This window comes from Sorex araneus, chromosome 9 (assembly GCF_027595985.1).
Source record: "Sorex araneus isolate mSorAra2 chromosome 9, mSorAra2.pri, whole genome shotgun sequence".
Taxonomy (NCBI): domain Eukaryota; kingdom Metazoa; phylum Chordata; class Mammalia; order Eulipotyphla; family Soricidae; genus Sorex; species Sorex araneus.
The window spans coordinates 28,778,914-29,694,392 of record NC_073310.1 but is presented as its reverse complement, the minus strand read 5'-3'; the positions used below and the strand labels follow the sequence as shown (position 1 = coordinate 29,694,392).

The 915,479-nt window shown below is 39.7% G+C and overlaps 3 protein-coding genes and 1 pseudogene across 12 annotated transcripts; 3 read left to right on the top strand and 1 right to left on the bottom strand.

Annotated features, from left to right (window-relative positions):
• The first annotated feature begins 235,445 nt into the window (after nucleotides 1-235,445).
• On the top strand, nucleotides 235,446-763,634 carry SLC35F3 (solute carrier family 35 member F3). 4 transcript variants are annotated; one of them, XR_008631432.1, is made up of 9 exons: nucleotides 235,446-235,959; nucleotides 236,335-236,564; nucleotides 583,500-583,824; nucleotides 693,882-694,101; nucleotides 701,230-701,355; nucleotides 703,632-703,824; nucleotides 704,621-704,710; nucleotides 708,736-709,090; nucleotides 763,502-763,634. XR_008631432.1 is itself a non-coding variant. In XM_004620368.2 (8 exons), exons 1-8 carry the CDS (start codon nucleotides 235,907-235,909, stop codon nucleotides 708,969-708,971), a joined length of 1,473 nt encoding a protein of 490 aa, XP_004620425.1. In that variant the 5' UTR covers nucleotides 235,448-235,906; the 3' UTR covers nucleotides 708,972-714,236. The 4 variants fall into 4 exon arrangements, 2 of the variants coding, with proteins under 2 accessions (XP_004620425.1, XP_012790893.1); XR_008631433.1 differs by lacking the exon at nucleotides 763,502-763,634 and adding an exon at nucleotides 720,574-720,590; XM_004620368.2 differs by lacking the exon at nucleotides 763,502-763,634 and having other exon boundaries at nucleotides 235,448-235,959; nucleotides 708,736-714,236.
• LOC105943420 (geranylgeranyl transferase type-2 subunit beta-like) lies at nucleotides 690,562-691,140 on the top strand (annotated as a pseudogene).
• Nucleotides 708,951-768,256, top strand: LOC101547632 (cytochrome c oxidase assembly factor 6 homolog). Of its 4 annotated transcripts, none has more exons than XM_055147450.1 (3): nucleotides 708,951-709,090; nucleotides 763,502-763,661; nucleotides 767,895-768,256. In XM_055147450.1, the coding sequence occupies exons 2-3, from the start codon at nucleotides 763,518-763,520 to the stop codon at nucleotides 767,988-767,990; spliced, it is 240 nt and encodes a 79-aa protein (XP_055003425.1). In that variant the 5' UTR covers nucleotides 708,951-709,090; nucleotides 763,502-763,517; the 3' UTR covers nucleotides 767,991-768,256. The 4 variants fall into 4 exon arrangements, with proteins under 4 accessions (XP_055003425.1, XP_055003423.1, XP_004620435.1 ...); XM_055147448.1 differs by lacking the exon at nucleotides 708,951-709,090 and adding an exon at nucleotides 762,909-763,032; XM_004620378.2 differs by lacking the exon at nucleotides 708,951-709,090 and adding an exon at nucleotides 762,909-763,275.
• Nucleotides 768,257-775,779: 7,523 nt separating this feature from the next.
• On the bottom strand, nucleotides 775,780-847,766 carry TARBP1 (TAR (HIV-1) RNA binding protein 1). Of its 4 annotated transcripts, none has more exons than XM_055147143.1 (30): nucleotides 846,671-847,756; nucleotides 844,242-844,339; nucleotides 839,063-839,132; nucleotides 835,769-835,917; nucleotides 834,837-834,889; nucleotides 833,300-833,397; nucleotides 830,586-830,721; nucleotides 829,575-829,671; nucleotides 828,242-828,331; nucleotides 827,548-827,689; nucleotides 823,418-823,520; nucleotides 822,026-822,198; nucleotides 815,695-815,792; nucleotides 808,628-808,789; nucleotides 806,521-806,708; nucleotides 805,496-805,757; nucleotides 805,019-805,207; nucleotides 801,701-801,891; nucleotides 801,466-801,537; nucleotides 798,951-799,071; nucleotides 795,467-795,577; nucleotides 792,816-792,965; nucleotides 787,703-787,789; nucleotides 784,549-784,745; nucleotides 781,468-781,549; nucleotides 779,152-779,323; nucleotides 777,333-777,524; nucleotides 777,009-777,133; nucleotides 776,473-776,609; nucleotides 775,780-776,135 (listed from the first exon to the last, which is right to left on the bottom strand). In XM_055147143.1, the coding sequence occupies exons 1-30, from the start codon at nucleotides 847,584-847,586 to the stop codon at nucleotides 775,970-775,972; spliced, it is 4,827 nt and encodes a 1,608-aa protein (XP_055003118.1). In that variant the 5' UTR covers nucleotides 847,587-847,756; the 3' UTR covers nucleotides 775,780-775,969. The 4 variants fall into 4 exon arrangements, 3 of the variants coding, with proteins under 3 accessions (XP_055003118.1, XP_055003119.1, XP_055003120.1); XM_055147144.1 differs by having other exon boundaries at nucleotides 823,418-823,517; XM_055147145.1 differs by lacking the exon at nucleotides 846,671-847,756 and adding an exon at nucleotides 846,124-846,522.
• Nucleotides 847,767-915,479: the final 67,713 nt, after the last annotated feature.

Here is a 915,479-nt window from a genome sequence, read left to right as displayed (position 1 = left end):
TCTCATTATTTGAACATATAAAAGCCATTAACTTTTGGGTATTGGTTTTATACTCTGCGACTTTACTATACAAGTCTAATGTTTCTAGAAGCTTATTGGTAGAGGCTCTAGGATTCTCTACATCTAGGATCATGTCATCTGTAAATAGTAAGAGCTTGATTTCTTCCTTTCCTACCTGGATGCCCCTAATATCTCTTGTTTGCCGAACTGCTATGACAAGTGCTTCCAATACTCTATTGAATAGAAGTGGTGAGAGTGAGCATCCTTGTCTTGTCCCTGATCTTAGAGGGTAGGCTCTTAGTTTTCCTCATTGAGGATAATGCTTGCAGTGGGCTTGTGTTAGATGGCTTTGACTATATTGAAGGAAGTTCCTTCAAGCCCATATTGGCAAAAGTATTTATCATAAACGGGTGCTGGATCTTACAAATGCTTTCTCTGCATCTATTGGCACTAACCAAGTAAGTGGAAACAGAAATAAACAGTGGGATTATATTATCTTAAAACTAAGAAGTTTCTGCATCTCAAAAGAAAGTGACTAGAATACAAGGATAGTCTACAAAATAGGAAAGGATATTTACCCAATACCTTCTGATAAGAGGTTCATATCAGGATATACCAGGCTCTGGTTGAACTCTACAAGAAACGAACTTCCAATCCCATCAGAAAATGGAGTAATGACATGAACAGAAATTGAAAGAAGCATTCCGAATGGCCAAAAGGCACATGAAAAATGCTCTTTACCACTAATCATAAGGGAGATGCAGATCAAAACAACAATGAGATGCCATCTTACATCACAGAGACTAGCACACATTCAGAAGATCAGAATAACTGGTATTGGTGTGGATATGGGGAGGAGGGGACTCTCCTTCATTGATAGTGGGAATGCTGACTGCTCCATCCTTTTTGGAAAACAATATGGACATTTCTCAGAAAGTTAGAAATTGAGCTCCCATTTGACCCAGCAATATCACTTCTGGGAATATATCCCAGAGATAAGAAAAAATGTACAGTAGAAATGACACCTGCACTTGTATGTTTATGGCAGCACTCTTTACAATAGGCAGAATCTGGAAAAAAAAACCCGAGTGCCCGAGACTGGTTAAAGAAACTTTAGTACATATGCACAATGGAATACTATGCACTGTTAGAAAAGATGAAATAATGAAATTTGCATTTAAGTAGATAAACATGGAGAGTACCATGCTAAATGAAATGAGTCAGAGAGGGGGAGAGAGAGAGAGAGAGAGAGAGAGAGAGAGAGAGAGAGAGAGAGAGAGAGAGAGGGACAGACATACAATGATTGCAATAATTTGTGGAATATAAAGTAACAGAATGGGAGACTAACACCTAAGGATAATAGAGAGAAGGGCCAGCAGGATCGCTCCACAGCTCAGAAGCTGGCCTCATATGCTGGGGGAAAAGGCCGCTGGGATAGTGAAGTGAATGATGCTTGGAGGACTCACTCTGGATGGGAGATGTGTGCTGAAAGTAGACTATAGATCAAACATGATGGCTACTTACTACCTGCATTGCAAACCATAACACCCAAAAGGAGAGAGAGAGAGTAAGAGAGAATGTGTCTGCCACAGAGGCAGGAGGTGGGGGGAGTTGCTGAGGGATACTGGGTACATCTGGGAACATTGGTGGTGGACAATGAGCACTGGTGGAGGTATGGGTACTTGATCATTGTATGGATGAAACGTAATCACAAAAGTTGTAAGTCTGTAACTGTACCTCATGATGATTCATTAAAAAATATTTTTAACAATGAAAAAATACTTTAAAATAAAACAACTATTAGCAAAAATAAAACATTGTTGCAAAATCCAGAGAAACCTCTATTTGTTACATTTCAGAGACATACTTCCAATAAAGTCTGAAAGATAGATTAACATGGGTATCTGTTACTTTTTCTTCTGTTACTTTTTTTTTAATAACTGAAATTATTTTTAAAAATCTGAAATTTTAAGGCAAAATATGGGCATTTTTTGGGAGGGTGAGAAAGACTGTTAGAGAGAAATATTTTTTTTCCTCAAATGATCAAGTGGAAAAATCCACATTGTAAAATAGTTGGATGAGTACTGTTTCAGCGGTAAGCTCTGGAAATTCAATAGAATTTTAAAATGCATTCAGAGATGTTCACATTTATTTTGGACCTAAATGCAGTTTTCAGATCTAAATGCATATCTAAATATCACACCTGTGCCTGGGTATCCCACGTATGCCCCTAAAATCCTGTGTCTGACCAGAGCTATCATGTCAGGTGCGACTAAGGCAGACCTGAGCTGGAATTTCTTCCAATCAGCCTCTTGGCTACTATTCTGGAGAAGACCAGGAATAGATAGAATTTTCCACTTGCTACCAAGTTTCTGACTCCCTCTAGATATTTCAGTACAAGAATAGAATATTCTCTCCCCCTTCAAAAAAAATGAATACATCTGGTGAAGGAAAAAGAAAAGAAACAAAACAATCTGCCAAATCATCCCAAGTAAATTGATCTTCGGACTGAAAACACTTGACTCCTGTTCAGAATAGGAGTGAATAGATATCTGCCCCTTTCCAATTAGACCCAGCCTCCACCACACCTGGCCTTTTCCGACATCGAAAGGCCCAGCTTCACAACTCCTGGAGCGAGCAGCATATGCAGCAGCACCGAATCTCTTCCAAATTTCACAGTCCAGACAGCACAGTAGGAGCAGAGCAAATTGGGTGGGAAAGTTGAAGCCCACGGATTAAATGAGTAAAAACATCATAGAGGGTCAAAGAGTATCAGTCAGCTCAGTAAATCCCCACACATGACTTTTGTAACACCATTGTGAGTTATTAACAATATCACAAATTTCTTATCATGTGACATTTCTGACATTTTCATTTGCCATGTTGCTGTAACAAGCTATGTGAAGCAAAGCTGTTTTTACCTGCTAAGAGGGCAGGCTTGGAGGGTGGCTGGGGAACTGGAGTTATTGCTGGAGGAAAGGTCATACTGGTGGTGGAATTGGTGTTGGGACATCGAATAGCTTTAACAGGTGTATTATGAACAACTTTGTATATACACTGTTTAAAAGAATAAAACAATCCACATATTAGTGTGTCTAAGTCACTTGCTGCTTCTGATCTTAAACAAGCACACTGCCTCCTGTTCTATGTCTCCCGCCCTTCCAAAGCCATGAACTTTGACTTTCCTTAGGCATCAGGTGCGACTCTTCTACAGAGTCTTTATTGTCTTCTCTTTTCTGCGCTTTCTGCATTCCACATTGTAGTGCTAATCATGGACATCATGACCACCTGCTGCACTAAAAGGTTGTCTCCTTGGGAACAGGAGCAGAATCTTGTTGATACTCACAGGACTTACAGGTATGTGTCAAATGTCAGAGGAAATAGAAGGCAGGGGACAAATGCAGAATGATTTTTCTTGTATGTGAAGTCTGACGCGTAATAAGGAAAAACAAATAGCCAAATGCAACTGAATCTAATAAGTTGTCTAAATAACTGAGCTTATTCAGGGAGTGAGACAGGTGTGAGGGGAAGTGTTTGAGAGCACACACTGAGAAAATGGTTGAAGGAAACAGTTTCTCTGGTTTCCCTCAACCATTTCAGTGGTCTAATGTTGGAAACAGCATATACAAGAAAGCTTGTCATTGATAGCATTGTAAACCACTGAAACAATGAATTTAAATTTTGTATTAAAATAAAATTTTATTTAATTAAATAACCATGATTTACAAAGTCACTGACGGTTGAGTTTTTGGCATATTATATTTGAACCACCAACACCATCACTCATGTTAATTTTTCTCCACCGTGATCAGATTTTCCACACTCCTCTGCCTGCCTTCTGCCCCTGCCTGGCACCTAGACAGGCATTGGCAAAGTTTGGAACAAAGCCTGCACAACATAAGCTATCACATTTTAAAAGCCCGCGTGGACATTTCCGTTCACACTCCGCAGAACGGTGTCTTATAGTGTAATCAAAGGTAACAGTAAAAGGCTTCCTATGAAAGTGAAAAGAAAGAATCTTAGATCTCATGTTTTCACTGTTGATGAGTCTATGGTTTGGATATATGCTGCGTCCTGCGCAGCCAACTTGAACTTTGGCCAGAGAGAGGGAATGAGAACTGAAGATGGGGTAGGGAGGACTGTAAGAAACATACAGCAAGTTTATTATAATCCAAGCTGGTTTATGTAGTATTATTTTAGCAATAATCAGCAGGTTTGCAAAGCCATGTAAACAGTATTAGTTAAGCTGCACAAGCAACTTTATTTTTGTCTACATTGTTTATTTTCTGTTCCCCATCTCAGCTCTTGAGAAACAAGGAATGGAGATGTGGTCCTGGGCCTGGCCAAGGAGGATACAGGCCAGCTTTCCCTTCAGCCTCCTCTCAAGTCCAGCCGCCAGAGCATAATGGCCCTTCGGCCGCCTGTCAAAGTTGTCTGTCAGGACATGGCTCACCCTCACGCCAACTTTCTCCACACTCAGTCCCTGCTTACAGGGACAGAGGCAGGGAGTGCCTGGCTCCATCCCCAACAGATATAGAGCTATGCTGCTCTCCCACATAAGCAGTATAATCGAAGCTCTGAACCATGTTCTGACATTAGTTTGCTTTCTCATCTACTTCCTTGCTCTTTTGGTTTCTACCCTTCTCCTCCCTAACCTCTGGATTCAAGTGTGATGCAGGCAACCCTCTTTAATTGCATTGCATTTCTTCATCTAGTTATTCTTTATACCACAGGTAAGTGAGATCATGCTGTATTTGTCTTTCATCTTCTGTCTTATTTCACTCAACACAACACATTCTATTTTCAACCAGGTTGCAGCAAATTGCATGATTTCATGTATATATATGCATATATATGTATATATATATAGGTATATATATATATATTAGGTTTCCCGAATGATTAGTGATGCTAGGCACTTTTCCATGTGCTATTGGCCATCTGCCGGTCTTTCTCTGAGAAGTCTCTCTTCATTTCTTCTCGCCATTTTTAGTGGGGTTTTTGATTTTAAATTGTTGTGAGCACTTCATATATCCTGGATATCAACCCTTTAATATGTTGAATGTTTCCCACTCAAAAACTCTTTTTGTTTTAAGCTTCATCAGGCTCTTTAATTTTATGTTGTTCCATTTATTTATTTATGATTTGTCTCCTTTTACCAATAGAATCAAATCACTGAAGATGCCTTTGAGATACAAATCTTAGAGCATATGTCGATAATTTCCTCAATATACTTTATAGTTTCCCAAAAGATCTCAAGGTGTTTGATACACTTTGGATTGACTTTTTTTGTAAGTGATGGTATATAAACCAAGGCTTCATTCTTACATGTAGTTATCCAGTTTTCCTAGCACCATTTGTTGAAGAGCCTATTTTTTTCGCATTTCATGATTTTGGTTCATTTACCTAAAATTAACTGTTGATATAGATGGGGTTTTGCCATAGATCTGTGGATAAAGAGCCACTTTTTATTCAAGTAGCTGATAGCTTTAAACACCATAGCATTATAATACAGTTTAAAATTTGATAATAATATGCCTCCCAGTTTCTTACTTTTCAGTATGGCTTTGGCTATTTGTGATCTTTTCTGATTCCATACAAACTTTACTACTGGTTCTTTTCAATCCTTGAAGAACATCATTTGAATATGAATGGGGATTGAAGTGAACCTATATAGTAGCTTAAGTAGGAGGGTCAGTTTGACCATCTTGACCCTTCTAATCCATGAGCATGGAATATTATTTACTTCCTAAAGCCTTCTATCTTTTTCTTAAGTGATTTATAGTTATTAGGGTATAGGTCTCCCATGTCTTTTGTTTAGTTGATTCCCAGATACTTGATTTCTTTTCTTATTTGTTTGTACTCAAAGAAAATTTTTAAAAATTTAAAACTTTTTATTGAATCACTGTGAGATTCAGTAACAAAGCTTGTCATGATCGGGTTTCAGTCATACAATGTTGCAACACCCACCCCTCAACCACTGTACATTTCTCACCACCAAAGTATCTCTCTCTCTCTCTCTCTCTCTCTCTCTCACTTTGAGTATTAAGATTTACATTACAGATACTGAGAGGTTGTCATATTTGTTTCTTTATTTATATTAAGCACACAGTTCTTACTCAGAGTGATTATTTCCTACTATCTTTGTCATAGTGGTTCCTTTTTTATCCTAACTGCTTTATCTCCCAGCACCTAAGGCAGGATTCCAACCATAGACCAATCCTCCAGGTACTTGTTTCTACTGTCCTTGAGATTTAGTCTCATATTTTGTGTTTTTATATCCCATAAATGAATGCAATCATTCTATGTCTGTCTGTCTCCTTCCGACTCATTTCACTCAGCATGATACTCTCCATATTCATCCATCTATAAGCAAATTTCATCAATTCAATTTTCCTAACATCTGTGTATTCCCTTGTGCACATGTACTATAATTTACTTTTCTAGTCATCTGTTCTCGGGCACTTGGGTTATTTCCAGATTTTGGCTATTTTGAATAGTGATGTAATGAACATTAAAAGTGTAGATGGAATTTCTGCCGAATGTATTTGGGACCCCATGGTATATTCCCAGAAGTGGTATTGCTGGGCCAACTGGAAACACAATTTCTACCTTTCGGAGGAATTGCCATATTGCTTTCCAAAAGACTTAGACCAGTTAGCATTCCCACCAATAATGAAGGAGAGTCCTTTTTCTCGGCATCCACACTAGCATTGGTAACTCTTGTTCTTTTTGATGTGTGCCAGTCTCTGCAGTGTGCAATAATGTTTCATTGTTGGTTTGATTCACATTTCCATGGTCATTAGAGATATAGAGCATTTTCTCATGTGTCCTGTGGTCATTTGATTTTCTTCTTTGAGAAATTTTCTGTTCATTCCTTCTCAGTTTTTGACATGGTTGGGAGATTTTTCTTGTAAATTTCTACCATTGCATTATATATCTTGAATATTAAGCCCTTATCAGAGGGGTCATGGGTAAATAATTTTTCCCAATCTGTGGTATTTCTTTGTTGGTCACAGTCTCTCTTGGCTGCAGGAGTTTTTAAGTTTAATGTAGTCCCATTTGTCTATTTTTGCTTCCACCTGCTTTGTCAGTGATGTTTGAGTATGCCTTTAGTTTCCAGGTCATGGAGGGTCTGCCCATGGTTTTCTCCATGAACCTGATGGATTCAGTCTGATATTGAGATCTTTAATCCATTTTGGTCAGACTTTTGTGCGTGGTGTTGGAGAGAGGTCTGAGATCATTTTTTGCGTGTAGCTGCCCAGTTTTCTCTGTGCCACTTGTTGAAGAGGCTTTCTTGCTCCATTTACTGCTACTTGCTCCTTTACCAAATATTAAATGATCATATGTTTGAGGCTCTGTGCTTTGTTACTCAACTCTATTCCATTGCTTTGTGGGTCTGTCTGCATTCCAATACCCTGCTGGGCTCATTACTACTGCTTTGCAGTACTGTTTGAATTTAGAAAAGGTGATGTCTCCTATCTTCTTTTTTATCAAAGATAACTCTAGCTATTCATGGGGGCTTATTGTTCCCTATGAATTTCATGAATCTTTAATCTATTTCCTTGAAAATTGTCCCGGTCATCCTTATATAAGGCACTGCCTTGAATTTGTATAATGCTTTGGGGAGTATTCCCATTTTTACAATCTCAATTCTTCCAATTCATGAGCAGGGGAGTTGTTTCCATTTCTCATTTTGCCTTTTATTTCTTGAAAAAGTGTTTTGTGGTTTTCTTTGTTATTGGTCTATCACCTCTCTTGTTAAGCTAATTCTGAGGTGCTTGATTTTTTCTGAGGCACAATTGTGATGTAGACTGTTTGTTTAATATCTCTTGCTTCTCTTTAATTATTTGGAAAGCTACATGCTTTCATGAATTGATTTTGTAATCTTCCACTTTACTATACCAGTCAGTTGTTTCTAGGAGCATTTTTTGTAGATTCCTTAGGAATTTCTAAGTATAGCACCATGTCATCTGCAAATAGGGATAACTTGATTTCTTCCTTTCCTGTCTGGATGCCCTTGACATCTTTCTTGCCTAATTGTTATGGCAAGTACATCACTGGTTTCATGTACCAGAAATCCACATTAGAACTAAACAAATTCTTTAATATAATATTATGCTTTCCCTGTCAGCTCCTCTTCCTGCAAGCATTGTTACTATTTTGAACTATATTGCGGAGAGGTCCATGTGACAAGAAAACTAACAACAGACAACTGTAGAGGAAATGAGGACCTCAATCCTGGCAGAAATCACTGATTGAGCTTGAAAGCAGACCCTCACTGAAATAGATGGAAAACATCATCTCTTACTCCCTCCCTCCTTTTGGGCATTATAATTGCAATACAGATAATAAAATGTTATTAGATATGTCCCTTTTTAATGGAGTGTTGAAAGTAGGTAAAAGGATATTCCTTTCTCCAGTCTTGGCTGCATCCTATGCTCAAATCATAAAGAAATTCTGGCTTACAAAACATGCTCTAAATACTGTGGGAGCCAATGAAGGGACACTGCATCCAAACTAGGTTGGAGTGTCAGTATAAATGAGAGTGTCAGGCTTGCCTGGCAGAGGGACTGTGTTAGTGTAGACAGTGGGGGACTCAGATAGAGTAATAGTAGAGGTTGAGGACTCATTAGGTAAACACTAAGTTGAGTATCTACTGAGGTCTCTTCTGAACATGTCATCCAATTGACCTCTTAAAGACCCAAGAAGAGAAACCGGTTGACTGAGGAGGAAACTGAGGTTGAAACTTGTCCCTCCTTAGCTTTGAGAGCAGCCCCAGAAGCCAACCTACATCTTGGCTAAACTCATACAACTTTAGGTAAAAGGTAATGGCAGGTCCAGATAGAAGGTCAGGTCTGGCATCAAAGAGCAAGATAACCAAAACTAGAGATAACTGTAGATAAAGAGAGCTCCAGAGTTAGAGTTCTGTCAATAATGAAAGCCAGCCTGAGAAACCCTGAGCGAAGAGTCAAGCGTTAGCCACGAACACTGTTGGGTACAGCCCCAAAACAAACAAAATAGCCCTATATGGTTATTGATAGTCTTCGCCATCTTTATTGTGCTGTGCATGAGCTTGTCATTGTGCTTTAGCACATGGTTATTGCAAACATGCATCAAGAGTCGGAAAACAGTGGTGTAAAACGTGGCGACAAGATAGCAATTCAGTGTGAAACTGTGAGCAAAGCACCTTTAATAGTAATGCTGAATTTTGTACTGCAACCATATACAGGTAACCCTTATTCTCACCATGAGTTAGTTATCTTTTGTTTTTGTAATCTACAAGCAGTTTTAATTAAAAAATGTATGATTCTGTCTTATTATTTCCATCGATAGCCGTGTTGGAATTGGTTCTTCTATATATTCATTTCTAGAATCAACCTTAAAGCCCATTGAATATAGAGTTTTGAAGATATTAAAGGAAAAATATAGCGATTTTGAAGAAAATGCATACTTTCCCATTATGTATGTCTGAGAAAATATACTTTGTATTTAAAATAGCTTCATTCTAGCTATAAAATATAAGTTAATGAAAACCAGTACTGAGTTGTACGTACACAAATGATCAAATACCAGCTATTTAAAATCCACAAAATCAGATTATCATTTAGTAATGTTAACTGATATCTTTTATATTTAATTTTGGAAACCTTATACAGATGATGTACAGAAGTATAATTTTGACCCAATGCTGCAACGTCGGGCTGAAGCAATAGCCCAGCGGGTAGGGCGTTTGCCTTGCACGGGGCTTACCTGGGTTCGATTCTCCCGCCCCTCTCAGAGAGCCCCGCAAGCTACTGAGAGCATCTCGCCTGCACAACAGAGCCTGGCATGCTACCCTGACGTATTCAATGTGCCAAAAACAGTAACAACGTGTCTCACAATGAAGATGTTACTGGCGCCCGCTCAGTAAATCGATGAGCAACGGGATGACAGTGATACAGAGATATTGTGCTGCAAAGTCTATTGCAAGCATTCAAACTTATTACCATCTTTAAATTTCTCACCAAAATAAAAATGAAATGTAGCATATTGGCTGTGGACATTAGCTTAGGTGATAGGAGACAGGCTTCACATGTGAACTCTCCCTGAGTCCTGGCAGGCATTGCCATGGTGACTTATAAGTAGTCTTGGTTCCAGAACTATTGGTGATGTGGCCCTTCAACCAGCTGTGCTCCCCCTGCCCCCAAGGACTGCTGGTGTAGCCTTGTAAAGTATATAAATACATGATTTTATTATTCCTTTTTTTTTTTTTTTTGCTTTTGCTTTTAGGGTCACAACCAGCGATGCACAGCGGTTACTCCTGGCTCTGCACTCAGGAATTAACCCTGGCGGTGCTCAGGGGACCATATGGGATGTTGGGAATCGAACCTGGGTCAGCCTGGGTCGGCCACGTTCAAGGCAAGCGCCCTACCCGCTGTGCTATTGCTTCAGCCCCCCATTCCTTCTTCTTCTTCTTCTTTTTTTTATAAATACAATTTCATAGTTCTTTCCTGGTGGTGCAAAATTTGACATCATATCCCCCCCCTTATTTTATAACCAGGGGCGGGATGGCGACGAAGGGCGGGAAGCAGAGTGGGAGACGCTGAAGGAGCAGGAGGCTGAGCAGGAAGAGCAGGAGCTGAAGGAGGCGGAGGGGAAGGCCGCTCAGAGCCTGGCCGCCGCCACGCCAGGCTGCCAAGCTCCACCCCGCCAACTCTGTGCGGAGCTCCGGGCTGGGGCCCTCTTCCCTGCTGCTTGGCGGGCGTCCACGCGGTGTGCTCCACCCAGCCCTGCTGGCCGCGACGCTGTACGCTCTGCTGTCTGGGGCTCTGCGTTGCTCCACCCGCAAGAGTTTCTGCAGGAGCTGACCAGCAGGGGCAGCTTCACGGACTTGCCCGTGGCACGCCAGGTTGCCGGGTGGAACCTTGGTGCTGTGCGTGGGGACCTCTCCCCTCTGCTCTGAGGACCTTTGACGTCTGCGTGCACGTGCGCCCCCCCCCAGGAGCGCATGCGCACTGGTGTCAGTGGCAGGTGTACCTGTGGGCGTCATCATAGTCGCCGACGTGCACTGGTGTCACAATTACTTGGCTACAGGTATCTGTGTCGAGCTACTCACAGTTCGGAGCTTCACTGCTACTGTGCGGTGTGGTGACTGGCTGGTGAACAGCGAACCCTTTTTCCTTTATTTTTTCCTTTATATTTTTTTCTTTTTATTTTCTTTTCGTTCTTTTTCTTTCTTTCTTTTTTTTTTGCTCCCTTTTCTTACCCCTCCCCTTCCTCTCCCTCCCCTTCCCTTTTCCTTCCCCTCCCTCCTCTCTCCCTTTCCCCTCCTCCCCTACCTCCCCTACCTCCTTCTTCTCCTTAACCTTCTCTCGAAACATGACCATGTTCCGCTGTTTTAAACCTCGAAGAGAGGATGAGGACCTGCAGTCCTACCACCTCCGGGACAAAGATCTTGGCAAGATCCATCAAGCCATTCTCAATAATGAATACGAAAAACTCAGAGAGGAGATAAATTTCCGGAGGTGGAACGTAAATGAAAAGGACAAGTTGGGCAGGTAAGTTTGACCCGAGGTTTACCTGGAGAAGACTCTACCCTGGAAGCTTCCCTTTCGCCAGGCTGGGGGTCTTGGAGCAGAGCCCCGGCTGTTGACCAGGGCCCCTAAGACTGACTCGTCTTCAGCGCTGGGGCAGCCCCTCCTGAGGGGGGGTGCTGCCTAGAGGCTGCCTTTAGGGGCCACAAGAAAGATGGTGGTTGCTTCTGAGCTGCTCCACTGACTCCTCCCCTGTGCTTTCTAAATGATTACACTGCTGTCTGTAGTAAGAGAAACAGATGCAACTACAGCATGTATTCTTGGTGTGCATACTTTAAACTATAATGTTTCATGCCGGAGAAAAGTCTATTTTACACAGAATAACAATTAGATTAAACGGCTCTTCAGTAGGAAGCTTGGCACTGGGGCAGGGGTGAGAGGGATTCGTCACAGAAGGGAAATTATGTCACAATGGGAGAGGGGAATAGTGCCTGCCACAGGGGCACTTTGGGGGTTGGGAGCAAAATTGGGAACAATGGTGGAGTGGGGTGGGCACGGGTGAAGATATTGGTGTTGGAACAATATAAGCATGAAACTCAATCGTAAATATCTTTGTAACTTTGTAATTCAGTTAAAAAAAGAAAATAAAAATGTGTCATTAAAAAAAGACTAAAATTTGTCATTATTTCCAATACCCGTTAACACCAAAGTGTCTATATTGCAACTCTGTTCTTCTCTGAGGCAGGACGATGGCTCAATGCTGTTGTTGAATGAGATGAAGTAGTTTCTCATGCTGTGAGCTCTTGCTAGATTTATGACTGTTATATAAACCACGCAAGATGATCAGGATTAAAAATTATTTGAGCTACATATACTCTGTATTTCAGTGAAACCAAGGCAATGATTGCATAGTACCAAATGATAACCATTCTCAAGAGCATTTTGTGCTCCGTGTTCCTGCATATAGCTTGGTAACTTAGAGCTTAAAGATAGAAAAATAGTTGGAATGGTACAGAAAGTGTGCAGTGTTTGTTGGGGTTCAGATTTAGATACTGTTGATATTACAGAGAAGTAAGAAAGAATGGATTATTTGCAAATTACTGCTAGGTAGAGCAAACCGGATAGATTCTAATCTCAGAAAATACTGCCAAGGTCAGAGAGATAGGACAGGGTGTAAGGCAGTTGCTTGGCATCTGCCCTACTCAGAACTGATCCCTAGTACCATATGCAGTGCACAAAGCACAGTCAGGACTGATTCTGGAGCACGCTAAGTGAAAGCTAATGTTGCTCAAAAACAAACAAAAAATTATAAAGTTCCAGGTGAGTCAAGATGAAAGTATTACTCAAAAGTATGAGTCCAAAAACAAAAGCCTACATATAAGATTAATGTTGATGTTAAACAATGTCCTAAGAATGATTTCAACAGAATTTTGAAAACTGACATAACATAAATATGAAAATCCTCTGGACATCTGCTAGTATTATCAGAATGTGATGCAGTAGATACAAATATCTACACAACCTATTCATATTAGATAAAAGATAACTTCATTTTTCAGAATCCTCAGGAGTCAAGAAAACAAATAACTTTACTTTGAAATCGTTCCAAGTGCTTTCTTGCATATTACAGTTGTCTAACAGGAAAATCTATTTTGTATCCAAGGTAGGAAAAGGAAGTTGAGATCAAAGGAGAATAAAATAATTTTTCCACAAATTTAAGTTGAGAAAATTGGTAAATGCCATGCTAATACTACAATTTGAAGGTTAAGTTGTACTGTATAGATTACCACTTGGCTATAAGCATCACATTTGAAATTTAATGTGATTGAATTTTACCATTTAATTATATTCTTTCTAAAATATTTTTAGGAAAGTGATATTCATTTAAAATATCTTTAGTAAAGGGGACCTATTCTCAGTATTGCTGAAAATATTAGTGTGTTAAGAATTCACATAATGGGGTTTTTTTCTTTTTGGGTCACACACGGCGATGCTCAGGGGTTATCACTGGCTCTGCATCTCAGGAATTGCTCCTGGCAGTGCTCAGGGGACCATAAAGGATGTTGGGAATCCAAATGGGTCAGCCGCATGCAAGGCAAAGGCCCTGCCCGCTGTGCTATTGCTCCAGCACTAAGAATTCACATAATGGATTTTGATGAATTTTTGATGCATTATTTAGCATAGATGAAAGTCATCAGTTTTATTAGATGCACAATGTGCTCTTCTTTCTTTCTTTTCTTTCTTTCTTTCTTTCTTTATTTCTTTCTTTCTTTCTTCCTTTCTTCCTTTCTTTCTTTCTATCTTCCTTCCTTCCTTCCTTCCTTCCTCCCTTCTTTCTTTCTTTCTTTCTTTCTTTCTTTCTTTCTTTCTTTCTTTCTTTCTTTCTTTCTTTCTTTCTTTCTTTTTTTCTTTCTTTCTTTGTTTCTTCCTTTTTTTCCCCACCTGATGCTGCTCTATGGCTCTGACATTGCTCTGGGAAACATATGTGGTGCCAGGGATCAAAGCATATGTATTCTCTCTATATAAATTCTAGTTTCTCTCATTATTATTATTAAGGAAATACTCTGGGGTAAGAGTAGGAAGAGAAATCTTACTACAGAGTAATAATGTAATAATTAAAATAATAATAACTTTCAATTTTTAGCTTTTTCTTAAAGATCGTAGTATGCTGACACTCCTATGTTATAGGGTGTCATTTTAGGTGTGTGTGCAGAATTTTTGTATGCATCTAATTATAGGGCTGTTTTATTTATAGAACTTTATTTCCTAGCATATGTAACCAGCTATGTATTATTTAATAGTGCTGTGAAAAAGTAAATATAAATGATCAATATAATTGCACAAGCAGGTTTTAGATTTAAAAGTTATTGTAATTTTCTTTAGGTTTTTTTTTTGCAACATTTGGCAGTGCTCAGGGCTTACTCCTGGCTTTGCCCTCCAGGATCACACCTTGTGAGGGTTGGTGGACCATATGGGAAATTGGGGATGGAACATGGGTTGGAAAAACAGGACCCACTGTACTATCTCTCCAGTCCAAAATATGCTTGACTCTAAAAGTTCATTTTTCTCAAATATTAACCTAGCTGCCTCAGCACACTTGACAGATATGTTGTTCTAGCCTATTGTTCCAAACACCCAGCTTGTGTTCTGAAGATTCAGGTCAATTTCACCTGACTAACAAGGTACCATATAAGTAAAAAAGATGTTACTGGACCAGGTGACATTTCCAGAACTAGTCATTGAGATAGAAATAATGTAACTGAACTCATCCATCCGTTTGATTTTTGGCTTCATTCTTTATAACATGAATTGCTCATAGCAGACATTCATTCTTCTCTCTCAGGACACTTTAATCTGTAAAAACTTCATGCTCTGAACACCATCTGAACATGGGGAGAATTTTAAGATTCAAATACTATTAGGAATAAATCTCAGCTGAAGCGTTTTTTCTTCGTATTGGTAGCATTTCTGATGATAAGAAATTTTCTAAGTTAATTGTCATTTGTCCTTTTGTAAACTTCAAATTGTACTAAATAATAGGACTGACACTCATTAAAAATACGTGATTTCTATATCATCAGTACTTCAAAACATTGAAATAAATGAATCATGCCTATTGGCACAAATCCTAAATTTCCTTCAGCTTGAATATTTTTGAAAGCCAATAACAATTGCTTTTATTTTCTCTTTCCATTCTTTACTTTTTAGTTCTCTTTACTGTTGCAACAATGTCGCAATTTTACCAGAGAGTCAGAGGCACTTTACTCAGAGAATAAATATATCTTTTGGGGAGGATCACAGGACTGCCTCTGGAGGTTTTATGTTATGGCCTGTCAGAGAGAGCAGCCTGTTCAACCTCCTTTTATTTATAAAATTAACATACAAACCAATCATATGCAGCCACATAGGCAAATATGCAAATCAAACAACGGAAGCAGTAACCGCCATTTAAAGTTACAGTAACCAAACCATAAACCGTTTACCTCCAGGCCTAGCTAGGCCTGAGATTATGGGATGTTGTATACCAACACTTTACTACAGGGATTTAAGGACCACAATTTATTAGAATGTCAACCATAGGACTAAAACGGAAAGAAACTTGGGTTGCTGTATTTTACATGAAATCTGGAACTGTGGACCATGTTATATCCCATTTCTTTTTTTTAAAACTTTTTTATTTTCTTTTTATCAACTTGTTCACAACTGTTCATTACATTTAATTTTCAAACACCAATCCTACCACCATCGCACTTCTCATCCCCATATTTTGAACATTTCCATCCCAGATCCTAAACCGTGCCTCCCAAAGCAGAACTGAAACAATTATTTTTGTATCGATTGTTATGAATCGTCCACTAAAAATGGTCCAATAAAGTTTCCTTAGCAGCAAGTGTGTGAAGATTGTTGTCTTTCAACCTGGAGCCATTAAGCCCTTGAATTACTACCAGGTTTGTTAAACCTAACCTAACCAAATGTTGCGTGCTAATCTTGGTACATCAGTGCTGTAGAGTATGAGAGGTCAGAAATTCTAAACCTTAGAATACAGCTATCCAGCAGATTAACTCTGTGTAAGATTCTGGATTATGAGTCCCTGGATCATGGCCATTGATGAGATTATATGGTGCCAGGGGCAGTTTGTGGATGTGACTGCCAAGCTACTGGTAAACTTGGGAGATGGGTGGGAGGAGGTCATTCCTGCTCCGAGGGAGCTTAGAGATTTCAGTCACAGATCCTACTTACCTGGGTTTTTCTGAAGAATCATTCACGGGTGAGGCTTGTCTGAGCCTGTGGATAGCAACCATGAGCATGGTGGGGACTGAGTACTGGCTTTTTTTGCTTGCCTGGGCTTTGTTGGGACATGGAGGAAAACTCACTAACTCCCGCCCCCTCCGAGTTGCCCTGGTGAAGACTGTCCCATTTCTTTATACACCAATGAGATATGTTATAGATTACAAATATTCAAATTCAAGATAGTGAGAAAAACAAACCTCTTAGAAAATAGTGTTATTTATCTTCCCTAAAACCTCTGCAAGTAGATATAATCGGATCATTTTTCTTGATAGGCATATGTCTGTAATGGAGTAATAGCAAATAAAAGATTCTAAATAATCTTGTGGAGCTATTTATGTTAGAAACTGTCGAAACACAACATCATTTTTCATTTAAGCGTTAGAATACTATTTTCTAAGAGGACTACTCTTTGTATGACCATTTTGTTCATGAGACATGAAGGCACAAGAAGAGAGCAGACAGAGTTCCTGGGACTTTGCTAGCTCTCACTGTCTTCCCGCTTCCTGGCTGGGTGCTGGATGGACTGCTTTGTGCTCAGATACCTGGAGGCCTCCTAGGCACCATCCTCCACTGCCCCACCACTGCTGCCCCCCAGATTAGAGACTCATAACATTTGCGGTCAGCTCTAATTCTCAAAACCCAGGTGTGTGGTTCCTGGAATCAGGAATTTTCTCGCCGCCCCCCCATCCTCTTGCTGTGGCCAGGCCAGACAGACATCCTTGTGCATCCTGCAGGCTTGTGTGCTCGAAAGTAGTACTGAATATACTCCTCCTAGTGGATCACGTGGGATGTAACAGTCCTAATTCATGGACAGTGTACATTCATAAATCTCAGTTAACAGAGTGACTTCTTGAAGATCACTTGTCATATTCACAGAGCACTCCATCATAGAGGGAATCTGAACAATAGAGATATTAACAGTAGCTCTCTGGTATAAACTATTGAACAGATCAGTTCTTAACTGGGAATCTAGACCTCTGCCATTAGTACATATAACATTCAAAGTATAATGGGGAAAGAAAGAAATTCAGCTGCAGTGTCAGAGCCAGAAATTCAGGCAAATCCTCAAGCCCATCCAAACTCTGCAACCTGGTCCACGAGGACCAGAAATCAACACTCAATGCATTGGCAATTGAAATGTAGCAAGCGCTTGCCAGTGAAGTTACAAGCAATTAAACCAACTCATAGAAAAACTGATTCAGAGGATGACATTTCATACCATATGGGACAATATGAGATGTCGGGGATCAAACCCGGATTGGCTGTTTGATCCCCAACATTTTGAGGCAAGCACACTTCCCACTGTAATATCTCTCTGAGGGCAGCTTGTAATATCTCTGAGGGCAGCTTGCTCTTTATGTTTTCACTTATACAATGTAATGACTTCTTATATCCTCAAATGTCTATTGCAATTTCTTAGGACTGCCCTGCACGTGGCCTGTGCACTTGGCAGTAAAGAAGCAGCGGAATTATTACTGGAAAATTACTGCCTGGTCAATCCTCGTGATTCCTTCAAGAGGACACCGTTAATAAAGGTATATAGTAGTGAAATCTGTTGGGGTGATATTGAATTGATTTATTCATTCAGAATAAGCATGATTATGTATCATTTATATGTAACTGTGGTAAAACCTGCAGAGTGATGAATTTGAATTATGAGAACTTACCATCTGCTCTTGGTATGATCTTTACAGGCCATTCAATGTAATAACAGCAATTGTTCAAAACTTCTGCTTGAACGTGGTGCGGATCCAAATGCTATGGATATCCATGGTTTTACTGCTCTTCATTATGCGGTCCACTATGATCATAGATGTTTAGCTAGACTCTTGATTAATTACAAGGCAAACATCGAGGCCAAAGATAAGGTATAGATAATTTATTTACAAAATATTTGCATCATGCATGTGAATTTGAAATCCCCAAGCCTTTCATTTTACACCTGTGCACACACAAATTTACACTCTGGATACTACATGCCAGGGTCTGTCACCATGAAAGCAACTCTAGAGCAGAGCTGGGCAAGTTTTGAGAAAAAGGGTACCTACGTAAAGAGCTCAGCTCTGTCTTCTAACCATCCATGTGACTCAGAGGTGAAGAGATCTTCCATTAGTGCCTGGGGGTGGGGGGTGGGCTCTGCACCGCAAAGGACTGACAGTCTCATGAGGCATGAGCCGGTACTGCAGGCTGGTGGTTGTGCATGGTTTAGGAAATGATTATTCTTAGGAGGAGTGGAGGAGGAATGGAGACCAAGTAACCAGAGCTGGAGGAGCCGGGAGTGCAGGTTGGAGGGAGAATCTGCAGATCCCGTACCCTGAACACTCCAGGACTCCAAAGTTCTGAGGGCCAGTGCAAGGGTCAGATCCTATCTTGGCCTCTTAACGGCTTCCACTTGTGTTGGAATCATGCCTTCTGTGAATAATCATGAGAGCACCAAGCAGAGTATCTCCTGCTTGGCCTTCTCTAGCTCCTAGATGAGAGAAGGTTCATGGCTATATGCAGGTCAAGGTAAAGCCAGTCTACCTGCTTTTCCCCAGATTTCCATTATACATGACATTTCAACCCTATAGACTCAAGAGCAGTCTTCTCCTGGTTGACGAGAGAGGTTGAATTATACATGTGTAGAGGATCAAGCATTTCCATAATGTGAATATTTTGCAAGCTGATCTCAGATCTTAATTTATATAACATCTATACAGAAGCATTAGATGGTGTACCTTTATCGATTTATCCAAATACATTTTAAAAATACTAGACTCATCATTAGCACACTTTTTCAAATTGTTGCACTGATTAATTTTTTTTTAATTGTTATTTGTCTTGACGGCACACCAAACTGAGTTCAATGCCAGGTTCACTTACGCCTGGCGGTGCTTCAGGCACCAAGTCAATAGCATTGGGCCTTACCAACTGTGCTAGCTCTTTAGCTCTCATCTTATAAAGTAGAATAAAACAACATAGGAAGGCAGGTTTTTCTTAAGAGTGAGGTTTATTATCTTCCACACTAAACAGAATTGTTTTACAAATATGTTCTTTTTACTTATTCATTTTGAGGTGCTTACTTAGGTGTGTGTGTTTATTGAATAATGCTCAGGGAACCCAGGTGCCACTCCTAGGGACACTTAGCCACGGGGACTTTACATGTGGTGCTGCTCATGGCCTGCAGTGCTGCCAACCTTTAGAGTAACCCCAAAAATTCTGTGGAGATCACCTAGTGCTGGGGATTTGCTTTACTTCCCTATTGCCTCCCTGGTAACTTAAAAATTATTTTCAGCACCTCCCTTTTTTATTTTTTGGTTTGTTTGTTCAACAGGATAGGTGTGGGAGAATACCTTTTTTTAGTAATCAAACATAGTATTTGGTGATAGTGGGCAAGAAATCAGAGAATTTGTTGTGGAGTGGAGACCACAAAAAGTTGTACAACCAGACTGGCACTGGTGACTTGATATGTTGTAGGGGATCGAACTCATGTTTTTGATTTTACTCTTTTTTGAATGGTATCTGGAGCCATGCCCTGCAGTGTTCAGGTGAAAATCCTGACTCTGTTCCCAGGGAAAAGACCTGTCAGTGCTCATTGGACCATATTTGGTATTGGGGATCAAGACTTGGTAGGCACCTACCTTAACTCTGCTACTATCTCTCTGAATTCATATTTACAAGCCTCAATGTATGCTAACTTCAGATCCCCGCACACATTTCCCAGTATAATAATAGATATCCTGCTGCTGCTCACAAGGTCCTATGTTATAAGAATATGATTTGGTTAAAGTAATTTCTCTCCTTGGCCAAGGTATATCGGAGTAAAGTACAAGAGGGCAAATAATGCTATATCAAAATTTATCATCTAGAGAAATGATAACAAAATAGGTTTTGAAAAATCATTTTTGATTTCTTGAGTTAATATATTTCTGTCCAGGTGCTCTTGACTTTGATGAGTGTATAAGAATTTTTCTTAGTTTGGGAAAGAGTTAGTTGGTCTGAAATTTACATGAAGATGTATTGAGAAAATTCTCAGGAAGCAGATCAGCAGATATCAGACAATTCTCAGGGAAATCACAAATGAACATAGCTAATTGCAAGATGAACATTAGGGGCAGCCTCTAGATCAGAATCTAAACATACTAGTTCGCAAATCTAGTATGTCCTGCTAGGGCAATATGAGAAATTAAAAACAATAGGAACTCACTTTGCATTTTAAGTATGTTCCCCCGGTGTTTAACTTTACCCGGGAAGTTTTAAGGAAGACTGGAGTTCTCCCATTTTTCCTCCCAATTATTGCCTTTGGTTATATCCTCCATTAGTACTGCAAGCTGGTTACCGCCCTAGGTGAGAGATGAGACTGAAGTCATTGTCGCTTGAATAGTCCCCACATAGATGTAAGAAAAATTATCTTGACAATTGAAAAGTATTGCAATCCTAGGCTCTTATTGAGCGATTAAATGGCACTGCTACATATATTAGAAAGATTTCCTGAGTGGTCATAACAATCTTATCTATATGGCCATTTTTCTTTTATTTTGTGAAACAGGGTAACTTTTATTGAAAGTTAAAGACAGGTGAGGGGAGAGAGTGGGAGAAGTGTGTGTTCAAGATAGAATACAGGCTTCTCCAGAGTAGAAATAAGAAAGCAAAGAGACAGAGATGAGCAAGTGAGATACATGTTCAAGGGAAAACAAAGTTGAAGAGCAAGTCTTGATTAGATGAATAAATAAATTTGAAATCTCAAAGATTTTATAAATTACTGCAAGATTTGGAATAGAATGCATGCTATTTTCTTAAATTTTGCTCTCTTCAATAACTGATTTTCATTTGCCTCTGTTTCGTGATTGATTCATTGAAAGGAATATCATTGAGCTACCTGTTGGTGTAGAGAACGTCAGTGTTTTCCTTCTAATCATTAACTGTTCAAAGATACTCAATAGGTTTTGAAATGTACTACTAAATAAGCTGAATCTGACTCAGTTTGAAATGTGTATCCTTTGCTAGAATTTGTCATATACCAGTACGTGTTTTTGACAAACAACATCCCTGATTGCATTCGAAGTAAATTATGCATCTCCTTGGTCATTGAAACTATATGGAAGCCTTTCTCAAAATGTCCTGTCTTAATTAGATTGACTAATTATGTGTTCACTTTGTGTTTTATGTTTTGTATTATATGAGTTTCTGGAGTGCAACATAACAATTTGACTTTGGTGTAATTTATGTACTTATGTGAAGATATTCAAAGATCCTATCAAGTTCAGTTATACCTAGAACTATTTTTTCTCATGATTCAGACTGTTAATATTTACATCCTTTGAAACATTCAAATAAATGATCTAGTAGAATGAAGCATGGTCATCACCATGCTGCACATATATCTAGATGTTTGTTCCTTTCTGACTCCTTTGTCCATTTCACCCATTTCCTGCACAGCCACCTCCACTCCACTGCCATCCCAATCCCACCTCTATGGTTTTGCTCTTTTGTAGTTTGGCCAAACACCTCTTATGCTTGCTGAGAACAATAAGAATCTCGAAATGGTAGAATTGTTAACCAAGAATGAGGACAACATAAATGTAGTGGAGGAGGATGAAAGGTATGGTATTTGTTATATTTTATTTTTTAAAAAACCCTTCATGTTCTACTAAAGTGCTAAGAATCACACAACCAGAAAGACATCATTATTAAGATAGAGTGAAGTATATCAACTCATGATTGCTCTCAATAAAAGGAAATTATCAATAATTCAGACTTTATATTACTTTATAAATGAACTTATGTCACTTGCAATTTAATTGATCATTTGTTTAATATTATGGGGTTTCGTATTTAATTTGTTTTGTGCAATTTGAATTTGACTTTATGATGCAATTTTGAAGTTATTAATGCTTTTATTCTGTGTGAATCTTAGTGATAAGGTAAAATTTGTTAGGAAATGGATATGGCACTTAAAAAAGTAGCTCATTTTGACATTTGTTTTTAACTCTTTTATTCCACCTGCTTTCATTATTAAGATCAATCCCTGACATTCCTTCCTACCAACACATATTATGTAATCACCAGTTTTATTTTGTCATTTCTGGTTTATTTTCATGATTTTTAATAACTATTGAAAAGGAAAGGAAATAGCCTGGTGAAATGAAGCTTAACTTTAGGCAAAAACAATTGTAATATGTGGATGATAAGTATAAAATAATGAACTTTAGATTCACACTATGAGCTGGGCTTTATTTTTCCTTCTGATAGTTCTGTCATTTTAGAAAATGACTTACTGTTACCAACAATGCTTCCTGTTAGACAAATGTGGATTAATGCAACCAGATGATGCTTTGCTAGTATGGTTTCAAATTGCAGAGGTGCACTTGAGTGATGACTCTTTTTTTTTTTTTTTGACTTTTTGACTTTTTGGGTTTTAGCCCGCAGTGCTCAGGAATTACTCCTGGTTTTTCTCAGGTAACCATATGGAATGCCAGGGTCAACCTGTATTGGGCACATGCAAGGCAAATATCCTACCTGCAGTACCATTGCTCTGACCCCCAAGCGATAATTTTTTGAATACCTATAGTAGGGAAATGCTTTTTAGATTTTCAATAATTCGAAAAATCTTGTAATTGATCTATCCTATAAGTTCTTAGAAAATTAAGAAAAATTTAGGTTGTTTATGCATGCATAAAAAGTACACAAGGATGTCAGTGTTCTTATTACATTTTACTCTCAGTCTTTCCTGTGGGCACGGAGAGAGTTGGCCACACCCAGCAGCGTTCAGGTTTTCACTTTTGGCCCTGTACTTGGAGATCATTTTGGCCATGCTTGGGGACCATATGCAGTGCAGGACTGGGAGTGAGCACATGTAAAGCAAGCATCTTAGCTTTCTACTCTCATTCCAGCCCCTCCTCAGCTTGTGAATGTCTTCCTTTGGAAAGATTGTGTCTACAGGTTATGTTTTCAATGTTAAATTATATTTTATTCAACACAATCCTCATAAACTGCATCTTAGCTTGGAATGTTTTCTAGCTTCACTTTCCTTGAAAAAGACAACCATTTGTTCTTGCAGTTCTTTTCTGATGACCTGATCTGCTGTTTTTCATAATTAATTCAAATTCACTGAGTTGAAGTCCATTATAATGACTTAATGACTGTTCTCATTTTTTGTTTCCATTGGTTTTGATGCTTCAGTAATTCTGTTGAATCTAGTCCTGCAGTCTTGTCATGGGTGACCTGACTTCACCAAGAATAGCCTTGCTGCTGTGAATGTATCAGTCTTGGCGATTCAAAAATTGACCCGAGTCACCTTTTTCCCCAAGTTGACTTACATATATTGCACGTAGAGTACCTATTCCAAAGCATCAGCATCCTAATTTGGTAGAAGGGCCAAAATTTAGACTCAATGTAATAAATATTAGCTGATTCATTGAGTGGCATGGAAGGAACAGTATTAATTAAAGTGAAACTTGATTCTTAGACCTTTACTCATGATAAGTTAGCTATAATAATAAGCGGCAAACATGCAATTTAACAAATTTCTGTATTACAAATTAAGGAAATTTCATACAAAAATTTGGGGGTGTGTGTTTCATATTGCAAACCAAATATTGAGTCTGAATAGGGCCTGGGAGCGAGGCCAAGGGTTGAAGGACAAACTTTGACATGGAAATCTGGTTTCCTGCATGCCATACAATCACCACCACTAAGACCAACCCCTAAGCAAAAAGGAGGAGGGAGGCCCCTAAGCCCCAACAGGGGTGACCCTACACAAAAATTATCCAAAAAGTGAAATCAGTCATATTATCTCAAAGCTACAATATTTCATTGATAGAACCTAATGAAATCTAATACTGTAATTTAAGTGGGGTTTCAAAAATTGTGCCAGTAATAAAAGTTGAAAACGATGATTCCATGGTGCCAATCTTTCACCCTTTCTATTCCCTGCTGACTAAACTGCATTTAGCATTTTTATTTGGAAATACATAGGAAGTTTAGGTTGTACTGTCCTCATGAAGAGATTTGAAATATTCTAGGAATGTTTTCATTTTTTATATGTTAAGTGGTTAATATTTTTCTACTTTTGATATATAGAACGCAACACTTCATTCTTGCATTCAGAGAGGATAGCAATGAGAATAATTCTCAAGATAAAGATTCAGGTAAGAGCTCAGATCATGAATAAACAGTAATTGTTCTAGAATTGATGGGGAACATAAAAATAAGTAAGTTTTGATAATGAGTTGCAAAGAGCCACAGTGCAACTTTTGTTTTCTGTCCTTCATGAAAGCTTTAGTTTTCTTTTTAATTATCTAAGAAATTTATGATAGGTTAATTGAAATTTAAGACAGTATTGTGTTTTTGAATATAAGTTACTCAGTCATGGTTTTAAAATATGAGAATATGTTTACAAAAAAAAAGACCAAAGAGAATTTCATCTTCTGAGATCATGGAGATAATTATAGGAGCTAAGATGCTTGTGTTACTGGCAGCATCCCAGTTTCTATCCCCAGAACTCAGAACATACAATTCCCTCAGAACCATCAGGAGTTATCTGAACACAAACCCAGGAGTAATCCCTGGACACTGTAAGGTGAAAACCCCAACAAAGCAAAACCAAAATTCATGTTAGTATGTTGTGTAAATCTTATGCCAATTGAATTGTAATTAATGGAAGTTAATATAGAGAGAGCTCTTTATAACTACATAGGGGATTGCAATGATCATGTAAAAATTACTTGAATATCTGATGATTAGGAACTCAGGTATTCTTTTCTGAACCATATCCATATGTCAAGCAGCAGAACTGTCAATCCTTGCCAGTGTGTCATAATACAAATCAGATATTGGATTTAAAAAAGGCTTCTATCTTTGTTCACTAAGCCTTATTGGGTTCTGCTTTGCTTCCCCCCCCCCCCCCGTTTTTTTTCTTTTTCAAACATGTGACTAACTCTTTCCAGCTCATTCAGTCACTACTGGAGAGCTTTCTGAGTTGCCTACATTGATGGTATTGTCTTTGTTCCCTGTTAAAACTATTCAGTGTAATTTGCTAATTCTTTTTTTTTTTCAATTTTTTTTTTATAATTTATTTATTTTTAATTAGAGAATCACCGTGAGGGTACAGTTACAGATTTATACACTTTTGTGCTTATACTTCCCTCATACAAAGTTCGAGAACCCATCCCTTCACCAGTGCCCATTCTCCACCACCCGTAAACCCGGCGTCCCTCCCACCCTCCCCACTCCCATCTCCCCCCCACCCCACCCTGCCACTGTGGCAGGGCATTCCCTTCTGTTCTCTCTCTCTAATTAGCTGTTGTGGTTTGCAATAAAGGTGTTGAGTGGCCGCTGTGCTCAGTCTATAATTCTTTGTCTCAGTTTTCTTGCCTTGGCCCAGGGCACTGTGTTCCACGTGGGATTTATAGGAGGAGTGTGGTTTGGCTGAGCCCACAGCCGAATGCTTGACTCCTCTGCTCACTTATTTACACAATTAATATTTTTCACTCCAGTATAGTGCCGGTAAGGATCCAAGTGACATATTTTTTAAAAAAAAATTTAAATTTTATTGAATCACCATGTGAGAGTTACAAGCTTTCATGTTTGGGCCACAATCTCACAATGACCAAGTGACATTTTAAAAAAGGATCATTTTTCAAATACTATTCTTTTCCTTTTCCTTTTAGTTTTTGAGACTTTGTTATAATTGATCTTCAGATACACAATTTTCCAACACCTATCCCATCTTCAGTATCAGCTCCCCTCTACCAGTATCCCCAGTTTCCCTTCTGCCCCCCACCTTCCTCATATACAGGCAGGCATATTTTTTTTTTTACTTTTTGGGTCACACCTGGTGATGCACAGGGGTTACTCCTGGCTCTGCACTCAGGAATCACCCCTGGCGGTGCTCAGGGGACCATATGGGATGCTGGGATTCGAACCCGGGTCGGCCGTGTGCAAGGGAAACGCCCTACCCTCTGTGCTATCGCTCCAGCCCCGGCAGGCATACTTTTAAGTTTAGTTGTTGTAGTCTTTAATTCTCTGATTTAAGACTTCCTGGTTCTGTGGTCCAGATGTATACTTACACTTTACCACTACACCTCCAATCATTTTTATCTGTTAAATATTCTGCAGTTTCAATAATGCTTTTCAAACCATTAAATTCTCTCTTTTTTATTTCTAGTATATGAAAATACTGAAATAAATATTGAAAGAAGGTAGGACATTATTAATGGATATAATAAAGAAATAAGTAAATACATAGAATAACTAAAGAAAGTCAAGTTTCCTTGGTTTCTTTTGAGCACCACTTAGTGATCATTCTATTTTAGGACAGGAATGATACTGTGTGCTTTATATTTGTTTCACTTACAGTACTTGTCTTTGCAAAGTCACTGTACTTTGATATATGCAACATTTTTCTATTTATGTAACTGTGGTTTAGAGGAAGTTGATTCTTCCACCCACACTTTCATATAATCAAGTAGTTTACCTATGGATTGCCTATTAGCCTCTCTTGCTTCTAAATCCATTCTTTTGTCCTTGATCAGAGATTGGTAGTTACTTAAATATTCACTGTCACTGTCATCCAGTTGCTCATCTATTTGCTCTAGCAGGCACCATTAATGTCTCCATTGTAAGACCTGTTGTAACTGTTTTTGGCATACCAAACATGCCACGGGTAGCTTGCCAGGCTCTGACCTGTGGGCTAGATACAATTTATTTTATACTGCTCTATTCAAGGAAAACTTAAAGAAATGACAGATGGAATAATCAGAAGATAAATAAACAAATGTCCATTTGTAGTGATTAGTTGCTATATGATTTTAACCTATATAAATAAGGAAATTCAAATCATGTAATACATTATAGTATACTACCTGTTTTTACATGATTCCAACTCTGGCATCTAAAGCACTGTAGCACTGTCACTGTAACACTGTCATCCCGTTGTTTATCGATTTTTTTTTCAAGCGGGCACCAGTAACGTCTCCAATGTGAGACTTGTTGTTGCTGAGTTTGGCATATCAAATATGCCACATTGCATTAAATTTTATTTTGTACTTGAACAAGATTGTGGTAACTCATATTTTCTGTTATAAATGAGGCTTCCTTTTTCCCCCCCTTAGATATTTTACATTCCTTGGTCCAAAAAACATTTAAAAAATGTCAAGTAGAATTATTAGAAAATAGCTCAATCAAAGTGTATATGTGATCATTACTTGCTAATGCTTTTTTATACTTTCTTAATCTAGTAGAGGATAACCATATACAGCATTTGTGAGTGCCATATTCAATACAACATGTGATGGGAAGGAAGTTTCTGCTTTCCTTTAAAGAAATCTCTTAAGGGATATTGTCTGCCATAGAGATGAGGGAGTGGTGGGATGGGGGAGGGATACTGGGGACATTAATGGTTGAAATTCTACACTAGTTGAGGGATGGGTGTTCGATCATCGTATGACTGTAACTCAAACATGAAAGCTTTGTAACTATATCACAGTGATTCAATAAAAAAAAATAAGGAACTTTTAATGCTTCTTGCCAAACTAGTTTCAAAGTGAATTCAATGAGTTTTTGCATATCTATTAATCACTGTATTATCCCTTCAACTCTGAATGACAATCTAGCTGAGTAGAGTATTCTTGGTGAGGTGTTCAGCTGCGCTTTTACTATATCTTTCCATATTCTTATGGCATGTCCAGTCTCATTGGATAGATTAGCTGTAAGTCTTAAGGATTTTTTGGGTATATAAGTTCCTTTTTTGATCTTTCTGCTTTAACTATTCTGTCCCTTCTCTCTTTAGCTTTTTGTGATTTTGAATAGAATGAATCTTGACATTTTTCCTAATTGGGTCTTTTTCACCTGAACCCTTCAGGCCTCTTGGAACTCAGTGCCTGTCATCCTTATCTTGGGGAAGTTCTTATCAATGAGTTCTTGAACTATTCTTTCTTTACATTTGCCTTCTTGTTCTTCAGGGACTCCAGTAATTCTTCTGTTGTTCCTCATGAGTTCATCCCACAGGTTTCTAGTATGTTGTTCTTTTCTTTGCAAACTTTCTGCTTCACTTTCTGCTTTTTCCTAGCAGATTCTTCTTGGAGGTCCTCAATATTTTACTCAGCTTTTGTTATTCTGCTATTCAGAGCTTCTATTGACATTTTAAAACTATCACCTATCATGTTATTCATTCTAGTCATTTCTGACTGTCAGAGCTGTTTTAATTCCAACTCATACTTCTTAGGCTTTGCTGATTAACTGTGCTAGTGTCTGTTTGATCTCACTGAATTTCGTCATCATAGTGTCATTAGACATTTTCTGAAGATTCACTGGTGTTGATGATGTCTTCTGTGGTCATGTTTTCATTCATTGAGCTTCTGCCTATTTTTCCCATTGGTTTTTCTAGTGTGCTTGTTATGCTGGGGGTGGGTTTTTATAGTTAACCCACTGGAAAGTTGGTGAAGGATTAGCTAGTGGTTTCCCTCTGTCCTCGAATTTGTTGAGTACATGTGAATGCGTGCTTAAGGAGCTTTGGTGGGCCCTTACTATGATGTAGGTCATGTGTGGAGACTCCTGATACCCACCTGAGAGGGAGGGGCTCTTATCCCACTGGAGCTTTGTTTGCCTCCCTTCAGATGAGCCAGTGATAGTGACATCAGCTAGAGGAGAGCCTCACCTAGAATGGTGGAGCAGCAAACAGAAGTTCTCCTTTTACTTCTATTTTCCTTTGACACTTCATTATTATTGCTGGTTTTTATTTCATCCTTGAGATGGCTACTTGTAAAGGCTCTCTGCATTCAGGATTTTGTTACAGTGACTTGATATTCATTATATGGAGTCTTTTTTGTTTTTTGTTTGTTTCTTTATTCATTTATGGGCCACAGCAGACTGGTATCAGGGCTCAATCCTGGATCTGCTAACGGATCACTCTGGTAGGATTATATACAGTATGGGCATAAAACTGAGTTGGTGGAGTACAAGGCAAATGCCCTACCAGTGGTATGATTGCTCAGGCCTGTATATGAATTCATTTGTACACTGAGTATATCCTTTTTTAAGTTGATTGGATTTTTTTCTAGTGATTGCTTAATTCCCATTGCTGTTACACAGACTTGACTTACGGTCCTCTTTGGCTGAACTTGAGGATTTTGAACACCTCTAAGAATGCCTGGATTTGTCCCTCTCTGCCAGTGCAAATTGATCCCTCTGTTCCTCCATTGTTCTTAGTTTAGTACATGGTGATACTGGAACTTCATGTTTCTCGTTAACCTGAGTACTCACCTCTTTTTATTGGTTTGCAATCAAGGGCTACTGCTCATGCCTCTGTTATTCTGTTTCTATTACCATAGAGTGGAATTTCAGTGGTACAGACTGGTATAGATCTATTCCCTACACAGATAAAACATGGCTTTTATGAGGATATTCTGACACTCACCTAAGACCTTATAACTTCTCACAAGCCCTAAGAATATGTGAGGTTTCTGGAGTATAGTAGTAGTACAGACAAGCTGACTTCTGTAAGATTCCAGGTTTCAGCATGGTGGACCACAGGTGGGAGTGGTCCCTTCCATGTACCTTACAGGAAGTTTGAAAAAGTTCATAGGGAAAACAGGAAACAATTGATCATCCTTGTGGACACAGAGGAAATATATTTCAATTTTAGAATTGACAATGTACAAAAACATTGGGCTTAATGTGGGATTGCATATTATCTCAGAAAAAAAAACTAAGAGAAAAGCCCTCTTGATTACATTGGTTTCTTAAGTATGTGAGGAAATGTCATTTCACTTATTTATTTATTGAAATTCCTCATTCAGAATAAAGGATACCTTTAATCTGATGGAAAGTGAGGTACCCAGAGTTAGAGCAGGGGCTCACACAGCAAGGACATTCCTTTAAATTAAAGACTTCTTTTTTGGTTATGTCAGACTGACAAGTTTCTCTGCACCCAATTATGATATGGCATTTTCTGAATTCTTTCCATGCTAAAAAATGGACTGTCATCCCGTTGCTCATCGATTTGTTCGAGCGGGCACCAGTAACGTCTCTCATTGAGAGACTTATTGTTAGTGTTTTTGGCATATCCAATACACACGGGTAGCTTGCCAGGCTCTGCCGTGCGGGCTCCATACTCTCAGTAGCTTGCCTGGCTCTCCTAGAGGGGTGAAGGAATCGAACATGGGTTGGCCGAGTGAAAGGCGAAAGCCCAACCACTGTGCTATCGCTCCAGCCTGCTAAAAAATAGTGTGCAAAATTTTGCTGAAGGAAAAAAAGGTAACTTTATTACTTGAATCTGAAATATTTAGAATGTTTTTAATTTTTGGACAGTATTGATGTAACATAACTTCTTATCCATTTCATAATTAGACATAGACAATCCATCTTCAAAAAACTGGGTGCCAAAGTAACTCGACGAATTGATCATGCAGGTAAGAATTCAGAGAGGATTATCCTAGATGGGCTTGGCATATGAAAATTTTTAGAAAGGGCAATGTACACACCATTCCTCAATTTTGTTGCTTTTGTCTCGTTAAGAGCAAAGCTTTTTGGATTTATCAAGCATCTATATTTGAGATGATATTTTCAGATGTTCACAAATTGAAATTTCTTGTTTCATTGTTGGGAGGCCATAGAAGTGGCGCACAGGGTTTGCTTCTGGCTCTGTACCCAAGATTCAATGCTAGTGATCCTTAGTGGCCATATCTGTGGCAGGGATTGAAGTCAGGTCAATTGCATAAAAGCCAAGTACCTTATTTGCGATAATATGGCTCCAGCTGCTGATATTCTCCTTTTTGACCAATTGCTTCTTCTGCAATAATGTGCTCTATAACTGTCATAGCATTAGTATCTAAGAGAAATCCTTGAAGTATAAAATACTAGAGGTAATGTAAAAGTGTAAAAACTTTGGTACGTCTTTGCAATGGAATCATATGCAGCTGTTAGGAGAGATGAAGTCATGATATTTTCTTGTAAATGGACAGACGTGGAGAGTATCACGCTACATGAAATGAGGCAGAAAGAGAGGGACAGATATCGAAGGACTGCACATATTTGTGTAGTGTAGAATAGAATAACACCACATGAGGCTGACACCCAAGGAAAGTAGATACACGGGCCAGTAGAATTTTCCCATAGCTGGAAGCCTTCATCATGAGTAGAGGGGAGAAGGCAGATGGAATAGAGAAGGGATCGCTAAAAAAATGATGGCCAGAGTAATCAGTCAGGATGGGAGATGTGTGCCGAAAATAGATAAAGGAATCAAACATGATGACCTCTCAGTGTCTGTGTTGCAAGCCATAAGACCCCAAAGGAGGGAGAGAGTATGTGGAATATTGTCTGCCATGGAGGCAGGGGGAGGGTAGGAGAACGGGGGTATACCGGGGATGCTGGTGTTGGGGAATGTGCACTGGTGGAGGTATGGGTGTTTGACCATTGTGAGATTATAACCCAAACATGAAAGCTTGTAACTGTCTCACGATGATTCAATAAAATTAAAAAAAATCATAATGAACAAAACAATGAAACATGAGCTGAACATATGAAGATGAGAATGCTATTTTGGACTTTCTTTTTTGTTTGCATTTATCTTTGGGCCAGCTGGCCATCCTTAGGACTTACTCCTCTCTTTCTTCTCAGGGATCACTCCTAGTGGACCCGGGACACAGTATGTGGTCTATGGATTGGGTGAGGGTAAGTTGCATGTAGATGAGGCTCCTTATCACTGTACTATCTCTCTTGCCACCAAGAAGAGTAGTGTACGTTAAGCTAGTTTTTGTTTTATAATGTATAGACAGTCATATTTGATATTTAGTGGTCTATGTAATTTTCACACAAAGCTACTTTGTAAATGAAAAGAAGGTATCAGATATTCTCATTAAAAATTAATTATTTTTCCAAACTTGGGGCTCGAAGGAAATTGAGTGTTAGGAATTATGCACTGTCAAATGTTATTATGTGCCTAATTTAAATAGTAGATTGGTTTTAGAAAATATCTATCAACAGTAAGGATAGTCTGAGTGGAAATCCCTTCATGAAAGGCTTACTATGTTATATCGTATTATCAACAATTGTTTTACTATTATCAATTTCTCTCATATCATTTCAAAAATGATGCTTTAAGGCAGAACCTTTATATTCGGATCTTAATACAAATTTGTTGTTGTTGTTGTTGTTAGAGGCTGACACCTCAAATGGTAACCCTACTGGCAGGTATGTTTTGGGTATTATATTCATATTTACATTTGAATATGTTTATGTATTTTGTATGCATAATAGGCAATAAGGTGAGATTTACTCTTATTCATTTCATAATATTCATGTCACTGACCTCAATTCTTACCTGGCATGTTCTTCATTAATTGCTGTCTTCAAATTCATTTGTAGAACTATGCTCATGGAACAAAAGATAAATGTATTGCTTGATTCTGAAATATTTAGAATGTTTTTAATTTGGGGACAGTATTCATGTTATAACATTATTTCTTATCCATTTCATAATTAGACATAGACGATCCATCTTCAGAAAATGGGCCGCCAAGGTAACTCCTCAAATAGATAATGCAGGTAAGAATTCAGAGAAGATTATCCTAGATGGGTTTAGCTGTGTGTAAAATACCTATGAAAATTTTTAGAAAGGGCAATGTACACACCATTTCTCAATTCTGTTGCTTTTGTCTTGTTAAGAGCAAAACTTTTTGGATTTATCAATCATCTATGTTTGAGTTGATTTTCTCAGATGTTCAGAAATTGAGATGTCTTGTTTCATTGTTGGGAGGCCATGGCAGTGGCGCACCGGGTTTGCTTCTGGCTCTGTACCCAGGTTTCAATGCTGGGGTTGCTCAGTGGTCAGATCTGTGTCAGGGATTGAAGTCAGATCAGTTGCGTAAAAGCCAAGTGCTTTATTTGCTGTAATATGTCTCCAGCCCCTGATATTCTCCTTCTTAACCCACTGTTGCTTATGCAACAGTGTGCTCTAATACTGTCATAGCATTACTATAATACAGCAATCCTGAAAGTATGAAATGGTAGAGTTAATGTAAAAGTGTAAAAGCTTTGGTACATCTTTGCAATGGAATATTATGCAGATGTTAGCAGAGATGAAGTCATGAAATTTTCCTGTAAACATATAGACCTGGAGAGTATCATGCTACATGAAATGAGTCAGAAAGAGAGGGACAGATATCGAAGGACTGCACTTATTTGTGGAGTATAATATAGAATAACATCACATGAGGCAGACACCCAAGGAAAGTAGATACACGGGCAAGTAGAATTGCCCCATGGCTGGAAGCCCTCTTCATGGGCAGACGGGAGAAGGCAGATGGAATAGAGAAAATATCACTAAGTAAATGATGGCCAGAGTAATCTGTAGGGATGGGAGATGTGTGCCGAAAGTAGATGACGGATCAAACATGATGACCTCTCAGTGTCTGTATTGTAAACCATAAGACTCCAAAGGAGAGAGTATGAGGAATATTGTCTGCCATGGAGGCAGGGGGAGGGTAGGAAAGGGGAGTATACCGGGGATGCCAGTGTTGGGGAATGTGCACTGGTGGGGAGGTATGAGTGTTTGACCATTGTGAGCTTATAACCCAAACATGAAAGCTTTTAACTATCTCACAATGATTCAATAAATTTTTTTAAAAGAATTTATGATGTACAAAACAATGAAACATGAGCTGAACATATGAAGATGAGAATGCTATTTTGGATTTTCTTCATTTGCCATCTTTGGGCCATCTTTGGGCCATCCGGCCATCCTTAGGGTTTACTCCTGTCTTTCTGCTCAGGGATCACTCCTACTAGACTCAGGATAGCATATGGGGGCCCGGGATTGAGTCAGGGTAAGATACATGCAGAGTAAGCTCCTTACCCACTGTACTATCTCTCCAGCCACTGAGAAGAGTAGTTTACCTTATCTAATTTTTGTGTGATAATGCATAGGAAGTCATATTTGATATTTAATGATCTACATAATTTTCACACAAAGCTACTTTGTAAATGAAAATAAGGTATAATAGATTTTGTCATTAAAAATTAATTATTTTTCCAAACGTGGGGCTCAAGGGAAATTAAGTGTTAGGAATTACGCACTGCCTAATGTTACCTGTGTGCCCCGATTTAAACAGTGGATTGGTTTTGAAAAATATCTATTAACCATTTGGGGACTCTGAGAGGGAAATCCTCCAGGAAAGACTTACTGTGTTAAATCGTATTATCAACACTTGGTTTACTTTTATCAATTTCTCTTTCATCATTTCCAAAAAAGATGCTTTAAGACACAAGTTTTATATTCTGGTCTTAATACATATTTTGTTTTTTGTTGTTGTTGTTAGAGTCTGACACCTTAAATTATAACAATTACAGCAGGTATGTTTAAGGACATTATATACATAGTTATGTTTGAATATATACATGTATTATAAACATATAATGGAGTACAGAGGCAAGAAGGTAAGATTTACTGGTCCTTATATCCTGAACTCAGCACTAGGGAATGTGTTTTACACTTGATTTCTTCTGTCTTCAAACTGACTTTGCAAAATGTTTTTGCTGCCACCTGTTACTTATTACTCAGCTTGGCTAAATGAGTATTATTTTAAAATACAGGGTTGTATGGTAGCATGAAGCTGGTGTGTGAATTTTCTATTCCTTAGGGCCTCTGTACAGGTAGATAGCTACTATGCTACACAAGCTGGTCAAAGAGATGCAAATCAAAAGGACAAAGACATTTAGTTTATGTTTACTGTTACTTTATTTTTCCCATGAAGGAAACAATATGTTCACAAAGTTTGGTTGGTAATACTGAGTGAGAATTTATCGTCTTTTTTGTTGTTGTTTGTTTGTTTTTAACATCAGTGTGTGGAGTGGATCACAGCTAGTGAGGCCACAGAGTATCTGCCTAATTTTGATAGTATATTTATTTATTACTTTGGGGGCACACCCAGTGATGCTCAGGGGGGTTACTCCTGGCTCTACACTCAGGTTTCACTCCTCACAGTGCTTGAGGGGACCGTATGGGATGAAAAGGGTCAACTTCATGCGATGCCCCCTTTCTGCTATGCTATGTGTTTGGGATCCCTCTTAGACCTTCCTTGACTCAGGAAGCTCTGCCCTTGTTGGTTGAGGTTTACGTGCTGTAGATAGATATGCAGCCCTGTAGAAGACGTTCTAAAGTGGAAATGTGTATGGAAAGAAGAATAAAAACAGGATCCAAAGGCTGTACAGAACCATGGGTAAGGCGCTTGCCTTACTAGCTGTGGTCTGATTCGATCCCCAGTACTGCATATGATCCCCTTGGTACTATCTGGAGTAAACCCTGAGCATAATCAAGAGGTAAATCCTGAGCACTAGCATATAGGAGGCTACATCCGTGTGCTGAAATAAATCAGATGTCAAAACGTAATTATAGCAAGAAATTTAATATAGAAGTAGTATATATTTCACTTGATTTCGTAAATAGAGATATTAAGTTTCTCAATTTTGTCGTTCATTTTCTCTTTCAAGTTTACTCAGCCCGTCTGAAATTCATGGAAGCAAGTGTCATTTAAATAAAGAAACTAAGGTAGATATCAATTAAATGAATTAGCTGGCACGAGTGTAACATCTCTTTAGTGAATGACTGGGGATTTCTCTCATGACTCTTTGATCCATCTGTTGTATTTAATTCTTTGATGGATGTGGATGAAATTGAGCACCTGTGTTTGGCATTTTTTAATTGAATCACAATGAGATACAGTTACTGACTTACAAACTTTCATGATTATGTTTCAATCATCCTATGACTGAATTCCCATCCCTCCACCAGTGCCCATTCTCCACCACCAATGTGCCCAGTAATCCTCCTGCCACTCCCACCTCATCCCCAACCACTCCCTCCTCTTTGGCAAGCAGGTTCCCTTTTAGGCTCTGTCTCCTTTTGTGTGTTATGGTTTGCAATACAGATAGAAACTGGCCATCATGTTTTCTACTTTCAGCAAGTATCTCCCATCCCCAGCGAGCCCATCACTAACGTAGCGGTCCCTTCCCTATCCCAGCTGCCTTTTCCCTCTGCATTTGTGGCCTGCTTCCAAGCATAGAGCGATCCTCCTGTCCCTTATCTCTATAACCATGGGTCTTAATCTCCCATTCTGTTACTTAATATTCCACAAATGTGTGCAGTCAATCATCGTCTGTCCCAAAATCTGAAGTGCCCGAGAACATATGGCTGTTTAAAGAAACTTTGGTATAGATACAGGATGGAATACTATATGCAGCTGTTAGAATAGATGATATCATGAAATTTGCATATAACTAAATCAACATGGGTGTATCAGGCTAAGTGAAATGAGTTTAATATCTTTTCTTGATATGGATGTAAGCAGCTAACACTGTCTGCAATTAGAGCCCTTCTAAATTAGATACTGAAAAGTAAACTATCATCTCTTCTCCTGCAAGGAAAAAAATTTCACTGGGTGTCATTCTTGTTACAATTAAGTGAAAGCAAAGGTAACAACAGGTCTCACACAAATAGTAACCCTCTGACCACATTTCAGATTAAACTCACTTGAAAGTCTTGGTGCTTGTTTTTTGAAAAACACAATACCTTAAGCTTTTCTTGGGATAAATTTTGTTACAGATATATTTTTGAAAAATTCCCATTTAATGTCTGCCACGTAAGAATTTTTTATTCAATGATCAATTAGGGGTAAATCAAAGAAGATTTTCAGGTTATTTACGTCATTTCTTATAAACATTTCCCTATGTGAAGATAGGTAGAAAACAAAAGACTGGAATTTGTCTTAGGTCTGAAAAACTCCAAGGTCAGATTTTATATTATATCATAGAATAGAAATGAACCTTATACTTATCTTTTAAATTTTATTTTTAGCACAAAACTAATGATCATTTGTCAACTTCAAAGTGTGATAATTTCCGCCAATTGGAAAATGTTCCATGATTTTCCACAATCTGTCACTCTATTCTTTTTTTTTTTTAATTTTATTGAATCACTGTGAGATGGTTTCATGGTTGGGTTACAATCTCACAATGATCAAACATCCATCTCTCCACCAGTGGACATTTTCCACCACCGATATCCTGGGTATACCCGCCCCGTTTCCCAACCTCCCCCTGCCTCCATGGCAGACAATATTCCCCAGACTCTTTCTACTTTTGGGCATATGGCTTCCAACACAGACACTGAGAGGTCATTATGTTTGGTCGATTATCTACTTTCAGCACACATCTCCCATCCTGACTGATTCCTTCAGGCATCAGTGTTCTTAGTCACTTAGTGTCACTCTATTCTTCACAATGATAAGGTGATCCTTTTCTTTCGATGTAATAAATATTAGTGTAAGAAGGAATCAGAGAAATATTACACAGGATATGGCAATGCCTTGGAACAGCTGATCATTTTCAAACCTGGTCACTAGATAGCAGCCGCAAGAGATACCAAGAGAGACCCTGAGTACTTAGCTAAGATTGAGCTTTGAACACTTATGTGTTGAAAGAAGGAGGGAAAGAAGCAAGAAAAGGAGGGAGGGAAGGAGCTAGTTCGGAAAGGTGGACAGTAAAAAAGGAGAAGGAGGAGGAGGACGAGGACGAGCATGAGGATGGGGTGGGAGGGAGAAGAAAAGTAAGAAAAGGAAGGGAAAGAGGGGAAGAAGAGGAGAGGAAAATAAAGATTGAGATTTATAAAGATCAGTGATAGTAAATCTTAACTATGACTATGGACAGAAAGAGTTGTTCATCATGTATATAAACCAGCTAGAGCAATGAGGACTGAGGGCTAAGAATGGGAGGGGGGCATTATGCGAATAAGCACAAAAGTAATATGAAGATTTAATAAGAGTCAGGGGTAGCTTTACTAAAGAAATATAGATATGAGAAACATGTTCACATTTATATGAATGGCAAATACCTAATATAAGGATGTGAAATAATCAGAGACCTCATTTCTGTTACGATTATTTTATTAAAATATTACATAAATACAACTAGAAAAGTTTTCAGTTAATTTCTGAATTTGTGTTCATAGATAATATGTATTACTGTTCATTTTATTATTTCATGAAATGTGAATTATGCAGTAGCTCTCTGAACCAAATTAATTCGTTCATGTCTTCCTTCCTTCCTTCCTTCCTTCCTTCCTTCCTTCCTTCCTTCCTTCCTTCCTTCTTTCTTTCTTTCTTTCTTTCTTTCTTTCTTTCTTTCTTTCTTTCTTTCTTTCTTCCTTCCTTTATTTCACTCTCTTTCTTTCTTTCTTTCTTTCTTTCTTTCTTTCTTTCTTTCTTTCTTTCTTTCTTTCTTTCTTTCTTTCTTTCTTTCTTTCTTTCTTTCTTTCTTTCTTTCTTTCTTTCTTTCTCTCCATAATATCATCTGCATTCCTGAGTTAGATTTTTCTGAATCACCTGGGTGTCTCATCTTTCATATTTTGCATGTGAAGGCAGCATTGTCCCTGGTCATCTTGTTCATGCCTCTGTATAATTGACTCCTTAATGTTCACTACAGCCCATAATACTGTACCCCTGAAACAGGCGGGGGGGACTTGAGTGCTCCTTGAAATCTTCATACCTCACTATTCAACCAGGTCGTTATTGCCAGCGAACGTTGTTTTGGTATACAATTAAATCATGTTGAAACACACTCTCCTAGTGTTGATCCATTTGAGCTATATTTCCAACACTGCCAAAGTCATCTTAGGAAAAGTGTCTGTGATTTTCGTGGCATATTACTTTTGATCTTCTTTTAGTGCATTCTCGTCATCTGAAGAGGAACACTCCTGTATTTGCATGTCTCCCTTGGTTTGCCTCTGACCTGTAGTTTCAACTCATCATTCCATTCCCACTATCTCAGTGTTCCCAGTTGTTCTGGAACCTTCCCTCCCCCACCTCCCTATTTACTGTGTTGTTTCCTAACAATGTTTTGCTTGTATTTCCCTTCCAGGAGGCCCTTCACACCCCCTCCTCTAATGATGGACAAGAAGGAGATCTTACTGAAGAAAAGATCGAAAACAAAGATGGAACACCAGAGAACAGTGATGACAGTCATTATTGTGCAACTGAGTCATCGGAGAAAGTAAGAGAGGAAGGAGAAAGGGAAGGAGAGATGGGCTTGAAAGAGTGAGCAGGGCGTTTCCTACAGCCATAGCCGATGCTTTGTGTTTTGTTTCATAGGAAGGCTCGACAAAGCCAGCAACCAGCCCAGTACGAAAAGGTATTGATATTGCTGAAAGGATTCCACATGAACAAATATAATGCCAATTTGTTTAATGTTAATGAGACACCCTGAAGTAGAAAGAGTAGTGTTAGGAGGTCATTGCATATATGATTTTTTTCTTTGTTTGAATGTTAGTATTAAACACAGTCAGATGCATGCACCCAAATGTGACATTCAGGGGATTTCTACCCTTTAGGTGTATTGTATTTTTTTGTAAGCATCCCAGCTACTGTTGAGTTTTTTTTTTTCTGATAGTGCTGCTGTCTTCCTCTAAAGTGATTATGTGTTGCTACTTGCGCTTCATGGATATTCATGAGTGGGATATTTTATGTATATTTAAACTGTGCTTTAAATTAAATGTTATTATAGATTTATTTAACTCTACTTAGTGACCATATCATTACTAGGAAACAGAGAAGTGGAAGATATGCACATAAAGTAGTCATAAAGTCATACAGTAGTTTATGACATTGTCCTTAAATCTCTTCTTGTATGCCAAATGCCAATTGTCATCTCGACAGATGGTCAACCTGCATCTCGACAGAAACAGAATGTGTTACATTCCATCCTCCTCTTTGTGTGGGGAACTAGGAACATGAGAATAGCAGTGGGAATTGACAGTCGCTTTAAGTCTCATTTTTATAACATTGGAAGACACATTCAAAGATCAGGGAGTCAAATCACAAATGAAATTTGAGCAAATCTCTATCCTGAATTGCCATTTGCACAATTCACTACCAAGCCTCACCAGCTGCATGTTCAGATAATCAATATGTCTTAGCCAAGCAATGCCAGTGTCCTCTGTTTTTTGCCAGTGTTGATGATTTAGAATGTCCTGCTCTTTCCATTTGACATTGACTGTTGACGAATAAATTTCTCCCACTTTTTCTTGTGATAACTGTGTAAAGAGTGTATGAGTTCTTGAGGTATGTGGCAGTATGTGTTTAATTGTAACAGGTTGAAGTGTGGCATTTTTAACTGTGCACTGAGAGTACCCTGCTCTTTCTCCAAATTTAATAGTTAATGATAGACCTTATATAGCTCTTGAAATATGGTAATAATATCTTGATTTAGATAGCATGTTTTCTCTCTTTGACAGATAAGAAAGCTGGAAAGTTTTCCTTAAAACGGTGGGTTTTGTAGACTTAAAAGCATCGTTACCTTTTCGATAGTGGAGAAAATTCAGAGAAAAGAAAGCAACCGACTTTCAATTGTAGAAATCACACAGTACAAGACTCACTGGGTTTAATTTGGGATTCCATATATTCTCGGGGGGAAAACCTTTCAAGAATAATTCCCCCTTGACTACTAGTTTCCTTGGTTCTCAAGTATGTTTGGCAATATCATTTTTTAAAATACGTATATAATACCTATTGAAATTTCACATTCAGAATAAAAGATGCCTTTAACCTGATGGAAAGTGAGGTTTCCAATCGTATAGCTGTGGTTTATACAACCAGGACCTTCTTTGAAATTATAGACTTGTTTTTCTGTTATGTCCGTCTGACAAGTTTCTCTGACCTCAATTATCACTTGGCATGTTCTTCATTAATTGCTGTCTTCAAATTAGTTTGTAGAAATATGCTGAGGGAAAAAAAGATAAATTTATTGCTGGAATCTGAAATACTTAGAATGCTTTTAAATTTGGAAAAGTATTAATATTGTAACATTGCTCCTTATTCATTTCATAATTAGACTTAGACAGTTCACCTTCCAAAAAGTGGACATGAAGGTAACTCAACAAATTGAAAATGCAGGTAAGATTTCAGAGAGAATTATCGAGATGGGCTGGGCTGACTTGAAATTGCATATGAAAATTTTTAGAAAGGGCAATATACACATCATTTCTCAAATTTGTTGCTTTTGTCTCATTAAGTGCAAAGCTTTTTGGATTTATCGAGCATTTATGTCTAAGATGATATTCTCAGACATTCACCATTTGAGATTTCTTCTTTTGTTGTTGGGAGGCCATAGCAGTGAGTGGCCCACAGGGTTTGCTTCTGGCTATGTACCCAATATTCAATGCTGGTGATGCTCAGAGGCCATATCTGAGGGACTGAAGTCAGGTTAGTTGCTTAAAAGCCAGGCACCTTCTTTGCTGTAATATGTATCCAGCCCCTGATATTCTCTTTCTTAACCAACTAATACGTAATGCAATAATGTGCTCTACATCTGTCATAGCATTACTATATAATAGCAATCCCGAAAGTATAAAATACTAGAGATAATGTAAAATTGTAAAAACTTTGGTACATCTATGCAATGGAATACTATGCAGCTGTTAGGAGAGATGAAGTCATGCAATTTTCTTCTAAATGGATAAACATGGAGATAATCATGCTAAGTGAAATGAGTCAGAAAGAGATGAACAGACAGAGAAGGACTGCACTCCTTCGTGGAGTATGGTATAGAATAACTTCACAAGAGGCTGACACCCAAGGACCGTAGATACACGGGCCAGTAGCATTGCCCAGTAGCAGGAAGTCTTCTTCATGAGCAGAGGGGAGAAGGCAGATGGAATAGAGAAGGCATCACTAAGAAAGTGTTGGCCAGAAGAATCAGTCGGGATGGGAGATGTGTGCTGAAAGAAGATAATGGATCAAACATGATGACCTCTCAGTGTATGTGTTGTAAGTGATAAGGCCCGAAAGAAATGAGAGAGAGTGTGGGGAATATTGTCTTCCATTGAGGAAGGGGGAGGGCAAGAGAGGGGAGGTATACTGGGATTCTGGTGTTGGGGTATGTGCACTGGTGGAGGGATGGGTGTTTGATCATTGTGAGATTGTAATCCAAACATGAAGTCTTGTAACTATCTCATGGTGATTCTACAAAATTTTTAAAAATTTATTATGGACAAAAAAATGAAACAGGAGCTGAAGATGAGAATGCTATTTTGGACTTGTTTTTTTTTTTCTGCTTTTATCTTTGGGCCAGCTGGCCATCCTTAGAGTTTACTTCTTTCTTTCTTTTAAGGGATCACTCCTACTCAACTCACTCCTACTCGACTCAGGACAACATATCCATGCTGTGGAGTGAGTTATGGTAAGCTGCATGCAGTAGGCTCCTTACCCACGGTACTATCTCTCCTGCCACCGAGAAAAGTAGTTGACATTAAGCTGACTATTTTTTGTGTGATAATGTATAGGCACTCATATTTGATATTTAGTGATCTATGGTAATTTTCACACAAAGCTACTGTTTAAATAGAAAGTATAACAGATTTTCTTACTAAAACTTAGATCTTTTCCAAACTTGGGGCTCAAGGGAAATTAAGTGTTAGGAATTGTGCACTGCCAAATGTTACCTGTGTGTCTCGATTTAAACAGGAGATTGGTTTTTGAAAATACCTATCAACTGTACGGGTAGTCTGAGAGGGAAATCTTCCATGAAAGACTTACTACATTTTATTGTATTATCAACAGTTGGTTTACTATTATCAATTTTTTTCATATCATTTCAAAAGATGATGCTTTAAGACAAGATTTATATTCTGGTCTTAATACATATCTTTTTGTTGTTCTTGTTTTGTTAGAGTATGACAACTTAAGTGATAACCATTTTGGCAGGTATGTTTCAGGGCATTATATACATATTTATATCTGAATATATACATGTATTATATAAGTATAATGGACTACAGAGGCAAGAAGGTAAGACTTACTGATCCTCATACTCTGAACTCAGAACTATGGGATGTGATTTACACTTGATTTCTTCTGTCTTTCCACTGACTTTGCAAAATGTGTTTTCGCCACCCATTACTTATTACTCAGCTGAGCTAAATGAGTATTATTTTTATATGCAGGATTCTATGGTAGCATGAAGCTGGTGTGTGAATTTTCTAGTCCTTAGGGCCTTTGTAGAGGTAGATAGCTAATATGCTACACAAACTGGAAAAGAGATGAAAATCGAACGACAAAGACATTTAGTTTACATTTACTGTTACTTTATTTTTCCCATGAAGGAAACAGTATGTTAATACAGTTTGGTTGATAATACTGAGTGAGAAGCATAGAATTTATCATTTTTGTTGTTGTTTGTTTGTTTTTAACATCAGTATGTGGAGTAGATCACAACTAGTGAGGCCACAGAGTATCTGCTAAATTTTGATACCCCATTCATTTATTACTTTGGGGGCCACACTCAGTGATGCTCGGGGTTTACTCCTGGTCTGCACTCAGGTTTCACACCTCGCAGTGCTTGAGGGGGACCATGTGGTTTAAAAGGGTCAACTCCGTGCGAGGCACCTTTTCAGCTATGCTATGTGTTTGGGATCCCTCTTAGACCTTCCTTGACTCAGGAAGCTCTGCCCTTATTGGTTGAGGTTTACGTGCTGTAGATAGATATGCAGCCCTGTAGAAGACGTTCTAAAGTGGAAATGTGTATGGAAAGAAGAATAAAAACAGGATCCAAAGGCTGTACAGAACCATGGGTAAGGCGCTTGCCTTACTAGCTGTGGTCTGATTCGATCCCCAGTATTGCATATGATCCCCTTGGTACTATCTGGAGTAAACCCTGAGCATAATCAAGAGGTAAATCCTGAGCACTAGCATATAGGAGGCTACATCCGTGTGCTGAAATAAATCAGATGTCAAAACGTAATTATAGAAAGAAATTTAATATAGAAGTAGTATATATTTCACTTGATTTCGTAAATAGAGATATTAAGTTTCTCGATTTTGTCATTCATTTTCTCTTTCAAGTTTACTCAGCCCGTCTGAAATTCATGGAAGCAAGTGTCATTTAAATAAAGAAACTAAGGTAGATATCAATTAAATGAATTAGCTGGCACAAGTGTAACATCTCTTTAGTGAATGACTGGGGATTTCTCTCATGACTCTTTGATCCATCTGTTGTATTTAATTCTTTGATGGATGTGGATGAAATTAAACACCTTGTTTTGGCATTTTTTTAATGAATCACAGTGAGATACAGTTACTGACTTACAAACTTTCGTGATTACATTTCTGTCATTCAATGATTGAGTATCCATCCCTTCACCAGTGCCCATTCTCCACCACCAATGTGCCCAGTAGCCCTGCTGCCACTCCCACCTCATCCGCAACCTCTCCCTCCTCTGTGGCAAGCACGTTCTCATTCAAGCTCTCTCCTTTTGTATATTATGGTTAGCAGTACAGATAGAAAATGGCCATCACGTTTTCTACTTTCAGCACATAGTCCTATCCCCAGCGAACCCATCATTAACGTAGCGGTCCCTTCCCTATCCCAGCTGCTTTCTCCCTCTACATGTGATGCCGCTTCCAAGCATGGAGAAATCCTCCTGGACCTAATATCTATTATCAAACGCTGCTAGTCTCCCATTCTGTACTTTATATTCCACAAATGAGTGCAGTCATTGTCTGTCCCAAAAACTGGTGCATGCGAACAGATGATTGTTTAAAGAAACTTTGATATAGATACAGGATGGAATACTATATGCAGCTGTTAGAATAGGTGACATCATGAAATTTGCATATAACTGAATCAACACGGGGAGTATCAGGCTAAGTGAAATGAGTTTAATATCTTTTCTTGATATGGATATAAGCAGCTAACACTGTCTGTAATTCTAGTCTTTCTAAATTAGATACTGAAAATTATTCTCTCATCTCTTCCTCTGCATGGAAAAAAAATTCAATGGGTGTCATTCATGGCACCATAATATAAAGGCAAAGGTAACAACAGGTCTCTAACAAATATCAACTCTCTGACTATATTTCAGATTAAACTCATTTGAATGTCTTGGTGCTAGCTTTTAGGAAAAAACAATGCCTTAAGCTTTTTGGGGGATAAATTTTGTTACAGATTTTTTTTTCAAAATTCCCATCTAATGTATGCCATGTAAGATTTTTTCATTCAATGATCAATTAGGGGTAAATCAAAGCAGATTTCCAGGTTATTTCTGTCATTTCTTATAAACATTTCCCTATGTGAAGATAGGTAGAAAAAAAATGTTGTGTTGTGTATGCGATTAGATCATGTTGAAAAACACTCTCCTAGTATTGATCCATTTGAGCTATATTTCCAATACTGCCAAATTCACCTTAGGGAAAGTGTCTGTGATTTTTGTGGCATGTTACTTTTGATCTTCTTTTAGTGTATTCCCCTTATCTGAAAAGGAATACTCCTGTATTTGCATGTATCCCTTGGTTTGCCTCTGACCTGTAGTTTCAATTCATCATTCCATACGCACCTTCTCATTGTTCCCAGTTGTTTTGGAACTCTCCCTCTCCTACCGCTCCATTTACTGTGATGTTTCTTAACAACACTTTGCTCATATTTCCTTTCCAGGAGGACCTTCATGCCTCTTCCTCTAATGATAGACCTGAAGGAGAGGGTATCGAAGAAAAGATGGAAAACATAGATGTAACACCAGAGAACAGTGTTGACAATAACAATTGTGCAATTGAGTCAATTGAGTCGGTTGAGGAAGTAAGAGAGGAAGGAGAAAGGGAAGGAGAGATGGGCTTGAATGAGTGAGCAGGGCATTTGCTATAGCCGATGCTTTGTGTTTTGTTTCATAGGAAGACTCAACAAAGCCAGAAACCAGCCCAGTAGGAGAAGGTATTGATATTGCTGAAAGGACTCCACATGAACAAATATAATGCCAATTTGTTTAATGCTAATGAGACACCCCTAAAGAGAAAGAGTAATGTTAGGATGTCATTGCATATATGATCTTTTTAGTTATGTTAGTATTAAACACTATCAGATACATAGGCCCAAATGTGTCATTCACGGGATTTCTACACTTTAGGTTTATTGTATTTTTTTGTAAGCATCCCAGCTACTGTTGAGGTTTTCTTTCTGATATTGCTGCTGTCATTCTCTAAAATGATGATGTGTTGCTACTTCCTCTTCTTGGATACATTCATGATTGGGATATTCTATGTATATTTAAACTGTGCCTTATTTTTAATATTATTATAGTTTTATCTAACTCTATTTAATGACCATATCATTACTAGGAGAAGAAGACTTAGAAGATATAGAAGCAAACTTGAAAATCGAGGTACTGTCTCCAATTACTATCACTTGGGCATTCATGGATGAAAGGGGATGAAAGTATGAAAGGGGATGCTGTGGTCCTGCTTTTTCTGTTTTCTTTCTTCTGCATCAAAAGTGATGACTCTGCATTTGCTTATACAATACTTTGTATTTCTTTACTTGTAATTTACAAAATAGGTGCTAAGAGGAGTACCACTTACATAGTACATTCTGCATGTAGGCAAGTTTGAGTTAAGAACCAAGTCTTTGTCCAGTAGTACAAAACCTTAATCTCAGAAATCATAAGACATCAGCTTGAGTGCTGAATTTAACTTTCCCCATGAAAAAATTATTTGTGAAAAAATAATGGCCAGTGTCATAAATCTGTGGTGTAACAGGATGTGGTAAAATTCTTAATGAGATTCAGAGATAAACAAGTTGAATTTCACAACTTGGAACTGAATAAGACTTGCCTGTATTTTGAAGATACTGTATTGGATTAATAATTCTTGTAGGGGAAAATATGTAAAAGGATGGAGAGGAGTAATGTTTATTACTGTTATATTTTGGGCTGGAGCGATAGCACAGCAGATAGGGTGTTTGTCTTGCATGTGTTTGGCCCAGGTTAGAGTGCTCTGTCCTTCTCATTGACCCCGGCAAGCTATGGAGAGTATCTTGCCTGCCGGACAGAACCGCACGATGAAAAACTGCTAACGTGGTGTATTCAATATGCGAAAAACAGTAACAAGTCTCACAGTGAAGACGTTACTGGTGCCCACTTGAGCAAATCGATGAATAATGAGATTACAGTGATGCTATTATATTTATTATATTTATGCAGTTCCATATAAACATTTATTTTACCTGTCTTTGAAAATACATAACAAATGTCATTGTGTTGTTAAAATGGAGAACACTGAGTGTATTTTGGGGGGCCAAATTGGTTGCTGTGTAATATGGAAGTATCATGAGTAAGTAGTCTGTTGCAATTCTTGGCATCTTATTGATATTCTTAATAAATGGAAAATTAAACTAGAAATGAAATTGTGAGAACTTGAACTTAAATTACTTTAGTTCTGACTTTTTCATGTAAAAATACACAAGTAGGCTTGAGCGCATAGTAGCTTTATAAACTGTGAACCCATTAGCAATTCACAGAATAATACCGGCCTGCAATCAACCAACATAAAACTGAAGTTAGACTTACTCTTTGTGATAAAAATATCCTTTAAATTACAAAATCAACTTTCTTTTCACATGATTAAGTTTTATTTTTCCAATGGTTTGAGATCAGGAACCTTGATGAAACATGAATCTTTGTGGAAGAACATAAATGACACTCAGTGATTCACATACCATTTATGAGAACAGAATGCCTGGCTCTTGGGCAAAATAATTCTAGCCACTTATCCAAACAAAAGTGACAAAATATTGTACGTAAAAATTCATTATCCAGTGTTCCCTCATTTTAACATCTGAGCATATGCCTGAAAAACCAACAAAATTAATCATAGAAATTATATACCCACTTATATAAATGATATATAGATGAATTAATATAAGTACATGTAGAGTACTTAACATATGTCATCTGAATTTGCATGGGGATTCTTTTGAATCTATATAAAAGCTTAGGTAGATTGATACTTTAATACTAATTATTGGTCCAATTCATAAATGTTGGAAGTTTTTCCATTTCCCAAGGACTTCTATCTCTTTCTTAAGTGATTTCAAGTTATGGTCTAGATTTCCCACATTTTGTTACCCACTAGATCCACATGAATCCCACTTAATTATGATGTATGACATTTTTATCTGTTGTTGGATTCAGTTAGCTGAGATTTTTGGTAAGGATTTCGCACCAATATCCATCAGGTAGATTAGTCTGAAATGTTCTCTACTGGAAATGTCTCTGCTGCTTTGCGTTTTAGTGTAAGATTAGCTTCATAGAAGGTGTTAAGAAGGATTCTTTGAATTTTGGAACAGCTTAAGGAGTAGCACTGTCCTCCCATTGTTCGTCGATTTGCTCCTGCGGGCACCAGTAATGTCTCCATCGTGAGACTTGTTACTGTTTTAGTGCCACGGGTCGCTTGACAAGCTCCGCTGTGCGGGCGGGATACTCTCGGTAGCTTTCGGGGCTCTCCGAGAGGGCTGAAGAATCAAATCCGGGTGAGCAGCGTGCAAGGCAAACGCTGTGCTATTGGTCCAGCTAAAAATAGTAACAACAAGCCTAAGGAGTATAGGCAGTTAATCTTCTTTGAAGGTTTGATAGAACTCACCCCTGGGCTCATATGGACCAGCACTATTGTGCTTGGGGAGATTCTCAATTGCTGCATCAATTTTGTTACTTATGATTAGCCAGTTTAAGCTTTCTACTTCCTTCGGTGTATTACATGACGCTAAGAATCTAGCCATTTCTTCCAGGTTTTCGTCTAGCTCAAGAGCACAGAATTGTTCATAGGAACCTTTCATTATATTCTTAATTTTTGAAGGACCCATGGTAATTTCTCCTCTCTCATCTCTGATATGACTTATCAGATGATTTTCTCTTTTTTTTCATTGTGGGTTTAGATAAAGGTTTTTCAATCATATTTACTTGTTTAAAGAAGTAGCTCCAGGATTGCTTTGAATTGCTGTCTTGGGTCCTCTATTGTTGATTTCTGCTCTACTTTTTATTATTTCCCAAATTCTGCAACTTTTTAGAATTGTTTTTCCTTCTCCAGGTTTTTGAGATGTGTGTTCATCTTGTTCATGTGGGCTTTTTCTTCTTTCTTCATGTAGACCTGCATTGCTATGAATTTTCCCATAGAACGTCTTTGGGTGTATTCCATAGATTTTGGTAGCTTGTGTCTTCATTCTGATTAGTTTGAATGAATCTTTTTATTTTTCATAATTTCCTCTTTGATCCAGTGGTTTTTTAGCAGTTTTTTTCAGCTTCTAGGTGTTGGAAGTTTTGCTAATCATCTTTCTTTGATTAATATCTACTTCCACGGCATTTGTACAATTTCTGTGTTTGCAAATACATTTATGTTTGTTCTGTTCCTTAATATGCGAATACCCTATAGAATATTCCATGTGAATTAGAGAAGAATGTGTATTCTTGTTTGTGGGCATGTTGAGCCTGTATATGTCCAGCAGTCCTAGTATTTTAGCTCCTATTTTTGGACCCTTGTATCTTTACTGATAGTCTATCTAGTTGATCTAATGGGCAAATTAGTGTGTTGAAGACACCCCCTACTAATGTGTTTTCACCATTGTGTTTATGTAGGTTTGTGGGCAAAGTATGTGAACTTTGCTGAGCCTTCATTTAGTAAATAGATATTGATAATATTATCTCCTGATTTATTTGTGTTCCCTTGACTAGTAGTGCTCATCATTAGATCTAGTTTCTTTCTTTATATTGAGTGAAATTTGGTCTGATAGGACTGTACCAGCTTTTTTTTTTTGACTCTTCTATTGGCATGTATTATTATTTTGCATCCACTCACATCTCACAATAAATAAACCACTCGCAATAAAGGCTGTATTTATCCTGAGAATTTAGGTGTGTTTCCTATAGACAGCCAATCGATGGATTTTCTTTTCTCATCCATTCAGAAATTTCATGCCTTTTTTCTAGGTAAGTTCAGTCGTTGGCATTCAGAGAAATTATTGACAAAACAGTGTTGCTCTGTGTGCTTGTGTATATTTGTGTGCGTGTGTGTTGTGCATGTGTGCATGAATAATCTGGTGTTTTTGAGAGTCTATTTTTTTTTCCAAAAGAGGCCTCTCAGTAAGTACTGCAGGATTTGTTTAGTTGTTGAAAATTCTGCCAGCTCTTGCTTCTTATCCCTCCCTCAAGTTTCAATAAAAGCTTTGAAGGGTAGTCAACTCTAGGCTGGAAGTGTTTTTCAGTCAGTACTTTGAATATGTCATTCCATTCTTTTCTGGACTGTGGGATGTCATGTGAAAGGTCTTTTGCAGTTCTTTTCCTTATCTCTGAGTTATCTTCTCTCTTGCTGCTTTAAGTTGTCTGTTTTGTCATTTGATTTTGCTGTTTTGATTACTATGTGTCTTGGCATTCTTTAGTTTGAGTCTACTTTGGAACTCTTGAAGCCTCTTCAGTCTGTGCAGGAGCCTCTCTCAAGATATCAGGAGAGTTCTCAGTTGTTCTCTCTTGGACCTGCTGTTCTTCCCCGTTCCCTTTTTCTTCTCCTTCCTGTAGTCCTATATATATCGCTTGCTATTTTCTCTTCTATTTGATTTCTTTCCTTTTTTTTTTCACTTTGTTATTGATGATGGCTAGTATTTTGTCTTCAATGTGAGTGTACGGTCCTCTGTATGTTTAATTCTGTTGCTGTGACTTGCTATTGTATTTTGAAATTTATAAATTTCTGGACTGTTTGATACCCTGGATCAATTCATCTTTAAGTTGGTTGAAGTTTCTTCCAATGACTGATTTAGTTCCATGGCCATTGTATGGAGAATTGATTTGAGTTTCTCACTGATGATGGATAAGATGCCAACTATCTGAGGTCTGATCTAATTTGTTACTTTTGAACAGGCAGTATTCTTTGAAATCTGTTAGCCTAACAAGTCTGCCCCCTTATGATATTACTCAAGTAGTCATGTAGTTCAGTCTCCAGTTATCCATTTGTTAAAATAGACCTATTTAAGGAACTATAGAAGACCCAAAACACCTTGAAGTGGTTGGGGATGAAGGGGTGGTGTTGTCACTTCCACGCAGGTTTGGGCTTGCAAAGGATTTGAGAGCGGTCCTCTAGGTCCAAGGGTATCCATAAAAAGAGTTGCTGATGGCAGGACAGAAGTCACAAGGCAGAATGAATTGCAGCACTTTTGAAACACCTGAATAATGTAAGAGGCAGCATCAATTTTCTGGGTCCTTGAATGTGTGCCCAGGGTTTGAGAGAGATTTTGAAGGAGCTCTCTTGGTCCAGGGTAACAAGAAATGGGTGACAGATTGAGACATTTAATATGTTTCATGAAAATTGATGAACTAGCTATAATCACAAACATGTGCTACAAAAAAGATGTTTTCATTTGGGGCAATGATTTTTACTCCATTTGTTATGTAAATAGAAATTAGTTTATCACTTTCAATTATTAGGAGAAAAAGAATAGCCAGATTAGATGTTTTGAATATCATTCTCCCTCTTTAGAATAGTAACAATTTTCTCCAGATAGTATTCTCTTTCAAAAGAAGATCTTTGGAAATAATATGAACACAAACATGCTTAGTAAAAGTTCACTGATAAAGTATCATTTTCGACTATTTCACATTTAATATTTAACACCATGAAGGAACAAAAGTTGTTGCAGAAGCCAATAGTCTCATGCTTTTTCAAATAGCTACATATTTTTTGTCAGAGAATTATTGCTTTTTCAATAAGACTTCTTTGATATTTCTAAGTTTACACTAACACACTATGTAAGGTTTGGGGCAAGAACATTAGTGATAGAGTCAGAAGGTCTGGGGTGATGCCAGCAGTTTGCTTATGTTTTTAAACTTATCATTCCAGCACTGTAATAACAAACTCATTATGGTGGAGTATTTAGTACCTAGCTAATGCAAGTGGTATTTAATTTACCAATTTATGGTTAACATTCTTTCAACTGATCATAAAACTGGGCTGGAGCGATAATTATCATTTCAAAACAAATTATAATCAACTGAATATGTTTGTAAAAACAAAAATGGTTATATATCTCTAGGATTTGTTAAATTGGTATTTTTACTTGCAGTCTAATAAGTGGTGGTTGAATTTGTGTATATGAAAGATGGAGTGATTACGGGAAAGTGTTAAGTACTGAGGAAATACAGGAAGAGAAAGGTCAGGTTACTTATGATTGAGAAGGCCTTTGAAGTGACTACTTATATTCTAAGATGTTTTATATAATATAACATATATGTTTATCTTCTGTGAGTAGAAGCTTAAATATGAATATAAACATTTATAAAACCTAAATTATATTTATATATATAACCTATATAAATATAAAACCTGTAGTTTTCAAGAGTAGGAAGAAAACCCTTCAATAACATGAATCTCCTACCTATATACCCTTCTAGTTCTAACCAGCTCGTCTTATCTATATGCCTAGCTCTTTTGGGGACTTCAAGGTAATGAGACTTAGTAAATTTTTTAGGTAAGAATGGCAAGTGGAATTGCATTTGTTGCCCAAGTAACATTCTATTTGGCAGGAGCATTATACTTTCTGTACCTTTACCTGAATTCAGTAGTCAGTGAAGGGTAGGTATGAAGAAAAGATATATTGGTGATGTTTTTGATACTACATGTGTGCAATCATTTATATGTTACTAGTAAATGATTTAAAAATGAAGTATTTTATCAAAAGGATGATATAAATATCCTATTAAGTATTTATTCAACTAATTCAAGAGATATTGGATACAATTCCAAAGCTACCTGTGTTTCTGAAGGGCACAACAAAAATGTATGATAGATTAGAACATATGAAGAAAGAAGCAAAGATGAAAGTAAGTCACAGTAGATGTCATGTGTGTGAATTCATGAATTCATCCCTCAAACTTCTCGTCAAATTGTGAAAGTCTAGTGGGGGAAGAGAGAAGTTTCTTCTTAACTAAGAGGTTCATTAAAGTTATTCAGGAAGGATCACTGTGAAACTATCCCAAAACAACGAGAGTATACAATTACATGTTCAGGTGTATGAAAACAAAAAATAACAATTAAAATACACTTTTGCAATTTTGATGGTTTTCATCTGTTCTTGATTTTCTAAGAAATACAGGCTTTCGAGTTCTGACTCTAGGTCTCAGTGTAGATAACCCTTTGTGGCCAAAGGGTTAATTTCAGAAGTTGATACTGGGTTTAGAGTATGCCATTCTGTTTATTTCTGCTATTACAAAAAACATTCTTTTATTCTTGCAGAGAAAACTCTTCATGGAAGAGTCAGAAGATACATCTGAGGATGCATCTTTAGCAGCAGAACCTTCCATATATACAGAAAGACTGAAATATTTACATCTAGAGAAAATGCAGCTGCTACAAAAAGTTCTAAGACAAGCTAGAGAAGAGGAAGAGAATAAAATGTCCTTGGAATGCAAAATAAAAGAACTTAATACAGATATAAAGACACACGAATATAGAGAAATACTGCTATGCCATCTAGAATCTAGAAAAAGACTAAAAGAAATATACATGTCTATTGGTGAACTTTCATTCAGGCTATCCAGGTGAATTTAATGACACTATATATGGTTTCATTTATTTACATACAAATCACTTCAGACATGTAAGTGATGTATCCTCCTCTTCCCTCAGATGTTATTTTGCTAGATTTCTTGAAGCAATTCTCCTGCTTATATCTAATCAGACTCCATCTTTACTAACATGACTTTATTCTTCATCATAGTTTTCACTAGAGAGCTATTTTATTTTTAATACAAATCAGTATGGCATAAGGCTCTTAGGACAAAAAAGAAAAGTTTTTTTTTTTTTTAATTGAATCACCATGTGGAAAGTTACAAAGATTTCAGGCTTAAGTCTCAGTTACATAATGCTCGAACACCCATCCCTTCACCAGTGGATATATTCCACCACCAAGAACCACGGTAAACCTCCCCCCTAACACCCCTTCCTCCCAGCCCCCCACCTCGCCTGTGTAGCTGATAAATTTCACTTTACTTTCTCTTTACTTTGATTACATACAAACAAAAAAACTATTATTGTTTGGAGTTTCCCCCCCCACCGCCCGGAGTCGGACCTGCTGGAAAGGAAGCATTTGATAATTTGTTTTCCATTGCTGAGAATGAAGAGATATGAGGTTGTGTGGCCACAATAGCGGCCGCGAGGATCTAGATTTATATATTTTAGTATTTTAGTGACTATGGGGGTTTTCTGCCAGAGGTTGCATCATTGCTAGCTCATACCTCTCTGCTACTTTATATTCCACATATGAGTGCAATCTTTCTGTTTCTGTTTCTTTCTTTCTGACTCATTTCACTCAAAAGGATACTTTCCATGTTGATCCACTAGTATGCAAATTTCATGACTTCATGTTTTCTAACAGCTGCACAGTAATCCATTGTGCAGATGTACCAAACTTTCTTTAACCAGTCATCTGTTCTTGGGCATTAGGTTTTTTTCCATATTCTGGCTATTGTACACTGTGCTACAGGTGCAGATGTCATTTAGACTATACGTTTTTGCATCTCTGGGGTATATTCCCAGGAGTGGTATTGCTGGGTCAAATGGGAGCTGGATTTCTAATTTCTTGAGGAGCGAACATATTGTTTTCCAAAAGGGCTGAACCAGTCGGAATTCCCACCAGAAGTGTAGGAGGGTTCCTTTTTCCCGACATTCACACCAACAGTGGTTGTTTTTGTACTTTTGGATGTGAACCAGTCTCTGTAGTGTGAGGTGGTATCTCATAGTTGTTTTGATATGCATCTCCCTGATGATTAGTGATGAAGAGCATTTTTTCATGTGACTTTTAACCATTCATATTTCTTCCTTGAGAAAGTTTCTGTTCATTTCTTCATCCCATTTTTTGATGGGAAAAAAGGAAAGTTTAAAAACTTTAAAATGGCACCAACTTCTTAGATTTTTTTCTTACATCACTGGCTTAAATCATGGAAAATATGTTCTAATTGTTCAGCTTATAAACATTTTTAAATTTATTTTATATTTGCTTTAGGCCCATGGAAATTCTAGGAATACTTAGAAGAGTTAAGAGAGGTTAATAAAGCATCAAAAGTCAAGTGGAGATTATAATTGAATACCTGGCATCTGGGGCTCCAAAAAAATAAAACTTATCAAGAATAAGATTAAAATGTAGGAGCTGGAGCCAAAGCACAGCGGGTAGGGCATTTGCCTTGAACGAGGCTGACCCAAGTTCCATTCCCACCATCCCATATGGTCATCCAAACACCTACAGGAGTAATTCCTGAGTGCATGAGCCAGGAACAACCCCAGTACATTACCAGGTTGATCCAAGAGCAGAAGAGTAAATTACAAAAAAAGAAATAAACCTTAGAAAAACAACAAAATCTAGTATAAAATCTTTAGGCAATAGATGAAAACTCTGAAACCTGAACTCTCCACAGTGTCTATCCCAGAAGATTTTGAAAAGAGATCTACAAAGAAACAAACAACTTTTCCCAAGAATTACAAGTTTCAAAAGCACTAAAAAATAAACTAGCTGTGTAAATCAGCATGCAACAATAGAAAACAAATTGAGCTAATTAAATTTAAGTTCGGTTTCATGAGGATAGCTTTACATGAAAGCAAACTAAGAAATATAATTTTCAAAACTGTTGCTAGGTGAATTCACTTTTTAAAATATTAGTCTAACTTATCTTCCATATCTTTATTAAAATTAATATTATATTATTATTATTATTATTATTTTGCTTAATAGGACATTTGAAGACCACCGGAAGAAATGGGAAAATAGAGACCTTCTGGTAAGTACTGAACACTGTTCAGTGTGACCCCAAAACCAAATGGAGGAGGAGGAAGGATTGCTCAGAAAAAATGTTAACTAGGTAAAGAAATATTATGTAGTTTATTTATTTATTGTTGGTTTAGGGGCCACAACCAGCAGTACTCAAGGATTATGCCTGGCTCTGCAGTCAGCGATTACTCCTTCCTTGCTCAGGAACCACATACAATGCTGTGGCTAGAATCCACAGGCTCTGTGGCAATAACCCTGCCCATTATTCCTGAAAAATGGGCAGGTTGCTTGATTCAGAGCCTGGTATGCACATACCTGGTATGTACCCACCCTGTCTCATGTCTTTCATTGGTTTTACTATTATTACCAACTTTCCTAATTTTTCCTTCACATTACACATCTCCGTATAACTCTGATATGTTTTGTTCTATATATCAGAAGTAATTTTACCACATTGTTGTTACTGATTTTGGCATATCCAAAATCACATACCACATTTCCAAAATCCACATACGCCAAGGGGAGCATGCCAGGCTCTGCTGTGAGGGAAGGATACTCGAGGTAGCTTGCCAGGTATTGTGGGAGGGATGTTGAAATCGAACCCGGGTTGGCCACGCGCAAGTGTGTGGAAGTTACAAAGTGAATATGTAATCATAAACTGGTTAAATTGCAGAAATTATTTTGCATGGAATTTTATAACAAGCTTCTGAATTTTCAGCACTATTTTATCACAATCCTATTTTTAAAAAATGCTTCATTTCTTGGTATCTTTCTCTTTCTGATTTTTGGCCAACCCTAGTTCATGCTCAGGGCTCACTCCTGGCTCTGTGCATGCTCAGGGATACACAGAGACCTAATGGGGCTTGGGGGACTATATGCAGTGCCTGGGATTGAACCTGAGTCAGCTGTGTGCAAGGCAAGCGCCCTAGCTGCTTTACTTGTTCTTTGGTCCAAAACTGTGACTTCACTTTGCATTTTGTATCATACATGTTCTATTCTTGTTCTTACAGTGTTCACATATGCTGATTTTCTAGTTTCTGAAGTTATGAGTTAAGGAAATATTGGTGTCTTTTCTTGTGTTTGCTGTGTTGCTGTGAACTTCCCTCAAGAGGAATAATATTTGCTTCATTGGGGTTCCAGGGGACAGAGGTTAAACAACACACAACCTGGGTGCTTGGGGTGATGGTTCAGTTCTCAGACCCAAAATCACAATAATGCTGAATCCACTGCTGCTCTGGAAAGCCGGGGATCCCCTAGCTCATATAGCATTGGAACCAGGAATGAAACATGGAGTCTCATGCCTGGAAAGCATTTTCTCCAGTCTTTGAGCTATATTGCTGACTCTATTGCATTTCGTTCCTATCAGTATCTATGTCAGATATTTTAGTTTATTTATTGATTTCTGCTAATGCTCTGTGACTTTTAATGCTGTTAATCATAGTTTAATGCATACATCACTCAACACATTCACACCAGATTTCCTCCAATAGTGTCACAAGACTCTCTCCCATCCACCCCTCACACACCCTAAACATAGTTCTGTGGGTCAGCTCTTCAGGTTTTTTGCCTTTGCCACTTTCTTCTGCCAGTACTATATATTTTATATCCCTGATGTGAGAGAGAAATTCTGTATCTGACCCTTTCTTTCCAAATTGCTTTTGTCCACTAATTTGGAAAAAATTACATTATTTCATACTTGCTTTCTGTCTCACAGAATTCCATGTGTAAAGCACTATGCCCCTTTAAAGAAATTTTTATTGAATCATCATGAGATATGCAGTGACAAAGTTGGTCATGGTTGAGTTTCAATCAAAGAATGTTAAACACCCTTCCCTTCACCAGTGCACATTTTCTATCTCCAGTGTCCCCAGTTTCCCTCCCACATGCCTCCACTGGCCCCCACAGCCTGCCTCTATAGGAACACCTCTCTGTATGTCTGTATGTCTTTCTGTCTGTTGTCTGTCTCTCTCTCTCTTCTTTATCTCTTTCATTTTCTTTTTAGACACTGTGGTTTGCAACAATGTTACTGAAAAGATATCACGCATATTATTTTACCTTCACTCAGCACTCAATTTTTGTCCAGAGTAATTATTTCCAACTATCATTGTAATACTGGTCCCTTCTCTGCCCGAACTGCATCCCCCATGCTACTTTGACCAGAAATTTGCATTATATATCAGTCCTCCTAGCTCTTATTTATATGTTGTAGGTATTGTTCACAAACTGTGGTATATATATTTTTATATCCAACAAATAAGTGCTATCATTCTATATCTGTCCTCTCCCTCTCACTGATCTCACTCAGCATGATAATCTACCTGTCCATCCATGTATTAAAAAAAATCCTATACAGATACATAGTGTTCCATTATGTAGATGCACCCTAGTTTCTTTTCCAGTCATCTGTTCTTCGGTACTCAGAATGTTTCCAGATTCTGGCAGTTGTGAATAGTGCTGCAATGAACATAGACGTGCAGATGACATTTCCGTTATGTATATTTGGACCCTAGGCTATATTTCCAGAACTGTTATTGTTGGGTAAGATGGAAGCTCAATTTCTAGTTTTGTGAGGAATGACTGTAGTGCTTCCAAAAAGGCTGGACCAGTTAGAATGCCCAGCAACAAAGAATGAGAGTCCCATTCATTTTGCATGGGTGCCAATACTGGTTGTTTTTGTTATTTTTGATGTGTACCAGACTCAGTGGTGTGAGATGATATCTCATTGAATTGCATCTCCATGGTAGTTAGTGATGTAGAGCAATTTCTCATGTCTTTGAGCCGTATATATTTCTTCTTGGAGTGTCCGGTCCTTTCTTCTCCCTCTTTTTTGATGGTATTGGATACCTTTTTGTGTAAGGTCCTTCCAGTGCCTTATATATCTTGGATATTAACCTCTTTATCAGATGAGTATTGTGTTAATAATTATTCTATAGGCTGTCTTTTTATCTCGCTCACCATTTCTTGTGAGGTACAGAAGCTTCTTGGTTTAATGTCCCAGTTATTTATCTTGCTTCCACTCCCTTCGTCAGTAGTGTTTCATATTTGAAGATGTCTTTAGTTTCAGCATCATGGAGGGTTCTGCCTGTCCTCCAGGAACCTTATGGATTCAGATCTGATAGTGAGGTCTTTAATCCGATTTGACCTCCCTTTTCTGACTGGTGTTAGGAAAAAGTCCAAATTTGTTTTTTGCATGTAGCTGCCCACTTTTCCCCCAACCACTTGTTGAAGAGACTTTCCTTGCTCTACTTCATATTCTTATTCCCTTATCAAAGATTAGATGATCAAAGATTTGAGGTTCTGTGCTAGGATACTCAACTCTATCCCATTACTCTACGGGTCTGTCATTATTTCAGTACTATGCTTTTTTAATTACCATCACTTTGTCATAAGTTTGATGTTGGGAAGGTCATGCCTTCCATCTTCTTTTTCCCAAGGATTGCTTTAGCTAGTGTTGGCTCATTTCTAGTGGAAAATTAGGTTCTTGTCTCTAGAGGATGGATGTCAGAACCAAACCGTTTTAAGATTTGAATCATAGCCTTCAAAGTTGATAAGTCCTTACACTGCACTCCACACATTGAAGGACAGTTTCAATAGATGACATCCGTTGAAGGACTGATATTTCCTGGGCGAAGTATCACAGAATCTACAGAAATATTTTAGAGCCTCTACATCTGCCACTCTCTTAAGAAAGTTCTTCAATGATTAAAATCCGGAAATTTGTTTACTGTGCTGCCTTATTGTGAGGAACTAACTGAGACAAAATATTTGTACCTGAAAATTACAGTATTGGAATCCATGTTTACAATATTTTATTAGAATCTTCTTTTGCCATTATCATTTGCAGAGGATTTCTTATGGCAGGAATAATGAATTCAGTGCCATCCCTCAAACTTCTCATCAAATTGTGAAAGTCTAGTGGGGGAAGAGAGAAGTTTCTTCTTACCTAAGAGGTTCATTAAAGCTATTCATGAAGGACCACTGTGAAACAATCCCAGAACAACAAGAGTATACAATTACATATAATCAGGTGTATGAAAACAAAAAGTAACAATTGCAATACATTTTAGCAACTTTGATGGTTTTCATCTGTTCTCAATTTTCTGAGAAATACAGGTTTTCACATTCGGGGACTGGTCTCAGTGTAGATAACACTTTGTGGCCAAAAGGTTAATTTTGTAAGTTGATACTGGGTTTATATTGTGCCATTCTGTTTAATTCTGCTATTACAAAAAGCATTCTTTTATTCTTGCAGCAAGAAGTCAATATGAAAGATTTCTTAGATGTGTCTCTGGATGCATCTTACAAAGAAGGATCTTGCCTATTTTTTGAAAGACAAAAATACAGGAATCATCAGAGAATTAAGATGATTAAAAAGATTCAGAGGAGGAATAGAGAACTAGAAATTCATATAAGGATGTTGCATTCCAAATTAATAGACTGTTCAACTCTTCAAATGTTAGACGTATATAGTGAAATTTTAGAAGACCATCAAGAAACTAGAAAAAAACTAAAAGGAATGTACATGTCCATTAGCGAATATTCGTTCAAGTTATCCAGGTGAATATACTGACACTACATATTGTTTCATTTATTTACATACAAATCACTTCAGACATGTAAGTCATGTATCCTACTCTTCCCTCAGATGTTATTTTGCTAGCTTTCTTGAAGCAATTCTCCTCCCTTTATCTAATCAGACTCCATCTTTACTAACATGAGTTTATTCTTCCTTATTGATTTCACTAGAGAGTCATTTTATTTTTAATACAAATAAGTATGACATAAGGCTCTCAGGACCAAAAGAAAAGTTTAAAACTTTAAAATGCCACCAAATTCTTAGATTTTTTTCCTGTGACATTGTTAAATTTAAAAAATTCTATGTGGATTCAGTTGTTCTTTGATATACCAGGTCATGAGGGAACCAATGTAAAAATGCTTCAGCTTAATTTGTATCATCCAGTGAACAGTGATGATAAATATATTTGCTATTTTGATATTGACATCAGTCTTAGATCACTGGCTTAAATCATGGAAAATATGTTCTAATTGTTCAGCTTATAAACATTTTTAAATTTATTTTATATTTGCTTTAGGCCCATGGAAATTCTAGGGATACTTAGCAGAGTTAAGAGAGGTTAATAAAGCATCAAAAGTCAAGTGGAGATTATAATTGAATACCTGGCATCTGGTGCTCCAAAAAATTAAAATTTATCAAGAATAAGATTAAAATGTAGGAGCTGGAGCCAAAGCACAGCGGGTAGGGCATTTGCCTTGAATGAGGCTGACCCAAGTTCTATTCCCACCATCCCATATGGTCATCCAAACACCTACAGGAGTAATTCCTGAGTGCATGAACCAGGAGCAACCCCAGTACATTACCAGGTTGATCCAAGAGAAGAAGAGTAAATAAATTACAAAAAAAAAAGAAATAAACCTTATAAAAACAACAAAATATAGTATAAAAACTTTAGGCAATAGATGAAAATTCTGAAACCTGAACTCCCCACAGTGTCTATCCCAGAAGATTTTTTAAAAAGAACTACAAAGAAACAAACAACTTTTCCCAAGAATCATAGGTTTCAAAAGCATTGAAAAATAAACTAGCTGTGTAAATCAAGCATGCAATAATAGAAAACAAATTGAGCTAATTAAATTTAAGTTCGGTTTCATGAGGATAGCTTTGCATTAAAGCAAACTAGGAAATATAATTTTCAACACTGTTAGTAGGTGAATTCACTTTTTAAAATATTAGTCTAACTTATCTCACATATCTTCAATATTATTATTATTATTATTGTTATTATCATTTTGCTTACTAGGTCCTTCGAAGACCACCTGGTGCCATGGGAAAATACAGACCTCCTGGTAAGTACTGAACACTGCTGTGTGTGACCCCAAAACTAAATAGAGGAGGAGGAAGGATTGCTCAGGAATAATGTTAACTAGATAAAGAAATATTATGAAGTTTATTTATTTATTGTTGGTTTAGAGGCAACAACCAGAGTGCTCAAGGCTTATGCCTGGCTCTGCAGTCAGCGATTACTCCTTCCTTGCTCAGGAACCACATGCAATGCTGTGGCCAGAAACCACAGGCTATGTGGCAATAAGCCTGCCCATTATTCCTGAACAGTGGACAAGATGCTTGATTCAGAGCCTGGTATGCACATACCTGGTATGTACCCACCCTGTCTCATGTCTTTCATTGGATTTACCATTATTGCCAGCTTTCCTAATTTATCCTTCACATTAAACACCTCCGTTTAATTTTTATATGCTTTGTTCTATACATCACAAGTAATTTTACCATTTTGTTGTTACTGATTTTGGCATATCAAATACGCCAAGGGGAGCATGCCAGGCTCTGCTGTGAGGGCAGGCCTCTCGAAGTAGCTTGCCGGGTATTGTGAGAGGGCTGTTGAAATCGAACCCGGGTTGGCCACGCGCAAGTGTGTGGAAGTTACAAAGTGAATATGTAATCATAAACTGTGTTAAATTGCAGAAATTATTTTGCATGGAATTTTATAACAAGCTTCTGAATTTTCAGCACTATTTTATCACAATCCTATTTTTAAAAAATGCTTCATTTCTTGGTATCTTTCTCTTTCTGATTTTTGGCCAACCCTAGTTCATGCTCAGGGCTCACTCCTGGCTCTGTGCATGTTCAGGGATACACAGAGACCTAATGGGGCTTGGGGGACTATATGCAGTGCCTGGGATTGAACCTGAGTCAGCTGTGTGCAAGGCAAGCGCCCTAGCTGCTTTACTTGTTCTTTGGTCCAAAACTGTGACTTCACTTTGCATTTTGTATCATACATGTTCTGTTCTTGTCCTTACAGTGTTCACATATGCTGATTTTCTAGTTTCTGAAGTTATGAGTTAAGGAAATATTGGTGTCTTTTCTTGTGTTTGCTGTGTTGCTGTGAACTTTCCTCAAGAGGAACAATATTTGCTTCATTGGGGTTCCAGGGGACAGAGGTTAAACAACACACAACCTGGTTGTGTGGGGTGATGGTTCAGTTCTCAGGCCCAAAATCACAATAATGCTGAATCCACTGCTGCTCTGGAAAGCCGGGGATCCCCTAGCTCATATAGCATTGGAACCAGGAATGAAACATGGAGTCTCATGCATGGAAACCATTTTCTCCAATCTTTGACCTATGTCATTGATTCTATTGCATTTCGTTCCTATCAGTATCCATGTCAGATATTTTAGTTAATTTATTGATTTCTGCAAATGTTCTGTGACTTTTAATGCTGTTAATCATAGTTTAATACAACACTGAACACATTCACACCAGTTTTCCTGCAATAGTGTCACAAGGCTCTGTCCCATCCACCCCTCACACATCCTAAACACAGTTCTGTGGGTCAGCTCTTCAGGGTTTTTGCCTTTGCTACTTTCTTCTGACAGCGCTATATATTTTTATATCCCTGATGTGAGAGAGAGCGAGATTCTTTATCTGTTCCTTTCCTTCGAAATGACTTTAGTCCAATCATTTGGAGAAAATTACATTATCTCATTCTTACTGACTACTGAACAGTATTCCCGTGTGTAAAGCACTGTGCCTCTTTAAAGAAAATTTTTTATTTAATCATCATGGGTTATGCATGACAAAGTGGTTCGTGGTTGAGTTTCAGTCATAAAATGTTATACTCTCTCCTTCACAGGTGCAAGTTTTCTATCACCAGTGTCCCCAGATTTCCTCCCACATGCCTCCCATGGTACTCACATCCTGCCTCTAGGGGGAGACTACTCCGTCTGTCTGTCTCTCTCTCTCTGTCTCTCTCATTTTCTTTTTAGACACTGTGGTTTGCAGTAATGTTACTGAAAAGGTATCACACATATTATTTTACATTCACTCAGCACCCAATTTTTGTCCAGAGTAATCTTTTCCAACTATCATTGTAATACTGGTCCCTTCTCTGCCCGAACTGCATTCCCCATCCTACTTTTTGTAAATTTGCATTATGTATCAGTGCTCCTGGCTCTTATATCTATGTCTGTACATATTATCCACAAACTATGCTATGTATGTTTTTCATATCCCACAAATAAGTGCTATCATTCTATATTTGTCCTCTCCCTCTCACTGATCTCACTCAGCATGATAATCTACCTGTCCATCCATGTATTAAAAAAATCCTATAACAGTTGCATAGTGTTCCATTGTGTAGATGTAGATGCACCCTAGTTTCTTTTCCAGTCATCTGTTCTTCGGTACTCAGAATGTTTCCAGATTCTGGCAGTTGTGAATAGTGCTGCAATGAACATAGACGTGCAGATGACATTTCCGTTATGTATATTTGGACCCTAGGCTATATTTCCAGAACTGTCATTGTTGGGTAAGATGGAAGCTCAATTTCTAGTTTTGTGAGGAATGACTGTAGTGCTTCCAAAAAGGCTGGACCAGTTAGAATGCCCAGCAACAAAGAATGAGAGTCCCATTCACTTTGCATGGGTGCCAATACTGGTTGTTTTTGTTATTTTTTTTTTTTTTTTGCTTTTTGGGTCACACCCAGCGATGCTCAGGGGTTACTCCTGGTTCTGCACTCAGGAATTACTCCTGGCAGTGCTCGGGGGACCATATGGGATGCCGGGGATCGAACCCAGGTCGGCCGCGTGCAAGGCAAACGCCCTACCCACTGTGCTATCGCTCCGGCCCCTGTTTTTGTTATTTTTGATGTGTACCAGACTCAGTGGTGTGAGATGATATCTCATCATTTTGAATTGCATCTCCATGGTAGTTAGTGATGTAGAGCAATTTCTCATGTCTTTGAGCCGTATATATTTCTTCTTGGAGTGTCCGGTCCTTTCTTCTCCCTCTTTTTTGATGGTATTGGATACCTTTTTGTGTAAGGTCCTTCCAGTGCCTTATATATCTTGGATATTAACCTCTTTATCAGATGAGTATTGTGTTAATAATTATTCTATAGGCTGTCTTTTTATCTCGCTCACCATTTCTTGTGAGGTACAGAAGCTTCTTGGTTTAATGTCCCAGTTATTTATCTTGCTTCCACTCCCTTCGTCAGTAGTGTTTCATATTTGAAGATGTCTTTAGTTTCAGCATCATGGAGGGTTTTGCCTGTCCTCCAGGAACCTTATGGATTCAGATCTGATAGTGAGGTCTTTAATCCGATTTGACCTCCCTTTTCTGACTGGTGTTAGGAAAAAGTCCAAATTTGTTTTTTGCATGTAGCTGCCCACTTTTCCCCCAACCACTTGTTGAAGAGACTTTCCTTGCTCTACTTCATATTCTTATTCCCTTATCAAAGATTAGATGATCAAAGATTTGAGGTTCTGTGCTAGGATACTCAACTCTATCCCATTACTCTACGGGTCTGTCATTATTTCAGTACTATGCTTTTTTAATTACCATCACTTTGTCATAAGTTTGATGTTGGGAAGGTCATGCCTTCCATCTTCTTTTTCCCAAGGATTGCTTTAGCTAGTGTTGGCTCATTTCTAGTGGAAAATTAGGTTCTTGTCTCTAGAGGATGGATGTCAGAACCAAACCGTTTTAAGATTTGAATCATAGCCTTCAAAGTTGATAAGTCCTTACACTGCACTCCACACATTGAAGGACAGTTTCAATAGATGACATCCGTTGAAGGACTGATATTTCCTGGGCGAAGTATCACAGAATCTACAGAAATATTTTAGAGCCTCTACATCTGCCACTCTCTTAAGAAAGTTCTTCAATGATTAAAATCCGGAAATTTGTTTACTGTGCTGCCTTATTGTGAGGAACTAACTGAGACAAAATATTTGTACCTGAAAATTACAGTATTGGAATCCATGTTTACAATATTTTGTTAGAATCTTCTTTTGCCATTATCATTTGCAGAGGATTTCTTATGGCAGGAATAATGAATTCAGTGCCATCCCTCAAACTTCTCATCAAATTGTGAAAGTCTAGTGTGGGAAGAGAGAAGTTTCTTCTTACCTAAGAGGTTCATTAAAGCTATTCATGAAGGACCACTGTGAAACAATCCCAGAACAACAAGAGTATACAATTACATATAATCAGGTGTATGAAAACAAAAAGTAACAATTGGAATACATTTTAGCAACTTTGATGGTTTTCATCTGTTCTCACTTTTCTGAGAAATACAGGCTTTCGCATTCGGGGACTGGTCTCAGTATAGATAACACTTTGTGGCCAAAGGTTTAATTTCAGAAGCTGTTACTGAGTTTAGATTGTGCCATTCTGTTTATTGCTGCTACTACAAAATCCTTTCTTTTGTTTTGCAGATAAAAATCTTTATGAAATACTGGGATGATACAAATGTTGTAGAATATTTCCAAGCAGGACCTTTCTTATCTAAAGAGAGATTATTTGAAAGACATCAAAATACCTTGTGGGAGCTCAGAAGTGCTCTTCAAAAAGCGAAAGTCGTAGAAAAGTTTAAACTGAATTTTGAATGCAAAATACAGAAATACGAAAAACGTAATATAGATAAAAACACAGAAAATTATAGTGAAATATTAAAAAGACATCAAGAAGCAAGAAAAATACTACAAGATTTGTACCTGAAAATTAGCGAATTGTCGTTCAAGTTATCCAGGTGAATTTATGATCCTTCATATTGTTTCCTTTATTTACATACAAATCACTTCAGACATGTAAATGACGTATCCTCTTCTCTGAGAATATAATTTGGTAGATTTCTGGAAGAATTCTACTACTTATATCAAATCAGATTCCTTATTTACTATCAAGTGTATTCTTTCATCACAGTTTGGACTAGAGAGTTATTTTATTTAATATAAATCAATATGACATCAGACTTTTCGGAAAAAAAGAGAAAATTTTAAATATTCTAAAATGGCCCAAACTTCTTAGATTTCTTTCCCTGTGACACTGTTAACTTTAAACATTATATGTTGACTCAGTAGTTCTTTGATTTATCAGGTCATGTGGGAAACAATGTATAAATGCTTCAGCTTAATTTGTATCATCCAGGGAACAGTGATGATAAATATATTTGCTATTTTGATATTGACATCAGTCTTACATCACTGGCTTAAATCATGGAAAATATGCTCTAATTGTTTAGGTTATAAGCATTTTAAAATTTATTTTATTTTCTTTTGGCCCATAGAAATTCTAGGGATACTTAGAAGAGTTAAGAGAGGATAATAGAGCATCAAAAGTCTAGTGGAAATTATAATTGAATACCTGGCATCAGGAACTCCAAAAAAAAAAGAAACTTATCAAGAATAAGAATAAAACATAGGAGCTGTAGCAATAGCAAAGCGGGTAGAGCATTTGCCTTACACGTGGATGACCCGAGTTCGATTCCCCCATCCCATATGGTCCTCCAAACAACTCCAGGAGTAACTCCTGAGTGCATGAGCCAGGAGTAACCCCTGTACATTACAGGTTGATCCAAGAGAAGAAGAGTAAATAAATTACAAAAAAAAAGAAATAAACCTTATAAAAACAACAAAATATAGTATAAAAACTTTAGGCAATAGATGAAAACTCTAAAACCTGAAAACCCCACAGTGACTATCCCAGAAGATTTTTTAAAAAGAACTACAAAGAAACAAACAACTTTTCCCAAGAATCATAGGTTTCAAAAGCATTGAAAAATAAACTAGCTGTGTAAATCAAGCATGCAATAATAGAAAACAAATTGAGCTAATTAAATTTAAGTTCGGTTTCATGAGGATAGCTTTGCATTAAAGCAAACTAGGAAATATAATTTTCAACACTGTTAGTAGGTGAATTCACTTTTTAAAATATTAGTCTAACTTATCTCACATATCTTCAATATTATTATTATTATTATTGTTATTATCATTTTGCTTACTAGGTCCTTCGAAGACCACCTGGTGCCATGGGAAAATACAGACCTCCTGGTAAGTACTGAACACTGCTGTGTGTGACCCCAAAACTAAATAGAGGAGGAGGAAGGATTGCTCAGGAATAATGTTAACTAGATAAAGAAATATTATGAAGTTTATTTATTTATTGTTGGTTTAGAGGCAACAACCAGAGTGCTCAAGGCTTATGCCTGGCTCTGCAGTCAGCGATTACTCCTTCCTTGCTCAGGAACCACATGCAATGCTGTGGCCAGAAACCACAGGCTATGTGGCAATAAGCCTGCCCATTATTCCTGAACAGTGGACAAGATGCTTGATTCAGAGCCTGGTATGCACATACCTGGTATGTACCCACCCTGTCTCATGTCTTTCATTGGATTTACCATTATTGCCAGCTTTCCTAATTTATCCTTCACATTAAACACCTCCGTTTAATTTTTATATGCTTTGTTCTATACATCACAAGTAATTTTACCATTTTGTTGTTACTGATTTTGGCATATCAAATACGCCAAGGGGAGCATGCCAGGCTCTGCTGTGAGGGCAGGCCTCTCGAAGTAGCTTGCCGGGTATTGTGAGAGGGCTGTTGAAATCGAACCCGGGTTGGCCACGCGCAAGTGTGTGGAAGTTACAAAGTGAATATGTAATCATAAACTGTGTTAAATTGCAGAAATTATTTTGCATGGAATTTTATAACAAGCTTCTGAATTTTCAGCACTATTTTATCACAATCCTATTTTTAAAAAATGCTTCATTTCTTGGTATCTTTCTCTTTCTGATTTTTGGCCAACCCTAGTTCATGCTCAGGGCTCACTCCTGGCTCTGTGCATGTTCAGGGATACACAGAGACCTAATGGGGCTTGGGGGACTATATGCAGTGCCTGGGATTGAACCTGAGTCAGCTGTGTGCAAGGCAAGCGCCCTAGCTGCTTTACTTGTTCTTTGGTCCAAAACTGTGACTTCACTTTGCATTTTGTATCATACATGTTCTGTTCTTGTCCTTACAGTGTTCACATATGCTGATTTTCTAGTTTCTGAAGTTATGAGTTAAGGAAATATTGGTGTCTTTTCTTGTGTTTGCTGTGTTGCTGTGAACTTTCCTCAAGAGGAACAATATTTGCTTCATTGGGGTTCCAGGGGACAGAGGTTAAACAACACACAACCTGGTTGTGTGGGGTGATGGTTCAGTTCTCAGGCCCAAAATCACAATAATGCTGAATCCACTGCTGCTCTGGAAAGCCGGGGATCCCCTAGCTCATATAGCATTGGAACCAGGAATGAAACATGGAGTCTCATGCATGGAAACCATTTTCTCCAATCTTTGACCTATGTCATTGATTCTATTGCATTTCGTTCCTATCAGTATCCATGTCAGATATTTTAGTTAATTTATTGATTTCTGCAAATGTTCTGTGACTTTTAATGCTGTTAATCATAGTTTAATACAACACTGAACACATTCACACCAGTTTTCCTGCAATAGTGTCACAAGGCTCTGTCCCATCCACCCCTCACACATCCTAAACACAGTTCTGTGGGTCAGCTCTTCAGGGTTTTTGCCTTTGCTACTTTCTTCTGACAGCGCTATATATTTTTATATCCCTGATGTGAGAGAGAGCGAGATTCTTTATCTGTTCCTTTCCTTCGAAATGACTTTAGTCCAATCATTTGGAGAAAATTACATTATCTCATTCTTACTGACTACTGAACAGTATTCCCGTGTGTAAAGCACTGTGCCTCTTTAAAGAAAATTTTTTATTTAATCATCATGGGTTATGCATGACAAAGTGGTTCGTGGTTGAGTTTCAGTCATAAAATGTTATACTCTCTCCTTCACAGGTGCAAGTTTTCTATCACCAGTGTCCCCAGATTTCCTCCCACATGCCTCCCATGGTACTCACATCCTGCCTCTAGGGGGAGACTACTCCGTCTGTCTGTCTCTCTCTCTCTGTCTCTCTCATTTTCTTTTTAGACACTGTGGTTTGCAGTAATGTTACTGAAAAGGTATCACACATATTATTTTACATTCACTCAGCACCAAATTTTTGTCCAGAGTAATCTTTTCCAACTATCATTGTAATACTGGTCCCTTCTCTGCCCGAACTGCATTCCCCATCCTACTTTTTGTAAATTTGCATTATGTATCAGTGCTCCTGGCTCTTATATCTATGTCTGTACATATTATCCACAAACTATGCTATGTATGTTTTTCATATCCCACAAATAAGTGCTATCATTCTATATTTGTCCTCTCCCTCTCACTGATCTCACTCAGCATGATAATCTACCTGTCCATCCATGTATTAAAAAAATCCTATAACAGTTGCATAGTGTTCCATTGTGTAGATGTAGATGCACCCTAGTTTCTTTTCCAGTCATCTGTTCTTCGGTACTCAGAATGTTTCCAGATTCTGGCAGTTGTGAATAGTGCTGCAATGAACATAGACGTGCAGATGACATTTCCGTTATGTATATTTGGACCCTAGGCTATATTTCCAGAACTGTCATTGTTGGGTAAGATGGAAGCTCAATTTCTAGTTTTGTGAGGAATGACTGTAGTGCTTCCAAAAAGGCTGGACCAGTTAGAATGCCCAGCAACAAAGAATGAGAGTCCCATTCACTTTGCATGGGTGCCAATACTGGTTGTTTTTGTTATTTTTTTTTTTTTTTTGCTTTTTGGGTCACACCCAGCGATGCTCAGGGGTTACTCCTGGTTCTGCACTCAGGAATTACTCCTGGCAGTGCTCGGGGGACCATATGGGATGCCGGGGATCGAACCCAGGTCGGCCGCGTGCAAGGCAAACGCCCTACCCACTGTGCTATCGCTCCGGCCCCTGTTTTTGTTATTTTTGATGTGTACCAGACTCAGTGGTGTGAGATGATATCTCATCATTTTGAATTGCATCTCCATGGTAGTTAGTGATGTAGAGCAATTTCTCATGTCTTTGAGCCGTATATATTTCTTCTTGGAGTGTCCGGTCCTTTCTTCTCCCTCTTTTTTGATGGTATTGGATACCTTTTTGTGTAAGGTCCTTCCAGTGCCTTATATATCTTGGATATTAACCTCTTTATCAGATGAGTATTGTGTTAATAATTATTCTATAGGCTGTCTTTTTATCTCGCTCACCATTTCTTGTGAGGTACAGAAGCTTCTTGGTTTAATGTCCCAGTTATTTATCTTGCTTCCACTCCCTTCGTCAGTAGTGTTTCATATTTGAAGATGTCTTTAGTTTCAGCATCATGGAGGGTTTTGCCTGTCCTCCAGGAACCTTATGGATTCAGATCTGATAGTGAGGTCTTTAATCCGATTTGACCTCCCTTTTCTGACTGGTGTTAGGAAAAAGTCCAAATTTGTTTTTTGCATGTAGCTGCCCACTTTTCCCCCAACCACTTGTTGAAGAGACTTTCCTTGCTCTACTTCATATTCTTATTCCCTTATCAAAGATTAGATGATCAAAGATTTGAGGTTCTGTGCTAGGATACTCAACTCTATCCCATTACTCTACGGGTCTGTCATTATTTCAGTACTATGCTTTTTTAATTACCATCACTTTGTCATAAGTTTGATGTTGGGAAGGTCATGCCTTCCATCTTCTTTTTCCCAAGGATTGCTTTAGCTAGTGTTGGCTCATTTCTAGTGGAAAATTAGGTTCTTGTCTCTAGAGGATGGATGTCAGAACCAAACCGTTTTAAGATTTGAATCATAGCCTTCAAAGTTGATAAGTCCTTACACTGCACTCCACACATTGAAGGACAGTTTCAATAGATGACATCCGTTGAAGGACTGATATTTCCTGGGCGAAGTATCACAGAATCTACAGAAATATTTTAGAGCCTCTACATCTGCCACTCTCTTAAGAAAGTTCTTCAATGATTAAAATCCGGAAATTTGTTTACTGTGCTGCCTTATTGTGAGGAACTAACTGAGACAAAATATTTGTACCTGAAAATTACAGTATTGGAATCCATGTTTACAATATTTTGTTAGAATCTTCTTTTGCCATTATCATTTGCAGAGGATTTCTTATGGCAGGAATAATGAATTCAGTGCCATCCCTTAAACTTCTCGTCAAATTTTGAAAGTCTAGTGGGGGAAGAGAGAAGTTTCTTCTTACCTAAGAGGTTCATTAAATCTATTCATGAAGGATCACTGTGAAGCAATCCCAGAACAACAAGAGTATACAATTACATCTTCAGGTGTATGAAAACAGCATAAGAATTAAAATACATTTTTGCAACTTTGATGGTTTTCAACTTTGATGGTTTTCAATGTTCTCAATTTTCTGAGAAATACAGGGTTTTGCGTTCGGGGACTGGTCTCAGTGTAGATAACACTTTGTGGCCAAAGGGTTAATTTCAGAATTTAATACTGGGTTTATATTGTGCCATTCTGTTTAATTCTGCTATTACAAAAAGCATTCTTTTATTCTTGCAGCACAAAATCAATATTAAAGATTTCGAAGATGTATCTGTGGATGCATCATTCCAAGAAGAATCTTCCTTATATTTTGAGAAACATTGCCAAAGAAACCAACGGAGAATAAAAGTTCTGTTATGTACTCTAAGCACTTGTGAAAGACTAGAAAATCATCTAATGACGTTGCAATGCAAAATATCCAAATATAATACAGACAAGAACATGGAACAATATACTGAAATATTAGAAGACTATGAGGAATATACAAATATGCTTCAAGATGCCTACTTGTTCATTACCGAATATTCATTCAAGTTCTCCAGGTGAATTTACTGACACTTTATATTGTTTCATTTATTTACATACAAATCATTTCAGATGTGTAAATGGTGTATTCTCTTCTTCTCTGAGAATATAATTTGGTAGATTTCTGGAAGCAATTATCCTCCCTCTCTCCAATCACATTCCATCTTTCCTATCATGAGTTTATTCTTTCAACACGGTTTGCATTATAGAGTTATTTCATTTTTAATACAAATCAGTATGACATAGACTGTTTGGACAAAAGAGACAAGTTTGAAAATGTCAAAATGGCCCCAACTTCTTAGATTTTTTTCCCTATTATACTGTTTAATTGAAAACATTCTATGTTGACTCAGTAGTTCTTTGATTTATCAGGTCATGTGGCAACCAATGTAAAAATGCTCCAGGTTACTTTGTATCATCCAGGGAACAGTGATGACAAATATATTTGCTCTTTTGATTTTAAGATAAGTCTCACATCACTGGCTTAATTCATGAAAAAAATATGTTCTAATTGTTCAGATTATAAGCATTTTTAAATTTATTTTTTATTTACTTTAGTCCCATGGAAATTCTAGGTGATACTTAGAAGAGTTAAGAGAGGTTAATAGAGCATCAAAAGTCAAGTGGAAATTATAATTGAATACCTGGCATCTGAGCTCTAAAAAAATAAAACTTATCAAGAATAAGATTAAAATGTAGGAGCTGGAGCCATAGCACAGTGGGTAGGGCATTTTCCTTGCACGCACCTACCTGGGTTCGATTCCCACCATCCCATGTTTCCCCAAGCACCACCAGGAGTAATTCCTGAGTGCATAAGCTAGTAGTAACTCCTGTGCGTTGTGAGGTGTGACCCAGTAAGCAGAAAAGTAAACAAAAACAAAATAATCCTTATAAAAACAACAAAATATAGTATAAAAACTTTAGGCAATAGATGAAAACTCTGAAACCTGAACTTCCCACAGTGTCTATCCCAGAAGATTCTGAAAAAAGATATACAAAATTAAACAACTTTACCCAAAAATTACAAGTTTCAAAAGCATTGAAAAATAAACTAGCTGTGTAAATCAAGCATGCAATAATAGAAAACAAATTGAGCTTCTTGAATTTAAGCTCGATTTCATGAGGATAGCTCTGCATCAAAGCAAACTAGGAAATATAATTTTGAAAACTGTTAGTAGGTGAATTCACTTTTTAAAATATTAGTCTAACCTATCTTCCATCTCATTATTATTATTATTACTATTATTAATTTGCTTACTAGATTTTTTGAAGACTGCTGAAAGAAATGGAAAAATAGAGACCTTCTGGTAAGTACTGAATACTGTTGAGTGTGACCCCAAACTAAATGGAGGAGGAGGAAGAATTGCTCAGGAAAAATGTTAACTAGGCAAAGAAATATTGTTGGTTTAGGGGCCACAACTGGCAGTGCTCAAGGCTTAAGCCGGGCTCTGCAGTCAGTGATTACTCCTTCCTTGCTCAGGAACCACATGTAGTGCTGTGGCTAGAACTCACAGGCTATGTGGCAGTAACCCTGCCCATTGTACCTGAACAGAGGGCAGGGTGCTTGTTTCAGAGAGTGGTATGCACATACCTGGTATGTACCCACCCTATCTTATGTCTTCCATTGGTTTTACTGTTATTACCAGCTTTCCGAATTTTTCCTTTATATTACACATCTCCGTTTAATTCTGATATGTTTTGTTCTATATATCAGAAGTAATTTTACTATGTTGTTCAAATATTTGATGCAAAAACATTCATATAGTTTTTTAAAGTTTAAATTAGACTAAACTTATATATGACTTCTTACACATTTTTTCACTTCTAAAAACTGACCATCTAAAATCTTATATCAGATATTACTACAAAATAGATTGTAATTATTTTCAATGACAGCTTTTTGAATACTTTAAACTTTTAACCAATGCAATATTTGGCCATGATAGTAATTTTTTTAAAAGAAGACCTTTTAAAAAATGAAAATGAGAAGGAAGTGAACTTTGGGCTCACTACTGCAGTTTAAAAATATTTTCTATTTATTTGAGAAAAGAATTTTGCTTAGATTTCTTCATAAAAAAAAACATCAAACATTATTCTTCAGAACACACTTAGATGGCCAAGACTTTTCTTTTGAATAGATCAGACAGTATTGTCATTGGGAAGATTATATATTACTTATGAAATTAATTAAAATAGAAATTTATTTTTCATGATTATTTGTCTACTGAAGGAATCCTCATTTATGTTTAGTGTACTAAGGTGGCATTGATAGGTCATACTTCACAAGCTTTTCTAGAACAATGGCTTTTTACATATTTCAACTATAACATTGTTGGTGAATATATAACTAGAATACAAAGTGAAGACAATTTTTTTGATTTGTATGGGTTCATTTAGATATTGAGTTTTGAAATGAGCTATAAATAATAAATGGCTTATCTTTCCACTTATTTGCTAAAACAAAACTACATTCAATATTTGATATTATTCAACTAACAATATGAAAACAGAGGCATCAGGTGTATATAAATTCCAAATAATTTATTTAGTTACAAAAGCTTTATTAGCCTCAAAAATACCTATGTATCTTTTTCAGTGTACATCTACATACTTCTTTCACATATTCCATTCCCATCCAATCCTATACCAGCACACTCAACCTATTTTCAGAACTAAAAGTGGCCTTCGTCAGTTTCTCATGCTTCAGGTAGAGATACTGGGCCAAAATAACCTTTTCAGCCAGTAGTAATTAGCCAAACAACTATGACTTATATCACAGTAACTTGATAAATTTCACCTAAGCATACAGTCATTTACTATGTCATTAATTGTTTTCCATATGTTTCTCAAGAAATAGTCCCAAAGTACTCAGCATGGAATAAATATATCCAAATCAATTTCATCCTACCCCTTTTCTCTAGTTTCTAGTCAATCTATCCTACTTAAAATGCCACAGAAAACCGTATTTCTGATTTTTTCTATAAGCTTCTTCCTCTGTCTGTAGTACTCTCCCAGCCCTTCAGGACTTACTTTATGTAAGACTTTCACCCAAAGCAGGAAATACACCGAACAAAACCTGGGTGCCCCTGCTGTGTGTTGTAGTAGTGCACTCTTCGATACTTGTTATGGCATTTATGCTTTGAAGATGCATTTGAAGAATGATCTCTATAGGGTTTGGAGCAATAGTACAACAGGTGTTTACTATTTGCCATGCATGCAGTCTACCATGGTTTGATGCCCAACACCCACTATGGTCTCCCGAGCCACCCAGGTGTGATTCCTGAATGCTGAGCCAGGAGATAGCCTTGAGCACTGCCAGGTGTAACCTCAAAACATACAGAAAAACTCTAGATGATTTTTGATGAGCATGTCATTGTGCGATAGAACATGATTGTTGCAAAGCTTCATCAAGAATCAGAAGACAGAGTCACTAAAACTTAGCTACAAGAGTAACTAATTGTAAAACTGTGAGCAAATTATTATGAGTAGTGATACTGACTTCTGTACTGCAACCATATACAAATAACTTTTGTTCTCAACAGTGATTTATCTCTCATTTTTATTAGTAATCGATGAGTAGTTTTAATAAATGATAGGTGATGTGATTCTTTTTTTCTTTTCAGCCACAACTGAAATAGGATATGACTCCTGTAGTTCTCCTATTCTTCATATAATATCTAGAATAATATAAATAATATAAAATAATCTATCAATCAATTTTATAATCTACTTTTGAAGACATCACAAGAAAAATACTGAATTTTTGAAGAAAAAGAACATCCTCAGCTAAACAAAAAAATATGCATTTACTGAGATGATGTAGGATGACATTACTTTGCCCTCTCCCCCCAGCCATGAGTAGCTTTCCCGGTTTTTCCCAGAGTTTAGGCTTACCCCAGTCTCACCCATCAAGGTGTACCCGGATCTCTCCCATCCCTTTGTTTAGCTATAATCACTTCTCCATGCTCTCTTCCCCAAGAGTTAATCCGAGGCTTTCCCTTAATCAGACTCTGCTAATTTGTAAGGTCAGACCTTCCTAGAATACTGAATTTATATTATATAAGTTAATATTGCCATTCTTCTCTTGTGCCTTTTGAACAATTTACTTTAAATCAATGTCCTTTTTGTATGGACACGAGAAGACAATATTATGATTTTGTAATTTGGATTTAATTGGCCTCGAATATTATTTCCTCCCGGGCATCTGCTTTCTCCACTTAAGCCTCAGTTGCCCTCAGTTCCTAGCACCCCAAAAGCAGGGTCCCGACGAGGGACGGGACAGATCCAGGGCAAGCGGTGAGTTATGTGCTACCCTGGCATCGAGATGGGCCTGGCCAAAGTGCCTAATTCTTAACTATAAGTGAAGAGCTTGATCATAGACAAATGCTGTCATGATCCAAAAGTAATGATGAGACTAGGACCGTGCTAGGGATAGGAAAGACTGATCTGGCCTGAGCACTGTAGTCTGAGATTGAGATGGCTCCAGAAGAGCAATTCTATAAGATTTAATGCATCTCTTATTGTGTCCATACAATATGATTAATACTATGGATTCTTAAATGTTTACTGACTGAGGAGAAGAGAAACACACTCATGGGACTCTGCCCTTGGGTGGATCCTCCTGCTGAAAGAGAATTAAGTCCTAGGACAATCATCCCCTAAGGGAAAGGAACCTTACCCTATTGATTGTGACCACACCTAGGTGTAGACCCCAAGCCCCTCATGCTGGGGTGATTTAACTAGGCTGTAAGAATGGGTTGGGGGCCAGATCCAGAGATCCAGAGAGAGATCCAGAGCCGGGAGAGAAGCGGAGAGACAGAATGAAATAAACTGATCGAGCAACCGTTTTGGCCTTCTTCCTTCCATCGCCTGCCCTTGACCGACAGCACACACAGCGGTTCTGGGGCACCGAACGCGGGGCGGTGAGACAGAGCTACCCAGAGAGCCCTCGATTGCTCGCCCCCCGTCAGTGAGCTTTAGTTTTTACAGCTGGTGTCCCTGGGTGGACGACGGAAGGAAGAAGGACAAACTGATAGCTCGATTAGTTTATTTCATTCTCTCTCTGTCTCTCTCTGTCTCTCTCTGTCTGTCTCTCTGTCTCTCTGTCTCTCTGTCACTTTGTCTCTGTCTCTGTCTCTCTCTCTCTCTCTCTCTCTCTCTCTCTCTCTCTCTCTCTCTTTCTCTCTCTCTCTCGGCTTCTTTCCTGGCTCTCAATCTCTCTCTGGATCTGTGGATCTGGCCCCCCAACCCATTCTTACAGCCTAGTTAAATCTCCCCAGCATGAGGGGATTGGGGTCTACACCTAGGTGTGGTCACAATCAATAGGGTAAGGTTCCTTTCCCTCAGGGGATGCTTGTCCTAGGACTTAATTCTCTTTCAGCAGGAGGATCCACCCAAGGGCGGAGTCCCATAAGTGTGTTTCTCTTCTCCTCAGCCAGCAAACATATAAGAATTCATAATATTAATCATTAAGTCCTAGGACAAGCATCCCCTGGGGGAAAGGAACCTTACCCTATTGATTGTGACCACACCTAGGTGTAGACCCCAACCCCCTCATGCTGGGGAGATTTAACTAGGCTGTAAGAGTGGGTTGGGGGGCAAGATCCACAGATCCAGAGAGAGATCGAGAGCCAGGAGAGAGAGAGAGAGAGAGAGACAGAGAGAGAAAGAGAGAGACAGAGAGAGAATGAAATAAACTAATCGAGCAATCAGTTTGTCCTTCTTCCTTCCGTCGCCCACCCAGGGACACCAGCTGTAAAAACTAAAGCTCACTGACGGGGGGCGAGCAATCGAGGGCTCTCTGGGTGGCTCTGAGTCACCGCCCCGCATTCGGTGCCCCAGAACCGCTGTGTGTGCTGTCGGTCAAGGGCAGGCGATGGAAGGAAGAAGGCCAAAACGGTTGCTCGATCAGTTTATTTCATTCTGTCTCTCCGCTTCTCTCCCGGCTCTGGATCTCTCTCTGGATCTCTGGATCTGGCCCCCAACCCATTCTTATAGCCTAGTTAAATCACCCCAGCATGAGGGGCTTGGGGTCTACACTTAGGTGTGGTCACAATCAATAGGGTAAGGTTCCTTTCCCTTAGGGGATGATTGTCCTAGGACTTAATTCTCTTTCAGCAGGAGGATCCACCCAAGGGCAGAGTCCCATGAGTGTGTTTCTCTTCTCCTCAGTCAGTAAACATTTAAGAATCCATAGTATTAATCATATTGTATGGACACAATAAGAGATGCATTAAATCTTATAGAATTGCTCTTCTGGAGCCATCTCAATCTCAGACTACAGTGCTCAGGCCAGATCAGTCTTTCCTATCCCTAGCACGGTCCTAGTCTCATCATTACTTTTGGATCATGACAGCATTTGTCTATGATCAAGCTCTTCACTTATAGTTAAGAATTAGGCACTTTGGCCAGGCCCATCTCGATGCCAGGGTAGCACATAACTCACCGCTTGCCCTGGATCTGTCCCGTCCCTCGTCGGGACCCTGCTTTTGGGGTGCTAGGAACTGAGGGCAACTGAGGCTTAAGTGGAGAAAGCAGATGCCCGGGAGGAAATAATATTCGAGGCCAATTAAATCCCAAGTTACAAAGCATAATATTGTCTTCTCGTGTCCATACAAAAAGGACATTGCTTTAAAGTAAATTATTCAAAAGGCACAAGAGGAGAAAGGCAATATTAACTTATATAATATAAATTCAGTATTCTAGGAAGGTCTGACCTTACAAATTAGCAGAGTCCAATTAAGGGAAAGCCTCGGATTAACTCTTTTTGGGAAGAGAGCATGGAGAAGTGATTATAGCTAAACAAAGTGATGGGAGAGATCCGGGTACACCTTGATGGGTGAGACTGGGGTAAGCCTAAACTCTGGGAAAAACCGGGAAAGCTACTCATGGCTGGGGAAGAGGACAAAGTAATGTCATCCTACACCGAGATATTTCTGGAACATTTTAATTTTTCCTTTTGACCAATTGAACAAAAATATTTAATAAGGAAAAATATTACATTAATAAATAATATAAAATAATCTATGAATCAATTTTATAATCTAGTTTTGAAGACATCACAAGAAAAATACTGAATTTTTGAAGAAAAAGCACATCCTCAGCTAAGCAAAAAAATATGTGCTTACCAAGATATTTCTGGAACATTTTAATATTTGCTTTTGACCTATTGAACAAAAACATTTAATAAGGAAAAATATTACATTAACAAATAATATAAAATAATCTACGAATCAATTTTATAATCTCCTTTGAAGACATCACAAGAAAAAACTGAATTTTTGGAGAAAAAGCACATCCTCAGCTAAGCAAAAAAATATGCACTTACCGAGGTATTTCTGGAACATTTAATTTTTGCTTCTGACCTATTGAACAATATTTAATAAGGAAAATATTACATTAATAAATAATATAAAATAATCTATGAATCCATTTTATAATCTAGTTTTGAAGACATCACAAGAAAAATATTGAATTTTTGAAGAAAAAGCACATCCTCTCCTAAGTAAAAAAATATGCACTTACCGAGGTATTTCTGGAACATTTAATTTTTGCTTTTGACCTATTGAACAACAATATTTAATAAGGAAAATATTACATTAATAAATAATAAAATAGTCTATGAATCCATTTTATAATCTAGTTTTGAAGACATCACAAGAAAAATACAGAATTTTTGAAGAAAAAGCACATCCTCAGCTAAGCAAAACAATATGCACTTACCGAGATATTTCTGGAACATTTTAATTTTTGCTTTTGACCTATTGAACTAAAATATTTAATAAAGAAAAATATTACATTATATCTGCATGAAGTTTTTTTTGTATTTAAAATCACCACATTCTAACAATATAAACAGTTGTATGAAAAGCAGCCCTGTTACAAATGGCCAAAAGGCTCATGAAAAAGTGTTCTTCATTACTAATCCCCAGGGAGATGCAGATCAAAACAACTATGAGATACCACCTCACACCACAGAAACTGGGACACATCCAAAAGAACAAAAGCAACTGCTGTTGCGGTGGATGTGGGGAGAAAGGGGCCCTCTTATACTACTGGTGGGAATGCCGAGTGGTTCAGCCTTTTGGAAAACAATATGGTCGCTTCTCAAAAAAATTAGAAATTGAGCTCCCATTTGACCCAGCAATACCACTTCTGGGAATATATCCCGGAGAGACAAAAAAGTATAGTCAAAATGACATCTGTAACTGTATGTTCATCGCAGCACTGTTTACAATAGTCAGAATTTGGGGAAAAAAAAAAACAGAGTGCCCGAGAACAGGTCACTGGTTAAAGAAACTTTGGTACATCTACACAATGGAATACTATGCAGCTTTCAGAAAAGATGACGTCATGAGCTTTGCATATAAGTGGATCAATATGGAAAGTATCATGCGAAGTGAAATGAGTCAGAAAGAGAGAGACAGACATAGAAGTATTACATTCATCTGCGAAATATTAAAGAATAGAATGGGAGACTAACACCCAAGAATGGTAGAAATAAGTACCATGGCTTGCTCCATTGCTTGGAAGCCAGCCTCACATGCTGGGGGGAAAGGCAGTTCAGATAGAGAAGGGAACACCAACTAAAGTGTGGTTGGAGGACCCACTCGGGATGGGAAAGGCAGGCGTGCTGAAAGCAGACTATAGATTGAACAGGATGGCCACCCAATACCTCCATTGCAAAACCACAGCACCCCAAAGGAGAGAGAGAACAAAAGGGAAGGCCCTGCCACAGAGGCAGGGTGAGGTTGGTGGGGGATGGGATGCGGGGGTGGGAGGGATGCTGGGGTCATCGGTGGAGGAGAATGGGCACTGGTGGGGGGATGGGTACTGAAATGTATGACTGAAACACAAGCACAAAAATATGTAAATCTGTAACTGCACGGTGATTCATTCATAAAAAATAATAGATAATAAAAAAGGAAAATTAATACTGAGCTGTGTGCACACAAATTCTCCTAAACTAGCTATTTAAAATTAACACACAAGAAAGACTATTATTTAGCAATGTTAATTGATATCGTCTTTGTTTAATTTTGATTGTTATATACAGATGATATGAATTGGCCTACTCTTGACATACTGCTGCAGTGTTTATAGCAAGTGTTAAACACATATTAAAATTGTTATATTCCCTACCAAAATAAAAGTAACAATGTATTGGTTCTCAGCTTGTAGCACTGTTCTCCCATTGTTCAAATTCCTTGACCGGGCATCAGTAACATCTCCACTGTGAGATTTGTTGTTACTGATTTTGGCATATCAAATACGCCAAGGGGAGCTTGCCAGGCTCTGCCGTGCGGGCGGTATACTCTCGGTAGCTTGCCAGTTTCTCTGAGACGGATGTCAGAATTGAATCCGGGTTGGCCACGTGCAAGGCAAACGGCCTACGGGCTGTGCTATCGCTCCACACATAGCTTAAGTGATAGAAAATAAGTCTCACATGTATGAGGTACTTAATGATCCCGGATCCCTGCCAAGCACTGTAGTGGTGACATGTAAGCAGTCTTGGGGTGGAACTACTGGCTTATATTGTTCCTGAGACCACCAGTACTGCTCACTCCCCCAAGGACTACTGGTGTAGCCTTATAAATTATATAAATACATAATCTGTGAAGATAACCTTTAGCATCCATGTCGTGGAGGGTTTTGCCAACCTTTTTTCTTCAGTGTACCTATGGATTCTGTTCTGATTGAGGTCTTTAATACATTTTGATCTGACTTTTGTACATGGCCTTAGGTAGAGGTCTGAGCCCTTTCTCTTTTTCTTTCTGAATGTAGCTGACCAGTTCTGCCAGCACCATCTATTAAAGAGGCTCTCCTTGCTCCACTTTATATTTCTTGCTCCATTATAAAAGATTAGGTGATCACATATTTGAGGGTGTGTTTGAGGATATTCACCCCCATTCCATGGGTCTGCAGATCTGTCTTTGTTCCAATACCACACTCTTTTAATTATCACTGCTTTCTAGTCCAGTTTGAGGTTGGGGAAGGTTGATGCCTCCCATGTCCACCCCACCCCCCAAGCATTGCTTTAGCTATTCGTGGGGGCTTTTTGTTCCATATGAATTTCAGGAGTGTTTGATTGATTTTTTTAAGAATGTCATTGGTAACTTTATACGGGTTGCATTGAGTCTGTATATTGCTTTGGGGAGTATTGCTATTTTGACAATGTGAATTATCCCAATCCATGAACAGGGGATGTGTTTCTATTTCCTCATGTTCTCCTTTATTTCTTTTTTTGTTTGCTTTACTTTTTTTTATTTTTTAAAATTTTATTTTATTAGTGAATCATCGTGAGAAAAAGTTACAGACTTACAGGTTTTCATGCTTACATTTCAGTCTTACCATGATCAAGTGCCCATCCCTTCACCAGTGCCCATTCTCCACCACCAATGGTCCCAGCATCCCTCCCACCACCCCCATCCTGTCCCCTTCACCCCACCCTGCCTCTGTGGCAGGGCACTCCCATTTGCTCACTCTCTCTTTTTGGGTGTTGTGGTTTAATGCAGAGGTATTAAGTAGGCATCTTGTTCAGTCTATAGCCTATTTTCAGCCTGTATCTCCCATCCCTAGTGGGCCCGCCTAGCACCCTTGCCTTGGTGATCCCTTCTCTATCAGAGCTGCTTCTTCACCTAGCATGTGAGGCCAGCTTCCAAGCTGTGGAGTACTCCTCTTGATACTTACCTCTACTATCCTTTATTTCTTGAGGTAGCATTTTGTAGTTTTATTTGTACAGTTTTCTTTACCTCCATAGTTAAGCTGGTTTCAAGGTACTTGATTTTCTGAGACATGATTGTGGAGCAGATTCTTTTCTCATATCACTTTCTTCTCATTATTTGCATATAGGAAAGCCATTAACTTTTGGGCATTGCTTTTACAGCCTGCGACTTTACTATACAAGTCTATGGCTTCTAGAAGCTTCTTGTAGAGGCTCTAGGGTTCTCTTCATATAGTATCATGCCATCTGTAAATAGTAAGAGCTTGATTTCTTCCTTTCCTATCTCAATGCCCTTAATATCTCTTGTTGTCTGAACTGCTATGACAAGTGCTTCCAATACTCTATTGAATAGAAGTGGTGAGAGTAAGCATCCTTGTCTTGTCCCTGATCTTAGAGGGTAGATGGCTTTGACTATATTGAAGGAAGTTCCTCCAAGCCCATTTTGGTGAGAGTATTAATCATAAACGGGTGCTGGATCTTACAAATGCTTTCTCTACATCTATTGACACTGACCAAGCAAGTGGGAACAGAGATAAACATTGGGATTATCCTGAAACTAAGAAGTTTCTGCACCTCAAAAGAAACAGTGACTAGAATACAAGAACAGTCTACAGAATAGGAAAGGATATTTACCCAATACCCTTCTGATAAGAGTTTCATATCAGGATATGCCAGACTCTAGTTGAACTCTACAAGAAGAGAACTTCCAATCCCATCAGAAAATGAGGTAATGACATGAACAGAAATTGAAAGAAGCATTCCGAATGGCCAAAAGGCACATGAAAAAATGCTCCACCACTAATCATCAGGGAGATGCAGATCAAAACAACATTGAAATACCATCTCACATCACAGAGACTGGCACACATTCAGAAGATCAAAATAACCCGTGTTGGCATGGATGTGGGGAGAAGGGGACTCTCCTTCCTTGATAGTGGGAATACTGACTGCTCCATCCTTTTTGGAAAACAATATGGACATTTCTAAGAAAGCTAGAAATTGAGCTCCCATTTGACCCAGCAATACCTCTTCTAGGAATATATCCCGGAGGTAAAAAAAGTACAGTAGAAATGACATCTGCCACTTGTATGTTTATGGCAGCACATTTACAATAGGCAGAATCTGGAAACAAAACCCAAGTGCTCAAGAATAGATGACTGGTTAAAGAAACTTTGGTGTATAGACACAATGGAATACTAAGCACTGTAAGAAAAGAAGAACTAATGGAATTTGCATATAAGTAGATCAACATGGAGAGTATCATGCTAAGTGAAATGAGTCGGAGAGAGAGGGACAGATATACAATGATTGCACTCACTTGTGGAATACAAAGTAACAGAATGGGAGACTAACACCCAAGGATAATAGAGATAAGGGCCAGCAGGATCACTCCACAGCTTGGAAGCCGGTCTCATGTGCTGAGGGAAAAGGCAGATGGGATAGTGAAGGGACCACTAAGTGAATGATGCTTGGAGGGCTCACTCTTGGTGGGAGATGCGTGCTAAAAGTAGACTATAAATCAAACATAATGGCTACTGAAAGAATAAAATAATCCACGTATTAGTGTGTCTAAGTCATTTGCTGCTTCTGATCTTAAACAAGCACCCTGCCTCCTGTACTATCTCTCTGGCCCTTCCAAAGCCATGAACTTCGCCTCTCCTTAGGCATCAGGTGTTCCTCTTCTACAGAGTCTTTATTGTCTTCTCTTTTCTGTGCTTTCTACATAGCACATTATAGTGCTAATCATGGGACATCATGACTACCTCGTGCAATAAAGTGTTGTCTCCTGGGAGCAGGGGCAGAATCTTGTTGGTACTCACAGGACTTACAGGTATGTGTCAAATATCAGAGGAAATAGAATGCAAGGGACAAATGAAGAATGATTTTCTCATATGTGAAGTGTAGACAAGCATAATAAGTTAATAACAAATAGGCTTTTAAAAGAAATACTTTTAAAAAGCTTTGACCTTGTATTCTCAAAGTGGCAGAGAAAGTGGTAGAGCATTTCTTTAGATACCCTATTGGACATTGTTTTAAACTATATTAAAACATTATGTATTTTGGGGGGCCGGAGCGATAGTACAGTGGGTAGGATGTTTGCTTTGCACAGGGCGGCCACCCCAGGTTTGATCCCCGGCATCCCATATGGTCCCCCAAGCACTGCCAGGAGTTATTCCTGAGTGCAGAGCCAGGAGTAACCCCTGTGCATTGCTGGGTGTGACCCAAAAAGCAAAAAAAAAAAAGAATTATATATTTTTCATAGAAATTTTAAAAACTTGTCAGACTTACTTTCAAAGTAAAGACAATTTCCAATTAAAACACATCCCTTTATTCTTTTACTTCATGTTGGAGCTTATCGGATGATGAGGGGAGGATCAAAATAAGGAAGAGTCTCATGAGACTGTAGTGGTGTGGTATTGGTACTCAGGTGGTGGGTGTGGCACACATAATTTAAAGAAGTATAAAACTATTTCTAAAAAAGTATACAGATTTGTAAGCCAACATTACCTCACTGGAAAAAAAATTAAATGTAAGAAAAATTAAATTATTATAGCATTGTAAACCAAATGATTTCAATTTAAATATAAAATGTAATGTTTTTAAAACTTTATGTTAAACTTCACAAAATGATAAAACAGCTTGATTTCCTATTTGAAAAGGGGCCTTGCCACAAATTGAGGATTATATGACCTCAAACTTCCCATCTGTTTTTAAAGGCTGCTCTCTGCCTGGGAACTGTACATGTAAAGAATGACTCAGAAGTTTGGGGTTTTTTTGAATATATAATAAAATGAAGCTATTCATTATACTTTAATGGAATTTTTCTTGTCACAAGTTATGCTTTAAATGGAGACACACGTTTCCTACAATTGACATAGTAAAAAGACTGTTAGGTTTTACTACCAATTCTTTCCCACTTATGATCAGGATTTATCTCTTTAAGCACTATATAAAAGCTTGAATGCAAATTCAGTGACTTTGGCCATACCTACTTTGTTGAAGTCCTAAAAGAGAGAATCCCAGCTTTTATTTCATTCATAGTTGAACAGGTGGTAGCTCTGTGTAAAACACTATGAATTGCAAGGCAACATTTATTTTAAAAAAATAGCACTTTATCCAATTACTTCCTTGAAAAATGTCTATTGAGAAGACAAAAGAGTCAAGGTACAGGACAAAGCAGCATGCCTTAAGCTCACATGCCACTCCACAGGTTTATTGGTGCACTCAGATCCGGATCTCTTTCAACAGCTGCTCTGCTTTCATACATGCTTCAAGAAGCGTAAACTCATTAGTGATAATGTCCAGAGATGTATTCTTGTACAACCTGAAAGCATATCTAAAATAACCGAAAGGGAGACTTTGGTGTTTGGCAGTCCTCCTTATATTCACAAAGCACTATGGAATAGCCTAAAGATAAGCTGATTTTCAAAGCATTTTTACTTTACATTTTATTGACTGATGGTAAACAGACACCCTTCCTACCATTAAAATCATAATACTAGCACCCAATAATTCACTGCCTTCTTTTCCCCACCATCTGGCTGAACAGGGCATGACTTTCTAATTCTACAGTTGCTGTTCACTGGCTGGGAATACTCTTTACCAGCTCTCTACGTAACTGTCTCTTACTCCCCTTTTTAGATTTATACTCAGACATAATCTCATCAGTGAGATACTTCAAGAAGTCAAAATGATAATGAAACACTGAGTTTACCTAATGTTCCTGATTTTTCTTCACAGTACTCACTGCCACCTCAAATATGACTATTCTGTAGACCAGTGTACTCAAAGATTTCCTTCGCTAAAACACATTCTTTGTCACTGTCACTGTCATCCCATTGCTCATTGATTCGTTCCAGCGGGCACCAGTAACGTCTCACGTTGTGAGAATTATTGTTACTCTTTTTGGCATATCAAATACGCCATGAGTAGTGTGAAAAACTAAAGCTCAATGACGGGCACACACACTCTCGGGCTCTCCGGGCGGCTCTGTCTCACTGCCCGCGTTCTGTGCCCCAGAACCGCTGTGTGTGCTGTCGGTCAAGGGCAGGCGACGGAAGGAAGAAGGCCAAAATGGTTGCTCGATCAGTTTATTTCATTCTCTCTCTCCGCTTCTCTCCCGGTTCTGGATCTCTCTCTGGATCTCTGAATCTGGCCCCCAACGCACTCTCACAGCCTAGTTAAATCTCCCCAGCATGAGGGGCTTGGGGTCTACACCTAGGTGTGGTCACAATCAATAGGGTAAGGTTCCTTTCCCTTAGGGGATGATTGTCCTAGGCTTAATTCTCTTTCAGCAGGAGGATCCACCCAAGGGCAGAGTCCCATGAGTGTGTTTCACTTCTCCTCAGTCAGTAAACATTTAAGAATCCATAGTATTAATCATATTGTATGGACACAATAAGAGATGCATTAAAGCTTATAGAATTGCTCTTCTGGGGCCATCTCAATCTCAGACTACAGTGCTCAGGCCAGATCAGTCTTTCCTATCCCTAGCACGGTCCTAGTCTCATCATTACTTTTGGATCATGACAGCATTTGTCTATGATCAAGCTCTTCACTTATAGTTAAGAATTAGGCACTTTGGCCAGGCCCATCTCGATGCCAGGGTAGCACATAACTCACCGCTTGCCCTGGATCTGTCCCGTCCCTCGTCGGGACCCTGCTTTTGGGGTGCTAGGAACTGAGGGCAACTGAGGCTTAAGTGGAGAAAGCAGATGCCCGGGAGGAAATAATATTCGAGGCCAATTAAATCCCAAGTTACAAAAGCATAATATTGTCTTCTCGTGTCTATACAAAAAGGACATTGCTTTAAAGTAAATTATTCAAAAGGCACAAGAGGAAAAAGGCAATATTAACTTATATAATATAAATTCAGTATCCTAGGAAAGTCTTACAAATTAGCAGAGTCCGATTAAGGGAAAGCCTCGGATTAACGCTTTTGAGGAAGAGAGCATGGAGAAGTGATTATAGCTAAACAAAGGGATGGGAGAGATCCGGGAACACCTTGATGGGTGAGACTGGGGTAAGCCTAAACTCTGGGAAAAACCGGGACAAGCTACTCATGGCTAGGGGGGAGAGGACAAAGTAATATCATCCTACAAGTAGCTTGCCAGGCTCTGCTGTGCGGTCGAGATACTCTCGATAGCTTGCCAGGCTCTCTGAGAGGGATGGAGGAATCGAACTCAGGTCAACCGTGTGGAAGGTGAATGCCCGACCGCTGTGCTATCACTCCAGCCCACAGAACACATTCTCAGAACACATTCTTTATATTTTAAAAATATTTTATGTTTTCGGTTTTATTATTGGTCCCCATAAAATTATGAGACAAGACTTTAAATAAATTGAAACAGCTAACTAGGGATTTGCTAATTTAAGTGAATCAATTTCCTTTTCTACCACAAATATAGCTGTACTATCAGTAAACAAATGCCACATAACAAATATAGATTACTGTTTTCATATTTTATTGCAGCTCTAACTGGATGAAAAGGAACATATAATTTATTAATTTCTGCTCTCTCTATTACTCTCGGTCAACAAGTCTGAGACCAAAGTTCTCCCTCTAGTGGCGGAGGGAGGCAGTTCAGGTTGGCTTCAGATATTCCTATGTTTACACAAATGGGTGAAAGTGAACCATTTTGTGAAGGTTTTCATTAGAGACAATATAGAGAGACTTGTTTCAGTATGTGATCAAGTTCGTTCGAAACGAGTTTAACCGGATGGGGGATAACCTCTGATTTCTCAGTAACGATCATTCCTTTTTTGCATTTTCAACATCGTTTTCCTTTGATGTATAACAGAAAAGTTTTAGGTACTAAATAAAAGTTCTATGCAGAATAAGAATTTCACATTTAAAGTGAATTTAATTCATATAGGCAGAGCAAGAACATGAACATAAAGAATCTTGGCATTTAATACAAAGCCGAAAGAACATGCCAGTTTAAATGAACTGCCAAGAATCATCATCGTAAATCTCCCCTTTTGAAATGTGCTTCGCTTTTTCTCATTGTGCAACACTGGATTTTGTAATATTCCTCAGCACAAACTAAAATCTCAAGAGCAACATCTAGTTTTAGCAAAAATCTTCTACAAGTAACTGCAAATTTTAGAATTCTAAATCATCATCTGTATCCTAATTGTCTTCCTTAACACACCACAGGAAATGAAGTACAACATGAATTTTAACTTCCATGAAGTTCAATGAATGTCACTACCCCAGTGAGGAAGAAAAAAAATACATTTTATACATCATGAAAAGACCTTCCAGAGACCTTTAACATGTTCTAAAATTGAAAAAAAAAAAAGTGCTGTTATGCCAGCCACTTTTGCTCTACACAGTAGAAAATCAAAGGAATTCAGAACAGTCAGAGGACAAGCTACTATTTTGTTTTGGTTTTAGTTTCTGTTTTGCTTTGTTTTTTTAAAGGAAGGCCTTGTGGTCTGTTGACCTTGGCTAACTGATTTCAAACAGTTCTTAGAAAAGCAATTCAATATAAGTACCACTCCCTAACCGATTATGCCAATTGCAAACCACAACACCCAAAAGGAGAGAGAGAGCAAAAGGGAATGCCCTGCCACAGAATCGGGGGTGGGTGGATGGGGGGGAGGGATGGAATTGGTTGGGGGAGGATACTGGGTTCACTGGTGATGGAGAATGGGCACTGGTGAAGGGATGAGTTCTTGAGCATTGTATGACCGAAACACAAGCATGAAAATATGTAAATCTGTAACTGTACCCTCACAGTGATTCATTAATAAAAAATTTAAAAATTTAAGAATAGGAGTCTAACACCCAAGAATAGTAGAAATAAGTACCAGGAGGCTGTCTCCATGGCTTGGACGCTGGTCTCTCATTCTGGGTAACTCAGAGAAGGAAACACCAAGTAAAATGTGGTCGGAGGTCATGTGGGGGAAGGGTGACATGTGCTGAATGTAGATTAGAGACTGAAAACAATGGCCGCTCAACACCTTTATTGCAAACCACAACACCTAATCAGAGAGAGAGAACAAAAGGGAATACCCTGCCATAGTGGCAGTGTGGGGTGGGTGGGGGGAGATGGGACTGGGGAGGGTGGGAGTGATGTTGGGTTTACTGGTGGTGGAGAATGGGCACTGTTGAACGAATGAGCTCTCGAACTTTGTATGGGGGAAACATGAGCACAAAAATGTATAAATCTGTAACTGTACCTTCACGGTGATTCACTAATAAAAAATTAAAAAATAATAAATAAAAAAATAAAAATTAAAAAATTAAAAATTTAAAAAATAAAATAAAATAGAAAAGCAATTCAAGAATCAGTAAAAATGAGATCATATAAGACATTGAGGATATGCTTAAAAATTCAATTAACATGTTTATGCATTAATTGGCCCCTAGGAGACAAAGTTAAGAATCAACACTGATCCCCAATATTGAACAACTAAAAAAAGTACCTACTAAGGAACCAACAATAACTATGGTCACCAATGTTAAGGCCATTCATTTTCTGCTCTGCCTAGAGAATACTGATATCATGTCTGGAGTATAGTTATAGCTATACTCCAGATTTGGCTTCCACGCTATTTACATTCTGATTTCTACTTTAACAAAAATATCATTTGAGTAAGTAATTTTCACCATTCTAAACTTGTGCACTCATATTTCTTCACAGTACTTTCATCTCTGAAGAAGAAAGTACTCTGATCGCCTCTCAATGGTTAAGTTTGTCATATGATTGTTTATGTCTTAATTTTTACTGCAGATATTTGTCAAGTAACTGATTTCTATTTAACCACTTCTGAAGCACTTTGATTATAATAGTGTTAATGAAAAGGTTTCATGCATATAACATTCTTAACATGCCTTCCACCAGGGCTTGCTTTCCTCCACTCCTGTATCAGGGACCCCTACTGACCAATCCCCAGCCCCACCCTTAGTAAATTTAGTTCAATAGATTAATACTCAGGTGTAAAAAACATCTGCCAGGGCCGGAAAAGGGAGAGTCACAGCAGCCCTCCCTGTTGTCCAGCCGGAGTGGCCCGGACTATGGGGCAGACAGAGGAGGAAACGAGGGCCAAGCCAGCTGATTGATCAGTTGCCGTTTATTCCATTCTCATCCCCATTCACTCCTGTCTCTCTCTCTACTTCTCTCCCAGCCCTGGATCTGGACCAACCCCCAGTCTACTCTTATAGCCTAGTTAAATCCCCCAAACTACGAGGGGTTGGGGCTTACACATAGGTGTGGTCACAATCAATAGGGTTAAAGTTCTTTTCCTCAGGGGATGCTGCTTCTAGGACAGATTCTCTCAGCAGGACGACCCACCCAAGGGCAGAATACCATGGGCGTGTTTCTCCTCTCCTTGTCCAACAAACATATAAGCATTCATAATATTAATCATTTTGTATGGACACAGTAAGAGATGCACTAAGCTTATAGAATGGCTTTCCTTGACCCATCTCCATCTCAGACTACAGTGCTCAGGCCAGATTACTCTTTCTTGTCCCTAGCAGGGACCTAGTTCTCATCGTTACTTTTGGATCATGGATCATTTGTCCATGATCAAGCTCTTAACTTATGGTTAAGAATCGTGGTGCCTTGGCCTGGCCCATTTTGATGCCAGGGTAGCTCAGAGCTTGCCCTGGATCCCTTCAGTCCCTTGTTAGGACCCTGCTTTTGGGGTACTAGGAACTGAGGGCAACTGAGGCTTAAGTCGAGAAAGCAGATTCCCGGGAATGAATAATATTCAAAACCAATTAAATCCCAAGTTACAGAAGCATAATAGTAATTGTCTTCTTAGCATGTTTTAGAAGAGTTCATTTTCTTTTCCCAATGGGGCTGAACTAGTTCGATTTGCATTTCCCTGTTGATGTGATAGAGAACACCTTTCCTTATATTCCTTATACTGGCCATCATATGTCTTCTTTAAAGAAAAGTCTGGGGGCCGGAGCGATAGCACAGCGGGTAGGGCGTTTGCCTTGCACGCGGCCGACCTGGGTTCGATCCCCGGCATCCCATATGGTCCCCCAAGCACTGCCAGGAGCAATTCCTGAGTGCAAAGCCAGGAGTAACCCCTGAGCATCGCTGGGTGTGACCCAAAAAGCAAAAAAAAAAAAAAAAAAAATAAAGAAAAGTCTGTTCATATCGTCTTTCAATTTTTCATGGGGTTTGATTGGGCCTTCCTGTTAAGTTTTCAAAATGATGTATATATTTTATACATATACAGCACATTATTTGTATCACTTGTATCACTTGTTATCACTTGTTGAGCTTTGATTTGCTTGAGCGGGCACCAGTAATATCTTCATTTGTCCCTGTTGTGTGCTAGTGTAGCCCAATGATATCTGCTGCTCCAGGAACAGGAAGAGCCTCAAATCTCTCATTCAGGCTTTTGATGAAGAAGTCTGACCATCTCGTTGGTGGGCGGCCACGTGGTCTTTGGAAGTCCCGTGGAATCCAGTCAGTAACAGCTCTAGTCCAGGAGTCGTCTCTGAATTGCATTACATGTCCAGCCCATCTGATTTTTGATGCCTTGGCAAATGAGACAGCATCCCTGATTCTTGACCATTGACGGAGGTCAGAACTCTGGATTCCTTTTCTCACTTGAGTGAAACGTGATACTCCTAGCATGGCTCTTTCGATTCCTCTTTGGGATACCCGAATAGCATTCTCATCCTGTTTGCATAGGGCCCAGGTCTCTGAGGCATATGTTAGTGCAGGAAGAACAGTGGAGTCGAAAAGATGTGCCCGGAACCCAAGGTTCTTCGTCCTCTTAACCACTTCTTTGATGCTCTTGAAGGCATTCCACACTGCTCTCTTCCTCCTGCGCAGTTGTGGCTCCAAGTCATTCTTCATGTTGAGTTCTCGACCCAGGTACACATAGCTGTTGCATTCTGAGATGTTCATTCTGTTGAGAGCAAATGGAATGTCAGGGACTAATTTGGTTTATTCATGAACATCGTTTTGCTGAGATTCAGCTACATTCCTACCTTTCCACACTCGAGGTCGAAGTTGGCAAGCATTTGTGCTGTTTGGCTAATGTTTGGCGTTATGAGAACAATGTCATCAGCAAAGCGGAGGTGATGTTGTTGCCAACTATCTATCTTCACTCCCATTCCTTTCCATTCCAGTTGTCACAAGATGTTCTCAAGGGTGGCACTGAAGAGTTTTGGTGAAGCGGTGTCATCCTGCCGAACCCCTCTCTATACGCCAATGATCACTTCCTTGTAGAATGGTGAGATCCTGGTGGTGAATTCTTAATACAGCTCACGGAGAATCTTGATGTACTGAGTTTGAACACCCTGTTTGGCTAGGGCTTCGATGACCATTTCAGTCTCAACAGAATAAAGGCCTTCTTTAAATCAATGAATGTTAGACAGAGCAGCATCTTGAACTCTCGAGAAACTTCAATGAGTTTGGTCACCGTGTGGATATGGTTGATCGTGCTGAATCCTTTTCGGAACCCAATTTGTTTTCATGGTTGTCCTTCATCTTGTGTTCTGCCTATTCAATTCAGGATGACTCTGAGTGAACGACTTGTAGACAATGGATAACAGGCAGATCAGGCAATAGTTGCCAATGTCGTGGATGTCTCCCTTCTTGTACAACAGAACAGTCCTGCTGGTTTTCCATGGGATGAAACCTTGCATTGTGACAGGTAGCTTGTGAAGAACTGAGCCAGTGTATTGATGAGTACTGGCGGCAGATTCTTCAGGTGTTCGGGTCTGACCTTGTCTGTATGTGTCTTTACTGACGAAATGGCATGCTGGATTTCAGAAGGGAGAACGCTGGGAACGACATATCCATCCTGCAGAATTTAGTATGTGGGCAGGTGGACATGGCTGTTGAAGAGATCCGAGCAGAAGTCATGAATAATCCTCTCCATTGCCCCTCTGGAAGATATGATAGATCCATCAGGAGGTTGGAGGGCAGTCATCTTGGTCTTGTATGGCAAAGGACAATTGAGCATTGAGAATACTTTTCCCTGCTTCTGACGCATTGGCCAACACTGCTGCTCTTCTCTTTGAGGTCTTCCTTTATCGCTTCTCTGCACAGCTTTATGAGCTCAAGCGTTAGCTTATGGTTGCCTAAGTCTCATGCCAAACCATGTTGGCGAGTGAACTCGAGAGTTTCCGAAGACAGGCATCTATTTGTGGCTTTCCTACTCTTGTCATTTTTCGAGCAATCATTGACGTGCTGAACCAGTCAATCATATTCCTCGTCCATGTTGTCAATGAAGGCATCTTTCCACGTTGCCGCAATAGTGCCAAAGAGCTCCCAGTTGGTGGTCCTTCTGGGAGTTCTCTTCTTAAACTTTATCTTTTCAGTCCTTTCTCCCCACTCTGTGAAGTAAAATTTTGCATGAGTGAGACGGTGGTCCGATCCCGTTTGGAATTTTAGGACCACAGCGACATCGGTCAGGCAAAACCTTCGATTGAATATAATGTGGTCAATTTCATTATGGAACTGTCCATGGGGAGACTCCCATGTCCAACATTTATATTTGGCCTTCTGGAACTGTGAGTTACCATGGATGGTCCTGGTCGACAGGACGATCTCAGATAGTCTCTCACCCTGTTCGTTCCATTCTAGGCCATGGGACCCAATGTGGAGTTCTTCAGGTGACCTTCTCGGTCCTATCTTGGCATTAAAATCACCAACAATGGTCTTGTAGAAGGTGTGGTTTTCTATATAGAACTTCTCCAGCTCCATGTAGAACTTCTCAATTTCTTCTTCACCGTACTTGGACGTTGGTGCATAGACGACAAAGATAGAAACTGCCGGCAGTTAGCCACATCTATTCAAGTGTAATGGTCCGATTTGGGTTGTTAGGCATTTGTTAGGCATTTGAATGAATGGCCCAGTTCGTGTTGACAAGGACACCAACGCCATAGATGCCTCTGTTGTTACATGTTCCGATGAACAGTTCTTCTCCAGTGTTGAAAATGGCATGATGTGATTGATGCCTTCTCATTTCAGTCAGACCAATGATGTACTTGATCTTCTGCGCCTGTACCATCAGGTCCTTGAGGGATGCTTCTGATGCCAGGATACGTGCGTTGGAAGCACAGACAGTCATTTTAGTCTTTCTTCATTTTTGCAGTCTAGTTCGTCCCTGAGAATTTATCAGCCTCTCCTTGCTCATCCTTCTTAACACTGCATATTGGGTGCTCTCTCGGTGTCAGGCAAAGAGCATACAACATATACAAGGGTTTTTTTCTTATCTAAAAATAATTCTTTGAGAAAAATCTCAAATCAATTTTCTCTCTCTCCTTGTTTTTTGAGCAACACTGGTGGTTTTGGTTTTTTGGTGGTACTCAGGGCTTATTTCTGGCTCTGCATTCAGAGATCACTCTTACTAGGCTCAGGGGCTATGGGGTGCCAGGGATGGAACGCCATTCAGCCACTGCAAAAAAAATGCCCTACCCTCAGTACTACTTCTCCAGCCCCTCTAATCAGTTGTCTCCTTTTCCCAGGATAAAAATCTCTCTTTAACTAATTTTTAAATTCTATATCCAAAGAGCATGTATACTTTCCCCCCTATTCAATCAAGCATTTCTCATCTATACAGACTCATTCAAAGACAGCTATTTATGTTCAGAAATATTATAACTTAGTACTTTTGTATCATTACTCAAGTTTAAATTTTGCTATAAATACAGCTATTAAGCAAATTTTCTTTTAAATATCCCCAGTATAACTATGACTTTTGGTGATTTCTAAACCCATGTTCCTAAATAATAGGATTATTACTGCCCTGCTTTCTTGAATTAAAAAATAATATCACTGTAGCACTGTCATCCTGTTGTTCATCAATTTGCTCGAGCTGGCAAGTGTAATGTCTCCATTGTGAGATTTGTTGTTATTGTTTTGGCAGATTGAATATGCCACGGGTAGCTTGCCAGTCTCTGCCATGTGGGTGAGATATTCTTGGTAGCTTGCTGGGCTCTCCGAGAGGGATGGAGGAATCGAACCCAGGTCAGCTGCATGCAAGGCAAACTATCCACTGTGCTATCGCTCCAGTCATTAAAAAATAATATATCACTTATTTCGATTTCTGTGGCATTTCCTTTACTCTTTTTGTCTACTCCTGTGCAAATTTATTAAAATATATCATATCCACTTCCCTTAATAAGCTTTTGTTTACCGGCTTCATGGTAGCACTGTAGCACTGTTGTCCCATTGTTCATCAATTTGCTTGAGCAAGAGCCAGTAACATTTCCATTTGTCACTGTCGCATGTTAGTGTAGGCCAATGGCATCTGCTCCCTCCAGGAACATGAAGTGAGACCCATTATTGTTAATCGAATATGCCACAGGTAGTTGCCAGCCTCTGCCTTACGAATGTGATAACCTCAGTAGCTTGCTGGGCTCTCCGAGGTGGGGCAGAGGCTTCTGAGAGCGCCTCCAATTGCCTTACAGGTGTTTCTAGTCTACCGAATGTAAGCTTTTGCTTGACTGGCATGTTCTAATGATCTGCACACTGACAAACATGCACCTGCCTATGTCTCTGGGCAACACCTGGGACATCTATGGCCTCAGATTGATATCCTTGAGGTTGATGGAGTGCACCCAGAGGCTGTTGAGCAGCTGGCAGCACAGGACCCCATCGCAGAGGGTCTGTGCCATGTAGAACACCCACACCGAGTCCCAGGCCACCCGTTGGTTGGCAGGCAGCACCTTGCAGTGGATAAGCCATTGCGTGCACTGCCACCGCGGCTCCATGCCCGACAGTGCTGTCACTCGGCCCTGCTGGGGCAGGCGGCGATGCTGCGGCCACCTCCGTGCTTTCTCTGCTCCCTGCCAACGTCAGTCTGTCTGAATCTTGCAAAACGGCCAGCGACGTCCAGCAGGAATCACACGTAGAGGTTTCAGCAGGGGTCAGGTGTAGAGTTCCATTCCTGGCGTGCTGAGCCGTGTGCTGTCTAAGGTGAAGGGTGAGTGGGGTTTGGGAGAGTGTGAGGAGTTCAGATGGCATTGGCGCTATCTTGTCTTTGAATTAATTTTTATTTACAGAGAAATATAAATGTTAATATAGTAAATCTATCTACTTTTCTCCTAACTTTTTATAATAATAATATCTCATAGAATAGTTTTCAAAGATAAAAAAAATAACATTGATACCAGACAAGTGAGAAGAATGCTTTTGGAAGCATCCTCTGCAAACTTTATTCTGAGTGCAGTGAGATAAAATTCATAAATGGATGGAAGGAAACAGAGAAGCCCCCTTCTCTGTCACCCATGCCAGCGCTGGCCTGCTGCCTCTCAGGTGACTGACCAATTAATATCAGTTAAATCTATATAAATAACTTGTGTTACATCATAATTATATGTGAGTTCAATGAGGGAAAGGAATGGAAATAACAAGTATTATGTTTTATCATAACAAAATTAAGTTAGTTAGGATGGAGCAATAGTTCATAAGATGACACAGAATAAGATGCACGGAGGAAGCTCAGGTACAATACCTGGTACATTATGAATTGCCAAGCACCACTGAGTGTGACCCATCCCTACCTCCCAAGATAGAAATAAAAATCAGTATGGGAAAAAGTATTTGCACACAATACACTAGATACGGAGCTAATATCCAAGTTCTAGAAAGCACTCACAAAGTTCAATGACAAAATATCCACCAGACCCTAAATAGGGAGAGAATCATTCCCAAAGAAGAAAGTAGATGAATAGGCTTATGATGAAGTAATCACTGGGGCCAGAGCAGGTAGGGGATTTGCTTTGCATGCAACAGACCCAGATTTGACCTCTGGCATCCCATATGGTCCTCGGAGTATTGCCAGGAGTGGTTCTCGAGAACAGAGCCAGAAGTAACTGCTGAACATCATTCAAAGTGCCAAAAAAGTAAAAGCAATCAGTGTCATTCCTGATGAAGGAAATGCCAATCAAAACAATAATGACATGGCATCTCACACCAGTGAGAATATAAAAAAAAATCTGGAAATACTCAGTGTTGGCAGGATTGTGGTAACAAAGGAACACCTTTCACCATTGGTGAGAATGTTGTAAGATTTACCCTCTGTGGAAAGCAATATGGAGAAACGTTGGAAGGTTTCTCCATAATTGGAGAAATTTCATATGACTCAATAATACCATTTTTTGTTTTTATCCCCCAAAACATAGGAATCTTTATTTAAAAAGATATATAAACACATGTATGTTCATTGCAATAGTTAGCACAATAGCCAAATGCCAAACTGTGGATCAATGAACCAAGATGTGTTGTAACACTGTCATCCCATTCCTCATCCATTTGCTCAAGCAGGCACCAGTAACATCTCGTTCATCCCTGTCACGTGCTAGTGTAGCACAATGGCATCTGCTTGCTCCAGGAACACGAAGAGCCTGAAATTTTAGCAGCCTTTCCTTGCTTGTCCTTCCCAACTCTACGCTGCTGTACTGGGGCTGCTGTACTAGGGGCTCTTTCAGGGTCGGGGAATGAGGCCCATTATTATTACTGCTTTGGGCACACTGAGTATGTCACAGGTAGCTTACCAGGCTCTGCTGTGAAAAACTGTGTTGCTCTCTTCCAGGAGCTTTGTTTTATAGTCTCTGAATTTTGGCTATTGATGAGATTCCATGGCTTCAAGCACAGTTTGTGGGTGTGACTGTCAAGCTACTGGAAAACTGGGGATCTGCGTGGAGGAGGCCCAGCCCCAATCCGAGCAGGCTTGGAGATCTCAGCCATGGGTCCCACACAGCTGTGGCTGGGTTCTCCAGAACAGGCTTGGAGATGTCAGTCACGGGTCTCGCATACCTGGGTTCCACTGCTGTTCTTTCATGCGTGAGGCTCATCCAAGAGTGTGGATAGTGCCTTGAGCATGGTTGTGGCTGGGTTCTGGAGGTTTACAGCTGCTGGGGTTCTGCTTGGGATGGGGAGGGAGACTCAAACCGCACCCTCCCACCTTGAGGGGCCCCAGTGAAGACAACCTGGTGTGGGGGGCAAGAGATTCTGCCTGTATATCTGTAAGAAAGGACAAAGCCATGTGATTTGTCATGAAATGGGTGAAATTAGAGGACATTATGCTGAGTCAAGTAGTTAGAAGGAAATGGATAGACACAGAATGATCTCTCTCATATGTCTGATTTAAAGATATATAGTAAGGGAGCAACAAATATTAAAAGGCAACCGAACTAGACAGTTGGTCCTCAGAAGAGTTTGCGGAGAGGGGGTCTTGAATGGTGGGAGATTTGGGGGCCCTTGATAGAGAAAAGTGGGTGTTATGTTGATGAGTCTGGTGTTGTAATGATATATGCAAGAAATTCTTATTAATATCATTATAAATCACAGAATATCAAAAAGATTAAAAGATTTAAATTAAAAAATTTGGAGGTTGAAGAAATAGTCATGCATGTAGGGCACTTGCCTTGCACAAAACCAAACGAAATTTGATCCTGGCAATACATATGATCCCTCAAGCCCTGCCAGGAGTCATCCTAAGTACACGAGAGTAAGCCCTGAGCCAAGAAAAAATATTAATAGAAATAAAATTTCATATATATATATACATATTAAGGATCTGAATAATAAGGCGATAGTCTAAAGTCATAAGAACAATTGACTGTACACTGTCACTGTCATCCCATTGCTCATCAATTTGCTCGAGTGGGGACCAGTAACATCTCCATTGTGAGACTTGTTGTTACTGTTTTTAGCATATCGAATACACCACGGGTAGCTTGCCAGGCTCTGCCCTGTGGGCGAGATACTCTCAGTAGCTTGCTGGGCTCTCCGAGAGGGGAGGAGGAATCGAACACAGGTCAGCTGCATGCAAGGCGAATGCCCTACCAGTATGCTATCACTCTAGCCCCAAGAACAATTAAACATTCAAGAATTTCTGTTATGTTTACCATCAAAAAGAAACAACAACAATGAGACCAATACACAACGTATTTATAAATTCTTATTCTTTCACAACTGTGATTCACAAGACAAATATTTTTCTGTGATGACAAAATAATTTCTTTAAACCTATGTATATTTATTTTTAAAAACCTTCTGAAACACAATATATTTCTATAGAATTTACCTTGAGTTATAAATTGTTCCATGTTTTCTCTGAAAGGCTGCATATGATCTATTTTTTTCCTTTTGGGTCACACCCAGCGATGCACGGGGGTTATTCCTGGTTCATGCACTCAGGAATTATTCCTGATGGTGCTCAGGGGACCATATGGGATGCTGGGAATCGAACCTGGGTTGGCCGCGTGCAAGACAAACGCCCTACCCACTTTGCTATCACTCCAGCCCCAGGCTGCGTATGTTCTTGTGAGGATACTTGGTGCACTTTTCCTGCTTCAACCTCACAGGCTATAATTAGAGAGCCACTGTTTAGAATGCCACACTATTAGTGAAGCAATACTATGATTAAAAAATATTTGCCACTGTTATAAAGGCTGGTTAACTGTGCTACTGATGCATGGCATACATCTCATTTGGAAACATTTATAGACTGGCATACAAAGTCTTCAATCAAAGTATTATTTTAAAGGGCAATTCCATTTTTCCTAATGATCTATAGCCTTGTCTGGTCCTTCTACACTATGTGAACTTCAATAAACTGCTCAATTCTAAGCCTCCTTCTCATCTGTGGAATGGACATTTACTGTCCAGCTGAAATGTCAGTTTCAGAAAAAAAATCAGTTAATAGATATAAGGTTATTTGAATAATGCTTGGCACACAGTAGAGCATTATGTAAGTATACAAAGCAGAGCCACAAAAGGAACAACAATGCTTTTGTTTGCATTAATATCAAGAATTCAGTTTATGAGTCAAACATGGTTATTAAATTTATTACCAGTTAAATCAATAAAATATTTAAAACTAGTGAAGTCATATGTCCTGTTTTTTATTTTGCTCATTGTATGTTGAGCAATATACAATGTAGTGCGATTTGTGCTGGAACACTATATATCTAAAACTCAATGAGTAAAGCCCATGTAAATCATAATATAAAAATTAATAAGAGGAAATTATTGGGTAAAATAAAAAACAGAGATATTCTGACACATTTTTGAAGTTTTGTCACGGTTGGTCTATGATCTGTTTTATTAACTAACGAAATCCTTAAGAAATCTAATATATTCCTCTAACTTCTGCAATTTTCTAGTGTTAAGATGGCTATAGTATCAAATCAGAAAAACAAAAATTCTAATCTTCCTTGTATCTGACTTTCAACTTTTTGAAAATCTGTTCAGGTGAAAGACTGTGTTATTTTTCTGTGCATGATGACCTTAGTCTATTAAGGTTTACTTTTCTCATTAGGGTTGAAAACTGATTTGTTAGAGACCATCTGACTTAATGAAAAGCAAGCTCCCTGAGGACAAGGTTTTTATCATAAAAGTTTTATTTTATTCTCAATGGAGAATAAATTAGAAGTTGGTTGATGATAATAAGAATGAAAGAAGAGGACTATTAAAGTCACTTTCATGTGCCTAATGTCTGAAATACAGAAAGAACTAAAACCTTGTATGAAAAATATACACCCGGGGCCAGAGTTAGTAAAGCAGGTAGTTCACTTGTCTTGCATGCAGCTGACCTAGGTTCAATGCCCAGAAGCCCCTGATTCTCTCAGCCGACAAGGAGTGACCTTTGAGTGCATAGCCAGGAGTAAACCCTGCATACCACCAGGTGTGATCCAAAAACAAGCCCGTCAATAGTACATTCAAGTATGCTAAGGAACATAACTATCCTCCATCTGAATGCTAAATTATCAGTGATAATACATGTATATTATGTATGTTTATAGAAATTACACCAATGTTGCGTGAACATTCGTTCAGTTAGAGGCACTGAGACAAGGAATGCGAAAGAAATTTATGTCATGGAGGGTTCAGGTTCTCTCAGATCTGTGACAAAGGTAGAGAGCCCCCAAATCTCCTTTTATTGATCATGGTACCTCTAAAGGTTGCAATACAGTGATGTCATCCAAAGAAGTTACTGAAAGAACACGAGGCAGCAAAACATGCATTGTTTCCTTGCATCTGCAGGCCAGTCATTTTGGCCTCCGGAAAGAAGATATAAAACCAAAACGAAACCTTTCTTGGGCTACAAGTACTTGGGTTTACATCCCGAAGACAAGGTTGGGCCTGCACTTGAAATCTATATCCCAAATACATCTGTGCAAGCATTTGAAATTTGCATCCCCAAAACAGTGCCAGGCCAAGTCCTTTCAAAAGCTTTTGCACCACACTGAACGTGGCAAGTTTGCTATTGAATTGATGAAGCATTTTGCACAGAGAACTGGACATCGTGTTCCTCGGCACCAACTCCGGTCCTGTCTAAAAATTGTCTACAAATTTCATCCTTGGTTTCCAGATAAGGGTACTTTGGAGCCTAAGGTTTAGGAAAAGATTAAGGAGAATGTCTTCAGGGAATTGAAAGAAGGGGCTAGAATCCCCAAACAATTCTGGGTAACTTGGGAAATTGTTAATTCCATTCTCAAGGTTTTGGACGGTACCTCCGAGGAGGAGGATGTTAGATATACTATGGGAGGCTTTCTCAAGAGTTAAACAGAGAGGATCTCCAATTTGAGGATGAAATGAAGAAAGTTCCTACTCCTGAAAGAGCCATGCCCTTGGCTCCTCCCATCCCCAAGTCTAGAAAGAAGTCCGATGCTCATTGCTTGGCTACTCCCATACCCAAGCCCCAAAAGCAGCTCAAGGCGTTTCCAGTGGAAATACGTTTTCAGAGCAAAAATCTCTCTGCCACTGATGAATTAACATTCTCTATTGATGGGGGCAGAGAATCTCTTGGCCCCGCACCTGGCTGTCTTCCCTGGGGCCCCTCAGAGAGGGTGGGCTTCAGTTTCCCTCCCCATTCCTAGCAGAGCTCCCGCAGCCAAAGACCTCCAGAGCCTATCCACAGCCATGTTCAAAGCCCCTCTCCACATTTTCTGACAAGCCTCACGCATGAAGGTACCAGCAGAGGAACCCAGGTCTGTGAGATCCAGGGCCGAGACCTCCAAGCCTGCTCGGATCAGGACTGGGTTTCTTCTACCCAGATTCCCCATTTTCCAGTAGCTAGGCAGTCACACCAAAGAGAATGCCCCCAGCACTGTGTAATCCCACCAACTTCCAACATCCAGAGACTATAAAACCAAGCTCCTGGAAGCTTTTCGCCTAGTTCTCCCTCTGGGAGAACCCAGCAAGCTATCGAGAGTTTTATGCTTACATGGGAGAGCCTCGAAAACTCCCGTGGCCTATTCATATGCCAAAACCAGTAACAATGCTGGGTCTCATTCCCCTGACCCTGGAAGAGCCTCCAATGTGGCACCATTGGAAAGGACGAGTAAAGAGAGGCTTCTAAAATCTCAGGGCTAGGATGAATGGAGACATTACTGAGACTGCTTGAGAAAACAAACAAACAAAAGGGGAAAGAAGGTTAGAGACAGCCCAATAGGATGGAGCAATGGTATTGGGTGAAAAACTCCAGATTCAGTCTCTGGCACATATGCTCCAGAGCACCACTAAGAGAATCCGCCTGCCACCCCCCAAAACCAAATATTTTTAAAGAAGGGAAGGGAAGTACAATTTCAAGTATACTAATGAAGCACACACACCAAAACAGCATTCCCTATGTACGTGAGGGAATGAGACTAGAAAATGAAAACACAAGGAGAAATACGAAAAGAAAATGAAGGGGCTAGAGCGATAGTACAGCAGGTAGGACGTTTGTCTTGCATGCAGCCGGCGTGGGTTTGGTTTCCAGCATCCCATAGGGTCCCCTGAGCACCCCCATGAGAAATTCCTGAGTACAGAGCCAGGAGTAATTTCTGATCATCATGATCTAATAAAACCATTGATATTTAATATGCATTTAAATCAAAGTATGATTTACTCTTATTTTTAAATGAATATGAATATAATATTAATAATGTCCTTATGAATGTTTATATAATATTACTGTATTAAAACATTAATATATTCTATTATATCTCACACATTACACCTCACCGATCATTTTTTAATTTTTAATTTATGTAGCATGATTTACAAAGTTGTCAAAAACAGAATTTCAAGCATACAATGTCCTAATTCTAATCCCACCTCTGCTGTCATATCCTTCCACCAACATCCCCAGGATTTCTCTGCTCCCTGCAGTCTGCCAGTTTAACAGACATGTTTTTTAAATTTAATTACTATAGTTTGGGTCCCATGCTTATAGTTATGTTGACTTTAGTAGTTTAGATGTACAGATACCACAACTCTATACCACCAGTGTGTCCACAGCCCCTGATTCTTGTCTCTGTGTTGCCTCCAGACTGCCTCTTATTACTTTCTCCCTCCATTTCTCTACTTCCCATATCTTCTACCTAGGGCCAAGGATCAGGGCAATAGTTTTAAATAGTTTGTTCTCTTACCTGTGCAAAATAGTTGAGAATAGCCACAGTGCAGACAGGGAGAAATTTAGGATCTCAGTGTTGGGATGATCTCAACCAGAGTGGAGTAATGAAAACAGAAAATAGAAGACATATTCACGAGATATTAAGAATAGAGAACTTTGGGGTCACTGTGTGGCTTGTGGGGTAAAGTAGCTGCCTCATGTGTGTGAAGCCTTGGTCTGATCTCCTGCATCCCATGCCATCAATGCCCCCAGCACTGTGGGACACTGGCAGTGCAGGGCCAGAGTACCACTAAGCCCACCAAAATAAAATAAGAGAAAGGTTTAGTAGAAAAAAAACAGAAAGATTATTGTACTTGCATAAGCAACTGAGGTTCCTTAGAAAAAAAATCCAAATTAACAGCTGCTGCTATGTCAACTCACTCACTGGTCCTGCTCTACAGATTCAGGACTAAATTCCCGAAAGAAAAGGCAAGCTGCTAAAATTCATGGATTTACCAGTCTCTCAACTGAAAACTCTAGGGTGCCCTTGGGAGAGCTGTGTGCCGAGTCCCTACCCTGCTGAAGCTCTAGCAGCTGCACTCACATCCCACAGCTGACAACACACCAATGGTCCAACTCCACTGCCTTATGACTAATCTCTGCAGAAATAGCAAACCTCGAAAAATTCAGGCACAAGGGTTTTTCAAGCTACTCTGGGGTTTTCTCAGAGTGGGGTTGGGAAGCATTCCCCGACCATCACTCCTGTACTTCCAGAAGCCCAGGCAGGCACACCCACATCCCACATCAGCTGCCATGTCCACTCACCCACTAGCCCACTTACACAGATCCTGAAGTTTCTAGACCACAGGGCCAAGCAAGTTTCACAATACTCACATCCCCGTAGAAGCACACCAATTTGATGGGAAAGTAAAAGAGAAGCCAACTAAACTCAATAAACAAAAACAATAACACAGAAAGGTCAACTAGCAACAAATAGCTGAGTAAATCCAAAGATAAGGACTTCAGTGCCTGGTGGTGAGATAAAACTATTTCGACAAATTTTTTCTTACTCAAGTATTCTTGACAATTCCACTTGCCATTTAGTTGTTACAAGCAAAAGAAAATAAATGATTATGTGCCTGCTAAGGCTTGGGGTTTGGTTGGTGAAATGGGAGAATGGTGGAGGGGAGATCACTCTGGTTGTGGGATTGTGCTGGAACACTGAATGTCCATAACAATTGTGTTATGAACAACTTTGTAAACCATGGTATTTAAATAAAGAAAAAGTTACAAAACCAATTAATAATTCAAGTGCAAGATAAAATACTTTCAGGATAACTTTTTCTCTAAATTCGTATTTTCTGGCCAAAGTATTCCCCACCTAAAATGTGGGATTAAACAGTTAACACCCCTTAGGATTTTTCAAAAATTAGAACAGACACTCATTGTTCAACACTGAGCTGTTTAATTTCCAGGTGTTTGCTTTGATTTTCTGTGTCTGTGTGTAAATAGCTTCTATCTTCAGTGCATCATGGTCTGAGAAGATAGTTGATACAATTTCTATTTTTCCAATTCTATTGAGGTATGTTTTGTGTCCCAGTTCCATGTGCACTGGAAAAGAATGTGTATTCTTTCTTTTGGGGATGTAACCAGAGATAAACAAATGGGACTACATTAAACTAAGAAGCTTCTGCACCGCAAAAGATACAGTGACCAGAATATAAAGACAATCTACATAATGGGAAAGGATATTCACCCAATACCCACCAGATTAGGGGTTGATATCAAGAGTATATTAGACTCTGGTTGAATTCTACAAGAAGAAAATATCCAACCCCATCAGAAAATGGGGCAAAGAAATGAACAGAAACTTTCCCAAGGAAGAGATACGAATGGCCAAAAGGCACATGAAAAAGTGCTCTACATCACTAATCATCAGGGAGATGCAGATCAAAACAACCATGAGATACCACCTCACACCACAGAGACTGGCACACATCCAAAAGAACAAAAGCAACCACTGTTGGAGAGTATGTGGGGAGAAAGGGACCCTTCTACACTGCTGGTGGGAATGCCGACTGGTTCCGCCCTTTTGGAAAACAATATGGACACTTCTCAAAAAATTAGAAATTGAGCTCCCATTTGACCCAGCAATACCACTCCTGGGAATATATCCCAGAGAAGCAAAATAGTACAGTCAAAATGACATCGGCACTTATATGTTCATTGCAGCACTGCCAGAATCTGGAAAAAACCAGAGTGCCCGAGAACAGATGACTGGTTAAAGAAACTCGGGTACATCTATACAATGGAATATTATGCAGCTGTTAGAAAAAATGAAGTCATGAACTTTGCATGTAAGTGGATCAACATGGAAAGTATCATGCTAAATGAAATGAGTCAGAAAGAGAGAGACAGACATAGAAAGATTGCACTCATCTGTGGAATATATAATAACAGAGTAGGAGACTAATACCCATGAATAGTAGAAATAAGTACCAGGAGGTTGGCTCCATGGCTTGGAAGCTGGCCTCACATGCTGGGTGAAAAGGCAGCTTAGATAGAGAAGGGAACACCAAGTAAAATGTGGTTGGAGACCACGCGCAGGAAGGGAGATGCGTGCTGAAAGTAGACTAGAGACTGAACACAATGGCCACTCAAATCCCCTATTGCAAATCACAACACCCAATTGGAGAGAGAGAACTAAAGGGAATACCCTGCCACAGAGGCAGGGTGGGGTGGGGGGAGATGGGCTTGGGGGTGGAGAATGGGCATTGGTGGAGGGATATGTTTGCGAACATTTTATGAGGGAAACACAACCAAAAAATGTATAAATCTGTAACTGTACCTAACCTCATGGTGATTTACTAATTAAAAAATAATAATAAAATTAAAATGATGATGTATATATTAATAATGAAGAGAGTTCCTTATAAAACTTTCTACAGAATATTCAATGCATTCATTTGGAATCCTGAAATAATTGTTTTCTAGTCAATTTTCTCTTAGTGGGTTTAAACAATCAGCCCTTGTTTAAGGACAATAAAACCTGTTTAAAGTAAAAAATAGGAATTCTAGAAACCTTTCATTCTTCTAGTTGCTAAGAAAGTTACAGTGCCAATGCCAAATTCTAAATAGGATATAATAGACACAAAAATTATTTAAGTAAGTATATATATAATGGTGAAAATTGAAAAGGTATTAAAAAACACTATAGTAAATACTGTTGAAATAAGGAATTATTACTCCTTTTATCGGACAATTTGAGAGGGACAGACACTGTACATGAATAAGTTTGCACTGTAGAGAATGAATCCAAATGATTTGCTCATTGCATATTTTCACCCATCCTAAAAAGACTTCATATGTTCTAAATCTTTGTTTCATAAACTATACAATAAAACTTTTCTTTCATATATTTTTCATCAAGAAGATCAACCAGAGGCCAGGGATATGGCTCAAGTCGTAGATCACATTCCTTCCTTGATTGTTCAAGGTTCTGGGTATAATCCTGAGTATCCCCATGGCCCCTCAAGCAATGCCAGGTGAGGCCTTGTTGGCCCAGAGCACTAAGAGAAATTTCTGGAAGGACTGTTCTCTGCCTCCAGTATATATATATCATCTACCACAGGTAAGGTTCTAACCACATAAGATTACTGCAGTCCAATTAGTCCAATTCTCCTTTCAGCATCAATTAACTATTGATCTAAAGGATCATAATATATATTTACATTTTATGTCTTATATAAAGACATTTCCTGTATAATTTTTTTTTTTTTGCTTTTTGGGTCACACCCAGCGATGCTCAGGGGTTACTCCTGGCTCTGCACTCAGGAATTGCTCCTGGCATTGCTTGGGGGACAATATGGGATGCCAGGGATCGAACCCGGGTCGGCTGAGTGCAAGGCAAACGCCCTACCCGCTGTGCTATCGCTTGGACCCCATTTCCTGTATAAATTTTTTCTTAAATTCCAATAGTAAAGAAATCTGTAAACATTTGGATTATTAGGAGAAAGTTAACTCCTAGAATTATCACTTCTATAGATGCTAAGGTTTGGAAAAAAATTGAGAAACTATCTTCCCAGAAAGATTGCACTCATTTTTCCAATCTGAAAAGTCAGAGTATCAAGAAAAAACAATTTCCCCCAGTTTTACAAGAAATCTGTAAAGAGGGACACCAAAAGAGGGAAGCATATTGAAAGACTTCTCAATCCACACTATCATCATAGTACAACTACCGAAACATTGATATATGTTTTTCTTTCCCTCTCAGTGTATGTAAATCAGCAATTTAAATAACACAGAGTAACTTCGCATAGTGTTCCATATACATCATTATATATGTTGTAAGTAAATCAAAAAAGGAACTGAAACCAGTCCAAAAGATATTAAGAGCTGGATTCAAAAATTAAGAACCAGCAAACTCGGAAGGACTACTGAGAACTCAAATAATGTCTCCAATGTTGTCTTCTTCCAGAGCCCCACAGGAGATAGCTTGTAAGATGAACCATCATGCCTCAAAGGACCAGCCTACAGAGCATTTATTGATCACCGCAGGGACCCACTAGTCTACCTCCTGCTCCTTCTATTTTCACACCAGAGAGATAGTACAGCAGGTAAGGAGCTTGACTTGCATGTGGCTGAATTTGATTTGATTTCTGGCACCACATATGGTCCCCTGAGCACAGAGGAAGGACTGAGTACCTCAAGGTATGTCCCCAAGACCAAAAATTAATCATAAAATACAAAAACTCTTCCTTAGGCAGTGCTGAGGGAGGTAACAGTACACCCTAAAACTATAACTCGTATACTCAACAAATAATGGGGGATGACTAGGGAGAAAAAACACTGGACTGGAGATAATAGAGGCATGTGTGTATGGGGTGGGGGCGGGGGGATCATGGGCACTTTATTTGCAGGGGTGTGAAGTAACTTTATATATCTGTAACACAAACTTGAATGGTATTGTAACCCTATTGCCCAAATTATAATAATATACAGAGTAAAAAATTAAAATAGAGTTCCTTTTGTGCTCTTTCCATGTTAAAACTGAGTTGTGTCCATACCGGGAAGATGATTCTCCAGGATATGCATCCAACAGATTCTAAACTTCCAGCTTATATTTTGTTTGTTTGTTTCCTTGCTTGCCTTTGTTTTGTGGCCACACCTGCCAGATCTCAGGACTTACTCCTGACTCTATGCTAAGATAAGCTCTGGAAGGACTCGGGGGGACCATCTGTGATACAGTGGATTCAACCTGGGTCAGCCACTTGCAAGGTAAGTTTCCTACCCACAATATTATCTCTCCAGCCCCCAGACAGCTGATTTCTAATAAAGATTTTTTTTTCTCAACCAGTTATCTTGCCTCTCAATGGATGGCCTTTCCAGCAGCCACAAAAACTGTCCATCAAGATTACAAACATTCTGTGCTCGGGAATCACTCCTGGAGAACTGAGAGGGTATCTTTTCACTTACGTTTCTCCCTATATTTGGAAGGCAATAAAAAGCAAATAACATGTTACTTCCAACAGAGTTAACAAGCCTCATTCTACGATTTTATGGTTTAAAAATAAATGATTATGTAATCTCATAGGGAGATTGTAATGTAATAGAGAAAATGATCACCTGCATCAAAGGCAGCCAACCAGCAAAGACATGCAAAATAAAGGCCAAAACCAATTTTTCTAAGGACAATGCTAGAGAGCCCTACCCCTCTGGTAATTTCCAAGGCACCCATAAAATAATAGAGAATGATAAAGAACTGGATGTAATGCCAGATGACAATAAAATAGACAACAGCTGAGAAACAGGGTATGTGTCCCTTTGGACTCTCTCTTACACCATGAGTGAAACTTCCATGAAAGTTGCCTAAGGAAAATCTGATGCACTCTCTTCAGCAATCAGCCTTCTTCTTCTTCTTCTTCTTCTTTTTTTTATTTTTTGCTTTTTCAGATCACACCTGGTGATGCACAGGGGTTACTCCTGGCTCTGCACTCAGGAATTACTCCTGGCAGTGCTCAGGGGACCCTATGGGATGCTGGGAATCGAACCCAGGTCGGCTGTGTGCAAGGAAAATGCCCTACCCGCTGTGCTATCACTCTAGCCCCAAATCAGCCTTCTTCTAGCCCAAAGAAAGTCAGGTGTTCAACAAGGAATGAAACTTACCTTATTAAAAACAGAAACTAGAAAAATCTGTCATTAAGTCCTCACATGCTGTAATATTTTAACAAGTGCTTTTACTGTACACATTGAACATCCAAAATAAGTCCTAAGCAAGGACTTCCAAACATAAATCAGTAAATCCAGCTTCTGTTTCTGGCTTTTCCTCTAAAGAAATTATAATGTGAGCTTGGGAAAGTTATTTCAGCTCCGATCAAATTCAATTACCTGACCACAGTTGCAAGGTTTGTTTAAATTCACTTTGCTTTTTCTGAGCGTGTGAGATTCATATGTGGAAGTTGCTATACAAACACCTACTAGACACCGAAAACCTATAGCCAACCACCCAATACCCTCAAATAGAAAAGGTTAGTGTCCATATTAAAATACTAACTGCAATTTTATTCTGTGTAGCCATAAAGTCAGCCAATTTTTTTTTATTACTCTTGGAAAGAACAATAAAACCCAGGTAGTTCCTCAATGTGATTCCTTTAAATTTGAAATTTAAAAACATTAAACAAATGAAAATGAAATGCAAGTTCCAAGAACACACTTCTTTTTTTCTGAAGGAAATAAATCTTAGGCCTCATTAGGGTCCTATAATCATTAGCACTTCCCACAACACCAAGATCCCCGGCCCCACCAAACAGATGTCACTACATTCTTGATGATTTTAGAGGCAAGGTTAAGGTTCCTTCTTAGTTCAGGTTTTTGTCTTTCCTTCATCTGTCACAGTGTTTGGGGCACTATGGCCACCTGATATTATATATGTATGTGTGGCTTATTATATATTTATTTTGTATACATATACATATCTGTACATATATACATATATTTCTTAAATGTATTTCAAAGTTTAATGCATGTAGGAAAAGTAACCATTAATATGAAATTAATGTTGTCTAAATAATTTTTAGAAAAAGAATGTTACAGAGAAAATATGTGATTTTCTTTTGCCAACATTAAATTCACAAAAATTAACTCAAAAGCTCTCTAATCTTCTTTCAAAAATTATCTTTGGGAAGTCCTCTAAACACTGGGGATTTTAGTTTTGTTTTGGTGCTTTTTTGGTAATGTATCTAATGAGTACAAACCTATATAACATTTTAACTAATGCAATAAACAGAGAGAGGAATAAGAGAAAAACAAGAAAGCATGTAAAATGAACAGAAGAGGCTACTTTTGGTTATTAGGATCAACAACTGTAAAAAAGACAGCTCATAGGTGAAAATGAAAATGTAGTTAAAAAATAACCATCAAAACACAACAAACAGCACTTAGCCAACTAAGAAAGTCATGCTCATGGAGAAGTGTATCAAGTAATTTGTATAGATGACCTAGTTATTAAAGTAACAGAAGAGCAAACATTTTCCATTCCATTTGAAAGTTTTCATTAGTCAAATACTTATCACAGGGACTGGAGCTCTAGTACTATAGTACAGCTGGTAGGAGTTTTGCATTGCATGCAGCTAACCTGGTTCCATCTGCTTCTACCTGAGCCCCAACAGCAATGATTCCTGAGTGCAGGAATCCCTGAGTGCAGAGCCAGGAATTGCTGAGCATTGCCAAGTGTGACCCAAAAAGCCGGCTGCTGCTGGGGCACGGAGGGCTCCGCAGCCCGGATCTCCCGCAGGTCCGAGAGCGCCGACAGCGCCTGTTCGGTGTCGGGGCTTCCCCGGGTCTCTGGGTCAAGGCGCTCGGCCCTCGCAGGAATCCACCCAGGCCCAGGAAAGCTCCGGGCTGTGGAGAGACGAGGTTGGGAGGCGCCGACGGCTCCTCGGAGCCCAGGAGCTGCTGCTGCCGCAATCGGATCGCCTGCTGGGTATCTGGAAGCAGATCCTCTTGCTCCGTAGCCGAGTGAAAGCTACAGATGTCCGTGTCCGATCCCGAACTGGTCCTTTGTCCGTCCTGCGCCCTAAGGCAGTTTCCAAACTCTCAGCCACCGCCCGGACTCCCGACCCCTGCACCGGCCAGTCCAGGGCCACCTGGACGAGTGACCTCAAAGGACCACACTCGACATCGGAGAGTCCTGTGTCGTCGGCCGAGAGGCTGAGGTCCGGTGTTCTGGTGACCACGGAGTGGGCGCTGTCCAGCTCCCCGGTCTGTAGGGCCCGGGAGTCCAGCACATCTTCACGGGAGCCGCCGGAGCCTTTCCCCTTGGACGGATTGTTCCTGACCCGTGGGTTGGAAAACACCGAAGCTCTCCAGTCTGACTTACTCCTCTTCTTGCCCTGCTCCCCGCCGCAGCCCCACCCCTCGCTGTGCCTGCCCAGCGCCTCTTTGCGGGTTCCGCATCTCTGGGAACGGGGAACATCCCGCCAGCGCGCTCAGAGCCGCCCCTCCGTGTGCGGAATCGCCTGCGCTCCGTTTCAGTCCGCCCTCCTGGTTCCCCGCGTCGCAGTCCCGCTGCTGCGCTGCCGCGTCTGGCACTCAGGCCACGCTGGCCCTCCGCTGCCCTTTGCCCGGCCTGAGGAAAGCTCCCGGCTAGTCAGGCGGCCCGGCGAGCTGCAGGCAGGAGAAGGCGCCGGGCTGGCCTTGCTCACATCTGCCTCCGCTTTGCAGAAGGCGCCGCAACTCCCGCGGCGGCTGCGGCTGCGGCCCGGGCCCGACTGGGCGCGCTCACGCTCAGTGCGGCGCGCGGCTCCTGCCAATGACCGCGCAGGACGCCTCTGTGACCTGGCTCGCCGCCGGCCACCGTCGCCCCAGCTCAGCTCTTTGCTGAAACCCTCTCCCCTGTTTCAAGGGCTGCAATCCTCACAGTGCCCAGGGAATGCATCCGGGCCCAGCTTAAGAGCTGGTCAACAGGAAAGATGCACACCAAATTTGAAAACCCCAGGTTCTGCACGCAGACAAAACTTGGTTTTAAGAGAGGCAAACTCCAGCGTAAGGATATTATAATATCTAAGTAGTATAGTATCCGTGCTTCTCTCCTATAACCTGCCTGCGGAAACATGGCTCTTCTAACCGGAAAAAAAAAAGTAAATTGATTATTCTTTTCTTTAGTGATTGATCATTTGAACTCCTGTAACTGCTGAGCATATGGTTTAAGAAAGCTTTTATGTTTCATGCAAAACTTGCATCTCCATGAGAGAACATCTACTGTCACTTCAAAGTCCATTTTTTAACTTTTTAGACAAAATAGTGAAATGAAGAATATGAGAAACTACTGGGATTAGAATTTATTTACTTGTTAATTTAAAAAGTGTTTTGTGTTTACCATAGAAATCAATTTTTGTATTCAAAAAGGGTGCATATATTATAACTCCCAAGAGGGCCCACTCATTAATATTAAACGTACCCCTATTGTTGCCTATGAAAAGAAAAAAAGACAATAAAGAAACACCCATGCAACAAATACATGAAATTAGAAGTAATGCTATAAACTACTCTCCCAAGCAAACTCTTCAAAGCAAACTTTCATTTTTGCCTAACTACAAGAGCTTGCAACTTTGCTGTCCGGGAGTTCTTAACATTCTGGCATCAATTTCAAATATGGATCCATTTGCTCCAGTGGGCACCAGTAACAACTCCATTGTGAAACCTGCTGTTACTGTTTTTGGAATTTTAAATATATTCCTCATTTTAAACCTTGTCACTGTTTTAAACATTTTTTTTGTATCTAGAGAATCTCCAGGAATAACTGGGAACAAGTATTAATAATATTTTGATCAGAATTTCATTTTTGATACTTTGAAAATACAGAATAGCTGTCCAACATATTAGCATTTTTTACACCTAAAGAAGAAAAAGGTCCTACATTTTATATGACACAATTGAAATTCAGCAAACAATTGTTCTTTGTTATACCATGAACCAACATTTGAAACCTCTCACCTCAATCATTCTTTGTTTTTGTAATGGAAGTTTGCTGTGAAAGCATTATATAGCAACAAATACTTATTTATTTACAAATTATGTTCTTAAAAATCAATAACTTAAGTTGACCAGTGGTCCTTTGATGGCCCTTTTGAATTCATGGTTTAGAAAAAATAACTTTGCCAGGATAATATCCCAGTCTCTGAGTCATTCCTGAGTCTTTGAAAAGCCTTTGTTTCTCCCATTATTCAAGTCAGTTCTGTTCTAAAATAAAATCTGTGCTGTTGCCCAGCACTATTTACCAGAGGTTATTAGGATTTTCTGCTTCATTTCATCTTCTGAGAGACTATAATTCTTAATTTTTGCTTTCTGTAAAAAGGCATCTTGGTTCTGATCTATTTGTTTTATTCTTTGATATTTGGATCAAGTTCCACAAGGAAGAGGAAGACAAGGAGAGAATTTTTTAAAAGGAAAGAGAAAAACTGCTGTTTGGTTTTTGTTTTGTTGGGTTCCCCACTGCCACCTCTCTTTCCCACCTCACACCCCATACACACATTATTTGAATGAGAATCAATAGATAGTAGCTGGTCTTTTTTAACAAAACTCAAATAACAAAGGGTAAAGGTTGACACATAATAAAGACCATTTGAAATTCACAATGTGGGTATAAAAATGTAGATTAGTTGTCAACCCAATTTAGCTTATGAAATTGCACCAGGCTGAAAGAATTGCTCAAGGTCATATAATAGTACTAGAATTTACTAATTTAGACCTCAAATTCTTTATGAGGGCCAGAGAAATAGTATAGCAGGTAAGGCATTTATTTGTTTTTCACTGAGCCAATCCAGTTTTGAAACCCATCACCAAATATGGTTCCCTGAGCCCCGCCAGGAAGAGCCAGGAGAAAGCCCTGAGCATACCAGGTGCGGTACCAAAACAAACAAAAACAACAAGACTACACTGTTTGCTCTTTATGGAACTAGTCTCAGTTCCAAAAACTGAAAGCAAGCTGCAATAATTTGCCAAAGCACACCTTGTAATGTGCCCTGTAACCAAAAGCACCTAGGAGTTGAGCCAAGCTCAAGCCAAGTTCAACTCCACTTGCTCAAGAAAGAAAATTGTATCTATAACTGCAAAAACACATTTAACCAATAATTTTAGTTTCAATATGCTTAGCCACAAACTAGGAGCCAGGACACAGAAGAGAAATGGCAGGTTGTGGCCAGCCTCTGTATACAAGTGTTTCATCTAATTTAACTGTTAGTAAAAGGCTTTAGTTTATTACATTTTAAAACATAAAAAATATATACATGGATAAAAATTCAAATGCAGAACTATTTTTCCATATATGGAATTAAATGCAGATTTTTTTCAATAATATAAGACAAAATAAATAGGAAAACATTATGTACTCAGCTCATGAGTTGTTTATGTAGGCATAGTTGTTACTGATCTCTACAACTTAATCTAGAGTCAGGATGTCAAACCTGAGTACTGCTGTGTCACCTAAAAGCAATCACTTGTATCCCTGGTCGTCCCCGTTGATCTTCGATTTGATCGAGCGAGTGCCAGTAATGTCTCCATTTGCCTCTGTCACATCATCTTGCTACTGTACCATCTTGCTACTGTAGTCCAATGGTGTCTACTTGCTCTTGGAACATGAAGAGCCTCAAACCGTTGGTTCAGGGTTTTGAGGAAGAAGTCTGACCATCTCGTAGGTGGGCGATCTTTTGACATCCCTTGGAATCCAGTCGGTAACAGAGCTAGTCCAGTCCAGAGATCATCTCTAAATCGCATTACATATCCGGCCCATCTGATTTTCGATGCCTTGGCAAACGAGACAGTGTCTCTTATTCTGGAGCCTCGATGGAGGTCTGAACTCCAGATTCCTTCTCTCACTTGAGTGAAACGTGATACTCCAAGCATAGCTCTTTCCATTCCCCTTTGGGATACCTGAATAGTGTACTTGTCCTATTTTCATAGGCCCCAGGTCTCTGAGGCATATGTTAGTGCAGGAAGAATGAATGATGGAGTCGAAAACACGTGCCAGGAGCCAGAGGTTCTTCATCCTCTTAACAACTTCTTCAATGTTCTTGAAGGCATTCCAAGGTGCTCTCTTCCTCCTGCGCACTTCTGGTGCCAAGTCATTCTTCATGTTGATTTCTCAACCCAGGTACACATAGCTGCTGCATTCAGAGAGCAAACGGAACATCAGAGACTCGTTCATTTTTCATGAACATTGTCTTGGTGAGATTCAGCTGCAGTCCAACCTCTCCAAATGTCAGTCAGCATTTGTGTTGCTTGGCTGATGTTTGGTGTCATTGGAACAATGACATCAGCAAAAGAGAGGTGGTGTAGTTGCTGACCATCTAACTTCACTCCCATTCCTTCCCATTTCAGTTGTCGCATGATGTTCTCAAGGATGGCACTGAAGAGTTTCGGTGAAATGGTATCACCCTGCCGAACCCCTCTCTTTACGTTAATGATCACATCCATGTAGAATGGTGAGATCCTGGTGGTGAATCTGTAATACATCCAGGAGAACTTGATGTACTGAGTTTGAACACCCTGTTTGGCTAAGGCTTTGATGACTGCTTCAGGCTCAACAGAATTGAAGGCCTTCTTTAAATCAATGAATGTCAGAAAGAGCGGCATCTTGAACTTTTGCAAAACTTCAATGAGCTTGCTCACTGTGTGGATATGGTCGATCATGCTGAATCCTTTTCAGAACCTGGCCTGCTCACATGATTGTCCTTCATCTAGTGTTCTGCCTATTCTATTCACAATGTCTCAAGTGAACAACTTGTAGATGACGGACAACAGGCACACTGGGTGATAGTTGCCAATGTCCTGGATGTCACCCTTCTTGTACAACAGAACGGTCCTGCTGGTTTTCCATTGGGATGGAACCTTGCATACAGGTAGGTAGCATGTGAAGAACCGAGTCAGTGTATTGAAGAGTATTGGTGGCAGATTCTTCAGGTGTTTGGGTCTGACCTTGTCTGGACCGGGTGCTATACGTGTCTTTACCAATGAAATGGCGTGTCAGATTTTAGAAGGGAGGACATTGGGAACGACATATCCATCTTGCAGAATTTGATTTCTGGGCAGATGGATGTGGCTGTCAAAGAGATCCGAGTAGAAGTCATGAATAATCCTCTCCATTGCCCTTCTGTAAGATGTGATAGATCCATCAGTATGCCAGAAGGCAGTCATCTTCGACTTGTAGTTGGTGAAGGACAGACCAGCACTGTGAATAACTTTCCCAGCTTCTGCCTCATCAGCCAACATTGCAACTCTTCTCTCTTTGAGGTCTTTATTGCTTTTCTGCACAGTTTTTCGAGCTCAGACATTAGCTTGTGATTGCTGCTGCTCGTTGGCAAATGAGCTCGAGAGTTTCGAAGACAGGCATCTGCTTGTGGCTTTCCCACTCTCAGCATTCCTCATGCAGCCAGGGAGGAGCTGAACTAGTTGATAGTATTCCTAGTCGATGTCATTAATGATGGCATCTTCCCACTTTGCCCCAATAGTGCCAAAGAGCTCCCAGTTGGTGGTCATTCTGGGAGTTCTCTTCTTAAACTTAAACTTTGCATTCCTTTCTCCCTGCTCTGTGAAGTAGAATTTTGCACGAAGAAGACAGTGGTCCAATCCCATTTAGAATTTGCAGTAAGTAAATTTAATGTCTCTTAATCATGTATTTCTCTAAATCAGACCCTGTAACTTTTAAAGTCAAAGTCTTCTGAGGACTCTGGATTCTGTATATGTAAGTGATATATTGCTTTTCATTTTCCTTTCTGTCCTTTGAATAATTTATTTTAGAGCAGTGTCCCTTTTGTATAGTGTTAGGGATGGACTGAGCTACCAGGGCAAGCCCAGGTAGACTGTACTACAGACAGGAACATTTTCCCCCTTCAAGCTGCCTTCAGAAAATAATTTCAGTATATTGAAAGAGGCAGTTTTTCCTTCTCTCACAGAAGCCTGGCTGGTCTTTGACATGCAGATCTCAGGTGTTAGCCAGGCCTGACCCTTGAGATTGTAAATTGTAGGCTCTGGCCCAGCCTAGTCTTTGGGATGTAGATTTCAGGTGCCTGCCCAGTTTGTATTTGAAGTGTAGATTTTAGGTGGCCTCCCAGCCTTGTCTTTGGGATGTAAATCCAAGTGCCTGTGGCCCAAGAAAGGTTTTGGTTTAGGCTTTATATCTTTTTCCCCCAGGCTACAAGCCTGCAAGTACAAGGAAACCATATGTTCTACTGCCTCAATGTTCTTCCTATAACTTCTTTTGATGCCTTTGGTGACATCACTGTATTGCACCCTTTATTTATTTATTTTTTTATTAGTTTATTTTTAATTAGAGAGTCATTGTGAGGGTACAGTTACAGATCCATACATCGTTGTGCTCATGTTTCCCCCATACAAAGTTCGATAACCCATCCCTTCACCAGTGCCCATTCTCCACCACCAGTAAACCCAACATCCCTCCCCCCCTCCCCAGTCCCGTCTCCCCCCACCCCACCCTGCCACTATGGCAGGGAATTCCCTTTTGTTCTCTCTCTCTGATTAGGTGTTGTGGTTTGCATGTATTGCACCCTTTAGAGGTACCATGATCAATAGAAGGAGATCCAGGAGGCCCTCTGCCTTTGCCAAGAGCCAGAGCGAGCCTTGGTCCTCCATGAGACATATTTCTTCCCGTTCCATATCTCAGCGCCTCCGACCACACGAACATTCACGCAACAGTATAGCCACAGGATGACAGTTGATGCAATGCTTAGGTAACATGAGGGTTAATTGACTCTGACTAATGTTTACTCCTGGGCATTCTACATAATTATTTGACTTAAGCCTCAGTTCCCATTAGTTCCTAACTCTCCAATAGGAGGGTCCAAGTGAGGAATTTGGATTCACCCAGGGCAATCGGTTAGCTACCCTGGCATCAAAAAGGACGAACTGAGCACCATAAAAAGTATAATAAGTTAAGAGCACAGTCATGGAATAGACTGTCATGACCCAAAAAGAAGTAACTGAAAAGGGACCCTGCTGAGGTTAAGGAAGGCTAACCTGGCCTTCCAACTGTATTCTGGGTTATAAAGCAAGGTATCTCGTGGAAAAGCCACCCTTTAACCTTACTATACCTCTTACTGTATTTGTACAAAATGACGAGAAATATTATTAAGAAGTAAATTTTAAATGATTGTTTAAATGGATACCGGCTAAGGAAAGGAGAAAGAAATACACCCTTTGATCTCCTAACAGGAATCTAGAGTGATGGGGACTTATATATGAGATTTTATCCTAGAGTATCTCCTAGAAGAACTTCCCTGGAAGGAAGGGCTTTACATCTATTCATTGTTTATGATGATGTTCCACCAAACCTATGTGTAAATGCTGCTCTCAATCCTTCATGACTTCTCTCTAACTAATGCTATGAGCCTTGAGTAAACAGCCACTGATTGGCACCAGCCCGGTGGCCCCTGTTACTTCATTCCTCTATTGCAAGCAGCTGGTAGGGACAGTGATTTGACCCTGAATGCACTAAGGGAACCCTCAGGTCCCTGAGGGCAGGTCAGTGACTGCCCACCCCAGTACACTTGATGTAGGCAGGTAGATAGGGAAAGGTCCTTGGCAATGAAAATTGAGATTTAACAGAGTCTCTGGGAAGGGGACTCTTAAGATGTGCAGATTCAAGAAAACAAAAGACCCGGAAGAAACCATCAGCAGACCCTGAGGACAACAGACCCCTCCCCAGGGGGTTCCCCAAAGAAGGCCATCACCACTCCCAACCTCCCTGGTAACCTCCTTAGCAACAGACTTTTACCTGGGAAGAAGCCCCCACGAGGGGGCAGGTTGAAGAAACCCTATAAAGGCCACCTTGAACAAAGGAAGGGCGCGCATATGCTGCCTGAGCCCATGTGCTGCTTGTGCCATGTGGCCGAGCACATGTGTCGCCCGCATCTCCCCCCCTTGAGATGTGTACTTTCATGCTTTTGTGTCTAGTGCTAGGATGTGTGTAGAGCTTCCTCCACCCTTGGAGAAGCCCGCGTTCTCCCTTGAGCGCGTTACTCCTACTGGTCTTTCTTTTCCACTTATCCCTTCCTCCCTCCCTCAGAAACCTCTGAATAAAATCTATTTACTTCACTGCTTGTCTACTCCTGAAATTCTTTTCCGCGAGCAAGACAAGAACCCAGTAACCCTGGGTCCCGGGTGTTTGAGGCGTTGGAGAGAAAGTGACCGTCTTTCTCCTCCCCGCTTCACGAAAGTCACCCGTGGGGCCCACCGACATCACACTGACAACTCACTGCAAATGGAACATAAGATTCCCCATTGCATATGAAGGCACGGTTTTGGTTTCTTTCAGTACCTACAACAGAAGTTTTTGGATTTGCATTTGACAAACAATAGAATAAATTCAAACATTTGCTTTGATCTTATGTCAAATGGAATTGCCTTTAAAGCTAAGGAGTTTGGCATTAAGGCTTGATACATCCTTTAAAAGTGGCTCTGTCTGGGGATATGGTGCTGCCAGCAGGTCAACCTGTACCTGCGGGATGAGTGCACCAGCAGCCTGATGGTGCCTTCCGGCTTGTTGATACCCCAAGATTGCCGCTCTGCCTTTGCCTGGATCCAACAACTTGGGAACAAGTTTATCAAGAAATTAAAAGGCTGAAAGTTAGGTATGTGGGAGCCATGCCCACAAACAACCTGCAGCTCAGCTATACAGACTCATTTATTGGCCTTATTTCAGAGACCCATATAGAAGTCTCAAAAGAGAACAAAATTTGTAGTTAATCTCTTCCACATGGCTGGACAGACCGGGGTAAGTAGAATGGGGGGGCAGGTTAGCCAGGGGCCTGCCGAAGCAGAGTCTCTGGCAGCCGCTTGCTTCTACAATCCAAAATCACCACCATACCCCCAGCCTGACTCCACTGTCTCAGGACAAACCTCACTGAGATATAATCAGCTGAAAATTCGAGTATGCAGGTCTTGTGACTGAAATCTTCAGCCTTTCTTGGGGTTGGGCTAGGCTACCTCCCCTCAGCTTCCTGTATTTTCCAAAGCCTCGGCAGTCACATCCACAGTCCAAAGCAGCCACTCAATTGAAAAACTACTCCAGCTTTACTGTCCAGATAAAAATACCGAATGCCCAAACAAACACCATGACCTCCTAGCACCTGTATTGCAAATCATAATGCACAAAAGGTAAAGGGGAGAGAGAGCAAAAAGGAAAGTGCCTCCCATAGAGGGAGGCTGGGCGTGGGTGGGTGCAGTTTGGGGGATGGTGGTAGGGAGAAAGGGAATATTGATGGTGGGAAATATACACTGGTGGAGGAATGGGTGCTGGATCATTGTATGACTGAAACTCAATTATGAACAGCTTTGCAATGGTCTAGCTCATGGATATTCAATTTAAAAATATTTTTTAAAAAAAGTAATGTGGAGTTTGTGCCCAATTCAGTAAGCTTAATCAATGGCTGAATAAATAGCAGTACTTCTACATTTGAAAAAGTGGCTCTGTCTAACATAGAGAAATTCTGAATAGTTGTCTGGGAATTAGCTATTGAAAGTCACAAATGTCTCAATACATAATGTATCTGTTCAATGGCAAGAAGTGTTTAAAGGTATTCAAATGACAAAGCAAATAAGAAAATTTAAATTGAAGAACCCAATAGTTGGGATTAGAGCAAGACTCTCTAATAAATATGGACCAATACCTATAGAGGTGATTCAAAATTTTTTAGTAATCACATTACAAAGGTCAAAAGAAATAGATGAAATTAATTTAAATAACATTGAATCCAAAATTCATTTAATAACATTGAATCCAAAAAGTCAAAAATCTTCAAATAAAATAAATGAAAATTAGCAAGGAAGGCTAAAGATAATTCAGCTAGTCTTGCACTGGTTGACCTGACTTCAATTCCACCACATTTTAAAGCTCCAGCTGAGAGTCAATGAGAGGAGAGGAGATGAACCGAATTCAGGGAACAGTTTGTTAAGAGCTCACAGGTGAGGATTTTAGGTCTTTGTGTCACCCGTATCTCCCTTACTGAGATGTGTATTTTCATACTTTCATATCTAATGCCACCGGGATGTGTACTGGGGCTCCTTCTCTCTTGAGAAGCCTTTGTTCTCTGGAACATGTTATTCTTCCCCCCTCCCCCCAGTCTCTCCCCCTTTCCACCCCCCACTTCCTCAAAATTTCCAAATAAAATCTGTTATAGTTCACTGCTGGTCTCTTCCCAAAATTCTTTTCTGTGGGGGAAGACAAAAACCTCAAAGGCCTGGTAAGTTTCAGTTCTGACCTCTTTCCTGCAAGGAGCAAAGCTCACAGCAGACTCTGTCTAGATTAGTTCTAGATTTTGTCTAAATTATCTCTAATTAGTCTTAGATTTCTCCCAGCCATTCCCAGGGTGGCAGAGATGGATAGAGAGAAAACAACAGATTCCCTTCTGGAGGATGCCGCCTCTCTCCTCCCTCTTCACATAAATCACAAGGGGGGCCCAGTAGCAACATAAGAAAGGATAAAGAAAGGAAGGTGATAGAAGGGACCAAAAATGCAGAGAAGGGAGGATAGGGAAGGAGGGATTTGGAAGCAGCGTTCCTGATGTCCTTGAAACAAGCAGGTCTAGAACCTGGGTTCCACGGTACAGCTTGAAAACTGGAAAATGGGAGAGTAGGTCACACCTTCTAATCCCAGAGAGTGATAAACACAGTCATCCAGGAAGACAAGCCAAAGTAGAGGACAAAAGAAGGGCAAATGAGAGTCCCTTTCTCATGTAGTAAAGTCAGAACTGCATTTTAGGGGGAGGGTTGAAACTGATGTACCATTTTAAGTACTGGTAGGCTTTAGCACAAACAACCCCCTTCGGTTTTGTCATTTGTGCAGTGTTCCCAATACGTTAGGGTCGGGGAGCCAGAAGTATTTGGCTGGTGAAGCAGCCTGACAGTTCAAGTACTACTTCACTTGGTAGTGCTGGGAACCACTAGAACAATGCTGGGGAGGGGGAGAGGGAGGTAGTGGCGAATTGAACTCAGTATTTTGTGCATGGACACTGGAATTTTAAACTATCCTGCCCCCTTAGAAAACACTACAATTTGTAAAGGTTGTCACAAGAGTCATGGGGCAAAGTGATTGCTATGTTCTGGGAATTAATTTAGTAGATTCTAACACAGCACTTCAAATACTTCCTCCCTCACAGGTTAGGAAGCTAGAGAAGAAAACTTACTTGTTTTGTTGGCTTTTTTTGTTTTTGAGCCCCACCTGGCAGTGCTCAGGACTTACTCCTGGCTCTGTACTCAGGAATCGCTCCTGGGATCATATTGGGAAAGCATATGGGGTGCAGAGGATTGAACCCAGGTCAGCCATGTGCGAAGCAAATACCGCTCCAGGCCCCTAGAAGAAGAACTGATTTGGATGCCTGTTGACTCTTGCCTATGATACTTGATTCAAGATTGCTTTAGTACTTGAGTGCTCTAGTATCCTAGAGGCTTCCTGGCTCAGGAGCATTTTCTAGGTATTTCTTTCTTAGCCCTTAAAAGGCCTCAGGGAATTTGTTTCATGCAGATTCAGATACAAGAGTGAAAAATCACACCAAAAGTAGCACAGCAGTTTGAGCAATTGAATGGCTTTGTAATGACAGCTAAGAAACTGTATGTAATGAGAATTATGGAATTGTAATGAGAACGAAGAAACCTTATGGAACAGGGACTAAGAAACTGTAGTGAGAGCTCAGATACTGAAACTGACCCCCAACATTTCCAAGAGAAGGGAGGGAAAAGTTTTTCCTTTCTATCACCCCAATCAACAGGGTTAAGGGCCCACCAGATTTGCGGGAGTGCACAGGAGGCAGCACACGAAGGCTATGGGCAGGATATACTGACTTGGCCTGTTTTCCTTTTGGGCACATGAAAGCCATACCATGTGGTTAGATGTGTTGATTGTCTTTCTTTTGCTTATACCCTCTGTATCACTGCTTCACTGATAAGGATGTATGTGCATTGAAATCCACTAATAGAGAACAAAAGACCCTCTCAGCAAACAGGGCTCCAAGTCTCTTTCACTTTGACTTGGAATCCTCAGCACTGAGATTCTAATAAACTCACTATCCTTTCCTGAAATGTCTCAGAACTATAGTTCTGTTTATAATGAGAAACGTCCCCCCCACACCGCCTTTTTTTAACTTTCCAGAGTTTTTTTTTCTAATTTTTATTAAATCACCATGTGGAAAGTTACAAAGTTCTCAGGTTTATATGTCAGTTATACAATATTCAAACACCCATCCCTTCACCAGTGCCCATATTCCACCACCAGAAACCCCAGTATACCCCCTGCCCCCACCCCCTACCCCCTACTGTATAACTAATGAATTTCACTTCATTTTTTCTTTACCTTGATTACATTCCATAATTCATCACAAAACTCACTATAGTTGACATAACTCTCTCTCTATTTTTTTTTCTTTTTCCTTTTCCCTTTTTTTTTTCTTTTTCCCCCTCATCCCCCTTCCTGCGCCTCATAGTATGGTGTACGCCACGCCGCGTCCGCCAGCATGGGGCTTTTGCTTAGTTTCCAGAGTTTTTTAATCTGAGGAGCCTTATGTCTATGGAGATAATAATTTTAGTCTTAGGTGATGATTTAGGAAGCTTTCAATTGGATTAACCAACAACGGAAGTCAGCTGTCTGGAGAACAATTCAACCTCAGAGCACCCAGCAACCAGTTGCTCTACAAAGTGTGTCAACTCCCGCACAGTGGGAATTCCATTCAATATTTTTAAAAATTGAAAAAAAATAGGGGGTTGGAAAGCACTGTTTGAAGTACTTTGTTTTACTACTGATATTGTTTTGGTTTTAACTTTTAATTATTTTAATTTTAATTCTTTTCAGTTTTGTCAAGATACAATTGACATACATCCCCATATAAATTTCAGGTATTCAGCATAATATGTTGACATATGTGTATATTGAGAAATGAAGACCAAAACTTTAGTCAATATCCATCATCTCCTATGGAAACCCAAAACAGCCCAAAGGCTCACACACACACACACACACACACACACACACACACACACACACACACACACACACATACAAACTCTGGAAAACCATTAAGATGCAGAATTCTGAGGAGCAAGAGTCTTCCTGTACAGAGAGCTGGCTGTATCCCCCATGAGAAAGAGGCTCAAATGCTTCGGAGAAGCCTATATAAAGAGGACCATCAACTGCTTCAAGTTCTCATCATGGCAATCAATATAGCAAAGGACCTTAAGGACTGGGTGGGGGCGTGCAGTTTGGGAGACCATATATAAAGTAAATATATAAGACAAAGGTGCATGTGTGTGCTACCCCACCTCGCCTCTTAAGATGTAGACTTTCAGGCACTGAAGCATTAGGGCAGTGGGTAGGGTAGATGTCATGCACATAGCCCACCTGGGTTGGAGACCTTTGGCATACTATATGATTCTCAGAGCACCACCGGGAGTGATTCCTGAGGGCTGAGCCAGGAGTCACCCAGGAACATCGCTGGGTGTGCCCCCACACTGCCCCCAAAGTACGTACTTTCATATTTTAAATTTCATTTCTCAAGAATGAGAAAATGGCCTACACATCCCTGCTTGGGATATGCACTGACTCTCCCCATTCTGGAAAGCCCTGTGTTCTCTCTCTTGAACACATATATCCACCTGTATTTCCTTCCCTTGATTTCTCCAATGAACTTGTTTTCCTTCACTATGCATCTTTTGAAAGTCTTTTCTGTGAGGGAAGAGACAAACCTGAAAAGCCTGGGTAAGGCTTAGGACTGACTTTCCCTTCTGCAAAGAGCAATTCTTCACTCCAACCTGAGTCCATGGTTCTGGAGAAATCAGGTGGCAGGGATCATCTCCGATTTGGAGTAGAACAAATGGACTTCAGGCACAGGTTTATAGGGCTGACAAAACATGACAGTCTGTTCAATGCAGGGTTTCATTAAGATTTTCATCAGTTCAAGATTCTCCTAGGATCTTCCCTGGAGTGACTGAGGTGGTAGAAAGGGAAGTGGTAGGATTTCTTCACAAGGCTGCTACCATTTTCTTCCCCATTTCACATAAGCTACTGAGGGAGCCCTACTTCTCTGGTGAGGGTTGAGTCTACCACCAGAATATATAGTATACTACTGATATGCTTCATAATTCATTGTGATTTTTTAGGTGCTAAAGCACTAGGAGGTGGATTTATTAAATTCCTCGTTAAAATAAGGCTCCTTCTCTGGCAGAAATTAGAGCATAATGATGAGGAAGACAATGAACAACTCAATAAATGACATAATTACAAATTGTGACCAGGACTGGTAGGTTAAGGACACAGAACAACATTAATCATTGCAGCCTTTAGCACAACAACTAGATATGAAATCAACCTAGGTGTTCAATGAAATATGAATGGAACTAGATATGAAATCAGCCTAGGTGTTCAATGAAATATGAATGGATTATGAAGATGTGCTATATAAACACAATGGAATACTATGCAGCTGCAAGGAACAATGAAATCATGCAATATACTGCAACCTAGATAGAACTGGAAGATGTGTTAAGTGAGATAAGTCAGAAAAATAAAACAACAGACAAACAGAAGATCACCTCACTTATCTTTAATAATTCGGCAGGGAAATACAGTGTTTTAATGGTGTGAGCCTAGATCACCCTTGATCTCAACTTGAACTTGAATACAGAGAGAAAAGAGACAGAGACAGAAGAAATCAAAAAGGGAAGTAAGAAAAGTAAGGCAGGGAAGTATGAGGGAGCAGGGGCCAAGTGCCTTAGGTAAATCAGTAATGTATGGGAGTAATATAGCTATATAATCAAACCATAGAATCAACAACACTAAAAACATAAGATATGAACTACAGAAACCAAACTTTAAAATGTGCTTGTCAAGACATATCTAAAAGTCTAGAAACAGCCAGTGTTGGTGGGGTTGTGGTGAGAAAGGAATCCTCATCTAATGTTGATGGAAAGGTCATCTGCTTCACCCTTTATTTCTTTCTGAAACATTTCTTTCCAAAATATGGAGATCTATCCAAAAATTAGGAATAGAATTCTCATATGACTCAGAAATAAATACAACTTTGCATTTATCCCCAAATGCAAAAGACATTAATTTGAAATCATATATGCACATCTATGTTCACCGCCACACTTAGTAAAATAGTCATGATATGGAAACAACCCAAATGTTCAACTACAGATGAATGGATCAAGAAGTTGTAGTATATAAACAGAACTGATTATGGTGCAGCTCTAAGAGAAAAGGAAATCCTGCAAGTAGCAGCAACATGGATCAACTAGAGAATATCATACTGATTGAATTAGGCAGAAAAAAAGGGATAGATACAGAATGATCTCATTGGTTGGACTTAAGATCCACAGCAAAGTAGCAACAAATGTCCAAAAGCAATAAAATGGGACACCTAAGCCACTCAACTGAGTTGGGGCAGGGGTTGGGAGGGAGGGGAGTCAGGGTCCTTCAGAAAAGGAGAGGGCACACTGGTGATGGGTGTGGTGTAGGAGTTATTTGCATGCAATATTTTATTAATAGCATTGATGAAGGTGGCAGACTGGGGGGAGGGGGGTGAGAAGAGAGTAGGAGGGAACATGGGGACACAGGTAGTAGAAAGTTGACAGAGTGATAGGATAGGTGCAGCAACATAGTATATCTAAAACTCATTGTACGTCTAAAACTTTGTAAATCACAATTCTTTAATAAAATTAAAAAATAAAAAACAAACTTTGAAAGCAAGAGGATAACTAAGATAAAGAAAACTAAATATCACAAACTATATCCCTCTCCACCAAAAAAAGGGTGCTCTGAAAATGGAAATACCAATTTTTCATTAGGTGGTCAGGGAAGGCCTCTTTTAAGGCTAGCAAGAACGGAGGTTGAGAATGAATCATGAATGCAAACTGTGAGGAGAGTCAGCAGATAAAACATGTAAATGAAGACGAGGCAGCCAAGTAGTTTGTAAGAGGCAATAAACACATCAGTGTTTCAGAGAGACCCTGCTTTCTCAGCATCTAAATTACTGGGAAGTCTCTTAATATTTCATATTTCCACTTCTCACATACTTGCACTATAGCATAATGGAATATTAATCACTTGATATCTTTTTAAAAAATGTATTTCTTTAGAGCATTACAAAACCATTCATGATTGGATTCCAGTCATACAGTATTCCAACACCCATCCCTCCACCAGTGTATATTTGCCAGAACCAGTGTTCCCAGGTTCCCTCCCATAACTCCCCTACTCAGTATCCTGCCTGCATAGCAGAGCCTGGCAAGCTCCCCATGGCATATTCAAAATGCCAAAAACAATAACAACAAGTCTCACAATGGAGACGTTACTGATACCCGATGAAGCAAATTGATGAACAACGGGATGACAGTGCTAAAGTAAAGTGCTACAGATTTGCAATACTGATACTGAAAGGTTATCAAGAATATCCATTTCCTACTATTAACACTCAGATCTTGTCCAGCACAAGCATTTCCAGCTATTATTGTCATAGCTGTCTCTTATCTATCTTACCTATTCTCATCCCCCCGCCACCCCCCCCAAATTTTCTGGTTAGTTCCAAAAATTGACCAGTCCCCTCCTAACCCCTGTTTTCCTTGGCCATGTATATTCTTCATGGATATTTATATGACAGATTAATGAGTCATTCTATATATGTCCCTTTCCTTCTGACTCATTTAACCTAGCATAATTTTCTCCATGTCCATTCATTTATAAGCAAATTTCAAGACTTCATTTCTCCTGACAACTGCATAGTATTTCATTGTTTAGATTTGCCATGGTTTTTTTTATCTATTTGTCTAATCTAGGGCACTCAGGTTGTTTCTAGATTGTGGCTATCTTGAGTAGTGCTGCAGTGAACATAGCAGTGCAGATGGTGTTTCTCCTGTGCATTTTTGGGACCCCAAAGTATATCCCCAGAAGTGGTATTGCTGGGTCAAATGGAAGTTCAGCTTCTGTTTTTTTTGGGAAATGTCCGTATTGTTTTCCAGGAAGGCTGGATGTTGGCGTCTCAGCAGCCAGCCTGAGACCCTGGCCAAATCCCCTGCCCTGAGAAGCTGGACCAGGCTCTCTTCAAACAGGGCCCTAAGGCCCTGTGTCAGCTCTCCACCCAGAAAGGCTCCCTGCTTGAGGAGACAATGGGATGAAACTTGAAAGTCACCACTTGTCTGAGCTAGCAAGCCCAGCCCAGAGAAGCAGGAAACATAAATCATTAGCTAACATCTGTAAAGGGCCCAGTAAAACATATATGACAAGCATTGATAAGTGTCTAAGCTACCCTGAATTTTTCTTATAAAAACTGTGTGTGGGAGCTAATAAAATGAGAGTTGCTTGACCTCCAACTCTCCCCGCTCTGCGTGGTTCATTCTCGGTGGCGATGCTGTGGTGGCCGCGGTGTGCAGAGGGGCAGGGCAGAGGCTACTCCCCTTCCCACTCCCTCTCCTATAGGGAGTAAGTCTGGTGGCTGGGGGATCATACTCCAGTTTGCTGGGGTCTGCTGGCCAGGAGCCTGACAGCTGGACAACTTGGCATTCCCCCCAACAGTGAAGGAGAGTCCCTTTCTCCCAACATCCACACCAACATTGGGTGCTTTAGTTCTTTTGAATATGTGCCAGTCTCTGTGGTGTGAGATGATATCTCATTCTTCTTTTGATATGCATTTCCCTGATTATTAGTGAGAAATTTTTTCATGTGCCTTTTGGTCATTGAATTTCTTCTTTGAGAAAGTTTCTGTTAATTTTGTCACCCATATTCTGATGGGATTGGATGTTTTCTTCTTGCAGACTGCAACCAGTGCCTTGGATATCCTTGATATGGACCCCTTATCAGAAAAATCTCATTACAATATTATTAGTATTGTGTCCCCACCCTCCCACCAAAGTGGACTTTTCTAAAGCATATACATAGCCACATGTATGAAATCAAATTATATAAATCTACAGCTGCCAGTCTTCCACATAAATCCTGCCTAAACGCTACCTCAATCTGATATTATCACCTAATCCATGCTGAAACTGTAGTATAACAGATAACTCCTTCAGCATAATAGGGTCAACTACAATTCACATGGTCACCCCATTCTGATTCTCAAAACTTTGATGCTGTACAACTTGCATGTGGTATTATTAACTCAAGGACATCTAATCACGACCACCGCCACCCCCACAACACACCCAGTCCACCCTGTGGTACCAGGGTGACATCTCTATAATGCTACAAGATTTTTCCTTTAGGTAATTTTCCACCTCTGCAGTCTCAACTTCCTAGTGCAAAAATGTTAACAGAAAAGGACCTTTCACTATCATTATTCTACCTTCAATTCAAAGGGCAAAAATCTCTTTGTAAACACATGAAGATTTGTGTGTTGATACTGTTCTCTACAGGAAGGTTACAGAGTGACATCCCTAAAATTATATTTCCCATTTGAGGGAGAAATGTTAGGTCTATAATAGGGACTATGAGACCAAGGTGGTGATCTTCTTTTGCCTAGTACAGAGATCCAATGAACCACTGAAGCAAGCAAATTTGTTGTTGGAGGTTTTCTATTTCTGTGGCTAGAAATACAATTTCTTTGGAAAACTTTAAGAAGAGTTTTTGAATAGAGAAAATATAATTGAGATGGGGATGGAGCAATAGTACAGTGAGTAGGGAGCTTGCCTTGCACTTGGCTGACCCAGGTTCAATGCCCTGAACCCTATATGGTGCCTTGAGCACTGCCAGGAGTAACTCCTGAGTGTAGAGTCAGGAGTTAGGCATGATAATTTCTAAGTGTGGTCCAAAAGCCAAATATATATATATATACATGTATATATAATATATATGCATAATATATATTATGCACTGTAGCACTGTTATCCTGTTGTTCATCTATTTGCTTGAGCGGGCACCAGTAAGGTGTTCATTATGAGACTTCTTGTTACTGTTTTTGGTATATAGAATAAAACATGGGTAGCTTGCCAGGCTCTTCAAGAGGGATGGAGGAATCGAACCCGGGTCAGCCACATGCAAGGCAAACACACTGTGCTATCACTCCAGTCCATATATATTTTAATAAAAGAATAAAATATAACTGAGAAGTCCTATAGTTTATGCAACTAGTTCTAAGATAACAGTTAAAAGTGGGGTACCCTTGCCCTCCACCCAAAGGGAAGCTCTTCCTCCCAGCATCTCTCCTGGGAACTGCCCTCTCCTGGTATAACATCAAATTGAGGGATCCATATTCTTCAAAAGCCAGTCATTCCCAGAAAGGATACATATCCCAAAACTCATCAGTGGATTTTTATGGTTAGAGGAGGCATGGAAATAAGATTTTGTAGGAGCTGTCTTATTGGCATTGGCCTCAAGAAAGTAATAACTCTAAATATTTTGTAAAATTGTTTGGGTTTTCTAAGAAGATACCAAATCTCTCCATATAGTAAGTTGATTTGGAGTTAGAGCCATATTGTAGAAGGAAGATTATATGAACTATAGATTGGTAGGTCACCAACACTTTGTTAGAGTGTGTCCGACACTTGAAGTTTATCCTGGAGGTACAGTTCCAGGATCTATCTAAAAAGAGGAGGACTATTCTGGGATACTGGGGTCAGTCTTTCCAGGTGTATTAGTATGATTTGGGTATGTGGGTAAGTTCAGGTAAAGGCAAAAAGATACTGGGATTTTTAAAACTTCATTTATTTATTGGGTTTTGGCCAGAACCTGCAATGCTTATTCCTTCTGAATCTGCACTGTGGGATCATTCAGGGAGGGGATTGGGTGACCACATGGAGTGCCAGGGATCAAACCCATATTGGCTACCTGCAAGACAAGTGCCAAAGTAATCATGCTATCTCTCCGGCCCCATTACTGGAAATTTTTGTTTTGTTTTGCTTTGCTTTTGGGTCACACCCGTGGATACTCAGGGGTTACTCCTGGCTCTGCACTCAGGAATTACTCCTGGCGGTGATCGGGGGATCATATGGATGCTGGGAATCAAATCTGGGTCAGTCACGTGCAAGACAAACACCCTGCCTGCTATGCTATCGCTCCAGCCCCATTACTGGAAATTTTAATGTAAGCATATAAAAAAATCTTATAAATCTAAAACTAAAACCCATTTGGTAGAGGGGAGTACTAACCTGATTAGGAAATAAGGATTTGGAGCTAGAGAGTATTTGAGAATCTCATTCTACTAGCTAAATATCTAAACATCATAACCACGTTTTAAAACCAAAGAGTCACCAAGGATGTTTTTTCAATATATTTGCACTTAGCTTTAGCTAATCTAGAGGGCTGTATTCTCTTCAGGGTCCTATTTATTTCCCCTAAAATTTTCATAATTGACAGGCCTACTCATCCACTATTCTGTTTTTTTCTATATGAATGCAATTAGATTGTCCCTTCTCCGTCAGGGGACTTGATCTGCTAGTCCCAGTTGGGATCATTATTTGGGACTGAGTCTGCTACGACTTAATATTCCCTAGGCTGTATAACATGAAATCATTAGAATCTTTGAGCCAATGCCCAAATATGATTCTTCTGCAAGCTATACTTGTTTAGGATGCTTGCCACATTGGATTGAAGGTTAGGTTTATGCCTTCAAATTCTTAAGTAAGCTAAAACTGGGGGAGAGTAGGGAAGAGGAGTGGAAAGCTAAAAGGAAAGGACAGAAGCTGGATGTTTTGGTAGACAAGGATAATAAAATGTCGGGGACTCCTAGATACTAATGGGCCATCTAGGATATCACATTTGTAATAAAATTTCATGAGGTACATATAGCAATTTCCTCAAAGATGTCAGTTGTACTGCAGCACCAAAAAAGACCTGAATAGAGAGTATTTCAGACTACAATGGATTTAGCAACAACTGTTAGAATGTTGGAACTGCCAAAATGGTGTTAAAAATTCAAGTTCCATTTCACTCATACAGTGATCGTTTACCCATCCCTCCACCAGTGCCCATTCACCTCCACCAATGCTCCCACTATCCCTCTCACCACCCCCACCCCATCCCCTATGACCCCACCCTGCCTCTGAGGCAGGGCATTCTTTTGTTCTCTCTCCTTTTGGGTGTTGTAGTTTATAATAAAGGTATTGAGTGGCCTTCATGGTCGGTCTTTAGTCTAATTTTAGTTCGCATCTTCCAACCCGAATGGGTTCTCCCAACATCCTCTAACTTGGTGTTCCCTTCTCTATCTGAGCTGCCTTTTCCCCCAGTATGTGAGGCCAGTTTCCAAGCTGTGAGGCAGACCTCCTGATCCTTATCTCTACAACTCTTGGGTGTTTGTCTCCCACTCTGTTATTTTATATTCCACAGATGAGTGCAATCTTTCTATGTCTGTCTCTCTCTTTCTGACTCATAAGTTCATAAGTTTGTAACTGTACATCACAGCGATTCTTTACTAAAAAATTTTTAAAAATTTCAAGTTCCATCTCAGAACCAGCAATCCTGATAATTTAATTTGTATGGGTCACAAAAGAAAATCACATGTTTTTTCCCCAAAGGGAGGAAATATTAAGGAGAATTCGGGGAGAATCAAAGTATTATTTCATGATAAAAGACGGACGCTATAAGTCAGAAGTACCCCTTACCACCCCCAGGAGGACCCATGACAGTGACTTTGAGAGGCCAAAGGGGTATTCCCAACTCCTATCAACCTGAAAATAAAATGATGGGAGAGAAAACAGAGGACCCAGCTTATCCTTCTATACTCTGACTCCTGAAAGTCCATCCATCAACAGTATCTATTCTTCCAAAGGTGATTCCAGTAATAACACTCACTGAAGCAAGAACTGTGAATCACTTTGTGGTCTGGTTATCCTCTGAGAAATAGCAGAGAGTAGACAGACTCTGGGTCACTTATAAAGGTCTTGTGGGATAATCAGACTCAAACTGCAAAACTTTGGATTCCATCAGGGAGTCATTCTGACCCAAGTTCTTACAGTTTCAGTGAGGAATCATGAAAATCACCTATCTCTAGAGAACGAACAGTTCTCTAAAGACACTGGTAATGGTCATGGTGGATTTTAGATTCAAACCACTGAACTTTGACTTCAACTAGAGTCGCTGAGGCCAGGATCCCTCAATTTTAAGTAGTAGGTGTAAAATGGGGGCGTTCGCCTTTCACGCAGGAGTTCGATTTCTCCGCCCCTCTCAGAGAGGCCGGCAAACTACCGAGAGTATCGAGCCCGTGCAGCAGAGCCTGGCAATACCAGGCTCTACCTATCATGCAATACTCATGCATATTGGATATTGGATATTGGATATGCCAAAAACAGTAACAATAAGTCTCTCAATGAGAGACGTTACTGTTGCCCGCTCTAACAAATCGATGAGCAACGGGATGACAGTGACAGTGACAGGTGTAAAACCCACCCACTTCCCAGGAAAGGAGAAAAAGACTTTCATCATATGGATAAAGTGGTCAGAACGATAATTCATTCAAATGAATATGATTCTCCAAATAGAGCATGAGAAATGTTACTGCTACTGAATTTAGTTTGGTAAAATAATTAGCCAAAGTCAAAAGAATCAAGTAGAAGTTTATTAGGGCACGTATATAGATGCTTGTGTTCTCAACACTGCCCTTAGGGGGCAGCAGAGCATTTATTGTTAAGGGGAGATGATTCAAATGTGGACTGATCAAGGTTTGTTGAGATAATCTGGGAGTAGCAGCTGCTCCCACAAGACGAGTCCTTTTGGTACTTTTCCATTGGTGCAGATTCAAGCACCCCTTGTAGAAATGTTAGTATTAGAACAGGAGCTTCCATCATCAGGACAATGAGGGCCAGAAACTGCATTTTCTTAGAATTTATGTTCTGACCATGATTTAGTTGAACCCTAGTCTACAGAGTTCCTCTTCCCCTCACCTGCATTTGATAATTCCTAAGACATACACAAAACCCGTGTTATAATTTGATAAAAACCTTCTCATACTGATGTATATTTTAAATGTAACTGTGGAAATTTCCTCAGACACTTGTCTGTGTGTCATTGGTGATTCTCTGGAGATCCCCTTAGGGTTGTTGACCTCTCCGAACCAGGTGAACAAACCCTTGCTGTTTCTCTGTTGTCAAACATTCCTAATTATCTTATCCCTGAACCTGATGACTAGAGAGATTTAATTTCAAGGTGATGGTTTTTTAAAAGCTTTATCTTTTTCCAATTTCACATGCTGACTCTCTATTTCCACAGTTTCATTAGAGGAAATTAAAAGCAATTATACAAAAGTTCAGACAGGAAATAAATGACAACTTGTAATCAGATGCAGTCCTACTTTTCAAAGATTTAAATTTAATCAGTGTTTTCCCATTATAAATGCTCATAACAGATGTTTTTTTAAAAAATACTTATGATCTAATTTTTGTTTATTTGCTTAAGTTGGATTTTTCTTTATTTTTTTGTTTGTGTGTTCTGCATTCAGGGATCACTTCTGGCAGTGCTCTTGGGATGCCAAGGATTGAACCTAGGTTGGTCATGGGTACGAGAAGGTTTTCAACAAATTCAAGATAAGCACCCTACCCGTAGGATGTACTATTGCTGTACTATCACTCTGCCCTGGGAATTTTCTCTAGTAACCTATAGCATTAGTACTATTAATCATGGCACATGAACAAATCCACTAAGAATATATTTACTGAAATAATATACTACTACAATAGTGTTGCTGTGTATGAATAATGACAGGATTACTATAATGTCTTCAGAATACAGACTTCACCTCAATTTTTTGCCTGTAATTCTAAATCAATAATGTTGACTGAGCTCTCAGAAGAATTGATTAAATAAACTCCTTCATTTCCAAACTATACTCACTGATCAAATCAAAGAAAGCCTAATTTCAAAGAAAGAATTAATTTTAAAGAAGAACTTTAATCATTTTCTCTGTGATACATCTCTTCTAAAACTTGTCTTTTCATTTTTCTCTCTATGGGGTATGTCTGGCAGTGGTGACAGCAAAGAGAATGAAGACTAAACAGAGACTAAATCTGTGTGAGAAATAATAGGTCAAGACAAAGTCAAATGCTGTTGATTCTTTAATAATGGGGCCACAAAGCACAGGAGATAGACTCTTGCTTTATAAGTGGCCAACTCGGGTTCAACCCCCATCATCCCATATCCCCTAACATGGTCAGGAATGATTTCTGAGTACAGAGCCAGGAATAAACCCTGAGCATCACCACGCATGACCCAAATTTTTAAAAATTCAATACTGGGTCTGAGTTAGGAACAGGAGTCTTGTACTTTCTAAGTTAGCCTTCTCAGGGGAGAGTAGAAAACTGGGAGGAACACGGTTTGGTTTCACAGATTTTATGAATTGCTTTTCAATTTTATTTATTAATTTTTTAATTCAACACTTTTCCTGATATCAGAAGAGGTAGGAACTAAAGACCTGACTGTTGCTACCCAATCTACATGTCAACAGTTTACTCTCAGTATAGCTCTCGCTCTTCTTAGGAGTAGAAGGGTAGCAAAACAATAAGCAGGTACTGACCACTTATTTTTGGAATATGTTATCCTAGGCAGAGAGTCTCTTGCCCCCGAGCCTGGCTGTCTTCCCTGGGGCCCCTCGGAGGGGGTGGGCTTTAGTTTCCCTCCCCAGCCTGAGCAGAGGTCCCACTGCCAAAGACCTTGGAGCCTAGCCACAGTCATGCTCAAGGCCCCTCTCCACACGTTCGGATGAGCCTCATGCATGAAGGAAGCAGCAGAGGAACCCAGGTGTGTGGGACCGGGGACTGAGACCTCCAAGTTTTCTTGATTCTGGACTGGGCCTCTTCCACCCAGATTCCCCATTTTCCAGTTGCTAGGCAGTCACACCCAGGGACTGCCCCTGGCCGTGTAATCCCACCAATGGTCAACATCCAGAGACTATAAAACCAAGCTCCCGACATCTTATAGCCTAGTTCTCCCTCTTGAAGAACCTGGCAAGCTACTAAGAGTTTTCTGCCCACATGGGAGAGCCTTGCAAACTCCCCATGGTGTATTCATATACCAAAACCAGTAACAATGATGGGTCTCATTCCCCTGACCGTGAAGAGCCTCCAATGCGGCACCATTGGAAAGGATGAGAAAAGAGATGCTTCTAAAATCTCAGGGCTAGGACCAATGGAATTGTTACTGAGACCGCTGGAGAAATTCAGTGATCAACGGGATGATGATGATGATGATGATGATGATGACGATGACGACGTTATCCTAGGTATTTTAACAAATATTCAATTTAGATGTTTTAGCAGTTAGTATCACTGCAGATAATTAACCATGAACAATAAATTGTTGACTTCCACTTCATCTTAGTTTTCAAGTTATGAGGATGTATTTTTCCATAGTATTCCTTTATTTGTCTTTTGATGTCTCTGTAGTGAGACTCTTTTATACTTTCTTGAATTTAAGTTTATGCCGTATTTTGTGGCATTCAGAGAACAACTGAAGGATTATCAATTTTACTATTTCAAATAAACACCTTTGGTTTCACAGATTTTATGAATTGCTTTTCAATTTTATTTATTAATTTTTTAATTCAACACTTTTCCTTTTATTTATTAGCATATACTGTAGCTTTTTTTCTAAGTATTCCTTTGATAATATTTGCAAATTTGACATATTGTATTTTATTATCATTGAAATCAAAATAAAACTTCTCTTACCATTTTAACAGTTTGTTTTTTAATTTTCAAATAGTTTGAAGAAACATCCAGAACTATCTGAATTATTAATTTCTAGTTTAATGTCACGTGATAAAAATCATATTTTGTGGATTTGAATTCTTTTAAATTTACTAAGATTTATTTTACTGACCAAAATATAACGAATTTTTGTATCTGAAAATAAAGTGTTCTGCTCTTGTTGGCTTGCATGTTTTATAACTTCCAAATTGATTTTAAAAAGGTTAGTAGTGCTGTTCAGGCCTTTGATGTCCTGCCCTTGCTGATGTTTTTAGAATTGGGGGAACCATATGTGGTACCAGGGATTAAATCTGGGTAAGCCATGTACAAGGCAAGTGCTCTACCCACTGTACTCTCTCTCTCTGGCCTGCTAGGTGAATTATTGAAAATGGAAAGGTATTTAGAGTGGATTAGTTATACTGTTATCTGCACCTTTGTTAAGGTTTGACTTTCCCTCGTGTATCTTAGGAATTTGATCACTTCTCACCATCTTGCTGCTCTGGTTCATGTCATTAAGACTTCCTTGACATTTCCATAGTCTCAACAGGACTTCCCTCTGCTGTTACCCTCTACAACCTATTCTCCTTTGTCCTTCCCTTCCCTGCCCTCCCCTCTCCCTTCCAATTCCCCTTCTTATCTTGATGCTGTTTCAGTGACCAGCCGGATTATACACACACTTGGTGGCAGTCCTCACACATTTGATTCTCTGGAGGTTTCTGGGTGCTCACACAGTATTCTCCTGAGATTATACCCTTGGCCACAGTGCTTATAATCTTATGGTTTAGTTGCAGTGCTTGCACAAACCTTGCACAACCAGAAATTGACTGTATCACTGTCATCCCATTGTTCATTGATTTGCTCCAGCAGGCGCCAATAACATCTCCATTCGTCCGAGCCCTGAGATTTTAGCAGCCTCTCCTTATTCATTTTTCCCAACGATTGGAGGCTCTTTTCTGGTTCAGGGGAATGAGACGCGTAATTGTTACTGTATTTGGCATATCGAATATACCACAGAAAGCTTGCCAGGCTCGTCCATGCACGGAAGAGTCAGAAATTACTTTCTGGGATTTCTGATAGCAGCGCTTCCAGGACTGTACTCAGCACATGTGATGGCATCAGGGATCAAACATATAAGCCTCATCTTTGGAAGATAAGAATTTTAGCGACTGAACTATGTCCCAGGTTCCTGCTAAGTTGTTTTCATCATAAAATAAGTTGTGTCATGCCTCTGCTTGAGACCTTGCAATGACTCCTGTTTCACCTAGAATAAAATCCAAACATTTTCAGTAGCCCTCCAAAGTCTATGCCTTACATTCCTACTATTCTTCACTATCCTCCTCTAAATCACTCTACTTCAGCGATACTGATTTTTATTTGTGCTTTTATTTATTCATAGCATATTTATACAAAATAAAAATTAAACACAGAAAAATCAAGAAAATTTACGGGTGTCTTTATAAGGTTTGTAAAGCAGACCTGAGAAACCCTTAGGAATGTTTAAGTTTAAGATGGGAAAATTCTGTCCACAAACCTTTGCTCCCCTCTCCACTCTAGAAGAACAGCCTACTGCAGCAGCTCCCAGAGAACATGCAATTTGGGCAGAAGGTGAGTCACACACTTAGACATAATGTTTCCTTCTTCTTGTGTCTATTTAATATCTGAGATGTTAACATCCAAGATGAATAACTCCTAAAGCATGAACTGGTAAAGTCTAAAGACAAATGTGTCAGAAGCCTCAAATCTAGATCATAAAAGGAAAGGGAGGATATTTTTGTTGTGGTTTTAGGATAATAATAATGATTATTATGCTAGTGAGTTTACTAGCTTAGTGTGAGCTCACGGTACTCTACTGTGTGGGATCCTTAAGTGGCAACACAGTTTTGGAATTGTTGACAAGAGGTTGTCGACACAAAGGAGGTGAGGAAAAGAAAAGAAGGAAGAAAACCTCTCAAATACTTGTTCTCACCCCGCCAACAATAAATCAAAGAACTACTTCAAGGATAGAAGGACTAGCATTAAATAAGATTTCTGGACTTCCATTTCTTACATGTATTAAAATATTTGGTCCATGCCAAGCACCTTAGTCAAACTTATCTGTTGTTCAAAATTCTTTAAGTTATAGGAACTGATGAAGCCCGAGTGGACATTCCATCTGACTTTCACAGAAGGCCATGAGCAGACCCCCCTGTTTTAGGAGCTTTCACTGCAGCCTAAAACTCTGACAAACAGCCAGATGTATCTCTGTCCACAGTTGGAGTCCCCTACGGAAGAGGGAGGGATGATAGAGACAAAAGGAGAGCAGATAGGATGAAATCTAGAATGTGGCCCTAGAGAAAATGAATTATTGGGGCTGGAGCGATAGCACAGCAGGTAGGGCATTTTTCTTGCACGAGGCCTATCCGGGTTCAATTCCCAGCATCCCATATGGTCCACTGAGCATCGCCAGGAGTGATTTCTGAGTACAGAGCCAGAAGTAACCCCTGTGCATTGCCGGGTGTGACCCAAAAAGAAAAAAAAAGAAAAAAAGAATTATTATTATGGAATGCTGCAGGGAGGGCTTAGATGGTGTCCAATAACCGGGATAATCTAGACCCTGTGGATGGAACACAAAAAGATGATCATCTCAGCATCCTCTGATTTACTGTTCCAAGAGTAAGTGTTCAATGTTTTTTTTTTTTTTTTTTTTTTTTTTTTGCTTTTTGGGTCACACCCAGAGATGCTCAGGGGTTACTCCTGGCTTTGCACTCAGGAATTACTCCTGGCAGTGCTTGGGGGACCATATGGGATGCCGGGGATCGAACCCGGGTCGGCCGCGTGCAAGGCAAACGCCCTACCCGCTATGCTATCACTCCGGCCCCAAGTGTTCAATGTTTTAAACACATTCATGGGACATAATTAAAATGATGTTCACCCCACCTCCTTCATTAGAAAGGAACACACAGTGAAAGGTTTCTGTCTTTCTCCTTAATCTTTAAAAGACTCCTCCCATAATCTGGGGTCTTCCCTGCATTCCTTTCCATTTCTTTCCTGTCTCTTTAATAAAGTCTTTTTTGAATTTGGCCATTCAAATAAAAAAATAAATGGAAAGAAAAGAAGACAGATATCTTAAATCACAACAATAGGGGAAAAAAACAATGAGAAGACAAATGCAAAGACTGAGTTTTAATAGAAGCGAGGGTGTTTGTTACGGAGAGAGATGCTGGTGGGAAGATGGCAAAAGATATTTACATCAGTTGACCCTTGTGCTTCATAAAATTGCAAGTGGAAATCAGCAGCTTAGCTACAAAACAGGTCCTAGAGGCCCATTTGGAGTTATCACTGTGGCATCTGCAATATAAACAGAAAATCAATCTAAGAGAACAAAATAGAATTAGAGACTAAAATCTGAGCAGGGAAATGCAGTTGGAATGAGAAAATGACCTTATGAGTATTGGTAGTAGCAATAGTCATGCCTTTTGGTGACATGTCTAATTTTGGGCTCTTGATTCCCTGCCCACCATCTTTTGAGTTGTCAGAGATGGTCTGCCTCCAGTGTTTCTTTTCTCCTTTATGTTCCAAGGCTGGAGTCAACTCAGAAATTATCATGGAATATCCTCAGCTTCCATTTCTTCTTTTGCATAATTGCCTTTTGCTTACACTTTATTGCACTGATGATAACGCCTCTCACTTACAGCCAACTCAAACTTTCCTGGCATCCTCTAACATTTAGACTTGACAGATCATGGTAGAACCTCACAGGTACAGATGAAAGATTCCTAGACATTTTGTTATTGAGGATAATATAAAATAATAAAATTCTCTAGATAATAAAATAATGGTCCTTGGCCATTATCTCACTTCATTCACAAATTAATGTTAAGTGTGACACTACTATAAATAAAGAACATGTCACATAGACCAAAGTCACATAGCTGTATGGCAATAGAATAATACCTAGATAAACTAGATATCCTGGCAGCTTATGTCTTCTGCTCTGTTTTTTTTTTGTTTTATGATTACACACATAATTAAAAAACAAAATTCTGTTTTTTCTTTTTTTTATCCCAGAACCAACATTTAATATTATTGAGAGTGCAAACTTGATAGAACTCTTTGTTCATCCCTTGATTGGAAACCTTTCCGGCTTCCAGGAGCTCAAAAACAAAGCATTACAATTTGCTTTCCTTATAGCTGTTAAAAGTGATAATACACAACACAACACTGATTTGCATTTACATAACTCCACATCCCTCTGGGGACTTCAATGCTCATAACATTCACTTATCTATCTCCATGCTGTGAAAATGCTTTGCCCAAAGCAGTTTGCATATATTAATCTAACCTGTCAACCATTATGGCATTTGCGGGAGTTAGAGCAATAGGTTCTAAATTACATTTGGAAATCATTTGATCCTATGACAAAAGCCAAACATGGGCTACATTTTCATAAAAGGTGTTACCTGAGACAAACATTATTGTCTTTTTCAGTGTCCCTTAAAGTTGACCCAGGGGGATTAGTCATCTTTGAGAGCCTGGGTGCATAGTGAAAATGTGGTTTTCTGTGTCAGCTTCAGACCTTCTGAATCAAAATCTCTGAGCAGTAGAGACCAGGAATCTTATTTTGAATTAGCTCCTATGATTTTTATGTTTCTCAAATTATAAACATGAAAAAAAGCCTAGTTCAGATAATATTTCTGAATACTGATTTGAAAACACTGGTCAGACAACCAACACGAAACACAGGCTGCAGCTCAAGCTTAGGAACTTTTCATGCAAAATCCCTCAGGAGCTGCTGCAACTGTGTTATTCCTGCATCTCAATGATCATCAGCAGTGATGGGTAGCTGAAGTCCTCAGTGGACTATCTGACTCATAGATGTGCTTTATTCTACCTACAGTCTTACTTTTCTAGGTTAAAAGTGATAATACACAACACTGATTTGCAAAGCCTTGCCGTATCTTTTTTCACATGAGTGTAAAAAATTGGCACTCAAAATTTTGTTGAACTGCAAATAATTACAATTCATTACTGAAAACTTCCTACATGTGTTTTATACTGGGATCATTCACATTGTATGTATTTATGTCATTTAAGGTTCACAGTAATAATTCTTGAAGTTAGATACCCTCTCTCCATTCATAGATTCTTTATTGATCATGAAAAGACAGAAGGACTGACTCAAGATATGCAACTAGTTAGGGAGAACTTATATTTTATTCAGAATGGAACCTCTGTACTCTTCAGGTTCCTAAAATTACTTTGCAGAGAACCTTATGAAGTCTGATCACCTGATTAGCTGTCAGTGATATAATTGGAACATTTTAACTTCATCATTGAGATTATTGGTCCTCCTCATCTCTTTTCCTTCCATGTTTTATTTTCTTGAGGGAATCTGCCATGAACAGAAGTTATTTTGCTTGCTGCTTCTTTTATTTTGTTGTGGTTTATTTTGTTACAGAAAAAGATCATTTGGATTAGAAAGAGAATAAATGTTAAAATCCAGATTTTGGTAATTGTATGTGTGTCTGGATTTATTTCGGTGTCTAAACTCAAACTATCCTGAAAGAAAGTCATGCATACCTCATACCTGTTTTTTGGAGGTAAATGTTGATTAATATTTTATGTAGGTTTCTAACATAGCACTGTCATAGCACTGTCATCCCATTGATCATCGATTTTCTCGAGCGGGCACCAGTGAAGTCTCCATTGTGAGACTTGTTGTTACTGTTTTTGGCATATAACATATAGCATTATAAATAAATATGTATATAACACACATATATCCTACATTGTATTCATAACTGTCATTATTAATTAACGCATTTTACCCATTTGCTTATCCACCTTCCCCATTCCTTCCGGGAATCATTACTTTGATCTTATAGTCTAAAGTTTATTTTTCAATTTTTGACTCATTAATTTATATTGTTTATTTACATGTGAATGAAATAATATTTTTTGTCTTTCACTAAGCATAAATCCTTTAGATTCACCTGTGTTATTTATAAATGGCAGGATTTTCTCTTTTAACGGAGAAATAGTTTTCCACTGTATATATACAACACGTCTCTAAATCCAGTCATCTATTGATGAGCCCTTGGTTGTTTCTTATGGATGGTTACTGTGAATAATACTTTGAGGGTATAGAGGTGCATATATTTCTTTTACTTAGTGTGGAGGATTAAAAGAGCATAGAACACTTTTAATTAGTGTGTCCAAAATTAGAATATATAGATTGAATGGTCCTTTTAATTTTTTTGAGGAATCTATAGCTTTTAAAAAATAGTTTACCAATTTGTATTCATTAACAGTGCATAACATTCCTTTCTTTCATGCCCTTTCCAGCCTTTTGAAAAATTATCCATTCACATAAATATCAAGAATTATCTCTTTGTGGTTTTGGTTTGTTTTTCCCTAGTAAAGAGAGAAAAACAGCCTTTTTTCCATATGCTTGTTCATCACCTGTATGTTTTCTTTGGAGAAATGTCTACTAAATTTTCTTCCTGGTTTTAATCAGGTTTATTGATGGTGTGTGTGTGTGTGTGTGTGGCTTTGAGTTTTATGAATTCTTAATCTATTTTGGGTATTAACCCTTTGTGGGATATATGATTTGCAGGCACCATTAACGTTTCCATTGTGAAACTTGTCACTCTTTTGGCATATCAAATACTCCACAGGTTGCTTGCCAGGCTCTGCTTTGTGGGTGGGATACTCTCGGTAGCTTGCTGGGCACTCAGAGAGGGACAGAGGAATCGAACGCAGGCTGGCCCCGTACAAGGCAAATTCCCTACCCCGTGAAGAATTCATCTTGTCAAATTATGGCCTGTAATTTGTTTCGATAGCACACTGCTATTCAAGCATTAGGAAAGGACGAGTAAGGAAAGCCAGGTTTCCTTCAGTCCTGAACACCAGAAACCCAGAATCCCGACTCCTGCAAAGCAAGCGCTGTGGGGGCCAGGGAGATGGCTCAGTGGTCAGCAGCATGAGAATTTCAGGCTCAGGGATCTGAGTTTAATCCCTGGCATGCATAGACTCTGGGCACTGCTGGATGGGAAACTGGTGGTCTCGTACTGGGACCTCAACATGAAACCATCAATGCCTCCAGACCCCTGAGCACTGCTTAAGATTCATCAAAACAAATACCCAAGTCCCTAGTCTTGGGTCATGGGTTTCTTTGGGTTTGGGTTTGGGGCCACACATCCCCCGAGTGGGGCATGGGGGCTACTCCCCGGTCAGTGCTGAGGGTGCCGTGGGTGTGGCCCCCAGTGGTGTTGAAGTCAAATTGGGACCTCCTGCTTGCAAAGCTGCATCTGGCTTTTTGAACATAGCCTCCTGGCCTGGACATTTGCCTCTAGCCCAGGACACAGTCTCCAGGCCTTCATGAACAGGCTGGGAGGGGGCACAGAAAGGTCACAGTCAGCGATGCTCAAATAATTTTGGTCTAATTATTCACTGTTATTCTTAGCAATAGTTAAAAAATTCAAAAATTACCTAGAAATTAACTTCTATACAAGGTCCTTGTAATCTGCTGCTGTTCTATTCTCTTCCGATCATATTAAGCACCTACAATTTCCAGGATCCTTCCTCATTCTTCCCTATCTCAGCATCTTTGTACAGACTCCTCCTTATACCTGGAATTCCCATCTAAGTCTAGATTATGTACCTCTATCAGGATTTCTCAGCATCCTTTATATTCGGCATCATAATAATCATTCACTAACTTATTCATTCTAAAATATTTATTAACTACATTGTGTCAAATTTCCCTGTTTCAGAATTAATGGCTCACTAAATCTTGCAGGCAATAATCTCCATTTGGATGTAGTGAGAGCTCAATAATGACTAGATTTTGAAATGCCTTCTAGCATATAGATATTGCCCTTGAGTTTTACTTTTGGGACTTGTCTCCCTCCCTCCCTCCTTCTCTCTCTCCTTCCCTCCCTCTCTCCCTTCCTCCTTCCTTCCTTCCTTCCTTCCTTCCTTCCTTCCTTCCTTCCTTCCTTCCTTCCTTCCTTCCTTCCTTCCTTCCTTCCTTCCTTCCTTCCTTCCTTCCTTTCTCCCAATACTGTTCAGAGCACATTTCTGGATCTGTGCTCAGAGATCACTCCTGGCAGTTTTTAGGAAACACTGTGTGCTAGATTTTAAACCTGAGTATCCTGCATTCAAATAATGCACTGGCCCCGTTGAGAAATCTCAGCCCTTGGCCTCCCCTCAAACCATCACCACTACCATTTTTAGTCGTTAAAATCATTTTGAAGAACTCTGTATGTTCTGCAGTTTACTTTGAACCAAAATAAGACGGGATATTCCTTATTAGAAAATAAATGTAAAAGTGATAATGTAACTTGGACATTCTATTTTCGCTTTGGGAGAAATAAATTACTTGTCAATGAGTGTGGACAGTATTTAATATAAATCTAGCTTTAAAATAAAAATGGGTTTCCCTGCTGCTGCCCATATTGTAAAATTTTTTTTGGTTATTAGAATTCTAATTTCTGGTCTGGTGCAATGCATGGGAGAGAATTTGATCAATCAGAAATTTTGTCTCTTCAAGGTTGCCCACTCTCACCACTTCTATTCAATATAGTACTGGAAGTACCTGCCATAACACTTAGGCAAGAAAAGGATATCAAGGGCATCCAGATAAGAAAAGAAAAAGTCAAGCTATCACTAATCACTGATAACAAGATATTATACTTAGAGAATCTAAGAGCTCTACAGAAAAGCTTCTAAAAATAATATGCTTGCATAGTAGAGTGGCAGGTTACAAAATCAATACCCAAAAGTCCATGGCTTTCTTATACACAAATAATGAAAAAGAGGAAAAAGATATTTAGAAAAATAATTTTGTTCACAATAGTAACACTAAGAGCTAAAAGGCAGCTTCTGCACCTCAAAAGAAATAGTGACTAAAATACAGAGAGATCCCATGGTATGGAAAAAAAATATTTACCCAATGCCCATCAGAGAGGGGCTTAATATCCAGGATAGACACGGGTAGAAATTTAAAAGAAAAAGCACTCCAACCCATCACAAAATGAGGAGGACAAATGAACAGAAACTTCCTTATAAAAGAAATTCAAATGGCCAAAAGGCACATGAAAAATTGCTCTACATTGCTAATCATCAGGGAGATGCAAATCAAAACAATAAGGTATTATCTTACAGCACAGAAACTGGCACACATCAATAAGAAGAACGATCAGTGCTGGTACAGATTCAGGGAGAAAGGCACTAGGGTAATCTCTGGACAGCTAGGGAAAGACCCGGTGGCTCTCCCTCTCGCTCTCGGGTTCTGTGAACTCAGACTTGGACCACTCTCCCCCCATCCCAGGGGCGACCCATGCCATGGGTGGATGAAAGAAGAGATGAGGCCACCTGGTTGGTTGGTGATCAGTTTCCGTTTGTTCCATTCTCCCCGCATGCCTGTTCCAGTCTCACTAAGCTCCCCATTCTAGTCTCACGCTGCCCCTCATTCCCGTCTCCTCCTGTCTCTCCCGCTCATCTCACTGCGCTCCCTCTCTCAGCCGCGTCTCTCATCTCTTCATGCGCCTGCTCCTGCATTCGTCCCCTACATTCTTCTCTCTCTGTCCCCCTTGCTAGTCTCTTTGTACTCCATCTTGCTGCCCTGGTCTCTCTCTCTTCCTTCTTCAACTCCCCACAATGGGTAGTCACCACACCCCGTCTGGCAGCAAAATCAACGAATCAAAAACTTTCTTCTGCTCAAGGGCAAAATACCACTTAGGGATGTTCCTCCTCTCCTTAGTCCAATAACTTAATTAACATCTGAATTTACATCTTAATTCTACTTCTAAATATTAGTTTTGTATGGACACATCAAGAGATACATTGAACTTCTAGGGTGTCTTTCCTGGGGACATCTCGCCACAGACTCAGACTACAGTGCTCAAGCCAGATTAATTATTTCTAACCCTAGCAGGGTCCAAATCTAATTATTACTTTTTGGATCATGACAGAATATGTCCATGACCATGCTCTTAACTTATAGTTAAGTACTATGGCGTTTTGGCCAGGCCCATGTTGATGCCAGGGTAGCTCACCGCTTGCCTTGGGTCCATCCAGTCCCTTGTTGGGACCCTGCTTTTGGGGTGCTAGGAAGTAAAGGTAACTGAGGTTTAAGGTGAGAGAACAGATGCCTAGGAGTGAATATCATTCAGAGTCAATTAACTCCCAAGTTACAAAAGCATAGCATTAACTGTTTTCCTGTGTCTGTACAAAAAGGGCATTGCTCTGAATTAACTATACAAAGGATTTAAGGAGAAGAGAAAAGCAATATTTACAAAGTAAACAGAGCACAAAGAAAGAGGTTACAAATAAACACAGAGGAATGGAAGCACTATGATGGAAGTAACCCAATTAACCTAAGCTCCTTGTGGCAAGGCAGAAAGGACAAACCCATGTTATTCTACAGGGACTCTCATTCATTGTTGGTGAGAATGCTGCCTGGTTCAGCCTTTTTTTGAAAAACACTATGGACATTCCTCCAAAAACTAGAAATTGAGTTCCCATATGACCCAGCAATACCACTTCTGGGAATATATCTGGGAGATGAAAAAAATGTTAAAAACACAGTAGAAATGACATCTGAACTTGTATGTTTATTGCAGCACTGTTCACAATAGCCACTATTTGGAAAAGCCCCCAGTGCCCAAGATCAGATAACTGGTTAAAGAAACTTTGGAACATCAACACAATGGAATACCACACAGCTGTTAGAAGAGATGAAATCATAAAATTTGCATATAATTGGATGCACATAGATGCACTCATTTCATGCTAAGTGCAATGAGTCAGAAAGAGAGGGACAGGCAGAATGACTGCACTCATTTGTGGAATATAAAGTAGCATAATATGTGACTAACACCTAAGGACAGCAGAGATAAGGGCCAGGAGGATCACACCACAGTTTAGAGGCTGGCCCCACTAGCTGGGGGAAAAGGCAGTTGGAATGAAGAAGGGACCACTAAGTAAATGATGATTGGATGAATCTCTCGGGATGGGACACATGTGCTGAAAGTAAACTATGGACCAAATACGATGGTCTTTTCATTTCTGTATTGCAAATAATAATGCCCAAAATTAGAGAGAGAGTACTCGCCACAGAGGCAGAGGGTGGGACCGGTGGGGGTGGTGGGTAGGACACTAGGAACAATGGTAGTGGAAAATGTGCGCTGATGGAGGGATAGGTGCTCCATCATTGTATGACTGAAATGTAATCACGAATGTTTGTAACTGTATCTCACAGTGATCCAATAAAATTTATTTAAAAAGCAGAAATTTTGTCTATTAACCTAGAATCACACACATATGCAAACAAATGTGTGTATGCACGTGCATGTGTGCTCACACACATATACCACCACCGTTTCCACAGATGTTGGCCCAGATACCACATTGGAAAGCTCCACCTTTTATCAGTGTTCTGAGCGGGAGAGTTGAAAGCGGTTTCCCTTCTTGAACCTGTGAATTTCTTGATGCTTCTGTTTGAATCTTAACTGGGACCAAGCTTTAAGTGTTCTTTTTCTTTTTAGTCTTTGGGCCAGGCCCAGTGGTACTCGGTGCTTATTCCTGATGGTGCCCAGGAGACCAGATGGGGTGCCTGGGACCTAACCCAGGCCAGTCTTCTTCAAGGCAAACATCCTACCTGCTGTCCTAACTCTCCAGGCCCCAAGCACTAAATCTTCTGTCTACTCTGTGTGCGTAGAGTTTACAAGAACAAAGATGACTCCCTTAGTGAAAATCTTTCTGCCAGTCTTTTGATGGGGTTCACCATCAACTTGTTGCCTATTTTTGCAGAAGAAAATTGAAAACATGCTCAAAAGTGTTAGGGCTCTGGGAACAAAGCTGATAGTTAGCTTGTTCTCCCTCTAGTGGTGTTGCCTGAGCATAACACAGATATTTAGATGGAGTGGCACTTGGCAGGAGTTATTATTCTGTACTTTGTTTGCCTTAAGAGATGTGTGCTGAAAGTAGATAAAAGACCAAACGCTATAGCCACTCAGTATCTATGTTGCAAACCACAATGCCCAAAAGTAAAGATAGAATATCAGGAAATTGTTTGCCATAGAGGCAGGGAGAGGTTGGGATGGGGAGGGGGGGCTGGCACGGGGATACTGGGGACATTGGTGATGGAAAATGTGCACTGGTGGAGGGATGGGTGTTTGATCATTGTATGTATGCATCAAAAATTAAAGCTTTGTAACTTCATCTCACGGTGATTTAATAAAAAAAAGAAATAAAAAGAGGGAAGGCTTGCATTACATTGTGATTTTTTTTTTTTGGCTTTTGAGGTCACATCTGGTGATATACAGGGGTTACTCCTGGCTCTGCACTCAGGAATTCCTCCTGCTGGTGCTCAGGAGACCATATGGGGTGCTGGGAATCGAACCTGGGTCGGCTGCGTGCAAGGCAAATGCCCTACCCACTGTGCTATTTCTCCAGCCCCTACCTTGTCATTTCTTTAAAATTTCAAGAACAATATTAGAATGCCCTACCTTATAATTTGGAATTAAAGAACACTTGAAATGTAATCATGTGTATCATTTAGAAAATTAAATTTATTTTTCTTATATTTTAGCTTTTAAAATTTTTGGACTTGGGCAAACAGTGGGTGGTACCTAGCTACTACTCATGGATCTGCGCTACAGATTCACTACTGGTAGTCCTCTGGTGTCTAGGCCCTGCTGGGGATCAAACTAGACTTCGTGCATGAAAGTATGTGCTCAGTCTTTTGAGGCATCTTTCTAGCTCCCAAGTGTACTTTTTAAAATTTAAAGTCTTAACTTGATGGTAAGGTCAATGGGGATGTAAAATTCTGATTCATACCTTTCTCTGTGAGTTTTCAGTATACCCCAAAGGTGCACCTTGTTTCAGACTATGATTTTCAGCCTGGCCCTCATCCATGAGCAGTCAAGTTAAACTCTGTGCTTGTTCAGTACCATTCTAAAGCTCCAAATCCTATTGTCAATGTTTTGAGATATCTCTGTTAGTGAAATACTGCCAATTCTATATTGCCCAGAGGCAGCCTGACCATGCATTCTTTTTTTTTTTTTTTTTGCTTTTTTGGTCACACCCTGGCAATGCACAGGGGTTACTCCTGCCTCTGTACTCAGGAATTACTCCTGGCGGTGCTCAGGGGACCATATGGGATGTTGGAATTCAAACCCAGGTCGGCCGCATGCAAGGCAAACGCCCTACCTGCTGTGCTACCATTCCAGCCCCTGACCATGCATTTTTTTTTTTTTTTGCTTTTTGGGTCACACCTAGTGATGCTCAGGGGTCACTCCTGGCTCTGCACTCAGAAATTACCCCTGGCCGTGCTCAGGGGACCATATGGGATGTTGGGAATCGAACCCACATCAGCCGCGTGCAAGGCAAACACCCTATCCTCTGTGCTATCACTCCAGCCCCTGACCATGCATTCTTGATACTTCTTGACACAGATGTAATCAATTAATAAGACCAGCAATGGCTTCTGCACCATACTTTGTAGACACATTTTATAGGTTCTGTCCTTGCAACAACGTGACTTACTCCACTCCTTATGCTGTGAACTGACTTCTCTCCTCTTATTGCTTAGCAGAAGTTTAAGAATTCTTCCCCAAGTCCACAGCACTGCATTCACCCAATCACTTGTCCATTTTTTTTTAATCATTTGTCCTTTTAGCAATATTCATGCTGCCATTATTGAGGGCTAATTTTATGTGTCAACTTGACAGGGAGAAAAAATGACTTGCAAGCTGATGAAACATTATTTCTGAGTGTGGTCCTGGAATAAAGTGGCAACTATCTCGGTTAAAAAAGTCACCTTAACCCACTGCATGTGGGCAGTATCCAATGCAGTCAGAATCCTAATAGAAGCACCAGTTCTCTCTGCTTTCCTTGAGCAGAGATCTGTTTTCTTATGCCCTTAGATGGTAGTTATCCTGCTTCTCAACCCTTTAGATTCAAACTAAGATTTATGTTGTTGTCTCCATTTGTTCTTAATCCTTAATACATTGACACTTGCATGGATATTGGTGTCTCACACTTGACTGTCCCATTGAACAACTAGTACCATCCATGGCTCACACTTGGCTACATAGAACAGACTGTACTAACAGAAATGGCTATTGTTGCCAACATTTCCTATTACACTTTAGTTCAATTCCATCTGAGAAAGTGAAGTACTATTTTTTAAAATTTATTTGTTATTGAATTAACATGAATTACAAAATTATAAAAATACTTGTGATTTAAAATAAGAGGATATTTGTGATTGAGTTTCAGGAATAGAATGTTCCAACACCAATCCCTTCACTAGTGTCCACTATCCTCCACCCTCAGCCTCCCCCGTGGTAGGCACTTTTTACCTCCCCTATTGTCCTTGTGTTCCCTTCTCTAACACACACACACACACACACACACACACACACACACACACACACACACACACACACACACACACACACACACCCTCCTTGTCCAAATGGCAACCTTCCTACTGAAGACCAGCTCTCCTGCACATTTTTTCTGTTGCCTTTGGGTTTTTGATATTCCTCTAGGCAGTTTCTTTATATGAGGGAGCACTCGATGGTGAGAAACACAAATCTTAGTGCAGCATATATGTGTTAAACTTGCACTGGGTTATATTGCCAACTTTCCTGGGTGAAATAAATGGTATGCCATATTTGGATTCCTGATTTCCCCCGCCTCCACAGTACTTCATATTTATGGAACACTTTCCACAGTGGGAGATGGAAAATACTATTTTTTTCAATTTACTGTTCTGTGTCTTAAGGCGTGTGAAAGGCTGGGAGCAATATTATAAGGGGTAGGTCATTTTCCTTGCACACAGCTGACCAGGTACTATCCCCAAGCACCCCATATGGTCCCCTAAGTCCCACCAGAAATGATCCCTGAGCACAGGACCAGAAGTAAGCCCTGAGCACTGCCAGGTGTGCACCCCCCTTTGCCCAAAAAAAGACATGTGAAAAGGACCATTGGGAAATACAGAACTGCTTTAAAGAATTGTGCCTGAGGCCCCTTCAATGCAAGCACTTCAGATTTTGGAGAACTTTTTTAGCTGTGCTAATTGAATTTGACCACTGCCCTGGGGCCAATAAAAAGTTGGAGGAGGCTCAGACAGCATCATCACAATCCAAAATAAAATAGCTACCTGTTTCTTTTACAGTTCTACTGGCCTCTCCTGATGCAAGTCTTTTCTATGTGGCTTCTCGTGAGGGCCTCCATCAGTTGTGGCTGCTCCCAGAGGTGGAATCCTGTCTACTGCAGCATCTCATAACACCTGTATATTTCTGCAATAAAATCCTGATTCACTTCTCGGCTTTATTCTACCTTTCTTTCAGGTCTGTTTCACACCTAACATCAAAAAAGACACTTTCACTTTCTCCGCTCTTTCATGCCATTCCCTGATATGTTCTCTCTTTTCACCTGTCTCTATTTCCACAGTCTTTAATTACTCCAAAAGGTAAACCTGGCTCTGCATTAAGGTTTAGCATTGTCAGGGCAAATGCCTTTAATTTAAGGGTAAATGCCTAATACTGGTGAGATTTCATGCTACTATTGTGTAATATAGGGTAGGCAACATCAACAGAGGGACCATTTCTGTTTCATAAGGCAGAATTACTTCCCAGCAAAGTTAAAAGCTTATTTGTAGTTTCAGATCTGTTTTTGCCTCATTTCCTACTGTGAACTGACTCTTCAGAATCTGTGATGATTGACACTGAGCTCCAAGAACTGACTAATGTTTCTATTTTCCACTGTGGTGTCATGAAACCACCATAGTTGAGGATTTTTAAAGAAGGTTTCCCTAGCTTAATGTAATCTGATGGTATTAGGTAAGATAAGACCAAATGAAGACTCACAGAAATTTTCACTAAGGGAGGTTTCTGAGCTTGCAACTTGGTAGCTGTTGTGGACTCATCTTTATATTATTCTTCCCTTAGTCCATTTGTCTTAGAGGTTAAAGTCTGACATTTGACATCCACACAAGAGACATCAACTTTGTGGTTTGATGGTAAATTGTCTTTCTGTGGTGGAGGTAGAGAAGTTCGGATTTTCAACATTTGCCAATTTCTCTGTTGTAAGTACTCTCATCATAGCCTATTTCAAAGCTACTAGGGGTTTACTCTCTGTCTCAATGCCAGATAACACAACAATGACCCTTCTCTAGGCCAGAGTAGATATAACATGTGTAGGTGAGGAACAGGCACCCCTTAGTATATTTATTATTGAAGGAAGCAGCAGAGTCGATTTGAAATTAGTTGTAATTTTTTTTCCTTTTTGGGTCACACCTGGCAATGCACAGGGGTTACTCTTGGCTCTGCACTCAGGAATCACCCCTGCGGTGCTCAGAGGACCATATGGGATGCTGGGAATCGAACCTGGGTTGGCCGAGTGCAAGGCAAATGCCTTACCTGCTATGCTATCGCTCTAACACCTTGATTTGAAATTAGGAAACTACAATATACAGGTCAAGACTTGGGCAGGAAAATGGTGGGTCAACAGGTTCACATAGGCTCTTGAATGCTGATTGCTAACAATTTTTAGGAATTCTGTCAGTTCTGACCTTCATGTTGATGGCTTAACATTACTATGGATGGAGTACTTAAATTTAAAAATTGGCAAAGGCTACAAAAGGCTTTCCCTCACTCCCTGAAATTCTTTATTTTTTTTTTTTGCTTTTTGGGTCACACTTGGCGATGCACAGGGGTTACTCCTGGCTTTGCACTCAGGAATTACTCCTGGCGGTGGTCAGGGGACCATATGGGATGCTGAGATTTGAACCCAGGTTGTCTGCATGCAAGGCAAATGCCCTACCCGCTATGCTATCGCTCCAGCCCCCTGAAATTTTTTTTAACCCCATCATAGTACCATCTTTAAGGTATAGTGTGTGGAAAATTCTCAAGTATTCTTATAAAATAATAGACAAAAGAAATTCCTTGTATATATAACTCTTAACATTTTCATCATCTGACTTAATCCTCGCAACTTTGGAAAAATGTTATTTTTCCATAGCATATTTCATAGCAGAGCCTCTAACCCAAGTTAATGCAAGGCAAGTGGTTTACTTACATTACTATCTCTCCAGCCCATACAGGTATCTTTTGGATTTAGTGTTTCCATATTATTTTGACTAACATTAAAAATAGAATAACTGGGTTAGTAGCATTTTATTGTTAAGTATTTAGTAAACTTCCCTACTATTTTCCATTATGTTGCATTAACTTCTATTCCCACTGACTATGCACAGGGGTTCCCACTTACTAACACTTATTTTTTTGGGGGGGTGGGAGGTAAATAATTTCTCATGGATATGAAACAACGGGGAGGGTAATAGCTATTCTCACTGATATGAAACAATATATGACCTCTTATAGCCTAGTTCTCCTCTTTAGAGAACCTGGCAAGGTACCGAGAGTATCCTGCCCACACGGCAGGGCCTGGCAAGCTCTCCATGGCATATTCGATATGCCAAATACAGTAACAATGATGGGTCTCATTCCCCTTACCCTGAAAGAGCCTCCAATGCAACATCACTGGGAAGAACGATTAAAGAGAGGCTGCTAAAATCTCAGGGCTAGGATGAGTGGAGATGTTACTGGCACCTGCTCGAGCAAATTGATTATCAATGGGATGACAGTGATACAGTGATGAAACAATACGTGAGTTATTGTGTCAAGAGCATTTAATTCCTTGGAAAACAACAATGAGGGTGGGACAATTCTGAGGTGTGAAAAAATACAATAGAAAATAATTCCAGGAATTCCTGAAATCTCTAAATCAGCATTGATCAACCACCAGTCCATGGACCTATTTGTAAGGCAAATGCTGCTCTGCAGGTGTAAAACACTGCCCTGAATGAAAAATAATAAAGTCTTGCTTATAATTTAGTGTGTGGAAAATGCTTCTTCTCAAGTACTCTTATGAAATAATAGACAAAGGCAATTCCTTGTATATATAACTCTTAGCATTTTCATCATCTGACTTAATCCTCACAACTTTGGGAAAATGCTATTTTTCCATAACATATTCCATAGTAGGACCTTAAGCCCAAGTCAACTTAGTATAGAACAAAAAGGGATATTGCATACTTGAGTTCTGAATTTCTAATGCATTTCTAATGCACAGTAGAAATACTTATCATCTACTACCTAAAGGAATTATTCTTGTGCTTATTAAATTCTGGGAGTGAGCACAGGCCTTTTCTTTTTTTAATGGTAGAGGTTCTCTTCACTAATGGGCTGGAGCTGGAGAGACTCAGAGAAGTAGGGACACAAGTGTTCCATGACAAAATAAATAAATTTACTAGCCCACAGATTTAGAAAAACATCCCAAACTTCCTTAATTCAAACTTATTGTTCAGACCCTGAGGAAGACTGAGTCATCTGAGGCACCCCAGAGCAGAGTGGGTGAGCCTACCACCCTCTCACACAGAGCCTGGGCAGCTGAAAACCTCCATATTTCACAAACTCCTCCACATACTACTCCATCCTCCATACTTCGTCATTCTCACAGTCAGACTCCATTATTTGGGTTGAGCCTCACCCAGAAACCAATCTGTTGAAAAACTCAGCTATGCAGGTTTTGTGACTGAAATTTTAGGGTTTCATGGAGACAGGGATGGGCTACCTTCCCCCATTTCCCTCTTATTCCAGAGATCTGGCAGTCATGCCCAAGACCTGCCTCTGGTGTCAAATAATCTCATTAACCACGCATGATCCAGAGATTTATAAGTAAATCTCGGAAAAGATTAACAAGTTGAAGAAGTACTTCTGGACCCCATGCCAGGATCTGTTGTCCTGGGTACCCAAAGTCACCATCCGTTAAAAATTTAACTCCAGTTGTAGAGAGCCCAGCCATGTTCATGGTTGCATGACATCTCAAATTCTACACCACTGATGAACCAGGAGTAGCACACCACATTGGATAGGATGTAAAGCATAAGGCAACCAACCTCAATTAAGAAAATATAAACACATAAGTCTTAACCAGTTACAAGAGTCCTCTCTACAAGGACTTAATGGCTCCATAGTGAGTTACAACAATATTCACACACCTTCCTCTAAAGAAATATTTTTTGATCAATTTAACAAATTATAGAAGAAATATAAAATAAATTATTCAGGGCCTGTTATAGGGACAGGCTTGAGGCATGTTTGGGAAAATTGGAAATAATGGTAGAGGGAAGGTAAACAGGTGGTGGGATTGGTGTTGGAATTTAAGTGTAATAAATCATGAACAACTTTATAAAAATAAATAAAGCAAAAAAATTCAAGCCCATTAATTGGAATTGTAGGAAAATAATTAATCAAGAGTTTGAAGTTTCCCTTAAAATCATTGACTTAAAGGAAGGGAGACTGTGATAAGAAGTTAAATTTGAGAACGTATTTTCAAGAATATTAGTGATCCACATTCCTACCAATGCAAGAACATGCAAATTAAACCTTCATTAAAACAGGCTCAGCAACCTAAGAAAGTTGCTTCTAATGGTGCAGATCAGGATTTTTTTAAACTTTCCCCTCTCAGTCCCTTTTCAACTAAAAAACGTGACTTAGGTAAGCATGGCCAGAAACATCTCATATTCATTACTTTAAATTAATTTTTGGTCATTGTGTACTCATCAGTGATTAAGGACAACCTGGCAACAGTGTATTTTGCCACCTACACATTAAGTAATGAAACCCAAGTGGGGTCACAGCCACAGTTTAAGAAAGTAGAGTCTAGTGGCACTGAATAAAATTTTAGCTGAAAAAGATCTACAATTCAAATCCTCATAACTTTCCTATCTTGCTCAGACTCAACTCAATATTCAGATACTAAAGACAAAAGATATGCATGCAAGAGCTATAAGAAACAAGTGATAGTGATTTGAATCTTTACCTCTAACTATTACAAAAGCATCTAAAGTCTCAGCCTTTCAATTGGATTTTCTGTTTCCCACAGTAACTTTAATTTTTAATTTGTAAAACAGGTTGCCAAGGGAAAAAAATTTATGGTTGCCAAGGGAAAAAAACTGTAATGAGTGACAAAAAAGCATGTACAGCCTATCTGGTATCAGAAGAGTATTTTAATAGATGGAAATGTTAATTCTCAATAATGTCTGGGAAAGCAAGTCTCTCACTCCCTGACAGAAGTATTGCTTGTGAAGAACCATGTACTGACTGGAGTCTGAGCATTTGTAAATTCCTAAGGGAACCAAACAAGAAGAGAATTTAATATTTATTCATGAATTTCTTTCTCTGAGGAAAAAAGTAAGATAAGCTGAAATGGTTCCATCTTTCAGAAATGTTACAGTGAGATGAGTTAGAATTGCAACTATTATTTTGAGTGCTGAGGGTCTGTTGCCATCAAATACTCTTTTTCTGGAGGATATGAGCTGAGTTTGGTGAAGCAGCTGGTGACAATTTTTAATTCATATAAACTCAGAATCAGGGAAGTGCCAAGGAAATAGTGTGGAAACTGAGATGCATACAAGAGCAGGGTTTGATTCCTATTTTGATGCCCCTGAGCAATGCCAGGGTGAACTTGGTGGTCTCTGGCTCCCAAGGAACTGCATCCTTGGACTTATGCATAGGACCATTGACATGGTGAGCCAAATGTTGCCAACAGTTAGCCCTAGTTCCCTGAGTGGGCACAAGACCCTACTTTGGAGCTAACCATTCCCTTTCCTTGCTCCTGTGTGTGCGTGCGCGCGTGCGCGCACACACACACACACACACACACACGCAGAATTAGGGTAATGGTTGGTGAATGGCTCTGAACAAAAGTGACCACAAACTGGCTAATCTTGGAAGTGACTCCATTTGGGGGATCCATATTATACCCATCCATCCTGCATGCATGTATTCTCCTATTGATGTAACTGCAGTCAGGAATGGAATGTCACAGAATCTTCCTGATCCCCTGTCCACTAGTCGAACCAAATACTTATGAATGGGTTAATTCCTTCCATTTCAATGTATGGTTAGATAAAGAATTTCTTTAGTCTCTACCATCAAGTGCTGCAGGCACACCTTAATTGAATGTTCCTTCAAGGAACAGAAACTGGGTTTGACTTTGCGAAAAGTTTTGTGAAGTGATTCTAAGTTACCTCAACTGCACACTTTATAAGGAAATTTATTTTCTACCAGAGCTCCTTTTCTTTTAGAAAACATTAATTTTCCACAAAGATGCTCCCTGAGTATTTTTCTTTTAAAATATTTTTATTATTATAGTTTAGATAATATATTGACAGTAGGATTAGAATTAGCATTTTTTGTTTTTGTTTTTGTTTTTGCTTTTTGGGTCACATCCGGCAATGCACAGGGGTTAGTCCTGGCTCTGCACTCAGGAATTATTCCTGGCGGTGCTCAGGGGGCCATATGGGATGCTGGGAATCGAACCCAGGTCGGCCTCATGCAAGGGAAACGCCCTATCCGCTGTGCTATCGCTCCAGCCCCAGAATTATCATTTTTATATTGATGTTATCATATCTCATCACCACCAAAATGCCCAAGATCCACCAGCAGTGACCCTATATAATTTCTAGTTTATCTCATATTTCTTTCCTTCCTTTCCCTATTTGTTATGCTCTGCTTTTAATCCAAGGTCAGAGGTTTGTCATCACTCAGTGCTGTCCATTTCCATATTTTATTTCTCTGCATAACACAGACAAGCACCTGTATCTGGCACTTGTTCTTCTCCCTCTGACTTTTCTCTTAACATGATGCCCTCCAGGTCCATCCAATTTGCAGCATGCTGTAAGATTACAATTTTCTTTATACCTGCATAGTGTTCCTTTGTGTAAGTATAATACATCTTTATCCATTCATTTGTTTTAGAACATTTGGGTTACTTCCATATCCTAGCTATTGCACTAAGTATTTCAATAAGCACTGTCACTGTCACTGTCATCCCATTGCTCATCGATTTGTTCGAGCAGGCACCAGTAACATCTTTCATTGTGAGACTTATTGTTACTGGTTTTTGGCATATCCAATATGACACGGGTAGCTTGCCAGGCTCTGCCCTGCGGGCGTGATACTCTCGGTAGCTTGCCGGGCTCTCCGAGAGGGGCGGAGGAATTGAACACCAGTCGGCCGCGTGAAAGGCAAACGCCCTACCGATGTGCTATATAGCACAGGTAGGCATAAATATTTTCAGATTAAAATTTTTGTTTCTTGGGGGGAGAGGCCAAAAGGTGAAGTTTTTGGGTCATAGAAAAGTGTTATTTTTACCTTTTTGAGAAATTTCTGTGCTGTTTTCCATAGAAACTAATTCAGGGGACATCCACCAACAGTGATGAGGGTTCCTTCTTTGCCACATCCCCACCAACACTATTTCCATTCTTTTTGGTAAATGTCATTCTCACTGGTGAGAGATATTCCACTTTGGTTTTGATTTTACTACTAATAAAAAAAGCAATGGACAACTTTTCATATGCCTACTGGTTGTACATATGTCTTACTCACTGAAGTTCCTGATCATCTCCTAATGTTTTGATGGAGTTATTGGATTTTTGTTGTTGAGCTTAGTGTGTACTTTATTGATCTTGTATATTAGCCTCTTGTCTAATATATTGAATGTAAATATTTTGAACCATTCAATGGGTGCTTTCATTTTCATCTGAGTTTCTTTTGCCATATGAAAAAGTTTAATTAGATGTGGTACCATTTGTTTGGTTTTGTTTTTCATTATCTGTGTCATAGAATCAAATTGTTGAAACATTTCCGAGGTCTAGATCCTGGAGAGTTCTGCCTCTGTTTTCCTCAATGTATCTTAGGTTTTCTAATCTAAAGGTCTTTATTAGTTTTGTATTAGCTTTTGTACATGGTATGACTAAGTATGGTATGAATATGGACCCAGATTCATTTTGCATGTGGCTATCAAGTTTTTCAATCACTCTTTGTTGAAGAGGTATTTTTCTTGCCCCTCTTCAAATACCCAATGACTTTTGTTGGGGCTGGACTGAGCTACCAGGGTGAGCCCATGTATACTGTACCGTACTACGGACAGGAACATAGGGACCCATGAAAATGGGCGAGATTTCTCGTGTGTCCTGACTGGTTTAGATGAAGCTGAACATTTTCCCCCTTCAAGCTGCCTTCAGAAAAATAATTTCAGTATATTGAAAAGAGCAGTTTTCCTTCTCTCACAGAAGCCTGGCTGGTCTTTGACATGCAGATGTTGTTAGCCAGGCCTGACCTTTGATATTGTAAATTGTAGACTCTGGCCCAGCCTAGTCTTTGGGATGTAGATTTCAGGTGCTTTTAGCCCAAGGATGGTTTCAGTTTTGGTTTTGTATCTTCTTTCTGGAGGCCTAGATTATTGGCCTGCAAATACAAGGAAATAATGCTGCCTCAATGTTCTTCCTGTAACATCTTTTGATGCCTTTGGTGAAGTCACTGTATTGCGCCCTTTAGCGCTACCATGATCAATAAAAGGAGGTCCATGAGGCCCTCTGGCTTTGCTAAGAGCCAGAGAGAGCCTTAGTCCTCCATGAAAAACATTTCTTCCCCGTTCCTTATCTCAGCGCCTCCGACTGCACGAATATTCATGCAACAGACTTTGTCATAGATTAACTTTCCAGATATAAAAGTTTGTTTCTGGGATCTCAATTTTATTCCATTGGCTTGAGAGTCTATTTTTATTCCAGTATCATATCGCTTTGGTTACTATAGTTTTATACTATAATTAAAGCCCAGAAAATGCTCCGGCTGCTTTTCTATTTGGTGAGTTTTATGATTCCATATAAGTAATAGGAGATTTCATTATAATTCTTTTAATGTTTTCATAGGAAGTATTACGGGAATTGAAATGACTCTCATGTTTTGGGTCAGATGGCTAGTTTGATCATATTAATTCTTCCAGTCTATGAACATTTAATATTTTTCCACATTTAAATAAATGTACTATTTATTTAAATAATGACATAGGTTTCAAGGTATGTCTTTCACCCACTTTGTGAAATCGATTCTTAGTTATTTAATGTTTTTGGACAAAATTTTTAATGGGATTTAAAATTTTTACTTACTTTTCTTCTTGATGATCTTTGTATACAGAAATTCCCTGTGTGTGTATGTGTGTGTGTGATAACTTTGTGTGTGTATGTGTGTGTGTGTGTGTGTGTGTGTGTGTGTGATAACTTTGTACCCAATTACACTGCTATATTATTGTTTCTAAGAATTTCTTGGTGGAGTCTGAATGTCTTCTAAGTATATTATGGTGCCATATACTGTATGTAAATCATGATAATTTAATTATCCTCTTCCTCTTTGGATCCACTTGATTTCCATTTCTTGCTTGATTTCTATTGCAAGAACTTCCAAAAATATATTGAATAATAATCAAGAAAGTGTTTACACTTACCTAGTGCCTGATATTACAGAAAAAAACCCTCAAGTTTTTGTCATTGAACATGATATTGGCTGTGGGTTTGTTTTAAAATTGCCATTACTATCTTGAAGTAAATTTCTTTTACCCCTATTTTGTTGAGACATTTTTAAAAAATTCATAAATGGATGTTGAATCTTATCATAAGCTTTCTCTGCATATATTGATATGATTTTCATGTTGAACTTTGTTAATATGGTAGAGTACACAAATTAATTTGAGCATACCAAACCATCCTTGAATCCCTGATAGAAATCATTTTGATATATTAATCATGTGTAAATTCTCTTGATATATTGTTGAACTTGGTTTGTTAAAATTTTATTGAGAAACTTTGCATCTATGATCATCAAAGATATGCCTATAATATTCTTTATTAACAGTATTTCTGTTTCCGTATAGGGTACTAATGACTTTGTAGAAACTACTAAGGAGAATTCCCATTTCTTCAATATTTGGGGATAGAATGGGTAAAGCTTGGTATGAGAATGTCCAGACCCCTGTGCCAGGCTGTCTTCACTGGGGCAACTCAGAAAGAGGCAGGTTAGGTTTCTCTCCCACCCTAACAGAGCCCCAGCAGCCAAAAACCTCCAGAACTCAACCGCTACCATGCTCACGGCTGCTCTCCATGGGCTTGGATTAGTTTCACCCATGAGTGAATCTGCAGAAAGACCCAGGCAGGAGGGACTTCTGACTGAAATCTCCACGCCCATTGGAGCAGGAATGGGCCTCCTCCCCCCATCTTCCAAACTTAACAATATTTTGGCTGTCACATCCATAATCTGTCCCCGTATAATCTCATTAATGGCCATAATCCAGAAACTTAAAAATAAAGCTCCTGGTAGAGAGCAACATAGGCTTCAAGCATGAGTGAATCTGCTGTATAATCATATTCTAAATTTTAGAATTCCTAGATACTAATACTCATACTCTATATCACTGATGTAAAAAGAGTTGCACACAACATTTTATTGGGTTTTACAAACATTAGTCATCTTTTATACAAAGGCTTAATGACTCCAGGATGAAATACAAAAATCTTCACACAATTTCCTCTAAGGAAACTTTATTGGACCATTTTTAGCAGATTATTTATGATAATCAATACAAAATTGTTTCAGTTCTTCTTTGGGGGGCATGGTTTGGGAATTGGAGTGAAAACATTCAAAATATGGTGGTTGGTAGGTGCAATGGTGGTGGGTTTGGTGTTTGAATATCAAATATAGTGAATTACTGTAAACAACGTTATAAATATAAAATTAAATTAAAAAAATAAAGCTTGGTATAACTCACTAATGAACCCATATGGATCAGTTATTTTTCCCCCGTTGGGGAAGATATTTATTCCCTATTTAAATTTTCTTACTCATGATTGATCTGTTTAGGTGTTTTCTACTTCCTAATTCAATTTTGGAAGATTGTATTATTACCAGGCTCTGCTATGTGGGCGAGATACTCTCAGTAGCTTGCCAGGCTCTCCGAGAGGGGCAGAGGAATCGAACCCGGGTCGGCTGTGTGACCCGTGCCATATTCGATATGCCAAAAACAGTAAGAAGTCTCACAATGGAGACGTTACTGGTGCCCACTTGAGCAAATCGATGAGCAACGGGATGACAGTGACAGTGGCAGTGTACTATCACACAAATTTATTAATTTGTTCTTGGTTATCTAGCTTAGTGACATAAAGATGTTCATAATAGTCATTTGTGATACTTTGTATTTCTGATATGTCCATTATAATTTCTCCACTTCATCTCTGATCCTATTTATTTGTATTTTTTTTTCTTTTTACCCTCATAAATTCAGCTAAGTGTTTTTTAATCTTATTATTTTTGGAAAAATAGCTACCAAAAAGTTCCATTTAATATTTGTACTTTTTTTAACTTCTATATAATTTATTTCTTCTCTATTTTTTAGTATATCATCCCTTCTACTAACTGTGGAATCTATTTGTTCTTCCAGTTTCTCATGTTATGCTTTTGTTTCCTCATGTAAGCCTGTATTCCTAAGAACTTCCTCCTAGCACTGTCTTTGCTCTGTCCATATATTCTAGGAGTTTGTGCCTTCATCCTAATTAATTTTAAATAATCTTTTTGTTTCTTCTCTGACTCACTCTTTGACATAATAGTTACTAAGCAGCATATTGTTCAGTTTCCAAATGTTGGAGATTTTCCCATCTTTCTTTTTACGGTTGATTTCTACCTTCATGACATTGTGACCTAAAATAAGTCATTGTTATGATTTCTAGATCTATGATTTTATAGACAATCAGATTGCACAATAGGTTGTTATTTATACTGGATAATATTCTATGCACAATATAGAAGGATGTGTGAAGGTTGAAGGGTCCTATAGGTTTATTAATACCAGCTTACCAATTTTTCATTTAGGGTTCTGTTTCCTTATTGGTGTACTGTACTTACCCAATGGTATCACTTGTATCACTTGTCATCCCGTTGATGTCCTATTTGCTTGAGCGGGCACCAGTAATGTCTCCATTCATCCCTGTCGCATGCTAGTGTAGCCCAATGGTATCTGCTTACTCCAGGAACACGAAGAGCCTCAAACCGTTTGTTCAGGGTTTTGACAAAGAAGTCTGACCATCTCATAGGTGGGTGGCCATGCGGTCTTTTGACATACCATGGAATCCAGTCGGTAACAGCTCTAGTCCAGCGGTCGTCTCTAAATCGAATTACGTGTCCGGCCCATCTGATTTTCGACTGCTTGGCAAATGAGACAGTGTCCCTGATTCTTGATCGTCAATGAAGGTCGGAACTCTGGATTCCTTTTCTCACTTGAATGAAATATGATATTCCAAGCATAGCTCTTTCAATTCCTTTTTGGGATACCCAAATAGCGTCCTCATGCTGTTTTTGTAGGGCCCAGTTCTCTGAGGCATATGTTAGTGCAGGAAGAACTGTGGAGTTGAAAAGATGTACCTGGAGCCGGAGGGTCTTCATCCTCTTAACTGCTTCTTCGATGCTCTTGAAGGCATTTCACGCTGCTCTCTTCCTCCTGCGCAGTTCTGGCACCAAGCCGTTCCTCATGTTGAGTTCTTAACCCAGGTACACATAGCTGCTGCATTGAGAGATGTTCATTCCATTGAGAGCAAATGTTATTCTATAATCCACAAATGAGTGCAGTCCTTCTATGTCTGTCCCTCTCTTTCTGACTCATTTCATGTAGCATGATACTCTCCATGTCTATCTATTTATAAACAAATTTTATGACTTCATCTCTCCTAACAGCTGCATAGTATTCCACTGTATAGATGTACCAAAGTTTCTTTAATCAGTCATCTGTTCTCAGGCACTTGGGTTGTCTCCAGATTTTGGCTATTGAAAACAGTGCTGCAATGAACATACAAGTACAGATGTCATTTCTTTTTTTAAAAAATTAATTTATTTTTTAATTAGTGAGTCACAGTGAGGGTACAGTTACAGATTAACACATTTTCATGCTTGTTTTTCCCTCATGCAATGTTTGAGAGCCATCCCTCCACCAGTGTCCATTCTCCACCACCAATGAACCCAGTATCCCTCCCACCCTCATAATCCCATCCCCCCCACCCCACCCCGCCTCTGTGGCAGGGCATTCCACTGTGCTTTTTTGCATCCTTGGGATATATTCCCAGTAGTGGTATTGTGGGATCATATGGAAGCTCAATTTCTAGCTTATGAAGGACTGTCCATATTGTTATCCAGAAAGGCTGGACCAGTCAGCATTCACACCAACAGTGAAAGAGCGCCCCTTTTTCCCCACATCCAGGCCAGCACTGGTTGTTATTGTTTATTTTGAATGTCTGCCAGTCTCTGTGGTGGGAGATGATATCTCACTGTTGTTCTGATTTTGATTTTCATCTCTCTGATGACTAGCGATGGGTTCACACCATATTTAAATCCCATCAAATATGGTGTGGTATATCATATATCAACATCATCATCCTGTTGATTGTCGAATTTCTCAAGCAGTCTCAATAATGTCTCCATTCGTCCTAGGCCTGAGATTTTAGAGGCCTCTCTCTACTCGTCCTTTCCCAACAATGCTGCATTGGAGGCTCTTTCAGGGTCAGGGGAATAAGAGCTTGTTACTGGTTTTGGCATATAAATACACCATAGGGACCTTTCGAGGCTCTCCCATGTGGCAGGAAACTCCTGGTAGTTTGCCAGTTTCTCCCAGAGGCAGGAGTAGGCTATATCAAGCACTTCCGGGAGCTTGCGTTTAAGCCTCTGGATGGTGTGGTAATTATGGAAAATGGGCATTAAGTGTCTTATGATGTGTTGCTGTCTGGAAAGCGCCCTGGAGCATGGCAGTGGCTAGGTAGTGGAGGTAGTGGAGCCAATGAGGTACTTATCTGGTGCCGGTAGGGTGGGTCATCTGTGTGTGATCCCTGGAGTACTGAATATTGGGGGAAGCAGGCAAGGATCTCTGTTTCCAGGTCCCGTTGAGCTTGGAGTCCAAGGTCACAAAGTTCTGCTTTTTACCTGGTTCTGTGGGGCTTCACTCATGCATGAGGCTTGGCCCAAGTGTCTGGAAAGTGGCCTGGAGTGTGGCAGTGGCTGGGTAGTGGGTTCCACTACCCAGACAAGACTTCTAGGGAGCAAAATGTTAAACAAAAAATATGAAAAATAAATGACTCAATGTGGCTATCATGTTTAAATCCCAGTGTCATCTCCGTAAGGACCTTTGTGAAAACTGTAAGCTTCTTTTATTTACATTTCTGAATATGGATTTTATCCTTGTAGCTATCATAGCTTGTATGTAAGCAGCTAGAGACTGGGCGATATGACTGGGTGACCAACCCTAGCTCGTCTCCCCATGGTGTAACATCCAGAAGGAGCACATAACAGACCACCAAGAACTTACCTCCATCTGGATTGCTTTACAAAGAATCAAGAGAATGTTTATATTGCACAACACTCAATAACCCTTTTAGAAATTCCATTTTCTACATCTCTTCCTGTCACTTACTTCTCTCCCCACACACTAGAAGTAGATGTCTTTTGCAAAGTTCCATGACATACTGTGGTATGATAGGCTACCACCCAGCATAAATCTGGCTCCTCAAAAGGATGTAGATTAAGATTAAGGTTGAGAAATGGGCTCTCAAAATGTCTTCCTTTCTCTTTCCACAGGGATGTATATGAAGATGAAGGAACTGGAATGAGTGTTCTTTGGAAAATGGAATTGATAATGTCACCTGGGTGTTGAAAACTATCTTTACTTTCATAAATTCGGAATAAAAGTAAGACATTGTTAGATAAAGGATTACATACATCACTTTGTGTGCAGCAGGGGAACCCCTCTTAGTATATACCAATGGAATTCCTTTGAGATATCTTCATGGATGTATGTTAGATCACTGTTGCTCTTGTGTGTGTGTGTGTGTGTGTGTGTGTATAAGAGTAAAGTGAAAGTTAGATAAATCCCCAAATATGAATAGTTTGTATAAAATTACCTCCTCTCACAGAAAAACTGACATAGAAGAAGAGATAGGGATCTATATGTGTATTATCTTTATTTTTTTGATATGCTGAGGAAACCAGGGCACATATGCAAGACAGGTGATCAAACATTGAGTCATTTTCAGTCCCACATAAGATTTCAAATGCCATTATATAGCATCACCGAATTGCTATGTTTAAAGAAAAAAAATAGTAAAGAATATATTGATGAGTGTTAAAGTAAAATATTTATGTGTTTGTGTATTAATATATATGTGCATATGGCTTATATATTCACCCACAAGTCAATTGATGGACTTGTTGAAATATTCAACGCTACTTTCCCTTAATAGTTCTAAAACTCTGCCTTAAGTTTATAATCTTGCTTTATTACATTCCTTTCAAGCAAATTTAACTTTCTACTTATTATTTATTCTTAAGATCATACCCCTAAAAGAACTAAGATGACAAAATCTGGAGCTGACAGTTTGAGACTATAGATTATAGTCAGTGGATCTAAGAAAAGACCCACCAAATAGGAAAGGTTAAGGCAACTTTTTCAGATCTTGCACCGGAATCAACCTCTGTTACCTGTGTTTTGACAGAAACACAAGACAGGATGAAAATAGGAAAGATTTATAGCAATGAGAAGGAAAAGAATGAAAACTCCTAAGTGTTTTTTTTTTCTTTTTGGGTCACACTGGCGATGCACAGGGGTTACTCCTAGCTCTGCACTCAGGAATTTCTCCTAGCAGTGCTCAGGGGACCATATGTAATGCTGGAAATCAAACCAGGGCTGATCGCGTGCAAGGCAAACACCCTACCCGCTGTGCTATTACTCCAGCCCTGAAACTCCTAAGTTTTATTAAATGGGAAGCATATGTAGCCTTTTGCTAGTTAGCTATGTTCTTGAAAATAAGAACAAATATTCAGAGATGTTAGTTATCAGTCAAACGTAGGTCATTTTTAGTTGCAGGGTTTAATAAAACAATCTGGTTTCCTGCATCATTGCTAATGACTTCTAACAAACAGCAGGCTAGCTTCCTAGTTGTTCACTGTACATAGTGTCGTGGAAAGATTGCTGTAGATTTTGAGTCAGTTTTCTTTCTTAAGTGTTATTTAGCCATTGTTCATTAGGACATTCAGTCTCTTTGCAGTGTTGTGAGAGATTACAGATTAAGCTTGACTCTAAAGCCAGCAGCAAGGAGAACTGAAATTTATGATGCCAGAAAAACCTCAGAGTAGATTATTGACCAAACAATATGTGACTAAGTGAAGTCACATTGACCTTGGATTATGTGACCAAGTAACCAAGTTGAGCGAGTGACCTATCTGAACAACAGAAGAGATGATAGGGAAAAAAACAAACTGTTGTTGACTCTGTACCAGGTAGTTGCTAATAATGGCAGAGGGTATGTGATGTGTGTGTGTGTGTGTGTAGTCTATTCTTTTTGACCCTCAGCATTATGCTGTGTTTTGGGTAGTTTCTGAGCAACTCTGGTGCTCAGCCAGGTAGAGAGAACATTTTTTCCCTTGGGCTGTAATTGCTCTGTAATCTATTCATAAAGAGGACACTATGTACTCCCAATGTCAGCCAGAAGCATCTGAAAAATATTTGCAGGCCAGGAGTATGTAAAGTGTGACTAAAAGTCCCTAAAGATGAGATAGCAGACAGCAAATTGTTTTTCTTTGCAATTTCTTAATTTGATCTGGCCTGCATGTTCTCTCTTCTATCTCAAAAGTTTGATTAATTTTAAGATTTTAATTAATTAGAAAAAAACTCTTTTTTTGTTTAGCATAGGAGTACTGTTATTTATTCAACCATTAAGCTGATTGAACTGGGCATAAATTTCGTATAATATTTGAAAAAATTTTAATTGAATATCTGCAAGATAGACCATTACAAAACTGTTCATAATTGGGTATCAGTCATAAATGATCCAGCACCCATCCCTCCACCAGTGTACATTTCCCACCATGAATGTCCCGTTTCCCTACCACCATCCCTCAACCCCCCATCCCCACACCTCCAGCCTCCATCTATAGGAGGCACTTTTCTTCTTGTTTTCTCTCTCCTTTTCCTTTTGTGCATTATAGTTTGCAGTATAGGTGTTAAAAGGTCATGGTGTTGATAATATATATAAAGTATACACACATGTGTAAATGTATATTTTTCTGGTCTTATATATACATATGTACTAGTAATCATGGAAAACCAACAAATTGAGCTCAAGTGTATGAAAAACTTCTCAATTTTGTTAGTCATTAGGAAATACAAAAGCACAACCAAAATATAACCATTTTGGCGCTAATGCATTACCTAAAGTATGACTAAGATTAAAAATTTTACTAAATGAAAAATATAGGAAAGTTTGTGGAATAACTGTCTCTTGTTTTCCTACTGAGAATAAATAGCTACTTAATAAAATTTGCTGTTTAAATGAAAAAAAAAAGATGTCATGGTGTTGTTCAAGGCATTTAGTATTTTTATCGGGATGATAAGACTGAGTAGCTTTTCAATTGGGTTGCCACATTGGGGTGTGGATGTGACGGCCAAATCTCCCAGAAGTACAGGGAGGTGTGTGTGGAGGGGGAAGTAACCCATCCTGACCCCAAGAAAGCCTGAAGATTTTAGTCACAAAACCCACATACCTGAACTTTCCACAGATTGTATCTTGGTGAGGTCTGTGCTGAGACAGTGGACTCAGGCTGGGGATATTGTGGTGATTTTGGATTGTGGAAACAAGCGGCTGCTGGGGACTGTGCTTAGGTGGGCACCAGCCAACTCATCCCTCCCTTCCAATTTACCCTGGCCTGTTCAGCCATGCGTGGGTCTTAGATTAACTGCCACTTTTGATCTCTTTCAAGATTTATTCATGGTATCTGAAATAAGGCCAATAAATGAGCTTATATAGCTGAGCCAGAGGTGGTTTGTAGATGTGACTCCCACATACCTAACTTTTGGTCATACAATTTCTTGGTAACTTGGCTCCAAGTTGTTGGCCAAAGGCACAGTGTCAATTTTAGGGTTTCAGGAAGCCTGAAGGCACCATCAAGCTGCTTATGCCTTGCCCTGCAGGTACAGGTTGACCTGTTGGCAGCACTATACCTCGAGAACCAAACTCATTGGTACTAGAGGTTGAGTATCTCCCAGGAGACTAGTAAAAGATCAAATGTGCGATCATTGATTTAAAGAGTTCTTTTATGAAATTAATTAGAAACAGAAATGAGGTAAAACATGGAAATTAAACAAAAAGAAATATGTAAATATTTTCTGAATGAAAAGCAACAACATTATTGTTTATACACATTAAAAAGTTAGTAAGAGAGCAACAAAGACAACAGAAGTGGAGAGCTGATTTACAGAACTAAGGTTATCTGATATGTATATGTTGAGGAGAGGTGAAAAATAGGGGTGTTTGGGATACTGAAATATTGGTGGGGGGAAGTGGGCACTCTGATGGTAGGTGTGGTGTTTGGCAGTCTTATGCACGATAGCATTATTAGAAGTATTATAAGTAACAGAATCTCAATAAACATGGGGAAAAGTTAAAAGGAAACTAAAATCTTTAAATAAATGACTAGATGTAAAGCAAAGTTAATAAATATTCACTTTGCTCAAAATGGTGAAAACCTCATTTTATATTTCACTGTCTCTGTGAGGTTTTCCACTCATCCCTGGTTTAAGTGTTGCTCCACAGATTTGGACCCCCAGACTTATATAAAAGAACATGGTTGGTGCCCTAGCAACTTTTCTTTTGACTCTAAACAGCTTGAGGGTGAGGACCACCTTAGCTCTACATTCCCAGTTTCCTACAATTGGTTCTGCACAGGGAAGAGATTTGTTTAACATTTACATACAAGCTACCCTGGTGTATCTAAATAAACCACAAGACAGAGATTGGTGATTTGGGAGTATGGAAAAGAATGACCTTGCTATTATTCCTGTCTTATTTTCTTTTAAGGATTAGTCAAATGTTTCTAAAACTTCTTGATCTCCAGAAAATAATCATTCAAAAAAAATAACAAATGATATATTATTTTCTCTACCTGTGAGGTAACTGTGTTTTAGCACAAGAGCAGACTATGTTGATAGAGTTAGGAAAAGAGAGTACGTGCTCTTCAATGTGCACACATGACGACATGATTAGGAAGGTGTGAGATGTTTGAATGGGTGGGTAAGAGTGAGGGAGTCCAGCTAGATCTTATGACACAATACATGAGCATGACAACATAAGGTTTGAGATAGGAAATAAATTCAATCTGAATAATGGAATCCTGGAAGTACCAATTATCAAATATCTAAAGGGGATTTAGGAAAAAGATTTCACTAAAAATTTTGGAGTTAGGCAAAGAAATGGTGACTGAAATCTCAGAGTGAATGCTTCTATAAAGGAGCACCTAATAAAGAAAGAGCAGAAAGCCTTGATCTATATTCTAAGAAATGTACATGTATGGGAAAATGAAGGAAACTGTCAAGAATTAAGGGAAGTACCCAAGAAAATAGGAGCAGGAAGGAGTAGGAAACCAGGTGACAAAATGTTAAGGAAATGACTCGGAATTAGGATTTCCCGCAAATAGAGTAGAGGTTAGAGGTTAATTTTGACCATTATGAAGAAGTACAACTTTTTGGTTTTGTTTTGTTTGGGGGCAATATCCCAGAGTGCTCAGGAATTACTCCTGGATCTGTGCTCAGGAATCTTTTCTGGAAGTGCACAGGGTACAATATATAGTGCCAGAAATCAAATCTGAATTGTCCAGGCTCAAGGCAAGTGCCCAACCTGCTGTACTTTCTCTCCAGCCCCAGAGACATTACTTTCATAGATAGTTGTTTTCTACAGGAGGAAAGAAGTTACATCTACCATTTCTAAATCAGAAGACTTTCCTCAAAAGTTCAGCTATATGAACAATATGAAAAATAATTTGGAAATGCAGATAAGATTCTATAAATTTTCTTTGCTTGTCAAAGAATAGTAACAATTGCCAGTACTTCCAAGATAATCTGTCATTAAAATATGATTGAAAATAATATTCGGTTTCTTTCTATGCCAGTGAATGGTACAAAATATCTTGTAGCAGATGGTCAGTCCAGACATTTTAAAAGATTCCCGTGTCTATTAATGACACCACAATCTTTGTAAAGAATTGTGTTTCCTCGGTGTAGTTCAGAGGCTGAGCTATATTTTCAAGGGAAATAGATTTCCTAGAATAAAGCTTATATGCTGCTGGTTTCTGTTTTGTGACAAGTTGTCTATCCAAGAGAGGGGTATTGGTAAGGCAGAACTGGTGAAGGCAAAGTTCTCTACTGTGGCAGAAAGAAGAATGTACACAGGAGGTACAAAGATTGTATGTTAGCAAGAAATTGAGGGATATTTTCCCCCTACAGTTTCTATTTTACCTAAAGCAAAAAGTGATACAAATGCTGAAAATAATGAAAAATGTGTGAAAAGAGTACAAAAATATTAGTGTTTTGTTTTGAGTTTTGGTGGTGAACAGAAGAAAAATTTGACTGGAGACAGAGGATCTCTTGGCAATTAATGTGGAGTGTCACCATCCTTAAAATTCCTTTTCAAAACAAAGTAATTCTGATTCTTTCCTTTTAAATATCTAAATTAAATATAATTAAAAAAATTGTGGACACTTATAAATGTTGAAGACTTGCCCTTTTCCCAAAGTATCAGTGAAAACAGCTGCTATTTTTTTTATGATGAATGGGTCATTGATATTCTCTTTTTTTGAGCAATTACTCAGAAATATGAACAAATCAGTGCTGCTGAATAAATTTCTTCTGGGATCGGAGCTTCTCTTGCACAGACTCCTAAGAACATATGATGTCAATTGCCATGAAATTAATGTGTAATTCACAAACTATAGACCAACCACTTTCTTATCTGGAGTAAGGGCATTATTTGCTATCATTATTTCCCTGCAATGTGTACTTATGTATATAGTCTGATATTTTCTTGTTATGGCATCAAGAGGATTAAGTTCTTAGTTGACATCTGCTACTCCAAACCTCTGTCAATTCACCTTGATTCCTTTTCCACAAAGTTTATCGTAAACTGTTCTCCTGGTTTTTATTTTTTTCCTTTTTGGGTCATACCTGGCGATGCACAGGGGTTACTCCTGGCTCTGCACTCAGGAATTACCCCTGGCGGTGCTCAGGGGACCATATGGGATGCTGGGAATTGAACCCGGGTTGGCCACATGCAAGGCAAACACCCTATCTGCTGTACTATCACTCCAGCCCCTGTTCTACTGGTTTTTATCAGGGGTCATATATTTTCTGATCCTTTGTGAACAGGGAATCGGTCAAATGTGACAATTTTTATTCATGAGATCACCTTCTATAATTACAAAGACTCTCTAAGTATCACTTTCCACATATTATTGCTTTAATCATCTCATCTCTTCTTATCTTTTTCAAAAGCCCACTACTCCCCAAGTCACAAAACATCAGAAATTCTTGATGACATAATCTAGTTCTCCTCAAAACTACCCATTCTATTAGTTTCTGATCAAGAACCAACAATTTTTTAAAAAATTCTTTTATTAATTCACCAGGTTAAAGTCTCAGTTATACAATGCTCAAACACCCATCCCTTCACCAGTGCATATATTCCACCACCAAGAATCACGATACCAAGAACCAACAATTTTTAGCCACTGAATATTTTCCCTTACTATCTTTATTTTGAGTCAGCTCAGAAGAAAGGGGGTGGTGGTGGTATACTTATATGAAGTGACATTATCCAGTTTCTCATGACTGCTAAGAATGGCACCTTAATTTAGTTCTAAGTCTTTCCAAGAAATTGAGGATTTTGTGCTAATTAGGCACATAGGTTTACTTTTGTGAATGGTATTTTTATATATGTGCCTTTCTAGTTTTCCTAAAATTATTTGTTAAACAGTTTTTTCTTTGCTCCATTTCGTATACTTAGCTCCTTAGTCATAGATTAACTCTCCATGGGGGATTAACTCAGGACTTCAATTGTGTCCCATTAGTCTGTGTATTAATCTTTATTCAAGTACTATGTAGTTTTGATGTTATACCTTTGTAGTATAGTTCAAAGTTGGGAAGTGTAATGCTTTCCATTTTTTCCCTTTAGTATCCTAAGATTTCTTTGGCTACTCAGGGAGTTTTATAATTCCATACAAATTTTCATACAGTTTGTTCCAGGTCTTTGAAAAGTGTCACTGGAATTTTAACGGGTATTGTATTGAATTTGTATAATATTTTGGGCATGATCACAATTTTGATGATGTTGGTTCTTCCAACATAAACAGGGAATGTCTCTTCATTTTCTATCACCTGTTATTCCAAACCTCTTTTAATTCATCTTGATTTGTTTTGCAAGACATTTATTGTACATGATGTCCTATTTTATTTATCCTAACAATGACTTACATTTTTCACTATGTAAGTTTTTCACCTTCCTTTTTATGTTGATACTGAGGTATTGAAGTTTGGGTCACTGTTTTAAATGGGATTATTTTAATTTCTTTTTCTTCTGGTTCATTATCTCTATATCAGATTTTTATGGTGTACACGTGGATTTTTGTAACATATTACTTTTCTATATTGGTTTACTTTTTCTAAGAGGTTTTTATGTAATCCTTTGGATCTTTAATGTACAGTATCATGTTGTCTGCAAATTGTGGTACTATAACTTCTTTTCCATTTTGTGTCCCTTTGATATCTTGTTCTTGTATGGTTTCTATAGCAAGAACACAGACATATGGAATATCTGTTGAATATGTTGAATAAGTGTGGTAACAATGAAAATTTTTGATTTGTATATAAACTCAGAAAAAAGACTTTGTTTTTCACCATTGAGTCTGTTGTTGTAGACAGACAATACTCCCTTGACGTATGTTACTTCTATCCTATTTATGAAGTGTTTTATCATGAATGGATGCTGTATCTTGTCAAAGGTCTTCTCTGCATCAACTGATATGACATATGATTTTTAGCATTATTTTTTGTGATATATTATGTGAATTGATTTGTGTATGTTGAAACTTGAATCCATGAGATGAGCTCTATTTGCTCATGGTTTATAATTATTTTCTTGTATTGCGGTTTTTTTTCACGAGAATTTTGTTGAGGATCTTTACTTTGATATTCTTTGGGGAAATTATTATATACTTTTTAAATAGTGTCTATCTGTTTTTAGTATCAGTGTGTTGTGAATTTCATAAAAGCTATAGGGAGGACTGCAGTTTCCTCAATATTCTGGAAGAACTTGTGTAGTATGGAAAACAAGTCTTCTTTGAAGTTTTGGTAGAGCTCACAAATGCATCCTTCTGATCCTGAGATTCTTTGTGAGAGATTAAGAACTTTAAGATTAGAGAAGAATCCACATAATGAATTAGAGAAAATATAAACATAATTTTACAGGAAATTGACTGAAGATGTGTCTTCAACTAGATTACCACAGAGTCAAGGACAGCAAAAACAAAAATGAAGAAATGAGACTATACCAAATTAAAAGAACTTCACAGTGAAAGAAAATCAAGCTATAATAAAAATATATTTTACTGGGTGGATGAAAATATTTGCACTCAATACATCAAATGGCTAATAACCAAGATCCGTAAAGCACTCAAAAAACTTGGTAACTAAACAGAAAGATAGGACAAAACCCATAATAATAATCTCTCTCAATGTCATTGGGCTACACACACCAATTAAGACACACAGAGTGGCAGGATATATCTGAAAACTAAACCCAATATTCTGCTGCCTGCAAGAAACACATTTGAACAGTCAAAGCAAACACAGACAAAGTCAAAGACTGAAAAAAATTCTACAAGCAAACAATTCCCTCAAAAAACTGGGGTGGCCATACTAGTATCAGACCACATAGACTTCTGACTGAAGATTACAGAGACAGTGAAGGTTATTTTTAATGATCACATGATCTGTACATCTGTACTACATGCAAAAACAAAAAACCTCAGACCTCGCTAATGCCAAACATAAAAGTCAGATCAAAATGGATTAAAGAATTCGATATCAGATCTGAATCCATAATGTACATGGAGGAAAACATAGGCAGAAACTTCCTTGACATTGAAGCTAAAGGCATCTTTAAGGATGAAACACCACTGACCAAGCAAGTGGAAACAAATATAAACAAATAGGACTACATTACACTAAGAAGTTTCTGCACCTCAAAAGAAGCAGTGACCAAAATGCAGAGAGAACTCAAGAAATGGGAAAAATTATTTACCCAATACCCATTATATAAGGAGTTAATGTCAGGCAAATTAAAGACCACGTGGCCACCCACCACCGAGATGGTCAGATTTCTTTGTCAAAACCGTGAATTAAGGATTTGAGGCTCTTCCTGTTCCTGGAGTGAGCAGATATCATTGGGCTACATTAGCACTCGACATGGACAAATGGAAACGTTACTGGCACCCACTCGAGCAAATCGAGGATCACCGGGATGACAAGTGATACAAGTGATAAGGAGTTAATATCCAGGATATACTGATAGAACTTTACAAGAATAAACCTCTAACCTCATCAAATACTGGTGAGAAAAATGCACAGAGATTTCCTCAAAAAAGGAATTCTAATGACCAAAAGGCAAATGAAAAAATGCACATCTCTAATCATCAATGAAACTCAAATCAAAACAACAATGAGACATCATCTTATACCACAGAAACTGGCACACATCAAAAAGGACAAGAACAGCCACTGCTAACACAGATGTGGGGAGAAAGAGACTCTCGTTCATTGTTGGTTGGAATGCTGACTGGTCTAGCCATTTTGGAAAACAATATGGACATTACTTAAAAAACTAGAAATTCGGGGCCGGAGCGATAGCACAGCGGGTAGGGCATTTGCTTTGCACGCGGCCGACCCAGGTTCAATCCCCAGCATCCCATATAATCCCCCAAGCACTATCAGGAGTAATTCCTGAGTGCAAAGCCAGGACTAACCCCTGAGCATCTCTGGGTGTGACCCAAAAAGAAAAAAAAAAAAAACAAAAACTAGAAATTCAGCTCCATATTACCCAGGAATACCACTTCAGGAAATATATCCCAGGGTGCACAAAAGCACAGTAGAAATTACACCTGTACTTGTTTATTCATTGCAGTACTGTTCACAGTAGCCAGAATCTGGAAACAACCCCAGTGTCTGAGAGCAGAAGAGTGGTTAAAGAAATTTTGGTACATCTACACAGTGGAATACTATGTAGCTGCTAGAAAAGATGAAGTTATGAAATTTGCTTATAAGTGGATGGACATGGAGAGTATCATGCTAAGTGAAATGAGTCAGAAAGAGAGGGACAGACATAGAGTGACTGCACTCATTTTTGGAATATAAAATAACATAATGTGAGGCTGACACCCAAGGACAGTAGAGACAAGGGCCAGGAGAATTGCTCTACATTTTGGAAGCCTGCCTCATGTGCTGGCAGAGAAGGCAATTGGGATGGAGAAGGAACCACTTAGTCTATGATGGTTGGAGGGATCACTCAGGATGGGTGATGTGTGCTGAAAGTACACAAAAGACCAAATATGATTGCCTCTCAGTATTTGTATTTCAAACCATAATGCCCCAAATTAAAAAGAGTGTAAGAAATAAAGTGCATCCCATAAAAGCAGGGGGTCCCCTGAGCATGGCCAGGAGTAATTCCTGAGTGCAGAGCCGGGAGTAACCCCTGTGCATTACTGGGTATGACCCAAAAAGTAAAAGCAAAAAAAAAAAAAAAAGAATAAAATTAAATTAAAATAAAGAAAATATATCAAATATATGGCAGAGAGTCTCTTGCCCGCACTCCTGGCTGTCTTCCCCGGGGTCCCTCGGAGGAGATGGGCTCCAGCTTCCCTCCCCACCCCGAGCAGAGCTCCCAGCAGCCGAAGACCACCGTAACCTAGCCACAGCCATGCTCGAGGCTCCTCTCCACAGGTCTGGACAGGCCTCACGCCTGAAGGTACCGGCAGAGGAACCCAGGTGTGTACAATCCCATCAACCTCCAACACCCAGAGACTTAAAAGCAAGTTCCCAGAAGCGATAGTTTATAATCTACTTCTCCCTCTGGGAGAGACTAGCAAGCTACTGAGAGTTTCCTGCCCACATGGGACAGCCTTGCAAGCTTCCCATGGTGTATTCATATGCTAAAACAAGCTAGATCTCATTCCCCTGACCCTGAAAGAGCCTCCAGTGTGACATTGTTGGGAGGGCCAGTGGAGAGAGACTTCTAAGATCTCAGGGAAAGGACCAATGGAGAGTTACTGAGCCCGCTCGAGAAATTGATGATTAACGGGATTTCGTGATCGTGACCAATCAAATATACAAAATGCTGTCAAATACCATCATCTATTAAGATTAAATTCAGTTAAAGCCACACAGTATTTAGTTGTACATCTATTTAAATTGGTAAGTAAAAATAGCAAAAATATTAATTTGGTATTAATATTTCTGGAGGTAGAAAAACATTATTGGTGAGAATGTTAAAGAGCACAGAAACTCTGGAAAATAATATGTCAGATTTTTCATTTGTTTGTTTTTTAATTTTTAATTATGTTATAGAGTTTGTTTGGGGGCCTCATTTGGTGGTGCTCAGGACTTATTCTGACTCTGGGCTCATAAATTACTCCTGGCAGGCTCTGGGACTGTATGGGATGCTGGGGATTGAACCCAGTTTGGCCTCATTCAAGGCAAGTGTCCTACCTGGTGTACTATCACTCCAAAATTGTAGATTCTTAAAAAATCCTTTTTATTGGGGCTTGAGTGACAGCACAGCAGGTAGGGCATTTGCCTTGCACGTGGCCGACCCGGGTTCGAATCCCAGCATCCCATATGGTCCCCTGAGCAATGCCAGGTGTAATTCCTGAGTGTAGAGCCAGGAGTAACCCCTGTGCATTGCCAGGTGTGACTCAAAAAGAAAAAAAAATCTTTTTTATTAATAAATAGTGGCAGAGAGTCTCTTGCTCCTGCACCTGGCTGTCTTTCCCCTAGGCTCCTCAGAGGGGGTGGGCTTCAGTTTCCATCCCCGCCCCAAGTAGAGCTCCCACGGCCGAACACCTCTGGAGCCTAGCCACAGCCATGTTCAAGGGCCCTCTTCACACATTCGGACGGCCTTACGCATGAAGGAACCGGCAGAGGAACCCAGGTGTGTGGGACCCTGGGCTGAGACTTCCAAACCTGCTTGGATTGAGACTGGGCCTCTTCCACCTAGATTCCCCATTTCCAGTAGCTAGGTGGTCTCACCCAGAGACTGCCCCCGGCGCTGTGTAATCCCACCAACAGCCAACATCCAGAGACTATAAAACCAAGCTCCTGACATCTTATAGCCTAGTTCTCCCTCGGGAGAACCTGGCAAGCTACCAAGAGTTTCCTGCCCACATGGGAGAGCCTCTAAAACTCCCCATGGCATATTCATATGCTAAAACCAGTATGAGTTTATTCCCCTGACCCTGAAAGAGCCTCCAATGTAGCATCATTGGGAAGGACGAGTAGAGAGAGGCTTCTAAAATCTCAGGGCTAGGACGAGTGGAGACGTTGCTGAGACTGTTCGAGAAATTCGATGATCAATGGGATGATGATGATTAATAAATGGGAAGATTCTTTTCAAAACCACATATACAACCTGGTCAATGCCTCTTTAGGTTCTTTTGGTCAATCTTCTTCTTCATTCCAGATAAATTATGACATGTATACAAATACTTATAGAAGTTTTATTTGAAATAACAGAGAGCTCGAAATAATCCAGATGACCTTAATTAGGTGACTGTAGTAAACTATGGAATTCTACTCAGAAATAAGAACTAATGAATTATTAATACATGTAATAACCTGGATGACTCTGTAGAGAATTAAGCTGAGTGAATAAAAACCCCAATTCCCGAAGAATATGTTATATATGATCCCATTATTGCAACATTTCAAATATGAATTACAGCAACTACAAAATTAGTAGTTGCTGAGGGATAAGGATGCTGTGAAATTAGAAAGGACATATATGTACTTATAGAAAGGCAACATGAGGTACCTTGATAGTGATGAAAATGTAGTTTGCCTTGGTCAATATCAATATATTAGTGAGAGAATGTTCTAAAGTTCTGCAAGGTGTTCACACTCTCTTAAGGATTCATAAAGATCTCTCTATTATTTTTTACAAGCACTTGTGAAACTATAACAGTTTCAAACTAAAAAGCTTAATTAAAAGTACGGGGAAGAGATCAGATAGTATAGGGATAAGGTATTTGCCTTATAAGCAGCTGCCCCTGCCTCTGCCCCTGATGCTATGTATTCCTGAGTGCTGTGAGATGTGATTCCTAAGTACAGAGCATGGAATAATCCTTGAATAACACTTGGTATGGCCCAAAAACAAAACAGAACAAATCTAGTTTTGTTGACCTCTCATCAGCTAGGTACAGGGGACATTTCTTAGGTCCTAGGAAAGCTTATCTTGAATAAGTGCATAAGAATGTGAGAGGAAGTCAGAAATCATTAATTTTAATGATTTTAAAAAATGACTTGCATCTTGAAGCCAAGCATTGGGCAAAAGTAATCAAACCTACCAGCCAAGATTGCTCTTCCCAGTTCTTTTGTGTCAATTACAATTTAACACATTTTCTGTCATTATTATATTGCCAAATTTTTGTTCTCATGAAGATAAATTAATGAAACTCAGGAAGAAATTATTTCTGACCCATATCTTTTTATTACTTTGCAGACAGCTACTGAAAAAAACATTAAACTATTGATATGTTTTTATATTTGTAGAAAACAATGACCCTTAGCATCATGAGTTTTATACATAAAGTTTTTTAGGTTCTTCTTATAACCAATAAGAATAAAGGTATGCAGCATATCACTAACTTAAGAAATATAAAAGACTTGAATCCTTTCTCTTAGTCCACTATTCAGATTATTGGTATTCCCCTCCCCCAATTTTTCATGATTTAATTACAAGGCTTTGGATACACAACAGAAAAAACTTTAGTATTAATATTCTCTTTGTTTAGAATATAATAAATTATATATAAGGAAATAATAAACATATGATTGGATTCCCAGATACTTCAAAATGTTCCCAAAAATTGTACTTTTAACATGGTTTTATATAGCTATACACACGTGTGGACTGGAGCAATAGCACAGCAAGTAGGGCGTCTGCCTTGCATGTGGCCGACCCGAGTTCAATTCCTCCATTTCTCTCAGAGATCCCAGTAAGCTACCAAGAGTATCCCACTGCACGGCAGAGCCTGGCAAGCTGCGGGTGCTGTATTCCATATGCCAAAAACAGTAACAACAAGTCTCACAATAGAGATGTTACTGGTGCCCACTTGAGCAAATCGATGAACAATGGGATGACAATGCTGCAGTGCATATGCATGTGCACACATATATAATTTTTTAGTGTAGAAAGAAGCTCCTCATGAAATTCTCAAACTTTCCCATTGGTAACCACTGTCAACTACATGTTATGAAGAGATACTTTGGAATTCATCATATTTTTAAGGGTTAATTTTTTGGTGGGGAGGGAGGGCACACCCACCAATGTTCAAGGGACCATTCTGGGAATTAAACTCTTACATACAAAGCATGTGCCACTGTAAGAAAACACGCAACCCGGAGATTCTTCTTGCAGTGATTTATTCAGAGACCTTCTCATGCAAAATGGGAAAGAAGAGGAACGAGGGACGAATGAGAAGAAAACCACACCTAGCTAGGCAGCTTCCCTCCTTATATAGCCCTCGCTGCTTGCTTACGCCCAAGTGTCTGCAGCTGATAGACTAGTTACAGCTCGTGGCGTGACAAGACATCCTGATTCCTTATCAGGTGTTATCTATGAAGCACGGTGTAATTAACAAGAAACAGGTGTCCACGAAGCACGGTCCCGTGGCGGCTCTCCACATGCCCCAGTCTTTTGAGACATACCAGCTCCAAATGAAGACAATTTAATATTTAATATCAGTGACACATATCTTAAAATATCTCAATCTGTGATTATTGACTACACTGTAAAGTAAAATGGAATTACAAAAAATTCTACATTTAGGAAAACATTAATTTTTTGTAGGCTTTACTGAGATCTTTGATCATGCTAACCAAACCTTGGTTGACACTTATGAATTCTATGACACAAAAGACCAGGTCATTTTATGAACAAATATGTATTTAGAGTCAAGCTCTGTATCTGGAATGCAGTGGTCACTGAGTAAATATTTGTGAGAATGTATAAGTTAAGTTACTGTCAAGATTCCCAGGTATCTAGGTTTGGAGTCTAATTGAATGATGATTATAATAACTAATGGAAAAACAGAATAGTGATATAATGAGTGAGGAAATGATGAATTTGAGAAAACTATAGAAATTTAAAGAAAGAATGAGTTTTCTGTGTTGCTGACTGATGCTAAATGAGCAAATAGAAAGCATGAAAATATCTGATAATCAGGAGGTGCCAGTTACTATGATAAGAGAAATTTCTGATGAATGATGAGCTATGATACAGAAAACCGCCCTTATTTCAGCTCTGACACAATATAAATGTCCTACAAGATGTACGTTTCTCTCCAGTGTTTACTAAATTCAAGCATTCTATGCATTCTTATTAATTTTCTTTATAGACTGTTCTTCCATGAAGTTCAAGAGAACTGTCCAGTTCCTGGCTACATGAGCTAGCTCTATAATGCCCGGGATTCAGACAGCTGGGATGTTAGATAGAACAGCTACATAGCAACTCATCTTTTTTTTTTTCACTTTTTAGGTTATACCTTGTGATGCTCAGGGGTTTACTTCTGGCTCTGCACTTAGGAATCACTTCTGGCGATGCTTGGGGTACCATATGAGAACCTGGGGATCGGACCTGGGTAGACAACATGCAAAGCCCAACCCACTATACTATCATTCCAGTCTGACAACTCATCTTTCTAAGGAATGAGTGTTCCTAAGGTCTTCTAAGGAAGAAAAGCCGGTACTCTTTAGTCATCCCATAAGCACTCTGTGGTGCTTAAACCACTGATATTTAGTTTCCTGTGTAATATTATTCTCATTTGTTGCTGATACAAAGGAGATTTCAAAAGAATAGGAAATCTCTACTGAAACACAGTACATTGTTTATCAGCTGTGGTATATATATATATATATATGACATATATATGTCACAAAATGAGATGAGTATGCCTATGGCTTATGATTTCCAGATGACACCAAGCAATAGCCTAAGTCACTGTATGACATAGATGCTGCTGATGTGGAGCAGAGGCCACTCTCACCTTAGAGTCTGGCATAAGACTGACTGGGCCACTTCAAGATGTTAAACCTCTTGCCGTCAAGGAGAGGAGGTGCCCAAGGGGGATTTCATTGTCCATATCCATAGGGTTTTTCTGACAGAGCTTGTTGAGGTGGTTTCTATAGACCACTCCATAGAGCAGAATTTATTTGATGAGAAAAATTCCTTAGTTACCTGGGCTCACAAGGGATAATCTAAGGAAAAGTGTTCACTATGCTAAGGGTCACTAAGGCAAAGAGGTGAGGAACTAATGAATCTAATGTTGGTCACGAAAGTTTAAAAGCACTGTGTAGCAGGCCAGAGGGTAGTACAGCAGGTAGGGCATTGACCGCGCATCCAGCTGACCCTGGTTCAATCCCTGGCATTCCCTGTGGTGCCCCAAGGACTACCAGGAGTAATTCCTGAGTGCAGAGGCAGGAGTAACTCCTGAGCATCGCCGGGTGTGATCCAAAAAGTTAAAAATGATAAAATAAGCAAAAATAAAATAAAAGCACTGTGTCCTTCAGAAATGCAAAGTCATCAGGTTTCCCATAGGAAAAGAAGCTATGCTAATGAGAAGACAAATTAATTTGGGGAATCAGTGTGGGAATATTTTCAACCTAGTCTTGAAATGGGTGCTGAAAATATTGAACTCATCAAAATTAAGTAGGGAAAATATCCATGATGTTCTAAGTCCAAGGTAAAGTTCCCTTAAAAAGTCTGTTCTAGTTGATGTTCCCCATGTTCACTCTGAACCTGTTACGAGATGTTCAATGACAATATCAGCCCCATGACAACTGCTGGAATCAAAAGCAGGTGACACTTTGTAACTATCCAATAAATAACTGTTAAATAAGATGAGTAAATGGCTATTTTAATTGATGGACAAATGAGGATAAAGGTGGTGAAATTATTGGCACATTCAGTTTTTACAACAGAAGATCAACACAAATTCTTTGATGACCACTCTATTAATGACATATGGTCTCCTGTGCACCTCCAGGGGTAATTTCTGAGTGCAGAGTCAGGAGTAACCCCCGATCATTGCTGGGTGTGACCCAAAAATAAACAAACCAAACAGTGATATTACATTACTTGAATTTACATATCTCTAGTTTCTAGAAAATATGAAAGTCTTTAAATATGTATGATTTATTCATATTTTCAACTCTATGAATTGATAATTCCTATCCTTTGCCAATAGTCTAGCAGATTTCCAGGTTTTTGCTATTTATGTTCACGATATTCTTAAGTGTTCCTGGCATTATAAGTATTCTTTAGCCAAGCTTTTCCCATCTGTTAAGTATTAAATCTCTCATTATTTTTACAAAGTGGGATCAACTTAGTGTACTAGTATTTGCAGATATGCATGCCTAGGATCAAAATCTATGTTTATATCTGAAATCTATACTACTGTGTGAGAAGTGTCATTTCAAAGAAGGAAACCCCAAGAGTTCCTACTTATTCTATATCAGATATCATGATTTCTACTTTTGAACAACTAATAGTTTAATAAGAAATACACATAACAAAGTATCAGACAACTGAAATATATACAGAATGACAGTAAATGACTTGATAGCATGAACACATCTCATGTGACGATGAGTCTAGAAACTTTCTAACATATGTACTTTAGGAGCCAGAGTAATAGTACGAGTGGGTAGGGTGTTTGCCTTGCATGCAATTGACCCGGCTTTATCCCTGGCATCCCATACGGTCCCCTGAGGGCAGTAGGACTAATTCCTGAGTGAAGAGACAGGAGTAAGCCTTCAACATCACCATGTGTGGCCTAAAAATAAACATTAAATTAAATAAAATATGTACATAATATCTTTTAACATCCCTCCAATAAGTGCTCACAGTTAAATGACAACAATATATTATTCTATAATTTTGGTTGGCATGCAGACATTTTCTCCATTATCTTACATTATCTTACAAATAATATAGTAAACTTTCTACCTTGATGTTTCTTTTAAGGTATACATGTTTCTGTGTTTTATTTGAGACTTTATTGGTGATCCAGGTATAAGCAGAATCTCACACTGGGAGAATGATAAACACATATTACTGAGAGTTACGGTGCATGGAACATAGCCTGTTCTGAACCGAAATGGAATGTTTCAGGTCTTCTTAGTTCTTGGCAAAACTGAACTAAATCAAAATTCTTGATAAAACCATTAAGATTCTAAAGACATTTTGAATTTTTAAAAATGACAAACAAATAGACCAATTTTTACCAAATTATGGCCTAAAATATTCTTAACTTTCTTTGTCTAATTTTTAAATCATAGATTGGTGTACTAACAGACTCAAAGAAGAACCTACAAGAGCCCTTTAGTTAATGTAAGGATGATAGCAAATCACCACCTAAGGAAGGATAAGGCTTCAGTGGTAAAAGAACAGAAGAGAGTATGGGGAATATTGTCTGCCTTAGAGGCAGGGGGAGGGTGGGAAAGGGGGGGTATACCAGGGATATTGGTGGTGGGGAATGTGCACTGGTGGAGGGATGGGTGTTTGATCATTGTGAGATTGTAACCCAAACATGAAAGCTTGTAACTGTCTCACGGTGGTTCAATAAAATTTTAAAAAACTAAAAAAAAAGAAATGATGGAGGAGTTGGAGTGATAGCACAGCAGATAGGGCATTTGCCTTGCATGTGGCTGACCTAGGTTTGATTCCCAGCATACTGTATGGTTTCTAAGCACTGACAGGAGTAATTCCTGAGTACAGAGTAAGGAATAGTACCTGTGCATCACCGGGTGTGACCCAAAAAGCAAAAATAATAATAATAATAACAATAAAATAAAATAAGAAATAATAGAGCCTCAAAATGGAATACTATGCAGCTGTTAGGAAAGATGAAGTCATGAAATTTTCTTATAAGTGGATGGACATGGAGAGTATCATGCTAAGTTGCTAAGAGAAATGAGTCAGAAAGAATGGGACAGACAGAATAACTGCACTCATTTGTGGAATATAAAATAACATATTATGAGACTAATACCCAAGGAGAGTAGAGACGAGGGCCAGGAATACTGATCCACAATTAGAAGCCTACCTCATGAGCTGAGAGAGAAGGCAGCTGGGATAGAGAAGGGACCAAGTCAATGATAGTTATGAGGATCGCTTGGAATAAGAGATATGTGCTGAAAGTCGATAAAGAACCAAATCTGATGGCATCTCAGAATCTGTAATGCAAACCATAATGCCCAAAAGTAGGGAAATAGTAAGAGAGAAATTATCTTCCACAGAGACATAGAGACAGGGAGGGGTGGGAAGACAGGGAGGGATACTGGGATATCCGTGTTGGAAAATGTACACTGGTGGAGAAATGGATGTTCAATCGTTGTGTGACTGAAACTCAAACATGAAAACTATGTAACTGTATCTCAAGGTGATTCAAAAAAGAAAGAAAGAAATGACTAAGCCACAAAAAAAAACAGAAGAATAAATTAATTTCTGGGAGGAAATAATCACAAAAATTGGGTGTTTTCTTTTTTCCTTCATTAAAAATGTGTAGTACCTTAGGGTTTGTTGTTTGGTTTTGGTTTTAGGGCCACATCCTCAGTGTTCTTGGCTTACTGCTGACTTTATGCTCAAGGATTATGCCTGGCAGTGCTCAAGGGATCATACTCAATGTCAGAGATGAAACATATTCAGCCCAGAGGTAGTTGGCCTTTGTATTTTAAGCCTAGTGGAATGATTAAGTATTTTGTTATACCACAGAGAAACTGATCCACACAATTGACTTGGAAGAGGGAGAGTTAAAAAGGAGGGGCACTGGTGTCCCTGATGTGAAAATGCAGGTTATGGGTGTAGGGTTAAAATTTTATGCATAGGAAACCACCAATAACAGCATTATAAGTCACAAATCTCAACTTTAAAAATAATTTGTTATACTACGGTATGGCAGATTCACTCATTTCCCCAAATTTCTTGTTTGATTATCTCATGTTTTAAAAAATAGAATCTGGATCTCTGTTTCCCCATGCTGGATATACACCATCTGTTATTGTTTTCTAGTTTTTTTTTATTGACTGTTTCTTCTCTAATTATCTTTTTAGTAATTTCCTTCACTGTCACTGTCACTGTCATCCCGTTGCGCATCAATTTGTTCGAGCGGGCACCAGTAACGTCTCTCATTGAGAGACTTATTGTTACTGTTTTTGCCAAAGAAAATGGAAGAATGAAAGAAGTTTTAGATGAATTTTGCCATTGATGAATTAAACAGATTATGCTAGAATTAAAAGTTTTCTGAAACTTAGCTACAGAAAACTTCGTTAGATAAAAATATAGGACACTTGGGACTGGACAGTTAGTACAGCAGGTAGAGTGTTTGCCCTGCACATGGTTGAGCTGGTTTGATTCCTGATATTCCATACATTTCCCAGAGTCCTACCAGGAGTGATTAATGAGCACAGAGCCAGGAGTAAGTCCTGAGTACAGCCAGGTGTGACCCCAAAAAGGAAAAAAAAAACAGGACACCAAGTTAAATTTGAAATTCGGATCAACAACAAATAAATTTTTTAGTACAAAGATGTCCCAAATATTGCAAGGGAAAACATTTATCTGAAATTTAGTTGGCTGCTCTGTATTTTTATTTATTGTTTCAATCTAACTCCAGATTAATTTTAATTTACTAAGCTTAAAATTTTACCAATATTAATATTTTCATTTTTTAAAATATATTTTTAAAGCCCATGAGATTTAAGTGTTTTCAAATGGAGAAGGCATTTTGATGATGCAGAAGATACAAGAAATAGGGCCTTAGGAGCCTTAGCTGACTTGGGTGATCTACTTGCTGGTCATTTTCAGATAAGATATATCCGCTCACTTGGTGCCATTAACTTACCTATAGATTGTGAGGAACTGGTCCAGAACAGACCACAGGAATCAATTTAGCTTTCTCAAGACTCTTTTTACAGGAGCCTGCATGGCAGAATAACTTGATTTTCTGCCCCTGAGCAAGGAATTCAGATACAGGCACCCCGCGTCACAAGAAGGGTGGTGGTCAGACCAGATAACCAGATGCTTCTCACAAGACCCATATCACAAGACCCATATCACAAGACCGAGGACTGCCCCCAGAACCAGGACATTCCTGAATATTGGCGCGAATACTGATCTCTAAAACCATAGGTTAAGGAGTGATGTGCTTTTAAATGGATTGGTTAAGAAAGTTTGCAATATTACAAATCTATTGGCTATGAAATGCGCGGGCTCTGCTGTAACGGCCGGGGAAGGCCTATATAAGATCTCCTTTGGAGAAGCTCGGGGTCTTTGCCCAACCTGCTGGACCTGCGTGTCCGAGTAGGCGGCTGGGCCCTGGCTAGACAGTCTTACAACAAACCTTGCTTGCTGTTTGCAGTCTCTGGAGTCTCTTTGTCGTTATAGGGAGATCTCGATCCGTGCCCTAACATAGATTAGGGTCTTGCACTGTCTTCTAGTCATTCTTCAGGGCTTTAGAGTTTCAAACCACACTGCCTGCCTAGAGTCTCTATAAAAATAAAGGTAAGCACAGAGATTTGGGTTCCCAAGCTATCTTTTTTTCTGAGAAGCTACACAGTAAGCTCCTGAATAAAATTAACTGTTGCTTAAATGTATTCCTTGGGTGTTAACATCTAAAAGAAAAAGATCAGGACAGAGCTCAAGTGCATGCTTTGCATGCCTTGTCTTGCTTTCAGTCCCAAACAGTGCATGATTCCTCTACCACTTCCAAAGTGTGACATTGAGCACAGTCTTGAATTACCACCAGTACCACCAGATATCGCCCGAACCCAAATATATATATATTTTTAATTTTTTATTGAGTCACCATGTGGAAAGTTACAAAGTTTTCAGGTTTAAATCTCAGTTATACAATGCTCGAATACCCATCCCTTCACCAGTGCTCATATTCCACCACCAAGAATCCCAGTATAGCTCCACCCCGCCCCCTCACACCCCAACCCCCCCACGCCCCTAGCCCCCCCCCACCCTGAGCCCCCCCCCGCCTGTGTAACTAATAAATTTCACTTTACTTTCACTTTGATTGCATACAATATTTCAACAAAACTCACTATTATTGTTTGGAGAGTCTCTCCCCTAAAGTCAGACCTGCTGAAAAGGAAGCATTAGATAATTTGTTTTCCATTGCTGAGGATGAAGAGGTATGAGGTCGAGTGACCACACTTAGCGGCCTCTCAGTTTTGGGTTTCTGTAATTTAGTATTTTAGTAACTAAGTCCAGAGAGACATCTGCCAGAAGTTGCATCGTTGCCAACTTGTACTTCTCAGTAGGTCTTACCAAGTTTTCTTGCAATTCTGAATATTATAGGTATTTTTAAAGGTTAGTTTTAAAAAAAAGAGTGAGTTTCATGGTCTGAAAAATACTCACTCTCTTTGAAAACATAAGATGTGGGTGCTCTTGATCTCTTCACTTCCTCCCATATCCTTCTTCTAATTTCCCTTTCTCAGATGCATTTCTTCTTCTCAGAGTCTACATATTAGAATGCCTGAACTTATTCCTCCCACCTCTTCTCCAGTCAGATTCACTCCCCGGGTAACCCTTTTCAGTCCAATACTTGCAAGGCCACTTATGTGCTGATCATCCTAAATCTACTCTCCCTAATGCTCTAATTTGTTTGTACAACAGCCTCCTCAACATCTCAATTTGAGTGCTGAACTTAAATTTAGCACGTGAAAAAATAATTCTTTGTTTTCCTTCCTGATGGCTTCTCTTCAATTTTTTCTAATCTCAATAAACGGAAACTGCATTCTGCCAGTAACGTGATTCAAAATTTTTACATTTTCAAATCCTCTTTTTCTTCCAAACACCACTTCTAGCAGATGCCAAATCCAGGAAGCTCTATCTTTGAAATCTATCCTGAGTCTTTCCACTTCTCACTTCTTCCCCCACTTCATGAGAGTACCTTTTAGGTCTTGTCTGGATCCTGCAAGAAGAGCCAGATTGGCCTTTTCTCTTCCATCTCGCTTGCCCTCTGCCTACTCTCACTCCGGTTATTTTCGAGGCAGAATGACCATTTAAGAAAAATTAATTAGCCCTTCTCCAAGTCCTCCAGAGGTTTCTCATTACACTAAAATCTAAGTCCAAGGCTCTATATAACATGAATTCTGGCTTCCTTTTCAACTCCACTGTTCCTTTACTTTTTTCTTTATTCCACCTTAGCTATTCCAGTTTTTATTTCCGAAATGTCAAATTCATTTCCATGCCTCTGTTTTGTTTTCAGCTTCCATATCTATTCCCTAATGTCTATTAGACTTCTTCTCAAATATCTCTTTTTAGAGGTTTTCCTTGAACCTCTGATCCATAATAGGACGTTTAAATATAAATATTTTAGGCATTCTGTTCAGTAGTTCTAACTTTATGCATAACTATTTGATACATAATGGATAATACATATTATTTGTATGAACAAACACAAATAAAATACTCTGTCAAATCTCATTTTTGACTGCCCCATTATACATTTTGAGCATTCTTGTGAATTCTTGGGCTTTTTATGGTAAGAGTTAACAATTTCTCCAGATCACAGATTCTGCCCCAGACTTTAAGTTTAAAGAAGCTAAGAGACAATGAATAATACCTAAGGTCAATGGACAAATAGATAATCTAAAAGTCTTGAAGTTAGTCAGAACACCCTGTATAATCCTTACATTTCTATAAATATTCTTGTCACTCGATAAGTGACACAAAGACCCAGTTTTCCTATAAAAGATCCATATCTTAACTACATTTAATTTAGTCAGATAAAGGACTAGAGCAATAACACAGTGGGTAGGACATTTGCCTTGCACGCAGCCGACCAGGGTTCAATTCCTCCGCCCCTCTCGGAGAGCCCGGCAAGCTACCGAAGTATCCTGCCTGCACGGCAAAGCCTGGTGGTGTATTCAATATGCCTAAAACAGTAACAAGTCTCACAATGGAGATGTTACTGGCGCTCACTCAAGCAAATCGATGAACAACTGGACGACAGTGCTACTAAGTTCCTCCTCAACTAAGAAAGTTTTTTTCCTTTCCCTTTCGCTTTCCAATAGAATTTTCTATTTACAACTTTGTGTCTGAGTTTGAGCATATTTATTACTAAAAATTTTCATTCTTGAAACTCTTGATGAAACTGGGAACCATGAACCAACACAGAGACTGGCCCTGACGATCCTGCATTAAAGAACTTACAGTGGAGACAGTGCAGTTAGATAAATGAACCATCTATTCATTCTCCTAATTAGGTATCTTTTTTCCAAGTAACATAAATAAATTGGAATAAAATTATGCATAAAAGAGAAATTCATCACAAATATGGGAATATATCATTATGCAATCATAAAAATGTAAATGGGTATCTAAAGTAAAGGGACTGAATGTTAAGTACTGGAGAGCTGTCTGTCCTCCATCTTCCATGTCTGCTTCATGACCCTTTTTCTCTGATAACTGATTCTTCCTTCTCAGGAGCCTTAGAATAGATGGGGAAACAGGCAACCTATGGTTTTAAGAAAGTTCTATTACTTAAGAAGAGATTGACTTATTTCTCAATTTTAAGTCTTTTGTGAGAAACCTTTGGTTGACGACTTAGCATTAGGTATCCTGTGAGACCAGGAAACTATTATTTAACACTAGAAAACTGATTTGGGATCTATCATTCCTAGTGGGTGGAGTTTATGAATAGTTAGATGAATATGTTGCAAGTCACCTGACTCCCAGCTATCTCATGAGTTATGTTGCAGGTGACTTAGTTGAAGCAAGGGAAATAGCCTTGGGAAAAGAGCATTTCACTTCTCTGACCCATCTTGGCTCCACAGAGAAGTGCCTGGCCTGGGATATTGAGAGAGACAAAGAAGAATAAGCAAGGCAAGATAAGGAACTAATTCTCTAAGGAAAGGAATTATTAGTATAGAATTTTGCAAGGGTGGGCCTACAAGAAGGTGATGTTTAATGAACTGATGAACTGGATGATGCTTTTCATTGGACTCGGCATCAAGGGACAAGATGAGTGATTTATTTCTTTTCAAGGTCATGCGTGGCCATGCTCAGAGTTAACTCCTAGCTTTGCATCTTTGCATTCAGGGAGTCCCTCCTGTTGGGTGTTAGGAATTGAATCTGGTAAAAGTTCTATCTGTTATAATAACTCTCTGGCTCTAGGACACGTGATATTGTATACAGGTAAGAGAATAGGCATGAAAATTGCAGAGGGACTAGGGCCCATCTGCTTGAACTGTGCCACAAACGCAACTTATGAAGTTTCTGGGTTTTGTATGCAAATCTTCCATACAATTTTCAAGAACTGGAAAACACAAGACTAATCTACTCTTGTGCTAACAAAATCTTTTCTGCATTTTGTCATCATTGACAATCAATTTGCCACTTTGCCAATCTTTTCTCCAGTCCCTTTCAACTTTGACTACTTGATCACAAGAACCAAAAAGCTTATATCCAATATAAAAATATTATAGAGTAAAGTAAAGTCTAGTAAAGTCTTATGAGCACCAATACAGCATGGACACTGGTGTGTTACCAGCACCACAGGAAGCTGCCAAACGCGCTAGAGTACACTTGTTTGCTCTGCATGGAAACTGGTTCCCACCATCTGAGTTCTCATGGAGCTATGAACCTCAGGTGGGAGCAAGGTATCACTCTATGCAGGAAAAAGAAAGTGAGTCCTAACTTCTGCCCAAGATCCCAAGGAACATTGCCTTCCCTCACAGAAAATACTGGTAAAAGGAGACAAAATAGTGAATTAAAATAGTCTCATTTAAATAAATTTGCATAGATAGATATGACAGATGTGTGTCCACTATAGAACACAGGCTTCTCCAGAAAAAAGCCCAAAGTACATAACTCAGGTTGAGACAGAGGCCAGTCTCCAGGGTTGGGAATGAGCCCCAAATGCCTTTACAAGGATTGATTTTATAGTAAATTTTCTTTCAATCTACCCTGACCTGGAGTTCTCCACATAGTGAAAAGTTAATTTGGGCATTGTCAAAGGGAAAAAGACTTACACTCTTCATAGTCCTTTCATATGCATATCACGACCTTTAGATTTTGAGTGGCTCCACTCTTTGAGTACTACTCATTTTCTGCATCAGAATGGTATCTCATTTTCTTATATCCAAGGAGCTCAGGATTTACATCACAAAGAAATGTGGCCTCATGACTTTGGGCTACTTCAGGGCTGGACAGTTTCTTCTTAGTTTTATTATTTACAGAAAAACTCATTACCAGGTCTTTCACCCCAGACATATGCATGAAACTGATAACACTAAAAAAACCCTCATGATCTGCCATACTACACTTCCAAGCAACCTAAGATTTATTATTTTTTTTGTTTTGTTTTGTTTTCCAATATTCAAAATATTTTTTTTAATTTATTTATTTTTAATTAGAGAATCACCGTGAGGATACAGTTACAGATTTATACACTTTTGTGCTTATACTTCCCTCATACAAAGTTTGGAACCCATCCCTTCACCAGTGCCCATTCTCCACCACCCGTAAACCCAGTGTCCCTCCCACCCTCCCCAATCCCATCTCCCCCCCACCCCACCCTGCCACTGTGGCAAGGCATTCCCTTCTGTTTTCTCTCTCTAATTAGCTGTTGTAGTTTGCAATAAAGGTGTTGAGTGGCCGCTGTGCTCAGTCTCTAGCCCTCATTTAGCCCGCAACTCCCTTCCCCCACATGGCCTTCGACTACAATGTAGTTAGTGATCGCTTCTCTGAGTTGACCTTTCCCCGGAACGTGAGGCCAGCCTCGAAGCCATGGAGTCAACCTCCTGGTACTTATTTCTACAGTTCTTGGGTGTTAGTCTCCCACTCTGTTATTCTATATACCATAGATGAGTGCAATCTTTCTATGTCTGTCTCTCTCTTTCTGACTCATTTCACTCAGCATGAAACTTTTCATGCCCATCCACTTGACTACAAAATTCTTGACCTCCTTTTTTCTAACAGCTGCATAGTATTCCATTGTATAGATGTACCAAAGTTTCCTCAACCAGGCAACCTAAGATTTAAATTATATTCTTTTGCCTCTTAGTTGGGCTACCAAACATCTGCTATGTTAATACACTTGAGACTCAATATAGATAGAAAGTTTGGCAACCACTCACATTATGAGAGCTGCCTCTGTGAGCTGGTCTTTGTGTGTGTGTGTGAGGGGGGGGGGGCCCGCGGACATAGGAGGCAGGGGTAAAGAGGTCACTTCACCTGAATGTGCTCAGGGCTCACTCTTAGTTCTGTGCCCAAGGGTCACTTCTGGTGAACTTTCGAAATCATAAGGAATGCTGGGGATCAAACCCAGATTGGCTTTACTTACCAGCTGTGCTATCTCTCTGGCCTCTAAATTGGATTTTTTACTGGGCTTAAGCAGAGATTCTAAACTTTTAAGAATAAGTGATCAAGAAAATGCTATTATTCCTTTTTTTTTATAAAAGTGCTTCATCATAGCTCATTTTAAACATGTAAGTGAAATATTAGATCAACATCAAAATGATCTGAAGATTGTAAACTATTTGGTATATTTTTCTCTTATTTTTAATTTTTCTAAACTATTCCTGATTATTGATTTTATTAAATAAAGAAAGTGAGTTTTTCTGCTATATCTTTGAAGTAATCTGATGATGTAGGAGAAATGTTTGCTCAAATAAGGAGATAAACACTGTACAAGGAAGAGGGAAAACTCCTGGAGGAAAAGTGGTACTGGAAAAGATGGATTTGGTTTGGTTTTTCTGGGCCAGAACTGGTGATAAATCTCAGAGCTATTTTTGTAAGTGTAATTTTCCTTTACCTTTTATATTTGGTGCAAATGCTGTTCTACTTTTTTTTACTAACCCCTCATATTTATTGGAGGTTGTTTTTTTTTTAATAATTCGAAACATTTCTTAATGTTTAAAGAACATTCCTTTAAAATAAAGGCACTATTAAAAGTGTTACAGGCAGATAGTAGTAGGGATCTACTAATGAGCTTTTGGGAAAAAAAATTTAAGAAGAAATTGCCCAGTACTGAAGTAATCCAAAGGCATGGAGACCACATCTCTGAAACACAAATCCTGAGCTCTTTAGGGGTGGAGAAACTGAGACACCACCCAGATGTGGAAATGCAATTCCCCATAAAAGAATTAAATCCTCAGAAGAGGAGAAACTCCAGAAGAATCTAAAGGTCATGATGTAAATATGAAAAAAAAAATCAATGGTGAAAAGATTTCTCTATGACAATACCTGGATTAGCTTTTACATATGCTAAGATCCAACTGCCCCAGAATAGGTAAGTGGATACAGAAATGGTGGCATATATACACCATGGAATATTACTGAGCCCTAAGAAAAGATAAAGTTATTTGAGAACACTATGTGGATGGAACTAGCAAGTATCATGCTGAGTAAAGTTGGTCAGAAGAAGTCACTGTCACTGTCATCCCCATCCCGTTGCTCATAGATTTGTTTGAGCAGGCACCAGTAACATCTCTCATTGTGAGACTTATTGTTACTGTTTTTGGCATAACCAATACGCCATGGGTAGCTTGCCAGGCTCTGCCGTGTGGGCGCTATGCTCTCGGTAGCTTGCTGGGTTCTATGAGAGGGGCGGAGGAATAGAACACGGATTGGCCATGTGAAAGTCGAATGCCCTACCACTGTGCTATCGCTCCAGCCCAAAGACAAAATATAATTTTCCTCATATTGGAATATAAAGAAACATGATAGGAGAGTAACAAATGGTCAAGGACCTGAGAGCTGGTTTACAGAAGTGAATTTATCAATTAGGGGTTAGGGAGTGAATAGGATAAGACCTTGAAAGGATGCTAACATTTGTGGTGGGTGTAATATTAGAATATTGTATACATGAAACTATCAAAGAAGATATTGTGAATCACAGTGCCTCAATAAAATTGGGAAAATTTTTAATGTAAAAATGAATGAAAGATAATTTTTTTTGCAACTAGCGCAATAAATGTAGGTGTGCATATGTCTTTTGAATTTGTGTTTTTGTATTCTTTGGGTTGATAACAAACAGTGGAATTGCTAAATTAAATGGTAGTTCTATTGTCAGTATCCTTTTGTGGGACACACCTGGAGGAGCTCAGGACTTAATCCTAGCTCTGTGCTCAATGATCACATCTGGTGGTGCTCAGGGATGGGGTGCCAGGAATCTAACTTGGGTTAATCATGTGTGAGGTAATTACCTTACCTGATGCATTATCTCCCTAGACTCCATTTTTAAACTTTTAAGAAATCTCTACAATGTTTTCTATTTTGGTAGAACCAAAATAGAAGTCTCATCATGAGGAATATGAAGCTCACTTTCTGTCCACATCCCTGCAAGCACTCATTTCTGGCATTTTTATATAAATCATTCTCACTTATGTGAGGTTATATATCCATTGTTTTTATTTGCATTTATACTTGTATCACTTGTTTGCCTTGGAAACAGCCAACTCAGGTTGATTCCTCCATTCCTCTTGGAGAGCCCGGCAAGCTACCGAGAGTATATCGCTCACACGGCAGAGCCTAGCAAGTTACTTGGGGCGTATCTGATATGCCAAAAACAGTAACAACAAGTTTCACAATGAAGACATAACTGGTGCCTGCTCAAGCAAATCGATGAGCAACGGGATGACAGTGACAGTGATACAGTGATCACTTGTCATTCTGTTGATCTTCTATTTGTTCGAGCAGGCACCAGTAACATCTCCATTCATCCCTAGTATAGCCCAATGATATCTGCTTGCTCCAGGAACACAAAGAGTCTCAAACTGTTTGTTCAGGGTTTTGACAAAGAAGTCTGACCATATCGTTGGTGGGTGGCCACTCGGTCTTTTGACATCTCCTGGAATCCAGTCGGTAATAGCTCTAGTCCAGCAGTCATCTCTAAATCGCATTATGTGTCTGGCCCATCTGATTTTTTTTAATAAATTTATTTATTTTTAATTAATGAATCACCATGAGGGTACAGTTACGGATTTATACACATCTGTGCTTATGCTTCCCCCATACAAAGTTCGGGAACCCATCCCTTCACCAGTGCCCATATTCCACCACCAGTAAACTCAGCATCCCTCCCATCCTCCCCAATCCCATCTCCCCCCACCCCACCCTGTCACTGTGGCAGGGCATTCCCTTCTGTTCTCTCTCTCTAATTAGCTATTGTGGTTTGCAATAAAGGTGTTGAGTGGCCACTGTGCTCAGTCTCTAGCCCTCATTCAGCCCTCAACTCCCTTCTCCCACATGGCCTTCGACTACATTATAGTTGGTGATCCCTTCTCTGAGTTGCCCTTTCCCCAGAATGTGAGGCCAGCCTCCTAGCCATGGAGTCAACCTCCTGGTAGTTGTTTCTACAATTCTTGGGTGTTAGTCTCCCACTCTGTTATTCTATATGTCATAGATGAGTGCAATCTTTCTATGTCTGTCTCTCTCTTTCTGACTCATTTCACTTAGCATGAAACTTTTCATGCCGATCCACTTAAATAAAAAATTTGTGACCTCCTTTTTTCTAACAGCTGCATAGTATTCCATTGTATAGATGTACCAAAGTTTCCTCAACCAGTCATCTGTTCTAGGGCATTCGGGTTTTTTCCAGATTCTGGCTATTGTAAACAGTGCTGCGATGAACATACATGTGCAGATGCCATTTCGATTATACTTTTTTGCCTCTCTGGGATATATTCCCAGCAGTGGTATTGCTGGGTCAAATGGGAGCTCAATTTCTAATTTTTTGAGAATCGTCCATATTGTTTTCCAGAAGGGCTGAACCAGTGGGCATTCCCACCAGCAGTGTAGAAGGGTCCCTTTCTCGCCACATCCTCTCCAACAGCGGTTGCTTTTGTTCTTTTGGATGTGTGCTAGTCTCTGTGGTGTGAGGTGGTATCTTGTGGTTGTTTTGATCTGCATCTCTCTGATGTGGCCCATCTGATTTTTGATGCCTTGGCAAATGGATGAGACAGCATCCCTAATTCTTGACCATCGACAGAGGTAGGAACTCCGGATTCCTTCTCTCACTTGAGTGAAATGTGATACTCCAAGCGTAGCTTTTTGGATTCCTCTTTGGGATACCCGAATAGCATTCTCATGCTGTTTTTGTAGGGTCCAGGTCTCTGAGGCGTATGTTAGTGCAGGGAGAATGGTGGAGTCTAAAAGATGTGCCTGGAGCTGGAGATTCTTTATCCTCTTAACCACTTCTTCAATGCTCTGGAAGGTGTTCCATGTTGCTCTCTTCCTCCTGCACAGTTCTGGTGCCAAGTCGTTCCTCATGTTGAGTTCTTAACCGAGGTACACATAGCTGCTGCATTTGGAGATGTTCGTTCCATTGAGAGCAAATGAAACATCAGGGACTAATTTGTTTTTCATGAAAATTGTTTTGTTGAGATTCAGCTGCAGTCTGACTTTTCCACACTCGTGGTTGAAGTCGGCCAGCATTTGTGACACTTGTCTAATGTTTGGTGTTATGAGAACGATGTCATCAGCAAAGCGAAGGTGGTATAGTTGCCAACCGTCTATCTTCACTCCGATGCCTTCCCATTCCAGTCATCGCATGACATTCTCCAGGATGGCACTGAAGACTTTCGGTGAAATGGTATCACCCTGTCTAACTGCTCTCTTTATGTCAATGACCATTTTCTTGTAGAGTGGTGAGATCCTGGTGGTAAATCCGTAATACAGCTCATGGAGGATCCTGATGTACTGAGTTTGAATGCCCTGTTTGGCTAGGGCTTCGATGACCACTTCAGGCTCAAGAGAATCGAAGGTCTTCTTTAAATCGATGAACGTTAGACAGAGTGGCATCTTGAACTCTCACAAAACTTCAATGAGATTGGTCACTGTGTGGATATGGTTGGATGTTAGTGCGCAGAGGACGAAGATAGAAACTGCCGGCAGTGAGCCACATCTATTCAAGCGTAATTGTCCAGTTCGGGATGTTAGGCATTCGAATGAATCAATGCTCACGGCCAAGTTCATATTGATAAGGACACCAACGCCACCAACGCCAATGTTGTCACATGTTCTGAGGAGCAATTCTTCTCCAGTGCCAAAAATGGCATGATGTAATTGATGCCTTCTCATTTCAGTCAGACCAATGATGTCGTACTTGATCTTCTGCACTTGCACCATCAAGTCCTCGATGAATGCTTCTGATGCCAGTGTATGTGCGTTGAAAGTACAGACAGTCACTTTAGTCTTTCTTCCTTTTGGCAGTGTAGTTTGTCCCTGAGATTTTTGTCAGCCTCTCCTTGCTCATCCTTCTTAACACTGCTGTATTGGGGGCTCTTTCGGTGTCAGGCTAATGAGGCCAATTGTTGTTACTGTTTTTGGCATATCGAGCATGCCAAGGGTGGCTTGCTAGGCTCTGCGGGCGGGGTACTCTCAGTAGCTTGCTGGGCTCTTAGGGCCCCAGAGGTTTTTAAGGCGGCCTCAAATAGCCCTTACAGGTGTTCCCATGGTTCAGACCATATTTGAAGCCCATCAAATATGGTGCAAAAATTATGGAAAATGGGTATTAAGTGTATTATGGTCTGAAATGTGGCCTGGACCGTGGCGGTGGCTGGGTAGTGAAGGTAGTGGAGATCTGCTGGTGAGGTATTTATCTGGCTCAGGTAGGGTGGGTTGTCTGGGTTTGATCCCTGGGGCGGGGCACCGGAGGTTGGAGGAGGTAGACAGAGGATCTTGTTTAGGGTTTCATTGAGCCTGGAGTTCAAGGTCGCAAGGCTCTGCTTTACCTGGTTCTGTGGCGCTTCACTCATGCTTGTGGTTTGGCCCAAGTGTCTGGAAAATGGCCTGGAAAGTGGCTGGGTAATGGAGGTAGTGGAGGTCTGCTGGTGAGGTATTTACCTGGCTCTGGTAGGGTGGATCGTCTGGGTTTGATCCCTGGGGCAGGGCGCCGGAGATTGGAGGAGGTAGACAGAGGATCTTGTTTCAGGGTCTCGTTGAGCCTGGAGTCCAAGGTCAAAAGGGTCTTTATTCACATTTCCAGAAATTTTATTTCTGTGAGATTTTCTAATTGACTCAATAGCTCAATAGTTAGTCACATTCATGTTGCTTCATCTCTGTGTTTGAATTTTTTTTTATGTTTTCATATTGCTTATTTCTAGTTTTATTCCATTCTGATATAAAATTTTCTTCATGAACCTAACCAATGGTTGTCAATCTGTTTATTTCTGAAAATCAGTGTTGCTGAGGCAACACTTTAAACTTGATGACTTTTTTTCACATTTCTTTTTTTGTCTCTAGATGTGGTCTATCCTGGGGAATATCTCAGCTGCACTACCACATTATATATATTCAACTTTGGGGCCAGAGAAAGTGAGTTATTTATCTACTAGGATCAGCTCCTTCAATTCTTTTTTTAAGATTGTTGTTTCTTATTGATTTTATGTCCTATTAATGTATTTATTAGTGAAAATGTGGCATAAAGACTCATTATTGTATTGCTAGAAATAACTCTCTTCAGAAGTTAGTAGTTATTTTGATAAAACTTTGGTTCAGATTTGTTAAAAAGGTTTAGTCCTCTTGAAGAATCAATCCTTTAGTCATTGGATAATGTGCATTCCTGACTCATTACTTTTTGTCAATTTGAACTATTCTTGTCTTAGTAAGATGATAATTTGCCTTCTATGATTGTTTTCCAAATATTTCTTTCTTTTTTTTTTTGCTTTTTGGGTCACACCCAGCGATGCACAAGGGTTAACTCCTGGCCCTGCACTCCGAAATAACTCCTGGCAGCGCTGGGGGACCATGTGGGATGCTGGGAATCGACTACATGCAAGGCAAACGCCCTACCTGCTGTGCTATCACTCCAGCCCCTCCAAATATTTCTTTAACACGAGTTTATCACTAAAGTTTAGCTAAATGCCTGATATGAGAACTGATCTATAGAACTAAGTTTATCATGTTTTGGGAACAGAGGGTTTGCATTGAGGGAGGAGAAGGTGCACAGACCATTGTGGAGGGAAGCAGACATTCTGGAAGAGGATGAGGTATTGAAAAATGTGTACATAAAATGTTATAATTAGTATTGCAACTTATAGTGCATACAATAAAAATTACTAAAATTAGTGATAGTGTAAAATTTTAAAACCCCCAAGACTTAAATTATATTTTTATTAATAATTTATTGTATGCTAAGAGTATGTAGCTGTATTATTTGTTTATTAAGATATACATTTTCTTTATGTATGTTGTGTTATACCTATTTATTTGAATAGAAGACATTTTATTTGCAATGTAATTAATATGTTCCCCTAAATAAATATGTCCCTCCTAAGAGGCATGGATTTATCATTTTTTTTTCTAGAACAGTTCAGCATAAAGTATTGCTCTCTAGTGAATAGAGGAAAGAAACAGAAGGAAGACTCCCACCCAGACCCCTTCCCCACCACACATTTGACTAATAGGTTCATCTTGTAGAGCTGAATATGCAAATCAATGATCTCCAAATCAATGAGCAAAGTTTGGGGGTGGTTTTTGTTTTGGGGACCATACCCAGTGGTCCCCGGGGATTACTCCTGACTCTGTGTCCTCGGATAACTCATGGCAAAACTTGGGGGGACCTTATGGGGTGCCTGGGATCAAGCTTGGGCCCACCACCTGCAAGACCAGTGCTTTACCCACTGTGTTACCTTGCCAGCCCCAAGGACCAAGGTTCTATAAATTAAAATTTGCACTTCACTGAAAAGGTAAAATATATTTGTCAGAAATCTTCATATTATTTTAAAAATAGAAAAGTAACATTCAGATTTTTAAAATTTGTGATGTATTTGATAAGCACAATGACACAAAATTTAACTAATTTTAACCGGTCCAAAATATTATATGCAGCTGTAAAATTGCTGTTGTTTTCTTATAAGATTAAAGTTATGTGATAAGGGGTGGAAATTGGGGAAAGATTCAAGGTAGGGAGAATTTTATCTGCAAATGAATCACAATAGATGTGTGTATTTATTCAGTTTTTAGTGACTGAAATATGACTCAGCTATGTTCTTTATGTAAAAATTACTAATAAATTAATGAACAAATTTTCCCATTATGTTTTTCTATGGGCTGAAGCAATAGCAAAGCAGGTAGGGCATTTGTCTTGCACGAAGCCAACCCAGGTTCGATTCCTCCGCCCCTCTCGGACAGCCCGGCAAGCTACCGAGTGTACCCCGCCTGCACGGCAGACCCTGGCAAGTTACCTGTGGCGTATTCTATATATCAAAAACAGTAACAACAAGTCTCACAATGGAGACATTACTGGTGCCTGCTCTAGCAAATTGATGAGCAATGGGATGACAGTGACAGTGATACAGTGATTAATAAATAAATGGATTTTTTCTGTTAATCTTCCATGGTTATGTTAGTATATTGTATCCTTTTAGAGTAAAAAGTATGTTTATTAGCCGACAGTTGTAGGAATCTAGAGCTTGTTAGTTTAATTATGTTCTTACTTATTTTAATACACTTAACCAGTGTAAAAACAGAAGCACTTAAACTCAGTGTTGCTACCCAGGTGATCAGGCAGGTTTTCGCCTATGGGGTTGTTTTAAGCAGAAACATGAAAGGTATGAGTTGGTATATTGTATCCTTTTAGAGTAAAAAGTATGTTTATTAGCTGACAGTTGTAGGAATCTACAGCTTGTTAGTTTAATTATGTTTTTACTTATTTTAATACACTTAACCAGTGTAAAAACAGAAGCACTTAAACTCAGTGTTGCTACCCAGGTGATCAGGCAGGTTTTCGCCTATGGGGTTGTTTTAAGCAGAAACATGAAAGGTATGAGGTTGCAGCATTTAAAAAGTCTCAAAAATGATGAGTAAGGTATTAAGGCTGGAAAAAGCTTTTCATGCCCAAGGCAGAGAGTCAAGTAAGAGGATAGGTCAAAATTGCTATATGCTTAACAGGTAACCAGATGGCAGATCATTAAAGACTTATTAGCCATAGTGTAAAGTTGGCAGAGTCTCTTGCTCCCATGCTGGAGGGGTGGGTTGAGCCTCCCTCCCCGCCCCAAGCAGAGCCCTGGTAGCCGAAGAACTCTGGAACCCAGCCACAGCCATGCTCAAGGCCACTATCCACAGGCTTGAACGAGCCTCATGCATGAAGGAACCAACAGAGGAACGCAGGTGTGTGGGACCCGGGGCTGAGATCTCCAAACATGCTCTGATCGAAACTGGGCCTCTTCCACCCAGATCTCCCATTTTCCAGAAGTTAGCTGGTCACACCCACAAACTGCCCCTGGCACCCCTGTAATCCCATCAATGACCAACATCCAGAGACTATAAAACCAAGCTCCCGGAAGCCTCTTATAGCCTATTTCTCCATCTCGGAGAACCTGGCAAGCTACTGAGAGTTCCCTGCCCGCATAGGAAAGCTTGGCAAGCTCCCCGTGGCATATTCATATGCCAAATACAAGAACAATGATGGGTCTCATTCTCCTGGCCCTGAAAGAGCCTCTAATGTGGCACCTTTGGGAAGGACGAATAAAGAGAGGCTGCTAAAATCTCAGGGCTAGGACAAATGGAGATGTTACGGGACCTGACTGAGCAAATTGACAATCAAGGGGATGATAGTGATAGTGATAGTGAAAAGTTTAATTATCATGAGCACAATGAGAAGTCACAAAGGAAGGATGGAGAATGTAAACAGGAAAATGATTAAATATTTTGGGGGGGCCACACCCAGCTGTGCTCAGCCCTGGATCTGTGCTCAGGTATTACTCCTGGTATGCTTGGGAACCAGATGGGGCTCCAGGAATTGAATCTGGGTCAGCTGCTGTTAAGCCAGGCTCAAGATAGAAGTAAGATGTGTGATGCAAAATCAAGGAATTTTTTTTTCTTTTTGGGTCACACCTGGTGATGCACAAGAGTTACTCCTGGCTCTTCACTCAGGAATTACTCCTGGCGGTGCTCAGGGGACCATATGGGATGCTGGGAATCAACCCAGGTTGGCCACGTGCAGGGCAAACGCCCTACCTGCTGTGCTATTGCTCCAGCCCCCAAAGCAAGGAATATTATTGCTAGCTCGAGCTAGGGTCCAAGTCCCCACCAATGCAGTGGCCTCAGGACAAGGACCCCAAACTCTAGTTTCAGAGGACATTATATAACATATTGTTACATAAGCTACTCATTCTTTGCAGAAGGCAATTTCTGGCCAAAGTCATTGTCATTGCTATGTGGCATATGGTGATTGATTGAGCCCACTTGCTGGACCCAGAAATTTTCCCAGTGGGGTCTTGGTTGGCTAGTTCTGCATTGTTTTATTTCTGGGAAATCAAAACTGTTTCAGTTCTGGAAATTGAACCTGAGACCTAGGTGATTTTTCTCATTTCTATCGCTTGTCATGGCATTGCCATTGCTTATTGTGTGGCTCATCTCTTCACTGCATGCAATGCAAGCAGTCTACCCACTGTACCATCACTCCTGCCCCTGATAAAAATTTTAATAAAATAAAGCATATTGTATAGCAGCACTCCACACACAATATAGCTAAAGCTCTCTGGGTGCCTAACCCAGCACTTGGAGCATCACCTCTCCCCACCACCAGGGTCTTGAGACAGAAGCGATCGTGCTTTTGATGCCTCCAGCACAAAGTACATGGGTGGGTGTGCAACCTGAGACACCTTTACTCCTTACATGTTACTTGGTCCACCTCATTTGTTCTGCAGCCACTGGGTATTCCCCTGCTTCACTCCCCCAGAAACTTTTTCCATCAGATTTACACAACCTATGACATGTTAGAAATCTGTGAGGCCTCATTTAGACCCAGCTTAGACTCATTTAGACTTAGACTCATAAGTTTCTGCATTAAAACATGGGACTTGGTTTTACCTTGCTCATTCTGCTGAAATATGCTCATGCATCACTGGACGTAGCTAGAAATAAAAGGATAAATAGCAATCTGATAAGCTGACCAGCTTATCTAATCACCACTAAGATATTTTTACATCTGAAGTTCTGAAGTTACGTAGTTACTACTCATGAAACACTAAGAAAAGTGAGGAGGAAAAAAGGACGAAAGAAATAAGTTCCTGAAGCACAAAATGACAGAAGCCAGGGGAGTCTTTAAGCCCATCTAAAACTCTGACACCATTCAGGATGACCTCAAAACCACAGGTGTTTTTCTTAAACACCAGTCTTTACAGCTGTAGAGGAAATGAAGGAAGCACTAGAAGAAAAATACAATCAACTGAAAGAACAACTGAAGTAAAATATTAAAGAATCCATTGAATTGAATTGAGGGAGATAAAGTATATATTAACAAGTCAGAGCCCCAGAATTCAGAATGCCAAAAGTCCTGTCAGTGATCCTTATCAGAAGATAAAACACAAACCCTCACACAAAAAAAGAGGCAATCAAAAAGAAGGTAAACAAAAACTAAAGAAAATGTACAATATTTAATGAAAGATAGCAAGGGGAGTAATCTTTGAATTGTAGGATAACATAAGGAAAGGAAAATGGGAAAGAGGGAGAAAGATTAGTGGAAGAGATAACAGCTGAAAATTTCTTCAGTCTTTGGAGGGAGATGCACATAGATTCAAGGCCCAAAGAGTAACCAAATAAAATTCACAAATAGAACAGCATCAAGATATTGCAATCAAAGTGGCAACAAGCAAAGATAGGGACAAATTACTTAAAGTGGCAAGAGAGAAGCAAAACCTAAAATACAGGAGAGGCAACCTAAAACAACATTTCTCTCTTACAAAGCCATAAAAGCAATAAAGAAGTGGAATCATATATTCAAGGCTCCGAGTGAAAGAAATATTCTGTCCTGCAAAGTTACTATTCAAGTTTGAGGGGGAAATAATATTCTCAGACAAATAAGAACTTGAAACATTTGCAATATCTAATCCATCCCTACAATGAATATTAAATAAACTCACACACAAAACATTGAATGGCAAAACAACCAAAATTTACATAGAAAAATGGTCACAAATTCATATATACAATAGTTTTCCTAAATGTTAATGAACTATAATCAAAACTGAACTGTTTGTTGCTAACAGGAAGTCATTGGATGCACTTAAATTAATTGGATAAAGGCTTAGAGTGAAAAGGTGGAAAATAATCATGCAAGCTCATAGTCAACAAAAATTAAGCAGGAACAGACATTTATATCAAGAGAAATAACATTCAATTTAGTGAAAGTAGAGTTAGGAATGTACATTGCTACTGATTAAAGGAACAGTAGATCAAAAATTTATCAATATAAATGCACCAAATCAAAGGGCAGCAAGTTTATAAAGTCTGTGTTCACAGACCTAAAAAAGACACAATGACGGAAAACTAATTATATTGGGTCATTTCAACATCCTTCTTTTGCCACTAGGCAGATCAACCAGACAGAACATTAGTAAATATACAAAGTTCTAAAAGAATAGTAAGAACTAGGGTAAATTGACATGTGCAGGCACCTCTATCTTCAGAGTTGAGTACATGTTATTCTTCAGTGCAACAGGACATCCTCCAGGAGACACCACATCTAAGGATTAACTCAAACATGCAATTTACCAAAGAGATCACATAAAGCATCTTCTGCTTAGACTTCCATGCTATGAAGGTAGAAATGATCACGATGTCCCTTAAGTCTTTATCTGAGAAGTTATAGAGCTGGTTAGTGTTGATAGAGCTTTTATTTTTACTTATTGGACTTGGTGGACTTTTATGCAGCTTCCCTATTATGTCTGCCATTTTCTAGGGTGAATTTTCATAGTTCACTCTTGTGAGAGCACTCTTAGTTATTCAAGGCCAAAAGGAAGTGAGGTTCATGGATTTCCACAGGAATATTCGTGTCTTTATTTTATTTCTCAATTTATTTGTTTTGCTTTTTGGGTCACAGCCAATGATACTCAGGAATTATTCCTGGCTCACCACTCAGGAATTACTCCTGGCGGTGCCCCGGAGACCTTATGAGATGCCAGGGATGGAAGCCCAATTGGCAGCATACAAGTTGAGAGCCCTACATGCAGCTGTACTTTGGCTCTGTATTGGTGTGAACTTGAAGAAATAGATGCCTTGTGCAGCAGCATATGTAGCCAGAGCCACTATTTAGTACTCTGGCAATGGAAGGTGAGTTTAGGGCTCCATATAGTCCCCTTTATGTCTCTGGTCTGTCTGGTCTGGAGAAGCTACCGGGAAGCAGCAGCCAGAACACCTGGCAATCACAGCACCCCTGGGGTGCAGCAGGACTTGTTCAGGCTTGGGTTCTGTCACCTCAGCTCCAGACAGGTTATGCAGGAGGCACACTTGGAAGGGAACTCACATCTTACAAGGGGATATTATCAGCCACATTATGTGCCCACATAGTTTATAACTTGGATGAAATGATTTCAAACTTTTGAAAGATGCAATTTACCAAAATGAGAGAGAAGGAGACAGAGAGATAAAGAGACACAGTGATAGATGTTTGTAGGGGAGTTGAGAATTTGGGTGGATTCACAGGGGATACCAATGGTTTGTCTTTGTGGAGTCAACACCTCCTTTCCTTCCTCTTCGGTTCCAGAATAATTGTTCATAGATGATCTGGGGGAAAAAATTAGGCCGCTTCTCAGAACAAGTATTGAGTAAGCTTTTCCGATGAGCCCAGATCTTCTCAATAATTGATCTCATGTACTTTGTTTCCATTGATGAGAGATCTCAGATATCCACCTATTATATTGACCTTAAATAACAGCAATCAACTATTCTGACAAAAAATAGTGTTTATTTGAGGTAAAAACAACAAAAAAGAGGGCAGATAGTGAAACCCACATGCATTTCTTAATGCAAGTCTAACAACTTCTAAGCAACCACTGGAGAAACTTCATCTTAGTTTTGGCAAAGAAGAAAGGAGTAGAGGATGCAAAACATGCTGAAACTGTAGTTGGCCCTTTAATCATAGGTGGAGATTTTCTTTATGGGTCCTGACCTCATTTAAATAGTGTTGTGAATATAAATGTTTACAACATGTGCAGAAATTCTCTTGACCTCTGATTCTTTGAATATTTGTCACTTCTATCCTACATTTCCTATCTTTTAAAGACTGCTCTCTATTTATGATTTACTCATTATACACTTTCTATAAATCTCTTCATAGAAATATAACTTTCCATAAATCACATTTTGTCATTATAAAGACAAAATTTTAGTAATCCTCTTCTGGGGAAAAGGTCATATTTTTATTCTCAGACAGTCAGCAGAAAAATATTCAGTTAATTAGCATTTTCAAGTTAACATTATGAAATTTGAGTAATAGCAGACATATTCCTGGAATAATTTGTCAAGCAAATTTGTTTAAACTTGGTGAGGAAGTATGATGCTACATATGCATGTAGCAATGTTGACTGTATAGAAAAAAATGTCTAGGCTTTATTATTTAACCTGCATTTCAAGTCATGGAAACCTTAGAGTGGGAGCAAAACCTTCACTCCCCAAGATTCCCTGCACCCCCTAACACACAAGAACAGAGCACTCCTGGGCTGTGAGTACCTCTCCTACTTATACTCTACCCTGTCCCACAGGTCACTGCTTTAACTTTCTGCTCTCAAATACCTTTCAACAAACTTGAAACACTCTTACTCCACATCTGTTTATCACACTTAAATGAACACAAACAAATAAGGCTTGTGTTGTCCTGATCAAACTGCTTTTATTTTGACTGCTAGACTAAGACAAAGAATAACATTCTCTTCCATAAAAAATCTTCTTGCAGAATTTGTTCAGAAGTCAATTGGGATCTTCCATGATACTATGGATTTGGAGTTATGAGGTTGGGAAAAGATGAAAGCAACACACACTGCTCTGTTATGAGTTCAGAATGAGAAGAAAGGCACCAGTTTTATTTAATGCTTTGCCAGGCATGGACTGGATACAAGACAGAAACTGAGAAAATCAGAAAGAGACATATCTGTAGATGCCTGAAGCCAGCATCAAAGAAATTATTTCCAACTGGATCCCTTTTTAATTACTTTTTTAATTTAATGCATAGGGTGCCCAATAACATTCATTTATGGCTGAGACTTGCCTTTTGAAAGCAGAAAATACATCACAGTTAAGCTGCAGAATTCTGGGCACCGAGAGGATGCCAGGAATAGAAGAATAGTTTCACAAAAAATGAGGTCTCTGTCCACTACAGACGGGAGTGGAGGATCTGACACTTGGTTGTCTGTTAAATTTAATTCATCAAATATTATTAATATCTTTTTGTTGATTTTTTGAGGTCACACTCAAGAGTTCTCAAAGCTTACTTCTAGCTCCATACATAGGAATAACTCCTAGTGGGGATCAAGGAACCATAGGGGATGCCAGGGATTGAACCTGGATTGGTATGTGCAAGGCAAGTGCAGTACTCTCACATATATGTGTGTACTGCACACATATGTGTGTATACATGTCGATGTATGATATAAACACATATATACATGCATATGTAATATATATGTATATATATTTTACATTTCTTTTTTAAAATTTCTAAATTAAATAATTAAATTTCTAAATTTCTTTATTTCTTTTAAGGAGCAGCCAATCTCCTATCCCATGAGTCCTGGAGTTTGCCATCACCAATCCCAAGTATCTGGGCTATTCATTGGGTTCTGGAAGATGGTGGCTGATGGGATTCCTGGGGGCAGGTGGAGGGACAACTCCTATCTGGGTGAAATCGGTCTGGCACAAAATCCAGAGGCATCTCTGAAGGGACCTTATCTGTTCCGAGATTACTTTTGTGTCTCTTAATCATGGCCATTTATGAGCTTAAGTACCCGACTGCCTATTCCTCAACACATAAGGTAAGCTTCCAAACCATGGAGCCATCTTCATGGCCCTTGTCTCTATTGTCCTTAGTTGTTAGTCTCATAATATGTTACCTTACATTCCACAAATCAGTGCACTTATTCTGTCTGTTCCTCTATTTCTGGATCATTTCACTTAGTATGATACTCTACATGACCATCCTCTTATAAGCAAATTTCCATGACTTCATCTTTTTTCATTGTGTATCTGTACCAAAGTTTCTTTAACCACTCATCTGCTCTAGGATACATGGATTGTTTCCAGATTCTGGCTATTGTTAACAGTTCTGCAATAAACACACAAGTGAAGATGTCGTTTCTACTGTGTTTTTTTGCATCATCGAGATATATTTCCAGAAGTAATATTGCTGGGTCATATGGGAACTCAATTTCTAGGTTTTTTTTAGGAATGTATATATTTTTTCCTGCTTTCAGGGAGTCTACAGTCTAGTTGCTAAACAAAGGCAATATGGGGCCTTGATCCAGGAAGACACTGGGGTTGTCAAAGGGCAACAATAATAACAATAACAAAAATTTAGTGTGGCTGCCAGCTAGTGAACTGCATTTAAAGAGAGTAAATAGTTAATATGAAGAGTACACAACATTTGGATTCTTTGCAAAAACTTTAGAATTTACTCAGACAAAAACTACTGAAAGTTTTTAAGCAGAGAAATAATTTTTAATTTGAATGATATAAGATCACTCTGTTGATTTGGAAATCAATAATGAGAAGTGGAGGACAAGGATTGAAATATAGAAGAGAAGTTACTAGATAGTTATAATAGTCCTGAAAAGAGAAAATCACTTGGAGCAAAGACAGGAGTGGTACTAATAGTCTACAGAGGTAAAGGTAAAATGACTTACTGATTTGGATATGGGATGTAAGAGAAATGGGGGATTCAGTAAAAAACTCAAGGATTTTTTACTGATTTTTTTAGGGATCGAACCTGGGTGGGTGGGCCACATGCAAGGCAAACACGCTACTGACTATACTATCACTCTGGTTCCTGCCACCCATTATAGAAGAGAAATTGTAGTTTTTCCTTTCCTCAGATTCTGAAATATGCAGCTCATGCTTCCTGCTGCTTCGGAGTCTATCCCTAAGCTTACAGCTCATTTTGTTTGTAATTAAGAAGAGTTAATAAATTTTATATTATGGAGTTATCCTAATCATCATAAATATTGTTTTCCATGCTCATAATGATTATATAATCAAAATATTTTCAAATATGTACCATATATGAGTACACAAAATGTTGTTTCCTTGCTTCAACAGTAATGACAAGCAGACAAGTTTTTTTCTTTGACTTGAGGAAGAGAGGGATAATAGCATAAAAATAAGGCACTATTTATTTGTAGATTTCTGCACATGGAAATGCTTGTTTAAAGCTTAAAAAACAATATCCAGTTCATAGTGAATTTGAGAATCCAATGAGACAATACAAACGTGTCTTGTGAACTAGTGTGAGGGATAATATGCCTCATTACCTTTCACTAATATTCTAAGGAATGAAGGACTGTATCGATGTCACAATGTTGTTTATTTGCAGTGTAATTCCAGAGCTAACATCCAGCGTTCCTTGTTTAGTGTTCTTTTCTAACTTCAAGTGAAAATTTTCAGAAGGCTCAACATTCTTTGTGCCTTCAGCTAGGCAAACTTGAGTGGATGTTGGTGCATGTCAGAATATAAATGAGTAACTGTTAATCAGAACAAGGAGTTCACATCAAATTTTGAATTCAGCTAAATTCAATGCTCTAAGTAAAAAGATGGCATATTAAAATAAGTAATTTAAGTAAAAAATTCCAATGAGTGTTTTTGATTGACACAAAGAGGCTTGAAGATATTTAGAAAGATGCTATACTTCTTGAGATGCTTCAAGTAACTGTGCATCTTCATTTTTATACAACATCAAGTATTAAAACTTTTATTGGTTCAAATATCCGAAAGACTTTTACAATGACCCCTAAAACAATAAAAATGCATAAAGATGAAAATCCACCACATAGGAAAAGATTAATAGTATGGATTATGTATAAAGCTAGGCCTGTGAGCTCTTTGCCCAGACGAGGTCTGGAGCAGCTGCACACGAAACGGCTCCTCTGCTCCTTAAAGACCATGATCCTGGAGGGCTACTAACCACGTTTAGCACCCAGCGGCTTCTTGTAGAAATGCATCTAGACTGTGAACTGAACTACAACCCCATGCCTCCCGGGTGGGGAAAGGTTTTTCTCTCTCAACCTTTTCTTTTGGCTGGGGTGGTGGCAGCTGCGGCGGCAGCACCCATGTGGCAACTGCCATCTTCTACAACCCACTACCCAGAGGTATGAGTTTGCAGTGACGTGGCACGCGGGAGATCTTGAGATGGGGGGTGTTACCGGCATGCTCTCCGCCCAGACGAGATCCGGAGCAGCCGCACACAAAACTGTGAACTCAGAATGTCCTGGAAATTTCAGAAAATATATATGGCAAAAATGTTAAATAATGCTATGCAGATTTGTTTCTTTGGCATGATGCATTGTTCATATAGATTTCATCTTCTTACATCACATGTGCTGGAAGAATTATTATATAAAAAATGAAGCATCTGAGAGATTCTGTGTGATGGAAAAAGACTGTAACAGAGCTCACTCCTTTTCCTCTGTCTCCTCAAAATTCTCTAAAAGAGTAAATATTTTGGGGAAAAATATTTTGTTTCTATTTACTCAACCACATTTTAGTCAGAGTTTGCTCTAAATGACTTTTGAATGTTTTCCAAACCCAAAGACACCCTTGATGAATATAGATTGTCACCACAGAAGATATTGAAAGGTTTATTCTATCTACTCTAAACACATTTAAAAGCAGTTCAGAAAAACCTTCAAGCAATAGCTATCAAACTGAACTGAGGGAAATAACTCAAGGCTAACACCAAGATACATTAACTAGCTAGCACGTGCTTAATTAAGCTGAAAAAAAGTCGCATTAGTTGTGTATTTTTAACTTTTAACATTTTTTTTTAACTTTTTAACAAATATTAACTTTTTAGAGAACTGCAGGAGAGAGATACAAATTGGAAGGTCCTTACACATTCTAATTACATACAGCTCCTATCTCCTTGCCTTTAAGCTAGGTGTGATTGTGGACTGCTTTGCAGTTAGATAAGCCCTCCAATTCTGTGGCAATAGGTAGAAATAATGGAAGTAGGATGTTTGTACAACATCATTCCTTGTGGGCATGAAACAATAAAACTCTGGGGAGGCAATATGTGCTGATTCTTAGTGTCCCAGTTCTCTAAGATAATAACAGTTAATCATGCAATGACGGTATAGTTTCTAAATAATGAAAGAAATATTTTCAGATACCATCCAATTTACCTACTCTTCTATTTTCATTAGTCATGGGACTTCTAGATTGATTTTCATAAAGAAGGGATTAAGTCTTGTTGCAGAAGACTGGATCAGAGAGAGGAATAGAAGTAGAGGAATATCTGGGACCAGAGCAATAGTATAGCAGATAGGCTGTCTTTCTAACACACTGCTGACCTGGGTTTGCTCTCCATCACCACATGTGGCCCTCTGAGCACTTCCAGAAATTACTTCTTAGTTCAGATTTGAGTAAACCCTGAGTAAGCCCCGAGTACTACTGAATATGACCCTCAAATGCATCAACACCCCCCCAAAAAAAATGGATATCCCACAAAAAAGTTGATGGATATCTAGAAATGAAATTAACAATATAATGTTTTAAATTTGAAATTCTTAACTGACAATTGTATAAAACCTCCCAGGAATCTCTTCTTCAGGGAATTATTATGTTAGCAACATATCTGAATGACCAAAGGAAGATGGACTGGTCAGCATTAGTAGGAAAAAGGGAGGAGTCACAAAAGAGTTCTGGAACTGGGTGGGGCAGATTTTTCAATGAAGAGGAGTACATGTTATTCGTGCAGAAGTCCAGTTTTGATCCCTAGAACCACGTGGTCACTCAAGCACCTCATTGAAAGTAGTCTCTTAAGCACTGCTGTGTGTCAAAAAAGTATAGTCGAAATGACATCTGCACTTATATATTCATCGCAGCACTACTTACAATAGCCAGAATCTGGAAAAACCTGAGTGCCCGAGAACAGACGACTGGTTAAAAAAACTTGGTACATATATACAATGGAATACTATGCAGCTGTCAGAAAGGATGAAGTCATGAACTTTGCATGTAAGTGGATCAACATGGAAAGTATCATGCTAAGTGAAATGAGCCAGAAAGAGAGAGACAGACATAGAAAGATCACACTCATCTGTGGAATATAGAACAACAGAGTATGAGACTAATACCCAAGAATGGTAGTATATATTACCAGGATGTTGGCTCCATAGCTTGAAAGGTGGCCTCACATGCTGGGGGAAAGTCATCCTAGACAGAGAAGGGAACACCAAGTAACATGTGACTGGAGATCCTGCACGGGAAGGGAGATGTGTGCTGAAAGTAGACTAGAGACAGAACAGGATGACCACTCAATACCCCTATTTCAGGCCACAACACCCAAAAGGAAAGAGAGATATCAAATTGGAATGCCTTGCCACAGAGGCTGGGTGGGGCAGGGGGATGGGACTGAGGGGTGGGAAGAATACTGGGTTCATTAGTGGTGGAGAATGGACACTGGTGGAGGGATGGGCTCTTAAACATTGCATGAGGGAAAAACAAAAAAAAAATTGTGTGAATCTGTACCTGTACCCTCACTGTGACTCACTAATTAAAAAATAAATTTAAAAAAAAAAAACTAAAAGATAAGTAAAAGGATAAAAGAACTCTTGTACTACATAACAAAGAGAAGACATGGTAAATAATTTGCATTAATAGTTTTTTCTTGTATCAAATAACACATGACACAGTGTTGTAGTTTATAATATTTTAAGTTGTTTCACTATATACACTCACTGATATGTATTTATGTTCGTAATTAAAACTCATGGAATATCTTTATCAAACTATCCTTTTACTTTGCCTTTATAAGGTACGGAGAAATAAGAGCATCATTTGCCATTACTAGATGTTCCAGATCAAGGTCCGTTGGCCCACTTGGCAGTAGCAGGAAAATAGAGTTAACAGTGTCTCTGTGACATGCCCTAAGCACAAGAGAATAGCCACATGCTACTCTGGGCTCTTGTTTCATGCAACTGAATCCTCAAGACTATTAGAGGTGACATAACTGCAAGAACAAAGTACTTGACAAAAAAATTAAGTTGCCTTTTCTGAAACTTTATTTATTTATTTATTCCTTTTTAAGAAATCAGAGCCAAGCACTTGAGAAACACCTCAACAGGCTGAGCATTCGTCTTTTTTTTTTTTTTTTTGCAGGAGACCTGGGTTTGTTTCCCAATACCACATGGTTCCTGGACCCCCATAGTGACTCATGGGAATCACCTCTGAGCACGAGCCAGAAGAAGGCAGGCTCCAAGAACTTCCAGGTATGCCCCTCACCAAGAACAAATAAACAAGTGAACAAAACTAACCAGAAAAATTAAAATGAAGTTAGAACCATGCTGTAAAGCCAGTACAGAGGTAAGTTGCTTGCCTTGCATGTTAAATCTATCAGTACCCTAAGCCCTGATATGAGTAATCCCTAAGTATAGTACTAGAAGTAGACCCTGAGCATCTATAAGAGTGCCCCCAAATAATCACAAAAAACAATAGATATTGAAAAAGCAAGTAGAGCCAAGAATTACAGAATGTTTTGTCTCAACCTCAGCCATTTTTAACAGATGCTATCCTGCTTGTGTGATGTTTCTGTTTGTGAAACAACTTTAAAAAAAGTCTCTGTCTATAGCAGTTCTCAGTGTCACATGTACTCAATATCATTGTCTTTTCTGAAAACTGATTCTCTTCTCTCCTTAATTGCATTCTAAGGAGAGGGATATGCAGAGATTTCCAAACACCTATAGTTAGGCAGGATTTGCTTTACTATTGCCAACTTTATGCAACTTCAAGCAACTTAAAAAATAGTTCTTGAACTTTTGTGAATTCTGAGAATTATATCTGCTTAGATTTTATATCTGATATAGATTTGTCATCTGTGTCATTTTAGAGAAATCTACTCTGAGAAAAGCCACCTAGCAATGATTCTATTAGCTGAGTGAGTTTCACTTAGCAATGTACTCTTTGCAAGAAGACTAGTTAAGCCAATTCACCTTTTATATTAGCTGATTTAATATTCCAGTTTTACTGCCCAAGTTATGGACATAGAACTCATTACATAAAAATGAGTTGATCTCTTAAAGACATTTCTTAAGACTAAAAATTAGTCCAATGTCTGTTAATTTCACCTCTAGCCTTGCATTTAAGCTAATGGCCTCCAGCCAAAAATTTTACCCTCTGGAAATGAATCTTTCCAATGGGTTGTTCTGTTTATCAAAAAGATTTTATTATGTAGAGTGAATTATTTTGCCTCTCCAATGTCAAACTATTCTTCCTCTTGGTTGCTTCTCTCTCTTTTTTAATTTTTAAAAAATTTTTACATGGGTCACTGTTCTTTTTTGAAGTCTTTTTTCCAGGGTTGGGGTGATAATACAGTGGGTAGGGCATTTGACTAGCACATGACCAACTGAGGTTTGATCCCGGCATTCCATTTGCTCCCGTGAGGACCACCAGAAGTAATTTCTGAGTGCAGAGCAAGGAGTAACCTCATTGCCGGGTATGACCCAAGACAAAAAATTAAAAGAAAAAATAGAAAGGCTTTTTTCTTCTAGTCTCATTGTGATTAGAAGAGGAAGTCGCAAATTTTCACCCTGTCCTCAATTGTGCAAAGAAAAATGACTTTTGCAATTATTTTTCACCTTTCAAAGTCACAGAGCAGTAAAGAAAGATAAGCCTTCCCATATAACAATAACAATATCTCTCTCTGTTGCTTTCCCTTCAGTTTAACAGTCTACGTTTTTGTTCAAACAATTGCTTTTGAAATTGTTTCTTCTCCTCCTCTAATAAAGTGTCTTAAACTTTGTCTCTGATGAATATAATGTTCTCTGAACCCCTTCTTTTCTGGGCTTCTGAATGCCATCTGGCTGCATTTGGCCTTAGGAGGTATGTCATGGACTACTGACATTATTTTGATCCTTATCACTGAACACCTGACCTGCAATGAACTCTGCTTAATAGACTTCTGCCATTGACATGGCCTTCTCAACATCTGAGTTTCTAATGTCAATATTGAAGCATTGAGGTGAAATAGGCTAATTCTCTCTCTCTCTCTCTCTCTCTCTCTCTCTCTTTCTCTCTCTCTCCTTCACTCATTCTCACTTGCTTTTTCTTTTCTTCATGGTGCTTCCAATTCTGGATAGCATACTCACTTTCTCTTACTGGCTGCCACAAGTAGCAAAGATTTATAATCTCCTATATTATAAATTTTCAGCCTTTCTTTCTTATGCCTAGATAAACATCTTTTTGGTATTCACTACACTGACCAGGAATTTTCTCTAATACCTTAATCCCACCCTTAAACATATACAATCGCAAATCTAGGAAAATATGGAAACTGTGATCTTCTTTATCCTTTACTGCTGTCTCTAGTGGCCCCATTGTCATGAAAAACATTTCTTTAACAGTATACTGTTCTTCCTAATTCCCAAGGCTTTCTTCTTCCCTGAAGTTCTAGCAAAATGGCTGCCAGTATGTTATAAATAAAAAGATGCAACACTCATAGATTAGAATTATCAAGGAATAGATTTACTACATCAAATCTTTATTAAATGGATAATGGAAAAACAAAAGAGGGAGATGTTAATCATTTAATATGCTTATTTACTGGTAGTTCTGTTGAATAATTTGATTATTTAAAACTTTTTTTACCTAATACTTCTATTGCAAACCACAACACCCAAAAGCAGAGAGAGAGAAGAAAAGGGAATGCCCTGCCACAGAGTCGGGGTGGGGTGGGGAATTTGGGGTGGGGGGTGGGATGGATGCTGGAATCACCAGTGGAGAACAGGTACTGGTGGAGGGATGGGTATGCAAGCAGTGCATGACTGAAACAAAAACACAAAAATATGTAAATCTGTATCTGTACCCTCATGGTGATTCATTAATAAAAAAAATTTTTTAAAAAGAAAAAAACCTCCAACCCTAACAAAAAATGGGGAGAAGAAATGAACAGAAGTTTCCTCAAAAAGAAAATACAAATGGCCTAAAGGCACATGAAAAAAATGCTCCACATCGTTAGTCATCAGGGAGAAACAAATCAAAACAACAATGAGATATCATTTCACACCACAGAGACTGGCACACATTCAAAAGAACAAAAGCAACCAGTGCTGGCATGGATGTGGGGAGAAAGAGACACTCTTTCACTTCCATGGGAATGCCAACTGGTCCAGCCTTTCTGGAAAACAAGTCCTTCAAAAACTAGAAATTGAGCTTCCATATGACCCTGCAATACCACTTCTGGGAATATATACCCGAGGATGCAAAAAAGCACAGTAGAAATGACATCTATACCTGTATATTCATTGCAGCACTGTTCACAATAGTCAAAATATTGAAACAACCCGACTGCCCTAAAACAGATTACTGATTAAAGAAACTTTTTTTTTTTGGCACATTTACAGATTTATACACTTTTGTGCTTATGCTTCCCTCATACAAAGTTCGGGAACCCATCCCTTCACCAGTGCCCATTCTCCACCACCAGTAAACCCAGCATCCCTCCCACCCTCCCCAATCCCATCTCCCCCCACCCCACCCTGCCACTGTGGCAGGGCATTCCCTTTTGTTCTCTCTCTCTAATTAGCTGTTGTGGTTTGCAATAAAGGTGTTGAGTGGCCACTGTGCTCTGTCTCTAGCCCTCATTCAGCCCGCAACTGCCTTCCCCCACATGGCCTTCGACTACATTATAGTTGGTGATCCCTTCTCTGAGTTGCCCTTTCCCCAAAATGTGAGGCCAGCCTCCAAGCCATGGAGTCAACCTCCTGGTACTTATTTCTACAATTCTTGGGTGTTAGTCTCCCATTCTGTTATTCTATATACCATAGATGAGTGCAATCTTTCTATGTCTGTCTCTCTCTTTCTGACTCATTTCACTCAGCATGAAACTTTTCATGCCGATCCACTTAAATACAAAATTCATGACCTCCTTTTTTCTGACAGCTGCATAGTATTCCATTGTATAGATGTACCAAAGTTTCCTCAACCAGTCATCCGTTCTAGGGCATTTGGGTTTTTTCCAGATTCTGGCTATTGTAAACAGTGCTGCGATGAACATACATGTGCAGATGTCATTTCGATTATACTTTTTTGCCTCTCTGGGATATATTCCCAGCAGTGGTATTGCTGGCTCAAATGGGAGCTCAATATCTAATTTTTTGAGAATCGTCCATATTGTTTTCCAGAAGGGCTGAACCAGTCGGCATTCCCACCAGCAGTGTAGAAGGGTCCCTTTCTCGCCACATCCTCTCCAACAGCGGTTGCTTTTGTTCTTTTGGATGTGTGCTAGTCTCTGTGTTGTGAGGTGGTATCTCGTGGTTGTTTTGATCTGCATCTCTCTGATGATTAGTGATGTAGAGCACTTTTTCATGTGCCTTTTGGCCATTCGTATTTCTTCCTTGGTAAAGTTTCTGTTCATTTCTTCGCCCCATTTTTTGATGGGGTTGGATGTTTTCTTCTTGTAGAGTTCAACCAGTGCTTTATATACCATTGATATCAACCCCTTATCTGATGGGTATTGTGTAAATATCCTTTCCCATGCTGTGGATAGTCTTTGTATTCTGGTCACTGTATCTTTTGCGGTGCAGAAGCTTTTTAGTTTAATGTAGTCCCATTTGTTGATCTCTGTTTTTGCTAGATTGCTTAGTTCTGTGTCACCTTTGAAGATACCTATATCTTCAATATCGTGGAGGGTTTTGCCGACCTTGTCTTCAATGTACCTTATGGTTTGTGGTCTAATGTTGAGGTCTTTAATCCATTTTGATCTGACTTTTGTGCATGGTGTCAGGTCGAGATCTAAGCACATTTTTTTGCATGTGGTTGTCCAGTTGTGCCAGCACCATTTGTTAAAGAGACTTTCCTTGCTCTACTTCACATCTCTTGCTCCCTTATCGAAGATTAGATGGTCATACATTTGGGGTTGTGTATAGGGATATTCCACCCTGTTCCATTGGTCTACAGCTCTGCCTTTGTTCCAGTACCATGCTGTTTTAATTGTTACTGCTTTGTAGTAAAGTTTGAAGTTGGGGAGGGTGATGCCTCCCCTCGTCTTTTTCCCAAGAATTGTTTTAGCTATCCTTGGACATTTGTTGTTCCATATGAATTTTAGGAGTGCTTGATCCATTTCTTTGAAGAATGCCATGGGTATCCTTATAGGGATCACGTTGAATCTGTATAATGCTTTGGGGAGTATTGCCATTTTGACAATATTGATTCTCCCTATCCATGAGCAAGGTATATGTTTCCGTTTTCTCATGTCCTCTTTTATTTCATGGAGTAGCGTTTTATAGTTTTCTTTGTAGAGGTCTTTCACATCCTTGGTTAGGCTGATTCCTAGGTACTTGATTTTCTGGGGCACGATTGTGAATGGGATTGCTTTTTTCATGTCCCTTTCCTCTGCCTCATTGTTTGTATATAGGAAAGCCATGGATTTTTGCGTATTTATTTTGTAGCCTGCAACTTTACTGTATAAGTCTATTGTTTCTAAGAGTTTCTTAGTAGAGGCTTTGGGCTCCTCTAGATATAGTATCATATCATCTGCAAATAGTGAGAGTTTGATTTCTTCCGTTCCTATCTAGATGCCCTTAATCTCTTTTTCTTGTCTAACAGCTATCGCAAGTACTTCTAGTACTATATTGAAGAGAAGTGGTGAGAGTGGGCATCCTTGTCTTGTACCTGATCTTAGAGGAAAGACCCTTAGTTTTTCTCCATTGTGGATAATGCTTGCATAGGCTTGTGGTAGATGGCTTCGACTATATTGAGGAAAGTTCCTCCAAAACCCATTTTGGTGAGAGTTTTCATCATGAACGGATGTTGAATCTTGTCAAATGCTTTCTCTGCATCTATTGATATGATCATATGGTTTTTATCTTTACTTTTGTTCATATGATGGATTATGTTGATTGATTTCCGGATGTTAAACCATCCCTGCATCCCCGGGATGAATCCAACTTGGTCATGGTGTATGATCTTCTAGATGAGTTGTTGGATCCTATTTGCTAGAATTTTGTTGAGGATCTTCGCATCGGTGTTCATCAGGGATATTGGTCTATAATTTTCTTTCTTAGTGGTGTCTTTGTTTGCTTTTGGTATTAGGGTGATGTGTGCTTCATAGAAACTGTTTGGGAGAGTTCCTGTTTTTCAATTTCCTGGAAAAGCTTGAGGAAAATTGGCAACAGGTCTTCTTGGAATGTTTGAAAGAATTCGCCAGTGAATCCATCTGGGCCTGGGCTTTTGTTTTTGGGGAGATTTTTTAATTACAATTTCAATTTCCTTAACATTAATGGGTCTATTCAAGTATTCCAAGTCTTCTTTGTTCAGACTTGGGAGATTGTAGGAGTCAAGAAATTCATCCATTTCTTTTAGGTTCTCTTGTTTTGTGGCGTATAGACCTTCAAAGTAGTCTCTAATGATCTTTTGAATCTCACTGGTTTCTGTTATGATGTCCCCCTTTTCATTTCTGATTCGATTTATTAGAGTTTTCTCTCTTTCTTTCTTTGTGAGTCTTGCTAGCGGTTTATCAATCTTATTTATTTTCTCGAAGAACCAGCTCTTTGTTTCATTGATCTTTCGGATTGTCTTTTTGGTTTCGATGTCATTAATTTCGGCTCTAATTTTTATTATTTCTTTCCTTCGGTCTGGTTTGGGTTCCTTTTTCTGGTCCTTTTCTAAGGTCTTGAGTCGTGAAGTCAAGTTCTCTATGTGGGCCCTTTCTTCCCTCCTGAGGAATGCTTGGATAGCTATAAATTTTCCCCTTAACACGGCTTTAGCTGCGTCCCATAGGTTTTGATAACTCGTGTCCTCATTTTCATTTGTTTTTAAGTATTTCTTGATTTCTTCTTTGATTTCCTTTCTGACCCACTCATTGTTCAGCATTGAGTTGTTTAGTTTCCAGGTGTTTGATTTGGTTCTCCGTGTCGGTGTGTGGTTGGCTTCTATCTTCAGCGCTTCGTGGTCTGAAAAGATGGTTGATACAATTTCTATTTTTCTGATTCTATTGAGGTATGTTCTGGGGCCCAGTACATGGTTTATTTTGGAAAATGTTCCGTGTGCACTGGAAAAGAATGTGTATTCTTTCTTTTGGGGGTGTAAAGCCCTGTATAGGTCTATTAGGCCTCTCTCTTCCATTTCTTCTTTCAGAGTCAGTGTTTCCTTGCTGAGTTTTGTTCTTGTTGATCTATCCAGAGGTGATGGGGGATATTGAAGTCTCCAACTACTTTTGTGCTGTTAGTGATGTCCTCTTTGAGGTCTGTAAGGAGTTGTTTTAAGTATTTAGCCGGTCCTTCATTGGGTGTGTATATGTTTAAGAGTGTGATTTCCTCCTGTTGTACATATCCCTTGATGAATAGAAAGTGGCCTTTGCTGTCCCTTCTAATCTTTTTCAACCTGAAATCTATATTGTCGGATACTAGGATGGCCATTCCAGCTTTTGTAAGGGAGTTGTTTGCTTGCAGGATTGTTTTCCATCCTTTGACTTTGAGTCTGTGTTTACTCTGTTTGTTCAGGTGTTTTTCTTGTAAACAGCAGAATGTTGGGTTTAATTTCCGGATCCATTTTGCCACTCTGTGTCTCTTGATAGGTGCATTTAGGCCATTGACATTGAGAGAGATTATTGTGATGGGGTTTTGTGTCATCTTTCTGTGGGGTTAGTTGTTCTTATGGGGTTCCTCCTTAGCTTACAGTAGCCCCTTTACACCTTCTTTTAAGTTTGGTTTTGAGTCTATGAAGTTCCTGAGCTGTTGTTTATCCGAGAAATAGTGTATGGTTCCTTCAAGTTTGAGTGAGAGTTTAGCCGGATAAATTATTCTTGGTGAGGCATTCATTTCGTTGAGTTTTTTCACTATGTCCCACCATTGTCTTCGGGCTCGGAGAGTTTCCTCTGACAGGTCTGCTGTAAATCTGAGGGGTGCTCTTTTGTATGTGATTTCCCTCTTTGACCTTGCTGCTTGTAGTATTGTGTCTCTATCTACAGTATCCGCCATTCTGACTATGATATGCCTTGGAGTCTTTTTATTTGGGTCTCTTTTTGCTGGCACTCTTCGGACTTCTTGTATCTGGATGTCTGCCTTCTCCAGCTCTGGGAATTTCTTAGTAATGATGTCTTTGACTATGTTTTTTTCATTGGAGTTACTTCCCTGTGGTTCTGGTACTCCAATGATTCTTATGTTGTTCCTCTTGAAGTCATCCCCCAGGGCTCTGATTCGCTCTATAGCCATTTTGAGGTCTTTCGCCATTATTTGTTGTTGTCTGTAAGCTTTCTGCAGCTCATCGTCAAGCTCGCTGATTCTGTCTTCGGCTGTAGTCATTCAACTGTTGAGGGCATCTACTGTGATTTTTAATTCATCTACCGTTTCCTTTATTTGTGTGACTTCCGTTCGTAGGTTTGAAATTTCTGCTCTCATTTCTTCCTGCATTTTTTTGGTAGATCGTTCCAGTGATTCATTCATCTCCTCCCTTAATTTATTGGATGTCTGTTCCATGGTTGCTTGGAGTAGGTCGACTCTCCTCCAGATTACCTCTCTGAATTGTTTATCTGAGAGGTTGTAGATGTTGGGAGCCTCTTTTGAGGTTTCTAGTATCTTTTCTTCTCCCTCTCTTCCTGGAGGGGATTTTTGCTGCTTCTTCATATTGTTATGGAAGTATAGGATTGGAACTTTGTAGGTGTTTATTCCTACTACCTCTTGCTGAGAGAAGGAGGGGCTCTGTTTGTGCTATTGCTGATGGCAGCTTTATTCCTATTCTAGAGTTCTTCCTTACATTCAGCTTTTTCTTCCTGATTGCTGTGGGGGCTTTAATGAAGACTTAAGGCTAAGTTCTCTTTACAAAGGCTTTGCTAAACTTCTCTTATTCACTGATAATTTTTCTAAACTTAGAGCTAGTAGGCTAGTTCGAATAAGTGATTGAGATGTGTTAAAGCAATTTTCAAAGCAAGAAGACTATACATACCTAATGTGCTAAGGTAGGAAATAACTGCGACTGCTCTGGCGGGAGGCCACGCCCCTTTTAGACCACGCCCCCTTTAGGCCATGCCGCCTAAGATACAGGCCACGCCCCCGTTTCTTCCTTGCAGGGGCTCCTGGGACGTGGGTCACCCAGGTTGGAGGGAGCCAGCCGGACGGGAAAACTGGGGCCGTGGGACGCGGGAAGTGGCGGCGGCAAGGGTCCAATCTAAAGAAAAATGGAATACTATGCAGCTGTTAGGAGAGATGAAGTTATGAAATTTGCTTATAAATGGATAGACATGGAGAGTATCATGCTAAGTCAAATGAGTCAGAAAGAGAGGGACAGACATAGAAGGATTGCACTTATTTGTGGAGTATAGAATAACATCACATGAGGCTGACACCCAAGGAAAGTAGAGATAAGGGCCAGGGGGGTTGCCCCATAGCTGGAAGACTGCTTCATGAGCGGAGGGGAGAAGGCAGCTGGAATAGAGAAGGGTCACTAAGAAAATGATGACTGGAGGAACCAGTTGGGAATGGAGATGCGTGCCGAAAGTAGATAATGGACCAAACATGATGACCTCTCAGTGTCTGTGTTGCAAGCCATAATGCCCCAAAGTAGAGAGAGAGTATGGGGAATATTGTCTGCCTTAGAGGCAGGTGGCGGCTGGGTAAGGGGGGGTATACCCGGGATATTGGTGGTGGGGAATGTACACTGGTGGAGGGATGGGTGTTTGATCATTGTGAGATTGTAACCAAACATGAAAGCTTGTAACTATCTCATGGTGCTTCAATAAAATAAAATAAAGCAAAAAAATAAAGCCCTTTTTTTTAATTGAAGTTTTAACATGAGAATCTCGTTGAATTGTCTTGATGTATGAGAGTCTCCTATATGTCTGTCTCTTTCTCTAAATCACAGAGTAGATTGATTGCAGCTTCTAATTTAAAGAAGCCATGATTAGATTTTATAATTTAAAGCCTAATACCTGGATGCCACTTATACAAATTAACAAAGAAGAAGAATATGTGAAAAATAAATTGATCCCGCTCCTGTCCACTAAGCGAACCCAAGCCCAATGGGTTCTCAATAGAACATGCTCCTGGGACACTCAATAACATTCTCTTGACGGGGCCTATAATTTTTGCTATCTGTCAGATAACATCCTACTTTTCTGTTTAAATCCACTTACACTTTAATTTCTGATTAAAAGAATTATTTTGCATTCTGACTTTGGAAACCAGTTTTTAATCTCTTGATAGGAAGCTGCTTTTTCCCATAAACCTATCCCTTCCCCCCCTCTAAATCTCATACTCGGATCCTTTTCTCTCTGGAACATGATTTCCTTTCACACATGAGCTTCCTCTTTATGCCGTGCTTGATGGACCAATTTGTCTGACCGTCTTACGATTGATATAGAAGGAAAAATTGAAGTTGAGTGCCCATCAACTCCTGCATAGATAAATTATCTCCAGGAAAAAAAATGTCAGTTTTCTAACTTCCCCTAAATTTTGAATGTTCAAATATAAAACAAGAACAAATTTAAATATCTTTGCATAATCATAAAGCAAAATTAGAACACATATAAAAATTGCCTGGTATGTGCTCTTTTTTAAGAGGACAGTGAAGGATATTTTTAAAAACCTTAATGTAATCACTAAGATTATCTCCATTTCTGAGCCTGCCATGTATCAGTCTCATTAAGTTCATCATTTGGAGGGTGGCAAAAATGTGGTTATGGAAACCTGAATGCAATAAACTAGTAGGAATTTGTCACATAGGATCATAACTGTGTTCTCTAACTTTGAATCCATCTCCGTTCACAATTAGTGCTCTTTTACTAATGATTACATCTAAAAGAGTGCTCTAAAATGCATGTTTATTTCTCCTCTGGCTAGTGTGTCTTCATGTAGAGGTGACTGTGCTTCATTCCTATCTGACTATGACTAATAGTCTGAGAAATTTAAGTTGAATAAAAGGAATAAATCACTCAGTAATGCTATCAAGTTTGATTTCTTTATAGGGGTCCACACCTAGTAGTGCTTAGGACTTAATTCCAGCTCTGTGTTCAGGAATTGCTCCTAGAAAGACTCAGGGGACTATGTGTGGTGCCAGGTACTAAATTAGTGTTAGCCATGTGCAAGACAAATGCGTTAGCCCCTGTGCTATCTCTCAGTGTCCCCTTGCAGGCTTGATTTCTTAACTTGAGGTTCTTAGGTCAACACAGCAAGCCTGTCGATCTCTTAAAATTATACTCAAAATTACATGTATGTGTGTCTGTGCTATTCCCCATGCTCCCTCCTGTCATCAGTAGAGGCAGCTCAGTTTTGGGCAGAGAACATGAAAGGGATTAAAGAACCAGCATCACTAGAAAAAACTGTATTGCATTAAATGCATTTATTAGGAAATTCCCACAAAGTCTTGACTTTCCTGATGGGCCTGAGGGACACTTGAGCCTGACATACAGAAACTGGAAATTTTCCCTCAAGGAAACATTGACATCACTGAAAGAAATGAAGTGGTTTAGAATGATCATGATACAGTGGTCATAATTCTCCTGGAACTACTGTATAGGAAAATAAAAATCAATCACCAGCATAGCCAAGAGCAGGAATTGTGGGGACTGACACCTTCACTCTTGATCAGAGGAACTGTGCACAAATATTTATAAGTTCTCCCTTTCCTTTTGTTCTGCGTAGAGCCCACAAACAACACACAACCACATCACATTACCCCCTTTCTGCATGTGCACATTTGTATTTTTACACATAACTCTTTCAAAGGGTTGAGTGCTTATCTAAAGGAGCTTTCCTGTAAGGGAAAACTCAGGGATCAAGTTCTTTCCCCCGAATGGTATCATTAGTCTCTAGCCCCAAAGCAAATGAGGAGCAGGTAGAGTATTTCTAAAGAAGTTTTAATACTCAAGTATAGAAATAGCCTATAAAACTACCCATATTCTCTTGGAAAGAATATATAATATGGTCTCAATTTTAAGAGAGGCTGAGGTACTAGTCTTTTGTTGTTTTTTGGACAACATCTAGCTGTGCTTGGGGTTTACTTCTCGCTCTATACTCAAGGATCACTCCTGGCAGGTTCTGGGACCATTTGTGATGCTTGGGATTGAACATGGGTTGACTGCATGCCGGGCAAATGCCATGCTGCTGTACTACTTCTGGGGTCTCAGGTAGTGTTTTAATATGCCCAAGTTAGACCATATAAGATAGGAGAAATTGGTTTGAGAATGAATCTTTGACTTTGTTATAGGGACCAAATATTATTTTATCACTGGGTGGCATGTAGAATATGTTTGTCACTTTCTTAAGTAAAACACACAGTACTAGAGACACTAATCAAGGTGATGGATCACAGGCCTGATATGTGTGAAGCTTTGAATGATCCCTGGACCTTCGTAGTCACAAGAGCACTATGAACATACCTAGCTACAGCACTGAAACTTCAGTTCACATCAATGGGCCTAGCCTCATATGCTCAACACACTGTATGTGACCCCAGTTTAAAAAAAAAAACCCTCAGGGGTTGGAGAGATAGTACAGTGAGTAGGGCACCTTCCTTGCACATGGCTGACCTAGTCTCATTCCCCAGCATCCCATATAGTCTCCTAAGCCCACCAGAAGTAATTCCTAAGTGCAAAGCAGGAATAACCCCTGAGCACTGCCAGGTGTGGCCCCACAAACAAAACATTTCACTGCAGAAGCCCTAGGTAAGTCAAGTAGGAATGTGGCACCCCTCTCTGTCTCTCTGTCTCTGTCTTTGTCTCTGTCTCTGTCATTCCCTCCTAACCTCTCTCTACTTTTACCTACCTTGTTCCCCACTTCTCCCTCTTTGGTGCTATTTGGTGAACTTCCGTGATGCAGACCTACATCTTTTGGAAAAACTTTACCCATGTTAGCTATAACATTTGGGGAATTATTGAGAAAAAAAGTGAAGAAACGGAAGGAGAAAAATTTACAAGGAAGGGTGATAACCCTAAAAATCTGTGGTATTGAGAAAATATAAAAAATTTGTACAATAAATATCCAGATCTGCAACCACCACCTGGGTCCTATCCTAGCTGCAAATCCCGGAAAAAGGATTGCTGGAAACCCAGCAAGGGATGAGGTCAGGTCCTGCTTGGCCATATTGAAAGGAAATGGAAGAGATCTAAAATCATTGCTGGCTCTTTGCTCCTTTAGATATTTCAATATTAAAGTAATGACTACATCTGACAAGGGAAGCATTTTATAAATGTGACAATAAATTTTATGACTAGTATTTATTTAACAGCAAACAGATTCTATTCCTTGATAAGTTCTTAATACACTTTATTTTAGTCTTTATAACTTCTTGAGGTAAGTTAAAACAATGAACTTGGAGTTGAGTAACTTTCCAAAATTATATAACTGGTGAGTAGAGCAGCCACTGTTTCACCATACCTAACTCTAAACCTCATGACATTATCTTTTTATCTTTTTTAATGAGATAATGAATGCTGTGGTTTAGCAAGTGACATATAAACATTATGTAGTGATTTTACACAACATCAGTCTACTAGATATGAGTCAGCAGCTTGATATGGTGATCAAAAAATAAATTCAATCATTAACATTATTTATAATAATAATTCATGTCTAGTAAGTACTATTTTAGATGTATATTATAAATTTATAAGTATTTAGATGTTATTTTATCTCCACAGTAATCTAACTAGGTCACACCCTTTATAGAGATGTGGAAACTAAGGTTCAGAAAATCTAAAGACCTTATCCAGGTTTAAAGCAGTCATAAAGTGTTGATTAAATAGGAAGAGAAATTTGTTCTCTTCTGGTTGTTCAGATATTTCCTTGGGTTCAATAAATGTGTCTATAAAAGCAAGGTGGATTCTGAGTTAACAAAGTCAGTTGTTATTTACATCAGTGTTTCTCCCATAGTGCATAAAGTCCACACTGGGACTATACCAAGAGTTCTCATGCCTACCTACGCTCAGAGATGATGATTCAAAATGAGCAATTTAAGGAACTCTTGTGATTGAATCTGAACACTAGGTGGTCTTCTGAAGATGGTCCAGTGAAAGTATTCTTTATGGCAGTCGAAGATCATCTTAAGATGATATTTCAGATTTAAGGGCCAAAAGAATCAATTAAGAAGTGAGAGAGAAATGAGAGAAAAGTGCCTGTCACTAAGGTTCTCACAATGGAGGGTTAAAAATAATTTGTAACTATTTATTTTTTGAAGGCTATTGCTTTTATCTCAACATTTATACATTTTGTTACATTTTACTATTTAATGTTTTTTTTTGTTTTTTGCTTGTTTGAGGGACACACCTAGCTATTCTCAGGGTTCATTTCTAACTGCACTCATAAATCACTCGTGGCTGTGTTCAGGAGACCATATGTGTTGCCAGAGGTAAAACTGGGCATCAGTTGCTTGCAAGAAACGCACCTTAACCCTTATACTTATATTTTAGACAATGACTGGTAATTACTTTACTATAGCAACCATAAAAATCATAATGCAGTCAGTAAAAAAGAACATTTTGAAAACAAAATTGTGACATGGATGAACTGCATAATATTATTTTTAAAAGAGCATATTTTTAAGAATAATTTTAGGTTCGCAACAAAATTGAAGGGAAAGGTACAGAGAGTTTCAAAATACTTCCAGCCTCCAGATACACAAACAACCTTCAATCATAGTCAACATTAGGCATTACTATGGTACATTTGTGCACTGACACAATTATTAACCAAAGTCCATAGTTTATACTAGGGCTTACTATTGATTTTGTATAGTTCATGTATTTTATCTATCCCGACATGCAAGAACAATTATGCATACTTTAGATTAGTTTCAAGGTTCTAAAAATCCACTATACTCACACATTAATTCTATCTTATCACTTAATCATTCTCTGAAACTTCTGGTACTACATTTTATTATAACCATAATTTTGTCTCTTTCACAGTATTATATCATTCGAATAATGAAGTATACACACTTTCTGAAAGACATTCAATATATATTAAATTTTCCTCCATGTTTTCTTAGGGTTTGATGGTTTATGAATTTGTATTATTGCATGAATTAACACCACTGTACCAATTATATGGATGTATCACAGTTTATTGATTTTCAACCTATAAAGAACATTTTTGTTGCTTTCATATTTAGACAGTTATGAATAAAGCTCCTTTGTGCAGGATGTGTTTCTGCATAGATACAAATTTTCAACTCAATTTGAATGAAGACCAAGAAGACAATTACTAAATCATATTCAAAGTTTTTCAAAGTGTCTATACCAATTTTTATTTCTATCAGCAATGAATGAGTTCCTGTTGCTCTATATCCTCATCAGCATTTAGTAATTGTCAGTGTTTGGGATTTGTTCCTGTTATTTTAAGTTTGTCTCTCATTCATTGTTTTGATTTCTAGTTCCTAGCCGTCTTTGATGTTAAGCATAATTTCATAAATTTGTTATAATCTGTAATCATATTTTATGACATCTATTTAATATGCTATTGACAACTTATGAATCATATTTTGTGTCATAGCTATTTAAATATTTTGCAAATTTGAGGAGAAGGCTTTCAAGCAGTGCTCAGGGGATCCAGTCCCCTTTCCCCCAATTCTTAGTCAAATTAGTGAGTGGTTCAATGAAAAAACTTGAGTATTCAGTGCTCTGAGAGCATCTTGGTAGGGAATGAATATTTGTTAACCTCATGCAAGGCATGCACTTTAACCTCTATGTTATCTTTGGGGCTCTATTTCTGCCAAATGTTAATTGGGCTGTTCATGGTTTTACTGTGGAATTTTAGGAGACTTTTTAAACATATTTTTAAAGGATTTTTATCAGATATGTTTTATGAGGGGCTGGAGTGATAGCACAGCATGTAGGGCATTTGGCTTGGACTTGGCCAACCCGGGGTTCGATTCCCAGCATCCCATCTGGTCCCCCAAACACCGCCAGGAGTAATTCCCGAGTGCGAGCCAAGAGTAACCCCTGTGGGGGTGTGACCCAAAAAGAAAAAAAAAACAAAAAGAAACAAACAAAATTACCCCACAAAACACATATGCAGGTTCAAGGACTAAGACTCCAGGCCACATGGTAGCAATAGAGATGGGCCGTCTCTCCCTGTCTCCCCACCCGCTTGAGGTCCTGACTATCACGCCCACAATTTGCCTTGGGGAGCCAACTCAGTGCACAACGGCCTTGACTCAGAGACTCCCAAATGAATCTCAAAATAAATTAGCTCCCTACAAAGATGTCTCTGGATCCCAACCATTTACAATTTTAGAATCCCAGAAGCGCATGATCACTTTCGTGGCCAAGGGACCTCTCAGGATATTCATGATGAGCAATAGATAATAAATTCTCTACATCTGCCCCTGGCAGGCAGGCTTGAATGGTGGTGGGAAAATTTGAGCAAACTATAATGCCAAAAAGTAGAGAGAGAGTATTGGAAAAATTGTCTGCCATAGAGGCAGGGAGAGGGCTAGGATTGGGGGGATACTGGAGACATTGGTGGTGGGGAATGTGCATTGATGGAGGGATGGGTGTTTGATCATTGTATGCCTGAAATTCAAACATGAAAGCTTTATAACTATATCTCACGGTGATTAAAAAAAAAGTGGAGGGAGGGAAGATGTTCAGTTGAGTCAATTCCATTTGTTGAGAACACTGTACTTTCTTCAGTGAATTGATTTTGCTCTTTTGTCAAAAATGCATGGTTATATTTGTGAAGGTCTATTCTGAGCTATTTTTGGTCTACTTATCTATTTGTCGATTTTTCCACCAGTACTTTAATATAGTACTCATTGTAGCTTAATAGTATGTCTTGATGTTGAGTATTGTCAGTACTTCAATCCGTTTTTTTTTTCTTCAGTAAGTTTGGCTATTCTGTGCCTTTTGCCTCTCCATACAAAATTTAAGAAATGTTTCCTGATATCCACAAAATAACTTTCTGAGATTTTTAAGTAGGATTACACTGTATCTATGCATCCAAATTTAAAGAAGCTGAAATCTTAACAATATTGAATGTTCTTATCCAAGAACATGAATTATCATATGATTTATTGAGTGGTAAATTAAATCAGTTTTATACTATCCCTCATGTAAATTTTCAATATGTTTTATTATATTAATAGCTAAGTATTTAATTTTTGTCCTAATATTAGTGTATCATTTAAGATTTCAATTATACTTATTTATTCCCTTTTAGAGGATGTTGATTCACCTTTCTGTTAACTTTTAATTCTGCAACATTTTGTAATCGATATTTGTTTCAAATTTAACTTAAATAATTTTGGTCAATTTTTTGTGTTTTCTAATAGATGATCATGTCATTTGTGAGCAAAGTTTAATTTCTTTCTTTCCAATAAGTATGCCTTTGGACTGGAGTGATAACACATTGGGTAGGGCATTTGCCTTGCATGTGGCCGACCCAGGTTCAATTCCTCCATCCCTCTCAGAAAGCCCGGCAAGCTACAGAGAGTATCCTGCCAGCACGACAGAGCCTGGAAAGCTACCTGTGGCATATTCGATATGCCAAAAACAGTAACAACAAGTCTCACAAAGAAGATGTTACCAGTGCCCACTTAGCAAATTGATGAACAAAGGGACAACAGTGCAGTGCTAAGTATGCCTTTGTCTCTTATCTAATTACAGAATCTAGAGCTGTGCTGTGATAGTGAAAATGAGTTAGAGGAAGAGCAGTTTTGCCTTGCATCAAGTAAGATGTAAGCCCTGGATATTTTCAGAATTTTAAAAAATTAATTTTTTAATGGAATCACCATAAGATACACAGTTTAAGTTGTTCACGATGGAGTTTTAGGCATACAATGTTCACTAGTGTACATTTCCCACCACCAATGTAGACTTTCTTTATTAAAATAAGGGTTTTTTGGAAGCAGAGGGCACATATGGCAGTGCTGAGGGCACAGTTACATTTGACCCTGTGCTCAGGGATCACTCCTGGTCGTGCTTGGGGTCTCAGCACTGAGGACCAAATCTGGGTCTGCTGTGTAGCAAATGCCTAAGCTGCTGTACTCTCTGGATCCATACCTTTTAAAAAAAAATGAATCACCAAACGAATACAGCTACAGACTTACAAACTTTCATGATTACAGTTCAGTTATATAATGATCAAGAACCCATCCTTCCACCAGTGCCCATTCTCTACCACCAGTGATCCCAGTATCCCACCCTTTCCCAACCCCTGCCTCTGTGGCAGGCACACTCTCCTTTTAGGTCTTATGGTTTGCAATACAGGTAACAAACAGTCTTCACGTTTAATCCGTAGTCTATTTTCAGCACACATCTCCCATCCCAAGCAAATCCTCTGTCATTTCCTTCATGGTCCCTTCTCCATCTCAGCTGCCTTTTTCCGCAGCACGTGAGACAGGCTTCCAAGCCACAGAGTGATCCTCCTGGTCCTTATCTCCTTTATCCTTAAGTGTTTATCTCCTATCTTGCTACTTTATATTCCATAAATAAGTGCAGTCATTCTATTAATTTGAGAAAATTATTCTCGTTTGTAATTCTCCAAGGCAAGACAAAACTTTGATATATAAAGCAAAATATAAATCAATATTTAACACTTTCATTCTGCTTTCGTGAGAAATATATTTTGCAGTTAAATAGTAAAAAGGAATAATACACTTATGATTCAATGTAACGTTACAGGGTAACTTTTTTGTTCACATTTAAAATTTTTTCCTTATAAACGTTCTGTGAAGCTTTTTTGTTTTTGTTTTGTTTTGGGTCACACTCGGCAGTGCTCAGAGCTTACTCCTGGCTCTGTGCTTGGGGAGCATAGGCAGTGAAAGGGATTCATTGGTCACATGCAGAACAAACACCCTCTCTGCTGTACTATCGCTCTCGGTCCCCCCTTACATGCAGTTTTGTAACAGAAAAATAACACAAAAAGCGATTAGATGTTTTGAAAGAATGACCAACTGGAGGACAGAGAGCTGATTTATAATTGCATTTTGCAGATCAATCTAAGTTCTGCGGCCCTGACCTGACTAAAAATTGCGCACAGAGTAATAGATTTACTAGTCAGCTCACTTCGATCTATTTCTATTTATTTGGCATTCGGTGCATGCTTTTGTGGACGTGTAACTAGGTTTATTTCTGCGTAGTTTGGCTCAAGGTTTTAGAATGAAGAGGGAGGGAGAGGAGGGGGGGAGAGAGAGAGCAAAGGGAAGAGGAGGAGAGGGCGAGAGGGGAAGAAAGAAGAGACGACCTGCGACGCAGAGATAGAGGCTGAAAGAGATCTCAGCCACCAAGCACGGAGCAAGTCCCCCGAGACGGGCCACGGACCACGCCCCTGGCCCCAGGCAGAGCGCTGGAACCTGGAGCCAGCTTCGGACCCGAGCGCACACGCGTGTCGTAGGCGAAGGCCAGCAGCGCCCCCTCCTGGCCCCTGCGCTCCGGGGCTGGGCACATCCCGCCCGCCCAGGTGCCACCGGAGCGCACGCAGCTCCCAGTGTTCTCCCGGGCCCCGGGCTCCGCGCCGGAGGAGAGCTGGGGCGGCGGCGGCGGGAGCGGCGGCGACACGCGAGGGGCGCGGTGCCCGCCCTGCCCCTTTCTGCCCGCTTGCTGCGGCGAGCGCCGGGCGCCGGCTGGAGCGGGGCTGGGGGTGCCGCGCCCGCGCTGCGCCGCACGCCGGGGAGGTGCTCGCGGACGCACCTCGCGGGCGAGCGGCGGCTGCACCGAGCCACCGGCTCCTGGGTGGACCCTCCGGTGGGCACCGCGCCCCAAGCCCTGTCGGGTCTCGAGCGGCGGCGGCGGGCGGCTCGGGCCCGTGGCCCTCCAGCCTCAAGTCTGGGAGCTCCCGGCCTCACTCTGCCGCTGCCTATGGGGATCCGAGAGTTTCCCGGCGGCACACCCAGGGGGAAAAGCATCACCATGTGAGTAGCGGGCGTGGGTGCTCCGGAGCGCGAGCGGGCCGCCGGGGCTCGGCTTGGCCCTTTGCAGGCATCCGGGCGAGGGAGGGGCGGCGCGCGCCTGCCAAGCTCCTGAAGTTTCAGGCGTCCTCTCCTCCTTTCGCCCCAGCCTGTCCTATCCCAGAGCGTCCCAGAGCGGGCCACCGGAGTCCGGAGCGGGCTGAAGGGCTCCTCTGGGGGGGGTGGTTGGACGGCTAGAGGGGAAACGCGCCGGCCTGGGCCTGGCCCCTGCCCTGGGAAAGCCCCGCCGACCCTTGGTCTGCTGGGGATCCGCAAACTCCCTAATCTCTCCCTTCTCTGTCCTGGACCCCTCCCCCACTCATCTGCTCGCGGCCTCAGTGGCATGAGGAGGTCACCGGATGTCAGTCCCCGGAGACTGTCTGACATCAGCCCCCAGCTCCGGCAGCTCAAATACCTGGTGGTGGACGAGGCAATCAAGGAGGATCTGAAATGGTCACGGTCCGTGGAGGATCTCACCAGTGGACCCGTGGGGCTCACGTCCATCGAGGAGAGGATCCTGCGCATCACCGGCTACTATGGCTACCAGCCCTGGGCAGCGAGCTACAAAAGTAAGACCCCCACCCCACTCCCCTAATGCCCCTTTTCTGCCTCTTAGACTCTTCTACCTTTGTCACAGTAACCTCGGGGAGTGCGGGAGTCAGGCCGTCCCCATCACTGTCCTGTCCTCTGATAACAGACCCAGGTCTGGAACTTAAGGATGCCTGGACAGAGGCAACAGAACCTGAGCGTTGATCAACAGAACTGAGCTAACCTTGGGCAGATGTGAGGGAGGTGGGGGGGGAGGTCCTGGGGACTTGGGTGGAGGAAAGCAGGTGGGTGTGATGTTGGATGGATGGATGCATGAGAAACCCTATCATTAACAGTATTGTAAATCATGGTGCCTTAGTAAAAATTTGGAACAGATGAAGAAGTCTTTGGACTGAAACGATAGTACAATGGGTAGGGTGCTTGCCTTGCATGGGACCTATCTGGGTTGGATCCCTGGCCATCTTTATAATCCCTCCCAGCACCTCTGGGAGTAATTTATGAGCACAGAGACAGGAGCAACCCCTGAGCATTGCAGGGTGTGGCCCTTAAAGCTAAAATAGAAGAAGAAGAAGAAGAAGAAGAAGAAGAAGAAGAAGAAGAAGAAGAAGAAGAAGAAGAAGAAGAAGAAGAAGAAGAAGAAGAAGAAGAAGAAGAAGAAGAAGAAGAAGAAGAAGAAGAAGAAGGAGAAGGAGAAGGAGAAGGAGAAGAAAAAGAGGAGGAGGAGGAGGAAGAGGAAGAGGAAGCCTGGAGACTGGCTTCTTTAGGATCTTAAGATCTTTGGGAATTTCTTACTCATATTGGGAGCCCCTCTCCCTCCCATAGTGGCAGCTCTGCTTTTATCCACATTCTTGCACTTACGGCACCACAATGAGAAACTCTGTGTGTCCTGCTCTGTGTGGCTTCTCTGCAGATCTGAAAGTGTTACTTTGAATCCTATCTGAGCTCAATTGGCTCAGTTAGGAGACTGCAGACTTAGTTGACCTGGATTTTAGCTCTTCCTGGTGTCTGCTAGACCCTGATTATGGAGGCTAATTCTCAAAGCCTATGTTTTTAGATCTTGCTCATCTCATTTAACCCAGGGCTCTCTCTGGTGAAGAGGTTGTCTTTGCATCATTCTAGATACCAGCATTTGTATTCTGGCAGATAGTGAGTTGATGCCAGGTGGAGCAGCTGAAACTTTTGTTTGCCAGTAGGCCCCAGCCAATGGCTTTTGGCAGTGCTGTTGTGGAGAATACAGACATTACCTGTGTTGGACAGGACAAATTTGGTGGATGTCTCTTTATCTCTCTTTGGAACAAAGAAGTTGGCTACAGCAAACTCTGGATACCTATAACTGTGACCATAACTTAAGAGGACCCATCACTATTTGACATAATAGAGATTGCGGTTTGCCACTTCTGTTTGTTGAAGAAATGGTTATTGCTTTATTCTAATTTTAATAAAGACTACAAGCTTAATGATTTTGAGATATGTGTTTACCTTTCATTGCCTGGAATTGGAACATACTTTATTGGTCGTGGTGTGTGTGTGGGGTGGATCAGGCTTTTGTTATTTAATTATATTCAGCTCTAAAAATATGTCTCTTGAGTATTTTCCTTAAGCCCTTGATTTTAAGCCAAAGCTTAACATTAGGGTGTGCTAATAGTTTACTTGTTATTTTTAAGCTGTTTTAGGAAAGAAACATGATTTTAATGTTTTGTTTTAATGCCCTTACTTTTAAAGAACTGTGGTGACTTTACTTTTACAAATCTTTGAAAGGTTATCTATATGTCCTCAATCTCCTCCTTTTGATAAAAATGATATCTGATAAACTGACTTTGAATAATTGAAGTACTACAAAGAATCACATTCCCTTTTCAGCTAAAAAAAAAATTGGGCACAGAATAATAAGAATGGAAACCATTTCTCTTATGGTTGCTTTTTGTTAGATATGTTCCATTTCTTATTTCTAGTTTTCTGATTTCTTATTAAGTGTAGACAATTGTAGTTTTCATGAAGCTATCTGTTTAACTCCTGAAATAATAATTGAGCTTGATAATTCTAATTTTAAGTTAGCCCCTGTACTTGATAGAAATTCTCACCAAGATTTGTGACATAGGGGGGCTATGACATTTCATATTGATAATGGTATTGGTTACAAATATACTTTCATTAAAGGGGAAAGGTCATATAGAAAATAAGTTCCTTGCAACACTGGTAATAATCTCAAATACACTCTTAATTGGTATAGTAAATATTAGCAGATAGTGATACCATGGTTGTTACAATATGAGTAAAATCAGCTCTCTATGTTCTCCACTTTTGTAAAGATTCTTTTTTGTTCAAGATATTTTGTTTTTATTAGAATGCTTTAGGTAACAACTGACAATTTGATGAGTTAATTGGTTTTTAAGTTTAAATTTAGAGAAGCTAACATTTTATTAGTATAGCTGTAGACATTTTAGTACAGTACATGGTTATTTTCCATTTTTATTCAAGCAGAAGAAATTAATAAAGATGTTTGTTTGTATGTAGGCATCAACTAATTATTTTGCTTAAATCATTAGTAGCTACACTAACAAAATGTGGGATAAAATGATTACAAAATATATGTAATTCTCATGATTTCCAGAGCTACTTTTGGGAGACTCCATGACTCATTCTTGACATAATGTCACTTGTCAGTCATCCTTGAAAATGATATATTTATGTCCCCACTAGAAGACTTGCCAATTAGAGTTTCGAGGATATTTTAGAGTTATAAATCAACTGCTTTTTTAGAGGCATGCATCATTGTAATGACCAAATATTCATTCATGTCTTGAATTTTGGACTTTGCATTAGGCAGGTAATATAAATGAGATAATTATGAACAGGGCAGAAATTTTCTTTGCTCAGTATTTTCAACTTATCAGCAATATTAATAAATTTTGCTCCAAGCAAGCAAAGTTTGTAATCGTTACATTCAGTAAGAAATGTTGTTTTTTTCCTTTAATTTGTTGCTTCACTCTCTTCCTGGAGCTTGGTGTTATAGTCTTTGGATGTTGGCTGTTTATGGGATTACACAGTGCTGGGGGCAGTTTGTGGGTGTGACTGCCTTACTAACTAGAAAATGGGGGATCTGGGCAGAAGAGGCCCAGTCCCGATCCTAGCAGGTTTGGAGATCTTAGCCCCAGGTTCTGCAGTCCTGGGTTCCTCTGCCGGTTCCTTCATGCTGGGACTGTAGTGATAGCATAGCGGGTAGGGCATTTGCCTTGTATGCCGCTGACCTGAGTTCAGCTCCTGTGTCCTTCTCGGAGAGCCTGGCAAGCTACCGAGAGTATCCCGCTCTCACGACAGAGACTGGCAAGCTACCTGTGGCGTATTCGATATGCCAAAAACAGTAACAACAAGTCTCACAATGGAGATGTTACTGGTGCCTGCTCAAGCAAATCGATGAACAATGGGACAACAGTGCTATAGACAGTGCAATTTGTTATATAGACCCCTTAAGTTAGCAAGGGATAGCTTGTGTAGAGCTTTCAACTAAGAAATCATAAACTAGCAGGTAAAGGGTTGAGTTATCAGTAGTTGCCATTCTTCAGGCTCAATATTTCATGTTACTGAAATAAACCTCAGGGCTGTTGTGGGTGATTCCGTATTCCTGGCTTGGCTGTGAATGAGCATGCACACAGTCCTTTAAGGACATGGTCTGCAGTTTTTCAGTGAATATTTGTTGAAAGAGAAATTAGATTCTGCTTGAAATTATTACCTCTGGTAGGAAGAACTCTCAATTTACCTGTGTAGTTATTTGTATCACTGAATTCTTTGTGCTGACTTTCTGATAGTTTATTGCTTTCCTCCTTCCTTGTTTTTCCACCGTAAATGCTCACCTTGGCTTTATGAATGAATGACTAGACCAGAATTTCTGAAGACAAGCTTTAGTTTATCCCAGAGTTTGGCAATCTCAGAACTATTGACATTTTTGTACTGAATATTTCTTCACTGTGACAGGGGGCCATCCCTTGCATTGTCACGTGTTTGGCAGCACCCCTGACCTATAGTATGCCAACTTCTTCATTGGAGCTGTGACAACCGAAAATATTTCCCTCCAATGTAATGTCCCTTGAAAATGTATCTTTGGGTGAGAATTCCTCATCTAACTTAAGCCTAAATTTCTGCACTGGGTGAACTCTTTTATTTTCATTAGTGGGGCTAGATTTTTGAAAGCCTGTTCTTTCAAGACTCATCTTCCCTGGATCACTTCTTAAATTTTCATTGGCCAGATTATAATATGCTCCTATTCTTTAACCTGTGGTCTATGGATCAGTGTCTATTTGTGGAAATTTCCTGGCAGTCCACCAAAACTTTTTTCCACTATGATCTACCAGCTGCACGATTCAGGGGCACTGCATCATATTTAATTTACCATTAGATTTAATAAATATGTTTTTTTTGTTCCTGTCACAGTCAGTTTGAAAAATGTTTCTTCTTTTTTCCTTAGTCCATAGATCTTAAAAGTTGCAATGTGCTGAAATACATGGTTTTTTGAGATATCCTGTTGCTTTAGCAGCAAACAGAATTTCCCCACCCACTCACCAAAAATCAATGCACTGGAAAAAGCACTCTAGAATTTAGAAGGATTTGGATAGTTTGTCTGAATGACTTTTCTTTTCCCCACTCACCTTATACTATGGTAGAAGATAAATGACTCTGCAGTATCTTTTGCTTCTTTCTCCCTTTCTCATTTTTCTGGTATAGATAATGGGGAGAAGATGACTGGAAGGGAAGAGGAGGGGCCAACGTCAGAAATAAATTTGTTGTGTTGTGGACTTCCAGAGTGAGACATCTGACATGCATGTATCTGACCCAATAAACTTCCAGAGTATCTTGGAGATTCCAGATAATGCTCTGATGAAGATAAAGGAGGATCTATAATAACTGCTTTATCTTCATTCATTTATTTATCAAACTTCTGGGGAGCATTTACTCAGTCTCTGCCAGACTCTGGTAGAGAGATAAATATTGGGAAATGTGGCTAATAATGCATGTGTGCCTTTGTCAGGCATGATGTCAGATCAACAGATACTTGCATCTAAAAAATGAATATATTGCTTACATTTTGCAAAAGGTTTTCCTGAAAAGTGTTTTCAAAGAATGAGATTTCAAATATCTTTTCTAGTTAAACTATTTATAGAAGTAGCTTTGGGTATTTTGGTTATGTTTATTAGTTAAAATGATGCAATGGTCTTTTGATAGACTTTTTAATACTTTCATGATGCTGGTATGTGCAAATAAAAATTATTTTTTTAGAAAATTGCTGATGGGTTTACATTTACATCAACCTTGGAAGGGAGGCTAATAACAAACGATCACTCTTTATTCCAGCCTACCATTGGTGACTTGAACAAAGAGATACATAGCAGAAATTAGTTTATATGGGTGCAAAAATTAGTTTATATGGGTGGAGATTTCTCAAACTGAGAAAGTGTAAGAACTGAATAACTCACCTCATCAATCATATGCTTTAGATATTTCTGGTTTAAAAATCTAGGAAGGGGCTGAGTGAAACAAGAATGTATGCAAAAAAGCATCTATTTCCACTTTGTCCTTTCAGATGCTAAGTGTAGGTCACTTACATCCTTACTGGTGATAACTGGAACAGTGTCTCATAGTAGAATTGAGTTCATGGTGAGCAACATCTATTTGATCTTCCCAAAATAGCAAAAGTCAGGTCAGAAACTAAAATATCACCCTCTTAAAATATATTTATAATTCAGTTGTAACATTTTTTTCTAGAATGGAGCTTAACATAAGTATTAGATTGAAAAGACTAGCAGAAAAATATTTATGCATGATGGGGATGGGATAGGATGAACACAGGCCTTCATATTTTTTTGTGTCTCAGAATAAGTATTATCCCTGAATGTGAATATGTGCTATTGTTTCAGAAGCAATGTTCTGAGTTTTAAAGTTAAAATGCTGAGGGATAGTCTTTGAAGGAAAAACAGCAGCTCCCCCAGTAGACTCTTACCACGCTCTAAACTCCTCAATATTTCCAGGTTGTGAACGGCAAATGGACCACGTTCTTGCCTTTAGGGAAGCAAATTCTCCAGGATTTCTCATGGCTCTTTAGTACAAGAAATTTCTCATTGTTCTTCAGTAATCTGTCTTGGATCTCTATACAAAGTGACTTCTCACACAATTCATTAGTGAGTGTTTGTCCTTTCTTTAGGCAGTTTGAAAAATTCAGGTAGTTGAAGTGAAAGATATTCATTTACATTATAGGAGAGGACAATATCAGTATTTTGCCAAGAGGATGTGGAATCCTGAAGAACTGTATTCACACTCCAGCTTCTTTCCTTACTAGCAAGTTACTTATGTCTATACACCTTGACCTGTAAAATGTGGGATAGTTTAAGTAGTTTTGTTTTTCATAAAATATAAATTTAAAAATGTTTATAGTGCAACTATTCCTTTGCCTGGTATCTATAGATGATTTATTTTTATACAATGAACTTTTGAGCACTGATCATGTACCAGAAGACATAGTTCTTGGCTTCTAAACACACAGATTAGATAGAAAGTAAATTTATCCAAAGGAGTAACCTGGCTTGACAAATACTGGCACAGAATTCTTTAAGAGCCCTTTCCCACAGTGGTGACATTAGTTCAGAGGCAGGGAGAGTAATAAGCCATAGGATGTAGGTGGAGGTGGAGGGGAGGTCTGTATTCCAGGCAGAGGAACAGTGTTTACACAGAAATATGTGTAAGTTAATTACCAGGAGATAATTCGACTTGACCAGTGCATAGTGGCCCAGGTGTATAAAGATGAGTTGGATTTTAAGCAATAGCTTGTTGTGGTACATCAGGCTCCAGACATCTGATATGTGTCATGAGAAAGACCACTGGTGCATGCCACTTTATTACTTGTCCATGTCTTAGCTTTAGCCTCTCTGATCATGTTCTACCTGGGTAAGTGTTCTTACTGGGGGCTTCCTTAATACTGTCATGGGGACTGGAGAGATGGTATAGGGGAGGAGTTAAGACACTTGCCTTGGATATGACTGACCCCTGTTTTATCCCCAACACTGCACATGGTTCCCCAAACATCACCAGGAATGGTACCTGAGCATGACCCAGGAGTAATTCCTGAGCAATGCCGGATGTGACCCCCCCAAAAAAAACCAAACCAAATAAACATAAGCCATAATGTTGTAATTTCTCATGCATAGGGTTATGGCTCATTTCAGTGTGTGGCTGAACTTACAGGTAGAAAACTCTGTAATACCAGTCTTCATTTCTATGCCCTCGGTAATCAGTGTAGCTCTTGGCATATAGAGTGATTAAATCCCCTATTACCAAATGCAGTGTCACCTATATAAATATGCACTTGTTAAATATATCAGTGCAAGGTTGTTTACACATTTACAAAAGGTTTTAGATGCATACATGCTACACAAAGGACTCGTATGCATCTGCATTTCTGTGTTTTTTCAGAATTAGCCTGCTTAAAACATCTTTTATTTTCCTTTCTTAGCCAAATAGCAGGACTGCAATTGCTAAGTCTCCTGAGTCTTTGCCTAACCGTCAATTAAAAAGGTTGAGAAGCCACCAGTTAGTCTAATACTGGCATGTTGACTTATTTTGATAGTCCCATTCCAAAAGTTATATGCGGGGCTGGAGAGATAGTACAGTGGATAGAGTGCTTGCATATGGCCAACTGAGGTTCAATCCTTAATGCCCCGATATCCCATATGGTCCCTAAAGCCCTGCCAGGAATAAACCCTGAACATAGCAAGGTATGTCCTTTCCCTAAAATAATACGGGGAAAATGAACAGAATTCAAGGATGAAAAGAAAACAATGGGGCTGGAGCAATAGCACAGTGGTTGGGCGTTCGCCTTTCACGTGGCCAACCTGAGTTCGATTCCTCCGCCCCTCTTGGAGAGCCCGGCAAGCTACAGAGAGTATCAAGCCCGCGCGGCAGAGCCTGGCAAGCTACCCGTGTGTATTGGATATGCCAAAAACAGTAACAATAAGTCTCTCAATGAGAGAAATGAGAGATGTTACTGGTGCCCGCTCGAGCAAATCGATGAGCAAAGGGAATGGATTAATGAAAATTGAAAATGTACTCCACAGGCAGGTGCTGGGCGAGAGAGAGGTAACAATGCCTATGGTATGTCTTGATAAGCAAAACCTACATCTTTGTGAATGTCTTCCCAGCTTACCATGACTCCGTATTGCTCTGGACTGTGTTTGCTGAGTGGGTGCTTAGCAATCAGTCTCAGGCCATCTTCTGATATGACTTGGTGAGCTCTTGATTCACAAGTCTATCAGTACTCCCCTCTTCCAGTTTGAGATTGAAATCAAGACATTGTGTCTAATCTGTGATTTTTTGTTTGTTTGTTTGAGTGGGGATGCTACAAGGGACTAATGTGTGGATGGATACAGAAACAAATAAAGATGATCTTCATACAGAAGAAAATGGGGCAACTGTATAAAGCTTTGGCCATTTGTAGTATTCTATTCTTTTTCCCTCTCAGAACAAAGTCTTGCTATAACTGCTTGCAGATGTTTCTGTGGCAGTGCAATGCCCATTCTTGTAAGTAAGAAGTTGGCTTGTGTTCCTTGCATCTCTAGACTCCGGTCTGAGTAAGATTTCTGAACAGGGCCTTGTGGGACAAAATCAGAATAGATATACCAACAAATTTCCATTGGAATTCATAAATCACTTTCTCACTGCTGAGGGAAAGAAGGTACATTACAGTGGAAACTTACATCATGTATGTGGGTCTGATGTTTTTGTGCAATCCATCTAAACAATGCTCAGCCACGACTAGAACCCCATTTACTGGTGTTTGGAGGCCTAGCGGTGCAGGGAACCTAACTCGGGGCCTTCTGTTTGTAAGGTGTATGCCTAAAATTTTGGAAATATCTCCCCTACTCTGACATATATTTTATTTCAGTGGTGAGTGTGCATGCTCAGTAGAGCGATAGATCAATTTCCTCATCTTATTGCACAGCATATATGTATAATCACGAACCTAGTTTTGATTTGAAAGAATTCTTTTCATCAGTGGTGGTAACAAGCCCTTGAGTAATTGCCTAGGACATGAACACACATTTCTCATGCAGCTTGATGTAATACTAACTAATGACAACTTTAGTATTATGAAAAAATACACTGCTCCTCTCATGTGCTAAAGGCTATTTTAGATTCCTGAGATATAGAGAAATTTAATGTAAATTCTCAGAATACTTTTTTTTTAGTCCTCACAAATGTTTTCTGTGACATCCATATTTTCTTCTTGTCAGTCTGCTATATATCATGTACTCCACTAGATAAAAATCTATTAGGCTATTCTTTGAAAATTACCCATTAAAAGAAAAACTGTGAAATCCTTTACCACAATTTAATTTGTAACAATATGAGCTTTGTCTGTGCCCCCAAAAGGGCTGGAAGGAAGATGTTTCTTATGAATGTTGACTTTGCTTCCTTATTTTATTTTTGTTTGACATTGAGTCTGTTCCTTAATAAGTGTAAAATAAGATAGCCTCATTTTTTTTAAAGGATTGTGGGACTGGAGAGATACTTCCATGTGGCCAACCTGGATTCAAGTTCCAGCAACCCATATGCTCCCCTGAGCCCTGCAAGGAGTGATGTCTGAGCACAGAGCCAAGAGTAAGCTCTAAGCACTTCTGGGTGTCGCCCCAAAACAAACTAACAAGCAAAAAATATAAATGGGTAATTATGATTGCGGACTGGAGCGATAACACAGCAGGTAGACTGTTTGCCTTCGACACAGCCGACCCTGGTTTGCTTCCTCTGTCCCTCTCAGAAAGCCTGGCAAGCTACCAAGAGTATCCCGCCCACACGGCAGAGCCTGGCAAGCTACCCGTGGCATATTTGGTATGCCAACAACAGTCAAAACAAGTCTCACTATAGAGACATTACTGGTGCCCGCTCGAGCAAATCGATGAACAATAGGATGACAGTGCTACAGTGCAATTATTATTGCAGGTATGAAACAATTGGGTTTTGTGTAGCATTCCTGTGCTGCACTGGTGTAGGAGTTTAAGAATTCTTTTCACAGAGATGGGCAGTATTATGGTATCAGGCACCCAGTGAGAGGATTTAGAATGCCTTCCCCTATACATACATATTTATTTAATTTTGTTTGGGGTCCACACTCAGCAGTGCTTAGCGGTTACTCTTGGCTCTGCATTCATACATCTCTCCTCATGGGATCCAGGGACCTAATGGAATACTGGTGATCAAACCCTGCTGGTCAAGTGCAAAAGCAAGCACCCTACCCATGAAGTATCACTCCAGCCCTTCTACATGCATTATTTTTTTTCTTTTCTTTTTGGGTCATACCCAGTGATGCTTAGGGGCTACTCATGGTTCTGCATTCAGGAATTAACCCTGGCGGTGCCTAGGGGACCATATGGTATGCAGAGGATTGAACCCTAGTTGCCTGCGTGCAAGGCAAACGCCCTACCCACTGTACTATCGATCCGGCCCCACCTTCTATACATTTTTTAAAAAATGAATTGGCTATCGACATATATTGAGGGACATTTAAAGGCTATAACCACAAAAAACAAATTTTGAGATTTTTTTAGAACTTTTTCTTGGCATTTTTTTTTTAAAAGCATAAAATCTTTTGGGGTTTATCTGATTTTATGTGTAGGTCACTGTCACTCCGTTGTTCATCGATTTGTTCGAGCAGGTACAGTAACGTCTCTCAATATGTGACTTATTGTTACTGTTTTTGGCATATCCCATACGCCATGGGTAGCTTGCCAGGCTCTGCCGTGCGGGAGGGATACTCTTGGTAGCTTGCCGGGCTCTCTGAGAGGGGCAGAGGAATCGAACACAGGTCGGCTGCGTGAAAGGTGAATGCCCTACCGCTGTGCTATTGCTCCAGCCCTATGTATAGGTATATTTTCAAATTTTTATGTAAATAAAAATTAAATGTTTATAACTTTATTTAGAAGCGCTAGAGAACCTTGGTATAGTTGCAGTGGTTAGTTCTGTCTTTAACATATTCAACATGTTGTGATTCTCTATGAACATTACACTTAAGTGTAGTAAGATATTTTGGAAGATGAAATCCATTGCCACCTTTGCTTTCTGAGAAAGCCCATGTGTCAGACAAAATTTCAGAAAAATCATTGAATAAAATTTCAAACAGTTACTTGTGCCTGGTTTATTTGTGAATGTTTTGAAACAGCAAACAAGTCTACTGCAAATGCTGTGCATGTGTCTGTCCAGCACTATTTTATCCTTTATTCATTTCTATGCCAAGTGGTTTTATGCTTCCAAAGTGTATTAATTATATTCACTTAAAAATCAAGCATACTATATATATTTATAGTTACTATGCCCTAGAAAATTATGCAGTGGGGAGAAAAGTACACATAAATTAACCTGTGAAGTCTCATTCTTTCCTTATCTTGAAACTACATCATAGTTTCACCCCTTTTTACATTTTGAGACTTTCCTAATTAAGTGTAGTGGGATATTTTGCATCAATTTTAACCAACCTATAGCTAAACTCTTTTTGTATTATATACATAAAGTTGCATAATGTTTTCAAATAGTATGCTTACAATGTTATATACACTTTTATTGTAGGCTACCAGAAACAGCTAGTTAACAACAGGATAGAATATTGACTCTCACTCTCAGGGAATTTCTTTTTCTCTTCCTTGGGCTCTGCTGTTTTAATCAGAGTACTAATCCTTACCTTTGATGTATTCTAGCTATTGAACATTGCTTTTCCTCTTTGATGAAACAATGTAATAATAAGGTTTTTTTTTTGACTGTGCTGATGAGATTAAGCTACTAAACCAGCATAATCTTCTGCAATGTTTTAAGCTGTGGGCATTCTGTTCTGTTCCAACTCCAAAGAAAGGTTGTGCAAGACATTTTTCTTCCTCTGATGAAGGCCTAGAAGAAAGAGCAGTAATCTGGAATTCAGAGCACTTGGGACTTAATGTCTATGTTATCTGTTGTTTTCCACACTGCTACTGATGCTTTCATTCATTTTCTACAAATCCTTAGGAGAAAATCCTCCTGTCAGTGGAAATATTCTTTAAAGTTATTATCTTGTCTATTCACCTTAAGAATTATTTGTAACCATGTATCTCACAGTGAATCAATAAAAAAATAAAATTTAAAATATAAGAAGTGGTTATAGATATAATTATGAATAGCTGCTCAATATATTTATAGAAATAAGTGATTATATGAATATAAAAAAGAATTTTAATTGTCCAATTTCAATAGATGTAATGAGAGTGGTGTTTCTAAGGGAAACTTGTACCTTCATGTATTAATGAAAATGTCTTCGTTAATATGATTGTTATATTTTTAAAAACTTTTTAATTGGTGAATCTCCGTGGGGTACAGTTACAAACTTACAAACTTTCGTGCTTGTGTTTCAGTCATACAATTGTCGAGTACCCACCCCTCCACCAGTGCCCATTTCCACCACCAATGGTCCCAACATCCCTCCCACAACTCCCACCTCGTCCCCTCCACCCCACCCCGCCTCTGTAGCAGGGCATTCCCTTTTACTCTCTCTCTCCTTTTGGGTGTTGTGATTTGCAATAGAGGTATTAAGTGGCCATCCTGTTTGGTCTATAGTCTACTTTCAGTCTGTATCTTCCATCCTAAGCAGGCAGTCTTAGCACCCTTTACTTGGTGGTCCCTTCTATATCTGAGCTGCCTTTTCCCCCCAGCATGCGAGGCCGGCTTCTATGCCATGGGGTAATCCTCCTGTTACTTATCTCTACTATTCTTGGGTGTTAGTCTCCCATTCTGTTACATTATATTCCACAAGTGAGTGCAGTCTTTCTATGCCTGTCTGTATTTTTCTGACTCATTTCACCTAACATGATATGTTCAATGTTGATCCACTTATATCCAAATTTCATTACTTCATCTTTTCTAACATCTGCATACTATTCTATTGTGCAGATATACCAGTTTCTTTAACCAGTCATCTGTTCTTGGGCACGTGAATTTTTCCAGATTCTGGCTATTGTAAACAGTGCTGCAATGAACATATAAGTGCAGATGTCATTTCTACTATATTTTTTGCATCTCCGGGGTATATTCCCAGAAGTGGTATTGCTGGGTCAAATGGGAGCTCAATTTCTAATTTTTTGAGAAGCGTCCATACTTTTTTTCCAAAAGGCCTGAACCAGTCGGCATTCCCACCAGCAATGAAGGAGAGCCCCATTCCCCCCACATCCTCACCAATAGCAGTTGTTTTTGTTCTTTCGGATGTGGGCAAGTCTCTGTGGTGTGAGATGATATCTCATTGTTTTGATCTGCATCTCCATGATGATTAGTGATGAGGAACATTTTTTCATATGTCTTTTGGACATTCAAATTTCTTCTTTGTGGGAGTTTCTGTTCATTTCATAGCACCATTATCTGATGGGGTTGGATGTTTTCTTCTTGTGGAGTTCAACCAGTGCCTTGTAAATCCTTAATATCAAATCCTTAGCAGATGGGTTACTGTCACTGTCATCCCGTTGCTCATCGCTTTGTTCAAGCGGGCACCAGTAACGTCTCTCATTGAGAGACTTATTGTTACTGTTTTTGGCATATCCAATATGCACGGGTATCTTGCCAGGCTCAGCCGCGCAGGCTCGATACTCTCAGTAGCTTGCTGGGCTCTCCCTGAGAGAGGCGGAGGAATCGAACTCAGGTTGGCCACGTGAAAGGCAAACACCCAACCGCTGTGCTATTGCTCCAGCCCAGCTGATGGGTATTGGGTGAATATCCTTTCCCATTCTGTAGACTGTCTTTGTATTCTTTTATCTTTTGAGGTGCAGAAGCTTCTCAGTTTAAGGTAGTCCCATTTGTTTATCTCTGTTTCCCCTTGCTTAGCCAATGGTATGTCACTTTAAAGATACCTTTAGCTTCAATGTCGTGGAGGGTTTCGCTGACCTTGTCTTCAATGTACCTGATAGAGTCTGGTCTGATGTTGAGGTCTTTAATCCATTTTCATCTGACTTTTGTGCATGGTGATAGATAGAGGTGTGAGCCCATGATTTTGCATGTAGCTGTCCGGTTTTGCCAGAACCATTTGTTAAAGAGGCTTTCCTTGCTCCACTTCACATTTCTTGCTCCCTTATCAAAGATTAGATGCTCATATGTTTGAGGAGCAATAGCACAGTGGGTAGGGCGTTTGCCTTGTACTACCCGGGCTGACCGGGTTTGATTCCTTGATTTCTCCCTCTTGGAGAGCCCGACAAGCTACCGAGAGTATCTTGCCTGCACGGCAGAGCCTGGCAAGCTACCTGTGTGTATTTGATATGCCAAAAACAGTAACAACAGGTCTCACGATGGAGATATTACTCGTGCCCACTTGAGCAAATCAATGAACAATGAGATGACAGTAACAGTGACAGTATCAGGATATTCATCCCTGTTACATTTGTCTGCGGCTCTGCCTTTGTTCCAGTACCATGTTGTTTTAATTATTACCACTTTGTAGTAGAATTTGGGAAAGGTGATGCCTTCCATCTTCTTTTTCCCAAGAATTGCTTTAGCTATTTGTGGGGGCTTATTGTTCCATAAGAATTTCAGGAGTTTCTTTGAAGAATGTCATGGGTATTCTTATAGGGATTGCATTGATTTGTACAGTGCTTTGGGGAGTACTGCCATTTTGACAATGTTAATTTTCCCAATCCATGAGCAGGGGATATGTTTCCATTTTCTTGTGTCCTCTTATTTCTTGAAGTAGCATTTTGTAGTTTTCTTTGTACAGGTTCTTTACCTCCTTAGTTAAGCTGATTCCAAGGTACTTGATTTTCTGAGGCATGTTTATGAAGGGGATTTCTTTTTTCATGTCACTTTCTTCTCTCTTCTTATTTGTGTATAGGAAAGCCATGGACTTTTGGGTATTGATTTTATAGCCTGCAACATTACTTAATATACGAGTCTATTGTTTCTTGGTTGAGGTTTTAGGGTTCTCTAAATATAGTATGATTGTTATCTTAAATAATGCTAAGAATGGTAAGAACAAATTTCATTTATCAATCTTTTGTATTAATTGATCTTGAAACCAATTACCCAAGTATGAATAAATCTAAGACTCAGGGGTGTAATAGAGCTAAGATATAAGATAAGGTTATGTTGCTGTAACACATATAAATTATTGCTCCTCTTTTTCTATCATTTTTTTTCTTTTTGGATCATAGCTGGCATTGGACAGGGGTTACTCCTGTGTCACAAACTCAGGAATTTCTCCTGGCGGTGTTTGGGGGACCATATGGGATTCTGGGAATTGAAACTGGGTCGGCCGTGTGTAAGGCAAATGCCCTACCCACTGTGCTATCACTCCAACCCCCTCTTTCTTTTCCTATCTTATTTTCTGTGTGTGTGTGTGTGTGTGTGTGAGAGAGAGAGAGAGAGAGAGAGAGAGAGAGAGATACGCATATACACTCAGAAAGCCTGAGCACTGAGATAAGGCTGTTTGTCTTTGAGACTGAGGTTCCATAATGGTCAGCAATTGGCCTACAGTCACAAAATCAGTATGTTGGCCCTTGGATTTCTTTTCCATATTCTGGTTGATATAATCCCTCTAGGAAAGGTAGATGGATTAGAGCACAGTCCCTTGAACACTTAGTGCTTAATAAAAAGTCAGGAGTGATAAATAAGATTTTAGCAGTTAGAGGTTTGGATTTTATGGGCCCACTACCTCATCAGTTTACTTACTTTAAAGCTACTATTTTGGATTATTCTTTGTGGTATTATTTTGGAAAAAAACAGGGTGTTAAGAAATATACACTCTCATTTTACTTGATGTTACAAGTATATGTTTCACATGGTATTTTACAGTTGATCTATTTAGAAATCTCCAAATGTATATTTTTCTCCTTTCAAACAATTGTATGATGCTTACTGGGTGTCTTACAACTTAATTTATCTAATATTATCTATATAGAGATAGAATCAAGTCCCACTGGTGAAGGGCTAAGTCCTCCAAGACTTCAGAGGGGTCAGAGTGATGGCACAGTGGGAAGGCTGTTTGCTTTTCACGTGGCTGACCTGGGTTCAATCCCCAGAATCCTATATGGTCCACCTATGCAGTGCCAGAAGTTAATTCCTGAGTGCAGAGCCAGGAGTAACCCCTGGACATTGCTGGGTGTGACCCAAAAATAAATAAAATAAAATAAAATAAAGCTTGGATTTAAAAAAAAAAGACTTGAGAGAGGTTAATCCAACTCCAAAATTGTTGCTTGTACTTGTGATCAATTCACTGTAAATAAAAAATGCCTATAACCCCTTCCTCAGATTTGTTTGCTAGAATGTCTGATGGAAATCAGAAAAACAGCGAGTTCCTAGATTTCTAATTTTGTATTGAAGGCTAACAGTTCAGGAAGGACACAGAGTAGGGCAGAGCATGTGGGAAGGGGAATGGAGTGAGCGATGAAGAGTTCATGTCCTCTCTGAATGTGCCTCCCAGAATCTCAATGTTCATTCACCTGCGAATCTCAGAAACTCCTCCTTTGCAGGCAGCGGGGAAGGTGGTCTGGGACCTCCACTATGAGCATGGTTGATGAAGTGATTGTCCTTTGTGAGATTCAACTTCTGTCCCTCTTTCCTCCCAGGAGGTGGTAGTGGGCATATGGATTGGGGGGGATTTGGAACTGAGAGCTTCTACTCTGTAATCAGAGCTGATTTCCCTGGCAACCGGCCCCCACCTCACGGACTTTCCAAAATTCATCCATTTTTTTTAACATAATCTCTAGTGTCATTGAAAGTGACTTGCCATGAATAACAAAAAGACGCAATTTTATCTCTCTTAGTCTTATTTATCACTAAGGAAATTCCAAAGGTTTTAGGTGCTCTATGTCAAAAATGGAGACAAGACATTACTATATACATTTCTTAGAATAAATAACAATATTACATAGAAAACACATTTTGGAAGCAATGGGAAGATTTTAATTGTTACTCTTAAATTATTATTTTTTTTTACTATTTAGTGGAATGCTGTTATTTTTCAGGGGCTTAGTGTTCTTAAGAGATAATGAAGCAGTTGGGGATAATGTGTCATTATAGGGGCTGTAGAGCTAGCACACAGGGTAAGACACTTGCATGGCACACAGGAGACCTTGGTTAGATCCCCAGCACTGCATACGGTTCCATGAACACTGCCAGGAGTGATTATTGAGTACAATATCGGGAGTAATCCCTGAGCACCACCAGTTGTGTCTCCCTCTGAAAAACAAAGTGATGTTATGCCTGTAATATATGTTCAATAGCTTAGCAGGAACATGTGTAGATAGATTGAATGACAGCAACAAAATGTGGCAAACTTAATATTGGTTATTGAATATTGAATCTAAATAGTAGATATATATATATATTATATATGCTCATTGAATCTTGTTTTTCAAATTTCCTGTATATTTCAACAGTTTTAAGTTAAAAGTGACAGTGACATTGTTTTAGGCAATGGCATAGCATAGCTGAGGTCTCTGACTTAGACATGTTTGTATACTAAAATAAAGAGGTAAACTGAGGCAATATGGAATGACCGTGAATTAAATTTTTTTTTCTGGAAATAGAAGAAAGCAGCAGAGGACCTATCTCTGAGGAGCACATGCTATAGTGAAAGTTTGAGATGTGCTGTCGTTATGGGTCTAGTCGGAATCCAAGCAGTATGCTCACTGGCTTGAGGGTGAGGAGCACTTCTTAGAAGATGCCAATTGGTCAGGAGATAAGTTTTGTTCTAAAGCAAATCAGGTACTTATGTGAATTCATAGTACACCAGGCAGGGTATTGATCTTCCAGGTGGCTGACCCAGATTCAGTCTCCAACTCTCTATATGGTACCTCAAACCCCACCAGGAATGATTCCTGAGCACTGCCAGGTGTGGCCCCCAAACCAAAATAAAATCAAATAAAATAAACAAAGCAGCCTTAACACCACTGGTTCCAGCCATGCCCAGCTTTTAGAATGAGCACCAGCATGTAGCCAGTTAAAGACAAAGCGTCTGAACATTTGTGTCCCTCTCCAAAATCTCCTGTTGAAATTCTAACCCCAGAAGTCTTGATCTGAGGGAGGTGTGATGATGTCCTTTGGGTGGTGATTAGGTCCCCAGAGAGATATCATAAGTAGGCATAGAAGAGGTTGAGTGCTGACTCCATCTTTTTATAACTTCCAAGGGTACAAATCTGTAGCTTAGGAGTTGGTTCTCACCAAAACCCACCCATCCTGGTATTCTGTTTCCAACCTTCCCAGCCTCCAGAATTGTGAGAAATAAAGTTCTATCTTTTATTAGCTCTAAGGCAATAATATTCTGTGATAACAGTCCAGAGTGACTAAGATGCTAAGGCAGAGTATGTCTTGGTTTCCCTTCCCTGCCTATGACCATATCAAATCTCTCAATGATAATGTACACAGCCTGATTATTTTTATGAATTGGTTGTGGTAGTTTTGTAGGTATCACCTTGTCCCCCAGATCATAAAGTTGTGTACCCTCAATATGCATGGGTTTTTATATGTCAATTGCACTTCATTGTAGTATTTAAAACAAAAAAAAAAATCTCAACAAGATCTTTACTGTGCTATGTAGAACATATCTAAGGCTCCAGATTTTTTTAGGAAGAAAGAATCCTGTTCAGAGCATTATCTTTGTGGTCTCCTCCTCTGAGTTACTTCACAATGAACCCTGTAATATAAAAAAAATGTACTTGAACATGGGAACTATTTCTTTTTTTTAATTTTTATTTTCTAATTAGTGAGTCACCGTGAGGGTACAGTTACAGATTTACACATTTTCATGCTTGTGTTTCCCTCAAACATGGGAACTATTTCAATACCTGCAAATGGGCAGGTATGCTAGTCTGAAAAAGAGGCTGATTATAAGGAATCCGCTGGTCTGTAGAGCAGGTTGTTTTAAAAATGCAGAGTCTCTAGAATGCTGGCATGTCAGGTCTTAATATATATATTTACATCTCTCCTCGGTGTTCATTTATGGCCAATTGCTTGATCTTTTTCTCTGGTTCCCAATGATTAAGACATATTCATAGAGGGAAGATCATGCCCTTTAGAGGGAATCTCCCAGAAAATGCTCTTTTGTCTGAAAACTAGAAAAAACTGCATGGCAGGGTGAGGAGGGCAGAAATGATAGTACAGCAGATAAGGAACTTTCCTTGCATGCAGCTGGCCTAGGTTCGTTCCCTGGAATCATACTCCAAGTCTGCTAGAAGTGATCTCTGAGTGCAGAGCCAGAAGTAAGATCTGAGCACCACCAGGTTTTGCCCCAAAAACAAAAACAAAAAAAAAAAAGAAAGAAAAAAAGGAAGGAAGGAAGGGAGGGAGGGAGGGAGGGAGGAAGGAAGGAAGGAGGGAAGGAAGGAAGGAAGGAAGGAAGGAAGGAAGGAAGGAAGGAAGGAAGGAAGGAAGGAAGGAAGGAAGGAAGGAAGGAAGGAAGGAAGGAAGGAGGGAAGGAAGGAGGGAGGGAAAGGAAGGAAGGAAGGAAGGAAGGAAGGAAGGAAGGAAGGAAGGAAGGAAGGAAGGAAGGAAGGAAGGAAGGAAGGAAGGAGGGAAAGGAAGGAAGGAAGGAAGGAAGGAAGGAAGGAAGGAAGGAAGGAAGGAAGGAAGGAAGGAAGGAAGGAAGGAAGGAAGGAAGGAGGGAAAGGAAGGAGGGAAAGGAAGGAAGGAAGGAAGGAAGGAAGGAAGGAAGGAAGGAAGGAAGGAAGGAAGGAAGGAAGGAAGGAAGGAAGGAGGGAAAGGAAGGAAGGAAGGAAGGAAGGAAGGAAGGAAGGAGGGAAAGGAAGGAAGGAAGGAAGGAAGGAAGGAAGGAAGGAAAGGAAGGAAGGAGGGAAAGGAAGGAAGGAAGGAGGGAAAGGAAGGAAGGAAGGAAGGAAGGAAGGAAGGAAGGAGGGAAGGAGGGAAAGGAAGGAAGGAAGGAAGGAAGGAAGGAAGGAAGGAAGGAAGGAAGGAAGGAAGGAAGGAAGGAAGGAAGGAAGGAAGGAAGGAAGGAAGGAAGCTACACTGAAGATGGCGGAAGATGGCAGGGGTGGAGAGATGATACATAATGGAATACTACTCTACCTTAAAGAGAGAAAAATAATGACTGGGGGCTCATAAAGGACTGAAATTTGAGGTGATACTGCTAAGTGAAATTAGAAAGTAGAAGAAAATTGCTAGTGTTTATTCCCATGTGGCATATGAATAACTAAAGCTAAGAACTGTAAAATAAAAGAACCAAAATTAGCACCTAAACCAATCAGAAACCATGATGGTTATACCAGAAAGAAAGAGAAGTGTGTGTCGGGGGGTGGGGGGAGGAATGAGTAGAGGGGTCTGTTTGGTGGTGGCACTGGGAGCTTAGTGTTGGGTGTGGTGAGGTCTGCACATAGACAGAGGTGTGTAGCTATGCTTCTGAAACTCTATAGTATTAGAGACCAGTGATAAACCAGTAAGAAATGAATGAAGGGGGTAAACTCAAAGTCACTTCCAGGCTTTCTCTCTCTATGGCTTCCTTTGTCTACACACAGGTGATAGCTAAGAAGAACCGTTTTGTCTTTGATTGCTCATAGCCCTTAACAGCATTAACCTCGTAAGGTTCCTAAGAAGGACTTCAAACCGTTGTTTGCAGGTTGAGAAACAATGGCACAGAGTATTAAGAAGAGTCCTCATAGGGGAAATAGTATGTTTGCTTCAAGTTGAATACATGAGAATTGGAGATGATACTATAAATTAGAGGGGCGACCCTGTTTATGAAACGATCTCCTCTATTAAAAAGGGGAAGTCATTTGGAATCCTCGGAGGAGAAGAGAAAGCAGAATTGCTACAGTGTATTAAAGCAGCAAGCACTCTGAGTTTATAGTGGGAACAATTGATTGGCTTCAGATTAAAGTATGCACAAGGTCAGAAGACAGTACTGAGTGGAAGGCAATAGGAGGGCTTGAATTTCAAACAGTTTTGAGAGATACATGCCTTTGAAGGTGCTATAACTGAGAGAGGAGAGTACTGCATTGTTCAGCTGCATCATGAATGTTTTTGAAATTATCCCAGATGAATATTGGCACTCAGTTGAATATTAACTGGAGTGAAATCTTAGTATTGCAGTGTTGTAGCCAGGCAGACTCCAAAGTGCTCCCTGGTCATTCTAGCTCCTAACAGCTATCCCTTGAGTAGTCTTCTTTTCTTGAGTGTGAATAGGACTTATGGCTTGCTTTCAATGAAATTTGGCACTTGATGAACTGTGATTTCTCTCATGGTTTTATATTACATGTGATTCCATCTTGACAGCAAACTCTCTTTAGGTCTTCTTGCTAGCTCTACTTAAACAATTTACCATTTTAGGAGGCTCACACAGAACCTTAAGTGGTTAAGGATGGCCTTAGCCAACAACCAGCCAAATTTCAAAACCATAAATTCTACAACCACAGGGAACATAGTGGTTGTTATCGGCTGTGAAATAGAAAAGCAGCTCCTTCCCTGAGAGATCTCCTCTATTAGAACCAACTCTGACTGACATCTCAATTTCAACTTCCTGAAAAGTAACAAAGAATAGGTCAGTAATATGATCTATCACAAGGGCAACAGAATGGAATAAGGCATTTGGGCATTCTAGGATTCTTGACTTGGTTCTCAATACACTGTCTGGTTAGCGTTGACCAGACCCCCTATCCTACCTGACCATCCTTATTTTCTTTAAGTAACTTTTTATTTAATTAAAGATCTGTGATTTATCGAGTTATTGGTAGTTGAGTTTTAAGTATATAATATTTCAACACCAATTCCACTCCAGTGTCAATTTCTTTGCACCGGTGTCCCCATACTTAAGCTGTCCCCTGCTGCACCTTGAAAGGCGCATTGCAAAGTTCAGTATTGCAGCTTATAATTGAGCTTTCGTATGACCCAGCAATTCCACATTGGGGCATCTACCCCAGTACATAAAAACATTTATTCAAAAGGACATGTGCATACCATTATTCATTGCTCTATTTAGTACAGTAGTTAAGATATGGAATCAATCTAGATGACCAATAAAGATTAGATGGATTATGAATATGTGATATGTATGTATATACATACATATGTACACATCATGGAATATTATGCAGTTGTGAAAAACAATAAATTCATGCAATTTACTGACCATCCTTATTAGTTTGTTTATGACAGAACTTGGCAAGATTCATTCTCAGCTCCGTCCAGCTTACAATTTTAATGGAGCTAAGATTTAATCTACAACATCTGGGAAAGCATGAATTCTGTGAATAAGACTTAAAAAGGAGAGGTAAAAATTAATAGGCTAAAGAAAACTGTGTTGTGTGCAGACAATTAACTCAATGTGATTCATCTATTCAATTTGTAGAGGGACAAACTCACAGCTTGACTCCTGATGGTCACTAGGAAGAGAAACACATGGATAAAAAAGTTCCTTTTTATTTTACTTCAGTTTTTAAAACTTTTTTATTTTACATTGGCCAGAACTATGATGACTAAATCTCTAATGTTGAGCACTAAAATATAACATATTTAGTATTTGTACTTGTAAGCTTTAAAAAGAAAGAAATAAGATTTAAATATATCATACAACTCTTACAGAAAATGAAGATTTATATTACATTCCAGGAATATCTCATCCTGAGTTACACCATTCAGGGAGCATAAGGGACCTAGAAAATGTGACATTGATGTAAAAAAAAAGTTAGACCACTGTTGTATGTCAGGCATCTTGGGATGAGTGGCTGTTTGTGATAAATGCAAAGGAATGAGTCTGGTGAGACGTGAAAAGGATTTTAGAAACATTTACAGATGGATGAGAAATTGTCCCATTGAAAATAATTGATAATGGAAACCACTGAACCCCTAGACATAGAGTACTTCCCCCTTACATCCATTTATATATACTACTGAGTAGAGCTGTTACTGGGAGAATCTTAAAAATAAGAAACATTTGTGTCTGCAGAGATTGTATAGTGGGTAGAGACTTGCCTTGCATGCAGCTGACCTGCGTTCAATCCTTGACACCACATACAGTCCCCTAAGCATCACCAGGAGCAATCCCTATGCACAGATCCAGTAATAAGACTTGAGTGCCGGGGTGGCTCCAAAACAAAAATGACAAAAACAAAAACAGCAGAAAACCACTGCTGTTCTTGGTCTTCTGCATTTTCTGCTATTGCTGCAGGATTTTTTTTTTCAGTGAGTCACCGTGAGGTACTGTTACATACTTACAAACTTACATCTTTGCATTTCAGTTATACAATGATCGGTTACCCATCCCTCCACCAGTGCCCATTCTCCACCACCAATGATCTCAGTATCCTTCCCATTCCCCCCATCCCCCCGCCTCTGTGGCAGGGCATTCCCTTTTGTTCTCTCTCCTTTTGGGTATTGTGGTTTGCAATAGAGGTGTTGAGTGTTCAGTCTATAGTCTGTTTTCAGCAACTTCCAACCCGCGGGTATCCCAGCACCCTTTGCTTGGTGTTCCCTTCTCTGTCTGAGCTGCTGCAGGAATTTTCTTTGAAATTGTGTTGGGTCTTTTATTTTTCTTTCTCAACTCAAAGAGGTATTGGTATTTCCTACCTGGTAAACCCTAAATGTCAAAAGACTGGAAAAAGGATTATGGAAGAGTTTATAGTTCATTCTTATATAGCTCTCAAAGTCCTGTTGAAGTTATGAACTTTGAAAAAGAGAATTATCCAAATATATTTCTGATTTCTTATAAATTAAAAATATGGCATCACTAATCTGCAGTGATTGAAAGCAGAAGGGTTATTCCCTTAGAATATGGACTAGGAAGGGCACAAGCATCCTTCTCTCCAGTGTGCTAAAAATATTTTATATGTTAATCTGGGTAGTGAGGTCGATATGATTTGAAAAGAGGGTATATGCACATTAAAATTTACCCAGTATTTTGCTGTCTGTGTTTCATCATCATCATCATCATCATCATCATCATCATCATCATCATCATCATCATCCCTTTGATCATTGATTATCTCGAGCGGTCTCAGTAATGTCTCCATTCGTCCTAGCACAGAGATTCTAGAAGCCTCTCTTTACTCATCCTTCCCAACCACATTGGAGTGCCCCATTGGAGACTCTTTCAGGGTCAGGGGAATGAGAACCATCATTGTTACGGTTTTGGCATATGAATATGCCATGGGGAGCTTGCCAGGCTCTCCCATGCGGGCAGGAAATGCTCGGTAGCTTGCCAGGTTCTCTGAGAGGGAGAACTAGGCTATAAAATGTCGGGTGGCAGCGAAGTGTCTGCGCACTTCTGGGAGCTTAGTTTTATAGTCTCTGGATGTTGGCCATTGATGGGATTACACGGGCGCCTGGGGCAGTTTCTGGGTGTGACCACCTAGCTACTGGAAAATGGGGGATCTGGGCGGAAGAGACCCAGTCCCGATCCAAGCAGCCTTGGAGATCTCAGCCCCGGGTCCCATACACCTGTGTTCCTCTGCCGGTTCCTACATGCATGAGGCTCGTCCGAACGTGTGGAGAGAGGCATTGAGCATAGTTGTAGCTGGTTTCTGGAGGTCTTTGGCTGCTGGGGCTCTGTTTGGGGCGGGGAGAGAAACTCAACCCACCCTCTCCAAGGGGCCCTGGTGAAGACAGCCAGGCATGAGGCAAGAGACTCTGATAAAAGTAAACTTTTTGCTGTGCCTGAGGCAGTGGTTAATCCTAATTCCATTCCTGTTTTAGCATCTGGAGTCCCTGATAGGCTCTGATATCAACAATAGATAGAAAGAAGAGTTTGGGGTGGGGGGGTTGCTGTGCATTTAAGAATAAAATCATGCTTAAGAGAAGAAGGAAGGGGGCTGGAGCAATAGCACAGCGGGTAGGGCGTTTGCCTTGCACGCGGCCGACCCGGGTTCTAATCCCAGCATCCCATATGGTCCCCTGAGCACCGCCAGGGGTAATTCCTGAGTGAAGAGCCAGGAGTAACCCCTGTGCATCGCCGGGTGTGACCCAAAAAAAAAAGAAGGAAGGAAAACAAAAAGGGGCCAGAGCGATAGCCTAGCAGGTAGGACGCCCTACCTGGGTTCCATTCCCAATGCCACATGCAGTCCTGAGCCCCATTCAGAGTGATCCCTGAGAACAAAGCCAAGAGTAATCCCTGAGCACTGCTGGGGGGGAACCATTAAAGAAAATAAAAGAAAGGAAAATCACATATTTTGTTTGTTTGGGGGGCCATACCCCCAGTGGTACTCAGAGGCTATGCCTAGTTCTGGGATCAGAAGTTACATATGGTTTTATCTCCTCAAGTTCTCATTCTCATTTCCACCTTAGCTGTGCAGTCAGAGTCTTCCAGTGCCAGAATCCAGCCAAAGTGTTTGTTCTAATGCAGGCCCCATAGATATTGAATTAAACATTCATTTGAAAGAGAGCAAAATATATATTAATTTTAAAATATCTTTTTTGGTATTGAAATTTTATTTATTATTTTGTATTAACTACTAAATTCATATTGCATACTAAATTATCTACTAGATCTACTTACTTTATGAAGTATCACTGTTGTCCCATTGCTCATCGATTTGCTCAAATGGGCGCCAGTAATGTCTCCATTTGTTCCTGTTGCATTCAGGGTCAGGGAAATGAGGCCCATTATTGTTACTGTTTTTATCATGCTGAATACACCACAGGTAGCTTGCCAGGCTCTGCCGTGCGACTTTATGAAGTACTTATTAATTTTTTTTATTGAATAATGGTGTGATACACAGTTACAAAGTTGTCCATGACTGCGTTTCAGTCATGCAATGTTCCAATACCCGTCGCTTCACCAGTTACATTTCCCACCACCAATGTCCCCAGTTTCCCTCCTGTGCCCCTTCTCCCCTCCACCCCTCCATACCCCGCAATCCTCCTGTCTCTACAGACTATCTCTTAAGCTGAACTGACACTTTTCAAAAGAAGTCATACAACTAGACTACAGGCATTTAAAAAATATTCAGCATCACATATTATCATGGAAATGTAAATCAGAACAAGAATGAGGTAACACTTCATGCCAGTGGCAATGTCCTATATAAAAGAATTCTTGGAGTACCTAGTGTTGGCAGGAATGTGGAGAAAAAGAAACGATTATTCACTATTGGTAAAAATTTCAACTGTTTCAGCTCTAAGGCAAAAGTATAGAGATTACTCAGAAAATTAAGAATAGAACTACAACACTATCCAACAATTCCACTACTATGTGTTTATTCCAATATTCCAAAAATACAAAAACACTAAAGCAAAAAATATTTTCTGTGTTTATTGTAGTACTGTTGATATCTTCAAGTTATAAAAATAGTTCAAGAAACTTAAGAGAGGGCCGGAGCGATAGCACAGCGGGTAGGGCTTTTGCCTTGCATGCGGCCGACCCAGGTTCGATCCCCGGCATCCTATATGGTCCCTCAAGCACTGCCAGGAGTAATTCCTGAGTGTAAAGCCAGGAGTAACCCCTGAACATCGCTGGCTTGTGACCCAAAAAGCCAAAAAAAAAAAAAGAAAGAAACTTAAGAGAGATAAATAGGTAAAGAAATTGTTACATATGCCCAGTGTCATACTACTGAACAATGTATGAACAGTGTCAGAGTACTGAACACTGTCATATACTGAACATACTATAAACAAACAAATGAGATCTTGCCTTCTGCTACAACGTATATGGAACTGGAAGAGTCAGGATAAATAAAATATAAGAAAAAAGAACAAATATTGGATGGTCTCACTTATGTGTTCATAGAATAAAACGAAGTAAGAAAATAGACTATTCCCATGAAAACAAACTCTTAACCTAACCTCTGACCATCGAGGAAGAGGAGAGAAAATGCTGAAAGGGTCCAATGGTCTGTGATGGTAGAGGCTTGTTTGCTCATGGTATCCCTAAAATATACACTATCATCCAGTGTTGCCTTGGCAAAACCAATATTTTCTAAAACATATTTAAAAAGTGGTTATCACTGAGGAGGGGGGAGACTTTATATACAGACTTTGGCTTCAAAATAGATCATATAGGTGAGCAATAGTACAGCAGGTAGAGTGCTTGCCTTGCACGTGACCAATCTGAATTCTTTCCCCAGAATCTCCTACGGTCCCTGATCACTGGCAGGAGTGATCTCTGAGTGGGACTCTGGGAATAAACCCCGAGCACCACCAGGTGTGCCTCTCTCCAAAGAAACAAACACCAGAATATATTAGGTACTTTATGGCAGAATTTAAAATTAGGACTCTGATTCTTTTGTTGTTATTGTCATTATTGTTCCATGGAAGTTTGAAGAGAAGGCTAAATTTTCAACATAAATCCGTTTGTTTTAGACATATAGATGTTTGTAAATATAAGTACAACTCATTTTTTCTTTTTTAACAGGCTAGTTTTTTTCTCTTTTGACAGATTAAATTTCAATTTGGTACTTATTTATGGAGATAGACGTTCTGAAAAACTATGTGCTTTAAAATGACACATCACAGTTTGAGCTTTAAATAAAGACACTAAGATCATAGTAGTAATAATCAGATCTAAATATGATACTTTTAACCATTGTTTTATTAATTTTCTCCCAGAAGTGATAGAGGAGGTGAAAAATGATGAAACACAAGTTGGTTAACATTTTTTTTTAACCCATCTTAATTTAAAGCTTTTATGATAGAACCAACTAAAACTGAGGTTTGTGTGTTTTTCTCAAATTTCTATGCTTCAATTAATTCCAACTATCTTACCAATTTATAGTGAGTTATAATTTTGTATTACATTCTCTATGTGAACTTTCATCTTAAAATATTTTAGGTGCAGGGTGAAAGCTTATTGGAAAAGATCATTTATCTAAGGTATTAAACATTTTAAAATAAAATTTAAGCTTATCTTACACTCTAGTAGATGGTGTGATATTGGACTATATAAAAGCCTTTTGTATGAAAACCTGCCATTATCAATTTTGTAAATCATAGTGTCTTAACTAAATGTTTTGAACTCAAGTTTAATATTTAGAACAGCGTATTCCATATGCCAAAAACAGTAACAACAAGTCTCACAATGGGGACATTACTGGTGCCCGCTCAAGCAAATCAATGAGCAATGGGATGACAGTGACAGTGACAGATATTTAATATAATGGATAGCACCAAGCTTTATCAACCTACAGAGAGTGTATCATTATGATCTGAGGACTCTAAGAAATTAAGAGAGTATGTCAGGGATTGGAAGTAAGAAAAAGGTGGAATTCTGAGGAGGAAGGACCAGGACTAGACTGAACAGAGATGCATACCAGGTAGGGAAATCGTCAGATATAGTTTCCAAAATTCATAGAACTTATCTATGGTTTTTGTACTCTCCTCCTTTCTTTCCTTCCTACTTTATAAGCACAAACCAGCTTAATATTTGTCATTAAATGTTTCATTCCATTTGAAACTTCATTGCATATATTATCAGGTATATGACAAACTAGAAGAAGGATGCTGTGGAACATGAATTATTCTTTTAAATTTAAAGTATATCTCTATATTCACAAATGACTAGGCTATGAAATGGATATTCAATTGTCTTTAAAATTAAGTCCTTGTCCTTGTGAACATTCTTAACTGACAATGTAGAGAAACATGAATGCCTCATGGATCCTTGTCCAGTCCTCATTTTCAGCACATTTTTACTATATGATTTTTATCATGCAAGAAAATTGCAATACTTAAAAGAAATGTTTATTCCTAAAAGAAATGCTTACAAATATACTCTACAACTCAAATAATTCCCTGATAATAACTAGTCATCTATTGGATTATACTATTGAGTTGTAAAACCTATGTGTATTTATTTATTTATATTTTCTCTTACAGCCAAGTGATATTGCATTATATTTTTAATAGTTATTTGAAACATCAGAGTTGATGAAGTTTTTCACACTGCAGTGACTATGGACTTTCAATGTTCCAACACCGATCCACCACCTCCTCTCCACCATTGTTCCCATTTTTCCAACCACCCACTAAGCTCGCACACAATAATTCATTTTACATTGCTTGTTACAAGCAAAGAGCTAGAGAAATTATTAAAACAACTTTAATATAAGAAAAGTTCTGAAAATTACTATGTCTCACCATGGGGTTGTTAAATTTTTTCTTGAGGTAAATTTGCGAAGCTGTTCTTTGCTAGCTCAGCCTTCTGTGTTACTGTTTTTGTTGAGTTTAGTTGGCCTCTATGTTACTTCCTCATCAAATTTGGTGTGCTCTTACCAGAACTTCAATACTGTGAAATATGACAGTCCAGTCCAGAAACTTCAGGATCTGTACAACTGGGATGAGTCTGCAGAAATTCCTGGAGTTGGGCCATAGGTGAGACTGCAGCACTGGGGTGTGGGTGTGTCTGCTGACCTCAGCAGGGTAAGGACTCAGCCCGCCCCCCTCCTCAGGATGCCCCAGAGTTTTCAGCAGAGTGAATGATGTGTCTGTGAATGTTTGATACTTGGTTTGCATCTTCTCAGAGATTTTGTTCATGACTGAAAAGTAGGGCCCGTGGTGAGTTGACATAGTGGCACCTATCACCCATGTATATTAACATTGTTTTAAAAAACTATTAGGCAAGAAAAAAATTACCAAAAATATTTTAATAAATTGTTTAAAAATATTTTCGTTTGATCAAGATCATTGTATCACCATTACTCATCGATTTGCTCGAGCGGGCACCAGTAATGTATCTATTTGTCCCTGTCACATTCAGGGTCAGGGGAATGAGGTCCTTCATTGTTGCTGTTTTTGGCATATTGAATATATCACGGGTAGCTTGCCAGGCTCTGCCATGCGAGATTGTGCATTGCTCTCTTCCGGGAGCTTTTATAGTCTGGATCCTGGCTGTTGATGAGATTACATGGCACCGAGGGTAATTTGTGGGTATGACTGCCAAGCTACTGGAAAACTGGGGATCTAGGTGGAGGAGGCCCTCTCCTAATCTGAGCAGGCTTGGAGATCTCAGCCATGGGTCCTGCATACCTGGGTTCCTCTCTCGGTTCCTTCATGGGTGAGGCTCGTCTGAGTGTGTAGAGAGTAGCCTTGAGCATGACTGTGGCTGGGTTCTGGAGGTTTTCAGCTGCCAGGGCTCTGGTTGGGGTGGGGAAGGAAACTCAACCCATGCCCCTCTGAGCGGGCCCTGGTGAAGACAACCTGGAGTGGAGCCATTAGATTCAAGATATTCAGAGTAATATAAGTTATAATCACACAGTTTTATGACGTTTTGAAAAATAAATCAACATATTTCTCATTCAGATCAAATAAAAACATAATTTTATGGACATGTAAGTAATTTTTTCTTTATTTTTGGTGAAAGATGATAGTTTTTATTGAAATTTATCTAGAAATATGTGAGGGAAGAGTAGTATATGTTTAGGAAAGAACATAGATTTCTTAAGAAAGAACATACACTTAAGCAAGCAAAGAAACAGAGACAACAAGAGGGATACATGTTCAAGGGGAGAACATGGGCTTAAAGAGAAAGCATAAGCAATTTTTTATATTTATGTAGGAGCTTTAACTATATGTAAAGGTGGTTTCCTATAGAGTTGCAGGATGTTTCAGTGAAAATCTAGCTTTATGGGACCAGAGAATAGTTTCAATGGCTAAGTAGATGCACCTTGAGCTTGATATCATATATATATGTATATATATACACACATATATATATATATATATATATGATTCTCTGAGTACTTCGAAGAGTGACCCTGGAGTACCAAGCTGGTAATAGCCCTTAAATACCACTAGATGTGACCCAAAATCAGAACAGAAGAAATCTACCTATATTATGACCACTATAAGGAATGTGAGTCCAACATTGGTTTACTGTGCTATGATTAAGGTATTTTACACAAATTCAAATACAGATATCAAATACAGGGATCACATTTTCTAGAAAACTTTAGATATACTTAAAAAATCTAATTTTCCATTAGAAGAATTGTCTTCCAGCCAGATCTCTATGCTGAAATTCCCATCTGTTTATGCATGTCTGTTCCACTAGATGTTTTGCTATTTCAATCTCAGTCATTTAAAAGTTTTTTTTTTCAGATAGAACTAATGTCTGATTGTTTAAAGCAATAAAGCATTCTGGTTTCATTGATTGCTTTATTTCTTGACAATAGGTTGTTATTTCTCCACTTTTATATACCTTATAACATTTAATTAAGCAATGGATATTGTATGTACATGAATAGAAAAGACTGAGTTATGTATTTTTGATGCTCAGATATCAGCACATATCTCCTGTGTAAATCATTAGTGTGATAGAATTGGGTCAATATCCCTAGGAATTGAGATTTGGTTTGTGTGTGTGTGTGTTTCACATTAACTCTTCCCTATAGCATTGAATCTTGTATCCTGGGGACAAGAGATTTTTCTATTCACCTCCAGAGTAAATCTGACTGTAATTCTGCCCACATAGACTAGAAAAATTAGATTTTATTTCTTTTAGACTGGAAATCAGAGTTTTCTGCCCAGTGACTTAAGACTTTTTTGTGTTCTAAGAATTGGAGGAGTGTGGGCTTCATTACTTCCTCTGGGAGACCCTGATCACTGACTACAAACTTCTGCTGTATTGAACTATTCAGCTGTACACTGAACTCCTGCCCTGACTGCTCTCCTTCAAGCTACTTGATGAAGTTCAGTGAAAATAATTTATGAGTGGGTGCAAACATCCTTATAAATGAGACTCTAGTTCTTTCAAATTGGTATCCTAGTCTGCACTTTGCCTTTAAAAATTTCATTAAGTATTTAATGATCTCTTCATACCTCATGGTATGGGAGTTTCCTCTTTCTTTGATGCTCTAACAGTGGAACAGATGGTGTGTTTCATCTCAATGTTGAGGAGCTTGCTACTCTCTGAAAGTCAGGGTATTCATTTTCCTTGTAACTTTCCCTGTCTGATAAACTAAGTAAATATAGCTTTGTAGAGTATCCAGCTTTTACTTTTTACTTAGTTGATTTCTCCCAAATCTATAGAATAACTAGAATTAGACCTCACTTTTAAAGTTTAAGTTAATATTAATTACGTATTTGTTTTCGATGTTAATAAATATGACAAACTTACTAAAAGGTAAGAGGTGATGTCATCATCATCATCATTCTGTTGATCGTCGAATTTCTCAAGCGATCTCAGTAATGTCTCCATTCATCCTAACTCTGAGATTTTAGAAGCCTCTCTTTACTTGTCCTTTCCAATGGAGCTACATTGGAGGCACTTTCAGGGTCAGGAGAATGAGACCCATCATTGTTACTGTTTTTGGCATATGAATATGCCACAGGGAGTTTGCAAGGCTCTCCCATGTGGGCAGGAAACTCTCAGTAGCTTGCCAGGCTCTCCCAGAGGGAGAATTGGGCCATAAAATGTCCAGGAGCTTGGACATCTGGATCTTGGCTGTTGGTGGGATTACATGGTGCTGGGGGCGGTCCTGGGTGTGACCGCCTAGCTACTGGAAGATGGGGAATCTGGGTGGAAGAGGCCCTGTCCTTATCCGAGCAGGCTTGGAGGTCTCAGCCCCGGGTCCTGTATATATATATAGGATTATATATATATTATATATAATATACCTGGATTCCTCTGCCAATTCCTTCATGTGTGAGACTTGTCCGAACGTGTGGAGAGGGGCCTTGAGCATGGCTGAGGCTAGACTCCTGGAAGAGAGCTACACAGAGAGTTTCTTGCCCCCATGCCTGGCTGTCTTCCCTGGGGCCCCTCGGAGAGGGTGGGCTTCAGTTTTCCTCCCTGCCCCGAACAGAGCTTCCTCAGCTGAAGACCTCCGGAGTCTAGCCACAAGAGGTGATAAGTATCACTATTTATTGGACTCTTGTCACAAGTGAGGTCTCCCTTCAGCCCAGGTAAGCCTAGTGAAGACAGAAAATACAGGTATCGGAAAATGTTAAGGACTTTTATAACTGTTTAGGAAAAATGAGCAAAGGGCCATCCAAAGCTCAGTTCAAAGAAATAGGCCTTTACTGGCTAAGCACATTTTGTAAATAGGTTTTTGTTCTTTCTTTATTATGATTTCCTTGTTAAGTGTCTTGAAAGACATTCTTCCTGTTAGAAGGCTCCAATCTCAGAGTAAGAGAAAAGAAGTGAAGTGAAGTTGAAGAAAGAGGATTTTAGAAACTGAAAAATTTGATAAAGTACAGGATATAAAAAGCAGCTGAACAGAAACAAATGCCTTAAAAAGATACAGTATAACCACGCTGATAATAAAAAGAAGACGTACTATGTAGTTAAAAAATTTTTGAAATGCAAACAGGTTTTGGAAGTTCTGCAGAGGAGGGGGAGTGAAAGACGGAGAGAGAGATACACACACACACAGAGAGAAACAGAGAGAGAAAGACATGCATAAGAGAAAATGTGGGCTTCTCCAGAGTTGAGAGAGAGGCCCAGTATAAATCCCAGCATTGAAGTATGAAGGTATGAAACGATACATCTCAAAAAGGGAGATGCAGGCAACATGTTTTTTGGAAAATATTTTTACTTTAAAAAATATGGAGTAAAGTTATTCAACATTGTATATCTCTGTCCCTGCTAAGTGAACAATAAAAATTATTACAAGCCACCTCATAAACTTTTTATGGTAGTTCAACCTTATGAAAAGACTATTCCCATGGATTTCAAGACATTATCATATGTTAGCACTATAGTGTCCTATTGGAGTTTTCTGATGGTTTGAAGATCAAGTTTGAGATTCATGTGGGCAAAGAAGAGCCATCAAAGTGTTTAGAAAGGGAAGTTATGGGATCAGGTTTCAGTTTTAGAAAATCCACACTGAAACAAAAGAGTGAAAAGGTTGAAAGCATTATTGAGCTTGGAATCTCAATGCTATATTATATGTAAAAGAAAATAAGGAGCAAAACTAAGGCTATGTTACTGGGATGCAGAAAATAGGATAGCAAAGAGAACAACTAGTGAAAGAAGTGATGGACTTAGAGATTGGTTGAATGAAGTGATTGCAGGAAAGGGGTCAGGAAGTGGTGATATTTAAATTTTTGTCTTAGGATATTTGTATTATTTTAGGTATTGATATTCATTAATTAGTTGAAAGGCGTTTTCAGAAATTATGAGAGACATTTGCGTTGACCACAGATACAAGATCAATAGATAATAAAGAGAGACATAAATGAATAGTTTTATGAATGATAAAAAATTATTTCTGAAAAGCACTGATACCCCATGTACTATAAAAAATCAAATGGCACAGTCTGAAAAAAATTGGCATAATAATGGGGACTAGGGAATCCAGATCTAGGAAGCAAAGCTCATACCTAAGAAGGCTACAACAAATAAATCTGATTTACAATTGGATTTGATTTCCTGTGTTTGCTTACCTTGCTCAAAACTAGTAGGTATTTGATTGACTGCTTATGCATTATATGATCATTTCTAACCATACTAAAAGGGGGGAGGTTTTTTCAGAGTGTTATGTCTCTGATTTAGATGGTTAGAAACTATAGGGAGAGACAAAGTTAGAATATTGCATTCTGTCAAAGCTATAAGTATTGGGAATTTCTCCAAAAATTATTTTGCTTCATAAATAGCAGAGATAGATGCTAGAAAGTAATAAAAGAGTAATTATACTAAAGGAAAGTGTGGTCAGTGAAGGGGAAAGTTAAAAAAAAGATATATAAATAAATGTTCATACAAATGGAAAAGAATTGGCATAGGAAAATGAAGTGTTGGAGTCTAATCAATAGTACAGTGGGTAAGGCACTTGCCTTGCAGGCAGGCTGACCTCAGTTCAATTGCCACATATCATCATATGAGTCCACCAGGAGTGATTTCTGAGCACACATTCAGGAGTAAGCCCTGAGCACAGCTGGGTCTGGCCAAAAAACAATAACAAAACTAAGAGGGAAAAAAAAGAAAATGAACCATCAAAAGACATAAGGAGAAAAGTATAAAATTATGGATCACAGAAACAAGGAAATGAAAAGTGGCAAGATTAATAACATCAGGTTAATAGCATCAAATATAATAGCAGTTCTAAACGAGAAAAATCAAAGAGCAAGAATAATTTTTAAAAGATGAGAAATGTATCTGTTTGGTTTATTAGTAGGTGATAGAATTTCTGAGCACCCACTCTCCATTATTTGCCCAAGAATTTAGAATGGCAATCACATATCTATTCTTCTTAATATTTGTTAGGAGGCTTCAATTTCTTCCAAATTAGTAGGATCTTAAAATGGTAGATAGCTCATAGAATATTAAAATAACTAAATAAATTCTACTTCAGGTCTAATTGACTTAGACTTGCATAATGTTGTTGGAATTTTTGTGAATCTTTATTGCAAAGAAGAGATAAAGTCTCTGATTGTGTTAAAATGCCTTCTTCACTTGAAATAATGAGATGTATGACAGAGTTCAGTACAGCCATTGCCACAGCTGAGAGATGTCAAAGTGCCTTTTAATCATAGTTATTACTCAATTCCTGCTCCTGACACTTATGGGTTCACTTGTAGGAGAACACTAACAGATATCAGCATGAATCCTGTTTAGAAGCATTGGGCACTTAAGCTCTTTTGGGACTGGATGTTCTCTGAAGCAAGTAAAGCATGATAAATTTAGGGGAAGATAAGGAGCCCAGAAGTTGTGGAAACCATTAAAAACACAGAGATCAAATATCACAGCACACTTTTACCTGACTTTTAAACATATATATGAGAAAATACTGTAGCATTGTAGCACTGTTGTCCCGTTGTTCATCGATTTGCTTGAGCGGGCACTAATAACGTCTCCATTGTGAGACTTGTTGTTACTGTTGTTGGTATATCAAATATGTCACGGGTAGCTTGCCAGGCTCTGCCGTGCGGGTGGGATACTCTCGTAGTATCTTGTCGTAGCTTGCTTGCCAGGCTCTCCGAGAGGGATGGAGGAATGAAACCCGGGTGGGCCGAGTGCTAGGCTGTTGCTCCAGCATGAGAAAATACATATTTAGTAATTTGTAATTAAAAATTCATTTAATAGCTTGGCAATTATTATATGCATGTAGTAATTAACATTTTTATTAAACTTTAACAGCATACACAAGGAATGACTTAAAATAATCACCCCAAACACCTTTCTTTAGCTACTGTCTAGAGGTAAACAAATCTGCTTATACATTGACTTAAGCCTAATTTTATCACATGTATCCACACTCATATATGTATTCATATATGTACTTTCACCTACATTTTTTTGAGAATTGGATAATTGCATATTGTTCTGAAGCATACTGTTTTTCACTTAATACATTCACAAATTGTTTATCACTTTTAATATCACTCCCCATAGTAGTAGTGAACTTCTGAATAGTTTCTGAAGATGGAAACTGTTTGGGAGATGGAAGCATAGACAAAGGCAAAAAAATACAGAGATAGATACACAGAGAACAGAAAGAAACACAATGTAAGTGTTTCTGCTGAGGCTGCTTGCTGGTTGCTTTTTCCACACTTTCACAGTATTTCTGAGTTCCCACATCATTGTAGAAAAGGTGCATTTGCCACTTGTAGTATTCAAAGACAGAGTCTTAAGTACAATTTTAAGCTGATGCCAACTACATTTGATACTCACTTGAAGACACATTGCCAGATAAATTTTGACTAAATCATACTTGATTTCTATATAAGACATATTGCCATATGTCCCCTGTTGGCACTGCACTAAATTTAAACCTTTTCCTGTTGAGGGACAATTAAACATTCTGCAGAAATTACCTTTGCACATTTATCTTCTGGTTCAATTTTTTTGTTTGGTTTAATAAAACAGATGAGCAGAAATACATTTATTTATTTATTTTTTTTTTGAAAAATCCAGGATACTTTTTATTTTTTTTTTAATTAATTTATTTATTTTTAATTCGTGAATCACCCTGAGGGCACATTTACAGATTTATACACTTTTGTGCTTATGCTTCCCTCATACAAAGTTCGGGAACCCATCCCTTCACCAGTGCCCATTCTCCACCACCAGTAAACCCAGCATCCCTCCCACCCTCCCCGATCCCATCTCCCCCCACCCCACCCTGCCACTGTGGCAGGGCATTCCCTTCTGTTCTCTCTCTCTAATTAGCTGTTGTGGTTTGCAATAAAGGTGTTCAGTGGCCGCTGTGCTCAGTCTCTAGCCCTCATTCAGCCCGCAACTCCCTTCCCCCATATGGCCTTCGACTACATTATAGTTGGTGATCCCTTCTCTGAGTTGCCCTTTCCCCAGAATGTGAGGCCAGCCTCCAAGCCATGGAGTCAACCTCCTAGTACTTGTTTCTACAATTCTTGGGTGTTAGTCTCCCACTCTGTTATTCTATATACCCTAGATGAGTGCAATCTTTCTATGTCTGTCTCTCTCTTTCTGACTCATTTCACTCAGCATGAAACTTTTCATGCCCATCCACTTAAATACAAAATTCGTGACCTCCTTTTTTCTGACAGCTGCATAGTATTCCATTGTATAGATGTACCAAAGTTTCCTCAGCCAATCATCCGTTCTAGGGCATTCGGGTTTTCAGAAATACATTTATTATGTCAAAGACAATGTACATGCTACTGATAAGACACTATCACTAAAAAATCACATTGAAAAAATATTAGTAATTTATAATGCTTGCCTGAACTGTGCACGAGGAGGCCTCATTCTCATTTACTGTGTAGGTCAAAAATGAGTTTTTATTATTTTTTTCCAAATTGCTGCCGCTGAGAAATTCTTTAGCTAGCTGCTGCATTGTACTCACATTTACAGTTGGAATGGTAGGGAAACAAATTGTTCTCTTTCCATATACCTTATATATTGCAGCTAAGGTGTTGAGTTCCCATGAGTATGTCTTTCTCTCACCTTTGTAACTATGCAATTTATGCCCCTGGGTAGTTCTACTATAGTATTTTATTCTTCATAGTATATTAGAATCTTTTCCTAGAAACTCATTATATATATGTATATATATATATATGTGCTATTGTGGTCTTGCATTTTTATTTGAATTGGTATACCGATTTAAAATCTCTTAACTTAAAATTCATAGGAAAATGTAAGAGGTGTCTTTAAATCTAATATATATCAGTTGTTGCTGAGTAATTATTTAGTGTGAACCCTTCCTATTATGCCAGCCCTATTTGAAGAACATTCAAATAGGGATCATGTCATGATGTACTTTTTGTATACTGGCATCTGGAACAGTGCTTGCTTGACACATTGTCTGTGCTCTCAATAGTTTTACAGAAAAAAAAAGAATCAATCAGTTAGAGTTGTGTGGATTTGAAAAAAAAAGTTACCTTGCAGCCTGGACACCTAAATAATAATCATAGTTAAAACAGTGATCAAGTTGATATCCATTCATAAATATACCAATGTTGCCATTGCTCAGGCTATTTTTATAATTCCTTTAAGATAGTGTCCTTTATAAATTGCATCAAATACCTTTCTTCTAATTGGGGTTTAAAAAATCAGTAATCTTTTAATCTATTTCTTTTTAGTTCTATTGAGGTATACTTTATGTATAACAATAACAGGAACAACAAAAGTCCCTGCACACTTCGTTCAGTGAATACAAATTAGATGAGTTGGACATATACATTTTTTACCTATGAAATAATCTAAGTACTAGGCATTTGCATCACTCTAAATAGTTTTTTTAATTTAATTTTACTTTTATAAACTTGTTCACAGTAGTTTATTACAGTTACTATTCAAACACCAATCCCACCACTGTGCACCTTCCCACCACCATAAGAGGAAAGTGTGTGAAGATTATATTTCATCCTGGAACCACTTATACATTTAAGCCCTTATACATTTAATTTTGCAGAGAGTCTCTTGCCTATGCTTCTGGCTGTCTTCCCTGGGGCCCCTCGGAGGGAATGGGCTCCAGCTTCCCTCTCTGCCCCACACAGAGCTCTTGGTGGCCAAATACCTCCGGAGCCTAGCCACAGATATGCTCAAGGCCCCTCTCCACACGTTCGGATGAGGCTCACGCATGAAGGTACCAGCAGAGGAACTCAGGTGTGTGGGACCCTGGGCTGAGACCTCCAAGGCTGCTTGGATCGGGACTGGGCCTCTTCTGCCCAGATTTCCCATTTTCCAGTAGCTAGGTGGTCACACCCAGGGACTTCCCCAGCGCCCAGTAATCCCATCAACAGCCAATATCCAGAGACATAAAACCAAGCTCCCGGATATCTTATAATCTATTTCTCCCTTTGGGAGAAACTGGCAAGCTACCTAGAGTTTCCTACCCACATGGAAGAGCCTCAAAAACTCCCCATGGCATATTTGTATGCCAAAACCAGTAACAAGCTGGGTCTCATTCCCCTGACCCTGAAAGAGCCTCCAATGCAGCATTGTTGGAAAGGATGAGTAAAGAGAGGCTTCTAAAATCTCAGGGCTAGGATGAATAGAGACATTACTGAGACAGCTCGAGAAATTCGAATATCAATGGGATGATGATGATGACACATTTAATCTTATACAGTTAAGCCCTTATATAAGAGATTACAAACATGTGTGTTAAAACCAAACAAATGTGTGCTACTTTTGGCTAGAGGTTGCAGTCGTGCACTCCAGGATGTTCTTTGTCTCTCTCTTCTGGGACTTCCATAGTCTCTGGGTTCTGCTGGGGTCGGGAGGGAAACTCAATCCTCCTTCCTCCGAGTAGCCCCCGTGAAGACAGCCTGGTGCAGGGTCAGGAAATCAATAAAGTCTTTATTATTATTATTATTATTATTATTAATGTCTCTTGTCCATTTTGCTTTATTTTAATTTGTGTAACAGAAAATCTACTCTATTAACACTTTTAGGCTCACAATTTGATATTGTTATCTTTACGCATCATGTTGTAAGCATATCTCTAGAATATTCATCTTGTATAATTGAAAGTTTATGCCAATTAGCCACTGCATCTGTATTTTTCTTTCTCCTCTCCCTAGCTTCACAACTACCCTTCTATTATTTGCTTTTATAAACTTGACAGTTTTAGATACCTTGAGTGGATTTATGCAGTATTTCTGTAACTGATTTCATTTAGTATAATATTTTTCAGTTTCACCTATGTCATAAATGATAAGATTTTTACTCTTCACAATGGTCAAATATCCACTCATAGATTAATGAGGTAGATTTTATTTTAGAAAATTTAGTCAGGTATCCTTCTGAGGTAATTCTGGTGATGAAAATGGAAGCTATGAATGACGGTGCTCTGGGAACTTTGGGGCAAAGCTTGCCTATGAGAAGCAAGACTAATTTGGGTAATAATCTGGTTCCAAGGTTGGCCTGCTGATCTCCAGCCATTTTCACTAGTCAAAAGGGAATTTGCAGTTTTCTGAGTAAAAGTGGTAAAATAATCTTGTTTACAGCTATTTACCCAATTTGAAAAGGAAGAGCTCACATAATTTTAATAGTCTCATTAAAAAATTATTTATCTTGTATTTGAAAGCTCAGTCAGTCAATACATTAATCATGTGTTGTTAACAAGATGCAAGTTGATTGGACCAATATGTTTCTCATTTTCTGTTATTATATTCACTCTTTGCATTTTTCATTGTTTCAATTTATGTTGTATTTTCCTGATATAAAAAATGGATGAGACCATGAATATTTATGTGACAAGTTTGCACAAGCAATGGAAAAGGAAAACAACTGAAAAGAAAAAAAAATAACTTCAATGAATAGCTAAATATTGAAGTTTATCAGATAATAACTCTATTTGTCTAGAGGCAAAATTTTATATCATGAACTTTACAAATAATGAAATATATATACCTTTTAAAATTCAGTTTCAATTTATTTATTTCATTTTTCCTGGAATTTTATTCATTGTCCCCCATTTTGTAGACTTCCTGACACTTGCTTCATTTGGTTTTAGATGTTTTGTATTAATACATGTATATAAGCCTCCAAGTACCTCTCTAATTACATTTCATGATTGCATATGTGGTGTTTATATTGCCACGTTGTTCTACATGTTTCTTGATCTCCATTATGGTTTCCAGTTCCCCTTCAGTTTCTGCTCCAGGGCTTCTATTAGTGGGTATAAAAACGTGAGCCTTCTATCCCTGGAATGTCATTTGTAGTTCTGGTTCCTGTGGGTTGCTTCGGTTTTAACTCATTCTATAGAATATGCTCCCAGGATCTATTTTTGGTTACCTTCAAACAAAGAGCACTGCTATCTGATAAACCAACCATTTCCAGAGAAACACAGGGTGAATTTTGCAACGTGACAGGATTGACTTTTATTGCAATGGATAAGAAGAGGGAAAACTGTGGGAACATTATTAGTGCCCTTTTTATTGCAAAAACAGGTACAAATAGTACCATTTCTTTGGAACCAGCTGTGGTTTTAGTGATAAATTATGCTTTTCTGACTGTGGAGAGAACTGAAGGAACGATGCAAAATGACTAAGTTAAAGGCTACTGCTGAAACTTACATTGTTGGTAACATGTAATTAGGAGAACAATTGCTGTTAGTTGTCCATCCTCAGAGGTATTTTGCTTTAAGTGGATGAAGTCATAATGATATGCCAAGTATGAATCAGTGTATGTGAAGACAGATAGCAGTTTCCCCAGAAATATGAGAAAAATGCTCTGAGACCTTTACTGGATACTGAGAGCTGTGGATAGTACAGCCCTGAAAATGCTGGTTTTTTTTTATCTACACATGCATACATGTATGCTATAATTTAATGTAAATTAGGCACAGTAAAAATCAGCAGGACTAATAATAAAATAGAAGTAATGACAATACACTATTATAAAAGTTAGGTGAATGTGATATTTCCAATCACTTCATTTGTAGTATTTTGGTACTGAAAAGTGTAATCAGTATTCTATACATGTAGGTATCTAAAAGGGTTGAAAAGCACAGCTCCAAGCAAATCAAAGATGCGCCTCATGCTTTCCTACCTGGCTACATATGCTTAGGGGGGTCTCATAATCCAGTAAGGAGACTAAAACTCAAGGAGTAGACGAGAAAAGTGATAGAAAAGGAGGTGTTAGGGAAAATAAAAGAATATCAAGGCAAGCAGACATTTTTCCACCAGACTCAGAATAGAAATGATGAGCAAAGAAGCCTAGCAAACAGTGAAAATTAAGCCAGAAAGATAGAAATGCATGAAGCATTTTTTGACAAGAATCCATATTAACTACAGATGGAAGGGCTCTGTGCTGAAAGGTTATACTGCCAGCTGTGTACCCCCTGGTCAGTTTACTGGCTTCTCCTCACCCTAGGGTAAGGTGGGATAAGCCTAATACATTAGAAAATGTCTGGGGTTGTATTTGTACTTTAGGGGGTAGCCTACCATGGAAGGAACTTAAGTTTCCACCTCTTTAGACTCAGCTGTAACAAAGGTTTTTCACCTTTGCAGTTTAACTGTTGTGGTGCTCACCGGTGTCCTGACTTTATAGGACATTGGTCAAACCACAGAAGTTAAAAGATAGAAACTTCCATAGATTAAATCTTTTATGTTGAAATCACACAACTTGATACTACATTGATGGAACTAGAGGGTATCCTGCTGAATGAATCAGGAGAGGGAGATACAGAATGATCACTTTCATAAGTGGGATAAAAGGGGACAGGTTATGGGAATAACAAATGGTCAAAAGCAACAGAACCTGAGAACTTGTCTTACAGAACCTGAGTTCTGTAACAGCTTACCAAGAGTGTGAGGGGACTCAGATAGTAGAGGGAGGCATACATCCTGGTGGAGGCTGCGGTATGAATGAAACCCTGTTAGTATCAGTATTATAAATAAAAGTCTTTAAAATTTAAGTGTATTAAAAGATAAAAATTATCTATATAATATATGTGATGGCAATTCATACATGCAAATATTTTATACTATATATATACTATGTGTATATAATTTATAATGCATACACATTATATGTAATATTATATATGTGATGAAACTAAAAAATTCCCCCTAATTCTGCAACTCTTCTCATCAAGAGATAAAGCCTATTTCTTCATGCCTCAAATGGGGTTTGCTTTGAGACCTGATATGATGATTGGAGAAAGTGGTATAGTATGACTCATGAACCAAATATCAGGTGGACTATTGCTTTCACTCATCCCTTTATATAGCCTTGATAGAGCAATATAAATGAATAAGACTAGCTCTTGCAGGATGACAGAATCCAGATACTCCCAAGAGTCAGTGTGAATGAGCTCATCTTGGCCATGAAGACTTTCCAGGCAATCAGCTGATTGCTATACTAGCATACTCAGAAGTGATCAGTCAAAGAAAATGACAAGCAAGTATTGCCAACGTGAGACAAAAGCAAATAATATTTGTTGTCATATTGGTGGTGGTTATTTGGTCAAACTGTCAGTTATTTTAACTGAGTAATTTAAGGATTTCACCACAAAATAAATAAATTTAAACAAAAAGAAAATTATTTGATTTTTTTTATATGAGCTTCCCCAGCGGTAATGAAGGAGAATAAAGGTCACTGCAAGTAATATTAAGTCACATGAGATACGCAGTTACAAAGCTGTTCATAATCAGGTTTTAGTCATACAATATTCTGAACTGCATCTATCCACCAGTATACTTTTCCTATCACCTATGTCCTTGATTTCCCTCCTGCCACTCCCCCTTACTGCCGAGGCAGGCACTCTCCCCACCCCTCTCTGTTTCTCTCTCTTTCTCTTCCCCTCTCTCTCTGTGTAATTTTACTAATTAAGGTTTGCAATATAGATACTGAGGAGTTATCATGTTTGTTCCTTTACCTACTTCTAGCAGGTAGTTCTTTTCCACAGTGATCATTTCCAACTATCATTGTCTGGTGGTTCTTTCGCCACTCTAACTGCCTTCTCCCCAGCACCTGAGGTAGGCTTCCAACTATGGACCAATCCTCCTGGCCCATGTTTCTTACTGCCCTTGGGTATTAGTCTCATGCTATGTTGTTGTTGTTGTTGTTGTTATAACCCACAAATGAGTGCAATCAATGTCTGTGCCTGTCCTTCTGACCTTTTTCACTCAGCACATACTCTCTATGTCTGTGCCTGTCCTTCTGACCTTTTTCTATGTCTGTGCTGTCCTTCTGACCTTTTCCACTCAGCATGATACTCTCCATGTCCATCCATGTATAAGCAAATGTCATGTCTTCATTTTTCTTAACAGCTGAATAGTATTCCATTGTGTACATGTACTACAATTTCTTTAACCAGCCATCTGTTTTCAGGCACTTGGGTTGTTTCCAGAATAGGGCAATTGTGTCTAGAGCTGCAATAAACGTAGAGGTGCAGATGGCATTTCTGCTGTGTGCTTTTGGGCCCAAAGGTATATTCCCAGAAGTGCTATTTCTGGGTCATATGGAATCTCGATTTCTAGCTTTTTGAGGAATGCCCAAATACAACAAGTAATTCTTGACCTGATAGTATGGTCTAATGGTTTAGTGCAAGGGTCTCAATGCAGGCTACTCAGGTTATTCAGTTACAGAGGCCCCCAGGGCCATCCCTGGTGGTGATGGGGAGGATATGCAATGCTGACGATTAAACTCTGGGTCTCACCATATGCAAGACATGCTGCACTCCATCCCCTTCAGCTACTTATTGGCATCTGGAAATTATTAGTTGGTCCAAAAGATGTGAGTTATTGTTAAACTGATTAAACTGATTAATTTTATATTTAACTTAGAAATTTCTCAGTTAATCATTTTTCTTTTTTTTTTCTTTTTTTTTTCTTTTTTATTTTTATAATTTATTTATTTTTAATTAGAGAATCACCGTGAGGGTACAGTTACAGATTTATACACTTTTGTGCTTATACTTCCCTCATACAAAGTTTGGAACCCATCCCTTCACCAGTGCCCATTCTCCACCACCCGTAAACCCGGCGTCCCTCCCACCCTCCCCAATCCCATCTCCCCCCCACCTCACCCTGCCACTGTGGCAGGGCATTCCCTTCTGTTCTCTCTCTCTAATTAGCTGTTGTGGTTTGCAATAAAGGTGTTCAGTGGCCGCTGTGCTCAGTCTCTAGCCCTCATTCAGCCCGCAACTCCCTTCCCCCACATGGCCTTCAACTACAATGTAGTTGGTGATCGCTTCTCTGAGTTGCCCTTTCCCCGGAACGTGAGGCCAGCCGCGAAGCCATGGGGTCAACCTCCTGGTACTTATTTCTACAGTTCTTGGGTATTAGTCTCCCACTCTGATATTCTATATACCATAGATGAGTGCAGTCTTTCTATGTCTGTCTCTCTCTTTCTGACTCATTTCACTCAGCATGAAACTTTTCATGCCCATCCACTTAACTACAAAATTCTTGACTTCCTTTTTTCTAACAGCTGCATAGTATTCCATTGTATAGATGTACCAAAGTTTCCTCAACCAGTCATCCGTTTTGGGGCATTCGGGTTTTTTCCAGATTCTGGCTATTGTAAACAGTGCTGCGATGAACATACATGTGCAGATGTTGTTTCGATTGTACTTTTTTGCCTCTCTGGGATATATTCCCAGCAGTGGTATTGCTGGGTCAAATGGGAGCTCAACCTCTAGTTTTCTGAGAATCGTCCATACTGTTTTCCAAAAGGGCTGAACTAGCCGGCATTCCCACCAGCAGTGTAGAAGGGTCCCTTTAATCATTTGTCTTTTGACTATTTTTTGATGCTTTGTTCATGTAGAAATTTTTATCTGTTTTTTGGTTTCCGGCTTTTAGAAATTTTCTTTCAATGTTTAAGAAAGCATAAACCTATGAGTGTGTGTAATTAGTTGTTTATTTGTTACTTTAAAATTCTAGATCCATTTGAAGTTTTTTTCTGTAGTGAGTGTAAGGTCTATACTCAATGATATCTATTTGTTATATAGTCATACACTCTGTCTTCTGCAATCTGGTCCCATTCATTAACCTCCCCATTCTTAATGTTTGTCTTACTATTGTTAAATAAATTAGAGACTTGCCACCAGTCTTTGGTAGTTGTTTCCTTAACAGGTGTTGAAACTTTGTCCTCTGCATGGCAGAACCTGGCAAGCTACCTGTGGCATATTTGATATGCCAAAAACAGTAGCAACAAGACTCACAATGAAGACGTTACTGGTGCCTGCTCGAGCAAATCGATGAGCAACGGGATGAGAGTGACAGTGACAGCAATTTTCTCTGAGAAAAGATGATAGAAATATAAACTCATAATTAGTTTGAATCATCTTTTTACCCTGAAGATCTTATAACTGTGGTCGCACTATGATCTCTCTCGTGAATTTGCTATGAAGAAAGCATGAGTTTTGCTTCTGTGTTATGAGTAGCTAGCTAAGTTTTTGCTTAACTGCCAAGTCTCCCTCCCCTCTTTTGAAATACAGTAATTTTACTGGTGTGCCTTAAAACTCACCCTTGTGGTTTTGTGGGTGTATCCCTACCAGAACACATTGTAAATTTTCAGTATGTAAATGCAAGTTTTCTTTTATATCATATATACATATATATTTACCCATTGTTTTTGTCTTTATCTTCTGGTATTTAAATTAGAGAGCCTGGCAAGCTACCCGCGCGTATTGGATATACCAAAAACAGTAACAGTAAGTCTCTCAATGGGAGACATTACTGGTGCCCGCTCGAACAAATCGATGAGCAATGGGATGACAGTGACAGTGATTTTAAATTTTTATTGTAAAATGTACATATAAGTTCTCCTTTACCTATCTTTCTTTTTTTTTCTTTTTTTTTTTTGGCTTTTTGGGTCACATCCAGCAATGCACAGGGGTCATTCCTGGCTCATGCACTCAGGAATCACCCCTGGTGGTGCTCAGGGACCATATGGGATGCTGGGAATCGAACCCGGGTTGGCCGCTTGCAAGGCAAACGCCCTACCCACTGTGCTATCGCTCCAGCCCCTCCTTTACCTATCTTTCATCTATTTTTTCTCTTTTTGGGCCACACCCAGTGATGCACAGGGGTTACTCCTGGCACATGAACTCAGGAATTACTCCTGGCAGTGTTCTGGGGATCATATGGGATGCTGGGAATTGAACCCTGGTTGGCCACATGCAAAGCAAATGCCCTACCTGCTGTGTTAGCACTCCAGCCCCTCATCTATTATTCTTTTCTAACCTCTTTAACATCTGTCTGTTAATGAAATTTCCTCTTTTCTATTCTTTTTCTATGTTCTTTCCACTTTTCTTGAGTTTTTAATTTCTACCTGCTATCTGTATTTTTAGCAATAGTTATTCTCCTTTGTTTTATTAAAAGTTACACTTATATCTGTGACAGTTTTGTTTTTACTTTCCCAATTGCAAAAATTTAACTTCTTCAGAGATGTTTTTTACCTTATTAATGTTCTTTTAAAAGCAAAGAGAAAAAGGTCCCATTTTCCCATCTTCTGCGGGGAAACACATTTCTATAACTGTTCTTTATTTTTTTTGCTTTTATTCAAACTCTTTTTTTCTTTTAAATAACTTACCATTGAAGCAAGTGACTGTCTCCTAGATCTCTTGTTTGTGGGAAGCTGAGGGGAAAGTGGCTATGACGGTACGTCAGCTTCGCTGGAGGCTGTAAAACCCATGGGTTTGTGCTGAATCCACTTACATTTTATTCTATTTCATAGTCACATTCAATGGGGCTCAATTATATGGTTTTTATGGCAAAAAAAAGTAAATATCAATTTTTGCCACCATTGCTACAGAGATAGGCTGTGTCCTGCATGCAGGCTCTGCTTGCCCCAGTAGCCTTGTCCACATTTGCTTCCTGTAGTTTCGCCTAACACATGGTTTGCCACAAGCCACACCTCTGCTTTGATTTAACAAGCATTTAGGTTTTGCAGCTCAGGAAATACCTTCCCATATGCATTTACATTTAGATATATTTTTCTCCCCGTATGTATGTGTAGTGTGTGTATGTGTGTGGGCGGGGGAAGGGGGGAAGTAGGGAGGGGGATTGTTGAAGATTTCACATCTTAATTTTTCCCAAAATATAGTTCTTTCTTTATTTTGATGCTTTTTGATTACTCCTACGACAATAAGGGAGGATTATTGTCTCTTTGCCACCTTGGCTCGTGAGCCCTCTAAAAGCAGAACTTTGACCTTTAACTTGCTAGTGATTTGTAGTAATGAAAAGATTTTGAATAGTGATTAAAATGAAGAAAATGCTTGGGAATTAATGTTGTGGTTATAATGTGGTTATAATGTCAAGTATCAGGTCAAATTAGAAAGCATTGAACCAGGGAAATAAGCTTGAAACCTAAGTTTCTGTCCAAATGGGTGATATAATGACCTGAAAGGAACTAATGGTGATAGGATTGCCAAGGCAATAATAAATTAAAGAAATATAAGAAGAAAAAATTAATAATACTCAAAGCAGTATTATATTTGATAAGATAATAGGCACTAGAATGAATTAAAGTTTTAAACCAAGTGAGAAATAGAATAAATGAGACTGTAGGATTCCACTGATGCTTACTTAATACTTTCTAAAAGAAACATAAGCTTACTCTTTGAGAGTAAACTTAGAGGTTGTGGGGTCCCATCCTGTCCCGAAGGGAGGACCCTTCGTGGGGCTAAGGAGGGGACGTAACCGAATGAACAGACGCAGAGCCAGAAGGAGGAGGAGAGAGAGAGTTTATTAACAGCAGTTACAATACTTATACCTCTTGGTGGGAGGGGGCGGTATGCATGCTTGGACCCCCATAGGAACAATAGTAAAATGCAGATCAGGCATGGGCGTTGGGCAGATCAGGCATGGGCGTTGGCTAGTGAGGAATGGCGAACTGATAAGATCAGTAAGGTCAGCAGTGGTGACCTTGTTACAGAAATCCCAAGTAAGCCTCCACTTGACTAGAGGATAAGAGCCGGGCTTGTAAAATGGCTCCCTACAAGAGGTCAACTCTAAAGTAATTATTGTGAATCTTTAAAATTGCCTTGATATGACTAGCTAGAGAGACAAAACCTTAAGCATTGTAAATATCCTTCAGATCACATTGCAAAGGAGTAAGTCTTGGCCAAAGTTCTGCTGGCACAGACAGCCCTGTGGAGATGATGGATGCCCAACACTGCCTCAACTGATGTGTATAGCAGGCAGTCATCTCATCAGGATTGTGATTTGTGAGTGAGTTGATATCTGCACAAGTACTGGTGGGTGACCCATGAAGTGCTACAGGTTAGGATGGATAAACATGTTGAGTGCAGTAAGCAAGAAGATGAAAGGCAAACACAGGATGATTTTACTTATCTGTGGTATGTAGATACTGGATGAGGAAATATTTTGTAATATAAGTAGGAGGGTAGATCAGTATTTACTCTAGTGTTTAGAGAGGAGAAGGTCAGAGAAGGAAAGAAAGCAAGGGGTGGGGGAAGAGAAAGAAATAATGGGTGATGAAGCCTCATGGCTTCAGTTATACCAGTGATATCAGTGAGTGGTATAGCCATATATCCAAGACACAGACTTAACAAAACTGAAAGTATGATATCTAAACTGCAGCCACTGGAACTTTCAGGTGGACAGGTGAGTATAGGTTGGAAGATGGGGTGGGGAGGGAACACTAGTGGAGGGAAGTTGACACCGATTGTAGGATTGGTGTTGAAAGGTAATGTGCCTAAAATTCAATTATTAATAACTTTGTAAATCACAGTACTTTAATGAAACAAGTTTTAAGGCTGGACAGCTAGTTGAGAAGTAGTAATATACAGAAAAATTCAAATGGAAGAAGTCTGGATCTGAACCCGGTCAGAGAAGCAGAAGCAAACTGGAAAAGTGCAATATCAAAATCAGAAAAGAAAACAATAAAAGACCCATAATAAGATGTGACTTCTGAGAAAATCAGGCTCAAATCAAGGTGCACTGTTTTTGTTTGCTTGCTTTTGTTTGGGTGGGTTTGTTTACTTGTTTTTGTTTACCAGGGATACATCTGGCTCTGCACTCAGGGATCACTCCTGGCAGTGCATGGGAGACAGCATGTAGTGCCAGGGATTGAACTTGGGTGGCTGCATACAAGACAAGTGAATATATTATGTTATTCGATATTATATTCTTTACTGTTTCTCTGTCCTCCAAAGTACATGGTGAAGGCAGCACTTTCAGAAAACCGTTTTCAAACAATCATAATATGCAGTGCATCCACTGACCTTCTACAATGTTAGGTTCCATCTGAACACAGCTCCTAAACTAGAACCTCTGACAGAAAGATACCGAGACCATGAACAATAGGGTGTATAATAAAATTGATATGGGTGTGACCATATGGTAAGTTATAATCTACCACATCCAACGGTTAGCCATGGGGTGTGGGTGCCTAGAATAAGTTGTTGTAGCTATCACCACCTAGGTGCTCCCTTCCACCTATAGTAGGGAGTTTTATTTGGCAAGCAGCTCAAACTTTAAGCACTATTTGTATAGTAGGCTGGAAAACTATCATGTTTTGAGCAATTAAATGTATGCAAGAGCTCTTGGGAAAGGAGGACATAACTAAATAGAAAGCAGAAACGTCCTGGGGTTGGAGAGATAGTAGCAGATTGTACAGGGTGTTTGTATTGCACACAGCTATGCTGGGTTTGAACCCTGGCTAGCTCCCCATATGGTCCCCTATCCCTGCCAAGAGTGCAGAGTCAGGAGTAAGCACTGTACACCACAAGGTGTGGCTTAAACAAAAATAAAATAAGGACATAGAAACTTTCTTCAGAAAAGTGATTTTGTGTTCCCCTTCCCCCTTGAGACAGGACACAGCGCTACAGTCTTCTTGCCACCTCAAGGATGCAGGCTCCTTAATAAAGATGATAGACTAGGAAGATATAATAGTCTGACATTTGCAGACACAACAGCCTGGGTCTATGTATCTCCAGTTTCCATGTTAAGTGAGAAAAATCAAATCATATCAGTTTCAGACAGTGTAGACTGTTTTATCCTTTTATTATTGGCCATTGAATTAATTTTAAACTGAGATAGTCATATTATTCTTTTTTTAAAAAAGAAATATTTTCAGTGGCTGGAGCGATAGCACAGCGGGTAGGGTGTTTGCCTTGCATGAAGCCGACCCAGATTCGATTCCCAGCATCCCATATGGTCCCGTGAGCACCGCCAGGAGTAATTCCTGAGTCCATGAGTCAGGAGTAAACCCTTTGCATCACTGGGTGTGACCCAAAAAGAAAAAAAAGATTTTTATTTTAATAGAGTTGTTCACAGTTTGTAATGTAAATAATGTAAATATTGTTACATTTACTATTTCAATATTCCAAAGACCAAAAGTGGGGGGGGGAGGTCTTGTCAGTGCATTTTCTTAGCAGTTTCTTTTCTCCCTTGCTGCTGTTTGGATTATGTAGACAGATTTTACAACATAATGAACATTAGATGTTCATTTAAAATAATACCTGTTTCTGTGGACTGGAGCGATAGTACAGTGGGTAGGGCATCTTCCTTGCACGTGACTGACCCAGGTTTGATTCACCCATCCCTCTCGGAGAGCCTGGCAAGCTACCGAGAGTATCCCGCCCGCACGGCAGAACCTGGCAAGCTACCCATAGCATTTGATATGCCAAAAACAGTAACAACAAGTCTCACAGTGGAGATGTTACTGGTGCCCACTCGAGCAAATCGATGAGCAACGGGATGACAGTGCTACAGTGCTAATATTTCAATACCAAGCACACCACTATTACACCTTACCACAAGCATTATTTTGAATTTTCCCATCACCACCCAAGCCTGCCCCAAAGGCAGATGCTAAATAATTTATTTTGCATTGCTTGTTATGAATAATTCACTAAAAATGATCCAAAAAGCTTTCCTTAGAATAAAATGTGTGAAAATTGTTGTATATCATCTTGGAGCCATTAAGTCTCTGTATTAGAAATCACTAACATGTTGGATGGTGATTTTGGGGTCCAGAAGCATCTCTGCAGCATGTTGCTATCTTCCAAGATTCATTTGTGAGTCTCTGGATCATGGTCATTAGTGTGCTTAAATGGCACCTAGAGGCAGTTTGTGGGTGTGACTTCCAGGAAACTGGAATCCGAGGGAGATAGGAAGAGGGGCCCACTTCCAACTTTGGAGAAGCTCGGAGATTTCAGTCACAAGTCCCATATGCCTTGCTTTTTCATTGGATTCACTCTAATTTGAGGGGGAGCTTGGGGCAAGCCTGTGAAGATCAGCCATTATCATGGCAGTGAGTGGATTTTGGGGGTTTGCAGCTGCTGGGATTCTTTTAGGGCAGGTGAAGGTTAAACCTGCCACCTAAGAGGTACCTGGATGAAGTCAGCCTGGCACGGAGAGGGGAGACATCTCTGCAGCGTGTTGCTCTCTTCCAAGGTTCATTTTTGTGAGTCTGACAGCCATATTATTCTAAGTTTCAGAAAAAAAGATATAGATTCAATCAGGAACAATCAGCAATAGAATAAACTTCCTTTGTTCTTCAGACAGTTCTTTCCCTTGTACCCCACATGTGTCCCATTAACTCTGATAAACTCAGCCAGGAACTGACTTTTATATCTTAACTTTCAGATCTAATTGGTGGACAATTTAGGTTGATCCTGTCCCTGTCCATGCTTGTGGGTTGGTCATTCTACTGCCCACAAGAAACACATCTGAACAGTCAGAGCAAACAGAGACTCAAAGTCAAAGGATGGAAAACAATCCTACAAGCAAACAATTCCCTCAGAAAAGCCGGGGTGGCCATACTAGTATCCAGCAACATAGATTTCAGGTTGAGAAAGATTAGAAGGGACTGCAAAGGCCATTTTTTACTAATCAAGGGATATGTACAGCAGGAAGAAATCACACTCCTAGACGTGTTCACATCTAATGAGGGACCAGCTAAATACTTAAAACAACTGCTAACAGATTTTAAAGACGACATTGCTAGCAACACAATAGTAGTTGGAGACTTCAACACTGCCCTATCACCTCTAGCTAGATCAACAATATTAAAACTACCTCTTAGGTGGCAGGTTTAACCTTCACCTGCCCTGAAGGAAGAGATAGAAGAGAGAGGGCTAATAGCTCTATACAGGGCTTTGCATCCCCCAAAGAAATAATACACATTTTTTTCCAGTGCACATGGAACATTTTCCAAAGTATATCACGTGCTGGGTCACAAAAGATACCATGTTTGTAGATTGATAATGACAAGTACACATGTGACAATGACATGTAAAATGTATGATATTATTTCTTGCTACATAAGTCCAGGTTTTACCACTTATCTGGCAATATAAGATAGTGTTTATAACCTATCTCCCAGCCTCTAATCCTCCTCTTTAGCATTAAGTAATCCTTTTTAAAATCAAATCAGTTTCTGTTAATACTCTACTTAAAAAACCCACAAAGTGCTATACCGCTAACAGAATGATTCAGTTTAAGTTAAAAGTTGAGTGTGATTTTTTTTCCTCAGTACCTTGGAATTGGTGACTGAGTCTCTATTTCTAAGAAATTCAGCCAATATTGGAACAACAGCCTTTTCCGTTTACGTAAAACCTGACTCACCTACACTCACACACCACTCACTTCAGTCTGTATGAAGTGATAGCCCAGATGCTTGCCTGTAGAGGAATTTCCATTGTGTCTATCATTGCTGAGTAAAGAGTAGTGTGTGTCAAAACATTTCCTTTTCCGCCAAAGGTACTCCACCTTTCTCAAAGGAGGAAGAGATGTACCAGTAGAAGAGGACAGGAGATATCTTCTTGGTCTCTGAGTCTATTTTGGCAAAAAAAAAAAATAATATTGGGACGAGGAAAGCAGCAGAGAGCAACTTGAATGTGCCATTACAGTGGTTGCTGATATGTGAGTTTTCCATGTGAAGTAGTAACTAGACCCAAGACTTCTTGGCATCTTGCCACTTGTCCAAGAGAGGACTGCAGCAGTAGCAGCTATGAAATGTATTTGATGCCTATGGATAGAAGGCAGAGAAGGTGAAGGAGATATCTTATTTTCTCCATCAGGGATCTGTTTTATGGCGGGGGGGGGGAAGATTTCAGGGTGTCCTAGTAATTCCACATGACTGACCCACAGTAGTTAGCATGTGAGGGGAATTGGTCACTTTTGTTATCCACAATGACTAACAAGCAATGGACTATCACTTCTTCCAGTTAATTGAAGAACTGTTTGTCCTTCCCTATCTTGCTGATTTCTTTTTACCTCAAAGGAACTAGAAGCTATGAAAGCCCAAGCGTAGGGATAGTAAGAGATCCCCCTTCCCCACTCCAAGACTTCCAGTCCATAGGTTAGCTTCCTGCATGGGAAGGAGATTGATTTTATCAGATATGAAACTGAGTTTTAAATTGGCTCGTCTCATTATAGGAAGTTGAGTGGTAGAGGTAGGTTATGTATGGCACAGTCAGGTGTTACTAAAATAAATGAGAGCACCCTATTTTTATTCTGCTAATGGTAGTCTGAGACTTGTTGGATATGGTCCTCATCTCTGCAACCTTGTTTGTTTTCTTTCTTTCAAGGTGCACAATATTCTGCTATTAGTGTATCTTTTGGAACTTTCTGAGTATTTGTTATCTGTGTAACAAAACACATTAAAACTTGATGACATAGAAAAACAGTCATTTGGGGCTGGAGCAATAGCACAGCGGGTAGGGCATTTGCCTTGCATTTGGCCGACCCGGGTTCTATTCCCAGCATTCCATATGGTCCCCTGGGCATCGCCAGAGGTGATTCCTGAGCGCAGAGCCAGGAGTAACCCCTATGCATCGCCGGGTGTGACCCAAAAAAGCCAAAAAAAAAAAATTAAAAAAAAAAAAAAAAAGAAAAACAGTCATTTGATCATAATTCCTGGATTATGGGATGACTAAGATTTGCTGGGCAGTTCTCTTGGAAGTTCTTTATTTTTAAGATTTTAAAATTAAGGCTCTTTGATGTACAATGTCGTTAACAGAATTTCAGGCAAAGTATGTCCCAGATTCCCTCCTACTCCTCAACCTGTCTCCTTAACAGAGACATCTTTTTAAGATAAAATATTTTATTTTAACACTGTGGTTTATAGAGTTCTTCAGAGCTTTGATTTTCCAACATCAATGTTACCACCAGAGGACCTTCCCTCAACCATTGTCCCCATTTTCCCCATCCACTCCCCAAGCCTGCCCCCTTAACAGAGACACGATAATTTATTTTATATCGCTCACTACAACTAAATGGATAATATAATTATCAAAATTATTTTAGCACAAAAAATTGTGAAAATTGTTATATTTTACCACAAAGTTGTTAAGTTATTGTACAGAGACATGTTAAGTTTAATTATGTAGTTTGGATGCCATGCTTACAGTGGTGTTGGCTATAGCTGTTTTGATGTATAAAGATGCCATCAAGGAATCCAAGGTGGCTGACCTCTGACACTATGTTACATCTAGATTGTCTCTTCTTGCTTGCACCTTCTTTTGTTCCATGAAATTTTCATGTCTGTAATCTATGGCGAAGGGTTTGAATGTCAATGGTTATGGTAAGATTTTAGCAGAGTCATCTAACCACAGCTAATATTTGGAGAAAACTGTCTCTCTTCCAAGTTTTAAGACTTCTTATTTATTCCACAGAATCTGTATGTATCTTCTCCATGTGGTTATGTCAGTATTAATCTTTATGTTGACATATGCATCACAGCTGAGAGAGACTTATACCATTTTATCTTTATGATTTATACTCTAATGATGCTTTTTCATGGTACATTCAATGTAGTTTCAAAGTATTCTCTGATGAGCACTTATCAACATAAGGTAGATCTGACCACTTTATTATTTGTGCCCTGATCATAGATTTTGTTTTAGTTGTCAAAGTATATCTAGCTAACCTATATTCCCCAAGGATTATAACATTGTCACTAATTCTTTATTGCTAGAAAGTGCTAAATACCTAAAAGGCATGTCAAAGTGCTTATTGAATAGATATGAGTGAATGAGTACATTAATTCCTGTGTGGCTGGCTTATTTAAGTAGATACTATAGACTCATCATAAGGATTTTTGTATAATTCTGCAGTGACATTGGAGGTACTTTTCAACTCAAATCAATGGACATTTGAGGTCTGTTCTAGCTCAATATTTTAGAAAAGAGGGAGAGTTTCAGAGCAAAATTGAGACAATATGTAAGAAATACTTTATAAATTATAAAATAGAGAAGCCAAATGCTGTTAGATTATCAACTTTATTTTGGGGGGAAGGGGTGGCTATACCCAGCAGTCCTCAGGGGCTATTTGTCACTCTCTGCTCAGGGGTCACTCCTGCTCATAGGATGCTCACAAGACCATGTTGTTCTGGATATCAGGGTCAGCTGCATGCAAGGCAGATGTTTGCTAAGAGATTCACAGATTCACAGAAGGGGACCAGGAATTTCAGGAATACCTAAAATGCCCTCCTGAGAACCCTCCAATAGTCGAGGAGTGGAATAGCAGAGCTGGTGGAAACAAAAGAAATTGAGGCAACTGGTTACAAGACAATAGACATTTTAGAGGGAATGGCAGATGGGGTGGCCCAGTGACAGTCGATCAAGCCAGTAGCATGGATGATCCTGGGGGAATAGTTACCAGCAGCAGAGACAAGACCCCTACTACCTCCCACAGTACTACCTCCCACTATGGCTACAAGCAACAGCCTCCCTACGGGTACTACTGACAGGACACCAGCAGTCAGCAAAGCCATTTTCTCTGGGAATGTGGCTTGTAAGTGTCTTCTGTTGGTCAGTTCCACAAAATCTGATTTTGGAGAGTGAATTTTTATTTTTTTGAAACTTGAAGTAAAAAAATAAAATTAGATCTTATTAGGGATGTGATGGTCCCAGGGAAGGATTCCCCCGACGATGTCATATGCATTGGAGTTGGTTTAGTTTTACCTCTTTGACCTCTAAGAGTTCTCTTTGTTTCATGCATAAATTAAAGTTGTCAACCAGAAAATGCATTTACTTTGTTAAATAAGGGATTGTACATATGCCTGGATTTGCTCACTTCCCAAATGCGGTGAAATTGCTATGATTGATTCATGACTTGTAACATACATCAGTAGTTAGAGGGAAACTGTAGGGTCAGGGGCAGAACTGCCTCTGGAGGTGACATGTGTAAGGCCCTAAAAAAAAAGAGCTAGAGTCTCTTTGTCTTGAAAAAAAAAGAAAAGCCTTAACCCCTGAACTCTGACTCCAGTACTATCAATTTTAGCGTAACATTGATAGCTATAGCACAGGATCTAAATCTGTGACCACTTCCGAAAGTTCAGAAGGGAAAGAGTTAAAGATTAGTCCCCAGTTATAAGATATATATATATATATATATATATATAAACAAAATATAAGCAAGTACTTTCAACCTCTGTATGCCTGCCTCAAGTGCTGGGGGAGAAGGCAATTGAGATAGAGAAGGAACCTTTATAACAATAGTTGGAAATGATCACTCTGGAAAAGAACTGCATGCTGAAAGTAGGTAAAAGAACAAACATAATAACCTCTCAGTATCTGTTTTGCAAATCATAATGCCAAAAAGAAAGAGATACAGAGACAGAGAGAGAGAGAGAGAGAGAGAGAGAGAGAGAGAGAGAGAGACTTCTATAGATCCATAGAGGCAGGCTAGGGAAGGGGTGGGAGGTGAGAGGGAAACTGGGATCTTTGCTGGTGGGATATATACACTGGTGGAGAGATGGGTGTTGGATAATTGCATGACTGAACTCTGATCATGAACAGTTTCGTAACTGTGTACCTCATGGTGACTCATAAAAATAAAATAAGTTTTGTGTCCTTTTGTTAAAGTATTTTCAACCTCCCTGGAGTTTTACTTGACGTTTGGATATTAAACAAACACATGAATTGCTGCCCTAAACTTTACCTTTTATTCCATGGAGAAAATAGAAAAATATCTCAAACAACTGTTTATGTTTTTTTTTCCAAATGTTTGAATTGCGGATATGATCAGGTACCTCCAAAATGAACAAAAATAGTTTAAAAGTCCCTAGCTTCCTGGAGGAGCTATTTACTTTCCATTTGTTGCTTTTCCCTAGAGGCTATTATAAAATAACACACAATTAAATGGCTGATTAAAGAGATTTTGATGGCATACATATGCGTGATTCACTCTTACACTTATTCTTATTTTCTGATCACCTAATTTGTTTCAAATATAGAGTAGTATGCATGAGTCATGAATGAAAGTTGCTTATCACTGATTTCAACATTTTAAAAAATGGCAGTCTAGTTTTATCTGCAGTTCCAGCACTAAAGAGTTTGATAGACAAATATTTCAAAAATACTTAAAGACTTTTACGTCCAAGAAGGGGGTGGAGTGGAAATAGTAATAAGTACACATAGCGGAAATCTGTCTCCAGTGACTTTTCCATTTTCTCTAGGCCCAGGAAGCAGGAATAAGGACGGTTAACAGCCAACAATATTAAAGGGTAGGGGGAGATAGAATCTTTATAAGTAACAATTCACACTAGGAAACTAATGGGATTTTGTGATTCAATTTCTGGAAGTACTGTGAATATTATTCAAGTCTTAAGATTAAATGGCTAAAATAACTACACGATTTAAAATTTTTACAGAACAATCGACCTTTTATTGCTGAAGACTCTAGCATTGGATCTTTGTCACGTTGTAAATTACCTCCGGTTCCCCAAACTTAAGTGAGGATTGCTTAGTTAGTGACAGAACTGGCACTCAAGCCATGCTTCTTGAACTGAGCCTGCAATTTGAAATTACTTGGGAATTTAAAAAATACTGACTCCCAGACCCATCACAGTTATTCTGATTGGATGCGTGTCCTGGGCACTGATGACCCACCTGGCCGAACTGCTCTTGCAATGTACTTTCGACAGCATCACATGTGCTGTGTTGCACTTTGATGGTGGTAAACGTTAAATATGCCTGGCGCAGTGTTTCCTCTCCAATACGTATGTTTCACATGCAATTTTCTTGTCTCCTTCAGACTTTTTGAGTGTGAGACCTGACCTCGAGTGTCAGTCTCTTCATTACTGACTAGTCTTCCTGGGTGTGAATCCTTACTCATAGGAAAGTATGTGTTTTGTCTTTGCATGGTATTTGCATTAACTGGTATGCAGAATTCTGTTATTTATTACCTGGTACTTCTTCCTTCTGGACTAGAACAATAGCACAGCAGGTAGGGCATTTGCCTTGCACATTGCCAACCCGGGTTTGATTCCTCTGTCCCTCTCGGAGAGCCCGGCAAGCTACCGAGAGTATCTCGCCCACACGGCAGAGCCTGGCAAGCTCCCTGTGGTGTATTCGATATGATAAAAATAGTAAGAACAAGTCTCACAATGGAGATGTTACTCGTGCCCGCTTGAGCAAACTGATGAACGACAGGACGACAGTGCTACAGTGCAGTGCTACTTCTTCTTTTACCAGAAATAGGCGTACCTGTTTCTACTTAGTCTCTCCCTCCCTTGATTCCTCTCACCAGCGACCTTGCCAGAAGGTGACAAAAGAATGTAAGTTTTTGACTATTAGCGGTTAAATTCCTGTCTTCTTCTTTTTTCCCCATTTCTTCATACAAAGTTCTTCTTTGCTCCCCAGTCAGGTATTTCAGGTGCCAATATAAAACATAGAATGTAGAGTTGGCAACACTTTTTAAGATTATCTCGTCCAGGGCTTCACTGGGCAGAAATCCTCTCTTGCTTTCCTGGCAGATGGCTTCCCAGCTTGTACCTGGATACCTGTGGTGATAGAAGTCATTTCTTCCTTTCCTGATGAAGTTTGCTCTCGGAGATGCTAGTGATTAGCATTCCTATTTAGGTTAAGTCACTCTCACATGACCTTCACATATTGACTTCATTATAAATTCTGCTGCTAGTTTCTATTTCATCCTATGGTTCATCAGAAAAGAAAAAGACAGGTTTAGAAGGAAAACCAGAATACAACCCTACAGCAAGCACCTATGTACGAATACTGGTATAAAGAATGTCTGAAATCGGTTGCTTAACAAGTACTTGCAGCTTGACTTTGAGCAATTTAAGTTTTCCATCTACAGGGAAGTTGCATTTTCTTCCTGCTCAGGAGTGGGGTTATTTGGTAATAGAATAAGACTGTCTCCCACAAGACCAATGGAAACAAACCTGGGATTCTGCCAACAACTCAGTCTGTCATATGGCATGGGGGGCGGGGAGGGAGGTGGGGTGAAGGGATCTAGGGACATCAGTGAAGGGGTATAGACACTCGAGTGGAGGGTAAAGGACACTGACACTGTAAGCCTCAAACATTAACATTAATATTGCTCAATAAAAAAATTAAGACTGTGTTTCCCGGTGGTTTCACATACCCGCCTCACCTCCCCAGACTAGAACCATCACTCAGAGGCATGGTTCTCCAGAAGACAGTGAGTCTTGTCATTAAAACAGTACCCAAAATTCCTTTTTGATCCTTGAGTTCCCCAGAAGATTGTGTGAGACTGAAGGATGTTGAATCAAATCCTTTAAAAAAAATCTTTTTAAAATTTTTTTTTAAAATTTTTATTGAATCACCGTGAGATAGTTACAAGCTTTCATGTTTGGGTTACAATCTCACAATGATCAAACACCCATCCCTCCACCAGTGGACATTTCCCACCACTAATATCCCTGGTATACCCCCCCCCTTTCCCACCTTCCCTCTGCCTCCATGGCAGAGAATATTCCCCATACACTTTTTCTACTTTGGGGCATTATAGCTTGCAACACAGACACTGAGAGGTCACTGTGTTTGGTCCATTACCTCTTTCGGCATGCATCTCCCATCCCAACTGTTTCCTCCAGCCATCATTTTCTTAGTGATCCCTTCTCTATTCCATCAGCCTTCTCCCCTCCGCTCATGAAGCAGTCTTCCAGCTATGGGGCAATCCCCCTGGCCCTTGTATCTACTGTCCTTGGGTGTCAGCCTCATGTAATGCTAACTTACACTCCACAAATGAGTGCAGTCCCTCTATGTCTGTCCCTCTCTTTCTGACTCATTTCAATCAGCATGATACTCTCCATGTTTATCCATTTATAAGCAAATTTCATGACTTCATCTCTCCTAACAGCTGCATAGTATTCCATTGTGTAGATGTACCAAAGTTTCTTTAATCAGTCATCTGTTTTAGGGCACTCGGGTTGTTTCCATATCTTGGCTACTGTGAGCAGTGCTGCAATAAATATATAGGTACAGATGTCATTTCTACTGTGCTCTTTTGCATCTTTGGGATATATTCCCAGAAGTGGTATTGCGGGGTCATATGGAAGCGTTTTTAAAGCACCATGATTTACAAAGTTATTCATACATAGTTGGGCTTTTAGACATAAATTCAATCTCACCAAGTCCACTACTAGTGTTTTCTTCCCTCCACCAAGGTTGCCAGATTCCCTCCCATCCACCACCTGCAGCCCCAGCCTGCCACCTTGACAGATACATTTTTAAGTTTGATTGTTGAAGTTTGGATCTATTTTATATATTGTTGCTGGGGCTTGAATATTTAGCTATACCACTCATTTATGCCACTGCTCTTCTTAGGTCCCCTTAACCCCCTACTTCCCATGGTTTTCCATTTTTTTCTTTCTCCTCCCCTCAATTTCTTGCATTCCTTTTTTATTCTCTTCCTATATTATGTGCCAAGGGTGATCTAAGCATCTCCCCTTGTGTTGGAATATAGCTCTAAATATTTTAGGCCTAACATTGGTTTGTCCTTTCGCCCTTGTCACAAGGAGCTTAGGTTTATCGGGTCACACCCATCAAAGTGCTCCCGAGTGACTCCCATTCCTATGTTTATCTGTAACTGCTTCTCTATGCTCTCTTCCCCAACCAGTTAATCAGCTTTTTCCCCTAATCAGACTCTGTTAGTTTGTAAGGTCAGATCTTTTTAGGACACTGGACTTATATAGTAAGTTAATATTGCCTTTCTCCTCTCCTAGTGTCTTTGAACAGTTTACTTTAAAGCAATGTACTTTTTGTATGGACAAAGGAAGACAGTTGTTAATATGCTTTTGTAACTTGGGATTCAATTGGCTTTGGATATTATTCATTCCCGGGCATCTGCTTTCTCAACTTAAGCCTCAGTTGCCCTTAGTTTCTAGCACCCAAAAAGCAGGGTCCTGACAAGGGACTGAAAAGGACCCAGGGCAAGCAGTGAGCTACCCTAGCATTGATATGGGCTAGGCCAAAGTGCCACAATTCTTAACTATAAGTTAAGAGCTTGATCATGGACAAATGCTGTCATGATCCAAAAGCAGCGATGAGACAAGGACCCTGCTAGATATAGGAAAGACTAATCTGACCTGAGCACTGTAGTCTGAGATTGAGAGGACCCCAGGAGAGCAATTCTATAAGCTTAATATATCTCTTACTGTGTCCATACAAAATGATTAATTTTATGAACACTTATATGTTTGTTGGACAAGGAGAGGAGAAACACACCCATGGGATTCTGCCCTGGGTGAAAGAATCTTTCCTGCTGAAAGAGAATCTGTCATAGAAGAAACATCCCCTGAGGGAAAGAACTTTACCCCTATCGACTGTGGATTGTGACCACACCTATGTGTAAGTTCCATCTCCTCATTTAACAAGGCTGTAAGAGGGGATGAGGGGAGAAGCAGATGGAGAGACAGGAGTGAATAGAGAGGAGATTGGAATAAATGGCAATTGAGACCAACTAGCCTGGCTCCCATTCCTTCCTTCGCCTGCCCATCGCCCTCTACCACTCCACTATCCAGGTTGGGGGAAGCGTTGTGAGACTACGGAACGAAGGCAGTGGGAAAGATAGAGCGCTGTCCCCTTTTTGAGTTTACACACCCTTGCACTGCACTTCCTTCCTCCAGTTCTTCTATATACCACAAATAAGTAAGATCATCCTGTGTTTGTCCTTCTTCTAACTTACTTCATTTAACATTTAATTGCATGATTTTATCATTACTTATAGCTGTGTAGTGTTCCATTGTGAATATACACCACCTCTACACAATTCACTCATCTATCATTGGTTACACGGTTGATTCCATATTTTAACTATTGCACAAGTGCTGCAATGATGGTGTGCATATGTCATTTTGAATGAATGTTTTTGTATCCTAAGAGTGGAAGTGAGATTTCTGGGTCATATGGCAGCTCAATTTTTAATTTAATGAGGTAGCTCCTTATTTTTTCAATAATGGTTAAACCAGATAACATTCCCGCCATCAGTAGATGAGAGTTCCTTTTTCACAACATCCCACACAATATTTGGGGATTGCTCCCATAGCTTTGATATGTGTCTTTCTCACTAGTGTGAAATTGTTTCTCATTGTTATGATTTGTATTTCCTAACAATAAGTGATATTTTGTCTTGGGGAAGACTTTTAATTACTGATTCAATTTCTTTCTTGTGATTGGCCTGTTCAGGTTTTCTACTTTATCCATGTTCAATTTTGGGAGATTTCATGTTTCTAAGAATCTCTCCATTTCTTCTAGGTTCTCCAGTTTAAGAGAATAATGATCATATCAAGCTATAATGAAGTCTTGGATTTCTGAGGGTTTTTATTATTCCTTTTTCTTTCCTATTCTACGTGTTTGAGCACTTTCTCTTTTTTTCCCCTTGTGAACTTAACCAAATGTATAAGTCTTTCAAAAGACCAGCTCCTTGTTTCATTGATTTTTTTTGTATGCCTCCTCCTTAGTTCCTATCTCATTGATTGTTTCATGTTATTTTTTTTATTATTTTCTTCCTTTTGCTGGTCTGACTTCATTTGCTGTTGCTTCTCCCGATATTTAAGATATGAATTTAGATAACTTATTTTGTCTTTTTAATCTTTCTTTTTTTTTTCTTTTTAATCTTTCTTAATGTAGGTCTGTTTTGCTATGAGTTTTACCTAAGTCTGGCTTTTGATGTGCCCCATAGAATTGGATAAGTAGTTCCTCACTGACACTAGCTTTGAGGAATTTTTTAATTTGGTTCCTGATTTCCTCTTCAAATGAAATCCTTCTTCTAAAACTAAGAAAGTGCCTTTGTGGTATCTGATTTTGCCTCAGATAAGATGAGAGCCCCAGAGAGAGCAGAGTCTGTGGATGTCTGTTAAATGCCGACCAGCTGTAGATCCCAAAAGACTATAAGAAACATGGAGTTTAACTTCTTTGAGCCATTCTTACCCTTTTTTTCTGTCTGCCACCTGCATTTTTGGTTGCTGTCTGCCACTTTCACTCTTCTTTTTCACCCATTGACACCATTTACTTCATTACAGGATTTTGTACCTTTGGTCACTCCAGTTATCTGAGCTTCAAGGAGCTCACTCCATGTCCTGTTGCCTAGCACATGTGAACAAAAGAACAATTTGGCTTCACCTGGTAGTTTTGTTAGAAAGTAAGAATCCTGTGCCCTGTGCAGACCTTGTAAATTCCAATCAACATTGTATGCTTGCATGTGTTTTAAAGTAAAAGTCATCTTTGGTGGTGCTAAGTGGGACATGAAGTGCTAGGGACTGAAACCAGGGCCTCAGACATGTAGGCATTTGTTTCAGTCATTTGAGCACATATCTTAAGATTACTCTAAATATCTGGGACCACATTTGCACTTCATCTCCCCAAGTGCAATTTACATTTTTCATCTTGGCTTCTTAGAAACCTTATTTTGTCAGTTAGCAGCTTCTCAATCTATTATACTAATGTTTAACCCTTCTGTGAAGGTTGGATGCGTCTAACTGAAATGGAGTTATTGTGTTAACTTAGAAGGAGGATGCTGATGCTAATATCACAAGGAAGAAGCCTGTATAAGGACCAGAACATTCTTGTATGATCTAATCAAAATGCATAGGATAAGACTAAAGAGGAGTTGCTCTTGAAATTTTCATAGGGTTATTTGTTTATTCATTCATTTCATTGAAAGTAAATAATGTCTTTGTAGCAACCTTGTTAAATATAGAAATGTGTACATGGGAAAATTTTAACCTTTTTTCATTCCACCACACAGAAAAATATTGTAAACATTTTGTGTTGCTGTATATCTTAACAGATATCTTCTGTGCAAACCCTATAATTTATATAAAATGAGTTAGTGTATATAATTTTAAAATAGTATTTGCCACAGTTTCCATTTATACTTAAATGTTTACCAAGAGTGTGATTTTTAAATGAATTATGTATATAGAAATATGCTTATCCATGTTCTTTTTGCTGGAAACTCATGTTATTTCCAACTCCTGTTCAATATAAAAGAATTGTGTTAAATGTTCTTTTCCATAGTTCTTTGGGCACAAACTTCACATTTATAGAGCTTCTATTGTGCTTAATGCAACTAATGAATAGTCAAGCAAAATTAGACTTATTTGAGAGTGAACCCACACATGTAAAATAATCTCACAGGTTAAGATCTTGGAGAATGACCAACAAAAGGAGCCCAACCCAGGCAAGAGGAAGGAAATATCAAAACTTATAGCAGAAATTAATAAGATGGAAGCCCAAAAAACAATCCAAAAGATCAACAAAACCAAGAGCAGTTTCTCTTGGAAAATAAACAAGGTCGATAAACCTCTAGCAAGACTCACAAAGAAAGGGAGAGAGAAAACTCTAGTGAACAGATTCAGAAATGAAAAGGGAGCAATCACAACAAAAACTACAGAAATTCAAAGGATTATCAGAGATTGCTTTGAAAGTCAGTATGCCACAAAACAAAAGAACCTCGAGGAAATGGATAAATTCCTGAAATCCTATAGATTCCCAAGGCTGAATCAAGAGGACCTGGAGTACCTGAACAGACCTATCACTGTCACTGTCACTGTCACTATCATCCTGTTGCTCATCAATTTGCTTGAGTGGGCACCAGTAACAACTCTATATGAGACTTGTTTGTTACTGTTTTTGTTATGTTGAATATGCCACGGGTAACTTGCCAGGCTCTGCCGTGTGAGTGGGATACTCTCAATAGCTTGCGGGACTCTCTAAGAAGGGCAGAGGGATCAAGCCTGGGTCGGCCCAATGCAAGGCGAATGCCCTACTCACTGTGCTATTGCACCAGCCCGAACAGACCTATCATCATCGAGGAAATTGAAACAGTAATAAAAAGTCTCCCCCAAAACAAAAGTTTTGACCCAGATGGATTCACTAGTGAATTCTACAAAATCTTTAAAGAAGACTTACTCCCAATCCTTTCCAAGATTGTTCAGGAAACTGGAGAATCAGAAAAACTTCCAAACAGTTTCAATGAAGCCAATATCACCCTGATACCAAAATTAGACAGAGATACCTAAAGAAAATTACAGACCGATATGCCTGATGAACACAGATAAAAAAAATCCTCAACTAAATCCTAGCAAAGAGAATCCAACGACTCATCAAAAAGATCATATACCATGACCAAGTAAGATTCATCCTGGGGATGCAAGGATGGTTTAACATTCACAAGTCAATCAACATCATACCAATAAAAGATAAGGACCATAAGATCATATAATAGATACATACAAAAACATTTGAAAGTTTCAGCACCCGTTTATGATGAAATCTCTCAGCAAAATGGGAATGGAAAGAACTTTCATCAATATAGTCAAAGCCATGTACCACAATCCCACAGCAAGCATTATTCTTTATTTTTTTTATTTTATTGAATCACCATGAGATAGTTACGAGCTTTTATGTTTGGGTTACAATCTCACAATAATCAAACACCCATCCCTCCACCAGTGCACATTCCCCACCACCAATATCCCAGATATACCCCCTCTTTCCCACCCTCCCCCTGCCTCTATGGCAGACAATATTCCCCATACTCTCTCTCTCTACTTTTGAACATTATAGCTTGCAACACAGACACTGAAAGATCATCATGTTTGGTCCATTATCTACTTTCAGCAAGCATTATTCTTAATGGGGAGAAATTGATAGCCTTCCCGCGAAGATCGGGATCAAGACAAGGTTGCCCACTCTCACCACTCCTATTCAGTATAATACTGGAAGTTCTTGTCATAGCAGTTAGGCAAGAAAAAGACATCAACAGCATCCATATAGGAAAGGAAGAAGTCAAGCTCTCATTATTTAGGATTACATAATATTATACGAAGCAAATCTTAAAGACTCTACAAAAATGCTCCTAGAAACAATAAGTTTGTAAAGTGGCAGGCTACAAAATCAACACCCCAAAGTCCATGGTTTTCCTATTTACAAATAATTAAAGAGAAAAAAGAGATATTCTGAAAGAATCCCGTTCACAATAGGACTCAGAAAATCAAGTACCTCGAAATCAGCTTAAGTAAAGAGGTAAAGGACCTATACAAAGAAAATTACAAAATAATATTTCAAGAAATAAAAGAGGACACTAGGTAATAGAGACATATCCCCTGCTCATGTATCAGAAGGATTGACATTGTCAAAATGGCAATACTCCCTAAAGTATTATACAGACTTAATGCAGTCCCTATAAGGATACCCTTGCCATTCTTCAAAGAAACAAACAAAACACTCCAGAAATTCATACGGAGCAAAACCCCCCCATGAATAGCTAAAGCAATCCTTGGGGAAATGAAGATAGGTGGCATCATTTTCCCCAATTTCAAACTGTATTACAAGACAGTAGTAATTAAAATGGCATGATATTGTAATAGAAACAGACCCGCAGAGCAATGGAAAAGAGTTGAATATTCTGTCAGAAACTCTCAAATATATGACCATTTAATCTTTGATAAAGGAACAAGAAATGTGAAGTGGAACAAGAAAACCTCTTCAACAAGATGTGCTCAGACCTCTGTCTAATGCCAGGCACAAATGTCAGCTCAAAATGCATTAAAGACCTCAATATCATATCTCATCTATAAGGTACATGAGGAAAATGTGGGTCATGACATTGAAGCTAAAAGCATTTTTAAGGATGAAACACTACTGACTAAAGAAAGTGGAAATAAGCATAAACAAATAGGACTACATTGAGCTAAGAAGCTTCTGCACCTCAAAAGGAACAAAATATAGAGAGAGCTTACTGAATGGGTGGCATTATTTACCCAATATCCATCAGATAAGGGGTTAATATTCAGGATATACAAGACATTAATAGAATTGTACAAGAAAAAAATCTCCAACCCCATCAGAAATGAGGCAAAGAAATGAACAGAAACTTCCTCAAAAAAAAAATTCAAATTGCCAAAAGGCACATGAAAAAATGCGCTACATCGCAAAAACTGCAGTCATCAAGGAGATGCAAATTAAAACAACAATGAAATATCACCTTATACCACAGAGACTGGCACACGTCAAAAAGAACAAGAACAACCAGTGCTGGTGTGGATGTGGAGAGAAAGGGACTCTCTTTCATGATTGGTGGGAATGCTGTTGGGTCTAGCTTTTCTGTAAAATAATATGAGCATTTTTTTAAAAAACTAGACATTGTACTTCTATATGACCCAGCAATACCACTTCTGAGACTATATCCTGGGGATAGAAAAAAAGCACAGTAGAAATGACATCGGCACCTGTACATTCATTGCAGCACTGTTCACAATAGCCAGAATCTGGTAACAACCCAAGTGCCCAATTACAGACTACTGGTTAAAGAAACCTTGGTATATCCACACAATGGAATACTCTGCAGCTGTTAGAAAAGATGAAATCATGAAAGTTGCTTATAAGTGGTGATTCAATTAAAAAATTAGATTTACTGAAACCAAGTTTTCATGCACTGTAGCACTGTAGCACTGTCGTCCCCTTGTTCATCAATTTGCTCCACTGGGCACCAGTAATGTCTCCATTGTGAGACTTGTTACTGGTTTTGGCATATTGAATATGTCCCGGGTAGCTTGCCAGGCTCTGCCATGTGGGCAGGATACTCTCAGTAGCTGGCCAGGCTCTCCGAGAGAAATGTAGGAATTGAACTCGGGTCAGCCTCATGCAAGGCAAACACCCTACCCGCTGTGCTATTGCTCCAATCCATAAGTTAACACAATTAACTCATTTATAATAAACTAAATTGAGGTCTTTGGTATTTTGAAAAGTAGGTCAGATTTGAAGTATTAATTTTTTATGGAGATGTTTACTTCTGTATCTTGTGTATTTGTTTCTTTTTACATTCATAGGTGACACAGTCCTTCATTACTAAAGTAGCTAGCACTGAATAATTCGCCAAGGAACACACAGTGCTTTACATGTCTGACAGTCTAAACATTATATTTTCAAAATGTCATCAAACATCTACGGTGGGTGTATCTCTTTTTAAACTTGAGCCTTATGACTAAGAAGAAAGAGAAATGGAATGTTTTGCAGTCGTTAGCATGGCAGTGATGAATTAATCCCCACTCCTGTGCAGGCCCCATAACAAAGAAAGTTTTTACTTGCATAACAAAATGGCTTAGTTTTTCAGAAGTGCCACAGTTAATTTTGTGCATAACTATATTTCTTTCAACACTGATGAGATTTTGCTAAATCTTTTTCTGTGAGCCCTTCTAAAGTACGTACATTAGCCATATAGATATTTCTAGTTCTCTGTAACTTTATCTATTTGAGTTCTTGCACACTTGCATTGGTAGTATTGAACATATCTTTCTGATGACCACTGATGATCACTTATAATGGTTCTTGCAAATCAATGAATCACTTCCTCCCTTCTATTTCTCCCCAAACCAAAACAGAGACTTAAGAGAAGGTAAAAGCTTCAGTCAGCCTCTGGCAAATTTATTGCAAATTAGCTTCTGTAAGGAGAAGCTGTGGAGAAAAGGTTGAGCTTTAAAAGTTAACAAAATAGCCTCTAAATTATTTGACATTGTTTTCCATTGCTGAGAATGAAGAGATATGAGGTCGTGTGGCCACAATAGCAGCTGCGAGGTTCTGGATTTCTGTATTTTAGTATTTTAGTAACTAAGTCCAGAGGGATTTCTGCCAGAAGTATCAAATGCTTCCTTTCCAGCAGGTCTGACTCTGGCGGCGGGGGAGGGGGGGGCAAACAAAAATAGTGAGTTTTTTGTTTGAATGTAATCAAAGTAAAGAGAAAGTAAAGTGAAATTTATCAGCTACACAGGTGGGGTGGGGGGCTGGGGGGCTGGGGGGAAGGGGAGAGGTTTACTGTGGTTCTTGGGGGTGGAATATGTGCACTGGTGAAGGGATGGGTATTTGAGCATTATGTAACTGAGACTTAAGCCTGAAAGCTTGTAACTTTCCACATGGTGATTCAATAAAAAAAAATTATTTGATATTGTAGATTTAGGATAATTTGTCCTATGCAACTGTTGTGTCTAAAAACAGTATCAGAGCATCTAAGTATATAGCATAAGTTGGTCGTTCACTTTGCACTTAGAATTAAATCTTAGTACTAGAGATATAATACAGGAGTTTATCTGCTTGCCTTAAACCCCAGTTCAGTCACTAGCACCACATATGATATTCTGAGGGCAACCAGGAAGGACTCCTGATCACAGAGGCAGGAGCAAGCCTTGGACACCACCAAGTGTGACCCTAAGCATGAGGTGTGACCCAGGTGTGACTATCAGGTGTAACCCCACCAAAATTTCTGATTTTCAAGACCAAAGAGAAAACTCAACAGGTTGAGTGCACACTTTACATGCCAGAGGAATGTATAGAATGCTGCTCATTTTAATTACCAAGCACTGATCCAGGAGTAGTCCCCAAGCATCATCAGTATGGACCCCAAACAAAATGAAGACCATAAAATTTGATCTCTAAGTCAGCTGGAGACGCTGTGTTTTGAGACTTCTTCCTTCTGGCTTTGGGTTAACTGATAACTATCATGGACCTATCATCAAGGGGATGGCATTGCTCCCTTAGTGCAGATGGAAGGAAGCACCATAGCTTCTAAACAGTTTAGCACAAACTATCATTCTCTATATAAATATGGGATTTGGAGCTTAGCAAATTACCCCTGGACACATTCATATCATCGAAGACTTTTAACCTTTTAGAGCTAGTAAATCCATCCCCAAGAATTAAGTGATTTTCCTTGGACCACACTTGGACTAACTTTAAGCTCTCCCCTGGCACTTCGTGAGTGAAAATTGCTCTTTGAATTTCTCCAGCAATGAAATTCACATTGGGAAGAAGAAAAGATTTGATTCAAAACAAGTGTATCAACATTTAGATATTGCTATGAGTGGTCATTTCTCAAAAGTCCATTCTACAGAGAGATTGAGTCTACTTATTCATTCATCACATAATAATCACTGGAAGCTTCTTAAGTGCCATAATTATTCATAGCATCAAAGACCAAACTATATAAGAGGCAAATGTGGAATTCATATAAGTATGAGTTCCATGACAGACTATAAAATAAATAAGAAGCAAGCCTGTTTCAAGGATTAAGATAAGTGCTGTGAAGGAAGCAAGTTAGAGAGATGAGACTAATCTGAAATATTGGAAATAGGGAGCCTGTTTTTACATGTGTGTGTGTCCAGGGAAAACCCTCTGAGAATCCGACATTTAAAGCAAGATCTAGGGGATAAAAGAAGTCCTTGAGCAAAGGGTGAGAGGATGAGTTCTAGAAGAGAGCAAGAGTTGTGCTCTAGTACCCTCCTGGTGATACTTGGGAAAATTGTGGCGCTGTGGATCAATTGATGTTAGCCAATTGGTTAATTGTGGCTAAACTGGTGTTAACCACACATAAAGAGAACACCTTAACCTCTCTACTATCTCTTTTTTCCTGACCACAATTGTTTCCACTCTCAAAATAATGACACACACCACTGGGGTGGTTTCAGAAAACTAGCAATGTTAAAGGAAATAAGAGCACACTAACACAACTTGAAGAAGTGATGGGAAAATGATCTGCAAATTCCTTTAGTAATTTTAGTGGTCAGATTTTCTCAGCTTGAGTTAGGACTTGTGTCATGAGGTTTTCATTGCCATTGGACGCTGAACATATGAACTCTGAAGAATGTAACACTTTGTAATTATTGGTAAAATTTTTGTCTATGTCCTCATTCCCTTTTTTTTTAAATTTTTATAAGTGAATCTATAGAATTCACTAAGGGCTCCAGCTTCCCTCCCCACCCCAAGCAGAGCTCTTGGTGGCCAAAGACCTCCGGAGCCTAGACACAGCCCTGCTTAAGGCCCCTCTCCACACATTCGGATGAGCCTCACGCATGAAGGAACCAGCAGAGGAACCCAGGTGTGTGGGACCCGGGGCTGAGACCTCCAAGGCTGCTCAGATCTGGACTGGGCCTGCTCCGCCCAGATTTCCCATCTCCCAGTAGCTAGGCAGTCACACCCAGGGACTGCCCCCGGCACCGGCGCTGCGTAATACTGTCAAAGGCCAGCATCCAGAGACTTAAAAGCAAGCTCCCGGAAGTGCTTATCCTATAGCCTACTTCTCCCTCTGGGAGAACCTGGCAAACTACTGGGAGTTTCCTGCCCACATGGGAGAGCCTCGCAAGGTCCCCATATTGTATTAATATGCCAAAACCAGTAACAAGCTGGGTCTCATTCCCCTGACCTTGTAAGAGCCTCCAGTACGGCATCATTGGAAGGACGAGCAGAGAGAGGCTTCTAAAATCTTAAGGCTTGGACGAATGGAGACGTTACTGAGACCATTCGAGAAATTCGAGGATCAACGGGATGATGATGATGATGATGATTAGTGAATCACCATGAGGTACAGTCACAAATCTATGATATTTCATGTTTGCATTTCATTTACATCCCTCCACCAGTGCCCATTCTCTTCCTTTTAAATTCAAATTTCAGGCTCAGAACTTGTGAAACCAAAGGAGTTCTGTTAAATTGGTAACTTTAGGAGGACAGTAAATACTTATTCTTCAAAATTTTAACTCAAGGAAGACATCGACACCAAATGTAGACAGATTTTGTTTGTTAATTGTTCTTTGTCCTTGGGATCTCCAGTAAAACACTTAAGCCAGCAATTCTGGCTCATGGCTTGAGAGCTGAAATTCTCACCCCCTACCTTTTGGTTCTCTTTTGACAAAAGTCTTGGCAGTATGGGTTCTAACCAACCGTACATATAAAGCAGGATGGGCTCTGAGTCTGTGATTATGTTACATAGATATTACTTAATGTTTCCTAGCAAATACTAGAGGGACTTAAATTATGACTTGATTAAATAAATAACATATTAAGGAAACCAACATGTCAAGAAACTAACAAAGGATTCTTGTAGTCAGGAGCATCCAGCAGTCAGGAACTGTGAAGAAACTAGACCCTTTATTCTTACTTCAAAGACGCAAATTCTGCTTGAGAATGGTTCTTCCCCAGTGGATGCCCTGACCAACAATTTGATTGTAACAAACAGCTCTGTTAAGCTATGCCCAGTCTACACCAATAGAAACTATGGTGGTAGATGTGTTGAGTAATGGCCCCCTACATTTATCATGCAAGAGCAGAAAAAAATGGGAAATTTTTCAGTGAGTGGATATGGATCTGGACTCCATCAAACCTTAAATGGAAGAGGATACTTAGAAATTCTCAATTAAAAAATATTTGTCAGGTAAATTAAGTTTATTTTTCATTTGGTGATTCCAGTGTGTAAGATTCTGAATCCCTTTTTCTTTTGTTCTTTTTCCCAAATTTTATTTTATTCACCATGGCTTATACATAGTAGCTGAGTTTCACTCATAAATATTTCAATACCACACACTCCACAAAAATGTCAGCATCCCACTTTCCAGGCTAACTAAATAGTCCCAAGATTGCCCTCTCCAAAATTTTTCAAGATTCTTAAAATCCAGAGACTTAGAATTTTAGATTCCTAAAATTCCTCTTAAAGGAAAACCAGAACTCTAGAGAACCACTTTATACTTCCCTATGTAATATGCATAAAAAACTTTCCTCACACTTCATAATTTTTATGAAGGACCAAATACAGATTTGTGAGGATGGTTCTAAGAATTTGATATAAAAACCAAATCATTTTTTTCTCTTTGAAAAGAAAGCACCAATGTCAAATCAAGAAGTATGACCACATCACCGCTTTGTATGACATGCTACTGATATTGGACTGGAGCGATAGAACAGCGGGTAAGGTGTTTGCCTTGCATGAGACGGACCCAGTTTCGATTCCTCCATCCCTCTTGGAGAGGCCGACAAGCTACCGAGAGTATCCCGCCCACATGGCAGAGCCTGGCAAGCTACCCGTGGCTTATTGGATATGCCAAAAACAGTAACGACAAGGCTCATAATGGAGATGTTACTGGTGCCTGCTTGAGCAAATCAGTGAACAACTGGATGACAGTGCTACAGTGCTACTACTGATATTGCTTATTCTTGAATTAAAAGCTGCATTGCATCTTTGAAATTTTGCACTGTAACTCAGCTTCCCATTTATTTTTTTAGAATAGGGTTTTAGATTTGGAAAATAAAAACAAAAGAGAAACTCTCAGTTATTTTAAATTTTACATCAATACTGACTAATGTCATGTTATAATTACACATCAAATATTGCTTGGGACATTTTCTAAAAGATTCACGTTGCTATGAGATTTAAATTATATTGAGCATTTTTCTTTTTATTTGGAAATCCTATTGTGTAGACATTTCAATCAAAAGTAAGGGCTCTGCCCCAGATATATATTTTAAGCTCTCTTTTAGGAACATCATTCCATTTTAGGATCTGCAAAAAGAAAACTACATCACTGGCAAGGAAGTCTATATATTTATGTAATTCTTTATTTGATTTCATTAGGTAAGAATACTTTTAAAAGAGAAGTTATCTGACCAATGGAAGACCACAATGAGAACAGCTGATGACCTTGTAATGCCTAGTCTGTATTTTTATGTAAAAATTTGATACAGAGCTTTTGTATGTGCTTTGTTAAATTCTATTAGTATAGCAGCACTGTAGCACTGTAGCACTTTTGTTCCATTGTTCATCAATTTGCTCGAGTAGACACCAGTAACATCTCCATTGTGAGACTTGTTGTTACTGTTTTTGGCATATCCGATATGCCATGGGTAGCTTGCCAGGATCTGCCGTGCTGGCGGTATATTCTCAGTAGCTTGCCGGGCTCTCCAAGAGGGACAGAGGAATTGAACTCGGGTCAGCCGTGTGCAAGGCAAACACCCTACCCGCTGTGCTATCAATAGCTCCAGCCCTTAGTATAGTAATATTTATTATTTGTATGCTAATCAGTTAATATTATGATATTTTGTGAGTTGATCCTAATACTGCAGCCACCCGAGAAATTTTATATCTGAATCTACGTATAGATGACTTTTTAATTAAAGAACCTTCTTAAAGTAGATTTTATTTAGCCAAAAAAATCTACTAGGCTGTGTCTCAACATGTTTTTCCACTCTGGATTGTTGAAAGGCATTTATTCTGAAGCCTGAGAAAGGTTTAATTACTATTGAAAAAAAGTTCTTTTGTATTTTCATTTTAAATTGTTTTTCAAATTGAAAAGCAAAACCAAATAAAAAATAAACCTGAAACTGCAATTCCACTGTGAAATGGAAAGTGTAAGAGTATAGAATATGTTATTTTCCTAGGACTATAGCAACAGAGTACAATAAATGGATAGCTTAAAATAGCAGCAATTTTTGTGTCATACACCTGGAGGTTAGAACACTGAAATCCAGGTGTCTGCAGGGCTGGTTCCTTCTGAATGCTCGGAGCAAGAATTTGTTCGTCTTGCAGTGGTTGCCTGCACTTAGTCGTTGATATTCCTGGGCTTGTTGATACCACTCCTCCAGTTCTGCCTTTATTCTCTGTGTTTTGGTGTTTATATCTAAATGAAAATTAGTCCAGATGGGGTAGAGACTTTCTCTATATTGCAGAACTCCATTTTAGTAATCACGTCCACAATCACCTTTCCAAATAAGGTCCTGAGACTAATATCCAAGGCCAGGGAAAACAGGAGCCAGGAGGGATGGTCAAAGGTTGGAAGTTTGATATAAGAGTGTGTGCGTGTGGGGGGGGCGGGTGGGTGGGAGGCAAAAGGCAGTTATGATAGAGAAAGGACCAGTATGACAAGAATAGTTGCAAATGATCATTTTGGACAGGAACTGAGTCTTGAAAGTAGGTAAAGAAATATACCTGATAACCTTTTGGTATCCGTATTGCAAATCATAAGGCCCAAAGGGAAATGTGTGTGTGTGTGTGTGTGTGTGTATGTGAGAGAGAGAGAGAGAGAGAGAGAGAGAGAGAGAGAGAGAGAGAGAGAGGTAGAGAGACAGAGAGACAGAGGGAGAGGAGGGGGGATAGAGAGAAGAGAGAGAGAGGAGGGGGAAGAGAGAGAGGAGGGGGGAGAGAGAGAAGAGAGAGAGAGGAGGGGGAAGAGAGAGAGGAGGGGGGAGAGAGAGAAGAGAGAGAGAGGAGTGAGAGAGGAGAGATAGAGAGAGGAGAGAGAGACAGAGAGGAGAGAGAGCCAGTAAAGTGCCTGCTATAGAGGCAGGGGTGGAGCTGGGGAGGGGGTTGTAAACTGCGGACATTGGTGGTGGGATCTGTACACTGGTGAAGGGATGGTTGTTGGAACATTATGTGACTGAAACCTAATCATGAACATCTTTGTAATTGTGTATCTTACTGTGATTCAATTAAGAAAAAAAGAAAGAAAAAATAAGGTCATATTTTCAGATGCTGAGGTTAAGAATCTCAACTTTTCTTTTTATCTGGGGGGTGTTGGGAGGAAGAAGTAATTCAACCTGTGACATAGAGCATGCACATTGTAGCCAAACCTGATACAATGTCCCATTTCCCCTGTTTGTTTGTTTTTTTTTTTAATTTCATTTCTTTAAAATAAATAACTTTGTGACTCTACCCTGAAGGTTTTGCTAGATTTCTCCTGGAGTTTTCACTTTGACCATGCACACTATTAAATTTCAGAGACCCAAAGGGAGGGCTAGGCCTTCACTCTACTACATGAAGGTAGAGTTCTCCACAGAGCAGTCAGGGGTGTGGCGGTAATGCTCCTTCCCTTGGGAGAGCTGACCTTCTAAATATAGCTCTAGGGTTGGAGGAGACAATGGGATTTTGTCTTCATTTTTTTCAAGTTTTTTTTTTTATGAAACTTTATTTAAACACCAGTGTTTACAAAGTTGTTTACAATACAATAGTTTTGGGTATCCAGCATTTCAACCCTGGTCTCCCCACTGATGTGCCCTTCCCACCAGAAACAGTGTTTTCTAAGCTTGTATTGCTTTGTGGCTGCTACTCCTTCCTTTCTTCCCCCTGGTGCCCTTCCAAACCTGTAAGTGGCCTCCTCCTGTCTTCCCTCCTTTGGTTCTTGCACCCCTCCTCTTTGAGAGGAAGATTAGATGTGTCAGATTTCTCTGTGCAGCTTCCCTACTTCTTCAAAGAAAACTTGTCACATAAAAGTCACAACTAATTAAGCAATGACTGGCTGTGGCATGAGGCCTGCGGCCTAGTGTTAAAGGAAGCACTTCTTGAACAGCTCTGTTAACAGAGGCCCCAGAATGACTTACAAACAGTGGTGATTCCCAGAGGGAAACTGGCAGGCGGATGGAAGGAATGGGTGCTGGTGTCATTTTAATAGTACCTTAGTGGCACGTGAGAGAAAGCACAGAACTGAAGCTATACCCTGGAAATTTTATAATGTTTATAGTAAACCAGTGGTAAATCGATAGTTTGTTTTAAAAAATAAAATGCCATAAAGCACACTTCTAACCCTCTGGCTGCAAAGATGGCTGTTCCTCCATAAATCAACCCAAGATTATCTCTTTACCTTGTCAGTTCGTAAGTTGGAGACAAAATACTGCCCTATTCCCTGAAGACAGTGCCAAAATTCATCTGAATTTTGTGTGCTTTAAATCAGTTTTCCAAAGAAACGACACCGAATAAGACACAGTCTGCTGAGGAATAATTACATTGTTAAATGCATGGAAATTAATTCCATATATTTATCTGGAAAATGCAATGAAAATACATAGACATTTTCCCTTTATCAGAATTCCAAAAGCAGAGTTCTGAGTCCTGCTATCAGCAGTGGCGCAGTCTCACTCACTCTCGCTCTACTGTCACTGATGCTTTTCTTATCTACTCTACATATCTGCATCGCCGAGGCAGGAGAAAGGAAGGGCCACAGCAAAGGCATTCTCTTCTAACAGAGGTAGACTGTCTCACAGAGCTCTCATGGGTTTCTCTGCCTACACCTCATTGCACACCCCCTCTCTCTAAAAGAATTCAGAAATATGATTTTAGTGGCTCAGTTTGCTACTTCTCATTAGCACAGGAGTTCTATTATTCAGAAGAGTAAGACGAGGGATGCTGGAGAGATGGTATTGTCTCTGCCACCCTCTCCCCCAGCATTGCAGTGATGCTGCAGACCAGCTGCTCTGTAATACACTGCCTTCTCTTGTCTCCTGAGTGAACATTATAGTTAACACCCAGCCAATTTCCAGGGGTTCTGAGAAAGGGAGTAGTAAGTAGTGGGAATGCTCAATAAGTTCTTTCCAAGAACCCTGAACTACAACCATGCGAAACAAGGGCTTACTGCAGAGTTATTTCCTCAGTTCCACATCATCCTACTTGTCCTTGAATGAATATGACTCAGACACCTAAAGATAGTGTTACCTTTGGTTGCAATACAGTTGCATGGATCAAGGGCTGCTTCTGCAAACCCACTGGTCTTTCTTTTTCTTTTTTGTGGGGGCATCACTTCTGGTGATGCTCAAGGCTTACTCCTGGCTCTGCACTCAAGAATTATTTCTGTTTGTGCTCAGGGGACAATATGGAATGCCACGGATCAAACCTCAATCAATCATATGCAAGGCAAGCACCCTACCCACTGTACTATCTCTCCAGCCCCATACCCATTGGATTTTCAATAACTGTAATTCCCATGTTGATATTTTGGTGTTGAAATAGTCTGACAGTCTCAGATGAGGAGGTAGAGCTGCAGGGCTTGAAGTTATAGCGTGGTACTTAATGTCGAGAAAAGGTGCTGCTATGGAAAGCTGAGCCATGACCAAGAGAGGTGACATATACTTTGAGCATCAGATAAGTGGCTTCAGTGGTCACTGATCAGGGGTCCAGGTGATCCATTGACCTATGTGTAGGTTTGTGCATGATGAATCCCACCAAGTAAACATTATGGGGTCCAATCTGACACTGCAAAAGGTGCCTGTCAATACTGATAAACTTTCAGAATCCACAAAGATGTAAAATTCTACGTCCCAGGGTCTTGAAAGAAGTTGAGGATATAAAGGATAATACATACAGGATAATAGGTTCTTATGTAGACAAACTTGTAGCTAAAGGTGAAAAGATTAAAGAGATGATTGTGCTGTAGAGAGGAAAGCTAAGAGTAACGAAGGACAGTGCTAGGTGACCATATGGTATCTAAGAAGGTGAAAAATCCCATTTCTCCTGGGATGAGGAAGAGGATACAGGTTTAAACAAATTCAGCAACACTTTTGTTTTTGCCTTTTTTGTTGTTCCAATGTCTGTGAAGACTATCTTTTTGTTACATGGTGGGTGCAGGATTTTTGTAGCCTTATCATAAATCTCACTTGCCAGTTGACTCCAGGGAAATGATTTTAACACCTCTTGTACAGTGTTTTTAAAAGTGGAAAATACATGGTCCAGGATGCTGTTAGCAACCTCTGGTTGGGAGACAATTTATGTTTGTTCACTTAAAGAAGGTAGATTTCCAACGTGAGACATTAAGTGATTTTTTTCTTTCTGAAATGGAGATGGAAGGCCAAATAAGGTTGGTCTGCTCCAAACCATCTTACTGATTTAATTTTTTTCTTTCCAAGCCTCTGGAAAACGTATATCTTTGCTTGGACTTGTATTTGTTTATCATAAAAAGCTTTCTTTGATTGCAGTGTTCTCCACTATGAAAAAAATAATATTTCAAGAAAGCTAAAAGCCCATATTCAGGCAGAAGTTTATTGCATTGCAGGATATATTTCTCCTTGATTTATAATAAAAACTGATTTGAGAAGTTATCCCATAATCCAAATTAGACCCTTCTTCCTATTCCCAAAGCAAGACTCCTTGCAGTGGCCCAGTTTGCATTCTTTTCATTTTAATTTGTCTTCTACCTTAACTCAAATCTAAGTTTGTACTTGATAGCAAGCACTTGCAGTTTTTTAATTTATTTGTTTTCACTGTTTTGAGAATTAATTTTTATACTTTTTTTTTCACAGTGATTCTATGCTCTTAATAGACTGACAGTTATTTCCAATTGCTCACTATAGCTTTTGGGCACTGCTGTCCTTGTAGAAGAACCACAGAGTTTAGCAGTATAAACAGCTCAAGGCAACTAAGAATCAGGAAATATATGTATATTTAACACCAGAGTAAAGATTTGTGAATTTCCATAGAAACTATGATTTAGTTCTTCCTGTTGTCTCAGATAAGCCTGATAGGATAATCTGGGCATTTACTATGCACAACAGATAAATACAGCTTAATTGTTGTGAGATTTGACTCCTTACCCCAAGGGACCCAGCCCTGGCAGGCGAAAACCTCCAGAACTCAACTGCCCGCCATGCTCTCAGCCACTCTCCACATGCTCGCTTCACACACAAGTGAATCCCCAGAGAACCCAGGTATGTGTGACTTGATGACTGAGAACTCTGGGTTCAACGGAACCAGGAATGGAGATCCTGCCATATCCCCCTGTCTCTGGCAACTCAACAGTCACGCCCATAAGCCACCTCTGGCTGGTGCCAGATAATCTTGTCATCGGCCACCATCCAGAGTCCTTCCCTCCCAGAAGGAAGCATAACATGACACTCACCATAAACATGCCACCAGACCCAAAGCCAGGATGTTTCACTCAGGGGAGCCCAGAGCGGGGCAAGTGAGATCCCTCCCCGCCCCAAGGGACCCAGCCCCAGCAGCTGAAAACCTCCAGAACTCAACCACCACCATGCCCACAGCCACTCTCCACATGCTCGGCCGAGCCTCACCCATGAGTGAACCTATTACTGGACCACAGGGTCACATTCGCAGCCGCATAACACTTCATACAACACACCCCACCCATACCCCAAGAGTACCGTACCACATTTTATGGGGTTCAAAGTAGGAGGCAACCAATCCCAGAGGGAATTTTTTTTTTTTTAACAGAGCAGGGCAGAGCCTTGTAGACTACCCGTGGCGTGTTCGATATGCCAAAAATCAGTAACAACAAGTCTCACAATAGAGATGTTATTGGTTCCCACTTGAGCATATCGATGAACAACAGGATGATAGTAGTGCAATATATACATATGTATGTATTGCATATATATATATATACATGTCTCTACCTTTAACAGCATATTAGTGATCTCTTATAGAAGGGCTTAATGGCCCCTCTATTCTTCTAAGGATACTTTTTGTGTAGCATTTTCAGCTGTTTTGTTTTTTTATAACAAACAATACAAAATGTATTATTTCATTTCTGCTTTAGGGCAGGTATTGGGGTTCAGCATGGAAACATCTAAAGGATGGTGGTAGGAAGGTGGTGGCATTGGTGTTTGAATATTAAATGTAATCAAATATCGTGAACTAGTTTATAAAATAAAAAGAATTCATAAAAAAGAATATTTGAGTAGATATAGCATAATAATAAAGACAGTGTTTGAGAATTATATCAGATCCTAACCTATACATCCCAGACTAAAACCTAGAAAAATTCAGGGAAGAAAATAAATTGCAAGATAGATTAGCATAGTTGTTGGGACCACAAAGGCCTAGAAGGTGTTCATGTTGTTAGCCAAAGGTATCAAATATGTCAAAGAACATCTTGTATAGAAAAATGTTAAATGAAGATTTTAAGATTTCCACATCAGAAATTTGGAGTAAGTGAATGTACGGCCCAGGAATCTCTAATTTTAACGATTAGTCCATCATGCCCTTCTGATAGAGGTGCTTCACAAACCATATTTTCATAAATGCTATCTTAAAAGATTTTCTGCAGATGAAGAAGGTAAGCCACTGTGATTTTAAAAGCAAAGTGCTGAGCTAACACGTCTCAGCTACTAAGCAGTTGCTGAACACTTGTCTCGGCCACAGTCAAAGATGCTAACTGCAGAAACCTCCAAGTTGTGTGTGTGCTACTTGTCTCGGCCACAGTCAAAGATGCTAACTGCAGAAACCTCCCAAGTTGTGTGTGTGCTGAGATCTAGGAAAAATAATTTCATTATGTGAAACAAAAGAAGCTAAATCAATCTTTGGTAATCAGTCTTGATTCAGATGGTTAGGTGTTGGTAAGTAATGAAAACAGAGCTTTGTCCCTCTGCCCTTTCACAAACAAGGAAATGGAAGTTTCAGAAAGGGTCATTTGTGTCATCCATTAGTGAGAGATGTGACATTGGTAATGGGACTGAGAAAGAGCTTGTTCCGAGGAGAAAGACCCCTGCTCTTCTTTCTGAGCTGCTGTGACCAGTGTAGGAGAGGAGAGATGCAGTTAGCCATATTTTGAATAAATACATTTATGCATCATTTAACAGTGTTCACATTAATAATTAACAGTATATATGGGCTATAAACATATAAACTTAGGTGTGCAGTAGACAATATACCATCTAGATTTTGAGTTTTCTTTTTAATTACACTGTTATGCCCATAGAGTGACAAAATTGCCTAATGATTTTTTTGTTTGTTTGTTTTTTGTTTTTGTTTTTCAAAAAATATCTCTGTTGTTAAGTATGTGTAACTATAGCCAGGTGCTATTGCCCAGGATGGTTTGCAGACCAGAAACAAGAACAAATAAAGGAAGGATTGGGAAGTTCTCGATGTGTTTTGTGTTCAGTTTTGGAGATGTGCATTGCTAGGTCTTATTCACTGATTTATTCTTGAACAACAAAGATTCTGTCTCACTTATGGTAGTCCAATCTTATTTCCAAAAGGACTTGAGCTATGCAAGAATATATAACCAGGATAACCATATGTGTATTATACATGATTTATATATGTGTGAGATGGAGATGAAGTCTCAGAGGCATGAAAAATAAAATAAAGTAGCTAAGAGTTCATGATGTTGCTGTGTATTAGTCTACACTAACATTCCAAATGTATAGAATTATGTATTCTTATCTTAAAAATGAAAGAAGAAAAGGGAAAGAAGGAGGAAAGGATATAAAGATGAAAAAAAGGAAATATGATTTATCAAGAATTTCTAAATTTTTATGGCGCAAGTTAAAAGTTACCATAGCTCTTATTATAAATTTATATTTATTTTACTCTACAGTGCCTTTATAGAAGATTTTAAAATTGCCTTAAAGCATAAACAAAAAAAAAACTTTCATTAATCTTACTGTACTGGATTTAACTTTATCATTACCAAACAATTAACACTTATTTAAATTATTTCAATTTATTTATTTCAATTATTTTCAATTTATTTCACTGTTACTGTCACTGTCATCTCATTGCTCATCGATTTGCTTGAGTGGGCACCAGTAACGTTTCCATCGTGAGAATTGTTGTTAATGTTTTTGGCATATCAAATACGCAATGAGTAACTTCATAATTTTATGTTACACTTTTTGCTATGGACAATTCAGACATTAAAGTGAAGAACAGTGTAATACTTTCTCATGAATCAACACTAAACAGTGTTTTGTGTTCTGACAGTGTGTTAAGCTTCAGATCATAAAGGAAGATATATTTCCTGTCTTCATAGTGTCTTATTTTGAGTTCCTTTTTACTTAGGTGTTATTGAAAATTATTTTCATCACCTTATTAACATTGTGCTTTATTTCATAGTGTACTTGCCATTAGAGAAATTATGTGACACTGGCAAAATTTTGACAAATGATCTGATGGTGGGTTTGTACCAAGCCAGCTTCCTGAGACTTTTTTTGGAAGCAGAAGGGTAAAGAGGTCAACATTCAAATGTCATGTGGCAAAAGACTATGGCATATGTCCTGTGATTATCCCAGCCATTTCCAATCTACCTACTTTCCTGCTGCTTCCAACCCTATCCATGTCCCCTGCTGTCTCTTGGACATGCTTTGGAGTCAGGTAACTTGCCTTAAGTAGTTACAAGGATTTTTTCCTCTTCCCACATAGCTGTTTCTTGCAGATAGCTTTTTTGGAGGGTTGAGCAAATCATCCACCTCCATATGCCTATGGAATTACAAAGTGGCAGCTTTGGCTTTTAAAGGAGAAAATTTATAGTGAATTCAGACCTCTGTAGTCACAGTTCTCAGACTGAAGAAACCCTGTCTTCTTCCTCATTTTCAGTACTCGTGCATTTCTGTACTAGTCATGTGGGGGAAGCAGGGGTTGTTCTCTGCTGTAGCATCATTCTTTTTTTTGACTTTTGCTGCAATAATGCTATGCTTACATTCATAATATTTAAATATTTACTGAGGGCTGTCCTAAACTCTACTTTCATGTTCTGTTTTGGTTTGGGGGCCATGCCTAGTGGTGCGCAGGGTTTACTCCATGCTCAGGAACTACTCATTAGAGGGTTTGGGGGAGCATATGGGGTGTTGGGGTTCAAATCCAGGTCAATCATATTAGAGGTAAGCACAGGACCTGCTGTACTATCATTCTCCAGCCCTTCAGACATTATTTTTACATGCTGAGAAATCACATTGATATTATCACCATTCGTGAAGCATGTTTTGCATATTGTTTATAGAAACGATGGCACCAAGTCTACCCTGTTTATCCTCACCAGCATTTCAGTTCCTCTCGTATCAAATACCCACAGTATTTTAGGCATGGCTCTAAGCAACTCATGGCAAGTACATACCTCCTAAAATGAGGCAGCATAAGCCATTGTAAACCAGGATGTTTAGGTGTGCCAGAGAATGCTTTCTATGTTGAAATTGACAGGGACTCTGAGGCCCTCTAAGTGGGAAGGGGTACACATGTGCTTTGTCCAGGTTCAGAAAGTAGAGGTGAAAGCATCTTCTGTCTCCTTCTCCATTATTAGTCAGGTGTCCCTCAAGATGTGCAGCCATCCAGTGAAGTGTTTTTGCAGGACGTGGGGATGGTTTCTGGGATAGAAGTCACACTGTGGGGAATAATAAGAGCAGAACATAATAGAGAAAGTGGGTGGGAGGCTGATGGAGGTTTTAAGCACACGCATAATCCATGGTAATTGAGTACCCTTGGATTAAACACGCTTAATCACCATGGATTGAGTGCACTTTTTTTTCTCTTTTTGGGTCCCACCCAACAGTGCTCAGGGGTTACTACTGGCTCTGCACTCAGGAATCACTCCTGGCAGTGGTCAGCAGACCATATGGGATGTGCGGATCGAACCCAGGTTGGCCGCGTGCAAGGCAAATGCCCTACCCGTTGTATTATAGCTCCAGCCCTTAAGTGCACTCTTAAGGGAATTCTCAATCCATGGTGATCCCTCAAACATTAATATTGGTGTGCTTTTTGTATCTGGGACCTTTCATTTCTCAACGCAGAAACGATTGCCTTTTATTTTGTAGAGAAAGCTTCCTAAAGAAATATGTCACAGGGATTTCTATGGTCTTCTTCTGTACAGATTGTGTGTAAATGTGCTGATCTCCAAAAAAGGTTGATTGTTACCCAAAGCCAGCACCTCTCACAAGGCAATGAAAGAGATAAGGCTCAAGAAACAGCATCTCTTAAGAGACTAACTTGTGATGCAAGACTCCAGCTGCTTTGCAGATTGCTATGGAGTGCCGAGGACTCTTCATCAGTTTGTGAATTATTTTCTGTCACGAGGCTGTGCTCTTTCTCTATCATGAGTGATCCCCTCTATTTATTTCCCCAGGGCGGTGAGGGGATGAGAGTTCATCTGTTTGGTGTGGCTCTGAAGAAATAAATGAAGTGACGGGTATAACTCAGGGAAGATAGAGGTCCATGAGACTTCGGTTTGAATCTTGATTTCTGTTCCTCTCTCTGTCCCTATGGAAGACTCCTATCCTCTGTGCCTCCATTTCTCGTCTGTAAAATGAATGAAGTGATTCCATATGACTTTGTCTCCCCTCAGGCTGGGGTTTGTTTAAGCCTCAAGTTGAGTGCCCAAGCCCACAGGAACAATAAAAGCAAAGTATAGGGTGAATTATCCAGGCCATTCAGGAACCAAGCTTGTCAGGCAGTATGATTTGAAAAGGACATTTTGTCCTGACATCTGACAACCTATCTTTATTACCTTTGTCATTTCACAAATGACAGTAGCAGGCTCGTTCATCTTATGGAGACCATACTCCAGGTAGACAGGTGTTAAATAGCTTGTGCTCTGTGATTTGATGCTTTGTCTAGTCATTAGATCAGCTCAGACAAGGTCGTACAAATAGGCACTGCTTGGTTGAAAGTACCATGAGTGTTTTAGTGGTTGGTGACTGCTGTTTACGCTGTCACTTCCACTCTTGATCTGGCCAGAGGGGATGGGGATGCACTGGGATCACCTGCCCCCATAGGCTGGAGTTGTGGTTTGTTTGTGTGCTGAGTCATCTGTTATGGAAATTTAATGTGAAAACTGAGTGACTCTCAAAATCAGCATCTCGTTCTGTCATTGTAATTGGGAATGCTCTCCATAGTAGAGCTCTTGTGACCATCAACCTCAGCAGGCCTGCTGAGCATGAGAGGGTTCACAGAGTGAGCAAGATCACTTGCACCCTACCTGATTTCCATCAGTTGTGCTCTCTTTGGTTTGTTGCTTTGGGGACCACACTCAGCAGTGTTCAGGGCTTACTCTGACTCTGTGCTCAGAGCTGTCTTGGAGGACTAAATGGGGTGTCAGAAATAGAACTTAGGTTGGCCACCTGCAAGGCAAATACCTTACCCACTGTACTATCTCTCCAGGCCTAGTTGCACCTCCTTTTATAAAACTTCAAATTCTAGGAGGAGTATGGATGATTGTGCATTTGAGTTCCTATTCTTCACAAGCACTGCCTTCATGTATCTCATTAAATCGTCACAACAACCCTATGAAAAACTTATGAGATGACCTGAAAGGAAGGATGGCGTTTGCATGTTGGAAAGAGTGGGAGTCATTGAAGAACCTTTATTTACCAAATGTGCTTTTGGCACTGACTCTATACATGGGGCCAAGTTTTACGTTTTAGATTCAAAAATGAACAGCCGACCCATAGCAAGTCACATGGAAGAGTGGGGATGATGGTCCCAAGGAATCCTCGAACTGCCTTAGGAAGCGGAATCAATTAGTGATCAGCTGTGACTTGACCATGGTCTAAATTCCCCCTGTAATGATCCAAGACATGTGATTCACAAGTCCACATCCCAGCAGAGTCTTTCTTACTGCTCTGTATAGATAGTGGTGGGATCATTTCTTTCAAGAACGGGGTTCCCTTATAAGTCACCTGAGAACAAGTCAAAAGATGTGACAGAATACTCAGGGCAGGGTTAACTTATTTCAGTCAGAATTCCCATGTGGAGTGAAATTATATTCTCATCATTGTACCTTTGTGAAACTGTCTAAAACTCTTAACAATGACTGTCATCTTTGGTGATAAACTGAAATAAGTGGGGATTTGAACTTTCTTCACACAGTTATGTCAATTGTAATGACGATAGCAATCATTATTATGCTCACAAGATAATAGCTGACGTTCCAGAAGCAATTGGTTTGTGCCAAGCATTGTCTTAAAATTTTTAATTCCGTTAGCAAATGTAAGCTCTGCGACTGATGCACTCATTAACATTATTTCCACTGTTTTAAAAAGGAAGAAATTAAAACCTGTGTCACTTAATTTTCTTCTCTTTTTCCACAGCTGGAAAGTGATAGAGCTAGGGTTTTCAACGCCGGCAGTCTTTTTGAATAAACTACATTTTAAACTTAATTATTCTGTCAACTTTTTTTTATTTATTTATCTTTTTAAATGTTTTACATTGATTGTTTCTTTTATTTTTTTTCAAAGTCTCAAAATTTTAAGGGAAAAATTAAATTTCAAAATAATGCATGACATTAAAATATTAAATATTTTACAACAATATTTGATATTAAAGGTATAGTAGACTATTCCTAAAATTGAACAACCTTTCTGCAGGGTAGATTAGGAATATATTTCTAAATATATTTTTGGAATATATTTCTAAATATATTATTGTTTGGAATTTCCCCCCAACAATCAGGCCTACTGAAAAGGCATCATTTAATAATCTCTTTTCATTGCTGAGAATGAAGATTCTGTGAGCTCCCGCGGCCACGCGGTTTTGGATTTCTGATGTTTTAGTTCACTTCACAGTCTAGATGCATTTCTGTAAGAAGCCACTCTGGGTGCCAAAATGGGTTAGAAGACCTCTTGGATCATAGTCTTTAGGAGCAGAGGGTCTGTTTCGCAAGTAGCAGCTCCAGATCTTATCTGGGCGGAGGGCATGCCGGTACCGCCCCCTTCCCATGATCGCCTATGAGCCACAGCATTGCAAAGTTCCTACCTCTGGGCAGAAGTCTTAAGGGGTGGCTCTCGCCATGTGGATGATGCCGCCGCTGCCATTTTCCGTGCAGAAAAACAGGATGGAGAGGGAAAATCCCTCCCCGGGCGGCACATAGTCATAGTACAGTTCACAGTCTAGATGCATTTCTGTAAGAAGCCGCTTTGGGTGCCAAAATGGGTTAGAAGACCTCTTGGGTCATAGTCTTTAGGAGCAGAGGGTCTGTTTTGTGAGCAGTAGCTCCCTATTCTGTCAGCTTTTAGATGTTGCTGAAGACAAGTGTAAGAAATATATTGCCTCACTCTGATTAGTGGAATTGGCAAAAAAAAGTAAAAAAAAATAGCAAAATGCAAAGTAATATTTTAAAATAAATTATTTTTATATATTTAAAAACATGTCCCTTAAAGCAATGAAATTGTTAACTGACTTTTTAAAAGAGGGTTGTCTTTAATATTCTTGTACATTTTTGGTGTTGAAATGTGTTGTTTTTCGTTTTGTTTTGGGGTCACACGTGACAATATTCAGGGGTTGCTCTTAGCTCTGTGCTAGAAATTGTTCCTGGCAGGGCTCAGGGGACCATCTGGGGTGCCAAGTATCGAACCTGGGTCATGCAAGGCAAGTGCCTTACCTGCTGCGCTATTTATTTCCAGCCCTTGAAACTTGTTTATTTTATCTATACAATGTGCCACCCCTCTGCTACTCAAGCTACCCGCCTCCTTTTTGTGCTGCCATCAGAAGAGAATAGATCAATAGCAGGTCCTTAGGGAAAAGTCACTGTCACTGAACACCTGGCATTTGGGGGTTAAGAATTCCCTGTTATGCTAAGCCCCCTACAGTATGGACACTTCTGACTAGTCAACTACTACCTTTCTGTGGAGCTGGGACCCAAACCCAAGAAAAGCACCATCTATTTTGTAAATGACATATGAGAAGTTGTTAGAGACACCAATGCTGTTAGCATGAGACTATCTCAAAGGCACCTGAAGGATGGTAAGAATTTCTTATAAATTCATCTAAATCCCTTTCCTAGGAATAAGACTCTTCAAGATTTTTTGACATCATGTCTTCTAATTCCAGATAAGCCTGCTTTTCTCAAGAATACAGCTTTTACAAATAGCATATAGTATGGGTTACTGAAAATAATCAACGAGAGAAGAATTTTTATGAAGCTTATATTCATATTCCACAGGGATTGAGTTAAATATTACAAGGATAATGTAATCATTTTTTATCTGATCTTCCTACAATGATTGAATCTACATTGAAATAATCTATCAAGTGACTTACAGACTTGAAATGTATGGGAGACTGGTTTAAACCTTTATTTTAAGAAATATTTTGCGTAAGTGTGCATTACTTTTTGACAACCAATAAAAATAGTGATTTTTGAATTCTCTTGCAGACCCACATATTAATAGTTTGGGGCATAATGGGTAAAGTTATGTTTTTAGCACAACAGAAAGCATTCTGCCAATTTGTAGATGCCATAAAGATGCTTAATTAAGACTTTTTAAAAAATGGTCCTAATGGTAATTTTCTAAGCTAGAATCATACCTTGAAAATAATGCATGAGGTGATCTGAGCGAATGTACATGTGCGGCCCCTCTGTTGCTGAACACCCATGATCCCAGAGCCATCGCTCGGCACCAGCAGCTTCTTGCAGAAATGCCTTTAAACTGTGAACTAAGCCACAGCCCCATGCCGCCCCAGGAGGGGAAAGGTTTTTCTCTCTCAGCTTTTCCTTTCCATGGGCGGGGGAGGGGGCGCGTGGCGACCGCCATCTTATAAGGCCCACTAAACAAAGGTACGAGCTTGCAATGGTGCAATTTTTCGCAGAAATTTCCCTGGACGTAGCTACTAAAATACAGAAATCCAAAACCATGTGACCACTATCGCAGCCGTGCGACCTCATATCCATTCTCAGCAAGGGAAAACAAATTAACAAATGCTGCCTTTTCAGCAGGTTTGATTTTGAGGGGAAAATTCCAAACAATAATAGTGAGTTTTATGTTGAAATATTGAATGTAATCAAAGTAAAGAGAAAGTAAAGTGAAAGTAATCAGCTACACAGGCGGGGGATGTGGGGTGGGAGGTATACTGGGGTTCTTGGTGGTGGAACATGGGCACTGGTGAAGGGATGGGTGTTTGAGCATTGCATCACTGAGACTTAAGCCTGAAATCTTTGCAACTTTTCACATGGTGACTTGTAAAAAACTAAAGCTTGCCTAGGGGCGAGTGCACTTGCGGGCTCTCTGGGCGGCTCTGTCTCACCGCCCGCATTTGGTGCCCTGGAACCGCAGTTTGTGGACTGGATTGGGACGGCCGGTGGTCAAGGAAAGGCGAAGGAAGAACGAGGACCAAGCTGGTTGCTGAATTGTTACCGTTTATTCAATCTTCCGCCTTTCTCATCTCCCGCACTCCCAGCTCCGTCCTCTCTCTGGATCAACTGCCGCCTCTTTCTCTCCTCTCTCTCCTACTTGTCTCTCCCACCTTGCCCTCTAGGCTACACCCAGCCAGGTAGCAAAATCAACATAAGAAAGCCCTTCCTGAGGGCTGGTAGGCAAAATACCTCTTAAGGGTTTTTTCTCCTCTCCCCATTCCAAACACTCATTAACATCTTAATACTAGTTATTTTTGCATGGACATAGCAAGAGATACATTGAGGTTTGCAAGGCAGCTCTCCTGGCAACATGTTGCCACAGGCTCAACCACAGCACCCAGGCCAGATTAATCATTCCTCACCCTAGCAGGGTCCGAATCTAGTATCACTGTTTGGATCATGACAGCATTTGTCCATGATCAAGCTCTTAACTTATAGTTAAGCATTAGGCACTTTGGCCAGGCCCATCTCGATGCCAGGGTAGCACACAACTCACCGCTTGCCCTGGGTCCTTCTTGTCCCACATCGTTGGAACCCTGCTTTGGGGATGCTAGGAAGTAAGGGCAGCTGAGAATTAGGTCAAGAGAACTGATGCCCTGGAGGAAAATATCATGTAAAGTCAAATGACTCCCAGGTTACAAAAGCATAACATTTGTTAAGTCTTCCTTTGTCCATACAAAAAGGACATTGCTCTGAATAAACTATGCAAAGGACTCAAGGAGAAGAGAAAAACATTATTTACAAGTCAACAGAACACTAAGAAAGAAGCTACAAATAAACAACGAGGAATAGGAGCACTGTAACAGGAGTAACCCAATAAACCTAAACTACCTGAGGCTATGTTATCCTACAGTGACTCAATAAAAATTTTTTTAAAAATAATGCATGAAACCACAACATGCAAAAGGAAAAGGAGAGAGAGATTATGAAGGAAAGAATCTCCCATAGAGGGAGGCTGGGGATCGAGATGGGTCTTGGGGAATGGTGGGAGGGGAAAAGGGGATATTAGTGGTGGGAATTGTACACTGGTGGAAGGATGGGTGTTGAATCATTGTATAGCTGGAACCCAATTATAAACATTCTTGAAATGGTCTCTCTCACGTATATTCAATTAAAAAAAATTTAATGCATAAGACACTACAGTTTCCCCCATCCTATTTGTGCAAATATATTCAGAACTTTTCTCTGAAGTAAACTCTTGGGCTTACCTGTAGAAACTCCTGGGAAATGTAGATGAATTCTGCACCAGATAAATGTTTTTGGTATGCATTTTAGATATCTTTTTATTGAATTTGTTTTATTTAAATACATCCTTTATTAAATTTGTAGAAGCATAGTTAAGGTTGTAAGTTCTAAGCCAGGGGAAATAGCTTGAAGGATTGGAACGCATGCTTGTTAGGGTTTATTCCCTGAGAAAGATCCCATTGTCCTCCAAGCACCACTGGGAACAACCCTTGAGCACTGCCAGGTATAGTCCAAAACAAAACAAACAATAAAAAAAAAAATAGTGCTGAGCCAGCCTCTACAGGCTTAAATTCTTCTTTGGATCAGGGATATTGCTCCAGAGAGAGAACACATGAAGCTCTGAGTTTGATTCCTGATCTTTCATACCCATGTCTTCTTCATGACCACCCACAAGGTGACTCTGATAGCCTCTGAGCACCACCAGCATGAGCATCACACCATCATGCCATCATCATTCTGGGGCCAAGCACTATATATGAAATATATTCTGCTTATACTTCTTTCTAACTGTGTAAACTGTGTAAGCTCTCTGACTATCCATGACCAAAGGTGTGTTGTATCAAACAAGCACTAACCTCATAGGGTTGTTAGAAAATGTGCTCATCCAGAGTGAGAGAGTACATTAGAGAAGGCACTTGCCTTGCATGTGGCCAACATGAATTAGATCCCCAGCAATGCATCTTACCACCACCAGAGTGATCCCTGAACAAAGAACACTGACCAAACTCCAGGTGTGGCCCCCAAAATGAAAGTGTTTGTATACATAAAATGCTTTGAACACAATATGTGTACAGTTAATGTCAACTATCATTTTTTCATTCTGCCTTTATTTTTAAATTTTAAAGTTTACATCCAAAGAATATATGTACCTTTATAAAAATGCAGGCAGTTAATTAAGGTTTGTCCATATCCTATTTATGTGAGGCGGCCATATTTCTTCATCCAGTTCTTTATAACTTTGGGGCCACATTTGCTGGTGCCCAGAACTGAACTTGGACCTACTAAGTACAAAGCTTATGGTCCAATATATTGAGCTATCTGATCTGCGGTGGCCAGTTTCAGTTTCTTTTTTGTTGTTGTTATTTCCTTTACAAATATCTTTCCCTTGTATAAATTACCATGTAGTTTCCAAATAAAGAAAATAAGAACTGGCCTTGCTCTACCAATTGCAACCAAATCTTCCAGGAGGTACATGCCAAGGAGTTAAAATTCATACCACACCCTACTGTGCCAGTCACACCAAGAGCTCAGCTCCTATGCTTCTCAAATATTCTCTGCGGAGATTGCCAAACTGCAAATGATTTTAGGTACCCGCATGTCCAGACTGAGAACTCTGGTGTTTCTTGGAGTCAGGATGAGAAGTCTCCCCCAACTCCCCCGTACTTCTGGAAGCCTGGGAAGCCAGGCCCACTCCTATACATGCTGCTATGTCAACTCATTGGCCCAGACTATAGATCCTGAAGTGTCTGGATTCACAACACCTTCAAATTCCTCAGTATTGAAATTCCCATATTAAATGGGAAAGTAACATGAAGCCAACTTCACTTAATGAACAAAAACAACATAGATGGCTCGACTAGCTAAAAAACACAGCTTAATACATTTTTAGACAAAGGCTTAAGAACCCCATGATTATATATAACAATTTTCACATAAAATTTATTTTTTATGCTTACCAATTTTAATGTTATATATTTGTTTTCTAATCAATTTAACTCTAGAATTCTATCAACACTTGTGGCTTTTGTTTGCATTAAAACAAATTTTTAAAAAAATTTGGAAAAAAAATATAGTTTTCCACATTTTCTAGTTGTTAAATATACCCTTGTATTATTTGAATATTGTAACATTAACATATATGTATGTATATCTGAGACATCGTTTAACTTGTGTACTTTGTGTATATTCCTTTAATAAATTACTATTTACTTTTCTGATTGAATAATGTAAACAGTTATTTATTTTGTTTGTAAATGCTTTATAAACAATTACAGATGTTTATAAGTTACAGCACCTCTGGCAGTGCTCAGAGGTTGTTTATGGCTCTATGGTCAAGTGTGACCTCCCACTGTGGGCAGGGCATCACATGTAGTGCCAGGAATTTAAAACAGGATCATGGTCACATGAAAGACAAGTGACTTTCTTTCTGTTCTCTCTTTCCAACCCAACATTTGCTTATTTTTTGTTTACATATTACTCACTGAGCACAATTTCTCTGAAGTACCTGAAAGACTCAGTATGGATAACTAGAAACGCATGTATCATCTTTGTTTTCCTTAGGTATACTCCTTCTCTTCACTACACAATCTGCTCTTTTCCAGTGTAGGTTGTTTACTTTCATGAACTTCTTTCACCACCATCATTCCAGGAACTTAGCCATCTTCTTTTCTGTGCTGAGACCCCTGTTTTCTGATCTTTTTTTAATTTAATTTTCTTTGTTTCTTTCTTTATTTTCTTGAATCATATCCTTCAGTAGCTTTATAAAAATCTGGTATAATGAATAGTTTTTGTAATCTTGTATATACAAAACTATTTTTCTAAGAATTCCTGACTAAGTCTTTTTTTGGAGGGGTCACACCCAGCAATGCTCAGGGGTTACTCCTGGCTCTGCACTCAGGAATTACTCCTGGTGGTGCTCAGGGGAACATATGGGAGCTGGGAATTGAACCCAGGTCGGTCACGTGCAAGGCAAGTGCCCTACCCGCTGTGCTATCGCTCCAGCCCCCTAAGTCTTTTCTAAGTAGAGAATTCTAGGTGGCAAATCATTCTCTAGACTATAGAGAATACTTTGAAGATACTTATCTGTGTTTTAGATTGTTTATAGTCTTAGAGTTTTGTTAACCAGAAGTCTAAAGCTCTTTTGGTTCCTAGTTTTGATTCGAGCTACCCTTCCTGTTGGGTAACTTTTAAAATACTAATTGCTACTATTTTGAGAATTCACAGCATTATGACTCTGGAGACCTTTTTACACCAATTTAATTGATGACCATTATTTATTGCTATTAATATTTTTACACATACATCTTTCCGATTTTTACATGGAGAGTATTATCTGAGTGAAACAAATCAGTAGGAGAGGAAGAGACATAGAATGATTACACTCACTTGTGGGACTTAAGAAAACATAGTATGAGACTCGTACCCAAGGACAGGCCAGGAGGATTGGTCCATGATTGGAAGTGGGCCTCAGATGCTGAGGGAGAAGGCAATTGTGATAGAGGAGGAACCACGAGAGCAATGACAGTTTGGAGATGATCACTCAGGGTAAGAACTGTTTGCTGAAAATAGGTTACCTCTTGACCTCTCAGTTTCTATATTGCAAACCATAATGCCCAAGAATGGGGGTGGAGAGAGAGAGAGACAGAGAGACAGAGAGACAGAGAGACAGAGAGAGACAGAGACAGAGACAGACAGACAGAGACAGAGACAGAGACATACAGAGACATAGACAGAGAGAGACAGAGACAAAGACAGAGAGAGACAGAGAAGGAGACAGAGAGACAGAGACAGAGAGAGACAGAGAGACAGAGAGGAAAGAAGTGCCTGCCATCTGCCATAGAGGCAGTCTGGGGGTGGGGAATGACGAGAGGAAACTGGAGCTTTTGGTGGTGGGAAATTTATACTGGTGGAAGAATGGATTTTGGAACATTGGATGACTGAAAAGCCACATGAATAGCTTGTAATTATATATCTCATGGTGACTCAAAGAAAATATATCTCACCCCTTTATTATGACTTAACGAATGCTAAATTTCACCTAAAATTTTATTAAATAATATTAAGCAACTACTAAAAACAAAGGTAATAGTTAAGAAGTGAGAAAATATTAAAAGCAACTAGTACATTATAGCAAGGATTTTGAATCTGTTTTAAAATGTTTCTTTAAAGTACTATATGAATACTTTCATTGGAAGAAATTTGTTTAATAGTAAATTCATAAATAAATAAAATCTTGAAAACAAATTTTCTAAATTTTTGGAAACTTCTCTAATTGAAGAATTTAGGTGCCTTTCAACCCATTTATTGAAACATAAAAAAACTCTTTGATTTGTTTCAATTGATTTCAAGTAGGTAAATTACAATAAAATTTTAAGTGATGGACAAGACCAATTAACAGATGGTCTTACCCATAATTTAAAAATCACTATCTGGGACCAGGGTCACAGTACAATGAGTAGGGTGCTTGCTTTAAACGTAACTGACCGTGGACCATTCTTTGACACCCCATATTGTACACCAAGTATTGCCAGGAGTTATCCCTGAGCTAAGATCCAGGAAAAAGACATGAGCACTACTGGGTGTTGCCCAAAAACCACAAAAAATGATTTGAAAAGTAAAAATGAATATCATAATTTAATTAGAGCAAAGATATATTGCATGTTTTTACCACCATATCTTCTTTGTAACATAATTTTATTCATCACTCTCAAAGTAAGTTTATTCTTGATTTTGAAGGACATAGTAACCAAGGTTTTAAAAATAATCATATATTGTTCACACTAATAGTAACAAAGTTTTTACTGGTAATACATTAAAATTTTAAATATTGTTAATTTTATTTTAACCCTCATATTTTAATATATATGTTAGTGGCTTGCTAGTGAATGTAATTGCATTGATTTATTAATACATGTCATTTAATTTGAAAATATATGCCATCTATTAGGAAATCATGCTCAAATTATATTTGAAAATTAGAGGTGAATAAAAAATTTTTTTTAAAGTGAAGACCCCTAATTTAAAGTAAGAATTAGGGGAGACTGACCTAGATTCAGCTTATTAACTTATTATGTATTATTAACTTATTATGTATTAATTTACTATGTATATTATGTATGTTATCATCTGTTTAATCTGTTTTCTCAAACTAGACAAAACATATGCAGCATATTACTTTAGGTTTTTAAGACTGTTCAATAACATCTATTAATAATTATAAATGATACATATAGTGATAAAGAAATTATGGCACCTGTATCTTCCCAGTTGATGTAAAATAGCAAATGTGTTTCAGAGCTAGTATCTCTATGGTACCAGAAAGACAATACAGGGATTAGGCACTTGCCTTGCACAGTTAATAGAAAAACAATATAGGGATTAGGCACTTGCCTTGCACAATTAATCCGGGTTTGATCCTGAACCCAAATGACCCCTAGACCACTCCGGGAGTGATTTTTGAGCATAAATTCAAGAGTAAACCCTTGGGTATGGCTCAAAATCCAAAACTAATAAATAATAAAAACTAATATCTCTAAGTCTCTGATACCCCACTTTCATCAACAGTTTCACATTCAATAATGTGGATTTCCGAAAGATATATGACAACCGTTGGAATGAGTCTTATTTTTCACCCTGTATTCATGTTAGTAAGTGTGCTTTATATTCCTGGGAAAATATCGACCCTTATAGGACCCTGTCAGGAGACCATGACAGTAAACTTATTAACTGGAACCTGTTGGCCAAGTCTAACTCAGTTGGTATTTAGCTCCCCTTTATTCTTGGGTTGCTTTCTCCCATTTGAAGCCCAAAACTTTGCCAGCTATTCTCCTCCCTAATAAATAAAATAAGGGGAGGTTCTGAAAATTTGTGGTGTTTTTTTTTACTTTTAAATTTGTAGTACATGTGTTTATTTTTATATCACATGTTTTACATTTTCATGTGTTAGAACCAAAGTACAATTATTTTTGACATGAACTAAAGTGCGGGCATTTTAGTTGTTAGGAGCCATTTTGTGCTTTATATATGTTTAGTAACTGATGGCTGAACTGGACAGGAACCCTAGACTGTATCCTGGAATATATCTTGGATAGAAGAGTAGGAATAGAGCAAGAATAGATGGAGCAAGGATAGACAGAGCAAGAATAGATAGTTGCAAAACTGATAAGAGGTACCAGCCAATCAGAGTAGGGGTGGAAATAACCCCGTAGTCAGCCAAGAATGTGATTTTGGGGTACTTAAACCCTTCCCTGTGGTTGGAAGGGGTCATACCCTGACTATCTCTCTATAGGGTGCGGTCCTGGCCAGTCTGTAACAACTATTTTTAACTCTTCCTGGGTGTCTTGTCTCCGAATCATAGACCAAACATTTTGGGAGCTTTTCAGGGATTCTAATAATGACTCATGAGTAGAGAAAGAGAGTTCTGAAAACCTCCAGAGGTAAATTTTTTTCTGTCTAATAGGGGCCCCATCTGTTGGTCTACTTGTATGAGAAACTGGAAGCTGTATTGCTTGTGGAGACTGGGACTTTAGGGAGATGCCCTTATTGTCCTCTGCTTTCTCCGAGTAATGGGACGATTCTGCTTCTTAGTTCTTTCTGCTTTTCTCTTGAACACTTTTGAATCATCTTTGTGACTTTTTTTTTTCCCACTAGGGGACGTTTTGTGTTGTGTAGTCTTGGATTTGTATGATTGGTGTCTGTATTAGTCTGTATCATTTTAATTATGGGTCAAGAAAATTCAAAAGGGGCTCCCAAGCCCCTGGATTTGGTTCTAAAGATTATCAGCGTAAGACTGTAGAATCTGGCAATAAAGTCTGTCCTGGCAGACATCTGACCACTTTAGGCTTGTAACAGCTTCACCAGGATTTAGTTTGCCAGCGTGATATTAACAAAATTGCTTTCTTGACCCATTTTTAACAAACAGGAAATCGGTTGGTCAGGCTGGGAAACGGGAGTCAAGGTTCTCAATCGGCCAAGAAGGCTAATTTTGGCCTAAGGACTGGCCCTTCCTTCATCAGTCCATCAGTTTTCTCCCGGCCACTCTTGAAGAGTCAAATTGATCGATCAATAGCATACGTGCATATGTGTATGTAATGTTTGCAGTTAGTTTGTCTGTCTGTGTGGAACAGATGAATGTTAGAGCCCAAAGCAGAAGCTGGGTAAAAGCTTTATGAGATAGTGCAGACATAACCTTAACGAGAAGTTAGGCTATTTAGTTTAATAACAGAGTCACAGAAGGCATAAAAATCAAATCAAAGAGAGTTTTCTTATGTTTTTTATAAACATTGGCAATACAAGTGTTTTCTTATGCTGGTATATCAAAATATACATATTTGTTTTGTTTCTGCATTGAATTATCAGAATATTTGACCTAGAAAATTTTGTGAGTTGAAATTATTGTGGTACATAAAAGTAGCCTCAACGAGTAATAGTTTAGTTTAAAACATAAGTTTTTTTATAGTAAAGAGAACTATTTTATTGATTTTATCAATGGGGAAATATTTATAACCAAGTCATTAAGCATAAAGAAGATATTAAAATAATAGTTCTATAAAGAAAAATATTTTTAACTAAACAAGATTTCACAGACACAAAAAAAAAGAACAAAACCAAAATTGAGAAAGACATTGCAAGGCATTGTCTAACCTTGTGAGGACTTTGCTTTGAAGCCCCAACCTGCTAGCTGGAAGACAGGGGGGTTGTTTATAACAGATTGAAGGGGAAATCTCATTTAAATTTGAAAGGAATACTGTAATGACTTTTCCCTGTACATGGAAGACATTGTTACTGTCTTTGTTTTTTTTTTAATTTGTTACTCCTTTGTTTTTTTTTTTAATTTAAAATTTTTTTAATGAATACCTCGGGGTACAGTTACAGACTTACAAACTTTCATGCTTACATTTCAGTCATACAGTGATCGAGTACCCATTTCTTCACTAGTGCCCATTCTCCACCACCAATGATCCCGATATCCCTCCCACCACACTCACTCCTTACCCCCACCCCACCCCACCTCTGAGGCAGGGCATTCCCTTTTGCTGTCTCTCTCTCCTTATGGGAGTTGTGGTTTGCAATAGAGGTATTGAATTGCCATCATTTAGTCTGTAGTCTACTTTCAGCACGCAACTCCCATCCCAAGCGGGTCCTCCAAGCACCCCATACTTTGTGGTTCCTTCTCTATCTGAGCTGCCTTTACCCCCTGCATTTGAGGCCAGCTTCCAGCTGTGGAGCAATTCTCCTGGTACACATCTCTACTATTCTTGGGGGTAAGTCTTCCATTCTGTTTCTTTATATTCCACACAAATGAGTGCAATCTTTCTATGTCTGTCTCTCTCTTTCTGACTCATTTCACTTAACATGATACTCTCCATGTAGATCCACTTACATGCAAATTTCATGACTTCATCCTTTCTAACAGCTGCATAGTGTTCCATTGTGTAGATGTACCAAAGTTTCTTTAACCAGTCCCGAGAACAGATGACTGGCTAAAACATGAGTTTTTAGTTATAAAATTGATTGCAAAATTTTTATCCAGCCAGTGTTTTATTTGATTTCTGGAATTTTTGGTAACTTAAATTTTATATTCTTTTTTCAGATTTAGTTTAAATAAAGTACAAAACTTTTAACTCTTCTGATGTGAAGAAAGATAATTTTTCTGCCCTTCCAACATTAATGACTAATTGCTAAAGCTTTTTATTATACCCCAAATAGCCAAATGTATTTGTAAAGTTTGTTGGAGAACAGAAGCTGACTTTTGGCCCACATATCGAGTCCCAACACAAGAGGGCACAGAGCTCTTTAGACAAAGATTTGAGAAGAGTTGATCCATGGGGACATTTCCTTTATTCAATACACCAATAATAACTGTTCTATAAAGACATTTAACAATATTTTATGCACTTATTCTTTAGGAGTTTGTCTAGGTAGACACTCTGGCAGTACTGGGGAAAAGCATCTTGGAAAACAGAGCATATGGAGAGGGCATGGGGGCAGGGAGAAAAGACATGAGGGGAGAGTGATATCCTTACACGGAGCCAGTGTAAGAGCCCTTCAAAGCTATTCCCATTTCCTCTCCTTATTGTGGAGGCTCTTGTGGATGCACTTTGGCATCTGAATGCATTTGGTATACCGGAACTTTTTTTACCTGGAGAGCTCTCAGCCCATCTCAGACAGAAATTTTCAATGAAAGGAGAAAATCCGGAGGATACCATTGATCATATTGCAAACTCTCAAATATGTTTGCATAAATCTCAGTAAGCATAGTCTTGTTAGTCTCTCTGGTACCAGTGATGGAGAGTACAGTTACCTTAGGAAGAGGCATAAGTGTGTTGAATTTAGGTACTTTCCTCTTTAACCTTGTGAGGACTTTGCTTTGAAGCCCCAACCTGCTAGCTGGAAGACAGGGGGGTTGTTTATAACAGATTGAAGGGGAAATCTCATTTAAATTTGAAAGGAATACTGTAATGACTTTTCCCTGTACATCAAAGACATTGTTACTTAATCATAGGGATTTAGGATGACGAGGGCCCTTTGAGAAATTCTCTATTCATATCTCCTCATTTTGTAGATAAGAAAATGGAAACGACAATAATATGACTTGTCTGAGGTAGAAGGACTGAGTGGAGGCAGAGCTGGCTGCAGACAGCCTTTGAATCCAGCATTACATTCATTCGCAGCTCCATCTCCTGCAATGCTCCCTACCCCCAGAATCTCTTGTTGGTGTGGACTTTATTTAAACTGGGGATTCTGCCTCTGTTCTCAGCGTAGCCTAATTCCTGGGGAGTGATTAGTGATTCTACTGAAAATCCCTAATTGTACCTCTCAGGAAGTACAGATGACTCAGCTGCCCAACCTGCTGCCTGCTGAAATGAATCAGAGTGAAGCATTTGGAGCATTTTCATTGTGTGAAGAGACTGTCAGTTGCCTGGTTACCAGAGTGACAAATATAAAGTAATTGTGCTTCTGTATAGCCACAAGGGAAGGGTATTTAATTTCCACCATGAAGTCTGAAAAGTGGAGTCAAAGGCCACATTCCTGACAGATGTGAAACATGAGTTACTTTCAGTGAGTTTGTCTTCCCAGTTCTAGCACTGACGACAAAACCGTGCAGGGACCAGACTCTGGATGTGGTGGTAGGAATACTAACAATAATGATAAGGTTTTAGGACCTATTACTGTGGATTAGTCATGTGCTATGTGGATTCTTTTTGAAATCATTTTTAAAGAATGTTTGAGGTATGTGTGTTGATTACTTTTTTTATGTATGAGAAAACAGAGGCAAAGAAGCCATGTTATCTGCATGGCAGAACCTCTGAAGAGGAAGAATTTACACTCAGGCTGATACAATTTTAGAGTGCAGGTTTCTAAGTAAAGCACTAGTGAGCCACTATAAATATTGCAGAATGTGCTGTGCATCAATCTAATCCTGCTAAAAGCACATGGCCTCTGTTTTGATCATTGGAAACTGATTATATTGTGTGTCATTTCCTTTGCTCCTTCTTAGCTTTTATTTGAAGAACCCAATCAACCAATGAGAATGCATCAAGCCTTTTTATCCTTACTTGTCCACATTCTATGATAAGTGAAGTTAAGTCTGGAGAAGGTTTCTGAAAAATTATAAATAGGAATTAAATAACTTTGTTGAAGCCCAGATCCATCCACTAATCCTCAGGTAACTTTGGAAAAGGTAGTTCCCTAGGCCTCAATTCCTGCTCCTCTAAAATGAAAGAACTTACAAAAGTTATATCTAGTTCTTGAAGTAATGTCCAAATATAAAAGTACCCTATGATCTAATGGAAGACATTGGCACTGGAGACAGATTGCCCTGGTTTGTGGGTCCCACCTTAACTTTATTCTGATGTGTTTTGTGGCAAATTTCTTAATTTCTGTAACCTCAGATGTTGCATCTGCATAAATAGTTTGTCCTACCTCTTTTAAGTTATCGGCAGAATAAGGTTGGCCAATGTTTATAAAATGCATTGCACAATATCAGTCACATAACAAATGCCAAGTACTTATGGTCATCATATTTCTTACAGTATGCCCATAGTACATAGCACAGCATCAGCTATATAATAAAATATTCATTAAATATTATCATTATTTTTATCTTAAATATTCACCATTATCTCATAGGGGATAGAAATATAGCAACACTAGGAATATACCAAAGATTGGACAATATTCACAAATATACACAGGGTGTTTTTTTTCTTCAATGAGACAGAGAAACATCTACAGATATAAAGCTTATTGATGACGGATTTGCAGCTGCTGTTTCCAAATGAGAACAGAGAATGATTTGGCGAAAAGGAAGTAGATTCTGAGGGGACTCTGATTGAAAAGCTGTGTAAATAGGAGGATGGAAGCCCCTGATAAGATAATTGAACCCATGCCCGACTGGACTGTCAGCCTGACTATACTCGAGAGAGGCATTTATTTTAAATGAAGTCAACCATGCCTGTACTTTTCACTTGTGTTAATACTAATTACCGATGGGGAAACTTCTCTGTTGATAAAGACAGCCAAGCAATCAACATCTTGCTGCATGTCAAGACTTTCTGATGCTATAAAAATGGAGGTTTTTCCCTCAACAAATTTCAGGGAACCAGTAACAGAGGAGAAAGCGAATGTCAAAGTTCCAGCTAATCCCTGGTCAGTAACACAATTCTGATGGTAAGAAACTGGGTGTTCCATTGCTTAGAAGTTCATCACTTTCAAAAAGTTCCTGAGTTCTGGAATGAGAATTATCTGTGAAGGCATCCCTATCCTAACGTAGAGGCAAGACTCATGGACTGATAGAACAGTTGCGCCTGCTAAATCCAGCCCCTGCAGTCTTTCGGTAAACCCTCAGCATTGCACATCTTCAAGCATTTCTTTATTATTATTATCATTACCATTATCATTATCATTATCATTATTACTAGCTTTGGGCCAGACACCATGATGCTCAGGAGTTATTCCTAGATCTGATTCAGGAATTACTCCTGGCAGGAATCGGGGTATCATATGGGATGCCAGGGATCAATCCCGGGTCAGCTGCATGCAAGGTTAGCACCCTACCCACTGTACTATTCCTCCAGGCCCCAAAATTTCTTTCTGGGTAATTTAGAAATAGCATTGCCTGGGAAAAGAAGTAAAATGAAGTTTTCCTTATCTGTGGTGTTTTCTGAATGCTTAGCATAAAGATTTCAACTGGACTAAATTGTTTTGAACTATGGGCATTTTATTGCCATCTTTAGACATATGGAATATTTTATCAACAAGACATATTCACACAGCCACACAGTCCCATTATTCCTGTGTTCATCCCATCACAGCCCTTCCTGTGAATTTGGAAGAATAGTTATCAGCTGATAAAGGGCAAGCTAAAAGAGATCCTCAGGGGAAGATATAAACTTGGCGAATTGATGGCCTCCCTGGTGTACTAATTCTGCTTGGTATAATATTTCCCTTCTAGATATGCCACCATAAGTCTTTTATTTGTCATATGGTAGACATATAACTATAAAAAATTTAAAACAAATTTTTTTTATTGAATCACCATGAGATATGGTAGACATCTTAACGTTCCGAATTATTTTAACTCACCCTTAGTGTATGTCTAGGGAGATTCTGCTCTGCAGTGATTGTGAGTAACTGAGCATATTTGGAAGATAGGAGAGTATGCACTTTATGCTATATGATACTTATTTGCTTGTATTTCCTCAAACAACACAACTATTATTGTATGGATATTATCATCCCATTTTAGTAAGATAAAAAACTGTAGCTAGATTTTGATAAAAAATGAAAACATACATGATAACTGATAAAATGGGATTTGAATTCATACAAGATGATCTTAAAATTCAAGGTCATGTTTAGGTTCCACTTTTTCCATGGAATGTACTCTGTTCCCTTTGATCATGATTATTAACTCCCCTCTTTGGGGCTCCAGTGCTCTTTTATTTTATTAAATACTTTACTTTTTCATCCCTCTCAGGAAGGCCAGAAAGCTACCAAGAGTTTCTCGCCCCCAGGGCAGAGCCTGGGAAGCTACCCTTGATGTACTGAATATGCCAAAAACAGTAACAACAAGTCTCACAATGGAGACGTTACTGGTGCCCGCTTGAGCAAATTGATGAACAATGAGATGACAGTAACAGTGACTTTTTCGCACTGTTATCACACTGTTGTCCCATTGTTCATCAATTTGCTCAAGTGGGCACCAGTAACATCTCCAGTAATGACTTGTTGTCACTGTTTTTGGCATATCGAATACACCACGGGTAGCTTGCCAGGCTCTTCAAGAGGGATGGAGAAATTGAACCAGGGTTGGCCGTATACAAGGCAAACACCCTATCCGCTGTGCTATCGCTCCTTAACATATAATATTACCAAACACTATATAAATATTAGGCATACATAGAAAGATCAACACTTTATGCTCAGTTAGCTTTTCAGTCATTTTTATTCCAAGAAAAACCTGGTATTCACACAAAGAACCAGGGTGCATTTAATCCTGTTTTAACTACTGAGGAAGAACAAAATTTTATCCTATATAAAATAAACCCATCATTGTTAACAGTAACAATGATGAGTCTCATTCCCTGACCTGAAAGAGCCTCCATACCGCACTGTTGGGAAGGACGAGTAAAAAGAGGCTTCTAAAATCTCAAGGCTAGGACGAATGGAGATGGTGCTGAGACTGCTCGAGAAAATTGACCATCAAAGGGATGATATGATGATATATATATATATAATAAACTATCTACAATGAAACACTATTTAGCATTTGCAATGAACTGGATGCTTAGTGAGGCACACTATACCAAAGATGAACAAGATAATACATAGCAGGATAAATAATTCCCAGGGTAAACATATGTATTGGTATTCTCTCTTTTGATACTACACAGAGATGATCTTTTCCTGAGATTGATGCCTTTGCAATGTCTATTTTGACACACATCTGGGACTCCTTCCCTCTTTATTATTTTTCTAGAATAAAAGATGGTGTCTGCGGTTTTAATAAAAGTCATTATTATTAGTGTAATTTAAAAGTGTAATTTAAAAGCTACACTGTCAGCAGTCGGCTCCAGTCAGGAATCAGAAATCACATAGTTGTTTGAGCAGGGGATTTTCATATAAGAAATGATTAATTATAGATTTGTTTCATTATAGAATGAAAGTATAACTACAAAATATAGGATAACCCATCAGGGTCTCTTAAGACTGATGAATTATTCCCAAGGGAAGACAAACTTGGATGCAGAGCTTCTATTTAGGGTCACAGGCTCAAAGAAGTTTGCACTGAAGTCCTTTGGGTGTTCAAGAATGTGCCGTGTAGTTGGTGGCAAGGTAGAAAGCAGCATCCTAGGATTCAGAAATTCTCATGTCTAAACAGCATGTGTGTACAGAGGAAGTGAGGTTACTATGGTGGGCAAGAGACCTTGGGAACCCAATACCTGCTGGAGAGTCAGGGGAGGTAGGTCTTCTGAATGGCACAAGCAGGCACACGAAAGCAGAATGCTGATGCAAGCTGGTCTCTCTTGATGTGTAAGAAGGAGATTACCAGGCTGGCTCAGGACTACACATTTGCAAAGGGATCTCACACTCCTGGAAGGAGCACTTGTCCTTCCATGTCGAGGCCCATACTGCTGACTGGAGGAACAAACTTGGTATCAGGGAGAAAGACTCCTTTCTCCAGGAGGGTCTCTTAGTACCCTCTGCTGAGAAAGCTTCACCTTGTGTTCATTGCTACAGCAAAATCTTATATGAAATGAATTTATTTTCTCCACTGGGATTATAGAATGAAGGGTGAATTTGGAGCTCAGAGGCAATGACTGGCATAGCTATTTGGAGGTTAATTTCAGGGACACCTTTGCAGTGACAGCTGAGTGGAACCTTGACAAATTCATTAGGCACATTCTCTAATCTTTCTTAGCTTTGCTTTTCTTACCTCATTTGCTCTTAACTTGACTTTCCAGCTAGCTAGAAGCTGTCTTGTGTGAGTGCCATCAGAATAAAAGAGACATGTGCAATCTCTGGACGCTGAAGAAAAGATTTTTGATATAGCTATCCCTTCCATCCTAAACTTGGAAGCCCTTAGCAGTTCCCATTGCAAGTAGGGTAAGAGACTAAATGTTGAGGAACAATTGAAGATACCTCAAATACCTCTGCAATATCTTCCTCCACACCCATCTCTCTACTTCTACAGCTTTGCACTGCTTTGGGATGTCCAAACCCACTATGCTGCTTCTTCACATTTCAATGTTTGCTCTCAGTGTATAATCTTCATGAATTTCTACATTATGACTGACTTATTTCCAATGCTATAAATTAAGTCTTTGTGTGTGTGTTTGCGTGTGTGTTTTAAATGTGCTTGCCATGAATATATCGTGTTTATATATGATAAATATATGTATATTGTATATACATCTATCTATATATGTGTATATATGCATATATACATACATATATACATATTATATATATATATATATATACGTCTATATCTCAAGGCCACACTCCACACGTCCGGATGAGCCTCACACATGAAGGGACCAGCAGAAGAACCAAGGTGTATGGGAGCCGGGGCTGAGATCTCCAAGCCTGCTTGGATTGGAACTGGGCCTTCTCCACCCAGACCCCCCATTTTCCAGTAGCTTGGCAGCCACACTCACAAACTGCCCCCGGCGCCGTGTAATCCCACCAACAGCCCACATCCAGAGACTATAAGACCAAGCTCCCGGAAGCCACCTCCTTCTGCCAAATGGATCCTTTTTTGTAATCTAGTAGAGGATAACCATAAACCCATGAGATATTGCCATACTTACTGGCGAAGTATTGAGAAGTTTGTCTTTTTAAAGAGCTCCTTTAGTATTATTAATTAATTTATTTATTATTTTTGCTTTTTGGGTCACACTTGGCGATGCACAGGGATTATTTCTGGCTCATGCACTCAGGAATTACTCCTGGAAGTGCTCGGGGGACCATATGGGATGCTGGGAATCAAACCCGGGTCAGCCGCATGGAAGGAAAACGCCCTACCTGCTGTGCTATTGCTCCAGCCAAAATATTTTTTGTAAAACTGGTTTTAAATCTGACTGCCTAAGACTGGTAGTCCATGAAACATTTTATCATTCCTTCAATCTGAACTATAATCTAGGTGAATAGATTATTCTTATTGAGGTGTTTATTTCATTGTTTGACGCATACTCTTCTGGCCTGTAGCATCTTATTCATTTGATAGATCTGCTATGATTCATAAGGGAGCTCCTTTGTATGTACTTTCTTCTTTGAGTATTCTGTATTTGGGTTGGATTTGGATTCTGTCATTCTGATTACAATGTGTCTCAGAGCTTTTCTACTTGGATCTATTTTCACTGAGTCTCTTGGATATGGATATATGCACTTCAAGTCTAGGATATTGTTGGTTATGATTCTTTTGTAAAAGATTTTGGCAGAGCCTGGCAAGCTCCCTGTGGTATATTCAATATGCCAAAAACATTAACAATAATAGGTTTCATTCTCCTGACCCTGGAAGAGCCTCTAATTATTGGGAAAGATGAGTAAGGAGAGGCTACTAAAATCTCAGGGCTGGGATGACAGTGATATAGCGATAGTGGCAGAAAGTATGCAACATATTCCTACATAATATATAGATGTATATGATATATAACAAGCTGATATTCCCTTCAAGCATTCAAAAAATGACAAGAATTTAATCTGTTCACAGCAGTTTTAATCTACCTCTGAAGCTATGCAAAAGTCTCAGACCTTTTGTACAACTCACATATCAGTAATTCTTTCTTGGGTGGTGGGAGAAAGAGCAAGGCGATATGGGAAAAAGAAATAATATATCCTAGATATTCTAAGGCATGGTGAAAAGAAAGTTTCAAACAATGAATAACCTAAGGAAGAAACAGCTACCTACAACTCTAGAAAATTAATTTAGCAGGATGAGGAGAGAGTTCAAGTAACTGAAATTTAACATAAAAAGCACAGTGTGATAGAACATATCATCCAAAATATATGTTCTGTTTGCCTTGTGCAGGTAAAGTGGTATCCACCATTCACCCTAGAAATGGTTATTCTGCTATTTAAGCCTTTCTGGATCTTTCTATCCCAATAGTAAACTTCCCCTTCATCTGTACTGTGTGAGAACCATCTGCGCTTCTACTGTAGCATGAATATTTTTTATTTCTCTGTCCCCTTCCCTTCCTGTTTTTCTGTTAATCGTCTGAGATGAGAATGAACAACTGCTAGCTTGTTTATATTTGCTATAAGTCTGTTTTTAATTAAAAAGTAGAACATATGTCTCACTATGTAAATTCATGAACAACATATACTATTGTTTCAGTTTTGAGGTTTTAATGGTATAAATATTCTGCAATTAAATTTTCCCATTAATATTATTATTTTATTTATTCATGTTTATACACATATTTCTTGCTCAATCATTTAAACTATTACTAGTATTCTTCTTATGAATATATCTCAATTTCTTCCCTTAATTACAGTTTCCCCTGCCTTGGTATATTTGGGATCCATTATTTTGTCATATGCTACAAATATGACAACATCTTATTGTAATTAATTACTCTCTACTTTCCCTACTAGACTGTAAACTTTTTCAAGACAAAATCATTTGGGTTGCTCTGTCACCACCATATTTAGTGTCATCTATATGTCAAGAAGAAGCAAACCATCATTTGTTGAAACAATGTAACGTGACTTGGATGGAAAATGGAGACATTTTCAAAAGCAGCCGCTTTGAGCTTGATTAAATACTTCCCTGTGAAATCCCAGGAGGTTCTAGAGAAGTGATGTCTAAGAGAACTTTTTGCAATAATGAGATTGTTCTCTCTTGACACAGCTCAACTTGGCAGCCAGTGGTCACATATGAACACTTAAAAGTGGTTCAACTTATGAAGAAATAAATGTGCCTTCTGTTTGCCATTTCTTGTGCTACATCTTGTGTGCAAGATCTTCCATGTTTAGGCTGAAACATCTCCCCTGTCTTCTGTCTACCATGACTTTGTCTCCCAGCTCTGCTATGTGGGGACTGAGTCCTCTTATGCTCATCTGTCATGCTGGCCATATTGTATGATGTTTTTATTTGCATACATATCCTTTCTAAACGCTAAAATCTATTAAGACAACAATGGTATTATTATCCATGTCTCTTATGACATCATTATATCAAACTCAACAGGTGTTAAAGGTTAGTTCAAATTAATGGAACTAGTTCAAGATTTAGGACTATGTCCTTTTAAAGCAGAGTTCTTTTATAATCAGAAGAACCTTGTATACACCTAGTAAAGTAACAATTTCCTGACGAATACATTTGTTTATAAAATACTGAATATATCCTGTTAGCACTAAGTCTCTAACTTCTCTATAACAAGAATATTTAAAGAAGTTTTAAGTGGAAACAAATATAGTGAGTGGCATAAGTTCTAAGTGGCGGAGTTATGTATGCAAATAGTGAAAAACATGAGCTGCTTTTAATTTCATTGGCTCAAAAACATCTTCCTGTTCCATATTTAATTAGAGTTTATGTAATTAATTAGGATTTCAGTCCAACTGAGAAACTAAAAATAAAATTTTACTCATTAAATTTTTCCTCATTTTTGCTTTAGATTTAGCTTTGGTGTTTTTGTCAATAGATATATAGTCTGTCCCAAATTTTAGGCAATTGGCAGGGACATATTATTAAGTGGCAAAACTATCTGAAATTAGTCAGTGTATATATTGATATCCTGATGTATATGACCAATGACAATATGCCACAGAGAACTAATAACAGAAACATGGTGACACCTATTACATCAAACTGAAGGTTTTATAACTCATTGTTGTATATAAGGAATGCAATTGGCTTCTAGATTAGATTACAAATGCTACTGTTGAGTGGTCCTGTGCAACCAAAATCAGTAATGAAAAAGAAACTAAGAGAAAATCTGAATTCACTAGAAATGGGAATTTAAAAATTCAGCTGCTCCTGATTTTTATAGTGGAAAAGTGAGTTCAACATATAATTGAGCTTATAAATGAAGCTTTGCAGTAAACCTTTCAGAACCCATAAGTTACAAGTGAGAATGGGTGAAGAGTTTTTGGAGAAGCTAATTTCTTTTTTCCACCCCCTGAGTAGAGAAAGGACAAATTTCTTTATCCATGGTGCACTATACTTTCTCTAACGGTTGTTACTATAATTTACATCAAGGATAATGACCATTGTTCTTTGGCAGTGACAATGACACTGCCCTTGAGAGCTAAAACTTTTCTTTAGAATTTTAAAGACAAATAAAAGGAATACTCTTAAGCTGGAAGACAAAGTACAAAGAACTTGATTACTGTTGTTCGTAAAGTGGATCCTGGACTAGGAGGTTAGACTCAAAATCTGTGTTCACATGAAAATGCTCTATAGTAAACCATTTCTTTTAAAAAATGATGCCTGCATTTGGTCTCTTGAACCAGCGTGATTGGTTAGCCAAATATCCTCCAGTTTTATAATTTTCATATTTTCAAACATGTAATCATCATGCTTTGTGATTTATCAAAACCCTAAATTAATTAATGATCAATTATTTTAATATAATAGGGTATAGCAATAATTCAGGCAACATCTTTCTTCGTAAATACCAGTTAATAACCAATAGTTACTGACTATGCTCTGGATTATAGATGACACATAAGTACATAAGGTTCATTTATTCATATAAAAAATGTTGGGAATTGAATTTCCAACATTGAAAATTGTAATTATCAATATTTATTATATATTCTTATCATAAATATTGTTCTTCTAATTATGCCAGTCATGCTATTGAGTGTTTTCATTTATTTTGTGCTTTAAAAGATTTCAAGTATTTTTAATTAAAAGGTCCATGGCTTCAGAAAACAGTCTTACACAGTTTCAATTGATGTATTAGAGATATTTCTGTGGATAGCACTCCTTCCCCTTTTATTCAGGTCCTAAAGTTTCAGAAATCTTTTTACATTTAATGGAAAAGATGAGTGAGGAAGATAGCTGAGCCATAGGCTGATTATACTCTGCATATTGCTATATGTGCTTAACATTTTTGGAATTAATCTTCTGATTCCCCATCTAGGCAATAAAATATGCTGCAAGATTGTTCATTTTATTGTATACATCATCTGCCCTATGACTTTCATCATCAAACTCTCCTAAACTTCTGGTAATAACAAAGGACGGATCATAACAGTTTCAATACATATCTTTGTGCTAAGTGCTGAAAAGCATACATTTGACTTATTCTGCAGGGAGTGCATAGCTTCTGCCTGCAAAGGAGTATTACTCTGACATTGTAGGGTCCCTTGGCCCCAAGTAGGTAAAACAGTAGGTAAGTCCAATGCTGTCTATTTCATCTGCCTATTAAACTCTTTTCTTTATTTATTCATTTATTTATTTTGATTTTGGAACCACACCCAGTGGTGCTCAGTGATTACTCCTGACTTTGTGCTCAGGGATCATTCTTGGAAGTGCTCAGAATACCATATGTGGTGCCAGAGATGGAATCTGCGTCAGTTGTGTACAAGGCAAGCACTCTAGGTGCTGTGCTATTGCTCCAGTCTAAAGATGGTGACAATTTTAATTGAACTTTATTTTTTATAATGTGGATGGCTTTGAGAGCATTGGGAAGGTATTTTCAGTTGACCCTCAGTTGGGATATGTAATCCTTTTCTTATGCATAGACCAGGTTATGGGTATGGGAGAAAGAACACAAGTAACTTTCTTTTCATCACTTCCTGTCAAACGTGCATACCACGAATATGATGTATCATTGTTGACATCAACCTTAATTACCTACAGGTAGGAATTTTTAGGTTTTCCTACACAAAGGTATTCCTTTTCCCTACTTCCCTACTATCTTCATTGGAAGGAAATCCTACCAATAGCCCATAGTTGAGGAGTAAGAAGTTTGTGATACTCCTCCTTGAAGGTAAAAGAGCAGCACAAATCATAATATATATGATTGGTTTCTTAAAAAAAGATAGTTATCTCCTCTCTCAGTTACTCAATCATGTATTTATGTCAGTTTGGATGATTTTTTTGGTTTACAATCAAACACTATTTGCTTGCCTTGTCTGTGGGCATTTTGTCCACAGGAACCTTGCCTGTGGACCAGAGAGGACATTCTGTGACTTACCATCATCACAGTGTGGAGATTTTTATGATTTCTATTTTGTTTTTAGCACTTTCCTCCTTGCTGTTACTCCTTGATGCTCCAGATACATTTTGTAAGTTTTCTACCGTAGTCTTCAAATTATTTCTCCAAAGAGATTTCTTTGATTTAAGAATCATACTAGGAACACTGGGAGTCAATTTTATCAATACAATATTTATAGGAAATAAAAAATAAACCCTAGGAAATATTTTAACATTTGCTTTTTTCAATCTTCTTAAATTTTAAGGGACTCTGCACAATGTTTCAATGGTCCAAACACTACATTAGAATTTGAGGCTAGAAGTCACTATGATACTTCATCAGTTACTTTTTCAAAGGTGGAGAAAGCTCAAGTGGTTCAATAAATGGGATTTTCCAATCAATGGCTGAGCCATATGAAAGAAAGTGAAATTTAAGTTCATCTGTAACCAATGTACATATTTTAGATACAAATTTAAGACAACTATAAAATGGAAGCATTAACTTTATTTTTTAAAGTGATGCATAAGCATATAACCTTTTAGGAAGGATAGCATCTTCAACAAAGCACACATAAAAGCAAACTCATGTAAGGGCAAATGTATCATTTCATATAGCTACAGGGGTATTTAAAATTCAAAAATATATGCAAGATAACATTAAACCAGTTAAAACCTATAAAAATTTATAACAGAAAATATTTTAAAGCATAAAAATATAAAATAAAACAAGAAAGGCAAAATAGACACATCCAGTTCACCAAGAAGGGAAATAAAATTATCAAAGTAATGAGACAATGATCGACCTCGCTATTAACTGGGTAGATATAAGTTAAAACACAAATAAAGTACAATATTACATCTAACACATAGACTTAAAAATGCAAAACTATGAAGAGCTGACAAGGTTAGGGAAGGCAATCCTCATACACTACTGATGTAAGAATAACTGGCTTCAGCTGCTGATGACAATAGGACCAGATAACTCTATACCTGTGCTTTCCATGTGACCTAGAAATTCTGTATCTTTCCTAGAGCAATGCAGATGGAAAGTCATGTAGAGCTATAAGAATGTTCCTTATGTTATTATAACTGACAAACAGAAACAACCTAATATCCCTCAGTAGAATAAATTAATAACAAAGAATCCCGAGTAGGGCGTTTGCCTTGCACACGGCCGACCCAGGTTTGATTCGTTCGCCCTTTTCAGAGAGCCAGTCAAGCTACCAAGAGTATCTCGCCCACATGTCAGAGTCTGGCAAGCTACCCATGGCATTTTCGATATGCCCAAAACAGTAATAACAAGTCTCACAATGGAAATGTTACTGGTGCCCGCTTGAGCAAATTGATGAGCAATGGGATGACAGTGACAATGGTACAGTGATGCTTATAATAAAAAATGGAGTAGTATTCAAAAAGGATGTCTGAGATATATATTTTTCCAAATAAATATTCGTAAAAATACTGTTAAATATGAATTGTAGGATAGAAATAATGCCAACTGTAAATGTAGTAAAACACACAGGAGAATATATTCTATTTTCTTTAAGTTTAAGTCCTCATTTTATCTTAATGTATTACACACACACACACACACACACATTCCTTTTTTGTTACCAGAAACTGGTTGGGTAGAGGGTGGTGAAAGAACTTAGTATATTTTGCTGCTGTTTTATTTTATTTTGTTTTATTTTTTTCTCTAATTTGTTGTTGTTGTTGTTGTTGTTGTTGTTTGGGGGCCACAGTGGCTGTGCTCAGAGATTACCATCAATTCTCTGCTCCAGATGACTCTTGGCAAAGTCCAGATGATCATGTAGTTTGAGGGCTATAATCCAGGTCAATGACATGAAAAGTAAATGCTTTGTCCCCTGTAATATCTCTCCAACACACTGGTTTTTAAAAATTTTAATTTAATTATATTTTTATAAAGTTTTCACAATAATTCATTACATTCAATATTCAAAAACCAATCCCACCACCATATTTCAAATGTTTCCACCCCAATCCCAAACTATGCCCCCAAAGCAGAACCAAAACAATTAATTTTGTATTGTTTGTTGTGAATAATCTGCTAGAAATGGTTCGATAAAGTTTTCTTTGAGAAAAGTCTGCGACGATTGTTATATTTCATCCTGGAGCCACTAGGACCTTGTGTCAGAGTTTGCTAACATGGGGTTGCTAAACCCAATCAAATGTTGGGTGCTACTCTTGGTACATCCGTGGTGTAGAGTAGGAAAGGTCACAATGACCACAAATGCAGCCATATGCTCAAGGAACCCTAAAATTTAGAATACAATTATACAGGAGATTCATTCATGGATGAATCTTTCTTCCGGGAGCTTTATTTCTGAATCTCTGGATCATGGTTATGGTCTGGATCATGGAGATTATATGGAGCCAGGACCAGTTTGTGGGGGTAACTGCTGAGCTACGGGTAAACTTGGTAGATGAGGGGAGGAGGCTCATTCCCACTCTGAGTGAGCTTGGAGAGTTCAGTCACGGGTCCCACATACCTGGGGTTTTCTGTAGATTCACTCGTGGGTGAGGCTCATCTGAGTGGAGAGCAGCCATGAGCATGGTAGTAATTAAATTCTTCTCTAGCCCACTCTTAATTTGTGTATCTGGAATGACAAGGATCAAACCCAGAGTCTCACACATGAAAAGCACAAGTTCCACCACCAAACTAAATCCCAAGTCCTACAATATTTTTACTTGTATGAATATAAAAAAATCACTTCTAAAGATCGAAAATAATACTCAAAGCACAACATTTAAGGCATGATGCAAGGGAGTGGGATGGAGGGAATTGAGTACAATATAACATAGTGGTCTGTTTTTAACAATAAAAATGAATGTTCAAATTAGAGGAAAAGTTAAAACTTTGTTTTCAAAATAAAGAAAACAATTTATAGGATAAAATTACAGCAAAAAAATAAACCTCATATTTCAGCAGTTAACAAACAGAAATGTGTTTTACTAACCATATTTGCCAATGGTCATATTTATTGCAGCAATTTATTGCTGGAGGGAAAATGTTTTCTGCTTCGAAATAAGGTAATTTTCTAATCAGTGCCATTGTTTCAAGACCATAGTATATGAGTCACTATAACTTTCTTTCTTCCTTATTTTATCTTTTTTGTTCCTTATTTTAAAATGACTTTTCTAGCCCACAGTTTCTGAATTATCCTCTCATATGCAAATTAGCAACTTTTTCAGTATGCATGAAGCTGGAAAATCATTAATCATAGAAGTAATAGTTTTTCCATAGAAGAAATTTATTTTGGATGATTGTGAGAAAGAAATTCTTAGTAAGAAGTTAGAGAGTGTTTGAGTTTTAATTGAAAAATAAATTGGGAAAATAAAAATCACAGAGACCTTTTAGAAATTGTTTAAAGGCAAATTTAAACAACTTTAGTCACTTTCTCCAAGCCTTGAATAGAAGTTACAAGTTGCCAACTGTTTCTACTCCTGCAAGTACTAAACTTAAACACTGTATAACATTTTGTAGACTCCGGGGAACAAAGATTTAGGTCATTAGCATGTTATAAGACAAAACAGGGCAAGTTTTTTCAGACTATAAGTCTGAATCGTATTACGGAAACCATCTCTCTTGAATTTTACCTCAGATGGTCTATCTCATATTCTCAGAAGCCTTTTAGGACCATTAAGATCTCGGTGCCCATGTTTGAAGTACACAGAGATTGAGGCACTTGGTGCATTCAGTCAGAGGCTGAACCATGCTACTCTCTGAGCTTTTTTTATATACAGTTACAAGTAAGTTGACTTATCTGGAATATTGGTCTCTACCTCCCACATACCTATTCATCAACAGGAATAAACATAAATTTCTTTATGGCAATGGAAACCATTAGTGTTGGTGCTTTATGCTTTATGATAATGGTACTAATAATGGTGAAGTGAAGCATAGATGGGGTGTCTTATCTACGTGGATAGATAGATCAATGGCTAATCTGTTAGAAAATGCTGGAAGATCTCAGCAGGAGAGGACCTCTTGGTCTGATTCTTGATCTGGAAATTATAGGGAGTCCAAACCTCTAAACCTCCAATACAGTGAAAGGGGAGTGATAGCTCTGACTGAGCAAGGCTTTGCAATACCTTTGGAACTACCGAAAAGCATCACAGGTAGAGCACTGGGCAAGAATATGGGGCCCTGCATTCAGAGACTGGCTCTGCTATCAGTTCCGTATAAGTTGACCAAGTTTTTGAGCCACAAATTCTATGAGAAGTGAACATTGTAGCTTAGATGATGGCAATCTCCTTCACAACCACTCAAAGCAGTCACTAGTATCCTAGCTATAAAAGAATGAGATATGTGCATGCTTCAATAAAGCTTCCTATTGTTACCAGGTAGGATAATTGCTAAAGTATTTAACACTTGAAGAACTATTCTCAGTACTTTAGAAGAAATGGAATTGTAAGAAAGTTTTCTGAATCTTCTCTTGGATTCACGATGTAAGAGAGGTTTGTACTGCCAGCCCCTACTCCCCTCTCTAGTCTTGAGTACAGCGATATCATTCTTTTGGAGTCTCTCTTTCCCCCAGAAATTATTTTCTGTTATCCAGATACTGAGACATGAGCCATATAACTGCACCTATATTTATCGGATAGGCAAAAATTGAGAATCTTTCTTACAATGGGAGTTACCACGCTCTGATGGAAAGTTCTGGAATGATCCAGGAGGGGGGTAGTAGCATATGGTGCAATTGGAAAGGGTCACTTCCTGACTTTATATTTTTTAAAATAAGATAGATTTCATAGGAGGTACTGACTGATATTTTACATCTGGTAAAGGAGCAGTAAGTCAGATATGTTTGGGAACTCCTGATCTAGATGAAATGGTGATATATATTGCTTTCCCCAACTTCATGGTTAACAAGCAGGCACTTTTGTTGACCAAATTTCACTACTTCTTAACTCAAGATGTATATCATTTTAATAATGAAAAAAGATTTTTATAAACAGTCAGTGTTTTCTTAGTATAAATCTAAAATGCTATCAAGCAGTGCCGTTGGTTTTCTATTTTTGATGTGAAATGTGTGGTATAATTCAATTTCTCCCACTTTCCTTTACTTGAGCTTCCCAAACAAAACACAACAATAGGAAAAAATACATCATGCCTTGAATATACCATTGGTTCACACCTGCAGAAACTGAGCACTTATTCTTGACAGGCACACACGTGGCATAAACCAATGAACAAGTGAATTTCCTGTTGCTGTACAATACAAATTCTAGACCAGGGATTGCCAAACCTTGTTAACAGTCAAAGATTAAATATCATAATTTTTCTATATTGCTCAAACTTTTTCTTTTTTTAAATTTATTTTTATTTTGTGTTATTGAATCACCGGGCTGGAGCGATAGCAAAGTGGGTAGGGCATTTGCCTTGCACACAATCAACCCAAGTTCGATTCCTCCGCCCCTCTCGGAGGGCCCGGCAAGTTCCTGAGAGTATCTTGCCTGCATGGCAGAACCTGGCAAGCTACCCTTGGCGTATTTGATATGCCAAAAACAGTAACAACAAGTCTCATGATGGAGATGATGGAGACATAACTAGTGCCCGCTAGAGCAAATCGATGAACAATGCGACATTGACAGTGATTGAATCACTGTGAGATACAGTTACAAAGCTTTCATGTTTGAGTTTCAGTCATACAATGATCACATACCCATCCTTCCACCAGTGCATATTCTCCACCACCAATCTCTCCAGTATACCCCCCATTTCCTACGCTCCCCCTGCCTCCATGACAGACAATTTCCCTCATACTCTACTTTCGGGCATTATGGTCTGCAATACAAATACTGTGAGGTTATTATGTTTGGTCCTTTATCTACTTTCAGCACACCTCTCCCACCCCAAATGATTCTTCCAACCATCATTGACTTAGTGATCCCTTTTTTATTCCAGTTGCCTTCTCCCCCAGCTCATGAGACAGGCTTCCAACTATGGGGCAGTATTCCAGGCCCTTGTGTCTATTGTCTTTGGGTTCAGTCTCATAATTTTATTAATTTTAAAAAAAAATTTTAATGAATCACTGTGAGATACAGTTACAGACTTACAAGCTTTCGTGCTTACATTTCAGTCATACAATGATTGAGTACCCATCTCTCCACCAGTGCCTGTTCTCTACCACCAATGTTCCCATGTTCCCAATATCTCCTCCCCCCCACCCCCGCCTCTGTGGCACGCTCATTCCCTTTTACTCTCTCTCTCCTTTAGGGTGTTGTGGTCTGCAATGCAAGTATTGAATGGCCATCATGTTTGGTCAATAGTCAACTTTCAACACGCATCTCCCATCCCAAGAGGGTCCTGTAAACACTCTTGACTTGGTGGTTCCTTCTCTATCTGAGCTGCCTTTCCGCCCCCACCCCCCACACCAGCATGTGAGGCCTGCTTCCAAGCTGTGGAGCAAACCTCCTGGTACTTATCTCTACTCTTCTTGGGTGTTAGTCTCGCGTTCTGTTACTTTATTTTCCACAAATGAGTGCACTCTTTCTATGTATGCCCCTCTCTTTCTGGGGTGTCAGTCTCATATTATGTTCTTTTATATTCCACAAATGAGTGCTTATTCAAAGCAATCATAGAAACTTTAGCCATAAATGAATGGGGTGTGTCTGTGTTTGAGTAAAAGGTTATTTACAGTAACAAATGGTGGGCTAAGTTTGCTTTCAGGGCTGTAGTCTACTGAACCCTATACCAGAATAATATAAAGAGGTAAGTTACACTAGTGAAGTTCCACTAAAGCTGTGACCAACTGGATTCCACAGAATGTCAAAAGACCATATGGGTGCCCACCTAAAAGATGGTCAGACTTCTTCGTCAAAACCCTGAATGGACGGTTTGAGGCTCTTCATGTTTCTGGAGTGAGCAGACACCATTGGGCTACACTAGCACATGACAGGGATGAATGGAGACGTTACTGGGGCTCGCTCGAGCAAATCGAAGATCAACGGGATGACAAGTGATACAAGTAAAGTTACACTAGTTTGAACATAGTGCTAAGAAAAAAAGTCATTGAAGGCAGGAGAGTTATTACTGTGGGAGGGCACTTAACTTGAATGCAACTGACCCAGGTTTGATCTCCAGCACTGTGATTTCTGGTGTATACCAGGGATGATTTCTTAGCACAGAGCCAAGAGCACCACCAGTTGTGTCCTATAGCACTGTAGCACTGTCATCCCATTGTTCATCAATTTACTCGAGTGGGAACCAGTAACATCTCCATTGTGAGACTTGTTGCTGCTTTGGGCATATCGAATACACCATGAGTAGCTTGCCAGGCTCTGCCATGCAAATGGGATACTCTTGATAGCTTGCCGGGCTCTCCAGAGGTATGGAGGAATCGAACCTGGGTCAGCCGTATGCAAGGCAAACGCCCTACCTACTGTGCTATCACTCAAGTCTGAGGACACAAAGACTGCAATTTTAAGTAGACTGAGAAGGTGCCATTTTGAAGAAAGTGATGGGGACATATAGTTATGTGTGTAATATGTGATATAGGTAGAGGAAACAGCCAGAGCAAATTCCCTGTATTAGAATATTTGGTTCTGATTGAAACTTAGGCATGATAGCAGCCAAATGAAGAAGGGAGGATAGGAAGTTGAGATAAAAAGAGACTGATATAACAAAAAGAAGGCCACATAAGGATTTGTTTTGACTCTGAATGAGGTGTGGACCTGCCTTAGCATTATTTGTGATGCATTAGCTTGTGTGAATATTCACTTATATACGAGGCTTGCTTTGCTTCTCTTGCTATTTAGAAAACTCTTAAAATAACTATGAAATTAATAGCATGGCTTGGTACCCACAGGTTTGTAGTAGGTTGTAACAAGTATAAATGTTGCTTTTCAGGTTTTTGTTCAATTTTGTGGTTATATAATACTTTTGATGTCCTTATACTAATGTTTTAAAATTTTCATTAACATTAAAATGTAAAGCAGGTAGGGCTTTTATCTCACACATAACCAACCCAATTTCGAATCCCTGATAACCTGTATGGTCTCCTGAGCCCAGAGCTAGAAATAAGTGAGCCCTGAACACAATTAGGTATGACCCCCAAAACAAAATTTAAAAAAATGTAAAATTGTTAAAAAGTTGTTTTAAAGAATTCACAGAGTATCCAAGCCATTCATACCCACTACCCAGTTTTTCCATCTGGCCTCATGCGGGATTCAGGATGCCAGTGAGAGGCATCTAAGGGTATTCTCAAGTTAGGACTAAAGAGACAAGTGAACTTAAGGAAAGATTACGCTTAATAATATTTATTGAGAGTAATTTATTATGAATTTCAGATTTCAGAATTTTAGGAGCAGAGGGAGGACCTGCAGTTTGAACTAAAAAATATCCAGTGCCTTCTGACTGTATTTTCTCTTCTCTCACATTCCTTCTCCATCCCTTCCCTAAAGCAGCTCTCAGCTTCCAAGGAACACCCCCAGACCCCCTTACTGGCAGGAGATGGCATGTGCCAGGTGTTAAAGTCAGGAAAGATGAACCATGCTGTTAGGACACTCTTGTTTCAAATACTTACTAGTTTATCTTGAATAGTCAATTGTATTTTTTAATGTCTTTTTGGTTTAAATATAAGATCTTGGAAGAAAAACAGTCACTTTTCCCCTTTTATAAAAAGGGGGGAAAGGACTTTTTCTCTATTTGTATTATTTATTTTGCAATCTGGGATTGAACGCAGTGCTTCACTCATACAAGGCAAATGTTCTACCACTGAGCTACATTTCTCAACCTAGAAGCCTTTATTTTTTGTATCATTTATTCACTGTATCACTGTCATCCTGTTGCTCATCAGTTTGCTTGAGCAGGCACCAGTAAAGTCTCCATTGTAGGACTTGTTGTTACTGTTTTTTGCATATCAAATACACCACGTGTAGCTTGCCAGGCTCTGCCATGAGGGCGGGATACTCTCGGTAGCTTGCCGGGTTCTCTGAGAGGGATGAAGGGATCGAACCCGGGTCGGCCGCATGAATGCAACAAGGCAAACACCCTACCCACTGTGCTATCACTCCAGCCCAAAGTATCATAATTTGCAATAGTACTTATATTATGGTTTTATACTTGCACTGCACCAGACCCACCATCTGAATGTCAAGATCCCTTCACCATTACCCCAGGTACCTTACCCCCGCTGTCATCAGCACCCTCACTTCACAAAGCTAGAGATTAGACAATCCCCAGTGGAAACAAAACCTAACAAAACCTATGGTTGACAGAGAACACATGTCTAAGTAGAGGTGGAGTCTTTTCTGGCTGCTGGTGTATAAAGGCCCGCTTTCTCCTTTCATAGCTCTGTGTTGAAATGCTTTATTTACCTCTGCTGCAGTTCTCCACTACTCTTCCTCTTGTAATTAAATGGAAACGTTTACTTAGGACAAGTTTCCAAGTACAGTGTGCCCTGGAGGAGTGGCTGGCTGTGCAATACTTGCTGATTCCTAGTTGTGTTTCCTAGGGTAACATTTGCTTCTGTAACCACTGCTGGCTGTCACCCAGCTTCCCCCGGACTCCCTCTGTCACATCTATTCTTTGTCATCTCCACACGGTGACTCCAGACTCCTAAAATGCTGCCAGACTCATTTCTCTTTTCACTTTCTTTTCATTTTTAGTGAGATGCTATTAATTAGGAACATTGAATCCTAATCAGTCACATAGTTTCTAGATTCTTTAAAATAAAGATCAGTTGCTAATGACACATATAACTCTCTTAGAAAGAAATCTCATCTCCTAGGAAACTCAAGTCTAAGACAAGTGCTGGCTCTCTGCAATAAGGGGCCACTTTAAGGGGCCATTTTTAAGGGGTCATAATAATGAATGCATTCTATTGGCTGCTTTTTAAATGCGTCTTTCCATGTTAACTAATAGCATCATACTAGAGCTAGTCCAGCAAATGCATTGAATCTGATATGATCTTTAGGAGTGCGCAGAATGAAGATTTTAGAGTCTCAATCTGCAGGTGGTTTTCATATTTTTTATGCTGGTAATTCACATTTGAACTAAATTACAAATGTTTTAAGTTCATTTTTCTTGGTTAAAAGGCTATATTGAACAGGGGGATGCGTATATTTCTCTTTGCAGTTCTGATGGACAGGAAGAGAGGACACCGGAGGAATTCCTGGTTATAGTTCTCAGACTAGTTCCCATTTTTCTTTCTTTTCTTATGGTTTTAAGGACTAGAAGTTATGGCTGGAGCAATAGTGCAGTAGGTAGGCTGTGTTTCCCTTGCAATTCTCCAATGCACCTGGTTTGATCCCCAGCACCCCCATTTGATCCTAGGTCATCCTGGAGTGATCCCTGAGCACAGAGCCAGATGTAAGTCCTAAGCACTGTTGGATGTGCCCCCCCAAACAAACACATACAAAAAAGACCAAAAATGATTTTTTTTCTATCATACCACTTTCCTACAGTTTACATGAAGATTTTGCAAAGTTTTTTCAACCTTACTGTTGTCTTTTGTGGTGCTAAAAGATGTTGAAATAGTTACTCTTTTTATATGATTTTCTAAAATTCTGCTTATTGAAGAAAATCATACCAGAACTAGTTACTTATTTTTTTTAAGAGAGACATTTGAGTAGGAAATGGAGACAGGCTTCTCTCTTTCATTTTTATATTTATTCCACAAGGCTCATTTAAAATATAAAACAGAGGAAATCTAAGATTCCAGTCTTCAACGTTAGTTGCCACTGGAAACTGCATTTGCTGACACTGGTGCAATTTAATTTTCTTGGATACTGGCTATCATTTTATGTCACTTCAAGCTGATTCAAGTGCTGTAAAGCTTGTGATTTTTCTCTCATTGGATAAGCAATATTACATGCAATCATATTGGGGTAATCTAAATAAAGTGTCCTTTTTATTTGCCTATTCCAGTCTAGGATTATTTGTTCATGCCTTTTTTGATCAAGATAAATAGATAATAACGTTATCTTTGGACCAGACTTAAGAAGTTTATCCTAACAACCTTATTCAGCTGCTAAGTAATCACTTCAGGCTGAATATCAGAACTATACCAATTATTTAATAATACTCTCTCTTAGGGTTTTATATACATGAGAAATTCATGCTATTTTGTGAGATTTATATTAATTTTCTATTTTGAGTTCACAGAAGATGTCATTTTTTAAAATGTCATCTTTGTTGAGAGATATCGATTAAGAACGTCAAGTTACCATAGCCAGCCTAGACCATTTCACAGAGATTAGTTTCTCAAGTCTGCTTGTAAAAACTGTCAACCCTGCAGATGGTGCGTGTTTCCTGTGAGGTGATTTTTCTCACCTAACATCCTACAAAGAATGACACCACAACTTTGGCTTCCTTTCCATTTCACACTTGATTTTATTGTGGTAATCTTACTCACATCACGGATATTAAAAAATATGCAGGAAATCCCTCCTATTACACTCATGTCTGTTTCACCTTATTCTTTCATACCTCCAAGAGTGAACTAAGGGTTAGAAAAATTAAAGGGCTATAGACTAAAATTATTTCATTTTCTGGTGAACTAAATGAGACTAATTAAGAAAGACGTGTTTTTGGCACATATGCTGCCTGAACCCATGAGCTGCTTGTGACCATGTGGGTGAACACATGTGTTGCCTGTATCTCCCCTCTGGAGATGTGTGCATTCATGCTTTCATGTCTAATGCTGGGATGTGTGTAAGGGCTCTCTCTGCCCTTGGAAAAGCCCGGGTTCTCTCCTGAACACGTTACTCTCCACTCTCCCACTTTCTCTTCATCCTTCCATTCAAAACCTCCAAATAAAATCTGTTTTACTTAAAAAAAAATTGAAAGAGTGCACACAATACCACAAATGCATGCACTCATCTGTGCGCGTGTGCACGCGCGTACACACACACACACACGCACACACACACAACAGTCATTACTTAACTTATTCAGACTCTTTAAGAAGGCTGGTGCAATGATCTTTAACCCAGGCATCTGTGGAAATTTTTTATAAGAAAGGGAGCATACTTGGAGCAGAAAGGAGGTAATAAGGCTGAGGGTTTGTTTTGCCAAATTCTAACTGAATTTTAACATTCTCTTAATTTCAAATGCTTTTAAATGTCATCGTGGTATACACAGGAACTGTGACTTCTCACCAGTAAAAGTAACACTTTCACATGTTGTTAAAGAAATTGAGGATGTTGTTTACACTAACCAGTTCTACAATGTTAGATTCTTTATCAGGATACCATCAATATATTATTATTGAGTGCATTAATAAATAAGCACATATGCAACAAAATTTTTAGTAATTTGATAAATGCACTTCAATAAAATTTTCTTCTTTTGTAATCATTTGTGCTTTTTTTTTTACAACACCTGTTCCTTCATCAGTGTATAATTCCCATTACGAATGTCCCCGGCATCCTTTCCACCCCTTCTCCCTGCCTGACTCCTCTGTGGCAAGTACTTTTCTCCTCTCTGTCTCTCTCTGTCTCTCTTTCTCTCTGTCTCTGTCTCCCTCTCTCTCCTTCTTTCTCTCCTTCTGTTCAGGTATTCCAAATCTTAGTTTAGCCTTGGACGGTTATAGGAATCTAGGAATTTATCCATTTCTTCAAGACTGTCTTGTTTGATGGCATAAAGATTCTCAAAGTAATCTCTGATGATTCTTTGAATTTCTATGGTTTCTGTTATGATGTCCCCCTTTTTAATTTCTTATTTGGTTTATTAGGGTTCTCTCTCTCTCTCTCTCTCTCTCTCTCTCTCTCTCTCTCTCTCTCTCTCTCTCTCTGAGTCGTGATAGTGGTTTATCGTGTTGTTTATTTTTTTTCAAAGAACCTGCTCTTGGTTTCATTGGTCATTTGGATTGTTTTCTGGGACTCCAGCACATTAATTTCTGCTCTAAGTTTTATTGTTTTTTTCCTTCTGCCTGGTTTGGATTTCTTTTGTTGGTCATTTTCTAAGATCTTAATTGTGAAATCAAGTTATTTATGTGAGCTCTTTCTTCCTTCCTGATGTATGCTTGCAAAGATATAAACTTTTTCTTCTTAACACCACTTTTGTTGTATCCCACAAGCTCTAGTAGCTTGTGTCCTCACTCTTGTTTGTTTCCAGAAATCTTTTGATTTCCTCTCTAACTCACTGGTTTCTCAGTAGTCAGTAGCTGTTAAGTCTCTGTTTCAGTGTGTGATCAACTTCTATTTTCAGTGCCTCATGATCTGAAAAGGTAGTTGATACAATTTCTATCCTCTTAATTTTATGGAGGTATGTTTGTGGTCTATCATATTGTTTGTCTTGGAGGATATCCCAGGTGAACTAGAGAAGAATGTGCATTCAGCTTTTGGGGGATAAAAAGCCCTGTATATACTCATTCACCCCCTCTCTTCCATTTCATCCTTCAAAGCCAGTATTTCCTTGATGAGTTTTAGCCTCATTGATCTTTCAAGGGGTGACAGGCAGTGCTGAAGTCTCCAAGTACTATTGTGTTGCTATCAATGTCCTCCTTGAATTCAATTAGCAGTTGTTTTAATTATTTTCCTGGTCCCTCATTGGATTGCATATACATTTAGGAGTGTAATTTCTTTCTCATGTACATATCCCTTGATTATTAAGGAATGACCTTCACTGTCTCTTATAAACTGTTTCAGCTTAAAATATATGTTGTCATATACTAGTACATCCACCTCAGTGTTTTTTGAGAGTTATTTGCTTAAAAAATTGTTTTCTAGTCTTTCACTTTGAATCTGTGCTTGCTCCAACTATTTACATGTGTTTGTTGTAGGCAGCAGAATGTTGGATTCAATTTTTTTTTCTTTTTTGGTCACACCTTGCAATGCAAAGGAGTTACTCCTGGTTGTGCACTCAGAATTACTCCTGGCGGTACTCGGGGGACCATATCGGATGCTGGGAATCAAACCCGGGTTGACCTTGTGCAAGGCAAACGCCCTACCCGCTGTGCTATTGCTCCAGCCCGAATTCATTTTTTTTCCGGATTCAATTTTTTAATCCATCTTGTCACCCTGTGTCTTTTAATTGGTGCATCTAGACTACTGACAGTGACAGATTATTGTCAATGGGTTTTGTGTTATCTATCTTTTAAGGACTATTGTGTTTGTGGGGTTTGTACTGCCTTACCATAGCTCCTTAATATTTTTCAACATTTTCTTTCAAGATTTACTCTTTCTTTACATATGAAAGAGGTCTAGTGGGTAGAGTATTCTTGGTGAGGCACTTATTTCATTGAGTTTTTTCACTATATACCACCCCCCATTGTCTTCGGAGCTGTGTGCTGAAAGTAGACAAAAGGCCAAACATGATGGCCTCTCAGTATCTGTATTGCAAACTATAACGCCCCAAAGTAGAGAGAGAGTAAGAAGGAAAGTGCCTGCTATAGGGGCAGAGGGTGGGTTAGGGGGTGGTTGACTGGAGGGATACAAGGGACATTGGTGGTGGGAAATGTACACTGATGGAGGAATGAATGTTCGCACATTGTATGACTGAAATTCAATCATCAAAGCTTTGTAACGGTATCTCACGGTGACTCAATAAAAAAATTTTTTTAGAAAGATTTATTGTTTCTTTGAGCTCATTAAAGATCCTCACTATTTGGTCTCTGAATTCTTTATCAGAGAGATTGTATATGTGGGCATTCCTTGTTGAGGTTACATGGCTCCTATCTTCATCCGATCCTCATGGTGGGTTTCTGTGCTGCTTCCTCAAGATGCTTGTGGTACTCTGGAGGCAGTTCTTTCTAATACCCTACCAGAATTTCCCCACCCCCACCTCTGCCACTGCCTGGGAAGGATATGGGGGAGCTTGGTGGATAATGGTCTCTTCTTTTCCCCACCCATAATAGAATATAGTGGGGGAAATTAACTGCGTGACCACACCAGGAGCTCAGAAAAATCACACCCATCTGTGGGAGTAGCCAGAGACATTAGGGATTAGGGCCCTGCAGTGACAATTTAGGTAGACTCTGTGTCCCAAAGTCCCTCCAGCTTGCTATCCCCCAGGAAATGTCTCTTTGTGCTGTATTTAAGGGGTTAAATCCACTTTCTTGGAAAGGAGTCCAGAGTCTTTATCAGCCAGCCTCAGAAGTTTGTTTCAGAGTTAAGCTCTACTCTGCCAATTTAAGAGACCCTACAGGTAGTCAAGCAGTCGTCTGATTGGTGCTCAGTGTGGCTAAGGAAGAACAAAGTAGGAGAAAATGAAGATTCTGTTATTATCGAATGCTAAATAAGATGCACCATCCTCGGAACTTGTTCATTCACTGAACCTAATACACTGCCCCTAACCTGCGTATCAGTCCTCTTTGGAATGAAAATCTACAAGAACTAGGGCTGGAGCGATAGCACAGCGGGTAGGGCGTTTGCCTTGCACGCGGCCGACCCGGGTTCAATCCCCGGCATCCCATATGGTCCCCCAAGCACCGCCAGGAGTAATTCCTGAGTGCAAAGCCAGAAGTAACCCCTGAGCATTGCTGGGTGTGACCCAAAAAGAAAAAAAATAAAGAAAAAGAAAAGAAAATCTACAAGAACTTTCCAAATAGCCTTCTCATGCCTTGTTTTTCAAAACAACACTCAGGTGTACATATAGATATTGATTGGCCTGGCAGTGATATAACTCAACCAGATGCAGATTCTCAATGTCATGACAAGGCACTGAGGTATGTAAGGCTGTTTAGAGCTTAAGTACTCTTTAGGTCTATGTTGGGTCTCGATTTTCCCTAATCACTACTGTCTTTGCCATTTAACAAACACTTTATGTTTTTATTCTTGGTTGAATTTCTCTCATCTTAGAGTCAGCTGTAATATTCACTTGCACATTTATATTCAAAAAAATTGAAAGATGCTGCTTTTAATGCATAAAATGGTTAGTCTCGCAGTAATACTCTCCTTTGAGTATGTATCTGCATCATCTGCTAAAGTGCTTCTTTGTGAATGAAAGCTCAACACATATCATACTCAAAGGATGAAGAAGCACTTTAGCAGATGCAGGTAGATTCATCCCTATATTTATTGAGTGCATCTATGAGCTCCTTCCTCATGTATTTCTAAGTGATTTAAGTGTTGGGAATTCCCAAAAAGGCTGTTGGAGAACATCAGTATAGTTTGCACACAAAATATCTATTAGGCATCTATTTATTTCTATATGAATTATTTATTAATGTATTCACAAAAAATTTAGTGAGTCTTTAGCCTATATCTGTGGTGAGTTCTTCTGTGCCTGAATTTTTCTTAGCAGCAGAAAATACAATTTCTACTGAAAGGTAGCTCTGACTAGTGGAGAAGTCAGCGAGAGAGAATATTAGTAAAATATAGTGCAATAAAGGGCTGTGGGATACAGAACAGTGCTGACTACGGATATTGGTAGTACCAGTAGTACTATTGGTATTGTAGGTATTCAGAAACTCAGAAAAGTTTTCCTAGAAAAGTAGGTACCCCTGTATAGGGTTAAAGACGATGAGATCTTATTTAAGAATCAAAGGGAAATGGAAGGGAAGAGGAGATTTCAAGAAAGAGGACTCACAGAAGAAGTACAGACGCTAAAAATAAGTAAATAGGGATATCCGGTGTCCCAATCTTGGTGTCTCATCTCACTCTCCAGCAAGAGGAAGCAAGGAGCCTTGAAAACATGCTCATTTTAAGGCTGGGACAGAAATATGCATATGATCCTGGAGTATTTGCTGTGCTGGAAGTAAAAAAAAATTGATAGGGCTATGTCATAGTGATATAGCCAAGTTAAAGTGTTCCCAAAGAGCAAAATTGAAAAAGTTTGAACAATAACATAAAATATTGATTAATTACAATGTAGTATTGGGTTACAATGCATAGAGTCATTCTTATATAACTAAATAAGTTAACATATAGATAAAACAAATCTTTCTGTGCAAAAATCACAAATTATTTTCAATTGGGAGGATTTGGGATTGTAGCAGTGGTGCTCAGGACTTATTGCTGGCTCTGCACTTGGGGATCACTCCTGGCAAGTGCTCAGGGGGCCATATCCAGTAAACCATGATTAGCTATGTGCCAGAGAAGTGTCTTAACCCACGTATGACATCTCCAGCCCCATCCAAATGATTTTTGTATGCACTTTGTTCTCAAGGAGGAAGAGCATAACTCCTATAACTCTCACTCTCTTCAGTGAAAATTGTACTATCCTTCTGAGGAACAGAAGAAAGTATAGAGTAGAGTACAAATAGGAGAGAGAGGTGTAAAATGAGAACTTACCTAACAATCTCTTACTTTAGCCAAGGTTTCAGGTCAAAATTACAGTGACTCAGGCCATAGAGAAAGTAGAGTGGGTAGGGAATTTGCCTTGTACATGTCCATCCAAGTTCAATCTCAGCATCCCATATTGTTCCCTGTGTACAACCAGGAGTAATTCCTCAGTCCAGAGTTCAGAGTAATCCCTGAGTACCATTAGATGTCGTCCAAAAACAAACAAAAAGATGACAGTGACTAATCATATTGATAGCTTGTGTCATATGATGAAAAGGGCACTTTACCTGTGACCTTCCTCCCAAAATACATGTCCCCAATCTTACCATGAAAAAAATATTAGGCAAATTCCAACTGAGAGACATTTTGCATATCTTATGATCCATGCTACTTAACAACAATATCAAGGTTACCAATTTAGAAAAGCCTGTAAAACTCTCACAGCAAGGAGGAATCTAAAGAAAGGAATCACTAAATGTAAGAACCAGAATAGAATATTAAAGAAAACAAAGTGAGTTTGATGTCTGGGTGTTAATTTATCATATCATAAAATATCATATCACATAAAAATATATCAACATTAATTATGGTTCCTGTATGAAAGGAATGTGTTCATTAAAAGTGTTAATAACTAGAGGAACTAGGTGACAGATATACAGAAATCATTATTCAACATTATTGTAAATCAAAGCTGTTCGAAAATAAATTCTATTTCTAACAAGCATGACACATTAGGGGCAACTGCAGGTAATTTAATTTATCTGGGAAAGTTAAGTGGGAAGTGCTGAAGGAGGATGTTGAGAACAAAGTGAACCCAAGAGTTAGCTCAAAGCTCTCAGTTTGATACCAGTCACTGCATGTTCCCACCAACAAAATCAGGAATAACCCTGTTGGTTCCGAAGACCTCCATAGCTTTGCTAGCTGAAAGGTAGGAGTCCGGTAGGAAGCAAACAATGTGATCCCAAGTCACAGAGCATTTTATATACCAAGTTCAGAGCATCATTTACCCCGCATAAACAACACAGAGCCCTGGAAAAATTCTAATAGTGTGTTGATGGCTATGTGGCATGATTATGTTTCAGCCTCTGTGGTTAAAGAGCTGAAGAAGAAAGGATGGCACATTAATCTAGCCGTAGGCATACAAGCAGGCTGTTCTTTAATTTGAGCAAGAAAAAAGATGATTGAATTAAAATGATAACAGATGATGGATGGAAAGAAAAGAAGAAATATGAGAGCATAAGGAAATAAAATTGGTAAATTTTGATATTCAGTTGTTCAGATAAAGAGAAAGAAATTTGATTTTGTTTCTCCATCTATTTATTCATTTAACAACATAATTGGAAATCTACCATATTTTAGCACTGACTTTTCAGCAGATGAAAAAAAAAGAATAATGTTCCCACGCTCAGAGTTTGCATTCTAATGAGGATAGTCATAATGAACTAATATAAAATCTAGATAATTTCAAATGGTGATAGTAAACATGTTGAGTAAGAAGTATTGACCGAAGCAGAAATTCAGAATCAGCCACATAGCAGTAAAGAAAAATACAAAATTTTGTTGGTAGAGTCTAAGTGATTCACGCAAAACTTTACAGTGCTCTGCATATGATCCCTCAGGCACCTCCTGGAGTAATCCCTGAGCACCGTGTCAAGAGAAAGTCATAAGCATCACTGAGTGTGGCACCAAAACAAAAAAAAGAATAATGGTACAGATGAGGGAAAGCGATAATACAGGAGGTAGGGTGCTTACCTTGCATACCTTACCACTGAGATTAACCCCAGCACCATGTGTGGTCCCTTGAGCACTATTAGGAGTGATCCCTAAAATCAGAGTAAGCCCTGAGCACTACTGTGTGTGGCCCAACCCACACCCTTCTCCTTTCCCAAAGCAAGAAAAACAGATTTTAAGAAAAAAAGACATGAAATGGTAATAAGCAGACAGAGCTATGAGCAGGCATGTATCCTTCTGACTCAATGTGAGAACTAGGAAGACATGATTTACAAAATATAAGGTATCAGTCAAGATTCAGATGCCATCCTGTATCTCCGCTGGCACTGGCTATTGCTCTTCCTCACCCACAGCTTCTGATCCTAATAATGTTATCTTCAGATAAACTATGCAGTATAAGCAGTGTAGGTTTGCCCTAACTAATGGCTAAAAGTACAGAGCTCTCTGCAGCACATTAGTGACATATCCATCAATCACATCACAGTAGCCAGTGTGAATGGAAGGGGCATTCAAGAACTGCAATGTTAATTTGCTTCTCTGAGCTTTGCTACCTCTTGAGGATGGTGCCGAAGATAGTTCCAGAGTGGTCAGTGGCACAGAGAACCTGAGGAGTCTCAGAAAACGTAGAGAGATTCTTGGGAACACACTGTGATCATCTGAAAAAAGTCTTGAATGAAAGTATTAAAACATAAAATGTAAAACCATTCAGAGCTTATTTTGTTTAGCCATAGTCTACAACTGTGAAAAAACAAATACTATGACCAATCATTTAGACCACTGAATGTATGACATTTTAAGGTATGAATGAATAGCACCTAATCGATTAAAACATATGGCGATCTAAATAGGAACACATTGATCTTTAACTTTCATTTTAGCAACTCAATAAGAAATAATACTCTTTGTTGCCAATGGCCTCATCAACAATTAGTGAAAGAGCTAATAATCTACAGTTAGTTTTGAGGAAAAGCATAAGTACCATTACTATTATAAAAAATATAAAAAATGTTCAGTACCTTAATATTTTAAAGATTTGTCTCACTGCCTGATGAAAGTAGGATGCTTCCACTAGATCTTGGTTTTTCATGCTCTGCAGAAATCCATAGTTTCATCTCAAACCATGTTCACCCTCAGTGCACATCACCCTGGTGAATGCATATCACCCTTCAATATGCACTAGGTAGTATGCACTGAAGGGATCTAGTGACCTCTTTCTGATCACTTGAAGGGAGGGAAAGAGTCTTGATCAAAAGATGGTAGGTGGGGCTGGAGAGATAAACAAAAGGTAAGGTGTTTGCTTTGCATGTGGCTGACCCAGGTTCAATCCCTGGCATCTCATGTGGTCCCAAGATCAGCACCAGGACAAATTCCTGGGTGCAGAGCCAGAAGAAGCCTCTGAGCATTGCCAGGTGTGGCCCAAAAGCCTAAATAAGTAAATAAATAAAAGATGGTAGCACTGGCAGTAAACAAGATACATTATACTCCCCAATTCCATTGACCAGAATTCAGTCCCTTGCTTATAGCCCAACTGCACTGGAGACTGAAGTATGCAAGGTAATTTTGTTTGACAGAGAAAAGAAAATGGGGCTTGAGAACATGCATTAATATCACTCTAAAATGCACAAACATGCTCACACTGAACTTATAAATTACAATGGCATAATGTTAGTATATATTACAATTGCTTTTATATGCTCTTATATTTGCTTTTCTATTCCCTTGTCCACTGGGAAAAAAAAGTTCTGCTTGCAAAGCAAAGTAATGATATAATGTAATTGAAGGTAAATAAGTTCGCATTCTTTCTAATTACACATAATGATTCTTGTGAAGTCTTGGTTTCCATTTCAGTTACAGTGCCCAACACAGTGCAAAAGTATATAGGTCTTCATTGTCACACTTAGTAAAATAGCCAAGGGGCCGGAACAATAGCACAGTGGGTTGGGCGTTTTCCTGGCACGCGGCTGACCTGGGTTCGATCTCCAGCATCCCATATGGTCCCCTGAGCACCACCAGGAGTAATTCCTGAGTGCACAGCCAGGAGTAACCTCTAAGCACTGCTGGGTGTGACCCAAAAAGAAAAAAATAGTTAAGATACAGAAATTAGTAGTGCCCAACTACAGATGAGTGGATCAAAAAGTTGAAATTATATATATATATATATATATATATATATTATATAATGTGAAACATTATTTGTGAAACTATTATTTTCACAAATAAAGAACCAAGGTGAAATCATTTTATAGACCAAATAATCCAATGAGGAGAATCTTTATAAGTTGAGGAAACCCAGAAAAGGCCATGACTTACTGTGACACTCTAAGAAAGAGCAGAATCATACAATTTTCAGCAATATGAATGAAATTTGAGCATATCATGCTGATTGATGTTAGAAGAAAAGGGATAGCTGCAGAATGATTTCTCACATATGTGTGACAGAGATACACAAAGGTAGAAAGGCAACATAATGGGAAATCTGATCTATGCAATCTGAAGGGGAGGTGTTTGAGAGGGATGAGTTTTGGGATCCTTGAGAGAGTGAGGCAGGTGCTTTGGTGATGGGTATGGTGTTGGAATTACATTCATGAGAAACCATTATCAATGGACTCTCTCTCAATCAATAAAAAATAATTTAGAAACCACCAACTCCCTAAAAAGGCAAAATTAAATTGATATTTTTAAACTACATTTTAGCCCATTGCAAGGATTCCAGTGCATTTAAGTTTGAAAGCCTAGAAAAAAGAAATCTCTTTCAGAATTAAAGAAAAAGCATGAATGAGTATGAGTAACTCCTTGAATGGATGGCAGGATGTGTGGACAGAAAATATGACTTATTTTTTGTTTTAAAAGACAAATGATTTCCTCTGTGGTTGATGTTGCTAATAAAGAGCTGTCTTTATAGTCCATCTTTAATTTATTTTCCTTAACTTGCAATAAGAACAGAATTCTGTGGACATATGCCACAAATTAAACATTGTTGTATTCAACATCATTTTGTTTTAATGTTGATGAGGGAAAAAATGCCTGCCAACACTTATTAAAACATTTTTAAGGGGCCTGCTTTTATTAAATAATGTTTCCCATAAAGTCGTGGTTTCTAATAATCCTTACTGACTCTCTTAGGGGATACTTGTGCTTTATTCTGAGTAGCCCAATTTAATCAAATAAATAATGTACCCCCAAATGCATGTCTTGGAATCTCAGAACCTTAGTTGGAACTATTGTCTTCACAAATAGTTAATTAAAGACACAAGGTGCAATCATTTTATAGACCAAATAATCCAGTAAGGAGAGTCTTGATAAAATGAGGAAACCCAAAAGAGGTCATATGAAAACAGCAAGCAGAGATTAACATGGTGCAGCTACAAGCCAAGGAACCCCTGGACTTGCCAGTAATGTCAGAAGCTAGAAGAGGGATACGGAGCAGATTCTCCTGCAGAGCCTATGAAGGGACCAGCTTTGCTAACCCTTTAACTTATGACTTACTCCCCCTAACTGTGAGAGAAAACACTACAGTTGTTTAAACAAGAGCAATTTGTTTAGACAGTCCTAGGAAAGTAGCACGTCTCTTGATTATCGCTGGTGTTCCTTTGTACCCTCTAATTTTCTTTCTTTCTTTATTTTTTTATGGTTCCCTGTATATAAGTTCTTCCTTTTAAAAGAAAATGCATCCTGTCCACAGCACAGAGAATGTGCCTTTCAGCTTTTGGCCAGTAAAACCTTTGAACTTAGGGGGAGGGGACTCTATTGAAACTGTCTTCCCTTAGTTGATGTTTTTCCCAGAAAGTAGTTCTTAAGATGCTTCACACTGAAAATAAAGTAAAACAGAAAGCTTCTAGACCTTCCTTTGGTCCCTGCCCTCCTTATAATATATAGGAAAGAATTCTGCTCAAGAACCTCAGAGCTTGGCATCATTTTATACACTACATGCTATATATCTTTTTTTTTTTTGCGGGGGGGGGGACACCTGGAAATCTTCAGGAATTACTGTGAGGTCTGCACTCAGAAATTATTCCTGGTGGTGCTATGGGATGCCAGAGTCGAACCTGGGTCGCCGCAGGCAAAGCAAACACCCTACACACTGAATTATCACTCTGGCCCCTGTCTACCTGTCACTGTCACTGTCATCTCATTGCTCATCGATTTGCTCAAATGGGCACCAGTAATGTCTCCATTGTGAGATTTGTTGTTACTGTTTTTGGCATATCGAATACACCACAGGGAGCTTGCCAGGCTCTGTCCTGCGGACGAGATACTCTCAGTAGCTTGCCTGGCTCTCGGAGAAGGGTGGAGGAATCGAACCCCGGTTGGCCTCGTGCAAGGCCCTACCCGCTGTGCTATTCATTCCCCTGTCTACCTATCTTGACTAATTTGACAGCATACAATAGGATAGAGAAATCAGTATTTTGCCTGGCAACTCTTCTTTTTGCTGGACTCTGCTTTCATTCAGCTACAGCTGTCACAGTGTCAGTAAAAACACTGCATAATAAAGGGTACAATGAATAGTCCATTTGGATCGCTGATATAGATCAATATCCAGTCATTTATATATCAAAATTAATATTTGATTTAACATGTCTATAAGAGAACACTGAAAGAAGTAGGGGCATGCTTAGCATGCTCTGACAATGTGATATCAAATCGTATTATTCTGTGAAGTTAATTTTATCTCTCAAAAGAGCCTTCTATGATTACAAGATAAAAACGAATCCATCTGTGATCATAGTCTTTAAAGTTTAGAAGATTGTTACCTACTGATATAAAGAAGACCAAAATAAGAAATCCAAATGACAGCCATAATCATTAAGAAGACATGAAAGATCATGAAAGGAGAAGGAACTATAATTCTAACACAACTGTTTTAAATTTTGCTGTACATACTCCCTTTTTAAATTATATCATCTGTACATTTTATATTATTCATGCATTTTTTGTTTGTTTACTTTTGGGGTCGAAGATTCTATTTTTGTAAAAGTGTAGTGGGCGGAGTAGTACCAACTGAAATGCTACGGTTGCTACTTGCTATGAAGAGTAGTCATCTTCCACCCTCACTCACCCACCTGCAGTTCCACTGCTCTCTACACTTCTTAACTATTTTGGTTATTAGTCTTTCTGGTAATCACTTGAATAGTCTAAATGATATGCTTATGATTTTTGTGTGTGAATTATTTTAAATAAGCCAGAAGGTACAAAAACACAATGAAACCATTCAGCTCTGTTGAACTGCATTTTGCTGTATTTTGCTTTGGGTTTCGAGAGACAAATATTGCAAGTACATTTGCAGTGCCCACAATCCCTAGCATCAGGTCTCATCATTTTGTATCTGCCTCCTTTCTCCAGAGTAATTAGAATCTTGAACTTGATGTTCATTTTTCTCAAGAATGCTCTTAAACCAGATTTCAAGCATGTTAATCTAGAATCCTCACATCCTATTAAAGACCCCTAAATAAATTTCTTTACATGGATTATGTTTATCAATATTTTTAGAGCTTGAAATAAAGACTGAAATGCTTTAGAAATATTTAAAAATTATGTTAAAATTTTATTAGCTCATAGCTTAGTGTAAAAACATTTTTATAATTGGTTGCTATGGTTCAAGGAAAAGAAGAGTGGTATTATTTTGCATTGTGCACATTTCTTATTGTCTATATTAGTAAAGGGCAACTGAATTATAATATCTACTTCTATACTCAGTTTTGAGGTCACATAACATGTGAAACTGGAAAACTCTTGTACATTAATGATAGAATAAAAATGTTCAAAATTATGGGGCAGAGCAATAGTCCAGCAGGTAGAGTGTTTGCCTTACAATGGGTTTGGTTCACTGCATTCCAAGGAGCACAACCAGGAGTAATTCCTGAGTGCAGAGCCAGGGAGTAAGCCCTGAGTACCCATCACCAGTTGTGACCCCCTAAAAACAAACAAATGAAAATTCTTTAAATTGTTATAAAAAGAGATATGACATTTAAGAATCTTTGAAAATGTCTAAAGGACCCATTGAGAACCACTAACTTGTTGCATCAGTAGATAAATATATTCAAAATCCACATAAAATTTTTTCTTATTCTCAAATTCTGTATTTATTATTCTGTATAGACGAGTTTTCTCTATTTTCTTAATCTTTTATATATTCATGAACTTATAAAAACAAATTAATTTAGCTATTATATTGGGCTGGAGCGATAGCACAACAGTAGGGTTTTTCGCCTTTCATGCAGCTGACCCGAGTTCAATTCCTCCGCCCCTCTCGGAGAGCCTGGCAAGCTACCAAGAGTATCGAGCTCACACGGCAGAACCTGGCAAGCTACCCGTGGCGTACTGGATATGCCAAAAACAGTAACAATAAGCCTCAAATGAGAAATGTTACTGGTGCCCGCTAGAACAAATCGATGAGCAACGGGATGACAGTGACAGTGACAGTCATAACAAACTGTTTAGTTTTCCCTGTTACCAGGAAAATTGCATTAAATATTTTAGCATTTATCTTCTAATGTCTTGTAATAAAGGGAATCAATGGTAAATTGTCTTGGCAAAATAAATAAATACAAAATAAATACAAAATAAATACTTATGCATATACATTTGGTTTTACCAAATTGCTCACCAAAAAGGGCAAGCAAATGAGCATACCCACTGGATGAATGTCAACTGTGGCTAGTGTACAATATTGAGTACTATTTCCTGACCAATTTTATAGATATAAGATTATATTTCATTGTTTTTTTTCTGTTCCTAACTAGTTGTGTGCTTTATTTTATTTTTTAAAAAATTTTATTTTATTGAATCACCATGTGGAAAATTACAATGCTTTCAGGCTTAAGTCTTAGTCATACAATGCCGAAAAAACCATCCCTTCACCAGTGCCCATATCCCACCACCGAAGACAAAAAAAAAAAAAAACCACAGTACACCTCCCATCCCGCCCACCCCCCGCAACCCCCCCCCCGCCTTGTAACTGATAAATTTCACTTTACTTTCTATTTACTTTGGTTACATTCAATATTTCAACACAAACCTCACCATTATTATTAGGAGCACCCCACTAGAGTCAGACCTGTTGTGAAGAGAAATGAGGTTTTGTATTTCTGTACTTAAACAACTAAGTCCAGGGAGATTTCTTCCGGATATTCAATCATCGCAAGCTTGTAAACCCCATCTGTGGTCATCATAATATGGCGTCCCCACGCCCTTCATACTGGGAAGGGACAGGCGAGAGAGAGAAATACCTTTCTCCTCCCGGGCAGGCATGGGGTCGCAGCTTAGTTCTCTGGCAGGAAACAATCTGCAAGGAGCAGTCCATGTTGTAGTTGGTTCAGCTGGGTCTGGATTCACGAGGGTGCAGCTGCGGAGGAGCCGCACACGCGTGCGGCCCCCGGGGTCACATCTTGGCAGCGGTCAAATTATATTTCATTGTTATTTAACTTTTGTTGCCTGCATCTGTAAACTTCATGTTTGTTTCCTTGGTTCATTTTTTTTCATTTACATTATTTCTCTTTTTTTCTGGTTTGCCTTAGCAGATATTTGAATTTCAAACTTTGGTTAAAAAAATGATATATATTTTTTTGTTTGGGGGCCACATATGGCAGTGCTCAGGGATCAGTCCTGGCTCTGTGTTTTTGGGGATCCTATGCAATGCCAGGGATAGAATTGTGGTCAGCCACATGGAAGGAAAGCACCTTACACACTATATTTTCAGACTCCCCCAAATTGGTAGTGTGTGTGCTTTTTTGAACTTTGAAGGAATTTGTGTTTTTCTTCTTATATTCAGCACTGTAGATTCCTGAAAAATCCTTCTTCAAAGTAACATTTTTATTTTCTTCCCCAAAACTTTTTAGCTTTGTAGTCTACAGTCTGACATTTTATAAGGCTATGTTGACTCATAGGTTTGTCTTTTTGTTTTGCTTGTTTGTTTCACTTCATGATAAGAATTTAGTAGACTTGTTAATATGAAGATTTATGTACTTTGTTTCTGGGGAAAATGATCTTTTATCATTTCTCCTCTTTATTTTCTTTATTTTTTAAAATTTTCTCATTACTCTTGATTCAGATTGGATATCCTGGATTGATTCATATGGCTCTGATTTTGGTCCTTGTTTTTTACCCTCTTTTACATTTCTAGAAATGTAACTTTAATTTACCCTTCACCTCATTGATTTATTTTATTTTCTAAAACTTTAATATTTCATAATATTATTTTACAGATAAAATATTTTGAGACTTCAAGATTTAAGTCTGAAAACTTTGATCATATTTTGTTTTTTGTTGTTGTAAAAACATCTATTTTTAACAGTTTTTTAATTCCTACTCCTAATCCACCCCACTGATATTTCTCTTTGTATAGATTTGGCTATTTTTTGAAAGTCACAGATAAATTGAATCATGCAATGTGAGATTCTGTAAAGGGTTTCTTTCACTTATCATATTTTTTCAAGCTTCATGCAGTTTTTGTTTTGTGGCTTCTGTTTTTTACATCATACTTTTGACTCCTTTGCCAAATCCAAGGTGATAAAGTTTTAGGACCATATTTCCTTCTTCTAAATTTTATAGTACTAGCTCTTAAATTTAGGTATTTATTGTTTTTGCATCTATATTTTATTGTATAAGTATTTGCCTTTATTCCTTTTTCATGAAGACATCCAGTTGCCCCAACATCTTTTGTTGAAAGTGTTATTCTTTTCCATACAAGTCATTTTGCCACACTTATTAAAAATCAGGTAGCCAAAAATATTTGGGTTGATGTCTGGATTCTGAATTCTACTTTCTTGACCGATACAGCCAGTCTTGTACCAATACTCAACTGTTTTGATTATGGTGTCTTTGAAGTAACCTTTGAAATCAGGCAGCATATTTTCTCCTATTTTTTTTTCTTTTTGGGTCACACTGACAGTGCACTGGAGTTACTTCTGGCTCTGCACTCAGGAATTACTCCTGGCGGTGCTCAGGGAACCATATGGGATGCTGAGAATCGAACCTGGGTTTGCCTCGTGCAAGACAAACACCCTACCCACTTTACTATCACTCCAGCACCTTTCTCCTATCTTTTAACTTTTGAAGATTATTTGTAGCACTTGAGTCCCAAAGATTCCATGTAAATTTTAGTTCATCCTGTCAGTTTTTGTAAAAAAACGTCAGCAGGATTGTAAATGGGAATTGAACTGAATAAATAAATGACTTTGGGGAGTACTGTCATTTAGGAATGGTTTAGAATGTTTTGATCAGGAACACATTTTTTATTCCATTTTGACTTTTTAAAATTTCTTTTAACAAGATGTTGTAGTCTTTAAAATACAACTTTACATTTGAATGCTACATTTATTCTAAGTATCTTATTCTTTTTTTTTTCTTTTTTCTTTTTGGGTCACACCCAGCTATGCACAAGGGTTACTCCTAGTTCATGCCCTCAGGAATAACTCCTGGCAGTGCTCAGGGGACCATATGGGATGCTGGGAATGGAACCCAGGGTGGCTGTGTGCAAGGCAAACACCCTATCCGCTGGGCTATCGCTCCAGCCCCAATATTTTATTCTTATTTGTGTTTTCATAGATGGAACTGTTTCAATTTTACTTTCAGATTTCTATTGCAAGTTCCACTTGTATCACTTGTCATCCCGTTGCTCATCGATTTGCTCCAGCAGACACCAATAATGTCTCCATTGTGAGACTTGCTGTTACTGTTTTTGGTGTATTGAATACGCCATGGATAGCTTGCCAGGCTCTGCTGTGTGGGCGGGATACTCTCGGTAGCTTGCTGGGCTCTCCGAGAGGGAGGGAGGAATCAAACCTGGGTCGGCCATGTGCAAGGCAAATGCTTTACCTGCTGTGCTATCACTCCAGCCCCTATTGCAAGTTTAAAAATATTAATTTTATATACAAATTTTATTTCCTGTAGACTTGCTAAACTCATTTAATATTCCAGTAAGTATTTAAAAATATAACTGACTTATTTTAGAGAAATTTAATTTCTTAGCAAGATTACTGTCACTGTCACTGTCATCCCGTTGCTCACTGATTTGTTCGAGCGGACACCAGTAATGTCTCCATTGTGAGACTTATTGTTACTGCTTTTGGCATATCCAATACACCACAGGTAGCTTGCCAGGCTCTGCCTTGTGGGCACGATACTCTTGGTAGCTTGCCGGGCTCTCCGAGAGGGGCGGAGGAATTGAACATGGGTCGGCTGCGTGAAAGGCGAACGCCCTACTGCTGTGCTATCACTCCAGCCCCTAGCAAGATTAACCAGAAGATATAGAAATTCCCTATGCCCTCTGCCCCACACATGCTTAACCTTCCCTTATGAACACTTCTCATGAAAGTGGTATCTTTCTTGCAATGATAAACCTATGCTGATCAATCATAATCATGGAAATCAGAGTTTTCACTAGCATTCTTTTTTAGTAATATAGTATTTATGGATATGCAAAAATATAAAATGACCCATATTTTTATTTTTACAGCAACACATAGAATATTTTGACTGGCCTGAAAGAATGTAGCTGGGCCCTTTTTAATTCCCACTAACAATGAATAAGAAACCCTGTTACTCTTTTATTTTTTCTGACCTTAGATATTGTCAGAGTTTTAGATTTGAAGTATTCAAATAGGTATGAAATAGTATCTCATCATACTTTTTATTTGCATTTTCCTGAAAACATAATGTTTTTATTTCTTCAAAGAAATATCTTTTAGGGTGATGTATTTTTCATTTTTTGTTTTTCTATTCTTTATATCAATAAATTTCACCTTAAGAAAAGTAGCTTACTTGGGAGGTTAGATTATTTATTTGCTATGCTTTATCTTAGTTTAGGCAGTTATAAGTTTAAACTTTCCTCTAAGCTTTGGCTATATCCTAAATGTTTTTGTAAGCTATGTTTTCAGTTTTACTCATCTCACAGTATTTTCTGATTTTCTTTTTATTAATTCATTTATTAATTTGGAATAGGGTCTTCACCAGCAATGCTAGAGGTATAGGACAAGCCACTCTAGGACATGCTAGCCCAATCTGTTGATTCTATTCTTAGATGGTCATGCTCTGGGGTCCTTAGAGCCACATCTGGCTGGTCCTGGGATTTTGGAGTATGTGATACATTGGAGTAACCTCTTGCTCCTGCCCTCTACAGTCAACTGTCTCTTCAGCCTGCTAACTTTCCTTTTAATTCATTATTTAGGAGTATTCCACCACCCCACCCCCAATTCCTACATATTTCTGAGTTTTGTTGCTACTGAATAAAAAATCCTATATATGCCTTTTATAAGTAGCTGCTTTTTAGTGTTAAGGTTTTAGCATCAGGCATTTTTTGCTATTATTAGCTGCACTTATTTGTGTGTGTCTGTGTTGTGTGTGGATCATTGGAGCCAAACCTGGGGCTCCCATATGTAAAGTATGGACTCCTTTTAGTTTTTGGGTCGCATTAGTAGTACTTGGGGGCTGTTCCTGATGGTGTTCAAGAGTGACCCTTACAATGATCAGGAGACCATATCTGGTACTGGGGGTTCAATCTGAATCAGCAGAATGCAAGGCAAGTGCCTGACCCCTGACTTATCTCTCTGGACCTATGGCCCCCTGAAGTATCTCCCTAGCCCACTTTATGCTCTTAAAAATATCTTATAATTTTTAAATATTTATTAAATTTATAATGAATTAATTTTATACATAAAATTTCATTAGGCATCTTAAAATATTTTATGCCTTAAAACTGTTTATAAAATTTATAATAATTTTGCATAAACAAAATTATACTTGACATATTAAATAATTAAAATCATTGTAAAATATTTGTTTATTGAGGTAATATTGCTTTATCACATTTTATGTTCAGGTGTGCATCATCATAAATTGTTACATCCACCAGTAAAAATTCTGTTTCATCCTTCAAAAGTTAATCCTTTTAGTTTACATTTTCTACCCCCTTTTCCCTTTCCTTCCAGTAATCAATAATCTGGTCTTACAGTCTACGAGTTTCTTTTTTGTTTTGTTTCGTTTATTTATCTGATGGGTTTCTTCATGTGCCTTTTGTGAGTGAGATTATAGATTGTCTTTTGCTATCTTATATCAATAAACATAAAGCCCTTTAGATTCATTCATACTGTAATAAATGTCAAGATTTTTTCTTGTTTTATATAACTGAGAATTCCACCAATGGACACTGGGTTGTTCCCATCTTTTGGTTCCTGTGAATTGATCCTGGAGGTGCATATATCTCTTTTAATTATAGCTTTTTATAATCTTCATATAAATATCTATGAGTAGTATGACTTGATTATACATAATTCTATTTTTAATTTTTTTGAGGAATTGCCATACTGTTCTCCATAATAGCTTCATCAATTCATATTCCCCAGGTGTGATTTTTGACTAGAAATTTGAATTTTGGATTCTGGATAACCAAATATTAGTGTAAGAGGAACTTTGGTCATAGGTTAGTTAAATATTAATAGAAAATTCAGCTTGTTTTAATTATCACTTACTTATCAGGGCTATAGAAAGTTCACCTAAGTTCTTGTATAGCTATATTTCATGATTCAGTGTTGTCATCACAATTCTGCTCCAAAATTGTAATTCCTAGATCTCCCTCCCACCAGTTGTGACACATAACACAATGTTTAATATTCTTTCTCCCAGAGATGAATAGGTCACCTTGACCTATTCATGTGTTATCTTAATCATGTGTTATCTTTCTATATAATAGTTTTTCTGTTACTAGTTGAGTTTACTTTATGCAATTACTTCAATGGTATTTTAATGTGTTCTGCTAAATCAAATTAGAATAGGAAAATCATTTGACTTCATTGCCTTAGGAAGCCTTGTCCAAATAAATACCAGGGTAAATCATGTTTGGCTTAGTAATTATTATACTCTTCTCCTATCATAACCATGGTAAGGAGGTATTCGTTCAGATTAGAAAGGCAGATACTCAAAGTTGGTCAGAGTAGATATCAGACTTAGTTTCAAAGTACTAAAGTCTTAATTTTGCTTGAGATAACTTAAAAGGAGACAGTTAAAAAAAAAGTTGCCTCAAGTAACCTGAGGATAACAAAACACAGATAGGACCTATGATGAGAGGAAAAATTTCGGCACAGTTGGTATATGTCTTTGAGCGGGTTTATTATATAAAAGCACTCACAGACGTGGGTGTGGAAAGGGAGAATGTGAGAAAGGATGTGAGATCTGATAAAATGTGCTTATCTTTTAGAAGAATTAGTGCTGGTTTGACATTTACATTTTTAGGTCTAGAAAACTTCAGGGTGAGCAAATGGAAAAATTCATACATATATCTTTTCATTGTTTTTAGAATAAGACATATATCCTAATATATGAATATTGTTAAAAATAGACTTTGTACTTTGTTTTCATATGAGTACTAACAGAAAGATTTAAAAACTGTATTATTTCTCTTAAAAATAATGCATTTCTTGTTTTGACTTAACAATAGTTGTTTCTTGGCAGCACAACTTACACATAACCTTTCAATTCTAAAATTAGCTTTTTTTCTAGAAGACAGAGTTTCGATGTGAGATGTTTACTTCAGTTTAAGAAAATCCAATGAATAAAATTTAAAACAACAAATGAGTACAATAAAGGCACGCTGTATTGAGTTTCAAACATTTAAGTTGTATAAAATGTCAGGACATGTTATTGTGAGGTCATGTAACCAAGACTAGTTATCCCAAACAGGAAGAATGTGGTTAGAGATATAGAGTCCTCTAACCTAGAGTCCTAGAGTCACTTCTGTTCTCTTCTGTTTTTTTTTCTTTCTGGGTCACACCCATTGATGCACAGGGGTTACTCCTGGCTCTGTGCTCAGGAATTACTCCTGGAAGTCTCAGGGGACCATATGAGATGCTGGGAATCAAACCCAGGACAACCACATGCAAGGCAAATGCCCTACCCGCCATGCTATTGCTCCAGCCCCTCTCCTGGTTTTTAATATTTACCACCCAATGGCATTATTTGGCTATCATTTGGAATAATCTGGGGCCCTGTGTTTTCCTGCAAAATCAAGATATTTAATTGTATAAATATTTCCAAGGAACAGGGACTTCTACAATTCTCTTTGGTAAAGCTTACAGAGAGATTAATGTTAGTTGCTGGAGCCATGATTTTGTCTCTACATCTTCATCAAGCCCTTTATCTTGTAGCAGATGAAATCAGATGATGTTTCTCCTCTGCTGCTATTACCATCTTACTCATTCAGTCTCTGAGGTTTCATATTTGTCACACACACCCCAAACCTACCTTTCCGCTCCCAGGTGGGACTTTCTCCTTCCCCAGCCACATTGCCTTCTTCCCTCTTTTTGGTACCGACATACACACTCCTGCAAATTATTCAATATAGCAGCAGCAAGACCAGGACTCCCCAGAATTTCTGTTGTCAAAGATCCTTCGAACTAGCAGTGGTAGGACACTGGGAATGTGGCGAGCTACTTCTGGGGCCTACCCACTACAGAAACTGGAGTGTCTCTATTATATTCCTGTTATCAGCCTTCTTCACTTCCTCTCACCAAAGTCATAATGCTTAGCCCCTACCTCACTTTCCTCTACCTCACTTTTTGTACCTAGGAACTGGATAGAGGCAAAGAATGAGAGCCAATCTCAGACAATACACATACACACAAATTGTGTTGACATTTATTTTACTATATTTCATTATGTGGATTGTTAAGGAATGCAGAATTTCAGATAAGTTCATTATTGTGTTGTATACACCTTGCTCTTTAAAGAATCTTTAGTTTAAAAAAATGCTTAAAACTTTAAAAATATGTGAAGTTGTATTCTGCTTTCTTATAAGTTTTGATTGTCCAAATTCATCACTATGATAATTTTTTCTAGCCTGCTTCAATAATAATGTAAAGATATTTTGGAGCAGTTGTGATTTCTTTATATGCATACTACAAAAAAACATCTGACAATAACCTCAGGCTTCTTAAATTTCAGTTTAGGCTTTTACAATCGTCTCATTCATTTACTCTTTGCTCTAAAACCTACAGCTGGCTATCATTTCTACTCTTGACATACCCACATTTACCAACAATGCCTATTTACAGTTCTAATTTGTTAGAATTAGATATTTGTTAGAAATATTTGTTATTTGTTATTGATATTTGTTAGAAGTATCATGGACTGAGAAGTCCAATAAAAATCTTATCTGAATTTTATCTAAATAAAAAGCCAGTAGTCTCCAAATGACGCTGTTTATAACTTGGTCATTCACATTCCCTCCATGACATTCCCACACTGATTGCTGAGTTGATCACATGACTTTCTTGAGTGCTATGACTTAATGACATTGTGCCTGAATTTCGGAAACCAAACCATGCTGCTTTAACTCTGTCAGTGCCTTGAGACATCTATGTAAAAAATCTGAGTTATCCTTAAGAAAAATTATAAAAAATGAGATTTTTTTTAAAGGGGAGGAACATTTAAGGGTTCTCAGAGCCAATTCCTGGTTCTAATCTTCAAAGTGAACCTTGGAGGTGCTCAGGGCAGCATATGCAGAACCAGGCTCAGAGGACTGCAAAGCAAATACCTTAACCCACATACTATCTCTCCATCTCTGAGAAGGAGAAATCTTAAGGAGCAAGAGATTTAGCCAGTAGGTCATAGTCAGCTGTCACATTTATTAGTGGGAACAACTTAGATGAGAGATTTCCGAACGTACTTGGCCCACTGCCTCCTTTCAAGGAAAAAAATAAGTCACTTTTAGAAATATACTGTCTTTAAGTAAACAAATACAAACCGTCCCCCAATTGTTTTTGAGGAGCCCAATAAAAATCTTACCTGAATTTTATCAAAATACAGATCAGTAGCCACTGCTTGGATTTCTCCCATCTCGGGACAGCATGACAAACAGTGAGGGAAACACTACCTTAGACCATTCAGTGCTGCTGACATGCCACTTGACTGCCAGCCACATGCACAACCCCATGTAATCCTGATGGAAGAACAGCTCGGCTGAATCTAGCCCAATCTGTAGAAACACCACGTTCTTTTTTGTTGCCTGCTCCAAATCTCAGTAGATAATTGTACTGATGACCCCTCAATGGTTCACCGCCTCATCGTGGTGAGAGGCTGGCAACAGTGCCAACCGGTGAATAGCAAACCAACAGGTGCTGCCCAGAGATGCAGACAGGTGAAGGGCTGAACTCCTTGCATCGACTCTGTAGATATGACTAGTACTTTCTGTATGTGAGCAGCATGTCCGTGCACCAGGTGTGTGGCATGTTTGTCAGCGTGCAGATTTTTACAACATGCCACCCACATGGCAGAGCCTGGCAAGATACCCATAGCATATACAACATGCAAAAAACAGTAACAAAAATGGACCTCATTCCCCTGACCCTGGAAGAGCCCCCAATATGGCAGAGTTGAGAAGAATGAGCAAGGAGAGGCTGCTAAAATCTCAGGGCTGAACTAGGCTGCCAAAACGAAGAAGGACTAAAATGACTGTCTGCACTTTTAACACACATATGCTGGCATCAGAAGCATCCATTGAGGACCTGATGGTGCAAGCGCAGACGATCAAGTACACCTACATTGATCTGACCAAGACGAGAAGGCGTCCATTACATCACGCTCTTTTTGACACTGGAGAAGAACTCTTCCTTGGAACATGCGACAGTAGAGGCGTCGGTGGTGTCGGTGTCCTCGTCAACACAAACTCGGCCATGAGCATTGATTCATTCAAATGCCTAACAATCCGAATCGGATTCATATGTTTGAATAGATGTGACTCATTGCCAGCGTTTCTTTCTTTGTTGTCTATGCACCAACATCCAACTACGATGAAGAAGAAATAGAGAAGTTCTACATGGAACTTGAGAAGTTCTATAAAGAAGACCACAAGATCACTGTTGGTGATTTTAACACCAAGATAGGATCATGAAGGTCTCCCAAAGAACTCCATGTCGGGATCCATGGCCTAGAATGGAATGAAGAGGGTGAGAGACTGTCTGAGTTCATCATGTCGACCAAGACCATCCACGGTAACTCGCAGTTCTAAGAGGCTGAATCTAAACATTGGACATGAGAGTCTCCTTGTGGACAGTTCCACAATGAAATTGACTACATCATATTCAATCAACAGTTTTGCCTGATTCATGCTGCTGTTGTCCCAAAATTCCAAATGGGATCATACTACCATCTCCTTCGTATGAAATTCTACTTCACAGAGCAGGGAGAAAGGGCTGCAAAATTTAAGAAGAGAACTCCCAGAATGACCACCAACTGGGAACTCTTTGGCATTATTATGGCATTATGGGAACATGCCGTTGTTGACAACATTCATGAGGAATATGATTGACTGGTTCAGCACCTCCATAATTGTGTGAGGAACACCAAGAAAGGGAGAGTCACAAAAAGAAGCCTGTCTTCGGAAACTCTGAAGCTCATTCGCCAGTGTGGTTTGGCGCAAACCTCAGGCAATCACATCTAAACTTGCACAGCTGTGTAGAGGATCGATAAAGGAAGACCTCAAAGAGAGAAGAGCAGCAGTGTTGGTTGATGTAGCAGAAGCCGGGAAAAGTATTCACAATGCCCATCTGTCCTTCACCATCTATAAGACTAAGATGAATGCCCTTCAACATCCTGATGGATCTATCACATCTTCCAGAGGGGCAATGGAAAAGGTTATCCACAACTTCTACTCAGATATCTTCAATAGCCATGCCACCTACCCACATACCAATTTTTGCAGGATGGATATGTTGTTCCTAGCATTCTCCCTTCTGAAATCCAACACACTGTTTTGTCAGTAAAGAAGCATACAGCACCTGGTCCAGATAAGGTCAGACCCAAACACCTGAAGAATCTGCCACCAGTACTCGTCAATACACTGCCTTGGCTCTTCACATGCTACCTGTCTGAATGCAAGTTTCTGTCCCAAAGGAAAACCTTCTTTTGCACAAGAAGGGAGACATCAACGATATCATCAACTATCGCCCGATCTGCCTGTTGTCCGTCGTATACAACTAATTCACTTGAGTCATCCTGAATAGGATTGGCAGAACGCTAGACGAAGGACAACCATGCGAGCAAGCCAGGTTCCGAAAAGGATTTAGCACAATCGACCATATCGACACAGTGACTAAGCTCTTTGAGGTTTTGTGAGAGTTCAAGATGCCACTCTGTCTAACATTCACTGATTTAAAGAAGGCTTTTGATTCTGTTGACACTGAAGCAGTCATTTAAGCCCTAGCTAAACAGGGCGTTCAAACTCAGTATATCAGGATCCTCCATGAGCTGTATTACGGATTCACCACCAGGATCTCACCATTCTACAAAGTAGTGATTATAGACGTAAAGAGAGGGGTTCGACAGGATGATATCATTTCACTGAAACTCTTCAGTGCCACCCTCGAGAACATCATGCGATGACTGAAATGGGAAAAAATGGGAGTGAAGAGAGACTATCAGCAACTACCCTACCTCCACTTCACTGATGACATTGTTTTAATAACACCAAATATCCGCCAAGCAGCATGAATGCTGGCTGTCTTCTACCATGAGTGTGGAAAAGGTCTGACTGCAACTGAATCTCACGAAGACAATGTTCATTAGAAATGGACTAGTTCCTGACATTGCATTTGCCCTCAATGGAACGAACGTCTCCGAATGCAGCAGTTATGTGTACCTAGGTCGAGAACTCAACATGACAAATGACCTGGCACCTGAACTGCGCAGAAGGAAGAGCGTGGTGTGGAATGCCTTCAAGAGCGTCGAAGAAGTGGTTAAGAGAATGAAGAACCTCCAGCTCTGGGCACGTCTTTTCGACTCCGCTGTTCTTCCTGTACTAACATATATCTCAGAGACCTGGGCTCTAAGAAAACAGGATGAGAATGCTATTTGGGTCTCCCAAAGAGGAATCAAAAGAGCTATGCTTGGAATATCACATTTCAATCAAGTGAGAGAAGGAATCTGGAGTTCTGACTTCCGTCAATGATCAAGCATCAGGGATGCTGTCTTATTTGCCAAGGTGTCGAAAATCAGATGGGCCAGACACGTAATGTGATTTAGAGACAACTGTTAGACTAGAGCTGTTACCGATGGATTCCATGGAATGTCAAAAGAACACCTGGCCACCCACCTATGCAATGGTCTGACTTCTTTGTCAAGACCCTGAATGAATGGTTTGAGGATCTTCATTTTCCTGGAACGAGCAGACACCATTGAGCTACACTAGCACACAACAGGAATGAAGGGAGATGTTACTGGCGTTCGCTCAAGCAAGTCGATGAGCAGCAGGATGACAAGTGATACAAGTGATGCTGATGACATTTGCTGTTTATCTGCAAATAAAGTACCTGGGAAATACTAATTGACTGTCAGAAATAGTCTCTGCTTATTCCCAAGTTTTGGTGTTTGCTTCAGAATGACATTTGCTTACATTTTAAAAACCTTAAGGCTGATGGCCTTTGAGGCAGAGTCCCGAGCAAGCAGCCACAGTGAACTGCAAGACTCCTCGCTAAGGTGCCCATGTGAGCACCTAGACCAGAGGAGACCCCTGCGGTTTTAGAAGTCTGTTGGAAGCAGAACTCTGACCCAGGACTGGCACCAACGTGGGCCCCTCCCCCACAAATACAGCAGTGGCAGGGGTGTGGCCTCTGGGCCACAGCCATTCAGGCAGCCACAGTTATTTTCCCTCTTAATAGTGCTTTGGACTCATTTCTCAACTTCGCTTACCCAATAATTACAAGGACAGCCTGGATATCCAAAATACATTAGGCCAATCGTCCACCAGCCTATTCCAATCAAAGTAATCCTAAAACTCACCAAAATAATGGTGAACACAGGAGTCTGAACAAGCCTAATGTTAAAGAACACATCCCCCGAGGCTGCACTAGAGGCCCCACATAAGTCACACAGGAGCAACAAAGAGGAAATTACTATTCTTGAGGGGGGAAAAGGATATCACCATTGACTGAGCTCATTCAGAATCCCTCTTCACTGTGAGAAGAGGACACTGATAGTGAACTGAAGGGACCCACCTCCATACTACTACAGCAACATGAGGAAATAGTGCAGATCCCTACCATGAGGAGTGGATGAAGAGTTCAGAAGCCTCAACGGTGAATACCCACACATAAAATCTCTCCTATAAAAAATTCAGATATGAAACGTTGAGAATTCTCAGTGATCTCAAACTAATGGTGGGATGGACATGCAGAAAATTAAAGGAAGATATGAAAGAAACAGTGGAATGAACAACCAATAAAGCAGGAAGAAATAAGAGCAGAAATAAGAAAGCTACAAACAGAAGTGTCACTAGGAAAGAATTTGGTAGATGAAATTAAAAATTTAGTGGGTGCCCTCAATACTAGAATGACAACAGCCAAGGACAGAATCAGTGAGCTTGAAGATGATCTGCAGAAAGCATTCAGGCAACAACAGATAATGAAAAAAGATCTGAAAATAGCTCAAGGCCAAGTAAGAGACTCGAAGGGATGAATTCAAAAGGAAGAACATTAGAGTCATTGGAGTACCAGAAGCACAGTAAGGCAACTCCAATGAAGTTTTAGCAGCAATATCATTGCTGAGAAGTTCCCAGAGCTGTAGAATGCAGACATCTAGATCCAAGAAGACCAAAGGGTACCAGCTTTTAAAAGCCCTAATAAAAGACTCCAAGACATATCACAATCACTCCAATATCACAGATAGAGACACAATACTGCAAGCAGCAAGGTCAAAGAAGAAAATTGCATACGAAGGAGCATACCTCAGACTAACAGAAACTTATGAGATAAAACCATCTGAGCCTGAAGACAATAGTAGGATATAGTGAAAGAACTTTATAAAATGAACATCTCACCAAAAATACTTTATCTGGCTAGATCTCACTCAGACCTGAAGGAATGATAAACTATTTCACAGATAAGCAACAGCTCAGGAACTTCATAGAATCAAAAACAACCTTAAATGAAGGACTGAAGGGGTTACTATAAGACAAGACAAAACCCGTAAGTGCAACAAGCCTCTAAAGAAAGATGGCACAAAACCCCATAACAATAATCTCTCTCAATGTCAATGGTCTAAATGCACCAATGGAAAGACTGAATCCAACATTCTGCCTCCTACAAGAAACACATCTGAACAGTCAGAGCAAACGCAGACTCAAAGTCAAAGGAGGGAAAACAATTCTTCAAGCAAACAACTCTCTCAAAACAGCTGGGGTGGCCATACTAGTATCGCAACAACATGTTTCAGGCTGAAAAAGATTACAGGGGACAGCAAGAGCCATTTTTTAATAATCAAGAGATATGTATACTAGGAAAAAATCATGCTCCTAAACATATATGCACCCAATGAGGGGCCAGAAAAATACTTAAAACAATTGCTAAGAAACTTCAAGGAGGACATTGGTAGCAATACAATAGTAGTCAGAGACTTCAACACCACCTTATCAGCTCTTGATAGATTGAAGTGTAGCACTGTCATCCCATTGTTTATCGATTTGCTTGAGTGGGCACCAGTAACATCTCCATGTGAGACTTGTTGTTACTGTTTTGGGCATATCAAATATGCAACGGGTAGCTTGCCAGGCTCTGCCTTGTGGGCGGGATACTGTCAGTAGTTTGCCGGGCTCTCCGAGAGGGACAGAGAAATCGAACCCGGGTCATCTGCATGCAAGGCAAGCACCCTACCCACTGTGCTGTCATTCCAGTCCACACAAATCTAAAACTTAGCAAGACTAAAACTCAGGAAGTACTGGCTCTGAAGGAAGAAATGGAAGAGAGAGGGCTAATGGATGTATACAGGACTTTTCATCTCCAAAAAAACAAATACACATTCTTTTCCAGTGTACATGGAACATTTTCCAAGATAGACCATATGGTAGGCCACAAAACTTACCTCAATAGAATCAGGAAGATAGAAATTGTATCAACCATCTTTTCAGACCATGATGCATTAAGAAGAGGAAATCAAGCAAGAAATCAAAAGATTCCTGAAAACAAATGAGAATGAAGACATGAGCTACCAGAATTTGTGGGACACAGCTAAAGCTAAAGTGTTAAGGGAAAAAAATATATAGCTCTGCAAGCATTTCTCAGGAAGGAAGAAAGGGCCCACATAAATAATTTGACTAAACAACTTAAGATAGTAGAAAATACCAACAAAAGGAACCTAAACCAGGCAGGAGAAATGAAATAGTAAAACTTAGAACAGAAGTTAATGACATGGAAACCCAAAAAAACAATCCAAAAGATCAATGAAATCAAGATGTTTCTTTGAAAAAATAAAAAAGATTAATAAACCACTAATAAAACTCACAAAGAAAGAGAGAGAAACCCCTAAGAAACTGAATCAGAAATGAAAAGGGAAACATCACAACAGAAACCAAAAAAGTTCAAAGATCATCAGATTACTTTGAAAGTCTCTATGCTATGACACAAGAGAACCTAGAAGAAATGGATGAATTTCTGGACTCATATAACCTCCCAAGGCTGATCCAAGAAGATCTGGAATACCTGAATAGACCTATCACCATCAAGGAAATTGAAACAGCAATCAAAAGTCTTCCCAAAAACAAAAGCCCACATTCAGATGGACTCACTGGAGGATTCTTCCAAACATTTAAAGAGGACCTATTGCCAGTTCTTTTCAAGGTTTACCAGGAAATTGCAAAAACAGAAATACTCCCAAAGAGTTTCTATGAGGCACATAACACCTTAATACCAAAAGCACACAGAGACACCACAAAAAAATAAAAAACAGAAAATTACAGGCAGATATCCCTGATGAACACGGGTGTGAAGATCCTTAACAAAATATTAGCAAATAGAACCCAACAACTCATTTAAAAAGATCATACACCATGATCAAGTGGGATTCATCCCAGGGATGCAAGAATGGTATAATAATCACAAGTAAATCAACATAATCCATCAATCAATAAAAGAAAAGATAAAACCATATGATCATATCAATAGGTGCAGAGAAAGCATTCATATGGACATTTAATTTGATTTTGATGAAAACTCTTGGTGAAATGGGAATTGATGGAACTTTCCTCAATAAGCCATCTACAACAAGCACACAGTAAGCATTATTCTCAATGGAGAAAAACTCTTCCCTATAAGATTATGGACTAGACAAGGATGCTCACTTTCAGCACTTCTATTATATATAGTACTGAAAGTACTTGTCATAGAGTTAGGGAAGAAAAAGGTATTAGGGACATTCAGGAAAGGAAGAAATCCAGTTCTCTCTATTTGCAGATGACATGATACTATATTTAGAGAACCCTAAAGCCTCTACCAAGAAGCTCCTAGAAACAATACTATACTATACAAGACTTTTATAGTAAAGTTACAGGCTATAAAATAAATATCAATATCCAAAAGTCCATGGCTATCCTATATGCAAATAATGAGAGAGAAGAAAGTGGTATGAAAAAAACAATCCCATTCACAATCATGCCTCAGAAAATCAAGTACCTCGGAATCAACTTAACTAATGAGGTAAATGACCTGTACAAAGACTATAAAACTCTACTTCAAGGAATAAAAGATGACACAAGGTAATGGAAACATATCTCCTGCTCATGGATTGGGAAAACTAACATTGTCAAAATGGCAATATTCCTCAAAGCATTATACAGATTCAATGCAGTCCCTATAAGGATACCCATGATATTCTTCAAAGAAATAGACAAAACACTCCTGAGATCCATATGGAACAATGACCGCCCCCCCATGACTATATAAAGCAATTCTTAGCGAAAAAAAGATGGGAGGCATCACCTTCCCCAACTTCAAACTGTATACTACAAAGTGGTAATAATTAAAATAGCATGGGATTGGAATAAAAACAGATTTGCAGACCAATGGAATAGGGTTGAATATCCTTACACACACCCTCAAGTATATGATCATTTAATATTTTATAAGGGAGCAAGAAATGTGAAGTGAAGCAAGGAAAATCTCCTTAACAACTGGTGCTTTCAAAACTGGACACTACGTACAAAACAATGGATTCAGACCTCTACCTAACACCACGCACAAAAGTCAGATCAAAATGAATTAAAGACCTCAATATCAGACCAGAATCCATAAGGAACATTGAAAAAAGTTGGCAAAATCCCCCAAGATATTGAAGCTAAAGGTATCTTCAATGATGAAATGCCACTGACCACACAAATGGAAGCAAAGATAAAAAAAGAAAAGAACTATCTTAAACCAAGACGCTTCTGCACCTCAAAGAAAAGTATGATCATCCAATTACTCTTCTGATAATGGGTTAATATCAAATGTTTACAAAGCACTGATTGAACTCTACAGGAAATAAACATCCAATTCCATAATAAAATGGGGCAATTAAATGAACATAAACTTTCTCAAAGAAGAAATTTGAATGGCTAAAAGGCACACAAAATGCTTTTCAACACTAATAATCAGTGAGATGCAGATCAAAACAACAATGAGACATCATCTCACACCACAGAGACTGGCACACATCCAGAATTACAAAAGCTACCAGTATTGGTGTAGATGTGGGGAGAAAGGGTGGTGGGAATGCCAACTGGTCCAGCCTTTTTGGAAAACAATATGAATTGTTTCTCAAGAAACTAGAAATTTAGCTCCCATTTGACCCAGGAATACCATTTCTGGGAATATATCCTGGGGGCCCAAAAACACACTACAGAAAATCATCTGCACTACTGTATTCATTGCAGAACTATTTGCCATAGCCATAATTTGGAAACAATCTGAGTGCCCAAGAACAGATAAATGGATAAAGAATCTATGGTACATCTGCATAATGGAATACTATGCAACTTTTAGGAAAAATAAAGTCATAAAATGTGCATATAAATGGATGAACATGGAGAGCATCATGTTGAGTGAAATGAGTCAGAGGGAGAGGGACAAATATAGAATGACTGCATTCATTTTTGGTATATATATACATATATATATATATTTAGTAGAAGATTAATATCCATGGCCAGGGTAAACAGGGGCTAGGAGGACAGGTCAATGGTTGTAATTACCCACAGTGTTTATGGGACTGAGGGTGGGTAAGATAGAAAAGAGACCAGTATGACAATAATAGCTGGGAATGATAATGATGGACAATATATGAGGGTAAAAAGTGGGTAAAGGGATATTCTTGATAACCTTTAAGTATCAATATTGCAAATCACAATGCTTAAAATAAAAGGGGAGAGGGAGAGAGAGAGAGAGAGGGAGGGAGAGAGAGAGAGAAAAGCGCCTGCCATCCTTCCATAGAGTCAGGCAGGGGTTGATGGGTGGGAGGTGATGGGAGGGAACCTGAGGATACTGGTGCTGGAAAATGTGCACTGGCGGAGGATGGGTGTTGGAATATTGTATGACTGAAATCCAATCATGAATAGCTTTGTAAGGGTCTATCTCACAGTGATTCAATAAAAAAGTCCAAAAATATAAATAAATAAAATAAAATAAATGGAGCTTGCCAAAAAAAGAAAAACAACAACAACAAAAAGAACCTTAAGGCTGTCCTAGGGACATAGAAGCATCTTAAAGATAATTAACAACTTATTATGAGATTAGAATGGTGACAGATGAGCTTAAAAATGTTAGGAGCATTTGCCAACTTAGATTCAATTAGAAATGAAAATGAAGTGTAGGAGGGAAGCATTGTAAACATGAGTCTCAATGTGAAAAATTCTCTGCACACAGAACTTTCGCTAATAGTGCATTTCCTTGAGTTCCTGCCTTCCAGGCTATGACTCCCTGTGATAAGAAAATTTTTAGTCATGGACCAGAGACTGCCAGAAGTGCTAGGAAAGACACAAAGGGAAGAATGTTTGCCCTGCCCCTATTCAAATTTATGGTCTGTAATGAAAGACTTAAACTTAACAGCTGAAGTTGCTTCTAGCTATAATAGAGTCCATAATAGCAGTCCCTGAAATAGAAGCAGAAACAGGAGCTATAAAAGAAGTATGAATAAAGTGTTTCAAACACCTGGAAGATCCAGTAATCTGATCTACAAAGTCATTGAAGGATTCCAATGATCCGCTTCTTTCTTGCCTTCTTTCTTGTCCCCTCTGGCAACACAGCCAGACTGGCTTTCTCAGTTAATCGGATTTTCTAGAATAGCTGAACAGAGTTCAAATTGGAGTCTCAGCCTCCAAATCCCAAGACCCTGTAGAGGGAGAGCATTAGCTACCAAGTTCTAAGCTGCATCACCTCTAGTGAAATAAGCTAATTCTAATGGCAAGCCCAAGCAAAAGTCAGCATGCCGTCTCAAAACCTAGCTGTGACAGATTATGTTGGACTACTCAGAATGCTCCAGAACACAGGGAACATTTAGTTCAAGATAGACAGGAGGATTCTATTCTTGCAGAGATGTCAGTAACTTCCAGCTCCCCCACACTCCCAGACAAAGAGCAAGGTTAAATACTGAATATAGAAATGACTGTTGACTTGGGATCGTATCAGTGCTACCCAATGTCCTTTTATGCTATCTCCCATTCTGCACCTTGACCTGGAACCTGAGAATATGTTGGACTCAACAAATGGTCTCTTAAAACCCTCTTAGAAGAACCTTGTAAGTAAAGGCGTCTGGTGACTAGTTTAAGATTTTCTAGTGTTCTTCCTTTTCTGTTGTTATTCATCTTGCTTCCTCATACCTTTCAGCCCCAGTCTAAGATTAGAAAATTATTTTCTATTGCTCCAGAGCTTGATGGAACTGTCTCGTTGCCATCTACGAAGAAAATAAAAAGCCATAAATTCACCAATTAATATTGTTGTATAATCTTAACATTCTTTCCTGGAAGCTTAACCAACATTAATTAAATAGCTAATGGTGTTAAGATAGCTAAATGGGCTGAATGCATGCTTTGTATGCAGGAGCCCCAAGTTCAATCCTTGGCACTACAAGGTCCCCTGAGTGCAGCCAGAAGGGGCACTTCCAACACAAGAATAGAGCCAGGGGCAGCCATGGAGCACCAATATGTGTAACCCTAAAACAAACAGCAATTCAAATGTCACAATTTTTAAAGCAAACATTTCTCAGACACGATCTAATTGATTGGTTATACCTGCAATAGTAAATATCAGATAATATAATTTCATCAATTAAAAAAGTTCAAAGAGTGGGGCCGGAGCGATAGCACAGCGGGTGGGGCGTTTGCCTTGCACGCGGCCGACCCGGGTTTGATCCCCGGCATCCCATATGGTCCCCCAAGCACCGCCAGGAGTAATTCCTGAGTGCAAAGCCAGGAGTAACCCCTGAGCAGCGCTGGGTGTGACCCAAAAAGAAAAAAAAAGTTCAAAGAGTAATTTGCATACATGCATTCATTTGTTCATTCACAAACATGTTGACATGTTTGAGTGGCACCTACATTTGGCATTTATCTAGAAGCTATAGACATACCAAGGACAACTGGGCCAAAATGTGTGTCATCCAGAGATATATGTTTACTGTTTGGGAAGGGAGGATGGGGGAGGCAACAAACAAACAATTAATGAGCAGTTTAATTTATATTGATAGCCTACAATGCTAGTGGAAGAAAAACAGAAAAGGAATAAAAAAAATAGGGAGGATAGTAACTTAAAATAGTGCACTCAGGAGGCTGGAGATATAGTATAGCATGAAGGGCACTTGCCTTGCATATAGCTGCAGCTGAACTGAGTTCAATTCTTGGCACTCCATATGGTCCCGAAGTTCCTGCCAGGGGTGATCTCTGAGCACCTTGGGTATGGCCCAAATTTAAAAAAAAAAATAGTGCATTCAGGAAAGGTCTCCTGAAAGAGACATTTTAGCAAAACTATGAAAAGAGTGAAGGAAAAAGCCTTGCCACCTATCTGATGAAAAGGCATTTCCTGAACAGAATCAGCATTCTTATCCCAGAACTGGAGAAAGCCTAATGTGTTTGAGACTTCTCATGGAGAGCAGTGTGGTTGGAATAAGATCAAGCCTGGCAACACAGTAGGACAAAAATCAAGAATCTGAGTGGGTGTGAGCCCATGGAGGTGATGTAAGAAATGGGAGTGTACATGAACCCGGGGGTGGGCGGGGGGGTATTCTCTATGCGATGGTAATGCATAAAGAAGTCAAGCCTAGGAGGGTCAGGGTCTGCTCCGCATTGTAGAAGGATCTTCTGTCTCCTGTGCTGTGAGGCAGTAAATGGGAAGCCAGTCTACAAATAGGATCTTTGAAGGTTTTGTTCCAAGTTCTCTGAGGCATTTCTGCTTGGATCCTACCCTGAGATTTGCAATACACTGGATTTTTTGCCATTTCCTTCCCTCTTCTCCCAGTACAGTCTTGATTCCACGGCTAACTAATCAGACGCTGCTCAACTCTCCTGGATGTGTCAGTTACCCATCCAAGAACCTCCTCCATCAAAATGCCAGCTTAAATGGCCTAGAGGAAAGGGGCTGGAGAGAGATAGAGTACAGCTGGCAGGGTTCCTGTATGGATGCGACTGACCCAGGTTCAATCCTTTGCACCCCATGTGGTTCTCTGAGCCCTGCCAGTAGGGATCCCTGAGCTCAGAGCTGAAAGTAAGCCCTGAGAACCACCAGGAATAGCCCCTAAACAAAAACAAAAACAAAAACAAAACAAAATTTAAAAATATTTCAGAGTGTAGAGTCAGAGAACAGATAAAATAATACATACTTTAACTGTATGGAAGACCTCTTATTTTTATTTTTGCTGAAGTAACCCTGTCATTCCCCATGGACCTGTGTCAGATATCAACATCTTCTTGTGTAACATGAGTTTTCATGAATTTTCCAGGATATCCTAATCTTCCAACAAACAAATCAGCCCTTGGTGGTTGCAGTAGATGGATACTAATAAGACCTACGGATGCAGGGTCAGCTACTCCAACTCCCAATTGGCATGAAACCATAGCACAACTAAGTAGAAGATATGCCCTTCACACCTTCATTTTTCCAATAGCCTTTGATGTTATTTCCTCTAAATATGGAAAGAGTTATGTATATCCATAACTACAGTTCATGTAGTCCGAATTAGAAAAAAATAATAAATTTATTATTCCGAATGTATTTTGGTATCAGATCATACTGTAATTTCAAATTAAGAAAATATGGTCAGATGTATTCATACTATTTCTGTCTCCCATAGACAAACATAGCAGAATTTTGAGTGTGTCCTCATTTTCTTTTTAATAAACATCGTACTTTCCATATGTATTTTTCACCTAACCAGGGCTATAGGACTTATCTAAGGTTTACATCGTTTTTTGTTTTTCCATAGGCTTAGACCTTATTTATTTTCTACAGTTTCTTAATGTTGTAATTGACATATTTTTATGTTACTGCATGACCAATCAGTTCATTGTAGCAATTTCACACGATGGTCACTTAAGAAGAGCGATAAATCCAGGACAAACATTCCTGTTGTTACTAAAAGTTTCCGCTAGCTTAATGTTTGCTCTCACTGTTATACTAAATAGTAATGTTTTCACATAGAGTTTTTGTCGGGGACTTCAAGTACTGAGAAAACTGGAAAATCACCTCCATTTGGGGAGATAAGGAAAGAATGCTAGAGAGATCACGAGTCCTGTGTAAGTTCCCTACCCAGGTCATGCCTTCTCATGACCCTACTGAAAAGTCTGTCTTATTTATATGGCGATGGATTATACCTTGAGGACTGATTTTTAGCTGAGTTGTCATGCCTCTGCCTAGTGCAGAAGTCAGTGGAAACAGCACTGACAACATGGCAGGGTCCAGACATTCATCTATAGAACAACAATAAATGGACACTTAGTAGGTGCCAGGTGCTCATCAAGTGCTCTCTTTACTCATTCAACAAAGAGGCCCTAAGACTGTAAATGTCAGGTACTGGGGAACAGGATTGAGATACTATGTAAGATTGTCTGTAGCACTGTCGTCCCAATGTTCATCGATTTGCTTGAGTGGGCACCAGTAATATCTCTGTTGTGAGACTTGTTGTTAATGTTTTTGGCATATTGAATACACCATGGTAGCTTGCCAGGCTCTGCCGTGTGATGGGATACTCTCGGTAGCTTGTCGGACTCTCCAAGAGGGACTGAGGAATCGAAACCAGGTTCGCCGCATGCAAGACATTTGTCCTACCCACTATGCTATCGCTCCAGCCCTCTATGTAAGATTAAACAATCTGAAATATCTATTCTAATGTTGCTTTTTTTAGAATTATTTTCAGTAAGTTTATTCCCAAAAGGGCTTTAGGTGAATAGAAATTATTTTCTTGCCAATGCTTTGTAGTGACCTCTATATGTGGCAAAGAGCTGTGGGTATACAGTCTCACCGACTTTTTTTCTTTAGATGAAAAACAGATTCTATCTGAAATGTCCAAATCCATGTGTTTCTAAATATTTGCCATTCCCCTTCACTCTGGGAAGAGAATAGCATTCATGAAATAGATAAAAATGATAGTAAGACCATAACTCCTACCATTATTACTGCAGTAAATAATTTTTTTCAGAGTACTTAATAAATATTAAACAACATCAGATCCATGACTGTGTAATTTTTTACTGAATAGCTAAAGAAAGCTTCAAGAGAAAAAAGGCAGGATGCAGTAAATGATTTACAGCTTCTGAATCAAATACGTTTGATAACATCAATAGAATTTCTGAACTTGATTTCCTCTCAAATGTTAACTTCTACCAGTAGGAGTTAATGTTTATATTGAATTATTAATTCCATATAAATAATTCCATTTATACATAATTATTTATATTAATTCCATATAAATATGGAATTAATAGCTGTGGACCACTGTTTCTTTTCCTAAAATTGTAGCCTTGTTATTTAAGTAATGGGAATTCAAAGACTCTACTATCTCTTCTCAGTGAAATTTTATTTCTGTTCAAATGGCCCTGGGCAGAAAAAAATTAAGAAACTAATGAGAATATAGAATCTAACCTTGTGAATGAGAGAAATTATGACAATGGATCTAAGTAGAAATCATTGTTTGCAGAGTCAGAGCTAGTAAGTGACTTGAAATCAATTACACAAATGTGAACCTGGAAGGCATCTTGACTGTTTTTTGTGCTGTGACTAGCCCCAGGGACTGAAGATTAATGGGACAATCTTTATAGTGCTATAGTGTTAGTTTATTATATACTTTCATGTTTTGTGTAAATAGCTATGCTCCAAGTTTGCAGTTATTTATCTCCAATGAAGGATCACACTTAAATAAAGGAGCTTGTCCTAGTCATGTGCTTTCTTCTGTTTTATTCTTTAGATGCAAAGAAATTTTATTAATGACAATTATTTCTTTTTGCTGATTTTGTTAACCATTGATTTATTTACCTGATATTTCTGAGCAGCATCAAACACAGATGAAAATAATGCATCAATAGCTCAAATCTCTTCTTTCCTTAGTAGAGGGAGAGGCTCTAAGCTAATGTGCTTTGTGATATTGGTTATTAATGCTGTGGAGAAAAATAAAGGCAGGTTAAGTGGAAAGGAAAGGTGTGGCTGGGAGTGGGAAGAAATTACCATTCTCTGACAGGATGCTGTGCATCCAGAAAGCAAAGCATTCTGAGCAGAGGTGAAAACCAACACAACCCTTTGATATGAGTCTATGATTGGATTGTTTGAGAAACAGCGGAAGAACAAGGCAACTGAATCCAAGGAGAGAGGCAGTACTCAGGCATGTGAGAACAAGGGGGCAGCTCTTGGGCTTGAAAAGGGACCTTTGACTTGGCAGAAACATTTGACAAAAGTCTATATGGCTCGATTAAAAGAATGTCATGAAATTAAATTTCATAAGAATGGCTGTGGTTGTTATAAGTGAAAGAACAAGTTGTAAGCAACTGAGAGTGGGCACTGGGAATTAGGAGAGAACCTGATGGTGGCATGGGCGGGGCAATGAAGTAGTGTCATTTTCTTGCCTTTTCTTACCTGCTCCTTTTGTGTATTTTTAGTTTTCTTAGCATAATAAAAATGCTAGGCAGGAAAATATGTCTTCAGTTCTAAGTCCTGATATAAATAAATGAATAAACACAGTAGTAAAGATAAGAAGAGAGGAGGTCAGAACTACTGGAAACCGGGAATGTACGACTTATCCAATTTATCATAATACCTCTACCTAAGCCTTGCTTCTCTTAAGGAGATTGGAAATTTATTCTGAAATTCTCTGAACTGGATGCATTTATACTGCTTCATCTTAATTTTTAAATATAGCTTGCATACCACTTACTTTAGGTGGTAAAAGTAATGACAATGAAAATCATGGAAAGAGTGAAGAATTGGGAAACTACCAGGTTGTTCTTTTCATCATTTGCTTCCTGCATATCCCAGGGGGAAAAAAATCTCATCGAAGAAATTACCTGTTTTAATTTCTTATCATCATCAGATTTATTTATGACAAAAAAAATTATCATTGTAACACTGCAGTCAGCAGTGTTAAGTATGATCACATGATACAGGATTTGATTTGATTCTATGTTAAATTGGGATGCCTGTAAGTCATATTTAGTTCTTATCAAAACTGTGTATCTAGCTTTCTTCTGTCTTCCTACTGATACTTTTAGTACTACATTTTAAGAAATTTCTTTCTTATGGTCTGAAAAAACAATTACCTAATCTACACAGGTGTTAGTGGTCATCCTGTTCTCTGCAAGTATTTACACTTCCTCTATCAGATTTTTTTAAAAAATATTAAAAGTATCACAATGTGACATGTCTAGTTAGTGGTAAACATTTATAATTTAACAACTAATCTATTTTTCTCTTCTGCTCCCTGTTCTCTCTTCTGAGTCTATATCTATGCATTATGTCAAGACTTTTACTTTTAACTTCACCTCTAGTTAACAGTGATTGGACTCTGGGCATATCCAAAAGCAATGACAGAGAAAGCAACTGCCGTAAGGGAGATTGCCGAGTAATGGAGATGACACAGAAATCTAATGTATGTATTTGAAATACAAGTGATTATAGTATTTTAATGACAATTCAACCTTTGCAGATTCACACATAGTGCATATATGTAAAGATGAAGGGTGATGAAATGGATGAATGTAGTCACTGGAGTTCCATGGGAAGTTTGGAAAGGGGTGGAACTCAATTAGAAGTTAAGGGGAAGCTTCTGCAGCTACACTCAGGAAAACTAGGGCCCACTTCCAAAGACATTTTGCCAACCAAGTTAAACAATTAATACAGCTCTAAAAGCTTCCATCCAGGTGACTGGGCACCTTCAAGGCTATCTCCAGCAGTGCTTGAGAGGGCATGTGTTACTGGGGTTTGAACTTGGTCCAAGAGCATGCCAAGCATGTGCTCCAGCCTACTGAGTTATCGTTCCAATGCTAGGGTAGAATTTAATAATTAAGGTTCATAATTTCTCAGATGAAGAAAGAAGTCCTTTTAGAGAAAAGGAGAGAGTACAATATATGAGAGAGCAGCATTGGATGTCATGCCTATTTAGCCAATCAAAGAAAGGAGTAGAGACAAGACGTTTTAGTTACTGAGTCTAGGAGCTGAGGTTGGAGCCTCCGTGCTTCAAATGCACACTAGAGATTCTTGTATTAGGGACAGTAATTGGTACCATCTCAGAGTCTAGGAAATGGAATACAGGTAGCCCTGCAGCAGAACATCTCTCATCACCTCTGGGTAGATTGTAGAGGAGCAGAGACTTAAAAAGAAAAGAAAAGTCAAATGAAGACGTGGTAATGAAAAAGTTGTGGGAATCAGGAAGAAAAGATAGTGAAACATTTTTAAAGTGTTAAGCAAGATGTACAAATGACATATTGTGCAAGATATCAAAATTGCATGAAGAGAGAGATTAAGAAGTTCATATTGATATAATTGAGAGAAAACTGTGCTCCATGTTAAAACAGCAAAGCCACATATTTAAGCAAACAAATAAACTGTAAATGGAACATAGGCAAAGAAATGCCTCAGGAAGAAACTAGAGAAATGAATCAGATGAGAATAAGTCAGCCCAAGTGTAAAGCCCCTCACTTTATTATAGCTGTTAGAAAACATGATTCTCAAGAGGACCTTGTTCCTTAGTCATAACTTTAGAACACATAAAAATAAGAGAATATTTGTATGGGAGCCTTATTTTAATTCAAGCTAATAGCATTCATCTTTGGACATTTCCAAATAAAATGTGTAGGAGCATCTCATTCCTTACTAGGTAAGTGTTAAGTGTTAGAAGGTCTTGGCTAGCCATGTTCTATAGAAGGAAATAGTACCTTAGAAATATTTCTTTTGCTTGGTAGTGGGTAGAAACTGAAGAATGTTCAAAACATAATGGAAAGGCATTATGTCTCAAAATTCAGAAAAAAATGTAGAATTATCTAGTATGGTCCCTATTGTACAGATGAAGATCAAATGAGAATAAATAAAGTCAAAGAAAGTAGTCAGTTTACTAATATTGTTCAATTAATAAAATTTATTATCTCCACCAAGAGAGCCCTGAAAATTATTGTAATATGCTCAGTTAACAATATACATACCAAGGAAAAACAAATTTAATGTGATTAAAATTGAATTCCCATTCAAATAAAAGAAAAATAAAATCACAAAAGACATTCTAGCTTGTATATCATATGAATATAACTGATGTTATAACTGATATTTCTAAAAATCAAGTTAAAAGATTATGTTCAAGTCGTACATATGTAAATCTATATGAAAATATTTAACATTTGGCCTAAGATGTTTTATGCTATTGCATGTGGTTAATGAACTGAAGACAGAATTACACTGTAATTTGTGTGTTTCCTATAAAAATGTATTATGTTATCACCAGAATTGTTCTTAAACACAACATTCTTAGTAGCCTCAAAAAACATGTTTCCTGGATAAAAATTGATGGCACAGGATCTATGTTCCTGGGAAATATGCTAGAAATATACTAAGAATATACCAGAAAATCTGACTATGGTACAGTCTCAGAGCTGTGGGTGAATTATCAAATTCTTGCTGAAGAGGAATAGGAAAAATGAAGTTGACTTGTGAGTTGACTGCCCGCAGATCAGGGTTTAGATTTCCAGTGATGGTTTCACAAAGTCCACACCAGGCTGTGGGCCACAGCTCCCAAAAACCTCACAACTGGATGAATTGGTCATTATGGGCTGATGATCATCATGCCCTCCAGACACATTGTACCTGTCCCTTCTCCAAGTTTTTTTAGGCCAGCTGTGTGCTAGCTCTCCTGCTCCTCTGATACATTTTCTTCACAGACTTCTTTCTCCTACCTTTCCCTTTCTCAGCAGGTGATTTTCCTGTTTCTACTCTAAGAAAATAAAAGTTGTCAAAGTGGACTTGCTTCAGCTTTCTAGCAATAGACCTACAGACTTCTCTGTTTTTCCTTCCTTTTCCACTACTGCACAGGAGTGCGACCTTCATCTCAAGCCAATCCCTTCTCATGTGACTTGAAGTGTTCCATCTTTCAACACAGATCAAGGTCTTCTTCCTCTCTACACAGTCATTAGTCTTTTCCCTTTGGGCTCCTTTTATTATCATTTAAACAGGCCACAGCTCCAAAGTGATCATTTCCAACTATTATTTGGATCACTTTGGACAGGAACTGAGTGTTGAAAGTAGGTAAAGGGATATACCAGATAACCTTTCAATATCTGTATTGCAAACTATCACTATCACTATCATTCTATTGATCCTTGATTTGCTCAAGCAGGCCCAATAACATCTCCATTCGTCCTAGCCCTGAGATTTTAGCAGCCTGTCTTTACTCATCCTTCCCAACGGTGCCACTTTAGGGGCTCTTCAGGGTCAGGAGAATGAGATCCATCATTGTTACTGTATTTGACATATGAGTACACTCTGGGGAGCTTGCCAGGCTCTCGCATGTGGGCAGTAAACTCTTGATAGCTTGCCAGCTTCTTCAAGAGGGAGAATTAGGCTATAAGATGTCTCTCGGCCACGAATGTGGCCGTGCGCTTCTGAGAGCTTGGTTTTATAGTCTCTGGATGTTGGCCTTTGACAGGATTACATGGTTCTGGGGGCAGTTTCTGGGTGCGGCTACCTGGCTGCTAGAAAATGGGGGATCTGGGTGGAAGAGGCCTAGTCCCCATCTGAGCAGGCTTGGAGATATTAGCCCCAGGTCCCACAAACCTGGGTTCCTCTGCCGGTTCCTTCATGCATGAGGCTCATCCAAGCTTGTGGAGAGGGGCCTTGAGCATGGCTGTGGCTGGGTTCCGGAGGTGTTCGGCTGCCGGGGCTCTGCTCGAGGCAGGGAGGGAAACTCAACCCACCCACTCCTACGGGCCCTGGTGCAGACAGCCAGGTGCAGGGGCAGGAGACTCTACATTGCAAATTATAATCCCAAAAATAGAGAGAGAGAGAGAAAGAAAGAGAGAGAGAGGGAGAGAGGGAGAGAGAAGAAAACTGCCTGATATGGGGCATAGAGGGAAACTGGGATCATTGGTGGTGGGAAATGTACACTAGTGGAGGGATGGATGTTGAAACATTATAGACTGTAAGAAAATCATGGACAACTCAGTAACTGTATATCTCATTGTGATTCAATTTATAAATAAATTTTAAATGATAAGATGGAAATAAAAAATAAATACACGTCAGATGTCTGACAAAAGGGGCTGGAGCGATAGCACAGTGGGTAGGGCATTTGCCTTGCATGTGGCTGACCCGGATTCAATTCCCAGCATCCCATATGGTCCCCTGAGCACCACCAGGGGTAATTCCTGAGTGCAGAGCCAGGAGTGACCCCTGTGCATCGCCAGGTGTGGCCCAAAAAGTAAAAGAAAAAAATTTTTTTAATTAAAAAAAAATAAAGACAAAAGTTTCTCTTGATTTTTTATACTTCACCCCCCCAACTTCTACCATTTTTTCCCAAGTTTGCCAAAAATAGTCATTCATGCTTCCTACTTCCATTCTTCCATTTCTTTAGCTCCTACTCATTCCTCTGTTCCTTTGAATCCGATTTTGTTTTGTTGTTTTATTTTGGTGTACAACACACTCAAGCCTTACTCCTGTGCTGTTCAGGAATTCCCTCCCAGCTGTGCTCAAGGGACCATATCTGGGATCCAACCCCAGTTGACCTTAGCAAGACAAGTACTTTGCTTATTTACCTGTTTCCTTAGGCCCTGATTCTGAATTTTAATCTTTCAGAAACTCAAAATATTCTCAACACGACCACCAGAGTCTTTTCTGTGGATATGTTAACTAGATATTTTCCAGTCTTCGTTTTGGTCACAGGGCCATTCTGCCCCTTGGATCTCTCTCTGGATTCTAAAACAGTCTCCTTTGCTGCACTGACTTGTATTTTCTGAGTTTTTTTTTCTACTTATCCAGGACCGAATGTTTAGAAGACTTTACAGACAATTTTTCTCAATCTGAGGTTAAAATATAGCTTAAATTTTTTTTATTCTACATCCTCTCTCATGATAGGCACTTTCATTTTTCAATATCTAATTGATTTATATATTTTTTAGAATCCTGGAAATTAAGATTTAGAGCTTAGAAATTATGTTACAAAAGTTTAGGTTACATAAGGAAAATTAGACCCACTGAAGGATGTCCTCTGGGGTCAGAAAGATAGCCTTTCCATTCTCATTCAAGTGCTCCTTCCCCTTCCTGTGCAGTGGTCTACACAGAGGACTTTTAAAAAGTTCAAGTTAGTTATTTGTAGGTAAAGATCTGTTGTCTATCTATCTATCTATCTATCTATCTATCTATCTGTCTATCTATCTATCTATCTATAGTGTATGTGTTTGTATGTATGTAAAACACAAAGCAATCAATACTAAAGCATGGGACCTACGCTACAATAGTTAATCTAAAAAATATGCCCAGTAAAAGGACATAATAGGGATTGGGAGGGAACCTGGGGACACTGTTAGAGGAAATTTGACACTCCTGGTAGACTTAGCATTGAAATATTATATATCTAAAACTCTGTTATGGGCACAATTATAAATCATAGTGCCTAATTTTTTACTGTTTAAAAATCAATAAATAAAACTGTATAAAAGCTGTTAAATGCCAATTATGCTTTTTTTTCAGGTTAAAAAAAAATCACAGGGGCCAGATTGATAGTATAGCATGTAGGGCATTTGCCTTGCATGTGGCCGACCCGGGTTCAATCCCTAGCATCCCATATGGTCCCCCAAGCACCGTCAGGAGAAATCCCCGAGTCCAGAGCCAGGAGTAACCCCTGTGCATTGCTGGGTGTGACCCAAAAAAGCAACAAACAAACAAACAAAAATATCACAGTTGATTCTAAAATTAACATGGAAGCACAAGGGACCTGTGTAAATGAAATAGTCCTTTAAAAAATAATGACGTATCATATTTTGCAATAGTACTTAAGTAATTATTTTATTGTTGCAGAACTACCACACCAGTTCCTCCACCAGTGTTTCAAAATCCTTATTCCACCATTATCCTGTATTCCCTTGTCTCACAGCACTCATTCAGTTCCAGTTCTACTGTTGTTTCTGTCTCGGGATTTGTTTGCACTGGGAATTGTCCAATCCCTTTGTTTCTTTATGTTCCATATATGAGTAAAATAATCTGGAATTTTTTTTATTTTCTGACTCACATTACTTAGTTTGACACCATCCAAGTTCATCTAAGTTGCAGCACACTGCAAGATTTTATTTTTTCTCACAGCTAAGTAGTATCCATTGTGTACATATACCACGATTTCTTCTTCTACTACTTTGTTGTTATATACAAATGGGTTGTTTCTAGATCTTGACCATTGTAAATAGTGCTATGATATATATGGTGTACATAAGTGCTTTTGAATTAGTCTTTTTGTTGTTGTTCTTGAGGTACATTCCCAGTAGTGGGATCACAATTCTACTTTAATAACCTTTAAATGGGCACTGACAATAGCCAGCTCAATTGAATCCAGTCATATGAAGACTTTATTCTTAATGTGGTGATTTTTTTGTTTGTTTGTTGTTTGTTTGTTGTTGGGTCACATACTCCTGGTTACTCCTGGCTCTGAACTCAGGGATTACTGGAGGTACTCAGGGTAACATATGGGATCCCGGGATCTAACCCAGGTTGGCAATGTGCAAGTCATTTGCCCTACCCACTACATTATCTCCAGCCCAATTCAATGTTTTGAGAAGTTTCCAAATAATTTTCCAGAGAGACTGAACCACTCAACAGTCTAACAATAAATGAATTTCTATATCACCAAACCCCTGTCAGCAAAAATTGTTTGCAGTCTTTTTGATATAGACCATTGTTAAGGTGATCATGATTGTTAATTTAATTTGCATTTCCCTCATAATCAGTGATGATAAATATATTAAATCTCCTCATGTATTCTTTGAGGAACTATCTGTTCATCTCTCCCCATTTTTATGGGACTGGGACTTGTTGCTGTTGTTGTTGAGCTTTACGAGTGCTTTATATGTTTCAGATCTTAGCCTTTTGATGTAATGTGTGCAACTACTTTCTCCCAATAAATAGCATGTTGTAATATTTGGAGCCTCATTTCTTTTGCTAAGTGCCAAGGCATTTTAGTTTGCTATAATTATATTTGTTTGTTTCTGCTTTTGTTTTCTTTGCCAATGAGTTTGTGTCATTAAGAATCTTCCGAGTTAAGGTTTTAGAAGAAGATCCTGACTGTTTTCCTCAATATATTTTATGAAAGCAGGTTTGATGTCAAGGTCTTTAATCCATTTTGAATTGACCTTTGTGTACATTCTGTGGGAAGGGGGGGCGACTAACCATTGTTAGACTAACTTTCCCCATTGATTTTTTTTCTTTTTCTTTGAAGAGGCTTTATTTGCTTCTCTTCATATGCTTCGCTGTTCTGTGGTAAATTAACTGTTCATACACTTGAGGAATCTCTGAGCTCTCGATTCTATTTCATTGATTTGAAACTGTCTTTATTGTAGTACTATGCAGTCTTGATCAGTATAGCTTTGTAGTAAAGATTCAGTTCTAGGAATCTTCCAAGAATTGCAGTGTTTTTCTGGGAGTTTTATGGTTTGACCCAAATTTTAGAAATCTGTGTTCTATGTTATTAGAAAACACTATGGAAATTTTGATGAACATAATGTTGCATCTGTAAAATACTTTGAATATCATCATCATCATCATCATCATCATCATCATCATCATCATCATCCCGTTGATGGTTGATTTTCTCGAGTGGTCTCAGTCCCAGCCCACAGATTTTATTTTATTTTTTAATATTTATTTATTTATTTATTTACTTATTTATTGAATCACCATGTGGAAAGTTACAAAGCTTTCAGGTTTACATCTCAGTTATACAATGCTTGAACACCCATCACTTCACTACCACCAAGAATCACAGTATACCTCCCCCAACCCCCCTACCTCCCCAGACTCCCATCTCGCCTGTGTAACTGATAAATTTCACTTTACTTTGATTACATTTAATATTTCAACAAAAAAATCATTATTATTGTTTGGAGTTTCTCCCCACAAAGTCAAACCTGCCAAAAAGGAAGCATTTGATAATTTGTTTTCCATTGCTGAGAATGAAGAGATATGAGGTCGAGCGACCGCAGTAGCAGCCACATGGTTTTGGATTTCTGTATTTTAGTATTTTAGTAACTAAATCCAGAGAAATTTCTGCCAGAAATTTCACTGTTGCAAGCTCATACCTCTCTGCTACTTTATATTCCACATATGAGTGCAATCTTTCTATGTCTGTCTCTTTCTTTCTGACTCATTTCACTCAACATGATATTTTCCATGTTGATCCACTTATATGCAAATTTCATGGCTTCATCTTTTCTGACAGCTGCATAGTATTCCATTGTGTAGATGTACCAAAGTTTCTTTAACCAGTCATCTGTTTTTGGGCACTCTGGGTTTTTCCAGATTGTGGCTATTGTAAAGAGTGCTGCAATGAACATAGAAATGCAGATGTCATTTCTACTATACCTTTTTGCCTCTCCAGGATATATTCCCAGGAGTGGTATTGCTGGGTCAAATGGAAGCTCAATTTCTAACTTTTTGAGACTTGTCCATATTGTTTTCCAAAAGGGCTGAACCAGTCAGCATTCCCATCATCAGTAAAGGAGAGTCTCTTTCTCCCCACATCCATGCCAACACAGGTTGCTTTTGTTTTTTGGGATGTGGTCCAGTCTCTGTGGTGTGAGATGATATCTCATTGTTCTTTTGATCTGCATCTCCCTGATGATTAGTGATGTTGAGCATTTTCTCATGTGCCTCTCAGCCATTCGGATTTCTTCTTTGGGAAAGTTTCTGTTCATTTCATCACCCCATGTTTTGATCGGGTCGGCAGTTTTCTTCTTGTGTAGTTCAACAGTACATTGTATATCCTTGATACCAACCATTTATCGGATGGGTACTGTGTAAATATCCTTTCCCATTCTGTAGATTGTCCAGCCCTGAGATTTTAGAAGCCTCTCTTTACTCGTCCTTCCCAATGGTGACTCATTGGAGGCTCTTTCAGCGTCAGGGGAATGAGGCTCATCATTGTTACTGGTTTTGGCATATGAATATGCCATGTGGAGTTTGCCAGGCTCTCCCAAGCAGGCAGGAAACTTCCGGTAGCTTGCCAGGTTCTTCAAGAGGGAGAACTAGGCTATAAGAGAGCTTCTGGAAGCTTGATTTTATAGTCTATGGATGTTGGCCATTGATGGGATTACATGGCGCTGGGGGCAGTTTGTGGGTATGGATGCCAAGCTATTGGAAAATCAGGGATCTGGGTGGAGGAAGCCCAGTCTTGATTCGAGCAGCCTTGGAGATCTCAGTCCCAGGTCCCACACACCTGGGTTCCTCTGCCAGTTTCTTCATGCGTGAGGCTCGTCAGAACGTGTGTAGAGTGGCTTTGAGCATGGCTGTGGCTAGGTTCCAGAGGTCTTCGGCTATGGAGGCTCTGCTTGGGGCAGGGTGAAGACAGCCAGACACAGGGGCAAGAGACTCTATCTTTGAATAATATGGTTATTTTAATTGTGTTGCCCTTTCCAATCCATGAACAGGAATATGTTCCACCTTTACATAGTGTATTCTTTCAGAAGAAGACTATAATTTTCACTAAATAGCTTTGTCCTATAATCTCTTTTGTTAGATTGATTTCTAAATACTTGAGGATTTTGTTGACATATTCATTAATAGAGTAGTATTTTTAAATTTAATTTTCTTCTGAATCATTGTTTACATAAAAGAATGCAACAGATTTCCATACCTTGATTTTGAAGTCTGTTAATTTACTGTACATGATTATAACTTCCTGAAAATTTATAATTTATATAAACTATATAACTGTACATAGCTATATGTTTTTTCTGAAGTCTTTTGGGTTTCTTGTGTGCAATACCATGTTATCTGCAAACAGCAGTAATTTGATTTCTTCTTTACCAATTTAGATTATTTTAATTCCTCTTTTCTGTCTAATTACAGTGACGAGAGTTTCCGGAACTATGTTAAATAATCATGACAATCATAACAACTCTGACATGCAAGATTTAGCCTTGAAAAAGTTCATAGTTGAAAGACTCACCCAACACAATTTGATAATTTATTTCAAAGAAAGATTAATCAAGCAATGTGGTGCTGCCATAAGAGAAGACATAGATCTAGTAAATCAAGTTGAAAATCCAGAAGAAAATCCAAATTTATGAATGGTTAACTTTTTTTCAATAAGCAAATAAAGACAAGTCAAATCAAAAAGATATCTTTTAAAAACAGTGCTGGGAAAAATGATTATTTACATGCACAATAATTAAGTTAAAACCTTATTTGACATTATTTATAAGAAAATTTGGGGGCTAAAACTATTAAACTATTTTAAGGAGCCATAGGGGTAATTCTAATGATCTTTATTAGGTAATCAATTAATTATGAGAAGGAAAACATAAGCAATCAAAGAAATAAAACAACTTGAATTAAATAAAATTAAGAATCTTTGTGTGTCAACTGAGAAAATTTTCAGGTAACCTGGTGTCCATGCTGAGAATTCTCCACAGCCCTGTACTTCCAGAAGACCCTGCAGCCATCCCTACCTTCCATATGCCAAAAACAGTAACAACGAGTCTCACAATGGAGACGTTACTGGTGCCTGCTCGAGCAAATCGATGAACAATGGGATAACACTGCTACAGTGCTACTGATTTTAGATGGTTAGAGTAAATTTTTTAATGGTTGCAGAAATAACAATTGTGATGATGTAGAGAAATTGAATCCTTCATATATCAGCACAAATAATAGTAAAATTGGGTAGCCACTGTGAAAAGTAATCTAGAATTTCCTAAGTAATGGAGATCTCTATCATAGTCATATAAATATACACTCAGGAAATGAAAACATCTGTTCACATAACAACCTGTACCCATATGTTCATGACAGAATTATTCATAATTAAAAAGGGGAAGATAACCCAATCACTGTTGACCAATGAATGAAAACAAAGTCTGTTATGCCTACACAAAAGAATATTATGAAGTCATTAAAAAGAATCAAATACTGATAAATGCTACAATGTGAATAACAAAATCTGAAAATATTGTCCTAAGTGAAAAAAATCAGGCACAAAAATTTGTATATTGTTTTATTTTTATGTGACATACATAGGGTAGGGAAATCCCACACAAATAAAGTAGATTAGGAGATAGGAGAGAATATAACTAACTGAGATTATTTGCAGCTATGGCAGATTCCTTTTGAAGACAAGGTAAATAGTCTACAATCAGCCTAGTGATAGTTACTCAACGTTGTGAATGTACTCCAAACCACTTAATTGTATGACTTTAAATGTTTGATTTACATATGTGAATTTTATCTAAATAAACAACTACAAATTAAAAAGAAATTTTTAATAATTTTATAAAGTAGTTCACAATATTTGATTATATTTAATATTTGAACACCAATCCCACCACCATTACACCTTACCAATACCATATTTTGGATATTTCCATCCTGAAGCCCAACTCAAGCCCCAAATTGGAACCAAACTAATTTATTTTGTATTGTTTGTTATGAAAAACCACAAAAAATGCTACTTTCTTCTGTCATTTTATTAACAAAACAAATTTTGGAAACCATAGTAAGTGGTTTTATATATAAATAAGAATGCTCGACAGTACCATATCATGCTTTTTGAAAAGAATTCTTAGATTCAATTTACTGATTGCCTTGCACTAAAACTAACTGCCTGCATTATAGAATTTCTCAGCCACAGAGCAATAGCGTGGTGAGGAGTGCTCATTGTGTGGCTTTCCCTTTGTTTTGTTTTATTTAAATTTCTAATCAAATAAAAGCAAGATATATTTTGTCTTATCATTTTGATAAATGTTGTGTGTGGAAATCAAAGAAACTGATATCCTTTTGTCAAAAAAAAAGAGATTTTTATTTTTCCAGTGATATTTTAGTTTGCATAGAGATTATACCCCAGGGAGCTGCTCACAAGCCCCTCTTAGTCCTCATTTATCTCATGAATCTGACAATCAAAAAGCTTTAGGGAGCTAAGGATTTTTCTTTTAAATAACTCAAATGGCTTATTCAGGTGAATGGAGAAAAAATAAGACATTTTTCTTTTTTCTGTCTGCTTCTCTTGTTTTCTTTTTCCATAAAGGAAAACAAAGTTATGACAATAGCCAATTATAACATTGGTTTGGGAATAAATCTGTTGTCCTCTCCACCAAGTAAAAAGTGTTTGGAGGACCCACTCGGGATGGGTGATGCATGACGAAAGTAGACTATAGACCAAACATGATGGCCATTCAATACTTGCATTGCAGACCACAACACCCTATAAGAGGAGAGAGAGAGAGAGAGAGAGAGAGAGAGAGAGAGGAGAGAGAGAGAGAGAGAGAGAGAGAGAGAGAGAGAGAGAGAGAGAGAGAGAGAGAGTATAAGGGAATGCGCCTGCCACAGAGGTGGGGGTGGGGGGATTGGGAGGGGTGGGATGGGTACTGGGAATATTGGTGGTGGAGAACAGGCACTGGTGGAGGATGGGCACTCAATCATTATATCACTGAAACATAAGCATGAAAGCTTGTAAGTTTGTAACTGTACCTCATGGTGATTCATTAAAAAATAAAAAAAAATAAAAAATGAAAGAAATCTGTTGTCCTCTGTGAACTTTTAAATTGAAAACTAAGTTTTTTCCTTTATTTGTTTGTTTGGGGGACACATCAAGCAGTGCTCAGGGCTTGCTCCTTGCTCTGTGCTTAGGCAGGGATCACTCCTGGTGGTACTGGGGAACTATATGGGCCTCCAGAGATCAAACCCAGTTGGCCACATGTATGGCAAGTGTCCTGAACTCTGTACTACCTCACTGCTCCCTGACAGCTACATTTTGGTACTCTCTGGGCCTCACAAGTTTTACAAAGCAAGAATCTGGGATGGCATCACAGAGTCTGCCCTTATAGTATAGTATCACAGTGTCATGGTGAGTCACGGTCAGGGTGAAGGTCCCAGTCGGGCAATTTTCTGGTTCAGGCTCATTTCAAGGTAGTTTCTTATCATCTGTTGTACTTTTCACTTTTTAATGTCTTTGGTTAGGTTTTGGGATTGTACTGTGATAATGCTTGTTAGCACTTGCCCTAGCATGCCTTCTGTTAGACCATTTTATTTTCCTGCACCCACGTGCAATCTACCCTGTCTCTAGTACAAAATTAAACACACAGAAGTTGAGAAATGACATGTTCTCAATTCTGCCCACATGTCTTTTATGATCTCATTATCTTCCTTCCAGAGGTCTTGGAAGGCAGGCCCACCACCAGATTTCCAATAATTTCTTATGAAGGACTAAGTAAGCTTTGTATTTCTTCCTAGAAATTTATCCTTTATGCAGCTATATTCCAGAAGCACTACGTTCCTGTCATCAGAATAGCTGCCTACTTTGGGCTTGCTGTGATTTACATTTTGAGTGGGAGAAGCATTGTGAAGTAGGTGGTGAAGTAGCTTTTTAGTACAAACAGCATTTTTGAATAAGTGACTACCACACACATGAGTCATTTTCTCTCATTATTGGTTACAGTTATTATTGAGACATAGCCCCCAACTCCATCACTCTCCAAAGAGAGGCAGGTGAAGGGGAAAGTGGGTGGCTTACAAATAACTTTGTCTTATGGATATTACATGTACCTATGTGGTTGGACCTGCTATAGGATGTCTTTCAATTGAATGCAAGATGCTAAGTAAATGTGGAGTAAAGATTCTTATTTTTTTTTTTGCTTTTGCCCTATTCCAAAATTCCACTGTACACAGTAAAAAATAGCATATTTTGCAGACTTATAATCAGTTAACTTTTGCAGCCTAAATACATGGTTTTAAGATGTGTATATTTTTAGGCATTCTTCCCCTTGGTGATTTTCTCCATCTCAACTTGAGACATGAACTCTCCACTTTCCCCGCTAGGGAAATGTGTGTTCTCTCATGAACACATATCTTTCTCTTTTTCTCTCCCCTAATATTTGTCTAAGTAAATTTCTCTAAATAAAAGAGTTTTGCTTTTTTAAAAGATGTGTATATTTTTAAAAAATTTTCCCAAAACATATCTATTTATGGCAGAAAAATTGTAAAAAATTAGAAAAGAAATGAGGGAAACTCCTAATGGCTAAATGAAACCCCAATTTTCAGACTTACCCAGAGTCTCAACACTAATGAAGTCACGGCGTCTCAGTCTTATATTCTATGGAATTGCAATTAGGTTCTGTGTCTAGATGGAAGAAGATAGATGGAAAATATATCTCAGGAACGATATATTTGCTGACTAGGACTGGTGGTTCTTGGTCTTGGTTGGACATTGCTTAGCATCTTCAGTTTGGAGTAACTACATGACCCTTAGAAGAACAAAGAGTCCACAAAAGTGTACATTCTGTGCTTCTATGAGTATGTGAAAGAAGATAGAGGACTTAATAGGATATCCAGAGAACAGAGTACCGAACATAAGAATGCTCTTCTGTTTTTTTCAGGAGAGACCTAATTCTGTGCTTTTAATAAAGGTTTGCTCAGGCTAAATACAAGGTTTCGAACTTCTCTCCACATTCAAGAACTATATCTACTTGCAGAATAAGAAGCAGCTATGGATATTTTCCCCCATCTATTGATGACAATTAGAAGTGGCCTGTGCTAAGAACTATTTTACTTACTCAAGCCTTCAATAATTGCGTTTGCTCTCCAGGTCTAATTGGGATTATTGATTGGGAAGATATTAAGATAAAGATTCCCTTAACAACAGTTGTTTTTCATCTCTGTTTTCCTCTGGTCTTAATTAGCAAAGACCATTACTGATTTGACCTGACTTTGGACCTATTATGTTAACCAACTTTGAGACAGAGTTTGCTTTTTGACCAGTTTGTACCCAGACTTTATTGATTCTTTGACTCCTAATAATGACTTTCTCTTGAGTACAGGTGCTTCCCCCTCCTCCCCATACGTTAGCAATCAGTGATTATGTTATGAATCATTTCCGTGCAATGTTACTTTTGTTTATTTCTTTTTAGTAAAGCAAAATTGTGTTATTGAAAGAAATTAAAGAAGCATGGTGAGAGAGAGAGAGAGAGAGAGAGATTCAAGAAATAATATGGTTCCAGAATACAAAAGTCAGAGAATGTTATATACAGTTTCTCTGACTTGTTCTGACCTGGAGTTCTCTGCGCACATAAAGTCAATCTGGGTGTTGTTATAGGGGCAGCATTGTATTCTTGATGCTATCTTCATATTTTTATTATAACATTTATATTGTCTTGTAGCATCTCATTTCTGAGGGGTATCCACCCTTCTCTTAGTGGTGCCTTAGTTTTAATTTCTGATCAATACTGTAAGAGGTTGTCTGTGGGGTTGTCTGTGGGGCCCATTGTAAGCCCATGTTTGCTTCTGAGTGCTCTTATAGTGTTTCACGTGCTGACTAATCCTAATTTCCCCCCCTTTAATTGAGAAATCATCTGAAGGGTTGGTATTTAGCATGACTATTAGATATTTAGCATGACTATAGAATATGTGTGACATAGATTAAAAGCTAATCACTTAGAAAGTTTGTGTATTTTAATGGAGTGCGAGTTCCTTGAGATCAGGTATTATCTTTGATCATTTTTATTAACAATACAGCATCCTAGTCTGGTGCCTAGAAAAATCATTGGTAAAATGATATAAATGAATGAATTTTATCCCCGTTTAATTTATTCTCATCTAATTGTGGGGCGAGTTGATTAGCAGCCTGATGGTGCCTTCAGACTTCCAGATACCCCAAAATTGTTGTTGTGCTTTTGGCCAGACCCCAACAACTTGGGGTCAAGTTTACCAAGAAATTAAACAGCCAAAAGTTATATGTGTGGGAAACACACCCACAAACCACCTCTGGCTCAGCTATATAAGCTCAAAACCTCCACCCCTCTCATAGAGCCTGCAAGCTACCGTATGGCAGAGCCAGGCATGCTACCCATGACATATTCAATATGCCAAAAGCAGTAACAACTGCTCTTCATGTTCCTGGAGCGAGCAGATGCCATTGGGCTACACTAGCAAGCAACAGAGGCGAGAGGAGACTTACTGGCGCCCGCTCGAGCAATCCGATGAGCAACGGGATGACAGTGATACAATGATTGAAAATATTTGAGAGACATTCCCAGAGTGTGGACCTTATTTCATAACCAATTTGGAGTTAGCATTGAGGTTTGGTTTTGGGGCCACACCCAAAGCATGGAGACTTTTGAGACTTATTCTGACAATATTGTTTCATCAAAACATTTCTCAAAACTATCTTCACAATACTGTTAAATATGAGATAGAATCCTCTCAAGATTATTAATTGAATTTCTCTGGGTATGGTAAATTTCCACTCTGTATGATCAGTTCATTTCTTGTGCTGAACTGATGCTTACCTTGTACTTTGTACAAAGTACATACCTTATACTTTGGGTATTTTTTGTAAACTGTCTGTGAACTTGTCGTGGTCTGTTTACAACAGGGCAGATACTTAACTTTATGGCAAGGCAAATACTTAACAATACTTAACAAAAGTATAAATGAGAGGAACTTTTTTCCTTTCTATCTGTCTTTTTGAACATCAAACCTCCATGGCTGGCTCTAAGCTTTTGGATGTGCCATGCTCATTGGGAAGTAGGAAAAGGGAGCTCTCTATTGTAGTTCACTGTATCACTATATCACTGTCATCCTATTGTTCGTCAATTTTCTTGAGTGGGCCCTACTAATGTCTCTATTGCACTCAGCCCTGAGATTAAGGCAGCCTCTCCTTACTCATCTTTCCCAATGATTGGAGGCTCATTCAGGGTCAGAGGAATGAGACCTATTGTTACTGTTTTGGGCATATTGAATACACCAAGTGTAGCTTGCCAGGCTCTGATGTGCAGGTGGGATACTCTTGGTAGCTTGCCAGGTTCTTCTAGAGGTATGTATATATCTTTTACTGTATTTGGGATATAAATATGCCATGGGGAGCTTGCAAGGCTCTCCCATGTGAACAATAGACTCTTGGTAGCTTGTCAGGTTCTCCAAGAGGGAGAACAAGGCTATTAGATGTCTCTATTATAGTTACTAACATAAAATAAGGATTATTTTTTATCAATTTAAGCGTTTCCATAAATCTACCATGCAACTTTCTAGCCTATTTATCTGTAACAATTATTAAAACTTGCTTTAGCTTGGGCTGTATCTGCTAGATGGGACTTTTCTAAATTTTGCTTAATGGACAGACTCACAATGTTGGGACTAGACTTTTTTGTTGATCAGTAATCTAGGATTGCTCTTTCTTCTTAGAAAGAAGTATTGGATGTCTGGAGTCAAGTGTTCTTCATAAAGTCATCCATTTAGTTAGAGAACAAGTTATGATAGTATCAGGAATTTTTTACTTTAGCACAAGGCCCTGCTGTAATTGGTTTTCTGCATATGGCTTATTGTTTGAGAAAGATGATGAGCCTTTCAAAGTATAAACCATATTGTATTTTCATTTTGCTTAAAGACTTCAAGTAGATTCTCAATCTACCCAGAAGAAAATCTTTGATCTTATTTGTGATCTGCTCATCATCCAGAATTCAACCTTATTCTGCTATCCTGCTCACTATTATAGCCTAAGACTTTTCTTCATTCGTTATTCAGGGGTTCTTCCTTGACCACTCATGAAATAACCCCTCCTCACATACCTCTACCTCTGTTGCCTTAATGTATCTGTTGTCTTAATGTATCACTTGATCTTGAACACACAAGTTGAACTATTTGTGTCCATGTTTTCCTATCCTCAGGTTTGCTTTCATTAATAAAACAAACAAACCAATCACAAATGTTGATTGATTCTGGTAATCCATTCTAGAGATCAACTCTAAGGACCAACTCTAAAGGAGTTCGAGCATTTGCAAACTTTGATATTCCAGGGATATCCTGGAATCAATCCCTTGCTAATAACAAAGGACAACTAAAGCTAATATTTCAGGTATTTAGACTGGAGAAATAATGTAGCAGCTAAGTCTCTTGCCTTACATGCAACAGACTCATTGCATATGTTTCCTAAAGCATCACTAAGAGTGATCCCAGTATTAAGCCCTGAGCACTGCCAGGTGTGGCCCAATAGCAGATATGTTTATAGGTACAAAATATACATTTTATATTTTTCCTTATGTCAAATATATAAAGGAGATAAAGTTTAAAGTAGTAGGTAAAAATCCTTATCCCTGCTTTTTAAAGGTTTATTATGCTTGTTTCTTTGTGTGTATATTTTATTCATAGTAGAGTGTGAGTTCCATGAATACAAGAACTTCTATCTTTATGTTAACATATATTTCTATAATACAAAATGATGCCTAGTATGTAAAAAGTACCAAACATCTTTGAACAAATTCATAGCTCAATTTGTTCTAAGATCTTTTTAAATCTTATTGTTATCATTTCCCTGCTCATAGGAAGCAAATATTTATTTCTTCAGTTATTATTTTTAGCAAGAAATTGTTGCTTTTATATATCTAATATTTGTGGTGCTTAATAAAGAATCAAGCACCAATCATGTACTTGGATCAATTAAGTTCAGAAAGAATTTAATGAGTCCCATTAATAATGTTATAGATCTGAGACTTCAAGTCATTTTTCATGCTCAAGGTAAAGTAGTGACCTTCAGGCCATGTTTTGATTATCAGCACACTATTTTACCAAAATAAAAATTTGAAAATCTCATAAATAGTATACACTGCTCCATTTTTCTGTAATATTTTTTTCTTCAGGTTTACATCTCAGGCCCTAAAGTCATCTGACCTTAAGGACACCTGAGTTTGGTTGATCTAGAAATGAACATGAGCTATGAGGATTAAGATACAGCAAAGTTCACAGGGAAGGAGGTAGTTAGAAAAGCCTTCCTGGAACAAAGAAAGAGAAGTAAGGGATTTCTGGTAAATGACAGCATGTGCCCGTGCGCAAGAAGCAGAAATAGCCACACGAACAGTCAAGAATTCAGATTGCAGGTTTGGGGTGCAAATGAGGACCCTGAATTGGCATCATATCTGTCCCCCCTCACTGCAGAGGGCAGTACACTGACGCATGAGAACAAAGCAGCACTGCGGAATGTTCCTTCACTATATACAGGTCGGCAGTGGCCTGGGGTGATTGAGTGTTTGGCGTGGGTAAAATCCCAGCATTTTACACTGCAGAGAAGACATTGAAAATGAGAGCGTGTGCAAGCATAGTTATCCACACAGAAGTAGAAGCCAATTGCTGCCACAGAGGGTGGCCTGGCCTCTGACTGCTCAGCGATTGACATCTTGGCATCTCTGGCACTGCATGAGCAGTGAGTGGGAAGCTGTGGTGTAGAGAAACTAAATAAAGGGAAGGAAAGGAGAGTTGCTCATCTCCTGACTGTGCAAGTATGAAAAGTTAAAATGTAGGCCTACGTTAAGTCACATGCTCCAGCTTTGGAAATTGGGAGGACTTTTGAAAGAATATCTTCCTTTGTAAATTCTACATAATTTTAAGTATGTAGAAAGGTGGTCATAGAAATTATATGAGACGAATCTATACATAAAACAGGCACTACTTATACATATGAAGCTGTGACCTGACAGTTTGTCGTTGAATTATCAGAACCCTCATGCGTGGGATACTTCTTTGCTCTGCGTGTGGCACTGCTCCCACACTTCTGGGAGAATCCATTCTCCCAACTCACTGTTTCTGGGTACACTGCATGCTTTACTAAGGTCCTGTTCTCGGCCCACATGGCCTGAGTGCTTCAGCAAAGGGATTTAAACCTTTCCCTTCCTGTGAATTAAAACACACAGCACAAGGGCAAAAACTCTTTTTTTTTTTCCCCCCAAAGGATTCCAGATGCATCCCGGAGCTGTTCAGAAACAAAAAGTTCCATGTGTTGTAATGTCTTCACATTGGTCTTTGTGCTTTTCAGTTAATAAGTCATGTGCAAATAACTTTGCATCATTGAAGGTTCATCCAGCATAAACATCCATGGCATAGAAAGTGAATGCCAGATTCAAAAAAATGGCTCAGTGGTAGAATACCTGCCCTGCATGTGTGAGGCCTGAGTTTCATCTTTGGCATATGCCTTTGTGACCCTCAGCCCCACAACGAGTGTGTGACTCCCTGGACACTGCAACCACGTATATGCACTCCTGCACCAGAGCAAAACAATGACAACACAGAGAAGGCAAAGGTAGGTGGAAGCATATGCACCTTCCATACATTTCCAACAATCAAGTCTCTCCACCGCTTCTCATAAATAACTATTGTTGTTATTAATTTGGGGCTGGAGGAATAGCACAGAGGGTAGGGCATTTGCATTGCACACAGCCGGCCTGGGTTTGATTCCTCTGCCCCTCTCAGAGAGCCCCACAAGCTACCAAGAGTATCCCGCCCACACAGCAGAGCCTGGCAAGCTACCCATGGCATATTCGATATGCCAAAAACAGTAACAACCAGTCTCACATGGAGATGTTACTGGTGCCCGCTCGAGCAAATTGATGAGCAACTGGATGACATGACAGTGATGACAGTTATTAATTTGGTTGATAATTGTATAGGTCTTCTTTGCTACATGTACATCAAATCTGTCCACCCAGAAATGTGTGGCCTCTTTGGGGGTGGGATTGCTTATGTTACATGAATTCTACTTGCTGTATTTCCTGATATCTTGTTTTATTCATTTGCTTTTAATTACCATTTCTCTATTATTCTCATGTATCTTTTGTAAATGGCTGCATTAGCACTCTGAAATTATTTGGCCTTAGTTGACTACACGTCACTTCGTATGAGCGAGTTGATTTTCTGGGAAACATTTGTGCCCCTCTTGTCCTCCAGGTACATGGGGCCAGATTTACTTTGTTTGATTGGGAGGAGCAAAGACCCTGTCCCATTATCACCAAGTATAATCCTCTGGCATGTGTGTCCTGAGGCCACACTGCACACCTCAGTCATTCTGTTTTAAAAATTCCACATCTTTGGAGCTGAAAAGATATACATGAGTTTAGGGCATTTCTCTTCCATACAATTATCCCTGTTTCAATCCTTGGCACTGCATATGGTCCCATGAGCACCACTATGAGTGATCCTGAGAACAGAGCCAGGAATAAACTCTGAAACTAGTTGGATATTTAAAAAGAAAGAAGAAAAAACCACCCTCCCAGCTCTCATTCTGCAGCCCAGGTGCCCCTCCTGGGGATACTCAGCTAACTGGCCATAGTCATACTTAGAGCCCTTCAGGGCTATATTTAGTGACAAAGCAGACTGGGGTAGAAGAGAGGCATGAAGTGGCAGGATTTGATTCTTGAACTCTCTCCCTGGACCTTGGACACGTTTTATATTTCTCTTAGATATGTGTATCTTTGAGTGGAAATTCTGAATCAGATCGTAACACCATGCACTGTAGCACTGTAGCACTGTCGTCCCGTTGTTCATCGATTTGCTCGAGCAGGCACCAGTAACGTCTCCATTGTGAGACTTGTTACTGTTTTTGGCATATATAATACGCCACAGGTAGCTTGCCAGGCTCTTCCAGGTGGGCCGGATACTCTCGGTAGCTTGCCGGGCTCTCCAAGAGGGACAGAGAAATCAAATCCAGGTCATCTGCATGCAAGGCAAACTCCCTACCCACTGTGCTATCGCTCCAGTTCAGTAACACAATATTTTTGCGAAACATTTTACAAAGTGAATGCATCACTTTATATTCTCACCAGTGATGTGTGCACTTTCCAGTTGCTCCATATATTTATAATCTGTGTAATATTTTGGGGGAGCACTGCATTTTTGCAGTGTATTTTAATGATTACTTTAGAATGTTTTATTAAGAGACTTATTATTATAAACAAAATTGGTCATACGATAGTTGTTTCAGGAATACAATTTTCCAGTGCCAATTCCATCACCAATGTCCCCATCCCTCTACCAGTGTTCCCAGGTTCCCTTCTGCCTGTCAGTCTGCCTCCATGGCAGGCATATAACAAATTTATTTCATATTACTTGCTTCAACAAAGCTCAGAGAAATGGCAAATGGAATTACCATAAAGTTAATAAAAGTAAATTGTGATTGAGTTCCATGTGATTTTAACATATATATATATATATATATATATAGTTAAGCCTATATAAACCTATACAAACAAATTGAACTCTGGGATGGAACTCTGGGATAGCACAGCGGGTAGAGCATTTGCCTTGCATGCAGCCGACCTGGGTTCGATTCCTCCACCCCTCTTGGAGAGCCTGGCAAGCTACCGAGAGTATCTCGCCTGCACAGCAGAGCCTGGCAAGCTACCCGTGGCATGATTGATATGCCAAAAAAAGTAATAACAAGTCTCACAATGGAGACATTACTGGTGCCTGCTCAAGCAAATTGATGAGCAATGGGATGACATGACAGTGATACAGTGATACTGTATATAAAAGAAACTTATCAGACATAGAACAATCAATGTAAATGAGACATTAATTCATTATTGAAAATACATAAAATCCCCTAGCAAGTTAGGACTAAACATACCTTTCTTAGTCTAGAAGCAGACAACCATATGCATCATTTGTAAGTGCCATACGCAAAGTCACATATTGACAAGTTTCTCCTGCCCTTTAAACAAGCTCTTTTAATGCTTCTCACAAGACTGGCTTCAAGACCTTGTACTCCCTAAGCTGTTGCCTATCCATGGAACTATATCATTCTATCAAATATGGATGATAATCTAGCTAAATAGAGGACTCTTAGAGAGGTATTCATCTTACTGAATTCTTATATTATCCCTTCGTATTCTTCTAGCTTGAAGTGTCTCATTTGATAAATCTGCTGTGAATTTTATGAAATTTTCTTTGTATGTAAGTTTCTTTTTTGATCTTGGTGCTTGCAATATTCTGTCCATTTCTGGCCTTTGTCATTTTGAGTATAATGTGTCTTGGAGTTTTCCTAGTTTAGTCTGCTTTTGCTGGTACCCTTCAGAATCTTGGTGCCTGTATTCAGGACTTGCAGTTTCTGGTACATTCCCAGTTGAGTAATTTGCCAAGATAAGAAATTGGGCAGTTGGGTCTGGCGAGTCATGAAGGGTCACTGCACCCTCCTTAGAAACTGTTACTAACCATTGTCTAATTGCTGACCACCATTTAATAGGGCCGATGCTAAAAATAGACCAGTATATAAATTATCTCTTAATTATGAACCCTGTTATACAAACTGCTTGCGACTTCGAGTTGGAGTCCTTGTCAAGACTCCACTGTGTTGGATGAGACTTGGACCCTAGCTGGAGCTAGCGCTGGCTCAGGCTAGTAATAAAGTTCCTTTGCTTTCGCATTATCGTGTGTGGAACTGGGTCTCTCCATGATTGGGGGTCTGAAACTGGGGCACAATACCTATATTCTTCTGGAAAATTCTTTCCAAGATTTCTTTTTTATGTTTTTGTTTTATCTATTAATTTATTTTTACTGAGTCACTATGAGATTGACCCTTACAAAGCTGTTCATGATTAGGTTTCAATCATACAGTGTTCCAATACCCATCTCTCCACCAGTGTATATTTCTCAGCACCAATATCTCCAATGATTTCTTTAACTATTGTTTCTTCATCACATTGGCCTTGCTGTCTTTCATGGAATCTGATCATTTTTACATTGTTCCTCTTGAACTCATAATTCTCTGGTATGCTATTCATTTCTTTTCAGACTATTTTTAACATACTGTTGTTTCCTTCTCATCTTGGAGCTCCTTAATATTATTCTCAGCTGCTGTTATTCTGCTGTCTAGAGCTTCTGTTGATAGCTCCTGATAGCTGTTCATATCACCTGCTATGCTCTTCATTTCTCTTACTTCTGATTATAGGAGTTTTCTCATTTCAACTCATATTTTCTTGTTACACTAACTACCTGTGCCATAGTTTCTTCAAGTTTGCTAAACATTCTCATGATTGTGGCACTAAAGTTATTGTCAGAGAATGGTTGGTGTTCATGTCTCCTACGATTCCATTTTCACTAATTGAATATAGTATGTTTTTAAGTGTTTTTTCCATTGTTTTTCTCATATTCTTGCTGCGTTGGGGTGAATCTCTGTAGTTAGGCCTCTAGAAATGCTGAGAGTTGAGACTGTATATTGTTCTCTTTTATTTGTCTCTCTTCACCTGGAATAGTGGAGAGGCAGGAGAGCTCAGGAAGGGGCTGCAGTGTGGGCCCTTAATATGATGCAGGTCAGGTGAAAAGAAACTGCTGGAACCTAGCTGGAAGGGAGAGACTCAAGGCTCCGCTCAGGCGTAGGCTGATGTCAGCAGAAGCAAGTCTCCCCTGGAGTCACAGAGCAGCAAACAGAAGGTCAAGAAGGCCATTCATATAATTCTGAAGCGGTACTTTCTCATGGTTTTATTTGTATTTTCCTAAAGACTAACAATATTAAGCACCTTTTAATATGTTTATTATTCATTGGCATAGCTTTTTCAGAAATTGCTAATCAACTCATTTTTTAAAAAATTATCTGGTTTTTAGCTACAAATATATTTTATATATTCTGGATATAAGTTCTACAGATATTTTCTATGATACATAGGTTTTCTTTTCACTTTCATGATGATGTTCTTTGATTTTGTTTAGCTGTAGTGAAGTCCAATTCATTTTCTTTTGTTGTTCATGGTTTGGATGTGAGAAATCACTGCCTAATAAGTCAAGAAGATTTTCCTAATGTATTCTTCTAGGGACTCTGTAGATTTAGTACCTGCATTTGGATCTGTATACGTTTGTAATTGTAACCAGTTATGACATAGACGGTCTAAACTCTTTTTTTTCAATAAGGCTATTCAGCTTCTCTAATAAATTGTCTCAGTATGCTTGTTGCAAAAAAAAAATGTCAATTCATTAAAAGTGTGCAAGTTTACTCTGGACTACAAGTTAATCACAAGTATAAAAATCTATTATATGTGTGTACACTAAATAAAACATAATTATGACTAAAATTCCACTTCTGGAAATATGAAGGCAGCAAGCTTGATGCAAAAAAAGATATCAATTCCTCTCTGTGATCACACAGAAAACATGCAGTGAGAAACCCACTGTGATTTTTCAGTTCAAGAGATACTCTCTTAAATAATCAGATTTTCTTTCTGTCTGCAGAATTGTGCTTGCTTTATCTGTAAATGCTTGTATGGAACCATCAGTATGATTTCATAAATGTTGTAAAGTAATGTACTGAGGGAAGCGACTATTATTCTTCGGGTCTTCCTTTCTTTTCATGCTCTCTGGAGCTCTCAACCAGATTATTGTATAGTTGAGGAAATCTTTTGCCCCTGCTGGTTTCTTGCTGATTATTTTTCCTTATTTTGAGGGAGTGGTGAGGGTTGACGCCACACCGATGGTCACACCCAGTGGCCACACCCAGTGGGGCTCAGAGGATGCTCCCAGATTTTGCCCAGGGTTCACTCTCTACGGTGTTCTGGAGACCACGTAGTCCCAGGGATACACCACATGGATCTTCCACACACAAAATATGCACTTGGGTCAGAGAAACAGTGCAGCAAGCAGGGTGCTTGACTTTATGTAGCTGACCCAGATTCTATCCCCTCACCCAATATGGTCCTCTCAACCCTGCTAGTAGTAATCCCTGAACACAGGGTCAGGAGTAAGTCCTGAGAACCACCAGGTGTGCTCCCTAGGGGGGAAAAATGCACTCAGCTCTCTTAGCTATCTCCCTGGCCTCTTCTTGCTATTTGTCAACACAAACACAAGATTTTGTTGATGTTGGGCTCAGCACGGCATTTTGAAAATGCATCTGATACCTAGGCTATTTACCTGTCTTCTCTGAAATGCAACGCAAATAAAAGTAAACGTCACTCACTATAGAAGCATCTCTGCTCCCCAAGTGGCAGTCCCCCCGTCTCTCAGCTTCAGGTGGGGCTGGTTTCATCCATTTATGGTTTCACTTATTTATCGTGGTGAACATTAGGAACATTTTAATTACATTTATGCATAACTTGCCTCCAAATACCATCCCCTTGCTAGAATGTTTGAGAGAAAGACTTTATCTTAACCCAGTTTTGAGCTTATCTACTGTAAAATAAACTTTGAGTTATTCCAACCCCATTCTGATGAGATAATATGCTGCAAACAGGCAAGAAATATTAGTAGTGATCTCTAGAACTATTCTCATTTTATCTTCTACCATCTCTTGGGAAGTAACTTAGACTGGATTGTTTTCCAGTATTCTCTGCTTATCTGTGGGTATAGACCATTTCCCCCTCTCTCTAGTTTCCCTCCATGTCACTTTGAAGTCCCCGCAGATATGCAGCAAACACCTTGAATTATCAGTTTCTTCATGGGATCTGCGCCTGAAATAGGGGCTGGTGGGGGAAGTGGGTGTCAGTGCACTGGGACAAAGTCTCAAGCTGCTCAACTTCTCTGAGACTAAGATGGGAAGAATATTTTCCCACATCCAGTTCCACACCCTCTTCCCCAGTCAAAAGATGATTAGTCCAGTTGAGAATTAAAAAAAAGCCTTAAACATGCACATTACGGGAACAAAGACAATCTCCACTACATGTTGCTGTTTCCCTTGTACACATGCTGAGAGGATAATCAAATGGTCTGGGAAGCATGAGAAAAATTGGAACCTTTTAGGAAGCGGGAGTCTGCAGCTGCAGGATGTTTTTGCCAGATGCAAACATGTTGGCCAAGGCCAGTGCTTGCTCTTTACCAGCTCTGTCTAAGCAGCAGACCACCCAGGCAGTCAGCAAGCAAGCTCCGAACACACATGGCCTGCAGTCACTGTGCACTCAGGTGTCAGGCCAGAACTTTGGGAGGGTTGGTTGAACCCAAGTTCTTTATCCTAATTCCTTGCAGCGAGAACTGGTCAGTGGAGATGAGTCATTGCTCAGAATGTGATTCTGTATGTTTCCAGCACTGACTTCAATTTAGAGAGGGGTTTCAGGGGGCTACTATTTGGAAGACAGATGAAGGGGTCTGCCTCCAACTCTGGTTGGAGGCCTAGTAAATGCTATTTGGTTTTGAAAACTAACTGGAACTGGTAAGAAATTGATTTGCCTTTTAAATCCCCTCACTTTATGCTTCATCGGTGAATTGTTTGAAGCTGGGCTTCAGATAGCAAGAGCGTGATGTGCTGTGTCAATTTCTTAAGTCATCTTAAGATGCAGTTCTCCATCTGAGTGAGGCGCATATAACAGGGAAGCCATATTGGATGCTAGAGGCAATTTCCATTCCTGTCTGATTGTGTTAGTTAACAGTTTCTATAGAAACAGCCTGCAATTTGTGGTCTATTTTCTGGGATAAAGCTATCAAATCCTCAATGGAATTAAAAACTCACCCTGAACCTTCGATCTGAGGGTCTCTAATTTCCAAACCCCTTGATATCTCAGCAGTTTCTGAATTTGCCTGGCAACAGAAGTAGAGCAAATTAGAGAGTAGGGGAAATTGATGAAGCACAGGGAAAGTGATAAAGCACAATTAACACTAGTGGCAATTATGGAAGGAGACTTTTATCTCCACAGGGCAGGAATAAGTGGCTTTAATGGTAGGAAAAATCAATACCTAATTTATGTGCATGTATGTATATACAGCTATGCAGGTATATGACTCCATTCATTCACATAACATTCAGGGAAGGAATTATGCCTCCTTACCAGCTACAGTCCTTGTTTTGGGGACTTATGATCAATAGTTGTTATTATACCTCTTGTCTCTCACTACGCAGCTGTTTTATCTTTCTCCTCAGTCAGGAATTTGATGGGTTGAAGTCTTTTATCTGAGAAGGTATCTCATCAGTACCTGAAATTATCCCTTTAGGATAAGTAAGAAAATTACTTGTGTCTAGGAAGCTATTGGAAGATCGCTGGATATCGAGGACCCATTGGAGTTAATGATCATTACTTAAAGAGAGTCATTCAGCATGGCTGTGTGTGATGAGTTAGATTTAACCAGATTTTATTTTGCCTGGTTAGGATCAGGGTGGTATAATAATAATAATAATAATAATAGATATAGGAATTGATGATATAGCCAGGAACATGTATACAATAATAAATTCTGTTGGCCAAGATGGTTAAGGAGGAGTTAAGAGGCATGAAAAGTGAAAAGGGGGTGAAATTGATGAATTGGACTCTTAAGTCAAGAAGTGATGCAAGTTGACTCATATTATTCAGCAGAGCAAATGTATTCACTACAAATTGTGGCAGTAACCTGGATTCATAATAACATAAGGATTAATAGAGTGGTTACCCCTTGTCTATTGTCTTACTCTCCATAGTTTCAGTTACCTGTAGTCAATTACTATATGAAAATATCACAGAAAAATGTTTGAGATATGGGAATAGGTAGAAGGGAGGGAGGGAGGAAGAGAAATACGAAGAAAAGAAAGAAAAAAGAAAGATGTACATGTACATAACACTGTTACAGTACATTGTCACAGTTTTAACTTATTATTGTCATTATCTTACCATCCAAACATGTAGAGAGGGGCCTTGAGCATGGCTGTGGCTAGGCTCTGGAAATCTTCAGCCATGGGAGGTCTGCTCAGGGCGGGGAGGGAAGCTGGAGCCCACCCCCTCCGAGGGAACCTGGAGAAGACAGTCAGGTGTATGGGCAAGAGACTCTTTGTGTCACTCTCTCTCGGGAGCCTGGTTGTAAGTCTCTGGGTGTTGATCCCTCGGAGGGGGTGGGCTCCAGCTTCCCTCCCCACCCGGAGCAGAGCTCCCGAGGTCAAAGACCTCCGGAGCCTAGCCACAGCCATGCTCAAGGCCTCTCTCCACACGTTCAGACGAGCCTCACGCATGAGGGTACCGGCAGAGGAACTCAGGTGTGTGGGACCCAGGGCTGAGACCTCCATGCCTGCTCGGATCAGGACTGGGCCTCTTCTGCCCAGATTTCCTATTTTCCAGTAGCTAGGGGGTCACACCCAGGACTGCCCCTGGCGCCATGTAATCCCACCAACTGCCAACACCCAGAGACTTAAAACCAATCTCCGGGAAGCTTGAGGCTGTGAATAGCCTACTTCTCCCTTGCCAGGCAAGCTACTGAGAGTTTCCTGCCCACATTGGAGAGCCTTGAAAACTCCCCACGGTGTATTCATATGCCAAAACCAGTAACAATGCTGGGTCTCATTCCCCTGACCCTGAAAGAGCCTCATCTAGAATGGGAATAACAGGGACTGGAGAAAAAATACAGGAGTAAAAGTGCATGCCTTGCATGTAGTCAAAGCTGGTTCAGTCTCCAGAATCAGCACCATTGGGCCATCTCAAGTAATCCTGATGCCATAGGGAACAACCAGTGGCACATCCTTGGCACTTGCATTGAACTGATATTCACTTTATAATGTAAAGATATATTTATATTATGATGTGAAAATACATCGGAATATTTTTATATTATATGTGAGTTTTTTATTATATATTATAATAAATAAAAAAGTCTTTTTATATTATATGTGAATACTCATATTATATATGAGTATAATGTGAATATATATTTATATTATAATGTGAATACACATTTTACATTATAATGTGAATACATTTTTGCATTATATTTGGAATAAATTTTTATATTATAAAGTGAATACTTTTTATTATATTGAAGCAGTGGACAGGTTTAGTCCTAATTTCATCCAAAATGAGTAGAAGAGTCTGCTTATACTACTTCTTTGGTTTTATGGATTTTTTTGTTTCTTTGATTTTTGTGGGCCACACCCAGCAGTGTTTAGGGGTTACTACTAGCTCTATGCTCAGGAATTACTCCTGGATGTACTTGGGGGACCATATGGTATGTCAGGGATCAAATCCAGGTTGGCCATATGCAAGGTAAGCATCCTACCCGCGTTGCTATCTCTCCACCCCGTACTTTTTATGTTACATGTATACATGTACCTAAGAAATAAAATAGTTTCTTTCACAAACTGTTAAAATATAGCACCCAATTTTTATTTATAAAAACAGATCTTATAGGGTCCAGAGAGATAGTACAGAGATCAGGGCACTAACTTTATACACAGCAGACGAACGTTCGATCCCCATTACCCCATAAGGTCCCATAAACCCACCAAGAGTGATCCCTGAGCAAAAAGTTCTGAATGAACCCTGAGTACAGTTGGGTGTGGCCCTAAAACAAAACAAAGCAAAAAATTTATGACTTTTTATTTTCCTAACATTTTGCTTGATGCTCCATGTTCTATGTAGACACTTTATTTCTCTTTCTCAACATGCTTTCCATGACTCTGAGAATCTGAACATTCTGTCTGAACTCCTTTGAATTTTAGGGAATAAGAAAACATCAGCAAAACAGTTTCTCTTTTAGCACAACACTACGTCTGCGTCTCCTCTCCATATCCAGCCTCCCAAGGGAGTCAGTCACTTCCTCCTTCAGTTTTACTACAAGGGAAAACCACTTGTAAAACTCCACTTGGAAAGGGATTAATTAGAAACCTATAATGTGCAGTTCTGATCATGGAAGGAAGCTCATCTTTGTTTCTTTCATGTAAATCTTGACTTAGCTTTTAGCTGCAAATTGATCACTGTTGATCACTGTCATCCCATTGATCATCCATTTGCTCGAGTGGGCCCAGTAACGTCTCCATTCATCTTAGCCCTGAGATTTTAGCAGCCTCTCTTTACTCATCCTTCCCAATGGTGCCGCATTAGAGGCTCTTCAGGGTCAGGGGAATGAGACCCATCATTGTTACTGCATTTGGCATATAAATAGGCCATAGGAGCTTGCCAGGCTCTTCCTGTGTGAGCAGTAAACACTAGGTAGCTTGCCACGTTCTTCAAGAGGGAGAACTAGGCTATCAGATGTCCGGTAACCGCACATCAAAATGCTAAAATAGCACATATTACTGTGATTTATGTTTTGAAATTTAAAATAAAAGTATTTTAAGTAAATTCTGATTTTAAGAAACACATCTATGTACATTTATATAGAGAAACATGATAATGTATATTGGAACACCTAAACAGTAAAAAGATGAAAACAAAGGGATATTAGAAACAGAATAGCTAAATTATAGCATACTTTTCTATTCTCCAGAAGTCCATGCTCTTTCTTGAATACATATTTCTCTCTTACTCTCACACTACTCTAAGTAACTTTCTTTTCATTGCAAATGGAATTACAAAATCTGTTTGAATCCTACCAGGACCAGCACATGAACATGTGGATTTGTGGGGTGTTTGAGGAACTACAAATTGGTCAGCATAATTCTAACAAAGGACCCGAGACACAGTGGTGGGAAGTAAGAGATCTAAGCCATTAAAGTATCTTATACTAAGATGTCAACTGAATTGGTACTGTGCTTTTCAAAAGATGTTCTCACTGTGGTCTGGTAAATGTTGAAAGTTATAAATCCCAGTTGAGGCAGGAAACCCCAAAACAAAGCTCCTTCAGTAATCAAATATTACTGTGATCGAAAAGACTTCTATCAACTGAGTATCTACCTTGTCTTAATCAATTTACATATAATATTATCTGATCTAACCCAAAAAACAGAGAGCCATGGATATTACTGACTCTATTTCACAGAGAAAATATTGGGCTATAAAAAAAAAAACAATTGAGAGAGCATAGTGTCAGAGCTGAGACATGGGTCAAAGCCTCTCCTTTTTGTTCATACTGCATATGCCTACTACAAACAACATTCCCAATCTTGGCAATAAGTTTCAGGACCTGAACTAAATCAATGACTGGAAATTGAGAGGAGGTAGAACTGCCATTTGAATTTGAAAAGTGAAGGGGAAAGAGGAAACCAAAATGTTTCACAGGGTAAAGGTGTATCTAACTATGACATTTTTTTCTTATTTTTTTATTAGTGAATCACCATGAGATACAGTTACATACTTAGAAATTTTCTTGTTTGTGTTTCAGTCATACAATGATCAAGTACTCATCCCTCCACCAGTGCCCATTCTCCACCACCAATGATCCCAGAATCCTTCCCACCACTATGACTTTTATAGATTCGGTAGAAAATGAAAATTATGCATAAATGATTATCTTGCATATTTTCAAGAGATAAAGATACAGTGACTATACATAAAAGGAACTTCCTAAGTGGAGATGATCTGGTATTAATGATGGTGGTAAAGACATTACAGGTAGAATTGAATGTGGTAGTATGGTATTGGTAGTAATGGAACATAGAAGCAATTAGTACTAGAAATGGAGACAAATCATTGTGATTGTTATAATCTTTTAACACTTTTTAGGTCAAGAGAAAAATACTAGCTCCACTGATGCTAGAAACCATAAAATTATTTGATATGTTATTTTATACACAATAAATAAGTTTGACTTTATTTTTAGCAAGCTAAAACTGAATCAACCATACCAGCAGTCTCAAAAAGGCAACAAATAGCAGAGGCAATATTTGTCATTATTCTCTTTTTGAGACACACTTCGAGATGCCTAAACAAGATGTCATTCAATTTTGAAAGACGTTTTCCTGACATGTGCTATTTGCACCTCAACTAAAGAAACAATGCAATGAGAACATAGAATGTCATTCTTTCCCAACGGTCTTCCCTCCACACACAGTGTCTCTTCAGGTAAGAGGTACTTGCATAGTGCATGACACAAAGATAATGTTTAATAACTAAATGAACAAATACTTTTCATGAAATAATCAAATACTCACTGTCACTGTCATCCCATTGCTCATCGATTTGCTCAAGAGGGCACCAGTCATGTCTCTCATTGTGAGGCTTATTGTTACTGTTTTTGGCATATCTAATACACCACGGGTAGCTTGCCAGGCTCTGCTGTGCGGGTGGGATATTCTCGGTAGCTTGCGGGGCTCTCCGAGAGGGGCAGAGGAATCAAACCTGGGTTGGCCACGTGCAAGGCAAACGCCCTACTGCTGTGCTTTCACTCCAGCCCAATCAAATATTAAAGATTGAAAAATAGAAACTTTTTTCACACATTTGAAATGGTAACATTTTATCATCTGAAGAATGATTTAGAAGTGCTTCTGTTCAAGTTCACAGTATAAAGCACTGTAGCACTGTTATCTGTTGTTCATCAATTTGCTCTAGCAGGCTCCAGTAACGTCTCACAGTATAAAGAGTATCTTAAAATTCTATTGACAGTTATATAAGTAGCATTTTGATGTGCTATTTCTTTTGTTATTTACAATAACCCAAACAAGGAATCAAAGTAAATTTCCTTCACTGACCAGATAAAGAACTTGTAGTATATATACTTAATGTATATATACTTAATGAAATACAATTCATCTATCAAAAATTATAAAGTCATACTTTTCATGATAATGTGGGTAGAATTTGAAGCAATTGGGCTAAAAACAGTAAAATTATTGAGTGGTTCCCTTCATATATAGAATATAAATGACTAAAATAAGTGAATTAGAAAATTATTACAAAAATAACCCTTACACTCTGAAAAATATGATTATCATGGGGGGAAAGGAATTGGGCTGGAAGGACTGAGTAAGGTAGGCCATTTTGATAATGTGATGAAACTAGAACTTTAGTAATAGATGCGGTAAGTCTTAAACATCTATAAAGATGTGAAGCTCTCCTCTGGAAATTTTCTAGTATTGTAAAAATAATGGTAAGCCAAGAACATTTGATTTTAAAATGTAACCATTGGTTCCTATTGTAGAACATTAATAATCTAAGTATCCTGTGTAAATAGGTGTGTGAACCTTAGTTTTTAATCTAAAAACCTTAGTTTTTAATCTATAATAGATAACTGTAGCATCTATTGTAGCCACAGATGCTACAATATCTATTGTAGCATCCTAATATCTATTGTAGTATCCTAATACATGACAACTAAATGGCACTCAAAAGAACAGACAGGAACCAAATTAAAACAATTGAATATCACTCTTACTATCATTGCACCCGTGCCTTTCTAAACAACAAAATAAAGACTAGGGATTATTTGCAGAAAGAACCAATATTTCTCAGATACTTGAGTTCTCTTTCTAGCATCCTTAAACTCTGCTATATTTTCTCCAAAAAGAGTTATAATGTTTACTAATATTTATATATTCTATTACCCTCTCAATATCTATGTTATTCCAAACTAACAATCCTGGACCAACTTGGTGATCTAACTGTGGAAATAAATTGAAAGTGTAGACAAACACACATGTAATTTTTACTTCATGGAAGGGAGACACAAAGGAAGAATGAAAAGAAAGATACTATATAGATTCAAGTCAGTGAACACAAGCAGTTTCCTCATGAAGTCACAAGTTGTCACTTTATATGGGGATTGGCTTATGTATGTGGTTCTTACAACAGAATATGCTACTTCAGAGAAAGGACATCTGGTTAGGGCAGGAACACAACTATGCTACTTTTGTTCAGGTCTTTTGCAACTTATCAAAATTTTCTCTGCAGCTACTCTGTAGTGGTATGCTACTTCATCAGCCTCCTCTCTCACCCTACTCATGTTATCAGCACTTGGTTCCTCTTCCAGTTCCTGGAACAAATGCTTCTTTCTACCAGATGGTCTCTGCCCATGCCTTTAACTTTGCTGGAAATACCTTTCATAGCAGATTAGGTCTCTCCAAAAGGTATCAGTGAGCCACAAAAGCAGATCAAGTATCCTATGGTATGATCTTCACCCTCTAATTCTCTGAAGTCACTGAATGAAGAACCAAGGAATACTTGCATTTGCATTCCTTCATATACTATGAGCTTATGTGTGCAGAGAGCCTCCCATTTTCACTCAGTGTATTATTTAATAAATGCTGTTGGTTGCATTTAGAAAAGGAAAAAAATTATCATGTTCTTTGCCACAGCATATTGGGAAACTAGAATGCCAGTTAATAGAACATCCACTGGTTGACGTTTCTGTCATGATGCTATTTCACCTATTATATCTATACCCTGTCTACTAAAAATTTAAGTTTATTGGCAAAGTTAGCAAACACAAACATGTTCTCTTCTCAGTAGAGTTACTGTGAGTACATATAGTTGTGAGCACATATGTGTTCTTAGTATATTTATTGGTATACAGTCAGTACTTGATAAATGTTGATTGTGCTTCTAAGTCTAGGAATGTCCATGCAGTGCTACTCTAGGTTTTATGACAAATAATTTTCAGACATAATGGGTGAAGATCTTAACATTTCACAAACAAAATAGGGCAGGTTGTTTTTCCATATCATTATGGAAGAAAAAAATATTGGAGGACTCATAAGTCAAATAACAGCTAAAATATCAGCTACAACAAAGATTATTTCCTCTTGAAGAATTTATTAACTCTGGGGAAGCCATTTGACTATTATTGTGACAGTGACAATAAAAACACAAAATGAGCTAGTCGGGCCCGTGCTCGGCTCCGGCCGGCCGGGTTTTCGGCCCGGGCGCCCATGCCCCTGCAGAGCCGGTGGATGTGGAACAAGCGGGAACCAGAGACAGCTTTAGGAATTGGGGTTCCAGCAAGTGCCTGCACCCATGTATGGAGACTGTGAATTAAGCCTTTGCCCCACGCCGGCTAACGGAGGAAAGAACCTTCCTTCTTGGTCTCTCTCCCCTCCGGGAGAAGGCGTGGAGTCCAACATTTTGTGGGTCCGTTGAGAAGGTACGAACTTGGTGGCGCGGAAAAAAAAAAAATGTGTGCTTTGAACTTGAAACAGCCGCAGGATACAGAGCCAGCCCTAGTCGGGCCCGTGCTCGGCTCCGGCCGGCCGGGTTTTCGGCCCGGGCGCCCATGCCCCTGCAGAGCCGGTGGATGTGGAACAAGCGGGAACCAGAGACAGCTTTAGGAATTGGGGTTCCAGCAAGTGCCTGCACCCATGTATGGAGACTGTGAATTAAGCCTTTGCCCCACGCCGGCTAACGGAGGAAATATGTAATTTCTGGCAGAATTTTCCCAGGACTTTATACAGAAATCCAAAACCGCGCGGACGCGGCAGCGTCCGCGCGACTTAACATTTATAATTGTCATCAATGTGAAAGGGTTCCATTTGAACAGGTCAGACTTGGGGGGGAAACTCCAAATAATAACAGTAAGTTTTTGTTGAAATATTGAAGGTTCTTAATGTAACAGCCACCTCTGGACTATGAGCTAAGCAAAAGCCCCACGCTGGCCAACGTGGCGTGGAGTACACCATACTATGAGGCGCAGGAAGGGGGATGAGGGGGAAAAATTAAAAAAAAAAATGGAAAAGGAAAAAGAGAAAAAAAAGAGAGAGAGAGAGTTATGTCAACTATAGTGAGTTTTGTGTTGAATTATGGAATGTAATCAAGGTAAAGAAAAAATGAAGTGAAATTCATTAGTTATACAGTAGGGGGTAGGGGGTGGGGGCGGGGGGTAAACTGGGGTTTCTGGTGGTGGAATTTGGGCACTGGTGAAGGGATGGGTGTTTGAATATTGTATAACTGACATATAAACCTGAGAACTTTGTAACTTTCCACATGGTGATTTAATAAAAATTTAAAAAAAAAAAAAAAAAACACAAAATGACCCAAATGCACTTTCTGCCTCAGATTCTAACAACCTAAAGAATATGCTGGTAGAGTTTCTGCTCAACAGAAAGCATCTCCTTCTCTGCTTTCACCCAAAGGACACAGTCTATTATGCCAAATGGGGGAGAAAGAGGAACCTCATATCTTCAATTTCATAGAACTCTTTAGAGAAGAAATCTCTGTCTGATAAAAGCTTGAGTTCTAAAGCAAGACCTGCATCATACTCTGGAAAACTTGAGAGCAGTCTTTCAGGCCAGAATTGTATCTGGATTAGATTTCAGAGAATATTTGGTGGTTACAGCTTCTGGTTTTGACTCCTGATTTCTTTTTTTCAAAGAAAGCAAAGTTATGAAATGTATCCTGGACTATCTGCATGAGGAGAGGGGTAGAAGATATTTTCCAGAAGAGCCTAGCCTTGTGCAAGATCCAAACTTTCAGCACCATGCATGCTTAGTCAGTGAATCATGAATTATTTCCTCCTACAGTAGGTATAAGAAGAATGACTGAGAGTGGAAGTTCTGACATGCCCTGGAGGTGAAGTCAAAATAGGCGGAAAGTATTAGCAGGCCCAAATGTCTTGCAAGTCGTGACATGGCAACCTCCCTCTCACCGTGTCCCCTCTCATTTTTTCTGCAGTTGCAGGCACCACACAACAAGCAGAAAGTCCGGCTTCCCAAGCATCTGTCAGCTTTCCACACTTTCCACACAAAGATTCCAAAGCATAGCAGCTAAAGTCTGAACTTCTGAAAAAGTATTTGGCAGGAAACACACACAGATGGCCAAACCAGCTCATTTATCTACTTGTAACTGAAATGAGGCCAAACAAATGAGGGAAGTAAAAGTGAACAGGACATAGCCTGGGAAAATTCACTGACTCGAGCACTATCTGTCTACCAAATCAACATTGCACTAAGTTATATGTCACTCTACAGAATTCAGATGCTTTGGGTGGGGGGAAGGAAAGCCACAAAATGCACATGTAGGATTAAGTTCTATAAAATAACAAACAATAATAGAAAAGGGAAAATGATTAATGTAAAATTTGTGGGCAAAACTTGGCATGCAGCCTTCTGGTCACTGTGTGAGATTGCACTAAGTTAATGCTCAGCCTGCCTGTCCACAAAAGGTGCCTAATAGGAGGATATGCAATTGTCTGCCTCAATTATTTCCCACCCCCTCCCTTTCCCAATACTTCCCTGATGTTGACTTGGCAATTTTCTTTCATTATTATTCATAGGAGAAAGACACTACATCTGAGCATCTGCCTCCAATCATAATACATCTGGTCCTCAAGGCCACCCTTGGAGGCCAAGGGTCTTAGAGTGGGAAAGGGTGAAGTAGCCTCATCTTCAGGAATGTGCTAAGAAAATTTCTCAAGGAACCTACTTCTGAGTGATTGGGCATCTGTGACAGTGACTCACAAATATCATCTGCCTGGCTCATGGCCACATGTAGACAGAAAAAACATGGCATGTCCAACACTACAGAAGCAGACTTCACACTTTGGGAAACTTTAATAATGCTTCTTACCATTATCCAAGTCCAAGCTGAAATACTGTGTTCAGTTCCTTCTATAATCAAGACCTCCCTATCCAGAACAAATTCTGCTTGTACTCCCAAATAGCTATTCCCTCTTCTTGGTTAACAGAAACACCCTGTATGATTGGGTAGGAAGTGTCTTATAATGTGTTGTGCAGCTGCAAAGCAGCCTCGCAATCCGGAGTGCAGCCTGGAGCATAGCGGTGGTCAGGTAGTGGAGGTTGGTTGTCGGGGCTGGGTCCCTTGGGGCAGGGAGGGTTCTCACCCGCCCCCCTCTGGGGTGCCCGAGTGAAAACAGCCTGGTGCAGAGGCTGTTTAAATATATATACAAAATTATATACAAAATATATACTCATTATACACAAAATTAACCTAACATAAAGGAATTAATTTTCCAAGATATGCTTACTTTAAATTTTTTTGAAAAGTAAAATGTGTCCAATATACATTAAGCATAGAAAATATAAGTTCTCAGATATTAAGGTTATCACAAAATTCACATGTCAGTGTATTCTAATTCATAACTATAAAATTTAAAACATCTTTTTATCCTTTCTCATTAACCTACAATCACTCTGCTTTCTGAAAGTAAGTGCAATTCTGATTTCTTAAATATATATTTTATATAAAAATATATTTATATGTAATATAAAATATAAAATATAAATTTTATATTACATATAAATATATATATATAGTTTAGATATGTTTACAGTGGTATTGACATTTGTGGTGTTGGTTACCTTCTCTCAGTACCACCACAGTGCCTGATACAATCCAACCATAGCCCTGAGCCGTATCCCTTATATCTATTCCTCATAATCTAATTTTTTATAGATACCATATCCAGTGGCACTTGATCATGCAGCGCTTGAACTAGTATTACTCCAGGGACTTCAGGATTATACTTGGTGTGTTTGGGGAGTGGGGAATGAAGTTTACACAGCGCTGGGATTTAAAATCATTGTTTCATATTCTCTAGAGGTGTGTTATGTCAGTTAAACTACTTTTCTGCCTCTACAATTATGATTAATTTCATCATGATTACTTTTGCTTTTTACGAAAATTCCTGCAGATAATGTATCACATGTTTCTTGTTTCTTTTGATCTATATTATTTCCTATATATGGACATGTTGTTGTGTAACAGTACTTACATTTCATTGCTATATCATTTCCCATGATATAATATACCAAAATATTCACTGTATTTTTATGGATATTTAAGGTGTTTGCATTTGTGAATTGTGATTGAATACTGCTACAATATATTATTAAAATTTTATTGGCTTCATATTTATTGGCATAATATTGATGTAATAAATAAATTATAATATTAATGTATCATATATGGGGGATTTATTTCTAAATGATTTTTTATTATTGGTCTAATTATATATGTTTTTGCCAGTATCAAACAAAACTATTTTGATTTATATAGCTTTACAACTATTTTGAAATCAGGACCTGTGATACTTCCAGCTTCCTTCTTTCTCTGATTTATTTGTTATTGGTGTCTTTGTGACTTCAGACACATTTTAAGATTGATTTGGCTATTTCTGTGGAACATGCTGTTGGAATATTTATAGGAATTTAACTGAATCTATCCTCTGATCTTAATAAGATATTGTGACAATATTATTTTTCCAGTCTATGAAATAAGCCCATCTTTGCATTTGGTTTTGTCTTCAATTCTCCTCATCAAAATCTTATTTTAAGTACACAGGGAGCTTTCACATTTTTTTTTTGTTTTTTGGTTTTTTTTTTTTTTGGTTTTTGGGTCACACCTGGCGATGCACAGGGGTTACTCCTGGCTCTTCACTCAGGAATTACCCCTGGCGGTGCTCAGGGGACCATATGGGATGCTGGGATTCGAACCCGGGTCGGCCGCGTGCAAGGCAAACGCCCTACCCGCTGTGCTATCGCTCCAGCCCCGAGCTTTCACATTTTTGATTAAACTTATTCTCAAATATTTTTGTTTTCTACATAATTATGAACAGAATTATTTTCCATAGATTTTGTTGTGCATAAAATTAATTGATGTGGCCATGTTATTCTATCCACACTCTCTCCCTATTTCCCTGTTTAGCCATTCCTCCAGGGAAATAAGAGGTTTGGGGATTGTGGTCTCAAGGCTCATAAGGCGTGTTTTCCCAACAGAGTGACTCTTGACTGTATAGTCAGTGTCAAGAGGGAGAGGGTATGGCTAGAGAAGATGCTCAAAGCTATATGACACATGTGTTGATTTGTGAAGGAAGAGTACTAGCAGCAGAACCAATACCATGAGTATGGCAATAGAAGAGAAATTGTGAATAGAAGTGACTATGAAATCTCTCCATCTAATCTTATCCCTTCACCAGTCACATTCACACAGCAACTCTGTACCTCTTTCCAAAACCTCTGACCTGCTGAACGCTTCTTCAAAAAAAAACCAAACTGTTTTGATTTATATAGCTTAATATATACTTTGAAATCAGGACCTGTGATACTTCCAGCCTCCTTCTTTCTCTGATTTACTTGTTATTGGGGTCTTTTGTGACTCCATACATATTTTAAGATAGATTTTGCTATTTCTGTGGAACATGCTGCTGTAATATTCATACTTTCCACTACTTATTTTCTTCAAGACATCTAAGATCTTAGCTATGTTGGGAGGGGCTCTTTCTCAAGAAAGAGAAAGAGCACCTCCAGAAAGAGCCCCTCTCTCTTTCCAGTCCCTTTCTAAACTCTTCATGTCATCCTACCCATTTGTAGGGATAAGGCTCATGATTTCAATAAATAATACTTTTTTTAAAATTTTTTTTTATTTTTAAAAAAATGTATTTGATACTTTATATTGAGTATAAAGTTATTTCTAACCTTGTATTATGTTTGGAGAAGTGTTTTTTCTTTGATTTTTTTAAGAATCTGAGAAGTGCTTTTGGACCCGGCTGTGGAGCGAGCACGATGGAGGGGCCCGAGGGAGCGCCCTCGGACCCCAAGCAGCCCACTGAACTAATTCCGGCATGGGACCAGAGACCCCACGGCGTGCTGAAGCAGTGGGACCCGGGCATCCCCCAATTCTTTTAACCTGTCTCTCTCTCAACTCCTCCCTCCTGAGCACAGCGCAGGGGCCTCGGATTTCCTGAGCGCAAAAGGGAGACGCCGATCCAGCCAAAACAGGACGTGAGCGCGCTTGCGGGAGTCCCCAGGGGGCGGGGGCGGCGACCCCCGCCCACCGCAGTTAGATACTTAAACCCACCTCCCCCACGTGTGCTTCCTTTTGGACCCCGCTGTGGAGCGAGCACGATGGAGGGGCCCGAGGGAGCGCCCTCGGACCCCAAGCAGCCCACTGAACTAATTCCGGCATGGGACCAGAGACCCCACGGCGTGCTGAAGCAGTGGGACCCGGGCATCCCCCAATTCTTTTAACCTGTCTCTCTCTCAACTCCTCCCTCCTGAGCACAGCGCAGGGGCCGCGGTTTTCCTGAGCGCAAAAGGGAGACGCCGAGCCTCTCTCTAGGTTTCTCCATCTTATGAGCACCATAAAAGTGTAAAAGTTTGTAGTGATGTTATTTCTGGTTGTACTTTCCCTGGACTTTATACGCGGCCGCGCGACTTAATGTCATCTTAGTATGACCAATATGTAATGGTTCCTTTCTAATGGGGCGGACTTTTGTGGGAGATCCTAATAGTAAGTCTGTTGCTGAAATATTGAAGGCAATCAAAGTGGTAGCCATCTCACTAGACTGAACTAAGCTATATCCCCACGCCGGTTGAGAAGAAATTTTCTTCTTTCTCGGGAAGAAACTCGGTGTGTCATCAACTACAGTGTGATGTCCATTAAGCAAGCAGACCTGATGGCGTGGGAATGGGATATAAGGGGAAAAATTATGTACAAGGAACAGCGGGACGCTGGTGGAATCTCGAGCCGGAGCCGATACCAGCGCAAGACCTTCGGGTCCAGAGACTGCTTGGAGACACTCTACTAGTCTATCAACTAAGCCAGAGCCCCACGCCTGCTGATGACGGGAAATAACCATCCTTTTCAGTTTTTTTCCCTTGTCAGGCAGCGTGGCGATTACTAAAACAGGCGTGAACTCGGTGGCGCGGGGCAAGGGGGAAAAAGAAAAACCATGTAACAAACAGCGGGACTTAATATCTCTATATTCTTAGCAATGGAGAACTATCAAATGCCTCCTTGGCAATAGGACTGCTTTTCTTTTTTGGGGGAAACCCCAACAACGGTAGTGAGTTGTGTATCGAAACATGGAATGTAATCGAAATAAGGCGTAAACGAAGTGAAACATATCATGTGCAAGGGTTGGGACTGGGGAGCTGGGAGGGGGCGGCAGGTATACTGGGGGGGTTGGTGATGGAAGATGGGCACTGGTGAAGTGAAGGGTGTTTGAGAATTGTATAACCGACATAATCCTGAGAACTATGTAACCCTCCACATGGTGATTCAATAAAATTAAAAAAAAAAAAAAAGAATCTGAGAAGTATTCATGTGTTTACATGTTTGACATAATTTGTCAGTAAACCCATTTATTCTTGGATTTTTCTGTGCAGGAAGGTTTCCAATTATGAATTTAGTCTCTTTACCATAGTGGCCAGTTCATATTTTCTACTGGTGATTCTAGGCATGGAACCAGAGTTGATTGCATGTAAGGCAAGTGCTTTATTGCCTCTATCGTATGTCTGGCTCCATAATTTCTCCAAATTAAAGTGCTTTATTCTGTTTACATATCTTCTAATAATTGTGATAATGTTTTCAATACTCTTCTAAAATATTTTAGGTTTTTCTAAAGTCTTATTTTTTTCATTCAAACTATGCTGTTTAACTTCCTTAAACTTCTCTGTTCAATGGAGTTTGAAGTAGTAGTCTACTGATAAATTTCTGAGGATTTTTCTTTAATAGTGAAGGAACAATAAAGAGAATTCCAGTTTAAACCCACTTAGTCTGCTCAGGTTATCATTAGACTAAGTGATGCAAACAATAGAAATGCTTCCCTCACAATTCTGAAGGCTGGAAGTGCCAAAGTCAATTGGACCAGCAGGGTTGATTTTGAAGATACCTCTCCTCTCCCCCCTTTTTCTATTATAATAATGAGCGAGTGGGTGGAGTGCCTGTCTTAGGTTACTTGGTGGGCTCCCAGTTCTGGACATGGCAGTGACCAAATAAGGTTAGAAAAAATGTGTGCACGACTGTAGGTGGTGCCATGTTTGCACCCAGATACTGGCACCAAGCTATCCCCGTCTTAGGCATTTCCACAGCCGGGAACAGAGTGAGCGGGGGCGGTATGCCAGGTGCTCAGGTGCTCGAACTCCGCAAAGCTCAGGGGCTGAAGTGTGGGCTTTTCCAAGTTATCCAGCCCTTCGGGGTTGTGTTGGGAGAGCTGCTGAGAGTGGACCTGCACTGAACGTTTGGTTGCCTCATCAACCTGGTTCTTAATGAAATTTGTGAGTCGGCAGAATGCCCATGGGCCAAAGGAAACTAGCAGTAAGAACCCAATGAAGGGTCCAAGGAGGATAGGCAACAGGGTCGAGAGCCAGGGTGAGGTGGAAAACCAATTTTTATACCAAGATTCCTCCTGGTCTCTCAATCTTTTCCTTTCCTCTAAGCTTTCTTCCACTCGTCTAATGCTATCCTTAACTAGCCCAAGCTTATCTTTAAAGAAACAGCATTCCTCCTAAAGAGCGGCACACACTCCCCCCTCTCTCACAAAGGCCAGATCAAGGCCGCGTCTGTTTTGTTGGACGATCTCAGCCAGAGATCCAACAGTGTCAGTTAGGTATTGAAGACCCTGTTTAAGTTCGAAGACATCAGCCTCCACAGCAAGGGACAGTTGGTGGAAGTTTTCCTGAGAGGAGACAAGGGAGTAGATGCCCATATCGGCGCCTGTAGCACCCAGACCGAGGAGGAGGGCAATGGTGATGGCAGTAACAGGCTCACGGCGGTGGCGCAGGAGAGAGGAAGAGGAGAAGAGCAGGGCATCGGCAGGGCGAACCGTGAGGCGTGGCAAAAGCAGAACCAAAACGCAGTAATCTCTATGTGCCGGGAAGGCAGATGTAACAATGTGAGGAGTCAGGCCAGAGGAGCAGGCAAAGTAGGTGGCATTGGGGGCCAAGACGTAGGAAGGATAGAGGGTGGCATTAACGTGGAGGGAGCAATTGGATATAACAAGAATCTGATTGCAAACAGGTACTAAATCATGGGGGGGAGCATATTGGGCCCCAACAGGCAAAGTCCGGATGCCACCACTTGTCCCAGAGTCAATCCGTGCGTGGGCTCCACTTCCCAGCGGAGTTCGTTGGCATCAGAGACGTTCAATGGAGAGCCGAGGACAGCAATGCCTTCGTAGAATGGCGGTTGAGAGGAGTAGCAGATCCAGCATTGGTCATAGGCGGGGTTGGTGATGGCGGCAGCAGAGGCGTTGACCATATCCAGATGAGCTGAGAAGAGGGTGCTGGACCCACAGGCAGAGTAGGACGGAAGAAGGATGTGGGTGGCGGGGACCTGGAGGGCGCCGGTGGGTAGGTGAAGGGCGTTATTGGGGCCCATGGAAATAGGGCGTGAGGATGCGGCAGTTTTTAGAAGGCGAAGGGAGAAGGTGAAGCCTTTATTGTAGCCGAGGCGATATAGGCGAAGACCCCAGGACAAAATATTGGACCAGGGATGCCGTTTGCCAGCAGAAGTGAATTGGATGGTGAGGAAATTACACGCATGGTTGCAATCGACAGAGGGCGTGAGAGGTGCTTGTTGGACCATGATAAAGTCCCAGGGGGAGGAAGGTTTCCTATAGGTGTCACCCGTGGTCTCGCAGCCCCAGGTGGCACACAAAAAAAAATCGGGGCGATCGCCACAAGTGCAGACAAGAGAAGGGTCATGTTGTTGCCTATGGCGGCCGCCAGGGCAAACGTAGATGGGGTCAGAGAGAGAAGTTTCTGGAGGTGGTGGTGGGTGGAGCAGTCAGAAATGATGCCATGGCCAGGAACGGCTTTGGGCGCGTGGCCGCCAGCGTAATCAGGGAGAGACCAGGAACTGCTGGGCATTGGGAGGGCGCAGAGGTCAACCCAGAGCTCGAGCCAGGGTGTAGTGGGAGACAATGTGGAAGTGGAGTTGACAACATCGCCCGCTTCATTAAGGGCTTGCCAAGTAAAATTAAAAATCCGGTAGGAAACAGAGGAGGCACCCAAAAAAAGGGGGGGACTAAAAATCAGAAGGAGATGGGGAAAGGGGAGATAAGGGGGCAGGGGAGGTGGAAGCATGAGCCCTGTCATGGTGGACAGGAGAGTCGGGCGTCACGTGTCCTGGACTGGGTCAGCGGGTCGAGAATCGCAGCAGTGCGTGGGCAGGACCTTGTGGGTTGTGGAGTCTGGGTCAGTACCAGGGGGATGAAGTTTACTCCAGATGAAGCCATAGCAGGACCAGGAGTACATTAGTAGGTGTTATCTGTTAAAATATAAGCATAGACTTCTCCTCCTACAAGGAGGTTTCCCACTATTTCTTTTCTGTGTGTTCCAATGCAAATATAAGAATCAATTGTTTCCCAAGCCCTTTCTCATTCACAAAGTTGCAAGAACCAGATACTTGGAAGAGTTAAAAAACTGGATTAGCGAGTCTTATCTGCTGGGCAAAAGTGTGATTAGAATTCACTGTTGAGGTTGGGGAGGGTCTGTGTTTCCAGTCTGACTGGAGCAGAGCTGGGAATGCAGGGGGATGGGTAGATCCAGGAAAATCTTTAAAAGCTCTCACTCCTTATAACCCTGAGCTAAGTAGCTTAAAAAGGAATTTTGTTATCAAAAAATCTCAGATCAAATAAAACACTGGTAGGACAAGTTTTGCAACCAATTTTAGAACTCCAAAAAACTCACGTTTTAACTAAACCATTACTCTTCGAACCTGTTTTTACTACAATTATTTCAGCTCACATTCTAATAATCCAATGTAGATGTATATGTACATTGACACAACAGCATAAGACCTTTAAACCATCAATTTTTATGAAACATGAGTAAACCTTCTTTGGCTTAAGTTCAACAGTTTTTGTTGATAAAGCCTTGTAAGATAAAGCCTTGCACTCTCTGAATTCTTATTTCACTTTTAGTTTTCTGGCTCTAGCTCTGTAGCTTTTTCTAGATAGTACAGATACTGGAATTCAAAAGAATTTCAACTGTTAATAACTATTAATGTTCTTCCAATAAGATTTTTAGACTAAAAATTTCAATTTCATTGTAGGCGCCACATTCTAATTAGAAATCTTTGTTTAAACCTGGTCTAACAGGTTCCAAAATCACATAGATCCTTTAAATTGCTGAACTGCATATCACTCTGATCTCTTGAGATGATCCTGTTTTCCCCAGGCCTAATTTTTACCACTGATTCCCACTCTGGCTCCAGCACTCAAGTGTTCCACATAGAGAGAGAGACAGACAGACAGACAAGCAGACAGACAATAAGTTCACTAAAAACACCACACATACATGTGCACACATCTGCAGTTGATCTATCGATCTGACCCTTCAGAAATGGCAGGGAGAAAACTGACAGACTGAGAAAGGAAAGAGCAAGTCCCCAGGGCAAAGTTAAGCCCTGTCGGCCGATTGGGAACATTGCTCCTCGTTTCTCTGCCTGTCCAGCCAGTTTCCTGCTTGTTAAAAACGGGTCAAGAAAGCGCTTTTGTTGATATAAGCCGGCAAAACAATCCATGACAAAGTTGTTGAAACCTAAGTTGTCAGATGTTACAATTTTAAGATCAAGAGTACTTCTGAGGCGGATAGACCACCTTAGCGACACACTTTTTCATTCCTGATATTATTAAACACTCAACCACATGATCTTGCATTTTCCTGACTTCTCTGCTGATAATAATAAGCATAACTAAGAGAAATATAATGAGACAAATATACACACACACTAAAGGCACACGCACAAAGCACACTCCTGCACTCGCTCAGACCGGTCCTTCTTTCACAGGGGTGCACACCCCACTCACCACATTCACACAGAAATTCCTGAACCTGCCCTACGGGCGTCCACATTACCTTTGGTCTTATCCCCCTAACAATGGGGTTGCTCCAATGTACATTGGGCTCTTTCTAATTAGAAGCTAGCAAACTAGAGGCAAAGCGGGGGTGATCATCAGGATGCAAGGGAATTGAGAAAAAGCAGCCTTTTAAATTGAGTACTGTCTTACACATTTCTGAAGGAATGGCTGCTGGGGATCGCAGTCCAGTTTGAAGTACCCCAAAAAATGACCATGGTTTTATTTTCTGCTCAAAGATCCTGTAGCAGTCACCAACTGCCAATTTTCTTTTGGTGTGTTCCAGGGAGAGGGGGTGGCAATATAAAAGCTATCTGTATAAAGATTAAAGGATTGAGGGGTCGAGGCAAATAATTTGGACACGGCAGCAAGTTCAAAACCAAGGAAAAGCTGGGGATGGTGCATCTGTATTATCCTAGGAAATGCGGAAACCTCGGTGTTGCAGCGTCTCAGTCAGACGCTGCGCAGCCGAGTGAAGCAGGTCAGCGGCTGCACCGGCCAAGAGGATGTCGTCCATGTAATGAACAAAGTAAATGGAGGGATAAAGAGCACAAAAAGGGTAAATTATGGAAGCAACATATTTTTGGCAAAGGGTAGGGATATTGGCCATGCCTTGGGGCAGGACTTTCCAATGGAAGCGAGGGCTGGGGCCCAGCACAGTTTGTGACAGGGAGAGAAAAGGCAAAACGCTTGCAATCCTCTGGGTGGAGGGGAATGGAGAAAAAGCAATCCTTAAGATCAAGGACAATCTTAGAGCTGCCGTGGGGAATAGCCGACGGGCAAGGGAGGCCAGGCTGGGTGGCGTCTATGGGGATCATAGTTTTATTTATTTCCCGGAGGTCATGGAGGAGCCTCCCGTTATCGGATTTCTTTTTTATCACAAAAATGGGGGTGGGGTGCCGGGCTGTTCCTGCACTAACAACTTGACGGCCTGTAATTTTTCAATGGGAAGGGGCCCTTGGTGTCAATTAGTAAAAGGTCCATTTGTGAGAGAATATCCCGGCCCCAGAGATTGACAGGGAGCCCAGGCAGAACATAAGGACATACAGTCCTGAATTTGCCCGCCTCGGTGCGCCAATCAAGTGGGGACAAACTTAACATAGGGTTTTGGGATTGGCCTGTACTCTGAAGGTGAGTCAGCGAGGAGGTGAGGGGCCACTCTTTCGGCCAGTCCTTTTTGGCAATGATTGTTACATCTGCACCAGTGTCAATCAGACCCGAAAGCTCCTTCCCTTTGATTTCTAAAGTCATCATGCCCTTGTCCAGGAGCAGGGATTCGGGTTTCGGAGGGGAAGGATTAGAAGCAACAGTAGGAAGGTCCGAGAGGGATTGGGCGTGAGAGGCGGTTCGGGAACAGCCCCTGGAGACCACCTCTAAGAGCTCTTGGGCCGTGCTAATAATCTGGGCCGAACGAGGGTTGTCGTGGGCACTAGTGATAATGGATTTGAGGAGCGACCAGTATTGGAGCATAAATCTTTTGTCAGCCTCCGACCCTTTAGAAGCAAAAAAGGAAGTGAGCTCGGAGCCTACCTGCTCCTAAGAAACACAATTGATCGTGGGACAAGTAACAACAAACCAGGGACAAATCTTGTGAACAAAAAGGAGGAACTTTAAAATAACCCTATTCCTAACCTCGATATGTCTATCACGCAATTCTTCCTGAATGCCTTTAATAAATTCAACTTCCTGACTAATACCTGACCCCATCTTTAAGAGGGGTGAATGGGACGGCGGTGGAAAGGTACCTTATTAGACTAACCCAGCTCCGCGTCACCCTAGAGGGAGTACCTGACGCCTTAGGAGGGGCTCCGGACTCGTTGCTCTGCCGTCCGATCGGGTGGCCTTTCTCACGAACCCACGCTGGGCGCCAGTTGCGCGTTCCCCCGGAGATCTCTCCAGCTCGTGGAGAGACAACAGTGGAAAGTGCTCCTAATTGGGTGGATTCTAAGAGCGGTCCCGATCTGAAATAAAACTAGTGAGGATAATAAATAGGGGGCTCAAGACGACACATGCCGAGCAAGAGCAACTTTATTAACAGCCATGCTGGTTTTATACTTTTCTTAGCAGGGGGTTGGTACATAAGTTGTCAATCATCAGGGAAGTGTCTTCTCAGACCAAATAAGGAAAGGTTCGGGGCGTACTTTGGTGGGCTTACAACATTCTCCAAGAGTAGGTTGAGAAATAGTGGGGAGAGGAAGGCAAGGGTTTATCTGGCAGGAGCATCTGTCAGGAGGAATTCACAAGGCTTTTAGTGTAGAGGAAGGCACTCTACGGGCTTTTTGGGGTCTCTTAGTTAACTGCCCTGGGCTACTTTTACTTCTTGAGTTTAGCTATTTCCTTTGTCACAAGGGCACCTGTGCCTCAGGTCATGCAAAGCTGGTAATGGAATTTTCCGGTGTGTCCAGGGCAAAGGTTTCGGGGTCCCCAACACTGTCCTTAACATGTGATAGTATCTTTTTACTCCAGGGCACAGTGAGATGAAACTGGTGTCTCTTCCTCTTCTTATAAGGACACAGATTTAGTTGGATTAGTGCTCCACCCATATGACCTCATTTAACTTAATCTCCTTAAAAGTTTGTTCAAATATATTCATACTGAAGTTTGGACTTCAGCCTAGGAATTTTAGGAAAGGGGACACAATTCCACAGATCACCCACCTCTTACCTTTCTTCTATAAGTGCAAGATTTTGAAGATTTGGTATATAACATTGTTAAAAATCATTAGACTTCTGTTAGGGAGAAAATCGATTAGAAACTGATGATAGTCAAGCATAAGATTCACTGTCCCTGTCATCCTGTTGCTCATCGGTTTGCTCGAGCAGGTACCAGTAACGTCTCTCATTGTGATACTTATTGTTACTGTTTTTAGCATATCCAATATGCCACTGGTAGCTTGCCAGGCTCTGCCGTGCGGGCACAATATACTCCGTAGCTTGCCAGGCTCTCCGAGAGGGGTGGAGGAATCGAACATAGGTAGGCTGCATGAAAGGCGAACGCCCTACCGCTGTGCTATCGCTCCAGCCCAGCATAAGATTAAAAATATTATTTATCTTTGATGACATCATGAATCCACTCAATAATTACTGATCTCCATATAGCCTGCCATGTGGTACCCCCAGCCTTTGCAGGAATGATCTCTGAGTGCAGAGAAAAGAGAAAGCCCTAAGCACTGCCAGGGATGGTCCCCAAACAAAGGCAAAAACAAAATGATAAAGAAGTATTTAGAATCACTTTTATCACTTGTCATCCTGTTGCTCATCAATTTGCTCGAGTGGGCACCAATAATGTCTCCACTCATCCCTGTTGCATGCTAGTGTAGTCCAATGGCATCTGCTTGCTCCAGGAACATGAAGAGCCTCAAACCGTACAATTAGGCTTATATGATAGAACCTCTACTCAAGAGGGTTTGCATACTTAGAGGAAATCTCTCAGCATCTCCCTTCTATGAAGGGAGAAGTTTTGAGAGAAAAAATCATCCTGCTTTGGCTGAAGTAGAATCAGCAGCTTCACACACCAAATGGTTTTCTTTGCAGAAGGAAAACTACTGTGAGCAATCTTCTACTTGTCATAGTACTGAGTCAAACCAGCATCAAGAAATTCTCACATTGCTGATGGGTTTATGAAAAAAAACACTTCCTGCTGGTAATGTCTTTTTTCTCTGCAGTATTTTCTCTCTTACAGTTACAGACTTCTGTACATAATTCCTAATTCCTTTATTTATTTTTTTTTCATTTTCTGTCATTCTAACAGACATTTAGTAGGGCTAACTGTATGCTAGCAAGTTCTGGCCAACAGAATGCAAATGTAAGAAAGCCATTCTTGGCAACTGCTGTGCTATCTCTCTGTCTCCTGGTCAAGTTCCAAAAGGTAGCTACAGTATAGAGTGAAACCATCCTACGGTTTGCCTAAAAGAGCAGAGCAGCACTCACATGTATGCAAGAGCTTCCATGTGATTTGAACATTCTGAACTCCACCCTGGGTCCTAGGCTCACTTTCTAGTCTCATAGAAAATATTTTCAGAAGATAATGAAGTGTAGCATTGTGTGTAGGAAATATGAAAGAAGAGAGAGAGATGAGGGGAGCAAAGAGGAGAGACCCCTGTAATGTAAAAGAAGTATCACCCCAGATTGGTGATACACAGAATAGAGTGTACCTGAAGGGAAGAAGTTTTCTACCCAGAGTGGAGAAGATTTGGGAGTTTGGGGTTTTATGACCTCCAAAATGGAGTGCTCCCAGCTTGCTTCTACAAAACCGATTTTGAAAGGTTTCTTTTATTTTCAAGAAGCCCAGGCTTGGAACTTTCATGTTAATAACAGTCTTTTGGGGATGTTGTCAAGGAAGGAAGACTTTATGTCCAGATTTGAAATAACAGATTACTTTTTAGGGTTAAGTCATATATACTCTCCATTTAGTCTTATGAGTTTTGTGCCTGATGAATGCTCTCTGGATGGGTCTTGATGGGTCCTGGTCTTAGAATTTGGGCTTATGTCCCCAGTTTGGAACTGAGGACAGGAGACAGAAACTGCTTTTCACATTATGTTTGATTTTTATTACTTAAAAACATTCATTGCTATCTGACCATCTGGCCTGCTAGTTCATGTATTTTTTTTCTAATTAAAAACTTTTTATTGAATCACAGTGAGATACAAAGTTGTTTATGATTGGGTTTCAGCCATGCAGTGTTTCAACACTCATCCCTTCACCACTGTACATTTCCCACCATCAATGTACCCAGTCTCCCTCCTGCCCCATCCCTACCTGCCTCTATGGCAGGCACTTACCTTCTCTCGCTCTCTCTCTCCTTTTTGTGCATTATGGTTTGAAATAGAGATAATGGAAGGTTTTCATATATATCCCTTTACCTACTTGTAACACTCAGCTCTCGTCCCGAGCACCATTTCTAACTATCATTGTCATACATTGTCATAGGTCCCTTCTCTATCCTAACTGCCCTTTGCTTCCATTCCTAGTTCATATTTATGTAATAGAAATATTTAATCCCTTTTAAACAAATCTGAACAAATATACTTTACAAAATTATATGCAAAATCCATATTAATTTAATTATATTAATAGTTACCTCTGGGTAGTACGCTTGCAAAATCACAATGTTCAAGGTAGAAAAAAGGTTATATGTTTCTTTTATAATCAGAAGACACAAACCTACCATTCTTTTTGTGTACTGGGGTTAACATTTTTTGTTTTGTTTCATTTAGTTTGGGGGCCACACCCAGAGATGCTCAGGAATTGCTCTTAGTGGCACTCGGGAGACCTTATGGGATGCTGGAGATCAAACCCAGATGGGCGGCGTGCAAGGCAAACACCCTACCCAGTGTATTATTGCTCCAGCCCAGATACTGAGAATAATTTTTTAAATTTAACTCCTGCTTCATGTCAATATGTACTTTTAAAATTTTTGTTGCTGGGCCAGAGAGATAATACTGGAGTTAAGGCCTTTGCTTTTCACAGGGCCGACTCAGTTCAATCCCCAGCACTGCATATGGTCCACTGCACAGAGAGCCAGGAGTAGGTCTCAAATAGCACTGGATGTGATCCAAAAACAAACAAGTAAACAAAACTCCTGTTGGTGAAAGGGGGTTTGCTTATCCTGGAAGTGCTTTTCTGGTGAGCTCTAACTCCAACGGTGACAGTGTGAGATCAATGCTCCCTCTGCTGGCTCCACGGGGCACTGAAGTCCCCATCCCTCCAGCTGCTGGCTTCTGGGGATCTCAGAGCCGAGAAACACAGAGCTTACTATTACTATTACTGTTTCAATTTCCTTGATGGCGACAGTCTGTTCAGGTACACCCAAGCCCTAGGTTCAGCCTTGAGAGACTATAGGAATCCAGGAATTTATCCATTTCCTCTATGTTTTCTTGTTTCATAACATAAAGACTCTCAAAGTAATTTCTGATGATCCTTTGAATTTCTGTATTGTCTGTTATTATCTCCCCCGTTTCATTTCTGATTCTGTTTATTCGGATTTTTCTCTCTCTTTCTCTATGAGTGTTTCTAGAGGTTTATCAACCTTGTTTATTTTCTCAAAGAAGCATTTCTTGGTTTCATTGATCTTTCAGATTGTGTTTTGAGCTTCTGTTTCATTAACTTCTGCTCTAAGTTTTATTATTTTCTTCCTCCTGCCTGGGTTGGGCTCCTTTTATTGGTCATTTTCTGAGATCTTAAGCTGTGAAGTTGGGCTACTCATGTGGGCTCGCTCTTCCTGAGGAATGCTTACAGAACTATAAACTTTCTTCTTAACACAGCTTTTGCTATGTCGCATAAGTTCTGGTAACTTGTGTTTGTTTGTTTGTTTGTTTCTCGTTTGTTTCCAGCAATCTCTTGATTTCCTCTTTGATTTCCTTTCTAAGCCACTGTTTGTTCAGTATGAGCTATTTAATTTCCAGTTGTTGGATTTGATTTTCTGTTTGTGTGTGTGATTCATTTCTATTTCAGTGTATCATTGTCTGAAAAGATCATTGATACAATCTCTATCTTCTTAACTTTATGGAGGTGTGTTTTGTAGCCCAGCATGTGGTCTATCTTGGAAAATGTCCAATGCACACTTGAGAAGAATGTATATTCAGCTTTTGGGGGATGAAGTGCCATATATATATATGAAATCCCTTTCTTCCATTTCTTCCCTCAGATAAAGTATGTCCTTGCTGAGCTGAGTCCGGTTGATCTATTGAGAGGTGATAAAGAGGTGTTGAAATCTCCCACTAGAATCCTGTTGGTATCACAGTGTCTTTGTTCAAGGTGATGAGTAGTTGTTTTATGTATTTTGCCCCTCATTAGGTGTATATACATTTAGGAGTTTGAGTTCTTCCTGAAGTACACATCTCTTGAACACTAACAAATGACTTTCACTGTCTCTTGTGACCATCAGTCTGAAGTCAATGTGGTCTGATACCAGTATGGCTGCCCTAGCTTTTTTTAAAAATTTTTTTATTAAATCACTGTGAAAAAAGTTACAAAGCTTTCAGGTTCAAGTCTCAGTCACTCAATGATCAGACCCTTGTCCCTTCACCAGTGCACATGTTCCACCATCAAGAACCCCAGTATACCCCCCTCCTAGCCCCCCAGCTCTGTGGCTAATGATCTTCGCTTTATTCTGTCTATACTTTGAATACTTTCAATATTTCAACAGAATACTATTATTATTTATAATTTTCCCCCAACAATCAAACCTGCTGAAAAGGTATCATTTGATAATTTGTTTGCCATTGCTGAGAATGAAGAGTATATGAGCTCACGGTTTTGGATTTCTGATATTTTAGCTCAGTTCATGGTTTCGTGTGCAGCTGCTCCGGATCTCATCTGGGCAGAGAGCGTACCGGTGACACCCCCATCCGAAGATCTGCACGCCATGTCACTGCAAACTCGTACCTCTGGTAGTGGGTTCTAGAAGATGGCGGTCGCCACGTGAGTGCCGCCACAGTAGCTGCTGCTACCCCCGCCGAAATAAAAGGTCGAGAGAGAAAATCCTTCCCCTCCCGGGGCGGCATGGGGTTGTAGCTCAGTTCACAGTCTAGATGCATTTCTATAAGAAGCCGCTGGGTGCCCAAAGTGATTAGTAGCCCTCCAGGATCATAGTCTTTAAGGAGCAGAGGAGCCGTTTCGCACTAAGCTGCTCTGGAGCTCGTCTGGGAGGAGCCGCCTCAGCTTTTTTCAGAGAGTTGTTTGCCTGTAGGATTGTTTTCCCCTTTGACTTTGAGTCTTTGTTTGCTCTGACTGTTCAGATGTGTTTCTTGCAGGCAGCAAAATATTGGGTTCAATTTTCTGATTTATTTTCTCACTCTGTGTCTTTTAATTTGTGCATTTAGTGCACTCACATTGAGAGATATTATTGTTATGAAGTTTTGTCCTATCTCTCTGCTGAAGTTTGGTGTATTTGAGTCACTTGTCTTGTCTTAACGTAGTCCGTTGAGTTTTTCTTGTAACCTTGGTTTTGAAGCTTGTAACCTTGAAACTGTATGTCATTCCTTCAGATATGAATGAGCATCTAGCTGAGTAAAGTATTCTTGGTGAGGCATTTATTTTGTTGAGTTTTTTTTTTTTACTATATCCCACCACTTTATTCTGGCCCTTAGGGTTTCCTCAGGTAAGTCTGCTGCAAAACTTAAGGATGCTCCTGTATAAGCAATTTCTTTCATTGATCTTGCTGCTTTCAGAATTTTATCTCTGTCTATGGTATTCCTCATTCTGATAATGATGTGTCTTGGAGTATTTCTATTTGGATTTCTTCTAGCTAGTACCCTTTGGGCTCCTGAATCTGCTTGCACGTGCTCTTCAGCTTTGGGAATGTCTCGATAATTATGTCTTTGACAATTTTTTCGTTATCAGGGTTTCCTCCTGCCCCTCTGAGACTCCAATGATTCTTATGTTATTCTTCTTGCTTCATCCCGATTTTCTCTTGACATCACTGTCACTGTCACTGTCATCCTGTTGCTCATCGACTTGCTAGAGCAGGCACCAATAACTTCTCCATTTTGAGACTTGTTGTTACTGTTGTTGGCATATCAAATATGCCATGGATAGCTTGCCAGGCTCTGCTGTGCAAATGAAGACACTCTTCTTGGTAGCTTGCTGGGCCCTCCGAGAGTGGTGAAGAAATCGAACCCCAGTCGGCTGCATGCAAGGCAAGCGCCCTGCCGCTGTGCTATCCCTCCAGCCTTCTCTGATATTGGTTGGTTTATTCTGAAGCTCTTTTCCATTTTCTGCTATTGTCTGGAGATTCTCTTCACCTTATCTTGGAGCTCACTGATCCCCTGCTGCTGAGGCCTTTCATTGAGTTTTTCATTTCACCTACCAGATTTTTCAGATTTGTCATTTGTTTGCAATTCAGGTTTGACATTTGTTTGCAATTTCTCTTGCATTTTCCTCATTTCTGCTCTCAAATCCTCTTGTATTTTATTGGCAGTGCATTCCATTGTTTCTTTTAGTTCCCTATGCATCCTTAGTAGCTCCCTTCTAAATTCCTTGTCAGAAGGTTATATAGCTGACTATTACTGGCTGGGTCATCTGTATTAGCTTCTTCACTCTGTTACTGGTTTGATCATCTAGTCGAGCTTCTTCACTCACTAAGCCTGCTAGGTTGCTGCGTTGCTTTACCATTGTAAACTGCGAGGTTTGGATTTTCATGCTCACTGTTACTATTGTGTTTTTGGTATAATATTAAATGAGGTATTGACTAATGACTAATTGAGCTAATGTGTTTTTGGTGATCAGGTGAAAGTTCCATGTAAGAGGCTAATTTATGGGATATGGAGGGGGAGATAAACTCGCAGCTCCGGACACCACACCCACTGGGCCTCTGACTTGGATTAAGAGAAATTGGGCTTCTGCAGATCAAGTCCTAATGGCAGCAGTCAGAAAAATACTCTTCTGTAAAATTAGAAGAATCATGTCAAGGGACCTTGAGGAGAGAGTGAGACTTTTGGAGAAGACTGACTTTATCGGTGCCCCATGGAATTTGCATCATGGGACATGGGGGGAGAAGAGATGGGGAGGGGAAACACAAATGCAAGGAAGAGGCTCATCCTTGTTTTGAAGGAGAATAGTATGACCTAATGCAGCCAAGTCTCTCTACACCATGGCTCTCCGAGGAAAACAAGATTTTATACATACCATAATTCATCTTATTGTTAAAACCAATACAGAACACCCAGCTTCCCTTTGCCCTCATGAAAATCATATAACAGAACTGATCTTCTACCCCTGGTTGTCAAATTACTCTTAAACAATCTCTATCTTGTATTATATTTGGAAATTGTACCTAAAAATTCCAAAGATGTTCATAGATTGCCTTCTAATGACTGCCACTAGGAATAAAAAATATCTGTTATGCTTAAAGTTTCAGAAGAAACTAAAAAATATTTGGGGACTTTTGATGATTCCTACATTTATCCCCTCTGTTTAACCGCAGATTAAATTGTCATAGTCCTCTAAATAAGCACTTGGCATTAGACCCAGGACACAAAAGAATTAGGGTGGAGCCAATGAAAACCTGACAGCCCTGTGAGCAATCCCTTAAACATTTCCTTTTTGTTTGCCCTTTGAGGAAATTTCCTTGAGGGGAGGAATTAGAAAATCTAAATATTTTTGCTGAAAGCTAGCATTTATGATTTCGTAAGATATTTTAGGAAAAATTAATAGAAGAGGAAGCAATGTATGTTGATATATGTGGATAGTGTTAGAGGATATTCTGGGATTAAAAAAACTGTGTTTGATAATATAGAATCCTGAAATGATGTCTTCATTTAATGATTTTAGTTTAAAACACATGATTTATTTTATGACATGCAACAAACTTGGAACATTCTTGTGAACCCCTGAAGCCTGATAGAGGAGATCTCTTTCCTCTCCATGCAGTGATGTGTTGGTTTCCTCTGTGTTTGGGAACAGATGCACACAATGCTCTTTATAAAGCAGCTTGAGTTGTGAGCATACTTATGTCTAACGCTGCTAAATTTTGTACTGTTACTTTGTTACTTTAAAATGCTATGTTTATTTATTGATAAATGTGTCTGCCATTAATAAATTTGTACTGGGCTGGAGCAATAGCACAGTAGTAGGGCATTTGCTTGCACACTGCTGACCCAGTTTCGATTCCTCTGCCCCTCTCGGAGAGCCCAGCAAGCTGGTGAGAGTATCTCACCCGCAGGGCAGAGCTGGTCAGCTACCCATGGCATATTCAATATGCCAAAAACAGTAACAACAAGTCTCAAAATGGAGATGTTACTGGTGCCCATTCGAGAAATTGATGAGCAACGGGATGACAGTAACAGTGACTTTGTTACTGTAAAATTTTATGTTTCTTTCTTGCTGTTGAAAAATAGAGTTTCTGCTTAAGTTTGGATAAGAAAGCACACTTTTTCCATGTGCACTTGAATTTCTATAAATTTGTTTTTTTAATAAAAAAAACATTTGCCTCTTTAAATGCAAAGAAAATTAAGTAAATAAAATACATATTCCTCGTGGCTGATTTATACTTTTATATAAACCGACATACTAACAGGAGTCTGTTTTAATGGTATAGTAGTTTAATGGGATAATTGCAATATAGCTTGATGATAGTTAAAACATTTCTGAATTATGAATGATTTGGTTGTTTTTTGTAAGTAGATCACTCTTACAAGATTACACTTGTTGAAAATGGTATTATGTGTGCTGAGGATAGAGATCTAATTTAATTAATGCGTTTTTAAATACATTATAGTGTGTTTAATTTTCAGCTGCAGACCAAAAGAGTTTAACACCCATTAAAACAATTTTTTTTATAATGAGAAAAGTAGTTCTTTGTACATTTATGGGATCAGAAAGAGGAATTTTTCATCAGATAAATGTGCAGACCCATTAAAAAATTTTATAATGAGAAAAGTAGTTCTTTGTACATTTGTGAGATCAGAAAGAGGAATTTTTCATCAGATAAATGTGCAGACACAAGATGGTGCTAAAGGATACCTTTTAAGCATAGTCCTTTTGTTTCCAACTGGTATTTAGGAATGAATGGATATAAGGTATACTGTTTATTAAGATGTGTTTAAAGAATTTTTAAAGGGGAATTAAGTACTGAGTTAAAGTACTGATGACAGAGGAGTGCTTTTATGATATGTAAAATTAACAGTGGGAAAAAGGTCTTCTTTTACCTTAACTTCCTATATCCCTCCAAAGAATATTCCATTTGTCTGTCTGTTCTGGCTTATTATTTTCTTGGAGTTCAGGTTGGTTTCTCCAATAAGAAAGAATATAAGGGTGGAATAAAGAAGATGAGAAAGGGAAGTAATGAAGGAATAGGGGATCAAGGGCCTCAGATATACCAGTGATATGGATAATGGCTATATCCAAAGCACACACTCAACAACACTGCAACATGAAATCTAAACTACAAGCACTGAATTATGAAAAGTGCCTGTCAAGATAGCACGAAGGGGGTGGAATGGAGTGTGTGGTTTGGGTGGGGAGAGGTCGGAGAGAGCATGGAAACACTGGTGCAAGAAACTGATACTGGTGGTGGGATTGGTGTTGGAATATTGTATGTGTGTGCTATAAAGCTATAAAGAACAGATTGCCACAAGACCAAAACTCCTGAATGCTTTCAAATTGCTAACCTCAAGCTTCTCATTGGCACTATTGTTCTCTCAGCGTACCTTTAACAGCTTCTCTTCTATCCTTGTCTATAAAGCGTACACAGGGTACAGAGAACAAAGGAAGATATAAGCAAAAACTAAAAATTCTAAAAATGCCACAATTCAAGACATCTACATAAACAGATTTATAGATTGCAGTCAGGACTGAGAGCAAAGATATGAACAAGTAAAACATGTGAGACATAGTTCAGAAATTTAACTATACAGTTTCCCCAAAGTAGAGGAAAACTCTCTAGATGAACAATAGTACTACTTGATCCTCGATGCCGTTTACTTATGGAATGTAGAGATACAAAACAAGAAAAATGGTAGTGCCAAATAATAGCAAGCCCTTAGAATTTGTTAAATTAATACAAAATATTGAAAGTAGTGGTTGGGAAAAAATTAGACTTGAAGTGACAAAGGAACAATTTAAGGGAGGCACTAAGTGGGCACTTGGTGTTGACAGGATGAAATAATGTTGTATATGAATACCATGTTCTAGCATTATTTTAACTACCTAAACTTTTGAATTTTTTAAAGGTGGGAAGGTAGTTTGGAGGAATTCTCTGAATCAGTGATCTTCAACTCAGCTGTGAACTAGTATATTTTATAAATATTGAAAGACAGTGGTCTTCATAAATTGACAGGCATATATGACACTTCTGGGACTTTCTGCTTGGATGAGTTTGCTGCTATATCCAGGCATTTCTACCGCAACACACCCTTTGTCTAAGCTCATCAAGACAGTTGATGTGAGATAAACACACTTTTCACAAAATTGGCAGGAATCATGGCAGGTATGGGTTATGATATTCACAGAAGGAAAGTGTATGCTTATTAACAATAGCATCACCTACCACATACTATACATCACACACAAGCACATACAATTGCTATTGGACACTAATCATATATCCTTTCTACAATCCCACAGTACTTCACAATTCATGTAGAAAATTTTTTAACTTGTTAAAATAAAAGATATTAATTGATCATCATGAAAATATCAGGAATGGAAAAATAAATTGACTTTGAACGATCTGACTTTTGATAAATATAGCTATTAATTTATGAAAATTTTTAAGATGCCATGATTGGTCAGGAGTTATGTAAACAGTCCTCACTTTTAACAGCAGCATCAGAAAGCTCTGGTGTAAGGAAGTAAGTCCTTTCTCTACACTATATTGAACAAAAGGGAAAAAATGCGTTTGCTTATTAGTCAGAATTTTTATTTACGGCAGGTAGGGCATTTGCCTTGCACGCGGCCAACCTAGGCTTGATTCCTCCATCCCTCTCAGAGAGCTGGACAAGCTATTGAGAGTATCCCGCCTGCATGGCAAAACCTGGCAAGCTACCATGGCATATTCGATATGCCAAAAACAGTAACAACAAGTCTCACAATGAAGACATTACTGGTGCCCGCTTGAGTAAATTGATGAGCAATGGGACAACAGTGCTACAGTGCAGATATAGATAAGTGCTCACTCCTTTCACTTTTAGATAAGCTCTTCTGTGTACCTCTAGCAGAAGGGACATGAATGAACTCTATAAGAGTTCATTCATGTCCCTTCATGTCCCATTCATGTCCCTATAAGAACTCTTATAGAACTCTTATAGAAGTCTATCTTAAAATTGAGCTAGCTAATATTGTGAACATGATAGTCAAAAGAATTAAAAGGTAATGGATAAGAAGCTGTAAATAGCATAATTAGTTGCTTATTATGTAAGAAATGTCCCACTTCTCCCTTCTCATTTTACTTAGGTACCATGATTTAGAATACCAATAATTATTTCAGGAATACGGTGTTCCAACTCCACATCATTCCTCAACCCGTGTCTCAAGGACTCCTCTAGTATTAAGTAAGTTTTAGCAAACTAATTTTTCCAATTTATATATTATAGGTTGTGTTAAACACTTAAAATAACATTGATATTTATGGTTTTAATGTCTATAGTTACCTCACATCTTTCACAACCAAAGTATCTAAGACCTTTGAACAATATCCCCATGTCACTTCAGTTTGCCTCATCATTTTCATCTCTGTGTTCTCACTTCCATATTCCAGCACCAAGACTTTCTTATAATTTAGTACCTTCCATTCCCTGTCTTGTTTCTCTGTATTCCACAGACAAGAGTGAGATAATCTGCCATTTGTCCTTCCATTTTTTTCCAGCAGTGATTAGGGAGTATTGTAAATAGAATATGGTGTAATATGTGGTCATTCTATATTTCTTAAGGATAAATAGAGGCAACAGAATACTGCCTTTCATGTGTATTCTTACTGCCGTGGAATATAAATTAGAATTACCATGGAATGAATATAAATCCTCAATATCTTCTCACAGCTAAAGTTTTGGAAATCAGTGCAAATAGCCAACTCACATCAACGGTAGTCATTTATGTTCTTCTCAGAATATAACTAATAATTTTAGATAATTTTAGATTCTTTTGTTTAGCTTTTGCAATAATCCAGAAACAGAAGTTCCTTTGAGTATATAAAAAAACTATATATATATACACATATTAAATTAAATATATGTGTATATATACTCAAAATTTACTACTTCAAAGCATATGTGGTGCCAAGAGTTGAACCCAGAGACTTCGTGCAAACACACACTTCAGCTCTCTGAGCTATCTCCTCAGTCCCTGTATATACATGTGTGTATGTATATATGTAAATGCATGTATATGTGTGTATATATATATGTATATGTATCTTTTTTGCCACGCTCCAGGCCGCTTTCCACACTCTCAGGCCGAGCCTCACGCATGAGTGAACATATTCCTGGACACATCATCATAAAGGGGAAATATATATATGAATATATATACATATATATATATGCCTCTCGGAGAGCCCAGCAAGCTACTGAGAGTATCCACCCACACGGAAGAGCCTGGCACGTTCCCTGTGGTGTATTCAATATGCCAAATACAGTAACAATAACAGGTCTCATTCCCCTGACCCTGAAAAGAGCCTCCAATCGTTGGGAAAAACGAGTAAGGAGAGGCTGCTAAAATCTCAGGGCTGGGATGAATGGAGACGTTACTGATGCCTGCTCAAGTACATGGACAAACAACGGGATGAATGATACAGTGATACACATATATATGTATATTTTCTTCTTAGCCTGCCAAATTCAGCCAATCACTCAAGTTCCAGGATACATGAACAAATTCAGAAAGCAAACAAATTCCTCTGAAAATTTGTGCCACAATTATCCAGAAGAATGAGAGGTAACAGTTAGTTTGATGTGTATTATTTGTTTCACTTTCCAGAGAAAGATCGCAAAGTTCAGGATAGTCTCTGATTATTTTCCTGTCATGTAAAAAGGGGAAAAGTTGGGGTGGACCCATAGTTTCTATGAATCATATCCATGTTCTCTAAAACCATTGCATAAGAATGTTTACATTTCTCTGCTTAAATTTCTCTATTTAAAATTCCCATCAACTTAGCTTATAATTAAGGGTCCTAGAACATCTCCTAAATTTAGACTTTGCTAAATCTAATGAATTCCACTAAATGGCTTAAATTGGTTTTTGCATGTCTTAGTGTAATATCCAGGCAATTTTCTAGTAATGCGTATCTTTGGGCTCAAGCATGAATTTGTTTATATAAAAAAATTAGAAACAGAAACTCTGGACACTTCACAATTATTCACAGATCTTTTGTAGGGGCAAAAGGGTACATGATGAGTTTTATTTTTAATTTGTGGTCACCTATGTTTATTAATTATGAAGATGAAAGATTTTCCTTTTCAAGGGACAAGCAATATTAAAAACAATATCTTAAAGAAAAAGCAACCGGTATTGGCCCGGATGTGGACAGAAAGGGACTCTTCTTCACTGCTGGTGGGAATGTCAACTGGTTCAACCCCTTTGGAAAACAGCATGGATGATTCTCAAAAAATTAGAAATTGAGCTCCCATTTAATGTAGCAATACCACTTCTGGGAATATATTCCAGAGATGCAAAAAAGTAAAGTAGAAATGATATCTTCACTTGTATATTCATTGCTGCACTGTTTACAATAGTCAAAATCTGGAAAAAAACAGAGTGCCTGAGAACAGATGACTGGTTAAAGAAACTTTGGTACATCTACATCATGGGATGCAACTGTTAGAAAAGATGAAGTCATGAAATTTGCATATAAGTGGATCAACATGGAAAGTATCATGTTAAGTGAAATGATTCAGAAAGAGAGGGACAGGCACAGAAAGATTGCACTAATCTGTGGAATACAAAGTAACAGAATGGGAGACTAATACTCAAGAGTAGTAGACGTAAAGACCAGGAGGTCTGTTCCACGGCTTGGAAACCAGCCTCACATGTTGGAGGAAGAGGTAGCTCAGACAAAGAAGGAAACACCAAGTAAAGGATGTTGGGAAGACCCATTCGGGTTGAAGGATGCGTGCCAAAAATAAACTATAGGCCAAACATGATGGTTGCTCAATACAATAACACTATTACCAACCACAACACTCAAAAGGAGAGAGGGAGCAAAAGGGAATGCCCCACCACAGAGGCAGGGCGGGGTGGACGGGATGGAGTGGGGGTGGTGGGAGGGATGCTGGGACCATTGGTGGTAGAAAATGGGCACTGGTGGAGGGATGGATACTCGATCATTGTATGACTGAAATGCAAGCACGAAAGTTTGTAAGCCTGTAACTGTACCTCACGGTTATTCACTAATAATAATAATAATAATAATAATAATATAGCTAATATAGCTGGGGCTGGAGCAGTAGTGCAGAGGGTAGGGAGTTTGCATTGCATTGTTCAATCTGGGTTTGATCCCTCATATTCCAAATGGTCCCCCGTGCACCAACAGGAATAATCCTTAAGTGTAAAGCCAGGAGGAACCCCTGAGCATGCCAAGTGTGGCCTTCCCCCTGCATGCACGCGCATACACACACACACAATGCAACAAAAAAAAAAAACAGTACGTAGCACAATTAAGTTTCTTTTACCTGGAATGCCCTCAGCTTTTCTGATAACTTCAGTTTATTATCAATTCCAAGTAGTTTAATCTAATTTTGCTTTGTCTGATCATCAATTTTATTTTCTGATATTGCACACATAGGCAATACATTTAATATATGTCTTTTTCGTTGGTATTTATTTTACTTCACTTCACAAAATCCCCTTGAATTTCTTCCAATGGGTACAAATGGCATATTTTTTGTTTCTATGTTTTGGGGTGACAACTAGTCATTGTTGAGCTTAGCCCTGGCCTTGTGTTCAGGGTTCATTCCTGAAGGGTTTGGAAGTCGATACTGCGTGCTGGGGATTGAAACTGGAAAAGCCACATGCAAGGCATGTGCCCTATCCACTGTACTATCTCTTTGTCCCACCCCACAAAATGGCAGAATTTTATTTTTGTTATAGCTGAATTGTATTTTATTGTGTATGTAGACCACATTTTCATATCCAGTTACAGATTAATAGTCTTGAGTTGTTTCCATATCTTAGTTATTGTAAATAATGCTGTAATTAAAAATGGAGTGGATATACCTTTTTGAATTAGTGTTATCATATTCTCCAATTGTATACCCAGAAATGGCATTGATGAATTGTCTGTTAATTCTGTCTTTAACTTTTTGAGGAAGTGCTGTACTATTTTTCAAAATGGTCATATTGTCCCACCACAGTGTACAAAAATCTCTTTTGTTGCACATTCTCGCCAGAATTTATTCTTATTATTCGTTTTGCTGTAAGTCATTCTCATACATTTGAGATTGTAGTCCACTGTGGTTTTGATTTTTATTCCCTAATAATCAAAGCATCTTTACCTATATTTGTTCACTATCCATGTTCCTGTTCTTTTGATCAAAGTCTCTTCAAATATTTGATTTATATTAATTTTGTTTTTTAACTAGTGGAGCAAAAATAGTATAAACTTTATTTTTAAGTAAGAAAGAGAATACAAAATATGTTGGCAAAGATTATAATCAAAGTAACTAATATTAAAATGTCAGCATATGGCAGGCTCAAAAATCCATTTAATCTTTTCAGGCACATGAAAGATTACATTTCCAAGACTTTCTTGCAGCAGGGAGATGTGACGGAGATCTAGAAAAGCTATTAGTGCAAATGGTATACACTGATTTGGAGTTTGATTATGAAATATTGTGCTTGACTTCCCATTCTCTCTTCCCTTTCTGTGGTAATCTTAAAGTAATGTTGACACGAAGCATTGAATAATCCAGAATCCCTGAGTCACTTGGATAACTGTGTTCTAAAATTATTATCCTGCTCATTGAACTGAGTTGAGAGAGAATTGAATATATATATATATATATGTTTATCTTTGTTTTTACGGAAAATACTGTGGTTTACAATACTATTAAGAGTAGAATGTAATGCATACAGTATTCCAACACCACACTCTCACTAATATGCTTCCTTCCATAATTACCTTAGAGTTGCCTCCCAATTTAGCTCCAACTCCCACCTTGTAAATTTAGTTCTGTAAGCCAGTTTATTAGGTTCTATTATCTTTGACCATTTGTTATTCCTGTACCACGTTTCATGATAATGTACATGTACATTCCAGATCTCTCCTGGCTGACTTCCCTCAGCAGGATACTCTCCAGTTCCATCCACACAGTGGCAAGTTGCATAATATTTTTCTTATATCTGACTAGTATTATGTTTTGTGCATATACCACAGTTTCTTTATCCAATTATCTGCTTCAGCATTCAGGTATCTTCCAGATCTTGGCTATTTCAAATAGCACTGCAATGAACATAGGAGTACAAATGCCTTTTCAAATAGGTGTTTGCAGACCTTTGGAAAAAACTCCAAGAACTGGAATAGCTGGACCCTATGGAATTTGTTATTAATTTTTGAGAAGTGTTCAGATTGATAAAGAAGTCAATTATCACTCTTTGTAGATGATATGGTACTATGCTTAGAAAACCTAAAAGACTACAGAAATGGATTTTCTAAAAACAATAATCTTGTATAGTAATGTGGCAGCCTACAAAAATCAATGCAGAAATCTGTGGAATTTCAATATGGAGACAATGAGATCCGAGAGAAATAGATATAAAATCCTACTCTAAATTGAACCTCAGAAAGTCAGCTTAACAAAAGAGGTGAAAGACTTATACACAGAAAATTATAAAGAAAGTTTTAAAAGACACAAGAAAATTGAAACACATTCCCTACTCATGATTTAAAGGGTTAGTATTGTCAAAATGGCCATGTTTTTAAAAATAATTTTAAAATTTAATTTTAGATACTATGGTTTATAGTTAATGGTAGCATTTCATGCATAACTCATTCCAGGACCACACCCTCTATCTGAGTATTTGTTTTCCTCTACCACTGTCCCAGTGTCCCCAAGTCATATTCTCCCATACCCCCCCATTGTAAGCTTCCTATAAATGACAAGTTCACAATTTGCATTGCCTTTGGGCATTTATAACTATCCCTAAATATTTCTTTTTATACCACATATTAAAAAAATCATTCTGTTCCTGTCCCTTTCTTTCTGACTAACTTCATTTAGTATGATACTTTCCAGATTCATCCATGTAGCATTGAATTGCGTGATTTCATCTTTTCTTATAATCGAATAGTACTCCATTCTGTTTATGTACCACAATATCTTTATGCAGTCTTCCACTCTCGGATACTTGGGTTGTTTCCAGTTTGGGGCTATTATGAATAGTGCTACAATGAACATAGGAATACAAATGTCTTTTCTAAATAGTGTATTTGGACCCTTGGGTAGATGCCAAAACGTGGAATTGCTGGATCATATAGAAGCTAAAATCCTAGTTTTTTGAGAAGTGTCTTTTTTTTTCCAAAAAGGCTTGACCAGTCAACATATCAACCAGCAGTGAATGAGAGTCCCCTTTCTCCCACATCTACACCAGCACTGGTTGTTTTTGTTATTTATTTTGGACTTGGGCCACACCAAGCAGTGCTCAGGGATAACTTCTGGCTGGGTTCAGAAGTCTGTAAGGGGTGCTGGAGATCAAGCCCAGACCAGCTGTGTGCAAGCCAGTGTCCTACCTGCTGTTCTATCTAGCTCTCTGTTCCTGTACCTAATGGGATTTTTTTTATGCTTGCGTTCCCTGAGCATTTGTGATGCAAAACATTTTTTCACATTATCTTTTTGCCACCTGAATATTTTCTTTGAAGAAGTTTCTTTCATCTCTTTCCCCCATTTTTTGACAGAGTTGGATGTATTTATGATTTTTCTTTTAAATTTCTATCCATGCTTTAGGTATCTTGGATATTAACCCTTTATCAGATGATTCATGGACAAATATTCTCTCCCAGTCTGTGGGATGTCTTTTTATTTTTGTCATTGCATTTTTTGCAATGTCAAAGCTTTTTAGTTTGAATGAAATGACAGTGTTACCCAAAACATCATTCAGATTCAATGCAGTCCTCATATTTTAAAAAATGACATTATGAGAGACATAGACAAAATGCTGTTGAAACATATGCAGAGTAATAAACTCTCTGAATAGTCAGAGCAATCCTAGAGAAAAAGTAGATGAGTGACTTGTTTTTAAAAACTTTTTCCTGGGGCTGGAGCGATAGCACAGCGGGTAGGGGGTCTTTGCCTTGCATGTGGCCTACCCAGGTTTGATTCCCAACATCCCATATGGTCCCCTGAGCACCGCCAGGATTGATCCCTGAGTGAAAAGCCAGGAGAAACCTCTGAGCATTGCCGGGTGTGACCCAAAAAGAAAAATAAATTTCCCCACTTAATAAAAACTATTGTTTACAAAGATATTTATGATGATTTGTTACAGGCATTCAATGCTCCAACACCAGTTCTACCACCACTGTCCCTTTCCCTACACCAGACTCTATTTTCCTAACTCCCCTCAAGCCTGCCCCAGTAGCAGGCTGACAATAATTTATTTTATATATTGCTTGTTACCCCTAAATGGCTAAAGGAATAATCAAAAAATGTTTCTGTCGATGAAAATGTGTGAAATTTTCTTTATCTCACCATGAAGATGTAAAGTTCTCATCTGAGGTTTTACTAAACTGCTGTTGCAAGTGAATCTTCTGTGTTTAAGTTTTTGTTATTTGGGATTGCTTGGTTTCTATGTTACATACCATCTACCCACCACTGCGATGTCAGATATTAAAGATATCACACAGTTGCGAATATGGTTGCATGCTCCAGAAAATTTAGAATTCTTAAATGGCCAGTCCAGCTAACGTCAAATATTTTTTAAAAATTTTTTATTTTATTGAATCATCATGAGATAGCTTTCATGTTTGGGTTACAATCTCACAATGATCAAACACCCATCCCTCCACCAGTGCACATTCCCCACCACCAATATCCCGGGTATACCCCCCCTTTCCCACCCTCCCCCTGCCTCCATGGCAGACAATATTCCCCATACTCTCTCTCTTCTTTGGGGCATTATGGATTGCAACACAAAGTCAAATTTTTAACTGGGCAGCAGGCTTCGAGAAGTGCAAGTGGCTTCTGGGGCTTGGATGGGGCAGGAACTGGCCTGCCCCACTATGAGAGTGCCCCAGAGCTCTCAGCCAGGAACAGAGGTCCAAGAAATTTTTGTAGTTAAGTGATCTCTTTCGAGATTTATTTGCTTCTCTGGAACAAGGCCAGTAGATGAGCTTATATGCAACAGTGATGGGATGAGGCTACCAAGACTTAGGAAGGTAGAAGGAGGCTGAGGGAGGCCATCCATCTGAACTTCAAGAAGACATGGACTTTTCAGCCACAAGGACCTGTGTACCTGAAGTTTTCAGCAGGTGCTCCATGAAGCTCAGTCCTGAGGTAATGGAGTCTGGCTGGAGGCATGCAGCAGCTTTGGAGTATGGGAGCAGCTACTGGGGCTTGTTTGGGTGGGAGCTAGCCCATCCCCCTTCTGAGAGCACCCCAGAGGTCTCAGCGGGTGGCTTATTTTTTGATCAAGTTTATTTATTTATGTTTGTTGTTATAGAATTATCTGAGTACTCTATATATCTTGTTCTTTTTCCCATATATTTTAGGTGTAGGATTAAATTAGTGACTGGATTTTTCTTATTCCTTGATATAGGTTTATACTGCAATTAGCTTCCCTCTTATTACTGTTCTTGCTGCATTCTATTTTATTTTCATTTCTTTGAGTATTTTAACTTCTTTTATGAGGGGGTGGGGGATCATATCCAGTGATGCTCTGCACTCAAGACCATATGAGATGATAGGAAATAATCCTGGGTTGGCCACTTGCAAGGCTAGTGAGAGCTCTACCCACTTTGCTATCACTCCAACTCCAGAGGTATTTTTAACTGCTTTGATTTTCATTGACCCAGAGTCTATTGACACATTACCTACTTTCCACATATTTTAGATTTTTTCCAGTTTTGTCTGTTTTTTGGTTAATTTCTAATTTGATACATTGTGGTCTGAGAATAATACTTCATGTTATTTAAATCTTTGTAAACAGAACAATTGTTTTACTATCCCAGCATATTATCAGTCCCTGAGAATTCTCTGGGTATATTTGAAAAAGAAGTGAATTTAACAGTTCTTTTTAATCACTATGAGATAAACCCTTACAAAGCGGTTCATGATTAAATTTCAGTCATACAGTATTCCAACGTTCATCCCTCCACCAGTGTACATTTCCTAGTACCAGTGTCCCCAGGTTCCCTCCCATCACCCCCTCCCATCTCCCAGCCTGCCTCTCTATGGCAGGCGCTTTTGTTTTCTCTCTTTCTGTCTCTCTCTCTCTCTCTATCTATCTATCTATCTATCTATCTCTCTATCTATCTTCTCTCTCCATATATATGTATATTTTTTTCTTTGGGGCATTGTGGTTTGCAATATTGATACTGAAAGGTTATCAAGAATACCCCTTTACTTACTTTTAACACTCAGATCTTGTCCAGCGTGATCATTCCCAGATATGATTGTCATACTGGTCTCTTCTCTATCTTACCTGCCCTCCATCCCACATACATTTGTGGTTGATTCTAACCCTTGACCAGTCCTCCTAGCCCTTGTTTTCCCTGATTATGGATATTCGTCTACTTATATATATATACATATATATGCGTGTGTCTGTTATGCGTTCTATAATTTTTTTGTCTTAGTGAAAATTTTCAATAGATAGCAGTGAGGGAGCTGCTTTGCTATATACAAAACCCTGACCCAGAAGCAGGTCGTCTATGAACGGTTTAGCACCAGGTTCCCCATGAACGTGCATTGTGTGATGGACTCCACGCCAGGCTGTTTTTATTTGGGGCGCCCCAGACCAGGGCAGGTGAGAGCCCTGCCCACCCCAAGGGGCTGGGTCCCCACATGGTGATTCAATAAAAGAAAAAATAAATAAATAAATAAATAAAACCATTGTGTGCCTTTCTTTTTCTTTCTAATGTTTATATTTCTACTTAAGTAATTAATTTGGTGTTGCAAGGCTTGCACCTCACTACTGAGCCACATCCCTGACCAATATACTTAAATTTGAAATTTGTGAGTCTGATTCGATAATAATCATCATTACTCAGTGTCTTGGGCTAGAGCCATAGCACAGTGGGTAGAGTGTTTGCCTTGCATGCAGCCGACCTGGGTTTCATTCCTCCGCCCCTCTCGAAGAGCCCGGCAAACAACCAAGAGCCTGGCAAGCTACCTGTGGTGTATTCGATATGCCAGAGACAGTAACATCAAGCCTCACAATGAAGACTTTACTGGTGCCTGCTTGAGCAAATCGATGAGCAACGGATGACAGTGATGCAGTGATACAGTGTTACCACAAATGAATGCAGTCATTCTATATCTGTCCTTCTTCTGACTCATTTCACTCAGCATGGTACTCTCCATGTCCATCCATTTATAGATAAATTTCATGGCTTCATTTTTCCTAACAGCTGCAATAGTATTTTATCGTGTAAATGAGCCATAGATTCTTTATCCATTTGTCTGTTCTTTGAATCTCAGGTTGTTTCCATAGTCTTGCTATTGTGAATAGTGCTGCAATGAACATAGGAGTTCAGATGGCATTTCTGCTCTGTGTTTTTGTGCCCCCAGGGTGAATTTAACAGTTTTAAGGTAAAATGTTCTGTAAATATGGATACCATTTGTTTCAGTTTGTCACATATGGCTATTGTTTATTGTTTGGTTGGTGAGATGAGAGTAGCATTGTAACACTGTCATCCCATTTTTCATCAATTTGCTCACACGGGCACCAGTAATGTCTCCATTGTGAGACTTGTTGTTACTGTTTTTGGCATATCGAATATGCCACGGGGAGCTTGCCAGGCTCTGCCATGTGGGCAGGATACTCTCAGTAGCTTACCAGTCTCTTTGAGAGGGACAGAGGAATTGAACCCGGGTCAGCTGTGTGCAAGGCAGATGCCCTACCTGCTGTGCTATTGCTCCAGTCCGAGATGAGACTAGGGTATCAATATCTTCTATTGTTGTGTAACATCATTCTTAATTGTGGCTAATTATGGCTTAATTTTAGTGCTATAAAAATACATTTGGTGTATATATATACATGGCTATACTACTACTTCAGTGATGGTTTTAAAATATATGACTTAAAATCGTGTCGTATTTTAACTATTTGAATAATTTTGAATAATTTTATTATAGTTGTAAAGATGATAGTGGTACATGGGAGGTACACTTATTACCCATAGTGCTTGGGTTATGAAGTGTGTGAATCATACCTAGGGCCTCATCCATGTACTCTACTACATGAGCCACATCCTGGATTGTGGATAGCTTTATAATTGTTCTTTTAAATGGGCTAATACCTAGAAGTGCTAGGGAGTTCTGGGATCACTTCCAGTTAACTTCAAACTGACGTTGGGGGCTAGTTGGTTTTGTGTTCAATTATATAGTACTACTTGGGTCCTGGAGTTTTCAAGAGTCACTAGGACTAATGAGGTGACCAAGTGACCAACAACTTTGAATATTTGCTGTATGCCAGCCACTTTCTAGACCCTGAGAATGCAAATACAAATAATTATTTATAGACACAAATTAAGTATTGAGACAAATGATAGATTGAGACACATTCATAGTTTCCCTTGTAGCTTCAGTAAGCTAGAATCTTGTGAGGCAGAGAGGTACTAGAAAATTCTGAAATACTTTTTAGTTAGCTCTCTTGGATAGGGCAGTAGAGTTTAGATTTTATTCAAGACATAGAATTTATAGTTACTGACTTTTATTTTTTTTTTTGCTTTTTGGGTCACATCCAGCAATGCACAGGGGTTACTCATGGTTCATGCACTCAGGAATTACTTCTTGCGGTGCTCAGGATACTATATAGGATTCTGGGAAATGAACCTGGGTTGGTCACGTGCAAGGCAAATGCCCTACGTGCTGTGCTATCGCTCCAGCCCACTGTGTTTACCATGATTGGTCAAATATGTCTCTTTTAGGCAGCAGAAAGTTGGATTCAGTTTTCTGATTCATCTTGCCATCTGTGCCTCTTGATTGGTGAGTTCAGGTCATTGGCATTAATGCCTTCTAACAATTAGCTTTACCCCTCACCCCAGTTTGTGTTTCTAGGTAAATTTTTGAAGGCAAATTGAGAAATCAAACTCTTTCTCCCAACTTAATCACATAACCCCAAGAGGTTGAAATAAGTTGTTACTCTGAAACCCCAGCAGGAAAATAATGAAAATTAAAATGAGGGATTATTGGAAGTTAGTGAAGCTAAACAAATTGTGAAATTGTGAATTTTAATTCCATCATGAGTTCATAAGAGTGATCTTGTGCGCACATGTGCTTTAGTACATGCAGACAGTAATTCACTTATCTTTTCTCAGCTATCTTTTGATTAATAAATGTGCCCTGGTGACCTGAGGGTGGAAATGCCCCGGACTAGATCTTGAGTATTGTGTATAGACTGTCAGGTTTTTTGAAATGTGGCTGGAAGAAAATCATAGAAAAATTCACTGGTATGGCTCCTGTATGTCACAGTATACCATTTCCTTACTCCCACCTCACAGGCTGGATAAAGTGTTGAGTATTGACTGTTTCTATTTATAGCAATGAGGTCCTTTTTCTTCATTATACCACTTTTATCAATCAAAATTACCCCTTTTATGCTTCAGTGACAAATCACTCCCAAGTATCCATAGCTGAGAACAACATAGGTTTGTCTCTCGCTTAAGCTTCACATTATCTGCATTATTTGTATTTCAGGAATGCCTTGTACATCCCAGGTTTAAAAACAAATCAGATGGATGCATTTTACTAAAAATTACTCCATCAAGGGACATGTGAAGTCCCATAGATGTGTATGATATCCATGGGGCTAGGAAATATAGCCCACACCAAAAAAAGGAACTGTTTAAGCAACACGGTAATCCAGTATGCTGCTAAAAGTCATCCAGTTTGCACTTGATCATTGATATGTCTCCATTGCTACCCGTTAGTCTTGTCCCCACTACACCTTTCATGAAGATAATTGACTTATTTCCTAGATAACAGATCTGGTGGGGTATTTCTCTTCAGAAATATCTTGCATCATGTTCATCACTCACAGATTTATCCAAAGTTACTGCAGCGCTCTCAGCCTTCTCAGATCTGCCAGCAGCCTCTCTCCATCTTCATTTTGCATCACAACCCACACCACTCCTTGCTTTACTTAAAACTACTTACTCCTTCAGGATACATAAAATATGTGGTTACAAGAATGACCTTCAAAGTTATTTGGCTCTGGGTTTAAACCCTTATGAATCTATTTTCTGCATGCATGATTCTGGGCAAATAGTCTAACCTTATAAGCCAAGGGTGAATGGGAGTATTAATAGAATCCACCCCATGGGGTTTTGTAGTTTTAAAATGGTTTAGTGTATGACAAGCTTCTGACCAGTTTATGTGATGCTCTAAAAAGTGGGAACTACTATATATGTGCTGTGGATGTTTATTTTAAACACCATGAGTCACAATACTGTTATTAGTAGGCTTTTATGGGTACAACATTCGAACACCACAGCCTCCACCAGAGTGACCACTTTCCTCCACTACCATGGTCCCAGTTCATTCCCCTGATCCAGCCCACATCCAGCCTCATTCTGTAGACCAGCTCTCAGGTTCTGTGCCTTCGGGCATTTGTTATTTCCTTACTATGTCTCTTTAATCCGACATATTAGAGAGATCATTGTATCCGTCCTCTCCTAGCAACTTTACTATCGTGATACTTTTATGTTTATTTGCAAGGAAGAAAATTGCCTGACTTTGTCTTTTCTTATATTTCAAGTAATATTGTATATACATATATATGATTGTATTTATACAATCATATATATGTATTCTCTAGTTTCTTCATACAAAAATCTCTTGGAAACAGGTTTTGCTTTGTTTTTTTACTTTATTTCCTCATTCTCTTCTCACCCACAGAGTCTTAGTTGATAGATTTAATTGAATCTTTTTATATCTTTATATTATTTTTATTATTTTATTTTTTAAAATTTTTTTATTAGTTAATCACCTTCAGGTACAGTTACAAACTTAATAAACTTTTGTGTCTGCATTTCAGTCATACAGTGATCGTTTACCCATCCCTCCACCAGTGCCCATTCTTCTCCACCAATGTTCCCAGTATCCCTTCGACCACCCCTACCCCATCCTCCGCCACCCCAGCCTGCCTCTGTGGCAGGGCATTACCTTTTGTTCTCTCTCCTTTTGGGTGTTATAGTGTGCAGTAGAGGTATTGAGTGGCCATCATGTTCGTTTGGTCTATAGTCTACTTTAGGCAGCATCTTTCAACCTGAATGGGTCCTCCCAACATCCTCTACTTTAATGTGAATCTAATTGAAACTTTATATGCAAGTTCCTTTTTAGATTTTTTGTCAGAAAAGATTGAGTTACAGATATACATAGGTACTCCAAGGGTCTCTGGGGAAGCTGTTGAACGGTGGAGCAGTGTAGGATACTGACCTGAAAGGGCTCAGGGTGTGACTGATTTTATTACTTTCTCCAGCCACATCTTTCAGATTGATGTATCTCCAAATACAACCTGCATTCTCCATAATGATGGTTTTCCTTCCCTCCCCACACCCACTTTATCTCTACCTGTTAAGGTTTCACTCATTTATTTATTGGTCTGTTTATTGAAATTACTGTAAATTGACATATAAAAATAGCACCAAGAAATCATGTTATGTTGACCCTATTTCTCCTGTGTTAATATCTTATAAAACTCAATTATTGAGATGAAGGAATTTATTACCATCATTTGTAGGTGTAACATGTTTGTGAAGGTAGTCATGTCTTTTTAAAGAAGTTCCTCTAATGCTTATTGCAAAACTGGCTCTGAGACTATGAACTTCTTAAGTTATTGCTTGTCCATAAAGTTTTGTATAATTCATTTAAATCTGAAAGACAATCTAGACGACTGGAGTATTCTTAGAGAGATATTCATTTCATTTATGGGGTAAATGTCAAGAAGTGGCATCACTGGGTTATATTCTATTGTTACTTTTTTAAAGAAATCTCCCTATTTTCCATAGAGTTTGAACAAGACAGCATTCCCACTAATGGTGAATGGGGGTTTGTTTCTCACCACATCCTTAAAAACACTGGTAACAAGTGCTTTTGAAATATACTATTCTCACTCGTGTGAGATACTGCACTGTTATTTTGACTTGCATTGCCCTAATAATAAATAATTATTTTCATATGTATACTACACTATATGCCTCTCGAAGAAACTGGCAAGCTACCGAGAGTATCCCTCTGGCAAAAAAAAAGAGCCTGGCAAGCTTCCTGTGGCATATTCCACATGCCAAATACATTAACAATAACAAGTCTCATTCTCTTGGCCGTGAAAAGAGCCTTCAATCGTTGGAAAAAACGAGTAAGGAGAGGCTGCTAAAATCTCAGGGCTGGGACAGATGGAGATGTTACTGACGCCCACTCAAGTAATTTGATGAACAACAGGATGACAGTGATACAGTGATACAGTATACTACACAAGTATATATCTTCTTTGGGGGAAGTGTTTTTTCATCTCCTCTTCTCACTAATCGCTGGGTTATTAGACTCTTCTGCTGTTGAGCTTTGTGAGTGCTTTATAATCTTGAACATTAGTGCTTCATCTAATGTATTATGGACATATTTTCTCGTGTTTAATGGTATCTTTTGATTTTACTTGAGTTTTGTAACATGTAAACCTTTTTAAATGTGATGTAGTCCTCAATTATTCACTTTTCTTTATTTGTGTTTTTTCTGTCTTTTTCTCTGGAATCAAATGGACCCCCTCTGAGGTCTGTTTGTCAGAGTTATTTCCTATATTATCCTAGACACACTTCGTGGATTCTGTTTCAATCTGAGTTCTTTAATCCACTTTGAATTAATTTCAATGAATAGTGTGAGATATGGTTCCAGTTTCATTTTTTATGTGACTATTTACATGTGACTACATGTGACTTTCCCAACAAAATTTGTTGAACAGACTTTCTTTCCTCCACATTGTGTAATTAGCTCCTTTGCTATAGATTAAATGTCTATAGATCTGTATAGATCTTAGGATTTATTTTTGGACTCTTAATTCTGTTCTATTGGTCTGTAAGTATATATTTATTCCAATACCACACAGTTTTGATTACTAGAGCTTAATAGTACAAAGTGGAGTCATTGAAATGTATTGAAATGCAATACTTCTTATTCCTTTAGAACTGCTTTGGCTATTCAGGGAGTTCACGATTTCATAAAATGTTAGTAGAATTTATTCTAAGTCCTTGAATGATTTCACTGGAATTTTAATGAGGATGTGTTGAATCTGTATAATGCTTTGGGTGGGAAAATCATTTGACAGTGTTGATTCTTCTAGTTTATGGGAATTAATAATCATTCATTTCCTGGTGTACCCTTCTTTCATAGTGGTATAGTTTTTATTGTACAAGTTTTTCGCCTACTTTGTTAAGTTGATTCCTATGTATTTAATGTTTTTGGATACTATTTTGAAAAGGGCCCTTTTTTTCTTCTAGTTTATTACTTTCATATAGAAATGCTACAAAGTTCTGTGTGTTAATTTTGTAGTCCTCTATCTTACTCTGTTGATTTATTGTTTCTAAGAGTGTTTTTGTTTTTCTGAAGCATCTTTAGGGCATTCTATGTACATTATCTTGACATATACAAATAGTTCATAGTTTAACAGCTCCTTTTCCAATTCTGACTCCTTTTCCCCCTATCTTATTGCTGTAACAAAAACTTCCAAAACTTCCAAAACTATATTTAATATGAGTGGAGAAGGTGGGCATTCTTGCATTTTTCTTGATCCCAAGAGAAGCTTTAGTTTTCCACCATTAGTTTTTTTCTCAACGTATGTTTTATCTATCCAGTTTTTTTCTATTATAAATAGTTACTGAATATCATCAAGAGATCTCTCTGCATTAATTTGTATAATCATGGGATCTTTTTCATTCCTTTTGTTGATATGACATATTATATTACTTTTATGTATTAAACAATCACTGCCTCCCTGCAATGAAACCCAACAATTTATAAAAAGGATCATGGTGTATGATCCTTTTTATAAATTGTTGGATTTGGTTCACTATGGTTTTGTTGAGGTTCTTCACATCAGTGTTTATAAGGAATATTAATCTCTAGTATTCATTTTTATTTGTATCTCAGCTTCTGGAATTAAAATAATGAAGCATTTTTTAAAATCATGATTATAAAAGTTATAGAAAAGAATCTAGCGAGAAAAATTTGATAAATATGTTAAACAGGTAATGCGAAACTTTGTGACCTTGGACTCTGGGCTCAATGGGACCCGGGAGCAGAGATCCTCTACCTGCTTTCCCCAATCTCCAGTGGCCCAGGGGTCACACCTATAAACCACCTCCTGCTGGTGCCCAGATAATCTCCTCAGCCATCATCCAAAACTCACAGCTGCTTTTCCTGGAAGGGAGCATAAAATGAGACCCCCATAACCATGCCACCTCTGTGCCAGGCCGTTTTCACTCAGAGTGCCCCAGAGGGGGTCAGGTTAGAGCCCTCCCCACCCCAAAGGACCTAGCCTTGGCAGCTGATCTCCACAACCCAACCGCTGCCACGTTCCAGGCCACTTTCCACATGCTCAGGCTGAGCTTCACTGAGGAATATGAGTGAACATATTCCTAAACCACGCGGCTGCTTTCATGACCACGTGACACATTATAAGATACTCCCAACTCATTTTCCATAATTACCACATCACATTTGACTGGAGGCAAGACGGCGCCAATGCCGTCCAAACCCCTCTTGCTCTTCTGAAACAGGCTCACCATCTAGCCTTAGACAACGTGTGACTCAGCAAGCCAGGCATGGAACTCTATGTGTGATCACTGCTGGAACTCTACGTGTGATTTCTAATGGACATTACCGACTGTTTTGTCAAGATCCGAACAGAATGGCATCGGCAGGGCAAGGAGAAACCACAGATGGCTGCCGCAGCATCGCCACCTGCCCTGGCTGGTCCTAGTCACAGCACCGTTGGGCATAGAGCCGTGGCAGCAGTGTGTGCAGGTGGCTCTTCCACTGTGGGGCGCTGTCAGCCAATCACGGAGTGACATGGGACTTGGCGCAGGTGTTCAACCTGGCACAGACACTCTTTGACAGAGTCCTGCTCTGCCAGCTGCTCAACAACCTCCCAGCACACTCCATCAACCTCAAGGAAATCAACTTGAGGTCGCAGATGTCCCAAGAGCTGCCCAGAGATGCAGGCAGGAGCATGTTTGTCAGTGTGCAGATCATTACAACATGCCAGTTGACCAAAAGCTTACATTTGGTAGACTGGGAACACCTGTAAAGGCAATTAGAGGCCACCCCAAAAGCCTCCTTCCCGCACGGCAGAGCCTAGCAAGATACCCATGGCATATTCGATATGCCAAAAGCAGTAACAACAAGTCTCACAATGGAGATGTTGCTGGTGCCCACTCAAGCAAATCGATGAACAATGGGATGACAGTGCTATAGTGCTATGGTGCTACCTAGAGACTATGCCAGCTCTGAAAAATTAAGTAAGTTTCCAACCCAATAAGATTGCCTCTGTCCTGATTGGATGTCCCTTGCAAGTCTAGGTTGTAATCTTTGCTTCTCACCAAAAGCTATTCATCAGAAGTACCAGAGTCCGTCTCCTTGGGTTCCATGAATTTGCTAGAGCAGTTCAGTTAACTAGATTATCAGCGCACATCACCACAGAATGACATTAAAAGATTCTCAATGTCAGTGTTAGCAAGAATGCAGAGCAAATAAAACTTTAATACACTGCTGGTAGTAGTGTAAATTGATATAAATGCTACATTGAAACGGTGCTTGACATTTTCATTAAGGTTGAATAAACTTAGACCAATTTCACAGTGAAGCATAATCCACTCTTAGTGAGTACATAATCTTTTGCTGGTGGATAATCTTACCTTGATGCTGATTGCTGACTGATTAGGGTGGTGGTTGTAACAAAGATTTTGAGTAGCTGAATCAGTTCCTTTTTTATTTAGTTTTTGTGGTTCTAAAAGTGAAACCGAAGTTTCATTCATGCAAGGCACACACTTTACCACTGTACTACATATCCTCTGGTCCTGAGGAAATTTCTTAAACTAGTACAACAACATGCTTTTGCCACATCTTCTCTTATGAACAGATTTCTCTGCAGTATTGCAATATTATTTGATAACATTTACCCAAAATAGAATTTATTTTTCAGAATTGGAGTTTATTCTCCTCCAAACCCTGTTGCTAAGGTTATTTATTCGTCAACTAAGGTTATTTATTTTTCTGCATTATTTTGTTGTAATTTCAACAATTTCACAGCATCTTCACCAGATGCAGATTCCATTTCAAAATAATTTTAAATTTTCTTTATTTATCCATTACAGCAGCTAATTCACCATCTATTCAAGTTTTATCATGTGATTGCTGCAATTAAGTCACATCCTCAGGCTCCACTTCTATTTTTAGTTCAATTACTATTTCCATCACAGTTGCTTCCATTGCTAAAGTCTTGAGCCTTTCAAAGTCACCCACATGGTTGTGATCAACTTCTTCAAAATTCATATATTTCTCACCTTCCATGCATCAGTAATATTTCAATGTTATTTTAAAATGGTAATTTGAGCTGGAGCAATAGCACAGCGGGTAGGGCATTTGCCTTGCACGTGGCCAACCCGGGTTCAATTCCCAGCATCCCATATGGTCCCTGAGCACCACCAGAAGTGATTCCTGAGCACAGAGCCAGAAGTAACCCCTGTGCATTGCCGGATGTGACCCAAAAAAACAAAAAAGAAAAAAAAACTGAAAAAATGGTAATTTCTTACATTGCAGCTGTAGCCTTGGAAATATTTCAGAAATAATAAGACTGAAGTCAAAACTACTTTGTTGTCCAGTGACCAAAGATGGATGCTGTGATGTCAGATATGAAAACTACATTCATATCTTTGTTCATTTACATCAATTTTGGGTCAACCAGATACATGGTCAATGAGAAGTCATATTTTGAAATGAATCTCTTTCTGAGCAGTGTACTTAAAATTTTAGTGAACCAAGTTGTAAATATGTGTTCTGTCACCAAGACCTTATTGCTCCACTTATAGAGCACTGACAAAATAGGATCAGTGTACCTTTTCAGAGCTGTTTATCTTTGTAATAGTAATACTATGATTACTAACTTCAACTCAGGAGCACTGAATTCCCGTAAGAAGAAACAGCCTTTGAAGCTTTGAATTCAGTCATTGGCTTCTCTCTACTATGAAAGTCCAAACTAACATCTTCCAATATAAGGCAGCTCTCTGCACTGAACATTATTATTGATTCCTGCATCATTCAACAATTTTCTCAGCTAGAACTTCTAGATAACTGGTAATAGTTTCTTTATCAGCACTTGTTGTTTCACCTGACCCTTTGATGTTACGGAAGTAGCTTCTTTCTATAAATCTCATGAACCAAACGTTGGCAACTCTAATTTTTTTATCTGCAGCTTCTTCATATCTCTGAACATTCAAAGAATTGAAGAGGGTAACGTTCCTGTTCTAAATTAGGCTCTTTCTGAAAGAAATGTTGTGCCTGGTTTGATCTTATGTTCATATCACTAAGTCTTTCTTATCAGCATTGCTGCTGTTTTCACTTCCATTCTCCATATGTCCATTGGAGTATCTCTTTTTCATGTCCTTCAAGACCTTTCTCTTTGCAGTTAAAATTTTGTTAACTGTTGCAAGAAAACTAGCATTTTGCTTTAGTGTGCTATAGGCTTCTAACTGGCTTGTCTTACCGATCTTGATCTTATTTCTATCTTTTGGTTTTAAAAGCTATAGGGTATTTTACTTGCCCAGTTTCCATTATTGTTGCGTCTCAGGGAATAGGAAGGTTAAGAAGAGGGAGAGGAAAATGGCCAGTTGATGGAGTGGTTAGGACACATATATTTATAGGTTGTTTGTATTCTTACATGTGTCTTTCAAAAGCTTCAGACATGGTGAGATTGGCCAAAATATGTTGGAGATATGAAGTGAGCAATGCTCTTTGGTAAATGGCAACATTCTGTTTGTAAAATCTAAGGTTGCTACAATTTGCTTTTAAAAACTATAAAAAAAACTTGTAACATAGATTTTAAATTAATGTAAGCTCTTCAAAGTATGGTAAAATGAAGCTTTCTGTAAATTGTGGTGTTTCATACATTGTAAAACAATACAACATGAAAATGAAATGTTGATAAATGGAATATGGGGGAATTTTTACATACAAGAATGATATAATTTCATGTTTCTATAGTTCAATGAGAGGCAAAAAACCCCGATGGTGTTAAAAATAGGATATGTTCTTGAGAAAGTTTCTGTTCATTTCATTGCCCCATTTTTAAATGGGATTGGATGTTTTCTTCTTGCAGATTTCAACCAGTGCCTTGTATACCCTTGATATCAACCCCTTATCCAATGGGTATTGGGTGAATATTCTTTCCCATTCTGTAGATTGTCTTTGTATTTTGGTCACTGTATCTTTTGCAATGCAGAAGCTTCTTAGTTTAATATAGTCCCATTTGTTTATCTCTGTTTCCACTTGGTTGGTTAGTGGCATGTCATCTTTGAAGATACCACTAGCCTCAATATCGTGAAAATCACAACACCCAAAAGGAGAGAAAGAACAAAAGGTAATGCCTGCCCCAGGGGAGTGGTGGGTTGGGGGAAATGGTGTGGGGGGTGGGAGGGATACTGGGATCATCAGGGGTGGAGAATGGGCACTGGTGGAGGGATGGGTACTCAAGCATTGTATGACTGAAACACAAGCACAAAAGTTTGTAAGTCTGTAACTGTACCTTACGGTGATTCACTAATAAAAAAATAGGATTTGTCATATAAGGACCTTCTCTATCCTAACTGCTTTTCTCCCCTCACACATTTGTGGCAAACTTCTAATTACTGACTAGTTCTCTTGACCCCTGTTTTCCCTGGCCTTGGATATTAGCCTCACACTACTTTTTTATATCTCACAAATGAATGCAATCATTCTATATCTGTCCCTCTCCTTCTCCTTCTGACTCAGTTCATTAGGCATGATACTCTCCATGACCATCCACTTATATGCAAATTTTATTACTTTGTTTTCCTAAAAGCTACATGGTATTCCATAGTGTAGATATACCATAGTTTCTTTACCCAGTTGTCTCTTCTCGGGCACTCTGGTTATCTAACAATAATAGTTGGAAATTATCACTATGTATAGGAAATGAGTGTGTTGAAAGTAGGTAAAGGGATATACTGACAACCTTTCAGTATCTGTATTGCAAACCATAATGCTCAAAAGGAAAGAGAGCAGCAGCAGCAGGGGGACGAGGAGAAGGAAGAAATAAAGGAGAAAGAAGAAAGAAAAAGAAAGAAAGAAAGAAAGAAAGAAAGAAAGAAAGAAAGAAAGAAAGAAAGAAAGAAAGAAAGGAAGGAAGGAAGGAAGGAAGGAAGGAAGGAAGGAAGGAAGGAAGGAAGGAAGGAAGGAAGGAAGAAAGAAAGAAAGAAAGAAAGAAAGAAAGAAAGAAAGAAAGAAAGAAAGAAAGAAAGAAAGAAAGAAAGAAAGAAAGAAAGAAAGAAAGAAAGAGAGAAAGAGAAAGAAAGAAAGAGCTTGCCATAGAAACTGGGGTGGGGGACCAGGTGGGAAACTGGGGACATTGCTGATGGGAAATGTACATTGGTGAAGGTTGGTTGATGGAATATTATATGACTGAAACCCAATTCTGAACAATCTTGTAGCTGTTTATCTTACTGTGATTGAATTTAAAAAATAAATTAATTTTAATTTTAAAAACTAGGACATATGTAGGGCTCGAGCAACAATACAGTGCTAAAGTGCTTCCCTTGCACTCGGCTGACTAGCGTTCAGTCCCTGGCATCCCAGATGATCCACTGAGCCCACCAGGAGTTGTTACTGAATACAGAATCAGGAGGAACCCCTTAGCATCACTAGTATGTCCCCCCCAAAAAAAAACAAAGAAAGGTACGTGTTAACTTTGGGAAGAAAGAAAGAAGGAATATAGGTAAAGAAAAAGTATGAGGGGATTTTTTCTTGGAGCTCTTTATAATCATTTTGACAATGTCTACACTAAAATCTATAGTTTTTCTCTATGCTTATTTTAATACAAAATTGATAAAGTGATAATATTCCGGGGCAGAAGATATAGCACAGCATGTAGGGTACTTGCCACAACTGACTTGTGTTTGAATCCCAGCATATGGTCCTGGTGGCAGGAAGTGGTCTCTGAACATAGAGCCAAGAGTAAGCACTGAACTTCGTTGGGTATTACCCAAAATTGAAAAAATCAAATTAAATTAATATTTCCTAGAAATTAGGGAGATAACTCGGACAGCTAGATTGCATACCTTGCATTCTTGAGACTCCAAGTTTGATTCCAGTACCACATGACTCCCAGAGCACCACACATTATTTGTAACACTAGTGACCCCCAGCACTTTTAAGCCCAACAGCAGCAAACTGCCAGACTGAGCACCCCAACCATCAGACCCACATCATTTGGCTTAGTTTTACTGAGAATGAACCATAGGCATCATTGGAGAGGTCCTCCCCAAAACATTAACTTCTCCTTAAGACACATTAAGATTTTAGACTGTACAGAAAACAGTTAACTAAGTTTGTGCTTTATATGGCTCTGGTTTTCAAGTCTGTGGTTTACTTGAGATGCAAATTTACCCTAGAACTGTAAGTTGAAGGTCACAGAAAGGCAATTCTCTGTTCCTCCACGTTTGTAGCTCTAAACACATGAGCTGTCCTTTCCGATCTTGCATCCTTCCTCCCCAGCCCTGTCTCAGCAGAAGCTACTCTCTCTGACGGTATTTATGTACAATGTCTGTATGAATAACTAGAGTCAAGGTCAAGAGTAAGCTATAACTGGAACTAGGCTTAAGGACTACGACCTTCATCTGCCATAGTCCTTAAAAATCACACTAAATTCCCAGAGCAGAGAGAAGGGATCCAACATCGGATAGCATTGATGGCAGGGATTTATCTACTAACCAGAATCTGTAATGAATTCAACAGCGTTGTCCACCCAGTATCTTTCTCCTGATTGGAGAAGAATCTAGAGGGGTAGGGCTTTTAATAGACCCCAAAACTAGAAAGCATTTGGCAGGTGGCTGTGTTCCCGGGAGCCAGGCACTTATTAGTTAGCCTAATTTAGAACAGATCACGTCTCTCTGTATAAAGGACTGTTGATGCTCAGCAAATAATAAGTAATAATAATAAGGTTCTCCTGTGAAAACAAAGTTTTTGTTTATTCTGGACTATGTATAAACTGGGGGGGAGTGGGGCAGAGGAAAGCCTTGCAGTTCTTTTCCCTAGAAACAGCTGAGAGGGGGGAACATTATACACATCACCTAAACAAAGCTCAAAAGGAGGCTCTCGAGAGCAGACTGGATCATTCAGAGCAGAGCATTTATCCACCAGATGAGAATCAGGATAGTTAGGAAATCAGATTCTCCTGCGCTTTTTAGTCTCTGCTTGTGTCTCTGTGTGTCTCTCTGTGTATCTCCCACTTCCCCTTTCCTCCCCCCCCCTTGCTCTCCTGCCTCTTGCTCTCTATCTTGTGTATATAAGACAGTATTTTGTCTATCAGAGAAAATGTAAATAAGGCAAAAAGAAAAATGTACCTGCCACCTCATTGCTGAGAGAGTGACTATTTATTTTTCTTTTTTTAATTTTATTTTTATAAAGTTGCTCACAACATTTGATGACATTTAATATTCAAACACCAAACCCACCACCATTACACCTTCCTACCACCATATTTTGAATGTTTCCATCCCAAACCCCAAACTTTTACCTCAAAGCAAAGCGAAAATAATTTCTTTTGTATTGCTTGTTATGAATGATCTGCTAAAAATGATCCATAAAAGGTTTCTTAGAGGAAAGTATGTGAAGACTGTTGTATTTCACCCAGGAGCCAGTAAGCCCTTCTATAAGAGATTAGTAGCACTGTCGTCCAGTTGTTCATAGATTTGCCCAAGCAGGCACCAGTAAGGTCTCCATTATAAGACTTGTTGTTGCTGTTTTGGGCATATAAAATACGTCATGGGTAGCTTGCCAGGCTTTGCCATGTAGGCAGGATACTATTGGTAGCTTGCCAGGCTCTCCAAGTGGGACTAGGGAATAGAACCCAGGTTGGCTGTGTGCAAGGCAAACGCCCTACTCACTGTGCTATGGTTCATCTGTAAAAATATATTTGCCCCTAAGATTGGTTGCCTTCTACTTTAGACCCTAACAAATGTGGTGGGCTACTCTTGGTATATTGGTGATGTAAAGAGATATCCCAAAATAGGTTCACTCATGGATGAGGCTCAGACCGAGTATGTGGAGAGAAGTTGTGAGCATGTGAGCATGGTTGAGTTCTGGAGGTTTTTGACTGCCAGGGCTGGGTCCCTTGGGCCAGAAAGGGGAACTCAGCCGCCCCCCTCCTTGTTGCCCAGAATGAAACAGCCTGACATGGGTCTGGAAACATATCTGTGGCATATCGTTCTGTGTGGAGCCACTGTTTATTTTTCCCAGTGTCTTCCTTTTCACATAGGCTTTGCTTTTTTGGTTAGTGTTGGTTAAACACAGTTTCACATTGATTTCTCTTTTAAATAAATAAATAAATAAATAATAAAACCTTCCAATTGATTTATTCATGGGGAAAAATTACGCTCTGAATATGTTCTTACTCTTTAGAGTATGCCTCTTCAATGCCACTTATAATTTCTTCCTAAACTTTTATGAAGTTAAATCTTTTTGTTATAATCTGAGGTTTCCCTGTTGACAATATTGTATATTAACACATTATCAAATCTTCCCAATTTATCTGAGAAGGTAACACTTTATTATGATTTAAATATTTGGTTTTCTTTAGAACTTTTCCTGTTTTTATGTTGGAAGTTGGTCACATCTCATAGTCCTCAGGCCTTATCCCTGGCTCTGTGCTCAGGGATCATCCTGGGAGTTCTCAAGGTACCATATGGGGGTGGAACTCTGATCTGTGGTATGCAAGGAAAGTGTCTTATCCACTCTATTATTTCTCTGGCAAAATTTTTCATAGGTTAACCATATTTTTTTAAATATAAAAATGTTTTATTTATAAGATAAATTATTTTTGAAATAATTTTTAATCTTCACATATTTATATTGGTATCAACCTTTTTATTGAGTAAATGCTGGAACTCATTGTATATTACACCCCAACTTTTTTTTTTCAGTTTTTTTCTGCATTTTCATGTTTCTCTGAGTTTTAGTGATGGTGATTTATTACTTCAGTTTGTGGTATATACTAAGAAAGAGTATTCTCATATTATATGAATAATTCATATTATATGAATAATCACTAATTTATTTTAGAATTTTCATGTTTTAATTTTGTACTAATTTTATAATGATGGTAGATATTTTTAATGACAATGTTTATAGGACACTGGTAGTTTTAGTTACTTTACATATCCGAAATCATTTCATCCCCATAACTCTGTAAGAGCCAGTCTGCTATGTTGCACCAATTTTAAGATAAGAATACCATGACAGGTAAGCAACTTTTCTAGATTTAAAAGGTTTTGAAGTAAATAAATTGCAGTTTTAGTATAGCAAATCTGACTTTGCACACAATATCCCTCCTTTAAATCTTTTTCTGTAAATAAGACACTTTTTTAAACACTGTAGTTTACAAAGTTGTTCATAATATAATTATTATTTGTTTTCAATGTTCAAACACCAAACACCAAAGTGACCTTCTCTCCACCACTATCTCCATTTTCCAAACCACCCTGTAAACTTGCTCCCATAGCAGACACACTACAATTTATTTCATACTGCTTGTTGAAACAAAATGGCTAGCGGGATTACCAAAAATACTTCAGTAAAAGAAAATATCTAAAAATTGTTTTATCTCCCCACAGGTTTGTTAAGTCCTTGTCTAAAGTTTTTTTTCTTTTTTAATCATGAAAATTTACTTTTTCATTTATTTAAAGCTCATCCCAAAGTAGTTGGAATAACTTTAAATAAGATTGTATCTCTTAGAAAGTATTTTTTTTAAATGATGTCCATTGTATAACAAGTAAAACAATCTAAATTGTTCAGATTTACGGAATCTGAATTTAGAAAACGTCACTTAAATTTTCAGCAATGAGATAAATGGAATATGGTTAGAGATATTAAAAAATATCAGTTGATACTTCAACTGAAGTTCTCAGCAACGGAACAACAGCAGTTGAAGAAAGAATCAGTAGCTTCCAATACGAAGTGCAGGAAAACCCTAGAAAACAAAAGATGAAAAAGGTCTGAAAAATAATGGACAGCACACAAGAGAACTATGGTACACATTTGTGAGGAATGATATAAGGCTCATCAGAGTCCCTGAAAAACTGGAAGTTAAATTCAATGAAGAAATACTAGGAAAAGGAATTATAGATAATAATTTCCAAGAGTTTAGAAGTGTAGGCTCTGAGATATAAGAGGCCTGAAGTGTCCTGGCAAAATTAGATCTAAATAACCAAACTCTAAGATACGTTATGATCACAATGATAAAAGCCAAAGACAGAGGCAGGGTATTACAAGTGACAGGATCAAAAATGAAGCTTGCTTATGAAGTAAAGCTCATAATGAAACCCTACAAGCCAGAAAGATGGTGAAATAGAATAAAATTATTAAAATTTACATGAACATCTCACCAAGAATACTCTATCCAGCTAGACACTAGATTTTCATTCAGATGTAAAGAAATGATACGTAGTGTCAGAGACAGGCAATAGTTTAGGGAATGTATAGCCTTTTTTTGCAAGAAGTGTTAAAAGAGCTTTTTTAAAAGACATGACAAGGCTGGAGCCCTGTCTCCAGCTTTTTTAAAAGAAAAGACAGGTAAGTTCAGTGGGTAGGACTTTTGCCTTGCACACAGCAGAGCCAGGTTTGATCCCTGGAATTCCAAATTGTCTCCCAAGCCTGCCAGGAGTTAACCTGAGCTGGCAGTGAGGAGTAAGCCCCGAGCATCACTGGATGTGACCCCAATACCAAAATAAATAAAGCTTTAAAATGACAAACTTCTCAGCACTCTGCCATGGAGTACAGTATTTATTACTGAGTTTGTTTACTCTCTACTGGATTAAGTTTATTCCATATTAAGCCTATTTGCTCCTAGCTTACTAGGGAATTTTATAACAATGAATTAATGTTTCATTTACATTGAATGCTCTATATTTATTCAGGCTAATTTGTATCATTAGGGATTTTTTCACAGTCTCTTACTTATTAATACAAATATTAAGCTTTATTTATAATACAATAGTTTTTTTAAGCCAATACTTTCCTCTGAGGATAAAACCACAATCTTATACTTTTATAGGACTATTCAGATTTTTTTCTTAAAATTTAATTCTTGTAAAAATCTCCAAGGCGGCCAGGGGGGTGGCCCTGTGGCTCTCCCCATCAGTGCCTGGGTTCAGGGGTGATCCCAGGGCTGTTAGCTCAGCTGGGATGGCCCAGGCCCTGGGGCAGAAGGAAGAGGAAACAAAGGCCAAGCCGGTTGATTGAACAGTTGCGTTTATTCCATTCTCTCCACGTCCCTGTTCCAGTATCTCTGAGCTCCCCATTCTAGGCTCACACTACCCATCATTTCAGTCTCCTCCTGTCTCTCCCGTTCATCTCTCCACGCTCCATCAGCAGTCTAGGTTCTCTCTCTCCTCTCTGGATTCTGACTCTCATTGCTTGTCCTCCAACAATTCCCTGACTCCCTTTTTCCGCCTCTCCCCATTCCTCTCTCCAGCCCTTGCTCTCTGGGCCCAGCTACACACAGTCTGGTAGCAAAATCAACATAAGAAAGCTCTTCCTGACTGCCCATCAGGCTCAGGGGCAGAAATACCCTGGGGGTATTCCTCTCCACCTAGCATCTTAATTAACATCTTAATATTAGTTATTTTTGTATGGCCACAGTAAGAGATACATTGAGGCTTGTAGGGCAGCTTTCCTGGGAACTTCTTGCCACAGACTCAGACTACAGCACTCAGGTCAGATTAATCATTCCTAACCCTAGCAGGTCCAAATCTAGTTATTACTTTTTGGACCATGGCAGCATTTGTCCACGACCAAGCTCTTAACTTATAGTTAAGCATTGGGCACTTTGTCCAGTCCCATCTCGATACCAGGGGAGCTCATAGCTCACTGCTTGCCCTGGGTCCATCCAGTCCCTTATTGGGACACTGCCTTTGGGAGTGCTAGGAAGTAAGGGCAACTGAGGCTTAGGTCAAGAGAACAGATGCCCAGGAGGAAAATATCATTTAGAGTCAAATGACTCCCACCTTACAAAAGCATAGCATTTACTACTGTCTTCCTGTGCCCATACAAAAAGGACATTGCTCTGAATAAACTATGCAAAGGACTCAAGGAGAAGAGGGAAACAATATTTACAAGTTAACAGAGAAGGAAAAAAGAAGTTACAAATAAACACAGAGGAGTGGGAGCACTCTGATGGGAGTAACCCAAATAAACCTAAGCGTCCTACAGCAATGTTATCCTACAAAAATCTCAGGGCTGGAGAGATAGTACAGTGAATAGGGAATTTGCCTTGAATGGGGCCAACATGGATTTGAACCTGGCAATTCATATGGCCCTTTGAGCTCTATCTGTAGTGCTCTCTATCTGCAAAGCTAAGAGTAAGCTTTGAGCACCATTGGGTATGACCCCAAAACAAACAAATACAAAACTATTTTTTTAATTAATTCTCATCTTCCCACTCTTACTAAATTGTATACTTGTAAGATTTATCTATTTCATGCAAGTTTTAAAATATCTCAGCATAGAATTTTTTATATTGTTAATGTTTTAATTTACATACCCATATAAAGAAAGATAGTTTTTGAAACAAAAATTTTTATCAACTCATTATTGATTTACAATTTTTTGGAATTTCAGGAGTTTTGTTTTATTCATGAATATGTGTGTAGGTATAACCACCTCCAAAATGAAATTTTTTAAAAGTCTCTTTCAATGTGAGCCTTAAAGGAACATAGTAGGGGAACAATAAATGACCAAAATCATTGGAACTTGAGACTTTGTCCATAGAATTGAGCTCTCATGGGAGCAAGAATGCTCGGGACAGTGGTAAAGAGAAGTAGGCACTCTGCAAATAAATATGGTGTTGGAATGATGCATGCATGAAAAGTACAACATTATTATAAGTCTCAGTACCTTCATAAAAACGATTTCAGAAAAAAAAGGAATTGTTTTTAAGTTCTGTCAGACAATGGCTGAATTTCTTGATCAAATTAATATTCTGCATGTTTTTTTATGTCTATATTGACTGCCAGTAGCTTGGCAGTCACACCCACAAATTGCCCCCACAATGTAATCTCATCAATGGCCAAGATCCAAAAACAAAGCTCCTGGAAGGGAGCGCCGAGAAATCTCCTGCCCAGCACCAGGCTGTCTTCACTGAGCACCTCAGAGGGGGGCGGGTTGAGTCTCCCTCCCCGCCCCAAGCAGAAACCCAGCAGCCAAAAACCTTCAGAACCCAACCAATCCATGCTCAAGGTCACTCTCCACACTAGGACGAGTCTCACGCATGAAGGAAACTGCAGAGGAACCCAAGTATGAGGGACCCATGGCTGAGATTTCCAAGCCTGCTTGGATCGAGACTGGTCCTCCTCCACCCACATCCCCAGTTTTTCCAGTAGCTTGGCAGTCACACCCACAAACTGCCTCAGGTACCATGTAATTTCATCAATGGCCAAGAAACTATAAAACAGAGCTCCCAGAAGAGAGCAATGCAGAATCTCCTGGAGTGCACAGCCGCAAATGCTCTAGCCCCCTGATGTACCTAAAGCAGCACACTTGTGTTTGGTTTTAACATACTTGCTTATATTCGCCTCTGGGCACATTCCAATGGTCTCAGAGAGATCAACCTGAGGCTGCAGATGCCCCAGGTGCTGCCCAGAGATGCAGGCAGTGCATGTTTATCAGTGTGCAGATTGTTACAACATACCAGCCAATCTAAAGCTTGCTTTTAGTAGACTGAAAATACCTGTAAAGACGATTAGAGGTCACTCCCCAAACCCCCATCCCTCTCGGAGAACCTGGCAAGCTACCAAGGATATCTCTCCCCAGAGCCTGGAAAGCTACCCATGACGTATTTGATATGCCAAAAATAGTAACAGTAACAATAACCTGCTCTTCATGTTCCTGGAGCAAACAGATGCCATTGGGCTACACTAGCACGCAACAGGAATGAATGAAGTCATTACTGGTGCCCACTCGAGCGATCGATGAACAATGGGATGAGAGTGATAGTGGTAGTGATATTGAATAAAATAATTATTATCATAATTCTACTTCTCAGTGTTAGAGGATCATTTGAACTACTGGATGTGAGAGTACTGTACAAATAATATAATATAGGATGTTAGTTATTTTAATAAAACCTTTTTGTTCTCCCTTCACTAAAGATAGGGAATGGCCAGTTTTCCTAGCTATAATTGTATTTATTATTTTGGGGGCCCACATCTGGTGATGCTCAGGGGATACCCTTGATTCTTCACACAGAAATCACTTCTGGAAGTGCTTGGGGTACCATATGGCATGCTGGAGATCGAACTCAGGCCAGCTACATGAAAAACAAGCACCCTCCCTTCTGTACTATCACTCCAGCCAAATTTGTGTTTAAAATTACTTTTAAAGAAAACGAATTTTGAAGTTAAGGTTAAGCAGCTCATTTTTCAGGCTGTCCATGGGGTGCTTGTATTCTTGTTATTGTGGGCAGCATCAGATCCCAGCCTTGCATTTGTCAAGTTGTACATTTAAAATTTGTCTATACAACAGGATCATTGAGTAAAGTGATGACAGTAATACAGTGATACAGTGATACCTATGGGCCAACCATAGGTCAGTAGTCCTTTCTAAGGAGGGCATTCTCAGGACAGCTGTGTTGATGATTTCTGCACGGTGACACATACTAAGGATAAGATGTCCTTTTCAAGTTGTAAAACAAGTAATACAGTTGCCTCTTGGTTTCTACAATGAATTGTTTTCAGTACCTTCAACTACTTCCACATACCAAAATCCAGTGATACTCAAGTCCCTGCAGGCAATTTATATTCATGGATTCTGTATCTAAGGATTTGATCAATCAACAATCAACACTAAAGTTATTAAATCTGTGCATACAGAATCCGTGGAAATGGAAAAATTTCCCATATTATTAGACCTTGTAGTTCAAACTCATGTTGTTCAGAGGTCAACATGAGGCCTTTTCTGATAAGTTCTGATTAAAAAAAAAGGCCATTGAGGCCTTTTCTGATGTTATTTAAAACACAGTGGTCATAAGGCTAAACTTGATACTAGATTATTATACCTAGTTATGTATTTTACTTTACTGAGAAAATAGAATAACTTTTGACAATTGTATAACATTTTATATAGTTTTACTTCATATTCTTCTATACACTATAGAATGTTCAAATAGCACAAATTATAATTAGTCTTCCAGACCTGGTACTATATATTCCAAAAATATATATTTAAAATGGGAAAAAGCCTCAAATAATATACAAATTATTATTATATATTATATAATATACATAATAATGTTCTAAGTAAATGTCATAGGAAACAATAATATAGGGCATTAGTTGACAGATTCCTTTTCTATTAAAATGTCTTCTTTTCATTTTTTTTAATGTCTTCTTTTCAATAAGCAAAATGTATTAATAAATGTTGGCAAGTTCTGATAAAATGGCAGTCTACCAGTCTGCTTTCACCCAACCTTTTTGATTTTATCCTTCATATAATATAAAACTTGGGAAATGAGCCAAGATCTTTATAATAAAGATTCAACAAATTAAGCAACTTGATGTATTAGCTTAGTCATTTCTCTCTTGTATTTCTTTAATTCAGTTCCATGTCAGGGGAAATTACTGAATCTCCTTTATCTAAAATGAGTAATAAAGTGACCCTGTCTGTCTCACAGGCATATGCAGCATTTTGATCACAGGCAATTTAACTTAAACCTTGGGGCTGTTAGGGAGCCTCCATCTTCCTGGGTTGATAAAGCAATTTGATAAACTTTAGAATGCTTGAATAACCTTAATGGGGGCACTTAAAATTTTTAGAGAAAAGAATTAAAATAGTGTGGCAGCCTTTATTTTATTATGTTATTTTATTAAGATTCTGTAGTTTGCAATGCTGTTAATAATGGTTTGTCATGCACAAAATTCTAACACTACCCTCATCACGGTGTAGCCCCTCCCTCTTCCAAGACCCTTTTCTCCCAAGAGCTCTGCCCGTAATTTAGTTGTGTGGATCAGTTCTCCCATTGTTTCCTTTGGACCTTTGTTACTACTTTGTTGTGTTCTTTAAATCCTACATAGGGTGGCAGCTTTTAATTATGTCCTACAGTGTGGCAGTTATAAATTTAATAGATTAATTTGTCATTGGGTATTTCACACAGGAGGAAATTTAATCATATAACTAAACAAATATCATTTTTTAGGGTAGTCACAGAAGATGACTGATGAAATCTAGAGACTCAGCATTTTCTGGGTTTGATAAGCTAATGGTACTCTCCCTAGAAATGTTATTGCATAGATAGTACCACAAGGTTTTTAGTAAATGAAAATTTAAGATGAGATAAATTATGCAATTTGATAGTTGATAAAACCTTCTAGGGTCAGTCTTACACCCCTTAGGTTGTAGGTGAAGACAGATGCTGGGCTCCAGGTCTTTTTAGACCACTGCCTCTTATTAGCTCTGCACGATAAACTGCTCACTTTCCTCTCATCTCAACATTGTCTTTTGAATAACCTACCTGACCAATTTAGCTCCTCTTTGAAAACAAACAAATCCATTTTGCATCTATCACTATCACTATCACTATCATCCATTTGATCATCAATTTGCTCAAGTGGGCCCAGTAACATCTCCATTCATCCTAGCCCTGAGAATTTAGAAGTCTCTCTTTTCTTTACTTGTCCTTCCCAACGGTGCTGCATTAGAGGCTCTTTCAGGGTCAGGAGAATGATACCCATCATTGTTACTATATTTGGCACATGAATATGCCACAGGGAGCTTGCCAGGCTCTCCTTTATGGGCAGGAACCTCTTGGTAGCTTGCCAGGTTCTCCAAGTGGGAGAACTAGGCTATAAGATGTCTTGGGAGCTTGGTTTTATAGTCTCTGGATGTTGGCCGTTGATGGGATTACACGGCAGTAGGGGCAGTGGGTGTGTATGACTGTCTAGCTACTGGAAAATGGAGGATCTGGGTAGAAGAGGCCCAGTCCTGATCTGAGCAGGCTTGAAGATCTCAGCCCCGGGTCCTGCACACCTACGTTCCTCTGCCAGTCCCTTCATGCGTGAGGCTCATTCAAGCATATGGAGAGTTGCCTTGAGCATGGCTGTGGCTGGGTTCTGGAGGTCTTTGGCTGCCAGGGGTCTGCTCGGGGCAGGGAGGGAGACTCAACTCGCCCACTCTGAGGGGCCCTGGTGAAGACAGCCAGGCGCGGGGTCAAGAGACTCTGCGTCCCTCTCTTCCGGGAGTTTGGTTTTATAGTCTCCATATTGGTCATTGTATTTGCATCTAAGTTACAGCAATTGAACCATTTACTAAGTCTTCTTTATTCTAAACTAATGGCAAAGGTGAGCCATTTGCGTGAAATACTTGCCACTGCTGACTCCTTGGGGTGCTTAGCCCCTACTCTTATCTTATGCAACCTGCTCACTCATTGGATTTTTGCTCAATATGATTTTCTCATGGTAGTCTTTCTCAGCCTTCTAAGATCTTCTGGAGTCTCTGCAGATCTGTTACACAGCTAATGCTGGTTTGCTTCCCGCCACCACATTTTTTTAGCCTTAATACTGCCAGGAGTGATTCATAAGCACAGAGACAGAAGTAAACCTTGACCACCAGGTGTGCTCCCTTTACTACCCCTACCCCCCATTAAACCATGGGGAAAAAGTAGCTGGAGTCTCTTCGGATCTTTTCTATTGCATCATTTTTTTTAACCACATTTAACTACTTTTGATCTCATTAGTGTTGACCTGGTAAGCATATTAAGACTTTCATAGATCAGAAAGCTATTTGCTCAAGAAAAGGAATCGCGATTCTGATGCACAACCCAGACACAATTCCAAGGTGTATTTTCCAAAAAATAACAGTTAATGCTCAGTTGAGAAAAAAGTGAATGAAGGAGCTCTAGTGTTCTGAGTCAAATATGAGGGATGACTTGGGGAAGTGGTGCCAGAGTACATTCTGGTCATCTGTGCTCTTCCCTCTTAGGTTCAGATCCAGCTTATATACCATTGTGAAAAGTTACAATAAAAAAAAATCATATTAACATAACTGTTTCAAATCAGGTACCTGGAAATGACTAACATCTCTGTGTGAGGTACATCATAAATGTTATGTATTGTTAAAATTATTAAAAATACATTGTGATTTTCATCTTCGGCTATGTAATCTTATGTGTAATATGCAAGAACTAGAAGGAAAAGAAGGCTTAGCTTAAGGATGTCTTTTTGTGAACGGGTGTTTCTGGCAGTGGTAGCATGAGTCTTGGAATGACTTAAAGTCCTCTGCAGAGTTTCTATCAGTTCCAGAGTGGCTGATTTTCTTCTGCAATTTGCAAGTGTCAAGGTCTAGAGGCATTCTAAAGGATGAGCCAGGATTTAAGTCATTTTACATGAACCTTTTGAATTGGTTCATAAATATCTGTCTATGACTGGTGAGCAAGAGGCTTCTAGACAGAAGGCTATAGAGAAGAGTCTCCCATCCAATGAGCAGTTTTCTTCTGTTATTTGTAGAAGTTGAATTGTTACATCTTGTTTAATTTTTATCTAGAAGTCTCAAAGTGACAACTAGAAACAAGGTGGCCTGTTTGCCTCAATGGAGGTTCCACAGAGGCATCAAAACTCGTATCTGATTTATTTTACTGCACACATTATTGAATGCAAAAGAGCAGGGTACATCAGGGCCTTTTAGTAAATATTTAGTGAAAGAAAGAGGGCAAATAATCAGAAAAATTAAGTCCATATTATTAGTAGGCCGAGTGAAGAAATGATTATAATTATCTGCATAGTTTGAGTGCTTAACAGAAACTAAAAGTACATAAAAATTGGCATATAGAAAGCTTTATTTAAGGGTATGATTTGCTTGGTTGGAGAGAATGAAAAGTTAGGGCTCTTTTTAAAAGAGGTTTTATCTGTTTGGTTGAGGGAATGTATTAACAGAATCCTGCCTTTACGCAGAAAATTTGCCTCAAGATCCTAGAGGTTTCATGAGATGGTGTTTCACAATAAGAAAGTAGTTCAGCCACAGGACTAGGTGTTAGATCTCAGTCCAGGGTAATAGGAAGAGACCGGTACTACTGTCTCCCTTAGGACTATGGGGAGGCTGAGGATTTGAGGTTTGAGGGTTCAAGGTGCAGATAGATTGCTAGCATCAGCATTGGTGTGATGGAAAGGAGAGTCCTTTTTAACCAGATGAGAATATTGCCCAAGGGACTATGGTGAGTAGCATTTTGTTACTTAGATAAAATGTTTATGCAAGGACTGAAACAATAGAACAGCAGCTGGCCTGGATTCTCCCCTGGGCATCCCATATGGTCCCTGCAGCAGTATCTGAAGTAATTCCTGAGCACAGAGCCAGGAGCAACTACTGAGCATCACTGCGTGCGGTCCAAAATTCAAAATTTAAAAAATTGTTTTGTTGGAACAGCCATCGGAGAACCGGAGCAGCCACACACATGAAACAGCTCCTCTGCTCCTTAAAGACTATGATCCTGGAGGGCTACTGATCACTTTTGGCACCCAGAGGCTTCTTACAGAAATGCATCTAGACTGTGAACTGAGCTACAACTCCAGGCCGCCCGGGGAGGGGAAAGGTTTTTCTCTCTCGGCCTTGTCTTTCAGTGACTTCTGGCAGAAATCTCTCTGGACTTAATTACTAAAATGTCAGAAATCCAAACACAGCCACGCGAGCTTACATATTCTTCACTCTCAGCAATGGAAAACAAATTATCAAATGATGCCTTTTCAGCAGGTTTGATTGTTGGGGGAAAATTCTAAATAATAATAGTGAGTCCTCTGTTGAAATATTGAATGTATTCAAAGTATAGAGAGACTAAAGTGAATATCATTAGCCACTCAGGTGGGGGGAGGTGTGGGAAAGGGGGTATATCGGGGTTCTTGGTAGTGGAACATGTGCACTGGTGAAGGGATGGGGGTTTGATCATTATATGACTGATACTTAATCCTGAAAGCTTTTTAACTTTATTCACAGTGATTCAATAAAATTAAAATTAAAAAAGAAATTATTTTATTGCCATTGTTGGAAGAAAAGCACTGGGTTTCTGGTTTCTTACCAGAAAGAGGAACTCTAATTTGAAAGTCTGACAAACATGATGCATATAAGCGTATGAACATGGCTATTTTCCCACCGCACTGGTGACCATGGTATTTGCTTTGGATCCTTGGTATTTGCCTTCACCTTGATTGCTCTTCACCAATGGTATAGCTCTCTTGAAAAGGTCAAAGTATATGTCTAATTTGGAAGTATTTCTTATTTACAGGACTCACGGGATGTCACGAGCAGTGCTCGTATAGTATTGTGGATGGTTCAGCAGCTCAGTCTAAGGCTGCCAAGAGAGAATCAAGAGACAACATATTTTTGCTCTGTTCCACTGGGTGGTGAAGAATGAGCCTCCATGTCCCAAGAACAGGGATTATAAAGGAACATAACTGAGCACGGAAGGGAAAGTGGCAAGATATAATCTCAATGAAGACCATGTCTATTCTTGAATGAAGTTAGATGCTTCATTAGTACAAAATACTGCTTCTATTACTCCTACCTTCCTTACAGAACCCTGCAGGGGAAAAACAGAGGGGCCACATGTTGAATGTTTGGTGGTATTAGGATATACAGAGTTGATTTCAGGGTTTCTCTTGTTTATAAAAGTGAGAGGAAGATGTAGTCATGGATATAACAAATTAGGAAATACCTTTAGTATTTCTATTAAACAGAACTCCAGGTAAATAGAGCTCCTTTGGGGAAGGCATTGAGGAAAATGTCCTTCTGTTTGCCCAAACTATATTGGTAGTTCTAGTCTATTATTTCTTGCTGTATATCATTTCTACCTCTGAGTTATTGGATCCTCAAAATTGGTTGTGTTTATTCTAGGGTGAATATTCTAGGGTTAATAATCTATAGATTATTTGTATTTTTACTTGGAAATGAGTAGTAGCCCCGGTGAAGTGGCCACGCGTTTCCCAGGAGCTTGGTTTTATAGTCTCTGGATGCTGGTCGTTGGTGGGATTACACTCGCAGGGTGTGTAATTTGGTGGGATTATACGTGCCGGGTGAGATTACATGTTTGTGGGTGTGGCTGCCAAGCTACTGGAAAAATGGGGGTCTGGGTGGAGAAGGCCCAGTCCCAATCTGAGCCGGCTTGGAGATCTCAGCCCCGGGTCCCACACCCCTGGGTTCCTCTGATAGTCCCTTCATGCATGAGGCTTGTCCGAACGTGTGGAGAGTGGCCTTGAGCATGGCTGTGGCTGGGTTCTGGAGGTCTTCAACTGTCAAGGCTCTGCTTGGGGCGGGAAGGGAAAGGCAACCTGTCCCTTCCAAGGAGCCCCGGTGAAGACATCTAATAGCCTTGTTCTCCCTCTTGGAGAACCTGACAGCTACTGAGAGTCTATTGCTCACTGTGAGAGAGCCTTGCAAGCTCCCCATGGTGTATTCATATCCCAAATACAGTAAAAGATATATACATACCTCTCGGAGAGCCCAGCAAGCTACCAAGAGTATCCTGCCCGTACGGCAGAGCCTGGCAAGCTCCCCATGGCATATTCAATATGCCAAAAACAGTAATGATAGGTCTCTCGTTCCCCTGACCCTGAAAGAGCCTCCAATCATTGGGAAAGACGAGTAAGGACAGGCTGCTAAAATCTCAGGGCTGAGTGTAATAGAGACATTACTGGTGCCCGCTCGAGTAAATCAATGAACAATGGGATGACAGTGATACAGTGAGTAGTAGCATCAACAGGGTAACTATTTCCAATCTTGCAATTATTGTAAACGTTATCTGCTGTTTTTTTTCTTTTTTTAAATAGTATCTGATCACTTAGTAAATATTTACTGAATCCTTTCTAGAATAAGGACTAGAGATGAATAATAGGCCCTCTTTCTCCTGGAGTTTTAGTCTAATAAATAAAATAGATTTTATGATCAAATATAGTACAATAAGTATAACATTGTTTCTAAGACTGCCTAAGGAAGTGACACAGAGAACAGAATCATAAAAAAATAAGGAATACAGTGTTTATATGGGAGTGGATCACCCAGTATCATGAAATAACATGTGGAGTACTGTCATAATCAACTTCATAATAATAAACATCTCAGCATTACTGATCTTTATGTGTTATATCCAATGGGTTTGGTATCCTCAATACTAGGTAGATAAAAGAAAGAGAGAGAAAGAGAGAGAGAGAAAGAGAGAGAGCATCTGACTGAGGAAGAGGTATCCATTATTATGCCTATAAGACTTTTCATTGTATCTAAGAAAGTAACTTGGAACCTATGACTACACAAGTTTTATATCCTTATCACATTTTAGTGCTATGACCGGAGCAATGTAGTACAAAAATAAGGCTCTTCCAGTACTTCCAGGAACAAAATCTATTTTGGATAACATTTTGAACAATCCCATAATGAAGTGCATTTTGAAACTAATGGGTTCATACTAATTTCAAGTTTAGCTAGTAAACCATGACACTCCAGATTTTCAAGTATATGAAATATGAAATATATCTGCTTGATTCATTTTTGAGAAGACTGTTGTAATATTCAGTGTAATGATGTTTTTCTTCTTATAATTTGATATATTGCTCCTTTATCTATTTGAGAATGAATTGTTAGGCAGTATGTTTATGAAGATTACTAATCATCTTCTTTGTTTCTTTACTGTATATTTTGTCTCCTTTTATATTTTGTTATCATTTGGTCATTATATTAGTCTATCAAAACAATAGCCCAGATTTCTTTATAATTCTATTTGTATTGGGTCCTTTTTTCTAACTCTTAACTAGCACTTGTCATTTTCCTCATATTTACCAGTATACCATGATTTATAATACTGTAATGAGTGTTTCATGCATACACTGTTCCAATACCATGCCTCTCACCAGAGCTCCTGCTTCCCTTCACCAATGTCACATTGACCTCTCAATTGCTACCTTACTCTGATCCCAGGTAATCTCAGTTTTATAGACCAACTAAAGAGTTGTGATACCGCACCACAGAGACTGGCACACATCCAAAAGAATGAAAGCAACCATTTTTGATGTGGATGTGGGGAGAAAGGGATTCTCCTTCACTCTTGGTGGGAATACCAACTGGTCCAGCCTCTTTGGAAAATAATATGGATGTTTCTCAAGAAACTAGAAATTGAACTCCCATTTGATCCAGCAATACCACTTCTGGGAATATATCCTGGGGACCCAAAAACACAGCAGAAATGCTATCTGAACTCATATGTTCATTGTAGCACTATTCATCATATCCAGAATCTGTAAACAACCTGAGTGCCCAAGAAAAGATGAATGAATAAAGAAACTATGGCACCTCTACACAATGGAATACTATGCAGTTGCCAGGAAAAATGAAGTCATGAAATTTGCCTATAAATGGATGGACATGGAGAGTATCATGCTGAGTGAAATGAGTCAGAAGTAAAGGGACAGATATAGAATGACTGCATTCATTTGTGATATATTGATGTGACCCAAAAATCAAAAATAAATAAAAGCAACTTATTTTCTTATAAAATTAATAAATATTCATTATAGAAACTTTGGATAAGCAATGTCACCCTTAATCTTTCTTTTTGGAATTGATTTGTTATTTTTTTCTTTTAAATGTTTACTTGGGAATAATTTTAAATTTACAAAAATAAGGTATAGAGATAGTAAAGAGAAATTTACATTTCCTTGATCCAGTTTCTCCTAATGTGTAGCTCTTACATAGTCATGGTATATTTGTCAAAACTAAGAGGTCAACATTTTTATATTATTATGAAACTTTAAACTTTATTTAGTCTCATGAGTTTTTTTATTATCATGTTTTTCTCCTCTTCCAGGAATATCCTGAGCACTACATAGCAGTTAATAGTCTTATGTTCTTGTTTCCCTTGGCTCATAGTAGCACTGTCATCCCGTTGCTCATCGATTTGCTCAAGCGGGCACCAGTAACATCTCCACTGTGAGACTTGTTATTGTTCTTGGCATATTGAATACGCCATTGGTAGCTTGCCAGGCTCTGCCATGTGGACGGGATATTCTTGGTAGCTTGCCGGGCTCTCCAAGAGGGACGGAGGAATCGAACCCGGGTCAGTCGAGTGCAAGGCCGCATGCAAGGCAAACGCCCTACGCGCTGTGCTATTACTCCATAGTAGACTATAAGTATTCTTTATTTAAAATTCTCTGATAAAATTTCTCTTTTCTCCCCTCTATTTATTAATTACATCATTTTCTTATATTTTAAGTTGCTATTGTAACAATATAAAGCAATACTTTTTGAAATGAAAAAAATCTCTAAGTTGTGAATTTGAACTGATTAATTATCTTCATTCTCCTAAAGACCGACACCATTGGTAGTTAATTACCTAGAAGTGTGAGAGTGACACAGCAAATGAAGAGATAGATCAATGGTGATATAGGGACAGTTAGGAATGTTTTTGGGTACTTTAGTGTTGGGGGATGCAGTAACTTTGTACATCAATACCATGGTTGATGCTTTGTAACAATGTTACCTACTCTATAGAATAAAATCAAATGAATAAATAAAGCTATGTTTTAAACCTTACTAATAAGATGACTTATTTATAAACATGCATGCCCTGAGGATTCTATACTTCCTAGCTTGCATTTTTGAGAAGCTCAGACAAAAGGGCATGAAATTCCCTAATTCCCTCTCCTCAGCCTGGCTCTCTTCTCCTTCAAGTCCCCTGAAGACCTTTGAATCATAAATCTTAACAATACTTGTCAAGGAAAGAATTAATGAATGATGCACACAGGTGTCATAATATACTTCATTCTTGATTGCTTTGCTGACTGTTGTTAGGTAATGTGTGAAATGAGAAAGGAGAGAGGTTAAAAAACGAGAGACAATATTATTTTCTTTGTTCCTTCCACCTTGGTGAACCTCTGGAAGAGTTCATACTTGTAATGTTCCCCCAGTCTCAGTCTGCGTGATGTGGGCACTAACATCCCAACAGCCCAGTGGGAAGCCATCAAGATGCATTTGAAGTCCACTTGATTGATCTTCACAGCATAGCACAGGGATGTTTTCCCACTATCTGAGTTCTCTGGGATCTGAGGCCTCAGGCCCAGTGAGGAGCTAATCTCTGAAGGAAGAGAAAAGTCAGACATTTCCTCTGCACTGGTTCCCCCATTTCTCCTCCTCCTTTACAGGAAAGAGATAAACAGTGAAGCAGAAAACCTTTATGGGGAGATGAGAATGAGAGAGAGAGAGAGAGAGAGAGAGAGAGAGAGAGAGAGAGATGTTCAAGAAATAACAGAGGCTTCACCTGAGGGGAGAGAGGTAAGAGTTGAGATGTAAGTTGAAATTCAGGTGACCAAGAATGTGTATATGCACTGGTTGCCTTTGAAAAATTAGTTTTATACACTTATTCCCCCCACCCCCAATGACCCCGACCTGAGGCAAACTGTGTAGATAAGAGTCAGTTGATAGGATGTTATCAAAGGGAAGAGTTTGAGATTTTTCATGGCCTTTCACAATCTTATTAGGGCCTTTTGTTTCTGTTTAGCCTTCTAGGCTGATGCTGGCTTCTTTTAGTATCAGAGTTTCTTCTTTAATCCACATTACCGTGTCTAAAAACCTGCTTCACGAGTTAGTGATGCCTATCACTAGCTTAGTCCAAGGAAAAAGTATGTTTGACTTTAGTAACATCTGAACAATCACTATTCATCTTTCTCCTTTTGAAATTTCTTAGTGGGAATGAAAATTTTTTCATATAGAGACTACGTGCTAAGGGGATGTTGATTCAGCCACTTTTCCAAGATGATTTTAATATGTTCCTTCAAAATGTTTCTTTAACAACTTCAATGCCTATACAACGGCAGCAAAGAACAGGATGTAAGGAAGAGTGCCTGAACCCCACCCACCAAGAAGAAATAAATAAAATCCTAAAGTCCGTAGTGTCAGGAGCAACCTTTGGGCTTTCCAACAGATGTTTTCACCTTGGAAATCAGAGACCAACTGAAGAGAAGGACTAGCTCATAGAGATTGTCATTGGTCGGCATCCCACACATGAGCCAGTGTTTTACGTATAAAAGGCAGAGAGGTTGAAATTCTCAATTGGCTGCTAAGGGAATCTCTTGACTAGAAAGGGAAACACCCCATAGCGACAAGTGAAAATTGGGTTATTTAGAAATTAGTAGTAAATGAAGAAAAGAATGAAAGAACATAAACTATATTGAAGAACTCTAAAGTATATGACTGAAGTATCTCTATAAAAGTCGAAATTCTGGGGCCGGAGAGATAGCACAGCGGGTAGGGCGTTTGCCTTGCATGCGGCCGACCCAGGTTCGATCCCCAGCATCCCATATGGTCCCCCAAGCACCACCAGGAGTAATTCCTGAGTGCAAAGCCAGGAGTAACCCCTGAGCATCGCTGGGTGTGACCCAAAAAGCAAAAAAAAAAAAAAAAAAACAAATAAAAGTCAAAATTCTTACTGAACTTGCTTTACCAGGATAAGACAGATAATGAAACTTTTCCTGAGGCTACTAAATGAAACTAGTTCTGGAGAAACATAAAATCGAATCTTGAGACTTCTCCTTCTCAAATCCTTCTGAGAAATGTCCTGCTTTGATTTGTTAAATCTTGTATAAAAGATGGTTCAAAAGACTTGCTCTTTCAAGCCTGTTTCTCACTTGGACTTGTATCTTTGCTTTTTTCCCTCTAGAAAAGGCTGCAATCTCTCATGAACACATATTCCTCTATTTCTCTCCCCCCTTTATGTGTTTCTAACTAAATTTCACTCAATAAAAACTACCTTGCGTCACTGGGGGAAAATAAAAAAACCTTCCAAAATCACTTTCTGCAATTGCATCAGCCTCATTTGGGAGGGGGGTGGGGTGTGAGGAAAGGTTTTGAATCACATTTGGCGTTGCTTAGGGATCATTCCTGGAGGTGCTGGGCAGATGGAGGGCTTATGCAGAACTCCAGATGGAACCAGGATACCCATTTGAAAGACCAGCATCTTATCTTTCTGTACTATAACTGCAGCCAGATCATCAACCTCTGAAATATCACTGTCACTGTCACTGTCATCCCGTTGCTCATCGATTTGTTCAAGTGGGCACCAGTAACATCTCCATTGTAAGACTTGTTACTGTTTCTGGCATATCGAATATGCCATGGGGATCTTGCCAGGCTCTGCCACGCGGGTGAGCAAGATACTTTCAGTAGCTTGCCGGGCTCTCCGAGAGGGATGGAGGAATTGAACCCTGGCCGGCCGCATGCAAGCCAAACAAACGCTCTGTGCTATCATTCCAGCCCCTGAAATATATAGATTTAGAAATTCTGTATTTATACTCAACCTCCTCTATCTTTATTAACTTGCCTTTTAACCTTGATTGGAATCTTAAAATTGTAGAGTGAAGAGAAATTTCTAAAGAACTTGGGAAAAACTAGCTCTCCTTATCCTAGAGAAGGGTTTCTAAAACTGAATCTTGTGGAGTATTTTAAAGTCCTAATGTGTTTTAATATTACTAATTCCATGACTGAGACCACAACCATGGCAACTTCATCAGAATAAGCTCAGGGTGGGTCCCAGGCTTCAGCATTAAATCTGCTCAGTGACTCCAGTGTGTGGTCAAATTTGAGAACCACTGATCTAGAACTAAAATAAATTGCGAGCATCACCGAGTTCTGAGCATTCCTTGTAAGGACTTAAGCTCAGCTATCCAAGCTGAAGAAAAACCTGTGAAATGAAATATACCTATCTGGACATAGAGGTGGGAGAAATGTTTTACCTCACCGTAAACTTCTTCAGTGTCAAACTGACTCACTTGAAAGTTCTCTTCTATACTGCAAGGTCATGAGAAGCTTTTCAGGTGGGATAGTAAGAAAAACGTCCTCTAGTTAGATTGGTAGACATGTAAGTCTTGTGAGACTTTAAACTTGTTGAAAAGCCAAATGTTCATAGTGAAAGGACATTATGTGCAATCTTTGTAGTAGTTTTAAGAAAAAAATACTGTAATCATTATCTTGACCATGCTGCATGGTCAAAGGTGCTACATGGCATGTTATATGTAGTTTCTAAATGTTCACTATAGAGACGGGGGGGGGTGTAACTAAGTGTTCGAACATTTGATTTACATGTGTGATGCTCTGATTTGATATGCTGCCCTGAAAAATAAATGTCAACTATTCAAAGCTGCTCTAATCAGAGCACTACAATTGAGCCCAAAATTATATGGGAGTTAAGAGTACTCTCCCCAATCAAATAATGTTTACAGTATGCCCTCATATGCAAGGTCTGCATTCTTGGATTCACCAATCAGAATCCCTAAATTCAGATAAACTTGAATAATTAAAAAAATCCAGGATGTAAGTAGAGCCTTTTCATTCAAACCTGAACTAAACCACCAATATGTCCAAACACCCAGGTCAACCTGAGAAAAATGAAAAGTCCTAGAGTAAAGGCATGTACCTTTGTTTTCCATCCCCATAGCTGGGGGTGTAAGTTATTTACATTGTACTTAAAAATTGGGACTGGAGGTGTAAGTCCAGAATAGAACTTTTTGAAAGTTAAGGACATCATGAGGAAGCTTAAGAAATAATATAGTATGTAGGGCTTGCACATGGCTGACTCGTGTTCAGTCCCCAGAACCAGAACCCAGTCGGGAGTGATTTCCTGAGTCAGGAATAAGTCCTGAGCACAGCTGGTGTAGCCCCAAAACCAAAAAGAAAAAAAAAAGCACTATAATTGACCAAGTTGTTCATAAGTTCAGATATACAGGGGCCCAATATCAATCTGACCACCAGTTTGAGACCGCTTGGGCCCAGCATCACAAACAATTAAAAAAAAAAAAAAGAGAAGTCCAGTACGATAACTCAAAAGACTCAGTGCATCCTCTGCATGCAGGAGGCCCACAGCACCATCCGGTTCCCAGAACACTGCCAGGGATCTCCTTGGCCCCCACCAAAAAAAAGCCCAAAGTGGAACTCAAGGAGAGCAAAATTTTCCTTTCATGCTGATACACTTCCTGTGAGGTGTATTATACTTGAATGATAATCAGCTTGACTTAATTAACAGTATATAAGCTCTTGAGTATTTCAGCCTTTCCAAGCATTGCTAATTAGTGTCTACTGCTGTGAAGTTGGATAAAGGAAATCTGATTCAGAAATGAAGTCAAACTCTCAGGGATGGGTGGGGAATGAGGCTCAAAGGTAAAGTACATGCAAAAAATCTGGGCTTGTGGGGCTGGAACAAGAGCACAGGGGGTAGGGCGTTTGCCTTGCATACAGCCAACCTGGGTTTAATTCCCAGAATCCCATATGGTCCCTTTAGCACCACCAGGAGAGATTCCTGAGTGCATGAGCCAGGAGTAACCCCTGTGCATAACCAGGTATGACCCAAAAAGCAAAAAAAAAAAAAGAATCTGGGTTTGTTCCCTGCACCACACAAAAGAAAATTAAAAAGGAATCTGAATGAAGGAAACACATTCATCTAACAATTCTTTTATAGGAAACCTCCTATAAATTGCTTCTTGCTTGCTGCCCATGAACAAACTATCAACCCTGACATCTCAGAACTGACCTTTCCAGTTTCAAGTCTAAAAAAAGCCGGCCTCAGACCAGTCGCTTAGCCTCAGACTTTCCCAGGTTTCCCCATAGTTTGATTTTCCCACATTTTATTCCTGAATAAGCTCAATTTGACTAAAAACTTTATTTCAGAGATGGTATAATGAAATCTGGGGTGTTGTGGTGAGAAGGGACTTCTATAAGACAAAGCCCAGAGAAGCAATGGGGAGTTCTGCTTCATGTCTACCGAACACTGAACATTTTCTGTTTAGTAACCAGGAAACTTTTGTAATAAAGTGTTTGCACCAGTCCTTTACTAACTGTACAATTTCTACTTCCAGGAGTTCTAAAAGCTAGTATATTAGTGACAATATTCTGTCAATACAACTGTTACATTTGTATTGCACCTTTTGAGTAGGTATGGAGTCTTTGTCTTTTCACCCCTTTTCCATTCCTGTATTTTATTATCCACAATAAAGCCAACTTCCATACACAACTTGACTTCAAGTCTACAAATATGGACTAATGAGCAAACAGAACTGACCTCAGAAAACTAAGTGGGGACATCTGATAAGGAGTTGATATCAAAGATATACAAGGCACTGGTTAAACTCTATAAGAAGAAAACATCCAACCCCATCAGAAAATGGGGCTATGATATGAACAGAAACTTTCTCAAAGAAGAAATCTGAATGGCCAAAAGGCACATGAAAAAATGCTCTTCATCACTAATCATCAGGGAGATGCAGATCAAAACAACAATGAGATATCATCTCACACCACAGAGACTGGCCCACATCCAAAAGAACAAAAGCAGCCCGTGTTGAGGTGGATTTGGGGAGAAAGGGACTCTCCTTCACTGCTGGTGAGAATGCCGACTGGTTCAGCCCTTTTGGTAAACAGTATGGACGCTTCTCAAAAAATTAGAAATTGAGTTCCCATTTGACCCAGCAATACCACTTCTGGGAATATATCCTGGAGATACAAAAAAGCAAAGTTGAAATGACATCTGCACTTGTATATTCATTGTAGCACTGTTTACAATAGCCAGAATCTGGAAAAAAACTGAGTGCTTGAGAACAAATGACTGGTTAAAGAAACTTTGTTAAATCTACACAATGGAATACTATGCAGTTGTTAGAAAAGATGAAGTCATGAAATATGCATAAAAGTGGATCAACATGGAAAGTATCATGTTAAGTGAAATAGTCAGAAAGAGAGCCACAGACATAGAAAGATTGCACTCATTTGTGGAATATAAAGTAACAGAATGTGAGACTAACACCCAAGAATAGTAGAGATAAGTAACAGAACGTTTGCTCCACAGATTGGAAGCGGGCCTCACATGCTGGGGAAAAGGAAGCTCAGATAGAGAAAGGACCACCAAGTAAAGGGTGTTTAGAGGGCCTGCTTGGGATGGGAGGTGCATGCTGAAAGTAGACTATAGACCAAACATGATGGCCATTCAATACTTGCATTGCAGACCACAACACCTAAAGGAGAGAGAGAATAAAAGGGAATGCACCTGCCACAGAGGTGTGGGGGGGCAGGGGTGGGAAATGAGAGGATGGGAAGAATACTGGGAACATTGGTGATGGAGAATGGGCACTGGTGGAGTGATGGATACTCAGTCATTGTATGACTGAAACATAAGCACGAAAGTTTGCAAGTCTGTAACTGTACTTCACGGTGATTCATTAAAAAATAAAACATTTAACAACAACAACAAAAAATAAGTGGAGACACTGATAAGTTTGCGTTTTCCACCTTAGAAGTAACAGCATTTGGACTGCAGAGATAATACAGCTGGTAGGGCACTTACCTTGCATATGCCAACCTGGGATCAGCAACCCCAGGTGCTGAAATGGAGATGAGGGGTCAGAGGAAGCATAGGAACTCCAATGGAAGGAATTTAATGGTAGATTGGTGTTAAAATATTATATGCCTAAGACTCATCTATTAATAACTTTGTAAATTGTAACTCTTCAATTAGCCTCAAAAATATAGATCATTATTTTTTTTAATTCTGGGAGTCAGAGCAAGTTGGGCATTTGCCTTGCATGTGACTGACCCAGGTACAATCCCCGGCATCTTAAATGGCCTCCTCCCAAAGCACCCCCAGAAGTAACTCCTGAGCATGGTTGAGTGAGGCCCTAAAAGGAAAAAAAAGACAAAACAACAACAAAAAAACCTGACAGCCACAATTCTCAGTTTTCATAAGAACATAAAAAAATTATTTTCAAAAATACAAAGATTTTTTTCTGGTGATAAATGTTTAGTGCTTTCCAATATGTGCTTGGTATTGACAATAGTCACCATATTATATGTTACGTTCACATGACCTATTTTACAGTGGAAATACTATACTTCCCAAACCCTTTGACCCATTTTGTCTACTCTCTAACGTCAGTCTGTTGGGAACCACCATCCTGTTCTCAGTTTTTACAAGAATTTACCTATAAGTGAAAGCTTAAATCTGTTTTACTTGCTTCACTATGTCACAAACAGCAAGATCTCCTTTTTTTGCACTGAAAACTTCATTGTAACTATACCACAATTCTTTTATCTACTTTCTAGGTCCTGGGGCATAACTCAACCAAACATTTGTCTTGCATGTTTAAGGTCTAAGGTTCAATTCCCAGCAATGAGAGAACAGGAAAAACATATTTCTCTTTTTCATCTGTCACTTTATATTCAATAGCTTGTTTCTATGTCTTGCAATTATTAAGAATTTTGTAACAAACTTGAGCATGCAAACATCTTTCAAAATGTTTTTAAGTATATATAAATAGCTTCTTATAAAAGTAGACTAGTGGGAGGAAGACAAATGGAGTGTCTATGTGAGGAGGGGGATATTGGTGGAGGAAAGCAGTCTAGTGAAGGGATCAGCGTTGTAAAATATTATGCCTAAAACCTAACCACAAATAACTTTGTAATATCATGACGACTGAAAAAAATTATTTAAAAAAATTAAATTGTTGAGGGATCAGAGAGATAGCACAGTGGAGAGAACAGTACAGTGGATAGGCTCTTCTTGCCTCACATGTGAGTGACCCACCACCCTATATGATCCTGTGAGCACCACTAGGAGTGATCCTTGAACGCAGAGTCAGGAGTAAGCCCTGATGGCTGTTTCATTCAGGGTGCCCTGGAGAGGGATGGATAAGACCCCTCCCCACCCCAAGGGACCCAGCGCCAGCAGCCGAAAACCTCCAGAACTCAAGCGCCACCATGCTCATCTCTCCACACGCTCGGGCTGAGCCTCACCCATGAGTGAGTTCCCAGAAAACCAAGGTATGCAGGGCTTTGTGACTGAAAACAGAAGCAGGAACAGGCATCCACCACTCGTATCTCCCTGTTTCCAGCAACTCAGCTAGCGCCAGATAATCTTGTCATCAGCCACCATCCAGAGTTGCATGTCCTTCTCTCCTGGAAGGGAGCATAACATGATACTCATCATAACCATGTTGCCAGACCCTGTACCAGGCTGTTTCATTTGGGGCATCCCAGAGGGGGTCGAGTGAGACCCTTCCCCGCCCCAAGGGACCCAGCCCCGGGAGCCACAAACCTCCAAAACACAACTACCACCATGCTCACAGCCACTCTCCACACCATCAGGCTGAGCCTCACCCACGAGTGAACCCATTCCTGGATAGCGCAGCTGCGAATGCATCCACACGACACTTCATACCACATACCACCCATACACAAAGAGTACTGCACTACATTTGATGGGGTTCAAAGTAGGAGGCAACCAATCTTGGAGGGGAATATATATATATATATATATATTTTTTACAGATATATATGTATAAGTATACATGGCTCAACTGTTAACAACATGTTAATGATCTCTTATAGAAGAGCTTAATGGCTCCTGGATGAAATACAACAAACTTCTTTCCTCTAAGGAAATTTTTTGTAGCATTTTCAGTGGTTTTTCATAGCAAACAATACAAAATATATTATTTCAGTTCTGCTTTGAGGAAGGGGTTGGGGTTTAGAATGGAAACATCCAAAATATGGTGGTGGGAAGATGTAATGGTGGTGGATTGGTGTTTGAAAATTAAATGTAATCACATATTGTGAACTACTTTATAAAATAGAAAAATTAAAATAAAACAAAATAAAAAAGAAGCTTAGAATATTTGGATTCAAGAAAAAAAAATTAAAAGAGTAAGCCCTGAGCATCACTGAGTGTGACCCTCAAACCAAAGATAAAGGAGACTAGTAGGGGGTTTTCACTCTGGATAAATTCCCAGAAGTGGAAAAGCTGGATGATAAGGAGTTACGTATATTTGCAGGATCTTCTTGTTTTTTCAGAAGTGGCTATACCAACATATACTTATGAGCAGTGCATAAAGGTTCCCCTTCACATTCTCACCAACACTTATTTTTGCCTTTTGATGCAAATCAAATAAAGGTGAAGTAGTATCTTGTTGTAATTATTTACATTTCCCTAATTTGTGATATTAAGCATCTTTCCGGGTGTCTACTGACCATCTGTTTTCTTAGGGAAAAATCTATTCACATCCTTGCCCATATTTTAAAAAGCAGGTTGAATTTTTGCCATTGTGTTTTTGGATATTAGCCCCTTATCAAGATGTGACTTGCAAATGTTTACCATAATGCACTGCCTTTTTTATCTTTGACAGTTTGCTATACAGAAGCTTTTTCATATGGAGTACTGTATTTTTGCTTCTGTTCCCTTTAATTTTAGAATCTAATCCAAAGAAGTCTACAAAGTTCTGCCTATTTTTTAGGAGTTTCATGACTTCAGTTATTTTATTCTGCTCAATTTAAAGGTAATTTTTAATAGTTACTGGAGTCAGCTAGCTTCTTACTTTGTGCATGGGACTGCCCAATGTTCCCTACATTCTTTTTTGGAAACTATTATTTCTCCATTTTCTTGGTTTCTCTGTCTTTAGTTATTGAACATACAAGTTTATATTTCTGGACTCTCAATTTCTACTAGTCATCTGAACCAGAGATAGTACAGCAGGCAAGAAACTGCCTTGAAATCTGTCAACCTGTGTTAGGTCTCAGGGACACATATTGTCCCCTCCTATGCCCACCAGGAGTGATCCCTGAGTACATAATTGGGAGTAAACCCTGGGCACCACTGGGCAAACAAAAAAATGATTAACTAGAGACCTGAGATTGATCACTGATACATCAAGTCCTTCTATTGTGTGGCCCTTGATGTGCTCGGTACTTGTCACAATAGAACCTGAACAATCCCACATCCTCGGACTTAGCAAGAACCAGGGGTCCTGATGGTCAAATATCACTGGGAGCAAGCCCAGAATCCCTTGAGCATTGCTTGGGAGGGTTGCAAGTTTCAAAAGAGAAAGAAGGCACGGGGCCATGTGCAGGCATGGATGGGACTCAAGCATTTGGTGGCCGAGAATCGCCTCCCCAGGCTGGACAACAGGCAAGGGCATACGGATGTAGGAACAGGAATTGGACCCCAGGCTGGTCCATAGTCAGTTTAGTTTTCTCTCCTCACCAGGGTAGTCCGATATCTTCCTTTACTGTGCAATCATAGTCATCGTTTTGGTCATAGTCCCAGTCATCATCCTAGTCTCCTCCTAGACCCCAAAGTTCTCTCTTTCGCCATCACTTCTTCCTCATCTCAGCATAGTTTCATAGTCCTCTACTTCCAGTCATCATCATCATCATCTGGTTCTCTTACTACTCTCAAAGTCTCCAAAATCTCAGTTCTCCCCTTCATCCTCAATGTCTCATCATCGACTATCTAGTCTCCAGCATCTATTCTCCAGCATCTAGTTTTTAGCATTCTAGTCCTGACTTTCTCATTCCCAACATCTAGTCCCAGTGTCTCATCTTCATCTCTTTCCCAGAGTCTAGTCTTCACTTTCTCCTTCTTAGCATCTTCTTCTCAGAGTCTAGTCCCCTCTTCCCCCTTACAGCATAGTTATATAGAAGTCATGAAGGGTGGGGATACAAAGGTGGGGTTGAACATTTCATAACAATAAAGAGAGGTAAAGCCAATCCTTCAGATGATTAACTTCAGGACAAAACATCATCTGAGAGTTCAGCACTCCAGATTACTAGGAGATCCACACAAGGGTGGGATTCCATCTAGGGTGTATTTTTCTCTCCTTTCCTCAGCTAGGAATCCATTTAAACAGGCATAGTATATTTACTTCTTATAATATTTCTATCAATGTCATTTTGTATGAATACAGTAAGAGATATATTAAGCTTAAAGATTGGCTCTTCCTGGGGCCATCTCGCTATATATTCCAGACCACAGTCCTCAGACCAGGTTAGTCTTTCCTAACCCCAGCAGGGTCCTTATTCAGTTACTTCTTTTTGGGTCATGACAGAGTTTGTACATAACCACACTCTTAACTTATAGTTAAATATTATGGCACTTGGCCCGGTCCATTTCAATGCCAGGGTAGCTCACAGCTTTCCCTGGGTCCATCCAGTCCTTTGTTGGGACCCTACTCTTGGAGTCTTGGGAACTAAGGCCAACTGAGGCTTAAGTCAAGTAAATATGGAAGCCCAGGAGTAAATATTATTTTGGAGTCAACTCCCATGTTACATAGCATAGCAACAACTGTCTTCCTGTGTCTATACAAAAAGGACATTGCTAAATAAACCATGCGGATGACATAAAGGAAAGAGATAAGCAATATAAGATTATTAGTGCTTGAGGAATTGGGTATGTACGCCTCAGTTGCTCTGTTGTAGGAATGGCTCAATAAACCTCAAGTTCCCTGTGGGAGGAACAAGGACAATGACAATCCAATGTTATCCAACAGAGGGTCACCATAAAAAAAACCCTAAAAATTGCTTTCACTGTATCTTTTGAGATTACAAACCAATCTTCTGTGAGATTTTATAGAGATTCTACTATGCAGACTGGAGCTAACTGGACATTTTAGCAAAATTCCAGACTACAGGCAAGGAATCTTCATATTTATTTAAACCTTCAATGAAATCTTTGACTCAGTTGAGGCCACTTTATCTCTTAAGGCAGTATCAGCTTCATTTTTCTTCTGAAGAAGGGTGGCTTATGGGTATTAGGGGCTTCCCATTTTTGCAGTTGAAACCTTGATTTTCAAATTTTTTATAGAGAAAGGCATCTGGGAGCACAAAAGTCAAAGGAATAAAACCGGAGTGTGGGGCAGAGAGATAATACAGCAGGCAGGGCGCTTGCCTTATACATGGTTGGCCCTAGTGTGATTCCCAGTCTCACATATGATTCTCCTAAGCACCCCCAGTGTAAATACTGATCACAGCCAGATGTGTTCCTAAGACAAAACTGACACAGTTTACTTGCAAGACAACTAAGAGCCAGCATCCATGTGATAAAGCCATTGCCTGAGGTTCATTTTGTACTATTTTTATGAGAACGTGAAATAAGATTTTAGCATGCACTGTGTATTTTTGCCACATTGTTAGGCAGGTATGCTTCTTTACTGATTTTTGTAAATGCAAAGTACAGAAACTTTCTTCTGAGAGCAGACTCTAAGAATAAAAGTGGTCAGAAAGAAAAATAACCTAAGTCCTATACTGCAGATCTATGGACTATCATTATTGAAGCTGTCTATACAGGCAGTTATGCTCCTTGGGAACCAAATTTCTATGCCTTGTAGGTTGCCTAGCACTTTTAACAAAAAATAGTTCTATTTATAAGCCCTCACACTTGGAATTCTTATCTGATTTTTCATGTGGTCTTCAGTATTTCTTACCACAAAGCTCCCTTGTGTAATTGAATGCTTATTAATATACTCAACAAACTCAAATCTGACTCCTTGTTTTATTTTTTTATATGAATCACCATGAGATACAGTTACAGACTTGCAAACTTTTGGCTTTACTATATGCAAATAATGAGAGAGAAGAAAGTAATATGAAAAAAAACCATTCAAATTCAAATCTGACTCTTATTAACATGACTCAGGTTGTTAGAAAGTGACAGAAAGTAATGTAGCCAGCATTGAACATTTGGGAGAAGATAGAGCTATTAGGGAGGTGGTAATTGCTCTAGGATGGAAATACTTAAAAAGACAGGTTGTTGGGTGTATTGGTTGATGAAAGGACAGGATACCTAGAGTGTTGTTATGTCCTTGCTGTGAACGGCAGACTAGAGCAGGTGATACCTCTTTGATATGAGACAGTTTTATCTCTAATAGACTTTCAACAACATATTTACTATAGGGGAGAATAGAAACCAAACAGATGGTCTTGTTTTTTAAGACTCCAACTGCATTTGACAAGTCTCTCCCAAACCACCTTGTGAGCTAAAGTTTGATTCTTTTCTCAGCTCTGCCACACTTCGGGAATTTTACTTTGCTGCACAGCTTCCTGAGAACATTTACTGTCTTTGCTCACTGACTAGAAGGAAAAGTATGTATTTAGAAACCATCAGCTTTCTTCTTACAAATTCACAAATTAATATTCCTTCTCAGAGAAAAGAAGTTCTTCCTTATACAAAAAAAATGCTGAAGAGACCACAGAGAAAGGATTTGGGTTATAGAATTCTCCTCCATCCCTACTATTTCTCCCCCACTCACTCTCTCCACTATTCTTCCTTTTCCTATTCTTCCTGGGTAGCTTGCTATTTACCACCTACTAATTTCAGGCACAGTAGTTTGGGACTAAGGATGATACTCAAATACAAACACAAGGTTTCCTCCACACCTTGTTTTCCTCTTGTTTAGCAGAGTTCATGTTTTCTTGCACATCAGCTAACATGAATTCATCAGAATAAATATCAGGGTTGGGTTGGTATATTAACACTTTATTTCTTAAAAATAAAAAAGCAAAATGAGCATTGGTACTTTTCTCAAAGGCAGTTGCAGTTAGCCAACACTGAAACACTGAAAAAAAATGTTTTTAACAAATTGCAAGAAGAGACTGTGAGACTTGGGGGCAATGCTTCTTAAAATAGAAAAAAATAAATACAGGAGAGATTACAGCAAGTAGGATGCTTGCTTTGCATGGACATGATGCTGATGCCATCTTTAACATCCCATAATGTCCCCCAAGTACCGCCAGGAATGATCCATGAGCACTGCCTAAATATATCTTCTCATTCCTACCCCACCCAAAAAAAAAATAGCCAAGAAAGATTTATGTGTGAACATTATTTTTAATTCAAATAAATAAATTCTAACTCCCATCTTTATTGTAATGTAGGGACAGACATTCATGAATAATGACCTAACTCAACTGTCAAGAGCTGTGCTCCCAACAAGATAGAGTTGTGACTACTAAACTAAGAGACATCTTAGCTGCTCTTATTTAATTTGGTGTCTTTTAAAATGAAATCTAATATCCCTCACCTCCTAATAATGCATATTCCAGAAGGGGCAACAAATGTGTAATATGGACCTACAATGATAGTACGAAAATAATCCTCGTTTGGGGCCGGAGCGATAGCACAGCGGGTAGGGCGTTTGCCTTGCACATGGCCGACCTGGGTTCGATCCTTGGCATCCCATATGGTCCCCCAAGCACTGCCAGGAGCAATTCCTGAGTGCAAAGCCAGGAGTAACTCCTGAGCATCGCTGGGTGTGACCCAAAAAGCAAAAAAAAAAGAATAATAATCCTCTTTTTGAATAAGCTTTAATTTACAATGTTTATTACAATCATGTTACAAGCTTAATAAGCTTAAGTTACTTGATTGAGTTTCAGTCATACTATGATAGAACACCCATCCCTCCCTCCACCAGTGTACATTTTCCACCCACCACCAATATCCTCAATTTCCCACCTGCCACCTCACCCAATCCCCTGCCTCTCTGGCAGGCACTTTCCTACTTACTCTCTACTTTGGAACATTAATGGTTTGCAATACAGATACTAAGAGGCCATCATGTCTGATTTTTTGTCTACTTTCAGCACACATCTCCCATCCTGAGTGATCCCTCCAACCATCAATGACTTAGTGATCCCCTCTCTATCCCAGCTGCTATATCCCCAGCTCATGAAGCAGGCTTCCAACTGAGGAGCAATTTTCTTGGTCCTTGTCTCTACTGCCCTTGGGTGTTAGTCTCATATAATGTTATTTTATATTCCATAAATAAGTGCAGTCATTCTGTCTATTCCTCTCTTTCTGACTCATTTCACTTAGCAGGTACTCTCCATGTCTATCCACTTATAAGCAAATGTTATGACTTCATCTTTCCTAGCAGCTGTATAGTATTTCATTGTGTAGATGTACTATAGTTCCTTTAACCAGTTGTCTGTTCTAAGTCACTCAGGTTGTTTTCAGATTCCGGCTATTGTGAATAGTGCTGCAATGAACATACAGGTGCAGATGTCATTTCTACTGTGCTTTTTTGCTCCCCCGGGGATATATTCCCAGAAGTGGTATTGCTGGGTCATATGGAAGCTCAATTTCTGTTTTTTGAGGAATGCCCATATTGTTTTCCAGAAAGGCTGGACAAATTGGCATTCCCACCAATGAATGCAAGTCCCTTTATCCCCACATCCACATCAGCACTGGTTGTTCTTGTTCTTTTTGACATGTGCCAATCTATGTGGTGTAAGATGTTGTCTCATTGTTGTTTTGATTTGCATATCCCTGATGATTAGTTATGTAGAGCAATATTTTTATGTTGGCCATTTATATTTCTTTGTGGAAGTTTCTGTTCATTTATTCTCCCCAGTTTTTGGATAGGGTTGGAGGGATTGTTTTCTTGTAAAGTTCTACTAATGTCTTGTATATCCTGGATATTAACCCCTTACCTGATAGGTATTAGGTAAATAAATTTTCCCATTCAGTGGCTTTCTCTGTATTTTGGTCACTGTTTCTTTTGAGGTGCAGAAGCTGCTTAGTTTAATGTATGTCTGTTTTCACTTGCTTGGTCAGAGGTGTTTCATCCTTAAAGATGCCTTTAGTCTCAATGTCATGGAGGGTTCTGCCTACATTTTCATTCATGTACCTTATGAATTCAGGTGTGATATTGATTTTGTTAATCCATTTTGATCTGACTATTTTGCCTGGAATTAGACTGAGTTCATTTTTTTTGCATGTAGCTGTCCAGTTTTATTGTGTGGGAATCTATCAATTTCAAATAGTAGGACTCTCTGTTTAAGGTTGTGTCTGGTAGAGGCAATCTGGGGGAGCCTGGGAATCAATCATAGCCCAGGGGCTGCAAGTTCCAGAGTCTGGAAGTTGCTCAGAATAGGAGAGGATGAAATTCCCCTCAACAATATTCAATGTTGCCTCATATTAGTTGGGATGAAGTGGGCATCTGCTTGCTTGAAATTCAGTTCTCCAGTAGTGACTTGTGACTTTCAAAAAATTACTCAGGGTGAAGGTGAGAATATTTGGCTTGGGGGAGGTCAGGAATATAACTTGATGAAAGGTAGAGCACACTGGATTTGATTCCTGGCACTGCAAAAGAAAAGGGAAAACTTTAAACCTACTTTACTAGTGTGCACAATCTCATGCCCAAAGGAAATTATATTTTTAAGTATTGAGGGGTTGAATACTCGCCATTTTCCTGAGCATCTGCATCTGATGGACATGCCTCTCATTTATACAAATCGGAGCTCCACAGCAGATACCGTGGAGCATTTGGACAGGTGTTCGCTTCAGACTGATGGGGTCTGAATGGTGGGGTTCCCATGAGGTGGCTTTCTCAGGCTGAGTCTTCCTGTGTAGTTGCTCCAGGATCAAGTCCCACTGAAAATGGGCCTTGAACTTTCACCCTGAATTTCTTGGCAGACAGTTAGCAACAGTGTCAGACATTATGCGCTAAGAGCCATTAACAGCCAATGCTGTAAATGATGGTGACTCTCTGGCAAACTGTCCAGTCTACTTGGAACAGTCATTCAAAGACGCTTGATGCTGTGTGATGTCCAGAATAGCACTAGCAGGCTGGCCTGAGCCACTGTTCTGCAACTACCCTGGATGATGGGAAGGGACAATGAAGGACACTAGAGGTTTATGGAGGTGGCTGCAGTCTGGTTGGGCTAAATGGGGTGAATGTCTGGTCAGCAGAGAACTGAAGGTCCCTGAGTTACATAGAACCAGACACACATTGAGAATCTCAACTGTAGGAAGCTATAGTCTTTTCCTCCCCCCTCCCCTTTTTCCTTTATTTTTTTTGCACATGGCCGACCTGAGTTAGATTCCTCCGTCCCTCTCGGAGAGCCCGGCAAGCTACTGAGAGTATCCTGCCTGCACAGCAGAGCCTGGCAAGCTCCCCGTGGCGTATTCGATATGCCAAAAACAATAACAAGTCTCACAATGGAGACATTACTGGTGCCTGCTCAAGCAAATCAATGAACAATGAGATTACAGTGCTACATTTCAAAAATATTTAAAAATTTAAAAATTAAATTTGTACCTCACCATGGTAGCTCTTAGTAGGGCTCTTCACAGGTGTCTATCCCTTGCTAGAAGCAAAAGTGGACACCCTTTGGCATCAATATTTAGTGTAGTGAAATTGATGTGTTCTGAATACTAATACCCTAAAATTTATAGTTTCAGGATTCATAACTATATCTAAGACTGCCTAGTCTATGGGCAAAAACATTTGTTTCCAAAATAGAGACCAGGTTGCCTAATTCAGCCCAGATTCAAGGAGTTTTTAAGGAGGTGCATTTACAACAAGTACTAAGATGTTTTTTTCTCCCAAGTCACTTTGATGTGGCCCTAACACAAAAACAGTCACTCTCTCCGGATCTTGGCAAGCCAAGCCTGTCTGTGTTAGGTGAAGCCAAGAGAAAATTAAGCAATTTAAATTGCAAACTCATGTTTTGCTCATTTGAAATTTCCCATATATTCTCCAATAAACTAGGTAAAGCATCTTCCAGCCAAAGATCTTCTTCTATTCACTCTTCCTAAAGCCTGTGGTTCTCAAATATGGTTTTCAAATGTATGTCACTGGGGGCCCTGATAGAACACATCCTCAGGCCTTACTACAGCCCTCTTGAGAAAGTCTTGGGGCCCAGTAATCTGCTTTAAGGTGAGACCTTAGGGGAGATGTGACCCTGATGCAAGCCTCCCAAACTTGCTGGAACTACCTCAAAAGCTGTGTAGAGTGCTAATGCTCTGGCCCTAACCTCAGTGGTCCCAATGTTTCTGAGGAGAAAGCACACAGTCTAGGCATGGGAACTCATTGAAGAGTCTCCTAGTGACTTAAATATGAAGCTAGGATGAAACTTACAGTCTTGGGTATTTTACACAATGGTTGATATGATACCATATCAATGAATCTTCACATTTAACACCCACTTTGAACCACAGCATCTAAGATAGGGCCCATTTATTTCATGAACTACATTAAACTATACATTAATTACTATACATATTATGAGAGGGAAAAGTAATAAGCTGGTTAATGACCTAAGCTGCCTACTTAAGTCTTTGTATAAAATTAGTAGGGGTTTTATATTAAAATAAGGAAAACAGTAAGGTATGAGGAGACAACCCTCTTCCTCTCTTATCTTCCTTTGATGGCCTGTCTTTGCTCATTGAACACGAGCAGAGTAAACAATCTAATAGTTTAGGTTGCAGAGAATAGGTAACCGAAGCCCATAGCATAGTACCCGACAGGCGGAGGATTCAAGTACAACCCCATCAACTTTGCAGCTATGTATACTTGGCAATTTGTTGAACTTTTTCGAATGTTCAACTAAACTAAGTATTGTTGTCTCTTCCTTGTAAAGCACTATTAGCAAAATGTTAGTACATCTACAAATGTTCTCAACAGTGTCAGCCTTTATATGAGCTTCCTGTTAATAATGTGCATATTCACTGCTACTTAACTAGAATCCAAAGCATGAAGTAGTTGAACCCAAACTTACCTTACTCAAATTAGTCCTAAGGAAAACTGACAAGCCCAAATTTCAGGATCTGTAGAATTTGAGATCTAAAACTTATGGAGACAATTTTCAAACCGAGATGTAATCCTCAGATATAATACTGAGGAAAACCTTTTATCAACCCAAATTATATCTTGGGAATGCAAAGGTTTAGCTTTTCAACTTTTGGAGCCGTGGGATGCAGAAGAGGTACAAGTGAGCTCCAACAAGAGGTCAGGCATGCTTAAGAGAATTCCCAATGCTCAGAAAAGGAGATGTGTAGGAAATACGGTAATGGAGGTGAATGTGAGGGAGCCTACACCCCCAGAGTGAACCAATTCATCCCTAACATGAAGCCAGACCTGGGACAGGGAAATGGTAACAGGGACTGACCTGAGGGGTGCTGGGGTCTCCATTGCAGTGAGACAGAGGCAGTCCATGGTATGGTTGTTGTTTAAAACCAGGCTGTTCAGAAAGAGCTGACCATCCTATGTGTGATGCAAATGCGCTTTGTTGTCCTAGTATCTTGTTTACAAAAGAGTGGAGCTACCTACTCTATTCTCTGCTAGTGGACAACTGGAATAGAAGCTACTACTTAGCTTTCACTTGAAAGCTCATTCATATGGAAGAAATAGTAACACCGTAGCATAGTAGGTAGCACTGTCATCCCGTTGTTCATCGATTTGCTTGAGCGGGCACCAAGTAACGTCTCCATTGTGAGATTTGTTGTTACTGTTCTTGGCACATCAAATACATCACAGATAGATTGCCAGGCTCTGCCATGAAGGCGGGATACTCTCGGTAGCTTGCCGGGATCTCCAAGAGGAATGGAGGAATCGAACCTGGGTCAGCCGTGTGCAAGGCAAACACCCTACCAGCTGTGCTGTCGCTCCAGTCCCATATGGAAGAAAATATTAGATAATTTCATATTATATGCCAGGAATTGTTGTTAACACATATGTATTAAATTCATTTACCCTTAACCGAAATTCTTTAAGGTCAGTACTAATAGGTCTCATATGGGATATATATTACACATGAGGAAAAAGACACAGATAAGGCAACTGACTTATCCCAAGCCACACAGCAATGATGAGGAGAGCCAGAATCTGAGCTACTGTCAGCTGGCTGTGGAGTCTCGTCCTTAAACACTATGCTCTTGTGCTGCTTGGACGGTTTGGTTCACTCTTCCCAAGCTGGATCTACTTGGCTTCTGGCATCAGAATACAAAGCCAAAGGAGGGAAAGCAGGAGCCATTGATTCAATGCAGTGCCAGGTTTGAGGAAGACCGAATATCTATTTCAACTAACTAGGATTGCAGTGCAAAATATCTTGGAAACATTAGGAGAACATGTGGGAATTTAAATACCTTCTCCTTTACCATGAGATGTTCTGACCACTTTCTCACACCCAGCAGGCTTGGTCACTGCCCCCCACCTCCTTCCCAAGATCAGCAGGGATTTCAGTTAAGGGACATAACGTCCAAAGTAAGAATTTCCTCTTTCCTTAAAATTAATCAGTTTTTATAGGCAGAAGGTAAGTTTCTGAGTAGTTCTCTCCTCGGGACAGTCGGGAAGATGACCCAGAGGTGTGTTGCCGGAGGCTTCTTTTCTGTTTTCACAGCTGCTGATGACATCCAGATCCTTCAAGTAGAGGGGCCTCCGTGATCATTAAAACAAGTCATCTCTCTGAGGCCTATCCTGGAGGGAGCGGGGTGAGTTTAGTCTGTGCCAGACATAGCCCGTCATCCCGCTATGCCCTGGAGCACAGGGAAGGACTGAGCTTCTGTCAACGCAGTGCCATAGTGCATTGGCCCTGTCCAAGGGGGCTCCTTGTAGAGGATCCTGTGCCATGTCACTGCAGACTTGATAAGGATACGAGGTAGCAAAAGAGGGACACTGAGTACCTGTACGACCCACACAAATTCAAGCAAGCAGGTCTCACCAGAATGGAGATGGAGTCCATAACCCTCCCTTTTCAATTACAACCTTGAACTTGTATGAGGGACTGAAAAACCAGGAGTCTTAACCTACCTGAGACACATAATTACAGTTATCTGCTGAGTACTGACTGTGTACCAGACAGTGCTTTGTGTTTGTTGCAGATGCCATTGCATCTAATCATGCCAAACTGAGAGGCAATTCTAATCTCCATGTTACACAAGAGGAATTTGTGCTAAAGAAGTCAGTGACTGTAGAATAACATTACCACAGGAAGTTTAGGTTTATTTGGGTTACTCTAATCACAGTGCTCCCATTCCTCTGTGTTTATCTGTAACTTCTTTCTTTGTGCTCTGTTGACTTGTAAATATTGTTTTCCTCTTCTCCTTAAGTCCTTTGCATAGTTTGTTCAGAGCAATGTTCTTTTTGTATGGGCACAGGAAGAGAGTAAATGCAATGCTTTTGTAATGTGGGTGTTAATTGACTCTCAGTGATATTTACCTCTTGGGCATCTATTCTCTCAATTTAAGCCTCAGTTGCCCTAACTTCCTAGGCCCCCCAAAGCAGGGTCTCGATGAGGGACTGGTTGGACCCAGGGCAAGCAGTGAGCTATGTGCTACCCTGGCATCGAGATGGGCCTGGTCATAGCGCCATAATGCTTAAATATAAGTTAAGAGCATGGTCATGGACAAATTTTGTCATGATCCAAAAAGTAATAACTAGATTCAGACCCTGCTAGGGTTAGAAATGATTAATCTGGCCTGAGAACTGTAGTCTGAGTCTGTGGCAAGATGTTCCCAAGAGAGCTGCCCTACAAGCCTCACTGAGTCTCTTACTGTGCCTATCCAAAAATAACTAATATTAAGACATTAATTAAGATGCTAGGAGTAGAGGAGTAGAAGAGTAGAGTAAACACCACCAAAACACCAAAGGTATTTTGGTGGTGTTTCAGCCCTTGAGCCTGATGGGCAGTCAGGAAGGGCTTTCTTATGTTGATTTTTCTACCAGACTGGGTGTAGTGTGGGCCCAGAGGGTGAGGAGTGGAGAGAGATGAGTGGGGAGAGGCAGAAAAGGGGAGTCAGGGAGTTGTTGGGGGAGAAGCAGTCAGAGTCAGAATCCAGAGGTCAGTCAGAGGCAGAATCCGGAGAGCTGGGATTGAGGAATGAGGGGCTAGGAAAGAAGAGTGTGTGTGAGATGGGAGAAAAGAGAGACTGAATAAACAGCAACTAATCACCAACTGGCTTTGTCCTCATTTTCTCCTCCATCTGCCCCATGACTCAGGCTGTCCCGGCTGGGAGAGCGGCCTGAGACCCCCCTCCCCGCTGCCCCCCTCCCCCCCCCCCACCCAGGCAGCAAGGGGGAGAGGCACCAGGGCCTTCCCTGGCCTCCTGGAGTTTATACAAGTGACCTCTTTGAGACAACAGTTACCAACTGCTGAAGGAGATTCTGTTCCACTGTGGGTGGATGGAAGGTCTGCAGGCATGAACCCACACCTTCTGGCCCTGCTTGCGGTCTGACAGACTGCACCATTAGAGAAAACCCAAAATGACTAGGAGGTGGGAAGATGCTCTTTATGAGTGAACAGCCAGAAAAAAAAATTGTATGAAATGTCCCCAATGAGATGTCTACCACAGGAAACAGTCCCAGCACTGGACCATCAAAAAAGTGATCATCACTGAAGCCCATAGAAAATCTCTTGTGGTAAGAAAATGAAGGAGAAGCCTGAGCCCTCTCTCGCCAGAGATTTCTATCCTGTTGGAGGCAGACAGGGACTTGAGAGGCATCTGAGATACAGCAAACTTGGAGATGGATTTTATTGTTGCTTTATATTTTTGAAATAATTACAGATTTTTCTTAGGCTTAGAAACTTACATAGTTTCTGTATTTTGAGTGGAAATGTCACATAGTTACCCTGCCCAAAAAACTTTTCCACCTGAATGCCTCTCGTTTTAACATATTTTACCTTAAACTCTAATCAAGGAAACTCTGAAATGATCTATCCTGGGAACATTTGTCTTTTGATTTAAAATACCTATTTTCTTACATTGCCTATAGTTATTTCTACTTCTCACTGTTTAGTAATGAATGGGAGATTAGAGCAAAAAATGGCTAGACCCTAAAATCCTACTTGAAATAATTCTATGTCTTAATAGGATGGCTCTGCATCAATTGACTAGATAGAAGTTTTAATAAGCTGAATAATCTGAAAGGTTTTTCAGGAGTTCCGAATATTAACAGAATATGACTAAGAGCTTAACTATATGCAGAGGACTAGATATATACTCATAGGTTCTAGACAGCATGAACAAAAACTGAGCTGGCTGTCAAAGATAAAGACAGAACTCTATGGTAGATGGGCAGCACGTCTTAGAGCACAGAGACCACCTCAAAACTAGAAAATGTGGTATGCATGAAATAGAACAGCCAATCAACTTAAGGGAAAGATCCAGGTCAGGTCTATCCAGGAACACAGCTTAGATGCAGGCTACATTATTTCCCAATAAAGTCTACAGTCACTGCTATCCAAACTATTGTTCTTGCCTCCTTTCTGCATCATATCTCTTTTTCCAAGCCTACCTTCTCGTTCTAGTATAGGTGAACTTGCCCCCTCCCTTTCAGAGGTCCCCCAAGTGTCTTCTGTCAGAAAGATTGAAGGGAATTAGAAGGGGAAGCATGATCCTCAACCCAGGACATTGGATGTTTTTTTTCCCTGAATCATATAATAGAGTGCTGCATCAAACAAGTTTCTGCCAAGAGGCACTGCATACTTGATTCACCTCTACTTCATACAGTTATACTCTACTATGACAAAAGGGAAAAATATCACAGCACTTAACAATTGCTTTAGATCTCAAGTGTGTTAAAGGCAGTTAATTTCTAGTTAAGAAAACTGGTCCCATGTTTCAGTGTCAGAATTCTATACCCTTGGTGCCCCCAAACTGAAAAACAACAAAAATCTTGATGAAGCAGGTCTACTTCAAATGTTCAGAAATCTCTTCGTAATATTCAGCTTTCTTTATCAGAATTGAATTAAATGCACCTCCAGAAGAAATGGGAGAACTAGATTTTTCAGCCCTTGGGCATGGCATTAATGCATTTTAATTTTTAAAACTGTGTTAAGAATTCACAATTCTGGTTCAGCAAAAGAGAATAAAGGGATAAAGGGAATGAAAGAATGTAGTAGAGTAAAGCTGGCTAGTTATGAGACTGATTGCAAAAACATTTTTTATTTCAGTAGAATTAAAAATGCTTCCTTAGAATGTTTTGAATAACAAGAGAATCTTTTCTCCTGACTCTACTTCAAGAGCTCTTTGACCTTGGGTTGTCACTTTAACTCATTGCAGAAGAAATTTCAGCAGTTCACCATATAGCCCTACCCTAGAATCCTTTTATCTTGATTTCCATACAGTTTTATTCTATGTCAAAGGGAGACTGAGAATATGAGATTTAAGAATAAGTTTGTAACTTAAATGAGAATATCTGTTGGTCTTCAGGCATTCATTTCTCCTTGCAGGTTGCTGACTTTATATAAAGGGTCTATTTTTTCATATGAATTTATGATACCTGTGTGATCTAAGGGTTAGTATGTCCTGTGCTCTTAAGCATAAGTTTAGAGCATGATCTTCAATCCAGGACACTTTATGTTTTTTCCCTGAGCCATATGCCAGGGTGCTGCATCAAATAAGTATCTGCCAAGAGGCACTGAATACTGGACTCACCTCTACTTTACACAGTTGTACTCTACTATGCCAAAAGGGAAAAATGTCACAGCACTTGACAATTGCTTTAGATCACAAGTCTGTTGAGATAATCAATTTCCAGTTAAAGAAACTGGTCCAATGTTTCAGTGTCTGAATTCTGTCCCCTTGGTGCACCCAAACTGGAAAATAACAAAAATATTGATGAAGATTTAGGAATAAAGGGATTACTACATTGACCTTCACATGCTCTTTAATCCCATAAGAGAGTCAGGAGGAAGAATTACTTCTGTGTTCCACTAGGACATTAGAACACACAAGAACATATGTACATGTACTTCTCAATTTCACTCCAGATGCCTGACTGAGATTACGTCTTAGTCCTGGAGATTTCATTTCCATTTTTTCAGTTCTTAAATACCCACCTTCTGCCTTAGAAGCACTTAAGAACTGACTTAAGTTTCGTGAAGTTTAGACTAAGGACAACTGGTAGGATGAGGGGGTAGTACAGGAAAACAAGGTCAGAAGGATACTATGGTTGGAAAATGTTGAAAAACAATGGACTAGAGGACCTTAAGGCCCACTGTGTCTCTGAGGTGACCCTAATGTTGGCTCAGGACTTCAGGAGTCTCTGCTTATAGGGGACTGAGGAAACAGTCTCACAAGCTAGTGAAGAATATGGTCAGTGGCATTTAACAGCTTAATGACACCCTTCTAAATGATGGTTACTTCCTCCTCAAAGTGTCGTACTCAAAGTACATTACCAACTAAAAGCTTAGTAGAAATTTGGACTCTCATGTTGCCCCAGGCAGACCACCTGAATCAGAATCTGCTTTCCAACAAGATAAATGGGTGTTGTTCCATACATTAAATGTGAACATTAACTGTAGCCAAGATGGGTATAGCATATTATCTGCCTTAGAACAAGAAAAGCAACCTTGCAGTGGTGACATGATCACCATGTGCCTAAGCAGATTATGCACAGTAAGTAGATCAAGGAGCACATATGATGTAGATGTGATCATATGAAAAATAATATCAGAGGCAGGGGAGCTCTTTTGGCCAAAGTTGTCAGAAAAGGCATTCTGAAGAGGTTGGTTAGAAGTTTCATGCTAGTCAAGGGAAGGATGCAACCATTTTATATTCATCTTAACTATTTGAGTCAGAGGAAAGAATAAAATTATTTTAGGCTGAAAGTATTGCAGGGAAAATTAGTCCACATTCAATTACCAAATGTGATAACCCAAGTGTGATAAATAAGCACTTTGCAGCACTCTTCAAAGTAACCCTATCCAAAAATTCAGAGAAGCAATGAGCAGATACTACTTCAAAGAAAAGTGCTCAGCAGCACTTGTGAGTAGGAAAATTCAAATAAAAGCAGGTGATATTTCATACTTCATACAGGTGGCATTACATATTTCATACAGGTGGTATTTCATATTTCATGTCATACCAATGTATAAAAGAGATTGGAGGAGCTAGGTGCTAAGACAGCAGTTAGGGTGTTTGCCTCACACACAGTCGACCTGGTTTCAATCCCTGGTACCCCATATGGTCCCCTGAACCTTGAGAGGAGTGATCTGAGCTCTCTGTGAATCACCAGGTATGGCAAAAAAAAACAAAAAAACAAAGTAGAAAAGAGATTAGAAACAACCAGTGTTGGTAGAAGTGTGGTGAGAAAAGGACTGTCATTAATGGAATTTTTAACTGGTTCAACATCTATGGAAATCAACATTAGTGATTTCTCAAAAAAGTACTAAATCTAACTCTTATATGACCCAGTGATTCCACTTTTTGGCAGTGACCCTGAACTTCAAATGTTCAAAAGGATATATGCACAACTCTATTTATTGCAGTGCTTTGTACTTTACCAAGATATGATGATAACCTAAACTACAAGTGAATGCATCAATTTCACTTTATTGTAGTACATATACACAATGGAATGTTAGTCATAAGAAAAGACGATATGCAATTTTCTGCAAGATGAATGAAAAATAAGTCATACTGAGAAAGACATACAGGGTAAACTCACTCACCTGTGGAAAAGAGTCCAAATAAGGACATAGACAAACCTTTGACATTAGAATACAGAACCAATTACCAAAAGAGCAGAAAGAAAGAAGATAAGACTAGAAATAATATGAAGACAGTGACAAGGTCATGGGCACTTTTGTGTTGGTAAGGTATAATAGGCTTCTATGTCCAGATGATAAATTTTAACACTATTTATAATTTCCTAAACTACACAAAATCAAGCTTAAAAAAGAGTAAATGCAGCCCTGAAGAAAAACATATTTGGGATATTATCAAGTATACTTCACTTTAGAAATCTAAATTATGCCATTGTAAAGGATCTATAGCCTAATTAGAAGTAAACATTGGTTATGAGTTATCAGTGCTTCCCTGAGGTGGAAGAACCTCACCTAACTGGGCACGGGGGTAGATCTGCTCAGGGAAGACAGTGTCTGGCTACCCTTGGGAGCATTGAAAGTGGCTTATCTGGAGACTGACCTCTGTTCCGAAGACCACTTTCTGAAGCCCCTCCACCACAGCTAGAGGATTACCCTGTGTTTATGGTAGGAACTCTGTAAGGAGACGCTTTAGAATCAATCTTATGTGTAGATTGGAGGATTCTTAGGACTAGCAATATTTTGGTACCATTAGCTGCACCAGCTTTTTTTTTTAAAATTTATTTATTTTTAAATAGTGAATCACCGTGAGGGCACAGTTACACATTTATACACTTTTGTGCTTATGCTTCCCTCATACAAAGTTCGGGAACCCATCCCTTCACCAGTGCCCATTCTCCACCACCAGTAAACCCAGCATCCCTCCCACCCTCCCCAATCCCATCTCCCCCCACCCCACCCTGCCACTGTGGCAGGGCATTCCCTTTTGTTCTCTCTCTCTAATTAGCTGTTGTGGTTTGCAATAAAGGTGTTGAGTGGCCACTGTGCTCTGTCTCTAGCCCTCATTCAGCCCGCAACTCACTTCCCCCACATGGCCTTCGACTACATTATAGTTGGTGATCCCTTCTCTGAGTTGCCCTTTCCCCAGAATGTGAGGCCAGCCTCCAAGCCATGGAGTCAACCTCCTGGTACTTATTTCTACAATTCCTGGGTGTTAGTCTCCCACTCTGTTATTCTATATACCATAGATGAGTGCAATCTTTCTATGTCTGTCTCTCTCTTTCTGACTCATTTCACTCAGCATGAAACTTTTCATGCCGATCCACTTAAATACAAAATTCATGACCTCCTTTTTTCTAACAGCTGCATAGTATTCCATTGTATAGATGTACCAAAGTTTCCTCAACCAGTCATCTGTTCTAGGGCATTTGGGTTTTTTCCAGATTCTGGCTATTGTAAACAGTGCTGCAATGAACATACATGTGCAGATGTCATTTCGATTATACTTTTTTGCCTCTCTGGGATATATTCCCAGCAGTGGTATTGCTTGCACCAGCTTTTGTACAGATATCTGAGTTTCAGGTTTGTGCTGACAGTTTGTTTACTATCTCTCTTAACCTGAAATTTCCCCCCTTTTAACTGCGGTGCTGATTCTTCTGGCTTCTGAGTGATTCAAGATGTCCTGCTGGTTTTAATTTCCACTGTTTGAGAAAAAGAAAGTTTAACCAAGCCTCTCGTTTTACATGTCTTCTAACATAGACAGGCTGCTGTGTAGTTACCTTAAAGGCAACATTTTATAGAAAATTCCCTGTTGGCAGGTGAAAAGAAGGCACCAGAAAAAGCAGTGTAATCCATCCCGCTTCATCAAATGCAGCTAACATTCTCTGCCACAGGATGTAGTATGTGGCTCACCAGCAAAGTGCAGATCAATTGACCAGACTCATTGCATATATTTCTGACTAGTGCTTAAGACTTGCTTGAACATGCATGGGCCGTCATGCTCTATCATCGTTAGATGCTATTGACCAAATTTTTCTGGGCTTAATTGTCAGGGTAAAGCAAACTTTGAACTGGCAAGCATTTAAGACATGGCCAACAAGGAGTCAGTATAGGTAATTGTGTCAATTCTCAGTGGGTACTTAATAAGGTTCAAGTCAAAGGCTAACTTGGTTTCTCAACTCTGATCATTGAAGCAATCCTCAGCGGATACTTAGTAAGGTCCAAATCAAAGAGCTAACTTGGTCTCTCAACTGGTAATTAAAGAAAGTGCCTTCTACTAGTTATTAAAGATTGTGTTTACATAAGTCTAAATCTCACATTTTGCATATATTAATTACTGATTCCAAAGAAATCATTCAAAGGGTCAGTGGTAAGACCTTGATTTATATAATTACTGAAACAGACAGACCAGGGCGGCTGAATGACCAAAATAATCTGCCTCAGCATTGTTAGCTGTGTTTTACATGAGATGGGGGGGGGGGGGCTGGAGCAGAGAGTGGCTCAAAAGCAAACCATTGCAAGTGAAACAGAACAGAGATAATTGTGTGCAAACCTATTTGATTTCCACCCAACAAGCTAAGGAGAGGGTCCCAGGGACATAGAGGTGTAGTATATATACGTATCTAAACCACAGAACCAACAACACTATAAGCCTGAAACTCCAAATTACAATAACCGAGCTTTAAAACTCACTGTGAAGGAGGTAGGCTGAGGAGTGTGAGAGAAATTGGGGACATTGGTGGAAGGAAATTTACACTAACCAATTGGTGTGATTAGTATTAAAATGCTGTATGCCTGAAACTCTTTGTAAATTGAATAACTTTGTAGTTCGGTACCTTAAGTAAAAAGTAAATATTTTTTTAAAGAATAAAACAGAATTTAAAGACTGGGGTATGTCAGTATTTTTTTCTTCAATTACTCCACAGTAAAACTTTACCACCCTTCCTCTCTGTCAGACTTATTAAGTTTCTAAGAGCATTTTTTTTTGTTTTTTGGGTCATACCTGGTGATGCACAGGGGTTACTCCTGGCTTTGCACTCAGGAATTACTCCTGGAGGTGCTCAGGGGACCATATGGGATGCTGGAAATCAAACCCGGGTCGGCCGCGTGCAAGGCAAACGCCCTACCCCCTGTGCTATCTCTCTAGCCCCAGCATTTTTTTTTTTGTTATTCTCCATATTCCACCAATACAAGAAAGTCTATAGCAGCTAAACAATAGTAATTCCCTCACAATGCTATAAAAAGCCAAGCATACTGCAAGAAGAAGAAAAAGGCAGCAGGAAAAGAGAACAGCTAATAACTAACCACAGGGAATATCCCACCTAAGACTGAGAAGGAATTACTTGATTCTGTATAAGCCAAAACACTTTTTGTTTTGTGTCATTGTGGATGGTCCCTTAAGGAAGCTCATCCAGTTGGAGTGACTGGGACCAGGTACACAGCTGCTCACGTATGCAATCCTCATGGAAGGCCAGAATCCAAGGAAACTAGGAACTGAGGCATGTGCAGTGTTTTTATTTTGGACTCATTGTTACAGATGGATTTCCAGGTCTTTTTATTACATTGAAGAATTCATGACAAACAGACGAGGAGGAAATCCCTTGTGTTCTGAATGTTCTAAATGGTTCCTCAGAATATTCAGAGATTATCAGGGCCCTCCTGAATAGTCTAGATCCCAAAATAATGGCAATATATTAATGTGGGCCATTTACCTATTCCCAGAGGCTGGAGCTTTAAGTTTTATTCTAACCTCACTTTCCTTTGGGGAGTAGTAAAGTATACAAATGAGGTTTAGTTTGAATATCCCAAGGCCCATGTTGAGACCGAATCCCTTGGGTTTTATTGATGAGAATAGCATCAACATTTGCTTTAGAATTTTTTTCTTCAAAAAATGTGACTATTGGGCTGAGTCTATTGTTTGAACCTATTTTGTTTGGTACTTTTGGGTCTCTTAAATCTGTGCAGAAGACTCTCTCCACAGACCAGGGACATTCTGTTATCTCTTCTACCAGTTCTTTCTCCTTTCTCTCTTTTCTTTCTCATCTGATATTCTTATACTTTATGGAGTATTCCTCTTGCTGTTTATCTGTAAAGAATCTTGCATTCTCTTCTATTTATTTACTTTTTAACCACTTCAACTTCATGATTGTTTATGGCTAATATTTTTGTCTTCAGTATTGCTGATATGGTTATTCACATGTTTTATTCTATTGCTTCGGCTTGTTGCACTCCTTAACTCCTTCAAGTCCATGTGTACAGACTGATAGCATGGATCAGTTTTTTTAAAAACTGATTGAATTCATTTTGCAATGAATGCTTTATTTTCATTTCCATTGCATGGGTTGTTGACTTGAGGCCCTTTGTAGCGAGCTTTGAGACTTTATTTGATCTCAAGAATCTGTTGGAACTTCTGTCTCTGTCTGCCAGTGTACCCTTAACCACTTTTCAAGGTAGAGCATGGTTCATAAAGGAAGAGGCAACTTGAATGAAAGAACAATGGCAGGCACAGATCTAGCTGCAAGGTCCTGTTATTCCTGTTATTCCTGACCAAGCTTGGCTTCAGACCTGTCCCTGGTCCTCAGATTCCCAGAAAACTCAGAACAGAAGAAACTGCAGACAAGAAAACTATGTCCATACCCATGCAACTGACCGTGCCGCCTCCATAATCTACACATTTCAAGGCTTTTTCACTACTCTAGCAGGAGTAGGGAGGAGGTGAAGAGGCAGAGTCTGTAGTTGTCTTCTGCAGGAGAACAGGACAGCAACCCCCTTGAACTCATGGCTTCTCCCTGTCCAGCTATCATCACAGAAACCAAAACTCAGTTGCAATAGTTCCCTACATTCACTTCCTAGGAATATTGACCCAAACTAGAAAATATTTAAGAGGTTGACAGCAGACAACTGTAAAAGTCAGGACTAAGCATTTGGTGTTTCATATCAAACTTGTAGGGTATAAGTGATGTTTTTAACTGTGTAAAGAAATAAGCACTGGGCAGAACATGAGCCTAAGGGTCCAAATGATGGTTTAAGAACTGAATTAGGTGTCTATAGGCAGGAGGAAGTATCACTGGCTGACACTGCTGTTCAGGATGTCTCAGATGCTGGGCCAAAGAGAAGATGCTCAGGAATTTGCCCTTTTAGACAATTATGGCTCTTCACTTTATTCAGTAATTAATATACTCTGCTTTCCTTTTTTATCCTAAATAACATATCTCTTAGTTGTATAACAAGTGGGTTACCTTCAGATGTTCAATGCAGATCACATTTCTCGAATCAATTAACTCTCCCTGTTCAGGCTTCTATTTGGCCAGGAATACGTAAGTCTTCAGAGTGATCCTGGTTTTCAAGTTCACTTGCTGATTCCCGGTGCACAGGACAGTAGGAAGACATTTCAATGATTGGCAAAAGGGAAATGGCCTCATTTTACTGATATCACTGGTGAGGTAGAAAGGAGTTACCAGAGGACATGTGGCCAGAATCTTTCTGTCTGCTCCTTTTTTTTCCTGCCCCCTTCCCAGTGTTTTGCAAGCCAAGACTTTCTGTGAGTTCTTGTCAAAGCAGTCTATCCACTCAGAGCTAGTGGGCTGATTAACCTGGCATTCTTCTCTCACCTTTTTTCAATCTGCTATCTTGGTTTAATCTCGATTTAATTCCCTCTGGTTCCTGCCAAACAGACTCCCAAGAATTATCCTGACAAAAGAGACAGAATAAAATTTAAGTAATGTAAATGTAACACTGTAACACGATGATGTGTGGTAGATTCCTACCAGGTTTTTAAGCCTTATCTCTCAACAAACCTCAATGCACTGTCTCCATTCTTGTGATATCAGCTTCTTTTTCTTGTATAACCACTAACCGGAATGATCTTCCTCCGCTCTCAAAAGTCTGGTTTGTTCTCTGGGTTTCAGCTTAATCTTCATTTCTCAGAAAATATCCTGACAGCCACAGACCACAAAGAATCTATTTCTTGTTATTCTGAACTAAGCAGCTTTTAGTTTCCAGAGATCCACCTGCAGTCCTCTAGGATTGGCTTCTCAATGTCTTGAAAAACCAAAGAGATCTCCAATTTCTTCCAGCATCTGAAAGAGAAGTTTTGGAACCCTTGTACTTCTTGGATAATTTGTAGAAGTGACCCAGGTGCTCTAGAACCACATTCTCCCATCCTAAATAGATGTTCATAGAGATGTAGTTAGTGGAGACCCATAAATACAGGTTCACTGTACAGTTAAAAGCTGTCTCAATTGCCTTGTACTTCTAATGATGATGTGAGCCCATGATTGATCTGTAGGTGGTTCCTGAAATGGCAGAAGATGGTGAAGATATTTCCAATGCTAAAATAGAAAAATTATTTAGAAGGCAGTCCATCAAGGGAAAGGAACCCAGATCTGTTGGGATGCTACACCTTAACTGTAAAGTGTCTGTACAGTCAAGTCACTGAATCAGGAACTAACTGAGTTCCAATGGAGAGATAAATGGAAGCAGTGCTCAAGGTTCAAAGCCAGGACAGTGAAAGATTACAAAGCAGAATATAGAGCTGGCTAATATGAAATAATCGGATTTCATTAGCTTGTTTTAGTCAAACTTTGGCTTCATCTTAGACTGGGACACAGTTCTCTCTAACTTCCAGTGTTGGCTGGAACAAACTATTTCAGGTGACTCAAAATTAAAAAGAGAGGTTGTTGTCTCAAGAGAGGAATCTAGGGGCTGGAGCAATAGCACAGCAGGTAGAGCGTTTGCTTTGCACGCAGCCGACCCAGGTTCGATTCCCAGCATCCCATATGGTCTCCTGAGCACTGCCGGGGTAATTTCTGAGTGCAGAGCCAGGAGTAACCTCTGTGCATCACCGGTTGTGATCCAAAAAGCGGGAAAAAAAGAGAGGAATCTATTGCCTTGCTTTTTACCCATCTTGATCACCTGAGGAAATACCTAAGAGGATCGATAATGATAATTTGTCACATGCATTTATTTACATGGTATAAATGCTTGCTCTTAATCAGCTCCACTGGCCAGGGACTCTGAGTCCCACTTGGTCTCTGAGGTGGGGTAATTAAAACCCACAACTGACTTTTTAAGGAGCTTGAAACTCAGACTAAAGGGAGGAACTTTATCATAACCTCTATCCAGGCTCTTGTCCATCACTTTCCTTCCCAGAAAAAAATTTCAAAAATACGTGAAAAATGAAGTAAAATGGCTTTCTTTAGATATTATGAGGGAAAGTACTATGCTCAAGAGAGAATATGGACTTCTCCAGAGGGGAGAGAGCTGATGATATCCCATAAAGCAAAAGAAAAGAATTGCACATCCCAAATTGTTATATAGGCAGCGCACAGAATAGAGATGGATGCCAATGGCCTTGTAGTTTTATAGGCTTTCTCCAGACATCTCTCACATAAGGCTTTTTATTAGATAAGTCTGTTATTAAAGCATTATCAAGAGGAAAAGCCTTGAACTTTTGGTGGTCCACCTTTGTGTTATCACAGTCTTTTGTTACTCTTAGCATTCTCTTCATAGTGGGTCCAGCTTTCTCTGGAATGATACTGATTCAAGTTATTCTCACTGATGTGAGATCTTGTGTCCACAAAATGAGTCCTGCCTTCATGCTTTTTTGGTTACTCTAGGATAATCACAAAATATTCCTTTGAATCATATCTTGATTTTATTCCATTGCCGCCACCACCCCATCTGTGCCTGCTTCAAAACTAAATTATTTCAGAAGACTTGGGTTTTCCTAGGCACTTCATAAGAGATTAGGGTCACCTAGGAATGCATCCTTGACAAAAGAGTTTTTAGCAACTCAAGACTTTATAGGCCAATACTAAGTCTAATTGAGAAGGATCTGAAGAGCCTGACTACATTTTGGTCATGGATATAATCCTAATTTCCTAACCTGTTATGTATGAAATGTTCAATAAACATGGAGTTAATTCACCATTGAGTGAATGAATAACAGGAGATGGGGAACATTGTACTGTGCTAGTGTTTGTGTTTGTGTGTGTGTGTGTGTGTTGTACGACCATTGTTTTGCAGATGTGTTTCAAAATCTCAGTGACCTTGACTCAATATCATGAATTCAAGGTGAAAGAAACTTCAAAAGAACCAGTAAGACCATGTTTGCATCAATAACACTCCTGTTATGTTGAAAGTTCAACCAGAAAGAGGCAGCAAACAACACCCACTTACACTTACCATGATCAAATACTCTTATTCCTGAGAAACAACAAAAACAATTGTCATAATGGTTTTTCTGTTTGAAATTCTTGCCAGGTCCCTTCCTCACCTGCAATATACTATAAATAATAAACACAGGAAGGTGTGTTATGAATATAAAAAATAAACTTTAGCTCCAAGGGCAGTGAACTATTTTTAGTAGATGGGTGACTTGTTGAATATCAACTTTGGCAGCTGGGAGATTTCAATGGAAAAAAAGGAAATAATAAATATTACAATAATAAATGTTCAGATAACATCAATTAGCTTCTCATTAAGAAATTTTAGTGAAAGCATTTTGCTCAGTTTCATATTGATTACCAGGTTTATGTATTTCCCTTGAAACATGGGACAGTTCCTGGAAATTTTGTGAAGGAAAAACTTGTGACAATTGCATGAAATAAGCAAAAAAATTATGCTCCCATATCTATTTCTATAATTTAGCCTTTATAGAAATAGAACAAATTAAATATCCTCAGAATATTTTGAAAAAATTCTATTTCGGGGCTGGAGCAATAGCACAGTGGGTAGGGCATTTGCCTTGCACGTGGCCGACTCGGGTTCGATTCCCAGCATCCCATATGGTCCCCTGAGCACTGCCAGGAGTAATTACTAAGTGCATGAGCCAGGAGTAATCCCTGTGCATCACCGGGTATGACCCAAAAAGCCAAAAAAAATATGTATTTCATTTTCTAGAAATCCCAATGTTTAAGCTATTTTTGTGAAGTCACAAGAGGAAGCAAAGTAAGCATTCAGTGATTTGTTCAGGAAATTCATCCTAATACTAATATTAGGGACTAAGAAAGTATCTCAGTGGTAGTATTTGCCTTGTATGTGAGCTACCCAAGATTTGGTACCCAGTACCACAAAGCACTCATTTTTCCTGTCATCCTTGAGTTCAGACTAGTCCAAAGAAAGAAATAATTGAAATTATAGCAATTTCCAAATTCATTACAGGCAAACCCATGTTTGTCATTTATTACACAGAATTACAGACAATGAAGAGATTTTTTCATTAGAAAATTATTTCAGGAGTTTCCAACCTGAGAGAATAATAGAAGTTATTCTCCCTGAGAGTGAGTTAAGGATTCTCAAGCGCATTCCTTATAAGACTTCTCAAAACAGCTTAATTGATTGATTCCTATTTACTTAGTTCACTTGCACCTGATGTCAGCAGCTTTAGGTTTTGAAGTCTAAAGCTTTAGTAGTCTCCCAAAATTTCATATCAGACCACTTGGAGCTAATTGATGCAACTGGTGTGTGTTGTGGGATGCTCAGTAAAAAGTCAACCAGTTTAGGAGAAAAGAATGTGACTTTTTTGATTCAAGCAAAAGGTTAAAAAACTGTTATTGATGGGACTGGAGAAATAGTACAGCAAGTAAGGTGCTTGCCTTGCACATGCCCAAGCTGGGTTCAATCCTGGGTATCCTATACGGTCCTCCAAGCACCGCCAGGAGTAATTCCTGAGTGCCGAGTTAGGAGTAACCCCTGAACACCACTGGATGTGACCCCAAAACTTTAAAAAATGGTGTTCTTAATGCCAACTCCTTAACTTTCAAGATACACTTTATAAAATTCCTTCTTCACTTGCAAGTGTTCTTACTGAGGGTTTGTGGGGGTGCTCCCAGCTATGCTCTGGAAGCCTGAGGACCATTCCCAGTGATATTTGGCCTCTTAGTGTATGGCCTGGTGGCAAGATACTCAGGGCCAGCAGCACTGAGGGACGTTAAAGGGCCTCACTCATATAAGATATGCTCTGTAACTGTCTGAGTTATCTCCCCAGTCCAGCTCCTTTAATTCTTTTTACAATTTTTAATCCATTTTATTTAAGTACTGGTGTTTGCAATATTGTTGTCCATAATTTTCATTGATATGTCATTCCAATACTACATCCATCACCAAAGATCTGTCTTCCCTCCACTAGTGTCCAAGCATCCCTTCCACTCACCCCATGTAAGTTCATTTCTATAGAAAAAAATCTTCAGTTCTGATGACTTTGTCCATTGTTGCCCCATTACTCTATTTCCTTTTCATATTATATTTGGATTTTTTAAATTGTAGAGGTGGTGACAAATAAGTGAATAGAGCTAAACTCCTGAAATCCCACAAAATAGTTTATTTTTTTAACTTTATCAATTTATTGTTGATTTACTTTATTTTTATAGGAGCATAAATTAAAAAATTAATATTGTGAATAATTCAGTTAGCCATTTAATATTTGCATTAAATGGATAAATCCTACAAATGTAAGATTAATAAGAGTGAAGAGTTAAGAAAAATTAAGGTGAGAATCTGAATATACCTGTAGAACTATAAATGTGTTTTACCCTAAGAAAGGGAATATAGGCTTCATATTAGAAAATATAAATATTGCTTAAGTGGCTGTGTTAATAAGGGTTGTAATAGAATCTCTATAAGTGTAAAATAACTTGATCAGATATTTAACATTTGATATAAATTGAAATGTTAATTTGTTACTGAGAATTTATAAAATCTTTTAATAAAAATGGAGTAAACAAATTTTAATCTAATAGAGGGCAACCATAAGCATCACGAATGAGTGCCGTGCTCAATGCAAAGTGCAAACCCTTGCCTTGTAAGGAAGCTCCTTTAATGCTTCTCACAAGGCTGATTACAAGTCTATGAATTCCCTAAGATTGTTTCCTGTCCTTAAAGCTCTGAATGTTCTTTCAAATATGAAGAATCACCTAACTGGGTAGTGTATTCTTGGTGAAGTTTTCAGTTCAATTTTTTATTCTATCTCCCCTTATTCTTGCTTGATCTGCTGTGAATCTTTTGGGCTTTCCTTCACATGTACGTTCTTTTTGATCTTGCTACTTTCAGTATTATGTTCTATTTTTGAATTTGGATTACAATGCGTTTTCAGGTTTTCCTATTTGAATCTTTTCTCTGGGACCCTTCAGACCTCTTGGATCTAGATGACTATATTCTTCAGCTCTGGTAAATTATGATTTCTTCATTAAGTTTGTATTCTTGTTCTTCAGAGATGCCAATGATTACTATGCTGTTCCTTTAAAACTCATCCCATAATTCTATGGTATGCCATTCATTTCTTTTCAGACTATTTTTCACTTTCTGTTTTCTGTCAGTTTCCTCCTTCTTATCTTGTAGTTCCTTGAGCCTTTCCACAGTTGCTGTTAATCCACTGTTCAGAGCCGCTATTGAGTTTTTATATCACCTACCACACTCTTCATTTCTATTTGTAATTTTCTCATATCAGCACTTAAATTTTCTTTGCTTTTCTGATTACCTGCACCATGTTTTTTTTAAGTTCATTAAGCAACCTCACAATGGTGCCTCTAAAGTCGTTGAGGATTTACTGAGCTTCTTGGTACTGGTTGAGTGTTATGTTTTATTGCTTTTGCTTACCAAGTTAGATGAATTTCTACACCTCATCCCCATTGGGTTTGCTGTGCTGAGGAGCAATAAATATTTTCAGTTAGTCTTTCAGGACTCTCTGAAGAATTAGGCTGGGAATTGCAAGTGTGGAGAATGTGAAAATTGAGGAGCTTTACCATGGCTTGGAAGCTGGCCTCACATGCTGTGGGAAAAGGCAGTTCAGATATATAAAGGACCACCAAGTAAAGGGTGCTCGGAGGGCCCGCTCGGGATAGGGGATGCATTCTAAAAATAGGCTATAGACTGAACATGATAGCCACTCAATACCTCTATTGCAAACCACAAAACCCAAAATGAGAGAGAGAGAGTGAGCAAAAGGGTATGCCCTGCCACAGAAACAGGGCAGGCTGGGAGGGATGAGGTGGGAGTGGGGGGAGGCACACTGGAATCATTGGTGGTAGAGAATGGACACTGGTGGAGGGATGGGTACTGAGCATAGTATGACTGAAATGCATGCATCAAAGTTTGTAAGTCTGTAACTGTACCTCACGGTGATTCACTAATAAAAAAATTTTTTAAATAAAAATAAAAAATAAAAAACACTTGGTAAGCTATAAAAAAAGAAAAGAAAAGAAAAAGGAAAAGAGAAGAAAAGAAAAGAAAAGAAAAGAAAAGAAAAGAAAAGAAAAGAAAAGAAAAGAAAAGAAAAGAAAAGAAAAGAAAAGAAAAGAAGAGAAAAGAAAAGAAAGAAAAGAAAATTGAGGAGCTTATGCATCCATGAACTTCAGGAGCTGTGGATCTGAGCCCATTAAAATGGCAGAGGTTTGGTATGGAGGCTTCCAGGTCTAGCCAGTAGGGTATCCACTCCTCCTATTATTATTAATTATTATTATTTATTATATTATTTGTATTGGGTAACCACTTCATTAAACTGCTTCCTGCCAAATGGGGTTGTAGAATAAAAACTATTGGAGCCTGAAGAAATTATGCATCTGTAACAGAAAAATGCTAGGCAACAAAACCTAGTGATCAGTGTGAGAGCCAGAAAAACAAATTTTTCCATCATACCTAATTCCCTCAAGACATGAACCTAATCAATCATTGAAAGAAGACGGGGTGGAGACATACGACCACTTAACTAGAATTTGAACTAAACTAGAATCTTCGGGAAGAGAAGTAATATCTACTGAATAGTCAGGAGTAGTTATTTGCATTAGTTTATTTTTATGGTGCCTATTTGGTCACATTGTTCAATAAAGAAGAGGTTTAACAAGATGCATGAGATTGAGACCGCTCAGTCTCTGGAGGGACTGCCATCTCCTTTTAAAGGATACCAACCAGGTCAATTCTGAGTCCATGACAAAACATACAAGTTTATAACACAACAAGAATCTTGTTTTAGCATAGGGTCGAGTGAGTTATAATATTGTAGTGGCTGCTCATTGGATAAATGAAGTCTGAGAGACAAGGGTTCTTAGATAATTTTCTAAGAATGCAGATGACACTGCTGGTCTTTCTAGGTTCAGATGTTGGGTTTTCTTCTTCTTTTCTTCTCCAATTCATAGTGTTTTATCCTGGTATATGTACATCCCTTCATGCCAGAATTCCACAGTGGAATGAATGGTGAGTAAAGTACTTTCTAGTTCCTTTCTGGAAGGGTAAAGCTCTTTTCAGAATGGTAATTCTTGGATTACCTGGACCTTCTGTTGGAATGAAGTTCAGTGGGACAATATGAAGGCTGTCAAGCTGTCAGAAGCAAACTTGCAGATAATACTTATAGACTTAATTCCTTTACATAATTTCTAATGTAACTTACCACGTATAATGTGATTTTGAGTTGGTTGGTCTTCTGTGACTTGAAAGATCTTAGGTATCATCTCATTTATAAAATCTCAAAGGGGTTCATTGCCTCCTTGCTTCAGAACAGTACCCAAACTTCCAGCTAGCAATAGATAAGATGTAGTGTCCCAATTTAGAGCAGTATTAGTATTATCCTTGCATAACTTCAGTAGAAACTTGTAGGAATCTGGGAACTTTCCTCTAACTTTACAAAAAAAAAGCTGTACCATGATTGCTTTGAACTAAACATGGAAGGCTGAATCCAGAGTCTAGACTCTTGTCATTTTCAGTTCAGTCCTCCCTCACAAGAACAGAATTACTGCACTTTCCCATTATAAGTGTAAGTAAACAGTAGGAGATGTGATAACTTTAGTGGCACATTGGCAATGTTGGTGTGAGACAAGAAGAGGGGCTTCAAGTAATCTAATCAATCCAATCAAGCATTTTAAAGATAATGCAGGAGGTAAGACACTGCCTTGAGTGCAGCTAAGGCAGCCTGGATTCGGGTTAGAATCCTGGGTACCACATGTGGGCTTCTGAGCACAGAGCCAGAAACAACCTCCGAGCCCCCCAAACCCCCCAAAATAAATTGCCTGCACAAAGAGTTGTTAAACATAGTGAAAATAGGTAGGGGTGGAGATAGCTAATAAATAAGAGGGGACATGGGACAGGTCTCTTTGATCATATACCATGCCTAGGTGGACAGCAGGAAAAGCAGTAGTTTTCACGCTTGTACACAGTTGGAGAGTAAAGAGTACCAGACACCAGCAGTGCGGCAGGTCACACAGCTCCAGTGACAGGCAGCCTTCTATAACATAAAGAAACACTATTTCTGAAACTTTACTATGAAAAACTGTAAATTATGGTGCATTTATAAAAATTTTTAAAGAAATTATAATACCAAAACATCTGGAGCTATGTGCTAATTTTACACATGGTTTTCTCAAAGACCCACTCAGGAGCTAGTCAAACTGGCTATATAAGCATTAATGTCTATTTGCCACTATTTTACCCATAGGAAACCTCATAATTGTGTCCTAAAAAAGAGATCTAAGAGTTGCTAGTTTGACAGATTCTGCAGGGAGAAACAATGTTATGGCAGTTCTGTGTAAATTGGACTGGTAAGTATGGCTGGGCCAAGTACAGGGCAGTGTCCGTCAACAGTTTGTAGAGTGATGGAAAAACAAACCACAGGCCTAGTCAAATGCTTTAGCATTAATTGTTCTCAGAGTTAGTATAACAAGAGTTGTTCCTGGTCCTGGGAGCCAGAGAGAATACACTGGTTAACGTACCTGTCTTACATTCCTAGAAGTAAATGGAAGTAATTAATTATATTATATAAAGTCATTCACTGCAAAAAGAAAAACATGTCCCTAATTTCGCATTCTCCCATTTTGACATTTATGGGAAAATACATGTAGAAAAATGGGGAAATCAACTATTATTGGAATTCTATAGCATCCCTTGGTATTTTTTCTTTGGGAGGGCTGCAAATAGCCTTAACACCTTATGAAGTAGACTGCTTATATTGCTTATATTTTGCTAAGGAGCAGAATGAATCGCCTAAATAGTCAGGCTAGCACTTGTCAACGTTATCCAGTCAATGAAGGAAGCATGTGGCCTCAGGACCTGGCCATAGCACTGCTTGGAATTCTGATTAATACATGATCCTACCTAATACTTTTCACCACCATGGAAGGAAGAGAAGGTCATGCCTGTTTCAGAGGGAAGAACTAAAATATTTGAATATATTTACCTGCAGAAATTTAGTTGGGCTCTTAGGAAAAATTCTTTTAGATCATCAAAGGTCTAAGACACACAAACTAGTGAGCATATGAATTGATCTTTTGGTTTGGAAAACTGTAGTCACTTTTAAACCCTAAATATATTTTTAATCCAGCTTTCATAACATGTTTAATGCTTAATTACCAAAAAATCAGTCAAAAAACTTTTAGTTATTTTAATCCCCTCAATACCATCATAGTAACTTCTATCAATTTTTGTGTGAGAAACTCACTAATAATGATATAGGTATATATGACCACAGTTCAAAATAAACTTTCTCGGGTTTATAGAAAGCACATTAATATCATTTAAAAAACTGAATCACTGTGAGATACATAGTTACAAAGCTGTTCATGATCTGATTTTAGTCATACTATGTTCCAGCACCCATCCCTCCACCAGTGTACATTTCCCACCATCAATGTCTCCAGTATCCCTCCCGTCAACACCCTTCCTCAGCCCCTGCCAGCCTGCCTCTATGACACCTGCCTCTATGACAGACTTTTCTTCTTTCTCTCTCTAGTTTTGGGCATTATGGTTTGCAATACAGATAGTGAAAGACCATAATGTTTTGTCTTTTACCCACTTTTAGCACGCCGCTCCCATCCAGAGCAATCACTTCCAACCATCATTGCCATAGTGGTCCCTTCTCTATCCCAACTGCCCTCTTCCCCAACACTTGAGACAGGTTTCCAACCATGAATCAGTCCTCCTGAACCTTGTTTCTACTCTCCTTAGGTATTAATTTCATACTATGTTTATATATACATATACATATATATATATCCCATAAAAGAATTCAATCATTCTATGTCTGTGCCTCTCTGACTCAATTCACTCAGCATGGTGTTCTCCGTGTCCATCCATTTATAAGCGAATGTCAGGACTTCATTTTTCCTAAAAGTTGCAAAGTATTTCATTGTGTATATGTACCATAGTTTCTTTAGCTAGTCATATGTTCTCGAGCACTCAGGTTGTTTCCAGATTCTGGCTATTGCGGACAGTGCTAAAAAGAACATAGAAGAGCAGATAGCATGTCTGCTGTATCTTTTTACACCACTGGAGTGTATTCCCAGAAATGGTATTGCCGGGTTATATGGAAGTTCAATTTCTGGTTTTTGAGGAATGCCCACATTGTTTTCTAAATAAGGTTGGCCCAGTTGGCATTCCCACCAACAATGAATGAGAGTCCCTTTCTCCCCATATCTGCACCAGCACTGGTTGTTCTTGTACTTTTTGACGTTTGCCAATCCATGTGGTATAAATGATAGCTCATTGTTGTTTTGATTTGCATATCCCCGATGATTAATTATGAGAGCATTTTTTCAAGTGCATTTTGGCCATTTGTATTTCTTCTTTGGGAAGTTTCTGTTCATTTCTTTTCCCCATTTGTTCATGGGATTAGAATATTTTTTCTTGTAAAGTTCTACCAGTCCTCTATATCCTGAACATTGAGGCCGTATCTATGGGTATTGAGTGAATAATTTTTCCCATTCTGTGGACTGTCTCTGTATCTTGGTCACTGTTTCTTTTGAGGTACAGAAGCTTTTTGCTTAATGTAGTCCCATTTGTTTATCTTTCCTTTCTGGCTTGGTCAGTGGTATCTTATGCTTAAAGATGCCTTTAGCTTCAAAGTCATAAAGGGTTCTTCCTACATGCTTATCTGTGTACCTTATGGATTTTGAGGCCTTTAATCCATTTTTATCTGACTTTTATGCCTGGTATTAGAGAGAGAGATGTGAGTTCATTTTTTTGCATGTAGCTGTCCAGTTTTCCCAGCAAAGGTTGTTGAAGAGTTTTTCCTTGCTCCATTTCAAATATTAAGTAATTTTTGAATTATGTAACAAATTATGTAACAAAGATTAAGTGATTGTGTATTTGAGTGTCTGTTCCAGGGTATTCAACTGTATTCCATTGGTCTTCATGTCTGCCTTTATTCCAGCACCATCCTGTTTTAATTACTACTTTGTAGTACAGTTTGAAGTTGGGGAAGGTGATGCCCCCCATCATCTTTTTCTCAGGGATTGCCTTAGCTATTTGAGAGGGTGTAATTTTCCATATGAATTTCAAGAGTGTTTGTCTATTTCTTTGAAAATTATCATGGATATTCTTATAGGTATAGCATAGAATGCACATAATGCTTTGGTGAGAATTGCCATTTGACAATGTTAATCCATCTGATCCATAAGCAAGGAATGTGTCTCCATTTCCTTGTGCCCTCTTTTATTTCTTGAAGTAGTGTTTTGTAGGATTTTTTTTACAGATCCTTTTCCTCTTTAGTTAAGCTGAATCCAAGGCACTTGATTTTCTGAGGCACAGTTGTGAAGGGGATTGCTTTATAAGTATCACTTTTTTCTCTTTCCTTATGTGCATATAAGAAAGCCATGGACCTTGGGGTGTTGATTTTGTAAACTGCCACTTTACCTATTTTTTTCTAGTAGCTTTTTTGAAGAGTCTTTAGTATTTTCTAAGTATAGCATCATGTCATCTGTAAATAGTGATAGCTTGACTTCTTCCTTTCTTATCTGGATGCCCTTGATATATTTTTCTTGCCTCACTGTTATGACAGTTATTTCCAGTACTATATTGAATAGAAGTGACAAGTGGGCAATATTTTCTTGTCTCCAATAGAGGGTAGGCTTTTAGTTTTTCCCCATTGAGAATACATCTGGCTTTTGTTCTTCTCCCTGAATAAATTTTCCTTCTCTCTGACTTCACTTGACATGATGCCTTCCCACTTCATCCATGTTGCCATGAACTGTGAGACTTCATCTTTTCTAACAACCACAGCATATTCCTCTGGTGTATATGCATGCCATAACTTCTTTGTTTCACCTGCTGAACATTTGGGTTTTTATATCATGGCTTTTATGCTAACTGTCATAATAAACATGAATGAGAATTCTTTATTGCTTTTGATACAACTCATTTAAAGTGTGCAGCTCATTGTTTTAGTATGTTCAACTGTCAGATTTGGGGACGTTGATGTTCCCCACACAAAACTCCATAACCATATATGCACTCTCTCAATTTTCCCTTCCCTTTATCTCTTATCAACCATTCCTCTTCTCAAACTGGTCTATTCTGGCAATTTTATATAAATGTGATCAGTTGAGATAGTGTTTGAATTGGACTTTTACCTAGTATAATTTTAAGGCTCATCAATGTCATAGCTTGAACCAGAACTCTACTCTGATGGCTGAATAATATTTTCCTGGAATATTGTGTTTTGTTACCTACAGAGGGACACTAAGAATGTTTCCATTTGGAACTATTATAAATAATGCTGCTATATTCATGTACAAATTTCTCTACAGGCATCTTTACATTTCTCATGCATATACCTAGAGATATAATTTACAGGTAACAAAACATATTTTACCTTTAAGAAACTATCAAACTGCTTTCCAAAACAACTGACTTAAAAGTCTCAGCAGGGCTGGAGTGATAGTACAGCGGGTAAGGCGTTTGCCTTGCACTTGGCCAACCCAGGTTTGATTCCCAGAATCCCATATGGTCCCCTGAGCACCGCCAGGAGTGATTCCTGAGTGCAGAGCCAGGAATAACCCCTGTGCATCGCTGGGTGTGGCCCAAAACACAGAAAAAAAAGTCTCAGCAGTGTATGAGGTTTTCTTAATTTCTCCATGTCCTTAATTACATCTGGTATTATCTGACCCTGGTTCTAGCCATTCTAGTAGGTGTGAAGTAGTGTCTCACTGTGATCTTCACATGCATTCCTGGAAACCTATTGATGTTGAGCATCTTCTACTTATTGGCCCTCTTTATATCTTTGAAGTACCATTTCAAATTCTTTGTCCAAGTTTTAAAAGACTTGGTTCTTTCAAAAGAGCAATTTTAAGTTTAAAAGTCCATAATCATATATATATATGTGTGTGTGCATTTTAATATATGTGTGCAATTTGCAAATATCTCCTCCCATTCTATTCACTTTCTTGATGGGAAGTATGAAAGTCTGCTATTCTACCTACCTCTCTGACATAACTGCCTTCTAGCTTTACCAAATGCCTTAATTTACCTCACCACGATAGTCCCTCAACTCCAGAAATCATCAGAAATAGGAGGCAGCACATATATTGTCTTAATAGTAAGGTCATTTTCTTTTCCTAGAGGCACAACTTCTTTCCTAAAAATCAAGAAATCGCTTTAAATCATTGTCAATTTCTTGAATCTTGCCCAAATTCTAAAATGGAAGTCTGAGAAAGAAGTGAGTGGCCTTTTTATTTTACCTCTAGAAGAGTCTCTGAAATCCAAGCAGATCCATTGATCTGAAATACTTTCAGCCTCATCGCAGCTGCAGCTGTAAGACAGGCCTCCTCATTTTGGCTGTTGTGCACTTCTGGAGGTAAATTTAGGTTGCTTCTGTTTTGTGATCCCAGAATAGCCATAGCTTATTTCTGTTGTCCTTAGTTTTATTTCTTTCCGGCCCAAAATAAGACTAGTAATGTATTAGATTTCTAAAGCCCCTTCACCTCAGTTTTGGCTTTCTGCATCCAAGTCTCCTTTTGCCTAGGCAAGGGTGTCATCTGTAAACCATATGTAAAGTCAGCCACAAGCACATAGTTGTGACTGTGTCCAAAATTTGGAATAATTCCGTACCTGTGAACTAAGTTTGGCCTATGCACTGTTATAGTAGTAACTGTCACCACTCTTTATAGAGATTTCCTACAAATAATATCTAAACACAAACTTGAGTTTACCTAAATAATATGTAGGCATAATTGAAGACACTTAGCATTGAAAATCATGTTTTTATTGCAATTATATTAACACCTTGAATTTACATATCTACTCTTTTCAACTGGCCCCAAAACAGTTGAGCTGAATTAAATACCTTCTGATTTCTTTCTCTCCTCTCATTAATGAACCAAATAATACTCCAAAGACCAAGGGTGAAGTGTGACTTAAATTCTAAGAATGACACAGCTGCAGACTGATTCTTAAACTACCATTATCTTTTATGTCTTAGATGTTTTTAGGCTGCTACAAATCCCAAATTAGAATTCTGCTATCAATAGAGCATATGATGCCGGCTCATTTTAAATAAACAGTCAAGGTTATGGCAAAAATCAATGAGCTTCTCTTGTGTATTTCCCATAAGTTGGACTCCACACTGAACTGCCACTAAGTTTGACCCCCACCATAATAATGCAGTGGGGGAATTTGAGACTTGAGTGTGTATGTGGCATGACAGCGTTCATCATTTTCTAATTAGTTTTACTTTGACATTTATTCCCTTTTTTTTAACCAGAGGACACACGTTTGTTAGTGTTTCTTGTGCACATGCTCACAAAGAGTCACACTCAGTGTTCACACACACTTGTCTGTGGTCCACTAGAGATCATCATTTTGAGACAGCCAGGGTCACAGTATGAGAGTATGTTTGCAAGGCTGAGTCATCACAGGGTCCCTTGTTTTCATCTATGGTTTTACAAAGAGTGAGTTTCAAATAAGGTTTTGATAGCGATGGGCATATTTTAGTAGTAAGAAAATAAATATTGGGGCTGGAGCAATAGTACAGTGGGTAGGGCGTTTGCCTTGCATGTGGCTGACCCGGGTTCTATTCCCAGCAGCCCATATGATCCCCTGAGCACTTCCAGGGGTAATTCCTGAGAGCAGATCCAGGAGTAACCCCTGAGCATTTCCGGGTTTGAGCCCCCACACACAAAAAAAGAAAGAAAATAAATATTGAGAGAAAGGGATAAGATTGAATTAAATCAGTTTGTGTTTTCAGGAAATACAGCATACCAAATACCAAAATCAACCCAGAAGTACTTCTATTAAATTTATGAGTTATACATAGGATTTAGTGGTTATACAGATTAATAACATGCTACCACACAGCAGAGCCTGGCAAGCTACCCCTGGCATATTTGATATACCAAAAACAGTAACAAAAATGGCCTCATTCCCCTGGCCATGTAAGGGCCCCCAATACGGCAGTATTGAGAAGGATAAACAAGGAGAGGCTGCTAAAATCTCAGGGCTGAACTAGGCTGTCAAAAACAAGAAGGACTAAAATGACTATTTACACTTGTAAGGCACGTATGCTGACATCGGAAGCATCCATCGAGGACCTGATGCTGAAAGCGCAGAAGACCAAGTGCGATGTCATTGGATTGACTGAAAGGAGAAAGCACTGAACACATCACATCGTTTTTGACACTGGAGAAGAACTATTACTTGGAACATGCGACAGTAGAGGTGTCAGTGGTGTCAGTGTCTTTATCAACACTAACTTGTCCATGAGCATTGATTTGTTTGAATGCCTAACAACCCGAATCAGACGCTTACATTTGAATAGATGTGGCTCATTGCCAGCAGTTTCTATCTTCATCATCTACACACCAACATCCAACTACAACAAAGAAGAAATTGAGAAGTTTTACATGGAATTAGAGAAGTTCTATAAAGAAGACCACACCTTCTACAAGGTCATTGTCAGTGATTTTAATGCCAAGATAGGACTGAGAAGGTCACCCGAAGAACTCCACGTCAGGACCCATGGCCTAGAATGGAACGAACTGGGTGAGAAACTGTCTGAGTTCATCATGTTAACCAAGACTATCCGTGGTAACTTGAAGTTCCAGAAGGCTGAATCTAAACATTGTACCTGGGAGTCTCCCCATGGACAGTTCCACAATAAAATTGATCAAATCATATACAATTGACGGTTTTGCCTGACCCATGTGGCTGTTGTCCCAAAATTCCAAACAGGATCAGATCACCATCTCCTTCACGCAAAATTCTGCTTCACGGAGTGGGGAGAAAGGGCCACAAAGTTTAAGAAGAGAACTCCCACAACAACCACCAACCAGGAGCTCTTTGGCACTATTGAAGCAATATGGGAAGATGCTGTCATTGACAACATCGACAAAGAATACGATAGACTGGTTCAGCACCTCCATGATTATGGGAGGAACGCCAAGAGAAAGCCACCAAAAGATGACTGTCTTCAGAAACTCTTGAGCTCATTCACCAACATGGTTTGGCGTGAACCTCAGGCAATCAAAAAAGGTAAAGTCTGAGCTTGCAAAGCTGTGCAGAGAAGTGGTAAAGGAAGACCTCAAAGAAAGAAGAACAGTAGTGTTGGCAGGTGTGGCAGAAGCCAAGAAAAAATTCGCAACACCCACCTGTCCTTCGCCAACTACAAGACCAAGATGACTGCCCTCCAATATCCTGATGGATCAATCACATCTTCCAGAAGGGCAATGGAAAACGTTGTCCACAACTTCTACTCGGATCAATTCAATAGTCATGTTCACCTGCCCACATACCAAATTCCGCAGGATAGATATGTTGTTCCCAGAGTTCTCCCTTCAGAAATCTGAAATGCCATTTCATCAGTAAAGATGCATATAGCACCAGGTCCAGACAATGTCAGACCTCAACACCTGAAGAATCTGCTGCCAGAACTCATCAATACACCAGCTCATCTCTTCACACACTACCTGTCTGAACACAAGGTTCCATCCCAATGGAAAACCAGCAGGACCGTTCTGTTGTACAAGAAAGGAGACATCCATGACATTGGCAACTATCACCTGATCTGCCTATTGTCCGTCATCTACAAGTTATTCACTCGAGTCATCCTGAATAGGATTGGCAGAACACTAGATGAAGGACAAGCATGTGGGCAAGCCGGGTTCTTCGGATTCAGCACAATCAACCATATCCACACGGTGACAAAGCTCAATGAGGTTTCACGAGAGTTCAATATGCCACTCTGTCTAATGTTCATTGATTTAAAGAAGGTCTTTGATTCTGTTGAGATTGAAGCTGTCATCAAAGCCCTAGCCAAACAGGGCATTCAAACTCAGTACATCAGGATCCTCCATGAGCTGTATTATGGATTCACCACCAGGATCTCACCATTCTACAATGAAATGATCATCAACGTAAAGAGAGGGGTTTGACAGGGTGATACCATTTCACCAAAACTCTTCAGTGCCACCCTCGAAAACGTCATGCGATGACTGGAATAGGAAGGAATGGGAGTGAAGATAGACAGCCGGCAACTACACCACCTCTGCTTTGCTGATGACATCATTCTAATAACACCAAATATCAGCTAAGTGAGCATGAATGATGGCCAACTTTGACAATGAGTGTGGAAAGGTTGGACTTCAGTTGAATCTCATCAAGACAATGTTCATGAAAAATGGACTAGTTCCTGACATTCCATTTGCTCTCAAGGGAATGAACATCTCTGAAAGCAGCAGTTATGTGTACCTAGGTCAAGAACTCAACATGACGAAAGACCTGGCACTTGAGCTGCGTGGGAGGAAGAGAGCGGCGTGGAACGCCTTCAAGAGCTTCAAAGAAATGGTTAAGAGGATGAAGAACCTTCAGCTCTGGGCACATCTTTTCGACTCCACCATTCTTCCTGCACTAACATATGCCTCAGAGACCTGGGCCCTATGAAAACAGGATGAGAACACTATTCGGGTATCCCAAAGAGGAATCGAAAGAGCTTTGTTTGGAATATCACATTTCACTCAAGTGAGAGAAAGAATCCAGAGTTCCAACCTCCATCAATGATCGAGAATCAGGGATACTGTCTTGTTTGCCTTGTTTGCCAAGGCGTCAAAAATCAGATGGACCAGACATGTAATGCAATTTAGAGATGACCACTGGACTAGGGCTGTTACCGACTGGATTGCACTGTACATCACAAGAACACCTGGCCGCCCACCTACAAAATGTTGAGATTTCTTCATCAAAACCCTGAACAAACGATTTGAGGCTCTTAATGTTCCTAAAGCAAGCAGACGCCATTGGGCTACACTAGCATGAGACAGGGATAAATGGAGACATTACTGGTGCCCGCTCGAGCAAATCAATGAACAATGGGATGACAAGTGGTACAAGTGTTAGAAGTGATACTGATTATTAAAAGCTACTGGGCAATAACTTCTGGCCTGAACCTCTGCAATTAATAACTAGTGATAGGCGATAAGTGATTTGATTTTAGTGTTTACTTCCACAATTGTGCCAAATGCACCTTTTGCCAGGTGCTTGGGGAAGCCAGCGCCCAGCCAGGATATGAAGAGTTTGTAGTCTTTGTTGTCTAAGTTGAACCCTGACACAGCTTTTCCACTTAAGTATACCACAGGAAAAAATCTACAGCCACATTTAAGAAGGAGTAGAGAGCTGAGAAAGAGGACTGGGACAAACTTCATTAAGATAAGGATGCTTATTTCTTTATTCTAAAGAATCAGGGACTGGAGTAATAGCACAGCAGGTAGGGCGTTTGCCTTGCACGCGGCCGACCCAGGTTCGATTCCCAGCATCCCATATGGTCCCCTGAGCACTACCAGGGGTAACTCTTGGGTGCAGAGCCAGGAGTAACCCCTGAGCAATGCTGAGTTGGACCCCCCCAAAAAAAGGAATCAGAGGTGAGTGGTCTTTACCAGACCAACAGACTCTCTTTCCCCCTTCCCTTCCCCCACCTCCACTCAGGTGTAGGAAAGAGGCTGTTGACTCCCACCAGCTCAAAAAAGCTCAGGTTATACATAACTTTATTCCTGCAAAAGAAAGTCAGGTTTGCTATTAAAAGCATCTCCCCCATACCCCCTTCTTAGTTTATTTGCTAGAATGAAAATTTATGCAGCAGGTATATAAAAATAACATAAGAGAAAATATTTAAATATTAAATATTAAAATATGGAAAATAGAACTATGTTTAAGTCTGATGTGGTAAGAGGCCTTTCCAAAAGAACTATGACATCAAAATCAGGGACTTACATTTTATCAGAAAAGAACAAATTTACCTAAATATTTTAAACAGGAAAATTGTAGCACTTTATACTCCTTTACTTGACCTTCCTGTTTTTATTAGTATTTGTAACTAGTTCATAAGAGTTACATTCAGACCCTCTAAACTGAAGCTTCAGGGCTGGTCTCAGCACATCTTAAACTCGGCTTCTAAAAGTAGACAACTTTCTCTTATAGAATCTCAAGGAGAATGTGAATGAATCACTACTTTTATTTGTGGTAGTTAGAAAAAAATGAAAGTGGTAGCACGCACAAAATTTATATATATGTGTATATACATATTTAAAGTATTAAGAGTATTTTTAAAGTATAAAGTATATTTAAGTATATTAAGTATAAAATATATTTAAAGTATAAAGTATATATATATCTTATATATAAGATACAAGAGTGGAAAAAATAGGCTATAAATAAATATGGCTTGCATATTTATGAATATGCAATATATGTAAAAATCATGATATTAAGTACACACCTTATTCTCTTTCATATCTGTTACCAATGAACACTTTTAGTGGCTATGTTCTACTCTTGCATAAATTTACTATGCTTTATTCACATTTTACTGATGAATATTCAAAGTAATAATACTTAGATATTTTCAGAGAAAGTCATCCACGTTCATGTTAGATTAGGAGAAAAGTTCATAAAATGTGAACAGGTAAAAAATTATTTGAAATTGCATTTCAAATTTTTTATTTAAGTCTATATTCTGCTAACGTACATGAAGGATTATGTAAAAATTACCAAGTGTTATCTAAAACCTAAAATAGGAATTGACAAATTCCAGAACAAAATTTGTCTGCATAATATCCCATGGCTTCTTTTGTACTAGAAAATTGTTGGCAGAGGAAAGCATGGGAGGAGGGTAGAGGAGCGATCTGACCTGCAGGCGAACTCATCTGTCCTCTAAGGCACCTGGTTCTGGAGGCCGCAGCAAGTTCTCACTGGAACAAAGGTGGCAGGCAGAGGTGCATGTCCCTGCCTGAGGTTGAAAAGGTTCGAGCTATGCACAGGGCTTCCAGTCCAGAGACTGGTAGCGCTTGCATTCTTCAGTAACACTGCGCCAAAATATATAGATGAGTTGTCTGAGTGGAATTTTGACTCTAATACTTAGTGTGAAGGCTTCAACAACGACCTGTCTCTGCCCTGTGGCAAAATTTTTCAAGGTCTCTGACAAGGCTTTTGGCCATAATTGACTTCAGTTTTATCAGGTTAATTATGGCTTTTGTACAGCCAAAAGCCTTGAGAAATCAATTTAAGGCATACTTATAAATGGATCTGAGCTATTGTGAGTAACCAGCGCCATGGCTTGGAATGAGTGGAAATACTCTCCTGGGCACAGATGGGCAACCCTTCGTTTTCCTTACCTCAATCTGGATGCTGGCATATAAGAAGTCTCAATAGTACATCTTAAAAGTATCTGTTGATATGTGACTCCAGATCCCAGTAGCACAAACCTTGGAACTCAAGGAAGCCATTATAGTTATATGGTCATGTTGGGGTCAGGTTCTATGAGTGAGAATTCCAGATAGAAGCCTATAAAGAAATTCACATGGGAAATCCGTGTGACATATTTAGGTGACATATTTCATCTTTCATTGTGTATGTGACAATTTTTGAATGATAGCAACCTTTAAGTCTATGCCCATTGTGGGAGCTGAGATGGCACCAGCTACTACACCAACGTTAGCACAAAGATCATGCCACAGAATGTTCTGAAGTACAAGGACCGAACTAAGTCAGTTATGTGCAAGGCAAGCACCCTATTCACTGTACCATCGCTCCAGACTCATGTGCCACAATGCTTATTGAGGCCTTTCTCACAGGCACAGTTCCTGCTTCTCATCCTTTACAGCCCAGCAGGAAGCTGAAGCAGATATATAGTTTCTCCTTAAAAAGCAGAGGGTCAGGGGCTGGAGCAATAGCACAGCGGGTAGGGCATTTGCCTTGCACGCAGCTGACTTGGGTTCAAATCCCATATGGTCCCCTGAGCACCGCCAGGAGTAATTCCTGAGTGCAGAGCCAGGAGTAACCCCTGTGCATGGCCGGGTGTAACCCAAAAATAAAAAAAATTGCAGAGGGTCAGGGTGATGCCATAAGGGTTAAGGGTGCCAAACCCCCTCACTCACCCCACAGTCAAATCCAATATTTATGGCTTCTATAATCAGAAAGCTATTACCAGAAATAGCCAGTTAAACCACAATTTGTGTATATTGTTTGTATGCTATAGTGTTCTCACAATAAAACTAATGTAAAGAAAATAAGAGAAAATATTTATTTTGTGTTTATATTTATTATTATTGATACTAAAATCTGCTAGTTTAGCAAGAGTCTGAGTGTAAGCAGACCTGTACTACTCAAATGCATGAGTCTAGAGGAGTCTCTTATCTCATATTAGGATATCTGCCACATTTATTTTTATTTTTTATTTTTATTTTTTTAATTGATTCATCATGAGATATACACTTACAAAGCTCTCCTGCCACCTCCTTCCCCCAGTTTGCCTCTATGGCAGGCGAACACTTCTCTCTCTCTCTCTCTCTCTCTCTCTCTCTCTCTCTCTCTCTTCTCTCTTTCTCTCTCTTTCTCTCTCCCTCTCTTTCTCTCTCTTTCTTTTTCTCTCTCCCTCTCTCCCTCTCCCCTTCTGGGTACTATAGTCTATAACACAGATACTGAGTGGTTAATATGTTTGTTCCTAGGGGCTGGAGTGATAGCACAGTGGGGAGGGCGTTTGCCTTGCACGCGGCCAACTCGAGTTCGAATCCCAGCATCCCATATGGTCCCTTGAGCACAGCCAGGGGTAATTCCTGAGTGCATGAGCCAGGAGTAACCCCTGTGCAACACTGGGTGTGACCCAAAAAAGCAAAAAAAAAAAAACATGTTTGTTCCTTCACCTACTATCAGCATGTAGTTCCTATCCAGAGTGATCATTTCCAACTATCTTTGTCATAATGGTCCCTTCTCTATCCCTATTACCTTCTCCCTGACTACTGCATTTAGAACATCATCTGTCCTCCTGCAGCATGGACCTGGGTTTTCCAGGAACTAGAGTGGAACACGTGTCTTCTCCAAATGTGTGCATTCATTTTATTTCCTACATAAGTACTGTGGCCAATCCCATTGATCTACCCTTGGAAACACCAACAAGGAGTCTGTTCCTAGTCTGGACAAGAATCAGATCTAGGTCAGTATTCTGGTTCCCACTACACAGAAAAGGAAGAGTGAAGAAATCAGACAGGAGTCCAACTGTGGTCAATGAATCATCCAGAATAGAGGCAAACAGCTATTTCTGAACTCATGGCATCAGATCTCTTTCCTCACCTTGAATCCAGTGTCCTGGTGTCCAGAGCACTGCCCCTGCAATTGAGACAGTGAGAGGTAGAACCTGAATAGAAGGCAATGCTGTCGGCTTGGCTTAGTCATGTCTGTTATTGTGTGTGTAGAAAAGGATAGTCCGCAAGACAATTCTTAATACTGGGACCGAGAATATGCTTACCAACTCAATATCAGATGCATAAGCCATGTTAAACACCAAGATACAACACTCCACCAAGGGGCTGGAGTGATGGCACAGCAGGTAGGGTGCTTGCCTTGCATGCAGGTTCAATCCCTGGCACTCCGAATCCCACCAGGAATAATCCCTGAGAGCAGAGCCAAGTGTATATCCTGAGCACTGCTGGATATGACCCCCAAATAAAGCATAAACAAATAACCCACACCAAGATACAACCAACTAGTGATTACTCTTCCCATAAAGAAAGAAACCTAAAGGAAGAGACTGAAATGACATAACAGCCTGGTACTATTATAACTAGTTCATGTGTATTCCTTTCATCTTAACAACACTAGAAGTTACCTACTATCCTCTCCATTTTCAAAAAGGAGCCTGGTGGAATTAAGCTTGCCCAAATAGAACCACTTCTCAACATTGCCTGCTTCCCATACTGATCCACACAGTTGGAAGAGATACAAAAAAGCCAGCCTGTTCACTTTTAGAAAACAGAATCATTTTTTTTATTATGAAGTGTGGACCAGAAACTGTATAATCTCTCTATCCCCATTATCTTATGTTAGTACTTAGTGAGGTTCAATCTGAAAGATCCAGAAAAAGGTGTCCAGCCTGCTCCAGTGTTCACCCAAAACCTCCCTCCTGGTAATGCTGCTTTATCAGGGCAGCTGCCTCTGCTCCACTCCCATCATACTCTTATGTAGTTCTGTATTGGACCACCTTAGAGTCTGCCATGAGCAAAACATGGGTCCTAAGACCAAGGAAGCAACCAGACATCCATTCCTATGTCTGTGCTTCTTTCTACTTCATCATGATCTCAGCTCTGACCCAGCATGACCTTAAGCTAAGTTTGAACTAATGATTACATAGAGCTAAAGAAAAGAGACATGTGAAGGCTAGAAAGCTACAAGATTCTCTAATGGTTCCTGTTTCCCTGCACTTGGCATTACTGTAAAGGTTATCGATTAATTCCTGCCAGGTGGGGGTGGGGACAGAGTTACCCAGTGCATTGGAGTAATTTCTTCCAATCATTAGACCCTCTCCTGTTGGAAATACCAACGCTTGCTCCACACTGAAAGCTTCTAAACACTGCAGACTGATTTATTTGAGTAAAACTCCATTTCTGGTTCCTGGCATGTAAGTGATTATTTTTAAACACTGGTAACCACAAAAATAATTTATTATTCTTACTCTATTTAATACTGTAAATGACTATGAACAGTGTTAATATTCCACAGTGAATTAATTGAAGTTGTCTGTTTTCTGACTATTAAAGACTTTAGCTAGAATTTTAAATTATTTTCAACAGCTTAAGACTTTCGCATAAGTTAAACAGTGATTTTTTTCAGTCACTTGGAATATGACCTATGATCAAAATAAAATCAAGTAGATTGGTTACAAGCTATATTTTTTAAAACAAATTAGGAGTCTTTACATAATATGGCTCACACATAAATAATTCTCTATATATCTAAAATGAATTTCCAAATTTTTAATAGATATAGAACTTACAATAAAAAATCTTTTTCAGTGTACACTATGAATTTTGACAAAAATAAATATATTTTATATGAAAAGTGTTGAATGTACTTAACTGAAGACATGTATAAAGTATAATCTTAACTTTTGAAGCATCGATAATTATATCTTAGAGGATAATTCATTATGCCCCCAAGTTTTAAAACTAAATGCAATCTTAGACATGATTATTAATGTTTTTCAAGATGTTTTTATACTGACAACAATTTAGTTTTTGTTTTTCACTAACCAAAATCCAACATGGAACTCCCTTTACAGAGACTCTGCTTTACAGAGACCAGGAAACTGAAATTTCAAACATAGTATAATTAGCAAACTCTTATGCCCAAACTACCAACAGATTAGAATAAACTGAGTAAGGGTTTAGGTTTGAGCTCTGTTCTGCTAGTGAAAACGGGCCAACCAAAACTGCTGCCTATTATTCAAGAGATTTCCATTTCATTCAAGGTCTCAGAAAACCTAAGTAACCACTTAACCCCCACAAAGGGATTGAATAAATTCTTGATGTGAGACTAGAGCTATTGGCATCAGTACAAAGACGAGACCTATGTCTACCATGGATGACAGTAGTATGAGTCACTTCAGGAAGGCCAAACAGGTTGTTTAAGCAACATGTTTTATTTGCTTTATTTAGCTGTTAACTGGAGACTGAATCTATATCCAAAACTGGGAACACAAGACCAAGAAGAAAAGTAATCCTGTATAAATTGAGAATCAATCAGACTTTACATAGCTACCGACTTTCTGATGATTCACATAGGCTTGTTTGTCTTTCTTTCCCTAGAGGGGCTTGACTAGAGTCCCCACCTGTGGATTATAGTTTAAATACAACCACTTTGAAGTAGAAGAAACTCACTGCCTCATTTTTTCTTCTCTAGAAGAACTGGAGCAATAGCACAGCAAGTAGGGTGTTTGCCTTGCCTGTGACCGACCCAGGTTCAATTCCTCCATCACTCTCGGAAAGCCAGGCAAGCTACCAGGTTTTTCGTATCCCACCCGCACAGCAGAGCCTAGAAAGCTACCTGTGGCATATTCAATATGCCAAAAACAGCAGCAACAAGTCTCACAGTGGAGATGTTACTTGTGCCCGCTCAAGCAAATCAATGAACAATGGGACAACAGTGCTACAGTGCTACAGACTCTTACCTCTTTGCTCTTTGGTTTGGGAGATTAGTTTGGCTTCCTTGCTCTAGCGGGTAGACAGGAAGGCTGCTGAGAACAAGAAAATGAGTGTGATGCATGTCCTGCTGTACTAAAACCTTGTTCCTTATTGCATCTATTCCATGAACTCACTTCAAGGTTTTGAACACAAAAACCCACTTAATCTTTTTTTTTTAATTTTTGATAAGTATTTTATTTTTAGTATTATATACATGTAAGCAATAATATGCTTAATTTATTATGCTTTTATGCAATATTTATTTATATTACAAAGTTTAAGAAAACATTTCTGTGAAAAATTTTATCTGTAAATGGGTGAATTTTATTTGTGGAAGATGACTGATTTGCAATTACACATAGGTGTGGTTGATCATTATTATAAATGATGGACAGATGTAAAGCCCTTCATTCAGGGCAAATTCTTCTAGGAGAATCTAAAGGACAAAATCTCTTCTAAGTGTTCAGCACTCTAGATTTCTGATAGAGGATCCGCCAAAGGGCGGGATTCCTTCTAAAGGTGTGTTGCTTTCTCCTTCCCTTTGTCAGTATTCATTTAAACAGTCATCTTAAATTTTCTTCTTAATAATATTTCTAGTTATTTTGTATGGACATAGTAAGTGATATATTAAGCTTAAAGGATGGTCCTTCCTGGGGACATCTCGCTATATATCACAGACTATAGTCCTCAGACCAAGTTAGTCTTTCCTAACTCCAGCAGGGTACTCATTCAATTACTTCATTTTTGCATCATGACAGAGTTTGTTCCATGACCGTGCTCTTAACTTATTATAATTTTTATGGCTCTTAGCCTGTCCGTTTTCAGTGGTGGACTAGCTTATGGCTTGCCCTGGGTTCATCCTTGTTCCTTGCCGGGACCCTCCTTTTAGGATGTTAGGAACTAAGGATAACTGAAGCTTAAGTCAAGTAAATATGACAAGTGCCCAGTAGTAAATATTATTTGAGTAAATTAACTCCCATGTTATAAAAGCATACACAGTGGCAGGGTGGGGTGGGGGGGAGATGGGATTGGGGAGGGTGGGAGGGACACTGGGTTTACGGGTGGTGGAGAATGGGCACTGGTGAAGGGATGGGTTCCCAAACTTTGTATGAGGGAAGTATAAGCACAAAAGTGTATAAATCTGTAACTGTACCCTCACGGTGATTCTCTAATTAAAAATAAATAAATTATAAAAAAAAAAAGTAAGTGGGAATCTCAATCCTCACCGTTAACATCCATCCAGTTTCCCTGTTGTTCTTCCATTTTCTATATGTAAGTAAATATTGCTATTCTCTTTTCTTTATGTCCTTTATGTCCATAGATTATTTTAGAAAAACCCACTTAATCTTTATAAGCTAACATACCAGCCTGCCACAAGTTGCCATTAAATCCCACCTCCCTCCCCAACCACATCTATGAAAAGGGATTGAGGTTAGAGACAAAAGGCAGTTCTATCAGAACAGATGCCATCTCATGTAGAGCCAAGGAAATTTTTGGTTTTGATGAGCAAACCATTGTACAATACCTTTTTAGAAGAATGACAAGGAAGATCTATTAATGAGTATGATCTGAAAAAGTCACCCCAGTTCCCCTTTCATATTAATTCCTGTAATGAATTTAGAACTGGTAGATGTGCACCTGACAGCCTTAGACATTAGCTCATCTTAAGAACCTCCAAAGAACAAGTTCAAATGTGCAAATGCCAATACCCTCCAAGAAGAATAAACTCAAATGTTAAAACAGTGTTTTTCATCGATAGTCAAAATTTTTAGCTGATAGTCAAACTTCTTATCTTGCATTTTTAGATTTGGATTTTTAAGTGGGAATACCATGTGATTATCTAGGTATCCCTGAGCTAGATTTTAATGCCCTGGGACTTCCAGCAAAATTCTTAAGTTGTGAAAAGTCTAGTGTCTGTTCATAGGCCAATTCAGGAAATCTTTAGAACCAATTTTTTTCCGTTGGCATTCTCATTCCCTAAAATAGTTTGAATCTTTTTTCCCTGGGGGGGGGTGGTGAAGGAGAGTAACACTTTTGGTTGAAATATAACATGAATATCACACAAGAGTGTCCTCTATACTTACTCAACTGTAGCTCTTACCAAACACGTAGCACTTGCTACTTAAAATGAAGGGGAGAAATTCGAAGGGACTTGGTACTTTCTTGATGAATAGCAAAAGTTGACAAACATGGAGACATGATGACTTCTCAGGTATCAAAAGTTCTCAAGGGCATCCCAACTAGTGACCGTTTCCCAATGCTCTCATTAACTTCAAAGAATCTACATTTTGACTGGCCTGGTAGACCACTCTTTTCAGTTGTGACCTGATTTACTTATATCACTGTATCACTGTCATCGCATTGTTCCTCGATTTACTCAAGCCATCACCAGTAACGTCTCCGTTCATCTCAGCCCTGAGATTTTAGCAGCCTCTCCTTATTTGTCTTTCCCAACAGTTGGAGGCTCCTTTAGGGTCATGGAAATGAGACCTATTATTGTTACTGTTTCATATGTATGCATGCGTAGAATATACTTATCAAATACACCACAAGGAGTTTGCTAGGCTCTGCCATGCAAGCGGGATACTGTTGATAGCTTGCCAGGCTCTCGGACAAGCTATTTTACAGGCAAAGTATATTTCCCTCTATGGTTTGTTGCCTACTGTCTTATATATGATATTGTAATAAATTAGCATTTTGGTGAGACCTATCTGGTTGAATGACTGTGGACAGGTCAATTTGAAGTGCTTGGGGTGGGGTGGGAGGGGGTGAGGGCTGAGTCTCAGACTAGAATTTGGTCCTCCATATAGAGGTGAGTGGGTGTAATAAAATGTCTAAAGCACATTTAAATTATAGAAAATTGCTTATGGATTACTTGACATGTATCTCCCACCTGAATTGGAATTATGTGGCACTTTGGCATTTAACATTTATAATCTAAGAGCATTACAGTTAGAAGTGCAGAGTCTTGAAGAAGAGATAGGCGGGAAGCAATGGGAAGAGGAGATTCAAGGGAATCTAAGTACCTCAGTGGTGTGAAGGAGCGGCATAACTAATCCAAACCACAGAGCCAACAACCCCAAGAACAAGAATCCAAACTTAATACCCAAACTTGGGTTGGGGGAAACCTGGGAACCATGGTGAAGGGAAGAGATGCTGATGGTAGAATTGGAACGTAGTAGATCTAAATTCCAATCGTGAATCACGGTGCTTTAATAATTTTTTAAATGGTGCAGATATTTTCAGACTTGGACTTAAATTCTTTAGTCAGTTATATTCTAAACCAGGAACACTTTTTAATTTTTTTTTTAATTTGGTTTTGGGATCACACCCGACTCAGAGCTAACTCCCAGTTCTGCAGTCAGGGATCAGTCCTGGCAGGACTTAGGGGAACTGTGGTGCTGGTTTGATTGTTAGAAATGCACATGATCTCATGAACGCAGCCAGGAATGATGTCCGAGCAGAGCCAGATATGACCAACTCACAGCCCTCCTACGGAAGACTGCTTTAGCAAGTGAGACATCAGCTTTAAGCTTCTTTTGTGCATTTAACTTTTACTAAAAGGGAAGGGTAGAGTCTTAATTGTGTTCTCCTTAGGGGTCTTAGGGAAAGCGCCTGGCTAGGAGCTATAGGGTGGGAGTTGCCACTAGAGGGCTCTGCAGAGAGCATCAACCTTTTATAGATGAGGAAGCACCCCTCGGAGACCCTGGGCTTTGAAGAACCAGGGGCATTTCTACTCATTATAGCTATGCAAGAGGGCAAGTAACAAGAACCTTAAAAGTACATTTCTAGGAACCACTTCTGCCATAAACTTGATATGAAGGTTGCAGAAATAGCTGGTAGGTACCAACCAAACTAGATTTCTCCGTTCAAAGGCCAGTTATTCCAGAGTTGCACTTAAAGTTGATACTTTTTTTTTTTAATGATGTTCTTTTCTTCTGTGAGACAGGAAATCAGATGGAGCAGAAAATTTGGGGTCAGGATTTAAGATAATGAAATTCTCCTTAGAGCTTCAGTTTTCCACTGGAAGCTGGGACTAAAGATGATGGTTGGGCGTTTGTGAAGGAGATGCCAGTAAAGCCCTTGGGGTTCTGGGGCTGTGTTAATCCTGTCCATTTTATTAATCCACAGGGATAATGGCAGGAGTCCGTTGCTGATACGGTGTGTGGGATAAGTGGCCCCGGGACTCCAGAATTATTCGGGGATTTCCCAGGCCAGTGATAACGATGCAGTAGGCATGTCATTGCTTTTTAGCACACATCATTGGCTAGCAAATAATCAGTGTAGCTTCCCATTATGTCTGTTTTGAAATAGTGAGACCAGTACCTGCAGCAGATGTCAGTTTTGCTGCAGAGAGAACCTTCGGGGACTGACCAATGAAGATTTTTCCTTCCCAGAGAGTCTTAACCATTTGCAGATTGGGTTTCTGGGACAGAATCAAAAACTGCCCTCAGCTTTATATCTTGTAGCTGCTTTGTCTCTGTGGACTTCGCGGTTTTTTCCCCCAAGATACTTCGTGTTTTTTCCCCCAAGATAAAAAGCGGTCCACCGGGCTAGTCAAAACGTACATTCTTTGAAGGCAGTTGAAAAACTGCATTTTTGTTGCTTTTTGGAACTTTCAGCAGAGAAGAGTAAACTCACCATCCAAAGTCTAAAACCCTCTTAGGCGTGTTTGACACTGAGGCTAAGTTTTCAGGTCTCTCCTCCAAAGTGCTGCGTCTGATGGCGAGTTGGTGGCTGTTCTTGGTGCCCAAGCTGGACGCTGTCGCCAAGACCAGACCCGAGCGAGGGGAGGAACCTGAGCTGAGGGGCCGGGCGTCCCGGGGCGGGAGGGGGGCGGGGCAGGTGAGCCGGTGGGGTTGGAGTGGGGGAGTGCACTTGTACGTGACGTTGGAGTTTGCAGCAACCTCCGAGCAGGAGGCTGTGGTGCGTGCGTGTGTGGAGTAGCTGCGCGGCCAGGGAAGATGTGTTCCGAGGGGCGGCCGCCGCAGTGAGCCGGCGCGGGGACTGAGCACCGCGGGCAGCCTGGGAGGCAGGCCCTGAGCAGCGGGCAGCTTGCGCTCCTTCTGGGAGCAGGCCACCCGGACCCGAGAGGCGCGCTCCTGCCGGCCCCAGGATGTAGGCGATCGGTGTCGGCGCTCCTGCAGGCTGACGGCTCATCATGAAGAAGCACTCGGCCCGGGTGGCCCCGCTCAGCGCCTGCAACAGTCCAGTCCTTACCCTCACCAAAGTGGAAGGTAACGGCTGGGGGCGGCTGGGGGCGGGGGGCGGGGGAGGAAAGATCGGGGTGGCGCTGATGCGGGGTCCTGGCACCGCTGCGGGGGCTGCCTCCTTGACCTCAGACTGCCTAGCCTTGGGAGGACTGCCTGATCGTGGGTGCTGTTCTGCTCCTCCGAGAAGCTGCGCCTGCAGTGCAGCGCCAGTCGGCCCGTGGGGGTGGCAGCTGGGCACTTAGCAGGCTACCCTGAGTCGCCTCGGGGTCGGCGGGCTGCGGTGAGCACAGGGCTGGCTCCTTCCAGCTGGCCCCCGGCACATTTGGCTCTCCGCAGCAGAGCATCAGTTCTTCTGGCTGTTTGGAGGCAGGTGAACAGGACAGGGGTGCCCAGACACCATCCATACACTTGAGTCCCCTGGGTTTAAAACTCCCCACCCCCACCCGGAACTCCGCCCCACCCCCACTCTCCACTCCCCCCCACCCCCCAGCCCCCGATTCCAGGCAGGCAAGTCAGATAGTCAGAGGTGTTGCTCTGTGGGTGTTGGAGGTGGGCTACAGAAGGATTAGATACCTCTCCTCCCATCCCCCCTTCACTCCGCAGCGCACCAGGGAAGTGCCTGTCCAGTGAACTGGCCAGTCTAGAAAGTCACTGACCTGTCAACATCTCCTTTTCCTCACTCGGGTCAGAGACCAGGGAAAGAGCGGTGCCTTAGACGTTGTTGTCCCTCTATGCCCCACCCCCACACGGGGGAAGCAAGAACCCCATTTACTTTAGCAAAGAGATGGGCTCAGGCCTTAATTCCTCCTCCCCAGAGGCAGAGGTGGGATGACTAAGTCTCCCTAGAGCGAGCCAGATTGACCAAGAGAGGGCTAGGAAGGGCCACACAACCAGCAGGGCAAGGGAAACAGTCCCCCTCCACTTCAAGCCCCCACTGATTCTGCACTAGTAGAGTCCTTTACAAGCTATGAGGGACAGCTGTGAGCTCCCGGACCTAGCCTGGCTTCTGCCTTGGACCTGAGACTGCAGCCCGGAGCCAGGACCTTCCTAAGATGCTTCGGAGGACCTGTGAGAAAGCTGCAGATGGAAGGAGAACCAGTGAGAGCTGGCTGGGCAGTTGTAATGTCCCACGCTCAGCCCATTCTCACAGGCCTGGGAGTAGTCCTCCTGGGGTGTTAACGTCCTCCCCACCCCATCCTATAGCTGGAAACTGTGAGGCCCAGAAAGGTGGCTGCCTGAGCCCTGCATCTTAGCGGTGCTGAAGCAGGACTAGAATCCTAGAATCCAGGGCTGTGCAGAATATCATTCTGTACTAACCTGCAGTTGTTTGCCCGTTTCTCAGCACTTTATCCTAAGGAAGTCGGGGTGTGGTGTTGTGTGTGTGTGTGTGTGTGTGTTTGTGTGCGCGTGCGTGTGCGCACGCGCGCACTGTGCTTCCAGAGTCAAGTCCAGTCTTAGGAAAGAGTTTATCAGGTATCTACACATGAACCTAGTGTATGTGCCCAGGAATGCTGGTCTTTTCAGACCTTTTCAAGGACTTTGATCAAATGTATGTGTGCAATTTGGAGAAGGCACAGGTTGGCTATGTACTTCCTGTTGAGCAGCCACTTCCAGCTTCTTTAGGGGAAAGAGTTGACCTGCCCTTAACTCTAAGTCAGAGGTTGGTTCTGCCTACTGCAGCAGTGTGTCTCCCTGGCAGTCCCCAGCTAATGTGGACGCATCAGGTCAGTGTTGCACCTCAGATGTGTGGAGCGTGGCTGCTGATGTCACTCACACTGGGTGCTCTGTCCTCAAATGTGCTCCACTGAACAGGTTCCTGATCTCAAATAAGCTGAGGGTTTGTCCTCGGGGAATTAAAATAGGGATCTCCTCCTTCTTATCCTCCTCCTCCTTCTTCTCTTCTCCCCGTCCTCCTCCATTAGAGTGACTGCCAGGTGACTCTAGCCTCCTGCTCACGCTTGCACATAGTGTGTGGGTAATAGAAAGTATATTAAGCAGAGAGTCAGGTAGATTGGGAATCAAGGTTATGTATTCCCCTGTAGAACAGTCTGATTTGTATAAATCATCAGCGCTATGCCATGTTTTCCTCAACTGAAAATAGAAGTAGCCCCCTTCCTTGGCAGGACTCAGGGTGCCCATGAAGTTAGGTTGGGGACAATAAATGGCACGTGTCTGGAACACAGGAGATGCTTAATGTCTGGCAAGCCTCCAGACAGGCTGTCTTATACCTTCAGCAAAGCTGGCTGCTCTCAGAGTACATGTGGGTATAGTATCGACAAGTAACTGTAGAGTTACAGGAATACTAGCAAGCCCCCAGTTCTCTGCTCTAAGATATGCTTATATGTTTTTCAGCAAGGAAGTTGGTCCCAGAATCTTGTCCTTGCTTTGCCTTGGCAAATTTATGTGTAGCTTTCTTCCTCTGCCTGTGTTCTTTGCCCTTGGTATTGTTGTTCAGTTTGTCTCTTGATCTATTTTTTGAAACCATTTGATCTTACGTGCTTGTTTTGGAAAGCGTTGAATCATTTTGTTTTGCTTTTAGATGAACAGGACAAGGTGGTCCCCATACTGTGGCTGTTTCTATGTGGATGGCAGACAGGCTAGATAGAGGATGCAACCCAGCCAGCAAGGAGTATTTATTAGCTTGTGGTGTATTTCTTCCAACAGGAAGCAAGGAACCATCAGCATGTGGTACATATTTTAAAAAATGAAATAGAAAATTCAAATATAAATGTTTACTTGAAAAAAAAAATGTTTACTTGAACTCAAACTCAGGATAATGAAGATGACTTTATTGACTCAAAAAATAATGTTTCCACCCTACTGGGTCCTTTGTTTAGCAAGGCTCTGGAGATGCTAAAGTCAACAACACTATTTTCATTCTAAGGGAACTTTTTAATCTCTCTATTTCTTTCCCACTAGAGTCGTCTCTGGTAAAGGTGGTAAAGTCTGTTTCAGAGCTAACAGAAAAGTGTTGCAGAGACGCTGAGAATTTACTAGTGTTTGGAGGCCTTCCCTGAGAATAGGGTCTTCCTGGAAAAGAGAAATTTTAGGGGGTGGGGGGGCAATGAGGAAGAGGGTCAGAGGCTGGCTAGAGAAGAAAGAGACAGAGACTAGGCAGCTGAAGTGAGCACTTGTTGGGCGTGGAAAATGGTTCTGTTCACAGGGAGGGAATGTGTTTGGCATAGCCATAGTCAGGACACATGAGAAAGAGAATGTAGGTGGGTCATAGAGAAAGGTCAAGGCTGAAAAGTCGTTTCCAGCCAGGTGGTTAAGGTCTGTCCACCCAGCAGCATATTTTTATATTCTTAGCCTGACTTCCCATTAAACTCTGACTATTCAACAGGAATACCCTGTCTAGTATTTAAGGGACACCTATACTCACAACTGGAGAATCCATGTTTGAATGTTACCCTCAATAGAAATAAGTTACTGAACAGTAATTTTTCCCCAAGAGGCCAGGAGCCTGAGTATTATGGAAACAGTACAGGCTCTGGACTTCTATGGAGTAAGCAACCACCTGTATTGCTTAACTGATAACTTTAGCTCATATTTAAACCCTCTGAAAATCAGTTCCTTCATATGAAATCAAAGTGGCTATATGTTCCTCCACATGAAAGTTATTCTTGCCAATGAGTCTGTCATGCTGCAACTGCTTTAGGGAGATCACCACATTATCTACATTTTCTCTGAGAAGGAATTCATCCCTTCTTTCCTTCTCTGTTACTGCAGTAACCAAGCCTCAGAGAAAATAGTCACATAAGCTTATACAGTTAAAGAGCAGACAGCCAGGGTAGACATCAGTATCTGCTGCTTCAGAATGTTGCTAGCACTTGGCATGTGCTTTGCATTTGAGTTATTCTAAGAATTATCTCTGCTCATTGTACTTTGGAATTGCTTGGTAGACGTTTACACCCCTATAACTTCTTCCATTCCACAATAGATTCTGAGCCTCAACCACTATTGGGATCCCCAGGGCCACTTATGAGGTGATTTTCTTTTTTCTTTTTGGAGCCACTCCTAGAGATGCTTAGGATTACTCCTAGCTTTGTACTCAGGAATTACTCCTGACAGTACTCAGGGGATTACATGGGATGCCTGGGATTGAAGCCAGGTCAGCCATATGTGAGGCTAGTGCCCTTACCTTACTATCACCCTAGCCCCAGGGGTGATTTTCTTAGAAACCAAGTAGTCAGACTTACATTGGGGCGAAGCAGAGATGGGCTCACTATCCTGAAGCAGAGACCCTACTAGTGGAACTGACACCCCAGAATGGGACCCCTCCTGCTGCCTCAATATGTATACTGCCAGTGGATTCTCACACCCTCAGCTATACCCCAAGTTGACTTGTCCAAGGCCTGAAAATTCAATGACAGTCATTACTTAAAATACATAGAAATGATCCAGATGTCAAGAGGAGACTAGAACCTTTGACCCAATACATAATCCTTTACGCTTCAGAGATTCCAGAGAATGAAAAATGTCTTAAAGGCACACAAAGGACAATCACCTATTGAAATAAACTTGCTAATAGGAATATGAAATTAGTGGTGTTTCAACAAAGGACACACTCACTTTTCCCTGGGATTCACATGGCTACAGCCAGCTCTTTGGCCCCCAGTGACCTCTCTTTTTCTAAGCTGACAAAACCCTAACAGGATTATTTCCTGCTGTACTTGGATGTAGCTTCAGAATCTTCATCTCCAAGCATAAGTGCATGAGGATGCACTCATCTGCTTTCATCTTCCTCAAAGCACAAGCAGGAAAACCTAGCAAAAAAGGTTCCTCTGCTGTTCTGAGTGAAAAGTAAGAACAAGACAACACTGAAGCCAGGGACAACACTACAGATAAATGTATAGGGTTAGAAAAGGGGACCAGAAAAAAAAAGAAAGAACATAAATAACACTTCAGCAAGCAGAAAAAAAGTGGGGGTGACCAGGAGCCCTGCACATAGTCTGCTGGGAGATGGAGCTAGAAGTTAAAGGAGGAAAGATACCAAAGCAAAGATGGTTTTCTATTCCAATGTGGGTGGTCAGCCTTAGTATAAGAAAACAAGACAGTCTTGTATAGTGTATGTTCAGTGGGTCATGAAAGTTCATTTTGCCAACCTCCAATAGCTGTAATAAAGTCACTGAGGTAGAAATTTTTTAAAGGTACTAGTAAGTCCAGTACAGAGTCCGGCAAACTTACCGAGAGTATCCCACCCGCACAGTAGAGCCTGGCAAACTACCCGTGGCGTATTTGATATGCCAAAAACAGTAACAACAAGTCTCACAATGGAGACGTTACTGGTGCCTGCTCGAGCAAATCGATGAACAATGGGACAACGGTGCTACTACTAGTAAGTCAGTTGCTCTGCATGCCCCTTTAAAAATGCTACACACTCTCAGTCATGCAAATTGTCTCAAAAAATGTTTTCTAGACTTTTTCTGTGACCTTGAAAGTGTCCAGTGGAGATAAGGAACCATGTTTGAAAGTGATTTCAGCTGCCCAAGTGGGAGCTTATGGTCATCATAATAATAAGGTTTCTTTTATGATTGACCTGCATCACTTTTTACTGTCCCCACACATTTTTGTGCAGTGGTCCCAACATTATCCCACTAGACAGACAAGGAAATGGTACAGGGAAATTAAATGTTTTTCAGCACTGAAATAGCTACTGTATGGCAGATATCTATCCTAACCACTAGGACAGAACAAAGTACAAATAAGACTGCTACAGAAGAGTATGAGTGAATCACTGTATCACTGTCATCCTGTTGATCATCAATTTGCTCGAGCAGGTGCCAGTAATATCTCCATTTGTCCTAGCCCTGAGATTTTAGCAGCCTCTCTGTACTCATTCTTCCCAGCAGTGCTGAATTGGAGGCTCTTTCAGGATAAGGGGAATGAGACCCATCATTGTTACTGCATTTGGCATATCGAATATGCCACAATGAGCTTGCCAGGCTCTGCCATGCAGGCAGGATGCTCTCGGTACCTTGCCAGGTTCTCTGAGAACTAGGCTATAAGAGGTCGCGTGTGCTTCTGGGAGCTTTGTTTTATAGTTTCTGTATCTTAGTCGTTGATGGAATTACATGGTACTAGGGGCAGTTTGTGGGTGTGACTGCCAAGCTATTGGAAAATGGGGTATCTGGGTAGAGGAGGCCCAGTCCTGATCCGAGCAGGATTGGAGATCTCAGCCCCTGGTCCTGCACACCTGGGTTCCTCTGCCGGATTCTTTCATGCATGAAGCTCATCTGAACGTGTGGAGAGTGACCTTGAGCATGGCTGTGGCTGGATTACAGAGGTCTTCAGCTGCCGGGGCTCTGCTCAGGGCAGGGAGGGAAACTCAACCTGCCCCCCTCCAAGGGGCCCTGGTGAAGACAGCCAGGTGCAGGAGCAAGAGACTCTGCCATGAGTGAATACTGAAAAAAAAAGTCATTAGTGGTAACAGCATGGTGGAGTGAAACATGCCTGTGGGACAAAGGAAGTCAGGATCAACACCCTGTATTTAGGTGCTTGGCAACCTTCATTGCAGTTATGTGGAAATAAAAATAATGGAAACACATCCAATGACAGACTTGTATCCACAGAATTAGTTAGGAAAGTACAGGATCCTGGTACTCACATACTCAGGAGATGGGATGGAGAATGAAAATATGACTAGATTTGTTATGACATCACATTCCAGTCAAAGGGAGTGACTTATAGAAATTATTTTTAATTCAGTTCTTTTTGTTACATAACCGTGTATCACACCACTACAAAGCTGCTTATGTCATGAAATGTTCCAACATCCATTCTTCCACTTGTGTACATTTCCCACCATCAATGTCTCCAGTTTCCCTCCTGCTACTGCTCACCCCCTCACCCCTAGCATTCCTCTATGTCAGGCACTTTTCTTCTCTCTCTTCCCCCCTCACTCTCTCCTCTCTCCCTTTATCTCTCTCCCTCTGTGTCTATCTCTCTCCCTCTCTTTTCCTTCTCTCCCTCTCTCCCTCCCTCTTCTTTTGGGAGTTATAGTTTAAAGTGAATGCGGGTCTGCAAGCGAAATCTCAACTATGGGTGAGTTTTTGGTACTGGCGAAAAGTATCTGCAGGATACTTGGTTGCGGTGCTGCAATACTGTTGCTGTTTGGGATAGCAAGGAAAGGGAGACATCTGTAAACCAGAGAAAGGAAGCTGGTATCAGCATATGCTTGAGGTTGCTTTAAAAGGTGTGATTGATGCAGCAATGGTTGGGGACAAGAGGGCGAAGGAGAGGAAAGAACGATGCTGGAGAAAAGGTTGGTTAGCCTTCAAACAGAAAGAGTGAATTAAGGATGGAAGGATGGAAAAGTGGAGATTCAGGGGAGGGAAGCCAAGGACCTGTGTTGGTGACTTTGATAACGAAGGAAGTAGAATCATCTGGTAAATGATGGATGGGGATTGAAGGCTTGAAGGGGTGGGGCAGAGTTCAGAATAGCTCATTGGGAGAGCTGTGAAGAGAGAGAATTCTTAAAAGCCTTTTTGGCGAGTGATGCATTTCCACTGGTTAAGACAAGGTGTAACTTGGGAAGTGATACAGAACATTTCTGCTAAAGAGCCTATGGAAGATTTCTTTTCTGAAAAGAATTAGGTTGCTTCATCTCTTGGAGCTGGGCTCCTGTCTAATATATTGTGGGGAACAGATAATGAAATCTGAGCATCCTGACCCCCCACCCCCATGTTCTTCCCTGTGAGTCTATTAAGTAGCATATTCATTAGCAAAGATTGGTTTATCTGATTAAAACCCTTTACTGGGGAATGCCATGAGGGAATGGGACCCAGGACAGAGAAATCAGGTCCCTGTGTCTTTTCAGAACTGGTTGGTAATTGATTGGGGGAGGCAAGAGGTACTCATTGAGTTAAACCTGCTCCATCAATTGCTGAACTGGACCCAGGACTTCCAGCTCAGAGCTGGTTCAAAGCAAGGTGTAGAAAACCCTCTAAGAAAAGCTGTGTGACTCCCCAGGTTGACCTGGGACTGGCCTGCTGTGTTGTTAGAAAAGTCTCACTACCAGGGATTCTCAGGGCCGTGTCACCTTCAGTTGGTACATCCTGGTCCTTTAGTAAGAGATAGTCTAAGAGGCTACACTTAACACTCTACAGCCAATCCTAGTTTGACTGAGCCAGGTAAGCCTTACAAGACCAATTTCTGTTCGATTTTTCCATATATGATGCACCTATTTTCCAAAAACATACTTCCAGTTCTTAGCAGGTAAGTTGTGTAATGAGCCTATGCCATCAGTTAAAGTTGTGTAAGAGCCCATGCCATCAGCTAGCACTTCACCCTGCCAATCTCTGGGGGGGGAGGCTTCACCACAGACTGTCTGTGGGCTGGCCCTGCCAACACTGTGCCCACTGACCAGGACACCCTGTGATCCCCAATATCCTCAATTCCAGTCCCTGGATAAAGGGAGGGAATTTTTTGACAACACTAGAAAAAAGCAATAGCACAGCGGGTTGGAGTGATAGCACAGTGGGTAGGGCATTTGCCTTGCATGCGGCCGACCCAGGTTTGATTCCTCCGTCCCTCTTGAAGAACCCGGCAAGCTACCAAGAGTATCTCGCCTGCACAGCAGAGCCTGGTAAGCTACCCGTTGCATAGTCGATATGCCAAAAACAATAACAACAAGTCTCACAATGAAGATGTTACTGGTGCCAGCTCGAGCAAATCGATGAGCAACGGGATGACAGTGACAGTGACAGAAAGGAGCAGTGAATTGTGCTCCTGAGCAGCACCAACATCTTGCCTGGCCTGCCGGCTGCAAGCGCCTGCTATGCACAAGGAAGCACCAGGTACTGGCCCTGAGAAGGGAGATTCCAGGAGGCCGTGCAGGCCATGACTAGCAGGCAGTTGGATTAAAACTCAATTCATGGCTGCAAACATCTAAGCTGCAGAGGATCAAACAGTCACTCCCTGAGCAAGGGATCCACATATCATTCCTTCCCCTCTGCCCTCAGGCACTCTCATTCAGGCTTACCCTGTGTGGGGGGTTTTAGAAGATCCTGGAACATACATTTATGCTGGCATCCAGATCCCACAGGTTTGTTTACTGAGACCGTGGTGATGGTTGAGTCAGGCCTAGATCCAGCCCAGCACTCAAACTGCTATAGAATAATAGAATAGACCTTAAGGAGAAAGACTCTCCTCCACGACCACCACCACCGCCTTCAAAAAAAAAAAAAAAAGCATTGGTCCACCTCCTTGCTTGTTCCATAAAAGTGACTTCCAACTTGTCATGGTTTTTCTTTACTACTTCTGAAAAAGTTCTTTACCAACAAAGGCTTAAGCAACTGATAGAAGAGTAAAAAAAATAAAATTATATACTTCTAATCTCATTTGATTATTTTTTTTGGGGGGGGGCGATGCTCAGGGCTTACTCCTGACCACACACTCAGGAATTATTCAAACTTGGATGGACTTCATGCAAGGCAAGCACCCTACCTGCTGTATTATCTCTCTTGGCCCATTATCTAATTCACCCTGAACTTGTGCCAACTTACACAGAGGTGCTAGAGTATAAAAAGGCTTGGACAGTCTAACATCTGCCCTAAACTAGGTGGTGACAGTTCTTAATCAAATCCCACAGGCTAGGTGACTTCAACAGGAACAGGAAATTCAGTTCTGAAGGCTGGATGCACAAGAGCAAGGTGTTGGCAAACCTGGCTTGTAGAAGTCCAATTCCTCACTGTGTCTTCACATGCCATTTTCTCCACATGTGACATAGAGAACACAAGAGAATAAACTCTATCTTGTATAAGTCCACAAATTATAAGTTTGTCACCCTATCAGATCAGGGCCTCATCTTTGTGACCGTCTAACCTCAGTTACTTCCTTAGAGACTCAGTCTCCAAATACAGTCACAGTAGGTCTCTCTGGGGGTTAAAACGTCAACCTATGAATCAGAGGGGGCAGGAGGCAGGCACACAAACATTTAGTCCATAGCAGCCCTCATTCCAGAATGGCAAGTCCAGCTCAGACTCACACACACATGCAGGCTTTTCCAGGTTGAAGGATGGATCCTGTACACAGAAACTTCAGCCCCATAACCCTGTTCAACTTTCAAAGACTAGAAACCTGAAGACCCAAACTGGAACTGCCAAAATCAAGTGTAAGATTGCTCTCCACTCCCATTAACATTTTGAGAATTAATTACTCTTTAGAGATAGGTGAGTAGCTGAGATACAGTTCAAAATATCTCTCTGATTTCAGAGTATCTGTTCACAATCTGTAAAACAAAAAGCCATACTGTCCAACAACATTGAAAGATAAAAGAATTTATAAATTCTTCTAGCAGAGATTGTATATGGCCCCTTCGCTGGATATTATACTGTCATGTGTCCCTTTACTTCCCTGTGTCCTCTCCTCCCTTGATCTGTGAATTCCATACTTTGGCTGTGACCTGCACTAGTCAGGATTATAGCTGGAGCCTTAGCCATATATATGAATATTGGGAGTATTTTCTGATACAGAGTACAGGAACTCAAACTGATGATCTGGAAAAACTGCAAGTGGGCTGGCATAATAGGTCAGCGTATGTGAAATGAGGCTGTTTTGAGTCACCCAAAGTTTGTGATTGCCTTGTACACATGAGAGTCTTCTATGGACTGGGGATATGGGGTACAGGAGATCACTGTATCACTATATCACTGTCATCCCATTGTTCGTTGATTTACTCGAGAGGGCACCAGTAACGTCTCTATTCCTCCCAGCCCTGAGATTTTAGCAGCCTCTCCTTACTCGTCTTTTCCAATGATTGGAGGCTCTTTTAGTATCAGGGGAATGAGACCTATCATTACTGTTTTTGGCATATTGAATAAACCACGGGTAGCTTGCCAGGCTCTCCCCATGCGGGCGGGATACTCTCGGTAGCTTGCCGGGCTCTCTGATATAAATAGATGATAGATAGATAGATAGATAGATAGATAGATAGATAGATAGATAGATAGATAGATATGTATATAAATATTTATATATGTATATATATAATGGGTAGGAAGTGTCTTATAATGTGGTGTCCAGAAAAGGGGCCTGGAGCATGGCAGCGGTTGGGTAATGGAGGTCGGCTGTTGGGGCTAGGTTCTGAATCGACCCCTCTGGGGCGCCCTGAGTGAAAACAGCCTGGCACAGAGTCCGGTGGCATAGCTATGGGAGCCTCATTTTATAATCCCGTCTGGGAGGAGCAGCCCAGGTATAAGATGAATGCCCTAAGTGCTATACTCTGTGGTCCCCCAAATGCCACCAGGAGTGATCCCTAAACACAGAGCTAGAAGTAAGTCCTGAGCATTGCCAGGTGTGGCTCCAAAGCAACAAAAAGTGAGAATCTTCCTTTTGCTCTAAACAACTACTTTTTAAAGAGCGATCACACATAATTTAACAGAGCAAATGTGTAGTGAATAGATGAGATAAGGGAACCAAAATTTCAAGTGGTTTAGCTTTTAGTATTTGTCTATTTGTTTTTTAATTCCTTACTAAAAGAGCTATTCCTCCCCCCGTACCACGTCACCAAAAGTTGCATTTTTGATAAATGAATTTTACTTGCAAATGACTATAAACAAACCTAGGTGCCAAGTTTATTTTACAAAATTGTTTTCTGCTTTGTCTTGTTTTTAATTCACCATCACTTAAAAGCTGTTGATAAGAGTTTCAAGCATTCAATGGTCCTAAAACTCAAACCCTTTGCCAATGGCCTAGTCCTGAACTGTTATTCCTCAATAGTTGATAAATGGACAATTGTTCTTCAAGATGCTTAGCAGGGTAGGGAGTGAGGACTGAGGACTATGGGGACTGCAGATTCCAGGGCACCTCTCAACTCTGTAGTCTGTCCAGGGCCATCATCTGGGGGTGCCGGGGCGGGGGTAGTGTCTTTAACATCATTCAGTTCAGCCAAGTTTGCTGTGACCCCACAGAAGGTGTCAACAACTGAATGAGAGATTCAAATTAACTAGTTCCCCAAGAGAAACGGAAATGTTTGTGTTGGGCTGGATCAATAGAACAGCGAGTAGGGCATTTGCCTTGCACTTGGCTGAGCTGGATTTTATCCTGGGCAATGATCTCCCAGGCATCACTAGGAATAATTCCTGAGTGCAGAGCCAGGAAATAAACCCTGAGCATCTCCAGGTGTGGCCCGAAACAGCAACAATAACAACAAAAAATGTTTGTGTCATACAAAAACAATGTTTATAAACATTTTTTGTAGCCAAAACAGGAAACTATCCACTAGTCGGCTAATAGATACATGTTTTAACAAAATGTGAAATATACAAACAATAGAATGCTACCCAGTCATAAAAATGATCTGCAGACACATGCTACAAAGGGATGAATCTCAAAGATATACTACTTGAAAGAAGTCAGCTGAAAGTCTATATGTTTATAAAATATCCAGAATAGAGTAAAAGCAGACTTGTAGTTGACTGAAGTTGAGTGCAAATGGGGAATAATTGCAAATACAAATAGCATATTTCTAATACCTCAAAATGAGTCCTTGTTTCAAAGACTGGATAGCCGTAATAGTTTTGCAATTCTGTCCACTTACTAGAAATCATGAATTGGACAACTAAAAGCAGGATTTATGGCCTTGATAAAATAGTCACTTTTTTCCTTAGCTTCAGAGACTGGAATTTGCCTATGAATGATCTTTAACTCGATCACTCTCTACCCCTAAAACATTACTGGAATTTAAACTAAAACTGATCGCCCTTGTTCCTATTTTGAGGTTTCCATAGAATATTTGTGTTCTCTTGGAAGGAAATCAAACTTGGCTTTCCTAAGTTTGAACATTAGGAAATTTAACTTAAGTATAAATGCTCTGCTCTGTCATTTCAAGATGCTTTCACTGAATAAACAGAATAATGCACCCAATTTATCATTTTCCTCCAAGGAAAGCACTAGTTAACTGACAGCTCATTCTAGGAGCAATCAATGCTCATCTCAAAAGCTAACCTAGACCTCCAACACTCATAATGGCACAGTTCCCTTCTGAACAGATGTTGTACTCTGGACAAGCAGCAGCAGTACCCAGGAGGCAGTGTTTTATAAATCCCTCGAAGAGACATAGAACATGATTTTGCAGCTGGTAGGACTGAGGTGTGCTTTCTTTAAATTTCCCAACTGGGACAGAGCTTAGGATGGAAGTTTACATGCATGAATGCTATGTCCCACTATGAATTGCATATAATATTCCCCCTAGAGTGACAGATAGTACAGTGGGTAGGGTGTTTGCCTTGCACATGGCTGACCTGGGTTCAATTCTTCCGTTCCTCTCGGAGAGCCTGGCAAGCTACCGAGAGTATCCCACCCGCACAGCAGAGACTGGCAAGCTACCCATGGTGTATTCGATGTGCCAAAAACAGTAACAACAAGTCTTACAATGGAGATGTTACTGGTACTCACTCAAGCAAATCAATGAACAATGGGACAATAGTGCTACAGTCCTACAGAGTGACCAGAGAGATAGTACAGCACATAAGGCACTTGCTTCACATGTGGCAGACTCAGCTCAATCCCTGGTACTACATATGGTTCCCCAAACAGCTCCAGGAGTGCTCCCTGAGCACTGCTGAGTGTGACCCGTCCTCCCACAAACACCAAAAAAGAAAAGGAAAAGAAGAATGCTCCTCCTACACACACACATACAACTTTCTAAAATGTTTAGTGGAAGCAACTCCTGCATTAGACTGGGAAGAACCTTTCTGTCCCCAAGCAAGTCTTAATGAATTAAGTGGTATAAACAGAGCACTTAGAGGTGACATGACACAGCTAAGGGTAGATGCTTAACTCCACAATTACAGCATCTGTCAGCCTGCACAACCATTGGGCCAGAATGTGTAATCTACTTTGTACTTTAGTCAACAGTTCTGGGAACAATGCAAAGTTAGACTGGAAGATACAAGAGCAGAGGAGTTATTAAGCAGAAAAATGCGAGTTGGAGAGTGTGTGCAAAATGGTGTCATGGTATTGCTAGTAGTAGAAGAATGGTGAAAGAAGAAACAGAATAAGGTTTGCTCTGAACTGATTTCTCTCTGTTGTAATAAGCTATTTCTGTATAATGTCCTGCCTTGACTTGCAATTTATAAAGCAAGCAAAAGTTTCCTGTACTTGAAGGTTTGAGGTTTATTTGGGAAGTGAATCTGCCCTTCTCATTTTAATTCTTCTTTCTGAAATTTGAACATATATTTAATCTCTACTACTTAATTACTTAATATGTAATTGTGTGCCAAAGCACAAAATTTCCTAGTCATTTCCCGTGAATTGTCCAATATATCAGTAAACTGTACTTACTATATCACTCTTTTTTTCACGGATTTCATCTATTAGAAGAAATATTAAAATACTGGTTCTGGGAAATTACACTGGTGGAGGGATGGATGTTGGACTGAAACCCAAACCTGAGCAGCTCTGTAATTGTCTGTCTCATGTGACTCAAAACAAAACAAAAAAAAACTAAAAAAAAAAGAAATATTAGGGTACATACTTTCTGAATAATTTCTCTAGTCCCTTCAGCCAACCTGAATGTCTCACTAAAATCCATTCATGCATCATAATGGGGCAAGAATGAGATGATTTTGGTGTCTTCCTCATCCATCCATTCTATTCTTCAAGGCCCAGGCCAAGCTTCTGCCTTCTCCCTCTTCTTTGTTATCATAGCCCACACTGATCATACCCTCTAGAGAATTTTTGTTATAGTCAGAAGTCTCTCCATTTTACATGTATTTGATTTGTCATTCTTTCCATCATTTCATTTTTTGTCACATGAAAATGGGTTTTAAGTTCCTGAAGAACAGCAATGTATTTATCTACCGGCCACCCATAGTTCTTGACAGAGGGAATAGGCAGCTCTGAAATTGCCCAGATGATTTAAATGTTTTAAGGCAAGGTAACACTGTACGTACCCCTGTGAGGTTTATGAAGTTAAAATCCATGTTGTCAACATTAGTTAAATGAATGCTGGATGAAATGCAATCGATCCTAGTTCTGTGGGGTATGTGTATTAGTATATAGAATGTTAAGGATTTTTTTGAGGTATTTACAATTTTTCTATGTAGTTTACATAATGTGGGTTTGTTTAACAGAAATATAAAAATGAGTGAGGTAATGAAATTGACATCATTATCTTAAGAGGTTCAATATAGAGAAATAAAGTGTCAGACCTGTGGTATAATGGGGTCCTTGAAAAGTTTGCTGTGAGATTTCCCTAATCTCACAACGATAGAAGCTATAATACAGTGGATAAGTATTATAGCTTATATCGTATTATAGCATTTGCCTTAGACACGGTCAACCCGGGTTCGCTCTCTGGAAGTCCATAAGGTCCCCTGAGCCTGCCAGGATTGATCCCTAAGTTTTAAAACTTTATTGCCATGATGAAAATGTAGGTGAATAAGCACACAATGAGCCTAAACTGGCCCCCTGAGCTGTGCCAGGAGTAATTCCTGAGTGCAGAACCAGAAATGACTGCTTAGCACCACCAGGTGTGGCCCCAAAACAAAACAAAAACAATAGTGAAGATAGCACATTTGCCTTCTACTGGTCCACACAGCAATTTGTGTCTGAGCATTTCTATGCCTCTATGCAGCTATCTCCTAGAAAGTCGCATTGGTCCCTGGTTACACCTTACCCGAGTTACAGCTGTGTTAAATTCCAGCTGATTGACATGTGCATAATCATGAATGAAAACCAAACAGTGGAAAATAACACCTCTTCCACCTTCTCATGTTCCCTGGGAAAAAGCAGTGCAACAGAGCCACACTTTGGGCTGCAGCCCGGTTTCGATAAGTCACAAGGTTCTGTAATGGAGTGTCTGAGGCCTTTCACAGCACCAGCTGCCAGAGGCTGTGGTTTTGAAGGAACACTTCAAAGTAGGACAAAGTGGGCCATCAGCAGGAAGCCAGATTAAGCCAATGAGGGAAAAAAAAAAAGTTATTTTGCATGCAGAGCAAAATTGGAGAGAATGTTGGGATTCTTTAAGAAATGGGTGGATTGAGGATTGCTCAGTCCCTGTGGAGCTTTTACAGTCAAGAACAGTAAGCATCTTCCGGTTCTCCTCAGCCCCTTCTCACCACCCAGTATGTGAGTGGACACCACAAATCTCACTGATCCAGAATACACAGGCCAGCTGTGTTTCCTGAACAGTGCCACACTCTGGACCATCAGCTGTTGAAGTGCAGATTCAACTCCTTGGCTTTGGTTTCTACAATTCCAGCAGGAGGACAGAGAGTGCTAGTCCAGGGACTCACCTTTGAAGGTCCAAGATTCAGGAGCATAAGAAAATCTAAGGAAACTTTTTCTACTTAATTTAGTGTGTTGTGCTCGTTTTCCCCCAAGTCTCCAGCGATCCAGGGGTCCTCAATCCACCCATAAGCCATCTCCTGCCGGAGCCAGATAATCTCATCATCAGCCACCATCCAGATCACACGGCTCTTTCTCCTGGAAGGGAGCAACATGACACTTGCCATAGCCATGCCACCAAACCCTGCGCCAAGCTGTTTCACTTGGGGCGCCTCAGAGGGGGGTGAATGAGAGAGTCTTGCCCGCCCCAAGGGACCCAACCTGCAGCCAAAAGCCTCCAGAACCCAACCACTGCCACACTCAAGGCCGCTCCCCACACGCTTGGGCCGAACCTCATGTACAAGTGAACTATTCCTGAACCACAAGGCTGCATTTGTGGCCACACGACTCATCCTAAGATACTCCCTACCCATTCTCTATAAATACAACACATTTGATGGGGTTCAAATAGTAGGCAACAAATAATAGAGGGAAATATATATGCACATACACATATTTTCAGTTATATATATGAAAGCTCACATCACTCAACCTTTAACAACAAGTTAGTGATATTCTGGGGTATTCTTATTTGGATTTCTTCTAGCTGGTACATTTCGGGCCTCCTGAATGCGGTCTCATGTTTTCTTCAGCTCTGGGAATATCGTAGCAATGATGTCTTTGATGGTTTCTTCTTTGTCAGAGTTTTCTTCCTGTCCCTCTGGGACTCTAATAATTCTTATATTACTCCTGTTGGCTTCATCCTGATCTTCTCTTGACATTTGTTCCTGGATTGTGAGTCTCTTTTCCATTTTCTTCTGCTGTCTGGAGAGTTTCTGCACTTCATCTTAGAGCTCACTAATTCTGTCCTCAGCAGCTGTTACTCTGCTGCTGAGACCTTCCACTGAGTTTTTCAATTCGTCTACCAGGTTTCTCAGATCTGACATTTCTATTTGTAATTTTGTTTGCATTTTCCACATTTCTTTCAAATCCTTTTTCAAATCCTTTCAAATCCTTTTGTGTTCTATTGGCAGTGCTTTCCATTGCTTCTTTTATTTCCCTATGCATCCTCTGTAGCTCCCTTCTAAATTCCTTGTCAGAGAAGTTGCCTAGCACTTTACTACTATTGGGGTCTATCCTAAAGAATGTCTTAACGACCCCTGCCAAAATAGACCAATCTTCACACTATTTCCTCTATGGATACATTTTTGTAGCATTTTCAGTGGTTTTTCATAACAGACAACACAAAATATATTATTGAGGTTGTGCTCTAAGACAGGGATTGTGGCTTGGGATGGAAACACCCCAAATTTGGTGGTGGGAAGGTATAATGGTGGTGGGATTGGGTTTGAATGTTAAATGTAATCGAATATTGTGAACTACCTTGTCACTGTCACTATCATCCCATTGCTCACCGATTTGCTCGAGCGGGCACCAGTAACATCTCCATTGTGAGACTTGTTACTGTTTTTGGCATATCGAATATGCCACAGGTAGCTTGCCAGGCTCTGTCTGCCATGTGGGTGGCATACTCTCAGTAGCTTGCCAGGCTCTCTGAGAGAGATGGGGGAATCGAACCCGGGTCATCCGCATGCAAGGCAAATGCCCTACCGCTGTGCTATCACTCCAGTCCTTCCTTATAAAATTAAAAAAAAAAATTTTAATTGCTGTGCAGGTTTGTGGTTCTTCAAGAAGCCGCCTCTATGTCCCCATTCCTTACCCTGTATCTCCTTTCTGAGCTGGCTGTTCTGATCATGACTTTGGGGTCGGATGCCTGAATGGAGCATATGAGGGAGGCTGAAATACGGAAGTCCTAGCTAACCAAGGCCTTTTCTTTCTTCAGGGGAGGAGCGCCCCCGGGAATCCCCGGGCCCTGCTGAGGCCCAGGCGCCGGCAGGAGGGGAGGCCGGCGGGAGAACGAGCACCCACTGCTGGAGATGCTCGCAGGAGCAGCTCAAGAAAGTCTTCTGGGGCGTGTTGGTGGTGCTGTGTGTGTGCTCGTCGTGGGCCGGCTCCACGCAGCTCGCTAAGCTGACCTTCAGGAAGTTCAATGCTCCCTTCACCCTGACTTGGTTCGCCACCAACTGGAACTTTTTATTCTTTCCACTGTACTACGTGGGGCACGTCTGCAAGTCTGCAGAGAAGCAGTCTGTGAAACAGAGATACAGGTAGGTTTTTTTTCCCATATTCATGCCTGATCTCCAGACTAAAATTAGTTCTTGAGCCCTGGAGTTCTACTTTACATGAAGTAAGAGACAGCAGCAACTTCCAGGGATGATCCCAGGAAGGATCCAACTAGGAGAAGACTGTAGTTGTTACCTCTATAAGGATATATGAGACCTTGGAGCCAGTGGCATGCCTATTGCCTGTAGCTTCCTGTCCTGCCTAGAGATGTTTGCTTTGAAGACTTGGCTACCCATTCCCTTTCCAATCCCAGCCATTGACGCTTTTGGCTATGTGATTACCAAAAGTCTGACTAGGTCCAACCTCAAGTTTTGATAGCCCCATCACCAGTGTCTAGATGTTGGCATCATTTTATCATATAAAGTTCCTTTTGAAAAGGTACCAGAAACCTTGAACCTAAACTATGGCCCTTGTCAATGTACAATAGGGCTCCTCCAAGATTTCTTTAGGACGCCAAAGCTCAGTTTCCACTCTGGAATCTTATCTTTGTCAATGACTAGATGTCATGGTTGGCATGTCAATAGCTGTGACCAGCCCAAATCAGATCATCTCAGAAAATACTTAGGAAGAGAGATTGGCAAAATTGCTCAGGTAGGTCTTAGGACCTATAAACAGGTCCAGAAGTAGAAAATTAGCCAGAGTGTTCGCTGTTTTCTTCTGCTGTACCGCTCTGCCTGAAATATGCACCCACATAAAAATTTTGCCATGGTCCGTTTACCAGTCATCTTAGATTTCCAGAAAGAAATTCGGGTTAGAGTCTAAATTCCATTATGTATCACCATAAAATTTTAGATATGAGACACCTAGATGTTTTATGTTCAAAGAGAATTTTGACTGGCTCCTTTAAAGATCAAATTCTAAATCAGCGTTTTTGCTAAAGGAAAGAATTCTGTTGCAGAATAGAGACAAAGCAATCCTCAAATATCTCCCTTTAGTGGAAAAGATTTGGAGGGCTGGGGTAGCCAAACAGTAAGTAGGGTGCTTGCATCGCATGCAGCCAACCCAGGTTCAACCCCAGCATCCCATATGGTCTCCAAAAGTGATCCCTGAGAGCAGAGCCAGGAGTAAGCCTTGAATATTACTGGGTGTGTCCCCAAAACAAACAAACAAAATTGGAGAAAACTGGGGAAACATTACATGAAAGAACCTGTACACGGTTCTAGAACTGCTATCCAGGCCTGGGGCATTCAGAATTCTGGCTGAAATTTGTAGTTCAAGGACTAGCCAGAAATTGCCTAGAACTTAATGCTCCTCTGAATAGCAGCCAAAAGAGTATGGAAAGAAATAAGTTGAGCAACTTTGATAAGACCCAAGAATGTTCTCAAGGTAAGAGAAAAATAATGGCCTGCTTTCAGTCACAGAAAAAGTGTTGAGTAAGTAATTTATTTAGTAGTTAAGTAGCCCTAAGCATATTTAATATATAATAAGTCAAACTTTCCTTAAATTGACTAGCCTATTCTGAAAACCAGCAGTGTAATATTCTAAAGGTGAGCTTAATGCCTTTTCTTGATAGGAAAAGACTAGGAAACTTGAAAAAAATATTTTCCTATTTCTTCAAACATGCAGTTAGATTGATGCTATCCTAACCAAAGTCTTGATCATGAACAACCACCACTTACCATAGGGCAAAACTGGCACTGGATTGCCAATTAGGCAGACTCAGAACCAGCTAGGTGTGCTGAAAACAATACAGAAGGAACCAAGCTCAGAGTGTCAGCTAAAAAGTCCAGTTAGGAAGAGATGAAATATCACAGATGGAGACTTTGTCAACAACAGAACCACAAGAGTGGGTAGGATGGTGATCATCAGATGATCGATGAAGTCAGTTATAACTTTTCCCAGTTTGTATGTTAAAGTTAAGAGAATAAAACCACATATGCTGATATTAGTTGTTAGATGCTCAGTTGAGGCAAGTCAGTGTCATCACTTTTATTACAAAGTATTGTGTGATCAAATGGGACACATTCTACATGCAAATCCACCCAGTCGTCCACCCACCCATCCATCCATCCCTCCATTCACTCATCCACCCATTCTTCCACCATCCATCTATCATCCAGGAGACTAGAAATGATAAGTAGAAGTGCTGAGCATGAAGGCACTGAAGGGAGGTGGGGGTTCATTTTGTCTGAAGGGGCATGTAGTTACCTCAGCAACTCCTCACTCTATCTAGACCCAAAGCCCTGGATTAGCCTTGATCCATCACTGGCTCACTTGTTCTAAATCCCTATAAGAATTCTTCCCTCCAGTAAGGGTTCATGGAAAGCCTACTATGATCCTAAACTGAAAGGCCCAAGGAATGGGAAATTTGAAGCATAGTTCTCCCTTTGAGATGTTCATAAACTAGAGGTGAAGCCACCCTTGAATGCTAAGGAAAGGGCACCTGACCTGCTTGGCTTCCAGCATAATCAGAGAACTCTATTTAAGCTGTTAGCGGGGGAGTTCGTCCAACGGATAGAGGGAAAAGCAAAATATCCTGTGATCAGCAGCACATCCATTTGAAAGGAAACTATGCTGATCAACTATATTACCAACACACTGGCTCAGGACATCCACTTGTCTTCACTTTTTTCTCATAACTTGTAGCAATCTCAATTTCAATCTTCAAGAATTGATTCAGAAGTAACTTATTTGGGCTGGAGAGTTAGTTCAGTGGGTCATGTATTGGCCTTCCATACAGCCAGCTTGAGTTCAATCCTAAGTATCATATATGGTCCCCTGAGCACAAACCCAGTAGCTGTCCCAGACCACAGACAGGTGTGGCCCAACCTCCTCCTCCTAAGTATCAGCTTATATCCAGATCTATGCTTAATGCTTTGTTTTATGTCTTTAAGAAAAATTGGTCAAGTATTTTGGGAGGGAGTTTTATTGGACCCTTGTCTTCTTCTTGGTGAAGGGTGTGTCAGTCGTCTATATCTTCATGCCAGGAACTTAGCTTCAGCAAGTCTGACTATAAGTGCCTGTGCCCTCAGGCCTCCTCATCCCCACTCCCCTGAACACATGCATTAAGCTCTCTGATCAGCAGATACACAGATACAGGCTAACACATAATCAATGTTCCAAGTCTAAAGGGAGATTATAATGACTTCCTGCATTATGGAAGAAATTAGAGAGAGGGTGGCAGGTATACTTTCAGCTACCTTTGCCCTGCCTTGTCATTTAAAACATTCAAGAAGGCATTGGTGGTGAAATGAAACATTGTCTTTGTATCCCTGGTTGTGACTTTGCCCTCATTCATGCACACCTGGCCTCCTATTCTGCAGAGTCTTCCTGTCTATCCTATCCACATGATATATGAGCTTGAACTCATTTGTTTTCCCTCAGTTATCACCCTACCCCACCACACCATAGTTAACAGCACTGGTTTCATCCCTGCGAAATTTAGTGATAGCCAGACATAAGCAAGTCTAGAATATTCTACAGATGATCTTTCAACTTTCACTAAGACAAGTAGGAAGCATTATATTAGCTCCTGATTTCTTGTGTTCTCATATATCTAGTATTTATCTCCAGATCATCTGAGGTCTCTTGTTAATATTTAATATCAAAGATTAATCTTTTAATTGTAGAGCATAAAACAAAATTGTGTAACATCCTTAAATTGCTGAATTTCTCTAATTCAGTTGCATCAATGTTATTTTTCCCAATGCAGTCTCATTAAACTTTTGTTAAAATGTTAGTTCCAAAGTCATATAGTACAGCAGGTTGGGTGTTTGCCCTGCAAGCAACTGACCTAAATTCAATCCCCAGCTCCCCATATTATCTCTCAATCCCCTTCAGAAGTAATCCCTACATGAAGAGCTATGAGTAATCTCTGAATACAGCTGGGTGTAGCACAAAAAATAAAAACCAAAAAAATTTGTTTTTAATACTAATATTTTAGGTCTAAGGAATGAAAACCTTTTAGCTGCCTATTAGTTTAAGATAATCTTGACTGCACTTATTAAAAAGATAACAGGAAGTTCCAGGGTTCTTTGTGAATATATGCAAGAATCACAGAGGGTGGAATAAGAGGGATGGCTTTTCCCCAAACAGGGGGCAGTTCTCTTCTATCAGTAGGCTTGAGGAACAGTTAACATCCCACTGTATGATGAAGAACTCCTATGAATGACATGTAAGAAAGTGCATAGAGGCATGTGCAGGTGGTATGTGCTTGTGTGTTTGGGCTAAATGTAGTGGGTATACTGCCAATATGACCACCCTTTCTTACACAGCTAGTTTTAAGTTGTTTCTTCATATTTTTTTAGATAATCAAGAGTAGAAAGCCAACTCACAGGCATGTTTTATAATCATACCACATCTAATAAAAAAGACCATTTCTGTAGATATCAAACAGTAATAAAGAAACTTTGAGGATTCTCAAAACCAATTCATCTACATCAAAGAGCCTGTGATGCTCGAAGAAGGGATCTGAAATCTTTGTTCTTTGCAGACCCACATCTCTCCAGAAACGTTACCAAAAAAGAAATGGTTTAACAACACACTGTCCTCAAAGAAGGAGCCTGGAAGCAGGCAATCCAAACTACTATCCTCAGATGTAGTTCTTGGGCAGAGTAGAAAATGGGGTAAAAGAGCCATCTTCTGGGCTCTCATAGCTCTGGTGTAGATCTTGTTTGAACAAATTAAATGTGATCGCATATGAAGTACCAAATTGTACTTGATCCATAGGTTTGCTACCTGTCTTTGTTAACTACAAATGTGAGTCCCTAAAATCAAACCATGACTCCTGCTCTCTAAAGGTTGCAGTGCTGATGATTAAAAGGCAGTCACAGATGACTGAGCTGTTTCTCAATATTATTCAGATAAGTCACACAGCTGCCTTGTGGAGCCTATATCAGGAAGAAGAGCATGCTGCCATTATTTGGGGTTTGTTGGGGTAATTGCGGTCTTTGGCAGAGGTGAGCTTTGAGGTACATTTTGACAGGATGTATCTGTCATAGCAGAAAACTCCAATGGCACTGACCATGTCATGTTTTTTTCCAAATTTGAAAAGAAAGACAGACTTGTGAAGTGATTCATTTGTCTAAGAATCAGTGTCCTTTCAAGATCTTTAGCATTCTGTGCAGCTCCAGAATTTTTAAAAAATCTTTTATTTCAAACATAGGCATGAAGTAGCTATATGCCATTTTCCTTCCACTAGCACCACCGTGGTCTTTGCTGTACTTACAGCACATGGCTAAATTGAAATGGCTACGCCTATTCACAGAATAGGTCATCTAACAACTTCCAAAGCACTCACTTGCCCTTCTATTCCTAGGACGTCACATGACTACTACCAAGTTCTGAGCAAATGCCTTGTAGGGCAGAAAAGTAATGAAGCCAAGAGGGAAGAGATTGTGAGGTCAATATCCTTGACTTCAATACATTCGACAGGCATTGAAGTCAAGCTGGTTCAGGTTCTCATATCTAGTACTTACAAAGATGTTGCTCAAAGTCACAAACTCAAGTGTTCCTTTCAGCTTCTGTGTCCACCTAAAGACTTTGCCTGGAATCGTTTATCAGTGCCATATTATTGAAAGGGTAGGGATCAATGCTTCCCCTGCTACTGGAATGTTGATTACTCTGCTAGGGGCTCAATGGAATTCTCTCTTCTAATAGTTATTGCATACAATGTACTTCTTTGATCTGTGATGCAATTAAAAATGAAATCTTTAAAAGAGGTTTTTAGACACCTGGATTTTTCTCCTAGGTTATGTCACATTTGACATAGAGCCTTGCTTAGCTAAGGATTTGAGAACAAATAGGGGAAAGCAGCCCCTGGAAATGTTTACCTTTTGGTGGGAGGTGACCTCCAATTAAAACTCAGGAAGCCGGGCTGGAGTGATAGCACAGAGGGGAGGGCGTTTGCCTTGCACGTGGTCCACCTATATTCATTCCTAGCAACCCATATGGCCCCCTGAGCACTGCCAGGGGTAATTCCTGAGTGCAGAGCCAGGAATAACCCCTGTGCATCGCCGGGTGTGAACCCCCCCCCAAAAAAAGCATAAATATAAATAAATAAATAAATAAATAAATAAATAAATAAATAAATAAATAAACAAACAACTAACTCAGGGGGGCTAGTCTGGGAGATACTTCTTTCAATTCTTAGACAACCAGACCCCGAGGTCAGTGTGAGAGCTCAAGACTACAGTGCTGCTCGGACCCTGCAGGGGCTGGGACCTGGGAGATGCCTAATGGTGCTTGGGGTTCTGTGTGATTTCAGACATCAAACAAGGGTCGATGGAATGCACCTTAACCCCTGTACTATCTCTCCATCTCCCTTTACTTATTTTTAAGGCAAAATCTGCACGCTTTCAATCGCACTAATGTCTATGCTGAGTGACTCATAGAGATAGCAGGCCCTTACCAAACATGTTTCTTTCAAGCATGAACCATAACAGATGGGACTTCATGCCAATCTCAAGCCCCCTTAGGACAATCCTTTCCTCTACCAACCACCTTACCACCTAAAAGTCTGTGCCACCTTATATTCCAAGAGATTCCAATGTTAATAGGCTTCCTGTGTCTTAATCTGGTCCTTGAAAGTTAGGTGCTTAGTCCTATAAAGCTCTCTAGTACTAAATGTACATCTTGTTTTGATGGCCACATCACACCACATAGCATCTTGTTGCGTTTTTCACCAAAGAATAAAAATCTGGCCAAAATAAGTTGCCTTTTCCGGTGTTTGTAACAAGTCTTATTCATGCACTTTCTATAAATTTTAAACTGGAATTAACATAGAAAGCAGTCAAAAAGTAAATGTGATTACCCTAAATATAGAGAAAACAAAATGATGTGTGTACTTAATGTAACTTTTAAGAGTACATCAAAATCCTTTCACTCTTTTATCTAAGTGCCTTACTTTATGACACACTTAATGTGTTATTTGCAATCAGACATGCATTATTTATAGCAAAATAAATTAAAAGCCCTGGAAACTAAAACTCCCTTGTTGCAGGAGCACATTGTTAGGCCCATTATATGGCATTTTACTGCAGGTTTCTCTGGAGAGAAAATAAAATAAATTTTTTTCAAAGGAAGACTTTAAGTGTTCCACTAATATAACTGGGACAGGCTTGTTAGTATTTGATTATAAATTAGTGTTTCAAGGATTGGATCCCTCATGTGCCTGGGCCCCTCATATGCTTATTGGCATTTGGTTTATTAAAGTTGGATGATATTTGAGGTATTTAAGCCCAGCTCAAAGGGCCTTATTTTCTTGGTTAAGAGACTTTTTCCCATTTATGGGGCAGAAGGATAAGGCAAAGTGGACAAGAGGAATATATATAAGTATATATATCATACATACATAATATTATATATCAATATAATCTCTTGGAGAGCCTGGCAAGCTACCAAGAGTATCTCACCTGCATGGCAGAGCCTGGCAAGCTACCCATGGCGTATCTGATATGCCAAAAACAGTAACAACAATCTCATAATGGAGACGTTACTGGTGCCTGCTCAAGCAAAATTGATGAGCAATGGAATGACAGTGTCACAGTGTCACATATAGATATATATCTATGATATATATAGATATATAGATGTATATAGATATTGATATTATATATAAGGGATATATAAGTGTGTATATATTTACATATATATATATACATATGTGTCTTAAGGAATCATTTTAGGGGATTTGTGAAACTTAATAAATCTTACAAAAGAAGAATAGAGCCATCTAGATTTCCTAACCAAGAATCCAGTTCTCAACAGTCCTAATTATTGTTATTCTGTAGTACACTGGCATTGTGGTAGACTTAGAATGCAAGAGCAATTGGGAGATGTAGGCCTCAACTTGATAGCTTTGCCTCCATCAATCCTATACTGTATTACGAGAATCAGATGCTGTTGTTTGCTGTAGGATGATTTCCGACAATAGGAACTTCAAGTTGGACCAAGTCACTACTCTTCAATTATATGTCAACCAGAAAAGATGCAGAGCCAAGGAGATCTTATTTCACCTTCTTTCTTTCTCCAACTAGCTGCATATATAGGACTTCCAGAGCTTAAGAACAACTGGGAATCACCAAATTACAAAACACTCATACCTTCCAACATGAATTACAATTAAACTTGTATTTATCAAGTCTCTGAATTGGTGGAGTAGAAGAAAAGGGTAAGGGATTGGAATTAATCTGAAAACATAAATCCTCAATCCTGTGCAACTGGACATTCTCATAACTCAAATGCTTATCTTCTAAATACAGAAGATCTTCAAATAATGTACTTTCAGTGTTGCTTTATTGTAACAGTGAAGAAAGAATCAATCAGACATTGAAGAAAGTATTATCTTGTGTCATTGCTTAAAGTTGAAGTTACCAGAAACCTACTAATGATGTTAAGTGAGGATATATCATCCCTGTATCACTGTCCCATTGTTTATTGATTTGCTCAAGTGGGCGCCGGTAACATCTCATCCATCCCTGTCGCATTCAGGGTCAGGGTAAGAAGTCCATTATTGTTTACTGTTTTGGGCGTAAAAATACACCACAGGTAGCTTGCTAGGCTCTGCTGTGTGAGATTCTGCATTGCTCTCTTCCAGGAGCTTTGTTTTATAGTCTCTGGATCTTGGCCGTTGATGATTTGTCATCACTGTATCACTGTCATCCTGTTGTTCATCGATTTGCTTAAGTGGGCGCCAGTAATGTCTCCATTCATCCTAGCCCTGATATTTTGGCAGCCTCTCTTTACTCGTGCTTCCCAACGGTGCCGCATTGGAGGCTCTTTCAGGGTCAGGGGAATGAAACCCATCATTGTTACTGTTTTTGGCATATCAATTACACCATGGGGAGTTTGCTAGACTCTGCCTTGTGGGCAGGATACTGCTGGTAGCTTGCCGGGTTCTCTGAGAGGGAGAACTAGACAATAAGAGGTCAGTTCTGAGGGTTTTGTTTTATAGTCTCTGGATCTTGGCCGTTGATGGAAATACATGGTGCCGGGGGCAGTTTGTGGGTGTGACTGCCAAGCTACTGGAAAATGAGGGATCTGGGAGGAGGAGGCCCAGTTCCGATCTGAGCAGGCTTGGAGATCTCAGCAAAGAAATGAGGCAAAAAATTAAATAAAATAACATAGCAACATCACTATTGTCATATTTATACTCACTCTCAGACATCAAAGAGGGAATACTTAAATTACCCTGCAATGTAGACTATAGAACCAAGGATAGGAAAGGAAAGAAACTGTAGGGGAGGAGGGGAGGAAGAAGAGGCAGGCAGAAGGTAACAGGGGTGGTGAAAAGGTTTCAAAAACACTACTGGTAAAGTGGCACATTTAACTATATATATGAACCATAAAACCAACAAGACTCATTATTGTAATTTGGATCTCATAATTTTAGACTTAAAATGTACCTGTCAAGGAAGCAGACTGGGTGCTGTGAAGGTAAATAGGGGCATTGGTAGAGGGAAGTTGACACTGATAAAAAGATAGGTGTTGAAAAGTTGTATGCCTGAAACCCAACTATGAATAACTTTGTAAATCATGGTGCTTAAATTATAACTAAATTTAAAAATAGTGTTTACGCTGGCCGACGCGGCGTGGCATACACCATACTATGAGGCGCAGGAAGGGGAATGAGGGGGAAAAAGAAAAAAAAAAGGGAAAAGGAAAAAGGAAAAAAGAGAGAGAGAGAGAGAGAAAGAGTTATGTACTTGTATAGTGGGGCTACATATCTCTTCATTTCCAGCAATTTTTTATTAGTTTATTAGTTTATTAGTTTTTTACTAATTATCAAATGTAGTAGGTCTGTCTCTCTTGGTTGGAAACTCCAACAACTATAGTGAGTTTTGTGTTGAATTATGGAATGTAATCAAGGTAAAGAAAAAATGAAGTGAAATTCATTAGTTATATAGTAGGGGGTAAGGGGTGGGGGTGGGGGGTATACTGGGGTTTCTGGTGGTGGAATATGGGCACTGGTGAAGGGATGGGTGTTTGAATATTATATAACTGACATATAAACCTGAGAACTTTGTAACTTTCCACATGGTGATTTAATAAAAAGTTAAAAAAAATAAATAAATAAAATAAAAATAGTGTTTAAAAATACCAGATTCCTAAACCAAATTTTTGTTTAACAGCGGGTAGGGCATTTGCCTTAAACATTGCCGACCTGGGTTTGATTCCTCCACCCCTCTTGGAGAGCCCGGTAAGCTACCAAGAGTATCCCGCCCTCACAGCAGAGCCTGTCAAGCTACCTGTGACATATTCAATATGCCAAAAACAGTAACAACAAATCTCACAAGAGAGATGTTACTGATGCCTGCTCAAGCAAATCGATGAGCAACAGAATGACAGTGATACAGTGATTTTATTATATATATATATTTTTTTTTTAATGAATCACCATGAGATACAGTTACAGACTTACAAACTTTCGTGATTATGTTTCAGTCATACTATGATCTAGTACCCATCCCTCCACCAGCGCGCATTCTCCACCACTAATATTTCCAAGATCCCTCCCACCACCCCCAACCTGTTCCCCTCCCCCACCCCCGCCTCTGTGGCATGGCATTCCCTTTTATTCTCTCTAGTCTTTATCTCATGGACCCTTCTCCATAGGAGCTTGGACCTATGATTGTCTTAAGTTAGAAAGAAGGGAGAGGTACCCCTCTTCCTCTAGGAGGTCTTACCACCCTTCCACTAAGTATGAGTACATAGAAGTATTGTTACCCCCACCTTTGGACAAAACTATCTGTCACAATATCTGAGTCACATATATAGAGGAGAGTCGTGCACTTATCTGTGTCAGAAAGAGGCGTTATTGGGCTCCAGAACACAGCAGAAGTGATCCAAGAGATTCCACCAGGAAAAAGGCAGCTCTTCAGGAACATATCAATCTGGAGCTGGGGGAGAGGTCAGAATCGTTTTCCTCCTAAAGCTCCTTATTTTCTTTTTTTTTTCTCCTAAAGCTGGTGGGAACGGGAGTGGCTAGTCATTAGGCCCATCTGGATATCAAAGGAGTTATCTATGGGACAGATGTCTGCCACTCTTCCCCCCAACTTTTAGCTGCTGTCTGGGTCCTACTCCTCAGGGAAAGGAGATACTATGTCAGCAAAACAGGAAGTAATGAATACTTGACACGCATACAGCACTGTGCTGCTAGTGCCGTGATAGCCTTTATCTCTTTTATCACTGTATCACTGTCCTCCCATTGCTCATCGATTTGCTCGAGTGGACACCAGTAACGTCTCCTTTGTGAGACTTGTTGTTACTGTTTTTGGCATATTGAATATGCCATGGGTAGCTTGCCAGGCTCTGCCGTGTGGGCAGGATTCTCTCGCTAGCTTGCCAGGCTCTCTGATAGGGACGGAGGAATCAAACCCGGGTCAGCCATGCGCAAGGCAAACACCCTACCAACTGTGCTATCACTGCAGCTGAAATTTTTTTTTAAAGTTGTTGTTGTTGTTGTTGTTGGGGGGGAGGGGTTGTTGTTTAATTAAAATTTAAAGCATTCAAAATACTAAATAAATGAACTGTGACTTACAAAGTTATTGGTTTAGGCACATAATCCTTGGAATCCCATATGATTCCCAAGCCCTGCCAGGGAACTCTGAGCACAGTGGTTTGTTTGGTTTTTTCTTAATCTAGTCTAAATAAACCGATTATTCTCTTGTTTGTTTCTTGTTTGTTTGTTTGTTTGTTTTTAACCTGTACCTGGCAGTGCTCAGGGCTTACTCTTGACTCTGTGCTCAGATCACTGTGCTCAGAGTTCCCTGGCAGGGCTTGGGAATCATATGGGATTCCAAGGATTATGTGCCTAAACCAATAACTTCATAAATCACAGTTCATTTATTTAGTTTTTTGAATGTTCTAAATTTTAATTAAACAACAACCCCCCCAAACAACAACAACAACAACAACAACAACAATAACAACAACAACAACAACAACTTGGGTCAGCCACGTGCAAGGCAAGTGCCCTACTCAATGTACTATCACTCTGACTCCAGAAGATTTTCTTATATCAATAGTACTTGAGAACTGCAACATTACTGACCACGTACAACACAGGAATTTCTAACCCAAGTCACATCCTTCTGTGCACCAAACTGTGGTATAATTGCTCCTAGAAGTGATATTTTCTATTCATACCTTAACTCAAAAAGTGACAGAAGGCCTGGTATTAACAAAACCTACGTACATACTATATGGATTGAGGGCTCTGGGACCTGGTGACTAACGTGTTTAAACAAGGTGCAGGGGGGAGTAAGGGCCTGGGAGTAAAGGCCCAGGAGAGGTGACAAGTATGCTAGGATGCTATAGGCTTGCTGCTTTTTCCTTTGAGAATGAGACCTGGCAGCAGTACATAAAGCTGGAAAGCAAAGGTGTGAAATGGAGAGGAGCGTGGGCCCAACCGTGGTTTCCGAGCAGTTCCAAGTCTAACTGTATGGACATGCTGGGTGTTAGATTCTTTAAAGATGGAAGTGAGAAATCAAGTGACAGGTTTTGGATTTTAGTTGATTGGCCAACCAACTAATCAACCTACCACAAATACCAACAGGCCAGTTTTGATTTGGAAACTTCATTAAAATATTTCCGTTAGAAATATTTCTAGTTAAGAAAAATTCACATAGGACAATGTTACAGAGAAAAATACAAAGTGTTGCTTTGCCTTTATTCAGGAGCTACTAATTTTCTGCTGGTCCTGTTTCTATTCTTGGTCAGATGCTAAGGCCTGAGGTGCAAGTCTTGTAAGAAGCACCATGTCATACCCCAGAAACCTAACTCTGCTCTTTTTTGCCACTGTGGCCACTTAGGTAAACATTAACTATTCTCCCTAACCCATGCCCAAATTTAGTTCTTCTAGAGTTATGGACAATCCATCCCTGGAACTAGACGAAGACATCACAGTGCGACCATAGTTCAGACTCTTGTGTAAGGGAAGAATGTTCTGCGTTTCTTAAGGAATCACTTTGTTTTAATATCAGTGGCAGGGTCTCTAATGCTATGGGTGAGTCTTAACAAATCCAAGGACAATTGCTTGTTTCAAGGAGCAAATCACAAATTCCTAAATACCTGTAGGGAATTGCTAACAGCCACAGTGCACCGAATATCCTCCTGGGAGGAGTATAACATGCTGGGCATCAGACCCCACTCCCAGGAGCCTTTGACGTCTCACGATCTTGCAGGGTAAGCACTCTCAGGAGTACAGCAGTTTCATCTCTGGTTTTTCCATCAGTATTCTTCATACTGGGAGCATAGAATCAGAGCTGGCAAGTTCTGGTTCAGTTAAGCAACCACTTTGAAGATTTGGTGCTAGCACTCTTCTGCATTTCTAGCTCCTGTGTTATAACTCCACTTGGGAGTTGCACAACTATAGATGGGGATTGCAGACTCAGGAGGCACTTGAGTCACATACCAAAAAACCTGGCAAGGAGGGTATTAAAGAAGTAAGATTTGGAGGAGTTGCCACCCACTTAGATCCATTTTTGAAAATTGTGTTTTTGGTGCATGTGTGATTGGTTCAAAGTTATCAGTAGTGACTGGTGGTATTTCAATACTCATCATATTTCAATGCAGGTATTGGGCTTGCCTGCATGTGTGGTTTTGTCTCCAAGACGAAGGGTGGTGGCAGAGAAATAGCATTTGTCTAGGCATGTTTAAGCAATAACAGGAACAATTATTAGGATTTCAGGCCACAATTGAGCAACAAGGAGGTGTTGTGACCTGCTTGGAACATGGACATCAAGTGAATCAAGTCTTTGAAAAGTTATTATGGAGGTTCTGTGGCTTGAGAAATGGATTTGAACCACCATGGTTCTGTATTGGGCTGCAATTTAGGTATAGAATGTACATGTTTTAAACAATATGAAAGCAAAGCAGATAAGAATTGGGACAATATTGGTATTGGGGTTGTAAGTTTTCTCAGTTACTGAGGCAAAACTTTTAAAAATATCAGGAAACACAAAACTGAATCAACCATAAGCAAAGTCAGAATGACCTTTATCAACTCTTTACTGGATTTTGAAAGTTTAAAATTTTTAAAGGGATGTGGAGATTGGATGAGAGGTTTGGAGTTAGGATTTTAGATATACAATTTTCCATTGTTAACAGCATTATAAATCATGGTTCCTAAATTTTTTTTAAAAAAATACAAGAAAACTTCTAATTCCACCTGCAAAGTATTAATCCAAAAACAAAACAAAACATTGGCAATTGTACATATGCTATCTTGTGCTGCAAAAAAATAATCCAAGAATAGGTCAAGAAAGAATAATCAAGTAAAGCTTAATCTAGGTAATATAAAGATTGTTTAGTTCTTAAGCTCTTACAGTGAGTCTAGCAGTTCTATATATAGTATATATTACATTTCTCATTACCTCAACATTCTTGTTCCTAGTCACATCCACTGGAATATTACATGGAAAAACACCTTACTCTGTCACCTGAAAACCCTGCTGAGAGTCACAACTTTGATTGTAACCACATTGTCAAGCTGTCATCTTCATTTTTACTTTTCTTAAAAATTTTTAAGGTAGTTCACAATATGACTACATTTAATATTCAAACACCAGTCCCACCACCATTGCACCTTCCCACAATGATATTTTAGATGTTTCCATCCTGAACCCTGAATCCCTGACCCAAAGCAAAACCAAAATAATTTATTTTGTATTTTTTGTCATGAAAAACCACTGAAAATGCTACAAAAAAGTATCCTTAGAGGAAAGAAATAGAAAATTTTTTTCCTATTTCAGAAGGGGACATTAAGACCTTCTATAAGAGATCAGTAACATGTTGTTAAAGGTTGAGTCTTGTGTGCTTTTATATAAAAATCTGTAAACATATATATATATATATATATATATCCCTAAGATTGGTTGCCTACTATTTGAAACCTATTAAATGTGGTGTGGCACCCTTGGAGTATGGGTATGGTGTGTGTTATGAAGTGCCCTGTGGCCACAAATGTGGTGGTGCGGTCCAGGAAAAGGTTCACTCATGGGTGAGGCTCGGCCTGAGCATGTGGAGAGTGGCTTTGGGCAGGGCGGCGGTTGAGTCCTGGAGATTTTCAGCTGCTGGGACTAGGCCCCTTGGGATGGGGAGGGCTCTCACCTACCTCATCTTCACTTTTAGAGGAGGGACATCATTGGGATAGTACTCAATGAAAGGGCTTTTATTGTCTAATTTGTGTTTTTTGGACCTAGGATAAGGTAAAAGTTAATTTCCTCAGAAATTAGGTCTCAGTTCATACATTTTCTATCAGAACTGCTAAGAGTCCAAGTCTGATGATGATTATTTAACGTATATAGCATGAAGGTCTCAGGAGATATTCAGTGGGATAGAGCGTATGCTTTGTTTGCCTGAGTTTTATCCCATCACCACATGTTCCCTGATCACTGCGAGGTATTGCCTTGGTGCTTGCTGATCTTCACCAATGTTGGGGACCCAAGCATTGAGCCTTCAGGCTAAGAATAGCTCCTGGATTCCCTGAGCATTGCTTGGAAGGTTGCCCCCAAAATGGTCTGAGAAGATATATAAGAAACTGGATAAACTCTGAAGTTTGGGAGTAGGTCACTGTCACTGTCACTGTCATCCCGTTGCTCATCGATTTGCTCGAGCGGGCACCACCAGTGTCTCCATTGTGAGACTTGTTACTGCTTTTGGCATATCAAATATGCCATGGGTAGCTTGCCAGGCTCTGCCGTGTGGGCGAGATATTCTCAGGAGCTTGCCGGGCTCTCAGAGAGGAGCAGAGGAATTGAACCCTGGTCGGCCGTGTGCAAGGCAAACACCCATCTGAGAATAAATTGAACTATAGAAACTGGAAATATAGTTGCAGGGTAGATTGAAACCACAAGTTTTGAGAGTTATGTTCTCATGATTGTCCCAGATATTCCTTACATTATGAAAGGTCTGGACTAAAGGGGTTTACAAACTACCTGCAGTTTTGTTCCAAATGCCTCAACAAAAGAGTCTTATAGAAAGATACTGGGTTCAAATGGTGAGACTATGTTAAAGGGTGCCCTCTAGTTCAAACATGGATCCATTCCAAAGCTGCAAATTTATCCTGATTGTACAAATTGAGCATGGCTGACAATCCTGGGATACTTTCTTTGAATCTCTTGTCAATATCATGGTTCCTTTTTACACCTTCCACCTAAACCATACTACAAATAGTGAAATTAGGAACTAAAGTAAAATATATTACAGACTTTATAGTAGGATTCTTAATCTTTTGGAAGGGCTTCTCAGAGAATAGTGGAATATCCAGCAGTTTGATAGGCTTTATACAAGGCAGCATAGGGCCTAAGAAATTCTCAAATATTAACAATATTGATGGGTTTAAACTCTCAAATTAATAATTCTTTAAGTAAGTATTTTTTGTGGGGAAGACTGACACAATATAAGGTGAGTTCAGAATTATAGCCTTTTTCTATCAGAGATCTCCTGTAGACTGATAGTTTATTCAGAGTAAGGATTCCTGTTTACAGGAGAAACATGAATCCATGAATCTAATATTTTATGCTTAGTGGCACATAAAGTGATTAAGAATATGTGGCGTGGTCCTTCCCATGGAATTGAGGAGTTGATGGTAAAAGTCATGATGTTTGATGTCTTTGGTGCTACACTGGTGAATAGTGCACTCCTGGGAAATGAATAGATTTTTTTGAGTCCCTGATAGTAATGGAAGAAGTCACCTTTAAGAGTTTCTCTGTAGGGGCCAGAGCGATAGTACAGCAAGTAGGGCATTTGCCTTGCATGCGGCAGACCCGGGTTTGATCCCCAACATCCCATATGGTTTTTCCCAGCACTGTCAGGAGTAATTCCTGAGTGCAGAGCCAGGAGTAACCCCTGAACATCGCTGGGTGTGACCCCAAAAGAAAAAAAAAAGAGTTGCTGTGTAAATCCCTTCATCCAGTGTCTTTCAGTAATACCTTCAAAGGTAGGGAGACTGACCATTTGGTTGATTCTCCTTTAGTTTATAAAATCTACCCCTTTGGAAAATTAAAGGGATTTTCTTCCTTATCTTGTAAAAACTACAATTTTCTGGATTTATATTCTGTTTGCATGTTCTATTATCTCTAAGGTGACTTTCATTAAAATTTTATAGTATCACTTGTATCACTTGTCATCCCATTGATCTTCGATTTGCTCAAGTGGGCACCAGTAACGTCTCCATTCGTCCTTGTCGAGTGCTAGTGTAGCCCAATGGCATCTGCTTGCTCCAGTAATGCGAAAAGCCTCAAACCATTTATCCAGGGTTTTGACAAAGAAGTCTGACAATCTTGTAGGTGGACAGCCACGCGATCTTTTGACATCCCGTGGAATCCACTCAGTAACAGGTCTAGTCCCGTACAGTAACAGGTCTAGTCGCATACGTGCCTGGCCCATCTGATTTTTGATGCCTTAGCAAACGAGACAGGGTCCTTGATTCTCGATCATCAACAAACTCTGGATTCCTTCTCTCACTTGAGTGAAACATGATAGTCCAAGCATAGCTCTTTTGATTCCTCGTTGGATACCCTAATAGGCTTCTCATCCTGTTTTCGTAGGGCCCACGTCTCTGAGGCGTATGTTAGTGCAGGAAGAATGGTGGAGTCGAAAAGATGTGCCCAGAGCTGAAGGTTCTTCATCCTCTTAACCATTTCTTCAAAGTTCTTGAAGGCGTTCCACGCCGCTTTTTTCCTCCTGCGCCGCTCAGGTGCCAGCTCGTTTGTCGTGTTGAGTTCTCAACCTAGGTACATATAACTGCTGCATTCTGAGATGTTAGTTCTGTTGAGGGAAAATAGAACATCAGGAACTATTTATTTATCATGAACATTGTCTTAGTGAGAGTCAGTTGTAGTCCGACCTTTCCACACTCACGGTAGAAGTCAGCCAGCATTCGTGCCAATTGACTGGTATTTGGTGTTGTGAGACCACTGTCATCAGTGAAGTGGAGGTGGTGTAGTTGCCAACCGTCTATCTTCACTCCCATTTCTTCCCATTCCAGTAATTGCATGATGTTCTTGAGGGTGACACTGAAGAGTTTCGGTGAAATGGTGTCACCCTGCCGAAACCTTCTCTTTACTTCGATGATAACTTCTTTGTAGAATGGTGAGATCCTGGTGGTGAATCCATAATACAGCTCACAGAAGACCTTGATGTATTGAGTTTGAACACCCTGTTTGGCTAGGGCTTTGATGATCACTGCAGTCTCAACAGAATCAAAAGCTTTCTTTAAATCAATGAACCTTAGACAGAGCGGCATCTTGAACTCCTGCGAAACCGCAATGAGCTTGGTCACCATGTGGACATGGTTGATTGTGCTGAATCCTTTTCAGAACCTGACTTGCTCACATGCTTGTCCTTCATCCAGTGTTCTGCCAATCCTTCAGGATGACTCAAGTGAATAACTTATAGACGATGGACAACAGACAGATCGGGCGATAGTTGCTGATGTTGTGAATGTCTCCCTTCCTGTACAACAGGACAGTCCTGCTGGTTTTCCATTGAGATGGAACCTTTCATTCAGACAGGTAGCGTGTGAAGAGCCTAGCCTGTGTATTGACAAGTACTGGCAGCAGATTCTTCAGGTGTTTGGGTCTGACCTTCTCTGGACCTGATGCTGTACTCTTCTTTACTGACGAAATGGCATGTCGGATTTCAAAAGGGAGAACGCTGGGAATGACATTCATCCTGCGGAATTTGGTATGTGGACAGGTGGATGTGGCTATCAAAGAGATCCAAGTAGAAGTCGTGAATAATCCTCTCCATTGCCCCTCTGGAAGATGTGATAGATCCATCAGGATGTCGGAGGGCAGTCATCTTCGTCTTATAGTTGGCAAAGGACAGGCGGGAGTTGCGAATACTTTTCCCGGCTTCTGCCACATCAGCCAACACTGCTGCTCTTCTCTCTTTGAGGTCTTCCTTTATCACTTCTCTGCACAGCTTTGTGAGCTCGGACATTAGCTTGTGATTGTGTGAAACTTGCACCAGACCACGATGGCGAATGAGCTCGAGAGTTTCCAAAGACAGGCGACTTTTTGTGGCTTTCTCTCTCTCTGCATTCTTTGCACAATCATGGAGGTGCTATACCTCCATGTCCTTTAAATAGGACAAATATTTTATATCACTGAAATTCAGCAGGAATTTTTTCAAGTTATATTTTCCAAATACTTTGTACCTTATTTCTATGGTATGAAAATGTTTCAACTAAATAAGAGAACATCCAAATCATAGCAAGTATTTATGTCTAGCTTTGGGATGGTATCAGTTGAGTAAATTACATTTGTCATACTTAAAACATGTTCAAGAGGCAAAGGAATGAATTTGGCATGAGAAGTATCCAGACGTTTCCCAGTGTTAAGATTAAGGCAAACCTGACATTCCAGCTATATTATTAAAGCTGCCTGGGGAAGAAGCTTCCAGTAATTCATGGAAGATTCCATTTTTTTTTTGGTTCCCCAGTGAATATATTGCAGAGTAGTTTCCTGGTGTCCTCTAAGAGTGATAAGGCAGCACTAGAGCCATTCCAAAGGTAAGGAAGTCTAACTGAAGAGGGTGAAGATTTATTCAGAACTCAAAAGCATAAATTGATATAGTTTATACCTAACTATCCCATAATTACCTCTCTCATAACTAACTGCCATCCATTGATGTACCAACTAGTTCTGCCTCACTCAACAGGAAGTGCAAGAAACCCTCTAGAAAATATGTATTAATGAATGTATTAAGCTATCTCAGCTTATGTCTGAAATATCATAGACTTGCTTATTTCATGTTTGGTCAATTGAGTTTAGGAACCTTCACTCTTTCCATAATATCCTGAAATCATGAGCAATTGCAAATGTGTATCTATTATAATACTAGCTATTTTTTTATCTGGGCTGGAGCGATAGCACAGTGGTTGGGCTTTCACCTTTCACCCGCCGACCCGTGTTCCATTCCTCCGCCCCTCTCGAAGAGCCTGGCAAGCTACCCGTGAGTATTGGATATGCCAAAAACAGTAACAATAAGTCTCTCAATGAGAGATGTTACTAGTGCCCGCTCGAACAAATCGATGAGCAACGGGATTTTTTTATCTACTACCTAGTGATCATGTAAATTCAGGGGCAGTAATAGGCAGAGAGAAGAAAGATATTTTGTATAATCTGTGCCATAGTTTCTTTTAATGGAATTCAATGTGTATTTGAGTCAGTTTTTAAAATAAAACCCAAAAAGAAGTTCTCAACTTTGTTAAATCCCAGGCATTGAACCCAGGCCTCTTGCATGCAAAGAGCAGGACATTTCAAGATTTCATGCAGCTCATTAAGCTATTTTGCCAGTCCCTAACATCTCATATTTTGTTTTATCTGTTTTAGAGCCACACCCAGCAGTGCTCAGGATTTACACTTTGCTCTATGCTCAAGGTTCATTCCTGGCAGTACTGGGGTAACAATATGCAGTATTAGGGATCAAACCAGAACTTGCCATATGCAAGACAAGTGCCTTAATCATGGAACTATTTCTCTGGACCCTGAGCCCCGTATTTTAACAAAAATAAACTATAGTGCAAATTTTGTAGTTATGCTGAGAACAAGTAAAAAGATTTTCATTTAAATGCCCCATTCTTGAGCATTTGAGTTTTTTTTTTATTTTTATTAGTTAATCACCGTGAGGTACAGTTACAAACTTATGAACTTTCATGTTTGCATTTGGTTTACATCCCTTCATCAGTACCCATTCTCCTCCACCAATGTTCCCAGTATCCCTCCCACCACCCTCACCCCAACACCCACCACCCCACCCTGCCTCTGTGGCAGGGCATTCTCTTTTGTTTTCTCTCCTGTTGGACGTTTTACTTTGCAATAGAGGTATCGAGTGGCCATCATGTTCGGTCTATAGTCTGAGGTTTTTTGTTTTTATTTTATTGAATCACTGTGAGACAGTTACAAGCTTTCATGTTTGGGTTACAATCTCACAATGATCAAACACTCATCCCTCTACCAGTGCACATTCCCCACCATCAATATCCCAGGTATACCCCACCTTTCCCACCCTACCCCTGCCTCCATGGCAGACAATATTCCCCATAATCTCTCTTTAATTTTGGGCATTATAACTTGCAACACAGACACTGAGAGGTCATCATGTTTGGTCCATTATCTACTTTCGGCATGCATCTGCCATCACAACCGGTTCCTCCAGCCATCATTTTCTTAGTGATCCCTTCTCTATTCCATTTGCTTTCTCCCCTCACTCACGAAGCAGTCTTCCTAGCCCAAGTATCTACTGTCCTTGGGTGTCAACCGCATGTGATGTTATTCTATATGCCACAAATGAGTGCAGTCCTACTATGTCTGTCCATCTCTTTCTGACTCATTTCACTTAGCATGATACTCTCCATGTCTATCCATTTATAAGCAAATTTCATAACTCCATCTCTCCTAACAGCTGCATAGTATTCCATTGTGCAGATGTACCAAAGTTTCTTGAACCAGTCATCTGTTTTAGGGCACTCGGATTGTTTCCAGATTTTGGCTATTGTGAACAGAGCATTTGAATTCTTGAGTGAACTCAAGACTTCAGCCTGGGTAGAAAACTCTTATCACAGGTGTCCCTAGTATGTTGTCTTAAGGTCACATGCCCCACAAGTAAGTGTTCTACATGGTAGAATTAGTGCAGGCTACTAATTGGCTCGCAGCACACATTAAATCACTTTGAAGACTGAAATTCTGGATTCAAAAAAATTTACAAACTTATTTTTTAAAAAAGTCTAACACATGAATATAATATGGACATCTTCAAGATATTTAATCAGAACCTTTTTCCATTGAATATAAAACATATTAGCACTCTAATAAGCACGGTTTTTATAAATAATTATTTAAAGTATTATGAAAACTTTGATGTAATCTTAGCCAAAAAGAGCTGCCATATGTGGCAATTGGTGAATGTGGGGGTAGAAAAGAGCATTTGGTTGAAACAAAGCAAAAGCAGAAAGGAGAAGAAAGATGAAACTGGCACATGTTATCCCATTTGAGGTTGTTAAGTATGAGAACAATTAACTACAAATCAAGTGCATTACAGCAGAACCCTGTAGCTATGGGACATTTCAACTTCCTAACAAGATGCAGTGAAATTGTCATAAATGAAATAAATAAGATTGATCCTATTTGACCAATAATAAAAAATAGATTACTGGGGCTGGAGTGATAGCACAGTGGGTAGGGCATTTGCCTTGCACGCGGCCGACCCAGGCTCGATTCCCAGCATCCCGTATGGTCCCCTGGACACTGCCAGGGGTGATTCCCGAGTGCAAAGCCAGGAGTAACCCCTGTGCATCGCCAGGTGTGACCCAAAAAGCAAAGAAAAAATAGATTACTGAATATTATAGGGACACAAAAGAAAGCTACATTGTCATCACTAAACATGTTTGTTGGGCCTGGAGAGGTTCAAAATTCAGAAATCATTTGAGTTTGACCCTTGGACCAGATAGATAATAGTAATAATAAAAATAGTAATAATCAGATAGAAAACATATGGAAGAAAAATCACCCAAATACAGGCTCAACAAAAATAACTTTGGCATTTTTATGGTGTTGAGTCTCTGAAGAATTTGTTTTCTTCACTGAAATCATATAAAATTTTGTTATGTTTTATTTCTGGTGATTCAATCTTTCTTTCATGCCATTTTGAACTTAAAGCTGTCTCAATGAAGATACTAAAAAATTTTCAGTTTTGTTTGTACTTTCTAAATCAAATCAAGATCAATATGGGAAAGTAAATGCTCTACAAGTTAAAATATATAAGGAATCCTCAGTTAATAGAACACTGTGGTTATGATGTAAACCAAATGCAATAGACCACTCAAGTATACATTATAAATCTACCATATAGTAAGATTTATTATTCATTAGGTCTTATAACTGAACATATGATGAGCAAATTAATTGCTAAATAACATGAAGTGACAGCTGGGCAAGTCATCTTGGAAAATATTAGTTTAACTCATGTCTCCAACAGTAAGCCTAAATTTCAAATAAATTTTTGGTATAAAATATGAAATTTCACTAAAACCAGAAAGAAACATGGGGAAGGGGAATGTAAGAAACTGTTACAATTTCTTACCATTACAAATGTTATAAACCTGGATATTTTTTGACTATTACTCTTTTTGTTCTTTTTTTTATTGAATCACCATGAGATACAGTTACAAAACTTTCATGTTGGAGTTTCAGTCATACAATGATTGAAAACCCATCCCTCCACAAGTGTACATTTTATACCACCAATATTGCCAGTATCCCTTCCCACCACATCCCATTCCTCCCCCTGCCTCTATGGCAGACAATTTTCCTCTTACTCTCTCTCTCTCTCTCTCTCTCTCTCTCTCTCTCTCTCTCTCTCTCTCCTTATGGGTCTTATAGTTAGCAATACAGATAATGAGAGGCCATCATGTTTGATAATTTATCTACTTTCAGCACACATCTCCCATCCCGAGTGATCACTCCAACCATCATTGACTTAGTGATCCCATCTCTATCCCAGCTACCTTCTCCCCCAGCTCATAAGGCAGGCTTGCAACTGTGGAGCAATATTCCTGGCCCTTGTCTCTACTGTCCTTGGGTGTTAGTCTCATATTACAATATTTTATATTCCATGAATGAGTGCAGCCATTCTATGTCTGTCCCTTTCTCTCTCTGATTCATTTCACTTAGCATAATACTCTCCATAACTATCCAATTATAAGCAAATTTCATGATTTCATCTTTCCTAATAGCTGTATAGTAGTCCATTGTGCAGATGTACCAAAGTTTCTTCAGCCAGTTGTCTGTTTTTAGGTACTCTGGTTGTTTCCAGATTCTGGCTACTCTGAACAGTGCTGCAATGAACATACAGGTGCACATGTCATTTCTGCTGGGCTTTTTCTCACCCTGGGGATATATCCCCAGAAGTGGTATTGCTGGGTCAAATATATTGCTGGGTCAAATGGGAGCTCAATTTCTAGTTTTTTGAGAAACATCCATATTGTTTTCCAAAAAGGTTGGACCGGTTGGCATTCCCACCAGCAGTGAACGAGAGTCCCTTTCTCCCCACATCCACACCAACACCAGTTGCTTTTGTTCTTTTGGATGTGTGCCAGTCTTTGTGGTGTGAGATGATATCTCATTGTTGTTTTGATCTGCATTTCCCTGATGATTCCTGCTAAATAGCAATTTTTCACGTGCCTTTTGCTATTCAAATTTCTTCTTTAAGAAAGTTTATGTTCATTTCATTGCCCATTTTTTGATGGGATTTAATGCTTTCTTCTTGTTAGAGTTCAACGATGTCTTGTATATCCTTGATATTACCCCTTATCAGAAGTGTATTGTGTGAATATCCTCTCGCCTTCTGTAAGCTGTCTTTGTATCCTGGTCACTGTTTCTTTTGAGGTTCAGTAGCTTCTTAAATATAGTACCATTTGGGATCAAACATGATGACCTCTCAATGTCTGTGTTGCAAGCAATAATGCCCAAAAGTAGAGAGATAGTTTGGGGAATATTGTCTGCCACGGAGGCAGGGGGAGGGCTGGAAATGGGGGATATACCAAGGATATTGGTAGTGGGGAATGTGCACTGGTGGAGGGACGGGTGTTTGATCATTGTGTGATTATAACCTAAACATGAAAGCCTGTAACTATCTCATGGTGATTCAATAAAATTTTTTAAAAAGATAATATTATTTGTTTAGTTCTACTTCCACTTGCTTGGTCAGTGGTGTTTCATCTTTGAAGCTATCTTTAGCTTCAATATCATGGAGAGTTTTGCTGACCTTTTCTTCAATGTAGCTTATGGATTCTGATCTGATATTGAGGTCTTTAATCCATTTTGATTTGACTTTAATGCATGATGTTAGGTAAAGGTGTGAGCCACAGGGGTGAATATAGCTGTCCAGTTTTGCCAGCACCATTTGTTAAAGAGGATTTCCTTGCTCCACTTTATATTTCTTGCTCCCTTATCAAATAGCAATAGCACAGCAGGTAGGGCATTTGCCTTGCATGCGATTCCTCCATTCCTTTCGGAGAACCCAGAAAGCTATCAAGAGTATCCTGCCCGCATGGCAAAGCCTGGCAAACTACCGGTGGCATATTCAATACGCCAAAAACAGTAACAATAAGTCTCACAATGAAGGTGTTACTGGTGCCCACTTGAGCAAACCGATGAGCAATGGGATGGTAGTGATACAATGATATCAAAGATTAGATGATCATATATTTGAGGGTGTGTGTAGAGATATTCAACCCTATTCCATTGGTCTGCAGATCTATCTTTACTTGATTAAAACAATCTGTATAATTAAAACAACCTTGCCATGTTGTTTTAATTATTGCCACTTTGTTATACAGTTTGAGGTTGGGGAGGGTGATGCCTCCTATCTTTTTCCCCCAATAATTGCTTTAGTGATTTCTATGGAGTTTATTGTTCCATATGGATTTCCGAGTGTTTCATCAATTTCTTTGAAGAATGTCATAGGTATCCTTATAGGGATCGCATTGAATCTGTGTAATGCTTTGGGGAGTATTGTTATTTTGACAATGTTAACTCTCCCATTTCATGAGCAGGGGATATGTTTCCAATTCCTTGAGTCTCTTTTATTTCTTGAAGTAGTGTTTTGTAATTTTCTCTGTATAGGTCATTTACCTCCTTAGTTAAGCTGATTCCAAGTTTTTCTAAGGTATGATTGTGAACTAGACAGTTTTTTTATAACTTTCTTCTCTCATTATTTGTATATAAGAAGGTAATGGACTTTTGGATATTGATTTTATAGCCTATGACTTTACTATACAAGTCTCTTGTTTCTAGGAGCATCTTGGTGAAGGCTTTAGGATTCTCTAAGTATAGTGTCATATCATCTCCAAATAGTGAGAACATGGTTTCTTCCTTTCCTATTGGGATGCCCTTAATATATTTTTCTTGCCTACATGCTATGACAGGTACTTCCAGTACTATGTTGAATAGAAGTGCCAACAGTGGAAATGCTTATCTTGTCCCTGATCTTAGAGTGAAGCCTTTCAGTTCTTCCCCATTGAGGATAATGCTTGTCATGGGCTTATGGTAGATGGCTTGGATGGTAGATTGAGGAAAGTTCCTTCAATTCCCATTTATGTGAGAGTTTTCATCATAAACAAGTGCTGGATCTTGTCAAGTGCTTTCTCTGTGTCTATTGATATGATCATGTGGTTTTTATCTTTTCTTTTATTGATATGATGGATTATGTTGATTGACTTGAGAATGTTAAACCATCCTTGCATCCCCGAGATGAATCCCTGTCTTGGTGAATGATCTTTTTGTTGAGTGGTTGGATTCTCTTAGCTAATATTTTGTTGAGGATCTTAACATCCATGTTCATCATGGATATAGGTATGTAACTTTCTGTTTTTGTGGTGTCTCTGTCTGCTTTTGGTATTAGGGAGATATGTGCCTCATAGAAACTGTTTGGGAGTGTTTCTGTTTCTTCAATCTTCTTGAAAAGCTTGAAAAAGACTGGCAATAGTCCTTTTAAATGTGTGGAAGAATTTGCTAGTGAATCCATCTGCACCTGGACCTTTGTTTTAGGGAAGACTTTTGAATACTGTTTCAATTTCCTTGATAGTGATAGGTCTATTCAGGTATTCCAAATCTTCTTGGCTCAGCCTTGGGAGGTTATAGGAATCCAGGAATTTGTCCATTTTTTCTAGGTTCTCTTGTTTCATAGCATACAGATGTTGAAAGTAATCTCTGATGATCTTTTGAATTTTTTTGTTTTTTGTTGTGATGTTCCCCTTTTTATTTCTGGTTTAGTTTAGTAGGGTTCTCTCTCTTTTTTTGCGAGTCTTACTAATGGTTTATCAATTTTATTTTCTCAAAGAAACAGCTCTTGGTTTCATTGATCTTTTGGATTTTGGGGGGGGGGGTGTTTCTATGTCATTAATTTCTGTTCTGAGTTTTATTATTTATTTCCTCCTGCCTGGTTTGGGCTCCATTTGTTGGTCCTTTTCTAAGATCTTAAGCTGTGAAGTCAAGTTATTTATGTGGGCCCTTTCTTCCTTCCTGAGAAATGCTTGCAGAGCTATACATTTTCCTCTTAACACTGCATTAGCTGTGTCCCACCAACCTCTTGTCTTCATTCTCACTTGTTTCCAGGCATCATTTGATTTCCTCTTTGACCCACTCACTGTTCAACATTGAGCTATTTAATTTCCAGGTGTTTGATTTGATTCTTCATTTCCGTGTGTGATTAACACATTTATCTTCAATGCACCATGGCCTGAAAAGATAGTTGATATAATTTCTATCTTCTAGATTCTATTGAGGTATGTTTTGTGGCCCATCACATAGTCTCTGTTGAAAAATGTTCCATATCACTGGAAAAGAATGTGTATATGAGTTTGGGGGGGAAGAAAAACATCTATTAGCCCTCTCTCTTCCATTTCTTCCTTCGAAGGCAGTACTTCCTTGATGAGTTTTAGTCTTGTTGATCTATCAAGAGGTGATAAGGTGGTGTTGAAGTCTCTAACTACTGTTATGTTTCTACCAATGTCCTTGAAGTCTACTACCAGTTGTTTTAAGTATTTTGCTGGCCCCTCATTGGGTTCATATATGTTTAGGAGTGTGCTTTCTTCCTGATTTACATATCTTTTGATTATGAAAAAATGGTGTTTGCTGAACCTTCTAACCTTTTTCCGCCTGAAATCTATGTTGTTGGATACTAGTATGGCCACCCAAGCCTTTTTGAGGGAGTTGTTTGCTTGAAGAATTGTTTTCCACACTTTGACTTTGAGTCTGTGTTTGCTCTGACTGTTCAGATGTGTTTCTTGTAGACAGCAGAACCTTGGATTCAGTTTTTTAATCCATTTTTACACTTTGTATCTCTTAATTGGTGCATTTAGATCATTGACATTAAGAGAGATTATTGTCATGGTGTTTTGTGCCATCTTTCTCTAGAGGTTTGTTGTGGTTGTAGGGGTTTGTCTTGTCTCACAATATAAACTTCAGTCCTTCAGTCCTTTTAAGGTTGGTTTTGAGTCTATAAAGTTCCTAGACTGTTGTTTATCCATGAAATTGTGTATTGTTCCTTCCATTTTGAGTGTGAGTTTAGCCAGATAAAGTATTCTTGTTGAGGCATTCATTTCATTGAGTTTTTTCACGATATCTCATCATTGTCTTCAGGCTCAGTTTCCTCTGATAAGCCTGCTGTAAAAGTAAGGGGTGTTCCTCTACATGCGATTTCTTTATTTGACCTTGCTGCTTGCAATAATGTGTCTTCATCTGTGATATTCATTGTTCTTTATGATATGTCTTCGAGTCTTTTTATTAGGGTCTCTTTTAGCTGGTACCCTTAGGGCTTCTTAGCTCTGGATGCCTGCATTCTCCATCTCTGGAAACATCTCAGCAATGATATCTATGATATCTTTAACTGCTGCTACTTCAGTAGGGTTGCCTCCCTGTCCTTCTGGTACTTCAATGATTCTTACATTGTTCCTCTTGAATTCATCCCCTAGGTCTCTTATTTGCTCTTGCACTAATTTTAGGTCTTTTTCCATTATATGTAATTCCCTGTTTGCTTTCTGAAACTCTTCTTCAAGATCACTGTTCTGTCTTTGGCTGTTGTTATTCTATTATTGAGGACACCCAGTGAGTTTTTAATTTCATCTACCGAATCCTTTATTAGTGATACTTCTGCTTGTAGCTTTCTTATTTCTGCTCTCATTTTTTCCTGTATTTTATTGGCTGACCATTCCAGTGTTTCTTTCACATCCTCCTTTAATTTAGTGGATGCCTATTCCACCATTTCTTTCAGCTCATTGAACATCCTCAACATCTCATCTGTGAATTCTTTATCAGAGAGATCGCACTTGTGGGTATTCCCTATTAAGGTTTCTGGGCTCTTTTTGTCCTCCACTACTCATGGTGGTGATTTGCGCTGTTTCTTCATGTTGCTGAAGAACATGAAGAAACTGGAGGTGGGTCCCTCCAGTTCATTATCAGTGTCCCCCTCTAGCTGCAAGAAAGGATTCTGGATGAGCTCCTTCAATAGTGGTCTCCTTTTTCCCCTTCTAGAATACTAACTTCCCTTTGGTGCTCCTCTGTGACTTCTGTGAGACCTTCAGTGCAGCTTCAGGGATGTGTTCTTTTATATTAAGCTTGTTCAGATTCTTGTATTCACCGTTATTTTGGTGAGATTGGAATAAGCTAGTGGACTACAGACCTAATGTGTTTGGCATAACTTGGCTGTCCTCCTCAGGATTTGGTCATGGAGATTGAGATGCTCTGGGAAAAGAGAAAATAACTGTGTTAGCTTGAGTGATCCACTGCTCCATGCCCCCCACCCCCGCCACCAATGTACCTGTGGGGGAGTTGGCCTTGTGGTACCTGTGCAGAATTAAAGTCCCACTTCTGGCGCAGTCCTAAAACTTGCCGGGATCCCCTCTGGCCTAGGTGCTTGGTAGGCACCTTAGCCGAGAGGGGCTCTTCCTTGACTATTACTCTTGATGGCTTTTTAAATAATACTGTTGCTTTGCAAAACTAAAACCGTAAGTGAATGGACAAAAATTTAATAAACTGGGGAATTCTTTGCAATTCTTACAATAGATAAAAAGTTGAGCTTCCCAATAAAAAGCCCTTAAAGCTAAACCTAAAAATTACCAACTCATTAACTAGAGAAATGAGAAATATATATGACAAGTAATTATATAAAAAGACATGGAACCTGCCCCCCCCGTCCCCCCCCGACGAGACCTCAAGCGGCCGCCCACGAATGGCTCCCCCTGCTCCTGAATGGCCATGATCCTAGAGGCACACAAACTAATTTTGGAACCCAGCAGCTATTGGCAGAAATGCTTCTAGACTGTGAACTAAGCTATGGCCCTGTGCCGCCCCCAGGGAGGGGGAGAGGGCGTTGTCCCTTCCGCCTTCTCCCTTCAGCGGCAGCATGGTGACTGCCATCTTGCCATCTTTAAGAGCCTATTGAACAGAGGTATGAGTTTTCAGTAATGGGGCTCATGGGGAATCTCAGGATGCAGGGGCAGAACTTGCGCTGCTCCCCGCCCAGATGAGACCCCGAGCAGCCGCCCACAAACAGCTCCTCCGCTCCTGAACATCCATGATCCCAGAGGCACACAAACTAATTTCGGAACGAAGTGGCTTCTGGCAGAAATCCCTCTAGACTTAATTACTAGAATACCAGAAATCCAAAACCACGCAGCCGAAACAGCATATGCTCTTCATTATCAGCAATAGAAAACAAATTATCAAATGATGACTTTTCAGCAGGTCTGATTGTTGGGGGAAAATTCCAGATAATAATAATGGTTTTCTGTCAAAACATTGAATGTAATCAAAGTAAAGAGAGAGTAAAGTGAAAATCATCTGCCACACAGGCGGGGGTTGGGGGATGGGATGGGTGGGGGTTATACTGGGGTTCTTGGTGGTGGAACATGTGCACTAGTGAAGGGATGGGTGTTTGCTCATTGAATGACTGAGACTTAAACTTGAAAGCTTTGTAACTGTTCTCACGGTGACTCAATAAAAAAAAGAAAGAAAAGACATGGAAATAATCCAAATATATGAAAAATGTTCAGCCTCACACATGAAATATGAATTAAAGCATACATAGTCATTTTTTTCTTTTTTCTTTTCTCATTACAAATTAAAAGGTTATTTTTTTTAGATCACAATGAATTACAAACTCACGAAGTTATTCGTCATTGGATTTCAGGTGAACACCAGTCCCTTCCTCAGTATCTACTTCCCTCCACCAGTGCCTCCAGTTTTAATCCTGACCCCCAGCTTGCCTCAGTGGCAGATACTTTTTTCTTTTTCTTTTTTCCTATTAGGCACTGTGGTTTACAGAACTGTTACTGCATAGCACAGTGATTGTTAATAGTAATACCTAATCAAAAACACAAATGTATATCCACCCTTACGTAGAATTACCAGTAGAGGATTCACACGTAAGCATGGAAATTACTTTGAATAAACCAGAAATACTCACCAATGGAGGTTGAGGATGACTGGCTAAAGAGGTCTTGATACAAGATATTTATCTATAAATGAAGACAGGTCATGTCAATTAAAACCACTTCCCTTTGACCCATCACTTACTTTTCGGACCTTAGTTCCTATCTTATTGCTGAATGAGCTTGACACTTATTTTTAAAGTTTCCAGCATTAGCTGTGTATACCAACATGATAAGAGCTATGAATTCTAAACTGGATACCATTGCACTGTTTGACCTTATAGTACAAGTAAAGTCAAGTTGAACTTGGCATTTGGGAGGATAAATTGGTGCAATTTTGGAAGACAACTTGACAATGTTTATTAAAATTTTAGATGCCCAGCAACCAATTTATCCTGCTTCGAGAAATGTATCTATGATATCTATGTATTTAAGGATACTCACTCTGTGTTCTATAAACTTGCACCAAAGACTTTGGGTTAGTATTAATTGGCAGTAAGAAACTTTGTTCTAAAGTTATGGGGCCTGGAGTGATAGCATAGCGGGTAGGGCGTTTGCCTTGCACGCGGCCGATCTGGGTTCAAATCCCAGCATCCCATATGGTCCCCTGAGCACCGCCAGGAGTAATTCCTGAGTGCAGCGCCAGGAGTAAGCCCTGTGCATCACCAGGTGTGATCCAAAAACCAGGAAAAAATAAATAAAATAAAAATAAAACCTACTTATGCCAGTAAACTCTCCAGTGCAAGCTCTTAAGAAAAGCCAGTTAACTTAAATTTAATTATGAGTTGTACTGGGCCATAGTCTGAAATACACATTAGACTCCAATGACAATGTGATGCCCAGAATATTGAACATATAGTCAGGAAATTTATCATAGAATGTTCTATTTGACCCAATTAATTGAAAAGATACCCAACTAATTGAATACAAGAAAAACGTTTTGTTTTGTTTTGTTTTGTTTCATTTTGGTCACACCCGGCAATGCTCAGGGGTTACTCCTGGCTCTGCACTCAGGTATTACTCCTGGCGGTGCTCAGGGGACTATATGGGATGCTGGGAATCAAACCCAGGTCGGCCTCATACAAGGCAAATGCCCTACATACTGTGCTATCACTCCAACCCCCAAGAAAAATTTTTATGCTAAGAAAAGTAAACACACAGAAAACATGGAGTAATAGACTGTGTTGAAATTTTGAAACACAACCATATGTCTCCCACAACTCATCAGATTATCACTGAAAGATTTTCGATTAATTGAAGCACCATAGGAGCTCATTTGGGGCTGCTTTTTTGAAGGTAGATACCAAAACTCCATGATATTGGTAGGTGAGAGAGATGCAAGTAAAACTTCTCGCTATAGCCTAACCAAAGTAGAGAAATTTGGAACTACTGGGCACACATTATAGACAGAGTAAGTGAAGGATAAGGACTTCAAGTGTACAGGACCCGACCAAACTCCCCCAGCTATGGGCAGAACACTCAATCTCCAGGGAAGTAGATGTAGTAACTAAATTCTGAAGCCCACAATCTTTGCTTGCTGTTCTGTGGTTGCTGAGTCTTGCTTCCCTTGAACCTATCAGAACTGCTTTTTACTGTGGCAGGTAGTGGTGTGGGGAATAAGTTAGGGAAGGGAACAATCACAGAGGGGAAATGTGCCCGCTACAGAGCTAGGCTGGGGGTGGGGGGAGGGAGAGAGAAAACTGAGGACACGGTTGAAAGGATTGGTGCCAGAACTAATTACGCCTTAAACTCGGAGTCTACGACTGTCCACCAATCACAAATATTTTTGTAACTTTTTAATTCTTAGTGATTCAATTTTTTTCAATTTTTAAATAAAACTAAAGAAATAAGTCTCCACAAAGGCCATGATTTCATATTGCAAAGCCCTACCCTGAAACATGGTCAGGAAAAGAGAGAACTGGCATAGTATTAAGACTGAATTCCCTGGATTCTTAATCCAGGGTGGGTCTCAATTTTCGTAGTAAATCACCAGTGAGCAGCAGCTAACTGTGACAAGACTCATTCTGAGTCATGGCTCCACGTCCTTCCTTTAAGCTGGGTGCCAGAGGAAAATGGACAGCAAAGAATTTCATACTCGGTCACTTTGATAGGTGATGAGAATGAGCCTGTTTGTGTTTTTCAGAACCTTAGGGGTGTGTGTGTGTGTGTCTGTGTGTGTGTCTGTGTGTGTGTGTGTGAAGAACACACATGCACAATATCCAAATCAAGAATCACAATGCCTCAAATACTAGGTATTCTGGGTAAGAAAAACATAATGAACAGGATCAACCTCACATAAGGGAGAGAATGTTAAAATGAAGATAAAATCCCTATAATAAATAGGAGTAGAGAGAAATAATATTTAGAAATAATGATAATTCTCAGTTTTTCAGACTTTTTTTAGGAAAAAAAAATGTATATTATAAAGTGAAGACACTGAACAGGCACCTGTTCCCTTATAATGGATTGCTGAGAACTTTCCAAACCTAAAGAGAGAACTATTAAAATACAGAAAGATGAAAGAGAAATTTCTAAATGCAAAAAGGCATACTCCAAGTTACAGCATTGTTATCAAGTCAATGACAAATAGCAAAATGCACAGGTTAAAATATTGAACATCAATGGTTATTATTTTTAGCAGAAATTGTAGAACACCAAATGACATTCCAAAATCAATTCTAAAAGAAAAATTTCCAGCCAAACAGGTTAGAGAGATAGTACAGTGTACAGAAATGCTTGCCTTGAAAGCAGACCCCAGTTCTCTCTGCATCTCATATGGTCCCCTAAGTACCAACAGGAGTGATACCTGAGTACAGAGCAGGAATAAGCCCTGAGCAGTAGTAGGTGTTGGACAAAACACCAAACAAAAATTTCTGGTCAAGAGTCCTCTACCATACAAAATGATTCTTTAAATATGGTAGCACTGCACTGTAGCACTGTCATCCTGTTGTTCATCGATTTGCTCCAGCAGGAGCCAGTAATATCTCCATTGTGAGACTTGTTACTGTTTTTGGCATATTGAATACACCATGGGGAGCTTGCCAAGCTCTGCCGTGGGGGGCAGGATACTCTAGGTAGCTTGCCGGACTCTCCAAGAGGGATGGAGGAATCGAATCCAGGTCGGCCTTGTGCAAGGTAAACACTCTACCTGCTGTGCTATCACTCCAGTCCTGGAGTTTAAATATGGTAGGGAAATAAAAGTTTTCCCAATCAATAAAAGCTAATAGCGTTTGCCCCACCAGATATGTATACAAGAGGTATTGAAAGAATTTTTTAACAGGAAAAGAAGAAAAATAAAATTAAAAACCTTCGGATAATGACAGACACAGAAATAAAATATAAACAAGAATGAGACAAAAAAAAAAGTCGAAATGAGACACCAAAAAGGGAGGGAAGAATTGGATGGAATGTTTAGTCTTAATGCAACACAATACCAGTATTAAAAATAAAACTACCTTGAGATTGTATTTCATATTTTTCTTTTGTCACTATTATGAGACTTGAATCAAATACTTGCAAGAAAACTGAAGTAAATTGAGAATCTCCAGGTGGAATCTACCGAGAAAAAAGGCAGGTAGAAATCTAGGTGGCAGTATGGAGCTTATTTCCCTCTAGAGTTTGCCCATGGTCTCTCTTGAGCATGTATCTCTTTTTCACTCTATGTGTGGTCTGGAGCGATAGCACAGTGGGTAGGGCGTTCACCTTTGCATGCGGCCAGTCTGTGTTTGATTCCTCCACCCCTCTCGGAGAGCCACTGCTCTCTTTCAGTCTCTGTGGTGTGTGTCAGACTGATGGGTGTGAGATGATTGTTGTTTTGATTTGCATTTACCTAATGATAAGTAATATAGAGCATTTCTCATATGCCTTTTTGGTCATCTGTATATATTCTTTGAAGAAGTTTCTGTTCATCTGTTCCCCCAGTTTTTGAATGAATTAGTAAAGTTTTGTTTTATACTTTTTGTAAATTCTTTTAAAATCTGTATGTATTGGATATTAACCCTTGAACTCTAGTTTCAATATCATGGAGTGTTCTGCCTGTTTATGTAATTTATGGACTCAGATCTGATACCAATGTATTTAATCCTCTTTGGGTTTTTTTTTTTTTGGAGGGGGGAAGAAGGCACACCAGAAAGTGCTCGGGGATCACTCCTGGCAGGGCTCAGAATGCCAGAGATGAAACTTGGACCAAATGCAAGGCAAGCACCCTATCTGCTGTCCTGTTGCTTCAGCCCCTTTATCTATGCTTTTTTAAAGATATATGCACAAAAGCCAGAGAGAAAAGAAATGAATCCTACCCCCTCCTCTTTTCTTGCATGTGACTGACCAGTTTTGCTAGCACCATTAGTTTAAGAGGTTTTCCTTGCTCCATATCTTTATTTCTTTCTCCTTTCTTTTCTTGGCTCCTCTTATAATGATTAATTCTAATATACCTGAAGGTAAAGTCATAGTAATCAAAAAAGTGTTGTGTGCTATAGTGCTACCTGTTGAAAAACACTCAGTAAAATAAAGACAGAACTTGACAACTAGATAATAGAACAGAAGGTAAAGGCACTTGACCTTATCTACAGCCATGTGGCCCTATTTGAATCCCTGGCATCACATATGGTTCCCTGGCACTTTTAGGGATCACTCCCAAGTGCCAGGAAAACCACCATGTGTGATCCAAACATCCCTCCAAATAAATATTTTTTTTTTGCTTTTCGGGTTAAACCCAGCAATGCACAGGTAAATAATAATTTTTAAAGAGAAAAATATGAAACTAACAGAAAACAAAATAATAGTAGTAAGCAAGGCCCACATACACATCACACTATGTGCATGATCTGAACTTCCCACTCAGAAAACAATGAATACAGGAAAAATATAAATGCAATCTATATTATTATATTATATTATATTATTATCACTATTAATTTATTAGTTTACTGTTATCATTAATAATAATTAACAATTATTATTAACATTCCGTTATTATTAACATCCCGTTGTTCATCAATTTGCTCGAACAGGCACCAGTAATGTCTCTATGTGAGACTTGTGTTACTGTTTTGGGCATATCTAAAACTTTCAAAACAGAATAAAAATAACTACATCCAGGTAGTTTGTCTGGATCTCCCGTGTGGGCGAGATACCAAGATACTCTCGGTAGGTTGTTGGGCTCTCCAAGAGGGGCGGAGAGATTGAACCCAGTTCGGCTGTGTGCAAAGCAAACACCCTACTCGCTGTGCTGTCACTCCAGCCCAATTATTGTTAACAAGATTATTAATTCTTAATAATTTAATAAAATTATAATAAATTAATTATTGGGGTGTAGTGATAGCACAGCGGTAGGGCCTTTATGCCTTGTATGCGGCCGACCTGGGTTTGATTTCTCGGCCCCTCTCGAAGAGTCTGGCAAGCTACTGAGAGTATCTTGCACGTATTCGATATGCCAAAAACAGTAACAACAAGTCTCAAAGTGGAGATGTTACTGGTGCCCACTCGAGCAAATTGATGAGCAACGGGATGACAGCGACAGAATTAATTATTAATTAATTATTCATCTTCTTATTAATACCAAAAGTTCATATCATAAGATAAAAATATACATAGTGAAAGACTGAAATAAGGTACTTAAGACCAATAACAGAAAAAGGCAAGAATTTTTATACCAGATAAAGAAATTTTGGTCAATTACACACTCAATGCAGTACTACTGTGTTAATTTTTAAATGAAGTCATGTTTTGGGTTTTTTTTTGAGGCTACTAAATTCAGGAATCAGTTTTTTACATACCAAAAACTAATGCAGTACCACTGTGTGCGTGCTTTTTTTAATGAAGTCATGTTTCTTAGAGGCTATAAATTGAGGAATCCTTTTTTACATAGTAAGAGCTAAGTAGTACAAAGAGGGTAAAAACAATTTGAGATTAATGCTAAGCAAAAATATATCAGGAAATGAAAGGCATAGCTGGATGGTTTCACTTGTATAAATTGTAAATGGAAGCAAATAAACTTTCAAAACAGAACAAAAATAACTTAGATTCTGAAAAAAGGGAGTAATCAGAAGGAAAGCAGTAGGTTGACAGTGGAGGGAATGGGTAAAGAGAGTCTTTTAGAGAGTGTGATAACACTATAACTTTGGTGATGGGTAAAGTGAGACTTATAGAGGTGTGAAGCAGCTATATTCCTGAAATCTTACAGTACTATAAATGCATAGTAAATCAATATAATTAGAGTTTGAGAAAGTTATAGAGCACATTGATCTTTCTGTTCAGTTCTCTTAACATTACAACAATATTTATTGACATGATTTACAAATATTAAGGATAAAGTTTCAAAGTTGTTCATAATAACAGTTGTCTCAGGTCTTACAATATTCCAACACCAGCACCAACATCATCCCTCTACTGATGTCCCCAGTTTCCTACCCACCACCCAAGCCTGCCCCCTTAGATGGCATAAAATAACTTACTTTATATTTCTTGCTACAACATATATCTCACAACGTCGTTAGTAAAGTCATTGCTGAGGATTACTGAGCTGTTATGTGACAATCCTTCTGTGTTACTAGTTTTGCCCATTGAGTTTAGTCGGCTTCTATGCAACTTCCCCATCTAATTTGCTGTGCTCCTATTGGACTGTAAATATTTTAAATTTTGGAGACATCATGCAGCCATATATGTGGCCATGCGCTCTACAAGTGGTGGAACTGGGATGATTCAGCTGCTGGGCACTTCTTTGAGATTAGTCATGGAGCTGGGCCATTTATATACCAGATACTGGGTGTGAATGGGCACTAGGCAGGGTAGATATTCAGCCCACTCCTATCCTGAGAAGGCTCCAGGAATCTCATCATTGGTAGGCTCAGTCTCCAGGCTAACTTAGTGGTGGCATCTCTCCTAGATTGCTGTAGCCCAGCTCCATGACTGGGCTACCGTGTTTCTTATGGTGTAGTTGAGTGCCTGTCTGCCTCTGATATTACCAGAGAGTTGGTGAAAAATCCTTATTTATTACTGAGTAAAGAGAGCCAATATTAAAATGTTGCATTCTGATATATATGTTGCATTCAACTATATAACAAGAATCTTTTAAAAAGCCAAAACTAGGAGACCATAAGAATATCACTAGTTGACCTTTCCACTCTGGAGATTGACCCACAGCCACCAGGGTGAGCTTCCTCCTAGTGGAATCTTCCACCTCCCCACTATAGAGATCCATGCCAGCTGAAACCAATTCTAAGTGTAATTAGGTGTGTGGAGGGAACTCAGGACACTGTCCTTTCTTGCTCCACTTGTCATGCTGACACCCAGACAGTGTCTGCTACTGCTCCACACACTAAGGGCTGGTGGGAAACTACAGATTTTTGTTTGTTTGTTTGTTTGTTTGTTTTTCAATATTGGGGTCACACTCATCGATGCACAGGGGTTACTCCTGGCTCTTCACTCAGGAATTTCTCCTGGCAGTGCTTCAGGGACCATATGGGATGTTGGGAATCGAACCCGGGTCGGCTGCGTGTAAAGCAAATGCCCTATCCTCTGCGCTATCACTCCAGTCCAAAACTATAGGGTCTTAACTCATTGCCTGGTTACCTCATAAAAGTTCTGGTAACTAAGTCTACACCTGCCTCTCCCACTAGAATACCATTACAGAGTAATGGATATTGTCAGAATAACAGAAGCAAAAACAGTCTTGTAGGTGCTGACAGTGAAGATTCAAGTACTGATTTGTACTGTTATTTTACATAAATGATCATGGAACTAAAGTCACTAATAAGGACAATGGGAAACAAAAGAATATAACTTCACTGAAGAAGATAGAAGTCCAGACAAGTCCTTGAGTTCATCAAATTTTCGAGTCTTATCCTTATTGAGTAGGACCTCATCTTGACACTCCATTCAATGGAAATAGAAATTAAACAACCATGGGGCTGGAGTGATAGCACAGCGGGTAGGGCTTTTGCCTTGCACGCGGCCGACCCGGGTTCGAATCCCAGCATCCCATATGGTCCCCTGAGCACCGCCAGGAGTGATTCCTGAGTGTAGAACCAGGAGTGACCCCTGTGCATCGCCGGGTGTGACCCAAAAAGCAAAAAAATTAAAAAAAAAGAAATTAAGCAACCACTGGAAGATAAATTCAATATACTCATGGAAGAATTGATTTATAGTATGAAAAAGAATCTATGTAAATGGAATTGAAGAAGCTAAAGAATGCAATAGCAAGCCAAAAGTAACAATTCTGAATGTAGAGAACTATTATCAGTGAACTTGAAGACAAATATAAGCCATCAGCAATAATGAAATAGCAAAAGAAAAGGGAAGTAAAATAATAGAAGAGAATATAACTTACTTCATGTATAACAGCAAGAGGGATAATTTCTTAGCTAAAAGGCCGAGAAGCGATTAAGGGATAATTTCTGAATTATAGGAGACCAGACAAAGAGGAATAAGAAAAAGGGGTAAGAGTGACTGGTGAAAGAAATAGTCACTAAGAATTTCCCCAATTTCTGGAGAGAGGTTATCCGCACATTCCAGAGTTTCAAATAGTACCAAATAAAATAGACTCACACATTTGAAATAAACCTATGGCATATGGTAATCAAATATCAAGAATCAAAGATGGAAGGAAATACATAATAATCATAAGAGATCAAGAAAGTAGTGAAATGACATATTCAAAAGTAGTGAATGAAAAAACTTTCAGCATAGAGTCCACTATCCTACAAAGCTGTCACTTAGATTTAAGGGAGAGATAAAAACATTCTCAGACAAGCAAGAACTGGTGACATTTTCTGTAACTAAATCAGCCCTGAAAAAAATTACTGAAAGGCCTCCTATAAGAAGCAAGTGGTCAGTTGCAAAAATAACTAACCCCAACTTCAAGTCTCACTGCTGGTGCACTTCTTAAAATGCAGGTGCCCCCTCAAATTTGATTACAGTATATTTTATTTTAAAATTTTATGTCATTTTTCTCATCAAAAATATAATTTTGCATATTTTTTCTGAGTGAAGTCATCAATTTAAATAAAAATTTAAAACTTTGAGGTTAAATAGATAGTACAGTGTGTAGGCACTTGGTCTTGCATGAAATTGGCTCCAGTCTGAGCCCAGCACCACATATGGTCCCCCAATCACCAACAGAAGAAAACCCTAAGCACTATCAGTTTGGCCCAAAACATAATCTCCCAAAATATAAACCCTCGAAACTTTGAATAAATAGTGGATACATATGAAAGAACAAAATATCTCTGAGAAAGATTAAGTGCAGAACAAAGCATACTGTTTGTAAAAGAAAATTGACTATGTCATGTGCAGTAAAAAATCTCTGAAAAGATCATCAGACTAAATATTTATTACTTATAACTGGGACAGGAACAACAATGAATTGAATGTCTTACATAATTAAAAAAAGAAATTGACTACTATAAATTAAATCAAAATATTGATGGTTAATCGAATATTGATGGTTAATCAGGAAAATCAACCATAGTACTCTTTGAGCCTGAGTTTCTTAAAACATATATAGAATAAAAGAAAGTACATAACTGAGAATGAATGCCAAATAAGGGCAAGAATAACGTGTACAGTAAGCTGAGCCTTGAGAACAATTCCAGGCACCAGAATTCTCCTTTCTGAGTAAGAATATATACATAGGATACCACTGCTGAGAGAATATGGCAGCATGCTAGTTGGTGACAGAGAAAACATAGAATTTCTTCCTCTTCTCTATGGAACAGCTTGAGTGGCTTCCACTTCCAAAATCAGGCAAAGGCGCATCAACAAATATTAGATAAAAAGGAGAGAGAATAAGTTGGATGCTTATGGTATTGCTCTATCTGATTCGTCACTTTATGTAAAAACTGATCTTGATTGCTAATAGGTGGTGGTAGTTGTTATTTTGGGCAGTTATTTTTTTGGCTTTTTTTAATTGAATATTCATGAGATACAGCATTACAAAGCTGTTCATGATTGGGTTTCAGTCACCTGATGATCCAACATCTATCCCTCCACCAGTGTACATTTCCCACCACCAATATCCCCTGTTTCCTTCCCACCATGCCCCAACCCCCCACATTCTACCCCAGCCTGCCTGCATGGTAGGCACTTTATTTCTTTCTCTTTACCCTTTTGTGTAGTGCGGTATGCAATACAGGTACTAAGATATCATTGTTTGTTCAGGGCGTTCAGTATTTTTATCAGGAAGGCAAGGTTGGAGTCACTTTTTAAACTGGGTGGCAGTTTTGAGGTGTGGACATGACTGCCAAGGAGGCAGGGGAGGAAGTCCATCCTAACTCCAAGAAAGCCCAGAGGTTTCAGTCACAAAACCTTCATATCCAAATTTTCAACAGGTTAATGTCTCAAGGGCCCGGCCAGCTACCAAGAGTATCTCGCCTGCATGGCAGAGTCTGGAAAGCTACCCGTGGTATATTCGATATGCCAAAAGCAGTAACAACAAGTCTCACGATGGAGACGTTACTGGTGCCTGCTCAAACAAATCGATGAGCAATGGGATGACAGTGACAGTGAATGTCTTGGTGAGGATCACACTGAGATGATGAAGTCTGGCCTGGGGCACAGCAGTGATTTTGGATTGTGGGAACAAAAGGCTGCCAGAGACTTCCCGATTTACCGTGGTCTGTTCAGCCTTGTGCAGGTCCAAGACTAACTGAAGCTTTTGATCTCTTTTGACATTTATTTATGGGTCTCTGAAGCAAGGGCCATAGAAGAGCTTACATGGTAGCACTGAAGTTGGTTCGTGGGGGTGACTGCCAGTGTTCCTGGTAGTATTGGGAAGTGGAGGGAGGTAGCCCATTCCAAGATTTATTTAATGGGTCTCTGAAGCATGACTGATAAATGAGCTTGTATAGCTGAGCTGGAGGTGGTTTATGAATATAGTTTCCACATACATACCTAAGTTTTGGCTGTTTAAATTCTCAAGAAACTTGGCCCCAAGTGGTTAGGGTCTGGCCAGAGGTACAGTAGCAATTTTGAGATATCAGAAAGCATGAAGGCACCATCAGTCTGGTGATGCAATCACCTGGTGGATACAGTTTGACCTGCTGCTGATACCGCACCCCCAGTTTGTGGTTTTTTTGGGGGGGTTGTTTTTTTTTTACTTTTTGGGTCACACCTGGTGAACACAAGGTTACTCCTGGCTTTGACTTATGAATTACTCCAAGCAGTGCTCGAGGGACCATATGGGATGCTGGGAATCAAACTTGGGTCGACCGAATGCAAGGTAAACGCCCTACCCGCTGTGCTATTGCTCCAGCCCCCAGTTTGTGTTTTTTGATTAGTCACCCGTGACTCCCTTTACTTGGCTAACTATTTCTGTGATATTTGTGTTACTAATTTTGTGTGTCCTTGAGGAGTGTTCATTTTCCTCTGTCATCAATACTCAATCTGGAACTGCTTTAACCTGCACCCAATTGCATCAAAGCTGCTACATCAACCAGGAATGCCTCACGTATGTTATAATGTCTTGTTTGCTTTTTAATTGAATACCATGAGATACACGGTTATAGAGCTATTTGTGATCAGGTTTTAGTCATACAATGTTCCAACACCATTCCTCCACCAGTGTACATTTCTCACAACTGATGTTCCCAGTATCTCTCCCACCACCTCCTGCTCCTCTCTCCCCTCTCCCCAAAGCTGCATCTATGGCAGGTACTTTTCTTCTCTCTCTCTCTCTCTCTCTCTCTCTCTCTCTCTCTCTCTCTCTCTCTCTCTCTCTCTCTCTCTCTCCCTCTCTCTCTCTCTCATTTGGGGCATTATGGTTTGCAATACAGATACTGATAGACCATCATCATGTTTGGTGCTTTACCCACTTTCAGCACCCATCCAGGGCAATCACTTCCAACCATCATCGTCATAGTGGTCCCTTCTCTATCCCAACTGCCCTCTTCCCCAGCACTTGAGGCAGGCTTCCAGCTGTGCACCAATCATCCTGACCCTTATTTCCACTGTCCTTCAGAATTAGACTCACAGTATGTGTTTTTATATCCCACAAATGAGTGCAAACATTCTATGTTTGTCCCTCTCCCTCTGACTCATTTCACTCAGCATGATATTCTCCATGTCTGTCCAGGAAAACATAAGCAAAACTCTCCATGACAATAAAGCTAAAGGTATCTAAAAATGAAACACCACTGACCAAGCAAGTGGAAGAAAGATAAACGAATGAGACTCCATTAAACTAAGAAGCGTCTGTACTTCAAAATAAATGGTGACCAAGATACAGAGACAGCCCACAGAATGGGGAAAAAATACTTGCCCAGTACCCATCAGATAAGGATTTAATATCATATATATATATACATATATATAAGGCACTGGTAAAACTTTACAAGGAAAAAGCATCCAATCCCATTAAAAAGTGGGGCAAAGAAATGAACAGCAATTGCCTCAAAGAAGAAATTTGAATGGCCAAAAGGCACATGAAAAAATGCTCTATTTCACCAGTCATCAGGGAGATGTCACGAGCTTTTCTCCATTGGGAGTGCAAAAAGATTTCACTATTTGACTCTCAAGCTTGGATTGGAGAATATGGTGACGCTTTCTTCCCAAAAGTAAAATTTTCTAAAAGAGTCAAGAAAACAAAGCCTACTTTTCTAAGAAGTTATTAAAATCAAAGAGGAGGAAAGTTGAATAGTGGTGAAGCAGACTCTCCAACAAAGGGCATAGCACTGACAGAGCAAACACAAGAGTGAATTGTTAAGTTATGAAGACTGGTAGAAGACATAAATAGAAATCAGGATGTTTGATTTATTTTTAAAAATACAAATTCTGCTGTGAATTCTTTGTCAGCATGTTTCAGTTATCATTGACAACCTAGAGAGCGAGATTTATTGATAAACTATTCAATACTTTTTCAGTAACTAAGATGTTGCAGGTATAATCGCAGTCTTTGCTATCCCATAATAATTTTGCACAATGTATTTTTAAATATCATGATTTAAAACTTCTGAAATTCACTATGAAGATAATTAAAGGTTAAATCATCCTGGGAGAAAATATGTAACTGATATCCAAATCACAAAGTTTTTCAAACTTAACAATGGGACAGTGGGGCTAGAGCGATAGAACAGCGGGTAAGAACATTTGCCTTGCACGCGGCCGACAAGGGTTCAATTCCCAGCATTCTGTATGGTCCCCCCAAGCACCGCCAGGAATAATTCCTGAGTGCATGAGACAGGATTAACCCCTGTGCATCGCCAGGAATAATTTCTGAGTGCATGAGCCAGGAGTAACCCCTTGTGCATCGCCGGGTGTGACCCAAAAAGAAAAAAAATGGGACGGCATCATGTTTTCTTGGATAATTAATCATTTTTTAAGTTAGTGAGGATCAAAAAATTCTGAGACTATTGCATAACATGTTGCACTTTTATCAACAGTGCACAACAGTACATTTTTTAAAAATACAATTCCTACATGTTTAGTATTCTACTTCTGAGTATATGCCTCAAGCAGCTGACAACAAGGTCTCAAGGGTATTTTGCATATTGGTTATTGCAGCTATTGCTGCTATGAAAACAATGTGTGGAAGCAACCCAACTGTCCCTCATTGAATGAATTGGAAAATATGTGATTTATCCATACAGTTAAAAAGAGCAAGAATGCAATAAGCAAGTTAAGAAAAGAAAATGTTATCTCTTACCCCATACATCAGATACTTAGAGTAGTCACTATCAGAATCTAGTGATTGTCAGGGGCTGTAGAAAGGGGGAATGTATGTTACTTAACGGGTAGTTTCCATTTTACAAAGGTTAAAGAGTATAGGTGTGTATGATGGTAATAATTTTACAACAATATGGTTAGATTTAATACTACTGAACTATACACTTAAAATGGTAAGTACATTTTATATATATTTTACAACACTGAAAGAAAATTAGAAAAAAAATATGAGAATTCTCAAGTGAGCAAAAGACAAGAACAAACACTTCTGTATGTACAGATAACAAATACACCAAAAATGTCATCGGGGAATTACAAATTAAAATTAAAAAAAAAACACTGCATGCTTACTAGTATAGTTAAAACATCATCATACTAAATGTTCACTTTGCCTCACATCCTCCTCAGCACTTATTGCGGGTGATAGTGCAAAATGCATGGCCAGTTTAGAGCCAGGTTAGCAGTTTCTAATAAAACCAACCTTTGATACTCGTATATATGATCCAGCAATATTTCACTCCTTGACATATAAAATTAAGTTTTCATCTTGTGGGTAAATGCCATTTTCGGATGCTTCTAACACTAAACAACCCTTAGGATATTTACTGAAGCTTTTTTTTTTTTGCTTTTTGGGTCACACCTGGCGATGCACAGGGGTTACTCCTGGCTCTGCACTCAGGAATTACCCCTGGCTGTGCTCAAGGGACCATATGGGATGCTGGGATTTGAACCCGGGTCGGCCGCATGCAAGGCAAACGCCCTACCCACTGTGCTATCTTTCCAGCCCCAGGATATTTACTGAAGCTTTTTTTCATAATTGCCAAAACTTTGATGTCATCAAGATGTCCTTGGAGAACCTCAGGAAACTTTAAATTTAAACTTTAAATCCATGCAGCTGAGATAAACCAATCTGAAAAGGGTTTTGCTATGATTCCAACTCTGTCTAATATTTTGCCTCTTCCACAATGTCAGAAAGTAAAAAAGCAGATTAGAGAAGAGGGAGTGATGGTGAAGGAACAAATGGGTGATACACAGAGGAGTTTCAAGACTGTGAAACTGTGTTCCTGTAATAGTGAATGCACTTTACTTTTGTGACACCCACTCCCAACTTATGTGCAATCGAGTAAACCCTGATTTTAACTCTAAACTTAAGGGCTGAGGGATATAGCAGAGAGATTAAGGCATTTGCCTTGTATACTGACAATTCCAGTTCAATTACCAGCATCATATATAGTTCCCTGAGCACGGCAAGATGTTACTAATGGGATGGTAGGTTGGCACTTGGAGGTATAGTTAGTTTGTACACCAGAAGCATAAACATTAGTATGATTGAATCATGTTATCACAACCACAATAATATTATTAGGTTGGGGCCTGCTCTTGGTTCTTGTAAATAACATGTAAGACTCTAGGATAACATTGGTTTGCTCTTCTTCCCTGGCCTCAGGGAGCTTGGGTTTGTTGATTGCTTCCCCAACCTGTCAATTACTTTTGCCTCCTGATCAGACTCTGCTGACTTGTAAATATTGTTTTTCTCTTTTCCTTAATGTCCTTTGCATGGTTAGTTACTTCAGAGCAATTACTTTTTGTATGAACACAGGAAGACTGTTAAAAAGACATGCTTTTTTAACTTGGGAGTTAATTGACTCCAGGTAATATTACCTCCTGGACATCTGCTCTCTTGACTTAAACCTCAGTTGCTCTTAGTTCCTAGCACCCCAAAAGCATGGTCCTGACAAGGGACTGGATGGACCCAGAACAACCTGTGAGCTACCCTGGCATTGAAATGGGCCAGACCAAAGTGCCATAATACTTAACTATAAGTTGAGAGTATGGTCATGAACAAAATCTGTCATGATCCAAAAAGTAATAATTAGATTTGGATCCTGCTGGGGTTAGGAATGATTAATCCAGCCTGAGCACTGTAGTCAGAATCTGTGGTGAGATGTCCCCAGGAGAGTCGCTCTACAAGGCTAAATGTGTCTTTAGGAGATGGGAAAAGGAAATGAGAAAAACAATATTTACAAGGCAGTAGAGTCTGATCAGGAGGCAAAGATAATTGATAGGTTAGGGAGCAATCAACAAACCCAAGCTCCCTGCTGCCAGGGAGGGAAGGCAAAGCAATATTAGCCTACATAAGATTATCATGCTAAAATTTGATGTTTAAAGCTCTTTTATTTTATAGCTTAAGTTGGTTTATCTCTGCTTACTTGAATGACTTGAATGCCAATAGAAAACAGTTTGGGGATACGTGCAAAAGAAAGTTTCTGTACAGAATTTAGAGGTTTCTAACCCTCTTATATAGTGACTCAACTTTATATGCATTACTATTCCATTATCTCAGGTTGTAATCAATTAGCAGAAACAACTATCTGAACAACCTCTTTGAAACAACATTCTGGTTGTGTATTGTAAATGAGAATGGTGGGGTGATCAATGGTGACCAATTGGATCATACTTGCCTTTATCTGGATTTGTAAGATGCTCTTATGTGCCCTTATAAGAAAGATCAAATTGCATATGCAAATCAGATCAAGTAAGATGATCCATCAGTGATCTTGCCCCTCTCTTCTCTTTCTGTTTATACCCACCCACTTCTTTTGTAAAAATAGTATTAATTATGGGGCTGGAGTGCTAGCACAGCAGGTAGGGCATTTGCCTTGCACGTGGCCAACCCGGGTTCAATTCCCAGAATTCCATATGGTCCTCTGAGCACCACCAGGAGTAATTCCTGAGTGCAGAGCCAGGAGTAACCCCTGTGCAATGCTGGGTGTGACCCAAAAAGCAAAAAAATAAATAAATAAAAGTATTAATTAGAATAATGGGGTAGTAAGGAACTCGAATCGGGACTGAGCCTCTTCCGCCCAGAACCCCCATTTTCCAGTAGCTCGGTAGTCACACCCACAAACTGACCCCAGCGCCGTGTAATCTCATCAACAGCCAATATCCAGAGACTATAAAACCAAGTTCTCAGAAGAGAGGGATGCAGAGTCTCTTGCCCCCACGCCTGGTTGTCTTCACCAGGGCCCCTCGGAGTGGGTGGGTTGAGTCTCCCTCCCTGCCTGAAACAGACCTCCGGCAATTGAAGATCTCCGGAACCCAGCCACAGCCATACTCAAGGCCACACTCTACATGCTTGGACAAGTCTCACACATGAAGGAACTGGCAGAGGAACCCAGGTGTGCGGGGCCCGGGGCTGAGCTCTCCAAGCCTACTCAGATTGGGACTGGGCCTCTTCTGCCCAGATCCCCCATTTTCCAGTAGCTAGAAACTACACACCCAGAAGCTGCTCCTGGCATCCTATAATCCCATCAACAGCCAACAGCCAAAGACTATAGCTCCCAGAAGCCTCTTATAGCCTAGTTCTCCCTCTCAGAGAACCTGGCAAGCTAACCAGAGTTTCCTGCCTGCATGGGAGAGCCTGGCAAGCTCTCGGCGTATTCATATGCCAAAACCAGTAACAATGATGGGTCTCATTCCTCTGACCCTGAAAGAGCCTCTAATGCAGCACCGTTGGGAAGGACTAGTAAAGAAAGACTGCTAAAATCTCACAGCTAGGATGAATGGATATGTTACTGGACTCGCTCAAGCAAATCAGGATGGTAGTGATAGTGATAGGGAGTATATGGAAATATTCTGTTCTCTCTGCTCAAATTTTCTATAAACCAAAATTCCTAAATTCAAGTCTATCTTTTATTTTTGATCTTTTTTTAAAATTTATTATTAGTGACTCACCATGAGATACAGTTACAGACTTACAAACTTTCGTGCTTCCATTTTAATCCTACAGTTGTCAAGTGCCCATCCCTCCACCAGTGCCCATTTTCCACCACCAATGGTCCCAGCATCCCCCCACCACCCCCATCCTGCCCTCCCCCCATTCCACCCCACCTCTGTTGAAGGGCATTCCCTTTTGCTCTCTCTCTCCTCTTAGGTGTTGTGGTTCGCAGTAGAGTTATTAAGTGGCCATCCTGTTTGGTCTATAGTCTACTTTCAGTCTGCATCTCCCATCCAGAATCATTGAAGCACTGTTTACAATAGCCAGAATCTGGAAAATACCCGAGTACCCGAGAACAGATAACTGGTTAAAGAATTTTTGGTACATCTACACAATGGAATACTATGCAGCTGTTAGAAAAGATGAAATCATGAAATTTTCATTTAGGTGGATCAATATGGAAAGTATCATGTTAAGTGAAATGAAAGAGAGGGATAGACATAGAAAGATTACACTCATTTGTGGAATATAAAGTAACAGAATGGGAGACTAACACCCAAGAACAGTAGAGATAAGTACCAGGAAGATTACTCCACAGCTTAGAAGCTGGCCTTGCATGCTGGCGGAAATGGCAGCTCAGATAGAGAAGGCACTATCTTTTTTTTATTATTATCAAAATTAGGGGTTGGAAGAAAGTACAACAATAGCTCTATTTTAAATCATGATACCAAGATTTAATTTTTTAAATTTAGTTTATAAATAAAGCAATAAATTCTTATAATGAATAAAAGTGGATCAAGTAACTTGAGTGATAGAAGCATTTTTTATCTTATACAGTATGTCAGGATTATATAAATTATGAAAACCCATAGATTGCTCATCAATAAGATTGGCACACATAAAAGAAAGAACAAAACCATCCAGTTTTTTTTTTTGAGCGGTCTCAGTAACGTCTCCATTGGTCCTAGCCCTGAGATTTTAGAAGCCTCTTTTTACTCGTCCTTCCCAATGGTGCTGCATTAGAGGCTCTTTCAGGGTCAGAGGAATGAGACCCATCATTGTTACTGGTTTTGGCATATTAATATGCCACAGGGAGTTTGCCAGGCTCTCCCATGCAGGCAGGAAACTCTCAGTAGCTTGCCAGGTTTCTCTGAGGGGGAGAACTAGGCTATAAGAGGCTTCCAGGAGCTTAGTTTTATAGTCTCTGGATGTTGGCCATTGTTGGGATTACACGGTGCTGGGGGCAGTTTCAGGGTGTGACAGCCCAGCTACTAGAAAATGGGTGATCTGGGTGGAAGAAGCCTAGTCCCAATCCAAGCAGCCTTGGAGATCTCAGCCCCAGGTCCCACACACCTGGGTTCCTCTACCTGTTCCTTCATGTGTGAGGCTCGTCCAAACGTGTGGAGAGGGGCCTTGAGCATGGCTGTAGCTGGGTTCCAGAAGTCTTCGGCAGCCGGTGCTCTGTTCAGGGCGGAGAGAGAAACTCAACCCACCCCCTCCGAGGGGCCCCAGTGAAGACAATCAGGCGTGGGGGCAAGAGACTCTACAAGGATATTTATAACTCATTATAAATGTATTGTATTTCATATGATTATATCTGATGAAATTTATTTATAACTGATGTGATTTAGAGCATAATTTTTATACAATTTTTGAACAAAATTATAGTTTGTGAAGAATTGTACGAAAGTACAAAGTGCCCTCCTTTACTTTGTGTTTTATTTTTATTGCATAATCCTAAAAAGAATTATTTTTACAAGTGCTGTATCAATTTTCTCCCAGATCTCTTCTACATACTTTAATATTCAGACTCCTTTCTTTTAACCCTTTTTGAAGTCATCATCACTGCTAAATTGCTCTTTTTTTTAATGAATCACCATGAGATAGTTACAGACTTACAAACTTTCATGCTTACATTTCAGTCATACAATGATCAAGTACCCATCCCTCCACCAGTGCCCATTCTCTACCACCAATGATCCCAGTATCTCTCCCCCCCACCCCACCCCTCTTCTGTGGCAGGGCATTTCCTTTTGCTTTCTTTCTGCTTTTGGGTGTTGTGGTTTGCAATATAGGTATTGAATGGCCATAATGTTCAGTCTAGAGTCTACTCTCAGCTCACATTTCCCATCCCGAGCAGGTCTTCCAAGCACCCTTTACTTGGTGGTCCCTTCTCTATCTGAGCTGCCTTCTCCCCCAGCATGTGAGGCCAGTTTCCAAGCCATGGAGCAATCCTCCTGGTACTCATCTCTACTATTTTTGGGTGTAAGTCTCGCATTCTGTTACTTTATATTCCATAAATGATTGCATTATTTCTATGTCTATCCCTCTCTTTCTGACTCATTTCACTTAACATGATACTTTCCATGTTGATCCACCTATATGCAAATTTCATGACTTCATCTTTTCTAACAGCTGCATAGTATTCCATTGTGTAGATGTACCAACGTTTCTTTAACCAGTCATCTGTTCTCGGGCACTCGGTTTTTTTCCAGATTCTGGCTATTATAAACAGTGCTGTGATGAACATACAAGTGCAGATGTCATTTCTACTATGCTTTTTTGCATCTCCCAGATATATTCCCAGAAGTGACATTGCTGGGACAAATGGGAGCTCAATTTCTAATTTTTTGAGAAGTGTCCATGCTGTTTTCCAAAGGGGCTGAACCAGTCAGCATTCCCACCAGCAGTGAAGGAGAGTCCCTTTCTCCCCACATCCTCACCAATACCAGTTGTTTTTGTTCTTTCGGATGTGTGCCAGTCTCTGTGGTGTGAGATGATATCTCATTGTTGTTTTGATCTGCATCTCCCTGATGTTTAGTGATGACGAGCATACAAATGGGACTATCTTAAACTAAGAAGCTTCTGCACCTCAAAAGATACAGTAACCAAAATACAACCTACAGAATGGGAAAAGATATTCATCCAATACCCATCTGATAAGGGGTTGATATCAAGGATATGCAAGGTACTGGTTGAACTCTACAAGAAGAAAACATCCAATCCCATCAGAAATGAAATGAACAGAAACTTTCTCAAAGAAGAAATCCGAATGGCCAAAAGGCACATGAAATTATGCTAAATTGCTCTTTGATACTTACAAATCTACTGACTCTCATGGGTCAGGGGTTTTATATATTTCTTCTTATTTCTTACTCTATCACTTATCTTAGACTTATTTCTTCTCCTCTATCACTGCCATGGATTAATTGAGCATTTTGTATGTGTGTTTTTTACTGGGGAGGTTGTGGTAAGAGTTTCCATCTTCTTTGCAACACATTCTTCGTATTTATGCTCAATATAAAGGAGGTAGACAAGAACAGTGAACCCAAGGATGGAAATTAATGTTAATGGAGAAAATACTTAAATAGGAAATACTTTCCTATCAGTTTGTACACTAGTAAATCATTTTCTCTCAGAATTATCTTTGCTTTCCTATACAACTTTCAGAGTAAAAAAGAAAGATGTGAAAGTGACAGGAAAATCATCTGAATGAACATGTAGGTAAACCAAATGGCCCAAGTAGTGGATGACCCTTTTGGAATGCAAAAAGATACCACATAATGGAAAAGATGAGCTTAAGCTGATAAGAGAGAGTTTACAGATATTATCTATACTACATTAGCCATTTAAATTTAAAACACCCATTTCAAATGTCCAGTCACAAATATATTGCATTTTTGACTTGCTGCTGCTTTGCTTACAAGTCTTGGATTTCATGTCCAAATCGTGGCAAAACATCAGCCAATTCTACAGGAAACTAATTCTTATTTTGGTTAAGTGGCACCATCGTGACTCGTAGAAAGAAGTCATGCTGTACTCTGCACTGCTGAGACCAGGTGGCATGATGCTCCCTAGTCAGAGCTCCATAATTTTAGATTACTGTGTCCCCAGGAAGGAATGCATTAACTACAAGGTAACAACAGTTAAGATCCATTTCCTATGAAGAAGGGTTGGAGGACGTGAAAATAGTTATCCTGGATAAAATAGGACTTTAGAAAAGCCTGATAATTGCTTCATACCTTCAAAGTAAAAAAAAAAAAAAAAAAAAATAGAGGTCATGTCCCTCAGAAAAAAAAAAATGCCGTAAGAAACCTTTCCTCTTACAAGATTCTCATATGTGCTGTTATGTATAATTTTCCCTGTAAAAGGCCTCATCTCATACATTTCTAATTCTTTCCTTAACATACAGCATGAGTTTAAACAAAAGTATATGCCTGCAGTTTAGCAGCAAGCTAATCGCTTCCCACCTCCCATTAGCTAATTGAAACCAAGGGTAATAAGAGACAGTGAAAGAGGATTTTTATTCAGCCCGAGCTGCCGTACATAACTGAGCTGCTAAGTACAGTTTTAGAATCCTTGCTCCAGATGTAGGCTGTAGCTGCACCGGATCCTCGGGGCAGGGTTGCTTCAACATAAAAAAGCCATCTCTTGATTTGTGCTGACACCCTTGTCTAGGCAGTGTTGGACTATTTTTATTCACGGGTGGTTGTGTCTCTATTAGACTGCTATATTCAGTGATAGCTTTGTTTTGATGCTAATGCCCTCACCCATGAAATCACAGCTTCAGTCCAGCCCCTGTAGTTGACAGTTCCTTTTGACAGGCTGACCTTCAGAAACTCAGCGCTACTACCAAAGGAAAATGTAAACGAATGAAGTTAACTGTGCTTCAAAAAAAGATTAAAATGTGTTGTGATTTTGTTTTTATTTTGCCGTCGAGGTTAAACTTTATTCTCTTCACCTGTCTACTTGGAATTTGTTGGATTGAGAATTAATTTTTTTTTCTGTATATTAAACTCCTAGCTACTGTCTCCACCATCTCAAAATGTCCAAAAATCACCCTAGGAACATGAGGCCTGGGACTCATCATTTATATTCCTCTGCCCAGAACAGGTTCAGGGACTCTGAATTTATAAGGCATAGCTCTAGATGATTCCACATTTACAAAAGCCTATCTTAGGCACTCAGAACCAAAATTATAGGCTTCTATTTCCCTTTAATTTGTTCTCCTTAAAGAAAAGATCTGGGACTGGAGCTATAGCACAGTGGGTAGGGCGTTTGCCTTGCATGCCGCCGACCCAGGGTCGATTCCTAGCATCCTTTATGTTCCCTGAGCACCGCCAGGAGTAGTTCCTGAGTGCAGAGCCAGGAGTATCCCCTATGCATTGCCAGTTGTGACCCAAAAAGCAAAAAAAAAACAAAAACAAACTATCATTTCATACTACAGGAAAGAAATTTCCCTTCATTAGTCAGTGATGAACATTGGGAAAAAAGATTAACGTCACCGGGAATGGTGCTCAGGGTACCGCAGAAACCACTGGATGGAGATTTTAGCCTTTCTCAAAACTGAAAATGTTAGGAACCAGAGGTAGTGTTCAAGTGGTAGAAAATATACCTCACATGTGCAAAACACTGAATTCAATAACTGGTTTTGTAAGACCCCCCACACACACAAAGCTGTAAGCTATGACCCTGGTGTCCCCTGAGCAGTGCTGAAATTAATCCCTCTTAAAAAAGAAATGAATAACAGTTTAAGTAGCATTGACTAACATAATTCCAAACAGAAACTCAAATCTTAATTTATAGACAAGAAATCCTATGTTCTAATCTCTTCACACAATTGATATCCTCCAGTCTTTAAACTCTCAGGAGTTTTACCTGACTAGGAAAAGAGGAAGCTCTTGGTGTTCACAGATTGCTACTTGACAGTTAACTTTGTGTCAAGTCCTATGTTAAGTGCTAAAAATGAAAAAAAAAATTATATCAAAGGATTGTTTTTTTATGGCCATAAATAATCATTTGGGAGTAACTGCATTAGTAAGAGTGCTAAAAAAAGATGCCTAGCCCAATGCACGGTGTGCAGTTAACTCTCTAGAAATGGTGATGGTGGTGGTGGCACCATTTGTAGAAGGAAATAGCTCCCTTCCTTCCAGGTGAGCCATCTACATTGCTCCCCTTCCTGGTCCTGAGAAGATTATCTTGCATTTGATTTTTGGGCAGAATCCGGACATACATATGCCAAATCCCTCATGCCCAACTTATCAGCCCATTTTCTGCATGTAAACTGGGATATGCAACAGCTTAAGAGTCTGATTCAGAACACGGTTATGATAATGGCCTCAAGGCAGGTACTTAGTAATGCCAAGGCATGGGTTCTGGACCCCCACCTTCTTCTCATTCCTCACTAGATTACTAAAATGCAAACTTCTTTAAAGAAACAGAACTATGTGTTGTGTTCTAAGATTCAGTCAGCCAGATAGATGTGAGTTTTTATTAGGCAAACAACTATTTGACTTATGGGTTTGGCTTTGGAACTAGAGTGGTCTGCTTACATTTGCTGGTTCTCACTATTTGGGGCACAGTTCACATCTGGAGCAGGTGTGCCTTAGACCTTTAGACTGTGCTTTTGTTACTTTGTTGATGGGATCAAACACACACACCACCACCACCACCACCACCATCACCATCACCATCACCACCACCAAGATTGCTGGTGAAAGAAGAGAGTTGCTATGTTCAATAATTCAAATGATTGGTCCCATAATCTTGTCCACTGAACAGGGCGCTACCCGCGGGTGAGAATAAGTAAGACCATCCTGAGAAAAAGAAACACAAGAGGCACAGATTGAAAGTCTGAAAGCTAGGAACTAAAAATTTAAAAATAATCCCGAGAGAGAGAGAGAGAGAGAGAGAGAGAGAGAGAGAGAGAGTTAGGAAATGGGTTTCTAGAAGATAAAAAGACTTTTAGAAGAATGTTGAAGAGAACGAGAAGAATTTTTACATTGACTAAAAAATTCTAATAATTTAAAAAAAATATTTAGTATGAAATAAACCTCTGTTCCACTTTCCTTGTGAAATCTCCAGTAAAATTATTTTTTCTTGCTTCTGTTTTTGCTCAGTGGAATACATAACATTGTTCTAAGTCTTCATTGAGAAGCAGAGTTCTCAAAGTGCGGTCCCAGGAGCAGAGACACTGAACTCTGGGGAACTTGTTAAAATTGAACATTCTCAAACCCACCTGAGGCCTACATAGACAGACTGCTGGAACCACATCCTCTGGGTTTCTGTGCTGACAACCCTCTGGGTGATTCTAATGCAAGTTAAGGTTTGAGAATTACTTTTGTTGAATGAAGCAGTTCTTAGGTATTATTCTACAGCTCAAGACAGCAAGTGGGTATGCACTCAATTCCAGTTGACCTTAGAATTGCTAGGGAAACTTGTAAGAATCTATATGTTTCCCACTCTTGACCAATAAAAACCAAATTTTGAGGAATAGAAGAACCAGGTAACTCTTCGGATAATTGCCATGTGCAACTCAAGGTAGAAAAGTTTAGGATACAAGATTGTGGTATAAGAAAGCAGAGGTTCCAAGTTAGTTAAAAATATCATCACTAGGGCTGGAGCAGTAGTGGCATTTGTCTTGCATGTGGTCAACCCAGGTTTGATCCCTGACATCTCCTATGGTCCCCCATGAAGATCCAGTAGTAAAACCTTAGCACTGGTGGTGTGACCCAAACCCCCCAAAAGATTTCATCCCCAGCCAGAGAGATAGTACAGGACTAAAGCCCTATATGCAGCATATTTCAGTTCCATCCCCAGCACTACATATGGTTCGCTAAGCATCACCAGGAGTAATTTGAGTGCAGAGCCAAAAGTAAGCCCTGAGCACCACTGGGTATGACCCCAAAACAAACAAAAATAAGCCATCCTTGGTATTGACTTGATATATAGCAGTTAGGGCTCTTGTCTACCTCCTAATGACCTCTATTCAATCTCTCACATTCCATATGGTCCCTCGAGCCCCACCAGGAGTGATTCCTGAGCACAGAACCAGGAGTAAGTCCTGAGCACCAGACAGTGTAGGATCACTCTAAGAGTGATCCCAGGGGCTGTAGCAATAGCACAGCGTGTAGGGCATTTGCCTTGCACGCGGCCAACCCAGGTTCTATTCCCAGCATCCCATATGGTCTCCTGAGCACTGTCAGGAGTGATTCCTGATTGCAGAGCCAGGAGCAACCCCTGAGCACCCAGAATTGAAGATGTGGATAGCAATGAAGCTTTAGTCAAGTATTGGTGGACTATGTACCCAACTATCACATCTTTATGTATAACAGCATTGAAAAAGCACTCTAGTTAAGCGACTGGGTTTTCTTTAATAGACTGTGAAATTTGGCTTTGCGTTAAAAGTAAATTTGGGGCGAGGATGGAGAGATAGTACAGGGACTGGGGCAAGGGCTAGTGTCTTGCATGCAGTTGACCCCCATTCAATTTGTGCTACTGCTAGATGTGACCCTGGAACAGCCCTCCTACCCCCCAAATCACTACCTGGCCCCTTCCACAAGCACTACTAGTATAGTCCTGGATTTCCCAGGTAATTCCAAACACTGCAGGCCCAAGCAGCACTGCATCTTGAGTCCTTCTATTGAGCTGCCAGCTTGCTTGCCGAGACTGTCCCCCAAGCTCCCAAAACACTGATTGGAAGACCAAATTATAAACAAAAACTTTCTATAAAGGAATTTGGGATCAGGAGAATAGCACAAGTTGTTGGGCAAGAGCTTAGCATATGTAAGGCCTTGAGTTTAATCCCCAGCACTTATAACCCCAGGATCAACACCAAATATAGATATGGTAGACCCTAAGTATTATCAGGAATAGACCTGGGCCTCATACCACTGAGGGTGACCTCTTAAAATAAATAATAATTTGAGTTATAAATGTGTATTCATCCACCCTGCTAAATTTCCAGAACAAAGGGGAAATAATCATAATTCAAATATAGCTATCTAAATATAGAAAACTTGTGGTTTCCTTATATCCCATTTGCATATGTTATTATAGATGAGATGATAAATACTTAAAATTTTGCAACTTGATTTTCTTATTGAAATTTTTTGCTGGTGCTACAGTTTTTTATAAACCACCATTTTGATGACTGTAGGATATTTCCATATGGTTCCTAAATTTTAAAAACTAATAATGATTTGAACACCACCTACTTTCCCTATATACTAAACCGCCAACAAATAGGGATGCATTTGGTTAGTCCAAAATTTGCCCTGTAAAAGCCCAGAAACTATTAATAAAATGCCCAGAATTATAAATACCATAGAACCTTGGAAAAAGAAAATGCAGTGCTTTCTTTTAATAACTCTTTCAATCCAGAACTCCTTCCCTTGGCATACAGGTTCCTTAAAATATCAGACAGACAAGAACAATAGAGAGCGCAATGACATCTCCCAAAGATATCTGTGTCCTAATCTCTAGAGCATGTTATGGCAAATGGGACTTTACAGATGTGATTTACATGCACAACCTTAAGATATGGGTGCATCCAGGTTGATCTATGTCCTCGACGTAGGTCCAGTGTAATCTCAAGGGTCCTCAGTAAAAGACAGAAATGTGAAGAGTGAGTCAGAGCAGACTTAGGAGAGGTTGAGAGGGTAAAAGTGACTTCACTGCCTGTAATGGCTTTAAGGAACAGAATCCTTCCAACAATCTGAGTGAGCAAGAAAACAGAGGCTTCCCCAACTTTGCCTGAAGGAATACAGCTCACAGACACCTTGATTTTAACGCAATGAAACTCAGACTTCCAAGCTACAGAACTGCAAAGCCAATTGTGTTGCTTATGACCTTGTTGCTGTTGGATTTTTTTGTTTTGTATTTTGGTTTCTTGTTATGCTTTATGTTGCAAGTGCTCCACCCACTGAACCATTTCTCTGGACTTTAAGGCTGCTACTGATCATTTGTCATAGCAGCAACATTTTTACACACAATTGTAAAAATCTATAAATTTAAATAGTAATTGAAATTTGAAACTCAGTAAACTGAAAGGTGGTTTATACTTGGCTGAAGAAAAAAATGGATAAATGCAATGGAAATCTGACTATACTGAAAATGGAAGCAGCACAGAAGTATGAGATGAAAGGAACCATACTGAGCAAGGAAATTGGTAATCACTGACTTCAAAAGAAATTAATGGAAGATAATAATAAATTATAACTCAAGTGGGAATTTCTGAGTGAAGTTAGAGATTTTTTTCGGCCTTTTTCTGAGTTGGGGGCGGGGAACACACCTGACTGTGCTTAGGGATAACTCATGCTTCTGTGCTTAGAGAGAACTCCTGGCAGTGACCACTTTTTTTTATTTTCATGAATCACCATGAGATAGTTACAGACTTACAAATTTTTGTGACCACTTTTCAGTCAAATATTCAAGTACCCATTCCTCCACCAGTGCCTTTCTCTACCACCAATGTTCCCAGTTTCCCTTCCACCACCCTCACCCCTTCCCTCCACCTGCCTCTGTGACAGACACATTCCTTCTTACTCTCTCTCCTTTTGGGTGTTATGGTTTGCAACATAGGCACCAAGCATCCATCATATTTGGTCCATAGTGTACTTTCAGCACACATCTGCCATCCCGAGTGATCCCTCCAACCATCATTGACTTAGTGGTCTCTTCTCCCTCCCACCTGCCTTTTCCCCCAGCACATGAGATTGCCTTGCAAGCCATGGGGCGATCCTCCTGACACTTATCTCTATTATCCTTAGGTGTTATTCTCCTATTATGTTACTTTATATTCCACAAATGGGTGCAGTCATTCTGTGTCTGCCCTGCTCTTTCTGATTCATTTCGCTTAGCATGATACTCTCCGTGTTGATCCATTTATATGCAAATTTCATGGTTTCATCTTTCCTAAAAGCTGGCAGTCATCATTTGTGATGTGTAGATCAAACCCAGGTTGGCTGCATGTGAAACAGGTGCCTTAACTGCTCTACTGTCTCTCTGGCCTAGAAATCTTTGTCTTATTCAAGAGAAGCCAGAGACATTAAAATATTACCATGCACCACCCAGGTTCAATCCCCAGTATACCATATGGTCCCATGAAGTAATTTTTTTTCACCCCCACCCGTGTAGTAAGTAATTTTTTTGCTCTATTCATTTTTTCTATTTATTGAGGTAATATCAAGTTGCAAGAGTACAAATATTCATGGTTTTAGGGGTAGGTACGGTGTTACAAAACCCACCCACCCATCACCAAAAATCCAGTATCCCTCTATCACAATCTACAGGAAATAGATTCATCACATTGTTAGATTCAAGCAATTAAATGGTTCTAACTATATGCATCTGTATATAGTTATAAAATTTGAGTGCAGTCAGAAGTAATCCCTAAGTATTGCTGACTATATGACTCAAAAATAAAAATAAATAAATAAAATTTTAGAATTCAAAGTTTACCTTGTCTTTTTTCCATTTTGAAATTCAAAAGTTAAAGATAACTACTTGATAAATGTATGTGTGGGTGTGCAAAGAAATAGTACAGTGAGTAAGGCACTTACCTTGCACACAGCTGGCCCGGGTTCAATCCCTATCCATATATGGTTGCCTGAGTGCCACCAAGAGTGATCCCTGAGCAAAAAGCCAGGAGTAAGATCTGAGCATAGCCAGATGTGACCCCAAACAAACAACAATAACAACAAATAAATCAAAAACAAGTATGAAACACATGGAGGAAAATCAATTCATCAAAACAGGAAAGAAAAAACATAGATAAGCAAACTAAATTTAGTATATAGAATAAATGAAATAAGATGATAGAAGTCAATCCATCTATATTACCAAACAACATATAAATAGATTCATCCATTTGACACAGACTGAAGTTATATAGCTAAACGTTTAAAAATTGCTGTTTTTCAGAAGTGAGGTAAACTACTTGGGGCATATGTAGAATGTAATCCACTAAGTTAGGGGCTGGCAGGCTCCTTGAAGAAGAGAACAGATTTCAAACCGAAAGAGAAAAGATCTTGAGAAAGGATGTTAGTGTGTGCCAGGTGGCAATCCAACCTGCAGCCACCCACGCAACTTCCTAGTGGGGATGGCCACCAGGCTAGGGCATCCTTCCAAAGAGAAGAAGTCTATAGCCCGGATCACACATGGCAGATGAGAGCCATGATCCCTGCCAAAATCTCTCCCGTGATGCCCTGGAGCAAGAAGACTAGTTGCAAATCAATGTCAGAAAATCTGCCTACTGCTCTTGGTAAAAACATAATCCAGGACTTCTGTTTCTGGCAATCTAGTGCGAATATTCTGAAAAATCTTCACATTGAAAATGATACCAAGTAAAAAAATAAATAAGTAACCTTTTTTCCCCCCTCTCACTAGATTGATTTGTTACCGAGGGAGGATACTAAAGGATAAAAATCAAATATGATAGAAGAGATGCAGAGGGCAAGATTCCGTGCCCTCTCCAGGTGTGCCCTTCCCCCTAAATCTCAATATTTACCAACCTGGAAACACTGTGGATGGGTTTTTATGGAGACTTCACTACAAAGGCATAACTGACTAACTCACTGGCTTCTGTCAATTAAACTCAATCTATGACCCATCCCCTTCCTAGGAAAATGGGGTCAGGACTCTTGTCCTGACTTCTTAGTCCCACCCTCCAACAATCTCATCTTCCAGTATTTCCAAAATGCACCTCATTAACTTTGATTATTTCAAAATTTTTAAATGTTGAAGCTTTGGGGGATAAAGGGTTTTGAGCCAGGAACTATAGATGAAGACAAAATAGGTATCGTTTTGGTCCTGCAACTTGGTCAGCACTTGTAGTCACTTTGCCTGTTCAGGCTCCTGCTGTATCTTGCAGCACATGTTCTTGGGAGCCAAAAACAGAGTGGAGACAGGGGGGCCTTAGAGAATGGAGGCATACGATCCACTGCTCCATAGTCAAAAGGGAGGAGGGTCTATAGAGTTGGAAAAGGCCGCCTGGGTGCCAGGAGGAGGCAAGCTTTTGGATGCCCCATTGCTTTAGCTATTTGTGTGGCTTAATTGTTCCATGTCAATTTCAGGAGTGTTTGATCAATTTCTTTGAAAAATGTCATGGATATCCTTATAGGCACCACACCGAATCTTTATAATGCTTTAGGGAGTATTGCCATTTTGATGATGTTAATCTTTCCAGTCCATGAGCAGGGGATTTTTCCATTTCCTAGTGTCCTCTTTTTTTCTTGAAGCAGTGTTTTGTATTTTTCTTTGTATAGGTCCTTCATCTCTCTCTTTTTATTTATTTATTTTTTTATTAATGAATCACCGTGGGGGTACAGATACCGGTTTACATATTCTCGTGCTTGTGTTTCAGTCAGATACAGCTTGAGTATCTTTTTTAGACTTTTTTTATTTAATCACTATGAGAAGGATCCTTACAAAGCTATTCATAATTGGATTTCAGTCATACAGTTTTTCAACATCCATCCCTCCACCAGTGATCCGTCATTTCTTTGGTTAAAGCAGATCCCAAGATACTTGCTTTTCTGAGGCAAGCTTATGAATGGGATTGTATTTTTAATATCTCTCTTTCATTATTTGTATATAAGAATGCCATTGACTTTTGCATACTGATTTTGTAAACTGTCATTTATGATAGATATCTGTTGTTTCTAGAAACTTTTTTGTGGTCTTTAGGATTTCTAAATATAGTGCTATGTCACCTGCAAATAGTGAAAGCTTGACTTCTTCCTTTCCTATATGGTGTCCTTGATATCTTTCTCTTGCCTAACTGTTATATTTGCCTATTTTTTAAATAATATTATTTTGGTTTTTTGTTGTTGCTGCCACTGTGTTATAGTTTTTCTTATTTTATCAGACAGAATATGAAAATATTTTCTCCCGTTCTTTTAAGTTATTCTTTCATTCTTTGCTGTAGTGCCCTTTAACGTGCAGAAGGTTTTCATTTCAATGGTCCAATTCATCTTTGCTCTTTGCTTTTGATACAATATCCTAGAATTCATTGCCACATTCAATATCATGAGGCTTTTCCTCTGTGCTTCTAAGAGTTGTAACATTTTAATGGTCATGTTCAGTTTCATTTATTTTGAGACAAAGTTCGTAGATAAATTTTGTTAAATGAGGGTCAAATCTATTAATTCAAGTGGTTCCTTTTCTAACACCATTTATTTGAAGTCATCATTTCCTCATTAAAGAGTGTTGGTATACTTATTAAATCATTTAACTATATGCTAAGATTTATTTTGGGAGATCTTATTTTATTACATTGTTCCATAGGTATGTCCTTATGCCAGGAGTACACTGTCATGATTTCTGTGGCTTTATACTCATCTTTAAAGTTAGTATGGCACTGAAAAAATCACTTTGGCATTCCTTGAGTTTTTATATGAATTTCAGGTAGATTGGTTTTAATTTTATTTCTATTAGATCTATTTTTTTACTAAAGCTGGATATCTAGTTTTAAGTCAAATTTAAAAATACTTATTTTGCATATTATCTATATAGAATATTGGCTAGGAAAAAGCAGTAACAAATGAGCATACATATATAATTCAATCTCAGTAATCTAGGAAATATCACATGAAAACCAACATAAAATGCTTTTTGTGACCACCAGATAAGAAAAAATTAACCAAATCTACTCTATGAGATGAGAGGAGAATGAATATGTACATCTAGAATTCTTACTCATTTTTATAGGAGAATTTATACTCTCTCCAAACTGCTGAAAAACAGTTTTACGTTATTTTGTATAATTATCTATGACCTGCCAATTCCATAGTTAAACTTACTCCTTAGAGAAGTTGTTTCTCAACTTTTTCTGACCAGGTCTTCCTTCTGATCTTGTTTCTTTCCTGTGAATGCCCTGTCCTACTGGTAGTCTTCCTAGACTTGTGCCATGGCTCCTCATTTATATGATTTTTTTCTTTACTTTTGACTTACACCCAGAGATGCACAGGGGTTACTCCTGGCTCTGCACTCAGGAATTACTCCTGGCGGTGCTGGGGGACCATATAGGATGCTGGGAGTCAAACCCAGATTGGCTGAGTGCAAGGCAAACGCCTTTTCCTCACCAGGCCCTTTTTTACCTTACCCTCCCGGGAATAATCTGGGGGCCCTTAAGTCACATGGCCTCTGAGTTTTTCTTTAACATTCTTGTTAACATTGCTGGTACTGTGAAACATTTTGGGGATGGGGTGGGATAGTTTTTTGGAACTCAGCTCTAGAAGTTTCTCTTGGGCAGCATTTCTCGAACAACCACCCCAACAGATGCATAATGGTATTCTGTAACACACAATAAAATACTGTATAATCATAAAATTAAAATTCAGGCCTCCTCAGGGATGTTTGCTTAAAAATTCAAGAAAATAGTTCAAATAATTCCACTAAGAATAGAATTTTAACTCATTAATGTGTTTAGCATATAAAACTAAACTATATGTCAGTTAGGAATATGTATAGCATATTTACTCTAAAGAAATAAGGCTAAAGATAAACACAGGGTAATAGAAACAGGGTTTCTTTCTTTCCCTCGGTATATTACTGAGTTACTTGAAATGGCCTGCTCCTTAAACTAATATTTTGTTTATGTATATTGTAAATATTCGATCTGCAGTTCTAGTATTTTACATTAACAGGAATAAAAAATACCCTCACTCTTCCTAAGACTCCTTAGAGCTCTCAGTAATCAGGGTTTCGTGGATCTGTTCTGACCACTTCCATTTGGAGAAGCTCCCACACCAGTAAAGTGGGGATAAACCAGAGAAGAGCAGAATGAATCAACAACTTGGCACATTTTTCAGTGACACTCTTCTCCCACCACCACCACCACCATAGTCTAGTAAAGGACACTTGATGCTGAACAGACACAATTAAATTTTGTGTCTGTTCACAAAATTTTCTATTTTCTCCTTCCTTAAGTACCTCTGGTCCAATTTCCTTCCAACCCGCATCCACCTATTAGGGCAATCTTGCTGTCCTTTGACATCCCTAAAATGTAATCTACAGTACATGGCATTCCTAAATATTTTTTTTTTGCTTTTTTGGGTCACACTTAGTGGTACACAGGGGTTACTCCTGGCTCTTCACTCAGGAATTACCCCTGGCAGTGCTCAGGGGACCATATGGGATTCTGGGAATCGAACCCCGGTCAGCTGCGTGCAAGGCAAACACCCTATCCGCTGTGCTATCACTCCAGTCCCAGAATTTTACTTTTTTATTAAAGTGCATGAACTTATCCCCATATCCACTTATTCTCATTGGATAAATTGGGTAATAAAGATTATTCTGGTTTGTTAAATCAGTGAAACCTCCTAATCAATATCTTCATGCCTATATATAGAATGTATGAGTTCATTTTGGTCATGCAAGCATTTTAGCACATCCCTCAACTCATCCCACTCAAATAAAACATACATAATCCTTGAACTTTAGTTCAGAATATCATCTCTTCTTCAAAGAGGGCAGTCATCAGCCACAAGGAAAAAGTTTTATCCGATAAACTTTATTTTTGTATTATTAGAAGCTAATATAATATAGGAATCCCTTTTTATTCATGTGGTTTACTTTTGAGGGGGTCCCAGGGTAGAGGGAGGTGAGGTCTGTCCTGTTACAAGTAATTTTAGGCTTAACCATTTTATTGTGGAAATCTAAGCCAGCATATAGCTTTTAAATCATAATATCTTCTATTCACAGGAGATTCCCTTACTCTCACCCTCCAGAGCCTTTGCCTACAAATCTCATTGTACATTCTGAAGGTCTCTGCTGGCAGAGGTCTTGCTAATCATGATGGATGATCGTTTTCATTTAGCTTCAGAAAAAAAGGCTCTGAACAGACTGTTTTTGGATTTCATTCACTCTTGAAGGACATTCTACAACAACTTTGAAGGCTAACTAAGAAAAATGCCTGCCTGATCCAGAGGCAGATGAGCCAAAGGAGCAGGTGCCCTGGTAGCTCCAGAGAGCAGGGCTTGTTAAATTGCTGAGAAACTGCACTAAACTACTTATGGAGATATTGGATTAAACAATCATGTGCCAATTTCATGCACATGATGAAATAGGAAAATTTTACTTCTTCTGATGGGAAAAAAAACCTATCTCTCCTTCAGCAGCACAGCTCAGACAGCCAGAAATTTTATTGTAACAATCCTACATGTACACTTTATTGGCTTTACACAATTTAAAATTGCAAAAAAAATTATTAAGTGATAGATTTTATAGAACAATAGAGTAGCTGTAGATTTAAGAGATATTGGCGGAAATCATCTGTAAGGAGTGATGAAATCAAGCAATTTGCTGCAACATAGATGGAACTGGAAGATAATGTGCTAAATGAAGTAAGCCATAAGAAAGATAAACACAGGATGATATCACTTATATGTGGTGTTTAGAGTAACTGAATGTGGAAAAGCAATGGTTTAAAGGGGGATGCCTAAACCATGTGCTTAGAAGTAGAGAGAAAGAGGGAAATTGTCTGCCATAGAGTAGGGGATGAGGTGGGGTTGGGGGTGGCAGGAAAAATACTGGAGACTTTTGTGGTGGAAAATGTACACTGGTGGAGGGATGAGTGTTCGATCATGGTATGACTGAAACTCAATCATGAAAGCTTTGTAACTTTATCTCACAGTGATTCATTAACAAATAAATAAATAGAAGAGACAAAAAAATTAAAGGAGGGATGCCTTGATTACCCTTGCCCCCAAAGTATAAGGAGGAGAAGGAAAGAAAGAGAATGAAGGGGGAAGGGAGGAGAGATAGACAAAAAGCAATGGGGCCAGGTTGTCAATGAGGATTCAGGTACATCAGCAGTGCTAAGGAATGATAGCATTAAATATCCAAACTACTGAGTCAACAATACTGAAATCACTAAAATCATTAAAGTGTGAGAACCCAACTATAATAACCTAACATGAAAGATGTCTGTCAATATGTCAGATTGGGGCAGGGTGGGGTGGGAGACAGTGGTGGCAGGATTGGTGATGGAACATTGTATGTCAAAAACCCAACTATGAATAACTTTGTAGCTCATGACGCTTAAATAACAAAAATTGCACTGTAACACTATAGCACTGTCATCCCATTGTTCATCGATTTGCTAGAGCGGGCACCAGTAACGTCTCTGTTGTGAAGCTTGTTGTTACTGTTTTTGGCATATCAAATATGCCACGGGTAGCTTGCCAGGCTCTGCTGTGTGGGCGGGATACTCTTGGTAGCTTTCCGGGCCCTCCAAGAGGGACGGAGGAATAGAACCGGGGTCAGCGGCGTGCAAGGTAAACACACTACCCGTTTTGCTAATTGAACAAAAATAAACTTAAAAAAATTTTACAGATATTGGAGGGGCTTAGAGAGATAGTACAATAGGTAAGAGGTTTGCCTTGCTCTCAGCCAATCCATGTTCCGTCCCTGGTACCACATATGGTCCCCTGGCATCTCCAGGAATGATACCTGAGTGCAGACCAGAAGAAAGCAATGGCACCACTAGGTGAGCCCAACATGCGCCTCCAAGCTCAAAGAAAGAACATGGGGAAATACGGGTCCGTTTAGTCAGTTGAGTGACTCCAATGGTTACCACTAGAAAAAAATTTTATCTTAGACTTATTTCCACTGTTTTGAAGAGGTTTTATTCAGGCATAAGGAGTTTGAAAAGGATCTGTTACTTTGTGTCATGCACAGAATAACAACAGTATGATGAGTCATTTTTATTAACAAATAGTTTAAAGCGGGGAGGGGAGAGAAAGAAAGTTATTTAATATTTGTTACTGAAATCCTGTGAAACCACAATATAGAAACTGAACATATCTAAAATATTCAGGTGTAGTCTTGTTGACCAATAGATTCATTCCTGAGGCAATTAGTAAATGTAGTCATCTTTTGTTTCAGAGCTTCTTCCTTTTGGAAAAATAGAAATACTTATTCTTTAGTTTTGCTTATTTTAAGATCCCTAGAGAAAAATTGAAAAGATTCCATAAAATGTAGTGGTATTTGTTATGGGTAATATGTAAAAATAAAATCTATCCTCCAGCAAAAATCTCATTCACCAGATAGTTGAGTCTCAAGTTCCATTAAAGTATAAATTAAGCTATTTTAGTAGACTTTCCTAGCAATTTTTATGGATTTAGGATCACACCCATTGGTGCTTGGGGCTTATTTTTAGTTCCGTGTTTAGGGATCATTCCTTACCTGCATAAGTCATGTGCATGGAAACCATCTAACCTACTGTATTATCTCCTTGGCCCCAATTTTGTTTTTATTTGTGAGTAATAAGTATTCCATTATCCTAATGAACACTGATAACTTGACCTTCAATTATTTCTGTGATTGTACTTTACTTTAAAAATGTAAGATCAGGGGCTGGAGTGATAGCACAGCAGACAGGGCATTTGCACGCGGCTGACCCGGGTTCGATTCTCAGCATCTCATATGGTCCCCTGAGCACCACCAGGGGTAATTCCTGAATGCAGAGCCAGGAATGACCCCTGTGCATTGCCGGGTGTGATCTAAAAAGCAAAAAAAAAAAAGTGAGATCAAGTTTTAGTCAACTTTCATCAAGAATAACCCCCAGACCTCACAAGTCTACTTAAAAAAGTGAAAATCTCTCTTTTAAAAAAGTGAAAACCAAGGTAATATATTAGTAAAACTTCATTAGTATACCAGTATCACTGGTTGAAAATCCTAATGTAATATTCTAGAACTGTATATTTGCTAGAGTATGGAAACCTGAATCATAAAAGAGTACTGAATCACGAGCAAAACAAATGTTTGAAGATAGGAAGTGGTATTTAAAGAGATTTTAAAAGCAAAACAGTTCACTTTGTAGTCCATAATAGTGTTTTTAAACTTTTTATACCTATAGATCACCACCAATCTGTGGATTGGCATTTAAATGCTACTGGTCTAGTGTCAGAAAGGTTCAGAAAAAGCACATGTATTAAGAAATGCATGCAACCTGCTAGAGTTCTATTCCGCCTGACTTTCTTATTTGTGGCCCTTTACTAAGTTGTCCACTCTGACCTTCTTGTTTGTAGTCCTTTGCTTTGTTGCCCTGAGACAGACCACATAAAGAGTAGAGTGAGGGTGGCCTGCAGACATAGGCCAACCAACCACTGTCAGATGGATTGTGAATGAAGTCAGAGGGCAAATGTGAGTTGGGCTCTCAAAATTCTTAAAATTTCTTCTCTCCCTGAGAGTGTGTCCCATGACTTCATTGAGAAGCCCATTTGCTCTTTTTGAAGATGAATGAAAGCAGTGAGTTCTGTATTCCATGTGGTTTTCCACCTTTCTATTCTAACAATGATGATGACTGTAGAGACTGACTTTCCCAGTGAAAAAATTCTCCAGTGGATTTTGAAGTCCTAATATGATAGTTGATGTTCATCAAGAAGAGGCAAAGTCTGGACCATACACCTCAAAGTTACAGGTCAGCAATTATCCATGTCTCCTATTTTTTCCCTCAGCCTTTTCCTCCTGTTCCAAATTAATCACTTGATGTTTATATAATCTGTTACCTCTGGATTCCGGGAATTTATCACTGTTAGGTGGATTTATCTGTCCCTGCTTGGTTATCTGTGGATGAACCTCCCTCCTTCAATGCATTTATTCTCATTGAACTCATTATTCAGAAAGATAGACATCAGACTTCCAGCTCTGATGTTTTCCTACCCTTTACATTGCCTGCGAGGCTTCAAACGCTGGGCTCTGAATTCCTCTACCTGAAGGGCCTGGAATAGGTAGGTCATGAGTTCTGTGATACAGATTATAAATGGTATCTCTATATCACTATCATCCCTTTGTTTATCGATTTACTCAAGCAGGGGCTAGTAATGTCTCTATTCATCCCAGCCCTGAGATTTTTACGATTGAAGGCTCTTTTCAGGGTCAGGGGAATGAGACTGATGCTGTTACTGTATTTGGTATATCGAGTACACCCCGGGGAGCTTGCCAGGCTCTTCTGTGAAAAATGGTATAGGATTGGGGAATAAAGTGAGAAATAAAGTGGCTGGAAGACTTTTAAGAGAATGTAGCAATAGCCCAATGCTAAAATGAGATATGGAAGTGGATGGGAAACATACTCAAAGGAACCCATATGACCTTGGTGAAAGATGATAAATTCATGAAAAGACATGCAAAAAGTTGAAGATGAGGGCAAATAACAGCAGTCTGAAAGTCCCCTCAGCTTATCAAGAATCAACTTTTCCTAGACTCCAAGAGCTAAAATGACTAACTAGTAAGAATTTTAAATCTATGTCCTTATTCATCTACCACCTAATATTTTTGTGCCAAATAGACTGTCTTCTAGAAAGAAATATTTTGCTAAAAATTATTCATACTGGGGATGTGGTTTGGTGATGAAGCACATATCTCATGTATGCAAGGTTCTGGGTTCCACTCCTGATGCCACAAAAAAAGTTGTAGACATTGAGTTGCTTAGTCAAAGGGAAAATAAGATTAAGTACTCTATGATAGCCCAACTTCTTAAATTGCTGGAGAGAAAGTTGGGATACTTCTTGTGGGAATTGATTTAATTTAAAGTGTCCTGTTGGAATTTCTGGTCTTCTGTCGCTGCATAATGCAAAAGTCTTACTAAAAACTTACCATGAACTCTGACACACACACACAGGCACTGGTGTAGGCATCAGAAAAGGTAGAAATACACATCAAAAAAGATATGGTTTGGTATTCCTGGCAAAATCATGATACACTTAGGAGAAAAATAAATTTAGGCCCATATATTTTATTACTCTCAAAAAATTCACAGGAGGCAGCACATAACCAATTGCCAAGTGAATGAAACAGTGTTTTCAGGAGAGAGGAGGGGTCCCTGTGAACAGAATCCCCACGATGGAGCTGCCACCTCAACATTCCCTGCCAACAGTAGAATGAAGGGAGGCGTGCCTGGGAGGGACAATACAAGAGGATGGAACTGCAGCACAGAGAGGACATATTTGAATGTTGGGTGAACTTGTAAGTGATCCCTCTTCTTTACCTTCAATAATGATTTCACACAGCACGTTTTCATAAAACTCCTCAGTCTCCAAGAGAAGAGCAGCTTCCATATGCCATGGTTTAGGAGGAAAGAATGGATAAAGAATAGCAGGTTTGGGGATTCTTTTTCCCTGACCTATTGTGAGCTTTTACATTATCTTGAGCCAATCATACACTTTTTCAGCTTTTTCATCTGCAAGAGGAGGTTTTTTTTTAAAATGTAGTACTTTTATGTTTAATCAAGGAACCACCATACGGTTTTCTATAGAATCCATAACATTTATTTTTCCCACCAGCAGTGCACAGGAGTTACATTCTCTCTACGTTCTTAACAGTGCTTGTTAATTTTTTTATAATAATCAGTTTATGATTTTTTTTTGCTTTTTGGGTCACACCCAGCAATGCACAGGGGCTACTCCTGGCTCTGCACTCAGGAATTACCCTGGCGGTGCTCAGGGGACCATATGGATGCTGGGAATCGAACCTGGGTTGGCTGCGTGCAAGGCAAACGCCCTACCCACTATGCTATCACTCCAGCCCCTGCAAGAGGAGGTTTAAACCTTCCCTATTTCTTCTTTATTTCATGATGATACTCAATTACTTAGATCTTAGTGAAACCAAGAAAACAGATTATAACTTTTTTTTAATTTCTGCAAACATTTATTTTGAGCATCTCTCAGGTATCCAGTATTATTCCAGACTCTGGAACAATAAATAACAAGTTCTGCCCATATGAAGCAGACATTCTAATGAGGATGGCAGACAGTGAATGAATATGCACTGGCACACACACTAACTCATGCACACATGTACACACACATATGCATGTCTCACGTGCATGCATGAGACATGCACAAACACACATACATACATAATGCACATTTGTTCTGTAAAGATAATTTGCTTACGTTCACACAATCTTCCATGATACGGGGCTTTGCAAATAAATTATTAAAGACTCTGGGGCAATAACAAGCTTGAAAACTAGAACAAAAGCAGTGCTAGTTAGGACAAAAGCAGTGCAGCGTGACAGAACACAGGGAGTGGAGGCAGGAACAAGAAGGCCCAGAAACTGTGGGAAGAGGCTCAGGTTTTATTCCAGCTGCTGCAGTGGGAAGCTGTCATGAAGCTGTAGGAGGAAGGAGACTCACAGATTTCTCAGTGTATGAATTTCATAGACGTTGCTTGAGAGACCATATTTGTAATCCAGTTTCCCTAGTTCTAATGAGAAGGAAATAAAAACATAAGTAGATAAAAAAGAAATCACCCCAGTTACACAACCAGAATTGGGACTTTGTCTCTCAAGATTTTGAGGGTTCTGGTTTCCTCCTATCTTTTGAGAACTTCTTGCTCATTCTCTCCCCCCCACCCCCCGCATCCCACTCTGTGTTCCTCAAGCTACCAATAAATGTTCTTTCCTGGGTGGTTCTCTCTGCTTCTGTGACTACCATCGTCCTCAGTTCTGTAGTTCACACTGCAGATGTTCAGCATCCTTCAGTGTGGACCTACACTAGCATGCTAGTGGAGGTAAATTGAAGCATCCCAGAAAAGATCCAACCAGAAGACCAATATGACATGCCTAGTAGCTCTCTGGAAGTGTCCTTCCTCAACAACTGCTGGAGTTTTTTTCCGTGCTGCTTAAGGGAATGGTCCAACAATCCCTCATCAGTAAAATCTGTTTTTTTTTCTCTTTTGGGTCACACCTGGTGATGCACAGTGGTTACTCCTGGCTCTGCACTCAGGAATCACCCCTGTTGGAGCTCAAGGGACCATATGGGATGCTGGAAATCAAACCCAGGTTGGCCAACTTGCAAGACAAATGCTCTACCCACTGTGCTATTGCTCCAGCCCTCATCAGTAAAGTCTTGAGGTTCTGATAAGTCACTAGATACAATTAGGAAAAAAAGGTGATAGAGTCCTGCTTTCATTGTGAGAGAGGGTCTTTTGGGGGCCCATATATTCCTAGATAAAGCCCCAGGAAACTTTCCTTTTCAAAGCAAGCACTGTGATAGAGCTTACCCTTGGAAAATGAAAATACTTGAAAGATGGGTGTTCAAGTTTCCATTGATAGTTGAATAAAGTTGTCATACGTATACACAACAGAATATTATGCAGTTGTAAGAAAAGGTGAATCCTGCAGTTTTCTGCAACTTGGGTAAAACTGGAAGGTATCATGTTGAAAAGTCAGAAGGAGCAGAACAAATACCAGACAATCTCACTCATTTGTGGTATAGAGAGCAAGGGAATGAAAGCTATCAAATGATGGAAAACTTTTGGCCCTGAGTTACAGCACTAATGCCAAAAGGGAAGATGCTGACAATGGTGGTGGATCTGGAACTAGAACATTGCAGACCTATCCTGACAATATTGCAAACCCTAGTGCCAATAAGAATGACAATTGATTAAGATTTTAAAAGATAGACGTTGTGTCAGGGGAGATTACTTAAAAAACTGGAGCACATGGTTTGTATTTGAGCAGCCCCAAGTTCAATCCTTCTTACCACATGGTCTTCCAAACACCATGGGGTCTAGCCCTGGTGTCTCCTAAGCACTGTCTAACCTGAGTTCCAAGTCTTGGTTTCCAAACCATCCATCCAGAACCTCCAGGCAAAGCATCACCTCAAATAATCCTTACAAACAACATAGAGGTAGTACCCCCCAATATCATAAACATTAAAAACATTAAAGGATGTGTGTTTTTGTCCAAGTAGAGGGTGTTTGGAGGATCCACTCAGGATGGGAGATACATGCTGAAAGTAGACTAGAGACCGAACACTATGGCCACTCAATACCTCTATTGCAAACCACAACACCCAAAAGGAAAGAGAGAACAAAAAGGAATGCCCTGCCACAGAGGCAGGTAGGGTGGGAGGGATGGGGTAGGGGTGATGGGAGGGATGCTGGGATAATTGGTGGTGGAAAATGGGCACTGGTGGAGGGATGGGTACTTGATCATTGTATAACTGAAATGCAAGCACGAAAGTTTGTAAGTGTACAACTGTACCTCGTGGTGATTCACTAATAAAAAAATTAAAATTAAATAAAATAAGCTATTTAAGAAAAATAAATAAATAAATAAATAATGGGTGTTTTTTAAATTATGAAGTGTGCTTCCACCTACATCTAAACTATTGGGGAGCTTGTGTAAGTATATGGGTCCCACCCAGATTTGCTAATCAATTTCTGTGGGTCATTTTCTTTGAAAATGTTTTCTGACTAACCCACTTCCAAATTAGGCTCTTTGCTTTCAATTATTAAATGTTCCAGGCTGACTGAGTCACCATAATTAATCCAACTAAAATAATTTAGAAATTATTGTGGAAAATGTTATATTATGAGAATTTTAATAAAAATTTACTGATATGGAAACCAGAGAGATAGTACAGGAGTTTAAATGCTTTCCATTCATGCAGCCAAACACAGTTCAATCTTCAACACTACATGGGATGCCCTCAGCATTGCCAAGAGTGATCTCTGAGCGCAGAACAAGGAGTAAGTCCTGAACGCTATTGGGCATGGCCCCAAAACCAAAACTAATTTTATAAAAATTAGATGTCAGAGAAAATCTGATGATTGCAGGTACACATTTTTGCAAGGACTGATGCTCCTCTTTTGCTAATGATAGATGTTTTCTGTCCCAACCTAGTAGTTCATTGTTAAAACGCACAGAAATTTTTGGACCTAAGGAAGAGTTAGCAGGCTTTATCTGATAAAAGCCATATAGCAAATACTTTGGATTTTGTTTCAAGTCCTAAACTCTACCTTTGTAGAGTATTTGCCACAATGGAGAATTCATAAATGGGCATGACATTTGTTTCAAAGAACAGTCATCAGGCTGGATTGGTAATGAGCAATCCATGATTGGTAATCATTTTAGGGACTCTTCATCCAAAGTAGTACTTCCTGGAGCTAAACTCAATATTTTAAAATTAAATCTATAATGTTCCCAGTGAAAGCACTAAATATAGAGGAGGTCCTGATTGTGTTGAGATTAAACATCTGTGGTTTATGTGATGAATCGGAAGAAGGGGCCACAGTTGGTAAAGAGTCATGGAAAAGAGAATGTCCAGAATAAGGATGCTAACATTCAGATTTCTTCTCTCAATTGACAAGATGAATAGAGTATGGGCTTCAGTCTGTTCTCTACATTTTGAGAGTATCTACATCAGAGGATGATCAAGGTGATGCATCCTAAATGTGTCGGTTGGATCTTGAAGGAACTTAGAAGAGTTCTGTCACAATAGAGCTTCCTGTGGTGCTGGCAATGCACCTCTCAGCAAAGCTCCCACTTGATCTGTGTTCCTGTTGCACACTTAAAATATGAGTAGTTCTAGTGAGAATCTGAATTTTTATTTTAATTTCATTTCAATGTTTAAGGAAACATGATTAGTGCTTATTGCATTGTATAACACAGCTTTAGGAGAAATTATAATGTCAAAGATAAAGGCTGAGAGAATGGGATATCAATGTTTACAAATATCAAGGGCTATTGTCATGTACAAGGTAAAAAAAAAGTTCCTTTCTAAATTTTTTTTTGCTGTTCCTTTGTATTTATTTCTCTTTTGTGTTTCTTTTTTCTCTTTTTTTAAAATTGAATTACCATGAGCTACAGTTACAAAACTTTCATATTTGACTTTCATAGGTCTAAAACTGCTTTAAAGAGTAATAATAGAACTATATATGAAGGGGATACATTACTTATAATGGTTAGAAAGTACCTATCTTGTCCAATATCCAATATCTTATCTGAATCCTGCTCCAGAACCTGTTGGGCTTGTGGTGCCTCTAAACATCAATTATCAATTGTGAGTATTAATAAGTTTGTGCCACATAAATACCCCATAGAGGAAGAATGTGTTGATCTTGGAGCTATATCATAGTGGATGGTGTTTTCCAAGTACCCATTCCTTCTGAAGCCTATGAGCTTATGGCACTCCAGACAAGACTTCAAGGTCAGGATGAGAGGCAAGAGACTTCAGATGATCTCCAGAAGCTGTGACGCTTGATGCTGAAAGGGTCTGAGAATAGAGCATGGCTATAAGGTGGGGGTCCTCCCAGGAACATACTCTGAGAGAGAGGGATAGTGCTACCATCAGAGCGTGGAGTTCCACAAGGACTGCGAGGGGTGTTGAACATGAATGTCACTCATGATTTCCAACAAGAATGGTGTGTGCCTCCAACACAAGAACTCCTGGAAATTTATTGGGCAGGTCTACAGAATTCACTAAGCCAAAGGTCAAAGTTACAGGAAAGTATTCAAGGCCTATATTGTCAAAACTAAGGTCCCAAAAAAAAAGCCATCTGCTTCCCTAAGAATCAAGGTATCAAAGAGCCATGTCTTTTAATGTGATGTCTAGGGAAAATGATAAAGATAAATCAGCAGGAGGAGTAGAATCTTGACTGGATTTGTTCACAGAGGAGCTTAGACAGAGAACTAGGATAATTTGAAATAGATTTCCAAGGTAAATTGAACTACATTGCGTCGCACACATGACTCAGACATTTTCCTTTTGTATACAGTTGATGCCCTCAAATATGTAGTGGTTTCAAAGGCATTTTAATAGCCAACTATCCATCTGTTTTCTTCAAAACTACCCTACCCCAAGTTCTTCCTACAATACAAAAAAAAATACCTGATATCCTATGTTGTAGATGGATTCTGGAGAGGTTTTTCCAGTCTTGAGATAATGGTCATGGAGAAGGGACCATGGGCAATGAAGTCAGTGAAATGGAATCAAGATGGTTGGTTTGAAAGCAGTTTAAGTGACATTCGTCAGATGTTTCTGTTTGGGAGAACTTGAGTGTGAGTTGCTCACCACATAGCCATGTTTTATTGTTATTTATCTAAGGGTAAGTGGAGAAGAGGAGGTTGGATAAGATATTAAATGTTTGGGTAAGCACTTTATTGTATAACCAGAAACTCTAGGGAAAAGAAGGCCCCCTTACTCACAGATGCTATCACAGCCTTCACCTAAAGTCATATTTGCATTATTCTTGCATAGGTAGGAAACTTTTCCACACTTCTAGTCCTTGAATACTTTTCAAAAATGTCCAGCTTTGGAGGAGTTTTCTGCTCTAGCCTAGAGTTTTATAAGTATTTGCCATACTTGGGTGCTCCATTTCATTCCACCTTCTCTCCCCTTCCATATAGATTCCTCTGGTTCTCTCATCAGAACCAACTGATTACAGCATGCCTAAAAAAAGACACTATAAATTGTGACTAGAAATTAGGACAAACAGATTTATAGTTTGATACTGGCTTTCTGGAAGGCAAACAAGCTCTATGCTATGAGCACGGAAATGGCTGAGAAAGAAGTTATTAGCTAAAAGGAGGACACACTTGGTCATTTGAGAAAAAGAGGAAAAAAGACATTCACATAACAAACACTCCAGCTTTTGTCTAAGTTTAACGCTTGGTGGGGGTTGGGTGAACTTGTGTGGTTTGGAAAACCAGATGGAAAAGCAGAGGGGAAGTAAGTAGCTTACAAATTGGGCCCTTATCCCCCTACCCTCCCACCCACCACCACCTTCTGCTAAATCGAGGAATCCTAGGACTGTAATTTTCCTTCAGAAATCGCAGGTAAAGCTGTATAGAAAAGGACTTTATATGTCCAAAATACAGACTCAATAACACTGAGCACCATGAGATCTAAGCTGCAACCACTGGAACTTTGTAATGTGCCTGTCAAGTTGATAGGCTGAAGATGTGTGTGTGTGTGTGTGTGTGTGTGTGTGTGTGTGTGTGTTGTGGAGGAAGATGGGGTGGGAGATGAAGTATGGCAACACTGCTGAAGGAAGTTGACACTGGTGGTGGGATTGCTGCTGAAATATTAAAAGAAGCACTTTACTGTAAATAAGAAATATAAAAGTTGGCAAATCTAGCCAGTATAGACTATAAAACAAACTTTGGAATGGGAAGTTGGGGGTGGTGGACTTGTTTTTATGCTGAGTAGTTAGGCTAGCATAAAAATCTATACATATTTAGAAGCTTTCTATGAAAACTCATGCATACTAATGAGGGAAACTGTTAACATATGCAGTTCCACATCCATAACCATACGTCACATGTATGCAAAAATGACAGAGGAACATCCCCGTGTACTTAAGTATGGTGAGGAAACACATGTGATCAGGAGGCTTTCAGTGGTCAGTCTCCATCTACCAAGGATCTGGAGTCCTCATCAGTACAAAGGCATTTGTATCCACCAGGGGCCAGAGACCTTGGGAAAAGCTGTTTCGATGCAATCTGAGTGAAAGAAACCTAACAAAAGTTGTTCTTTTTTTTTCCCCCACCAACAATTTTTTTAAAATTTTATTGAATCACCGTGAGATAGTTACAGGCATTCATGTTTGGGTTACAATCTCACAATCATCAAACACCCATCCCTCCACCAGTGCACATTCCCCACCACCAATATACCCAGTATACCCTCCCTTTCCCAACCTCTCCCTGCCTTCACAGCGACAATATTCTCCTTACTCGCTCCCTCTCTCTTTTGGGGCATTATGGCTTGCAACACAGACACTGAGAGGTCATCATGTTTAGTCCATTATCTACTATCGGCACACATCTCCCATCCCAACTGATTCCTCCACCCATCATTTTCTTAGTGATCACTTCTTTTTATTTTTATTTTTTCAATTTTATTGAATCACCGTGAGATAGCTACAAGCTTTCATGTTACAATCTCACAATGATCAAACACCCATCCCTCTAGCAGTGCACAAATATCAAGGATATACAAGACACTAGTAGAATTGTATAAGAAAAAACCTCCAACCCCATTGAGAGATGAAGGTGTTCTTAGGAAGAGATTTGTACCTGGTCCAAACAATAAGCCTCCATCTAGTTTGGGTTTTTCTTTCTTCATCCCAGGATTTTGATGAGAAGGAAATAGTGCAGCAAAGAAATGTAAAATTGGGATTATTTGATTACATATGACAAGGAACAATGTTTGAGAGCTTTGTGGGATGGCATGGTCAGCAGGTCAAGAAAGTATCCATGGGAGTGCAGACATGAAACTAAGGGCAGGAGGTGAAGACCAAAGAGCACAGAAAGAGAAAGGGCAGGCGCCCAGCACTGAGGTGGAAGTGGCCAAGGCCTCAGAGGTATCCAGACCCGTGGACTGTGCCTGGGTGAGTTGACTTTCCTCAGTGGTTAGATACAGAACCACAGAGGGAGATATGTAGCCAAAGATTGTCTTAAGGTTAAGAACAACAAAGAATAAGAAATGATCATTTGTGAATTGGCCCCATTTATAATTGTATTATCAGAACATGGCACTGTTCCATAATATAAGTAAGTGATATGTTTTTATTTTTTAGCACATAAAATTAGACTTTCCAGAATTAGTTGGCATGTCAGGCACCATTGCCCAATTAATCCTTGTTCTGTTAACAAATAATCACATTTGTCACTGGCTATGTAAATGGTACCTGACTCAACATCTGCATGCCTGTTATTCTGCCTAAAGAGGTCAGATTCTCTGGCTTGTATTCTTCTAAACTTTGGGGGATTGGAGAGGAAAGGGGACGTGTAAACCTAGAGGTGCACAGGGGCTACTTATATACTTGGTGCTCTATGCTTGAGGGTCATTCGTGGGGGTGAGAGGGCGTGCTCTGGGGACCATGTGGTGCCAAGGAATGAATTAAAACTTCTCTCATGCAAAGCATGTGCCCAGCCCATTGAGTTATCTGTTTGGCCATTCTCTGGCCTTTGAACCTAACGTAAGAGTCCACATTCATACACCAGGACCCACTGCCCTTCAGAATAGAACATATACACACATTAGTGACAGAAATTCCTTGTTTGTATCTATTGGTGTGCAATTATTGGAAATACTTCCTGCTTCATTTTCAGCTCATGGCTTTACCCAAGATAAAGATGCTCAGTATATCACTTGAGGTGACATGTGTACTTTCTCCTAAACAGATTTCACTTTATCTTCTCCTAGTTCCTATTCGCCATGCCATCTACTTTCAGATTTCGCAATGCAGAGAAAGGGCTATAATTAGAGCAACTAATGGCTGTGTTTTAACCTTTCTACTGATTCATCTTTAAATGAATTTACCCTATAAGTGTAACAGTCTTTGTGTTTATCTAAAGCCAAGAGAGAGCAAAATAATAAGGAATGCCCTGGAGACCCGGAAGTCTCATCACAGTATTAATTGAACCACATGTCTCCAGGGACGGGGGTGGAATGGGACAAGAAAATGGCTGGATAGCACTGAATTAAAGAAAGACATTAAGCGGGAGGACAAGCCCCCTAGACAGCCAAGGATGACTCTCCCAGTGCCACCAGGGTCGATCCACTACTTTGAATACGATTGTGAACAACCCAGTATTTGAGCTCTCACCGGGAACCAACCAAAGTTTAGCATCAGTACATACTTCATCTCATTTCAGTTGCATAGTCATCTTAGGAAGTAACTATAATTACCATTTGACTTTTTAAAGACAGGGAAACTGAGACTCAGGAAGGTTAAATAATGTATCAATTATTACAAGTAGAAGTTTAAACCGAATGTGATTCCAGAACTACCTGGTGTACCCATTATGCCACTAGCATCCTAACTAGAAGGTTTAAGTACTGGCTGCAGGGGCCGAGATGTTAACACACCTGTTCAAAGTGCCTGTGAGGAGCTGGAGAAATAGCTCAATGGACTGAATGCATACTTTGTATGCAAGAGGCCTGGGTTTGATCCCAGCACTGCATGCTCCCCTCAGCACCACTTAGATGATCCCTGAGCACCGAGCCAGCAGTAGCCCCTGAGAACCACCAGGTGTGAACCCAAAACCAAAGTTAAAAAATAAAGTGCCTTCATGAAAAAGTGCTCTGCATCACTAATCATCAGAGAGATGCAGATCAAAACAACTTTGAGATACCACCTCACACCACAGAGACTAGCACACATCCAAAAGAACAAAAGCAACCGCTGTTGGAGAGGATGTGGGGAGAAAGGGACCCATCTACACTGCTGGTGGGAATGCCGGCTAGTTCAGCCCTTCTGGAAAACAATTTGGACGACTCTCAAAAAATTAGATATTGAATTCCCATTTGACCCAGCAATACCACTGCTGGGAATATATCCCAGAGAGGCAAAAAAGTACAATCGAAACAACATCTGCACATGTATGTTCATCGCAGCACTGTTTACAATAGCCAGAATCTGGAAAAAACCCGAATGCCCCAGAACGGATGACTGGTTGAGGAAACTTTGGTACATCTATACAATGGAATACTATGTAGCTGTTAGAAAAAAGGAGGTCAAGAATTTTGTAGTCAAGTGGATGGGCATGAAAAGTTTCATGCTGAGTGAAATGAGTCAGAAAGAGAGAGACAGACATAGAAAGATTGCACTCATCTATGGTATATAGAATAACAGAGTGGGAGACTAACACCCAAGAACTGTAGAAATAAGTACCAGGAGGTTGACTCCATGGCTTCGAGGCTGGCCTCACGTTCCGGGGAAAGGTCAACTCAGAGAAGCCATCACCAACTACATTGTAGTCGAAGGCCATGTGGGGGAAGGGAGTTGCGGGCTGAATGAGGGCTAGAGACTGAGCACAGCGGCCACTCAACACCTTTATTGCAAACCACAACAGCTAATTAGAGAGAGAAAACAGAAGGGAATGCCTTGCCACAGTGGCAGGGTGGGGTGGGGGGGAGATGGGATTGGGGAGGGTGGGAGGGACACTGGGTTTACGGGTGGTGGAGAATGGGCACTGGTGAAGGGATGGGTTCCCAAACTTTGTATGAGGGAAGTATAAGCACAAAAGTGTATAAATCTGTAACTGTACCCTCACGGTGATTCTCTAATTAAAAATAAATAAATTTTTAAAAAAATAAATAAAAAAATAAAATAAAGTGCCTTCAGATCCTACAGCTTGTGTTTTGGGCCAAACGTCCTCCCAAAGATAGAAATGAGAAGCAATCACCATGGGGACAGCCGAGTTCCATCCTGTGTCCACACAGGAGTATCATATACTGAATTATTATATTCTCCAGTTTTTGATTGCTTAACTCTTTTTTTTTTAAATTTTACTGAAGAGTGCCCTAGAACAGATGACTGGTTAAAGAAACTTTGGTACATCTATACAATGGAATACTACGCAGCTGTTAGAAAAAATCAAGTCATGAACTTTGCATATAAGTGGACCAACATGGAAAGTATCATGTTAAGTGAAATGAGTCAGAAAGAGAGGTATAGACATAGAAAGATTGCACTCATCTATGGAATATAAAATAACAGAGTAGGAGACTAACACCCAAGAATAGTAGAAATAAGTACCAGGAGGTTGACTCCATGGCTTGGAAGCTGGTCTCACATTCTGGGGAAAAGGCAGCTCAGATAGAGAAGGGAACACCAAGTAAAATGTGGTTGGAGGCCACGCAGGGGAAGGGGTGATGGGTGCTGAAAGTAGACTAGAGACTGAACACAATGGCCACTCAACACCCCTATTGCAAACCACAACACCCAACTGGAGAGAGAACAAAAGGGAATACCCTGCCACAGAGGCAGGGTGGGATGGGGGGAGATGGGATTGGGGGGTGGGAGGGATGCTGGGTTTATTGGTGGTGGAGAATGGGCACTGGTGAAGAGATGGGTTCTCAAACATTGTATGAGGGAAACATGAGCACAAAAATGTATAAATCTGTAACTTTACCCTCACGATGATTCACTTATTAAAAATAAATTAATTTTTAAAAATAAAAAATAAAATAAAATTTTACTGAAACACCATGAGATAGTTACAAGCTTTCATGTTTGGGTTACAATCACACAATGATCAAACACCCATCCCTCCACCAGTGCACATTCCCCACCACCAATATCCCTGATATACCCCTCACTTTCCCACCCTCCCCTTGCCTCCATGGCAGACAGTGTTCCCCATACTCTCTCTCTACTTTTGGGCATCATGGCTTGCAACACAGACACTGAGATACCCAGCACTTATTTAAAAGAGGGTCTTTACAGAGGTAATTCAGGTACCATAACATCAGCAGTATGACCAGTATCCTTGGAGGGTACAAACACGGAGAAGGAAGTCCACGTGAGGGCACAGAGACAAGACAGCCATCTGTATTCCACAGAGAGACCACAGAAGAAACCAACCCAATTGACCCTCCCAGTCTCCAGAGTTGTAAGGAAATACACTTGGGTTGTTTGAACTCCCAGCCGTGGAACAACACTATAGCAGCTTAAGTTAACTAACAAACATGGTAAAAGGATTCTGTTTCCCGTTTGTTCCCAGTTGAGAGATTACAGAACGGACAGAAATTCCACATGATAAACAATAATACTCCATTAGAAAAGATATAATGAGCAGTTAAAATAGGCTTTTTAAATTCTCAAACTGGGAGTCTTGAGAAAGCGGTAATTTAACATGGAATCCTTAAGAATCCTAAATGGCAAAGTAAATAAGTAAATGGAAAATGTGGTGCTCATTTTTTTTTCTTTTCTTGAACTGTAGTTGAATCTTTGGTAAGTGATCAATTCTGTCACAATTCCAAGGTGACCTTCAAAATAGTTCATCATTTCACTTGGAAATAGTTGCCCTACGTTATCAGATTGTGTGAATCAGTCATATCAAGCTTGTATGAAGTCATTTGTATATTTTTGTCTCTGAATTATAGTGCATTGTGTGGACCTAACCAACCACTTGCTCATTTATTATGCATCATGTCAAATTACTGTCAGAGAAGCAGCCTTCATCAGGGAATGGGGAGTCTTTTGTGGCTGCCAGACTGAATCAGAGCTTATGCTCTCCTTTCCCTTTAGAAGCATGCATTTCTCCTTAACTTGTAGGGAAGACCTGGCCTCACAGCCCTATGAAGTGAGCTGTGAAGCAAAATATAGACCCTTCCAACACTGTTTGACTTCATTATACCCAGATGCAAACATATTTCTATTAGTCTCTTCCTACTGGGGAGAAAACACCCAAAATCCATCATCCAGTGAATAAATGTGTGTTTAGGAAACCCACCAAACTTAAAAATCCCCTGTTGTGAGTTAAAACTATAGTCTCCAATGTAGATGCAATGTTTATAAGTCTGACTTGGCCTACGTCAGCCTGCAGACCTCTCCTGGGACTTTGTTCATGATCCAGGTGAAGTTTGACCGGTAGGTCTTTTTCCACCGCTGCCCTTGACCAAATATGACATCTAAGGAGAGCCTGCCTCTATGATATAAAAGAGAGCCTTTCCAGGAGGCTAACTCCATCAATCTGGCCCAAAACAAAGTGATTTTGCAGGTCTACTCAGAGGTAGGAGAATTATACTACAGAAAAAGGAAGGAAGGGAGGAAGAGAGGAAGTGAGGAATGCAAAGAAGGGGAGGGAAAAGGGAGGGGGTCTACTTCCTCCTAAGACAGATCCTAACAATAATGGGATTAAGTGGAGTTTCATAATGTGGACTGCCACTGAAAGACTGCCAATTCTGGAATACTTGAAAAGAAAATGTAGTCTTTTGTCTACTCTTATTCAACATTTTTATTAATAAAAGAAATTGCATGTAAAGTTGTAAGTGACATAGTATCTAGGAAGGATAATGTCCATTAAAATTATTTTTAAGGTTTAATTTATTTAGGATAGTGTGTTTAAAATGGTGTTGATATTTTTTGTCTTGGTGTAAGTTAGCTCACACCTCTACAACCAAAGTGCTCAGGAAACCCCCTCCCACCCATGGCTCTGTATCATATCCCATCTACCTATTCCCCCCATATTCTGAAGTTCTCATGTATTTAAGTACCAGAAGTCTATAGCCATTGACATTATCTATTCCCTTGTTTTGTTTCCTTATACACCTCAGATGGATGAAATCATCTAATGCTTACCTTTCTCTCTGTGGCTGATTTCATTCAGAATGATGCCCAGAGGAACAATAATGTCTTATATGATAAAAATCAGGATCCAAAAAGATCTGAGTAGGAAACAGGGCCAAATTTAACAAGAGTTGTAATTCAAATAGATGTGAAGCTCCCGAAGGAGCATCAAATAGGGAAGAAAATGGAGACAGAGGTGTAACACAGCAGCACTCATAGGTGTGCCAAGACAAGGATTTCACTGGTTCATAACCTTAATGTGCTATGAACATGAAGCCTCTTACATTTATTTTATCCTGACTACATAAAAATACAATTTGAAATAAAAAGCCAATATGTTGGGCCGGAGCAATAGCACAGCAGGTAGGGTGTTTGCCTTGCATGCGGCCGATCCAGGTTCGATTCCTCCGTCCCACTTGAAGAGCCTGGCAAGCTCCTGAGAGTATCCCGCTCGCACGGCAGAGCCTGGAAAGCTACTCATGGAGTATTCGATATGCCAAAAACAGTATCAACAAGTCTCACAATGGAGACGTTACTGGTGTCTGCTTGAGCAAATCGATGAACAACGGGACGACAGTGCTACAGTGCTATGTTGTATAGGGCTGTGTTCTAAGAAATACAGGTAAGTGGCAGTGAGGATGGTGAGAAAAACAAAATAAAGTTCCACAAGATTTTATTTTAAAAAGAAACAAATAATTAGCCTGGGGAAAAGAAATCTTCAATTATTTGTCTCTCTAAATAGAAAAAAATGAGGCTATTTGAAGAAGGCTTAGGACCAATATGTCATAGTTACATGAAGCTAGATCATAAATGTAGAGTGAAAACAAAAAAGAATTATTCCCTTGTCTTTGAAGTCCAGACTGTTTGGGATCAGGGATAGAGCTCTGTGGCTGAGTGCAAACCTTAAATTTGTAATCCTCTGGATACAATCCCTAAAACCCAGGGGGAAAGAATAACAAAATAACCCTGATGTTTGTGAAATACTAGCCATATGTTTAACTTTGCAAGGCATTTTATCCTCAGTAATCTTCAAAATTCCAATAAGTTTAGAAGGATATAAATTTCCAAAGGTTAAATAACTTAATACAAGTCAAAACTAATAAGAAGAGTGAAATTTGAACTCCAGGTCTGTTCAACACCAAAATCCATGCCCTTCTGGGTATGCTGCCAAGTCAGCTTATTTAAGAAGGGCAAATCCCAAAAATCAATACCAATAATAAAGGCTAACATTTACTGGATGTGTACTATATTTATAGCATTATCCTAAACACCTTATACAAAGTAATTAATTTGACAACACATACAAGTTTCCTGTTATCCTCATCCCCACCCCATTATATAGATAATAAAGTTGAGATAGAAAAAGTCAGGTACTGTCCCAAATCACTGTCCCACTCAGGATTTGGCCCAGGCAATCTGGTGTAAGAGGCTTTGTTTTTTCCTACGTTTTGCTGCTACTTCGCTGCATTTCAAGCATCAATGAAGGGTGTAGTGAATCAATGTGTAGTGAGTTTTGGCTCCAAGAGTTGATGTTTCAGTATCTAAACCGATCATTCACTTTTACTCTAAGCTGAAGATATACTTTCTTCATTTGCATTGTCTTTGGATTGAAACTCTCTATTAAGGTTGTTGTAAGGCAAATGTTACCTGGGGCTGAAGCATAGCACAGCGGGTAGGGCATTTGCCTTGCAAGTGGCCGACCCGGGTTTGATTCCCAACGTCGCATATAGTCCCCTGAGCATCGCCAGGGGTAATTCTTGAGTGCAGAGTCAGGAGTGACCCGTGAGCATCGCCGGGTGTTACCCAAAAAGCAAAAAAAAAAAAAAAAAAAGCAAATGTTACCTGAATGTTCAACTGCAGAATCTACACTATACTAAAAATTATGACAATAGTGAAACAGCATTGGGACATTGGCATGGTTGAATACATCCTAGAATTTAGTAGAATTTTAATTAGATTCTCAAGATATAGATCACTATACACATGATACTTATTTTTAAAACCCTTTATTATTCTTGCATCTTAGAAATTATTAATAATAGTTTATTAAATGCAGTCAGATTATTTTCTCTGTGTGTTTTGTTTGATAAAAAAATCTAAAATATGTGCACTGGTGAAGGGATGGGTGTTTGAGCATTGTATAACTGAGACTTTAACCTGAAAGCTTTGAAACTTTCCACATGGTGAATCAATAAAAGAATTTAAAAAAAAATCTAAGAACATTTTTAGTTTGTTGGCAAAATGAGATAAAGGACTTAAGCTTCAAATTCTTTCCTTTAAATTTAAGTCTGTCCTTTTTGAAATAAGAGAAAATAAAACATAAGGAGTTTCTACAGCCAAATTAGTGATTGCTTAATTCATATGATCTCATTCAGCCACCAACATGGTCTTCTGCAGTTGCTATTAAAATATCCATTTTTTTGAGGAGAAAATTAAGGATTCCCAATTTAATAATATGATAGCACCTCAGTAATGACAGAATTCTGTCTCCCTGACTTCAAAGGTTGTTTTAAAATTGACCCATGCTGCTTCCTTATCAAAACTGGAGAAGCAAAGGTTAACAGATTCCTCTCCAGCTGTGGTGCGAAAGGGACTGAACGTGTCTCCTTCAGAACTCATCAGAATCTGCTTCTTCCCTCATTGTTTGGACAGAGAATTGTAAGCAGCAGACTACAATAGCTCAGAGAGACATAAATGGAGAAAGAGAAAATTATATGATGAACATGCTGCCTATGAGTCGAACAAAGTGCCCAGAACTTGAAAAGTTAATTTATTCATAGCCACTAAGGTTGTACTAAGCTTCTTCAGGAGAGGATCACCCTTCCAGGAATCCTTGGGGACTTTGATCACCGTAATTTCCAATCAATTTGCAGGCCAAGTTGAACAACACATAGAAATAATGGCCTGAGTCATAAATACTAACCCAAATTCCATTAATTTCAATGAACTACTCACTATTCTTGAAATCAAAAGAAGGTTATGTTCCAGATGCCAGAAAAAATATATGACAAGCATCAAAACTTGCACAAGAACATCAGCATTAAACCTGCACAAGTACAGTGCAGAAATAGTGACTCTGGAGATTAGCTTCAGTGCACATAGAGGAGTGTCTGAAATGGAAGCTCTACCTTCACTGCTTTGTGATCTGGAGCCAATCTCAAGGGTGGAGTTATTCACCAATAAGGGGGACACTAAGGGACATGCTTCTATCCTTCACTTTGAATGGCCACTTTGATTGCACTTGTCAGGAGGACCCTTAAAGTTAGAAATGAATAAAACCAAATTGGCTTAAGAAAATGAAATGAGGGCCAAAGATAGTATAGTGGTTAAGGCACTTGCCTTGCGTGGGACAGCCCCAGTTTGAATTTCAGTGTGCATAAGGTCTCCAGAGCACTGTCAAGAGTGATTCCATGTAATCAAAGTAAAGTGAAAGTAAATTTAAATTTACCAGTTACACATGCGGGGTGGGGGGCTGAGGAGGTGGGGGGAAGGGGGGAGGTATACCGTGATTCTTGGTGGTGGAATATGTGCACTGGTGAAGGGATGGGTGTTTGAGCATTGTATAACTGAGACTTAAACCTGAAACTTTTGTAACTTTCCACAAGATGATTCAATAAAAAAATAAAAAGTAAATAAATAAAAAAAGAGTGATTCCAAAGAACAGGAATCATTTAGAGAAAGAAAGAAGCAGAGAGGGAGGGAGGGAGGGAGGGAGGGAGGGAGAGAGGGAGGGAGGGAGGGAGGGAGGGAGGGAGGAAGTAAAACAAAGAAAACAAAATGGGGTTTACTGTAGAAGCTAAATACCAGATGGAGGAGTTGAGCACTTGGTCACAGGTTGCTGCCAGGAATCTAAAGCCAATATAGCTTATTTTTCTGCTTCATCTTCCTTTTCCTACTTTGGTCTCTTGACTCTGCCACTTTGCACTGTCTTAGTTTTCTGTTTCTGCAGATTGTATGAGAAAGGTTACCAAGAGATCATTCCTTAAACTTCAGATTCTCCATGAAAGAAATTTTAAATATTTTATTTATTTAAATTTTCGAATGTTTTAAGAAGTAAAAGGCTGGGGGCTGGTGCAATAGCACAGCAGGTAGGGTTTGCCTTGCACGCAGCCGACCTGGGTTCGATTCCCAACATCCCATATGGTCCCCTGAGTACCGCCAGGGGTGTTTCCTGAGTGCAGAGTTAGGAGTAACCCCTGTGCATCGCCAGGTGTGACCCAAAAAGAAAAAAAAAAGTCAAAGGCTGGTTGCAAAAACTGAAGCACTTATTGGTGAAGGACTATGACCCACCCTGAATCACATGCCTGCCACTACTCATAAGTGCATACTAACCACTCTCAGCCAAGAGGTGCCCGCCATTCAATTGATTTAGCAGGAGGAGTGCTTTTCAAATGCTGACATGTACACAGGTCATCAGGGCGCTTGTTGGATATTCGATTCTGATCTCAAAAAGGACATCTGAGGTGGTGCCCTGACACAAGTCCCTGGAGCACACCATGATCTTATCTAGAACTCTGCAGGTTCTAGATTTCAAATGGAGAGCACTCCTTCAGACCAATGAAGGAGAGTCGCACAGAGCTGACGACTCGAGAGACTTCTGAGATTAGAGAATCAATGCAATTGCTGTTTATCATAATTAGCTCCTTCTTGTATTCAAGAATCCAAACTGCTGGCAGCTGAACTTGATATCTTCCAGATACACTCCAGACAACAACTGAAATCATTGGTCGCTGATAGAGATTCTTGGAGTATAGAAGTCAGAAGTCCAGGGACCAAGGATGTAGCTCAGTGGCAAAGCATATGCTGCTCACACTTGAGGCACTAGGTGTGGTCTCTGGAAGCACACTTCAAAGAGATACATACATGGTCTATATGCAGGATATAATAACAGGGTAGAACGTGACTGAGGATTCTGCCCTATTGGCTGGGTTCCATGGAAATTATAGCTCACAATTTCAGATCATACATGGTGATCTAGCCACAGGCCTGGTGACATGTGCATGTATCTCAGGGTGAGGAAAGCAATGATTTGTAAGGTCTTGATTACTCCACCCTGGAAATGTTGCTCCAAGATTTGTTGCCTTTTGTACTGTTGGGGGATGGTAGGAAGCTGGCATAATGGAGCAGATGATCCCTGCCAAGTGAAGCTGAGGACAGCAGGGAAGCCAGCTGGCCTCAGAGCTCTGATGCTCTGCACACCATTGGATTTGCTTTAAAAACATGATACGGGAAGGTTGGGCTCCCCAAATCATCTACTTCCTGAACCAAGAAATGATGAAAACAATTGCGATGCTTGATGAAGCTTTATAAGTGTTTCCTCCAACAAATTTGAATCTGATAGATTAGAAGAGATGTGAAAATCCTGGCATGACTATGTGACATTCCTATATGCCCCAGATAGGGAAAAACGCCCTGAACATTTGGAGAATGAGCATACTAAAACCAGCCCAGTGAGAACTCTGGGCCCCAGAGTCAAGGTCCAATGTGTCTACTTAGGGTTCCCTGTCAATATAGAAAGAAGCAAGACTTCTCTGGGATATTCTACTGCAGCTAGACCTCTGTTCCAGAGGGTTGCTGCCAGCCTTAGGTTCCTAAGCCCCTAAAATATAAATAATTTTCATAGATTATGGACTATAGAAGAATCTTACAGATCACTTGAGAAGTGGTATTTTATAGATGATAAAACCACAGCCTGAGACATACCTAAATATTTTAATTTTTCAATTTGAGATTCCTAAGGCTCATGATAAATATGCATTTAGATAATCCCTAAGCTTCATTTGAATTTTTAAAAGAATTCTTGGTCTATGCCATGGAAATCCATCCAATGTCTATACTGTTGGTTTGGATATAGATATATCTGGTCACATGAGGGGGGAGAAGAGACCCTGAAACAGACTCAGACTTGGAAAGGACAACTTATTTTAAAATTGATGAGCACATACCTGTATACCAGTCTGTGTATTTTCCATCCTAGATAGAGCTGATCAAATATAAATCTTTCAAGGCCTATTATGGAATCATGCATCCACTCACATTCCTGTCCTTACAATAGAACTAATGTTCATTTTAACTGCTGTAAAATTATTCTGTATAACAACCTTTCTGAGCTTATGGCATCTTTGTTTTACTCCTGATTTCAGATTAGGAAACAGGCTGTTCATCCAATTCTCAATTATACAGAGCTTTATATCTCTTAGTTTGAAGAAAGCCTTATTTTTTTAAAGCAGGGGTCTGTTGATAAAGCCAGCCAGAGAACCTTTAGGATAACTGAGTTTCTTTTTCTAAAGATAAATTTTGTGCTCATGGTTTTAAATAGTTTTGACACAGCTCGTGAAAATAGCAAAGAGCATTGCCCACACAGCTGCATAATTAGTTGCAGGGAATATACCCTAAATCCACAGGCTTATTCCTGCAAAATCCAGGAGACAACAAAGATGGAGCCTGAAGTGACAAATGAAACAATGAAAACAGGCTCTGCTGTATTTTCTTATTTTATCCTACCCAGCAGAGAAAGTGGGCAACTACAAGGTGAAGACAGTCTCCATACAGGAGTTGTCATTAGTATTTCACTAAATGAGTGCTAAGAGTGGGAAAGCAAATCTAAGTCTTCAGATCTGGATGGAGCCCTTCCTATTTAACTAGACCAAGTTTCCTGAGCATAACATCTCAGCTCTGTATCTGAGACTACCTGTATCTATATTTGGAAATCGGGCCTCTAAGCTCCACCAGCCTTGATAGCCAACAGTTCTGTGACATTTTATTTACTCACCTCACTAGTAATATAAATGTACTGATTAGCTGAATTTTGTTCGTTTATTCACCAGTATTTAGTGAGTACCACTTGTGAGTCATACTGTTCTGGGATCTATAGGATACAAAGATAACAAAGACACCAACTCCTTCCAGGAAGAGTCTAGAGGTCTATTGTAAGAGACATTTATGCAAACAAACTGTATACGCAGTGCCTCCTTCTGTCTACCTCCACTGAATATTGTGGGGGCATAAGAGGAAACTGTGGAGAAGTAGCTACCAAGTGTCAGCAATGGAGAAGTTGATTGGACCTTCCGGAGCCCATGGGAGCGTATATTCGGACCAGTATAAGAAATACCTTGATTTCTAATAAGGCAACATCTTATCTTGCTCTGCTCTCCTATCTGGGCTCTGATAGAAAGAAGCTCTAGTTTTATGCTACCAGCTTTAGCGACAGATCACAAGGAGGAATATTGTTCAGGATTTCCTAAAAGGGGCTAAAAATGTGAGATAATATTAGAGGGGGTTCAGTACTTGAACTATACCAAGAGGTGCTCTGTAGTTACTCCTGGCTTTGTATTCAGAGATGACCCCTGACAGTGATAAGGAGACCATATGAGGTGCTAGAGATTGCGCCAGGGTTAGTGCATGCAAGGCAGGTGCAATACCTGCTGTACTCTCTCTCTACCCCAGAAAAGCAGATAATAATAGCATGAATGGCAGAGAGAAAAAGTCAAGCTAATGACCCTTTTGGAATTCCATGGTATAATAAACTACTCTGTTATTTTGTTTTGGGGTGTAGGTGGAATTACAAGACAGCTATGTGAAATATCTTGTTGTACATGACTGTGGCAAAACTTGGACTCTGATGAGTGCAAGTCTGGCCACTGACCTATGTCAAAACACCGTTGCCACACCAGTCACTAACCGGTGTTAAAATTCTGTGACAAGTTCAAAGAACATACTGGTCATAGTTTGAGCAGGCCTCAGTCTCAAGACTTGGAGTTACAGTGCAAGATTTAGAAACAGGGGTGTTAACCAAGGTCTGCAGAAAATTCAATCCCATCTAAAAACTTTTCTAGTGGTCTTTACACACATAGAGAGTTCCAAGTCCCTGGAACGTGATGCAGGAGTGAATATCAAAGTGGGCACAGTGTCGGAGGTCCAGATTTTTCTTTCTTCCTACCACTCCAAAGTCCCAGAGAAATTACCACGCAGTAGGAGGAAGCAAAGCTTTCCAGTAGGTGCCTATGAATGTCTGCTGCACCTGTGGGTTCAGTTCTGGGGTTCCATTAGTACCATTAAGACCCCATCATTCTCACAAAGCCTGAGCTCCAATTTTCATTTGTATGTCAAGGAAAAGTCCAAGTATTTTATCTATTTATCTATCACTCTGTAATAAGAATGCCATTGTGTCATGTGTTATAGAAACGTATCCCTGATTCAACTCCTGACAGTTCTGTGAAATTCAAGTTGTTGCCAAATTAGAAAAAGTGAAAGGGCAGCAAAACAGAAGGAAAAGCTCAACAACTATTCTTCTCAGAATCTGTTGAACAATATTTGGTGCTGTGCTCCTCTACTTTGTGGATGGATGCAGTTCATGAGAGAAGGTGAAATCCTCCCTGAGCTACAAGCTCCAATTCATCATTAGCAATTCTCACCAGAGCCCATCCCCCAGTCTGTGTATCTCCTACCTGCCCAGTGAGGAATCTCAGTTAGCAACAGATCATCATGTGGTGTCTTTCAGCTGGAGAAAAATCATATCCAACCCCCTGGGTTAGCAGAATATCATGAGCAAAGATGTCTCACAATAGCTTTTTTCATGAAACAGATATTTAAATGAACATCCTAGAACAGGTAGAGTTTGATCATTAGAGTCTGTTTCAGAGTGGGAAGAAATGCCCAGCAATTCTGAGTGCCTATCTTTCAGTAATCAGACAACTATAGTTAGCATTTTAATCGATACATAAGGCCATTCCTATCATACTTCTCCAATCTTTCTCCGTAGTATGGAACAGTTAGAATGCCTCATTCTAACTAGCTGATTAGCAGGAGCCTTGTGGACAAGTCTAGGAGCCAGCACCTAGTGCTTTTCAAATACTTCTGCTCTTTGGGGTTCAACTTGTTATTTTTCAAGCACAAAGAACAGATTCCTGTGGAGGAGGCTGTGAAATTCTTAGTTAGTGGGACATGTATGCAATCTGTGCTTCTTAACCATGTCTAGGATGGGTAGGATTTCAGGAGTAGAAAGTTTTTATGTTGTAAAATGATTCCATTTTTCTTGGACCCTCTTACAAAAAGGTCTTCCTTAATGTCATATCTTTTATGGCCACTTAATGTCTCAGAAATGTGTTTTTTCTGGTCAGTGATATATTAGTACAATTTCAGGCAGACATACAATTTCTGTTCTCACGGCAATAAAACCTGTACTAGTTTTTTTTAATGTAGGAAAGGAAATAGTGCAATAAAATGATTTAGTGTTTTGTTTCTACTTGTTCAGTAAAAGTTTGCCTTTTGGTTTAGGCAAAGTTTTACAACTTGATTCTAATATCCAAATAGACTTTGCTAACCATTGGTCTTCTATGAAAGGGAAGATATTTAAACACAATTGTCTTATGTCCAAAACCATTTTTTTAATTTTTTTTATTGAATCACCATATGGAAAGTTACAAAGCTTTCAGGATTAAGTCTCAGTTATACAATGTTCGAACACCCATCCCTTCACCAGTGCACATATTCCATCACCAAAATCATTTTAACTAAAATCTCCTGGGTGCTGTCAGATTTTCCTAAAACCTAATTCATGGTTCTGGTAACTGATATATTCTGCTTCTTTTACCTTAAAATGTTAATTAAGTATTAATGTAATCAAAGTAAATAGACATTTTAGTACAGTTCACTATTTATAACTAAATGCAATTCTGTTACCTATTTAAAAGATTTTGCTTTCCAAATTTATGCCAAGATTGGTATGAATACCCTATAATCATCCTCCAATTTTCTCAATGTTATTCTGAATGAAGATGTCAAATGACATGGGACTATATAAATTCAACAAATTTTCTGTCATTCTGTCATAAATTTCCAATACATTTTGAAAGATTTTACTGAAATCCAGGGAACTTTATTCCCCAATTCAGAGTGGGCATCCATGTGTTCCCGCAAGTATCACTGTCACTGTTATCCCATTGCTCATCCATTTGCTTAAGCAGGCACCAATAACATCTCCATTGTGAGACTTGTTGTTACTGTTTTTGGCATATATATGTATATATACAAATATATAATGAAACATAAAAAAGAGTGGGTGATCTAAATAGGATATGTAGATAGCCAAATTGTGTGAAAGTCAGTATTAAACTAATTTTGTAAAGTGTTATCCCTGAAAGAAATTAAACATACTATACAAAGAGTCTCTAAGCAGTATTTTGTAGACTAGTTTTTGAATCAACATTATAAGAAATAAATACATAAGGTCTGTTTTTGAAAAACTGTATGTAAGCACTAAATGTAAAGGTAATCAAGATCAATATAAAAACCCCAATTATTGTGATAATAAAACAATCTTTTATTTATGCAAGTGATAATGTGCATACTCCAGAACCAGTAGATTCTTATAGAGAAATCCTTTTATCTAAGGTCACTAATGTTAACCCTATCCAGATGCTTATCAGACATCTTATCCTTTCAACTTCTCGAGTGTTCAGAATTCTCGATCTTCAGACCCAAACCTGCTCTGTTTATAGTTTGCCCATCACAATTTAGGCTATGCCTCAAATAGGAAAAACCAACAGGTCAAGTGTAACAACATGCCCACGACTTTTTTTTTTTTTAATTAGTGAGTCACCATGAGGGTACAGTTACAGATTCACACATTTTCGTGCTTGTGTTTCCCTCATACAGTGTTTGTGAGACCATCCCTCCACCAGTGTCCATTCTCCACCACCAATGAACCCAGTATCTCTCACACCCCCAATCTCATCCCCCCACCCCACCCCGCCTCTGTGTCAGGGCATTCCATTTTGTCCTCTCTCTCCTTTTGGGTGTTGTGGTTTGCAATAGGGGTATTGAGTGGCAATCGTGTTCAGTCTCTAGTCTACTTTCAGCACATATCTCCCTTCCCAAGCGGGCTCTCCAATCACATTTTACTTTACCCTTCTCTGTCTGGGCTGCCTTTCCCACAGCATGTGAGGCCAGCTTCCAAGCCATGGAGCCAATCTACTGGTATTATATACTACTATTCTTGGGTGTTAGTCTCCCACTCTGTTATATTCCACAGATGAGTGCAATCTTTCTATGTCTATCCCTCTCTTTCTGACTCATTTCACTTAGCATGATACTTTCCATGTTGATCCACTTGTATGCAAAGTTTATGATTTCATCTTTTCTAACAGCTGCATAGTATTCCATTGTATAGATGTACCAATGTTTCTTTAGCCAGTCATCTGTTCTCGGGCACTCAGGTTTTTCCCAGATTCTGGCTATTGTAAACAGTGCTGCGATGAACATATAAGTGCAGGTGTCATTTCGACTATAATGTTTTGCTTCTCCAGGATACCTTCCCAGAAGTGGTATTGCTGGATCAAATGGGAGATCAATTTCTAATTTTTTGAGGAGCATTCATATTGTTTTCCAAAGGAACTAAACCAGACGGCATTCCCACCAGCAGTGTAGATGGGTCCCTTTCTTCCCCACATCCTCTCCAACAGCTGTTGTTTTTGTTCTTTTGGATGTGTGCCACTCTCTGTGGTGTGAGGTGGTATCTCGTGGTTGTTTTGATCTTCATCTCCCTGATGATTAGTGATGCAGAGCATTTTTTCATATGCCTTTTGGCCATTCGTATCTCTTCCTTGGAAAAGTTTCTGTTCATTTCTTCGCCCCATTTTCTGATGGGGTTGAATGTTTTCTTCTTGTAGAGTTTAACCAATGCTTTATATACCCTTGATATCAACCACTTATCAGATGGATATTGAGAGAACATCCTTTCCCATTCTGTTGATTGTCTTTGTATTCTGGTCACTGTGTCTTTTGCAGTGCAGAAGCTTCTTACTTTAATATAGTCCCATTTGTTTATCTCTGTTTCTGCTTGGTTGGTCAGTTGCGTGTCATCTTTGAAGATACCTTTAGCTTCAATATCGTGGAGGGTTTTGCCAACTTTGTCTTCAATGTACCTTATGGGTTGTGGTTTGATGTTGAGGTCTTTAATCCATTTTGATCTGATTTTTGTACAAGGTGTCAGGTCGAGGGCTAAGCCCATTCTTTTGCATGTGATTGTCCAGGCCCAGACTTTTTTTTATTTCATCTTTGTTTCCCAATTACTGACCTCTCTTCCTAGACTGCATTAGGCAGACCTCCACTGAGTTGTTTCTCTGGCTCTTTCCTCAACACAAAAACTTGGGACTGGAGCGATAGTACAGTGGGTAGGGTGTTTTCTTGCAAGCAGCCAACCCTGGGTTCGATCCCCCGGGTGCTAAAGTTTAATTCTCTGCCTGTTTTCTCTCTTATACACCTATTAATATGGACATTCTCTAATTATTTAAGTTAGTAGTAAACTTAATAATACACTTGAATTATGTGTAATCTTACATCATTCTATTATGAATACTGTTGGTTTTCAGTGTAAGTTCTAAAATGTGTCAAAAACTAACAATTAAAGAGATAGTGGAGCAAGCAGGTAGAGTATTTTCATGGTGCACTAGCGAGCCAAGTTCAATCCCTGACACCCCATGTGGTCCCTCGACCCCCACCAGTGGTAAGTTCTGAGCACCATCAGGTGTGGCCCAAACACCAATGATTGAGACCCACTAAATGAATTATTATAGTTCTCTCCTTTGACCAGAATAGAAAAATAGCATTAACATGGGCTCAGTTGTTCTCATTGCTGTATTCTATCATAATTTATTAATCAGCCTAATTCTCTACATGCTATCACTTTACAGTTGTTTGCAGGATGTTACCAACTATAATTCTACATTAACAGTGAAAAAGGAAGAGATCCAGTAGATGAGAAAGCATACAAGATCATGGGAACATTCTTAGGAGATGTCATCAAGTCAAACAAGTTATGGCCTTGCCTGTGCACAATGATTGCACCTGTGTAAACACACCTGGAGCAGGGCAGTGGAAGGGGGGGGGGAGGGCAAATATGTCAGAGTCACAATTGTGTAGAAGTTTCTCCATGAATAAAACCTCCCTTTTCAAATTTTCTCCTACATTGGTTTGTTTAGTTTTTAATTGATTTAGGAAAGCAAATAAAATGTCCCACAAAATAAATCATTTTAAAAGCCCTTTATGCCAGAAAAGAATTCAACTATAAGATTTCTTGAAATTAAAAGGCTGCCTCCCTAGAGCCCTGGAACTTGGCTTTTCATTTATGTGAAAATTTGCCTGTCTCTCTCTCTCCTTCTCTACCAGGTAGGCTTGAGTGCAGGCAACACCACAGCTCATCTCTGAGGGCTGTCATTTGTGGCAATTCTATCATTGTAGCTTTATTTTAAGAAGTTCTCCATTAATCGACTATTCTGTGGTTTCCAATTCTGTTAATAATAGTTTCTTATTCACAAATCCAACATAACACCCATCACCAGTGCATGCGTCTCTTTCACCAAGGATTCCACTATCTCTTCCTCTCAACAGCCCCCCAACTCAATTTTATGAGTCTTTTCTCCCATTATGTTGCCTTTGAACCTTTTGTGCTACTTTGCTGCGCATCTTTAAGTTCCACATTTCTGTATCTATCCCTTTCTTTCTAACTGACTTCACTTTCATGTTATCCTTTAGTTCTTTCCATGTTGCTGCAAGTTGCATGATTTTGTTCTTTATTAGAACTGCATAATATGCCACAACTTATTGACCCATTTATCCATAGTTGGCCTTTGGGTTGTTTTCATATCTTGGTAATTGCACTAAGGGCATTGATGAACACAAATGTATATATACTTTCAAATTTATATTCTGATGCCTTGGATGGACTGGAGTGATAGCACAGTTGGTAGGGCGTTTGCCTTGCATGCGACCGACTCGGATTCGATTCCTCCGTCCCTCTTGGAGAGCCCGGCAAGCTACCAAGAGTACCTCACCCACACGGCAGAGCCTGGCAATCTATCCATGGCATATTTGACATGCCCAAAACAGTAACAACAAGTCTTACAATGAAGACGTTACTGGTGCCCGCTCAAGCAAATCTATGAGCAGTTGGACAGAGCTACAATGCTATGCCTTGAAGATAGAGGCCAACGAGTGGTTTCGCTGGGTTGTATTGGAGTTCTGTTCCTTTTTTATATGTATAGATCTTCATATTCCTTTTCATAAAGGCTGAACCAGATGACATTCCCACCAACAGTGGATGAAGGTTTCTTTCTCATTACAAAACCCCACCAGCATTGGCTTTTTCTGGAATTTTCTGATATACGCCATTCTCCCTGGCATGAGATATCTGATTATTGTTTTGATTTGCATTTCCCTAATCTTAAGTGATGATGATCAGTTTTTCATATGCCTCTTGGCCATCCATATGTCTTCTTTGGTCATTGCCATTCTTATTAAAGAGGGAGTTACTGAGTAGTGTAATGCTGCAAGAACTTTGGTGGGTGCGTTAGACACCAATATGGAAAAGTACGAAGTTCCACTCTCGGATTTTTAGGTTATTTTAAGCCAGTGATAAATTTATGAAATTTGATTTTTAAAGGTAAAAGAATTGTGTCACATGGATAATCACACAGTGAAAAATTTACCAAGTTCCTATGTCATCAAATTATAAATGTAGGGGGGGGATTGTTTCTGTTGGTTTTTATTTTGATTTGTCTTATATAAGGCACAGTGGTTTAGAATACTGTTTATGATAGGGTTTCGTGCACCCAACATTCCAACATCACATCCCCACCAGAATGTGTGCTTTCCTTCTCGAATTGTCTCGGAATCCCACCCTTGTAAAGCTCAGTTCTGTAAACCAGTGTTTGGGTTTTGCTTTGTTTTTTTCCCTTCTCTTTCAAAAGTCTAACTACATAGGTGTGTGCCCTCTTTTGGAAAGACTTAATCCTATTAAGAACTATCACAGCCATAGATCCAGAGAAGACTGAGGATTTGGATTCATTTTCAGGACACTTCTGTATCTGCATTTTTTAAACAATACCTGTGCTGTTTTGTTTTATTTTTAAGTCACACTTCTATCTTTCTTTTCTTTTCTTTTCTTTTTTTGCTTTTTGGGTCACACCAGCAATGCACAGGGGTTACTCCTGGCTCATGCACTCAGGAATTACTTCTGGTGGTGCTCAGGGAACCATATGGGATGCTGGGAATCGAACCTGGGTCAGCTGCATGCAAGGCAAATGCCCTATCCACTGTGCTATCTCTCTACCCTCTCACACTTCTTTCTTGTACTCCTTTATCTCCATTCATTGCCATTGATGCTGTTGCTGCAATGACAGTGTTTGCACACTGCCTGGGTATACTGTCTATACGTTGAATTAATTGTGGTGCTTTCCAAATTATATCACTTGCACTTTCAACTACAAAACTCACTGCATTTTGCACTACTTTAGTCTACATGCTCATACCCTTGCTCACCAAGAGTCCCACTTCCTGTCTGTGGTGCTCACACATCTTTTATTTTTATCAAAATTTAAAACTTTTATACATCAAGGGACACATTCAACATAGTGAAAGGCAACCTACAAAATGGAATAAGATATCTTCCTAGCATATACTAATATATGTAATATATCATATCTATACTCAGAATATGGAGAGATCTCCTGCAACTTAGCAAAGAAAAAAATTTAAGTGTGCAAAAGACTTCAATAGGAATTACTTCAAAGATGATATACAAAGAGTCAGCAAACATATGAAAAGATGCAAGAATCACTGACTATGAGATTAATGTAAATCAACTATGAGAGTAATGTAAATCAAACCCAAAATGAGATATAACCTTGTATACATTACAATGAAAATAATAATTATTATTAAAATAATAATTAAAAACATAAGAGGTGAGGATGTATGTGGATAAATTTGAAGCCTTGTGTTGCTTTTGGTGCAATATAAGGTAGAATGTACAGCATAAATTAAGTAAAACAGTATGGCAGTTCCTCAAAACATTAAAAAGTAGAATTGTCTCATGACCCATTTCAAGTTCTGAGTAAATTGAAAATTTCTTTTAAAAGCACTCTGTCAGGATCTCAAGGAGATATTTGTTGGTACATTCATTGTAGCATTATTCATTATAATCAAGATAGAACTGGCCTGATTTCCAGAGAATTGAATAAGCAAAATGTGTATAGACATAAAATAGAATATTGTTCAGTTAAATAGAAAATTAGATCACGTTATATTTTAACATGGATGAATCTTAAGGACATTATTTTAAATGAAATAAACAAGTTTTAAAAGCTCAAATAACATCTGGTCCAATGTAAATGACAAAGGATTTAATTTTTAGAAAGACAAAGTAGGAAGGTGGATGTCATTAGCTTTGTTGAAGGATAAATTAGGAGCTTTTTTAAAAGTAGAGTTTCAGTCTTTAAGATTAAAGAATTTGAGTTCTGGATATTAGTCCACAGCCAGGTGAAAGCATTTAGCACTCTTGTAACATGTACTTAAAAACAGCTAAGATAGTAGAGGCCAGAGCAATAGTACAGTGGGTAAGGTGCCTGCCTTGCACACAACTGACCTGGGTTAGATTCTTAACATCCCATAAGCTCCCCTGAGCTCGCCAGGAGTGATCCCTGAGTGAAGAGTCAGAAGCAAGACCTGAGAATCACCAGATGTGGCCCAAAAACAAACAAAGAAGAAAAACCAAATGGCTAAGATAGTAATTTTCATATTATACGGAAATTGCCATAATTAAAATTTGCTTCAAAGAAGAAGAACGATAGAGGGAGAGAAGACAGGCCATGTGAACTTCTCTAATGTAACTGCACCTAAGAAACATTTGAGGAAAAACTTAATACAGTAGAGTTAACATCTTAATGCAAAATTGCTGTAAGAAAATGTAAGTATGACTAATGTTTTACTTATGCATAAATTTTCAAATAATGTGACTCCCTCAAGATTTTGAAGTTAAACAAGAATCACAATATCAACTCTAAGAAGCCAAATGAGCTATAAATGCCAGGTGGCAGTGTTAACACTATCAAGCAAACAGACATGCAGTGCTACTGTGGGAAAACTAACCAAGGTTTGTACTTTTAGAACTATGCAACCTTGTCTGGCAGGCATCCCTCACATAAACTGCATCATTACCCACATAATCCTAAGAAATGTGAATATACACTAGGACTGAATCCAAAAAATTCACATGTCTTTTAAAGCTCTGGAATTTCTTTTTCTTTTTCTTTTTTCATTATTGAATCTCCATGAGATACAGTTACAAAGCTTTCATCTTTGAGTTTCAATCATACAATGATCAAACACCCATGCCTCTACTAGTGCACATTCTCCACCACCAATGTTCTCAGTATCCTCCCGCCCTTTCCAACCCTCCCCTTGCCTCCATGGCAGTCAATTTCCTCTATACTGTTTCTCTCTATTTGGGGGCATTATGAGTTGCAATACAGATACGGAGAGGTTATCACATTTGGTCCTTTATCTACTTTGAGCACACATCTCCCATCTGAAACGATTCCTCCAACCATCATTGACTTAGTGATCCCTTCTTTATTCCAGCTGCCATCTCCCCCAGCTTGTGAGACAGGCTTCCAACTATTGGGCAATCTTCCTGGCCCTTGTGTCTACTGTCCTTGGGTGTCAGTCTCATATTATGTTATTTTATATTCCACAAATGAGTGCTGTCCGTCAATGTCTGTCCCTCTTTTTCTAACTCATTTCACTTCGCATGATAATCTCCATGACCATCCACTTATAAGCAAATTTCATGACTTCATCTCTCCTAACAGCTACATAAGTATTCCATTGTGTAAATATACCAAAGTTTCTTTAACCAGTCGTCTGTTCTTGGGCACTCGGGTTGTTTCCAGTTTCTGGCTATTGTGAACAGTGTTGCAATGCAGATGTCATTTCTAACCATACTTTTTTGCACCCTCGGGATATATTCCCAGAAGTGGTATTGTGGGGTCATATGGAAGGACAATTTCTAGTTTTTGAAGGTTGTTTTCCAAAAAGGCTGGACTAATCAGCATTCCCACCAAAAGTGAAAGAGTGTCCCTTTTTCCCCCGGTTGTTTCTGTTCTTTTGGATGTGTGCCAGTCTCTGTGGTGTGAAATGATATCTCATTGTTGTTTTGATTTGCATTTCCCCAGTGATTAGCGATGTGGAGCATTTCTTCATGTGTATTTTGGACATTTGTATTTCTTTTTGAGGAAGCTTCTGTTCCTTTTTTCTCCCCACTCTTTGATGGGGTTGGAGGTTTTTTTTTTATACAATTCTACTTGTGTCTCATATATCCTGGATATTAATCCTTTATCTGATGGGTATTGGGTAAATATTCTTTCCCATTCTGTGAGCTCTCTCTGTATTTAGATGACTTTCTTTTGAGGTGCAGGAGCTTCTTAGTTTAATGTAGTCCCACTTGTTTATGTTTGTTTCCACTGTCTTTGTCAGTGGTGTTTCATCTTTAAAGATACTTTTAGCTTCAATGTCATGGAGAATTCTACCTACATTTCCTCCATGTATCTTATGGATTCAGGTACATGGATTAGACAGGATTAGACAGATTAGAGTTCATTTTTTTCCAGGTAGCTGTCCAATTTGTCCAGAACTACTTGTTGAAGAGGCTTTGCTTGTTCCGCTTCACTTTTCTTGCTCTTTTGTCAAAGATTAAGAGATTATATATTTGAGAGTCTGTGACAGAATATTCAAATCTGTACCATTGGTCTGTGGGTCTGTTTCTAGTCCATTACCATGCTGGTTTTTTTTCTTTTTGGCTTTTTGGATCACACCCGGCGATGCACAGGGGTTACTCCTGGCTCATGCAATCAGGAATTACTCCTAGCGGTGCTCAGGGGACCATATGGGATGCTGGGAATTGAACCTGGGCTGGCTGCGTGCAAGGCAAATGCCCTACCTGCTGTGCTATCGCTGCAGCCCACCATGCTGTTTGAATTACTACTTAAAGCTCTGGAATTTCTAATACTGACAACCTGTACATCATCTGATAAGGTCTATATCTATACATCATTGTTTAAATGTCCTAAATTTTTGTGGAAGATCAATGTGTAATATATATTAGGATTATAATATGAAGTAAATGTGTAAGGACCATATGGCATTTAACTGATCATCCTCCATTGGAATGTTAAGTGCAATTAATAGAGGATCCTATAGTTTTTATAAGAAGTAGAGACTTTGAGGCTGCAGTGATAGCACAGTAGGGAGGGCATGTGGCCAGCACGTGGTCTTGCATGTGGCCAAGCCAGGTTCGATCCCCAGCATCCCATATGATCCCCCAAGCACCTCCAGGAGTAATTCCTGAGTGCAGAGCCAGCAGTATTGGCAAAGCCCCTGAGCATTGCCGGGCGTGACAAAAAAAAAAAAAGTAGGGACATTTGAGCAATGATATCAAGACTGTACCATCAAAGGTGCATATGTTCTGATACCTAATAGATGGAAAGAGACTTTTTTAAAAGGCAGGAGTGATGAGTATATTTCAAGAAAACGGAGTAGAGAATTCAGTGAAATTTAAAGGAGAGGAAGAAAGTAGATTCAATTCACGAAAGAAAACTGAATTTAAAGTACTTAAATTCAAGAAAGGGCAAAAGAAGTAGTGGTGGGAAAAGCTAAAGAACATAATAAGGCCGTGATCTGATAAGGGGCTTTACCAGTAGCCAAATGAAATGTGAAGGAAGAGGAGAACTTCCCTGTAGCATAAAATGTGGAATGGATTGAAGGAACAATAAAAGAGTAGTTTGACTTGATTGCAGTAGCAGTAGTCCAGGTAAGAAGAGTTAGAGGCCTCTATAAAGAATAAATATTTAGAGTAAATAATCAGTAGGCCTTGGTTTTAATATGTAAAGAGGAAAGGGGAAAAGAATTATCCCCATATACTTATTCTGGATAGAAATATGTATCATGGTTCACAGTAAGAATATGTGAGAGAAGTGGATGATATATTTCTTTGGGAAGGTAGCATTTAAAGTGCTAGGATGTAATATAGATAGCATCAGTACCTGAAGGGAGAGAAAAGGAGAAGAAAAGTGAGGGAAAAGGAGGAGAGGAAGAGGGAGAAAGGGGGAGGAGTTAGGAGGAAGATGCAGAGAGGACAAAAGAGGAAGAGTAAGTGGGTGGGGATAAAAGAAAATATATATATATAGATAGCATCAGTAAAACTATATATGTGTGTATACTCTGTTCAAAATTATACATACATATATATGAACCCTCTGGTCAAAATTATACACACATACATATGTGTGTGTATCACTATATCCCTGTATCAGTCATCCCGTTGCTCATTGATTTGCTTGAGCAGGCACCAGTAATGTCTCCATTGTGAGATTTGTTACTGTTTTTGGCATATTGAATGCACCATGGGTAGCTTGCCAGGCTCTGCCGTGTGGACAAGATACTCTCAGTAGCTTGCAGGCTCTCTGAGAGGGACAGAGGAATCAAACCTGGGTTGGACACGTGCAAGCAAATGCCCTACCTGCTGTGTATAATCTTGACCAGAGGGTCTCTATATACACACATGTAATATATATATATGTAAAGTTATTCAGTCACTATTTACAAATATAGGGTATTGTTTCTCAGCCTTTTGGCTAAGATCAAGTGTAGTACAAATACAGGGTGAAAAAAGAGGAACTAGAATGGATCCCTGGGAAAATACTTTGGAGGCATATTGAGAGGTCAATATGTCCTCAGTTGGAAACCAATTAAGATATTTCAAGAATTTAGTGACCACAGGTCCTTAGGAATCAGCTTTGAGGTTTGGGTTGAGTGATGTGAGTGATGGAAGCAGACACTGGATTAGAATGAGCAGAAAGGTGGGAGGCTGAGATGATGACTATGAATGCAACTGACAATTCTGAATAAAATGTGGATGAAACTGGAAGAATGTTAAACATTCATGTTAAATGGAGTAAGCCAAAAGAAGGACAAATACAGAATGAGATCACTTATATGTGGCATATAGAATAATAGGATGAGAGAATGCAATGTATTAAAAAATGGGATGCCAGAGCTGCACAGCGGGTAGGGTGTTTGCCTTGCACGTGGCCGACCTGGGTTTGATTCCCAGCATCCCATATGGTCCCCCAAGCACCGCCAGGAGTAATTCCTGAGTGAATGAGCCAGGAGTAACCACTGTGCAATACCCAAAAACAAAAATATAAAAAATTAATAAATAAAAAGTGGGATGCTTGGATCATCTTTGACCCCCAATTTTAGGGAGGAGGAGAGAGAAGGAAAGAAATCAAAAGAGGTGCACATAGCCAACTGCTTTCATCCCCAGGGGTTCCATCTGGTTCCCCAAGATCCACCAGGAGTGATTTCTGAGTGCAGAGCTAGGATTTACCCCCAAGAACTGCAGGGTGTAACAAAAATAAAAACAAAAGAAATCAAAATAGGAAGTAAGAAGAGCCAGATGGGAAGCAACTAGGGGCAGGCATCAAGGGGACATGGGTGTATAGGTGAAGAGTGGTATCACTACCTATAAAAACCAGAGTCAATAGCACTGAACTCATGAGACCCAAACTTCAACAGCTGAACTTGAAAATGTGCCAGTCAGTGGCAACAGAGTGATAGTGCAATGGGTAGGGCACTTGCCTTATATCCAGCAGACCTGAGTTTGACCATTTGGTCCCTCGAGACCTTGAGAAGTTATCCCTAAGCACAAAGCCAGGAGTAAGTCCTGAGTACCACTTAGTGTGACACAAAAAAAACAAAATCAAAAATAAAATTAATGTGTCAGTCAAGATGGCAGGCAGGGTAGGGGGAAAGCAGGAGAGGAGCATGGAGACAATGGTGGAAGGGAGTTGATATTGGTGGTGAGATTGGTGCTAGACCATTGTATGTCTAACACTCAACTATGAATAACTATAAATTCTGGTGTTCAAATAAAATGAAAAAACTTAATAAAGGTTCTGAAAGAGAGGACCAGAGTATGACAAAGTGCATGTTTGGTTTGGGCAAGTCTTTCAGAGTTGGTCAAATGATGATGAAAAGGATCCCCCAAGAAAAAATTATCCTTAAGATGTTAAGTATTCTTCTTAGTTTACACTCTAATTTTGAGCAACTTCTATTCTTCTATCCTGTTGTTTCCTTGTAACCTAGGAAACAAAGGTGCTGATTATATTGCATCTTATAGTTCAAGGAGAGATGAATACAAATATTGTTTGTAGGAGTACCTACAGGAAATGAACCCAAATCATTACCCCTGTGGGCCTTAAGTTGTTAAAAGAAAAAATGTAGGGGTTGGAGAGATAGCACAGTGGGTAGAGCATTTGCCTTGCATACGAGGCCGACCCGGGTTCAATTCCCAGCATCCCATATGGTCCCCTGAGCATCACCAGGAGTAATTCCTGAGTGCAGAGCCAGGAGTAACCCCTGTGCAACGTTGGGTGTGACCCAAAAAGCAAAAAAAAAAAAGTACTAATTAGAATAAAGGGGTAGTAGGGAGCTCAGATCGGGACTGAGCCTCTTCTGCCCAGATCCCCCATTTTCCAATAGCTAGGCAGTCACACCCAGAAACTGCCCCTGGGACCGTGTAATCCCATCAAGGGCCAACATCCAGAGACTATAAAACCAAGCTCCCAGAAGCAGGAGACATCTGATAGCCTAGTTCTCCCTCTTAGAGAACCTGGCAAGCTATCAAGAGTTTACTACTGCCAGCAAGGGAGAGCCTAGCAAACTCCCTGCGTTGTATTCATATGCTAAATACAGTAACAATGATGGGTCTCATTCCCCTAAACCTGAAGAGCTGCTAATGCAGCACCTTTAGGAAGGATGAATAAAGAGAGGCTGCTAATATCTCAGGGCTAGGAAGAATGGAGATGTTACTTGGCCCACTCAAGGAAATCGGTGATCAATGGGATGATAGTGATAGGGAGTATATGGAAATATTCTGTACTCTCTGCTCAAATTTTCTATAAACCCAAAATCCTAAAGTCGTCTTTTTTTAATCTTTTTATTTTTTTTATTTTTTATTTTCTTGTTTTTGTTTTTGCTGGAGACATTTGGAGTGAAATTGATAGGAGATTATCTCTCTGAGAAGTGGCCACTTCAACTGTGTTAGGGGAGTTGAATTCTATTAATGGGTAAAAATCAATCAAGTTTGTTTTGCCGTATATAAACTAGGGTGGTGAATTTGGCTGTAAAATGGGATCTGTATGTCATGCTGGGCAGATCTATTGTTGCACAGGATTACAGGTCTTACTAGTCAGGAACATCATGTAAATTCTGATTTACTTAGTTTGTGGCTTTGTGAACAGCAGCTAACATCAGGTAAACTTAATGTAAGGTCAGAGAAGCTATCAGATATATTTTATTCATAGTGTATGTCGGTTTCCTTAAGAGTAATTGGATTGATAGAAAGAAACTGTGGTTTTTCATCATAGTATATGAAAATGAAGATACAGGGTTTGCAGACAGTCCAAAAGATACAGTATATCCTTTTCATACTGTATTTGGAATTGCTGGATTCTCACTTTCAGGAGAACAACAAATTAATCCAATTAGTCCTGTTGCTGCATGTCAGAAGTGCTTCAAAGAGTAAATGTTTAGCCTGAATTAGTAAAGTAGATGTATTAGTGCAAAAATTGCTTAATATGATTTACACATATTAATATTTGTTAATGTTTGTGAAAAGTGCTTATCAAATGTAAATGACTATGTTACTATGTTATATATAGTTGTGTTTATTTTCATAAATTATATAACTATATGTTATGAATAAAAGACATACTGTATAGTATATATACATATATATACATGTATATACATATATAAAAATAATACTAACACAAGACTTGCTAGCCAGAGGGAAACTCATCTTGTCTTCATTTAAACCAGCATCTATCCAGATAAGTTCTTAGTCCTGGCCATGAGTCCTCCAAAGAGCTAACAGAACAGAACTCTAACTGGCCCCATAAATCTTTACTTTTCCATGTGCAGGGGAAATGCCCACTTCCAGTCAACAAATTGGAGTGCAGACGTGGCTATGTATTGATGGGCCACCTCCTCCCTCCCACAGACACTTGTATAGATATCACACTTTAGAATTACTAAGCAGAGAGTTGCAGAAAGTAGTACTTCATTGAATTTAGATGGCTCCTGAAAGACATGAATCAATTTTTATGCTCTTTAGTTGAAGTTTGACAACCCTACTTGTGTCCTGTTTTCTTCTGATGGGTAACCTCTAGGTAGTTAAAATAGGATGCCACTAATGGCAAAAAAGAATGCTTGCATTTCCTGTTGATAATACTTCAGGGACCAACATCACTTTAGAGCCACTCTAATCACAAACTTGAAGGATGCTGCCCTTGGTCATTGTCCCCAAGGGAAAGGTCTTTGTAAAATGATCTTTAAAAATATATATAAACAATTCAGCTGAAACGTATTGTGATAACACATAGCAAAACCAAATATTAATCTATTGATTAAATGAAAGCTTTCATATAAAGTCAAAATGGAACGGATTCCATTATATTGCTCTGATGGTAAACTTACTAAGTTATTGATCTAAAACTAGTGTTTGTTTAGAAGCAACGTGAAACTCAGAAAACTCATCACCATTCACTCAGCTTTTTTTCCTCTGAATATTCTATAGTTGAGTCCGGAGAGGCAAAAAAGCATAGTCAAAATGACATCTGCACTGGTATGTTCATTGCTGCACTGTTTACAATAGTCAAAGGCAGATTTAATTTGAAGTAATTGTTATCTCACACAAAATTACAACAAATCCTCTTTGGCAATTTCAATTTTTCCATTTTCACTGCCTTACTTTAATCTCATGTGGCAAGGGTCACAACTATTCCCCTCTGCTGGTGTGTTTGGCTTTTTCTAATTACACGTGCTGTTTTGCTGACTCCCGTCCTTACACACTTTCTATCAGCGTTGCTGGATCCTGCCTTTCAGTCTTATGGTGGTGGTGGTGGGCGGGGGGAGTAGCATTTCTTCTATTATCCTTCTCCTTGGCCTATTCATCAGGCCCATTTTGAATAATGATTTTTTCTCCCCAAATCAAGGCAGTGAATAGCAGTGTCTCCTTGCCTGGCTCTTAGACCCAAGACAGTAATCATTTTTGCTTCTTCACACTAAGGCAGAAAGTGCCCACATATTTTCATGTGTTCCTCTTTTTTGGCCTGCTCATCAGGTCCCGCAGAGCAATAAATTTTCACTTCAACAGTCAAATCATTGGACAGCTAGCTGTAGGCCAAGCCCCCCCCTGGGGCTGTCCACACTCTGACCTCCTGTCCCCCACACTCTGTTGTCCTCCTCTGCATGTGAAAGTTTGTAAGGCTGTCTTTCTTTTTCTTAAGCAGTTTTTCAAATAGCAACAGCCTTTCCTCCCAGAATCTAGAATGACACAGAAAATTTTTCTTCCACTGTTTTATTTTTGTTTCTTTATTTGTTTTTTTTGGGGGAGGGGTAGTTGTTTTGTATTGTTGGTTTGTTTGTTTTAGTCATCTCATTTTTCCTGAGGTGCTGAACTCTTTGAGATGTTTATCCCTTTTATGACAATCTGAAAAGAGGTCTTGTGAAAAAAATGTGCAGACAGTACAGTTAGTTACCCTTGAACAATGCTGAATCCTTTCAGTCACAGCTGCTCACAGTTCATCGTTGGCCCTTCATGCTTTCTTATAACCTCAATTGGTTCTGATATCTGCATTCTTGAACACACAACCTATGTATAGAAGGAAGAAACTTAAAGCCCCTGCTACTGGAATGTATCAACTCTATTTACATAAAAAACAAGTTATATTCATGTCAAAAACAGTAACAACAAGTCTCACAATGGAGACGTTACTGGTGCCTGCTCAAGCAACTCGATGAACAATGGGATGACAGCAAAAAAAATAAATCCATGATGCACAATAAATTATTCTTTCCCTGAACAGTCACCCCAATTTTTTAGTACTTGAATGAGTTCTTTTCAAGTATTTATCCCTCCCTCACAAAAAAGGAAAAAGAACAATTTCCAGTGGTTTCCTTCTCATACTGACCAAGTGACAGAAGCTCTAGTCAGTCACTGTAGAAGAGACCTAATTCAGATAATCCCATCATTACCTTTAGGCTAGAGCTAAATATCCAAACCTAAGATGGACAGAAAGAACAATCCTTGATGTCAGATTATTGTGTAACATTTTCTTCACTGGGCCACAGCTGAAGAAATTTCATAGAAATATTTATAAAAATAATAAAAGGATCTGAACTTACATCTTTCCATTTTGCTAAACCATGATGGGGGAAACGGGGAAAGGGGGAGATGGTCTGTCTAAACCCAAGAATATAATAACACTGCCTCTTTTTCCTTGTTTTAGGGAATGCTGTCGATTTTTTGGAGACAATGGCTTGACATTGAAGGTGTTTTTTACCAAGGCAGCACCCTTTGGTGTTCTTTGGACACTCACAAACTACCTGTACTTACATGCAATAAAGAAAATAAACACTACGGATGTCTCCGTGTTGTTCTGCTGCAACAAAGCTTTTGTGTTCTTGCTCTCATGGATCGTTCTCAGGGACAGGTTCATGGGAGTGAGGGTAAGTCCTTATTATCTGTCTTCCTCCCTCACTCAGTCAGATCAAACCAAACCTGCCATTGCCTTGCTTAGCTCTGTGCGCTGAACCATAAACATAAGCTGCTGATCACTTTTCTTCTGATTTCAGCACAAGAGGAGCCGGACAGAGGCACCTGCTCCTGTTTTGCCTTGCACTCCTTCTTGTTTGCAAACCCTGGCTAGACCACGTTCATTTAAAGCACCTTTCATTTCAGGCATTTCAACAAGCCTCCCCTAAAGTTTGTAGCAAGTGGGTGTTAGTCCTGGGAATGATGATGCATGCCCTCCTCCGTGTCTGCTCACCTCTCACAGGCTGCAGTAACGGGCAGCTTCAACCTCTCTGCTGATGTGGAGTCTCTCTGCTTCCACATATCCCATAGCCAAAGGAATCTTGTGCTTCTACACATACACAAATTCTTGGCAATCCTTTTGCTTGAACCTTGTGTACTGAAGCAAAATAGGACAGACACACTTCTGCTCAATCTACATTTTAGAGAGACAGTGTAACTTTCTTTATACCCCAAAGACAGTGAAATGGTGTCTCCTTAAATTACTTCCTGTTAAAACCAAGGCTTAGTGCATCGATCACATTTTATATAACTGTTGTGACACTTGACTAAAATTAACTTATATTTAATGGAAACTACTTTGTAATATCTGCTATTAGACACACACATACACAACGACGACTCAGGAGGCCCACTAAGAGGTGACAGCATTGACAGAATCATAGTGGCTTCTGTTGTCTCCCCCTGGTGGTCATTGACTGCCACTGTCCCATCATCACTGTCCTAATAATCCTCCTTTTGTCCTTTTCGTGGCATGTAATTCTTGAATGGAGTGCATTGCTCAGTTTTTCTTGCACCCTCACACCATGGAAACAAGCCGTGAAATGGAAAGCTCTTCTCATGGGAAGTTGCATTAGAGTAAACCAGGCTGTCCCCAGCAAGGGGCAGACTCTAGACCCTTTACTTGTCATTGTCCTGGGAGCAATGACATCACCCTAGTGGTGAATTCACGCCCACCTTGTTACTCAAACAGCAGTGGGGACATGAGTCAACGGCTGAGCAATATTTTTAGCTTTCAGTAGGGGGAAATTTTGTTTTGAGGCTGAGTGTTAATTTTGGAATAAAAACTCACTGTGCTACCACCAGAAAAGCTTTTAGCAAATAAATGATCTAATAGCTCTCCAAAAGAAATGCAGGTCCTTCCAGCAATAATCTGTCCAGCAGTCGACCTTACTGGACACCGTGGGACCCAGATGTCCTGTGGTCTCTGTCGATAGGGTTAGGAGAAGGAGGTGAAAATATATGTGAAACACACAGAGGCTTCTGGTGCTTCCGAGTCTTTGTTGCTATACATGGAAAGAAAGTTTTCCACTAACATCCCTGAGCTATGAAGTGGTCTATCCATCCTGACCTACTGATCAGTTGGGAATAGAGCTCAATGTTGAAGCCTTCAGTCCTAAGCTGGCAATGAAACTCAGGGCCACAGGGCTTGTTTTGGTAATTAAATATTGTGATCTGTAGAGCACTGTTAGGTTGTGGTTCTCTCTGATACTCATTATTCCCTGGAGAAGTTTGTGAATGGTCCTCTAAAAGCTTCTCACTCAAAGCCCTGGTGGACCTCCCTCTGCTCATCTGTAAGAGTTCAGAGAGTTTGCAGACTCTAAGATACTCCAGAAGTTGGCCAGAATGACTCAATTTCCCTTGATAAGCAGATGGAGTTTTAAGTCCGAGATAACATTATCTGGTACATAAATTCTCCTAAGACTTCTCTTCAACTGCTACTGGGTCAGCAAGCACATTCCTCTGGGTAGATTCCAAAGACATAAAGGGTCCCTATCCTTTAGGGCTTGCAGACAAGCCTGTGAATCAGAGAGACGTAGAGAACACAGCAAGTCTCAGCATTGTGGAACAGATTGCTGAGAGAACCTTGAGCCACTCAGACAATTATGCAAACCACAAAAGATGAGTTCCTGGAAAACATCAGCAGGTCCACTTGTGTGAACAGAGCAGAAAGACACAAATATATCTTCTAATGCTGGAGAGAACTTGGTCACACGTAGCATCAAAGATGACTATGGAAAGACCCCTAAGTCGACTCCTGTGTCACCTTTTGATTTTTAATGCATTCCAGGCTCTTCAGGCACAGATTGTCACACAAAAGAAAATAAATTCTAGTCTAGACGCTGATAGATAATCAAGGTTGGCATCCTGGACCTACTCAAAGGCTGTCAAGCCTAGAGCAAATTAGTTAGCAGCTCTGAGCCCTGAGTTATCTCAATTTTAAATAGAATATTAGTATTCATAAATCACTTGTGAGATTAAAACAAGATGCAAGCCTGACTCATAACTCGATGTTATCTTTTATTAATATTGAAATTTTTATTATTCCTTCTTAATTCAATGGGGCTGATGGAACAGTCCAAGTAATTTGTTGACGGTGTTTAGAAGGTAACAAGCACTCAGAAAGGCAGCTTTGTGTTGCAAAAGCAGCAACAGAATGAGAACAAGTAAAATTCTAAAGGCATGAAGTATGCCCTCTTATAAAACTGAAGACTCACCAGAAGACCCTTGGGTCAGCAATTGGATGAAGGAAGGATCAACTGGGTGAGATAATCTCTACCCATTCTCAGCAAAAATAGAAGGGGTGCTCTGATTATTCAACAACCGATCTAACCACCCTCATCAGTATGGCTTTCAAGACAAGAGGAGCTGATAAAGGGGCAAGAGGGCAAGCTTAATAGCAACTCAGGTGGACTCAACCCCCTGCAACATGTACTTCTGTACTTCTGTTTCATTCAGATTCAAGCTGATGTTTCCAAATGTTGCATGGTTTTCTGTGGCTTACAGAATCCATCTCTCAATAACTCCAGTTTCTGACCCTACTGCTTGAGCATGTCACAGAAGACAAAACACTCAGCTTGGACCCTCTTGCAGCCTCTGAAATAATCAGGAGGGAAGATTTCATCTCTAACTCCCATACTCTTTGAGTCAACAAGAAAAGCATAAAACTTAGGAAGCAATTTTTTAGGGAAGTACATTTAAAAATTTGTCTGTGGTTTCTAAATAAAAAGGTAAACTTTTTTAAAGGGGGGGATTAGTCTAATGGGGCAGAGAGATAATGCAGGCTCTTACCTTGCATGCAGCCAACAACAGTTCAATCCTTGGCACCACATATGGTCCCTGAGTAGCACCAGGAGGATTCCCTAAGAATCACCTGGCATGGTCCTAAAACAAAATAAAATCAAATTAGTCTGATTTATTCCCTTTTTCATAATTGTCCCTAACTTAACACTGGATAGTATACAGTGGGTAGTGTGGTTGCCTTGCATGAACCCACCTAGGTTCAATCCTTGATACTTGTTATGGTCCCCGGAGTCCCACCAGCAATGATTTTCCTGAACAAAGCCAAGAGTAAGCCTTGAGCTTACTGCCAGCTTATGACCTAAAATAACAAAATTACCCCTAACTGAACAGATCTCAAATACGAAGAACTTTGGCAGGGGACAACCCCTGGTTTAGCAAGTGACAGGAGGAGCATGGAGCTGAGATGTGCACCTCCCTGCAGTATTGAACCCACCTCTCCTCCTTCCTTCCTTGATGTTCGGGGCCTTCCAACTCCCGCCTGCTCAGACTGCTGTGATTGGGGAATGTATGCAGGAGGATATTACAGGAGGTGCCCATTCAAGTAAGGTCACTGTATCACTGTATCACTGTCACCCATTGCTCATCGATTTGCTCGAGCGGGCACCAGTAACCAGTTTGTGAGACTGGATACAATTCTCCATTGTGAGACTTGTTGTTACTGTTTTTGGCTTATCGAATAAGCCACAGGTAGCTTGCCAGGCTCTGCCACGTGGATGGGATACTCTCGGTAGCTTGCCAGGCTCTCCAAGAGGGACAGAGGAATTGAACCTGGGTCGACCGCATGCAAGGCAAATGCCCCACCCGTTGTGCTATTGCTCCAGCCCAAGTAAGTTCACCATTATGAAATTAAATGAGGCCACAGAAGTAGTTCACAGGTTAAGCATACACTAATTATATAGGAGACCAGTTTAATCCCCAGAACCACATGGTTCCATGACCACCACCTCGAGTGACTTCTGACCTCTCAGAAAGAGCATGTGCAGTTTCGGGAAGCATGACAGTCCTCTGAACAGCACATCTGAGTTTGGAGAATTAGCGACCACACACTGGCAAATGTAAACCAGAGAAATCACATACAATTTAGTGTCAAATAAAGATACCTCCTAAAACTAGAATTTGGCTCCCCAAAGGAATGACTCTGCTTTTGGAAGGACTCTTGGGCTCTGCCCTGCGCAGTCTATAGGGATGCTTTCACCTTCGCTATCTGGATGTACAGAATGAGGCAGCTTCTGAGACTGGCTCACACCTTTAGGGCATTTCTCTGGCCCAGAATCAGGGCTGAGGGTCTGGTACCCTCAGCAGGGCATCTGGTACCCAAGAGTGGCTGCTTGATCATTTGATCCTATGACTGTGAGACTGCCCAGTTCTCCCTGTTCCCACAAAAGGATGCCAGGAGGCTTCTCTGTCCCCCAGTGACATCTGTCAGAATGAACCCACAGGACCAAAGTTCCTCATACATTAACCAGAAAGCAGGCCAGTGGCCTCTGGTGCTTCTTACACCTCCAACTCCTTCCCTCGGCAATGCTGCACTGTACAGTTTGGGTGAAATCTATTCACTATTTATTATTTCGTCATTAGAGAAAGAGGTGCAAACCTGCTTTGTAAATCTGTAGGGGTCTTCTCCACTTCCTCACATTTCATCCCTAATCTGAGAAGACCCAAGTAAATTGGGAGGTGAACCAAACCATCTGAAATTAAACTGTGTTTTGACTCCCTCTCTCCAACCCCCCTTTCATTTGTAATATTTTTCTCTCCAATGATCTGATGTCTACCCTCATTGGGCTTTTTAAAGCAGCTTCTTTGCATTATGTGTGTCCTCTGGCGCAGGAACCATTTAGTGCCAAAAGAGAGCTCAAGTCTACGGCCATACCACCCTGAACGCGCCCATCTCGTCTGATCTCAGAAGCTAAGCAGAGTCGGGCCTGGTTAGTACTTGGCTGGGAGAGCTCAAGACTGGAGTCCATGCTTTGCTTGTGCAAGGCCCCAAGTTCAATCTCCAGTACCAAACGCCTCTCCAGCCCCCAGGGTCACTGCATCAGCGGTTCCATGCATTGGGCTGTGGAGGCCCACGCATCTGGGCTCTCCCCCAGAGTGACCACTGAGTCCTCTAAGCGTTGTTTAAGACACACACCCCAAAAAGAGAGAGCCTCTTTTTCCCTGCTTATTTTTACACTTACCTTTTTTTGTTATCCATTATTTTTGGAGGGGCTTGAATTTTTGCTTGTTTTCGGCTGTTTCTCTAAAAGAGCAGCTGTGCTCAGTGATTGTGGCACTTGAACATCAAATCTGTGTACTATGTGATCAGAATGAAGCAGATGATGGAAGTGAGCCTCTAAGCCAGAAAGAAGATTTAGGCAGACTAGGATCTGGCTTTCACCACTCTACATTTACCTGATCTTTTGAGAGTCCTGAGCTATAGGAGGATGTAAGAAAAGACTACCTGAGGAATACAGTGGGTGAATTATTAACACAAAGCAGTGCAAGATTCACCCATGTTACCTTTTGCTAACCTAAAATATTATGTTGAAACCACAGAGAAAACCCACAATTAAAATAACTGTCAATATCCATACTCTTTTACGATACAAATTCATAAATGTGTATATGTATATATGTTCAGGAAAGTGTGAGTCACACTGACAGCTGTTTAGCTCTGCTACACACAAGCTCTATGACTTTGGACAAATTAGTTAACCTCTCTGAACCTACATTTCACATCTATACAATAAAATAATGATAAAGACCTTTCTATTTTAACAATTAATTAAAATAAGAAAATATATATTATATATCTAAAACCACTTATATTACATATATATCTAAAACTACTTATCTCATAAATAGTCAGTGAATGTGAGCTCATTGCTATAGGCAGGTCAGGTCAGTTTGGGATGATCTGTCGAAAGATTAAATTCTTGTAAATCCAAGCTGCTGAAACATGTAGTGACATTTCTTTGTGGCCTTCACTGTCTTCAACTTGCAGCATCTGCTTCCCACCCAGTGAGTGGCATAGCTATAGCCCCTCATCAAGTTAGAATTGGATTTCCTCTCTATGCTGAAGAAAAATATTCTCCCAAGTATTTCATCTCTTGTGTGCTGTTGTTTTTTTTCTGTCATTTGGGGTCACACCTGGCGATGCTCACAGGTTACTCCTGGTTTATGCACTCAGGAATTACTCCTGGAGGTGCTCGGGGGACCATATGGGGTGCTGGGAATTGAACCCGGGTCTGCCGCGTGACAAGCAAACACCCTTCCCGCTGTACTATTGCTTCAACCCCATCTCCTGTGTTCTGATGATTGTATTTCCACAGTTGGAACAAGTACATCTTCCTAGTGCTTCCATTCAACCCCAAAAGTCAGAGTGAGTGTGGGGAAGCTACAGCAGCCACGAAAAAAGAAACTTCACTTATGGAGTGAGGACTAATATTATGTCCCTAGGCAACAGATGGCTTTTCATCAGAAGACCTTACTCCTGGCATTAAAAATTGGGGCAAGATTCATAGCCCTAGCTCTTCCCTCTGTTGATATTGACAGATACAAAATCAAGATTATAGAAATTGCTTTCAAAAGTTTAGGAAGGAACTGAGAGATGATTTCCAGACATTGCCCAAATAACCTGTCTGTAGGATTATGACCTCCTTCTCTCAAGTTCCCAAGAACCACAATAACTACCTACCAGATAATACTAAAGTCAGAGCATGACTCCTTCCGGCCAAACATCTCAGTTTCATGGTCATACCAAGCTTGCTGAGTGTCTCTCAAAACAAAAACAATATTTAAACAAGAGAGCAGCAGCCTTGCCTTATTTTCAGGGGGAGACACATGGGAAATGCTTGATATTATTGGACACTCTCATGATCCTTTCTACCCTGTTGGCACTTAGATGATCTATCCAACTCCCCACCTCCCCCTAACCACCAATTCTTCCTTCTGACCACCACTGTCTTCCTTCCTTCCAGATCGTGGCCGCTATCCTTGCCATTGCTGGGATTGTGATGATGACCTATGCAGATGGCTTCCACAGTCACTCTGTAATCGGCATAGCACTGGTAGTGGGCTCTGCATCCATGTCTGCCCTCTACAAGGTAACTGCATGCAGAGCTAGCACTTTCATGTGAGAGATAATGGGTGCCAGTCATGGGTTTTATGACTTTTAGGGATGTCATAAAAATTTCTTTGTTGATTGATGCCCATGCCTTCACAGGTCTTACTGGTTTGCAGTAGGTAAACTGAAACTTATAGAACATGCAAATGCTTTGAGCTTAAAATTTCTAGACTTTTCTATCCATGTCCATGTGTCTATCCACTCATCCCAAATGTCATGTTAGTGGCTTCCTTATTTTAAAGAGTCTAGAGGAGAACCAGAGATGTTCAATCACTGGCTCAGTGTTTGATCAGATCATTTGCCACCAGATTGAACCAAACATTTGAACATCAATGCAGCTTTGTCATTTAAATCTTTTAGCCTATGATTTTTGTAGCTGCCAATATTCAACACAAATCCTTGTATATTTCAAGTATGGACTATAGGCTACACAAGTTAAAAATCATGCCTATTGTATAAGATAAAATACTTTTGACTGACTGTTGGAAATCACTGTGTAGTTCTTCACCAACACTTGTTGGGACATCAAATTTTTATCACTACTTTCTGGTCTGTTACTATTTGCTCCTTTACTTTATCCTGACTCCTTGATGCTTTGCCCTTTTATCTCCTTTTTTTCTTCTCTCATTCTTTTTAGATCCACAATAAAGAATACAGATGTTGAGCTAGAATGATAGTACAGTGAATTGGGTGCTTGTCTTGCACATGGCCAGATGTGATCGCAAGCAACCCATATGGTCTTCTGAGCCCACCAAGAATGATCCCTGAGCATAGAGCCACGAGTAATCTTTGAGCACATCCAAGTGCGACCAAAAAGAGAAAAAGTGAATACTTTCAGGTTTGAAAATTTGGAAACTGGCTTACAATGTGGATCCACAGTCCAAAGGTTCCATAAGTACCAAGTTAAAGTCTCATTTCTCACTGAACCTTCCAAGTCAGAAAAAATTAAGTACCGTGGTATGTTATTTTTAAAAGGACCAAAGAGGCAACTCAAAGAGCTGGAGTGCATGTTTCACATGTATGAGTTCTAGTTCAATCCCTGTTACCACATGGTTCCCCAGGAACTTCTTAGAAGCAACCCCTAAGCTCCAAGCAGGAAAAAAATAATAGCCTCCATACTCCCAGAACTGCTGGGCATAGCCTCAAAGTAAAACAAAAGTAAAAGTCATAAGCTGGTGCCTTTTTTTCTGGCCCTGTGACTAATGTATTTTATGTGCTATGGTTCGAGAATGTGAAAAAACTGTATCTTCCTTAGCATCCTGCCTTCATGTCTGTAGTCACAGACATACACATATCTGGAACACACCAAGGCAACAAATTGTTATAGTCTTAGCACCATTCTGAGACTTCAAAGCTGCTTTTCCAATGAATGAAATGTTGAACATTCACATTCTGCTGTGCTCATTTAGTTATATTCTAATGAGAAGTGGAGAGCACATAAAAAGGAGTTTCCATAATTGGAATTTTGCTTTAATCCCTTACACTACCTGATCTTTATCGAGAGGAGCTAAAAGATAGGAAGCGAAAAGTACTGTGTCCTGCATATAATCTCAGGAATAAAAGAAAAGTTGTGGGTTGACTCTAAAAGGAAGATACAGGAAAGAGATACACGATGATAATTCAAAGATACACACTGTACCACCTCACTAAACTTGGATGAGGCTAACTGTCACCTCCTGCAGTCCTTCTCTTCCTGGTCTTTCATATGCCTGAAATATGTGAAGGGATATGTTCTGCTAAAACTGATGTTTCTGAAATTGGAGACTATAACTATTAATAGTTAAATCACCTATAAATCAGGGGTAGAGGAGTAAGTCTTTGCAGACAAAATCTCTTTTTGGGAGCAATAGTTGTCTAGCTGTGTTGTACAAGATCAGTTTGAGTCATTGCTAAGAATATAAATGTCTGCTACTACAATATATTACAAATATATGTGGTTTCTTCCTTTCCAGGTGCCCTGACACTGAGATATTGTGTTATGGATACAATATAGACAAAGTAGGAGACATAGGTCTCCTCACTAGGCTTGAAGTCATTCTTTGTGTAGTCAGATAATAACTCTCCATCCTACTGTGAGAGTGAATATGTGTGCAGGTGTGCATAGGATAAATCCTATGCCCTTCACTGCATACCCAGTAAAGTACAATTTACCCGTTACATGGCACTAATACTAGGTCCAGTCCCAGATTGGTCAACTTGCTGCAGTGGTCAGAGTTCCAGGAAAACTTTCATCCCTCCCCTCTGTTTTATTGGCAGGTTCTGTTCAAGCTGCTTCTGGGCAGTGCTAAGTTTGGAGAAGCCGCCTTATTTTTGTCTATTTTGGGTGTATTTAACATCCTCTTCATCACCTGTATTCCTGTCATCCTTTACTTTACCAAAGTGGAATATTGGAGCTCTTTTGATGACATTCCATGGGGAAACCTTTGTGGATTTTCAATCCTCTTATTGAGTAAGTAGCAAGCACCTATCAGAATCTCCAAAAAGAATGATTTAATGAGCACACTCAGATGGCCTCAGGGAAACCACTGCAAATACTATTCCCTAAAGGAGAATAATCACCCATTATTACCCTTAAATTCCCATTTATTTTCAAGAGCACTATTATACAAAGTAAGAACTTCGTGTGATGGCCTAAATATTAGTTCCAAAATCATTTTCCCTGTAATAATTCAGGCTGTTACATGTTACCTACTATTAGTATCATTTTTTATGCAGTAGTAAGTGACTGTTAAAGTAATATGCACATTGCACTTAGGATACATGAAAAAAAATGTCAATAAATATCAGCAGTTATGTCATCATCATTATTATTTGATGTCATGTTGATCCTAGGGAGAAAAGCAGTTTAAAATGTGCTTTGCCCTGATTTCATCTAAAATTATGTATTCCCAAGTTCCTATTTATATGGTCATCCCAGAGGCATTGCAGCAACAGAAAAAATCAGTTTGAAGATAAGAATCATAACCTCCATCCTCTTTTCTAGTGCTTTCTCACTGATTCCCTCTTCCAAATTTCCTTTCCCTGAGTTATGGAGAAAAGAAAGATGACTGAACAAAATTTCTGTCCCTAAACCCTATAGCCTGAGTCCTTGCAGGAACTCTAAGTGTATTGAGTTAGAGCAAAGGGCAATGAAAACTTTTATGACTCCAATCTCGTCAAAGAACTGGGATTGGACAGACTAGGATTCCTTGGTCATAGTCATAAAGATCATGAATAACACCCATTTTCTTGTATTTTTATTTCAGCATTCAATATTGTATTAAATTTTGGAATTGCTGTTACATATCCTACTCTGATGTCTCTTGGAATCGTCCTCAGTGTACCTGTGAATGCAGGTAAACCTAAATAGCTTTCTGTATCTGCTTGCAGTTCAACAATACCACATACACCTCATTCACCAAGACAGAGTCCACAGCCATTTCAATACTGAGGATCAGAGATAAATATTATTTATAAACAGAAAAGTAGATAAGGTAAAAAAGTTTGTTTGGTTTTGGTTTGGGGGCCACACCCATTACCAACAGTGTCCAGAGCTTTCTCTGGTTCTGTGCTCAAAGGTCACTTCTCAGGGTCATATTGAGCACAAGTTGCCCATGTACAAAGCAAGCACCCCACCTGCTGTACTATCTGTCTGGCCCAGGGACATATTAATTTTTGAGTTTCAAAGAGAGAAAAATACTCAAGGTAAAATGCACTAAATAAGCATAAATAGTATTCCCTTTATTTCTCATTTGCCCAGTAAACTCAGAACCTCACTTTTTTTTCCACTGAAGACTTGCCAACATTCTCAGTTGGTAGCAGTTACAAAAGTTTGCCATCACTACCCCTCACCTCCTTTTCCTGGCTCATTCTGGTATAGAGCTAGGATTTTCTTCCCAGAATTCCCTGCCTCGTACTCACCTTCCCTGTCTAACCTGTGTTCACCCAGGGAAGGGTCTGGGAATCATTATCCTTGGAATACTTCTTGGGTACAGCTCCCTTCAGATCTCTCTCACAAATGCACCTACTAGCAGGCCTTTAGAAGATTAACCTCCCCATAAGTGATTACCCCTCATCTGGTCGAATGTGCCATGAACACACCTCCAACCAAAATCAAAGCTGACCTCAATTTCCTGAGCCCTTTCCCATGATTGGGTTATCTCCTCTCATTTGCCCCACACATTTTTCCAGGGTCCACCCTGGTCCCAGACTCTAGAAGTGCCTCAGGGTAACAGAAGCCTGACTGGAACCCAACACACACTTCACCACCTACAGGAAGTGGGCCTAAATCATTGCCTCTGTGGGCCTTAAGTTGTTAAAAGAAAAAGTTTAGGAGCTGAAGAGATACACAGAAGTACAGTGTTTACCTTGCACACAGCCAACCCGGGCTCAATTCCCAGCATCCCATATGGTCCCCTGAGCACCGCCAGGAGTAATTCCTGAGTGCAGAGCCAGGAGTAACCCTTGAGCATTGCCGGGTGTGACCCAAAAAGCAAAAAAGTTTATCTACCCTCATTACCTTGCCTGATATGAGAGCCCAAGTGAAATGATGTGTGAGACAGTTTAGCTCTTCAAAATCCAGAAAGCCCCTACATTGGAAAACTGGTTTTTAAAAAATAACAATAATGCCCAACCATTTTCAGAGCCCTAATATTTCCACAATTACCTTATTGTGAGAAACACATTCAGGCAGCTCTTTTCTAGCTTATTTGGACTATCTCTTATTGCTAGGTATCTAAGATTCATCATCTTTTTATTAAATCCATAGCGCTGGGTCAGGGAAGTAGCTCAGCAGTAGAGCACTTACCTTGCAAGTGTAACTAAGGTCCTAGGTTCAACTGGTCTGCTATGGTCTCACGTGGTAGAACAGGGCCATTGAGTGACTGCTAGGTTTTCCTCTCCTCTTTAGATAAACTTCTGAGATGGCAAGTTGACTCTCTCTGCCTCTTAGATTAATAAAATGTTCTGCTATATTAAATTTAATATTTTTGAATTATAGTGGAATCATAGAAACAACTACTTCTTTGGTAATAGCACCTTCTACTGTTTTTTTAGGTTAAACTTTTACTCTTTTCATTTTTTCTTGCCCACCCTCTGCTCACACTCTAGACTACATATGAGGTGAGAATTGTGGATAGGGGGAACAGAGTGGGCATAAGAGTTGCAAGGTCAAGCCACGCCACCAGAAGACAGCAGGACATCCCATTTGGGAAGAGCTGGGGATAACTGCCCATCACATCAGTGCTCAATACTACACAGACTAAAGTCTGCAAATCTCTTTGACAAAATGACACCGAAGTAATGTGACTCTTCCTTAATTAAGAAAGAGGATATTTCTTTATTTTCTCTTTCCTATTTTCCCCCTTACCATTCCAAGCACTTCCAGTTCTCTAGTTATACGAGAATGATAATCTGAATTTTTTTGTTGGGGGGGCGTGGCTGGGAAGAGTGGGCCACACCCAGTCATGCTCAGGGCTTACTCCTAGCTCTGTACTCAGGGACCACTCCTGGTGGCATTCAGGGAACCATATGGGATACCAGGGATTGAACCCAACTCGGTCATACACAAGACAAATATCGTACCTGCTGTACTATTATTGCTGTAGCCTCATGATTTGAACTCTTCTTAACTGACATAACTCCCACTTCTTTTGTTCCCTTATGTGATGTGTCAGGAAGGAGCCATGTTTTCCATGGACCTTTAATAAACTTTAATTATTGGTGGTAACACAGGCAGTGTTACAGCTTAAACGCTGAGTTTTCTGGAGAAGAATAAGAATTTACATTGTCCTCAAAGAACCAAAGTTCAAGTTTGAACTTCAAAACATATTCAAGCATATCTCAAGTACTATTTATTGTCATATTGGTGTGATCTGCAATAGTAAGAAAACAAAATTGTTGTTTCTCAGAGCGCATAGAATTGTTGCTTACACTATGCTATAGGTCATTCACTATTGTTCTAGACATAATGCTATTGCCAATCTATAACTCAAATGTGACACAGACAGGAAGTGAGCACATAGTGAAGACATATTTTCTGGACACAGAGATTCCACAAAACTAAAATTTTTAACAAATACATTATCTGCAAAGTACAATAAAACAATGTACAGTTAAAAAGCCAAGAGACAGACATAGAAAGATTGCACTCATCTGTGGAATATAGAATAATAGACTATAAGACTAACACCCAAGAATAGTAGAAATAAGTACCAGGAGGTTGTCTCCATGGCTTGGAGGCTGGTCTCTTATTCTGGGCAACTCAGAGAAGGGAACACCAAGTAAAATGTGGTTGGAGGTCATGTGGGGGAAAGATGATGCGGGCCGAATATAGACTAGAGACTGAACACAATGGCCACTCAGCACCTTTATTGCAAACCATAACACCTAATCAGAGAGAGAGAACAAAAGGGAATACCCTGCCATAGTGGCAGTGTGGGGTGGGGGGAGATGGGACTGGGGAGCGGGGGAGGGATGTTGGGTTTACTGGTGGGGGAGAATGGGCACTGGTGAAGGGATGGGTTATCGAACTTTATAAGGGAGAAACTTGAGCACAAAAATGTATAAATCTGTAACTGTACCCTTAAAAAAAAAGAAAATGTTTACAGTCTGAAAAAAAGAAAGCCAAGTAGCACTGCACTATAACATTGTTGTCCCGTTGTTCATCAATTTGCTCTAGTGGGCACCCGTCTCCATTGTGAGACTTGTTACTGTTTTTGACATATCAAATATGCCACGGGTAGCTTGCCAGGCTCTGCCATGCAGGCATGATACTCTTGGTAGCTTACTGGACCCTGTAAGAGGGACGGAGGAATCCAAAAAGCCAAGTACACATTCAAATATATTGTGAAATAATTCTTTCATATTAAGAAAAGAGTCCCTCTATAAAACTTTTGAAGTTCCAAAATATAAAGAAAACAGTCATATTTTCATGACCCTACTACGCAAAAGTGACCCCAGTTAAACTTTGGTGTGTGCTTATATGGCTCATATATTTACATATCAATGAAATGTATGTGTGCATATGTGCATGTACATATATATATATATGTTTACATGCATATAACTAGACAGTCCCTCTGTAATTTGTGTCAGACAAATCTCAGAATTAAGGTTCTGGATAAATTTGGAAAAATGAAAAACATGTAAATAACAAGGTCTTATCCCAGAGAGGTTTTCTAAAGTTAAGGGTGATTTACTCTAGGCGAGCCCTACTCTTCTGGAACAAGGCCAGGCTGATGATCTGAGGCGAAGCAAAGCCAGATCCCCTGCCTTGCAGAAAGGGATGCTAAAGGTCCGGGTCCTTTGCCTAGGAGGAGCCTAAGTGCGGTGCCCAGGTCTGAATTGCCCATGAGTAATCCAAGTTCTCTGTCTCATGCAGTGGTAGATCATTACACCAGTAAAATTGTCTTCAACGGAGTCCGAGTCATCGCCATCGTCATCATCGGCCTGGGCTTTCTCCTCTTGCTCTTGCCTGAGGAGTGGGATGTCTGGTTGATTAAGCTGCTCACACGCCTCAAAGTGAGGAAGAAGGAAGAGACAGCTGAGGGCAGCGCAGACCTGGGCTCAGGACCTCAGAACAAGAACCGAAGAGCCCGCCCTTCCTTTGCCCGCTGAGGGCCGGCTCTCTAGAACTCTGGTGAACACTCCTGATCAAAGATTTAGAGGTCTACTCCTGCCAGGGGAAGCCTCAGTTCGATAAGGTGTACATACTTGTACAGTTCTGGTAATCTGCGGTAAGTTACACGGTATTTATTGGCATGTCCAACTTGCTTGCACTTTTTTCACATCAGACCTTTCACTTAAGGGTACCAATTCCGAACGAAAGAGAAAAAGAGGAACCGCTCAGCTCTTTTCAAATGAATGTAAAGCAGGTTAAAATTATCCACGCAAAGATTGTTTCAGATGACAGACATTCTTGACAAGGCAGGACAAATGTTTTGAATCTTAGCAACTGAAAATTATATTGCACACTGTGATTATTTCTCAGCTATGGTAGGTCATATTTTGTTTTATACCAGAGCTGTACTCTTAATTTTATGGAATTTCACTGAACCAAAAGATAACTAGGTTAATTTGGAGGGTGAATGGATGGGATGTGAAGAGGTGAAACAGAAAGGAATAATGGACATCAAAAATTGTCTGCTATGACTAATCTGGGGTTGATGAGTGGAAGAGGACAGGCCTGAGCCAGGTACAGAGGGAAAAGTTAAGTCAAGCCCCAGTCAGTTTGCTCTTACATGTTTTTCTGTGTAAGATCATGCAGGAGAAATTACAGTGCCTTCTACAGATTTTTGTCTTTACCTATGTGAAGCGAGGTGACATTGTAAGTCACTGGCGCCGTCTTATAATTTAGATGTAGAAATATTTAGAAACAAATAAAATTATATGTGTGTACGTACAAAAATGACAAAGCTAATGACCAGTATAACGGAACATGGTTTATGATATGCAATGTGCATAGAAGGTAGACTATAGAGGAGGTGAATGGCTGGTTGCTTTTACTTCATGACTAAGAAGGGGCAATTATTTACTGAATCTGTAAACCTTTTTATGACACTTTTAAAGCAACGGGCTGTTTACTTACACACTTTAGGTCTGCCAGAAAAATTCTATCTGTGATAGATCTGTAAAGAGGGATAAGGGGGGTAGAGTTTACTATTTTTGAAGTTTACATTGTTACATAAGAAATGGAAATATTATTTTGAAATGTTGTCAAAATCCAACCGGTGCGCTCTGTAACCATGGAGTCTTTCTCGTTTCATAGGGCAAAGGGGCACTCATGACCTGAACTTTTTAGCAAATTATTCTTCTCAGTTTCCATTACCTGTTTGCCCAAACAGATTAATAAACCGTTTTAAAAAGCAGCTGGCAGTGTCTTGATGACTGCTTTGTGAGTTTCCCCACTGCACTTATTCTTTTTGCTACAGATCACAGCCTTTGCCTTCTTCCCCAGGCTGACAAGCTCATGGCAATTCCCACCTTCCTACAGCTTTACACCTACCCAACCTCATTAAGGCAATATTTTCTATGAGGTCAGGTGGGTTGTTTTGCATTTTGCATTCATTTGTAAAAGTTAACTTCCTTCCAGTAAGTTTGGAGACCCTGTTTCCCTCCCTCCTTCTCCCTTGTCCTCTAGATACCTTCCCTCTGCGCAGATCTGAGTATTCCTTCTATCTTCCTTTCTTAGTCCTCTTTTATGCTGAACACATAGCTCCTCTAAGAAGCACTCTAGTCCCTAAATGATAATTTTCCAGCTCAACTTCCCACTGAACTACTTCCTTGGGGGCTGACTAATTTGAATTTGAGAGAGAATTTGATATCCCGGGCTTTGATAATATGTACATCACTGTTCCAGCAGCCATGGTCAGGACCATGTTATCTGTTATCTCTCATTATATTGCTACCAAGATCTGGGTTTTCTAAGACAGAATGAGAACAGAGAGAAGATTAAGAGCCTTTAAAAAAAAAACTCATCCTACCACGACAATTATAGTGTCTATGCACCATGCACACTTGATATGTGGGATACACCCTGAAGCATCTATCAAAAGCAAAAAGTGTTCTTTTCAATGAGTCTGCTGTATCCTACGATGGGGGAATCTCTTAACCCCTTCTGGAACCTGAACCAGCCATTTCTACTATTTTATCTTAAGCTCCAGACCCTTCCAGTTATCCCTGGAAGGCAAAAAGATTGCCCCTGTAAATCACAATAGGAAAAAATAGGAAAACACTAAATGAAAGTTACTTTTTTCCCATTGGGCATAAAACTGATGAAATCAACAAAAATAAAAGTAAAAACTCTATGAAGTATTTGTTAATAGTGTGATGTGCAATTGCCCTAATGTGCAATAGCCAAGGGTGAACACAACCAAGGTGTTCATCAGTAGATGAATGGGGTATACGTAATGGGCCTTTCCATCTTCAAAAAGAAAATCTCATTCACCCTGTGACAGGGGAACACTTTGAAGACACGTATGCCAATGAAATAAGCAAGTTGCAATAAGGAAGAAGGAAATCATTCCAATTATAAGTTTCTTAGAATAATAATCTCCATAGAGATAGAAAGAGAAATGATGATTACTGGTGATAGGAATGAGGAGTTGTTTTCCAGTGGCCATGAGTTTCAGTTTTATAGGATGAAAAATGTCTATAAAAAGGAAGAACAAAGTTCAGATTATGGTAATTACTGCAAAAAACACAATAAATTTACTTAAATTTGAAAAATTGTGTCCTTAAAAGAGTAAATTTTAATGTTTGTTATTGTGATAATAGATAAATATATGAGTAAAGTATGTTTTTAAAAAAGTTGAAAACCTTAGGAGTGATTTTAATACTCACATGAGTTGGAGTAAGGAAAGAGACATCTGAGAAATTTCCTTGAAAAGTGAATACAAGCATCCTCCCAATACCCAACAATATTTCAAAGACTTGGATGAACTGTAGCAAATTTGGTAGAGATTCATAAACAACAGAAAATGCTAGAAAGGAGTTTCCTCTGGTCAATGACTTTGGGAAGCAATCACTGTTGTCTGATTGTCCCCCCTCTAGAGGGCGCTCTCAGTGACTGATGGATTTCTCTGTTCACATAAGGACAGAAGATTCAGAGTTCTACCACTGCTGAATGCTTAAAGGCTCAATCTGTACAATCTCTTTTGTACAGTTTTTTCAGAATGTGGTCACTGGGGTAAGTGGGCATAAACTAACCAGTCCACCCTCCTTGCTATCAAGCAAGGATTTTTCTAACCCACACCTGCTATTCAGACCAACCCTGATTTCTTTTCCAGAGCCATCCAAAACAAAAAAGAATCAAAGAGAGATCATGGTCAGAATCCTTGAAGAACCGGTGTTTTTTCCAAATCTAGTTTAAAATATGTAATATTTATCATTATTTTTTAACTAAGTGAATTTTTCCTAAAATTAGAAAATTAGGTTAGGAATTAGATCCGATCCTAAAATTAGAACAGATGGTTGAACAATTCTGTGACTATGCTAGAATTCTATGAATTAAATATTTCAAATGGATGACAGTATGGAATGTGAAGTATATTTTAGTACTCTGATTTAATTAATAGGTGACACATGAAATTATTTAATCCTTGAAGTGATTCCTATTTGAAGTAGCATCTTGCCATTTCTGCCTAAAGAATGAATTTTCTATCTTAGACTCACCCGAAGACCAGTGGCAGAAGAAGAGATTTGAACTGTACTTGGCTAAGGGCAGCCCTCCCAGCACTTTTTCTGTGAACTGAGAAATACCAACTCCAAGAAACAATCCAGAAAGGTCATGTTCACCAGTCAGTACCCAAGGTTCTGACTGTGGTTCAGTATTCCTCTCACCAAGTGGAGTTCCATGGCTTCTGCCTTTTTCCAAACAGATCCTCCAAACTCCCACAGTCCCACAGAGCCATGAAAGTAAATAAGCTATTTTGCTTAAGAAGACATGGTTTCCTGTTGCTTGATTCCCAAGAACTCCTGGGATCAAGCATGTGGGAGAAAACTGGAATATTCAAAGAAAAGCTAAACTTTTATTTATTTGGGACTGTATTTGTTTTTCACTTCATCTGTCCCATTTCTTAAAAGTGAACTCAGTAAGGCCCAAGAATGAAGAATAAGTACATCATACTTAAATGATAAAGGGGTTAAAAATTTCTTCACAGTGCATTAATATTTTTAAATTTTAAACATTTTCCTTGACATAGTTTTTAGGTACTCAACATAAATTCTTAAGAAATACATTTTTAAGTTAAATTAGTGTAAATTTTATTTCAAGAAAATCTGTCAAAAATAGTTACTAGAATCATATATGATGAGATTTTTTTTTGTAATTGTAATGTAATGTGTTGCAAATGAAAATGATAACAAATTGTAAGTTTCTCTTCTTATTGGAAAAATATGTTACCTGTAGAAAAGGTAGACATACCCATAAACACACAATGTGCAATAATAGCTACAATTTTACTAGTAGCAGTAGTGACAGAAGTGGCAATAGCCTCTGAGCTTTGCCAGGGGCACTTTTTCTCTGACAGTTACAAGACAGAGGTAGGAACCTAAGTGAATCTGCTTCGCTTTTCAACAGTTTTTATATTTTCATAAAGAAGACTCTAAAGTAGAAAGAAACAAATTATAATGACCTTCCCATCTTTTTCTCTAGGGTTGCCTTGAATATTTGGGGGCAGTGGGGGTCTATTGCTCTATATAAATTTCAGCAGTTACTAGATTTGGTCTTTTTAAAATGTCACAGGGATTTTTATAGGAGCTGCATTGAATCTGTATAATGATTTGGGTAAAATTGTCTTTTTGACAATATTAATCCTCTAATAATCAGGAGATGTTTCCATTTTCTCATATGCTTTTTTATTTTCGTGGTAATTTATGGTTTTGTTTGTTTTTTAATAAATCTTTCGCCACTTTTGACTAAGCTGATTCCAGGTATTTGAGTTTCTAGGCACAATTGTGAATGAGATTTTTAAAAATTTCTCTTTCTTCTATTTCTCAATTTAGAAAATGAGAATTTTTAAAAAAATACATCCATTTCTGTGCAGCCTGCCACTTTACAAGTCTATTTTTTCTAGAAGCTTTTTGTTGGAGTCTTTCCTGGATTTCTTTTTGTTGGATCTCTTGCCCTACCTTAGAAGGAAGGCTTTCAGTTTCTCACCATTGAGAATGATGTTTGATCTTATGATAAATGGCTTTAACTATGTTGAGCAAAGCTCATTCAACTACTTTATTGAACTTTTTTGTCATGAATAAGTGTTGGATCTTGTCAAATGCTTTCTCTGTCTCTGCCAATATGATTATATGATTTTTACTTTCCTTGTATTAATGTGGTGTATTACATTGATTGACTTGTTTATATTAAACCAGCCTTGCATCCCAGGATTAATCCTAATTGTTCATGGTCTTTTTGATATATTATTGGATTTGGTTTTCTAATATTTTGTTGAGGATCTTTGCATCTATGTCCACCAGGGATAAAGTCTATAGTTTTCCCTTTTTGTGATAATTAGTCTGTTTGGGTATCAGATTTATGTTTGCCTCATAGAAACTATTTAGGATTCCTGCTCTTCAACTGTCTGAAAGAGCCTGAAAGGATTGGGAGTAGGTCTTTAAAGTTTGGAAAAACTCACTAGCAAACCCATATGAACCTAGGGGTTTTTTTTTTGAGAGAGACTTGATTACCATTTCAATTTCCTTAATAATAATAGATCTGTTCAGGTGTTCTGTTTCCTCTAAATTCAACTTTGGAGTTCAAAAATATGTCCATTTCTTCTAAGTTCTCCACTTTCATGGCATAAAAAATTTCAAATGGTTCCTGATGTATCACAGTTGTTGAGAGTGCCTTCACAGAAATATTTATCATTTATTCTTCTGTTACTAGCATATGGTAAGGACTTTGATCCTTTAGATTTGTCATAAGAATATGCTGAGTTATACTCAAAGAGAGACTCAACTGTTCAAAACTCTAATGAGATAGCAATGGAGGGTTCCTTCCAACTTTTTGAAGGAGGAACTCCTTAAAGGAGGAAAATCCCTAGCAAAGTTCTTGAATATAAAAATGAGGGGGAGGAAAATGGAGTCTGGGATGAGTCAGACCCAGAACTCTGGAAACTTGATCTATCACAAGATGTGGAGCCTGCATTCTCCCACTTACTTTCATCCAGAGATGTTTGATAAAACCTTTTAACTGCTCCCTATATCTCATTTTTCTCTACCTTTTGTTAGAAACACTAGTTCTTCTGATTATGCTGCAATCCCCAATCACAGACTTTGTGGAGAAAACAATTACAATATAGAGTCTCTTCCAGGAGAGGGAAAGAACTTTCTAGAACAAGGAACTTAAGAGTATTGATAAAATAAGATTAAAGGGAAAGTTCCCATAATAGTAGGACACAGTAGTGAGATAAGCAGGTTTTGGGGGAAAAAAGTTATCGTGAAAAAAAGGGTTGTATAAGTAACTGATAACCTCTGATGATGGTTGTCACCATCCACAGTGATCACTGTGTGAAGCTACTGGATCCTGAACATTCAGCCCAGGCAATTACAAACTTTACCTGATATCCCTCTAGCAGGGAAAGTGCTCTCCAAGATAAGAGTCATCTCCCACCTGGTGTGACTGAGCAGGTGAAGCAAGGACCAGAATTCTAGAACTAGAAAGAAGGGGAAAAGAGGATGAGAAGTAACAGACACAAGGGAGGCAGGTGAGCCAGGTAGTGACAGAATGGTCTAGCAAGAAGAGAGGAAGATTGAAGAGAGATAACTCTGCAGGAGGGTCAAAAGAATAAAGGATAACACTGGTCATTCCAGGCCAGTGGGTAGAGAAAGAACCGGAAAGAGGTGCTTTGCACTGGGGAGGGAAGTGGATATCTAAAGGTGTCAAGCAAGTCATTAAGGTTGCAGAAGAGGATAAAAAAAGATGAGATAAAAGCCAGGGAAGAGATTGGGAAATTCAAGGGCGCTCTTTGGGTCATTTTCCTAAGAGCTTCTGCCTAGCTTCATATTTCATAAAAATGAAAAACTGAGCATAAGCTCAGCCCATGATTAGTTTATTTCAATTGGTCTTCGACATCATCCCATGATTTAAATGCCACTATGACTCACACATTCTACTTTTCTGTGGGACATTCTGTAGTTCTATGACCAATCAAATTTATTTCTTTTTCCTTCTCTTCCCTCTGTTAAGGTTGCTGTTGCTATTATAGGAAGTTGAATACATGTTTGCTTGTGATGCTGACACATTTGGTTGAGGTCCTTGCTGGAAAGCTACCTGTTCAGTTGTAGTCTCACACATGGATATGTCTTCTGCATTTATGTGATTAGAAGACAGTTGAGCTAACATTTTTTCACTGATATTTCGTATAAAAATATGTATTTCTTATATATCTTGAGTGACTATTCTTGAAAGAAGACTCCACAAAAATTGGGACTGCACTTATAGCAAAATCAGTTGCACTGTGGTTGTGGCTATACCTTTCATAAATCTTCCATCAGTATCTGCATACAAATTTTTACTTGTATTTACTTATTTGCATCATTTGCCTGGAGTCTGTGGATTTTTGAGATTATCAATAATCCTGTGTAGAATTTGGTAACATAAGAAGGTAGATCATTAGCTACAAATGGAAGAGTATATTTGTACATACATTTGTACATACAAACAAAAAAATGTTTGTAGGCAAACATACATTTGTTTGTAGGCAAACATACATTTGCCTACATATGTATGCATGTAGGTACACAAAGTGTGTGTCTATTGTTATCTATAGAAAAACATAGGTACAGTGAGATACATAGGGCTCAAATCATGAATTTAAAATAATCACATGTATCTTATTGATCCGTCTCCATCCTTAATAAAGCTAGTATATGTCAAGTACCTCATTTGGGAAAAGTCCCTTCTACAAGAAGCACTCTGTTGGAAATCTAGGAGGGATCAAGCAGCAGACATCTTTCTAAGAGCAAAGCCAGAGCTTGTGGCAAGCTATTCCTAGAATCACATTGAGTGTGTTACAGGGGTTCCATAGCTCATATAAGCTAATGGAGAGTGGACTGCTTTCAATAAAGAGCTCTGACAAGCTAGCAACAGAAACAGAATCCATAATGAGGACATTTCGGTTCCCTGGCCAAAGGAGGAAATCAAAAATTTTCCCCATTTATTTAAACACCATGATTTACAAAGTTGTGCATGATGATTTGTTAGAGGCATTCAATATTCCAACACTAATCCCACCACCACTGTCACCTTCCCTCCGCCACTGTCTCCATTTTCCCAACAGCCTCTCAAGCCTTCCCTATAGTGGGCCCACAATAATTAATTTTATATTGCTTATTCCATTAAGTGGCTAGTGGAATTATCAAAAAATTATTTCTGTGGAAAAAACTGTGAAAATTGTTCCATCTCACCATGGGGACACTAAGTTCTTGTCTGAGGTTTTACTAAAAGGTTAAAATAAGTAAGTCTTTTATGTTAATGTTTTTTGTTAGTGGACATTGGCTGGTTTCTGCATTACATTCCATTAAATCTGGCGTGCTACTACTGGGATGTCAGTGTTGTAGAGTTAGGACATAGCACACAACCATATTCATGGCCTCAGGCTCCAGAAAACTTTAGAATGTTTAACTGGGCATGGCTGCTAGTCTTTTGAAAGCATGGGGATGGTGAAGAGAGTCACCTATTCCAACTCTGAGAAAGGCTGGAAGAGTCATGTAAGTGGAGTTCTTGGCAGATTAGGTTCTCTGTGGTGCTCAGTCCTGAGATGGTGAGGTACAGCAAGAGGCATGATGAGGTTTGGGGTGCGGGAGTACCTGCTGGAACTTTTGTTTGGGCAGGCACTGGTTCTCTGCTCCAGAGAGTGCCCAAAAAATCTCAGTCAGGAATGGGTGCCTGAGAAATTTTATCAGCTAGTTTATCTCTTTCAGAATTTATTTACAAGTCTCTGGAACAAGGCCAGTAGTTGAGCTTACATGGTGGCGGTGGTGGTTTGTGAGTGTCGCTGCTTGGTCTTCAGAAAGTATGAGGAGATGGGGGGAGGTAGCCTACTCTGGCTCAAGAAGACCTGGAGGGAAATACACTTTTATGGTAACTCAGAAGTGTGTATCATTCAAATGATTTTATTAACATTAGAATTAGTAACAGATGTTTTCAGAAATAATTTTAAAACTCTTCTAAGCTGTTGCCAGATTATCTTAAACTTCCCTTCTGAAGAAGAAATCAATTAAAAAGAGTTTGTGTATTTGAAAGAGAATGGTAAAACCCTAGATATCTCTATACTTGTCTGCCATTCTCAATATGAATGTGGGAATAATTCAAAACATCTAACACTAAAAAACTAATGTATGGTGGTGGTAAGTGAATATTTGCTTAACAATATACCAACATATATGTTTGGATGTAGAAAAGGTGGAAAGAGCACAGGTTCTTGCCTCATGGATGAGACTTGTTTTCAAGAGAATATTAGGTAGCAGAGAGGCAGCACAAAGACTTTTCATACCAACTATACTTTTTGCTTCCTTAAAATATTGCAAAGAAATAATTCACCCAGTGCTCACTACTGAATAGAGAGAGAGAGAGAGAGAGAGAGAGAGAGAGAGAGAAAGAGAACTACTACAAAATGCAGTCTCCTGTTTTGTTGCATAAAGTTAGTTCCCTTCATTTGCAAATTTGTTTTTAGAGATAATATTTCTAGTTTATAGTTTTATCTATGGGTTTATGTTGGTTGTTTTATTGAGGTTAGGAACATGTAGAAAAGCCATGTTTTTTTTACTAAATTCACTTTTATATGTGTACATATACAATATTAATTGGTCTTGTAACATTCCCATGAGGCAGCTATCACAAAGGAAATGTCTATAATCAAATTGTTTCTCACTAAATCTATAATTCCCGTATTTACCCACCTTAGAAAATGAAACTATACTCATTTAACTGCTCAATATAAAAACCTTAACAACCACAAACAAGTTTTCAGAACATTTAGTTTCCTGAAGTTAAGGCAATAAGCAAGAACCACAAGGGGTTTCAAAAAATAGCTTAAGGTACTCCTTTGCTAATGGAATCTCCTTTTAAAATTGGGGCAGGGGAAAAGGTTGGGGGACACAAAATACCATCTTGTACATTGTGGAAATAAGTTACTAGATACCTTCACCATATCCCTTCAGCCTATGACAGACTTCAAAGCTATGGAATAAAACATTGATTTGCAAAGTGAATATTTTGGATATATTCAGTTCAACTACTGTCTCAGGAGGTGAATATTTTATTCCTCTGTAAGAGATCTCTATTTGTGAAAATGTAAAAGCAAATAAGCTAATTTATTCTAGCAACTTTATTTACTCCTGGCCTTCAATATTTAGGATGTATGCTAGGCCCTTTCTATGACAAATTTTCAACAGTCTTTTACTGTCAATAATGAATAATGATTTTATTTGTGATTTGTGTTAGGAAAATGTAACCAAAGTATTCTAATTAGAAGTATATTGTTCAAATATATTCAAGCACATAAAAAATTTTTAAAAATAAATTTATTTTCCATCAAGAAAAAGAAAATAACAGACCTTTAGCACTTCAGAGAATTCTGTGTTATATCAAGTAATGTTAATTAAGCAGCCAGTTTTAATTAACTGCATGCTTTTAAGTAGCGACCTAACAGTTTGCTTAGAATTTCATTATATAAATAATCATATGACCTAGACTTTGCTGTCAATTTTTTCCAAGAACTAGCAAAAATTTAGTGTTTTAAATTCATAGGGATTTTATTATAATTCTTTATCAATGCAGGCTCTTAAGCACTATCTATAAAGTCTAACATAAGGTCAATTTTCTCTTTTTTAAGTTAAAACATATTTTTATGGTTTAAAAGACCAATTTACGTTTCCCCTTAAATTTTTCTTAATTCGGGGCTGGAGCAATAGCACAGCGAGTAAGGCGTTTGCCTTGCACCCGGCTGACCCAGGTTTGATTCCCAACATCCCATATGGTCCCCTGAGCACCGCCAGGAGTAATTCCTGAGTGCAGAGAGCCAGGAGTAACCCCTGTGCATCGCCGGGTGTGACCTAAAAAGCAAAAAAAATAAAAATAAAAATAAATTTTCTTAATTCTCTCCAGGCTTACTATATTTTACATTTGTGAAACATACCTATTTCATGTAAATTTTAAAATATATTAGTGTAGAATAGTTATAATATCAATCTTTTAATTCATTTACCATATAAAAATACATTTTGAAGAAGAGAAAAATGTAGTTTTTGAAATTAGACTATTTTTCAAATTGAGCCTATTAGAAAAGCTTCTTATAGAATATTTTGTATGCCACAATTTGACCTTTTTAAATTTTGACATACTTATAGAAGCATCATATTAATTTTCAGTTTTTATAGAGTTTTATAATTGATAAAACTTTTTTCATGTATCTTATTCATATGTACAGATTAAGTACAGCAATCTGTGAGAATCTAATTTGTGACTTTAAAGATTGAATTTTGTAGAGACTAAATAACTTGATCAAGGTCAAAAAGTTGGCACACAGCAGATAAAATCCAAACCCAGGTCTCTTAGACTCTTTCCCCATGCATACTGGCTGGTTATTTGCCCTCTCAAGAATTCAGTACTCCTAACCAGAAATCTTTCCTTAAAAGAAGGTCTAGACATGATCCTGTTTAAAAAGAAAAAAATAAAATTACAGAAGTCACTCAGAAAAAACTAATTTTCCCTTTTTTCCAGGAACTTAAAGAACAGAAGGGAAAGAGCGATAGGTTCAAAGGGCTCCAACACCATGCTTCTACTAATGTCCTGATGCTCGGTTTAGGGCAACGAGCAACACTATGTTCCCAGTCAAAGATATGAGACAGAATCCCAGTTCAGGTCAAGATGTGAGTTGTCTGTATATTTTAAAACATTTTGTATAAGTATTATTACAAATATTTTAGATGTTGTATCACATTTACGCTGTATCAAAATGTACGTCATACATATATGTGCTTCAAATTGGCATATTTTTACTACTTATTCTTTAATAAACATTGTATTCACCCTAAGCATAGGCAGGTGTAGGCCAATTAACAAAACAAAATGAAAATTGTATTCTTTCTGGGAGTTAATTTAAGAGAATTCTGTTATACAATCAGTTCCCTGACATGTTACAGCCTGTGCTATGTCTATTCCTTCAAAAGTGAATAACAGAATTGCTGGTATTAAAATACAGTTTCTGGTCCCAGAGAGATAGTATTGAGGGTAAGGTGCCTGCCTTGCACATTACTTCCCCTGGTTTAATCTCAAGCACCACATATGGACCCCGAGCTCCAACAGGAGTGATCCCTAATCACAGAGTGAAGAGTAATGCCTGAACACTATTTTAAAAACTAAAATTGTAATTTAAAAAGTACACTTCAGAGATGACATAGTTGCTTCTTTGTATAAAACTTTAAGGGGTTGAGGGTATGATGCCGCCAACAGGTCAACCTGTACCTGCGGGTAGAGTGCATCAGCATTCTGATGGTGCCTCCAGGATTCCTGACACCCCAAAATTGTCGCTGAGCCATTGGCCGGAACCCAACAACTTGGGACCAAGTTTACCAAGAAATTAAATGGTCAAAAGTTAGTTATGTGGGAGCCATGCCCACAAACCACCTCCAGCTCAGCTATACAAGCTAATTTGCCTCAGAGACCCATAGATAAATCTCGAAAGATACCAAAGCCACAGTTAATCTCGGACTCATGTATGGCTGAGCAGACTGGGATAAGTCAGAGGGGTGCAGGTTGGCCTGTGCCCACCCAAGCAGAGCCCCCAGCAGCCGCTTGCTTCCACAATCCAAAATCACCACTGTACCCCCAGACTGACTCCACCTTCTCAGGACAGACCTCACCAAGATATAATCTGCTGAAAATTCAGGTATATGGGTTTTGTGTCTGAAATCTGTAGGCTTTCATGGAGCTGGGGTCTGCTATCTCCCCCCACTTCCCAATACACATGGAAGCACTGGCAGCCACCCCCATGAACCAATTCCTGTGCCACCACGTAAATCTATTACTGGCCTTGCTTAAGAGACCCATAAATAAATCTCGAAAGAGATCAAAAGCCAGAGATGCAGCAGCAAGTCCCAGAAGACACTACAGAACTGGAGATCTCTCCAGGCCTCATACTGAGCCAATTTCACCGGAGCACCCCAGATGGAGCAGGTGCAGTCTCCCTGCCTACTCCAGATAGAATCCCGGTGACCAAGAGCCTCTGCAAGCAAGGCCCAGGTATGCAGGTTCCAGGATTAAATCTCCATGCCACATGGTGGCAGAGGCACTGAGCTGTCCCTCCCCAGCTCCCCACCCACTCGTCAGCCTGGCTGTCACCCCCACAATGCGCCTCTGGGTGCCATCTTAGCACACCAACAACCCTGGTCCAGAGATGCAGCAACGAGTTCCAGAAGACACCACAGAGCTGGAGATCTCTCCGGGCCCCATAATGGGCCAATTTCACCAGGACACCCCAGATGAAGCAGGTGCAGTCTCCCCGCCTACTCCAGATGGAATACCAGCAACCAAGAGCTTCCACAAGCAAGGCCCAGGTATGCGGGTTCCAGGATGAAATCTCCATACTGCATGGCAGCAGAGGTGCCAGGCTGTCCCTCCCCGGCTCCGCACCAGCTCATCAGCCTGGTTGTCTCCCTCACAATGTGCCTTCGGGCGTCATCTTAGTGCACCAACAGCCCTGGTCCAGAGACACTCAATTGAATCCCAAATGGATTAGTGCCCTACAGAAATCTCTCTGGAACCCAGCCATTTACAATCTAGGATTCCAGAAGCTCGCAGCTATGACACCCAAGATATTCAAAATGAGCAATGGACAATAAATGATCTACCATCTGCCCCTGGCAGGCAGGCTTGAATGGTGATGGGAAAATTTGAGCAAAACATAATGCCCAAAGGTAGAGAATATTGGTGAAATTGTCTTGCCATGGAGGCAGAGTGAGGACTGGGATGGCGGGGGGCGGGGTGTATTATAGGGGACTTTAGTGGTGGAAAGTGCGCACTGGTGGAGGGATGGGTGTTCAATCTGAATTGTACTGCTGAATCTTGAACGTGAAAGCATTATAACTGTATTTCAAGGTGATTTGAAAAAATAAAAAGTAATGTGGAGTTCATGCCCAATTCAATCAGCTTAATCAATGGCTCCCCCCATGGGACAGCCTTGCAAGCTCCCCATGGTATATTCATATGCAAAATCCAGTAACAAGCTGGATCTCATTCCCCTGACCCTTAAGAGCCCCCAGTGCAACATCATTAGGAGGGCCAAGTCAAAATAGACTTCTAAGATCTCAGGGAAAGGACGAAATGAGATGTTACTGAGCCCGCCCGAGAAATGGGTAATTAACGGGATATTGTGATTGTGATTGATTGAATCAATGGCTGAATAAATAGCAGTCCTCCTACATTTAAAAAAAAACTTTAGCGGATTAAACAGACACAACACTACTTGCTAACAGTTTTGGACTAAACAATTGTTATTATAATTTTATACTAGTAAACTATAGTTAATACAATGTTGTTTTAAATTATTTTTTAAAGATCTATCCACAAAACTGGAGGTCAAAAGCACATAATGTGAGAAAACCTATATGCAGATTTTTTTAAATCACATTTTAAAGGGAAAAGCAAAGATAATTTACAAAAGTGTTGTTCACATTTTCTGAAGAAATTTTAAGAGCTATGGTTGAAATCATAAGAATTTAATCATAATAATAGAAAATGTCAAGAATTCCTACCAAGAACTGGGTACAGATCCTAAAGCAATAATGACAGTGTTTATTATGGATCAATAATCCTTCTACTTTATGCAGAAGTAAACCTTCAGAAATTTTCATAAATATAAAATTGTATTGATTAAAGATTAAGATTAATAGTAGAATTACTTTGATTGCACAAACATTTTAAAATTGTAGTGATAATTTTAAAACCAATAAAGAGTTCTGTACATAAATCTCTTGCCTTGAACACAGCTGACCTGGGTTTGATCGTTGGCACCTTTTAAGGTCCCCTGAGCACTGCCAGGTGTTATCTGGGCAAAGAGCCAGAAGTAAATTCTGAGCACAGCTATGTGTAGCCTGAAACACACACATACACACACATACAAACATGCAAACTCACACACAAAAATATGTGTCTAATTTCTGGAAATTACTATGAAATGAACTTTTTGTGAATACGTGCCAAAAGAAATGTGTTTAAAAATATGATCAAATTTGTGTTTGAAATGTGTTATAGATGGCATTGTATGAGACCTAGGACTCGAAATGCAATCTGTATAGTAGACGAAACCTGGACAGTAATTAGAAGTTCTGCCCCACCCCCTTCATCTGCCCTTCTGTCTCATAGGCACAAAAATACTTTGGAATCTTGCATTTTCTGTTTCCTTTCTCTAGAACACACTTTCACTAAATATTTGCATTAACTGTTCCCTTTCTTCCTTTGTGTTCATCATCAGAGAAACCTCCTACCTCTATGATTCTCTATCTCCCATTATCCTATTTTGTTTTAATTAAACCAGTGCCACATGATAATTTACATACATGTCCTTATATTCCAGGTGTAACATGAAGAATTAAGAGCATCACGTAACTATTTCAAGTTATGTATTTATTTCCTACAAATAGAATCTAAACCGACAAGATTAGAGTCTAATAGCACCTAAGTGCTATTCTAGGTGCTGACGTTGGGGGTCACTGCTTATTGTCAGCACCTAGAATTGCACCTCCCATATGTTATTCCCTAATAGTGAATACACGGAAGAAGTTAAAGCTGAGAAATACTGACCTTTAAAACACAGCATAAAGAATTAAGCATTAATCCATACATGTGAGTATAGTATAAAATTTGCTCAGCTGTCTTGCATTCAGCCTCATTCTTTTGTTTTACCACTGTTTTGACTGCTTTAACTTTGTAGTATCACTGTATCACTGCTATCCTGTTGTTCATAGATTTGCTCGAGTGGGTGCCAGTAATGTCTTCATTCATCCCTGTCATGTGCTAGTGTAGCCCAATAGCATATTGGGGGCTCTTTCAGGGTGAGGGGAATAAGGACCGTCATTTGTTACTGTTTTTGGCATATCGAGTATGCCACGGGTACCTTGCCAGGCTCAGCCATGAGGCGGGATACTCTTGGTAGCTTGCTGGGCTCTCCAAGAGGGACGAAGGAAATACTGTGTCGCTCTCTTCCAGGAGCTTTGTTTTATAGTCTCTGGATCTTGGCCGTTGATGAGATTACATGGTGCTGGGGTCAGTTTGTGGGTATGACTGCCAAGCTACTGGAAAAATGGGGGATCTGGATGGAGGAGGCTCAATCCCGATCTGAGCAGACTTGGAGATCTCAGCCCCAAGTCCCGCATACTTGGGTTCCTCTACTGGTTCCTTCATGCTTGAGACTGGTCTGAGCATGTGAAGAGTGACCTTGAGCATGGATGTGGCTGGGTTCTGGAGGTTTTGGGCTGCCGGGGTTCTGCTTGGGGTGGGGAGGGTAACTCAACCCGCCCCACTCTGAGGGACCCCAGTGAAGACAGCCTGGCGCCGGGGCAGGAGGTTCTGCCAACCTCAAGACAATACTATTTACCAAGCTATTCATAATTAATTTTATGCATACAATGTTTCAATACAAATTCTAGAACCAGTATTAATTTCCTTCCACCAGTATCTCCGAGTTCTCTCCCACCTCTTCAGCCTACCTCCTTGACATTTTTAAGTTCAATTGTTGTGGTTTTGGATCTCATAATTTAAATTTTGTTGTCTCTTTAGTTTAGATATATAGATATACTACTCCTATACACCACCAATGTTTCCAAGACCCCTTACCCCTACCCCTGTTGTTTTTCAAATATCTCTTCTTATTTTGCCCCTTTAATTTCTTTTCTTTCTTGTCCTCCTTCCTATATTAAGTATTACTTAATATATTACTTAAGTATACTTAAGGCCAAAGGTTATCTGGGTATCCCCTCTTAGTACCTTTAATTCCCTCATACTGCTATTCTATATACCACAGACAAGTTGTGTTATTCTGTGTTTGTTCTTTTTCTTCTGACTTACTTCACTTAATATGATATCCTCACGTTCCATCCAAATTGCAACAAATTGCATGATTTGTTTGTTTCTTAAAGCTGTATATATTCTATTTGTATAAATTATATATCTTCATAATCCATTCCTCTGTCATTGGCACCTAACTTGATTCCATAACCTAATTATTGTACTAAGTGATGCAATTTATAATAGTATTAATGTGGCTTTTTAAATAATTTTTTTGTGTCCTGTGGGTAAATACCACAAAGTGGAATTGCTGAATCATAAAGAATCTCTATTCTTACTTTTAGGAGAAATATACATAAATATTATACTTAAATCTACATATCTTGGAGAATGTCCCATGTATGTTAAAAAGAAGATTCACACTACTTTTGGGGTATGAAGAAACCTTTGGGTATCTGTTAATTCTACCTTTTCCATTTCTTCCTTTAAGGCCAGTGTTTCCATTAAGTTTTTTGCCTTGCCAATCTATACAGCTATAAGATGCCAAAATTTTCAACTACTATTGTGTTTCTGTAAATATATTTCTTCATTTCTATTAGCAGCTTCTTTAAAAATCTTGGTGGTCCATCATTAGGTGTATAAGATTAGAAGTAAAAGTTCTTTTTCATGTATAGAGAATTTTTGATCATTAATAATCATCCCTACCCCTAATGATTCTTTTAAATTTAAAAATTTTGTTTGATATAAGTATGAAAACTCCATCCCTTTTCAGTAAATTGTATCTGAGATTGTTTTCTAGTCTTTGACATTGAATTTGTGTTAACCATAACTGTTCAAGTGTGTTTCTTGTAGACAGCATAAAGTTGGCTCAGTTTTCTTACTCATCCTCCCACTTTGTGCATCTTGATTGTTGAGTTCAGAATGCTGAAATTCAGTGAGACACTTGAGATGAAAGAATTTACTGACCTGATTTTGTATAAATTATGAGCATTTGTGAAGTTTGCCTTGTCTTTTAAAGAAATTCCTTTGATCTTCTTGAAAAATTAGCTTAAAGACTATTAATTTCCTAATCTTTGTATCATTTATTTAAATCTAAATGATAGACTAACTTGATAGAGTATTCGTGATGAGGTGTTCATTTAATCATTTTTTGGTTTACCATAGTCTACCTTCTGGAGAGACATATGTGATAGACGTACTGTGAATTTTATGAGAGTTCCTTTAAGTGTGAGCTTCTTCTTGATCTTGTATTCTATCACTGTCTGTGGATTTTTTCATTTTGATCATACCATGTATTGATTTTTCTTTTGGGTTTTATTTTGGCCGTAACCCTTATTTCTTCTTGAATCTGCCTGTGCTCCTCAACTTGGGAAATTCTTGGTCATAAGTTCTTTGACTTTGTCAACCTTGCCTTCCTATTCCTCAGGAACTCCTGTGATTCTTAGTATTGTTTCTCTTTAACTTGTCCCATGATTCTCTGGTATATTGTTTCTTTTCCCCATTTTTTTTCTGTAGATTTTCTGCATTATATCATTGATGCCAGTAATTTGTTCCTTAGTTGCTGATATTCTGATGCTGAGGCATTCCACAATTTTTTTTTTGTATTTTGTTAAGCTTGTGCTTCAGCTCTGTTATTTCTAATTTCATTTTTCTCATTTCTCCCCTACAATTTTCTGTCCTTTATTGACTGCTTGTACCATCGTTTCTTTGTGCTTACTAGATATCTTCATCGCAAAATCTCTCACCTCCTTGTCTGAGGTTATAGAACTGGTTGTTGCTGGTAGAGATCTATGAACTATTTTTTGCCGTCATTGATCTAGGTGAGCATCTACACCTTACTATCACAACTGCTGTGCTCTGAGGGCTATAAAGAGGTTCTGTTTTTGTATATCTCACTTTTTCTTCAATTGTTGGGTTCATAAGTTTGGGTTTCCAGGGTCCAGTTTCTTCTCTCCATTTTTCTCAGAGCTTAATTCTCTACTCAAAATAGTTATTCTAGGTTTCTGTTCCTTGTCTAGTTTATTTTTCTGGGTTCCTGCTAGGCACTTTAGAGTCTTCCCAACCAGGCTTTCTGCTGTTAAAAAAGTAAAAGTCCGTGAAGGTGATTGAGACCCATAGTTTTACTGATGCTCTTTAGCACAAACTGTGGACTTCTTCCACCACCCCTGTGTAGAAGACCACCTCTTTTCACTTTTTTCACCCCTACTACAACCCAGTGACCACAAGGTCATAACTCAGCTTCTGTTGTTCCCACACAGTAGTTCTCTGGGACAGTTTCTGAAGTTTTGTACTTATTTTCTCTGCTGGATTTCTTACAGAGTTGATTCTATTTATGTTGAGCCTATTATAGAGCTGATTTTTATGTTTTATTATTATTTTGTTTCCTGGCTCTGCTCACCAGGCTTCTTTTTCCACCATCTTGTCCCTACTTCCCCATCCAAGAATAGTCTATCCAACCAAATTTTCACTCAAATTTGAAGGAGTTATAAAAAGTTTATGAGAAAAATAACAATGAAGTAATTCATAAAAGGTTAACAACTTTATGGGAAATTTTAAATAGCCTTTTATAAAAGGCAAAGAAACCTTACCTAAAAGTAGTAGTATACTTTAAACATAAAATGTAGGAAAGGAGAAAAAGAATAAAAAGGCATTATAGTATCTCCTAGAATGAACTCTTCTTTAAATTTAAAGAAATATTTGCTTTAAACTTAAAATGGGATACAGTTTAGAATGTAAACTTCATAGTAATTAACAACAAAATGTCTTGAGGAAACAAATAAGAGGAAATGGAACCTGATTACTACAGAACAGGAAGATGCCAAAGTACAAAAGGAGAAAATCAGGGAAGGCGCTAAGAATAAAGACAAACTGCAAACCCTCACAAAATCCATATTAAAATTACAACAAATTCCTTATAGCAATAATTTCACCAAATATCACCAACCAAAAGGTAGAGCATTGGGTGGATCAGAAAATGAAACCCGGGGCCGGAGCGATAGCACAGCGGGTAGGGCGTTGCCTTGCACTCGGCCGACCCGGGTTTGATCCCCGGCATCCCATACGGTCCCCCAAGCACCTCCAGGAGTAGTTCCTGAGTGCAAAGCCAGGAGTAACCCCTGAGCATCGCTGGGTGTGACCCAAAAAGCAAAAAAAAAAAAAAAGAAAATGAAAACCAACTTTCTACTTCTTAAAGAAGTAGAACTTTAATGATAAACATAGACTCAAAGTAAAAGGTTGTAAAACAATCCTGTATGTAAGTGGCAGCCTAAAGGAGACATAGATGGCCATACTTATATAAAAAAATAGATTTCAACCTTTTAAAATTTACTAAGAGACTAAGGATAGACATTACATAATGATTAGTGGATTAATACATCAAGAGGACTTAACACTTATTAACATATACCCACCAAATGAAGGAGCATCAGAGTTTATAAAACAACTTTATAGATTTGAAGAGAGATATCCATAGCAACTCAATAGTAGTAGGAGACTTTGACACCCTACTTTCACCAATAGACTGATGAACCAGATAGAAAAATCAGAACAGCAGCTTTAAATAAAAAAAAATTAGAAGAGTTAAACTTAATAGATATGTTCATGTCTCCCAGGCCCCCAAAGTCCAATTACTTATTGTTCTCGAATGCACATGGATAAACTATATCTTGGGACACAAAAAGTGTTAATGAAGAGCTGAAGATTAAAATCATGTCAAGTATCTTTTCAGCTCACATGCTATGAAAGTAGAAATAAATAATAGAAAGTTGAGAAAATGCAAACTTTTGGAGTCTAAACAAATATTAAATAACAACTCCTGGGTTAGGGAGGAAATCAAAGAAGAAATGAAACAATTGCTGGAAATAAATAAGAATGAAGACATAGTTGAGCCTTGACAGCTGTCCGGAGGAGGCAGGGCAATTTGAATAGAGAAGGGATCACAATGAGAATGGGAATGGAAATGATCACTTTGGACAAAACTGAGTGCTGAAACGAGGTTAAGTGATATATGCTACCCTTTCAGCACTTGTATGGCAAACCATAATGCATAAAAGAAAAGGGACAGAGAGAGAGAGGGAGAGGGAAATGGAGAGGGAGAAGAAAAAGAGAGTGAAACAGAGAAAGGGAGGGGGAGGGAGAAGGAGAGAGAGAGAAAGAGAAAGAGAGAGAGAGAGAAGTATCTTCAAGAGAGAGGCAGACTGGGTGTGGGGGGTGCAAGGCTGAAGGGAAACTGGTAACATTGGTGGTAGGAAATATACACTGGTGAAGGGGTGGGTTTGGGAACACTCTATAACCAAAACCCAGTCATGAGCAACTTTGTAACTGTGTATCTCAAGGTGATTCAATTAAAAAAAAAATAGCAAACTAGAAGGACGTTCATAATAGTGAGGCTTATATCAGAAAACAAGAAAAGGCTAAAATAAGCAATCTAAGATCCTAAGGATCTAATATCTTAAGGAACTAGAAAAAGAACAACAAAGCTCAAAGTTAACGAAAGAAAATTAAATTTAGAGCAGAATTTTTTTGAAAAAAAGAAAAAGAACCAATGAAACAAACTTGTTCTTCAAGCTGGTGTTCTCTCTTGAACAAACTACCCCTTTCTCTTCTCACACCTTCCTAAGCAAGTTTCATTCAATAAAAACTACCTTGCTTCACAACAAGAAGAACCAATGAAACAAGGACATGGGTTCTTGAAAGAGTAAATAATACTGATGAACTTTCAGTTAGACTCACAAATTTTAAAAAATAATAACAAATAGTAAATAATATTGATAAACTTTTAAGTGGACTCACAAATTAAAAAAAACTAATTCAGAAGATAATAAGGCTGGAGATGCTATTTATCTGAAGTTAATAAGGAACATGGGGCTGTTTATCTTAGTAAAAGTACTGCAAGCAGCTGACTACAGTTTGGTCCCCTATGCCACATGGTCTCCTGAGCATCACCAAGTGCAAACATGGAGGCCCCTAAGATCCACAGGGTATGTTCCCAGAGATCCTCAAGCACCACTAGCATAGTCTGAGTAATCTATGTTATAATGTGTATATATGTAAAATGCAAAACATCATAAAATACTATGAATAATATTTACTATGTTGGAGAATATAGAAGAAATGGAAAGATTTTTAGATCATAAAATTTCCCAAGGCTGAATCAAGATAAAACAGAAAACCTTAATGGACCAGTTACGGGTAAGGACTTTGAAAGAGTAATAAAAACTCTCCCCCAGGGGCTGGAGTGATAGAACAGTGGGTAGGGCGTTTGCCTTGCACACGGCTGACCCGGGTTCAATCCCCGGCATCCCATATGGTCTCCCAAGCACCGCCAGAAGTAATTCCTGAGTGCAGAGCCAGGAGTAACCCCTGAGCATTGCTGAGTGTGACCCAAAAAGAAAAAAAAATTTCTCCCCCAAGAGGCAGCGAAATAATACAATGAATAGGACATTTGCCTTGCACTCTGTGTACACAGGTTCAATCCCAGGCATCCCATATGGTCCCCCAAGCACCGCCAGGAGTAATTCATGAGCACAGAACCACAAGTAACTTAGCCTCAGCACTGCCGGGGTGTCCCCCAAACAAAACAAAACAGGATATTTCTTTTATATAAATGAAATCTCATGATCCAATAGCCACACCCAGTGATTCTCTCTTTTTAAAATTTTTATTTTAAAAGGTAGTTCACAATATTTTATTAAATATAATATTCAAACACTAATTCCACCACCATTACACATCCCACCACCAAATTTGAGATGTTTCCATCCCAAGTCACAATCCCTGTCCCAAAGCATAACATAAATAATACATTTTGTATTGTCTGCTATGAAAAACCTCTAAAAATTCTACAAAAAGTGCCCATTGAGGAAACAGTATGTAGATTGTTCTATTTGGACAGGGGTCAATAAGACATTCTTTAGGATATCAATAACATGTTGTTAAAGGTTGAGTGATATGAGCTTTCATATATAATCTGAAAATATGCATAAATACATATATATATTTCCCTCTACAATTGTTGCCTACTCTTTGAATCTCATCAAATGTGGTGTGGGACTGGAGCGATAACACAGCAGATAGGGCATTTGCCTTGCACACAGCCAACCCGGGTTCGATTCCACCCTCCCTCTCAGAGAGCCCGGCAAGCTACCGAGAGTATCCCGCCCACACGGCAGAGCCTGGCAAACTACCTGTGGCGTATTCCATATGCCAAAAACAGTAACAACAAGTCTCACAATGGAGATGTTACTGGTGCCCGCTCAAGCAAATCAATGAACAATGGGACAACAGTGCTACAGGGCTACTTATGGAGAATGGGTAGGGAGTGTCTCATAATGTGTCGTGCTGCTGCGAATGCGGCTGTGTGGTCCAGGATTACTTCACTTGTATGTGAGGTTTGGCCAGACCGTGTGGGGAGCAGCCTTAAGCATGGTGGTGTTTGGGTTCTGGAGGTTTTCAGCTGCTGGGGTTGGGTCCCTTGGGAGCAGGATGGGGGCAGAAAGGATTCTCACCCGCCCCCCCTCTAGGGCACCCCGAGTGAAACACCCTGGCGGGGAGTCTGGTGGCATGGCTATGGCAGGCATCATGTTGCTCCCTTCCAGGAGAAAAAGCCTTGTGATCTGGATGGTGGCTAATGAGGAGATTATCCGGCTCGGGCAGGAGGTGGCTTATGCGCGTGACCACTGAGTCACAGGCACCCAGTGATTCTCAAGTTCACACTCAGTGGTTCTCATGGTTTATTCCTGGGTCTACACTCAGGATCACTCTTGGTGGGTCTCTAGGGACCATATGGGTACTGGGTATCAAACCCCTACTTATGAAAATCCCGCCCCAGAAACCGTAGTATCTCTTACACGTTGTTTAGCAGGAACTGCTTTGCAGAAGCAGTGCATTTCAATTGTTTTACAAGGAAAAAGAAAAAAAATATATATATATAGACCCAAACATTTTCCTCCTTGTTCTTGTTTGTCTTTTACCTTCAAAATCACCAAGAAAATTTATAATCTAATACAATCTACATACCAGGAGGAAATACACAGAAAAACACATCATTCTTAGAACTCCTGTTTTTATCAAGGCCTTCATATTTGTCCCCAAACACTCCTCTTGTTTTTCAAGAAAACAAGACATAAAGTTCAAGCCTTTCCCTCTACTTGTATAGCTATTCCGTGAAACAAAGGTACAAAGAGGCACTTGTGAGCATTACTCCTGCCATAATTATTGTCCAGGCAGCAATAACATCTTTCTCTTTTTGCAAAAGGTGCTATGACATTGCTTAGTTTCTGATGCACCAAGTGGTGAGCCCTTGTTCAACTTCAAAAGTAAAGAATGTTACGACAAAGATAGTCTCATAGTGATAAACAGAATACTTAATCAAAATGACAATATAAATTATCATTTTAATATTACCCTAATAACAGATTTTCAAAAGACATGAAGCAAAAAATGATAGAACTGCAAAGATAATTTAGTATACAATATAGTCTAAGATTTTAAGATCTCTGCCAATAACTGAAAAAACAAGTGAACCAACTCATAAAAATTTATCGTTTAGACAATATTATCAACTAACTTGATTTACAGTTTTAGAATATTTCATCCAGAAACAGGAAATAATGTTTAAGGATCAAAAAACACTTACTATTCTAGATCATATTCTGAGCCATAAAACAATTCAACTGTCTCTAATTAAAATTAATTACATAACATTCTCTAGAAAATCCACAGATAAATAACACACTTTCAAAATACATGGATTAAAGAAAGCAGGACATAAATGTAAAGACATTGAACTTACAATATAAGCACAAAAGGCTAAAATTTAAGGGATCTAGGGAAGGGAATGTGTCTCAATGGTGAAGTGCCTGCATTGGATGCAGGAGGTCTACGTTGGACCCTTGACACTACTGAAAAACAAAAACATTGACAATTTTGGTGAAATGAATCAATCATTTTAAGGACACAAGATACAAATTCTCTAATGAAGGTCACCTGAATAACACTATTAAAGAAATGAATTTTGCAAAAAGCAGTTTTTAACTGTTTCACAGATAAATTATATCAGATGTTTAAATCCAATTCTAAATTAAATCTTATCAAAAGCAGAAAAGTAATAATCCATTTCTAACTTAACAGGTCCAACAATATTCTAATATCAATATAGAAAAAAAGATATAACAGAAAAAGATTGTAAACCAATATCCCTCTTGAAAGTAGATGTAAAAATCCTAAAGAATTTTTTTTTTTTTGGTTTTTGGGTCACACCCGGCGATGCACAGGGGTTACTCCTGGCTCTTCACTCAGGAATTACCCCTGGCGGTGCTCAGGGGACCATATGGGACGCTGGGATTAGAACCCGGGTCGGCCGCGTGCAAGGCAAACGCCCTACCCGCTGTGCTATCGCTCCAGCCCAAATCCTAAAGAATTTTTTAAGCAAATTGAATCCAACAACTTTTTCAAGAGTTCAAGAAGAGATCAAATGAGACTTATTTCCAGAATCCAACACTGACTTAATATTGGAAGAGGAATAATATAATTGATAATAATGCAAAACTTAAGAACTACATGATCACTTTAGTAGACACAGGGGGACAGGGAAACATTTCACAAAAACAACAAAACCCAATATCCACTTCTAGGGACCAGAAATAGGACTTAATGGATTGATTGCATGCTTTCCATGTGGGAACCTGGATTCAATCTTTAGTACTGAATGTCTCTTGAATACCACCGGAGTTGATCCCCCAAACACTGAGCTGGGAAGAAGCCACTAAGTTTTGCTGGATGTGGCTACAAAACAGAATAAAACAAACACAATGTCCATTTACAATAAAATTTCTCAGAATTGTAGGAATTGAAGGGACTAAGCTATACTAAATCATATACAAAACCCCTAGAATAACATAAAAACTAGTCATCACTGAATGCTTTCCACCAAAGACCAATAATAAAAAGATAGTTTTTACTTAATGTCTTCTATTAAACAGTTTCCCAGAGATTTTAGTTAGCACAATAAACCAGGAAAAAAAGAAATAGAAATCATCCAGATCAAAAGAAGTAAAACTGTCTTTATTTTCATATGTAATTATGAAATAAGAAATATAAAGTAGGAAGTATATAATCAACAAGAAATAGGAGTCACAATATATATTCCTACATTCTTACAAATGATACTTCTTATAACTTTTTGCTAAGAACTTGTCACCCAAAATAAAGGTTACATTTTTTTTTCAGGCTCCTTGCAGCTAGATATGGCTTTGTGACTAATTCTTTACAAATGACTTAAAGTATTATTTGATTACTTTGGGGAACTTTTCTTTAAAATATAAAGCAAATGTCATACCAGCTGTCAGCCTACCTCTGAACTTCTGCAAAAGAGTGCAATTTTAATTATCTTGCTGAAGACATGACTTTAGGTCTTTGTCTAAATACCTGCAGCTGAAGAAACTGAATGAGTTTGATCAAATTGCTACAGTGGAAATGAAAAAGATGGGTTCCTCTCTATAACCTGAGTAAATATGATTGCCTAGGAATTGAACATTTTGTAACCAATCGGACTGAATATAGTTTTATTACCTCATTTATCTAAGGCATAAACAATCAGACAACAGAAATATCTAAGACGCAAAGGTATGCAGACTATATAAACACAGGTCATGAGTCACTGAATGTTCCAGTTTGCTATACTGGACAAAAGGCAGCTGTTGGACTTGTAAACTATAAATAAAGAACCGTAACATTGAAGTCCTCTGGTGGAAGACATGCTGTTTTTTTTTCCCATTCCCAATAATAACATTGAAGTAAGTTGTTTGCACTGTGACATCCTATTCTTCCTGTAAGACAAAAAGGAAAAAGAAGAAAATAGAGAATATAAAAGAAAGTTTTAAAAAATGTAATAGATTAGCGCAATAAACTCAAAATCTGACTAATAGTTTAAGAAATAAAAAGGAGAAGGTTCGAGTGAAAGTTTAGGCAGATAAAGTATTCTTGGTGAGGCATTCAGTTTCTTGAGTTTTTTCACTATATCCCACATGGAGAGTATTATGTTAGGTAAAATGAGTCAGAAAGAGAGAGACAGACATAGAAAGATTGCTCTCATTTGTGGAATATAAAGTAACAGAATCTGAGACTTACACCCAAGAATAGTAGAGATGTGTACCAGGAGGATTACTCCACAGCTTGGAAGCTGGCCTCACATGCTGGGGGGAAAAGGCAGCTCAGATAGAGAAGGGATCGCCAAGTAAAGGGTGCTTGGAGGGCCCACTCAGGATGGGAGATGCGAGCTGGAAGTAGACTAGAGACTGAGCATGATGACCACTCCACTCAATACCTATATTGCAAACCACAACACCCAAAAGGAGAAAGAAACAAAAGGGAATGCCCTGCCACATAGGTGGGGTGGAGTGGAGGGATGAGATGGGGGTGGTGGGAGGGATACTGAGATCATTGATGGTGGAGAATGGGCACTGGTGGAGGGATGGGTACTCAATCATTGTATGACTGAAATGTAAGCACAAAAGTCTGTAAGTCTGTAGCTGTACTTCACGGTGAATTCATCTAAATTTTTTTTAAAAAAATTAAAAAGAAAAAGGAGAAGGTTCTAAGTACCAAGGGCACAGATTGAAAAGGTTCATTATCATGAAAGCAAAAGTCATGAAAGCTATTCATAGTGAGATATGTTACTGTGTGTTTTCAGAACACCAGAAAAGATACTTTTATAGCTAAAAGGAACTACTTAAGAAATTATTAATAAATATAATGCCTTTGTATTTCTCAACAGTGGAATCAGAAGTCAAATGGCAATGAGTCAAATGCCTTCAAAATTCTGAAAGAAAAAATTTAACTTAGAATTCTAGAACTAGATAACCTATTAATCAAACATGAGAACAGAATAAAGGCATTTTTACATACTAAAGGACTCAAATACCTCCCACATAATCTTCTGTAAATACTCTTTGTAGAATGCCTTGTACTAAAACAAGGAATTAAAACAAGGAACATGATGACACAGGCAAAAGAACCTCTGATAAAGGGAAATTTTGCAATAAAATTCTTTGCAAAGAGTAACCAATTCATTTGTTTTGGTGTTTGTTTGGGGGGGGGGGGACATAACAAGCAGTGCTGGCTCTGTGCTGAAGGGTGACCTCTGGCAGTGCTCCGGGAATTTATGTGGTGCTAGGGGTTCTAACTGGGTACTTTCTCTCCAGCCCTGAGTAGTTTAGAAGGAAGGTGTTTCCAAGAAATAAGGCAAACAATGTAGAAACGTTGGAGCACGTGAGGGGGAAAAAAAGCAAGTAGAAACTCAGATTCTCATCCTCTTTTCCCAGTAGTGAAGGAAGGAGAAAAAGAAATAGTGTAAGTAATACATTACGTGACTCAGCAGTGAACAAAGCTGAAATCCCCATAATAATGAAAATGCTGTAGCACTGTAGCACTGTAGTCCCGTGCTACTAATCTAATTAAAAATATTATTGTTAGGGACTGGAGCGATAGCACACCCGATAGGGTATTTGCTTGCACGAAGCCGACCCAGGTTCGATTTCTCGATCCCTCTCAGAGCGCCCGGCAAGCTACTGAAAGTATTCCGCCGACACGGCAGAGCCTGGCAAGCTACCCGTGGCGTACTCAATATGCCAAAAACAGTAAAAACAAGTTTCATAATGGAGACATTACTGGTGCCCTCTCGAACAAATCAATGAACAACGGGACAATAGTACTACAGAGCTATTGTTAGGGGACAAGGGACTGTAAACTAGGAGAAGATATACAGAGTTCATGCACTCATGTTTTAAAGTGTGGACTTTGTAGCTCAATTATCTCACTTTAAATCAAATTCACCTCTTACTATTTGATCTTAAATAATATTCAACTTTTGGGAGGTTTCCCCATTTGTAAATGAAGCTACTACTATTTTCTATGTATGTGTGTAATACGTTGATAAAAATGGACAGAAAAATTGTTTAATGTTTATTATGTTATACTATCACTAACACATTGAGAAGTCAAAATAGTTTCTGAAATTTTGATAAGTTTAAATGCCAATTAACAATCAATGTAAAGATATATAAAATAAAGAAAGAAAATAGAAGAGGTTTAAAAAAAAAATCAGAAGGGGTAAAGCAAAAACTGAAGACTTGATTTAAACCTTTATATCTCTTTGATTTAAAAAACTGCACTGATAACTATGCTAAATACTTAATACTTACGTATAATAAACACTAAAGATTTCAAAGAAAGTGACCAAATGTACTCTGGCAAGGTAGTTGAGTAATAACTTGTCATACTGTCTTCATATAGTGACGTTTATTATATAACAATTATAATGACTTCTCCAATTCATTTCTCTGCCATTAAGTTTTTGCTTACTCTAAAATCTGTCAATGTAAAGTAGTTTAAATAGCAAATTTAAAGCCAAACTTCAAAACTAAATGTGAAGTTGACTTGACTGCTCCCAGTTTCACACCAGCTATTTTTTTTTCACACCAGCTATTTTATGCAGATTTGGGGGGTTGGCGGTGTTCAAATCCTGAGTCTTCCTCTTACTAGTTACATGACTTTAAGCAAGACATTCCCCTCTCTTCTTATTTGATAAGAATCATCCCAAGTATGCAGGAAAATTTGCAATTGATTCCCTACCCCCTTAAGAATTAGCTTTTAAGAGTAATCATCTTTGTGACATTAGGCAAAGCTTTCAGGAAATGTTCCCTAAACATCCCCTGAACAAGAAGCAGAACAGTCTTTTATTAAAGCTATTCATAAAAAGAAAACATATTCTGGAACTAACCTTCAGCTCTGTATTACATTTAGAGTCATTTAAATGTGAGGGTTTTATGTTCTTCAAAAATAGATCATAGATGCTAGCCTAACTGTAGATCTACTTACTATTCTTATAGGCAAAAAATTGATGAGCAAAGTTTTATAACTTCATTTATATAAAGCATATCATAATTGGGGATAAAACTTTTCATTTTTCTACAATAGAAGTCAAAATAAAAAAGTCAAAATATAACTTGGGACTAAAGCTCTGGAGGAAATGATATAGTATATTAGGTATTAAAATTATTAGCATATATAAAGGTTATTTTCTGGCAAAAAAAACTTCCACAATGAACAGATAAGAACAAAAAAGATTAATAATTATTACTAATGATGTTTTAGTTAGTGATAACTATTTGAAATGTTTTATATTATGCTATTTCATACCATTAAAATTCAAAGCATTTCTCTGATACAGTCCCATAGGTTTCCATGGAAACCTATTCTATTACCTAGGCGACTAAGGGCTCATGCTGGCTCTGTTAAATTGCTTTAAATTTTCCAAAAATTCAGGTCTACTTAGATAAGAAGAAAATCAAGCTTCTTGGCTAAGTGAAAATTTTATCATTATTACCCATAGCAAATGTAAATATTCTGCTTAGCATCAATAAGCTCACAGCAAGAGGGATAAAACAGTGGGTAGGGCATTTGCCTTGCATATGGCTGACCCGAGTTAGATCCCTAACATCCCATCTGGTCCCCTGAGCACCACCAGGGGTAATTCCTGAGTGCAAAGCCAGGAGTAATCCCTGAGCATTGCGGGGTGTGACCCAAAAAGTCAAAAAAAATGAATAAGCACCCCAAGTAAAAGAATATTAAACTATTTTATGAGTTCAACAACTCATGTTAAAACTAGATAAATATTAAAGAAGTTACAGTTGCTCAAAGGTTTTATAAGTGATGTATTAGATTAAACAAAACAAAACAAAACCATATTTTCTTTAGGTCTTAATCAATTCCCAAGGAACTGACATTGAAGTGTTGGGGTACAGGAAAGATTTTGAAGAATAAATGAATACAAAGTTCATGCCAATAACTTCATCTCATAGGGTTTAAATATAATAATATAGGGGCTGGAGTGATAGCACAGCGGGTAGGGCATTTGCCTTGCACGCAGCCGACCTGGTTTCGAATCCCAGCATCCCATATGGTCCCCCAAGCACCGCCAGGAGTAATTCCTGAGTGCATGAGCCAGGAGTGACCCCTGTGCATCGCCGGGTGTGACCCACAAAGCAAAAATTAAACAAATAAATGAATTAAATAAATAAATAAATATAATAATATAAACCACATGTACTAATAAAAGCAATGATATACACGATTATTGTTGATAGCCATTTTTGTGACCTTGGACTCTGGACTCAATGGGATGGGAAGCAGAGATCCTCTGCCGGCTATCCCCCAATCTTCAGTGACCCAGAGATCATATCCATAAGCCACACCCTGCCATACCCTGCCTCTTCATTGGCCACCCTCCAGATCTCAATGGCTGGTCCTCCCAGATGGGAGTATAAAATGAGGTCCCCCCATAGCCATGCCACTGGACTCCACACCAGGCTGTTTTCACACGCCCCAGAGAGAGCAGGTGAGAACAATCCCCACCCCAAGGGACCCAGCCCTGGCAGCTGACCTTCACTACCCAATTGCCGCCATGCTCCAGGCTGCTTTCTGGACACATTATAAGATACTTGCTACCCATTTTCCGTAATTACCACACCATATTTGATGGAGTTCACACATACCTCTCAGAGAGCCCAGCAAGCTATCAAGAGGATCCCGCCTGCTCGGGCAGAGCCTGGCAAGCTACCCATGGCATATTCGATATGCCAAAAACAGTAACGATAGGTCTCATTCCCCTGGCCCTGAAAGAGCCTCAAATCCTTGGGAAAGATGAGTAAGGAGAGGCTGCTAAAATGGGAGGAAGAGACGTTACTGGTGCCCGCTTGAGTAAATCGACAAACAAGGGAATGATAGTGATACAGTGATTATGAGATTGAGCATAATCATCAACCTGGAAGGTCACTTTTAGGTTTTAGATTTAAAATTCCCAAAACTTTTGGAATTTTTAGTCAAATTAGAGAAGCATATTCAAGGATGCTTAGCAGGTCTTCAGAGAGTTTGGGATTGATGGAGATTGAATCCATAGTTCTGGAGGGGGGTTGTTTGGTTGATTAGTTTTTGTCACAGCCAGCGATGCATGGGATTATTCCTGTGCTCAGAAATTACTCCTGGTGGGTACTCAGGGGACCATATTGGATGCCAGATATCAAACCTGGGTCGGCCACATGCAAGGTAAGTACACTATCTCCTGCTCTATCTCTATGGCCCTGTGAGCTCACAGTTCTTATGGGAAATTCCATATCAAAAGACCTTAACAGACTGATATAGAGGGATGGAATTAAGGCGATGATATTTATTCATTCTTACCCATTTAATCATTTTTTGTAGTTATGTATTGCTACCAGTGAATGACTTGATCTCAGCAGAGCATTGAAAACCCCCACTTTTGGAAGTTTATCATTTTATTATTCTAGTTTCTACCACTTTCCTACAGATGTCTATCCCTTTATCTGAGTTATCTTCTCTTCTCAGAAACACAATGTGTATGTTTCTAGATTTCTATTCATCTGAACTTCCCTGTAATCACTTATTTATGAAAATTCCCTCATCCTGTTAGACCCAATTTAAAAAGATTCCTCTATGAAGTACTGACCAATAGTCCCAGATCAAAACAGTTAATTCTGTTTGCAATGATCTCATTTCACTTGTGTATAAGGTCTTGATCAATCTCCTATTGATTTCTAAGTTCCTAGAAATAGGAGCTATTTAAGTTACATAAGTTTCATTATTAAAATTATTTATGTAATAAAATAAATGATAAGTGGGAATCTTATTTGTCCAAAGCAAAACAATTTTAGGAGAATAGGATGAAAATAACTTCTAATTAAATCTTAGGTGTCGAGGTCAGAGGATACAGTTTAATAGGTTGGAAAATGTTTTGTATGCAGAGCCCTGGATTCAATCCCAGTAACTGCATGGTCCCCTGAGCACTGAATGGGATTGATCCCCACGCTTGGAGTTATCTTACAAATAGTACCTAGTGTCATGCAAAAAACAAAAAATAAATCTTAAGGGTCTATTGCTGTAAGGAGAATATGGTACTAAATTGTGGGTACTCTAAAAAGTTAATTTAACCATAGGTTACACTAGCCACAAGATAGCACACTTGTGTTACCAAATCTAGACAGTTACTGTGCTACATAGGTGATTATTATTAAAACTTAAAGAATTGCCAAAAGTAATACTGTATGACTGAAATCCAATCATGAACAGCTTTTTAAGGGTCTATCTCACAGTGATTCAATTAAGAAGTTAAAAAAATTTAATCTAGACATTTAGCAAGCTTCCAAGGCAATTATCAAGTACACAGAAATTTCAGCACTTTTGCTTTAGATATAAGATCATCTGGTATGAAAAAAGTTGCCAGTTGGAGAAACAGAGAAATTCTTTAGTTTATAAGTTTATTGAATCGCCACAACAGTTACAAAGCTTTCATGTTTGAGTTTTAGTCATACAATGATAGAGCACCTATCCCTCCAGAGTGTACATTTTCCACCACCAATGTCCCAGTATCCCCCCATACCCCGCACCTCCCCCTGCCTCTATGGCAGATAATTTCCCTCTTACTCTCTCTCTCTACTTTGTGGCATTATGATTTGCAATACAGATACTGAAAGGCCATCATATTTGGTTCTTTAACTACCTTCAGCACACATATCCCATCCTGAGCGATTCTTCCAACCATCATTGACTTATTGATTCCTTCTCTATTCCAGCTGCTTTCTCCCCAAGTTCATGAGGCAGGCTTGCAACTGTGGAGGAATCTTCCTGGCCCTTGTCTCTACTGTCCTTAGGTGTTAGTCTGATATTATGTTATTTTATATTTCACAAATGTGTGCAGTCATTCTATATCTGTCCCTCTCTTTCTGACTCATTTCATTTAGCAAGATACTCTCCATGACCATCCACTTATAAGCAAATTTCATGACTTCATTTTTCCTCACAGCTACATCTGCATAGTATTCCATTGTGACACAGAAATGTCTGATCTTTCTCATTTCCCTGGGTGAAACTCAAGTCTGTGGTTATCTTATTGTGTTAATGGGGCAAATCTTGGAATTCCTAAACTGAGAACTTTACATAAAAACCTTAAATATAGGGGCTGGAGTGATAGCACAACGGGTGGGGCGTTTGCCTTGCACGCGGCGGCCGGCCGGGTTCTAATCCCAGCATCCCATATAGTCCCCTGAGCACCGTCAGGGGTAATTCCTGAGTGAAGAGCCAGGAGTAACCCCTGTGCGTCGCTGGGTGTGACCCAAAAACAAACAAAAAAAAAACCTTAAATATAGAAAAGACCAGAAGGAACTACTTACATTGAAATCCTAAAAATAATAATAATAATAATGATTGCACATTGAAGCTAAAAGCATCTTTAAGGATAAAACACCATTGACCAAACAAGTGGAAATAAACATAAACAAATGGGACTGCATTAAACTAAGAATCTCCTGCACCTCAAAAGAAACAGTGACCAATATACAGAGCGAGCCCTTGGAATGGGAAAGAATATTTACCCAATAACCATCTGATAAGGAATTAATATACAGCATATATAACAATATACAGTCATAGAATCACACAAAAAACACTAATCCCATCAAAAACTGAGGAGAAGACATGAACAGAAGCTTCCTCAAAAAAGAAATACAAATGTTCAAAAGATACATGAAAAAATGCTTCACATCACTAATCATCAGGTAGATGCAAATCAAAACAACAATGAGATATCATCTCACACCACAGAAACTGACACACATTAAAAAGAACAAAAGCATTCCATTGTGTAGATGTACCAAAGTTTCTTTAACCAGTCATATGTCTTAGGGCACTTGGGTTGTTTCCATATTTTGGCTATTGTGAATAGTGCTGCAATGAATATATAGGTACAGATGTCATTTCTACTGTGCTCTTTTGCATCCTCGGGATATATTCCCAGAAGTGGTATTGCGGGGTCATATGGAAGCTCAATTTCTAGTTTTTGAAGGACTGTCCGTATTGTTTTCCAGAAAAGCTGAACCAGTCGGCATTCCCACCAACAGTGAAGGAGCGTCCCTTTTTCCCCACATCCATGCCAGCACTGGTTGCTTTTGTTCTTTTGAATGTGTGCCAATCTCTGTGGTATGAGATGATATCTCATTGTTATTTTGATTTGCATCTCTCTGATGACTAGGGATGTGGAGCATTTCTTCATGTGCCTTTGGCTATTTGTATTTCTTTTTTGAGGAAACTTCTGTTCATTTCTTCTCCCCATTTTTTGATGGGATTGGAGGTTTTTTCCTTATATAATTCTACAAGTGTCATGAAATTTGCTTATAAATGGATAAACATGGAGAGTATCATGCTAAGTGAAATGAGTCAGAAAGAGAGGGACAGACATAGAGGGACTGCACTCATTTGTGGAGTGTAGGGTAGCATCACATGAGGCTGACACCCAAGGACAGAAGATAGAAGGGCCAGGGAGACTTCCCCATAGCTGGAAGACTACTCCATGAGCAGAGGGGAGAAGGTAGATGGAATAGAGAAGGGATCACTAAGAAAATCATGGCTGGAGGAACTGGTTGGGATGGGAGATGAATGCCGAAAGTAGATAATGGACCAAACATGATGACCTCTCAGTGTCTGTGTTGCAAGCTATAATGCCCAAAAGTAGAAAGAGAGAATGGGGAATATTGTCTGCCATAGAGTCAGCGGGAGGGTGGGAAAGGGGGGTATACCTGGGATATTGGTGGTGGGTAATGTGCACTGGTGGAGGGATGGGTGTTTGATCATTGTGATGTAACACAAACATGAAAGCTTGTAACTCTCTCGCGGTGATTCAATAAAATTTAAAAAATTTTTTAAAAAAAGCAACCAGTGTTGGTGTAGATGTGGGGGGAAAAAAGGGACGCTCTTTCACTGTTGGTGAGAATGTCGACTGGTCCAGCTTTTTTGGAAAACAATATGGGCATTCCTTCATAAACTAGAAATTGAGCTTCCATATGATACTGCAATACCACTTCTGGGAATATACCCCGAGGGTGCAAAAAAGCACAGTAGAAATGAAATCTGCACCTGTATGTTAGTTGCAGCACTTTTCACAAGAGCCAGAATCTGGAAATAACCTGAGTGCCTGAGAACAGACAACTGGTTAAAGAAACTTTGGTACATCTACACAATGGAATACTATGCAGCTGTTTGGAGAGATGAAGTCATGAAATTTGCTTATAAGTGTATGGACATGGAGAGTATCATGCTAAGTGAAATGAGTCAGAAAGAGAGGGAGAGATATCGAAGGACTGAACTCATTCGTGGAATATAGCACTGTAGCACTGTCATCCTGTTGTTCATCCATTTGCTCGAGTGGGCACCAGTAACGTCTCCATTATGAGACTTGTTACTGTTTTTGGCATATTGAATATGCCACGGGTAGCTTGCCAGGCTCTGCCATGCGGGAGGGATACTCTCGGTAGCTTGCCGGGCTCTCTGAGGGAGGAATCAAACCAGGTTGGCCCCATGCAAGGCAAATGCCCTACATGCTATGCTGTTACTCTGCCCCTGGATATTAGGCAACAAGTGAAAATCAAGCATGCGAGCGTGCCTGAAGCTGACGCAAACCCGGTGGATCACAGTGCAGAGACGGGGAGGCATGGGACTGTTCTAGCCCTGCGACAGAATTGGCTCTACAGTCCCCCTTCCACACGAAGATGCCACATTATCCTTGGACCATGTGACAAACAGTGGCCAGACTGAAGTGACCGGAATACCAGGAAGGCACCCGGAAATCCCTGTCTGTGACAGGGAAATCCACTTCTGCCTTAAACAGCCAGGTTCCAGATGCGTAGAGATACTTTGGAAAACCCAGGTATTCCAGGTGTTTCATTTGGAAAACCCTGAGTTCTGTGCTGCAAGGCGATGATTTTGGAGAATGGAAGATAGAGGCAGTTGCTGGTTGGCTGGTCAGGCTGTGCGGGGCTAGAGGTAAGGAGAAGTCTCCTGATGCTGCACTGGTCAGGCAAACGTGGAACCAATGCTCTCACACACAAGATTATTAGAAAAATGCAAGCAGGTTGATTCAAGGTAAAACAGTCAGGTAGGGAACAGATGGGGCTCGGGACAATGAGCTTCTTGGGGAAGTAATAAATCAAGATGGGGGTGAATGTAGTGACACCAAAGCCAGCCCTGGAGAGGAACTGGAATAACCCAGACCCAGAGAACAGCCACCAGAGAGAAGAAAAGAAAATGGAACAGGAGTAAAAGGCTGCTAGGAATACCTGAGAACACTTTAGGATCAACTCTCTACCCCTGATAACACACAAGCAGTGGTAACTCACCCACAAGGAAACTTTGACTCCAGAAACAAGTTTTTAAACCCAGAGTATGGACCAGGAGGGACCAGTACGGTGGCTTAGTGATTGCATTGAACTTGGTCGGCTTGAGTTCCATCCCTGACATTCCACCTGGTGACCCAAACACCACCAGGAGTAACTCCTAAGAAATGCCAGGTGTGCCCCAAAGCCAAAAATATTATTTAAAGAAATAAGACCCAGCATAAGTACCTATCCTAGAATGGAAGCATACACTGAGCTCAGAGTTAGCAAAACTTACTGCTCATTCATAGCCTTGCTTAGCGTTTTCTACCTATCTAAGTAATTTTTTGCATTCTAAATAACATGTCACTGTCACTGTCATCCCGTTGCTCATCGATTTGTTCGAGTGGGCACCAGTAACGTCTCTCATTGAGAGACTTATTGTTACTGTTTTTGGCATATCCAATACGCACGGGTAGCTTACCAGGCTCTGCCGAGGGGGCTCCATACTCTCGGTAGCTTGCCGGATTCTCTGAGGGGGGCGGAGGAATTGAACACAGGTCGGCTGCGTGAAAGGCGAACGCCCAACCACTATGCTATCGCTGTGAAACTAACACCTAAGGACAGTAGACACAAGGGCCAGGAATATTCCCTGATAATTTTTTGCCTGTCTCATGAGCTAGGGGAGAAGGCTGCTGGAATAGAGAAAGGACCACCACTAAGACATTGATGGTTGGAGGAATCGTTCAGGATGGGAAATGTGTGCTGAAAGATAAAGGACCAAATGTGATAACCTTTCAGTATCTGTATTGCAAACCATAATGCCCCAAAGTACAGAGAGAGTATAGGGGAAATTATCTGCCATGAAGGCAGGTGGAGGGTTGGAAAGTGGCGTATATACTGGGGACATTGGTGGTGGAGAATGTTCACTGGTGGAGGGATAGGTGTTTGATCATTGTTTGACTGAAACTCAAACATGAAAGCTTTGTAACTATATTTCATGGTGATTCAACAACAACAATGATAACAATAACAATAATAATAATAATAATAATAATAATAATAATATAATTGCCAAAAGGGGCTTCACCTTTAGGGTGATAAATTTTTATTTACTTTGCTTATAACTACACATTATTCTCCCTGAAAATATACATATATCTCTTAGGTCTAAAGGTATTGAGAAACTTGAACTCCAATGTCTTTGACCGTAATCAGAAAGGGACTGGAGTGATAGCACAGCGGGTAGGGCGTTTGCCTTGCACGCGGCCAACCCGGGTTCGATTCCCAGCATCCCATATGATCCGCTGAGCACCACCAGTGGTAATTCTTGAGTGCAGAGCCAGGAATAACCCCTGTACGTCGCTGGATGTGAACTAAAAAGAAAAAGAAAGCAGGGGCTGGAGCAATAGCACAGTGGGTAGGGCATTTGCCTTGCACTGCGGCCGACCCGGGTTCGATTCCCAGCATCCCATATGGTCCCCTGAGCACCGCTAGGGATAATTCCTGAGTGCAGAACCAGGAATGACCCCTGTGCATCGCCAGGTGTGACCCAAAAAGCAAAAAAAAAAAAAGAAAAAAAAGCAGAAAGGGGACATATTTGTCAAAATAGAAGGGACTCACCCTTTCATGGGGAACAAAGATGTTAGAGTTGTGAGAAATAGCTGATAATCATGAATTAGGTGCATTCCACTTGAATTGCCTGCATCAGGGTGTGCAATTTCTGTCTTTTACTTTATGGAGTTTTCCCTTGTCTTTCTCTTTTATCTCTCGTATTTACAAAATTAAAACATTTTTCTTAGTCTTTGAGTTTGGGGACCAAACCCAGAAGTGCTAAAAGGTCGTTTCTGGTGGTGGTCAGGGGACCCTGTATGGTGTCAGGGATCTATCTGGGTTTGGCAGTGTGCAAAGTGAGCACCTTGATATTGGTAGCAAGAATGGATGGCATAGGCAAGTGGACCGAGCTGGTCAACAGAAAAAAGAAAATGTTTCTGCTCCATAGATGGCACAGACAAATATTTAGATCAGATAAATGGCTGACAGAGATGACAAAAGGAAGAAAATAGAAATAGGTGATTAGTGACCAACAACCAGTGATTGTCATCAGCTGGCAACTGATGAGCAATGAGAGGCAAGGGGCAGATGGACCTGACAACCTGAGCAGGGGAGGGGTAAAGAGGCTGAATAATGAGGTAGGGACATAACAGGTAATTGAGTTTCTGTCCCAGACACAGAAATTCTGGTTTCTGGGGTTGCAGTAGTCCACAGAGATATACCTACACCAAGTGTTTAATAAAGAGCTGTTAAACAGAACCGGGAATGGGGATCCTCCACCCATATTCCCCTGTCTCTGGCAACTCAGCAGTCATGCCTGTAAACCACCTCTGGCTGGCACCAGATAATCTCGTCAACGGCCACCATCCAGAGTCCAGGTCCTTCTCTCCTGGAAGGGAGCATAACATGACACTCGCCATAACCATGTCGCCAGACGCCATACCATGCTGTTTCATTCGAGGCCCCAAGGGACCCAGCCATGGCAGTCTAAAACCTCCAGAACTCAACTGTCACCATGCTCATGGCTGCTCTTCACACGCTCGGGCTGAGCCTCACCCACAAGTGAACCTATTCCTGGATGGGGCAGCCACATTCGTTGCCACCTGACACTTCATACCACACACCATCCATATTCCAATAGTACCACACCACATTTTAGGGGGTTCAAAGTAGGAGTCAACTGATTATACAGGGAAATATTTATTTTTGTATATATATGTATATGTATACATACATATGTATGTATACATATACATATATGTGTATATATATGTATACATATACGTATATGTGTGTGTGTATATATATATATATGCACACAAGGATCAACCTTTAACAACATGTTAGTGATCTTTTATAGAAGGGTTTAATGGCCCCTGGGTGAAATACAACAATCTTCATACTCTTTCTTCTAAGGAAACTTTTTTGGAACATTTTCAGGGGGGTTTAATAACAAACAATACAAAATATAGTATTTTGGTTCTGCTTTGAGGCAAGAGTTGGGGTTCAGGATGGAAACATTGGAAATATGGTGGTAGGAAGGTATAATGGTGGTGAGATTGGTGTTTGATTATTAAATTTAATCAAATATTTATAAAATTTTTAATTAAAAAATTTTAAAAAGAGCTGTTAAAAGTTGTAATGTAAAAACATCACCGAATATTGACATTATATTCTTCCCACACACACATTTTAGTTAAGTGAAGTGATTTACAAAGTTGCTCATGATGCGTTTGCTATAGGCATTCTATATTCCAACCCCAATCCCATCACCACTGTGACCTTCCATCCACCATTTTACCAGCCACTCCTCAAGCCTGCTTTTGTAGCAGGTCCAAAATAATTTATTTTATATTGCTTGTTAACACTAGATGGCTAAGGAATGACTTAAAAAATACTTCAGTAAAAGAAAATTTGTAAAAATTTTTATATCTCACCATGGGGACTCTAAGTCCTGGTCTGAAGGTTCACTAAGTTGTTGCTGGTTGAGCCTTCTGTGTCAATATCTTTGTTAATCAAGCTTAGTTGGTGTCTAAGTTACATTCTCATCCAAGCTGGTGTACTCCTACTGGGATGTTAGTAGAGTTTGGAGATGTAGTATGGCCATGAATGTGGCCATATGCTCCAAAAATCCAGAATATCTAACTGTGTAGTGAGCTTACATGGTGGCAGTGGTGGGATGTGAGTGTGGCTTCCAAGAGATCTGGAAGGCGGTGAGAGCAGGTTGCCCACTTCCACGCTGAGAACGTCCAGAGTTGTACCCAGTGTACTGGGCATTTCTAGCAGTTTGGCAGCTTTGTGGAGCTCAGTCTTAAGCCTGTAGTCTGGCTGAAGGCATGGCAGCAGCTGTTGTGGTGTGAGTGTGGCTTCAGGCTTTGGGCTGCCTGACTCCTGAGATTGTTTCAGAGGTCTCAGCCCAGGACCAGTGTATCCAAGAAATTTTTTGTGTCCAGTAGGACAACATTAGTTTGTTGTTTCTCCTTGGGCACAGGGAGCTTGGGTTTACTGAGTTACACCATTCACAGTGCTCCCTAGGCACTCGCATTCCTCCGTGTTTATCTTTAACTTCTCTGTACTCTCTTCCCCAACCAGTTAATCACTCATTTTCCCTAAGCAGTGACTTGTAAAGTGACTTGTAAAGTAAAATTACTCAGAAATTTCTGGATTGGTGTTTATAAGAGAAATATTGCTTTTCTCTTTCCCTTGTGTCCTTTTGCATAGTTTACTTTAGAGCAAAGTCCTTTTTTGTATAGACACAGGAAGACAGTTAATGTCATGTTTTTGTAACTTGGGAATTAATTGGTTCCGAATAATATTCACTCTTGGACATCTGTTTACCCAACTTCCTTCCATTGCCCTCAGTTCCTAGCGCCCCAAAAGCAGGGACCCAATGAGGGACTGGATGGACCCAGGGCAAACTGTGAGCTACCCTGGCATTGAAATAGGCCAGGCCAAGTTCTATCATGATCCAAAGAGTAACAAGTGGATTAGGACCCTGCTAAGGTTTGGAAAAACTAATCTGGTCTGAGCACTGTAGTCTGGGATCTATAGTGAGATGTTCCCAGGAGAGACACCCTACAAGCTTAATGTATCTTTTACTGTGTCCATACAAAATGACTGGAAAGGTTATTTAGAAGTAAGTAAATCTAAGATGGTTGTTGAATAAGGAAAGGAAGAAAACACACCCCTAGGTGGTATTTCACCCTTGAGCTGATCTCCTAGCTGAAATCTCTGTCTTAGAAAAGCTTCCCTAAGAAGGAAGGGCTTTCATATGTTCATTGTGCTACCTCACCTGGGTGTAGCTGCTACCTGGAAGGCTTGGAGGTTGGGTGGGAGACCAAGGCTGCTAGAGACGGAGTGCAGGGAGACTAGCATGGGGGCCAGGAGGAGACGGGAATGGGGAGCTTAGTGAGACTGGAACAGGCGCTTGGGAAAATGGAATAAACGGCAACTGACCACCAACCAGCCTGGTGGCCCTATTCCTTCCTTCATGTGTCTGTTGGCAGCAGCTGTCGGCCAGGTGAGGGAAGTGGCTCATGGCCACCAAATACACATGGCGGGCAAGAGAGACCACACCACCACCACCGGATCACTTATTTATTTTGTGATTACATATTTGATCTCTTTTAAAATCTAATCTCACGTCTTTGTGTAAGGGCGAAACTGATGCCATGACAGGCAGCAGAAATCAGCAAAACCTGCTAGGCCTCAGGTTCAGGTCCAGGAACTGAAACAGTTTCGATTTCCCAGCAATGAAACAATGTGTAACTAGCCAACCTGAACCCACCTGGAAAGTTCCGGGGCCCAGCAAGTGGGTTCAATCAATGAAAACGCCCCCCAAATGGTCTTTTGTTAACCCTAAAGAATCAGTAGCTTATGTAACCATAAACTGTTACTGGAAACTATAATTTAACTGACCACTGCTGCCTGACCACTGTTGCCTGACCACTGTTGCCACAGTGCTTGCTTAACTTTGAAACCTATATAAACCGCTTGTGATTTGGAGTCGGGGTCCTTGTCAAGGCTCCACTGTGTTGGATGAGACGTTGACCCTAGCTCGAGCTAGCAATAAAGCTCCTTTGCTTTTGCATTATCGTGTATGGACTTGGTCTCTGTGTAACGGGGTATCTGAAATTCGGGCACATTTGAAGCAGGGCCGTTAGATGAACTTACATGGCAGAGATGGTAGAATGTGGTTGTGGCTGCTACATCTTCCAGAAGTATGGGGCAGTGCAAGGAGGTCACCCACTCACACTCTGAAAAGGCCTGGAGGGAAGGAAGGAAGGAAGGAAGGAAGGAAGGAAGGAAGGAAGGAAGGAAGGAAGGAAGGAAGGAAGGAAGGAAGGAAGGAAGGAAGGAAGGAAGGAAGGAAGGAAGGGAGGGAGGGAGGGAGGGAGGGAGGGAGGGAGGGAGGGAGGGAGGGAGGGAATGGAAGGGAGGGAGGGAAGGAAGGAAGGAAGGAAGGAAGGAAGGAAGGAAGGAAGGAAGGAAGGAAGGAAGGAAGGAAGGAAGGAAGGAAGGAAGGAAGGAAGGAAGGAAGGAAGGAAGGAAGGAAGGAAGGAAGGGGAGAGGGTAAGAGGGAGGGAAGAGGGAGGGAGGAGGGAGACAGAGAGGAAGAAAATAAAATGGTGAACCTGAATTTTTTTGCAATTTGGTGTATCTGTGCTCACCGTGAGGTGGTGGAGTCTGGCTGTAGACATGTCGGCAGCTGTTGGGGTGTGAGTGTTGCTGCTGGGGCTATGGCAGGGCAGGGACTTGGCCCAGGCCCTATTCCCATTAACATACCATTCTTGCATACTTTTCACAAGGATCCAAGTTTTAGCCTGTTCTGCTGTCACAGAATTGCTTAGGTAAGAGGGGAAAAAAATAACTTTTTAAGTCCTACCTCTAAGATACCATAATTGGAATAAATTCTCTTATCACAAAATATAGCAGCCCCCCAATGACTAAGATACCTATACAGGGTTTCCAGATAAATGTAAAAATTTAATATAGCCACCTTAAAAATATTTAATTTTTTTTTTTTAATTAAGAGAGACATCCTGGGTTCCTCTGCTGGTTTCTTCATGCATGAGGCTCGTCTGAACATGTGGAGAGAGGCCTTGAGTATAGCTGTGACTGGGTTCCAGAGTCTTCGGCTGCCGGGGCTCTGCTTGGGGCGGGGAAGGAAACTCAACCTGCCCCACTCCGAGAGGCCCAGGTGAAGACAGCCAGGCTCGGGGGCAAGAAACTCTGTGTCAATCTCTTCCAGGAGCTTGTTTTATAGTCTCTGAATCTTGGCCTGTTGATGGCATTACACAGCGCTGGGGGCAGTTTGTGGGTGTGGCTGCCAAGCTACTGGAAAATGGGGGGTCTGGGTGGAGAGGCCCAGTCCCAATCCAACTATAGATCATAAATTTAAAAAATGAGATACTCTACTACAATGATTTCAAAAGGTCATCTCCAATCTCAGTTAATAGTTTCCAAGAGTAAAGAATAACAGTGTTAATTCAACCTCTTTATATTTTGGTGGTTTTTTAGTGGTTTAATTTGGGGGGGTCACACCCAGTGATACACAGGGGTTACTCCTGGCTCTGCACTCAGAAATTACTTCTGTCAGGTGCTGGGGGAACCATATGGAATGCTGGGAATCAAACCCAGGTCAGCCGCGTGCAAGGCAAATGCCCAACCCGCTGTGCTATCTCTCCACCCCCCTCAACCTCTTTACATTTTGATCCCATTCAAGTCACCTATTATCAGTTTTACCCAAAGAATGTGGACTGGAACCCAGGTGCGTGGGACCCGGGGCTGAGATCTCCAAGCCTGCACTGAGCCTCCTCCACCCAGACCTCCCATTTTCTAGTAGCTTGGCAGCCACACCCACAAACTGCCTCTGCCACCATGTAATCCCATCAACAACCAAGATCCAGAGACTATAAAACAAAGCTCCTGGAAGCACACGACCTCTTGCAGCCTAGTTCTCTCTCTCAGAGAACCTGGCAAGGTACCGAGAGCATCCTGCCGCACAGCAGAGCCTGGCAAGCTCTCCGTGGCATATTTGATATGCCAAATATAGTAACAGTGATGGGTCTCATTCCCCTTACCCTGAAAGACCTTCCAATGTGCCACCGCTGGGGAGAATGAGTAAAGAGAGGCTGCTAAAATCTCAGGGCTATGATAAATGGAGACGTTACTGGCGCCCGCTCAAGAAACTTGATGATCAACAGGATGACAGTGATATAGTGAAGAGAGACATCATTCCGTAACTTTTTTATTCTTTTTTGCTTTTTGGGGTCACACCCAGTGATGCACAGGCATTACTCCTGGTTCTGCACTCAGGAACTACCCCTGGCAGTGCTCAGGGGACCATATGGGATGCTGGGAATCGAACCTGGGTCGGCTTGATGCAAGGCAAACGCCCTACCCACTGTGCTATTGCTCCAGCCCCTGTAATTTTTTTTAAATTAAGGAGACACCAGCCTAGGAGGTGGTCCATTTCACCTCAGTGTATGGCAGCTCTAAGGCATAAGATCATGATCTAATTGGGGACTTAGTGTTTCCTAAGTTGTGGGCTATCTTTTGAGCCCTTTATTTATTTATTTATTTATTTATTTATTTATTTATTTATTTATTTATTTATTTTTGGCATTTTGGCTCACACAAAGCAATCCTCAGGGGTTACTCCTAGCTCTACACCCAGGAATTACTCCTAGCGAAGCTTGGGGACCATATCAAACCTGAGTCTGCACTCAAGAATTACTCCTGGTGATGCTTGGGGGACCATATGAGATGCCAAGGATGGAACACGGATTGGCTGCATGCAAGACAAATGCTTTACCCACTGTACCATTGCTCCGGCTCCAATTAAGCCCTTTCTAGCTGGGCTTAATCTTAAAAGTTGTATCTTTGGGCTGAAGACATGACACAATGGACAAAGCACTTGTCTTGCACACTGCTGACCTAGATTCCATTGCCCACACCCTGTATAGTCTCCTGAGCAACACCAACTTTCCATCTGTGCAGAGATCAGAGTAAGCACTAAGCACACCATTTTGGCTGTGGCACGCAAGCAAACAAAATTATATTGGTAAATTAGGTTTAGTGACGTGGGAGCCTCACTAAGGTGTGTGAGGCTTATCAAGTACAAGGCATGTGCAACATATGCATTCTATTATTTGAACCACGTGCTCTAAGCATATTATACATATTATTATGGAGGTATATTTATCAAGTTAAGTTTTAATTACTAGGAATATGAAACATGGTCTACCATTTGCCCCAAATTACTAAAAACAGGCCTGGATACTATGACTCTTGCTTTGTGTTTATATTGGATAATATTGCTTGATAAAGTAGATTAATGGAGCACCTATTTTAATGCCTTTTTATTGCTCATTTTATTTATTTTTTTAAATTTTTAATGAATCATCATGAGATACAGTTACAGATTTACAAACTTTCATGATTACACTTCAGTCATACAATGAAACCGTACCCATCCCTCCACCAGTGCCCATTCTCCACCATCAAGGTCCCCAGTATTCCTCCTACAACCCCTCCTCATCCACTCTCCTCCCTCCTATGTGGCAGGCACATTCCTTTTTACTCTGTCTCTCCTTTTGGGTGTTATGGTTCGCAATACAGGTACTAAGTGGCCATCTTTTCAGTCCATAGTCTACATTCAGCACACATTTCCCATCCTGAGCGAGTCCTCCAAGCATCATTTACTTGGTGGTCCCTTCTCTTGGAAATACATCCCTTGCTCATGTATTGGGAGAACTAATATCAAAATGGCAATACTTCCCAAAGCACTATACAGATTCAATGCGATCTCTGTAAGGATACCCATGAAATTTTTTGAAGAAATTGATCAAACATTCCTGAAATTCATATAGAATAACAAGCCCCCATGAACAGCTAAAGCAATTCTTGGGGAAAAGAAGATGGCAGGCATAACCTTCCCCAACTTCAAATTCTACTACAAAGCGGTAATAATTAAAACAGCATGGTATTGGAACAAAGACAGAGCAGAAGACCAATGGAACAGGGTTGAATATCATTACACACACCCTCAAATATATTATCATCTAATCTTTGATAAAGGAGCAAGAAATGTGAAGTGGAGCAAGGAAAACCTCTTTACCAAATGGTATTGGCAAAACTGGACAGCTACATGTAAGGAAATGAACTCAGACCTCTACCTAACACATTGCACAAAAGTCAGATCAAAATGGATTAAAGACCTCAACATCAGACCAGAATTCACAAGGTACTTTGAAGAAAAGGTTGGCAAAATCCTCCACGACATTGAAGCTAAAGGTATCTTCAAAGATGAAACGCCACTGGCTAAGCAAGTGGAAAGAGATAAGCAAATGAGACTATCTTAAACTAAAGAAGCTTCTGTACCTCAAAAGAAACAGTGACCAGAATACAAAGACAGACTACAGAATGGGAAAGGATATTCACCCAATACCCATCTGATAAGGGGTTAATATCAAAGATACACAAGGCACTGGTTGAACTCTACAAGAAGAAAACACCCGATACCATCAGAAAATAGGGCAATGAAATGAACAGAAACTTTCTCGAAGAAGAAATCAGAATGGTGAAAAGGCACATGAAAAAAATGCTCTTCATTACTAATCATAAGGGCTGGAGCGATAGCACAGTGGTAGGCCATTCGCCATTCACGCTGCCGACCCATGTCCGCCCCTCTTGGAGAGCCCGGCAAGCTACTGAGAGTATCGAGCCCGCCCAGCAGAGCCTGGCAAGCTACCCGGGTGTATTGAATATGCCAAAAACAGTAACAATAAGTCTCACAATGAGAGACGTTACTGGCGCCCGCTTGAACAAATCGATGAGCAACGGGATGACAGTGACAGTGACTTATCACTAATCATCAGGGAAATGCAGATCAGAACAACAATGAGATATCATCTCACACCACAGAGACTGGCATACATCCAAAATAACAAAAGCAATCGTTGGCATGGATGTGAGGAAAAAGGGACTCTACTTCACTGCTGGTGGGAATGCCAACTGGTTCAGCCCTTTTGGAAAACAATATGGACATTTCTCAAAAAATTAGAAATTGCATTCCCATTTGACTCAGCAATACCACTTCTGGGAATATATCCTGGAGATGAAAAAAATTACAGTAGAAATGACATCCACACTTGTATGTTTATTGCAGAATCTGGAAAAAACCCGAGTCCCTGAGAACAGGTGACTGGTTAGAGAAACTTTGATACATCTACACAATGGAATATTATGCAGTTGTTAGAAAAGATGAAGTCATGAAATTTGCATGTAAGTGGATCAACATGGAAAGTATCATGCTAAGTGAAATGAGTCAGAGAGAGAGAGAGAAACAGACATAGAATGACTGCACTCATTTGTGGAATATAAAGTAACATAATGGGAGACTAATACCCAAAGATAGTAGAGATAGAGATAGATATAATGCCTTACTTTAAAGATGAAATGAAACCACCTTTAACATGCTAATAAAGAACAAGTACTCATGAAAAGAAAAATAGGTTAGTTATTTTAACGGTGTTTATTTAATGCTAACATATCTATTTTTATCCCTGTTTTTCACTTCTTGGACACTTGGGTACGTTTTATAGTTTATAGTGCCAAAGAGTTGTCACTACCTGCATCCTCATCATGCACAGTAATCACTTTTCGTGTATGCATAGATACCATAGCTCTAGCATCTAACTTTGTAGTGTGTCTGTGACCAGGAAAAATATCTGGTTCAGAAAGGGTCATCTCAACCTCTTAGAATTCAAATAAGAGGGAGTAGGATAACTCAGAGCTATTTATCAGCATTTCCTTAGTAGTGGAAAAAGGTGAGCTCTTTGTACCTAAACACAAGTTTGGCTGAATATCTCAGTACCAATGGCTTTTGCCTCTTTTGTAGGGACCACCCACACCACAAAAGAAAAGAATGAAACAAAATCGGGGGGAAAAGAGAAGAAATGCTCTAAGAGCTCAGTAACACTTATAATACTGGTAGAAAAACAGATATTGGCGACCGAATCATAAGTGATTATGAGGATTGGAACTATAAATTTATAGAAGTCATTAATTTATCTTAATTTCTGCTTGTCCTTATATAGGTGAGTTGATTTTAAACATTAAGTGTGTTTTAATAAGTTTAAGATGGTCATCTCAGATAATGTGTTATGGTTTAAATGGCAGTTCTTTTTTTCCTTTCTTAATGGTTCACAAAACACTGGTGCAAATTATAATCTATGCATTGGTGAATACAGCAATATTTACTTTAAATGACTTCCTTTAAGGTGAAGTGAAATAAAGAGCAGGAAGCATGAAATTGGTTTCCAAGATTCCTAACTAGCAGACAAAACTCATAAAACAGATGAAAAGGAAGAATTTAGAAAGAGAAGCTGTTATGAGGCAAAATATGTTATGCATTCAATTTTGAAGTTATTGGAATGAGGGAATGCAAACAAGTGGAGACCCAGTGGGGGCTTGAAAACAAAAATCTAACATAAAGGATCTCTTAGGACTAAGACATTTTTCATCTTTCTGATATTGGTGTTACAAGCTGAAGCATGACAGTTTATTAACTCAGGAATGAAAACAAAATTCTTAGGAAGGAAAGGGATAAAAGAACAAAAGAGAGAAGAGAGAGAGAGAGAGAGAGAGAGAGAGAGAGAGAGAGAGAGAGAGAGAGAGCCTTCTGGACCATGACTAAAGCTAATGAAAGGAAAAAGGCAAGAAGGTAGCAGAAAGACACAAATTCAGAAGGATCTCTGCTGCGACACTGAAGTCAAAGGAATTTCTCCTGATTGTGTCCCTGAGTAGGTGTCTGTGATAATTGCTTTGTAAAACAGTACAGCTTATAAATAAAAGTCTGTGGGCAGCAACAGAAAAACAACACATACGTTTTCAGTGCTACTGAGTCTGTCTGGCCCTGCCCACCAGTGGTTTGGGGATCTACTTAGTTCAGACTACAGAACACCCACACAAAATTTCTTCTGGATGGCAACAGCCAGCACGTCTTCCACCTCTTCATGCTGACTTCTCTTCGCCTCCTCTCTCCTCCAAACATAGGCTGGGAGATTACACCCTCTCTGTGTCAAGACGGCACATTTGAAATTGCCTGTGGCACCCACATTTTTTTTATTTGCCTATAGTCTTTAGGATTTTATAAAGTATATTTGGTCTTTACAATTACTATCTAGCAAATTTTTTTAAAAACCTCAGTATGTATGATATAGGACTGGAGTGATAGCACAGCGGGTAGGGCGTTTGCCTTGCATGTGGCCAACCCAGGTTCGATTCCTCTCTCCCTCTCGGAGAGCCGGGCAAGCTACCGAGAGTATCCCGCCTGCGTGGCAAAGCCTGGCAAGCTCTCTGTGGCGTATTAGATATGCCAAAAACAGTAACAACAAGTCTCACAATGGAGACATTACTGGTGCCTGTTTGAGCAAATTGATGAACAACGGGACAACAGTGCTACAGTGCTATGTGAAATATAAAGAAACTTCCCAAGGGAATATCAAAAGCCCAATGGCAATAGAAAAAAATTGCAAAACTAACTGGTCTTCAGTAGGAAGCTTGTCACTGGGGAAGGGCGGGGGCATATAAGTTAGAAAGGGGAACACCAGGACAATTGGGAAGGGGACAATATTTTTGTTTGAGTTTGGTCAGTTTTTCAGTTCTAAACTTACAGAAGTGGAAATTCATCGTATCAGCTCTTAGGCTGAATTGCTTCATTCTTTCAATACTAAGACTCACCATGTTATAATAATAATAATATATGTAACATGTAATGGCATTATGTAACTTCTGATCATTGCTGCATCATATTTTACAGTATGGCTATATACAATGGACCCGTTGTATTTTTTTTATGAGTTTGGGGTGCTTTACGTTCTTAGCTATTACACTGAGATTAAGAGTTATACAAGATATCCAAGAGATTTTATAGAAAGTATGAGTCTTAGTGAATGTGTGGCTTTAGTTTTACTAGAATCTTACTAGAATATTAAGTATGAGTTTTCTTTTTGCTTTCATCTTCTTACTGTGAGAATTTTCATTATACTTTGGTTTGGTAGGTCTCTAATCATACAAGGACTGTGATTTTCATGTTATTTCTGTAATTACTGGTTTGGATTTGTAATATTTTTTAGATTGATCATTTGGGACCACTTTTAAAGTTAGGCTCTCCATTTCTTATTGATTTTTTGGGTGATGTTTACATATTTGGAGTACCCATTTGTCTTATGTTTCTCAAATTTCTTCTCCCACTTTATGGCACACAACTTCAATGCAGCTGAAATAATTTATCTTTTCCTTTATGGCTAAAAAAATTTCTTCTCAATCCAAAAGTCACAAAAACAGTCTTCCTTCTAGATCCACATAATTGGCTTGAAATCCTTGGGACCAGCCAGATGTTTTGGAACATAGACTATTTTAAACTATAGGAAAGTTACTGTGGAATATACAGCATATATTCTGTAATACTCTGAACAACTGGGAAAGCTCCCACAACAATATATTAACCAGTCCTGCAGGAAAATATATAGTCATGTAAGTGATACATAAGTAATGACTTTTTACTGAATCAGATTTTTCATCAAATGAGTTCTAACATTGGTGCTTTGGAAGCCTAGGACTGTTGTAGTTAGAAAAATGTTTTAAAAAATTGAACTCATATTAGTACTATTGATACCAACAGTATTATTTCAAAGTGAGGAGGAAACTTAATGGTGAAGCCTGGAACTGTAAAGGTATGAATAAAGATACTTTACTACTGATTCAAGTTATTCAATGGCTTTAAGCTCCGGGATCACTTCTGGTAAGGATTACTCCTGGCTGGCTAAGGGGACCATATAGGATGTTGTAGATGGAACCTGCTTGGTTTGTACAAAGCAAACTTATATCCACTGTACTATCAATTCCAACCCCCTCTGTTTTCTTTCTTTTTTGGTGTTTGGGCAACACCTGGTGGTGCTCAGGGCTTACTCCTGGTTCCTTGCTGAGGGATCACTTCTGGTGGGTTTGGGAGATTACATGGGGTGCCAGCAATTGAACTGGGGTCAACTGCACGTGAGGCAAGTACCATAGTTGCCGTACTATCTTTCTGGCCCCTCTTTTTCTCGTCTTAAATACTAAAACAAAACAAAACAAAAAAACTTGTTTAAAATCACCCAATATGGGAGCTGGGGAGATAGATTATGGGATTAGGGGCATGTTTTCATGTAGGAGGCTAGATTTGGTCTCCCAGCACCTACAAAAACAAACAAAAACCACCCAAAATACATATAAAACATATGAACTTACAATTATTTAATTTAAAGTAGACTTTTCCAACTCAGAAATCATCAAAGCCTTTTTGATAGCAAGCTTCCCTTTATAGATATATTCTAGAGGTAATGAGTGACTCTGGTAACAAATGCAATCCAACACTTGAGCCCATTAACTATTATGAAAAGACTTTCCACATTGTAGTTGATTGGTGGGACTTCATACAATCACACTGAAATCAATTACACTGAACTTAGAAAGGGTCCAACACTAGCACTAAGTGAAGAGCTGTAATTGATTATAAATTTGACAAGTATTTACGAGAACTACATGAAGTAGTCAGAATCTGTTAAGCCAGATGCCAAAAGACTGATTGACCTTTATCACAAACGTTCTTTAAAAGAAACAGGGACCCAAGCGATTGTGCAGTGGGTGGGGAGTTTGCCTTAGATGAAGCCAAGCCGGGTTTGATCCTCCACATCCCATATGGCCCCGCAAGCATCACCAGGAGTAACCTCTGAGCATTGCCAGGTGTGACCCCAAAAGCAAAAGAAGCCTAAATAAATAAACAACAGTACAGTGGAGACTGTACTTGCCTTGGGAGGCCCACCTGGATTCAATCCCCTGCACCCATCCCATGATCCTATAAACACTGCCAGAGAGTGATCCTGAGTGCAGAGCCAGGAATAATCCCTGAGCATTGTTGGGTGTGGCTCCAAAACAAAACAAAGCCACAAAACCCAGACAAACAAGCAAATAAATAGTTTAGGGATAAACCATTCATACAGTTAAAGGTGTATCCTTCAAAACATCTGAAGCAGATTTTTCCCTCATTCCTTTAAAAGATAAAAGTGCTTTAGTAAAAAAGTCAAAAGTAGAATCACTGCATCACTGTCATACCATTGCTCATAGATTTGCTGGAGTGAGCACCAGTAACCTCTCCATTGTGAGACTTGTTACTGTTTTTTGGAGTATGGAATACGCCAGGGTAGCTTGCCAGGCTCTGCTGTGCAGGTGGGATACACTGGGATACACTAGGTAGCTTGCCGGGAGGAGCGGAGGAATCCAACCTGGGTCCGCTGGGTGCAAGGCAAAAGCCCTACCTGATGTGCTATCGCTCCAGCCCGAAAGTAATATGGAAACAGTTAATACAAATATTAATCTTCCCCACTTTCCTGGACAATTTGTACTACCTTTTGCAAATTTCAGCTACAAGTCCACAGATCCTAGCCGGAAATCCTAAACCAGGGTCAGATCCCGCAAACACTTATTTCAGAGGACTGTAGCGCTGCCTTTATACTCTTTCGTTAGAGGTCTCCAAGATAACTTAAACATCTACTTCTCCATCCACCCATGAGAGAGCCCTGTTAAGGGCGGAAGAAAAGGTGATGGCGATAAATGGACGAGGATGAAATTTCAAAGTGGGATCTGGAAGATGAGCCTCCCCGGGTCTCCGCTGGGTCACTCGTTTGTTCTGGAACCGTTTCTTTTATTTATCTTTCTAAGCACCGAGGAGCTAAGCGTTCATGACTCGACAGCCTAGTCCAGTTTCCTCAGCTGGAAACTTCCAAAGTCGCTTTGTTGGGCACATTAAGTCTTCCCCGCGGCGCCGGGTGAAAAATTCACTATCAGGGCTGGAGCGATAGCACAGCGGGGTGGGCGTTTGCCTTGCACGCGGCCGACCCGGGTTCAATTCCCAGCATCCCATATGGTCCCCCGAGCACCGCCAGGAGGAATTCCTGAGTGCAGAGCCAGGAGTGACCCAAAAAGAAAGAAAAAAAAATTCACTGAATCGCCCAAGTAGTGAAAACGTGCAGCAGATTGTACCGACCCCTCTAGGTCAACGCCTCCCCGGAAGTGACCGGGTCTGGGCCGCCAGTCTCCACCTCACGTCCTCAAGCTCCGCCTCCTTCCCAGGAGACCCGGAAGCTACCGTGCCCCGGGCGGGAGTAGGACCGGAAGTACCGCCCCCTGAACTGCAGACGGTAGCTCGTTAGGGTCATTCCAGGAGGGGGTGGGGGGGCGTTGCTTGTCGAAGTGGGAAAGTACGAACCTCACGCCGGCGAGGTGACCCTGCGGCGCCGGCACTCGGCACTGCACCCTCCCTTCATTGTCTGTTGGGCTGCCGAGACCTTTCCTGCGGCCGGTGCGGAAGGGAACGGCGGCTCTGGAGGGGCTGGTGGGGAATCGGCTGGCTGGCGGGTGCCCGTGCGGCAGGCGTGGAGCTTGGACCGGGAGGTCGTTGGCTCAGCGAGCCTCGGCTGCTGGGAAAACCTGGTAGCATTCTCTTTCCTGCCCGGCAACACGAACCCCCGTGCATTTGTTTGAACTACTTCGGTTCCAACAGAAACGTTGAGAACTGGGCGCCGTCCTCCAATTAAACACCGCGGTGGGAAACAGGATTTTTAAGAAGTGACAGGCAAGGAGGGCTGTAATCCTCACTCACGGCTTTCTTAGACTGTCGGTTTGCATGGTGCAGGGAATAAGCGTCAAATGGATTTTTAGGGTCACTTATTTCAGTTGCATCACGGTAGTCCCGGAGGAGTGTTGGAGGGAAGATTTTTAACCCAGATTTCAAGTGCATTGTTAATGGCAAATGTTATTTTGGCCAACAGCTTGATCGCAGCAGGAATGGCAGCACCATCCATGAAAGAAAGGCAGGTTTGCTGGGGAGCGCGGGATGAGTACTGGAAGTGTTTAGATGAGAATTCAGAAGACACTTCTAAGTGCAAGAAGTTAAGAAGTTCATTTGAGTCAAGTTGTCCCCAGCAGTGGGTAAGTCTAATGAGTTTGTTCAAAGCCTGGACAGAGCTCGGCAGGTCACCAGGCTCATGGTCCTCCGCATACTTTTGTCCTTCACATGCTGCTTCCTGTGCCTGTCGTGCAAGATAGCGGATTGGGGATAACTTGTCTTCAGCCTCATATAGTACCAGAAACTTCATCATAAATCAAGTCGATTTAATACAAGAGCCCTTTCTCTATGCATGCCATTATAATTCACTACCCTAGCAGTTTCATCTCTAGCAGCCACTGATGTTTTGGAATGATTCCCTGTTTGTCAAATGCCAGTGCCAGTTTTGAGTTTTTTGTCTTTGTTTGCTCGTTTTATTTTTTTTTTTCTCAGTGTTACACACTCTCCCAACGTTATCTTATCTCTAGCAATCCCTTGAACATTTAATGCCCAGTTGTTATCTCCAGCTGGTTCTATCACTTCGGAAGAAACTAGTGTAAACACTCCTTGGGTGTTTACAAAGACCAACTTTGATGTCTGTACATATAAAGGTGAACTTAACCGTTCCTCATCTTTTACACAAAAGGACTTTGCTCCCATGTTGCCTCACAGAAAGAAAACACCAACACATCTTGCTTCCTTCTTGTGAACAGTTCTTTAGCTGTAAAGGCTTGTGCTGGGATATCTAGGGGCTAGTACAATAGCCCTGCAACAGGGACACATTCTATATGTTTAAGGAACAGAAAGAATGGCAGAAGTTAGGGTCAGAGAGCTCAGAGGAACAGTGACTTTAATTGATAAGAGTTTTTTGTTTGTGGGGTACAAGTGGCAGTGCCCTGGGGGTACTCCTGGTGGTGCTTGCAGAAACCATATGGTACTGAGATTGAACCCAGGCCTTCTGCATGCAAAGATGTGCTTCAGCTTTCTGGGAAATAATGGAAAGCCCCTGGAGAGCTTTAATTTTTGTTTTGGTTTGGTGGCCACACCAGGAAGTGTTCAGGGTTTACTCCTGCCTCTACACTCAGGGACCACCCCTTGTGGAGCTTGAGGAAACATATGTGGTACCAGGGATCGAATCTAGGTTGGCCACAAACAAGGCAAAATGCTTCACTCACTATACTGTCTTTCCAGCTCCTGATTTTGGGACTAAGGAGACTAGAATGACAGTTGAAAGATGGTGGAGTCAGTGTTTTGGCATCAGTAAGGAACCAAGAGGGAAAGTGAAAAAGTGGTGATTGGAACATGAAATGTTCAGAATTGGGATTATGGAAGAACTGTAGTTGTTGATGAGTACAAGATCGATCTAGGCCTTGATCTTTGAAGTAATTCTGGTTGGAAGACAAAACTACTGAAGTAAAATGACTTTCTCTCTTGAAAACTGTGAGAAAAGGGTAATAGAAGAGTGATTTAGTACATTATATATGATTCAGGGTACCCAAGAGTTAATGGGTACTGCTGGAGAAAATGGAAGCCAGAAACCAGCAAAGTTATGGATGAGTCCAACAAAGATGGTTAGCAGTTTTACAACAAGTATTTTCTCTACTGTAGTATTTGTTGACAGCCACTTTACCATTTAAAACTATTTTATGTGAGAAGATGGACAGTAGATAGGAAGGGGAAGAAAAGCATCATATGGGTGTATTCTGTGTGAGACATTTTGTTTTCATTTGCTCTGATTTTCATAGACTCCTGTGAACTACTACTGTATCTTCTTTACACCGTAGGAACTAAAGCTTAGGCAAAATTATTCAATATTAACTAACCAGCATAGCAAGAGTTTTGATGCAGGTTTCCAAAGTTTGTTCTTTTATATAACATTCACAAAGAATAAAGCTATAAACAAAACCACTGATATTTATAATCAATAGTTGAATCATGAAGCATTATTTTTTTACATAGTCTTAACTAATGTGCTGTCACAAGAAAGGATTTATTCTTTTCTTTTTGGGTCACACCCAGCGATGCACAGTGGTTATTCCTGGCTGTACAGTCAGAAATTACTCCTGATAGTGCTCAGGGGACCATATGGGATGCTGGGAATCGAACCTGGGTTGGCCATGTGCAAGGCAAACGCCCTACCCACTATGCTATTGCTCCAGTCACAAAAGGATTTATTATTCTCTAGCACTTTATTTCCTGTAGAGCACACTCATCAGACTAATTTGAACTAAAGTCCAGTTAAAAAAATATTTTTGATTGTCATTAGGGCCACAAGTAGTGCTGGCCACAAGTAGCACATGGGGTCATATATGTACTCTGGATACAACCCAGGGCCTCAAACATTCAATACTTATTCTATCTCTTGGACTCTGTGCCCATCCTGATTAATGGTCTAATTTGAAGTTTCCAACCTTGTCATAACTTAAGAAGAAGCAACGATTCTAGCGTCATTCAAGTCTTTCAAAATTAAACAACATGTAATATATTTTATACTGATATGAATTTCAGATTTTTTCCCTAAATACCTTCAAAATGTTCCTAAATTCTCAGTATTTTGGCATTATTTGATTTGACTCATTTAGAGGATGTGTGTGTGTGTGTAGTACTGATATAAAATTGGTATATATACCACTAAAGTGCAGGATCCTTTTACCACACTCTCATCTTCTTTGCACCATACTCCAGGTCCTTCTCGACAGCCTTACTTCTGCTATCAGAGGAACGAGAGAGAAAGAGCGAGCGAGAGAGAGAGAGAGAGAGAGAGAGAGAGAGAGAGAGAGAGAGAGTACATATGCCCAACAATTCTCAGGGCTTACTCCTGGCTCTGTGCTCAGGGATCACTCCTGGCAAAGGCTCGGGTGGGTCATATGAAATTTGGGGAAATCGAACCTGGGTCAGTCACATGCAAAGCAAGCGCCCTACCTACTATACTTTGGCCCCCATAGGAAAACCTTTCTGCAGGTAAGAAAAGCCTCTCTTTTTGGCTTTTAAAAAGCTGCTGCCATTGTACTTGGCAGTAGTGTGACAGAGAAACCAACTTAAAAGCTGTTACAACACTCAGGGAGAAATGAGTATTATAGTAGTGCGAGGGGGGGGGGGAGAGAAGATCCCATGTCTGAGTAGATAGTTAAAATAATTGAAATAGATATTACAGGGGCTGGAGAGATAGCACAGCGGGTAGGGCGTTTGCCTTGCACGCGGCCGACCCGGGTTCAAGTCCCAGCATCCCATATGGTCGCCAGGTGTGATCCAAAAAGCAAAAAAAAAAAAAAAAAAGAAAAGAAATAGATATTACAGAAGAAAACTGGTGAGGAGCAAAGTTTGACAGGGTGGGACTGAAATAGCAATAGGACTTCTACAAGGAAATTGTCCATTAGACAGAGAAACATAAGAGATACAATGTTACAATGATACAATGATACATACAATGATACAAAGATACACTTTTCTCTGGTCACTTTTATACATCTGTGCCATCCCAGTTTGCCTAAGAACACTTGGAGGTAAGTCTGTAGTTCAACAGATTAGCAGGGTAACTGCACATCAGAGGAACTGTGGGCTTCTCATCAAAGGGAGGGGATTTGGGAAGGCTGGAGTTTAAACAAAATTAAGACTAAATTGGATTCAAGTTCCATTTTCTACATATATACTGAAAGTCTTGTTCAGAATCCCTAACTTTAAGTCCTGCACCTGGATTAGAAATCAGGGCTGCTTCTCGGTATCGGACTCCTTAGATCTTTCTTGGAAAACATGGGTGTTTCGTTCTTACTGCTTCAAAGAGCAAATTTTCTGATGACCTGTTATTATAGAGAATAAGGCTTCGGTGAGTAAGAAAGCAATCACTCAAAGTGGTGCAACAGAATACTCCATCCAGACACTTGATAACAATGTGTGCCATGTCTTTAAAAACCACAGTCACGAGACCTAAGAGATGTGAACTTAACATGGCATGTTTCTTATGTACATTTCTTAGAAAGGTTCCTGATTTATTAAGTCCTCAACAGGACATATAACCCCAAAGAGGTTAAGATACAACAGTTTACGCCACTTATTTCCCAAAGTATGCAATACTGTCTGGGGGAGGGGCTTTCTGTTGTTGCATAAAGAAGGATGATTTCCAGAAGGGTTCTAAGTAATTTAAGAGGGAAGTAGATCAAATACTTTGGAAACTTCCAGTCTACACCCACTAAAAATGTTTTATATGAAAGATAGTTTGTTTATATTCTAAAATATAGTTTGCTTATATCATTTATAGTTTATATTGAATAGGTTTTAATATTTAAAAACTTTTAGCTAAGATACATAACTTGCTCATATTTCAAACATTTTCTCAACAGATAAAATATTTTGATAAACGAAGAGACTACTTAAAATTCAAAGAAAAATTTGAAGCAGGAGAGTTCGACCCTTCAAAAGCACCTACAAAGACCTAGGCTATTGCTGAACTTTTTAGAAAGGTTGGAACTCTTCTTTCTGGACATCCAAGAATGCTCCACTGACTGGGACAGTACTAGGTTGAATCATGATAAAATCAATACTGGTTTCCATATGCATAATTCTTAATAATTAAAACTGACCAAGTAATGAAAGAGTCCATCATTCAAAGTATGAAGAACTAAAATTAATGGTGTAAGATGCATATTTTTCATTAGGAAAGAAATGTATATTTTAAGAAAATAAAGACTATTATGAAAATATATACTCATTTGTTTGGAGGTTGGGTGATAAATATAACAACCGTAGCACTGTCGTCTTGTTGTTCATTGATTTGCTCGCGCGGGCACCAGTAATGTCTCCATTGTGAGACTTGTTACTTTTTTTGGCATATCAAATATGCCACCACTAGCTTGCCAGGCTCTGCTGTGTGGGCGGGATACTCTGGGTAGCTTTCCAGGCTTTCTGAGAGGGACATAGGAATTGAACCCGGGTCGGCCGAGTACAAGGCAAACACCCTACCCACTGTCCTATGCTCCAGTCCAACTACAGTAACAACTGTAGATGCTGAAAATATACTTTTTTCAATATGTATCATCAAAGTTAGCATTTTAATACAGGTACCAAAATTTGAGGACTGGAAGAAAGTTGAATATAAATATAGCGGTAAAATGAAAGCCATCTGCAAAAAAACAAAAACCATATTATATATGGAAACAATTTTTTTCCCCCTAAAATTGTTGACATGGTAAGAATGTCCTCCATTTCTACCTATTTAACACTGTACTGGGTTCCTAGCTGTTTCAACTAAGACAAAAGAATAAAATGCATACAAATTGGGAAGGAAGAAACAAAACTGGCTCTAGTAACTGATATGATAATCTCTGTGGAAAATTCAAAAGTACTGCCAGAAAACTTAGAAATATTAAGTGAACTGTACTCTTAATTTGGTTGGAATTAAGGAATATAGAAGAAAATCATTCCTATATACCAGATAATAGTAACTGGAATAGTAAATTAAAATTTAAATAGTAATTTAAAAGTATAGGCTGAAATGATAAATGAAAGTAATTAATAAAAAGAATGCAAAATATATACAAAATAAAAATGATAGTACAGTGCATTTTTTATTTTTTAGAGCATCTGCCTTAAAAAGAATTCCAAAGTACACCATTTACATTAGCATTTTAAAAAATAAAATATTTAGGTATAAGTGTAACAATATGTGCAGGAGCTATATGCTATGAACTACCAAACACTTGAAATCAGATATATTTATTGAAAAAAAAATCTTCATAGATTTGAAGACTTAGTCTTGTTATGATAATACGAAGTTCCTAATTTGTCAGTTAAACAGTTCCATTCAAACCCTAAAAGCTTTTTGTTACATATTAACCAGATGATTCTAAATTTGTATGAAATGGCAAAAGAGCTAAGATAGCCAACATTTTTTTTAAAAAAGGAAAACTGGAGGACTCCTATTAGATGATTAGCTTCTTATAAAGCTAAAGGCAGTGTGTAGTGGTAAAAGTTTTATTTTTAAGTACAAAATAGAATCCAGTAATATACCCCACAAAAATAAGAGCTGAGTTTGAGCACAGCTTCACTAGCAATTCAGTGGTTTCTTCTCAGCAAATAATGATGCCTCTGAACAGCAAGCCCTTACATATGCTTTATAGCCACCTTATTGAGAACAAAAACTAAAACCTCATAACCAATCACAGAACTAAATATAGTAAACTTTTAGAGGCAAATGATGATGTTGTCCAAGAGCAAAAGTACTGTGGGTAGGGCACTTGCCTTATATATGGCTGGTCTAGGTTTGATCCTTGGCACCCCATACGGTACCTCAGGCATTGACAGAGCCAGGAGTAAGCCCTGAGTACGCAAGGTGTGGCCCCAAAGACAAAACAGAAAATAATGAATCTTTGACTCAGGGCTTGAAAATGTAGGATTAGAAAACATCAGATTATAATTAATAAAATAAGGCTAAGTTAGACTTTATAAAAACTAAAACTTCTTGATCTATGAAAGATACTATTAACAGAATAATAAGAATGCAAAATACAATGCAAAAATAAAGCCCCTTTAGAAAACAACTGTGGAAGATTCTTATAAATTTAATATGCTTTATCTTATGATCCAATAATCCTAATTCTATATATTTCACCAAATAACTTGAACAAATGTTTGCTGTAGCTTTACTTATAATTGCCAAAGCCTTGGAAGCAACTAAGATGTCTACAACAGAAAAATAGATAAACAATACATCTATACAATACTACTCAGCAATATGGATTTATGTACTGTGGATGAGCCTTAGAGCAAAAATAAATGCATTTTGCTCTAAGAATCATGTACTATTGTAAATCATAATGCCTACATTTAAAAAAAAATAATTCTAAAAGGCCACCTTTTAGATAGGCCACCTATACCTCTTCCACATACATCTTTTCCTCTAATTAGTGTACGTACCACTAAGCCTGGTATACGTTTAAAATATGGTCAGTCAAAATTGCACTGAATACATTACCCTACTGGACAGGAAAGTATAACCTGCCTCGCCTTCCATGTGCTCAGAACACGTACACAGCTAGTATCCATCGTTCTGTTGTTTACCCTCAATAGAGTGGCTGACAGAGCCACGGTTTAGTGCTGCTGCCCAATATGATAAATATGATAAGATATGATATGATAAATTCTGTACCTCACTTTGCTAGGCCAGGCAAAGACCAAAAGGCAAACTTTGGTTTCTACTAAAAATGATCACTTTTACAAAGATACAAAGTTGGAGATTTGATATCTGAACTATTATTGAATGGGAGACCATCTACCTGTTTATGAATATGGAAAAGGCAAAAAAAAAATAGACGAGGGGTGGTGAATAGGAACATGGCTATGAAAGCGAAAAAGTTTCACTGTATTTGTGAAACCCCATAAAGTTATGCTATAAGGAATAAACATTAAAACAAGAACTCATATTTTGGAGAGATTCCTGTTTGGAATAAAAGGCTAAAGACAAAAAGAACTATATACAAATTGATAATTTTGTTACAGTAGTTCGAAAACTATAACTATGACAACAGGAAAAAAAATCAGTTAAAAATAAGCATTCACCTCTTGGCTAATATTAGAATCTTGAAGTGTGGCTTGTCAGGGATAACAACTGAACAGCATGTTAAACTATCTAGAAACTATACTGACATTTACATAGATCAGCAGACACCTACATTTCCCATTCTACTTCTGTAGTAACAGGCACATTGAGCACCCAGAACTTTGTTTCTGTATCTGTACTAAATTAAACCAGTGCACCTTGGAGCAATGTCTCATTCTAGAACTGGGATAGAACAAATAAAAGATACGACTAGAACATTATGTAATGTCAGAAAGTACATTTTTTTCTTTTTTGCATTTTGGGTCACACCCGGCGATGCACATGGGTTACTCCTGGTCATGAACTCAGGAATTACTCCTGGCAGTGCTCGGGAGACCATATGGGATGCTGGGAATCGAACCCAGGTCAGTCACGTGCAAGGCAAACGCCCTAGCCACTGTGCTATCGCTCCAGCCTCAATTTTTTTTTTTTTAAGGCAGGGGTGGCAGAGCATGATATCAGAGGGCCAAAGAGCTTAACAAGTTGAGTATACGGGAAATGTACATTTGACGCCCACAGCACTGCATGGTACCCTGAGCATCACCAGAGGTCCCCCTTATTGGGTATGAAACAAAATAAAAAACAAAAGAGCCAACCATTCGCACTTAATACACTAAATATAGAGATAACTGAATAAGAAAAAGTCCTGGTAGAATTCCAACTAATAAATGTATAAATAATTATGACGTACATATTGAGTCTCAGCCATAGAAAAATGACTATAATTTTTTCTACAGGCAATATCCTGTAGAAAATACCAGGCAGTATTTATTCATTGATGAATGTTAAGGTAAGTGGTCAATGAATTTGATAGTGCTGAATGGTAGACTTGCTGCTGGGTGCAACGTGGTATTTACATCTATGAAGATATACACCTACACCCCTGAAACTCACGTAATTCTGTAAACCAACAGTAAATTAAATGTAAAAATAGTGGTCAAAAAGTTCAAGAGAAACACTGTATCGGTATAGCCTAAAGGTAACCCACCAACATACTTATTAGTGTGGCAGTTCTAAGAAATTCTATGACATTCTTACCTCTAAGAAGTGAAAGCTTATTTTCTCTTGAGTATAAGTCAGTGGACTTAAACTATGGGAAGAAGGCAACTAGCTGCTTTAGAGAATATGGTAAACCCTGCCTTAAACAATGATCTAGGTCAGAAGTCCTGTTGATTGATATGTTATCAGATGCGCACTTCATCTCTTCCGATAACCTCACTAGGAAATACCAAATTCAAATGATCAGACATTCAGGAGGTATCAATACTTTTCAAGTGTCAAGATCATGAAAGACAAGGAAAAACAGACTGTCAGAGATCAGAAGAGACTTAAGAGACATGACTAAACGCAGAGTAGTGTAAAAAGAAGATTGGTAGGAAATAGGAAATCTAAAATAAATTGTATCAAAGTATAATTGGGTAAACAGTACCAGAATCAATATCAATTTCTTAATTTTGATAAACTGCCAGTTCTCTAACATTCTATAGAAGGGGTTGAAGTGACAGTACAGTAGGTAAGGAATTTATTTGCTTTACACACAACTGACCCAGGTTCAATACCCAGTATCCCATGTCTCCCAAGCCTGCCCTGATCATCACAAGCTGTGGCATAAAAAATAAAAATCCTATAGAAGTATCAACAGCGAAAGGCATTTAGTAACTGTATATGATCGTTGCACTCTTCTGTGAAATAAAAAATTATTTCAATGAAACTGCAAATAAAAAAATGTATAGGTAATGCCCGCATTGGAGAGCCTGGCAAGCTCCCCGTGGCATATTCATATGCCAAAACCAGTAACAATGATGGGTCTCATTCCCCTGACCCTGAAAGAGCTTACAATGAGGCACCATTGGGAAAGACGAGTAAAGTGAGGCTGTTAAAATTCAGGGCTAGGACGAATGGAGATGTTACTGAGACCTCTCGAGAAAATCGATGATCAATGGAATGATGATGATGATGATGATGATGATGATGATAGGTAATATACTGAAAATTTAAATATTATTTAAATTATAATTGAAGACATAAGTGAAGTTCATCTAATCATTTAGATGGTGATAAACGATTATTGTTAATGTGATACAAATATCAAAAATGAACAGAACAGAAATTCAACCCTTTTGAGTAACAAACTCACTTATATTGATGCTGCATAAGGGCAATTAACCTTTTTTTGGATCTATATCGATAGTTGTCTAAATCTAGACATTTTTGGTTGCTGGTCTGGGGCCACCCCTAGCCGTGCTCCAGGCTCACGTCTGGCTTAGTGATCCGGGATCACTCCTAGGGGAGCTCAGTGGACCATACTGGGTGCAAGGGCTCAAACCTGGGTTGACTGTGTGCAAAGTAAGTGCTTTACCCGAGATTATCTCTTTGGTCCCAAACAGAAACTTTTAAACTACTATTTGAACTGGTGAGCAAAGATGGTACATGGAAATCTTTCTAACTACTTCATTTGAATGATTATTGTAAAAAAACTAAGGCATGCCGAGGGGCGCGCGCACTCGTGGGCTCTCTGGGCGGCTCTGTCTCTCCGCCCGCGTTTGGTGCCCTGGAACCAACTTTTCTAAAAATATCATTATACTCAGTCTCAAATTCGGTGTGTGCAACCGAAGGAAGAAGGCCAAACTGGTTGCTCGATCAGTTTATTTCATTCTCTCTCTCCGCTTCTCTCCTGGCCCTGGATTCTCTCTCTGGATCTCTGGATCTCGCCCCCCAACCCACTCTTACAGCCTAGTTAAATCTCTCCAGCATGAGGGGGTTGGGGTGTACACCTAGGTGTGGTCACAATCAATAGGGTAAGGTTCCTTTCCCTTAGGGGATGCTTCTCCTAGGACTTAATTCTCTTTCAGCAGGAGGATCCACCCAAGGGCGGAGTCCCATGAGTGTGTTTCTCTTCTCCTCAGCCAGCAAACATATAAGAATTCAGAATATTAATCATTTTGTATGGACACAATAAGAGATGCATTAAAGCTTATAGAATTGCTCTCCTGGGACCATCTCAATCTCAGACTACAGTGCTCAGGCCAGATCAGTCTTTCCTGTCCCTAGCAGGATCCTAGTCTCATCATCACTTTTGGATCATGACAGCATTTGTCTATGATCAAGCTCTTAAATTATAGTTAAGAATTAAGCACTTTGGCCAGGCCCATCTCGATGCCAGGGTAGCACATAACTCACCGCTTGCCCTGGATCCGTCCCGTCCCTCATCGGGACCCTGCTTTTAGGGTGCCAGGAACTGAGGGCAACTGAGGCTTAAGTGGAGAAAGCAGATGCCCGGGAGGGAATAATATTCGAAGCCAATTAAATCCCAAGTTACAAAAGCATAATATTGTCTTCTCGTGTCCATACAAAAAGGACATTGCTTTAAAGTAAATTATTCAAAAGGCATAAGGGGAGGAGAAAGGCAATATTAACTTATAATATAAGTTCAGTATCCTAGGAAGGTCTGACTTTACAGATTAGCAGAGTCAGATTAGGGGGAGAAGCTGATTAACTCTTTTTGGGGAAGAGAGCATAGAGAAGTGATTACAGCTAAACAAAGGGATGGGAGAGATTCAGTAACACCTTGGTGGGTGAGACTGGGGTAAGCCTAAACTCTGGGAAAAACCAGGACAAGCTACTCGTGGCAAGGGGGAGAGAACAAAGTAATGTCATCCTACAATTATGATATACTTCATGGTTTTAAATGAAAACTGTCTTCCCCGGGGCCCCTCGGAGGGTATGGGCTCCAGCTTCCCTCCCCACCCTGAGCAGAGCTCCTGGAGGCCGAAGACCACTGGAACCTAGCTACAGCCATGCTGGAGGCCCCTCTCCACACGTTCAGACAGGCCTCATGCATGAAGGAACCGGCAGAGGAACCCAGGTGTGTGTAATCCCATCAACGGCCAACATCCAGAGAGACACTTAAAAGCAAGCTCTCAGAAGCTATATCTTTAGCTTACTTCTCCCCCTGGGAGGAACTAGCAATCTTCTGAGAGTTTCCTGCCCACATGGGACAGCCTTGCAAGCTTCCCATGGTGTATTCATATGCAAAATCCAGTAACAAGCTGGATCTCATTCCCCTGACCCTGAAGAGCCCCCAGTGCAACATTGTTAGGAGGGCTGAGTCAAGATCTCAGGGAAAGGACAAAATGAGATGAGATATTACTGAGCCCGCCCGAGAAATCGGTGATTAACGGGATTTTGTAATTTTGTGATTTTAAATGAAAACCTATGGTCACATTAAAACCTATGTGCCAGAAGCGACCCCTGAGCAGAGCCTGAAATAAGCCCCGAGCACTGACATTCTAATCATCTCCCAACAAAATAAAAAATTTGAGACTGAGTATAATGATATTTTTAGAAAAGTTGGTTCAGAATCTTGCCAAGCATGTTTCTACCTGAAAATAAGTAGATCACAGCAGCAAAAGGAGGTTAGTAACTCCTTTTTGTGTGAAACCTTTGTTTCCAGCCCACCATGCTTCCTTATGACTTAATAGTACAGTATTTTATTCCATAGATAAAATCTGTCTTAATTTTACCTTACTCCTGGGTACTCTATAAGTGTTGACAATACTTGTTTCTAAGAAAGTAATTACCTTTTAATAGTGTTCCATGATTGCTTAAAATACTTTATTCAAATAGCAATACAATTTAGCTAAATAAATGTTTATTAAAGGGGACATTTTATATTTAAGGCACATTAAAACGTCTTGGCATCACGTTGCAGAAAAATAAAATCAAGTTCTTCCTAGTAAATGTCATAATTGTTAGTCCAAAGCATTTCCAAAAATGTTTCAATAGCACCAATAATTCCTCTCACATAAAGCACAGACTTCATCATACATTGTCTGCAAGCTTAAGCAGCTGTTGTCTGGTATACTCCCAAATCAGCAGAGCTCCACTCACATGGACATTAAGTGAGCGAATAATTCCCTGTTGGGGAATTTCCACACAGACATCCAATTGTTGGATCAGATTTGCTGGAATTCCTTCATGTTCATTTCTGATTAAAAAAAAAAAAATGAAGGAGGTTATTTTTCTTATAATTAATTCTCATACTTTTTCTTAGATTCTGAATGTTACTGAAAGCAACAATACCAGTTGTGTATTGTACTGTGTAATAAGTGTAACAAAAAAAGATTACAGGTCAATTCTGTATGTTTATTTATGTTGACCTCATCATCTAAAATGTAGTAAAAACTAATAGGGCTTCCAATAGACTTTACAGATCAAAAGTGAAGCTGTAGTATGTACATAGCTCTTAGCAAACTGTAAGATTTCTGGAATATTTTCCAGTCCAAGACTCACAAAATAAACACCCATCAAGAGAATTTTCTTACCCCAACAAAAGTAGAGATTTCTCAGGAAAGCAATACTGAGTCAGATCTAAACTTCTGGCAGTTTGTTCCACACCAATGATAGTATAACCTTCTGCTTTTTTCTGCTGCAGATAATCAAGCAATTGAGGTGGCTTTACCTTAAAATTCAAAAAGAGCAGATTATTCAATTACAGCCCTGCTTCGAACAAAATCTGCAAAAAAGTAAATGAAGCTTATTAAAAGGAAAAGGGAAAAAAAAGGGAAAGGACAGAAATTTTAAATTAAACCTCCCATCATGATAGTGCAAATAATTCCTAAATCAAAAGTCAGATTCAATGGCACACATTTTACTGAAAGGAATTCTTGTTACTGATGATTTCTAGGAACACACAATGTGAAAGATAATAAAGGAATGGCAGAACGAAAAAGAGCTCCAGTCTATGTATTATTCTAAAGTATGTTACTATAAATTCTACCAAAAACAGGCTGACACACGAAGATAGAGTATTCCAAAAGATTTTAACAAATACAGCTTTCAATAATCATATTGCACGCACCTCCACTAAAGGAAGCCAGTGTTCTGCTGAAACGCTGAGGTGCTGAAACTGTTTGTCCTTGATATAGTGCAGACTACCAACAACGAGCACCGAGGCCCCAAAAACCTCACAGGTCCGGCACAGTCCTACACACAACAAAATGCAATTACTGTTTCTAGTACATGAAGCTCGGTAGGTTCTACACATTCCTCTGAAGATCCCAAATAGGGTTAAATGTGTTCGTGGTGGGAGGGGGGGAGTGGGGGGAAAATACTACAATGGAAGAAGTAAAAACTTTCAGGATCAAAAGGTTTTAAGCAAGTTCCCTAGGAACCAGAATTTTACCTCCTAAATTGGTTGGCTTATCAATGAGTGAGGCTACAACAATCAGTCTGTTAATCAACTTTCCAAGTCTGGCAGCACGATCCTGAAGAACTAACTCCAGATCTAAATCTGGAACATAATTTTTCCATGGGATAATCTTCTTCTGAACATCAGTCCAGTCTGATTGGTTATCTGCTTCTCCTGAGTTAGAACCTAGGAAAGGGGAAAAAAAATCCAATGTAAATGTAAGTATGTATGTATGTATATGTGTATACTTATTATACACATATTTTAAGTATTTAAATAGATTAGAAAGACATTAACTACAATTGTGCATGACACAATTAGCATTTCAACATTAAATTAAGTTTTTAAATTTAGTTCTATAACCACATGAAAATTTAACAAAATTTTCATTTAATAAAATTAAGATTTGAACCAAAAAATTCCGTAGAATTTATAGAAATGGTATAATTGCTTGGTATAATTTTTTTCCTCAAAGTATGTAAAATACAGATTTATCTTACAGATAGTAGATATGAAATTTCTCTAAATTTTTTTATTTTGTTTTATTGTTATTTTTACATTTTTGGTTCTATTTTTATTTTTATGATTTAAAAATATTGGTTCTTAAAATTTTTTTTGTTCAAACAATAACGTATTAGATTAGAATTTTCTGTAGAGATATTATATTCCTAAAAACTATATAATCCTTATCTTAAATTTTTACAAAGTATTTGGTGGAACTTTCTGAAGTGACAGACAGTCTCTGAAGCAATGGTGCCTGGCCCTGATGAGCACCCACCGTGCTATTGCCCTGTCTAGCTGGAGTGCTGTGATTTGTCCTTTCAGACTCTACGCAATCCTGTTCCACTCCAGAGTAGTGAGTGATCCAGGAGCATTGAGCCCACTAGAGATGGAGAGACATGCAAGTAACAAACATGGCATACTGAAGTCAGGCATGTCACGCAGAAAAAAAATTAATATCTGAAGTGGGATCTACAGTATTCAAGGGACTCTGTAGTTGCCAAGGCAGAGAGAGGAAGAGCACTGCAGATGAGATAAGCATATGCCTGTGCAATCGGATATGGAAGAAAACAACTGAGACAGCAGTGGTACTCAGCTGTTTTGATTTGGGGGCCATACCTAGTGTTCTTGGGCTACTCCCGGCTCAGTGTTCAGGGGTCCATGCAGTGTGAGGGACTGAACCTGGGTCTCCTGTGTGTAAGACGAGCTCAGCCCCTTTCACATCACAGTAGCTCACAGCATACAACAAATAGAATTTATTTTACAGACAGGAGCCACGGGGTTTGTAGGAGAGGATGGCTATGATGGTTTCCAACTTAACAGTGGTTTAACTTAAGATTTTTTGCCTTCATGCTAGTGAAGGAGATATGGATTTGGTGGAGAGCCCGTACAGTACTCTCTTATGATACACAGGAGAGCAGGCAAGAGCTGCAGCATTCAGGCAGAATTTCTGACAGTGTACTTTCAATTAGTAACATGGTTATTAGCACATAACCCCAGTAGAAGGGGAGGAAACTCTTGACTTGGATTTATGTTTGGCGGGGGGGGGGGGGTAGAGGGGTTGGGGGGGAACCCTCTTAAAAGCGATGTGGAGATTAAGTCAGAGCTGGAATGCCTTTAGTAGACTGTTGTATGAGTCCAGGAAAAGACTGTCTAAATTAAGTCATGGCAAGTGGGGAAAAGAGTAGAATCCAGATTTGGGAAGAAGAATAAGATGATTTAATAATATATGAAAAAGTGCTATTAGCCAATACCTATTCTAAGTAAATCAATAAGCCTAAGCAGGTCAATAGGACAAAAAAAAAATTTTTACCTATGTCCTGCTGAGACCAGTCGCCTGCTTTTAATTCACAAAGTTGAGTTGAAGAAAGGTACCACTGAAATTCGGCGTCTAAAGGAATTTCAGTGAATTTGGTAAATTTACCAATGGTGATCCATTCGTCTTCAATAAGGCCTGAGAGGCGTGGAAGGGTGTAAAATATAGTCTGAAAAGAGAATGGTAAAGTTTACAATATTTTCCTTAAAAGTAACAAATACACATGTTTAAGATATAACGTATTATTACTGAAAGTCTCATGCTATCTACATAATAATCACATTACATACTTTCATTTATATCACGTAGCAAGTATCTGGGCTGGAGTGATAGCACAGCGGTTGGGCGTTTGCCTTTCACGTGGCCGACCTTTGTTCAATTCCTCCGCCCCTCTCAGAGAGCCCGGCAAGCTACCGAGAGTACGGAGCCCGCACGGCAAAGCCTGGCAAGCTACCCGTGCGTATTGGATATGCCAAAAACAGTAACAATAAGTCTCTCAATGAGAGACGTTACTGGTGCCCGCTCGAGCAAATCAATGAGCACGGGATGACAGTGACAGTGATAGCAAGTATCTATATATACATTCCTATGTTAAGAATTGAGAACTTAGGAAATACTTAAGCACAGGTGTTGGATAGCATTTCGAAAAATATTATTTACTGATAACCAAACACCTCTAAAAACCATCAAGTTTAAGCTCTTTTGATACTAAATTCTATCATCAGACAAGTTTAAATTTTGCTTCAACTACATTCAGTGTCAATGTCCTCATTCATAAAATGAGGATGAAATCAAATTAAACAGCACATGAAAGTGTTTCCTAAACTGCACAGTATAGCAGTATTGTCAGTGGTAACTATCCAGTCATTACACACACAATATGTTTTCTACACAGGAAAAACCACCAGAACAGAATCAAAGGTGATAAGGCATGCAAGTATATGACTTAATCGAATACTAATCAATTTAAAGTGACATAAGTTTCTAATAATGTGCAATTTAGAAGTCTTAAGGATTAATGTGGTTTTCTTTCTACTAGCAGTATTTGTGAACATTTAAACTGGCATACTGGTTACAACTAGGTGTTTATAAAATAAAACGTGCTAAGCAGTATATACTTCAAAATTCCAAAAGCAGAGTTATTTTTTGTTTCTTTGTTTTTTGTTTTGCCATACCCCACAGTGCTCAGGGGTTACTCCTGGCTCTGTACACAGGAATTACTTCTGGCATTTTATACCATAGGGATGCTGGGGATCAAACCTGGGTCAGCTGAGTGCAAGGTAAACACCCTTCTCGCTGTACTATAGTTCCGGCCCTGAAATGCAGAGTTCTTGAAAGTCATTATTTTATTTATATAGTTATGATGCATGTAATTAATGGGGAGTAAGATGTAAAATATAAGACAGTAAAGCAGTCAAAGGCAGAATGAGGGGAAGAGGGAAGCAAGGGACTTACTCCTGCTGCAGAAATGAATAGAAAATGTTGACTTAACACTAGAGTTATTAAAAGTGTTCTTCAGAGAGATGTCAAAGCATTCTGGGTGGTAAAGAACACAGAACAGAACATGTTAAAATATTTTTAAAACTCCCAGATTTTTGTAGTGAAGCAACAAAAGCACACATTAATGTACCAGGATGCTTATCTCACAATATGTATATCCATATTTTAAAGGTCAGTTTAATAGAATTCCACCAAAACCCAAAGAAACCCTCTTTTTATATATATAGTAATTAAAGTTATCGATACTTTCCGGTATTTTTTATTGAAAAAGTCTATGTTACATGTTCAGCACACTGATGCTGGCATACACCACACTCAAGTGGCTCACACTTTAATGTGGCTTAATTAATACAACTTTCAGCAGTAGTGTCAATGTGTTAAATTCAAAGAAAAATTATAATAACTGAAAAAACACAATTTATATAATTTGTATATTAAATTCTCATGTAACTGTAGCAAAAATGCCATGGTTCTTGGAATTTTATGTATAAATACACATTCTGCTACAATCAATGAGGTGGTATATTTGCTCTATTTTTGTCACCCAAAACCTAAAAAATGCAATTACCAAAAGAGAAGATCTTTTTATTCTTTCATTAAAAATGGGCTTCATTACAGCAAGTCTCACCTGAACAAATGTTCTCACTAATTCCTTTTAATGTCAGAATAAATTACTGTCAAGGTGATGTTTACAGTACAGGGGGAAAAAAATTAACCTGATCATAACTCTTCAACAACTATGGCAAAAAAAGGAGCAGGAGGACTGAATACACTGAAAATAACAAAGAATTTATACATGATGATCTTGCTTACCTCCAGACAATAATCCTTAAGTGGGTGAAATGTTGCAAAAAAGAAATGTTCTTGAATGCGCTGCCAATTCTTCTTGGCATTCCTAATAATTAAAAATAAGGTATGTAATACAGACAATTGAAGCAATTCTGGCAAGGCGGAATATGTCAATTATATATTAAAAGTACTGCAGAGTTTAGAATAAAAAAATTTTAAGAACTTATATGCCAATAACTTTGAAGTTCAGCATACTTCCAAAACTGACACAGATTTTGATATTTTGACATGATTCTCAAAGACAAAGAACTATGCCAGAGTCACAGAACAAAGGCTGAACCAGAATCTAACACATTTCTCAATGTGTTATTATAAGAATGTAGATGAACACGGCTGAGTGTGAAGTCTTACTCTCAAATGTGAGAGGAGTAAAGGTGGTCGTCAGCTGACCAGAGGACAAAAACCTCACAGGAAAACCCTGCCACTACAAAAGTTACACGCTTGAGGAAGAAGCAGAATAATAAAAGAAAACTGCAAATGAAATCTAGCTTGGAATCCCTGAAACTTTCCAGAGTAGAAAATGCTATTTTTCCCCCCAGGAGCTGAAAAATTTCTATGTAATTCACTTTTTTTTACAATGAAGATTCGTAAGACATAACCAAACCGATGCAGCTTTTGTAACTCAAATCTAATACAAGCAGATTTTAAATTCTTAACCTATCCATCAAGCTTTAAAAGCTAAAGAGGCAGGATAAAAATGACACATGACTAGCAGGATGATCTTGATGATCATCAACACATGATCAACAACCCAAAAGTTAAGAAGTTACTTAAGACATTTTCCTGGCAAGATCATTTTCCTGCCAACACTAATGTATCTTCTTCACTTGCAAAAATGTTTAGCCCTTCTCCTCACCTCTAGTCACCAGCAGGTTAATCAACCATTACTGAAGTGAGAAATAAAATATTTTGGGTGGAAGATCTTTTTATCACCTGCCAACTCTTTATTCACCTGTCCTCTTTACCCCTTCCCTTTCTGGTTTAGTTTGGTTTGGGGGGCTGTATCAGGCAGTGTTCGAGGTTTACTTCTGCTCTGCCTGTGCTCAGGGACAATTCCTGGTGGTGCTCAGGGGGCCGTGTGCAGTGTCCACTGTATGTACTTTAACCTCTGGACTACTCTCTGGCCCCTCTTCACTTTCAGGGGCTTTCATCAAAGGAAAAGCCCGTCATCACTGCTCTAATCTGTTTTCTTGGGTTTTGTTTCATCTCCCTTCTTTTCTGTGTCAGCTTTTTCTTCAACCTATTCTAAAGGCTTTAATGTCTAATCTTAAGAAAACTAGACAAAAGCCTTATTAACCATCAGTGTCAAACTATGAGATAACTTTTAGGTGCAGCTATACAGTATGTAAAAAGTTATCACAAACCCATCTGAGAGGTTGGAGGGAGAGTACAGGGGATCAGGCATATGCCTTATATGCGGCTGACACCAGTTTGATCCCCAGCATCAGCTATGGCTCCTTGAAAACTGCCAAGAGAAATCCCTGAGCACAGTGGGAGAGGGAGAACCCCAAAACAAAAAAGACTATTTGCAAGAATGACACTTGGGAGGAAGGGGGAGAAAGGAAGGCAGATAGGGAAGGACACCTTCATGCATCATTCAATTTTTTATTCGTGATTATCTAATATGTGACACACGTACCACCAGTGGCCAACATATGAATAAGGTTTAATTAACACAAGTTACAGCAACAGCATCCAGTATTAAAAAACTAAGGTTAGCAAAAAATGTAAGTCTTGGTTTTGACAGTATACCTGCAACTCTTTTATTCTTCCTACAATCTTTTTCAGAGAATTTTTTGGAAAACATTATCTGTATAAGTTAGTTGTTTTGCCTTCATCATCCATTTTCAAAACATAACATAAAGCATTTTAAGTATTCAGTAGAGAAAATAATTTGGGATGAATAAATTTGAGATTAAATGTTAATATACTGTCTATCCAACCAACCATGGTTCACTTTAATCTAGTTTCTGCCCCACGCTACTGGAATTGTTCTTGCTGAATTCAGTGATGTTTTAGGCTCTTAATTTACTTACCTCAAAATCCTATATGTTTCTCGATCCTTTCAGTAATCTCATACTAATCTGATTTAAAATTTCCCTCCTAATCTCTCCCATTGGTCTCTCACTGCTCCTCACTGGCTTCCCATTTCACTTAACAGAAACCGGGCTTGCCTGGCCTGACCTTTCTCAATGCTGCTCTGCTCCTTCCTAAGTCAGACACGCAAGCCCCTCCCCCTCTCCTAGCAGTCTCCATACACCAGGATGTTCCTCTTTTATCCGGAGTATTTCCCCTTCTATTCTTCATTTGGACTGGAGCGATAGCATAGTGGATAGCAGAGCCAGGAGTAACCCCTGAGTATCATCGGGTATGACCCAAAAAGCTAAAAAAAAAAAAAGTTGACTCTTAACAGATGTGTATTCTAAGAGAAGAGGTGAGTTGTGGCTCAGGACTCCTTATTTTTTATTCACTGTTTATGCAACCTGCTACTAAGATTTTAAAAGATGATGTTATTTTGGATCCTCTGCCAGCTGCTCAGCCATTCCAAGTGAGGCGTACCTCTGGCTGACCTCTGTGATTTCCCCAAATGTGGGAAACTTTTTGGTAGTGTGGGGGAGGGGGAAGGGAAGAAGAAGAAGAAAAAATAAACACCCAGCTTTTTTTAAAAAGCAGCTGAAATTTCAAAGGTTTTTGTTTTTTTTATTTTGGGGCCGTGCTCAGGAATCATTCCTGACAGACTTAGGGGACCACGGATAGAACCCTGGTTGGCACTGTGCAAGGCAAGTGCCCTACCTCTGTACTACTGATCAGTCCCAAGTCTTATTTTAAAATAAAGTATAAAGAATTTAAAAGGCAATCAAAAGAAGAGCTGAAACTGACAATAAGAAGCATTGCAATTCTGTACCTCATATAGTGAACTATTTCAACTTTGCCTGTCCAAGCTATATGTTCTCTAGCATGATGAGAACGTGAACAGCACAACACTTGCTGCATCTTCTCTGGGTGTTCGGAAGGAGGAACATGAAGGGCACAAGCTTCACTTACCCTGCTCCATGCATATTCTCCACCTGGTTAAGGCTCGATTCAATAACAGAAGTCAAAGCATCGAATTCTTCAATATGTAACATTTTACACATACTCCAGATTTTCTTAAGAGCAACCAATGCATACAAACGTACACTAAAATTGTGGTTGAAGCACCACTTCAGTATGATAATAAGGGCTTGCTTCAGAACTAGTTTCTGAAAAATAAGAGAGAGAACATTTTTCAAATGTAAACCTGGATCACTTTTACCCTTGATCTTATGACCAAAACAAGGTGCTCAAGTGCTAAAAATGCTAGTCAACTCTACTTTGCTGGCTTTGCCTTGGCAGCTTTTTCTTCTCAAAGTAGGGGCATGTCATTAACTAGTTCCTCAGGAAAGAAAATCTGCCAGCTATTCAGTTTTAAAATGCTATAATGCATTTACCTCATTCTCTGCGACCATTATGTAACCATATTTTAAAAACTGCCTCCATCATTTATTAATTTAGCTTGGATGAAAAAGTTAGAAATACTGGGGCTGGAGCGATAGCACAGCGGGTAGAGCGTTTGCCTTGCACGCCACAACCCGGGTTCGATTCCCAGCATCCCATATGGTCCCCTGAGCACCGACAGGGGTAATTCCTGAGTGCAGAGCCAGGAGTAACCCCTGTGCATCACCAGGTGTGACCCAAAAAGCAAAAAAAAAAAAAGTCAGAAATATTAAGAGCACCATTTTAATTAACATGATGGCGACTCTAAAGCAAGGAATCTCAGAGTACTATTCTGAGCTACTGTTTTTTTCTACTGGTACTCTTAGACATACAATGCACCAAGTGGTGGAAGAAAAAACAAAGGGGCAAATTAACCAGTTTATTTACTTAAAGATATTTTCATTGAATCACTGTGAGATAAACCCTTACAAAGCTGTTCATGATTAGGTTTCAATCATAGAGTGTTTCAAGAGACATCCTTCCACCAGTGCACATTTCCCAGCACCAGTGTCCCCCGTTTCCTCCCATCATCACTGGCCCCAGCCTGCCTCTATGGCAGCTCACTCACTCTCTCTCTCTCTCCCCCTCTCCTCCTCCCCCTCTCCCCTCCTCTATCCCCCCCCCTCTTCTTCTCTCTCTCCTGCTCTCCCCCTCTCTCTCTCCCCCCAGTCTAAAAATACCTATAGTCTTTTGCTGTGAACTCACAATTGTTTCATCTCCATAATCTAGAAAATCACAGTGATAGGCCCTGATGTTTTTTAATTACACAGCTTAACAAATACAGAAAGGCAAAGGAAATGACAATATTTTAAAGTAGAAACCAGATATATTACAATTTTTTAAAAAATGATCTTATTTTGTTTTGGGGGCCACACTGGTGTTGATCAGAGGTCATACCATGAGGTATGATTTATCATCCCTGATTTACGCATTAGGTAACAGGTCAGAAGCAGATCTGAGCAGTGTTTGTTAGTAAAAGAATAGTCACTTCAAACAAAAAATGTTCAAATTGGGCTTTACATATCTACCTATGCCTGTGTAAGGTTTCCTTTCCTTTGGGCCTTCTCTCTCATTCCGTGCCACTGGCTAATTTTCTTTGGTGCAAGGCTGCTGCCATGCAGGACCGACACTGCTCTTCTCTGTGTCTAGGAGGGTCCACAGACTCACTTTTTCTCAACACATGTTCAGAATCATCTATTTGGAAAGGTCTCCTCGAACCCACTTTCTAAAAGATTCATCTCACTGCCACCAAGATGTGATCCCGGGGGCCGCACTTGTGTGCGGCCTCTCCACAGCTGTATAAGCGTGACTCCAGACACCAGCTAAATTTTTCGGCATGGGCAGCTCCTCGCAGAAGGTCTCCAGACTGAGAACTAAGCCGTGGCCCCATGCCCGCCCAGGAGGGGAAAGGTATTTCTCTCTCTCGACTCTTCCTTGCCGGGGCTAAAGGGCGTGGTGACCGCCATATTATGACAACCACAGATGGGGTTTACAAGCTTGCAATGATCCAATATCTGGAAGAAATCTCCCTGGACTTAGTTGCTAAAGTACAGAAATCCAAAACTTCATTATCTCTTCACAACAGGTCTGACTCTAGTGGGGTACTCCTAACAATAATAGTGAGGTTTGTGTTGAAATATTGAATGTAACCAAAGTAAATAGAAAGTAAAGTGAAATTTATCAGTTACAAGGCAGGGGGTGGGGGGCGGGATGGGAGGTGTATTGTGTTGAGTTTTTTTTTTTTGGGTGGTGGGATATGGGCACTGGTGAAGGGATGGTTGTTTCAGCATTGTATAACTGAGACTTAAGCCTGAAAGCATTGTAATTTTCCACATGGTGATTCAATAAAATAAAATTCTTAAAAAAATAAATAAAATAAAATAAAATAAAATAATTCTTCTCGTCCCAAACTCCCAATCTGCAGCCTCTTCTTCTGCTTTTTCTTAAAAACTTGTGTCACTATCCAGATGTATAATGTTTATTATCTCTGCCTCACTGGAATGAGGTGGAAACTTTATCGTGCTCACTGCAGAACCCAGCTGGTCTACACCTTAAACAGCAGATACGGAACAGGGATCAAGGAGAGTGAGACTGGCAAGGAGCAGAGGCCTCAGGATCTCTCCCAGCAGTGGTGCTCAGGCCCGAAGTAGCAGAGCTTCCCACGGGGTGGTCTTTAGACTCGGACAATGCAGAACCTGGAGCCGCACACATGCAAGTAGTGAGGATTAAGGTTACAGAAGGGTGGCAAAACATTTGAAGGGGAATGCTGGTCCGTGCAACCCAGGTTAAGACACTCAATTTCTATTTCTTCGGGGACCAGAGAGATAGTATAGTGGGTACGGTATTTATTTGCCTTGTACGTGACTGGGTCCTATCCTTGGTACCACAGTCCCATGACCTGACTATGAGTGATCCTGAGCACAGAGTCAGGATTAAACCCTAAGCATAGATGGGTATTGCCCCAAAACAAAAATTTTATTCCTTCCAGTTTTTCTACTATGAAAAGTGAACATTATACCTACTTCACAGGATTTGTACAAAGATTAAACATGATGAAAGTGCCATGGACTCTGTAAATGCTAGTATCCTTTCTCCTTAGAATCATCAGTGTTTGGGATCAAGAAATACACAAAGTTCTCCTGCAAGTCAAGTTTAAACTCTTCCTTAGGTAACTTAAACTCACCTTTTCTGGAATATTTTCAGTAATGATGTCAAAATGTGACAAAACTGATAAAAATATGCAAATGCTTGTTTTAAGGTTTTCTTCACCCTGAGGAAAAAAAAAAGAGGGGGTAAAATAATTATTGAGGACTTCTTGTGCAACAAGCATGTAAGTCAGCGGATGTGACATTGTGACTCAGAATGGGAAGCAGCCTTTTTCCCCACACAGAAATATAGAAGGAAAGCAAGGGCAGGAATGTCCTAGAGCCAAATGCCCACACATAGCAATTAGCAGATATCATGAGATACTTGACTGAGAAGTGGAAGTGGGAGACACTCACCTCAGTCCCACGGGGCCCTTACTGATGGGAGTAGAGGGCAGGGAGGAGCAGAAGGGAGAGAAAGCAAATAGGACAAAGTAAGATAACAGAACAGAGACAGGACTAAGGAGACAGCACAAGGAGCTGGAACAAATGCTTTGCATGTGGGAACTCCAGGTTTCATCCTCAGTTTACACAGCTGTCCCTGAGCAACCCGGGAGCAACCACCAAGCCCGTAGCCAGGAATAGTCCCTGCGCACAGCGAAGGGTGGCTACCACATAGAACCAAGAGAGACAAAGAGACCGGAACAAAAGGCAGGCAGAGGTAGACAGACTAGGATAAAAGAGTAGGGCAGGGGAGTGACAGAGGTAAGACTTCAATTTGTGAAATGGGGTCTTAAAGTAGACCACTTTTAATGTCATGATGAAAGGGCACTCAGAGGGAAAAAAATTTTTTTTTGACAATGATAATGATCACTCTGGAAAAGAACTGAAGGCTGAAAGTAGGTAAAGGGACAAACATGATAACTCTTCAGTAACTGTATTGCAAACCATAGTGCCAAAATAGGAGGGCGAGAGAAAGAGAGGGAGAGATGGAGGGAAAGAGAGACAGAGAAAGAGAGAGAAACAAGACAGACAGACAGAGAGCGACAGAGACAGAAAAGAGAGACAGAGAAAAGTGCTTCCTGCCATAAAGGCAGGCTGGGGAGGGGGTTGGTGAGGGAAACTGGGGTTATTGGTGGTGGAAAATGTACAATGGTAGAGGGGTGGGGGTTGGAAGATTGTATGACTAAAACCCAATCATGAACAACTTTGTAACTGTATCTAACAGTAATTTAATTAAAAAATAATTAATTAAAAAGAAGAAAAGACACCAAGAGTATGAAACAATCCCACTAACAGTGATTTGGAACAGCAGATCACATTAGTGATAGTAAACTAAAGAATGCTAGATTGGAAAGAATGCTAGTTCAAAAACTGCTCCAAAAGGCAAACCAGATGGTCAACTCCTTTATTTAACCAGCAGTGATTACATTTCTACTACATGCTGGGTGTAGTATAAGAAAGGAAAATCAGAAGTAATAAATAAGGTTCCTATCTTTTATGGAGCTGACAGATTAGTGGGGAGGAAAAACAAAATCAAATTAGACAGTAAATTTAAACTATTGCCTTACTTCTGTGCTACCAAAATCCATAAAAAGAGGATCAAATTAGGGGCTGGAGAGATAGCCCAGCGGGTAGGGTGTTTGCCTTGCATGCTGCCTACCCGGGTTCAAATCCCAGCATCCCATATGGTCCCCTGAGCATGGCCAGAGGTAATTCCTGAGTGCAGAGCCAGGAGTAACCCCTGTGCATTGCCAGGTGTGACCCAAAAAAAAAAAAAAAAAAAAAGAGGATCAAATTATTCAAGGAGGTAACTTCCTTTAAGAAAGAAAACAAATGGGGGCTGGAGCGATAGCACAGCGGGTAGGGCGTTTGCCTTGCACGCGGCCACCCCAGGTTGAATCCCAGCATCCCATATGGTCTCCTGAGCACCGCCAGGGGTCATTCCTGCGTGCATGAGCCAGGAATGACCCCTGTGCATCGCCAGGTGTGACCCAAAAAGAAAAAAAAAAAAGAAAGAACACAAATGATGCACAAGTTTAGATCTAAAGGAAAAGAATCAGTTATGGAGATAAAGCAGAAGACTATTTTAGACAGAGGCCACAAAATGTGAAAAGCCTGAGGGCAAAAGGGCCTGGAATAAAAGAGAAAATCAAAAGATCAGAGTCAAGAGTTCGAGCCCGGGGACCAGGCATCCTGGTGTCCATGCTCTACTAAAGGCCCCTCCCACCTGCTTTGGACTCGTGAGACAGAAAGCAGGATGCATCCAGAGACTGGATAAACACATGTACAAGACAGGTCTCAGTCCTGAAAACCACAGCCACTATGTAAAGGGACCTTGCTACCCTCATGGATATATGAGAGAGCTAGGCCCAGCAACCATAACCAGTCTGCTTACTAAAGCTGAAGTTAACATGAGCAAAGAAGCCATTGAGATGCACAGACAATCATGAAAAAATAGTAAAACACTGCTCTTGGCACCACTGAGTTCTGAAGTGTTTTGTTGTTTTGTATTTTGTTTTGTTTTTGCTTTTTGGGTCACACCTGACGATGCTCAGGAATTACTCCTGACTCTGTATTCAGGATCTACCTCAGGCGGTGTTCAAGTGAAAATAGAGGGATGCCAGGGATTGAATCAGAGTTGGCTAGATAAGACAAGTGCAAGACAAATGCCCTACCCACTGTGCTATCCCTCCAGTCTGAGTTTTTGAGTACAGAAGTGGGTACGTAAAAGGACGGAGAGAGAAGTATACAAGACTTGCAGGCCTAGGCCTGTCTCTCTCTGTCTCTCTCTGTCTCTCTCTCTGTCTCTCTGTCTCTGTCTCTGTCTCTCTCTCTCTTTCTCTCTCTCTCTCTCTGAGTACTTCTATTTATTCAGCCATTGATAAAGCTGATTGAATTGGGGCATAAACTCCAAATTACTTTTTAAAAAGTTTTTAAATTGAGTATCTGTGAGATAGACCATTACAAAGCTGTTCAGAATTGGGTTTCAGTCACACAATGATCCAGCACCCATCCCTCCACCAGTGTACATTTCCCACCACCAATGTGCCCTGCTTCCCTTCCACCCCCGGCCTCCCTCTATGGGAGGCACTTTCCTTTTTGCTCTCTCTCCTTTTCCATTTGTGCATTAAGGTTTGCAATACAAGTTGCAGGCCTCTCAAGGCTTCTGGTCTTTAATTTGCAAGCAATATTTTAAGCAAGTGAACAAACTGATCAAAATTTTATTTTGAAAACCCTGCTCTGGCTCCAGTGTAGCAAAAAGACGAAATTGGAAGCAAGAATGAATAATGGCGGCCTAGTTATAACTTAGAATAAGATATAACAGTAAAAATAGGCAACAGATGAACAAATTCAAATAAGAACAATTGAAAGTGGTCATGGTCATGGGCCAAATACAAAGCATGGAAAGTGCAGCCATTATGGGCTGGAGCGATAGCACAGCAGGTAGGGAGTTTACCTTGCACGTTGCTGACCCAAGTACGGTTCCTCCGTCCCTCTCGGAGAGCCTGGCAAGCTACTGAGAGTATCCCACCCGCACAGCAAAGCCTGGCAAGCTACCCGTGGCGTATTCGACATGCCAAAAACAATAACAAGTCTCACAATGGAGACATTACTGGTGCCCACTCGAGCAAATCAATGAGCAACAGGATGACAGTGATACATATAACTATGTAGATAACTATGTAGATGACGGTCTTACTCACAATAGTAGAAAGATCATGTTTGGGAGAACAAAATAAAACACTTGATGTTAGACTTCCAGATTTAGATAATAATAAACATTCAAAGAGAATGTTTAGATAGGGGGTGACAAATTTTCTATACGAGACCAAAGCATGTAAGGAAAATTTTCTTAACAGAAATATAAATTAGTAAGTTATTCACATCAGATAAAGTGAAATCATGACTTAGATCAAATTAACTATAAAATAAGGAAAAGCTAAGGAAAGAAGGCCAGGTCTTTAAAGCATTAATACTTAACTACTGGGTAGGGAAGGAAAAGCCTAGAAAGGACAAAGAAAAGAAAAATCAGAGGGGAGAGAAAAACAGGGAAGTTAAAAATGCAGAGGAGTGTCCCAAATAGAACAAGAACACAGTGATGGATGGAAAAGAGAATAATATATTCTCTTGAAAGACTAGACAAAACAGAAAAAGAGGTATGTTGAGGATGGCATCTTCATCTTCACACAAAGTAGGTCATTTCAGAAAGGGAAATACAAATTTGGGAACCAACAGAAAACATTCTAGCCAAGTACTTAGAAGCAAAGTTTAAAGAATATTTACTCCTGGGCATCCATCACATTTACTTAAGCCTCAGTTGTCCTAACTTCCTAACACCCCCAAAAGGAGGGTCCCAGGGAGGGACAAGGATGGACCCAGGGCAAGTTATAAGCTACCCTGGCATCAGAAAGGGAAAAACTAAGTGCCATAAGAAGTTTAATAAGTTAAGAGCATGGTCATGGGTCAAACTCTGTCATGACCTAAAAAGAAGTAACTGAACAAGGACCCTGCTGGGGTCAGGAAATAGTAACCTGGCCTACGTAGTAGGAGTCTGGGATATATAGTGAGAGGTCTCGAGAAAGAGTCAACCTTTAAGCTTAATATATCTCTTACTGTGTTCATACAAAATGACTAGAAATATTGTAAGAAGTTAATTTACTGTGATTGGTTAAATGGAGTACTAGCTGAGGAAAGAAGGAAACAATAAACCTTAGATGGAATCCCTCCCTTGAGCAGATCTCCTAGTAATCTGGAGTGCTGAACCCTCAGATGAGATTTTGTCCTTGAGTTAATCTCCTAAAGGAGTGGCTTTATCTCTGTTTGTTGTTACAATAATGTTCAACCCCACCTATGTGTACCCCCACCCTTCATGATTTCTATGTAAGAGGAGAGATGGGATGAGGTGAGAAAAAGAAAGAGAAATCATTATGCTGCAAGGGAAGAGTCTGAACTATGCTGGGGAAAAAAGGAGGCGAAATTACTATGCTGTAGGGGAAAGATCGAACTACGCTGGGGAGGAGAGAGAAATAAACTGACTCCCAACCAGTCTTGGTTCCTGTTCCTTCATTCATCCGTCGCCATCGACTGGCCTGGGGAGGTGGTTCTCAGCCACCGAAAGCTCTCATCCCGAGCGCCCACGCTTCTTTGAAACTCATTATTTTATTAGTTTTGAATTTTAAAAATATATAAAAAATTTCATTTACTTACATATGAAAAGCAATCCCAGAACTTTGGAAGAAACTGAGGAAATTTATGAAGAATCAATATAATAATCCATTCTATAAGATATTTTATGGATGCTTGATTATTGACAAAACCAGCCTCAAAAATCTTGTCAATAATTCTATTCAAGAAATTCTGAGAAGAAACAGAGTTCACAATTTAAAACTATTATGGTTACTTTTAAATATTTTTTTGAGTTATAATAGACATAACATTGTGTAAGTTTAAGGCATCAAATCTACTGGTTTGAAACTTTAAAAATTGTAATATCACAGCATTAGTTAACATCTCTATCACAACATTTCTTTTAAGCTATATAAATGAGAACAATTTGGATGATTCTCTGAGTCACTTTACAAATGTTTATTAAGTTGAATAATGTCAGACATTAAAAAAAAGCTTTGTTACTATTAGTACTTATTGAATTTGACTCTTGAGTTAATATTCCTTAAAAATAGATTGAAAAGTAGTGATAAAAGTGGGTACTGGGTCTTTTACGTTAGTTTGACATCAATTCTATGAGGAAAGATTATAGCATCTGTATTTTTACAGGAAAAGATTGAGAAAAGGTAAATGAATTTTTTCAAAGTCACATACATACTGAGTGGCAGAATTCAGATTAAAATCAAGATGAGCAAACAAGCCATGTTTCTTTTGCTTTGCTTTTATTTGGGGGGCACACCCAGTGATGCTTAGGGCTTACTTCTGGCTCTGTGCTAAGGATCAGCCCTGGTAGGTTTGGGGAACCATCTGGAGTGCTGGGGTTGAACCTGGTCCACTATGTGCAAAGAGCCCTACCCGCTGTACTATAACTCTCTGTACTATAGTGTTGTATTAAACCCGCCATGGGTTTAAAAGTGCAAGTGATGCCAACGTCAGCATAGACGGTTTTGTCCTCCCACCCTGTGCCTCCATTGCTTCTGGTTCAAGAGGACTGTGTGATGCTGTCACCAAACCTGGGCCTACCATATGTAAAGCTAAAATGTTTCTTTAGTAAATATTCTCCAGTTTAATGAAGTATGGTCTATGTAGCATTTAAAAATCAAATAATGTTCTAACACCTATCACGAAAATCAGCAGTGCCACCACACATTGTCGGATGGAACTCTCTTAACGATTTACTCTTATATTCATCCAAGTCGATTTGTTCAAGCGGGCACCAGTAACGTCTCTCATTGAGAGACTCATATAGCAAAGGGCTGGAGCGATAGCACAGTGGTTGGGCTTTCGCCTTTCACGCGGCCAACCCGTGTTCAATTCCTCTGCCCCTCTCGGAGAGCCCGGTAAGCTACTGAGAGTATGGAGCCCGCATGGCAGAGCCTGGCAAGCTACCCATGCGTATTGGATTGGATATGGATATTCATCCAAATAATTTAAGTAATTTATTTGGGCATACTGATATAATTAGTCACTGTCTAGCTCTCACAGATATAAGACTTTTGTTTTTTATTTGTTTGGAGCCTTGCAGTGTTCAGCAATCACTCCTGGCAGTGCTCGGGGGACCATATGCCGTGCGAAGGATCCACCCAGGAGAGGCCGTGTGCAAGGCAAGCACCTTAATTCCTAGATAAGCAGCCTCCAGTAAAATTGTATTAAAGAATGGGGCTGGAGTGACAGTATAGTGAGTAGGCCACTTGCCTCGCATGTGACTGACTTGGGGGCTATCCCCTGCATCCCATATAACTGGTAGGTGTGACCCAGTAAGCAAAACAAAAAAGGAAAATACATATTTTTTTAAAAAAATAGAGTATATGTTTTTAAATTTCACCAAAACATTTAAAAGAGAGTAAAAAATCAAGAATAGAAAGTGACAGCCTTTTGGGGTGGAGGTTGAGTGCTCACCCGAGCACTGTGTTGAGGACTATTCCCCACTCAGTGCCCAGGGGACCATCCAGTGCCTCCTGCCTGCACTCCTGCTCACTGACCTATCGTTCTAGCCCCCAGAAGGACTATTAAGTGCTCCAATCTGCATCCTTTCTATGGTATATAGATAATTCAAAATAATAGGGGCTGGAGTGGTAGCACAGCGGGTAGGGCTTTTGCCCTGCACACGGCCGACCCGGGTTTGATTCCCAGCATCCAATATGGTCCCCCAAGCACTGCCAGGAGCAATTCCTGAGAGCAGAGCCAGGAGTAACCCCTGAGCATCACCAGGTGTGACCCAAAGAGAGAAAAAAAAAAAAGGATATTCCAAATCTACTTCACTGTAGGAAATCAGAATGTAATGTACCTACATTTTCTAATCAAATGGCTTATGACAGCATTCTTCAATGTGTCTGCATATTGGTCCCTGATGTAAACTATTATAACCCCTGTAGTGAGCCATTGGTTTTCATGCTTTTTATACCTGCAGTTTTGATACTAACTCCATGGACCTGTTGCTGAAGACCAGTGACATGTGATTTCAAACAGTTAAATGTATATTAATATATCAAAGACAAAGCATTTAATGGGACCGTGGAGCCCACTTTCTAATTTATACCTATCGAGCTAATTGCCTTAAGTGTTCATTTTAAAAGCTGGAGCATAAATTTTAAGATTACATTCTAGATTTTAAAGTGGCACATGGCATGAGAGTTCATCTTAGTTTAGTCATATGAAAAAATTCTGCTAAAAGGTACAAATATAATAAATACCTGATCAAATCTTGGGAAAAGGATGAGCAGAGTCTGCCATATTCGATTTTTCACTCGATGTTGTTGAGAATTTACATAGTAACATGTTCTAGACTTAGATACCAATTCATCCTAGGGGCAGAACGGTGATTAATAAAGAACAAAACCAACCACAACTTAAAGTCTGAACATGCCACAGGTGCGTACTCTCTTCAAAGGGAGAAAGAGAGCAAGGCACTTTCTTAGGACATCATTTTCATAACCTTTCAAAACATTATCCGGAAAGTTAAAAAAAAAACAACTTTAGCTATTTTTATTTACCTTGCCTGCTTTTAAAATTAGAAAGGAAACATAAACCTGTATTCACTGCAAGAAGTAGTTGGTGATACACTGTTATTTCTTCATGGCCAGTTAAGGCAGAGAAACAGCCAGGGGGTAATTGAGATTTTAAGCATAAAAACTGCAATGCACCAGTACATACAGTGAAAAGTCTGTGTCTTGTGTAAGTCCGGAATAATGGAATCTGCAAACTGATATACAAACATGGAAACAGGAGCACTGCAGAAAGAAACCATCGGCAAGAAAATGGCAGCCGGAGTCTGTCTGTCTGTCTATCTGTCTGTCTGTCTATCTCCCTTACTTGCGATCATTTGTGTTGTGTGAATCCTACCAACTACTGTACTTATTTCTGTTACGTGATTACCAGTGCTCTGGCTGCTACGATTACACTAAAGACTGTATTAACATTCTCAGATGTCTAAAAGACATGTCAGTCATCCAACATTTTGAAAACCATTTTCATCTTCACCTACTTTGTAAACTCAGAGGTCTCCTTCTGTAATCACATTCCATGCATTTTTTAAATGCATATAAAATGCTTTGACTATAGCTATGGCTGATTTAAATGACTCCTAACAATGACTAAAATCTCACTCCCTCTTCCTCTATGATGATTATTTCTTTGGGACAGCTTCCTTGGACATAGGTCTTTTTAGGTTTCTATTCTGTGTAGCTTTAGGGTAGATCACACACATCCACGAGATGCATTTTCACCTCAATAAATCTGTGCTGGGGTCTCAGTGAAGTGCCATTCTAACAAGAAGCTTTAATATTCTGTTCCAGCTCAAATGTCTGTCCTTTCACTTGATACAGTCAATGTAGTATACTCTGTGACCTCTAGAATAATCTCTACAATACCATCAAGAGAACTTTTTTTTTTTTGGCTTCTTGAGTTACACCAGGCCATGCTCAGGGGTTACTCCTGGCTCTTCACTCAGGAATCACTCCTGGCAGCGTTCAGGGACCCATATGGGATGCCTGGGATCAAATCCCGGTTGGCCACATGCAAGTCAAACACCCTTCCTACTGTACTATCACTCTAGCTCCACACATTTTTTTTTTTAAAAAAAAAAAAAACCTTAAACCCTTTTGCAAATTCCTGTCTTCAGTATTAGCTTGGTATCTCATTTCTGTAACTGACCTCTTTCTAGGATTTTGTCCAATTCATGGTTTCAACCATCACTGGGGATGGTGCCATCCCTTTCTTTCCTAACCATATTCCTACTAGCCCACAAGAAACTCACATTTGATATACCTAAAAATAAGTTCTGCTGTCCAATTTTCTCTTTTACCTGGCCAAAACTGGGAAAATTTTAGAATTACTACCAGTATAATGGTCTGAAACACAATAAATAGATTTAAATTAAAATGAAAAACAAAAAACTCACTGATAACCTTTAGGATGCCAGTCAATTCAGTATTTTGAAAAGTAGTAACAGAAAAAGAACAAGCCGCTATCCTGTCTTTTCTACAGAAAATTTAACTAAGGACAACCAAATCTTCTATATTTGAATGTCAAAGCATTTCAGTTAAAAAATTAAAAAAGGTGGCCTGAGGGATAATACAATCAGTAAGGCCCTCGCCTTGAATGTGACTGACCCCTTTTGATCCCCGGTACCACACTGCTCCCTTGAGCATGGAGCAAGGAGTTGCCCTTGAGCACTGGTGGTTGTGGCTCCAAAACAAAACAAAAAAGGCAGTAACAGCATCAGAATTACCACCTTTTTGTAACCCCTGAAGAATCAACCCCTAAGGAAATAATTCATCACTGACTAACATCATAAAAGGAAAGGAAACCAAATAGTAGTGTACGTCTCTGGATACAAGTACACTCTTTATTACTCTTCAAGAAAAATAAATAAATCAGGTCAGAGGAATATACTGAATGATAGGGAAATTTAAACAGCATCATTTAGGGGCTGGAAAGACAGTACAGCGGGCAAGGCACTTGCCTTGCACATGGCCGACCTGAGTTCAGACCTTGGCATCCCACATGGTCCCCGAAGCACAGACAGGAGAGATCCCTGAGCGCAAAGCCAGGAGTAAACCCTGAACACTGCTGGCTGTGACTCAAAACAAACAAACAAAAATGCAGCACAGTTCAGATGTGGATGTTGTGAAATAAAAATCTGTTTTTAAAATCACATTTCAAGTTTTAAAAAGAGAGGTGAAAGGCTTGCGAAGAAGTTCAAAGGGCTGAAGTGCATTCTCTGTAGGCAAGAGCATGAGGTTTGTTCCCTGGTACATGGTACCCATGCATCCAAACCAGAAACAAAAAAAAGTGGGGGCAGGGTGCAAATGAGATGTTAGAGACATCTCAATCAACTGCTGTCTATGAACCTGACTTGGGTCATATTTCAAACAAAGCTAGGTAAAAAATGTAAGACAATCAGGTACATTTAAACATGATCTTGATTACTGATAAAACTAAAGAATTATTAAGTTAGCAGTACAAATGGAGTACTTATAGCTTATCGATGAGCAACTTATAGCTTAAATTTAAAAAAAAAAATTCCTTATCAAGAGAGACAGTACAGGAATTAAGGAACTTGCCTTGCAGAGATCAACTCAAGTTTAATCCCAGGGCACAGATCCCAGAATAAGGCTCCAAGCCCTCCAGGTGTGGCGCAAACCACTTTCCTGCCTCAAGAGGGAAAAAAAAAAAGTTCTTAATCTGTATTTCTTGTAGATACATACAGAAATACTTAAAAAATGAAGCTATGGACTGAGATTTGCTTCAAAATAATTTGTGTTGGGGAAACAGATAAAGCAAGACTATTCATACAGGTCATGACACAGAGATGACCTGTTACCCGGTGGCAGAGTATCTTTTTTTCAAGAATGAGGTCAGGAGTTGGATCCCCAGCACTGCCCCACAAGCCGGATTCAATTTCCAGGGTCTAAGTGGCTGCCCGGGCATTGCCTAGTGACCTCCAGTCCCACAAGCCTGCCCAGGCCCAAGCATCCACCCCTCAGGTCTGCACATCCATGCAGAGTTCCATGCAAAAACAAACAAAATGTACAGAACACAAACCTCATGTTTTTTTCCTCACAGAAATATTTAGAAATACAAATTTTGTGAATGTAAAAAAAAACAAGTTCTAGGTGCAGATTTGTTAACTATATGACAGCAAAGACACCTTAAAATGAAATAAAGTATATTTACTTTGTCTAAGAGCTTGATGACAAGGTCTTCTATAAACAATTTATGAGATATATTTGAGTCATCCAGTAAACAGAGGAATTTGACAGCACAAATTCTCACATAATGGTCTTCTCTTTTAGTACTAAAAAATACAAAATGAAGCTGTGTTAATATGTTTTCAAAACAGAAAAATAAATCAATATTAGTTTTAAAATATAATAAATGTCAAAACCTTTCAAAGTGTTCTAAAATTGTACAGATCCACACTTATTGGCAATGCTTTCTCAAGTTCAGGATAAACAAAAGGTAACAAGAAGGACCCTTAGAATGCATGCCTTGCAAGCTTATAGTCCCAAGTTCAAATCCCTGGTATCTTCCACATGCAGAGAGTGACACTGACTGCTCTGTTGTAACACCCCAGGCTGCAAGTGACTGCCAATCACTCTACACAAGTGTGTATAAGCATTACATGCACACACAAAGGGAAGGGTGACCACCACCAAGCACCATAACCTTAAAGAAAAAAGTAAACAAAAGAAAGAATAAAATTTGACAATTTTTTAGAAGGTGTGCAAATTCAAATAAATTTTTTTTTAAATGTGCAAGTTCCTGTTGTACCTGGGTTTTTGGGTCTTGGTGTGAACGGACAGAGTCAGAGAGACAGTAATGCAAGTGCAAAAAATTTTATTCCAGTTAACTGGGGTCAACTATCTCACCCACAAAGTGGTCTCTTGATAGCGACCCCGACCTCCAAGTGCAAGCAGTTTATATAGGTTCCAAGGTTGAGCAAGCGCTGTGATAGCAGAGATCAAGCAACAGTCATCAGCTATTAGTCAACATCTGATAACAGTTAGTCAGTTTCTAGTTGTTCCAAAAAATGGACATAGTAACAGCCAGTCTGTGGTTGTTCCAAAACATGGACATAGTGACCCCTCATGACCAGTCAGATGTTCTAGCAGTTCCTTACCAGAAATTACAAGTTCTGTTTCTGGGAAACAGAAACTTAGGCCTGCTCAAAACTTAATGTTAGCTGCAGCCTTCAATGGCTGCAGTCAGGCTCTAGGTCTGGCTTTCGGGTACCTAACAGTTCCAAAGTCAGAACTGTTAACTCTGCTGAGTACTAGCTCTGGTGAGCCCACAAGCATAACTTGTGTGTCTCAGCTAAATGCAATCTAATTAGCAGGCGTGCAAGCACAACTAAAGGGATGCAAACCTCTGAGAGCACCCTGGCCAAGTTTTACATACTCGATGTGCAACCAACTGCCACTGTGAAACTTAGATGAAAATAAAATGTGCAAGTCTACGATACCCTGGTCACCGCAACAACAAAGAAAGGAAAGGAAAGGAAAGTTGGGGAGAAGGTGAAGGAGAAAAGGGTATAAAGGAGACTGGAGGAGGAAGGGGGAAGAGTGGGAGGTAGAGAAAGGAGATATGGAGACAGGGGAGATGGCAGAGAGGGAGAAAGAGGGGAAGAGGGAATGGTTTTTTTTGTTTTGTTTTTTGGGTCACACCGGGAATGCACAGGGGTTACTCCTGGCGGTGCTCGGGACCATATGGGATGCTGGGAATAGAACCTGAGTTGGCCGTGTGCAAGGCAAACGCCCTACCTCTGTGCTATTGCTCCAGCCCTCACTTTTATTATTAAAATAAACCAGTCAAAATATAAAATCCCAGGGGGTCTGAGTGATAGTACAGCAGGTAGGGCACTTGCCTTGCATGCGGCCCATCTGAGTTTGATCCCTGGCATCCCTGAGCCCACCAGATGTGATCCCTGAACAGAGCCAGAATGTGGCCCCAAAGCAAAACAAACAAAAAATAAAATCCCAATTAAAACAACTGAAAAAAAGTCTAATGGGGTGGCAGGTGATGGAATTATAGCTATGACTCAGAATAATAAACTGTGTGATAACTATACACAATTATCATTTGTTGTCCTAAATTCTAAAACCAAACGCAACATTATCTTCTCTATAAACATAAGCATTTTTAAAAACTATGTTAAAAAATGTGATTAAAAATGCTATCAGACAAACACCAAAAATTTAATTTAGACATTAATTACACCCTGGACAGCAAAATTTAGGGAACATTTCAATAGAGTTTTTTTATTTTTATGTAGTGTACTCACCATAAATGATGAGTTTTAGTAAAATAAAATAAAATAAGATAAAATGTGTGTGCTGACAATCACAATATCACCCCAAAGATTATACCCTTTGTTATTTCCTTATTTATGCTGGACTTTATTATCCAGACTAGAATAATTATTTTTAATTTATTATAGTTAAGGTAATGTGTTTATGATGGTGTTGCATTACTGTTTTATAAAGTATAACAAAGAATAATAGTGAGAAATCTGAAGAAAATGTACTGAAAATGTACTAGCAAGGGAATACAATTTCTAAAATAATTTTGAAAGCTCATTCAATATCCTGGGTATCACTGTAAGCACTCATTAAATTTAACAAATAATATCTCACATGTTAAATCTTATATATTTCAGTTATGTCAAGACATAGAAAACTAGAATACTTACTTTTCAATAATAATGTTAGCTGCACATTCATGCCCAAGATTTTCTATGAAGGTTTGTATATCCTGAATAAGTCTATCCATAAAAAAAAAATTTAACAGATAACAGGTGTTAGACAGGAAAAAAAATTATCACCCCCCAATTTAAAGCTAACTAGTACTTAACATTGTGCTAATGAAAGTTGCTACCCAAGGACGTGCTTAAGTTATGACAAGCTGAAATAACAGCATTTTTTTACCTTTGATCACGTCTAAATACAGTTCCAAATAAACAAGCCTCAAGGACAAGTTCACTATAGTTTTTAGCACTTGATAATGATACTTGGGACACATCTGAAGCAGAAATTATCCAAGACTGGCAGCAATAACTTATTAGTACATTGAAGACTCCAGTTTTTGTAGCAGACATTTCGATTATATTGGACATAATCTGAAATAAAAAGCAATGGTCTTTTTAACCTTAAGCCAATTTATTTAAAAACTAAAAAGTTCTACTAAAAATTTATGTGAATGGATTTAAAAGATACTCTCAACATAATCATAAGTTTTTAAAAAGTCTATTGTTAGAATTTTGTAAAATGATCAATGATTGCAGAACACTAAGTTTTCATTTCTCAATGATGACTTTAATGACAGTGATATTCACCCACTGATATTTTGAATTCTCCAAGAGAAACAACTGCCCCAAATGAGAGAATGAAAGGAAAAGAATTCTCTGCATGATACCAATGCTATCCTTCTCTGGGGTCAAAAAGACCAGAGTTTTTGATGTGCAATGTGTGGCAAGAAAGAACAGAGAGGGAGTGCATGGCAGCCAAGGAAGGGATTTGAACTTTCCATTTTCCACTTTGGATAAGGAGGCACGTGTGAATTTCTAGGCATAATATTATTTCATCCTGGTACTATTCGTACCATGTATTAACTGCTATGGAGGCAGATCACTTTATGATGCCTCCGGAAAACCATAAAGACCTTTGAATAAGGTTATATTCAGAGAAATACTTTTCTATGAAAGAATTACAATTGCAATGACAAGTAGTAGTTGACTTGTGCCATCAGTAACCAGGAGAAATAACTGAATAATTGTGAGAGGACATGTCCTAGATGGATGGGCCAATTCCCACTTAAACGTGGGCAATACAAGTTATTACATAAGAATGGTTGTTCTTATGTCAGTTCTTCCAAAAATTTTATGCAAATTTCCCAATTCTTTAAAACCAACAATTAAAAAGATTTAACCACCTTATTTTTTATTTTATTTTTGCTTTCTGGGTCATACCTGGCGATGCACAGAGGATACTTCTGGCTCTGCACTCAGGAATTACTCCTGGCAGTGCTTAGGGGATCATATGGGATGCTGGGAATCGAACCCAGATCGGCTGCATGCAAGGCAAAAACACCTTACCCGCTTACTATCACTCCAGCCCTGATTTAACCACTTTAAACCAAATAAAATTAGTCTGTGAGGCATATGTAGTTCTCAGCCTATGGTTTTTCACATACTCTTATAATCTAACATATTTTCTTACTCCCATTCATGATATTAAAGAAGGTTCAAAACATGTATTGACTAACAGAATAAATAATAATAACAGGCCAAGTATATAGTTGTAACTTTTTTTCTTTCTCCCAATTTTTGTTTAGGCACAGCAACTTATAATACTGTTCATAATAGTTCTATAAGCAACATTTTTATTTATAAATTTTTTATTGAAGAACTATGATTTATTGATAGTTGAGCTTTTGGCATAAATTATTTTAATACCTAGCAATTTCACAAGCAATGTTTTAGCACCACACTCCATGTCAGCATCCCACTACCACTACATTCCATCCCACTACTGCTTCATGTCCAAATCACAAACATTAATAACAAAAGTTAAGTTCCTTTAGTTATCAAAGTCAGAAACAGAAGGAAAAATGCTCGTAACCAGGGGCTGGGGAGGAGGAAATAAAGTGAATCTGTTTTTATAGGGTGCCATAAGAAAAATTTAATGCGTATTCAGTTTGAATTCTGAACGAAAATAAAGTTCTGGTGATATGTTAAAACAAAGTGAATATACTTAAGACTAATGAAATGTATACTTAAAAAATGATTAAGAAATTGAGAGGGAAAGAGGGCATGAGCCTCACCCAAAATGAGATGAACCTCACCAGAGTGCGGACCAGCAGGAAAATCCAGATAATGTGGGAACCTATGACTGAGATCTCCAAGCCCGCTTGGACCAGGACTGGGCCTCCTCCCCGCAGTTCCCCAATTTTCTAGAAGCTTGGCAGCCACACCCACAAACTGCCCCTGGTGCTATGGCCATCAGTGGCCAAGACCCAAGACCGAAAGCTCCCAGAAGAGAATGACAGAATTTCCTGGACATTATATTCTACCCATAACAAGCAATACAAAACAAATCGTCTAGCATTGCCTTTTTGGCAGGTCTGAGTGATGGCGAGACGTGTTGAAATATTGAATGTAACCAAAGCAGAGACAGGGTATGGGGGCAATTGTCTGTCACAAAAGCAGGGGAAGGCTTGGAACGGGTATTGGGGGTGTGGGGGAACACAGGGGATTTTGGTGGTGGAAAGTGTGCACTAGTGAAGGGATGAGTGTTTGATGATTATACGACCGAAGCTCAAACATGAAAGAGTTGTAGCTGTACCTCATGGTGAATCAAAAAAAAAAAAAAAAGTGGGGGGGGGAGAAATAATAATAAAATAAACTTAACACTCAGAATAGGAAAAAAAATTAATGTGGAGTTCATGCCCAATTCAATCAACTTAATCAATGGCTGAACAGGGCTAGAGCGACAGCACAGTGGGTAGGACATTTGCCTTGCATGCAGACAACCCGGGTTTGATTCCTCCGCCCCTTCTTGGAGAGCCTGGTAAGCTAACGAGAGTATCCCACCTGCACAGCAAAGCCTGGAAAGCTACCCGTGGCGTATTCGATATGCCAAAAACAGTAACAACAAGTCTCACAACAGAGATGTTACTGGAGCCCGCTTGAGCAAAAATCAATGAGCAACGGGATGACGGTGACAGTGACAGTAATATTCACACATTATTAATAAAAAAAAGAAGAAGAAGAAATTGAGAGGGAAAGAAGAGATAGATGGGAAGCAATGTGGAGCAGGGGTCAAGGGGATCCTGGGTGTGTAACACTGGTGGTGTAAAGGAGTGACAGGGCTAAATATCCAAACCACAGAGTCAACAGTGAAAACAAGAGATCCAAACTCCAACAACAAAATTTAAAATGTGCCTGTCAAAGGAACAGGCTGTGGGTGGGAACAGGCGAACAGGAGGTGGGAGGAAATCTCGAAACCCTGATAGACAGAAGCAGACACTGGTGTAGGGATTGGTGCGAGAACATAGTATGTCTAAAACCCAAATATGAATAACTTTGTAAATCATGGTTCTTTAATACATAATTTTAAAAGCAATTTTAAAGTTATAAAAAAGAAATACAAGAGTGCACACACACACACACACACACACACACACACACACACACAAATGGTTAAGATAATAAATTTACTATGTTTCCCCCCAATGTCAAAAGTTACCTCTTTTATTTTGAAATACACCTGGCCCTTGATTTTTGCAGCAATGGTAAGTACTTCCGCATCAAAAACAAAATGAACAAAAGCTTTTAAATTAGACCAGAATATCAACTGAGTGTTGCTTAAAGAAGATATAATTTTCCAAGCCATGTCAAAAGACTCTATGCAGAGTGATTCAGAGGAGGTCAGAAGCTGGCAGAAAAAGAAAAAAAAAGATAATTATCATTCAATTTTTGAAACTGATTTCTATTCCTATAGATGTTTTTCTCCTTCATTTTTGTTTTGTTTTCTTTTGTTTGGGGCCCATGACTGGTGGTGCTCAGGGTTTACTCCTGGCTCTGAGCTCAGGGTTCACTCCTGGCGAGCTCGGTGACCATATATGGCACCAGCGCCTAAACCGGGTCAGTGTATGCAAGGCAAGCACACTGCCCACTTTACCTCTCCAGCCCACTGTTCAATTTTTATCTCATTTTAACTTACCTTGGGAACCAGAATTTTCATGCAATGGAACACAGGTAAAACTTGATCAGAAGGAAGAACTGTGAGGGCTTCTAGAGCAAACTGTAAAGTCCTTACTGGCATTTGAACAGCAGGTAAAATGGGTTCCAGAATTTCACCTTCTGATGTCGGAATAAGGGTGTGATATTTTTTCAATAGAAAAGAGAGGCAGACCCACTGATCATGAATATACTGTGCAACTATTTTCCCCCATCCTTGGGAAGGTGAAGATTCTTCAAAAAAACTGAAATAAACAAAAAAAGTCACTACTCTGTCTTCCATAAGTGTTATTAATTTTTCTCTACACAATCTGTAAAAAAGAATCATTATCAGTCAAGATCCCAGCATACACACACACACACACACACACACACATACATCAAGAAAATCACTTAACTCTCAGTTTTACAATTACTCTAAAAAGTTATCTTGGGGGCTAGAGTGATAGCTCAGTGGATAGGGCACTTGCCTTGCACATGGCTGACCCAGGTTAGATCTCTGGCATCCCTTATGATTCCCCAAGTCTGCCAGAAGTTATCTCTCAGTGCAGAGCCAGAAATAAGCCCTCAGCACCACTGGGCGTAGCCCCAAAACCAAATTAAAAAATAAATCATTACGGGGCCTGAGAGATAGTAACAGCGGTAAGGTGCTTGCCCTGCACACAGCTGACCCTAACTTCTATTCCTGGCATCCCATATGGTCCTCCAAGCATGGCCAGGTGTACTTCCTGAGTGCAGGGCCTGAGCATCACCAGGTGTGGCCCCAAAACAAAACAAACAAAAAGTAATCTAAGTAATCACTTTAAATGGTGAAACCTAAACGAAAAAAGGCAGATGAGTGTCCAGTAAAAGACAAGTAATGTCATAATGCATTATCAAATTTTCAGAGCCCTTAAAAGTAATGTTTGGTAATCTCTAATTAATCTAATTACTGATATAAAAATGGATTTTTAAACACCAGCAATAAGATGCCTTTTGTATACGCTGCGCTCTGAGGGGCGAACACACCTGCTTTGCTCCTCTGTGTGGGGCTTGTGCAAAGTCTGGTTGAACGGAAGAGAAGAAAGGAACCTCTCAGTGGGTCCTACATCCCGGGGGTCCAGCTGCACGTCGGGCTTCTCGTCAATGGTCTCACACAACACAGCCAAGGAGGCCATACTAACGACTTTCTGAATCTGTCTACCAAGCGTCGGTTCCTGAGGAAAAGATGGGACAGTCTTTAATAGAAACAAGACTGAACTAAAAGCCAAGTCACACAGTAAGGACTTTAGCTGTCATCTCTGAAAACTTTCATGCCTTCCTCTTTCTGTAAGCTATAAACATCAAAGGAAATATAAGAACATTCAATGCACATTATGTGTTATAATTTATCTACAACAAATTTATAAACTAGTAAAAAATTCAGCATTTTAAACTAAGAAAAAGTCTGATATCTTCATTAGGCAGGTGAGTGCCTGGAATTAGTACACAAAAGTCTAGCTACACAGAGAACCCAGACTGCATACAAATCAGTACTTCTCAATCTTTTTCACTTGCATACACAAACTGGATACAACACTCCTACAGGTCATTCTTATTTTAACTGTTTAGCTAGGGAATGTTTAGAACAGAACTTGGAAGGAAAGAAAAGGGAAAAGAGTAGGAAAAAGGATTAAAAAATCCCCAGTAAGAAAGGGCCTAGACAACGGCTCAGTGACATTATGAGCTTACTTCTCACTACCACACTCCTGACTGTTCCATATTCTGGATTCTCCCACAAGGAGGAAAAGTAAGATGACAATAAAGTGTAGTGGCTGAGCACACGGGCTTTGGAGTTAGACTATCTTGCTTTATCCTAGATCCTGGTGTGAGAAATAACTGTACCCAGACAGTGAATGCAAACTTTTAATATTAAAACTAAAAGAATAGGGGGCTGGAGCGATAGCACAGCGGGTAGGGCGTTTGCCTTGCACACGGCCGACCCGGGTTCGATCCCCGGCATCCCATATGGTCCCCCAAGCACTGCCAGGGGTAATTCCTGAGTGCAAAGCCAGGAGTAACCCCTGAGCATTGCTGGGTGTGACCCAAAAAGCAAAAAAAATAAAAATAAAAAATAAAAATAAAAGAATAGGCAAGTGAAGAAAAGAATGATACACCCATCTCACATAGGAAGAAAATGTGATTTGCATTGGTTCAAAATGGAGATGAAGAGGTAGTACAGGAGTAAAGGCTTGAGCCTTGCATGTAGCAGACCCCTGTTTGATCCCTCACACTACACACTTCCCCAAACATCATTAGGTGCAGCCCCAGAGGCCTGTGAGTATTGCCAGGTATGGCCCTGGAGGCCCCCCAGACACCACCAAGATGTCCCAGAGGATCCTTGGCACCACAGTGCCCTAAGGGACTGATCCTCCATCTCTAGCATTGAACTGCTGGCCGAGTTTGCAGAAAGTCACCAGGAGGAGGGACCCCCAGAGACTGACAGGTATTCTTTTGAGAACAGCGAAGACCAGATGGAACATAAACCCTACTGAGGAAGGAGATGACATGGGTTTGTAATCTGTGTAAAGTGTGTGTGGCAGCCTTCACTGAATGCAGCCTAGGGGCACTGTGGAAAAGAATCAAGGCAGCAAATGATTAGGCAACAAACTGAGGCACAAAGTCAAGTATTAAGGGCTACAGACGCCTAATAAATTTGGGAACAATAAAATATCTTGTACTGATACACGGATAAAAGTCTACATAAAAGATAAAATAGATAAAAGTCTAATTTTAAAAGAATATTTAAGTTCCTTTAAAATATAGTTAATAGCATGCTAGGCATTCAGAAAATATTATGAACACTTAATATTATTTTTAAAATTAAACTTTAGCAGACTGGTGGGACAAGAGGAGGGTGGGAGGCACGTGCAGCAGTGCTCAAGGATTACTCCTGGCAGTACTTGGGGGCCATATAAGGTAAGTGAAGATTGAACCGGTAGGTCAGCTGCATGCAAGGCAAGCATCTTCTCTCTGTACAAGCTCTCTGGTCCCTCAGCAGATGCTTTATAAGATATCAAAAAATATAATAATCAACTCCATATATTCCATATACACCTTACTCAAAATACCTTCACCCCGAGTCAAAGAAGATTACCTGTCCATTGTCTGTCTCTTGAAGATGTTGAATAGATACATTTCTCAAGGGAGAAATAACTCTCCAAATAGGGTTATCACTTTTCCACCCAATCTTCAAATGGAGATTTATAAGCTCAGTTAATACCATCAGGTATAAATGACAGCGATCCAGATCTGAAATCTAAGACAAAAACCAAAATACTTAACAAGCAGGGTCCATGATTTTCATATAGATCATGAAACTGTGAGTTGGACAGAAAATACATTTATTTAAGAGGACTAAAAAAATACTGACAAATGCCGCCAGACCCCATGCCCAGAGCAGGCTGAGTGAGGGCATGGGGTCTGGCGAGGCCCCTCCCCGGCCCAAGGGACCCAGTCCTGGCAGCCAAAAGCCTCCAGAACTCAACCGCTGCCATGGTCACGGCTGCTCTCCACACGCTCAGGCTGAGCTTCACCCACGAGTGAACCAATTCCTGGACTACGCGGCGACATATCACACCTCAAACCACTCATACTCCAAGAGCAGCACACCACATTTGATTTAAAGGTTTAAACTGAGGGTTTAAAGGGTTTAAAGTAGAAGGCAACCAATCTTAGAGGGAAATATATTATATATATATATATATGTATATATATATCTATATCACTATCACTATCACCCCGTTGATCATTGATTTGCTTGAGCAGGCCCAGTAACGTCTCCATTTGTCCTAGCCCTGAGATTTTAGCAGCCTCTCTTTACTTGCCGTTCCCAATGGTGCAACATTAGAGGCTCTCTCAGGGTCAGGAGAATGAGACCCATCATTGTTACTGTTTTTGGCATATGAATACGCCACGGGGGGGCTCACCAGGCTCTCCCGTGTGGGCAGGCAACTCTTGGTAGCTTGCCAGGTTCTCCAAAAGGGAGATGTAGTCTATAAGATGTTGAGAGGCCGCTTTGCAGAGCTTGGTTTTAAAGTCTCTGGATGTTAGCCACTGATGGGATTACATGGCGCTGGGGGCAGTTTGTGGGTATGACTGTCTGGAAAATGGGGGATCTGGGCGGAAGAGGCCCAGTCCCGATCTGAGCAGGCTTGGAGATCTCAGCCCCAGGGTCCCACACACCTGGGTCCCACTGCCAGTTCCTTCATGCGTGAGGCTCATCCAAGCATGTGGAGAGTGGTCTTGAGCATGGCTGTGGCTGAGTTCTGGAGGTCTTCGGCTGCTGGGGGCTCTGCTCAGGGCGGGGAGGGAGATTCAACCCACCCACTCCAAAGGGCGCCGATAAAGACAGCCAGGCGCAGGGGCAAGAGACTCTGCATGGCTCTCTTCCGGGAGCTTGGTTTTATAGTCTCTATATGTTGGCCGTTGATGGGATTACACAGCGCCCAAATCCCCCATTTTCCAGTTTGTGGGTATGACAGCCTAGCTACTGGAAAATGGGGGATCTGGGCGGACGAGGCCCTATCCCTAACCGAGCAGGCTTGGAGATCTCACATATATCTATGATCTCACATATATCTCACATACATATATATCACACATATATATATCACATAGATCTCACATATATTTATCTTGGAGATCTCTCCACACATATCTATATATGTATATAGGCACACAAGGTTCAACCCTTAACAACATATTAGTAATCTCTTACAGAAGAGCTTAATGGCCCCTGCGTGAAATACAACAGTATCACACAACCTACTCTAGGGAAAGTTTTTTGGCGAATTTTCATTATCTGTATTGCAACCATAATGCTCATAAATAGAATGTAAAAAAGAAACTGCCTGCCATAGAGGCAGGTGAGGTAGGGGTGGGTGGGATATGGTATACTGGGGACATTGGTGGTGGAAAATGTACACTGTTGGAGGGATGGGTATTGGAGGGATGGGTATTTGATCATTTTATGACTGAAAATCATGAAAGCTTTGTAACTGCATCTCACAGTGACTCAATTTTTTAAAAAAAGAATGGAACTGAAGGTCTTTATTGATTTGTCTATGAAGAGAAAGAAATAGGGTGCTAAAAGGAAAGCGAAATTGAGAGGGAGCTATTTTACAATAGGGGCTTAAAAGCAATTTCACTGTTCATGAAAAGAATCTAGGAAAAAAAGGGAAGGCTGCAAATATGAGAAAGTGAAAATTCCTTCGGCAAATATAAGAAAATGAAACCCAGATCATCTTATCTCAGACAGAGAGAAGACAAGAAGGATGGACTCAGGTGTGGGTGAGCATTTAGACATTTTACAGCTGGGAATTTCACACAGGCAGTTATTTCCTCTGTGAAGTGAGAAGAGGCAGCTACGGTATGCTGAAGCCTGATCATTCATGTCCCTCATGCTGATAGTTGGAATCAGCCATGAAAAGCTGATGAATAACAAATCAGAGGGATTACTTTGTCCCTAGGAACCAGTTGTTAAACAATCATCACACTGCTGAGGTGAGAAAAAATGTGGAGAAAAAAAAACTGATTGAACTCTGAACTACCAAACAGAGGTATTCACTCGGGAGCTCTAATACTGATCTCATTAAAGAGTAAATGTTTCAAACTAAATATATATTACATATATTATTAACATATAATTTCTGATCAGGATTCCTCCATGTTATATTTTAATTTGCCAAGTCCAAATAATGTAGGTGAGGAACAACTAGGAACTGTAACGACCCAAAAGAGAAAAAAGCCATTTGACAAAGACAGTTGAGGGGACCCAATGATAGTTTTTGTCAGGGGACAGGACATGACTATAGTGTACATGGAAGAGATCCTGATCAGAAATTACATTTAAAAATACGTAACAGCGGATCGAAAAGATAGTATAGAGGGTAGGGCACTTGCTTTGCATGCAACTATGGACCTCAATATCCAATACGGTTTTCCGAGCACTTCCAGGAGTGATCCCTGGGCACAGAACCAGGAGTAAGTCCTGAATGCACAGACACACAGACACACACACACATATGTATGTATATATATGCATATACATGTATGTATATATATTATATATGTGTGTGTGTATATATATGTGTATATGTGTGTGTGTGTGTGTGTGTATATATATATATATATATATATATATATATATATATAGCACCGTGGGTAGGGCATTTGCCTTGCACGCAGCTGATCCAGGTTTGATTCCTCCACCCCTCTCGGAGAGCCTGGCAAGCTACCGAGAGTATCCTGCCCACACGGCAGAGCCTGGCAAGCTCCCTAGGCGTAGTCGATATGCCAAAAACAGTAACAATAAGTCTCACAATGGAGACGTTACTGGTGCCTGCTCGAGCAAAATCAATGAACAACGGGATGACAGTGCTACAGTGACAATCTGGAATTCCAGCAGTAAAGCCTGTTATCTTTACAACATTTATCAAGGTACAGTGTTATGGCTCCAGACTATCAGGCTGACACTTGAGATTAATCCATTATAACTCTTTGCTAAATTGCTCTACAAAGTTCAGTTATCAGAAGTCTCAGAGATCAAATAAGACACTGGTAGGATAAGCTTTGGAACCCAGGTGTGTGGACCCGGGGCTGAGACCTCCAAGCCTGCTTGGATCGGGACTGGGCCTCTTCCACCCAGATTTCCCATTTTCCAGTAGTTAGGTGGTCACACCCAGAGATTACCCCTGGCACCTCGTAATCCCACCAACGGCCAACATCCAGAGACTATAAAACCAAGCTCCCGGAAGAGGCCGCACGATATCTTACAGCCTACTTCTCCCTCTGGGAGAACCTGGCAAGCTACCAAGAGTTTCCTGCCCACATGGGAGAACCTCACAAAGTCCCCATGGTGTATTCATATGCCAAAACCAGTAACAATGCTGGGTCTCATTGCCCTGACCCTGAAAGAGCCTCCCCCGTTGGGAAGGATGAGTAAAGAGAGGCTTCTAAAATCTCAGGGCTAGGACGAATGGCTAGAACGTTACTGAGACCGTTCTAAAAATTCGACGATCAACAGGATGATGATGATGATAATGAATATATAATATATAGTACATGTACATATTATAATAATGATATAATAAATATATCCACTTATCACTGTATAACTGTCATTCCATTGCTCATCGATTTGCTTGAGCGGGCACTAGTAATGTCTCCATTGTAAGACTTGTTGTTACTGTTTTTGCCATATCGAATACGCCATGGATAGCTTGCCAGGCTCTGCCATGTGGGTGAGACACTTTTGGTAGCTTGCCGGGCTCACCGGGAGGTATGTAAATAAATATATTATTTATAAATAAATATTATAGACACAATAGTCTGAGCCTTATTGAGTAAAATGATCCAAAATGAAATTAAAATATACATATATAACAATCTTTCCATTACTTGTTTGAATTATATGTATATTTTTAGATTTTTATCATCTTTTACTTTTTTAAGCTACATTATAAAACATGAAAGCATTTATGTTTTATAATGGGTATACAGAAATTTAGTATACATTCATTATGCCTGAAAACATCTAAATTTAAAGGGGTAAAAATAATACTGATGAAAATAAAATTACATAAAGTCAAAACAAAAAGCTCTCCGCTAGATGTTTCTTACAAACTTGTGAATGAAAACTCCAAGTTCAACGGAACCGGGAATGGGTAACCTCTCCCATGTCCCCCTGTCTCCGGCAACTTGGGAGTCAAACCTATAAGCCACCTCTGGTTGGCACCATATAATCTCACCAACAGCCATGATCCAGAGACTCATTATAAATCTGTCAGAAGAAAGCATAAAATGACACGCCATAGCCCTATTCCAGGTTGTTTCATTCAAGGTAACCCAGAGTGGGGTGGGCAAGTTCCTGTTCCAGCCCCCAAGGAACCCAGCCCTGGCAGACAAAAATCTCCAGAACTCAGAAATGCCGCCATCATCATGAGTCCACAGCCACACTCCACACACTCGGGACAAGCCTCACCCATGCATGAATCTATAAAGTAGAAGGCAACCAATCTTAGAGGGAAATTTTATATATATTGTACATATATATGTATATATACATACACACACACACAGGCTCAACCTATAACAACATGTTAGTTATGCTAGTTATCTATGACTGCCACTGTCATCCCATTGCTCATCAATTTGCTCAAGCGGGCACCAGTAACGTCTCTCATTGTGAGTTATCTCGTATAGATGGGCTTAATGGTCCCTGGGTGAAATACAACAATCTTCACACACTCTCCTTTAAGTTAAGTTTTTTGGAGCATTTTCAGCTGTTCATTCATAACAAACAAGACAAAATAAATTATTTCAGTTCTGCTTTGGGGCAGGGGTTGGGGTTTAGGATGGAAACATCCAAAATATGGTGGTGGAAGGTGTAATGGTGACGGGATTGGTGTTGAAATATTAAATGTAATCAAATATTGTGAACTATTGGGGCTGGAGCGATAGCACAGCAGGTAGGGCATTTGCCTTGCATGCGGCCGACCCAGGTTTGATTCCCAGCATTGCACTCATATGTGGAATATAATGTAGCAGAGAGGTACGAGCTAGCAATGATGCAACTTCTGGCTGAAATTTCTCTGGACTTAGTTACTAAAATACTAAAGTACAGAAATCCAAAACCTTGTGGCCACTATTGTGGCCACACGACCTCATATCTCCTCATTCTCAGCAATGGAAAATAAATTATCAAATGCTTCCTTTCCAGCAGGTCTGACTTTGGCGGGGAGGGGGGAATCTCCAAACAATAATAGTGAGTTTTTTGTTGAAATATTGAATGTAATCAAAGTAAAGAGAAGGTAAAGTGAAATTTATCAGCTACACAGGCGGGGTGGGAGGGAGGTTTACTGTTCTTGGTGGTAGAATATGTGCGCTGGTGAAGGGATGGGTGTTTGAGCATTGTGTAACTGACACTTAAGCCTGAAAGCTTTGTAACTTTCCACATAGTGATTCAATAAAAAAAAAATTAAAAATTAAAAATTAAAAAAAAAACCAAAAAACGAGCAATGCAAAATAAATTATCTAGCGTCTGCCCCTGGGAAGCAGGCTTGAATTGTGGTGGGAAAATTTGAGCAAAACATAATGCCCAAAAGCAAAGAGAGTATTGGGGAAATTGCGTGCCATAGAGGTAGGGTGAAAACTGGGGTGGGGGAGAGGGGGAGAAGGGAGGGGAATACTGGGAACACCGGTGGTGGACAATGTGCACGGGGGAGGGACGGGTGTTCAATCGTTGTTTGACTGAATCTCAAACATGAAAGCTTTGTAAGTACCTCATGGTGATTCAACAAAATAAATAAATAAATAAATAAAATTGAAAAAGTTAGGTATTAGCAAAACTGGTATGAACAATTACTTAATTTTTTAAAAGCTAAACATTCCTTACCTCCGGAGGATACTTCCTTTCTATTTCCTTATCTTCCTATCCTATCAAGTCTTGAGTATAAAAATTGTCTTCTCGTCTTTTATATTGCTTATCAGCTAACTAGCAACATATTTAATTGAGCAGTCTTTCTAACTTCATTGCAAATTTAATGGTTCTAATAGCTTCAATATGTATCCCAAGAGAATTCAACCAAATCCAATCCAAATATTTAAAAATAACTGGCATTTCTATAAGTATTTGTTGTTTCAAAATATTCTTGAAGAGTGGAAATTTTATTAAATTTCAACTGTCCTATAAAGAACAAACTACATGAAAAACAGTGACAGAGGTAGGTACATAGAAAGCATCTGCTTTACTTCAGACTTGTTTACAACACTAATTGATTTTGAAATCACTTTTGGTGCCTTAAAAATGTATTTGTACCAATATCTGATCCTATCCCACATCTGCCAAATCAAAATTTAAGATAGAATACATATCAAATTTGCTATACTATTTGAAACTTTCCAAACCCTGGGAGTTAGAAGTAAAATTTCCATTTTGAAGATAAGGAAACTAATGAAGATGAGTTTCAGGAAAGTTAACTAACTTTTCCATTATCCAGATGGAACTGGAACTAGGAAACTCCAAAGTTCATATTTTTTCTATTTCTAAGACCACTTATAAAGAAATTACATTAAAAGTTAAAGGTAATTTTCCTTTTAATACAGATTCTCAAAGTCTTTAACCATTCAAATTTTGGTGAAGTTACTGCAAAGAATACTTACACTAGTTAGTTCATTCATAGTAAGTCTTCTGAGTATAAACTGAGAAACACTCTCTGAAGTAGACATGACAAAGTTCTGAAGAACAGTAAATACTTCATCTGTAAGGGGAAAATATGCAGATAAATCAGAGAGATTCTTTGGTAGAAAATAGCCTGATGTTTTGGACCAGAAAGATAGTACAGCATCCCATATGGTCGCTAGAGCAGCACCAAGAATGATCCCTTCATGCAGAGGCAGGAATGACTCCTGAGCATGGCCAGGTGTGTGTGGCCCAAAAACCAAAGCAAAGAAATAAAACACACACACACACACACACACACACACCAGATGTTCTATTATTGTATAAGTCTGGTAATTATGCATAAGGGTGAATCATTTACCAAAATGAATTTTAATAATTCAATTGCCCAAAACAAGAAGAAATCGTTACTTCTGAAAATTCATCTAAGGAGTTCTAGTTTTGGATAGGGTAACATGGGGTAAGATGAGGATACACCACCATATGTTCTCACTGGATGAGCGAATAACTTAAATAATCATCAAATGACAGAAAACCTAGACAAAATAAACTCAGAAAGCAGCAGATGGTTTAAGGGGGAAAAAAAAAGAAGGTGATACTTAAGAGCAATAAGTTGGTGCTGGTCTCCCTGTAGGTGGGGACCATATGCAGCAGGAGTCAAGGAACGGGCATCAGAAAGCTTCTACTTTCTGCTCAGAGATTTGAAAAGAACCCCAAAGAAGCAGCTAGTACTTACTAAGGCTCAAGGGAAGGGAACATCAGGAAAATCACCCCAGAAAATGGCTGAGGAACTCCTCGGCTCACCCCCACACTACTGAACATTGAGCTGCTACAGATCAGCAAAACAAAGACTTTCAGAGCTGAACTACAACTGCTCAGGTCCACGCTGGCCGTTGGGTGGAACATACACAGTATAGATAAAGTGGCATTTATGGGGCCGGAGAGATAGTACAGTGGGTAAGGTGCTTCCCTTAACATGAATGACCTGGGTTCAATCCTTAGCATCTCATATGGTGCCCTGAACACCACCAGGAGTGATTCCTCAGTGTAGAGCAAGAGGTAAGTCCTGAGCACTGTCAAGTATGGCCCAAAAATTTAAAAAAAAAAAAAAAGAACAGCAAACAGATGGCACTTACCAAGGACTGGAAAACAAACTGATATGGAACCACCTCCACAAAAGCGGTATCTACAGTGGACACACATGCGCAACCTTTCCACCGCTGCTACTGCACGAGCAGGATGGCGGAGGCCAAATGAACTACTTTGGACACCAGCAGCCCACTGAAATGCCTCCAGACTATGAACTGAGCCTCTACCCCAGGCAGCGACAGCGGGGAAGGGTTTCTCTCTCCAGGCTTTTCCATCTTATGAGCAACACAAAAAGGGAGTAAAAGCTTGCAGTGATGTAATTTCTGGCAGAATTTTCCCTGGACTTTATACAGAAATCCAAAACCGGCTGTGAACTAAGCCATAACCCCATGCCGGACGAGGAAAGGAAATATCCTTCTTTCTTGGATCTCTTCCTTTTTGGGGAAGAAACGCGGTGTGGCGTCAGCCATATTATGATGTCTATTAAGCAGGCACGAACTTGGTGGCAGGGGAACAGGAAAAAAGAAAAAAAAAATTATGTACTTGAAACAGCGGGACGCTTGGGCAGTCTCGGGCCGGGCCAATACCAGTGCACACTACACCGAAATTCCACCCAGGTAGCCACACTTTTGTGCGGCCACTTAGCTGCTGATGTACCAGAACCTGCAACCAACTAAACTACTTTTGGTCCCAGAAACTGCTTGCAGACATGCTGCTAGACTGTCAACTAAGCCATAGCCCCACGCCGGCTGAGGACGGGAAATATCCCTCTTTCTCGGTTTTTTTTTTTTCCCTTTGTCGGGAGGCATGGCGTCAGTCATATTATGAGGATTACTAAAAGGTACGAACTCGGTGTCGAGAGAAGGAGGGGGGAAAAAAAAAACTTATGTACTTGGAACAGTGGGACTTAATATCTCTTCATTCTCAGCAATGGAAAACTAATTATCAAAAGCTTCCTTGGCAGTAGGGCTGTCTTTTTTGGGGGGAAGTTCCAACAACAATAGTGAGTTTTGTGTTGAAATATGGAATATAATCAAGGTAAAGAGAAAACGAAGTGAAATTTATCAGTTACGCAGGCGGGGGTAGGGGGCGGGAGGTATACTGGGGTTTTTTGGTGGTGGAATATGGGCAGTGGTGAAGGGAAGGGTGTTTGAATATTGTATAACTGAGACATAAACCTGAGAACTTTGTAACCTTCCACATGGTGATTCAATAAAATAAATTTAAAAAAAAGTGGTATCTAAACTGAGGTCTAAACCAGGCTGACTAGCAGAACAAAAATAATATTCTTCAATATAAACAAGATCCAGAATCCTGTAAAGTAGTTCCAAAAATACTTATACTACAATAAAAAAATAAACATATAAAGAATCAGGACATTTCTCCCTCATATGGAAAAAGATAAGCTACAAACAACAATGTTAAAATGATGTTGAGGCTTGAGAAATGTAGGAGTTTGGATATAGGAGATATAAGAGACTTATTTCCCTGGTTCATTTGCTAATACTCTTTCCTAAATACTCACCCCAATCAATCTTCCAAAACTTTAAAACGGTTATTATAAAAATGTTTTAACACTCTTTTAATATCAAGAAACTCTTGAAACAAATGGGGGGGAGTGTCATCAAATAAACTGAACAACAACAAAAAAAAAAACCCCAAAAACCCAAAATAGAAATTTTATAATAAAAAAAATAAAGTGCCTGAAATAAAAATACCAAGGTCTAGAGAGATCATACAGAGAATAAGGCACCTGATCATACTGGTTGTTCTTCACAGTACTCGGAATTCTATACTTGTTCCTTTAGCATGCAGTTTTATGGTTTTTTAAATACCAGCTATAGCTTCCCTAATGTATATGTTGTTCTCTAAACGCCCTTCAAATGACAACTCAACAACTTCACTGGGATAGTTCAAACATGTCTCACAAGTTTTATTCAAAGCAGAACTTCTTATCACTATTCCAAAACCTTTCTAACTCTATAATCTTAATATCAATTAAAGACAACGCTAATTGTCCAATTGCTCCAAAAATCAAGTAATCTTTATATTCTCTCTTTTTCTCACAACCTACATCCAAACCAATGGTAAATCCTGGCAGAAAATCCATTAAACTATACTCAAATTTCTTAACACAACTGATATCTGGTACAAGTCTAGTAGCTTATTTTCCAGCTCTGGCCCTAGCCATGCTAAATTATTCTCAAACCTACAAAGTAAACTTTTAAGTCATATCTTATCACTCAGCTCAAAACCATCTAATAAAAATTTGTCCCCTAAAATAATGTGCAAAAGCCTACAAAATAGTCTCTATTCCCTGCTTTACTCTCAAAATTTTTGTCCTATTACTCATCACCTCTAAACCTCCTCAGAGGCCTCTTCACTCGCCATTTCCTCTTCCTAGATGACATCTATGTATATATTAGCACAAAATGTTACAAGAGACTTCTTATAATAACGTAATAGATCTATAAAGTTAAAAAAGCAGGAAAACTAGACATTATTAAGAAATACCTACATAGGTATAGAAACATTTTTAAAAGTTCATGACGCCATAAAGAAAAACAAGGACACTGGTGGAGGGATGGGTTCTCGAACACTATATGAGGGAAACACAAGCACGAAAATGTGTAAATCTGTAACTGTACCCTCACGGTGATTCACTAATTAAAAACTAAATAAATTTAAAAAAAAAAAGAAAAACAAGGAGGCAAAAGGAAATAGACAAGTAATAATTAAATTAGTTATTAGATTAGGCAGTGAGTTTGCAGGTACTTAATTATTCTGCATTATAACTTATATATAATATCATGCTTTTGTGCGTATAAAACAACAAAGACAATTTTCCATACACCCATAACCCAATTTTATACTTGGAAGCACTAAGTAAGCCTTGTAAAGCCAGACAAGATATACCAAAGGAACACAAATTTATGCCCTTGAGGAGATTAAAATCTCTTACTTTGGCAGGATAGTGTTTAAGTCTTACTCTTGGCTCTTAGCTCAGGGATTACTCCCAAGGATGCTTGATGGGGAGAGGGGAGTAGGGAGGGGAGAGAAGGGACCATATGTCAGGATAGAGATTTGAACCAGGGTGGGTTGCATGTAAAGCAAGTGTCCTATCTCTCTGACTCAGGAGATAAAGATCTTATTAAAAATTGGCTGTGTGTACCAGTGTTTGATTCTGCTATTTATTAAAATATAAGAAGCTCATATTTTATAAGCATATATTAAAATCTAAACTATCACTATTAAATACTAAGATTTAACCTAATACTAATACTTCTCAAGTTTTAAATTTTCAATTTGGGGGGCCAGAGCAATAGTGCAGCAGGTAAGATATTCACCTTGTCCATGCTGGCCGGGGTTCAATTCCTGGCAAACTATATGGGCCCCCAAGCTAGCCAGGAGTGATCCCTGAGTTCAGAGCCAGGGGTGAGCATAGCCAGGTGTGGCTGAAAATCCAACAAAAGACAACAAAAATACAGACCAAGGGGACAGAAATGAAATAAAAGAAATCCCGTTCAGTTATAGACAATTTATAACAAAGAAGTCAGGAGCATAAAATAAGGAAAGGAACATCTCTTCAACAAATGGTGCAGGGGAAAAACTGGATAGCTGCATGCAAGAGAAATGTGCCTACTATCTCACAACACGCACAAAATTTACCTCAAATTAAATGAAAGATTTAGATGTAAGACCCAAATGTATAAAAGACATCAAAGAAAATATAGACAAAGCTATTCATGACACTGGCTTCTGAAGCTCCATCAACAATTCAACTCCAGGGACTGTAGCAACAGGACAATGGGTAGAGCATCTGCCTGGCGATGTCGTCAACACAAGTTCAATCCCCAGCATTCCCATGGTCCCCCGAGCACCGCCAGGAGTAATTCTTGAGTGCAGAGCTAGGAGAAATTCCGGAGCATTGCTGGGTGTGACCCCCCCCCACCAAAAGCCAAAACTTTTTTAAAAATCCAATTCATTGGTAAGAAAAGAAGGTAAAAATAAATAGGACTACATCAAACTAAAAATCTTTTGTCATGAGAAAGAAAAAACTAAAACCAAAAGACATTATTAATTAATGGGGAAATATTTACACACCATACTGAACTGGAGCGACAGAACATTGGGTAGGGCATTTGCCTTGCATGAAGCCGACCCAAGTTCAATTCCTCTGTCCCTCTCGGAGAGCCTGACAACCTACCAAGAGTATCCCGCCTGCACAGCAGAGCTTGGCAAGCTACCCGTGGCATATTCAATATGCCAAAAACAGTAACAAGTCTCACAATGGAGATGTTACTGGTACCTGCTCGAGCAAGTCCATGAATGACTTGCTACAGTGCTACAGTGCTACATCTAACAAAGAATAATCAAAGATATATAAACTACTCATAAAATTCAGAAATAAAAAAACAAACAACCCCATCAAATAGGAAGAGTTGAACAGAAAGATTACCAAAGACACAGTCAAAACACATATGAAAAAATGTTCACCATCACTGAATATGAAAATACAAATCAAAATACAATAAGCTACATAATTAAAAAAAAAATCAGGACCTATCATTGCAAGTGTCCAGATTATGGAGATGAAACAGTTGTGAGTTCACAGCAAAAGACTATAGATATTTATTTTTGCTTGTTGGGTCACACCCAGCAATGCACAGGGGTCACTCCTGACTCATGCACTCAGGAATCACCCCTGGCGGTGCTCAGGGGACCATATGGGATACTGGGATTTGAACCCAGGTCGGCCGCTTGCAAGGCAAATGCCCTACCCGCTGTGCTATTACTCCAGCCCCCACTATAGGGATTTTTAAACTGTTTAGTTAGACACAGAGAGGTACCTGCCACAGAGGCAGGCTGGGGACAGGAGTAATGAGAGAAAAACTGGGGACAATGATGCTGAGAAATGTACACTGGTGGAAGGATGGGTGTTGGATTACTGTATGACTGAAACCTAGTCTTGAACATCTTTGTAAGGGTCTATCTCACCTTGATACTAAAAAAAAAAAATTTAAACAAACAAATAGTAACTAGTGAAGGTAAGTTCCACAGTTATATTCTCTGCTATATTCCCAGCAACACCAGGAGATACTCAGTAAATTTTTGCCGAACACACAAATTAGTCTTTTTATTCAAAAAGGTCAGTAATTTCCTCTCATTCTAAATGCAAAAGATATAGAAAGAAAGAGACCCACAGAAATTATTTTTCCTCACCATCTTGAGTTCTGGAACCTTTCAACAAGCAAGTATGCAATAACTTCAATAGCAACTGGAGGCATCTGTCGGTTTTCAGCAAGGGCATGTAGGCATTTGTACCAAACTTCACAAGGGCATCCAGAAGAGGATCTAAGAATATCCTCAAAACATTCTGTGTTCGTTGCTTTTCACTAAACGTTAAAAGACATTCTCAAATAAAGTATTTCAAAAGCATAAAGAAATTTTCTACTTATAAATTATAGATCCCTCTCGGAGAGCCCGGCAAGCTACCGAGCCCGTCTGCACGGCAGAGCCTGGCAAGCTACCCCGTGGAGTACTCGATATGCCAAAAACAGTAACAAAAGTCTCACAATGGAGACGTTACTGGTGCCCACTCGAGCAAATCAATGCGCAACAGGATGACAATGACAGTGACAGTGATAAATTATGGAACTGATTAGCCAGTACATTTCATTAGAAACTACTTTTATGGATGGCACAAACACTGCAATCTTCTTACTGACTTTTCAGTCTGTGCTTTCTCAGTGAGCATAGTACCCACTAGAAAAACAGGGGAAAACATACTATACCAAACTCTGACAAGTATGAAGGAAGGAAAGTTTATATCTAACAAATTTGAAAATTAAGATGCTAAAACTATTTCTGCAATTAGGAAAAAAGAATATCAAAAGGGCAAAATAAACACATCCTGGTCAAGGAAATGAGACTAGGAAAAACAAAAATTTTAGGTTTATTAAAACACAGCGCCAACTTTGCACTAGGAAACTGTCTAGAACAGAGATTTATCAGTTTATAGACAAGAAATTTGATGTTATAAGTGTATAATATGAAAATGAACTATTTAAGGAAAAATGCTACTGGAAACATTTAAACTACTGAGAATTAATTTGTTCACACTCTCAAAATAAAAATGAGATTACTTTACTTTATCCCTTAACTTACACATTATACAAATCTGGTAAATTTCTTTACCCAATCTGCATTAAATCTTAAACTCATTCTTCTAGTATTATTATACAAAACCAAGTAATTAGTATATTATTATCTTTTTACTCTCTCTAAACAAGTTAACTTATTTAAGGACTAATACAAGTCCCTAATCTGCTTATCACTAATTTGAAAATGCATATCACCAGTGTTTTATTGGTGATGTACATTTATGCTTACTTGGTGGTGAACTTTGTACATCACCAATGTTTTAGTCCCTCTCTGTTAATACACTGTGACTAAGTCACTGAAATGGACTATGGGCTATATATCTCAATGTTTTTTTCACATGTGTGGTACCAGGGGTCGAACACAGGGCTTCAGGTACACAAGGCATACGCTCTATGGCCGAGTCATATTAAGGGCCATAATTTGTTTTTTCCAAGATGTAGAAACACTTACCTATGCTGAATTGTTTTCATTCCATCCACATCAACTGCCAATAAGACCATCATAGCAATGAGCCTGGCTTCAAACCAATCAGGTATAAAGCAGTTTTCTCCTGCTTAAATAATAAAAAGAAGTTTATAAAACATTAATACAGTCCTTCAAAGATAATGCTTCAAGAAAACAGCTAAATATTAATTTACTAGAGAAATACAGCTAAGATGATACTATTTACAATAGTCAAACTCCAGAAATAACCCAAGTGCCCAAGAACAGATGCCTGGACAAAAAATGCCATGGTATATAAACACAATGGAATACTCCTCAGCTGTAAGAAAAGATGAAGTCATGCAATTTGCTGGTACATGGATGGATCTGGATAGTACCATATCGAGTGAAATGAGTCAAAGGAAGAGGAACAGACACAGAATGATCTTACTCCTATGCGGGATAAAAAGAAGCAAAGTAGGAATAATTAATACCCAACAGACATGAAGAAGAGTAAAACTGGTCCCTAGTGTGAAGTTCGCCACTGAGGATAGGGAAGGGAAGGAGCCGCATGACAGAGGGAAGAGATCACTCTGGACAAGGACTGGGTGCTGAAAGGAGGTAAAGTGATACGCATGATAACCTATCAGCAACAGTGTGCAAACCAGTGGTGCCTACAGCATATAGGTAAATCCATGCTACAGAACAATGGATCTCTCAAACTTCATTATATACTAGAATCCCCTGAGGGCCTTATTAAACCACAGAGGGTGAGTACTATAGTCTGAATTTCTGATTCAACTGATTTGAGACAGAGCTCAGGAATATGCCTTTCCAGCTGGAATAGAGAAGGGATCACTAAGTCAATGATGGTTGGAGTGATAGTTCGGGATGGGAGATGTGTGCCAAAAGCAGATAAAGGACCAAACATGATGACTTCTCACTATCTGTATTGTAAACCATAATGCCCAAAAGTAGAGAGAGAGTATGGGGGAGACTGTCTGCCATAGAGACAGGGGGATGGGGGAGACGGGGAGGGAGATACTGGGGACACTGATGATGGAAAATATTCCCTTGTAGAGGGAAGGGTGTTCAATCATTGTATGACTGAAACTCAAACATGAAAGCTTTGTAACCGTATCTCATGGTGATTCAATAAAAAAAAAAAAATGCCTTTCTATTTTCAGGTAATGTTGATGCTGCTACTAGTTTGGAAAACATCTCTGTGATGAATTAGCTGAGAATTCCTTATTAACTGTTCTTTACTTCTCATTAAAGAAAACGTGTAAGAAACAATGGCTTTAAAGGAACAAGAGAATCACTGATTATCATCCTAAATACAAGTTAACCAGAAGCATCAAATTCTATCATAAATAAACTAAGCATGGGGCTAGAGTAATAGGATAGCAGATAAGGTGCTTGCCTTGAATACCCTGGGTTTGATCCCCAGCATAAATAAATAAACTGAATATCATTTTTATGCGTGTACAGGTGCTGGGATCAAACTCTGAGGTTCATACATGCAAGGCATGTATTCAGCCAATGTGCTACACCCTCCCAAACCAAATCTGAGTGTAATTTTAGAAAACACAAATTAAACTACAGTATCAGAAAACATATCAGAGCTTGTCCAGGAACAAGAGTAACAGAAAAGAGTTGGGAATAGAAATTACAAAAGAAGCATGAAGACATGTGGCAGGGAGAAAAGGGGGGAGGGAGAAGGGGGAAATACGTATGTTGGTGATCTCATAAGCATATACCTAAGCCAAAAGCCCTTCCCATTGTACAGTTTAAGTATTTATGACTTAATAGATGGCAATGAAGCCCCATTGAAGCTGTTTCTAAAATTTGCTGTATAGGGGCCAGAGCAGTAGTGCAGCAGGTAGGGCATTTGCCTTGCACATGACTGGTGTGGGTTTGACCCCAGGCATCCCATATGGCTCTGCTAGCCTCCAGGAGTCATTTCTCTGTTTAGAGCCAGGAGTGACCCCTGAACATAGCCAAGTGGGATCCAAAAACAAAACAAAGGGGCTGAAGCGATAGTACAGCAGGTAGGGCGTTTGCCTTGCACATGGCTGACCCGGGTTCAATTCCCAGCATCTCATATGGTCCCCTGAGCACCGCCAGGGGTAATTCCTGAGTGCATGAGCCAGGAGTAACCCCCTGTGCATCGCCAGGTGTGACCCAAAAACCAAAAAAAATGTTTTTAATTAAAAAATAAAATAAATAAAATTTTTTTTTAAAAAATTAGTTGTACAGTTGCAATATACTACTTTAGAACTGTCCCCTATCTTTAGATTTCTTGGTTGGTTTTAAGTAGGTACACCTCTTAATTACAAAATCTTCACCCAAAATATCCCTTCTGACAGACTGCCTGATTCATGTATAATTTTTTTCAAATCTTAGCACTTCTGAGCTGAACTCTGACAAGCCTTTATTGCTGTGTGAAAACTATACTTTCCTTTCTTAAATTCAGACAGCTCTGCTCTGAAAGCTCTTTGACATTTATTTGTAGCTGTCAATTTTGTGCGGTCTTTGTTGCTGACCTGTTATTTCATACATCATAATTGTGAACAAAATAGCCAACATCTAATTGACCGTTCCAGCCTGGGCTCCCTGACACAGATGAGGTATGCCTACTTATTTCCAGTTGTTCCAAGCTTTGTACTATACGCTTTCCTACTTTTCACCTTAATTTCTTTCACTCATCAGATGACACTCTGGGGTGACCCCCCTTCCCTTGCAGGTCAACATGTTCTGAATAGACACTGCTTACAGAAGCTTCCTTCTTCATCCCAGCGCTTATGTCTTTCAGGGCTCTGTGCTAGGATTATCTGCTTATCAATTTCCTTACTTACATTCTCTCTGAGAGCAGTGGATATATCTTTTATCTGTATAATTCCACTATCTGGCACTTAGAAAAGGCTTAGATAAATATTTCTTAAAAAAAAAGATCTACATCAAGACCCCAAAAACACACTGTAGAGGAAGACTCTAATGGAAAATGGTATTTTGGCAGACACATCCTTATATTAAAATAAATTGATTATTAAATGTATTTTAAGCTTTAAAAACTCAAAACTAAGGAATATTTGTTTTGAAATGTATACGCTTGTTCTTAAAACTGCCCAGTCATAAAAAATGAAATCAAAACTTTAAAATAAAGGCACTAAGGTAGTTAATAGTCAAATAAAGTATTTTTAAAAGACACCCAATGTCTCCTATGCACCCAAAATCCTTTTTTAAACTTAAAATTGCATCCACTAGCGTATTTTTAAAGCAAAATGTTAAATTCTTGTTTAATCTCATTTTGAATACTTAACCATATCTGCTGCTGTTATACACTTGAAAGATACGTTTAATAAAATCTTCCAAGTAACTGCACAATGTACTAGATAATAGAATAAAACACAAAAGAGAAATGTTCTAAGGATGAAGAGATAAAATCATATACTTGGGGAAGATAATTCCCTGATCATTTCAGATCTATTTCATAATCAAATAAATTAACGGATAATAAAAATTACTTAATCTGAGACAGTGCTAGGAAATTTCAGATATATTAAATTCAAAGATGCAATTTACCCAATTATCACTAATGACTTTAATGAAGACTAAGCAGTAGAAATGTAAAAAAATTCTAATTAATGAATCTGGTAATTCCCTCATGCAATCTTATTTCTCTAAAGGAGTTGCAAAACTGGTATATGCTAAGTAGTTGATAAAAAGCAAAAAATAAACTATTGTTTCAAATGATATTTTTTCATATTACTTTTTTTTTTTATCAGCTAACACTAAAGGTAGTTGTTTGAAAACAAAAAGAAGAGGAATAGACTTTTCTACAAACTTTCTACCACAGAAACCCATAAACTCTTCTCCATTATCTACCCCACAAGATTCAGGAATTGTTGGATGAATTATTCGTGGCTAATTCTTACTCTGGCATTTATGTTTTCTTAAAATTTAAAATAAGCCCACAAAACATATAACATACAAGTTAGAAAACAGACTTTTACATTATTATCTACATTATCTGGCTGAAATACAAGTCTAACATCAATAAATGGCATTAAGTCTTTATCTTGACCTTTAACATTAGTTAGAAGTTATTTTGACGTATCTTGCTTATATGAATCCATAAAAATTATTTCACTTACTTTCCCAAGCAGGTGACTTAATATATTCTTGAACTAGGTTCTTTACATAAGCATTTAAATAGGATGTCTCATGAAGTTCAATGGAGCTACAAGATGAAGACCTCCTAAAACTGCTTTCATTAACACGTAACCAACCACAGAGCTGAAAAAGAAAATAATGACAACTTTATTTTTAAAAACTAACTGAACAAAGGGTTTCTAATTTCCTTACACTGATTTTCTTTCTTCTACAATAAAATGAAGTGAACACAACAAAAACTTATTGACATGACTATTCCAGTGCAGACAATAAAGAAAAAAATGTGTACAGACCTATGTATGTGTATATGTATATACATACAGATGAAAACTGACAATACTGACAGAAAAATGACAAAGAGGAGGTTTGTGTTACTGGTTTTGAACGTAATAAACCATTAACCCTAATACATCTCATCCAGAATCGAGATCCGCCTACTAGCATCATCTTTTCTTCTAAATATGTCTATCTCTATTCCAGATATTTTCTTATCTCTGATTTCTCTATAAGAATCTTAGTACTTTTCATTAGGTCCAATCACAGCAAATATACATTATTTAAAATTTCTGTTGGTAGATAACAAAGTCATCATTATATTTTACACGACTAATAATATTCAACTAAATACGACTTTTAGTTATGTTTTCAAAGACCTTAAACTACTTTCTATCTCACCTCTGTCCACAATGATGTTCCTCGTGCTAAGGACTCCTCTTGTCTCAGAGACATGAGGAAAGTTGAGACATCAGAGAGTGACACTTTCTCCTGGGGACAAACAATTTTAATTCATTTTTAAATTTTAAATTGAAAGCAATCTCTGTAAAAGCAATCTAGTATACTACTTAAAATAGAATGTTGTCAACAGAATGGGAGACTAACACCCAAGAATAGTAGAAATAAGTACCAGGTTTGCTCCATGGCTTGGAAACTGGCTTCACATGCTGGGGGAAAAGGCAGTTCAGATAGAGAAGGGAACAACAAGAAAAGTGTGGTGGGAGGACCCGCTCGGGATGGAAGAGGCGTGCTGAAAGCAGACTACAGATTGAACACGATGACCACCCAATACCTCCATTGCAAACCACAACACCCAAAAGGAGAGAGAGAGAACAAAAGGGAATGCCCTGCCACAGAGGCGAGGTGGGGTGGGGGGATGGAATGGGGGTGTGGGAGGGATGATGGGGTCATCAGTGGAGAACAGGCACTGGTGGAGGGACGGGTACTCAAGCAGTGCATGACTGAAACACAAGCATGAAAATATGTAAATCTGTATCTGTACCCTCACAGTGATTCATTAATAAAAAAGAAAAAAAATAGAATGTTGTCAGTTAAAAGATAGCTGTATCATTTTTCAACCCAACAGCTGGTGAAGGGGGTGGGGGAGTTAGAAGGCAAAGCCATTCACTGTCACAGTGGCCTGGTGGGTCAAGGTCTAAAATATGTGCTTATGGGACTCTTCACAGAAAACATTTGCAGAAACTTATCTCAGTAGTAATATTATTTTGACTTTGTAAAAAAAAATACTGAATAAAGATAATATATGCTGCTTGAACATTAATTTTCAGACAAAAACTGCCAACAAAACACAGAGGAAATACAGCAAATGCTTCCAAGAATCCTCCCGGTAAAATTAGCACTCACGATGTGTCCAATTTTTCTAGCAAAGAGCTGAGATAACCCATGTGCAATGTTGGTAAGGGACGGTCACAGACTCATTGCCCAGGGTTTCTTTGGGAGCTGGTCAGAGAGACACTGCAGAGCATCTACTCAAACTCCAAACTCTCCAAGGAAAAGAAGTGCTCACACTAAACTACATTTTCTGTACAAATACTGCAGGCACAGTGATCACTCACGGTGAACGACTCAGTCAGCCCATACCATGAGCCAGCCCACACCAACTCTACAAGCTGTGGTTTCGAATTATAGGCCTAACTGATCTTTTGGGTTCTTTGCACACCTGCCTCTCCTAAGTTAGACACGTCAAAGGAAGGAGCTTGAGCGAAAAACTTACCACATCAACCAAATTCATAGCTGTCTGAAGAAGATAGCACTGAGCTGCCCCTCTGAGCAGAATCTGATGTGTGATCATAGTACACTGAAGAACATCCCTGACATTGAAGACAAAACAAGCATTCCCATGTTGCCAAGTTCTGATAACTTTGATGCTGATCTACACAAAACTATAATGTCTAACATACAGTCACTGTCATTAGAACATTTTTTTTTTAATAGGAAGGGTGCATGGGCCACACTCCACATCAGGCGGTGTGCTCAGGAGACCATATGCGGTGCCAGGGATCAAACCAGGGTTGTGGCCAAGTGCAAGACAAGGGCCTGACATCCTGTACTATCTCTTCAGCCCCTGTGAGTAGAATTTCAAAGCTATTATTTTTCACCAATATCTCCAGTATAGCTCAATTATAATTTACAACCAGTTTCTTTTCCAAATGAGACTATACAGTTTCCAGTACCACAGGGCTTAGGTAGTTTCACATCCTCAGGCCCTAGCATTGAACCACCAGCCCCGCTAACCAAGTATTACGAGGAGATGGCCCTGGATCTCCAAACACTGCATGGGAGACCCCCAGTGCCCCCCCAAAATAATAACAAGACAACAAATGAAAATAAGTGTAAGAAATAATGTTTAAATTATTTAGTCAGTATTACTGTTTGATATTTTATCTCCATTTTCTACATACCAATGTAAAAAAATAACTGGCACTACTTCAAAGTTGTCAAAATCTAATACTAGATAGTACAATTCAAATAAGTAATTAAAAAAAATAGAAAAGAACCTGAGTTATATGGATAGATTTTTAACATTTTGTCACTGAATCAGTGTGAGATACACTAATAGATTATTTTTCTTTACTTTTGTCTTATATCAAATTAACATCCCAAAAACTCCAATGCCAATATTAACTAAAACCACTCCCTATAGATTACAATGTAGGGCAGAACAAAATTTACCAATAGGAAGTTGGAGCAAAAATATCTATATGAACAGAACACAGTAAATTACCTGAGCGCAAGAAGCCCTTCGAGACCCAGGGCTTTACATCTTGGGACACCTGCCAAAGCCTTAGATATAAACAAAACAGGGACAGCACACCAATGTCTACTTGTCATCTTCTGAATAAACTTTAAAAGGAAACTGCCTGAAAGAAAAAATTAAATGTGACTGTTGCCACTACTCATAAGAAAAAATGCTCACCATTATTAGCACTGAATAAATACAAACCAAAAACCATAATGATGGGGAAGAGAGAGAGAGAGAGAGAGAGAGAGAGAGAGAGAGAGAGAGAGAGAATGGTTATTATCCAAAAAACAGGCAGTAACAAGCATGGGCAAAAAAGTAGGAAAAAAAAATCCTCACGTACTGCTGGTAAGAATATAAAATGATGTAGCCAGTGTGGAAAAATTCATTAGACCCTCTAAAATTTACACACAGAATTGCCATAGGAATCAACAGTTTCACTACAAGAGAATTAAAAACTTATGTTCATACAAAAATCTGCACATGGATAGCCGTAGCATTAATCTGAATAGTCAAAGAGAGAAAACAGTATAAATATCTACCAACTCAAAAAATGGGTAAATAAAATAATTTTTGAAGTCAAGTATCATTTAACCACAAAAAAGAAATACTAAGAAATGGTAAATATTTTTTAAAACGCTAAGTGGTCCAGAGAGCCAACACAGTGGATGAGGTGCTTGTTTGCCTGCGGCACCCAGTTTTGATTCCTCAGCATTTCATATGGCTCCCCCTTCAGCTCCACCAGGAGTAAACTCTGAGCATTAAAAAATCTCATATTAGTATGAGACTAATGCCCAAGGATAGTAGAAACAAGAGCCAGGAGTCTTGGCCCATGGCTGGAGGCCTGCTCCAAGTGCTGGGGGAGAAGGCAGTTGGGACAGAAAAAGGATCACTATGACAATGACAGTCAGAAATGATCACTCTGAATAATAATCGTGCTGAAAATAGGCAAAGAATAAAACATGATAACCTCTCAGTATTCATACTGCAAACCATAATGCCCAAAAGGGAAGGGGGGAGGGAGGGAGGGAGGGAAAGAGAGAGAGGGAGGGAGGGATGGAGGAAGGGAGGGAGGGAGGGAGTAGAGGCAGAAAGGAGTGCCTGCCAAAGAGGCAGGCTGGGGTTGGGGGTGGTGGGAGGAATACCGGGGACACTGGTGGTGGGAAAAGTGAAGGAACATTGTACGACTAAATCCCAATCATGAACAGCCTTGTAACTGTGTATCTCACGGCAATTCAATAATAAATAAATAAATAAACTCTAAGCATTGCTGGATGTGGCCCAAAACACAAAATTTTTTAAATTTTAAAAATGATAAAGATGGCTTAGGGAAAGAAGCTAGACATAAAAATAAAAGGCGACATTACTGACATATTCCTATAAATTCTATTTATAAGAATTGTCTAAAGCAGGCAAACCTATAAAGAGAAAGACTACTGGCTGATAAGAACTAGAAAAAAAAGGAGAATGAGTTTTGGGGATGTCATTTTGGGGTGATGAAAATATTCTGAAATAAATGATTATGAAGGTACCAATTTGTGAATATACAAAAATCACTGTGTTGAACGTGGTAACGCTTTTGGCAGACTGGAGCGATAGCACAGCAGGTAGGGCGTTTGCCTTGCACATAGCTGACCTGGGTTCAATTCCTTTGACCCTCTTGGAGAACCCAGCAAGCTACTGAGAGTATCCCGCCCACACAGCAGAGCCTGGCAAGATACCCATGGCGTATTCGATATGCCAAAACCAGAAACAACAGTCTCACAATGGAGACATTACTGGTGCCTGCTCGAGCAAATTGATGAACAATGGGAGGACAGTGCTACAGTGAAACAATGCTTTTGGTAAGCAAATCATAGCCTCGTAGCACTGTAACACATGTATTTTAAAAAATAAAAAAAAAAATTCCCATCTAAAGAAGTTGGATATTCCAAGGACTTGTGTTCAATCAAGTGTATTTTTCTTTCTTATCTATTTCTATCAAGAGATAACTGCTACAGTGGGGTTTTATGTGTGTCTGGGCTATACCCAGCCCTACTCAGGAGATCATTCCTGGCAGTGCTCAGTGCTCATATGCAGTACCAGGAAGAACAGGGATTGGCCACATGCAAAGCAAGTGCCTGACCCACTACACTATTTTTTTGATTCCAAAATATTGGGATTTTTTTTGGTTTTGTTTTTTTTTTTTGGTTTTTTTGCTTTTTTGGGTCACACCCAGAGATGCACAGGGGTTACTCCTGGCTCTGCACTCAGGAATTACTCCTGGTGGTGCTCAGGGGGCCATATGGGATGCTGGGAATTGAACCCAGGTTGGCCGTGTGCAATGCCCTACCCTCTGTGCTATTGCTCCAGCCCCCAAATTATTCTGTTTTTAACTTTCCCCTAAACTCAGATTCTCTCTTTTGTTAAAATATTTCACTAATTCTTAAAATTAAGAAATCAAAAGACATTAATTTATAGCACATATTATAAACTTCCATAGTATTCAAATCAATACCGGTATGGTATTTCATAAAATAGCAACGGTATGTACTACAGAACACCTACCTACTTGTATAATTTTCACAAAATATGTCTATCCTGGAGAAAGGAAACTAATATAAAATTCTAATTATAATAATGATAAGATGGTGTTTATAACTGTAATGCTGAACTTAAAAATTTCAAGTTAACTTTTTTAAAACTCTACTGATACATACTCTTTATTTCTTCTGAAAGAAGAGAAACGTAAGTGACTAAAAACTTCTGTAATTTCAATCCCAATGGAGAACCACTTCCTATGGGTTGGCCTGGAAACCTACAAAGAGGAGAAATGAGGAGGAAAAAAATCATTTAAGATCTATTGACAGGAGATTCACAAATGAATCTCAGGACAGAGCAGCTGGCTGCAAAGATGGTTCTGGACCCCAATTATTTAAAATATTAGAATTCCAGGAGTGTGCGGCCGCTTTTGTGGCCATGCAACATCACATACTATATATTTGTTTTGTTTTGTTTTTTTGTCAAATCACTGTGAGAAAGACCCTTACAGACATCTCATACTATTCATAACAAGCAATAAAAAATAATAATGGTGATAGGAAGGTGTAATGGTGATGAGACTGGTGCTAAAATATTGATTGTGATCAATTATTGTGAAAAACTTTATGAAAACAAAATTTAAAAATAATTCAAAAAATCTACTGACAATTATACTTAAATTTTCAACAATAAAATAATCAATACTTTTCTGAACCTACCTTTTATTCTTCAGAAGAAATTCTGAAAAGCCTTCTTTCTGATTACAAAACATCACACAGTGTTGTAGGAAAACTACGTGTGTGTTAATTGCATTCTACACTAAGTTGACATGGACTTTTTTCATGATGTCCTCCCTGACCCGTGCACAAATCTTGCTAAATAGTATTTTTACTGATTTAAAAATGACCATCTCTAACATGTAATTAAATACCAAACTTAAGGTTGTTTGGTATTAAACAAAAAAATAAAATACTTGAAAGACACATTGGTATTTTTCCCAAAAAAGTAGATGTTAACATTGGCTTTCAATGTTAACATCTACTTTTTTCTGCTACATGCTTCTGTTAGGAATATCATCTGTTACTGGAATACATTAGTGTTAAAAAAAAGAAACATTTTGTAAAAAAATGTGTTTATCGATTATTTTAGAAAGCATCAAATTGGCTTAACTGTTCTGCAGCTGTCTAACTGCTTTACAAAAACTATTCAATAGTAATGAGTATTTGCAAACAAAAAAATAATTCTTGGTAAGCACTGCAATTACTTTTGATATTAAATGAGACTAATTAATCTAGCAGCAAAACCCATTTTTTTACATTTTTAATTGATGGTAGGTTTTACTAGGGGATGTGAAGCAGAAGATTTGCAAGTGAAAATGTAATATATAGAATTTCAAAAACAGAAAATTTAAGATATAGCTCAAGAGTATAGTAAACACTCTAAATATTGGGCTAAAACATAATACCAACAAACTTCTAGCTGTCAAGCTCTCAAAGAGTGACAGTTTTCAAAAGGACAGAAATCAAGAGCAAGAGGAAGGGAGTTTATACATTAATAAGCATAGAAGCAACTGCATAAAAGAAGTTTAATGTCCACTAGGCAACATATTATTATATACAAAATATATACCAAATATATAAAGTATACTCATTTCATGAATGTTAAATTTATATAACAAGTGTTATTACTGCATGACTTTTAATAACATTTGCTTACCTGCTATATAGTGAGCTTTCAGAAAGTGCATCCATTAAGGGTCCAATAATAAACTAAAAAATAAATAACTGATGTTAAGTTGTAACACAACTGAAAAATCAGTCTGCCCGAATTGTACATCATACACAGAGCTGCAGAAGAGCTGTTATAAGTAAAGCTAATATCTTACACAATAAGCTACCTTAGGTTCTGAAAGGGACCTTAGTTCCCCTGGAGTGAACATAATTTTCCCACTTGATAAAAATATATGGGATTCAAAGAAGAGAGTTAATGCTAAGAAAGAACCCAAAGGATAAACAAATAGTCTTATTGAAAATACAGGTAGTTATAAAGGAAAAGCAAAAGTTACTCAAGAGAAAATTTAAGTCCCTATGCCTAAAAGGGAAAATTATCTCCAAAAATATTACTAGACATTATAAGCCTACAAGAAACACAAAGATAGAAAGAAGAATGTAGAAAAATGATGCACATCAAAACACAACAGAAGACAAGGAAGTTTATTCGGTTAACCTCTAGATGAGTGGAAAATTATTGTATCAAAATAATCACGTGACATATTTGGCACTACAAACACACCATACTATATACTACCACAGCTATAGGGGTAGAGAGTAAGCGCAGAGGTTAAGGGAAAGGTTTTACTAACAAGCTTCTGCAATACATTTTTTATTTTCTTGTCTTATGTTGTTTAATAAACTGATGCCACAGAAAGAACAATTTTCAAAATTCAGTTAGCTTGTTGCTAAACTACAGTACAGTAAGCTTTTTTCAAATATGACAGCTTGATAGAAAGCTTTTGTAGTATGGAAATCTATTATTAAATGCTACTTGCTGTTACATTCTTATTGTACTTCTTAAAAGTCACATATGATACAACAAAATCCTTTATAGTTCATCTTCATAAAGGGAGGAAAAGAAGAGGCTGTCATTACCTCAGAAAATTCTTGTGAATATGGAAGCAGCTTTGTTTCATACAGCTCTAAAAAGTGGGTAACACCTTCCTTGGTCAGGACTTTGTTTTCACTTTCAAACATTCTTTTATAAATACACATGTGCCAGGATGGGTGGAAGAGCCAACATCCTGTGGGAATAAAAACGCAATGTTGGCAATTGATTCTTACATTATGTTGCTTCATGCATTAAGACTTTATTTTCAAAAATTTAACATTATTACAATATTACAAAACTTTGTGTTTTTTAATCATATTCAAGACTATTTAATTATTTGAATAAACAAAATACTACTGATATTCAGCATTCATTATTTCAATCATTTTATTAAGAAAGACTACACGCACAGGCCAGAGAGACAGTATAGCACTTGCCTCACGCGTGGCCTCCCCAAGCTCAACACCGTGCATACATAAGGCCTCTGAGCCTGCCAGGGTGAGCCCCCAGCACAGAGCCAGGAGTAAACCCTGAGCACCAACAGTGTTGCCCAAAAAACAAAAGAAAAAAGAAAATGCTATAGTTCCCACAAAGTACAAAAAATAAACAAATTAAACTCATACAGTTTGAAACCTTGGGTGGTTTAAGTCAGTTTTTCTCTCACTCTACTTCAACCCATTTTTCAGAAATCTTAAACTCTCACTGCTCTGCAAAAGCCCTTGAATTAATTCTCTCAGAGCTACTCTGTCTTCCAAACCAGGCACAAACTCTGATTTCTCTAACTCTACTCCACTATCGTATACTGGTAGTGTTCCCCTATGCCACAGTGGTCATTGTGATCCTCTCCCCCACCCTGCTCTTCCCTTCTCAGACGCTATCTTCTCATTTCTCAGCTTTCCTAAGGCACATACTCCCTAACATCCTGAGAAATAGCTTCTTAAACTGTGAAGGTTATGAAAAAGCTGGATAAGGGTAAAAGCTTTCCAAACGTGCAACAACCAAAAATCAAATACATGATGAATCTGAGGTATTTCTGGCTGCATTCACCATGTTGCATTTCTCAGGTAAAAGGGGTGGCAAGCAGAAAAAGTTTAAGCCCTGCTCTAAGATGCGGCCCCAATCATTATATACTCTACCTCAATCCCCAGTTTGTTGCTTTCATAAAACTTACCATCAAAACTTTGTTCTTTTCCATAGAAAATGCACAAAACTATGAACGTGAAAATTACTACACATCTGGAGCCAAAGAGAAAGTGCACTTGTCTTACACAGCAGCCAAACCAGTTTCAATCCCCAGCACAACAAATGATCCATCACCCAGCAGTGATTCCTAAGGATAGAGTCAGGGAGTACAACCAGGGGCGACTCCAAAACAAAACAAACGGTAAAATGCCTCACCATTTTATCCCTGATTCTTAGCGTGTACTGTACAGTAAAGAGATAGCAAGCAAATATCAAAGGGCTGAATGGAGCCCTGGGTTGAATCCCCAGCACCACATGGTCTCCTGAGTACCTCTAGTACTGCCAGGGTTGGCCCGAACTATCCTCCATCCCCCGAAAAGAAAAAGAAATATAAACTTTAATGATTGGGGGCTGGAGCGATAGCACAGCGGGTAGGGCGTTTGCCTTGCACGCGGCAGACCCGGGTTTGATTCCCAGCATCCCATATGGAGTCCCCCAAGCACCGCCAGGGGTAATTCCTGAGTGCAGAGCACAGCGAAGAAACCCTTGTGCATCGCCGGGTGTGACCCAAAAAAAGAAAAGAAAAAAATAAATAAATAAAATTGATGCAGAAATACAAGTGTCTTCAAATCTTTAGCAATGGTATTTTTTTTCAAAATCTGTTGCCATTATTTAGTTTGCTAAGAGCTGTGGGCAAAACATAATAAGAGAATCATTTTTAATAGTAAAGGCAAAAGAAAAGTCACAAGAGGATTGAATTAAATTCTTGCCACGTGTGGACTATAGATTCTTAGGGTCTGTGAAAAATCCCAGTGTATTAGAAAACAACCAGAGCAATCAGCTGAATAAACTTCACTACCTAAGGGGTCAATCAATTGAAGCATAATTATCTTGAAGAGGCACTAAAATCCATTTACCTAAGTTAATTTTCATGTGCAAACATGCTACTATAGGGGCTGGAGCGATAGCACAGTGGATAGGGCATTTGCCTTGCATGCAGCTGACCTGGGTTCGATTCCCAGCATCCCATACGGTCCCCCAAGCACCGCCAGGAGTAATTCCTGTGTGCATGAGCCAGGAGTAAGTAACCCCTGAGCATCACTGGGTGTGACCCAAAAAAGCAAAAAAAAATTTTTTAAATTAAAAAAAAACATGCTACTATATCATTTTATCATTCATATGAACATAAAACAAGGTCAGCCTGCATAGTTATTTCACTGATTTAAACATAATTTCATAAAGTAATATTTTCTAACTGCAGCATCATTGTGTTTTTTCCTCTAATAATGGCTCTCATAGTAAAGTACCGATTAACGATTTTACACCCAGTCCAAAACACAGAACAACCAACCCCAAAAATTACAAATCAGAAAAAAATAATGAAAAGCAACTAAAATGCATATTTATGTATTTATACTATTCTAAAAATGCAGAGTCATTATTAAAACATTACCAAGGTCCTTAGCCTTTAAGGATGTAAGCTAAAATATTTAGATGAAATGCTATACTGTCTAGGAATATACTCAAAATTATTTGGTAGGGAAGGAGAAGAGCTACATCTAAGAAACAGGTTGGCCACAAGCTGATCACTAGTGAGGCTCAGTCACGAGACATATAATTCTCTTTCTACTACAACTGTTTGAAAATTACCAGAAAAAAAAATTTAGAAAATTAAACATGCCTCTGAAAAATTATTAAAAAAATCCGGGTCTGGAGCGATAGCACAGCAGGTAGGGTGTGTGCCTTGCATACAGTCGACCCGGGTTCGATTCCCAGCATCCCATATGGTTCCCCGAGCAGCGCCAGGAGTGATTCCTGAGTGCAGAGGCAGAAGTAACCCCTGTGCATTGCTGGGTGTGACCCAAAAAGCCAAAAAGAAAAAAAAAATCCGTAGCCATTCAAAATCATATTCTCAACGAACATTTAAAGATAAACATAAATAGATGTGTATATACTATTAAATAAGAAAAAAACTACCAGAGGTATGCAGCTAAAGTGTTAAAAGGTAAGATACTTCTTAGTGACAACAGACTTATAAATTCTTCTTTACGTTTTCAGTCCTTCCAAATTCTCTAAAATAAACAACAGTTATAAAATCAAGAAGGGGGAACTCAAAGTTATATTTAAAAAAAAATAAAAATTAAAGTAACCATTACCATTTTCCTCTGACACTGCATATTCAAACAGATTGTTTAGCTTTGGTAAAACCGGCTTTATAACATGTATCTGAAAACAGAGCAAAAAAGAAAAAAGAAAAATTTACCTTAAAATGTTTGAGGGAACTTTCATCCTTTTTTTTTTTATCACAATAGTCCTTTCATTTTCCCCCATCTGAAAAAGACGGCTAAGGTGACAGATTTTGCCAGTTTTAAAAAACATGTAAGGTATGTAAAACTATGTTTGAAAGTTAAAGAACATTATTAAGAAGGTAATGTTATATACTGTAGCACTGTCATCCCGCTGTTCATGGATTTGCTCAAGTGGGCACCAGTAATGTCTCATTGTGAGACTTGTTGTTACTATTTTTGGCATATTGAATACACCACGGGTAGCTTGCCAGGCTCTGCCATGTAGGCAGGATACTCTCGTTAGCTTGCCAGGCTCTCCGAGAGGGACAGAGGAATTGAACCAGGGTCGGCCGCATGCAAGGCAAACACCCTACCCACTGTGCTATTGCTCCAGCCCATGCTATATACATTATGGTGAATATCATAAACTATGTGCTGTAAGTATAAACTGTCCTAGAAAATAAGGTTAATAATATCATTTGTTATGGAGGGGGGAAAATAACAAAATATTTCATAAATCATTCCCATTGTTCAAAGCTACACATTCAGAAACACAGCCAGTTCAGTGTCCATACTTCCTTGACTATGTTGCAGACACCTCTTGGCACTAGTCTAATATTATCCCTCAAAATATATGTAGTTTCTTTTTATTTTTTTATGCATTTCTAAGTTTTTATGGTTCTACTGATAAAACAAAATCACTAATATTGATTTGAATTTAGAAATACTTTCACTTTACTCTTTGTTCTTGCATCAACATACCGTTAGCACAAAGGAATAATTATTCCAGTCCACAATGCTTGGTGCACATTTTGACTGGTAATTCAAAAAAATCTAGTCATTAAAAACTCATTATCAGATAGGCCAGAGAATACAAGGGTCAAGATGCTTGCCTTGCACACGGCTAACCATTGTTCGATTTCTGGCACCATATGTGGTCCCCCAAGACTACCAGAAGTGATGTCTAAGTACAGAGCCAGGAATGAGCTAGGTATGTAGCTAAGTAAGTAGCCACTAAATATGGCCCCAAAACAACAACAACAAAAATACTAGCTATAGAGGGTCAGTTCCTTAGTGGCATGCAGCTAACAGGCAGGGAACCCCTATAGCAGAGATTTTCAAAGTGTATCCCCAGAACAGCAGTAAAAAGATTCTCCAAGAATAGAACCAGAATAGCAGCAAAAGCAACACCTAAGAACCTGTAAAATGATCAAATTCTTTGGGCCCCATCCAAGATGCATCTGAAACAGAAACCGCAGGGGTGACAGCAAACAACTCAGACCTTAACAGCCATCTGGGTGACTCTAATGCACGTTACAGTTTGTACTACATTAGGCAATCTTAAAAGACTGCTAAGAACTTAAAACCTGAAAAACTAATGCAAAGTCAACTGAAAATAATCTCAAGTTTTTCTCCTCAAGTCCAGGTATGCACAAATTTAAGGAAACAGGGTTAGGAATGAGATGATTCAGTACTAAAGCACCTGCCTCGCAATCCTGAAGACAAAAACTCAGTCCCCTACAATGCCTCACATGTGTCAAGTGAGACCTTGGTACCACAACAAAAAGTTTGATCTTTGAGACAATACAACCAGGCATGTGTAACCACTGGTCATTGCAACCATAAAAAAAGGTAGAAGAGGGGCTGGAGCGATAGCACAGCGGGTAGGGTGTTTGCCTTGCACGCGGCCGACCCGGGTTCGATTCCCAGCACCCCATATGGTCCCCTGAGCACCGCCAGGAGTAATTCCTGAGTGCAAAACCAGGAGGAAACTCTGTGCATCGCCAGGTGTAACCCAAAAACAACAACAACAACAAAATTAAAAATAAAAAAAGGTAGAAGAAATAAAAATAAAGAATAAAATAATAAAACTTTCTATTATTCTTTTTTGCTGTTGAAAAAAAGAACTGATTTCAGGGGCTGGAGCAATAGCACAGTGGGTAGGCAAAGGGCATTTGCCTTGGACGCAGCCGACCCGAGTTCAATTCCCAGCATCCCATATGGTCCCCCAAGCACCACCAGGAGTGATTCCTGAGTGTAGAGCCAGGAATAACCCCTGAGCATTGCCAGGTATGACCCAAAAAGAAAAAAAAAAAGAAGAAAGAGAAAAAAAGAACTGATTTCATACTCAGAACATAATGAGTATTGCTCACTGTTTACTGTTACTGTTCTTGGATAAAGAATACGCCACGGGCAGCTTGCCAGGCTCTGGCATGCGGGCGGGATACTCTAGGTAGCTTGCCAGACTCTCCAAGAGGGATGAAGGAATCGAACCTGGGTCAGCTGCGTACTAGGCAAAGCCCTGGACTGGAGGGATAGCACAGTGGGTAGGGCACTTCAAACAAACAAACAAATCAAACAATGGGACCACAGTGCTACAGTGCTCACTGTTATTTCACAAATCCAGAAGAAATCTTATGGCCATGGAAAATACATTATGTTAATTATTTCAAACTACCCAATATTTCTTGCTTATATCCAAACAATTTTGAGATAATGGATCCATACATTAAAAATATTGGTAGGAAAGGTTATTTAGAAATCTATACAATTGAGCCATTCAATACAATTCTATACAATTGAAGTAATGGCAATTATAAAAACCCATAGATGAATATAAAGTTAAATCAATATCCAAGTTCTAATGTTTGAGACCATTAAAATATTTTTCGCAAATGCAATTTCAAAAATAATGGTGATTGTTCATTTAACTACCATTTACTTCAAATTTGTTCTAAGCAAAATTTTCTAAATGTGTATTTTTTTGGCATATCCATATCCAATACGCACGGGTAGCTTGCCAGGCTCTGCTGCGCGGGCTCCATACTCTCGGTAGCTTGCCGGGCTCTCTGAGAGAGGCGGAGGAATCGAACTCGGGTTGGCCGCGTGAAAGGCGAACGCCAAAAACAGTAACAATAACTCTCTCAATGAGAGACGTTACTGGTGCCCACTCAAACAAATCGATGAGCAACGGGATGACAGTGACAGTATCTTTTTTGGAGATTCCTCGTATCAGAAACTAAAAAGAGGGAGAGGGCAGCGAAGGTAAGGGCACATCAGCCCCAAGCAAGAGCTCACACAGTGGCGGCAGCTCCCAGTGGTCTGAAAAGAGGGAACGATGGGAGTCATAAAATTTCTGTATCAAGAGACTGCAAAAAAAATATTTTCCCTCAAAAATACTGGTTTTAAGGGAAATCAAGCTGGCGCCCGAGATGGAGCACTGCGCAGAGGGCCACAGCGCCCGCGGGCTCTGAAGCTGACGGGGCTACTGCAGCTCTCAGGGGCCACAGCAGTGGCAGCAGAACTTCGGCCTGCACAGTAAGCAACGCGGACCCCAATCTGAGAAGGTACCCCAGGCTCTCACCATGGGGGCCGTCAGCAGGCACCCTGGCTGCATCCCGGCCGGCACCCTAGTCCGACCCTAGGTGCCAGAGACCCCCGCAGTATACTAGGGAGCGAAATCTCCCTGAGCACCAACCAGCTGGAGATGGATCCAAAGAGGGGGTGAGTGTCCACTGCTCAGATTTTGCTGGACTGGTGGTGGTGGCTGTCTGGAACGCCGAGCTGCATATGGTAGCCGCGCTGGCTCTGGGCCTGGTCCCTGCCAGGCTGCTGCCGCCACCACCGCCACCACTGGGGCCCCAAGGGCACAATGCCGCCACCGCCAGGCCAACCTGGACCTATGGGGCAAGAGCACCAGTAGCCTGATGGTGCCTTCCTGCCTCCTGATTCCCCTATGGGCCACTATACCCCCAGTCGGACTCCAAAAACTCAGGGCCCATTTTCCCAATAAATTAAACTGCCAGAATTTAGGTACACCAGGGCCACACCCACAAACCGCACACAGTCAGTTCCACCAGGCAAACTCATTTATTGGCCTTGCTCCAGAATCTCATAAATAAGTCTTCTTGAACGTGTGTATAGCTGAATAATCTAGGGTACATCAGAGCGGGGTGGGATAGCCCAGTGGGACCCAAGTAGTGCCCCTGGCGGCCACTTGCCCCCACAACCCAAAATTGCCATGTCCCCAGCCAGACTCCACCGTCTAGAGATGGGCCTCACCAAGATACTCATCTGCCGAAAATTCAAGTATGCAGGTTTTGTGACTGAAATCTCTAGGCTTCCTCAGAGTTGTTGGGGTGGGCTACTCCTCCCACCTCCCTGTACTTCCAGAAGCCCCGGAAGTCAAGTCCACACCCCAAAGCTGCCACCCAGTTAAAAAGGCTCCTCCAGCTGTACCTTCCTGATAAAAAGACTGAACTCCCTGAACAAACACGATGACCACTTAGTATTGCAAGCAAACTCTAATGCACAAAAGGATAGAGGAATGGGGGAAGAGAGGGAGAAAGGGAAAGGGGGAGAGAGAGAGAGAGAGAGAGAGAGAGAGAGAGAGAGAGAGAGAGAGAAGAAAAGTGCCTATCATGGAAGCTAGCGGGTAGCAACAGGGAAACTGGGAACATTGGAGGTGGGCAATGTACACGGGTGGAGGGATGGGTGTTGGACCACTGTATGACTGAACCCATCACAAACAGCTTGGTAATGGTCTACTCATGTTGATCCGTGGCATTTAAACAAACAAACAAAAAAAAAACACTTAAAAACACATTAAAAGTAAGTGTCATGAAAAGATCAAACAAAACTAAATTCGTTTAGAGATACTAACAATTAAAAATATTCTCCACTTTGCTTAGCTCACTCCAAGTTTTAAATATATGCCAGAAAACAAAGCAAGTGACCCTTGAGCAGAGTTTGAACTGCACAAGTCCACTTTTATGCACATCTGTTTCTGCCTGCTGGTTTCCATTCAGACTCAAACCACCTTAGAAATGAGTTGGCTGAATCCAAAGATGCCCAATCACAATTTCAGAGGACAATTAGAATGAATCAGGTGAGGGTGTCTGTGCCCCTGCTCCAGCTGGTCAAGGGTAATCAAATACCTACATTCTACTATGTGATATCTAAGTCTCTTTGAACTGCTTTTACAGAATAGTTGAAAAAATTAAAAACTGCATCTATGCAGGATCTGTTAAAATACAAAAACACTTACCTGATTTCCTTCTAAGGTTTCCATGATTAAAATATAGTTTTCCCAAAACTTTAGCAGCACATCTTTTTTCTTCTCAGACCACCAAAACAGAGTGGGACCTGATATGGTTTAAAAGACAGCATTATTTCCTCCTTTTGCAAATGTCCACGTTTCTCTAGTCATATTTACTTCAGTCTCTACTGGGGAAAGAAAAAAGAGTGACTCCAAGAGATACACAGAAAATAAAAGAAGATTTAGAGATGGCCCATACACAGGATTCCTACAAAACTCTGACTAAAGAAGCTGGTGGGAAAAGGTAAATAAAATGCAGAGCAAAGGGAATTATCAGCTGATGAAAACTGTGTCAGATGGAAAGACAGTGAACTACTGGGAAATGCACTACACCAATGTTTCTCAAGCACATTCCAAGAGCGTCATGGGTGAAAATTTACATAAATGATGAACCACAGGACAGGGGGGTCACAGAAAGGAAACAAGGTTGGAAAGAGGGCACAAATCAAAAATCAGACTGAGAAACACTACACTACACCTAAATGAGTAAACCATAGAACAGGAAGTTTAGGATCTCCAGGGAGTAGAGATCCAGCACAGGATTCAGGTAAAGGGATCCAGGAATTCAGGATGAAGGTGAAGGCCAATCTGAGAATGTCAGCTGTGTACCAAGTTGCACATGAGAGGACTCTTAGGAAAAACTTCTACAGAAAAATGTATGAAGGGGCTGGAGCAATAGCATAGCGGGTAGGGCGTTTGCCTTGCATGCAGCTGACCCGGGTTCGAATCCCAGCATCCCATATAGTCCCCTGAGCACCGCCAGGAGTAATTCCTGAGTGCAAAGCCAGGAGTAACCCCTGTGCATTGCCAGGTGTGACCCAAAAAGCAAAAAAAAAAAAAAAAAAAGTATAAAAACCAGATTCTCTAAACTTTTGTTTGTTCTTGGGCCACACCCAAGTTACTCCTGGCTCTGCACTCAGGTATCACTCCTCGTGATGGTCAAGGGGCCATATGGGATGCCCAGGATCCATTATCTGACTTTGTAACAGAAATACTTAGATAACTGGCTAGAAAACTGGGGACTAATTAGGGTAAAGGAGAATTACGTCCCCCAGCCCCCAATTGGGGATGTTTAGACCACACCTGTTGGTGCTGCAGGTAGCTCCTGGCTACATTTTATGAGTTTAATTGTGGAAAAAAATTGACACGAAGAAAATGATTACAAATTACCTATTAGCTGTGAACAGGATTTCAAGTCACAATTTTGTATAGATTCATTCAATATTTTAACTATGGCAATGACGTCTATAACTAAATTAGTTTAAATCATAGGGGCAAATACCAGAAAAATTAGCTAAAGAGATAAAAATGTTGTAAGAAAGGGAGGTGGGGGGGAAACATAGACTACTGCTTATTATTAAACTCCACCAAATAACTGACTCTTCAAATGTTGAACTTTGGCAATTTTCCAGTGAAAATGCTCATGGAATAGTGACCCCTGACTGGTACATTTGTCATTTAATATTTTAAACTCTGAAAATGTAATCCATTCACAACTTATCTGCACCCACCACCCCACCCAAAAAAAGCCATTAAGAACAATAAACGAACATTCAGTTACTGAAAAAAAAAGAAGGAATTTCCATGGATTGGGCTCATTTTAATTTTGGATTTGAATAATTCAAAAATGAACTGACTGTGACTGATGTGTACTTTTAACATCTCTATGAATCTATCAGTATTAACAAACCCATCCTCACGGGGGGGGGGGGCGGGGGAGAAGGAGCTTGTTATTTCACAAACTGACGTTCTGAGATAAAGCAAGAAACACAAGTGCAAAAAAGTATTTTGAAATAAAACCTGACTCATTACTTAACCAATGGTAAAATACCTTCAAGTGGTCGTCCTAAGGATGCTTTACAAACATCTGGAAACCCTGCTCCTAAGACTACAGCACAAATGCGCCTTGAGAATGGGAAAAAGTGCATTTTCAAAAGAACGTGAAGATTTCAGTGGCAGAATTCTCACACTCTAGAATCTGGACTCAAGTAATCGGTGAATCCAGGTCAAAAATTCCTTTCTAGGTGATGCAAGTGAACCCTTCTTAGAACAAACATACCGCAACGGAGCGCAAAGTTTGCTTATATCCTGCAGAGGCTCAATCAATCAGGTTCCTGGATTAACCCAGGGATGCAGTCAACCAACCTGCTCCGAAAGGTTGGGGGGGATGCAAACTGTTCTCCAATGTCGTGATGCATGTCACTTAAAAGAACAGCCTCGAGGCTTTCAGGCGTTGGGGGGGGGGGGGGAAATAAGCGGATATTGTGCGGATTTCAGAGACGCCCCCGAAAGAAGTGGGTCTTTGCAGAAGCAGGTAGCCCCCTTTCCCAGAAAGCCAAGTCGGATGGGGCTGGGGGGGGGGTGAGAGCCGCAAGTACCGTGTCCTTCCCGGGGGCCGCAGGCGCAGTCGGCGCGCGTCTCGGCCGACACCTCCACCGCGCGCCGCAGCAGGTAGCGCGCCCGCTTGCGCGTCAGCGCGTCCTGGGCGTGGGCCAGCCCGGTCTGCACCGTCCTCCAGAACTGCCCGCTGCTCCGGGCGTCCGGGGCGCCCAGGGCGCGGGGCTCCGGCAGCAGCTTCTCGGCCAGGGCGCTCAGGACCAGCAGCTGCGGCCCGACGCGGCCCGAGCCCGCGGGCGCGCCGGGGTCCAGCAGGCCGGCCCACACGGCCCGCAGCGCCGCGCCGCCGCACTGAGCCAGCGCGGGCAGCAGCCGCCCGGCCACCAGCGCCTCCGCCTCCGCCCCGGCGGGCCCCGCCTCGTCCCAGTCCAGCGCCACGGCGAGGGCGGCCCGCCCCACGCGCTCCAGCAGCGGCCCGTCCTCCAGGGCCCGCAGGCACGGCACGACGGCCGCCAGCACCTCCACGGCCGCCTCCCACCCGCCGCCGTCCACGCCGCCCGGCGGCCGCCCGGCCAGCAGGTCGCTCAGCGCCTCCTCCGCCACGCCGGCCGCCAGCTGCGGACTCCCGGCCAGGCGCGCGCACGAGCGCAGGGCCGCCCCCGCCGCGCGCAGCACTCGTCGGCGCTGGCGGGCCCGCGGGCCGGCGTCCCGGCCGCCGGCCGGGGGACTCGGCGGGCCCCGCAGCAGCGGGACCAGGTACCCGGCGGCCGCCTCGAGCGCCGCCTCCGGGAGCGCGCCCGCGCCGCCGCCTCGCGCCTCCTCGTCCTCTAGCCGCTGCAGAAGAAAGCGCAGCGCCTCCACGCGCTCCGCGGAAGCCTCCCCGCGGCACAGCGCTCCCACCAGGACCCGGGGGTCCGGGACCTGCGACAGCAGGGTCTCCGCGAGCACCCCCTCCATTTGCCGCGCGCGCGCCGCCGCCGCCGCCGCCGACACCACGCGCACGAAAGCAGGCGCCGGCCTGTTCGCGTGCGTGCGCGTGCACGGCTAGGCGGGCGCGCGCCGCCTGGGAGGGTTTGCAACTGGGCTTGAGTAGGTTCCACAATCCCTGCCAGGAATTAACCTCTCTCTGGCTGCACTTCCTTTTCCCTCCCCTCCTTTTCTCCCTCCCTCCCTCCTTCCTTTAATTTTCTTTCCCTCCCTCCCCTTTCCTCCCTTCTCTTTCCTTTCTTCCTTATCCTTCCTTCCTCCCTTCCTTCCTTTGGGACTCACTAAATAGCTCTTTAAGCAACTCATTAATAAGTCTTTGTTTTTGTTTTTTTTAAAATTTTTTTATTTTATAAGTTAGGTCACAATATTTGATTACATTTAATATGCAAACACTAATCCCACCACCATTACACCTTCCCACCACCACATTCGAAATGTTTCCATCCCAAACCCTGGATGGACAATCCCTGTCCCAAAACACAACCAAAAGAGTATGTTTTGTATTGTCTGTTATGAAGAACTACTGAACATGCTTACAAAAAGTGTTCATATAGGAAACAGTGTGAAGATTGTTCTATTTTGGCAGGAGCCATTAAGACATTCTATAGGATATCACTAACATGTTTAAAGTTTGAGTGATGTGAGCTTTGGTATATATATGTATATATACATACATATGTATATATACATATATATATGAAAATCTGTCACTGTCATCCCGTTGTTAATCGATTTGCTTGAGTGGGCACCAGGAACGTCTCCATTCCTCCCAGCCCCGAGATTTTAGCAGCCTCTCCTTACTCGTCTTTCTCAACAATTGGAGGCTCTTTCAGGGTCAGGGGACTAAGACCTGTTGTTACTATATTTGGCATATCCAATATGTCGCAGGGAGCTTTCCAGGCTCTTCCATGATGTAGACCTTTAATGGGAACATATGTTACTATGTACAAACACACACTGGAGCCCTCTCTCCTATTACAATCCTCTTATCCTGTGACTTCAACAAAATGAAAGTTAGGGCCAGGGAGCTAAGTTGTTAAGTCAAAGGGCAAGAGCCCAAGCTTCACATGCAGGAGAACAGGGTCCAATCCCCAGCACCATAGGGTCCCCTGAGCAATAAGCCACAGAAGAAGCTCCCTGAGCACTACTGGGTGGGGGGGCTCAAAAAACAAAAACAGGAAGTCAAATAATCCTTCTGAACATTTAGATCAAAGATACATGTCAGGAACTGACAGAAACAAGAGGCAGAGCATGGCTACTGGGTCCCTTATGGTCACAAAGGAATGTTCTGGGCTGATTGAGATGTTCTCAACCTAGACTAACGTTGGACAGCTACACATTTACCCACACCACACTCACACTTCCAACGGGTGGGGGATCTGGGATGGACATTAGACTTCAGTAAAAGTGGTGAAGAGAAAGCATCTCAAGGGCCCCCCATCCCTGCCCCAGGACATCACCCCGAACCCTTCTCCTCACTGACAATGGTTATGGCACTATCTCCCTTCTGAATGTCAGACTTCCTTTCCCCTCCACGCAGGAGGAGGAGTGAAAACCAGCAGCACTGCAAAAAAATTAAAGTGGGCTGGAGCCATAGTACAGCAGGCAGAGCTTTTGCTTTGCATGCGCCCGACCTGGGTTCAATCCCCAGCATCCCATATGGTCTCTCAGCACCACCAATGGCCAATTTCTGAATGCAAAGCCAGGAGTAGAAAATTATTTCTTAATTTTGCGAACTGTTCAAAGTTCTGAAGGACAACTCTTAGGGAAAAAAAGAGGCTAAAATAGCACATTCTGTACTCAGTATATACTAAGTACTTTAATAATCAGCCTAACTTGGTTTTCAAGAGTTAAACTTTCTTAAAACCAGTTCCAATGATCTTAAAGACCACTTATTGACAGAGACTAAGTGATTCTCATTAATCTTTGCCTCTCTGTATATACATATATATACACCCATATATACATATATATACACACCCACACATATATACACATATATTCTATATGTATAGACATGTGTGTATGTATATATATAAAACTTCAAGATGGTTACAGCCATAACCTTTCTTATTCTTGGCTGAGCAATACTATGGAAGCTGGCAAACTACTCGGGTCAAATTTGACTATAGGTCAATCCAAGCAACTTCCTGTCACTGTCACTGTCATCCCGTTGCTCATCGATTTGTTCGAGCGGGCGCCAATAACGTCTCTCATTGAGACGTCTCTCCTTGAGCGGGCACCAGTAACGTCTCTCATTGTTACTGTTTTTGGCATATCCAATATGCCACGGGTAGCTTGCCAGGCTCTGCCATGCGGGCTCCATACTCTCAGTAGCTTGCTGGGCTCTCTGAGAGGGACGGAGGAATCAAACACGGGTCAGCCGCTTGAAAGGCGAACGCCCTACGGCTGTGCTATCGCTCCAGCCAGGCAACTTCCTATATTTGTAAATAAAGTTGAATCAAAATTTTGATAAAGGGTTAAGAACACACAATGGCACATGGATAGTATCTTCAACAAATTGTTGAAGGGAAATGGACAGCCATATGAAAATGAGTGTAATTGGACTCTTTAGTGGAGAGGGTGCAGGGTTCGATCTCCAGTGCCGCATATGGCCTCATGAGCCCCACCAGGAGTTATCCCTGATTGCAGAGACAGAAAAAGCCCTGAGTACAGTCAGATATGGCCCCCATATGAAACAATAACAAAAACAAAAGCAAAATAGATTAAGGACTTGAAAATATGTATATATGCATATATATATATATATTTCCCTCTATGATTTGTTGCCTACTGTCTGAACCCCATCAAATATGGTGTGGTATCACTGTATCACTGTCATCCTGTTGTTTGTCAATTTACTTGAGTGGGCACTAGTAACGTCTCTATACCTCCCGGCCCTGAGATTTTAGCAGCCTCTCCTTACTCATCTTTCCCAACGAATGGAGGTTCTTTCAGGGTCTGGGGAATGAGACCTATCGTTACTGTTTTTGGCATATCAAATATGTCCTGGGTAGCTTGCCAGGCTCTGCCCGTGCGGGCGGGATACACTCAGTTGCTTGCTGGGCTCTCCGAGAGATATGTATGTATACTCTCTATGATTTGTTGCCTGCTATCTGAGGGGGAAAAAAATGGTGTGGTAATTATGGAGAATGGGTAGGGAGTGTCTTATGATGTGTTGCGGCCGCATGGTCCAGGAATGTGTTCACTTGTATGTGAGGCTCGGCCCTAGCTGGTGGGGAGCTACCTGGAGTGTGGCAGCGGTTGGGTTGCGGAGGTCAGCTGTCGGGGCTGGGTCCCTTGGCGCAGGGAGAGCTCTCATCCGCCCCCCTCTGGCGCACCCCAAGTGAAAATAACCTGGCACAGAGTCCAGTCACATGGCTATGGGGGCCTCATTTCATTAATAAGTCTTTAATATACACAAACTCCATCAATTCCAGTTGCAGATTAACTGTCCCTAGGTTTCTTCAGTCAATTCATGTGAACATGGGTCTGAGTTCCACATAGGAAGTGTATATAACTATTACCCAGTTCATTCTTGTTGTCTTTTTGGTTTGGGTTTTAGACCGCACTGAGAAGTGCCCAGTGTTACTTCCTGGCAATTGCTTAGGGCTCCGGGAGCTACAAGCAGAACCAGAGATCTTGGTCAAACCCATTCAAGTGCCTTACTAGCTGTACTAACTCTTTGGCTGAACCTAGCTTATTTTATTTTATTTTACATTTTTTAGGTCACACCCAGCAATGCTCAGGGGTTACTCCTGGCTTTGCACTCAGGAATTACTCCTGGCGGTGCTTGGAGGACCATATGGGATGCCGGGGATCGAACCCAGGTCGGCCGCGTGCAAGGCAAACGCCCTACCCACTGTGCTATCGCTCCGGCCCCTGAACCTAGCTTATTTTAGAAGGTGCAGGTTCTCAGCACCTAGAAAGGGACTGACACAGTAAATCTTAAATGGATTCTTAATACCTGTTTTAAAACATAACAAAAGGGGGGGGGGAACAAGAGTGATAGTATAACAGATAGGGCATTTGCCTTGCACATACCAACTCGGATTAGATTATCTGTCATCCCAGATGGTCCCTTGAGCACAGGCCAGGAGTAATTCCTGAAAAGCCAGAAATAACCCCTGAGTATCTCTGGGTGTGGCCCCAAAATTAAAACTAAGTGTGGGGGAGATTGTAGCCATAGTACAGTGAGTAGCGTACTTGCCTTGCACACAGCTAACCTGAGTTCCATCATCCTCATACCCCATTTGGTCCCCTAAATCCTGCCTGGAGTAATTCCTGAGTGCAGAGCCAGGAGTAAGTACTGAACATCGCCAGGTGACCCAAAAACTAAATAAGACATAACAAAAATATAAGAACTTATTAAAGGCCTGGAAAACTGCCATAGCTGTGTGCTTGGCCATAGGACAGAAAAGCAAGATGTCCACTCAGCATTTGCTGTTAAATTCCAAGCGCACTCTAGTATGCAGATCATCCCAAACAATGCTTGTACTCCCACATGCTAGCTCAAAAATAGCCTGTATGTCTGTATTTTCTCTATTTCTAACAGCCTCTACTGCTAAATACAGAAACAATATATTGGGTTAGTTTGTAGGGTACTGGCTTGGTTCCTGGCTCAATCAATCCCAGGCAACCTGAATCAGCGGTTAGAAGCTGCCTTCTAACCAAAAAGACTTCTCAGTGAACAAAGAATACACAATATTACTGGAAGATTTGACATATAAGAAACATAAGGTATAAAGTGAGGAGGTGGGGGAAGGGGAGGCTCCAAGCATACTCAGAGGGTCCCTGCGATTGTTGGCCAACTTGGCCCAAGGTTCAATACTAGTACTGGAAGATGTGCTACTGCTCAACCCTGTGTTGGAAGGGACCACCAAGACCACCCCGTGGTGCTCTGGAGGCCTCCAGGCTGTGATTGGTAACCCCGTACTGGGATCAAGCCCATGTGCCCTAATCCCCTGTACTATCTGCCCAGCCTAAATAGAGTATCACTTATTTTAACTTAAGGTTATTTTGTTCAGGAGCCACACCCAGAAGTACTCAGGGGTGTGGCAGGTATTTGGGGTTCATGCAGTGCTTAGGGGACCGTGGGGTACAGGGGTTTAAACTGCTGAATACAAAGCATGTGCTTGGCCCTTAGAGCTATCAACACACCCCTTAAGGTCATTTTTATTTGTTTATTTATTTTTGCCATGGGGTGACAATTATAATGGGTAATAAATTATTTGAGTCAAGTGGGTTTTGTGTGTGTGTGTGTTTTTTACACCAATCCCACCATTATTGAACCTTCCCACCACCATATTTCAAATGTGGAGCTGGAAATAGCACAGCGGGTAGGGCGTTTGCCTTGCACGTGGCAGACCCGGGTTCAATTCCCAGCATCCTATATGGTCCCCTGAGCACTGCCAGGGGGTAATTCCTGAGTGCAGAGCCAGGAGTAACCCCTGTGCATCGCTGGGTGTGACCCAAAAAGCAAACAAACAAACAAAACACAAATCCCAAATCATGCCCTCCAAAGCTTGGTACATTAGTGATGTACAGTATGAGGTCTGGGATTTCTAAAATTTAGGATTTGATTATATAGCAGATTCACTCATGGATGAGGCCTATGTTGCTCTCTTCTGGGAGCTTTATTTCTGAGTCTCTGGATCATGGCTGTTAATGAGATTACATGGTTCCAGGGGCAGTTTGTGGGTGTGACTGCCAAGATACTGGAAAAATTGGGAAATGGGAGGAAGAGGCCCTTTCCTGCTCTGAGCAAGCATGGAGATTTCAGTCACGGGTCCCACATACCTGGGTTTTTCTGCAGATTCCCTGAGAGAAGAGTGAGGCTTATTTGAGCCTGTGGAGAGCGGCCGTAAGCATGGCGGTGGTTGGGTTCTGGAGGTTTTCGGTTGCAGGGGTCTCTGTTGGAGCAGGGAGGGAAACTCAACCCGAGCACCCCCCCTCACCCCCTGAGTTGCCTTGGTGAAGACAGCCTGGCATGGAGTCTGGACATTTTATGTTGCTCTCTTCTGGGAATTAAGGTCATTTTTACATAGTTCAAAGTAGTTTTTACATTTTGAGTTTTATATAAACTTAAATATTAATTTATCTGACACCATATATTCAAAACATTACATTGGCTCTAAAGAAACCAGAGACAAAAATACATATACTGCATGAGCATATTTAGATCACTGGATCACTGTCATCCTGTTGCTAATCGATTTGCTTGAGCAGGCACCAGTAACGACTCCATTGTGTGACTTGTTGTTACTGTTTTTGGCATATTGAATACGCCATGGGTAGCTTGCCGGGCTCTCTGAGAGGGGCGGAGGAAACAAACCCGGGTCAGCCGCATGGAAGGCAAAGACCCTACCCTCTGTGCTATCACTCCAGCCCCCCCACCCATATATTAAGGATATTAAATAAAAATTGGCTGTAATATTTAGAGTTTATTTAGATAAAGTCAAAACTAGGCAAAAATAATCTATTAAATACAAATGATACTAATAATTGGAGGATGTGAAGATTGACTGAAATCGTGCCCAAATGAACTTTGGGAGATGGTAGAAGTAATAAGCTTGATCGGGGTATTGGTTCACATCTGTGAAAATTCCCTGAGCCTTCATGATCTAAGTTTTTCAGTGTGTGTAAGACTTAGTTTAAAAGATGAGAGGGAGAGAGTTATAAAAATAGCTGCCCTGTGTGTTTGATCCCTATTACCTACAGAATAAAGCCAGTTTGAGCGAACATACTGAGACTACTCAGGAAGCTGGTGAAAGTCAACCAACCTCATAACCTAATTCTCCCTACTCTGCCTTGTATGCCAACCCCACACACCTCTTCATTTTCCTGCATGTCTGTACAAATTGCACTCCCACCACTTTCATGGTTCAGCAAGGTGGGCAGCAGCCTCCTGTCTGCACAGTACTCTTGCCTCATCTGATGTTTTTCATATTGCCTTTTAGCAGACGAGTTCCATTGAGGACTTTTTCTTCAAACAGTATCTTCCTGTGATGTTCATAAAACAGCTCTTGCCTGTTTTTTTTCCTTTGTCATCCTTTCCAGCTGTTTCTTCTCCATCCTGTTGAAGAAAGACTCCTTTTTCTCTCCTTGAACTGTTCCTATGGATGTTTCCAGCATGAGCTCTTTACATGTCTGCTTTTTTCTTTAACTTTGTTTGTGTTTTGTTTGTTTGTTTGTGGGTTTTTGTTTGTTTGTTTTAGGATCACACCTGTAAGTGCTCAGGGGCTATTCCTGGCTCTGTTCTCAGGAGTGACCCTTGGCAAGGGTCAGGGGACCAAATGTGGTGCTAGGGATTTGAATCAGGGTTGGCTGCATGAGAGACATGTGCCTTAACCTCTGTCCTTTCTCTCTGTCCCCCTACGTTTCTTCTCTTTTTAGAAATTTTCCTTTTAAAACTTCAAGAAGCTATAGATTGCACTACCCTGCATATACTAATGATTTTAGAAAATGTCTTATTTACACCCGTGGTCTCTGTCCTGAGCTCCCAACCTATTGTCTACGCAGGGCATAATTTTCAGTGATGGTCATTTTTACAATCTAACCTCATGATCCTCATTCCCCCATCTCTACCTCTGTCCTCATTGATTCCCACCAATGTTCTTCTTCCCAGGTATTTCCTGTTTAGGGGAAAGACCATTATTCACGTAGTTGCTCATTGTCACTGTCACTGTCATCCCGTTGCTTATCAATTTGCTCAAGCGGGCACCAGTAACATCTCCGTTGTGAGACTTGTTGTTACTGTTTAGTGCTCAGGTTCAAAAAAACCTGAGCTTCCCTGTCTTGCTTGATTCTATCATAGAATTACTCTTCAAGGCTAAGTCTCTCATGGTCCCCTTTTCTCTGTTCTCCATTAGAACTTTCGTTTTAGACTCTGCTCATTTCTAGCTCATTTAGACTCTGCTCATTTCTTGGACTGGAGCGATAGCACAGCGGGTACGGCATTTGCCATGCACGTGGTCGACCCAAGTTCGATTCCTCCGTCCCTCTCAAAGAGCCTGGCAAGCTACTGAGAGTATTCCGCCCACGTGGCAGAGTCTGGCAAACTACCTGTGGCATATTCGATATACCAAAAACAGTAACAACAAGTCTCACAGTGGAGATGTTACTGGTGCTCGCTCAAGCAAATTGATGAACAATGGGACGACAGAGCTACAGTGCTACATTTCTTGCTAAGATAATTTCTATTTCCTTTTTAACCTGTGCTCCACTATATACCCCATATTGCTGCCAGGATGATCTTTCTAAACTTGAAACATCAACTCCCTAGAGACCTCCAATACTGTTTGAATTTCTCAGTATGACATCCAAGATGCCTCATGAGAAGGCTGGAAAATCCATGGCTTCATATAAAGCTATATTTTTAAGCAACTAGGACATGTCGTATACACATTGGTGGCTGTTAAGACATGGTAATTTGGTACACCAAAATCATAAACATTATTGTAAGCATGTTATCTAAATTACAATAAAATCTTAATTTCAAATGAGTAATTTATTATAAGTTCTTAACCAGAGTACTTTGACAACAATAAAGGAACCAGATTAGAAAGTTTTAAAAAAAGAAAGAAAAAAGAAAGAACAACATATCATGTGTTCTTTTCAAAAACCCTTTTTTCTTCTAGAAGACTCTTGTCTCTTCTCTACCTGACTGATTATTTTCCTATAAAGACACATTATGCTATCTCTACAGAAAGGCATTGCTTTATAGTTCACTCCCATCATGAACACTGCACCACTGGTGTTAGGGGACCCTCTTCCAAATTCCCCAGATGTCCTAGCATATCTCTAACACAGCATTTGTCACATTGTACTAACAAGAACCTTCCCTATCTGAGAGTTTGAAAGCTGGAAAGGGGTTATGAATTTAAACGTTTTTCACATTTATTCAAGCACCTGCACCTCCAGCTCTAGCCCATTTGAAAAAAAATACTTATTGACCAGGGCTGGAGTTAATACAGCAGGTAAGGCACTTGTCTTGCACTCAACTGATGCAGATTCAATCCCCAACCCCGGGTATGGTTCCCGGAGTGTAGCCAGGAGTGACCAGAAAAACAAAAAAAGAGAAAACATTTCCTGGAAGAATAGCCATCTGTTATTCCTCTATGAAGATCCAAATTACAAGGCATCTCTAAGAAACAATTCCCAGTACCCAAAGTCAATTTTCTACCTCTGTATTTTTCAAGCTTTTAACAGTAATAATAATGGCTAGTAGTTACCTATATGCTTAACTGTAAATAAGATATTGTACTATCTTTACATTAAGTTGAATTTATTCCTTAATTCGTAAGTAAAATGCTATTATTTTTCTCATTTTACAGAGGAGGAACTAAGAATGGGAGAGGTATTTACGAGCTGTTACAGTTGAATGACTATCTTGTTTGTGTTTCCACATTTTATTTCCATATACAAATGATCTTGCCCCCATGCTTGACTGTCTTCACCGGGGCCCCTCAAAGGGGATGGGTTGAGTTTCCCTCCCCGCCCCGAGCAGAGCCCCGGCAACCAAAGACCTCCAGAACCCAGCCACAGCTGTGCTCAAGGCCCCTCCCACAAGTTTGGATAAGTTTTACACATGAAGGAACCGGCAGAAGAACCCAGGTGCAGGACCCGAGGCTGAGATCTCCAAGCCTGCTCGGATCGGGACTGGGCCTTTCCTGCCCAGATCCCCCATTTTCCAGTAGCTAGGTGGTCACACCCAGAAACTGCCCCCTAGTGCCATGTAATACCATCAATGGCCAACATCCAGAGACTATAAAACCAAACTCCCAACATCCTATAGCCTAGTTCTCCCTCTTGGAGAACCTGGCAAACTGCAGAGAGTTTCCTGCCCGCAGGGCAGATCCTGGCAAGCTCTCCGTGGTGTATTCACATGCCAAAACAAGAAACAATGATGGGTCTCATTCCCCTGACCCTGCAAGAGTCTCCAATGCAGCACCATTGGGAAGGACGAATAAAGAGAGGCTGCTAAAATCTCAGGGCTAGGACAAATAGAGTAGTTACTGAGACTGCTCAAGAAAATTGATGATCAACGGGATGATGATGATGATGATGATGATGATACAAATGATTGAAGTCCATGGTACATGGTGTCTACTCGATGCTCCTTACCCTTCTCTGAGAGAATCTACAGAAAAACCCAAGAATGAGGGACCCATGACTGAAATCTTTAAGCTGGCTTAGAGCGGGAATGGGCTTCCTCCTCACCCCCATCTCCCAATTTTTCCAGTAGTTTGGCAGTCACACCCACAAACTGCCCCTGGAATCATATAAACTCATCAACAGCCAAGATCCAGAGACTCAGTAATAAAACTCCTGGAAGAGAGCAACATAGGCCTCACCATGAGTGAATCTGCTGTATAAACGTATTCCAAATTTTAGAATTCCTGTATTTTTCATGCTCTACACCACTGATATACCAAGAGTAGCACACAACATTTGACTGGATTTAACAAACATGTTTATAATCTTTTATACAAGGCCTTAATGGCTCCAGGATGAAATACAATAATGTTCACACACTTTCCTCTAAGGAAACTATTGGACCATTTTTAGCAGATTATTCATAATAAGCAGTACAGAATTAATTGTTTTGTTCTGCTTTGGGGGGCCACTATTTGGGATTTGGGGTGGAAACATTCAAAATACGGTGGTTTGGAAGGTGCAATGGTGATGGGATTGGTGTTTGAACATTAAATGTAATGAATTATTGTGAACAACTTTATAAAAATAAAATAAAATTTAGGGAAAAATAAACTGAAAAACATAAATAAAATAAAATAAATGAATACCACTTCCCTATTCCTAAGATTAAGTGATGAAGCAACAATGAGTGGGAGAAAAGAAGGTATGAGTTAGAAGTGGAAAAATTGCTTTAGAAAATAAAGATGGGGGCTGGAGTGATAACACAGCAGGTAGGGCGTTTGCCTTGCACGCGGCCGACCCGGGTTTGAATCCCAGCATCCCATATGGTCCCCTGAGCACCGCCAGGGGTGGTTCCTGAGTGCACAACCAGCAGTAATCCCTGTGCATTGCCAGGTGCAACCCAAAAAGAAAAAAAAACAAATAAAGATGATTCTGGTAAATTCATTCAAATGTCTCCATCCTATGGAATGACTGCACGAACCCTCTATTTGCTACTGTTGCCATTGCAAATTGCTGATACTTCTGTTGGTCTTTCATGATGCTTCCTGGGAAGCAGTCAGCAAGACAACCAGCATGCTAGGAGTGCTAAAAAACTAGTACATACGCTAATGAACACCTACAGAAAACTAAATACAATAAACATTCTAACTTGAGCTAGTTATATAATGCTCAAGATCATTGAAAAAGTTCTTAAAATCATACATCTTTTATGGATTCATACTCTGGAACCAAATACTGAGATGTTTTATGAAGACGACAAGTTTCTGGACAGAAGATGGTGCTATTGTCAATGCATTGTGCTTTTTGTACCACTCCAACTTTATTTTCATAGTTGCAAAGTGGGAAATACTTATGAGAAGATAGAAAATACCAAATACATGGCAAGATTTAGGCCCCTTGCCTCTGAGGGTCTAAGAAAGTGAGGGGGCTATTTGACAGATTCTGTATGAGATGTTTTTCATGAAAGCCCTTGGAGAATCTCCAAGGAGAAAATTGTTGTAGCACTACCAATAAAAGGATTATGTTAAGGGTGCCATTTAGAAAACTCAAATTCCCTGCAGGATCTGTGGCAGACACTAATAGTTATTAAGTCAATATCTAACCTTCCTCCCTGCCTTGCTCACAAAACCCGAATTTTGTTCAGAAGAGCAATATGTTAACCCCTGGGACTGGCTTATGTCTACAAAATCAACAGGACAATGCTGTTCCTTACTCTCCCAAACTTACAGTTGGGGAATCACCAAGAACATGTACCCCAGTCCTGTATAATGAGATAAGCAGAAGTCTACTAAGAATGGGGCGGGGTGGGGAGTGGGTCGGAGAGATTTCGCTTTCTGATTAAAGACGTTAAAGGCATACTATTACAGTACTCCTCACCTCCTACAGTCAGGCTTAAAACACAGCGTGCTTTCTGGACCTGCCACAGCCAACCTGACCCCCTGGGAGAATAAGACACGATAATAAACTCCCCATGTAGACAGAACCTGGAAGGCTTGTGACTATTCAACCCAGGCTAGCAAGTACCTGTTTCTGGACTTACTATTATATGAGAAAAATAATCCTTTATTTACATAAGTCTCTCTTGAGTTTCCAGTGTGTGGCTCGTTGAAACAGAACTCTCTCTCATTTGCATATTATTTAGTATTATTAGCTTAATAGCTTTGAGCATCTCACTGTTTCCAGGCTGAATCTCTTTCTGATCACCATAATTTCTGACATTAAACCTACATTTACTCTTGCCTATTTACTTTCCTGTACTGGAGCCATAGCACAGCGGGTAGGGTGTTTGCCTTGCACGCAGCCGACCCAGGTTCGATTCCCCTATCCCTCTCAGAGAGCCCAACAAGCTACCAAGAGTATCCCGCCCGCATGGCAGAGCCTGGCAAGCTCCCTGTGGCGTAGTGATATGCCAAAAACAGTAACAAGTCTCACAATGGAGACATTACTGGTGCCCACTCAAGCAAATCGATGAACAATGAGACGAGAGTGCAGTGCTATTTGCTTTCCTATTTACTTCATTTACTATTATTTTTGTCTAGTCCAACACAAAAGGAGGAAGTGGCACATTTGATTCTAAGCCTCTATTTACACTTTCACTTTCCCTTAACTCAGATCCAAGTGACTGATCAAGGTGAAGTTTGTTAGGTCTGCCTGTCGTTAGCACCCAATGAAAACTTAGATGTTAACGCTTCCTTTTTAGGAAATCAGATCTTGTGTTGGGTTGCCTTACTCCAGTGCTTCTCTTTGTGTATATAGCTTTACACAAGTAGGATCACTGGGAACTTCCATTCCTAGGAGCATCCCATTATTGTAAAATTCTGGGACCTCATCCAGACCAATTAAATCAGAAATTCAGAATATAAAACACAAATGTCTTTCTTTTATGTTTAAAGCTTTTTTTTTCCTTGCTTTTATTTTAAGTTCTGGAATCCAGGCTAAGAACGCTGTCCTTGCTCATGTACTCTCATGATGAATAGTCCTAGCAAACAGTCATTAATATTTGGGGGACAAGCCACTCTTTCAGAACTACCTCTATAGACAGATACGGTGTCACCTCCACTCAGAACTGTCTTGCACATTTGAATATGCAAAATCAGAAAGCTACAGATATTCACAGGCCAAATAAAGGAAGCAAGGGATATTACCATCTTGGGGATGTGACCTGCACAGGACAAGCCTACTTTGCACACCCTGTGCAGTTCCTCCCTGAGATCCCAATGAAAATTACCAAAATTTCCATCAATTTGTCTTTTCAACATGATCTTAGAGCTTTTTTTTTTTTCTTTTTGGGTCACACCCGGCGATGCTCAGGGGACCATATGGGATGCTGGGAATCGAACCCAGGTTGGCTGCGTGCAAGGCAAACGCCCTACCCACTATGCTATCACTCCAGCCCTGAGAGCTTTTTTTTTTCTTTTTTAAATCATCTTTATTCCCCACTAGCTCTTTTCCTTTCTGCTATTTTTTTTTCTGCACACAAAAGGAGTCTCTGACTGTGGGTAACTCTGTTCCAGGAGGTGGAGAATGGCCAGCTTCAGTGAGAATTCCTTCTATGGAGCTAGTTTGCCTGGTCAGATCCCTAAGATTTTGGCAGACAGAGAAGGCAGGATTTTCAGTCTGTTTATCCAGGCTATTTCTGAGGCAAAATCAGAATTCTCAGACTGTCTATGGCTGTCAGAATCACTCTGCTGCTTCTGGCCCAGAGAGGAGATGGAAGTATATTCAGTCACACGGGGATTCCTGTTAGATGATGCATTATGATTCCAGAGCAGGCAGCACATCTCTGCAGGAAGATGAAGCCCAGAGTGTTCTTACCAGTAGGTGAGCAGGCGGTGCCTCTAAAGGCTACAATTGTGATAAATAAGAAAATTAAACCCATTACCATTGTATTTATTTTGCTAGCCAGCTGGTTAGTGATTGAACTCTATATTAAAAAAAAAAAAAGCCAATCATGTTGTCCCTGATTTGTTAAGTCAGACTTCTACAAATCAGGCTAATCAAATTCTCACCAGTAGCTACCAAAGAAGTTTTTCCTGTGACAGTGGGAATTCCCTTTCCATGTGGTAAGTAGGTATTCTTGGGAAGTTTTGGCATAGACTTAATGCACTCTGAGCCAGAGGGCATGCATAGGTATTGCTGATTTTTCGTTGTGGGTGTGACAAGACTCATAAGGTGAGCTATGAAAAACAGTTTGCAAGGTTTCAGACAGACATTCAGTAGGGCTGATTTACTCTTTCTGCTTAGTTAGGGTAGATGTGATTTATACCCTATAAAAATGTCATCAGCATCCTTCACCTTGGCAAGGAAATTTTAAAGCTTGGTTCGAGTTCTTGTGCAGGGTGTAGTCTATAATTTTCTCACTTAAAGGTATTCTTTGCTGTGCAGTCTTAGGGGTCATTTCAATGGTTGAGAGTTATAGATGGGTAAATTTTGAGTAAAGAAGACTTTTCATAACCAGGGTGGGTCCCATCCAATCAGTTGATGGCCTGAATGAAGCAAACAACGAAGCAAGTATTGCTGCTTAAAGAAGAGAAAACACTGTACCAGATGGCTTTCAAATCTCGCTGCACTGTAGATCTCCTAGGACCCAGCTCACTGGTGTACTCTGCAGACATGGACTCACAGCTTCATAATTTCATGACTACTTCCTTAATATATATTATGTCTATGTGTACATAAATATATATCATAATGACATGCATAATAAGTCAACTTATTACTGTAACATTTACTAATAGTCTAATTCCATCTCTCACCACACAATTGCCAGAGCAATAGCGCAGCAGGTAGGGCATTCACCTTGCATGCGGCCGACCCGAATTCCATTCCTCCGCCCCTCTCAGAGAGCCCGGCAAGCTACTGAGAGTATCTCGCCCACATGGCAGAGCCTGGCAAGCTACCTGTGGCATATTCGATATGCCAAAAACAGTAACAACAAGTCTCACAATGGAGACGTTATTGGTGCCCTCTCGAGCAAATCAATGAGCAACAGGATGACAGTGATACAGATACCACACAATTGACTCTTTTTACCTGATTTATGTAACACCCCTTTACTTTGGGGGAAAAGGATGTTGGATGAGGTGCTCAGGAGGTCTGGAGAAGCCACCTATAGTCTTTGTCAGCTAGGCAGTTTGTTGAGTGCAAGGATCCGATACTGTTTGGGCTCTGCAGTGCCAGAGCTGGTGGTATTGTGGACCACATTTGGCAGTGCTAAGGGGCCTCAGGGCTGCACCCAGTGATGCTCATGGGACCATGTGTTATTGTAATTGAATCCAGGATGGATGCATGCTAGGCACATGCCCTAACCACTAGTACTACCTCCAGATCCCTAATCTCCTGTCCTAATTGTTTATTTTATCTTAAAGTCTAAACAATTGGTTTAATTTAGTTAATTTGCTTTGTTTCTTTATGTACCATAAATAAATGGAACATTGCAGTGTTTGTATGCAATGATTCAAATAGCTATTTTGCACTATTCAAAGAGCTGAATAGTGTTCCAGTATATATATATATAATCTTTATTCACTCATGTATCATTGAGCACTTAGATGGTTTTCAACTCTCGGCTATTGGGTTAATGCTATGATTAACATGGAGGTGCAGCTATGATTCAAGTTAGTGTTTTTCATATTCTTCAAATAGATCCAGAATTGGGCTAACTGGTTTGTATAGTTTTTTTTCTTAAGAATCTCTTTCTGTACTGTTACATGTTATAGCTATATTAATTTACTTTCCCACCAACAATGTATAAGTTGTTGTAGAATGTAACATACCACCACTAATATCCAATTTCTTTTTTCAAGGAGGAGAAAAAAAATGGGGCATGTCTATAGAAATGCAAAAGGAATAGTCCTTGACCTTGTTTTCATTTATTTTAAAAACCTAGGTATTAGTAAAGTAGAAATAGATTTAATATTGGCCAATTTCTTCTTATACCTGAGTTAATATTATAGGAACTACTAGTGTTATGGGAAGGAGCAGGATTGTGAGTTTAGGATCTGACACAGTTCTCCATAAGTATGGATGCCCCTTGGCTAGGAGCTGTGGAGGAACTTCATGCTACTTTGCCCTTTTCAGCACTGAGCATGATCAATAGTTACATAAAAAATTTACTCTATCCAGCATTTTTGTGTTGTCATATCCCTGAAGACGGAGTGGCAGAAGAGTCCGTATCAGCGAAGACAGCACGAAATTAGGGTTGTTCACCTAGCAGAGACTTGAATGCGTGCAAAATGCCCAGGCACTGTATCGGGGCAGTCAGTGAGTGTCCCCATCTTCACAGCCAGAGGCCTGGTCTGTCTGGCAGGGCGAGCTCACCAGATAAATGACTGGTCAGCAGATACCTAAAGAATGTGGAGAATGAACCCAAAACAACTTTTCTGAAAACTTCCCTGAGGGGACATTACACAAGAACCTTGAGACAGGAAAGATCAGGAAACAGATCATGTGGAATGGAAAAAGAATGTGTGCGTGCATGTGTGTGTGTGTGTGTGTGTGTGAGAGAGAGAGAGAGAGAGAGAGAGAGAGAGAGAGAGAGAGAGAGAGAGAGAGAGAGAGAGAGAGAGGGAGAGGGAGAGAGGGAGAGAGAGAGAGAAAGAAGGAGAGACAGACAGACAGACAGGCCGACAAACACACAGAGACAGAGGAGACAAAAACAAAGAGAGATATAGGTAGACCAGTAGTAGTTATGTTAAGGATTTCAGACTTGGCCAGGGTGTATGACTCATAACTCTGCTCCCAGCACCACCAGTTGGAACCCTAATGGCAACCTGTACAGACCTTCCCAGAGCCACTGAGTGTGGTTCCTTTTTGAATAAAACAAAAAGAATTTCAGGGGCTGGAGCAATAGCACAGTGGGGAGGGTGTTTGCCTTGCATGTGGCCGACCAGGGTTTGATTCCCAGCATCCCACATGGTCACCTGAGCACCGCCAGGAATAATTCCTGAGTGCATGAGGAAGGAGTAAAACCTGTGCAAAAAGAAAAAAAAAAACAAAAAGAATTTCAGACTTGACTCTAAGAAAAATCAGGTATTTTTTACTTTTTGTTGGGGGTATGGAAGAAGAACCTTTGAATGATGTGATTTGCATATTTTTATTCTGCACTCAGGGAGCACTCCTGGCAGGAGATTTGCATATTTTTGTTTGTTTGTTTTTGGGTCACACCCGGCAATGCACAGGGGTTACTCCTGGCTCTTCACTCAGGAATCACCCCTGGTGGTGCTCAGGGGACCATATGGGATGCTGGGATTAGAACCCGGGTCGGCCACGTGCAAGGCAAACGCCCTACCCGCTGTGCTATCGCTCCAGCCCCGATTTGCATATTTTTTAAAGTGCAACTATTAAGTTGAAAATTCAGGACTACATAAGTGCAATAGTGAGGCTGGAGAGATAGCACAGCAGGGAGGGTGTTTGTCTTGCGTGTGGCCCACCCGGGTTCAATTTCCAGCATCCCATATGGTCCCCCGAGCACCGCCAGGAGTAATTCCTGAGTGCAAAGCCAGGAGTAACCCCTGAGCATCGCTGGGTGTGACCCAAAAAGCCAAAAAAAAAACCTCAGGGCTGAAACGAATGGAGACATTACTGGCGCCCCGATCGAGTAAATCTATGAACAACAGGATGACAGTGATACAGTCACACTGTTTTAAATAAACAATGTTTTAAAAAAAAAAAGTCCAATAGAAATTACACACAAATTCCTCAATCCAATGACTACTTCTTTTGTTTTAATTGTGGTAAAATGTGCATCAAATAAACCTACCGGGGCTGGAGTGATAGCACAGTGCGTAGGGCGTTTGCCTTGCACGCGGCCGGCCTGGGTTCGATTCCCAGCATCCCACATGGTCCCCCGAGCATGGCCAGGGGTAATTCCTGAGTGCAGAGGCAGAAGTGCCCCCTGAGCATTGCTGGGTGTGACCAAAAAAAGCAAAATAAATAAATAAATAAATAAATAAATTTACCATTTTAAATAAACTACCAATAAATAAACTACCAATAATAAATAAATAAACTACTAAATAAAATAATAAATAAACTATAAATAAATAAATAAATAAACTACCAATAAATAAATAAACCTAGTCATTTTATGTGTAAAGTTCAGTGCTTTAAATACATTTATGTTGTTGTGCAATCTTTGTTCAATAGTGAAAAAAAGTGAAACTCTATACCTACTCACTCCATCCCCCCATTTTTCCTTCTTTTCTCTAGCCCAGCCATATACTCTTGGTACCTCACGTATCTGGAATATTACAGTGTGCATTCATTATGACTGCCTTATTTCATTGAACACAATGTTGCCCGCACTATAAAACAAAATGAGAAAGCAAAACTAAGATATGATTTAAGAATTGGTATTGATAGAAGGAAGTAAAAAAAAGTAGCGTAATAGTGCTATGTGAGTTGTTATACCTCAAATGAATCAGATTGCCCAATGCTGTTTCAGGTCTAATTTTAATCACCAAATTTAGTGCATTTATGAAAGAGCTGCTTTGTTTATGTAGAGATTATACATTTAAATTGAATATCAGTATCCAAGACTACATGAATTTCTTATATTTTGTAACATAACCCAAATAAATGTAATATATTAATAAGAAAAAAAAAGAAAGCTGAGTGTAGGATAGCATTGGTTTGTCCTTTCTCCTCCACCCTTTTTCCCTTGCTGCAAGGAACTTAGGTTTATTGGGTTACACCCATCACAGTTATATCCATCCTAAGGTACTTCTTTTCCTTAGTGTTTATCTTTAACTTCTCCTCTGTGCTCTGCTTTCCCTATCTGTTAATGACTTATATCCCCAAATCAGACCCTGTAACTTGTAAGGTCAGATCCTTCTAAGGACTCTGGATTTTGTATTTGTAAGTGAAATACTGCTTTTCTCTTTTCCTTATGTCCTTTGCATAGTTTACTGTAGAGCAATGTCCTGCATAGATACAGGAAGATAGTTAATGCTATGCTTTTGAAACTTGGGAGTTAATTGCTCCAAATAATAATTGCTCTTGGGTATCTGTCATATTTATTCAACTTAAACCTCAGTTGCCCTTAGTTCCTAGCACCCCAAAAGGAGGGTTCCAAAGAAAGGACTTGGATGGACCCAGGGCAAGCTGTAAGCTACCTTTGCGTTGAAATGGGACAGGCCAAACGTCATAAAAGTTAACGATAAATTAAGAGCACAGTCATGAACAAATTCTGTCATGATCCACAGAGAAACAACTAGATAAGGACCCTTCTGGGGTTAAGAAGGGCTAACCTGGCCTGAGGACCGTAGTCTGGGATCTACAGCAAGATATCCCCAGGAGAGCCATCCTTTAAGCTTAATAAATCTCTTACTGTGCCCATACAAAAGGACTAATATTATTAAGAAGCAAATTTAAGATGACCGCTTAAATGTATATGGACTGAGGAAAGGAGAAATATACCCTTATATGGTGTTTCACCCTTAAGTGCATCTCCTAGCAGGATGGGATCTTTGTCTTAGAAGAGCTTCCCGGAAAGGAAGGGCTTTACATATATTGACTGTGCTATTTGCCCTGGGTGTAGTTGTGACCCCCAATCTGGGTGGTTGGGCTTTTGACTAAGGCCATGAGACTGGGTGCAGTGAGACTAGCATGGGGAAAGTAGGAGGCTGGAATGAGGGGCAGTGTGAGACTGGAATGGGGCGCTCAGTGAAATTGAAATAGGCGCATGTGGAGAATGGAATAAACAGCCGGATGGAGATTGAAATAAAACGCCATGGCCCGTTCCCCTCCTTCATGTGTCTGTTGGCGCTGCTGCAGGACGGGGTGGGGAAGCGGCTCATGGCCACCTAATGCATGTGGTGAGCGCCCACACACACTTTGTGAACACACAGCTGAGTAATTCATTGTATGCATACATCACATTTTGTTTATCCATTCATCCAACAAACACTTGGATGGCCTCACTTCTTGGCCACTCTAAGTGACAATGGTATTAATGTGGAAATATAAATAGATTTTGAGTCCTGCTGTTACTTTTTTTGAAGCCTATACCTTCAGAGTCTATTTTTTTTTCTTTCTTCTGTTATTTTTGGGGCTGATACTTGAACAACGGGGCTGGACAGTTCAGTGCTTGTATCACAGCAGACTGGCTGCTTTCCAGCTCCTGGTGGACAGCATGTAAAATGATTACATCAGGCACCAGATGTCTTCATTTAACAGCTCATGTTTTATTTCATAACCCATGCAGGTATATGTTTGCGAGCAGCCCCTGACGCAGGAACATCCGTGACGGGGAAGCAACCCCCGCTGCTAACTGCTGCTCTGTGTTCCTGACTGATTCGTGCTGCCATCTGCATCGTCAGTCAATCCACAGCATCTCTGCTGTTCTCCTCGTTGTTTTCTCTTGTCCTCTCTGTTTTCTGCTGATCTTCATCATTCTTCCTCGCCGTCTGTGGATCTGATCACTGTGCAGTGTCCCTTTGGGGTATATTTTCCCTTACTTTTTTTGTTATTTAACTGACTACTCCCTGTATAAACAAGATTTTTAAACGACTAGATTGTCTTAATGATGTGCTTGTAACTCTTGGGCCCGAGGATGCAGTGCTGGGGAACTCTGGGGTTCTACCTGATGGTACTAGGTATGGAGGGAAGGCGTGTGGTGCCAGGCATTTGACCCTGGGCCTGTAGATGCAAAGCCTCTGACCACTATTTCTTGAACCTTCTTTCCAGGAATGACAACACACTAACAGGTGTGTGTGAGTGTGTTTGTGTGTGTGTGTGTGTGTGTGTGTTGGGCGGGGGCAAGGGGAATGTTACAAAATGAATATGACACAACTTTGATTCCAACATAAACAGGAAAACGCTTTCTCTTTCCAGCTTTCAGTGGCATTAGTGAATAAGAGGCAAATGATATAGTTGGAAATAAAGGGCTGGCTAATAGGAGAAGTTAAGGGGATGAGGTTCTTTTAATAGAAGAGGAAGTACTGAGGGACTGGAGTGATAGCACAGCGGGTAGGGCGTTTGCCTTGCACGAGGCCGACCTGGGTTCGATTCCTAGCATCCCATATGGTCCCCTGAGCACTTCCAGGGGTAATTCCTGAGGGCAGAGCCAGGAGTGACTCCTGTGCATTGCCAGGTGTGACACAAAAAAAAAACCCCAAAAAACTATTGAAAGTTTTTTTGTTTTTTTATTTAGCTATCTATTTTGCTTGTTTTGTTAGTGGTTTGATTTCTAAAAAAGTAAAAAAAAAAAATTAAGAAGAGAACAACTTAAACCGAATTGGGTTATAGAAAAATGATCTCGGATCTTTTAAATTGGGTGAATTAAAGTAGGTTAAACAGAAGAATCCAAGATAGGAGGTTATAGCAATAGTCCAGAAGAAAAAGCGTCAGAGTCTTTATCTACACAATGGAATACTATGCTGCTTTTAGAAAAGATGAAGTCATGAAATTTGCATATAAGTGGATCAACGTGGAAAGTATCATGCTAAGTGAAATGAGTCAGAAAGAGAGAGACAGACATAGAAAGATTGCACTCATCTGTGGAATATAAAATTAAATAACAGAATAGGAGACTAACACCAAATAATAGTAGAGATAAGTACCAGGAGGTTGGCTCCAAGTCTTGGAAGCTGGCCCTACATGCTGGAGGAAGGGGCAGCTCTCATAGAAAAGGGAACACCAGGTAAAGTGTGGTTTGAGGACCTGCACGGGATGGGAGATGCACTCTGAAAATAGAATATACACCAAACATGATGGCCACATAGTGCCTCTGTTGCAAACCACAACACCCAAAAGGAGAGAGAGAGAGAGAGAGAGAGAGAGAGAGAGAGAGAGAGAGAACAAGGGGGAATGCCCTGCCACAGAGGTGGGGTGGGGCGGGGGTATGGGGTGGGAGGGTGGGAGGGATACTGGGAACATTGGTGGAGGGGACCGGGCACTGGTGGAGGGATATAAACAAAATGCAAACATGAAAGTTCACAAGTTTGTAACTGTAACTCATGGTGATTCACCAATAAAAATAAATAAATAATTTAAAAATTATTATTTAAAAAAATTTTTCATAAAGTTGTTCACAATACTTGATTGCATTCAATATTTCAACACCAATCCCACCACCATTATTTCAAAATTTCCCACCACCACTCAAGCCTGCCCCACAAGTAAGACATTTAAGACTCTAAAGTGTCAGAGTCTTAAATAGGTTGGTGCCCATGGTTTTAGAAAGAAGGTGCCCTGGCCGGGATCCCCTACAGCAGGCCACTCTTTTCAGAACCATCAGCCTCTGACAGAGAAAAAGTCTTTTCCTCAGGGAATGAAGGAACTTCACTGTCGACTCCAGTCCTGTCTCGTATCCAGAGGAAAGAAAGACAGCCTGGGAGAATGCCCGCACACACTAGGGCCCGGGATGCTTTGAAGGACGGATTCTCACAGGAATTCCCACCTGGATGGACTTCTCAAGAAGCCTCTAGGCAGCTCGGTATTTTTAGTTATTTTCAACCTGCCTCTAAGATTTAGAAATAGCAGCATTCTGTAGCATTCATATTTCCTTTTATGCTTCCACCAGTCAGGGAATTTTAATCCTAATCTTTCACAGTTAACAACAGTGGCTTTTTGGTTTGGTTTTTGGCTTGGGGGGACTGTAGCCAGTGGTGCTCTGTGGCTTCTCCCGGCTCTGTATTCTGCGTGTGTGGGGGTGGGAGTGTGTGTGAATGGGGAGGCTGACACTGCAAGGGGTTCCCGGATCACATGTTGCTACTGATGGAACTGGAGAGCTCACATATTATTGGAGCCTACACTCCAACCGCCTGCGGTATCTCCCTGCCCCGTTACATGGCACTGTGCTTGAGATTTTACTGATTTTCTTTTCTCATTGTTGCTTTGCCATTCAGACCTCTAAGGATACCACAAGCTCCAAATCTTCCAGTTTCAACTCAAGTGGCAAACTATATATAATTAATAGGATCACTCACTGTATTAAGACTACCATGGCTGGGGCTGGAGCGATAACACAGCGGGTAATGCGTTTGCCTTGCACGAGGCAAACTTAGGTTCAATTCCCAGCATCTCATATGGTCCCCTGAGCACCGCCAGGAGTAATTCTTGAGTGCATGATCCAGGAGTAACCCCTGTGCAATGCCAGGTGTGACCCAAAAAGCAAATAAAAAAAAAGGAAGACTACCAATGGTACAGGTGGCATGAGGAAGGGGATGCAGTAACTACACATATAGTAGCTGAGATAGATAATCCTTAAACCCACCCTCAAAACTCATTCCCAAAGCTTGCACATTAACATTCAATGATCTTTAGAGGCTGAGTCACTTACAAATATTTATTTATTTTAAAAACATTCTCTGGGAACATATCTATCTTTTCTTTTTCTTTCTTTTCTTTTCTATCTTTTGGTTGAAGCAAGAAAGTTTATATTGAAACTTAGTCAGGAAGATGTGAGGAGACAGAAAGGAGAAGTGCACATTTGAAAGAGAATATGTATTTCTCCTGAGTGGAACAGACACAGAATGACTGCATTCATTGGTGAAATATAGAGTCACATAATAGGAGACCAATTTCTAAGGATAGCAGAGATGAGGGCCAGGAGGGTCACTCCTTGGCTTGGAAGCAATCTTATGTGCTGGGGGAAAAGGCAGCTGGATAGTGTAGGCACCACTAAGTAAATGATGGTTGGAAGGATCACTCAAGATGGGAGATGTGTACTGAAAGTAGATATAGACCAAACATGATGGCTGCTTAATACCTGTAAACCATAAGACCCAAAAGGAAAGAGAGAGAGAGAGAGAGAGAGAGGAGAGAGAGAGAGAGAAGGAATGTGCATGCCACAGAGGCAGGGGTTGGGAAGGGTGGGGGTGGCGGGAGAGATACTGGGAACACTGGTGGTGGTGAATGGGCACTGGTGGAGAGATGGGTACTCAAACATTGTATGACTGAAACATAATCATGAAAGCTTGTAAGTCTATAACTGTATCTCACGGTGATTCATTAAAATTTAAAGAAAAAGAAAGAAACAGAGACAAGCAAGTGAGATACATGATCAAGCAAGAACACGGGCTTTAAGAGCAAGCTACTTTTGTTTTCCTTAAAAAAAAAAAATTCTTAGTGAATCATTCAGCTGGTGCCATTAAGAAATCTATGGTTCAAGTGGAAGAGATAGCACAGAGGTTAAAGCACTTGCTTAGCATGTGTTTGACTTCCATTTAAGCCCCAACTCCACATATTGTCCTCTACTTAACATCACCAGGAATGAACCTTGAGCACAGAGCCAGGAATAGCCCTTAAGTACCCCAGTGTGTGGTGCCCCAAAACAACAACAACAAAATTATAAAAGACAAGGGGAAAGAAAGAGAGAGAGAGAGAGAGAGAGAGAGAGAGAGAGAGTAAGAGAAAGGACCAGGGTTAAGGTACTTAGCTCGCATGCAGCCAGCCTGTTTAATCCCTGGCACACAGAACATGGTCTCCTGAGCAACCCCAGGAACAGAGGAAGAAACAGCTCCTGAGGACCTCTGGGTGTAGACCCAAATCCCCCAGCCCCAAAGAAAGAACTATGAGGACAAAGGGATCACTCAATACATGGAGCACATGCCTGAAAGTATAATACCCCAAGTGATATTTCCTGTGTTGCATGCCCTTCCTCCCCTCCTCCCCAAAACAAGCACCCCCGAGTGTGGCCCTGATGGCCCTGATGGATCTTGCACATTCAGGCCCCACCCCAGAACTGTCAGACCCACAGAGGGTCCTAGGAGTGGTCTCTGGATTCCCTAAGCATGGCTAGGGGTGGACTCTCTGCAAATAGGACTTCATGGGGACAGGAGATGGAAGAGGGCAGAGGGGGTCCAAAGTATTATGAACCTTTGAGGGTGGCAACATATGTTTGATGGCGGTGGGGAACTGCACCTGTATAATGTATCATAGTCTTATAAATCAGCATCACCTCAATAATAAATAAAACCTCTCAAAGAAACTAAGCTGCATGACGTCAGGAACATCTTATTTATTTGTGGCACTCACTGCAGCGTGAAACAGCTAAGGAATGCTATTAATTGGTGGTTCTCTGAAGCATTAGAGAAACAGTCAGAAGGAAAGATAGGTCATAGGGAGAACTACGTCGTACTTAGCTGGGAATATCATATAATCTTATCTGTCTAATTTTTATTTTGAAAACTATCAAAATAGAAAAGTTGATTGAGCTGGTATGCCATTCAAAGACACCATAAGGAGGTATCCACCTAGATTCACCGGTTGTTAAAGTCTTACCATACTCTCTCTCCTCTCTCTCTCTCTCTCTCTCTCTCTCTCTCTCTCTCTCTCTCTCTCTCTCTCTCTCTCTCACTATCTCTCTCTCACTCACTCGCGCTTTCTCTCTCGCTCTCTCTCTCCTCTCTCTTCTTCTCCCTCTCTTTTTCTCTCCATATGTTGAACTATTTGAAAGTAAATTGTAGGCATCATGATTCTGTGTCTTAAATGTTTCAATATGTGTCTTCTAAAGACAAAAACATTGTTCTCAATAACACCAACTGTTATTATCACACCCAAGTATAATAACACTGATATGTTAAAGTATAATAACATTGATATGTTAAAGGAACGTTTTAAATTTTTTCAAAAAGCCAAATAAAATTATGGCTCTTATCCAGCTATAACATGTGTTAAAGATTTTAGTTAACTCATGATTAATATGGGAACTTTTAAGTGTCACAATCACTTCAAAAGAAAAGTCAAAGAACAGATATATTTAGAGATAAGGAACTTTGAAAGAAATGAGCAAATGGAGGCAAAACTGGCTTCTTTGTGTTTATGGGCAAGGATTATTTACATTGCTATCCAGCTATTGATTTGTAAAAAAGGCAAAGAAAAGTACAGAGGCCCTAGAATCAGAATTAGATAATCCTAATGTGTGTACTTTTAGTTAAAGGATTGGCAAACTTTCTCTACCAGGGGCTAGATAGTAAATCTCTTAGGTTTGTTTTGTAAGCATTTGTTGTAACTACTCTGCTGTTGAACGTGAAAATAACTATAGATGATCTGTGAAGAAATTAGTGCCACTTTGAGCTTAAAACTTTAATTAAAAATAAACAAATTTTGATCACTGTATGACTGAAATATAAGCACAAAAGTTTCTAAGTCTGTAACTGTACCTCATGGTGCTTCATTTAAAAATTTTTTTAAATAAATTTAAAAATAAAAAAGAAACTACCAGCAAAAAATATTGACAAACATAGCTATCCAAATATGCAAACTATACCTGCCCCACTGGCTATACTTTGCTCTAAAGAATGTACTGTTGTTTGTTTTTTGCTTTTTGGGTCATACCAGGCACCCAGCTATCAGTGCTCAGAGAGTATTACTGACATTGTGCTCCTAGTGGGCTCAGGAGACCATATAGGGTATGAGGGGTCAAACAGGGGTTGCTCACATGCAAGGCAAGCACCTTACCTGCTGTATCGCTGTACTCTTTCTTCAGCCCCAAGAATGCATCATTTTTCACTGAAGCACAAATTTCTTCAACACACACAAAAATAAGGTTAAACTGTGCACTCAAAATTCAAGTATAACTCTCCCGGTAACTCATACCTCGACGATCTTTGGAGATAGGATCTCTAGAGGGGAATTTAATGATTTAATGTAGGCGGGCAAGTAGACAGGGAAGGGCCCCATGGCAATGAAATTCCTGGGAAGTAATAAATCGACTAGTCCCAAGGCTGTCTGGACCCACCCTGTGGATACAGGAAGCAATACCTGTATTGCAATACCTGCAATACCTGTAAAACTTCTACAACAGCCGACCCCGAGGAGGCTGGATCCCTCCCTACAGAAAGGACCTGAAGGAAATTCCTCCAGAACCCCAAATTCCCCCCTTTAATCTGATTAACACTAACAGCTAAACCCAAAGAAGACAACCCCAACTCTGCCCCATGGCAATCACCCTAGCAACGAACTCTTACCTAACTAGAAAGCCCCACATGGAGCAGAATGGAGAAACCCTATCAAAGCCACCTTGAACAAAGGAAGCACGCCCATATGTTGCCTGAGCCCACGTACTGCTTGTGCCCACATGGCTGAGCACATGTGGTGTCCTAGCACAGGGTGTCACCTGTTAGGGTCCGGTGTCGATAATCTCCCCCTCTCCGAACCCACACAAAGAGTTCAGCCAGTAATGCAACGCACAAGTGGAGTTAATTATTAAGCCAACTAGCTGAAAATAAATAAATTAAAAAAATAAAAAACATCTTAATGGGGGCCCTAGCGATAGTACAGCATGTAGGGTGTTTGCCTTGCACGCGGCCAACCTGGGTTCGATCCCCGGCTTCCCATATAGTCCCCCAAGCACCACCAGGAATAATTTCTGAGTGCAGAGCCAGGAGTAACCTCTGAGCATCACTGGGTGTGACCCAAAAAGCAAAAATAAATACATTTAAAAAATAAGCCAGCTAGCTGGGGTCAAGCTCCTAGGCACGCGGGCCCAAGCAAGACCCTGAACAAGGGAAAAGCTGCAAGTTTTCTAGTTGACGTTTACATCTGCTTACATCCTAACCCGAAAGTACGAATTTTAACAAAAACGTAAGTGAAAATGCTAGTTTCATGATTCATTCATGATTCAGAAGAAAACATAATTTCAAGTAGTACAAACAAGCAATTACAGATAGGTGATCTAGACATGTTTTTAGAACATTTGGCAGCTACCCACCCTGCTTGTGTCTGGGTGGCTTCTATAGACAGTGAATAGCGGTTATGAAACTATTTGCCAAGGCGAGTTTTCAGCCCAGTTTTCCTTCCCTTCCAGATGCCGGGGGGGATGGGGGGGTTTAAGTGGGGTTTTAAGAAAAACAAAAAGGGTTAAGTAAAACAAAATGTGAACCAGCAACCAGGCATGATGGAGTTGCTCCTGCCATGCTCCGTGTCCAGCAACCCACCTCTCCCCTCTTGAGATGGGTGTTGGGGCTCTTTATGTCTCTGGAGAAGCCCGCATGCTCCCTTGAGTGTGTTACTTTCTCTCCCTTTGCCTTCCCTCCTTCCTGTTCCTAAAAGTCTCCAAGTAAACTCTGTTTTTACTTCACTGCTTACCTACTCCTGGAATTCCTTTCTGTGAGATAGGACAAGAACCTGGAAACTCTGGATAAGGCCTAGGACTGACTTTCCTTTACTGCAAAGAGCAATTCCTCACTCCAGCCTGAGTTAGTGGCTCCCCAAGAGAAGGGGTCATGGAGATTAACTCCTGTGCTAAGAAGACCAAGCATGCATCAGGTGTGACTTGACAGCCATCTTTTGGGGCTGGCGAGACTTGAGGTCCATGTTGTGCAGGGGTTCATCATGGACTTTATTAGCTACTTTATCAGCTAGTCTTCCCAGCCACTGCCAGGGTGACAGAAACAGATGGGGAGAAAGTGACCATCCTTCTCCTCCCCACCTCACATAAGCCACCCGTGGGGGCCCAACAACTTCATGATCAGTATAGTGACAATTAAGTTAAAAGTGAGATTCTTGGGGCTGGAGAGATAGCACAGCGGGTAGGGCGTCTGCCTTGTACGCGGCCGACCTGGGTTCAAATCCCAGCATCCCATATGGTCCCCTGAGCATGGCCAGGGGTAATTCCTGAGTGCAGAGCCAGGAGTAACCCTGTGCATCACCAGGTGTGACCCAAAAAGCAAAAAAAAAAAAAAAAAAAAGTGAGATTCTTAAAGTGACCCTTAATCCAATGTGGCTGATGTCTTTATAAAAGGGGATTAAATTTTTGCTTGTGTTTTTTTTGCTTGTGTGTTTTGCTCGTCTTCGTTTTCATTTTTTAGCACCACACCCAGTGACGCTCAGGGATTACTCTTGACTGCACTTGGGAATTATTCCTGGTGGTGTTCAGGGCCCATACGGAATGTGGGAGGTTGAACCTGGCTTGACCGTGTGTAAGGCAAATGCCCTACCCACTGCACTATCACTGCAGCCCCATTTAAGAGGACTTTGGATATAGACACACATTAAGGAAAGACTACATGAAAACAGGGAGAAGATGTCTATCTGCGAAGCAAGAAAAGAGGCCTCTGAAGGAAGCAAGTGTACGATCACATTGATTTTGGATTCCAAGCCTCCATAATTATGAGAAAATTAATTTCAGTTATTTAAGCCATTCAACATGTGATCATTTGCTATGACTAACAGAGTAGACCAATACAAATATCTTTCACTGTTGCCTCTGATCATGAGGCAAGAGGGTAAGATAGATTTATTTGTCTTTTGTCAAATGTAGTATTGTCAAGAAGCACATCAAAGGTGAAATCAGGGCAAAGATTTTGGTCAAATGCATTTAGAAATAATAGCAAGTCATCGTTCCTTAAAAGAAAAAAAATATCTGATACCTCAGTGTATCAAAGACGCAACACAGTAATATCTGAGAGGCTTTAGATACTTGGTGTAACCAGAGTTTCATACATGCATAATGAGTATTTTTTTTTTTTGCTTTTTGGGTCACACCCTGCAATGCACAGGGGTCACTCCTGGCTCTGCACTCAGGAATCACCCCTGGCGGTGCTCAGGGGACCATATGGGATGCTGGGATTTGAACCCAGGTTGGCAGCATGCAAGGCAAACGCCCTACCCGCTGTGCTATCACTCCAGCCTCATAATGCGTATTTTTGTAAGACACAGTTCTAAACAATAAAACCAATATTCTTGGAACATGTTTTGGAAACACTAGTATAAACAAAGGAAAAGGAGATAAAGATGCTTGTGAATCAGTCTTGGAAATGTAGGATTCTGAAGACTGGAGGAGAGAACATAAGTGTGCTCCAGGTAAAATGTCACAGGTTCTGAGCTCAGACCTGTGAGATATTCACCACAAAAAGGAAGCCATGAGGGGCCAGACTGTTTAGAGATGTATCAGAGGAAAGGGGGTCCTCAAGGAATAGCAGTTAGCTCTTTTGGGGGCAGAACCTGAGGCTGCTAATTAAGTCGCGGAACTAGGAATGGAATTCAGAACATCACGTCCTCACGTCTTCCACACCAAGTTCCAAGGTCCCAGCTATAAGCTCCTAACAGGAGGTAAAAGCATTTCCTCTCTGAGCCATATAGCAAAAGGGTTCAAAGCGCGAATGGTGCGCGCAATGCCAGCCTTTTGCCACCAGATGGCACGAGGGATCCACTGTGCACGTGCGTCGGCCTGGCTCTGTCCTGGAGCTGGCCCAAAGGCTGCTAGGAAATGTGTTACTGTGTCTCCTCCTAATGGAGCGCCCTGCAACGTCTCTACACTTTAGAAAGCTCATCGATAGAGAAGCATGTTAAACACTACACGGCCAGCTGTGTTCTTCCTATTGCGTCCCTCCTGGGGACCATGTCAGCGGCATCTCGCCCCGTTTAAGGAGTTTCAGAGCCCCATCTCTCTGGCACATCCAGAGTCAATGGAAGCAGAAGTAGGGAACACTTAGCTTCCATTTTGAAACCCACAAGCTTGATGAAATGTAATCGTGAGGGAGGAAAAAAAAAAAACCTTCAAGGATTGTTTATTAGGGTGACCACATTTCTGGCATGAAAACAAACTCTGCAAACATTTTGTTACTTGGGAATTCTGATGGCTAACACAGTGGGGTGTAAGGATTTTACGTAATCTCCAGCCTCAGTCCCAACAGTTAATGATGTTACTCATGCCACTGGGGCATGAAAGAAAGACTGGCATTTTGGGGGTGGTTATTGCTTGCCCAGAGCAGTGGAATGAGCCACAAGGCTGAAGGCCAAGGGATTTGGGCCACCCATGCAGTGAAATAATCACCCAGAAATTCACTGCCTGGAGTGGAAATGAAAGTAAAGTGAACAGTCCTTCCAGGGCATTTACTAAACAGTTCTGACAGACGTTTGGTCTAAAGCTTGTTGACTCTCAAATACTGTGCATCTCCGATTTGGGATATAGTATTACATAGATACCAGGAAATGATTGAAATTAGGCAATTGGAATTCTATTCTTGTTAAATCCTGGGTCATAAGCAGTGAGCTCTGTTCTTATTTTCAGTTCCAATAGCAATGAATAATGAATAACCTAGTTTTTGAATGGAAAGTACATTTCAATGAATGGCTGATGCTTTCCAAAGGACCTTTGAGAATTACCATTTATTTCCCTCTTTCTCTTTCTGCAGTGAAGACACAAGTAATATTCAAACGTATAGTGACCTACCTTTTTGACACATCAGAGATGAATGCAAATTTTAAAAAGCGGAATCTAATATTTATCTTGGCTCCTATTATATACCAGGCATCCTGTTCTATCTTTTATAAGGACTTTGTTTAATCTTCATGGCAATGCTTTGGTGATTGGCATTAGCCCAGGTTTTTCAGTGAGAAATACAAGACTTAGTTGCTTGTCCAGTAACACAGCCAGTGAAGGTAAGAAGTAGGATTTGGAACCAGGTTAGTCTGACTTCAAAGTTTGATTTTTGTTCTCATTTAAGGCATTTCCTAGACTCAAATTTTCCAAGTTGGGAGGGATCTGGTGAACCACTTAGATGAACCCTCTAAATAATGCAGGAATCCTTTCCTAGCATTTCCCAAACATTGAACACCAAGCAAATAACTTAATGGCAGCCAGATACCATTACTGCAATATTCAGAAGTTGAATGTGCTGTCATTAAAAGGCATTCAAAGAATGTCACTATCTCAAAAAAAAACTTCCCTGCTCTTCAGTCTCCCCTAGCCCAGATCTAAGAAAAAAAAAATCTTTTTTTTTTGTTTTGTTTTGTTTTTGAGACAAAAGTGGTTCTCAGGGCTTACTCCTAACTCTGGCACTCCTCATGAGTCTTAGAAAATCATATGGGATGCTCGGGATTGAACCAGGGTCAGCTTGTGCAAGGTAAATGGCCTACCCACTGTACTATCTCCCCAGAGCCCAGGAATTTTGATGCATGGATGTCTGGAGGCAGGAGGAAGCTAACTTAAGTCGAGCTAGGGAAGGGTAACGGGCTTCAGGCTACATAAGTCGGTGGGAAAGCAAGAAATAGAAGCTAACATGAGTGTCTCAGTTGCCCTTGTCCCTGTTACCTCACATGGCTCTTTTCATGACCAGTTCTGTGTGAATTGGGTAAGGAAACCCAAAACCAGGTTTCAGTTTTCATTACATACCGGAAACCTGGCCTCAGATCTCTAAAGAAGTTCACTGGGGTTTGTGAACTTTTTAAGCAGAGGGAAACAGGTTTCCGCCATGTGTCTGTCCACCTCCACTTCTCTCCACCCCTTCCTGCCTGGTGTGTGTGTGGCAGGGGGTGGGGGGTGTCTCAGGGGACTGAATGGGAACCAAACACAGGGGTTTTTTTTGTTTTTTTGTTTGTTTTGCTTTTGGGGTCACACCTGGCGATGTACAGGGGTTACTCCTGGCTCTGCACTCAGGAATTACTCCTGGCAGTGCTCGGGGGACCATATGGGATGCTGGGAATTAAACCTGGGTCGGTCGTGTGCAGGGCAAATGCCCTACCCGCTGTGCTATCACTCCAGGTCTCAGAACAGTTTCTGCATCTAGCCACTGCCATGTTCCAGGGGCACACTGGTCTGGAATGACCCTGGCAAGCCAAGGGCCCCCACAAACCTCAGATCTCAGAAAGTTGCTCTAAACTCTGGTGAGGGAAGAAATAGTGGAGGGGGGACTGTGGGGAGATAGAAAAGGAGGGAATGATTTAGGAGGTGTGCATATCATTTGCAAATGAAGTTATGGAAGTGCTGGTGAGATTTATATTTGTAATTAAGTGATAATGGCTGTGTAAAGCTGCTGGAGTTAGAATCTCTGTAAAATACTGACGTGGCTGAGGTATTTATTTGAAACGCCTTATTGTTTAGCATTTTCAGAAACAATTTCAGTTTCTATAGGATTTTCTTTCCACTAATTCAAAGCATTCTTATGAGGCAGCTCTCTGGGTCTATCCATTTGTCCTTTCTCCAAATGTCCATATCTATGTCCATCTCTGTGCTGGACATGTGTTAAATGCCTGTCGCTGCCCCCTTTGCACTCCTACCCAAGGAGCAGAGAAAATGGCCTGCAAATGGCATGACCAGGTAGAAAATGTTCTGTTGTATTTTGAATCATTAAGCTCCTATGAGCTAGCTTGAAATTATCCAGTTCAAAGAAATTCAGAAAATTATGTAGATTCTGGTTTTAAAAAAAATCCAAAGAATTTGCTCAGTCTCCTATGTAAACCAGTAATGGCTCCCTCCTGCTGGCTTGCAATGGTAGTATGAAAATGCATGAGGATGTAGGGAGAGGAACAGAGAAGAAGAATGAGAGGTTGGATCCCACCCCAATAGATAATCTGTTCTTGACAAATTAGTATTTCCTGCTTCTCTGAATCTATTATTTTAGATTTAGAGAATAGAGATTTTCACATATGTACACGCTACTGACATACATCTCAGCACCAATAAACTATTATTATCTTATTTACTCTCTCTATCTTTTTTTTTTTGCTTTTTTTTTGGGGGGGGGGCCTCACACCTGACGTTGCCCAGGGGTTACTCCTGGCTCATGCACTCAGTAATTACTCCTGGTGGTGCCCAGGGGACCATATGGAATGCTGGGAATTGAACCCGGGTCGGCCACTTGCAAGGCAAACACCCACCTGCTCTGCTATCGCTCCAGCCCCATCTCTTTTCTTTTAACGCCAGGAGTGTAAATAAATATTCATGCTAGGATGGAAAATGAAGTAAACACACCTTATGTACTAATTTACTATTCTGAACATTCAGAGTGCAACTTGCTTATGGAAATGGTGACAAACATGGCTTCTTTTCATGCTTGTCCTGCTTCGGGGTTTGAAAACACGCTTTCAATTCTTGTGAGTGCTTGAGAGGGCCCTTTAGGATATGTCTGTACCTGAGAGGCAGAGTCTGCCTCTCAGCCTCAGGACTGAGATTTTAAATTATAATGTGTCTTGATTCAGTGAAGGAGGTAAGTGATGGGTTGTTTTTTTTTCTTTGCGTTTTGGGATTGGTATCTACTGTTGACATATATAAAACACACCTAAGGAACTTGGTGAAGTGCCAAACCATTGTCACATACTCTGTCAAGATCTAGCTGGGGTGGGGAGGGGCGTGGGGGAAGGAAGTGCCAAACCAGAGAAACCATCGGGAGTTTAGAAAAGGCCTCTTGGATGCTGAAACAAGTTAGGAAAGTTCAGTGATAAGAGGTGGTATTGCTGGGTGCTGAAGCAAACCCCTAACCCAGCTCCTGGGAAATTATAAGTAGGACCCACAAATCCCAACTCAGATGGGTATGATACTCTCAATGTGGGCTGGGGGGTCAGCTGGGAAGGGTGAATTAGGAGCAAATGCCAAATTGAATTGTTCCAGACATACTCCAGAGGACTGCACTGTCCTCAAAGTGTGAAAAGAATAGATTCTAAAAGTTCTTTCAAATATCAGGAATTTGTAACATGTTAATGTACCTAGTGTGATCAAACTTAGCACTTATATAGTTATCTATTAATTTGAAAGGTGAAAACATTTGGGCATATTGATATAAGAGGGGAGGGATTCCATTATGAAGGATCCCTTCAAAAGCAAGTGAGCACTCCCCCATTATGTGGGCCCAGTGGGGTGTAAATGCAGGTAAGAGGGTCCAGGAAGGATGTAAATGCAACCCTATGAGCGTGGGCAAGTAAAAGAAGGAAGGTATTCCTGTTGAAAGAAAAGGAGAGAATGTTGGGGAACAATCAGGATGAATTGTTTAAGTGACTAACTGCTGAAGTGTTTTATTCTATCTAAATCTGCCATTATACACCTCTTCTTTATGGGAGTCACTAGATGTGTCCCCTACAAATCATAGAGATCAGCTAAGTCTAGATGATCTTGAAATCCACATCCTCGTGGACTTTCCTCTATCATTTCTTGGCTGTCATATGGTTTTTTTGAGTCTGAAGTGGCACTGGAGATGGTGAAAGTGATGGATATTTCAACCCAGATCTGTTCATTAGAATACTAAGTACGTCTTGGAGCTGGACTATTTTCAAAGATGAACCAAATTATCGTATTTAGTGTTATTAGTTACGTTTTTAAGATTTATTTTTCCTTTTCCTTATTTAGCTCATTCTGCTTTCTCCCAAAGGACATTAGCCTAAAGAATTTACCACTGATGTCCAAGCAAAGGAGCAATTCTTGGTTCTCAAGACACCATGATGCTCTTTTCCCCCTAGAATTATGTAAAGACATATAACAAAAGACAAGAAGAAAAAACGTGGAGCAAGGGTATGAATACACAACACAAAGTCAGTGATAAAGAATCAGATGACTGCCACTTCTTTTTGCACTTTACACGCACATGTGAAGGAAAGAGAAAGGAGTGGGTGCAATTTCTGAATTGAACGTCCCCATTGAATGTCCGAGTAGCCTGGCTACATGACTGTATCTCTTGCATCAGTTACCTTAGCAATAGCATTTCTTTTTCAGGAGGATTCTTATGAAAGAATTTTACGTTGTCTCCCTAGATAGGTTCAAGTTCTAATCCCCAGTATTTCCTAGTCCAGTGAACTGGAGACAGGGTGGTAGCAAATGTCCTCAAGCTAAGGCAAAGAAGAAGGTGCCTGAGAAGACTCCATTAGAACTAGTGTCTTCACAAAGGGAGAAGAAAGAGCAAATCGATTTTTTATTTTCATCGATTTGCTCAAGTAGGCACCAGTAACATCTCCATTGTGAGACTTCTTGTTACTGTTTTTGGCATATCAAAATACGCCACAGGGAGCTCACCAGGCTCTGCCGTGTGGGCGGGATACTCTCTGTAGCAAATAAGACTCACACAAAGGGTTGAAGACCATGTGTTGAGACCAAGGAGAGAGTCTGGCTGACATGCTGGATAAGGGGAAAATTAATTCTTTCCACAGGTTTCAGAGAGAGAGAGAGAGAGAGAGAGAGAGAGAGAGAGAGAGAGAGAGAGAGAGAGAGAGAGAGAGAGAGAGAAAGAGAGAAAGAGAAACCCCAGTCAGAGCTTGATGTCAGACTTTTCACATGTAGAGCCATGAGGTAATACATTTCTGTTGGTTATACCAGGAAGTGTATGGTCTTTGGTTCCACAGTACCAGAAAACTCTCACAAGAAATTGATGGGGGGAACAAGATCCTGGATCTGAACTCAGGAAGATCTGAATTTGAGTCAAGATTCAATTCTTCCCTCAGTGATAATTTGAAGCTTTTTTTTTTTTTAACTGAACCTTGGGTCCTTCCTCCCATCTTCCCACTCTCCATCTATATTTATTCCAGGTTTCAAGTTCATCAAATTGCTCCACTTCCTGCCAATGAACCACATTCTCACAGTCTCTTCTTTCTGAATCGAGGGAGGAGGCCCAGGGTCACTCCCAACAATGCTCAAACCAGCACTGCAGACTTGATTGCTTTGGACTCCAGCACACAAGTGCTTGAGAGCCACTTGAGTCACATCTGACAGTGCTGGGGGGCTTAGTACATACCAGACATGGGCTCATGGGCTCTATAACTTGAGTTATCTCTCCGGCCCTTTTTTGTCTTCTTTTAACATTTTAACATTTCTATTACCCTTACAATTATCTTCATGTAATCCAACCTTTGTCTTCTCATTGGCTCATTGGCCTCAGCTTCTAAGGAAGCAAAGAAGAGAAACATGTCTCATTGCCCTCTGAAATTCCTGTTTCCAGGTGTTAGGAAGCTTTGAAGCTCAGCATTGTCCAGTTCCGTCAGTCTTGCCCTTCTTTTGAAGGCCATGTGCTGTCTACGGGCTGTTCCCCTCCACCTATCTACAATTCCAGTGGCTCTATAGCAATTGGAACAAAAGCCTTTATATCTGCAGACTAGCAGATTCACAGCTAGTTGCTTAGGTCTAAGGATTCCCTTCCCCCAATAACTTGAGAAGTAATCAGGGTACCGAGCAATGCCCATTTCAACTCCAGGCTAATAGGATTCTCTTTCTACCCAAATAGCAGATCTGGGGAAATGACCTCCCTAATAATCTGAGCAGGCAGGAAAAGAGACTGTTACCTGTTTTCTACCTTGTTTCTTGTTTTATGTGAGGAAAAAAGATTGCTAGATGGATGCTCCCTGGGGATAATACTGACTTTGGTCAAACTGAGGGACGTGATATTGAAGTTCTATTACTAAGACAGCAAATCAGAACTTTTAGTGAGACACAGAGTTTTATCTGAGAAGTAAGAATTGCATCTCCAAGGGAAGAGGCCAGGACAAAGTTAGCAGGTCCGGCCTTCAGAGACTTTCAATCCAGAGATGACAACGATAAACTTGCCAAGCCTACTCAGAGGAAAATCAACATTAAATATGAAATACAAGATGCAAAGTTAAGCTGAATCTAAATAATTCTTTCTAGAGTTCCCTGTGGATGAAATTCTAAGTATGTTCATTGAAGCTGGGCTATAGTTTTCTCCCTCTCTTTCATCTTCCATTTATTTCTGCCTCTGTCCTTCTCAGCCTTCTCTTTCTTTGTGTCCTTCTTTGTTCTTTACCCTAAAGACAGGAAGTATGATGGGGGTGGGTTGGGGAGTAGGACAAAGGAGTCAAGGAGATTTGGACACATCAATGATGTAAAAAAGTGGTATCATGAAATATCCAAACTACAAAGACAGCAACACTGAAAACATGAGATCCAAACTTCCACAAGCAAACTTAAAATACGTGCCATCAAGGTGGTAGGCTAAGGGCTGGGAGGTTCAGTGGGGAGAGAAAGGGAATATTGGGGCATTGATGGAAGGAAATTGAGACTGGTGGTGGGATTATTGCTGGAACATTGTGCTAAAACTCAATTATGAATAAGTTTGCAAATATGGTGCTTTAATAAGATTTATTTTTAAAAGGTAGCATAAACTATGTGGACTTCCCATGTACAGATACTTCTGAAAAGATTCCTGCTTTATATTAAAAAGGTCCATCTAGATAACCTTCCAAATACCTCTTAGCATGGAGAATTTGTAAGTCTTTGAGATGTCTTGGTGAAAAAGACTGTTATCTGAACTTGGAAGTCACCTGGTTCTGTCCCTTCACTCTAATATTTATTAGCTGTCACTCTAATATTTATTAGCTGTGTGATTTGGGGCAAACTACTTAAACTCTCTGAACCTAGATTCTTCTTCTTCTGGAACCGCAGGTCAATGCCAATCACCAGATCATTGGTGTGAAGACCAAGTTAAAAGAGTATTTATAAAACACATGGCAAGCTCTCCGTGGCACATTGGATATGCCAAATACAGTAACAATGATGGGTCTCATTCCTCTTACCCTGAAAGATCCTCCAATGCGGCACCCTGGGAAGAACGAGTAAAAAGAGAGGCTGCTAAAATCTCAGGGCTAGGATGAACGGAGATGTAACTGGCACCTGCTCGAACAAATCGATGATCAACGGGATGACAGTGAAACAGTGATGGCAAGAAAAAAAAGTGAAAGAAAGGGTCAGGGAAAAAGTGCTGCCAGAGAAGCAAGGAGTCTGCCTGAAGAGGAAAGCCTAGGTCCAGCGCATGGCATGGTTGAGGACTGAGAAAGTGAACTCAAAATGCCCTTGGCCAGTGCCCGGGAGGACTCAGCACTGCTTTAAAAGAAACCGCTTGATTCTGCTCATTTCCTAGGGCCTGTTCCTGCTTCTATTTGCAGCCCCCTGCCACCAGTGTATGTTCCCCCTGGGGTTTTCCTCCCTCTATTTTGACTGGATTTATCTTTCCCTTATTTGGGATTTTGTGACTTTTTCTCTCTTTTACTCGCAAACATTTCTGGGAGTGTACAGGGTGCCAGGCCCTCATGGGAGGGCTCTGAGGTGACACTTCCTGCCCATCTGCTGCAGCACCCTGCTGTTTCCTATCAGCACAGGAACAGCCCTTCCCACCCTACCCTCTGCCCTCTGAAGCCTTTCTCCAGGGAGTCTGCCTGCACAATGGGAAGGCAAGCCCCCTGCCAGGAGCAAATCCTGACACTCCGGTGGATATTGGTTGATTAAATGAACACATAGAAAAGGGCTGTGTTTTTTTTTTAATTACTACCTCTTCCAGTTTCTTTCAGACTGATGTAATCCAAATTACTCTGCACAGTGATGAGTTAAGAGTTGGCAGCTTGGTGATTGTGCATACGCAAGTTTTCTAGCTCTCATTGAGTTTCTGATTTTCAAGTATCCCCAGGGCTTAAAAATGCTAATGGTGGTTCTCTCTTTTTCTTTTTAATCGCAGTACCTCTTTTTTTTTTAATCGCAGTACTTATAAAAATCAGTTCAGGTGGACCTATGCCCTCTGGTGAGGTAGGTCCCTATTGTAAACGAGCAGCGATGTGGTAGAAGGGGGGTATGCAAGGCTCACTCAGCTTTGATCTGAGATCGTCCTCTGAACCTCTGTGCCCTGCAAACATGCTCCTTTCAGAGTGCAAACCTGCCTCACCTCTCCAGGACCCCAGCCCAACACAGCCCTAGCAGGAAGGTGGCTGCTCTGCTTCCCGGAAGCCACAGCAAACAAAACTCATCAAAGACACGACAAAAACTCGGGGCCGGAGCAATAGCACAGCGGGTAGGGCGTTTGCCTTGCACGCGGCCGACCTGGGTTCGATCCCCGGCATCCCATATGGTCCCCCAAGCACCGCCAGGAGTAATTCCTGAGTGCAAAGCCAGGAGTAACCCCTGAGCATCGCTGGGTGTGACCCAAAAAGCAAAAAAAAAAAAAAAAGACACGACAAAAACAATCAGGTATGTGTGGAGTTAACTGCTGCTTCCCTGAGGCCACAGCAAACAAAATTCATCAAAGACTTGACAAAACAATCAGGTATACATGGAGTTAACTGTGGATTGTCTCACTTGTCCAGGGAGCAAATTTCCCAACAGAGTCAAAAAGGTTGATGGACACTGAACTCAGGTGAACTGGATGGCCCAGGATCAGGAGCTCAACCTGAAACTGAGCAGGCAGCAGCCAAATCATTAGCAACGGGGAGTGCAGAGCACTTGCGAAGCCGCCAACCTCATGCTTCAGCCAAACTGGGAGCAGAAGAGAGTGTCTACCTAGTCCAGGGTTCCACTCCCTTCCAAAAAGCCTAAAAGACAGAAAGATATTTTCAAGGAACTAATTCACTGAAATACACATTGGCCATCAATTCAGAGATGGAAGAAAGAAACAAGTGCTCTATGGACCTCAAGAAATGCTTCTGTCTGCTGTGCAAATGGAAAAACAGCTTCAGATGAAGTTGACTCACGTTTCTCAGATACTTTCATGGAGCTTCATCTTATTTGTAGATAGGCTCGCCGATGTCTTATTGGTAGATTGGTTCCCCGGTGTTAGTTAAAACAAAGACTTTTAAAATTCAACAATTGTGTGGCCTCAACACAAAGAAATATAAACAAAAAAAACCTTACCACTAGAAACGTTATAGTTAAAAAGCTTATAGTTTCACAGTTGAAGAAACTACAGAACAAAGTAATTAAGTGACTTTCAGGAAGCCACACACTCATGACTGCCAGAGTTATATATTTAATATTATGAATCTTGGTAATACTATTACTATTTAATGGTAAGATGATGAATCCTAAGACAATCATTATGAATAAAGTTGTAATATAGCTCAGCATGACCGTTGAATGAAAAATCATTGCCCCAGTAGAGTGAAGTAGCTATCAAAGGATAAGTGCAAAAAGGGAACAAATTAGTTTAAAAACAAAGTATGAAAACCAGTGAGGAAAAAGAGAATGACAGCTCCCTCAAGTGAGCATTTAGAACCAAATTGCCAATGAAAACTTTGTCCCATATTAGTTTGTAGTGTTAGTAGCAATTAGACATTGTGAGAACTTTAAGGTTTCTTTCCTTTTTTTTTTTAACCAGTGAGAATTTAGAATTCTGGTATCATCCATAAGAATATATTTGCAGAACCCCGAGCTAAAGAGAAAGTACAGAGTTTATGGTGTTTTCCTTGTACACAGGATACCCAGTTTGATCCCAAGCACTGTGTATGGTCCTCCTCCCCCCCCCCCACAGGAGTAAGCCTCTAGCACTGCTAGCTATTGTCTAAAAACAAAACAAAACAAAAATTGTGTTATTTGCTCCCTGTGGCATATTCAATATGCCAAATACAGTAAAAATAACAAGTCTCATTCCCCTGACCCTGAAAGAGCCTTCAATTGTTGGGAAAGACGAGTAAGGAGAGGCTGCTAAAACCTCAGGGCTGGGATGAGTGGAAACGTTACTGGCACCCGCTCGAGTAAATCAATCAACAACGGGATGACAGTGATACAGTGATTTTATGTAAATATATATATATATGTATATATATATATATGCCACTTGACTTTGCACTGCCTATAGTGACTTCATTTCATGTTGACGATGACAGTTGGAACTGAGAAATTCAAACCCAGTGTGTGGAGCAGGTGGTTCTGGAACTGGGGCCGGAGCCAGGTGGGCAGAAGCTCTTCTCCCAGGTCACAGGCAGAGTGCCATGAGAGGGGGAGGGGGAGGAGGTTACGATGCTCCTAGAAGCCACAACCACAGTCTGTTCTACCCAGGACCACTCTAATTGTTCCCAGCCGCCTCTGTCTCTGTCAAAACTTTTCAAAGTGTAAAACTGGGTTCTCAGTTTGACTGAACAATGAGAAAAAAAAAATAATAAAAGTTCCAGTTCTAAAACTGCCTGCTAATTATTCCAGGGACATTCTTCCTGTCAATCTTTTATTAATTATCCAGGGGAAGTGAATCTGTAAAGCAACACACAGTGAAATGATTCATCTGACATAACATCCCTCATTTTTCATCCAACTGAAATAATTCCAAAGTCTTCAAGTGCAATAAAGTTAGAGAAAAACTAAACCGAATGTCCTCCAACCACTCGACATTCAGCCATGTCCTGAGCTGAATTCCCAGCAAACGCACTGGCTTAAGCACAGGTAATGGAGAAGGTCTAGGCACCTTCCGTCCCCAGATGTTTATAATGAACAAAGAGTTCTATGAATACATTCGGATAAACCACTGAATACATTTTCATAATGAATGACTCAAAATTTGAGTAAGAACACTGCAGCTGAAGTATATATTTAAAATATTTAAAATGTTTTGTTTAAATGATAAGCTTAAAATTCACATTGGAGGGACTGGAGAGCTAGTACCGTGAGTAGGACACTTGTCTTGCATGTGACTGACTTGGGTTCTATCTCCAGCATCCCTTCTGGTCCCCTGAACACTACCAGGAGTAATTCCTGACTGCGGAGCCAAGAGCAACCCCTGAGCATCACCATGTGTGGCACAAGACAAAAAGAAAAACAATTCACATTGGAAACTTAAAAAATACTGCCATAATGTTGTATACAGTGACACAAGTAGTATCAGTTTATGTCATCTATGACCGTATATATTACGTATACAAATATATACATATACTATGTCCATACACCATCTTTACATGTTACTTTAAGAACAGTTTTCTTTTTTCTGCTATTTCCATGTTGTTGTTCTTTTCTTTTCACTTCCTTTCTTTTTTTCTTTTTTTTTTCTTTTTGGGTCACACCTGGCGATGCTCAGGGGTTACTCCTGGCTCTGCAATCAGGAATCACCCCTGGCGATGCTCAGGGGACCATATGGGATGTTGGAAATCGAACCCGGGTTGGCCGCGTGCAAGGCAAACGCCCTACCCGCTGTGCTATTGCTCCAGCCCCTCCACTTCCTTTCTAAAAGCTACCAACTGAGCCAGGAGATGACTCAAAGGCATAGAGCATATGATTTGCATGTAGGAGTCCTGGGTTTAATCCCCATCACCACATGGTTCCCATCAGCACCACGCACCACTGGGTATGGCACCAAAATAAACAACAAACACAAGCTACTAATACTTGCACCCATTCACCCACACATGTCTTCTTAATTGACTTCCACCAGGAGAACAACTGGAAAACAGACAGAGAGTTATAAAAGTCTTTTTTTTCCGGGGCTATGGAAGTATAATGGACAGATAAAATTATAATTATTTTAAGTACCACTGGGCGATTTGATATACATTGTGAGAGGAGTCTCACAATTAACAAATCCATCACCTTATGTATTTGCATTTTTATTTTTGCTGAGAATACAAACTCTACAAGCGGCAAATTTCCATTATACAGTAGGGTGTGATCAAAACAGTCAACATGTTATATTGATCTCAGATCTTACCCGTCTTATAAATGTAAGGTTGTATTTTTCTATCACCTCTCCCATGTCCCCCATCCTGACTACCGTATGCCTACTCTCTCATTCTATGCAAATGGCTTTTAAAAAGAATATGTATATGTGATTCCATACATAAAGATGTCACCCAAATGTCAGGATTTCTTTTAAATGTCACTGTTGCTGTCATCTTGTTGTTCATCAATTTGCTTGAGCGGGCACCAGTAATGTCTCCATTGTGAGACTTGTTGTTACTGTTTTTGGCATATCGAATATGCCACAGGGAGCTTGCCAGACTCTGCCGTGCGGGGGGCAGATACTCTTGGTAGCTTGCCGGGCTCTCCGAGAGAGACGAAGGAATCGAACCCGGGTGAGCCGCGTGCAAGGCAAACGCCCTATCCGCCGTGCTGTGCTATTGCTCCAGCCCTGAGCAATATAAATAAATAAAAATAAAAAAAATTTAAAATAAACTGAATAATGTTTAATATCAGTAATGTACATCTACCACATTTTCTTTTCCCACCAAGGGCCACTTAGTTTGTTTCCTTATCATTTCTGTTGCAAATAATGCTGCTGTGACAGTGGGAATATAGATGACTCTTACGATAATGGTTATCCTTCCTTTGAATATATATCAAGAAGGGGAATTTTGGATTGTACCGTAGTATTGGTTTAAATTTATTTCCCCCCTCTCTTCACTTTGGTGCTTTTGTTGTTGAGGAGGCCAGAGGTTGCACACACTTGGCTGTGGTGCGTAGATGCCACTGGGCATTATACCCTTTTTGTTGTGGAGGGTGTGCGTGTTATGGTTGTAGTGTTCTCTGGAATCAAACGCCCCTAGCTCTGTTTGACATTCTGTTGGGGGGCTAGGAAAGCCAGAGCTTCCAGAACTGCACTCCTTGCACGGGGGGAGCACTAAGGATCAACTCTTGACCTTAGGTTTCCAAGCAAGACAACGAACTATCCTCATACTCCCCTACTTTTAATTTCTGGAGGAACCTCTACACTTTTTTTTTTCTTTTTGGGTCACACCCGGCAATGCTTAGGGGTTACTCTTGGCTCTGCACTCAGGAATTACCCCTGGCGGTGCTCAGGGGACCACATGGGATGCTGGGAATCGAATCCTGGTTGGCCGCATACAAGGCAAACACCCTACCCACCGTGCTATGGCTCCAGCCCCTGAACTTCTATACCTTTTCATAACAGGATATCATTTTGCGTTCCCACCAAAATGTGCAAGAAAAGGATTCTTCTTCTCCTTATCCCCACCTGCATTTGTTTCCTTTTGTTTTTTGGCAACAGGTATCCTGTAGTACTTAGGGATACCTCTTTGTAGTTTTGATTTACATGACTTCCCTCCTAATTAGTGATACTGAACTCCATTTCACTTCCTGTTGATCATTTATATATATTTTTTGAAAAATGTGTAGGTCATTTGTTCATTAAAGTTTTTAAATTATAACTGAATTGCATGGGTTTTGAATATTAATCCCTTGCCGATTGTGTGGTTTACAATTCCCCTCCACCCCCGCTCATTGTATAGGTGCCTTTTAATTTTGTTGATAGTTTCTTTGCTGTGAGAAATCTTTTTGTTTAACTTTGATTTTTTGTTTGGGGGAAACATCTGGGGGTGCTCAAGGCTCTAAGACCAGGAATCACTCCTGGTGGGTCTGGGGAGGATCTTATAGAGTGCCGGGTAAGCTGTATGCAAGGCAAGTACCTACTGTATTATCTCTCTGGTCCCAGTTTAACTTTGTCTAAGGATCAAATACAAAAAATCATTGTCAATCTTTTTTTTTTTCCAAATGGAGTTCTAGACATTTTATAGCTTCAACTCTATGTTCAAATTTTTAATCCATTTCGAGTGGTATAAAATAGGGTCTAGTTACATTCTTTTAAATGTTGATATCCAGTTTTCTTAGAATCATTTATTAAAGAGACTGTTTTTCCCTCATATATTCTTAGTTCCTTTGAGAAAAATTATTGACCTTGTGTGTGCTAGTTTATTTCTGGGATGCCTACAGCATATTGTTTTCATTGCTATAACTATGTAATGTTTATGAAACCAGCAAATATTACGATTTCCACTTTATTCTTCTTTCTCAAGTTTACATTGGTTATTGGGGATCTTTTTTATTCTGTGAGAAATTTGAGATTGTTTTTCTTATTCTTGTGAAAATGTCATTGAAATTTTTGATAGAATCACACTGAATCTGTAGATTTATTTAGATAATATAAACATTTTAAATATTAGTCTTTTAATCTATATTATTTAGATTAGATTAGATTAAAAGACTAATATTAAAAGACTATAAGTCTTGTTTAAGACTATAAGTCTAGTTCTCCCTCTCGGAGAACCCGGCAAGCTACTGAGAGTTTCCTGCCCACACAGCAGAGCCTGGCAAACTCCCCGTGGCGTATTCATATGCCAAAAACAGTAACAATGATGAGTCTCATTCCCCTGACCCTGAAAGAGCTCCAATGCGGCACCATTGGGAAGGATGAATAAAGAGAGGCTGCTAAAATCTCCAGGCTAGGACGGAGACGTTACTGGCACCAGCTCAAGCAAATTGGTGAACAATGGGTTGATAGTGATACAGCGATACAGTCTTTTAATCTGTGAAGTTATTTTCTTTACATTTATTTGTATTTCCAGTCTCTTTTACCACTATTTTATAGATTTTTATGTATAGATCAGTTGTATCTTTGATTACATTTATCCTCAGTATTTTATCCTTTCAGTGCCTTTATAATGAATATTTTCTTAATTTACCTGTCTCATAGGTTGTTTTAACCATAAACAAACATTTCTTTTTGCATATTGATATATGTATTCTGAAGCTTTCCTTAATTCTTTTATTAATTCTAACAGGATTTCTGAGGATAGTCTTTAAGTTTTCTATGTATCAATCATATCATCTGTAAATGGGGACAATCTTACTTTTTCCTATCTCTTCTTTAGACTTTTGCTGGTTGCCCTGAGTTTCAGTAGCATTAAAAAAAAAAAGATTTAATCAGTCATTCAAAGGCATGGATTTTAAATGCAATTACGTATATAATTAGCTGGTTCATCTTCAGTGCTAGTGAATTTGGAATTTAATCTCTGATTGCACAAAATAGAATACTAAGTAGCTTACTTGATAAAAAGGGGCTGGTGCAGTTGTTTATTTGTGGCCTTGGTGGCCAGTAATGTGGTCAAATTCCTTACAATCACCACAGACAAATGTTAGAGAGTAAAGGCTGGCAACGAGACACTGGCTCTTAAGAGATACTTAGGTATTTTTAAATTCATATTAAAGACTCACTTCAAGTGTCCTCTCTTTGAAAATGTCCCCATCTCCTGGCCTCTGTTAAGTAAAATGATGAGACTCTGCTCAAGCACTCCCTATCACAGCTCACGCCCCACCGCACCGCCACCCATACCCACTGACCCTACTGACGAGGATATGAGCTCCTTGAGGGCAGGTACCATGCTTATTAGACTTTGTGCTTGTATCACTTAGCACAGATCCTAGTCCATTAGCACATTCAACAGACGAATGAACGAGCACAATATAAACTTTCAGAGAACAAAAACTCCATTATTAGCACTGTGCATTGCTATCTCCTCAGCTACCTGAACAGTGCCTGAATCACAGAAGGTACTAAGAAAAAAACCCTCCCAGCTGGAAAAAAAGTGTTTGTTATTAGAGGGCGGGAACAATCGGACACGGGTAGGCTTTTGCCTTGCATGCGGCTGACCTGGGTTTGATTTCTCGCATCCCATATGATCCCCTGAGCACAGCCAGGAGTGATTCCTGAGCATAGAGCCAGGAGTAACTGCTGTTGCATTGTCAGGTGCGGGCACCAGAAAATAAAACATGAGGAGGGCTGGTCCAGCAGGTAGTGTGCTTGCCTTCCATGTGCTGACCTGATTCTCGCACCCCATACAGTCTTGGAACCTGCCAGGAGTGATTCTTGAGCACAGAACCAGGAGTAAGCCCTGAGCACTGCTGGCTCAAGACAAACAAAAACAAACAAACAAAAATGTGAGCTACTTTCTTTCTAAGAAAATCTTTTCAATGAAAGCATTTCAATAAACCGATCTATGGTTTTATTTTGGTTAATGACAGTTATTCTCCAAGGAGCTAAAGAAACCCCTTAAATCTGTAGAGAACATGAAGAAAGGAAATTCTCCATCAAAGCATGTTCCGAGTGCTCCCGGAGAGTCTCTCTTACATCATGGGAAATGCAGCAGTGGCTCTCAGACCTGGTAAGTGTGAGTAGCCGACCAAATCTGCGTAGAATGACAGGCGTAGGAGGCAAAGCCACAGCTGATAATAGAGAGATTGAGATATCCGGTGAACAAAGGAAATCCCTGGGCCTTCCAGGTTGAACTAAATTTATCCATCTGTAAGCAGAATGAATACATACAGTTGTCTATGGTATGTGTTACTCTGTGCACCCACCCCTGCACCAGTGAGAGGTTCAACAACAACCCCAAAACCCAACCATGGTTTCTAAAGACTACTTTCCCATAGGTGATATGAAAGGCTGGTAATTTGCATGTGAGGCTCTTTATCAAATGACTAAGCTCAAACCGTCAGAAAGATTGATTCCCAAGTCAGCCTAATCTAACGTGTCGTGATGGCAAAAGAGAGGCTGATAAAGGGGGTGATATTCAGCTTCTCCTCTGCTCAGACTCTCAGGGACATATTGGGTTGGATTACCTGATGCTCAATGTAGTGAACCTAGACCTCTGTCATCATCTCCATATGCCACAAAGTCCCTCTAAGAGCTGACAAAGTAGAACCCAGACCTAGAACTGGGCAGTGCCAACATGGAATCTTTCTAGCGTGTATCATGACTGTATGTCAGTCACTCATGTAAAATATGCTTATAAGCCTGCAACTGTGTATGTGTGTAGATGCATGTGTGACTGTACAAATGTGAGTGTGTGTGTGTTTATGTGTGTGTGTGTTTATAGTTAGGGAGAAACAAAGACAGAAACATCAAAATATAATTCTCTATTAACTTATGGAATAACTCAAGAATCTCTTAAACTAAGGCAAATCCTTTAAACCTCACTAAGAATTAGGTCATTTTTTGTCTATAAAAGGATATAGGGGGGCTGGAGCAATAGCACAGCAAGTAGGGCGTTTGCCTTGCATGCAGCCGACCCGGGTTCGATTCCCAGCAACCCATATGGTCCCCTGAGCACCGCCAGGGGTGATTCCTGAGTGCATGAGCCAGGAGTAACTCCTGTGCATCGCCAGGTATGACCCCCCCCAAAAAAAAGCAAAAATAAATAAACAAACAAACAAACTAATTAATTAATTAATTAATTAAATAAAAGGACATAGGATTTTATTTTTGTCTATAACCAGAAGTTAGAACAATGTCCCTTTGCTCTTTAAAGATGAGTAAACTCCTTCCTAATCTGCATCACACCATGAAAGTGCTACCCAGGATTACTTCTGTGTTCCTGTGATCTCACTTGCCCAGAGTTATATCTAATGGTAAGACTGTGTGGCAGAACCGGGTGCTCTCTACATGGATTATAAATCATTAAAAGTAATAATTGGGGCTGCCCCCAAAGCACAATGTAGATCCATATTTAGTATGGGATTTCTGTTGACAGGTAGCTTGCTTACAGTCTAGGTGATTTGGGTTGTTTTCACCACCCTGTCTTCTTATCTACAACCGCCTTCTCTGTTCTTCTAGTCAACACACTAATTACCGATGCATTCCTATCTGATACCTGCAAAGATCTGGGTTTACAAACTGCCTTGGGAGTTTTCCCTGAAAGTACTGAAAGTGATGATAAACAGCAGTGAGGAGCTGCATGGATCACTTTTGTGCCAGGCACACTACTGAATATCTTATTTAATCCCGAAAATAGTTCTGAAATGATCGAGCATTATCTCTACTTTCCAAGATGAGGAAACTGAGGCTTAAAGAGATAAAATGTTGCCTAAAATGACACAGCTAGGGAGCCTCAGAGGAGGCTGGATTAAATTCAGGAGGTTGGACCTCACAGCTCTTGCTCTGAGTCATAGTGACCAAGGTCAGTCAGCCATATGCCACCCCTGCTCGAAGGGAGGCTTGGAGTTTGGAGAAAGGGAAGATACAAAGGAGGAAAACAGATCCTGGAGATGCAAGTTCGGTGTGAGGCTGTAAACAAGCCCCTTGCCTCTGTCTTCTATGTCTCTGCGGTATTTTTACCCCGTGGCCTCCAGAGGAAAAGAAGGGAGAGTCTGGTTCAATGTCCCCAGCACCATCCAGGTTCTCTGACTTTGTCCCTATAGCAACTGCTGGGCTGCCCCTGGTTGCCACTCCAGTCCTGCCAGGGGACAAATGCTCTCTGAGGATGGCAAGTCCCCCTGCAAATGGAGTGCTGAGAGGAAAGCCCTCCTCTGGGACCCAGCTAGCACTCTAACACTGTCATCCCATTGTTCATCGATTTGCTCGAACGGGCACCAATAACATCTCCATTGTGAGACTTGTTACTCTTTTTGGCATATCAAATATGCCATGAATAGCTTACCAGGCTTTGCTGTGCGGGTGGGATATTCTCGGTAGCTTGCCGGGCTCTCCAAGAGGGACAGAGGAATCAAACCCGGGTCGGCTGCATGCAAGGTAAACACCCTACCTGCAGTGCTATCAGCCCGGGACCCAGCCGAGCCAGGAAAAACAGAGCTATGTTCAGGTGATCGGTTCCTGGCACTAAACCCCAAAGTTGCTGACCCCAGGTCTGACCCCGACTTGGCCATGCCGGCAAGATCATGAAATAATCCCTGAACTTTGAATTTCTTGTCATTTTTGTTTGTTTGTTCTTAGAGCCATGCACATCTGCGCTCAGCTTACTCCTGGCTTGGAGTTCAGGGATCACTCCTGGTGGGACTCGGGGGACCCTATGGGGTGCCGGGGATGGAACCTGATGCCGACTGTGTGCAAGGCAAGTGCTTTCTGCACTGCATTCTCTCTCCAGCTCCAGAATTTTTCATTCTTAAAATAAGAGCCTGAAATTGCCTAACTTTTCAAAGTTCCCTTCAGTGAGTCTAGATTGCTCCCCTGCTGGGCAGCTGCCCGCATGCTCTTCTGCTGAAGGGAGCTAGGGGCAATGCCCATAAGTAGGGATAAAAGGGGAGTTCCCAGGAGGCCTGGTGTTGTGGGCTCAGGGAGCAGGCAGGACAGACAGGGGATTGTTACATCAGCTGGAGAATGAGGAGGCAGAGCGCACAGAAGCCCCAGCTGGGGAAAGATTCCATAGCCACAAAGCCCTCTCTTCTCAAGATCCCAAAAGCACAAGCCCTCGACCCTCCCCGTGTTCCTCTGACCGTGAGGTCTGACCCTCACGAAGGGGAAAGTGGCTTTTCCCCTAATTCCTCTCTCCTTGTTTCTCATGATTCAGTGCATTTAATAACACCCCACACTCCAGCCCCTTCCCTTGCCTCCAACCCAAAGGATTTCTCTCCCAACTGTTCAAACTGTTCAAACTATTGACTGTGATTAACTGCTCTAGCAACTGCATAAGGATCTGGAGGATTATTGCACAGGGGACATAACTGAGCTTCAGCGAGCTGTGTTTACTTGCAGGGAGAGAAGAATGGGGTGTTAACTCGAGGCTCCCTTAATCCACTTGGCTATATTATGTTCGCCTGTGAAATATTCAAAGATGAAAGTGGAGATCGAGTTACCAGGACAGTAAGTGAAAGTGAGGAGCAAGGGGATGCGGTTTTCACATTTGCGTTGACAAATCTATGTTTTGCACCACTCTGGGTGAGCAGGGGACGATCAAGGTCATTGCCCAGGTGTGCTTCTGTCTGACCAGCCAGGTTAGAGAGCAATTCACAAATGGGGACACATTCTAGCCAGTCATTCAACCAGCTGTTTCATTCTATGAACTGTCACACTGTAACAAGATAATTGGAGGGTTTGGATAAGCCAGGGAGGGAATATGGGCTTTTCCTAAGGAAGATAAAAGCAGAAAAGCAGCTCTCTACATTAAGTCGGTTGCCCCTGTTTCTTCAAAAATAGGACGGCTAACATGGAGAAGCAGAAATCTAAACCTTTGTAAATCCCCTTGAATGTTTTGCACAGAACAAACACCTACTTCTTGAAAGAAATACATTTTCAAAGATCATAGCAACAGGATGCATCCGCTGCACGGTCACCTAAGTGTTTTTGGAAAAGGAAAAGAGCGATTCAGCATTAAAGATTCAGGAATGTCTGTTGACATATTAAGGAAATAACCTCAGGGGACAGCTGACAGGGCTCCAAGAAGCATTACCAAGGGAACAGTGACGCAAAAGCCTTCCGTTTTTACAGACTGGCTCTCAGCCAGGCTCCCTCGCCTGACGGCTGATGTAATGCTAATCCCTATCTGGGTTAGCGTTGCTTAGATATCAGCTCAAGCGGCTCAGTCAGCAGCAATCAATAGCAGACTCCTTTTTATAGAAGACAGTAAAGAGGAGAAGAGAGAGAACTCCAGATTCTGATGTGCTGAAAGAGCTATACAATATTCCAAACATGGGAAAGAGGGGAGGGAATGGGAGAGTCCAAGATAAAACTAAGAAGCACCTTAATATGCTCAGGTATCCTCCTGTGGAGTTAATGCCTACAAAGACTATTGCTTCACAATGAGCGTTATTTACTTAAAAGTCTGACAACGGACTAATTCCCCACTGAGCTAGAAGAGGGTGGAAGGAAAGAGAAGGCAATGGGGGGGAAATGGGAGAATAATGTGCATTAGGGAAGCAGTGGACCGATTCCTTTTAAACCTATGCATAAAATATTATAAGCTTATAATACTTTCTTTTTTCAATTATTTCTGAATAAATACAAGAATGGTAATTAAGCAACTCTGGATCAGTCTTGGATTAAACCCTCAGGTCAAGTGTCCTCTGTAATGGACTGAGGGGTCACTTTTCATTTTCTTTTTCAGTCCAGGAAATTTTAGCTCTTCAAAAGTGATAAAGAGTCCATTTAAAAGACTTACTTCAATTATGCATCTTCTTATTTATTTATTAAGTTATACTTAGGAGAAAGAAACTATATTGTCTTATACAGAAGACCTTTGTTGTAAAGGCCTTCTGAGTGTAAATAATCCAATCTCCCACTCTCAATTAGAGAGTATGGGGGTTGGGGAGAATGGATACCAATAGAGATAGTGGAGCAATTTTTAATAATAATAATTAAATTAGAACAATAACAATTACATTGCACATTAGATGTATGAGTGAAGTTCACAAGAATGGGATTAACATGATAAAAATGTTAATTTTATTTTACATGATAAGAATATTAATTTCTATTATTATTATTATTATTTTACATATTTGTGGCACTTTCCTTCTAAGGTAGATATTTTTCTAACCTAAGAGAAGTTTGAGCTTCAGGAAATCTATAAACCATGTGAATTTTGTTTTTGTTTTTGTTTTTGGGTCACACCTGGCGATGCACAGGGGTTACTCCTGGCTCTGCACTCAGGAATCACTCCTGGCGGTGCTCAGGGGACCATATGGGATGCTGGGATTTGAACCCAGATCGGCCGCGTGCAAGGCAAACACCCTACCCGCTATGCTATCACTCCAGCCCCCAAACTATGTGAATTTAATGAAAGTCGATGTGAATGTACGTATTTTTCTGGGAGGAGAGTTCCTATTTTCCATCAGATTTTCAAAGGGGTCCAAAAGCCTTCCCTCCTAAAGGTTAAAAAGGTGGAATAATAAGGAGTTAAAAATCTTTCAGATATTTGATTACTCTCTGCCTCCCGATGAGATAATTTATTTACAGGTAGGGAAAGTGAGAAAGTGAGAGGCTAAATTGCTGCCCAAGGTCAAGGGCGTAGCCCAACCTATTATTATCTAAAACTTTAGATCAGACAGCCTTATTGTATGAGTTAGTGTGGCATGGCCATTAGTCAGGAATGTCCCTTTGGACTCATGAAAGGAAGACTAGAGGAAGCTCAGGATGCCTGTTGATAAATTTCATTTCAACTTGACCTATACCAATCACTCTCCATTGTCTCCCATGGCAGTCAATCCCACCCTCCAACATTCCAGCTGCCCTGCCAGTGTTTTCTTTCAGTGAGGACAAGACTAAACAGGGGACTTAACAGTACTTCAGCACTTGAAAACAATCCCAGAAGAATGAAAATTTCATATCACCTATCTTTGATGTTTACCTCAGAATCTTGAACCACTTCATATCTGGCAGGAAGAATACAGAATAGAAAACTAGGTTGACAGATATGAAGAAACTTCCCTGCGTTGTGGAAAATAGGGCACAAATCAACTCTCCAGAATCATAGCTTGGTCGTTTCTTTCTTGACTTATACCAGCTCTTCCTATGAATAAAGGTGTGGATTTTCTGAGTCCAATTTCTTATTCCAGGAACAGAGACGAGTAATAACTGGCCCAGGAGAACCCACTTCCGAGCTGGGAGTTGAGAAAAGAGAGGGACCAAAAAAATAAGGCACTATAGTGGTATTTTGTCCCTTCTTTGAAGCAACAATGTTTCATACCATTTTTCATAGTTTTACCATTTGCTCATTGGAAGAAAAGATCCAAAAAATCCAAGTAAAAAGGAGAGGAAGGAAAGAAATATCTGTAACCCCAACTTTCCTAAAAGAGCAAATACTTCAGATGTTCTAAGAACTGGTCCTTCCTCTTTCGGTCACCCTGCTCTTACAAACTCTTGGATTTTTTTTTTTTTTATGAGGAAGATGCAAATGATGAAACTTTCTCACCTGCTACACAGAATTGTTACATAGTTCAAATAAGATCATGCATTTGAGAATAAGAAAACTCATTTGTAATTCACAAGCATCTACATAACAAATATGAAGGATTCATACATTTTTCCTTAAAGGTTGCTTTGTTATTATTTAGCAACCCACAGTTGCTAAAGCTATCCCCTCAAAAACACTACTTCTCATGCTAATTCCTGCCTTAGAACTAACCACAGGTCCTGTGGCCTGAAATTCAAACCCAAGTATCCCTGGTCAGACTTCTGTATTCAGAACCCAATCTAGTTTTTGGTGCCACAAACTAGGGTCTTTGACACAAATTCTATTCTAAGTGAATCTCATCATGACTGGCCCAATATTCCTTGTTTCATATTCTGAAATTTTATATTTTTTCTCATATATGACATTTTACTCCACCTTAAACTATAGATCACTGCTAATGATTCACTTAATACCATTTCTATCTAAGGGCAGCATGCTGGGTGGAGTGGGGTAACTTGTTCAGAGTTAGTTCTATAGATAATAATTACATGTCACTTAATTTTCATCCATATTGTGATTTTTTTCCCAGAAAACTTGCTTTCATTCTCCCTATGTCTACTTCTAAAGTGCTTAAAAAGTAAATTTGCAAAACATGGGACATGAATGTCATTTGTTGTGTATGAATTTGCTAACAAATAGGGTGTACCACAGCTGTTATTTTTTTCCACATATCCCTCTCAATCTGTCATGCATTTACTGTGTTTTATAAATATGTGACATATTTGGAAATATATTGTTCACATATCTTGCATGTTTTCCATTCAAGTCATGTTAAAAATATAGTATCAATTTGTCAATATGGCTTTTAAAAACAAGTTACCCTCCTTTGAAAATTCCAAGGAAATCTAAAGTCCTGAAAGGACAGGTATTAAAAGATTTTTTTTTACTTCCTATTGCAAACTTTGCCTTGTTTGCATATGTCCCCCATTAGATGTTAGTTGTGCTTAAAACACAGCAGGTATAAAAATATCTCAGGTGTATGACTCAAGTGCAAGGTGGCTTCCCCAATTGCTCTGTGTTCTAGAAGAGATTTAGGACCCAAATCTAGAACTTGATTTGGGACGACAAGAAAAATAACACCCCAGGTTCTCTTAACAAGAGAACGTTCTTTTGACCAGTCAGCAATATTAGTCCGAGATAGTGCTGTTGGGATGAGTCCATTAACCGAAAGCTCTGAGGTGTGAAAGTCATGAATTGAGCCATTTCCATCACATTAGAAATGTCTGTGCTCTTCCTAGTAAATGACAACGGCTTCGGGATGAGGTTTAGATCAGTGAAGGGGTGTGAGAAGAATGTGGGAGCTTTGGAGGGTAGAATCTAGATATCAGTTCTTTAATAAAACAAAATCAATTTTTCGTTTCTCTATCAAAATATTAAAGCAATAGTTAAATGAGGAACATGAGTCAGTGCTCTTCAGTCCTTTCATCTTAAAATTATCTTATTTTATAAAGTACAGCCGTCAGTTTCTTTTAAATAAGAGCAAAATTAGCTTAAGAAAGCCATAGCCCAGATCTCATATTTTCAACAGACATAATGGTTGCACTGACAACCACTATTATTACGCTATTATTATTTATTACGTGTTTATTTCCTACATTAATCTCATCTGAACACATTATCATCCAACTCTTTCCTTGTAGACATCTGCGCAGTGGGAGGTCCATCTTCAAAGCTACCTCCCTCTCCTGGACTGTGACCATGGCCTCTTCACGCAGCTGTTTCACTTTGACTGAGAGGGAGTTTTCATGTGACAAGCATTCATTAATGAAGTCTTACCATTAGTGTAATACTTAAGATTACCAGTGGATAACTGGAGCGATAGCACAGCAGGTAGGGCGTTTGCCTTGCATGCGGCCAACCCGGGTTTAATTTTTCTATCCCTCTAGGAGAGCCCAGCAAGCTATGGAGAGCATCCCATCCCCACAGCAGAGCCTGGCAAGCTACCCGTGGTGTATCTGATATGCCAAAAACAGTAACAAGTCTCACAATGGAGACATTACTGGTGCCTGCTCGAGCAAATTGACGAACAAATTGGAAGGCAATGCTACAATGTACCAGTGCCACAGTGTACAGTAGCTACAGTGCTATCAGTGCTACCGGTGGATAATCCACTATTGTTACAAATGCATGGGAAACAGTACCATTCATTTAAGAAAGTAGGATCTCAGAGAGATTTTAATGGGCTCAGCTGAGCACATACTCTGTCTACAGGAGGCTCAGGTTTGATCCTGGAGGTTGCAAGCATGATTGGGAACAAGCCTTGAGCACAGAGCTAGAAATAGCTCCAAGCACTGCAGGGTACAGTTGGGAAAAACACATTAAAAAACAAAATCTGTCACTAATAAAAGTGAAATAAAAGCAATTCCATTGGCTTCTGCTTTTCCTCTATTTGGTTAAGTTCATTGATGAAAACACTCCCCATTTATGTTTAAGTTTAAGTCTTTTATGACTGGCCCTATGATGCTAGTAAATCATGTTTCTTTACCAGGTTTAGGCATCTTTAGACAATATATAAACGTGATTATTATGATGATTTTTTCTCCAATTTTATATTTTAAGTCCACTAACCCCTTTTTTTTTCAGTTCCAAGTACTCTTTATTGAACTCTTTCCATGGGAATGACACAGTTTTAATACTTTGCATATTTAAGACTTATAACATCCTTAAGAGAAAGTAATACTAATTCCCACTTAACAAGTACGAATAAACTGAAGCACAGAAAGATTAAATGACTTTCCCAAAGTTATAATTAACAAATGGCATATTCAGGTGGCCAGAGAGATAATACAGTGGTAGGGTGCTTCCCTCACATGCTACAACCTGGGTTCAGCCCCTAGCATCTCGGTCCTCTGAAACTCAAGCTGAGCTCAGAGCCAGAAGAAGCCTTGAGCATCACCGGGGTAAGTCCACTAACTCTTACTGTGTGATATTTTTGGTTTCTTTGTTGTTGCCACTAAAGAACCTTAGTCTCTAACCATTTCACTTCTACTTTTTCATTGTGATTTGGAGAGCTACAAAGGGGATTATGAACGCCAGCTATGGAATCTGCTGAAATGATTTTTGCTTCTTATTAGATGCAGGGCGGGTGTATGGGCCACATCTATTGGTGCTCAGGGGACCACATGGGGAACCACAGCTGGCCACATGGAAGGCAAGCACCTTATCTCTGTACTATCTCTCTGGCCCCACAAAAAAGTGTTTAACCTAGGACTCAAATTTGGGATAAAACTTTTGAAAGAAAATTTCCTCCCCAATAAAACGCTTTCCCTAATTTATGGGCGAGCTAGGACTGTCTCCCAAAAATAGTTTGCCAGTAATCACATGAAAGAGTCCACAGAAAGCCAAACAAACAAAACACCCTTGGTCATGTCCACCTCCGAAGATAGCAGCAGGTTATTAACAACCAGCTTCTTAGCAATCTGTGTCAGGACAATAAAAGGTTTGGACCTGCAGTTTGTTCTTTCCAAGTCTTCTCAGTTCATTAGCTCATTTAGCCTGTCCAGCAGCCCTGTAAGAGAAGACCGATTTTGTGTCCTCCGCCTTTCCAGACAGGGTGAGCTCTCCTAGCTTATTAAGCTCAAACTGGGCGGGCTCGAGTGATAGCACAGTGGGTAGGGCATTTGCCTTGCACATGGCTGACCTGGGTTCAATTCCCAGCATCCCATATGGTCCCCCAAGCACCATCAGGAGTATTCCTGAGTGCTTGAGCCAGGAATAACCTCTGCCTCGCTGGGTGTGACCCCAAAAAGGAAAAAAAAATATCAAACTGGAATTTGGGCAGAGGTTTCCCGGTTCTTTCTTTCTTTCTTTTTCTTTTTTTTTGCTTTTTTTTGGGTAATACCCGGTGATATACAGGGGTTACTCCTGGCTCATACACTCAGGAATTACTCCTGGCAGTGCTCAGGGGACCATATGGGATGCTGGGAAATCGAACCCGGGTCAGCCACATGCAAGGTGCCCTATCCGCTGTACTATTGCTCCAGCCCCTCCCAGTTCATTTTTAAATTTTAATCTATGTGCTCTTTTAATTTTCACCAAGTCATGCTTACCTCAGTCTCAACTAATTAAGACCAACTGGGAAAGAAATGACCTTTCTTCAAGTGTTCTCTAGAAGAAACATGGTATTTTAGAAATACCGATTTATTTTCTATCACTAACTTCTCAGTGACTCTGTTATTTTTCTAACGAGTGCCTATTGCTATGCTAAGCCAGAACAGATCAGAAAAGATGCAAGCCCACTTTCCTCTTTACAAATAACTTACTGTGGTAGGCATAATCTATAAACAATCCCCCAAAGCCTGAGGCCTTCATATACTCTCCTTCCTTTGAGTCGGAGCAGGATCTTGATTTGCTTTTAGCTACAAAAGGCCACGACAAAAGTGACAGGATATCTTTCCTGTGATTTCATTATGTTCTATGGAAAAAGTGAAAGGATTTTTGCAGATGTAAATTAGAACCTCTAATCAGTTGCTTTAAAAATAATCATAAGAGACATTATCCTGCCTGGGTCTGACCTAATCAGAAGTCTCTAACCTTTCAAGGAAATTCTAGAGATGAGAGTGTCAAAGCTCTCCTTTGCTGGCCTTGAGGAAGCAAACTGCCAAGAAATCTAACAGCTGCAAGGAAATGTGTTCTACTCCTGAGCTTGGTTGACAAGTCTGAGTCTACATGAGATGCCAGGTCCAGACAAGACACTGATTGTAGTTATGTGACATTCCATCCAAAGGCCCAGCTAATTCATGGAAGCCACGAGATAAGCAATTTGCATTGCTTTATGTACTCCTAAATTTGTGGCAATTTGTTATGTTGCAATAAAAATAATAAATGCACCTACGAGAGAGGAAAGAGCTCTTCACTGTGATTTAGCAAGTCTAAAATCAAAGAAATCTAAAATCCTAGAAAGGCATGTGAAAATATTTAACTTCTTTGAGTATCACATAAATAAGATGTAAAGGTAATATGAACAACTCATACTTATGCTATGGTAACAAAACAGTCCTTGTTTAGAAACAATAGTGACAGCTATATTTTCTCTCTCTTTCTTTCCTCATAAACACAGTTGCTTAACAACTCGATAGTAGGAAGGTCCTTTTGCTAACAGTGGCAATCATATTTAGAAGTATCAGATAACTATTCCAAGAAAGCACTTTTAATTTCTCTCACAGCTAGTGCTGTCAAGAGGAAGAATTGGAGTTTCTGTGCCAAATCACAGGAAGAGCTTCTCTAGAATACTTGGGCATCCAGAGATACCCACAATCATTCTAAGCTTGTAGACCCTCAACACAGGACTATTAAGGGTCTAGTAGGTGATCAGCAAATACAAAAATGGCATTGGTTCTGGGAAAAACATGCCTGATAAAATGGTTAAACACTATCAGTAGGTCTGGCCTGAAAGTGGAGAACTTTATTAGTAAAAGTGTATATTTTTCTCATTTTGTGGTTGTCAGTGAGTAGATTGAGTAATATTAACATGAAGGCTCTGGCCAGGGGACTGGAGCGATAGAACAGCAGGCAGGGCATTTGCCTTGTACGCAGCCGACTCGGGTTCAATTCCTAGGATCCCATATGGGCCCCTGAGCACTGCCAGGAGTAATTCCTGAATGCATGAGCCAGGAGTGACCCCTGTGCATCGCTGGGGTTAAAAAAAATTTAAAAAAAAAGAGCTCTGGCCAGGTAGAGGGGTGGGCAACAGGCTTACCTGGAGATGAGAGGTAATGCAGCACGTGCCAAGCTCATAGGAGGGAAAAATGGAAAAATAGAAGTTTCTGCATGTACCTTGGTAAAAAGAAAACTGGCAACTAAAACAGGATGAGGGTGAGAAATCAATTGTCCTAAGCCTCCAGAGTAGCTGTGTGGTAACTTCTCTGTCACCCAAAACAGCCCTTGGCATTCATGATTAGTGAGCTAGGCCAGGTCCCTAACCCACCCAAGAACGGTTTCTATAGTTGAAAAATAGGGCTAAGGAGAGTATCTACGACATGAGCAAACTGGACTAGTGCTTCTCTGCTCTCCTGTGAAATAAGATCATTCGCATGGGTGTGCAGAAAGATGAAGGGTGCTTATAAAATATTTATGATTATTTTTCACAGAGGTAAGCCCGAAAGGTCAATGATTCGAGTGTCTGGTTGGATGTTACAATGCCTGGGAAATGCGTCATAGTCTGACTGTTAGTCTAGAAAATCCCCTGCTTGTCCTCATGACCTCTCTCATGTTAGTGACTACTGGATCTGAATAGGGAGTGTGCACAGACCAAAGTTCTGGGAGGGAAAAGCCAGCTCCTGTGACCTCTGAGCTGTGTCCTAGGGCAACTGTCCTGCTTCTGATGACAGTCATAGCAGTGGGTCCATTTTGCCATCATCCTTTTCTTCCCCTGGTCATGCCACCACCAGTCTCCATTGGCGCACCTGGATTTGCAAGCTCTACTCTGTTCTCAGCAGCCCAGAAGTCAAATCTTGCTAGGCTCAGCTGCCATTAGACCACACTGTGATAGGGGAATGGAGAGGCTGGCTTTCCTCTCCCGGGAGAAAGAAAAACTTTGAAGTCCTCTGAATCTCAAACCTCCAATGACCACCAGCCTTTGCAAAGAAAACAACAATAATAGTGGGCGAGAGGAGGCCGTGGGAACACGGGCGGCCCCACACACGTGGTGTCTGAGATGGGACAGGACCTTCCTGGGAAGGGGAGAAATCCTTTCTGGCTGACTCCCCTGACTCTGCGTTTCCTACAATTCTACAACAAAGCTCCAGGAACATGAGAAAAGGAAACTGAGAAAATGTGTCCTGTGATCCAAATTTAAGCCAAGAACAGGACAGACAATGTGAGCCAAATAGAAATGAGGCCAAGAGTGCTTTCTTAGAGGCCCAGCTCCCCCCCACCCCCACCTCCCTGCCTTTTTTTTTTTTCAAATGATGCCCAAACCCGTTTAACTGCTTAGTGTGAGCTATAGTTTGGGGATCCGGATCACCGTGGGGAAAAAAAGTTAATTAGTCTTGGCAACCTCACCATCAATCTCAGGTCAGCGTGGTCAAAGGACACATTCTCAGTGATTGTTACCAATTGATTCCTGAAGAAAGAGAGATGTGTGCATGGTGGCAGGAAGGGGGGGGGGGCGGAAAGGTGTGCAGGAAGAGAAGGGGAGAGCAGGTGATGTACATTAATTGAGAATTAGACTGAAAGAGCTTGTCCTACATCATCAGTCAAAGCAATCATCACTTCTCATTGCTAACAAATCCCGCCCCCCTCAAAACTCCTGGGTTCCAGTAAGTATGTAGATGCACTGCTTTGACCCACACGCTCTGTATCACAGTCACGGTAATTTTAAGTGATCACATTTCTGCAATTAGAACTTGAAAGGTAATAATAACCACCCACATTAGTACGTTGCTTTACAGTTTGCCAAGCAGTTGCATAATTACTATTACATTAAAATCTCCACAGAGGTGCTATGAAGAAGATGATATTGTTCCCACTTCAGGAGAGAGGACACAATGCTGAGACTTACAGGATTCTCAACCCGAGGGAGGGAGGTCACAAAGTTACAGAACTCAACACCTCTCTTGTGGCCTTTCCCGGCCCCAGAGACAATGGTGAAAGCAAACAGAGGGAGGGAAATTGAGGCACAGACTAGCAGAACAACTCGAAGGATCTTCTAGTTCTCATGATAAAGGCTTGTATCGAGACAGCATCCCGCCCAGTGGAAAGGGGAGGAATTTAACTCTGCTTTCTGCCTCCTAATAATGCTAATATGATTATCTCATATTAGCGATGAAATGTGTCCTCTGCATAATGTCATCCCAGCATTTCTGGAGAAGAGGAGTGGAACACCAGGCTCTTAAAAACAACCCTGGGCAGAGCCTGAGTAATCCAGCACATCTGAATCACCAGAAGGAGACAAGTCTCAAGCTGGAATCAGAAAATAAATGATGCAAACATTTCTGAGCCCTGGCAGGGAGGGAAGCTGGGCAGGACCTGGGTCTGACTCCAGGGGCTGGCGGCTTCTTTCCTGCTTGTTTTCCCTCTGACCCGCTGTGGCGTGCCCTCCCGGACCCACCCTGTGTTTCAGAAATTGCATGTGTGGCTGTCAGGTTGGGAGCACTTCAAGCCAGAACCCGAGACTCTGAGCAGGGCTCTGATCCCAGGGAAGAGAAGCTGACATGGCTGCTTTCAAGGCTGATGAAAATCCTTCAGTGAGGCCCCAAATCCCAATTACTGCATACGCCAAGGGTTGGGTACCTACGTTTTCCCCCTACCCAAGTTCTTTTGCAACTTACCCTTTTCCTACCTGGATATTATGTGTTTCCATGATGTGAGATATCCTTCCTTTTTCGACTTTCCAGGAAACACAAGTCGCCTCCTACCTGTTAGATTTGAAATACTGAAAAATCAAAGTTTGAGCTATTTTTCCTGGTCCAGGAAAAGTTGTGAGCTTGGCAACCCAAATGGAAAGCGACAAACAAAACCAAAAAACCAAACCAAGCCAAAAAAACAATGAAACAAAACCAAACCCCAAAACAGGTAGTAGATAGGGGGTGCTTTATCATTTTGTTTGTGTGTGTATGTTTAATAAAATGTACAGGAGAATTAAGCTCAAAAGCAACTGCTTGGAAAGATAGAAAATCTTGTAATTCATGTTGTGCATAATGAATTTGGCAGGCCCAAGCATAGAAATTTCCAGAAGTGTTTGCGTGGCAGCAGTTCTTAGCCAATTCACATTTTTTAGCTGTCCTGGCCAGCTGCCCAGCCTACAGAAAAAGTCTTGTATCTCCACAAGTTTGGCTGGCCTCTCTGATGAGTTTCCAAACTGCATGGCAAAATTGGATGAACTTATTTTCAAGTGCCAAAAAACTCCTGCTACTTACATTGTTACTAAATACCAGATGTGCTTAATAAAGAACAAGCAGAGCCAAACCTAGGGGAATCAAATAACCTATCATTAACATTTTCTAAAAACAAAAAACGCAATTGGAACACCAGATTACTGTTTTTCTTTGTTTGCTTTACGCCCTATTACTGGAACCCCTAGGGTAATGGGAACAGGACTGGGTGGAGGGGCCACTCTGGCAGAGATGAAGACGCTGTTTACAATCACACCCCTGCACATCTGAAACATGTGTGAGAAACTCAAGGTCCTGCAGATTTCCTCTGGCCCCTTTGTGCGTTAGGACTCCGCCCCGCCCCCCTCCCCCCTGCCTGACCCAGCACTCGGAGACACAGGGAAGGGACGGCGTGCTGAGGCTCCCACCATGATGGAAAGGACTGGAAGGGTTGAGGAACAGTGGGGCCTGTTCCTCTGTTCCATAGAGGGAGATGGCAGGGTCGACTCGAGACTTGGCAAGTGAAAGGCTCTGCAAGAGTTAGCTGAGGGCTGATGCTGGGTGGATGGGCCGGGGGGGGGGGGCATGTAGGGAAATTCTGAAAGACTAAAGGAGCATGAGATGGTGTTTAGCTTTTTCAGAAGATTTTTCTGATTTTAATTGGTAAGTCTTCAGTACTTAACACAAAAGTCTGAAAATTCCATCCCCCCTATTCATTGCTATAAATTCCTCCCTTCCCAGCTTCCTTTTCCCTCCAACCTTCCTTCTCCTTCCTTCCTTGGACAGCTTCTTCTTCCTCCCTCTCTACCTCCCTCTCTTCCTTCATCCCTTCCTTCCTTCCTTCCTTCCTTCCTTCCTTCCTTCCTTCCTTCCTTCCTTCCTTCCTTCCTTCCTTCCTTCCTTCCTTCCTTCCTTCCTCTATCCCACCCTCCCTCCCTCCCTCCTCCCTCCTTCCTTCTTTCCTTCCTTCCTTCCTTCCTTCCTCTATCCCCCCACCCTCCCTCCCCTCCTCCCTCCCTCCCTCCCTCCCTCCTTCCTTCCTTCCTTCCTTCTTCCTTCCTTCCTTCCTTCCTTCCTTCCTTCCTTCCTTCCTTCCTTCCTTCCTTCCTTCCTTCCTCTATCCCTCCCACCCTCCCTCCCTCCCTCCCTCCCTCCCTCCCTCCCTCCTTCCTTCCTTCCTTCCTTCCTTCCTTCCTTCCTTCCTTCCTTCCTTCCTTCCTTCCTTCCTTCCTTCCTTCCTTCCTTCCTTCCTCTTCCCTCTATTTTCTTTGCCCTTGTTTTCTGGGTGTCTAGTGGGAAGGAGTCTGTGGCTGGCAGTGTCTCTTCATTCAAGGTCATTCCTGCTCCCTGGCTCCCTCCTCCCTGCTCCCCACCAAGGACTTGAATTGCCTAATATCTGTGCCTTTCACCTGTCCTCCTCCCGAGCTCACAGCTCTGAAGAGATGAATATCCTTCGTACCAGAAGTGGGTGACCCCTGGTAGGTGGCTACTGGAGTCTAGGAGCTAATTAGAGAGAGATGGAATATCAAAAAAATATTTTTTGCAGGGTGAAATGGAATTTGCCACAAGAAATTTGACACTTGATAACTATTCTGACAGTTTTTTGTTATCTGCATTAAGATAACCATATAAATAATGGAATTAGTGACTCACCCCATCCAGAGTATTTTTTTAAGAAACCTGCTACTAAAAATGTATCACAATCCAATTGTGCTTTGAACATAATTGTACCGAACCAAACTCAGCAAGAAGATACATGATGTCTCACCATTGTGTGTAGTCATTAGGGGGATAAAACCTGAGCTTGGTCTAATTAGGAATGCAATGTTTTGAAAATATTTAATTTAAATGACTGTGAAGAGTAAAAATAATGTGGAGCTGATGGCAATAATACCTTCTGAACTTTCTTCTTAGTCATCAATGTTTAACATGAGCAAGCCTGGTTCTCAGAAGTTGGGTGTGAATTCATATGCTCAGTGGAATTATACTTTAAATGTTCCAGGTCTCCTGACATGAAGGAATCAGGTATCAGAGAAGAAACCTCAGAGAAAGTTAATACTCACAATGGGCTAGTCTCTGTTCCATTGAATTGCTCTTCCTCTGGCCCCTAACCAGCCTCTGAGGACATGGATTAGCATTTGCTGTGTCTCACTTGCATTCTGAAGCCATGGGGAGGAAAGGGCTGGTCAGAGAGAAAGGTCAAGAGAGGGCTGTTTTGTTCTCCAGCAGCAAAACAGAGGATGTTGGAGCAAACCACCCAAGTGACAAGGTCTGCACAGGGCAAGTGAAGTTGGAATCTAAAAACAAAAGTGGAGAAGCTCATCTCCTTGGAGCTGTTTATATTACATAACTCAAATAAACACAGCCGAGCTAGACTGGTTCCCTGACATGGGCCGGAGCACAGGACTGAGGGGCAAAGGGTGCCTCCTCCAGTCTCTGTTCAGAAGTGGCTCCTCGGGGCTGGAGCCATAGCACGTGGTTAGGGCATTTGCCTCATACGCAGCCAACCCGGGTTCGATTCTCAGCATCCAATATGGTCCCCTGAGCACCGCCAGGAGTAATTCCTGAGTGTAGAACCAGGAGCATTGCCGGGTGTGACCCAAAAAGCAATAAATAAATAAATAAATAAAAAAGAAGTGGCTTCTCTTGGATAACGGTAACAACAACACAACAACAGTCATGATGATGATGATGATGATGATGATGATGATGATGATGATGATGATGATGATGATGTACTCAGGGACACACCAGTATACTTCAACAGGATATCTTGGATACATCAAAGAGGGGTGGAGGGGGTGATTACAGTGAAGGCTTGTGAGGTGACTTTCTTTTCTCTAGCTAATTGAGCTAGAGAAATAGAACCTAAACGTAGCAAGGTAAAGAAGGAATTTTGGCCAAAATGGTGGCCCAAATGGTGTTTGTTTACAGAGGAGGAAGCAGCCATCCTCCTGGAGCTCTCTCCCTCAGCACTTGAAGCTGCAGTGAAATTAAATGGGAGCATGATACTTCCTCAGCCTTGGAGACACCGTCACCTTCCATTGACTCCAGCCCTTCTCAGCCCACAGCCAGGCAGGGACTAGACCCTTTTGTGAAGCATCAGGCAGTTTACACAGGAGGTTCTCTAAAGAATTTTTTTTTAAAAGGAGTTAGCAACTTGATCAGTGAGCACAGACCCACAGGCCCAAAGTCTAAATGAAATCAGAAAGTCTTAAAACTGAGAGCAGAAACTGAGAATGTCCCGGAGCCTTCTTTTTCATCAGTACTGTGCAGTCTCCTGGGAGAACAACTCCTGTCATATGCCAGGGGACGAGAATAGAAATAAAACTTGAGAACATGGTTCTTCGCAGGGGCTGATGGTATCGGTTGCCAACACTTGCCCCATTAGTAGGCTATGGGGATATACTCAGAAGCGTTTTCTCTAGGAGCTGTGTGTTTTAAAAATATATCTCGCTTCAAAGCCGGCCTGGAGAGTGGCTGGGGAATGAGAAGCTCCTTGCGCGGAGCAGGTGCTCATCACTCCATGATTTACTGTAGATCACCTATGAGCTACGTGACACTGACTGAGACCTCAGTCCAGCTCTGCGCCAGTTAATGTTTCAGATAATTCCTGGATCAGTGCCACGCACCAGACTTGTCCTCCCCAACGTTCTTGCTCAATGCACAAGGGTTGCAGGGGAGAGGAGGGGATGGTCAGGGCCGACAGAGCATGGTGTCCAAGGCTCACTTCACCATGAAGCGCTCTTGCTCCTTCCCACTCCGTGGATGGAAATATTCCCCTTCCATTTCCTTCTTCCCTAAAGGAGAACAACTATTTTTACCTACCCCCTAAGTGTGTGTAAGAGTAATAGCCAACGGGAATTACGCAAAAGTGGTTGGCAACTATAAAGTTCAAAACCAAGTGCTGAGTGATCGCTTCCCTCACCTACCCTACCTAATGCATTACCTATGTGCCCCCATTAAAATGCTTTGCTGACAGCCTGCCCTGGGGTCTGTGAAGCTGGTCTCTTGCAGAAGTCTCCAGTGCCTCTAGAGAAGTTTGCCTTTGCAATACCCACTGAAATTCTTACATGTCCAAACGCATGTTCTGTGTAGAAAAAAAAAACAACCCAACAGGGTATGAACTATAAAGGCTGCCAGGATCTTCCCATGGGGGCTCAGGCACCCCTTCCCCAGGGGGAGATGAAGTGAACAAATCAACATGGCTGGGTCAAGTTCAAGTTGGCCTCAATGAAACCCTGGGACCTCCTTCTTGAAAAACAACTGGGACAGTGTGACAGCTGTTTAAGGATGCCAAAGAAAAGGGCCCGCAGGGGAACCTCCCTCGGAATGCTTTGCTTGCAGGAGACTATTATGAGTGACACAGAAGAATATAGCAGGAAGAAACACTGTCAGGACAAGTGAACTCTATGAACCAGCGACCAGAAGCACCCTAGAAAGGTAAAATCTGGCAGCAACAATGGCAATGATAAAGCCAACACTACTAATAATTATTGGTGCTGGGGGTCTATCAAACAATAGATGAGACTGGGGACCCTGTAGAATTCTCACCACGAGGGTGTACTGCATAAGAATCCTCACAGGTCCTTTGCTTGCTTCGCTTGGTGTCTTCATAAAAACCAAACACAAATCAGATTTCATGGTTGACAGATATTTGTGGCAACTTTAAAATCTCTTGAGTGATGTGAGTTGCCCCTTATGGCAAATGAGTTGTGGGACATTCACTGTCACTGTTGTCCCATTGCTTATCGATTTGCTCCAGCGGGGTACCAGTAAAGTCTCCATTGTGAGACTTGTTGTTACTGTTTTTGGCATATCGAATACGCCACGGGTAGCTTGCCAGGCTCTGCCGTGCAGGCAGGATACTCTCGGTAGCTTGCCGGGCTCTCCAAGAGGGGTGGAGGAATTGAACCCGGGTTGACCGAGTGCAAGGCAAACGCCTGCCCGCTGTGCTATTGCTCCAGTCTCATGGGACATTAAAAAAAGAAAAGAAGAAAGAAAGGAAGGAAGGAAGGAAGGAAGGAAGGAAGGAAGGAAGGAAGGAAGGAAGGAAGGAAGGAAG

Bases quoted from the DNA above. Each gene is read 5' to 3' on its own strand.
- SLC35F3 (XM_004620368.2), top strand. From the start codon at position 235,907: ATGGGGATCCGAGAGTTTCCCGGCGGCACACCCAGGGGGAAAAGCATC. The intron at 694,102-701,229 runs GTAAGTCCTTAT...CCTTCCTTCCAG, and splicing joins ACAGGTTCATGGGAGTGAGG to ATCGTGGCCGCTATCCTTGC. The intron at 703,825-704,620 runs GTAAGTAGCAAG...TTTTTATTTCAG, and splicing joins ATTTTCAATCCTCTTATTGA to CATTCAATATTGTATTAAAT.
- LOC101547632 (XM_055147450.1), top strand. From the start codon at position 763,518: ATGGCAGCACCATCCATGAAAGAAAGGCAGGTTTGCTGGGGAGCGCGG. The intron at 763,662-767,894 runs GTAAGTCTAATG...TTTTCTCAACAG, and splicing joins CAAGTTGTCCCCAGCAGTGG to ATAAAATATTTTGATAAACG.
- TARBP1 (XM_055147143.1), bottom strand. From the start codon at position 847,586: ATGGAGGGGGTGCTCGCGGAGACCCTGCTGTCGCAGGTCCCGGACCCC. The intron at 806,709-808,627 runs GTAATCTTCTTT...TCTTTTCCTCAG, and splicing joins AAGAGACAGACAATGGACAG to GAACCGACGCTTGGTAGACA. The intron at 784,746-787,702 runs GTGAGTTTAAGT...CTTATTTTTCAG, and splicing joins CTGAAAATATTCCAGAAAAG to AAACTAGTTCTGAAGCAAGC.